General features: G+C 35.2%; 1 protein-coding gene, 1 long non-coding RNA gene and 1 other non-coding gene across 3 annotated transcripts; 2 read left to right on the top strand and 1 right to left on the bottom strand.

Moving 5' to 3' along the window:
• Nucleotides 1-1,077: 1,077 nt before the first annotated feature.
• Nucleotides 1,078-694,461, bottom strand: MDGA2 (MAM domain containing glycosylphosphatidylinositol anchor 2). The gene is made up of 17 exons (XM_010967002.2): nt 692,930-694,461; nt 396,857-396,996; nt 320,497-320,671; nt 260,966-261,162; nt 246,010-246,142; nt 219,123-219,392; nt 184,319-184,648; nt 159,753-160,046; nt 106,432-106,701; nt 72,039-72,187; nt 42,224-42,401; nt 38,296-38,316; nt 33,079-33,234; nt 32,443-32,601; nt 14,711-14,841; nt 4,449-4,554; nt 1,078-1,669 (listed from the first exon to the last, which is right to left on the bottom strand). Exons 1-17 carry the CDS (start codon nt 693,207-693,209, stop codon nt 1,581-1,583), a joined length of 3,078 nt encoding a protein of 1,025 aa, XP_010965304.2. The 5' UTR covers nt 693,210-694,461; the 3' UTR covers nt 1,078-1,580.
• TRNAN-AUU (transfer RNA asparagine (anticodon AUU)) lies at nt 93,947-94,025 on the top strand. Its single transcript has one exon. It is a non-coding gene; the product is annotated as a tRNA-Asn (tRNA).
• Nucleotides 694,462-734,971: 40,510 nt separating the features above from the next.
• On the top strand, nt 734,972-778,259 carry LOC123611850 (uncharacterized). Its single transcript, XR_006718947.2, has 3 exons — nt 734,972-735,094; nt 746,062-746,251; nt 778,127-778,259. It is a non-coding gene; the product is annotated as an uncharacterized LOC123611850 (long non-coding RNA).
• Nucleotides 778,260-826,574: the final 48,315 nt, after the last annotated feature.

Genomic DNA, 826,574 nt, shown 5'->3' with positions numbered 1-826,574 from the left:
TTTAGACAAAAGTCTTGTTAAATGAAGTTAAAAGCTGAGATAATTTAAGGAAAAAGGTCTTCAAATTTTCATAACCAACAGGTTTAAGTGAAATTTACAATGCATTGGAAAACTGGCTGGTTAAAGGTATGATTTGTCCTCAGGTAGCTCAAAATCATTTTTACAGGTTTTTTTTTTTTTTTTTGTAAAAGTGTTTTTTAATCTTGGTAAAATAATAAAATAATATTTCACAACTTGCAGAGTCTGACTAAAGGGCAGAGGCATATTCCCCTCAGTGTTTAGAATAAAGCCAGATTTTTCAGGCCCAGTTCCGCTGTAGAGTTTGTATGCACTGCAATCAAACATATTTTCTTGTTCCCTCTAAAGCTAGGGCCAATTTCATTTCAAATGGAGGTTAGAGTGAAAAATCATTCTTCTGTTTTACCACCTTCTGCGCTAAGTATATCTTAACAACCTTTTGCTCTGGTTGACCCATTTAATAACCTGGAAGAATAAAAGTGTCGCTCCCATGTCTGGTCTCAATGGAAGTTATTTTCTAATGGACAATAAGCCGAAAGGCCATGGCTGTCTAGGAGGTCAAACAACAAATATCTCGTCTGCATGGGCTTACGCAGCAGCTTCTGTCCTTTCTTCTTCAGAAGCGGCTTTGTTGTCTTGCCTGTAATTTGCACATTTAGGCTCTGTAGTTTGTTTATAAAATAGTTTTACACAAACCACTCTTAGCAGTGCAAGCTTCTGAGCTGAAAATTATTCAGGCTTGTTTCATTGAAGGCACTTGGTTTCCATGGCAATTTATAAAAGATGGTGGTTTGGTTTCTTCGTTGGAACAGATGACTTAGTTTGGGTGTTCGAGTGGCCGCAAGCAAACTCCGATAAGCCTGTGTAATATGTAAGCCCAGGTATACCATCCTGGATAGCAGTGCATGCAAAAAGAGAGCATACAGTTATCTAGCTTAGCCGTGGGAGGAAAACAAATAATAATAATGAAGGCAGGGTGGGGATAAGGTGGGGAGGACCATGAGTGTTTTAAATAATTCTGAGTTTGGGTTATTGTCAAGGAAGGGTAACAACCAAAGGTAAAAGGGCCTACATTTATTTAATTCTCTATGCAAAACCTTCTCGAAAGGAAAATAAATGCCAGCTCTTCACGTACCCTGTTTACAGTGAGGTTTTTGTTGGCAGGCCATTAGGTTTCCATGGTAACAAGCAAACTATTCATTTGAAACAAAACCAGCCATGACTTTGTGCTTTGACAAGGATTTCTATAGCTCTTTTTTTTTTTTCCTCGAGTTCAACCAGATGACCAGATGACGCTGTAATCTTTTTAGCCACAAAAGCACCTGAAGGTCTCTTCTCTACTCAGGTCAAGATTTTCTTTTCTATGTAGTGCGGAATAAGTTATACTTCCATGATGTCTTTTTATCCCCAGTGCTTAAAAAAATTTGTTTTTATTATTTTATTTTTGAGTCAGTAGTCAGTGGAGGAATCTTTGGTAGTTTGTTTTTTCAGTGTCCATTTACAAAGACTCTTTTCTTCATGCCAGTGCCTGGTGAATCTTTATAGCCTCTGCCAGGGTAAGGTCACCTTCGAGGACTTAAAATAGAGATGAGGACGATAACCGGAAAAAGCCATATATGTACTAAAATTCCAACAGCACCATCAACGGAATCTAAAGACAAGGAAAGTGAATGCCAAGGGAAGGAAAAAAAGGGAGAATAAGTATTCCATGCAGCTACCAATACAACTTTGGTGAACTAATAAAACAATTTTAGTATATGGAAGACATTTTTGGAGAACATTTGTTTTTTGGTTTGTTTTATCAACTTCATTTCCAAGACAAGTGAAAAGAAAAATAACTTGAAGATATGGTGATGTATTTGATAAAATTAATAATATCTGCAGATTGATTATTAAACTGATATAATATGCTGTGAAAACTTGTTCGGAAGATACTTACGTGAGTTGGTGTCTAAGCTCAACCTCAGAGTTCTGCTAGTCACATGAAGGCATGCACACAGAGAAAATTCTCAGAAATCTAGAAGTTTAGCTTCTTTTATTTTTTAAAAATTTTTCTTAAGCTTTCAGAAATGTTCAAGCTTAAAGACCACCAAGAGAAAAACTACTCTTTATGAAAACTAGGAAAGGATTGTTATGTGTAGAGAAATTAACTGCTGCAAACAGAGGGTTATATATGTTTAGATCAGTCAACTATCTTTAAATTGGGTAAACAGTTTTCTCTGTAGTGTGATTTTTGGAAGTGCTATGAAGTCCATTTTAACTAAAAAATCTCTTCTACCAATCTGCCTTACGATTCCTACTACAGCTGGTACTTCCAGTGAAGCTTCACGTGCAGATGCTACCTCCTAGAGCCGATAGCTTACCGAGGAGGGCTAGTAACACAGGCAAGCCAGTAATTCCTTACCCTGGCTTAAATTACAAAATGGCTCTCAACTAGGACTGAGCTGGGTTTTGAAAATAAGAGACAAACAATCTCAGCTTTGGTAGTGTGGGCATGAGTACCACATTTACTGCCTGCAAGGGCTGGGAGCCTGAGCAGTTAGGATGAGGCTTCTGGCCTCCAGGATGGTTTGTACTTAGACATTAACATAAGTTTAATATTCATCAAAACGAACTTAATAAATGACAGTTAAATACATACAACTGTAACACAGTACTTTCTCATACCAACGAAAATATTTGTGTTCAGTTAGAGTTACTTGTTTCCTGTGATTTCCAGACGCTAAATAAAAATACCTCCAATAAGTATATATAGTATTTAAAACAGCCACACGGTTTTCTGGATTTAGTAGTTTAAGAGAAGAAAACTGATTATGAAACTGTTCTACTGTGTAATAATAAAGTGCCTAAGGGTTTTCACAGTCATTTTACTGTGACTACTCTTACCATTCTGCTTCCTCCCTTTCTTGGGAGTAAATTATGTTCTCTTGCTTTTCTCATTTTGAAAGTTTAATTCAATTTATAATAGTTTTCAGTGATTTAATTGTCAAAATGTAAGAAGACTGGTGAATAAGACAGTGACTATCTTCAGCTAACATAATGTTACTGTCACTAATTCACGTTGTGAAATTCAAAAGAAATCCCTTTCTCCTCTAAGGAGAATGCATGTTTTTCTGTGCATGAGACAAGCCTACTTCATTTGGGTATAGCCCCTGGTTTTCTACAGCAACATTAGCCAGACACAGGAGGATATTTTTCCTAAATTTGTTACTTGAAACGCTAAGTGTAATGACAACAAGGTGAAAACTATGAGCAAAATGGCTCATTGTTATACACAATCTTAGTTTTTGTCTTCTAACAATGTTAAAAAATGAAGTCAATTTTGTTCGTACGAGCAATCACTGGGTAGTTGAACAGATTTGAATTTCAGCATCCAGACTAATACGATTTCTCACTAAAAATACTGAATTACAAAAACTCTGATTTGCTCTAGCCTTATACACAATGGATTTTCATGCTCTTTTTATAAGTGATAAATAATTGATGAGTCTTTTGTGTAAATTTAGTTTGATTGATACCTCTTTCTATGACCACAAAATTAAAGATTCCAGATGGGCCTATGAAAGTCCTTCAATTGGAAGAATTTTTCATGGGAATGATTTTAGATTTCTTACCTTCACCTGAATAATATAGTGAGGATTTTAAGAAGCCCATCACATAATTCTGATGCTTTCTGCATTACTTATAATTTTTTTTATCTATACCCCTCTTCTATTAAAAAATGGATTTGTGGTGGAAAAAATGCAATGTGAAGATATCATTAAACCATAATATTCACACCAGAATAAAAAGTGAAACCAAATTATTAAACAAGATTGTGATGCAGGTAAAAGGAAATTAATTATACCAGAAAAAAAATATTAGGCTGCTCCATTACTTAACATATATGCTAAACTAAGACTTTTCACAATATTGAATCTATTAAAATGGTTGGCAGAAGTTAGACCTAGGAAACACAGTCATAAACTTGGGAGAATAAAAACAGCTATAGCTCTATAAATGTGCTGAGTATATAGATTAGCCAAAATTTTTTTAACACTACATTAAAAAATATATTTTTATTGAAGTATAGTCAGTTTACAATATTGTGTCCAAATATTTTAATAAAGTAAAAAATAATCCACTGAAATTAATAATATAAATTTAAAATATTTTAAAATCTTAATTAAAAATCAAAGTGTGCTTGCTTTACATAGACCTAAATCAAAATTACTTTTTTTAAATCTTAGGTCAAATAACTAAGGTCAAATGCCTACTATCAAACTTAATACTTTGATTTTAAAATACATTCAAAATGTTAGGGTCTCATGCACATGAGAAATTTCTAAATAAACAAACTAAAAATAAATTAGTTTTAAAAATTAGACCACATTAGTTTAATAGTCATTACATTAAACTCACATCAAACCAATCCAAGAAGAGACACTTACTCTTAGTCGTTAGGTCTTGTTTTGCACATTCTCCTTCTGCAATTGACACATCATCAATGGCAATGTCACCTTCTATGCCAGGACCTCGAATACCTTCAAAAATGAGCTACAAATATGAATGAAACAAACCTAAATGTAGAGCTTTGACTTGCAGATGAATTTTTATAGAGACTGAGGAGTCAAACCTAAAATTGACAATAATCCTGGCATCATTTATTACTGACAGTCTTCAGAACTGTTACCTACAAAAAACATAAACTCTCTTAACAAAACCAATAAAAGGATTTTTTATAGTTTTCCACCTCAGAATCTCTGTGTTGATTTTAAAACAAAACTAAGCCTAATTGTATAATAACAATAAAAACAACCACAGTTACAAATGCTATCACTTTTTGTTTTCAATATAAGGAAATTTTTTTCTCTGAAATATTTGCCTGCAGTAGATTCCCTCCAAAGTTCTCTAAACAGATCTCATAACACTGGTTTTCTAGTAATATTTTAGGGAATGAATCAGTGCTGGGATCTTTGCAATAGTCTTATGTTTATTGAAGCCCAGAACAAGGATTTACCATCTCTGTGAAATTGATCTCTTGTAAATACAGTGAATAAATTTATCACATATTCCCCCTATATGCTATGATTTACCTCTATTTTTTCACTTTTGACATTTTATTTTTAAACACTTGAAGATATTTCTGAGTTTACTTATGTTGAGTGTCTTGAGGCAGACCTTTGAATTTCCAATATCTAAAACAGTGTTTGACACTAAGGCTCAATACATTAGTGTTGAAAGAATAGATAAATGAAATCAATCTCCATTTATTATCTATTATTAAATTCTGGAATCAAGGGCAATATAAAGACAATTAGCAAATTTAACTTTCATTTTTGCAGAAATAAGACTCTTCTAAAATTTTCTGACTCACCACACAATTATTCTTTGCTTCTAGTAAAACTTTTTAATCCTAATACTAAAAAGTAACCTATGCGTTTAGTCATTATATTCCCAGAAAATTTTCTACATACCAAATGAAATACCTAGTTTGGTCTTCCCAAAGAAAAGATAGCTTAATAAAGAGCTGTTTTCAACATCAAGCTAATATGTGCACTTTAATACAATTTCTAGTTTTATTTTATTGCAACAAATTAGTGTAAAAGTTTACTTTTATCAATGCCAAAATTTTTGTTTGTTTTTGTCATGTCTTTATTAAAGTATCTGACTATGACTCCTTAAAGACAATTTTGTGGTGACTGTCAGAGAACTTAGGCTACCTTTGTGAAGCGGATCCAGTGTTCTCTGATACACTACCCTAATTTAATCAATTGAAATCTCTACATAGGAGAGTAGAGGCATTATTTACCAACTTTTGCATTGAGTCCTTTTCCCAACTTAAATATAGTCCTTAGGAATAAGAATAATTTTCATTATTTGATAAGAGAAAAAGGTTTGAGAAGCACTTATTATTATATTTAATTTGTGTAGAGGGTTTCCTGCTTACCTATGTTGAGATAAGTATGTTAATAGTCTCCAAATCCATATCTTTGAAAAGTATCCAGTATGTCTTATATCACTGAAGCCAAAATTAAATGGCAGGCCAGAGTTAAAACATTTAGAATCAAGTTGGCAGAATATGAATTCTCAATCCTCAGGCTCAGCAGTGAGGTGTCATTTTGGCTGCCTGTAAATAACAACTTGGATTTGACTTACGGTGGTGTTTGGGAAGGTATCTGGGTAGCGGCTAAAAAGCTCTCCGAGGCCTATTTAAATTACAAGAGAGAGGATTTTTAAAAAATCAATAGTATAAAAATTTAAAAGCACTGAATACGGAAAAGGAGAACTCACTTTAATGCTGCAGAATATTCCATGTTATGGAAACTAGGTAATTTATTTAACTAGTACTATTGTTAGATATTAAAATTATTTTCAGCTATTCTTAACAAGGCTGAGATGAATACATTTCATATAACTATTATACACAATTATGTGGAGCACATAGTTCTTTTAAGGTCACCATCAATTGCTCCTATTAGCACCCTAGCTGTGAGAAGACATTGCCTTTTCCTAACCGTGGGTTTTTAAGTATTTTGGGTTTTTCCTTTCTTTGATATGTGCTGCTTACCTGGTAGAGAATCAATGTTAAGAGTAAATCAATGGTTATTCCCACCCCCTTCTTAGTTTCAGTCATGTGATGCTGAGTCTTCTCTCCTGAAGATAACAACATGAATGGAATGTTATCTTACGGAGAAAGTCAGAACTCAAAGAGTCATGCTGATATGAGTCTGATTCCATAAAATCAAGTATTTTCCACATTGCCCACAAGACTAATACTTTATTGAAGAAAAGTGGGGCACTGTCATCACAAGTTTTTTTTTTATGCAGGTATTTTAAAGGACTAAATGGAAGAAAATGTAGGTATCTGCCTCCCAGTCAAGTTTTGATTCTGGAGTGAAGGAGGAAGAAGAATGTATTAGTCAGGAAAATTTTGGTGTGGTAAAGCAGGAAGTTCCTCAGCCACCTAGGGTTTTAATTTTAAAAGACAGAGTGGAAAGAGAAAGAGAGCAGACACGGCAGGTACAGTAGGATACAGGGATTGCAACGTAGCTATGGCAAAGCTAAGGGGACTACACTCCAGTATGATCTGTGTGGGAAGTGAGATGTTGCTGAAAAGGCTAATAAAGGTAGATTAGAATGTTCTGCACCTGCTCACACTTGACATTTAAACAGATGAAGCTGAAGTCATAATCCTTGCCTTGGGAAGGATGCTGGAAACACAGGCTTGAGACATGGGTTTTTCCATCTTAGCTATGTAGAAGTGAGTAGATAATAAAGTTGTCCAGTTTTTCATATTAAAGTACACAATTATTTTCACTTACTAAGTTCCCGTTACCTGGAGGTAGGTGTCAATATAAAGTAATGGAATTATTTTTTAAAAATCAAAATTACAATGTATAAATCATCAAAATCATCCCTGAACTTTTCAAAGCTGCTTTCCCTGGAATGATCCCACCATTGCTCAAAGCATTTCAAAACTTCTGTTACTGACTTTAAAGTATTAAACACTCCTACTTCTCCTATGAATTTTCTTTTTCTTCCCTTCTTTCTCCCTGTGCAGCTTGATCAAAAACACAAGGTTGAACCTAGGCTTGCGCTAAAAACAAAAGTCCCAAAGCAGAGAGGTTGTGAACGATGCAACCATCCTTTTTCTGTGGTCAGATTGAGAGGGGATGTTGGGGAGCCTTTTGTGGTAAACATCAGAGAGCAGACTGACAGATGTCATTTAGTACATGTGCTGCCTGCCCACTGGCAATGGGTTGACTGTGTGTCATTGGCTGAACAGCAGAAATACAAATCAACAAAAGTTGAAATGTCTTATTTCCAGAGGGCTACCTCAATCTAGAACATTATTTTATATGAGTCCTTTATTCCTTGGGGATCCTGAATGAATTAAGTGTTACAGTAATAAAAGCTGGCTGACTTGAAAATATATTATTTACATTTATCAGCACACCTATAGATAATACAGTCTGTCACTGAATAAAGGAAGTTGATTTCTTTCCATGCAAGCATAGTAGTGTTTTAGTGACCGTGTGGAAGTAAATCAGAGAATTAGTAGTAGTTATTACTGGGCTGATAAAAGTAACTTCTGACAATCAAACTCTTGGTACAGTTATAATTGGTGCTTTTAATATTTATTAGTGGTTTTGTTCTGATCGTAGGGAATGCAATCCATAGGCTAGAGAAATACTGTTGTCTTCCTTAGGGTCCTGTCTGAACATAAAGAAAGAAAAAGGTACCGTGCAGTGTGTTTGTTTCCTTTCCGTTTCCATAGCAGTTTTGCTATTAAGAACATATATATTTTTTAAAACTGATTTGACTCTCACAAAGAAATATTTATTGCATTGTTCTGTTTATGCTCTGAACTCTCACTACAATGCCACCTGAATTATAGTAATACAATTTAATAGGTTCTAACAGAGTTATAAATGGCTTCTAGACTAAGATTGAGAAGGATACTTTCTCCTTCATATTGTTTTTCATTTTGAGGTAGATAAAAGAAATAAAATGCATAGGTATTAAATTAAATAATGTACACTGGCCAAACTTTCAACTGCTTTTAAAAATAAAACCCTTATGACAAGTATCTTTTTTCTCAAATATAAAGATGAGAAATTTTAACAGTCCATTATAATATGATGTATCTCAACTTGGAAGATGTGATCTGTACGCAGTGAAGAAAATCTGAGTTACAATCACTTAGAGAAGACATACTCTCTAGCTTAGTAGGTTAAATTATGTCCTTTTTATGAAGTAGCATCATGATTCTGGCTACTATTACATTACAAGGATAAGACTATGTTCCTTTTCCTCTTCAATACTTTTGAAATGCATTTGGTTTAATTGCCTTGAAGAAGGAATTAATGGCATGTAGATTCTGGGGGAGAAAATGTTGAAGCTTAGGTCTCCTAAAAGAGGGTTCAAATTAAGCAAAACCTGTTCTTCACACACAGTCACACTGGTCTTTTTTAAAACAGTTTTCCTTAACTGAAATGACAAGTTTAAAATTTTAGTGTTTTCACAATGTGTACATGCAATTCAGCAAACTTAATATGCAAGAAATACTGTATAATCAGAAAATTAATTCCTGGTGGGTAAATTCAAGTGGGAGTTTAAAAAAATGTATATAAAATTTCTGTATCAGAATTACACCACACAAAATCATTTAATTCGTCAATTGACTGTTACCTACATTTATTATAATGTTTTAAAGCATATAGATATAGATGCCAACATAGAGATACAGATGGTGCTATTAAAGCTTTTGTTTAGATATAATTTCTCAGGAAGGGAGGAAGAGCTACATGCAGCACTAATGAGTAAAACTAGACAGGGAGTCAGATTCTGCTGTTCTGATGATCTGACTTCAACATTAATGGTGCCTTCTGCAAACGTTTTTCCTGTGACAAGAGCTATATCACTTCTAATCATTACTGCTAAGGCAAACTCAAAGCTTCAGAATGCTGTCTGAAAACTGACAGTGTACATCACTTGGAAAAACTTCAGGATGTGAATAAATTTAAAAATAGCTATCACCATTAATAATTTTACCTTTATTTTGTTACTGGTTCAGCAAATACCTGAACTATCCTTAACCAGCACAGAAGAGATCTGAGGAGAGGCAACATAATAAGCCAGGTTGGTAGCCCAGGTTTTTCCCTCTGGGGAAGCTATACAAATATTAACATTGAGTTTAACTTCATAAGACTCTGCCAGTCCAACTTGCTGAATAAATGTCAGTTGGTTGTCAAAGCTTCTAATCTGAAATAATAACATGAGATATTAACTGTTGGCAAAAACAGAAAGAAATAGATTGCATTGTGAACTGCAACTTGAAACTGTTTTTTAATAGTTATTTCAGCAGCCATCATTGTATCTATGTAATTACCTTGCAATTTGGCTTAAAATGCCAGACGTGTATCTACACGAGCATGCAATGTCTCCTAAGAAGGACAGTATTTTCCAGATTATTATTATTCTTAGATAGACATAAAGGCAGCATGATGAAATAAGAGCACTAGGATCTCTTTCGCAATCCCTATTTAATGTTAAGGATTTATGTGATTTAAAATGAATTGTCTTAAAACCTACTTCCAAATCTTTAAATGAGGATATAAGAACAGAAGATCTCTAGAATTCTTTTCACCTATAACTAAGAAAATGTAAAGACAGTCTCATAATATCTCCATACTTTTTCCCCAGAAAACATTTGGAATGTACTGTGAAAGAAGTAAAGCATTAAAAAGGATAGTTAAATATTTTCCTTGGTGTAAGATATAAAATAGAATTGACATTCTAAGACTATTACTATCTTCATTTTACTTTTTTGAAAAATTTTCTCTAATCCTTCCAAAGTCAACAAATATATTTTCATCACAAGTACTGATTATGCTAAATTAATTCTAGAAAAAGAGCCCCAAAAGAAATTTCAGCAGGAGAAAACTTCTATCTGCCTGGAAAAGTACTGCACATTAACTTTAGTTTCAGCTAAGCAAACTACTTGGACACACCTAGAAAAAGGACTTTACAAGTGGTTATTTTGTAAAGGTTTTATGGATCAAGCTAATTTAAGGGTATGCAACCCCAAACAAATAAAACAACATAAGTTGTGTCAATGTAACAGAAGCTCAAAATCACTTATATCTCGTTTAAAATTCCAAGAGGTAAGAGACATCCTTTCAACTTGATTGGAGATATCCTAGAATGCCACAAATCTACATCTGAGTCATATTAAAAGTTCTCACAACTTAATTTATATGGTAATATGTTCCATACAGTTTTTGCCGTGCTTTCCTGGCAGGCATCACATACCAAAGCAAGAGTTTTGAAAAGCTAGATGGGTTATAGATGATTTTTGAGGGAAAAATGCTTCGTTGGAAAAAAGTTCAAAACCACAAGAAACTTAAAAACAAATTCAAACTTAAAAAATATGGGGTAGGATGATGCAGTTATGTTTCGTGTTTCATGTTTCCTTGAACAATCAAGATTTATGATATAAGAGAAGGACCTTAGCCAGTGGACCCAGAAATACCTCAGAGAAAAAGAACCTAGAGAACCAAAATAAAAATATGATTTTATTTATCTTCATTTTCCACTGGTAATTTAAATAGCTCAGAAATGCACTGATTCAAAATCTTCATTTTTTTGATTGGCTTCCAGTCAACATAGAGGAACAGGAACCGGATTTATTGTACCATCTGAAACAACCAAATAACTGGACAAAGTATATAAAACAATGGTATTCCGGACACTAGACATCAGGTAATGTAGAACAGCAAATTCTGAGTAAAAGAAATCAAACAAGGTGAGTCCAACAACTGGCCTAAACAGAATTTATAGGCTGTGGTGCAAGCAGAACAAAGGTAGAGCCTGGCAGAAAATCCAGGTTGAAGACATGGAGCTGAAAGTCTGAGTCCACGGCAGTGAGAGGATGCAGATTACATAACCAGCAAAGAGACTGGCTGCAGAGGGACCCCCTCAAGTAGTCAGCGAAGTCCTGTTCGGGACACAGATGTGAGCAAACTACTCAAGACTTGGGAAAGCCTCAGAATGATGCATTTAAGGTAACAGTGCTCACTGCACAGAGGACTTGGGAAACCTCCTAATTCATAGGGCACTGGGTCGAGTACTCAGAAGACTCTTGTCTCAGCATTAAGAAATTGGCCTGATACCAAACACTGTTCTAGTCTCACCTAACAAATCTTAAAAGCAAGAACAAAGATTATCAAACTGTTTCCAAATAACTGAACTACATCTACAATAAAGCTTATGAATATTTATAGAATACAAAAATATCTGGCACCTATCGAGCTACAATTCACAATCTCTGACACCCAGTCAAGACTACCGGACACGTAAAGAAGCAGGAAAGCAATGACTTGTCATGAGGAGAAAACATCAAGCGGTCAAAACCAACCAAGAACGGCACAGATGGCATCATTAGCAATGACACTAGACAGTTACTAGAACTATATTTCAAAACATGAAATTACGATGGAAAGTATTTTTTGAAGACTCAAATTGAACTTACAGAGATGGAAAGTATAATGGCTATAATGAGAAATACACTGAGTAGGACTGAAAGCAGACTAGACATTGCAAAAGAAATGATTAGTGAATGTGAAGACAGTAGGTTATTCTATTAATGGTGGTTCCCAATTTCCTTACCACTTTATGCAAATTTCTCAAGAGCGGGCATTCCACTGGACTTGACCTGCTTTCCAATTTGAGAATCACTGTCTTCAAATGCTGTGGGCACCAAACTTCCTTGGATCTCCTTCCTTATAACTCTAAAATGTACTATTTAGAACCAAGCTCCTCTTCCACAGTTCATGTTAATGACTGGTTAGTGTTCTGCGTGGTTCCAGTCTTTAATCACCATTCAGGTATGTATATTTTTCCTTGGAAATGCAATCACTCCCACAGTTTTAGGTAGCACGTACAGCCTGATGACTCACAAATATGTGTGTCCCTAAAGCTTCAGAAAAACATATACAACAACCTTCTGCACATCTTCAGAAGAATATCCCGTAGGCATTTTATATTAACATGTCCAAAACAGAAGTAACCGTAAGCATCCCTGAAGCTTGTCTCTTTTCCTCTTCCTGTTATTTAAGGTAATGGGTAAGGTAACAGGCATTACTCAAGACTCCCTAGTTAGAAACTTCTTAGTCATTATGGCTGCTTCCCAAATTCTCAACCTAAAAATGTTCTGCTAGTTTTTATACCTAAGTACATCTTGAGATAATCCTCTTATCTTTATACTGCATCCCTAGTTTGTCCCTTCAGTATCTTTTACGTGGATTTTTCGCCAGTGTCTTAACTGGTTTGCTGGCCCAATTCTACCTCCTTGAATCAGTCTTCTATACAACAACCCAAGGGATGTATCATGTCATCCCCTGGGTAAAATCTTCCGATGACTCCCCACTGCCTATGCTCTTGAGGCTCCTTAACCTCACCTCACACCAGTCTCTGGTTTATTGTCGTGTACCAAATTCCAGATAAGCGTCTTTCTACTTCTTTGACAAATCCTGTGATGTGTGACCTCCACGGCTTTGTTTACTCTGAACTCTGCTGCAATATTAATATTAGCCCTTTTCCTGTTTTGCAGTCCCTGTCTTCAGTTCATGTTTCACCCCATAGAATGAGCTTTTCTTGACTCCCCTTCATACTCTTCCTGTTGGTTAGGTGTGCTCAGAGAACCTTGTGCGTTTTTCTGTTACTGCAATTATTGCGTATGTGATGTATGTGTTCAGATGTGTATCCCCACCAATCTGAGGAAAACAATCACTATTAAGTCGTCACGCCTAGCAACGTACCTGGAACACAGTACTAGCTTAGTGGGTATTTACTGAACTGTTCGTGACAAGAAATGATTGTCCTGAAAGTACTCAATAAATATGTACTAAATAGATGTCTATGGCAATAAGAGATTATCCTGAAGGAAACATTAATATAACTGTTCCCTTAAATCCTTATTGTATATGTATTTGATTTAATAATTTTATGTTGGTGAGGCAGTGACACAGGAAGCAAAAATACGGCCAGAAGAGCATCACTTTTTTAGAAAGAAGGGCTCTTTGATGCCTACATATGTATGTACATTTTAATATTAAGGTCATTTTTTTTTCAGTAACGCTTTGGAGATCTGTTTTCCTAGTTTAATTTGGTTTAATGATATGTTGCCATAGATTCAACCTTCACTATTTTATTTTCCTTCATAAAAAAAAAATGATTCCTAAGGTCTATGATTTGAGTTGCTTTTCTGTGTAGATAATCAGCTAGACTTGCTCCATTATTCTTTACCATAGTGAACAACGGTGTGCATTTTTATCATCCTGGTTAGTTTTAAAAGTGCAATTTGTAAACCAAAGTCATTAGCATTTTATAGATTAGATTACAAGAAAAGAGCATTCCACCAATTAAAAATCAGCATAATTGGCTGTCTGAATTTCCATTCTCTTATTAAATGTCATGAAATGCAGTTAAGAAATCCCAAGTAGAAAAAGAAAAAACACTCAATCCGAGTATATAAAATACGTATATTATATATGGTTATTAAAATCACTAAAACTACATTATTTTCTCCACTAAAATAGCTTCATGAAAAATTGTCTCTAGCTGTGATGACCATTGCTATAATTATTAAAATTTCAACTATATATTTGAGGCTAATTCTCTTAATTCTATCTAAGCCTTACTTCTTTTCTGTATAAAAATAAATAAAACTAACTTGTGTAAAGTTCTCTGACTTTGATAATCAAAGTAATAAATTACTAAAATGACATTACCTTGGAGACATATTTTGCTAAAGTATACAGAATTCCATTAAGTAAAATTTAAACAAATCAATTGAGAATTGATTATCCAGCTTCCATTATTACAAGAACCTATATTGTTTGTCTTCAAGGAACAAAATATACATACATAATTTTATAGAAATGGATTGCATTTACTCCAGGCAAATCATTTGAATTTTGACAGGCCATTATTCAGACATGTTACTTGATAGATGTTAAATAATAAAAGGGCATTTTCTCTTGATAAAACAGCTTTTAGAACTAGAGAGAAACTTAATCATGTGATTCCTGTGATTCTCATATCACAGAATTTTTGAATATTCTCATGCTAATGTTTGCTCAAAGTTCCGCCTTTGATGTCAGGCTCATGCACAATCTATCCACAGGCATGACTGTCCTTTTCTTACCTGAAATGAAGTAATTGGATATATATTAACATGTGCCTCATTCCATCGTTGTCCTTTATTCCCACTTGAAGACCACAATGGATTCTCTATTGTTGTCTGCCCTTTCAAACGTAGGTAAACGTTTAAAACACCTAAAAATAACAATGGAATTTTAGTTTATATATTTGTTTTGACTTCATACATGTTTCCCCTTGACCCAACATTTGTAAACTTTTAAAAATGAAATTTCACAGAACTCTCTGATGGCTCCTCTTCTCTTCCTCTCTCATGTCCAGTCGTGCTTTTAGGACATTTGGCACATGGGGCAGGCCTCCAGCGATGATCACAGTCTAGTCCCTAGAACCTGTGTGTGGTATCTTATATGGCAAAAGAGACTTCACAGGTGTGATTACATTAAGAGTTTTGAAGTGGGAAGACTATCCTGAATTATCTGGGTGGGTCCTCAGTGTAATCATGTAGGTCTTTCTGGATAAGATGGAGGCAGAAGGAGACGATACAGGAAAGAAGGTCACGAGAAAGAAAAAATACTACACGGCTGGATTCGTTTGTTTGTTTTGGGTTTTTTTTTTTCTTTTCTTTTTCACTTTATTTACACTACTGGTTTTGAAGGAGGAGGAAGAAGCCACAAACTGAATACAGGCAGCCTCTAGAAGCTAAAAAAGTCAAGGAGACAGATTCTTCCCTCGAGCCTTCAGAAAGAACCAGCCCTGCTGATATATTGATTTTGCACTCATTTTGAATTTCTGTCCTCTAGAACTTTAAAATAATAAATTTACGTTGTTTTAAACCAGAAACTGTGTGGTAATTTTTGTTACAGTGGCAACAGAAAACTAATATAGCATGTAATCATGTACTTACTGTCTTGCTTAAAGTCTGACTCTTAATTCTGTTTTATTATCAGTTAGCGTCTCATTTTCAGGTTACTTTTCATCCAAATCTCATTTTTTTCTGAAAGAATTATTTTAGGATAAAATGAAAATAGCTTTTGCCTCATGATTTATCTTTCAACAGTTTCAGGTGCTATACATAGTACTAATAGTAATAATGCGAATAGCCATACAATATAACATGTTGAACACTTACTCCAGGTAAGAAATACTCAACAATCCTATGACGTTCTTAATATTATTATGCCCATGTTATAGATGAGAAAACTTAGAGTGACTAAGTAATTTGCCCTATACCATGCTGGAAGAAACTAGCAGAGGCAGGATTTGAACCCAGTAAGTTTTAAAGTTTGACATTTTAATTGCTAGGCAATCAGTATTTTAATAGATAATGTTTTTAAAAATCAACTTTATTGAGGTATAATTTACATGCAATACAACTCTCTCATGCTAATAACATTTGATTGATGTGTATAACAGTGTAAGCGTCAACTCAGTCAAGATGTGGAACATTGCCATCTCTCCAGAAGGCTCCCTCCCTTTCTCTACAGTTAACCTTCACACCCTCCATTCTTGTGCCAGATGATTACTGACCTGACCTCCATCATTAACTGGTGACTTTTGCCTTTTCAAGCATTTCATATTAATGGAATTATGCAGTAAGTACTTTTTTTGTGCATCTGGCTACTTTCCCTCAGCATAATTTCTGTTACATTCATCTATGCTGTTGTACTAGTTCTTTTAATTTTGGTATTTAGTTGATTTATGTTTAGTGGCATTATCGATGTGTTTGTACTTAAAAATGCCACTTTGTTCTTTGTCTTCCACTTGTCTTCTGTTTTTCTTTCCTTTGTAGCTTCTTACCTTTCTTCTTCAGTTTATGAAAATGGTTTTTTTAGATTCAGTTTATTTCTTGTATTGATTTCTTAAGTCTTCCTCTTTTTATTCTGCTTAGGTGGTTGTTCTAGGGCTAACAAGAGGTATTCATAACCCTTCAGACTGTAATTATAGTTAGTATTTTATTCTTCGTACTCATGATGCATGTCATACCCCTTCACATGTTCCACCGTTACCTCCCCCCTTTCATTTCAAATCTGATATTTCACAATCTATATTTCACTTCACAAATAATCTTACAACAGTATAATTCACTTACCTGCTCCTTTCTCGAATCAATAGTAATTATATCTTTCAGTTCTGTCTAAATTATAAACCAAACCCTACAGTGCTATTATAGTTGAATAGTCAGATGTATTTTATATAAATTATAAGAAAATAGGAAATATAGTTTTAAAATTCCACTTATTTATCATTTCTGGTGGTCTTTGTTTCTACCTCTAGATCTAAGTTACAACTTAGCACCATTTGCCTGTGGCCTTAAAGATGTTCTTTAGTTCTTTATGTATGATGTGTAGTGGATACAAAATTTCTCAAATTTGTTGATATAAAAATATCCTCATTTCACTGTAATGTTTTTGTGAGATTTAGAATTCTGCCAGTTTTTTCCCACCCAGCACTTTAAAGGTGTCCTATTTTCTTCTATACATCTTTGTTTCTAATGTGAAGTCAATCATCTTTTTATCTTTGTTTCCTTAATACGTAATGCTTTCATTTCTCTCTTGGGCAGCTTTTGAGAATTTCTCCTTATGTTTAGTTTGCAGTAATTTGATCATAAAATGCCTAAATATGGTTCTTTTTTATATTTATCTTGCTATAGAGTTTGCTGAGCTTCTTTTAAGCTTTTCCTTTATTTCTGAAAATATGTTTCTGCCTTATTGTCTCTTCCTTTAGTTTTCAGACTCCAATTATATATATGTACATTATATAATTTGATATTCTACAGTTCACGGAAGCACTGCTTATTTTTCTTTAATCTTTCTCCCTCTTTTCCCAGATTGGAAAATTTTGTCTGTCTTCAAGATCGTTGGCTATGTTTTCTGCCATCTTCAGTCTCTCATCTAATCCTAGCTGGTGAATTTTTAATTTCTTTTATTGTACTTTCCACTGCAATTCTTATTTAGTTATTTTATACAACATCTTTTTCTCTGCTAGACTTTATCTGTTCACTCAGTAAGATTTTATTTCTTTATAGTCTTTATCTGCTAAGTCCAATGTTTAACTTTCTTTGGTTTAGTCTGTATGGATTAACTTTCATTTTTTCATTGAATATGGATCACATTACCATTTCTTTGTCTAACTTGTGATTTCGTTGAATAATGGACATAGAAGTTTTAGTTCTGTAACCTTTCTCAGAAGGCAGCTTTGTTTTAACAGACTGTTCAATTACTGACAAATTATGTTGAACTTACATAGGCTTAGTTTTGCCGTATTAATGCAGATCTGTGAAAAGCCCAAATTGTTGTCCTAGACTCTCTAACTTTGTAGGAACCAACTTGCAAATCTGTCTCTACGGTGACTTTTCTTGCAGCTTAAATTTAGGCTCCTTAAGAAAAGGTCTAGAGAAGCTATTTCTTCAGGGCATAATTCTAACTAATAAGGAAGAGCCTGTCTGTTTTTTGTTTTTTGGTTTTTTTTTTAATGCTGCCAGGGGCTTTTATGAGCTCTCCTCACTCTATGATGGCTGAAACTTCAATATTTCCTGCTGTTCTCCCTGGACTTCTTGACATCCTCATCTGTGCTCTGCTGTCATCTCCATAAAAACTGCTCTACCGCTCTATTGTAAGCCTTGGGTTTTTCTAGACTTGCACAAGTATAGCGTAGCCTTCAGGCAAAGACTCAAGAGGAAAACCCCATACAGTCTTTTAAAGTCAACCCTGCACTCTTTTCCGTTACCCTGACTCACAGATTCTGTTTCAGTTACACAGTACCCTGATCTCTGCCTCCTGAATTCAGTGGGACTGCCACATTCCACCTGAACTTCAGGGCTCTGTGCCAGGGTCAGGAAATTGTCCTCAGACAAAGAATTGGTTTCCTATGGAGATCGTCTTATTTGTTTCCCATTTCTTCATAGATCTGTCTTGCCCTGCCACTTTTCCATTCTATGAAAACAGTTACGTAAAATATTTTGCCAATTTTAATAGTTGTTTATGGCAGCAGAACTTATCAGTAGAATAGGAGTAGAACCAGTTACTACAGTAGGGCTCCAGGATACCCTCATTTTGATAAAAATAACAACATGATTGTTATTAAGATATACATATCAGATATCTTACATATCTTATATATATATTTGTTTATGTAAATATTGCACATAAATATTGAAAAGCTGAGAAGAATATCAAAATCACCATCAAATCAATAAATCAGAGGTAGCCTCCTTTTGGTGTTTGTTGCTTCAGTTTTTTTTAAAATGTATGTCCACATGTGTATAACTATTTGATATAAAGTTGTTTATCCTTTAGATTTTTAGGGCAATTTTGTCTAATTCTTTATACGTAAGACCACATGTGTTCATACTGTACACAAACGCACAAATATGAATATTCACTTTCTAAACAACAACAGCAACAAATCTACATTCTTCATCACATCACAGCTGTCACTTTCTAGCTGGATGACCCTAACTTGGTCTCTTAATCTCTCTGCCTCTATTTCCTCATCAGGTAAGTGATGATGATAACAGTAACCAGTATAAGCTTTTTATGAGAATTAAAATAAGTTACAGTATGTAAAACATACATTATGTCTCAAACATTGTCTTCACTATGTTTTATTACTATCCATCAATATATTTAAATAATATTTCTCTATTTCTCTCTCAGTGCAATAGATTACATTAGTACATTTCTTAATATTGAACTATGACCGTCCTACAGGGGAAAATTACCTGGTAATGAACTACTAGTTTCTTACTATGGTTGATTCAATTTCTTAGTATTGTATTTAGAAATAATGCATGTATACTTATGCATAACATTCTACAGGTTTTGCTTTCTCTTTCTATGTTACATGTTCACTTTTTGCTTCAGAATCTATTCTCCTCTATCTTTTTCTCCTTCAGTGTAAGAAATAATCTCAGGCTTGTCTTCCAAGTACTGGTTTTATTTTTCCATAGTGTAGATTCTGTTCTTTTGTTTCTAATGTCATCTTTATCCAGCTATTGTATTTTCTACGATGTCACATTCTTTTCTGATCTCATCAAGCTCAGTCTTTTGTCCAGTTCCTATCTTTTCTTGGTCCACTTTGCATCATTCTTACCTTTTTTTGTTTCATAAAGTTCAAATTCATATTTGTGCTTTATTGAAAATATGAAGCATATACTGTACAAATTTTACTTTCACCTGAATTGTCAGTAATTCTTTTTCAGTATGTACTTCTTTTACTGTGTGCACGTTAGCCTCTTTTTATACTGTGGAATCTTTATTGGAGCTTGATGTTTTTCTCTTTTTAATTTTTTTTCCCTCTTTTTTCATCTTTAAATAAGGCTAAGTAATCCTGTGGCATTTTTCCCAAAACCACTAATGGGACTTCTTTTATATGCACAGCAAGGGTGTGCATTTTGTTAGCTGCTCCTCTAAGATTTAAAGCTGTAGGACAGGTGAATATGAGGTTTCACTACTATATAAAAATTCAATAATCTGAAAATAGAAGAAAAACATTTGCATCTTTAGGCCATTTAAGAGTTTAACATCCCCCTGTGCTCAGTGAGCCACTGTGGCAGGAGTAACTTTCTGAATCTGTCTTTCTGTTTTTCTTCCCAGCCACTCAAGGGGGCTGTTTTTCCTGCTTGTTGGTGCTGGTATTTGGTGCATCAAAAAAGCAGCCTTACGCCAAAAGGAAAAGTCACCACAGCACTTACTTCTTTGCTGTAACTGCATTATGTTTTTGAACATTAATCTACAACAGGGAGGTGTTCCAAGCAAATCAAACCAAATGAATAATAATTTGGGTTAAACATTAAATAAAGTGACAAGACTTTTTTGAACCTTTTAGCTGTCATTGGACTAACAAAGTGTTATGCAGCATTTACCATTCAGAAATTATCTGAAGAAACACCGTGTGTGAATTAAATAGGGTAAGACTGCCTGCCTGTCCCGCGGCCACCTGCACACAGTCTGTGGCTGGGGCAGTGGTACTGACTGGGCTGAGCTGTGATATTTTCTACTGGTTTCTATTTAAACTGTACTGCTCTTGCAGAAAGAAAAGTGTCAGTTACCTTAAAACCCTTTTTTAAATTTCTTCAGTGTATAACCTTTGCTTCTCTACCTGGTAGAAGCCCTTCAATAGCTGGCATGTAAAAATGCAGGCCATTCTCTCTGAGCGACCCATGCGGTTCATGTTGTTCCACACTGTAAACATTACCAGTAGATACCTGAGTAAATGTGAGGTGTTAATGTAAACAGACGGCAGTGAATGAATTACCATTTTGCATGGAAGTCTTATTTCTTGTGGGTAGCATGGCTTGTCATTTTGGTTGAAGTGACAGGAATCAATCCTGTCATCAAATCAATACATGGAAATTTCTGTTAAATGTTAATGAAATGATAATACTTTTTTTAGACCTATTAGTTTTAATTAGGCTAACAAAGTAGGTTTACTATATGTCTTTCAGAATTTAGTTAAAGTAAAAAATATGTGCTTTAATAAAACACATGTTAATATATATGACTTACCGTTACTAAATATCAATAATGATAGGTAATTATATTAATATTGAATGTATCTTAAATCAGGGACTATGCTTTGTCTGTGAACATCTTTACTTTTTTTAATTAACATTTTTTTAATGTATCTAACAAAAATTCAAACTTGAATTATTTCTGTTTCTATTTATTGAATATATACTATGTGAAAAATATTTGTCTTAGGTCTAAAGAAGCCAGGTCTGAATTATCCCAGATTTTAATTAATTTTTGTTTTTGAATAGATTATGTAGCTAGATTTTATTTAAAAAGGCCAGTAGTCTTCTCTTACTTGTTTATAACAAAAATATACTAGAAATATAACTGATTGAAATAAATTCTTTCAAAAATATTATAACTTAAATCCCTTATTCTTATGTACATAGTATTAATTATATTTCATTATCCAAATCAATGAATACAAATATTGATTCACTGGTCTAATTTAGAGCTGATGACAAAAACATTACTAATAGAAAAATTATTTTGGAACTTTTTCTTATCCAGCAAGTTTCCAGTTTTTAAGTATAAAAAAGAGAACTTAGTGCCAAAAATTATTTAAGCTTAAGTTCAGGTCATATTGGCCAACAAAATTGGGACCTATGAAACAGAATAAAGCTACTCAAGAGAAGTTAGATTCAGCAAAGCTGATTCGGCACATTACTATGGTATTAGAGCAAGAAAATTCACAGTGAATATGATGGATTGTATTAATACTCTTTAAAAGTAATTTTAAATCTTCAAAGGCACTGTGTTTATGCTTTGGTAAGCACCAGATATCAATAGGTATGACTTTAATCATCTACAAACATTTTCCAATGTTATGTAGTGCCATGACACACGTTTGAAGTTGGTAAGCAAAACTTGAGTATTTTTTTCTTCTTCTGGGTTTCCTAATTCTCATTTTTTGATCACCATTCTTTAAGAGTTAGGGGTAGACTAGAGAGGACTTTGTTCATCTCATGCTTAGGGATCTATAGTCAGAAAGGCTAAATGATCTAAGGGCTGTATTATCTCAGGAGCAGTGATATAAGTTTTGGGGTTATTCATAGCATTACACAATAAAATAATGTTTCCTTTAATATTATTTCATATAAATCACTGCAAAAATATAATTTGCTTAAATATTATTTATAATTACTATTACCTAGTTCTCTTTCCTCATTATGTCCTTAACATAATGTAACTGAGCAAGACTCTGTGGGGCCTCCCTGGGACCCCACCTTGTCCTCCCCCAGCCTCTTGTCTGTAGAAGAGTTTAGCCTCCTAGGCCTTCCCCAAGTTCCAAAGCATAAATTTAATCAGAGAAGTGAGAGAATACAGAAAGAGGAAAACAGTCAAGCAAGACAAAATAACAATGGTTTAGCTATTAAATAAAGTCAGTGACCTTTAGTTCCCCCTCAAGGGCTGTAGGTAATATTCTGAGCCATGTCCTTTAAGCTGTTTTGCAGATACTGAATCCCACACCCCCAACAAGTGGAAGAAGTTAACTGTATGCTGCCCACAAGCACACAGACCCCAACCAGCTGCAACCAGAAGGTTGATGATGTTGACCCCCAATTACCTCATCACCACTGGTCAGAAGAATGTCCATGAGCTGATCACACACCCCCGACCCTCCTTACTCTGTCTTTAAAAACCTTTCCCTGAAAACCATCAGGGAGTTCTGGCCCTTTGAACACTAACTACTGAACTCTTTGCTTGTTTCCCTGTGATAAATGCTGCACCTTGCTTCACCACAACCTGGTGTCGGTAGACTGGCTTTACTGCAGACACAAGTTTGGTTTGCTAACAATAACTTTACTTTTAACTATTTTACTATAAATATGTACTTTACATATTTTAGATAAATAACTGAAATATACATCCTAAAATGTGCATACAATTCTTTTATAAATACTTGATTTACCACGTTCATACAAATTAATTTGTAATTTGATTTACTCCAAAGCCTGGGGATCACTTGCATGTAAGTCACATTTTTATTGTCATCAGTAATACAGACTCATTAACTTGAGTTTCAAGAAAGATCAGGATGTTCCAAAATCATCTAGCTCCAGGCAAGAGCTATGTCTATCGACAGGTAGTTGGTAACATCATTTGTATTATACCCACAGACAAAATGGGAAATTATAAAGTCATTATTTCTTGCTTGAATAGAAACAGCTGCATGCATTCATTGTTGTTATTTTTTAATATATAATTGCAATGATATCTTAAATAAAAAAATGTTAGTTCACTTTCTCCAGTCATTACCATGCTCTCTTCGTATCCAGTTGACTCTTTACAATAGTGTCCAATAAGTTTACTAAAACATAGCTTTCATCAGGCTTTCTATTTCCCTGCTATCCATCAGAGACCTTGTGTAGACTTTGTCACTATTTGGTTCTAGCACTCCTTCGGTTGCTATAACAATATTCTCCATTCTCATATTGCAGCTCCTTCTATTTCTCACATTGTCTAACTTTTGCCTTTGGCTTATCACTTATGAAATTGAGCAGAACCTTGTGGGGCCCTCCTGGGTACAAAAGCCTTGCCATGTACCTCATTTCTTATTTGTAGGAAAAAGGCTTCAGTCTCCTAGACCGACCCTGACTTCCAAAGAGCAGATTCAGACAGTTTCTAATCAGGGATAGATGTGAGGGAAAGCAGAAACAAACAACCAGGGGGAAAAAAAAAAAGCCTCAAACAGCAATAGAGCAGGGTCCCGGTTCCTCCTCAAGGAATATACATGACAATATCTCTGCGTTCTCTACGGGAATTAAGGCCCCCAGCCAGGTGGAGGATGGTAACCTCAGGCTGAGCACAGGATTCCTGGAGCATTGCCCTGTTACCTCACCACCAAGCAATCAGAAGTCATACATTCTGCAGCCCTCACCCCAAATTTTGCCTGTTAAAAATTCTTCCCTTAAAACCATTGGGGAGCAAAGGTATTTTGAGTATAAGCCTCCCGTTCTCCGTGCTTGACCCTGCAATAAACCTTTCTCTGTTCCAAACTCCGATGTTTCTGTTTGTTTAGTCTCACTGTGTGTCAGGCACATGAACTTGTGTTTGGCAACACTTAACCTCTTTTAGAGGATGGTTTACATTTCTTTCCTTTCACAGGAACTTTAACTGTCCTGTTCCAGGTGCTCTCTCCCTTGTTCATTTATTTTTGGTGTATGTTACTTTCTGCCTTTTATTTTATTCAGTAATTTATTACTCCAAATAGATGACAAACTATTTGTTGGATAAGATCCTTTTACCATAATTCTCTTCTATCCTTTGTAGAAACCTAACCACCATTAGGCACATAGCATGTGCAACCTATTTGTGAATGAAAAATACTGCAAACCACATCAGTAAACAAAGAATCCTGAAGACATCAAGTCATCAGCAGCTGCCGCCACCCCACAGTGAGGACAAGCCTGCAGCCCGGCCTCTGCAGCCACTCACAATGGTGCACCCTGAGGGGACTCAGAATAAGAAAGGACAGGATACTGGCCCTAGATAGCTAGGTGCTTGTCAAATGAATGAACTCAATGAGCCCAAATGATTGCTTCCTCCCACACAAAGAAAAGGGCTAAATTCTTTAATTTGAGATGCCTGGTTTTCTTTAAATAACAAGTAATCTTTTATTGATCCAACTACCTGGTCTTTGTTGTAAAACTCCTGTATATCCTTGTTCCTCCCCTACCTCTCGGAGCAGTCCCTCAGAGCGATCTGAGAGGCTGTCATCCCGGCTCCAGCCCTCCTGCCAAATAAAACATAGCTCAACTTTTAGGCTGTGCATTTATTTCAGTCGACACATTCTACTGAACAGAAATGAGTGCATTCAAGACCTAAACACACTCATCACAATAAATCTATACTTTAAATTAAGTTAGTTTAAAAAGTTTGGTACACTGGGTGAGAAACAAAAGCGGTTAACCTATTTGCTTACCATTAATTAAGTGGATGAAATAATACTGTATATTAACTACAATGAAAATGTGATGTATATTTGAAACATGTTTCTCAGTCATATCGTTAATTTTGTTTAAACATCCTAGCTTCTACCATACATTGTCTGAGGGAACGGAGAGGAGCAGAATTTTCCACCCTAACATATGTCTTTCTGGCATATTATTTGTTTTAAGCCGGCTATTTTCGGAGAAACAGCAGATGTGGGAAAGGCTCTGAAAGCACAGTAGGAGTTGCCCCTTTGTGAAAAACATTTAGATTTGTAAGGGAAACCTCCATTAGTAAGGGTGCCTCCCTCTTTGTACCTGGAAGGGGAGGATGACCAAATCTCTTGTAATTCATATCTGTAGAGAAGGCAAGGACTTGGATCTACATCACAATCACTCATTTACTGTGCTCTTCCAGATCACCTCCCACAGCTGACTCGCCCCATCTTCAACATCCTCTTTTTACCTGAGGAAGATATTTAAGTGAGGACTGGCTATTTTGGTGAGTTACTCAGTTTTTTTGGGTCTCTCCCACTTGCACACGTTATTAAACTTTTGTTTGATTTTTCTCCTGTTGATCTGTCTCTCGCCAGTTTAATGAGACCAACCAGAACTTAGAAAGGTAGAGGACAGTTTCTTCCTCTCCAAGAGGACCATTATCAATGAATAATTAAATAGGAAGAAAATAAATTTAGAATTAGTTGGTGAGTCATAACCAGAGACTTAAAAGGTAAATGCACTAGGTATTACATACGGTCTTATTAGAGAGTCTGTGATAAGAATCTGTAATGATATTTTGATTATAAATGGTAATAAATCATGGTTAGAGTCTATCTACTGCCCCTTTAAAAAAAATACGTCTTAATTTTAAAAAGCAGTTTACTAAATGAATGTCTTCCATCTACAGCATTATTTTCATACTGATGACACTGGCATTATCAGCATTAACTACAAACAAGACTTCAATGAAAGTATTACCTAATTCTTAACAGAAAGAGTAGCTTGATATCAATTATTAACAAGCAGCCCAGTGTTGATAGTTATTTTCTAATATTTAAATGGAGACTATTAAACAATCTTATCAATTCCCTCAGCCACACAGGAGTTGTTTTTGCAAGGGCCTTAATTCTGAGAATTTAATAAAATTCAAGTATTTTTTTTGCTGAGATTGTTCTACAGTCAACATAATCGAGGCTCTAAAATAATGGCACCTTATCTGAATATTTTTTTCAGCCTCAAACTGTCTCTCATGTGGTGTTTAACTCCAAGGGAGGAGCAGGAGAATTGTGAGCAGATTGTCTATCTAATAAATACAGTTGAAACATACACAAAAGTGTTGATGTTTTAAAATGCTAATCAGAAACAATGTGGTCTTTGACTAAAATAAGAATAAAATTCAAACTCCTAAAATCACGCAAAAGAATTGTCACCTTTGCCTTCTCTCTATCTTATGTAAAAACACTTAAGTCTCCATGTAAAAATCTTTGAATGTCAGCACTGAGAAAGCTTTAATCCAGATAAAGAAAGCTTTAAGTTATCTTGTCAAAGGATAACCTCAAATAATGTATCAAGGAAACTTAGAGGTTAATTTCAGATTCATTAAATTCCATTTCTATATTTGTTAGATCATCATAAGGTGACATATCTGGACCATAATACTTTAGTTCAAAACACAAATTTTATTCTCTAATGTATTATGGCCTGTCAATATACACAGTATTTATTTGTACATGTTTTATGTTTTTTTTCTAAAAGCACTAAGTGAACATACTGCTAAGAAGATAGCAATATATTGCTTGTAGATACTGAGTACTTTTACAAAATACTAAGAGTACTTAGAAGTCTTAAGTACTAAGAGTACTTTCATAAAGATACATTTCCCTTTGAATTAAGTGTTAAGAAATACGTGACACTTTTGCTTTCCTCTATGCTTTAGCTGCCAGACAACTTAAATTCAAATTTAGGTTAAGTCAAGGATAAACTTCAGTTTTTCCCCCCAACCTGCCCTGTTGGGTCTTGATGAAACTACCTTCTGTTTTCAGTTAAAACTTCATGTTTTCATTTCCTTCATTTTGTCATTCTTCTAGCACACTTGGAGCTAAAGTATCTAGTTTAGATTATTTTAAAAAAATCTATTGAGTGTTTTTTTTTTCAGAGGATCAAATATAAATAAAGTGTGCTTATTGCTCTCAAGGAGCTTACAGTCTAGCAGAGGTCAGGGTGACAAACATTACGGCAAAGCCGTACACCAGATTTTATGAGAACAGAAGAATCATGGAGGATGGAGAAGAATTTTAGTTGGATTTTGAAGGAAGAACATAATGATTTCCCTAGATGATTAAAGAGGAGAAAAAGTATTTCTTTTACCACGTTTTAAAAAATATTCATTTACTTAATAAATATAGAGTGGTCAAATAAATATTTATGTTCGCAGGGCACCATGTGATAGGGAGAAACATTGTTTCTGCTCTTCCCAAGCATACAGGTCAAGAAGGACAAAAAGCAGAGCCTATAAAAAAGCCCCTGGCAACACAGATTGATTTGGAGAACTTCATGTATAAATGGAATAAACTATGGAACCCACCCCAAGGAGAAGCCAGAGGGGCATGTTATCTTGAGGTCCTAAAGGATGTTACTGGTTTAGAGAATGATCTTTACCCCCTAGAAACTATGGGCCAAAGAGACAGCAAGGAAAGCAGCTGTCAGTACTATTCACAAGAAGTGACAGAGAGTCAAACAGCATTACATCCTAGAACACATTTTGAAACGCAGAGGACCTCTAACCTCCAACTACTCATACTCTTTCTATATCCCTGATCAGTATTTGCTTCCATTTACTACTTTCCTAAAATGGTTTACTCTTCGAAAATGCAAACTTTGCATTTATTTTAAAGAGAAAATAGAGACTGTGATGAAGGCAAATTTCACATTTGTTTGCTTTTCTTGCATCTAAGAATGAATTAGAAGCCACATTCTTAAATATTCTCATCCCACCTCAGTGGAAGTGACATTAGTACCCCTCTTCAAGGCGAATCCCCCAGCCAGACCTCTAAATTCCCATCTCTTCAAGAAACTTGTTTCCCTCTGATTTTTGTGTCTCTGAACTTTCTCCTCTTATAACGGGCCCTTCTACAATCTCTCTCATTTATCATTTCTCCCTCACTCTCATGATTCATGAGAATAGACACCATTAATGAACAACTCCTTTTCCTTGTTTCCCATTTGTTCCACAGTGAAATTAGCTTTTCAGAGGTACAACTGTATTGAACAATTCTTTTGAAGTTCAGTGAATGTATTCATGTCTTCTGTATTTTAATCTTTAATTTCCTGGTATGATATGATGCTTGTATTTCACATTCTTCGTTCCAGAAATAAGTGAAGTACATATTTTACTGATTTTTAATAAGATTTTTGTCATATCCAGTGGCTTCAAATGAGGTTCAATTTCTTCGCAAGAACATTAGAAATTTAGCAGATTAATCAAAAATCAAAATGCCTACTAGTAGCTATAGGATTGCTGAAATAATCTTATATTATTGTCAATGGCCAGATATTGCATCATGTACATATAAAACAACAGTTAGTTTATAGGTGACACATTATAGTTTCCATTTTTTTTTTCTTAAATCAATTTTGATGAAAATTTTAACTAACAAGAAATTGTACCAATATGGCAGATAACTTTTAAGATGCTTCCCAATGATTTCAACCTGCAAGGAGTAATGGTCTTATGTAATTTCCTTCCCCTGAGTATGGGTTGGAATGATCAACTCAGTAATAATAAACAGAATAAAGCAGAAGTTATGGAATATCACTTCAAAGATTAAGTTATAAAAAGTCTTGGGCATGTAGTTATTTCTCTCACAGATTGCTTGCTTTGGAGGAAGCCTGCTGCCATGCCTTGAAACAGTCCTATAGAGATGTCCACATGGCAAAATACTGAGAGATGCCTCTGGCCAACAGCCAGCAAGAAATCAATATCCTTAGTCCAACACCTGTGAGGGAGTGAGGTCTGCCAAAATCTAAGTGAGTGGGCTTAGAGGTGTATTGACCCCAAGTGAGGTCTTCAAATTAGACTGCAGTCCTACTTGGCAGCTGGTCTGCAACCTCATGAGAGACCTTGAGCTATAGGCACTAGGCTAAGCTGTACCCATATGCCTGACTCCCAGAAAACGTGAGATAATAAATGTTTGTTAACAAAATGTTCCCAACAAAATGTTGGGGACATAGCTATACACAAGTAATACAATGTATTTGACTTTATTTCAAAAAGGATTTAATTTCTCAGTAGTGTATAACTGATTACCCATTTTTGCATTATTAATAAAAATTATGACTCTTCTCATTGACATAATGTCTGTTAGTCACAATAAAAAGAGCAAGGATTATGTATGGTTACTCAAGAAGTAATAACTGCAATTAGGTTATTAGAAATCCAGGACAAATCATTTCTGAATCTGTATTTCTGAAAAAAATGAATGACTAAAACAGAATGTAATTTGTGAAATCAGTGACTATAAATGCCCCTGGCTTTACAGATGAATGAGTGTCTTAGAATAATATTTGCCAAGAGGGAAGGTTTTAGCTACAGGCAGCATCTCCCTAATGAGGTAGCTCATCTCGTCCTAATTGATTAGTCAATGTCTGGAACAGATATTTTTGTAAGCAGTGTGATTGTGCCCTGTTGAGAGGGAATCCAAGTGACAGACCTAATACCTACAGTCTTCAACCATCTGATGAAGCAGTGAAATGGCACCAGTACCAAAGTCATAAATGTTTGAGAACATGAAGGAAAAAGAGAACTGCCTTCTCTGTGAAATAATCAGAATAAAACTAGCAGAAGTCAACTGGACGTTCATTGACAACAAAGAGCATAAGAATAACAATTGTGAAGGTAAAAGTGTATTAAAATTATCTTGGGACTCAGCATAAATATGCAGAAATTTTGAGAGGGGGCTTCTAATGGAAGCAGTCTCATAAATAAGGTAAATACATATTTTATTCACTAAAGTAATTCTAAATATTGATCTTGGAATTATTTATTTACAAACCAATGAAGAATATGCCTGTTCCAAGGTAAACTGGAAGAAAATTTTTAGAAGTCCATGAAATATATTCAAAATAGAGAGTAAGTAAAATCATACATCATCCACTAAATGGGAGAATTAGAGCTGAGCTAATCCTATCTTTATAATAAGGGGATAATCTTGCAATAAGTAAGATGGTTTGGCATTCACGTGGAGATTAATTTCATTTCACAGTTTAGGTTGTAGTGAACCCATGACTACTCTCATAGCTTTCTAACTGCTTTCTAGTCTATATTTTGTTTCTCAATAATTTTACCCACTCCTATAAGCTTTATTTTCCCAAATCAAAGATCTCACCATGCATGATGTTTGCACAAATCTGTAGTAACTCCCTCTTGACTACTAAATTAGCTAAGCTTTCATGACATTCCAGTAGATCTCCCTGCAGAGTGGTGAATCAGGCAAGCTACATGTCCAGCTTCCCAGATTCGTGTTAGGGCTCCACTACTTATCAGTTATGATATGATGGGCATGGTAATTAAAATTCTCTGTATTTTAGTTCCCTTATCTATTAAACAGGATGACAATTTTAATGAGCACAGATGTTTATTGTGAAAATTAAGATAAATAATCTGTCATGTATTAGGAATAGCGTCCTGGTCCATTATGAGTACTCTGTAAAATACTAGCTATTACTTGATTATTGCTATTTGAAATTCAAAGAACCCTAAGACTATGAGTGTATACCATCTGATAGAAGATTTTATGTATGGTATCTCATTTAACTTGAACTACACATTTCTGAAATAGGAATCATTATTCCCATTTTACAGATGAGGAGACCAAGATCTAGACATATTAAGTGATTTCTCTAAATTCTTACAGTGACTGAATGCTCTAGCCAATTTCCCAGCTAGGTTTCCTGACTTCACGTTGAGGGCACTTTTCACTACAGAAGAGTTATTCGTTCCAGGCTTGTCACCTATCGCTCCACTAGGAAGGATCCTGATTAATAGTGCTGGCTATGAGTTTGAATGCCAGCCTAAACAGTTATTTGCAATTCATACAAGCTCTCTGAAGTTCAGTATTCTTGACTGTAAAAGATAGATAAACTAATCAAGAGCATTACGTCACTTAAATAAGTACAATAGCTGGTATATATCATGTGTACAGTTTACTAGTTTATGTATGTATTTATATTTATTGTTATAGTTTTATTGATATTAAGTCACTTAACGTCATGCTAATATCCTTCATTTCACTTCCTCATTACTAGTGCCTTCATCTCCTCTGTGCTCATCTCTGTCTATTGAAAATGCACCCTTTTCCATAGAGAAACATATCCCTTTGTCCCAAAGCACTGTCCCTCATTCTCCAATAAAAAAGAAATCCAGAATCCCTTGGCAAACTCTGTGGATTTAGATATGCTTCACCTTTCAGAATTTTGTCTTATTTTAGAAAGTTTTTAAGAATGTTTGCCTTATATATTATGTAACATCCCCTGAAAAGATCTGGGGTAGAAACCCATAATTAAATATAGTAATATTTTTTCTGCAACTAGTACAAATGTTTCACACTCCTTTGGATAAATAAAGACTATACACTGGTTCATGTCAGTTCAGATCCTATATTCCAACACACGAGATAAGGCTAGCATGTGCTGCCAAATAATTAAATTTTAAAAATTTTGTGTTCTGTTGCTTTGATTTTAGAATTGAGCCTAAAGAATTGTAGACCTGTATGACCTCCTTGCACTCCCCCATCACAGTTTTGCTAGGTTCTTTCTTGAGGTTAGGAGGTAGTCTGCCTAGCGTGATTGTATGTTAAATCCTTCTCGGTGTGTTAGACATACTTTATAAACAAGAAAATATCATACCTATATTCCAAATGTGTAGACAGTGTTAAAAGTACTTGTCTTCTAAATATGGCAATACTTCTTTTCATGGTCATTAATGTACTTTGAGTCATTATTTAAGCAAATTTCTTTGGAAAGAAATAGCCTGAATTATATTGGTATTGATTCCCAAAAAGATCTCAAAAAGAACTTAACCTACTGATAGTCTGCTTGAATTAGGAAACCAGAAGAGGTAGTGAATGCCCCCCAAATTTCAAATTCTAATCGAAATTTGGAAAATTAGGAATGATGGGGAACATTCTTAGCATCTTACTTTGCAATTTGCAGGTGAGCCATTAAAAGTCAACGATGATACTCTGACTAAAACTGATTTCATGCTATGTGTTTGTGAGCCTTTTTCTTCTTACTTGTGATTTACTTTAGAGGAAACATAGTAATTTCTGCCATCTCACCTATATGTTGTCCATACATGTGATAAAAGAAGCTGAAACAATATGCAGTGTTCGTGGGTCCATAAGGGTTTTTGGGAGCTATGCTGAAAACAGGGCTGAGAAGTCGAGCCTTTTCTCCTTCCAATCTGGGTCGAGATGTCTCAATGTACATATAAAAGCCTTTAAGAAGACAAAATGTTTGAATACATTATTATTAGGTGACATGAAATTTAAAATCACTGAGAAATTTTAGAGTTTTCATACAAAGTAAAAATTGATGGGAAGATGTACATCTCATTTATAAAATCTATATATGCATAACATCAGATAAAGAATACAAAATCTACATAAAGATACAATTATTTAAAATGTATAAAAACCTGAGACAAAATCAAAATTTTAGACTTGAATTATTAAAAAAAAAAATCCTAATCTCTTAACTATATATGCCACTGAATTTTGAGAGAAAATCAATGATTATAAATTTTGGAACTGTCTGATTTATTGATATGGTACATAAAAATTTTTGAAAATTTTTTATTCCAGAATATTCAAATCTATAGCTAAACATTCTCTTGCATTTCATATTAATGGCATTTCTGAAAGTCCAGGGCTGAAGTATGATTGTTACGAACACAACATTTCATACCCTCATACCTTCTTTGGAGCCACTACGATCAGCATTAGGTCCAGTGTTTGGAGTATATTTAGTATTTCTTGTTGCAGTACTTTGCTTTGTCCAGTCAAAATTATCTGTATCATCTTGGGTGAACAAACAGATGTTACCATCTTCAAATCCACAGTGAAATTCTCCTGTTACCAAATTTTAATTAAAATAATTAAAATCAATGAAATTAATACAAACATGGCAATGTTCTTATAAGAAAAAATTAAAACATTATACAGCAATAATAAAGCAAGATTACAATAATGGCACCAGAGCCATAATAATGCACAAGATTATGACTAAACAAAAAACTATTTCAATTTTAATGAAAATGAAAAATAATCTTGATATGTAAATCAGTCTTTTATTTAATAACTTAAGCCCAAACCATTTTCCTCTGAAATTAAAGAATATAATTCACATTTGAATTGCAGCTGAAGAATTTGCCCAATTTTCATTTTTCAACTATAGGAACACTCCAAACAAAACTGTCAATTAGAAAAATATTTTTATTAATTTAACTGACAGCACTTTAAGACTGTATACTTTGAGGTTATAATTTTTCACACCATGTCTGAATATGCTTTCACATATACCTGTTTGAACAATGGAAGTTTACTTAGGGGAAGATAATGGCAAATTATTTTTAAAAAGAAGTTATCTTTCATACTTTATTTGAATGTAGATTTGCCAATATTTGAAATTCATTAGAAATAAGACAATGAAAAGTCATTATGAAGACCCTGTGGAAGGACTGGGATTTCTTGGATGCCTGCCACATGCTGAGTTCAGACCCAACAACAAGTTCAGAGAGCGTTTTCTTTAACTGTCTCTAAAATGAGGGTAGTAGTGATGTTTGCAGGTATCAAAGGGTTTTCTTACTGGGATACACCTTCCTTGAAATACAGGAGTAAATAATGGAGATTATAATCTCCACTAGATACAAAATTAAAATTATTCTTAATTGAAAAACAAAGTGAACACAGTTTACATCATTTTATTCAAATTTACAAGAACTCTATGAAATTACAGTAATACTAACTCATGAGGCTCACAGAGGAGCAAGTTTTGGCTAACTGCAGTTAGTAAACGATGAAGTCAAAACTGAGTACAGATTCCCTGGAATTCCATAAAGAAATAAACATCATAATAAGAGGCTCCCATTTTTTTTCCCCTGCAATGGGTCAGATTTATTAGATATCCTTGGGAGTGACGTCCTTGAAATTGGGATCATGACCCTGAATTAATCTGTGTTTCTGTTCACTAACAATGAACTACCAGAACAGGGAATTAAGAAAATGATCTCATTTTGAGGAACATCAAAAAGAATAAAATACTTAGGAATAAACTTAGACAAAGAGATGAAAGACTTATACATTGAAATTACAAAATACTGACGAATCAACAAAGACCCAAATAAATGGAAAGACATCTCATGTTCTTGTATTGGAAGAATTAATATTGTTAAAATGTCCATACTAACCAAAGTGATCTATAAATTCAATGCAATCGCTATGAAAATACCAATGGCATTTTTAAAAACAGAAATAGAAAAAAACATTCCTAAATATGGACTCACAAAAGACCCCAAACTGCCAACACAATTGTGAGCAAGAAGAACAATGCTGGAGCCATCACACGTACACACTTAAGTGTGCATGTTGCAAAGTTACCATACTCAACAGAGTATGGTACTTGTACACTACTGGTGGGAATGTACATTGGTACAGCTATTATGAAGAATGGTACAAAGATTCCTAAAAAAGCCTAAATACAGAACTACCATATTATCCAGCAATCTTTCTTATAAGTCAAAGAAATGAAATCAGCACCTCAAAGATATATGCGTTTCCATGTTCACTGCAGTATTACTTGCAATAGCAAAGATATGTGTCCACTGATGGATGAATGGGAAAAGAAACTGCCAGATATGTATAATGGGATATTATTAAGCTTTAAAAATGATTATCCTTCCATTTAAAATAACATGGAGGAAACTGGAAGCAGTATGTTTCTCTTGACAACTAACCATTTTCCTTTCAGTTAAAAAATGTTAATCGATTAAAAAAAAATTCTAAATAGGAAGCCTTCCTCTTTTCAATTGAAGAAACGCATTTTTTGATTCTAATGTAGAAGCAAACTACGACAAAATTTCATGGACTTTACTGTATATGTGTATTTTGGAAGTGGATATTTAGGATAAATAAATTCACTTAAAGATTATATAAGTTGATAAAATGCAAAAAAGCATTTAGGGGTAGTTTGATTTGTTGCCAATATATAAAGACTCATATCACATTTATTATCATGTTACATATAATATATATTCCTAAAATCATTTTATCCTATTAAGATGTTTCAAGCAAACTATAATTTATATTTAAGTCAACATATAGTCAAACCATTGCAAAATTTTATTATCAAAACACTAATCTTTTTTGGAATAAATACTGCTAAACAGTATTTTAAGAATTCATTACATATAATGATAAATAACATAATTATAAATAACATATAAGAAGTAAGATTCGGCAGTATTTTTTTCATTTTAAGAAATAACTTAGAATCACAATAGAAATACTTAATGTTTTTAATTATATTTTTTCTCAGTTAGATTTTTTTCCCTAAGTGCTTAATTTTCATTTTCTCTTCAACTTCATTAAAAATATCATTACCGGAAAGATATCTTTTAATGAACTGTGGAGAATAAGTAATAAGTATGTTATAACTAATTGGGTATTACAGAAAAATCACAGTAATAGAAAATAAGTTTGCCAGGGGCTGGGGTGCAGGGAGGCTTAAGTACAAAGTAATATAGGGAAATTTTAGAGGTGATGAAACTTTGTGGTGATGGTTACATGACTGTATAAATTGGTCAACACCTCTTATAGACATGTACTCAAAATAAGGTGAATTTTTGTGTGTGTAAATTATATTTTGAAGAAAATGTCAAAAAATTTAAAATATTATAGCATTTAAGAAAAAGATCTCAGGTAAAAGTAATCTGAAGGAAAGAAAAGTTAACTTTCCTTAGCAAAAATTTAAAATAAAACATGACCTTCTTTTACATGTTGTCCTATTTTCCTCTCTTACTGAATAATGTCTGGCTAGTTTATTAAGAGCCTGAATCTATAGCCGGGGGCTTCACTTGATAAAGCATTTTTCTTATATGTATTTGGGACCTGGAGGCAATAATGAGGGTTAAAGAAATCAATTAATAGGAAAAAAATGCATGTGACTATCAATAACATAAAAATAATTACTCTTGATAACTTAGAGAAATGATTATGTAGTAATGACTAAGATGTCTTTTTTTCTAAACAACTCTCATTTTCTACCATGTTACCTATTCATTAAAAAATCAAAAACTACACAGCCAATGGAAAATTTTGGTATAGAGAGTTATGCTGGAAATTATTTTAAAAATAGAAAATCCAATGCATTGTTTAGATTTGCATTTTGCTACATATAAAATGCTTGCTGAGGAAGGTAAGTTGGTAAATTGACCTAATGGATTTAAGTTTTTAAAGGAAGGATTCAAATTCCAATTAAGGCTGTCCATCTTTAGGGCACACTTCTGGCTTCTGTAACTTTTAAACATTGTACACCAGACACACTGAGCTTTGCTAAGTTATTATGCGAACATGGCCTTCTTTTCAATGACAGGCAAACCTTTCCTCACCTTCTTTACCTGAGGAGCCTCCCCAACTTTCAAGACCCAGCTTAAATATCATCTCTTCTGTAAAACTTTCTCAGTTGCCATAAAATAATGGTGCTTATTATATTGGACTAAAGTAATCAGTTAACAAACATTCCCTCTCTATAAATATGTATGTATTTTGTTCAAATTTTCTTTCCTTGAATTAGAATATTTCAACTTTCCTTGTATTTAGTTTTAATCTTCCCCAGACAACTGTTTTTAAATATTTTTACTGGAAGTGCAGTCAGAGAACTTACATTCAAAGGCATTATAATCAATATAGTAAGTAAACAATAACATCACCCTGGGCAGAAGCCAGGGAAAACCTGATTTATGCAATTAATTAATCTTGAAACTGTTATGTATTTGTTCTTTTAACAAATGATCTTTGAAACCCCTGCTAAATATGAGTGCTGTGACAGATACAAATTAAATGAGATGAGGAGAGAAGTTAGAAACAGATTTAGTTCTTAAGTATCTTACAGTCTGCTGGAGAATATGACAAAATCAAAAATAGCTTCCACATAGATGAAGATAAATTGTTATGAAAAATCAAAATGAGGGAGTACTTGGAGGAAGAAGCATTTGGGCTAAACATTGTAAGAAAAATGAACCTCAAAGAGTTGATAATAATATCCACATTAAAGGGTTGTTATGATGACTAAATGAACTTTTATGCATTGAAGCAAGATATGAACAATAAAGATCTATAAAAAATATCTAGTGTTAGTATTTGGATATACAGGAGGATCTTTGGTAGGAAACACAACAAGAACAGAGGTTATGTAGCTTAGTCTTTGTTATATAATCTGTTAAAGGCCATTGCAGGAAGAGAATACAGCAAAATGAGAAAAAAGACTTGGACATTTTCTTCACTAAGCATAGGAAAAACAAGAATGTTGAATGGACAGGAGAAAGAGTGCAAAGGTGGCTCTTCCTTCTTTGGTTAGACAAGAACAATGTATTGTTAGACACAAAATAGGAGACAAAAACCAATCCTTCTTTTTAAAATGAAATAGTATCAAGAAGATGGTGACCAGATTATCTTCTTCTGCAGATAAGATAGGAATGTTGAATAGTGATTCATGAAAAATCTTGATTAAACCATTCAAACAGCAACTTTTTAGGTAAATATATTTCATAAGTGTAATGTAGAAATCAAACAATGGAAATTAAAGAAACAAATAAGAGCAATACACATAACATGCAATGCCATCAAATAAACAAATAGTCTCAGTTATATGAAAGAACTCATTAAGCAGGTTGGGGAAATGGCTCCATATTTGGGAAAACATAAAAAGTCAATTACCAATATTAAATAATGTGTTTTTATATCCATATCCTTTGAAATTTAAAATTCACATTTAATGCCAGTTCTACTGTTTCTAAGTCATTCTATTTTAAACCAAATATGAACAGTTGCTAAATAAGCTTTGTATGTTAACACATTTTTTATTTTTCTTAATTGTCAAATACAGTGCCACTTTTAAAGTGAAAATATACTTACTCAAATGAGGATTAACAGGAGCTAAAAGAAAGGCAAAAAATAATGTTAGCATGGCTTGAATGTCTTTTATAAATAAAAGTCTAATCAGTGTCTCATAGTTCTTTACCAAAACTTAATGATCTTCCCCACTGTGGCCACAGAGAATTACATCTGAAATCCATTTTGTTCTAAAGGATTGAACAGAATCTACTTTGGAGCTCAGCAATAAGAGCGTCAAAGTACCCAAAAGATCAATGCTAAATAGCATGTGGGATTTGTTCATTTCCCAAGGAATAGAGCTGCTGATCTTTTATATCTTAACTGGTGCTAAACAAAACCCAGAAATCAAAAATGAGGCTGACAGCAGGCCAACCTATAATCTAGATGTTTGAACAATGAATGCAATTATCCAACAGAGATTACACTTTCAGCTTTTTGGGGGGGTTATTGGTTTTGTTTTGTTTTTTTCTACTTCTGGTGAAAGAACATGTTCTATGAAAACAAAGCAATTCTCATATCATGACATTATATGCATCCTAGAACAATAGCTACTTTGGTGAAGATTTTATTAATTATGATAACATACACACACAGACACACACACACACACACACTTTTCAAAAGATAAGCAACATATTTGCGTTTTTGTGTACCAGAAGAAATACTTATCTCAAAAAAACAGTCTTGTTTGCAATACAAATGCTGATTTATTTCTACCTGAAGAGGAATGAATGCTTTCAATTTTACTGAAACAGCAACAAAAATATATCTAACATAAGAGACAAAATGGTATCTCTATATATCAATTAGGCATTTATTACTCTGAGAGAAAGTTCCATTCTGGATGAAAAAAAGTATCGCTGCAGTCTCTCAGGATTACAATGGGCAGCTGACTCTAACAACGTCCAGAAGTCTGCCCATTTTGTTAATTCCTACTGTTTGCCATTAACCACTTTTGTTAAACTTGCTCTTACTAGTAAAGTAGGTTAGTCGAAAATGTACACATACGCACAAAACATGTTCATACATAATTGTTACATTTAGTACATTGAGATCAATTTTAACAAAATAATTTCTCAATTACTTTTTAATATTTCTGCATAGAAAAGGTAGACTATTCCTATTATTTTAGTTCTGATTCTGCATTTCCCTTTGCAAATTATGAAATGAATAACACAGAGAAGCAACTATACATTTACTAGTTCCATGGAAGTGGAGAAAAAATACTTCCCTTCCGTGCAAGATATCAGTATGTTTTAATTTGAAAATTAATTATTAAAATCAAAATTATTTTAAAATTAGAATAATGTAAAATTACAAATTTTTCTATATATTGTCTTTGAAAGAAATAGCATCTTTGAATTATAATTTAGTTCTAAGAAATGTGACATCTACATGTAACCTCTGACCAGACTAAATTTTGAGACTTCTACAATATTTTAGATACTAAATTCCTATAAATATCACAATTAACCTTCTGAAAATTTGCCATTTTAAATTCAAAATATTGAAGTGAGCCTATTTTTCTTCTTTAAATTCCATGTCTAATTTCTTATAGATGGCTATATACATTATATGCCTACATACACTAAAGTACATACACTTTACCCGTCTATATTATATAAAAGTAATTTTTATTAAAATGTTTAAGATTTTAATAAGCATGCCTAAGAATATAAAGGCAACTAAAGTTGCAACCAAACATAATATCTGTTTTCCAGATTTATTTTTCATTTCAGTTTGTTAGCTCATAATTTTCAATAAGATCTACTGAGCTTATGAAGATTTTTTTTCTATGTCTCTGTAAGACAAATTCTAATAATTTCTAAACTGAGCAAATGGGTAAAGATTCTCTGTCAGGGTGGAATGAGCCCTAGTTCTAGCCAGAGTTAGTCATTTCATAGTTGTTTAACGCCACAGGACACTGACATTTTCTGGGTCTTACTGCCTTCATTTTGTATAGGATGTTAACACATGGTTTTCAATGCCCCTCCATATTACGTAGTCTATAGTTTCACAAGTTACAGGCAGGGACCATAAATATTAGGAGGAGATCATTCATATTTTATAAAACAGATGACAATAAAAATTTAGAAAAATATACTAGGATGTTATTTATTTGTTGGCTTGATGGAATCACAGAAGTGATTACAGACTAACAATTGCTATTCTGCAATAAAATTTATATCACTAACATCAAAAGGTACATTTTTAAAAGAATCATATTTAAGAAAAGATATCCAGTGACTCTAATGCTTTTGCAAACATATATTTTTTAAAGGACCACATTCAAGAAAAAGATATGTAGTGATTCTAATGCTTTTACATGCTTGATCTTGTATGAATATTCTACTCTATATTATATACCTTAAATTTTTTAATGAAAATTGAATATATCATGCCCAATGTACTCTGATGAGAAGAGTGAAGAAAAATGACTTCAAATGAAAAACAACTCTAATGAGTTTTTGATAATTATACTTATTTTTTTTTTTGGGCACTATTCACTGTTTCTCTCTTAGGTAGGAAAACATAATGCTAAACAGAATAGAGAACTTCAACTGCAAAAAACCCCGCATTCCATTATCTTTTTAACTCAAGCCCTAATAATCAATAATAAAAGAATAATATTCCACTGAAGTAATGAAACACGTATGAAATATTGTGCCAGTGATTTTTTCGAACTTGAAAAATACATTGACAATTTAAGAATGAGTCTTTGAATATTCTAAACTTCAACTGGAAAAATGCACATGAATTTCAACTGATAAAATGTTAATCTGTGAGTTCTATATTAAAATATCATAGCTAATCAATGTTATTTCTGTTTGAACTATTATAAAGATTTTTATCAACTTTTTTTCACAGTTTTACACTATTTCCTACTTTTGTTCAAGTAGGACATTAAAATAGTAATTATTAAATACATGTAGTTTAAAAAGGGAAACTATCACTAACATGTACATATTAACATTAATGATATTAAAAAAATGACCAAAAAAAATCAACTAAGATGTCTTTCAATAGGTTAGTGGATAAACAAACTGGTATACCGACACAATGCGATGTTAATCAACAATAAAAAGAAATGAGCTATCAAGCCACAAAAAGATATGAGAAAGCTTAAAATGTGTATTGCTAAGTAAAATAAAACAGTTCAAAAGGCTATATGTTGTATGATTCCAACTATACAACATTCTAGAAAAGGCAAAACCACAGACATAAAAAGATCAGAGGTTGTCAGGGTTGCAGGTGGGATGGAAGGATAAATAGGTGGAGCACAGCAGATTTTAGAGCAGTGAAATTAGCCTGTATGATAATGAAATGGTAGGTAAATAATACTACAGAGTTGTCAAAATCCATATCACTCTACAACACAAATAATGACCCCCTATGCAAACTATTGACTTTAATAATGTATCAGTATTTGTTAATCAATTGTAATAAATGAACTACACTAATATAAGATGTTTATAATAGGGGAAACTATTAGCGGGGGGGAGGGTGTAAATGGGAACTCTTTACACTTCCTACTCAATTTTCTGTAAACTAAAACTGCTCTAAAGAATGAAGTCTATTAATTAAAAAATATTTAAATTCAATCACATCCTAACTTCTTAATGATATAAATTTTAAAACCATCAAGAATTTGAAAAAAAAGTAGACATACTGCATCATAACTTATGGGATAAAAAAATAATGGGACATTGCCAACATTATCACTTGGGTTCAAAATTAATTAAGTATTTTTCTATATCTGTACATTTACAATCATGTATTATAATTTATGATGACTGATTATCGTGGTTTTTATTGTCACTTGGCTAATATCCCAGAAAGTCAATATGCTAAATTTTATTTTGTGTCTAAACTTGGTATATAGTTACAACCTACATTTTCTAGATAGTTTAGTAGGCAAATAAATACTTTTAAATGAAAAGCCACTTACCACTATATTTGATGACACGAATTGTTGAATCTCCTTCGCCAAATTTGGTGAGAGGAGTCAGTCGGACTTCATAAGCTTCTGGTTTAATTAGCTCAGTCAAGTTATATGTAATTAATTCTCCCTTTTGAATATTCCCATTTATTTTAATCTCCTGTTCCCACCATCGCTGCTGTCCAGCCTGAAATTAAAAGAATTATATAATAATGTTCCTGGTATTTTTAACTGTGCATTGATCATTTAGCTAAAAATACTACTGCTGGGGGTTCTTTGGGGCCTAGGACAAAGTTATATTCCTTTAGAGATGTACCTTTGTTTCTGACATGCTCCAAAAGTTAGTATGGTTCACTTTTACTTTATAGATGATCCCTTGCTTTGGACAGACCTTGGATTTTCATTCCTGTCTGCCTCTTCAGTTTCAAACTATAAGAATCAAAGTTCAAATGTGTCTGTGTTGGTTAACAGGTGAGGTCAAAAGCAATCTGGGTGGGAAATATATATATATATATATATATATATATATTTGCTTGTTTTCTTAGGGTGGGTAAATCCTAGTTATACTGCCTAGCCTGCTATACGTCTGGAAATGAAAATCTCAAGTATGTACTATTAACACAGGACTAGACAAATGACAAATAAAATAATGAAATGGAGCAGAAAGCCCATATGAATATTTGTGGGGGCGTTCACACAGAAGACATGACAACATGTATCATCTGACTGGTTGTGTATATAAGAAATACACGAATGTGATCCTATCTCATATCTTTTAAAGAAAAGTCAGTCTCAGGAGGATCAAATGCTTAAATTTAAAAGGCAGAAGTTAAATCATTTAGAAAAAAATACAGAAAAATGCTATTATGACCTCAGGTAAGATATTACTTCCTTAAACAGAATAGAAAAGCACAATTAGTAAAGGAAAAGATTGATAGATTAGCCAATCTTAAATTTGAAATTAATATTAAATTTAAAATATTAGTGTAAAAATTTCTTTTCATCAGTGCTCTCCATTAAACAAGGATAATAAAGGCAGAAGTTTGGAAAAAGATATCTAGAACCAATACAATTAACTAGAAGATATTAAAAGCTCCTGTAACCAAATAATAAAAAGAATTCAATAGCAAAATGAGTCTAATAGGAACAGGTATTTCATAAATGAAGAAACCTAAATAACTAATCAGAGAAAAGGCTCAGCCTCCCTGTGAATCAAGGAAATGAAAATTAAAGCCACAATACTATTTCCCACCATCAAACAATGGCTTCTAAAAATTATAACACTGAGGTTTGATGTAGATATAAAACAATGAGAATTTTTATACCTGTCAAAACCTGGGGTAGGGGAGGAGGGTGGAAGGACAAGACTTTAATCTATTTACAAGCTGACAAGTTAGCCTGCAACAGTATCACAGACACCACCAGAAGAATCGAGACTGCTGGGTCAGAGAAAAGGATTCATGACACAGCAGACAGCGTAAGTTCTACATTCAAACTGGTCCCCTTTGTCTCCTAATTCACGCAAGGTGAAGCAAAAGTGCCCGGTTGGATTTTGCATATTCCTCAGATTTGTACCCCATCTGTAGGACATTGAGCTTAACAGACCTTAGTATTTTATAACTGATGGTAACCAAACTTGTTCAACCATTGGCCAAAAGGGAGAAATTATATTTATTATAGTAAACATTAAATGGGCTTTCCTTTTGTTCCAGAGGAAGGCACAATCTCTACATTCTGAGGATGTTTACTCTGCAAATGACCTTGAAAAGATTAGCTGGAATTAAAAAAACAGTGCTCCTGTACATGTGATATGCAAAAAAGCAGGAGATTCATGGGAAACTGTCTTCTAAAAGCATATTCTTGATGAGTATGTAAATTGGTATAAGTATGGAGAGCAATTTGGCAATAAAAACAATATTACAATGAGAACAGATAAACCCTTGTACATAGGAAACAGGAATATTCATGGCATAGAAACACAGAAAATGATCTAAACATCAATAAGAGATAGAATAATCAAATTGTAGAGTCTTCATAAAATATAATTCAAAATATAGCATAAAAAATGAACCTAAGCCACAATACATCATCATGGATGAATTTCATGAAAGTAATACTGAGCTAAAATTTAATTTTAAAGCAGACATATTAAAAAATTTAAGTTCAAAATATGCATTTGGAAGAGGGATACATAGATATGTATGAGTATAACGAAATGCAGAAAATAGTAAATACTACATTTAACATGCTTGTCGCATGGGGTAGAAGAGCATCAAGAGGAGAAGATGCAATTGTGAGGAGGTAACAGAAGACTTAACTCCATGATTTTTGTTTCCTTAGATTGGTAGTAGAAATACAAATCATAATTATAACATTTTTGTGTTTGCCTGAAATATTTTTCTTTGTTTTTCAAAGAGAGAATTGTAGAATAAGAGTTAGAGACAGGCAATTGTGAATTTTGTTAACACGCTTTCTCCCTTGAATTTTAAGACACTGCTCCCTTGTACTGCTTCCTGCATCTATATCTGTGGCCACTCCTCACTCTCTTGCAGGGCTGCATTTCCTTTTCCTGAGTTCTAAATGTTGATGGTCTTTGCAGTTTTGTATGTGGTGTTTTGATACTTCATATGAGCGATTCTCACAGTTAGGCAAACATGAGAGTCGTAAGACAATTTTGTTAAAAACCAAAATTCCAAGTCTTTACCACCAGTATTTCTGCTTCAGTGAAGTCCAGGATAAAAATCTGTCAGTCAGCTTAGAAATACATTTTTTAAAAGAGCACCTCCTCCTTTGCAAGGCAATTTGGATGCAGGAGATCCAGAGCCTATATTTGGTAAGGCACAGCCCAGTGGCACTAGACCACTGCATTAATACCAGTGTTTCTTCTAACACCTCTACACTGATTACTCCCTAACTTGTATTTTCAGATCAGATAGTGAAAAACAAAAAAAACAAAAACATCCTACTACATTTATTAGTCCTTACCAGGCAGGCACCATGTTAACTGTGTATATTACACCACTGTGTTTAATTTACCACAACCCTGAGCAGGCAGGAACTAATAGTGGCCCTATTTTACACACTGAGGAAACTGAGGCAGAAGTTACTGTGACTTTCCTTAGGTTGTGTATCTAGAGAGTAGCAACTGCAACATTTGATTACACCCAAAATGACTCTTTCTCGCATCATTTTCTCCTTTGCTCCCCCAGAATTTATTGCTCCCTTAATTATTTTAACCAATGCCTTTATATATTTAGTTATAAATACACTTAATAGTGTTTTTATTTTTTGGACATAGATTATAAGCCAGGAACAATTTCTTACCAACTTTTCTACCTATAGTGTCTGGTCATCAACTAATAAAGATGTGATGAGATTAAATTCCAAGATACAGCATATATTTAACTGACCCAAGGAATACAGCAAGAAATCTAACTTAGTGATAACTGTATACAGTAACTGAATTTACAAACTGATAAAAATGGACATAAAACCTAATTTTACAGAAAGTACTTTACTCATGCATAGTTGACACCAGACATTACAAGGTTTCTATAAGTTTTGGAAATTAAAAATTCTACAAAATAATATAAATGACAATTCCTTTAACTGTCTTTAGATTTTAGACTTTAAAAATTATATGTATGAACTAAAGGCAAAGTACTATTATTTCAGAAGATAAGCCAACAAAAATATATATAGAATAATTTGATGTTTTATTATTATCTAAAGATACACAAGTTTAATCAAGGTATAATTTTCTGGATGTTAAATATAAGCTTAATAGCACTCAATATTTGTAGTACATCCCAAGGGGAGACTGTAGGTATTCTGTCATTATAATGAGATGCTCTACTTAAGTAATTTTGGTTGGCAGAAACATTGATGTTGTTACTTATTACAAACCCTGGAGTACATAACTTCATATATGTATTAAAAAAGCAATAACTTTGATTCTAAATCTTTAATTTAAAGCTGTAATGAAAGTATATACTTCAGCAGTTAAGGAATAAGCAATTAAACACTTTATATTGCATCTCAGTGAGCTATGCAAAATGTAAAAATGGAAAACTAAATGCAATGTTTGCACATACACAAAAGGAAACGCAGTATTAGTCCATTGTTTGCAGATAATAATATAAAACCCTCAGAGAGTGTGGGACCCAAAGCATAACTACAGAAGACAGTTCCAGAGCACGCTCATAAGCATGCTAATATGAAAGCAATGTGGAAAGTATTTCTTATCATTTCAAATTTTAAAAACATTTTGTTTAACTTTTTCTTTTCCTAGGAAATACATTACCTTCATGTAATTTAGAAGACGATTTTCATGATTTGAAGAAGAAATAAGCCATAATTTTTCTGAACACTAAGACCTATAACTTGTACCATAAACGCTATCTGGGAATTCTCATTTCCAGAGATAAGGCTCAAAATAATTTTACAGCATGACATGGAGGAGGACTGGAAAGCTGTATTCAGTAACAACTGGAGAAAGTATGGATTCATAAGCACCAATGTGCTTCTCCTAAAAATCGAATATTCTTTATTTTTCTAAAATTGAATTTTGCTCACTTCATTTCTGGTGATGGAATGCTAATTTTTTCCAGTTCAAGTTAAACTCAATATGTTTAAGATTTGAACTTGATAAACTTAACCCAATCACTTTGCTTACTGGGCACTACACAGGGAGGTACTAAAATTGCGGCAGGAGCAGAGGAAGCTCATTTCCCAGCTTTCCTGTTTGTGGCGTGGTGGGGGGATGGATGCCTATTGCCTGGATTATCCTGTTTGCTACTGATCTTATCTTGGATTTAGTCAACCTCATTGGGTCTCTCTGGTCCTGCACTAGCACTTTTTGCTTTGTTTTTGGAACTGCTTTGGCCCATGGTCAGCATTTCTATTCAATCTGCATTTTCTTAGGCAAATTACAGGTTCTTTCTGTCTAAAAGCACCATCTCTGCCCGTTTTCAGGGGTTGGGTGAATCCTGTTTGCTCTCTACCACAGTGATGCAAAAGACTTGCCAGGCCCTAGTCCCCGAGCACGGAACTCAGTCTGTGGGCTCCCTCAGGCAGCGCACGGAGCTTCAAGGCAACCTCTAGTTTTCCTGAGCTACCTGCGGGGAAGTGAGCCCATACTGTCCCCACTCAAGTGGGCTGCAGGTGCCTTTCTCAGGGAATTTCTAGCACTTACTGTACTGTTCTTTCACTTTTACTAAAATATTCCTCATACTTGGGGACTCTCTTTGCATTGGAACGTCTCCTGATAATTTGATTCCTGACATAAAGCCTTTTGAAACTCAGTACTTTTTCTCCCTCAGCCACCTCCTGCCCTTCTACCACCATGAACTCTCATCTGATTTAAAGCCCAGGATTTCAATGCTATCATTTTCCCTTAGATTTTATAAAATCTATTCAAAGTTCATTTGTTATCTTTCTAATGTCTTAGTGTGTGTCTGTGGGTTTGTGTTCATGTTCTTGGACCATAAACCTCAACCTCCACTGTTGTGATTTTAAACAATGAGAGAGCAGATGATAAAAGAGACTTAAAGGATTAAAAAATGCATTTGTTAATATTTCAAATTCCCAACTGTCCTTTGCAATCAAAGTTTTTAACTTACATAGTAAATGCATGTCAATCTGCATTTAGCTTTGAACATCTTGAGAGTTATTCCCTGTAGTTTTTCTAATTTATATTCCTTATCATAATGAAACAAAACAAGAGAATACAACAACCTTCAGGTAAAGACAACACTGAGTGGGTCCACAGCTTCAGTGAATCCTTCAGTCTTTCATGCAGTTTTAAAGTTTTCCGTCCCTGCCTACCTTGATGAACCACTGCTGTCTGGAGGGATGCAAAGTGGATACGCAGGCAGAGTCTCTGGTAAACATCACTGGTGTATAAATGAAAGACCTTGCAAGTATATTTCAAGAATGATTTAAAAAGTGAGAACTAAGCATTAGGCACATAGAACAAAGTCTTCTGTGACAACCAAATGAAATATGCTTGCCTGGTGATAATAGAAATGGAAGAAATAGAAGTAGAAGAAAAATAGAGCCTAAAGCTTCCTAAATATATTGTGTGTTGTGGCTTAAAGTTAAAATATAATTGCAGAAAAATTAAGACAAATATTAGAACGTAACTTTGAATAAAAGGAGGTCCTTTAGCGCCCTGAAAATTTTTGTTTCTGCAATAGCTAGACATTAAGTAAAGGGGTTGAAAACAAAGATTAGTATTTTAAATAGTCAACTATTTAATACATATTTTTAACATGACAACTTTACAATTCTAATGCGACTACTTAAAATATATTAAGGGTTACATGATAATATTTTAAATATAGTTAATATTTATTGAGTGATTACTATATACTAGGATCTGTTCTAAGCATTTTAGTTATTTTATTTAAGCACAAACAATTCAATGTGGTAGCTAAAAACTTAACTTTAGATTGTATTATTATATTTCCACCTGTTCTATTAAAATGTGTAGAATTATTGTTTCTAAAAATAAAAACATCTGATAAAAGTAATGAAAAAGTAAAGAAGGAAAGAGTAAATATGGTACCACAGAAGACATCGAGAACAAACTGAATGCTCAATGAATCTTGCTAGTCTTCTTTTCCTGCCCCTTGCATGCACATTTTAGATCCTCCGTAACATGCACGACATTTGAAAGGCCACTGCTACCAAGGCTTAGGAAATGCTCCAGGAAATATTTTTTTTTTTTAACTCTGCAGAACACATTTATCTTAAGTTATATGAATATGAGATTAAATTTTTTTTCTGTTTCATGAAGTTACTTAGTAATAAATTTAGTAATGAATTGTACTCATAATTGTGTAAACTATATTAGTAATATAGTTTAAACTCACAATTTGGTAGAATTTAAAAGATTTGATATTTCACAGGGCATATGGAGATCTTGACGTGATACTTAATTGATCTCTTTTTCAGTTTATAAAGAAGAATGTGTTTTTGTATAGAGGATAGAATATAAAATTCTAATAACTACAATTCATCACCCAAAGCATTCTCTGATTATTGGACACTTTTTGATAGTGATTCATTTTATATACTCTGATTATAATAGAACATTTTAAGATTTAAAAAATAAAGCAAAATTTGAACATTTGAAGAAGTTCCTATATAAACTTATAGAAGTAGACGTGTTACCGTGCAGTTGAAATTAATATGGATGCTTACAAATGTGTAGAGATCTGCATCTCTTACTACATTTTGGATAAAGAATACCAATATTCTTTTTTCATGAAAAACATTGCACAGAAACATTGACTGATCCATTTATTTATTCATTCAAAATCATCTAACTGGATTGGCATGAAAAAACACAAATAATGAGAAACCAAGCAGAGTAAGCTCTTTTTATATTATATCTGTTAAATTGAGAATGGAAGGGTGAGTGAACAAGACAATGGGAATGTTATATAAAACATATTCAAACATGTTTTAAATGTAATTTCAAGCTCTTCATATATTTTCTTTGTACATTTTTTCCTAAGTCTTAGGAAGCAGATTTTAAAATATCATGAAATATAAAGTATTTTTAGTGACTTTATGGTTAATAAGAATATATAAGCAATATTTCTAAAATATATGACAGAAATTTTAATATATACAGAAGAGTTTGTATTATCAAAAAAGAAAAATATTAGCAATTAAAAATAAAATAGTTAATTATGGAAAACAACTTGAATGAGGCAATAGTGTACTCAGCATGAGGCTCCAGTAATTCCTCTGGCAAGAAATTGGATGTGGTAATGGTGGTAGAGATGGATAAAAATAAAAAGACTTGAGGACACTCAAGAGATAAAATTAGCAGAAATTAGTGATGAACTGGATATGGGGAATGAAACAGAAGCAAGTGTCAAGAACTATTTCCAGTTTGTTTCTGGCTTGAGCAACGGGATGGATGATGGGACTAGTCAGTGTAATGGGGACACCAGAGGAAGACCATGCTTGAAATAGAATACGTTAGCATCTAGACATGCTTACACTTGAGGCAACTGATGCATCCAAGTACAGATGTATTAAGTAGGTAGGTCTAGTGAGTTAACACTAAAATTTTGAAGACATTATTCATGGACATGTTTTTTTGGTAGTGGACAAATAATATAATGTAATGGCAATCATAATTATTCTTGCAAAGAAAAAGAGAACGAAAATTGTGAAAGAAAGATTAATAGCAAATGCTCCACGGCAAGAAAATAATACCTCAAGGTCAGTCAAGTAACTAAGACAAAGGCTGTCAATCATTTCAGACAGATAGCATCAACAAAAATACTGGAACACGATATAAATTTTAGCACAGATTAAGCAAGGATAGTATTTAATAGTCAGTGCAGTGTTTAATAAAAAAGGAAATTAACAGGATTTTTGTTCCTCTCCAAAACTAACCCTTGAAACACCATGAAAGCAAGAGGGAGATTAATGGATCTGGGGAGTAGACTGTAAACCCCAATGGAAAAGGGCCATGTCACAAAAAGGAAATAGGTTAGCACATAATTTTTTTCTCCCCCGCTCCCTGTCATTGTTAGGGGTTGAACTTTGCTCAGGCTTTTCCTGCTGAGAAGCCAAAAATTAATCGTACCAGGTAAAAGGCTGGGAAGTGACTAATACTAACTGTAGGCTAGATTAGTAACCTGATTATTTTCTTTCCTTCCCACTCTTCTTTCCTGAAGAAAAGTGGGGAAAAAAGAAATTTTTCCCAGAGGAAATGACTGCACATGATGAAGCATTTCCAAAATAGTAGTAAAAGAAGTTTCCCTGAGAGGCAAACGAGTGCCTGCACAGCTAGAGAATTCTCATTAAAATCTATAGAATATACTAATAGCAATTTCTTGGTTTTTATATTATACTCTGTGTGGGATTTTGAACTTCCCTGTACAATTTCTTTGTAACTTCTCATGAATCTATAATTATTTCAAAATAAAAGCATTTAAAAAATTTTTTAAATGACTTCATATTGAAAAGCCTTTTAAAGCACTAAAAGGTATACATAAAGGTGAGGGAAAGACACATACTTTAATTTGTTATAGTAAAATTTAAGAATATCACAAAAAGAAAATATTGGAAGCTTCTAGCAAAGACAGGTATTCAACAACAAAAGATGAAAACTCCGATTGGTATTATGCTTCTCAACACCATCAATGCACGTAAAAGGCAATGGAGTAATATTTTCAAACTGTAAAGGAAAAGAAAATCAAACCTAGTACTAATGTCCAGCTAAATTATCACACATATATTCATTTACTCAGCAAATATTTATTGCACCACAACTATGTGCCAAACACAATAAATAACACAAGAATTAAATAGACCCAGATCTCTTATTCCGTACATCTATGCCATCGTTGATGCTGTTTCACTAACCTGTGATTGTCTCTAGCTTTCCCAGCCACTTGGGAAAGCCATGCTCACACCTTTCCTTTCCTTTCCCTAATGACCCCGGCTCACTGATAGAGCTTAAAAATGGTGAGCTAAGCCCATGGCCAAGACTGGAGCCTTCTCTGGACTATCTTGGCATGGCAATCTTAATTGAAGAACTATGGCCAAGCTTGGGAGTAAACCTAAAAAGAGATAACTGTAGTTTGTACAAGGATCTTAATTATTCATCACCACAGACAACGTTGCTTGGGCTTGTGGAGGAGTCTTTAGCAGTAACTTCATAAGACATATACAGATGCTACTGTGGTCCAAGCTCAGAGTCATTGATGAACCCCCTTCATTCCATTCCCCCTATTCATAGGATACAGAAGCACGACTTATTTTCTCCCACTTTCCTTCTGCTTTACAAGAAAGGGTTTATGTAAGCCATATGCAAGTGTAGAAACAGTATACGTCTTCATTTAAATAAATGTTTCTGTTTTCAATTAGTTTTAGTTCATTTATTCAACAGTGTCACCAAATCCTCAATTCTGAAAACATTTTAACATCTGAATTATCACTGTTTTTTTTAATTCTCATTATCCACATAACATAATTGATAATTAGTGGATTTTAAAAATCATATGCCATCATTAATTTACCAAGAAAGATTTACTGAGTGCTTACTATATGTCAGGCATTTAACTAGACTAAGAGATATATATTATCCCATTATCTAGATACTAGGAATGCACAGTGAAAAAAACTTTAAGAATAACAATAATAATAATGATAATAATAATAAAAGAAAAGCATCCAGCTTTCTCAAAACTAACATTTCAATTGTGGGAAACAACAGTAAATAATAATAATAATCACATACATAGTATGTCAGAGAGTAATAAGTGTGATGAGACAAATAAATCAGGAAAATTGGACAATGAACAAAGGATCTCACTAAAATTATGGTGAAAAGAAAAACTGCACATTCTTTAAAATACAATTCCTTAGCCTCTAAGCTGGATCTTGCAATATTAGAGTATATTTATGATCCCATATAAACCTTCCAGAATTGTGGGGACATGAAGTGCTTTTTTATGTTTTTTCTTCTATTTTAAGAGGGAATTTTTGTCATATTTGTTCTTTTATATCTTTATTTTAAATAGATAGCTGTAATGTGACTTGCATATTACTAAAATTTTATTATAAAAACCAAAAGACATAAACTAACAAGATTTGTAAACGGATTTAAAAGAGAAAAGGCCTATAGCTGAGTTGAAATGTTTTAAAAGCAAAAGGCCCCCAGAGGATTAAGGGCTAAATATAAGTTTGGTTACTTGGTTTTTATTTCTTTTTTTATAACTATTAGCTGTTTGTATTTGGACCCGTCAAGAAATTCAAGGGGCTGCAGCTTCCTCGTAGTAATATAAGGGTGGTCTTTATAATTCATTTGAGTATTGAAATTGATGTATATTTGAACATTATGAAATATCTAATTCTGTAGATGAGATAACCATTAACACTGTATCTCTTATTCCATACATCCACTATTATATTTTCCTTTCTACTAATAACTGAGCTGGATGAATATTAGCTATAAGTACATGAAGATCATGTGACAAAGAAACCAAACATTTAAACTATGGAAACATTTCAACTTAAAAATAATTTTAAAGCTATGAAAAAGTTTAAAATGCAGAAATGTGCAGAGAATATTTAAGCAATTATCCATGTATTTATCAATAAAGTGAAGTCAACATTTTATCATATTTTGTTTATATGTCTTAAAAGAAGATACATTTTTACAGATTTATGGAACCCCACAATCTACCTCTTTCCAGATACATCTCCTTTTTCCCTTACTGCATGGAGGAACTATAGACAGGATGTGCTTTTTTATCTTTTCCCAAATATGGCTTTATACATTTTCAATATATATTTGAATATATATGTTATGCTGGTTAGAAAAGAAATACTATCTTCTTCCTCCTGGTTACTTGGTTTTTATTGAGCAAAAAATACTAGCTTTTTTGCTATTCTAAAAATAATTATTTTACATCTGGGTTTTTTTTTTTTTCCAAAGCAATTGCCCCTCTGTGGTCCTGGCATTGTACTGATGTAGAATGTATATAATACAAGAATTAAAACAAGAATTTTTTCCCACTATTTGTTTATCTTTACTACTTCATATATGGCCAGAATATCCTCATGCTATCAACTAATAATGACTAAGAATCTGCTTTATGCTCAAGGTAATGCTATCTAGCATTTTATAGTAGAGAATATGCATTTTCTCAAGACTTACACTGCTTTGTATGTCAATACTTCATTTGCTGTGAATTTCTAAGGTAATGAGAATCCACAGATCTGGTTAAATACACAGATTAATCAGTGTTTCTCTTTCTGGTTGTAGAACCTAATTTCCCATTTTTAATAGATTTCACCAGAAAATGAAATTATGTTTTTTTAATGTCAAGAAATACATTATTTTTTAAATTTATTTTTAATTGAATTATAGTCAGTTTACAATGTTGTGTCGATTTCTGGTGTACAGCATTGTTTCAGTCATGCATGTACATACACATATTCATTTTCATACTTTTTTTCATTTTAGGTTACAAGATATTGAATACGGTTTCCTATGCTATATGGTATAAATATGTTGTTTATCTGTTTCATATATAATAGTTAGTTTCTGCAAATCTCAAACTCCCAGTTCATCCCTTTCCACACCCTTTCCCCCTGGTAACTGTAAGTTTGTTTACTATGTTTTTTGAACCTGTTCCTATTTGGTAAATAAGTTCATTTGTGTCTTTTTCTTTTTTAGATTCCAATATGGTATCTTTCAAGAAATATATTAATTTAATTTTAGTTTTAGGATAATAGAGTTAGCTTAGCGTCACTTTTACATATAAAATCGATGGTTCTTTATATGCTTTGACTTTTTACAACGTTAAAACAATAAACTTTATTTGGGTGCTTCAAAAGTTTTATTTTCTAATCTTAACCAACGTGTCTGATTTTATACTTTACTTGGGGGAACTATATTCTGTTTCCAAAGAAATATTCCCCTTGCTCACTTCCATAGAGCCACTGTGTCACATAGCCAATATAACTTACTTTGGGCCTGTCATGTTATTTTTATTACATGGCATAATGGAATACTCTTCTTACCTCTCCACAAAAAGTTCCTACTTTATCTTGGGTTGTGGTTTTCCTCATTAAATAAGCATTACTTGATTATTTATTATGATAGTCTCATTTCCGAGGAACAATTTTTTGAAGTTGAAGTGATATTAAATACCTTTGTATATAGCAATTTTTGACGGCTGGTTTTTTTTTTTTTGCATTCATCTGATTAGAATTGTCAAATCTAGAACACATTATAAAATAATTTTGTATCAACTAAAAAAAAAAGAATAAAATTTTAGGCAATTTTGAGTCAATTAGAGTCACTTAGTAAAAATGAATGGTTTCAAAATATACATTTGTTGAAAAAACTTTATAAAAAGAAAAAATCACAGCATTGCTATTCCTAACACTGCCATTAATAATGAAAGTGCTAATTTTAAGCATTTTAATCCATAAAAGAACATATAGACATTTACAGCATGTCAGTGAGGCAGACTAAGTGCTTTTCTGGGCATAATACAATTCTCAGATGAGCAGCCGAAAATAGAAGTGTTACTAAGTGTTCAAATTTACTAAGAATATTTGAGAAAATTCATGCCTACGCTATTTTATTTTTATCAAATTTTTGATGTTTCTAATATACAAGTAAATATATTTCAGTGTTCACATCAGCATACTTCCTTTTAAAGAATTAAGAGTTCTTTAATAACGAATAGCATATATTATTCTCAAAAAATCCATAAACTCATACGATGAAACTTGACTAAGAACTCCATACTTAAGTGAGTTCTCCTTCGAACATCCAACTTCAGGGTCTTAACATCCTTGCTTTTTAGAAAATTCACACTTGCAATCTGGAAAGTCTTTATCCTAGTCTCTGAAGTGGTACTACCAGAATAGACTATGTAGGACCACTGGAAGGAAATGTGAATTTCTAAAGGCATGTAAAAATCACAGATCTATTAAAACAAAATTAATGGAACATGCAGGGGCAACCCTGTGCAAAACAGGCAATCAGAAAAAAATTTAATCTCCCAGCAGACTCTTCTCTATTCCTAGATGATTATCCTTTGTCTAATTTCATTGTCACAAGACCATTATCTATTAAGTTCTTCTGAGGTAAGTTGCCAAGGCTTTTAAGTTAGATGAAAAGTCCAAGATTTCACCTTGTCTGGATTACTCACTTTATACAAGAAGACTAACAATGACAGGAAACATTTCAGATGTTCAAAGCAATTCCCAGTGGTGCAATCTGAAGATTGGGAAAGTTATTTTTGAGCATGTAGGACTTTCTGAAATCCATGTCAAAATACCAAGTAACAACCTTTGTGTGGACACAAATAAAACCGTGTCTCTTTTTTTTCACTTGGCAAATGTACTCATTATCTTTCAAATTCCAATTTATATTTTTATTTATATTCTTTCAAGATTGCATGCAAACTCTCTCATACATAATTATTAATATCAAAAATTTGTGTCATTATGCACATGCAGACCACATCACACACAAACTGGAAACAGAAGCAAATGTAAGGAAATTAAAACAGAGGGGTGTATAATACTCCTGAAACATTAAAATTTGTCAAGTACTATCTGATTATACAAATGGTACTACGACTTAGTAAAGTACAATTATTTAATTGCCAGTTGCTTTTAACAGCAATATGACTGATCAACTAGTGACAGATAACAAATGAAGCACTCATAAGCATGAAGTATGATTTATTGTTAGAATTCACTGCTTTTTATACCTGTCTGACAATGGGTTAATTTATCCTCCATAAGGAAATCACATAGGGAAGGAGTTTTATTTTTTTTTAGTCACTGTAAAATTCCTCCAGTATAGATTAGTATTTGTTAAGTTGAGTCAGTTTCTCAGTAGAAAGAAATATCTTACTTTCTGGATCAGAAGAAAGACATTTGCCCACACTGACAAAATGTTGTGCCATTACTTAGATTTACTGACAGATAGCTTAATAAAAACTCAAGTCCAACACCAAAATTAATTACCAACTGTCTCTCATAGAGCAATCCTAATTACTAAGTTTCATTCTTTGCTTGTCTTAATTTCCATCAGATCAGCTGTGGAATCTGCATTTTCATCTCCCACATAATCAGTGTCCTATCAGTATGAAAATATCTATTAATCGTATTTCTAATTAGCAAAACACCCAATTCTCTTCTGTTGGCCATTATATTATAATAATCAGGTTCACACTGGAATTTTTGAATTTGAGCCTTCACTGTTTCTTGCAATAGAACTACACTAGTCCAATAGACATTTGAAGATATAATGCCTACAAAACTAAATATAAAAATATATAATTCACATATGCATTTATTTTCCTCATGTACTTGTATGTTGCTTTCGTCTCTAAGCTCAATTATTTTCTGCCTCATATTTCTTGACTTCATTCATGTCTCTACTCAATGTCAACACCTAAGAAAGGGGTCCCTGACCACACTGTTTCATATAGTACAACTATCACTCTGCATTCCATGATCTTGCTTCGTTTTGTCCCCCGAAAACATTTTTTTACTATCTGAAACCATAATAGCTGTTTAAGTGTGGACAAAAATTCTTTCTAAGTAAACAGGAGAGTTTCACAAGGTAAGGAGCTTCTCCTGAATACACTGTTAGGACTGTGTTTGTCTTCTCAGTAGCTTGGAGGGGGCAGCACATTTGTCCTCAGCTGTAGAGCAACAGGCACCAGCTTAAAGGCAACAGGAAGAGGTCCAGGCAACATCATTGGTATAACGTCCCGCAAACAACCCACACACATAATAATCAAAGCACTATTAGCAATAAAACCAAATGTAAATAGAGTCACACATACCATCAAACCATTTATTAGTGATAAAACCAAAATGATATTTAACATTACTCTTTCTGGTGCTTAGTATAAAACATAAGCTAAAATTCAGAGAACATAAGACCTCATCCAAAATTTCAGAAACTAGAGGTTACTAAAAAAAGCAATTTACAATAAATAGAGCTGTCTGGAGGCGGGAATAGCTAAGGCCCTAGTTCTTGATTCCTTGGTATTATGCCTGCTGCCCCAGGGAACTCTTCCTTTCTCCATTTTATCTTTTGTCAGCTGTCTCTTAGCATCTTGATACTCTAAACCCTGACCAGTTTTGGGTTAACTGATTTTTGGAATACAACATTCAAAATAATCATTTAAATAAGCATGGAAATACAGTTAGGATATAAGCATTAGGAGTCTCAACCCTTGTGAAAGCAGGACTTCATGTCCCCACAGTTATGCCTCTTAGAACTCACATGTTCCTCTTAGTTAGCAGTTTGTTCTTATGCAAATGGTCTGTCTTGCAACTTGTCAATGGGTTTTTACATACTGAGTAGTCATAATATCTTCTCAAAATATATAAATTTAAACTGTATTTGAACTCAGATTCGTTCTCTTATTCCTGAACATAATTAATGATTATGAATGTAGCCACTGAATTTTCGGGTCATTTACTTTACTCATTTAGTTTTTAAGAATAACTAAAATGGCAAATGAATGCAGAAGTTATTATTACTTCATTTTAGCTAATCTACCTGATTATTCAAAATTAGATTCTTTCTTTCCTGCAGACTGTAGTGTAAGTCCAATTTCTATTCATTTATTATTATTGTTATTATTATTATTATATTACTCTGCTCTCTACCAGCATATAAAGTCCATGAGATCATAGACTTTTCCTGTCTAGTTTGTTTCTTATTCCATTTACAAATAACACTATGTGACATTTAATTACAAAATAAGAATTAAATAACACTAAGGCTTTGATGAATTATTTATAGGAGCATGTGTCAGGTTTTATTGATCTGATATAAACATAGGTCATATTTAAACAATGGCATTTATTTTATTACCTATTTATTACTGACTCAGTCACTCAAGACACTTAGTGAGCCCATTTGAGTTCTTTACCCTTTCATTATTTGAAATAAATAGTACAACTTCATAAATAAATCTTTACTCTTATTTCATATTTTAGAAGTAAGTTTAAGAAGTAGATCTTTCTGAGGTTATATTTTCCGCAGAAAATCAAATGGTATTACCAACATATTCAATCAAATACTGCTGACCAGAAAGGCAGCTCTAGGTAGTAATTTGAGCTCTTATCAAGCATTTGGTCCTTTTATTCCTTGCAGGTACATGAGGATAAAACTTGTTTGCACTGTTTGACCTCAGATCATGTCACATGTCACAGAGCTTACTTTGGTCAAGGAAATATGAACAGAATTGATATGTGCCCCTTCCGAGAAGAAGATTTTAAGAGCTGGTGCATGCTTCAACATGCTCCTGCCAGAAAACAATTTATACTGTAAAGAGTTTTGTATCAATATATAAGTACTTACTTCACTGATATTTGTGGGACATTAAGATACTTAAGGAAAGGACAATATAAAAACTAGAGGGGAGACAGTATATAGAACAAAAAACGCCCCAAATTATGTTTTAAGTGAAACTGCTCTTATCAAAATTCTTCTAGGTTTTTGGTTGGCTGTTTGTTAAATTTAGGATCCATTATTGCTGCACCATATACCATAAGCATAACAACATGTATATTCAAATTAGCTTCTCTAAGCAAAGGATCTGCTATTTAAGCATAAGAACACTTCCTATGAATGTTTTTACTGTGTCATTTTGCTGAGACACAGATCTTTGAGAATGAATTTCAGCTTAGTATCTTTAGAACATTAAAAGAAAAGAGTTGCATAGGATATATTTGTACATGAACATTATTTTACATTAAAACATGAAGCTTCCTTCAGATTTTGTTTTAAAATTTTATCATTTCACATTTCCTTGAAAATATTTCATTAAACATGTGTCTAAATATTCATCTCAGTAATAGTTCATTTTTCTTTTAATAAAAGCAATTATATTCAAGAATATTTTCTTTTTTAAATTATTCTTTATTAAAAATTGTTTTCAGTGTTATTATTATTACTTTTCATTTTGTTTGGGGGGAGGTAATTAAATTTCTTTTTACTTAATTATTATTATGTTTTTAATGGAGGTGCTGAGGATTGAACCCAGGACCTCATGCATGCTAAGCATATGTTTTACAGCTTGAGCTATACCCTCCCCACCAAGAATATTTTCTTAACATATAAAAATGAGAAAAACATTAATGTGTTTTGACAGAAGATCTTCTAAAGACAACAAGCACCTAGGTAGTGAACATTTTCTTCATCTCTGCCTTCCTGCTCCCTTCTTTCCCCGAACCTAAACTTAATCACCAAATCCTTCTGATTTTCCCACCTAAAATTCCCTCCAATTACTAATATAGCATTACTGATTCAGGTTGTTGTATTTCATTTGAAACAAAACAGCTGTTACTCTGTGCTGTCCTCTGTTTTGTCCTCTACCATGATAGTGATTATCTGACCCCTGTTTTGGCTCTGTATGCCTCCCCGCTTCTCTCCAGGGAGAGTCCAGTTTCTTTGGACTAGTTCATATGGCCCTTCATGATCACAGTCCCTCATATCTCCAGTTTGATCTCTTCCTTCTCTCCTGAGCTATGCTTCAGGAGAGGCCCAGACACACTGCACTATTTCAGTTCTCCAAATTTATTAAGCTGGCTTTGTATACAGGCTGTTAATCCCTCCATGCCCCTTGATCTGGGTGACTTCTATTCACTCCTCTGGTATCAGTTAGCTAGTATTTCTTCTGCTAGCATTCTTGACCTCCCAAAGCTTGTAACTGCCCGCTTGTTTCTCTATCTCCTAATATGTTTTAAACTTTCTGAGGACAAAAACTATCTTCCCACCCACCCATCCTTGCTCCATTCTCAACTCAAGTGCTTGACAGAATCTTTCCATATATAATATGAACATAGGGCATCTTTTGTTGATTACATGAAATAATCTTTCTTTCTTATTAATGACATAAGTTGACATGAAATATAGAATACAGGTTTGAGCATTCTTTTAAAATAAAGCTCAATCCCATTTTGTCTAGTCTAATTTACTTAAGACAGAGCAAATCCTTATTCTTGTATTGACATTTTTAATTTATAAATTTATTGTATTTGTCTGGAGAGGGAGCAGTGAGAGGTGAGTAGCCATATACAGCCTTTCATGATAGAGCCCTGGGCTGCCTATCCAATCTCATCTCCAAGCAAACCCTATCTCTCTTTATGTTCTAATAATTTACAGAATTACATCTAGTTTTGTAGCAGTAAAGCATAAAAGTTAAGAAGAGAGCTTTTAGAATTAGACAAACAAGGCTAATAATCCAGGCCCCCAGTGACCTCTCTCTCTGCAGAACATGAGTATACAGTTTAACTTTTATAAGATTATTTCTGCATCTAAACAAGAGAGATTAACACCAATTTTACAGAATTTTTAGGTATTTAATATTATACTGAAATATTTTACTAACTTATATTTTTCTTTCTTATGAAAACAAATATTTTCTTTTTTTACCATTAAAAATAAAAAGGTATTAATATCATACTATAATCAAACAGTTTATGAAATTAAAAATTGAGGAAAAGATTTCCAGAAACAGAAAAGCTTGGGTAAAATATATACATGCATTGCAGGTGGAAAAGCCGATATATCGTCAAATATAGAAGAGATTAAAGGAATAAAAATATAATATTCAAACAAGTTCATACTGTATAGCACAAAGAACTATATTCAATATCTTGTAGTAACTTATGGTGGAAAAGAATATGAAAATGAATATATGTATGCTCATGTATGATTGAGGCATTATGCTGCACACCAGAAGTTGAGACAACATTGTAAACTGACTATACTTAAATAAAAAAAAAAAATATATATATATGCAAAAAATACAATATTCAACTATGTAGACATAAATTTCTAAATATAGGTGTGTATAATTTAAATTAAAATATGAATAGCAACTAAACAAATCAAAAAGAGTAATTTCAACAGGAAATTACTATAAGAGAAATTAGTAAAAAAGGTAAAGTCTATCAGAAAAAAGAGAAGAGGAAGAGGAGGAAGAGGAAGAAGAGGAGGAGAGAAGGGAGGGAAAGAAACAGAAGAAAAAGATAAAGATAAAGGCACATGGCTCAGACGGAGTTCAGCTGAATTACACTTGCCAAACTCCAAGCCAGATGGCTTGGGATCAAATCCAGTTTAGTCTCTGATATAACTCTGTGATTGTGGATGAGTTACTAAACCCCATGGTTTCTTTATCCTTAAGATAGAAGTAGCAATAGTATCTACCTCATTGTGTTAAGAGTTAAATATGATAATATATGTATACATATATATATCAAGCAAAGCTATTAAAAATAGGTATTGTCTATGACAGGCAAACTATTACCTTCAAATTTCTACTCAACTTTTTGCTACCATCTTTTCAGAAATGGTTTCCATAACTTGATGTACACTAAAGCAACTTAAGCACTTTGTGATATTTTGCATTTCTTGCTTGAACTTTTTAAAACAGAACAGAAACTTAAAAAAATTAACAATCCATAATCAAGCAATCATACAGCAGTAGTTACTATGTAATGTTACTGAAATCTGTCATGTTTAACATTTATTATTCAAAGGTAAAAGTTGTTCCAGCCATTTTATTTAAAAGATGTTACCTACTGAAAAGTAGTCAGGTTTTTTGATATAAAAATAGTGTAAAAATAAGTATGACTCTACATTTTAAAACAACTTGAGAAACTTAAAGAAATAAACTTAGGGAAGTGATAAAACTAAACTATTTGTAAATAGTAATTTATATTTATGAATGAAAAGAAGCAATAGGAAATGTGTGTCAATTCAAGACAACTCTGATGATCATTCGTTCTTGAAATTTGAAAGAATGCTCACTGAGGAATTCTAACTGTTTCAAGGTAGTCATGCTCCTTTATAAAGCACTGAATCAGCCATGAGAACTACCAGATGCAAACTTTAGTTTACACATACCACAATTAGGTAACTTTTAATACATCATTAACAGGTTTCTTGTGGAAAAAAAAAAAAGGCCCTTAGAAATATATGTAAATATATGCCTAAGGAACTGTGTATATTTTGCCCAGAAGAACTAAAGAAAATGTTTGCATTTGGGTTAGTTCTCAGTCTACCGAGTAAATCTTAAATTCAACAGTAGACTGAGAACAGTATTTTACTAATCACTGATCTTGGAAATGCATCATTCCAGAAATAACTAGAGGATGCATCTCTGGTTGGAACTTAATAGTTACCAATTTTAACATGTAAATTCCAAATTCATTCATTCCACAAATGGTATTGAGCACCATATGCCAAGCACTGTGCTTGAATTAGTATTTATAGTACTGTTTTTCATATTGAGATTATATAGGAATATTGATATAAAGATAAGCCAGAAGGTGAAAATGGAATCTATTCTTAGTCTCCTCATTATAGTATAGCAATATGAAACAGTAGTTCTCAGAGTTTGGCCCCAATAAACATCACACAGGAAGTAGTTAGAAATAAAAATTATTAGGCCACACCTCACACCCACTAAACCAGAAACTCTGGGAATGGGTCCAGCAACAGTTTTAACAAGCCCTATGGATGATTCTGATGCACACTCACATTTGAGAACCACTGATATAACACAAAGAAAATAGTGTTCAGTTTACTAATAAATACAGGGCATAAAGTACAAATATAGATTATAAATCTGTATATAAATTTATACTCATACAAGTAACTTGCATAATGTTGAAGCATAAATAAAGAAAATGACTGTTAACCCAAACTTCATTCTTCAAGTTTTGATCATTTTCTTTTTTATTTAAACATAGTTAAATGAATGTTTTCCATTGACACAGAATATGTACATTGAACTATTGGATAGTTTCTTTGAGTGGATCAAAGTCTTAGAATCCATAATAACCATGTATTTACAGACTAAAAAGGTACAATTTAAACATTTAAGAATTATTCTTTCCAAGGAAATATATCAGTCTTCTCTTTTTTTTTAATTTTTAAATATTTATTGTCCTTCTTTTAGTTAAGAAAAACTATGTTGTGGTTCTTTGATTTTCAATTCATATTATTCTGAATATCTCTTTTTTATTTGTATATATATTTTTATTAAAGTATGGTCAGTTTACAATGTTGTGCCAATTTCTAGTGTACAGCATAATGCTTCAATCATACATGAACATACTAAAACTCAAATGGCTTAAAGACTCAAACATAAGACAAGACACTATAAACTTCTTAGAAGAAAACATTGGCAAAACATTATCTGACTTAAATTTCAGCAATGTTTTCCTAGGGCAGTCTATACATGCAATAGAAATAAAAGCAAAAATAAACAAATGGCACCTAATTAAACTTATAAGCTTATGCACAGCAAAGGAAACCATAAACAAAACAAAAAGACAACTTTTGTTGGGAGAAAATATTTGCATAAGATGAGACTGACAAGAGCTTTAAGAATATATAAATAGCTTATACAACTTAATAAGAAAAAAAAAAAACAAACCCTAATCCAAAAATGGGCAGAAGACCTAAACAAGCAATTCTCCAATGAAGACATACAAATGGCCAAGAGGCACATGAAAAACTGCTCAATATTCCTAATTATTAGAGAAATGCAAATTCAAAACTTCAATGAGGCAGTTTGGTGAAGCCATTATGGAAAACAGTATGGAGATTCCCCAGAAGACTAAAGATAGACTTACCATATGATCCAGCAATCCCACTCCTGGGCATATATCCAGAGGGAACCTTAATTCAAAAATATACATGCACCCCAGGGTTCACTGTAGCACTATTTGCAATAGCCAGACATGGAAACAACCCAAATGTCTATTGACAGATGACTGGATAAGAAGTTGTGGTATATTTATACAATGGAATACTACTCTGCCATAAAAAAGAATAAAATAATGCCATTTGCAGCAATATGGATGGACATGGAGATTGTCATTCTAAGTGAAATAAGCCAGGAAGAGAAAGAAAAATACCATATGTATCACTTTTATGTGGAATCTAAAATAAATAACAAATGAACTTATTTATAAAATGGAAACAGACTCACAGACATAGAATACAAACTTATGGTTACCAGGGAGGAAAGGGGGTGGGAAGGGATGAATTAGGAGTTTGAGATTTGCAGATACTAACTAATATGTATAAATAGATAAACAACAAGTTCATACTGTATGGCACAGGGACCTGTATTCAATATCTTGTAGTTAATTTACGGTGAAAAGTATTTGAAAACAGTCTTCTCTTCTTAATAAAATACTGATTCAAGTTGACAGCCAGGATAGGCTCAGGTCAATTTAATTAAATTTGTAATCAGTTGACCTTGGAATGATATTAAACCTAGCTACAATCTTTTATTCTTTTGCTGTTCTCCTCTTAATTACCTTAAAAAAGCAACACTGATTTGTCGATATCTGGTATTTACAAAATTTAGGGCTTTTTAACCTTCAAAGATTTTGTTTAAAAGTATAAATAACACCCCCCAACACACACACACACACACACGTTCTTCCCCCAGTTTTCATGACATTGGCAGATTTTTCTACCTTTCAGTTCTTTTCACTGGACCTTCTAATATTACTGTCTTCATACAATAAATATATGTCTACATTTCTGCTAGCTCCACTTCTCATGTTTAATGCTTCTGATCCATAAATTTACACTTTCAAAGGGAAGTGTTCACTCAAATTCTAGTAACATGTTTCTAAGTAGGGTACCTTTGTTTTATGTTCCTCTATCAACTCAAATTTAACAAGTCCAACTTTAAAACATAGGCATACTTGCAAACTCTGATTCAATATTTTATTTCTGGCAAGAATTTAGCGCTCTTTCACTCCAAAAGTCTCTTTGAGGTTACTCATTTTCCATCATGCTCAGGGTCAAGAAAAAGAAAAATTCTAATTAATTGTCTGCAGCTATTACTACACAAAATAAAATCTGTACAAAGGGCCAGAGGCTCAGAAAAAACTCCTCAGAAAGTACTTGGAATTATCCAAGACAAAGCACCCTTATTTCACAAAGCCTTCTATATCAAAGGTCCATAGCTCCTCCAGGTCTTTCAAATTTATCATATTTATTCATCATAACAGATACATTGTGATGTCAGTATTTATAGGAATAAAGGGGATATGTGCAGCATCTTTCATTTGGAAGACGGAGATAACATCACTTTTTATTAGCTGGCTCTTGGCTTATTTCTTTGCCGGAGCCAAAAAGACCATTTACCAAATGGCTTCTCTACGTTTCTCTGTATCCCTTGCTCTTTTATTCATCTGTGTATTTGATAATTTTCTGAACATTCACTAAAGAAATTAGAGTAAATGGCAGAACATAAAATTACTATACTTTTAAAAATGGTTTCTCAAAGTTAAATCAATGTTAAAGTTCTGTCCATTTCAACATTTTCTTAATTCATTTTTTCTTCCTCTCCCCCTTCACTACCCTAATTTAAATCTTCCTTAAACTTACTTCAAATATGCCTAATTGTGGCCTTACCTCAATTATAATATTATTCAGTATACTATGTATGATATGATCAGATTAATCTACATATAGATTTAGTCATTATTTAGTCATTATTTAAGACTATACAATGCTGGGTAGTGTATAGCTCAGTGGTAGAGTGCATACTTAGCATGCATGAGGTCCTGGGTTCACCCCCAGTACCTCCATTAAAAATAATAAATAAATAAATAAACCTAAATACCTCCCTCCCCCCAAAAAAGTTATCAAAAATAATTAAAAATAAAAAGACAATGCAACGAAGTCAGTTTATCCGTAAGTTCTCCACAGGTCTCTCTGGACTTGGCATTAAACGTGGTTTGTCAAATAGTTTCAACACTTGTCTCAACAATATCTGTCCCAATTGGCTTAAGTCAAACATGTACATTATTCTAATTTCACTTCTATCTTATCTTACCATTTTCCTTCAGCATCTGTACACTGTGCCATAGAAAATAACACTTCATACAGGATGCTAAAACATAAAGGCATCCCCCATAACCAGTCACGTATACTGCAAGCTGCTTCTAGCAGTACTTTAGATGCTTAGCTGTATCAATAACATGAACACATTAATAACAATTAACATGCATATGGCCATTTGTGTATACAATAAATTTATAAAATTTTAATTACTATGATCTATTACAATATCAGGCCTTTCATAAATAAGAGTAAGCAATGAATTATGTAGTAAAATAAGAAAAATGTTTTAAGTGGAAGGAGAAATAAACTATAGCTCAGTTATTATAGTCTCATATATGAAGACCAAAATTAAATTTATAATAAACTCATCCAAAAATGAATTATGCCAGAAAAGCATATTCATGGTTAGTGATTTCTTGGTTAATCATTATGGAGTGATAACTATTTACAAAGAAAATTGGAGTGTAAACCTATAAAAACTAACCAGCCTCTCCTCTGGGGATCATGGCTCTGAACCACTACTTCACAGGACTCACCACTGCCACGCACGTTCCTGCGGCATTTGCTAATATGTTCCTATTATAGCGCTTACTTTAACAACACTGAGGACAATACTTCTTTTTTTAAAACTTGGCAAAAGTTTCAGTGACCAACTGGGTACGCATATGAACGTGAAATGATTCTATGCATTTTAACATATCATGATTTAAGAAGACTGGAACAGGGGGAATTAAGGTATTCTATTCAATAGAAGATCTCACTTCTCAAAGATGATAGTCAAAAAGTCACAATCATTGTGCACCTCTTAGGCAGAGTATAAAAAGGAAACTGTATAAAAGTCTAAAATCCTTTATTATTGGAACCTATAGTGTGTATGTTGAGTGGAGTCAAATGACGTTTATGCTGCTTGCTATATTCAGATAACTTAGAAATAGTTTTGCTTGTTTCTTAATTCCTTGGATACTAAGGAAGGCAGACAATCATATAACCTTTTTCTTTTTCCTGTTAAGCAACAAATGAAGCAAATAATTGGGAGGCTAGTAGCTGTCTAAGGAGATTAAACAATTGCTTAGCTGAGCCTAAAAAGTATAACTTGAGTACATCAAAATTTTGAGAAAACTTTTTTCCACACATTAATTTTTTAACTTCACATGATGTATCTGTTCTCTTTTTAAGTTTCTTAAAGCAGGGATTCCCAAATTCCAGTGCTTTTTTATATACACTGCAGCAACCTTTAAGAATTGTGTATAAGCCAGTACTCAAATTCTGAGACAATTTTCTTCATTATATTTAAATATAGATCACACAGTTTACCTCAAAGAGTCAGTTAATTTTATCAGAAAACTGGAGGAATGCTGTGTTCAGCCTACCAACCCCATCCAGGTGGGGGTTTAGTAACGTTGTAGTGATTTTATACACTTATACTTATTTAAAAATCAGTAATAAGGTTTCTAATAGTTTCTGGATTAAAAACAAAGTGGGGCACTTTAGAACTGAATTTGCCATTAGATTTGAAGAATCAAAATTGCTTTTCAGACTTCATCAATTTGCATAATTAAGGCCATGTTTGATACTAAAAGGGGAGGTACTTTGCATTAGATAACCTAGATACTTTCTGGATAGAAGAAATTATTTAGATATATAGGCTCAAAATAAAAATATAGAGTAAAATAATGATTTTAAAATAATAAAATATGTAACGTAAGTTAACACTCTCTTGAAGAAAACTTGGTCTCACAATCAAAAATATAAATATTCATTATTAGGGAAAAAAAATCCCCTTTTTAAATTTAACCTGCTCAGGTTACATTCTAACATTGTTTATTTAAACATCATCCAAGTTATGCTGATTACATTCAAAAGCTCATTGATTTGAGATTCCAAGATAGCTTGAGACATGAAAAAAATGACAATCAGATCAGAATTCAAGAGTGATTCTCTAAAATGCTGATATCTGAGAGTGTCTTTAAACAATGTTGAAATCTAAATGTACATACCTGAGGAAGCAGGAATCTAAATTTTCTAATATAGAAAAATAACCTATTTCACTTAATGCCTTCGTTTCCTATTATTAAAACACAAGATATTCTTAAAGGATTATATCAATTTCATTGTATCTATGCCCTATCATCCTTGACTCTGGTGTACAAGGGGATCTTCAGTGGAAGTGTTGTCTGTTGAGGCCATTTGTGTGTTCAGATTTTTCACGTAAGGGGTAAATGTAAAGAATACGGTAGTGGGAAAAAGAGTGGTGTTTATACATGCTCCTTCTGTTTTTACACTATATCTACAAACATTATCTTCCGGTTCACATTGGCAGAACAGCAAAAGGCCATTACTCTTTACTGAAATATCCCCAAAAGATATATCAAAGCTTCTCTTCCATGAAGATATAGTATCCGAGTAAAATTACCAATTAAAAAATATTTTTACAAAAAAAGCCCCTAGAACAAAATAATACTTCTTTCTAAATAAAAGAAAATCCTATGAACAAAGAAGCCCAGAAAATAACACTAAGGCAAACAGAGAGTTAGCTGCAGAAACTGTGTAAGAAAAAGGATTGTTTTCTGGACCATAGTTTATAACACCAGAAATATGTTTTCCTCTAGTGGATAGCATGAATCTCACAAACTTGGAAAGAATAGTATTAGCACCAGACTTACTGATCCGATCAAGAAGGCTTTAAACTAAGACTCAAAGTGGAAGAGAAAAATGTGATTCAGTAAAATGGATATTATAGAGGACAACAGGTTTGAAATAAAAATAAGACAGTGAAAAAATGTCTAGAAATTATTTTGCAAAAATCATGGCTTGGAATAATACTTAGGCCCAGGATATACAGTGTGCTCAACAAAACTGAAATAAAAACAGTAGATTTGTTAAGCTCTTAAAATGTACTTTAAAGAAATTCTTACACAATCCTGAAAGCTGAGTATAAGAATTGCCACAGATGTTTCTATAAGGACTGTCCTGCACAATCTGCACAAGGGAACCGGGCCTGTGGGACAAGTGGGGGACATATTTCACTCCGCACTCCAACTGCCTGATAGGTATCATTATCTTCAAGCTTCCAGGTAGGAGCCTAGGCTTAGGTGTGTTCAGAAAGCTGCTCAAGGTTATGTAGCTAAAAAGCAGTAAGGCTAGATTTTGGCTAGAATTGGAAGCCAGACGTGTCAGGGGTTCATAATTTTAGCAAAGCACAGTAGGGGGGAATTTATACACATATATGCATGCATACATACCTTATTCTAAAGCATCAGAGTGGGGGGAAATTACCTAACTAATTTGTTTACAAGGATGAACAGTGACTGGGAAATGTGTATCATTGCATATCATGGAGTTATACACTAGTTTTATGAGGAGGAAACATAAAGACAGGAATTTAGAAGCCATGCTCCTGTCAGGAAAGCAAAATTTAAGAAAGAACAGAAAATGTCATTGGAAATAGCATAGCAATCAAAAATATTTCAGGAGGTAGTTTATTAATAACTAGTACAGCTATAGATAGAAAGGATGGGCTTTAATTAGTTGGGTCCCTCTTTGGAGCAAGGGTAATTCTGCTAAAATCTGTCTGTTTAAGGAGGAGGCTCCGATGGGAACGATTCTTATGTTCAATTTGACCTACAGAAAAGGTGACTTGCAGACACAGCAGAGCCTGGGAACAAAGGGTTGCAGAATGTGAGAGTGAAAGAAGGGAATGATGAGCAGGGTTCGGTAAGTTCATTCTGCAGACTTAAAACAGGCAGCCTTCAGCATACAGGAAGCAATGGGCAGTTTCCCGGATACTCTAAGAAAATATAACTGAGGAAGTAAACGAGAAACCAAGCATGAAATTCTGACTCTATCGTTACAAAAAACAAAACAAAACAAAAAAAGCCCCCAAAACAACAACAAAAAAACCTAACCCAATAAGCCAGAAAAAAGGAAAAGACACCTAAAGAAAATGATTCAGTTTTACAAATAGCAATTTGGTGTTAGGTTCTTAGTTTTTTGAAAACATATGTAATAAAAGATGAATGTGAATAATCAAATCATGTGGTGGGGACCTGGACGTGAATATGAGGTCTCTAAAGTCAAGAACATGCAAAGATGCTCCAAATATAAAAGATCTAAAATATTAGTTGTGTTGAGAAAAGAAAAGGGGAAAGAAATTGATAAGCCCAGCAACCGAGGGAGAACCGAGGCTGATCTTTTCTGTTCATGTCTTCTCTATCAAGAAAAATTATCATTGAATTAAAACAAGTAAAACAAACAATTTTGATACGGATTTGGGATTTACTCAGATCTACTTAGGGACTGAAGTAAATGAGGAATATTAAGAGAGAAAGTTTCTGAATGATCCATTGTTGTCTGTTGTATCAGGGACCCATGAATATTTAGACAAGAAAGCAGTGATTATCAAATGCTAGGATGTATTCATTAGACAATGATTTTTTTTAGATTATTATACAGGTAGGATAAGAATACCTGACTCACAATATATCTTAATTTTAATGATTCATCTTGCATAATCTTTTATTATAACTTTGCTAACAAGATAAAGACATTGGTTTTATGATAGTAAAACCAAGTAGATTGCTGATGATCGATCAATCTTTCTCCGAGCAAATTCTGTCCTTTCTGCTATCCAAACTCAAAGTGCTATTCTATGATTTAGTTAAGGAGGTGGAAAACACATTTTACAAATCTCTTGATAATACTAAGATGTGAGGGAAAGCTAATAGATTCTGTAGTAGTCAAATAAATCTTTAAAAATGTTTTGTTATGCCAAAATAATCACTCCAGATAACTTACCATGTATCTGGACACAATGTAAAGACCTACTTTTAAATTTCAAAAATATCATTTATACCAAAAAAAGGAACATGGTTCATTTGAAAATATCTGTTTTTACATAGTCTATAATCTTCAGCTACCTTAGGAAAACGTAATATTTGATTGTTCCTTCTCATCTTGCGAAAATACTTCTATTCTTCAGACATATTAAATTAGCTTTTAAAAATCCTATACACAATTTGAACCCCTTAGAATAAAAGTATGTAAGACTTCTAGCTTCTTAGGAAATAAGACAAAGAATTATGCAGCATAGGTAAGTGTGAGTACATCTTAAATAAGTCTTTTTTTCACAGAAATTATACCATGTAATTTCTATATCATATCTAATGATGAAGGATTTCAGAAAGCTCACTTTAATATGTCTCCTGTCATAGTGGAAAATGCAAAAATTAATTTCAAAGATTTGTAAATAATTCAGAACAGTTCTAGGTAGCATAATACTATCTTTGATTAGAAAAATAAATTCTGGAATTCATGCAAAAATGATAAAATTTTATAGCAACAAATCATAGTAACAAAGTCTTCACGAAGGATCACACACACACACACACACACAAAGACAATTACACTTCTCACCTGCCTAATACCCAACCGGTATGCCACAATCCGATCTACTGCATCAGGATTCATCTGAGTCCACTGTAGACTGTAGGAATAAACACGGTGCCTGTTCTGCCACACAGGATTGTAGGTGTCGTAATAGAATTCTGGAGCATAGGCCTTTCCTAAAAACAGAAAGAGTGCTTCAATTTGAATGATGACATATCACAGTTAAACATACTTCTTCTTTTTGGCCCTTTTACTACTTTCTACTATGTGTCCCATAAAGTAATGCTCATATTTAAAAAGTCATATGATTAAAATCTAATTAATTCCTGGAGAATTTTGAGACTAGATGCAAGAGGATTTCCTGGTTGGTTAGATAAGTGATGTGAGAGGAAGAGAATAATCAAGGATGGCTACAAATGTTCTGCCCGAAGCAACTAGCAGAACAGAGTTTCCATCAACTGACACGAAAAGCTATGGAAGGATCAAATTTTGGGGGAGAAGATCAGGAAATTATTTTTGAACAATCTGAATAATCTAAGTGGAGACATCAAGTATGATATACTAGTTTAGAATTCCGAAGAGGTTGGAGATAAAATCTTGCTTAACCATAGGCCTGTTGATAGATTTCAAACGTAAGCCATAAGACTGATGGGATCATCAAGAGAGTATGTGTGGATAGAGAGGAAGGCTAAGGTCTGACCACTAAGGAAATCCGAAGTTAAGAGATAGGGGAGGAGATAAGAACCCTCACAAAGGCCTGAGATGAACAACCAGTGAATAGGAGGAACATAAGAAATGTGGCATCCTAGAAGTCAAAAGAAGTATACCAGTGAGACGGGGTTATGGGATTAAGAGACACAAACTACTATACATAAAATAAATAAGCAACAAGGATATGCTGTACAGCACAGGGAAATATAACCATTTTTGGCCATAACTTTAAATGGAGCATAATATATAAAAATATTGAACCACAATACTGTACATCTGAAGCCAATATAGTATTGTAAATCAACCATACATCAATAAAAAAGAATTTAAAATAAAGTCTATTCACAAGTGAATGATTAACTCTGACAAAAAATAATTCAGTAAGTATGACAGTTTGTGTTTATCATGCATGTCTTTGGTCAATAAATCTGAGATTAACCAAACACAAACTTAGTAACACAAGAACTTTGGTCAATTAACAAGGAAGCTTTCACTTAGATTTTAAGGATCTGTGAAGCACACATATATAACATACATAAGCCATCTCAGTTTTTTTTTGTTTTAATCACCAAATTGAAAAGTGCACAAACCATTTGGAATTATAGTTCCAACTTCCTCATATTCTGATATAAAGATTTTCTTCACATCCTGTATTTTTTAACCAATAATTTATTTATTTATTTATTAAATCAATAACATTTAGTGAGGGCCTATTAAATGCCAAGTAGTATTCTGGCTCTGAGGATACAAAGAGTGAGGAGGTATGGCCTCTGTCTTCCTAGAAATTGCTTACATTTCCCTAGACTTTTCAAATAGCTTTACAATGCTTACTGAATGCTGAGTTAATAAGTTGTACATTTATCATCCCTTATTCAACATCCCTATTCAATATTTTTTAAATATTAGATTGAATATTAAATGTCCTCCTGGGGTTTTCCTCCTGGGTACCTGTATGCAGGAATGTTTCTCACCTGTTTTTTTTTTTTTCTTTATCATTAGTCACCTATCTTTAGGGATTGCAGAAGAGTTGATTCATAAAAACTTATCGCAGATAGTTAAAGGATGGATTTTGAACACTAAGAATGAAAGTGATACTCTCTATTATCCTGGAGAGGTTCACCAAGAAAAAAGTAACGCCAGATGAACTGAATTTAATTTTTGACTATTTTAATAACATTTGGAAATGTCTCCTATACCAACATTGTGTACATTAAAAACTGTTCTATGAATATTCATTCTGCTGAATTGAAAATGGATTATCGACTCTATACAAAGAATCTTGTGTAGAAGGGGATCTCTAGAAAAGAGCCATCACATTCATTTTATTCCTTCTTTACCTTGTGTGATACTTTTACTTATTACTAACTAAACGATAACACAAATTCATGTTCACAACACTTAGTGAAATCTAGATGAGAGGAACACAATAAATATACTGCATGAAGGACTCAATATCCAAATCATTGACAACAGACCAAAATTCCCAAAATGTTATTGAGGAGGTACATTTAGTAGTAACCTAGATAAAGAGTTAGAGATTTTGATTAAAAATAAGTATCCAAAACCTAGAAATGAATCAATGAGCTGCTAAAGTGGGTAATGTCAATTTACAGTGTTTTCATCAGAGAGCAGTGTCTAGATTGAATTGAGAGATAAGATTCTCAATGGTTTTGTTGCTTGTTTGTTTGTTTTGAGGGGATTGGGGAGAAGGGGGGCTTGCTTTTGTTTTTTAGCTGAGGGGTATTAGATTAAGTCTTAAGTATCACTTTTTTTCTATAAAATTAGTGATGCATTCAAATAGAAACAAGGAGAGAATAAAGGCACAACTGGAGGCTATTTAGCATAGAAAAGGAAAAGAAAATCTCTCAAAAACTGGCAAATGGAGTTTTATGAGAGTTGAAACTGTATCACAGAGAAAAAAAAAATCAGGCTAAATTTTAACAGATGTATGAAATAAAATGAATACCAGTGAGTGGTTATTAGAAGAATATGTATTTTGACTTAGAAATGTTCTACCACTCCTCTCTGAATATGGACTGGCCTACACCAATATTTCCCTTCACTAGAGGTACTTAGTCAAAACCAAAGGGCCACTTAGCAGGGCTGAGATAGGTAGGTGACTGTCCACAAAATGGCCATGAAGGTAACACTCAGTCTCAGATCTCTACAGGGTGCTCTGAAACACTTGCCTACTGTATATTGTACTACTTCAACTCTTTTAAGTATGCTTCTATATAAATTCCATTTAATGTTTCTGTTATTTGTAGTCTAATCCTACTTTTTTGTTGACTGCCACAAGAGTAACTGGCTGCATGTCATAAATGCAAATTTCTAAAATTCTAGACCTGTTTATCTAAATAAATACTTTTGAGAGTACTGACGCAGTCTGATGCTAAAGTTAAAAAAAAAATCCTCATGACCTTGTGAATAATATGAATTTGTATATCACGATCTATTTTTAAGGTTGTGAAAAATTAAGCTACAATCTAACCCTCATTACAATATTCCAGAAAGATCAAAATTTTCAGTAAAATTCCATCATCACCTTTATGTTTAATTGCACATTATTATAAAGGCTTTTCAATGTAGTTTTGAAAACACTTTATTCCATTTGCTTTGACAAGTCTGCATTACATATGAGTGATATCTATGTAATAAGTTTTTTCATGAAATATTAGTTTTGAAAAAGGAATAGAGATGACCAATTCCAATGTCTCATATGACAGATAAAGAAATTTTGAGACAATAGAAATGGTGATGATACATGGATGTTGGTATAAAGTTTTATTTTAGTTGAATAATTGTATGACCTTAGAATTAAAGATGAAAAAATATGTTTAGATGGTGCATAAATAATATTGATTAGTAACAAGTAATTACTGATAAATTATTTTGAGTAGTTACAGCTAAATATAGATATGCTTGTTATGTTTCAGAGCACACTGTATACAAATTTTTTTTGGATAAATTTTACAAAAGAAGAATTCTTTCTGGTTTTATGTGAGAAATTTATGTTAAAAGTAAAAAAAAACAACAAAAAAAAAACCAAAACCCACACAAATTTGTCTTCTGATTTCAGAGGCAATCACATTTAATATTTTATACATTCATATTGTAAGACGCACATAGAAATACTAAGAAAATGCCCTCAAAATAATCTTAGGTTCTGACAACCAAACATGACATCTGCTGGTTGAACAGGGAAAGAATTCTTAATTTTTTTTTTCCTTTTTATCCTTCAGGCATTTTTCCCTCCTTCCAGCAAGCATGCCAAAAAAATTTTCATTTTCTTTTATATTCCAGTTTTATTTTATGTAACATGTTCCAGTTTAAATCTTTTTAGACTAACTGACCTAAAAGTACATTCATTATCTAAACTAGCAGATAATTTTTAGACACATTATGTATGGTTATATATAGATTTTGGATTTTTAAATATTCTTGAAATATGTACAGAGAAAAAATCTAATTGCTCAAGTTTTTAAAATAGAATTTATATAAAAGTATATTTAGTCTATTTTGCAAATAGCTTCTCAAACGTTATTAAACTGAGGTTTTAAAATATGGTTTTATGCATGAAGCTCATAGTAGAAGAGATATTAAGAAGAAATGTTATGTCACTTTCTTAAAAATGTTAGATTAAAGTAAAACAATAATCTTTTTTAGGTGTATACCTAAGTTTGTAAGCAGAAAAGGAATTATTCCTTAAGGGTCAAAAAACAAAGTATTGAAAACCAGACACTGCATAGGAGTTTAGGGAAAAAAGGAGTGTTGTTGCCCTTTGTACATTTGGGAGCTGAAAACTTAAATCCATAGGCGATGAGGTTAAGGGGCCAGTTCAAGATGAGAAGTTGGAAATAGGCACATATGACCACATATGATCAAGACCAGTTTAAAAAAAAAAAAAAAAGCAATCCCAGACATAGGGTATACTGGAAAAAAAATTGCCCCTTACTAGCATAGGAAAATGAGAAATATATTTATATTAACAAAAACTCATCCTTGGCTAATGATACCACTGGATTGCTTGAGTAGATCCAGTATCAATCGGTTCTTGAAAGACATACCCTCAACTGAGATCCACAGAGAATTTTTCCAACAAAACACATTACTAACACACGAAATAAATGTTCCACTATGAGTGGCTAAGAAGACTAGTAAACAACAGGATTAACTACAGATAACAGAAACATGGAATCGGAGTTTCAAATAAGTATGCTTAAAACAACTGAAGGAATTTACCAGAAAAAAGTAAGTAAACACTATGGGACCTTTTACAAAAGAATAATTAATAGTCTTTTATTGGGACCAAAAGTAGGTTTCATAGGGGACATATATGACATCTTTATTGATCTTAAAAAAGAAGAAATTCCTCAGACAGTAAAGAAGAACTCATGAAAGGATAAAGAAGAGAAGAAATAAACCACGGCCTTAGGTAGAGAAAAAATGAATGTCTTATAGGGAACATTTCAGGATTACCACATGTGGTATGGTTGTAACATGCAGTGCCCATCTTTCCAGTCACGCTAGGCAGTTTGAGAAAAGGGATGGTCTCATTAGCTCTTAATACTGTGGTTGACACAACGCACGGGCTTGAGTGAGGCAGGAAGAAGTTAAGTGCTAATTTATCAAGTGTTTTGTTTGATATAGGATACGTGATATTTACCTTACAGTTCATTTTGAAATTATTTTAACCAGTATTCACTTCAGTGGGAGAAAAGATTCTACAGTGAATCTACTGATTTTCATTCCCCAGTGTGAAAAGAACTCAGTGACATCAAAGAATTGAATGACAACTAAATTAATAATCAAAGTGGTAATAAAAAAGAAATTTCACAAAAACACACTTGCAAAGTATCAAAAAAAAGCAATTTAAAACTTTTCAAATGTGTATTTATTAGTACAAGAAGAGTAGACACAGAGATTTATAACAAACTTAAAACACTGATGATGCACTGATTAAAAAAAAAAGAGCTCTAAAATCACAGGAATCACAGCTCTGTGCCTGTATGCGTTTTTAGCAGAAGCTAAGCAAAACAGTCAAGTGCTTTTGGAATCAGAGTCATATTGTGTTTAGACACACAGACTGGCTAAGGCAGTGGATTACTCATTACAATTTTTTAGGCATAATATACAATAAACATCTATGCAGCTCTTTGTCCTTCCTCCATAGGACAGAAGAAATAACATGCAGTTGTTGGAACCATAACTACTTTTTCTTCAAATTAGTTAATCTTAAATCATACTTAAATATTTCTACAGAAATGGGCCTTTTTTTTAAGTTTTTAATTAGGAATGTGTTATAAATCCATTTCATATTTTATAAATATAACTGGTGAGAAAGAAGAGAATGGATTGGATAAGAGAGAAACCTTCATCTAGAAACCAGAAAGAAGATGTGATTTGGGAAATGAAGATTTGGCTGATTAATTCAAAAATCACTGCAGACAAAAAACTGATCAGCACTTGTCCTTTGCATTTGCTGCATGGAGTCCTAAATTTTCAGTTTTCAGAGGCTGAATGGACACCAGAGTCCCTAGCTGAGATGGAAAATGACATTATGCATCTCATCCTGGATGAAGAATGACATTAATTCCTGGGATCCTATTCTTCTGAAAGATTATCAATGTGATTCAAAGCCATGTAAAAGTGTCATGAAAGTGGTGGCATAGGGAGCGCTCTGAGGACAAAAAAAAATTAAATTTTGTGAAGTCAAAGGAAATTTTTTTAAAAAGAATCAATGTATTATTCATCTTGTTACCTGTATTTGGTATTTAGTTACATGGTATTTCCTATTAGTTCTCATAAAATTAAAAGTAAGCAATAAAGGAATGATTCCTGAATTGATGGTTCTATCTATTCTAATTTGATAAGAAAGGTGGTAAATTAATATGAAGAAGGAATGAAAAAGTTGAAAGTATGAAATACTTAACAAAAGAAACAATCTGATAAAGAACAATTTATCTTAGAATCAAGGTGAATGTCACAGCAGCAGAAATACTGAACAGCATCGAGAGTTTGTTCAACTGTGATAACTTGTCAGTATGTGTGCAGCAAACAAAAACATAACAATGAAGATAGCTGTGAAGTCAATGGCAACATCTCTCAGTTAATGATTGTTTAGAGTGTGTAAAAAAAAAACACAAAACTTAAAGATGTGTAACAATCTATAGCCCTACTAAATCATTTAGTTGAAACGCTTTTGTACTTGAAACAGAGAAGTGTTTTTCCATACTTCATCTTCACATTCAGAGACAGCAATCTGTTTTCAAATATCCATTCATTAGGACACTGTTTTTAAACTGCAACATAACTGGTTTTATTCAGTCCTTACACAGTTCCATTTTTAGTTCTGCTGGAGTCAGAGCTGTGGATACCACCTCACTGAGGCAGACTGCCCGGAGACCACAATTTCACATTCAAGACTTCCTCAGAATTTAGAGGCCTGGAGAGCTTGTGTACTGGCAGGATAAATAAGAAAACTATTGACAATATTGTCAGTCTTTACAAATCACCTGGATCCCTATAGAAAGCTCTTAATTTTGACCAAGCATAAAGTATAGTTGCTTTGGTTCCATTGTGATTTCTTATGTAGGTTTTGACTTTTCAAAATAAAACTGCTAAAAAAAAATAGGTTTCTCACTCTCCAAAAATGGCTTTATGAAAAACAATCTGTATTAAGTTAGTGCTCCTATCTCCTACCTGGAAAAACTTCAAAATAATTTTTTAGCATTAGTTTCCTTTAAAAATTCAATCACTAGAACAGTATTTTCAATAAGTATGTTTATGAATTTACTTTATGAACTGATAAATTCCTAATAATACATATTAAGCATTTTTATGGAGGGAATAAAAGTGATAGAAACTGAGAACAAATTTTATGGGATTTATGGCTAAATGCCTTTATAAAAGGCAAATTTGCCCACTCATCTGTGTCTCTTTTCTCCCTTGCATCTGCAGATTCATTTTTTCAGTTGTCTCCTGTTTGTAACTATTACAGTTTATTCTGATAACATCTAATTTCGCTCATCACTTCACATCAACAAAAGACTTCTAACTCAGTGTTTGTTGTGTACATGAATCAGTGAACCTTCCTCCTGACTGTGTTTCTCTCGCCCACATCCTAGTGACTCAGTCTGCCCATGACTGAAAGTACCTAAAACTCTAGTTTTATCCTTCCATTTCTTGACTTCTTAAACCGAAATGTTGTGCTGGTATAATTTCTGCTTGCTTTTCAATTCTTATGTTTTGGTACCCAAATCATAGCTATCCTTCCTTTCTTTAATTACTCCTTCTTCTGTGACAATCATTTATACTACAATACTTAGCATTTAATTAAGAAAATACATTGTAATATTACATCAATATATAAAAATTCCTGAAAATACTTCCTGTATGATTTTTCATTTTCTGATTAGAGGCCCTTTCCTAGATTCATACATAATGTAATTGGGGCAGTAGAGTGAACTAAACAATGTAAAGCAACTGCAGCCTTGTTGTTTTAGAATAATTCTAATGATTCAGTTCTCACACACATAATTTTAAAAAAATCAGAATTGTGGTATAATAGATAATATCTCCCAATAATATCATTTAAACTTAGGTATAGCCATTAAATAAATTTAATGTTACTGGCCAAGAACAACCTTCCTTTGACATGCCTGTGTTTTTAATATTAACCCTTCAATGAAATATTTAGCATGATTTTTGCAAAGAGAAAATAAAATGGGATAATTACTATAAAATTAATATAGCATTTATATTTTTCAAGTTCTGATTGCAGTTTAAAACATTATTTGGAGAACTTTGATGAAGATATGTTAACATAAATATTTACAGGCTAGGGAGGAAACAGTTAGGGAACTCTGTAACTTGCTCCCTTTCTCCTCAAGGATGTCTAAGGTGCTTATGACTCTACCAGACCACCTTCTAAACCAGGCTTCAGTAAACTGTATCTGTAAGGGGTCAGATAGTAAATATTCCAGGCTTTAAATTGTGATCAAGTATATCTGTCACAATTATGCAACTATGATATTGTGGGGAGTAAGCAGCCACTGAAAATATTGAATGGAAGTGGCTGTATTCCAACAAAATGTTAATTTTGGACATTGAAATGTGAATTTTATGATATAAGTTTCAGATGTACCAAATAATTATTCCTCATTTGATTTTTTGCCAACAATTTTAAAATATTAAAAAATATATTTTTAGCTCATGAGCCATACAAAAGCGATGGTAGACTGGATTTGTCTCAAGGGACATATTAACCTCTGTTCTAAATCATAGGGGATGTTAGAGCTTATATATTTAGTTATTAAGTTCTTTTTTAGAATTAAGGATGTACTAAGTTAGTATCTAAAAATGCCTTGACTGGGATCGATCTGGTCTGCTAAATTGCTTACTTTTAGTAAGTATGTATTTATAAACTACAGGTGCAGCGAAGAGTGAACATTAGCCACATAGATACTCTCAAGATCCCAAACCTATATTCACTGGTGGATTCCCTGGGCTAATTTCAACTATGGATGTTTACCACTCATGTCACACCAAACTCCAAAAAAAGAAAAAGGAATACCAGGAAGCACCACCTGATGGATTTGGGGACACTTGTATATGAATGCCAAGTATATGCAAGGCTATGTCTTGTTTCTTGTTTGTATATTTGGCTAATTATTAGTAAAAAGTGAAGGCTGTGAAAGACCTATAATTTATATAAACTTGTCTTGACAATAGAACCCTTTTTGGTAGGGCAAATGTCTACTTAATTATAGAATACCTAAGAAGGTATGTATGACATTTTTAATTAGCAGATGGATTTGACAATTAAGTGAATAAAATGAATGCATGTTTCAAGAGTCTCTTTAAGTTTCAATTGGTATATTTTTAAATAATGTAAATATATAAATAGCATTTGACCTGACATATGCTGAAAATACATTTTATAAATTCATGTAGTCCAAGATGATATAATTTGAGAGGGTAATGTGATATGAATGGAAAATTCTTCTACTCATCCAATGAGTTAACAGGTTAAAAATATTCCAATTTTTATGATTTTCAGAGTTGGCTATGTCACTCCAATTAAACATATCATTTACAGCTGAAAATCTCTTTTTTTCATAAGTATTTAAATAACCAAAGAAGAAAAAATGTGCAAAAAATGAGAAGACTTCGAAGTTCACTATTTCTCACATGTAACAGCCAGATGTTAACAAAAAAGGTTAATAAACTTTAAGAGAATTTAGTTTAGCTCTTTTAGACATTTGATTAAAAGTCCCAATTACAGTTTACAGATGTATATAAGCAATACTTTTAAAAAGTTCTCTAGAGCAAATTGAAATAGATTTCATATATCATTAGTGTATTTTCTCCTCAAAATGGTCAATTACTATATCATATCCTTTGGGCATTTAATGTGTTATTCTCTGATATATCAACATTCATAAACAACCACATTTTGGTAGATAAAATAAATAAAATTTAGATAGAGATTTAATGAGCTTTCAAAAAGAACACAAATTTTAAAATCTTTAGAGGAAAATATTGACTAAAACAAAGCACTCATTTCTCCTGTGTAAGTCATTCTATATAAGACCTTGTTTACTGACAAATAATAAAGTTCAAGACTCCATTAGTCACACATATTTGAAACTGAAGACAGTTAATCTCACTGTATGTTCAGTAACCACCTGGGTAAATCTTTTATTTTTTCAGGATTATACATAATACCCTATTATTATATGCTGCATCATTTTGATAAGGTGGTGGCTATTATACACTGCACTAGCTCTATGCACTGCCCAAACTATAATATTTCCCCCTTTCTACGGTTGTTTTATCTTTGTTTTTATAGATTATAAATACCTTGATGGAAGATATCTTATCTTTTATATATTGTCACATCAGTTGCAGATATGAACGAAATCAATTCAACTCAATGAATATCTCTACTAAAATTTTTCATTTAAATGGCCATTTGCATCTTTTTTAGGGGGCTGGAGTTGGAAGCAATTCAAGGATTTACTGCTTACAGAGTTGTCACCACAAGTACATTAACCAAAATTTCGTTGATTGGGAAAAATTTGTAAACTTGTTAATGTTATTGATGAAAATATCTCAACAGAAGAGACACTCAAATATGTACCACTAATTTCAGTAAGACCTTGAAAGACCACTTCATCACTTTCCCATTATAGTGCAGAAAAAATATTTTACCCCAATTTCTTTCAATTTATTTTCAGGGCTTTTTTTAGGATAAATAAAATAATGTTGTCAATTTAGTTGCAGTCACGTCAATGAAAGCCTTTACACAAATTTATTTTAAAATGTTATTTAAATAAACTAAAGTTGCTGGAATCATCAATAGATTATTACTGAGATAACAAAAACTGATGTAGAGCAAAATGGAATAATGTGTTTGTACATTACCTAGAAGGTGACAAATCTCAAATATTAAGCATTAAATTTTTTGCTTGATCCACATAGGTGGGAAGTTGATTAGGATTATTAATATAATCTTATACAATTCATATTGAGAAAATGCTACATAGCAAGACACTCATGATGTGCTCATGAAATAGCTTCATAAAATTCATACAATGTATTAAAATGTATTAGCATAAAGCAGAAGTTATTAAGTAATGAAAATTATGTAGATACCAAGGTTCTTTTCCTAATTACCAAAAAGCACTGAAGAAGACACTTACACTTGTGTGAAAAACTTCAACCTAATCTTCTTACAGTTTGCTTCTATAATTTAGGTTCACTTGAATATAATATCCTACCATACAATTCAATTTTCCCTTACAGATACTTCTTAAATGATTACGTATTTAGAAGAAGTATGTGTGTAGAAATATCTACTTGGGAAATTAAACTATAATGAGTTCAAATTATCTAAATTAAAATACCATTTTTACTTCAATTTCTGAAACTTGGAATGAACACAAGAGCCACTTTTATAAATGCTCCTGAAACCATCTTCATATTTTAATAATTTAGCCTTTTCCTTAATCTCTAGGAAGGCAGAGGCCATTAAAATAAGACCAAAGAGTATGACTTCCAGATCTATTTGTAGTAGAAACTATGAAAATAGTGATCAGGTGCAAAGACTATAACTTACCAAAAATCCTGTCCTTGGTTATTAGGAAACAAATCACTCAGACTGAAACAGGCAATCAAGCAGGGTTTTCAGAAGTAATATGGCTTAGTAGTTACTTCTTGCAAGAAAAGGGTCTGTTTTAACAAATCACTAAATGCTCAAGCCACACATATCTACATCAGTTGGAAGCTAGTGTGATATGTTTCCCCTTGTAAAAATTCTCCCCCAATTTAAGACACGTTTCAGAACAGTTCATGATTTTATTTGATTATTAATAAGTATAGTATAATCAGATAATAATAATAATAATAATATAATAATAATAATAATAGATTCATTTTGTCACTGGTTACTCTTTCAATTAGGTTTTTTGGCTCTCAAAAATAATAATTATTTTATGAACTAAGCTAGGTTACAAAGATATCTCTGCAGTCCAAGTGGAGAAAAATATAAAATTTAAATGAATTGATATTGTTTATGTAAAATACCTATCATAGCACTGGGGAAATATTGTTCAATAAACAATTTCCCACTGCACCCTCTCCCATAAAGAAAAAAAGAAGAAAGTGAAATAAAATTCTTCAGGAAGAGTCCATAGTTGGTTCCACTGCTATTGTTTAAAATTTAAAAGCATAGGAACTTGAAGCAATTTTAAAACTACACTAGACAAATTTAAATGAGTCCCTTTTTTCTTTTAAACTTTAGTGAAGCACTATTCCAACATAATTGTCACCTTTTGGCCCTTTCTTGGCATCAGTCTAGAAAACAAAATATTTATACAAAATAGTTACTGGCTTCCACACCAAATAGATACAGTTGTCTTGGGCAATATAAAATAAATATATGCATTAACCATATAACATTTCAACTTAAATGAACAACCCTTTTACTCTAAAATCCTGAATGTACTTTGCCAAAAATGATGCTAAATATGAATAATGTGAGTTTTTTTTGTTTTTTTCAAAATAGGTTAGGTTAGGATCTGAAAATCTGAAAGATGATGTGGATTTGATGAAACAATTAGCTCTCATATTAGGTAAATAGGAAATTGCTAAGGGTTTAGAGAAAGTTTGGAAATAAAATTTATAAATCCTTTTGTATTTTACCTGGACATATCTAAGTGTTATATGTATTAAAAGGCACATATTCTACCATATTCCTTTTTCCATCTGACTATGCCTACAGGGCACAGCACAGGCAGACAATCTGAGCAAAGTGCCTTGAATGTTGGTTGCCAGGAACACATGAGGCAGCAGCAGAAGTCCCAGAGCCAGATACCATTTCCATCTTCTGGAGCACATGTTCCAGAACTTCCCAGGAACTCTGGAGACAGTCCAGATCCAGGCTAGAAAGGGACTGAGGCCTCTCTTGAATTCACAGCTTGAGGTTAGAGAAAAAGACCCAGCGATTCATGGACGGGTGGGGCCTGGGGACTAGAATCAGGAAGCCCCATAGGTTTGGGGTTTTTTTGGGGGGTGGGGTGGGGGGAGCACTGAAGGAGAAATGATAAAATGGCTAACTAATTCTTGGATTTTAGAACAATCAGCAAAGCTGACTGACCAGACACTGCTCCTCAGGCCCATTTTTAAAGCTAAAGTTGTTGATTCCCCTGTTTGTTTCACCTTACTCTGGCAACTGAAATTTAAAATCATGTTTGGATTCTGAGACATTCCCGCAGGAAGGGAGTCACGGGACGATGATCTCAGGAGAATGACCAGACCCTCCGAAGTCCTTCCTGGCACCTGATGAGTCTGATCAGATAAAGAAGGTCGCGGGCTGATGACCCTCCAGGCCACTGGATGGTCTCATGATGCCCAAGAGACTCGCCGAGATTCGGAAGGAAGCTTCAGCAGATACCCGTTTTATGCCCCAATTTGTTCACTGTATAATCACTAAGCCCCAACCCTAAGATGGGTTCACAGTTTTGAAGGCACAAGCCTGCTGTGAGTCCCCTTTGTCCGGCAAAGCAATAAAGCTGACTCTTTTCTTCTAAATTCTAAAAAAAATAAAATAAAATAAAAAATAAAGCCACATATTCTAAAGAAAAATAATCTGATAATCTGGAGAGCTCCTCTGGGAATAAAGATCGTTGACTATTGATGGAGGAGAGACGTGTATAAAGAGAAAGAAAGAAAGGCAGCTCTTGAATTTTGTACTTCAATTACCAACCCTATTCTATCAAGTATTTGAGACACATACCAGAATTATATGTCTGGAATCGCTGTTAAAAGTTATTCTATTATAATTGACCATTACAACCATGGACCCATGAAGCAAGAAAAATCTTGAGGGATGAAAACTGTATCTCAAATTTATATAAGAATTTGTAGTTTAAAAAGTATTTTCACAAATATTAACTTATTGAGTCTTCACAGAAGTTGGAAGAGCAAATATGCAGAGGGATATTACTTGGCTTGAACTGTAAATCTTGAAAGTTCATATGAATATCCCAATTACTGAAATAATGCAGGCTACTGTCCTTGTCTGGTCTGCAGAGCATCCCTCAAAAAGATCCAAATGACTATTTTGTGAGAGGGAAGAGAAGTTACACCATTTACCTCTATATGCAAAGGAAGTTGGCTTTCAAAATGAGAGGGTCTCTACCTTCCTCAGCGTATATTTTTTCAGAAACGTTGAAATGAAAAAAATTATTAGAAATATCTCTTTTTGGAAACACTGCAGCAATTAATCCCAAAGCAGACAGAATACAAAATTATTTTGCTTCACTTTATATTTTAGAAAGACACGTCAATAATACATCGTGCATGTCAACTGCCAATGGCTGGGGAAAGCACACACCAAACCTTCTTGTCATTGGTGAGGGAACCACAAAGTCAGAGTAGCTATCTGAGCACTACATTTGGCTCTGTCACAATCATGGCTCTAGGCTGATTTTATGATTCTCTTTTGCTGTCCCTTCAAGCATTATGCCATTTTTTTCAAGTATCACAACTATGTTTGTTAGTGAGCCAGCTCTAGGATGTATATGCCTGAGCTGGCATGGGGAGCAGAGGCAACTGAAGTTGCAGAAGAAATTCTATAGATTATTAAATTTCACGAGACAGAAGCAGATTTAGAAACAGAAAATGATTAAATATAAATGGTGTTCAATTCCTGGGCTAAGAACAAATCTCCTATTTTGTAGTGAGTGCATCATTTTGTAAAAATAGTGAGTATATCCTTGTTCTCTGACCAACTCTATTTCCCCTAGCTAGTCCTATACATCCCACACCTAAAAACACCTGCTGCAGAATTAAATTACTGAAGTAATAAGCAACCACTTATTTAGAGGTGGAATTGCTAATTCTTAAAAGATCCAGAAAAAAACCCCCAGAAATTCTATTGGCATTTTCCTTAAATACAAAAGAATATTTATAAACCAAGATAAGGAATAAATAAAACTCTGCTTATTTTTTAGGGCCCATATTTTTATAAGGCTCCAAAACTTGTCCCTTGTTTGTTCTGGGAATCCCGAATGGACGTCTCATATGTAACCCAAAAGCCACTTTAGGTTTTCTTGCTCTTCCTTCCTTATTCCAGCTTCCATCAAAGGGACAGTTAGAGAAAAGACAACACACCTTTCCCTTGAGGTTGTGTGTAGTGTAGGGAAATTTTAATGTAAATCTGAACTATGTAGCAGAAACAGTGTGTGAAAAACATACCAATGTGCAAAATTTGAAATAGAACTAAACAAGGGAAAAATCCCACAGACAATGTCATATTAGAGATTCAATTTATTTTTGTTTAGTCTTGTAATATCGGATATGGAAGGAGTTTTCTTCTCTCTTCATACACTAAATGTCTATAGATGGACAACTTCTCATAAAAATCTCATGAAATACTTTCCTCAGGGGTCTTCCTATTCATGACTTTGTAAGTGTGCTTCTTCCAGTGTTCTACCTGTATACAGTAAACATTCTAATTGTGTCTTCTGAGCATCAGGAGAAAGCTTAATCTAGGGAATAAAATAGTTCTTTCTATGCTTAAGGAAGAACTGATGGTTGATCTCTCCCAGACAAAAATAAGACTGTTAAAGGCACTTACGTGGGTAGTTTTTGCTATTTGCCAGGCACCATGCTAATCACTTGCATACGTTATGTTTTTTAATATTCACAATCCCCTGCAGGATGAGGATATTCTTATCATCTTGCTTTCATGAAAGATGAAGTGAAGATTAGAGATCTTAAACAACTTGCCTTAAAAGCTGCATTCTGAACCCAAACTGTCCAAAGACCTTTTTATTCTAACATCCAACGTTTTTGGATATGGTTGCTCCCTATCAAGTGTGACGGGGTGAAGGGGTGAGTGGGGTTCAACCCCAGGATCTATTTCTCTTGCAACCACTTGTGCCTGGTATAGGAGTAACAACTGCTTCAAGAAGGGGCACTGTTTTCCTAACTCACAAAGACTGTACAGGCTGGTGGATTTCCTGATAAGATGCTACTTCCACTAATCTAAAAAGGATTCCTACTCCACCCATTATGAAAACAGAAACTTAAACTACAATTTACTCCAAGACTCAAATGGATTTGCCATATTATATCGTTATCTAAAAGTATTATCAATTTAGGAATTTATAAAGATTGACTAAATCTCCAGAATGAGAACTGTATTTCATTAAACATTGAATTCAGAGATAATGCATGTACAAGAATTTGCAAATAAAGTTGTTCAGTCTTTCCTAAAGCAATACATTCCCTACAAAGTTAACAGTTCCAAAGTATCTAAGAGCCTGGTGTTCACTTAAAGGACCACTGGTTGGGGTGTGTGCATGGAGAGGGAACAGAGGGATGAACTGCCCCAGTGGCTCGTAGGCTGAGAGGACTGAATGTTCAATGGTGTACTTATGAAGCACATTAACTTCTTGGCAAGAGCTGTTGCTGCACATGTGGGTGGTCCATTGCTGAATATGAATGTGCTGAATATCACTTAGGCAGGGAACAAGAGGTGTTCAAGTGAGTTGGAGAGGAGCCCAGAAGGTATGCTGTTTATCTTCTAGGAACATTTATTTTCTCCAAAACATATAACTTGAATTAATAAAGTGGATTTCGATGTGAGTTAAGGCAACCAGTTATGGAATCTGAACCACTGTGACTCCCTGAGAATAACCAAAAGATCTGTGAATGTGACTCCTGGTGCAAGACAAAGATTAGAGCACAAATAACTGTTCTTATCATATTACCAAGAAGCACTGGTCTGGATCTGACTGCAAAGCAGGTACCTGCCTACAGTTCGCTGCTGAGGCTACTAGTGACTCACTTTCATGAGCCCTTTAGAAAAAGACCAAGTGCAGTAAAATGATGGAAGGTGATTTTTTAAGTAATGCTCACGTAAGTAATGTAAAATTATAGGACTTCGGTTATATTCTATGGTCTGACATTTGAAAAGATTTAAAAAAAAAAGAAAACCTCTATTGACTTTCTCAGCTTATGGCTACAGCACAAAATACCCTTCAAGAAAAGACCATGGATCAGGCTGTGGGCAATCATCTGAGGACTTTCTCACCTGACCACTTCAAGTCTGGTTTCTGGCATGCCTCTGGAACAAGTTTTGCACTGCTCTCATCCATTAATCATCCCTTCAGGGTAATGGACAAAGGCCAGGACACTTTGAGGTTTGGGAGATGGTTTTGATGCTACTGAACTAAAATCCTTTGATTTTTTCACAGATTGGTTTTCTTACCTACCGCTTAATATCTACTGAAAAAAAAATCCAGCCATTCTAAGCACTAAACAGAGCCTTAAGAAGAGAAATACTGAACATATAATATTCATATAAATGTGTATGCATTTCTACATTCAGGTTTCTTTATTCTTTTCTGGTGTCAGTGAATATTATGAAGATTCTTTTCTCTCAGGGGAAACTATTTGTGATTTCAAACTTTTTCTTATCCTTTACAAACTGGATCTAATGCCTGCCCAAAATAATATAAGGAAGCTGTGAGAAATAGTTTTGGAATCCTGTATTCTACCCTGTTATGCTGATATCTCTGTCTTCCCCTTATTCCACACAGCAGTGATAGTCACACTTATAAAATGGTAATCCTCCAAAACCTGATTCATATCTCTCTGATTTAACACATGACTTTTGTTACCAACATATTGGGTCACTCAATATTCTTAATGTAGCAGTCACTGTCTCTTAAAGTAAGAGATATAGTTGGGAAGAGAATGGTAGTGGTTATCTTGGGGAGGGGAAATACTGTGAAGACAACCAGTTTACAACTCCTAAAGATCTCTAAAAGCAATTTAGAGGTTGGGGGGGAAAGGAACAAAGTATTCTTGAGGAACAATAAAAAATTTTTAAAAAGTAACACAATATGGATTAGAAAAAATATATACATGGTAACATTAAATAGAACAAATGTCATTCATATTATGAAACACCTCCTATTCCCAACCTTACTTTATTTGGCAAATACCATTCATTTTTTGGTAATACTTTATTGAAGTATAATTTACATATAATGAAATGCACACATTTTAAGTGCAGATTTTGTTGATCCTTGAGAAATATACATTACTATATAATCAACACCTCAATCAAGATATAGGAGATTTCCAGCACTGCAGAAAGCTACCTCCTATTCCTTTGTGATCAATCATTGCCACTTTCAGCTCCAGCCAAAGAATATAGTTGCTATTACTAAAGATTAGTTTTGTGTGTTGAGAAAAGTCATATAAATGGAATCATAAAGTCTGCAGTTGTGTTTACTCAATATATTGTTTTTAAAATCCATCCATTCATGTATTGTGTGTATTCGTAATTCTCTCCAATTTTATAACTGAGTAAAGTTCCATTTCATGAGTAGATTAGATCACAAGTTGTTTATCCATTAACCTATTGATGGGTATTTGTGTTGCTTCTAGTTAGACACGATTACACATAAAGCTGCTGTTAGAGTTTGTGTATAAATCTTTGTATAGACATATGCTTTAATTTCTGTTAAGAGTAATCATCTTGGAGTGGAAGTGATTGATCACAGGGTAAGTGTATACTTAAGTTAATGAGAGACTGACAAGCTATTTTGAAAACAGAAATCCCATTTTACATTTCCAGCAATAATGTGTGGTCATTTCATCGACTCTATATCCTCACCTACACTTGTTAGTCTTTTTAACTTTAGTCATTACAAGGTGTGTATCTCATTGTGGTTTAAATTTCATTTATCTGATGACAAATGATGCCTACCAGTTTTTATATGAACATTGGTCAACTGTATGCTCTTTCATGCAATGTATACTCAAGTCTTTTGCCAATTTTTAATTGGACTGTCTTGTTATTGAGTTTTTAGAATTATTTATATACTCTGGATACAAACCTTTTATCACATACATCTATTTCAAATACTTTCTTCCAGTTTGTGCTTTGCCTTTTCCTTTTTTAATGATGTCTTTCAAAGAGCAGAAAGATTGTAGTTTTTTTTTTTGTATTATTTTTTAAAGAGTGATGATGCTTTTGTTTACTAAGAAATTTTTGCCCATTCCAAATTTGCATAATTTTCTCCTGAGTTTTGTCTAGAATTTTATAGTTGTAGCTTTTTCTATTTACATCTAAAACCAATTTTAAATTAATCTTGTGGGTAGTGTGAAGTATTGTTTCAGGTTTAAGTTTTAATATGAATATCCAATTGTTCTAGTACAATTTATTCAGAAGACTATCATTTCCTAGTGGATTATGCTGGTGACTCTGAAAAACTCAGCTGACCACATGAGTCATATATGTTACCACAGAGGTCTATTCCTGATTCTTTATCCTGTCTCATTGATTCATGTGCTTATATTTACACAAAAACCAAACTACCTTGATTACTGTGGCTTTATACTGAGCCTTGAAATCGGGTAGTGTGAGTCTTCTAACTTTGTTCTTTTCCCCCTTCAACATAGGTATAGCTATTGTTAAACCTTACCTTTCCAAATAATACCTGAAGTAAGCTTTTCAATTTCTACAGAAAAAAAAAAAGAAAAAAAAAACAACATGCTGAGAATTTTGTTAGGATTGGAGGGAATCTATAGATCAATTTGGAGAGAGTAAGTATGAAAACAACATTGATTCTTCTAAAACATGAACATGGTATATTTCTTCATTTATTTACAGGTCTTGTTTCATTTTCCTCAGCATTTAAAAAATATTTTTCAGTGTATACCTTGTGCATATTTTATTAAATTTATTCACATTTTGATGTCACTGGAAATGGTATTTTTTTACATTTCAATTTCAAATCTTTGTACCCATTATGCAGAAATATGACTATTTTTACACACTAATTTTGTATCCTATGCTTTTGCTAAAACATCTCATTAATTCAAGTATACTTTCCTTTAGATACTTTAGGATTGTCTAGAAAAACAATATGATCTGTGGATAGAAGTAGCTTTATATCTTCCTTTCTGATTTTTTATTCATGTTTTTAAATTTTCTTATGCTATTATGGCAGTAAGGACTTGCAGTACAATCTTTGTGATGGATGACAGTGGGTATTTTTGTCTTGCTCCCAATCATAGAAGGAAAATGTTTGATCAGCATACTATCTCGGTGAATATTTCCTGTGCATGTGAAATGATGAGTAGTTTACAACTTTGGGCTTAATAATCTATAAATATAAATTAATTTAACTCACTTATAGTATAGTTCAGATCTTCTAAAACATTAGTGATTTTCTGGGTACATATTCTATCAATTGTTCATAGATGGGTGTTAAAACCTTTAGTATAGTTATGGAATAGCCTATTCCTCCTGGCAATTTTTAAACGAATTTTGAAGTTCTCTTATTAGGTGCTCACATATTTAGAGTTGTATATCTTCCCTATAAATTCCTCTTTTATTATTATTAAGTGTCCCTCTTTAACTCTTAAAATTTTTGTGTCTTTAAGTCTACTTTGTCTAGTAATAATACACTCATGTCACCCTTCTTATGTCTGCTGTTTGCATGTTTCGTATTCCTTCATCCTTTTGCTTCAAGCTTTTTTGTATTTAACATTGTGTTTCTTGTAGACAGTAGTGTGTGTACCTTGTAGGTAACTTTTTTTTTTAATTCAGCCCTATGATTTCTGACAACTGGAGTGTTAAGTTTGTTTATATTTCATGTAATTATTGATATAATCAGGCTAAAGTTTACCATTTGCTTGTTACTTACATTGCCCATTCAATGTTTTGTTGTTGTTGTTGTTGTTCATCTGTTGTTTTTTCCTATAATATTTTGAGTAAATTCAAATATATCTTAGTTTCTTTGATGCATCACTTAAAAAAAACCTTTTAGAACTTTCTGTATGGCAAAAACTATGCAACTTTAACTAATTGATTCTATTTAGAGGCAATATTGTACCACTTAATATATCATACATCACATTCCATGCTTCTCTAGGGTCCCAGTTCACTTCTCAGTTCCCATCTCACAAATGTTATAAATCTACAACAACATAATTCAAATTAATCTCATCATTTGTGCTACTGTAATATTTTAGTTCAAAATAAGTTATAAACCCTAACTTATAATGTTATTATTTTCACTTCAGTCCAAGGATTGGCAGACTTTTCCTCAAAGGGCTAGATAGTAAATATTTTAGGCTTATGAGCCATATGGCTCCTGTTACAACTACTCACCTCTCCTGTTGTGGCATGAAAGTAGCCACAGACAATGCATAAGCAAATGGAGAAAGCTATGTTCCAATTAACCTTCATTTGCAGAAACAGTTGGCTGGTCCCCAAGCTGTAATTTGCTGTCCATTGTTTGTACAGCCATTTATTAGGGATATTATAAGGAAAAAAACATAGTTTGTTTTTTTTTTATCTTTACCCATCTTTTTACTGGATCTGATCATATTCATTTCATTATGTTCCCAGTTTTATTGAGATATAATTGGCATACAAAATACTGGATGTAACTAATGTATACCACTTGGTAAATTTAGACATAAGTATCTATTGTGTTACCATCCCTACAATCCAGGTAATAAATGTATCCATCACCTCTGAAATTTTCCTTGTGTTCGTGTTTGTGTTCATGTGTGTGTGTGTGTGTGAGAGAGAGAAATAACTCATTCATATATGATCAACTTATCTTCATCAATGATACTAATAATGCATAATGGGGAAAGACAGTCCCTTCAAAAAATGATGGTGAGGGGGTAAGGGTATAGCTCAAATGGCAGAGCACATGCTTATTATGCATGAGGTCCTGGGTTCAATCCCCAGTACCTCCTCTAAAAATAAAATAAATAAACCTAATTACCTACTCTAACAACAACAAAATAAGATGGTAAGAAATCTAGATATTCACATCAAAAAGAATGAAATTGGACTGTTGTCTTTCATTATATGCAAAATTTTACTCATAATGGGTAAAGATTTGGACACAAGATGTGAAAACATAATATTCAAGGAAGAAAACATTAAAGATTATTTCTTTTTATTGATCTTGATTTCTATTGATAACCTTTCCCTTTAGGATGAAGAGTATTCTTTGGCATATTTTGAAGTGCAGTTTTACTGACTACTAATTCACCAGCTTTCATTTTCTAGGAAAACATATTTATTTGACTCTATTTTTAAAGTATATTTTCACTGTATATAAAATTACAGACTGACAGTATTTTAAAGATATTTGAAGATTTTAAAATGTTGTTTCATTGTCTTCTAGTCCACATTGTTTCTAATGAGAAGTTAACTGTCATTCACGCAGATCATCAAAATATCATTTTTATTCTGGCTGTATTAAAAATTTTCTCTCTCCGTTTTTTTGCAATTGGATTATGATGTGCCTAGATATGATTTTATTATATCTTTTTCTGGCTTTGTGTTCCATGATATGCTTGGATTTGTGGGTTTGAATATCTTTTTTTTTTTTTTTGGATCTCATTCTCTTCTGGAACTTCTGGAACACCAATTGCATTACTTTAGAGCTTTTTTTTTTAATCATCCCCCACATCCTTATGCTTCTTTTGTTTAGTCTTCACTTTTTTTTTTTTAATCTATCAGATTGTATCAGCCCTTTCAGTTTGTCTTAGTTACACTGACCCTTCTACCTTTTCCAATATACCGTTAATTTCATCCAGGTAATTTTTCATTTCAGTGTTGTACAGTTTTAGTTATGGAATTTGCATCTGGTTCTTTTTTAGAGGATTTTTTGCCCTCTGCTGATATTTCTTATCCATTTGATCACAAATCCTGTATTTATCTTAAATCTTTGAACATATTTTCCTTTAATACTTAGAAATTATTATTTACTGAACAGTATTAGTAATAGTCATTATTATTACTCTATTATTACATTGTAATATATAATATATATTATATAACATATTGTAGATAAATGGATTATGCTTTCTTCCTCTAAAAAGGGTTGATCTTTATTCTAGTAGAACTGCTGATCACCTTACACTTCTGTATGCTATCTTTTCATATTTTATTAGGTGAGATGTATGGATACCCTCGAGTGTTGCTCTTCCAATTTGGTGGAACTCTACTTCCAAATTCTGCCTCTCCAAGACTCTTATCAGGGCTTGGTGTTAACCTTTGTTAGGAAGTGTCTAGAAAAACCCTTTACTCTCAATCATGGCTCTTATTCCTAAGGCTTAATCATTCTGGTATCTTAGAAGGATGTTTGGAATGTTAAGAAGGTATATCCTATCTTCCTGAGCAGAAAATTCTAGCTGTCTCCAGCACTGTTTGAATTCTGCTGTCACTCTTCTGCTATGAACCTGAAATAGCAGAAAATGCTAAGCCTCAAATAGTTTCCCCTTATCTATGCAGCCCAATCCTCAGGTAAGAACTAGAATGGGATCAACACAAACTCCTATGACCCTTCCTCTAATTAGTCCTTTCTGCACCAGTGCCTTGTCCTATAGACAGTCCCTTGTACTGCCTCAAACGTTAATATATATTCCTCAGTTCACTCTGAAGTTTATACTCTGCTTGGACCCCAGCTTGCTACGCTCATATGTGGCAAATATCTTCAGACAGAAGGTCAGACTGTTAATTGGGCTCACCCCGCGAGTTTCCCTTCTCACAGGAATTGCAGTTTTATGTGATTTTCCATTCCTTGAAAACTGTCACCTCACAGAGTTTGTCTAATTTTATGGCTGTAAATAGTAGAAAGGTTTCTTCCATTCATTTTTACCAGATAACTTTCAAGAGTTTAGCAAAGCTAAATCACAATATTCAATGGCTTTTAAAAGTATGAATTTTTAAAGACATGGATTGTACAGTATGTGTATTTTAAATAGTTCCCTATTCCTCCTATCTAGTGTAGAATAGACTATTTTGTCTTCCTTCTTTCATTATAGTTTTGTTCTTGATTTTGCATATTTTATTCCTGTTCCTGATTTTGTATATTTTATTATTTTATTTTGCCACACCCAAACAATTAATTATCCAGAAGAGCTCCATCTGGCTCGTGAGACTTTGCGTTCTGTGCTCCTTGCTGTAATTTGATACTGTGATCTCCGACACGTTATTGCATTTATTATTATGACAGCCTGTGCTCGTCTGCCTGGGCTGCCACAGCTAAGCACCATAACCTGGGTGGCTTAAACAATAGCAATTTATTTTCCCATAGTTCGGGAGGAAGTCCGAGGTCAGCGTGCCTGCATAGTCAGTTTCTGGTGAGAGCTCTCTTCCTGACTTGCACATAGCTGCCTTCTCAATGTGTTTTCACATGGCATGGGGAGCAAGAGAACAAGGTTTCTGCTGTCTCTTCTTACAGGGGTGCTAATCCCATCATGAGGATTCTGCCCTCCGGACCTCGTCTAAACCTAATCATCTCATGGTTTCCACCTCCCAACACTATCGCATGGAGAGGTGGGGGTTCAACATATGAATTTTTGAGCAGAACAATTCAGTCCATGGCACAGGTCATCTCTAGTTTTGAATCTTGTACCCTGCTTCTGGTTGTACCTAGATGTTTAATTCTTTCTTCTCCTGTTTCTAAGATGTGGTCACCCTAAACTCAACTTTATTCCCTGGGTCCAACTATCAGTTACTCTTCCCTCCCTGTCTGTGGGCCAAATATTCTAACTTTGATGTTTAATTCTTTCAAATCTATTTTAATGTACTAAATTCAATTAATTTTCATCCTTACCACATTTTTTAGACCCTAAAAGAGCATTTACACTTGAACATTCTCTTTGGTCTACTACAGCACTAGTAACTATAGTATGTTATTCAGAAATTAGGATATCAAATGAGAACTATGATTTTCTTAGTTCATCTACATTTTAAACTCTCTGTAGTTAATGAAATATAAGTGCCTGAAATCTACTTCAAACTGAGCTTTTACATTGCAATGCTTTATGTTTAAGAGTCCAATAATAGATTTTTGGTAGCCTCACTGCTCTAAATACTTCTTTGGAGGAATCACATGATGACGAAAATGCAGAGAATTTAAGGAAGCATCAAACTTTTGTGTCTACAATGGAAATTTTCATTGAAATTTTGTGTTAAGTACAATATAAAATATAGGTAACTCATGAAATGTTTACTAGAAAAAATAAAAATTGTCTAACATATTGTATGAATTAGATCCAATATTAAAGTAAATATTTCAGTAAAATTTTTCCTAAGTGATAGTATAAACTTCTTCAATTAATATCTATATTTTTATTTCTACTTTTTCAGATTCACCTACATTTTATCTAGCTTAATTATCCCACCTACATTTTAGCTTGCTTAATTATCCAAAAATTCCTTTAGCACCACTATAAGAGTCACTGAGTTGTGTCAAAAAGAGCTTGAATTTACAATCAGAAGATAGACATTTTATTTTTGGTTTCCTTACTCTCTGCTAACTTATCTGTCAAAGAAGGGAGATACTACCTCTTCGACACACATAGAAGAACTGTTTCAGAGTAAAAGAATATAAGTGCAATCCCTTTGTACACTATTAATACTACACATTAAGAGTCGTTAGGACATACATTTCCTTCTCTATAGTTTTTAATATAACTGCAAATGCCATGAGCTGGCTGAAACATTGGCATTCATTAGTCAATGTGTTATCATCATAACTAAAATTCTAATAAGTATAACAGAATTCTGGCCTGAAAAATACTTGATTTGAGATTGAACTTTTTCACCTTTTAGAGTTATCCCAGGGAATTTTACTAGATATTATTTTTCCATCAGTTCACTTGCTCTTACCTCTGATACTTCTAATGATTTTTTCACAATCTTAATGCTATTCATGTTTAGTCACTCATAGCAAAGAAGAATCCAGCTGAATAGCACAAACATATGCATTGCCAGAGAATAAGATATATTTTCTATTTGGTTACTATATAGTTCAATCTGACTTTAGAAAACAAGAATAAAACATTTTTTATTTGGAGTCAAATTTGAATTTGTTATTATTTCTTCTTTTTTGTTTTTTAGAACTAAGCAATGCTATAGTGGTCCAACATCCTGTCTCAGGCATATTACAGTTCACAGTCATTCTGAATTTCTCTGCATTCACTGGGTGATACCATGTACTCTCATAAAAATGCCTCACTCCTGCCTTATTTGTTCTCTAGGATCTATCTAATTTTGGTTATGTGTCTGATCTGCTGGTGCTGAACCTAGAGAAAAGAGTAGTTCCAAAATGTCCATCTGAATATTGTGATACATCAAAAGAAAAGTAGAGGATGCAAAATCCTAGCAGAAATATTTCCAAACCAGAGGTGAAAGCAACAGTGACAGGCCAGTTTTTGTGTGTGAAACCCTTCTTGCCACGTTTACTGAAAGGGATTAGACTACGAGGGGTTTCGTTACATACTGCCATGACAGAGCAGCTTCACGTGTAGGTTGTATGTAAAAAGCACTCTTACTGGCAGGAAATGCTGATACTTGCGGCAGACAGAACTGAAGGTAACTCCAAAAATTCCTACCTGTTTTTCATGTCTCTGTGTATAATTATCTCCCACTGAGGGAGGGAGAAAACTGTGATGGGATGTCATTTCAGAAACTAGATCATGTTATGTGAGATTCCATCTTAGCAGACTAGAGCTAGAGATTCTTCCTCTTGGTTTGACAAAGTAAGCAGCCACGTTGGAAGCCCACATAATGAGGGATTACAGGTGATCCCTAGCACCTGGAGACATCTTCTAAGACATAAGTGGCCCTCAGCCAACAACCAGCTTTCTATCATACAATCATAAGGACATTACATCTTCCATTAACCTTAATAAGCTTGGAAGTGATTCAACTTCCTATCTGAAGCTGAGCCTCCAGATAAGAACACCCCACAAACATTTGATTGCAGCTTTGTGACACCCAGAACAGAGGATCTAGCTAAGTCATGCCTGGACTCTCAACACACAGACATTGTAAGATAATAAATGTGCATTGTTTTAAGATACTAAGCTTGTAGTACTTGGTTATGCAGCAATCAGTAGCTAACATGGTACCTTCAATTCCATTGCTTATCAGTAAAATCTCTTAAGAGTCCATATTAAACCTATTCTTGCTTTTTAAAAAAAATTATTCTAAGACCTTAATGGCCATGGCTACTGAAAAGTGATTCTGATTATTAGTAATGGTAGCATTAAGTATTACAGAGATAAAACTACAGATCATAAATTTTCCTTGACAATCTCAATTTGATTTCTCTGCAATATTTTCAATAAAGGCAATTTAAAACACATATACAAGAAAGTGTGATTTAAACTTCCTGGAATAAAATCTATACCCATTGCTGTTACTGCAGGTACAACAACATGATTAAGTTGTCTCCAAGGAGATGCAATCAGAAAGGGTATCCAAAACTATTGGGCAGTATCCTTAAAATGAGGGAATATGTTGAAATGTAAAAGCAATGGCTGAAACTTAAGTAGCCGTTAGGGCTATAAGGTGTGCTATCTATTGATGATAGTTGAGTATTAAGATAGAAGAAACCCGAATCCCCGAGGACTTTTGTGAGGCCATTGTGTTAGTTCCTGAAGTAGTATTTCAAGGCTTTAACCTGAATAAAATAATTTTCTCTCTTGTTAAACCATGGTTGCTTGGAGTTACAGATACTTTTGGATGCTTAACAGATATTGGCATATACAATTAATTTATGAATCATAAAATCACATATTATCACAGCCTACACTTCTCTACTTGGTTGAAGAGCAAAGGTCAACATAATCCTGGTAAAGGCATACACAAAGGTCACCATAACTCTAGTAAAGGAATACACAAATGATTAGTATTTCAGAATAAAGTAACATGGGGACAAAGGCAGAGTCCTGAAATTGTGTAAGGATTTGGTGAATGGCAGCATAATTTACTTTGACTGGCGTTTAGAGTAACTGGTAGGATTGAAAGAGAGATGATGTTATATATTTTCTTTAGGATATTAATGAGTGGTTAGGAAATTCACAAAAATGAGTTTGCATATGACCTATAGGCCATGAAGAGCATCAACATTTCTCACTAAAAGTAAGGTATATTTTCTGGGAAAGTGAAGCCCAGCAGTATGGAAAACAGACTGAAAGGGGAAAGAGGTTGAAAATTCAGGTATCAGATATAATACAGACCAGTTATAATGTCCCAGATAAGAGAACATAATGCTAACAAGGCAATAGGGATAAAAACAAAATGATGGCTATGAGCACTTTGCAAATATTAAACTGACAAGACATGATACAAAAAGATTTTGGGGATAGACAGAAGTCAGTGGAAACAGTGGGTTACAGCAGCCCCACATCAGATGGTGGCTATGTAAAGATTCCAGCACATACCCTCGGCCTGTTACGGAAACGACAGGCCAGCCAAGAAACAAGCACCACTCGGAGGGCTGGAGTACTCAGATGTATTACACCGGCGGGCTCAGAGGGGATTCTGCTCCGAAGCTTGAGCACCTCCAAGACGTGTGCATGAGGCTTTATAGGGTAAAGTACAAGCTTAGGGTATTCGGCCAATAGGCATGGAACAGCTTTAGCAGCATCGTTATCACAAAAGTGGAGGCCGGGAGGCAGCAAACCAACATTCCAAAGCCAGATATATATCTTTGAAAATCCAGCTGGCTAGCAAAAAAAACACGAACAGCAAACCAACACTAATTAACTTAGATTTACAAGTTAGTCCAGCAGAACTCAGATCAGTATTCGGATACTTAGATTTGTGAGTTATCTTGTTAGCCCAGCCCAGACTCTCCTTCACATTCCTAGACTTGTGAGTTATCTTGTTAGACCAGCCTGGGTTTTCCTTTACAAGCCCTTGGATGCAAAAACAAAAGGCCGTCCTGCCCCTGGGGCCCCTAGATTATAGACATTCAGAGATTTTTACTTCCTGATAGGCAGGGTCAACACCCCTACTCAGCCTTGAAGCAGTTTCAGAAGACCTTCGCCTCTCTGCAACCCCATAAGAGTATGAGTAAAATCTCTGAGGGGGAAATGAGACAGGAAGAGGGCAGGGCACAGGCATTCAAGGAATGCTACAGCAGTTAACATCACCATGGTGAAAGATTCAATGCCCAGTAGGCCTAGAGGCTCAAGATGATGGGAGCTTTAACTTCTAGTAGGCCTTAAGCTTCATTGTATGCTTATTGTAATATGTTAGCATGATGAATAACATGCCTAAGAGGCCATGACAGTCCCAAGGCTAGCCACAAAAAGTCAAAGAGTGGGAAATAGCCAACTTCCTGGGAATCCCAGCCCTTTCCCCAAGCTAGTTAGACTGGTCTTTCCACTTATTAGCATGTGAAGCCACCAAGCCCATAAAAAGTGGCAACAGGGTGCCTCGAGAGGCCATCTCTCTCTGACGGCCCATTCTGTCTATGGAGTGTGTACCTATTTTTAATCTGAGAACCCAACCCCCACACCTCGTGGCCTTTCTCTTGCCTTTCAATGTATCTCTCTGAATAAAACAACCTTTACTCAAAAAAAAAAAAAAAAAAGAAAAAGAAAAGAAAAGAAAGAAAAGAAAAGAAAAGATTTGGGGGATTGGGTATTTATTCTGTTTCTGGTGTCTAATCTAGTACCTGGCAGTTATTAGATACACAGTAAATAATGGTTAAATATTTCCCAGATTGCAAAAAATTCATCAGTAAAGAGACAATAATGGTTGTTTCATGCTTGATTATAATTTGTAGTTATGCAATGAAACTTTTTATTGTATATATATCTGATGTTACCTGTTGAAAAAGACACTATTCCTTTAGTATTTTCACTTTAAAAGAATCTAAAATTGTCTTCATTGATTGAATTCTTAAATGATTTACAAGTCTTAAGTATATATACTGTGTATATATATAGTTTCCGGAAATTATAAGGGCATTCTACTTTTACTTCCTGGGCTGTTTAGGGAACACGGATCATCATTTTACTTTGCTCTTACTTTCTTGGATCTAAAACCTAGTGCAGTAAGAACCTGTGTATATATTGTTACATGACAGTTTCTACCTCATTTTATTCAAGCAACCAATCAAAAGAACTAAATAGAAAATTCTCCTTTTTTCAAATTATTCATTTCCTCATCCAACTTTTTATTATGTCTTAATCTCCTGATACCCATAAACATTTCAACAGATATTTATGGTCAGAAACAAGTCTATTAAAGGAAAGAAATATGCTTATGGAATAACTTAGAACTAACATCGCAATCACTAAATCTTTGGGAATATCAATGAGAACAATTCAAAAGACACAGATAATTTAAAACTTTATAAATCAATGTTGCATTTTACTTCAGATAGCCTGGTTCTTCATGTTCAAGGAAGTAAAAGTGCATTCATCAAACCTGGGCACTTCAACTGAATCTGCCAACAGATTTTCTCTCATCTGTTTGCCTACGTAATCAAGACGCTGCAGACATCTTATTTCCACTTTCTTGTGGAATGGTTACAATATTTCAATGCCGCAGCATCCCTGGGGGTCTTTACCAACATAGAGTTTACACCAGCACAGGCGACAGATGCAGGAGGCAGTACAACCTCCCAGGTTGCTTTTCCTCTCACATGCTGTCCCTTGCAGCTGTAGCCTCCCTCAGGTTAGCTCTTCAGGAGGCAAAAGTAACCACTGCTTACAATTTTCCCGAGTTGTGAGAAGTTGCTGCGTCCATGGCTCAGGGGTTTAGCCTGCGCAGGGTAACAAAGCTGAGACCCTCCAGCAAAGCAGTTCTATTCAATGTGCAGCATTTTAAAGAAAGGAGTTTTTCAAACCACTGGGTTGTAATATGTGTTAATTATCTAAGGCTGCCATATCAAATTGCCACAAACTGGGTGGCTTAAAACAAAGAGTTTTATCCTCCTACAGCTCTGGAGCCTAGAAGTCTGATCCTGAAGTGTCAGTAGGGCCACACTTCCTACAAAAGTTCTGAAGAATAAGTTCCTTGCATTTTCCAGCTTCTCATGGTTCCTGGCTTTCTTTGGCTTGTGGCTACATCTCTGCCTCTGTTACTCATATTACTTCCTCCTCTCTCAAAATTCCCTCTGCCTTTCTTATGAGGATACACATTATTGCTTTTAGGGCCCACCTAGATGATCCAAGATAAGCTCTTTCTCCCCAAATCTTTAATTTAATGTTTTGCTACATAAAGTAATATTCACAGGTTCTGGGGATTAAGACATGGATTTATCTTTTGGGGGGACATTAGTCATCCACTTCATAATGTATTATTCATTTTCAATTTGAACCACTCTTTCACCCTCTCTCTAGTCACTTCTTTTTCCATTATAAAATAATTTTTGGTAAGTTTTCTTCCATTTAATCATTCATTCTTGGTCCATCCCTCAATCTATTCCATCATCCTAGATTTACTGGTTTTCTTTTCTGGATCAAGCTGTGTGCTAGGATCTAACCTTGCATGTTATTCGTTTATAATGTAAATGAATGAATGTGCCTAGACATTTTGAAGTATTTAAAAATATTTTTTCCAAAGTCAATATTGGAGCATCTTGAACCTGTGATAAAGTGAAATCCATCCTTTAATGTTGTGATCTGCTAAATGGCCCAGAACTATTTATTGATATAGGAATATTTATATCCCTGTATTTATACACACATACTTGGAATTTCACATTTACAAATGGGCATATTCTAATAAATTCATATGTCACATTTATTTTTAGAGCTTGCAAAAATTCTCTCATAGAAAAATATGATAAGTGGTGTTCGAGTTCCTGCCATAGTTCACAAGGGCTTAAACCACAAAAAAATTAGGCTTCACTGTAACAGTATTGCTAAATAAAATAAACAAAAGTACATAGTATTCTGTAGTATTGTAGTTAATATTCTTTAACATGGACAGTGCACTACAGGCTAGGCTGGTCACTGTTTCCAGTATACCTTTGCTTACTTTCCTTTTTTTCCTTTCCAGGAGAATATTCTTATACCCTTTCTGTCTTCTCAGTAAATACAACCCTACTCTCCCACCTCCAAACCCCCAAGCACATCACAGACTCATGATATAAATGAAGAAAGCAGGTCTTAACTATTGAGCTTTCCTGGGAGCTAAAATGAATATAGACCCGAGGGCTCCAATGCTTTTTAGTTCAATTCTGTACATTTTGATGGGCAGTCAGATCAAGTCCACTTTCAGGTGACTAGTGACAGTCATGACAAGCAAGTTGGAAGAGTGTGCTTAAATTTGGTAGAACAGTTAGAACTATAAAAATTAAAATTTTCCTTAATTAACTTGGGTCTCAGGCAGGAAACAGAATTGTCTTCAAAGATCTGTTTTGTGGGCAAAGAATACATGCATAATGAATGCATGCATTCTTGCATATATTAGATTCCCTAGCTCTCCTCTGTGCAGCTTCAAAGGGTTCTGAATTGTGGGAAATTCATAAACAGTACAACTTCTGACATGTTTTAGTAGAAGAAGTAAAAGGCCTTTCAAAGCTTCTTCCAGACGTTTGATTCTATGGACTCAATGATTTCTTTATTTTCCTGAATTATACTGTCTTTGGAATTACATTTTCTTTTATCCTGTTCAAAACTGTATTAGACTGTATATGGAGATACTGAAACAATGAGGGGACCCGAAGATTGATAAATACACACTGGAAATAAATTGATGCCTGGGGTTCTTTCCTCTCCTTCTAGGGGGCAATCCACAACAGGTTTATTCCTCTCTGCAGCTGTTGAAATCCACTTATTACACCCCAAGGATTTGGAATGGGAGAATGGAGCTAGCGTTTCTTCTGATCTCAGCTTGTCTTCTAGTTCAAAAAATAGGATTTGGATCATATAATATAGAACAAATGAAAATCTTGCAGAGGGAGCATGGTTTAAACTAGTCAAAGTTAAAGTGTCAGCAAAGAAAGAATGTGTATAAGAACAAAAAGACTGAAGAACAGGGTGTAGTTAATTTTATGGAATATTTTTATTTTGGAGTGTTAATGAAAAAAGCAAGGTGCTTCACTTGTATCAATATGTGAAAAACACTTGTCTCTGAAGGATTCTTATTGCTTTGGCCTAATAATATATAAACAAGGAATGAAAGTACATCACAGCGCTTAAATTAACCCATAGTTTAATAGACTACATTCCCTTACCCTTGCAAATATTCCTAGGGATAAAAATTAGATCACCATGTAAGTAGTTTTCCTAGGGAGTTTTGATTTTTTTTTAATAGTTCACTTTAAGAATCAAAGTAGAAAAGCCTTAAATTCAACTGAAAGTTAATAACAGGGATTGCAAAACCAAGAGGTGGCAAGATCCAGCAGAGAGGATGTCTTCATATCCTTTGGTTAGTTAGTTATATTTTATCTACCTAATATTTCATTTCAGGAAGCAAAACCTTCTCAAGGCAATCCATATTAGAGAGCTCTCTTATGAGTAAGAACATATTAATAAGAATTTATATTACCAATGAGCAAGATTTAATTAAGTTGAAAACATTTTCATCATAAATTTTATAATTGCTTTCCATATAATATACAATGTCAGGTTTCTTCTTTTACAAGCATAAACAGTCTATTACAACTAACTTTATCTAGAACAAAATAATAATGAAGATGAGTATATCTTTTTAATGTATGCCTAAACCCTAGTTCAAAAATAACATAGATTTACTTTAGTATGTAGATGATAAAAATAGCTTAAATAAATACCTATGATTTAATAGATATTAATATTTATTTAAATACATTAAATAATGACATTAAAAAGTACTGGTCATTTTCTCTAATTAATTATATACTAGATACAATCTTATTGCTTTCCTTTTGAGTATTTGTGAACCTATGGTAAGTCAAGGATGAAATGGAGATTCATCACACATTAAGAGGTAATAAATAAACAAGAAAAAGAAAGAAAGCACTCTTTCTGCTATTAAGAAAACCAGAGCAGGTATTGGATCACAAGGGATTTTAGACTTGCAGAAGAAAATATGTATTAATATTTGCATTTTGATCTAAATAAAGCTGGTTAAGATTTGTCACTTTATTTCTGAAACGCTCAAAATAACCAATCTCATCACCAAGTCTACTTGAATTTACATAAACATCTAATTTTATAGGCACGTAAACTATCTTAACTACTAAAATAGACTTGCCTTGAAAATAAATGAGTAGACGCTCTAAATAGAGCAGTCAAGCTGTTCATAGTATGCTCCATGGAGCTGCAAAATGCTTTCATTCTTATATTGATATAAGCCTAAGCTTTCTTGATCTTAAAAAAGAAAAGGTAAATATTCAAAATATCTTACCTGTAACAAGAAAGCTGCATCTCCCTGCTCCAGCTTCATTTATGATGCTACAGTTATAAACCCCATAGTTTTCATTGGAAAGACTCTTCACCAGGTACTCTGTGTACTCTTGTGAGTCAAACTGGCCCATCCGTAATAATTTATTGCCCAAGCGCCACTCATAGGTCAGCACCCGTATTGGATAGGCTCTCAGGACCCTGCAGCTCATAGTGACACTTCGGTCTTGTCCTTGTCGGATTTCCAGAAACGCTGGTTCCACAGCAGGTGGATCTGTAGAAAGAGATATTAACATAGATAAAATATGTGGTTTGCAATAAGCCAGTGGCTACTCTTACCGTGAGGAGCTATTTTTAAGAACCCATCCAGGAGTATAAGAGGTGGGTGGAGAACATACTTAGGCCCTGGAATTTCAGCTTGGGTTGGGAAACGTGATTTCCTGAGTGTGGGCGGTGAAGGAGACTCATTGCTTTAACAAAGCATTTGCAGGTGAAACTAGCAAAGTTTATTTCTTCTTTCTAACTGCTTCCTCCCCGCCTCCCCCAAAATGTCATGAGCGTGTTTGGTTTATACTATCAACAATCAAATGATGTTCTGGGTATGAAAGCATAGTACCCATACTAGCATGACATTTTGAAGCAGTTCAAGTCAGTGCATTCATTCTAATTATCCCATATGAGGCTCAGTCCTTGGGCTTCTGGGTACCCACTACTTAATAAAATGGGCAACACAAGTATATAAACTTATTTTCTAAATTATTTGCTCTCAACATATTTGACTACAGGTCATAATTGTCATTTGTAAATCTTAAGCAACCTTTGCAAATTATACCACAGGTGGATATGGATTTCAATCTATTGCAATGGCTCATTTATCTGGCTTAATTATGATTTTTTTCCTATACAATTAAAACTTGTTACATTAGGGACCTAACCTTTATGGTTTTGATGGGAAGATTTCTAAAAAAGTGTTACATATTTTCTCATTATTAAGGGTAGGTAAAATACAGTCTTTTTCTTAATGATGACTCCCAATGGTCATAATAAATTACAGTTATTCCCTGGGCTCTAATAGCATGATTCATTTGATCAAGGAAACTGTGTGGAACCACTCAGGAAATTTTTGCTCTCAGAATTACTCAGCACAACACAATCACACCCTTCACTAGATGCATCCAGCACCCTCTTGAGTTGTGCAGTGTAAAAGTTGTAAAAGTCTACCTGGAAGCCCTTCCTTCAGGACACTAAAAGGTTTTAGGACTACCACACCAAATGAGCTGCCTGATATACTTTACATATTATTCTATTTACTTTCTATAGTATTGCCCTCCTTTCTCATGGCCAATCTGTTGACTGACCCTTCTTGCTTCTTTCAACAAATATGTTAAAGTTATCCTAAAATTCTAATTTTATTCATACATTTAATTTTAAGCCCTCTGTATATAAGTGCTGAGAATAAAAAATAAATGAACAAGAAGAAAAATCCTGTCTGCATGTAGTTTTTGGTCTAACACAATAAATAGACATTTAAATAGCTAATTTACAAAACTGAAGTACAAAGAACAGTTCTAGGGCAGAAACTAAAGAAGTGAATAATACTCTGAATATTGGCCAGGCAAAAAAGATGATACTTGAGCTGTGTCTTCCAGAATATATAGCAAATGGTCAGGCAGGTAAGCCATAAGAGAGGACATTCCAGGGAGGAGAAGTAGGTGCAAAGGTAAGGAGGAGATAGTGAGGATAGGGTGTTCAGGGTAGTATAAGTGAATTACCATAACTGGTACACAAAACGTGCGTAAGAGCTGGGGAGGAAAAAGAGACGAAAAGCAGGGACTCTATCAAGGATCTTTGAATGTCATGTTATGAGGTATAATTTTATCCTGATGGTATTGAGGATCGTCTAAAAACTTTTAAATATAGGTTTTATATGATTAAACCAAACTTTTAGAAGGAATACTGTGACAGATAGGAGGAGCATGAACCTCAAAGAGAAGAAACCCAAAGAGAAGGCTTGAACTAAGGTAATGTCATGGGACCACAAATGATGCCTTAGACAATGAGGCAGATAATGGTGTCAGTGACAAAGACAGGGAAGAAAGGAGAGGTAGTTTGGAGTTTGGTGGACATGTGAAATTTGTGCACCTATTAATCACACAGTAGGGATACCTACTAAGAAAGTGTTTATTTTCAAACATGTGAGTTATGTTTTATTATTTCTTTGTTTTTTTTTTTTTTTGCTTAACTGAATCATAGTCGGAAAAACTAGTCCATATTTTTTCAATCCTCGGAAATTTGTTAAACTTGTTTTATTGCCCAAAATATGATCAGTTTTTGTCCTATATGTCCTCGCAAAGAAAGAGTAGTTTGTAGTTTTGGGATGTGATGTAAATCTACTGGGTTAAGTCTGATAACTACATTGTCCAAATTATCTATATAGTTGTTAGGTTTTGTGGGCTTTTTTTTTTTTTTTTTTGCCTATTTATTTCTATTTGGGTTAATTTAGAAGACTTTTAAAATCTTCTAAAAGGGAAGTAGACTTTAAAAAATTTCTTCTTGTAGTTCTATCTCCTTTTTGGTTTATATATTTTGAGGCTATGCTACTGAATACATACAAATTTAAAACTGCTTTATGTTATCAATAATTTGAAGCTTTTATCATTATGAAATATAATCTCCTTTATCTCTATTAATATTTTATTATTTAAAACTCTGTTGTGTCTCATATTAATATAGTTACCTTGCCATTCATTTTGTCAATATTTACATGTTATGGCCTTCCCATCATCTTATACTTTCAGTAACCTTACATATTACAAACACCTCTTATAAATAGCAAGTGATTATATTCAATTTTTTTCAAAAAAGTTTGACAATCTTTTTCTTTCACCCAAAGCACTTAGCACATTATTCATTTAAGTTTACTCTAACTACTGATATATTTGGGCACAAATGTTCCTTCTTATTTTATATTTTCTGTATCTTTTGTGTTCTTTCTTTCTTTGTCTTCTTTAGATTAATAGATACATAATTATTTAACTCTTTTCCTGCTACTTGTTGGGAACTTAACTGATATGTTTCTATTATTTTATTGATTATCCTAAAGCATGTAATGCATACTTAAGTTATCCAAAAACATCAATTAGCACTTTTACTATCTTCCTAGACTAAGTAAGGATCTTGGAACACTTTGCTCCTTTTATTCCTATTCTGATGTATTACTGAGTCATGAATTTTAATTCTTTCTTGTTTTTTTAAAAACGTATTGGACATTATCACAATTTTATATTTGTGCTAATTTTTAAAAATTACCCAGACATATGCTAGCTTATTTGCCCTTAATTCCTTCTTTCATTATAGACCTTCCAAATATGTCTATGATCACTTGCCTTTAGCCTAAAGTACATCATACAGAATCATCTTTAGTAAACTTTCTGATCTTGATTTTCTAAAAATATATTTTTAACCTCTTAAAAGATACTTTCCTTGTACATAGGATTATAGGCTGGCAGTTATTTTCTTTCAGCACATCAGGATATAATTCTCTGGTTTCAGGTGGCCATTATTGCTGTAGAGAAGTAAGCTCCAAGTCTCACACTGTGAAGTGAATGTCTTTTTTTCCTCCAGCTACTTTTAAAATCTTTTTGTCTTTGATCTTCTACAGCTTCAATATGATGTTTTTAGGTACAGGTTTCTTTTTACTTACAGGTTGGGATTTGCTGGGCTTCTTAATCTCTTGATTCAGGCTTGGTATCTTTCATCTAGGAAATTTGTGGAACATTCTCATGATTAGCTTTTCAACTAACACCTGTGTTCTTTTCTTTCTATCTTCATCTGAGGATTCTTTTTATTCTGTTTTCCATGTCTCTTAACCTCTCTTCCAAATATTCCATTTCTCAGGGTTTCTGCCTTGTATTAGGAAAATATTCTTCTGAACTAATTTAGTTCATTAATTCTTTATTTAGCTCTGCTTAATCTGCTAAACTCATCCATTGTATTTTTAATTACAATAATGTAGTTTTCATTCATAAATATTTGGTGTAGTTCTTTGGTACACATTTTATAACATTGTTCTGATACTTTCCCATTACCTGCAGCAGTAGTAAGGATTATCTTTAATTTTTTTATACAAATTATTTTATATTTGATATTTCCAAGTATAGTGTTCAGAGTGTTTTTCCGTTGGTTTTTTCACAGAGTACCCTGTTTATGTATATTCTTGGTTAATTTTAACTTTGTGCTACACATTGTCCTTCAAAAAACTGTTTATGAGAAAACTTGATACCTAAGAAGATGGCTTCTTCCTCTAAAGATTTGTGTCCACAGGCAACTACTGGCATCAGTGTCTAGGATCACATCAATACAAGTTCATGGCTTGAGATTTTATTTTAATCATTGAGGTGATATGATTTTGAGTTAAAAATCCACATAAGAGCCAGCTTGTGATTATAACTTCAAGTATCATTCCCATGTCATCCCACCCTGCTTACTCCAAAGGCAAGTTACTTCGCACTCTGTTTGGAGGAGGAGTGTGAAGACTGGGTTTACTGCTGCTCTACTCCTACCCCGTAGATACAGTTCTTTGAGTTCCAATTTCTATTGGTAGACACTTCCCAGGGGACACTGTGGGTTTGGAGTTCTGCACCCTTTCCCCAGAGATGCCATCAAAACTGAAACTCAAATTTGCCCATATCAGCAAATGTCCTCAAGCCCTCCCTTGACTACCAGTGAGTAAAGTAGCTCATCTACTGTAATAACACAATGTTAGTTACCATTGTACTTGTTGCCTACATAGCAATCATATCTGTTTATATAAGCTCCATTACAAGGAGGCTTGCAACTCCCTAGTCATTGCATCATCCTCTGTATCCATCAAGTACCTAGTATTATAGTTAGTGACAAATCATTATTGATTGAATAAATGAATGCATAACTGAATGAATGAATGAATAACAGAAAAGAATAAAGACATCCACAATATCTTCAATATTCTTTTCATCAAGACCTGGATCTATGTTCACCTTGTTAAATCTGGAGGGGCTCTGTGATTATTTTGACCAATAGGATAGAGCAGAAATGATGCTGTGCTGATTTCTAGGCCCAGGGCACAGGAGACAGGGTTTTTCACCTCCTATCTCTTGAAATACTCACTCTGGGAGCCCTGACCCATGTAGTAAGTCCAACTACTCTGCTAAAATGATGATATGAAGGGGCAGATTATATAAAGGAGAGGGCAGAGTTAGGCCCAGCCTTCCAGCCATCCCCACCAAAATTTCAGGCATGTGAAGCCAACTTGGACCTTACAGACCAGACCAGCCACCCACAAAATACCACCAATTGATCCAGATACTAACACAATTCACATGAAACAAAAGAATAGTCTGGCAAATTGTTGATACACTAGAGATTAAATAGTTAGATATAACACAATGTTACTCTTTTGAGCTCCTAAGTATTAGAGCAGTTTTTTACACAGTAACAGATAACTGACACACATACCTTTTAGTCTTGAAAATTCAGTAATTTGATTTTATGAGTGAACACTCAGCAGAGTGAGGCAAAAGGATAAGGGGACAGGGCAATTGAGGAGACACACTTTAAACAATAGACCATGGAATCCAAGCTGGTTCAGGAAAGGAATTAGTTCAGAAGGAAACCACTGGGAGAAAACAGTCACTGGGTTGAATTACTAGGACAACTTGAAAACCTGAAAAGCAAGTACCCTGAGAACAACCGAGTCAAGAAGCCAAAAAGTTGCAGTCAACAAATTAAATTTTGTTGCAATGTAATATTTCAGTGGTAGAGAAATTTGAAGTGATTACAAGGTCAGAGATATGGACATTGAAATGAAATGCTGACATATAGTAGAGATTAATGATAGTAGAGTCAAATGAAAATAAGTTAAGGGAATATACATTTACTCTCAAGTTATATTTGCATTTGTCTAACAAAAACAAGTGTTTGCAACTGCTTATCTTTCTTCTTACAATTTTCTTTTAAATAGCAGAAGTTATAAAAATAATTAATTGTACCTAACAGGGAAACATTCTAAAATACATACATATTTACTTCTTCTATATATATATGAAAATTCTTTGAATGTATCTAATCTATTAGATTATTTCAAGTAATGGATTTTTTAGATCCTCACTGTATATAAATGTGTCATTCATCTAAAACCTAGAAGATTTAGCCCACTCAATTATTAATGGCCTATAAAGACATCTGATAGTCTAGGGTTAAAACTCTTCAAGCACAGTGTTCTTTCATAAATTCAACAGAGTCTGAATTGGAAAGCATCCTTAAATGAAGGTAATCATTACTGCTATTTAAGATACTGCCCAAACTGCTTGGATTCCAAGGTGGTTCCTTAGCCTCAAAAAAGCTAAAGAATGTAAAACTGAGACCATTCATTATAGTCTAATCAGGTCTTCCAATTGAAAACTTCTCCTGTGATATAAGGTTCACTGTAAGCATACTGGCTATTAATGCGCTCAGTATTTCATTCTTTGGAATATCCAGTGAGAACAGACTTGTGCATACATGATTAAATGATGTGGTGTGAAGTCTTTGAATATGATGAGAACAAGCTTCAGGTGTCAAAAAATTAGAGTTCACTATTTTGACAGAATCAGTCTTTCATGGTGTAAGAGTTATTCAGTATATTTCCTTATGAAATATTTAATCTTAAGAAACTGAAATAAATAAAAAATATTGTGAGAAAAATGCTTACTTAGAAATGAAATGCTTAAAAGTAGGATTGCTTAGGAGAAATAAATAGGTGCTTGATTTTTGTAAAATTAAACAAAATGATTCTAAAAATACATCATTATATTATACTGAATGTATTCACTTACATCAAAAATTTCTGGTTCAAAGTTTTTCAAACTGTTGGCCTACAAGTATGCTGAAGGATGATGGTAATACAAATGATTTGTTGATATTTACTAAGTGCCAGTTTAGCTTTTTATAATAATAACTCGTTTTATAGAAGACTCTGAGGCACAGAGAAGTTAAGGAAAGTCACCCAGTTAAAAAGTAGTAGAATAAAGATTCAAAGAAGGCAAGGCAATCTGATTCTGAATGTAGGCTATTAATAGCAACCTATGCTTCATTCTTTCCGACTACAAATATTACCATAGGAACTCCCAAATTTATAGCTGGTTGGTTAGAAGGACGGATGGCAACTGGGAATTCTGACTGGTGTCTGAAGTGGAGTTAGTATTGTGAGACTGAGACCTTTAACTTGTAGGATCTGCACTAACTCCAGGCAGCTAGTGTCAGAGTTGAACTGAATTTTGGACATCCAGGTGAAGTCAGAGAATCAGAGACTTGGTGTTGGAAAACACACCACTTACTTGGTGTCAGAAAGAACAATAGAATTGCTCATCAAGTCTTAAAGTAAGCCTAATTTATTCAATAAGGAATAAAATTTTTTAAAAGGATGGACTTGGGTAAAAGATAGAAGTTTGTAGGGGCTAGCTAAATGTATCTAGAAGAAATAAGGATTGAAACAGCTAACACTTTAAGCATTAATCCAGTCTGTATGACTGTGCTAGCACATTTTACATACTTATTACCTCATTCAGTCCTTACAACAACCTTGTAAAGTGTGTATTATTATCTCCATTTACATGTAAGGAAACTAAATCTGAGAAGTTACGTTCTCAAGCATCCCACACAGTCCAGGTGACAGACTTTAGAACCAAAACAACTTAACTTCAAAGTCTATGTTCTTTCCAACACAGCAGCTTGAGGAAGCAGTGTCAAAAGCAAACTGTAAATTAGTCTTTAACATAATGTTAGTCTAACTCAGAAGCTGGCAATATAAGGAGATGTGATTTGAAAATAAAATAATCTTTAGTATTTGTAAATACTTAAGCAGGAAAGCAACCCCAAAGGTTTGGTGACACACCTTACAAAACTGGTGTTCACCTCTCCCCACAAACATTTTGAGACTGTTAGTAATTGTTACTTCGGTATCTCTAATAGTTTCATCAGCAGGATAAAATTTTGGAGTTATAGCATAGAATTATTGTAATGGGATTGAAAATATTGGTACACTTGTGTTGCTGAAGTTAGGCACAATGTGATGGATAACATATAGAACCATTGTAATTTCTCCCTCATTACAAAAATGATAGTATACTCCATACTCTTAACCTTCTATGGAAGCTTTCCTTTACACGATTATTAGATACTGCTTATTACTTAGCTATACTGTTCCTAGGTCTAAAAGAAAGTGAAGGATAAAGCAACTCCAGATAATTCAAGAACATTTATAATGAGCTAGTTAATTCAATGATTTAGATTTTTTCTAGGATATTTATGAATAAAATTGATTCAGTTAGCACTTATTCAGTATAGGCAGTATCCACAGAGAGAACCTAAATGGAACTTAAAATGTTTTCCTTCTAACTCACTCAGCTAGATTCTTGATGTATGTATAAATAGATCTAGAAATATTGTTACTCACTATAATGATAAAAACCTCCTAAACCAGGACAAATATATTTCCAGTTTCAGTTTATTTTTTGTGTATGGTATAAGATAGGGATCCAATTCCATTGTTTTGCAAGTGGATATCCAGTTTTCCCAACTCCATTAGTGGAAAAATTACCATTTTTCCATTATATATTCTCAGTGCCTTTGTCAAAGATTAGTTGACCATATTAGCTTGGGTTCATTTCAGGCTCTCTCTTCTGTTTCATTGGACTATTGAAACTGAGTGCTCTCCCTCTGGTTTGTAGAAAAGGTCTAGCCTCCTGGGCCTTTCCCAAGTTCCAAAGAGCAAATTCAATCAGAAAAAAACAGATTTTGAAAGAAAATAGAGACAAAAGGAAGCAGTCAAGCAAGACAAAATAATAATAGTTTAGCCATAAAGCAAAGTCAAGGACCCTTAGCTCCTCCTCAAGGGCCATAGATAATATCCTGAGCCATATCTTTGAGCTTTTTTGCAGATATTAAAACCCCTACCAGGTAGAAAAAGTTAACTGCCTGCTGACCACCTGTAGGCAGACCCAACAGCAAATGGAGCCAGAAAACTGATCATTGAGATTCCCAAAAAACCATCCTGTTACCTCATCATCAACCAGAGAATTGTGCAAAGCTGATCACACACCCAGCAACCCTCTCCCTCACGCTCTCACACTATCTTTAAAAACTTTTTTCTGAAAGCCATTGAGGAATTAGGCTTTTGAGCACTAGCTATGCATTCTCCTTGCTTGGTGCCCTGTAATAAATGCTGTATTTTCCTTCACTACAACCCAATGTCAGTAGATTCGATGAGTAGACTCAAGTTTGGTAACACTATGGATCTTTTATGTCAATACCATGTTCTTTAGATTACTATAGCTTTTTTTAAAGAGTTTGAAATCAGGAAGTGTAATGACCTCAGCTTTGTTCTTGTTCCTCAAGATTCTTTGGCTATTCAGAGTCTTTGTGGTTCCACAACAATTTTAGGATTGATTTTCCTACTTCTGTTTAAAAGGCCATTGGAAATTTTGATCAGAATCACATTGAAGCTATAGATTGTTTTGGGCAATACAGACATTTTTAGTAGTATTTATTTTTCCAATCCATGAGCAAGAAATACCTTTTTTTTTTTTTTATGTCTTCTTCAATTTCTTTCACCAATATCTTATAGATTTCAGCATACAGATCCTTCAACTCCTTGGTTAAATTTATTCATGAGTATTTTATTCTTTTTAATGCTACTGTAAATTGGATTGATTTCTTAATTTCTCTTTTTGATAGTTCACCATTAGTGGATAGGAACACAACTACTTTTATATATTGATTTTGTGCCCTGCAACTTTACTCAATGGAAAAAAATCATCTCAAAATGGATTAAAGACTTAAACACAAGACCTGAAATCATAAATCTAGAAAAAAACTTAGAGAGGAAACTCCTTAACACTGGTCTTGGCAATGCTTTTTTTGCATCTGACACCAAAAGCTAAGACAATAAATGCAAAAATAAACAAGTGGGATTACATAAGACTTTAAAGCTTCTCCACAGAAAAAGAAGGAAGCAAGCAAATAAACAAAAACAAACCAACAAACTGAAAAGGTAACCTACAGAATGGGAGAAAATAGTTGCAAACCACGTACCTGATAAGCAGTTAATGTCCAAAATATATGAGCCATATTATTCAGCCATGAGAAGAAAAGGAAATCCTATCATTTCAACAAGATGGATGGACCTTAAGGGTATTATACTAAGTGAAATAAGTCTGATAAAGAAAGACAAAGGTGGCATATCATTTACATGTGGAATATATGTATATCTATGTCTATATCTATACCTATATCTATAATAAAAAGGTCTATTCATAGAAACAGGGAGCAGACAAGTAGTTGAAAGGGCCTAAGAACAGAGGAAATAGGGAGAGGTCAGTAAAAGGGTACAAACTTTCAGCTATAAGATGAATAAGTTCTGAAAATCTAACATGTAACATGATGGCTATAGTAGATGACACTATATTGTACAATTAAAATTTCCTGAGAGAAGAACTTAACTGTCCTCACATACAAACACACACACACACACACACAAAGAAGGTAAATATGTGAAGAGAAGGGTGTGTTAATTCTTGATGGGGAGAATTCTTTCACACTCTACATGTATATCAAATCATCACGTTACACCTTAAATATCATAATTTTGTCAATTATACCCCAATAAAGCTGAAAAAATAGGTCTCTTATTTCTTGTTCCTGTCCCCTCCTCATTGTCATTTTAACATTTTTCCTACTGTTTAAAATGGTGATAATGGTAAATAAACTTAGTGCAAGGTGGTGCAATTAAGTTCTCATATGTGTGCTTTGGAAAAAAGTTGCTAATACTTATACAATTTCTATAAATGTATGAGCAATATGTCTTAATAACAAAAATGATATATTCCAAAAATAAACAGTCTCTTGTAATTATTTAAACATACATACACATGGGTATGTGTAAAAGATATTTTAGTGGAGTAGTATTATAAAATTACAAAGGATATCAAACTTGTTACACTAGCACTCAAGAGTCATGATTATAATCAGTGATTTGACTGGAACACCTTCTGTTTTGAGCATTCATCATAGCAAGTATCTGAGGCTTTCTCCTAAAGATTCATGAAATGACAAAAATTAAAATCTGTTCACTACTTTGCAGAGTTTCAGACTTGATCTTTTGTTTAAGTCTAATGAGGGTGAGACAATGTCAATTAATATAATTCATACATAATTAAATCACCCAGAGGTGATTTAAATTAAATCAGTAGCATCATGGTTTCACATTGTCATATGTCTAGAGACTTCTTTAAATATTTACTAAAAAATTGACTTATGGAAACAAACTAAACAAATAAACAAAAAAACCAAGGAGGAGTTGTATCTTAAACAAATCACCTTGTTGAAACTGAAGTTTCTCTCCTACATTTCCTCAATCTGTACAAAATTCTTTTTCTCTCTTCTAACCATACAGTACACCTTAGCTCCTGCCACTCTATTCTCTACATTCTTATTATGACCATATGTCTCCGGCACATAACACTTTCACTATGTACGTCTCCCCTTTGGGAAGCTTCATTCTTCACCCTTTTCCATTGCTTTGCTCAGGAGAATCAGCACAAATGCTTCACTGTCCCCAAACCTACCTCAAATTCTAGTTAATAAAATTCTCTTGCTTGTTGCAAATATATGTGATACACTGGAGTTCAGAAGAAAAAATGTTGACTCAGAAGAAAACACTATTCAGACAACTTCCCTAATTTTTTAAATTAGTCAAAAAAGCAAACACAAAAAATTAAAGTATACTGTAATATCACTCTTTAAAAGGGGGCACAAGCCTAATTAGATTAAAATAGTGTATCCAAAGAAATATTCTTTGTGCTTTTTTTAATAATAGGCAATGAAACATAGGATTGAACATTTAAAATAGCTATTTCTACATCAAAAGTATTTACATGTGTCTACATTTGAAACAGTAGATGACCACTTTGAAATATTCTTACATTTTCATTAAAAAATTATAATTATATGTGGTGATGGATGTTAACTAGACTTATGGTGATCATTTCACAATATATACAAATATAAAATCATTATGTTGTATACCTGGCATGTAACTGATATATAACATTGTATTATTACATTAGTCATATATCTACTTATTTTATCTTTCTATATGCTAAGAGTTTAATGGCAAGGAACTCCTGGCAATGTAGATGTAGTAACAAGTTCAACGTAAAAGGAATTTTTAATAAAAGTAAATAATACTTATTCTTTCTGGGTGACTTTTTATGCTCTAGGGGTCTTTGTTAATTTGGGGGAAAAGTACATTTAACATGGACATAGTAGAAAACTTCAGTTAACTAGTTCCTTCATTTGTTTATGAGAAATAGGTGCAACACAGAAAATGTATTCATAATATTCAGAAAATATTTTAAGGTCAGTTGTCTAGACTCGCATTATTTAGTGTATAGTCTGAGGTCCAGGTCTGGTTCAAAAACAGTTACAGGCCTGTGACAAGATAAGGTTACACCAAAGTGTAAGCCAATTACATCACAGCACATGATTAAGTTCAGCTGTGGATCTGAGTGAGAAATTTAAGAAGCTAGTAAAAAGCTATTACACAATATATTTTTATTGGTGATTTCTGCTCAAAAATCTAGTCTCTTAGAGCTTACTTGTGTGTCTATATAACTCAAAAAGCTGGTTTCAAAGCTAAAATAAAGACTTAGATGAAAACTGGAAAACTGACTTGTTAGCAATAAAATCAAATAATATCTGAGATGGAGTTCTTACTGAAGAAGCAGAAGAACCAGGAAAAAAAAAACCTTCAATCTTTTCAGTCTTTTGTATTCATCAGCGCAGGGAATATTTCAGAATCATCAGTAGTAAGGATCATTTCTATAAAACTGGCCTTTTAATTAACTCTAACTCCTCCTAAGTCAACTAGGAAGTTCAATTAAGCAGAGTAACTTCTTGGACAATGAAATTTCAATATCTACAATTTGACCTTGTGTTTGAGTTACAACACACAGTAAATGAAAAACAACATGCCGGAATTTACAGTAAATTTTGAATTTGGTCTATGGACTATGATGTCCTTGTGTTTTGGAAATTGATATGGTCTATGAAATTCCAGTTTCAAAATTAGTTCAATTGAAAATAAAACTTAAAATAAATAGAATTGATTCTTTATCTATTACCTTAGAATAGGTTTCAGGTCTGAACAAAGTGAGGTAACTATCTAGTTTACCACTTTATATAATGAAAGACTAATCTATAATACAGAAGAAGAATCTGCATTTAGAGATGCAGTAGCTTACCAATTATCACAGAACCAATTTTTGAAAATTTGGGACAAGAACTTACATTTTTATATTAAATTTTATGCTTAGAAAATGATTGTTTTGTGAAAAAAGTTTCCCAAGAGAATATAGTTTCCAATGGAATTAAAGAGGAATTGAGAAATCTATGAGTGATTCTGACATACAAAGTTACATTTTGAATACGTTTAAAAAGGATTGTTGAATACTGTTGTGATCCAATATGCAAATAAGATATAGAAATAAGAGTGTGAATTTATAGGTGTGACTCAGAGATTCCTCTAGCAAATGCAATTCCTGTTGGGGATGTTTAGGAAAAAAGATGAGGCATTGGAAATAGGAAAGTGAAGTAAGCAGAAGGCACGGTAGGAGAACACGTTTTATGAAAATGTATTTTGGCAAAGATTTCAGAAATAAAGGGGGCAACTCAGCAAAAGCATTATTCTTGAAAATCTTGCTTTGAAATTGTGAAGCATAATCTTGGTTGGTGTTAGTGGACAATGTGTTGTTTTAGTCTTGGTAGAAGGAGCTATAAAATTGAACTCCATCATCAAAAGTAATTAGAGAGTAGAAGTCATATGGTTTTCAGTTTTTGCTCCTGAATTATGATTTCCTTCAAATAATTTTTTTGTATTTAGTGGATACTTTTGGTATTTTATTTTCTTTGAAGGTTGAAGACTCTTCATGTACTATTTCTTTATACATGAAAGATATTCAACAAAAACAACAAACAAAACAAAGTAAGAAAACAAAACCAAAATGATTATAATAAGAGTGACTGCAAAATTGTATCATCAAATACAGTGATCACATTGTTTTAATTTACTTGTTTGACTTATCGTAAGAAAGATATTCTGGTGAAAAGCACTGTTGGGGCCAATCATATGGAGAAAATATTTAAATTAATGTATTACTTTAATTAATTTAGGCATAAAAATGGCTTCTCCATGTATAGTAATTTAATAAAAACATTTAGCATACATGCTAATAGTCAGGAAGTACATTAAATATGCTTGTGTAGAAACGAGGGTCATAGGTAGTGATTTAGACAGCCATGTGTTATGCTACTGATACTAATTATAGGGCCCTATAGTGGAGCTTTCAGGATATACTTCAAAACAGCCAATAACTTAAAAAAAAAAAAAGGTACTGTTTCACCATACTTCACTTAGTGGTAATTACAGAAGAAGTAAAACATTTTTAATCTGCTATAAATTCTTGTATATCAAGTTAACTATAAATCTGAAGTTTTGGCTTCTAGGAATTATTGCTGGTAACAGAGGAAGAAATGTTTTCATTGCCTCTGCCAAGTCATAGTTGCTATATTTGCAAACATTGGGAAAATATTACAGAAGCCTTATTAAAAAGTGCTAAATCTTTCCCGAAGAATGATTCAGAGAAGCAAGATAATATTTATATCTTCATTCACATATTTTGATATATTTTGGTAACTGTACATTTATATTAAATACTAAGCTTGCAAAATAAGCCCTTTCCTACACTTTCTGTATATAGATGCGTGGCTGAAAAACACAGTTGGGTTAGAATTCAACTTCGTAAAAATGTCTATGTTTAAAATTTTGAAAAGTTCTGACCATCTCTGATTTTAAAGTCTTCATTATATTTTTTTCCTTGAAAAACAGTACACATTTTATCAATAAAAGTATATTGAGATGAGGAATTATATGAAACATCATGTAAGACATTTGGTCTACCTCTCAAGAAACTTCAAGTCTGAACCAGTAGATAAGAAATAAAACAAGTAAGTTTAACAGAGGATAAGAAAGGTCAAGTGGTAGGTTTGAAGTGAATAGTACATAGTATTATAGCTGTAAGTGTTCACAGGAGGAAGGCATCATGCGGGAGGAGTCACCTAAATTTTCACGAACTGGTTTTTAAGCAATCATTTGAGCACACAGGAGAGAGCAGGGAAAATTATGGGAAAGTAACGTTAACTATGGAAAGCTGCTAGGACTGAAAACAGGGGCATTGCACTGTTCTCAAGTCTGCATTTTTACATAAAATATCTGGGCCTCAGTTAACTGAAAGATTTGGACTGACTACAGAAGTGAATGATTCTATAAACAAAAGTAGAGAGGTGGCAAACCAAAAAGCATGTTGACAATAGTGATGGAGAGGAGAATATGATTTTCAGAGGTTGAGTAACTTGCATATATGTAGAACCAGACTCAAGCATCCAGCCATTCAAAAGGTCCCCAAGTTATTAAAATTATATAATTTTTGAAATATTTATTGATATCCAAATGTTTTTCTATATTGATAACTTAAAATTAGATCCTTTTAAAACTACTTCAAAATATTTTTAAAAGCATAGCATATATCAACATATATTTGGATAGAAATATTTTTAAATGATCTTAATTAAAGGAATACTATAAATAAAACAAGCAGAATAATTATATTAAGGACATATTCATGTACCTTGTTCAATTTCTTAACTGAATATTTCTCTAATCCTATGTCATTAATATGTATCTAATAAATGTATTTTTCAATATGGTCATATTATTTTGAATTTTTCATAAAATTTCCTGTAATTTCTTCATTCTTATATTTTATGATTAATAAATTTGAATTACTGGACTCTTGAATTGGCTTTTCTCTGTCAACTAGACTGTCCATTAAGAAAACAATCTCTTTAAATATGCTTCTAGAACATATTTCCACCATCAAAAGATTCCTACCAAGAGTTGAGATATCCCAAAGTGCCAATGGAGATATAAAAATTAAATGTCATACATTAGTACTCATTGTTTAATTCTTTAGTCTCCCTTTCCTCCATAGGGATGGATTTCAATATTTTCCTGGTTGTGGGATTTATTTTCTGTAATATCAATGTGTTAAAAGGTTCAAAAGCTGAAGTTTCTGGTAGTCGATACATTGACAGAAATTAGTTTCAGCTGTGTGATAAATTTTCACTAACATTATATTTGTTATCTATAACATTGAAAACAGAAGTTTTATGATGAGAGTTCGGACTAATTTTCTTCTTCATCCAACAAAATGCAACTTAATACCAACTGTGGTGCCCAACAAAATGAGTTTGAATATTAATTTATTATTAATATAGCATTAATAGTATCACTAATATTAGTAAGTACAAACATAAGACTGTAAGTATATTAGCAACAATATGGCTATCTTATCCTAATAAAGATACATCAAAATATTTTGCATGATTCCAATGAACATCTCAGATTAGATCTCTAACTTTCACACTTCCAGGCATACCTACTAGCCTTGCAACCTCAGCATGTTTCTTTACTTACCTTATTAAAACAATTAACTATATGCAGTATTTAATTTTTCTTGGTGTTTCAGAAGAGTGTCTGACATGCATTTCTAATTCCTCAAACACTAGTAGGGAAATAAATCAGGAATTGTAGTATATAGAAAAGTGTTAATGTTCCTATTTCCATTTTTAACTTATAACTATTTTCTTTTTTTAATGAATTTTTATAAATCATTTCCCATGGTTTCCTCAAGATTCTTTGCTCATCTTTGTCTAAACATAATCTTCCAAAAATAACTTTGACCCAGGTTTTGCATTATCCTACAAGGAAAGGCCTCATTAAAGGCTTGTAGATGCAACATAGGCTATATCTTCTGCTAATTTTGCACCCATTTCCATAAGTATTCTATTCTTTAAGAATGTTGAGTAAAAGTGCTACTATTTATTATACAAATATGCAAAATATAATCAAAGCACCCATAAAATTTCCATATAGAGAATAAATAACTCCTGCTCACACATCTCTAGCCAGAAAATCAATGCCATTATGTCCAAATCAGGATGATGATTTCCAGTGGATACTTGTATCCAGTGATCTCCAACACATTTCTCAAGAATATTTACATAGTCCATCAGTCTCAGTTAAAATCTAATATAGCTGATTTATAACACTGCAGTTTCTCCTTAACTTTTGAGCTGGATCTGCTCTGGCAACCATTTCAAAATACTGTAATGGATAAATGGTTGCAATTGCCAACTTGCAAAAGAACTGAAAGTTATTTTTCATATTCCAATTTTCTGTTAACAAAAATACAACATTTATATATAACTGAAGTTTCTATTTTGTTCTTTCATCCCTAATACCCAAGTCATCAGCAGAACTTTGGCAGAGATTTAATGTCATTCTACATTATAGTTAGTACTGAAATCTGTAGTAGGCATTTGCTGAATTTCCCTACCAAACTTTATTTTAAATAGGAATTGTTCTTTAATATTCAGTAGTGTATTTTCTTTTCTTTTCTCATTTGTTTTCTCCTTTGGGGGCTTCTGAAGATAATTATAAAGAGATCAAGAAAGAATAGAAAGAGCTACAGACTAGGAACCAGAGGTCCCTTCTTGTTACTGAAGCTGATGGATTAGGTCACTGGGATCAAGCCACAGATCCTTCATCAGATTCAATTTCCTAATCTTTATTTTGTGAATTTTAGGTTTAGACTCCTTCCTGTCTTTATTGATAATTTCTCATGAAGATTAAATGAAGTAAGATATGAAAGTGATTTAAAAGAAGTAATTAAAAAATACACACTTTCTCTATAGATTAGCACATATGGGGGATGCATACTCACAAATATTTTACAGATAGAAACACTCAATAAAAAACTATGGAGATCACTGCTTGAAAGCATTAGAGATAATATTTTAGATATTGTTTGACTCATAATAAATGTTCAACAAATGATAATCATTGTTACTGTGCAAAATTAGTATTTACCACATTCTTCCTTGTTTAGGAATAGTTATCAGTCAGTATTAGCCAAAGAAGGCTATGTTTAGCTTATCTTTAAATTCCAGGGAGCATCTAGCTCAGGTCTATACATACAGTAGGATTTCAATAACAGTTTAATTTGTCTTGTTACATTCAGTTATATAATTAAATTTAGCTGTTTTAATAAAGAGTATTTTTATTTGAAAACTGAAAAAGCAATAAAAATATAAACTAATGCAATGGCAAGGAATAATTTATTTATCAACATTATTTTCTACTGATTGTTTTTGATTTGTTTGAGAAAGTCAGAATAATTTTTTGAGTACAAGTGTTTCTCCTAGAAGTCTGTTGGAAAAAATTGAACCAACCCTAGAGGAGTATGCATTTATATGTAATTATACACTGAAGTATTTGGATGCCATAGAATACTAAGTTGAAAAGTCAGTACCTTGCTTTATCCTATTAAAGTCCCTGTTAATGTTTTACTTCTTTTTAAATTCTGCTAAGTATACATTACAATGATTTATAGTATGGTTAGGCCACATAATTTTTTGCAGAAGGGTGAATTGTCTTGAAGACATACTCATCCCCTCCCTGACATACTGCTACCCAAGACAGCATGTGCTGGCAACAAAATACTATGCACTTTTAAAGAAAAGCAGACCACAGAAGGAAAATCCACTCAATGTTAAGCAGTCAAATATGGCATGTCTCCTACATCTGAGCAAACCTTTGCTTGACGGGTTTACCCTGGAGGTGATAAAGAGCTGGGCATCAGTGGATCTGCTTTCAATTTTTCCAGGGTATATCATATATTGACCATGATATATGGTCCATCACACAGTCAAGGAACACCTTCCAAAATCCTACGTTATTTCAATAATCAGGTATTCAAGTGACAAAGGAGAAATTTGTAAGAATCACAGATCTCATCAACTTATTCTACAGGATTAATACTGGTGTCATCCACCTTATCATGTCACCATTAGCTATCTGCAACTGGGACACTTTTCAAGAAAAAAAAAATCAAGCTTTCTTGGGTTTTACAGATTGCTCCATAAATGTGATTCACTGAAAGGTAACATTCTGAGTACTATCTTTGCCTACTAAATGCATCACTGTATTTTGTTAGCTTTGACAGCCTGAGGAACCCTTGCTGGAATGTCAGGTTCCAAGTGAGTACGGCAGTGCTCACAAACCACTGTTGTTACCTTATCGTCCTGGCACTTGGCACAGACACAGAATAACAGATGGCACAGAGACATCAATTGTTTTCCATTCAAGAACAGTGTCATATACAGTACTCAATTATGCACAAATGAATACAGAAGCCTTTTGTACAAGAAGTTTTATCAGCTACCTCTACATCTGTGCCTTTATTATTTGTAGCAACAAAACCTCTTCAGGGATTCTTCCTGAGGTTAAGCTACTCCCTTTAATTATAAAGCACTGGGGTGCTTTGCTCAACACTAATGACCACATAAAAAGGAAGAACAATACTGAAGGCTGACAACCTGAGCATCTGCCAGCAGTGATCCCAGAATATCCCAACCACATACCCTGAAAATACTAATGTAAGACTTTCTTTCTGATTCTCATTTACAAGCTGATTAAATTCATGTTTAACTGTGCTGGATACGACTGAAGAAACAGGCTACTGAGGAAATTTACACAAGAGAAACTTCTTGAGAAAATTAAAGTTTCTACAGAAATCATCTACCCAAAAGGCACAAGTAGGTGTTTAGCATGCTATCTCAGTTTTCTTACCAACTCACTGGCACATTGTCCCTAAGCATCGGTAGTAAGCTATCGCTGATTACCTAGGACTGACTTAATTATTGAAGTCAGTAGAACTGAGTAACTTGTTGTACACTTCTTAGCATAACCAACCAACGGTGTCTGATTGTTCATTAGAAATTACTCAGAAACTCTGGTTAAGAATCCTTATTGATTTCTAGGACAATTCTAGGGGAAGAACTTTATGACTATTAAAGGCAACTTCTCACATTTAGTCAAAGTGGCCTTAGTTTGATTTCAAGCCATTATAGTGATGCTCACAACTCTATCCCAATCTGTCTGTCTGTCTGTCTGTCTATCTATCTATGGCATTTAACTTGGATTGAATGAAGTCAAAATACAGTAATATAATACCATTTCGGCCTCAAAAAAGGACATCCTCTTTACTAATAAATCATTATGTCTTGTAAGGTAAGGGAAATATATATGGAAAAGGATGTTGACATAGAATACTCTGGGGGTGGTGTGTGTTATAATTTACTGTAGAATTATGCTACAGTTATTTAGGGTGGAGATTAGAGTATGTGATGGTGAAATTAAATGTGAAAAATAGTGCTGAAATTAATATCATTAACATAATGCTATGTTATATATTATTAAAAAATAATCATAAAGAGTGGAGACCATCACTGAAAAACAACAAAGTAAAGACCAGAGTAGACAGAAACTGAACAGTTTTAATTCTGATGTTATGTAGGAGCTGGGGATAAGTCATGGAGATGGAGATGGATAAGAGAAGAAGCCTGAGAGGAAGGTCTCTGCTTTCAAAGTAGAAGTCAGACTGCATCTGTTCAGTAAACCATCTGTTGGATTTCTTGAAGACTCTCATAACATTCTAACCTACTCTCTGGAAAATATGACTAAGAATACATTTTAGAGCCCTTCAGAGCAAAAGCAAAATACTGTCAATACAATGTTATGGCCAATAACAAGATAATTATCAAGTTTCAGACATGGAAGGGAAGAGGTTATGAAAGGCACAAATAAAGACAAGTCTCATTTGTCCAAAACTAATTTTGAAAGGAAAAATAGAACATTAAATGTTTTAAAATAAGAACTATAGCCTAAATTGTCATCGAAGGATACAAGCACTCAAAGGATGCAAGTTGAGAATCACAATACCTCACATCAATAAGCTCATTCATTTTAACACTCCCAGTCTCCTGTCTTTGTCATCACTTACTCTAAACACTTGTTTTCTCTTTCATCTCCCTTCCTCTGACCATAATCATCAAAATAGGAAATGGAGGAGTGTGAGGGAGGACAATCTAGAGAAGTCGCTCCCAGTGGGGCATTCTGCTCTCTAACCTGCCACCACACCCTCCCCTTTCGCATAAACTTATATCCCTCCATCTGTACACCACCTTGGATTTTCTCATGCTTACTCAGCCCACTCATTTCCTGCTGTCCAATACATTTTCCTTCTTTTACTCTTATTCTTTCACTCACAACCCACCCCTTCCATTCCCTCCAATGTACAATTACAGCTTGAAGACAACATTAGCATAAGGAGGAGGAAATACAGGGTCACGGTTTCAAATAAGCATAAAAGGGGTAAAAATAAATCTTAGAAATGACATAACCAAGTTGTTATTCCATTACAAAGTATATATATTGACTTACTGTAGCTCCAATGAATTATAGTCCTAAATAGTATTTACTAGCTCTCTTCAAGAAAGAGTACATTTCAAATTCTTAGGGCATATTCTCACTACTATCATAGTAAAGGTGGCTTTTTAAGATGGTACTAGATAGCAAAGCCATATAGGAGTGTGGGAGAAGGGTTGTCTTTTGTCCTCCTTCTGTAGGGTTGATTACTGTGTCATTAGATTCATAATAGGAGAATTGTGCTGATTATTCCATAAATTATATAGAATAAGAATAGCAAATTAGGGTCAGATAAAAAGAAGCAGAATAACTGAGGATTTATATTTACCTTATGGAATGGATTGGAAGAAGGATTTGATGGAAAATATCAAGTAAAGTAGCATAATTCTAAGTCCAAAACTCAGACAGCTGCTGCCACAAAGCCAAATTTGAACATAAGCAACTTAACAGACATGGAGAAACCAGGGAAGCAAAGGTTTGATTCTGACATGTTGGCTGATAGAAAGGCTGCTGATGCTGCGTGTGATGACAGCTGTGTCTCAACTCTCAAAAGACTCAGGGTAGCAATTTGATACCAGGATAGGCATTTAATGGACGGGAAGAAGCTAAAGAGTGACAGAAAAGCTCCTAGAAAACTAAATGCTAATAATAAGAATGAACAGGTACAGCCTTCCTATATGCTAGCAAGGAAGCCATATGTAAGCTGGAAAGAGGGATGGGTGGAACAGAGCTTTAAGAAACCTCAGGAAGATATTATCTGCCAGTCCTTTCTCACATAGAATTGAAACTCATGTTTTATAATGATTTTGCCAATAGGAATGAGACCCACTTCCAAACAGACTCCTTTAGAAGAGTGATTTTCAACTCTTCCTCCACCACAACGCCTAGATAATGTGTCGTCAAGCACACAACAACCCACGTATTCTCAGATTAGGGGCAAGGATTGTAAAGCAGCACATGATAGTTCCTGGAATGCTAGCGTTACCTCCACCCTTCATTTAAAGAAAGCATATGCAAGGCATAATCTGAGATTTTCTCTGATTTCTTTTAATTTAAATTTAAAAAGCAAATCCAAGTCACAAATTTTAGTACCTGATACTAGTAGGGAATTATTCATCACATACACCTATAATTCTCCACCCAGTTTTCACCTTTCTTTGTGTCTATCTATTCTGCTCCTCAAATTCCAACGTCATTACAATGCTCTCCAGTCTGTGTCCACGTAGTTTGCCCTAATTCCACCAGCAGCTCTTAGTGGCCTTTTTCATCTACATGGGTTAGAAATATTTCAGGAAATTGATGGGCAGATGGAACTTCTCTAAAATATCAGGACATGATCACTTTTATTTCACTAATAAAAGTGTACATGTAAAGACAATAAAATAGACATGCCTGGGGAAAACTATTTCTTACTGGGGAGTGAACTAAAGGTAAATACAAACACAAGGTGGCAAGCGTATATTTTTTAATCTTGGCAGTTGACAGTATGTGACTAATCTCTTTTTCAAAATGGCCTGAATTACATAATAATAGTGCTGTGATTGGAGAGAATAAATATAACATCAGCTTAAATAGGATGTTGGCAATAGCTACTCAAAACACATCCAGTTAACTCCCGAGTGACTGTACCAACGGGAGAGCCAAAGATAGAGATGATATAAATAATGGATTGCTTCTTCTTTCAAAATAGCCTCCATTTAGATTGTATTTATCAGATACACAACATACAGGCACTTACACATGCTTTATATGATTAGCTACCTAGCACCACACCAGCTGGCAGAGAAGAAAGGTAGCAGGAACCACAAAGAGTGACTCATCAAGTAGGTCATGAATATTTCATAAAAATCACAGAATTCTCAGAGTTGGAAGAAACATTAAAGTCAGAAGTTCAACAGCCCATTACTGCCCAAAATCCTACTATTGTCTACCATTCAGTTTATCTGTATTATATATTAAAATGACAGTTCCGGACTTCATTTTTATGACAAAATATTTGCCTTGTCATGTCTTATGCAGGGCAGGCTATGATAAAGGATCAGTCTTTTATGTAACGTAGGGTAGTTAAGAGCTCAGGTTTGAATCCAGACTTTATTCCTTGCTAGAATTTCTCCTAGGCTTCAATTTTCACACCTGTAGAATGAGAATGATTATAGCACTCAACTCACAGGTTTGTTTTGAAGATTAAATGAGGTAACATATATGAAGCATTTAATGTAGTCCTTTGCCCCCAGTTTGTTAGCTGTTGTAAAGGTTCTGTAGAACACTAGAACATAAACTCTGTGAGAGTAGGGACTTGTTCAGGCTTGTTTACTATGGTAATCCAAGTACTCATTAAATAGCTCTTGAATAAATTAAAAGATATTAAAAAATTCAAAGTAAAATTTGTTTGGAAAATGCTGCAGGTTCTGTCCTCCTCTTGGGAAGCCACAATATACTTCAACAAATAAAAGGGGTTGAGAAGTACTATAAACAGGTACAAGTAACAAAACCTGGTGACATTTGTTAAGCATTTTCCAAAAACGTTAACCACTCCTTTTATTTGTGAATTCCTGCTAATGTCTAGAGTTGCATGCAATACACATTAGAAATGGCATCTCTGAAATGTTACCTTTAAAAAATACCAAATATTTAAAATAATTTCTAGTAAGGATACTAGATACAGATAAATAGTAAAATATAATTTTTGTAAAATACATCAAATTTTACTTAGTTAAATATATGCTTAATAATCTACGTGCTAGAAAAGGTATAAAAAATCAAGATTCTATTTATTGACTTGTTTCCATATATGGACTCTCACACACACACACACACACACACACAAGACAGAGCCAGAAAATACAGGAGCAAGAGGTTGTTGATCACTTCTGAAAAGGCGTATAGGATTATGGCTACAAGTATCAGAGTGTACACACTGCATTAGGCTTTATGCTCAGTGATTATTTTTCCTGGCTACCATCTGGCCCTTCAGTATGAAATAAGTAGTGTTAATACATTTAACTTGTCTTATTGGGGTCATATAGCCAGGCACTTTTTATTATAATGAATGTACTTCCTGTTCTGTCCTTTAATATTTCTATTTAAAGTTCTGTGGAAATGTCACATACTTCAATAGAAACTTCAGGATACAGAATAATGAGGAGGACATCTTCTTCTTTAGAAAGGTCATCTCCTGAGGACTTTCTAAATCCTTCATGAAATGTGAAGAAGATTTTATAGTTTTTCAGTTATAAGAGAAACAATATTCTCATCTCAGTACTTAAAAAACATTTATTTTGTTAAGTAGTGAGTTGTTTAGACTACTAAGTAAACAGAACACTTGTCAAATAATAACACCAGCCATCACTCAGTAACGTACATTTATAGTTCCTAATACCTCCTTTCTTTTTTTCAGTTATGTCTTAAGATTCGAAGTCATAAGTGGCTTTTATATTTAAATTATTTGGCAATTTTATAGCCACTAAATGAAAATAACAATGTTTTTCATGAAAAAAGTTAATGATGTCTGCAAGGACATTTTCAAACATCAATAGTTAATCAACTTTTCTCCTCTTGGGCTTGAATGTTCCTAACTGGAAAAAAATATGAAATTCCTTTACCCACTGATACTAAAAGGCAGTTATTTCCCCCATGACTGAAGAAGAAGAAAATAGTTAATGCAACTCTCCTTTATAATAAACTCTTAAATTGAAAGTAAACTTTCAATTATCTTTGTTCATTCAAAATCCTCGAACTTTGCACTAGATTGCTCACCACACCACAGAGCTCAGAATGACTCTCCTGGACCCCATTCAAAGGTTGAAATACAAAAAGAGCCTTGTTATGCATCGGCTTTTTTTACATGGACTTAGAAAAATGCATGACTGTGTGACTAAACAGGAGGAGAATAATTGCTTTCAACTCATGATTCCATGATTTGGCGATAAACGCTAGTTTTAAATATAATGTTTTTCTCAAAAGAATAAAACTAGCAGTCGCTTTCAGTAGTTGGTGTAAACACCATAAGAACAAAACTACATCTAGTAACAGTGATTAAGAAACTCTCACACAGCTCAAATTCCTGCTGTGAGAGTAAGCAAAGAAAGGAAAGGAGAATGATACTCAATGGCAAATCCAACTTGAAGTTTCATATTTGGAGGTGACTGGAGCTATTAAAATGTCTACTGTGAAATTAAATCTGTATTTTTATTCAAAAGAAACAGATAAAAGATAGACAAGTTCTACCAAAATTACCAGAAGAAACTCATGGCAATTTTTTATTAAGCAAATGACCAAGAGTATTAAGCAACATTTAAAAAAATTGTACAGTTGTTTCCTTCCTTTGAGGGGATAATTTCTTGTAGTTCCATATTTGTTACAATGAAGTGCTACAGAACAATTTACTAATAATTTATATACTACAGGAGCTGACGGTAGTAATATATGCTCATATTTACTACACACTACAATAGTGCCGCATAGTGATTTTTATTTGTACAATGGCTTTCACTTTTGAAAGGAATATTCAGCCGTATCTTTCTCATCATTTATGGGTATATTTCTCATAGTAGCTGGACAGAGACCCAAGTTCTCCAGCAGTTATATACTTGTTTATACTTTGCTAAAAGCTACTATGTAATGAGCATAACTATGTAAATCGTGTCACTTTTGATATGTCAGCGAAATTACATTTTGTGCTCAGCTCTAAGAAATGAATAGTGAGACAAAAATAGCTTCCAGAATTGTCTCAATGATTCCTGAGCCATGCATGACGTTGATTAATGACACAGCAATATGCCTTGACTAACCTAATCAATTATATATTTAATACTGACAAGGGGAAATGAGTGATATGAAAACATGTTCAACCAAATGTCCTAAAATTGTTCACCTCTTTCCCCAGTAACTGAATTACTCCACCTTGAGCTCTATAGGTCTCTTTAGTTATTTATTATGGAAATACACATATGGTGTGTATACACACACCCACAATTTCTCATACAATAGGAAACAGTCATCTCTGATGAAAAAGAAGTTAACAGGTCGTTAGGAAAAAATTTTAAAAAAATGTTGCCTTAGCAATATGATGATGCGAAGTTCTCTTTTAATAAAATAGCATTGTTTATTAAGCATGTCTGTCAAATTGTATCCCAGTTATCCATAGATCAAAATGAATTATTTAAAAAAACACCTAAAACCTATTCCATCAACATTTTATTTCTAGAAGTTTCTTTTCTACCTCGCTAGACTCTCATCTTAAAACACTTCATATTGAGTAATCAAGTCCAAATCCTCTGCATTTAAGTCACTGTTAATAAATAGTATTTATAATGAATTTCACACAATTATCACTTTTTCCCCTAATGTTCTTTCTATATACTAGGGTCCATGTCGACTATTTATTTAATTCAGTCAAGTCTTTTATCCTTCTTCTTTAAGAAGTTGTGTAGTAAAATATTAAGCCTTGCCTAAATAGTGGTCAGGCTTCCACTCTCAGTTTGGGGGAGGTAATCTACATCATACCTGACAGAAATACCTTTGTCCAGGGATGGGCGCTGGTTACACCAAACAGTCAGGGGTTTGTCACACCGCAAAGGCCGTGTAATTTAGGGTGGGACCTTTGGGTCACACAGTATTAGGTGACCTGGAGATTGAGTTCAACTATGTGGGCAATCAATCGTTCTTGGTATATAAAATCTCTAAACACCGAAGCTTGGATAAATTTCCCTGGTTGGCAATACTCCATGCATATTGTCCCACATCAATGCTGAGAGGGTAATACATACGAGTTTTCTGGGCAAGGACACTTGAAGCTTCATATTTGAAACCCATGTGTCTCTTCCTCTGTCTTCTGCTTTAATCTGCCTCTTTTCCCTATGATAGACTGTAAATTTGAATACAGCAGCTTTCAATGAGTTCTATGAGTCCTTCTAGCAAATTATAGAATCTAAAGGTGGTTTAGGAGACCCCTTGAATTACCCCTTGCAATTGGTGTCAGAAATGAGGACAGTCTGCAGAGAACTGTGTCCTCAAACTTTACAGTTTGGCTAATTCCCAGATAGATGTGTTCAGATGACACATTAACTAAAAGCGATACACACACACACACACACACACACACTCTTTTATCCTCTAAGTTTTGCCATTGCTTTAGAAAAACACCAAATTTCTGCTGATAAAAAATTATTACATTATTGTATTATTGTTTTAAATCTATGTGGGCTCAACATTATTTATACTTAGAATGCAAAGGGAATTTAAAACATTTGTTGTGTTCACAAGTATTACTTGCAAAATTTCAACAATGGGAAGGAACTAATGTAGATAAGTTCTAGGTGTGACAAATATCAATATCATAAAAAATCAATCTTGCTATGAACACTCTAAATTCAGAGATCTATGAATGCAAATATTTTATGTATATCTCTTCTTTATCAGGAAAATGGTGGTTTTGTTATTTGAAGATTATGAATAATTCCTATTAAACATCATCAGAAAAAAAAAGAATGAAGAAAGAGAAATTTCGATAAAAAAAAAATGGATGGCAGAATAGGAAAAAAGAGTTGTTTTAAAAAAGCCCTCGGGCAAAAAGGGAAATGAAGTGTATTATCATGAGACTTAGAAAATAATTTCTCTGTTTCTATAAAGAGTCACTTGTAATCCTCATAGAAAATCAAGCCACTTGTAAGAAGGGTGGAGCTCATGAAGCTATCTTGGGAGACCTGGGGCTATATAAACATATGTATTGGAGAAAAGTTTAGAAATACATTGCCTAACAAGTTTAGTAAAGAAGAGCAGGTTAAATACAGGTTATATACATGTTGTTCAGTCTTACAACTGCAAGATCAAGCTCTTCTGCATCCAACTGTGTTTCTGAATCCAGTAAGATCAGAAAGTGGAAACCATTAGCAGTGGGTCATCAAATGAGAAAGCCAGCCTCATGGAAGATCAGATACTTGTTCAAAATTCATATAGATATTCTCCAAAAAAATAAATATAGTTAAAGTAGTTTTTCAAATTCCCCAGAAAAAAGAGTTTGAAATTTATCTTATACATTGTGAATAATAAATAGGCACTAATTACATACTCTCCATGACTACTAATTAAATATATCTATAACATCATTTATATGATTTTAAGTAGTGGGTTGACTTTATATTATTTCAAGGCTTCTAAAATAGACAAAGGGTTTAATGCCTCCATTCATAATCTTGATCTCCCTTTTCCTGTTTTTCCCATGCATTTTTAAGTTTGTTCAACTACAGATTGTCCTAGCATGGGAGATTTCAGGAACCTGACCCTCCCAGTAGGAAACTGTTTATTAAATTACCTGTCAGTAAAATAATAAATAAATAAAATTTAAAAGTGGAAAAGAAATGCAGAATGGAGTGTAGTGGGGGGAAAAATACTATCTCAAGCATAAGTTAATTATCATTACTCTTTCCATTCAACAGCTTAAATAAAACTCTTGAGTTTTTTGGTCAAATTTAAAAAACGGCAACTTGAAATATGATTTAAGTATAAACTGCAGAATCAGAGGGCCAAAATTCTAAATTCTATTATTACCTCAGCAAGTAAAAAAAAAAAAATTAGCTGTAGTGCAGTCTCCATCCACCTGTTTTGCACTACAGTGCTAACAAAGGTAATGGCCAATATTGCTGTCAGTATAAGAAATTTTTGATAATTGAAATCATAAACATTAGTGGAACATCAGTACTTAAAGACAGTTACATAACAGGTGGCTTGATTGAAAAAAAAACATTAAGTTCAAGTGTTTAGAAAAGTTTTACAAAATTACAGATGTGTCATTAATAGTCCAAACACGTGTAAAATTACTTGATCCTAAAGCTGGTGCAACATCTCAAAAAACATGTTTCTCAGTATAATTCAAGTCTAAAAAAAATTTTTTTTTTGCTATTCTACTTTGTAATCTATCATAGATGCATTTACAATGAGGTAAACTTATGAAAATTACTGAATAACAATAAATCCACCATTATTTAAATATTTATATTGTTGGCTATTGAAGAAGGGAGAAGGATGTGAAGGAAGCAAGGGAAGCCATATCTCTCCTTTTCTGCTAGCTTGGAAACCACAAAAATGGCACTCTTTCTCTCCCACTTCTGAAATATCCTGACAAATATTTAAATTTAATTTAAATTTATGAAGAGCACAAATATCTAACAAGCTAGGACATGGTAGATCATCTACTCTACTTACCTGCACACATTTCTAGGTAGTTGGGCTTCATAAGAATGATGCATGCTTATCAGATATAGTAAATGGGATTTAATCATGGTGAAGTTTAAAGTGAAACACCTGGGTTAGAATTCTAGCTAGCATTGCCCCTGTTACCTGCACAAATTTTACATGTCATTTATTCTTTACAACTTTTAGTTTTACTACTTAAAATAACTACAATTGTATGTATAAGAATGGCAAAATTATTACAGCTAAAAATCTATACTAATATTAATGGCTGCTATTTATTTGATACTTACTGCATGTCAAGCATATGTAATTCTCACAAAACTGAGTAAGAGATTCTGAAATCTATTTAGTATACAAGGAACCTGAAGGGTAGAAAGCTTGACATTTCAAAGTACATAACTACTATTAAGGATAATGATACTGTCTTTGCCTAGGTTGCAGGCAGTTGTGAATATATAATAAGAAAAATGTATGCAGGATCTTTGCAAATTAATTTGTGAACTGTGAGGCATTGGCTATTATAGTATAGCTTTCAAAAATATATAAGCTTCTAAATGAAAAATAGTTGTTCTAATTCCTAAATTCATGAAGAACTAGTATAGAATGATTATAGTTTTAGAATCAGAAGTAAAATGAAAGCCTTCAAGATCATCTATGCCTCTGTGTTCCATATGTTCAAAGATACGACGTAAAGTCATCAAATTGCCTGACATCATGCAGTAGACAGCAGCAGATCCGGGAAGTGAACTGAACATCTTAGATTCCTAATTCCATGTTTTGTTTTGTTTTGTTTTTTAATAGCCAGAGGAAGCTGCACTTTGGGCATTTGACTTTTCACGGATAATCTTCCTTCAAGTATCAACAGATGGAAGAAAATAACAATATTTAAATCCTAAGTAATCCTTTTATTATTAAACTAAACATACTTTGATTCTAAACAAAACACACTACACATTATTTCAATGTGATATCTAAAGAAAATAGTTTTTCAAAGTAGTTTAAGTGAGAACAAAATACCACTTATCAGCCCAGCTGCTCATGGTGTGGACAGAACATTAAATACTGAGATTTCAAACATTAGCCTAGGGTCAGAGACAGTGTATAGATAGTCTGAAAGCCAGTCACTCTATATCAGAATCAACTGCCTATTATGAGCTGCCAAATGCAGAACAAGATGGAAAAAAGTTCAAGCCAGTTATGCAACCACATTAGGAGTACAAAATATGAGCAAAAATTTAAATATGAAAATAATAATGATGTGTAACATGGTGATGTGTAAACATGGACAAGAAACTCAGCTGAGTAAGGAAGCATAATCTCAGAAGAGAAGAAAAATTTATACGACCTAAGAGAGCTTACTAAGAAATTGAATTCTGTAAAACAGTGATTAAAGATGAGCAGTTCAACAACCAAACACAATTAAAAGAGAAATTGAATCTATATAAACAAAATGAGGTCCAAAACAACCAATGAAAAGTAGATAAATCAGAAACAAGACAGAACAGGATACATGTGGCTGAAAGTTGAGTTACTAACATAGTGGAAAGACTAACATAACTCAGTTACATGTGTATAGGAAAAGAAAGAGACTTTACAAAGGACTACTTATTAGAAAGGAACTAATAAACTAATAAATAGGGAGGTTAAACACTATCCAATATGAAAATAAAGCATTCCTGAAGTAGTAATCTGAACAAATGAAACTGAAGATTACCCAAACTAAAAGAATTTTTTTCTTAAAATAAAGAACCCACTATATTCCAAGAAAAAAATTTTTGTAGGATGCACAATTGCTGGTACATATCTTGGTTAGGTTACTGAACATCTAGGATAAAGATATAGTTATTTAGTAAACCAGAAAGATTGAATAAATTTCCTGGGAGAAGTGTTGGTGGCAACAATGCTGATAAATGTATCCCAGGCATTTTTACAGTAACAATCAGTGGAGTAACACCTATATGCAGAGAAATATATCCAGTTAAAATGTCACTAAACTTTAAAAGCAAGAATAAAATGTTCCCAATTATTTATATTTAAAATCAAGATAAATAATACCTGTTATCTCCATATTATGAGGTGGTGGCAATTGATGAGAAAATCCAGTCAGCTGAGGGACAGATCAAAAATGAAGACACTGGGAATGGAGAAGCTAAGTGAAAAGGACTGGTGGTGGGCACAGAAATCATGTGATATGAATACATAAAAATAATGATTATAAATCAGAATGTAAAGTATATAACCTTTCATAAAGTAAAAATAATCTTAAAGCTTACATAAAGGTTTATGAAAGGAGACTGAAGAAAGATTTAGAAGGTTTTACATATTGTTAAAAATACATGTTTCTGACTTTTAATTTTTCTCATAATTAATTGCAGTAACTAATTCACTTTTTTTTTTTTGAATAGAGAGACACTTTAAGAGAAAAAAAAAATCTGTTGTGGTGAAGAAATAATCCCTAGAAACTAAGCAATTCAATAACTTTTATTTTTACATTAAAATTTTTAACTTACTCAAACGTTAATTTAATATATCCGATGTAGCATATTTAATAACATCTTTTTTGAGATGAACATATGTATTACCTGTGTTAACGTATCAGCTTTATTGAGGTTTAACTGACAAAAAATAAGCTGCACATTTTTAAAGTGTATAATTTGATATGTATTGACATACAGTTTGACAAACCTGTGAAACCATCACCAGAACCAAGGTAGAGAACATGTCCATCACACACATTTCTCCATGCTGCTTGTTGATTCCTTCCTCCCAATCCTCCTTCCTCATCTAATCCCCAGGTGATCTGCTTTCTCACTGTAGTTTATATTTTCCAGAATTCAGCGTAACTGAAATCAAGCATTAATCATTCTTTTCTTGTCTGGTTTCATTCACTAAGAATAATTATTCTGAGGTTCATACACATTTTGTGAGTCTATAGTTCATTACTATAGTGTTTCTCTGTTCAGCAATTTGTAGACATTTGACTTGTTTCTGGTTTTTGGCTATTATAACTGAAAATGAAGTGAATCTGTGTATCTTTGAATAGACTTAAAGACTTCATTTCTCACTGGTAAACATTTAAGAGTGGAATGACTGGATCATAATGATAGGTGGATTTTTAATGCTTTAAAAAATCTACCAAACTGTAATCCACGGTTGTTGTACCCTTTTACATTAGCAACAGCACAGTGTGTGAGTTCCGTCACCTATTCACATCTGCCAGCACTTGGTATGGTTAGTCATGTGAATATTAGCCATTAATAACAAATATGGTATCTCATTGTGGTTTTAATTTGCATTTCCCTGGTGAGTAATAATGTTGACTAAACATTCATGCAATTATTTGCATCCATATATTTTCTTTGGTGACGTGTCCATTTAAATTTTGCCCATATTTATTGTTGTTTTCTCATTACTGAGCTGAGAATTCTTCATATATCCTGTAATTGCAAATATTTTTTCAGTCTGTGGCTTGTCTTTTCATTGTTTTATCAGTGTCTTTCAAGGAACAGAAGTTTATTTTGTTTACTATAAAATGCAATTTATCCGTTTTTATGCAATTCGTTTTGGTTGCTACATCTAATAAATCATAGAACTATAGAGCCTGTAGAAGAAAACACAGGAGAATAATATTCGTGACCACGGATTAGGAAAAATTTCTTAAATACAACACCCGAAACACAATTCAGAAAAGAAAGAAATAATAAATTAAACATTATCAAAATTTTAAAAATTCTGTTGAAAGACACAAAAGAATGACAAGTCACAGACTAGGACAAAATATTTTAAAATCATATATTTGATAAAAGATGTGTATCTAGAATATGTAAAGAATTTTTAAAATAATGAGAAAAAACACAATAAAAACCTCATAAGATTTGAATAAACATTTCACGAAAAAAGACATACGGATGGCAAATAATCATATGAAAAGATAGTCATTATTACTCATAAGGAAAATGCAAATTTATTATGCATTTGGTCTTAATTTTTGCTTATGGAGCAAACAAAGGGTAGATTGTAGATCATCTTTTGGCTTTGGGAATCTAGTCATTGTTGTACATTTTTTTGAAAAGACTACCTTTTCTCCACAGAATTTCTCCACAAAATCCTTTATACATTTGCCAATAATGAGATGTCCCATATACACGTGCATTTATCTATATTCTGCTTCACTGATCTATTAGTCTATTTTTACATGGCACCACACTGTCTTTATAATAAGCCTTAAGATCAGGTAGTGATAGTGATCCAACTTTGTTCTTTCTTCTCAAAGTTGTTCTGGCTATTCTAGTTCCTCTGTATTTCCATATAAATTTCAGAATCAGCTATTGATGTTTACTAAAAAAAATCTGTTATCTCAAATGAACTTGTTTGAATCTACAGATCAAATTGGTGGCAACTGAAAAGAACATTGAGTTTCATAATTCATGAACACCATTTATTGTTCCATTTATTTAGATCTTTAATTTCTCTCATCAGTATTTTAGTTTTCACTTTGCTGTTCTTTCTTATCTTTTTCAAATTTTCCTCTATTTCATATGATAGCATCACATTTTAAAATGTTATTGTAAGTGGATTCTTTTCTAATTTCACCTTCTGTGTATTTGTTGATCATATATAGAATTACAATTAATTTTGCATATTGACATTTTATCCTGTAACTTTACTAAACTCACTTATTTTATTTGTAGATTCCACTAAATTCTTTACATAGACAATCACATCATCTGTGAATAAAGTCAGTCAGATTTCTCTCTTTCCAATGCAGAGACAATTTACTTTTTTTCCTTCCCTGTTCTACTAGCTAGAATCTCTAGTGTGATGATGAATAAACCTAGTAAGAAAAGACATCCTTGTCTCTTTTCTATCTTAAGAAAGAAATCATTGGTTTTTTTCCCCCATTAAGTGTGATGCTAACTTTATTTTTTGTTTGCTTGTTTTGTTTTATCAGGCTTAGGAAGTTCCCTTCTATTGCTAATTTTCTAGTTTTTTTTTTAAGGAAAAGTTATTAGATTTCAACAAATGCTTTCTCTGCATTTATTGAAAGAAGCATATGGTTTTTCTTTAGTTTGTTAAGATGGTGAATATTATATTGATTGATTTTTCAGTGTTATACCAACTTTGCTTTTTCAGGATAAATCTGAATCATCATAATGTAATGTCATCCTTATATATTGCTGGATTCACTTACTTAAAATTTTGTTTAGAATTTTCATGTTCATATTCACGAGGGTATCAATCTGTAGTTTTTATTTTCTTGTATTGTTATAGTCTGCTTTTTGTATCAGAGTAATGATGGCATTGTAAAATGACTTGAAAATAATTCCTGTACTCTTAAGTTTTCCAAAAAAACTTGTGTATAATATGATCTAATACTTAAATTAAGGTTTAGCTGATTTACAATATTATATTAATTTCAGCTATATAAGTTAGTGATTCAAAATTTTTATAGATTATACTCCATTTAAAGTCTTATAAAATATTGGCTATATTCCCTGTGTTGTACAGTGTATCATTGTAGCTTATTACCTTTATACATAATAGTTTGTACTTCATAGTCACCTACCTCTATTTTGCCCCTCCCCTTCTCTATCTTCCCGCTAGTAACCACTGGTTTGTTCTCTGTACCTGTGAGTCAAATCTCTAAGACTAGTAAATGAAAGAAGACAAATAGGGAAATATAATACAGGTTAAAGTCACTGATACTCTTCAGTGACTTCTAGGTCTTTCCTCTTGCTCCCAAATTATCATGTTGTTTGGGTAGAACTTTTATCGTTATAAATATGTACCAGATTGTCTTGTCTATTGTTTAAATGATGCTCATTTTAATGCTGTGGGTTGTTTTCTCTGATGGAAATTATATTAAGTTTGGGTGAATCAAATACTAAACATATTCAATTACATTCATTTCCAATATGATTTAAGGAAACAAAATAAGCACAGGGTAAATTGTACCATGATGACAATTGTTTTGGAAGACGTCCATTTTCCAAATGTGTTTGTTTTATTTGGGATCTTTATTTGTATCTACAATTCAAATTTCAAGTTTACTTATCATAAAATTGCAAATGTTAAACAATCACTGTATAATCATGCCTTTAAATATTCCATAATGTATAAATGTACAGAAACATCATCCTGTACATACTTTATGAAGGCAGGATGTATATTTTAGACACATGCATTAGCGGAACAAAAACAATTCAGAGGTCCTCTAGATAAAAATGAAGAAAAGAAAGATTATGAAAAAAGCAAAAACATAAAGATAAAGGTAGACCAAAAGATTCAAAGCTGAAGGTAGATCAAAAGATTCCAAATGGTAGTGTTGGAGGAATTAGCTAGAGTCTAACTGTTATTATTCTTGGAGTTGGCTCATGCAAGCAGCTAAACGGTGATAACTTTCCTCTAAATCTGGCATGTAGAAGTAAGTCTTTGAAACCAGATATTCCCTGGGCCACCTTGCTAATCAACCTCCCAATTCCTAGGACTGATGTGAGTACATTCATGCTATCATATCCTTTGGGACCTACAGTTAAAAAGCACAGCATATTTTATGTTTCTGCCCAGCATAGACTTAAATATTGAAATATTTTACAGAATTTGGCAATATGAAGTGAAAAATAACACTAAACTACAAATTCTGGCCCCAGTTCTGCCACTAATCAGGTGTATGATTTAGTTAAGTGCCTTAACTTCTTATTGTCATTATCTATAAAGTATCTTCTCTGGAACAAAAAATAAAATAAAATAATGTAATTGAAAGAGTTTTAAAAATTAAAACACTCCATAACTATAACTGTAGATTATTCTATCGGATCTCACAGTCCCTTCAATAAAGCATCTTTATTCTTTTTTATAATAATATTCCTGTTATTTAAAAATATCTAAGATCCTTATTAGAATTCAAATGTTTATTTCTCCCTGAGCACATCTCAGTTATTTAATGATTAAATCTTATTCAGCAAATGAAGCTAATGTCCATTTCTTTCTATTTTTTACCTGATAACATGGAGCCACAAGAAAATATTTCCATTACCCAACTCAAAATTAAACTTCCTAGCAAACATCACCAGGTTAACTTTGTTTAGTCAGGCAATAAAAAGCAACATTTAATGCAACATTTATTTCACAGATCCATAAAATAGTATAGTATAGAACTCAAACAGTCCTAAAGATTAGTTCACAGAACCCACATAAATTGAGTTAGCACTATAACATATCTTTTTTTACTTATGTATAAGATTATTTTCTTTTCTGGAATAAGCACTGTGGTGGCAATAACACACTATAGAAATGTTCAAACAAAATGATTAGATGTCCTAATAAAGCTGGGCTTATTGTAATATGTTGTGGTTTTTTTAAGGTCACTATCATGAGAAAAAACCATAAATACAGTTGCCTTCAACTTGACCACTCTTTACACACGTCCTTTATGGATCAGATTACCTGACCCTTTTCTACCTCCTTTGGTTATCATGGAATCTTCACATGTTAACTGGCCCCTCTGGACCTCTGCTTCCCAGTTCTTAAAGCCTAATCAACATCCACTTTTCTCTAACCAAGCACATAGCAAACACTTTATGTTCTATCAGAAACACAAAATTAAAAAAAAAAAATCAGACTGATGGTGACTAGGACTTCAGAATTATTTTGCTATGATCAATGTGATACAATGAATGAGTACTATTCGTACATTGAATTATGATTCCATCTTTTCCTGGTAAGACAGTGCATTTAATTTCCCCTGTTGGATATATTTACTGAATCCAATTAGGTAAGACAAGAATTTTGAACTCAGTCTCTCAGCGATAGTAAGAGACAGTGAACTCTAGCTAGCTACAAGAGGGAGCATACCATCCCCCCAACCCCCCGTATCTCTCTAGCCACACACAGCTGTGCCCCTCTGTGTCTTCAGTTTTCACTCCAGCAATAGGGACCTCCTCTTCTCACCCATAAAAAACATGAGATTTCTGGCCTTCCAAAACCTTTGCTCATGCTGGTTTCTCTGCCCTGCACACCTTTCGTAACCAACTAAGGCCTGGCCATCCTTCACATCTCAGCTTAGACATCATCTCATAAAAGATTTCTGATTCCGCCTCTTATTCAGTCCAGACAAGACCAAATCTCTCTTTATTGACATTCTCCTTTGACTATCAAGTCCCAGTAGAATCTCTTCCCTCATGTGGAAATGACGCATGGTTATTTCTGACTGCTAGGCGAAACTAGAAATTCTTAATAGGAGTTAGACCTTAATAACCTTTGTATCCTCAGTACTCAGCCCAATTGCTGACATGCAGATGCTCAATATATGCTTTTCAAACTTCTCTGAAGAAATAGCCTAGAGATAATCAAAGAAGCTTTTGAGAGCACATTAAAGCTGTGTGTATACAACACTCTGAGGTTGACTACTGAGGCACCTACCTGGTTAAAGTAAAGGTAGAATTGACCTTTCTAACAATTTTCAATAAACAAATCAAATTTTCTTTAAATCTACATATTATAGAACTAATTACCTCAATTCATAACTACATCTTTGTACAACAAAGTTCATATTTTATAGTAAAACAAAAACATTTAAACATAAAAAATTCTTCTTTGCCCTTTCACCTCCTCTCTCCCCAACTGTGCATTGTCTGTCTGCATTATGCATCGACCTAAACTCTCCCGTGGCAGGAATACCTGCTCAACCATAAGGAGCAACATTCTCCTAGCATCAACAAGACAACTCCTTAGAAGGTAACAACATTCCTTCTTGATCTTGTAAAGGGGCCACCAGACCCACCAGAATGATGCTTAGATCTGGACTATGTAAACTGCCAATACAACATCATTTCATGCACAGCCCTCTGTCTCAAAAAACTTACAAAACGGTGCCTTGATTTCTAATCAAATTTGGCCCAAATAAAGTTTTCCATTTCTTTCTTAGATCAAAAGGTTAATTTTTATTGACATCTTCATAACCCAGTTTTGCCCCCTCTGGCACTTTGAATAATTGGTAGGAATTAGTAGCCAGTGATTCTAATTATTTAATATAAAGAATTGCATAGAATTGTCTTCACTTAATTCACTCAGTGCTTAGAATGTCTAACTTCCTCTTGTTAACCAAGTCAATATTGTATTACTTAAGCTTGCTGTTTTGAAATGAACATTACATGTATCAGCAATCTGCCTTAAGAATGTACCTAGCATTTGTAGGGGAGCAAAATTCACCACCACAAAATATGTCTTTTTGACATAAGGATTAATAGAGGCTGATTATTTTTAAGAAACAGAAGACTCAGGAAGTTTTTCTTGTTACCTCTCCCTTAACTGTTTAAAATAATTTATATAAAGGGCCTGTTCCTGGAACAGTGCTATCAGACAGAAGAGCTTCATAGGGCAAGATATGGGGAAAGGGAATGGAGCTTCCATGCCCTCTCCGAGTGGTCCACTCTCCCAGCATCTCCATGGTTCACTAACTGGAAGTTCTCTGAACCCCATCCTTTCAGGGTTTTATGGAGGCTTAATTACATAATCATGGTTAACTAAATCAAATAAATCATTGACCACTGGTGATTAAACTACATCTCCAGCTCCTCTTCCCTGCCCAGGTCGGGGATAAGATTGTAAGTTCTAAAACTGTACAACAATTATAACAATCTACATTATGAGCTCTGAAGAAGAGCAAGGAATATCAACATTTGTATAACTCTGATTTTTGTTCAGGAAAACTAGAAAAAGTCAACCCAAACATAGATAATAACATTTACTAGTTTTAATGATGACAACTTAATCTTTGGATTAATTGCAATTAGTTATTTGTACAATCCAAATTGTATTGTTAATCATCCCTAAAATATTATTTTCTCAAATACTGTAGTTTCCATCATTCTATAACATCCTTGTATCTGTTATGTTTTCAAGGTTTACCTAGCACACTAGGATACATAATTTCTCTATCATTCAAAATTTATCCTATACATTTCACTTTGTATAGTGAACACAGATTTACAATTTTATATGAAATTAGAAAAGAAATACACTGGAGAAAGTATGAGTACATGTATTTCAGTGACTATCCTCAGTATTTTTTAAAATTTCCACTGGGAATAGAAAAATAGTCTGAAAACTTCATTATTACTCTACTAATCTGGAATCTGCAATGATGCAACTTGGACTGGGCTTTTGGACCTGGAAAAAAATGTCTTACCAAACAAATTCATAGTGAACATAGCTAACTTGAGTACTTTTTAAATAAAGTTTTATCATAATTAATTATTTTGTAAGTATTAAAGTATGATCTAAACTTCTGATATATTTGCTAATACACGTAGGATATGTTCAAAATTAATAGGAAATTATGTAAATTTTACATAACTCACAGGCAAATGCCTCTAAAATACTTGCTTAAAATATCTTCACATTTCTCTTTCTTGGTAGTTTTTATTATTTTCTTCCACATTCTATCCTTTTTTTCTTTTTCTGTTTTCTTTTTTTTTTTTTTAATGTTTCCATGTTGCAAAATATCTGTATTTTATGTGTTACCGCCCTCCTTATTTAGGAAAAGTAGGAGATATCACATATCTATTTATGTCCCTATTTCTCCTGGTTCCATTTGTGTTTATCTAGTCTGATTCACTTTTATCAAGGTACTTTATCCTTGAAATTGACTTTTCAAGCTTATCAAAGGAAACCATTTTTCTGACTTCATGCTCCCTTGCTGCCCACAGAGACAGGATTTATTTTAGATCCAGTTAGGAAAACCTAGTTCCATTAAAAGCCTCTACCCGAAGAGTCAAAAAGAATTAATCTAGAGTCATAAATAAAAGAAATGAAATTCAAATCTAGTTTTTAATTTTGTATTGTTTTTGAGTAATAAATATAAAATATTCCACCAATTGATATTTTAAATCAAGCAGGGAAATATTTAAGAATTAAAATATACTCTAATTCTGTATTATGTCCAGCTACGAAAGATATACAAGCACAAAAAGAGAGAACTGAAGAGATGAGAGAAAGAAATGCGACAGTTTTAGGATTTAACCAAACCCTAAAATCAGAGTTCTAACACTTATACACATGCATGAAATCTTCAACATTTACAGGAAAAAAGTGTGAAAGGAAAAAAGTTTAAAATGGAATCAGAGGATATGCAATAGTGAATCTTGACAAAAGAAAAGACAAGAAAATATTCACATGGTTTCTTAAGAAAATGGTTTTAAAATTCCACATAAAGCTGAAAAATACAACTACTACAAATTTTTTCTTTCGTTTTCATTTATTAGAAAGACAAGTCCTGCTTTCCTGTTCTGATAAGTGAGAAATATATGCTCTCAAATTTTAAGGGAAAGATTGCACCTAAATAGATTAACACTACCATCTTGTGTTTCTTTAGATTGCAATATTGCTTAGAACGACCTTTAAAACACATTGCATGAAATAGGACCCACATAGTGTTATCCTTTCTTGTCACTATGTTGAATTTTCAATTCCATACCTGTGGTATTTATTATTAGTCTGTTCTTTTCTCAGTGTGCTCTGCCTGCTCTATCTGTGATATGTGCTCCTGCAGACACAGATCCACACACATACACAAATGCATGAAGACAAACATACTGTACACACAGAAATACATACTCACACACTACACAGAGAAGCAAAGTAAAAAATGTACTGCTTTAAAGCCCCAAATGACTATATCCTGTGGAAATGTCTTTTTATTTTCCTTCTGGCGTGATTGGCCTCCTTTTCTTTTTTTAAAGACACATCTTTACTAGTCTAACTAGAATAGCCTAAATGGGAGAACATCAGCATGAAAAGAACCAAATTCCTATACATAAGCATATTTATGAGCTGTCCCTCCCATTGATGGTTCAGGGATGGGAAGTAAAGATGTCACCTAGAGGGAATTAAGGAAAGACCAACCAGAGAGCAACTGCTTACAGAGCAGAATGCCACTGATGGCTATCTGAGAGCTCTGATAATTCATTCTATCTTGGCCCCCAGTTTCTGGAAAACTTCAGTAATCTGTTCTGTTTCTCAACCTTAGACTAATGCTGATTTAAGGAAATTACTAAGAGAGATTATCTCCAATATATTAAATTACATGGGGAAAATTATAATTTGCTAAGAGAGGGATGATGGTGAAGGGGACACTGAGAACACAGAAGGAATTCAGAGTGAGAGATGCACAGAATGAAGAACCCCAGAAATTCTCAAAAATACTAGGGAGGAAGGCTAGGGAACATCCCATAATTAATAGTGGGGCTCAAGTCACTATATATAAAGTTCATGTTGAGAGAATCAAAATGAAGTGAGAGGATTGAAATAAATCTTTTTACACATTCATATCTATATCTATCAATATTGGTGAATTCAAATGCAAAAATATACACCGAACACCTGGCTGTCAGGACAAAGCATAATAAGTTACCACCACACTCTTCCGTAGTTGCATGGTACTTGTTATATAACTTAAGTTTTTGTCTGATTCCACATTATACTACTATTTTACCTGGCAAACAGACTACTTTTCTTATTTGAATTTCCCCTAGTCTAGCACAAAAATGGATAGGTTATCAGTAAATATCAGACTGAAATAGTTAAAGATTTCCCATATGAATATGGATTGAAATGAAAACAAGAAAAAAGAGAAATTGTTTCATCATCTTGGAAAAGAATGAAGCATTTAGCAGTAAATTAAGCATAACTAAACCAAGAGTCAAAACAATGCCAATTTTCTGAATTCATAATGTAAGAAGAATAATCAGTATTTTAAACAAAATAGAGGAAATAAGGAAGTATACAAAACAATCATGGTGAGGCATAGAAGATACACTGCAAGTAAATATTCTTCTGTAATTTAGTTTTATTTTTCAAGTTGGTTCATTGTTATTGTTACCTTGTTCTTTTTGTTTGTTTGTTTTAACAATGCATAAAGAGATTTGGAACAATCAATATTTTACGTGGAAAATGAAGTCAAATTATTTACTTGGCAAAAGAGATGAAATATTTTCAAAAACTGGCATATTATCTACACTGAATTTATGTAGCATTACTATTGCTAAAAGGGAGACAGCATGCATTTCTAATCCTATCAGTTTGAATATATTTGGTGGATACAGAAACTTTATTTGAATTTTCTGGACAGGTTGACCAGAATTTTCTAGGCCCCCACTCAACATTAAAGCTGAAAATTCAAGGCACTGATATTTTGAGATCAAGGCTCAACAAAGAGAATGCATATGCAGTTCATCAAATCTATTTTTTTTCACTTAAGGGAATCTAACCAACATGAATAAATGCATCAGTGTTAAGTAATTCTGTAGATGAACTAATTAAAATATGAAAATATTAAAATATCAGAGCCTAGAGTTGGGGGTTGTAAGGTCAAATATGATCTTAGGAAACACTGGTTTATTTCATCATCAATGTCAAAACCCAAGAATTAAGGTCGAGCTACAAATTGGGACCATGTATACACTATTACATGGGATGGCCTGGTATCATTTCAGGACTGTGAAAAAGGGAAGAAAAATCAAGAAATTCTCATGTAGAATTCTGGAGAAATCCAGTCTGATTATTTAAAACAGACAGTGGCAAGATATTTCCCATCTTCAAACAAGGACCAATAGGCTCAAATTATAATCATCTAAAAATGTGTGTGTGTAGGGAGAGGAGAAATAAAAAGATGGGAGCGTAGGGGAGCAAGAGATAGACTTTCTGAAGGTAAGACTCTTCCAAAACTGCCTAAGAAAATAATCATGCTTTCCCAAGACTGTTGGAGGAAATTTAACACATCTCTTGTAGTACTGTCACATGATTTATTAAATGTTACTTTGGGTGTTACCCAAGGTCAAAATGGCCATTTCAATTAAAATATTTTTCAACTCCAGACAAATACTAATGTGTATGCTGAACAAATTATTTTTTTTTTTTGCCCAAATGAACATATATATTTAAAACAGTGGAGGCAGAACTTCTTTTTAACAGATTGCTCAGTTAAAAAAGACTCAGGAACTTCTCAAAAAAATACACTTGCTAAAGCAAACAGGTAATCTAGCTTCTAAATTAGGTACTTGACATCAAATGGCTTTTGAGAGAGAAGTACTAATCTTTTCATTGCTTTGTAAAATTATTTATCTTCTCTACTGATAAGCTGCAAAGGATATCTCCATAAAAATAAACATACACACAAAAATAAAATAATTTAAATTGATTTACCAGATATTCTGGTGTTATTTTTTTTTCAAGGAGGAACAAGACAATAGATCTATAGTCTTCAAAAATAAGTAATTGCAAAATAACACACATTTGTGTGGACTAGTATATGGATCCAGTATTGTACCTAGTGATCATTATTACTATAAAATAAAGTTAATTATAAATAAAAAAGGGAAAGGTCCATGTAAAATTCACAAGAGGACATCTTTAATAAACTTTTTAAGTTTTAATTAATCAGGCACTGAAATCTTGTCATTATGTGTACCAAAAATACTTTTTCAGTAAGATTTCAAATGCATTCTATTTTCTCCAGATACAATATATGCAAAACAGCCAAACACATATAATTATATGTGCCTTTACTCTTCAAGTTATCATTCCTTTTATTTTTTTACTCTCATATTTCACTTAGGAGAGACATTTGAGTTATTATAATACTGGGTACTTACACGATGATGTGTTTTCATCTATGTATCTTCTTTTTAATTCAAGTATGTAATTTTTAGGAGATTCCTGAAATGGTTACTAGAGTATGTGTTTTCTGTGATATATGCATTAAATGTAATGGTTTGTTGCTAACAATATCAAACTTCAAGATTACTTAGAGATCATCTTACTAAATTCTTCATTTGCATAAAGAAATTGGTGCTAGAGACTGAGACAATCACACAATTAAAAATGTCACTGATAGAATTAGAACCCAGTGTCAGTTTTACAATCCATCTTACAATTTATAGTCTTCTATTTCTCCCCTATTCTGGAGTGTACCCATATTCATAATGGTAAAAACTGTGTGTAGTTTTATATTTTCACTAATAAAACTGAAGCTGAAAAACATGATCAAAGCCAAGAGTATGTACTTCAAATATTCATTAATTAATGCATTTACTGATCTAGGCTATTTTAGAAAATGCAATTATGACTCATGAAGGGAAGAACTTATACTCTAAAGAGAAAGAGACAGAGAGAAAGGGAGAGAGAACAGAGATGAATATATATTTATATAGATAGATTTTATATTTATCTCTCTCTATATTTCTTAGGAATTAGAAAGTTGACATTACTAAGAACAGCAAAAATGTGCAGATTTAGAAGTTAAAAAGATTACACATAGCTGGAGGTTTCAGAGGACACCTTTAGAGAAATGGCATTTGTCCGTTGCTTTGAAGATCGTAAAGAGTGAGTTCACAGAGGTGCCTTTAAGGATATTTATGACAAAAGGAATGAAAGTACAAAAAGCACAGAGTTCAAAAATGCACAGCATAATGAACGGTTCACCTTGATTGGAATATGGTATATGATGTCAGAGAAAGGTGACGGATCTTGCTTTCCAGTTTAGGAGTCTGAGCTTTGAATCACAGGTAATGAGTAGCCATATAGAGTTACTGAACAGAGAGAACAATCAGTGCTTGCATTCATGCCTTTGCATGAATCCAGCTTGGTTATCCAAGCCAAGCAAATCATGTCTCACTGGAGTTAATCCCTGGAGAGAGACAAGAAAGGGTAAGTTTCTTTTCTTTTCTTTTCTTTTTTTTTTCAGGTAGACTTGGAAATAATGAGAACCATGAACCACTAATATAAAGCAAAAGAGAAATTTGAGCTGATGGTTGAGAAGGCAATGTTTAAGAACCTGGAACCCACTACACTTTCTTGCTCATAACATATAGACAATAATTTCCTGTCACTTTTATCTAAAAGTGTTCCTGCTTTCAGGAACATTCACCTGATAGCAATGTTCTGAGGGTAAAGGGAAGATCAGAGGTGGGGAAAAAATGTAGGAATTTCTTGCAGGAGATAAAGGGCCTCCATTTAAAATGACACTGGGACTGGAGAGGCAGAAATGAATTTAGACAAAATTTTGAGAAATAAGAGCTAATATTTAGGAAGTACTATTTAGGTGTCAAACACTGGGCTAAAAACTTTTCAGGTATCATCTAATTTAAGTCTCAGATAAATTTATGATATAATGAAAATAAATCTTTATGATGACAGATATGAAAAACAAATATTGACAGAAATTATGGTTAAAGTAACAAATCTGGAATTTAAACCATGTGTCTAATTTCAGAATCCAATATTCGAATTTTCAAATGAATGTTGGGAAAAGGGGAAGATAGAATGGTGACTAATCTTGGTAACAGAGACGAGAGAGATCCTTTTAGGTGGGACAGGGAACTCAAGAGAAGAAAAATAATTAAGTGGGATAATTATAAATTTAATTTCAGTCACATTCGATTTTAGAATTCATCAGGAAATTAAGTTGAAATTTCACAGAAGCTGGCTGAATATGTCAGATACAACTGTGGGGAAGATCTGCATAGCCGTGATAGTTTAAGTCATTATATTGCCAGGCAAGAAAGTGTAGAGTAAGAGAACAGTAGGACCAAAACCTGATTTGGAGAAAGGAAGAATAAATAGCAATAAAGACACGGCTGGAAGACAAAACAGAATTAGCCTGTACCCTATCACAGAAGACAAAGAAGAATGCACTAACAAGAATGAGTGTTCACTCAATAAACATGCCTTCTGCATGGAGCCAACATTGAGATATACAGATATGCATCATATGTATTTATATCTCTCAAAATATTTGCATAATCTGCATCTGTTTACCTATACCTGTGACTGACTGATTTTATACATTTGTACCTTTGGGTTTCAAGTCAGCAATTGAAGCAAGAGCTTCATATACTCAGATTACTTATGTTTTTAACCAAGCAATAAAGTGTTATATTTATCATCCTATGTTGTACATAAATCAGTTAATGTTTAAGAACATATACTTCAAACATTAGGATCAACAGGCAAAATATTGACACTGACAAACAGAAAGAAACTAAGAATAACTGAAGAAACGTTAGAATAATTTTCCCATTTCATCCATACATTTTAATGCCAATAATATAAATACTAAGAAACTGTCTTATTTTTCTTAAATATTTTTCAATTTCCTGCTTAATTTTTAACATTTTCTTCCCTTAATTAACTTGTATGTTTAAATCCCTCTTAAATTTAAAAAAGGATACTCAAGTTACATAAGCATCTTTCTCAAGAAAACTAGTTTATTTACTTAATTGAGAAACAATATTAAAGAATACAATTAACATATTCACTAATTTTCAAGAAAATTATTTGACTTCTTTCCCTTTGAAAATAGCTTATAATTAAGAAGAAAGAGTAATTTCCACATTTAAAATAAGTCTAGTAAGTGTGAAATCAAGGGAGACCTTCTTTCAAATTCACAATACATGGTCAACTTAAGTCTCAAAGTTTCCTTTCGAAAAACTTCTGCTTTGCCTACTAGAATCTTTAAGTCTTCAGGAAATACTCATTTGCTATATAAGACAGATCAAAATGATCCGATGGAACAGCATGAAATACAGCTACTCCTTTCCCAGATGCAAAGCCAAAAGACAGACAAAGAACGAACATAAGCATAGCAGTACACAGAAAATGAGTCAAAAAGCAAATCAAGGAAAAAAAAAGAAATAACATAGGCTGGAACTCTACTTGCTTAATATACAGAACTGTAATTACTACAACCAAATGGAGAAAAATACTAGAGCAAAACAATTACTAAGGAAGTTTAACATGGCAGATGAAAAGAGTAGATACATTTGAAAGAATGAAAATTAAAAAATCCCTTCTGAATGAGAATCTGGTCTTCTTTCAAAATCCTAGCTCTGCTCTCTATGACAAGAGAAGAATGTCAACTATGATTTTAGGCATCATTTCCGTGTTAAATTGTTTCTGCATTGAGAGGAATGTTAACATCTGATAGGAAGACACAGTTTTGAGCTTAGTGTATGTAGTTAGTGACTCTTGTAGCTCTAGGGACTCTTACAAGAGACATTGGTTCCTGTGGGGCAGAGAATTCTGCCAGAGTTCCCATCACTAAATTATGTACATCTTGTCTCCTTATATATATAAGCCATCATCTAGGCAGTGGTTCTTAACCTGGAGTAATTTTGCCCATCAGAAGACATCTGGCAATATCTGGAGATTTTTTTTTTTTTGTCATGATATCGGGGAGAAGTGTGCTCCTGGCATCTTAAGTTAAGAAGCCAGGAATACCTCCAAACACACTAAAATTAACAAAATAGTTCCTCCAACACACAACAAAAAATTACATTTTGGCAGAATAATTCATTGTTGGGAGCTCTACGCACTTGGGACATTTAGTGGCTTCCCTGGCCTCCATGCACTAGATGCCAGTTGCATCCCCCCTTCTCCAGCCATGACAATCAGAAATGTTCTCAGAATTTTCGAGTGTCCCCAGAAGTGGGAAGTGGGAGGTCATGTTAGCAAACTGTGGGTCCTGTCTTATATCGGCAAAGTGAATAAAACTTTTAATAGATAAGTTTTTTTCTAAATATTAAACTATGCTTGTATCTACATTAAGACAGCAGCAGAGATGGAACGAGGAAAAAAAAATCTGCATTTATTTTCTTTACATCATCCAGATACTTGCTGAACTGATCCTCTTTCTAGGTAATCTGCGCTCCATTCCTCAATAAAGACATCTTGTCTGTGCTCTACACTGAGAAGCTCTTTAGAATGGGAGAGTTCCTATTGTCTTTGACAGTTTCGTTAGATTGTTATCTACTCTGCTGTCTTCTCTGAAAGAGTGAGAAACAGGGAGCAAAGGGATAGCCCAGGATGACAGGAGCAGTTCAGCTACAGTAAACTCATCCTAAAGACTGCAGGTATTCAGCTTTCAAATATTCAGGAGTAACATAAAAATAAATGTTTAACTTCCAAATATCGGGAATAACATAAAAATAAAATGTTTAAACAAATCTGTTTTCAAGGCAGCTCCATTATAATTCCTCATTAAACCCATTGGGAAATATATTTATATGACATATTGACTTGAAATAAAAATTCTTGAGTTTACTATCTTATACATAAATATCTTTAATTGTAGGCGCAATAAATGTATACATACAGTAAAGCTTTAGTAATAAAAGTGACATCCAATGCAGTATATAGCTTTTCACTTGATTTTCAAGGAAAGTACCTCAAAATATAATCATGTCACTAGAAGTTTTTACCAGTGCTTTGAGATAAAATCACTTAAAGTATAGTTTTTATGAAAAATAAAATGTTATACTTTATGAAATTAAGATAATAGTGTATAATATGTATACTTCCATAATATAAGTATAAGAAAAAGCAGTAATTTCTTTTAGGAGGGCAATAGACATATCTCAGTTTCTTCATTTAATATACATATTTGAGTATATTCTTCCAATGGCATTTTTATTAATCAACATTCAAATAATCAGTATTCAACTGGATAAATTTAAAAGTCACTTTTATTACTGCTATTTTTATTTAGGGAATTGTTTTTGCTTCGTTCAAGAAGCTCTAAACATATTATAATTTTTAAAAGATATGAATCAACTAACCTACACAACATTTTTTACTTCCATGATTCCATTCTAATGCTGCTTCAAATAAATATAAGCAGGAAAGTTAAAAGAATTGTTATACAGTTTCAAAAACATGTGAACAAAATGAAATTAAGTAGTGGCTGAAAATTTAAAGTTCTGTTATTAAAAGCTTTAAAATTTACTTTGCAATTTCTCCAGCTTTTTTTTCTAAGTAAGGTGAATTCTGAACCATTATTTTTCAAAATCTTATATTTGCAACTTCTTATTCTGGTCCATGTTATTTGTAGTAACTGGCAATTGTAGAAGTTAAAAATATTATAAAATAAACCTTAAGCTTTCAAAAAATGAACACTGTGCACAAAAATTTCATAATTTAAACCACTTTATCATGGCAACTAAGCTACTCCTAATAAGATAGCTCTGTACTTCTGCCACTTGCTAAATCACTATCTACACATTGTAAGAAGTGAATTAATTGGAGATGGTAAATAAATACAAGCGTTTTAATAAAATGACTGGTCTATAATGTTAACACACTGGCTAAGAATAAATCTCACTTGGAGATTTAGAACATAAACTAAAGAGACTGTTCCATTTTTATGTAATATGAAAAATAGGCCCTTACAACCTATGCTCATCAAAGTCCTAATATAACTACTTCTTTGCTCTAAAGCTTTAATCATTTTGATTGATTATTGTTTAATTGGACGTGAGTAAAACTAAATGAGGAAAAAATGTACCTTAGGGACACATTTTTGTTTGTTTCTTACTTATTAAAACCATTTATTTTATATTCTTTTATATTTCAATACAGATAAAATTATATATAAATACATATGTGTGTATACATATTGTGTGTATGTGTAAAATGAACTCTCCTAGAATTTGACAAAGTAATGAACATTTTAAGAAAGGAGATCTTAATAAAGTGTAGAGTTCAAGTCCTGAAAAAGGTGTTTTGTAAGAGTTAGAATAATTGACATCACCTCCTTTCATACACTTGGACATTTTCAGCTATCAGACTGTTATGCAATAAATCCTCAGGCAGTCCTGAACCCTAAATAATACGAACTAGTTACATAAGAACCAAGACATATGCAATATATATGTATTTATTCCATATGTTATCATAATGTATATTCAATAGATTTGCTGACTAGCTATAATATAAAATATATTATTCTGGGAATACAAAATATATAAAGCATAGCTTGTTAGATGCAATGATGTAACTAATTGCTGAGGAAGATATAAACACATGCACATATATGTATATATGTGTATATGTGTGTGCATGTGTGTATGAAATAACAGTATTTTATATTCTATGTGAATTCCATTTGTATGGGCACGGTTATCCAAGTTAAGCACAAATACCATATTCTTTTCATACTTTTAAGAAATAGCTGTAAAAGTTAAAATGTTTATCATTTAAAAAATATAAATGAACTTATTTACAAAACAGAAACAGACTCACAGACGTAGAAAACAAACTTATGGTTACCAGCATGGGGAAGGGGATAGGAAGGGATAAATTGGGAGTTCGAGATTTGCAGATACTAACTACCATACGTAAAACAGATAAACAACAAGTTTATACTATATAGCACAGAGAACTATATTCAACATCTTGTAATGACCTATGGTGAAAAAGAATATGAAAACAAATATATGCATTTTCCTATATGACTGAAGTATTGTGCTGTATACCAGAAATTGACACATTGTAAACTGACTTTATTTCAATAAAAGTATATTAAAAAAATTAAAAAATATATTACCAGGATTCCTGCATGACTAGTTTTACAGAAATAAGCCTTAAGTAGACACAAGCTGGATCTGCTAACAAGGATTATATGCCTGGAAAATGAATGTTTGACACACTCAGAAATATTCTGGAGTTGTTACCAGTTATTTGTACCTGGCAAATGCTCAGACACATAACCAGATTCTTCAGAAGAGCTGGGAATACATGAAAAGGAGTTTCTTGAAAGACATGATGGCATCCTCACCTAAACTGGCAAGACTGCTGGCATCCAGCCGCCTTCCTGGATAGTCCAGGGAAACGTGCCTCTGAGAGGAAGTGCTGTTAGATTACACCCTCTGCTTTTCAAAGTCATCTTGCGATGCAGACCTTTTTACCTACACTGAATGAGCTAGGCTTTGCCTATGTCTGCTGGTGCCATTCAGTCAATTATATCCCTGTGACACTAGAGACAACTGTGCCAGTATTTATCTTCATCCTCTATTATAAGATTGAATTTTAAAATCTTGTGCTGAACTTAATATTATCTATAAAACTTACTAAGAGGCAAAAAAAAAAAAGGGGGGGGGAGTTTAGCTCATCAACAGAATTCTGGAGGTTAGTATATTCTATGGAGATTAGAGACCCTGGTTCTTGAAACTTTAATTCAAAATTCCCTAGAGCCAGTGGGTTCCACAGATTTTTCTTTGTATCACAGCTTTCCTAGAGAGGTGTGAGCAGAGTGAAAACAAATCGCCCTAATAGCTGTAGGCACACTGACGCTTCATGCGTAACTCCAGAGGAGGCGAACAGTCCTCTGATTACCAAGAATGAAGTGCTCCAAATTGTATCAACTTCCTCTGTGGTTACTTGAGGGTATCTCTTATTTTTTGGAGAACTGAGGAGAGGTTCTTTAGGTAATTTTTTTTTTTCTTTTTGAAACCTGTTTTCATGTGACTACCCTGCCCATGAGCTTACTGTCATGAGTAAAAAGGCCACTGAGGAACAAGCATATTGAACTGTGGGATGGAACTTGCCATCTAGAAAGCTGCACTCTTCGAAGAAAAAAAAAATACTAATCAGCTGGTTATCAGCCAAAACATCTGACAAATGTAAGTGTGCATATTTATTGGGCAAACAGCCTACTGAAATCTGAGTTTCTAAAGGGACAGGGAACTTTTAAGCAGCACCCAGAACCCTGCTCCTCCTACCAACTCACACTCCTCATACATAAATGCATTTGTTGTTATCAGTCCCAAACATAATCCTCTCATACCTAATTGTTCTTTCAAATTTAAAGTCAGATAAGTCAATCTGCCAACGTCCTTAAGTCTGATATAAAAATAGACATTTTTGAACTAATTTCCATTTTCCATTTTCTGACTTAACAGAAAAACCACAGAAAGGAAACATCATTGTTTACTGAAGTGTATAGTTTCATCCATTTCATTCATTTTCTTAAAGGCTTTGCCACTATGTATTTAACAAATAATACATCAAAATTTACAGCAGCACTCTGGAGTTTGAACAGATTGTGTTTAGTTTGCTGCTTCTCTTCAACAATATCTATTCCATCTGCTCTCCAAAATACCAGGGCATTATCCTCTAATCACCCGACACTAGTGATATTGTTAAACTTAACTTCATGAATTTAGGTATTTTTGATGCTAAAAGCAAATACAAAGCTCCCGATGTCTGCATTGTTTTGTTAGAACTGTAACAGTGATTTCAATGAAAATAGTTAAAAATCTATCATATTCAATTTTCATAATTAAACAATTTCATATTAAGAAAGTAAAGAAAAAAACCCAGCACCTAATATCTGCCTGAGTTATCTCAGTATCACTAGATAATAACGTAATCTACTCTTACCACTTCAGATAAGCAAACATACCATTGCAATGATTAGGTCTCTACAATTTGAGCAAAAGGATGCCTTTAAATAGATGGGTAATTTGGGCAAAGGGCACATAATTGCTGAAGTAGAAACATAAACTGAAGCAAAAGAGTTTTATAATCTGAATTACCAGTTACTTCCTGTCTCCATTTTGTTTCACTGCACATGGCCAGTTTTAACCATTAGGCTTGTCAATTCTTTGGCATGAACCAACAACATAGCACCATCATAATCATCACACACACACACACACACTGATTCTTTTCTATCAGTGTGTATTAGCTCAAGTACTATGCAGATTGAGGGAAATTATAGTTTAAATTAGGTAGCAGTAATGTAGAAATACTGTCTCCTAATCCAATTCCCCAAATCACCTCATTTTCTTCCCTTGTCCCCCCAACAGAAATACATAGAAAAAAAATTTACTCACACTGCACGATGAGCTGCACCAAGGCTTCTCTTGGTTTCACATTAAATCCGTTGTACTGGCTGGTCTGACATCTGTACATTCCTGACATTTCCCTAGATACATTCACAATCCTCAGTGTTCCATCATAACTCTCCATTTGCATTGACCCATCAGGCATTGCAACTTCTTTATCCGCTCTAGACCAAAGGATGATGGGTTTAGGTTTTCCAGTTACTTGACACTGCAGTTCTATTGTGTCTCCTTCTCTGGTGACCAAAGGTGATTTTTCCTGTGGAACAGTCAGATTGGGTGGAACTTGAAATGGGAAAAAGAAAATTTTTCAAGGTTAGTATAAACTGGTAAAACATATTCAAACACAGAAAATCATAAGGAAACAATTTCTGCTGGTTGAAGAAGTGTGACAATTCAGATGACAAAAATTATAGAGACCCTGAGAATAAATAGAACATAAACTCAAAGTGATTATGAATTGTTTTCATAGAACTTTCTTAAATGAGGTCTTCAAACATTTGCAAAATAAATAAGGCATTAAATTGAACCGTGAATGATGGGCATAAGAACGATCTACTCAGTGACTTATTATCAGCTGTTAACTGGGTCTTTAACGTCTGCATTTCACAGAAGAGTGATCCTACTTGTTGAAGTAGGATTTAGCTTTTTGGTCTTCTGCTTCCTATGCTGTTATCTCTCACTCAAGGATACTATAAGAAAGGGATAAGACACATTATAGACTTAGCAGGTAGAGTAAATGCAAGTAGTAGGAAAGGGAAAAAGAACCTTTGATATAAAATCAGAAGTTCTGACTTTGGAAACTGTGGCCAAATTGCTAGGGTTTAGGATTTGTTCTCTCCCTAGAGCAAATGAAATGGAACAACTGACTACAATGCCACACTCTGACAATCTACTATATTCTTCTCTTTTGGACTTCTAATATTTTTTGACACTGGAATTTTAGGTAATTTCACTTTAAGACATTTTGAGATCATTGTAAATAATTTCTCATGATATTGCTATTTCTGTAAAAATAATTTTAAGTGAGTTTTCAAAGTTATATTTTAATAATATAAGAATTTAATTTTCTCAAGTAAAGCTAATTTCTGATTTGACTGAAGATATTTATGAGAAAATTAGGTTGATTTTATGGGAACTTACTTTACTATGCTGGAATATATTTATGTTAGGGTTTGAATTCAAAAGCATCTATGTAATAGAACATCTATCAAAAAAGCATGAGCTAAATTAGATGGCAGAATAAGAAAAAAACAGAAATATATGAATAATTCTATCTTTGTAATAAATGTCACACGCTCCCCCCTTTGGAAATAATATTGCACATGGACGAAAAAGTAAAGTTTTATTCTCCCTTCTATCGTTTCTGTGCTCCAGTGCCCAGGAACAAAAATAAACATAATTAATTTTTAAATTATTTTTCAACTAATGTTGAAATGTTGTTTCTCTTATTTCGCATAGAGAAAACTAAATTCCAGTACAAAATATATGAAAATTATCTTTCTATTTAAGAATGTTCATGTCTATTTTTTCATTTAATTCCTTCATTTACTTCTAATTAAAAAAACAAGTTAAATAATACATAGCATCCTAGAAATTAAGACAATATGAAGCATTAAACACTACCTTCTTGAAGTAGATTTACATTCTGGGAACTGGCATTAACAAAAACTATTTTAAAATTGCTGCATTTAAAAAAAATCTGTATGTTAAGCAATTTACTCTTGTAAACATAAACAACTAAATGATTTAGTTAAGTAATTTGTTCTTTTTGAAGTGAACCACCAGGGAATGATGCAATTCTAAGCATCATCTTATAACAATAGGATCAGAAACAAGCTACAATATTTATTAATCCTCCATGAGAAAGAACACAGAGTAACGGCAGTAATCTCAGCATTCAACATTAATTATGCTACTATTGTGTGCCAGACATAGTTAGGGATTTTACATTTCCATTAATCCCCATAACAATCCTAGGATCAAATATTTAATACTAAAATTTAACAAATGAGAACACTGAGAATAAGAGAGGATAAATACTCTGATTTGAACAGAATTCAAACTGAGGCCAATTTATAGCAGGTGGTTAATGGAGAGCTTTGACCCCTGAAGCAGGCTCCAGCCAACTATGGTGTCTGGAATGAATAACTGGAGGTAGCACTGGACTCCTCTCCTCTTGTTCATGATCACTCTGCCCCTATGGACAAACTAGACCAGTTTCCCCTGCCCATCTCTTGGACACTGCCTCAGAGACAATTAAAAAGAGTCAAGGTAGAAATGTGAGGGGTAAATAATACATACATTGCAAATTACCTTATCTATCTATCATATATCTTAAATATCTATGTCAACCTATATCAGAATAATTCCCTTATAGAAGCCAAAACTGCTTATAAGATATGCCAATTCAAATAAATATCCAAATTATGATAAATTTATATAACATAAGTGAAAAGAAAATATTTATTAAAAGATTATTTAATAGAATGCTTTGGTTTGAAATCTTTCGTCCTCATCTCTACGTAAACAAACCACATGACTTGGCCAAGCTTAAACATTCTGAGTATTAATTTCTTCATTTTTGAAACTAAGAATTTGTACTTTACGAGCTTCAAGGTTATTAATATTTTGACTATAAAGTTAAAGATAGAAGTGGTCTAATAAAAGTATTTGTTTTCTGACTTAATAAGATGAATATTCAAAAATCTTATTATATTACCACAGTCTAGCAAAAATAGATCCTTGACTAGCTATATTTTTAAAGTTTATAATGTAAATAGTTCAAAAACTCCCTTGTAAATGTACGTTGAATTCATTTGTTTAGATAAACCTTTCTCCCTATGTAATCAAAATTATAGAAATGTAAACCTGTTTTAGTCTAGGCAAGTTAAAATCGATTTTTTAAAAAAGAAATTAGCCCAATTTTTGAAAGCTTTAAAACTTGTCAGGGTTTTTATAGACTTCTCTCTCTACATTAAAATTTCCATTCTCTATAACTCTCTTAATTGTTATTAATTTTTTTTTTCTGTTGGGATATCTTGTTTGTCATTATGAATATCTCTCTGTTTTGTACGTTCATAATACAAATTGTAACTTTAACCCAAGGCTCCTCCAAGTCTGTGACTGCAGCCTACTTCTATTTTCCAAAAGTCTTGCAAATCCCCAAATCTAAGCACTGTTTATTTCTTGACTTAGCTGACAGGTAATTATCAACACACTTAATCTGCTGATTAGGAATCACAGACTGTTCTTTGTACCATGACCTCTGACTCATCACTTCCAATCAGCTGCTTTGGTCTGTCTATCAAAAATATTTCTCATATTTGCTTATTTCTTTTCATGGCTACAGGTGGATTTCTTAGTACAGAACATCATTGTGTCTTCTTGTGACAGTGTCCTAAGCAATCTCTTGGTCACCAGTCTAATTCTTCAAGGTCTGCTTCCTTGTCATATTCTTTACCATCATAAATACAGTTATGTTCATGTCACTATGAAAACCACAATCTTTATTAAAAGTGGTCATCATAATACTGCTTTAATAAAAAAATGAAAATAGCCTGATAGATTTATTAAAAAATTACAGTGAAAAATGAATACCCAGTAGATTATGATGCAGCCTTTTAAAATGATGATGAAATAGACCTATTTGCTGATAAAGATATTTATATTTAATAAAGATATTTATTTAAGCAAGAAAAGCATGCTAGTGCGTAGTATGAATAGCTATAAGTACTAATAATAAGTGAGTAAAACATGTTATTGAGCAGTATGCACAATACCACATCTTTATAAAAAAAGGCATATGCCAATAAATGACAACAGAGAGCTTCTTACAGGGGAGAATATACATGATTCATCTTTATACTTGCATCATCCCACACTCTATTTTGCACAAAATAGGAACTCAGTAAAAATGTTTATACAAATATAAAAATTAAGACAGTCAGGCAGTTGGGCACTGATTTAGGGAAAGAACAAGACTTACATGGGAAAAAAGTAGCAGAAAAGGAAGCCCAGAAGGAAATATACCAAAGCATTAACAGTGGTTCTCTCTGTGTGGGATTATTGGTAAATTCTAATTTATTTGTGTATTCTCCTTCATTTTCACTCTTCTACAATATGTGCAGTGCATATTAGCATATTACAGGCTCCAGGAAGCCCAGAGAAACTTAAAATGTTAATGCAACCTATTTTCCAAAGCTCATTTTATGAAAATTCAACTTTTTTAATAACAACAAGTGTATCACTCTGGACATGGTGCTCTAGACAATGTCGTAGAAATGCTCCTCTAGAGTCACTCACGCCTATAACACTCATTCACTTACAGTTGCACTGACTAGTGGACCTCTGTGCCCTTGCACAAGCAGTTCTTTTCTATGCTCAGCAAGTCTGGCCCTTGTTGTCTTCCAGCAACTCCGGCAGCTCCACGTGTTAAAATTGAATTCAAATGTTACCACATATGTGATAACTTTGCCTACCCGTGGGCTGAGTTGGTTGCTCACTCTTCTTGACATGTTATGTTGTTTACCCAGTTAACCTGTACTCGTGGCTTTGCCCTGTATTTCCCCAAGTCTAAATCCCTGACCACACAGCTCCCTGAAGGCACAGAGTGTCCTACTCTACCTCTAAAGCCTGGTGCCCTGCTTTCCTGCTTGGCACCGACCAGGAAGTCATGAAGTAATTGAGGATGGCAGAGAGGGAGAGAGGGCAAGAAGGGTAAGAAAGTAAAAAGATAAAAAGCTATGAATATAATTGAAATAAACATAATATATAAAAATCATAAACATTTTAAAACAAGAGTAATAAATAACAATAGAATGTAATAATTCTACAATTAGTAACACATACAAGTAGCACAATCTGCTATAAACTCTATTGTTAGCATAGATTTCAGATAGAGCAGATCTTGAGATGTGTGGAGGTATGTGAGAGTTAAGAGAGTCATAAAAGGACTCATGGTTTTCTTTTTCTTTCTCCTTTCACTTAAGAATTGGATAGATAAGTTGTAAATTAAACAAAAGAGCCAATCTGACTAGATGCCATTTAATATTGTCATGTTTTTATTCCCTTTCTCTAAACAATTAAATTATTTTTTCTTAAAATATGAAGTTTCACAACAAAAACATCAAATTAAGTAGGAAAATTAGAAATGTCTGCACTTATGGTATCTATACATAATGTACTTGCCAGAGAAAAGTCATAAAGATAATGAAAACTCAAAGATACATTTTCTGATATACATTCTATATGTTGCCTTTACTTTGATTTTTATCTGAAATGCTGCTGTCGGAGTTGCCATAATCAGAGAATCTTAAAAAAACATGACATGGCATCTAAGCCTCTCATTCCAAAAATAAATAGACAAGTAATTTGAACAAACTGGTTTTCTGTCAACTCTTCCACTGTATCACAGTCTATAAAATAAAGCAAGTATAGAAAATAAAAAGAAGTTTTCATTTTTTCACTGGGAAGAAACTGAGGAAATTTAATTTTTGTTTTTTAACTCAGAAAATGACTAGCTTATTTTCCTTACTCAGAAGAATACGGGGTAAGGTTAGTTTCTCAACTATGAGAAAATATCATGCTGTTTGAAACAAAGACATCAAAATATCATTATTATGGACTTATTGTTTTAAAATATGTAAATATGTATAGTGTACTTTAATAGTAGATATTGACACAAAAGATAGATTTCTTTTAATATAAAACTTATAGTAAACTAAGCAGTAAACAGAATTGTGTCCAAAGAGACAATCAGACTCATGTTTTCAAGAATCCTAAAATATGTACGGCATTAAGTTAATTATATTTGAATTTCGGGAAGAAGTAGTTTACATATGTATGTCCTAAAGTAGAATGTATAATATATATTTAAAACATAAGTAAGATCTCAAGAATATTGTGTGTTTATGAAAGTGACCCCTAGAGATCAGAATTCAAGGATTCTCATGCTGACTAAATCTATATAAACACATGTTAAAAAAGTTAAGACTCAAGTAAATGTGGGTGGGGAGGGCTATGTGGGGACTCTATTTTCTGCTCAATTCTGCTGTAAACCTGAAACTGCTCTAAAAAAATAAAGTCTATTAAAAAAAAGTAAATAATAAATTTGTAATTTATCTAATCCAAATGAGCCAAATTTTTTGTATTTTTTTAACCTTCAAAAACAACAGATGAGGTAAAAAATTAACTGTAGACTTGATGTGAGTTTCATCCTTAGTGATCTACTGATTGAAACTCCAAAGTTAGCAACATCCTTATTTCAGACCACAATATTTTAAAGATTCCCTATCACTTGAGTGCTTTCTCAGTATCTGAGTCAGCAGTTCTCAATTTTTTTTTTTTTTTTTTGCCAGCAAGCTCTGTAAGCATAAGACATGCACATGGATATAGTCAGATTTTGAGGTTTTGAGAAATCACAACATTTAACTTTACATGGAGGTAAAGAACTGAATAGTTTGCCATTGCAACAGGTATCAGTGGCACATCAGTAATGACTTCTCATAATGGACTGTGAGGTAAGTAAAACAAGCTACCGGTTTAGTGAAATTGTCAGCATCTTGTTGTAACTGTAATCAATTCTCTTCCACTCAAGAAAGTATGTTTAATGTAAGTGAGAATAATATCATTACTGCAATTTATATTTAAAAACCTCCATACACTAATAGTGTAAATACTCTAATCACCATACACCTCATAGCTGATTTGATGAGTACACTGCTAAGATTTAGAGTAATTGCCTTAATACATGAACCTTATAAGAATAAGTGCCCATTGGGAAATACTCATATGATGATATAAGGCAAATTTGAGAATTCCCTTCAACTTAAAAATAATTCCAATCCAAATCTCTAAAATACTTTTTAAACTAATAAGCTAAGCTTGACCCATTTTCTTAATAATTATGTGTCAAAATACATAGTAAAATGTGTTTGAAAGATATTCAAGGTGACAAAAGAAATCCAACATGCTAAAGACTATTTATTTATTAATGGACTTGTTCATATATCTTCCTTTTTGAGACCATAATTGTTTGATGAAAGACAGCAACACTCTACAGCTCATTACTCATGAAAGGAATAAAGGTTGTCAATGGATACTCCCTGTTTTGTAAAAACATAGAGATAATATGATCACTTATATGATATGCAGCACAAAGAGTATTTTTGCAGTTGTTGTTTTAAAATATGCAGAACTTCCCTGAACTGTAGGTTAATATAATATCATAATATGCTGCATTGCTGCTCTTCCTTTGGAATTGTCTTCCCCCTTAAAAATGAATTACTAAAATCTAATTGATGAATGGCTCTTTCTCCTCCTGAAAAAATTTACCTTTTCTGAATTAATCTTTCTTAAAAATCCTATCATTCTACCATTCACATAGCTTCAGTAGCTCCCCATTTTCTAGAACAGCTCTAAATCTCACTGCTTGTTTTCTGTCTTACCTGCCAACCCTTAGTAAGCCATAGGGCTTCTGTAAAAAGCTCTCTATTCAACTTAGACAAGTCTTTTGATCTGTTTAACACTTGGCTCATTCCCTACTCCTTGCCTTCCCTCTTTCTCTTCAGGAATGACTTCCCCATTACAATACCCATTCAATAATGTCCCATTCTTCTAAGGTCCAATTTAGGTTTCCTGTTCTCTTAAGTCCTTCCTGATTTCTGTATCTTTTATCCATCCTCCATGTCTCTGAATTACAGTGTGTGATTTATTCTATTTATGTCACGACAAAAGGTCCACTCTCTTACGTATGTAGCTAAAACAGTTTGAGGTCAGTACCAGGTTTTATGTATTTCCTCAGTAGCTCCCACATCATGTGACATTTTAAAGTATTTTAGAGGTACTTAACGAATTCTTGATTGATTGATGGAGCACCAATCAAGGTTACTAGGCAACCAAAGTAAGAAAACTATTGATGAATAATCACCTCTTGATTATTCAAGGCTTAATTATAAAGTATATGAATTTAAAGATGATTTTTCAGGCATGAACTCTATTTCTAATTTAAAAAAACACACAAGAAACAATAGGTTTTTATAAAGTGAACACATACTGGTTACAGTAATGATACAGGCAGGTAAAATATTGGAAGCATCTGGAAGTCTCGAGTAATTTGTCCGTGCTATGGCTTTCCTCTATTATCAATAAAGAAAAGGCTAGTTGGCTCTATAACAGAATGTCCTTTTGGACCTATATTCTAACACTTGTACTCCTTATAGTCTTGTGGGTAAATCATATATGAAACAGGCACATATTTTTAAATATGTCATCATACCGTATAGTAAGCCCACTGTTTTTGTCCATGATATAAATAAGTATAAATTTATCTCTAATCGCACTCTGTTAAATAAAATGCTCTTTTTTGCACTGCACACTTGTTTTTACTGACTCACCTATAATAAATCAGGAGATGTTAATAAAACAGGACTGACAATGTTTTACAAATTTAGTAACAGAGTGGGAAGAAAGCATGTATTAAAAATAAACATGAGGTTAAAATACCACAGCATTTGCATTTGGAAATTCTAAGGGGAAATGTGCACACACACACACACACACACACACACACACACACAATGCTTTTTTTATAAAGAGTTACAGAAAATCTTATTACAATAGTATTGTGACTTATGTGAAACATATGGGGAGAGGCAGGGTTGCGAGGGGTAGCAGCTCTGGAGGGCTCAGTATTGGAAGATGGGGGGCATGCAGTGTCATTCAATCAGGAAAACAGATCTGGCAGGCACAGCAGTGGCTGTTCCAACTTCCCTCTCCCAGCAGGTGTTGCTATGGCACAAGAATAGTCTCTGAGGGATTCAGGGGAACACAAAGTGTAAGATGAGAGAGCAACACAGAAAATCGTTCTCGGAGTGGCATTCATATTTTCCCTGTTCCACAAGCTCCAAGGCCAGTTGCAAATAAACACAGGTCTATTCTTGCAGCCTCATAAACAGATACGTGCCTGGGACCTGAAGCCACGATTGCTTACAGAGCCTTTGCTGACGTTTAATTTTCAAGTATCTTGAATTGTCACGATTTTCACATAATTTGGTTTTCTAACTTGAGCTTATGAGAAAATATTTTCTAGAATCATTAAAATAAATCTGCATTAACAAGAAAGTTCTCTACTAACATTTTTGGGAAAAGATACAAAAGCATACCCTTTCCCCTGTTCAATCTCCCTTTGCTGATTTATTGGATGTGTTTCTCATGCACTGAAATAGAGAGATGAATGGTGGTCACTGACTAAATATGTAAGTCTCACATGTGAAAACTTGTTTTCTTTGAGACAACTTAAACAAACAAACAGAACCAAGATACTTCTGCTTGCTAGTGACTCAAATTATGTTAACATTTTAGCAAGCTAGCAATCTGGACTAGACTGAAAAAATTGGAAGAAACATGAACTGCAAAAGAAGTGCTTTTTTCCCTTTAATAAGAAAGCGGATGTTATAGTAGTCAAAACATCAAATAAAGTGCCAAGATCTTTAATTACTAAGCTGTGACTAGATCATTTGATGAAAAGATAATCAATCTATAATCATTTCTGGGAAACAGGGGACCAATTCCTGAACTTAACTCTCTACTGATGATCAAATTCCATTTCATGTTTGGTAAGTTTTGCGTTGTTGTTTTTTTTTTTTTTTTTGAATAATGCAGAGTAAAGCTGGAAAACTATAGTTATTTGAGTATAAGCAATTGATTAAGAATGTCAACTTTAAAACTTGGATACCATATTCTAAATATGTATTATACAGAGGAAAAGCAACAAGCTGGAGAAAGTCCTATAGCTTAAAAGTTAGCTCAGAAATTCCCCAATGTCTGCAATTCTGATATTCCAAAACACATTTGTGTTCTTGCATACTCACTCTTAAAAATGGTGCCATGACTTATCCAAATACATTTAAATGTGCATATAAATTCACTATCCCTGAAATTAACATTTTGGGAGTAACAAAAGCAGGAATGCATATATGAAAACTTACAACCTACGCTGGAGCTATTACCAATTCATTTTAACACATATTTCTGAGCCCCTCAAATACGTAAATACGTTTAAGAGTGGGGGCAAGAGAGAAGACAGGCCATTCACTACTTACAAAAATTACATTATGCACTATGGAAACTGATAAACAGGGAGGATTCTTAGTAACTGATAACTACTCATAATCATTTTAGAATCAGAAGGTCTTTTTAAATTGACATGGAGCATTTGGAAGAGTTATACGTTTACAAATTTAGAAATCTGAGTTGCACTCAGGGCCTAACCACGTACTAGCTGTGCGATCTTGGGTTGTCTTAGTCTGTTTTCTCATCAGCAAATAAAGCTGATGAAAAGGAGGATTTAATGAGAATTTAAACGTAAAATGGCATAATGCATATTAGAGTGCCCTCTGAAGTGTAAAAGTACTTTAACTCGTGTAATATACTTGTAAAGAGCAAGGCTCAGGTCTGGCAGCTGAGATTCAGATCTTAGCTCCACCATCCACTAGCTGCAGAACCTTGGGAAGTTTATCTAACTGGTTATCTCTCAGGTTACTCGAAGTGAAGTGAGGTACATAACAGTACCTACTTCATATTTTTTTTAAGAATTAAACAATATAATATACATAAAGTCTTGAGCACAAAGTCTAGCATAAAGTAAACCCTCAGGATATGTCAGTTATTACATTTTCTCCTCAATGCTTTTTTTGGGGTGGTATCGATGACTCATTGTTCTGCATATATTTCTGTATTGAGAGCAAAGATTTTGTTTTAGTCACACCTATGATATCTCAAGTACTGAATGTGGAAACACATAGGGTCAACAAAATATTTTATAAATAATATACAGATATTTGCATATATATAAATACATCTCATTGTCAGCTGTCTTGGTGATATGTATGCATTTCAGATGAGAACACTATTTGATGAAGATAACCTTTTGAAAAGAATAGGAATGAACTTTCTTAATCTGAATAGTCAGAGGCATGCCCCAAAGCCATCCAAGGAAAGAAGGTTGCAGATTTCTGCCATTAGACATAATCTGATCTGTGTGTTTGGATACTGTCATACAATGACACATAATACAGATATCCTAGCTCTCATTCTGTTTCTATGAAGTAATGAGATTTGGACACTGCTAAGTACATCTATTCCTTCCTTATGAGGATGACAAAATGTCAGTGCTGTCCATTTTCACAAAGGTGAGGGTATTACCATGAAAGCCAGGGCCCAGTTAGTAAAAAAGGAGCTGTTTGATCATGTTAATTATGTGATTGCTTTCCTGTGGATAAAGGAATTCTAAATTAAAAGGAGGAAAAGCTATAAACTATATATCAAATATGCTTAACAGAAGCACAGCAAAAGAAAGATGCTTTAAAGAAAGCCACAATTTATTTTATTTTCTGGAGCAACTGTTGCTCACAGTGGTAAACTCTTCAGTGCCGAATGGCTAGAAAAATCAATTTGCTTCTATAATAAAAAGGCCATTTGTCTACCTGTAGAATCCATGTGACACTGTTTGGCTTTTTATAAATGATCACTCTGAACAATGCCTGTGGTTTACAAATTCCCTAATTACGCTACTGATTGTATGCCACTGAATATGCCTTATCCTGTGGAAATAGACACCACTGCTATTTTAATAAACATTTTTACAAAAAAATGAAGCTGGCTCTTTCATGCTTTGTCAAGAGCAAAATGAAACAACCAGTGAACACAATGTTCCATCAGCAGATCAGGACCGCATGTTCTTTAGAGCAAATGAGGTTTAATTAAGAGATTCATTAGAAGATAACTGGTCGATTAAAAAAACTGGAGGAGGGTTTTCTTATAACACATGGAGACTTTATTAACAAATATTCCACAAATGCATGATTGCATTTTATGATCCATTCTGCCAGTCTGCAGAAGCATTGAATGCTACGATAAAAATATGAGCCTAATTTTAAAATCACATTAAAACTTGTATAACGTCATTGATCAGAAAGATACATAATTCATTCTGAGCTAATAAGTGTGTGGATAGAGTTTAGCACTATTTTATTAATATGGTTTTACATTGCACTGTATTCCTAAGCAAGGGTATTTCTGTTTAAATGTCAACTAAATATATTTTGTTTACAAGTATTATTTAGACAGTCTTAGTAAAAGTGGACTACTTATGTTTCATTTATACTGGACTATAAGTCACACTAAATGCTTTTCAGATGCAGAAGCTTGAACTGCTTGTCATTTTATTTCTACCTCACATATTTAAATTACCAATATATTTCATATTGAGCATAGAACATTTTTTAAAGTGCAATGATATGCTTCTCATTTCATATCCTTATAATCTCGTCATCATTACTGATAGAACATTCCTAAAATTGGGGAAATTCTGACCTATTTACCTGACTTGTTTATGTATTCAAGAGGAGTCTGGTGTCTTAGGTCTTCCCTTCCACTGCAAACCACTGTCTTGTCCCCTTTACTAAAGCTTTCAGTTCTAAGCCTAAGCTGTCTCTTAGGCTGACTTTCACCCAACAGGACTACCCAAGCTCCAATTCTTTCGTCAAAAAGGTAAGAAGGCAGATACAGTATGATTTGAGGTTTCTGAGATGAATTTAGTTATCAAAAATACATTTCTCGCAGTTTATCTCTGGAGCTTGAAATCGCATTACTTGTGCTTATTCCGCTGAGAGGCTGTATGTTTTATATAAAGAACCCAGGTTCTGCAGTCAGAACTGACCTATGTTCAACACTGTGAAATGCTTCAGCACACGGTAATGCTTTGTTTCTTAAACTGGGTGTAGTTATTTATGTGTATACACTATCTAACTTTCATACTTACAATTCATGCATTTTTCTGTGTTCTTGTTATGCTGCTATTAAGTTTTTTAAAAAATATACTTCACCATAGACAATGTAATCTATACTTGTGTGCTGTAAGTTTTAATGTATATTCTAGTAGTACTGTTAATAGGTAAATCACGCCACTCTGGAGTACATACCCCAGATGTGGTCAAGTAGCATTTTAAAGACACAAACTCTGGGTCCACGCTTCTCAGGAAGCTAAGACAAGTATCATCATGTTGAGTTGTACTACAGGATTTTTAATCTAGCATAATGTTGAAAGTGGTCTTCTTTAACAAAATGAATACTGCTCAAGGTATACGCCTAGGATAGAATGGGGAAAGACCTCACCCGATTTTAATGAGTGGGATGTGAGATGGGCAGATGGGACAGGACATCGTAATGCTCACTGAAGTGGTGTTCTTGGAGTAGGGGAGAATGTTGTGCCCCATCATCGACATAACACATGGTTACATGATCCAGTGAGAATGTTATCTGAATCCCTCAGAATATTTTAATGCCTGTCTACAGTGAACTTTTCACTCAATGCCCTTGTCAAAGGGAATAACTGAATATCAGAATCCCCTGAGATAGTAAAAGAAAATATCCATTTAATGTAAGATGCTGCATACTCTTATACTGAATTTGGAATCTGAGATTGTAAACTTAAAGCAGGATGTGGCTGTAGGAAGTGAACAAGTACCTAAGCTTCGAGGCCCCATTTCCCCTTCAATAAAATGAAAGATGGGGTAATCTATAAATAGCCTCAGTATTTAAAAACTATGTCAGTAACAGACATTTAGAAATATTATTTTAAAATTGTTTTACAAAATAGGTCTCTGGGGACCTGCACCAACAATCTTTTATTTTTATTTATAAATAGGTATTCTGAATTCATAAATATCCCAAAATTGTGCCACACCAATTCCAATTGGAAAGATATCATAAATTTATTTAATCTTTTTTTGTAATCTGATATCCTACAATGAAGGATAAAAAATTAAGACTGAAAATTAACGAGATCTTTTTATATTAAAATGTATTCATTCGTAAGCAGATATTGGGGGGAAGTTTTTTTGCATTCATGGTAGTTCTAACTTCTATTTTGGAGCTTTTAAAAGAAATAGCTTTGATTTAAAGCCATTCCAAACTGTAAAATGAAACCTAGACACAACAAACAAATTGAATCACTATAATAATTATTCTTTCTAATGCCAGAGATGTAGGATTCTAGATCTGTTGCTATCTCATAGAGTAAAATGGTGATCAAACTGTTAGTCTATGCATCTAGTCCCCATGGAAACTTCTGTTTATTTCAGTTGATAATGGAAGCTTGGTAGTGTCATCTATGGACATAAAAATCTTAAGTTTTATCGTAATTACATTAATAGTGAATCTATCGCCAATTCCCATGCCTCTATCTTCTCCTCTAGTCAAACGATCCAGAGTGAGCCTCGGTATTGTAGCTTTAAATAATATGCCCTGATTTAATTCCATTCTCAACTATAAATTTGATGGAGACATTTATTCATCAGTTAACGAATATAATTTTCATAATTCTTTCTTTAATGCTAGTAAATTATTGCTAGTTATTATAATTTTAAGCACAAATTATGGAATTAACTAAAGATGTTCAGTCCTCATTGGATTAGAAGAATATATATTCAATTATTTAAAATTCAAATAGTTTCCATGTCCCCATTGCTTGCATTTAGAAAAGTATGAAGGGTATAAGGAATCATAAATTGAGTATTCTTTCATATTTCTCTTTGATTTGCTCTTATCTTAATGCAATCTGGAAATTACAAAAAATGTTTAATTTTGTCAAGTGAAGGAAATCCTCAACACATGACACAATGTGTGTAAATAGACAACAGCTAATTAATCACTGTTAAACTATAACGTGTAGAACCTTTGTTCTGATATGTGGGGAAAAGGTGTTGGATATTTTAAGATAATAATTGGAGGAAAATTGTAAATCTGATGTCATATGGATAGATTCCACTTTATGTGAGAAAATTCTAATATAAAAACATGGTTAATGTTTATTGAACTATCACAGAAAATATAGAATTAATTTAATGCAGCCAGTCTTTACATTTATGCTCTCCCCCAAAATAAGCAGTAGAAATATTGATATAATTTATGCTTCTCAGAACAATTTATAACTTCCTGATAAGGAAGGCCAACGAAAATGTTTCAAATATTTCTTCTCACTTCTTTAAACAATCTCATTGAAAAGAGAATTAATACAATCATTACTGTCTGTAAAATCTCTCTCTCATTCTCTGTCTCCTTATCACCATCCCTCCCTCCTTCAATTCTCAATCTTTCACTAGAAGAAAAATGAGTGCTCGCTTCCACTATCAAAATCCATGCATCACTATTAAAGTGCCTGAGACAAATATTCTCTTTCACATGACACTTCATGCTGTTGAAAATGTACCGAAGGCCCTAAAGATGCTGCAAATACAGGAAGTTTTCCACTGGATATTCCCCTCTTCCACACAAGCAGAGGAGCTTTTTCCTTGATTTCCTTTGACCGCTCTTCTTTTTTTAATTTTCTTCATGGTTTCTTCTTCGTCTCCCTTGCCGTTGGATGTTTTTTTATCTTTGCTTCATATTCTCTTGTTGAATATAAGCTCATCCACTTCATGCAACTGCTTGTGAAGTCTATGCTTACTTCTGAACTTTCTCAGTTATCAAACCCTGGTTTCTAAATGGCCACCAGAAACAAAAGCATGTCTTAGCAACTCTTCAGGTACAGCTAATCCCAAATCAATGTGGCCTTGCAAACCTCTCCTAAAAATCCCTCACTCAGAATTTGGCATTCCCATATTCTGAACAACCGAAGTATAGTATTTCGGAATCACAGAAGCATAACATACTTTGGAAAGGATGGAAGAACTCATCCAAACAAATAGTTTTCGATTACATGTGTTTAACACTGTGTGCATATGTGTATGTTTGCAAACTTGAGTCAGAACCTTTGTCCAAATATAATCTTAGAAGTCCTATATATAAAAGAGATCTATGTTTTGCTCAATTTGAATTTGGAAGGGGAGGAAAAAAGGGTCAAATTATCAGCTGCTTACTTCCCTTCCCCCTGTAGTTCAGTAGCCCTTGAGATCAGTTTTTAAAACTCTCTAGTTAGCATCGGAACACCATTTGGAAATCAGTTACTCAGCTGATCTCTTTATCCTACAGATGGAAAGCTTTGAGGTTCAGCCAGACCAAAGGTCATAATGCTTTTAAGTGTAAATTTGGGCCCGGACCCAAGTCCAGGGCTCTTCACTACAGTGAGCTGTCTGATGTCAGTCAGGCACACTCAAATTGACTTGAGAGCATTGGTCACTGACTTCACTGCCCATTAACAAGGTTGTGAGTGTTCTTCAGCACCTCATCTGATTCCTATCAATCTCTTCAGCTGAATAAATAGTGCCCTCCCCCATACTACACACACATTCCAACTGGCAGACTCTTTTATTTTCTTATGCTCCTTTTTCTCCCCCATTCTATGTCCTCAAACTCTTTCTTAAAAGTATTCTAAAGGTGTGGTGGAGGGAAAAGGAATCTAAGATGCAAAGAAGTTAACTGACATCCCAGATGTAGTTCACAAGTGAGTTTCGTGCTTTTTCTATGAGCTAAGCTTTCATATTATTTCATTTCTCACCTGACACATCCACAAGTAATGAGTATCTCCACTGCCTTAATTTATTTCCTAACAAAAATTATCTGCCTTCTCGCTCACATCATCTCTAAATGAGTTACTGAATACCTCCTAACAATGCAAAGGTAGTCTACACTGTTGGAGTAACAGAGGAAAAGTTTTCTTTCCCCAGCTAACTGATTGTGAAGCTTCTGGAATGTCTCCTGAAACACTCCTTTATTTCTCCACCATTCTTCCTCTAAAGGTCTCTTTTTGGAACTCGGCAGATTCATCCAATAAATAGCGCCCCCACCACCAACCAAACACCAATCTTACCCCTTGATAAAATTCTATGATCATTCTTGATCATGTGAAGGACATCTAATTACATTCATTTCCTTCTAAGATCCAGGGCCATATACTCGTCCTCCTTAACCTGTCTCAGATGTCAGCTGCTCTGTGGAGCTCTTCCTGACTGGACTCAATCATTTCATCCTGAATGCCCCTATCTCACTCTGACAGTTTATAAAGCAAATACTAGACTCTATCTGTTAATACAAAATTTTAAGTGTATGGGATATAATATTCGTTGTGAATAGGCTCCTATACATTTTTATTTCTCCCTATAGCCCTTTCCTATAGTGGTTGTTGGGCTGAAGGTATACTACATTTCACGAATTAATGTCAGAATTGTGGATGACAGCTCGACTTAATTTCTCTCTGCCCTGTTACCACAGTTGGCATTATTCTTACTTACATTGCCAGTTAACCTTGCCTCTCAAAGTTAAATTTCCAACTGCAATCTCCCTCCACCAAGAACAGATTATTTGACTGAGAACTTGTGAAAGAAAGGTCAGATATACCAAATGGAAAGAAAACTATACCAATGACTTAAGCTGTAAATACTGTGTTCATCTCTTGCGGTGGGTTTCCTATCTTCATGAAGAAAACTTCAGAAGTTTCAGCAAGTTTCTTTAAACTGCTCTCATTTGATCTCTCTCATTTTCATACTTTTATTTTATGTATTTTTCAGTCATTTCTCTCATAGGTCATTTAGCACATTCTAATATGGCACGTGGTAAGCCAGAATTCTGGAGGTATCTTTACTCTAAAAATATTCAAGCACGAATTTTTGACTGTTTTAATTCTTGATATCAAAAGGGAACCAGACTTCAGCTCCAAACACTGCAATCTTCATCAATACTACCTGAAGCTAAACAGTAACGACAATAATAATATAAACAATAATATTTGATGTGGACAACTGACATTTCTCAAACTTACTTTGGGGTGAGTATAACCATCTTTAGAAAATTTTGGTACTTTTAAAATTATTTTAAACACACAACCTGAATAAAAACCTGTACCACTTATTCAAATACAGATTCCAGACAAGTCCCCCAACCACTGCCAACACCCCGAGATTATTGTGTTTACAGGTCTCCTACGTAGAAAACCTGCATCAGCTACAGAACAACACAAGACTAATATAAATGAGCACAAGAAATAATTCCAAATTATTAATACATTTTTATATAAAACACATTTAATTTAATTAAAACCTATTTTCTAATAGGGATGTTAAGTATAAAATATTCTACTCGGTAAATTTTTATATACCTAAATATGAATTTTATAACCGTGCCTATCATGTAGGCTGACGATGCCATTCTTTACTGAAAAAGTATAAATGATAGAAATTAGGTATCTCTGTGAGTATGCTACAGCCTAATATTTCCTAAGGAATATTCTGTGTACATGGTCAGTAAAAACAGTATTTTGCAGTTCAATGTCTCTCTGAGAAGTTCACCAAGCACAATAGCAATTTAAGGATCTAAGAACCACAGTACAGATACCTGCTAGCCAGGTTTAGTTCCAGTCCCAATGCTATAGGTTAAGAGCCATTTTCAGTGTCTATGAAAAGAAAAGTGGGAAAAGCTTAGGAAGAGAGAATTCAATGCCTTTTAGGGGGATAGCTTCCCTACTGATGCCCTGCTCAAAACACTATGCTTCTTCCTGGCCCTTATCAGGGACAGGTACAATATGCCTTCTAATAAACGCAAGAATCATCTGAGAGACAGGAACCTTCAATGCCTAAACTGTAAATTCAATCAGTATGAAGCCAGTCCTGCCTAAGGCCAGTGTAAAAAGTAGCCAGTCTTTCATTCAGAAAAGAGGAAACTGACCCCATAACCAGGACTCTAAAGTTCAGAGTATATCTCATTTTTTTACAGTTGTGCTTTTTTATTGCTTCTTCAACCATTCAAAATTTAAATATATGTATATAGAAACAGAGATAAAAGATAGATAAAAGAGTTCACAAACGGAATAGAGACATAAAATCTTGTATGGTAATAATGAGACTTGAGCAACTGCAAAGGAATCTCAGGAATTCTTACAGCATGATTCTAGAACTTGGATACCCTAGCCGAGAATGAGCCATTTAACAAGGCACCCAGTCAAAAAACAGTTGACCCTTGAACCATGTGGGTTTGAATTGCATGGATTTTCAATAAACACATACTGTAGTACTTACTACATGGTCCTCAGTTGGTTGAATCTGAGGATGTGGAATCTCAGATATGAAGAAACCTCAGATATGGAGGTCTCCCATTACAAAATTACACTTGGATTTTCCACTGCTCAGAGGTCAGTGCCTCTAGCCTCACGTTGTTCAAAGGTCAACTGTATATACATAAATGAGACATAAGGAAAAACTGAGACTTTAGAAAATATATTAATGTTTGCATAGACAACAGTTACATGTGGGTTTAACTTAATTTCTTAATAAGTTCATAGAGTTCAGCTTTGTTATGATTTTATTTCTTAATTAACAAGATTTCAGAAGTCTAGGTTAGAGGTCAGCACACTATGGCCTGTGGGAAAAATTTGGCCCACCATTTGTTTTTGTAAATAAAGTTTTATTGGAACAGAGCAGTGCCCATTCATTTTACTGTCTGTAGTAGCTTTCCTACTATAATAGTAGAGTAGAATATTTGCAACAGAAACCATACAGCTTGAAAAGCTGAAAACATTTACTATCAGACTCTTTACAGAAAAAGATTGCTGCCCTCTGTTCTCTGTAATTAATTTGGAGGTCATGGGCTGAACCTCACAATTTTGGAGTCAAGAAAGAAAATGATTTTTTTTGTGTCTAGTAACTCAGGAACCCATTATATAACTTTTGACTACATGGAAGCTTCCTATGATTAAATCATTGTCAGGTCTTACATATGTCAGTCTAACTTATGACCTCCTCCTACATAAAATGGCCATGACTCACTATATTCATTCCATAAAACTTCAGTTTTAATCAGCAGGATTTCATGGGTTTCTACTCCTCCCCCTTGACTTGAAAAGGGCAAAGAAGCAAATCCAATTAGAGACTTAATCATTTTTCTTTTGCTCTCATGCTAATTAACTATTCTTATTAGTTGTGTACCATACTCCTGTATTATCAAGAAGTTTCATTTCACAAATGTGAATACTTGTTCAGACACTTAACTGTCATAATTATAATAACTACATCAGATAGTTAGCGGCAAAGCCAGTATTTCAAGGTAATTTTCTAAATTCACCACCTCCTCTGTGCACCTATGTTTACGTTGCTGCCTCTGGTTTAATCCTTTAAACCTCATTCCATTTTCTGCTAAATAAAATGCTCCTATACTCAAACAGGGAAGGAAAAATATCAACAAATTTGTACTGAGTCTTCTGCTATATCTGCCCACCAGATGTCTCATCACGGAATTCCACAGATCACCAGGCTCACTGTTTATATTTTCTAGGCATGATGCAGATGCTTCTGAGTTTACTGTACACCTACAAGTTTTCAAGTCATGCAAAGGAATATATGCAAGCTAACGAGCACCAAAGGATTTTACGCAGAACAATACTGGAGGAAGCAATGGAATATTTTTCTGCAAGCCCTCTGAAAATTAAAAATATACTGTAACAGTTATACTTGTGTAAATGAATAATAAACAAGTAACAATATTTAAGGGTTGATTTTAACTGTTGCCAAAAATTTAGGCTAAAATATACATGCATTTGCCAGCAAGTATGTGAAGAATTTTCATTCATAAGATTTAATTGTACCAATTAAAATTTCAGTATATTTAATTTTTTAGTTGATAACTTACAACAATCGCTATAATGTTTTTTTTAAGTTACCTTCAGTCTAGCCATATAAAATGTAGCTTCATTAATGGTAATAATAAAATTGAAATAAACCAATAAATCCTGCTTATATTAATATCAGTCAATATTGATTCTACAGTAAAAGCAAGAAATAAAGTATCACATAGTATTTCTGGGACATTCTTCATCCTGTATGTTTTGCCAAATGTACCCTACCTTCACTGTCACTAGCATAATGGCTCTTCTATCAATATTTCACTCAAAGGTCATTTTTTCTGTAGAATTTTCTTGTGCCCACATTGACAAAAGCATTCACAATTCTTACAGAAGGCTGATCAAACTTTAAGTACAGCATCCATCTCACTATATACTGTGCCTAACTTCTAAGTCATCTGAGAACTAAGTAACTGGACAACCTAGACTGAAAGCTCCCTAAGGGTGAGGTCCATTGCCTGTCACCATGTGACACAGAGTCAGACACAGAGCAACAACACAGTAAAAGAACTTCCAAGAAACATGAATTTTAAAATGACAGAACAACAAAAATCTCACAATAAAGCAATTTGCAGTTTTATAGAATCAGGAGGAAAAAATATTTCTAATGCCGAATTAATGTGAAAAGAAGACAATCTATTAATACATATATCATAGTTTTCATTATTCAATCAGACGCATGAGGCAAACTCCAAAATACATGCAGCCTCTCTTCAAAGTTTTTTTTTAAATCAAATTGTCTTTTACATATATTAATAATTCTATAAACTAAGATTTACCTTCCTGAGATATTTTATATTTCAATTTTAAAGCCCTCACAAACACATCCAGAGATGTAGTTCTGTCATTGAAAGAGAAGTTTTCCAACTTAATTAAGTCTCATGTATGTCTCTTAAAGGACAGTTAACAACTACGATTCAATGTAAGATTCTGTATGAAAAACACAAGGCTCATTTTTTTTAAGTTTAAAATAGTCCCCTAAATTTGCTTACATTTAGCATACAGAAAATGTTTACCCCATAAGAAAACCACTGACCACTTGGTCAATTCTAAATTCCCAAACTAACTAGCAAAACTCAGAGTCTAAAAGAGCCCCACACATTTACTTATGTCTTAACAGTGGTTTCCTTCTCTTTGATTTCACTCACCCAATCTGTGGGAATTTCCTCTGAATCCCACCTATCTGGTTCACAGAATTAATATAGGTCAAGATTTTCCACCATGCTTTAGCTTGTTCAAACTCTATCCCTGGTAATATCTCTAAATTTCATATCAAAGAACTTGTTTAAGTGTAGCTTCTACTGTGCAGGGATAAAAATAATTTTTATTGATACCAATTGAATCACACAATCTCAGATCTACAGGTCTTTATGCTACATTCTGGTATTCCACTCTGCTGTAAGCAAAATAAAACATCAAATCCAGTTTCAGCATGACAACAGAATATGTAATCTCCTTTAGTGACTTATCCTTTGGGTTAAACATCACCTTCTGCAGGTCTCTCTATCAAAATACAGCCCCCTGTGCCAGCCAGTCCCACAAGCATGCCCTATGTAGCACTCTTAAAAGGGGCCCACACTCAGTTTAATGATCTGATACTGCCATTAGGAAATTTTTATTAAGTACTGAACAAGGGACATATGTTAAAAATTTTTCTCTCAATACCACAAATTATAGAGCCAGTTCTGCCCCTGAGAGTAATAACACATCCATTAAAACACAGTATAAATTGGTCTATTGAATGACTTTTCTTAAAGTCAGTAGGGAATTACAAGATTGGGCAGAGAGACACCAAATACCTATTTTGCAGAGATAATAATAGGAGGGGGAAAAAAAACCTAAAAGGAAAGCTATATGTACAAATTAGCTCACTTAAAAAAAATTAATAGTTGTTTATTGAGTGTCTTCTTAGTGTCATGTGTTGTTTCAGATGTTAAGATTAAAAACAATGAACAATACAGACAAGGTCCAGACTTCATGGATCGTCCACTTTAGGGAGGAGACAGACAATAACCAGGTCTGTCTGTGGTGGGTCAGAAAAGGGGAGTGTATTGGAAGAGGATTTAATACATCTCCTTTGTCTCAAGCACTGTAACCTCTGGTAACCAACGGTGGCAGTGATTTAAAAATGAGACATTTCTTATTTTCTGCTTTTCTAATCATCTTTTGACATTTTCCTTTTAAGATTTTTAGAAATTTTATGAATCAGTGCTAGTCATTTACATCACACAGTTTCAAACAGGCAATTTAACTAGTGTATATAATTAGGAACGTTGGGACTCATTTTGTGAATAATCATATAAGCTCCTTTCTCCTCTCTATTCTCTGCTCCCTTCTTTGTCTAAGTTTAATGGTATTTGAACTGTGCTCCCATCAGACAAGTCTGTTTAGATAGGAGCATTGATTCTTTGCAGATGAGTTTGTGTCACTGGTTCCAAAAAAGAAACAGGCAAACAAAATCAGGCAAACAACCAAACAAGCAAAGCAATGCTCATAATTAAGTGTAGACCAATTCTGGAAAATTGTCATAAATAAAGACATATGGTCATGGATCTTATAAAATTGTTCCTAATCTTATGGGAAATATCATATGTGGGATGTCTTCTACTACACTGATGTAAGCATTCAATGGATATTTGCTGACTGAACGAATACATAAATGAAGGATGACAGACTGAGCATATCAACAGCTTTCCTTGGATATCCTAAAATGAGTTCATCTCCTAGGGCAAGCACCAAGTTCAAAACACAGATTAGATAAAAAAAAAAATAGCTATTGTTGTGTTGTGTTGTTTGTTACCTAGAAAAGGACATCTGTAGAAATGCGTGTACCCTTTATCACCCTAAAATGGAACATCCCTTATAAATAATACAGAATGGTAAAAAGTAAGCACGTTTGGTCAGCCTGAAGTATGGACCTATATCCCTTAAGGAGTAAAATCAGTTCAGTGTTCACTGCAATTTGGTATCATGAGGACACAAAATCACAAGTCAACGTGTTAACACACAAAAGTTAAAATGCTGCCCGACTAGAAAGGAGAAGCCTACTGTTTAAATTCTCTCGAAACAGAGTGTGTCTGCTAGTCACGTTTGTGCTCTGTTTTTAACACATATTATTCACCCTAGAATTATATACAAATCCCAAATTAAAATTCAATCTGGGTACAAGCTGGCAAAATAAATAAAGCTACTTTGGAGTTCTCCAGATGCATACTGATTGTGATTCATAGAATCACAGGGCTTTAAAACATCCTAAGAGCTAATGTGTTCTCCCATACCAAAGCTCCAGAGTCGTCTTCATCTGTAGATGTACATTTAATTGAGAGAAAATTGGTAACATTTTTCATCTTAACCGTTAAAGAAATTTCACTCCAATATACTTCTATATTTAGTCATTTTCACTGTGAGTCTATCATAAGGTTCTTCAAAACATCACATCTGATCACAATTTTAACATCTTTATCATTGGTTCTTGTTGGTAGAAAATACATATTTTATATACCTTATCTTAAACTGTCTCTCAGTATTTTCTTTTTAGGACTAAACAGTTTGTTTGTTTCAAATTTCTGAAAATTGTTTTAACTCTTTAGATATCTTGTATTTAACTTTGTTAATCAATATATAATTTTAGACTTTACAGAGGGTTCCTAGTTAATAATAAGAAAACTTTGTACTATTTAATTCAAAAGCCTGTATCTATCATGGCCAATGCTACTAATTTTACTTGCACTATTTCTGTAAAACCTTGTGTAAATCTAAATAAAAATAAATAAAAGAAGTAGCAATATCTCTTAACGTGATATTTTTGGGAATCTGGAATGTTACGAATCTGGTATCCAGAAAGTTTTTGAAAATAAGAATGTTCTTAGCTTGACTGAAGAATATTTTGTTTGCTAAAAGTAAAGAAATTATTTGCAATGTGAATATATATCATAAATATGCTTCTTACCTGTGCTGCTGGATATATTAACATCAATACTGATATCAGATATTCCTCCTCCTTTCAGAGATGCTACACATGTGTATGTCCCAAAATCCGTGAATTTTAAATCAATGATGTCCAAGTTTGTTGTTCCCGGGGAGACATCTGGATCAGTCTGCGTAATAACCATCCGCTCAGAACTTCTTAATGGACGACCATTTTTAAACCAACTAAATGTTAACTCCTCAGAAGGAACAGCTTCTACTTGGCAAGATATTTTCACCTCACGCCCAATCTGGATGTTGTCATCTTTGTGATAAGGATCTGGTGTGATCCAAAATCGTCCTTTTTTTAGTGCTAAAACATAAAAATTCCATAAAAAGTTAGTGTTACTTTCATAATGTTAGGGATTCATTCATCCTAGGTAATCATCTCTGGGCTGAAATAAAGTAAAACAAAATAAAATAAAATGTATGTATGTTTCTCCAATTTCCAAGTAGTGTGCATATTAATGAACCTCATTAAGGTAATCTAGAAATAATCTGAAGACCTAAATCACTTAGAGATTCTAACACTTATTTTTATAAATTGGATAATATTTTCCAGTAATATAACAAATACCAGCATATGATACTTAAGTCTATACATGATGCTTAAACATTGTTGCCAGTGAATTTTAAACAAGTGATTAAACAGGTTTACATAAAGTCATTAGGGAGTTAATAATATGGATCATTGTTCTTCACCTATGCCATACCTTAATTATGGCACAATTTCTGAAACAACTTAGATATTGTACAAATTTCGTTTTAAGGAAAATTCTTCTAAGGTTGTATCTACATGCTGACCAAAACTAGCTTGGTAAGAATTCAGTCAGTTCATATACATGAGATATTTTCATATAGTATTGAAGGAACCTGAATTGGAAAAAAAAATTTTTTTTTCAAAAAATTTGCTATGGTGGCTCTATTCCACCACACATAGATATTTCCAGTACAAACTGTTTGCTGGCTGTCTCCTGCAGATGGCCCAAAGAACCTCCTGGCAGAGGGCTTGGGACACATGCTCGGTTAGTGTCCTAACAGTAGTGCTTTCTGGGTCTAAGGTCAGCACTGTTCTCACAACCTGTGTCAGTGATAAGGACGACCGGAAGCTGCTGGGGAAGCATCTCTTGGCTTCTTAAGGGTTCCAGTCCTGAACCGTGAATGATACCATGGTGCTCAGAATGGATGACAGTTTCCTCCAGTGTATGGCAGCAATACTCTCATACATACAGTTTTCTCTTTTTCCAACACCCTACATGTTTCCTTCTCCTTTAAAATCACCATCTTTATATGATGAAATGTAGCCTATGCAGTGAAACATAATTATCCAGAATAAAATATTGTTCATTCACTTTTACTATTAAACCTAAATATATGATGACACTGGCAAAAATGACATGAATTCAGAGAACCTGCATATATTGGAGATCTTCTAATTGCATTCTGGGTAAACTTTCTTGAATTTAATTTGATTTTCCTCAGTCCAATAAAGGCCGGGAAATACCATAGAAATCAGTTGAATTATTTAAGAATGCACTAGAGAGTAATATATTTTTAAATCTTAAATATATTTGCCATTGATTTTCTTTACTGTTCAGCTCCAAATATTTTAATCTGCTTTCTTGTTTGCATCTTAATGAGGAGAGATAAATGAATATCAAAAAAATGTTTACTTCTTCCTTTTTATTCAAGAAATATTTACAGGGTTTTTGTTCAGGACTCAGCACTAGGCAAGGACCTTATAACATGAGATGAACAAAACAGACAAACTTGACCCTCATGTATGGCAAACTGTGTACCCAGAGATTATAGTCCAATTTATCCACCCAATGTATATGATACTTATGACTAGAAAAACGACATACTGTATACGTATGAAATGTTTTATAAATCTGAAGAAATCTGAATCTTAGAGGAGAATCCTCAAAAATATTGTTTAGAAAATTCACAAAGCTTTGGTCTTAATGAAAACACCAGAAGACAAATATTTAGATCACATTCTCATATTGTTGTTTGTTACATTTTCTACAGTAAAATGCAACTTATGAAACTTATTTATTCATAACCATAACTTTGTCAGTACATAACTCTAGGATGAATCAGGAGACATTATGGCATTTTATTACATAGCTGCATATTTGTATTTTAATATGGCACTGAAATATATGACTTTACATTATAGCTAGAAAGGGAAATGCACTGAAAATGTCCATATCTGGCTACTCTATTTGGTATATAATACTGTGCACCTGTAATTCAAATGTAAATGAAGTTCTATAGCACAAAGCAAATCATAAGATCATAGAATGTCCTTTTCTTTTTTTAATATGTTGAGGAACATTTACTTTTGTTAGCACTCACATTTAAATGACAGTTTCATCTCTTTTGGTAAGAATTTTCCTTATTCTGTTTCTATAGAAAAATAATAAACCTAAATTAAAAAATTTAAATAGGTAACTCATAATTCTGAAAGATCAAATGTATATATTAATTTATTAACAATTTCATATGAGGGAACATTTAGAATAAATTTCACTCTAAAGTTATATGTTGGTTGACACATACAAACAAGACAAAAGATCCTGATGTTTTGGTGAGTAACATTTATTGACTAGGCAGCTCATGTTGCCCAGCTCTGTTCTCTGCACAGTGGCATATCACAGTGATACTGACATTGAGAGAACTGCAAACTCATCACGAAAATTAGATTTAAACTACTTAACAATTCAAAAGCCACTGATAAAAAAAACCCCAAGAAATCAATATCTATGTTATACGTCATGGACTGTTTTATTCATGAGAAATAACTTTTAAAATCCAAAGTAAAAAATATTAAATATTATAAATCTAGTAGTCAATACATAAATAAGATTGAATATATGATACAGTTATATCTTTAATAGAAGCAATATAATCTAGTTCATTTTAAGAATGAACTCGTTGCCACAATTGTTTGTTAATCTCAGTAACAGACAATTCTACGATTTGGCCAAAGTCAATTATATTAGTTGTTCAAATGACAGATTCTGAAAACAAAAAGAGGGACAAAGTTTGGCAAGTGAGCTAAACATAAGGAATATCAGGACAAGTAGCGTGGATCATCTGACTGGAGAGCCATCTCTTTGAGTTTGTTTTATGTTAATCCATGACAAAATATCTGGTTTTGTGTACAGAACAGAAATGTTCTAAGGGGAACAACGTGTGTGCATGTGTGTATGTGTGTGTGTGCCCATCAATAGTAACAAAGGACAGTTATATTCATTTGATTTTCTAACTCTGGCTGCTCAGAAAACTAAGAGCATAGTTCTGTCATCTAGGCACAGGTACATTAAGAACTGGAAACCTAATTCTGTTTTTTCATTTCTATGTGGTCCAATATGGGCAATCTAATTTTTATGGGTCAAGTAAATCATCTATAAAAATAAGAGGTGATAGTATTAGGCTCCCTTTGAGACCCATTGTGAGAAATAGCTTTTTAACAATAGTGTAGAGCTTTGAAAATACAAAGTGTTTAATATAGTTAATCAACTGGGAAGCAGGTTTCTTCGTTTATAATTAAACACTCTCCTTCTCAGTGAACAATTTACAGTAGTTCATGCAATGCTAATTTAAAGTCATTTCCTGCTACCAGTTAAGATTTTAAATGCTTAAAAATCAATCTGTGATTCCTACCAGAGTATAACAGGGCTCCAATAGACATAACAAGACTCTATAGAACTAAAGAAATTCTATGGAAAAAAGAGAGGAGAAATCCCTTTCCCCAAATGCAATTTTTAGCCTGAATATAGAAAATCCCTTAACACCAGCCTGAGAGAACATTAGATTTAGCTTAATGTATCATAAATTGTGATGGATGAACCTCAAAAGGTACTTGTTTAGTCTGGCAATGCATGTAAAGAACTGGCATCATGCTGAGCCTCTGTTCTGGATAATCAGGTTAGAAACATTGCAATATAACCCACAGTTCCCTTTCACAGTATTGTGAGAGCTGAATGCAAACTTGGCCCACAATCACTTTCGACAGGTGACTTGCGAGGACATTGTAATTGCACTCACTGCAGTCCCTCTACTTTGAGACTTACAGAGGTGCTCTGCGAATAGAATAAAACCAGTGTACAAAAGCAAGGCCGTTGCAAAGAACTGGGTAGGGCTTGCTGCTGACCCTTCTCTAGAAAGAAAACTGGAGTTTTGCTTGTGAATATCTACAGTTCTGAGGAAGGCTTAAATTATTTAAAATTAGATAACTTCTTGAGTTTATCCTTGAGTGAAAGACCATTGACTCTGGAGAAGTGTGGGCTTGTGGTTTCCAGGAATACAAGATCATTGCAGATAAAGACAAAGAAGAGTCTGTGAGATTGTATCTTGCCTACAGCTACAGACTTAAAATTATAAAATGTACTGATTGTCGAATGTTCCATAAATTATGCAACACATAGTAGTTCAATGTTAAAATAAAATCTGTGGATAGAACAAAAAATAACTTTAAATTAAATAGCATTTTTAAATATTTTAAATTTTAATGAGAAAGCATCTCTTTGGAGATGGAATATCAGGTGTCAGCTTCTGAATCTCTGCCAAGAATCCATTTCACAAGTATGATGAGACACAGAGAGACCACTCCAAGTAGATAAATTAGTTAAAAATCTCCAGATATACCACTTCTTATAATCTCAGGAGGATTCCAGTCAACATGAAGCACTGGCAAAATGTTGCTGAGAGGAATCAATCTAGAAATGATTAATAGTGTAATCAGATAAATAAAAATTGATTTTCTATTCATTTATTCTCTGTTAAAAGACAAAAATATTTGAGTGGAAAAAAAAAGAGTATTTGCTAGTCCTACTGGATGTCAACTGAATAAAGAGGTGGAAATACATTGTATCAGCCAAGCAACTTAAGAGATCGTAAATGACAGTAGATACAATTTGTTCCGTTATAATTAGGTCAGGTCCCTGTATTTCTCCTCAAAGAGACTGTGAACACCCAGGGAGGGGGCCATGCCTTACTCCTCTTTATTGTCGCCAAAACCTGAACTCAGTTCCTTGTTATAGTTGGTATTCAATAGTTTTCATCAAAATTAATTAAATTTGACAATCCAAAGCGTTAACTTTACAGATTTCAAATGTTTCCATTCAGTCTGTCCTGTCTCTGTTAACTCTGTTTCTGTTTGGTAGTCTTGTGTCCTGACACGCATGGAGGGACATGGGATGAAGGAAAGAGTAAAGAATTGACGTCCTCTAGGATTCAGGGGTTTTGTTTTGGGAGCAGAATATATTTGATAAACAAACAATATTAATATAGTGTTACATGTGAGGAAGGGAATTCTGTACAGAAAAACTCAGGAAACCTTACACCACCACACCTACTGACTAGCTGTTCTTCTGTCCTGGTCATATAATGTGTTAGGGACATCAGCTTTCTAACGTGATTATCAGTTACTCATCCTTGCTTTGTAAAGAAAACTGAATTTCATGCAAAGGGCTTGTTTACATGCATTAGAGCTCAGTTGACAATTATTTCTAAGGAAATATTTTGGAAAAGAGAAGAAAACTGACATCTAAACACAGTTATATTATCTAAAATACTATTTGCCTAAACCTGTTTGATAAAAAGGTTAACAGGGATCATGTTAAAAGAAAGAAGAATGATAAAGTTTGAGGATTGACTAGATTAGTAAAATTTTGCTTTTCAGAGCTTTGAACATGCAAACATGCACAATGCAACATTCTTAGAGAGATCAATAGTACTTAAGAAAAAACCCTTATTTTGTGGAACATCTTTCAAGATTAGTATCTCACAGAATAAAGTAAGAATCTATTAGTTGATGTAAATCATTGAAAATACTCTAAAATTAAATTCCATTCTGATATTTTAGGCATTTCCATTATGAGCATCACAAAATGTTAGACAAGATTCAATTCTCCAGTGAAAATAAAATTTACAATTAAAAACTAAAGGACAGGGAAATATCTTGATTTTTTTTTAAGTTAAGATGTGTCTAATGGCACAATGAAGTTATAAAACATATTTCAGAGTCATGTAATACAGTGTGCCTTCTTCCTTTTCCAAAAAACCAGGGTTTCTTAAAATTGAATTATCAGTTTGTTCCTATCTTGTAAATGCACATTTTGAAATATGCAAATAGCATGAAAAACGAATTAAATGTATTAGCTTCTATGCAATTTGCAATTATGGGTATAAGCTAGAACAACTTAATTTAGCTCAGTTGCTTGAGGAAATAATAGTATTTATTTATTTACACTTTATGTTATTATAGAAAAAGTATTTAAAGTGTATGAGAAGTATTAAAACTTCTGGAAGATGGATACAGCAGTCTTTTTTCTTCTTCCATACTATTTGGTATTCTTATACTCACTTTCCTTTATCTAACAAGTCCAATTGCAAATCTATAATCAGAATGAAAATTCATTAATAATGCAACAACCAAAAAAACAATCATTACACTCATTTCCTAAAAGTAGTTTGAAACACTACCCGTGACATTTTGAATGCAGAATTAAGTGCTGAAAGGAAGTTGGGGTCCTATTTAATTATGAAGTATCAAGGCTGTATGTATTTTGTGAATTTTCTGAAAGCTAATTACTGCAGTTAATCATTCAAATTGTTTAAGCAAGTTACGGTTGAATTTTTAACTGTCTTTTAAATGTCCTTGCTCAACAGAATAACTGAAGGTAAGTATTTTCAGTAGAAATTGAAGTAAGAAAAATCTTTTAGGGGGCATAAAGTTTGCTTTTTGATACAAGCACTTCCTTGAGAAGTGAGCTAAAATAATATTACTATTATCACCATTAGTATTTTGCACTATTTCAGCACTATCCTAAGTACGGAGAAAATATATATTGCATATAATTATCAAAGTGTCCATATGATGTCATAAACTGAAACAAACATTTTCATAATATGGCTATTACGTAAATGGTATCTGATGTAGCATGGTATCTTACCACCAGTTATTTGAATAGGAGACTATTAATCAGCACAATTTACTGACCCTATTTCATAAAAAATTAGTAGATATTTTGAGCTCACCTTTTCTATCAAATTAAATATACTTATTCACATTGAGAAATGAGAATGTATCCATAGTTAGTTGTAGTTTTTATCAATTTTTAAAGACTCAGGACTAGAATCAGTTCTTACATGAACTGCAGCTTAGCAAGCCTGTGCTAAATATAGCTCTTTTGAAGTCTTTTTGAAAACAGCACATCTTTAATATTTATGAAACTGATCATGTAGTAGTGAAAACTGGATGAAAAGAACAAGACCAACAAAGAAACAAAGTTGTTCTTTATTTTTCTTGCTTTCCTTATTTTCTGTCTCAAAAGCTGTGGACTTTCTCCTTTCCAAAATGGTATTTTTCCAACCTGTCTCACTGTACCATGATGCTATGCATTCTTTTTACCCAGTTTCTTTCATATGCTATTTATTCTCAGAGTAAAAACATGTTTAGGTCACATCTTAGAGCCCTTCTCTTAACCCTAAGAATCCTAAGAAATACTTGTAGCTTGTTTCTTAAAAAAAAAATAGTGAAACACCAGTTGCCTCCCTGTTTTCATGTACTCATTCACCGATGCTGTTCTGACACTGAAGTCTCAAAAGTTAGCAATAACCTCTTAATCAATTAACACAAAGATATTTTCCAGTTCTTGCCATTTTACATTATAGATTATTTCTCCCTCTTGAAAAATCTCTTTTCTACTGACTTCTATGACTTGTAAAATATAAGATAATATTAAAGAAAATAAATACATTAGTTGACTTTGCACATTTGTATCACAGTTGTCATGACACACTCTCTAGGTCTCTAGTTAATTTGAATTCCATCATTAAACAGAAGTTGTAAAGTCAGTCTTTGTTGAGAAAGGATTTTTATATATGATTTTTCCATAATTGCAGACCGTGGAATTTTTACTGAATCTTCTACGTTCCAGTTTGCGGCCCCTGTTTTGGGACATGAAATTGTTGTTTTGTTTCTTGACACACAAAAGATTGCAACCAGTTCTACGCACATTTCAGTTTACAGTAACATAATGACTTAATCATTTAAATATATTCTTTCATTTTAACATTAAAGAGCAAGGAAAATAACCTAGATATACTGAACAACCAAATGAAAAACACCTGCCTTTACTAGGAATTTATAAAAATGATCTTAACTATCTTATTCTACTTTGTGAGAAGCTGAAGTGTCAATACCATTGACAAAACCAACTGAATATTCCCCTCAGTGTAACTAAACATTAGACAGGTTTCTTCCTGACTCTAAGCCCCTGGCATCCATTTCATTAGAGCATTTACTTTTAGAAAACTTGCACTTATAGATCCATTCTCTGCCCCTTTGAGATGTGAATCTTCTACAGCCAGAAATGGCTTTCTCAAGGACCTGGGAGCCATCCCTTTAAAATGTACAGTCATACCTCAGAGATACTGGGGGTTCAGCTCCATATTACCACAATAAAGTGAACATTGAAATCAACTGAGACATACATTTTGGAGTTTCCCAGTGGATATAAAAGTTATGTTTATACTATACTATATTCTCTTAAGTATGCAATACTTAATACTACATCTAAAAAAGCAATGTATGTACCTTAATTAGAAACTATTTTATTGCTAAAAAATGGTAATCATCTGAGCCATCAGCAAGTCGTAATCGTTTTGCAATGGTAACATCAAAGATCACTGATCACAGATCACCATAATAAATATAATAATAAGGAAACACCTGGAAATATTATGAGAATTACCAAAATGTGACACAGAGACACAAAGTGAGTAAATACTGTTGGAAAAATATGTCAATAGGCTTGTTCAGTGCAGGATTGCCACAAACCTTCAATTTGTAAAACAAAACAAAACAAAACAAAAACAAAAACCGCAGTATCTGAGAACCACAATAAAGCAAAGTTCAATAACATTAAGTATGCCTGTACTCATCAGAGGAGATAGTGCTTCTATCTCCTAGTTTTTACAGGAGGGTAGGCTCCCAAGTTTGAAAAGTGAAAAGGCTATGTAGCAAGCACAGATGGCTTAATCACATTGATCAACTTCCACTCTAATGTTTTCCAGTTCTTTTCCGTTAGCTCACCTCAGCATTTAAAAATCTCCTGTCTTTTGTTTTAGCAGAGTTACATTTAATCTCTCTCCTCTAGTACAATAGTGTCTTGATGCCTATTGTAACCATCTTGTATACAGTCTTTCTTCCTGTTTTATAATATGTCTGATGTAATTTTTCATCATATTCTTGTGTATTATTGAAATAGATGAAAACCGAATCAGTCTAGAAAATTCACTACAACAAGGTTTCAAGCGCCAAAGAACATAATGTGTATGGTCACAACACACACACATATACATACACTACAGTATATTGTTCAAAGATGAAATGTCACATGAGTACAAGTGTATTTGAGAGTTAAAAGAGGTTAATTTAATCCCATTATAAAGTTATGCTTCCTCCAATGTGATAATCCCTATTTAATCTTTAATGCCCTGTAGGTCTAGAGTTTCTGATTAATAGGCCACAGGACAAGAATTGGGATTTGTGGGCTAACCAAAGGATGACAGGACTGCTAAAATGAAGTATGAAGAGACTGACTCTAAAACTAAATACTTTAAATATATATGTTATAATGAGAAATGTGTAACATTTCCTTTTACAAAAGTACCCTCTACCTTACTCTCGGAGTCTTTAAAGCAGATTTTATAAATATGTTACAGCTTTTCTTTTTCTCCTTTTAATGAGAAAATTGGGGAAAATAAGCAAATGAGAAGCATCAAAATGATGGGGATATAGAAATGTTTTTACATCTCATAAAATTGGTAGTTGGCCCATGAATTGGCTCTGATCTTTACATGAACAAAGTAAAGAGGGATATACTAATTTCACATTTCACAGTATCTGTGAGTTCAAAATACCCCAATTCTTCAAACAAACAACAAACAAAAAAATTATTCTTGGTCCAGAGATGTGAGTAGAATTTATTTTCTTAACTTGCATAAATAAGACACATGGCAAGCAGCATTTTAACCACATCCTTATGGGGATCATTACAATGTAATTTATAGAACTAGTTGTCAGTCTGTCCCTCAGTTACAGGATTGTTAATTACATCAGTTTTATTCTGGAGCCAAGGAGAATGGTCCAAGTGCACAGGTGTTCAGGCTCAACTCAAAGATAAATCGAAAGATAGTGTCTCAGTAAGTATTAAGCAGGAGGGAATACAATTTACAGTCTATGATGACGATCCAGGGAGGTTGACATCGGTGGTCGTGGTGGGAAGGTGGTGTTGCAGATATTAAAAGTTGAGGGTTATATGAAAATATATGCTTTAATTATTAACTGACCATAGAAGTAAGACTCACATACACTTAGAAAGGAGAAAAGCCATCTAGGACCCAGGCTCTGTAAAGAAACAGATAAAGGAATGCCTGTGGAAAGGGGCAAGATAGAGACATCTACATGGTACCAAAAGCCAATGAAAACACAACTTTAAGACAGAAAAATGTTGAGCACCTTAAGGAAAAAAAATGGTTTCCCAAGATAACCCCAACTTTGCATTACCTAGAGAGTTGCTGAATATAAGACAGTTCAGTGTTAGGACACATTTTCCAGAAACAATGACTTCTGTGTTGGAAGAGTTGCTCTGAACTCATTCTTAAAGGAAATGATTGGATAATAAGGCCAGTAATACATTAAATGTATGCTTACTATTTGAAATTAAAACTATGACATCTATAGCTTAGAGCAGTAGTTCTTCAAGTGTGGATCCCAGACCAATAGCAACAGCAAAACCTGGGAACCTGTTAGAAATGCAAGTTCTTGGATGTCCCCACACCAAAAGTACACTTCTTGGGGCAGGAACCAGCCATCTACATTTAAAAGATTCACTAGGTGATTTTTATGTACTCTCAAGTTTGAGAACCGCTGTCCTAGACAATAATTATCCTTCCATATTTTAGAAATGCAGAGCCAGGGAGAAGGAGGCAGGCCCTCTACATTTACATCTATAGTTTCTGTCTCTGCACAGATGTCACCTTAGTAAAACCCTCTGTACCGACCTCACTGAGTCATAGTTGCTTATTTCCAAATGCCTGCTAGGTTTCCATGTGATATAGCACTTCAGAGTTCATGTGCCTCAATTAAACCTTGTTGTACTGCCACTGCAAGGAGTATCTGGATCCCCCGCTCCTAGACCATTAATGCCACCATCTTCCATATAAGCTATTTTTCCCCCTTCAACATTTGCTGTGTGCAGGCTCCCAGAATTTGCTATTGCCATTGCATTCATCTGTATGGCATCTTCACACTGTGCATCCAAGTCGAACTCAGTCATCAAAGCCCAGACCCAACGTCATTTCTTCCATACCGTCCCTGATTCATGCAATTGCACAGAAGAATTTCCACTTTCTATATCTGTCAGAAAATCCTCTTCTACATAGCTGTTTTTCAAAATACTTTGTATTCTCTGGACTCACAAGCCTCCTAAACACAGAGATACTTCATATCACTGTCTTCCTAAACACACTACCCTTCACACATCTTACACTTAAGTTGTTGGTATGGAAGAATAAATAGAATAAACAAAGATGTAAAAATTTTCACCTACTCAAGACATATCTGAAGCTATTTCCAAGTAGTTATCATATTGATTATTGTTACCTAATCATTAACCTGAACAAGTATAGTCAATCTTGTCAATTATTGCTTCTCATTTTGAGAAGTTGTTTGATGAATTAATTTAAAAAGCAACTGGTTTATTGTTGTTATTTACAGCCAGAGATTTAAAACCTGCAGTTCCAATGATAACAGTGGAGTTTATGTTTTATATGTCTAAATCATTCTTCTCATATTACACTTAACTGAGCTTTTAGGACCCTCTGAAAATCATCAGCATAGAAAAATCATTATCAAATATCAATATATAATACAAAAAGCAAATTAGAAAATAAAACTAGGTAGAGAGACTGGCTTTTACTCAATAAAATATTTTCCAAGCAAATGCATTAATCATCCTTGGACAAGTGGGTACCGATTAGTGATGGTGCTCTGACGAATACCACATGCCTTTTCTAAAGTACTCCTCAAAATCTTATACAATCTTGTTGCAGAATATTTTTAATTGAATTATAACAAATGATTCACTCAGTAGAAGAAATAAAAACTATTACCACTCTTACTGGTAATTTTCTAGATATTCCAGAAAAAATTAAACAGAAGTCTAAAACGTGAATCTAATATGTACTATGTATAATGTTTTTCACTGATATCCATAATTCCTTGTGATTTAAAATAAAACTGATACATTTTTTGTACATTTTTTCCATATATACGTGGTAACATCTAATTGTGAAATCTGTCAGGCCACATAAAGATGTGTAAATGGGACTGCTGGAAGTAGGATGCCATGTTTTATCAAAGTGGGACAAAGTTCAACACATATTTGTGTGTGTGTGTATGTTGTATAAGTGCATAGCAGTTAGTTCTTCTGGATTTGTAATGTAAGTGCCTGATGTTAAGCTTTTGACTGCTGAAGCATCCACTTCGAAGATATCCGTCTCTAGTAAACACACGGCGAAGCTAGACAACTAGAACAGAGCCAGGCCACCCCATCCAGGAAGTTCCCTTCTTTGGAAAGCTCTGGTTGACCCAGACAGCTGACCACTTGACTGCCTGCTTTTCCCTTCGCATACTTTAATTCTTGCTCTTAGGTTGTAAATTCACCACTGAAGAGTGAGCCCTCGAAACCTAGTCACCCCACTGTCATTCCCAATAAAGGCAGAACCCCAGGTCCCATCTTCTCTCTCTCCTCACCCCCTCCATATATATATCTTCTCTCTCTCCTCACCCCCTCCATATATATATATATATGCACATATCTCCATGATCTCACTGTGAGGCTCTGAGCATACCACATACCCTCTAGAAATTATGAGTAATAAACCTTGTTTCTTTCAAAGTTCCCTGGTGGATATTGCTGAGGCACATTTTGCAGTCATAATAAGAACCACAAGGGATAGTCCAGCCATTCTGTTGGTTCCAAGAAGACAAATGTTTGGGGGCTCACCTCAAATATAGGGACCCAGGTGCATGCCCCCCAGGTATTTCTAGCTGATACCATCAATAAGCTGAGACCAACACAAGACAGTTTGTATAGATTTATATATATGTTGCCCAATGAGCACTAGTTTTCTTAACATCTTTAATTACTGACTCTCCTTTTATTCTTCCTATTTTTTTATGTAAGTATAATCTAATAAAAGAAATATATATTTGAGAGCATACTTTATGGACCAGGCATCTTTATTTGGAGGTCCACGCAAAACTTGGGAACAAATCAGTGACAATTTTATGAAGTTATTATTCTAAAGGTTGTCTGTCAAAATTAATTCTAAATCCATTGCTTTGACCTTGGTGATACTACAATACATTGGCTTCATATATTTTGTTTCATTACAAAGTAACAAAATAGAGGATTATTGAAAGTTCGCTGATCCAGAAAATATTTCCTTACCTGAACATCTTGCACAATTCTACACTCTCCTTTCTTTCCTTTTCCTTTTAAAAAATAAATATTTTTGCTTACAGCAAAGTTAAAACTCATCCAGTTGGAAACTCATTTTGGATTTACAAAAAGGTCTTTCTGTATAATTGAAAAGACATAATTTTAAGGCCACAACTTTAAAAGATAACGCTTTTTAAAAGTGTTTAAAATATATTACATATGTCCCTGCTGTTTTTAGAAAAGAAATTAGAACATAGTATTGTATTTTCTTGAAAATTTGAGGATCTGCCATTATCGATTTTCTTTACTGAACTCATGCTAGGCACTCAGTATCTTCTGATTATGACAGAATTACTTTTTTCCTTCATAAAGGCTATAGGCAGGTAAGTATTTTTAGTTTGTGTCAGTTTCTTTTTGATTTTCTGCTATTTTCTTTGTTGCTAACTATCAGCTCTTATTTCAACTATGATCATAGGCTTAGTGTGATTTTATTCCTCCACTAATTTGCTACTTTATCTATTTTACAGATGTACGTGAGCTTTATCACATGCAGTTGTGGACTTTCTCTTCATAGTTACACTTTATGTTATTTTATGGTTTTCTTTTGTTGCATCCAATTCTTAGTTGTGTTCTCTGGGGCTGGCATGGCTGCTGTGTATGTGTGATGTCACTCTACACTCTCCACATAGTGGGACTTAACATAAGTCAGAGGCTGCTGCTTGCTTGTTTATACCTAGCCACATTGTAAGAAGGGTGTCAGGGGCTCTCAACATTTATTGTTAATATATTGTATCATGCAGTCAAAAAACCCCAAGGAAGTGATAATTACATCCAGTTAGGAAAATGGGACGAAGCCAGAAGTAAAGTTGATATGAAAAAATTAAATAAAATAAACCTCTATATTTATTCAATTGAGGCAAGCCAGGTATCATATACCAAACATTTGAGCAGCCAAAATAATGAGAAAAACATAGCCAATTATAAAACTGACAGTATCTGTAGAGTAAGAGCAAAGCAGTTATACAGGAGAAGTACAACCATTCCTCTGGTCCTCAGAACAAGGGTACAGGACAGAGGAATGAACATCTTTGAACAGCTTCTTATAATAAACAGGGAACAATTTTGGAAGGCTATTTATTTAAAAAAAAAAACTGCTCAGCATAGGCTTAAAACATCAGGCCAAGGGGAATTCAGCTAGGAAGATTTTAGTATGTGAGGATGAAGCAATATGATGAAATACGTGTCAATTTGGGGACCGATTCAGAGCACTGAGGCCAGTGGTTCTTAACTAAAAGTAAGCATAAGAATCACATGTCTGAGCCACGTCCCCTAGGGATTTCAAGTAAGCCACCTTAGGGTAGAGTTTGCGGTTCTGCATTTCTAGGCTACACCACACACTGATTCATGCCTCAGGACGAGAACTCCTGACCTAAACGAATGGTTGAAAACCAGTCTTAACTCCTCCATATATATTTGATATTCTTAATTAAGATTCTGAAAGATCTTGAACAGCAGTAACTTTGAGGTTATAATCCCTGACAAGTAACCACAGGGCAACCAATCTGTGCTGACAATTAACTACACGGCCATACGCTTCAAGAGTCAGGCAAGCCAAGACATGAAAACGGCGGCACTCCAAACTCACTGCTAAGTGGAAGCTGACCCTAAATTAGCTCAGGGTATTGATGACACAAACTCCTTAGAACGACAACATGAAATAAAGCATCCGTATCAATATTCAAAACATAAATCCAATTTAGATGTTAGTACAGCCCAACCTGTCTACCCTGTTTATTCCTTCACAAATTTGAGGGGAAGTTGCTAAGAGAAAACTTCAGATAACTTCTTTCACATTATTTTTCATGGGGGAAATAAAACAATCTTTCAAAACTGTATTTTTAAAAAATATTGCCAAATATGTGATATTTGCTTTCCTACTTCTTCATGTATCTATAATTATTATCATACATTAATCTTAACAGTCCTTCCTATCCAGACTGAACAACTCCTCAAAATCATTTAGGACATCACACTTTATAGGCTGTCACTAATATGTGGCATGCATGAAGAGACCTTTGTGAACGTCAGCACAGTTTCTTAATCTTCACTTGACATAAATCTTCCTTAATAAAGGACCCTCTATATGTTGTAGATTGGGTGATTTTTTAGCCATCTAAGGAGGGTACAAATTAGGATAATAAATGATTGAAAAATTGTGTTGATAATGGGTCTTTAATAGATTGAGGGATACACAGACTACGAACTGCTACAAAGAACTGAGCCACGTTTAATTCTGACCTTGATTCTAACCTTTCTGTTGGCTTAATTGAGAGTTGAAGCAATGATGAACTGTCATTTCTTCAACCTTTTTGACAGCAGAGTGGTTCAGCACGGGATTATGTATTTATTAAGTATGACTTCATTCTGAATGAAACTGGCACAAAATAATATTGGAATACAGGCAACTCAAATATGAAAAATGCAGATAATTTATGATAGCACTGTTTTAAATTTGGTAATAAAATTCAGTGACAAGGACAGCCAAATTATCTGTCCCTCAGTTTTACTAAAGAAAATATTTACTGAATCCAAATGTTACTACTAATGCTGATAAATAAGTAGTTTTAGGCTGTGTTGACAAAAATGAATGCTACTACATGTATTATGTTATTTGGGTCAGTTGTTCTCCTAATTTCTATTTGCAATCCACCTGGAATTCAATAAAATAGAATGAAGGAGCTATAGGTAGGTGAAGGTTAATACTCTGTGTAAGTCAATTAAAAAGATACTTAACTCAGTATCAATTACATAATTCAGTCATTAGAGGGACATGGTCTTTGCCATCACATAAACGGGAAAAAAATACGACTCTAAAACACAGCTGAATGTGTTAGAGACTAACAGTAGTAAAAATAACTTAATTTATATTGCACCTATATTTAATTCAATGCTTTCTGCTTGAAGAGATGTCTGTACTATTTATATAAAGACCAGTTTATTTGGAGACACAGGATCAGGTTAATTTTCTCCCACAAAGGCTTTAGACAAGACTTCCTCCAATGAGAATGCAGTTTCTGAATATCATTTTAAAGTATTTTTCCTATAAATCTTGAGAGATATACAGCTTACTTTTACATTATCATTTATTTCCCCCAGCCGTATTCTATATATATTATTGCAATTTGCCCTGATATTTTGAAAAAAAGAAGATACAAATACATTTAGTTAAAAGTTAAAGAGACTACTCCATTTTGAAGTCACCAACCACATGTCATTACATTGTAACAATCACAATAATCAATACCTTGGCTAAATTCAATCACTCAAGAAAAAAACCAGGTAGAATCAACAAGCACTGCCATCATATAATGATAATTAAGAACTAAGTTATGAGTGATATTGTGTTTGCTATTAATGAATATTAATTAAGAACATGGCTATTTAAAATGCTACAATCTCTGTTGCTCAGCAATGCTTTACCCATTGCTTTTCACGCCCTTATCCTTTCCTCCAAAATCTGTTTTTAATTATCCAACTTCCACCTGAGCACATTTCTCACAGTTTCAGCAAAAGCTATGACCTCTTACTTCAATGAGAAAAACAAATGCCCATCTAATATAAATGCCCAAAATGCATTCCAGGACCAAGTCCAGGACAAAGCTGATCTAGGGTTCCATTTCTTCTTACCATTTCCCCTTGTGTCTCAGAATGATTCCTTCTAAGTGCTACTACCTTTGGGCCTGGGCCTGGATTTATCTCTCTCTGGTACCCTCAGTTTTCTCTGATTTTCAATCTCCACCTTGACACTTGATCTAAGTCAAGCTTTTACAAATGCTTCTCTCTGTCTACAAACAATCTTTCCCTCATCCCTACTCTTCTTAGTCATTGTCAACTTCTTCAACTAGTCATCTTTACAATCTTTATTTCTCAACCCTACTTACTCCCATAATCTGCCAAAACCTGCCTTCTCTCTAGTGCACAGCACACCAGTGGCATCATCTTCACGTTTCCATCCTCATCTACCTTAACTCTTTTTGGCTTCTTACATTTACACTGCTGACCATAACTTCATTTGTAAAACCTGTTCTTACTTTCTTTTTTTTTCCTTCTTCTTTTTTTTTTTTTTGGCCTCTGGAATAGCAAACATTTCTGGTTCTCATTTTACCTTGCAAACAATTCTTTTTCGATTAAAAAAAATGCTGTATCTCTTAAATGTATACATTTCAAAAGGTTAATTTCTAGGTCATGAGTATTATATTGCCTTTAATCTATAGATGATGAAGCAGAGACATAGAATAATTTACTGAAAATATGTATTTAAGTATCAAATCTTTAAAAATGAAATATTTTAAGTCAAATGATATTTTAAATATTATTTACCAAAAACAATTTTATAAATGAATACATTACTCATGTACTAATGCAATCTTCAAGTTTATACATCATTTGGGCTTTTTCTGTAAGGTCAGGAAAATCAGGCAGGAAATTCAGATACAAAGCACTATTGAAAAAAGAAAATCACTAGAGTTTATTTGGCAAGAGAGTACCATAGTGAGCTTATTATTGGAAATGATGTGTTACTTAAATAAAATGGCTGAATTACACAAATTGCTGTATCACATTAACTGGTAACTATGAACAGTTCCTAAATTATCACTGGAAAAATACATATCCATTAACATATTATTTTCATTGCACAGTGCCTACAATTAAGACATTTCCAATTAAGAGAGAAAGAACTGTGAATTTATTGCTCAATTTAAATTTTTTCATTATTTGCTGATTGAGCCATTTGCCAATTATTGTTTCTGTGCTTGTGATCATTATATTGTGAAACTACGCTATTGTTAGCACCTTTACCATGTAAATACATCAGACTGCAAATCCTATCAGATTCTATTACATATTTTTGCTCCTCCAAAATGCAAAAGCTTCAAATAACTGTAGGAGTTTAAAGAGCATCACATTTATGGCAGAAAAATGAACAAACCTAAACTACTTGGTTATTTTCTATTTTGGTTGCTCATGTTTGAATTTTTTGTATTCTACCATCATTGTTCTTCAAATACAATGTTAATCTCTATTGCTACAAACATACTACTGTTGAAAGTATGCTGAATCAGATCTCTATTTCTGACTTTACTAGGGACACTTGTAGCTGACCATCATACCTATGGAGAAAAATGAGAAATTCCAAGAAAAATTCTTATAAGTTTTTTATGAAAGCATCAAATATCAGTTCAGGCAATCTGAACTTGAAGGGTCAAAATCTCAGAGAAGGGAAACACAAAAAGGTGAGCTGACATATTGTAGCCACTTTTCCTTCAAGTAATTTGCCTGTAGCAGAAGGCTGAAGATCCAAGCAAAAAGTTCCAGTGAATAATAGCCCAGGATACTCCGGCTGGCATGTGAAAAGCCACGCCCTAGTAGCAGAGCAAACAGAAGACAGAACACTACCAACCCAGCCTTGAATCTGCTCATCTTCTGACTGAACTGAGATAATAAAACTATATTCTCTCTGCCTAAAACAGATTTTAAAAAAAGAAATTTTTCTGAAGAAACAACATAATCCTGAGCCAATTTTTAATACAGAATAATGTGTATTCAGTAAGAAAATAAGGCTTATCAAGAAACAGGACAAAGTACAACAGAAGAATAACAATAAATCACAGGCTATCGAGATACCAGAGCTCTTAGATAAAAATACTAAAATCGTTATGATTGAAATGCTCAATAAAATAAGATAAAACATTAGGGAAAGCTAAATGAAAGATGGAAGGTTTCACCAGATAACTGGAGTCCATAAAACTAAATCATATGCAGATTTTACAACAAAAAAATACAATGAATAAAAGTAAGGACTCAGTAAATGTGTTTTATAATAGATTAGAAGTAATAAAATACAGCACTGGTGAACAAGAAGATGGGGCAATAAGAAATATAGAAACATAGAGAAGAAAAAAGGAGAAAAATAGGAAAGAGGTAGCATTACTACAGAATTTCCAAATTTAAAAGGACAGTAAAGAGGGTTTCTGAACAACTTTATGCAAATATATTGACATGCAAAATCAGTATATTTATTGAAAAGCACAACTCATCAAAACTAACATAAGAAAAAAATTTCAAAGATGAATACTTTAATATTCATTAAAGAAACTGAACTCACCATTTCAAAATTTCCAAAAGAGAACACATGCCAGGATGACTTCACTAGTGAACTCTATCAAACCTATAGGAACAAATAGTGCCAATCCTATATACAAAAACACAATTCATAAAATCAAAGAGTACAGAAAATTCCTCAATTCAATAATTATTATGAGGCCACTATAAACCTAGTAGCGGAAGAAAAACAATAATATATTACAAGAAATGAAAATCAAATACCAGTATCCTTCATAACCATAGATATAAAAATCCTAACAAATGTTATCAAGTCAATTACACTAGTATATAAAGATGATAACACAAAATTATCAAGTGGGTTGTATCCAATAAATATGTTGGTTTAATACTTACATAGCAATTAATGTAATTATTGCATTAACAGATTAAAAGAAAAATAATATTAATAATTCAAATAATACAGAAAAAAATTGTTAAAATGTAACATCCATTTTAGAAATAGAAGGGTATAGCCAACCTGATAAAGCACAATCACAAAAAACCTACAGCTAAGATAATACATAATAGTAAAATACTGAATGCTTTATGCTTTTCCTCCTAAGGCTGGAAATAAGAAAATGATGTATATTCTTACCAAAGCTATTCAAAATTATATCTCCTACAGTTTCCACCAATGAAATAAGGCAGGAAAATGAAAATCTTATGGATTATGAAGGAAAAAGCAAAACTGCCATTATTCTCTGATGACATATTTTTAACGAACCTATGAAAAGCAAAATTTACTATTAAAAATGGAAAAATTGAATTTCATAAAAATTAAAAAACAGGCTACAGATGAGGAGAGAATATTCTTATCACACATATATGACAAATGGTTTGTATTCTGATTATATAAATAATTATTGCAACTCAGTAATAAAACAATAAACAAACCAATTTTTTGGGGGGTGCATGTATCTTATTTATTTATTTATTTATTGACATATAGTACATTTACAATGTTGTCTTAGTTTCAAGTGTATAGCAAAGTGATTCAGTTATAAATATATACAAATCTATTATTTTTCAATTTTTTTCCATTATAGGTTATTGTAAGATACTGACTCTGGTTCCCTGTGCTATACAGTAAAGTCCTTGTTGGTTATCAGTTCTATATATGTAATCCCAAACTCCTAATTTACCTCTCCCTCCCCTTTTCTCTATGATGACCATAAGTTCAATAAACAAAACAATTTTTAAAAATAGGGAAAAGATTTGTACAGACATTTGTATTTGTATTTTATCTATTGTTCTCTTGGTCAGTCCTTTTAGGATTTGTCAACTTTGTTAAAGTTATCAAAGAACACGTTTTGGGCTCTTTAAATTCTCTTTGTTGTTTTTCTATATTTCATTGACATGTGCTCTCTTTTTTACTGTTTTCTTTCTCCTACTTTAGATTTGATTTCTATATGTGCCACATATTCTTTGCTCCCTTATTCTTCCTTTCTTATATTTTTCAGTATGGTTCAATTATTTGAAAGCATTTAGCACTCATTAATTTTTAGCTAATTATGAATAGAAGAGTATCATTAAAATGCCAGCAGTAAGCATTGTATTTAATGGAGTAATACTGAAAACTTTCCCTTCAGGATTAGAAAAAAGAGAAGGATATATGATATTCTACTTACGTTAAACTTGTAATTTGGACATCTTTCACAATAAAAGAAGTCAAGAAACAGATATACATAAAACAAAGAAGTATATCTTTCATTATGTGAAGCCAACATGATGTGTACATAGGAAATTTTAAAAAATCTAAGACAAATTATAATCAATAAGTAAATTTATGAAAGCTGAGTAATACAATGTCTATATACAAAACCATTTGCATTGCTGTACACCAGCAAAAATAAATAGGAAATAAAGTTTTTTAAATGATATTATTTATAATGCCAGGAACAAGAACAAGAAAACACAAATAATAAGAATAAATCTAACAAAAGATTTTTAAGATCACTTCTTTGAAAACCATAAACTGCAGTGAAAGAAATGAAAGAAGACAAGCAAATGCAAGGATGTAAAATGTTAATAGATTGGAAGATGTGTAGATCCAATTCAGACCAAATAAAAATTTCAGGGATATTTTTGGTGGGGAGGGGGAGTGAAGTAAAATTAGTAAACTGCTTATAAAATATATACAGATACACATGGGGCCAAGACTAGCCAAGGCAATCTTGAAAAAAGGAAAAAGTCAGAATACCTGCACTGCCAGAGTTAATACAGTGTTACAGTAATTGAGACATAGCAGTTAGTAGCATAGGGATAAACAAAGATAAACAGAAAACAAATGGGTTGAGAAACAGATCCACATGCATTTGTTCTTTTGATTTATGACAAAGGTGACAGAGCAGTATAATGAGAAGTAATGGTCAGTTCTATAGGTGGTGATGTGTTATTCATATGTTCAAACTGAAAAAAAATACCTTCAGTCCTACCTCAAACCAGATAAGAAAAAAATTATAAATGAATTACACATCAAATATTTAGGTAACACAGTGAAACATTTAGCAGAAAACTTAAGTATATTTTTTTATTATCTGGGGTAAGAAAAAATTTCTTAAATAGAAATATTCTATATCTTAGATAGAATAAATAATATTTCTTAAATTCCTTAAATTTTTTAATAGTTTAGACTGCATCAAATTGAAGAATTTATAGTCACTATGGAATGGCATTAAAATTGTAAGAAGGCAAGCTACAAAGTAGAAGAAAATATTCTTTAATAAATATATTCAATCAATAACTTATATCCAATATATAAAGAACTCTACAAAAAAAGAAGAAAAAATAAAACCCCAAAAGGGGAAAAACAGGCCAAAGATTTGAAAAGGTGATCGCCAAAAAAAGATAATCAAATGGTTAAAAGCATTTGAAAAGTTACCCAACTAATCCATCACAAAACAAATGCAATTTAAAACCACAGTATTCCATGACACCAATTAGAGTGGTTAAAACGAAAACATAGACACTATCAAGTGTTAACAAGAATGTAGAACAAATGGAATGCTTGTAGAAGTCTAAACTGGAAAATTGTTTGGTATGAGATATTAACATTCTTTTATGGTATCCCTCTTAGGAAAATATCCAATAGAAATGCATTCATAGGTTCACCAAAAGATTGGTAGAAAAATATTCAGAGCATAATTATTCACAGAATGGTTTCAAACTGCTAATAACTCAGAATCTCATAAATATCAAATGCATAAATTCTGTTATATGCATACAGTGGAATATTATAATTAATATAAAAGGTCATGCTACATATAGTAGCATATTAATCTCACAAACATAATACTGATACAGAAATATAGACATAAGTTGCATTGTACATAGTTCTATTTATAAAAAAAAAGTTTAAAACAGAAAAACTAATCTAAAACATTCAAAGACAGAATAGAAGTCACCTTTTAGTGAGGCTGTGAAAGAGGGACAAGAGGGGAGCTTCCTGAAGGCTATTACTTCTCTGCTTTGCAGTCTGGGTGCTGCTGACACGGATGTGTCCACTCAGTAAAACTTCACTAAGCTGTATACTTACAATGTCTACAATTTCTATTACACTTGAATAAGTTAAAATAAAGCCATATATTACACTGTATTTTTAAGATGGTGCTTTAATATGCCCAGGTTACATAATCAGCAAGCAAGAGGTCATTATATGATAATAAGGTCTTAAAACGAGTAAGAAGGCACACGGATATCAAGTCGAGACCTCCATTACTGTAAGAGGAAAAAAATTACTGAACCAGAACCTTTCTATCCAAGTGAATATCCTTTATTTCTCTGAGCACTCACACCAAATAAACTTCTAAATTAATAGACCAACTGCAATCGGTTACATGCCTCCCTTTTTAGGTTTCTCTACTTCTGTCAGAATAAATTAATAGTCAATGTGAAATGAAATGAAATGTGCCATGCTAGACACAATCCTCAAAGGAAGTTTCTGTAAAGAAAGCCAGCATTTAGCCCATAGTGTAAGAAGAAGCTATAATAGGGCATTTTATATCCTCTTTAGACCACCCCCTGCCACACACAAACAGGATAGTTAGGAGAAAGTTTAAGCAGATTGGTAAGAGCAACATAAACGTCCTTTTTTTTTTTTTTTTTTTTTTGGTCATTTTCCATCATCTTGGTTTCATGTCTGGATAACCCTACAGGTCATCTAGTGCTACTAGAAATGTGGAGATTGTATGGGAGTCAGGAGGGCTGTAATAACAAAACTGCACTCATTTGACTGTGTTCACTGACTTCATAGCTCACTGACTGACCTTGGGGAGGGAGCATATCTTAGAATTCTAGAAAAAAACAACTCTTACCATTACAGTAAATAGTAGGTTTCAAAATTAGGAAGCATAATGAAAACCTTTAATAAGTAAGGTGAGAGATGTTAGCAAATGCGGTTCAGAGCTTCAGAGGAAAGAGTCTAAGACACTGACTAGGTGAACAACTGAGACTCATGGAGAGAGATCATTATAACTCGGGAGACAGAAGCTCATAAACATAGACACAAAGAAGAGGCCTTGCTGTAAGTTCCTAATAAGCACATTCCAAACAGGGCCAGATGATATTTTCCCAAGATACAGAGAAGTATAAATGCTAGGTTAAGAACTACTGACATCTGAAACTCTAAGAAATATGTCAAAAACGGTTGTCATCTGACATCAATATTGTGTGAACATGTACAGGGTTTTTTGGAATTAATTGTGTGTGTGTGTGTGTGTGTGTGTTTGTGTGTGTTCATGCATCAATGTGTATAGTTTTGCATTTTTCAAGTTGGTTACAAGGGAAACCTTTACTTAGGCTAGGGTTTCTCAATAGCAGCGCTATTTACATTTTGGACCAGATATTTCCTTTTTGTGCAGGCTGTCCTGTGCACTGTGGGGTGTTTAGCAACATCTTTCTACCCTGTAGATGCCAGTTGCACACCACCTCCCCCAGTCGCAACAAGCAAAAATGTCTCAGTACACTGTCAAATGTCCTCTAAAAGGAAAAACTGCCCCCAATTAAGAACCATTGACCTAAGCAGATAAATAAAATGCCACTTTCCTATATATATATAGATTTTTTTTTTTTTTGCAGTGGGTTCCTATCATCCACTCAATGATGAGTAAAACTTAAATGTAAATTGTATTATCTCTGTGCACGTTAACTAAATAAGGGTATATGGGGCACAAATCATAGAAAAAATCATGTAAAGACTAATCTTACTGATTATATGATTTAAAAAAAACTTATATAATTAACTTACATAATTAAAAATTGTAACTGTTTTTTTCAGTAAGTTTTAAACGTATTTTCCCAACTTTTGGATTTTGGAAACTGATTAAGCAGTTTTGTAATGAATTTATAGACTTCCCATGGATAAATTTTCTCTTATCAGTAAAAAATACTTGATTGATCTTAACAGATACATTTTGATTAAGATCGATTTGAATTACTGGGTTGATGATTTCCATGTACACACAATTTTCAGGTAAGTGTATTTGTTGAGATAATAATGTTAAAACAAAGAAAAGAGTCTTTGAAAGCAAAAATTCAGAAATCATCTTATGGAGTTTAGAAGAATAATAATTTAAAAATTAGGCTGATTGTCTCTATTTAGAAATTTCCGGAAGCATTTAGAAAGAGCATTCCAGGAATTCTGGAAGAATATTATACAGAATTCAAAGCAAACCAGAGAAACATAGTAACAGAAATTTTGGCAGGTTGAACAATTCAATTAAAAATTGTATATTAAATTTTGAGTGACTCAAGATTGCAAAGTATTAACATTTAAGCATTATTTTAAAATCACAAAACAAAATGTATAAATTAATTTCTGAAAATATTCACTATAAAAAGTGGAAGTTAAACACATGTTTCTCTTTAAAAGGCTATCAATAGTTTCTAATGTTTCATAAATAAGAAAATGGAGAAAGTTCAAAAAGCTAGTTAATATCACCATTCTGAGCAGCAAAGGAGACACTTTATTTCTAAACATGTAAGGATTCTCATTTTTCAAAGACCAGCTCAAATGTCTCCTTCCTCTTTGGAATGTTCCTAATCAAATTAATTGTTTCCTTATCTGAGCTTCCAACAGCATGTTGTCCATGCTTCTGTTGTGAAAATATGACCTTCATTACGATCTAGGGAGGAAGTTGCCCTAAAGTTTTTCTCCCTGTTTGTGTAAGAACTCCATGGACTCAGAGACCACACTCATCCTTTTTCTGTACCTAAACAACTGACACAAATTTAGTGTGGAATAGAAATTTTCTAAATACCCACTGAAAGCATCATTTGCATTTATCTTCCTACTTTGACATCCTTAAGTAAGTAATCTATATATATTTTTTAAAAAATAAATTTGAAAGTTTAGTGTTTTTTAATAATCGTAATGTTAATATGTGTAAATCTGTAGAGCCATGTATTTATATGGGTAACTCATAAACAAAAATAAAGAGTGATTCAGTCTACAAAGGGGCATAGAAAAAGGGCATTTTGATAGTACGGCACCATAGATGATTAGAGCAAAAGTATCTTAGAGATTATGTACTGCAGTCTCTTAGTTGTAGAGCAAAGTAAATAGAGGTCTCTTTGCATACTTGTGATCAGATGGCTAATTTAAAGGAAGCCAGAACCGTATCACAGATCTCTGTCCCTATTTCTTACTGCCTACAGAACATTCAACCCACACAAACAAGTGTGCTGAGCCAGTAGGTCTGGGAAATAAGTACCTACCATAACAATAGAATAAAAAAATTTGAATTAGGAGTTTTCAAATTAGTATCATTGTTTTGACCTCATTTTATAGCTGTAGGGTATCCAAAACCAAAAGACAAAACAAAACAAAAAAACTACAGAATGCCTTCAAAGAAACTTATAAAAGAAATTTTAAAATAATGTTATTTAAATAAGATTCTCCTTTTCTGGATATTAACAGGGATTGACTTTTAAAGCACTACTACCAATTGGTGCATCTCCTTTTGACTGGAGTGTGACAGAAATCCCATCTACCATGCAGGACAGTCTAAGTTTTAATAAAATGTATGGCTAAGCTGTCTGTATATAATTATGTAAAAGTAATTGTAAGATTATATAACATATCTGCAAACTTTTTTACTTGGCATTGTATTTTATGATAATTTCTCATATGGTATTTCAATGAACAAAGATGTTAGATTTATCTTTTTTGTAAGAGGAAAGTGAGTTATCTATATTCAGATGAGAACTCCTGAATTTGATAATCTTTTAGATTTTCTATAGCCCTGATTAATTTTTTAAAAGATAATAATGAAACAATTTCAGAGCTACAAAACATAATGTAATAAAATTCTCTCTGGTGTTTTGGGGAGATGTAATTACTACAGAATATTAAATTGGGAAAACAGAAATAGTCACTTAATCTACATGAGTAATTGGGACACCTGCACAGAGCAGACAGTTTTGCTCAGTTAAAGGATTAGTTTTCTATAATTTCAGCTATTATCATTATAGTTTTCTATTAATGAAAGGTCATGGAAGAAAATTATTGATGACTGGAAATTTAATTTGATGAATGTAACTGCTTGAGAAGAACTGCACTGACCATGTAGTTGGAAATTCACAAATAACTTACATTTAGAAATGCAATGTAAGCTAAAGTTGATCAATTCTTTCTAGAAAATTGACAACTCTGACTTTGTTATCAATAGCTTAAGATACATATCTTTCAACAAAAACAATGAATACACTTTGTAGGTCTTGTTTTGTTCCTTATTTATACTAGATGTTTTATTTGTCTAGTTATTTTGTATCTTTGTCTTTTGTGATTCAACTGAACTCTTCTAATTAATGGAAATTTTCTTTTAATTTTGTACAATAATTTGTAAGACTGCCAGTAAAAGTAAAATAGTCATGCTAAGTCCTTCAGTTGTAGTATTATTTAGAAAATCATAAACTAAACACTATGTTGGCTAGAACTTGGAACTGAAGTATGCCCCCCATTACTGGAGAAAAAAAATACTGATTAAAAAAACACAGAATTTTCTCCAGTCAAAGGTGACTGTATATCTGGGAGAGAAACAGTGTAATTAGGAAGGACTCTAGTGTTGGGATATTTTTTAATAAGCATAAAAATGTGTTCAGTTTACAACCCAGAGAGAATCCTTAGTAAATTCTTGGCAAGGCAAGGACAGAGGAAATAGAAAAGGACATTAGTCAGTTCAATTGGGGGTGGGGTGGGGAAGGGGTTATAAATTTTTTAATACTTGGTTAAATTTTGAAAGGCATTATGGTAACCCTGGTTAAGATAGTGGCCCTGGAAACATACTATGTGGGTTTTGAATCCCAGCTTTGCTGCTTCAATAAGGCTTGTTTGTGAGAAATTAATAAATGCTCCCTCTTCAGTTTTACTTTTCTTTAAAATAGGAATAATATTTCTTACCTCATAATATTTGGAAATGATTAAAAAGTCCTTGTATATGGTGTGCCTGGTAGCCTAGTACATGGTAAGTCCTCAATCAACATTTATCATCATCGTCATCGTCATCATCATCATCATCATCATTACCTAAACAGAACTGGCATACTCAAAGGTTCAAAATTCCTTCTCACTGAGCTTTATAATTATAAGATTTTTTTGTAATAAGCCCAAAGATCATTTGAAATGTTAGCAGTGTTAATATTCGATATAGCCCCATTAAATGAATTTCAAACAAGTATGCTGTTTAGATTTTTAAAGAACTCAATCTCTTCATGTGGATATACCAGATTTAGGTAAATCAACACTTTTCAGAACAGAGGGTTATGATATTCTTGGAGGTTACACTATATTCCTACACAGCTAGGAGAGTGTAAATTCAGACTCATTGAATACATATTGACTTCTTCCATAAAGGTTAAATCTATTTCAATATTGACAATTTTTTTCTCCATATTAGGAATCTGAGATAGCCAACAAAAAAAGGCTAAAGAAATTCTAGAATTAGAATAAAAACTTGTTTAGGATATCACCTTTGCAGAGGCCACGGGTTCGAGACAAGGACCAGTGAAATTAAAGAGAAAGTGGGAAAAATACGGGCATAAATGATCACTGAGGAAGCTTGGGAGTAAAATGTGATGAAGATGGCTTATGGAGCACACTGAACATTGCAGTGGCTTTAAAACATGTCTGCAGATTATCTGACACTCACCTCTTCAAAAGGTGAAGAAGACATTTGTTCCGCTCTTGGAACCATGACAAACTTTGCCACTGCCTTGATGAACAGAATGCAGTAATGACACTGCACAACTTTAAAGGTTGGGTTAGAAGAACTCATGCCACTCCTGGGATCCTGGTTCTGAGAGCCTGTAGAAGTCTGGCTCCCTTGAAGCTGCCATGGGGTGAAACCAGGTAAAGAGGCTACTGAGAATGAATGAGAGAATGAGAGACAGACAGAGACAGAGAGACACTGACTTAAGGAGCTCAGCTTTTCGAACTTTCTGGTCCAGGAACTAGAAATGTGATTGAAAAAGCCTGGGAGATGATTCCAGCCCCAGCCATCTTCTGAGTACAATTACATGAGAGTCAGTTTTTTAGCTGAGTCTCTCATCCCCCAGATTTTAAGCAAACTAAATAAATAAATGCTATTTTTTAAGCTACTGTTTTGAAGTGGCTTGTCATACATTAATGAATAATTAGAACAATATGGCCTTTGAAATGAGCTAGTCACACCACACAAATGCTTAATATGATTAAACATGTATATATAGAATTTCCTAATTTTGCTTAATATCATTGATTATATACTTAGGGTATCAAAGGGCAACAGATATGTGGAAGAAATATCTAATGTAAGCCAGTAAACTTTTATAAAAGAGATTCATCCACTCTACATATATTTATTGAGATTCTACTATATGCTGAGTAATTTTCTAGACTCCAGAGGCATGACACTGAGTAACACAACAAACAGATTAAATTATTTGTCCTTATATACAGTGTCATGAAAAAGACAGATGGTAAATTTTAAAAAAGTATAAAATAACTCCAGGTAGTTATGTGACAAGGAAAACAATAGATCATTCAAGGGATTAGGGGTTGATTACCTAAGAAAGGGTAATCAGAAACGATCCTTCCCAGAAATGGTATTTGAAAATTAACATTCCAGGCTGAAAGAACAGCAGATGTTTAAGCCCTGAGTTGTGAAACAGTACAAGAAGAATGACATGCCATAAGTAGAGTGGGTAAAGAGGAGACACGGAATGACAGCTGGGGATTTGAATTCCATCGTAGGGGAGGTGGGAAGCCATGGGAAGAACTGGATCAGGAAAGGAGATGATTCAGACAGTCTAGCTCTTGCATGAATGTAACAGAGATGGCTAGATGTGGACCCAAATCCATGCCCTCTTATTCCTGGCACATAGTATGGTTACATTTCTCAGCCTTCACATTATTGGGTGTGACTTGAGCCTAAGGTCCAGCCAACAGAATGTGATAGAAACTAACACACATCTGGCCCATAAAAGTCGGCTGTGTGTGTTCACTTAAGCTCCTTCCCACTTCCAGCTGACAGGGATGGAGGTAACACTCGGAGCAACCTTAGTAGCCACAAACTGAAGACGGCAGAAGTATCATCACCCTGGGTGCCTGTGTGACGGCACGGAATAGACGCTCTACCCCTACACCACACTGCTGGCCCTCCCCAACACGTTACAGACACAAATACCACCACCAGCACGATCAACTAGGAAACACCCTAAACTCCTTCATGGAACAAAGCTTAAGTATCTTTGTCTTGAGTAATTACACGTATGGGTCTGTTCCTTCACTCAGCCTTGTCTACCTTATCTAATACAGTCAATAAACACCCCTTTCTAAAAGAGGGGCTGGAGTGGAAAGAAGGTTAATAAGAAGGCTATTTTAATCAAGCAGGATATATACACTGTTTGTTTACACAGGGGTGGTAACAGTGAAACTGGCAAGGTATGGTGAGATTCAGAGCATAGTTTAAAGATAGGACCAAGAAGACTTAACTGATGTTCACACTTAAGAATGTCAGCTACCAATTTTGAAATGTCTTATACCTTCTATACTCTCGTGAAACTAGATAATAGAACAGACTTTCCCTGATTCACTTTTGATGAAAACAAAATCCACAGGATTCCACAATGAGTGTGAAACAGATCTCCTTGTGTGGAATTTTCAGAGGAAGTGAAAGAAACTCCACTGCAAGATTCTTGGGCTTTATAGATAATTAAGCACAGAAAAAGGGTCAGAGATCAAATTTGATTGGAAGGATATCTTCAGATGAAATTGTGAGATGAAGCTACTTCCAGGCCAAAGGGGGCAGAACCTGTCTATTTCATCTCAATCCTACTGAGGGGCTTTTCATGGGACCTGCCAAAGCTCTGAAATATTCTCCCTGAAATGATGTCTGACATATCTGAGGAAAGCAAAACCCGTGTGACAACAGGATAGAGGTGGCTACACTGGAGTCTGTGTGCTCTCCAAGAATTTATTGGTCAGCATTTCTGCTTACAGCTGTGAGTCGCACAGGGAAGGAGAGGTAGTGTGGGCTTCTTGTCTTGGGCTCTGTCGAGCTGGCTGCCTGGAGGAGAGAGGGGAGCCCTCAGCAGAAAGGTAAGGGTGCAGGAGTACGGCACAAGATGCTCGGGGACTGTGGCACATCGACAGACCAGGGAGAATCCGTGATGAGAGATCTTTCCCTGGTGCACCCAGATGTGCATCTCTTCTAGGTAGAGGAATCTCTCAAGAGCCCATTGATATGCTGCAGAGAAAAAAATGTTTTATACAGAGACGACCTTCCTACCCTGTCCCAAGTCAGGGAGATCAGAACCCGGCTATCAAGTCAAGGGCTGGGTAGGAAAAAAGGGGGTGGTGAAAAGACAAACAAGAAGAAGCCAACCTTATCAGCTCCCATCCCCTCTCCCATTGCAGGCCTCCAGCCCAAAGTGGACCCAAGCTGGGCCGGGGAGAAAATTTTGCATTAAATCAGGTTTGTAGTTTTTTCACTATTTTGGATCATACATCCAAAACACTGACCTAATGCATGATTGTGATTTGAATGCACTGTAGGGATCTCTACTTTTAACAATGAGCAGAAGGATCATGGCTGACTTTTCTTCTGAAGCAGGGAAAGATAAAATCACTGAATAAAATTTTGAAAGACCACAGGACACTAAAATACAGTAATGTCTTGATCATGTTATGAACCATGCTTGTTCAACACAGCAGCTCATTCAATTCACAGCAGAAGAGAAATGTGGGCATTTCTAAATACAGTGACTCACAACAACAGAGAACTTGAGGTGGGAATGACACACTATTTATAAGAAGTTTGGAAGTATCTTTGTCTTGAGTAATTACATGTATGGGTCTGTTCCTTCACTTAGCCTTGTATACTTAATCTAATACGGTCGATAAACACCCCTTTCTAAAAGAGGGGCTGGAGTGGAAAGAAGGTTAATAAGAAAGCTATTTTAATCAAGCAGGGTATATACACTGATTGTTTACACAAAGTTGGTAACAGTGAACTTGGCAAGGTATGGTGAAATTCAGAGTATAGTTTAAATAGGACCAAGAAGACTTACTGAGTATCACACTTAAGAATGTCAGCTAGCAATTTTGAAAATCAGGCTACCCAACATGTACCTAGGAAATCAACATAATTTTCTTATCAAATGTATTAAGCAACTGCTTCTCTCCTGACCTGGAAGAAATGTGGCTCAATCACTGCAATTTTTTTAAAGGATCATAAAAAAAGGCATTGCTGCTATATTTATGAATGTCTAACAAAATATTAAAATATGAGATTCCTCTTCAGTTTTGAGCTTGTTATCTGCATGGAGGGTTATCTACATTAGTTAACATGCTCTCTATTTTAAAAAATCAAATGATGTCTTCATAAATGTTTCCAGTTTTATTCGTGTCTGAACCTTACAATCTTATTTTTTTCCATGGATATTCTCAAATGCTAATGGGACTTCTATGCACAGAGTATCTTTGTGCTTGCTCAAAAAACCTGGTCTGTGGATCTTGATTTAATTACAGAAAGGAAATGGGGGGAAAATGAACCTAGAGTTCCATTTTTGCTGTATCCATGACACAGTTAATCCAAGACACTACAGAGGTCTAGAAATTCAGAAGACTTGAAAATAATTTCTTTGATATAATAAAAAGAAAGCCATTTTTCTTGAACTGAATTTCTTGGACTTTGTGGCAGAAATCAAATGCCTCATACTACTATAGCAGTTTTTCTCCCCACAGTTTAATCTAGGACCTGTTAACCAAGGCTATTTCTATACTCAGTGAGATTACATACAGACTCGATTTTATGAATTACGCGAATGCCTCTGCTGAGAGGTTCCACTGGGAATACAACATGGCTATGCAAATGTACACTTCAGATAAATTAAAGGCACAAAAATAAATTGTAAATTGGCGAAACAGATTTTTAAGGCTTTATTTTAGGTCATTCATGTCAAAGTTGGAAGCTGTCTTTTTTAAGAAGGAAGATGAAACCGCTGAGACGGGGAGGAGAACATCACTCTGTGAGCACATTTGGTGTGGACTGAGTCGGTCCTTCGTGGATGGTGCCTGAACACCACCAGCATGTTGTGCTGGACCATTTGTCAGTTGTGCAGGCATTCAACATAGCTGCAGATGATCCTCTGAACAAACTAGATTTAGAAAACCAAAGTCATCAAGGACTGGGATGAAAACTGATTTAGAAGATGGACTGGTTCTGAGGGTGAAGTTTCAGGAATTATTTAATCAACTAATTTTTCTTTCATTTTCATTGTATGCTAATGAGTGATACATGGTTTCAAAGAAAATCTAAGTATAAACAAGTCTGAAAGACTTCTCCTGGTAACATTCGATCTCATGAGAAAACATTGGTAGCTCAACTGGCATGATGTTTTATTTTATAGTGATATATAAAAAATTGTATTTCTTGCATTTACTAAATACTGTATGGCTTACAATTTTGTAGCAAATAGTGCATATCCACAGTGTTTTTATTTCCACTATAACATCTTGTAATATTCTGAAGAGAGTGTATTTTGGGCCAAGTAGCATATTTCTGATAGTTTGGATGGTAAGAGATCACCATCCAAACTATCAGAAGTGTGGTCACTAAAACCACCACAATCAATGTCCACAAAATCACAAGTGTTTATCTCAATATATTCAATTATGTTTTGCTTTCATCAGAATCCTCCTTCAAGATTGTTATTTGTCTGCTGGGTCTGCTGGAGGAGTCCTCTTGGGCATATGCATGTCTATTTTAACCTTAGAGGCATCGGTGTCCATCCTCCATCCCCAGTCCAGGACCATGCCAGGTGAAGTGAGACCTAAAGACATATGCTCTCCTTGCACGGTGACTTTACATTCTCCAAAACAGAGGGACAGCATGTCCTCTACATGCACACCAGCAAACCAGCTGGAACATCACTGCCATTGACTTAGTGATCCACATTTTACGTCATTTCCTCATAGAAACTTTACCTTTTACTGTCTCTGACTTTTCCTAATTTCAATCTGTTAAAACTCTACCCAGCCTATAAGTCCTGATGCAAACGTCATTAGATAGTCTCCAGTAACCTCAGCCAGAAACTACTATAATTTTTATGTCTATAGCTTTTGCTTATGCTTGCCAAACACTGTGTCATATGGCTACACATGTATATTTTATTTTCATTGACAGTAGTTTACTTGAGTACAAGGTAATGTTTTATAGATCTCTATGCAATCCTACAATTTACAGTTCTGCTTGTGATAGGGATTCAATAAATGTTTATTAAACATTAAACTGATACATTTGTTGAATCTCTAAACTAATACACAACCTCCTCTATGCCACATTTGGATTTTAATCTTTTTTTTAACTAAGAACATACTATAAAACTATTCCATGGTATCACTAAGAATATATTATGAAAAATATTCAATGCAAATAAAAAGCATTGTTATGAAGTAGGAATCTTGGGTTCTAGTCATAATTAGACATCATTCATCACTTATAAACCATTTTCTATATATGTTGTATACATACAAAATTTGAGGAAACATGATTTGCCTTGTCATAGCCTGGCTAACTCTCAGGAATTTATGCTGTAACATTCTCTAGGCAAACTTACCTCTCACAATGATGTTGGTGGACTTTTTTGCAGGGTTTCCCACATTATTATTGGCAATACAGCTGTAAGTACCAGCATCTTCCGAGGTGATGGCAGGTATGGTCAAAGTTCCTCCATTCAGAACAGTCTTTTCAGGCAGAGTCCCAAAGGACCTGACCCAGGTGAGAGAGGGTACGGGCTCTCCTCCTGTCGTAACACATACTAACGTTATGGCCTCTCCAGGGTTTACAACTATAGGGTCATCCACCAAGAGTTTAATTGACGGAGATGCTAGAAGACATAAACAAAAGAACATGCACCTGTTTAGATCCACTACAACCAGAATTCAACAGTATGCCTTATATTTATTCACATAGTTAAAGTGAAATATTGTCCTCTTTCGCCAAAATCTCATTGTATTAATCAAATTTAAGCCACATATAATGGTTATTTATTTTAATAATGTGGTATAAACCCATAGAAATGTGTTTAGAATCTTACACGTAGAGAGGGGAATTAAAATTTACATATTCCTGGATTATTGTTTCAAAATTAGAATGACAAGAGGGATCAAAGTTTTAAAACAAAAATCTCTTTGTCTTTTAATGCTATCACCATTTGTTTTTGTCCTTCCAGCTTTAAATATTACAGCTACATAATAATCTCCCAGGTGAAAATGTTTGCAATTTTGGAGGGCTAAAAAATATGTAGATAAATATCCATTCAATAAAAAATGCTGTTTTACAGATTTTTCATCAAACATTCAAAACAGAAACTGCACAAAAACTATGTTCACATATAGCAATTTCCTCTGCTTACACTGCAGTGCCAGCCTATGTAATGTATCCGTAAATAAAAAACAGGGGCATGCATTGTGGTAATGTTTAAGTTCACAGATTCAGAAATATCTGATGTCAAAGTAAAAACTGTATTGCATGAAATCAACCCACATTAGGGCCACTTAAAGTGTTCAACTGTATTGTGTAGTTTTTAAGATATTAATTACAGTTTAGAGATGAAGAATGCTTTTCTCAGAATAAAAGGTAAATGTGCGTGGTTCAATATTGTCTGCCATTTATATATGTATATATGTGCGTGTATATGTAGAAACACATACACACAAAATGCAATACTACTCAGCCACAAAAAAATGAAACCTTGACATTTGGGACAACATGGATGGACACTGAGGGTATTAGGCTAAGCGAAGTAAGTCAGAAGGAGAAAGACAAATACCATATAATTTCATTCATATAAGGAATATAAAAAAAGAACACAAAAAACCACAAATGTATGAAATAAACCAAACAAAAATAAACATGTAGAAAACAGAGTAGTGGTTACCAGGGAAAGGGGCAGAGGGAGGGTGAAATGGATAAAAGGGATCAACTGTACAGTGACTGATGGAAGCTGAACTGCTGGTGGTAAGCACACTGAAGGGTTTTCAGAAGTAAAAATATAATGTACATATGAAACTTAAATAATGTTACAAATCAATGTTGTCTAATAAAAATATTTTTTAAAAAGTCAGAGGAGAGCAAGAAAACAATTCTATATATTATCATGGTTTGGTGGGATAGGCATGAAATGCCTGGTGACCTTTTTAAACATCACTGTTACATGTTGGTACTTTCTAACATCATTTTAAGTACTGGAGAAGCTTCCAAAGTATCTTAATAGCCTTCCTGAGGTGTTGACTTTAAATTATAAAGCTTTATGATCAAAAACCTGTTGGGAAATGCACCTACTGAAAATAAGAGACAAAAGACACTGCAATTTGGTAGGAAAAAAAGCATCTCAAAGAGTTATTTAATGTTGAACTGAGAAAAAGACATTACTAATTAAATATTTTGAAAATAGATATTATACTTAATTATTGATATCGTATTATGAAAATAAAGGAAATCCGTATAGTTCAATTTGAGGTTAACAGTATAATCTTACAAAGGTATTTAGTTAAAAATATAATTCTAGAGAGTCCAACAGTTATATTAATAACTCATTTGGTTTACCTCACGTTTTAGTGAAAATGTCTCAAGGCCTAAGGGCCACTGATAGCATATATTTATTAGACTATGGAAACACACAATGGTGACATTAAGTCAAGAAATAGCTGCTCCTGAAATTGACTTGTATAAGGATGAGTTGTCTTTCTATTAGATACACAATATTTAAAGAAAAAAGCTCAAGACAATTTTAAAGCTCATAAAATAATACACATATAACAAACAAGATGACCACTGTTTTACGTACAGCACATTGTAGAAATATAGTGATAGTTTTATTAAAAATTCTCTTTTCCAAGTCAGAATTGAAAACTGAGCACTGTCCAACTTCGTTTTATTAACGATGGCATTATTTTCTCTGATAATCCTTGATACTAAAAATATCCCACACAGACCACAAAAATGGCTAATGATTTCAAGACTTTAAAAATGTCCACATGTATATAAGTATCAAAATTTTCTAGCTGTAAATCCTAAAAAGATAAAAGTGAATTTTTTATCATTTTGTTCTAGTGTCTTAGTTTTGATTCTATAAATACCAGCTTTTTTTGAAAGGCTTTGCTTAAGAACTATAGGAAAATTAGGATTCATCAAGCTTAAGTGTAAATCCTGCCATAGAGAAAAAAAAATTAAAGTAGGAAAAATATAAAAAATATTTTTGTCTCTTGATAAAAATATTTTTCAGAAGAGATGTCATCCTGAGCTGAGTACTCCCTTCTTACAGGCTCCCATAGCCCCCCCCCCCTTATTTTCCTTTTCACACCACATCTCATAATATTAGACGGGTGACCACTATAGCTCTCAGCCAGAAGTGTCATGACTGCATTCTCTGAAGTATGGCCTGATGGTTGGTTGAGAGGTAAGAGCACAAACTCTGGAGAACAACATCTGGGTTGACATCTTGACTCTGCTATTATTTAATAGTTTTGTGAGCTTGGGCAAGTTCTTTCACTCTTGAGTGCTTCAGTTTTACCATGTTGAAATGGAGGAAAATAACTGTCAACTATCTTTCATCAGTGAGATGATTTAACATGTATAAATTGCTTATGACAGTGCCTAGTACAAAATATGCACTGAAAAAATATTTTCTTTTGTCACCACCCTCATAGCCTGGTCCTGTCCTTGGTACATAATGAGTCTTTAATAAATATTAGTAAGGCAAATCAATAAGTGGCCAAGTGAATAAATGAATGACTAGTATAAAAAAAATGGAGTTTTTTTTTTAAAATGCGATTTTTCTATTTCACTCTGATGTATATGACAGAGATCTTTTAAAACTATTTTGCCTTTTGGAGGTCCTATGACATATCACATGGAATATATTTAAATATGTCCATACATTTTGAAGCCACATAATAAATCATTTATTAATTTTGTTTTACATTTTTAATTTGTAAGTTGAAACTATTGTTTTTCAAGATTCAACATTTTCTTAGGGCTTTTAAAAAAGCTCATAGGCAAAAGTGAATCATGTACGTGGCTGAGTATTAACTAAATGTCTACTGTATGTTTTGGCCGAATTACTCCATCACTATGTAAGAATAAACATGTAAAGCCATAGAGATTGTCAGTTTCCTTACAACGGTGAGACAAGGGCATTGTTCTAAAGCATACTGCAGGATCTAGACATCTATTTATTCTTCACAGCACCATGTGGGAGCCAGATTACTATTTGAAATTCATTTTTAACTAATGAAGAAATGAAACACAGGAGTTGAAAGAGGACAAGAGAAACGCTGAATGCAGAGTGTCTTACTTTTTACTTGGGATGTTCATTAAAGCAAAGAAAAAAGTAGAAAAAGATGAAATACATAAAGTAAACAAAGGAAATCTTTCAAGCTAAGTGAAGCACTTATATTTAACTAAACATACAATTATTTTAAACATGTTTTACAGTAATTGGCAAAACATGGCTCAAATTACATAAAAAATATTCCAACTAAGTCTGCTTTTCACATGACACACACATAGACACACACCACCAGCTATAAACATTCTCTGTATACACACTGCTTTTAAATTCATGTCCATCAGACTAGCAAAATAAGAATCTTGCCAGCACTGAATGATAGAAAGCATAGGTCACCAGAGCAACTGTCATGAGACTTGACTCTCCCCTTTAAGATCAGTATGACAACATCCTAGCATGCTTTATGTGTTCTGTAGTGGAAACGGATGGATAGATAGATACATAGACAGACAGAGAGACATATAGATCTATAGGTCCTGGGAAAGATGTGATCAAGTAGAATATAGATAAAGAAATAGAGAGAAAGAAAGGGAAAAGAAGGGGAGGAAAAAGAAAAAGAGGAGAGGCCAGCCGGTGGTTTTTATTTTCCAAAATCCTAAACCCTTCAATAACTGCAACATGGAAAGTATATGTTAGGAAATATTTCCAAGGAAGAGAATTCTTCAGCTCCTCCCCTCCTGGCAAACAAAAAGAAATGCTTTCTAGGGCTGAGCAACAGAGGCATCAGTGGGTCTGAGACAGAGAGAGAGGTGGCCTCTTGACTCCTACAACAAATCCCAAACGTCCGGATATTCAAGAGCAGAGGGGCATCTGTGTGTCCCTTCCTGGTTTGAGGTCACTGAGTGTGACTGGCTAGACAGATGGGACATAGTGAGGGTCATAGGAAAGGCTCCATGCCTCAGGGGAACAATCCCCTATCCTGCACAGTGGAGCAGAAGAAGCCTAGAGATGGGCCAGAACAGGATGTGGCAAGATGATGGAATGAGGGAGGACTCAGGCAATACATGCCTGTCAAAAGATTCAGCTCTCATGCCCCACACTTTGGTACAACACAGCACCCTCTAGAATTGAAACACAATCTGCTGTGGAAACAGGAACTCCACATTGACTGAGACACAGTTTCTGACATCATGGCAGAATAGGTGGTTGAGATAAAAATGAAGCTGACTTATAAAATAATAAAGGTATATTTCTTTCAAACCTGAGTTTGTAGACTGGGATTCAGGCCCACTAAGTTTAGTGAGTCAGTTCTGCATAAAGTCCTCTGGATGTGTGATACAAAGATTCAGTTTGAGGTTAATTAATAATACATTCTGTAGGAAGAAAATACTATTTTAGCCAAGGTCAGTGACTTCTTTGGTGTTTTATTTTGGCTGCTACCTGACATAATAGTTTGTTGAAGATAAATACAGTTTTAAAAAATTGAAAACAATGCAGTGCTAATCATCTTTATATTCCTAGAGACTTTGGCCCTCCAAAGATTCGGGCCTTTCAGTATTTAACAAGGAGCTTAGTTTTCCACTCCAGGCTCTTTGATTAAATGGATATGAAGCAGTTAACTACAGTATAAAACTGCCAGTTGCTTTGAGTTGGAGATAATCTAAGACATGATTCTTTGATTGGAAATAACTTGAGTATTGAGTTATAGGAAAATCACAAAGAATAGGAAACAAACAAACAAACCAGAATGATCTCCAACAAAAAATCCTCAACTAGGATGATATTTGTCTTAATTTGAATCCTCCCCAAAGCAGATCCTGATAGAAGTAGCTCATTTGGGTGGCGATTTCAGGAAGTGTACTGAAGGAGCAGAGAAGAGACAAGAAAGGGAGAAAACCAGTAAAGGAGCACCAATGAGTGCTTGTCACTGCGGGAAGCCTGGCTCCCTGATGCTGGGAACCCTCTGAGAAACCACCGAGAACACACCTCAGAACTCTCCCTCTGAAAAGTGAGGAGGCTGGCTGCGGTGTTTATCTACCAACTCCTGTTTTCATTAGTCGAGGATTATTCTATAGGTCTTAACTTCCCAAACTTATGCATTGGCTGAACACAGTAAGTTCCAGAGTAGATTCTGAACGTCGAATCTCTCAAGAGAAACTACAATAACCTCCAGAACAGGCAAAGAGGAGAAAGCAGGGCACTCATGGTGTCTGCTGGGCACCCGTTCCATGTAAATTCAATGATTGATAGTTGGGTATATGAAGATAATGTTGAAAGATAAAGGAAAAAGTGGATGGTGAGTAGGGGCATTTTTATCCATCAGGATGTAAGCACAAAATAAAATGAATAGGGGCATAGCATGAATAAAAGGAAGAGGAAGTAAAAATATATAGGATCAACTTTCTGCTTCTGTTCCGTGGCCCTACATTTTTTTAAACCAAAAAATGTACACATGATAGACAAACCAAGTCCAGCTTCTGTGTGGAGAGACATGCTATGTTTATGGATTCAGGGAAGAGAAAAAAAAAGTTTGTTTTGCAAAAAGTAGTCATTTCACTGAGATACAAGAATCACTGTATTTTCATGCATTTCATTGAAATTCACTTTCAACACACATTTCATTGAAACACAGGTAACAATGAACATTTCACAAAATAAAAATGAGAGAATATATTAGAAGTTGATTAGAAAACTCAAAATAATCCACCCATGTAGTTAAGTTTTTATTCAGATATTATTATTGACAAACGGACTGATTCTCATGAAGCCCAGGAGGGATATAATATTGGGAAAGGCTGTTTAAAGCAATGCTCCAGGATATGGCAACACCTGAAAGAGCACTCATGAACAGTTTGCAATGCAAGAGAGAACGTTTGCTACAGACACTGAAGCCAACGAGCGTTCTTCATTTTTTTAATATTTAAAGAACAGATAGTTCTGGAAATGATTGAGAAGGCAGAGGAAATACGTTCTTTCATAGAAAATTACATAAGTCTCCTAGAAGAGACCTGCTGTTTAACACCATCAGTTCCAAAAAGAGGTTCTCTAGATGGGCTTTCTTTGGTTAGCACAATATTGTTTACTGTTTGTTTTTCTTGTTATCATTATTACGAGTGAATGTTTTTAGGTGTTGTTTGTTCTCCCTAGTACATTTCAACACATTCATTTAATAAGTATTTATTGAGCACCTACTGTGTATCAAGCTCTGTGGTAGGCACTTGGAATATAATGGTGAACAAAACACCCACAGAATTCCTGCACTCAGAGTCTGACAGCCTAACAGGACGAGAACTAGCCCTCTCCCCAGGACTCCCACTGTCTTAGGGGATTTCACTCATTTACATCACCTGCCTGTTCTCAGAAGTCATGCACATTTATGATCCCCGACCCGGATATTTATGGCACCACAGCACAATGAGTAAAGAAATATGTCATAAGATATTCTTCAAAGAAATGAGACCTTACAAATCATAACAAGTGTCATTTACCTCTGAATCTAGTCATTAAACAAGATCAACGGAAATACTAGAACTGGAACTTGTGTTCCAACGTGAGCAATGGACAATAAGGTTAAAAGCTTATTTCAGTCAATAAGTTATGCCAATAGTTGGGGTACTAATAGTTAATGGCCTGAAGTGTCTTTGTAAATATTGGGAAAACATGATGAAGAAGAACTTTAGCACCACGTATCCCCCTTCCATGGTCAACAATCCCTTACTGTTCTTCCCAACAGGTGAAATCTTGGCAAAATGTGGTCTCATTCAAGTTTATAAGAAATCGCGCATTCAGCTGCAGCTGCAGCAAATCCCAGAGGGGTTTCTTCACTCATGAAGAGAAAACCCAAGCTAAAACTAAGGAATCAAACTTCAAACTAAGGAATTTGTTGCCTGGGCAAATTTCCTGTTCTTTATAGAAGATACCAGGTTTTTAGGAATAGTGCCAGCTTGCAAATATGTCCTCCTCACGAAATGAACATGGCATGAACTAGCTATTCCTGCTGTCTAGAATCCTCTTACAGTGCTTTTCTACTTGGTAAACCACGTTACCATGCTCAGATGTCAACATCAATTCTCAATCAAATTTCTAGTCTTTGCCCAATTAAATTCCTTCCTCCTTTATATAAGCATAGCTGCTTATAATACCTCCTCCCACACACCCCAGCCACCATTAGAACATTTACCTTCCCCTTTCACTGTGCAATTTTTAGGGATAGGCTATCAGAGTGAAAAGGATGATGTTTTTCAAATTTGTACAAACAGCACTCAGAAAAGGATTTGGCAAAGAATTATATGTTCAGTAAAGTGTTTTTGAATAAAAGAATGATGAATTTAAAGGTCAGAGAACAGAAAATCCACCTAAGCCCCTATTTTGTCATAAACTTCACACAGACAAAAAAAAGACCAACGTGAAAGAATGTGACATGAACCCATGATTTCATGCACCTTTCACTGAAAAATACTGCTTATGAAGAAGACCTTGACCAATGAAAGGCCAGCTCTTTCACTGTTCAACCCATCTAAAATTAGCCATGTTTTTTAATCACTAACAAGGTGATAGCACAGAATTTCTCCATCAAAATTTAGTGCACCATTCACATAAAATAGTTATGGCAGATTATCTACACTTCTTTGTACTTAATTCTTTGCTCAGTTACAACACATACATTACTATTAATAGACCATGTGAGTAAGCCAAATTATGTCCCTGAAATGAAAACTAAAGGCATATGGCCTTTGTCATAAGAGCACCAGTATGTGGGTAATTCAGCATAGCCTTAAAAAAAAACAGTTAAGATTTAAGGCTCTTTTGTAAGAGTGACACAGCAGCAGCAGAACAGATAACAACATCGCCTCTAAGACCATCTGGCGTTGATCTCACAGCTATACTTCCTGAGGCCTCACCAGAGTAGCAAAAGAAACAATCATTCCCCTCTGGCCACCACAGCTGCGGAATGGAGGCAGCTGGCACTTCTGCAACCAATATTATGACATAGAGGGATTGTGCAAAAACGTTACTCTCTAATTGGTTACTCTCTTACTGGTCTGATAAGATTCATTTTTTTTTTCTTATTACCCATCCAGGTGACACTGTATCATAGTGTTATATTTTGAATTATTTTATGATTCTGTAACTTAATTTCATAGTAATTTGGCTAAGATTGGTTCATAGCTAATCTTAAAGAATAACGTTGAATAGATTTAACTCTGCTGGGCGTCTGTTTTCTCCTGTAAAGGGAATTCCATTAGATAGTTTCTAAAGGATTGCTCAGACCAAATTTCTACATTGATTAGGAAAACACCTTGGCATATCCTCTCCTAATCTTACATCATATCTAAACTCAGGTTACTCAAATATCTAAATTGGTTTCAAGATATAGTAAAGATTAAAAATCACATCAGGAGCTTAATTAGCCAGGCCATTGATAGCAACAACATAAACTGATTGCGAACAGAGGAATGTACCTATGTTTTGTTTAAAGAAAAACATCTTTAATTCAACTTATAGCTATTAAGTGCCAACTGTGTGTCAGACTCTTTCTAGGCATTGGAGACAATAGAACAAAACAGTCAAAAATCCTGGCCTTGAGGTGTTTGCAAGTAGATGGAGATGATTATAGCTCTTAATATGTTCCAGGTACTCTTCAAAAAGCTTTACATGCATTTCTTATGTAGTTGCATGAGATAGCTACTGGTATTACCTATTTTACTTATTACCAATCTGAGGAACAGTTTAAACAACTTTCCCAAGGCCACATACCTAGTGAATGGTGGAGCTGAGAGTATAATCTAGGCAGGCTGACTTGAGATGGATATAAAGCATTGTAGATAAACTCCAGAGTGAAATGAAGTTGATAATTTCCAAGCTGTAATTAAACCCTGATGATATTTAAGCCAGATGAAGAATTAATGCTGCCTCTCTAACAGAAAGAAAGGATAGCATTAATACCACCTATTATAATAAAAAGCTGGGAAAGGCAAAAATAAACATGGTTTGCTAGTCAAGTTTCCAGAAATCGCTACCATTTAGAATAGAAGGCAAAAAGACTTGCGAACCCCTCACCGCATAATCAAAATACCTAAGTTCTGAAGTGACTGTGGAAGAGACTCTTAGGTCATCGCTCAGTGTTTTCACTCTTAACTTATGCAAATTGTAATGGGCTCAGTTATTAACTTCTCAGACTGACTAAGGTCAGGAGGAGAAAGTTAAACAAGGAAAGGCTTCCTGAGACAGGAAAGTGGAGAACAACTGTGGCAACTGACAATATGCCATTAAGAAAAGAGTAAGAAAAACACGTGTATTATCGCATGGAATCGTAAGCATGATCACAAAGATAAACTATTAACCAAGTCTTCATCTATTTCAACTGCCATCTCCCAAAATATCAGACTAGGCAGGTACAATTAAAAAAAAAAAACAAGAAAAAAGTAATAAATTCATATATTTAGGCATTAATCATGGGATGAAGAGAGAAAGTTAGAGAGAGATTAGGGGAAGGGGACTTTCTGCTGGTGCTTCTAAAGTCTGCTATAAAATACTACTTTGCAAAGGACAAAAGTGGTCATATTTTGCTATATATATAAAAATACTGGACCAAAAGTCAAATTAAAGAAATCAAAGCATATAAAACATACATACATTCATACTTAACACACTAAAGCATTAAGTGGTTATTTATTTTGGATTCTAGGAGTAGTTTTATTAAACAGAATAAGAATATCATATCTTGATTGCCTGAATTGGGTCACAACCCAGACAATTGTGTTATGAACACCTGGGCCCTTACCACATATCTGTTACCACCTCCTAGCTGGGATTCCTGTCCTAGCCTCCAACTGACATGTAGGCATTTGAAAATGTTGGAATGAGGAGTCTCATTCTAAGAGGTGAGGTGTGCCTCAATAAATTAAGGCCTGCCAGGGGAAACCTGGGAACTGTGTAGATTTTATCTCATAAAGTGCTAAATATGTTTTTAGGAGATGTACTCCTTTCACATACAGATAATATTAACTATTATTTACTTTTATGCTTATATTGATACCCCTCCATGGCTGATTAAATGAGAAAGAAAGGAAAAGAGAGGTATAATCAGAGCATAATTTGTTAAAAATAAATGTGCCAAAGCAGAGGGATTTGATTCCAAGTTTTTATGTGTGGTTAGGAACCAATTTATTGGACTAAATTACAAAGCCATAAAATTGTATTTACACTGGAGAAAATGACAATTTTAAACTACAGACCTTGTAGTAGGTGTCAATACAGTATCATGTTGACATACTGTAAATACTAGTTGCTGTTTAAGAATATCATTGCAGATCTAATTCCAGCAAGAGTCAATTCAAGCCTAACTATTAAGCTGCTACATTTCTTATCTTGGGGTTTCAGGCATTCGGAGTACATTTAAATATACTGCTACCTTGTTCTGGGACAATGCTGCTGTATGATAAGGGGGTATTCCTTTTTGAGTAAGATAATGCTGTAATGTAACATATGTGGAGGAACTAAGAAGCTGCACAAAATGGAATGTTGCTTAAGGAAAGATTAAAAGCCAATAAAGCCTTTTAAATACTATTTTAATATGAAAGATAAAACATTGACTGAGTCACCTCCAAATTCAGTTCTTCTCTACACATGAGAAAAGCACGTATAAAATGTCTTGCCAATATTTTATTTCTTAAAGCTACTGAAAATATAGCTTTCCCACTCTGGGTCTGATATTTTTAATATAGATTTTGTTAAATCCATATTTCTTATTCTACATGTTAATATGAATTGATGAAATATCCTTACAGAGGAAACAAATACCATTTGTTTGCAGTGTCAAATTACTTTTGTTTTTCTTCAAGTTCTTAATATTGATATGTATTGATTTGTCTACTTAACTCTCCAGTGACTTGAGAATTAAATCCATATTACATATTCTTGACTGTGGCTCTGTATATATATAATAATCCTTTTCTAAACCTGTATTCATATTTAACATTTTGCTTAAACACACAAAACAATATTTAGTATGCAGACCATTGCATGTTCACTGAATTTTCAGGTTCTTCGAAATGCAGTATCCTATATTTGTATAGCTCACGGTATCATGATTCTATATGGATATCACATCTGATTGCTTTTTACTTACGTTTCCAAAATGAAAAAAGACAGAAACATTACAATTTTCATCAGACTGAGCTACATTTAAAGCTGAAAAACAAAATGTAGTGAGGCAGGACTTTAGCTATCAAGTATTCATGATCAAAACGAAGAGAATTAGAAAGATATAGTAAGACTAGAAGTTTAGCTTCCTTTCCCCGTTTTTGTTCCTTCTAGGCAATCATGTTAGTGGATTCAATCCCAGAGAAATTTATAAGAACCCATATTATACTGCTTGTTTTTCCAATAGCTTTGTTCATTTATTTCCTGTTGCATCCCTTTCTCTCTACTTTGAAAATACATATTTTAATTTGCATGTAGCATGTGATAATCATTTAGAAGAAATTTCTTATCTATTGTTAGTGTATGAAACTGCATATATTTTACCATTTTAGAACTATAAACTCTTTTCAGTAAAACAAAGCAAACTGGTGTTGCCAGATTTTGCTAGACAGGACTGCCTAGTAGTGCTTTACTTGGCTAACTAAAATTTCTGACTCTTATTTAGCTATGCACAGTGTTGCAATGCCAGATCAAAGTGAAACTTAAAGAGTAGCTTCATACAACTGTCACATCAATTTGTGCCCAACTTATCCCCCTGGTTTCTTTATAATTTCCTTTTTTGTCAAAGCAAGGTAACAGGTACCATTAATAGAACAAGACGACAAGGTTACCATCAATAAATTTCTTTTACACAGTATATCTATCAGAAATCAATACTGCTGACTGTACTGCACATTCACTGGGTAGTAGGCGATTGAAGGACACAGTCAAAAAAACGCTCAAGTAGGACAATATAGCAACTAAAGCAGTGACTTAGAGGAGCTGACGGAAGGAAATGCTGTTCAAAACATAAACTAAAACATACTACTAAACAATTGGACATACCTATTCTCTGTAGGAATAGAATAGTAGCAAGTAAATCAAGAAGAGTATGTTGTTATCAGAAAAAAAAAATGTGGCTCTTTGAACAGATGTTGCAGAAAATGAAAATTGAGGGGAAAGCCTAAATCTTTGTGATGCTTTGGAAAAAACTTCCACAACAGCAAACCAAAAGTATGTGCTGCATCTGGACTTACAGTCAAAAGTCTAATGTTAATTTATGGTGTACAGCATAATGCTTCAGTCATACATGAACATACATATATGCATTTTCATATTCTTTTTCACCATAAATTACTATAAGACATTGAATATAGTTCCCTGTGCTATACAGTATAAACTTGTTGTTTATCCATTTTATATATGTTAGTATCTGCAAATCTCAAACTTCCAATTTAGCCCTTCCAACGCCCTTGCCCCACTGGTAACCACTGTAAACTGCCAAACGTCAATAAAATATACATAAAGAAAAAAGAAAAGAGAAAAAAATAGGTTGATGTGAATGCATTTCTGATACTCTGCCTGTCCTTTACCTTCTAGTCCACCTACCCACCTCTCTCTCCCTTCTCGTGTAACAATACACAAGATATCCTAACTCTGACTGTTTGGACTACTACACAGACTTTTTATTTAATTCAAAGCTCTCATGAACCAATGCAGATTTTTAAAATTACGACTAGTTGTGGCTCAGGTGACTTCATGACTCTATGATATTAACAGTGACCACAAGGCTAACCTTAGTCACCTCACAGGGTGTCACATCCTATGAATAGTGCAGCTAAGGTCGAGGACTCCTAGAAATACAAACATTTTAGCATGAAGTTTTAACAATAATATGTATACTTCATCATATCAGAATGTCAGAGAAAAAAGCAAATATTTATGGCTCACTCCCCGCCAAAAAACTGTTTGCATTTTGCTTGTCTTTTAAACAGAAAGTATATTCTATAAGTGTTCTTTGATGAGATAATAATCAATTTCTGCTTTCCTAATAATTTCTTAAATTTACTTTTACTTGGTATTGATTAGTACACTTGACTTTAAAAAAGGGTAAGAACGTAAATTATTTCAATTTCTTGATTATGGAAATAAGTATATTACAAAAAAGCCTTATGAAATCCAGTGGAACTAATGTAATAGACCTACTCACTATAAATATACATATTAGTAATATGATTATTTGCACTTAATCAGTACACAATATTTCATATTCATTTATTTCTCCAATCATTAAAAATAATTGGAATTTGGCTGTGATTTAATATTTCTGCTGCATAGTACAGACTAGGAGATTGTATCATTGATACTTCCAGTAAATAAAAAAGAAAACCAAGAGCTAAATGAGATTTTAGCTAAATGAAATCCTCAGATTGTTTCACTAAGGTAATTTTTTTTTTATCTGACAACCACACTACCATAAAACTGAAAGCCTACCATTTGCCAGGCAACTTAAATATAATCTCATTTAATCTTCACAGTATGTGTAACAAGGTAAGGTTCTACGAGAAAATAAATGTCTCACAGCTGGAGGGAGAGCAATGGCCAGGGATGCACCTTCTCTTGCATGATATAAAAGCACCCCCCACCCCAGCAGTGACTTTTTGTAAAAGAAGTATTGAGAGCTCAAGATTCACAAAGATTTCCTCAAATAGGTGCATCAGGTCCAGAGATGATTTGTTTGCTAATTTTTTTCTTGAATCGTAATGTAAGCCTTGTGTATAAAAGGACAACAGCATGATGAAGTCTTAATGTTCTCAAATTCTGCAAGCCCGAAACTTGCTTGCATGGATCTTGGGGTTCAAGGGTAGCTGTGTACTATAGGTTGCATCTACTTCTTTGTAGCCATCTTATTTCATCTAAGTTTTTGTTGTTGTTCATGTTGCCTTGGTAAATAAAAATGAAATCTGAGAGTAAATATTCTCCTCCTATCAGTCAGTAACCCACCTAGAGCACATTATCAATATGATTTAGCAAAAAAGTAGGTTTCAAAGAGTTGAAGGAATTGGTCACACCACTAGGGAGAGCCAGGATCTATATGCAAGTTTTCCTCACAAATGCTTCTTTATGTAGAGTTACTTAAGGCTGCACCTGTACTAGCATTAACAAATAACATCAAGACTAGTATCATATAAGGATATTCCACGCAAATGGAAAAGCCAAAAAGGCAGGTGTTTCAGTACTTATTTCAGACAAAACAGACTTTAAAACAAAGGCCATAAAGAAAGATAAAGAAGGACATTTTATAATGATTAAAGTAGTGATACAAGATGAGGATATTACACTCGTTAATATATATGCACCCAATATAGGAGCACCTAAGTATATAAAACAATTACTAACAGAGATAAAGGGGGATATTGATGGGAATACAATCATAGTTGGAGATTTTAACACTGCATTAACATCACTAGACAGATCTTCCAGACAGAAAATAAATATGGCAACAGAAAAATTAAATAATACGATAGAAAAATTAGACTTGGTGGATATTTTCAGAGCATTACACCCCACAAAAAATAGGATATACATTCTTTTCAAGTGCACATGGAACATTTTCCAGGATTGATCATGTACTTGGGCACAAAAGAAACCTCAGCAATTTTAAGAAGATAGAAATTATCTCAAGCATCTTTATTGACTGCAATGCCATGAAACTAGAAATTAACAACACAAACAAAGGAGAACAAAAGGAAGGTATGGTGATTAAAAATGTTATTAGATATGTTATTAGATATGTTTTAATAACATAGATATGTTATTAAAAAACCAATGGGTCAATGAGGAAATCAAAGCTGAAATTAAAAAATACCTTGAGACAAATGAAAATGAAAGCACAACCACACAAAATTTATGGGACACAGCAAAGGCAGTGCTAAGAGGGACGTTTATAGCCATACAGGCCTTCCTCAAAAAAGAACAATCTCAAATAAACAATTTAACCCACCAGCTGAATGAACTAGAAAAAGAAGAACAAAAATCCCCAAAAGGCAGCAGAAGGAAGGAAATTATAAAGATTAGGGAGGAAATAAATAAAATACAGGTTAAAAAGACCATAGAAAAAAATCAATCAAACCAAAAGCTGGTTTTTTGAAAAAGTAAATAAAATCGACAAACCTCTGGCCAAACTCACAAAGTAAAAAGAGAGAGCACAAATTAGCAAAATAAGAAAGGATAATGGAGAAATTACAACAAATAAAATAGAAATATAGAATATCATATGAGAATATTATGAAAAACTATATGGAACCAAACTGGATAACCTAGAGGAGATGGACAAGTTTCTGGAAACATACTGTCCACCAAGAATGAATCAAGAAGAAACTGACCACTTGAACAAACCAATCACTAGAAATGAAATCGAAATAGCAATTAAAAAACCTCCCTACAAATAAAAGTCCAGGGCCAGACGGCTTCACTGGGGAATTCTACCAAACATACAAAGAAGAACTCATACCAGTCCTTCTCAAACTCTTCCAGAAGATTGAAAAGGAGGGAATACTCCCAAACTCATTCTATGAAGCCACTATCACCCTGATACCAAAACCAGGCAAAGACATTACCAAAAAAGAGAATTATAGGCCAATATCACTGATGAACATAGACGCCAAAATCCTCACCAAAATATTAGCAAATAGAATCCAACAACATATAAAAAAGATTATACATCATGACCAAGTGGGGTTTATTCCAGGGATACAAGGGTGGTTCAACACACACAAATCAATCAATGTAATACATCACATCAACAAGAGAAAGGACAAAAACCACATGACCGTCTCAACAGATGCAGAAAAAGCATTTGATAAAATTCAACACCCATTTATGATAAAAAACTCTCACCAAAGTGCGCATAGAGGGAACATATCTCAATATCATAAAAGCTATATATGACAAACCTACAGTCAGTATAGTACTCAATGGTGAAAAACTCAAAAGCTTCCCACTAAAATCTGGGACAAGACAAGGATGCCCACTATCACCACTCCTATTCAACATAGTCTTGGAAGTCCTAGCCACAGCAATCAGACAAGAGAGAGAAATAAAAGGGATCCAAGTTGGAAAAGTAGAGGTAAAAGTGTCACTATATGCTGATGACATGTTACTATATATAGAAAACCCTAAAAGGTCCACACAAAAACTACTAGAGCTGATCGAAGAATTCAGCAAGGTAGCAGGTTACAAGACTAACGTTCAAAAATCAGTGGCATTTCTTTACACTAATGATGAATCAACAGAAAAAGAAAGTAAAGAAACAATCCCCTCTAAAATAGCACCCAAAGTAAAAAAATACCTAGGAATAAATCTAACCAAGGAGGTGAAAGAATTATACACAGAAAAGTATAAACCATTGATGAAGGAAATTAAAGAAGACTTTAAAAAATGGAAAGATATTCCATGCTCTTGGATTGGAAGAATCAATACTGTTAAAATGGTCACACTGCCCAAGGCAATCTACAGATTTAATGCAATCCCTATCCAATTACCCAGGACATATTTCACAGAACTAGAACAAATCATAACAAAATTCATATGGAACCATCAAAGACCTAGAATTGCCAAAGCATTACTGAAGAGAAAGAAAGAGGCTGGAGGAATAACTCTCCCAGACTTCAGACAATACTATAGAGCTACAGTCATCAAGACAGCATGGTATTGGTACCAAAACAGACATATAGACCAATGGAACAGAATAGAGAGCCCAGAAATGAACCCACAAGCTTTTGGTCAACTAATCTTCGACAAAGGAGGCAAGAATATACAATGGAATAAAGACAGTCTCTTCAGCAAATGGTGCTGGGAAAACTGGACGGCAGCATGTAAAGCAATGAAGCTAGAACACTCCCTTACACCACACACAAAAATCAACTCAAAATGGATCAAAGACTTAAACATAAGACAGGATACAATAAACCTCCTAGAGGAAAATATAGGCAAAACATTATCTGACATACATCTCAAAACTTTTCTCCTAGAAGAAATGAAAGCAAGAATAAACAAATAGGACCTAATGAAACTTACAAGCTTCTGCACAGCAAAGGAAACCATAAGTAAAACAAAAAGACAACCTACGGAATGGGAAAAAATTTTTGCAAATGAAACCAACAAAGGCTTGATTTCCAGAATATATAAGCAGCTCATAAGACTCAATAAGAAAAAAATAAACAACCCAATCCAAAAGAGGGCAGAAGACCTAAACAAGCAATTCTCCAAGGAAGACATACAAATAATCAATAGGCACATGAAAAAATGCTCAATATCACTAATTATCAGAGAAATGCAAATCAAAACTATAATGAGGTATCACCTCACACCAATCAGAATGGCCATCATTCAAAAATCCACAAATGACAAATGCTGGAGAGGCTATGGAGAAAAGGGAACCCTCCTTCACTGCTGGTGGGAATGCAGTTTGGTGCAGCCACTGTGGAAAACAGTATGGAGATTCCTCAAAAGACTAGGAATAGACTTACCACATGACCGCTCCTGGGCATGTATCCAGAAGGAACCCTACTTCAGGATGACACCTGCACCCAAATGTTCATAGCAGCATTATTTACAATAGCCAAGGCATGGAAACAGCCTAAATGTCCATCAACAGATGACTGGATAAAGAAGAAGTGGTATATTTATACAATGGAATACTACTCAGCCATAAAAAACTGACAACATAATGCCATTTGCAGCAACATGGATGTCCCTGGAGAATGTCATTCTAAGCGAAGTAAGCCAGAAAGAGAAAGAAAAATATCATATGAGATCGCTCATATGTGGAATCTAAAAACAAACAAACAAACGAACGAACAAGCAAACAAAGCACAAATACAAAACAGAAATAGACTCACAGATATAGAATATAAACTTGTGGTTGCCAAGGGGGTGGGCGGTGGGAAGAGATAGACTGGGATTTCAAAATTGTAGAATAGATAAACAAGATTATTCTGTATAGCACAGGAAAATATATACAAGATCTTATGTTAGCTCACAGAGAAAAAAATGTGACAATGAATATATATATATGTTCATGTATAACTGAAAAATTGTGTTCTACACTGGAATTTGACACAACATTGTAAAATGATTATAAATAAAAAAAATGTTAAAAAAATAAAAGTAATGGGAAAAAAAAAAGACTAGTATCATATATGAAGGTAAGCTGCATGGTGGATTAGATCATTAAGTGACCAATGGCACTGGTTTGCCTGAGATTACAGGATGTGAGACTTTCACTGAGTCCAGGAAAAGCTAGGATGGTTGGTAACCCAAAAGATGATCCCTTGATATAATCTATTCTAGGATTTTTCATAAATAAATTATGAGATTAGCTACAAGCCTTTATGAAAATTATTGTATCTTCATCCTGAGGTCCAATAATGTACAAACTCAAATTTGTCAATGAATAATCATGGAGGTATTCTAAACCACAAGTTCTAAGTGGCAAGCTCAAAAATCGTAAGAGAAGTCTAAAATGCATTTCCAGCAAACTGAATTATTATCCATAACAACTCAATTCTAAGCAGTTTCACTAGAACAATGGAATCTTAACAAGTACTAAGCCAAGTTCTACAAATCTGAAACCTAGAAGTAGTTTAAAATTAAAAGTAATCATTCAAGTGGTATACAAATTCTATTGCTTTATTTTAGCATATTCTCACTCAACCTGCTGAAAGAAGTATCACATGATTTAAACTTGCATATTCTTAGGAATAACATTTAAATTGTTTAATTATAATTATAGTCTAGTAGCATTTGAAGAATAACTACATAAAGTTGGGAAAATCTGATTCATGAATTATTCTAGATGTTTGCTAAAACACATATGATTTGCTATGCTCCAAAGTATTTGGTTAAGTTGTGACATATCATTTCAAAAATTTAAATCCTTTTTAATAAATATGATAGCACTGCCTTTCATTTGATTAATATTTTTTAATCTGTGCTTAGCTATCTACTGTATCTGGGTTATGATGTCTTCTGGGCAAGTTAATAGTTTATCAGGGACATTTTGTATAAGAACTCATAGTCTAAGAATAACCTTGGATATAATAAACCTGAAAAATTCATTGCTAGGACAACACAATGCACAGGTGTAGAGAGATCCCAGCAACATGCATACTTCCTGTTATTATGGTAATAGAATTTTGGAAAATCTGGGTCACCTTATTGCTCTGAAAATAGTCTCAGGAAGACCAAAGTTGAAGACCCGTAATGACCACCGCTTCTGTCCCCAGATTCAATGTGTCCTCATCACCTATATTTTCACATTTAGGAAGCTACATTAGCGAGGATAGGGCATATATAAGCTCGCTGACTGTAGGAATTTAGAGAGCACCCAGATGAAGAATATGTTACATATAAACAAAATCACAAGTTTCTTTAATTTTCATTTTATATCTTATCAATTTCACAGAATAATATTTTATATTTCTATTAAACATTTCCACCAGTCATAATTCAGTGATATGCCAGAATATGTATTCATTTCTATAAATTTTTCTGGAAAATATTAGTTTTTGATTTACCCACTGGTAGGAATAATTAATAAAAGGATGAATTTATTTTAAAATTAGTCAGCAGTGGCTGAAGCTATACCCCATATTCAAGCAAAAATCTAAGTCTCTTGTCATCATCTCAGCATGATTACTGATGATACCAATTTTATTATTTCTTTCTATCAACAAGGTTAACAGCCCAATGATGACTACTATTTATTTTATTTATTATGTGCTGGATACTTTTAAAAAAGTTTTTCATGTAATAGCATTTACAACTTAGAAAATAAATAATGTAGATCTCTGTGTTATCCTCATTTTAGAGAGGGGGGAAATAACTCCAATTTGAGAAAAATAAAATTTGAACCTTAGATTTTGAATTTCATATTTCATGCAAGGGGGTTATTTGGAACACCTACTTCTCTATGTGGCTTATCAACAATATTTTAATAATATCTTTTGTATTCTTTTGGTGTCTGTGGTAGTAAATACTGTTGTTTAGAAAATCTGAATTACCAATAATAAAAAAAAATCTACTAAGGGATTCCTATTCCCAATATTTTAGTACATGAACAGATAAAACATTTTTTTCTGTTTTCTTCCCCTTTTTTTCTTCTGTTTTTTTTCTTTTGTTTCACACACTAACTTTTCCATCATAAAAAAGAATATTTAGAAAAAAATCCACAGTTTCACTAATACATCATCTGTATCCATATTTTAATACTTTGTTGATCCTTTTAAAATTTTATGATGATATTATTACAAAAGTGATGACTGTCCCTCACTAAAGTTTCATTTTGCCTTATTCCTTTAGAACTACTTCCTTCCTAATTCCCCAAAGCTAAGAATACTGGGCCACAAATACTCTCAATAGAGTCCCTACGTTAGAGATTCTGCTGAAGAGTAGACTCTTTTCTTTAAATGGCTGATCCATTTCTTGCCTTGATTTAACATATATTATGAATTTATACCTGAAATTTTAAAAGAAAAGGACTCCTAAATGCAAAGGACACTTTTTAGTCATTTGAAAGTGTTATGACTGGAATGTGTCCCCCTAGCCCCCAAATCTATACATTGAAGCCCTAACTCCCAGGATGACTAAATTTGGAGACAGGGCCTTTAGGGAGGTTAAGTACATTTGAATGAGGTGATAAGGGTGGAACTTTGATATGCTAGAGCTGGTGTCCTTATTAGAGCTGGAAGAAACACCAGAGCTTACTCACTCTCTCCCCCCAAGAACCACAGAGGAAAGGCCACAATGTGAATGTGACTATCTGCATGCCAGGCAAGAGAGGCCTCACCAGAAAATCAACCCTGACTGCACCCTGATCTTGGACTTGTAGCTTTCAGGCTGTGAGAAAATACATTTCTGTTGTTTAAGCCCCCAGCCTGTGATATTCTGTTATGACAACCAAGCGGACTAATATAAAAAGTCATCCTGTTTACACTAAGTATTTTTCACAAATCTGGTCTTTCTTTAAAGCTGTGATTGTTGGCAAAAAATACATCTAGATTCTAATAAATGGTGGTACTGTTTCTCTAGATGCTGTAGAGTTCACCTAAGAGAAAGAAGTCCAAATATCCATATGGCTAAAGAAGATGCATGAGGTTGATACTCAGATGCACACAACAGCAGTTTCTACTGCCACTTCCTTTTGCACTTAAAACTATCTATGACAATGAACATACTATTTTACAGGAGGAAGTGTTTATGTCTACACTATTCCTATTATACACAGTTATTCCTATAAAACTCCTATAACTGAAACATTATTTTATTTCTCATAACAATTAGAAACTTTAATTCCATTCAACATAGAAGAGAACTACCATGGATGGATCACAGTATACAAAAAGTCTTAGACTGGGTCTCAAAGCAATTCCTGAGCATTTATATTTCAACTTCCCTATGGCTTATATAAAATAAGAACCAGATAATAGTTATCTAACACAGAGAACAGAGAAGTTTCATAACTTGTCTTTTTCTGTGGTAAGATTTATCAAGACAGATTGGAGGAAAAGGAAGGAGAAAGAAGCAAGACTGAAAGAAAGGAGAGAGGGAGGGAGAGAAGGAAGGAGTATAGGTTTCCTGTATTTTTACAGCCAGTAATACTTTTGCAATGACTTGGTTCCTGGATATAAGGCACATTTAAGGAAGACATCTTAATTCTATAATTTTTATAAATGCTAAATTTGAGCAGACTGAATCAAAGCACCTATGTAATTAAGTAAACTTAGCCCCACTTGTCCCATTTCTTTACAGAATTCATCATAATCTCTCAAGCAGGTACAAAATATGTGTTTCATCCGCATATAAATAACATACTTAATTCTTATTTGCCTTTGAAACCATGAGTCATTAGCATATAAGCGACTGAAATGTATTAAAATAAATTAAATTTGTTTTATCATAATTTGTATGTGCCCTTATGTTAGAAAAATACATAATCTAAGAAATTTCAAATAATTTATAGTTACCATAATTATGATATTTTAAATATACCTATATTTATTAATATTCTAAATTGACACACTTTAACAGGTTTATTTTAATAAACTATGAAAAATACAGCTAACTTAAGAATTTGCCAATCAAGAGCTAATATTCTTCTTCCAAATGGAAGCAGAAAAACAATCCAAACAATTTTTAGACCCTGTTACAAGGTTATGCTAATTGGTTAGGGAATACGCATGACAAGAAATAAACAAACATTAATACTTTACGTTTTATAAAATTCTGTGAATTATTCATGATAAGGTCTAAGACTGCTAGGTTAGTGTGATAAATAATGACATTTCTGTCACAGATTTTTTTTTCATAGTATGTTAAGTAATCAACATGGGCCAACAAATGATTGGATTCTCCATGGCAGAGATGCAGTTATAAGCTCTACTATAATGCTAATTCATACTGGGAAAGTTAAGAAAACACATTATTGGTAAATCTATAGATGACACTGACTTTTAAAATGAGACCTGACATTTGCTTTTTCAAGCAGTTCTAGAAAATTGATTTTTATTAATGAAAGTTTCCTATTCACAAAAAGGAATGGGTTCCGGGAAACTGATAACAGACATTTTTTTTTCCAAAGCAATTATTTACACTTGTTTAAAATATACACATTGCCAGGTCATTCCTCAGAAAGTCTAATTCAGTAGGTATGGAAAGGGCCCAGGAAACCGTCCTCCATGATGCAACTGTCCCACTGCATCATCTTTTAGAAATCCTTGGCCACAGCAGACATAGTTTCCATCTTCACATGCTGTATCATTTGGGCATTGTGTAAATCAGGTCAATAGATTGATGGAAATTTAAAAAGTTTATTTGACTATAGAGATGTTAAAATGAACTTCTGTCTGTACCCAAAATACATTTATTAGTCAGTTTTTGGTCTCCATTACAAAACTATTTCCAAAGTTATACTTTCCTAAATACAATAACAGAGGAGATTAATCAAACATATTACAGTATTTATAGTAGAATACCACCCCCCCATAAGTTATACATTTTCCTTGACAATTTGCAAACAAAGAGGTAAAGATATGGGAACTTCATCTCCGTCATTTAGGTTTACAAGAGAAAAAACTGAAAGTGCACCTGACTTTCATGTTGGTTTTGGCCACAGTGACTCATGATCTTCTTCTGATGTTAGAAAAGAAATGAACTCATTTGTCAGTTTGTAGACCTGTTTGCACGGAGATGCTGAAAGCTTAATTTATTCCTGGTATACTTTGAGAGCTACCTCAATGGCTTCACATATTTGAGATGCACGAACTCGTCCAACAACCAGATGGGAAAAGTGCTGAAGCAAACCTGCTTTGAGTATGTGAAGCATCAGGCACATGACATGCCATGTTATATTTTTAAACCCAGTTATTTATCGTAACGTTAAAGCTCATTTTGTAATGACTGTCGATCCAAAATTTTGTGGGATAATTTATAAATGAGAATAATAGGTTACTTTGTTTGCACAGCCTAGATATACAATATTTTTGCTTGAAAAATAATGGACCAGAAATCTGGAAGTGATCCCGTGCTCTCCACAAGACAGGTAGCCAAGTTTCTGTTTTCAGATCTGACAATTGTTAAAAATCATCTCAGAAACAAAGTCATCCAGGTGTTTTAAAGACTTCAGGAAGATGAAAGCCTATCACCTCTCACGGTAATCTTCTCCTTTAACGCTTAGCTGAGGAGTCATTATTTATTCTTAATAAAACTGTGGCTGAGATTTAAGTTCATTTTATTGAACTCCACAAAAAATTTTGAATAGATAGTCAGTCTCCTATTTTAAAATAACCTTTCAGACATTGGGATCAATTTTGTCCCCAACACTTGTGAGCTGTGGGATATTGGACAACAATAAAACCATACTTTTTTTAGTATAAAAATATTAAATATAATTTCATTGTATCTCTTAGTCCTTAAAGAATTTTTATTTATGTTTATTTAGTTCATTCTCAAAACAAACCAGTGAGGATACTCTAATTTTGCTACAGGCCAGTTTGTCATGTGTCAGGTGACAGGAACACATATGACCAAAAAAAAAAAAAAAGAAGAAGAAGAAGAAGAAGAAAGAAAACCATCTGTTTACATGTCAGCAGTTACAAAGATAAACTGAAATAATAAACATAAAATATTTTAAAATTAATAAAGCACTGCTCAAGTACAAGGCTGTAACATAAGTAGCAATATAAGCACTATTATGTTCTTCCTTATTCCACTGGACGGAAGAAATTTTCACACTTACTGAGGTATGGGAAATCAGTCTGGCTTGCATGTGACTTGGCTTGAAATGGAACTCCCTTTCTTATGGCCTGTCAACTTCCATCATACATCTGCTTTACCCATGAAAAGTAAAGAATGCATTTAAAAATCAACCACGGAGGGACCGTGGTTCAGGCATCCAAACTGGAGCCAGGTGGCCATTGTGGATGACATTTCAGACATGTTCCTACGTTACTGAGAACTTGAATTTCCTGAGCTGTATCAGACTCAAGGACACCTCTGGTTGTTCTCAAAACAACATTTGCAAGTAGCAGCCAGTTGCAGCCTTATGGTCGCAAGGTCTCCTCGTGTAACTATGCAACCAATTCAGATCCAAACTAACCCTTGCTTGGCAAACACCCTTACTTCTTGCCAGCTCCAATTCTAATTCTTGACATGTGTATTTCAAAAATATGTTAAGGAAACTAAGCAAAATAAAGTTAATTATAGTAATTCACAAAACAGTTCGTGCCATGAAGAACAACATAATCGCACCCAGTTCTTATATTAATCCTTGGCTTTTATTTCTCAATATCCTATTTCCTCTTTAAGTGAAATGATATTACTAACTTTTATAAGTCGTAGGTCCAGTAAGATTATATATTTCTACGTTTTCTGCAACATAGTTTTTTTCAAGTCCTTCTTATCCTTCCTGATTAAGTCTCTGTTTGCCTGCCACATACTTCTTTTACTTTCCTCTAATGACTTTTATCGGGTGCTTGATAGAGCATTTCTCTAGTTCAAGGCAATTTACCTCTAGCCATAGCTCTATGCCTATCACTGCTGATCCATAATAGAAACACAGTAAGTTTCTGCTGAATAAATGAATGAATAAACAAACGAATGACCTTGCAAAATCTGAACAACTCATTGGAACATATGTTGGTGAATCAAGGTACAAGCACACAATTTTTCATCTTCCCATAAAGTCCTAGGTTTAATCTTTCCACCAGGTGAGCTGGATGGAGTCACTGACTATGAGTTCATTGTCAGAGGAACAAATAAAGTGTGTTCCACATGCTTTATAGACATCAACTTATTAATTCCTTTCTATAACTTTATGAGTTTATGAGGAAACTGAGGCAAAGAAGAGTGAAGTGACTTGCTCAACAAGATCTAAGTGCTAATAAGTGGCAGAACCAGGACCTAAACTAAGGAACACCCAAGTTCACACTCTTCATGGTTTTTGTTAAAGGGAAAAGTACTTTTAAACTCTTTATTTTAATATAATGATTTTAAAGTAAAAAACTCATATTAATTGCCACTGAAAGATTCTCTAAACCTGTTCAAATTCTAATTTATTAAGGTGATTCTTTATATACAATCATACAAAAGATTATGCACACACTCTCTTTGCTCTTACATTTAGACATTTCTTCTTAATAATGCAATTATTTTGATATTTATGTTACTAAACACAGGCTAACTTAAGTTGCAGGCTCGCTCATGTTTTCACATTTTCTACAAAAACACTTTCCTAAAAACCCCTACCTGAAATTACCAATTAGCTTTCTTGATTTGAAACAAGAGTAAAAGAAAGGTTCTTTGACTCAGTTTTAGAATCACAAAACACTTTTAGCAATTCAGATCACAAATTTTCATATGAAAAATCCTATATTCCTCAGAAATTTCTTTGAACAGAGTATAGACTGGCTTGTGGTATTTATGAACACATTATTTTAAGGAGCTAATTTTGTATGCTATGTAAACAAACATATTACATGGAGCATACTGTAATTAAATTTTACAGTGTCCACTTATCAAAAGTTTTTCAGGTATCACAGAATTTTCTGGAAAGAAAAGATGCCTTATTCCTACATATACTACAGAAATCATTTGACCTGTACAAAAGCTAAAGAGACATTTTAACCATTAGTAGTGGATAACAGAAATATTCTGAATATTCATAAAATATTCAGAGGTAGTTCCATACCTGTTTTATTGGAAAGTCTAAATGACACCATCTTATCAGGAATATTACACACATTCCTCACTGAAGCAATGCAGCTATAATTAGCATAGTCCTGAGGTCGAAGATTTTTTAGTTTTAAGATCTTTGTTTCACCCTGTAAACATAAAAAAGGTCATTAGAAAAAGCTAATGGTAACCAAAATGAATAAATGGATGAATCATGGCATTATATTTAAAATCATATTATCAGAAGATAGCTGATTTTCATTTTTAAGGAAAACATTCTAAATTTAAAGAAAAAGCTATTGCATTTAAAAATCATAATATAATGTGCTTGGACATAAAAACTAACAGACTACAATGAAAATTCATAACATTTTCTTTGCCAACTAGCCTCCTAAGTGGGAAAAATCTATTTCTGGTAGTAGTTATGCAAATTATTATGCAAAGATCAGAACAGTGTACTTAATAATGGAGTTTATTCAACAAACTCTGTAATCAATGCAGACTTCAACACGAAATGTTATGAAAGAAAGGATTCTGAAGAAGAGCCAATAAATGAAACACTGTTGGTAGAACAAAGTTAATGAAGTCAATCTAATGATAGATAATTAAATTTATATATATCAATATTTTGTGTATTTGGAGCAATGACAGAACATAGATCCAAAACTGCATTAAACAGCACCCAAGGGTGTTTCTATATTATTATTGTTCTTGTTATTTTATGTTCAGGAATTCAAGGTCTTTCTAGGTTTCCCAGGTAAATCTGCAAACTTGCAGACAGACTCAAATCAGGCTAGAAACAACTTACAAACTCTTGATGAGCCAAAAAAGACTGGGTAAAAATAATGAAATTGTTCAAAAGATAAAAAGAACAAACAACAATTAAAAAAAGAAAAAAACCTCCTGCCCAACTCAAATTAGGTCTCCTGGGATTTCTTTACCATCTAAAGTTACTAACATATCTCTTAAAGTAGTTCCTCTCACTGGTAACTTAACTACAGAGATGGTAAAAAGTACCCTAATGACATCATATTTGGTATAGCGATTTTCAAAATGCTAATTTTTTCCAGATAACATCTGTACAGAACCATGTCTTTCTTTTATATTACTTAAGTATCATCATTCAAGTCCTCAAAATTGCAATACTCTCATATATTCTTCAGAAGGATCAGAATACTTAGTGATTTAACACACAAAGACACTGCCTGTTCATTTGCAAAGAAAAGCTTGCCCACACATAGGCTGGCACACAGAGTCTTCCAAATGTTAAATGGATCTCTCTTTCAGTGTGCATGGGCATTTAGCCATAATTCCCTTCATTCTTTGTCAAAATTCATTCTTAAAACAGTCAACACCTTTAGCATTTTCCTCAATGAGATAAATAATAATCTTCTATCTTTTAACTTTTCTTTAGGAAAGACATTGTGTTTTTTCTATATAAACAATGCAAATACACCCCACAGAAATATACAGAGTCAGTGTGTGGTTCCCTAACTTATAGTTGAAACATGTTCTCAATACATTACAGAGTTCTCATTTATATTTATATACTTATATGTTCATATTATCATCTATTATATATACTTATATACATTATATACATGTATATTCTATATACAATGCATAGAAAAGTGTGCTGAGAAAGCACAGTTGAAAGAACAAGAAAGAATCAGTTGACTCAGATAATTGTTAAATGAGATGATACATCTTACTCCTCCGATCTCTGTGACTGTCATTGCTTAGATTTCTTTACTTTCCTTTCTCCTCTCAACACTTAACTGTTGGCATTCTCTGGAATTCTGTTTGTTCCACAGTTACTCACACTTCATAAAATTCCCTTAAGTGATTTTATCCTTGCCGGTGAGTCTATACTACACACCCTATATTCCTGTCCTCTCCTCAAGTCTTTTTCCCTGTGCCAGAATTCTCCTTCAGGCTTCAAATGCATATGCCAAATTTTTACCTCAATCTGTCCATTTTGATGTCTCATAGATACCCAAAACTCAACATATCCTAAAATGAACTTCAAGTCTATTATTCTTAGTCTACTCTTCCTTCTTTAGTAACAGGAATCTTCGACTTTGAATTATTACCTCTTATTCATATATTCAGTATCTCCATTTCAGTTAGATTCTTTTATTGATCTTTCAACACGTTCACTCTTGAACATTCTTTTACTTCTTTCTAAATGTAATGCTCTAAATCTAACATCCAGCTGAGAAATTGCTGATTGTGCTAAGTATAGTTAAGAATCCAAGCAAGAATAATGATCTAGTCTAGAACCAGGACTTTTTTTAACATGCAAATCTGATCACGCCATTTCTCTGCTTAAATCAAATGAATGCCATACTATTGTTCTTGAAAATAAACATAACAGCCATTAGTATGACTATCAAATCTGTATGATAATGATCTGCATTCTCCTTGCTTCTCCAGTCTCCCCTCATTTTCTTAACGCCTTGCACACATCCAGCTTCCTTTGGCCACAGACCCTTTGCACATGCCTGGTTCTTCATCTCTCTAAGCCTAATCAGTTTCATTTCATTCTTAAATCTCAACACTCCTCACTTTCACATGTAAGTCCTTCCTTACTTTCTGGAAAAAGAGGAATCCCTTTTTGTAAGATCTGCTTATATCTTTTTATAACACAGTCTCATTTTTTCCCATTTATTTTAGTAATGGATTTATTTTCTGCCATACTCCTCCCCTTGCCAGTAAGACCCTAGAGGGCAGGGATTATGTTTGTCTTGCTCTCAGCAGTATGTTCTAAACACCTAGTGCAGGACCTAGCATAGAAGAGATACTTCTAAAATTAATACTTTTTCAATTAAAAATACTATAACTAGCTATCCTTCACTACTAAGGGCTTTTCTTTTTACACATTTATTTCTCCAGAATTTACGATCTGTTTGGCACCTGATATGAACTCAGTAGATGTTAATATATATTATATCATATTATATATGCTATATATATTTTTAATATTATATGTTAATATATAACTCAATAGATGTCAATATTCTAAAAGCAATCATGCAGTGATATCAATTCTCAAATATACAAAGGATGAGCAGTGTCATTTAGATGCATATTTAATAAGAAAGTATCTTTATTCACATAGGATTAATTACATTCTGCCAGTATTTCTTGTTTCTGTTTCCAGTGATAAATTATTTTTTAACCCATATTTTCTGGATACTGTTTCAATATTCCACTGAAACTGTATCTACTAATGTTATTAACGATGCTCTTTTGCTAAAATTCAATAAATCTTAATTTCTATACTTCTCTGCTTATTTCTAACACTTTAGATTACCCTCGCTACTTTGACAGCTCCTCTCGTGTAGGTAAAGAATTATAAATGTAATAATTTAGACACTTCTTGATTATATTCTATTTCATTTTCTATGTACAAATTTTAGCCTGCAATCATCTACTAATATTATTTCCTAGTGCAATCTGATCTATTATCATGGCTTCAATTAGCATCTACGGACAGATACCTGACAAATTTCTAAGCAAAAAAAAAAAAAAAAAAAAAAAAAAAGGAAAAAAATCACACTTGAAAAAAATCACTAATAGTATTGCAATTAATGAAACCTTGCTTTTCTAAATTATTCCTGTCCTTTTAGTTGCAATGTTTGCTAACCATTACAGTCTTGCACTTGAATTTTTGCCCCCACCTGGATCTCTTAAGATAATCTATCCTGGTTTTCTAATTCATTTTGACCATTCTTTTTATTATTACTTTCATTTATTGACTTCTATTCTTCCTGCATTACAGCCCTCCTAACCCTCCAAAAAGCCACTTCATACTTGACCCACAAACAAATTAGAATCGTCTTTTCTGTTTCTAGATCATTTTTTTTTTCTCTTAGATTTCCCCTTGACTTCTCTGTGCAAATCCTCTCCCACCATCTCTTTCTGTAGTACCTCTGACCTCTAACCTCGTGTCGTGTTCTTTGATAACTGTCTGATGAAGATTTTCATCAGTAAGACGTACAATGCCGCATCAAACTCAACGAGTTCACTGCTCCACTGATACTGCACCACCTTATGTAAGTTATCTCTTCTGATGTTGTGCTACTTTTAATGATCACCACTATCATTCTCCCAATAATCCAGGCTCAGAACTCATTTCATCATTCACCGTTCCCTGTTTCTCATTATCCCACATTCAATGGCATCAAGTGCTTTAGATTATTCTTTAGTTTTTCTTTTACAAATGGCCTTTGCTTTTCAATCTGTAGGCATGATACTTGCTTTAGTTCCTCATCAAACATTCGTTTAATAAATATGGCTTGGTAATGTACTGCCTACTATCGAGGACTGCCACTTTCCTTCATCTCTAATCATTCTGCCTGCTGCCACCATACATGCCTTCACCATGTCATTTTCATGCCAGAAAACCCTGAACAGCTCTCCTACTCCAAAAGGCCACTTCAAAAACCTTTAGTGTGTCCTTTAAGACTCTATGCAGTCTAAGAAAAAATTCTTTTTTCTTATAACTCTCAGATTAGTTTATTTATTATTTTTTATTAATTTATTATTTATCCCTATCAAGTTAGTTTTATCACTATTTTGAGGTGTCTTTTTATCATTTCAAACTCTGCTGTTTTTTTTTTTTTAAAGAAAACTACCCTTTGATATGAATCGCTTCCTATTCCTATCTAAACTAAAGTGCAGTTCAAAAAAAAAAAAAAACCTGTCTTTCTTGACCTTTTCAGTTAGAAATAAATTCTCTTCCTTTGGAACTTTTACTGCATTTTTATATCAAGATATCTATTTATAACTCACTATTTAGTATTGGGTTATGAGTTATCATTCAGTGTATTAACCTATGTTCTTTAATTGAATCATAGACCCCTAGGCACAGAGTCATCTTATATCTCTCATAACACCTAATAGGGAGCCTTTTACATCCATTGCTTAATAAATATTTCTTGATCGACAGGATGTACTTAAATTTTGGCCTTCCCACTTATCATATTCTATAAGAAGTAATGTGGTCATAAAATGTAATCATAATGACTTTTAAAAATAAGAGGTACAAAAATATAAAATCTATAAAAATTAGACTTCATTCCACTGTGCACTCTGTCCTTCGCTTATGACACTATATTTCTTGTATCATTCTCATTACTTTCTCATTTCTCTGCCCTTTCTACGATACTTGCCACATTAATAATCAATTAGAAACTGGCTAATTCTTTCTCTGTAATTTTTCTACAGTTAAATATTTTCACTTGGACTACTAGAATAGATGCATGGTCAACTCTTCTGCTCCTCCCTATATTTTGTAAAAACAAATAAAAATTGTATCAGAGAAAGTCAATTCTTTCAAATTCTTTCAAATGTTATGCCACATTTCGTGTCTATCAAATTTTAAGAGATAGAAGCTGCTTGACTTAAAATTAACTACAACCATAGAGGAGGTGCTCAAGTTCTGTTTCTTGTGCTTCATACTGCTAAAAGGAACATGTCTGTGTAAAAACACATCAAGCTGTAAACTTATGTTTCATGTACTTTTCTGTATGTATTTAACATTTTAATGAAAAACGCTTATATAAAATTAACTGTTGCATTATTTCAATGAACAGATAATCATATAATGCATACTCTATTCAAAGCACTATCCAAATGTTGGGAATACAGTGAAAAATACATCAGAATTTACATGTTTGAAACAATAAATATTTAAATGAAGACAGAGAGTGATTTTTAAACTATTAAACACTGTCAAGTAAATCAAACAAGGTATATGACAGAGAGATGGAAATATGGTAAGATATTTTGGATACGACATTCTGAGGGGCATCTCTAAGGCATCTGCGCTGAAACATGAATGACTAGAAGGATGTTTGAAAGATGAGTGATACATTATGATAACATGAATACAGGGAACCACAACTGACGAGACCCTGACTCGGTGGTAAGGTTGACCTGTTGGAGGGTTAGATAGGAACTCAACGTGGCTGGAGTGTAGAGCAGTGAAGAGCACTGAATAATAATATCAAGTTTCAGAGCTTGGAAGAGGCCAGACTAGAAGGGCTGTGAGAGTAGGTTTTGATTTATCCTAACATGACTTACTCTGTGTTTAATGTCACTTAACTCATCTACCTGATTTTTTTTTTTTACCAAAACTTGCCTTCTCTTGGAAGGCAAATATTTCTTGGAAATATTTTAAATATGATTTCTACCCACCATAATTGTTACCCATCAAAAAACAGATGCCCTTTCAGTTATTGTGACTATTTCCAGACAGCCATTATTTCAAGAAAGAGTTTTCAAGCTAAAAACTCCTCTCTGAGACAGTATCTAAAAGTGTGTTTCCCTATGTGCTTTCTGTTTTCTGGGTTAATATCTTCTGTCTATTTATATCGGTTGTATTTGTCGATATGTTTACAAATGTTTCCTGTCATTTACATCATATATTCATATTAATACTGCCTTTTCCATTATATAAAACACCACCATTTTAAATTTCATCCCTGCTATTACTGCAGTATTTTGCATGTTATCAACTCAGTCAAGGTTACTGACAAGAAAAGAACAGAGTTAACTCATTGTCCTGCACATAATAAGTTTTCAGTAAACATTTCTGAACCATATTGACACTAATAGTAGTAGTGTGAATAAAAAAATTCTTAACATTAATGTAAGCTGATAGATAGGTTTAAGAGGCTGAGTTAAGGGCCATCCACAAAAGAATAGAACAGCCAATTATCAACAAGGGACTGTCAATGGGAAGTAAATCCCAAGGGAATATATAAAACAACATCAAGTACATCTAAACCAATAGCAATGAAGCCAGAGCCATTAAAATACAGAGGTAATTTCTGAAACGAATGTGTTCTTGAAATATTTTATATACCTAAGTTTTTGTGGTTAGAAATGCTACTGATGTTTATGTTATCCAAAAGTAAAGAATTGGGTAGTGACTTTGAGATTTTAAGGCTTAAACAGCCTTATCTTTGAGATGATTCCCACTCTTTAAAAATCAGTAGCTATGGTCCAATAAATAGAATTGTTTTTCACAGCGTACCCTAGTTAATGCTAATGAAGAACAGAGCAGCAAGTGGGCACATGAGAAGAACAAAGAGAAGGAATAAATTTCACTGTGAATTCTAGATCCACAATTTCCCAAGGTTCAGCTGTTATATGATTGGAGAATTGTTTTGGATGAACTAAGATAATTTACAGGAATTATAGTCAAGAAACAAGTTTCCAAGATGTTTGAACCTATAGGACATCTAGGTTAATATGTAAGATTACTTTATGTAGCATGTCAAAGACAGACAGGGGCTAATACAGACAAAAATCTATAAAACGAATGTGGAAAATAACAGGCAGAATTAAGAAAGAAAATGAATCTTACTCACTTAATTCACCACATTCAGGAAAAATAAAAGCATTCAGGCAGACTCTTTTCCTCTCAGTAAACAACTCCCAAAGCTCAGAATATTAAAAAAAAATCATAATGTGTAACAAAATTGAGAGTATATAATATACATGTGTGCATATATTTATGCTATCAAATGGCACATATGTATACTTATGAATATATATCTATATTTTCAAAGATTTAGATTTACTACTCACTACTGTTTTATCACATAATATTAATATTAATTTGTTGATCATATAACTTTGATATTCTGTGATGCTGGAGGGTTTTCTGCATGTGAATTTCCATGATTTTTGAAAAGGAATTTTCAGTTGATTATTGTCTAATTGCATAGTTAATCTAATTAGCCTAATTATAACTAATTATATAATTGATGTAAATATGTTAAGTCTTGTAATTAATTAGATGGTGTAATTACAATACACAAGATGATGTCATGAACATCTTTACAAAAATTCCAGAAAAATAGCAACAGTATGTGTAGCTTGTAAAATTTAAATACATATTTCTTTATTATTTATAAAATTACTTGAAACATCTATATTTAAACTTTAAAATATATGTATATATTTATTTTTAATTAAAAGAAATGAAGGGAAGGTATTCTATACATTAGTCAGTGGCCCTTACCAATGGTGACACTGTCTGGTGAAATAATACCCATAGCCTAAAGAAGTATTTCTATTTTACTTATAAAAGGAATTGGAACTTTAATATTTACTTTCAGATATAAGTAAAAAAAAAAATAAAACCTTTCAATTAACACTCATTTTTGTAGCTCTAATGACTAATTTATTAAAAACTTATAAATAAATAATAATATATGCTAGCAGGCCTCTTTTCAGTATAAAATGAGTGGAAATATGAAAAGCATGATTATTCCTCATAGACTTATATGCTTATTAATTTATATCAGCCTCAGCAACATAGACCAACTTCATTCTGGAAACATGATCTATAAAAAGGTGTAAGCAAGATTTTGTCTTTCCACAAGATGGTGAAATAAATATTCAAATTGACATAGTTATTGACTTAGCATGAATGTGCATGTGGGATAAATATAACTCATTATCTTAGAAATCCTGTTTTATTAAAAATAAGACATTGTTATTGAATAGCAAAATATAACATCTTTAAAAGAAATTTAAATTTCTGATATTAAAAATAAGTAGACTTATGACTTGTCATTTGAATCCTTCCACAAGATAGTCTCAATAGACCTTCCCAGCATTACAGTTCACTGTTACCCACATACACCAATTATTATTCCAGCCAACCAGAGACACAGTCAATTCTTGAAGATACTGTCTTCCTTCTGTATAATGCACATGCTATGGCTTTCCATCTTAAATGCTCTCCCCACAGCAGTATTGTGTGCCTCTATTTTGACAACAATTTTTTTACTTTGTATCATAATCACTGTTACTTTGTCATCTCCCCATATATATATCAACAGACTTAGAGGAGGAGCCTTGCCTAGCAATCTCTATATCTCTGGCAGAGAGTTGCCCATATCTTGCACAAAACAGATCTCAGTCATTTTAACTGGATCTTATTTAAACTGTGAGGCCACAGAGGCCATAGGATCTATGGAAATAAATTAAAACATTATTGAAGTGCTCCAATATAAAAAAAAGCTAAAATGAACATTTTTTTCATTGTAAAGTACACATGACTGAGGGAGGGTGTAGCTCGGTGGTAGAGCGCATGTTTAGCATGCACGAGGTCCTGGGTTCAATCCCTGGTACCTCCTTTAAAAACTAAACTAAAATAAAATAAAGTACACATGACAATTGATGGGAAACAACAATCCAAGAAATCAATAACATCTAAGAAATACATATACATACACACTAGCACAATAAGCAAAAGAAAAAGTAAACATCATTCCTATCTCACTATAAATGGCAAAGCCATTACCGAAAGGAAAAAAAAATGGTCAACCTTAGAAAGCATTTCAAGGATACAAAACAAAATTAAATTTAAATCTAAAGCAAATATGACATTGCAACTGCTGGCCCTTCGATAATAAAAAATAAAAAAAAGCAAATATGAAATGTAGATCAAATAATTGATGCCTTTAATTCAATAACACAATTCTAAATAGCTACTTAGAAATGTTAGGGTTACCTTATAATATAGAGAAAAACAACTAGATACGATAACTTTGTAAATTAGAATCTACATAAAAATTATGTTTTATTATTGTAAAAATAAAGACCACAAGCTAAGTCCATTGTGTTTGCACTGCTGGGCAACCATATTCACAGTACTTACAAATTTCCAAGGCAGCTAGAAGCTACTAATGAGTAGCTGCCTTCAAGCAGGTTCATGGGTAAAAATATTCTTTACATTATATTTGTCAATATTATAAATTTGTGCCCTGGAGGCTGGAATCAGTCCTGGAATTCTCAAAATACTAATTCTAATTTTTTCAGAACTTTTAGAGAAATCTTGCTCATTCCATAACTTCCTATATTTGAAATTATATAAGACTAGTAATGTTATCATATATATCACCCCCTCCAAAATAAACTGTGGGTTTAAGTACAGTTTCAAAATGGCAGCCCAGGGGGCTAAACATAGAACTCTGGCAGCAACAGGTGGTGTATTGTTTTCTAAAAAGTGAGCATGAACAACAAGCCTCAATAGTTCTTGTTTTCACACTACCAGACAGACCACATATTTATGCTCTCATACTGTCTCAGTAGGCATTTGCACTTGTGTTTCCTGCACAAAAGTAAACTTACTATGGCCCATTGAAAAAGAAACTTGGATTCAGGTGGATGTATACACCTAGCTACCTTGCTCTGAGAGTTAATTTATTTACGAGGAACTCCAGAGAATTTCTTTAGTATATGACTAGCTCCCTAGTATTTATGATAAACACACATATACACAAAAATACATAAAGCAGTATTTTAAAAGTTGCTAAACCTAAATAAAACTGTTATTGGAAAATCTTGCATATGTTCTCAAATTATTGATAAAGCTATACTACACATGACAGAGAGGTAAAATACAGATGGAGGGCATCAGATTTTTCTTTGATTATAACATATTGCCAATATCAATCGTCCTCAGTTCAATAATCTTAATATCAGTCCTCTCAAACTGATCTACAGATTGCACAAAACTTCACTCAAAATTTTATCAGACTTTCTACAAAAATCGATAAGATGATCCTAAAATTTAAGTGGAAATACAAAGAAGCTAAAACACTGAAAACAATTTTGAAAAAGATGAACACGGTTGAGGGACTTATTCTTTCTGATTTCACGACTTACTATAAAGCTACAGTAATTAAGTCAGTATGGTCTTGTCACAAAGACAGACATTTAAATCAGTGGGACAGAATAAACAGTTTAGAAATAGACTGTAATATATAGGACCAATTGATTTTCAATTTAAGTGCCAAGGAAATTCAGTGATGAAAGAATGATCTTTTCAATAAATGATGCCAGAACACATGTATATCCACCTGCAAAAAATGAACCTCAGATATTCCCACACACATAAGTTAACTCAAAATGGAAAAAGGATATATATTGGTAAATTTAAGTGGATAATGATTGTTTCAAAGAATAAAATAATATTGTGTTGATTTAAAAATATATGTAGATTAAAATATTAGAAAAAATAATATAAAGTACAAAAAAGGTAAACATTGCTGAAATATTCTAAGGTTCTATCATTACTGAGGAAGTGGTAAAGTAATAATCAAGGATGTGGGGTGTAATTTTTAAGGTAGTCAATAAAAGCTACTAAGATAACTTAAATCTAGTAGTTAAATAGATGATAAAATGGAATAATTAAAAATATCTCACAGATTCGAAAGAAGGCAAGAAAAGAAGTAAAATAAAACAAGTGGGTCATACAGTGAAAAATAGATAACAGTCATTGAATTAAATGTACTAAAACTTAAGATAGTCCCACTAGATTAAAACAACAAAAATCTATATTCTGGTTACAAGTGACATATTGTAAATATAAAGATACAGAAAGTTTGAGAATAAAAAAGATGAATATTTATCACTCTCCTCTACCCGTAAGAAATCCCACTAGCTGAAAGAAAGCCTTCAGTAGTTAAATGAATGACAGGCAAAACAGATTTAAGGAAAAAACACTGCCAGTGGTAAAAAAAGAACATCTGAATGATAACCTACCAGGAAGATACAGTATCAGAAAGACACACTCAGATAATCCACTAGGAAGACACAATGACTCTAAGTCTGTATATATTAATAATACACCTTCAAAATATATAAAGCAAAAATTGACAAAAATAAAGAAAAAAGAGACAAATTCACAGCCATAGTAAGAAACATTAAGTAACCATTCTCAATAGCTTTTAGAACAGCAGGTGCAAAAATTAGGGAATATATAGAATAACTGAACAACACAAGTAACAATCGTGACCTATTGAAACCCAACAATTTTGGAATGCACATTTTTTAGGGTGCTCAAGGATCATTCACGAAAGTACACCATAAGCAAGTACTCCATGCAAGCCTCAATTGCTAAAGATTGAAATTATTCAGATTGTAATGCTTTCTGACCCAGTGAAATCAGACTAGAAATCAATTTAAAATTATAACAAGAAAAGCATCTGTTATTATTTTAGGGAATTAAATACATTAAAAAGGATTTAATTATAATATTCTCATTCACATTTCACTAAGCTTTCTTTAGTATATAAAGAGGCATGAAGTTACATGAAGTGATTCTGGGGTTACTAATAAGTAAATTTTAACTATTCCATAGTTTCAAATACAGACATCTCCATGGGAATATTGACTCAACATACTTATTGAGAATATTCCATGTGTCTGGCACCTTTGAGCTGTTGAAAAGACTAAATCACTATAATTATTATGTCCACATACACAAAATAATTTGATAGTTTCAGTGTTATAAGGAAAAAACAAACAAACAAAAAAACACCCTGGGTATTAGGAAAGATAACTGTGGAAGGGAAGATATGTTACTTCAGATAGATCTGTCAGGGAAAGCCTTCCTCAGGTGATGAGTCCTCGGTGTAAGAAGACCTGGCCATATTATCTGAGTAAACAACATTCCATGTTGGAGGGAGCAACCACATGCAGACCCTAGGCATGTCTAGGGAGGGCATGACCAGGGCAGTGAATAAGGTACAGGAGATTTTAGATAAGGGAGAGCAGCACAAGGCAGAACAAGGTCAAACATGGTCTCGCAGGCCACGATACTCATTTCAACTTATTCTAAACATTGAGAAGCCACTGGAGGGATTAGAACAGGAAAAAACAATTTACACTTTTAAATGATCACTCAGAAGATTGGAGGTTTCTGTAATAAAGCATGACAGCCAGTTGGGAACTTATTGCTGTATTCCATGGAGAGATAACAGAAGTCATGTGACATGGCTGGACCTGTGGATATCAGGCCCATGTGCCGTATATCAACATGTGTGGTAGGAAGAAAAACCACTGATAACATTTTGTCTATGAGAAAGCCAACATTCTCTGTGGTTATGAGAACTGAACTTTCCATATGCTGCTGTTTGAGAGTTTCTATCAGTCTGGTCTACAAAATAGGTTTAATATGAACAAATTAAGTACATATATAACATAAAAGTACTGAAGTATTTCTTGCTTATACATATTTCTTAGGACAGATACAAACCCATAGCCATTTAAAAAGGAGCGATAAACAACATAATCAAGTAACCAAAGGCAGGAAAGGCATCTTTAAATAGGAACCATAACTACTTGTTATTGGCAATTATCAACTACAGCAGGTGAATCCAGAACACAGAATTGCAAGAAAAGTGTGTTTCTTAAACTTTTTAAAAGAATTAATTCAGAAGGTCCAAGCAGCAGTTAACAAGCATAGCAAAACGTAGAGGAAGCATGTGTTACAGCAACCTACAGGTTAATAGTCATATCAAAAGAAGTATCGGTATTGAAATGTTCAAATTGAAACGTTGTTGGTCTCATACAAGAATGGGGAAAGAAAAAAAAAGAGAAAATAAAAGCTACTTTTAAAAGGCAGAATCAACAGCTACTAGTTTGAGAGCTCTTGTAAGATGGATATTTTAAGAGCTGCTCACATAGAAACAGCCACAAATTCAAAAGAATGAATGAAAAGTTTGATCGTGCTTATTTAATAACTGTAAAACAAATTTCTAATTATTTTGAAAGTTGTATACTTGTACAGTTTCCTCCAAATTTGGACAAGGCCCATGTGTTCATTTCCAAGTGATGAGACAGTTCAGCAGGTAAAAAACTGCCTGCAGTGATGCCTCACCTAGTGAACAGGTGTTTAGAATTGCCTCAGTAACTGTAAACATATCATGTCAAACTAGAAATTATGTTTTTTACATTTTAACAATGTCTATATTTTAAAAGAAATTGACAATAGAAGAATAAAATAAATGATAGAAGATCATTTATCTGAAGTTCTAAACCTTAAAGACATCCAAGCAACTAAATACTGTTAACAAATTTTTTAAGTTATTTTGTAACTAAAAAAAAAAAAGATTTTAGAAAAATTAAAGAATGAATTGCTGTATTTATTAAGTTTTATATTTAATGATGAAAAATGGGATGCTGGGACATTTATAAATTCAGGATTACATTATATGATTAGAGAGTTAAGATGTGAAACTTGTAATAATCTTTAACATGCCAAATTAGAATATTTACAGTATTTAAATTTGGTTGTATAGTTCCCTAATTATGGGTAAACGATGTCTCAACACTTTAACAATGTAGTCAAATTCCTGTTTATCTTGCTGCCTATACAATTAAAAACAATTCATGCTCACAATTATTTTGAACATTTTTCTAAGTACAGTTTTTTATTTAAAACTTTTCCTTTGTTAATTAGGTTTGTGTTCCTTTTTGGTCATAAAAACACTTTATAATAACAGCATTCAAATATTCTTATAATTTCAATGTCTCAAGAATTATTAATTTTTCCTCTCAATACATTACAGAAGCATATCCCATATTATATTCACTCTATGTAAAATTAAATCAATTTTTCTTTTTAATAAATTTTAATGACTTAGATATTTCAGTTTTTACAAAATTAAGGTTTAATTCTTAAACTAAGTCAAAACCAAAAATGAACAAAGAAAATTAGATTTTTTTCCCCCAAACCAAAATCAAATAAATTTCAAGCAGATTTCTTCATTCCTTTATGTATTTAGCATTACAATGGGGAAATCAGAATCTCTTCTTTTAAGAAATACTTTCCACAAAAAAACAAAGCAGAGAGCAAATGTATAATTATGTAGCTTAGAGTGAAACGTAGACAAACCTATGGACAAAAAAATATGTTAGGATACATTAATTTAAATTATTTTTCAAGAGTTAACATTATAAATTTAACTACCCCATGAAAAATAAACAAACTGTTTATCATTACTTGAGTTCTCTGATCTTTCAGCCAAGCATGTATTGGTTTTTAAAAGGCCATATTTGGAGAAACTATATTTTCAAATATATACAGTATTGCGTGCTGCCTGAATTAGGAAAGTATCCAGCACAGCAGGGTGGAAATACTATACCTCAGTTCCTACCTGGGTGAAGAAGGGCTCATAAATCTCAACTCCTTTATCAGATCCTTGCAGTAACACCTCCTGGCCACGTCTCCAGCTGTACCGAACAGGTGGATTGGAATTGGCAACACACCGGAGGAACACTGTCCTCTCATAGTAAAATTGTTCTTTAGCTTCACCTATACTTTGATGAACAGTTACTACTGGGTCATCCAAATCTAGAAGAAAAAATAAAAACAATGTCATGAGCTACATGGCTTTTAAAGTACTGTACATACAAAATCTAACCAAAGATGAATTTTCCCAATTGATTATATGTTGCTTATCACTAGGCTCATTTTTTCACTGAGCTAATTGAACTCATTTGCAGAGAAATTTCCAATGATAGAAGGTAAAGACAAATAATAGTTATTTCTTAAGATCTCTATTTGCTGAAACAGTCCAAACGACTATACATATTTCCAACACTTTGTCAACAGCCACATAAAACAGCTCCATGAGAAAAATTAGAAAATTTAAGATGTTACCCAAAACTATGAAGCATAGTCACAGAGAAAAAAATATCAAGCAGTTCAACTGACTCTTAACCTTAACATACTTCTTTCCTCAATTATTTATAACACATATTAAAAACAAGGAAAAAATTTATGTCTATGAACTGTTATAATCTTTATAGTAAGAGAATATTATCTTATACTGGGTTAGATTTTTCCTTCATCTCAGATTTTATATCCCAGATCATGTTGCTAATGGAAAATGTATTAACAGAAGGTATTATTAAAAGGTATTAATATTTTTATTAATGAATACTGGAACTAAAATTTTGCTTCCTAAAGAAGACATATATATCAAGGGTTTAACAAACATTTTCTGGAAAGAAACAACTCATAAATATGCTGGGCTTTGTGGTTCACAGTCTTTATCCTAACTAGTCAACTCTACCATTGTAGTGTGAAAGACAATAGGTAAATGAATGAAACATGAATGTTGCTGAGTTCCAATAAGATTTTATTTACAAATACAGGTGCCTCAGCTAGATTTGGCTCATGGGCCATAGTCTGCCATAGATTGCCAATTCTTGATATATCATATCCCAGGGGTTTTTTTTAAGATAAAAATAAATTAAGAAGTGTGTTTGCTTTAAAAAAAAACTGTAGTGTATATTAGAAAACTTTCTAAGAGAGTAAATCTTAAAAGTTCGTATTACAAGGAAAAATGTGTAGCTTTGTATGGTGACAAATGATAATTAGAGTTACTGTGGTGATCATTCTGCAGTGTATACAAATATTGAACTGCTATGTTGAATACCTGAAACTAATATAATATTATATGTCAGTTACACATCAATTTAAAAAAAAAATACAAACAAAATTTTTAAAAGGACATGTTCAAATAATAAAAAGGCAACAAAAGTAGTGAAATAACAGCTTCCCTAAGGAATCAAAGTAAAGAAGAGAACTCCAGATTTCTCCAGTTTTCAAAAAAATCTTTTTTTCAAACGTGAATTACTTGACAGCCCTACTTAGATTTCCAGTTTTGCAACATTGAGGGTTTTTTCCCCCAACATTAGAATATTTTCACAGCTACCTCAAAGGCCTCTAATTTTAGCAGTGAAAACTTACAGAACAACTGTTGCCTTTTCGGTAAAATTTCAGTAACTTTCAGTTTAAATTCACCCTATTAACTGTGCAGGGATATAAGTCAGGTTTGTTGGAGTAGTTAGGGATACCAGCATTATTATCATGAAATGTTCAAAGGCCTTTAAAATCCATCGAGTAGTCTCTTATTTGATGATTAGGCTTTTACATACAAATCCAATCCTACAGAAAATGGATTAGCTGGATTCAGTCTTGGTGACTTGAAAAAAAGGTACTCTGAGTCAGCTGTAAACAACTTATTTTTTTCTTGTTCAAAACATAATTTCTTTTAGTCATGGTCTCCTTTTTAGAAAATATGAGCTGTGTTCTATTGTAAAAACAAAATTCCGAAGTGAGAAAGTTTAGAAACAAAACAGAATTGGATGGGAAACAGTGTAACAATGGTGACTCTCTTTGAGTTCCAAATAGCTGATAGTATTGCATTTTTCAACATCCATCTATTGATGTATCCCTAGCACTTTTCACGTTAGGTGATGGTGTCGATAGGTGCAGTCAGGAATAGACCAAACCCAAATAATCACTTAAACATGCTCTTCCCTGACCCAGATGAGGTTCAGGTCACTGGCCTTCTGAGGCTCTTAATCTTGTGACAATGGCTTACTGAATATTGTATTGGCAGAATTATCTGTTAGATTCACTCACGTTTAGGAATTTCTATTTCATAAAACTTCTAGATGATTTATTTTTTACATTTAAAAACAAGCAAGGCATAAATGGTTACCTTTCTATACAGTATAAAACACTTCTGTTATTTTTATTACTCTTTTAAAAGATTAAAAACACATTTAAAAGTGAAACAAAGAAACAAAAAACCAAACATGCCAAAAACAAGATGTCTTTTAGACAAGTCAAATAATGGCATACTTTCAGTGAAATTACATGCTTGTGTGTGTGTGTGTGTGTGTGTGTGCGTAGACATACATATATACATACATAATATATAGTTTAAATGATATATAAACATATACCACTTAAAAGATATGTTTAAAATATACACTATCTATTACTGAATACATACTGAATATATACTAAATATGTCTTTACTTTACGTCAGGGTTCTTAGAAAAGAGACTCTAAGACAGAGGAATGTGTGCATGAAGTGTATTCAACACTTTTTGGGGAGTGAAGGAAATAGGATTGTGAAGGGGAGTCCAACTACAGCACATTTGCAGCAAAGGTCTCACTCAGTAGCTCCAGACACGTTTTGGAGCCCTTACGTCCCCTCAGAACTGTACTGCCTTAAAGCAAGGAAACAAGGAAGCTAAACCCTTATACTCCAACCCTCTTCGGCAGACATCAACCAGTTCTTACAAATGTGCTGCTCCCCACCAGGGAAAGCGACCTTGGGAGGGGCAGCTTTGTTTGGTTTAGGGCAATTTCTAGAGAAGGATTTAGCTTAGAGGCATCAATCAGTTCCTCCAACTCTCAACAGCTGGAAGAACGAGTGCTTCAGTCCCGAGAGAGGGATCTGTGGGTGCACTATGCATCCACCCACATCCACCTGCTAGGTATGAAAACTCGCTCTATCTAGGAAGAACTATTTCAGGATTCCAGTTAGTCATCTTTCCTGGGAAATCTTTCAGAAGAAACTGTGGCAGGATGATAGTCATCATCTCCTTCTACTGTTACCATTCTAGATTGCTCTCATCCTGGGCTAGGACATCTTTTGGTGTAAGTCACTTATCTAGTGAGGTTATCAGACCTTTGTCACTAAGGATTTTGAGCCCCTTGGTAACCATGCTCTTCTCAAGCCATTACTGATACAGTTGTCTGTTTACCACCAAAACTGAACAACAGAATAGCAAGAAATGCCTCAGCGCATCAACTGAGTATCAAATATATTCTAACTGCCTCATTGTGTAACAACAGTCCTACCTCGAAGCTGACCATATGGGCCCACCAGGATGGTGACTCCTCTCATCTGTTGTTTCCTGACACAGGAGGCCTGAAGTAACCTAAAGCAGCCAAGGCTTGGAGATTAAGGGGACTCCTGCTGTGTCACTTAATAAAGGCTTTTTCCCTTTCTGAGAACTAAGACTTCTAAACTGGCAGAGCCCAGAGCTGTGGGAAGGGAAGCATGGATTCCCCAACTGGGTCACTGAACGTGATGGTAGTAAGCAGGGTCTCTGCTTGATTCTTGAACCAATGTATTTTACAAAAAAAAAAAAAAAAAAAAAAAAGTGCATCATACCATAAAATAATGGTCATTGATTTAGGATGTACACTGAATCTCGGAAGATGGCAGCCCCTCCCTACTGGATGTTGTCTCTCCAAAACTCAGCTGCCCCCTCCAAAGGCCATTCTATCACTTTAGTAAATTATTTTTTTTAGGTGGTATAGAATATGATATAACTAGAGAATCCCATATCAATGTTCCCACTGCCACATCTTCACTGCTGTAAAATGTGCTTTTGGTCCCATGAGTGGTTAGGTAGGATCCTGTATTAAAATAAAACATTCTAAAAGCCTTTGAATATGCTACCGCTGGCTGAGGTAAGCAGAAAAAAAATCTATCCCCAGAATACACGTCAGATTCAATCAAAACAACACACTGTCACTTTCAGGGTTAAAAAAAGAAGTCTAATATAATCAACTTGCTACTAAGGGATGGGCTGGCATTCTTGAAGGATAATGCTGTACCAAGAGGCCAGTGTTGGTGTCTGTTGCTGCCAAGTTAGATATTCAGTAGTGGCAGCAGACAGGCCAGCCTTTGTGAATGATAACCCACGTTTCAAGCTTATGCATGGCCACCATCCCTACCATTATGGCTGTTCTTTTCGCGAGGCTGTTGTAGCAGCTGTGGGTGGCCAATGACAGAAGCTGGCTGATATCAGCTATCTGCCTTACTCTGTCTACTTCATTGTTTTGTGCTTGTTCTGTGGTAGATACTTTTTGATGCTCATTAACATGCAATACAAATATTATCACACTTCCTGTCCCTCCCATAGGTCCATCCAAATACTTAAACAAATCTTCCCTTACCACACAAAGTGGTTGATCAGGTACACCCCCCAAATCAAAGTTAGGTTCATTAGGAATATTTCTCCTTACTCCCCTCTATTGAGGACATCATCGCAGAGTGGGATTCTAGGGAGGTGGTAGTCCAGTTTGGGGCTTTTCCACGTGGACCGAGCTGACTCGTCATCAAAGAAGCTTAGCCTTTTTCCTCTACCATCAGCTCATAAGAAACCCTCCACGGGGCTAGGTATGAGCTCCGAGAGAAGCACTAGTCAAACACTGACAGATGCACTTGCTTGTGTGGCTTACTTCAGCCCTCTGGCCCTGGCCATGCCTCATTTTAGATGTACCACCTCCATCTTATGATGGATGACTGACAGGGCTGCCCTATTTTATGCCTGAGTGTTGGCAGATATGACAAAACTCAATGCATGACTGACACTTCAGGCCTCATAGTCTGAAAATTACCTCAGGTTCAGCGATTGGGCAAGGAGTCCTGACTTTTTATTCTATGACCACATTCAGCCTCCCGATTATCCATCTGGTTTCTCTAATTGTGTAGATGAGGCAATACCCTTGATGCCTGTCCACTTATTTTGCCCCAAGGGCTACTGAGCTCTAGTAACTATCCCCACGGCTCTCTGTGAGTCTGGAGCACTGGATGCGTTTGAACTGGCTGCTCACTGAGACGCCTGTGACAACTAAGCCCTGCCACCTAGCCTCTATTACTCTGAGATCCCAGCACCTCGTTGCCGTCAGGGAGACCAGTTCTATAAGAGCATCTCCTGCTATGCACATTTGCCTACAGAGAACAGTCACCTCTGAGTCTCAGTGATGCCCATATCACTGTCATCAGCACATTCCTGCTGCTTTAATAAATGTGGTGTCCTCCAAGCCTTTACACAGATTATACCCAGTTGATGACTTTTTAAGGCTCTAACTGGTAAAAATTCGCGTTCGCATGCTTATATACCTGGGTCTTATGACCCCTTTTCCAATGGTCTACACAGCAGCTGTGGCACTTACACTTCCTTTTGTGGGGACCCCTGCTTTCCCTAGGCTTCCAAGAGCCATCTTAGCAGCAGCAACTATCTCCTGCTATCCTTGCCAGGGTCTGAACCTGAGTATCATGGGAGAATGCTCTCATATCAGTAAACTCTTATTCTTTATACCTATTTGATCTGATTCTCCGCCCCCAATTTTGTTCAATCTTATTCTCAATCTCACTTGATCCAGTAGCCAGAATCTTACTCCATACACACTCTCCTGACTCTTACCAATATATATTGGTTAGGTCTGTAGCTCATTTGAAGCATTGGCTCTTTGCTCCCTTAGAGACACACTTCCACGGTCAAGTTAAGTCATCTATTTACCCTATGTATTGATTTGCTGAGAAAGAATGGAGGTGAGAATATATCCAAAGAGGGGTATGTATGACCACAAAAGGAAGAAAATTCTGCAACATCTTTATGCAAGATGGAAGTGAAAGCCTCTTTTCAGAAGAAATGGTCCACCTCTGTAGCCCAGGAGGTTTAGGGAGATCTAGGTTTTCAAGGATTTTGAGATCATAAACCCAGATATACTCCACCCCTCAAGTCAGGTTTCCACTTATTCCCAACTGGGGTTCAGATCCAGGCTTTGCTAGTTTGCTGGGGCTGAGGATTTAAGCTTCTCTGGAACTCTACTATACTTTTAAGTAAGTTCTAAGCCTTTTTATCAGCTTTTATAACCTCTGGCTAAAGAAGATAAGAATTTCTTTATACTCTGCTAAAGAGGCTTTCTTATCCTCACACATCACCTTCAACTCATGATTAATCACACTCAGTCTTTTATTCTTTTTCTCCGCCGCATTAATAGAACTCAGCAGAAACTGATCCATTGTCCTTATAATTATTACTTTCCAATGAATTCCTCAAAAGCCTGACATACTGAATTCAGAGAGTACAACCTTTCATTGATACCTATCCTTTTCTTACAGTCTGTGAAGGTTTTAACAATTTCAGCACTATAGTAGTCAAGGGCTATCAGGGGTCCACCTACCACTAGCAATGGGCTGATGGGTGATCCATCTATAACGCTGTATCTTAGACACTATTTTCTCAGACTATCTAGAATTATATCTTGAAAATACAAATCTTTGCTGAAGACATGCATTCAGGAGATTTACTGGGTAGGGAGTGCTTTCAGAATTCAATTTTGTGAGAGTGTGCCAAAAAAAAAAAAAAAAAAGGTAGGATTAGGTATTGGGAGGAGTTAAATGCATCACTATACTGTGATGCATCACTACAAAGTCTCTGGTAGATCCAGAAGGAGCTCCAGATTTGAGAAGGTCTTTCAGAGCTGTCCTACAAGACACAAAACTCAGTCACTAGACTAGGGCTGGTGATGAGGAGGCTTGACCTTGAATTAGGCGGCTCTTTCCAGCTGAGGACAACTTCATGAGAGGGATTCACTAAAGAGTCAACATCCTCTAACATTCCCAGGACATAGACAGAATACCTTGTATACTGTTTTATCTGAAGACGCTGGGGTTCATTTCTAATTTTCTTCAGTCTTTATTTATAGTTCAGGGACCATAAGGTCACTTTCTACATTTACCCAATAGTCAATTTTCATACTAAATGGGCTATTTTATATTATTACTGATATTTTATCCGAATTTATTTTTTCTCTTTCAAATAAATTTCTTTTAATTTTGTAGGCTAAATATGTAAAATTCAAATACCTAGAGATGATATCCATTAGTAAATGCAAAATGTTCTCTGAGATAATTTTTATAATTTAATGAAGGCCAAACTTCTTCACATTTATAAAATAATGTAAATCATTGAATATATTATTTGGCACATGAATATTTGTTTTAAACATATTTAAATAAAAACTAACATAGTTTTCTATAAAGTATACCCCTATGCTTATAAGATCTATACCTTAGTCATGTTTACATTCCTTGAATCTGACATAAGAGACATAAGTACTTGATAATGATCTAATAAATTAATGTAAATTAAGATTAATCTGTTGTAACTAATATGTTCAAAGTCAATTTTCAGCAAGGCTATCCATACATATAATAATGATAAACCTAAGAAAAATTCATTTTTTACCATAAATGCAATAGCTACTGACCTCTTTCTAACTGAAATAATTTTCTGGAAACTTTTTTTGGCTGATTAAATATGCCATAAAATGATAAATTAAAGTCATTTTAAGAAAAAAAATTATATATGATGATGTAAGTTATTTTTCTTAACCCTAGAAACTTACATGAACTGAATTGCATAACTGATTAGGGCTGAGGAAAGAAAGACCTGGTTGGGCAGTTGGGTAGACAGTGTATTAATTGAAATATGAAATGTAGAATGAGACCTAATCCTGGCCAGGGGAGGGGAAGGTGGAGGATGTAAAAGGGAAAGGAGTTATTTCTTTTTGGATCATGCTCAATGTCAAGCACCTACTTCTCTCCTAATCACAATGTTTATAAGCTGGCGCCTGAATGAGAAGTCTGGGCTACAGATATGGATTCAGGAGACACTGGTATTCTGTGTGAGGGAATGAAACCATGCAGGAGGTATGCAGAATGAAAAGAGGAAAGGCCCAAGGGAGAGCCCTGGTCTGCATCAAGTGGAGGCAAAAAGAAGGAAAATATCTGAAAAAGACAGGAAAAGTGATGAGAGAGGTAGAGACAAAACAAATCAGTGGGAGACAAAGTAAATTTTTAAAGTAATTCCATACCCATGGAGGGGTTGGAAAGCAGAATAAATGGTGAAAAGAAATCAAGGTAAGAATAGAGCTGGAAAGTGACTTTAAATGTGGCAAGAAAAATGCTACTGGTGAGCTTTATCGGACCTGTGCTAGTGGAGTAATGTGACAGGCAGTCATTTTCCTGTGCTTTAAGAAGTGAAAGACAGATAAAAACATAGAACAATTAATGGATATAATCCCTCCAAGATACTTGGCTCTGACAAGAAAGTGTTAGAGGAATAATTAGAGGACAACATGTGATCAAATTTTTCACTGTTTCATTTTCCTCTAAGCTGAGAGCTAAATATTTAAATCCAAATAGGGAAGTACAGGAGTTTATAAGTAAAAAATAAAGCAATAAGAGCTCTAGGAAAATGGCTGATGTTTAAACTAGCTGTTTTAATAAATAATTACCATTTTAATTATATAATTATGGTATGAATTTTTACAACTCAGCATTATTTAAAATTTTTTTTATCAGTAGCATGTCCCTGTTTTTAGGTGGTTTTCATCTGAGCTTCCAGTCTTTTAGTCTAGAAAAGTTGGAATTACTTCTGATACCTTTTTACCAAGGCATAGATATTTCACCTTAAAAAAATCCAAAATTAGTTCTTATACATTAGATATCCCCATTTGAGATAAATCATGGAAGCATTTGTTTAGTCTCCTCTCCACTTAAAGTGAGATAGGATAGTGATATAAAGAGTTAACTCATCTCCCAGCATGCTCTGGCACAATTAATCTCTGTGCTTATGGTTAATCAGTTATTAACTGCAACTGAAGTCATGGGTGTAGTTACAAGTTAAAGAATCAATTAATCTCAAAAATAATCACAGCAGAAGCATGTTTCCACAGGGGTTTCTTCCACCATTTGGTCCAATTTTTCTGTCTTTAATCTTTGAATTAAACCAAATGAATCTGAAAACCCAGATGGCAAAGAAACACTAAATACTGTATTGGATGTCATCTTTCCCTCTGGGAAGTTCCAGAGATCTTAAAAATCTTATGCAAAAGAAATCCAAATATGTTTTCTTAAGGAAAATAACCACCCAGTATACTTGGAGGTATTAAAGCTAGTCAAGTATATTACTTTTTCGTTTTATGGTAAGAATGTGTTACTGTTCTAACTACAGGATGGAAGTACATAACAATAGATAATGCTGACTAACTAACCTGAATAATACAGCTGCCTTGAAGTTATACAAAAGAGAAACTAATTAAATCATTGTTAGATGTATCAATAATCAAGAACAAGGCACTTTATTGTAAACAAAGATTCTATGTCAATGATTTGTAGCATTTTCTGCAGATACCAACAGGAAACCACTGTTTTTTTGGATAAATCAGTGAGAAATTTTGTGCAAGGCTGAATATAAGAAATATTTCATATCTTTTTCTGCACAGTGATTTTTGAATGATGACTAATTTTATCTGATAACCCATATTCGAAAACAGATAAAATGAGTACTTACAGCCAAATTCTTAACATAGTACATTTATAAGAGTGAAGCTATCTATAAGATTTAGACCCATTCTCGTTTGAAATTGTATTCTTACTCATCTATTCACACCAGTTTAGAATACATTGTACCTTCTATAATTAAAAAAAAAAACAAACATGTTACATATGTTTTAAATGGGACCTTATTAAACTTGAAAGTTTTTGCACAGCAAAGGAAATCATCAAGACACAAAGACAACCACTAAATGGGAGAAAATATTTACAAATGATAGGCCTGATAAGGGGTTAATATTCCAAATATAGAAACAGCTCACATAACTCAGTATCAAAAAACAAACAACACAATAAAAAATGGGCAGAAGACCTAAACAGACATTTTTCCAGAGAAGATTATACAGATGGTCAAAGGTACATAGAAAGATGCTCAACAACGTTAATTGTAAGGGAAATGCAAGTCAAAACCACAATGAGATACCACTCACCCCTGTTAGAATGGCTATCATCAGAAACACCACAAAATAATGCTGGCAAAAATATGGAGAAAAGGGACCCTTTATATACTATTGGTGGGAATGTAAATTGCTGTTGCAGCCACTGTGGAAAACAATATGGAGATTCCTCAAAAAGTTAAAAATAGAACTACTATATGATCTAGTAATTCCACTCCTGGGTATCCAAAGGAAAGGAAACACTAATTTGAAAAGACACATGCACCCCTCTGCAACATTACTTACAATAGCTATTTTAAGGAAGCAACCTCAGTGTCCACCAACAGCTGGATGTAGTGAAGTATGATTATCTTTTTTTGTGTAGCTTTGGTTGGTAATGAATGGTAAAGTATGCCTCATTTTCTCCTCAATTGGACATGAAGTCTTTACTCCAACAAGAACTGAATTTTGAATATCACATAATTTAGAGATCTAGTTTTATTTTCTTTCTGATGGAGGTTACAGTAAAACCAGCACCATTTAATATTTTATTTTCTCACAATGAATTGAACACCAATTTATACATACATTAAATTCGCATATGTATTAGGATCCATTTTTGGCATCTTCTCTGTTGTATGACTTTGTCTGTTCCTGTGCAAAACCATATCAGCATGGTCAGTAGATTTTTATCTTCTGAATTCTATTAGGAAAACTTTACTCTACCCTAGCCCCTTGCTGCTGTTTCATTTCACTTTCTAGGTCATTCCCAGGCTTCTGTCTTCCAGTCAATGTCTACATTATTTTATTTTACTAAAATTAAAATTTCATATAAATGCAAATTCTAGAAATGACTTGAGATTTCATTACATTCATTTGTTAATCTAGAATATTTTGTTTTATGTTAGATGTATCCATTCAAAAAGATGGTATTATTTTCATTAATTCAGAACCATATTATATTCTTAGATATAAAGTAATGCCTTCTCCTTAGGTTCTATATCATTTTTGAAAATTTTTCCTAAATTCTTCATAATTTTTTGAATTTTTGAATATTTTTAATATTGCCAGAGAGAAGTAATTTTGTTTAAATGGCTATATAGTGACGCAAATATTACTATAAACACAATGAAATTGTAAAATAATGCACAAACTTTTTAGAAGAAATTATATTGAGTTCATTACCTACAAATAACATTTTGAAGTTGATTTCATATGTCATCCAATCAATAGACAGTTTTTTTTAACTGTATGATCTAATACAGTTTGATGTTATTCTTTGAAGTGACCAATGCGAAAAGAGAGGATCTACAAATGACTAATACGTAAGTCCTGACAGTCAAAAGGGCTGAGATGGGGCTAAAACTGGGAAGGAAGAGGACATAATTTTGAGGATCAATGTCTCAGAAATGTGACTTCTTATGATTCTCAGATTTGGGATCTACAAAGATTTTTTTTTCAAATAGGTAAATGGCTGGCTCACCAAGTACGAGGACTAACATTCAAACTCCATCCCTATACTTTGGGTATCACCCACTTCCAATCAAAAAAGATGAAAGTGATAGATACTCTCTTCCAGCCTACTTTGTAGCCAGAGTGTGGGGACGTGACACAGGCTCATCCAGCTGAATGCATCCACCATGAACTCTGAATTAGGAGCTACTGATTCAGTGGAAGGATCCATTCCAGTGGCATGTGGTGGAGATGGCAGCAACAAGATTCAGTTCCCTGGGAAGCAGGGAGAGCTGTGCTAGTGAGAGCAGCCAGTGTTTGATATGAGAGAAATTCAGTGTACTGTGCCTGCAGAAGGGGCAGCCCGACCTCACTGACTTGTGAAGGGATTGGGGTGTGCTCCCTCACATTGTTTAGCTTCATTTGTCCCTTCAGAACTTCATTCTGAAGCCTGAAAGCAAGTCCACAAAATTTAATTTTCTTTATTTGTTCCTTCAGTTAGTTTATATCTGCTAGAGTTGAAGTCTCCTGCTTCTATGCAATGGTTTATTGCTATTCTTGCCTCCTTTGCTCCTTTTGGCCTCTGCTGTCTGTCTCTGGTGAGAAGCATGCTCACTGACACTGTTTTCCTTTTTCTCCCTTTGCTTACTCACTCTTTGACTCCTTCCTCTTACTCTCACGGCCATAGAGGCTAGCCCCTTCAAGAATGAGATGATGACTAAAGAAGGAGAGGTAAGGAACAACAGAGCCCCGTCCTGTGTAGATAAAAACGTCTGCAGATCTTAGAGCAGAACTCTTGAAATCCATCTCACTTGGCTGGAGAAAGAAAAGAAGCATCATCCTCTTAATCCACCTGAGAGTCACTCTCAACAAAGACTTTCTTGTCTTCCATCCCCAGTCCCAAACTCAATTGCTGATAAAACTGAAGTGGGGGTTCTCCTACGCTGCTATGCAAGGTCTAGAAGCTCACTTTGCCTGAGGCAGATTTTCTTAACAAATGAGTGGTATACATGAACAAAATGGTATTTTACTCTGAATGAATTTGTTTTATCTAATAATCAAAATCTGGTAAAATCTGAGAATCTTGGTAGACCAGCTTTGGAATGATGGGTGACTGCTGCCTCTGTAATATCCCAGGCAAATAACTTAATGGCATTTCCAGCAGAGCTGCATCTATTTTTAGTGTATTTTTCAATTAGATAAAATGTACAACTCCACTGCACTTAGCCATATACATTGTTTATGAATAAATATATCTACTATTTCCCCATTCTCAACTGACCACTTTCAGTTTCTAGACATCTGGTAAGACCTTTGCATTGGTAAGGTGCCTGGATGCCATGGGATTAGGTCTGTATCTCTGTCAATTGTCTTCCCTCCTCTACCATTTCAGTTTGCTTTTCTTTTATGGGGGTCTCTAAGAATTAAAAACAAAACAAAACAAAAAAAAAAAACAGCCTAATAGCAACCCCTTTCCCACTTAAACAAGAAAGATATAGTAACCTGCATCAAAATGAGAATTTTAGCAAGAATACCATAAACACCACAGAGGTGGAACCAACTTAGGGGTGACAGTACAACATCAATGTCCCACCTCATACCATTCCTTTCTTTTATCTGCCAAAACATACAAGTAAAGGAAGTCAGGGACTGGTGTTCTGCTCCTGAGAATGATGAAAGAATCTAAGAATTGGGACCACAAGGAATCAAATATTGATTTTCTTCAGAATTGTTTCTGCAGTACTCAAGGTTAACAATCAAAATGATCAAATAGGGCTGGGATCTATCTATACTAGTTTATAAATAATTTCTAGCAAAGAAACAATAATAAAGTCAGCTATTTGTAAGACTTTAGGCAACAGGAAAAATTATGAAATTTAAAATTTCGATTTTCAACAGTGAATGACATCAGCAAATATAGAGGGTAAGGCCTTAAGTTACCCCCAAATAGGAGGATTTTGTTTTTTCACTTTTTTGTTTTGTCTAAGGAAAATACACATTTTCCCTCCTTTTTAAGGATATTCCACAATACTGCTTTAGACTAGAAATCAAGACCTTGATTCTGTTTACAAAGGCAAGATGGACATGCTCTCTTGGGTTCTGAGAATGAAACTGTCACCCATGTGCACACATCCATGTGTATGTGGGGTGTTCCAAATATTGAAGGAAGTTAGTTTTGTAGTCCACTCATTATATTAAGTTAGGGGAAATGTCACATCGTAAAAGCGTAATATCTTGGCTATGACTAACTATCCATTTAATTTTCAACAACTTCTCTACTCAGTATAATTTTTAATAATTTCCTTATCATAATTTGAGTAAAATGCTGCCAAATTAATACACAACTCTTTATATTCTTTTATGTTGGTTATTTCACTCAACTGGTATAAGTTATTCTTTTCCTTTTGCTTGAACTATTTTCCCAAACTACATGTCTTCTTATTAGATAATTAATAAAAATGTTAATTAAAATTATTACTAAAAATATTTTTAAATAACACATGTTACATAGTTCAGAAAATAATGCAACTAAATAGCATGAACTGAGTTCTAGAAAAGGAGATAAGTTTAATAAATGTTTGTGTTCAATTCAATTGCTGATATTAAGCTATCAACCAAGTTCAATTTTAAGAAACTGCCTCAAACTCAAATTAATTCACCTAAAATTATATTTATACATTAAATTTAAGAAGCTGGAATTTCATAGCAAAGTAATAAAATGCTAATAAAGCTAACGGAAGAAATTCTGCCTTGAAGACACTAATCAATGAAAGTTAAATATACTTCAGAATAGTTTCCCTTTGACTGAGAACTGATTCACCTAAAGAATTTAATCTGTTAAACCTTAGCAACACTTAGTCCTGATTAATGTTTATGGATACAAGTAATATGAGACTTTAACACTAGTCTTTATTGTCTCATTAGTTATAAAATTAATTGATCTAATTTTGGCTCATTCAAAGCCATATTAAAGAAAAATTAACTAATTAATTAATTTTATGTGTTTATTTAGTCAGTCTTTCCTAGGCATTAAAATTTCACTTCCAAATGTGCATAGTAGGGTGATAGAAAACAACATAAAAGCTATTTTACTTTATTTACATAGTTCAAAATAGGCATGTTGAGTATGTTGAAATTCAGCTTATCAGTCCAATAATATACCAAGAATAACATATGAGAACTTTAATAACTAGTTTCTTTTCAAAATATTTTCTTCCATTATTTGCTCTTAAAATACCTACAGATATTTATATAGCTACAATCAAAATCCATCTGCAGTTTATAAAAGTTATTCTGTTGCCTTCAACTACCTATAAATACTGATAAAATGATTCATGTTTATTGGTAACCAACAAATTTCCCTAAGAATTTCAAAACATTAACATGAAAATAAACTATTACTTAAATACATGAACAAAAAGTTTATTACAAAGATACAAACTATGGATCTAATTAGAAAAAATAGTAACATAATATATTTTAAAACTGACATATTTTACATTCACTAATAAAACATAATGTCTTTCTACTTGTCAGTTATGATAAAATGACATTAATTATAATCAGCAAGCATTTCTATAGTTTATTAAAACCAAAAGTTTCTATAGTTTTTCCCATCAACTTTAAGTAGATTCTATCTTGACGATACAACTTTTAAATGATGATTTCTCATAAAATATTAATCACTATAAAGCAAATATATTAAATGAAAAAAGTCATCCAGAAATTGAAAAAACTATATTGTTACAGAATCTCCCTCCCTCACTTTTGCACATTCACACTGTGCCAGTCAGGCCAAGGCAATACAGTGTATTATTAAATAAATATCAAATGGTAGATAAATAGAAAAACAGTTAAATTATCCCAACTTATCCTGACAGTATATTGCCTACCATCAAAACTAATCCTAGCACTTATACAAAAACACAAATGGCTTCAGATTGAACAAAAATAAGTTCACAAACTTTACTGATAGGGCCCAGCACTTTTTTTGGCCTCCAATCTGAGCTTTTAGATACAATAATAAATTGTTTCTTGCTTTAATTACTAAACCCTCAGTTAATAAGAAATAAATTGGAAGAGGAAAAATGACAGCAAGAGCAATGAGAAATGGTATTGAAAGACTGACAGGGAAGCAACCACAAACTACAGCAAATACTACTAAATTAGTGGCTATCATTCACCCGAATCTACCCTGTGCCAGACACCGCAAAGCCACTTGACAGTTTATCCAATTTTTACAAGTGCTTTTAAGTAGAAACTATCACCAACATTTTACAAGCAAGAAACTATCACTCATAGTTTCTCAGCAATGTTGAGTGACTTGATAAAGATGCCAGAACAAAGATTCAGGAACAAGGCTACTGAACTTGAAAGCTCTTTTTGCAAGAATTCAAAACTTGAGTACTATAGACACTTTGTCTAGGGGGAAATAGCCATACATATACTTCATTAGGACTTCAACGCATTACTACGAATTTGGACAACTGGATACAGAATTATCATGGTTTTTAAGATGACAAGTGGATAAACATTCTAGAAAGTTGTCTATACAAATTTCTGACAAGTCTATATAAGATTCACAATTCTTATAAATCAAAACAACATCGAGGTATCACCACACATCTGTCAGAATAGCTATCATCAGAAAGTCTACAAATAACAAGTGCTGAAGAGGATATGGAGAAAAGAGTACACTGTTGGTAGGAATGCAAATTAGTACAGCCACTATGGAAAACAGTATGCTGGTTCTTTAAAAAACTAAAAATAGAACTAAAATATAATTCAGTAATTCCATTTCTAGCTATGTATCTGGAAGAAATAAAAACACTACTTCAAAAAGATACATGCACCCCAATGTTCACTGCAGAACTATTTAAAATATCCAAGACATGGGAGTAACCTAAGTGCTCATCAAAAGATGACTGGATTAAGATGATGTGGTATGTATGGTATATGGAATAATGGAATATTACTCAGACATAATAAAGAATGAAACACTGCCTTTGCAGCAACGTGGATGGATCCAGAGAATGTAATGTTTAGTTAAATAAGTCAGAGAGAGAGAGACAAATACTATATGATAACACTTATTTGTGGAATCTAAAAAATAATATAAAGGAATGTATATATAAAACAGAAATAGACTTACAGATAAAGAAAACAAACTTATGGTTACCAAAGGGGAGAGGGAAGGGGGGAGGGACAAATTAGGGGTATGGGATTAATAGATAACAAACTACTATATGTAAGATAAGCAGCAAGACTATGCTGTATAGTACAGAAAATTATACCCATTATTTTGTAATAACCTATAATGAAGTGTTATCTGCAAAAATAGTGAATCACTTTTCTGTATACCTGAAACTAATACAATATTGTAAATCAACTATACTTCAATAATAAAAATTTTAAAAGTAAAAGAAAATAGAGCAAAAAATTTAAAAATTAAATTGTGTACCAAAATCAGGCCACACGAGAATTATTCCACACTTTAGCATGTATTTAGCATAGTAAATAAACTAAATGTTCTTTGTAGCAAAGAAAAAAATAGATGCACATTTATACAGACTAGTTTCAAAATAAATTTTTTTTCTGTTGATTTTTGTCCTTCCAGATGACAGGTGAACAAAAGGATGCAAGTTTTTAACTGTCATGACCCTAAAACTATTTTGTTTTATGATTCATTGAGATTCTTCATATATTTCTTAATTCAAATATTGAAACATATGATGTCTGACACATTACAAATTGGCTTAATACATGCAGCTTAATTTAAATAAGTGTGTAAAAATCTAAAGCCATTGGCTCATGACCCTCACATAGTTAATAATGATAATTTCTTAAAACATCACAAATTATTAGAGAATTGCTCATTTTTATAAAAAAACATTTTGGTTTCATAATCTTGAAAGCCATAACTCCAAAGAAATTATGAGAAAAATACTAGAGGTTTTCAATATGGAATGTACAATAAAATAACTCTGCACAGAAATATATTTTCTTTACTTTAATACTATGGCCCAAAACTTAATGAATGTTATAAATCCCTTTAATTTCATATACTAGAAATTATAAATGAAAATAATAAGATATATGAAATAACATCACATTGCTTTCATTGAAATAATTGAGTAAATCCTTATGTTTAGCTGGAAGAAAAATTAAGCAGTTAACTTTTGTTCCTGGCCTGAGGCAAAGGTCTGATTACTTGGAACATGATATGACTTTTCTAGACTTCTCCTCTATTGTTTCTTATTGACAAATGATACAGAACACAGTCCGTGACTTCTTATTGTTCAAAGGGAGGTAGTTTCTTCAGTGACAATATCATTTTAGATAGGCGCTGTAATCAGTTCACGATCCGTCAAATTTCATGTCAATGTATGCTATATGCATATATTTTTAAATTTAATGCATATATTTTTATGCTTTACTAATTTTCCATCTGTGAATTGTTTAGGAACAAAGGTTAATAGAAATGCTTAGCAGATTAACTATAAATATAACATTTCATCATACCCAGTTTTGCTCCATAGCTAACAGTGTCACAGAGGAGATTCCCCTTCCCAATGCATCCCAGAGATACATGACATAAAACACATATTGAGGGGAGTAGGGGTTGTAGATGCTGTAATCCAAAAACATAGTCCAGAATAGCTCCATTTTGCCTAAAAGAAACTTTTAAAAAGACATTAAATACTACTAAAATTCATTACAAAACCACTCTGGCATTTTAAAGTAACTGACCCAATATTTTCATTTTCTGCTTTAACAAAGAAAATGCACCTTTGGCAACTCTTTGAATTCCATGCCTTCTTTAGAGCTATTATTTCCTTTCATAAGTAAAGAGCATTCAAAAGCATCTCTACTTGGTCAGGATGCACCAGAATGACTTCAACCTTTTTTCACTATTCAGAATGAGTAAATAAACCTGGTACTATGTCAGTAAACCTTAGGCTATATTGTCTTTTATTTGTTTCTAATTTTGGTATCTTGGAGATACTCAAAATATCTTCTTCCTAGTCTGTTCTTTAAGAAATTTTACAAAATGCATTGTTCAGTTAATTCATTTACTCTATAAAAAGTGTTTTATGTCTACGATTTGTGTACCAGGCATTGATTGAGCTAGCACAGAAATATAAAAAAATAACTAATAAAATTTATACCTTGGAAGATCTCTCAATTCAGTGAGGCAGAAAATACAGAAAACTAAACATTCTCATGTGGAAGGTGCTATGGGAACTACTGGAGACAGCTATACTATAGATATGTAATTATACAACCCATCCAAATTTATAAAGGGATCCAGGCAGAAACAGCAACAAATTCTGCCTGAAGAGGGAACACAGGGAAGGACACTTGAGCTGAGGTTAGAAAAGTGAACAGAGGCTAACCTTTTTAGGCGGAGGGAAGAGAAGTACTTGGAGGTAAAAGGGATCGTGGTATATTCAGGAAACTGCAAGGAGTTCAAAGTTGTTAGAGCAGCAGGAATGACTATTGTTCTTATAAGCAATGAAGATCACCAGAAACTTTTACTAGATGATGAAAACAACTCTATATTTTAGAATGTTAATTTGCTTGGTAAGCAATTTTAACTGAGAATCTGCTGTGCCTAGCCTTTTGCCAGATCATGGAGAAACAGTTGTGACCACAGCACAGTGACTGTCCTCATGAAGATGAATATTAAATAGTTATAAGTAAGCAATGATTACAAGTACACAATGTTATGTGGGGAAACCAAATCAACAAGAGTCATAAAAGTTTAATGTCTAATTTTAAAAATCAATATTTTCATTTACAGTTTCATTTTATGGTTTACAATCACATGAAATTTTTACTGTTTTTCCTCTATTACATCTGTATTACATAGTTCATTATTGTAGCTTAATAACATTTGAGGGCAAATGATACCGAGCAGGACCCTGAGAGCCCCTTCCAACCCCTGCCTCTTGTTTACAGAAACACTGAAGTCTCCCCATCCTCACTGAGTCATAGAAGAACAGGCTCAAGCCTGCCATCCCCCTCCAGGCGTTGGGGGATGGCAGTGACTCAGACTGCCTATCTCAACGATTAACTGAGATTACTCCCCATTTCCCTTTAAAACTTTCATGGCTGAACAGAATCTCAGGTGGTGGTTTTTTGGGGGAGATGCCAGGTCCACCAAATTACAGGTATTCTGATTAAAAGCAGCTTTCGTTTTTGTTACCAAGGCTGTTGCTCCCAGGATCATAGCCCTGCCCCTCCCAATTACTCTTATCTAAGTCTCAGAAGGCAGCTGCAAAGAGAAGAAACAAGAACTGGTTAAAGGGGGTAGGGAGGGATAAATGGGGAGTTCAAAATTTGTGGATGCTAACTACTCTATATAAAATAACTACTCTATATCTATTTTATAACAAGGTCCTACTGTATAGCACATGGAACTATATTCAATACCTTGTAATGGCCTATAATGAAAAAGAATATAAAAGGGAATATATATATATAAACATATATATATATATATAAACATATATATATAAACATATATATATATAAATATAAATGAATCACTATGCTATACTCCAGAAAGTAACACAACATTGTAAATCGACTGTACTTCAATAAAAATAAATAAAGAAACAAGGAAACAAACAGAGAAGTAGTGAGAACCAATGAAGCCCAAGATGGAGGAGGATTTGACTTCCAGTGGACCTTGAGCCTCATTATATGCTCACTATAATGTATTAGCATGCTAAATGACACACCCACCAGCACCTTGACAGTTGATGTTTGCCATGACAACAACCAGAAAAGCCCACCTGAACAAGGATTTAAAAACCGTACAAGGACTGACTGGCTCCATCACATCTGGAAGGAGGACATGATGGCAAAAGCCTCTCATAAAAATCCACGTGGCTGAACCGGGGCTGGAGATGTCTCCACTGGCTATCTTGGCTGCCAGCTGTCGGCTCGAATGTCTTTCTTTCCATTTCCCCCTGCTAGAGCACTTTCTTTCCTTTTCCTCTTCTGAGCAGTAAAGCAGCCATTCACTCTGTCCCTCTATCTCTGCTGCGAATTCTTTCACAGCCAGGGGCAAGGATCCACACTTTGGTGGGCCTTCTAATTTAGGGGTCTTACTATCTGCTAACACAAATATCCTCATTTTTTAAATAACATTTTCTTTGTTTTTTTTTAATCTGTTTATTATTCCAAATAAATTATTTGGGTATCTTTGAAGTGTGAACATCTCCATACTATTCAGACACCTAAACCATATTCATAATACATATCCACAATACATATCCACATCAAGTCTCGTTTACATATCATTGAAAGTTTGGAGTCTTCTTTATAAAATCAGATGTAATTTTTGTGATATATTCTAATTGACTACTGTTGATATGTAGCATTTTTAATATAAAAAGCACATAAAGCACAGCACTGTAGGTTTTATGGGAATACAAAGGGAGGGGAAGCATTTTAAATTAACAGTTATGAAAAAATTTAATTGTTAAACATCAGTATTTTAAACTCCTAAAATCTTCTTATCAAAATATTTTAGTAGAGTAGCTATACACAAATTCAAGATAATGCATTATTCTATTTTTATTCTATCTTAACCAGAAAAGCACCCTTTTTAATAACTTAATTTGGATATTTCCTAAATTTGTCAACATCTTCTTACTGACCACCTTGGGAGAAAGAGACACACTTTCATCAGTTAATAAGTTTTACTGTATTCTAATGAACTAGTCCTCTGTTTTTACTTAAGATAAGACTGTCATTCTATTCTTCATTCATTTATTTCATTTTGCTTTTCATTTAATCATAAATATATTAAGATAATCTTAACTGTTGAGTTTTATAAACTGTAGCTTACTACTTATCATTTTAGATTCAAAGCAGTCCATTTTCTGTTTTCAATAATTTCATTTTCTTTCCTGTTTAATAAGTAAATATTACTTCCTTTTGTCTTCCTTTTTCTCTTCCTTTTCTCTCTTATTTTCTATTTTCATACTTTGCTTTGCTAATCACGTTATACCCATCATCATATATCATGAACTAGTGCGAGCAAAATAAAAACTAGGACTAATTTCATACCCACTTTTCTATTAATTAAGAGAGTGATATTGTAAAAGGTATTTAGCTTGTCTGAATTTTAATTTTATCATATTTATACTAAGAAGTTGAAAGTAACTGATTTGCCAGTTCCCTCATATAAACCTCTAATTGTCCACATCTATTTTTGGTGAACTAATCAATTAGCCACTTTTTAATTCAACATAAATTCAAAACTTAACAATTTAACATTTAAATCTATGCCAGGAAGTGTACCAAGTACCTGTTGGTGGGGAAGGACATTCTCCATAATGCTTTGAGTCTTGTTTATCTGTGACATCAGGATTGTATCACAGATTGCCTTACCTCTTCAAATAGAGCTCTCTTAAAGGATTTATTATTTTCTTATAATTAACTTTTTTGATTGAGGCAGTTTTCATCACATAGCTTATTAGAATTCTCACCTCATTTTGATCCTGTAAATACTATGAAAAGAATTGTGTTTACCCCAAAAACAGTATGTTGAAGGCCTAAGCCCCCAATGTGACTGTATTTGGAAACAGGGCCTTTAAGGAGTTAATTCAGTTAAATGCAGTTATAAGAGTGGGTCCCTAATCCAAAAGGACCAATGTCCCTATAAAAAGAGGAAGAGCCATCGTGAGTGGAAGCATAGGAGAAAGGCTGTGTTGAGCACATACTGAGAGGCAGCTATCTGCAAGCCCAGAAGAGAGGTCTCACCAGAAACCAACCCTGCAAGCACCTTGATCTTAGAATTCCAGCCTCCAGAAGTGAGAGATAACAAATTTCTGTTGTTTAAGCAACCCAGTCTGCGGCTTTCTGTTATGGCAGCCTAAGTATGACTTAATTTTAATCTAAGTGTTGATAATTTCTAATTCTTTATCTTCAGCTAAGATATCTCCAGAACTAAAATCCAGTTCAGCAAAACACTTGCTAGACACATACAGTTTGTTGTTCTCTCAGCATTTGTACCTACATGTGTATAAAACTGGACCCATTATCTTCCTTTTACATTCTTCTGTGTTTATCGTCCCAGGGAATAGAGTCATCAGATATCTAATTTACCATGTTCAAGGTGTCTCTATCATCCTTGATTCAACTGCAAATTTAATAAATTTCTAAGCCAAGTAAGGTCTATCCCCTTCAAAATATCTTCAATTTTATCATGTCAATCTCTACTGCATCTACCACAATTTAGGAACACATCATTTCTAGCTTGCATTATAAGCATTTCTCCTTCCAGTTTCAATCCTCATGCTCCTACACCCATTCTGAAAAAGAGACTAAAGTTTCTTTCTGTATTCCAGATTAGACATCTACTTCAGTAGTTTCCTAATGTCACAAAATAATGCTCATGTGTTTTGATGAGGCATATAAGGTGGGTCAAAATCTGCCCTAGATCACTTCTTTCTTACTACTCAATTTTTAGGTGTGCTCAAGTTATGTTGAAATAATTAGAGTCTTAAATAAATGAGCAAGAATAATTATAGCAAAGATTATAATAGTAACAATAATAATAATAATGACTGATAGCATATTTATTGATCACTTGCTTTGGGCTAGTAACTGCACAAAACACATATACACATACACATAAACATATCAAACCTCCTAACATAATTTTGATATACATAATATTATCACTGGAACCCACTAGAGTTTTAGAAATTAAATGACCTCTAACAAAATAGCTCAGCATCAGAATTCAAATCCAAGTCTTCTGGACATCAAAATATATGAGCCTATGCGGACTCCCATGCATTCTCTTGTCTCTGTGCCTTACATGGTTGCTTCTGCCTAGAAATCTCCATTCCCTTTTTGCATCTCTAACTCTTATGTGATTGTTAAAGTCTCAGATATCAATTCTATGAACAAACCTACAATGGTAATGACTCTCCCCTTCAAATAATGGCTTAAAGTCCCCTGTTTTGAATTAGGGCAAAGACATTTTATTTATTATACAGCATATATATATATGAATTTTAATGATATGTATATATATATATATAGATATATAGATATGTGTATGTAGGTATGTGTGTATCTAAATAAATAGATGGATAAATCTGTGTGTGTATTTATTTTGAACATGAAACAGAAACATTTATTCATAGGTTTAGAATTACTTACTATTGAAGTTTCAATCTCCTTAAACATTGTTTGTTGATTTAAATTCTTCTGCTTCAATATTCCTTAATTAAAATGTATTAGTGGTCAATATTTCCTTGAAAGCTAGTCAAGAAGTCTTTGTTCATGCATAATTGCTTTGCAGATAATAGTAGGGAAAAACAATTAAACAGCTGCAAATTAGACCTCTATTGGGATATTTTAGAACATTTTTTGTCCATGTAGTTAATCTGAAATCAACCCACATAGTGACAAATTTTACAAATTGATACTGGTATACATTTGGGCTACTTTATTAAAGAGCCATGTGGTCCAGATGCAGCTCTCTAATTAGTCTCTCTCAATTTCTGTCTGTCATTTCCTTCTTCCCTCCTTCCAAAGTTGCTGCAATATTTTCTAACATATTAGACTAGCAAAATTTGCATTTTCAAAGGAAGTTTAGATAATTAATATCAATATGAGCATTGTAGAATAAATGTCATTCTATCTTCCTCTTTCTTTGAAAATACCATTAAAATTAGACCATACTCAAGGTAAAAGACATGTTTTATGGAAACTAGAATATGGTACTCTCTTTTAAATCTCAGTACTAACAACACTATATAAAATTTTTAAATTATATTCTGTATAATTTAAATTGTGACCTGTAGCATAAGACTCAGATGCCAAGTTAAAGATACCTAAAACACATGCACTATGAAAAGAACAGAGATACCAATTAATGTTTAACTTAGGCTTAGCCATTAAAATATAAAAATAGAATGTGTGATTTTAAAATGCATCAAAAAAAAAGTAAAACTAGAACAGTCAAATAAAGATATGAAGGAAATAAAATGAAGCAAGAAAACCCTATAAAATAAAATTAATGAATAACACGCTAGAAAAATGCCAAATATATGTTGATCACACTCACGTAACTTGATAATAAAAGACAAGAATTTGCTTTTCAAAAAATCTAATGATATGCTCTTTACAGAAGATATACATAAACATAATATTATACAGTATTTGAATAAAAATGGTGAATGAGAGAAGGCAAGTACTAACTAGAAGAATATTATGGTAGCACTATTAATTAATATGAGTAAAATAAGGCAGAAGCATTGATAGTGATAAAGTGCATCATTATTTTATAATACAGAATAAGTTTTCAGGGAAACAATGAAGATTTAACTGCTAGGTAGTATTCTTAAGCATTTTACATGTATTATCCTAGTTAATTTATAAAACTCTCTCTCTCTTTCACTTTCTCTCTCTCTATATATATAGCATCCAACTCAGAACAAAAGAGCAAAACTGTCTCTGTTTACAAACAACATGCTCTTACATATAGAAAACCTTAAAGACTCTTATTGAAAAATGTTTTAGGACCAATAAAGGAATTCCGTAAAGTTACAGTATACAAAATCAGCATACAAAAATCAATTGTATTTCTAGACACTAGCAACAAATCTGAAAAGAAACTTAGCAAAACAATCCCATTTCCAACAGTACCAAGAATAATAAAATACTTAGGAATAAACTAAGCAGATGAAAGACTGTAAACTGAAAACTAGAAAACACTAATGAAAGAAAATTAAAAAGACACAAACAAATGGAAAGATATCCAATGGTCATGAATTGCAAGAATTAATATTGTTAAATATCCATACTACCCCAAATGATATACAGATTCAATACAGCTTCTATCAAAATTCCAGTGCCACTTTTTAAAGAAATAGACGAAATAATTCTAAAATTCATACAGAACAGAATCACAAAAAACTATTAATAGTGAAGACAACCTTTAGAAAGTAAAAACAGAGCTGACAGTATCACACTTCCCTGGTGTCAAAATACATTTCAAAACTACAGTAATTAAAACAGTATGGTAGTGTCATAATGATAGACATATAGATCAATGGAACAAAATAGAGGGCTCAGAAATCAATCCACAAATATACAATCAATACCATACCAAGGGTATCAAGAACACACAAAGGGAAGAGGATGGTCTCTTAAACAAATAGTGCTGAGAAAACTGTTCATCCACATTCAAAAAAGTGAAATCGGATCCTTATCTTATACTATCCAGAAAAATCAACTCAAAATGGATCAGAGACTTAAATATAAGATCTGAAACTATAAAGATACTGGAACAACACATAAAGACAATGCTTCACGATATTGGTCTTGGCAATGATTTCACTGATATGACTCAAAAACACAGGCAAAAAATAAAGTGTACCTACATCAAGCTAAAAATACTCTGCACTAAAGAAAACAAATAACAAAGTGAAAAAGCAACCTATAAAATGGGAGAAAATATTTGCAAACCATATGTCAGATATGGAGTCAATTTCCAAAATATACACAGAACTCATATAATTCAACAGGAAAAAACAAACAAACAAAAAACTTGGCTTATTAAAAAATGGATTAACAAGTTGAATAGACATTTGTCAGAAGAAGATAAAAATGGCCAGGTATATGACAAGATGCTCAATGTAACTAATCATCACGGAAATGCAAATCAAAATCATAATGAGGTATCACCTCACACCTATTAGGATGGTTATTAAAACAAAAAAGGACAACAGTGTTGCTGAGGATGTGGAGAATTTAAAACCCTTATAAACTATTAGTAGGAATGCCAAATAGTGCAACCACTATGGAAAACAGTATGGAGGTTCCTCAAAATATTAAAAATATAACCACCATGTGATCCAGCAATCCCATTTATGAGTATTCATCTAAAAGAATTAAAATCAGAATCTCAAAAAGATATTAGCCCTGCAATGTCACTGCAGCATTATTCACAATAACCAAGATGTGGATACAAATAAATTTCCATTGACAGATGAATGGCTACAGAAAATGTGGTATATACAAATAATGGAATATTATTCAGCCTTTAAAAAGAAGAAAATCCTGCAACATGCAACACACAATGTGGATGAACCCTGAAGGCATTATGTAAGTGAAGCAAGCCATAAAAAACAAACATTGTGTGATTCCATTTATATGAGGTATCTAAACTAGTCAAATCATTGAATCAGTGAGTAGAATGGTAGCTGCCAGGGGCTGAGAATAAGGGAAAATGAGGAATTACTAATCAAAAGGCATAAAGTCTCAATTATGCAAGCTAAATTAGTTTTAGAGATCTGCTGTACAACATTGTCTCTATATTTAACAATTCTGTATTGCATAGTTAAAAATTAAGAGAGTAGATTTCATGTTAAGTAGTCTTACCACAATTAAAAAAAAAAAAAAAGTTTGAAACTTCTCTTGAAGCCCTGTGGATGAGCTTATCTACGTTGCCCAGGGTTATGTAGAGTGATGGTTTCCATCTGGTTTAACTGATCACACAATTTAAGATATGATGCACACATAATCTGAAGAAAAGTACCTCCTATGCAGCCAATAAACAACCCTGGGGAGCTGCACTCTGTTTGTTGACCTCTCTATGCTGACCTATGCTTTCTTTATCCTGTTGTGTCATATTTTTACTCTTATTAAAGCTGTGGAATTTTGTGAGTACTTTCAGTTATGTGACCCTAGATAATCACTGCAAATCTTTACTGACATCGTACAAAATATAGACTCTTAATATAAAAGCCCTGAAAATGAACATCAAAATTTCAAAGCCTTTAGAAAATACATAGAATAATATTTTATAAGCTTATGGTGGAGAAAAGATGATTACAGAATAGAGCATAGTTTGTTACAGAAATATAGTTATTTTCATTAAGTGATACATTAGCCATTTTCCAATAATTGGAAAATCACACATTCTTTTCTTCTAATAATAAAAGCTAATATTTATAGGATGCTTATTATAGACTACTTATTATTCTACTAGTTTTATAAATAGTGTCACTTAATACTAACAGAAATCCCCTGAGGCTGTGAGGATTACACGTGAGGGAACAGTCTTGGAGCATTTAGGAAACTTTTCAAGGTTGCATAACTATTAAGTGATTTTCAAATCCAGACAGTCTAACCCATGCTATTAACATATACTCTTACTGATAATCTCGATGTGCCTTAAACATGAGTTGACTTTTGATTGTCACTCAAACCTTCTCAAATTATTCAGAATTTGTAAATCAACAGATGGAGCCCAAGCCTCTCTAAAGAAGTATCTTTACTGGATCATTTTGATTTTCTGGGATTATCATATATTGTTGATTACATTATTACCACCTTCTTTTGTTAATTTGTTCTCTTGTTTTGCTATGAGTTTATAATCATTTGTTTTATCTCATTCTCGATGTGGCTCTGTTTCCATAATGAGGCTGGGCCAATATTCTCACTTATTTCTGCTGCCAATAATGAAGAGTTAGAAAGATCCTATTTACGCATGTTATTATTTTCAACGTAAATAGTTAGCCACAGCTGCTGCAATTTTCCCAATTGTTAGATAGAAAAATGGGTTGGGGAGATGAGGGCACAAATGCGTCATCTATCAACTGTCTAAGCATTCAGAATAAAATATGAAAAAAAGACCAAGAAAGAATGGTTTGTTTCCAGAGCAACAAACTTCAAGTTGAATGGATATATAAATCCTGCCAATATCTAACATATACAATAAGCATAATCATAGGACAGGCTTGAATTTAGTCATTAAAAAATTTGCACTTGCATGAGATTTTCAGAAATATTCTGTTTAATTACCTCAGATAACTCGTTGGTGACTTGAACAATAAAGTATTAGGTAACATAATATCTTTAGTTATCTAATAAAAATGGTTCTTTATACATATTTGAAACAGGTAACTAAGAATAACACTGAATCACTTTAAAAATAGTTCAGTGAAAACATGTATTATTTAAAACATTCTATCTTCAATTTAAGGCTTGTGAGATGAATCCATGTTAATAATTGACTCCAGTTCATTCTTTTTCACTGTGTATAATATTTAATTTTATGAATATACATCATTTTCATTTCCATTCTACTATTAATGAATATTTCGTGCTTCCTTTTCTTTATGGTTAATGCTTTTTCCAGAAACCTTTAACATATGTTGTTAGGAGCATACAAATAGATAAAATAGGGGGACCATTTATCAAGGTTTATAACAACCAAAATAATAGCATATTGTTAAATAATGCATATATATTATAAAATTATAAATAAATATACTAAAAAGAAGAACACCAAAGTCAGAAGAGCAATTATGCCTAAGAAAGCAAGGGTATGTAGGGGATTTTAGCTACGCTGGCCTCGTTATGTTATAAAGTAGGATGTAGATACGTGGGTATTTGTTCTATTATCTATAAATTTTTATGTTCCCAAATACTCCATCAAATTACAAAAATATAATCACTTTAGGTGAAAATATGAAGGGAAAATAGATTTCCCACTTAGAAAAAATGACTTAGTAAACTGCCATTTTTTTGCACGAAAGCCATTGGTTACTAGTTCTCATTTGTAGTAAGTACCTTCAAAAGCGAATCTGGATAACCCCCTCTCTGGTTCTGTGGAAGCTTCTCCTTTTGAGTGTGGGCTGGACCTTGTGACTCACTTCTAGCAATACAGCAAAAGTAACAGGATTTCCTCTCGAAGATTATGTTACAGAGACACTGTGGCTCTCTTCTTGGGTGTCCATTCTTACTCTTTCACCTGCTTGTTCTATGGGAAACTGGTTATCACACTGTGAGCTGCCATGTGGCAAGGAACTTTTATCTCTGAGGAATAGCCGGTGGGAACGCGAAGCCTGCCAACAATCATGTGATTTAAGTTTGAAAGTGAATCTTCCCTCAGTCAAAGCTTGAGATGACGACAGTCCTCCTGGCTGAAAACTTGATTAGAGCCATTTGGGAGATCCTGAGCCTGAGACCTAGCTAAGCCACAATGAAATTCCTGACACACATAAACTGTGAGATAATAAACGTTTTAAGCCACTAAGTTTTTAAGTAATCTACTATGCAATAATAAATAAATATTTATTCTTAGGAAAAGAAAATAAACTGGACTATGGGAATGTAAAAATACTTCTTACAGTAAAGTTTAAAAGAAGAAAAATGAAATATTTTTGATATATTCAAAGAGATGATTAGAGGAGAAGAGCATGGCAGAGCAAGATCAACAAATCCTCTCCCAAAGAAGGCAACAAATATTTCAACACTGGAAACTGACTTAGGACATACAACATATTGAGAAACATTTACTCACAAAACTACTGAACTTCAGGTAAAAACAGCACAAGTCTGTGGTGGTTATATTTGTGGCGATTCCCCTACTTCAGCCAGACTCTGTGTTCAGGGCAGTGTAAGCAAGCCTTAGACATGAGAAGTTCTACTGCTGCTGCTGCCAAAGAAGGCTCACTTGATTGGGATGTTTTCAATTAAAGGCAAGTGAACAGGAGAGCCAGCAGCTCCGGTACCCTGAGTTTGCAACCCTGATCTCACTCTACCCTTCTGTGGTATGCATATTCTCTCTCTCTCTCTTTCATCCTCTCTCTCACACACACAAACACATCCACACAAACACACACTAAAGTTTACCAACAATTGATTATCAGTTGCTGCTATTATTGTTCCCCAAGTGCAGGAGCAGTCTGAAGCCATCTTATTGCTCCTTAGTGAAAATGTTCCTTCCAGAATGACTTGACAAGAAAGCATGGGGATTACTACCTCACAGCCATGGAATATAGTTGACTCAACTACCTTTTTTTTAAGATTCACCAAAATCACAAAATATAGGCAAAAAAAATTCCTGGCAACCACAGCTGCTGATAGAGTCAGCTGTCATTTCTATTCTTCCAAGTAGAACAAGGAGATAGTCTGAACTCACCCACTTGTCCTCCTCCCAATTGCCTCTCAAATAAAAATGCCATCATTGTTTTGCAAGTTTAATGATGACTGAAAACATGCCCGTGCCATTAGGCAAAGAAGCATCATTTAATTTTAAGCCCGAAATTGTTTCCTAAATCATAAAAATGGCTACTGGATTTCAATTTATATTTAAACCCTTAATATGAGAGGCAGAGCTCAGATACATGGTTTTTGAAGAGTACAGACTTAAGTATGCAATAACTATGTCAGGTAGGAGATGGATTTAATACGTTTGAAATCATTTTTGGTGGTCTTTCTCACTGATGTGGTAATAATTAACACCTAAAAAGCACCTCAGTGTAGCAATAAAAAGAAATAATGAGGCTGTGCTCTAAGACCCTGGTAAAATGTCACTCTTTCGATTACTTCTCTGGAATTTCACTTGTCTGCCAAATCCCACTGCTTCTCTCATTTATCTGTAGTTTTCACTGTAGGGTGGCTGCAATGTCTTATAGAAGTGCTCAGGCTCCTGGCTTCCAAATTTACTAAACAAACAGGCAACAGTTAATTCAAATCAGTTTGACCTGCTATAACATCCAAAATGAGGCTACAGTTGATCCTGTGCAAATTGAAATACACAGCATCTTCTTTTTGTTTCCATGTAGTATCTGGAAATGGCCACCTGCTGATCCAGGAGTTGGAACCTAATGACCCTTTGCAACGTTACTGTGGTCAAATAGCATGCATGTGTAGTAAGTCTCTCTGACAGCAATATACACAGCCTCCCAGGACAGCAAGCCAAGTCAGAATCAATTACGTGGGTTGGAATGCCTGCCTGTCCTCTCAGCTGAAATATTAGGCAGTCAAGACATGTTGTACTATATTAATACATCTGCTTTCAAGGCGGGTATCCTTTGGAATTTTTCTCATAATCTCCGGTGGAAATGTATAAACATCAGCAAATTCAATAAATTGCTTCACAGATCAACTTGAATGTAAAGTCAAAGTTCTCAGACATGGCATAATCCTTTAAAGATTATCTTTGGCTATGTAAAAAAAAATTAATTCATCTCTATGGGATTGCCATATCTGTATGACATTATATAACATTTAGTCTCACAATGTTCAGAAGATCATGATGGCATAGAAACTACAGAGTGTTTTTCTTTTCTTTCCCCTCTTAATGAAATAAAATTTATCAACAGAAATCTTTCCAGTGGGAGGGGTAATGGCTCAGTACAGAACTACCTAAATCAATTTTCTCTTCACATCCACGGCAGAATATAACTATGACTTGCTGGGGTAATATAGTGGAAAATCCAATGTAGGAGACGTGTATATACAATGGAGTTTCCAATTTTATTCAAAATCTTGTTTTAAACAATACAGTTAGGGGTCAGTTAGTGTAGTTCTTTCCCTGGTTTTTTAGGAGGCACTAATTCAGGCAACTGTTTCAAAATGCATCATATTGAGACTTGCCCTTCAAGCTGTTATATTTGATTTGGGGAAAGTGGATAGTATTTTAAATGAAATGTTAACAAGTGATATTTAAGTTTAAAAAATATTTGTAGTACTTGTATTTAGCTAAAGTCATATAGGTAGACATATACATTTTATATTACATATACCATATACATACATTATATATGTGTATACACACACATCTGTGCGTGTGTGTGTGTGTGTGTGTGTATGTGTGTGTTTGTTTCCTCCAGGACTAGAATTCCATGTATATTAGGACTTCAGAAATTTGAAAATAACACAAAGACCCTAGAAACCTGCCATAATGTTTTTTTCTTTTATGAAAGTATTTAAAAGTATTATTTGCCAACTTCACCCTAAATAAACTAGTACCATTTATTTCAAGAGAACAAAAAGTGCTTTCTATATAAAACCATTGATTTCTGAGTCTTAAAAAATTGAGACAATGCTAGAAACTTTAATTATAGTATCCACTATTTTAAAAAAGCTATTTTAAGGCCATTTTATCTTTTCAGAAGTGTTGATTGTCACATCTACAGTTTAACATATTCATTTGATTAAGTTGTCTATTACCTGCTTCTATTTCATCCAAAACATTTTACTAGAAAATGACTCTATGTCCACGAAAACAATAGGATACCATACTAAGAATAATAATGCTTTTTAAATTTTCCCATTAATAATGGGTTGCTAATTGTCTACTTGTTTTTTCATCTGCTGCTCAACTATTGTAATTAATAAACACACCATGGTTAAATGATAAACCTAATGCACTGCAGTCAGAAAATCCTTAGGAATGTCACATACTCATTTTAGCGTTCCTTTTCAAAGTTAAAACACAGTCAAATGGACCTACCTGTGGAGCACACAGTGAGTGAGTAGGAGGCAGAGAAACCTAGATGCTAATCAAAGGTGCAGAATGCCACAGTTGATGTAAATGAAAAAGCCACCCTAGATAATGAGTAACTGGCTGCCTGCATCTTACTGAGCATACTGAAGAAAGCAACCATCTTAGCTATGCAATAAATGAGGTCTCTTCATTTAAAATCTGAACTGCACACAAATGCAGATATTGAGAACTTTTGAAATTAGTAGTTAATATTAAGGCAAAGCAATGATAATACCAATGCAGATAAGTGTAAGATAGACTGAGGGAAACGTGTGCATGCCTTTTTTTGAGTGCATCTTAGTGGCTCTTGTCCTGAAAATGACATTTTAATACTTTGCCACCTATTTTTTTATAAAATTACTTTTTTATTGAAGTATAACTGACATATAACATTATATTGGTTTCAAGTATACAACATAATGATTCAATATCTGTATACACTGTAAAATGACCACCACAGTAAGTCTATTTACCATCTGTCACCAAATAAAGTTATAACATTTTTTCTTGTGATGAGAACTTTTAAGATTTACTTTCATCACAACTTTTAAATATGCAATACAATATTATTAACTATAGTCATCATGCTGTATCTTAATCCCTATGACTTATTTATTTTATAACTAGAAGTTGTACCTACTGACCCCCTTCAGCCTAACATTACTTTAAACATACTATAAAAATAGGAGACCATAGTAAGAAGATAGGCTCCTAAGTAGTAGACTTCCATTCAATTATTCTTAGAGTATATTTGTCAAATAGTCATTTTAATAAGATGTAGAACATTGCTCCATTAACCACTAAGATAAACAGCAGAATATATTTTTTAACTCTCTTCAGAATAAGTAACTCGATAATCACTTGCCCAGAACACTGTATTTCAAAGAAATGTATAAAAAATTTTTTCTAGATATTTATTTGTGTTTGCATTATATACTATACTGTATCCTGGATAATAGAATTCTATTCCGTTTAATAGAGCTGAAATTTAAGTGAAAGAATTTCCACCCACAGAAACAATGCTTTTAAATATTTTGAGGTGAAATGCTGATTTAATTAAAAAACATATTCAGAAGGTCCAGGCTCAAGTTCACTCAGAAGAATGTGGATCATTAATTTTCCATTTTTTGGCTGAATAACCAATAATAAAGGCTTTTACATAAAGTGTTTTCAAAGCAGCTTTACTTTAAACATATATATTGCATCATCAGTCTAATCATCATCAAAATTTAATCATCAGTTGGTTTTTGATAAGAAATTTCAATTAATTCACCTAATTTGATATATTTCCCCCCTTTTACAGTATTGAGGCATGGACATTTTTGTGCTTTTTAGAAAGACTTCTCTTGGAATCAAAGAGTTCTCATTCAGCTAGGTTAACTGGCACCTTGGACTCTCTCTACGAAGCACAGTTTCAAGATAAAAACTTGGGTCTGATGAAGTAAAGCAATCAGCTCATAAGAAACCAGAAAATCACAATAAAACTATGGTATTGAACTGAAGATTCAGATAAAGGGATAGCACACAGATAAAGACGTTTTAAGTTGCCCTGGGATTGCAATTAGGAAATCAGATGAATCACTCAACCTCTCTCTCTCCTCCTCCCTCCCCTCCCTTCACAACAACTTTGTGAGGCCATTACTACTTTTTCAGCAAAAAAAAAAAAAAAAAAAAAAAAAAAAATTGGACTTTAACGACACTATATGACCTTCCCACAGCCATTTAGCTATTAAATATAGAGACAGGACCAAATGCATTTCTCGTGTTTCCTATTACATTATATTACTTTCTTATTTATTTTATGTATTCTGGAATGATTGTGATATGAATGTGTTTGATATAAGACACAAACTCTCACATTTTCTCTCTTGTGCATTTAACTACAATCCTTGCATTTTAGCGCAAACCTCAGTATAATGGTTAAACAAAGGTAGTACATATTATATTTAAAACCAGTGGGGTGAGCATTTTCATTCTTTCAGCCTCAAGCTGTAATTTTTTCCGTGCACACATTAACTTATATTTTAAAGTTCAATGATTGTATTTAGTTTTCTCATTTCCATAAATGTTGTCAAGTTTTTACATTTATTGAACCACTACAAAAAGCATCTTCTTTTCAACAAAATTATGGCTTAACAGTCCAAAGATAATACTGCAATTTAACTAGAGAATAGAGGAAATATTCTTATGTTCCCTAGGAGTACTTTTAAATCCTACAATTAATTTAAAATTTCAGTCTCTGAAAACACCTATTACCAATATGTGAAGACATTAAGGCTCAGAATTTGTACTATGTTTCACTGCAGGGTGTGCTTGATGAACTAGTTTTATTGGGCCACGAGAAAATGATGAATACAGGCTTAACATGTACAAAGTTTACTCACAGTTCTGAGATGGGGACTTAAAATGCTATGACAACAAGGATTCAAAGTCAGCCAAAAAAAAAAAAAAAAAGGAAAAAAAAAAGTTCAGTCTGTAACTGACAATTAGAAGTTAGGAAGATAGCTAAGGAATGTGTTAAGTAAGCTGTGTACTCTCTTCGCTCTGTGGATGGTATCTTAAATGCATGAGATCTATAGCAAATAGTTATAGATAGCCATCTGGAAACTCTGCCTAGTAAAGGAACATAATGAATTAAAAGCTGCACTTGAGATAAAAACCTACACAAATAGAAAAATCAGCAAATTATGATTTTTGAGCATTTTAATATCAAGACTAATTTTAATTTAATGACAGTTTTTATATATATTCTATTTGAGGACATTCTAGACATTTAGACTTCATAACTGTAACTATATATATATATATAGTTATATATATATATATAGTTTTATATATATGACAAGTTAAGTATGCTTATACAAAGGTATTTCCAAAATAAGGAGATCTTTATGTAATGATTTTGTGAGCTACTTAATTTCTAAGAATATTGTGTTCATAAAAAGAAAATATGCTTCCTGCTTTTTGTTAATATTTAGACTGAACTAGAATATTGTAGGATATGGTAACTAATTTTCCCTTGGGTTGAGAAATTTATGTAAAGCACTAAGCACGTCATATGAAACAACCAATACTCACTGAATATATTACAAGAGATGTAGTAAGTACTTGTAGTAGGAACACTTTAATAGTAGTCGAAGTAGAAACAGCAATAGTAGTACCATTATTCTTTTTCTAAAATCTGCTCAACGCAGAACAATAATTCTAACTACCTTACTACTGTAACACAGCATTAACTAATCACTTCTATTCTACACACTGGCCAAGACTTGATTTGCATTTTCTTATCTAATCCTCACAAGAACCCTAAGATATAGGAATCATTATTCCTATTTATTATATAAGAGAACAGATGCTCAGAGGCTTTAAATACCTTATTTAAGATTAAACAGCTTCTAGGTGTTGGAGTCAGTATTTCTAAACATAATATCTGCTTTCTAAGCTTATATTTTTTGCAACTACATACTGTACATTGAACAGTAAATTTAGATAACATGCCTAACAATATAAGCAGAGAAACAGCAGCATAACCTTAAAAAGCTAGAGAAACTAAATGTAGTTGAGTTTATGAGAACTTCACATTTAAAAAAAAAACTAAAAATTATTTTCATACTCAGAAGTATCCTCTCAACTTTGGATTCATGTATCATAATCCACAATTTGGGCATTTTTATAATATATATTTATAAGGGTTCACTACTGCTATGGACTGAATGTGTCACCCCCCTACCAAATTCTCATGTGAAATCTGAACCCCTAAAGTGATGAGATTAGGAGGTAGAGTCTTTAGAGGGTAATTAGGTCATGCAGGTGGAGCCCTCGTGAATAGGACTGGTGATCTTATAAGAAAAGACACTAGAACTTGCTCTCAGTCTCTGATCTCTGCCATATGATGATACAGGGAGAAGATGGCCATCTGCAAACCAGGATGCGGGCTCCCACTAGACACCAGATCTGCCAGCACTTTGATCCTGGACTTCCCAGTCTCCAGAATTGTGAGAAATCAATGTTTGTTTTTTAAGTTACCCAATCTACAGTACTATTACAGCAGCCCCATCCAACTGACTGACACCTGCCCTTCAAAAAATTATTACATACTCTACCCTACAAGTTTCAGGGTAAAGAATATTATTATCAGGACCTTGATTTTTAGAGTAAACACAAGTTTTAAAAAATTAATTTTTAGTATTTGCATACCTAAGTAATCACTCACCATGACAACTGCCATGACTTAATAGTAACTGATTCCAAAGGAAATCTGTTCAAGGGCTACACTGAGTTATAGTATATAGTATTCAGCAGTCTCAAAGAATAGGGGTGATGGGAAAATTAGAGTCTCATAAAACTGCTGTTACTGTACTTATAAACAGGGGAAAACTGTTTATAGGAGAAAGGATAACAGTGAGAGGTGCTAGCAATAACCACTGGTAGTTAGAATCCATTCTACCATGGTGACCAAGCCAGACCCACAATGAAAGAATTCAAACATATAAACATCATACTGGAGGGCTGAGATTGTATAGCAACATCACACTAATTGGTTGAGATTTTTTTCAAGCTAACATAAAAACAATCACATTTGAATGTGTTGTCCATGATATGCTTTCAAGCAACAAGAATGATTTTCTTTTAAATGTAGGCATGTCTATATAAGTATCTTCTTGATGAATCTTAATGAGATTAGAGAAAAGTACCACAATGTCCAGCATATATGATTTTAGTATTGTACAATTATGATAACACATTCAGTCTTTAATTTCCCTGTTAAACAATACCATTAATCAAGGAATCAACAGGTATACACTTACACTGCAATTCTGTTTATTTAAAAAAAAACCAAAAACGTATCCATTGCTAGTAATTACACCTCTACCTATTGATATGTGCATGTGTGTAAAATGCACATTGTCTTCTGTGACAGTATAACTTTATGCTATACATAGAATGGATTTGTGACTTAATCCAAAACAGAATGGTTGAAATCATAATCTGTTTAAAATAGGCTGGATGGCTAGTTTTTACCTGTCGAACTTCAGTTAATGGTGCCTACTTTACCTTACCAAAAAAAAAAAAAAAAATTGGTAAACTGATGGGATGATTATCAACCCCCTATTAATATAATTATGATTAACAGTTTATGAGAATGCTGTTAATATAGCGCTGCATTTTTCAAGTGTTTGATTTATTTTATTATTTATTAATGGTTTTAAACTTTTATTTTATCTGTCTGTTATATTTAAAATGAACTGATGAGACATCTGGATGAAGAATGAATAAAATCCCAAAATGACTGAAATAACTTTGCTGGCTATTTTATGAGTCAACTTGGCTAGGCTATGATGCCCAGTTGTTTGGTCAAATATCAGTCGAGATATTTCTTGGATGGTGTATTTTAGATGTGACTAATACATAAATTAGTAGAGTCTGATAAAGGAGGCTACCCTCTATAATAAGAATGGATCTCATCCAATCAGTCAAAGGCCTTAAGAGCAAAGGACTGAGGTTTCACAAAGAAGAAGAAATTCTGAAGACTTCAACATAGAAGCCCTGCTTCAGTTTCCAACCTGCTACTCTGTGGAATTTGGGCTCCAAGACTGAAACATCAGCTTTCACCTGAATTTCCAGCTTGCAGGCCTGTCTTACAAATTTCAGCCTTCGTAGCTCCTACAATTATGGAAATCAATTCCTTAAGATAAATCTATCTCTCTTTCCTTCTCACCATTTCTCTCTCTCTCTCCCTCTTCCATACATATACATTTTTTTAATTTAAAATATTTGTACATTTTAACTGTAAAACAAAGAAAAAATTCATCTAGGCAATTTCTCCTTTCCTAATTTAACATTCGAATAATTCTGGCTATTTATCCCAAGAACACTATTACATAGTGCTGTTCTTTCAATTTGACAAAGCATTATAACAAAGTTAAAGTAAGCATCTCTGGTAGAAAAATAAAAGTTATTGAAGATATCCACTTTCTACTAATTTTTTGGATTCACTAATTTGTTGTTTTAACACCATGTGTTTTCATTATAAATGACTGGCTACAATAGAATGCCAGTGCTAGACTGGACCCAAGAAAACTATTTCTTTGAATTCTCTCATTTCACAGTTGACTGCTGATCTAAGGTCATACAAGTAATGACATCATTGGATGAAGCCTAGCTTCCTGATTCTTATTAGGGTACTACATTGATACCATGCAGATTGAAGAACAATCATAATATGCCAAATACATAATAATTGTACAGTATTTGTTGAATAACTGACAGTTACTTTGTCCTGTATTCTCAACTGGCTGATAATAATCCAGATCCATTTGCTAAGAACAGAAAGGTGAATTTGTTACTCAGAAGTTTTAGAAGACCAAAATGTGTAACAAATGTGTGCTTCATTGCAAGGTTTGGCTTATCAATAAGAAAAAGCATCTGCAAATAAATTTTAAAATAGAAAACCATATTATGGATCTTAGTAGTAAAAAATGAAAATCATATTTATAATAGCAGAACTAGCACTAATATGTAGACCAAGTAAAATAAAGGATAAAGTAGAAAGTTTGGAATTTGGAAAAAAAAAAAAAGAATGAGAGCTGACACTGGGAAAAGTGGAGAATTAAATAAAACAGATAACAGATGTTTAATACATATCTTTAAATACATAATGTATTATATTACTAATATATTTATTCATAATTGTAATAAAAATAATTATTAAAATGCATTTACTTATATGTTACATATGTATGCATATGATACCCTCATTTCTATGTATGTTTAGTGTATGTTTGGCCAAGGAATGAAAAGAAAGAAGAAAGGATATGAATGGTGGAGAGTGCCTTAACACACAAAAAATCATAAATTGTCCCCACATATGGCATTTTTAATTTATTTTTCACTGAAGTTAAAAAAATCAATTACAAAAATTAATTTGGCAAACACAATTAGAAACATTTATTGAAGATACAAGAGCACAATTAATGAAACAATTGTAAATGATACCGTATTTCTAAAACTATTCTTCTACAGAATGGATTTGGTTTATTGAAAGTACTAAAGTAATCATTTAATACCATAATTCATGTACCAGATTGGTTTTGAATTTTTCATATATGCAGCTTCTCCTTTCTTCCTATTTGCATTCATCATCTGCTAACTCATCCATTTCATCAGCTTCTTGAGGAACTCTTTAATCTCTAGTTTACAACCTCTCTCCACCATGTTTCCTGACATCAAACTCAGTGATTTTAATATCCATATCAGCACTGCATTTATCATCACTAGCTCTGAATTCCTTAACTACCCTCTACTGAAAGGATAGTAATTCACTCCACCTCAGCCACCCTCTAACAAGATTATCACCTGGACCTTGAGATCACACAAAGGCATTCTATCTCTGCAATTGTAAACCCAGTTTGTTTCTTTTCCTGCGTGGGACTGCTCTTCTTTCCCTCTCTTGTGCCTGGTATACCTACAGATCAAACTAAGAATTCATGATGTTTCACAAGCTACCCTCCTCCAGATAAATGGCATTTCCCATGCCTCACAACTTCTCCAAATATTCAGAATTTCCTTCAGACCTCTCACCCAGCCTCTGCCCACATTCTCACCAAATAACTCATCTTCTATTTCAGTAGATTAAAACGGCTAACAGATATGAACTTCACCTTTCCAGCCACTGCCAGCCTACTTTATCTGTATCTTTTTCTATTTCCTTCTTGTCTGCCTTTGTATTACAAAGCAAGGAAGTTAATTCTTCCTCAAGTTACCTATCGGATTTTTTTTATTCTATTCCCTCCTGACTCTCAATCCCATCAAATATCCTTGCTGTCTTATATCATTTTTCTTTCCTTCTACTCAATTTCATTATCTGTAAAATGGAAAGTGCATATATAATGAATTAACACACGATGTACTTGACACAGTGTGTAGTACATATTAAATGCTATGAAAGATTATATTTTATCATTGTTAATTGAGTAGTAATAGTATTAATAGTGATATAATTATTTTTATATGTCTGATTAAGTCTCTTATACTTACGCATAAACAAGTAAAATCAATATGATACATTCCACTGCCTCTTTGCATTCCTATGCTTTTTCTTCTATATATCCTTTATTGAGTTCTTATGTAGATCACCATTCTAAACCCTTATAACTGTAAAGAATAAAATAGCAAAATCTTCATAATGGGCTCAACACTTTGCCAAGCAAATAGTAGGCACCTATTAGTGTTAGTAAATGCAGTTGTGATAATTAGATAACAGCTATATGGATTAGATATCATTGTTACCCTTTAATAAGAAGTTAAGTAATTTGCCCAAGATCATAAAGCTGGTAATTATGGAGATGGACTTTTGAGATTAGATTAACTCACTGAACAATCTCTATCCTTGGAAGTGGTCCACTAACTTACTGATTTTTTTTTTTAAGTGCCTCTTTTCAGGCATCAATCCATGTAAAGTTTACAATGCTGACAATGATGACTTTTCTTCTTGAGACCAGTCCCTAGTCTCCTACATCCCTAGCATGCCACCTGTCAATAGCAATTAAGAGATGACCTTCTGAGCTTTGACTTTGTGTGAGCCAAGGACCTAAGAACTTTATATGCCCTAACTAATTTTGTCCTTACCACGACCATATAACTCTGGTATTGTTATCATTGTCATTGTCATTATTATTATTATCTCTATTTTAACAATGCTCAAATTAGTTACATGAGGTTCAGAGAGTGAAAATGTATGGATTATGTGGTTATACAATTCACAGAACTGACAAGGGTAAATCCAGAACTGGAATCCAGCAACTTAGTTCAATGTCTATACTTATAAGGATGACACTCTACTGATCTTAGTGCCAAGATTAGTGGCACATAATTGATTCTCAGTACATGATGGTTGAACAAATGCTTGCTACAAAATTACTGTAACAATAAATAACTAAATACAATATCAAGAGAAATCTTTGAAATACTTGAAAATAACTCTTTTCCTTCCAGTTCAGGTATTTTAGATACCTGAAAAGAGTTATCACTTGTCATGTTAGAGTTGAAGGTAAAGGTTTGCTTTTATAGTCATAACATATACATATTAATAAACAGTGTAAACAGCATCAGTCATGGACCAGGCACTATGCAGCTACAGAGATCCAGATACTTCTTATGTAACTGTGATGAGGTAGAGGGATTTTATTAATATACTGTCTGACACTGGTTCCCCTAATGAGATCACTCTTTTGAAAATACACTTATGTGTTCAAGGTGAATGTGAAACTAGAAGGACTGGATGGAGAGCCTACTAGGCTTCAGAGAAAGGTGACATTGTTTTCCACGAGGTAGGAGTTGGTAGCAATGGGGGAGAGACTGCTGTACTGGTCCTGAAAGAAAGAGGAGAAGAATATAGGGGAGAGAGGTACCAGGAAGACACAGGACATCTGAATACACTGAAGGAACACAAGACGATCAATGACTCCACCAGGCCCAGGTAAAGTTGTTGGTATTGCTGGGACCAACTCTGCCTCCATCGTGGACAAGTTTCAGTAAAGTCTGCTGTGTTCGTGGAAGCTTTGTGGTTGTGGAGTTTTGTGTGAAATCAAATGGCCCATGCTTCCTGACTGGGTGAAACAGGACTGTACTGTGACAGAGACAGAGAAGTGGAAGTCCGGGAGGCAGAAGGCTCTAGAAACTAGGGTGATTTTCAGAAACCCCGAGGAAGAGCTTTGGACTTTGACGGAGTGTCAAAAGGGCATAACTTTGAGGCAGATACCTAGTTTTGAAACCAGAGGTCTTGGGATTGGACTAAGGATCCTTAAATTTTTTCAAAGGTCCACAAGAGATTAAGATATGTAACCAGAGATAAGAACCACAATGTGACTTGAGGGCTGTGAGAAAGACAGAAGCTTCTCCAACAACACTTCCAGACACACTCTGGCTACAAAGAAGCAGATAAATATATGTGGGGCCTTTAGGCAAGGTGAGAGGTGTCAACAGGAAAAATTCAGATTGGCACAGTATAATATTTGGAAAAATATGGAGATATATATATTAAAAAAAAACTCCACAGAATTAGAAATGAGCTCATACATAGTGAACATTTTGAAAGAGCTATACAATCTTCCTTAAAAGGCTTACTAATTAATAACTTTTTATGCATATTGAGTAGGGTCATTTCACCTCATTTTTTCTTCTATCAGTTGTAGTTAAAATTACCAATTATAGTGATTTACTCCTGTTTTAGCACAACACCTCATGCTTACTTTATATAAAAGCCCAACTAAATGGCTATGAAATTTCTACAATGAGAAAATTCAGCAGCAACAATCCATTAAAATGACCTTTATCATAAAGTTTTGCAGAGGATATGTGGTCTGTGTCTACATGTCCTTCAAATAAAATAAAACAAATTCAGTGGGAAAGGAAATCATGAAATACAAAAGAAAAATTAAATCTTCTAATGTAAACTGGCAAATCATATCATAATCTGTTACTTCGTTTCAGGTAGATTTTGCATTCTTTTCCAAACTAGAGCAGAGAGACTATTATTTTTGGTTCTTTAAAAAGATACACTCTCACTCTTTTTTCTAATTCCTATTAGTTGCAACACCCTCTCTACACTTAGTATTGTTTTATAAAGAATAGAGCCTCAAAAATGCATGCTCACTAAATAAATTGGTTTATTGACAGTAGTTTAAAAACAGCTCACGCTCACAGTGCTTTGCTGAGTTGGTGAAAAATAACATGCTAAAAAAGAAAACTTACCAGAGTTTCTTTATTACCAACATTACTTCATTCTAAGAATATTTCATCATTGATACCCAACACAGTGAAAATATTTAATTTCTAATTCCTGCTGTGCCACCGACATGCTGTGACAACTCAAACAAGCTATTTAAAATAATAGTAGCCCAAGTCATAAGTATAGAAAATGAGGCTTTTCTTGCTTTCTCTCTTCATCCATCACACTTTTACCAGAATTTTTTTTTTCCACAATACAAACTATATACGTATCTTTGCTCAGCAAATCTTCCATGGCCCCTCATTGCCCACATGATGATAAACAAACTGTTTAAGTTGGCATTCCAGGCCACTGTTTAAATATTCAGAAAATATTTACCCTGTAACCTTTACCCAAATCAGTCTCTCCCGTCAATATAATAGAGTTATACTCCCCGAACAACACCACACATACTGCCACATCCACCCTTCGCCAGTCCCATTCTCCCAGTCAGATATGCTCTCCCTTCTCCACCTCAACTGGTCTAAGTCTTTTTTCTTCATAGCCTTCTTCCAAGCCTTTCCTTCAATCAAGATAATATTTAGTGGTTACTTCTTCCCCTGAATTTCTGTAATACATCTTTGTGTTTATGATCTTACATCTTACTTCAAAAAGAGGCTGTAACTTGTTAGTGGACAGATAATATACTTTATGTATTTTAATATCCCCAAACCTAATAGGCATCCAGAAAATCTTTACTGAAATATCATTATAATGATTTAGAACTGTTCTTAGAGAAGGAAAATAAATATTTATGTATTAGAGCTTTTTCTTCTCTTCTAAGCCCCAGCACACATTCAAAGTCTTCACTCAGATGTTTTCTGTTTACTTTGAAGCATCCTCTCTATAAAACATTCATAATCAAACAATCCAAAAATTGTGATGATGATTAAGGATATTTTAGTCTATTCATTTAGAAAGGGGAAAAAAAAAACCCCTGAGACCCAAAAACGTCATTTCTTTATTGAATTCATAATTTAGCAAGTCTTATGGCCAGCATAAGAAGACATGGAACCATGATTTCTCAATCTTATCTCAGCATTTCAGCTACTACAACAAGTATCTTAACTATAATATGCGGGATCATATTCTTTCTGATGATATGAATGGTGCTGGTTTTGTATAACAGTGTGTTCCCAACACAGAGTCACAAAGAATCTGCCATACCGACATCATTTAAGAATTGTTTGTTGAATGAATACTGAATGGGTCATTATATATAATACCACATGAAGTAGAATTTCACTCCCATAAAGCACACTATTCAAAGTCCCTGTTTTCCAGATGTCACCCTCTCATTGAAAACATTGTTTCATACTCAGAGAAAAAAGGGAAACAAATAGTGAATTTTCTAACTCAGAGTTTTCAAACTACAGCATACTGTCTCTCTCAGTGAATTGCCATTAAGATCACAAGCCATTTGTTCTTTTTTTCCCCAGTGGACATACGGACACATATCATCATTTCTTTGCCTGGATCTTTACTTTGAGGAAATTTACCAGAACACAATTATTAAGCAGTGAAAAACTGTAAGGACTTTAAATATTATTACTATTATTTGACAATGTTATGATTGGAAATGATGAATCACAGATTTTAAGTTATATAGGCTACTTCTAAGAATTTGGAGGGCATAAAAGAGGGGCCACAAGTCTAAGGAAAGATAAAGAGAAACATTTAAATGCACATTCTGAAAGAGGCAATATCAAGTAGTTTGATTTTACTTCTAGGTAAATCAGAAATCAATCTATCCCTCCACAAACATCTGTTTCTTATACTCTATTGTAAGTTCATCATTGGGATGGTCATTTGGACAGGAGTAAATTAAATAATGACATAAAGTGGTCCTTGCTCTCTAGAAGTTTACAAGACCTTTAGAAAAACAAAATTTATAGGCATGAATCATTATATAATACTTTTCAATGTACAAAATAACCATTAATACAGATTTATACTGCCTTATGCACAATTCAACAATTTCTTCTACACAATTCTGAAGAACAAAAAGCTCTCAAAAAGGAAAGATTTTCTATAATCAATTTGAAAACAGAATTTGACTCAATCCGAGCTATAATGATAACAAACATTGCCTGCAAATGATTTGAGGCTATTTATAAAGTTCTTTTGTCCCACTTCATATTTGACATAACTCAGGGTATCGAAAGAGCTACAGAATGTTAATATTTTTGACCACGGGGTCACTGGTGATGTTACAAAAAAAGGTCTATGTTCACCATAACCATTCCAAAACCTAAAAAAACCTGAGTCTTGAAATTGTTTGCAGGTTTCACAAAATATATTGTGGACATGTGACATAAAGAAGCAGGTAATTAATTACACTAAATATTTGAGGTATAAAATTCAGGAAACAAAGGTATAATTCCTAGGAGAGGAAATGAGGAAAGAGTTCAACCAGTCAGCAAGGAAGCTTGAAGGGTAGGCAAGGTTGGGAAATTGGACAAAACAGGAGATGAGGACAGAGACGAAGACACAGCAGGAACACAGCGCAGGGTGGAAGTAAGCCCAGGATCTTCAGCAGCAGGAGAGGCCAGGCCAGCTAGCATATGGGGTCAGTATCGGTTTGGGAAGGTGGGGATTACATTTCAAAATGTAGGAGAAAAAACAAGCACAAGGAATTGGAGTTCTGTAAGTGAAAAAGCACAGAATGGATGTAGAATTTTCAGGGACAAATATTATAATGAGTCCTGCATGTAAGAGACTGATTTGGCAAGGATGTGCAGATAAATGCAAGGAGAGCAGTGCTGCTGCAGGAGAGGCCTGCAGGACCAGGTGTGAAGGGATGAGGGGCTGGAATAAAACAGTGGAGGTAGGAATACAAAACGGCATCTGCTACCCTTTCTCTATTTTAGCTTATTCTGAAAATTGGAAAAGATTTTTAAAGGCCTTTCTCTGTGTGTTCACTCCACGTGTCAAATATAATTCTTAGGGATGGATACCTAAAAATGTTCGAAATTGAACAAACCCTTCATTTACTTCATTCACTGCCATCTGGATGCTTGAATATATATCTGCTTCATAGTTGCCTCCTGATATGTGGATTTCTCTATTCTAAGCCTGGTGACAAACCCAAGGGACTATGAATTAAAAACAAAACAAAACAAAACAAAAGACCGCAGTCTTCTCTAGCGGGGTTCAAATGTTTTCATTTCACTTTCAATTTAAGAGCTTGAAAGTAAGTGTATTTTTCAGATACTTAAATATTTGGTGTTCAAGTATGAGATAGATGCTAAAAAAAGTTAATTAAATTTCTTTCTCTATCAAGAGAACAGACCTAAGTTTTTGAAAACATGAAGTATCCAAGCAAGGTTGGGTGTCTGTTTTATACCCTTGGCCAGGCTGACAAGAACCATTTTCTTTAACTGTCAAAGGATAAATAAACAAACAAACTAACTAACTCTTGACTTAATTTAAAGTTGAAGGTAGAAAATCATTTTAATTTTAAAGATCTTCTTATCTTATAAATCTAATGGCTTTTTCACCCTCTATGAGAATCTTTCTACCTTGTACTAGAGAGCTAGCCAAGAACTGATATTCCAGATTATTTCATGTGACTCAAGGTTTAGACAGAGCTGCAGAAGCAGTTTACTACGTTTACTTGGGACTGTTATAAATTTAAATTAGATGCTATAATACATTCTGAATAAATTCAGAACAATTTATATGAATTAGTTTGTAATATAAAATTATATTAGTCATATAAGAGCCTCAAGTGCAATAACTGACTACTCAAATTTTTACTTTATCCTCTCAGTGAGACTCAGCACCGCTAGATTTAAAAACATGTGAAAGAAATCTAATTAAACATTCTCATACATATTTTTCAGATTCAAATCATCTTATTAGCTCACTTTATTTGTACAAATTATACTGCTTCTCTTAACTTTTTTTTTCTTTTTTTTTTAATGAAAAACATATGCAATGTAGAGTTGACAGTAGCAGACTTCATCCCTAGGGATGATCTGCCTGGAAATCAGAGCACCGAATGCCAATCTTGACTCTCTGGCTGAGTCAGCAGCAGCACCTGCCTGCCATGTAACTTCAGAATGAAGAACCTCACATCGCCAATGGTCTGCTTCCTCAAGGGCCTTTTACTTGTTTAATCAATGAATTTACCACTTTAAAATAACAGATACAGTTTATCAATAATTTTTAGGTATGAGAAAAAAACATTATTGAATTTAGATACACACTTTCTTTTTTGACTTGCTGGTAACCATAAGCATAAAAATATCAACGTGGTTGCCCATTAGAGTAGTCATCAACTTTTGTGAAAAATATTGCTACTTTTCAGTAAATAAGTCTGCTCAAGAATTGATAGTCTTTTTCTCAACTAACAATCTAGCAATTAAATGAATGTTGATGTAATAATTTTGACTATTTTCTTGAATTCTTTAATATATTTAGTGGAAATACTTTTTAATTAATGTCATATTTTGTACCACTTTTCCTTTATTACTTTTAATATGCATAGATATCTTATCCACCAGCCTATTTTTCAACCAAGTTTTTTTTTTACGTCTATTTTTCAAATCTCCAACTAACTACAAACTTCTATAGGGCAAAGGCCTTGTATTTTTGTTTCATCTCTCAACATAGTTTCTAGGAGAATGTTTTGCATACAGCAGGTCCTCAATTAGCATTGCGAACTGACCAACTTTAATTGGAACTGGCCTTCTGGGATCTCCGGTCAGAAGGCTACGAATGCTTGGAATTTTCAGAATCAGGTTGAATAAGCACAAGAACCTAAAGGCAGCAGGAACAGGTGCAGAGCAACTGAGAGAAAGCTGCTAGTAGCTATTCTGGTTGTGTGCCTGTGGAATGAGGAAGGGATTCCAGTAGGTGCTCTGTGAATAGCTCTTAAGAGGGTGCGTTGGATCAGTAATGACTGAATAATAAGCAGGCTGGTAAAGATAGGGCTAAACTGATTTAAAAGCAACTCTCCCATTATGTTCTCTGAATAAGAAGCAGTGAACAGGTATGCAATAGGCAATGTTTATAGGGAGTTAAGAAGAGCTAAGTCTTCTACAGACCCAAGGAAATGCTTCAGAATCTGTTTCATTAAATTTGACAACTGTAACTGAAATTCACCAATAGAAGAGTATAAAAAAATGAATTCAAGACTGCCTCTTCTCTAGAGATGAAATAAAAAATTTTACCTTGAAATTGATGCTGGACAAAATCCTGAACTTATTATTAAAAAGATGCCTTATGATTATATAAAGATTATATTGCAAAATAGGTAAGTCAAAGTATGTGTTGGGAGGGGGCAGCATTAGAGTGCATGCTTAGCATGCACGAGGACCTGGGTTCAATCCCTAGTACCTTCATTAAAAATAAATAAATAAATAAACGTAATTACCTACCCACTTCCAATTTTTTTTTAATGCACTAATCAAGATTTTAATACTCACTATGTACAAAACTACTTTTTTCAAAATAATATTTGATAAAGGTTATGAAATTACAAAGAAGTCAGATGTATAGCTTGTTCTTAAAATAAAATCAAACTGTTAACATTCTATAATAATGTGTCATCATACTAAGTTAAACACACTTCCCTTTATCGATATGTGTTTTTTGAGTTTCCTCGGAAGCAAACTCTATAAAAATGACTCAAGTGCAAAAAGTGCATTTGAAAAGTGTTCCCAGAACCATCAGTAAGGTATTAACAAAGCATGGAAAAATAAATATATAAATGATTATTATTAAACTAGTGACAACTGTGAGGAATTAGAATTTAATTTTCCTAAGGAACTCTGGGAGACAGTGAAGCAGTCTCTCTCAGTCATTCTCTTCAAGAACCATGGCAGCAGGGGTATTTATAAACCAACTCTCACTAATAATTTTTGAAAGATACAAAGGTGGGCATTAATTTCTCAGAACTTCTGCCTGCTGAGAACATGGACAGAGTAGACTCTGGAAACCTAAGAAAACTTCTAGGAAAAGAATTTCAGGTATGTGCATTTGGAAGTAACTTCCAGTATACACAGAAATAAAGAATGAAAAGAAGATACCAGAAGGGCGCCAACACAATCTACTGCCATAGTTGACCAGGAAAATTCTGTATTTTTGGTTTATCTTGACTGGGTGAGATCTTTTACATTCTTGGCTGCCTTATCTTTTTCTTTTTTCTTTTTCTGATGAGGGGGAGGTAATTAGGTATATTTATTTATATTTGCAGGACATACTGGGGATTGAACCCAGGACTTCGTGCATGATAACCAGACACTCTTCCACTTCAGCTATACCCTCCCCAGATCTTTTACATCCTCCATTTTTACAGATGAAGGAACTATTTTAAAATACTGTCTTTGTGACTTTCTAACCATGGGGTTAGAATGAAAGTGGAAATCAGATATGTTTCTCTGTAGGAACCAACCTTCACAGATGAATATTACTTTCTTGTTAAAAAAAACTATACTAATATTTAGCTTTAGAAATTAAATCTTGCTTATCTAAAACATATTGCAAGTCAAAGTGTAAAATTGGACTGACTAAACTGGTCTGCTTAAGTAAATAAGAACTACTACTTCATACTTCAGTTGTTGTAACTTCGACACATAAAACTGGATTCGTTTCTGATGAACGAAATTTGAGTGAGACATAAAAACTAAGAATCAATCATAGACAGAAACTGACATATTGGCATTATATTCTTCCACTGAAACACAGACCTACCTTTCTCATTTAATGAAAGAATAATGAAAACAACAAACAAGAAAAAATTTAGCTTCAGAAGACATTAACATGGAGTTCCAAGGAGGAGAAGTCTCAGACCAGAAGTATTTCTGACACTGGGGGCAGGGATAGTAAAATTGGAATCTGAGAAATGATTTTCCTACTTTATCCATTTAGTACATATGATCAATAAGTAGATATCTTTTCTTTCATGAGTTTGTTTTTGTGAAAGTATATCTACTTCTAACCTTTAAAACGTGCCAAAAAAAAAAAAAAAAAAAAAACAAGACGCTTACAGTTTTGAAGACACTCTGTAAGTTCTTTTATTAGTAACACTAACACTTTTAGGTAATTAGATTGGTCATGTGTCCATGAGTAAATAACTCTGGTAAACAAGAATTCTTCATCTGCAGCATACCCAAAATTGCAGCATTCTCTCTTGACATTTATTAACAGGGTAATTACCATGACAGCATTTAATTTTAATAAGCATTGTAATTACCACATCAAACATCATTAAGCTGATGTTTTGGGAGGAGGGGTGGTGGTGAAAAAAATTATGTTTAATGAGATTGACTTAAGGCATTAGTTTTCTTGCAGGGCTTGTCTTGCTACCAGAATTTCCATTAGTCATTCTAGTCTTTTTTCTAAGGTTTGTTGTCCAGAAGTCATGTTGATAGGTCCGATAAAAATAAACTCAAACAACGCACTGTTAATCATTTTTAACTGTGAAGTTCATAATTCTTTCTAACACAGGTAAATTGTATTTGAAGAATAAATGGATAACATGTCATCCTAATCTCCCACTAATTTCCCAAGTAAAAAAGTAATAAATAAATCTAACAGACAAGGACAAAAAAAATTCACTGCTTGTTCTGAATATAATGAAATGCAACAATCTACCTCAATGAAGTTAAATTGAGGAATATGTTTCAGAAATAAGAAGGCTTATAAAATGTTTAATGGATATTGGAAAAAATTTGTCTTATGTGTGAACAGTGTCTGCACACGTGAAACTTATTAAGCTAATGCCTCTGAATCTAATTTCTTTTTGAATTAAAAATAAGTTTTAATCAAATCCTAACCTGTAAAGTTGTATGACCTCTATTACCCTGTGAGCAATAGTTACGGTTGAGAATCAGTGAAAGAATTACAGAAACACATTCTCAGAAAATTGTTTAAATGCCCTCAAGAATCTCAAGTTAACAAATATATTTCAGTATGAGAGCGTCACAATTCTGCGAACCTACTTTTTCTTTACATAGAATATACTCTCTTCCTCCACAGGGAGATAGTGGGGTTCCTGATGAATGGCCATTGCTTCTTAGGGTAAATGAAGCACTATTAGTATTTAGGAGAATGCTGATTCTCAATGGTAATTTTGAAGTCCGAAAACTGTAATTCCTTTATCTTATATTCGACATAAATAGCAGATAATCATTCATATGGTCATGAAACACTAGCAATAAAATCTCAACACAACATAGCAGCCAATCTTTCAAATTAAGCTTTCATTTTTCCTCTAAACCCACCCTTTTAGTCACTATTCTCCCAAATACAGTTCACTTAATCTCTCTTCTGTGTCTTTAATCAAACTGCTCACTTATTGTTGAATACCTTTGCCTTCTCCCTCTACTTATTTAAACCTACTGTGCCAAGAACTCTGAAAGGTTGTGTATTTTCCCTATTTGCTAGCTAACAAGTTAGCCTGCCAGTGTCATGGAAGCTCACAGAAGACATGAGACTCCTGGGTCAGAGGCAAATGGCTTTATTCCTCATCTCAGGTGGACGTAAGAGCCTCATGTTTTCATAGGTTCTCCTCCCTCAATTTCCACAGGGGCAAAGTTGGCGCAGCCCAGGCAAATGCTGTACACACAGTTTGCGACACAGGTAAGGAATCCTGAGATTAGGAAACTTCCGACCTTAAAAGGTCCTGCTAGCAAAGGTGCCTAATCTTTGCTCCCAAGGGAGACACTACCGTTATTATTCTGGTCAGGAAACAAATCTGCCTTCTGCCACAGAGGCAGATACTGACTCTAATATCTATGGCTGTTTGCTACACAAACATCCTTGAAAAAGAGAGTTCAGGACAAAAAACTGCCAAAGGACATGCAGAAATGCATGTTAAATCTCATCCTTCAAACTACAATGTCAATCCCACTTCTTTAACAGTAAGAGGCCACAGTAAACTCTCACTCTTGGCACTACAACTTTTGTGCCATCTGACACGTCATTCACATTGTGAGGCATCATTTACGTCATTTATCTTATTGCTTAACATTTGTATTCCATTTAAATAAATTACATATTTTATATTTTCTCTTTAGGTAGTTTGAACTCAATGAAGGTACAAATTATGTAATAAATTCTTTTTAAGCCTCACAAAAATTTAATGAAACTATTTTCAGTAGCCACTCAAATATTTGCTGCATGAAGAAGGGTCAAAACTTATATTTTAAATGTTTCATCCTAAGCCACAGGTAAACAAATGGTAGTAGAAGAGTTTTACTCTGTCACATTTGAGGGGGAAATTAGTTAGAAATGGGCACCAACATTCCCTGTGCTATTGTCTGTCCTTTGCTCATAAAATATCTTTTCTGTCAACTTTAATTGGTGTCAAATATCAGAGAACATCAGTTCTTATAAAGAATTAAAGAAGAGTGTAAATATAATTAGAATTGACAACAATCATCTGACAAAATTTGGAATGAGATTAGTTTTAACTTCTAGGAGCTTAGTAACAAGAATCTCCAAGGCGAAATCTTCAAATCTACATTTTATGAATTAAAAATGATCAAATTATACATGCACATAATTTAGAAAGCCAAAAAATTATACAAAACATAACCTCAAGTATTTCCAATACCCAGAGGCAAATTTTTCTAATGCATCTCTTAACCATTCTTGGTTTTGCCTTCATGTTTTTAAATGTTTAACTGCTACTTATAGATTTTTTTTTCATTTGCACATTGTATTACTGATTTCTTCCTATTGAAGAGAAGCCTTTAGCTCTCTTATACTAACTCTCCCCCATTTCCACATTCCTTATATTTACATCATACTTATGGTGAAGTCAACTGCTGTTGTTCTTGTTGGTAATGCAGGTATGTCTTCACAGTTAAACCCTGTATAATATTTCAGTTACATTTCATTTCATACAACTTTTTCTTTGCATTCTGTAAATAATACCCACATTTTGTTTCTTCTATTTCGTATGCATCCATCATTACCATATTATGAAGCTTTCCATGGGAAGTGTTAAAAGTCACTCTCTAAAACATCAGATAACCCACCAGCTGAATCTCTTTCCTGAAGATATCCTTCATGGAGCCTCCTTCCAGCTTCAGCCTATCTTGGCTGCTCTTGAGGTCCAATGCACAGCTATCATCATGGAGTTTTGTTTCACTAACATCCTGGAATTTCCTTCCATATTCTCTATATACAATCTCCTATTTTTAAAATTAGTTATGGTAGAACATATATAAAAGGAGTGTAGTAGTGTGTTGAGAAAGGGAACATGGCAGATGAAATCTGGAAATCTTACAGATCTAAAAATGTCTTCCTTCTTCTCTAACTATCAAACTTAAGAAAGTCTGGCTGTGTAGAAAGCTGTAGTTTGAAAATAGTTTTCTTCAGAATTTCAGAAGCTCTACTCAATTTTCTTCTAGCTTCCTGATTTCTTTTCTTTTTTTCATCATTTGATTCCTGATTTCTATTTATAAGACCTGTGCCATTTTGATTCCTAATTCTTTATATGTGATTTTAGAAAAATAGAAAAACTCATTGGAAATGTTTAAGATCTTCACTTTTCTCCTAGTGTTTTGAATTGCATGTTGATATGTTTCGGTGTGGATCTTGTTTACTCCATGTTCTAGACACTTGGTGGACCCTTTTTAATTGAAAACATATGTCCAATTATGACAGAAATTTGTGTTAATTTTTTAGAAAATAACGTCTTCATCTCTATTTCCTCTTTTTGGAATTCCATTCAAATGCTAAGTTTGCTAGACCAATTATCTAATTTTCATACCTTCTCTTTCTTGTTTCAGTTCTTTGATTGTTAAATTTCATTTTACTCTCCTAAGATTTCTTCAACTTTATCCTTCATCTCTTTTATTGATTTTTATGTTATTACTTTTAATATTCTAAGAGTTCATTGATGTTTTCTGAAAATTCTTTGTTTCTATTTTCCTGTTCCTGTTATGTAAATGCAGTATTTCCCTTTTTTCCTGAGAATACTAATTTAAAAATCAACAACTGTGTTTTATTTTGTAGTTTGGCTCTTTGAAGTAGCCCTGTTTCCTGAATTCTTTTTCCCATTTCTTTTTCTTGGTTTCTCTGTTTTATTTTTTAGAAGATTGTCTCAAATGTTTGGTTATCTGGTATACTCACATCTAGGAATCACTTATAAAAGCTTATTGGTAGCTGTGTTGATCAACTATAGGCTTCACTGTGGGTAAATTAGCTGGGTTATTTCATCAAGGACCCTACTTGTCAGGATCCATAGCCTTTTCTCCGGAGTTCATCAGTGTTCCTAGACAGGAATTCTCCAAAATTCTGCCAGAAAGGCATTCTCAGAACCAAGTGTGAGAAGGGCTTATGATGAGTATGTAAACTTTCACTTAATAACCCTGATTTAAGAGTATGTTGTCTCTTGTTTTTGATGACTACAGGTTTCTTAGTTCAAAGTTTCTCTAGTTCAATATCTCACAAAAATAAAATTTTGTGTCTTCCATAGGAATTTGACTAGGAGGTTGGTGGGCAATGTGAGATAGGTAGGCATTAAATTCTGTGAAATGTAGAAGGAGATCTGGTTATGGAACTCTTCTTATATGGACTTTGAACTGATTCTTTTGTTTTTAGACTAAATTACACTGTAAAAGCTAAGTGGTATCCCCAACTTCTGAGCTTTTTGAGAATTCTGTAACATATGTTACATGCCTAGTTCTGTCCTCCATACTGACCGCTTTGATTCAAGTTTTCTTTAGTATGCTAAACAGTGGTTGTTCCCTGATCTGAGTCTTTTCCTTCAAAATTGTTTTTCTGTCATCTCCTTACCCATTCCCTCTATCCTTGTTGATATGTTTTGTTGATGTTGTTATTATTGTGGTTTTACTCCTTTACTGTAGTTTTAGTATAGTTTCAGGAAGAAGACAAAGAGAATGTGTATGTTTTAAAACAGCAGGTTTAAGTAGAACTAATTCTACATGTTTCTGTTTAATATACAGCTTTTAGTATTCAGACCCTCAGAAGCAATTTCCCAGCAAAAGAAGAATTGTAATTGATTAGCTTTTGGTCAGAAATATGTGTATAAATGAGTAGGTCAGATTTTACAAAAAAAAAAAAAGTTATGCGGTTATGAAATCAGCTTGTTTATAAATATACTTTTTAAAGAATTATACTTCATAAAGCATCTTGGAATGTTTTTATAATTCTTAAAGATCAAAATGATACTCATAATAACCTGAGAAACATAGTTACATCTTCTCAAAATAACAACACAAAGCAAACCATATTCTTGGTTGAAATAGAAAAAAATACATTTGGTAGTTGTTTTATGAAAGCTACATGGTCCAATTTTTCTACTATAAGAAATCTTAGAAAGTTATGTGGGAAGAAATTGTTAATTTATTTAATAAATCTTCCCAAATTGATCAAAATGCTAATGTAGAATCACAAATATTTCAAAATATTTATCTAATAAAAATCACCTCATTTTAGATCAATCAGTACTGTAGCAGGCTCCTCTTCTGAAAATGAATTTTCCTCACCAAAATAATGAGGAATTAGCACTAAACTTTATTTTAGGTAGGTATTAGCTAAAAAGTCAAGAAACTTATGATCAGAATATGGGATTTAATGAAAGATATACATTTTCACTATTAAAAAATCTCTCCAGAGTTACTGATGGCTATAAAATTAATAGTTTTATGGGGCACTTTTAAAAGACCATGTATCACAAGGGATTCAAGGCTAAATTCTAATACCATTTACTAGAATTTCTGTTAATTCCAAGCCATAGTCTGCCTCAGCTTGTTGTTGCAAATATGATCCTTACCCGCAGATTTTTTTTTTGTATTTTGTATTCTATACCCATTGTGTGTTCCAAGTTCTACCAACATTGATGAACCAGTTTAGAAAAAAGAGAAATAGAAATCTACAGTGCAGTCAATGAATCTAAAACTATGGCTTCAAACATAAAAAGAATAGTCCTATTGTTTTAACATCTCCAAAAATAGCTAACGCATAAATAAGTACCTGAAATAAAGCTGCTCACTTGTTTATGATTTATAAAAATGAGTATCTACTGAGTAAACCTGTCCAGCTTCAAATCAAAATCCTAAGTAACAGACGAATCTTTAGACTATAATCCAATTTTAGACCTCAAGGTTGCCAGGTTTTTAAAACTCAACACTAATATGCTAGTCATGTTCCTATTGACAATGACAGGACAGGTTTTAAATTATAAAGATTCATGTAGAGAAAACATACTTGAGTTTAAAAGCTGTGTTTTTCAGTCAAGGTTACTTTTGGAACACATGGATTCCCAAAAAGGCCTAGCTGTCTCTATTGTAAAGTGTTCTTATCAGTCAAAACATGTTTGAAAATTTACTATTTAAAGGAATTTATTTACCCCAAGCTTTCAAAATAGGCGTAACTACTTAAAACCCATGTCTTGATCACCATAAGATCTCTGGAGCTGAAGGTAAGGCATTCCCAGGAAAATTTCTATTAGTGAAATGCCAAATTTATTCATAGAGTCCATAATTTAATACATGTCATTCTCTCAAATAATTTCAGACAACTTTCTAATAAATCTTTGCCATCAAAAACATCCTGAAAGCAGTACTTCACTATGGTATGTACCACAGTGACATTTCACTTAACACAGAACAAAGTGTTTGCCAAGTTCAGGTTGTATGGAAGAAATCCCAACAAAGGCAAAAGGAGAATACAACAGAGCTGATGCCTTCAAGCATGGCTACTTGGAAGGTGACACAGACCTTAGAAGACCAACAGGACTTGGGAAAACCAGAGGGAGTGGCACTGCTCATCAGTTCCACCCAAGTGTGCAACGTGAACTAAGATACTGAGGCACCACTGAATCTGGACAGCAAGAGATGTGAACAAATAGAAAGAGTGGGAATAGTGCAGAATAGTACCTAAAAGGCTTTGTAGTAAGAGGACAAGAGAGGACTATTTTTAAGTCTTTAAAAACATCACTTCCTTCTTTGTATTAGATTTTTAAGCCAGCAACACAATATTGTTATTGCCAAACTTACTGTAGTGGCAATGCATGTCCCAATCTCTTATTCAAAACCTTAGGGGGATGTTCTCCAGAATATTTCAGATTTTAGGAAGATAATACAGTACATATTACTATGCATTATACAGTACACTCGGCAGGCTCTGTGGCAATACTGTATAATGAAAAACGTTATTTCTGGGGCAAAACATGATTATTCATACAAATTAGGGTAAATAAAGACCAGAAAGTCTTTTCTACTTTTGTATTCAAGTCATTTCTGGTTAGATGTTGCCATCAAACTGGTTCACATCAGGTTTTGCTGAGAAAAGTTACCAATAAAATAAAACAAAACACACCCATTCAATCTTCAGAACTTTTCACATTTTAGACTTGTGTCCAAGGAATGGAAGTGTATTTTAAAACTTCAGGATCAAAATTGTAACAAAAAAGCACAGATGTATACTTTGAAAAGATATGTTCTATAAGTATTTAATTCATTTATATTAAACTTAGTGTCATTTAAAATTATATACGAACAAAAATACTAAACGTAGTATTTTTTTATAAAGTATATGTTACTGAAAATATTTGTTCAGGGTGGGAGGGCCAGTGGCCATACTGTTGGGAAGCATGTGGGAAAGGCCAGTAAGGACAGGGGACGAGCAGCACGTGGGATACAGGTGCCTGAGTTACGCCAGGGGTGTCCAAGGGATCAGGAAATGCTAGAGAGAACGGGGCATGGGTGTCTTCTCTCTCATCCCTTCTAGGGACAGTGCAAGCACCTGAATGTGGAAGATGAATCCCAAATGCAGCCTTGTCACCCACTTCTCGGTCACACTGAATAATTAAATGAGATTAAGCACAGGATCTGATAAATAGATCATGTATAATTACAACTCCTTCCCTAACTGTGCAACACTTGCCCTGCACTGAAAGAAAAGAAAAAAGGGAAGAATGAAAGATAGGTAGTTAGAAAATCAGGAATTCCTCACTTGCTACTTACATCTGAATTACTTTAAAAATCCTTTTATTCTAATGGTAGAATTTTAACAAATAAAATGAAAGTTCTGATAATAAGACAACAGAGTGATAGGTACCTACGCACAAGACCGAACTGAATGTAGGCCCTTAATTCGTTTTGGTGTGGAAGAAAGTAAGGAGACCAAGAGGACTTTAAATGCATTTGCTAACAGCAAAAAAGTAGAAAAATGAGACCAGGAATGAAAATAAATCAACAGACACTTTTCAGGTGGCACAGCATCGCACTAGGTACTGATTACTTTCAACAGAGCTGGATCAAAACCAGAGTCTACACAAAGATTTTGGTCTTTCACAAGCCAGTTCAAATACCTTGCTCACATGATACGCATTTAAAAAAATGAGAATAGCTGAAATTACACATAGGTAAAATTGACAAAACCTGTTACAGTATGTATAGCATGATCCTTTTTTTTATAGAAATATAAATATGCATTTACATACTTAATATAAAGGAAAGAAGTATATACATTCAACACTAACAGTCATTAGTGGGATTTTCAGTAATATTTACTGTTTTATTAATCTGGTTCTTAAGTGTTCTATAATTGATATATATTGTTCAATCATAAAAGTATTAAATTTTCTAATGGAGATTTTTCAGGAAATATGTTAATGAGCTATCATCACCTTATATACTTTTCATTCTCAACTAAATAGAATTCCATTGTTTGGAATATTTTTTCTCAATATAGACAATAAAAAATAGATTTCAAGTTGTAGGGCAGAAAAAATGTGTAGTAGACTTAATTAGAGTTTTCTGGGAAATATACTTACAGTACACATCCACTCTGATTGACTTTATTGCTGGGGACCCCAAGCCATTCTCTGCTTTACAGTAATACCGGCCTCCTTGGTGTCGCTGAATATTTGTAATCCTCAAAGTCTCATTGAAGACACTTGAGTCTTGGAATCTGTCAGAGGCACTTCCTGCTGTTTTGGTCCACCTGATCTGAGCAAGCATCAACAAAGATTGTTACTTTAGGTTGGTTTTCTCACTGAAAAACTAAATATCAAATACTCATTTGAAGAGGTTGCTTTTAGAAGAACTACAAAGCCAATTTTGGCAAGTTATTGACAATTAAGAAGAAAAGTTTATACACATAATTGAATTATAAAATATTAAATGCAGTGTCATCATTGTGCAGTGAGTGTAATTCTAGTTCAATTGCACAGAGTTCATCAATAGTTTAATTAGTGTGAAGGATAATATAAAAATAATACAAAGAGAGTATATATATAAGTAGTACATTGGAAATATGAGTTTCTCTTTTTGTTGAGCACTTAGTGTTTTCTCTCATATTTTCTAAACCCTGCAAGGCACTTTTTATTTATTTAGTACAGGTACTACAGGCAGGCTCGCAATTTCTTTTTGGACATGCTTCAGTATTTTATTTAAATTTTTCTATTTGATTTGGATAATTTAAGCATATTACCACAATGGCTTATTGAGACTATGTGTAATTTTATACACCTGGTTGTTAAAACTGGTTTTTGTTTCTTTTTTATGCCTTTGCTTTAATAAGCCCACAAATGACTTGTCTGTTTTGGTAATTAGAATTCACTTTACATCAATAATTATTTTCAAAACATGTGCAAACTTTTCCAAAGAGAACATTTCTATTAAACTGCCAAAACACTCTGAATATCTAAAACATTCCATTATAAACAATACCATTCTTTTAAACACAGCTGTGTACAACAGACTTATTAGCTTTTACTAGAAATAAAGACTGGCATTCAACTCAAATTTTGTATATTTTAGCTTACAAAACCTGAACAAAAGCCACATGATGGTACAGTAAAGTGATACAAAATAGGAAAATTTGGGTTTATTTCTCTCGTTGTCCCTGATGTATAATATATTTTTGTTTGGTTGGTTTTTATATTCTGGTTGAAAAACTACTGATAGAAATCCTCCGGTCAAACGCAAATGAAGAAACATGGAAAAATGCAACTAGAGACTAGGTCATCAAAATTGAAATCTTATAATACTGCCATTATTTATACTATTTTCATATAATGTTAATTAAAATTTACAATCTAATTACATTAAACATATCTTTAAACAGTTCTCCAAAGCATTACAGTATAAGTATAACCACGTTTTCTCTTAATTGTGAATAAAATGAAAACGTTAGAGATTAATAAAATTCAGTAAATCACAAAGATATATATATGTTTATCCAAAAACTTTGTGCAGAAAATATACACAAAAAATAAATGGGATAATTCCTGATTTCCAGCAGTTTGTAAGCCGATTATTGATATGCTCATAAAAAGATAAAGTATAACAAGGACATTGGTCTGATGAGTACTATTTCCATGGGGAAATCTAAGATTCTATTTTAATTTAAATTTCAAAATCTACAGGTAACCAAATAAAGAAGATTTAAATAAACATATTAAATATTTTTGTTCTTGTATAGAGATATGTTAATTCTCTCTAAAATAGATATTTCCAACATACAAATGAAATACAATTCCAATTAAGATACCAAGTTTTCTTTGACTACCACAATATAGTACCAAAATTGCTTTTAAAAAGTATATATTTCAGAAAATAAAAAGTAAGTTCAAGATAAAAGATTTTTGGAAATGGCCCAGCACTTTCAGATAATAAAAATATGATATTAAGACAATAATTTAGTTGTATGGTACTGTTATAGTATGGGGAATTGGAGGAATTGTCCAGGATCAGGGTAGGGGGTGGGGGCAGGGGGAGAGAGAGCAAGAGTGTGTGTGTGCATGCGTGTGTGTGTGCATGCGTGTGTGTGTGTGTGTGTGTGTGTGAGAGAGAGAGAGAGACAGAGAGGGAGAGAGAGAAGGAGGGAGAATGAGAAGGAGAGGGGGAGAGAAACAGACAGAGACAGAAAAGAGAGAGCTAGAAAAGAAATTACTATATTGACTAGAAGTTATCAAACTTTTTCATCTCAGAGTACCTTTACACTATTAAAAATTATTAAGGACCCCAAATCCCTTTGTTTATTTGAATTACATCTATCCATAATTATTGTTTAGAAATTAAAACTGAGACAATGTTAAACTCTTTATTATTAACTCATTTTAAATTTTATTAATAAACTGATGACATTAACATAAGGAACATTGTTAATCAGGAAAATTCTTTTCAAAACAAAAAATTAATGAGTAAAATGAATGGCATTGTTTATAGTTCTGCAAATCTCTTCACTATCTGGTTTGGTAGAAAAGAGCTGGCCGGATAGTTGTATCAGCTTCTGCACGCAATCTGTGGCAAGATGTTATTTCGTTCGAAATATTTGTAGAGAAGTCTCACCTCATACTGATATCTGGTTGTAAAGGAAGGGGTATTACAATAGACTTTTTAGATAATTGTGGATGGTCTTCTCTGACACTACACTAAAACTTTTCAAGTGTTAGTTTCCTAACATTCGATTGCAAAATAGAATGGAAGCCATGTCAGTTTCCTTTTGGCACTGTTACACTAAAATCCATTGGTCTATCTTGCACTTTTAATGGATCTTTTGCTCATACATGATTTTGTAGCATCTTTTGAAAAATATGAATTCACTGAGTTATGCAGATCTTCCAAATGTTGACATATTTCACTGTATAATACAAATCACATATATTAATCTCATCAACAATCTTTTCAGAAGAGTCTTTCAGTGCTGGGATGCTGTCATGCTTATGTTGGCAGATTTTACAAAATTCTAATTTTTCTCTTAAAAATTAACATTTAATCATTAGTAAAAATATACCTAAGGTACCTCATTTGGGACCATAATTTCACTTCACTCATTTTTGAGAAAGTATCTGCTAAATACCCAAGTCTGAATAATCATTCTTTGTATAATAATCATCTTTTTAAGTAAAAACATATTCTATGAAAAAAGTGGCTAATTTACCACAAAACTCTATCACACAAGTCCTTTACCTTGAGAAAACCACTGTACTTTATTTAGTAAGTGGCAGAAATGCTTTATAGGTAACAATGTCAGAATTGAGGTTTAGTTTTCATAATGCATATATAATACAGTGCACTAAATGATGAATAAGCTAATGGATAAGAACATAAAATCAAGAGGAAGAAAAAGAACTACAAGCAGGCATTATGTTAGTAAAAAGATATCCAACCTCTATCATTTAAAAAATATAAGTAAAAACATGAAAAACCAAATTTCATCTATCAAATAGCCACAAACACAGATAATATCTTGTATTGCTGAAGTTTCATAGTTGGGGTTGGAAGGGTCAACTGGTAGAACCTTCCTTTTTGGAGGAGAATCTTGTAAATTATGCCCCAAAATGGAAACACACTCAGATCTTCGCTTAGCAATTATCTGGTAAAAAATTTACCTAACATTTGCACAAGAATTCAGAAGAATGTATGTATAATAGTACAACACTGGAAACAATGTAAGTGTCAAGGATACAGAAGTGGTTATAAAGTGATTGAACTCTAAAGTAGGACTGAATGTAACCACTGAAAGAATTAAAATAAAAATGTACTATTAAGTTAAAAAAGAAACAGAAGAGAATATTCTCATCTGTGTGAAAAGGGGTTATCTGTGTGTACGTATTTGTATATACATGCTAATATATTTATTAGAATACATGGAAATGCACAAATTTTAATGCTGATTAACTCTGGGTGGGGCTGGCAAAAGAAGAGGATAGTGAAAACATTCTTTTTTTTAAAATTCGTTATTTAAAAGTCTTATTTTACTATGAGCAAATACTCTATTATAAATAAATTTAAAAGAAAAAATACAAATCTGTAATCAAATATAGGAAATAGGAAAACTAGAAAAGATTAGAGAGAAGTGAAAATAATACTTATGGAAGGGTTTTTTGCCTCTACTTTTTAAAAACAACTACTAAAAGGAAGTATTTCTGAGCTTTGGAAAGACTTAAGTTTACTCCTTGAGAGGGCTTACCAAGTTACATGTCTAATTGATGAAAAAAACCCTAAACATACTTCTAAAAGCTGTGACCTCAAACTCTACAAAGAAAACTGTACAGGCTTCAGGCAGAAGGAACAAACTGTTATAATGTGTCAGAGCCTGCTCATGCCCTGATGTTGACTCTCTCCTTCTTCCACAGTAATTGAACCCCAAATTACTCATCAGGCACAAGGCCGCCCAAGAAAAAGACTACATTTCCCAGCAATCCATTCTGCTTGCCAGTGAATTTTAAGCATAAATGTCCTCATAAGGAAGCAGCACTCCACAGTTTGCTCATTTCAGCACATTTCTGCTGGTCTCATCTTGGACCATGAACTGTTGGAATGAAAGTGAAGCACAGAGAAACAATAGAACAGAAGAATCCAAATTTCTGATATCACAGAGTTGTGCCTACCTAACCTGAACTCTATAGTTCTGGACTTCTACATGGGAGAGAAATACATTTCTATCTTAGGTCTTACTGGAGGGGGCGGGGGGGGGGATGGTTTCCTATGACTAAAAGCCAAATTTAATTCAAACTGATGAGCCTAGGGTGGTACTGAAGGTCAGCTGGTCTTCAGGATTCTCATCTCCAACACTGAAAGCTCTCGAAGACAGTGGAACAGCATCTGCATTTACTGGAAAAGGTGGGAGGAGGGCCTATATCCCAATAGCCAGCAGCCAATATCTGTTTCCTCTTAGTGTGAAAGAAAAACATACAGTGATATGCAAACATTCAGTCACCTCAGGGTTCAAGGAACCCCACCCGACAAAAATACTTGAGACAATATTCCAGCCACCCAAAAAATAAAATGGATCTGAAGCCTTGCATTTGGAGAAGAGAAAGAAAACCGTATGGTGGTGAGAAGTTAATATTAATATATGTTCATTTAAGGGTTACGTGTGGCTCACCTGGGTAGTATACAATTTAAGTTTACTAAAGTTTACTAAAACCAAAGGGACATACAATAAGGGGATTTGTAACATCCTAGCAAAACTTAGCAGTTTGCAGTGGGTGTAGGACACAAAGGGGAGATAAAATCCTTAACGGATCACGGGAATAAAAGGAAAGGGAAAGAGAGAAAAGTAAGCTGTCTAAAATCTTCAACTTTTGGAGGGTTGGAAGGGGGAAGAGTGTGTCTCTATGGGAGAAACAGTAGGTATTTTATTTACAAATACCAATAGAATCATAAAAGTCTGCTGAAAATAATAGAAAAATGGACAACTCCAGTAATGCAAGGAAAATGAGATAAAGGAAAGGAATAGAAAGGATAGAAATTTGATAAAATGAGCAAAAATGGAACAAAGGGAAAAGAGAAACATATAATTTTAAATAAAGAATATCCATAGAGTAAGATGGAAACAGTTGCATCAGTCATAGACTAAATGTGACTAAATTTAATTTGCCCATTACAAGAGTCTATTAGGCTGGATTTAAAAGTAACAACAAGTTATACACTATTTACCAAATATATATACATATATAATTATATATAATATATAATTATAATTGTATATAATAACTATATATAATGATATATAGTTATAAATATATTTTATGTATGTAAAATAACTGAATTTAAAAGTAACAAGTTTATTGCTATTTATCATATATATACATACACACACACACATATGTAAGCGTGTGTCTGTGTCTGTGTGTATATACATATATATAGTTAATATTGAAAAAGAACACAAGGACAAAGTGGTATCTGGAATGTGTAAACTATCAGAAGTGAATATACAGTAAGATTAAATTAATAGGAAGAAATTTATAATTTACAACACTAACAGGGAAAGAAAGTCATTACTATATGTAATGTTAAAAAGTATAACTGATGGAAAATACATTATTTTTAATTGGTATGCAGTCAAGTATGGAGCAGCTAAAATTATAAAACAAACAAAATTAGAAACAGAAGAATCTGAGAAACATGCAGTTGCAGTGGGAAATTCCAATACCTCTCTGAGAACTAGGCAGTTTCAGATAATATAATTTTTTGTATTAAGTTAAAAAAATAAATAAGACAAGGAGGAACTGAAAATATAACTAACATTTACGACTAATAAAAATATAGAATATCTTCCAGCCATACAATAATGGATTTTTTTCTCCTTATGCCCATTTAAACATTTACAAAATTGATCACGTACTTGGAAGCAAACAACAACCACCACTCTTAATCACTAAAATTCTTTAATCACTTAAAAATTCAGAGGTAATACAGGCTGTCATCTGGACTTAATTCAATACAGTTATAAATAAATAATCAAAAGACAAATGCATGGTTCAAAGGGAAAATTAAAAAGAAAACTGCTAACTGTCTAAAAATCAATGAATAGAAAACCATTTCATATACAATCCATGCATACAGCAAAAGGAGTACAAACAGGAAAATACAAACCTCAAGTACCTTCTGTATGAAGGAAGGAAGGAAGGAAGGAAAGAAGAAAGAAAAGAAAAGAAAAGAAAAGAAAAGAAAAGAAAAGAAAAGAAAAGAAAGAGAACAAACTAGTACTCAACTAACTCACTTTAATTTAATGTAGGTTGCTGGGCTCCACCCTAGACTACTGATTGTTAATCAACACAAGTAGAAACAATTCATCTTTATTTTTAATTCCCTCTCTTGAAGACTCTCCTGGGCTAGTCTGGCCTACGTATACAGAATGTCATTGGGGAAACAATAAAATAGACAAGAAGTACCATAGGAAGACTGTATGAATAATTCAACTCTGGATCCCAGCAATTAAATCAGTTCCATAGATGATTTACATGCATCTGTTAAATGAAAATAGAGGACTTAGGTTAAACTTGAAGGGTTGGTGGATATAATGGTGAGGATTAGATTCAGCTAACAGTAAGACAGACAAAATAACAGTGATTTAGACAAAGTAAAAGATTCTGTTGTGTTAAAGAAAAAAAAAAATCTGGAGTGAGGCAGCCCAGTGCAAACTTAACGGCTCTGCTCAAGGACTCAGGCTTTTTAGAGGTGCCTTCCCCACCAAGTGCTGCTTCAGCTTAAGTTCCAAACAGCAGCTACAGACCTAGTTTTTACATCCCATTCCTAGCAGAAGGAAAGAGGGAAAGACAAAAAAAAAAATGCCTGCTAGTTGTCTTTTACAGGAGGCTTTAGGATGTTGCTTCAGGACACTTCAGCTTGCCTCATATGGTTATAGACCCACCCCTAGCTACAAGGAAGGCTGGGAAATGTACTGTTTACCATGTACAGCACCTCCCTTCCAGCCTCCTGCTAAAATCTACTGGTTCAAGAGCTCTGGAAAAAGAGAAGAGGCAATATTTGGGACAACTGGTAGTCCTACAATGAGGATAAAATATATCCAATATTCAGATATGCTGCATTATTAAATATGATTGTGTTTAAATCCTGTTACAACAATAATAAAAAGTCATTTCCATACAAATAACATGAACAGCAAAAAAAGATACCAGAATTTATGAGATACTTTTTAATTGTTATACTCAACCTAAAAAAACAACTTGAAGATACTCCTAGGTGGCAGATCATAACATTTAGCTTACAGTTAACCCAACTCCTGACAGAGAATTTTATACTTTGCTTTTTGATATAACAATATTTCTGAAACAGCATTGCTTTTGTGTTGTCTTAAATGAAATCAGTGTTGACTGAAATAACTTAAGAAAATATTAAAAACCTGAAGCACAGATCAGATAGAGACCTGGCTGAATCCAAAAGAGTATATTGCATAGATCCTACGAACTCAATAAGGACTTAGCCCTTGATAATGCTCAGACTTCTAGGTTCTCCCCTGTAACTAACGTCTAGTAATTGAGGATTGTGAATTGAAGATACTGCCTATCAGTTGCCATGGAGTTAGGCTTTATAAACTCAGGTCAATCTGTAGAGACATATCTGAGCTTTGTCCCAGCATTGTTTGTACTCTGAAAGAGGATCCTTCATCAGTAAAAGAAAACCAGAGAAAAAGTAAGATAAACATCACCTGATCTTTTGTAATTATTAGGGTGATTTGCCACCAAAGTCTTTGGGAGCTAAACAAAGTATGTTTGGAAAGGTATAAAGGTATGATTTAAGTAAACAGTGCTGTTTACAGTTTTGGAAATAAAGGTTATCCTCTTATCCTGGACCAATATCAAAAAAAAAAAAAATAGAGAAAATATGTTCTTTTTGAATTACTTAATACAATAAGTAGAATTCACAGTGGCACAAGACAGGTTCAATTTTTAATAAACTGTATCAGTCTACCATAAATGATAGCAAAATGTCACACTTGTTTCTAAAGATAGTTTTATAAAAAAAGTTACCTGACAAAGCAACAAAATTTAACCTGAAAACTTGTATACTCTGCATAAAACACTGTATTTTTCTAGTATGCCCAGAGTATGAGATTATTACTACTACTAACATTACTAATATGACTACTACTAATAACACAATTTACAGCTTTAAAAGATTTCTACAAGTTAGACTTACTATCTGATATATGTCCACAGTGGGATAAGGAAGAATTTCTCAGTGTGCATAGTACAAATAAGAAGCTCAGAAATAAATAAAAAGAGAGTCTGAACATCAACCAGAAGTCTTCCCACCAGCCAAAGAAGGGAATGGTAAAGGAGAGGGAACCATCAAAGTAAATGCATTGGGAACAAAAGGAAATTGGTGAGGCGAGGGGGCATGGTTATTTCATTCTTAAAGCACAGAAGACTAAGTATTCTCATCCTTGTTTTGGCCATGGCTTTTTTTTTGAACCTAAACTTTGAAGAATTTACTCATCTCTTGTGGGAATAAACAGTGAGAGAAGCTAAATCAATTTTGTGCATATCTTTAACATCAAGCTTCCTATATGTATATGAGAACCACAACAGGACCTGCTAGCATTATTTCAAACCAAAGGTGACAGAAGAGGGTACATCTTGGTGCAAATGGTTATAAATACACGTTGAGGGTTTTTGTAGATTTCCTTGTTGAAGGATTTTCTTTCGTAGCATAACCAAGACATTAGTCATGGATTCCAAACAACCAGTAACAGGATGTTACTTCTTTAAAAGTTTACAAAGTTTTTATTTTGTCAGCCAATTGATTTTAATCTCATGACAAGCTTAAAAGGTAAGAATTTTTTTCTCCTATGTTACAGCTCCAGTTCTTCCATGACTGTGTAACTCTGTGCTCCTTCTGACCTGAAAGCTCTCCTCTTTTCTTTCACATTTTATCTATTTAACTCCCTCTGACCATCCATAAATCATTTTATTGGAAAGCTTCCCGTCCCTCGTAAAGCTCTGTCTCATCCTGTGCTCTTTGCTGCCATAGCACCTTGCAGGTCCCTCTGTGGGAGTACTCACCGCGTGACAGAGATTAGCTGTTCGTACGCTGCCAGAGATCACTGGTGCTCTGCCCGATTCTGAGGCCCTTTGTGCTGCTTCTGTGTGCCTCCCGATGATGCCCTCTTGGCGCTATGGAGCCACTTTGTTCTCAGAGGCAGTCTTGGAAATGCTTCAGAATTCCGTCTCTATCCAGTGGCTCCCAGCCAATGACTGATTAGAGGGGATGTGAAAGCCCAGCTCCCTTGTTTCCCTTAGGACAGATTCTGAAGCATCATTTACACCCTAGAGCTCCTCTGCAGGATCAGGTTGAGGCTAATCTATTAAAATCACACTTGCTAGCTTCTCCTCTTTTTTGTCCTGCTTTCTTACTCTATTAACAGTTTCTCCAAAGAGCATTTCCCTAACAAATCACTAGCACTTGAATCCTCACCAAGTTCCATTGCTAAAAGACCAGACCTAACTCTTTTGCCTTTAATAAACTACAAGCCATTACAGCAAAGACTGTTCTTGATCTTGGGGTTTCCAGTCCGAAGCACCGAACCTAGGATATAGTAGTAATTAACAAAACCACTGTTGCTTGAATGGATTCCTAGCATGTAATTCTGCTGACCATGCAAACATAAATTAGACAAAATTCTATTCCACAAGGGACCCAAAATATAATAATGAATTTCAGCTGAGGTGTTGATCTTTTAATAAATATTTCGTCAAATGGAAGTTGAGTCTACTCATCCACTTTCATTTTGAAGTATACACAGAGATTTTATTTAAATTCTATATTTTAAAATAAATTTATATTAATATATCTAAATATTTTCCAATTCATCTTTATAAGCATAGAATTATACTTTGAATATGGATGGTTGAAGTTAGAGGAAGCTATCAAATGATACTTCTCTACCGTCAAATTTTAAATTGTTATTGAATTAGAAATTAGCAGTATTACACATGACAAAAATTAACTTTGATAAATGGAAAAAAATAATTTTATAAAGATAAATTCATTCAACAGAGCTGGCAATACTGGAGGAAAATAATATAAAAATAAAAACAGAAGAATAGGTGACGTGAGTTATGAATTAGTTTATCCGAAAACCACCCAAGTTTTAGAAAAGCCTGCTAAATGAATCAGCAGTGCAATACAGCTGGTATAAAAATATCAAATACAGTGCTAAATATAATCAAATATACTTGAAATGTAAAGATTTGACTTCATTTTTAATCATAATCTAAATATTTACATTACTACATTCCATATAAGCTATAGAAAAATAGGAAAAAGTGTAAAAGATATTCTGCAAGTTTTCCACAAGGTAACCGGAAAGAGATTTGTTTAGCTGCTTATTCACTGTCCACTCCTTCCTAGTGTCCTTTGCTGGCTCCTCTTCATCTCCCTGACCTCTGAATGGCTGACTGCCTTACAGCTTGATCCTCTTCCATCTACACTAACTGCCTTGGTCATCCCCTCAAGTACTTTAAATACCACTTACACGATGATAAGTCCTAATTTAATATTTGTTGGTTGGGCCTCTCTCCTGAACCTCAGCCTTCTAGCACCACCATCTGCCTTCCGTCTTCAATGTAACATCAGAAGTTGATCAAGATATGAACTCATAATCTCCTCCTCCCCCAAACCAGCTCTCACCATCTTTCCCACTTCAGTTAATGGCAACCCCATCCTTCCAGTATTTCAGACCCAAAACTTTGCAGTCACCTTGATGAAAAGAGAAGGCCAATAAAAACACAAAATCATATTATTAATCTTAGTGCCCAAAAATAGCACATCTGTGACAGATTTTTTTTTAATGTGTTTTATGACTTGAGGAGTGGTGGCATAGTCATTTACTGAATTTTCATGTCTTTTCAGGGGTTCCCTAGACCGTACCTAGGTTTGATGGCTCACTAGGACTTAACCAGACTCATGATATGGTCGTACTCATAACTATGACATATTACAGTGAAGGGATACAAGCATAATTAACAAAAGGGACAGGTGCATGGGGTGAAGTTTGAAGGAAAAAAGAAACAAGCTTCCAAGAATCTCCTCCCCATGTTGTCACAAAGGGGGCACTTAATTCCCCCAGCATTAATTTATGACAACACTTGTGAAACATTCTACCAGGGAAGCTTACTAGAAGCTCAGTTTTTACTGAGGGCTGATTACATAGGCACTGTCTACCTTGCATATACCAAAATTCAGTCTGCAAAAGTAAAGCAAGCGTTCCACATCAATTGTACTGTTTGCAGAAGCAATTTAGGCACAACGAGCCACTCTAATCAGAGAGAGATGGTGCGACTCTTCCTGAAATCCAAATTCCCAGATGCCATCCAAGGACCAGCCTTTCAAACAGGCCGTTCTAAGCACGGTATTCTCAGGCCTGCCAGGTTAACTCTGCCTCCACACATGTACACCTTGTGGCAGAAGTATTGTGTAGGCCCTGTGAAGAAGCTCCTTACAAGAGAAGGGCCTAGACCATTTTATCCTTTTCCTTTTTCTTCCTTGCTGCCTGAAATTCAAATGTGATAGAAGGGACTCCAGGACCCATCTTTGATCATGAGCAAACTACAAGGTAGAAGCATGCGCTAAGGATGGGTCCCTCCTGACACCATGAAGGCATCATACCATCTCTGTATTCTGGACATCTAGATTTATTTTCAAGACAGAATTGATGCTTACCTTGTTTAAGTGACTTTTATTTCTGCATTGAATAATTAGCAGCCAAGCACAATTTGTCATAAAAAATTAAATTAGACAAATATAAGAAATCCATTTTTAACATTTGCAGACCCTATAAATAAAAAATCTGCTCTGTTTTTCCAAATGGAAAATAATGAAAGTAATACCCTTGAAGAAACAACTAGAAGTACCCCCAAAATAAACTGCATGCATTGGAAATGTTATATTTAAAGCATCTAAAAGATCTGAGTGCCAGCTCATGAGAGAAATAAACCATTGGTTAAAAAATAAATGAAACATTAAACTGAGCCTTTACAACTTAACCATCTATATGTCATTTTTATGAAGAGGAAGCTGCTGTAATGGCATACAGTGTACTCCAAACACATTTTCTTTTGTGTAATTTGAGTGAATGAACACAGGAGAGTAGTCAAGTTTCGCTAGAGCATTTCTTCCAGAACTTTAAAAGGTTTATCTGATGTAAATTCAGCACTTTTCTATTTAATAATCAATATTTATTTTACCACAAATTTTAACAATTAAGGATTTTCTTTTTTTTAATTGGTGCTACTGAACAGCTAGCTTTCCATCTTCTTCCCTATGGGTTTCTTATGGGACTTTTTCACCATCACTCTCCATCCTGTTGAAGGCAAAGCAGTAATTTCTTTAATGATTTTTATAATAGAATGTAATCTAAATTAAATACCAGTATTGCAGACACTGCAGAGTATTAGAAATGTAATAAAAAATAAATTGCTCTGCTCCACTCATTCCAAGACAGCACTTTACTAAAGCCATATTTAAATTTATTCATTAGATAACCAAATGAACTTTTGCCATTTGAGATACAAAAAAAAAAAAAACAAAAAACAAAAAACAAAAAACAAAACCCGCCAGCACACTAGTAGAAAAATGAGAATGTCTTTCGGCATGTAGGCTTGACAGAGATGTTTGTAATTATGGTATTCTGGTATTCTTCTAACAAACAAATTTAGCCAGATTGTGCCAAATAAATAATTCAGTAAACTTCTATTTCATGTTTTCTAATAATTTATCTAAAATACCAAAAAAGTTACATTAAATTGGCCTAAGAAAATATTTGAGAGCAAATTATCTGTCCTTCTGCATTTTTCTGGGCACCTGAAACTAGAAAGAGAAATTAACATCTCCAATTCTTATAGGTATATTTTCAATCTATGGTAAACACATTTTGCCCCTAAAATATTTGAGCAACTCCTAGAAAAACAAGAAAAAGAACAATAAGACATTTTATTGGCACCTTGCAAGATTCAGAGGTTCAAATGGTCTTTACTCACAGCTGTTGACTTGGAACTTAAATTCAATGCAAAAAAGCTATCAACAAGAAGACTTGTAAAACTAAACTGAGGTATCAAAAATAATACATTTATAAACTTATTTTAATGGATGTACTGGGGATTGAACCCAGGACCTTGTGCATGCTAGGCATGTGCTCTACCACTGAGCTATACCCTCCCCTTCAAAAATAACATAAATGAAAGACTACCATTTTAAATACCCATGCAAGTGGCCTAATTTCAGTGGTTACAGAATAACATTAATGGTATGTTAATCTCGAACATATCTGAAACATTTCAACCCACTAGAATAGTGTCACGGTAAAATGTTGTAAGAATTTATATTTAACTTGTTTCAATTTTGGAAAAAGCTTAGAAAGGGAAGATGTGGAAACTAATATTGTGTTAGATTCTACACTAGGCACTTTTGTGTCACTGTCTTCATAATAAACGTACAAGAAAATATGATTATCCTTGGTTTGCAGATGACTAAAGTGAGATTCATAAAGGTTAACTAACTTTCCTAAGGCCATACAATCAAGTAACAAGTGGTTCTAGGATTTTAACAGGCATCTGTATGACTCTGTGTTTCTACTAAAAATAGCCAGTATTTAATAAGAGCTTACTCTGGCAAATGCTTTATTATAATATCTCATTTAATCCTTGTGACAGTCATACCGAAGTACCTAATTGGTAGTACCCATTTTATAGATTAGAAAACCGATGCCAAAGATAGTAAAATGATTTGCCCAAGGTCCTACAACTATATGCAGGAGTTAGGATGGCTCCATTCTATCTGAAATCAGTCTGTTTTCAGTCTTGGTCTGGTGTTACTAACAGAAACTCACTAAGGTGGCTTATTTCAAGTAGGCCAAAAAACTTTCTCCAAGAACAAGTGAAAATAAATGGTTGCTTTAACTCTTAATAAAGAGACAACACACCAAGTGCCTTTACTGACCCATTGTAACATTTCTTGCACATACTTATATTTCTACCAGAATATTTTTCCCAATTGAAATGAAGAATAAAGCACAAAATTATTCTATAATTTTGGGGGTTGAATATTCCTGGGACAAGAAAAGAACTAAGAAAAGGAACTTGAGTCTGTATGCTGGGCAAAAAAGAGAGAAGATGAGGAATTTCAAAGTTAAAAGAGAAAAGTCTACAAAGAAGCCTGTCCTAAAACAAACAAAAAGAAATCGATAGAATATAATCTTCAACATTTCAGTAACTTCAAGAATTAAGTCTTCAATAGCAAATTAGAGATTTTTACTTTTATCCAAATATAGTGAAGGTCAAATTGTTTATGGAGAAAGATGGGTGGGAAATTGTCCCATCTAATTGTCTCCTATGACCATGGGATACAGTTCATGGGTTGCTTATCATCTCTTCCAACTTTTGACTAGGATGCCTTCTTATAATTCAGAGGCCAGAAAGCTAAAAACTACATTTACCAGACTCCTTTGCACTAAGGTTACAGATAGAATTTCAGTTTTATCAATAAGAATTCAAAAACAAATCAAGTGGGAAGAGAGATATTTTGTGAGAAATCAATCATAACTAAGTTACTTTTTTTTTTTTTTCTGTTAAGCCACTGGCTAGGAGAGCTACTTTGTGATTGACATAGAGGAAACAGTTCCCTTGGTGGGCAAATGCTGTGGTGTTATTCTGGAAGTCATTCCTATAGGACCAGCCTTAGGGCCTTCTCCTGCTGCCCTTAAAATTAGTTCTGTAAGGAATTAATTACCTAGATTAATCCATTTATGCTTAAACTAACTAGAATAGATTCTGTTATCTGTAACTGAACCCTGACTGGCACATCCTCTTCCTCCTCACTCTTACCTGCTCTCAATCAGGTTCACCTTCAAAGCCAGGCCCAGCAGAGAAATGTCAGCACTACTCTGTCACCTCAGGGGCCTCCACCCTCCAAAAGCAGGCTCCTCTCCCTGGGACTACCTATGTTAGTATCTGCTAGGGATTAAAATATTTATTCCACAAATATAAATGAACATAAAATCCAGCTGCCCAGTGGGATTGATACATTGACAGAAACTCTTGACTGCCCAAGTATTATCAATACGCAAGTTTAAATGGTGATGTTTTTCAATCCTATAATTTTAATGAGTGGAAAAGGAATGATAGAAAATAGGTTGGCTCTGGTAACTAAAGAGAGAAGTCATACCTTCGACAGAGTGTAAACAATCAGGAGTCATATTCTTCTAAACAGAAACATTATCAGAAGCTGCATGAAATATGCACAAGCTACTCTGCATGATTCATAAAGACTTTAGCGTGTCTTTATCATAAAAGTGCTACATCATCAGTATTTAAAATATCAGAGTATTTACATTTCAACGAATTATTTTATGAAGTTTAAAAATAAATGGTTTCTGTTTGAAAGTATATTATGTTACAAGCTCATCTATCTGTGTAAAGTTAACACCAACATCTACACAAAAACTCATGAATACTTAGTGTTATCCTGACATATGTGAAGATTTATCTCACAATATTTAGAATCAACTGCATATGAAAAACTAAACTATATTTCAGGTAAAATATAACTGAAATACTTATTATAAAATTGATTCATCACAATATATGTCAAAAATACGTTTCCAATAAGTTTGTTCACCTCCCCAACTTAGCTTTCAAGCCAGCAACTTAGTTTTCGAGCCAGCAAATGTGAGGAAATATATTTAATTTGAATCAGTGTATTGCCCTTACTTTTAAAGGAAAAATGTCTGACTTCTCACTTTCAGTCCTCAATTTATTAAGTCCATCTCATAGTTTCAATATTCTTCACATAACATGTGATATGAGTTCATCTAAGGTGTAGGATGTGAGGTGGGGCCTTAAAGGAAGGATGGCAGGTGCAGAAAATAATTGGGAGATTGCCAGTCACATAGTACAAACGATGACAGGCTGCTCTACACAAACCATAGCTTTATACAAACTGTGCTTTATACAAACCATGGGAAAACTACACTTCCTTAAAGCTTACTAAAAGACCCATACAATGTTCCTTATCCAAGAGTCAGACTATCGATCCAACAGAATACATGACTTTTAGTTCAGACACACATTAAGAAACTTCTAAGAACATCTCGCTCCCACCCCTAGGGTTTGGAAGGAATTCACATCTTTGTAAAACCATGAAGTAAGGCCCATACCAATGGATCTCACCAATAGTCCTATACTTTGAGTTCAATTCCTTTAGGAAAATAAGTGACACAGATGAAAGTAGTTCAGCTTATTTTCTGCTGAGGTATGAAGGGTGACCCCTAAAATGTTTTATCTACCTGGCTGGTTCAAATTAAAACCAGTACACACAGCATTATAAAATATCTTATATAAGTATCTCATTTTCTTTTTACTATTTTATACGTAGATACCAAAACCAAAATCACATAGGATATGACAGAGATACAATAACCAGCCTCTCATAATGACTGAATAATGCCCAAATAATATGTATGTGTATAAATACTTACATATGACATAAGTATATATTCAATACATAAATTTGTTTATAGTCTATGTATTTTATATAAATGCATATTTACATTTTATGTTATATATGAAATTATATGAAAGTACAATCAAAAGTCCTCTAATATTGTAGTGAAAACATACAAAAATAACATGAGGCATAGGCACTATTTCTCAACTATCAATTAAGGTTTAGACACATCTGAAACTTCAGTTTTATCATCAGTTGTTTTCATATATTGTATCTCTTTAGTAAAGAAAATTACAAATACCTAAACTCTAATCATCCCAAATGTTCATCTACCAATGCTGCTTCTATGCCTGATGCCAAGAAGCCCTAGGATATTAAATATGCTCAAATAGTCAGTGCTTTCTGGTATGGTACATGTTGAGGATACAAAATCAAAAGGAGACAAATGTATGTTGAACTTATCAGATAATAGGAATCCATGCAATCCAAGATGTTACTATGACACTTTATGAAAAGGATTTTTGACTCTTTTAAAAAATTTATATATTCACTATTTTAAGTAAGATGCAATCTTATTGTCTCACTGTAAAATTAACACAGTTCACATCAAAATTCTAATAGAAAATGCTAGAGTTCACGGTAAACTATTTTCAATAAATACATATTTTTATGTTTCCCTGACAATTTTTGGTTAAAGTATTTATTTGATTTTGTGACTTCAGTCAATTGCTGTATATTTATATAGGTAACATAATTGTCTCTAATTAAGAAATTAGTGTTCATATGTGTAATCATTTGAACATGCAATTATGATATCTAATGATGTAATTATAGAATATATTTAAAGGATCAAAATTTTCATTATCTTATTGGTTTTAAAACAGTACATGATATTTATTAAGTACCTAAAAGAGAAAAGTTTCAAGCATCACTTACAATACTGACTTTCAAATTGCTTACTTTTCAAAGTTAACTACTTTTAGATTTTAGAGGGAAATAAAGAGAAGATAATGATATAAGTCTTATGTATCCATTTCAGGCCACAGAATAATTTCTGCATTATTACATACTAGGACATGCCAAAATGCCTATTAGTGAAATCTCAGCATTCTTTGATTCACTCATTCAATGTATACATTGATGATGTATTTATTACTTGTAAGTTTGACCAGGGAAATTTTTTTTTATTATTCCTGGAATGACCATGGAAAAAAAAGATTCTATGACTTCTGAAAGAGGATTTTTTGTTTTGTTATTTCTTTCAGAACAAATCATAGAAAGAATAATATGAACAACTGATAGCAACTCAGAGGTAAGCAGAGGGGATTTTATAAACCTTTTTATTCTCTACAATCTTTGCTAATAGACTGATAATACCAACTATCTTAGTCTAGGTCCTTCATTAAAAAAAAAAAAAAAAAAAAAAGCAGAGCCTGAAGCAAGAATTAGAGTGTTGACAGTTTCTTTGGGAGATGCAAGCCCAAGGAAATGAAGAGGGAAAAAAAAGTGGGAGTGTGACTGTGGCAAAGAAAGATGTAGGGCAACTCGAAGGATATGTTCCTCCTGGTGTGCCTGTTTCTGCATGCAGGATTATCTGGAAGATTTGCAAAGAGGAAACACACTTTCATTGGAGCTCTCTGGGGATGAAATAAAGAGAAATGTATCAGTCATCTCCCTCTGCCTCCTGATTCCTATTTGTCTAGATTCACATCAAAAAGCACCAACTCTCCCAACTGGTCCCATTTGGCTACTCAAGAAGCTAAATCTGAACACCCAGAAATGGCCTTGGGAATCAAAAACTTTACCAATGCCAAAGCCTGGGTTCAAGAGTCAAGAAAAAAGAGAGTGAAGAATCAATATCAGAGAAAATGGAGTTATAGGAGAAGAACCCATTTTGAGGAAACAATGATTTCATTACAAGATAAGTTTTATAAAGAACAAAGCTGAAGGATATGATTAACTTTAGTAGGAAATATTTAGGAGCAGTTAGTGCTTGAGGAAGTCATAAATGGATGACACGGATGAAAGTAGATTGAGAGTCATGTACTATTTTGGGGATGAAGGAATTCTAAGTAGGCAAGATGTTCTCTCCCACGGATTTATAAAAACACAGTGACTACTAACTTGGGTAATGATGTCTTCCCAAATGCCTCCCTATATTCTGGGTAAGGATTGGTGATGCAATGATTGCTGGCACCTTGTAGGACAGTATTGATGATGGTTAAATGAATGAACGGCCTCTTTCATGCCTTCAGGGAGGAGGTAAAAGTTATGGTGACTTCTCCTACATTAGCAAAGCATTAAAATATCCAATAATTAGCTTGTTTGAAATATTTAAAACAAATCAACAGGAAATATCAGCTTCAAGGGGGAAAAAAACTAGTATTTCAAGAAACTTTTTCCTTTCTGCCCTGAGCCAGGCCATAAAATATAAAGGAGAGTCTTTATGAAAATGTACTCTTTTTAACTTTGCTTGCAAAATAAGCCAAGCTGTTAGAAAAACTTACAAGGTACCAATTTAATATTTCTCTCTGACCCAGTTCTTAGAAATTTGTTATTGAGTTATCTATTAATATAACTTACTAGTGCTCACACCCTGAATATGCAGTACTTACAATATTCAGGTTCCTATAAAAATAGCTATCGCCTCCCCTAGAGTAAGGCAAGTTTTCTCTTTCCCACAACCTAAATCTAATTTAGATAGACTTATTATTAATTCAGAATGCCAGAGAATCTGGTGCATAAAAAGGAGAGATTTGCCAAAAAAAAAAACAAAAACAAAAAAACAAATTATTGGAGCCTGATCCAAGAAAGTAAGGTCCTTATATCTAAAACACCTGAGTTCCTGGATAAAAATTAAAATCAAATTAAGCAAATTGAAGAAGTCTAATTTCTGACATAATCAACTAACTTGCAAACATTTAAAATCTACATTTCACACCCAGGTCTCCCAGACCTTACCTTTAATGAAAGCTTTCCCTTACATGCTTCCAAACTTACCTGAAATGACGTAGTAGAAGTTACTCTGAATGAAGAGTAGGGTGTGTAAACATAATTTCACAGGTAAAAGTGATGTTTATGCTTGGTCATTACATTTTGGGATGAAATGGAACCAAGAATCAAGATCATCTTTCTGGAATGAGTCACAGATTTATCACTTTGTACAAAAATGTTAGAAACAAAAGACTTGCTATGCACATTTTTCTGTTGATAAAGAATGTATATGTCCTTGAAGTTTACCATTAAAAAAAATTAGTAATCAAAACTTATCTGTGTATACGGACGGCACCCACCCTTCACCCAGTTCCTCAGACCAAAATTCTTGAATCACTCTTGACTACTCTCCTTCTCTCATCCTCATGTAAAAACCCACCAACAAAACCTTCACTCAAAATATGTTTGATCTACTCTTTCCCACCACCTCCAAACATTAACTCCCTTGCCCATGTCACCAATATCTATCCCTGAACAACTTCTACTCTCAAACCTTTTAACCTATTCCCCAAATTGCGGCCAAAGTGATTCTGTTAAAACACAAGTCACGTTGTATCACTTTCTGCGTAAGCCCTCCTTTGACTTCTCAATTGCAAATAGGATGGAACCCAGCTACTCTCATCAGGCCATCTGTCCTTCTTTATCTCTTGTCAATCACCCCTCAGCCACAGACCTCCAGCCATTCTGACCTCCCTCCTCAGACACGCCAATATTCCTTCTGCTTCAGAGCCTGCGCCTTTGTTGTTCTCTTTTCTCTTAATTTCACTCAAGGCTCTGTTTACATGTCATTTCATCACTGTAGCCTTCCCTGATCTTTCTATATAACATAGTGATTTCTGTTATTCTCAACCACCTTATCTAGGTTAGTTTTCTTCAGGACACTTAATCAATACCAGAAATCAGAATATTTGCCTGTGTGTTTATTGCCTGTTTTTTCCTGTAAAAAAAAAAAAAAAAATCTAAGTTCCCAGAGGACTGGCTTTTGGTAGGTCTGTATCTCAGCACCAGAGTGCTTCATACTTTGTAGGTGCTTAAGTTCACCTCCTTACTTATGGCATCCAGATGCCTTTCTTTACAACTCCCTGGGTAGTCATTAGAAAGTATAAAGGATCTCATTAACACCTCATGTAATTCTGAGGGAAATCTGCACTCTGTTTAAGAGAATCTATTTCTTATATGCTCACAAAAACAGGTTACCCATTCAGCAATAATAAAAACATCAACATTATTAATTAAAATGTTTGTGCTTTAAGTTACCCTATAGACGTCTCCAAATAAATGTGAAAACACCGTGTTCCCAGAAGTGCATTTTATTCACAGAAGTTTTATGAAAAGACTTTAAAGCTCAGCAGTTTTAGAAAGAAAAAAAGTGAAAGCTCAGTAACAAAAAGAAAATATATTCCAGTAACTTCTCCACACCCAGTGATGTAAAAACAAAATAAAACTCAACAAAAACAAAACAAACTTGATTCTTTTTTAGTAAAATATGACTAATCCAGAGGACCCCAAATAATTCAAAAGAATTTAGATGAATATTTTTAAATTAATGGAAAGTAAAAATGAGCTAAGAACTAGAAAGCCCAAAATAGGAAAAAATGTTTAGATTGTTTGATGTAAATGATCTGTGATCAGCTCTGCAATTATCTGCTTATTCTTTACCAAAGATTCCATTATCAGAATTTATATAGCAAGGTTGGACTGTTCATGGAATACTATCAAAGAATTATCTTCCACAAACTTGAATGTGCTATTAACTACTGCCATCAACTCAAAGTCTCACTGAAGGCCTAATATGAGCTTTACACTGATTTGGGGAAATAAACCATATTCTGTGTGATACTGAAGACCACAATCAATAAGCAAATCCAAATTTATAAGAAAATTATGCTAAGTACTCAATTAAGTTATGGACAAGTTCTGCCACACAGCATTTTTTTTTCATGAACTAGTAACACTGAGCTGAGAAAAAGTATCATTATTCTAATCATAAATACTTCAGTATAGGGTTCTACCTTAACAGGTCTAATGTAAATTGCTACACAGTGTGTAAAGTGATTTATAAACTTTCTTACAGATGAGACAATCAGCCTCCTCAAAAAGATGTGTTTGCATAGAAAAAGGCAAGCAGTATGCTTAGATCAATTTAATGTGAAACGTAAAAGTCTTCTTACATATAAAAAAGATACTAAACTTTCAATTTTAATTAAGGAAGATTTTTTTGTTAATTTTTAACATTTCAAGGGAACACGGTCCTTGAAACATCTTGGGAACATTCAGTTATCCTAATCTTGTCACTCAAATATCTGATATCTGATAAAACACAAAGTGATTTTACCAAAAATAATGAGAGGACAGACACTATTCTTGGTAAGAAGCATTTTTCAAGAGAACAATATTGTGCTGGCAATGTTTCATTTCTTGAATTTGGGTGCAGGAGTATTTTAAGTTTATATATATATATATTTATATATATAAATATATATAATAACCATCATAATAATAAGTATATATATATATATAAAATAACCATCATAATAATAAAGGATAACTAGATAATCAAAAAGATTTAAGAAGCATAGTGCATCAACAATGTCAAGGAAAAGGCCATCAAATGTGCCTGTCTCTGTGATATCCCATGTATGAGAAGGTACAAATCGAAAATGAACATAGTATGCTAGTGGAGAGAAAAAAAAAATGAAAAGAAATTTTGGAAATAATGGACAGAAAAGAATCAATGATTATTTCTTTGGAGGTAGCAGATGTTTTAGAATACACATAACTAAAAAGTTTTAGATATGCATTACACAGAAAGGAAGGTGTGGAGCGAAGCAGCAAGCTACAACACTGCTGCTCCCAGCACCAATTAGTGAGCACTTAGCCTATCCTCTTGAAAGCAAATACCTCTAAGGAAGGTGGTTTCAGTTAATTGTTCATACTTTATTGTCAATTACTTTAATCAGATGTTTTCTTCATAGCATTCAGCTGAATTTAGGAAATTTTACACATAGAATATGAAAAGGTGTGTGTGTGTGTGTGATTTTGGAAAATGGGTTATGTAGAAGAAGCTTGGTCTAGATAAATTTGCTGAAATCATTGGGGCTTTCAAATTCTACTCATCAAACTCTTATGATTGGAAACCCAAACCAGGAGACAAGGATTCAGACTCACTTGATGTTGCAAGGCTGAGTGTTTAAAATGCTACTTTAGTGTTTCCTGAAAATATGTGTAATTCAACTGTTACGAATCTTACTATGACTTGGGGGAGGGGCAGTGTATACAGCAATTATGACAAAAGTCAAGGGTGTGCTTTAAGACTGTACTGACAACAGGTAAAATGGTGAAACCACTGTTCTCATTTAGGTTCCCATCTCTTTTTTTGATACATACCCACCCAAATCTTCATATTGGCTCAACCTGTCTTCACAGGGACACTTCCACCTAGCTTCCAAAACATCCTGCTTCACCATTAAAATATCAATTATTTCTAGAGCCAAGAATTTTTTTTAAAAAGGAGGTAGGTTTTTTTTTAAGTATTAATCTTGGTTAATGATGGATAAGATCATGGTTGTTAGTCTTAGGAATGATCTTTTAGTTAAAGATCACCCTTGAACCAAAGGATAAGGTATCCTGTGAATTATTTGCGGCCTAAAATATTTATATGAATTCTTATGGGGAAAGAGTATAATGGATTCCCAAACTCCTGCATCTTCTAGCCTTTTTCTCTGATTAATTGTCCTACCTTCTAGAACATTTGATTGTATCATGAAACCCTGCCATACCTTCTAAGATTCTTCCATTGGGGTAACAATAATGCTTAATATCCAAATTAACAAAGTGATGTTTACCTACCAAGAATTTCTTTTATGCAGAGGAATAATAAAACATTGCTTATACAGCATGCTAGATCAAGATCCCTTTTCTATCATGAAATTGCTTTGTGATTTTGGTGTAAAAATTAATGAACAGAAATTAAAATAGTCAGGAGGCCAGAAAGGGAAGCTCTCACTTCCTCAAAACACAATCCAGCCCAACAGGAAGAAGAAGGACTTGCCAGTCTTGCTCAACCAGTAAGAGACCATTACAACTCAACCAATGGAAAGTCACTACACTTCAAACTCTCAGTTCCACCAGTGGACTCTTTATTTACTACTGACCTCCCAACTTTCTTTTCCTTCTGGTAAAGTAGTTCTCTTCTTGTCGCACGCGGCTCACTATGGTTGCAAACACTGAATTGCAATTCTTTGTTGATCCCAAATAAACCCATTTTCACTGGAGAAATAACTGACAGTCTGTTTGTTTAACATCAACTCTGGTAAAATTGCTCTTTTTTTTCTAGAATTTCACATTCCACACCAGTAAAATGGAAACAATTATACTCAACTCACAGAAGCACTGTGAAGGAAAAAAGTGAAATGAATTATGGTAAATGAGGACAAAGAACGTTTTTATTCACTTTAGTATCTTTACTGCTTTTTCTGGCAGTAAACCAAGTAAATCCTACTCCAGTGTCTTCTTCTAATAACCTATTACAATTGTTAATATTTCATTTAGAATAATTGTTAACTTAAACTGTAACACCCTGCATCACACACCTTTGCTGCTCTGTTTTTCAATAACTACATAATTATTGAGTGGCTTGATGAAATATTGCCTTGCATAGAGGATATTAAATTCTTGTGGAGCCAAATACGTCAACCATTTCAAGTGGTAACTGGATCCCATGCTCCAGTGGCATCAGAACATGCACATGATCAAACGTTTGCCTGTCTTTGGCTACACTGTTACTCTCTCTTGGTTTCACTTTACCAGTCTGTAGAAAATTAAATGACCCCAACAGTTCTTTCTACCTTCATAATTCTATAATTCTAAAATTTAAGGTCTATAAGAAATTCACCCTTGTCCTGATGACTTTCCCTGATGGCATTTACTACATTTTGATAAGCCCTTCTTTATTTATTCACCTGTCTCTTCCCTGACATTCTGCCTTTGAGGGCAGACTTTAATTATTTTATGCTCAGCAGGTAGCAGAATGCCTGACACATAGTAGGCTTTTACAAACTACCTGAAGAATTACCATGCATGAATTTAATGAATGAACAAATGCTCAACATATTGAAGTAGAAAAGATAATACAAGTTTATTAATTTAATGTGGTATTTCTTCTATTTGCCCTAATGCAATGTATTTTCAGTAGAAGTAATACACTTTCTGAAATTAAATAAGACTATAAAACTGTACACTTCACACTCTTGCAATTTTAAAATTTATATATCAGTCTTTCCTGGTAGACTTTCTTAGCTCTCTGAAGGCCTGTCTCTGACCTCCAGTATCTAACATATTTTTTGGTCACATACATTCTGATACTTGATACATGTTCATTAAAAGAATCTTATTTACATCTTTACAAATATAATTGTCTTAATTCTTTAAAATCATTTTCCTTCTATCCTTTCCATGAGATTCTTGTACCTATGTCAGTACTGTGTTTCAAAGCTCCTATGAAATGGTCAAGTCTTTACGGCAAACAGGTTGTCTAGTTTGCAGCACACAGACCAGCCAACATCTTGATGAAAGGGGTAGAAGATGCTATCTTGTGAAAAGACAATTGAAAATGTGGGCTCTGTGTCTGTGTATTTTTATATATACTTCCCAAACAGTATTTGGTTCTCTTGGCTTCTCATAAAAAATATCATATAGTGATAAAAACATAATAAGCATGGTCTCCTCATCATTGAGGTGAGAATAGGAAACAGGAAAAATGACTGCAAGATATGAATAGGTATTTTGCAGCTAACTCCTACATGGAGACTTGCTATTGGCAGTCTCAGATTTAAAGATATGTTGACAGGTAAACTACTCCCACACCAGTGTCAGGGCTTCTACTATCCATTATAAAAAGATATTTGAATTTCTCACCCTCACTTCCTAAAGAAATTAGTTCTGGGACAGTGGTAAAGGTGATGATATAGAATTCTTGTCATCTTTTCTTGTAGCATTTCTTCAAATTCCTGAATAAGACAGCAGAAAATAAATGCCATCCCCCCCGCCTTTTCTTTTACAAGTAAAAGGGATTTTTGAAGGATTCCTCCCCTCCATGATTTTGTTCTTAAAATCTAGTTATAAAGAATCTGCAAGTATTTCAAAGTTGTAGGAAAACCATCCACTTTTCCCTTATAATTTTATTTTATCAAAATTTTATGTATAATTTAGCATCAAATGATTTTAAGAAATTTGTCTTCAAGACCCTGTGAACTCATTTCCTGCTCACCAGAGGGGATGATTTTCAAATCTTCCAGCATACTTTTAATGATATATATTTTCATAAATCTAAATTACATATTCATAGTTTTTCTTCTGTCTTTCTGTTTGAAGAACTCTGCGTTGGCTTTCTATTTTGGAAGATGGAGATTAAGTTCTCTTCCACTGCCCAGCCTGACCTACCCACACCACAAAAACACACAGATGCACAGACACACAACACACTTTGTATATACCCCCCTATAGTCCCAAACTCAGCTATACCACTAGTTTTAATCATTACTCAGTGTTTAAAGTATTATGATTGTGCGAATGATATTCACAGCTGGGCCACAGAGCACACTATGTAATTTTTCCTTTCTTACACCACTTTTGGTTTCCCTTGAAGTAAATAATAGTGATTTTGTTTGTCTGATCCCTTTTTTATACAGTTATCATCCATTCACTCTTAACTCTCATCAAAATGCTTACCTATCTCAGTATATACAAATACACTGACTACTTCATTCACTTCCTCTTACGGAAAAAATCCCTGCCACGAGCTTCTGCCTTTCCAATCTGGATAAATTGCTGTCTGAACCTCCTCAGCAGCTGCAATCTGAGGGTATCCCTTCATCATTATCAACTATAATTTGCTTCTCTTCTGTGTTCTCTCTTTACTTTCTGGGAAAGTTTCTTGTCCTGGTTCTTTGATAACTATTTTTTCTCCATTTTTACTCTTCACTTTTTTCTGGGACTCATACAATTTAAATGTTGGACCTCCTAGAATAATTCTCTATTTTTGTCTCCTGTTTCCATTTCATTATCTGTTTCGTTTACTTTCTGAGATTTCTTTAATCTCCAAATCTCCAATTGCAATTTCTCTCATAACTCGCTGATCTTTAATTTCCAAGAGCTCATTTATGTTTGATAACTACTTTTAACAGCAAACTATTCTTGTTTCAAGGATGTGATAGTATGTTTTATCACTTTAAGATTACTATAAACAGTTTGAAGATATATTCACTCCCTGTTTAGCATCTTTCTTTCCAGATGATTTTCCATTTGTTTTTCACCTCTATCTTTCATCTCCCATGCCTTTCATAAATAAGTAGTGACTGCTCATATTAAGAGTAAAATATCAAAGAAAAAAAAAACTGATTGGAAATTCCCTACTCGTGGGTGGGATTTTTTTTTACTGTGGTCTTCATTAGGTGATGTTCTCCTGGGCCACTGATATCAGTATTTTCAGGATTCTCTGCCCATACACCCCAGACTCCCTGTAAAAGTAGCTTCCATTTTCATGCCTGGAGGACATACACCATGTTTCCAGCACCCTGGGTGTGAGGTGGCATGCAGCTAGGCCAGGTTACTGGGCTTCTCAACTTTACCACTCAATGCTCACTTGCTCACCCTGATTTAATTTAGTGCCCTGTCTCATTTCTCCAAGGCAGAGAGCCTCTCCTTTGCCTTTTCCAGAATATAAAAACTTTATTCTCTGTCAGAGCACGAGAGGAGTGAGCACTCAACTATGCAGAGTTGAGGAGAGAGGATCAGGGTCTAATTGCTTTTCAAACAGATTTCAGCCAATCTTCCCATTTTTCAGTCTTGCCATCTCCTCCATTTCTACAGGACCTGATGTGGTAAGTTCATAAGCCCTCGATGGTGGAAAGGAAGGGTTTTGCGGGGTAAATCACATTTCTTGTCTGTTTTAGCAATGTTGGCTCAGAATTCCGATTTATTTTCCCCCTTTCTGCTCGTCAGCTGCTGTTGATATTCCAATAACTTGTTTGCTGAAGTCTTCTTCCTCATTCTAATTGTCATTTTTACGATTTTATAACAAAGCAGTCTTAATGCATGTGTTCAATCCATTATTTTAAACTAGGTTTTAAAATATTATGTTACTCCACATTTACTTTTGCCACTGCTCTGTATGCAGTATTTTTGGTGATTACACAGGTTTAGGCTTTGTTCACTACAAAGAACTCAGGGGTTTATTAATAGCAAGAGCTATTTTCTCTTTGGACAGTGGTGAATGGGGGAGTCACTCTACACAACAACAAAGGAACCAGATACTAAATATGACACACTGTATAGGATTGCAAACCACACACTGTAAGAAAGAATCTGAAAAACTGCAGTTCTCCCAACATGTACTATCAATCCATAATACAAAGGGAGAAGGGTAGAATAAATGATTCTGAAGTTCCTTCCTAACTCTAAACAACTATGAAAGCAGAGGAAATGTTGTATGTCCTGACATGGAAAAAATGTCCAAGATATATTTTAAGTGAAAAAAGCAAGTTTTAGAACTTTAGGTATAGGGTAGTCATATTTCTGTAAATAGGTAGGACTTTAAATTTATTCTTATTTCCAATATAAAAGAAAATACTGTTACAAAACATTAAAATAAAACTCATTAGCTAGTTAACAGTTCATCAAATATTTGAACAGTCTATGTTTATTTGCAACCATTTGCTTAAAGAGAGTAATAATAGCAGTCATTTACAATGTCTAACTCCACGAGTGTTTTTTAAAGGGCTTTATAAACAGTAACTCATTTAATACTCGTAACAACACTATGAAGTAGTTGCCACTATTAGCTCTATTTTGCAGATGATGAAATTAAGGCAAGGAGAGACCAAGAGTCTTGTTCAAGGTCACACAGAGCTAGTGACTAGTGAGGCTCGGCTTAAACCCAAGGCGCTTGGGTTCAGAGGCCAGGTCTGTCCAGGTCTAGCCAGCACACTCCGCTGCTCCATACTCTTCACTCCACAGCCTGCCCCAAACATTAACTGGATGCTCATGCTTGCTCATTGGCAACTGATTTTATATTTGCCTTATCCCCATATATTTTACAAATACACATTGAGCACCAATTGTGTACAAAGCACTGCTTGATAATGTCTGCATCCAGTAGCTGATGAGTCCAGTTTTTCAACCTGCTCCCTTTAACAGCGAGCCCCAAGTTTGTAAGTCCCCCTCAAGGTCCAGATCCAGTCATTTCATACTTACTTCTAATATTAGCAGCAGCAGCAGAAAAACAGAGGTATTCAAAGGCCACTCTCAGAGATACAGAGATAATCCATCTCAACATATTCCAGAGGCCACAATTTCCCAAACTCCCTTCATGCAACTCAAAGTGCTCACGTATTAGAACAGATACTGTATACACACCTGCATGTCAGGAACTGCTGACAGGCATGGGAGGCTGAACTAGATAACTCCCAGGTAACTGTGGAATGATCACTTACTATTATCTGTGGCCCCAGAAAGAAAAACATTTTCTCCAGGAATGAGGTCTAATAATACAGTCAGCAAAATGGACAAACAAGTTATCCCTTTTATTTTAGTTTAGTTTAGTTTTTACATTTCAAGGTTTAGTAGGGTTTCCAAGAGAAACAAAAGACAGACAATAGAAAAGAATCAGAAAGTCATGGGTTCTGGGAGTAAACAATAAAGAAATTAAAAAGCACTCAAATATTTTTTAAAAGTCAGAGGATCCCTGGAAGTGTAATCCTTGGCCGAGGGCAGGGCCCCAGTTCTGCACGGGGGAGATAGAAAGATTCCCAATCTCCTATCCGATGGCCATGGGCAACACTAGCAGAGGGTGCTGCTACTTTGTAGGCTCCTCAGTGAGCAGATACATAGTACAGATTTGTTGTTGCTGTTGATATATTTGCTGTTAATTAAGATTACTTTCTATTGCTAATGTTGAGACTATTATTCAGGCTGCATCTTAACTGATTTGCTGGTGCCAGGACCGTCTCAGTCATAAGGAAAATGAAAGTCTTGCAAGACAAAAGGTTCTGAGTCTGTACACCTTAGACCGGAGGGAGAAGGGGAGCATTTAAGCAAAGGAGCCAGCTGTGGAGCTCCTCGAGGAGGGAGGGGAGAGAACTAAGCATGCGTGAGTATTTTGTTGTGCCTAGCATAGTGTCAGATTGACAGAGTCAATATAATTTGCTAAATAAGTGAAAGTATAAATACATGAAAGAATAAATATAATATGCATTAGGCAAACAGTAGGAGAGAACAAACTGATGAATCCTCCTTAAAAAAATAAGAATCATAAGACGGATAACAGCAATAATGAAACATCATGTAAAAAGCAAACCCTTTTCCACATCTTATGTAAGTTTCACAGAAGAGATAGAAGAAATGTCGTGTTTAAACGTTTAGGAAAATAATGAAAGAAGATCATTTTCTCCATGAATTTGCAGAAAAGCATAGCTAGACAGTAGCCACAAAGAAGTGATTCAGATGACAGTATTCAGAGCCAAAAATAAAATTATATTTAAAAAAATATACTACAAATCCCTAATGTCATGTTATACAGTTTTATAGTAATAAAACAAGCCTTAAAATTGGCAGATGGTTGGCATCAGGCAAACTATAGTGTCTTGGTTTTGTCTATTTTTGTTTGCTCTGCTTTTTTAAAAAAATACAATTTCTGAGCATCAGACTAATTGTAAATCTTGTTAGATGCTGGAAAAAATAGTTTGTATAAGAGCAACAAAGTATTAGGCTTGTCAAAGTAAATAATTTCAATTAATACAGGTAAAATCTGTTCAACATAAGATTCTGCCATTAGAACTTAGAAAAAATCTGTATATTTGATGTTAATATCATTGTCTGAAACTCAAGAGTTAATATATGTTTCATCTTTTCTACCAAAATCCTTATGGCCACTCTGCGTTCTTCAGAATTTGTTTGTTAAGACATGATGTGTATTAATCATAGGCTACCTTACGTTTTTGAAGAAACAGATTTAGATATTCCTATAGAAAGCAGGACAGGAATGAGCTCAAGGGCTGAAAAAGCTTTTAAAAGTCTGTTGTTTATATTTCCCTTTATGTAACAGATCTTGTTGCTGAAGAATTGATAACTAGAGAACTGAATGGGAGACCTTGCACCTGTACCCTGGCACTTCTATGGCAGGGAAACAGACCCTCATACTGGAAAAAGCTCTAAGAGAACACTCACAGTCCATTATGGTCGTATTTGGGGGGACTAAGGAATGCCTTAAAAAGTCTTAGGAGGAACTGTTAGAGATACAGGGCTATGAAGGGAAATTCTGGGGCAAAGGGAGAATGCCTCTGTGACCGCCGTATCTGTTGTGTCACATGCTTTCCATCAGATCAGACACTGAGTCAGTGCATACTGGATTCTGGGAGCAGGACTACCATGGGTGAATTCTGGACAGCACTGTATTTTAAAGTTTTATTATTTATTTATCTTCTTATCTGTCATTTATTACATTAAGACAGCCTTCACACAACTTTACCATGTATGTACATGGTAAAATTAAGATTTAAAATACTCTGGCAATTTTAAAACATAGCTATAAATTCCTTAGCCTTCCTCCCATTGAAAGTTGGGGTCTATGTCCTTGTCATCTGAGTTCAGGCAGCTTTGTAATTGCTTAATAGCAAAAGGGCACCATGTAAATTCAAGGTGAGGTCATAAAAGGCCATTCAGCTCCCATCTTCTCCTCTGAAACACCATTCTTGGAGACCCAAGCTACCCCGTAGGATGTGTAACTATCCTGTGGCCACCACACTACAGAGTCCATATGCAGGGACTGTGGTTTCCTTTCCAGCTCTGCTCAGTCTCTCAGCCATTTCTGACAAGGCGACACACATGTCAGTGAAGCAATATTGGAGGCTCTAGGAGATTCTAACTGCTAACTAAATGCCAGCAAGTAACTTTGGTCAAAAATCACACACACATACACACAAATACCCCTCCCAAAAAAACAGACAAATCCTTCAGCTGAACACTAACAAAATTCCTGACACACAAAAAACTGAGCTATAATAAAAAGATTATTTTAAGCCATTAAGTTTTGGGGTAGTTTTTATATCATAATAAACAATAGAAGCACACAAAAGATACACTAAATATGAACACACAAAATGTTGTAGGATAAAATAATATAACATAGAAGCAAGACGGACAGGAAAAACTAATGGTACAGGATATGTCACATTGAACTTTTCTAAGTCCTCTTTTATGCCAAGTTCTCTCTTTCTGTACTCTAAGTTGTCCCATGAGCTCTATATTCTGTCTGGAACCACTATGCCTCCAAGACCCTTTTGGTAAAATCATTCTTATAATCCTCATCCTTTATGTCTTAACTTTAACATTATCTCAAGAGTGCCTTTCCTGAACCTAGGTTTCCATGCTCTCTTTTGTAGAGCAAACTCTTCAATATAAGTCATGGCTGTCAAGATCTGAGAAGAAGCTGTTATTTTTACCCACTTGCAAACTTACACGCTGAAGTAGCCTGCCACAGTTAAAAGAACACTGGTAGAAGACAAGAGCCTCCTGGGTGAGAAATAAAAGACTATTTTATTCTTGGGTGAGAGACAAAGGAATTTGTTTTATAATACTGCTTTATGGCATTAGCAGTCACCAGAGTGCCAGCATTTGCTCCAGTTCCCTGAGTCTCTGTTCCAAAAGGGCAACATACAGAGGCCCATGTCACACCTGCCCATGTATCACTGGAAGGGAAACCTGAGCTTAGGGAAGTCTGATTTTTTATACTGGACAGTAAGCATGCCTTCCTGTTACTCCAGAGGAAATGCTATTTCTATCTTTCAGAATAGTTTATATACTTTTATACATGTAAGTATATATATTTATATACCTGGAAAGTTCCCCTTCAGCTTCTTGCCTCATATTCCCAACAAGATGGTCACATGCTCAGCTCTTTCTCATCATTTTGATCTCAGCTGGAAATCACTATCCTTGAAAGTCTTCTTTGACCATCCCTTCTAGGGTAGTACTGCTGTCCCTACCTAGTCTCTATTTCATTGGCCCTGATTTATCATTCCACTGCACTAGACACCATTAGAAGTTACACTGTTTATTTGTTCATTATGCATTGTCTCCTCCACTAAAATGTAAGCTTCTGTCTTATGCACTATTGCATTCCCAACAGTTAGAACAGTCATTGTAGGTACTCAATAATATTTATTAGATGAGTAAAAGGAATATAGAACTTTGTCAACTCTGACTCACGAGCCCTGAAGCATATATGCTGTATGTTATACTGAGGATGAAGAAACTATCATACAAGACTTCCACTGTTATTTTCTGTCAGGGAAAATATGGCTACCACAAGTAAACATTGCTTGTTCATTGTTGCACACCAAGACAGGAAGTGCACCAAGATATTAAGGTTCCCCATGAACCATTAAGACTTTCACACTTGCATAGAAGACAACTCGAAGATGTTTGGAAGTCAAACAATATTACTCAAGACAAAAGAACATCTACTAATTAAAAAAAAAAAACAAACAAAAAACCTACAGGCTAAAAAAAACACAATCAAAACAAAGAAAAAACAACTTGGGTTTAATTTTAGCTATCTCCTTTTATTAGCAGTGTGCTGGAACAAGCACTTGAACCTCTCTTTGAGTCAGTTCCACCTAGAACAGGGAAACTAACTGCTCCTGGCTCCTAGAGCAGAGCGGTTTCCTCTGCCATTATTATATCATCACCATCATCACCATCATTATTATTATTTTATTCAATGTTGGTTGAATGTGAAGGGGCTATTGCAAACAAGGGGAATGCCAAAAGTCCCCATCCAGAGCCACTCCTGAGCCCTGCCACTTCCTTTCCCTCCTCCCAGCTATTCTTCCTTCTTCCTCTACCACTATGACCCCCATGATCCCATTCTTAATCTAAATGTTTAAGATGGGAAGAGGATGTCATTTTTCATTTGATCAGGTGCTTTTATACTTAAAGAGAAAGAGGAAAGGGAACATACTTTGATGAAAAGGATAGACAGAGTTTAGCAAATCTAAAATTTTAAACATAAGAATCTCAAGGAGTATAGAAACATTGTGAAAAATAAGATAGTCTTATAATCAACAACAAATAAATTGCCACAATTTTGTATATTTCTATTAATATGGTTTAGCTACTTATTCTTTTATAATCTAGTGGGCTAGTGATAGCACTAAAGATATAAATTATTTATGGAAGAAATATGCAGAATCAAGAAAATATAATCTGTTAACATACCGTGTTTTTCCTGCAAATTGAGACACAGCACCATTCCATTTTGGTGATAAAACATGAGTGTTAACAGGAGCATAGTTTGGGAGTCACAACCTGAATTCAAAGCTCAATGCATATCAAAATGTTAAACATATCTGCATGTTATAATAGAGAAGGAGTCAGCACAAAAGTTGAGGAGAAGGAGAAGGTGAGAATGATGTCTCAAAAAGGAAGAAAGTAACATTTATGTGTGACATACTGCATATTTTAATTTTGTAAGAAAAATTTTAAAAACCCACTTTTCTAACAGGAATATCTTATGAAAAACAGAAACGCCTGAAATAGGAATAGTCTAACATATGGTCAATATTTCATTCAATACTTCTCTGCCAGCTTTTCTTTACTTTACAAAGTTGAGAAAATAACTTGCTATTCAAGCTCAGCCAACTGTGAGTAATGTTCATAAAAATTAAAGTCTCTCCTATTTACAAAACAATTAATGGCTGGAAAACTCATACTGGCAATGGTAAGGCACTGCTATCCAAGGAATATGATGTCTGAGTACCTCGAGGTGGTTTGTTCCCCATTTTTTTTTTTAAAGCTGGGTTGAAATTGCTGGGTGATATAGCAAACAGCTGATGTTTTCATTCTTAACACATTCACTCATTTAATTGTGAACTCATTCAAGACGCTTTAGGTGTATGTTATGGGTTATTCACTACCAAGCTATAGAGATGCAAGGGAGACTAGGCTTGGACACCTTCAAGGAGCATATATTATTGTGGGAAAGACAAACAAGTGTATTATTATTATTATTATTATTATTATTATTATTATTATTATTATTATTATTATTATTATACAATGGTGCAATTGCTAATAGACATTGAGAGAAATTAGTAAAGGAGTAAGAAGAAAGAAAGCTGAGAGTAATGTCTCAATAAAAGAAAACTAACAATTGTTTTTTCTGACTTTTTAAACCATCTTAATTGTGCAACTTAATTGCACAGTTCAGTAGTGTTAAGTATATTTACATTATTGTGCAACAGATCTCCAGAACTTTTTCACCTTGCAAAACTGAAACTCCGTATCATTAAACAACTCCCCATTCCCCCTCCCACATGCCCTAGCAACCACCATTCTGTTCTGTTCCTATGAATTGAACTACTTTAGATATCTCATATAAGTGGAATCATACAGTATTCATCGTTTGTGATTTGCTTACCTCACTTAACATCCTCAAATTTCATGCATGTGGTAAAAATGACAAGCTTTCCTTCCTTCTTTTATGCTGGATAATATTCCATTGTATGTATATACCACATTTTGTTTATCTATTCATCTCTTGATGGACACTTGGGTTCTTCCACTTCTTGTCTATTATGCTGCTATGAACATGGATGTGCAAATATCTCTTTGAGATCCTGCTTTCAACTATTTTGAACATATATCTAGAAGTGGGACTGCTGGATCTGACAGTAATTTTATTTTTAATTTTTTGAGGAATCTCCATATAGTTTTTCTTAGCAGCTGCATCATCTAATATTCCTATCAACAGAGCACAAGTGTACCAATTTCTCCACATCCATGCTAATAATTACACTTGTTATTTTCTGATTTTTAAATATTAGCCATCCTAGGCCATGTGAGGTGGTATCTCATTGTGGTTTTTATTTATTTCTCAAGTGATTAGTGATAGGAAGCATCTTTTCATATGCTTATTGGCCATTTTAATATCATTTCTGGAAAATATCTATTAAGGTTTAAGTAAGTCTAAGAAAACTACCATTTATTTGGTAGGCATTATTTCTCAGCACTGTTCTAGCTGGTTCTCAAATGTATTATCTCATTTAATCATCTCAACATTATAAATATGTAAAATTAAATTTGCTGGTGTGAGGATAAGGGTGAGATACATTTAGACAAGCTGAGGAATTTAGAAGAATTGAGTAATTCTGTAGATCTTCAGCTACTAAGTACTGGGGAAAAAAGTCAACCTCAGATATTGTCATTCTTCCAAATTACTGAATTATGGAAGCTACTGAAGTTTCTAAAGTATTAAAATGTCCAAAGATTCCAAAATGTTGAAACAACTAAATTGTTAAAGAGGTTGTACATTGACAAAAAAAGAATATATTCTGAATCCTAGCCAGATTACGGTAGTGGAAAGAAGAACCAAATGTCAGAGTCTGAAGAACGTGATAATGAGTCTGACTGAAGCATAAGAATACCTGCAAGGGAATCAGGGAGATGAAGGAAGAGGTAATGGACAATGGTCAGGCCATGTTTCTACAGGTAGTGGGATCCAACTGGTGCTTTTCAGCAAGAGGACAACAAGGAGACTGGTGTGTTTGTTGAGGGTATACCGTGTCTATCTAGGTCCAGGTGGTTCACCCTCAGCTTTGTCCATCTGGCTTATGCCTGCATCTACAGGAACTTTCTAAAACATATTTGCAGTACCTTCTCCTCAAAATTTTTCCAGACCCTACTCCCTTCCTCTTTTTTTCAACCCTTATTTCTTTTTGACTTCTCCAATTTCACAGGGTGAGATTTCACTGAAACTGAATTGTTCACCTTTCCTTGTTATTTGAAAATGGCAATTCAGTTCAATAGTTGCATGAGTTTGATTTTGGCATCTTCTATTTATACCACCTCCTATTATCACACTCCTTGGCTCCAGCCAATGCAGTTCTAACACAAATCAAGCTTTCAGGACATTCTACTTGGGTCTGAGCACTATATATGCATGTCAATCCTGCTTCTCTAGTATATGAGATTGGAGAGTAAGTGTTACCGGAAGCAACAGATGCTAATTGAAGAATCTTGTCTTTCGAGATTTTTACATAAAGTTAAATGGATCTTTTCCCTACTCTTCACTGTCCAACTGTCTGCTTGGTGGGAAGCTTGGTGCCCACTTCCAGATTCCTACAAATTCCTCAAGGCTTATGTTATTTCAGTTAGTTTTGTTTTAGAATTCAAATTTCCATGTTTTCTGAACCCTGATTCCACTTAAATCTCACTCCCATGGTTAATTTCCCCCCCTTATGACCTGTAGTAACCTGTAATACATTCCCTTTAACTTGATGTTAAGACATTTCACACAGAGCATGTGTAGGAGGAGACTACTGAATTTTGGGGCAACTGGGAAGAGAGGCTTTGATTATATCATAAAACTACCAAGCAAGCAACTGTAAAATAGAATATTAAATACTCATGCCCCTACTAATCTTTCAGCCACTTTCTGTCCATTCCAGTCAGAAGTCTATCACCAGCTGACACTTACCAACAGCCTGATTACCAGTGATCTTGTTTCTTCGTTTTCTCTCTCCTTCTGTCTCATGATGTGACTCTCCTGCTCCCTTTCTCTGGCCCCCTGTGCTATCAAATTTCAGTGCATTTCCTAGTAGAACAGTTTCTCTATGTGCTTCTTTCTTTCCAACCAAACTGTATACTCACATGCTCATTTTATACATTTAAGAAAGGTATTATGCTAAAGTTCACTTCCCTGGAAAAAAAATTCTAATACTCCATTAGGGGAAGAAGTGATTCTACCTATTTGTGATTTTAAATAGAATCTTTTCTTTTCCTCACTAATAATTGGTGTGATCTTACCACAGGGACCTTGTCCTGGCTGTTCTCTCTCCTGGAAATGTTCACCTCACACTTATACTTCCTTTCAGGTGTTTGCTCAAATATCAGCGTCTTATTGAGGCTTTCCCAAAACACTTTAGGGGAACTTGAAATTGCCCTAACTACTTCTTCCAGCCTTCCCCGTCTCCTACTTTTATATTTTACACAGATCCGTCCATTTTCTCTGTCCCCTTAATAGAATGTCAATGAGAACAGGGCTTTGTGTTGTTTCATTCACTGCTGGTTTGTCCAGTGCCTAGAACTGAGCCAGGCATATATGTTGCTCATTAAAATTTTTGTAGTGGTTGAACCCTAAAGTTTTTACCAATGATCTAAACTAACTTCATAATTAATCACATTTATAGTTGTTCAAGACCTTTACCAAGATAAAGTCATTTAGCTTAGAGAAGCGGGGAGGTACGTGGGAAACTGGGAACCAGAACGAGAACCTTAAGTTTTAGATCAATGCTTCCCAAAAAGCTTTAAGTAGAATTGTGGCTTTCACACATTATTTTTGGCCTGCATTCCTCCTAAAAGACTTTTGAAAAACTAGGTACCCTTCACATATTTTCAGGTTAATATTTAAAATTATTTTCAAATGTTTAGTTGCAAAGATGCACTGTAGCTATTGAGATTTGAAAATAAGATGATTACACCACTCTTTTAAATAGATCCATGAGATATATAAAAATTTGACATCCCATATCACCTACTGAAAAATATGAAAACATGGTCTTCTTTAATAGTCAGAAATTTTATAGCATTTTTCTCCCTGAGTCATGGTTCATTCCCCTTTTTCTCCACAGAATTTTACCTTGAGGAAATACATTTACATGCTTGAAAGTCATTCACTGATCAATTTTTCATATTACCTGTGGGGAAAATATGAGGATATTTTTTGAGGATGAGATTGAAGTTTTTCTCTGAGTCATCACTAAAATTCTATTAGTAAATAATTGACCTAAACAATACAAATATGTTGTGCTTTCAGAAAAATATTTATTGGAAATGTATCTCTTAATCAGATGGATGGGGCTATTTCTCCAATTAATTCATGTATAATGTGTGACCATCATTTATTGCTAGAATGAGACTAGACATTCAGCATCCCTCTTATTTTTACTTTTCATCTTCCTAATTAAAAACAGAGAAATTTGCTCATATAAATAAGAATATGAGAATTTAAATTCTTTGACATTCTTCCAAGCTCTGGGAAGAGTATCATCCAGTGCCATGCTACATCATCAAAAATTATTTCCAGTAAAGTGTCAGCTGACAACTCCAGTAGGTCCATTTTTAATTTTGTTGAAAGCAAAAAGAAGTAAAAACCACCTTAGTTGCAGAAAGATCTGTTATCCAAGCAGTTACTCAGTTTTTTGACACCAAGACTTATTTCCATTTGTTTGGTGTCCTGAAGGTTTTTTCAACCTCCAGAGATAACGTACCAATAATAAGATCAAGGTTGTGAACTATATAGCTTGTACTCTGCATAAAGGAATAAGAGTGATTATCATGGGTGGGGGAAAAGAATTTAAATCCCACCAACTTTTTCTCAAGCACATTAATTTTAGGAAAGTATACACAAAGAGGTTGGAAATATTAAGGTTAATTCGCTTAACTCACTGACCTTTGTTTAAAAGTTGCTGCTTAAAAAAAAAAAAAAAGTCTCCATAAATGAGAGTCCTAAAATGCTTACAAGGTAAAACGTGTTTCAGAATTGTTGCTTTTGTATATGTATAACTGAGTCACTTAGCTGTACACCTGAAACATTGTAAATCAACTATTCTCTATACTCCAATAACAAAAACAAAAACAACAACAACAAAAAGGGAAATGCTGCTTTTGTTCTTCCCTTTTGAAGAGATTCACAATATTCATTGTTTTATGGGGAGGAAACCTGTTTGGCTTGTTTAACTTAGATTTTTTAAATCATATTTGAACAAAGAACCCTTTTCCTTGTAACATTTGACAACCCACAGAACTAATATTCCATTGGTACATGTTTAACACCGAAGCCAGATGTTGCTACTGAAAGGCATGGAGAGATTATCTCTCTATCTTTTTATCTTCTTTGAGTAGAAAACTGGCTTTGGAAAATAAGGGCTTGATGTCATAGAAAAGTGAATTCTGATAACTAAGGAATCTGAGAGAGTAGAGAGGGATTCAGGAGCTGAGCAGGATATTGCATATTCAGAACAGAACAGGGACTAGTTCAAGAAATACAGAGGAGGGGAGAGGACACAATGTCACCACCAGATTATTATGTAAGAGATTGGCAAGACTGTCCAACATTTAGGATACTTCATACATATTCAGCAGATATGCTGCTGCTGCTAATAGACTGTTCTTTCTTCTGGAAGCTGGGGGTGGGAGCCTAGACAGAAAATAACTCTGCATCTCCTGAGATCAAGGGAGAAATTTCATTCAGCTTCAAACTGGTGCTCATTGGAAAAATGGTGATTTAAGAGGAATAAAAGGATAGCATAGCCTAAAATATAATGCTATGTGGTAAACTGAACTACCTGGAGAAAAAGATTCAAAAGTCCAGATAAGAGCGATGAGTTTTGTAAACTAATGCAACACGAATTAACATATGAAATGAGAAAGAATCTATCTATCTATCTATCTATATATATTTGAGGGAGTTTCTGCTTTCTCTCAAAGATTGTCTAGAACTTTCATTAAGAATTTTGTGTGCTCAATGCAGTGCACATATTTTGCAGTGCATAAAAGAAATGAGAGAGGATGGTCAGGCTTTAAGCAGGAGGTGAAATCTTTACTGAGCCCCTAGATAGGAGGAACAGAAGTCACCCAAGACAGAGAGCACAACAGGATGTGTCTCAGAGTCTTCTCTTACAGAGCTTTCTTGAATGTGCCTTCTGTCTCCTCAGTTTGTAATTTTAAAAACAGTTTAGAAACATTAGAGAAATCATTGCAAAGTTAAGTAAAAGAGAAAAGCAGCATAGAAAATACCCACAGTGAATAGACACGGTTTGTAAAAGTAAAACTTTGTCCATAAAACACCTATAATATTTGGATGAGCATCCTTCTTGGTTTCTCTGAACATACATTTGATGGAACTGGACTGAGTCTGAACAAATCATAAACTCGGGGCTAAAAATAGATGCCACTGAATCAACTCCTCAATCAACCTATGTTTTCAAGGCCTCTTTTACACAAAGTCTATGGTCAGTCCCCAGAGTTCCTAAAGAATGAAAACACCAGCAATGATTTAAATGTGAAATACAAGAGGAAGACCTACATTTAGCTTTAATATCAGTTACTATGACAACCAACAGGCTATTTAAAGTTATTAGCATTCTGGCCCACTGAGTTAACAATATGGACAAAAATGGCATAAACGTTGAGAAAAAGCAAATTACTTCAATGTCATATCACATAGAAATGGCAGTGAAGGCCATATAGGCTTAAGGGCTCAGAGGGTTTGGAGAAACATACTTAAAAAGACAAGTCAGTCAACAATATTTAGAACTTGTAGTACATTATTGATGCCTCCTTCCTATCATGTTCTTCAGGCTTTTTTTAAATTCCAAGTTCAGGATTTAAACAAAACAAGACAAAAAAGTGAAACTGGAATGGACAAATTGATATTTAGCCCAAATCTTTGACAATCACATGGCCTCCATCTTATTATTCTGTTTCATCTCAAGCACACGGTGAAGAGTGGAATGAAAAGCTAGCTCTGAGATATCCAGGCCGTTGTATCAGGGAAAGAGGTGATGTAATAAGGAAGAAAGGACTGAGTTTCACACACTTTCCTCTGACAGATTCATCTGCTAAAAGCAGCAAAGGATGATATATCATAAGATGTTAAAACAGATGGCCTAAGTCACAGTGCTACATCACAAAAGCATGGAGACTAGGACCAAAATAACCAAAGTAATATTTTTATTAGCAAGATGCCAAGTACAGCAGCAAAAGCACCTTGAGGAAGAATCTGAGTTCAGAAGCAGGTCTCTCCTCCTTAGGGCTGATGCTGTTTTTTGAATCACTCTTGATGGGGCATATGTTTAAGCGTCTGGGTGCTTGCCAGGCTCAGAAGAAAGAAACTAACCTCCCTCCTTGAATGAGGTGCCCTCATCTTATAAGCCTATCTGTGTGATATAGACAAATGAGAGTAAACTAAACAGGCAGCCTAGGAGGAGAGTGCTCTACTGCATACTCTTACAGAGAATTATTTTTCCACATTAGACAAGCAGAGTAGGGAATTTCCGGGTCTTTGAATTAGGAATAAGGAAGGGAACACTCATTAACTCATGACAGTAAACCTTAAGATTATTAAAGGTGATGCCAGGAAATGCATGAAAAATTGTAAAGATACACGGTGGTAGGTGCAAACAGTGAGCTGTGATTACCCACAGACACTTCAACGACAAAACCAGCACACGACAGGCAGGGCAAATACATGTGAAAGACTCTCCCAAATCAGAAAGAACAGGTTGAGATTTACAGATGGATCCACTTGTATGGCCGCATCAACAAATACTGAACAATATTAATGTATGTGGACTCATTCATCTATTAATTATACCTAGAAATTACCTCGGGGATGTAACGGTAGAGAGCACAGAATCTGGAGCATGTGAATTTCAGGCCCCCTATTCTAGACAAATTATGTGACTGATCTAGGCTTCACCTGTATTTTTCTCACAAGGCTATTTTAAATATCAAACGAGCTAACGTGTTTAAAGCTTTCAGAACAGTGACCAAAACATAATTTGCACTATACACTGTTTCATATTATCATTATATATTATGTATAATACAAAGTATAAATAAAACAAAAATAATGTAAACATGCAAAAATAAAAAATTGTAATATTTTCCTCCCTTGCCTCATGAATTTGCTTGCACAACCCCCACTAGATCATCCATCTGAAAGACAGAAGTTGAGTTGGGAAAGATTTGAATAAAGTCAAGTCAAAAGAGAAAGACTGTAGTCCCTGCTCAAGTATGGACCAGGAAACATAAAACACAAAGGGCTTAATATTTGCTCTGACAGGACCTGATATCTTGGACTTCACTCTCACAGAGATGAAAAGAACAGATTTTTGAAACCCAATGCCATTTTATGTTGAACCATAAGCCTACCTCTCTCGATTAAAATCTGTCTCTCGTCATAGCTTTCTAACAAGGAAAGAATATTCCAGATATTCTTTCATTCACTTCAAAGAAGGGAATTGCCTCCTTAGTGGTTGAACGTCTCTAAATAAACAAACAAACAAACAAACAAACAAACTAATAAATAAATCTACTTGTAAACTTAAAATTCCCGTGGGTTTTGTCGTCATGAGTCAGCCTCCCAAGTTCACAGAAAGGTTTGAGCTGCACGGCCTGCGGGGCTGTGGGGCGGATCCCGAATGAAGGCATACTCCCCAGGGTAATTTCTCCCTGTACGACCTCTGCCCTCCTGCCAGCATGGCTGTTATCTTTCCAGAGACATCCTAGCTACTCAGATCCCACTGCTCTAAATTTCTCTCTGTTGAATCGTGGAGAACGGGCATTGCATGGTATTAATCTTAGGACTCAACTAAAGAATCTAGATTTGTTTAGGCACGTGCATCGAAATTACAAGCTGTTTTTTGCCTTTGTTTTTGTTTTCCCTACAGTTGTATGATTCCATTGTGGTAACTGCTAAAGAAATGTACCGGGCAAAATAGTGTTATGAAGCAATCTTTTTCAAGCCTGTCCCCCCAAAATAACTAATTTAAAGAAAATATCTTGCTAAGAGGTCATCACTTGTATTAGAAAGATCTCTGACCTACTACTGTTTTTCAGTATTTCAATGAGGTCCTCACTAAAAAACTTCTGTAGGAGAGGATGACTGGTAATGCCCTTTATTTGGGGACTATGATTGTGACTACCTTCACAGACAAAGGAGCTGGAAAGCTCCACCAGATTCACAGTACAGATTAGACTCTCTTAGGTCAACTCTCAGACGTCATGTCATTATACGTGATCACATTTGCACAGCAAAAACAATCACATTTTCCTTGCAGTTGTCTGAAGGTGATTTGCCTTGACCAATATTCTCTCATAAGCCAATGTTGTGAGGGGGCAAGTGTAGCTCAGTGGTAGAGTGTGTGCTTAGCATGGGGGTCCTGGGTTCCATTCCCAGTACCTCTGCTAAAAAAATAAAAAAATAATAATAAATTACATAAATAAACCTAATTACCTCCCCCCTAAAAAAAATAAAATTTAAGCCAATGTTGTGAGCTATTCCTTATGAAAGACAATGAATTCATTAATCTTATCCTATCTTTCATGATTTCTCATACCCACAGTGTCTGTTTTTCTCCTTCATAAAGAAAAATAACAATTCAACCCTAAGTTCAAAAACCCTGAAAAGCAGTAACTGTGACAAAGCCAGCCTGCCTATGTGAAGTAGCATGAGTTCTCCAGGTCATGTTCCATTTTTGTAACAGATTTATTATCTAAAGTGATGGTACTCAAACCACTTTTTTATTTCACAAAATTTATTATGTTATTACTATTCCTTAAACCTATGAAGAAAATCAAGAAGCAAGCTCTTTAAGTCAAGATGTCCCTGGGGAATAATTTAAAAGCTTGAGTTGTTTTCAAGGAGCAGAGAGGTCCTATTTCTGAATATCTCTCTTAAATTTGTGCTTCTGGACTTCATTTCTATTGTGGTCACCAAAATCTCATGTCTTGCTGAAAATTTCTTCACCAGGTTTTCTGTTCTCAAATCTCGGGCAAATTAACATATCTTTATAGACAACACCATTAAAAGGTAGGGAACAAAAAACAATAAAACAGCCATTGCTAAAATTTGTAATCCCTTCCTCCAAGTAGGTTTAAAAAATGGGTAAACTATAGTTTGGAACATTTTTAAAAGCATGTTTTTAAACGCAATGAAAATTTCACTTCTCTGGCATTGCAGAAGGAGAGTACCTTTAAAAAAAAAAGTCTGATATTCAATACATTCTCAGTCTTACCTACAATGCAGGACTTAACTAAGTTTTCTATGCTCCATATCTTCCCTGCCAAGGAAACTTCAAAGAATTTTTAAAACTTTCTTAGTAATTAGTGCTTTTATTTGTCTTGCCTCTAGTCAATAGCTTTCAGGATATCTTAAAAAAATAATTTAAACGTTCTCTCTAAAATTTTATAATTGTTTTCTTTCTAATGTTGCTGCAAGACCTTGATCCCTAACTCACACCTTTATTTGGTGGTGTGCTAGTAAATGTTTAACAACTAGCTCTCCAAACAGAACTAAACAAAAAGACCTGACTTGTGCTATTTGCTAATTTCTGTACTGTAAATGCTTCCAAAAGGGCTGATTTCAAGTTACCAATATAATGACATCGAGTGCAGAGTTAGGGAGAGATGCACAATACAGCATTATGTAACATTTCCAACATATAACAGGCATAAATATAACTTCAAGAGCATCACTGATAGTAAGATGCAGTAAAATAATTAGAAGTGATTAGTTTTGATGATTTATTACTTTTGGTTTTAATGTAACTTATTTAATGGTAAGGTCCTATCATTTAATATTTAATAATCAACATGTTTAACACTTCCTTCACAAGCCATTAAGAACTGACTCTAGCACATCACTGCCTGTGTTGTGACAATTAAGCAAGATTTAAATTTACATGTATCTTCATGATAGCAAAATCCACATTTTAAACATCTATTTAAATACATTCCATGGTATTTTGGGTTCTTTTTTATAATTTGTTTTAATTGGTTGCAAAATTTTCTACTCATGGTAGTTGGAGTACATGACTATCTCTTTACTTTTAAGTTCACGGAGAAAATATTAAATGTAGTGGCAAAACTTGACATTACTGTGGAAGCCAGTGTTTTATAAATTACATTCTTTCTAAATTTGCTGATTTATGATATGATAAAATTGCTTTTTTAAACTAGCTGGGAAAATTTCTGAAAACTAGTGAAATCACAACTCTACTGTAAGGACCAGTGATATTAATATAATCTTTTCTCACCTAAGAGTCCTTCCATGTTAATACCAATTAAATTAATGAGACCAAGCTCTTAATAACACATAAGGTCAACATTTTATAATCAAGCATTTTCTAGGCTTTTAAAAAGAAAATCAGAACTCAGAATGCCTTCTATACAAGGTACATAGAAATCATAGTCTCCACCCTCCAAAAATCTTTACTACTATTATTACAACTAATGCCATTAACAGCTAGCACTATTGCTTGGCACTGATCTAGTTGTTACATTTATTACCTCATTTGATCCTTATAATCATATGTGGGAGGTACCTCTGATATCTTCATTTTATCTGCGCAAACAGGTAAGGCTTAAATAGACTAAATAATTAGCCCAAATAATAAGAGGTAAAAAGCTGGAACCCAAACCCAGGTCAGCCTAGCACCCAAGACATTTCTTTACTCCACTATGCTTATTACACCTACGATTTCTGACTGACTTGTACTCCACCCACCCAGTGTTCAAACCAGAATCCCTAGACTTAAATGTTGTGCAATCCTTCACCCCTTACATTTCCTCAATCACTAAATTCTATAGGTAATACCTCCAAAATAGGTCTCACGTGTATTCCTCTCCACTGTCACTATCCTAGTCCAGATCACCACCATCTCTGGCCTGGGATCTATAAGAATCTCCTACTTGGTCTCCTTTCCTTCCGTTTTGCCACTATACATCCACATTCTCCATCATTCCTTAGTGTTTAGTGAGAATAATCTTTCTAAAATTAAAGTCTGATTCTATCCATATCTTAATTAAAACATTTCAGTGAAGGCACAAGTTAAGTTCAAAGTCCTTAAAAGGACTACCCCAAGCTGTTTGTAATTTGCTCCATGTAATCTCTTCAGGTGCTGGCACTGCAACTTCCCCTTTTACAGGGACCAACTTTTGGTTCCCCGAAGGTGCCAGGCTCTCAACGCTGGCTTCTGAACAAGCGCGCTCTTCTGCCTGAAGTCTAATCTTAAGCCCCTGCCCTTCTCCAACACTTCTAGTTTGCTCTGAGTAAGCATTCAACTTTCCACTTAAAAGTCACTTTCTCTAGGAAAATTTTAGACTGTCAAAGTCCAGAAGAGACATCTTGCCTTCCTGGTATCCACTACTTCTCCACTCAGGACACTTACCACACTGTATCATAATTGTCCTGTAATTCTGTGAGGTCAGAAACTATGTCTCTCCTATTTATCTCTATATATCCAATCCTGAGTATGGTGGCTTAAGTAGTAAAGGCAATCAATAAACATTTGCTGAATGAATTGATGCGTTTGTTCTGAGGATTAAAAGGGGATAATGATATAAAGTACTTGGTCACACTGTCCTTTTTAAGAACCTAAATATACAAGTGTAAACACAGATGGAGGGAAAATGACAGAGAACACAAGATATTTTGACCCCTCCACTTTCAATCCCAAAGGTGATTTTGATGAATACATACATTTTTATCATGATTATACCAATATGACTATATTTTAAGTGAGAAAATATACCTTAAAATCAAGATCATAAAGGCAGTTTAATTATTTGAAAAGAAAATTAAAGGATTTGAAATTCCACTTACATTCATTTGGTTGAATATTTTCACTTCAGCCCACCATTTCTAATGTCAATTACATAAAAAGCATTTGATTCATCCATTTGATTCTGCCCATATCAAAATTTAATTGATTTCTGCCATTTGTTGCTTTATGTGCTCATTGTGCCTACTGATTCTAAATTTCTCAGGTTAAATTTGGCAAATAGAAATTTTGTCAGGGTAATTTTATTTTATATAGATAATGTTTTTAAAATACACGTATCTGACCAGTATCAATGTTTTATAGATTATTTCCAAAACATGCATACACAATTTTGAAAATCACACAGAAAACATAATCCTCCCTCAGTTATGTTTTCTTTCACAAATTTTAAAGGTTCAATTTTATCCACTGTTGGTTTTATTTTGTGTTTTCTTTTAACCAATATTATTTATTATGAGTAGTACAGATGACTAATAATTTGGTTTATTTTTAAAGAACTTTAAAAAATTTAAAGGCCTTTACTAGGCCAGTGGTATACTTTTCAGGTGCTCAGCATTGGGGCCAAAATGTGCTTCGATTAAGAAATACTTATTGGTCATATTGAACAACCTTCTTTCAATTTTCCTTGAATTTTAAACATTATTTGTGTGCTTAAGTACTTTGCATAGTATGACCAAGGTTTCACCTATTCATGTGCACTCAAAAACACTTCACTTCCTTTTTATATATAGGAAAGGAATTTCCATCATGAAAGGAGTTTTGAAATATTTAATTAAAAAACAGTACTACAAAAGCAATGGCCAGAATATCTCAGATTTTTAAGTAAGGCTGGACTGCAGCAATAGTAATGAATAGAATTCTGAGATATTTCATCCTGAAACATGATAACCAATGAGAAGTCAAGATGGCAAGTGCTTCGAAATCCTCCATCTCTTAAAATATGAACGATTTTATTGTCAGAAGTCTAGGCACAATCCCGATCTCTTCAGTGCCAAAATTTTATAAAGTTACTTATTCTTTAGAAACAGCGATGCAAGTTAAGTTACACAGTTACATATTTACCCTCTGATGATCTGAGAATACTACCATAACTCACTTCAAACTACATCCAAAACATTCTCAGCACTCATGAAGCAGGAACTGTAGGAGTAAATAAGCTATTGGCAAGGTTAACAGGTATCAGGGAATCAGTGTGTAAGGATAAAAACTGCATAGGAAATGGCAATAACAGCAAAATCTGATTTAAATTAGTAAGTTTTAACTTTTAAAAAAAAGATTGTTAACGTGGTCTTGATTACAGGTTTCCCTCACTTTACCCCATTTTTGTTGTTGTTTTGTTTCATAAAAGCCACTTTGCTTTTATGAAGACCTACATCAGTAAGGTAACTGCTTTTTTGTAAAGGTGAACATCCTCTCTCAATTTCTTTAGGTTAATGAAAACAGGTACTAATGTAAGTCTTTCCTAAAAGCAAAGTGGCATATAGTGAACTTTCAGAGAGCAAAGGATACCTGTACATGGTTTTCACAGAGATACTTTGAAGCAAGGCTCATCCCTGTGAGCAAAGACCTCTTCCTTAATACCTGAGTAGAACCGAGGAAGAGAGAAGTCCTCGTAGGTCAGGGAAACACCGAATGGGAGGACAACTTCATGTAATTAAGCAGTTGGAACTGGCTGAATGGTATAATTAAGGAAAGTGTGTACCAGCCCTTAAGATCACTGCCTGGAACTATATAATAGGATTTCGTGGGCCCTGGTACTAACATTTTCTTCAGCTAGGATATGTCACATATTTGTTCTTATAAGAGAGAAGCTATAGGCCACCTGAAATGATACACTGTCACCATTAACCATACTCACTTGTATCACTCTTGCAAGTATAGAATAGAGAGAAAAAGTTAGTTAACTTCCCAGGGACCAGCTTCCTTATTGAAAAAATGAAAAGAGTGGACCAGATAGTTTTTACAGAATAGATGTATAATTTACATTTCTAAATTAGAGGACTTTGTACCTTAAATGAGACAATTTAGGGGACCATAATAGAAGAAGCAGTAGCAGTAACTTTTTCTAAGCAGTGAGTAGCATTTTTATGAACATTTCTGAAATATTATAATCAATCAGATTTTGAAAGAAGTCAGATAGTTGTACGATACAGAATGTAAGTGTTTTATTGATGTCGGCTTCATTAAAGTATCAGTTACATAAGTGAGCAACTCTGGAATCAACAATGCTCTGAGCAAGGGCCCAGAGCATACTGCTTTTTCTAATTTCAACATAAAATTCTGAAATTGATGGCTCTTTGTGAGTACCCAGATGAGAGAAATTCAGTAGGATTAAGCAAGTCTTGTCTTTGTAGGCACTTCTGAGGGGCTGTTTTCACCTATAAGCCTAGACTCTTTCAACACACAACAAAAAGACCGATGAAATGAAGTCTGGAAAAACACCAAAAAAAATAGGTCCCCTTGCAACCTATTACATCAGCCAGCATTTCCCTGTACTTGTGATTATCACATTATGGCTTGATTGCCAACTATTACTGCCACAGTTGGAAAAGTGAAAGCACAGCATGGAGCCATTCCCACTAAAGGCATATGAAATTTCATAACAAGCTCCGAGGCTGGCATGGCTGCTGTGGGCTCAACTCAGAAGTGCGCAAGTGTCTGCTTAAGATGCTGCTTCAAGGGGCACCCTAACTCGCATCATTATTTCCTTTAGTTTGAACGGTACCATGGATTTTTCCATTAAGCAATATTAGACACAAACTGTACTGAGCTTATTTGTGCTCTAAAAAAAAGGCAATGTAGTTTTTTCTGAATTTTTCCAGAGTACCAGAATTTTCTATCCCCATGTATAAGCAGTCTTGATTTTGCCTAATAGTACAGACTAAGATTCACATAAACTAGAAAACGCCAGTTATCTTGAAGTGGTATAACTAGGGAGAAAAGCATCAATATTCATGTTGGTAATATGGGCGTGTGTCACTTAGGAAATCACAGAGAAAAGGGCTTCAGTTGCTGTAATTTAACAGGTCTAGAAAATGCAAAATAAAAAAGTCAAATATATGCAAAGAATATTGATTAATGTTAATGGGGAAAAGGAAGGATGATAGTATTTTATATCTATTCTTGGTTTATGCGTCACTCAAACTACAAATTGGCCTGGGATGAGCAGTGGGAGACGATGGAGTTCTTTCACAGTGTTTTTGGAGCAAAATCTAGTGGTGGAACAACATTAAATGGCTCAAATAGTTTATAGAGGGATGATCATTGCTTCAAGAAAACTACAAATTTAAAACTACAAATGATTATATATTTAATTTTGCTTGAGTATGTGTACGCATATGTGTGAATATATACCCCAAATAACAGAAATATCTGGAAAGATATCTTATTTGATTTTCAAAACCACAGAGATTTATTTACTCTCGTGGTTTCTTCTGCCATTATCTTGTGGAGAAAAATCTGTATTTAGCAGAATTAAAGCAGTCTCTAGAAGCTTTCTTGAAATGAAGAGAAATGTACTCCTCCTCTTCTGTCTTATTTGGCTGCTTTCCTTTCTGTGTGGGATTCCCCATTTTGACACGAAGGCACACCCTCTGACAGTAGCCAGGGCAAGTTTGGGGATCCTCACTATGAGAGAGAGGAACCCCAAATGGTTACAAACCTGAGTATCTGACCACTTACTTTCTTTCCCCTCAAAGGCTTGGATACTCCCCTTTCAATCATCACTCCCCTAATAGCAATAGCTTCACCCCGATTGCTTCCTTCCTTTTATTTTTAATGTTGTTAAACACACTTAAAGATCACTGCTGTAATTCTGCTTGCCACCCAGCCCCCACCACCAATTTTGAAAAGAAAATATCTACAAAATTGCAGGAAATTATGTAAGCAAGTTTGTTGGCGTAATATTCAAAAGTGTGTGTATTTTTTTAAAAGACGGAAAGATAGATGAAGTTTAAAAGTCTAAAATGTTATTCTAGGCCCTTATGCAAAGGGTCAATCTATAGAAGAGGATGAGAAATGAGTTTAAGTGGAACCTGAGAAAACACAGAGACTGTGATTTGCAAAAGCCCTGGAAGCCTGGGAAGAGGCATCAAAGAGCAGTAGGGATGAGAGTCAGAGCTCCCATCCCGGCCCTGTGGCTGGCTGCACACTTCTTGATCTTGAAAAAATCACTTACGTTGAAGAGACTATTAACTTTCTCTCTTTAGGTACCGCAACACCAATATTGTAAGAAAATAATTCTTTAAAACTTATTAAAATCATAAATAACGTTTTACCATTAATAAAATTTTGCTCATAAGTGATTCCCCTAAGGCAAATATTAGTTATTTCCCCTGGATTTCTTAAATAATTTTCATTCTCCATGAAGGGTGATGACTCCCACAAAAACTTAAATCTAGGTTTTCACACATAGTAAGTCAAAATGTACTGAATATCAGGTTTGCTAATTTAAGTGTTGATATTTTGCTATGTTGTGCACCTCAGTTTTTATAATCTAGGTATCCATGAGTAACAGTGCTTTGTTTTTCCCCTATGAAGTATTATTTCAAACAAAAATGCTTAGGATTTTTTTTTTCTTCAGTAAGTATTACATTAGAAATGCAGTAAATGTTAAAAAGAAATATAAGGAAGTAAGGGAGGAAAAAGGAAAGAAACAGCTAATTAAAAGATCAGTGGTTAATATTCATTGAACCCTTAATTATAAGCCAGACATTCTGCTAAATGCTTTACATGGACTGCATCATTTGGTCACCACACAACCCCACAAGGAAGGTGGCACAACATTATCTTTATTGCTTAGATGAGGAAACCAAAGTGAATGCTAAAGGTCCATCTGAAGATTCCACTGTGGGTGAACAGCAGAGTTGCAACAGATACCCAAACATGTGGTCCAGAAGGAAAAAGAGAGAGAGACTGAGATCAAGATGAATATGAGAAGTGGATGGACACTGTTCACTCTTTGCCCACTCCCAAAGCCACCTTCAGGTTGTAAGCAATCCCTGTGCCAGCTGTTAATCCACTTTCTCTATTCTCTCCTTACTGCTTTTAATGAAGGAAAAAAAGAATAAAAATAATTTTAACATAAAAATAACCCTGAATTTTCTTTTTCATCAAGTGAACCATTTGCAAAAATTGACACTTTAAATATTTCTAGTAACAAATTACATGAAAGCCATTCATAGCTATTTTCATCACACCAGTGTGTCATCACTGAGTTAACCTATAAATGCCTTTCTATATAAAATAGTCTGTATAGAACAATGTGCATATGAGGTACATTCCAGTGTTTGCTAATCAGTTAGCAAAATGCCATTAACTTAGCTTAGTTCAAGGTAATTGGTTACTATAAAAAACGTCATTCCCCAGGTACAGGAAAATGCACAGACCTACTTTCCACCTAACTAAGGCTGTGATTTTTAACTTGAAGGAGGCCTTAAGCAATCTTTGGACATGGCCCAGGAGACTACTGTGGCTGGAGACTGGGTCTCTTGACCCTCTTTTTCAATTCCTAATAAGCAGACTAACTGTTCTTATATGATTTATATACTGGATTTTGAATAAGATTTTGGTTGTGTGAATGTAAATACTGCAATGCAAGTGAAAATACTGCAAACATATCAGTAAACAAAGAATGCTGAAACCAAGTCATCAGTGGTTGCCACCACCCCCCCCAAGTGGGGACAGGCCTGCAGCCCAGCCTCTGCAGCCACTCACAATGGTGCACTCTGAGCAGACTCAGAATAAGAAAGGACAGGATACTGACCCTAGATAGCTAGGTGCTTGTCAAAGGAATGAACTCAGTGAGCCCAAATGTTTGCTTCCTCCCATACATAGAAAAGCACTAAATTCTTTAACTTGAGATGCCTGGTTTTCTTTAGATAACAAGCAATCTTTTATTGTTCCAACTACCTGGTCTTTGTTGTAAAGCTCCTATATATCCTAGCTCCTTCCCTACCTTTTCGGAGCAGTCCCTCAGAGCCATCTGAGAGGCTGTCATCCCGGCTCGAGTCCTCCCATCAAATAAAACATAACTTTTAACTTTTAGGCTGCACGTTTATTTCAGTCGACAGTCGGGAAAAAGAATTCAGTTCAAAAAGTCTTGAATATCACTGAGGTAAGAGACTTTCTATTTTCTTCAAGCATCATTGTGAATATAAAAACAATTTATGATAATTACTTAAAGCTGTCTTCAAAACTCGTATCAAATTATATTCTTGTGCTATTAATGAAACTAGGGTAACTACGGGATCTTTTAGTAAAATCACAAAATAGTATTTGAGTAACAAGGTTTCAGTGGTTCAGTCCATCTATTTCATTGAAGTACAATGAGGCGAGGAAAAGTCAGAGCAAATTAACAATGTCTGAAAAGCTTAAAGGTACTTTAACAAAAGATAAAATCATCATAAGGTTTTTTTTAATTGGTAAGTCTGTATTATGAGAAGAAAGTAAAATAAAATGAGTCTGATCTGATTTGTCTTTCATAAGATCATGACATTAATGGCCCAGTACATTCTGTCATTTTTTGCATGCACATACTGATTATCTGCTCTTGTAACCTGTCTTTATCATCCACAATTTCAAGGCAAAACCTTTCCTCCATTAAAAATAGAGTACTGCACATGGCATTTTGTAACATTTATGGAGGGACTGTTTACTGTCCGTAAGTATTTCAGAATTGGTTTTAATATTATAAAATTTTGAAATAGGCTCAAAAGCTGCAAGAACGTAAGGGATGATACAGTTAAGTCCAGCTGTTTCTTCCCTATACACGAGGAACTATGCTAGACGCCAGCAAAATAACAGTAATAGTGATGATGATGACAATGATGAAGAAGAGGAGGGAGAAGAGGGGGAGAAGAAAAATTATTATTATTATTCATCTCTGATTTTGAGGAAATTTTAGTTTAGTGGTAAAGACAGCCACATGAGGAATTTTAATGCAGTATGGCTGTTAACATAACTACACACACCAGCAACCCAAAGAAAGGGAAAAGAGCTCCAACTGAGGTTTCAGGACAGTTGTTCTAGATGGCACATTTAAGCTTAGGGCTTTTTTTTAAAAAAAAAAAAAAAAAAAAAAGGAACACAGCTTTCTTGGGATATTATTGAGGTATAATTCATATACCATACTATCCACTCATTTAAATTTTATAATTCAGAATTTAATATATTCACATGGTTGTGTAACCATCCCCAAAATCTAATTTTAGAACATTTGGTCCCCTCTAAAAGAAATCTGGTAGCCACAGCTGTCACTCATCCTCTTCCTCCACCATCTGCTACTGCCACCCTACCAGCCCTAAGCACCCACTAATCTACTTTCTGTCTTGATGGATTTGTCTATCCTGGACAGTCCATGTAAATGGAAGTTTATGCTATGTGGTCTTTTGTGGCTGACTTTTTCAGTTAACATAGTGTTTTCAAGGTTCATCCTGTTGTAGCATGGACTATTATTTAATTTCTTTTCATTGCTGAATAACTTTCCATTGTGCAAATATGTTATGTTCTATTATCCACTCATCACCTGATGGGTATTTGGGTCGTTTCCACTTTGGGTCTACTGTAAGTAATGCTTGAAGAACATTTGTGTGTACAAGTTTTTGTTTGAACATGTTTTTATTTACCTAAAAATGAAATTGCTGGGTCATATGGTAACTCTGATTTTTTGAAAAATTGTTAAACTGCTTTCCAAGGTGGCTATACCATTTTACATCACCACTGGCAATGTAAGAGGGTTCCAGTTTCTTCACAACCTCACCAACTCTTATTGTCCTTCTTTTTGTTCATAGCCAATTTAGTGGTTGTGAAGTGTCATATTGCTAAGGCTTTGATTTGTATTTTCTTAATGACCAAAGATGTTGAGCATGTATTTCATGTACTTATTGGCCATTTATATATCTGCTTTGAAGGAATGTCTATTCAGATTTGTTGCCCATTTTTTATTTGAGGTTTTCATCTTTTTATAATTGAGTCATAAGAGTTACTTATATATAAATAAGTTCCTTGTCAGATACATGATTTGCAAACATTTCCTCCCATTCTGCAGGTTGTCATTTCACTTTCTTGGTCTTATGTTTGCAGCACAGACGTTTCTGACTTTGATATAGTCAAATTTATCTGTTTTATTGTTGTTATTGCTATCCTTGTACTTTTGTTATCATAGCTAAGAGAATATCTGAGCTCAGTCCTTGAATGAAGAGAAAGAAAGAACCAAATTAAGAACAGTGGAAGCTCATTCCAGGCAGAGGTAATAGAGCAAGCAATGTGCTCCGTGAAACCCTCTTCTGTTTGTTTAGAACAGGGGAGATTCCCACAGAGCCATACCTAGTAATTCTGGCACACCATCATACCAGTTTTATAATACACATTGTAGTTCCCAAAAGGGTATTAATAACACTAACCTATTGTTAGTTGCATATTAAGCTCAGTTAAAGAATGCATGTTCTAAAGGAAGGTTCATGTAATGCAAAAATTTAAAAAACAGCTATATTCCACAATATAATTAAACAATTTGTGACCTCTAACTGGAAGGCCCCGAGGAAAGTCCAATTTACATATATATCCTAGTTATTATTCTGGATTCTAAACTATATCGAGAAGACTGTGAAGTATACCTTAAGACCTTTTTCCAGTATAATTCTATGAAAAAGTGGTATAAAAGAAAAAAATGTTCTTCCTCTGAGCCCAGCAGTAATTTATTTTTACTGCTCTTACAGCTGAGCAACTCCTCCTTAGCTTAAACTATGATTAGAGTCTAAGCTCCTTGATATTCCCTACCATGTCTATTTTCTTTTCATTTATCTAACAAATACATATTTATCAAGTCTCGGTCACTGTGTATAGGCAACAAGGTCAGACTGAAAGCTACAGGCCAGGAAAATTCTGTGTTGTAACTTACAGTGCAGAGCTCCTCTCCAAGGTTAGGCTGAAGCCACCCTCAAAGGGCCTTCGCCCGATATCACATCTTCTCATGTTATCTTCTTCTGCTCTGCCCTGCTCCCCCCACTCAATTACCAGACTCCCCTCTGAGCACTCCCTTAGCAAACCACTTACACATCAATCCTCATCTCAGGAGCTGCTTCCAGGAAACTTGATCTAAGATGCCAGGGCAGAAGATAAACAATGAAAAGGATATACAATGAGGGTAAACAATGAAAAAGATGGGTTTACAGCTCTCAAGGAAGCCAGATTTACATAACTAGTTGCACATTTAGATCATTATCATCTTGCTGTATCTAGCACTGCACCAGTAGAAGCTTCATAAATATGTGCTGGGTGAACAATTATGAATAATTAATTTAACCAACAAATACAGAACACATATACCCACTGACTAATTCCCATGCCATAGGTTGGGTAATATTGACCGGAGACGGATTTCAAAGGAAAAAATCTATTTAATTGCATATTACGCTTAATATTAATTAGTGGAAATTGAATGTATCAACTAGGGACAAGCATGTAAGTCACTTGGACCTAATCTGCCAGAATGATAAAATGTGTCTCCAAAAGAAATGAGAGGAGCAAGAAACACAGTGGGAACTACACTAGGATTAATTAAAAGCTCTGGAAGCCTAAAGTGTTCATGTACCACTTTTAATGTCTTGGCAACAAGAATTAGATATCCTTGAACATGCTGACAATCCTGTCCCCCCAGTTTTCCTGGAAATGTTGATAACTACAAAGCTCACCCTACGTAAGTAATTCCTGTGTATCGGTGGTGCTGTGTGATTAAGTGAGCAGAAGTTGCCCAGGGCTGGCCCAGAAATGGAGTGAACAGGAAGCAAAGGACAGGCAGGAGGATTACAGGCAGCAGCCCGAAGAGGAGGAAAACAAAGAATTAGGGAGGGGAAGCTCAAAAGAGTGGGTAAAGAATAGGGAAGGAAAAGAAAAATCCCTCAGATTTAAAATCTACATGGCTACAAGAATGAACATGGAAAACCAGAGAAGCAGCTACAATAATGGGAAGTGAATTTAATGTGTAAAATGATAGTAGTGATAAAGAAAACAGAACTCTTGGAGGGTATTTTGAAAAGGACCAGAACAGATACTGTAAGGCTGGCAGCAGCATTAGGAAACAATGACCCCTAGAGGTCCTCTGTGTACTCAGAGAAACCAGCTTCCATCACAAACTGATGGGTGCTTAGCCGACGACTCACATTTGCCAAGTATCCAAGATACTCAGTGAAATACCAAACTAGGCCCAAAACTCTGGCCTAGTAATCCAAAGACCTGCACCAAGCAGTGAGCTTGTTAAAAGAATCATATTAGAATTTTTTTCTCTTTTTCTAATCCTCGTTAATCCCTTGGGAATACTATTTGTTTTTTACTTTAAGTTATGCAATAGTTAACATATCCATATGTACACAATTCAAAGAAACAAGAAATATACAGTTAAAAATAAGTATCTTTCCCCCTGGTCTTCTGTCCCCCTTGCTAAAGGTAGTACACATTATTATTAGTTTTTTGTATGCTCTTTCAGGGCTATTCCAGGGATTTTTCAGACAAATGGTAGCACTCTATTTTTCCACTTATCTTGGCCTCCTCCTCCCTCTCACCCATTTAACAATATATCTTGGGGACAGTTTGAAATCAGAACATATATGAAGACCTTATTCTTTTTAATAACTGCATAGTATTCCATCGTATAAATGTTGGGTTTGTGTGCATGCGTGTGTTTTAATGGATTTATTTCTCTTGTTCTCTACCATGTTCTCTACCACTCCACACTTAAATTGTCTTCATCTTTTTGCTAGTATAAAAATGTTGCAGTGAAAATCTTTGATACACATATATGCATGTAATGTTAGAGACATGTATGTCTATAGGATAAATATATTGAAATGAAATTACTGTCATAATCTAGATGCATTATTTTTAATTATACTTTCAAATTGATAACAAAGTTAATTTATGCTACCACCAGAAATATACAAGATTGTTCATTCTGTCACATACTTGAAGATAGTGTTGTATCAATTGCTTTTTATGTTGTACAATTTAACAGATTTTTTTAAAGGTCTCCATTTTCAATTTTATTAAACTTATTATATGTGTCAGACTAAGCTAATTTGGTCTGTTTAAGAGACATTTGTGTTTCTATTTCTGCCTATTCACCTTCTTTTACCATACATCTCTTGAGTTGTATTACTTTCTCTTAGGTATTCTGTACTTCCCTTTTGCTGAAAACATAACCTTTGCAAGTATTAACGTAAATTGCAAGTATTTTAATTGTCTATTCCCATTTGACATTTTTCCTTAATTTAATTTAGGATTTTCCCCAAAGTTATTTTGTATTATTTAGTGTACTCAACATATTAGTCTTTTATTTATGGCTTCAGGGTTTCATGTCATCCTTAAATAGGCTTTCCTAATCTAAAATTAAAAAGAAATCACATTTTCCTCATCTTTTTCATGTTTAACTCTTAGATCCCTCCGGAATACACACACAAACTTACATGCATACCTTTTCCTTTTTTTTTTTTTTAATTCAGATGATATGGTTTATGCTGCACCCTAGGTATAGCTGCACCAGATAGCTGGTCCTCATATTTAATTACTAGTATTAAAAAGGACTAGGGAATTATTATTTCTAAATCCAAAGCCCCAGTTCCTTTTTTTAATGTTATTTTCAGAAATTCATCTGTCTAGTTACCAAAACAAAAAGGTAAGGTTAATTCTTGTGTATAAATTATTAAGTATTATATAATCCATTTTGTGAAAGCTATAAGAGGAAGATTATGTTTAAGGTTTAAATTTTTCTGTATGCTTTACAGAAAATAAAAATAACATTTACTAAATAGGACATCAAAAAGATATCTGAACTCCTGTGTTACTGAAGCTTTATTCACAATAGCCAAGAAATGGAAAAAGATCTAAGTGTCTGACAATGAATGTACAGATTTAGAAGATGTGACACACACACACACACACACACACACACACACACACACACACACACATATACATACAGGCTCAGTTACTCATCATTTGCGTGCTAGAGCCAATCCAGTATTACTTTTGATGCTTATCATAATACTCTGGAAAATTTTAAACCTACACAACAGTAATAGAATTGTTTAATGAGCCCATATATACCCTTCACACAGCTTCAATTTATCATTCATAGTTCCCCTATCCTTCCTCTTACCTTTTTAAAATACTCACTTATTTTTGTTTCCTTGAAGTGTCTTAAGCAAATTACAGACATTGTATCTTATCTTCTGTAAATACTTCATATTATCTCTATCAAACAGTACATTAAAATACATAACCAGAATAACATTTATTACACCTTGTAATATTAACAAGAATTCCTTACTATAATATAAAATAACCAGGTTGTGTTCAACATTCCTCGATTGTCTTGAAATGTCCTTTTAAATTTTTTCTTTTTTTTCAGTTAGAATCTGGAAAACAGTCTATCCATTGCATGAGAATGAGATGACACTTAGGTATCTTAATCTGCAACATCTCCTCCATCTCACATTACATACTAGGTGCTCTGTTCCATACATTATCCTATATTCTGTATTTAAGTGACTGCATTCTGGTGCTATTTAACATTGTTCTCTAACCCTGTATTTTCTAGAAATTGCTAGCTGGTTCTATAGGCTTCATTCTACTTAGGTCCATTTTTAAATCTATTTGGGAACAGAGCATGAGTAAGTAATGGATAGCACTGTGTACTTCCTAGTGCTTCTGATCAAGAGGCATAGACTATCTGCTTGTCCCACTGTCAGTTAGGTTAAGACTAATCAGAGGTTAAGACTAATCAGACTAATTTCCTCAACATACTTCACCTGATAATTTTAAGTGGAAAATAAGAGCCATTGATGATCTCTTTCCAGATCCGTTATTTGGGGGGCAGGTTGCAAAATGGTGATTTTTCTAAACCTATAATTTTTTCAGTATGTGTTAGCTGAAATTCATCTCTAAAGAAGACATTTTCTTCAACAAGTATCTGTTTCCCTTGAAATGGCAAGGAATTTTAAGAAAAATGAAAATGCCAGCAAATTCTAATGTGACTATTAATTTTTTGTTTTAATTGTTGCATATTGTCGTTGTTTGGTTTTGGCCTGCTGGTATCACTATGTACTCAGATTTTGATATCTTCTTCTGCAGTAACACAGACATTTTGAGATTCAAATTGTTTCTTCTTTGACCAATGGAAGCCCTTTCCAGTTGGCTTTTCTGTCCTTTGGAAATTATTCTAAGTCATCGTTAATCCTTTCCTTGTTTTATGGCCAGAACAAAATTCTAGGCTCACCTCATATATTTCCTGCCCCAGTCCAGGAATGAGCCATTCTTCTAAGGAGACCTTCTCCCACTTACTGGGAAATTTTACTTAGAGATCAAAATCTGGCTGCTATGAGTACTCTTTGCTATATTGTCTCTAGAACTTTTCATTAGACTATGCTAGGAAATGCATATATTTTAGAAAAAGAAAAATAAATTATGAGCTATATTGATATTTTCAACTAAAATTAGACTTACTATGTTTTCATTTAAATTGAATGCACACTTACACATCTATTCTATTACATTCTTCAACCTATTGTATTAGTTTCCTATTGCTGCTTTAACAAAACTGCACAAGCTTAGAGGCTAAAAAACCAAACAAATTTATTATCTTAACAGCTCTGGAGATAAAAAGTCTAAAGTGCGTCTGAACCTGAGTCTTTTGGAGTTTCAAGGAAAGAAACTGGGTTTTTGTTTATTTTTATTTGTTTGTTTTATTTGGGGGTTTTTTTGATGTTGTTTTGGGAGGGGTTGTTTGCTTTTTCTAGATTCCTACAATTGCCTACACCCTTTGGATCATGGTTACCTTCTTCCACCCTCAAAGCCAGTGGCATATCATCTCTCTTTTCTGACCTCGTGATTCCTTCTTATAAAGAATTCTTGTGACTACATGGAGCCTATCCAAATAATCCAGGGCCATTTGTCATCTCAAGATCCTTAGCATAATCACATCTGCAAAGCTCCTTTTGCCACATAAGGTAATATTCGCAGGTTCTAGTGATTAGGACATGGTCATCTTTTGGGGTCATTATTCAGCATCAAAGTAATAGCAACAAAAATAACAACAATAATTTAATTAAAGAGCCAACAACTACTGAATGCAAATTAGTCTTTCCTTGCAGTTCTCCCTCCCTGCCCCCATTTAGGATATATCCCACTAGAATATAACTAAAAGACTATGGTTTAAAATCACTTGAGACCATTCTTCCTTGTGTGATCATTCTACCACTTTAATATTTGAGTTTGGTTAATTTGCTTTGATTTGTCTTCCATTTTCAGCAATTTTAAAATAATTTATAACTTTTGGAACTATATAAAAATGCATGGTTTCAACATCAAAAATATAAAATAATATACATTCAAAAATACCTAGCTTAAACTCTGTCCCATCATTCTTGTTCCTTTTTCCCCCAAAATCAATTGTTTTCATTAGGCTTTTTTCTTCTATTATTTTTTTTTTAAATATCAAAATATTTGTATTGAGATAAATAAATATAGATGGTAGACAGACAGACAGATAGACAGACAGACAGACCCATCTCAACCACAGAGATTATTCTATTGTGGTGTATGGAGATCTTCCTCATCTCTTTCACAGATACCTAGAGTTCCACTGAATATATGTACCATGTCTTTTCCAATAATATGAAATTTAGGTAAAAATTCAAATGTATTTTCTTTAAGAAAGCCATCCTGTGCCAAAATGACTTATCAAGCAATATGTTTTCTCTAGTGATTTAAAATACTGCCTTTATTTTACATTGTTTGTTTGTATATACATTTCTTTTCCAAGGCTTCATAATCTGTGTATTGGTCTGTCTATTCATGTAACAACTCGATCCTATTTTAACTACTTCTATGTTTTAAAATATGGTTGGGCAAATCTTTTCAAGTTAATTTTCTTTTCTAAAAATGTTTAGCTATTTTTGCTTTCTCATTTATTTCCATATAAATTTTAGAATAAGCTTGTCTAATTTCTAAAAATCCAGTTGATGCTTTAATGGAGATCATAGTATAAGAGAATAGGTTCTCAAGAGCATATGAGAAAAAAGGGGCCATAAGAAAAAAAGAACTTAGCTCTGTGATTCAGACAGAAGAGCAGGTGTAGGTGTCAAAGACAGCAGCAGTTTCAGGTAGCAGTGTGTGGTCTGTGTAATATCAGTAATACTGGCAGGGCTGATTTAGCACCTGTATTAGTGCTAACACAAGCCAGGCACCTGTATTAGTGCTAACACATGCCATGCTCAAATTCCTCACATACCTTATGAAATTTAAGCCTCATAAAAACATTTTAAGGGGCAAAGTCAAAAATGAAACCTAAATCTATCTTTCCCTAAAGCTTGTAATGAACTACTATGTTCCACTATGTCCAAGGAAGTAAGTCAAAAACAATCTATTAAGTACCACCTTGTATTAAATAGTGCTTTGGACGAGAACTGCCTCCAAGGAACCAGTAAGTGTACTCAGTAAGAGGACCTCTGTGAAAGTGCTGGTCTCCAACAGCAGCAGAATTGTCCTTGTCTGCTGGAGAATGGCAAGTGTGTGGGAATGGGGAAAAAAAAAAAAAGGTGCAGGCAGTACCTCTTACAAGGTAAGTAGGGGTCATATATGAGCACCTTGGGGATTTTCGAGAATGCATCACTATATAAATCCATGAAATGAATGACCCTCAAACTTTAAAATGCATCAGAATCATCCAGAAGACTTATTAAAACATATTTTGCTGTACCCCACCCCTATAATTTCTGATTCAGTAAGTCTGGGCTGAGGTCTAAGAATGTGTATTTCTAACGAGTTCCCTGGTGATGTTGATCCTGTTGTTTCAGGGACCACAATTTAAATCAAATGGGCTATGCCTTTAGTAGGTAACAATAATAAAATCTGATCAAATTAATGATCAGGTAAGGTCATTATCAGGCTACCAGGCTAAAAAGTACAATTTCTAAAAAGGGAAGAGTAAAGATTAAAATGTTTGGAAACAGAGAGTTGGCAGAGTAGAAGAGTGTGAGGTCAGCAGTCTGGCAGCCGTCACCTAGTCTCTACAGCCTAACAATCTGGTTGGTCTCGGCTTAGTCACTTGACTTCTCCAGCCTCAGTCTGCACATGCGTGAACTGCAGAAAAAAGGATGAGATATATTCAAAGTTTCATCAGAGTATTAGCATTCTAATAAAATATAATAAGGTGCACCCATCCCAAAGAAATTAGAAACAAGGAAACTAAGATCGTCCTCAGAGAGGGCAGTTATAATTAATTAAACACAATTCAGAATAGAGATATGCAAAGTCAGCATAATGAAGGCAAATTGTTAACACATCTCTGAGACTTAACTATAATTTGAGTGAATATATTAACATTAACATGTCTAAAAAAAGAATATGCCAATCAAAATAGAACTTGGTCAGCCTAGGAAACAAAAAAAAAAGCTTTCAGGAGGACAAACTGGCAAATAGTACCTACTTGGGAATTGTCTGTGAGAGAGGAAATCTTTACTATTGGACTCAAGCCTTATGGTCTCCTACCCCATAACAGATTAGACAGCATTCAGCTGCCTCAGCTGAAAGCCCTTGCTAACCAACATGATTTTTATTTGGCTTCTTGACTGGTTTGCCTACTGAAAGAGTGATCCCACTAGACAAGAGCAACATTCAATCAATTTGCCATTGCACATTAAAATTTGGCATTTTGATCAAAATGTGGCTTTATCTGTAGCCTACATACACTGATTTACAGGTGGAACAATCTGCTGCAATCTGCAATTTCATTTCTCATTTATAAATGCTAACCTAATTTTTGCATTGTTTGTTATGTGTATCAGTCTTTATGAGTTTGGAAAATGCAAACTCATCTCTAATCCACTTTCATTATACTAACAAAACCAGGTTTATGAACCTGCAGAATGAGTATCAGAACCTGAAGTGGCCTTATTTAACAAGGTAAATGTCCCTTTGTGGATGACTGCCTACAAGGCGAGCCAGCATTCCCCAGGTGGTTCCTCTCTCTATTGCTGTGAGGGATGCTTGTGGCCAGTTCCACAGAAATCCATTTTTTAAACCTTCCTCAGCTCTGCTCTTTACCACTGGGAGAGATAAACACCTGCAGATTATGTTTCTCAGACTCTCACTGGTTTCAACCAATGGATTGGCACCAGCATGAGGCTAAATGACAGAAGAAAAGGAAAGCCAAGTAAGTGTTTCTCCTTCTTCTTAGTCTCTTCCATTCCCAGTGTAATTCATTTCTTTCACTAAATTTCCTGTTTGAAACCTACAGGTTTTTTTTTTGAGGTATAGTTGATTTATAATATTGTGTTAGATTTAGGTGTACAGCATAGTGATTAGGGTTTTTTTGTAGATTATATTTTATTATAAGTTATTATAAGATATGGGATATAATTTCCTGTGCTATACAGTAATCTTTGTTGCTTTTCTAAACTCAAGAGTTTTAAGTAATCAGAATGGTTTCTATTTCCCTTCTCCAACACTAACTGATGACCATGCAACATAAGAGCCTACAAGTAATTGCAACCCTCTGTTCAAGTATTAAGTACGTGTCCATGAACACACACACACACACACACACACACATTCATAATAAAATTATATAAACCAACAAACTTTGATTAGTATCTTTTTTTAGTAAATTATACTAGGCAGCCACGTTAAACAGTCCCAAGCCAAGTGTGTAACTTACTGTGACTGCCAAAGAGCAGTCAGAGGGAATCAACATCTCAAGGAGACAAATGGTTGTGAGGGCAGTCGTAGAGTTAGATTACGTGTATGCCTAATAACAAAGCAAATGCAGTTTTCAATTTAATCTATGAACAAATCAAACCACTAGCAATTTTCAGACTGATGAATTATAAGATGTCATCACAATATTGGAGCATTTGCCATTTTTCTTAACTAAAATGTCGTCCAAGGCAGTGCATGCTCTCCAGGCAGGGTATTCACACATATGTGAGAAAAGGTACCTATGGATCACCCATCCTATATCTTGCATCCAAATTCCCCGTGCTTGTACTTGTGAAGGAACTAACTCTCCCTGTGGGCTTTCTGTTTCACACCATAGGAACAACAGAGGTTTTGTTCCCTCAAAGGCTTCTAGTAAAATTAGCTGGGACCAGTTGACAGTATGAAGCCGAATATGTGTTAGCATACACTCTTTCAAACTCTGTTCTACTTTCTACTAATATCAAATTTTTCCTTTTTCTGGTGAAATCCAGACTTCCATCATTTCTATATTATTTAGACATAGGGTTATGACTTTGAAGTTTTAAGCAACAAATTCCAGGCAAATAATTACCAGGTTTTTGTCTGATACTTTGTGAATATGCTTCAGTCACCTGAGATCCCAATGTTGCCGTGTTATATCTGTAATTAAAAATGTGTACCATTGTCAAAAGTGGCACGGAGGGTCTAGAGTCTTCTCCAACTAAATGGCTTTAATAGTTTCATATGATTGAGTCCCATTTCCCAAGTGCCTTTAAATCCTTGCTGGGTAGTAAAATAAGAAGACACATTAAGTGTCTTCAAGACCACCAAGGGAGCATTTAATGCATTTCTGCAGGCACTGAGGTATGCGGCCTCCAACAGTGCCTATACAAGTGAATCTAAGGTTTCCTTAAATGCTTAATTCTCAGAGGTAAATGATATAGGCACAGACAAAAATGATCTGGTACTCTGAAAAAGGAACAGAATTAAATAAAATGGTCAACAGTTAGTCCTAAGTGGTAATGCCTGCCACATTCACTCATTTAATAATTGAGACCATGTATGTGAAAGCTTTTATATTTATGGTCCCGTATATTTTATCCTCCAAAGCAGGATAGTTTTGGGGACTGAGAGACAATGACATTAACAAGTATACCAGAACAATAGCTGTAAACCAGGACTGTCCCAGGCAAATCATGACATATGTTCACTCCGTGATAGAAAATAAGAATATAAGACCCAGTTCTTTGTTTTCTAGGAGTTTACTATCCAGTGAGAGATAGGAAGTGAAAAAAAATATATATGATTATTCTATTTCTTTCATTACTTCTATCATCATTATCAATATTGTTACTCAATAATTTTTTTTTTTGGTCTTCCCTTGTATGGATTTATTTGATTCTTAAGGAACCTATACCATTACTACTACTATTGTCATTTTGTACATGAGGAAAACAAGTGAAAGAGAGGTTAAATACATTACCCACATTCAGTGGCAAGAAAGTGGAGAAGGTGGAATGTGAAACTATGTAGTTTGGCTCTAGAGCCTAAAATCTCACTCACTCCCCAAAGCAAGATCCCATGATGTATCATGGTAAGAAATGACCAGGTATTCTGGGACCACAGAGGAAAGGCACTTAAACTAGCCTCTTTGACCAAGCAAGGCTTTTGGGAAGAAGTGATAAATAAGCCACCAATTCAGTTGGCCAAGGGGAAGGGGTGTGGACAAGTGGAAGGGACAACAAATATTAAATCAATAGGCACTGTAAATTCCTTTAAGATTAATGATGCACAACAATCATTATATGTATCATGTGCTCTTTTAAAGCAGCTCCAGACCATGCCCAGTGAAGGTATAAACTAATTTAAAAGAATCAATAACATATGTTATGAGTTGAATTGTGTGCCCCCAAAAGATAAGTTGTAGTCCTAATTCCCAGTCCCTCAGAATGAGACCTTATCTTTAAACAAGATAGTGGCAGATGCAATTACCCGAGATCATACTGGAGTGTGTGGGCCTGTAATCCAACATGACTAGTGTCCGTGCGGGAAGAAGAAAATGCCATTTACACACACATACACACACACACACGGCGACAGAGGCACAGACTGGAATAATGCAGCTGAACCAAAGAACATCAGGGACTGATGGCTACGTCCAGAAGCTCAGAGGAGGCAAGGAAGGGTTCTGCCCAGAATCTTGGGGGGAGTATGGCCCTGCTGACACCTTGATTTCAGAATTCTAGCCTTCCAAACTGGGAGAGTATTTTCACTGAGAGCCTTTAAAACTGTTGTTTTAAGTCACCCAGTTTGTGGTACTTTACTACGGCAGCCCTAATAACAATATACAACCATACAATCAGGTACTTGTACAATTCTGCAATTAGGGAACTCTTTAGGCTACTATTAGATAGAAGCTGATGTAGAATTTATGCATGTCATGAAATGTATAGGAACACACTGTAAGTCATGCTTTTGTGCTGTTTCAGAAAACTCTTTCCAAAATGGCTGGCTACAGTCCATCTTCTTGATGGCACTATAAAGAGTAATTCAAAATGGTCAGCTGCTCTGATTATACATGCAATGTAAAAGTTCTCTTAGATTTGGTACCACACTGCACCCCTGGATGCCTAAAAGTTAATCTTAAAAAATACAGAATTCCTATGACACCCAACAGCGAAGACACTAATTAACTAAGGATTTTGTTTCTCCTCAAGCTTATCCAACACCATTTAATGATTTCTGCCAAAGGCAAGTAAGTAAACGAAAAGGGACCAGGTTGTACGGGATAATGTTTCCTCATGTACCACAAGAAGCAGAGAAAGGAAGAAATCAATTTTTGCTGATAGAAACAGATAAAACTGTCAGGAAAATAAATGTTGTTTTTACGTTTTTGTTAAGACTTTGGCACTAAGAGAAAATCAAAATAAAAGATTAACAATTCCTTAAAAAAATTGAGTTATTCTTAATACTTGTGTTCTCATTCTTCAGTCTTGGAAACACTTACACTTTACAAGCAGTTTGTTGTGTGTAGTGTATTTACTTTTTCAGGTCATAGAAAGGCTTTTATTTTTTATTGATTTTGTTTGAAGCATGTTTGAGCATTTCAGGAAAAGGCTATGATGAGCCTAATTTGGAATAAATGTGTCATGTTTACAACCAGCACTGGTATAGATTATTAATTACCACCAACAGGATATTGTTTAGCATAGAAGTGGACAGGCAGTATTTTCTACAATAGTAGCTGAAATTATTAAACTTAAGTTTCAAGCCTCAGTATTTCAAAGTCAGTCGAAGGAGTGGTCCATTATATTGGAGTTTGAAAACTCAAGTAAATCCAACTCTCTTAATGGGCAACTTTAAAGTACTAGCCATAAGTGAAGAGGATAAATTTGATTCAATGGGATCACAAGTAGATCACTACTATATTTATTTTCATGCTACCTTTTTAAAATAGTAGGGGTTTACATAACTATAAACGATTATTTACAATGCATTGAATGTGCCCAAATGATATGCTTTTTAACAAATTTATCTTTATATATACATATATGTAAGTATATGTAATACAGACTTGAAAATACATCAGCTAATTTGATTATCATTCCATCATGAAAAAATTCATTTCAGACTATGTTGAAATTGGTGCATTTCGATTTTGTGATAGCTCAGTCACTAATAGGGGAAAAAAGATTAAAAATCTAAGGGAAAAGACTATATTATAAGATATCTATCACTTAGAGATCCCCTCATATGTTAAATAATGCATTTCTGAAAATATGTCAATGGGAATATCCTTCTAATAATAAAAATTCAAAACTAAATCATGAATGTCTATGTAATTCGTGAGAATTTCTACATTAAAAGAATTGCAACTACTTACATTAAAATAACCCGTTTTAACTATGAACAATACAGCCAGTAGATTCTCAATTATATATTGATAGGTAGTACTAATTTCCTTCTGTCTTCTAGAAATGCCCTGATAATTTTTGAATGCTTATTTCATGTCAATTGCTGTAATAAAATAACAGTCATGGTCATATCACTCTTGTATATATTTTTCATTAAAATATGTAGATTTCAAAAGGAGAGATCTAATTTCAAACTTCCAGGTGATTTGTGTATCTAATTATTTTGGCTGTTTTGAGATCCATTTTCTTATCTCCGAAAAGATCCAATTTTGGCCATGAGAGGCAAAGCTATCACAACCAAACAAATCTTCAGTCTGTGTTTATATTGCAAATCTCTGTCACATGAACTTCCTTGTGTATGAACCTGCAAATTTGCAATGCTTAGATTTAATTCAAGTACAAGACATATTTTTTAAGAGATGAGAATAAATGAGGAAAATAAACTCTATACTCATGCTAATTATATAAAAGTCTTAAGAACTAAAAGCAAAATTTTATTGAACATTATACCTTGGCTAGTGACTTATGGTTTTCCTTTATAAGTCTTCAGGAAAAGTAGAAGTACAATAATTCTGAATCACAATTAAGCAACACAAGGTCAGCAGCAAGGAAGCAAAAACTAGGATTAAGTGTATAAACACATTCCTCATTAGGTTTGAGTCCAGGAGATGGGTACTGTCTTATCCTCGAATTGCCCCAGGAAAGAAAATCTAAGACAAGGTATTACAGTAGATAGTTTATTTTCAGTTTATTAATCCCAGGGAAACAGAGTAGAGGACTGTGAATAGTGACACAGAGAAGAAGGAAAAACCAATACAATGAAGCGTTATGCCAGTCATTGCTGAGAGTGACTGGCACTCCATTCTGCTGGGACCCTCCAAGGAGTCATGTAGGATATGTTACAGAATTGCCTAACCAAGGGGGCATGCATCGACTGGATTCTACTCCCTATTGACCAAAGAGCTGCTTTTCAAACAGCAACTTAATATTCTGCTGTAGAAAGTTTAGTCTTGTTCTAGAATCCAAAGTTTTGTGCTGTAACTCTATTCTTAGGACTTAACAAAAGAATCCACACAGGATTGTTATCCAATACCAAGTCTGCTAGATCATGCTGCCTGAGCAGCAAGGCAGTTTGCACTAAAACCTGGATTTGCTGCAGAGCCCACTCTTCTTCTGAGCCCTGCTTGAAACCGATAGCCTTTAAAGTTACCAGATAAAGTGACCTGGAGCAATACTTCCAAATGTATCATATGCAGCTCCTAAAATTCAGAAAAGTTTAGGATATACTGGACCTCTTAGTGGGCAGCTTGTGAGGAATAACAACTTTTTTTACAACCTTAGATGGAATGTCCTACCATGGCCCAGACCATCAGACTCCAAAAATCACCAATTTGACAGGCTGCTAAAATTTTGGATACTGTATTTCTCATCTTCTGGCATGTTTCTATCTTACTACAGCATTCAGAGTACTTGCTGCTTCCTGTTCAAAAGGTCAGAATGACATGATATAATCAATATAATGGACCAATATAATGTTCTGTAGATTACAAAGAAAATCAAGTTCCCTAGGCACTGTGATGCTACAGAGAGTAAGAGAGTAAATCTTTATCCAGGGCAGAGCAGTGCATGTGGATTGCTATCCATCTCATAAAAAAGCAAACTTTAAATTCTTTTTCTTGATGAGAACTGAAAAGCATTAAATTATCAGATGGCTAACTGCATACCAGCTAGTGTCAGAGGTGTGTCAGTTTGTACCAGTGCAGACAACACATCTGACCCAGCAGCACTGTTAGCTTGATCGTTAACCATAGTCTATCATAATCTGCCATAATCCACCTGGCTGTTTAGGCATCTCATGTGTAAAATAAATTGGAACATGATGGAGGCTACTGCTCCTTTAATGGCTCCTTTAAGTCTTTAATGGCAGCACCTAATCTCTGTAATTTCTCCTGAGATGCAGTATTACTTGTGATTTAATATTTTGGTCTGGGATAAACACAGTTTTACAGTATTCCACTGGGTCCTTCCTACCATATTAACTCTGAGTTACTCCACAGGTCTGGTTGCCAACATGAGGATCCTGCCAGCTGCTAAGTATGTCTGTCCCAATTATTCAATTGGGAGACTGGAGAAATAAACACAGACGCACTTATCTGGGCCAGGACTCCATTTATCACCGGCTGCCATAAGCCCCCACTCTGTGTTAGCATTACAAGTCCACTGCTATAGTGCCAGCTCGGACTCTATACCATGAAGAGCCCTCAGAAAGCCTTGGTATCCCTCTGTCTCCAATGCAAAGTACTATGACAAATACCACAGATTTTCGGGGGGACAGATTCAGATAGTATTTCTGGTATAAGCTTGTAGAGGTATTGCTAGACCTTTCCTCAAAGAAACCTGGTTTCCCTTTCAAACACTGAGTGTTGGCTCTGTGAAAAACTAGTTTAGACTTGGAAACTGAATGAGTGATTGTGATTTTTTTTATTACAGTGGAAAATGTCAACCTCTTCCTCACCAGGTGTCATTTTTGTCTGTTTATATGAGTCAAGTATCACTCTAGTCTAGTTTATCCCTAAAGACACCACAGTCTGTTATCCTTCACCACAAAGTCCTCTAGATAAAAGGCAACCTGGCTGCTACTCAGATCTGCTGCTCATTACACTGTTTATAGCTATACTGAGTCTGGTGGTGAAGGGTTACCAACCAACCTCTGTCATTACAGAATCCTATTATCCTGCTGACTTTAGAGATCCTAGTTTCACAGCCACATTCCCTACTGCAACCCAACTCTGCAGAGGACAGTCACCCTTGAGCTTCTCAAGGATGACAATGCCCATCTGATCAACGCATGTCTCATAGTAGCAGGAGCGTCCTTTGGGAACTCTCTAAAAACGAGTCTCATATAATAAACCTGTGCTAACTTTCCCACCTCCCCGAGCCTTCTGAACTCTCCTTCAATATTCTGTAATGGCAGTTCCTGGATCTCTATCTCACTTACTGTACATATGTCATCATGGTAGGAGTCTAAATTTCAAAGAACCATCGTAACAGCCTGCAGATATTCTTACAGATAACTAACCCAAGTCATGGAAGAGTGCTTCCACCTTAAATTCTCCCTGGTCCAATACTATCAAAATCCAGACCCAGATTACAGCTAACTCAAGATACATTAGCTAAAGCCAGGAACATGACCAAGACCAACTTTGATGGGAGAGTAAGCAATACTCTACCTACTCTACTGGGTTACCTTCAATTGTGATGTGGTGACAGTAATAGTTTAGAATCATTAAGTTTACAGAAGAAATTAGTATTTTGTATCAATGACTCAATTACAAATCCCGTGGTGAAGATTTATTAAGTAATTTACCTTTTACTAGGGACTCTGCTAAATGATCTCCATGTATTAACTCATTAAGTACATTGACAAATGTTGTTTTCACAAGTTTCTGGACTGTATGATAAATGTTTCTTCTAATCATCAGTCAAGACTACATGAAATTAAACAAAAGATGAACTCTGAAGTAACTGTGAATAGATTCAGATGTCCTGAAGAATGAAAATGATCCTCTATATTCATGAGGATTTTTATTAAATTAATGAAAATATCCTTGGTTATTGATGATATGCTGGGAGTAAGAAGTGTCAGTAGTTTTGGAGCATATTAAAGTACTGAACACAAAAGAGACTTTCCATATTCTATGTAAAAAGCAACGGAGGCAAAACTGTTTGAAAGTATGGCATCAACCACAAGAAAGACTATAAATGCCTTCTCCTAAACAAACTATGGTGAGTATATTACCCTATGCAACCACAAACTTAATAAAGATGTATATCACCAGGGGATGAGACTGTGTGTTTGAGGATACGTGGAGGGGAAGAAACTGTAAATGTAGCTATTGATATGGAATTTGTAATGAATAAATTTTTGGATACTTGTCCTAAACTACATCCTATTCAAAAATTCATCGAAAAAATATTGGTTGTTTTAGTTTGACATAAACACATATAATTATATTTCTAGAAATGCACTGAAAAGGACTATAAGGTGATACACCAAACTATTTAGCAGTCACCTCTGACAGGTGGGTGGGGGAGTGAAGAGGACCATTCATGTTAAATACCTTATTGCTTAAATAATTTACAAGAGGACTAAATTCATAATTCATTTGTTATGGGTCTGGAAATATTGAGAAAGAGGAGATAGAGGAAAGAAGGAAGGAAGGAAGGAAAATAGGAAGGAAGGAAGGAAAAGAGGAAGGAAGGAAGCAAAAAATAAGAAGGAAAGAGAAAAGAAAAGAAGGAATGAAGAGAGCAGGTAGCCAGCTCCTGAAATTATGAGTGTCTAGAGAGAATAGTATGTTGGCACATTTACTAAAAAACCCTTGCCTCCTTTCTTTCTTACCTCCCCCACGTACCTTTATGATAAACTCTCCTTAAATGAGGTAGTCTGAACATGGTTCTAGTCCATGTAAGCTAAAGAGAAAAGCAGCCGACATATATAAAGGTTCAGCAGTGCATTAAAACACAAAAATACTGAAGTTTGTTGAAATGTATCTAATTTAGGCTTAGAAATGCTAAGAATTATTTTTAAAAATTTCTTATTTCATACCTACACATTCAACTCTAGATTTTAGAGTCTAAGCATAAGTTGCTTAAGAATAATAAAAAGTCAATATATATTTTATGTATCAACATGTTTATCATGTGCTGCATGTATATATGTATATGTGTGTATATATATAATTTATGTACATATATTTATAACATATATTTAACCCTTGAAAGGAATCTATGATATAGGCATGATGGTTACCATCATTTCTAGTATATAAATAAGAAAATGAGGCATAGAGAAAAGAGAAGTTTAAGGAACTTTCCCAACATCACACTGATAGTCATGATGGATCCAGGGTTATAACCAGGCAGTCCCAGTGCCATGCTCTTAACTACTGACCTTCTTCACTTTTCTACTTCCCTTGGGTACATTAACACCCTGAGGCCACTACACATTGCCAAGCAAGATTATTTTTAAAGAAAATTTTACAAAATCTGGAAAAAATGTTGTCTTATAATACTTCTGGAAATAGAAATCTTTGTGATCCTTGTTGCCACAGGAATAGGTACCAGATTAAGAAATCTTCTGAAGAGTAAATGAGGAACCTCTCTTGCACTGCATTTCCAACTATTATCATATTCAGAATATGATAAGGCAGCAAGAAAGTCATTCCAGCTTCATGGTATCAGCCAAGAAAAACCATCCTCAGGACCAGATGCCAACAGCATGCCCTGTAGTGTTTGGCCAGGATGCCAAGGCCCAGCTGTTCTGTCAGCCTTCTTTACACAGTTTACTGACAAAGAAGAAGCCCGGTTCATGTTTCAAACAGGCAACATAAACTGAAACTGATTCACCTGCAAACACCTGAATTACTTCTAGGAATAAAGAAATAATGAAACTGAAATGATAAAATTTTTGTAGGATCAGAACACACTGAAATGGTTCCAAAAATGAAACTTCTCAGGAAAAATAAATAAGGCAATAATCTAAGCCCATCTTTCTTATTTTATTTTGGATTGGCCAGAGATCAAAGATTCCATTCCAGATTGCTGAATCATGAAAGGGAAGATGCATGGAGAAAATAAGAAATTGCTAATTAATATTAAGGTAACCTAAGGATGAAGACAGAGGGAGCATAACAGCTGGAATGACTTAATAACAAAGATAAGTTGCATTTTTAAGTAAAATTTGAAGTTCAGAAAGTGCAGAATTTGGTGCATTCATGGTAGGAATAATGGTATCATCAATGAGTCTGCTCTTGTGGCTTCTTTTACATTTACTCGGACCTCCCTACTTTGATCTCAGCTTTTTTATTCTGGAATTCTTACTCTATGTATATAAGTACAAAAATTAAAATCAAGTTATAACAAAAATTTTCTTTGGGATAGTATTCTTAAGTTAATGTTATCATTTTTTAACTTTAGTAAAATTATTTGCATTGGACTCCATTGTTTTCTGCATAAATTTTAAAATAAAAAAGTTTTCCATATCAGCTTCTTTGTCTATATCAAGTTTTAACAATTATTTCTTCTGTTTTATATATTTAGTTTTGCAATCATTTTTTTCTACCAAGTCTAATTATATTGGGTCAAGTTTTGCATTACAATTTTGTGAAGACAAGTTTATTATTTAATTAATTTTCAGTTCTTAGCAAAGGTCATAATTTGTAATTCATGTAGATTATGGATTTTAGCTATTGTGGTTTTTATTAGTTTTCAATAATTTTAATAATTATTTTTTAGATTACTTTTACCAATAGTAAGTTCAATAAAGCATATTTCACCATTTCACTTTATTCATGGCCTCATTAATCTATTGCTTCATTCTGTGAAGTTTACATGCTTATTTTCATTTGTTCTTCAGGGTTAAAATGGTAGTCAAAACATCCTTGAGGATCAAGGAGTTAAGGATGGCAGGACCAAAAGACAAGGTTAAAAGGAATCTTTGTTAAAAGATCTCCACATTGTTCTTTACTTTCCCCTATATAGTTCTGTTAGCTGGAATTTTTTTCCCGTAGTACAAATACTTAAAATACGTAACTGTGTCTACCAAATGAGACTTTTCTATCACAGTGTTGGTGTTGATTACAAACGCGTATTTTGAACAAATCAGGTTAAATATATAACAATGTGAACTGGCAATTAATAAGTAAAACATCTGAATATTCTGTATCTGAATTACATTTTTATATCACAGATACATAATTTAACTATATTACCTTGTATCTTATCCTTTCTTTCACTCCTACAAGCATTTTCTTTGCTCATTGTTTATAATTTTAGAGCCCTTTGAAAGTCTCAATTTCTGTTCCTGCTATTAAATTAGCTTATGAAAGCCAGAGCTGATGACTCTGATAACCTGAATGCTTATAGCACCTGCAAAACATTTGTTTTTGAGGCTTTCTATGAATATAATGACTAGGAATAGGAAAAGTATATGACCTGGTGCATCACATTCTCAGAACAAATGCTTCCTCCACTGCAATTATGTCATCATGAAATCATGTTCTACATTCTAAAATAAACTCATTGCCATATGAATTGTTATCTTACTGTGATATTTTTGTAGTTGTCTTTTTTAACAGCTTCCTTCGAAGTGCCTTTAAAATATCTCACAATACCCTAACAAAAATTTCTTTTTTGTCTTACCTACATGAATAACTCAACCTTGAATGTTCAGCAATTACCACCCTTATCCTGGGTTGCACATGCATACCTGAATTTCACACACACACACACACACACACACACATTTTTAGCTAAATCTAAAACATACTTTTTGACTTCCAAGAAAAGTCAAAGAGTTTTCCACAATGTCACAGTTCGGGACTCACCTGTGGACGTGGATGTCCTGTGACCAGACAGGTCAGTTCCAGGGTTTCTCCTTCCCGTATAGTGTAGACCCTTTCAGAGTAGCGCTCTTCCTCTATGTTACAGGCCAAGCCTGAGTGCACAATACGAACCGTGGGGGGAGCTGTCGAGTCAGGAAGAAGAGAGACAAGACACATAAAAAGATAAGTAAACTGTCTTCCCATGACTCATTGTGGTTGTAAGAGCAATTCTTATTAGACTTTTTACCATTGTCAGATCCATCAGTCTTAATACTTAGAGCATCCTCAAGGGATTAAAGATTTTGCTGGATTAAAGATTTTGCTGGACAGAAAACTTCAACTTTATCTCACAGTCACCAACACATTCTGAAAATGACAAAGGGGAATAGGGTGGTGGAGGGAAAACTGGTGATTCAGGAAATCACCATCATTACAATCTCAATGATAAAATTTGATGGTTAAAATGTGAGAGTTTCCTTTCTGAAATCCAAAATTTAATATAGTAAAGGATGTTGTTCAAAAGCTAGATAATGCAAAAGAAAGACCATCAGAAAGGAAAAAGGAATTTGAATTAAAGACACTGTCACTTTTTCTATTAATTTTATAAGCCACGTGGTACAAATAGGGAGCTACAGAATAGGAAGATTTGGTCATTACGAACTGAATGCCAACTTAGTTTTCAATATTTATAGACTCCTGTATTAATATGAGCAAAAGATGATCACTGAATTAAGCCACTGATGAAGGCTATAGATCATTGATGCCTAGGTATAAAATTCTGATTCAAGATACATATACTTTCATGAAACTGTCCAAATTCCTAAATACAATTTTCTCCTACTTCACTGCCACATGGGCCTTTAAAATCTGACTCACACTCACTGACTTATGTGTTATTGGAAACCCACTATACTCAAAAACTCTTCAGGTCATGAGAAATACTTAGATAATAAGACACGTTTTTTGTTATCAAGGAGATCACTTCAAATGACTAGCTTCAAACTGGAGGTCATCTCCATTTGTAGATTCAGCATTTTTGTTTGTAATATATTTGGCATGGAGAAGAAAGGGTTATTTTAATCAAAAGCAGGAGAAAAGCTGTATCTACATGTAAAGAACAGTAATCTCAAGAATTTCCTGGTAGCAATCTCAGCCTAAATGGTAGTATTATTAGCAGGGTCTGTGGTTGCTTAAAATTAATAAAAGGCACATTTAGAATTTTTTATTTAACATTTAAAAGACTATGAGTCCCATAAAATGTCAAGACAAATTTGGTGATTTTATAGAGGAAATAAAGTGATTATTAAGTCCCAACTTGCAGGAAAATTTCTTTTCAGAAACTGTGTGTTCTGAAAGTAAAAAAAGAATAGTTTCCAATATCTAATATTTTATTTTACATAACAAAATTGCACAGAATACTCGAGTTTAGCCTACTTATGGATAATAAAACAACGAGTTATTTCCATTTCTTCCAGGATACCCAAGCAGAGTACTGTTATTTAACCGTCATATTCAGGATCCCACTCTCCAATACCCAGTAACAAATGACATGTAAAAATTGCCAGCAGTTGGATGAAAATGAAGAATATATTTAGAAAAGTGGTTCTTACATTCAGTGTGCATAATATAAACTCCCCAGGAACTTGTTTAAAACGTAGATGTCAGAGGTGTATACAGAGACTTGTTACATCTGCAGAAAATTCCAGAAATCTGCCTTTTTACCAAACACCCCAGGTGATGACAATGACAGTGCTACTTAGACCAGACCACTTGAAATAATTTTCTGGGGCTAAAAAAAATTTGTTTACTAAAGGAAAATACTCCATGGGATAATATGACATCTTTCCCCTTTTAATTTTTTTCAGGTAACTAAACGTCACGTTATGCAACCTTTCACTGAATTAAAAATTAAAAGATGCTTAAACAAATCAAATGTTTTGCTTGGTATATAAAACCAATTTATCAAAAAATGTCTACCATGTCTTTGGACTCTGTCTAGACACTGTAATAATTCGTTTAGTTTTATGACATTAGAAATTATCTGCAGTGTTTCTCTGGGTGTTCTGATACAGTTCACACATGGTTTCCTACAAATCATTTCCTATAGTGATCAAATTTAAACTTCAACTTAGATAAGTAATACGAGAAAGCTATTTCTTTTTGAACATCTATCATACAACTGTACACATATTATAGATGTTAATAAACTGATGACAATAAACATTTGTAAAATATAAATAGAAAATTGTTAAATAAAAAGTATAGACTCATTACGTTGACATAATTTCTATGCCAGATTTAGCCTAACGAGCAATAGCCCACATGTTTATTAATGCATCTAATTATATAGTAACATGACATTTTTTCCAGATTAATTTACACTTGTTATCTTTGTTTTAATTTCAAATCAGTGAATAGTATTGTTAATGTTAAGACCTATCTTTTCAAAGCATCATTATGCAAATAAGTAGCTTTATTTAAAACACTTAAATTATACAGTAAGCTCACTGTGTTCATTTACAAGGGTTAATTTTCTGCTATTTTCTTCTATATTTTAACACATTCTTGGAAAAGGTAACTGCCTATATACTGTAGTCATCATGAACCTACCACCTATTTCCACCAAGGAGAGTAAAATATTCTAACAGATTGTAAGTGTTGAAAATGTATTTTTCCTAGCATGCACTGAAATATGATTAGTACTTTATAAGCTCAATGATAAGGTGAACATTTTGGAAGCTTTCATTAATTCTTTTGGTCTCCAGAAAGCTCAACTGTAAAGGTCTTAGAGTTCATCCAGGTCAGTGTTCTTATTTCGAAATTAGAGAAAGAATACTCGAGGACATCCGGTGACCTGGCTACAAATGGCCTAAATGAGACCAGGACCATTTTTACTACTTCATACTAATAAAATTGTGTTTGATATAATTAGAGCTCTAAATAACTCCTAGCTTAGACCTAGACTAGACTAGAGGAATAAAATGATTGATAAACTGTTCTTGAAGTTAAGCACCATTAACTAGATCAACAATATAAATAATATAATTGTTCCAAACCTAATCAATGTAACTTTGTCCCAATTCACTATCCTGCCTCCAGTCCCTATCAAATCCATGCAATCTTACAACTGCCAAAATAATATATTGTAACTTCTATTTTCATCATGTTGTGTTCCTTTCTAAGTATCTATTAAGATCTCCCCATAACATGTCAGAGAGTCCAAATCCCCCCACGTAGCATTAGGTGCTCTGTACACGGTCCTTGTACTCACTTCCCAACCCAAAATCCCACTTCTCTGTAACATCCGCCCAAAGTCAGCGGGAAGTTAAAGAGCACTGAGAATTCAAGTGTCCTTGCTCATGATGCCGCACCCCCCAGCTAGAATCCCCACACTGATCTTTGGACCAGCGTTGCTGAAACCTTCGCGGACTACTTCACAGCGATTCTCTTCTCTTTTTTCCAGATGTGTATTTCCCAGTGATTCTCCTTTTTCTTAACATTCTAACTGGATATAAAGAACGTCATTATGAGGATAAACATCATTTGGGGCATCTGTCCCACATCACATAATTCAGAGCAAAGTAAGTATTTAATAATTAATTTACAATTATTTTTAGTATACATCACTATAAGGACTCTAACCTCCTATTTTAACAAAATATAAACTATTATGGCACTGAATTTGCTTACTTTCAATATAAATGTAATTTGCAGTACTATAACTGAAGCCAGACAAGTTTTATCCTCTGCCTTGTTGGAAAAAAACCTCAATTTATCATCCTGAAATTGGACTAAGGGTTATGATCCCATTTGCCCTGTAGAGTCAGCAATGAATTAAAATGTTAAAATATTGCATGAGACTCATATTCATCCTAATTTGCTTGCAGTAAACTAAATCCCATTACATAAAAATCTTTCCTAACCCTAATTATATCAACTCCCTTAATCTGAGTAAGCTATTCAAGAGGTCAGCCTAAAAGGGCAAAAGAGAGGCATTCTTTTATCTTGTTACAGTACACTTTTGAAAATTCTGGACAGTACACAAACCTAATTCTGTCTGTATTCCATTGGAGAGAGAACACAAATAAATTATTCCCAATGGCAACAGCAGGATCGTTTTTTAGCCTTTTATCTCATATACAGACTTTCAAGCATATATTTACTGAGCAACTGCTACAGATTGGGCATCAGGCTATGGGCTGAGGATACGCAGATTAATGTTATGAGCTGTGCCCTCTATGAGTTTACAGCCTACTGGGGCTGCCCCATATATGTATATACAAAAATAATAAAACAATTACAGTTGAACAAAATAGGTACTCTAACAGAAGAAAGAGAAAGTACTGTAAGAGGACAAAGTAGAAGATAACTACAAAGCCCGGAGGACTCCACCAGGTTTCATAAAGCCAGTGACACTTAACTTAGGTTTGGAAAGATGCATGTGGTGGTAGCGAAAGGGGAAGAACATTCCAGAGAAAGGAAATGGTGTGTTCAAAGGCACATCTGAAAGAGACAGCCTGCAGAGTGTTTAGGAAATAACTGAATGAAAATGTGGTCCATGTAGTTTATCATTCACTCCAAATCTTGACACAGGTACCATTCTCTCAACTTGCCGTTATGTCTCCAGACAAAGGAAAGATATCGCATAGCCCTGGGAATGGAGAGGATGGGGGAGACCTACTTCAGAAGTCTTGGTAGAAGGACTCGAGGATTAACTGAACATGGTGGTGAGGGAGCAGGACTTAAGGTGACATTGAAGTTTATATTTTGGTTAAACAGGAGAAAGATAATATTTTTTTCATAGAAAATACTGTCTTGATTACTAGAGACTCCACACTGTTCACAGCTGGGAGAGACTTCAAATGAAGGGCGCCAGCCCTCAATCATGGAGGTGCTGTTAGAGGGAGGACTTGGGTGTGAAGTGTTCTGAGGGGGAAGCTTTCTTCATGTTCCTAAAGGGCATGCCGATCTTAGCCAGTAGTAAGCTAAGAGTATGACACTGGGAGTTTCCTCTCCTCTAAGAGCCCCAAGTGAGAGCACTGCTCTTTGGAAAATCCCTCAAACCCCTGGTCCAGCTGTCCTCTGGGAATCGAAGTTGCCAGTGAAATCTTGCTGCTCTGCTACATGAGGTCAAGGTAACTTATATTCTTGGTGCAGGTCACAGATCTCCTGGGATAGGTAGTGTGGAGAGAGGGAGGCCCACTGAGCCCCTCTTAGAAGCCCCAGTGAAGACATCAGTAAACCACCCTGCACCAGCATCCCTCACACACTCTAGATTCTGTTGGGGGGGGAAGAGAGAGAGAGAGACAGAATGTCTCACAACTTACTGCTTTCATGTGGCCAGACAGAGATAACAGAGTTAACCCTATTACATACTCCATTCTTGTAGCAGTGATTAGCTTTGCTTGTAAAGCAAACAAAACAGTAATCAAATTCCCTTCCCTTTTTCTACTGATTTAAGTGATTACATGATTTCATAAAACATTTATCAGTTCTCTACAGTATCGTACACTTAGCTAATTGATAATTGCCAAGAATTGGTCTCTTCTGCTTATTTCACAATTCCCAATGTAGCACATGTACTTCTAAAGCATGGTATCTTCCATTCTTCTTACTTCTCTCTTTTCTATCTGAGTTACTAGTTTAAAATACTACATGAGTCTTCTCCTCTCTACCTTTTTCACAATAATCTCCCAATTCAACTTTTAAATGAAGTATTGTGCTTACAGATGTAGGCTATAATTATCCTCCTTCCTGTTGACAACTCTTTTGCCTAGTATCTTTCTCCTTAGGCTCATTATATTACATATTTTCATATCACAAATCTTAGAGAAGAGGAGAATATGAAAATTTGGGAGAGGAGGAGAAAATTTCACTTTTAGAAGCTGATGTTGACTGGTCACCAACTGAAAAATTGTTGCTGGATATAAAGATTTAGAGTTTTGAAATGGTAGTTGACAGTTGACAGCAACAGATGAGATGAAATGGCCAACACAGAGTATGTAGAGTGAGAAATTAAGAGGATAATGCTAGAACCATAAGGGATGTGAATTATTGATACAGAACTGATATAGATATGAATACGAATACAGACAGGAGAAGAAAAGAGACTCGGGTAGAAGGAAAATGAAGAAAATGAGGTGCGTTAACAGTTACACAGAGATGCTTGAGAATGGTGAACTGTCCAAAATTGTCACTTACAACAGAGTTTCTAGTTAGGAAGAGACCAGACAAAGGCCATTGTTTATGACAGTTAGGACGGCACTGGAGAATTTCAAGTGAGACTTGGCTGTAGAGCAGCACGGACAAAAGATGGAGGAGGTGAGATTTGACTGAGAAGGAGAAAAGTCTTGGGTCAAACCAAGCTTCAGGCCAAAAGTAAAACTGCTGTTGAGGTTTATCCATATATAAAAAGGAATGATAAATATAAAACTGAATATTTTGATAATATTACACCACCGTCTCAGAATCGCAAAGACTATTTACATTGTAAGAAACAAGTATAATACTTGTATTCTCAGTATAAACTGTAGCTTTTACCATCACTATACTATTTTTATACTATCCTTCATACTTCTTTTACAATTAACTTTCCCTAAAACTCCCCTCTCTTTCTTTTCCTTCCTATCTTTCTGTCATTTTATACTTTTACAAATTTAAATCTGCTAACTTCTGTACCACATATGCATTAATCTCGCAAAGTGATCTAATTTCTTCTGTAAAAAAAAAAAATCAAGGTTAATCCTCACAGCATATAAGTATGCTTAATCTCTCCCATATTAAAATTATTAAATGTATGTTAGAAAGTGAAGACAAAATGACATGTATCCTTCCATCAACAGGCCTCCTCTTGTCTTTCCTTTACAGTCTGGTGATTAGAAATAACAGTACCCGCTCTGAGCTGTGCTTCTGCAACTGCTTTGCAATGCTCAGTCCACAGCAGTCTGGCTTCTGCCCTATCATCTGTGTTTGTAAAAGAATAAGGGAGGGAAATAGAAGACTACTTTGCTTAATTTCTAATTTTTTTGTCATTATTTTGATATTTTACCTCTCCTTCAGTCTTAGTTTACCCACCTTCACTTCTATGTAACTATAAGGATCTTTTCAAATTATACACTTGCTCTATACTTCAAAACAATGCAAACTATGAGTACATCCCATTAGTATTCTCAAAACCATAAATATAAACCTGTAGATAAGCAGAATGTTCTATTTATATGTCCATTCCAATAATTTCCTCAAAAAATAGTTAAAATCCTTCTGTCATTGTCATTTAAGTAATCCCAAGTAGGACAATATCTTGATACACAAACAACTTACAGCTTGTTTTTAATCAGCTTTTAGAACATTTGGGTTGTTTGATCCCATTGGTTATTTTGAGTTAACTACCACTTCAGCATCAATGTGAATTTATTTCCCTACCTCTTTACCCCCAACCTTCATACCTTATTAACACTGTATTCCTGTCCCCTGGAGGAAAATACATTTTACCTTTTATTTGATGAGCTATAAAGTGAAAGTACTAAGATCCTATTGATCATATTCTGGATTTAAAAGATCATATCAACTTCAATATGACTTTGGTGAAAGGCTCTGAGAATGAAGGATTTTGGATATTTTGTATTATTTCCTCAGCACACATTGAGTAGCACTGTTATAAATTAATTGAGCTTCCCTGAGAGACTCTGCAAAGCCCAAAGTAAGGCAAGAAAATTAAACCCTGAAGCCTCTAGAAAACAGCTATTAATTTTTCCTAAATAACAGAAGTTGATGTGATTTTTTTAGGTTAGTGTTAGCCAAGAATTTAAAGCAAAGAGTTTAAATTTTTAATTTAAACAAAAGTTATCTATTATATGCAATAGATACTATTTAAGAAGATGGAAGAAAGTCTGTTATCAAAAGAAAATGACATTAAATAACAATGTAATTATGTTCATGAAATTTTAAACAAAAAAGGCAATAATGCAATTTAAATTTTAATGTTAAAACGATAAAAGCAATCATGTTTTTGCGGAAAAGAATAATCTTTTAAGATCATCTTTCAACATTCTGAAATCAAGGTATTAGCTTTACAGAAAACTGAATACATAATGGCAAAATACTAATATGAATTATCTTTCACAAAATGACATACATGTGTCCTATGTTTCTCAAATGAAACACTAAAATATTTTAAAATATTATTAAGGTTCCCACATTTGCAACTTCAGATTTCATCAGAAATATCATTCTTTGTTTTCATCTTGAAATGTAACCTATTAATATCTAAGGCTAAAACTTTGAAGACTTTGGTATGTTTTATAGACGAAAAAAAATACAAGTTTCACTGAATCTAAGGTTCTTAACATTCTTTTCAAATACAGCGTTTGAAATCTCCGACATGTGTGCCAGAGTGTTACCAGGAGGAGGGGAGTAAAAGTTACACTCTTCCCCCTTAAATTTTTCTCTTTAACCACTTGGTAAAGTTTATGTCTTCCAGGTTATAATAGTCTCACATCAGATGATGGCCATGCGAGGATTCCAGCCCATGCTGCCCTCTGACTCAAAAACAAAAGGCTGTCCTGCCCCTGGGGCCCCTATATTCAGAGATTTTTACTCCCTGATAGGAAGGGTCAACGTCCCTACTCAGCCCTGAAGTAGTTTCTGAAGTCATACCATTTCCCCTCTACAGCCCTATAAGATTATGGGAGTAAAATCTCTAAGGGGGATATGAGACAGGAAGGAAGAGGGCAGGGCACAGCCATTCAAGCAATGACACAGCAATAAACACCAAAATGGTGGAATATTCAACTTCCAGTAGGCCTTGAGCTTCATTATACGCTCATTGTAATATATTAACATGGTAAATGGTACTCTCACAGGCACCATGACAATTTCAAGGCTAATCATAAAAGCTCAAATAGTGGGCTGTGGCCCAGTTCCTGGGAATCCCAGCCCCTTCCCCAAAATAGTTGGAATAATCCTCCCCACTTGTTAGCATATGAAGCTACTGAGCCCATAAAAACTAACCACCCCCACACTTCACGGCTGCTCTCCCTTCTGAGTAAGACGGCCCACACTCTGGCTATGGAGTGTGTATCTATTTCTATTTTAATCTGAGCACCCAACCCCAACACCTCATGGCCTTTCTCTTGCCTTCTGAAACAGCCTGCACTCTATGGAGTATGTATCTCTGTTCATAAATCTACAATCACTCAACTGTGGCTCGCTCTTGAGTTATTTCCTGCATGTAGCCAAGGACCCACACTCGGCGGGGCACATCCCAGGGACTCATCTGAGTTTGATGTAACTAACCACGTCTCTACATGGATGTTCCCTTTACTATGTTCTTCCCAGTAAGTCCCAGGAGAAACGTTTGACCCTACAGAAGGAGTATTAGAAAATCTAGAAAATACTTTATTAATCTCATATTTTGCTCACAAAGGACTTACGTGAACTAAGCTGAGCTCCACAACTTAAAGGAAAGTACTGTGGAGAATTGTGCTTTCCCTGAGAGGGTAGGAATGTGAGATTCTATACACAAGTTCCTGTTTCTGTACTGGGTCCAGTGCCACATCCTGACTGTCTCCAACTGAAGGCTGAATCAGGTCTCTATTTACTCAGTAAATTTAGGAAAAACAAAACAACTACTCCAGAAATTTTGGAGACTAGGTCACAGACTACTAAAACAAAAACAGTTGACAAAAAGACAAGGGAGCTTCCTCTTGCTTCTGTATCATTCTTTATATGCCTTGAGTCAGCACAGAGGCATAGCGAAGTGGGCAGAGAAACTATCACAATGCCTCGAGAAGGGGTAGCATTTAGTCCTTAAAACCGTGGATTAGGTCTTGCTCTCTAAATCAAACTTGTGAAATGGGTTCCTTTTAATAATGTCAGAAGCTATATATCACATGGTCAGTGAACCCTCCAGGGTTCTTTGAACCAAATCTTCCTGACTCTTACGAATTATTACAGCATCTTACAAGATCAGCACTCCTGAACCCACAGGTACCAATTACATCATTTTAAATGCTGTGGACTGAAATGTATACCTAAATGTACTCATCCTTCTCTAAAATAAAGAGCTTTTCAGCTTTCTTGGGAAGAACTACAAAGCCCCAGAAATACTAACTAAAATGAAATTAGTGTCATCATTGTGCTCCAACCTTAATCACAAATTGGGTATTTAGAGACAGCTATTATTCCTTCCAGTCTAGCTCATCAACAAAACAAATGAGATTTACTACAGAATATGCCAAAAATGAAAACTTCAATTTGCTTCTCCAAGAGTGGCAATGGCAGGCAGAGGACTTAGAAGATCTGTCCTGCCAATTTTCCCATTGTTTCACCCCAGTGAGAAATCACTGTTGCTGCCTGTAGCCCCAAGAAGGACATGTCACAAAAATGCCTTTCAAACCCCATAATAGAGGAGTCAGTGTGATAATGACACAAATTCGAAGTCCCCGTCTGAGCAGGCAGAAGAACCATTATCACAAAGCAAGAATAATTCCAACTCTACCAACACTCATAGAATGAGAACTTAGCAAATGCCAGGCACCTGTGCAAGCATATTATTTTGACAATCTCTAGTTCTTTCCAAAACCCTAAAAAGTATATTTTTAATTTCCATTTGAGAAAATGAGAAGTGAAGGTTAGCAAATATTCAAAGCTTAGCTTTATCTGCAGTTCATTCTTATTCTAGAAACAAATTTTGTTGTATATATACATATATATATTTCATTTTGCTATGCTGCATCTTCATTTTTAAAGGCCAGGCATTTCTTTATATCTTCAGAATTTAGGGGGAAAGAACAGAATACAAAACAGGAATTACCAATCATTTATATTCTCATAGACAAAGAATTTTTTTTAAATTACTTAGTGCCATAAGAGTTCAAAGTAAAAACATTTGTCTAAACCATAAAATGTGAAACACAAGCAATTACTAGTAAAGATCATCACTCAACTTCCAATTTTTCAAATATTAGGTTTTGACAATTTCAAAGAAATATACCCAGGAGCTAAGGAATTGCCCTAAGTTTCTGATCAATTTAATTTCCATCTATTTGAGGATGAAGTTTTAAAATTGGCCCTGTCAGTATCTCAGTGGCTCACCTCTGTGGCAGTGGGACATGGCATCCCCTAGAAAGCCTCTTAGACCTGCCATCTCCCAGATCACCTATTACCTCAGGTCCCAGGGGCAGAACCTTCCACTCCCCTCCTTAATCACCTGTGCTCCTTTAGTTTGCCATAGAGCAAGACTCTGCTCTCAACTTTAAACATTTTCCCCACTCTCCTAAAAAAACTCATAAATATCCTTTCTAAGAATTGTCATAATTGCTATTAATGCCAGAATCTGTTAATATGAGAAATCTGCAATGTCACAAAAATTTTAAAATCTTAACAGCAGTAGAAAGTCAAATGGGTGACCCACAGCATTTAACAACACAAGAATTTTTTTACTTAATGTTATATCCTTAATCTACTTTTTTCTATTACAAACTTCTAATTAATAGTATTTCCTTGATTTTTTGAGCAAACAAGGGTATATATAAAAACATTTAAATAATTACTCCTAGCCATAGCTCCTTTTTGTTATTACAAAACTGTTATGCTTCAGTTCTCACAGAACCATCCACATCCACTTAACTTTAAATGTTGCTGTGGAAATTATTCTAATTTTCTCTGAAGAACTGATGAGATCGTATCTGTTTGATGTTAGGACAAATAAGTTATTCAGATTTTAAGGACTCTGGGTTGTCACACAGCTAGGTCAGTGCCTTTTGAAATGTACTTTCAAAGACAAGTGGCCTATAAACGTGTTCAATGTTGTTCAACATAAATAATTTTTAAAGAAACCTGAACCATTAAAGTATTTGATTTTGCCAAAGATATTGATAAAGATAAATAAATAAACAAAACTTAATACTGGAGTAAGCATGAGGCAATATATACCTCCATATTTGTTTGATGGGAATCAGTACAGTTTTTTTTTTTTTTGAGGGAGCAGTTTCCAAATGTAAAATATACATAACTCTTGGGCCATCTCTTAAAAAAATTGACTAACAAGACAAATTGCCAAAAGGTGCATAAGCAAATCTTTCCAGTGTAATATTTACAGTGGAAAAACTGGAAGCAGCAGCACATATTGAAAACTAGTAACTTATTAAACATAGGATATAGCTCTAAATTTACTGATATACAAAAATGTTGATGTCATTTATTTTTAAAAATAAGGTTTGAGAAGACTGTGGGTCACATAGAGTAAGTGCTGTGGTTATAAGCAAGGGCTCTGAATCCAGGTACCAAGTTCAATTTCCCATTCTGACAGTAACTACGTGACACTGAGCAAATAACTTGATCTTTCTGTGCCTCTGATTTGGTATCTGTAAAACTGATTAAAAATCAAACCTCTCTCAAAGGATTTAGTGACAATGTGATAAATAATGCTCATTGGAACAATGTTTAGCTCATCACAAGCTGGCAGCAGGTGTGAACCATTAATATTTTTGAATTTATGTGTAATTTTTTTACACGTACAATTTAGATATACACATAAGGAAATCTCTAAAAGATGTTCTCTGAAATTTTTTCTAAGATAATTTACAGGTAATCGTACAAGAGGGAAAAGGTATGACCAAGTACAATCATTAAAGTAGTCCTTTTTTTTTAATAATAAAGTTAGAGAAACAACATAAGCATCAAACAATGAAGTAATGGATTAATAACAAATTACTTTACTACCAGTATAAAATGATGCAATCTATGCTTATGGACATGGAAAGCAATCCATAATTATTGCTAAAAATAATGTTTATGTTATGACCCTCTTCATGTACTATGTGCAACTCTGTGCCTAGAGACATGTCTAGAAGGACGTTGACCAGAATGCTAACAATCATGATATCTAGGGCAGTAAGTTTTCTGCTATCTTTGCTTTTTTCTTAATATTATCTGTATTTTCCAATTTTTTACAGTAAGCACTTTTTTCCACTCAGAACTAATAAAATGACCTTGTAGTTCATCTCTAAGTTTCGGAGCCAAGCTCTACCTCTCTGACTGTAATACCTTCTCTACTTCTACTCCACAGTTGCCAACTGTCTTAATCTCAATGGATAAAGGAAACACTTGTTTATCTCAACCTACCAGATTTTTCCCTATAAACGTCAGGCCATTTTTTTTTTTTTTATTGACTTAGAATCTTTTGACTTTTTATAAATTGCATTTCTGGACTTCAACAATCCAATGCTCTTCTTTGCCCTGCCAAGATGGTCTGCAGCATAACCACCACCTCTGTTTGCAACTTTGAAGAAGCTTGAGTTTTCCAATTTATTGTGTAACTCTAAGCAACTGTCTCAGCAAAGTCTCAGCAACAATCATTGCTATTGAAAGTATTTATTTTCATCTTCCAAAGTGTTAATGTAGCCTTCTGCTCCTCCTCTTCCTAAGTTTCTTAATGAAACTCTTAATAGCTTATTGCCTTCTCCCAACTTCATTTTAACTTTTTTCAATTTATTTGTATGATAAATAAGACAATACATGAAAATCCAATGAATGATCAGGCTCATTATGGTTCAGGTCACCAGCTTTGTCCATTTTGCCAGGTCGCCTGCAACAAGTCATCACTCACGTGTCATCTTACCAACCCCCACATTTACTGGCCCACTCTCCCAGGGATCTATCTCACAAACACCAACATTACAATTTTACAGTATCAACATAATTTAAAGCAATAACTAAAACAGTCACAATTTCAAGCAAAGAAAATACAGTTTTTTTTCTTTCAATGGTAATTTTCTCCCACACCTGCTCAAAGCTATTGGTAAATAATGAACAAAGGCATATGTGTATATATTCCTCTAATTAAAAAGTCTCTAACAAAGAAAGAGTTGAATCTTATGTTTCTAATTAGTATTGGGTTTGGAGTTGGATTTCCTGGGTTGGAAATACTAGCATATAATCTTTGATAATCTCAATTTCTTCATGTATAAAATGGAGATGATATGACTTTCTACTGCATACTGTTGTAGCAATCATATTAGATAGTCATATCCAGGGTTTACCACAGTTCCTGGCCCATAGCACTAAGAATTCAAAACTATAAGTTTTTGTGTCAGTCTGAAAACTCCATGTAAGGAGCAAACATTGAAGGAATAATATTATTGCTGATTAGTAAAATCATTACATTTTTATCCCAATAACTTACATAAAACAAAACAAAAAAAAAACTAGAAAAGAAGAACAATTGTAAAAATCATGCTAACTTTATGTAAATTGCCCACATAATAAAATGATCAAATCTGTCAACAAATCTCAACTTCCCTTTCTGAGGACAGTTGATTAAGGAAATAAATAAAAACCACTGCTGAAAATTTCAACTGTAACTGATACTTTTCAAAAATAAACAAGAAAAAATAACTTCTTAACAAATAAATACTATTTCATTTACTTAATATCACAAATCACTTTTAAGTAAATAAAACTAAGAAAACACCTAATCCAAAACAAATATATTTATCAATAGAGAAGCATTTCAGAAAGACTTGTCTAATTAATCACTGTAATAAGCATTCTTCAAAATATTTTAATACTCAAAGCACAAAGCATGTAGTACCCTGCTTCCCTAATTACAAAATACTTTAATACTTACATAATCTAAAAAGAAGCCAAACACTTGCAGAAATTTCAAAGACATATCCAAACAAACAATTATTAAGTGACATTTTCAATACTGAAGTTTCAATACCCAAAATGAGTAGTGGAGGAATGACATAAGCCAAAAACATTAATATGCAGATGAAGCCTCCATTTTAATTAAGGACTGAAAATGAGACCTAAGGGTCCAATTCCAGAGCTATTTTGACATATATCAAATGTTCCTTAATTTCCACTAAAAGGCCTTTCTGACAAGTTCTCCTGTTAATATGTTCCTATTAGCTACCAGTACCTTTAAGTGGTGTTTTGTCACTGACCTACATTACTATATCAAATTATGACAGGAAATTAATGGCTTCAAACAATAATACTTCAGATTACATTCTCTAGCCAAATACTTAGAACAGTACCTCAACAGTAATGAAACATGAATATCTGCTGCTACTTTCTTTGATAAGAGACACTAAAGAAAAATTGAGTGTAATGGTAAATAGCTATCCAGGTTCTCAAAATCTTTTTTATTTAGGATTTAGTAAAGAGATTACATAATTCAACTCTGGAAATAAACTTCCTCTTTAAATGAACAGAACAAGAAATAATTTTGAGAAATCTAAGGACACTGACATGATATATGTATGTATGTATGTGTTCACAAAAACCTCAAATCAAAAACACTTAACTCATGTCGACATATTTGTCCCTATGTTTTCTTCATATAATGTAACAGGTTATAAAATATGTGAGTTTTTTTTTTATCATTCCTGAAGTGGAGACTGCTAACAGTGTGCTGTGGAGCTAAGGGCTTTTGAAAGAGTTTGCCTAAAGCTCTCAGTGATATTTTCTCAAGAAAAGCTTCCTGTAGTGTTTCCCAATACTGAAGAAGTCTTCCCTCAGAATGATCACATTTTCCCACCAGTAATTTACATGGGGAGAGGGGCTTATGGCCCATCCCAATTTGGTTATCTTTTTTAAAAGAGTCAAACAGGGCAAGGCTTCTGCCTCTGCTACTCAGGCCTCTTCTTATCCACTTGTATTCTAGAGGCCATGTACGTGAAGCTGTAGAATGGCCCATTAGGCTATACCTAATTCTTAAACTATGTACATAGTCTAGAATTGTAGTTTCACAGATTACTCACATGTCTATTCCCAAAAGTTCTCTCTTTTCCTAACTGATGATTATCATTGCATCAAATGAGACTAATCCAGTCCACGTGTCTTATGGCAAAAAAATTTACATTATAATTTCCTTTAGGAATATTATAATGTAATATATATATATATACACACACATACACACACACACACACTATGAGGGATAGCCTTTAGCCTACCTTTCCTGTGGTCTGTTTACTATGTGGCAATGTCTACATATAAAATATCTGAGGATGCGATGCTTATAATGCCTATTGTGAGTCTGTAATAATTCTCTTAAGTGTTTTATTGTATTAGTCTTCTCACTAGTTGGTAGATCTTTGGTCACCTCCTATTATTCTGGACTGGAACAACACCTGCTTTATGTAGGCAAATCACAGATACTTACATTTGAAAATAATATCTTTGGGTTCAACAAAATTCAAACAACCCATCTCTTTCCAGCAGGTTTCCTGACTCGCACACAAGCCATAAAACATCTATTATAACCTGCAAAAATTCTATTTCTCTTTCAAATAATGAAATTGTTTCCACCTATGTTTAGATTTTTGTTCACCAATTTTCCACCTTCTATTACACCAATGCTTTATACACTAAAAGATGAAATGCACACTCCATTTTCAGCCAATACATGCTACTAAACACCAACCTACTGAAAGAATGTGTCAAGGATATTTCACCTATTTCAGGCTCACCTACATATTCTCTGTAGACCTGCTAAAGTTAGTAAAGGTTTATTTTTAATGATAGAGATATTCACTGATAGATGTCTTTTCCTGGGGGGAAAAGGGCAACATTATACTCTATTGCCTTGAATTATTTTGATTTATGACAGCAGTAAAAGAAACATACCTCAAATGCTTTAACATCGTTGTATTGTAACAGAAAGGACACACTATTTGTTATAGATTAAATGCATACCCTCGGAAAAGATACGTTAGTGTCTTCATCCCTAGAATGTGACCTTACATTTATCGGGTCTTTACAGAGATAATCAAGTTGAAATGAAGTCATTAGAGTGAACCCTAATTCATAAGACTGATATCCTCATTAAAAAAGGGAAATTTGGACACAGACACGCACACAAGAACACCAAGTGAACTTCAAGCCAGAAATTAGGGGTGATGTCTCCAGCTAAGCCAAGAAACAACAAAGCTCACCAACAAAACCAGCGGAAGCTAGGAGAGACGCGTGGAACCCATGCTTCCTCACAGCGCTCAGAAGTGAAACCCTGCTCCACAGCGTGAACAGAAGCTCGTGACACAAATTCTTCAGCTCCTCTCACAAAACAACAAACACGGGACCAGCCTGTGAAGAACCCTCTACTTGTAAAATGCCTTCAATAACTAAGTTTGCTTTAGTTATTCTTTTTTTTTTTTTTCTTTGTAATTGCATACCTTCCCAGATTCACACAGCCACCCAGCTGACAGGAACTTGGACTCCGCTCTTATCCGGTACGAGCCGGCTGGAGCTGGTCGGTACCAGCGACCCTAAAACTGGGCTTGCGCAGGTGTCGGAGGCCCGGCCTGGTGACGTCAGAGGGCTGGAAAACCCCACCCTCCAATCACGTTCGTCGCCTCCTTGTTGAACGAGCAGACGCACGTAACCGAGATGCGCCTGCGCAGAACACCGAGTCCCTCGCTGTCTTCCCTGCTTCCGAGCACCTTTCATCGCGACCACCCTGCTATCCCATAAGTATCCCAAACCCCTCATCTTCTGGGAGGCTGTTCGGAGGCTTGTTCTCAGGCTGCTCGCTTGGCTGCCTTGTGAATAGACGCTTTCTCGGCTGTAAACCTCAGCATCTCCGTGTTCGGCTTGCTGCACTTTGGACAGATGGACCTGGTTTGGTAACACAAGGAACCAATCCTGCCAATACCTTGGTCGTAAACTTCTAGCCTCTAGAACTATGGAACAATAAATTCATATTGTTTAAGTCACCCAGTTTGTACTTTGCTACAGCAGCACTAGGAAACTGACACCTATTGCACAATTAGTGAGAAAGACGGGATGTTTACAGCTGGGCATTTCCCCTGATAATGTAATGATAGTCACCCAAACTGGTATGACTAGGAATGAAAGTCATGCACCTACCTACTTTCCCTTCCTTGCTGTCCCCTTCTATTCTCCTCTCTCTCTCTCCTACTCACCCTTTCACTGTTATTTTTTCTCTCTTCCCTCCCTCCCTTCCTTCTTTTTTTGGAGAGCACGACGAATAAGTTATCGTCCCTACCTCCAACAGTACTATTAAAAAGAAATGAGTTTTCTGAGCAAAGAAGTCCATTTTTTTTTTTTACTTAAATACAGTAAGAGAAAAGGAGAGATGGTTATAACATCTAAAAATTTTATCAAAAACATAAATCCCACTCTATTTTTCCTGGAGGGGAATGGCCTCGACTAAAGAGATTTAAAGGCGTATTGAGCACCTGTGTTTACACTGAAGTTCGGAGAAAGCTATCTGTCTGCGATTTACCAGCGAAACACTGTAACCCATACAAAGTTGAACCAAAGCTTGTAAGAGAGAATGGCCAAAGCGGACACAAGGCAGGACTTCACTGACTGAGGAATATCGAGGGCAGCCTGTGGAATACTCTAGTAATCCTAGGAAACATAAAAACATGTGTGAGTAGAAATGATACGTTTGAAAATGAAAGAAGGCAGAGTAGATTGTGGCTCCTGAGTGATTAGTTGGCTACTCTTCCTTAGCTTGAGCGTGCAAACACACACACACACGCCCCGGAGTGACAGTACTGAGTCACCCTGCACATTTGCTCTTGACATCTCTTCTTGTGTGGCAGGCCTGAGCGAGGTCACTGCAATAAGGGAAACGTCTGTTGGTATTTTTACTTATCTTTCAATTGGTTGCTTGCTGACACAGCTGATATTACATAGAGCATTATTAACATCACATATAATAATTCCTGCAAAGTTTATTTATCAAATGGAATGACCTGACCGAGGGATATGTTGCATTACTAGCTGTTACACGCTGGTTGCCCTAAAGGTTGGCAATAGAATCCCAGCCTCTGGCTGCCAGGCTTCTCAGTGTTCAGAGCCAGTTTTTTCCACATAGGAATGAGGCTTCCCTTTTCCTATTCTGTGGTTTCTTCTGTGCTACGTACAAATCTAGTAAGAACTGCTAAAGCTAATGAACAGTCAGCCATTACTCTGTGAGACTCAACTTGCTGTGGTTTTATTTGAACCAGAGAAAAAATTAAAATTACAACACTGTTCAGATAGTTTTAGCTCTACAAGTTAAAGATGCTTACCAAGGAGATGCAATGGTATTTACAAGGATGTAGTCATATGGCATTACCAAAATAAATTTTCACAATCTTTTTGTCTGGAAAATTGACCCACCCTTACTTTCATCTTTCCCATTAACAACTACTGATCACATATATTCAGAAGAGAATAGCCATTAGTTAATAATGCATTCTGTAATAATTTATTTTAGCAAGGCCTCTTTCAGTTCTGGAGGTGACAGCTTTATAACTTCATGCAGCTTTCCAGTCAGGCAGAAATACCTAGGCTCTTTGTTATTAAAATGCTAAAAATGACTTTTCCCCCCCAAAATACTGCACTTCAAATGTAATAGTAAACTGAGGGCGACAGACAGACAGATAGATTCCAAGATATTCTATATAAAGAAAAGTGTTTTCCATCCACAGTGTTCTATTTAGATGGATTCCCTGTCATTGGAGACACTGGCTGACCAGACATGAGCCATATGTCACAGAGCACAGGTTTTTAAAACTTACGCAGCAGGGATTGCCATAAACAGCAGAGTAACTAGTTGTAAGGGGTGGAAGCTAAGGGTTCCTACTTGTAAAATAATGCTTCTTCTTCCTTAGATATTTTGCTGACATGTTTGAAAAAGTGTCAAAATTAAGTTACCCTCTGACAGTAAATTTGGGAGGTAGGTTGGCAATGTAATTTGTCTAGCCCTTTTATTTTTTATTATTATTATTATTATTATTATTATTATTATTATTATTATTATTATTATTATTATTATTATTTTAATTTCAGTACCCTGTAGCAAGAAAATAACAGACTAAAAAAAATAAAACCTATTGGTAAAACTTGATGAAATCAAGCAAACTGACAAAAAGATACAGCTTCTGGAGAAACAGAATTCAATCTGATTTTATCCTTCATGAACAGTGCTGGAATAGAGGAGGCAGGACTTTTAGTGGGACACCACCCAGAACACATGACCTGCATATAAAAAAAGTAATTTCTATGGTATATTCACATCTCAGATTGTATTTATCATCTGTGGGTACTCAGTTTCTCCATTTGGATTGAGACAGCACAATAATTCTAGGTTCTATGAAGAATAGACTGTTACTATTTTTAAAAGTCTGTTGTTCACCTAAAGTCTGAATATTTTTTCAGAACCAGGACCCACGATACAAACATGGGGAGTATTTATCAGCATTGGATTAAGTCAGGTAATGTATAATCACCCTGTCATGATTTCTACCACCACCACCACCACCACTCTCTCTCATAAGCACATACATCCTCCTCCCTCTGGAGGCTGATTAATATTAATAAAAAGTTTGCAGTGGCCACGAATGATAAAGGAGAGAGGGGTCCTAAGTCTGTGACACAGAAAAAGAGGGAGAAATTTTGGGGTGGTAAAAGATTCTTCCCCTCCTTTAAAGACCGACTTCATCTACTGAACTGGGCTGAACTTTGTTAGGCGGTAGATAACTCTAGCCCCAGGGGAAAAATAGTCATGCATATGCACAGTATATAGTTCCAGGTGACAATTTTGACTGACTGCATGTAAGGATTCAGAATAAAGGGCTCGACCACAGTTACCTGTTAATGACTTGTGGCTGGACTTGATTAACAGATGTGATCAAATAAATGGTTCATTTCCCATGTAGGATAAAAAAGAAAAAAGACAGAGAAAACAAAGCTGTCTATAGCTATAAAAGAGCTACTAAACATTCCCAACTGGAATGACATCCTCAATTAGAACTAATCTGCAATACATCTTCAAACATGGAGGCTGGCAAAAGCACAAGAGGGATGAACTTAAACTAAAAAGGAAAGTGATAAGAATGAAAGTATGAAATAGTGTCAAAGAAATAGCTATGAGAAAAATCAAATCTTGAATAATTCCATCCAATTCATTTTAGGAAATGGTTAATTGCGTAGATTCAGTACATACATGTTGTGTTAAGATCTGTGAGTGGTACAAAAGTATACAAAACACTCTCTTTCTTCCAGAAGCCCAAAGTACAATGAGGAGAGTCAGATATTTTAATGCTGCAAATGGACCAGCTGTACCAGAATCACTGGGAATGCATGTTAAAAATGCACGTTCCATTAATCACTCAGAAAATGTCAAAGTTACCTTCCATCTAGAGAAGGTCAGAATATTTTCTTTCTTTGGTGCAAATTAGTCCAGTACCTGAAATTCTCTGTGGACCTTTCTAACCCAGAACCATTGAGCCAAATCATTATTGTATCAAAATTATCAAAAGAGAATTTTTTTTCTTTTTTTTTCTTTCTTAGTTTGCTTGAAAAATATGATAAAAATGCAAAGGAAACAAATTTATCCATGTTTTCTTTTTAACCAAGAACCTTGTCTCCATATTTCAGATTCTAATATAGGTTGTTTAAATTATCATCTTTTATAAATTGTTTGAAAGATGTGAGGTTTTCTTATTGATTTCTGTCAATGGTTATCTTAACTTGGAAAAAGAGAAACCGGTAAGTATTATAAATATTGTTGTTCAGTACTGTATGAGAGATAGAGACAGAGAGAGAGACAGAGACACAATTAAGCAGCCTTAGGAGTAACTAACTTGGGGAAGATGGGTCAAGAAGAAAACAGGCACAAGTATCTGAACAAAAAGCAGAAGAACAGTGCTGTAACACAGGTAAATAACAAGACATGACTATTGTACTGCAGCACAATTTTGAAAGTAAAGGTGGCAAAAGTAGGAGGGGAAATAAGAAAGAACTAGAATGTGAGAAAATGAAACCACGAAGTAACATAGATATGGGTATGAGAGGTTACACATTCTGATTTTAGGGTTGGACATTCAACATCTGACTTGATTTCTCAACTTATCCTTAACTAAGTAACTGAAATTGAGAATTCAGCAATAAGTCAAGAATCACGTGTAACTGGGATGCCTGCATCCATCCACTCATCGCAGGGGCGAGCATCTCAATGATGAGAAAATAACGGCTTCACACCAAGAGGAGGTGCCGTGGGCTGGGTGATGGATTCTTTTCTCTTGGACCGTTTATCATCATAAAATAAGCATCTGTATTTAAACCTGCAGACCTCGTGAATCAGAATCTTTTGGATCAAGTGACCCAAGAAACTGTATTAATGACAATCCCGATAAAATCTGGGAACATTTTCTAATAGAAGAACACTCTGTAAAGTACCATAATAGATCTCTGCTTAGCATAACATGGGAAAGCGAAGGTGGGAGAGAACATAACTGAAAAGGGAGGAGGGAATCTGAAGATTCTCTCTTTGAGAAACTGGGACTGATTGATCTCGGCAGGATGGTTGGTACTTTACTGGGTATGTGTAAGAAAGGAGGATATAATTTGCCCAAGGTCACAGAGCCAGTAGGAAGCTAACCATTGTGCTGTAATACTCCCTAAATAACTTCCAAATTATTCCTCTCCAGGACATTTCCCTCTCACTGATCTAGTCAAAGTTACTCTCATCTCTTACCTAAACTACACGACATTCTCTGAATGAATGTTTCTGCCTTCAGTGTTATCCCTTCTTAAGTCACTAAACATTAAGCTGTCACACCAGTTCTAAAATGCAAGCCATGACATTACTCTGCCCCTAGGCGAACAGGATAGTATATACATAGACACAGTCATATAAACTCTTAATCACAGACAGAAAAATTCAGGCAAATTGTTTACGGCTTGTCTTTGCTTTATAAATAGAGATATTAAGTGTTATTGATCCCTGGAGTAGAATAATCTATTATTCCTTCCTCTCTACAGAGAAATCATTAATTTTGTTTCATTGAAGACATTTTTATCAGTCAAGGTCTTGTCAGGAATCAGATGCCATGCTCAGAAAGCATGCTTGAAGAGAGATTAAGGAAGAGACTATTTACCAAGAAGTGGATAGAGTTAAGGAAAACAGCAAGGGCAGTGAAAGACGTTGGGACCCCTGAGAGCAGGACACCACTCCCTTACCTGAGCCTGAAGGGACAAGAAACCTGGATCTGGCCAGACCTACGGGCGGAGAGGGCCACCAGACAGGAGCCACTGCTGAGGCAGAGAACCCAGCCACGGACAGGCTGTGGCCCCCTAAGATAGGAAGCTCGTGAAATAAACCCCACAACCTCTTCTATGAGCCAGTCTCTCCTCCGTGGTCCCACTGACTTAATCAAATCAGGACCTGGGAGGCTAAGGAGCCCAGCCGAGTCGGTCCATACAGGTCCTTTGTCAAGGAGCAGAGCAAGGTAGGCAAGAGAAGAGTCTTGTTTTTGACCTGGAATTATTTAAATGAAGGCTTATCTGAGTGTAAGAAACGAGCGTGTCATCTGACACCCAGCAGCAGGGAGGCTTGCTGCCTTATTGCTGGAATAGTCTTGCCTCTTGCCTACCACAAAATCAAGGATTCTGGCAGGAAGAGACATGCATAAACCCTTACTGGCAACAAATAAATCCTAATGCAGAGCGAGACCAGATTACCGTACTCATCTTCCAGAAATGTCAGTTTCTTTACTTCTCGTGGCTCTTAGGATTGCTCACCATCATAGTTTATTTATAAGATATAATGTAAATTACTACCCAAAACATAAATATAACATACGTACACCTATGTGTGAATACTTTAATGTTTTTAATACACCTAGCTCTGTGAGATGTACTTCACATAAAGCTACTCACTGGACATTTACTAACCTTGAATAGTGTGTACCATGCTCATTTAGCATAGAAGAGTTCTGAAGATTGAAGAGGCTAAGTCAATAACAAAAGTTCACACATTAAGAAAACAGTGGGGAGGTGGGTATAGCTCAGTGGAGTGCATGCTTAGGATGTACAAGGTCCTGAATTCAGTACCCAGTACCTCCATTAAAAGAAAAGGAAAGAAAAGAAAACAGTGGAAGTTAGGATTCAAACCACAGGACTCTAATGCCATGTTACACTCTTAATCACAACTTTTACCTCCTACAATTGCCAAATCACGTGATGTACCATCATACATTTGTTTCCAGAAAATAAATAAACAAAATTACTGCTTACTCTATGATAACATTAACAAATTCAGTCTAGAAGCTTGTTCATGATATAGGATTGAGGTGATTAGTTAAGCATAACTTTACACGTATATCATTTTTCGGTCTCAAGCCCTCCACAGTAGCAGAAGGGGATAAACTAAATAACCGTCTGAAAGATACTATGGATTTAAACACAAATTCCTGAAGAAATATAAAGGGAAAGATTTTCTCAACACAGTGTTCATCACCCACTGTGAAGTCTTCTCTTTCCACCAACCCAGGGAAACTTTAATGATCGGCTGAGGGCAGAACAAAAACCACAAGTGTGCAGAGAACACTACGTATTAGAAGCTCTAGTGTTCGTTATTCAGAGGTACAGCCCAGATTTTTGCTAATATCGTGCTCCACTTTAAAGACTTTAAATAATACAAGCCAATGTTTACAATGTGTGTGTGTGTGTGTGTGCATGCATTTTAAGCACTATTGGAAGAGCGCTTCTTGTTTACACTCTCCATCCTCACTGCCTACACTCCTAGAACAAATTGGCAGGTGTGAATTCATGGGTCTGTCTGAAAGAACCGTGTCCCTGATGTGTATGTATCCTGCTGGTTTTGATTTTTATTGATTTTTTTTTGTTATTATTCTTCCAGGTATGGCTTGTGATAGGTAGTAATCATCAAAGAAGCAGCCTTGCACAAAATATTTTACTGACGTTAGTTCACCTTATATATATGAGACAAAAATAATACAAGCAAATAACCCCAGTGTTTTAAAAATGTAAGTTATGGATTCGTCTCAGAAACTGTTGCCCATCTAGCCAACTAGGATTATGAAGAATGCAAGTGTCTTGGAGGGTACTGCAGCCCCAAAGAAATGAGGCGAGGATCATGGCAACATCCGCTGTCACGTTTTGGATAACCTAAACAGAGCAAGTGTGACAAAATTCTTAACTGATGTTTGGTTTTTATCTTAACTGCTTACTTGATTAACACCATATATGTGACCCCATGTAACTACTCCGTATTTTTAAATGGTGTGTATGTAATAAATTAGGGGGAAAAATTTCACATCCTTAAGGAGAAGCATCAGATATCATCTGGAACAGACAAGAAGTTATGAACAATAGAGAGAGGTGGGTTCTACTGAAAACGAAAAGCAATTGGCCCAGTGAAGCTTGGAATGTGAGAGAGGAAGGCCAGCTCTTCCTCCATGCCAGCCAGGTAAGAATGTAGTCTCATTGCCATAAATCTCTGATTTATTTTTTTCAAGAAAATAGGAAAACGTATGCATATGTTTTTGTGCAAATGCCCCATTTTAGTGTTGACAACTGATGCAAAAACGTTTGAGACACTGTGCAGGCAGGCGGTCTGTGCCCCAGCCACGCACATCTGCAGGTGGGCCACTGCCCACAGGCCACCAACTATGCCCTCAATTACAGATAAAGGCCGTCATCCTTATACATGGGGCTGTTTCTCTCTATCATCAAGTGTTCCGACAGGGTCTTGGTTATCATTAGCTATCAAACTCTTCACTGTTTGAGAACCACCTAAAGCCAAACCAGCACTTGTATGCCACACAGGTTCATTTTCTTAACAAAGAAAGAAAAGGAAAAAAAACACAGGAGTGGGTGTGACTCTGCTAGGGGACGGCTCCAGTGAACCTTCCTAATCCCCGAAACAGAAACATGTCTGCTTTTTCTGACTTTTTCAAGGTTGATAGTCTTCAAAAGTTTCTCACTTCCCACTAATGAACACAGTACTTTTCTATACCATTCAAAGGTGGATTACTTTCTTACAGAAACAAAAGTTGAGGTGTTTATGATCATTTAATAAGTTATTTTTTCCCTGTATCTTCCGACCTCTAAAGAATTCTGAATACTGTTAAGTCATAAATACCGGGTTGTAAAGCCTTGAATTTTCATAGTAAAAATGGCAAGTGGTGACGATGATAAAGTAATTGTTGTTTGTGAATATGTAAAATCTGATACCAAGGGAGAGTCAAAAACAAATATAAAATCAAGAATTGCAGAACTCTAAGTAATCTAGCAATTATTTTATAATATAACTGAAGCAAAGTGATTTTAAGTGATTTAACCCAAGTTGGAAGTCAAAGTGAGACTTTTAAAAAATTTAGTTCAAAACATTGAGTAGGATATTAAAAAAAGAAAACTCTATTATTTATAAAGAAAGAAAGAGAAAAAAAGATATGAGATACTTAGATGCAAATAATTTGAATGCACAAATGTTTCAGTAATATTCAAACTGACACTGTTCTATTTTATTTCCTTGAGATAGCTGCTGGGAAGCCATTTGGGCTAGAATTATTAAGGCACAGCAATTTAAAAGGAAGAATATTAAAATAAATGTATGCACATCTACATGTATATTTCCTGAATAGCAGTTTTAAATGGTTTCCATTTCTTTTATTTTTATGAGTGAGTTTCAGATCACCTAATAATTTTTAAAATTTATATTAGATATTTTATATGTCAATTTGATTTATTTTTACATACCTAGACCTAAAATTGATATACATGTTGGGAATTATTCATCTCCTTCTATACATTTGTAGTACATTAGTCTATCATATAATTAGTACTTGAGAACATCAGCTGCCGTGGACTGGGGTATGTGTCTGTGCTTTCAGTAACTGGGATACACAAAGAAATGCAGAGACAGGAATATGTAGCTTTCATACAGTACTTATGTGATATGTAATTCAACACAACATCAAAAGGAATAATCTATAAACATTTGGTAAAGTTTAAGTTGGAAAAGCAAAACTCTGAGAGAAAAATTAAGTTATGACTGTGAAAAGAGAGGCTTAAGTGTCTACCGTGTATTTCTTCATCTTTGACAAGGTATAACCAGTATCACTTGTAGCCCCAACTCAATTTCAGTCATGACACAGAGTAACAGACCACAGTAAATACTGTTATATCATAACGATTCACATTCTTTTGCAGGCACCGGCAAAAAAAAAAAAAAAAAAAAAGTAATATATGAGATAACTGACCCAAAAATCTATGTAAGTGATTTCTTAAAAAACTACACAGACTATATTTCCTTTCTGACATTTCAGATACATGTGAGTGAAATGAGGAAACATTTAAACAGTTCTACTGGGAAACACTTTTCGAGCTCCTTGCCTACCTAAATTTACATACCTTCAAAAAGCAAAGAAAGACAGAAGGGCAGTTTCCATGAAAGAATTCTGTATTTCTGGACTATGTAATCTCTCTAGGTTTATATAAGGTTTAGAGGTTCACTATTAATGAACTTCAGACTAGGCTAACTTTGATCTAGATTTGTTTTGTTTTAGTGAACTTATTTTTAACAGTTTTATTGAGGTATAATTGATATACACAGCACTACACATATTTAATGTGTACAATCTGATGAGTCTGGACATAGACAAACACCCATGATATCATTACCACACTCTGGAGAATAAACATACCCAACATTGGTTCACTTAACATTTGATTTCCTCTGTAACAAATTATGAAGTGTGCAACACAGTATTATTAGCTATAGTCACCAGTTGTAATGCAGAACTCCAGGGTAACTGATACTTTATACATATTGAATAACATCTCTCCGTTTCCACCACACTATCATACAATCCAGCATTCTTACTTCTGGATATATCTCCCGAAGTGTTGAGATCACAAACGCAGAGAGATACCTTTACTCTTGTGTTCATTGCATCATTATTCATAATAGTGGAGATATGGAAACTACAGATGAATAGATAAAGAAAATGCAGTACATACATACAGTGGAATATTATTCAGCCTATAAAAAGGTGATCCTGTCATTTGCAACAACATGGATAAATGTGGAAGATATTATGCTGAATGAAATAAGCCAATCATAGAAGGAAAAAATATTGTATGATTCCACTCACATGAGGTACGTAAAATAGTCAAATTCACAGAAAAGGAAAATACCGTAATAGTTGGCAGGGGCTGGGGATGTGAGGGAAATGGGTCAACTTTGGGTTGATTTTTTTTTTTGATGTTAAAAATTGACTTCTTCATACAAGATAAGTTTACTAATCAGAAAGTTTTTACATGATGAAAGTTTAGCGAATTACAGTACTAATCCATGAAGAATTTCATTAAATATCAATGAAAAAGTGTTATGTTAATATTAAAGGTGAACATATATAGCTGCATAAACATATATAAATTTTAAAAATCAACAGTGCTTTCAAGATTAGAGAACATATTCTCATGAAGAAATTCTCTTCTTATAGGATGACATAATTCTTCAATCAAATGCTCAGATTAAAAAGAAAATGTAATTTTCTGTATTTATCCCTGAGCAGTTTGGTGTGAAGCATGAAAGAAAAAGCAACAGGAAAATTACTCTACACGTCATTATGCCAAGTAATAAAAAGGTGCTGAAATAAAATTTATACTGTAGAAACCACTGTTCTGATCTACCCATAATGGGAATATTGGAAGGATTGAATTATTAGATTATAAAAGACCAATTGCTTTATTGTGTTTATGCTTAGTAATTTATCTAGATCAGTGACACCTTTGCCATTAATGATTAGTAAACTTTCTATTTGTATTAGTGAACTTTCAATTCTTAATCTCAAACACTTCAAAGAAGTACCTTCTCCCTTCTAACAATTGACCACAGATACTTGTTTCTAAAAAGGAAATCAAATAAACCTATTCTCATTTAGTACATAAGGATATTTCAGGAAAAATGAATAATAGAATTAGAGGAAATAAAATTCAGGTTTTCTCATGTATGGTCACAATAAAAATCTTTAAAATAACTTTGACCATGTCTCAAAACATAAAATAGGGATATTAAGTGTGACTACATGACCGTTTTGTTCATCCTGTAAATGCTGGAGTCACGTCACAACTCCTCCATTAATTTTCTGTGTGATCTTGTACAAGTTTGTCATATTCATTAAGCCTCCATTTTCTCATCTGGAAAACTGAAGCATAGACACTTCTGAAGTCTCCGTAAACTCTCAAATTCAGTTAATTAGCAACTGGTTTGCATTCAGAAATTGGCCAAGTGACCATACTGGCTTAACTCCAGTCAGTATTGGCAACTTCATGTCAGCACTCCCTTAGCAAAATTCCAACATGCTGCTGAATCCAAACAACATTAAAACAATGATAGCAAAAGGAATTTAAATAGCCAATTTGTGTTAATACACAAAACTGTAAGCTCCTCAGAAAAAATAAAAGTGCATGTCTTACTATGCAGCTGAGAGAGAAGTTTGGTTATCACCAAGTCCTATTCAAAGAAAAAGGCAGAAAATCCTTTAAAAGGATTCAAGACTTAACACAAAGCCAGCTTACCATTAGTGTAGAACATTTCAAAAAACACTGCAAGTCTTAGATTTAAAAATCAAAATTAAATGAATAAACAATTTAAGTAAACAAGATGTCACAGAGTATCACAACAGGAAAGAATTCATTTTTGTCCAAATTATTTTGAATTCTATTGCATTCTAATACGCAGTCATAGTACATAACTTGAACTGAAAATGATATGCTTTATCTCAAATTACAGCAAGCATCAGAAGTCTTCACTTTAGTTAACATAACACTTATGGAATTAATTTCTGAAAGTTGCTGAATTTAATTGTAGTCTTCTATCAATGATAGATCAGACAACTCTCTCATTCCTCCCAATCTCCATCCTCAACCTTGATGCTCACACAGGCACAAATGTAATAAATCATTTATTTAACAAAAGAAGAAAATGATTTCACAAAGCAATTTTAAATCTATTTTAATCAGCAATGTGTGTTAATATTAAATTCTATTTTGATTTGAAAAATGAATAAGAAACAAGAGAATCCTGAGCCCACATTTAAAAACACACTTTATATTATCAGTTGTAGTAGTTTGTATTTGAAGTGACTTCCGAGTTCCAGGTGACAAACTAGCAATATTTCTGGATCCCAATGTACTTTAAGTTCTGGTTAAGATAGTCCCTCTAGCAAAATGTTGATGTCCAGAATTTGGGAGAATCACAGCTCTCAACTGAGATGATAATGACAAGTTAAAAATAAGTCTGTAATGGAGTTGTGACTCACCACACTCAAAAGACGATAGCTAGACTGAAATCTTCAAATGACATATAAAAACAAAGCAAAAAAAAACTTCCTGGTTTTTTGAAGGAGAGCTCTAAAGCACAAACTCACTGGAGAAAAGTTTCTTTTTTTTTTAAAGTCCAGATTTGAGATATAACAGGCATGTTTTCAAATCTTAGGTTACATGAATTTGACTCATCTCCACGATGAAACACAAATTATCCATACATGCAGTTTAAAAATCCTCTTAGGAAATCTGCATGTTTAAGTGGATCAAATCTGTTTTGTATTCTGTCATTTTTTAAATGCACGGTTCTAAAATAAGGTAGCATGATTTTAAGTTCAGATTTTATTCACCACTTGTATAATCACAGGAAAGTCACCGAATCTCCCTAAGTATGTTTCCTCACCTGCAGTAGGAGGATAATGACACCTCCTAGGGTTGTTAAGAGGATTAACAAGATAATCACTTCAAACTACATAAGAGAAATAGTGGCTATTGTTTAAAACTTATTTAAATTAATTACTCAATATCATTCATTATTTCAAGGTTAAAGGCAAATGAACTTTAGGTTATCTGAATTACTTTTGCTGATAATTCTATAAGCAAAATAAACTGCTTATTGGTGGCTCTCTGGTCACATTTTAAGCGACAGAAGGACTCAGGCAATAGTATGATTGATAATTCAAGCAGAATCAAATGCAAGAGACTGTGGATGCTCAGAAAGCTAGTGTGACGTGGTAGCAAGTCAAGACCAGATCCGTCTTTACATTGAATGAGTAATGTCTCCTGAATAAGCACTTCAAATCTTTGAGACTTGGCTTTCCCACCTAAAACATTAAGGAGCTGGACTATATAATTGCTAAGACAGATCTTATTGAGCTTTGAACTGTGTGTGTGTGGTTTTTTTTTCCAAGAACATAGTATAATTATTATTTATTTCGGACTTATTATAAAGCAAACAGCATGCGCTTTATATATATTGTCTCACTTAACTTCATGTATTCAAAGCTATTAGTAAATACCTACTATGTGCTAGCCCCTTACTCTTTACAACGCTGGGATTCTGCAGTGAAAAAGCAGAAAAAAAAATACTGCCTTTATAACTCCTACATTGAAGTAGCAAAGACAGAGATAAATAAATGAATATGCTATGTTATTTGGTGGTCTATATTAAGGGAAAAAAAGATATAAGGTAATAAGGTAAAAAAAAAAAATTCTAAAGTTGAAGAAATGCAATTTTAAATAGAGTGGTCCTGGAAGACTTTCCTGAAGAGAAGATACGTGAGCCAAGTTCTGATGTGGATGAGAGTGAATTATGGGGATATGCAGGGGAAGAGCCTTCCGGGCTGTGGAAACAGCAAAGCAAAGACCCTGAGGTGAAGAGTGTTCACAGAATAGGACAGACTGAGGGGAGAGGAATGGCAAATGGGGTCCTCAGCTTCCTCAGCTACAGCGGCTCCGATAAGGTAGGACTTTTTTGAAAACTGCATTTATGCTGAACAAGGCGGGAAGCCATCAGAGTCATTGGATGATTTTAAACCATGGAGGAATATAATCTGACATATAATGCACACATTAAAGGGGACCAAAAACTTGAAGAGGAAGATCAGTTAGGATGCCATCAGTTTAACCCAAGCAACAAGTGATAGTGGACGTACGGATAGATGAATACAGAGTGTAAGAGAGAGAGGACTAGGAGAGCTATGTCAATTGCAGGGCTCGATGAAACTCAGTGAACTCAATGGAGTTCTCATTGAAATTAAAATAAAAAATTAATACAGGGAGAGCAGAATACTAAACCAAGCACAGGGCCCTCCTGAGTGTGGAGCCCCATGTGACTGCACACAGGGTTGCATTCTCGTGAGGCTGGTCCTGGAGAGAATTCAAGGATGACTCCAAGGTTTTCACCTGAGCAATGAAATGATGGAGCTTCTACTAAAACTGATTTTAAAATGTGCAGGAGAGGAAGGATGGGGGCCAGGGAAAAAATCAGGAATGGTCCATATCAACATGCATGAGATGGCTTTTAGACATCACAAAGAGATGCCAAGTAAATAGCTAGATCTATGGTTTGGGGACTCAGGGAGAAGTCTGGGCTGAAGACATGTATCTGGTGAAATTTATGTATAAATTCACATGAGACTGAGAGTAAACACAGACATTAGAGGGAAGAGGTCAAAGGACTGAGTCCTGGCAAAATGAGGAGGAACTATTAATGAAGTTCTGAGATAGAAGTAATGGAGAAATAGACTAACAGGGTTTGAAGGCCAAAGAGACTGAGCCAAAGGGAGAAGGGAAAGATGGACTCCATGATAACAGGTAGTTCTCACAGATTAATAAAATCATGACTAAGAATTTACTTCTACATTTAACAACACGGAAGTCATCACTGACCTCAACAACACAATTCTGGCGGAGAGAATGATGGAGTCTGACTGTTGTAGTTTTGAGAAGAATGAAAAGAGAGACATTAGCATCAGCAAGGACACAGCCACCAGGAATGTAGCTGAGAAAGGAAGTAGAAGATGGAGAGTGGCAATAAGGAGATGGGGGTAAAAAGGGACATATCTGAGAGGAAGAAATGATTGCATCCTCAAAATAATTCTTTGAAGTTGGCATTATTTTTCCTATTTTATAAAGTTTAAGTAACTTGCCCTAGATCACAAAACCAGTCATTTGTGAGAGTATATAATCACAAATTATTTTGTTTAAATTAATGCAGCACTGTAAATCACTGCCTTAGATCAATTACTTAGGGTGTTAGCATCTCTGTTCAAGGAGAGAGATTTAAAGTGAATGCAGTGGCTTAAAAATGGTAGGTGCTTAATATCTCAGCCTAAATGTGACCTCCTCAAGGAAGAGTAGGCCCCCTCAAGATCTCCACCACATCATATAGTATGTTTCTTTCCTAATACTCAACAAAATGTGTAGTGACTTCATTTATTTCTTTATTCTTTGCTTATTTACTTATTTCTTTTTTGTCTTCTAAGTGTAAATAAATTCAGGACTCTTCAGAATTGCTTTGAATTTTTTTCCACAGTACCCAGCACAGTGCTCAAACTGATATATGCTCAATAAACACCTGTTAAATGAAGAACTACTGTTATTTCATCCATCCCTTTCCCAATCATGCCAGTACAGAGAAAAGAAATAAGATAGATATCCCTATCTTCTTGGATATTCTTCTCTTTTACAAGAAGCAAAACTACAAACATTCATTCTTTTCTAAACCTTGATTCCATTTACATTTCGAACTCTAATGCTGGTTATGAATGTGACATTATATTAAATTATGGTGATAATGTCTTCATATAAATTATATTATTCACTCAGCTTCTCATAAAAAATAACCAGTTAAACAAATTTAAAAAGAAAAAAGGTAAAATGTGTGAAATGTCAATAAAAAATATTTAACCTAGGAAATCTAGATGTTCAAACTAGTTCATTTTTCTAGAGCTTCAGTAATAATAACACTTTAATGTATTCTATAGATGTAGCCACAAAAAGTATTATTTACAGATACTGCTCTTGAAGCATCTGATTGAAGACTCATATTAGTTCCAAACAATTCATTTGCTATTTAGCATTTCTTGCCCACATTCTCTGCCTACAATATTCACTACCTAAAGAAACTTCGGTTACAACATGGCAGCTGAGATTTAATTCTGACATTATATCTAGTGGTTTGGGTGCCACTAACAGATTTAAAAAAAAAAAAAGTTGGCTCATTTCAAGAGAAAAAGAAGAAAAAAAGTAGGCACCACCTTGCCTTATTGGCCACTTTTCTTTCAGATCACTTTTGACACAAATCTGCTTCTACATGAAAGCTCCCATCTATCTGATTAATTTGTCAAGAAAAACAAGCTCTCATGCCAATTAAATTAAAGGAGAAACGATATAAAAAAATAAAAGGAAAAGAAGAGAAGAGAAAAGGAAGGAAAGGAAGAAAGGAAAGAAGAAAGGAAGGAAGAAGGAAAGAAAGAAAGAAAGAAAGAAAGAAAGAAGGAAAGAAAGAAAGAAAGAAAGAAAGAAAGAAAGAAAGAAAGAAAGAAAGAAAGAAAAGAATGGAAAAGAGCAGAATCACTTTTAAGTCTCTCAAGATATGAAGACTAGCAACTGATAACACAGTACTGTTTATTGGGAAGGAAGCTGCAAAAATAAAGGAGAGAAATCAGAAAGAGCTTTGACGAAGTAGAAGAAAAAGAGATGATAAAGAAAAAAGGAGGGAAATAAGTTGTTCAGATGGTGACCACTGTCTGGGTACTATCAATAATTTTTTCCCTTAGGTTCATAATCTATGATATTAAATACTCTACATTTAGGATTAGACAGTATTCAATAGCACAGAATAAAATTTCGTATATTCTTGTAGGCGATACCAAGAAAAAAGCTACACATCCCCACATTCCCCACTTTCTTTGGAATAAGCTAGTCTATAAATACTCATTTTTAAAATGTCTCAGTCCCCGTGATATGATGTTATTAATTACATGCACACCAGAACACTACACTGTAGTTTGTATTACAGTGTAGTGTAAACTTTAGTTTGATTTTTCCTTTGAGAATTAGTTAAATAATTGTATGGTGCAACAGAACAATTTTATTCTAAAGGTATCTTAAAATAATCTGTATGTTTATTTTACTCTTTCTAATAATCTAGGAGAGACAAGCCTTGTTTTGAATAGCTGTTTTATCCTAATTGTGTATTTGTTCTTTTTAATTAGCATGTCATCGAACCAGATCATGAGGATTAACGTGAATGAGATTTTATTGTACTTGACATGGTCTGCTTTAAATAGACAGTTTGTGTAGGTTTATGGAAATGATTTTTTAGGATATATTAAAATGCAGCTTCTAAAGAACTCTACTGATGGCATCAGAGAAAGGAACACGTTGCTAAAAAGATGAAAGAAAAGAATATATATCTCGCTAGTAACTATATGTAAGTGGGCCATAATGTCTTCACGTGTGTATGTCCCTGATATTCATTCTTAAGCATAAAAGAATGATCACATCCTCACAGATTTATGCAAATTCACAATGCAATTAGAGAATAATAAAACAGTAAGTGCTTCATAACTTATAAAGCTTTCAAGCACTACAAGAGAGATGGTTTTGACATAGTTATTAGATTTTGGTTTTAAAAGACAATAAAAATCTTGATTGTATCCTAAATAGCTTATGCAAATCTTTAGGTTCTAAAACTAGTGCTAGCTATTGTTCAAAAGTCCACTGACTCATTGTTCACAGCAGAAAACCAAACTGTGTCCCCATAGCATTACCAAATTGGTTTTGTTCTATAGTAATGTGGTGTACCAAAACCCCAGTTCATTGTTTTCTGAGAGCCATAAATATTAGTCTCTGTCTTTAAGAAGGCATGTTATTAACCCAGTTGTATGTTTGGAATTATTACCTAAGGCAGTGTCCACATAATACCTAAACACACTATTTCTAGGAACATGTTGTTCAGGCCAGTGAGTTAACAGAAGTGACCATTTTAGTTAATCTGTCAAATCACAAATCCTGTGTAGGTGTAGCTGTAAGTTCATGCATCCCTCAAAATTCTACCCACAACACAACAGTTTCCTTGCTTAGAAATACGACGTATCTACTACTGACTCAAACGAGGATATTTCAAAGAAGCATTATAATTCAAGAGACAGATTTTTTTGATCTACAAGATCTACTATTATTCATTTTCTCAATCTGAAACATTTACAAATATATAAAAAGCCCAATAGTATTTTCATTCCTGAAGCCTGGTGGTAAGCAGCATGTATTGTTGTTCATATGATGTACAGTCTTTTCTTCCTGGCTCACAAAATTCTAATTTCATTAACAGGGTGCAATTAGCCATTACCTTCACTGGGAATTTTACATTTTGAAAATTTCTAAAAGCCTATTAAGCATTAAGGGAGGAAAAAAAAATTGTGTCTGCTTTATTCTAGCTTAAATTAATCACTGGTAATAAATTTGTATCTTGTACAGGAACAGTCCTTTAAAATGGGCTATAGTGTCTTCCTTTGTCACCAACAGTCTTTCAAGTTCATAGGTATGTATGTCATCTTTAGGGAGTGTAACAGAATAGGGAACTGGCATAAGCAGTTAAAAAATGAAAACTATTTTTTGTACAGTTTAATTTTAGTAATTTTTTTACTAGATATTAAGTAAGTTATTATTGAAGATTTCATGTTTCTCATGAAGAAGGAACATTATAGAAGTTTGAAAATAATACACTTTATAGTACATCTTAGAACCTTTATAACTAAGAAAGCAAAATTTCTAAGACCAATCTACATTTACATACACATACATAATAATGAGTTTGTATACATTAAGTGTTTCCCCAACTAATGCCAATATTCTGAATTTTCAACAAATATCATAACATGTAGTGTTGAAAAATAACAGAATTATCAAATATGTGTCTTCTGAAAATGGATATATACATAACAAATTGTTTTGGATTTTAGCATTTTCTTAGGAGAAAATAAAGATACAATTGCAGTGATGCTGGCTGGCCACCTGGGGCCTCCATTTTGACTGGATACACATAGCTTGGGGTCTTCAGTTTTACAGGCAATCATTTAACTTTGCACAACTAGAGACTGCAGCAGGTTATATTCAATTGGAAGGTTCTAGTTTACCAAACTCTCAAGAGATCAGTGCCTAAACTAGTTTATAAACAGCTTTCCTATCTGTTAATTTATAATGAGAACAATGAGTACTAAACAAACTAAATACTTAAATATGCTTGACTAGTGTGGTCTTTCCCATCAAGAAAACAACTATGGGAAATAAAGAATACCCATAATACTAATTTCAAACATGATTTCAGGATCCAAGGTGATTAGATAGATGACTTTAATAGCTAGTACCATCTAGTTATGCTACCCTCTGGAACTCATCTCAGTCATAAGGATATGCCTTCCACACGGGTTTTAAACAGTGATGGCACTCTCACTTTCTGACACTAGACCCAAACCAACAATTCATTTCCAGTCACCTTAAAAAATCTTCCGGGACTCGGGGATGAGAGAGGGTATAGCTAAGTGGCAGAGTATGCACTTAGCATGCAGAAGGTCTTGGGTTCAATCACCAGTACCTCCATTTTAAAAATTAAATAAAATAAACAAATAGATAAAAATAAAAAATCTTCCTGATCTCCTAGATTTTGTGAACATAGCCTTTACAAGAGCACATACCAAGAGAATCAGCAAATCATCTGCTGTCATTCCTTGATGCTACAGCATGGCAGATGCCAATTATGGTGTTCCTTCCTGATAAACCAGTCTTAGACTCAGTTTTAGACTCTCTCAGAGTAGCAAGCAGCTCACTGCAGTCACCATCAGTTGATTATAACTGTCATTTTAAATGAAATTCATTTGCCATCCCAGACACAATATCTATTCAAACAATCAAGTCTGAAGGCCATGGAATTCTCCCTGCTTGTGATATGTTGTTTCTCTGATGTCAGACTTATCACTCACAGAATATTGATTCAGGTGGGTTTCTTACACAGATGGCTGGTTTAGCTCACCTTCTATATTTAATACTTATAGATTCTTTTTCAATAGATGTCTTATCTTCAAATTTGGGAGGCAGCTTATTGCTGCTTTCCACGTACTAACTACACTTATAGCTCCATCTGCTATCGGATAATCTTGTACTTTACCCCACATTGATCTTATTCTAAATTTTCCTTTTAAGAAACTGCAGTTTAATGATATGCAAAGGAACAGCTGAATTCCACATAATAGGCTGGATTAGGAAACTATTTTTTAGGAAATTCAAGAGAAGTTAACAGTACCTATCATAATAAAAATTCAAGAATTCTGGGCTTATTGATACAATGATATATGACCAAGCAAACCGTTGTGATAGACATCAGAGAGTAGAGTGACTAAGGGTGACCATTTTTTTTTCAAAACTGAAGATTATAAAATGGAAAAAAAATCATATTAAAGATATAAGAAATATCTGTTCTTTGGTAGGCAACTTCTTACTTTGGGGTAAATTCTAAGTTAATTTTATGGTGATTGTTTTAGTGCAAAGATAAAACATATCTTCCAAAAAGTCTGAAAATAGAGAAGTTATCTCAATGCATATAAGGTTAGGTTTGTAATATTATCACTAAGTTCTGAGGATAGATCAGACAAATCAGCTTTATCTTAAGACCTTTAAAATTTTATCTTGGCAAGCTTTGATGTTTCTTTGGGCAAAAGTGTTCCTTGCTTCCCTTCCCCTAGAAATAACGGACTGCTCTTGAGTAGTTACCTGTGTTATTCTTTGGGCAGCTATTTGTAGAAGATGGAGGGCTGTCGTGGAGAGAACAGTGACAAGACCCTGTGGAGAGGCAGTGACCAGGACCTGGACTGGTTTATTTAGAGATTCATAAACTGGCCTGTGAGCTCCCACACAGAGATTTTATTTATTTATATTTGCTGACAGTTAAAATGCATGCCCAGCTCAGACAAAATGTTATGTATGTATGTATTCTTTCTTATTCAAATATTCAATTCCTGTATGAAATGAGTAACAATGATTCCTGTTCTCCAAATGAGGAAACAGAGACTCACTGCGAGTGAACAGTGCAGCTGAGATGTAGATCTTGGTATCTCTTACGTTCCAGCCCCAATTCTCATATTTTCTACTGCCTCACCTGGAATAATCCAGAACTAGAGAAATGTACTCCGTTCAGACCATAGTTTTTTCAGTCTGTGAGTGAAGTTAGCAGTGGGTTTTCACTAAGCAGAGAATGCATTTCTCTGTTTCACTAGGAAGAACTCCATCATGAGATAGAAAATGCGGGGTCTTGGGAAGGTGCTGACCTGGGGAAAGGGAGAAATGTTTTTTTTCAGGAGGGCCTGCAGTTTAAAGACTGAATACTTGACCAAGGTGGGGATCTCCTTGTCCTAGACGTGGGCATGAAGTGGCCTGTGAGCGGAGTAAAAAGCAGTCTGTAAGAGACTTCATGAAAGGGGGTCTGGCTCCAGGTGGCCTGGGAAGGGTCACAGCAGTATCTGTAGGAGGTTCTTCTCCGTTTTGTACTTCTGTCCTCCACAGAAAGCTTCCTTAAAGACTTAAAGGTTAGGTCCTGCTATGAAGGAAACAAGACAGGATCATTTCATCCTTAGGATGGATGAATGAGAACCATATCCTCTCCTCTGCAGTCAGAGCAGTGGGAACAAAGAAAAGCAGCTTTGCCTGGCAGAGCACTACCCGCAGGGAGCCAGCCCCAGGGTGGGGAGAGAAGGCAGCCAGACAGGGAGGCCCCGATGCTTCTAAGGGATTCATATCTCCACAGGGAGGCCACACCCTGGAGGAAAGACGCTCAAGACATGGTTGATGGGTTAATGAAATAGCTGAGGTTACTCTGAGGACTAATTTCTGATAATTCCCTCTGGTAAGGTCTCAAGCCATTAAAAGGAACTCCGTCTAATTTTTAAGACTTGTTATTAAATCCTGGACATTCCATTACATCCGGCAGGCAGTGTCACCTATGTTAAAACTAGTAATGAGATGTGGTGAATCTGTGATGAACTGAATGTTCCCACAGCTGAAAGATGGCCATAACCTAGAGTGGAAAAGCCTAACTTTGAACCCAAAATAAATATATCCATTCTTTGCACCAGCATCATTAAATTTCACTCATCTGCTTCATCTAGATACTGCCATTCCCTTTCTTTCCTTCTTTGTGCCATTTCCCCCGCTAGTTTTTCAAGACGGCTTCCTTTTAGCTTTATCTTGAATTGATACGGTGTAATTAACTGCCACAGAGTGAAAATATTTTCTCTAACAAAGAAGACAGACCCCAAGGAACAAAAATGCCGTTTTCATTATCTAAATATAATGACATACACACACAGCAAGAATGCTGTCTCTCCTCCTAAAAAAAGTTCTGCATTTAGGTTATGATAATTTCATATTGCTTTGCTAATTGATTTGTTAAAGCTTTCCCTGGTGCTTTGTGTCTTATTTTTTTTTCCTGCGTATTCCAGCACTGCACAATTATATGACCTGTTTGCATTTTAAAATGCATTAAATAAAACAGTTAAAGGAATATGCGATAATTCAGAATAAAATAGCCACATATATCTAAAAATGCGACAAAGTAATTCAGTATTCAGTGCAAAAATGGAATTCACCACTTTATAGCTTATTCATTTACCCTGACTCTCAAAGAAATAAGAGTGTACACCTCTTCATACCTACAATGAACTTAACTGTCATTGCCGCCCCTCCTGGATGCACACAGCTGATCATTGTTTACCACACAATCAAGCTCAACTACAATTGTTTCCCTCATTTTCTTTCCAATTTCCTCCTGCCTTCTTTATCCTTGGCATTTATCAAAAACATATCTTCTGAGGGATAAGAGATTAATTTATTTCATAAAGAGGAAAGCATTTTTAGTTTTGGCATGTGTATAAGCCAAGTACTTTTCACTATGCCATATTGTCAGGACAAACGTTTTGCCTCTCATTCTATTGTTAATGATTGGCCAGGGTGGGGCTTATTGATATTCTTTTGTGTGAAGAACTTCCCCTCAATAATACGAGAATAAAATCTTGATGCAATGTTTTGCCAGGCAAAACCAGAGCCAATTATGAAACCAGTTTATTCTTTCCTTAACCACTAGTTTGCTGTCCCAGAAAGATGACTGAAGATAGTGAACCATTCCCTCTCTTCCAGTTTTGTGTCTTCAAAGCCCTAGTCAATATTAGGGAATCTGTTACAAGGTGTATGATGGCTAATAACAATAAGTTATATACAGTCTGGTATTTGAGTAGATTCTAAAAAAGGAAAATATAAATCTTTTGTGGTTCTTTACCACTTTTTACAAACTGGTCCCTTGGCTCCTCAAGAAAAGATAATTTCTATGAAATTTCTTAATATTGTCTTCATCATATAAGATTATACCCTGTAGAGAATGAATTTAATTAATATTCATTAGCCTATACAAAAATGTCTTAATTCAGATTGCCTCTTTTGCTTTTTATGTAACTTCAAATCTGGTGGGACACTTTTATTAATAGAGCACTATTTAATGTTTGATGGAGTCTGTCTAAGCTAGATGATAGTTAAGACACTGTACCAATGATCCTAAGTTAAATATGAAAAATCCTCTCCCAAGAGCCAGCAAAGTAGTCTAATTTGAAATTTGTATTGCCTTACCATAGAATTGCAGCTTAATATATGACTGCAGAAACTCTGTGTGTGTGTGTGTGTGTGTGTGTGTGTGTGTGTGTGTGTGTTTTAGGGAAGGGGGCGTGAGTTACACAATATCAACAGCTGATAATCATTACTTCATAACAACTCATAAAAACAAGGTGAGACAGAGAAATTAAAGCAGGAAAGTCTTGGCATATTTGATCTTAAAATTCAACCTAATGTTTTATGAATGAAAATGAAAATGAGAAAATGAAATGCCTATACTTCTTACCCTTGGGAATTTATAACCTCTTCTAGGAGAGTTCAAAACCAATGGAAAAATGAAGCAAATTCCACTTAATATTTATTTTTAGCTAGGACTGGGCAAATCCAGATGCCAGGGGTAGTTTTACTGTTCTGAATACTAAATATTCAACAGATGGCTCTTCTTAGATTTCATCCAATCTGGAAATGCCCCAACAGGAAACAAAGATGGTCTTCAGACGGTCCCTTTTCTAATAAAATATACTTCCCACACATGCTATGAATAGGAAGGTAAGAATTATAAGCTCATTCTATACAAGTTTAAGGACTGTACCAATATTTATTATGTAAATAAGTATCTCTCCAAAGGACAGTTTACATATTCATTTGTAAGTGAAGTATCAAGAGAAAAAAAGCTGAAAAAAAACCTCTCAAAGATGGTTTTGAATTCCTACTTCTAGTAATTTCTAGGTGACAACTCTTAACTACATAGTGCTTTTACAATTTGAAAATTGAGTCCTCCCCTCAACCACCAAATTCTCAAGTGAATCTTGGTTAAAACAGTAAAACCATATCGATCTGGCAATTTCCACAGCATGATTCTTCCACCGTAAGACTACAGATGAATTACAATGAGGCTCAAATAATAGTCACAAATTAGCTAACCCAAATACTAGATACTTTATATTCTGTAGAAGTGAAGTGTGTGTTGTCTGTTCTCTTTTCATTTTAAAGACAAATACATTTATTTGTGTTTTGTATCTTAGTCAGTTGAGTCAAAAGTAATTCTGTTCAAATAGTCAAGCTAACATCAACTAAAGGACAATTAGTAACACAGAGAACATTCAATAAATGGTAACTATTATTCTTGTTTTATTGTCAGTACTAATCAGTTAGCCATACTAGTTTTGTGGATTATATAAACTTGTCTAAAGGAACAATGTACACAAATTTTGTACTAACAGTACTAAAAGCTTCCAAATTTTAGCCAGTGAGGTACAGCAAAAGCAACACTGGACCAGAAGTCAGCAGCTCTAATTCTACATTTTTTAAACATTACTTTATTTTTTACTTTAGACAAGTCATTGAATCTTTTTATGTCTCAATCCTCTCATGTATAAAAGAACAGTCCCTCTACTCAGAGAGTTGTTCTTAGAACTGCATGTTATAATGTATATAAAACACTTTATACATTGGATATTAATCCTCCAACTAAAGTCAATGTTCCTTTTAATTATAATTTAATTATGGCACATTGTTTATTTTTATTAATTCATTCAAGAAATATTTATTAAGCATTTATTGAGCCTGGCATTGTTCATTGTTTTGGGGTTTTAATGATGAAGAAAAGTGACATACTTACCACACTTATAAGGCTTATAAATCCTTAAAGAATGTAATTCATATAAGGTAAAGACAGGAAAACAGGCCATTATAAAGCTGTAAGAGTTTAGATGGTGAAGTATACAAAGTAGGAGCAGTTCAACAACATATCTTGGAATTCAAGAAAGGCAGAAGAGAAATTGGTGGCTAATCTGAGAATAGAAAGATGAATCTGGTGGAGGGAGAACTGGGTTGGGCGGGGATGCACCACAAGCAGAGAGATCAGCCCATGAAAAGGCACAGACTCAGAGCATGAGTGTGTACTTGAAGAAATGACACTTCTGCCCAGCTGCTTCTGAAGTATGTAGAGAAAGGAGTGGGGAGTGATCAGATATAAGTGGGAAACCATTTCAGCAGAGCTTGGTAGCCACATTAAGGTGTTTGGACTTTTTTTTAAGAGCGATGGATTTTAAGCCTATAAGTGACATAGTCAGATTTTCATTTTTTAAAAGTCATTCTCAGAGCAATTGTGGGTAATAAGTTAAGCTAGTAAGAGTAGAGATCAGAATACTTTTTAGGAGACTGTGGCAATAATTCCAGTGAGGAATAAGGGTAGGATGTACTATAAGAAAAGGCAGGAAAAGTGGCAGTGAGAATGGATAAAAGTCGTAAGTATAATAGATGTTTAAATGGTAGAATTAAAGAACTTACATTTTATTGGCTTGTGAAGGGGGACAGGGCGACAGGCATTAATTAGGGAAAGGGGAAACTGACTGAGCCAAATGGACAAATGGTTCCACAGCGCCTGGTTTAGACTTCAAGGTGGTTGGTGTTGTCATTCACTGAACTAGAGAACACAAGAAAAAATACGGGTTTTTGTGTATTCTGACTTCAACATCTTGCATTTAAGATGTTTAGAGCACCTTGACATGAAGCACAGGATACAGATTTGGACTGGAATAAAGACTTGGGAATTGTTAGTATACAGTGGGAATTAGTCATGGGAGTCTGAGAGTTCATTGAAAGTACATGGAGCAAAGGAGCTAAGTGTTAAGGACGTCATTACAAATAACATCAACGTGCAAAGGTCAGACAGAGTAAAGAACCTACAAAAATGACTGAGAAGGAATGGTCTGACATACAGGTATATAATGGCGAAAGCACAATATTATAGAATCAAAGATATAAGGAAATGGTCAAAAGCATCAAATGCTAGGAAGAGGCCACGTAAGGAAAGACACTTGTTTCCGATCTTCTCTTGGTTTCTTCTTACGTAAAGTGGAGATAAGAAGTTATAAGGGTTAACTGAGATAACTTTATAAAATGCCCAGCACAATGCCTGACAAATGGTGGTTCCGAAAAATAAACATTACATGTTCTTACATTTATTGTAACTTAGATTACCTGTCCCTTAGAATTATTGTGAAGAATCAGTGAGATAATATATATGAAGGCTCTTTGTAAAATTGTAAATTACTAAACATATATTAATGAGCATTTTTAGTTAAGTAACTATTACTATAAATATTACTATAATAATAAAATTAAAAACATAAAAATTACTGTAAACAGTAAATATTACTGCCTACAGTTCAATATCACCCATTTTGTCATTAAACTTTCATACTTTGTGGTGAATATTCCCAAGCCCTTTCTGGAAAGTGCTTTATTTCACAATGCTTAATGCTTTAGCAAAAAGTCACCTCCACCAGGTGTGATGGGCTGAATTCTTTTCCCTTCAAATTTATACTTTGAAGTTGTAGCCCCAAGTACTTTAAAATGTAATCATACCTAGAGATAAGGTCTTTCAAGAGGTGATTAAGTTAACATGAGACCATTATGGTGGGTCTTAATCCAATCTGACTAGTTACCCTAATAAGAGGAGGAAATTAGGACAAACTGATACCAGGAACTTGTGCACACAGAGAGACAACCATGTGAAAAGGGTAGCAAGAGGGCGGCCACCTGCAAGCCAAGAAAAGAGGCCTCAGAAGAAACCAACCCTGCCAACACCTTGATCATGGACTTACAGTCTTCAGAACTATAAGAAAGTAAGTTTCTGTTAAGTCCCCTAGTCTGTGGTATTGTGTTTCAGCTGCCCTACCAAACCAACATACCACGCCTAAATGCACAGCATGTTGTAGAATCACTTAAAACTCTTATTGTTGCCTCTGATTTTAGGTAAGAAAAGGTGCATTGTACTTCTGTTGCCCCTCGTACATCGGATTTATCACATCCAGAGTTAAAGCACACCTATTACCCAAAGCTTTCTAATGCACTACAGATTATGGTTTCTTCACTCTTAAAAATTGGGTAAGATTGGACCAGGTGAGTCTCTTAGACAGTTTACACAGGCTTCCATTCTTGAATTCTTTGATTTTGAACTAGAGAAGTGAGGGTTTGTCTGCATCACTGATCTGTGTATCTGGTCAATCTTTGAAAAAATTTTCCCCAGAACACAAGACATTAGAAAAAGAAAGGATACCGGAATGTGTTTTCAAGCACTCTTCTTCATTCTGAGATAGTATGCTTCCCTTTGTTTTTAAATTCTGTTGCATTTGTTATTGATAAAATGTGTCCTTTCTTTGAAAGGAGATGGTTATGGGGCTTTGTTTTCAGAGGTTCAATATGCAACCTCAGATCAGACAGACTACATGTATTTGCATATATTTCACTCATCATTAAATTCAACAGTCCTTAAACTTGAATCAGAAGTTGGCTGGCTTGGCCTTCTGTCCCAAATGGCCTTAGATTTAATGTGTTCTCCTTCAAAAGTATTTGCATCATAAACTGAATCGCACAGAGGGACTATTGACACCTCCATGGATTTTGAAGTACTTAGTTTAGTTTCCCTTTCCAGGACTTCTTTCTACACATGTCTTAAAGTAACGTTATAAATAACCAGACTTTTTAAATAATAGAAGTCAATCAATTTTGATGATTTTGAGTGTGTACATATATAGTAACACATTAATTCATTCCATGTTTAATTAATATAATCATTGATTAGTATGTATTTTCTTTACAATTCATGGATCGACTATACCAAATACACTGTAAAAAATGAAAATTTAATTATTGATATTCTTGGTTGCATTTACTTTTTACATAGATTTTCCCCTCCATTTTATTTTATTTTTTTCTGAATGATTTCTGTAAATGTATAAGGTTATAAAATTATTATGTAAAACTAAAAGTCATCAGCTTCAGGGTCTTCCCAAAATTTCTGGAGGAACATTTCATCATATTTAATAAAACTTTTCATATTTTGCTGTCGCTTATCAGTCTGATGTTTTGCTAGTTGTTATGATATTCAAAATTAAGGCTTTCTCAATGGTTTTGACAATAGGTGCTATTTTATTTTACTTATCCTGAATTACTTCAAAATAAATACATCAAAGACTATAGTACTAATGGGCTGAGCACTGTGAGTAAAATCTCATTCTGTAGGACCACTTAGGTCTAAAATTGCTTGATAATTTTTATTTTAAGTTGATATATACATTCTTAATGCAAAAGCAATTAGTAAACTTTTTAAAATAGTTACTTATTTGGTCAGAGTAGCACAATTTTATATGCTCCCAGAAACAGCATCCTTTCCTCTCCTTTAGGAAAAAGCTCTGTGGAAGCTAAAGATACAGAGTCTGTGTTTATCATCCTGGCAACATGAAAAGCTATGCAAGAATGTCTTCCTCCACCTGTATATACCTCATTCTCATATCTTTTCTATACACTTTAGATTTTCAAGTTTATTAAAAATGCTTGAATACCTGGTCTCTATCAAATTTGTATGCTTATATCAAATATTGACTATAGATCCAAGTTTCAAACAGCTTCTGTTCATTGAATTACAACAAAAAGTCACACAGCATCGCAGATAAATTGGTAAACATTTAAATTATTTTATAAACAAGAGCTAAAAGAAGAGACAAGAAGGAGGAGGAGCAAGAGGGCAAGGGAGGGAGGGAGGGAGAGGGAGGGAGAGAGATCTGAATCCAAAACAGATGAGTCACAGGAGTATTTATGGAGAGCAACTAATCCAATTTAGCATGTAAGTATATATTTTAACACTCAATGCATGTCTAACATGTATATTTTATTTGCTTTGCACCTCTTTTAAATTTAGACCATATACTTAAAAGTGTTAATACATTTCAAAATAGTAGCTGCCTGGATAAAAATGAATTTCTCAGAAATTTTGAGTTAAAGGGGAAAAAAATGACAGCTCACCTACACCAAATCACAGGACCATAGATGAAGCTCAGGTGGGATGCAGCCATTCCCAAATGTTTGACGTTGTCATCTTTATTTCAGATAACCATTGTGGTGATTGTCTCTGAGTTTTACTAATTCAAATTCAACAATACATATATAAGCTGTTTCTAAAGAATAGGTATATGTGTAATTCTTCAACACTGAATCCACCTATCTGCTAATCCTGAATTACATTAGACGATAAAGTATAGTTCTTCTGTTGAGTGACAGACAACCAAATGAGGTCCTTTCTTAAAGCAAATGTGATTAATGCTAAACTGTGCTGCACAGATTTTTCACTGAGGAAACGGACCCTCCAGAGAAATGTCCTTGTGGTATTCTAAGTTGGATCTCAGTGTTCATATCTTATATAAACAGTGTGAGGAGAGTTGCCTAGTAAAGTCAGAATGGAATTAGCAGTAGTTGACAGGTAAAACAGAATTTCACAGTCTCATCCAAAATTGAATCTCCAAGTACAATACCACTTTCATGGCATAATGTGCATAAATTCTAAGAGAATTTGAACGAAACCCATCTGTAAACATAGTAAAGTTCCTTTGGGGGGAACTCATAGTTTGATCTCTGCACTATTCAGTGGGATCTCAACTAAACAGATGTTCAGGCATATTACCACAGCAATCAAATACAACCCAATCCCATCCCCTCTATCCTTTTCTCAGTAGTATATTCTATCTGAAAGAGTTAAGACGGAGTTCATGTTTTTCCTTCCAGATTAGAAGGAAGACATGCCTTTCTGAGCACAGCTGGAAAATGTGCCTCTTGGCATCCCAGCCCTGCCTCTCCTGTCTGTTCAGGTTTACCCAAGGAAGCTGCGGCGAGCAGTGTGCACAGCTGCCGAGGCGGAGATAACTTTGCCCATAATGAATGAGCGAAGCTTTCTGCCCCATGTAACATAAAGAGCCGATTGTGTTGGAACGGGCAGAACCGGCACTGCTATGCGGCAGACAGCACTACCCCTTGCCACTCCTAAGCTACTTAGGACCATGACCGGTAAGTACTGGGAGCAGAACCTTGGGAAAGGCCAGGAAAGCCCAGGGACCCTGCGCATCACTTCTACTCAAAAAGAAATATTTCCCTCACTTTTATTCTCCTTCTTCTGCACATTGAGCAGCAGAAGGCAGTTGTTTCCGACAGGGAAAGGTAACTGATTCTGTTTCCAAATATAGATACAGCCAGAGTACACAGAGAGCAGACCCAGAGTGAAGGACATTAAATATAGTCTTAACCTTCTCTTTCTTGCATAACATATTGCTTCATGGGACCACTGGAAAGAATTCTTCCTCCTCCTTCTGTTTACAAATATTTATAGCTACAGTATGCCACCACATCCTAATTTGATGCCAAGCCAAAGCACATCCATTCTTTTAATATTTCCTCATAAATCAATACTTCCAACTCTTTCATCATTTTTGTGGCTTTTCTCGGAAGCTCTTTTAATTTATCTAAATCTTTCTTAGGACTGAGGTGCCAAGAACTCAATCACAAAGGCAATCTCAATAACCATGCATGAAGGAGTAAAGAAAAGGAGGGGAAAAAAACGCCAGCTCCAAAGTACTCTTGTAAGTCACACTTTTCAGCAACTGCAATCCTCACTACGGGACCTACTCTTCCTCCATCACTAGAAGCATTCAAGGGTTCCTTCAGGTAGCTCAAACTTCCCCCACTAGGGGCTATAGGGCTTTGGGTATTGAAAAGAAGTCTGGAAAACTATTGGAAGAATACTAGATTGAAGAGTCCCAAGCACCAATCCCTGTAACACAACACTGTCTTTTCTGTAGGAAGGGTGGGGAGAATTTTAAAATGTGGATGTCAAAGGGTATCTGGGTCTGATTTATTAGTCTGCAAAAAAAAAAAAATCCAAAACAAAAGGGGTCTGTTTTAGAGTTTCTCAAAATAGAGTGTGATTCCTTCTAATCCTGGGATTAGCCAGAATGAACCTACTCCCCATGGTTTTTTTCAGTGAAGGCTAAAATAACAGCAAAATAGGGGTTCATTCTTAATTTTTCTCTCCATCCTGGTTACTTTTACCAGGAAAGTTATATTGTAGTAAGTATTGTATTGATCAGCCAATAATATAGTCAATGTAACATGTTCATCTGTTACAAATAACGTGTAATATATTTTAAAAGTATATATTACTTAAATTTTGCCTTCTAGTTCTTTCATCATTAATCAGTATAAAGTTATTCACTTCTATTAACATTATCATTATCATTATTATTATTTATTTGCCTTTGCTCAAGTGACTATATTATTTCATCAGAAGCTTTTAAAAAAGTTATATATATACTTCGATCAATATGATAGTACTTATATCTAAGCAAATTTGAACTCCTTAAACGTTACATGTGACACTGTTTTACCAAAATTTAAACATAATACAATCATTTCAGTTTGAGTTTGGTTCACAAGTTTTGTCTCTAACAGAAGTTAAAAAAACAAAAGAAAGAAAAACAGATTTATTTGTAAAAGTAAGAACTAATGAACAGACACTTTAATCTATATAGTTAGAACTGTTACAAATAAATGTGTTCCATATCCTAATCATGTGTCATCAAATAAAAGACTGGCAGTTGTGAATCAGAACTCAGTTGGAGTTTACTAGCTAATTACTGTTAACATGCACTGGAGAATACAAATATAACTGAGTTATCTTAATTGTTCTTTATAGTAAGCAGTTAAAACACATCGGTAGTAATTTACCCATTAACTCTTATATAAGAGTAATTTCACAGAAACTTGTATTTTGTATCTTTGCAATAACACTCATCCATCTTGATTTCAGAGTAAGATAAAGTCCTAGAATTGTCAAAATCATTTAAATCTTTCCTAGAAATATATATCTTTAAATAGGTCTGTCTTCAAGCCAGTAATATTATACTCAGTAATAGTCAATTAGCAACCCATTTAATCTGACTCATAAGTCATCTGCTTTTGACTCCCATTTAATTTAGGTACACAGATGTCAATTACTGAAGCAACTATTTTTATCTTACTTTTCTGAATAGCAGCAGTTACTATCCAACATACAGTCCGAAAATACCTTAAATCTTATCAACATTCAGAAAGGGCATAAAAGTGTTTAAAGTTTCTCATTTTGGAAAAAACAGACTTGGTTTCTGAACTAAGGTTAAGAGACAGAACAAAATCAAACAAACATCTTTATAAAATCCACCATTTTCCAGTAAATAATAGAAGGCAGATACTAGATATGTATTAATGTAATATGATTTCTGATCTGATAACTGAGTGCTGATAAGGATGATTGTATTCGATGCTTCTCTTTGGCTGTATCACAGAAGAGTAAGAAATCAATTAAGAGGTCATGCGACCAAAATGCTCATAAAGGTCTAATGTGTAGTAAACTTTTCACTAACCAGGAAATGCCTTTAAATTAAAGTTACAATTAGTTTCTATTTTCACATAGAATTAATTTGATTCTGTACTACCAAAAATACTCTTTCCCAGGTAACCAAATGTCAATTATCTAGTCGTGAGCACTACTTTCCCAAAGTAAAACTACAGAATGATAGGCCATTGACCACCACACTGTTACGGCGGAACTATTCTAAGAATTATTTTTCTTCTATAGTTTGTTAAAACCAACACAAATCTAATTTAAACAAGAGCAACTATTACAAGCCTGTGCATCTTGATTTTCTAATCCCCTTCTGAAATTCCGTTTTCTCTGCTTTCGTTAATTCCCTTACTTGGCCAATGTTCCTTTTGGCATTTCTCCAGACTTGACTTAGGTGGCTCTAAATAAGTTTGTCAGTTACTAAAGCAATGTTCTTATTACCTGGGAAAGTAAAAATATATCTTTGCAAAGGCAAAGTGTTCTTGAAACATAAAACTTATTTCCCCTTGACAGTACCAAAGTATATTACCCTAAGTTAGTCAGACTCCTTAAAAAAAAGGAAGATGTACCATAATAATTTGAAACTGAAATAAATGATGCTATAGACAGAGTAAACACTAACTTTAGCAAGATACATTCACAAATTAAATATGTCTTCCATCGAGGTTAGATAGTGATACAAAGAAAAATAGAACTGAATAATCACATAGTTTAATACAATTGGATCTTTATTTTGTAAGTGTGTAGTTGAAAAACAAAGAGATTTAAAATTTTCTAAATTAGATCTATGCTCCCAATGCTACACTTGTGAAAGGGAACATAAAATACTACCCTTGAGTGGCAAATTCATGTCACTGTCTATTGAGTATCTAAGATACACAACTCCAGCTATCTTACTTCATTTTCGTAAATAGTATCTGTAATAACATCATCTATTCTAAAGAACACCACTATATTTTATATTCATTCAGGATTTACATTGCCCTTAATATAAAAAATTGAGTTCAAACTTAAATGAATTAAACAGTTTTATTATAAAGTGCACAGAGAGGCCATATAATAATATATACTTGGAAAAAGTCATTTTCTTGTCTTTTAACTTTAATAAATGAAGGCTAAATTTATAACTAAAAAAAGTTGGCAAGTGACTCCCACCATTTTTATGACATACATGCATTGCAATATAGTATATGAATTTTATATAACATTTATTACCTCTTTTCTAGGTTACAAACACAGTATGTACTCAATGTACATTTTGATGTACATTTTTGATACCACAATTTTGATACCACAAAAATTATAAAAATGAAAGTAAAAATCAATTTATGATAAAATTTATTCAGAGGTAATAACTACTATACAATTCAATGGTTTACATCAAGATATGTGACGGATGCATAGATAGATAGATAAACACACTGGGCATATAGGTTTTCATTACAGTTCTTTTCCTCACATAACATTATATCATGAAATACTTCCAATAACAGTAAAAGTCCTCTGATACGTTCATTTTAAACAACTGCATACTTACATAGTAATTATTTAATTTTTATCCTAATTTTCTATTTATTTATAATATTATAATCAAAAAGCAGTGCTGTGATAAAAATCTTGGTACATAATTTTTTATCCACTTCTCTTAAAATTCTCTTAAGCAGATTCTGGAGGTGGAAGTACATGGTCAAGGGTAAGAATGTTTTTAAGATTGACACCATTACCGAACTGCTTTCTAAAACTGTGGCAGTAACTTCTATCACTCCCTCTCACAAAGTGGGGTTTTTCACTTCTTTCCCCCTCACAAAAACAGCTGTCACAGGATAGATAAAAATGATGCTCACTAGGGTTTTATTATGCATTTCACCTGATTAAAAATAAGATATGGTATTTTTTAAAAATATAGTGGTCATTGGAATTTCTTTTAAAGATTTTAATCATTTTGACTAGCTTTTAGATGAGTCATTTAGAAAGGTTGAATTTTTTTCATCATGATTTGTACAAGCTCATTTTATATTCAGAATAATATTTATATATTTGTAGTAAATATTTCAACCAATTAGTCACTTAGTTTTTAATTGGATTACAATAATTTTGTGTATACTGATGTTTAGACATTAAGGTAATCCTATAAGTAACATTTTTCCTTTGTGATGTTTCTAGTTTTAATGTTTTAAAGATTATTCTTCATTCCATTTTCTGGCCATATTTTAAAAAAATAACTCTTTAATCATTCTGACATTTATTTTGAAATAAGAAGTAATATAAGAGACTTATTCCTTTTATGCTGTTGTTTTTTCCCAAATGGTAATCTTATTTTCTCAACATCATTCAATGAATAATGAACTCAATCATTCAATAATGCATTCAACAGTTATTTACTGAGATACCATGACCTAAGTATTGTTGTAGGTGATGGAATCCAGGGGTGAAACAAAGCTTTTGCTCTCACGGAATTTACATTCCCCAGGAAGAGAAAAATAACAAATAGTTATATAATGTAAAGGCATGTGTTGACAAATGCTTTGGAAAAAAAATCAAAACCAGGGTAATAGCACAGTAAGAGTATAAAGAAGGCTGAACACGTGTGTGTGGTGGGGTGATATTTAAGATAAGTGACACATCATCTCTGTTAGGAAAAGACAGTTGATCATTGATCTGATTTTGAATGAATATTTTGTAGATCTATTTATTGTTTGTGTGTGTATAAAGATGAGTAAGATTTTTGTTTTTGGACATTTAGGAAGAAATATATGTACAAGTTATAATATTCTATATTAAATATTCTCCTCAAATTAATTTAAAAATATGCAATTCACCTAAACAGTTTTGTTTTTATTATATACTATGTAAACTGATTAAAGTCATTGAAATACTCACCATGTTGCTAAATTCATAAAAGTCCATCAATAATTCTGCAAACTGTTACTCAGATATCCACCCCAACTTCTTCCAAGCACAGCAACTATTCGTTTCTACTTTATCCTTTTTGCTTGGGCAACAACCGCCGTGTAAACCACTCCTTACATAAATGATAACGCAAATCATATGCTTGCTTTAAGTTTCTAATGACTTTCAAACCTCAAATGGTACATTCTTTTCTGTATTTCTGTTTTACTAAGTTAATTTTATACTACCCTAAACACTTAGAAAATTTTGTCTCCTGTTTTTCCAGTTAACATCTTCCTGGGTATACCTTTTATATCTCCAACTTTATAACAAAATCAAGAGTTGGGGCTATATCTCATATCCCGTAGACAGCACAAAAGGAATGTAAAATACTTCTTGACTTGAAAAAGTTCATAAAAGACATCATAATAAAAAAATAAATAAAATAATAAAGAAAGAAAGAAAGGCACTAGAATAAAATAGGGAATGAGAAAGGAGGCACATAAAATAATGGTAATCTTACAATTTGAAATAAACTTCAGAAGTAGTAGATATTTTTATTCCTCAAACAAAATTGTAAGCCAAAATTCAGTGGTATGATGTTGGATTATTTATTTATTTATTTTTTGGCAGCACAGTTTAAGAGACTTTATTATTAGAATAACCATTATGACCTTTTAAAAAGTATGCATGGGCCATTTTCAAATACTGATCTTCCTAATTCAATGAAAGAATTACTAAATTTTAGTATAAAATGATAAAACCTAAAGTCACTACATGAAGTCTCAGATGCATATCCAAGTTACTTATTTGGAAGTATCAATCTCTCTTAGTCCTTTAAATTAATGTACTGACTCTCTCCAGCCATGGACTGTATTCAAGACAAGATTTAATATATTTTTTCATAAAATATTAACAATATAGTAATTAATCATTTTAACCCCAGGCACATTTTTATATTCTGAATAGAACCAAGAGAAGCACAGAACCAGATAAATAGCTCAAGGATAATAATGCAAAAGAGTAGTTTGCTACGTGATGATATTCCTGCAGTTCCCTCATCCAAAAAAATGTACTCATAAAGAGGTCTCATATGACTTTTACATTCTCTGTAGTCTTAGTGGTTTTCCAACTGTAAGAATAATGAATTTTTATTTTCATTGAAAGGGTATGAGAAAATAGTATACATCAAAATAATCTCTAGGTCAACAACTTGACATTTTATATTACATCATCACATAAATCAGTATTTATCCTTTTTGGATAAAAATAGCTATTTGTATTATTTTACATCTTATATTTGGTAACATTTTAAGTAGCCTGTGATTTTGAAATTAAACATTTATAATATATACTGCCACTTTTCATTATTCACTTTGAAACATAATATAAAGACATAAAATATATATAATTTCATTTTATGAAATAGTCTGAGATTTTATAAAGCATCCAATATTTAGAAAAGGGACTGTGATAAAAATGTTGAATATTACATTAACTGCAGTTAATTACTGAATACCTTAGAAACTTTATGTTCTTTTGCTTAAATATAATATTATTTGAAATCCATTTAAGAAAAAAATGTATGAAAATACTTCTTTCACTAGTGGGTAAAAGAAACCTTCCTCAGTAAACTAAAATGACAGGAAAAAAAGAATAGAAATATTTGAGTACATTAAAAAGCTTTATATGGCAAAAGACAACAAAGTCAAAAAACAAATGATAAAATATTTGCAACACAAATGATAAGCAAATGTTAATATCCCTAATATATAAAGAGCTCCAATAAGTTGAAAGAAGAAAGCAAACAAACTGGATGAAAAAAGGGCAAAGGAAAAGAATTAGCAATTCATGGAGGAGGAAATTTAAATTGTTAATTAACATATGAAAAGATGTTCCCTCTCATTTGGAGTAAAAAATTTAAATTAAATCAACAATGAAATACACATAAAATTGGCAAATTTTAAAAGACTGACTAGATCCAGTGTTGGTGGAGAGGCTGTGAAACAGTTACTCTCATGAACTGTTGGTTGGGAGTGTGAATTGCTAACTATAGTTTTTGAAAATAAATTTAAGTATATATATTAAAATTAAGGATGACTGTTGACTCAGCCATCCTGCTTTACAGAATTAAGCCTATCAAAGTTAATATGCTACTTGTAAAAAGGATGATTATTATTGCTTTGTTTATAGTTGTGAAAAATTAAAAGGCAAAATAACTAAATTTGAATATTTAATGATAGGCAAATGTTTATATAGTTCTGCTATACCTGTTTTATGGAACACTGTGTCATTATTAAGAAGAAAGAGTTAGAGCTACATCTTCTTGCCTAGAGGAATACTCATGGTATATTTTTAAACAAGAAAAACAATTTGGATTGCAGAGTAATGGAAACACCAGTATTACTCCATTTTAAAAGGTCATACAACAAACCTTCGTATGTGTGCATGTATAATTTTGTATTTGTATAAGTTTGTAGGTATACTTTGTAAGTTTGCTAGCATGTGAGAACAGTATGGGATATGGAATGACATACATTAAGCTATTGTCTTATTGGTTATTTGGAGTGTTTGATGAAAAGAAGAAAGCATGGGGGATATTATTAATGATTTTTTTCTTTATATATATATATAATACTAATTCATTTAACTAATTTGGAAAAATATTGTGACATTTAAAAAGATTATTACTGGTAGGAGATAAAGTGTATAAAAACCATCATATCAGTTCAAAAATATTTATGATCCTATGTAATATACTCAAGAGAATATGTAAACAAACACACATGGCACCATTATTTATAACAGCCAGAATGTAGAAACAACCACATATTCATCAACTTGATGAATGGATAAATGAAATACAACATATCCATACAATGGAATAGTATTTAGTAATAAAAAGAAATGAAGTACTGATACTTGCTACACCATGGCTGAACCTTAAAAACATTATGCTCAGTGAAAGAAGCTAGTCACACAAAAACATACAGTGTATCACCCCCTTTATATGAATTGTTTAGAAAAGGCATGTCTAGAGGGACAGGAAGTAGATTAGTGGTTGGCTAGGACTGAGGGGGCTGACCAGAGGAGAAGGATGAGGACGAGTGTCTGCTAATGGGTAAAGGCTTTCTTTGGATGGGGACAAAAATTCTCGAAAATTAGATTGTAGAGATGGTTGCACAACCTAGTGAATATACTAAAAAACATTCAGGCGTATATTTTAAATGGGTGAATTGCATGGTATTTGAATGATAGCCTAACAAAGCTGAGAAAAAAAATCTAGGATGATTTTTTGGAACGTGTAAAATGTCTCCTAAAAATTAATGTTTAAATGTTATGCCCATTAAATTAAATACCTTATAGTCTGGCATAAAACATGAATAAGGTATTATATATCAGTAAAATTTCGTTTAGATATTTTGGTTAGAAAAACGTCTAAACTTTGTTATAAACCTACTTGACTTAAAACAGTGTCCAATAAAAATGTCATACTTTTCTCAAAAGTTGTAGTCAATAATATGAACATCATCTTTAATACTATGATATAGTTTAATGTAACATTTACATAAATAAGGGTTAAGACAGAAGTTCCCTTAAGATCTCTCACTAATTTTCTTTGACAGTAAAGCTCATTAAAAATACCTAAATAGGAGTAAAAGAATAAATCTTATTTAAGAGCCTAATTTCATGAATAATATACCTCACCGTAAATGCTTACATATTGTGAGGTTAGTTTTGACTATTCAGATCTTTTTTGCCTCAATTTTTAGTTTTTCTCTCTGTTCTGCATAAATAAGGTTGTGTCTGTCAGACATAAGGCAAATGTGATATAATACCACAATTTTTCAGTCTGGGCAGGGCCCCTGTTAGTCTCTGATATTCAAATTAGTAAGATTTTCAGATCTCATTTTACTCCCTGGGGGATTATAATCATTGCATGAGTATCTATTTTCAGACTACAGTTTTCCAAACATGGTTTTGGGCAACGAATTCAGCCACTAACATTTTCAAGCTAAACATCAAAATGGTTTCAAAAATCTGTGACAGATCAATTCAGGGGTATTACACAAGTGAAGAGAAAAGTCGCAGGTGCTGGAAAAAACACAGGCTGGATTTGCTTCTGTGGTTTTCTGCACATTTCATCCTCGAACTGGTAAAAGTTATTATTTGGAATTAGAAATATGTGACCCTTTCTGTTCCAATCTTGTATTTGTAATGGTATGTCTTCCAAAATGTATGCCCTTTCCTATATATTAGATGTCAGATTAAATATATAACCTATTACCTGTCCAAGGGTCCCCCTCCCAGGGACAGTCATCTTCAACTCAATTTTCTTTTAACCTGCCCTCACCCCCATAACAAATCATTTATCGACATTTCAAAGATTTTTTTTTTTCAGTGTGGAATAATGGTAAGAGCTTGAATATCGAAGTCAAATAGAGCTTATCTTGAATTCTGGCTCAACTGGTTTCTAAGCTTCTATTTGGCCACTTTCTTAACCTTTCCAAATCTACTTTTTCACTTACAAATTGAGGAAGATAAAACCTACTTTGTAGTTCTGCAGAAGGGTTAAATTAGTCATCATTAATAAAAAGAAGTCCAATATAATGCCTCTTTAAAAAAATCACTTAGTAACAGTTAATTCTTTTTTTCTTAACTTTCTAGTCCACAATTTCCATCTTAATCAAAGCCCTTATCACTTTGTTTGATCTTTACCCCACATACTGCAGCCTGTTTTGGCTTTCTAAAATACACTTCATGTCTTCACTGCTCAGAAATCTTCAGTGCCAGGTTATGGGATTAATTTTCCAAATAAACTCAAAATGCTTTAACTTGACTTTTAAAGGCGTTCTTATTCAGGCTTCATCTTCCTACTATTTCAGTAAAACCGATATATATTTCAAATAACTTGTTCTCTCCTAAATCTCCCTTTTTCCTACAGTCAGTATTAAAAAAAAATTAACTTTTAATTTGTTTTTCTCTGATGCCATGACTATATATATTTGATAATTTTCTATTTCCATTAAACAATGTAATAACATTTTACTTGTCCCAATCCTCACAATTATTCAGATCTCAATTTTTACCTACTTTGTAAAACTGTTCCTGATTATTCTAACTAGAAGTATGTCTCTCCCTTTCTTTAATCTTTAAAATGACTGTTTGTAGAGCTTATAACATAATTAATTTTGTATTTTTATTAAATGTCCTGATGTTATTTCCTATGATTTATCTTCATTTTTGTGTGTCTTGTGTGTGCTTTTCACAAAAAAGCATAACACACAAACACAAAAAGTCCCTTGTGCCCAGTGGGTAGTCTATGACCATTTGGAAAACTTGATTTGCTCCTCTTTGGTCAGTTTCCTTTCAGTCCAATTTGCCATACACATGTCTAATAAGGTCTATGTGTTAACTCACCACTGTATGCAACCTGTGATTAATTAAGGAAACAATAAAGTTCTAAGTAGAAAGTGATGAAAAATATCACATCCTTCCAAACACAGATTTATAAGAATTTTGGATGCACAAGACACCCCACATGGAATATTTGGTCAGCTGTTTATGATCATGCCCGAGACAAAATATTGTCATCTAAGAACTATCCAGTCCTTAGACGTAGTCTGCCATAAAGCCTCTATGTATGGTGTTCCATAGACAGATGCAGATAGAAGTGACCTAATGGTGTTCTGTATTTGTTAGTGACTAATCCCATGAAATATTCTCTCAGACATTTGATAATGAGATACATATCCGATGGCTTACAATGTACTGTAAAACAGAGGCTGAAAATCATATAGACAACATAAAAGCCCAGGAGGCTTTGAAGAAAGTCAGGATTCATTGGTGGCATTAATAGAGGCAGAGGGAATGAGTCAAGAAAATGGAACATTATGGAGGTTGCCGTCAAGCCGTGAGGGTCTCTAGAATCCAGACAACCTCAAAGTTCTGCTAAAACTAGACTCTACCAAGACTGAGAAGGTTCCCTAAACTTGTTTAATTCATTTGATGCAAGCTTATAATGATACTAAACTTCATAATAATCTTCAAATCTGGAAAAATGTGCAAGCTCTGTTTTTCTTCAAAATTAACTTTCTAGGATCATTTCTCATAGAATTATGACACTGTAATTACTCTTCCTTTCCTTCTCTGTTCTATTTTCCCCCACCGCTTGGCATTTTAGGGACCACACTCGGAACTACTACCAAGTTTACCATTATTTGTATCTCATCCTCTGTCATCTAGAACATTTCATATTTTTGTGTTCCACAGTATGGCTAAAAGGGCAACTTTACCCCATACTGGCATCAAAATCACTGCTCCTGGTTGCTGGGGTGGGTGTCACACAGCTCCCAGTGGCTCCTTCCTACCTGATATACCCACTTACAGACTCTCCAGTAGAGAAGAAAATATTGCAAAACAAATTGAAAGTCACTGAACAAATGGGGATGTTAAGCCCAGTGGGGTGAACCAGATGAACAGAACACTGCGGAGCTAATCACGAGACAGTGTAACCTGGGAGCACAAAGATAGCTGAGCCCACAACAATGGAGGAGCCGTACAATGAGTACTTCTGATGCCTTCAGCTATTTCAAATTTGTCTTGCTACGGCTTCCTAAAAGAGCAAACGCTGATCTTGATGTGAGCAGACATGATTTAAAGTCCCAGCTGTGCTATTAGCTGCTTGTGTAATCTTGGGCAAAGCAACTGGAAAGTCTGCAGAGCTCTAGCGGGAGAGAATACTGACCCATCTCATATAAATACTATACATGGAAAAATATATGTGAACTAATTAGAAGTATAAAATTAAAACTTTTTATTTCTAAGAGTTTTTAATACATGTTTTTAAGAAACTACATGTTAAAGCCTAAAGATTTCAACCATATAGATACAAATATCGACAGTGCCCCTGATATTTTCTGGATCCAGACAAAATTAATTGAGAATATCACCTTTACCAAGACTAGGAATTGACATTAATTCCTTTAAGACACAGTAAAATACTTTCAGTAAAATTTAAAAGGGAATTTCTAAATAAGTGACAAGTGTAATTTATTACTGAGTGATGTTAGCCAGCATGTATTTTGAGTGAAAGTACTTATCAGATTAAAAATTCAAATACAATCAGAAATATTTTTAAGAATAGCACATGCATAGGCACTTGTTCCAAAGATGGAGTTGTACTAGTGTTATTTAAGAGATAGGCATGGATCATTAAAAAGCTAGACTTTCCTTCTAGTGTTTAATACAGTTCCAAAGAAAGCAAGTGACCATCCAGGACTCCTCCTTTTACTTTCTCTCCTTACTCAGCCAATAGCAATGCCCTCACTGTCTCTTTCCACATACCCAGAGCAGAGAAGTCACACATTTACTCTCTGTTGAAGAAGGAGTAGATAGCTTTAGTGTGACCACAATGAACAAATTTTCCCTAAGATGTCTAAAAAAATCAGTGATGATAGCAACTGAGGTAGCTGCTTCCTCATCTTTATAATGTCAATAAATCCCAGGGCTGTAACCATTAATATGCATGACAGAGGAAAACATAATAAATGCAGATGATCATTCAGAACAGTATAATGAAATAAAGGGCCCTGTATCATATCCACTGGAGTCATTTTTTAATTTTAAAAGTATAGAACTCATTTATAATCTTTTCAATGATTCTGATTTCACAGGAACTGATAACGATGGATTCTAGCAAAGGAAAAAGGCAACTATTGATTGATAATGTGTAGTTAACAAAGGGATAATCATCACCATTAGTTTCACAATAAAATGGCCACCAGTCGTCAAAGATGTGAACGGGGTAATCATTTCAGAAAAATAACAGTAACAAAAGTGACAATTACAAGGGGAAAGAGTCCTTAGGAAATGACAATATAAAATGTTAGCCTTGCTGAAAGGTACTGATTAGCTACAGAAGCAGAGTGAAAACACCTAAAGAGAAAAGAGACAAATGGAGAGACAAGTAACACTATCGATACCTGTTGAGGTTACCTTCCGACAATCTGTCAAACCGTAGAGAAGCAGCAGCAGCCACTTCCATAACCATGGCATCTGTTTCACTCAGAGATTATATATGGGCCATGGCCTGACTTGGTATGAAGGAGTGGTTGTGAACGTGAACTCACAAGGAAGACTGCCTGGCTTCAAAACTATTTCACTAGCTGTGTGATCTTGGAAAGTACCTTACTTTACCCATCTGCAAAATGGGGGCATTAATACTGACTTTACTGGGTTTTCAATGAGGAGTAAATGAAAGACAGCACACGGGCATATGGTAAGCACTCAGTAAATGTCATTTCTTAAAATACAATAAATTCAAAATAACAACAACTATTTATGTATGTGTTATTCTTCAAAATCACCTTCAAAGGCATGACTATGGCACCTATAATGGCTCTGCCATTTCTTATACTATTCTTAGAATAATACATTTTTAGGAGCTGCTTACTGTACAACCTCAGAAGGGTTTCTCTAACACGTTATTTCAAAATTTTGTAGGCAAAATTGATGCTGTAGTTGGCTTCCTTTTTGCAAGTCATAAACAGGTATGTTGCGACCAAGACAGAGAACAGTGGGTTGCTCTGGTCCCACCATTGTTTTCCCCAACCCACGTGGAGGAAACGTTGGAGATTGGAAGTGGAAGCTACAGATGTTTGATTCTATTGTGTATTTGGATGTTTTGGTCAATACAACAGAATAGCTCTGTTTTTCTCTGTCTCTCATCATTGTCTACTAGGTACCTCTTATGCTCAACAACTCCTCTTTCTGTTAACTCTCTCTTACACTCTTTTGATGTAAATAATTTCAGCCAGAGAAAATATCAGGAGTTGCTCTAAATTGTGCCCTTTAGTAAATTAATCAAGGTGTTCAATTGTTTCAAAAACTTTTGCAAGAGAGAACTCTTCTTTGTTCACATGTCATCATGTGGGTATAATTTTCATTAACATATCTGTACTTTAGATATCTTTGTGTCAGTATAAACACACCCTGTACTCTTATCTGGTGTACTTCAGGCCCTCTGTACTTCTGTAGAAAGGATATGACAACTTTGAAAGTCACAGATCTCAGTACCCTTCTAGACTGAGGATATGTTTATATGGAAGCAGACCCCTTGTCTATTTCCAAACCAGTCTTTCTTTATGGGTGGCCCAGACATAGTACAGCCTCCAATATCAGGGAAAATGATAATATGTTGATGGGAAATGCCTTTTGGTCAGTAAGTCACAGTTCTGAACATTCACCAAATCCTCTCTGCTTATTTCCCCTATTCTCAATGTCTGGTTATTGAGAGATCACAAAGTAGAGAGTAAGTGAGAACAAACCCTCTTTCCATGTTGTCCTTTCTCTCTCATCCTAAGAACTCATCGCTAGAGGCTCTGAGGAGTCTATTGTTATTGCTCTTGGTTATGGTTTTGGTTTTGGTTTTGGGTTTTTGTTACCTTTCTTCTGTTAGGTATTCCTGGAATGCTAGCTGAAATTATACTGGATATGGAGATATAAGTAATGAGAAGTAGTGGTGCAAATCATTCCTTAGTTAGAATTTCGTCCCTGAATCTAGTCTGAAATTAAATACTATCCACCATTTTCCATGCTAAGGGTCGTCAATTAAAGTAAACTGAATCCTCGAATAATTCCTTAATGGTACTAAATCAAGGGTCTCAACTGTGTTCCAAATCCTCTAGAAATGGACAAAACGTATAGGTCTGTAATTCGACTCCTCTCTTTGAAGTTTCATCAGTAATGGGGAAATGGAGGTTATAAAGACCAGCAGACAAGCATTACAAAGGGGATGGGGAACTCACTGAACTGACAGTTCATTAGAGAACTCTACGAGACACAAGGACGAAGACTATGGAAAGCGGAGGCAGGTAAACACAACTTTAAACAAAATTACTCACTATTTCTTTCCTTTCCAGACCAGCATCTGAAGCCATTGATCTATGTATGCTACCTTCAGCCGTTCAACATCTTAACCCCTTGAAACCTGGTTTCTGACCAAATCAACCTCCTGATTTTACTCCCTCAAAGGTCACTAATAGTCTCCATACTGTCAAATGCAAAGGCCTTTTCTCCAATCTTATTTTTCTTCATCTCTCTGCTACGTTTGACACATATCCTCCCCTTCCTTGAACTGCCTTCCCCCTCCCTTTCTTTGTGGCATTACAGATCCTGATTCTCCACTGACTTTTTGACAAATCAAATTTTTTTGTTGCAAGATTTGTGTCATTTCCCTATAACTATTCGTGTTCCTCAAGGCCAATCCTAGACCCTTTACTCCTTTTGCTCTGCATGCCCTCCTTCTTACTGTGCGTTTTATATCTCTGCATGATTTCAACCCTCTTCTCTATGCCACTGACTCTTAAATCTATTGAATGGCCACACTTTATCAACAGACAGGAAGTATCCTGCTCTCCATCCCTTCATCCCTTCTCCAGCCCAGAAAAACCATGAACCAATGATTCATTCATGCCAGAGATTGTCCCCCGTTCTTGACAGAGACCACTTGAGGGGCTGCTTAATGCTGACCTGGATTCCCTCCTTAATGGACAAAGCTCCTCATGTGGGTTTCTGATCCTTGTAGCGTGAAGTCCATTATTTTCACACACTGACTGACCTGCTTCATTGAATCCAATACTATCTTCAAGCCTTTTTGGTCTGCCCAAAACCCTGACTTAGACCCTGTTTTGTTTTGACACTCAGGAGAGCCCTGATCTCAAATGCCTGGTCTCTAGCCTCAAACTCAACATGATCTAGTATCTGCTGCTTTTGGACAGGACATGGAGGCAGGGTAAGAGGCCCTCAAGAGAGGAAATAAAGGAAGGATTCATACTACTTTGTCCCTTAATGATCTTTGTTACTTGTCTCTCCAATTTAAAACATTGTCAGATTCAACAGCCTTTCAATAAGATAGTCTTCTATAAATGGAACTCACCCTTCATAGGAAGGCACGCCCCATTTTACAACGCTGTTTTCACACTCATATACGCCCCTCCTGATTGTGTGTTTCTACCACTTCCACCTCCACCAGAATGCTCTGTCTCCTGCCTACCTTACTTCTTTTTTAAGAGATGCTCTAGTGCCAGCCATCCAACCTGGTTGCCCTTTTAACCTTGCTGAACCAAGTCAAACTCCTTTCCTTAGGCTATTGAAATCAGGAGTCTGAGATGCCAGTCACCATTTGCTAGGCATTTAAACTGAGGATACAAAAACTCAGAATTTTGGAGTGTGAGTTGTCATCTTTCCTCATGTGCAGAAAAGCAAACAAAACTGATTCCAGGAAAAAGGAGACAGTGATGCAGGTGTTCACAGAAAAGTCCAGGTGAGGGGAACAGGTGAGCTCAGATTAAAAGGGAAGGGCAGAACAGGGCCATTTTGGTTCTCAGCTCTGCATGGCTGAGTGCACCTTATGACCTAGTCAGCCTGCTCTCAGTACAGGCTGCTTTCTGCCTAAGCTGGCTGAGTGGATTTCCGGTAGTTACAACCATGGATCCCAACCAAGACACCGACTATCATTCAAACTAAAGGTCACATTTCACCTTCTGTGTGAAGTCTTCTAAGATTATTTCTTATTGATTCCTGAGTCTCAGAAATTCCACTCTAAAAAAAGCTGTTTCAGTCATAAAAGTCTGTACCAACGATAGAGAATTATGCATTGCCTTTGTGTGTTAGTCACATTTCACCACCAAGATTGCAAACTCTTGTGATTAGCATCAAGTCTTTACTTTTTCTTTATTTCCCAATATACACAGCATGGTACTAGCAGATATTTGGCGCTTCATAATACCTTTTAATTAGCAGGGTGTACATTTTGATCTATGATGTGGAAGCCTAAATGTTACATGAATTTTGCACAGAGAATACATATGTGTAAACATAACAATGCTGACTCCTAAAATAGAGTAGGTAATATGCACATAATTTTTTTAAATCCCCAAACTAACATATAATGACAAGAAAAGTATCAGTAATACATGGTTCATGTTTCTTAGGTTGAACTTACTAATTTCTGTGATTGTAAATGGTATGTGAAAATACTTATCTTAACCAATAGGGATTCATTGTGTTTTTCTTTTGTGAAATAAAATTCATATTTTATGGCAAGACAAGAAAAACTTAAACATAAAAAATTTGTCTCTGCCCTTTGACCTCCTCTTTCTCTCAGTTTGCACTGGGTTACCTGCATTTTACTTCAACCAAGCCTCCCCCATCGGCAGCAATACCTGCTCAACCATAAAAGCAATATTTTCCTAGCATCAACAAGACAACTCCTTGAAAGATAACATTCCTTCTTGATCTTGTAAGGGGTCACAACATCCACTAGGCTGCTACTTATATATCTGGATTATGTAAACTGTCAATAATATGTCATTTCATGTATAGCCTTCTGTCTCAAAAAACTTATAAAACTGTGCCTTGATTTCTAACAGGCAGAACAGTTCTCAGAGCTTTCTGAGATGCTCTTCCTGGGTTGTAATCCTCAAATTTGGTTCACATAAAATTTTCCATTTCTGTCTGAGACCGACTGATTAATTTTTGTCAACATTTTCTTTCTTTCTTTTCTTTTTCTTTGTTTCTTTCTTTCTTTTTTTTGATCTTGCTGTTGCCAGCTAAAAATCGGCACTTGCCATCTGCCACTACAAGGACTGAATCACGTTGGCACTTGCCATCTACCTCTGCTTGGATTAAATCATGAGCCGCTGCAGCCGCTGACCTCCAGCACTCCCAGAAAGGAGTTCAGGGTGGAGACCAGGAATGAGGCACTCTGTGCTCTGGGAAAACTGGCAGACCAGTCCTTCAGATAGTTAGATATTTTCTGGAGAAGATTTTATGAGCACAATTCCTCCGTCTCCTCATATATAGGAAAGCACTAAAATCATTCATGGTGACATCTGTTCCTCGTGACTAGCAGTAAGCCTCTGCCTAAGTGCGTGCTTGACTGCACGTACCCCCCTTCACTGAAATTATATATAATATTGACCTTCCCCACTGCTTCTTCAGAGCAGTTCCTCAGAGCTACCTGAGATGCTGTCTCCTGGGCTACTGTCTTCATTTTGCCCCAAATAAAACTGGACCCACAACTATCACGTTGTGTGATTTTATTTTGGTTGAGACTGTAATGCAGTCTTCAAAAATCTACTGTCTTGAAATGTATAGAAATATTGAATCACTATGTTGTGCACAGTGTTGTAGGTCAATTGTATTTAAAAAACAAAGTCATAGAAGAAGAGATCAATCACAGTTGTGGTTATCTAGATAGAGGCTGGGGGAAACAGAAACTGGATGAAGGCAGTCAAGGTACAAACTTTCGGTTATAAGATAAACAATACTAGGGATGTAATGATAAACATAATTAACACTGCTGTATGTCATACATGAAAGTTGCTGAGAGAGTAAATCCTAAGAGTTCGCATCTCAAGGGAAATTTTTTTCTTTTTCTTTTATTCTGTATCAACATGAGATGATGGATGTTCACTAAATTTACTGTAGTAATAATTTAATGATGTATGTAACTCAAATCAGTATGCTGTGCACCTTAAATTCATACAATGCTGTCTGTCAATGATAGCTCAATAAAACTGGAAGGGAAAAAAAGAAATGTAGGACTATTTAGAAGTAGAAAATAAACCTTGATAAAATTGCTATCTAGGAATGTGTTCAGAAAACAAAATAAATGAAAAATAAAACGCTGTGTGAACAATTACAAAGGACTTGACAATTTCCCTTCGGGGGAAAAAAAAGCCTTAAGAGAGCAAAGCAGCCTTACTCACCTCCTGCAGCTGTAGAAATGAACAGGCAAAGCTCTGCCCCACTTTGCAATCCTTGGGCCTCAGGGTAAAAAAAAAGGTGGGGGGGGAATTTCAGAGAGCTGTGAATAAAAACTGTTGCCACAGTCTAGTACTTCAAAATGCCTAAGGGGAGAGGATTCCAACGTAATTTCCTCAAATACAAACAGCATTTTAAGAATTAAGCCAACTGACTTTAAAAAGATACCAGGAAAGAGGCCATTTAACTATTAGTCAATTTCCTGACTCTTAGAGACTGTTCCAAAAAGGCCAGGAGGAGCAGGATATATAGGAGTTTTTGCCTCAAAGACCAGTCAGTCAGAATATCAAAAGATTACCATTAATTAAAGAAAACCAGATGTCTCAAGTAAAGGAATTTAGCGTTTTTCTATATATGGGAAGATGCAAAGGTCTGGGCTCACCGAAATCATGCCTTTGATATGCACCTCACTATCTAGGGCCAGTATCCCGCCCTTTCCCATCAAGAGTTCCCTCAGGGGACACCGCTGGGGGTGGCGGCAGAGGCTGGGCAGCCTGCTTGTCTGCATCTGGAGTTCCCTCCCCTCACTGTCAGGGTTGGTGGTGATGGCTGATGACTTGATCCTTTGTTTACTGATACGGCTGGAAACATTTTTCATGCACAGGAGAAAACAAAACTTAAGAACAACCAATCCCAAACCGCCAATTAGACATTGCCAAATAAGGCAAACACTTAGCCAATCAAATAACATTCTTGCTTTGCGTCTCTGTCTGCTCTATGAAAACCTCTTGCTTAGCTCCTGTCGATGGAGTGTCCTAATCACTTTCACTTTGGCACTGCCTGACTTGAATGGATGCTCAAATATGTTTCTGAAAATTTTAATGTGCCTCAGTTTACTTTTTAACAGTTTGGAGGTTGTCTGGGTCAGGAGAATATTTTGTTTTTAATTGTATTCCAACACCAGTTCTTGGCTTCCGGGACACCAGCTTCTCTTGGATTTTCTCCTATCAGTCTATCTGCCTTCTTGGTTTCCTTGGTTGAATTCTCTTTCCTGACATAGACTCGACCAGATTGTTAAAGATCTGGTCCCTTTCTATCTTTCTAAATCAAGTCTCTGCCATTTCTGGCCCTACCACCCTCCACCCACCCAGCCCCAGCACACTGTACAATCTAACATTACTACTAGAGACACACCATGTTAGTTTTGATTCTACACCTTTGAGGTGCTGTACCTTCTGGCTAGAGTCACCTCCTCCTCTGGTATAGAGACGGGAAGGAAGGGGGCAGGGCACAGTCATTCAAGGAATGACACAGTAATTAACACCAAAATGGTGGAAGATTCAACTCCCAGTAGGCCTTGAGGCTCAAGATGGCAGGAGATTTGAATTCTAGTAGACCTTGACCTTTATTATAAACCATTGTAATATATCAGCAAGGTGAGTAACATGCGCACAGGCGCCATGACAGCTGCGAGGCTAACCATAAAAGGTCAAAGAGTGGGCAGTGGCCAACTTCCTGGGAATCCCAGCCCCTTCGCCAGGGTAGCTGGAATGGTTTTCCCACTTGTTAGCATATGAAGCTACCAAGCCCATAAAAACTGGCAACACAGTGCCTCATGGCCATCTCTTGCTCCCTCACCTTTGTCTTCAGAGACACTATGGAGTGTGCCCCTACTTTTACTCTAGCCTGTGCACCCAACCCCCCTACCTTGTGGACTTGCTCCTGCCTTTTGAAACAGCCTACTCTCTGTTCAGTATGTATCTCTCTAAACAAATCTACCTTTACTCAATTGTGGCTCGCTCTTGAATTCTTTCCTGCACGAAGCCAAGGACCCACACTTAGTGGGGCACGTCCCAGGGATTCAACTGAGATCTGAGACACCACCCTCCTCTCGCCTCACATCCGTTTTTCCTGCATCAGTATGATCTTCTCTGTTAAGCTTTTCCTGCCCAGACTCTAGAACCAGTTAATTATTCCCTTCATTGCAAACTCTCCTCTGATTTTATGCCCACCCAAACAATTTTCTGATTGTAGCTGCATGCAGTGTAGATTTGCTGAAGGGAGAAAATGCACTAGTTTGCTCCAGAATTTCTGTTCAGGTGACAGTGATTTCTCATTATTATATTGGCTGGCATTGTCTTGCCATAGTTTTTACAAATCAGTTTCTGGGAGTAGGTGAGTGTGATACTGCTTTCAAGAAAAGGGATGATCCATACAGATAATTTCTGAATTTTTGAGGCTGTGAAGGTCAGACCCAAGGTGACGGCAACCTTTGGGACTCTGAGGATGCCATCTAGTTGGGCTTCACTGGTTATAAGTCAACCTCACCTCACTTTGAACATCTGGTTAAATTGCACTCATTTTAGTCACAAGCATGCATATAAACTTAACACATAAATCAAGACAAGTCATTTCTCTGATCTTGCTTTACTCAATTATAGAATGTCAGGTTGACTTTGATTATCTCTAAAAGTAATTCCCACAGTAAAGTACAAGAATCTGAAAAATGTTTTCCTAATCTGCCATGTCAATATCAGAAAATACTAGGAAACCTCAGGTATATATAATTAGTGTCAGACATTCAATTTTCTCCTTGGTGGGCTGTTCTAGACTATAAACCCCCTTTAACACAAATATCTCAAAAATCTCATATAAGCAACTGAGAAGCATCAAATAAATTTTTTTCTATTTAATTTTTTTCCAAGCAAAGTTTCTGAATCTATTTTCATCATTTAAAAAATTAAAGTTTATTTATTTCCTTATTTTTGGTTAATATTTCTTCTCTTTTACTTACTTATTTTCATATGCATCACCTAAAAGGTTAGATTGCTTAGGACACGTTTGCATGCAAATCATCTATAAAAGAGTTACCTTAAGCTAAGTTCCCTTCCATCTTATCAAACTTTCAGAATGCCAGTCTTTTAACCCTGAGATCTCCTGAGGAGAGCATCAAATAGAATGTGTGTATAAATGAATGAATGAAAGGTGAATAAGTAAATAACTAAATAAATGAATACATACAGACATATACACATATATAATTAGTGGAGGGTGAGGGTGAGGAGAAGAAACAGTATAGTCAATCATTAAAGTAAAAAGTGAAGAAAAAGGGAAGCTTAGAAAGGATTAAATGTTATCATTTCATGAAGCAAATGATCCAACATTTAAACTGATGGGAAATTATAACGTAAGTCCTAATTTTTGTTGATAGTTCATGCTGAGCCACATCAGAATGTTTATTATAATACAACAAGGTCTTTGAGTGCCAGGCCAAATTTCAGCAAAAGTTTTATTCATTCAACAAATATCTTTGAGTAGAAGATGTAATGATGAACAGAATAAATATAGACCCAAGTGGATTTGCGGGGATAAAGTCCAGAGAGGTCTTACTGAGACTTACAAACCAGGCAACGCCTTTTGGCATGCAGGAAGGGCAAGAGCAAAGATCTGTGAGCATCTCCTGGGAACAGAGGAAGAGCAGCTATGCATGATGACTTGGCCCAGCCTGTATTTCCATTTAAACGTGGGGTCCATAGGTAGATTTGTTTCTTGACAAACAAAAAAAAAGTAAGTATATTTAAGAAAAGTACCTGATAAGTGAGTCTAAACAAAAAGCACACAAGTCTGTTACCACCTGAATAAAGTAAAGATCACATTTAGAGAAAGGAAAAGGCTCAAGAGTGTGGGAATAATGTGAGTTTAGGGGTCTCTTTACTCTTATTTCTTTATCAGCCGAGGAGATTCTGTTGGGAAATATCAGATCAGCCCAGGATTTTCTGAGAAGACTTTATGGCTAAAAGAGAAGTTAGTCTTCTGAAGTCTTAAAAACTAAAGTGTTTGCTAGATGAACCTTAAATTGCTGCAAGCTAAATAGACCAGATAATAAAAAAAGTATTGCAACAAGAGATACAAATAGCTGGCTGTGTCAAAATCTTTGTTCTCTAAGATTGACAGACTTGAGGGGAAAAAGCAACTTTAGAGTTGCTTCAATTGCAAAATCTAAAACATTCACTCTTTTTACATTCTTGGGAATCTGTATAATGCACTGCAGCAATGTAGCTCCAAGTAATAATGTTGAAATCTCCAGATCTAAAATAGATCTCTATTTTATGTTTTCAGGATTTTCTTTGTTTTTTTCAAAGCTTAAAAAAATTGTGGGTTTTTTTATTTTTAAAAAATATGAACTATAATTATGTATTTAATACATAAATGCATTTGCTATTTAAAAATTAAAAACCAGCTAAAAGCTATTTCTTTTTAGTCAGATGTACAGGTTACAAATAAGGTGAATTAGGTGGATTTATAATCAGCAGAAGCAAATTTCCCATGAAGCTTAATCTCAAGGCCCCTTACGTGTACAAGTACTTTCCAAGGCTCCACATCAGGTTTTGATTTGTCATTCTACATGTTATTTCTGTAGGAACTTTTCCCACCCAATTCAGAACTGTACAAGCTCTGGGGGCCAATGTAATCAGAATGTAATACTAATAATTAATTCACATCCTAGCTCTATATGATCCTCAGACTCTTGTCCATCTTTCAACAGTGAGAATATCCTGTGATTTATGTCTGAACAGGAACTGAAAAAACATGTTTGCAACCTGACTATGGAGCCGTCATACTCATTTACCAAGGACTGAGAGTCTTCTCAGGAAATGAGACATTCGGTCCCAAAGCAAGGTCACTTGGTCATTAGAACCTGGGGTTAGACGGTAGTTTAGGAAACAGAAGGAGGAGTACTCAATGTGTTTAATCCTGTTCCCAAAAGACAGAATTGTTGTTAACCTGCCTTCTGCTGGCCCTCTCTTTTCCCTTCGTTAAAATGAAAATACAAATTGATAACTTCTTCCATCATAAAGATAATTAACATCACAAGGAAAAAAACTTCGATTGCTTTTGCATCTGTTCGTTCACTGCAACCTTAAAATAATTCATGAAGGTAGAAACAATACATTTTACTTGTTTTTAAAACTAAGGCAACTAGGCTATTAAGGTTTTGAATCACCAATTTAAGGACAGTAGTTTTTTAGAGATTGAACCAGAAGCAAAGCTTCTTGAATTAGCAAAACAGATCAGCAAGGGGTCATCTGAAATGCCCTGGAAAATGTCCCAGACTCCAAATTATTACCAATCCGAAGCCATCGTGAAGTTAATCTAAACCATGCTAGCAATTTAACCAAATCAGAAAGCATATCATATAGAACTAGTTATTTGCTTATAACTGAAAAAAAAAAGTCCTAATCCCAAACCAGAGATGCTACTATGCTGCCATTTGAGTGGATGCATCTAGTACAGAATGCAAAGAATGCATATTATTTCCCTTCATATGTTCTAATTTGCATGATTTTCTATTTGTAATTAGTGGTTCTTTTTAAAATTATAACAGTTTAATTTAACCACATAACTATTAAAATGTGTGGACTTTTTTCACAAGAGTAAAATATAAAGTGGCCAATTAGAATAAAAATACATTATGATCATGAATTATGCTCAGCACCACAACTGGTAAAAAAAGTTTTAAAATGAAACACTACTAATTACTAATGCAAAGTTATGTGTTAATGACTTAAAAAATAAAATTTTATTTTGAGCTCAAGTCCATTGAGACCCTGTGGTTTCAAGAGAAACTACTGCCCCTTCCTTAACTACCTAGAAAGAATTTAAATTGAGGATTTTTTTCCCAGCAAAAGAGATACTACCTGAGATGAATTTTCTCTAAGTGGCCCCATTTAAATGGCAGGGCAAACATCTGAATACTAAACATCTGCCCTCCTATAAACCTGTCCTGGAATGACCCTCCTTCTCCTTGGAAGTCCCAAATTCCTATCCCATTTCTTAGCTCAGGATGGCATATATACATCTTTCTACTTTTCTGTCTTTGAGACTCTCAGGTACATGGGGTCTCTGAACCGCTCATGTATGTGGGATTCCCGTGTGTACAAAATTAAATTTGATTTTTTCCTGTTAATCTGTCTCAAGTCAATTTAATTCTTAGACCAGCCAGAAAAGCTAGGAGGGTAGAGGAAAGCTTTCTTCCTCTCCAACACAGCAGATGTTTAGGTGTACATGAAGTTAGAAAATAAATAAGAGACGTCTTCTTTCAACTAGGAGGTAGCTAGCAATCTCTGCCACTAGTTGCCATATTTACTTTGTGTGTAGTAAGCAGGGGAAAAAAGTAATTAACCCAAAATCTGAGTATTTTCTGACTAGCAAGGAATTTTATATATTCCATTAAGTGCCGGTCTGGAGAAAATTGAGGTGAGGTAGTAAGCTGTGTGTTAAATATTCAGAAGGGAGTATACAAATCAATTTCCAGTAGCACACATAGCCTATAACTGTAAGTGAATAAACAACTTTTCCTAATAAGCATATTTTCAATGTTAAGAAACTTTTAAAGTATTTTTTTTCCTGTTAGTATTTTATGTAATGTGGATGGCTTTTACTATAGTAGTCACATTTGGACTTATAGAATCTTACATATACTCTGAGCCAAAACTAAGACCTAAAGAATTACAATGGGAAAATAACCTAGATAATTTTCAAGAGCCAAAATCAAATAGAAGGAAGGCAAATCTAGAGTGTTTCTTTTCTCTATAGATCAACAGATGGATAGAAATCTCTGTAAATACTCTCCCATATAAATACGTATTATATAGATACATATATATAAATACACACATACAAATATAGACAGAGATATTTTTATATTAATACGTGGAAACACACACGCATGCATATTTGAAAAAGCCAATGTTGTATGTATAATTGAGTCCTAGATGCAATGAAGTAGCCTTGGGGGCTGGCTGAAGAGACCCAGATTAGAAGCGCTGTAATTCAGAAAATGCAGAGTTCCTATGTGTAACTCTCTCAATTATTTAGATGCTTCAACAATTAGCAATATCTAGTAACTAACACTTACATAGCACTTACTATGTGCTAGGCACTGTTCTAAGCACTGTTATATATTCTCACAGCACCCTTTTGGAAACTGGATGATTAATATCCTCATTTTATAAAAGAAGATCTTGAGGCACCATAAATTTTAATGACATGTCAGAGGTCATTTGTAAGTATCAGATCCAGGAATCGACCACTAGCGGTTTGGCTCCAGAGTCCATGCTGTCCACCATAATGCCCTTCCATTACTGTCCAGGCCCAAATTTTCCATGATATAAACTTACAGCTTAAACACAGTCTACCCAGTTTACTCACAACTCAGAAACTCTTGAAATTTATAATCAAGATTATTTTTAAAGTTGCAATTTCACCTGCATTCATTTTCTCAAGAGTCTTGTAAGAGGCAGCTTCGGGCCAGGCAGACCTGACTCCTGGTCCAACTCTACTAACTCTTGCCTGTGAGAGCTCAGGAAAACGTTTTACTTTTCTTCAGCCTCATTTTACTATTGTATGTGGGGGAAATGCATTCTTAAAAGAGTTGTTATGAAGATTATAGAAACTATATATACACTCTGTGGCACATTAACAAGTACTTTGTAAATGATAACTGTTATTAAACTATTATTATTCCCATTACAGTTGTGAAAATTGAGGATCAAAGTATATACGAGATTTCCCTAAGAGCTTACAGTTCTTAAGTAGCAGAGGTGTGTCTTGCACTCAAGTTCTCTGATGCTATGTGCCATGCAATTTGTAGGGCACCACACTGCTTCAAAAATCCCCTCAGTGCACAACACAAACTTCATCTCTTCCATTTTTCCCCCCTTGTAATTTAATTCCACACCACATTTTCTTCATTTTGAATCTTTATGTAGTACATCATTTGTAAGATACAATTCAGTTCTTAATTATTTCTAGATTTGTATATTGTTGCTTCTGTAAGAAAACTGCAAATTACCTGAGGTAAGAATATCTGATATTTATATACGTCTGCATTCACATGTATCTGTGTACTCAAGAGTAAAACTTACTTAATTTCACTATAGAACTAAGTTTACTCTTTCAGAAGATAGGTCTACTTGAATTCATCTGATGGGACCTTTGACTCCCTAGGAATTCTTTCATCTTCAGCCAAGAAAAAAATATGAGGTTTTGTCCAAAACTTTGTTATTGAAAATAATTTCAGAGGTCAGGGACAACATGTAAGGGAAATGTGCAAAAGAAAGTTACAGCCAAATATGCAGAAGAAAAAGATCCAAGCAGGGAGGGAGGTAATTAGGTTTATTCATTTATTTGTTTTTAGAGGAGGTACGGATTGAACCCAGGAATGAGTGCATGTGCACTCTACCACTTGAGCTATACCTTCCCCCCAAGAAGCATCCATCCTAAAGAGTAGCAAAAATAAGGACCAAGACAAAGGAAGGAGGAGGGACGGGAAGAGGAATCGGTCTGACATGGAGTTTTATTGTGCACGATCACGTGGGGATGAGAATACGGAAGACCAACAGAGCCCACAAAGCAGGAAAAGCAGGTAAAGAAACTTGGGATTCAGAATGTCTATTTGCATAGTAGGAAGAGGGAGAATGAGGAATAATAATTAGTCCAATCTTTGCTTCTTTGTTCTCAAAATAAGTAGCCACTTCCCCATTACCTTAGAAGTAGATTGATTTTCATCTGCTTTAAGATCTTAGAAAACTCTTAATACCACTGAACAAGATTCTAAAGCACTCTGAATACCAAGGCCGACTAGGTGTCCAGTTCTAGGGACAAAGACTTTCTCTAGGGCACATGTAACCCATGGAGCAGATGGACGAAGCCAGTACCGTATAGAGAAGCACCCAGCAAAGACTGGATCTTCCATCCATGTTTCTTTATTCCTGCAAAGAGTTTATAAAAAGTTCAGGAAACATCATGTCTGATTTAAAAGAGAAGCAGTGCTACTTAACAATACACGGTAACTATCAAATTTGAGATATAAAAATAGCAAGCTTTAGGATTTCAGAGGAAAGGAAAATCACCGTGGGTCAGCTGCTGTGGTCAAAGAAGGCATCCATAAGGAGGTGGGTCTGGTCATCATCTAAGTCTCTCACTGTGGTACCAAGAATGTATAATCAGCACTGACACCTAGAGGTCTGACCCACAGCACAGGAATAGCCCATATCTCCAATTTACTTCCTTTTTTTTTTTTTTTTTTCTGACAGTGTTTTGTCATTTGGATGCATAATGTCCTGGTAAAAATAATCTTGTTGACAGAACAATCATATACAGAAAAAAAAAAATTCAAAGTGTAGGACAGTTAAAAATACATGTTTATCATAAAAAGAAAACTATTGAAACTCTCATATTCCTATATTGTGGATAGTTTTCTTCTTCCCTTCAAAATTTAATATTAAAAATCTTTAATGTTAAAAATCTAATGTTAAAAATCCAACATATATACTCCTGGCCCCTGGTCATTTAACGTGAATTCTCCCTCAAACTCACCCAACTTTATACTCGATATTTATTTCTCTTGTCGTAACTATCATTTAAAAAAATTATTTTCTGGAACTCATCTTCCTTCACTTGCTATTTATGCAGAATAGATTTTTCGATTGTCTTTTCTATCCTCCTGTATTTGTACATTTATACCTGGCTCTAACTGGCATTTAGCCAACGATAAAATGCACTTTGTAGAATTTATATTGGTAACACCTACAATGAACAAAATGTTGGAAGGAAAACAACACATAAGTTTTAAAATTGTTGATGACAAGGCAAATACTTTTCCCTCTATGTTTCAAGTACTGTTCTAGGTGCTTTCCTTGTCTAACAGTAGAACCTTGATAATAACATGCTAAGTAAATGAAGAAACTACTGAATACAATAATGAAACAAGTGCTCATCTATTTCATCTATTCAGTTAACCATTAATTCTTATATCCAATGACTCCAGCAGGCACTATGGGATAAAAAGATAGAATGGAACTCTACCCTCTGAAACTGTACAAGGGGAAAGGAAAGACGGTAGAAGTATGTGTAATTAAAATAGACACTGAAAGCGTAGGGTGCTGTAAGATAAGACTGAGAGCCATAAAAATATATGGGAATTACAGAGGGGGAGAAAGTAAACCAAGTTTTGTTCTGCATGCAGGAGAAAAGCAATAATGCAGCCTAATTATGCACAACCAGTATGATTAACCCTAGCATTAGGTACTCAATAAAATGCTTGAACGTTTACCCATAAATTCCTACACAGTTTGGTTATGTTTGCATGTCAACAGCAAATGACTGAATGTAATCAAACTGTGAATTGGGGTCATGATCATGTTTGGTACCAGGCAACCCGGCAGCAAATGACAGGCCAGGCCACAAGTCACAGCTGTTGTGCGGCCCTCTCTCTGCACCCAATCAGATCAATTCACTCAGAAGGCTGGTGTCCTTCTCCAGCCACATCTAGAGCACAGTCACCTGAGAGCTCTTTCTCTGGAAACCCATGACAGCCAATGTCAGGTCTGGCTGGGCCACTGACGGCCTACCTTTTCCTGATTTAATTAAGTGATAAATTATAATGTCTGCTGAGAGGTAAAGTTCCTTTATAGTAAAACCAACTTAATGTGATAGATCTCCAGGGAGTGACAGGTGAAAGACAGTAAATAAGCAAAATTAGAAAAAGCTCTTAACAAGTGAAGACCTGATTTTGGACATGGTCTACAGGCATGAAAAATCAGTGGCCATCAAATTCCAAAAGTGATCACAGACAGGCAGTTTATCAATGTCTATATCATAGGGGCTAGGAGACGGACTTAGGAGTTTTTCATGGTTTGTTTCTCATTCAGCCAATTATGTTTTGCTTCTATGCTGTGTTCCTGGGTCTCCCACAGGTAGCATCAGCACATCTTTAAAAGGCATTAAAGACAGAGTTCCAGACCTCAAGGAGCGTCCAGCGTATTTGGAAGGAGAAAAAGTAGTTAAATTACAAACTAGGCAGTATTGTTGTCACCATGTTTCCACAAATCCAATTTAGGTTTTCCACAAACCCCAAAATAAATGACTAGTTTATGCTAGAACAAAAACCCTACAGACCAAAAAAAAAAAAAAAATCCTACCCTAACAAACCCTTTTTATTTGCTACAAGCAGGAGTAAATTTATCGTTGGGTGCCACATTTCCATCTCATCAAGGAGTACATTATCCCTCCAATGCAATTCTATAAATGATACAGAAGTTCTTTTTCTAGCCTACAAAGTATATTTATTCTATAAGGTTGAAACAATATGGGAAAAGGAAGCGGCAGAGGAGAAGGTGAAAAAGGAAGGAGAACAAACAGAAGGATAAGAAAGAATATGCACTGTTTCACTTCAAAAAATAGTACTTTGCATTTGTACAGCATCATGTAGTTTACAAAATATTATGTATACATGTTACATTTTCACCTTAAAAACCGTATGTCATAGGGAAATTACAAACGGGGAGACTGGGATATAAAGAATGTTTAAAAAATGGCCAATGAGAATGGGAGCTAATTTTAAAATTCTCTTCTATTCCATTAACAAGGAATTTCTACTCTTATAGATGAATATTCTTCACCTTTTCTTCATTTTCACTATTTGGCACCATCATTTAACTCTCTTCCATAACTTCTCTTTCTTGACTTGCTTTTTCTCCTTCAATAGGAAATCATTCTTGAAATTCTTCTCATGTTAAAAAACAACGGCTGTTCTCTCAACACTGTCTCTCTGGCTACCATGCTAAGCTCTCTTCTTTTTGAGATTCACAACTTTTTGAGATTCATCTCCAGCCACCATCCTCCAGCAACATTCAGCGTCATTTTATCCTTCCCAATCTTATAAAAGCACTCTTGCTAAGTCCAGAGACTCCCTCACTGCCAATTCAATCTGGCATTTTTCATTTCTTATCCAAGTTGCTATCTCTGCTTCATTTAACACCGTCTTCCTCCTCCTTCAAACTCTTTTTCATTTGCCATTACAGAATCTGGAAACTATTCTCTTCACCTTTCCCCTCTGGACATTCTCTATCAGTCCCTTTTGCAAACCCTTTTCTCTGCTGTCTAGATGAATGTTAGTCAATCACATTCATGGTCAATATCGCAGTCTTCCTGGATTTTTCCTTCTCCCTTTCTCCACCGCATTGAACCGAACACAAGGGACTATCCATTCAACCAGCTAATCACTTGAAATTCCAACTTGCCCTCTCCATTTCTACTGCCAGGGCCTTAACTCAGCTCCTCACCCTCAAGCAGGTGGACCACTATATAGCCTGCTAACAGTTCTTCCTGCCTTTTCTTAACCATCTCTATCACCATCACCAGCAACCACTTACTAATTGTCTATGCAGATCCAAATAAAATGATTACTTTTCAACTTTATTTGGCAATCAAGATGCATCTTTTCAAAACAGCAAGAACATTTTCTAAGGTCTTATTCTTTCCTTCCTTTGTACTTTCATCCATTGCTAATCTTCAATATGGATTCTGAATCCATTCATGCAACTGTCTTGCTCCTCCCTGAGGTCATGCGGCCCTCTCATGCCTTCAGTCCTGTGGAGGTACCATTTCTTCTACCTAGAAATGTTTTCTCCGCTGTTTATCTTTGAAGGCTTGTGCTTAACTCTCATCTCCTTATTAAAACCTTCCCAAGACTTCCTAAACTGTGTTTGAATTTGGATCTTCTAGCTTTCTATACCTACCGTTTTTAAGCTGTTAAGGGATTGTTGGTTTAACTTTCTTATAAATTATTATGCAAGTGATTATGACATACATCTTTTAAGGATTTTAAGCAAACTTCTTATCTTACCCCAAAATGAATCTTAGATTATCTGTTTGTATAATAAAGCCTCTATCCAAGAAAGCAATAATAAAAAAAACCCACAGCTTAGTTTCTGTACACATGACTCCTGAATTTTGGAATCAATGAATGAATGATGTTTATAGTGATCATTAATTAATCAGTACTTTCTAAGTAATATCTCACCAAACATTTTCTTTTATATATTTCTTCTCAGGTATATACATGTATTATTACATTTATGTAAAAATGATTAATAACAAGTGTGCCTCGATGCAGCTTTATCAAAATACAAAGTAATTAAACTTCTTTTTCAGTCAAGGAACTGTAACATGTCCTTCATCTTACAGTTCTTAACTGAATTCCTACATAAAATTTAATGTGTATCCTCCTCTTGTGTTTTCCACTTGGCTCTCCCCTGATGAATATGAACTCTGATGCATTACTGCTAGAGTGCAATATTCTGTCATATCTATAAATTCCACAAAATCTTAAGCCATAAAAAAGATGGTTACATGCTGTTTTTTAAAAATGTCTCAGAATTAATCATTTATTTCCCTTTCCCCACATGTCTTTTATGCTTTGCATGTTTTTCAGAGATAAGGGGAGTAGTCATGTTAAGCAATATTCCTATCCTCACCGGTGGAAGAAAATGAAACTATCAATCCGCAAACAAAGCTACACACTTCACTTTGAAGGTGCAACGATTTGTCCAATTTCAGAGCCTTTTCCAAACACCTTTCTTGAATTAAGAACTGCAAAATCACTTTGACAGTTACAGATTCTATTTTTGGAATTTGTGCCTTTCGTCACATAATTTTGCATAATCTTCTAAGCACTTGGAGCATGAAGACAATAAGAGGGAGAATTAAAGCGCTCGAATAGCTGGAGTATAAATGACACATGAAGCAATCACATAAATTCAATCAACAGATTTACCTCCACAAAGAATCTTTCCAAAAAGTTATCTCTGTTCGCGCATGACTCAATGTAATAGTACCTATACAGTCACTATTTGAATAAAAGGGAAACAGTTAAAGATTTCAAACTTCAAAATGTACAACTAACATTTTTCTATATAGTATGAATTTCCAAGTCTGGGTAATGGTCCATAGAGAAACTGAAATTCACTGATCTCTTTATGTGGAAATTCTATGCAGTGGTTTAATACAAGACAAGACCAAGAGCAGGAAGGATGTGATCCTTGCTGTGAGAATTAACATATATAAAAAAAGCGATATTCTCCCAATGCTGGAAGGAGAAACTTGGAAATAATTTTCAATAAACCTAATAAATTTTGTATAGTTAACTCAGAAATTTGTCCCAGGGAAATAATCAGAAACTCATATATAAATTAAGTAGTTCCTTGTTGCATCCTTTAAAATAGCAAAGTAATGAAAACACAAAATTTTGAAATTATGACAAGTGTAAATATGGGGCAAATAATTGACAATATGGTAACTAACTAATTGTGGTACAAATTAAGAATGGCTTATTAGGTAACCACTAAAATAGTAGTAAGTATGAAAAGAAAAAATTAAAAGTCTGAGGAGCAGAATTTACCTGGGAAAGTTTGGAACAAAGAGAAAACATGATGTATTCTAGTCTTCATATCCAGTTACATTTATATTTTCTCTGCTTCCATGCATCAAAGAGAATAGATAAGATACAGCTATGAAATACCTCTAGTAATAATTGAGTTGTTTTGTCTTCATTTCTGTCTATTCTTTGCACTTAGTGAATAATGACAAAACAAGTTGTGTTTATTCTGTGATTGTTTATTCATATGTGTTACCTTTTCCTTAAACTGGAATTTTTATGACTTCTTTATAGATTACCATGAAATCTTCAAATGTTACCCTCCAAAACATTTTTTACCCCTGAAAATACAGTTTCTAGTTGGTCCTTGTTCTTTCAGTAGATTTTCTATATTGTATATTCTTAGAGAAAGATACAAGGATGCATTTATATAATCAGATTCTAACCTAAAAAACATAGTCAAAGCAGGAGTAGATTCTCTATATGCTCATTGAAATTTCCTTTTCACCATGAATCTGGTTCACCACCAATCAACTGTGCAATAGTTAAGCATTAAGGTGAACATGAGAGTTATTGTTCATTCACACAAGCATTCAGTAATATTTATTGAGCAGCAACTAGCAGAAAGGTCTCCTTCCAGGCACTTTGAAGGCATCAGGAAACAAAACAGATGGAGATTCTTATCTGCATGATGTTTGCTTAATTCTAGCAGGGAGAAAGAGACGACAAACAACACGTGTGAGGCAGAACAATGGCCCCGCAAAGACGTCCATCCCCTAATCCCCTGAACCTGTGAATATGTTACTCTACGTGGCAAAAAGGACTATGCAGATATAACTAAGGTTGTGGACTTCAAAACAGGGGTTAGCAGAAGGGGAGGTGAGAGATAGTAGAAGTATGTTATGAGCAACTGCTGGCTCTGAGATGTTGAGAACCACAGGCAAGACCTAGGCAATGACTCTAGGAGCTAAGAGTGGCCCCAGACAGCAAGGTCAATGAGAACTCATTTCCACCAGCATTTGGAACTGGATTCTGCCAAGACCCTGAGTGAACTTGGAAGTCCTCCCAGAGCCTCCTGAGCAAAGCCCAGGTGACAAACACTTGGATCTCAGCCTTGTGGAATCCAGAGCAGAGAAACCAGCAGGCCAATCTAGACTTCTGACCTACAAAATGGTAAGATAATAAATGTATATTGTTTGATGCAGCTGCTACATCTGTGGTAATTTGTCCTGACAGCAAGAGAAAACTGATACAAAATACATAATGAATAAGTAAATTAGATACTAGATTAGAAGCTATTAAATGCTCCTGGAAAAATTAAAATTAACGCAAGGTCAGAGGCATCAGGAATTTTTGTGTGAGGAAGGAGACTGGGCAGATGGAGCATGAAATAGGTGGCCAGGTCAGGTGGCATCAAGAAGGTAAGATTCGAAAAAAGGAGGTAAGAATGTTGGCCAAGTGGACATAATGAGAGAATTCTTTCCAGACAGAGTAACGGCAGGAGGAGACTCTAATGCAGAACAGGAGTCTCTGGGGAACAGTCAGGGGCCTTGCGTGGCTGGAATGGAGTGAGCTGGGGCTGGAGACTTGGTCAGAGAGGTGTGGGGACACAGACATATGCCATCCAAGCCCTGGGAAACATTAGCTTTCACTCTGAGTGAAATGGAAAGCCACTGAAAGTTCTGGAGTGAATGATGGATTATGACCTGATTTAAAAGTTTCTAGACCAATGTGGCTGCTATACTGGGAAAAGGCTGTTAGGGGAGGGGGAATGCAAGCCAAGAGATTTGTTCAGAAGCTACTTCATTCACCCACACAAAAGATGATAATGGCTTAAATTAAGGTAGTGAAAATAAAGATGATGAGAAGAGACCCTATGCTAGAAACAAATTTTCTGAATTTACATACAACCATTTAAGGAATTCCTTTTCCAGGAAACCTTCCTAGATAGCTTTACTTAATTATCATAGCACGTCACACTATTATCATAGCACTTTTCACAATGCGCTGAAATTACCTGTTTCCTCTTTCTCTCCTTCTTGACGTCGTTGGACCCTTAGAAAGGCAAATGTGTATTTTCGGGTACACTAATAAAAAGCTACACTCTGCCAGCCCTATTTCTAATTTGTACTTCAGGTTCAGTCCAGGTTTCTGAGACGAGTCATCTTTTCTGACACATCAGAAATCCTCCAGGCTACTTCTCTCAGAAGCTGTATCATTTCAAACACCTTAGATGACACCTAGATGTGAAAATCAGGTTCATATTATCTTGACTTGTTTTTCAATAGAAAGAAAAATCTCAGAAACAGTATAATCATCAGTAGAAAGACAGCCCAAAAGGAGTATCGTTTCTTGGATTTTAATTCACTGTTTCCCCCTCCTTGGATGAGAGCGTCCTAAAGAAAAAGCCTAGAACAATCGACCTAGAACAATCCAACGAAAGAAAAGTGGGCAGTGGCACAATATTTAAATACCACTGAGGAGCAAGGTGCAAAAACTTTCCAACGTTATGAAGTACGTTTAACAACTGATTTCTGCTCACTAATAAGCAACACAGTCATTACAGGCTATGAGTTTGATTCTGTTTAACAAACTACCTTTTTTTTTTCTGCCTTGCCCATATTCTAACAAGAACAAAAGCCAACTAATATTTGTTATCTTCAGACAGAAAGCTTCTTGTCAGGATGTGAGCCAGGACCATTATGCATTCTAATCACTGGTTAGAAGACATACCTATAAATTACTCTCCAGCACAATTTAACCAGTTACTACCCAGAGAAACATAAATAATCCAGGGTAAACCTTCGTTTGTTGTAGTTTACTTAGGAGGAAGATCAAAGATTAAAAAAAGAAAAATGGTGACAAAGTCATCATTACTTTCTAGTCTTTGCAGATTTTATGAGCAAAAATGTTAAAGATCATTCAAAAAAAAAAAAAGATTATTTATAGCCTTTCCCTTCTTTTTGTTGTACTAATTTGATACTGGAATTTACCAGTTTTCCTTTTGTTTTTATATATTTGCAGTTCACTTCCTCACTCTTTTTAAAGTTTATCTTTGTAATATAAGAAGTGATTTCAGACAACAAATGATGTACCAACTATAATCACAAGAGGTATCTGATCACAGTTTATGAGGGAGGAAAGGTGAATCTCTTCCAGGAGTGGAAGTAATCAGAAAAGAGACATTTGTGAGCTGCATAGAGAAAGATAAGATAATATGGATTCATCTGCATATAATTATAAAAAGACTACATAGACATTTGTTTCTTTTTTCCCCCATAGGGGAGGAGTTAGCAGTTAGATGAAGAGAACTCAAAAATACGCCCAACCCTTGAAAGGACAGTATTGAGAATATTATTGAGTATTATTATCCAGAATACAGTATTATTGAGAAAAAAAAAAAAAAAAACAAGGCATATATGAAAGTGGCTTGTGTGGTTGAGCTGGAACATTCTAGAATATCTTGGAATTAAGGCCATTTTCTTTTAAGTCCAGGTAGGAAGACAGTAGCCAAACTTCATATGCCCTAAAATGATTAAGTACAAGTTTATCCAAACTTTTGATCTCCATCATTTAAATTTCATTACATCTTTGGGATCTTAAGAATTGGTCTTGGGAAACAAAAAACAACAACTATAAACTGAAAAACTCATGTAAGACCAGAATATAGGAATATAAAGTTTGTGGAAGTGAAAAATGTTAACTGGTAGCAGGCTCTTGAAGGACTAGGCAAGAAAAATGTTCGCAGTAACCAACATGAAAAGCAGGAAGATCACAGCCACCTGCTCTACCGATCTGTGGAATTCATGCTTTCTGTCAATCAATGCATATTCTATGGTGGATCATTATGCATAGGTTCTTATCTTTGAATCAGAGCCCTGACTACACTAGGGCATTTGATAAAAGCCCAATGGACAGGCAGGTTGCCTATGGAGTCCAAGGTACCAGGCACCGTTGCATGTATTAACGTCTCCTCCCAACAACACTAAGAAGTTAGTACTCTTATTAGGGGTATTACCATTTTACAGATTATAGAAACTCAAAGCTAAATTACAAAGCCTACCTAAAGTCCTACACCTAGTAGCCCAATGCAGTCTAGTTTCCATTTTGTTTGGTAACATTTTCTTGAAGGAAGAAGGAAAATGCAACCATCAAAGTGCTCACAACTGTCTTCAGTTTGTCTGATATGAAGTGTCTGTCCATCTCCACAGGAAAGGAAAAGGATGAGTAACACGAGGCAGGGAAGGCATGAAATAGGAAGCTCTACCAACAACCATTTAGAAGAAAAATAAAATAGAAATGAAAATAGTTCAAGGTGTAGAAATACTTTCAAAATATTGTAGATTGCTGATAATGTATAAATTATGCAGTAAAATCAACTATTTTGACAGTAGATTCGCTGAGGAAGAGATAGACTGAGTGAAAGTAGGCTGTCATCAATGGCAGTTTCCTGAATTTCCCTGGGATAGAGAGTCCTTGAGGTTCACAGATCCTACAGGTGTGCACACACAAACCAAACCACAGTTGCTCATACAATTTTAAGGTGAGATTTGGGGAAAAGGCCTTTTCAGCTAAACAGTTTTGCATTGATCTGTTGGAGGAAATAATAGAGAAGACATGACACTGGTTGATCTGCGAGCTGGCCAGAAATCAGAGACACCTCATCCTCTCCCCTCTCCTTGGACTGTACACTGTGTCTACCGGCCCCACAGTGGGAGCTGCTCCAAAGACATAGCTTTGAGAGAGTAATGTGTTGTTGCGACCATCTAGACCATACACAGTGACTGAACCCAGTTAAGGCCTCTATGTAAACCTTTAAGATTCTGGCACGCAGCTATGAAGATCTATTTGTCTTGCAGCCGCCCAAGACAATCCTTATGAGTAAGTTCTCTTGCTTATTAAACCTGACACCTCCCCATCTGGCATGGTCTGCCTCTTCCTTCAGACTCTCCCTGCCCTCGGTGTATAGGGGCCAGTCTGCAAACCAACATCACCATGTATCGCAAGTCAAAGATGTTAATCCATGGGTTCTTTGAAAGATGGATATATTACAAATAAAAGAAACTGATGTCTCTTAGAGATCCATTAACATGCTTTTTTTAAAACTATCAACATCTCATGAAAATTCTGTTTGGTTTTCTTCAGAACCATTCGTTAGTCCAGAAAATTGTATAGTGACAAAACATTTTTATTCCATGTGAATAATATCATTCCATCAAGCTGATTGAGCATTTGAACTCTATTTCGGTGTTTCAAGCTGATATTAAGCGTGGCCTATCAATATTAAACATCTATCAAATGACAAAAGATTTCACTAGACTGTGAAACATTTGACTGAAAGTAAGCGTTAGACATCAAGGAAAGCACACGCTTAAATTCCTGGTACACAGGCTAAAACCTGTGTCTGCCTAATTTTTGAGGTTGTGATCATGTCCTTTAACAAAATTAAGCTCAGAAAATTATTATGAAGCCTCTACTGTGTTTTATGTATTGCATTAAGTGACCGAGTTTCTAAAGATGGAAACAACTTCATCTCTGCTTCTAAGGTGATGGGTAGTGAGAACGATAGAAGTTACATGGAAAAGGAAAATGAAAAAGATCAAGGCACTGCTTATGTCCTGAATGATTCTATGAGACAAAGATTACAAAATGTCTACAGAATAAACAGAGTGATTCACCACTTACAAGGAAAACACAAATACAAGGTAATACAGATTGGCCAGCCTGTTTGATGGTCTATTCATTACAAGCAATAATAAACCAAAATGACTTGTCCTATATGCAAAGAAACATAAGTTCCAAAGGACATTAAGCAAGCAAGAGAAGAGAGTTGGGAGTAAGAGAATCAGCTATGGCCACGGCCAGTCTAGATATGTATTAGAATTTGGGAACAGAGAGAAGGGAAGCTTCAGTTCTGCCATCAGTGTCATCACCAATACACAGTGCCTATGTCACAGACTCTTTTAAGTTCCAAGAAAAGAAAAGAAATAGATGCATGCTCTCTAGAACTTGCAAGTCTATTCAGAAGATGACATTTATAAAATAAGTAGCATTTCTTAAGGCCAAAAGAAAACAATAAACTATCCTATAGGACTTAAGGGAAGAGTGAAATTTCAGTGATATAAGGTCACGTGGAAAGACTTTCTGTGAAATGGACTTACAGTCCTGGGTACTATTAATTGCCTTATCCTTAATCAAATTTCTTCATCTCAATAAGCTCTATGAACATGGTAGTCCAGACCACTGACTAGAAATAAACAGCACCTTGTTATAACCCAAGAGCCAATCCCTTATGAGTTTTGTGTCCTTGGTCATGTAACAACCTTTCTGAGACTAAGTATCCTCAACGTAGTATGAGAATGATAAAATGCACAATGCATAGATTAGTTTTTAAAATTAAATTACATAATTCATTAAAAATCTCTAGCATATACCAAAGTGTTCACTAAATATTAGCTACTAATGGCCAGAATAATACTCTTTGCTAAATTACAAATCAGTGCTTAGAAATAAATTTCCAGATACATATATACACACACAGAGATAGAAGAAAATGGAAATAAATAGGTAGATCCAGATTAAACACTTGCTGATTCATTAATTCAAGTAAAAATTAAAAAATAGCATTGCTAGATCCCTACAAAAATGTCAATGCACACTGCACCTGTGGGTGTAAAACTTGCAGAGCTTGTGGTTTTCAAAATTACTTTCTTTGATTCATATTTCATTGTGTACATCACTACCATATTGAACATTTCACCATTATTAAGATTTATGAAGTTCTGCTCTAATTTTAATTCATACCACGTAACCAAGAGCCCAATAAAAATTTAGATGCAACAAAACAGATACTGAAAAAGAGCTAAAAGCAAGTCAAAAGAACAATTATTAACATTAATGCAATGGTCATTTTTACTAACATTGTAAGGATTCAAATTAAATTCTATGACAAATAAAAAAAACATAAAAGAAAAATTCATTCTTTGAAGAATTTTTAGCTAAAGATGTAAATGTTTGTGTCTATTTGCATGCAAATTTGGATATTTTCATTAGGGTTACTTGTTTATTTCACTCATTCCCTTTAAAACTAATGAACCAATGTCACTATTTTGACATGTTAAAACCTATTTTGGAAAATCTTCATTGAATAAAACCAAGTGGATTCAAACGCAGAGCAACCTCCACACTAATAGCTCTTTAAGGGTATACATGATTTTGGTTGTTAACGTGCAAAGAAGAAGCCTGGACTAATCAATAGTGTTGTTTTCTGAGTAAAAAACTCGAAGATCTATCTTTGTCTCCTAATCACAGAGAGTAAACACCTTCATACGTTCTATAATTAAAACAACATTAGTCATTCTACCTTGTTTGAAATGTGTTCTATATACATACTATATAGAATTTAGGTATTTACATTTATACGTATATTCATACTTAATATAAAGTATTATGTTCTTCAAGATTTATTTTCCACTTTTATTCTAATGCAGTAAGGCTAGTTTCATTGCAGATGTGCCAATCCCACTAGCTTATAAGAATCACTGTATAATCTAACAGAATATACACAAGGCATTGTACAGAAAGTATTTCCTTCATAAATTGCAAAGTCCAAAAAGTACCGCACATGAATAAAGTAAGCAGTCCCCACCATGGTTGAATGTGAGGGAAAATGAGAGGATTTCCAGGTTGAAGGACTCATTTAATCAAAATATCTTCATAACCAGTTGATCAGACTATCTAAAATTTCACCAGTAGAGATTTACTCCCTTGTAATTATATAACCCAGTTCCTATCTGACTTACTAAAAGTAAAACAAACAATTACAGTTTTAATAAGAAAAGCATATACAGACATCAGTTATTAACATCTTAACTGCAATTTGCTTTCTTACCACAATTTCCAAGCATTGTATCTAGCTGGTTTGAAGGAATAGAACCCAGTTCCGGAGGAGTAGGAAAAATATTAGATCTGAAATGCTGTCAAAGAAATCAGCTCACTGGGGAAGGTTTATTTGTCCAAAAAACATCATGCTACTCCAATCTAAGCACTCTATGACATCTGGGGACAGAAAGTGGAATAATATTCAGCTCCTGCCCTATAGAGAGACTGTAGATTAAAGAAGGATTAAAGACATGTTAAAGGAAAATTAAAGAGGGATTCAGACACATAGCTAAATAGTTCCAATTTATTTTTAAGAAGTGCAACTTTGAGCAAGTCATTCATTTTATACGGGTATATCAATTACCCATCTGCCAGTGTTGGAATTGGTTTTTATACTGATACTTACATGTTATGAAAGACTATTGGGATTGGCAAATGGGTATCAGCAAGGGAAAGAGGAATCCAGGCTGAACTGATATTAAATGCAAAGGCACAGGCACATAATACACAGCCCTCGTGTTATCAGTACTGCTCACTCGAGAGAAGAATTTAGCAAAAGGGGGCTTTCTCTTGGTCCTATCAAGGATTTAGATATTGAAATACCAAATAAGAAGTCAAAGTGTATGACTCAAAAAATGTAAGATGGTCAAGATCCTTAAGCATGTTTCCAGTAATCATAAGAAAAATATATAAAATATTTCTTAAAATAGTCTTCTTCTCAATAACGTATCTGAGCACAGAAGAATGAATTTCATTAACTGAATTTAGAACTCTTGTATTCTTATTCCCACCAGTCAAGGCCTTTCTTGACACATAGTCATTTATAAATGCTTAGTATAATTTTAGCATTAAGTGAATGTGTTTGATTAAACAGTTTTTGAAATCATGTAAATAAAATGTGCCGTATTTTCTCAGTACACACAAGAACAATCAAGTCTATTATTGAGAAAAGCATACTGAATATTTAAATTTAAAATTTAAATTGATAGTTGTAGAATTTGTTTGATAAATCAATAAGGAATAAGAAATATTTTTCTATAAGGACCACTTCTGAAGGGCAAGGGGGACTTTTTTCTGGGGTTGGTCATACTTATTGAAGCTGAGACTTTTTTAAGGGAATGCAAGGGACATGCATATAAGAAGAATAATCCAAATATCATACAAAAGGATAAGATATAAGTGAATAAAACCTAGAAATAAGAAACGATTTAAGTGTTAAAAGATTGATGGGTTCTGAATATAGGAAAGATTACTGGGCAAATTGTATGAGTGAAGTTTGAATGGAAAGAAGAACAAAATAGGATATGTGATCAAATAATCTAAAATTTGCCCATATATATGCATACACTTGTATACAACATATGTGGTAACAATTTATAACCATTTTTAAAAATAACATTCAGAATAATTATTTTGCATTTAGAGTCATATGAACAATTCAAGTTTATAGTTGATATGACATCAATTTGCATGAATCTTTTCAGAAATAAATCTGGTAAAGTAAGATGTCCATGTAATAAGATAAAGATAAATGATAAAGCATTCAAAACTAGGTCTGGGATAGCTCCTGGTAGTCTGTTATTTTAAGCATGACAGTATCTATTATGATTTCAAGAAAATCTACATTTGGGACAATTTATATAATGAATTAGTATGAAATGTGATTTAGATCTTTAAACTAACCTTAGGGATAGTAGAAGCAAGAAAAAAGGAGGAGAGGAGATGGGAGGGAAGAGGATGGGAAAGGAGTCATTCAAATACATGCAGGCTTTTTTTTTTTTTTTTTTTTTGGTGCTGTAAAACACAGACACTAAAATTTTAAGCAGATGAGAAGGTAAACATTTGGCCAGATGTGATCATTCGTACGCAAGTCTCCAACCATTGTAAGAATCTTTTTTTCATTACAATTTTTTTTTTTCATGAAGCCATGGGTACTACAGGCTTTGAGAAATAAAAAAACCCTTACTTTTAACATCAGGCACTAATTTTATAAGGACTTCTGCTTTCCTTGGATATAAAAGCAAAGTCTCTACACACATATGGCATGTACATATATATGTATGCATGCATGTGTGCATTTTTTTAAAGCCACAAATAGCACAGACTCTATTTCTTCTATCAGGAAGAAGAAATATGTATGGTGCATTTTCTCTGGAGGCCATTTTCAGTACTGTTGTTTTACATTCATTTAAGTGCAAGGAAAACACATCCTTTAAAAGAGTAAGACTAACTGAGAAATGTGGTGGATCAAACAGACTGCAGACCAGAGAACAAGACAGGAAGAGAGCCCCTCTGTTTTTCCTAGAGAGAATTCACTTCAGAGCAAAATCTTACATTTTACTTAGATGTTCAACAATTCCTAATGCAATCTGTTAAAAAATAAAGTATAGACCCAAAATGGAGTCAATTGTGCTAAGCCCCACATCAGTAAACCAAGACTTAATACCTAACTTAATTTCAGTGACAACCTGCCCTAGGAATGTAGTCTTAACTGGTCTGTCTAAAATGTTCTGGTCAGCACCAGTGAGGTAATCTCCCACACAGCCCCCTTCTATCCTCCACGGGTAGGTTACCCAAACCTGAAACAATCTACACTTTTTCCTTTCTGCCTTTAAAGCCCTCCATCTTGTACAGCTCCTCAGAACTCTCTCTACTTGCTAGATAGGATGCTCTTCAATTAAAAATTTACTCAATAAAGCCAATCAGATCTTCAAATTAACTCAGTTGAAATACTGAACAAATGTGAACACCTATCTTTGAAACTATATACAAGCCCCTCTGTCCCTGTCTTTTGAAATAAAAGGCTTTTGCTTTAGTCTTCCAGGCCTCCCATGAGTCTTAAAAAGATAGTTCAAGAGTTAATGATTAGGAAATATGAACTACCAGTGGATATCAAATGTATATTAATTAACATTTGTGATGAGGTTGTCAGATTTTAAGAGAAATATCTCTCTCATGATGCTTAAAACTGTTTACTTAGTATTAACAGACAAATCTTAATAGAATTAGACAATTCTTCCATTATAAAAAACAGGTTGTATTTCCTAAATGTTCTTAATTTTTTCAAATATTGAAGAGTTTGAATTTTGTTTTGTTTTGTGTTTGCATTGGTGTTAAATTGCTAATTGTGTTGACTTTTAAATTCATTTTTCCAAGTCAAAAGAAATCATGTACTTGACAATTTTGGAGGTGTGATGACTGTAATAAAGAAAGTTGTACTTTACAACTTTAACATTATTCTCTGAAGTTGTAGTGCCACTAAACAATTTTCTTCTCTTCCTAAAACCTAAAAGGTGCCCTCTATGTGCTATGACACAGACATACACCCTCACTTCTGTTTACTAAATTGCCAGACTTGCATTTTCTGATTTTTATCTCTAAACTCATAAATTTTCTGCTCTCTCTCTGTTAAGCATTCTCAGCCCTCTGTAATAGCAATAAATTAAATATTTGGGTTCACTGGTGAACAAAATTACTACAGACTAAAAGGGAAATATAAGTGCTGATGCTGACCTTCCAGTGACCTTTATCCTAGCGAGGTGTGGGTTTTCTTCTGGTTTTGATTAACAAGGTCAATGTGGCAGACCTTTCCTCTCTCCCAGCCACCCCAGGCCCCTCCTCCAGATTGTAGGTTAACAAAAGTAAACTGAAGTTAACCAAAAATGTCTCCCAAAGAATGACAGAACTGCCAGGATATATCTGAAGTTCATCTTAAGAATTTCAAAAAGCAAGGCTCAAGTGGAAAGGTAGCTTAAATTAAAGGCATATTTACATTGAGTGGAGTTTTGTTTCAAATATTACATCTGAAGTTTGCTAATGTTTTACATTATAACTTCAATGAAGTGAATTTTTGCCGTTCCTGTCTCTGTTTTTTCTGATATTCCTAAATATCCATTCAGCTGGCTAAAACACAAAGTTAAAAAAAATACATTTGGCTAAAATTTTGCATGAAAAGTGAGTTTGATTTTTTTTTCAAACACTACCAACAGGAAAGCCAAAATGCATGTCTCTTCTACACACCTGGCCATGTACAAGGACTAAATTAGAATGGACATGAGGGAAGAACTAGAAGGCAGAAACAGCATCAGCCCATTCAACACAGTGGCTGTATCTCCATTCCCCACAGATCTTTGGGGTGTGCTCAGCATCCCAGCCTTGCCATCCTTAGAGGTCCCTGTCACTACCTGTGAAATACATTGTTCTGGGAAATAAATATAAAAATCCAGATTGGCACAATGAGAATATAGGCTACCTTCTTTGACCTCACAGAAATAGTTCAGCATTAGTAAAAAAGAAAAAAAAAAAAGTTGATCAAAGCATAAACCATATGTTAAATTTCTAACTGAAAAATCAATTGATAAGCTATGAACTCAAAAGACAAGAGTTTCAAGAAGCTATAAATAATCCCAGTTCTATAAACTGTGTTGTTTGCAGTCTGTTTCTGAAACAAATAAAAGGGCAATATTGATAGTCCCAGTAGCACAAAACATCTACAATTGGCAAATTACTGGACAGTGTTTAAGCAACATTTTCAAGGCAGCCTGTACCTGACAGCTGAACTTTGGTTAAAATTGAAAATAGCACAGAGAAATGGAGTCTCTGGGCAGGAATAATAATGGTCATCTATTCAATAATTAATAAGCTGTTTTTAAATGATTACTTCCTAAAATGCAAGAGCTTAACAGTACTCTCACAGGTAAAGGTCTAGCTTATTGCCAGCGAAGTGACATTTTTATGCCACGATTCTCTTCAGACGCCAAGGGCCTTCTGTTTATTTTTTAAGAAATACGCTTACCTACCATTGTCTTTATTTAGTAATGGTACAAAATTAATCTGAGAGTAATAATCATGTCTATGCATGCTAATTTAAGATCACGTCCACCATGATTCACAACCACATGCAGAACTTCAGCAACGCATGCTACTTGCTTCACTGACCACACCTCAGGCTGTGCTCTGCGAAGCTTCAGCACATTCCTGAATTAGCACATGCATTTGTTCCCTGCACAACTAGATGAGATGCTTAAATAGCAGAGAATGCTCTGTCTGCTTTGAATAACACAAAGATGATTTCATTTTTCTCAGTGTGCTTACAATTCAAGTCTGCAGCTTCATTCTATTTTCATAGAATAACAATGTGAATGGCAGCACCAGCCCCACAGCACTTGAGTTCCCTGACGTCCTGAATCCAGACTCTCTAATTTCCTTTAGTGAGCAGCTTTCCAAATGTCTCTTCAGTCCTGAGTTAGGTTTTATAAAGCTTTAGGGAGTGTTCCCGTTAACATATCAGGCTACTTACGTCAAGACTGGCAATAGACATGTTGATTCTTTTATAAGGTATAAACATTTTTCAAAGTGATTCTAAATTATTTCTGTCTTTTTGTCTTCTCTGTTTTCCTATGCATGTAGTTTGGGGAATCAAAGAGCAGACTTCCTTAAAAAATTCAGTCAGGTGGAATGCCACTTGCTTTCTTAATCAGTACTTAGTGTTTCCAGAAGACAGTCCTGGCCAAGACACCAAGTGCCCTTTGTTTCCCACAAGGGCAACTCTGCTGCTTCTAAAGTTCTAATGTCTAATATTATCAGAACGATTTTAAAGAAAAACTTTATAATTACCCAGATTAATATTTCTCCTCAAACACTTTTGATCTACAAGTTCCTATGCTGTGTTTACACCCTGCCCTTTTTCTTTTGAAAAGACCATTCTATCTATAATAACTGGTTTAGTACATGCCTCCCTCATGTGACCATGACAGCACCTCCCTGAGGGCATGAAAAATCGACCATTCCTTTCATCTCTGTATCCCGGTACCTGGCACAGCTTCTGACACATGGTAGGTACCCAATAAGTATGGAAGAAATGGATGAATGAAATTCCATTAATACCTGGATCCTGATCTGCAAACAACCTCTATGATAATCATTAATCTTCAAAAGTTTTATCTGCATTTACCTAGGTCATCAAAAAAAAAAAAAATAAGGGCAATAGTTTTAAACTAGACCCTCTACAATGTCTTTCTTCAAAACTCATTATTTAGAATATGACTTATGTAAACTACACTGCATGTATTAGTGATGTGGAGACTGAGAGGGCAATTTGCAAAGTGTTCACATTAGCATTTTCTTTCTCTTCAAGTTCCATATTTGAGACAGCATTCCTTTTTTATTCAAAAGGACACAGAGAGTATCAGGAGTCTGTCAGGTCTTTGTTCAAACAAGTGAGAACAGAAATATATTTAGATTGAGATCCTATCATTCTTTTGACATACATTTTCAGCTAAAAACACCATGGAGAAATCCCTCCCACCTGTAATGAAGACAGAAGAGGAGCCAGAGAGTACATATAAAATAACTTGATTCTTATTCTGGGGACTTATAAATCTAACTTGCACATACAGGTGAGACAACATAATACGAGACATTTCAACTGCTGGACAAAATTTGAGCAGAGCTCTGACGTCACACAGAAGTGTGCGCTTTCCTCAATCACAAGTGGAAGTTAATTCAAGAATATCAGTCTAACTCTGAAGATAAAATTGACTTTTCTCTTGTGTCATAGATTTATAATAATTTTTAACCACAAAATCATGAAGTAAAAAATATCCATATGAAACCCAATTATCCCACAACATCTTTTTTTTAAAAGTCAGAGATAGACATGTCCACAAACACGGATAAGTTGGCCAAATTATTTAGAGTATTTAGACCCAAAGGACATCCTTTACCAAGAACTGATGGTTTATGGCACTCTTCACTGGATAAAAAAGTTCATGTAAATAATGTACTATCTACATTATCTCCCTAGCGTTTTTCCTTGAATAGTAATGCTTAAAGAGGTTAACAAGGGCATTTGAAATAAAGTTTAGTCAAATACGTAGTGGAAAGCCGCATTAGGCAAATTTAAAGACTTCCTTTACTGCAGGACTTTCCAGAGCTGTTAGTTCACCAGCTCGTATCACAAAGTGCCATTCTAAAAAGACAGAATGTAGACAAATCCTAATTTTTCAGTGACTAATTCTCTTCCTATTTTTAACTTTCCTAGTGTTTTTACCACAAAGTTTCAAAAATGTATGTAGTGAAGTAAACTTATTTTTCTGATAAAATGATATTATTACTCTAGAAATCCTCAACTATGAAGAGAAAAACTCCACCCCAGGCAACATTTGAAATACGATCAAATTTCTTCAGAAGATAATTTGTAGTAAAGCCATGACTTGAACTTACCACTAATGTTATGCTTTTCCCATTATAACAATATAAAAAACATAATATTTAATGAGGTATTTCTATGTGCTAGGCACAAGGATTGACATTTTATATATACTGCCACATAAATTTCTCACAATACTCATATGTTATGGGTACCATAATTCCAAGTTATTTCAGGATCTTTGACTAAGGAGTTAAATATAAATGCCTTTAAGCAATTTTTATCATTAAATTTAGAAAACTGTACATGATACTTCCCCCTACTTTTTAAAACAGTTGATTAAAATTTACATTCTATACTTTCCACTCAATTTTGCTGTGAGCCTAAAATTTACTCTAAAAAATACAGCCTGTTAACAACAACTTACATTGTGAATCAGTACCCAAAGCTGAGTGAGTTGTCATTGTCTACAGTGGTATTTGTAATTTCTGATTAACTTTTTCATGATTACCCATTCCTGCTAGAGATTCTTGGTGTGTATGTGCACGTATGTGTATAATCTATGCATGCATGTATAAACATATAGACAGTTGTAAACCAAGACAGATAATAACATAAAAACAATAATAGCAGAAAATGCTTGATGAGTTCCCACTCTGAACAGTTGTAAGCCTCTGACACGCGTGCACTCATTCAATCTTCAGCATGAGATAGATAACGCTTTACAACTGATGAAACTGAGACAGAATTAACTTGTTCAAGGTCAAACAGCTAGAATGGTGGTACCAGGATTTGAACATAAATAATCTCACGCTTGATCATTTTGTGTACTGTCAACATCTGAATAAATGGGATACCATCATTTGACTAAGTAAGACTTTAAACTTCAACAAAGAAGTATCATTCACAGTGCTTATTTGATGTAGGATTTTACATGTTTAAATAGAAATGACTTTTGAATTGCTCTACTGTGGGCAGGTTGGAGGAGGATTTTCAATCATGATTCCATCTAATAATGATACCCTTGCTTCCTTTTTTCCCCATGGAAAAGAAATTTTCCTTATTTAGATATTTAAAATTTCTAACCCCCATAAAATGTTTCTTCCCACTGAAATTAATTAAGTACACACTTTCTTCCATCTAACATAAGGAACACAGATCATGGCAAAGGGATCATGTACAAGATGATGACAAAGCTGGTCACAGAAAGCCACCTGGCTAAGAACAGGAATGGAAGTTTGATAATCGGTCTTCATCAGCTCAGTAAGTGGCACTGCCATCTCCTCATTTGCTTAAGCAAAAAAGATAGAAATTATTTTCAATTCCTTTCTTAGGTTATGATTGCTGATCAATTAATCACTATGTTTTAATGGCTTTAGTACCAAGCATATTCTGAATCTCTCTCTCTGAAAATCTCCTCAACCACTGCAACAGTGCACTTTTTCTCAGTGTATGATGATCTTTTCAAATACCCAAAATAGGTTTATTTTACAAACAGATCATGTCATTGCCTTGCTTAAAACTATTCTCTATATTTCAAATGCAAACCACTTAGTAGAGCCAACAAGACACTAGAGGGTCTGGACCCTGACTACCTCTCTGAGTTCAACTCTATTCACCCACTTTTTCCCTACATTCTAGATATACTGTCCTTCTCATTTGCCCACCTCAGGGACTTTGCATGTACGTTTCCTTCCCTCTAGAATGTTCTTTATTGTCATTATAATCTAGTCCTCATTTTCAGTCAATCTTTAGACCTCAGATTATCTAATGCCATGATATTACCACCTTTGTTTCCCTCTTAGCCAGTCATTCTATGACATTTTTATTTTCTTCCTAGGCTGCATCATACATGAAATTACCTGTTAATGCTCCATCTTTCCAACCAGATATAAATATTGTTTCTCTTGTTCACTCATCTATCTTCAATACCAAGAATGGCTCCTAGGATGTTGAGGATCTTGAGAAAAATTCTTACAATGAATGAATAAATACATCATACCATAGATAATAAATGAAGCTGGCATTAATCATTTCTCAAGGAAGAGTAAGTCTGCATAAACTAATTTATAAAGACTGTACATAAAATGAATTTTGAGCATTTGATAATTCACAATGCAGAGATGCAGATGATGATGCATGTGTTACAAGAAGAAAAAGGCCATACCAGTGCAGAACACTTTGAGATAAGACCGCCATATAAAAGACTGCCTGAACATGAATAAAATAAAGGAGAAATCCAGAAAATGCAAGACATATATTTGCAAAGAATTATTATAATTTCCTTAGTGAGAAAGAACTGGAACTGAATATCAAAACCCTCTATATTATTTTTACATACATACACATGTGTACATATAGGTAAATTTATACGTATAGGTATATATGTAAATACATGTATATACATATATCTATCCTTATTTTTAAGGTTATATGGTTTCCTTAATTTTATTATAAGGTAATATATGGATGGTCTTATTCTTAGTCTGTGATTTGAATTATATAAATGAAGCCTTTATTCTTTTCTTATATATAAATCATTATTCCATGTAACATTTTATGAAAATGTTATTAAGTCAAGAATTTAGTATATATATATATATATGCATATATATGAGAAAGAACAATAATAGGGCAAAATTCCATATAGATTGAACAGCTTCATACATATAAAGTTCTCTATATAAAACAATGATAGGGAAATGCTCCACTCAGAGAAGGCTGTCCCAGCAGGGTCTAATATTTGGGTTTGACTGTTTATAATTAAGTATCAGAGTGCAAAACATGTATGTATGTATGAGAGTTTGGGAAGCAGATTCTTGAAAACTCTTTTCTTTTTAAGGAGACCTTTTTCATTTAGAAATAGTAGCCACATTCCAACTATTATGAATCAAATATAAACTTGAATCTGAATATTAGTCTTTATATAGACTAACTAGGATTTTGTTATTTTCTAGGGAGACTGAATAATAACTTATCATGAGAACTCTTGTACTTCTCTAATGTAAGAAGAAATTACTTCGTTGAAACTGTGAAACAATTCATAACAACATTTTCAGGGAAACATAATTAAACTTCAGAGTTGCACATTAATCTTTTAACTATGAGAATGACTGAATGATAGTGATATGGTGTTCTCCAGATTAACTATCCTTACTCAAAGTTATATGACAACAAAGTGAGGAAACAAATTTTTCTCCTCAGTTTCCAATTATGTATGGCGTTTGAAGTGGCACACAAAATAGAATGATGTATTTTCAACGCAATTCATCCCTAGAAAAGTTTCTCTGTGAACTGATCATCAAATTAAAATAGCAATTCAAAAAAAGGAAAGAAAAATCTGGCAAGATCAATAACTGTGCTTTAGCGAAATCAAGGAATAATTTATCTTTCTTAGGAGTTTGGCACCAGTTTCTTTCTTTCTTAGGTGCAGCTAATCCGTAGATCTAGACTAACAGCATGATAAATTTTAATCTTGGCATGTTCCAACGATAGATCTCTTCATCATGAGAAGCACATCTCTCATGGAGTCAGCGCTGAATCAAACATTCAGCAGAAACATGTGAAGCTTCCCCTACCTAACTCACTGCCCATTGGCACTTTCTAAGAGATAAAGAATTGCTAGACAATTGAAACAAATTCACCACTTGAGGAATTATCTGGCATCACATCCAGTCTCAGGAAAGAGAAAAATGGTTCTGCTTTTCTAACTGTCTTGGTTCCCACCACCTAGCCTAGTGACAATTACTCAATTGCAATGAAGACTTCCTTCCCCTGAGAATGCTGCAAAAAAAGGAGAGGACTTCAGAGAGTGGGGAGACTGTGTTTGTGATTTATGTTAGATGAATAATGACCAAATGACGTAGAGAACCTGATCCAAAGACTTCTTTTTCCTCATTACCTTGGTCAAGTTGGTGCGTGCCAAGAGTATTTACAGCAATGCTGAAAACACAGTACATGCAAACCCTACCATCTAAAAAATCGTAATAATCCTACCTCTTCCTTCACCTACCACCCCTTAATTCTCCCTAATATTCCGTAATCAAAAATTCTACCATTTTCCTTAAATATTTCTTTGTATTCCCATCAATTTCAGGCTGTTTTTGGAGGGGGGGACTAGCAGGTTTTGTTTTTGGTTTTTGGTTTTTGTCTTCAGAGAGCACATTTAAGACATTTTTTAAAATACAAAAAAGTGCTTTTTTTTTTTTTAACATTTTACTATATTGACAATAGTGACATATAGCTGCTTATGGGAAGTTTATTAAAACTAAGCAGACTTATTTCAATATTGCCAATCTAAAAGCAATCAAATTCAGTAACATTTTTATTTAAATTATCACACAGTTTTAAGAGCACCTGACATTCACCAGCCATAGCCTATTATTACTTTAGTGCATTTACTTTCAGACATTTTTTCTATAGTTACAAAAATGACTCAGAAAAACTCAAACAGGTAGAGAATTCCAAAGCTTGCTATTCATCTCCAAGTGTTATATTATAAAAGTTCTTCCTCCTCCTAAAAAAGGAATCTTTATCACATTTTAAAGGTTACATGTATCAAATACTATAATTTAGTCAATCCCTTATTGTTGGACATCTAATTGTTCAAATCATTTTGTTATATATAAATGTATATATGTGTATATATACACACACACATATATACATATACACACATATGTATATATACATATTTAATTCACACACAGATATTCACAACACATACATGCAGAGTGGCTCAGAATAGTATATCAACGTTGTACTAAAATGAACATTTTTTTCCTAAACTCTCTAGGAAAGTGAGCTTTTAAATTATACTTTAGTGAAAAATAATTTAACAGCCTTCAATAGCCCTGTACAGAAAATTTTACTTCCTGTTTCTGAAAGTGGCCTCCTTGGGGGGGGTGTGTGTGTGTGTGTGTGTGTGTGTGTGTGTGTGTGTTCAGTATTCCCTTTACTTCTAGACATTTTAATGACATGATACTGACTAGTTCTTAATGGTTTCCATTAGAAAGTGTTCACAGGATTTGATAGTGATGGATATTATTATCTTATACTTTCAGGAGACTTTTTTCTGCATTTATTTCCTACTGATATTAAGTGAGGGTTTATTTATCTGGTTTCATTTTATTGTCTAGATGGATGTATGCACTATTTGAAACCAGTTTTGCCAGGTAGTACTAAAAATTGATATCCCCAAGTCTGAAGTTTGTAATACGAATGTCAATGTTGCTGCAGCTTCTCCCAATAAGGCATTAACATTGAACCATATTTTTCAAGGACAAGGATTTTGTAAATTTATGGAAATACACAAGGGATTAAGAGATTTATCAGATAAGCTAAATTTAAACTGCATGATAACTTTAGATGAGAATTTCTGTTTGAAGATCTACCTTGGGAGCTGCTGCAATTCCCATCACACTTGGGCTACTTCTTTGCTGGATCCTCCTCACTACCTTTATCCTTATACTCTGCCTCTCTCTCCACACTCCAGGGTGCCTTTTCTTGCAATTTCCCAACACAAGATACTGTTTTATCATGTTTCCTTTAAAATTATGAAAATTAAAACTATGAGATTATTAGCTGCTGTTTGCTTTGGATTGTTGATAACTGGGTGATGGGGAGACAGGTGGAGAATGTAAGCTTTTGTATTAGTCTGTGAAATTGTAAAATTAATGAAATTAATTTATGAAAGCAGAAACATGAAGAGACCAGTTACCCAAGTCACATAAGTATGTACTGCTCTTCTAAGACCCTCTAGCTCCACACTGCGTTGACTACACAATTTCATAATTTCAGGGTGACATCTAGAGTTTCACCATTTGTTTGAGTAATAATTGGAATCACCTCCACCATAATTATACATGCTTAAGAATGATACACTTCTAATGTACATATTCGATTGGGTTTAAGTGATGACAAAGTCCTGACACACATGGGAAGATGTGGGATATCAGAAAGAGCACAGAAGTCAAGAGACTTTGGTTCAAATGCCCACCTATGTCCTTTACTTACTTGATGAAGTGGAAAAATGAATCATCTCTCTGAACTTCAATTATACTCTTTCAGAAACTAAATAAGGATTTAAATAATTGATTAAAGGAGAAAAATGTGTGTTAGTTCTTGGAACACTGTGTGTGTGTATACATGTACACACGCGTATACAAGCAGATACACACTTATTTTTTGGTTTAACAGTCTCAGTCACTGGAAGAATTCAGAAGCAAATTATATATTGAGTTCTACCATGTAATTCTTCAAAAACCGAGTTAAAGAAAATAAAGCATCCTAATACATAAGAACACATCCTTAAATTTCAGTTTCCATCTAATGACCATATCAAAGTGGAACAGCAGTGAGAAAGACAGATACACACACACACGGAGATCCACAGAAAGAGAGAATGAGCAAGCCCTGAGTTCAAATCTAGACTCTGACAATCAATTAGTAGCTCTGTGCTCTTAGTTAAATCACTTAAAGTATGGAGCTTCACTTTCCTCACCTGTCCAATATTCGCTCTGATGACTAAACGAGAGGAACACTGCACAGAAAGAACCTAATAGAGTATCTGGTACATGGATACAAGAATTTAGTAAAGGTCAGTTTCCGTCATCACTGACAGAAACTTAAGTTAGTGCAGAGAAGAGAAGAAAATGACTCACAGAAATGAAGTACTTAGGGATTTAAAGACTTCTGATTTTTTTCATCTGATTTTTTTCTAATCTACAATAGTAGGAAAATAGTTAATTTCAAATTTAGTTCATGGTTCTATCAATGGGGTAAAATTTATTTCATACATAAAGACAGACAAATATATGTGTGATATATTTAGGAGTCATTTGAAAGAAAAAAGCAGAGAAAACAAGGATTTACATATCTAAACATTGGAAAAGAAATTGCCTAATCATAAAAATACCCTCTTCATACATAAAAGAGAGAACAACTAGCTATTTATGAGTGGTGAGTAGACAAGATAATCACAAATTACAGGTAAATTAAGTTTATGAGTATCATCCATCTATCTATGATGTACACACAGATGATATTATCTGAAGAGTAACATCTGAGTGTGGGTACATAACTTCGGGCATGGTTACTCTGGGCTCCAGTACTTCAAGAGCTAGTAAGAGAGAGAATATAATGCTTTTATTAAAATCAATCCTGCAACATAAAATTGTATTTTACGTGGGCAATGTCAGTCAGTTACTATACTTAGCTCTAGTGGGAGTGTCACTCATGAGAAAGAGCGGCTGCACTTCCTAAAAATATCAGAATCCCTTAATTTTTAGCTAAGCCAAGATTTCCTTTGTGTTTTGCCAGACATTTCTTAAATGCATTTCTGCAACGCAAGTACTTCTGACTGCTGTGTATTTTTCTCCAGATTTTCCATCATTTCCTGAACGGGGAATTATGCACATTTTCACCTCACTAGACTCAAGTATTATAAAGAGTCTGGTCTCTGAAATGTGGACCAGAGCAACACACCTTAGTGCAACCTGGAAGTCAGAGTCCTGAACGTCAGTTGTTTTCACTCCACAACACTGTTTTCTCACAGCTTAAGAACCTGGCTTGCATTTCCTATGACCTATGAAGTCTGGCTACTGTTGCCTTCAAAATAATTAACTTGTTTTGTAAAACTTCCTAAAGTCACCAAAAATTGTCATCTACATTCATGATAACATTGGGAAATACCAAAGGCTTATTAAAAAATACTTATCCCGTAAGGCTTTCTTGGACTGAGGAGCAGACCAGTGCAGTGATGGAGGACCTCATGACCAAGTTACCGAAAAAGCCTTCCTGGATTTCATGTTTTGGGACTCACCCCTCTCAAATTCATTCCTTTTGAATTTGGCAGAACACAACCTATCAAACAGTATCTGCATCATTCAGTTTCTTCTAGAAAATCTGCAGTGGCTCCCCTTACCCCCGACCTATCTAGAAGGTTCAGACTTTTTCTAGCGCTCTTTTCCTTCTTCCTTCTTTCCCAAAAGCTGGTCACTTCTTGTCAGAGAGCCTTCCCTTGTCAGAAAAGCCCTCGTCAAGCTCCACGCTGCCTTCTGTGCACCCAGAACTTCAACAGTTAAGTCCATAGATCATCATTATCTTCAAACAGGGCCATCTCACAGGAAACTCATCCATGAATACACCACTAATACCCCCAGCTCTCTCTTGCCACTACTTGAGAAGCTGCTCTTCTCACAGAGGTAAAGAGAAGCCGATATGAGATTCAGGTTTCAAAAGATGGCTGAAGCTTTTAGTCCTGGATGAATGCACCAGGCATTCTAGTGGAACAGGGGCTAGAAATAGTCTCAACGTTAAGTTATATATTGTTCATGCTTGTGTATAAACTGAGTTGCATGCATGTTACATTTCTGTTAGTCCAGATAAGTAAAGCAAATGGCATTTCCTTATAAATATATATAATATTATTTATAATCTAATGCATTGCTATGTATGTAGTATATAGTATATTTAATGCTATACATAATCTATTTATATATATTTATAAGTAATATCTATGAAGAGGAGATCCCAAGTAGAGTCCATAGGTTGGGTGAAAAGAAGAAAGAAAAATGAGCTCATTCACCTGTTACAGTGTTCCACACTTCCTGGGTCAATCCAACATATTTCCCTATGATGCCCCAGGTTTCCAGGGAGACCACAGAAAGTGTCCTCTAGCCAGCTGGTTTCTTCGGGAAAGCACTAGCTCAGGATCTCAGTTCTTGACACAAGCTCACTGCACCTGCACGTGCAGGGAGGAGAGCGGGATCTACTCTGGGATTTGCTTGCTCCTCTGTGTTCATCATAGTTGCACGCAGACCCCACCAAGGCACTTCTCCCTCTGTGTAATGTTCATTACAGAGCGTAACATTGCTCGATTTGTGTCTTTACCACCACACAGAAAGCTGCTTATGATTGGGTGCGTTACTTAATCATTTTTCTATCTTTAGTGCCTAGCAGTGTGCCTTTTTTCAGTTCTTCTATACTTACCTCCATTAAAAAAAAATAACCTCAGATGAATTCCTCTTCATTCCAAAGTAGTTATATAGGAACATGACCATAATGAGTAATGGATAACTCTGAGGAATCTTAAAGCAAGATATGTAACCCCTTTGCGCTTCCGCCAGCTCAACTAGGTTGAGAGGATTAAATATGATAACGCACCAAACCTGAGCCTATTCCAGAGCATATGGTAAATCTCAATAAACATTAGCTATTGTTGATACTCTATTTTACAGGTTTCACAGGTTTCCAATTGTTTGAACCATATTCAAACCATATATATTATATGTTGCCACTATGGAAAAATGGCAAGTTGATAGGAGACAATTATGTCTCCATTTCTTTAGTGGCTATACTGTTTCTTTATGACTCATACTCAAATTCACCCACAGTTTGTACAGAGAATGGGTTCTCCAAATTTCACACGGAGTACTGGGCAAAGTGGAGGCAACATGTCACACGAAGTTACCGTGTGAAACAAACCAGTCTTCACATGTGATCTGGGAATTGGGGTCATTCTTGTCCTTTAAGAATATGATCAGTTTTGCAGCTGATCTTTTAAATTAAACAAACAAGCACAGCTGGAAAAACACATGCAAATTTTGATATTTCAGTCCAGTAATATGAAAGCAGATCCACAGTAGGAGTAATTTGCAGAAGAAGCCTCATTAATGAGCTCCAGCACTGGTTTATTCTGAGAAGTCATGCTACATTCTAATAAAGGCAACACTTTCCTGAGGACAACATAAGGTCATGTATTATGTATAGTGTCCTTCCCCATAAAATACCAGTCTTTTTGGTCAAGAACCTTTTTCCATTATAGATAGCTTGTCAAATACACATGGGGCCTGTATTTCTTAGCACCTCCTTCTCAAGTATCTCTAGACTGAATTATTACATCCTGTCCTACTTTAGGATGTGATTCAGAAACACCAGTGGACAGACTGGATACAATGTGCCCATTTACTAACTGTACTGTTATTAGCTGTTTGTGTACTGATATAACTTCTTACTACATTTGCAAACTTAAAGCCTAAATAATCTAAAGGGAAGCATGCTAGCTCAGCTCCAAGATAAGAGGAAGGTAAGATTCTGCAGTGATGCAATAAGAGGAGAGCCAAGAGCAAATGTCTCTCTATAAAGAATGTTTGGTACATATGTTCATCAAGCTTTAGATTTACCTTGCAACCATGAAAGAGGTATCATTGGAAATATCTTATGGGGGACACTGTTCCGACCTCATTACCTTTGTACAAAGGATTTCAAGTATCTCTAATTAGGCTGTAAATACCTTCCACTCCTCATATATGTAAGCCAGTAAGGGACTTTACTCGTCTAGCTCCATGATGCCATTTTCAAGAGACAGGAGTCAAAAATATGCTGCAGCTCTAGCCGTGCAGCTGCAACTCCCAAGCTGGAAGGAGGAAATGTCAGCAATGCAAAAAGCAAAAGAACCAGACCAATTGGTACTGTTGGTTCCTGATTCATTAGCATGGGCCAGGGGTTATTTTCCCGCGTAGAAAAAAAGCTGGGACAAATGCTTGGCGATGCGTTCCAAGCTCTATTAGGAAAATGGATTGATCATTTGGATAAGTTAAAAAAAAAAAAGCCCCTCGCTGCCTCACTGTGTCTCTTATGTGTGGTGCTACTGTACTGCTTTAGGAACAAGCATAGTGTGTCTATTTTTAGGGCAAATGTGCCTACTCTCTCCTCGCCAACTAAATCTTTCTACATGACTAATTTGCAAGTTGAATTATCTTGGTAAATAGGCTGACTCACTAGCAAATAATCTGCAGAATTTAACTATGCATTAGGCTTCTGCAGTGAATTAGGTCTTTTTGTCTTGCTCAGGATGCTGACATGAACTGCAGGAGTGCTTTGGTTAATAAAAAAAAAAAAAAAAGAGGGAAAGAAAAAGAAGAAGAAGAAAAGTTATTCCAAAGGCAAAAAGAGTCTTTCTTTAGAAGAGCTTGGTATGACAGAGATAAATATAGCAGGCTACATTGAGAGACATGGCAGTGACTTAACGCAAATAAGGAAATTAACCACAGTCAGATAGATGTGTACATAGTTGGTGCGCATATATAAGATATGTTTTATGTATGTGTGTGTTTCCTCTACAAATTTACACAATAATTTATACTTACATAATCATTTATCACAAGATGTGCACAGCAATCAGTACCCAGCACCCAGCAGTTGTGCAAAAGACATTTGTAAAATGGATGAATTAAAATGTTAGGTTAACATTCCCACCTTGTCAAATGGCCCTGCCTCTCTGCTGCTCTACCCCAGCTATGCCTGTGATGATTCAGTAGGAGAAAGACACATCTATAGTTCATAGATAAAGAAAAACATTTTCTTGGTTTTTTGTTTTGTTTTGTTTCCCTGTGGCTTAAAAAGGACACCAAATAATTTGTAATTAGAGGGATAATGACTGACACTTATAAAAAGACGTATCTTGTCCAAGTGTTATTTTTTAAAGCATGGCAGGGATTAAATGTTTATATACTTGAGCACCTAAGAGTGGACCAGGATGGTGGCACATGAAGAAAATGTCTGGGAAGAAAGGGGTTTGGAAGGATTTTATCAGTCATGGTATTCAGAATTGCTGGTACAGGGTGATAATAAAAAGCAGACTGACTCCTAGCCAGTTTTATTTGCTTCTGTTTGTAAACTCTCCACAGTCAATGCACATCCTTACTGCCTGCACTTGGAGTGCACCGTTCCTATCAGCCCTCCCTCTTGGGCCAGGATTCTTGGCAGAAACCCATGGCGGAGTGCAGGCTGGGTCTCAGCAATGTGAATGCTCCATCCACCTCCATGCTGATGTCCTCATCCCCTTCACCAGTGCATGCGCACTGGCTCCCGCTTGCCCTCACTCCCAGCACCACGCCCCTGCAGTTCCCTGCAGGATTGCTGCCCTCAAGCTTCTGGACTCAGCTTTGCCTGCAGAGGAAGAGATGCACCCTTGGGGGCAGACTTTAGTGAGGACGTGTAGATATTATGCCCTCGGAAGACAGTTCTGAAGTGTGATGCCCACCAGCACGAGACCCCTAGAGGGACTGAGTCCCCAGCACTTCCCACAGGACTTTGATCTCCATCCTCATTGCCCTGTCCCTTCTCTGTGTCCTTCCTCACTCCTGAGAATACTTTCTAAGAAACCATTTTTTCATAAAACCTTGTCTCGAAGTCTGCTTCTGGGGAGAGGGCAGGTGACCTTCGATACAAGTGATTGTTTAACCTAGAACTGGCAGAATTGTGAGTCACTGGACAATTTTATACATCCTCTCTTTAGGGAAGAGTGAAAAAAAAATAGACTCTTCTAGTTTGTATCTCAGTAGCTCCAATTTCATAAAAGAAAAGCTAATATAAACTCCATGGTCTTATCCAGCATGATTCTACCCTTTCTGTAGGCTTCCACAGGTTCCCTGGGAAGAGAAATGTCAAAAAAATAAAATATAAAATGACCTTCTTCCCAGTCTAAGGGTGCTCTTTGCCTCCACCGTTATACATAGATGAGGGAAAGATGTGATTGTTTTCAAGGCATTAATGCATAGAAATTTTTTTCACTTCTCCTATCTCAGTAACTTACCCCATACAAAAGCAGAATTAAATTCAAGGTTGCAGCTAAGGACTGAATACATGGCGAGCCCTGATTCCACTTGGGGACTACACATTCATATTCTAAAACATTCCCTACCTTTAGTATTACAGTGGAATCAGAAGGCAGCTCTGTACACAGCGACTATAAAGCAAGGAAAAAAGCACATGCCTCAAAAAGAACTATAAATAAAGGTAAATGGGAGCTGAAAGGAAAGGTGGATGAACTCTGGACTGGGTCAGAGCCACGCTGAGCAGCACACCCAAGATGGCTCTTAAGGAGATCCTTAATATGAGAGATTTGGTCATGTGGAGCCAAGGAGTAGGCCTTCCAAGTTGAGCACAATGTCCCACCCAGGTTGTGATGTGCAGAGACCTGGCAGCAGCAGGTCAAGGAGACAAATACGGAGAGCAGGACAGAATGGGCACGCAGTGCGGATAGCAATAGCTTAAAGTGTTCAAGCAAGACTGGAGTAGGGGCGGGAGGCACGGTCGGGATGCACTGAAGACTCAGTGGCTAAATTTCATCATGACTGAAATTCCACTGACCTTAGGTCATTAAAAATGCAAATTTGCAAAGAAGTGTAATTTTAGCAGAGCTGTCATTTTTATCTCAGAGTGAGTGGTTTCTGAAATATTTTGATTCACAGGAGGAAAGGTAAGGTGAAGTTACTACTTCCTTAAGGCCAGGATGAAGCAACAAAAGAGTGAAGAGAGACCCTAAAACACACTTTGTCCATGTAAAACTTTGAAAGTTTCATCCAGCTTTTTTAGTATCTGCAGACTAACCAAATAACAAAGCAAAACATGGATAAAACTCTCTTCTTCACAATGAAGGAAAGAGGCATAGTCAACATCAGCAATTTATATTAACAATTTTTTTCAGACTGAAAATGCTTGGATACAGCACAATAATTTACCAGTTATAAATTATGGCAATTTTAAACAATTGAAATTTGATGAGAAATCATAACTAGAAACAATACCACAGTAGGTTAGGAGTTAATCCAGACACAAGGTAAATAAAGTTGCATAAATCCCATAAAATCCTTTGATCCTTGGCAGGGGAGGGTATAGCTCAAGTGACAGAGTGCATGCTTAGCATGCACAAGATCCTGGGTTCAATCCCCAGTACCCCCTCCAAAAAATAAATAAATAATAAATAAACCTAATTACTGCTCCCCCCCACCAAATGCTTTGATCATGTAAAATTCTTAAAAAGTCAAATAAGTGACTGAAGCAAGGCATTCTGGGGTCATATTGAAGGGCCTGTTGGGAAAACAAAAGGGTAATCTAGTTTTAACTACCAAAATAAGTATATAAATAAGTATTTTGTCAACGAACACACACTGAACACCAACAACACAAGTGCTAGGGCTGCACTGCTGAAGCAGACAGATGCCGTTTCCTCCTGGAGTTTACAGTGTTGTAAAAATTGGGTGAATGATGGGCACAACATATAACACCAAGCAGAGCAGCAGAACAAATAACCGGCAGATAAACTACACAAACACACACAGGCTATTGTGCCAACGGGCAGAGGAGTGTCAATAGAAATATAAACCAGTAGCTGAAGTTTGAGTGAAACTTACCAATTAGACACAATATCATGAGTGCAAAGCTGAGAATGATGAAAACAGCTGCCACAGTATATCCCGAGATCGAACCACAGCATCAGATGCACATGTTCTGTGCAACAGAACAAGTATTTTCCTATTTGATTTCAGAAAACAGGTAAACCAGTCCAATATACTGATTCAAGGTTCTATTTAGGAAAAAAAAAAACAACTCAGAACAAAGCTGAAAAGATAAACAGGACCGTGGTATAGAAATTGTTCTACACACATTGTTTATCGTGTGATTTATCATAGGTGGACATCAATGTATAACCATCAAATTGATAATAAAGGTCATGGATAAGATAACTTGAGTTCTTATTATATGACGCACAGTCTGCCAAGGGAGTGAATAAGCATTTATTCATGTGTTTCTGTATTCACTGAAAGTATGCTTGTTTGGTTCTACTTAGCGCCGGGCACTGTCCCACATATTACAGACGTCACGGTGAACAAACAGCGAAAGTTCCTGCCCTTGTGGAGCTTACTTCCTAGTGATGGAGACACAGCAATAAATACACATAGAGAAGAATGTAATCTAATGCCAGTGAAAAGGACACAAAAGTAAAATCTACAGGATAAGAAGGAAATGAGTTCACCGTTAGCTGAGCCGGCCCCTCTGATGGTTCGAGGAGAGATGGAAATGAGAGGCAGTCAGGCGGCTGTCTGGAGGCTCAGCCTTCCTGACTGAGGCAATGGGACAGGGACAGGCAGGAGTGAGGGGCACACCTGACCTGTGCAGAGACCCCCCAGAAGCCGGTGCACAGGGCTGGTGTGAGCAAGAAGAGAGGCTCTTGAGGCAGGTGGTGAAGACAGGAGCTGAGCATCCAACATGTTTATCCTCACAAGGGTTCTGCGCGGTAGGCTTTATTCCATCCCACGTTCTCCACTTGGGCAAAAAAAGCTTAAAGACATTTTAAAAGCAGGGCTTGGTGAATGGCACGCAGAGCGCGTGCCCTAACCCTAGTCTCACAACCTCCCTGTAGAAATCATGTCTGTGTATAAATGAAGGGATCTCCAGCCTCAAAATAGATAAGGCATGACAATCATGTCTGCAAGCTCATAAAATTAGAAGAATTACCTTTCTATGTATCTGCATGTGTCTCTTTCTCTATGTTACATAAATATTCATTGTTCTGAACTCCACTATCTCACAGTTTGGTAATTCTATAGAAACTATCAACTTGGTACAACGATGTTTCAATGAAGAATAAGTCAAAACTGAGATGCCAGTAAACTACCCCCAGCAGGAGAAGACACCTTTCACTGACTGGGGTGCCCTTAAGGAAGAGGTCTATTGGGTAGGAATGAGACCCTGAGTGTCTTAATTCAGGCATCCACATGGTGAGAGAGACAGATGGTCCAAGACCTTCTGCCATGGGCCCCGCTGAGGACACCCTCCCATCCCAGATCTTCCCTAGCAGTTTTACTTCTCCTTCTTACATAGGTCTGGGGTTACCCTTTTTGCCCCATTTCTATTCCATATCCACTAGATCACACCCTTACTGAGGGCACGTTTTGTTAAGCGTGGCTTGGTTTGGTTTTGGCTTGTCTGTTGTTTGTTTTCCCCACAGCACAGGCCCTAGCACATAAGAGACACTCAAAAAGTACTTGTTTAGGGAGTGAGGGCGTATCAGGGGCAGAGCGTGTGTTTAGCATGCGCGAGGTCCGGGTTCAATCCCCAGTACCTCCCACTAAAGAAAAAAAAAGAAGTGGCCGTTGAAGTGAGAGATCGCCTTGTTTACAGTGGTGGTTTCCCTGCCTGTAGACTCCTTGCTGAAGATGAAAACTTCTCTTCAGGTTATTGCCCATAAAGCACACATGTAAGAATTCCGAGGTTTTTCTAAAGAGTCATCCTGCACTGGAGCCTGGGTTATGTACCTGACTTGTTAGAGAAGAGGAAAGGCCTATGTGGGGACAGCAAATGTGTAGACACACTGGGTATGTAGCCTTACAGTCTTCTTAGCTCCTAACAGAAGTGCAATCAGGCACTGCGTGAGCGGTCAATAGACTGGATTTATTAGCTAAACTTATTTTCTCAGATTTAAAGTAGGAGTCCTCCATTGAAATCATTATATATAATAATTTCATTGAATATTGTCATAATACCTAGTTTTCATACTAAATGAAAAATACTTAGAGGAATAAAAACAGCCTTTGTCACAGTATCTGCTCTATAGTGAGGCCCCTGGGGTAGGCATGGAGAAGGTGGGAAAGACGGGGAGTGCTGAATCTAAGGTGCAGATGGCCAAAATTGAGGAGAGGAGGCACAGATCTGGTTACCTCTTCATTCTACTGCTACACTTTTGCCCTTTGTGAAAATAAACGAAGTGTGGAATTGGGCATTTGGTACCCATAATGAAGTTCAGTATTGATGGGGAGGAGAACAGGGGAAAAACAGATGGAGGGAATAAAACACTTGAAACAGCAGCAAAGTCATGGAAGAATATCTGTCTTTAGCCACCTTCACCACTTGACTGTAGCTACATTTTCTGTTTATACATATCATTCAGGGAATAAATGTCTGTATGTTCTGAAAGTAAATGTTTTCCCCTCATATATCACCCAAAATCTGAAAGAGTAACAAGCGCAACTATTAAACTTGCAAATCATCCCTTATATCCCAATTATATTTAAATTATAACAAGAAGGCTTTTTTTCTCCTTTTTAATTAGTTAAGTTATTTTCATCAACTTCAATTATTTTTTTTAGTAGATAGTAGAGAAAGACTTCATGGAAAATATTTTAAAAAGAACTTAAAAAAATGTTTCTTCTATATGGCACAGGAAACTACATTCAATAACCTTTAACAAAAAAGAATATGTAAACAAATATATGTATGTATATGCATGACTGGGACACTGTGCTGTACACCAGAAATTGACAAATTGTAACTGACTGTACTTCAAAAAAACCCCTTTAATTTCTCAGTTTGCATTCTTACCCATTCTTTCTCAACTACTGAGATCACAAAATATAAAACAAAATAAAAATGTTCCAGAGGGAGATGGCAATAAGAAATAGAAAAACAAAGAAAATGAAGAAGATATTGGGGAGTCAGGGGAAGGGGAGGCAAGAGAGAGCAAAATCACTGTACACCAGCTTCACTGCCATGTGCTGCCTTTGTAAATGGTCTGGGACAATGACAAGCACAAAAAAGGAAAGTCAAAGCAATGAGTCAGAAATGGAATTCAATTTATTGATACCACAATAGTAGAGGGTACGATGGCTGACAAATAGGATAGAAAGGAACACAACAAAACAAAATATAATTTATTCCCATAACTCTCCTAAGGCCACAGAAAGCAATCTGGGTCAATGCTTTGTTCATGTGACAAGCACATAGCTTTGTAGTATTAGCCTACAAATCATTTAGTTATTTTTTTCAAGAAACTGTCATAAGCCAACCCCCTCACCACCTTAGAGCTATTTCCATGTGCCAGCAGAAGGGGAAGTGAGTACTTATGACTTAAACAAAAAAACTTTGTTAGTAGTAATATATATATAAATAACTGTCCACAATTTTATACTTACTACCTTAAGGGAAAAAAAAAAGAGAACTTGTACCCTAGAGTCAGCCTAATGTGGAATTTTTAAGAAAAACACTCCCAACAGAGAAATTTTACATGAAGATATATACGAGCACTTAGTTTGCTGTAACAAAGCAAAAACACCTTAGTAATTATGTGTGAGCAGATAACACAAGAAATCTGAGCAAAAGATTAGGCAGTAAGTGGCTACCAGCAAAAGTGATAACGTGTTTGTGATCCAGAATTTATACTGGTTCCACGAGGCTTAAACCATAGAAAGAAGGCTGCTCCTTAAGTGGACATATTACCAGTTTAGCCTCCCTTTGGGGGTGTGGCTCATTGTGAAAGAAGTGGAAACATAAACACTTTGGAGTTTCTCCTAAGAAATCCTTTGTAAAAAGAAAAGGATGGAGTATGATTGGGTGATGGGAAAAAAAGAGAAAGATAGGATTTTCACTTCACAAAGACTTGAAGAACTGAGGGGAAGTTTATACAACTCTTAACATTCAAAAAGACAGTCTCTCTCCACTTATCAATGAGATCATTCACTCCACTCTTTTGCATCTCTTTATCTTTGTCCTGGTATTAAGTTAAATTAAAAAGCCTGAGCCGGGATATGTGGGTTTACAAAAGAAGAACAGAAGAAACTGGGGGGAGGTCAGATTGGAGGGCAGGCATTTTTCCAAAGTCAAATTTAAATACAGGATGCTGATATCCACCATGTTTACTTTATCCGCCTATGTTGTAGACCTCAGTGTGGTAGACCAGAATTCTGTTCACACACTGTGAATGCATCTCCTGCACCTTTGTAGTGACTTTAATCCTTATAGTGAATGGGCTGAACTCCATGGCATGTAATAATCAGAAAACAGTTAATTTTTTTTCCCTACAATGTTCTCTTAAACCTGACCCATGGACTCATTCTTCCCTAACCCATGGATGAAGTATTTTCCCAATACTTCTACATAATAAAATATCTTCATGTTGCTCTCACATATTAAACATTACCATGTTAGCAATAAGAATGTCCAGTCTGGGAGCTCCTAACTTCATAGAATTTAATGCTTTCCTCCATTCCTTACCTCCACTTAGCTTGGTGTTGCTTAGCCTGGGAAGGTTTTTGGTGAAGACAAGAGGAAGGGTCAGAATCTTTGCTCATTCCTATCCCCGCTGCCTCCCTCTGCCTCCTGGTGACAGTTGGGAATCCATTTAGGGAGTTAGATCAGGAAAGGAAGGCCAAGGGAAGGGAAGGGAGAGGCCTCCCTTGATTGCCTCAGATGCCATCTGGCTATGGGGATTCCTCATATGGTAGTTTCTCAGTACAAATGCATCTCTGGATGCTTCTGTGGGTGACCTGGGAATTCCCCACAGTGCCTGGAGCTGTGGCAATGCAATTCTCCAGTTGGCTGCTTCTGATGTCAGTCCTCGGCCCTCTACCTTGGCACTGCATACAGCAGTCCACTCCAGACTCCGTGCTTCCAGACAGCACTCCTAGGAAAGCTCCCAAATTTACTCTGGACTGGCTCTCTCCCCTGTAATTCACTGTGGTTCATGGGAGTTTTGCTCCTACCATCAGTATACATGATTTCATTCTCAACATTTAACTGCTTTGGTAGACAGTCAAGCCAGCAGCTCCAGCCAAAGCCTACTGCCTCTCAACTGCTCAGGAGAAGCAGAATTCCAGAGCTTTGGGCTCTTCCAAACTCCAGGTGACCTATGACAAGATGTCTGAGTGACATCTGAAAGAAATACCATCTCATTTGACTGGAGGGGAAAAGGAGGCATTTCCTCAACTCTTTCCAGAGGAGTCTTAACTCCGTTTGATTCTTCAATTTCTTATGTACCCGGGAAGTAAATGAACAGCTAAGAGTCACCAGACAGGTATTTTGCCATTGCCTTTGCCTGTCCTGGAACAGCAGACCAGCACACTTTAAAATGTGCAGATACTTACCACTTACTCTGCTCTTTACCTTTGGATCCCCAGCCCTGTGTCCAAAAGAGTTTATTTTCATTTGAACACTCTATTATATCCGCAAAAGGCTATTTCATATTTTAAATTCAGGTTGTATATGGTCTTAAGAAGGAATAAATGAAGGTTTTGTTATAGAAACACAGTAAAATTCATCCCTATTATACATTAATTTATGACAGGCTTTTAACTAATTTTTGTGTGTAGCACAGTCCTATCATACATTAGGGACCAGTGAGAACTGGACATGGTGGAAGTGTTAGTTCAAAGGAGCATAACTTGTTGTTTAGAAATAGAAGTGAATTTAGAAGTCATCTAGTTTACTTTCTTCAGTAATTTAGATTTAGCTGATGAAGTTAAACACACGTGAAAGGTCACTAACATTATTTTGTAATTAACAATTATGACAGATAACAAAGAAGATAGAAAAAAATTAAGTTTCAGGATTTCTAAATATATGTAACTCTAAAGAGCAAAAACAAAATTGTCTAGGCTGACATTGCAAATTCCTTTATTCTTTGTAAAAAGTATAAGATCTCCATCAGAATGTTTCTCTAAACACTGGTTTTCTTATGCCAAAAAAAAAAAGAAAAAAAGAAAAAAGAAAAAATGGTGGCTTAAAAACAATTTCTACCTAAAAAAATGTAAAAAACTATTTACTTAGTCTCAACAGGATTTCATAAATTCAAATTGTTTCATTTTTTTTCTTGCAACCCTTATTGGCTGGTAAACAACTCTTATGTTCTTAATTCATATCTTCTTGTGAAAATCTTCTGAGAGCAAATAGCTCTCTGTACTTTTGAAGTTCACTCCCACCTGACTTAAATATAGGCTTCTTAATATTTGGTAGCAAATATTAGATCCCCAATGTGTTTAAACCCAGCTTTGTGGATCTGTCACTTTTCCCTTTTTACTTTCTCTGAGCAAAGTCCTTTGAAACACACATTAACTTCCCCTATGCTGAGGCAGTTAGAGAAAAGGTGTATCTCACAGATCAGACCTGAAGGAGCAGCATCTATTTCCAGCTTAAAGTAAGTTGCAGAGGGGAGCTGCTAAGTCAGAAATTGGGAAATAACTTCCCAGCAGTGCTGTATTCACACTGACATTAACACAGTTGACGAGAACCTCCAGAATATATCAAAGGGTAAAATTTTAAACTATCCATGTCAAATGGAAACTGCTATCTGTTTTTTATCACCTGTCATTTGAGATTATCCTTATTTTGTATACCAGAAATTTAAGACATTCTAATCTTAACCTAAAACTAAACCTAAAATACCCTTTATGACAATGGAAGAAATGCTGCATGAGTGAATATGAATAAGGACTGCTTATTTTCAAGCTGAAGGGAAGCACAACTGTTGCACGAAATTGTGAATAGTGTAATTTTTTCAAGTGATTGCTCTTGGAATTCATAATAAAGGTTAATGGGATAGAGAACTGAAGGTCTTGCTTTTCAAATAAACTTAAGAATTCAAATTCAGAATTCTTAGTTAGCTAGGGCACTACTGAATTAACATTTGGATAGGACAGGTGCTCTCAGCTTCTTTTGCTCTCTGACTCATCAGAGGGATGTGCGAGAGACACACATATGTTAATAACCATAGCTTACCACAGTGTGATGCTAAGATGGCAGCCACTCTAGAAAAAGCACCTCAGGAGACTCTTCACTACATCTCTCCATTGCTGCACCACTCCAAACTCCCCTTCCATGATCACTGGAATAAGGCTTACTATCTGTAAATTCTGAAGACTTACTAGAACAGCACACTTTATAACCTTAAGCTCAAACTCTCCAACTCAGGGAAATTCGGACCAAGTCCATCAAGAATTCTTTAAGAATATCCAAAGGAGGTCATTGTGATAAATGGAGAAGCTTTAGTGGTTTTGTGGGAGCAATAGAGTGATCATATGGATCTGAGCTGGGGCAAATATCATTTTTTGGTTTTTGGTCTCTTTTCTGATTGCTCTGTTAATTTCTGTCTTAGGTACCTGGCATTAAAATGGAGCCTGTGAACGTGTTCACCTGGATTCCATTCCTTTGGAAGGCTAGGGAGATAGCAAGGTATGGTTCTGGGAAAAGGCAACATGGAAATTCCTATTGAAACCTCCTTCTAATTTTAACCTAAACTAAAGGATCCTTTGAGGCTAACATATATGTTAACCAGTCTACCAGGATGGAGAAATGGATGCAGGTAACAGGCTAAAAACCCATCCTTTGTTAACTACATAGAATTGGCTGTGGATACGCTAGGTGGCCAGTTGTTCCATGTAATGAGATTTTTGATCCTGGCCAATAGATCTTATTTACCTTCCCCTATGTAACTGAAAACCCAGTAACATATATTATAATAAAATATTTGACATTTTCACACCCACACAAAACTAGACAAATGGAAACACATAGAGATAGCAGAAGACCTTGGCAAGATTCAGCAGTGTTCAGAGAATAATGAGACTAGTCAGGTGGTATATTGTGTACAAGTTTGAAGGCACATGGAGATACAAGTTCTTTGTATTTGGAGAATATCTGACAAATGCCAATTCAGAAAAGTATTAGATTTGCTCAATAAGGTACACATTTAGAAGCCATGGGCTCTAAGAAGACGTGTTTTTTAGTTGCTAAAAAGAAAACTTTCTAAGAGAACTCTTTAAAGTTGGAAAAAAGTAGTCTTGAGTGGTAGTAAGTATGCTATCATGTGTAGTGTTCATGCATAGCAAGACTGAAAGTTTCAAGGTTGGGTTTTTCTCCCCCAACACATACACACACCCCATCAATGGAAGATGTCTATACAGATTAGACGCCTTATAAATGATGTTAAATTTCCACCATACTATTTATGCTCTCTGTCCAGAAATAGAATTGTTGCTACAAATCACCAGCTCAGCCAAGGGTGTATTTCTCAGATCCACTGCATCTAGATGGGGCCACATAACTAACTCTCTTTAATGGAATGTTCACAGAAGTGACACAGGTCAGTTCTAAGATGTAATGGTTAAGAAACTGGTATATCTTCACCATGCTCTTATTTATTGTCTTCTAGCTAAAGGACAAAAATGTGGTTAAAAAAAAATGCATCTCCAATGTTGTAGAGGGTGGTAGAGACATAAGATTAAAGGCATCTAACTCCATGAATCACAGTGTGGAAGGCCACCAACTTTACAAGCACATTATAATAACTGTTAACATTAATGAGAAATATGGTTCTATTATGTTATGTCACTAACATTCTAGGGTTAATTTGTTATAACAGTCAGTCTACTGTAAGTAATAAAAATTATGATAATTTCCCTTTCTCTAATAAAGTTTAAAGTAGTTCACACATTCTCACTCTATAATAATATTATTACAATTTATTGGGCACTCTATTACTCGGTACATTTATAGCTATGGAAGAAATGTCAAAAGAATAATTTTAAGTAAAAGCTACCAATGCTTTTCAAGTATGATCAACTGTTGACCGGGCCTGAGTTTAGCTTTTGATTATTCCAACCTTCTCATGTGTCTTAAATCCTCTTGTCTTTGTCCTCTCATCTTAAAATACATCTTCCTTACAAATCCTCCTTACAAAAGGGTGCTATAGAATTTCAACTCATATTAAGGTCTTTTGTTTTTGACAAATTCAAGATCTGAACTGCACAATTCTGAAAAATAGTAACTTTGTGTAAGGCACAACATTTGGGGGTAGTTTGGTTACTCAGCAAAAGATAACTCCCTCACACAGTAAATACCAAGTAAGTCTTAAATTTTCTAGACGTTTTTAACTCCTCTTTCACTATAATTACTACTCTCTTCCCTCCTTACTGGGCCTCCCTCCAACTCCAACCCTCATCTATGGGCCAATTTGAAAAGCACAAAGTTTGAAACCCCATACAATTTCAAGACAAAAGAGTAAAGCTCTTCCAAATACTAGCTAACTAAGTTTTAGAACGGTCATTTTGATAAGAGTTGCTTCAGTCAAAGAATTACAGTATATGTGAAATACTCCGGTAACTACTAAGTAATTGACTAATCCCTAGCTAGTTTATAAAAGGAGCTAAAGAGCTGGAAAGAGTTGTAAATGTCTGACAAGAGCTGCCCGTGGGTGCAAGTTGACCCCATCAGGCACAGTGAGTTCCACGAACCAGTTTATTCGCTAATGGTACAATTAGGGCTATCTCTGCTTCTGCAAGGCTTGTGATCTCATAGAAAATTCAAGCCACATAGATGAACAGTTAAAAAGATGAGGCAACAGATGCTAAATGTCATGCTAAAATTACTACATACAGTACTTGAAAAATCTTTGATTTGTTATAATATAGCTATGTACACCCTCTGCTGCTGGAATTGCGAAATAGGCCCCAATAGGAAGACTTCGCATAATAAATGTAGCTGCTCTGTTCTTCAGACTGATGGTCCATGTGATTGACTGAAGCTTCTATTTCATGCAGGGAGGTGGGAGAATGTAGCAGGCAGCAGACTGTGTAATTCTTGATATCTGACAGAGCAAATGAAATTCATGTGACAGACTTTCTTTTCCTCTCCAAACCGCATCAACATTTATTTATGACAAAGTGGGAAGTTAGGTGAAAAAAACTAGTACTGTTTACCATAAATCATGAAGTTTTACATTTTGCTTTTTAGAAAGAAAAACGACTGGTCTGCGGTATGCTTACAACCTCAATATCTCTTTAATACTTTAAATATATAAATTGTAGGACCAAAACTATCCAAAAGCTAGCTCTATAATACTTAATGTCCTTAAAGAATCAAGGAAAATTATTATTCATCATCCCATTGTTGTTGTTGTTTTTTTAACTCTGTGTAGATTTCACACTCAGTAAGAACAAGCTTTTACATATGTACCTGATTCTCTGAATCATTTCTCAATTTCAGGAGCGGGGTCTACATAAAAAGATTCCAATTGAGAGGCTCGCTAGCGGGCATCTATTACGATAGCTGAAATTAAAGGCCCTGAAAGTGTGTTGAATGACTTCCTGAAGTAATGAATGATAAAAAATGGTATCTTTCAGGATCTCAGACTTGGGATTCACTCTTCTGGCCAAGATAATTTCACACTCCTCCAAACAAAGATGATTTCAATAGATAAAATGTGAAGAATAAGGAGACATTAACACCTGGCAATGGGGGATGTTGAGAAGATAGGACTGACAAACGAACACTAGTAACAACAGTGGATGTAATAATGTGATTGGAAAAGCACACATCCATCTTCTCCTTCAGCTTTGTTCAGTAGTCTAAAAAGATGAGGAAACCACGATCATGAGACAACTTTTAAAAATACGAACATTAGGTCATACAGAGTGTGGATATTATGTAAAAACAAGGATGATGAAGCAAGTTGTAACATTCCTGTTGTGTAAAATAATGAACCAAAAATTAAAATAAGGTGTTTAGGAATATATATTCTCTAGCATTTGAGAACGTATAAAAATAGACATAGGCTAAAGAGGAGTACATTATATAGATTGATCTAAAAGGATGTGAGGAAATGTTGAATACAAGTTACTGAAGAACATTTGAAAGAGTAGGAAACTAACAAAATGGCTCCCCTGACGCTAACGCTGTTTGCTGATTCATTCTGACCTAAAATTCTTGCAGCTTGTTTTTCTCTTTTCTCTGACAAACCCTCAACTTTGCTTCACTTGCTCAACTATTTTTGTGCTAAACAGCCCCAACCTTTCCATTACTCTCTGCACTCCCTATACATTCTTTACCCAGAATAGCTTGTTCTTTAAACCTAGAAGCTGTGCTTCAGGAGGTGGTCATGGGCTGATAGCCTCAGAGGAATAAACAGACCCTCTGGAGTTTCTCCATGATGCCAGGTGGATTCATCAAGACTAAGAAGAATATAGCACCCTGGAAAAATGTCCTGTTTGTCATCACCTTTCTGTTCCACCCAGCTTTTCTATAAAACGTCAGGGCACCAACCCCAAGATGGACTCATGGTTGTTAAGGGATTAGAGCCTGCTGTAACTCCCCTTTACCTGGCAAAGCAATAAAGCTGTCCTTTTCTAAATATCCCAAAATTCTGTCTCCAAGTCTCAATTTGGCCATTGGAGTACAGAGACTGGTTTTTCAGCAACGCTTTGATGCACAAAGTTAGGACCCTGAATATGAGCCACAGAAACATAATAGTGTTTGTTTTGTTTTTAACATTTATGGATGAAAGTGAATCGCAGGTAAATATTGGAATATGAGTGAAAATGGGCTGTGGAAGAGAAAACATGAAGTTGCTTAAAAGGATTTGCATCAAATGTTGTAAGTAAAAGGAAAATGAGGAGGGAAGGAGAGGGCTTTTTGTAAGGCTTTAGAGGGCACAATATTTTAGAAGATTAAGAGATCATGAAAAAGGTTTTTAAGAACAGATTATAACATTTATACTAAAATAGACAGTTGAGTCAGTGTTAGCAAGAAAGTTGTGTAGATTTTTTAATGAGTCAGAGAGATGTGAAACCGTAGGTTAAGGGATGAATCAGAAGACAAATGGCGAGCGAGAATGTCCGTATGTGAGAGATAAATAAATGTAAATAATGAAATGGAGTGACCTCTTTTAAGAAAGAAATACGATGTCTGAAAATTCCAAGGGCATTCTTTCCCTAATATTTTACAGAGGAGCAACAGAAATATGGTGACTCTCAGTTTGTGAATGTGTTCTGGTTAAACACAGCACTAGACCTTACTGAGCAAGTACACTTAAAGAAAAGCACTTGAAACATACTAAACAATATCATGTTATCTGTAGACTCTGGATAAAAATATGTTCTAGATTAGTCAGAATAACAAGATATTTAGAATCAAATTTGAGATACTCAACAACTGGCTGAATCCAATTGTTGGAGCGTTGAATGAAGGAATGTTCTGATAAAACACTTGTGAATGAACAAAGGGGTATATAGTCAAAGGGACTGGATTACTTAGTAGAGTTGGATAAATTGTACTCACAGTAACTGTTTTAACATGTATATTATCAGTTTGGAGTGAAAAAGATTTAATATTTCTTGTTTGTATGTGGTTTCCCAGAGGAGGAAATATTAATCATATATTAGCAATCAGCATGTATTTTAGAAGGCAGGCTTTCTGCAAATATTTGATGAATGTACTGAGGACTCCCTATGCAAACTCATTACCTTCCATAAATTAAAATACAATTGAGAATTAACACACGAAGACAAGTAATTCCAAATCAAGGTGCTACGTGGTAAGTGGTTTGGGAATGGTGTAAACAATAATTTAGAAAAAAAAATTGGAGAGAGAGGAGATAATACATTTTATCCAAAGAAGACTGAGATAGTGTCTAACAATATTCCTCTATATTACCAATCTGGTTTTCTGTACTAACTCTACTGTACATTGCCTTCTATTTGGAGTTGGTTATGCTATTCCATTTTTGTTTTTATGCTAATGAAAAAAATTAGCATTTCCTTTTTTCTTATTACCTTGAGTTAGTCTATATTTTTAAAATACCTAGTCTCAAGTCATATAGTCATTTTTTGTAGTCTTATTTTGCTTTTTATTTAATTTTTATTGTTTTCTAATGATAATATTTAGTAGATACTTTCTAAAATCATCCACTGTTACTATAGTAAATTATTGTCACAATTGCACTCTTTTTCCAATTGGTTAAGAAGATACTACCTACTTTTATGCAATTATTTTTTTAAGTGTTCTATCTTCCCGTAAGACCCTCCCCTCCTCCAATTCTGTTATTCTGCTCTGATATCCTGGGTTAATAACATATGCAGAAAAGTCTTCTAACAGAAGGGTATGTGTAAATTAATCTTTGCATTCCCATTATCCTCTGGAAGTGAAAGAATATTCTACTTTTTGGCAGGACAGATATGCAGAGCTTCCAGTTCAATTTTCAGTAATGGCCAGAAATGTATCAAGTATGGTTTGGTGGGATGAGGGTTTATTTTATTCTACCCTCCCATGGTTCTTTAACCAGGAGAAGTATTTATGTCCTAGAGAAGTTGAAGGAGTCTATATTCTTTGACCAGAAATAGCTCTAAATTATCATGGCTCAGCCTATTTCTGTTGTTCTGCAGAACATTATGTGCTGGAAATACACCTCCAGCAGGCATTGTGATGCCATCAACCCCCACTCTATATTCTTGATATCTCTGAATTGTTGACTGACTGATGAGGGGTAAAAGGGAAAGGACTCTGACTTTTCCGAAAAGAAAACATACAGAAAGCTGGCAGAGGCTGGGAGCTGGACGTGTGAGACAACGCCCTGATTTTCTCCACAGTCCAGGTCATGCATCTCTAAGAATAAATGTGGGTGGGCTGTGCCATTTCAAAGGGTAAAGAATTCTCCTAGATTGTGGCACTGTTTAATGCTTAGTTTCATTTTTTTTCAGAGCTGTGTTACACATCTACCTACCTATCTATCCATCTATCACCTTCCTTTCTTTCCCATTTTCTTTGTTTTCAGCTTTCTGTGCGTGTGTGTGTTTCAATAGGAGAAAACTGTTAGAAGGGGTATATATCAAACCCTTAAAGTGAAATAATATGCTGAAAAAACATTCCAAGATATCTAAGTGCATATTATTTCTTATCTTTATAAATCTCAAATACAATTGCTCTTATTAAAAAATTTATGAGAATTAATTAAAACTAAAATGAACTAATTTAACTCTTACAGTAGCTACTTCTGTCCAGGTATGTTAAAGATGCTTTGAAGCAGAATTATTTTCAGAGTAGTCAGAAGAGGTAGGAAAAGAAGAGTATGTTTATAATTTGCAAACCAAGTAATTCATTATTGTATGATCTAGAGTGGATTTTTCAATATAGTGGTAACTGTGTATATTCATTTGACTCTTTATTTTGAACTTTGAAATTACAAAATATTTTCATTTAATCTGATTCTGATTTTTTATGATAAAAAAGGTAATTTTCTTCATTCTCACTCACAGTCAGTATTAAACTGGCTCCCAAGAGATTTTTAATACGCTTTTTGAGATATGCCTAATACGTAAAATGTTCTGAGGGCATCTCATTCCTGTTTTGGATATTATAACCTTTAATTCTGTAAATGATCCTAAATCATATGTAATAAATACTGTTTCTGTTCTGCCTACAAATATGAATACTACAGAAAGAAAAATAGTAATTGGGAGTTTGGAGATAATTTTGAAATAGTTTGCCAATAAAACAGGAACAAAGAAAATGTGTTAAAACTAAAAGGAGATATGGGGGAAAATGAGCACACTGTATTGCAATTTTACAATTTCATATATTTCACCTACTTTTAAGAAACTAATACATTAGAGTTGTTCATTAAGATGAGATAAAAAGAGAGGAGAAAGGGAAGAATTATTCCAAAAGAGGAAAGAGCTATAAATTCATGCAAGATGCATAATGAAAGACAAAACAGAAAGTTGTGTACAGGTAGCGGAAGACAGTAAGTCGAACTTTATGTAGCAATCAGAGTTGGGTAATCCAGGACTCACCACGCAGCTGTGCAACTCACCCAAGGGTGTGCCCTCTTCAGAAGATAAGCTATTACTTGATGGCATACCTCAGTGCTCTGAAAACAGAACCCAGGAGGCCAGCGGGATCCTCTGTAGGGACTGTTAAACAGACTAGGACAAAGGATAACACGAGGGTCCTGATCCATACCTGCTCACCTTGAAACATCTCCCAAGCTAACTACAGAGGTCGCCAAGTCCCATCAGTAATAAATGCAGGCAGCTCGAGAAAGTCAACTGTGTTCCACTTGTTTGACTGAGAGCATATATCCATTATATGCATAGTTGTCTAAACATGAATCATTGATATTTAAATAAGAAAGGTGTACACAGCTCATTTCACACAACTTCACATCGTATAAGGGAAATGCCTCTCATCTGACTTTAAAAGCAAACAAAGAAAGGAAAATCTTCAAAATGCACTTTCCAAATCTGAGAAAATAAACTTGGGTCAGGCAAGTATAAAACAGCTTATCAGTTACAACTCTGTGTTTTAAGAACTCTCCGATGGCTCAGATGGCTATGCTGCACCAATTACCAACCAAGAGGATGGCAGGAGGAGTATAACTGTGGAGTCTAATCAGAATAACCCCAGAGTTCCTTATTTATTTCACGAAAAAGTCAAAATTAAGTACTTTCATAGTTGCCTGCAGCTCAAGATAAAAAAACATATACACTCTGGGATGGAAGGAAAACCAGCAGCATCCAGGCACTTGGACCAGAACGTCTGGTCAAATTCCTGACCCAAAATAGAAATAAGAAAAAGCATTATGAAGATCTTAGAACAGAGGGAATTCAGACTTGGAAATAAAAACAAAGAGTGTGTGTTAGTTTTATAAACAGAACAGCACTGTAAAAAAAAAAGTAGAAGCAATTTACATTTTCTCTGGTACATATATTTCTCAGGAAAGTGGCTTCCAACTGTGAGCATTCGCTCCTTCACAGACTCTGTGTTCAGTGGCTCAAATATATTTGAGCCCACAAATACCTGTAATGATTGCAGACTACAGACTGAACTACAATAAGGCATCAAAAAAGAAAGAAAAAAAAAGACCAAAGGGAGAAACTTAATGAAAAAGATTTGAACAACATATGATCCTGGATTTCTTATTTTCATGTGAAGTCAATGATACCACTGAAGTTCAAAGCTTTTCTCAGAAACCCAATTTCAAATTATTTCAAAGAGGAACACTTTGAAAGAACTGAAACAACAAGAACAAAAGAAACTCATAGATGAATAATGTGCTTTCAGTAACGCTCCCTAAGCTGAAATCTGTGGGCTCCCTACATATTTTTATTGAGGACAGTAAATTGTTCTAATTAGAAATATCTTCTAAGTGATGAAGACAGTTCACCAGCTAACAGCACTCTTAGGTCTTCACCATTAAAAGAAGCTTAATAAACTCTAATCACTTGGCCACCTTTAAATCCAACTCACAAGCGATATTCTCAATAAAACTGGTGACTGTGGTAGGTGATGCCCACAAGGATTTGTAGCCAGGAATAAAGGGAGCAGACAAGAAGGATAACTACTTCAGACTGATGTTTTCTAAACTTCCTGGGTTAAGAATTGTCTGGGGTAATTTTTTAAAATATAAAATTCTAACAGAAGAGAAGTTATGGATAAAAATACAAATTCTTGTCAAAATGACAACTTCAGCCTAAGAGCCACTGACTCATAATCCCCCAAGAAGGAACAGGAAGCTCTCTGCTCAGGGCCGCAAGGGATTATTACCAACATGGAAGTTTGGGAAATACGTGATACCAATAACGGAGCATTTTTTAAAATGGAAATAATTGACTAAAGTAAGTTACAATTTTGCCTAGATGATTTCAGTCTTGAACATTCGTTTTGGCTCCTCTCCTTACCATCTCTCATACTAAAATGATTGACTACATTAGCAACATATCAACATCAGATGCTCAGACATACAGAGCAAAGTTATAAAATGGGGTTTTACTAGTGAAACTGAAGCATTTATATATAGTTGAGGTTTACTACCAAAAAAATTGAAGAAGTTAATGACAGGTTTAGAAAAGAAATCTTGTGTGTGTCTGTGTATGTGTGTTTGTGTGTGTGTATTGAAGAAATAAGTTAAACTCTAAGCCATGGAAAAGAACAGGGATATTCAGTAATCCTCCAATTCCTGAAAAGGTAAATACAGAACTGAGAAAAATAAACATTATGTCATAGAAAATAGTTTTCAGCAAATTTGAATCTTAAACTTAATTTCAATTAAAATTTCTTCCATACTTCCTTGTCTCATTTCACTGAAAAAACATTCCTTTGAGAATTATTTATGTACAGATTCCTGAAACAAAAACACATGAATATTTGCCCAAGCATTTGGTATAATGGTAGATATTTTCAGACTATAATCTTAGTGATTGTTTTTAGGATGTTCATAACTTAAGTCGAAAAAGAGGGGGCACAGATGTCCAAAAACTAAAGTAACGGTTAATAATATACACAAGTACAAATAACTGCATGTGATCCAATATACAGATACATATTACCCACATGAGATGCCTAATGAAAAATAAAGTGAATAGGGTTTTATGTACATGAGCCTAACTGATAGCTAAGTCTTCGCATAGTGATGGAGGTGAACTTGAAAAACAGGGAAATTTATTTTAGCAAGGAGATGTAAAGGGTATACTCTGGAAGTAAGAGCTCTTACTTTGCAAGTAAACTTCTGAGGACAGGAATATACAGTATTGTTAAATAATAACTGTATTATGATCATAAAAGTATTATGATCACCAGTTATATGCAATGCATTGTGTTAAGTACTTTTCATCTCATTTCATCCTCATATTATTGTTTTCCGCTCCTGTAATAGCACAGAAATTCTAGTGTTCTTCTGATCACTTCTTATTTAATGACATTCCTTTAGCCTCTAATGGGTATAACTTAAAGTGTAATATTGTACTTGGTTGTTCAATTTAATGGCCAAACGCATGTTGAGAAGGCTGCTTAGGACAGACTCCCAATATGCATAACCTAAGACTTTTATAACATCAGTCACAAGTTCTCCCTAGAACAACTACTGCAAGATAAGCTGGGTGGTTTAGTTTTAAAGCTCATTTCTAATGTACTACGTACATACACGCACGCATGGCCTCTGTTGCTCTGTCAGGGCCAGCAGACACAAACCACAGCTGACCGGACCGCAGATGGGCCAGAGGATATGAAATCCAAGAGAAAACAACCTATTGGCTAAGAAAAACCAATCCACTTCTCGTTTTTGCAAGTATTAAGTGATACAGTAAGTCTTGTTAGATAACACAGGCTGAGGTTTACATAGTCATTTGGGACTAGCAGAGATGGAAGGATGAAGAGAGATGAGACGCAGACAAGGAAATGAGAGAGACAGAGGGAGAATGTGTCTCTGTGTGTGCTGGTAGCATCCTGGGGAGGTGAGGACAGGAGTCTGCTTTTCTGTTTTTCAACTTCAATCTCAGTCTCTCTACAACAAGGCTCTGCCTCGTTTACAGGAGTTGGATGTCCATGAGATAATGCTGTCACCTTTCAACTTATATTAGAACAAGTATGTTCCTATTATTAGAATAACAGGGGTAACATTCAAGGGGAACGTATTTCAAAGTGAAGTCTTCAAAATCTTCCTTTGATACATTAGATATACTCTATAATAATATATCACTAATACCATATATTAATACCATATTATAGCATAAAATTATATATCTACACATATACATGCCTTCATTCTATAGATATCATTAATTTCACTTTCTGAAGCTTCTGTTTTCCTGTGCACAACATAAGTAATAGACAGAACTGCAGAGAAGGGAATGGGGCAACTGAGTCACTTGTAGAAGGAACAAGGCCAAGTGCCTGGGACACACCACCAACTCAGAGACTGTGAACTGGAGCCATTACAACCAAAGATGGAGTGTGACGGTGCCACTAAGGAGGCAACGCCATTCTTCAAAATGGCACCAAGATCATAAATTACTACTTTCTCAACAAAAAGCCACAAAGATTTATGATAAATGCCTGCCAAAATGGTAAAAGGAAAAGCCAAAACAAGGCTTGTAGTTAAAGAGAAGGTGAAAAAAACAGAGCTTAGAGAAAGGTTTCCTTTACCCTCCTCAAAGACTAAGCCTTATTATGTATCAATAGCAGACTATCTGGGTAGCTGAATGATCAAAATAATGACTTAGGAAGTATGCGCACTGCAGGAATGCAAAACAACACAAGAAAGTTCCAAGCAATAGGAAATCTGGGAGTGGAGAGACATGAATCTTGCAGCATGTCATGCAATAAAGGTTCTGGATAAGCTCTCTGGGGAAAGAGACTGTCAACTTTCATCCTCCTCCCTCCATTAACATGCCCTACAGTGGCATGAATGAGGGCATCATTTAAAGGTTTTGATAGCCTGGCATAATTTCTAATATTCTGAAGTAGCTGGAGAGGCAGCATAATGCAGTGGGTAAGTGGATAATCTGTTAGAGCCAACTGCTTGGGGATGCCTTTTCACCCTCCCACTTACCAACTCTTTGACCTTGAGGAGGGCATGTAGCTCCTTGTGCCTCAGTTTCCTTATCTGTAAAATGAGGGATAAATGAGGTTGTGCTGATGACTAAATGTTTGTGTATGTGTGTATTTAGAATGAGGTTGTGCTGATGACTAAATGTTTGTGTATGTGTGTATTTAGAACACCATATATATCATTCAATGTTATTTAATATGTTTAACCTCGTTAACTGGCTATAACAAGCCAGATGAAATAAGTGTTAACTCCATACTTAAAATGTGATTAAAGTAAAAATTCTTAATTATCAACTGTCTGTCACATAATAAAATGTTCATATAAAGAGGGAGCAGAAAGTTAGAAACACCAGATAACAGACTAAGGAAACTGGACCTGATCCTATAATAATGGTTAGTGGTGGAGGGTAGAGGTCTCAGTGGTGGCCCAGTGAAAGCAATGTTGGTTTTGCATTGCTATCAGGTTGGTGCAGGAGAAAAGATCTGAGGAGTGAGGACAATCAGGAGAATGCTGCAAAAAACCCAATAATCCAAGGATTTCTAGGTGAGTTACAGTGACAAAAGCAGTCTTGGGATGGCTTCAAACCAACTTCATGACCTGGTTAAATTTTCTGAGGTCTTGCCTGTCCATAATCTTCAAAAACGTCTCAAGGAAAGAAGAGAAAAAGAGACGAGTAAATTTATTCTTTATGGGAATTGCAAACTGAATATAATTATGGCAGCTTCCAAGCTGGTGGGCACTCATGTTTCACCTTATACCTAAGTTGAAAAGCTGGGCACCAATTATTTGTCCCTCTGCGATTGAAAACTCTTAATCACAGCTGAGTGGAATGAGTAGTTTTTCTTTCTGAAGCCTCTTCAAGGAAAGACTTATGTAGAGAGCAACTCTGATTGTGACGAGGGTTGGCAGCTGAGGCCAAAATTAATCCAATTCTAAATGATACTTAATAAATCAGCTAAAACAAAGGCAGACTGGAGTCCTTAGCCATGCCCAGCAGAGCTTCACCCGACCTCATAAATTGAATTTCTCGTGGTTAGTTCTTCTTTTAACTAAGGAGTTAAAATAGCATTAAAATCTAGCTTAAGCCAGTGGGGAAATCTTTTAAAGTATATTTTAGTTAAACTTGGCACCTCTTTTGGATAAAAATGCCAGGTGCATTGCTTTTCAGATGACTTCAGCTCATTGCAAAATGTCTGCGCATATAGGGAATCTTGAGAATTTACTATGCAAATAATAATCACTTAAAATTGCCTTTGAAATGTCAAATCTGCTTCACACTGAGGACTGGAAATTTGGGGGAAAAAAGATTTTTTTTTCATGGTTTACATCCAGAGGAAGACTCTGGAAATAACTATGACTCTGTTCTATTTGACTGCTACATATAAAATACTCCAGAGAAATACAAAAATCACAAAGCAACCACCTATATGATATACTCAAAAACTGCTATCTCAACAGGCTTATTTAACTTCTTTTTTTTTTTTTTGACTAGAACTGGAAAAAAATTAGCACCTTCTTATTACATTAAATGGGCAACCTAAAAGCTAGTGTCTGTAAAGGTAGATGGAGTGAGTCTTCCCTCCTACTTCCCTCGTCTCTCCTCTGTAGGAAAAAAATTAAAACCGCCAGTGACACTGCAGCCAGGCTCACTGTGAAGGTTCACCTCTACTAGCGTGTAAGCTAGCAGATGTTGTGAGGCTTCCCATGGGACTGGTTTCTCCAGTTTAATGGGACTTCCATTGAAGAATTACCCACCAGATCTATCAAGATGAAGTGCAAAAAATTCTTCCAGGAGTAGCTATTTCCGGTGCCAAACTGGCATCAATTAATGAAAGCGTGGAAGCAAGGCTGATTTTATCCTCAGCTAAGAGGACAGCATTTTTTCCTAAAGCTTGTAATAGAAATTTTTAGGAAGTAAATTCATTTATTCTGACTTACCAGCAATAGTAGATTTGTTTACAAATCTCATCTCACAGTGGCAGGGGAGGGAGTGGTAAGGGAAGATGACTGTTCTCCACCTGGGGTGGAACTGGGGAGGCGATTCTAAATCACTCTTAACACAGTTTTCATATCCTAAAATGTCATGGATTGGTAGTGCAAGAAAACAAGTGAGTTCTGTTGTTGTTGTTGTTTTTTATCTTGCTAGGTAAAAGCTAGATGGCTCTCAGAATAGAAACTAGAGGGGAAGGGTAGATATTCTTGAGCATTCTTCTATTTCCCATGACTAATGGCATTAATGGAGGGTTTTGTTTTGTTTTGTTTTGTCTTTTTTTTTTTTTTAGTAACAGACTCTGGATGTTGTCACATTATCATTGTAACAAAGTCTGTGCCAAATTACCTAAGCAATGATAAAGTTATAAAATTGTCTTGACATTTAAAAAGGCATCCCCTCATTTCTACTCTAGATTAAACTAGCTAAACATATTTTAAAATCAACTAAAGCTAGACAAGGAAGAAAAATTATTGTATGAACAAGTCTAAGAAATATAATTCAGCAAAAGATTATTTAATAAACAACCAAGGTAGCCTTTTCCCCATTTTTAGAACTAATCTTCTCTGGCAAAATGTTTTCAACTTTTCACTTAGAAACACCTATTCTTGGTTAAACTGATTTATCCAAATCAAATAAAATAGCTAATAGTAGATAATTTTGCTCAGTTAATGTTCACATAATTCCAAATTTTAAAAATGCCTCAATCTTTTTAGTAGCGTATTTATTCTTTGGGAAATAACATAGTAGTAAACTCTATGAATGTGGAAAACATTAAACTCTTGACAAGTCAAATAATTCTTGCACTCCAGAAGACTTCCAATTTTGTCTTAGAGTAATAATTTCCTAAATTAGAAGATGATAGCTGAAAAATCATTTACATCTCTTTCCAAATAACCTTCAGGCTGTTACAAGACCAGGTTTCCACAAATAAAATGTTTATGATCTTATTATATTTTCAGGGACTATTGAATGATACGCTTTTTATTCAAGGTAATGTAGTAAGCTCTACTGGGGAACAGGATATAAATAAAAATGTTACTGTTTTTTTCCTTTAAGTTGTAAAAGTAACATATCAAAATGAATGATAATCCAGAAAAGGAGGAAAAAAAATGTGACCCCATTATTCCAACACGATGATATTATTATTGCTTATTCAGCTTTGTTAGACCTCTCTGTGTACTTCAGCTATAAAATATCTAGCCGTAGTAATAGCACATATATAATTTTAGAGTTTTGCATTTTTTTCGCTAACATTTATCTCATATGTTTATCCACGTTTTAATGCCAGTAGTAATTACTGCACACTATCCTATCAAACAGCTACTAAGATATCTAAGATTTTTATAAAGCAGAATGATGACTTAAAGCAGTATTTATGTGACTGCATTTCCTTGATAAGCTGTAACTATAAGTCACAATATTGGTATCATTCACATTTTGGGGGCTGTCAGTTGCTCAGATTTTTATTCTTTTTTTTTTTTAATGGAGGTACTGGAAATTGAACCCAGGACCTCGTGCACACTAAGCATGTGCTCTTCCATTGAGCAATACCCCCACCCCTAGATTTTTATTCTTTTTTCTTGATGCATATACTATGGCCCACTAAAATCACAAAGTTTAAACGATTTCTTAAGTCTTCTAGGAAACAAAAGGTAGAGCTACAGTTTAGAACATAGAATGCTTAATTCTTATCATTGTACATGTCTCATTTCTGCCATACAGTTACCCAGAGCTTACTTTGTGAGACTCACTGTGGTATTCACTGGATGACAAAATAATTTGTCAGACAAAACCCCTCTCAATACATCAAAGTGGTTCATTCGACAAAAGTAAGGCAGGGGACTGTTAGTCCTGCAGCCATGACAAAGCATGCTAGGTTCAGTTAATGCAGGCGGTGGTTAGGGATGGGCTGGTTAGAGTGACTGGGACATTAGCAGGTCATGGGCTAGAAATGGTGGCAGCAAAGGGTAAGGCGAGCCTTGGAGAACCTGAGAAGCAGAGAGAGATGGGGGCTGGGGGTTTTCCTTATCTCACCAGCCGGGCAACTTTAAAAGCCTGCGTCTCCATTTCCTCATCTGGAAATTATAATATCTACTTTGTTGACTGGTTATGAGATTCAATAAGTTTGGAAATGAAGGGTGCTTACTGGAATCTCTAGCACATTAAAAAAAAAAACAAAACAAAACCTCAAAACTGCTCATTTTTGTTGTTGATAGCATTCTTCAGCCAGTTTAAGAGCCAAGTCTAGGGTTATATAACTGAAGGTGAGAAGCCTGGAGGTTCACTTAGGGCACTGTGAGGAGAAGCACTCTCCAGCCCAAGGGAGGAAAAGCCACTTACAACAAAGGACTCCTGGAAGCAGTGTGTGATGCCAAAGCAGTGACAAATAGGGAGAGTCACTGATCAGAGCAAGGAAGGGATCACAGCGGGCAAAGACCCGCTCAGCTCTGCCAGGTGGCAGCCCTGCTCTGTGCTTCCAATTCCATTCATTTTGAGATAAGGCACCAGAGGTCTCTCTCCAAGGCATGGAGTAAGACAGATTGCAATCGACCATGGATGTAACAATGCTCTCTTGTTTTGTAGACAATTTTTTTTTTAATGTTGGATTTAGACTTTGCGAGTGCCTATAGAAAATATAAATGCACTCCAAAACAATTCTTGTGAGAGCAAGGTCTTTCATATTTTAAAATAAAGGTCTTTGAAACCAAAGGCAGAAATCTAAAAGAAAAGCACTAATAGGCTTGTCTACATTGATATTCACCTCTTTCAAATGTGAAAAAGCATCATGAAGATCGTTAAAAGGCAAAGGACAAACTGCAGGGAGAACTGTGATACAAAGGGTCAAAGGGTTAATGTCATTATATGTAGGAGGACTTACAAAGCAGATTTCTAAAAGGAATAGTCCAACAGAAAAAAATGGATATGATTCAAAGACAGAATTAAGTTTTAAAAAGTCTGAGTGGCTAAAAAGCAAAGACAAAAATGCTCAATCTTACTGATAAAGATCCGTGAATACAAAAACTTGCAGTTTGCCAAAAGTATAAAAATATGCACGTGTATATAAAGTCCAGTGTGGGACGCTGGGGAAAGGGGCAGTTATACTTGCTAGAAGCATAAAATGTTTAAAAAAATTATCTGGAGTACAATTTGACAAACTCTAACAAAGCTCTTAAAAATATCTACCCAACTTTTCTTGAATATACGAAACAACAAAATAAAGATGCTCACAATGGTTTAAATACAAAGGTAATATACTTAGAATTTTTTGTTTTAGAAACATTTAAAGGTATTATTAATGCTTACTGATAAGGAATTGCTTAATAAAATAGCATACATATTCACTGAATTTGATTGTATAAACACTTACTGACATACAAAGATATAAAGATATTCTCAAGTGAAGAAAAGAAATGAGAAATACACACAATAGGACTTGATTTTTTTTAATGGATAAATTCTATATAAATGTGGGCCTAGAAGAGATCTGAAGGACGTGGAATTTATCACTTAGCATGAGATTACGTCTTTTTAAATTAGCCTTCTTTTCCCTAAGTCATGTTTTGTAAATTTTCAGTAACAAATGTGGACATCTGTATACAGTTTCGTAATGGAGGAAATGTAACTGAAGGTGTAATAACATGACTTTGGATACAGTCAGATCAGGTATGGAAAGCCAGTTCTGCCAACAGTCATCTTCATCTCTTTAATGTTCAGTTTTTTAAGTCTAATAGCATCATCCACATTATCAAGTCACAAATATTAAATGAAACAACACACATAAAGTGTTTCATACAATGGCACGTGGTGACTGTTCAGTAAATATTTGCTCAGGTTTTCAACATTTGATCTGTAAGCACTCTAAGCTTCTGGATGTTAGGAAACATGCTTTTGCATTTGACTATCCCTGGAACCTAAAGTAGCATCAAGTACGAAGTGAAATTTTGTGGAAGTTGTGAAATGAAGGACGAATGAATGCAGAATATGGAAAGCATGCTCCTGCTATGTTTAGTATCTTAGCCAGAGTCATACTCTGCTTCTTTTGATTTTTGCAGGTCCTTACTCAAGTTTTTACTTTTGACCCGAGCTCTGATTTTGTTGTTGTTGTTCCATGGGGGTTTTTGTCTTTACCTGATTTAAGTAATTAAGTAAATTATTTAAGTAATTTACCTGATTTAAGTAGCTCTGATTTCTACCTTGGACTCTTATTTTTGTACACCGAATTGCATGTGATATTTGATGAATACCCCTCCACTGTAGCAACTTTTGCTTTTCTGTACTAGTCCTTTGTCTGAGATATGAGAATGATATCCATTCATTTATAAGTAGAGAGAGAGAAATCCTGATACACTCCATGTATAAGCAGGCTCTTGCCTGGCTCTAGTCAAGAAGCTCTCCACGATATTCCACAGATACTCACACGTGTATTAGCACAACCCTGACACATCATCCAGCACAACCTCTTTCTTTTGAAGAGGACAAAACTTTGCCCCTGAATTTAAGGCGTCTGACCATGGTTAAACAGCTAAACAGTATGAGAACTGAGTTCAGGCCTTCTTATTCCCAGGTCACTGCCCTTCCCACAATATCCTGGGGCTTTTAAGGTACTTAAAAATAAACTCAGTGCTGCTGAAACATATTGCTTTTCTTTTTAAAATGGACAACACTTCTGGTATTTTAGTTCACGCTGCCTAAGGCAAAACTGAACCCTACATAGTTTTTCTGAACAACTAAAACTTAGTTCAGCTTTAAACAGTTGCAGTTGACTGGGTAGGAATTTTGTCTTCCATATGCTAAATCAACCCAACTGCAGTGCTGAACTTTCTATCTTTCAAAACACAGACATATTGCATGTATTCACATGGTGGGCAAAACAAAGATAGCTATGCAGTATCAAATATTGCTTCTGTGATGCTTTTACTGAAATGCAGTTATATTTACAAATATTATTTTACGTATGTTTTCAAATTCAAGAGCAGTACCTCTTTAGCAACAATGAATTCAAACGGCCCTTCTCTGATAGAGATTACCCTGAGAAAAATCTCCTGCCAGATAGGAAATCATCAGAGACTATTTCACCAGTGGATGACGGATCATGCTAAATAGATGAAGAAAAGACATGGCTTTGAAGTGTTAGAGCTCTTTTGACATCCTGAAGCCTTTGAAATAGCACCTAATTTCTAGAGAACTTTACCCTTGGCTCTTTCTATGCAAGTCAGATTTGGCTGTAGTTCCCTGTACTAGGCTCCATCAAAAGGAAATATCCACAATGCTCACTTTGAAACACTTTATTTTTGAGAGTAACAGTTGTAGCCTCTTTACGGTAGCAATCGGATAAACATGGCAATTTTTTTTCTTAGTTAAACCGCATTTGCAATATGCGGTGCATACAGACCTAATCATTATCATCTTCATTTTAAGTCAAATAGGTAAATAGTAGGTCTTGATTAAAAAAAAAAAACTCAGGAATAGTTCATAATCAATAACAGTTCCCCTACTGACATATAGAGTGGAATGATGATGACTCAAATGATAATCTGCAATGCTAAACACAATTCTTTATTTTTCAAATGAGGCTTACACACTGACAACACTTTTAGTATTGGAGTCTATAGACTCGAAGCTGCAAACTGTGCAACCTATTGAAGGATCTCCTGCCTCCTTCTGACATCTAATTTTAATTACAGGATTATTACCTACAAGCAATTACTGTCCTATGCATAGAACATGAAAATTTAATGATGTAAACATTACCTCTGGTGAAATGTTTTTCTGAATAACACTGGTAAAATCTATCTCACATGTAAGGAAAAAAAATTCACACAGGACCAGAAACAAGTTATTCCGGATATTATTTGTAACGTGCAAATATTCCTTCCCCCAGTGATGTACCCATGCCCCCAGCTAACCACGCAAAAATCTCAGCCATCTTTACACCACCAGTTTATAGCTTCCAGTTTCTACAGTACTCTTCAAATCAAATCACGTCTGCTCCATTTCCACTGCCTTTGCCAATGTTCAGGTTCACATCTTATCTTCCAAAGGTTATGCAATAACATCCTTTCTGTTCTCTCTCCCTCCAGGTTCATCCCTTTCAAATTACTTATGCTAAACAAGGCATACATTTTTTAAAAATATGGTTCCTTTACATAAAAAGCATAAATTTTAAATTATTTAGAAATTATTTCATACCTAATAAATTACTCTCCTTAATATTTATTTAAAAGCTTCTAATGGACAGCTTTTTAAAAATTAGCCAAACTTTAGCACATGTAAAATTAATGCATAAATATACGTATGAAACCAAACATTTAAAGAGAGAAGAATATACTGAGGTTTACAGTTAAGCTAAGAACTGCATGAATTCAAATAAAATCATTTCTAGTGGTATTTAACTTAAATATTGGGTGATTATTTTAATATATCAAATGAATTTTTCCCATCACACATCTTTTAAGTCTAAGAAGTAATAGTTCTAAGAAAATAACACCTTTAATTTACCTACAATAAAGTAATATTTGACAATAGCAGTAACATTTAGTTACTAATTTCTTTTATCACTCGGTGAAAATGATTATAAGGATTAACATTCCAAGCAACAAGTACTAATAATCCAAATTTTTTAACAAAAGAATATAGTCTGGGTGATTTAGTATGACATTTATATTATGAAAAGGAAAAAAAAAGTATTGTTTTCTCACCTTTTTAAAAAAATGATGAAGATGCAACTTATTTTTTAACTATCATTCACAGAACAGGAAGGAATAGATAAACTTAGTCCAGCAAAACCAGTTCCTGAACAGCCACTGTGGCTTCTGAAATCTAGTACTGAAGACAAACTAGGAAAGGGAGGATTTTATTTTTTTGCCCAAATAGGAATCTTTGAGAAAAATCAGATATTGTGCATTCTTCTGTAGTAATCAGGACAACGTGGTAATGTAAAAATTCTCACACCATAGGATGATTCTATGATTCATTTGTACATTGATAGGGAGAAGCACCCTAGAGAATTGCTGCAATAGTAATAATTATCTCGCTATTATAATGGTAATCTCATATTGTTTGAGAATACAAATGGATAAAGAAAGGAGAAGAAGAAGATATCAGAAGTCTTTATATAAGAACATTCTAGCACTTGAGAACTACTAATCTCCCTAAAAGGCATATAAGTATTGGCACTGCCATTGCAAATATGAGTTAAGGAGGTCCAATTCTTTGCCTAAGTTAACGTGATACTAAGAAAAGATACTGGCCTTATTCCTCCCACTCTTTTACTCCCTTTGCCACACAGAAAGTGATAAGCATAGGAGGAAATCTGACTTGGCAAAGAACCAGTACTATTTCCAGTGTGCATAATACACTTTCCATTTAGAAACTTTAAAATCAACAGCTAACTGAATAGACTATCAGAGTTTTTTAGACAACATGATGCACCAGTTTACAGGAGATGAAATTTGCTAATGATATGGCAGCCTATAATGCAAAATAAGGTTTATAGATGCGAGGTATTTTATCCAATATATTAATAGCCAAGAGGAAGGAGTTCTAACAGACACTAATATCCTGAACGGCCACTATAATGTTTCCTCTGTGCCTTGAGTATAAAATAGCTCTGCTTCAAAAATACCCAGTCTTTACCTACAGACAAAAGCAATCAAATTATCCCAAAGCCATATAATCACTTAAGTCCTTTTTATTGTCAGATAAAGCTTCTAAAAGAGAAGTGATATTTTGCTTAGTTTCTCCATCTTTCGGTAAAAGGCCTTCAAAGACAGAAATATATTTATGGCTCTAAAATTGTATTTGACTTGGACATTTTGCTAAAAAAATATCACATCAGGCTTCTTCACTGCTGAAAATTAAGACACCACAAATAATTCAGCTTTGACTAGAAGTAGTATAGATTATTTATGAAAAATAGAAAGGGAAAATACCTAACGTGTACTGTGTATGAGGAATATGTAAACCGTCTGAAATAAAGTTAAAAACATATAACATGGTTACCCTGCATTTTCATAATGTTAAAGATACCCGAGGATTATAATACAGACGTAGGCCTCATCTGACATAAGTTTAGCAATATATTGTAGTGAGTTAACAAACTCTGTAGGCTGAACTTAGATTTTCCAGTTAGAATTCATCATAGGGTTGTAATAGTGAGTGAAGTGTAGCTCCACGGGTAGCTCTTAGAAGCATCATAATTTCCAGGTGAAAAGCAAAAAGGGAAGATTGAGTTCTGGAAGCTTTGACTCCCATGTGTGGAAGAAAATCATATCGTCTCAGGAATAACACTGGTTGAGAAAGAGGGGAATAGAGGAAAGTTTCCCTAAGATACAACAGGCTCTGAAGAATTACAAAGTTCCTGCTATAAGACCGTATGCAAAACCGCATTTTGAATGACACAGAACACCAATCGATTTCTCACCAGCAGCTTCCTCCTCATATTGGGAGTAGTATGGTATATCGGGAGGAACATTGGACTGGAAATTAGCCCCAGGTCTAAATAAAACCATAACTGGACCTCAGCTTCCTCACTTGGCACAGAGACCATTGGACTACCATTCATTGCAATTCTAAAAACTCTAGACATCTCTAATTATTAAATGTCAAATAATGCTAATTGGTTTTACAAAACTTAAGTTTCTAGATTGTGAAACAGGAGAAACGTATCATTTCATGGTATCTTTCTCTTCATTCTCCTTTCCTTCATCATTCATTCCTTCAATACTATTGGCCATTTGCTAAAGATCATTCTGACTTCTGTGCTGATAAACTGTAGGCAGCAAGGTGGGATCAACGGACCTATTAGGAGACCATAGTGATGCTCTGGGCTTGTACCAGGATGTTAGTAGCAGAGCTAGTGAGAAAGCGGTGAGATCCAAGATCTATTCTCAAGGTACAGCCAAGAAGGATGGCTGCAGGACTGGATATGGGATAAGGAAAGAAAGACAGAAAGAAAGAGAGGGTATTACCACAATTTCCCTTTCTGCAATCCCAAACCTTCCTATCCTAAAGACATTTGTTTTTCCTTTCCAAATTTACAATATGATGACAGCATTTTTTGCAATATTGAACTGATGCTTCATGGAATACTTTCACGTTTCAAAAAATAAAAAAAAAAAACATTTTATAAACCCTTTCACTGATATACCTTTCAGATCACGGCAATTACAACCATGAGGACGTCATTTTGAGCACTTTTATTGGCCCCATCTTTCCCTCTCCACAAGTCTAAAACACCTCTTCCTGCCCCATCATCCTCACGTCCAAAGCCAATCTTCAAGGTTGAGATGCTCCAATTTTAAGCATCATTCTAATTATCTGAGACCTCACATTTCAAACATTTACTGCAGAGAACTGCTCTAAATCTTGTCTCACAGAGCATAGAGGTCCACCATGTATGTACAGAGAAATACAGATGGTGACAGACAAAGCTGAAAGCTCGTGAGTGCATCACAGAAGTCAAAATAACAGTGGCTTTCCATCTGTTAACATATTCATATTTACTTCGTTTTCCCACAAGTACTCCTCTTTACTTTCCACTCACACTGGCAAATCTCAGCAGGCAGTGAGTGGTTGGCATCTATTTTCATCTTGTAGTAGTTCTTGAGTCTCCGTTTTCTAAACAGTGTGATATTATAAAGACAAGTGCCAAGGACATATTCTAGCCCCAAAGAAGCGTTTGAGTGTTCCCATCCCTTAGCAATTTTTAGTTTCACTGTTCAGTATCAGTGACAAATGCACCTGTCCATTGGTGTGGAAACCCTTGAGATAACAAATTTTCTCGAACCAGCAGCTGTATCATCCTCATTTTCATAGTTTAAAAAAACGGAGGCCATTATGCTAAGTGAAATGAGTCAGAGAAAGAAAAATATTGTATGATCTCACCTATATGTGGAACCTAAAAAATACAACAAACTAGTGACTATAACAAAAAAGAAGCAGACTCACAGATACAGAGAACAAACTAGTGGTTACCAGAGTGGAGAGGGAAGGGGCAGGGGCAATATAGGGAAAGAGGATTAAGAGGTACAAACTATTAGTATAAAATAGGCTTCAAGGATCTATTGTAGAACACGGGGAATATAGCCAATATTTTATAATAGCTGTAAATGGAGTATAACATTTAAAAATTGTGAATCACTGTATTGTACACCTATAACATATAATATTGTACATCAACTCCACTTCATAAAAAACCTAATGGTTACAAATGGAAATACTTGGGAAACATAGTAATTTCATTTATGAAACAGTGCTATGCAAAACATGCCAAATATAGAATTGGGTGTTACGTGATTATAATTATGTGAATGGTAAAAAATAACCTACCAAAGACAGTGGGCGGATACATAAAATTAACTATTAGAATAACATAACTGATTGATTTTTAATAAAATGTTCACAAACTTTCAAAAATACATGCATACATAAATACATACATATATACATTTTGTCTAACTGCTTTAATAAAATATATTTAAGGATAAATGAGTGGGAAAAACCTCAAAATGAAGAGTATATGGCTACATAGATCTACAACTTTTCAATAGTTTTTGAGTTAGCTATTGCTTTTTTTAAATTTTATTTGTTATTGAAGTCTAGTCGATTTACAATGTTAGTTTCAGGTGCACAGCAAAGCAATTCAGTTGTACATATACAGATATTTTTTTTTTCAGATTTTTCTCCATTATAGTCCACTACAAGAAACTGAGTATAGCTCTCTGTGCTATACAGTAGGTCCTCATTGTTTATCCTCTTTATACATAGTAATGGGTATCTGTCAATCCCAAACTCCTAATTTATCCCTCCCTCCTCCCCCTTTGGCAATCAGTTGGCGAGTGAACTATTGTTTTTAACAAAAGTTTCAGATGAAACTTCTCATAATTATGATACAGTAATTATGGGATTACAAATAAATATATATTTCCAAAAAATTATTTTCAAAAACACAATGAATATTGGTTTTCAGTTTTCATATTATACAGCTTATACAATTCCATACAATTATACAGGGTTACTTTATATGGTTGCAAAATAAGGTACAACATTTAAGTTCACCCAATAGAGTAGCTTTTGATAGCAACTGGTTAATTTATAAAACATGATCCATAAATTAATGCTTTAAGATGGATTCATCCAAAACTTGCAGAGATGTTTGTTCATTTTAGGGAGTGTTTGATAACAAAGCTTTCTTCAAATTGCCAATAGATGCAGTGCTATCTGTTAACTTTGTTCTCCTGCTTGGTGTTAAATTCATGGAGATTTCTGCAGTCCACGACAGCTCTTCAGATTTGACGTGTGGATGCCAAATTAGCACTGAAGTTTTTTTTTCCCCCTTTATCACGTTTATATGTAAATGTATTTGAGAAGATTTACATATTCATCATCAATTCACTACATGAAAAACAAAAATCTCTGCATTTACAATATGCTATGAAAAAGAACTGCTGTTTGAATGATGGCTAATTTCATCTCTGTCATCTCTTCCTAGGCCAAACCTTGAGAAAGCAAACAGTATCGCAGACCCTGCTCAGAACGAAGGACATAGTGCAACACTGCATTATTCAAATCTCTCTGATAGATGCTCAGCAACATTACTGTGCGTGATATCAAAGAGATACAGTAGGTCACATTCCATCAGATACAAGGCTAGACCATCTAGATCTGACTCTAAGGAGATTTAGCGTTTTTCCATGACACGGAATATAAGCAGTCCTTATCAAAACTTACACCTTGCGCAGGTTACTAAATATTTCTGAGCCTTAATTTCCTTATCTATGAAGCAAAATTTACAAAATGTAATACACAGAGTAGTATGGGTTGAAGGAAATAGGGTAAGTGAAAGAGTGTAGTATGGAGAAGGCTCACAGTAAAAAAAAATAAAACATTTTATTACAACTCTCTTAGTTAAATATTCATGGTTATTCATATTTAAATGTTCCTAGCACTTTGACTCCATTATTATGTCATCTAAATGCCCTCTTCACAGAATAAAGAATATCAGATAATTGTTTGAGCTTAATATTGCTTAATGTCACTTTTTAAATATGTTTGCTAGCTTATTTCTAAATTTAGAAGCTGTACCATAAATAGAAAATGTACCCTTCTCTTGTTATTTCATAAATCTAGATTGATGGATGATTAACCTTTTCTCCTAGCATTTCCAAGATTTCTTCTGTCATTTAGTTTTGGCAATACCTCAAAAATGTCCATTATAAAAGTCTAATTTGAAGGATATTTTGAAAAATGAATTAGATTTTAAATTATTGCCTAATTTCATATATCAAACAAGGATTTTCTTATCCATGAAGCTTTGCTGCAGTAGGAAAGTAAAATTATTGGTGACTTAAGAATGTCTCAATGCAGGCTGCCTCTATCACCTTGCAGGAATTATTTAATTCTATGGAGCCCTGGGGGCTCTCTGGGCTGTCTTCCTGCTCCAGGCCACTCATTCCCCACCCTGGTTGGATCCTTGTGCATTCTAAGCAGAAATGCATATTTTAGAGAATCCAGTCACCCTATGAGCTGTCTTGTCAATCAGATGTATGTATTGATTGATGTGAGATTTCAAACCTAGACAGAGGGTACTTAGGCCAGAGAAGGAATAGAACTCTTACATTGCAAAACATCAGTAAGAAAATCTCTTTTCAGACCCAACTTTTGCAAAGCAAGAGCAATAATGGATCCCCTCTCCCAATGAAGCAACTGGCCTGTGCATTTTGTTCACGGATCAAATTCAAGGAAATCACGATGCTCTTAATATGCTGCCTCCACAGTTTCTATGACTTTACATGTGTGCTTTGTGATGGATTTAAAGACTTAACAATGCATCATGAAAAATCATGCTACTCCTTCTATAAGGTTAAAGCAATGAACATAAATAGACTTTTTAGGCATATATGTTAATAAATGAAAACTATGTGAAAGAGAGCAAGAGAAAAATAAAGGTAGGGAAGGAATGGGATGAGGGAGAAGCACATAATTAAAGGGAGGTCATGGTCAAGGTCCCAGTTTTCATTTTAAGTATGGCTAGTCAGTACTTACTAGAGATTTACAAGTAAATAAGGTTAGTAAGCAATAAATAAGTAAACTCATGGAACAGTAGTGAAAGTACATAATGAATAAAGGATAATAAGGAATCCACTTCTGCACAACACAGGTTGACTAGGAAAAAATTAAGAAAAAAATGTGCTGTGAGAAACACACATCTCAATCAGCTGAAACGGACAAATGATGACAGCATTTTCTGTTCTCTGATAAGTGTCCCTCATAAAGCAGAGGACACAGTTATGATCTATTAAGTGACCAAACAATATAATTAGGAAATTTTGGTTCCTAGTATTTATTCTGATGTAGGTTTAGCCAAAATTATATCTAGCGATGTGGGCCACTTAAGTTCCTTGTTATGCTATAATGATTTTGAGGACTGATGGGATTTATCAATATAAATGGTTAAAGAGAAACTAGCGCTTCCGTGACATTAAAAAATTTAGGACTACAACCTTAAAAAGAACAGGCATTTAGAAAACTAAACCGCATTTTAAATGTTTTTCTTTCCAAATTTATAGATGGAATTCATTAGATTATGTTTTTATATTGAATTCATGTTAACTTTTTCTTGGTATGTCTTTAGGGATTTACCTATCTACTAAATTGAACAAGCCTTTTTCTTAGTTTTTGCTTCATCCTTGAACATCTTACCCAAAGAACTGACAGCTAACTAATTGTTGACAGGAATAGACATTCCCTAAATGCTACAATGTTTTTGGTTAGCATTTTAACTCTCTGCCCCCCTCTATTTGGTGAAGGTCACAGTAGTCCATGAAACACCTAAACCATCAGAACAAGAGAGTCAAACAATACTGATAATTCAAACGGTGTTTTACATATGTAACATTTGCTTAGGATAATTTTTAAATTTTCAAGTTTTTTTAATGTCATTAATGCAGTAACAATTCTGTAAATGTTCAGCACAGCTACAGTCTCCGCCTTAGAAAGGGAAAACTGAGGCAGCAAACGCCACGCTGCCAAACTCATACAAATGCTCCGTGAAATAGCGGGGTAGCACTTGTCAGTCTCCACATCTTACCAAGTTTCAATATGTCCTCAGCTCTCTTTTTCTTAACGAGGTAGGCTTTTCTTTCTTACATAACTCAAGCTAATCATCAGCATTCCTTTACAACTTAGTGGGTTGCTTCCTGAAAACTATGCAACCTTCAAGGTCGGAAATTACTTAGCAGTTTTCACACTCTTACACCCTTTTGTGGTAGGTTGTTTCCTAAAGGGAGTCTAACAAAGAACGACTGTGTGCACTTACTTTCAGTTTGAAAAATGAAAATGTTGACAGTGATGTCTACTTTAATGAGAGATGGTATTGTCCATATCAAGATAAAATCTATTCCCCAAACATGCTGACAACAATGGCACCAGTGAGCCCTTTTGCTCATAAACTGTATACAAATTGCAGCTCTTGGTGTTAGCGCATATGAAATGTTTCTGAATTTTAGTTTTCTGTATTTGTTGTTATTGAAACAAAATCACTTTCCTACCTGCAGAAAAGTTGAACTCTACTGACTATCCTAACAATAGCATGCATATATAGAGGGATCATCTTTGGTAATTTGAAAACATTTCACTTAAAGCAAATACTACTGGCAGCTAAAGAAATGAAAAAGCTGTGAAAAATAATCTTATTCTGTATACATTTCAAGAAAATAAGCTGTTCTTCAATAATCAGTGATGGACAGCTTCACATAATACATTTTTGAGAACTAAATGAAGATTCATTTCGAAACCAAATCAGATGGTGTAGTCTGTCTCCTCTTCGCAGATCACATGACCTCAATATTGGCTGAATCTCACTTTCACAATCTTCTATATATTTGTGGGAAGTAAAAAAGAGATGCTAAAAAGCCATATTAGAAGCAACACTGGCAGCATTAAGCTGTAGAATTTTAAGCAAAAGGGAATATGGAATAATTTACAAAGGAGAAAACTCTGAAAATCTAAAAATATTAACTAAGTGATAACGAATAATATTAGATTAGATGTAATAAGCAAAATGATCACGTTATGGTGGACTCTGGAGAATCCCCTCCAAGGGTCCTCTGATTCACTGCTCTTGTGAAAAGAACATTCCCCCTTCTTACAGGAATCAGATGATTAGGATGTGTGCAGGTACCTCTTCCAGAGATAAGCTGCATATATGCATTAGAGAAGCAGAACCTTTCACAGGATCTGTGACAAGAATCCTGTTAGAAGTCCTTTTGTTTCAGAAACTCTTCATCCCCTGTATTTTACCTGCCTGTTAAAGAACTAGGAGATTGGCCCTAGGTATTCTGACAGTAGGTAGATGTATAGACACATGGAAAACTAAATAAACAAATGTAATCACTGTCTAAAGTGGATTTTTAGGAAATAATTATAGAAGGGTATTCAGTGAAATTCTTTTTGTCATCTGAGAATTATGACTAAGGTCCACAGCTGAAGATAAAATTCACTCACTAGCCTGCATTCTAAAGAGATGTGCAATAACTCCAAGAGTCAGAACAGAAGGCCACATGGAGTTTACTGAGCAAGGCACAGTCGGCCCCATTACCACCAAACACCAATTCACCAGCTGCTCCCCAGAGCTCCCTTGAAAGTCTTGTGAGTTGTGCAGATTTCACAGTAAGAAAGATTCCTTTTTCTCGCTGGGAAGAAAGGGAAAGAGGAGCAGTCCCCTACGTGAAGCCAAGTGGGAAAGGGCACCAGTATATCAATCATGAAGATTAAGGATGCTGACAGGAAGGAGAGGCGAGCACTTCAGCTCCCAGAATCTCTGCTTAAACACAGGACTTGCAGATCAGCCTAAATAAGCAGCCCTAATGACAACAAACACGGAGATTAAAATGGAGGCTCAGAAGGTGTAGCTGTTTTGGGTTTGGGTTTTTTTTGTGTTGAATTTTTCACCTGGATGTACAGCCATGGTCAATGGTGACCTATTTTCTCTCCAAGAATACCACTAGGATAATAAGTATCTGTTGGACAATTACTGTTTTATGTGTATACCATAGTTGTGCTATTAACAAGTCTGATTTAAAGAGAAAGATATTAAAACTATTATTGATTTTCAAAGTAGACAATAGTCTCTCTTTAAGAAATTCCTTAACAAAAAGTTACCATGTTTGACCAGAGAACTATGGTAGTATTTTCAAACGTTCCTGGTAATATCCATTTTCCATTCAATAAAAACATAAATTGTTCTTCTATCTATGGCAATGGCATTGTTTAGAGGCTGAGTTAGACCAGCAAGTATGTTTGTCTACAGAGTCCCCCACAATCTGTGACCATCTGAGAACATCTGTCCTTTTTGAAACGGGAACCACAAATACAAATCCTCTTTCCTTCCAATGTTTCCTCATGATGAAAGAACCCCCAAGTGAATCTGAGTAATTGCACACTTATTTCTTTTATTTAATCTTTAATTTCTCAGTATTAATATATTAATAAATATTGATTTGATTGTAATGAATCCAAGATTCCAATCAAATTTGGTATGGTTTCTGGTCTCAAAGCTAGTACTACAGAGACAATCAGAAGGTAGAGATCATTTCTTCATTCATTCATCTATTTTAAAAATTTTTTATAAAATCTCTACCTCTGTAGTATTTTCATTTACAAGAAATACACATATTTGGTCTTTATCCACGGTTCCTGGCTCACAGCTTCCAAAACCCTTGAAATTTCCAGAACAATAAGAAAAATCAGAACATCTTTTGTTAGAATATTTGGTGTCTGGTTCTTGATATAGCTTCAGAGCCATAAAGATGAAATGCTATCCACCATTTCATATTCCACCATAACTGGGTTTATATCAACAAGGTAACTTTAGGATAAAGCATTTAAGGATGCGTGTTAGTTGTCAGGGGAACAAACCATGACAGAAGGGACTGAGTCCCTGATTTCCAGGGAGGAGACGGGGGCTGGAGATTGAATCAATCACCAATGTTCAATGATTTAATTAATAATGCTTATGTAATGAAGCCTCCATAAAACCCCAAAAGGATGCGGTTTGGAGAGCTTCCAGGTTGGCGAACATACAGAGATTCAGAGAGAATGGCACAAACAGGGGAGTACTGAAACTCTGAACCCCATCCCACGTACCTTGCCCTACGCATCTCTTCCATCTTGTTGTTCCTGACTTATATACCCTTTTATAATAAACTGGTAACAGAAAGAAAATGTTTCTATGAGTTCTGTGAGCCGATCTAGCAAATGAATTGAATCCAAGGAGGAGACTGTGAGACTGTCTGATTTATAGGTCAGAAGTAAAGGTAACAACTCACTTGCAACTGGCGTCTGACGTAGGGGTCAGTCTTCTAAGACTAACCCCTTAACCTGTGGGTTCAGGCTTGGTTCTTCGGACAATATAAACATAATAAGACAGAGATCATGCTCTCAAATGAGCTTACAATAAGAATGGTCACAATATATATGCCCAAAATTATGATTCAGGATAGAAATGGAAAAATGGCAAAAGAGATTCAGAGAACTGTTTTGGTACTTTAATGAAAGGAAAGATCATTTATGTCTGGCTGGGCTCATTCATTCATTTCAATAAAGGCTGGCTTATAACTGATTTTTTTCATTCCTGTTGTTAAGTTAAAATATGATCAATTTCAGATCATGTTATCTGAGTTTATTTTTAATAAACATTGAATATAATTTTGTCTATAAATAAAATGATCAAAAACATACAGGAAACTTTTAGAAAAAAGTCCTAAACCCCATCCAAGACCCTACTGAATTATATTAGCAATAATAAAATTATTATCTTCATGATTCTAGACTTTATTCAGTACATATAGTCTTTTTGTTCGTAATTCAAGGTGAGTCAGCTGCTTCGTACAAGAATCAGACCAAAAACTTGGATACTTACTTTATATGAATCTAGAGAAACTGTGTTTCACTTTCCCATGTTCTCCAAAACTGCAGACATTTACCTTTTGTTTTTTACACGCTTTATGTGTTTTTGAAAAAGCTATACCTCTTCTAATAATATTTTATCACTAGAATCAAGGTAATACAGAGATAGTGCTCACGAATGTGACTTACTAACATTTGTTAAATCTATATTTTAAACTACCTATGAAATATTTAATATAATTATCTCAATATTTTCAGGTAAGACTTCTAATGGGAAGCCAAATATAGAGTACTTATGACATCCAATTATTTCTCCATCCTGAAAAGATTTTAATAGACATGTACAATTTTTTTACATTAAAATGTGTTTGGAATGCTGATATATTAAAAGCATCTAAAGTAGATTTTAAATACCTATTTGTTTAATATTATATCTCAAAAAGGAATTCAAATATGTTTGAAGTTCCACTTTGGAGTATTTTCCTATCCCATAGATAATTACTAGTAATACTTAAATTATTGGCTCTTTTGTTATTATCAACACACATGATAAATCCAGGGGAATTTATGATTTAAATTTTTGAAATATAATCTGCAAGGCTCTGGAAAGAAGGCACCAAGAAGCCATTCAAAAGAAAGAGAGATTCCAATCACATAAAATTAAATTGTATATAAATCTGTGTAACCAGTTAGTGTTGCATAAACTTAGTTTTTCCTGAAACTCATTCCATAATGACCATTGTTTGGTGACCAGCCTATTGTTTTGAAACTGTAGCTGATGGCCAAAGCTACATTCCCTCAGAGGATCCATAACAAAGCCTTTAGAAAGACACTTAGCAATACTGCCATGCCATTTTGACTTCGTCTTTAAATCCTCTACAGATAATTGCCTGGTAAATCAAATCAACCAGGTTTGGAGTCAGACGATTCTATTTTCAAGTCATGAGTCCCCTCTTTACCATCTTTACAGTTTTGAGAAATTTTATTTACTCCTCATAGCCTCATTTTTCAATCTCCAAAATGGAACAGAACTACTGTTCCTACTATCCTGGAATGACATTTGTGATGATTAAATGTCTAATGTAGTTGAGTTACTATTTGAGTACTGTTACAGTATATGTGAGAAGAAGGATGGTGATCATTGATTAGAAGGACACAGAAATTATCATCATTTTAGATTCCACGTCTAAATGCTTTTCAAAGAGAGTTAGATAAATTTGCCATCTCAGTCAGTGTAAGTGTCCACTTCATTGTTCTTGCATAATCATTGGGTTACTTCATTTTTCAAATATTTGTTAATTTGGTCGTTGAAAATTTATTTCATTCTGATTTTAATCTTAATCTCTTTGAAAATTATTGAGATGGTATTTTTTTCAAAATTTATTTGATATTTGTATTTTTTGGTAAATTGTCTCTTCATATACTTAGTATATTTATTAATTGGGATACTTTTTTGTGTTTATTTACTAAATGTACTCACAATTTGTTTGTCATATTTTTTTACAACTGTGCCAAAAAATTTTTAACCAAATGAATGAATGAATGGATGCCCAAGAGGAATTTTTAGTATCACAGATAGAACAAGCAATATCCTTAGAACTTAACTTACTTTTTTACAAAATTTTAACTTTTAGTTTTGGAAAAATGGAGACAAAATTTATCTAAGGAATTTTAAAAGGAAGACTGATTTGCTAATCTAGTTAGAAATTAAATACAAGGACATATTGTCTTTGATTTTATTAATCTCCGTAGCATGAAAGGCTTGAAGTTTGCATCATCTTTTTCACAGGTCATTTTTGTTTCATAAATTTAACAACCCTAAAAGTTGTTCAATAAGGACAAGATTTGACTTATCTTGAGATTTTCAACATTAAGTCTTTCAATTCAGAGATTCAGTTCATTAAGACATTTGGTATCATTTGTTGACTTGGTGAGGGATTTCGATAATTCATCAAATCTACCTGTGCTTCAGTTTAACAGCAGGTTTAAAACTGACTTTATATTCTATGAATAGAGTATGTTCCATTTAAAACAACAAGATATTAAAATCGAAATTTAAAAATAAAGAAATTAGTGTAAAATTACTAATGTTGTTAGGATATTTTTCCTTTTATAACTACTTTATCAGAACATTCTCTTCGAATTGCAATTATTGAGAAGTATCTGATACCAACCATTTCTGATGTATGCAAATTTGGGAAAGCTAAAAAAAGTTACAGGGTCAGAGAGTACTGAAACTGAAGATAAATCACAACTGTTGATAAGTACGTCTGGTGTTTGTGTAAATGAAAAGAAAAATACAATGTAATTCACAGTAACTCATTCTGTATTTAACCATTCTGATAAATATTACTTTAATTAAAAAGAAGTTATAATTTTTTTGTGGGTGCTCTTTCCAAAATTTAAGTAATTATTCAGCAAGCTTCACTTGGGAGACAGAAAGCAAACAGCAGAAGGAGCAGGTAAAAACAGGACTATTGACCAAGAAACCTGATAAAGTAGCTGACCCTCAAACAATGCAGGTTTGAACTGCCCAGGTCCACTTACATGTGGGTATTTTATTTTATTGAAGTACAGTTGAGTTGACAATGCTGTGGTAGTTTCAGGTGTACAGCAAAGTGATTCAGTTATACAAATACATATATATTCTTTTTCAGATTCCTTTTGATTATAGGTTACTACAAGATATTTAATATAGTTTCTTGTGCTATACAGTAGGTCCTTATTGTTCATCTATTTTTTATATAGTAGTGTTTATATGTTAATCCCAAACTCCTAATTAATCCTCCCCACTTTCCCTTTTGGTAACCATAGTTTGTTTTCTATGTCTGTGAGTCTATTTCTGGTTTGTAAATATGGGGTTAATTTCCAAAATATACAAACAGCTCATACAGCTCAGTATCAAACAAACAAACAAACAACCCAATCAAAAAACAGGCAGAAGACCTGAATAGACATTTCTCCAAAGAAGACATACAGATGGCCAACAGGCACATGAAAAGATGCTCAATATCACTAATTATTAGAGAAATGCAAATCTAAACTACCATAAGATATCACCTCACACCAGTGAGAATGGCCATCATTAAAAAAGTCTACAAATAATAAATGCTGGAGAGGGTCTAGAGAAAAAGGAACCCTCCTACACTGTTTTGATGGGAACACATGAGTATTTTTCAATAGCAAATACTGCAGTTCCATGTGGTTCATGGCTGGTTGAATGCAAGGATGCACAGGAACCACGGATACGGAGGTCTGACTATAAGTTATATTTGGATTAACCCCTGAAGTTGTTCAAGGGTTAACTGTAATTGTAAATCTCTGACCTTTTAAAAAATCAGTATCCAGACACCAGCATCTCCTGCATGTACCTTTCTTTGCTACATATAATTCTCTTCACTTCCATGGAGTATTCTGAAGCAGTTACCACCTCTTATCAACTCTAATTATATGTGCTGCTAACTTGTTAACTGAGCTACTATTCCTACAATAAAATGCTGAGCAAAGGGCAAACAAATTCTTTTTATCAGGAAGCTGTTACTGAAACAACACAGATGCAGAAGACCTTGATGCCCAAAGTCACACTGGTTCTATTATGAAGGAATCCACATTCTTATATTCTGGTGTTAGTTATCACGTGTGCTCACAATGCCTTTCCCACCACAGCAGGTACAAGAGAAACAGGACTTCACAAAGGAAACATAAGAAAACTTCCCTTCAGGAATTTGCCCACAAAGGGTCTGTTTAAGATACCACTCTTAAATCGGGGGGGGGGGGGGGGAAGGCATTATTTAAATAACTATTAAATGCATTGGAATTAGTATTTCCCAGTAGCAAAGCATATGAAATAAATGCACTCGATGCTTGGCAAAATAAAAATATCAAGAAACAAACATGTCAAGATTTGAGTTGAAGGATGGAAAAATGTAGTCACAACAGGAAGGATTTCAGCATAGTTTTCAGCATATAAACATCCTGTGTTTCATTACATATTTTGGCCTGAAAACTTGAAAGAAAAGAAGAAAGTTTTCTTAATCTTGTCATGACATCACCATTCACAGCTTATGAAACCACAGTTTACGAATCATGTAGCAGGGGGTTTGTCATCCAGGATTTTAATACTCAACCATTTGGCACTTTTCCTTTTCTGTAGGATTTCTTTTCATTGTGTCATGTACCAATTGCTCATATTTCTCCAGCATGGCAAATCCTAGTCCATTTTTAAAACCAAAGGTGTGTGTTCATTATTTAGGCATATTTCTTCCTAATCATTCCAGCTGGAGCTGGTCCATAATGTAATGGAACAAAGTTGCATAAAATGTACCTGGCTCTTTGCCCACAGATTGGTCTTTGCTAGATTGAGATATCTTAGGTCCACAGCAAATCCTAGTGTATTGGAGGTATCAAGGGGAGCTTTGTCTTTTTATACAGATCTTTCCTATTTCTTACTGTTGGAAAAATCATTGAAAAATATATAAATACAGTCTTGACATCTCCTGTTTATGCAGAATGATAACCATTCAATCAGATGAATGCCCTTCTACTTAGAGCCATATATATATATAATTTTATATACATATATAAAATTATATATATATATATAAAATTCTATTATCTCCTATTCTTCTAGAACAAGAGAGTATTTTACAAATTGGAAGGAGGCAATTAATCTATTTCAAAGTGCACTGCTGGAATATGAACAGTGTGGTTCTACTACCACTATCAGCCTATACCCCTGTAGCTTCCAGCAGCAGAGATGAGCTTAGATTGGCTCGTCCAAAGATAATGAGAGGAATAAAAGGCACAACAGGAGCAGAACCCACACTTATCTTTTGATGAGTTGTTGTACTTACTAAATCAGGACAGCCAAGCTCTGCCTTCTGAGAAAGACAGTTTATGGGCACCACAAATTCCATGCTTGAGAATTTACAAATAGATTTTCTTTTTCAATCAGATCTAATTTAGTCTTAAACTATGCATTCTCTAATTTTGTGTCCTGGCATTTATCTTTGCCCAGATAACCACTGGGAGATATGTGCCTATATTTAACTTGAAGAAGAAAGAAAGTGTGAAAGTTAGTGGTATACATCGCTGGAAAATATACCAACGCTAAAAGTGATTAAGGTTGGTTTGTTTGTTTTTATCTGCAACTCTGCTTCCACTGAAAAATCATTTACAGATGTCCACAAAAGAACATGAGAAAACATACATGAAAACATGTAAAACCCCCACACATAAATCTGAAGCTTATACCATTTTGAATTTAGGGCAAAACTGTGTTGCACAAATTTCCTCATATTTCCCTACTGACAACACCTTGGTTATGCTAAAAGTTTTTACAAAAGTTAAATTAATCCTGTGACTGCAGGATGATTTAAAGGCCTAAACCAGTGACAGAAATTCCTTCTTAACTGAAATTATTTTGTATACATAACATACAAATGTACGTGTGTGTGTGTGTGTGTGTGTGTGTGTGTGTGTGTAGAGAGAGAGAAAGAGAGAGAGAGAGTGAAAGAGAGACTATTACAATTGTAACTAGGAGTCTTCCCTATTGCTGAGATAAGAAAATTAGGACTAAAAGAGAAGATCAGAACTAGTAGCTGAGAAAATAGACAGATTTAGATATCTGAGCCAGAAAATAGGAAATAAGACTTCATCAAAAATCAAAACTCGACATCTGGCACCAAGTTTGTGTTATCCAAATTCTAATTCCCATTGAAGGAACCAGACCTTCTTGGAGAAACAACTGACTTCTGGGTAAGGGAAGGATACATAAAAGATGGGCCTGGGACATGTGCTGAGAAGGACAGAAGTTGCCAGAGCCAAGAAAGAGTGATGCAATTGGTCAAAGAGAGGATATTTGCAGCAGCAAAAGGAATCAAGACTACAATTGACCAAAACATATCAAATATTTTAAAATCCATATATTCAAATAATTCTAATAAAAGTTACTAAACCCAACTCAGTATAACTCAAGTTTACTGGAACCAAATTATTATATTGAAAGTCAGTAAATAATATCTAGTATTTATCATGTTTTCCTGCATGATGAGGGAGAGTTCATCTTTATTAAGGATACCAGCTAAAAATACTAAAGGCGTACTTAGAATCAGAAAATTGCTATTTTGTAATCCTAATAAAATAATAGATCTAGGTAATGATCATCAGTAAATTTTACTAAATTAAATATTGATGGGGAATTTATAATGGAGAAATAAAAGTCATAACTCCTGAAACTCCCTACAAGTGGCTTTATGATGTGCCCAATATCAAAAAATCAGAACTTGAATGTGACTGATCCTCTGGATATAACTACCAGGTAATATGTAACAGGTGATAGCAGAATAAGTTACATGACACCATGAGAAATGAGTCAATCAAGTCTGAAAATGAATAGCATTCTGCAGGACAAATGAATCACTTTCTTGATAAATCAACGACATTTACAACAAAGAGGACAGATAGGGTCCCTTACAAAATAAAAAAGGACACCACAAATAAGTGTAATGTGTGGACATTGTTTGGCTCCTGATTTGAGCAAGTCAGCTACACAAAGATATTTTAGAGTTAATGATGGGAAACGTGACTAGGAACTGGGTATTAGATACTATAAGGATTTTGTCAGTATAAATGACTGCTTATTATGATTGAATTGTGTTCCCCAAAATGGTATGTTAGAGTCCTAATCTCCAACAGCTCAGGATTTGCCCTTACTTGGAGAAGGTCCTTACAGAGGTAATCAAGTTAAAATGAGGGCACTAGTGGGGGCCCTAATTCAATATGACTGATTGTCAGAAAGGGGAAAATTTGGACACTGAGACTGACACACATAGAATGTGATGTAAAGAGACACAGGGAGAAGATGGGCATCTCCAAGCCACAAGGGATTTCAGACTTCCAGCCTCCAGAACTGGGAGACAACAAGTTTCTGCTAAGTCACCCCATCTAGGGTTCTTTGTTACAGCAGCCCTAGTAAATTAATACACACTTAAATTTCTGAATTAGTTGGATATACATTGTGAAATACGAAATACGTGCACATGCAATGGCATGATGTGTGAGGTTTTCACTAAAATTACCCATCAAAAATGTATGTATGCTGAAAGAAGGAATGAAATAAGATTAGAAAATTATTCATAATTATTGAAGCTCAGTTATAGATATGTAGGGTTAATCATATTATATTGCTCTACTTGGTGTGACTGAAAAGGTCCATAAGAAAGATTTTTTAGAAGAAAAATAAAAATATAAAATCAACATTTGAGGTTGAATATGAACACACAGCTGAAATTAAGGCTGCCTTCCAGAACTACTTTTGGACTTCTGCATAGAACCAAAGTATAAAACCAAAGAATCTAGCCAGAGAATTGCCATTCGTTAGTTTTATGATGATGATTTGTATTTATATCCATACTTATTCTAGTATTGATAAGCTCACTCTAACAACTCACTTTCTGAAGACGTTTTTTATAAATACCATGCAAAAAATATAAATTTTTATAAATCCAGTATAAAACATTAAATATCAAAGACTCTTTTCTAAATAGATGCTATTTTATTAAGAACATTCCCGGTGCTTTGGGGGAAAAACACCAAAAACATAAGCCCATTTTAAGGTATAGAGATTCAAATTCATCCTCCAAACTGACAGTTGACTACCTGACATTTCTCCACGTTATAGCATGGGCTACAATGGGAAGAGGTTGACTGTTTACTCTTTTTCTTAATATATGAAATATAAAGCTGTTCTAAAACTTATGGATAATCAATATAGTAGACAGGAGGGTTCCATGTCTAAAATTAGTTTCAGGAAAAAACTAATGAAGGGAAAAATATGCCCTACTTTTTTTTTTAAAGCCGCATTTGCATAGCTTAGTAAAAACATGATTAGCAAAATTAATTCAGTCATCACTCTCCCACTACACTATCCTCTACTCTCTCAAATCTATCCTCGATCCTTAAACCTTTATTTTGTTCCCCTCTGGCTGCCACTCTCTAGGAAATGGCTGAGCGGCCCTGACATTTAATGCCCCATTTACTGTCTTCCTTTTCGCACCTACCTTGACTCTCTTTTGGAATGTGGTGAGCCTGTATCCAGTTTCTGAATATTTAGTTCTAGGTTTTGTTTCCAAATAAGGGTTTCCAACCTTTAGAGAGCCTAGCACTAAAATATGATGTATACAATGTGTAACCCTAAGGCCTTCATCAAACTTAGTGTACTTGGCAGCTTTATGATGCTCTTTCATACAGCTGAGTGACAGAGTATCTAATGGTAAACGATAGAATGAATATGGAATATATCTGAGGTTAAAAGTTAAGAAAGGCCAAGGACCAAATTACTCAAAAAAAAAAATCTAAAGGAAGTCTTGCAACACTTTGGTGTTTTAACTGGCTAATGATTCATTTTTTCACATTTTCATTTTGAAAATTCTTTTTTTAATAGGTAGTCCCAAATTTACTCTTTGGACATGGAAATCATTTTTGAGTACTGAATTACAGGCTGGGAAAGTGCTATTGCTCATTGATTCTGATCATATTCACAACAAAAGATGGGAAGATATATATGTGTGTGTGTGTGTGTGTATATATACATATATATATATAAAACCATCTTCTTCATCCTCCATCATGCTGTATCATATCATATTATATATCATATCATGTTATAATCTGAAGTTGAGAGTAAGGATAGCATCTGTCTTGTTTATGCTTTATTTGCAGACCTAGAATAACACTTGTTGCATCATTAGGCACTCTGTTGAATGAATAAATAAATTCATATATAAGTGAATTATCTAGGTTATTATAATCCATTCTAGTAAATTAAAAAAGTGCTAGCAATTTTTGCCTATGAATTTTTGCTAGGAATTTTTGCCACTATTTGCTAAGTGAAGACTAATCCTGCCCTTATCTTCAATTAAACTCCAAATTTCAACTTGCATTGCAGTCTTTTGTAACATTAGTACAAAATTAATGGAGGAATATAATTTGAATTAAAATCCAGAGTCATCTACCTATTGGATAATTCTTAATCCTGGTCAAGGCCTTCATTTATCCTATATATTTCCATTATGTGTCTTGTTTACTTATTTTTCATTATTTTGAATCCAAGTTTGAAAAACAGTCACAATATTCTTGTACTCATTGAATGAATACTGAGCAGAAATGATAAACAAAGCACAGTCTTCTCAGTGGAATGGGAGAAAATTATTAATAGGGCAACGGTACTATTATCTTTGAACAAGTAGCTTGTAGGAGAGATAAGGCATGCACATAAACAACTAATAAAATGCAGTGATAAGAGAGTACAAACGAAAAACTATGAGAGTTCAGTAGATAATTTTCAGCTGGAGTGATCAACATACTCTCCACGGGGAAATCGCATTTCAGCATGAAGCATTTGGGCAGATGGAGTCTAGACGTCAGAAGAGACATCCAACTAGATCGACCAGGAAAAGCAAAGGCACAGAACTGGGGCTGATGCATAAGATATAGAATAAAGAGATATACAGAAAATAGAATTGATGAAGGACATCGCTAAGTGTCCTCTCAAAAATCTATTTTTCCCTTGGCCGTCCACCTAGAAACTATATTTCCCACCCTTGCTTGCAACTAGATGTGGCCTTGTGACCAACTTCTTGTCATGACACACTAATGCAAATCCCTTTTTTCTGCTTTAAATGAAAACTCTTGCCCTTGATTTTCTTGTTTCTCTCACTTTCCCACTCATGGGCTGAATGTTTCTGCATTTGAATAGGGTTCAAGAGCACATGTAAAAAAATTTAAAAAGTTCTAAAATACGGAGCCATGCGAAGAACGGAATCACGGTCCCCGAATGATTTTCTGGAGCACAGCCTGTCTAGACCTCTAACATTCACACTTTATGTTATGTCCTTGAAAGCCAGGATGAGTTTAGATGTTTTTCCTGTTTTTATGGTCTTTAGTAGGTGAAGGAAGAAGAGAGAAGAAGCAAGTTAACTTATTTGTTTACACTTACCATGGTGCTATCAGTGTGCTCTTCCAAAGCATTTCATTACAATTGGATGAGATGCATTTGTTGGAAGTAGTGCATTTAATGGATTGAAATAAGAATAGATGGCAAGATCAAATCACTTAATATCATAAATAAGAATGTAAAAGATGGGACAGAAAGGTAAACCGTAGAGAATGCAGAGTTGCCATTAGAAGGAAAGATTATCTAGCTGCGATATTAGCCTAGGAGGCAGTGGAGACAGGACTGCTTTCAAATGAGGTAACACAGAATAAGAAAAATGATTCAAAAGGGGGAATTATGAATACAGTTTATGAAAAACATTTATTTAATGATGACTTAAAAATTGCGAAGAATTAGCAAGAAAGCAGAACTGAAACTTCAGTTTAGAAATCATTTGCACAAAAATAAGTTGAGAAAATAAGCTCATTATAACACCAAATGTAAAGAGTGTACAAAACAGGCCAGCTCCGAAAAGGGGAGGGGACAGGATTTCACAGAGCCACGTTTGGTCCGAAGTAAGACAGAGCTGATAAACCTCTCCCTTTAAGTTCTTTTCAGGTAGTTATAACATGTTAGCCATAGATTATCAGACAGTAGAAGAAAGGTTTTAAATAGTGATTTCAAGTTTTCCCTAGTGATAAAGGCAATGCATTATTCTCTGAGTGTTTTTCTCTATACCTAAAGGATCCTTTCTAGATAATACTCACATGGGTCTTACCTTCATTGTCAGAACTGCCGAAATAATTCATATAAAAATTGTGTTGCTTGCCAAGATGACATCAGTAGCTGAATAAAACTGAATTTCGGCTGAAGATCCCTAAGTTTATTGCTTAGGTTGCTCTTCACTCCATTCCAAGACAGAATCTGAGAACAGCAACACAACTGAAACAGGGATCGCAAGTCTAGTGTAGTCCGACTCATCCTCACGCTTGAATCCTGCTACACCTCTCTTGACAAGTCTTGCCTCAATCTAAAGGCCACCAGGTACTTCCTGACATAAACATAGTGGTGACCCAAGAGAGTGGGTCAGCTCATTCAGGAAAGTAGTGAAAGCAGAGAAGAGGAAATTCAGGGAGCCCCTTCCCATCAAGAGTGCGGGAGGCGATGAAATACTGGAGGGAGGTATAGGGAGGAAAAGACAGAAGAGGCAGAGTAGTCCTTGTTTAATTTGTTGCTCTAAATAAGACCCTTAAAAAGCCCTTTGTGTTAGCAATTTTATAAACCTCCTCTTATTTTTGGTCTTTAGCCTTTCTGATATTAGCTCGAGAGTTCTGTGCAATTGTCATTTATTTTCATTTTTTATTGCAATGTCTCTTTTAAAAATATGACATAATCAGCACAGCCTCAAATAATCATGCTTCCTTTAGTTATTCCTCCTCCCTCTTTTCTTTGTGGAACAAAAGACTGATGTCACCAAGTGAAGCAAGGACAAACGGGAAGCCCTCCAATCACTTCCCCTTGGGATTGCAATAAAACCTGCCCTCTTTGCGGCTGTCAGTAAGTCCTGACATGAGCTGGCTCCTGCCTCTCTGACCTCATCACATTTTACCTGCCATAAAAGATGCCTTCTTTCTGTCCTAGCATCCTCCAACATGTTCCTGCCTGGGGGGCTCTGCAGTTGCCATTTACTTAGTCTGGAACGTGAGTGCTTTGTTCCCACAGTTTGGATCTCAGCTCAAATGTTATTTTCTTGGTACAGACTTCCCTAACTAGCTTAGCTAAAGCAGACATTTCTATTCCATTGCCATCTTAATTCCTTTACGGCAAATATTGTTACCTACACTGTTCTTACTTTTATTGGTTTGATCTGTGTGTGCCAACCCACCTATACACATTAACTCCACAAAGGCAAGGACTATATTTCATTCAGTAGTGTATCTTCAGATTTTGGAGTAATAACAGAGAAGGAAGAAGGTCCTCAGTACACCAAGCTCACTACAATGAATGATGAATGAATAAAGAACTTATACTGCAGTCCAAAGGAAACCTCACTACTAGTGGAAAAGAAGATGAATTTTGAAAGACTGTATCATAGAATGAACATCAGTTATGTTTATAGAAAAAATATAACCATTTATAATATAGAAATTATCTCATAAATATTTAAATATTTAAAACATTTTATGTGCAAACAGTTAACATGTAAGATGCTTGGTTGGTTGGTTATTTGGGGGGGGCTTTTTTGATTGTTTCAACACTTCAACGCTAATGTACCTAAATATGACATATATTTTCTTAGAACAAAAGTTTCCACTAACTTATTAAGTTGTTGGGTACTGTACACATGGAAAAGAAAGAGGAAAGATGTAGGAAATAATCACAGAATACAGACACACAAGCACACTTTTAAACTAGAAATATAAATGCAGCTCCTGGAGCAGCCAGTTCAAGTGGGAAGTCTGTCTTCGTTGTACTGGGTATGCAGGAGGGGTGTCAAGAGAGTGAAAAAGGAATGATGGTAAGTCTGCATAGACACATATCAGCATAGACACAATCAGGTCTACTCAAAGAAACAGGTTTTTGTTTTGTTTTGTTTTAATTGTGAACACTTGTAGGCCTGCAAACCCCTATTTGTTATGGCCATCTTGAACACATAAGCACAACAACTCACATGTAATAAAACTCTGTCTCAGTAAAGATCTTGCCAAGGGCCATAGAGCTGGTATGTGCTCCTGGGACATCATGAGAGCTACTGAAAACTGCTCAGTGAACTCAGGCATATCAATTGTTTTAATATTTTATTTTCCTTCTAAATTCAGTAATATATTTGGACACATAAAAATATTAATGTGTAAAATATCTTCTGACTTTGACCTCCACCACCGAGTCAGAATTGAGTAAGTATCAGATGGAAAAAAAAAAAAAAAAGTTGGCTTGTAAATTCACCCACTGTAAAATTTTTCTTCCAGTTTTTCTGCATGAGAAAAGTCACTGAAATTTTTGGTACATATAGTAACTCATGGGATATAAACATTTAATATGATCTCAATCTAACTACAGTTCAAAATTGCTCATAAAGATTCAAAGAGATCCCAAATTTAGAGGACTATAAAAAGCATAAATCAAATTCTCCACTCCACTTACTGAAATGGTATCAACCTTTCAAGTGCCAAAGATTTGAATGACTTATGAAGAGATGCCCTGTTCTCTCGACATCATAAATCTATCGTAATCCATGCCAAGGTCCATACTTAACAGTACTTCAACTGTGAAATGCTAATTTAAATCCACAGTTCAATGGTTTTCTTAAGAGATGACAGCATAATGTTGAAATTATTGATGTCAGTCTCTGCTACAGCAGATTCCCTGTAGAGCCACTCAAAATCCATGGTTTTCTCTCACTGTGAGGGCGTCAACCATCTCTGAGGTGAATGAAAGAATGGGAAGGAAACATGACCCATGTTACAACCATCCCTGCACATCTCTTCTTTTCTAAATCACACCACAATTCGGAGCTGACCTCTGAAACCTTGCTATGCTTCTCCACACCACCATACAAAATTTAACCAAATGACATTCAAGAAAAAATTTAATAATATTGTATATTTCCAAATTTAATTATTATATAATTTATTTCACGTACATTTTGCTAAGAATTGGTCTATCTTGTTCTACTGTATCTTGTCATTCAATGTTTATGGTATATGTATTTCCTTCAAACAAATCTAATACATTGCAAGAATTTTACAAAAACAATACTTCTTAGATAGCTGTGTGACTTAAGTAAAGCTTGTAGTAAGAGGATGTGCTTAGCTAATTGAAAATTGGAAATTTAACAAATTATATAAGGGAAGTGCTCACTCACATTCTTCAGATATGTAGTGAGAATGTCACTATGCCCAAAGAGCAATGAACAATACAGTAACAGTACAGTTTATATCCTATTAGAGCTTACAATGAAGGAAATATTCTAAAACAATTACTATGATAAACTCATGGGATAATTTAATATTTTTGTGTTAGGGCTCCTGATATAAAAAATGTTGGACCATTAAATCTGTTCCTACTTAATATTTAGTGATCCTTTTTCTACCCACATAGAGAAATAGAATGATAATTTGGAGTTTAAAAAATGAATGGGTAAATGAGCACTTTATGGCAGTAATAGAAAGCTGAATCAATTGCAGTAGAAGCATTGCCTAGCATTTAAGTTCTGATACATATTGTCCCTAAGGCTAATAACCATATAAGTGATTGCTGCAGAGTGTTTAAAATTCGAAGGACGGAAAAGCACATGAAGTTAGCATCTCCTGTGTCTTGAGTTACAAACAAATTGAACTCCATTTCTAGTGTTGTAAAAATTAGTATAAAACGATTTGTCCAAAATAAGACAGTCAGTGACTCATAAAGCACTTTAACATTCATTTATTTTGCACCTTCCCTCTTTTTTAAGCACTTTTCAATGCTATTGGGATATACTGAGATAATGTGTAACATCTGAACTAAAGTAAATTCTCAACAGATCTTGCTGATTACTCGGAATAGTCTACCGGGCTAAAACATCATGGAGAGTGTACTAACACTGAAGGGAAGAGGTACATCTCAGAAGCTAACAACAAAGCAATAAACAGCCCACTTAACAAGGAGTTCTGATTTCAGCGAGGGCACCTTAACAGAGTCTTGGTACGTTCTTATTTTGTTTGTTTTGCTTTCAGAAAGGTGGAGGGGTATCTGTTATAATTACTAGCCTCAGACTAAGAGAGCAAGAAAACTGCACCTGGCACAAGTTTTCCGCTTCAAACAATGTTCCTCCTTACTCAAAGTCTAAAAAGAGAGTTAGATAATACCCCCAAGTTAGTGAAAAACATGCTATGTACAAGCTGTCCTTCATTTGGGAGCTCCTAGGAAGCAATTAAAGTTAGATCGAAATTAGATTTCAGGCTAAAATTAACTGCTGAAATTCTGTCTTCCTTGTGAGTTTTCCAGGATGGTTGGAGAAAGAGGAATCTCAGAGTGCCTCTAATCTTTATTTTACAAGTGAGAACCTTGAAAAGCCTTGAGATTTTTCCATAAGATCACAAACCTATTAACACTAATTCTGGGTCTTAAAGAATACCTTGTAATTTTATCATCAAATACTTCTGTTATATCCCAGGCCCTGCAGTACATTTGATACAGGTGGTACTTAATCTATACTTGTATAAGGTAAATTTTGCTTTACAACCGAATGACCACCTGTGATTAATAGTCCCAACTGAAAGATCTTTTTCTCCCTCCTCTTACGTCATCTTTCCTTTCTCCATTCCTTTCTTTGCTACTCCCAGATACTCCTGAGCTACCAGACTCTTGATTACAAGAGGGTCACAGCAATGTTAAAAAATTCTCCCCGAGTTCTTTCTTTTTCTCCCCTCTCTAGTTATTCTGATATCAGCAAGAGACCAGCAGCCCCATTTCATCTGAGATAAAATTCTCTAGATAACCTTAGCATAGTTATCTCTGCAATAAAGATTAACTTTAGCTGTTCATATATGCAAAGTTCCACCTTTGTTTCTATGCCTATTTTGTATTTTGTCACAAAGTTTACTGAATAAGCAGAAGGTTAGCTGAAGAACAAGGAGTAGAAAAAGTGGTTCTGCAAGTCGGAATTAGAAAGTCATGGGGAACAGGTTGAGCAGGAAAGGTATTTATTTCAGGATTAAGGGTGGCTTTTAGACTTGCATAGAAGAGAATTAGGCCTGGATGAGGGGCTAGACTGTTGATTATATAGAAAGGTGATGCCACAGGAATGGATGTTTAGGATGCTGCCTCTGACATCATCACAGTAATTTTCAGCAGTGCTGTCAAACTCTCAATTTGGTTACCACCACTGTGAATCACCTGTGAATACCCTGCATACATCAAGGTACAAAGTTCACATCTGATGGGCCTAGTCTGGGTCACATGAAGACACCACTGCAGACTAAGAGCAGGGAGATGGAACACCTTCTGTTTGTTGTTTGCATAGAGATCAGAGGGGCACTGCTTCCTGACTCTGGAATCTCCCACACACCAATGATGGAACACATATTCAGTGGTTGGGTAGCAAACATCAGCAAGTACTTAAGATGAGGACAGAGATGGGAATCTCTGATTTGAGGAGTTAACTTCAAGTCTTATGAAAACTGTGCTTCAGCAGTATGAAGAAACAAATAAGCCATAGTGGGCAAGTCTGGAAACATGAATGAATCATCAAGTACCATAATATTTTTGAGCAGAAAAGTGGCAAAGTTTGAAGGGCAGTGTGTGTAGTGATTAAGAGCACAGACTGATTAGGTATAAATATGGTTTCTGCCACTTAATTATCACTTATTGTGATCCTGGGCAAATTCACTCAATTTTCTGTTCCTCAGTCTTCTCATCTGAAAATAGTACAGAATCAATATTTACGTGTTCATTCCAAGTCCTGAACCACCAAATAAATTTTGGAACTGCAACCAGATGCTAAGTTGAAGGCTGCTTAAATTCCACTGTTAGGAACTTAAATCAAAGAAAATTTTCTGAAATGCAAAATAGAGACCCTTCATTCCTAGAGATAATGGAAAATAAGCACAGTTCAATCATTCACCCCGATTCAAAACAGCCAGTACATTTTCTTAGGCACTGCCTGCACTGATGCAAAGTTTTCTATAGGTGATGCTTATGGCTCTAGTGGACACCAATTTCCATTTTCATCAATTCTTCATACCTGTCACTGATACCTCCCTCTGCATATTACACTTTACCAAGTGAAACCATTAGTGCATAGAAGATGAAAAACAAATCAATGATTGTTTTTCATAAGCAGTGTTGTAAAATGGTCTTTTATGCATGGAACTGAAGCAGACATATGTTGACTGCCTCCTTCCTATCTAATCTCCACTAACCTCTCATCAACAGCACCAGACTCTCCTCTGCCTAATCCCAATGACGTCATTCCTAGCCTCTTGAGCCTCAAGTTCAGAAAGCCATACTGCTTAAACCGGGTGGTAATTTCCATACTCTGAGCTGCAGACTGGTTCAGGGCTGATCAAGCCAATGAACCGTAAGGAGGTAATAGCTGGAGCTTCTGAGAGAGCAGCTTCTTTTTCAGGGGAGCTATCAGAACAGATGTCTTCTCTTTCCCTGGACTTCATGGTGTGATGCTATGAAGCTTGACCTCTCCGTGGCCACCATGTGCCAAACTGGATATTATGCCTACACACAGGGTATGCACAGCTAGAGGATTACAGAGCAAAAAGCCAAAATCTGGATGACATAATGAACATTTAGTTCAAACTGGGCCTCAAGTCAGTAAAATCCCTTATTTTGTGAATATATAAATCAAATTATTTTTTTAATTTTTGAAGCCAGTTTTGGTTAGGTTTTCCACCACATGCAGGCAAAAGATTCCTAATTCAAAAGCAAACTAGAAAATGATCAGAAAATATGTTCTTACACATAAGAACAAAAATAATGGTTATTATAGTTCCCCCAAAATTGCCTACTGCAATACATGCATCAAAGAAACAATCAGAAGTTGAATCAGAAGGAGTTGCTGATTGAGACTCAGGGTAGCTGTGATAGTAACAAATCGTTTATAAACATCAACAAATGTTTTCGCATACGACTGTTTATCCTCCTTTTGGACTGAAAATGTTAGTCAGATAAAAGGCACGTTAGATTAAATTTTTTTTTCACAAGTACATGGGAAAAAATCATGCCTGCCAAAAGTGCTTACACCTGACTTTTACAGTTTAACTCTGACTACAAGTGGGAGTCTTTCAGTGACTAAAATGGATAGAAGTCAAGCTTACAACACCCCAGAGCTCTGAAGGGAAATTACAATGTCAAAATACAACCCTCAGCAAAAGTAAATGCAGAGACATTAGTGTGCCATTGTGTGTATACTTCTCCCAACAGTACAAAAAGAGAGAAGAAAACAGGACATTTAGAGCAAAATATTTACAAAGCAGGTTATAACTTACAAAAATATTAACTTTTCTTAACTCCTTCATTTTAAACAAGCAACATGCAAATCAGAGAGAATCAAAAAATCACACATATGTGCATTTTATATTATGTGCAAAACACTATGTTAGATTATTCAGTATAAAATTAGCCATTCCAGAAAGACAGAGGTAATGAACTTTAATTTGGTTTCTGCCATGCAATAAGCTCAATGAACTTGAACAGTGCACAGACACCTTCTGACCATCAGTTATTGCACACATTTATACATGTAATAGAAAAGAACAAATCTGTTCCTTTGGCTTTAACCCTGTGCTCTATTTCTTGCATTCAATCTTGCTGCTTCTGCATCTTTTGTAAAAGAATATTGCCTACAGCCTGAAATGTACAGGATAGCCTGTTCTCAAGGCTCTGACCTTTAAAGGGATTTAACACCTTTCCATTCATATGAAGATAAAAAGTTGCAGAATAGAAAATAACTTTTTTTTTTTTGAGGTTTACAGGGACACTATAACCTGACCCACGTGGACAGCTGCAAGAACAAAGGATTCCAACACCAAGAAGTTTGTAACAACCATACCCCCTCCCCTTTTTAGTACAAAAGGAGCCTAAATTCTGACTTGGGGAAGATGGTTCTCCAGGACATTAGTCTGCCATCTTCTCCATCTGCCGGCTTTCCGAATAAAGTCGCTATTCCTTGCCTCAACACCTTGTCTCCCAATTTATTGGCCTGTCGTGCGGTGAGCAGAACAAGTTTGGATTCGGTTAATATAGGTAAGGGTATAGAATGACATGATATCACTCAGATATCATGAAGAATAACTTATACTTAAATACATGAAAATTACAAAAATGTCTAATTAACTATGCGAGTTCATTGATCCCTATTTACTCAACCATCAACTCTCAACCAGGAAACTGGAAATTTTGGGTGTAAAAAAAAGATGCCCTCGACATACTGAATGTCTTAAATTGCCTCATTTTTTCTTTTCTTTCTTTTCATTTATTATTATTTTTTAAATCTAACAGTATAAAAAATTAAAGTGATAAATGCCCATGATGAAAAGAGGGAATTCATTTGTGTGTGTGTGTGTGCATGGTAGACATCAGGGGAGCTATGTAGTTCAACTAAGGAGATATTTTGGAAGTGGCTGGACCAGTAAACACTGAGGAGATATTGTGTACATGCATATGCATATTATCAAGGTGGGTTAAATGACTAAATGATACTTCAGAATTCTACAGGCAGAATATTCTACCCACAAAAACACAAAATTTGTGGGGGTGGGGGATGGGCAGGTGTTGGTGAGGTCAAGACTTCACAGATATTGAAGGAAAAGAGATTTACCAAATTTCCTTTGAATAAAAAGAAAACCGTCATACAATGTTTACCATATCTACACATACATAAATAATTTCTGGAGGAAATACATCCTAAAATTACATATATACGCACTGATGTATGTTTATATATGCATAAAAATTGGCACAAACTGTTACATGACACTAATTAATTATTTAGCACAAAACAAAATACTATTTAGGCTTTCTATTACTGATGTACACATCTACACTAGAATAAATAATTTGCAACAGTGTACTTGCCAAGAAAAGGTATTGTTGTTTTATACCTGCTTCACACTTTGTTTTTTCTATTTGATATTCTGTTACATTAGGTATCCCTATAGAGGAGCTTTAAAAAAAAAAAACAAAGTTGAGGACTAACATGTTAAAAGCACTTACAGGAATCTGACAAATGGCTACCTAAGTGCCCTACGCCATCTACAGCAGCAGTCTGCTTTATATGAGATCTGGTGACCCTGGGAGCTGTCAAACACATCCTCAGGAGACACACAGAACCAGGTAAGTGCTAGGCCATTATTAGTTTTACTGTTTTTACTTTCTAACTGTTGCCAATTTTGGCAGCAACATGTCCTCTTTTTATTAAAAAAAGCTATTAAACTCATGTTTTATCTCTATTTTGCTTCCTATTTTAGCAAGTACTGGTGGGTACCTTCTTTTAGTTCTTAACCTATTTTGTATTTCATGCACAGCTACATTCTAATTTAAGGAAGTGATGTAGTTTTTTTGACTCAGACTTTGCAAGTTTTCATTAGATTAAAGTTGACATACTTTTGGCCACCTGTTTGAGGGGACTTTTTTCTTTTCTCATATAATTTTTTTTTAATTGCAACTTCATGTACAGTGTGTGACTTTAAAAATAATTCTCATTCGGGGAGAAAAAAATTCTCCCAAGATTTCATTCGATTTTTTTTTTTCATCAGAAGAGCAATGGAAGAATTCTATCCCTGATTATTCTTCCTGATTGCTTTCCAAGTCCTTCTGTCTCAATCTTCTTCAAAGTCATCCTGTCAGCTGGAAACAAATCATGAGTTTACACTATCCACAGGGATTCTTACCTTCAGGTAACTATAGTTGTGAGATAATGATTTTCAACTCAGTGAGAAATTTTCCCCTCTTTTCTGAAATTAAAGGAGAAACAAGAGTCTAACAAATTTTTCCCCCTCTCTCCAATATGTATCTCAGGTAAATTAGTACCCTGCATTGGAAGGCCATTACTATTCTTGACAATAAACCCTCTCTCTCCATGAAGCCAGATACTAAATCAGTTAATTCACTGCTTAAGAACAAGGAGCACATCACTGGAACTAATTCAGATTTTTTTTTTTTAAATTGATTTCTGATTTGGCAAAGGCTAGCTTCATGTCTATGCACCTGGCTTGGGAGACAGTCTAATTCCAGATCTCAGGTACTATGAGGTGTAGACCTCTAAACCATGTTCCCTGTGAAGCACCACAACATTAAATCACCTTACTTCATTTATTCTCGGTAGTAACTAAGAGCTTTCTAAGGATCCGCATTCACGGTGGACTATTCTCTCTTTAACGCTCTTTTCCTTTCCTTTCCATACAGTCACAGTATGTTTCGAACTCAATGAGTTTGCTTTTTTAGAAATCAGCTAAACACAATGCACTCCAGGGTATATGCAAAAAGCACTGTCTAAAATCTTAAAACACTGAAAATGATTGTCCAAAAGCACAGTGGCTGCTATTAGTACACTAGAAGCAACTCATGGGATTAATTTCCCAGAAGAGGCTGATGTCAATGATAAAGTAAAGCTGCATAGTATGAACCCATGTGAACTTTCTAATGCAAAAATCTATAAGATGGACATTAAAGTGTAATTAGTTTGCAAGCCCTGGAAATTATATCAGTCATTTTTTTTTTCCTAGGACAGATCACAAGTAAGTGTAGTCAGAAAATAGATACAGAACACAGAACAGGAGAAAATTGACATTTTATTAACAACTCCATTAAAATACAAGAGTTCACAGCCAAGCAAAAATCAAGAATCAATAAGTGTTTTAAATTAAGCACCTGATTCATTGGAAATGAATGTACAGTTTAGAACACTAAAGGAATCAGTGACTACTCCTTGAAATACGATTCTGAACTATAGGATTCATTACATGGATGCCTCAAATAAATTTTTTTCAAGTTAAAAGATGAATCCAAACTCAAACTAATTACTGACCATTCCTAAAGTATAAGAACTGTGTCATCCAGAATTAAGAAAAAAGAATTTGCAAAACAATTTGAATACAGAATGAACTTCAACTCACATCAGAATTTTACCCCTTTTCTAACGCTTATTGACGAGCATTGACACTTTGTCACTAATTTAAACTTGAAGGTAACAAAATCTGTCATGGATATAACAATTAACAAAAATAGCTTCCACTTTAGGCACAACATACACAGAAACTAAAATTGATTTTCCACCTCCCTCAAATCCAATCTCAATTTTTTCATGAAAAGACTTGCTTCCCCCTTCCAGGGCATCTTAATCATTGGTTCAATGACTGTCATTCTCAATATTCGATTATGGAATAAGGCAACAGAAACTGAATTTGGAGAAATTTTTTCTTGGATGCTCTCTTTTCAGCCTTACTCAGTGTACTCTGCAAAGTTCCCTGACTCATCATCCATGCATTTAAGGGCAGTTATAACAAGGACATCTACCAGGTGCAATGCTCAGTTCTTTACATATATTATATTAAATCTTGATCTTCCCACTACCCTTTCTCTTACAAAAAGAAAAAAGAAAACACACACACACACAAAAGGAGAAAACTATACAGCAACTAGTCTCATTCTATAGATGAAAAAATGAAGCTCAGAGGGTTGAATAATTTGACTCAATGACCAAGGACAGTAATGAAGGGAGCTTAAGTTAGAAATGGAATCTCACAACCTCCAACATGCTCTAACCACTCTTCAGAATGACTTCATGTTTTAAAAAATATTGGGTCTCTATCTCCTTAGGTATGTTTATACTCCCATTTGGGATAAATAAAACCTCACCTTCCACTTTCTTATATCTCAGCCCATGAATGAATTGTCAGGGGAACGCACTTTCCCTTTCTATTTCTCTATTACTTTAAATACCCCATTGAACTAAAACACATAAACTAATACAAATCTATGGTTAGAAGCCTTTGCATTTCAGTTTCTTTCTATAGGCAATCCAGTGATTTTCTCTCACAGTATAAATGTTTACCTTTAATGTATTACATAGGTTAATAAAAATGGTGTAATGTTGTCTTCCCATATTTGACTATATAAAATGTTAATATATTTGTGTACATGTATGTACATATGTATACTTAATTACATATAATTATAAATCCTATATTCAGTTGGATATGTTCACTAAAGAAATTATCTTCTCTTTCTGCTTTAAATAATTTTATATGTGCAGTTTTGAGCAGTGTCATTGCCATTTGATTAGGGAGAATATCCAAAATTGTAATGTTTGAACATTCCAGAAGAAGTGATTGAGGTCATAAATAAATAATGAGATGGTATTTTTAAATTTCAAACTTATCAGTTGGAAGGAATAAGATCTACAATAATGTCACAGGAATTTCCTCCAATTGGAATGAAATTGACACAATAATTCTAGTGCTAAGTTAACTTAAAAATAACTATTATGTTCAGAAATTCATCCCTAGCTTATAGGATTTCCAAAACCCATTATTTTTCTACAGTACTTCCAGAACTAGGTTATATTCATTAAGATGCCATCATTTCAATTTCCCAAAGAGATTGACACTTTCAAGCAATCTTCACAATTTCAGAGGCAATGCAATCTATTTTGATTTAATATTGATTAGCAGCTTTGGAAATAACGTGCAGCGAATTGATGAGCTAATCAAGGTAAATGGAGCCCTGTATTAAACATTCAAGAATGTTATTCAATCACAAAATAACCCACATTTTCAAGCTCCAAATCAACAAAATAAAGCTGCCCTTTGAAAAGTTTAATTTCATTGTTTCATCAGTAATGTTGTCTATATTTATATAGTTACCAAACACTAACAACATGCTCCTGAAATAAGAAACAGCCTATCCGCCCTATCTGGGCTTGCCAGTTAAGCAAAGGCCAAGCAGGACCAAAGAAAAAAAATAAGGAAAATACAATCAAGTCCATTTATCTTGCTCATTCAGTTTTGAATGACAAAGCAATCCATAGCACATGATTTTATTAATGGAAAATTTACATTAATCAGAACCAACAAAACAATTAGGGATATAGCGTAGGGGTTTAACACAAACAGTAGGTGTTGAATATAATTTAATGGATAGTGACTCTAAGTTATTGGCTTTTTTTTTTTTAAGTTTTAAAGCAATTTAGAGAAGGTCCTTAGATCAGTAAGTACTCTTAACATAATCTCCTAGGTGAAGTGGAAAATAGAAATAACAGGGATGGAAATGTGGGACACAGGGAGGTAACATCCCTAAATGGTCAATAAAATCTTCAGATTCTGTGGACCTAAATTCACATGAAACTTGGAGGGGTGACTACAAGGAAGGACCAATCAGGGAGAAGGAAAGGCTCCTGCTCTGACCTCCAGACACCCTGCCCCACAGAGACTCCAGGCTTGCGTGCCTGCGTGCACGTGGGCTCACAGCTCGACTGTGCCTAGGTTCATTAAGCCTTCAGCTCATAGTTCCAACGAAGGGACATCTCCATTTTTATTTTGCTATCCATCATGTTAGAAGCTGCTTTTGCCTTAGTTTGTGATTGAAACAAAATATCCCTATTTCCTTCTTCAGCAGCTTACAAGTTGAAAGGTGTATCAAATGGGAACACAATGTCACAGCTGAAACATTTATTTTCCCCAGAAAACAATCTTCAAGCAGTGAAACTGACAATATTTTTCAGTAATGCTTGAGGGCAAATCAAGGACAGATAAAAAAGACCTGAGGTATGTGGTATTTCCTTCTTTTTTTCCCCAACTCCAGTTAAAAAAAGGCGCTTTTAAAATGTAAAACATCTTTTCTACTACAAAGATAGTTTTTTAAAACTGCATTTGGTATGAAAAGTATGTTTTTGAAGCTATGTGTCATTATTATTATAGACTACAGTGTAAGCCAAGCCCTCTGCCTGGGTTATTAAAATGATGGAATTAAAGATTCTCAATCCCATCAGATTTAAGTAGGAGAAAATGTTTGGGGTAGAAAATAATTGCAGAGGATTTTGATTTAATGGCCCAGAAAATGCATTTAAAAGTTACTATTAATAACATCTTTCTTCTGTCATCACATACTTTTTTGATTGCTTCATGACAGAGAATCGGAATCATACATTAACAACCAACACAGAAATGAGGGATAATGGAAGAAATACAAGCCTGTTTAAACTAACAACGCTGAGGCACCAAGCATGCCTTCCGGGGCACTGAAGCAACAGTATGCTAAGATCATCGGGTTGTCCTGAAAAGGGTTATATTTATAGCCGTTGTGTTCAATTTGACAAACAGCGTGTAATCTCCTCCGTAAAAAGAAATAAAATGCCCATTTAGTGGAGATGAATTATTCTTTTACACTCTTCAGCTCCATTTTAATAATATATGTCCTGTCTTCTCTTGTACTAAGTTATATTATAGTGACCTGAATAAGAGATAATCTTTCCTGAAAAGGCTTTTCTCGTGTACACCATCCAGATGATGTCAGGGACTGTGTCCTCTGTCTCCCAGCAGCACCCCTGCCTGTGATGGTGCCTGACATGACGTGGGTACTTACTAACATTTGCTGAGTTAAAGATTAAATGAACAGCTTCTTAAATCAGTTGTCATCATGAAAATACAACAATCATTCACTGGAATGCGCATTATAGAATTATTTAACCTTGGAGTTACAAGGGGTCTTAACAGGAGAGCTCATTAAACTCACATTCAAGAATATCTTCTACTTCCCTGAAGCTCAGTCATCTAAATCTCAGTTTTTAAAAATCCCCAAAGTTCGGGAGTTCACTGTTCCATTTTCATTCAGGCCTATTTATTAAAATTTTCCCAGGTTGAGTCACAAATTGCTTCCTTTCAAGTTGCATCCTAGCTCTGTCCCCTGGATAACACAGAACAAGTAAATTGACTTTTCATCCTGACAACACTTCACATTTTTTAAGACTGCCATAATGGTCTCACTTACTTTTTTCTGGTTCAACATTTCCACTTCTCTCACTTTTTATTATTTTCTGGTTTCTAGGTCCTGTCTCTAGGTGTTTTATGATCTCTGGACACTTGCCACTGCATATGTGCTAGCCTATCAATCACCTTCTATACATGTGGAACTCAAAAATGAACAAAATTAAAATTAAAATGTAGTTTCACCGCTTTTAAGATTTTCCCTTCCCTCCTTTTTTTTTTTTTTTTTTTTTTTGCAAGTTTACAGTGCACCTGGGTATGGTCTGCTGTTGTATTTTCCTCCTTGGAGTTTGAACATTTTTGAATAATTGCCAGTTTTTTTGAAAATTTTCATTGATTCTGTCCCATTCTCTTGCTCTTCGCTTTCTAGAACTCTAAACTATAAGTATGTTAGGCACATGTCACACATTTTTTTAAATACTCTTTCTCATTTTCCAGCCTTCTCCGTCTCTGGGCTTTCATCTAGATATTTTTAGTAATTTATCTCCCAGGTCACTAATCCTCTCCTCTGACATGTCAAATCTGTTATTAACCTATCTGTTAGATCTTTAATTCTCAGTCACTGCATTTTTCAGATTCCAGTTCTCTGGGAAAATTCTCCATGTTTTCTTCTATTTTCTTGAAAACAGTGATCATAGTTATTTAGCAGTTCCTACCTGATAACTCTAATATCTAAATCATCCTTTGAGTCTCTGTCTACAGAATTTTGTTTTCATTGTTAGTCATGTGGACTTGTTTCTGTGCGCAGTAGGTGATTTTAAATGACTATCAGATACCATGTATAAAATGCCATTTCAAAGGCTTTGGTTGATGTTGTTTTAAACTAAATTCTATTTTATTCTGGAAGGCAGGTAGAATATTGACACAGTCAGTTAAGCATGGGTTTTGGATTTTGTTAGGACTGGTCTTTCCCCCAGTTTTCCCTTATTCCTAGGTCATAGGACTTCTGGGACTTCTGGGATCAAGACTGAAAGCCTGTGAAACCAACAAGGGCCACTCCACTCTCCTCGGCCCTAAACTCTAACTTCTCTCTCACTAGGACCACCGGGCTATTGATGTTTTTGCTCAGCTCTTTGGTCTCCTGAGAACAGGTTTCTACTTGATTTCTAGGAGTTTAATCCTACACATGCATAGCTTAAGAAATGGAAAATGCTTTCAGAAGAAACCACATGTATTATTTCTGGTTTGGTTGACAGAGATTTCCTCATGTCCTTGATTGACTTGGTAGCCTGAGTGCTAAATTCTCTCTCTCCAGCCCATCAAGTCTGTTGCAAGCCCCTGGCTGACACTTTCGCCCACTCACTCTTCCCTTTGCTGAAAACTGACAGGTTCTGTGAGGGAAAAGTAAAACAATTGTCGGGGTTACCACGATTGTCTCTTTTCTCCAGGATGTTGGCTCAAGTCATGTCTGCTTTGGGTTTTCACCCCTGTCATCAAGATTTGAATGTGTGATTTTAATTGTGCAGGATGCAGTGAGGTTATCATAGTTCAAAAATGTTTCTTGAATATTTATTAAATTTACCTAAGCACTGTGCTAAACAACTTACGACGATAATTAAGATATGGCCCCCACCCTTAACTTTACTTAACACGGACAGTAAAATTAAGTATGTGAAGCGACAATGGGTGTGTCAAGAAAAGCATTTATTCTTGAGCAGATTCACTATTCATTTATTTGTTTCTAGTTAGAAATATATATATTTTACTTCTGATTAAAATAGTAATTCACTTTCATTGTAAAATAAAAATTCAGAAAAGGAATAAAACTATGAAGAATAAACTAGGAACTACCTCTTGATTCCCACAAGGAGACAGTCACTATTTTATTGTCTATCCATTAAGATTTTTATGGATGAACATGTGAAAGGAATAAAAGAAGGAGGGATGGAAGGAAGAGAGAAAAGAATGGTAGGAGGTATGAAAGAAAGAGAAAGGCAGCCATCAGCATATAGATCTGTTAAAAATACTAACAATGGAAAGAATGATCTCTGGAGCTGGTGTCTGTGAGACACTCAGTGGACCAAAAACTGAGGTAAGAACCTTGGAAAAAGATGAAGTATAAACCTGGAGAAACATGAGATTGGGGTGGTTAGAGAAGAGGATACCATGATGATTCTCCATGAGCCAGAGAACAGAGTTTCAAGGAGGACGAGGTGGGCAGAAGAATCAAGTGTAGCAAATATTTCTTACAAATACCCTCTTCATTGCGCCCTCATAATACCAGCATTGATGGCTTAAATGGAGTTATTTTTAGCAGAGCAGTGGTAGCCAAGCCAGATTGCAGAGAGGTAAGAGGCAATGAAAGAGTAAAAATGGAAGACATCAACTATCAATTATTCTTCTTAATCCCTGGTCATGACAGAAAGGAAAGCGATAAAGCAGTGGGTAAGGTATTTAGTTTTAACTCTGGACAAACATGGGCATGTTCAGAGACTAAAGGCAAGAAACAATCAAAGGGCAGAAACTGAAAATGCAGGCAAGAGAACATGAAGCTAACAAAATAAGATCCCTTCCTTGGATTTTATGATAAAGAATATGATTATCCCTGACATTTTTGGTACCCACATCTCACAGCAGGTGCACATTAAACTTAAGGCCAAATAAAAGCAGCACATCTTTCCACAAGAACTGCTGCCAAGTCAGGCCTTTTCTTATCTGTTTATGCCCAACTGACCTAGTGTTTTGTCTCCTATATCCAAACAGCATTGCAAAATTCCATCTCCGCCCTCCAATGCTTTCACTCAGTAAATGTTTAATCAGTGCTTACTGTGGGCAGAACGTGAAGCTTAGCAAGCTTAATACAGTAATCATACAGACACTGTTCCTGCCCTCCCAGAGCTGATATTCTAGCTGTTTGCAGAATGATTATGCTCCCGTCAAATAACCATATTGATGGAGGTCCCAAATATGGAAGTCTTTCAATCAGTGGCTGGCTGTGGAAACTTGTGACAACTTTCCATCTTCCAATTAAAGACAAAAATCATGGTCTCTTCTGTCATGGCCTGAGAGTAGGTTTCCAATAGATTTTCAGATAAGATTAGAAAATACACTATTGGTGGGAATGTAATTTGGTGCAATCAATATGGAAAACAGTATAGAGATTCTGTAAAAAACTAAGAGTTACCATATGATCCAGCAATCCCACTCCTAGGCATGTATCAAGAGAAAACTCTTAACTTGATAAGATACATGCACCCTAATGTTCATAGCAGCACTAATTACAATAGTCAAGATATGGAAACAACCTAAATGTTCATTGACAGATGACTGGATAAAGAAGATGTGGTATATATACACAGTGGAATATTATTCGGCCATAAAAAAGAAGGAAATAATGCTGTTTGCAGCAACAAGAACAGACCTGGAGATTATTGTACTAAGTGAAATAAATCAGACAGAGAAAGACAAATATCATATCACTTATATATGGAATCTAAAAAATGATATGAATGAACTTATTTATAAAACAGAAACAGACTCACAGACATAGAAAACAAACTTATGGTTACCAAAGGAGAAAGGGAGGAGGGATAAATTAGGAGTTTGGGATTAGCAGATCCAACAACAAGGTTCTATTGTATAGCAAAGGGAACTATATCCATTATCTTATAATAACCTGTAATGAAAAAGAATATATATATAATATGTATAACTGAATCACTGTACTATACACCAGAAACTAGCATAGCATTGAAATTAATTAAACTTCAAGAACATAAATAAATAAGTAATAAAATTTTAAAAGACAATAAATATTCACTGAAAATATAGATACATTATGCCAACAAAATTGACTTAAACAAATGTTTAAAGGTCACCTTTAACTGGGTTTATTTTTTTAAATGATCTGTGTGATCTAACCACTGATTAGATTAAGACATATTTTCTCAGATGTATTAGCTTTTAGAATGAGTTGATCAAATCAAATAGTTGTTATGATTTTACTTAGCCTAAAATAAGTGTTCTTTTTGCATCAAACTGGGAAGCTCACCAATAAGGATTATCAATACATTTTATTTTGTAAAACAATCCATCTGCTACACAGAGAAAATTATCTATCTAAACATCCACTCTTGGGTAAGATGAAATATATTCCATGAAACAGTTTCCTGAAGTTTTCTGGACAAGAGGCAGGTATCACTACCTCCTATAGTATCAATAAGAAAGATTTTAAAGACTTTTTCATAACAAATACATCTGCAATACAGCTCATTTCTCAGTGGCCTTAATGAGCTTCTTTTTGTATAATCATCCTAGAAAAACTTCTACAATCAGGGACACATATGAACTCCACTGTTAGATAATTGACCATAAACATTTATTAGTTGCCTTTTTATAGAGAATATTTCAATAAGTAATAAAAAAGAAAAAAAGCAGTATTTTTGTAAAGGTAAAATGGACAATTCTTCCCTGTTTTTTCATTATTTCCACACTGTCAGTGACCTTTCACAGAGCGCTCTGTGCCAGCATTCTGAATTCCTGGCCTGAATTTCTGAATTCTTTCCTTTCACGGAACATATTGAGAATGCTCAACCAGAACTGTACTTGGGGGGAGCGTCCTTTTCGGCAGGCAAGAAATAAGCCTGCATGTTTGCCTAAGAGTCGTTATGCATGTAACAGCTGGAGGCTTTTCTATTTTGGAAACCCTGTCATTCAAAGCAGTTGCACAGTGGCAAAGAAGAGGTGGCAGGGCATGTATGGCAATGCCATTTATACAACTGCAAGCATTTTCTGTACAGGAATCATATTTTCACTAGTTTGAATTATTGCTACTTGGAAACATGAGGGAGCAGCAGTCAAAATGATAGGTAAAATGAAGCAAAGAATAATTTCCTTCTAGCACTCACCTTGAAGGTTCTTTCTTACCCATATTATAAGTTAATTAAACCCATATAATCTACATTCTATTAAGTTTCCAGGCTAAAATTGATTTTCAAGGAGGTTAAAAACTGCCTAGGAAATTGGCACTGCATTTCAGGGTAGAAGATGCAATACATTGGGGTTTGGTATCTCTCTTTCAGCAACACTTCAAATACTACCACTCTCAAAATGAGGACACAAGATGTACAATCACAAAATGCACATGGCACACAGTCCTTCAAAAGCCAGTATTAACAAAGACCCATATTAAAAGGGAAAGGGAAGTATTTGAACTATCTTACGGCGCCATCAGATAAATACAATATTACCAGGTGTGTAACTTAACGTAGTCCCTTGCTTGTAACATGTGGATAATAATAATACCACCTTATAAAACTGCTGTGAGGATTAAATGCATTGATTCACAGAAAGTCTTTATCACAGTGCTGTGGACATAGGATGCCTCTTGTTATGCTGAAGCATTAAACTAAAGCAGCGTTACTTTATCTTATTGATGAGGGGAGCTCTTCCTTAAATATGTAAGACATGTTGGCAAAGACCTGTCAAACGCTGGTGGCAACACTGAGTGTATTTACCCTTTGAAATTCAGGAAATACTGGTTTCCTGCCTGTGGCACTTATCTCTATCTCAGTAAAAGCCACCTAAGTCTGAAATTCAATACCCAATTGTGTGCATTTATAGTCAGAAGTCTGCAAAATCAAGGGAGATACATCCTGAAAAAGATTTAATGAAGAAAAAGCCAAGAAACATACTTCTTGACCAAAATAAATGCAGAAAATAGACCCTCTTAAGGGTTGTTCAGTACAAACCACACTTTCCAGCATCTGTAGCACATGAGGTGGGGCGGGGGGAGGCTGGCGGTCCCAAGACTGCAGGGCCTTTCATGTAATTTGAGTTTGACAGCATCCGGTGGTGAAAGAGCTGTAGAAGCACTTAGCTGTGCACTGAACAGCAGCCTCTGCCCTCTACACACTTAGGACTGATTACCAAGCCCTATGCACTAATTTAAAGGCATGGAGAAAATTGTCCAGTTTTTTAATTGAACACGCTAATTACTGTTACAGTTGTTGCTACTAAAGACATGCATTCGTTCTACTCCTTTTAAGCGTCATCAAATGTTAGGTTTTACCAGGAAATAGAAACCTCCTTCCTTGCATTTTCTGACCTTGACAGTTCCTGACTTTGTCCTTTCCTTCTTTCTCATTGCTGTCCAGGTCTTCTCACCCTCCAATGTTACCTTAGCAGTGTTTCTTCTCTAAGTCCACTGCATTTTACTATGTTTATTTCCTGGGCGCCCATCTCTAATGAATTTAACTAGCATCCTAATTGTTGCCCACCAACCCTTATCTCCAGCCCCATGTTCGCCCCTATTTCAGTTCTATGTTTCCAGGGCTCCACCGAGCAGAGCTGCTTTAGGATGCTTCCATCAGATCGTGTACTTCGCAGTAAAATTAATTTGTATTCACCAGTGGTACTCTCATCTTCTCCTTTCCCACCATGGAGCTCCTTCCCACTACTTACACCTCCGAATGTGTTTCCTTTGTGTCAGTTGCCTTTTTATGCTGCAAATAACAGAAGAACCAACCCAAATTCCTTTTTTAAGGGGATTCACTGGCTCAGGCAAATTAAAATCCAGACCTTGTTTGAGCTGATTTGACTTGAGGATTTGTCCAGTGCCTCAAGCAACGTTATCAAGCAAGGATATCATTTCACTGTGCTTCCCTGTTCCACCTTCTACAGGATGAGCTCCAGCTTAGCCTTCACACTGTGGCCACTAAGACAGCATCATGCCCTTCCCTCCTGGAAGCAGCATGGCTGCATCAGCTCCAGTCCTCACATCACACTCTCCGTGGGAAGAGAGCATCTTTTCCGACAGCCTCCACACCAATCCTGGGACTATTTCTCTCTTGGTCTGACTTAGATCAGATGTTCACCCCTAAACCAGTCACTGAGATCAGAGACAGATCTACTGAATTGGAGGTAGCTTCAGGTCTTCTCACAATACAAGGCTTAGCATGGGGGCAAATGAATCCTTCAAGGGAAAATCCGGGTACTATGTCGAGAGAAGGAGAAATAGGTTCTGGGAAGGAAAGTAGACATATCTGAGGCAAGGCCCCCCAGGTTGCAGACTCTGAGCATAGCTCACGTTGTATAGATTTCAGTCTTCCCATCTGTCCTCTCTCCTCATTCTCACAATACCCAGCGCTGGGGAAAATCCATCAGTTGATTTTTCATACATATGTTGGGATTTATTGATTGATCACTAATAATTCCAACCTGACATACATGTTTGGGTCAGATGGTTTATATAAGTCATCTAGGACCAGGTTAGATGCTTGGAGGAATAAAGTAATAAGAGAGTATGTGTCTGCCACCCATTTTTCCCACCTCTACAAACACAGGGAGGATGCTCAAAACACAACTGTATATCTAGAATATAATTTGAAAAACATATACTATCATGCCTATGTTCTAATTTGCAAATTTGAGAATTACAACCTCACTGCACTGCGTAAGCCCTGACATCCTCCTGCCTGTCACCTGCATATATTTTTAATTAAAATACACGTCCTTAGTAGACTGTACACTTATTTAGAAGAATGACACGTTTGTTATTGTTTTATTAGCTCTAGAGTTCAGCAAAAGACATGATGCAGAGAAGGTCCCAAATATCTGCTTGTTAAATAGCATTAATTATTATACTCTTTGATTAGTGAAGACAGAAAGCAAAAAATACAACCTGACATTCCTTTAGTCACAGTAAATACATCTGAAGTGGTCAAATTCATCCCTGGGAGAAAGTCTTCATATTTTACATGAGGTCCTAGTTTAAGCAGCCTAAACCTTTTTCACATTAGTATTCAAATGGGTCTGGATGTGCCTAAGAAAACTAGGGAAAAATATCTTACGGATGAGAAGTGAGGCTCAATAGAGGCTCAAGGGCAGTGAGCGAGCACTGAAGAGGTGAGAGGGCTTGAAGTTGGGGGAAACATCTGTCACTGATTGATCTACAGCCCAGGCTTCATGTACCCATACGTAAACCCCAGGGTGGAGGTGCGGGTGAGTGGGAGGCTGGCAGCTTCTATTAAAAAAAAAGTAACAGTGAGCAGTGCTGGCTTTGAATTTGACAGCTTTGGCACCATAAACACAGTAGCTTCATGGGCACAGGTTGTTTTGATAAGAACGCTGGCTCCCGGAACCAGGTCCGAGGACTTCTGGAGAGTGGATTGGGTACCAACAGCAGGAAAGGTGGAAAATGTCAGACAGCAGGTAACAGGTGAGAGGACCACACTGAAGCATATAATGGAGACCCTCCCCACGAGCTCCCAGACTACCTGGAGACAGGCTGAAGGGCCTGAACGTCTCACCGATCAGTCTGGACAGAACTCAGGGAACCCAACACCCCTGCTCTTCTTTGGTGAATGCCACTCCGGTAAAGCCGAGGGAAACACAGACTGTGTCTCAAAATTAGAAACTGAACTGTGAAAAGTTGTGTGCCTGGTAACCACATGCATGAATATGACCACACGTTTCCCTTTTTGTTTCTTCAGAATCTATCTGTCATCACTAGGATTGCCTGGCGTTGAGTACTGATTCAGGCCAAATTCTAGTTCCCATCTGGCAAAATGAAAAAAAAAAATTTAAAAAGCAGTAATTGAAATTCCATTTAGGTCACTTACACAATTTCTTTCATGTAATAGGATGTGCTAACATTGGACCTTCTTATTCCTGAAGACCTGACGGCTAGTGTCTTGTGGGCCTATGTGTGTGCATTTAAAAAAAATTTCTGTATAACATGAAGTTGACATTTTTTAACATCTTTCTGGCTGGAAGAGACTGCCCTCTGTCAGTGGATACTTCTAGAAAACAGCAAAGGGCCCAGTCAGGAGGAGGCCTTCGACAGGCAAGTGCATCTCCTCTGTCTGGCCTGTGCACCCCTGGGGACAGCACTCCTTCACCTTACTCATCCCAGGGCCAGCACCAGCTAGAGATCAGCCTTACAGCCCAAAGCCCACCAAAATTACTCAAACCAGCCGATCCTAAACTGGCTTGCCTTTCCTGCAGAAACCCAATAAAGGCCATTTAAATGCTCCCACAGTCCAGTCTTCTGACTTCTGACCACACTGGTGTTTGTCCACGTGGCACTGTACGCTGTGTCCTTCCTCCTGTCTCTAAGACTTGTGACTGCAACAAACCTAGCTTGTCCTGAGCCTCTCCTCTGCCCCCTGTTGCAGCCACACCTGACTGACCAACTCAGTAAGAGTACACAACATCTAAAACTATGGTAGACCTTTGATTTCTAGAACTGACAGTTAGTTGCTGTTAGTGGTTCTAATAATAAAAACCGAATGTCCTTATTAGGGAAGATTCTTCGCTCTGGAAGGAGCCACCTTGTTTTCCTCTCTTGGGTATGCAGATGGAAGTCAGGAACTTACTAGTTTCTACAGGTTAACGCCTAACTTTTGGAGAGTTCAGTCGAGTGCAAACAGTTTAACTGGAATGGAAGTAATGTCCTGTCTTACATCAACAGGCAGGGGAAGGGGCTGTTCTTCTGAAAGATTTTGTAGGGAACTGGCAGTCATTGTGAGGAGTCTGCCATTATCCCTGGAGGACAGGACAGGGTGGAGTCAGCTCTGGGTTCCAAAGGGAGCAGCAGCAGTGGCTCTGAGTTGGGAAGGAGTGGGTTTCAGTATGATAATGACCAAGTAACAGAGACAGATAATGGGTTTTAGGGATGGTGATGTCTTACATAAATAACCCACAGACAAAAAGAAGGGCAGAATAAACATAAAATAGATACAGAATGAAATTTTTCTTCTTCCTTAACTCCTAGTACAATAGACCTTCCTAAGGGCTTGGAAATAGGGCATGGTGAAGAATTAGAGCCAATAATACAATCTATCACAAAAACAGTCAAGCAAATGAAATTACCTAATTAAATACGTACAAATCCATTATTAAAAACAAACCTAAATGTTTCTATAGTTTGAATGCCTGTGTTCGCCCAAAAGTCACAGGTTGAAACCCAACCTCAAATGTCTAGGTATTGAGCGGTGTGGCCTTTGAGAGGTGATAAGGTTAGTAGAGTGGAGTTCTCATGAATGGGATCAGTGCCCTTATGAAAGAGACCCTAGAGAGCTTCCTTGCTCCTTCCACCTTGGGAGGAAACAGTGAAAAGACAGCTGTCTTTGAACCAGGAAGCAAGTCCTCACCAGTTACCAAATCTGCTGGGACCTTGATCTTGGACTTCCTGGCCTTCAGAACTGTGAGAAACACATTTCGTTTGTTTATAATTCACTCAATCTACGGGGTTTTGTCATAGCAGCCTGAGTGAACTAAGCCGTATGCTACCCCTCCAGTTGTTGGTCCAAGATTTATGGATCGCGTCTGTAACCTTGAGCATTGTGTGTACAGATGCGATGTTAACATTAGCACCTACAAAAAAGGTAATGATTGTCTATACTGAAGTACGAGGGTTCTTGGGAGTTTCACATGGCTAAAGCAAATGGGACGTTCCAAGTGTTCTATTGCTCAAAGGGAGCGTTCACAAGGACTCTGCTGACTAGTTAATCACACTAGTCAACAATCATTCCAGTTGAAACGGTGGTGAAGAATACATACCAGAATATACTCATACCATTGTGAGTCAGTTGAGAGTTTGGAATAATGTGAAAAATTTCCTGCAAGACAATCCAGAACCACTAATAACTTCTTTGTAAGAAGTTAAGACTTTTCTTTAAATCACCAACAGGAGTGACAGCTCAGCATGAATATTCCATATAGCATGGCCATCGAAGCACTTCAGTGGTCTAATTCCCCTAAATGTTTGATCTTGCCCCAAAGTTAGTCATGTAACAAAAGAAGGAGACACCTTCTGCTGACTATTCACAAGTTAAATATGGCACTAACTCTTAAGTGGGTAGTTAAAGCTTACAAAACCACTCCATGGAAGACTGGTAGACTATGTTGGTTAATCCACAAAGAAAAAGGACATTGAAAAGAGGTCAAGTGTCTGTAGAAGAATTTAAGGAATAATTTAAGAACTTTAGAACTTAGAAATGAAAGTTCCATGAATGTACATCTGTAGCAAACGGCACCAGCTGTTGACATGGAAGAGGGATGCTACCATGCAATTCAAGACTTAATCTGAAGAGGAAACCTGGGGCCTATGATTATCCACTGATACGATACCTTCTCCCTGTAAAAACTTAAAAACAAGCAAAAGCTTGTTACGGTACTAAAATGTGTCACATTACTGTTTAAATTCATCAGAGACAGATGGCTAATTTGACTAAACTAACCTTTGTTTGCAGTGGAACAGATCCATTGATCCTGTGCCAAAGAACTGTGGTTTAAACTTCCCCTATTTCAGCTACCACAGTAATTCCAAGGTTCACTGAGTCTCAAAAGAACAGGATTAAGATTTCAACATATTCCTCAAGGATAAAACAACTCAATGAGTTCATACTAATAAATATTTAGGAACCAGACTTCCCAAAGACACCATAATGAATGATAACCATGTACAGCACAGGTGGGCAGTTTTATATCCTAATGTATTATTTATACGATAGGAAAAAAAAATATTGTTAAATGAAACGCACTGTTACCAGCGTTGATGTTTAAGACCAGACAGATTCAGATAAATAGATCCTCTGTGTTACTCTATTTGCAATTTAAATTACAATGTTAGGTTAGTTTAAGTCCTAATTATTTAAAAGAGGCAGCAGTTAAACAAAGGTATGTTGTTTTGAATCTGTGCTAACACATTTTAACCATATGTAAACATATGTCCTGGCTATACACGGCTTATTGATGAAATAAAATTATCGGGAGTTTATCTTGCACTAATTTATTTTTAAGTTTGATTGATTGTGATTGGCATGGCAATTCAAATCTGGGAATTAATTTTTTTCCCTCTAATTAGCAGAATCTGGCCAGTAAATTATTTTTGAGTGTTGAGTAGCATCTAAGAAGTTGATTGTTCAACTACCAGATGCTTCAGTAAGTTATTAATTCAAGAACAGTAAGTGGTACGTCAAAGTGTCTAAGTCGTGTAGTGAGACTAAGTGGCCTCAGAAATTACCTTTCTTATTGAGGTTTAGTATTATACATAAAGACAACAGTGTGGTATCAATAGACTGGGTCCTTAATGGAAAGGTTGCACACACCCAAAGCATCTCTACTGTCCAGGACTGACATACTTGACCTTTCTATTACATCTCTACTCTGTCATTTCCATCATAGTCTTATTACAACATGATATGACTCTGTGTGTGTGTGTGTTTTTCCCCCTTCCCCACCTCCACACTCTCTCTCTGTCCCCCACAGGACTCAACCTTGAAAGGTAGAAATTCCCTGTCTACTCTATGTGGTTACTGTGGGAATTACCCAATATTTACCCAGTGCCAACACTTAACTGCTGCTCAATAAATATATATATTGAATAAAAACTGAGTAAATAAAAATATTTAACAGCAATATATATATATATATATATATATATATATATATATATATATATATATATACACACACATAGAATAAAACCACTGTAAGTTTCAGAGAAAGTGTTATAGTTGCTTTGCATGTAAAAATTGCTCAATAAATATGCATGGCTCTGAATTAAACCATACCTTTCTATTCCCTATTAAGTCCACTTTGCTAGTCAAGAGTTCTTTGCACATATATCAGTTGCCTCTCTTACCCCACCTGTCATGCCTGTCTCACTCTTGAGCTCTCTGATGACTGCAACTCAATTTAACACTTTGGCTGACTTTTTAAACTAGATGTGTCCTTGAGAGTACTGAAAAAATAAACGTGTCTGTAAATTTCAGAATTAATTTTTGGAGGAGGGGTACAGCTCAGTGGTAGAGAACATGCTTAGCATGGACAAGGTCCTGGGTTCAATCCCAGTACCTCCATTAAAAAAGCAACCAAAAACAAAAACAAAAAAATTTTATAGAATTGATTTTTTGCTCTACCACCTGTATTATTCAGGGTCCAATCAGGGGTCAGAAACAGCACCATGATTTTAACAGGCAAAGTTGAATACCAGAAATTATCATACAGAGCAAATAAAAATGAAATGAAACTTAAATTATTAAGTAACAAAGAATTCTTAGGAAGTGAAACTATAAAGTGTTAATGAGAACTCTAGAGAAAACTCTAGAGCTGACAGAGTACCTGAGGAAGGAACAGCTTGGACAGGCAAGAAGACCTCTCCAGGTTTGCAGCTCAGATCTCACTGGAGAAGGCTACTGAGCTGTCTAGTTCAGAACTGGTCTACAGTTGCCAGGCAAGCAGGAAATGTCCTTTGGGGTACACGCTGGTCAAGGCTGGCAGGTGGGCACACAGGAGTCAGGGCATTAGAGCCTACTTACCAGCAGAGCAGCAGGAGAACTACTGTGTGTGCTATCCTACTGGGAGAGCCACAGCAAGGTGCTGCATCAGACTGCATGCTCTGGGTGTGGAGCTGAAGCAGGGCACCACCAGATGCTGCCACACCAGCATTCTTGTAATAGAAGCAAGAAGCAAAACAGATTCACACCTGAACCAGTAAAGGAAACACTCTTCCGCCTACAATGTTGCTTTAGTGCCCTCTACTGACGAAGCTAAATCTTACTGCAGGGGAAAAATGCTTGAAGGATCTAACTCCACTATAGCAGAGCAGGTAATGAAGGGTGGATTTGGAGCTAAGAGGCAATGAATGAGTAACTGGAATATCGCTCAAAAATCAAGAGGATCAGGATGAGCATCTAATCATTCTGATTCTCCTATCTTTTTGGTCTCTTATCTTTTGGTACCTGCACCCTTTCTTCCAACTAATCTATTGCAATGGAGTATCTAGGTAGTTTAAAGGGCGCATGTTACCGCTACTTGTATTTCAGAGAATTTGTAGCTTAGAGCAAGTTTGGCATAAACTCACCTCCTTTAGGGCCTAATATTTATGGTCATACAGTTCATACTCAGAGTGAAAGTTGGGAGTGCTAATAATCTATAAGGCATTTCACATCCAAACCCTTGTAACTCCCACTGGTTCACTCCATGCAACACTGCTCCCACCACCACCACACACACACTAGCCCTTTTGATACTCCTTTAACATTCTAATAAATCCATTCAGGGCATCTGTCCTTAGTTGTTTTTGTTTGTTTGTTTATCTGCCTGGAACACTCTACCCTGAAAGACCAGGGATTGTTCATTTGGTTTTTTTAGGTTCTTACACAAATGTCACCTTCTCAATAAGACTTTCTCTAACTAACCTGTCTAAAATAGCAGCCCAGAGATACTTCCTGTCTCCTTTCCAGCTTTATTTTGCTCCTGAGCCCTTATCACTAACACACTATATATTTCAGTTGATCATATTAACTATTGCCTCTCAGTCACATTAGAATTAGAATCTCCATGGAGGAACTTTTCTGGTTTCTCCACCACACTATATTTTAGGTCCTAGATCAATATCTGACACATGCCTGGTGATCAAGAAATACATGTGGAATGACTTGTATTCCACAACCTAAGTTGAGATGATTGTTCACTCCTTAGAAGTTAAAAAATTCAAATGCCTACCTATGCCAAGCAGGCACTATAAATGATGGAAGCAAGCTGAGGTGAGTCCCTGGGTGACGTGAAGAATGCGTGTCTTGTTTTGAAGGCAGTTAGCTATTCATCACCTCTGTGGAAAACTGTGGCCACTCAGGAGTAAGAACCAAGCCTTGCCATTTTCAGAGTTTTCAAAAGAGGGAGGAAATAAAGACTTTTGGGTATATATAACCTCCTAGTTTATAAATGTAGGCACTAATTCAATTTAAGAACAAAAATAAACCAAAGAGAAAACCCAAACACTTTTGCAAAAAAACCAAAATATGTCTGGAGGCAGAATGCAGCCCCAGAAGCCGGGAACCATGTTTTCCCTGACTGGTATATTGTAGAAATTCCATGTTTGATTTCCAAACTCATGTTTTCTGCTCTTATGCTCTAACTTGTAATGTTCCAATCCTCTCTCTTATCAAATAAACTTTGCTCCCATAAAAACAACACTGCCTCATCCCTCTGTCCTCTTTACATCTTTTATTCTTTCAGTCCTTTCTGCAGATAGTATAGACACGGTAAATTTTCAGAAGAAACATTTGTTTTGGAATTTTTTTCAAGTGAATTATAGCTCTACTTCTTGATTGTTACGAGAACTTGGATAAATTTCTAAAATTCCAACCTCTAATTTCCTCGTCATGTTGGAGTTTCCTTGGAAACCACACCACTTTTTCTCCAGCCTTTCTATCACTTTCCAATACCGAGCTATCCCCAGGCCTCCGGCTGCTCTTCTCCTAAGCAGCCTGAATCCATCTCTGCTTAACAGGGAGAATCACACAAGGCTTATCTTCTAAAAGCACGATAACCTCCTTTTACTATGTAATATTTTGGTTGAGTGAGCTATTCTCTCAACTCCGTATTGTCTACTTTGCCTCAGTCAAGCAAGAGAGCAAGACAGAGGGAATGGAGAAGAAGGAGGAGGAGGAAGAAAACTAAGAAAAGAGCAATTATTTGGTTACAAAGTACCCCTGTGAGGAAAAGAAACAAATTATATAGTCTTAAAGCACTACTTGCATCCCATGGTTCTGTGACTCCATGATCATAAGAAATAATTGAGAGGAAAGAGCATCTTATAGAGACAAAGTATTATCAACAGTCCTTATTTCTCCCTAATAGTTCATGAAAGGATGTTCTACTCAGAATCTCTTTTTCATGATTCCTTTGACAGACATTTAAAAACTCATGTTTACTTCTGAAAAAATACATAGGTAGCAAACTTCCCATCGGTTTGGTAAAGACCTCTGGGAAGCACATTTGATTAGTCCTCTAGCACACAAGGGAAGTTGGAGGCTGACTATAACTGGTCTAGGTGGTGTTCTCTCAGCCTCCCTTTAACCTTGGCAATGTTTCACGTTCTTACCGGTAAATTCGGCATCAACACTTACTTTAGCCTTTAGACTACAGCATACTTTAAAGAGAAGCAGCATTTACAGTCATTCATGGCTAAGGACATAATAACATCATTTAGGTTTTAAAACAGTAAATTTACGTTGCTAAAAAAATGTAAGAAAAACTATCTGCAAGTCAATTGGAATGACAATAAATCAACTAAATTAGATTAAAAAGAACTTTCGACACAATTTCTAAAATGTTGTCTTAAATATGTTAATTTATTTCTCTCATTTTATATTATCAAGTAATTTCTAATGGTTAATGTAAAGATGTGGCATAGTTTGTGTTGAATTATAAGATAGATTTATGAACATGTTTTGTTTCTCAGGTGATAAAATGTGATGCGTGCACACTTTTAACAAGCACGGGAAGTAGAAAAGCATAAGATGCAGAAAATGATATAATTTCATACAATTAATCATTTCAATTATGAAAGTAACAAATCATCTCAGGCACAAAGCTTACAGTGTCATGGGTGATTATAATTAACCCTTAATGCCTAAAGATGGTAGAGCAGGGGTAAGCACTAACTCTGAAACAAGGGGAAGCTGCTTAAAGTGTTAATACTCTAATTAAGAGGAGTTACGGACATGGGCATGGTCCCAAACACTGAATAGAATGTAGCTTCTGAGCAGGTGACACCAATTTTCCAGTTTTTCCCCATGGTTAATAAGCTAATGATCCTTATTCTTGACACTTCAAATGAATTTACTCAGATAATTCAAAAATATCTTGAGTTTGCTCATGCACACTGCCAGAGTTATAGTCATAAATCATCTAATCCAGCCACCAGACTCCATAAAAATCTATAAATCATCAAGAGAGATGTATCTGAAAGATGCTACGTAAGATTTTAAGCACTAAAATATCATTCGGCAAAGTGAATACTGCACTAGTCCAGTAGATTTCCTAAGATAAAAAGGGGGGAGTATGGCTCATGAACTCTCCCTGCAGGTGTCTCAGAGAGTATTAACATATAAAGGCTCTGAGAAAACTTGTGGTGGTGAATGCACCTGATTAGTTTCATTTAACCCAGTGTCTTTCCATTATATTTACCATAAAACATTTAGCCAAACTTCTTCACTACTCCTCAGGAGTATGTTGAAGGTTTGAGACTGGTTCACATAAAGTTCTAATAACAAATATATTCAAAAGAACTGAAGATAATGTCCAGACATTTGCAATATAAAGATTAGAAAGTATGCCATGGACTAAATGCTGGGGTTAATAACATCAGTGAGAAAATAAGTTATCAAAAACGTAAATGTGTTCCGGCTTCAACAGTTGTAAGATTAAGTCATTTCAGCACTTTTGATTTTTGCAAAACCATTAACAGCCTAGAGTGGCCTTTAACTTGCTTCCCAGTATAAAATGTACTATCTGTATATTTTGAACTTATAGTCAATGGACTAACAACTGTAATAAAAAACATATGCTTCCTACATTGCACATTTTTTTAAAATTGTCCAAAAGATCAATGTGAAACAATCACCCACTTCAAATCCAGTTCTGAATGAATGGGTACACTGGATATGTCAATTATATGTCTGCCAAGCCTTTTATCTCACCAGCTAAGGTGTCTCCTTGTACACCCAGCACTGAGCTATCTGTTTCTTTGTGTTTGATTCATTGTTAATGATGTTTGTCTGTTGTGCAGAGGGATGGTCACTATAGGTCCAGAGTGTGCACTGAATCTCAAATCAGCAGGCTAATAACCTGTGAAGTATTAGGCTGTGAGGACACTTTCTTCCAACCAGAGGTGATGCTAATTAGCAAAGTCAATGAGACCAGTTCTCATAGCCAATCTATACTGGGGAATACAAAGATTATCTAATGGGATCAAATCTATAGAGAGAAATAAAGACACCACGAGAGACACATCACAGTGCAAGTACAAAAGAACCAGAACCGATTCCTATAACTATTTGTATCATCAGAGATATGCAGGTTCAGGCTGGGTTTATTTGTAAAGGTAAACCAATCATTTCTAAATTTAATCTAATTCAGCAACAGAATAGTACTAAGAAAAGTGGGTTTAAAATAATGATCTGTATGATCTGTGCCAACTAAAATTGATTATTTTTTTTCAGAAAAGAAGAATTATTTTTATTATTCAACTATGTAACGCCAAGTTCAGTATTCAAATGAAAAATCCTGACCTCATATTGGTATTGTAAAGATCTGTCAAATTCTGTGACAAATGAGTTTCATATGGATGAATTAATTCTAAGTCATTGTTGGCTGTGTTTAATAATATTTGCACTTAAAAGGACAAAACAGAAAGTCTGATGCCACTAAAAGCTGACAGCTAAGCTCTAAATGTATTTAAGTGTCCATATTTCAAGGTTGGGAAGCAGTTTAAGTGGCCCACCATAAAACCCATCAACACACACTTTTATTTAAAAGGGAAATCTCCATTTTGTGGTCAGATAGACTCAATATTTGGTTTGAAAACATCTGATGTTTTTACAGATTACAAAAGATTAGAGAGGAGGCTAGGATCATGTGCTAGCCACACTATTTTTCAAAAAGGAACATGTTCACGATATGGTATACAATGTAAACAAGAGTGAAAGCCATAGATCAAAGGTCTGTACACACCAAGAGCCAAGGAAAACTATGCAGGGTGCTACTTATCATGTATTCTTTACTCAGGTGAATTTCTGCCAACAAGGTTTTCTTCCTTTAAATACACTTCAAATCTGTGGTGTCAATCAATGACATTTAACAACTCTCTCACGGTCAAAGGAAAAAAGACAACCTGCTTGGATGCTTACACTGAGTACTTAACAATGATAGTAGGAAAACCCAGCAGCAGCCTCAAGAACAGCAGTGTGCTACAAACAGAGATCAAGAAGATGACAATGCGAAGGATGTGAAAGCCACGTCCATCAAGTGCACGGCGAGGGATTTAAGAATCGTGTGGGTCTACTGAGAATGTCGGGGAATAAAGCAGGCCAGTTTATGAACAGTCTGTGTTTCAAGTGTTCGCCCAAGTATGCAGTCTGTGCGAGGCACTTTGAGGGAACATTTGGATGTTTGAAACACAATCTCTGCCTTTAAATAACTGGTTTGATGGTGAAATGGAGAACATACTGGGTTTCAGAGAACAACAAAACTATGACTTCAAATGGTATAATTCCACCTTGAAATAAATGCAAACAGCATTTTATGATTATTCACAAGAGGAGAGGTTACAGATAATGAGGGAAAATACTTTACAAAGAAGATTCCTTTAAATATGGACTTGGAAAACATGGTTCACGCAAAATGATAGCACTTAACAGGGAAGACAGTCCAGCAAAGACAACAAATGGAAACAAACAAGGTACAGTCTGGGAGCAGCATGTAACTGGGTACACTGGGAAGAGTCCCGGCAGAAAGCACTACAGGACATCAGATGGTCACAATGGGGAAGGCATCAAAAATGCAACTATTCATCAATTAATAATGTGGACTCATTTTATGTAATATTTGCTTCTGAACATAAGATCCCAAGAATAATAGGATATCTATACACTCATTTATTTGAGGTTGTGTCTGTACATGTAGGTGTAGATACACACATACACATCTCTGTTTACTTATGGAATCTACTTATAATAATTTTATTGAAGCTGGCCGCACTATGCATTGCATATGAGGAGAACCATCATATTTCTATGGGAAAACAAACTCAAGGCTCTTATTTGGACCGTGAAGAATTTATTCCATACAAATGAGGAATTTTTCCTCTGCCTCCAATTCTACCCAAAGGACATTAGAAATGGAAACTCATAAAAGTCACAAAGGGAAGCCCCTTTGGTTTCAACAAGGGGTCTGGACATCCCAGAAGACTAGTGGGAGGAGAGCTCCAGGACCTGGGCTGAGTGTCTGGGGCTTCAAGTCACTTTAAAACCTCAAAAGGGTTTCTTGGTTCCTCCAGTTTCTGGGTTAGCCTCTGTGTGTTCTTCAGTGAACCTCCATGAACCCAAGGCCTTTACTGTCCTCTTTAAAGCCTAAAGCTTAGAACAGTTATCTGGTTCATTTTAGGCTCACAGTAAACTGAGTGAATTAATGTTAAAGATCTCACTTGCATTTCAAAAAAGATTACATATCCTCTGTGACTCACAAAGGAACTCACAAAGGTGGTTTTCACAAATTCTCCCCAACATGTATTTTTTGAAAGCACGTAATTAGGCCCTTAAGTTTTTAACTACGGTGTCTCACACAAACCACTAAAAGGGATTCTAGAATAAAATAGCTCCCGTTTAGTTCTAAGTTATTTTTTTCTTTATTTATAAGACAGTGAAAGCTAAATAATGGACAGATTCTTGTAGTGGGCTTTTGTACGTTAGAGAATGAACAAAGACTCAGCTGCATTTTAGAAGAAAACTGGGTTCAGTGTATTTTAGGCATTTCGGGACAGCAGACAGGCAGCACTGGAACACAAGGCAGCGGTTAACAGGGACAGACCTGCAGTCAGCAATTGCTGGCATTCCTTGCAGATGTGAACCTCTGAACACTGGCCCTTTGCCTGTGCATCCTTGTACCTACACTTTGTATCACTTCGTTGGCGCTCAAAAGAAGCAAAGACCAAATGAGAAGACTCTAGGAATCTGCACTCCTCTCCTTCCTCATCCTCCCTCTTTTCTTTTCCCAGGTGCTTTTAGGAGTTTCCACCCAGGATCTGGTGAGAAGAGAATACAAAGAAACGAGAGCAGGAGCGAGAATCAGTGATGCCAAGTACGGGTGACAGTAGGAAATGGACCCGCTCTAGCTGAGAGAGATACGGTATTTTCACAACTACTTGATATGCCCGGGTTTATCCACATCAAAGTATGAAAGTTGGTTGCTGCTTTATGGAATTCTTTCAAAGTTTAAAATAGGTTAAATACAGAGGTTCTGGAGTAAGAAGTCTTCGATTTAAAATCTGACCCTGTGTTTATTCCTGGTATGCCCATGAGCAAGTTATTTATACTCTGTAAGTATCAGCTGAATATTTGTAAATGTATGTAAATTATATCCCTCACTTTACCTGTGGCTGTTCTTATTAAATATGATTAATCCAAAATACTCAGTACTCAAGAGAGGAGGCACTCACTACCGAGTGTCACATACTGTTGATATTATTGCCCATAAATACAAATATACAATCACACTGTGCTTTAAAATGAGAAAACACATTAACTTTGAACTTTTTAAAAGAAGATTTATGTCTGAAAATGAAAGTTTAGTTTATATGTTATAATATCTTGTGTATGGCAGATTCTTAGTAAAAATATATTTATATAATCATTTCAAAATAATTGAGAAAGCTAGTTCAATAATTAGATGTTTAGTTTTTTTGGTTGTAAACCACATTCCTAGTTCCAAGTTTAGAAATTTTTATTTGTCATAGAGCGAGTGTAACCAGGGCAAAAGCAGTGGGGTGAAAAAAAACAAGTAAAGAAAACAAAAACTCAATTCACTTACTATACTTATGGTACATATACGGATGGTATCAATAGCTCTAAAGATCTAAAAAAATGGTTATTCTTTTTGGAAAATTGCTCAATCTCCTTTCTGAATATATGGAATAAGAACTGTGAATTAGTAGTACACATTTTCTAAAGCAAAATAGCATATTTATAATCTTAGTAGTAATGCAAGAGGAATTTATATCCTACTGTTAACCATAATAATTGCTAAATAAATTTATTTAAATTAAATATACACACATTAATAGTCCTTAAAATGGGATAATAATGTATTACCAACAATATGCTTTCTTGTTCTCTGAAGAACAATGTCTTCAGTTTCAAAGGAGCAAGGTAATTTTTAAACAAGTTTTGAATAAGATTATTTTACACTTTAAAATTGTGGGATAGACTGGGATTTCAAAATTGTAGAATAGACTACACTGTATAGCACAGGGAAATATACACAAAATGTTATGATAACTCACAGAGAAAAAAAATGTGACAATGAGTGTGTATATGTCCATGAATAATTGAAAAATTGTGCTGAACACTGGAATTTGACACAACATTGTAAAATGATTATAAATCAATAAAAAATGTTAAAAAAAAAAAGAAAAAAAATTGTGCCAAATGCAATTCTTTACAGAAGCTAAATGTAAAGTTACTGCTATAATGTAATGTCTTTTAAAATCAACTAGGGCTATCGCCATGCTAATAATGAGATTGATTTTCATGTGCAGAATGAGAAATTAGTCTTGTGACACTTGTGTCCCACTGTCATATAACATTTCTAAAAAAAAAAAAGTCTGAACTTGCTCATCTATCTGCATAATTTAAGCATTAAATACATGTCTGTTATACTAGACAGTACAAAAAATGGAATCGTGAATAACTCCCAACAGTTTTCATGCCACAAAATCTAGATATACTTCTCCTAAAAGAATACATAATCACATTTTTAACCTATCTTTAACGCATTTGACTTCGGGCTGTCAGTAAAGTTGAGAGGAAAGAGGAATGAGAGATGTTTTGTCTAAATGAAAGCAAAGAAAAAAATTCTGGTGTACTATAATGGTTTATGAGTGAAGGCACTGGAGCCTGGTTGTGTGGATTCAAATCCCAGCTCAGCCTTGCACTAGCTGTATGTTTCTGCATGTTCCTTTACCTCTTGATCCTTCGTGTCTCATTTGATAATAGAGTAGCTGTAACTCTTCTGAGTTCACAAGGAAAGAAACATGCTTAGAATGTTGTCTAGCATGTAGACTTTAACTCTCATCACCTCTAATGATTTTATTTTAAACTGGTATTACCTCTCTAGATTTGGGGAACTATTTTTGATATCTATTATCATTAGACATAGGCGGGCAAAAGCTACACCACAACTGGAAATCTTCACGTGCAAACTAAAAATATTAATTGAGATGTATTATTTAAACATTTGCTATGACACTCTAGAAACATTTAGCAAAACTCATCATGTCAAATACTTGCTAATTTTTAAAGTCTATGCCAATTATTCCTTTAAAAATAAAATTTGTTTCCCATATTGAAATATTTTTCCACATCTTCTCCAACCTACGGGCTAGGCACTACAATATCTGAAGCCTTTCATTCACAGCTTTATTGCTTTTTTAAAAGAGGTTTTCCTAAAAGAGATTTTTTTTACCAGCGTATTTGAATATGAAATAATATCAACTTCCCAATTTTAATATGTAGATACATAGAAAGACAGGTAGACAGTCAATCGGGGCAACGATTCTGGAGGATTTAGCTGCACCATTGTATTTCTGCATTACGTGGATATATTTTTAGCTTAAACAAATGATTTTGATTCCTTAGGTATTTTTGTAGCCTTATGGTAAGTAAATGTAGGCTTTTATTAGTCCTTCTGATGTACTGAAAATAAGCTAAGAAGCTCCCAATAATATTTCCCTGGATTTCTAGGAGTTTAACGTTTCTAGATACCAGGGAACAGAACATATAAAAGTCAAATTCTCTAATAAGGTAATAAATATTTAATACATTTCACGCCTAGAACTGACAAAAAAATAACAGCCTCGGATATGAGTTTTAGAGTCAACAATCAATTGTTGAAGCAGATGGATCAATTACACATAGTCACATATTTTCAATATTGTGGTAGTTGTTAACTATTCAACAAAGGCTGAAGAACTAGTATGGGCTGACAAACGACAAAACCTTGAACACCTAAGTCAGGCACAGCCAACTCTCAAGACTGAAAGGGTCAAAGCTGAGAAGATTCAGTTTTGACATTTTCTATTCACAGCATCAGCATAGACCTAACTCAGATCTGGCGTGGGTTAAAATGTCATGCAAACTTTGGAGGAGGAAAAGCACTTATGTACATAAATTGGATAATTAGGTAGTTGTAATTTGATAATACAGCAATCAATCATAATTTGAAGCAGCATATCTGTATTAAAAGAAAGTTGCAATTTTTTCACATGAAATAAAATGATTCAACTATGTTCCCTCACTTACAGTTTTCATTTCTCTTAGTTCCTTAGCTTCTATTTGCCAACATTTCCATCCTCAAAGGACTTATCTATGATTCTTTTACACCCTTAAATTTTACTACCCTTTCTCTCCTTTTGTTTACAGAGAAAATTCTTGAAAAGATAACAGTATATTTTATCCTGGTTCAGTCTCAACCTCTTTGTAATTTTCCTTTTGTCTTTACCATCCTTTTTAGCAAAATACCTAAAGACAACATGTTTTACATAAAAGCTTTATGAGATAGACAGTTGACCCTTGAATAACATGGGTTGAGCTGCGTGGGTCCACTTATACACAGATGTTTCTCAATAGTATATACTGTAGTACTACATGGTTCAGGGTTGACTGAACCCACGGATTCAGAGGAACCTTGGGCTGACTATAATTTATACATGGATTAACCCCCATGTTGTCCAGTGGTCACCTGCAATTTATATAGCATAAAATTCACCCTTTTATACTGTACAACTGATTTTAGCATATTAACAGAATTATGTAAACATCACCAAAATCTAATTTTAGAGTATTTTCATTTCCCTCCAAAACAAAATCCATACCTGTTCACAGTCATTCCCCATCCCCTCCTCACAGCTCCTGAGAAGCACTAATATAATTTCGATATCTATGGATTTGTATGTTTGGGACATTTAACATTAATGGAATCACAAAATATGTGGTCTCTTGTGACTGCCTTCACTCTTCCATCATATGTGCAAGATTCATCTATGTCATAGCAGGTATCAGTACTTCATCTTCTTTTTTGCTGAATAATATTCCATTGCATGGATATACCATATACAGTTGACCAATTCATCAGTTAACAGATATTTGGGTTGCTTCCAATTTGGGGTTATTATGAATATTGGTGCAAGGAATATATGTGTACAGAGTTTTCATATGGACATACACTTTAATTTCTCTGGGGTATACTCTTAGGAGCAGAATTGCTAGGTCATGTGGTAAATATATGATTAATATTTTGAGAGATTTCCAAAATATTTTCCATAGTGGCTGAAATATTGTACTTTCCCACTCAAAATATATGAGGGTTTGAATTTCTTCGTATTCTCAATAATGCTGTTTATTTTCTGTGTTTTGACTTTTAATTTTTAAGTCATCTCATCAGTTTTGAAGTGATACCACATTACGATTTTGACTTGAATTTCTCTGGTAACTTAATTAATCAGAGTCTTTTCATGTATTTATCAACCATAACTTATATAAATCTTCTTGGAAAAATACTTATTCAAGTCCTTTGCCCATTTGAAAATTGGATTATTTATCTTTTTATCATTGAATTGTAAGAGATGTATTTTTTTTTCTGGGTATAGTCCCTTACCAGACATATGATTTGCAAATATTTTGTCCTACTCTGTGAGTTTTTCTCTTTTTTGATGATGTCCTTTAAAACACAATTTTTAAAAATTTAATGATGTTAAATGTTATCTTCTTTTATCTCTTATGCTTTGGTGTCATACACAAGAAACTAATGGCTAATTCAAGTCAGGAAGATTTACCTCTCTGTTTTCAAAGTTTTAAGGTTTTAGCTTTTACATTTAAGTCTCTGATTCATTTTGAGATCATTTTTGTATGTGGTATGAAGTAAGGGTCCAACTTCATTCATTTGATTAATGTAGCTTTATAGTAAGATTTTAAATCTTGAAATGTGAGTCTTCCAATATTATTATCTTTTTAAAAATTTTTTCTTGGGCAAATCTGGGTCCCTTCTATTCCTATATGAATTTTAGGATCAGCTCATCAATTTCTGAAAAAAAGATGAGATTTTGATAGAGACCAATTTGGGAAATACTAACATCTTAAAAAACAGTACATCTTCTGATCCATGAACGTGAAAATGTCTTTCCATTTTTTGAGTCTTTATTTAAAGAATATTCTGTAGTCTTCAGTGTACATGTCTTGTACCGATTTTAAGTTTACTAATAAATATTTACTTTATGCTACTGTAAATGGAAATGCTTTCTTAATTTCATTTTCAGTTTTTTTTTCACTGCTAGTGTGCAGAAATATGTTGGTTTTATACAGTGGTCTTAGTAACTTGCAATCTTGCTAAACACATTACTTCTATATTTTTGACAATGCCTCAGGATTGTCTATAAATAGGATAAGTTGTCTATAAATATAGTTTTACTTCTTCCTTTCCAATATGGATGCATTTTGTTTCTTTTTCTTGCCTAACTGCCCTGGCTAGAACCTCTAATAAAATGTTGAACACAAGTGGTAAAAACAAACAGTCTTGCTTCTGATCACAGGGGTAAAGTATTCAGTCTTCGATGATTAAGAATAATATTAGCTCTGGGGTTTTTGTAACGTTCTTTACCAGGTTGAAGAAGTTCATGTCTATCTGTGCTTCTTATTTCTACATGTAGGATTTGGGTTACTGTCTAATATGTTTTCATTTCAGTCCAAAGGACTTTGTATTTCTTGTAGGGCGTATCTACTATTGACAAATTCTTCCAATTTGTTTTTCTGGGAATGTCCTAATTTCTCCTTATTTTAAAAGGATAGTTCGAATGGATATGGAATTCTTGGTTGACAATCTTTTTCTTGCAGCACTCTGAATATGTCATTTCATTCTCTTCTGGCATCCATGGCTCCTAATTAAGACAGCTGTAAGTCCTATTGGGAATCCCTTCCAGTGTTAAGGGGTGCTATCTCTTGGTGCATTTAAGATTCCCTCTGTGTCTTTGTTCTTTTGACAGTTTAACTACAATGTATGTAGGTAGGGACTTCTTTGAGTTTATCCTATTTGGAGTTGGAATGTAGATGAACATTTTCAGTAGTTTGTATCTGATGATTCTCATAACTACTGTGAAGGTAGGGAGATGGAGATAAACACAGAGAAAGCAAAAAAAAAAAAATGCCACTAAGCTCTCTGTTCATATGGATATTCAAAAATCTTTCTCAAATAAATGCTCCCTGGATTGTTGCAACTGTTTGATTCATTTCCAGAGTTTTGAAACAGTTCATGTCAACAGGTTTTGCCAGCATTTGATTCATTCTCTCCCCTCTTCTCCTTTTTCTCTGTCTTCTCCTTCTTCTTTTCTTCTCCTCTCTTTTTCTTCTCTCTCTTCCCACCCCCTCTCTTTAAGGAAATAGTTAATTTTTTTGGAAGTCCTTGTTATTCTAGAAGTGCTTGTCTCATGATGACATCTTAATATCTAGAGTTAATGACTTTCTTTAGTCCTCATTATTCTTGACTGCCAGACTTTTCCTTTCAGTTTCATTTCTTTATACTAAAGTATCAGTGATTCGACTTCCTCCCTGGCTTTGGCTATTGTTATAGACTAAATTGTTTCCTCTCACAAAATTCATATATTGAAGCCCTAACCACAAATGTGACTGAATTTGGAGAGAGGGCCTATAAGGATATAATCAAGGTTAAATGAGAACATAGGTGTGGGGTTCTGATCTAACAGGATTAGTGTTCTTATAAGAAGAAACATAAGAGAGCTCTCTCTCCACCCATAAGTACTGAGGAAAGGCCGTGTCAGCACATAGTGAGAAGGGAGCCATCTATAAGCTAGGAAGAGAGCTCCCACCAGAAATTGAGTGTTGGCAACTTGATCTCAGACTTCCATCCTCCAGAACTGTGAGAAAATAAGCCACCATGACTGTGGTATTTTTTTATGGCAACCCAACCTGATGAATATAACTATTTCCCAAGTCTACTTCTCAGCTCTCAAACTCACTTGTGAATTATCAGTATGTGTCTTTAATTTATTACTTGTTATCACTTCCTTGATGTTCTTCTGGCCTCATAATCTCAACATATTCCAACTAGAACTCATAGATGCAAATTGGCAACTCTTCCTGCCTTACTAAATTTTACTGATTCCCACTCCCAGCCACTCATATCTATACCCTTGCAGAGCTGATTCTGTAAAACATTTTCTAAAGCTATTTAGTGATCATTTCTAAATAAAGGATTAAAGCCTACACAGGCTTTCTTTTCCTGTGACTTCTTAGTTAAAAAAAAAAAGCTCCCCATATTAGTGGATGTGGCTGTAAGATACAGTACAGTGTGTTTGGCAAGCCAGTGCAATATGTTAATACTTTCATCAGAATTAATAGCATCAAGCATACAAAGGCTATGCTCTATAAATAGAAAACTGCTGTCACAGCCACTGATATCACAAGAAATATGGATTTGATGTTAACCTGTGTCTGTAGCACCTCCAAAAAACTTACCGGTAAAACTGACAATCTGGTGAAGAAAATGCAAAATGACAGCAATTCTTAGATATTGCATAAGTCTAACATGATTCATTGACTAATTTTTTTTTTCACTTTTTAATTCATTGTTCTGAAAACAAACAAATAGGACCAAATTTCTGCCTTACTGTAGTCTTCTGAGACTGTGTCTTTATAAATAGTCACTGTCTCTGCATTTAGCAGCAAAACAGAATGCCTGGAATTTTGTGAGCACTTCCAGAAGGGACAATGGTGTTTCTCTGTTACAAGTTATTTCCAATTCTGCCTAGAGGGATCTTATTTTTGATAACTAGATAGCATATCAAGAAAACACTCCCTCACTGAATGCAAAGCCCAGAGATTGGCCCAGGGTGCATACTGAGAGCATGGTAGAGTCTCTCTCAGAATCTTACCCTTTCCAAGTCAAGTCTTAGCCACCCAGCTGAATGGGTCCACCCTACAGAGCACAAGGAGGAAAATCAACCCAGTCTTTTCAATACACATCATCTCATTCATTTTTGCCCTTGGAGTGTTTTCATCATCTAAAGTATTGTTGAAATGAGAAACATGCGTGTTTAATATTAATTTATTAAACATATTTTAAATTTTAAGTAAAGATGCAAATCAAAAGAATTTTTTAAAGAAATTAAGCACAATACATCTAAGCTAAATAAAACTATAATTATTAATTATTTAACATAATTCTGAGGAGACTATTTGTTTTTGATTCAAAAAACATTTTAAAATATACATACCTCTAAATTCTGTCTCCAGACAGCTTACTTAGGTGGGTGGTTTTCCCTCTGCCTTTTATCACAGGCCAGGTTTTAACCTTTTAGAGGGATTTCCGATCACCAGCTCAGAAATCACTCAGCCTGCTCTTTTCCTGGGGATAAACATTTTTGCCTTCTATGCTTTTCTGTTTATCAAAATTTCTCTACTGTGTGCAGATGCAGTTCAGGCTAAATATTGTGATGTTCTCACTTCTTCACAACCCACTTAAGTATGTGCATATTGTTCCTCTGAGTCTCCATGAAATACTTTAATGCATTTTATTTAAATAAAGAGTATCTTTGGCATCCTGTTGTAATGATTCCAACCCTTTCCCCCAATATGATCTCTTATTAATCTCCAGTGAAGAGATTTCTGCATTATTAGACATCTTCTATTTTTCACAATCTAGTATTTCCCAAGAATTAAAACACAGAACTGAAAGCAACAGAAGCAGACTCAAAGCCAAGTCTTCCAAGACCTTAATACTACAACATGTTCATAACCATTTCTTGACAGACTGGAAAACAAAACAAACAAGATCAAAAGAAGTTGTAAGCATATTTCTAAAAACGTCTACTGATGTCTTTTTTTTTTTTAATGGAATACTTATGAGGTAAAAAATCAATTCCCATTTGCCCTTTTCCAATATATTCCATCTTTACTGAAGATATTATTATATGTGTAAGAGGAAAGGGAGAAGCAGCAGTGGAAATAACATCAACAATAGTAATTACTAAAGGACTCAAGTTATTTTTCTGTTTTCCAATAAGAAAGTATACTTCATTTTTGAAAGAGTTATGACCATTTTTAAATTAGTCTAAAAATAGTATTTCAAGATTTCAGCTCTCCTAGGTTTCTTCCCTCCTCCCTGACCATTCCATCTTAGTCTTTTGTCTCAGTTCAGTGACCCTATATATTCTACTGCTTCCATCTTCATCCCTCGATCTTCTTTCCTACTGGATAAGCATTCACTCTACCAGAGATCTAATCTAGATCCACAGTCTTAAATGCGACCCCTGACTGACCACTCCCAAAAGTATTTCTCCAGCCTAGATCTCTCCCCTGAATTCCAGACTTGACTACCCAACTGTCTACTCATTCATTCAACCTGGATACTAAATAGGCACTTCCAAGTCAATATGTTTAAAACTAGGTTCATGATATAACCCAACTGAAAAAAAAAAAAAAAAAGCTTCCCCACAGTCTCACCAGCCTCAACAAACTGCAATCACATCCATTCTGCTGAGACCAAATATACCAAGCATACTGGAGTAAACTTTGATAACTTTCTTTGTCTCATACCACAGTATCCAACCCTTGAGGCAATCCTATATGTTATGTCAAAATATATTCGGAATCTGATCACATCTCATAATGTTCCCCCCACTACACTGATCCAAGCCACCATCACACCTCCAGCCCCCCACCAACCATGTAATCGCAATAGCCTTCTAACTGGTCTTTGTTCTTTCTATCCTTTAAAAAATATAAGAAAGAAAGAAAAAAAATCAGATGCTAGGTATGCAATAATCTGTACCATTATTTGATATAAATAAATCAGTCATTTGTAAATTTATGATATTTTTATCATTTGTTAAATATTTAAATAGCTCCTTTTTGAAATAATTATGTGATCATTAGAAAGTTTTTGGAAAATACCAAAAGGTAAAAAGAAACTGTCACCTCTCTCTCAGTATTACTGATATTTTGAAATATCTCTGATATTTTCCTGTGCATATACATATATATAAAAGTAACTGTGTGTAGATATATATACACACACACTATAGCAATATTGTAGGATATGATTCATAATATAAGAAAAATATACTCGATTTAAGTACTTTATCATGCTATTAACAATCTGTTAAAACATTTTAACAGTGTCATTATAATCCATTGAATGCACGTAAGTTAATTTATTCAGGCTAGCTCATATCACTGAAATTTAACTTATCTGAAGGACCAGTTCAACACCAAAACATTCCACACAATTTTGCTAAGTGTGTCATTCCACGTTGATCTGAACTCACCCAAAATCATTCAACAAAGACTTCACAGAATTGTAGCTTACTCATTTATGACATATGAGGATATATGTTTTCTTAGACTTTATTGCATCTGTAGAATTTTCCATTGTTTTCTACATATTAGTTGTTCAATAAATATTTATTAATAATGAAGAAAACGTGCAAATACCCTATCCTTTCTTAATAGCAAAGTCACAGATAAAATGGCGTCAAGCATTCTGTTTATTATCAGGTGGGGGTACGGCAGTTCTATACACTTTACTTTGGATCTTGCTGTTTTAACCTTCCCCCTATTTTTTTTCCTGTTATCATTTAAGAAATCCATTTTCTTTCAATGGGTGCTCAGTTGCTGAAATCACTCTCCATTATGTAAGGGCATTTGAGTCCCTGGATGCCCATGTCCTGGGTTTCAGAGTAGGAGTTCCATTATAGGTGCTATTGATTTGGGCTGATTTTCTTCCCCTGAGCTGTGCCGTACATTTGCCATCTGACTGTCTGATGATGAGTATATCGCACACTAAGTAGTTTGTATTTTATTTCACAGGAAAATAGAGATATGGACGGAACCATTGCTGCCAGGAAAAAATAACTTTGAAGACTATTTTTTGAAATATGTTTGTTTTTTTAGTATGTTTGTGTATAAAAACAGTAACAGAAGCTCAAAGGAATGCAAAAAAATAAAAAATAAAAAAAATCATATGATCTTCATAAACCAATCCAGCAGGGTTAGCATTAAACTATTCCAGACAGATGAAGATGTGCATTTATAGGTACCCTAGATGGCTGAAAGATTAATGCTTCTTTGGCAAGGTTTCCAGGGAGCAAGCCAATTTTATTACCAGTACTTTAAAATAAACCTTTGTTCCTCAACTGTAATCATGATAAATAACTTTTTAAATATTAGTCATTTTAATATGAGCTGATCCAATCTTTTGATTTTAAAGGTAAAGAAATTAGTTTCCTGTTTCACCTAAAAGTCAGTGGTTGAAACTGGACTCTTTCTATCCTAAATCCATTACCTCAGGACACTATGGTTATACTTAAATACAGATTCTTAGTTCACATTTGGAAGTGACCTTAGTGGTCACTTCTTTCAGTTCTTTTCTTTCACTAATGTGGAAACTGAGGCCAAGAGTTATTTGCCACAAACTGCTACGGCCCTACCCATTTCACCTTTCTTTTCCTTTCCCTTGAATTTCTCTTTTCTAATTTTCCCCAGTAGAACTGCAGAATGAGGCCAGATCTATACAAATAAATTCAACTCAGCCCAAGCAACACTCTGAACGCTGAGTTATGTCCTGTAAGTGCTACAGGAAGGAGATTATCAGAACAGGGCTGTTGCCTTTGTCAGAGCACAGGCTGGCAACAAGAGACAGGCTTAATACTGTGAGTGTTCTCACTGACCAAGGAGGAAAAAAAAGGGTTGCCAATGCTTTCTCTGGCTTCCGTGGGCAAAAGGAAGGCACATCTCTCTCTAATATTTTAACCAAGGTCACAGCTGGCCAGCACTAGCACCAGAATTAGCACCCAAAAACCCCAATCCCCATTGCTTTTCAACCTCCCACGCCACAGCTTTCTTAGCTGCTGGGATCACATGGGGTGTCAATTGTGAAGCGTTTGTGAGTTGTATGCAAGAGAGACTACTGAAACTGGGCATGAAGTGGAGCTAAGAATATGTACCCCTAAGTCTGGGAAAGACACAGCACTTTTTATTTTGTCCAATATGTGTACTAGGGACACTTGACACTACATCCTCAGGAGAAGACTCGGAAGTAGGACTATAAGTAAGAATCCATCACAGTAATGTTTTAAGAAGTTTTTTTTAAAGTATTATTTCTACATTTCAAGAGACATGTTTTTCCAGAAAAATAAAGCAGAGCAATAGGGAGCCAGTGAAAATAAGAGTCACTGTCTCTTCACCTCCCACGGTAAAACAACTCAGTTGGCCCCAACTTGGCTAGATTTCTTTTTCGACTGCTCCTAACTCCAGTGTCTACCGGCCATCTCTTACCCCACGGTCGCATTAATTTTCCCATAAATACAACTCTATCATTTACCCTCCTTCCCATGTCTGCCCCATTTGTGAACCCCAGATCCCTTCCATTCCCCACCATCTCTGAGAGCAAGGAGTGGCTCCGCTGCAATGGGCTGCAACTTACAAAACTGCTGTTTGTGCTTGAAGGTTTCCTTTGCTTTGAATCTTGACATTTCTGAATTTAGAGCCTCTCTCAGGCTCAGGTGCCTGCGATGACTCTTGTTGAGTGACTTCCGTCCAGATACCTGCTTTCTGACGCCCAGTTCTGCTTTCACTCCGGCTGCGTCCCAGGTGGTAGGCTCACTGGTGTTTCTCAGGATTGGTCCCTAGGTTGTGACCCATCTCTGGTTTTGAAGTTGGTTCTATCATTGCAAGTGCCACACAGCACAGGTTACGGGACCCCGCTGCCCACTAAATCAAATGCAAATTCCATTCACTGACGTTTGAGACTCCAGAATCTGATCCAACCCAGCTCTCAGAACCTGTAATTCATTCCCGCCCCATTTCTCACCAGCCAACCGCACCAGTCATTCCAAACCCTGCCCAATGCTTTTCTATCACTGAAGCTTCCCTCACAAAATTCCTGGAGTTGGGAAAGCCTTGCCAGAATTCCATCTCCACTGTTAGAATGCTACACCGTGTCCAAAGCTGGATTTTAAAAGGCCACTTTTCCAGGGTACAGCCAGAAGTAAATGAATTTTGTAAAATTTCATCACTTTGAGTGGCACAGCAGTGAAGCTAGACTACCTAGCTTTGAATCTCTGCTTCTCCACTGGAACTCCAGCTGGAACACCCTGGTCAAGTGTTTTTAGCCTCCGTCTCCTAATCTGCAAAGTAGAGACATAATAATCCCACCCATAAAGTTTTAGGAATAATTACCTGAGTTTAAAACAAAATATGCCTGGTGTACAATACATACCCCATAAACACTTGCTTTTGTTAATATTATCTCTCTAAGATACTTCTACTACAATAAAAAGCAAAACACTTTATGGGCATATAATACTTTTCTGAGTGTTTCTGGGACACTTAATATTGTTATGTGGTATTTTATAGTTTGTTAAAATTTCTGTAAGAAAAGGTTTTTTCCACACAAGAACTCTGTGATCTGCAGCTCACCCCCACTGCATTAGTAAGGAAGACAGACACTGCAAGAGGCCACAGGCTGACACCAGCCCTACAACCTCTGCACGACGGTGCGACTACCTTGATTTTTTCCTTTGGTTTTCCAAATCTTCCTCTTCCCCAAAGTATGGAACTCACTGTTTTGTCCAAAGTAGGTACATAATACACATTTCACAAGTTATTATTCAGTGGTAAAACAGGAACAAAAAAGTCATCATGGCAGAGATAAGATTTACAAATTGAACAGAAGTAAAATTCACAAAACTTTTGAGGATGGACACATCTTAGTATTTAACTGATTATAAACATCCTAATTAGATTAGGGGCATCTTGGATTTTGGTTTGTCATATTATCCCTAGGGAAAATTCACATGAAGTGCATAATTTATTTTTAAGTCAAACTGATTTGGTTTTAACATCTCTCTTTGAAGTCTTAGGTCTATATAACTTTCTGATAGTCCAGGCTCACAAATCACTTGTGAGAAAAATCCCTTACACACTGACCGTTAGTAACCAGAGAACAACAATAAAAAAGAACCAGAGAAGAAGAAATGCCATTTACAGTATCTGGGCAGGCTGAGGTGGGGCAGGGAGGGAGGGAGAGCAGATTCAATGCTAGGAAGCTTGAGTTATCATTCAAAATTTCAAATCAGAGACAATTCTGCACAAATCTTATATTGTGTCCAACTAAATCCATCTATTAATTTATTCATTCATTCAACAAACTTTTACTAAGTACCTATTATGCGCCATGTTCTAGATCAGGCACTAGGGCTATAATGCTGAACGAAAGATCTGTCTGCTAGAAAGCAGTATATTTACCCTGGGTCAATTCTATAACTGGTGTGTGTGTGTGCGCATGTGTGTGTGTGTGATTAATTTGTGAGTGATCTTTAACACATTTTGATTTGGCATCCCTTTGTTAGCTTGCACATGTAAAACTCACTTCTCCACACTGTCATATAAAAAAGTTACATACAGACCTGTAAGCCAGGTATATTGATCTTGAGATTAGCCTCATTTTTCATTGAAATTATTTCACTTATAAAACTGAGATGTAAGTCTGAATGGTCTCATTTCTAAAAAAAGATGAGTCACCATGAATTTTTAAAAAATAGAACCCCGAGGGATAGCTGACAGTGAAAATGAAGGCAAGTGGAGAGCAGTGTCAGAAAGAAGGCTGATCACATATAAGAGTGTGACTTCAGCACCCCTAGAAAACAAGCTTTATCACTGGGTGAAGACTGACTACTCCAATGGGTAAAAATGTAATGCTTTCTAAAAATAATATTATTCTACAAAGAACTTCCGATCCTGGTTTTAAAAAATCTGTGGTAGGGGTGGTAGGGGTAAGAAAAAATAAGTCCAGTTTTTCCTCCTCAAGTTTTAGGCCTAGACTGGTATAATGCCAGTCTGGATTTTAGCCCAGCATCTGGAGGAAGTTATATTTTCAACAGAAAAGTAATGTTTACTGAAAATAACTGACTCATCATGCAGCTTTCTGGGGGAGCACATTATTTGTACCTAAACAAAATGAAGAACAACTGTCAAGATTCCAAAAGTAATGAGTAAACATCTCTGGATTTCAGGAAGAAACAATGTGAACTGACATAAGAAAGCAGGCCCTTAAGTAGTGAATTTTATAATTAGCCTCTGTCTTAGGGAGGACATATATATGCACATCTTTGTCCGTTTTAATGAGTTTTCTGCCTCTAGTACAGTAAGTGTTGTCTGCCAATGAAAATATGCTTGCACTTTAATAAGTGTATATAAATTTAACTCTTTCCCTTAGGGCAGATAGGGAATATACATTATATAATGACAGTTATAATCAAACCTACATGCAAATTTACGCTGATAAATGATTATTTTTAATACTAGAACTTCTCATAGAACCCTGATTAAAGATTTTCCTGGATGGAGTTATTTTTTTTAAGGGAGTAAAATAGACAGTTATAATCTTTACATTTTACTCCATTTTCTTAAAAATTATACATACCAGTATAGGTGTATGTGTGTATATATATAGAGAGAGAGAGTACATGGTTATGCAAAAGAGCTTTGCATGAAATTGTGCAAGTTTTTATGCAGTTGTCTCAATTAGGTACTTTAAAAAATATTAATGAACAAATGAATAGACAAAAGGTTAAAATAAAGTTCTATAATAAAATATTTTAAAAGATAATCTAAACAGCCATTATATACAAGTATTTGTAATGTATTCTTATTATAGAACCTGTCCCAAACAAGTGTCTATAACGGAATGAGATGGGACGACACTTTACCTGTGACTAGCTAAAATGAGGTCTGTCTCAACTGAGGAACAAGCACTTATAAATTATTACAGAGGAGCTAAATCTCATCTACTCTCTGAGCCCATCCCACCCCCTGCAGGGAGTATCTTTTTGGACAAAAGACCAATGGGTAAGGTGAAATTAAGTCTTGCTAGATGGGACCCAGTGCTCACTGCACTAGCATTAGTGGGATGGTAAGTGTCACATCCCCCTTTGAGGCAGCTGCTACCATCTTTATTTGCTTGACCAAGAGTCTGCCTGGGCTTCTGGGGCCACTTGCCTAACCCCTGTTTCTCACTGGGCCAGGAGGATGGATCTAAGAGCAGCTCCCTTCACTTGACACGAGGCCTGTATATTTTGTTTTTCGGTTTAGCTTTTGTGTGTACATATACAGATACATATATAAAGAGATAGATTATAAATATAGATTATACAAACATACAAAATTGTGTCCCTTTTGTTGGAAAAGAGTTATTTTATTTGTTTTACTCCCTGACCTGACTGGAATTCCAGTTTAAACTGTCAGATTCTATAAAACCTCCTGTCCTTCTGCATGCTGGCATGCTCCCAGGGTCTGGATGCTATTTTTGGATCTTCCTGGCCCCCATACTAGCCCCCCCCCCCCAATAAGGAGCCAGCCTTCAGTTTTCCTGGGCTCACTCCTACGCTTCCCCAGGATCCCAGTTTCCTTGTTTTCTCCATTTGTCAGGACTGCTGGGACCCTAACAGTATGGATTGTGTCCCAGCCTGCCTGAGTTATGACACAGGAAGGTCATTAAAAGTAAAAGTTTTAGAACCACATGTGGGGTTTATGGCCCTCATTCCATCTCTATAGACTAAAGTCATCAACCGACTGCTGTTCCAGGGAATTTTCCTCCTGCACTGCAGGTCAGCGTGCTGAGGCTACTCACCGTGCTGAGGCTGCTCACCTGCACTTACTGCTGCCCACTCAAAGCATTCACCAGCAGTCATTTTTTAAACTTTAAAATAAAACGTAAAACCAAATGAATCATTCCAATTTAACAAAACAGAACTATCTGTGACTCCCTTTTTGTGACAACCACATTTAAACACTAAACATGACAGTATGGGATAGGGATTAATAACCAATTTTTTTAGTAAAAAGAAGTCACCACCAAAAAAAGAGTATTTTCTCTGACTGGTAAAGAAAAACATCAAAATATGTCCTGGGATACGGGTAGCCAAATGATTCAGACCACTGAAAATGTATTTATATAGTCATTCATTCCAATTTCCATACCATGGAAATTGACCCAAAAACTGTTCAACTTACTTTCTCTGGGGACAATAAAAATCAAGAAGGTTTAGATAACTGCTGTTAAGAAATCTGTGTAGACTGATAAAATTATCTATCAGTGAGAACAGTATATAATAAAAGAAGCCTGGAATATTTGAAATTGTTACTGGAGTTAAAATATTTTTTTAAAATACAGAATTTTCATGTGATCAATTTTAGATGGCATTGATGTGGCTGGTTATAAAATATATACTTTCTTTTTTTTTTAAGTTAGCATGATACTCATGATCTAAGCCACTGTTTGTAAATTATTGCTTCCTTTTGGTACATACGTTTCTCCTGTCACATTTAACTAAAGCATAAAACTACTGCCATTCTAGATATAAACTTGAAAAACTACCAAAATAAATAATCAAATCTAAGTTTGTGTTCCTTTTGTTGTTAATGCCTTTATTTGCTTTACAAAATAACTCTCATAATAAAAAAATCCTATAAAAAAACTAGGATTGATATCAGAGTAACATTGATACAGGATTTTTTAGAAAAATGTATATATGCAGTGTTTAGGACCAAATCTAATAACTGTTTTTCTCTTTTCAATCCAGTTTTGCTCAGATATCTACCGCATCACTGCCTCCGGGGGAAGTCTTGATTACCCTGAGCTAACCCGTGTAGAGCATTTACATCACAACTGTTATTAGTTCAGACCAGTCAGACAAAAGAGAGGATTTACATGCCATCGCTGGGGAACAGGCTCTCTGTCTCACTAAATACGAACCAAAAACACACAGTCCTAGGTCAGATTTCAGCCATCTTGCAACCACCATGAGAAAGAGCTTGAGGAAAAGGCTCATACACCAAAGATGGCAGAGCAAAGAGGTAGAAAGGTCCCAGTGGTGTGGATCAGCCAACAATCCGTTCCTGAGCACTGACAAATTCTAGATTTAAGAAATATGCTTACTGCTTAGGCCATTTTTGTCAGAATTTCCGCCACTGACAGTTCACAGCATCCTAACTGATAATACAGAATTTAAGAATAATGCAGTTGAAAATTCAAACTTAAGTATATTTCAGATATTGATCCCTCTCTTGTGGTCTATTCTACTAAAGTACAAGTAATAACTTCAATGTCTTAGCTTCAAAAAGACTGAAGTTTTAAGAAAAGATTCAGGTTAAGTATGGGAAACAAGAGGTACTTTTAAAGATTTATGGTTATACTCACACAGCAAGCACTTTAATGAAGTGCTGAATAAACCATTTAGGCAAAACAAACCACATTATTGATGAAGATGGGAAAATGTTTAAAATGAAATTAAGTCTAACTCCATTCATGATCCAATTTAATGCAAAAGGAAAAGTTTGTTTTATCCACATATATTTTTAAATAGAAAGTGTCCAGTTATAAGTTGCTTTAAAATATTAACCTTAACATTTTTGCCTTATTTCTCAAATATGCCCCAGAATTAATGAAAAAATTAAAATTAAAATGCTTTCTTATGTTAAAAAGACAGTAGATACTAGCACATACTTAGTCTTCTGAATATTTCAAGTGTGAAATTTATCTAAACATAAGTTACTAATAAGAAATTCAACTAAGTACAGATTTGGGAGTTAGATAAATATGTTCAACCTTAGGAAAGTTCCTTAACCTCTCAAAGTCAGCACACTTGAGTGTAAAATAAGGTTAGTAACATCTCTTTTATGGTATTGTTAGATTAAACGATGTATCCCATTCTAAGGCACAAACTGTCTTTTTCTGCATTTCAATTTCAAATTTTCAAATGAAGACATACCTGCTCTTAAAAATATACAGCATTCATCAACACACACACACACACACACCCCTGCACAGTACTGTCTTGTGCACACACATATGTACTTTTCTTGTGTGTCCAATTTAAAAAACAAATGGAGCAATTATATAGGATTTGTGTTTTGGCCTCCACTGTTTATTCTTGTATTCCCTCTGAGCAGCACATCCTTCACTCTCGTCCTACTTTTGGAAGATGTTTTTGAATAGCATCCTAGATGACCCAATCCCATCCCTTGCTCCTCCAAATTTGTGCACTGCCCCTGTATTTATGATCCATTGTTTTGCTAATTTTCTTCTCTGTAAAATACAAGGTATGTGTATGGAGAGTGACCATGAACAATAATTCTGACCTCTATATGCCACTCTTCTTACCTCACAAAAATCACTCATATATTTCTAACATCCCCATATAAACTTTAAGCTATATAAATTACGAGCCATTTCTACGTATTAAAATCTTCACCATTCGTAGCCATCTAATACTTGAATTAGAAATATTTGTGATCATGTTATTAATTATAACAATCACTTAAATATGATTTAGGCTTTGGTTGGACATTTTTAAAAAAATTCTGACCTGGTTAAAACATTAGACTTAATCACTAAAGATGTCCACCTGGTGAACTGGTAGTATTCCTCAGTTAATACTCAGCTTTTTGGTGAGTTGCCTTAGAAACGAACCAATCACAAATCAATCCCTCAGACAAATTCCACAGAAACCTAGGAGAGGCAGCATAGAATCTCTGTCAGTCACTTGGCTGGGAGATCTCACCACCACATACTCAAGACAGGCAGCCTCACTTCTGGGAAGATGACAAGCTATGGTTAGGGATACAGACTACAGAAGCAGAGAAAGGTTTTTTGGGTTTTTTTGTTTGTTTGTTTGTTTTCCCTAGGTGGAAATGAACCAGCCCAGACAGAAGAGGAACTGAAACTTCTGGCCTGGGCAGCATCCTCCAACAAGTAAACTGGGGAGAGCATAATAGCTCAGTGGTGGAGCGCGTGCTTAGCATGCAGGAGGTCCTGGGCTCAATCCCCACTAACTTCTGTTAAAATGGAAGAAAAAAATATATAAACCAACCAGACCAGTAGACTCATCTACATTTCACATAAGAAACAGATTTACTCAACTTTGATTAGCATTTTCGTACAAACGTTCTTTACTTCCTGGTTATTGTCACATTTTCTTCAGTGCAAACCGACAGAGGCAGAAATTATCCTAGGAATCAAACAATATAATTAATTTTCCATGGTCTTGTGTTTCCTTGAAGAGATCCCTTAAAACGATGACCAGTGACCGATCCCTCTGCAACTGATTATTTCTCTAATTTAGCACTTAATTCTGTGACCGAATATATCCATTAAGGAGTTTTCATCTCTGCCTATTTTACATCTCTGGAAACATTAATAGACGTCAATTCCATAAAATTATCAATGATAGTCTGAAATACACTGAGACTTGATTAAGATAACAACATGAAGACATGAGCATTATTCTTTTGGGGAGTGTTTTCCAAGCAGTTAAGCATGAACTGTTGGGGAGAGAATCCAGCATAATAGACTGCTTCTAGCCCTGCAAAAGTAGCATGCTATTAATCACATTATAATCCTTGGATAATGCAGGCTGATATGTTATTATACTTCTCATTGCCAGAGCCCCGAGGACTTGCCACCTTACTGGATAGCATATTTTTCTACAAACCCAGAATTCGGCTTACATGCATCTTCATTTAACCGTTAGAATCTAGTAGAAAACAAATCTTTCTCATGCTCAGTTTCCTTATCTGTGAAATGGGGGAAAAGTAATAATTACCTAATGTGCTCGGGTGTTCTGTGGTTTAACTAATTAGGGGTTGTAAAGCCTGATAAAGCACTAAGTGGTATTAAATATCTATATAGCATGTATTTACTGGCCAACTTGTGTGCCAGCTGCTTAAACACAGCTGCTCTTAATAAGCAGTAGTAAATCAGCTAAAAGCACGTGAAGAGCCAATTGGAGGAAATGACATGGAAGGGGTGTTTTACACGTCAGGAATTAGTTAACACTGTTTTAAAAATTAAGAAGTGATTTCATTGTAGGATATTGCTGTCTTTAAAAATCTCAGAAAGGTGAAACTGCAGAGGGTAAAGCTTTGAGTCTGAGAGGAAGAAAATACTCCGAATTCGATGGACTGCGTCCAAAGTACTTCTGAACCCAAACTGACATTGTTCGCATTTTTGTTCACTGGTCTCTTTTCTCTTTGTTCTGCTGATGGTAAAACTCCGATGATGTATATACAAGCACAAGCAAAGACACTAGCTTATCAATGGCAAGTTTTTATGAAGAAGATGGGTTCTGTTTTTTTTGGGGGGGGGGGTTCGCAAGCAAAAGTCATCCAAGGAAGAGAGAGAATTAAACACAAGCAGGTATCAGGGGATTCAGGCACTGTTTTTCCTGCTGAAGACCAGCATCTGTGGTCCTACTCACATCGTGAGCCTAAGTTATGATGCTTCCCTGTTCCTTTATATTCTCACTTCCGAGGTTTCTGGCTAAGATGCCCATGCCCAAATCCCAAGCATATATAAATCAACTTTGTAAGTGCCTCTCTGCTCCCCTGGGTTCTTGTCCTTGGTTCAGCTGAGGCTTTGCTTTGTCCCTGACCCCTCAGCCTACTTCATCCACTCTAACACCCAACTCTGTATTTCTGACTCCTGTCTGATGACCTTATCACGATTTACAATTATTCTTTTTATTAAACAATTTACTCTGATTTTCCCAAACCCAGATTATAACCCAGTTCTAGTTAATCTAGGCACAGCAGCTCAACTATAGTATCTAAATTCTGCCCTGAAAATAAGGAAAGTTCTTTGCCTTCATTTCTAGTACTGCTACTATTACTACTCCTCCTAACATAAATAACTGCTAACATTTACTGAGTGCTTACCGTGGATCCAATACTTTAAAATAGTTTACATACACTATGTATTTAATCTGGACATCAATTATCTAAGGTAGTTGCTCTTGCTAGCTCCTTTTACAGATGAGGAAACTGAGACACTGAAGAGTGAATAAGCTGCCTACAGTCATGCAGCCAGTAAGTGGAGCTGAAACTGAACACAGCAAGTCTGGCCCAACAGTCTGCACATGTCACCACCCCACTTCAGCTGCTATCTGGCACTGGGCTGCCCACACCCTCTTTTCTAGTATGGCAGCTGAGACTGGGGGTTTGCCAGGCCACAGCAGGACAGAGGTGAGTGAAGGTATGCGTGTCTGTATGTATAAGACTAACAGTCTTCTATTGTTAGAACACTCATAGCTATTTATTTCAGTAAGAGTGGCTTCTGAGTTTACCATCCCAAGTCATTTTTTGGAGTAAACAGATTAAGATTATTTCTAATCATCGTGTCCATTGCACAAAACTGCAATTAATATATTTTAACTTTGCACAGGGAAGAGTGACACCTTTTAAATACAGATGATATGATTTTAATCATCATAATGGATAGCTTTCAAATAAAATAGCCAAAAAACAACATGGTCCTAATATCCAAACATGCAAAGAAATAAGAGCTCAATTTTAATTCCATCAAAAGTAAAAGCATTGTTTTTGGCAAATAACTAAACCCATTTGGTCTGTATTACACAGTACACAGACTTACAGAATAAGTGCACCATTGCCACTTAGAACCACTGATCACCTGGCTGAACATGGTGACTATTAATATAAGGCTTAAAACATTTCCAGGTAAAAATTAATTTTGTCATTCCAACATCATAAGTCATCATCAGAAAATAAAACCTTAGATGTTCTGCCATCTATTACCTTCCAAGGACAAAAAGCGATTTTTAGGGAAAATATGTGTAAGCCATCCTTTCCTCAGTACTTTACATTTTATTAGAAATCAAAATCAGCTACTATGAAAGGATATGTATTTGAATTACATGAGTTTTGCCCCTTGAAGAAATAACTTTATTGAAAGACATTTTAAAATTGTACCCTAACAGTTTTTTGAGAGTCATAAAAATATATATGAAATTTAATATAGAATATTATGTAAAATATAATTTAGGGCTCTTTCTATTATATAAATTCAGATCCAGCACATAAAAATCTACATGATACATTTTGGAATTCAGGGCTAAAGAAATCTGTGTTTCCTCTGAAGAACTGGTATATATATTCCAATTCAGTGTTATAAGCTACATAATTACACCATGTTTGTTTATTCCTAAACCCCAACTCCAGATTTTTGGAAGCTGAAAGCCAAACTTGAGTGTCAATTACAGAGTTTATCTGTATGCTTATAATTCAGCATATTTATATTTGAAACATTTTCTAATTCAATTTCTATTTTATTATTTCATTACAGATTCCTACTTTTTTAACCAGTCTCAAAGCTTTCATGAAACAGGTATGCTAGAAACATAAATAAATAAATGCAAAAATCAGCTTACCCTAAAAATAATTTCTCTTTCTAGAGTACAGATCAATATTTTAAAAAACTGCTGTTACAATGCATCCTGAATGTGAATAACTGGTATGATCTTAGAGCAACTAGAAATAAAGGGATTCCTTCTTCTTTGTAACTTTGGCTCCCTATCTATGTCTTATCACAAAATCAGTTATGCTTGATGGTACAAATATCATTTCAAGCAGTATAAAATTCAAAGAGCCGTATTTCCTATGTGTCAATCACCAGAGTAAACTTGCCAATAATGGGAAGATATTAATAATGAAGAGTAAACATGAGAACAGAGCTTTGCATAAAGGATATTGTGGAGGGGGGGAATAAAATGTTAATATTGAAAATAATAACAACAGTATCAACAGCTTACTATGAGACAAATACTCATTCAACTTCGTCTTACAGGCCACTCCAAAAAAATGCAAGATATCGTCTCTCCAACAGTATATTTCATCTTTTATTTCAGCTTTGGAGTCTTAGAAAAAAAAAGTATTCATGTCACAGAGATTCTGTCTCCCAGAAGCCCCATCTATGTCAACTCTGCAGAGGTTGGGAAACATTAAATTCAGCGGGAAAAGGGAAATAAGATTGAGTAAGGTCAGGAAGAAATCCCAGCCCACTAACTGAACTGGAGAATATTTCCTAGTCTTCAGTTGTTTCAAATCATAAATATTTTTCCTTTCCTTATAAATTAAATCCCACAAATGCACTCCCAATCCCCACCGCAAGGTCGATGTTTTTTGTAAATTCGTGCTTAGCTTCTCTGGAGTGCACACCATGAAAATGCTAACACAAACCCATGACCTGCTGTATCTTTTCCAAATAAAAATAGAAGGAAAAAAAAAAAGTCTGGAACATTTGTGGTAGTAACCTAGTTATAGCTCTATTTTCATTCCCACATATTTGCACTTTATCGCAGAGCAACATATGCCCATGGAGCTGCTACAACCAGCCAAACAGCTTCAAGTAATAACAGGCTGGCTCACTGTAAAGACGTTACACAAGCGTTTGTGTGTGTGCATTAAATAAGAGCAAACAGACTATTTTATAGGACACAAAACTGAGGATCAAAACCTGGTCAAAGCTCAATTCCTCTTTACCAAGTGGACTGTTGGACAACCTTGGACCAGTCACTTAATTAATTACACATTTTCTCTGTTTAGTCCTTAGTAAAAGATGGCAGCCGATTTAACAGATAATTGTATGTCTCCCCAATCTCTAAGAAAAGCCTATGCAGCAAACAGTATCTTTCTGTTTCCCTACTTTTTCACGATATGGAGCTGTGTATCGCACGCCCGCTATGTGTGGAGCATGTAGACCAGCACTGGGATTTTGGCTCAGAAACCTACCAGCGCTGTGAACTTGAACATAAAACATTTTTGACACTAAATTTCATCAACTATTAAAAATATGGATAACAATATGTATTTGCCAAATTTTAGTGAAAACTGCCATAAGAATAAATGCAGAATTTTCACCTTCATGACTGGCACATTAGAGTTCCCCAAGAAGTCTCAGTTATCTTCAGTCACTTCCCCTTATCTCAAGATGCACTGTTCTCATTGCACCAGGTTTATTCTCACTGAGCATTTAAATTCATTCAATCTAAGAAATATTTTTTGTGTCTTTACCACAGGTCCTATGTGAACTGGGAAACCATCCCTGCCTTCAGAAAGCTTACAACCTAATAATAAAGGGGGTAAAATAGGTCAGAATATATAATCGAAGATTACATGAAATTTGGAGGGTTCTCAAATTTAGAACAGAAGCCTTGTCTTTTTTTGAAAGTCTACCTTCTTGCCTAGCCAGAGTATTCTTGGAGGAAAATTGTAAAGTTACTCATGCTATTGTGGATATTTCTGGGGAGGAAGAAGTTAAATGAAACAAAAGACGTTAAGTGGAGAGTAGAAATTACCCATTTAAGCAAAATGACTTTAATATACCAAAGGCATCGTGAATTTCCATCTTACTCTGTGGAAATTATAAAAATCTGAGCTCATATCCCCAACCATGCAATGATAGTAAGATATGACTAAGGTAGGGCAAAATTAAGCTTAGCTAATTTTGATAATTTTTTTTCTTTTCTATAATTGAAGGACAGCATAATTAGTGGCTTTCTTTTTAATCCACCTATAATCATTATGAATCAATTAATATGCTACTGCTTTCACTCAGCATCATAATGGTTTTCTAAACTTCCATGCTCTTCATAATTATCCTTGCTAGAGGATAACATCATAACTTATTAAAGCATTTTACATATTACACATTTAGCTTGTTTCTATTTTGTGCTGCAATGAATTTCTTCTTCCTTGGGTTGAAGTATTTTCTTAGGACAAATTTCTGGGTGTACAATATTAGGTCAAAGGAAATGAATAGTTTACCCTCAACATAACTTGAAAAATAATCATCAGCATTTACCATCGTCATCCAATTTTTAAAATGTAAATATAACTTAATATATACTTTAAGTTTCATGAATAAGTTACAGAAGTGTAAAGAGATAGTGAAATTTTTTATTATAATTTGTCATAAGAATTTAAACATATCGACCTCTTCTTTTAAAGAGAATTTTGGGACACAAATATTATAAAAGATAAAACTTTTATCTTTTATGGATATAATATGGGATGGATCAAACTTCTGCAGTAAAGTATTACATGATTAAGTCCTTCCAGTTGAATGACTAATCAAGTGAAAGTGCCATATTTATTTTTGTCCTTAAAAATGCATTATTCATCTACTTAGTCTCGATTTTGGGAAAATCATCTAGAATATCATCATCTGAAGATTTATGGACATCATAAACTCTGTCAACCTCATTAAAGTCTAGAGTGCTACTATCTGTTTTCATTCATCTTCTGATTCATTTCATATCTGTGAAAAAATTTCCCTTTTAATTTTATTTCTTTTTTAAAGTCTTTAAGAATAGTTAGGAATAAAAGACAAGAAATGACTAATTCCTAGGATGATGAAATAGCAAAATGTTTCAAAATATGGGAAAAATAATATCACTAAAATCCCATAATATAATTTAGATTTATAAAAGGCCCAATGGACCCATATGATAATTACAAGATATGGTGGATTTTATTCTAATTAAAAAATCAATTAAATGTTCTCTTTGTCCTTTGGAAGACCTCTAAGAAACAAGAAGACTCAAGATATATTCATCCTTACAAAGAGTCAGGATTGCTCTCAGGAGACACTAAAATCTAAAACTGGACCCAGTAGGCCCGGATGGTGTACAGGCAGTGGGTAGTTCTCTTCCGCATGTCCATTTTCTAGTTGAAAGGTTTTTTTAAAAAGAGACAGAAATCACTAAAAACAGTTGGGCACCTATTGCTATCTACAAGGCATTATACTATTATTTAATTTACAATGTAGGCCCAAGAGGGAGGAATTATAATTACAAGCCCCATATTACAGATGAGGAAGCAGATCCAGAGAGAGTGCTTGTCTTTGTTAAATTCACACCACAATTAAATGGTAGAGCAAGTATTTGAACCCAGTTCTATTTCATTTATGTTTATTTTACTCCATTTAATTTTTATTTATTTATTTTATGTCTATTCTATTCTCCAAACCTCAAGCTTTCTGAGTTAATTTTCACAAGATGTAATCATGTAAACCATATATACTGGTTTCCACTCAACCCATTGCTATAAACCATATGAGGACACATTATGAGATTACAGAAAAGGAATGGAGTGGGGAAATATACACCTGCAAGTCATCTCTGAAAGAGCAGAATATATGCGGTTTCTACGTATCTGAGAGGAGAACAATAAAAAGCCAGCACATCCCTTGGAAGTCAATTTTTTTCTTTGAAACAATATGGATTTCTATTTTTCTGACATTTTAAATCAGAACAAGGCACTAGCTTTCGCATCCCATGGTTTGCAATTATGAGAAATAATGCTTCCGCTACAAAACATGCTGCCTGTTGCCTCAGTCAACTTGGTGATAATGCCTCTCTCCACAGTTCACACATCACAGGGCACATCAACAGTGGTTGCCTGGCTTAGCAGACTTCTCTAACTCCTGTTGTTTCAGAAAATGACTGCTAATAAATTTAAAGGCACGACGGCTTAATCACTGGGTAAAACAGGATTTTAATCATCTGAAATAGGAGGCATATACCAGTTAATCACAATGCCTTACATTTCTTCAGCAATTTGCTTTTAAAAGGCTTTATCCCTTAATTCAGCTTTCAAGTTAATGAAAGTCCTAAATATGTATCTTCACAGACATAAAGGCGAAAAAATTCTCTCTCCAACCTATCCTATGTTACTCTCTTCACTGGGGCCTGCTTCCCGACCGGAGGAAAGCAACGATTTTAGGAAAGTAGTTCTCAAAAGGATGCATCGATGGGAGTAGGGTGAGATTTCCACACTACCTCTGCCTGCTAATTTTGCTCAGTCCTCAAGTTCCCACGAACTCAGCCTTTAGTTAAGGACCACTATTTTGATTATATGCATGATATAAGAATTGGGGATTGTAAACAATCACGTTTTTATGGTAATATGTTCAAATAGAGTCTTTTAAAAAGAAATCAGAAAGTCAATGGGATTCACTTAGCTGATAAATGTGGGAAGAACACAGAAGGTTCCACCGTATGAAAACACATACAGGGCACAGTCCCACTCCCAGTTCTCACTCCGTCGGGGGGAGATCACTTTCTCACCTCTTTGATTTGGGGATTGGTCACATGACTTGTGATGATCATTGGAATCTGAGCAGAAGTGGCAGTTTGCCCACTCAAAGCATAGGCTATAGTTAGTATAAAACATATCTGCTCTTCTGTTCCTCCATGGGAAAAAGATGCCCCAGCAGCCACTAGTCCCAAAATGAAAACATGTGGAGGGACTTGAACCTAAGAGGTTCAATGTTTGCTTAGACTAAAAGTCTCTGAAATTTTGAAGTAGTTAGTTAGGGATGATTATTGAATAAACCTAACAAATGCACACTGTATTTCAATAATTATTTTCCATATTCATTCCCCTCATTCTGCCTAGAGCTGCATTCAATACTTAAGGCAAAACAGCGGCAGTAAAGAATGCAAGGTTTGGAACAAGATGGACCTTCGGTAAGCTAATTCCTGCAAACATAGTCGTTCAGTTGTAAAACTGGCATAACAGCAGTATGTAGCTCATAATGTTATCGTGGAAACTAAGTAAGACAAGAGACTTGAAGTCCATAGTACTATGCTTGGCATACAGCAATCATCCACTAAATGTTAGCTATGGCTTTTACTACTTTCTCATTACTTATGTCTTAGTTACTGACACAGCAGCATGCCACAGCTGCCATCAAAGGCCAGGTCGGAAATGGGAAGTGAGAAGTGGGAGCAAGGAAGATGATGGCCAGTCTTCCATGCTAGTGTGGTGAAACCGGACCTCAACACTTCAAGATTTCTCATTAAGAAAATGCAACAACAAAATGAGAATCATAGTAAATTCATGTTCAAAAAATGTGATGGTGAGAATAAATGACTTTTACACGTGACCGATTAGGAATTCTTTCACACTGAAATTATTTTAAATCCTTTAGATGGAAATATTTCTAAATTACATGTTAAATCTTCCTTCCTCTGTATACAGATTTCAAGTTTTAACCATTCTCCATGACTCTGTATTTGCTTTCTTATTTATTTTTAGTAATTATAACACTGTATTTTTAAGTTTGAGGTATCAGTACTGATTATAGGAAAAACACTACAAGTTACATACCTGAATACAATCTACATAGCATTTCTCCTTTCTTTAGTTTAAATAAAAGTAGAGTGCAGCAAGTGTGATTGCTTGGCTTTTGCTAGATGACCACTGTTCTACCCCAAACAGATTAGCAAATCAAAGGATGAACAAGCTTTCTTTGAAGTTCTTTATATTCTTAATAAAAATCATATTTTGTTTATCAGTAACCTTTAATAGTAAATTTTCTCCTAATTCAGAATTAGTCATCACTTCAATTGCTTGCCATGTTCCATTCAGTCTTTCACATTCATAAACTTTCCACTCTGGCAAGGGAGCAAATATGCATCTTACTGCATGCTACAGCACTCTTTGATGGGAAAATAACACCATCTTGTGAAAACTGAAGATATTTATTCTAAAGACAATCCATCCAAATTGTTGTTTTTATTCATAACTCATTAATGGGATAAACCTCTATCAAGAACCCACAATGTATTGTTTTGGGCACAAGAGAGAGAGAGAAGTAAGCAAGACAGCCTCACAGAGCTTAAGGGGAAACTAATAAATGTGCAAGTAAATAAGTGAATAAATGTAGTAAGATGCAGAGACTTCAGACAATGAAGCGAAAGAGTGCAGCAAGGTTAAGTCAGATGGAGGGAGAAAACATCCCTCTCTGGAGATGAGATTTACGCTGAGCTCCAAATGACAAAGAAGAGCTATCTACTGGGAACAGAGAGAGCTTTACAATTCCTGGCTTAAATGTGAATTACAGCCTTTGATTCATCTTCACAATTCACTTTAAAACTATGTAATTGATTCTTAATTTATTTTCAGAGACTTTAGGGTCCCAGACTTTGGGGTGTTGAGTAATCAAGATTTTCCTGAAATAGATGTTTCAAATACACATATTGAGCCCTCTCTACCTAGAAAAACTGATGAAAATTGTAGGTCCTAACAACAAGATCACCTGCCTGTAACTCTCAGGGGGACAGAGAAAATGACAGCTTTTAAATATATCTGTTTATTAATTATTGCCTATTCCTTAATTTAAACCTCTGCATTCGGATCCTGGATTAAACTAATATAAAACTGCATCTGTCTTCAAGCCAAAATATGATCCCCAGTTAACATGTTATTACTTTCTAAGACAAATTCTTTATTAGCCATCTTTAGACACTGAACACACAAGTGTAAATGAACCAAATGTGGTCTCTTCTGACATTCATTTTTAATGTAAAATATAAAACATGATCACATCTGTGAATAATCATCTAATTGTTTGTTATAGATTAACCTTGAATCTGGGCACATGATGGTTGTTCAATCAATACTTGCTAACTGATAACATTTTGCTGGGTAGATATAATCTTAATATCAAAACCATGAATCTTATTTATATAAGATACAGCTTTACTTACAAGTGTTATAGGGAGGAAAGCATTGTTCTATTGTTGTAGTCCAGAAAACTAAAAATTACATTTCAGAAATAAAAGCATACATTTCAATACTTTAACATGTCTCTTACCATCCATCCTCTCCCCTCCATTCCCTCTCCTACAGCCTTGGTTCAGAAACTTAAGAGATTCCTGTCTGGATGATCGCAAAGTCTCCTAAAGGACTTCCTGATCTCCCATCCTCCCTAAATTAAAATTGCTCTTCATTTTTAAAAGTCTATCTTCTTCTGTCATCCTTGTGAATACAAATTTTTAATGGTTCCTTCTTTTCTCCTGGACAGAGTTCACACTTCTTAGAACCTCACAAAAGTTCTTTCATGAATTAATCGTTGCCTGCATCCCATCACTACCTCACAGCTCAGCCAAGCAAGCTCCTTAAGGTTCCATTAACGTGCATTCTGTTTCATGGCTTTATGCCTCTGTCACTTTCTCCCTCCCTCTCCTTGGAATGCCTTCCCCTTCACCCTGAATGGCACACATTTATTCATATTAAGATTTCATTCTACAAAGCTTTTTCTGAGCCTTTTTCCCTACTCTAGTAAAAACATTATTTCCTCCTTAATGCCCCACATAATGGTTAATTTAGACTTAAATCATAATGCCCAGGATCTCACATACTTTTAAAAATATACATGTATACAGGGATAGCTCTTCCTGGTTGAACACAATCTATTGAAGTTCAGAACCTTTTCTTTCCAAATGGGTAATTTGGCATTCAATGAAAATATGCTTAAGAATAATAGACTTTTTGAAAGACAGCATGTAAGTACTGCAGGGAACAAGAGTAAGTATGAAATGTGATGGCTGCTTTTCCTCCAACTCTGTCAACATCCTCTGTAAAGCACTGGCACCACTCAGCTTCCAGAACAAGGCTAGGTCATGACAGAATTTTCTCTTCATGTTTAAGATCCTGCCTCCACCACCACTAACAACTATCTGACCTTGAGCAAATTACTTACCTCTAAAGCTCAGTCTTTTGATCAATAAAATGGAGACAATAACAAAATATATCATACAAAGCTGCTGTAAGGATTAAATGAGAATATACACACAGTGCTTAGAATAGGGTCTGGCACACAGTAAGTGCTCAGGAAAGATGGCTATTTGATAGTCAGGACTCTTTGCAACTGATAGACCTAAGATAAGCCAAGTGAAGCCAAAAAAAAAAAAAAAAAAAAATCAAAAACAAATAAACTGATGGATTGGCTCCGGTAACTAGGAAGTGCAGAATGTCTAATAGGTTGCCATGATTCATTAATTCCCTTTCACTTTCATAATCAATATCTCTCTCCCAACTCCTCTTTCACCATACCCTCTTATTATCCCTCTGCATGCTGTTCCAGTTCTTCCCCACTGTATATGGCCTTCATCAGCCCCATAGCTCCAGGCTTGCATCATTCAAGTTTGGGAAGCCACCAGCACAAGAGGCAAGAAAACAATTGCAAAAATCTATAGCAAACAATTTCTTAGCCTCAGTCTGGACAATCTCTGGGAGGCTTGATCAGTCAGTGTTAGACACTGTGTCCCCCCTAAAATTCATATTGAAACCATGATAGACCCATACAGTTGTTTCAAACAAACCATATAAATTAATGGAAACATTAAGGTTCAGGTTGAGTAAAAGTGGGTGTCTGTCATTTTTTTTTGAAATAGACTTTTTAGGTTCAGTGTTCCTGGGGGCTTAGAGGAGGAAGCACTGCCTCCCAAGGGGGTCTTTGTATTCTCAGGTGTCAGATGTAATCATGGACTTAGTCTTTTTTCTTAGCTGCAGGCATAGTAGAGACAGAGCCACTCCCCATTAGGCTCTGTGATCGCCATGAAATTCCAAATATCCCTTCATTATTTTTTAAAATTCTTTCCCTTTATTTTTTTCAACCAATATACACTGAGTACCTACTCTGTACCAAGCACTGTGCTAAATGCTGAGACTAGAGGAGAGCAAGGAAGCATCTCTGTTCTCAAGCTGCTCTGGTGCAATGGATAGGAGAGATTATATGGTGTACCTCACACTCACCTGTCTCATCAACTTCCTCCATATCCTTCCTACAATTTGGCCCTTATTGGTACCTTCCCCAAACCCCCATATGAGAATGCCACCTCACTCCTCACAATTAAAACATTACCCATTTTCAAGGTCTAGCTAAATCCCTAATTTCTTTCACAAATCCCACTCCAACACATATACCTGCTCTTCTAGATAGATACAAGGCCATAACTTAAGCTCCTCTCACACCCTCAAAATGCCTAACAAAAAATTATGCATACTATGTAGGTCCCTGATGATTTGGGACATAACTCAACAACAAGAAATAACTGGGAAGTTCAAAAGAAGATCCTTTAGACATTTTCAACCTTTTTTTTTTTTTTTTTTGCTGACTCCTAGCATTAAAGGAACATATAAAATCTTATATACTTGAAGAAAGTTTTTAAAAGGAGCAACCCACATAAACTCATCTACTATATTTTGAGTTGAATCCAAGTGAAGAATTCACTCAAGGGCATGACAGCCTAATAGAGTGAGAGGAATTAATTATACTCTCTGAAGGAGCCATCTACAGCCACGCATCTTAAATGTTCATTGCGTGGAATGAGTCACCGAGGCAGTGCCCACGCCCGGCAGAAGCATGCAGGCATACAGTGATCTCTGTCCCTTAACTCAATTTTCCTGGATGGTTTGGTGGTTTTCAAAGCCCTTACTAAAGAAATTGACCGTCTGCATGAGGTATAATCCCTTTTTTATAGGAACAAGTCTGACTTTATCGGACTCCTTTGCTGAACAAAATAATCCAAATATTAAAAAGTGTATTCTATATGATTCCATTTATATGAAATTCTAAAACAACAACAAAAATCCAACCAAATCTCCAACGCCAAAGAGTAGATCAGTTGGAGCCTGAAGCTAAAGTGGAGGAATTAGCCACAAAGAAAAACCAGGTAATTTGGAAGGATGGGTAATGAAACTACTCTATATCTTGATTGTAGGAGTGGCTACACACCTGTATATGTTTGTCAATACTCGTTGACCTGTAGACTCCAGATGGGTGCATTTTATTCTATGTTAATTACCCCTCAATAAAATTTGTTTAAAAGGAAAAAACAAAACAAAACAAAACAAAACAAAACAAAACAAAACAAAAAAAGGCATCCAGTGTTGTGCTAGTAATTCCAGAGTCAAGAAGTAGGACTTGCTGATAATTTTCTTTTTAATCATGCAATTCATTCATTCTAAGAACTAAAACCTAAAAACATGTGGACTCAGTTCTTCATGATCTTCCAAAAGCATTTCTGATTCATTCTTGAAAGTTGTTTTTGTGGCTTATTTTCTTATTTATATTCTTCCTTCTTGTCTCATATGTTCAGGTCCATGGTAAAATTATTAAGCAAGTAAAATTACTAAGCAGTTTGCTTCTGACCACCCTCCAGCCGCACTTTCAGCATCGCTTTCCCCATGCTGTCTCCTCCCAAGAAACACATTCTGACCTATGTTTGTCTGTAGGGTCCCACCTGGAATGGAGGAATAGCAAATGCCTAGGAATCGTACCTTTCTCCTTTTCTCTTCATCTCATGTCCTTATCAAAAATTATTAACAATATCATTAGTAGCTAATACTTTCTGAACACAATACCCCAGACATTCTGCTACTTGGATTCATTTATAATCTTCAGAGTATCTCCCTGAAGTCAGTATTTTGCTATAGCCATTTTTACAGATGAAGAAACTAGTCCTGTAGTGATTAGGCAACTTTCTGGACTTCTGAAAATTAGGTTATGGAGTCTTGATTCAAGTCCCAAACAAGACCCTGCATCCATAACCAATGTGTTCTGGTGCCTAAGCCCATGCTATAAGAGCCCCACTCTGCATTACGTGGTAGCTACATCAAATGAAGGATTCCTGCTAACATGTTAGGGAGTCATTGTGTTACTACACAGAGGCCTCACATTTCAAGTCCCATCATGGTCTTCCTGTGCAAGCCTGAAATATTCTGTGAGAGATGAGTGTGCTCCAGTAATCAAGAGACCTTTCATTAAGAAGCTGAGGTCATGAAAATTCTCCCTTTGAGGTTAAATTTTCAAGGTAGAAAAATCATTTAGAAAAATATAAAGACGTCATTAAAATAAACAAACTTACTATGACTATTTCCGACAGATTTGCCAAGATTACCTGTTTCCACACTCAAGAAATGGCATCTATGTAGTAGTCTATTCATCTTCTTCTTCTTTTTTTTTTTTTGCCGGGGTAGGTGAATAGGTTTATTTATTTATTTGGTTTTTCAGTGGAAGTACTGGAGATTGAACCCAGGACCTCACGCATGCTAAGCATGTGTTCTACCTCTTGAGCTATACTCTCTCCCCTAGTCTATCCATCTTTTAAACAAAAGTAATATTTTTTTAGTGAAATTTAAATCAATAGGGAAAATATCCTAGATAAAACTTTCTCTTTTTTTTTCCTAGCAAATTCACCAACACTCTTTTCCAACAATGAACTAAACATAATAATGTCAGTAAAATATTCCAAATACTATGTGACCAGCCTGTGGGACACCTTGGAACTCATTATGTCCCTTCTCCTTGTATTTATATATCTCAGAAATTGAAAATTTTGAAAAATTACTTTATCATGTTTCCCTTTCAAAGAGAGATGTTATAAGTATAAAATTGACAAGGTAATAGTCATTTGCATCAAAATGACCTTTGCTCAAAACCCTTCTCCTTAATCATCATTACTAACCACTTTAAAACACTTCTACATATCTTTAGCTGGGTTCAACAGCTGCTACCAATGGCTTTCTTTTTAGAAATACAGGAGACTGGAGTCAAAAAGAAAGTTAAATACATGGACGATTTATTTAAGAGAAAAAAAAATCATAGAGTCTGGACTTGCCACCTCCAGATATAATTGTCCAAGCCTTGGAAAAGGACAGATATTGATTAGAACACTGGATGTGTATAAAGCTTATTAAGTAAGGTATCCATTAGATACAGATGCAAAGTATGCTTTCATATATATTTTGCAAAAGAAAGCTTTGATGAACACATGAAGAGGCATACAACATCATTAGTCATTGGGGAAATGTAAATCAAAACCACAATGAGATACCACATCACATCTACTAGGAAGGCAACAGTAAAACAAACAAACAAACAAACAAATAAAAGTGTTGGTGAGAATGTTGAGAAACTTCAATCCTCATGCATTGCTGGTAGGAATGTAAAATGGTGAAGCCCCTATGGAGAACAGGTTTATTGGTTTCTCAAAAAGTTAAACATATAAGAACTACTAATGCCCCAGAAGTTCCATGCCTAGGCATGTACCCAAAATAATTGAAAGCAGAATTCAAATAGATATTTGCACACCAATGTTCACAGCAGAGTTATTCATAAGAACCAAAAGGAAGTAACAACTCAAGTGTCAATCAACAGATGAATGGATAAACCAAATGTGGTATATATATATATACACACAGTGGAATATTTTTCACCCAGAAAAAGGAAATGAGATTCGATATATGCTATAGTATAGAAGGTCCTTGAAAACATGCTTAGTAAAATAAGCTAGACACGAAAGTGTAAATATTCTATGATTCCACTTATATGAAATACTTACAATAGACAAACTCATAAAGACAGAAAGTAGAAAATGAAAGGGAAGTTATTGTTTAATGGGTACAGAATTTAAGTTAGGGATGATAAAAAAGTTTTCAGTATACACAGTGGTGATGGTTACAAAACATTATGAATGTATGTAAGGCCACTGAATTTGTACACTTACAATGGTTAAAGTTGTAACTAGTATACTATGTATATTTACCACAGTAACAATAATTTAAAAGAAAGCTGCAACCATCTCTAGACTCCTCCCTGCCAAATGTAGTTCAGTGCCTTTCTCCAAAGAAACAATTTACTAGGAGAATTAACTCCTGTTAGATATATTCTAAGAAAGGGTTATTTTTAATGTCTTGACAGAATACAGTTTAGTAGAAGGAACTGTGAAACTGGGATGTTACAACAAAAGTGTGTCATTCTCTATCTGTTTCCCATCAGTTTATTTCATCTCCTAAACTAGATAATAAGCTCATTTAGGGACGGCATCATTCCTGTCCTCCGCTAGGATGCTTCACAATATCATTGTGCACAAGGATGATATTCCATAATTGAGTCAATGATTTTAACTTAAAAGGAATCTGTCAAGTCATTCCATCTGAAACATAACTAGACAGAAAATCTGCTAGTAGGGAAGAATGAAGTCAGCTGGAAACTAAGACAAGTGCTGGGGTTCTTTTTTCCATTTTATTCAAATGGCAGCAAATCAAATTAAGATAATTACTGATGTATACTTAGGCACAAGAAGAAAAGGCAATACATGGAACTCAAATCACCGACACACAGCTGAGTGTTTTACTGCATGCAGTATTTCTTCGAAGAAGTAGCAGGAAGCGGCGCATGCTTAGGATAAGGACTCTTGAGTGTTTCATTTAACTCCATCAGTGAGTTTAACCCCATACAAAAGAATAGGCTCTAAGTAAATAACTGCTTTTGTTTGCCTTGATTTCCCCACCTGGAAAACACAACCTCCTTCATATACTTGACAAGCATGCATTCTAAAATTATACTCATTTATAATTGGAATGGATTTTTAAAATAAGCTTGCTCCTACCGTCTTCTTTCACGGATAAATCAGGCCAGGAGAGGGTTAATCTTATTCTCAAAAATCATCTACTTGATTTAAGGATAGAGTCAGGGCTGGGCATCCCGCTTACTAAAGAGTTGCTCTGTGACATTATAACCTCACCTCACTGTGTTTCGAAACAAATCATAAATCTGTTTGAAACGTATAAAATGCATACAAATGAAAGTGAAGATTTAATACAGACTTGAGTGAACAGCCTATTGTATGCTCTGTGTACCCTCAGTAGTATCACCACCACAGAAGGAAAGTAAGAACTGATTTGGTTTTTAGTTTAGACTGTACAGGATAAAGAACTGCAATTCAGATTCACAGGAAAACGAGATCTGTTCACTCTGCAGCTGTGTAGGCTACGTGGCTAAGGTGAGTTTGCTCCTCTTTAATACTGTACATAGTTGTCCCAGGAGGACAGTTTAGGAGTTTACCCAACTCTTGCTGAATTGATGACGACGTGGCTGCTTTTAGATGTAACAGAATTGTGCCTACACCTTCTCTAGGGCTCTCAGTAGTCTTGATTCATTACAGTCTCAGGCTGTTGGGACCAGAGAAATGCATCAGGACCCACAGGTGGGGGTGCTCACGGTCCACAGCCGCAGTCTCCATCACCCTCATCCTTGTAAACTACCTCCATGATGTGTGTCTGCACGCAAGGTCATGAAAAAGCAGGAAAGAGCTCACTCACATTGGTGTGAATTCATCATTGTTACTAAAAGGCAGCTTTCAATTAAACGTCTTTTTGATAGCTGAATAAAAGTCTTTTCTAAACATTGGAAAGTCTTGTTAGCCTTTTAAGTTTTCCCTGACTAGAGGGGCAACTTTAACAAGAAGTTATAATTTGGTGATACCAGAATCACATGCTGTTATTACTGGCACCTTCTTACAACATGCAGAGGGACGTGCACAAAATGCCCACCATCCACAAGACTGGATGACTGTGGAGAGAAACAGCACCAGGCTGTCTTCGCATGAGTTCCAAAGAGAGTAGAAACCAACAGAATGTCTGGTATCAACTCAGACAGAAATACCAAGCATTTAGTTGAACAAATATTTTTGAGCACCCACTAGGTTGCATGTTGATCACCTCCTTTCACTCTGCAGAATAAATGCTAGTTGATCCCATCAGCTAGATCTGAGGGGTCAGGCAGAGGGCATCAAGAAAACAGTGATGGTCTGTAAAAGCTGCAGGGAGTAACTAGGAGAGGCTGTCTGGAATTGCCTTGGTCACAGAGCAAGATCAAGGACCCATCTGAGGTGACAGGTCACAAGTCTACTGTGCTGCAAGTCAACACTTGTGACTTCCTCCAACAGTCCTCTGCACCTTGTACATAAAATCAGAAAGAAAAGGTGTCTTGATCCAAAGCAGTTATTTTTCTAGAAGATTGTAAAAGATTATGGAGCAAGAGTTTTAAGTATGGCCCTTAAATGATACAGGATGCTTACATATAAATCTGTATCCTATTAGTAGTCTACTAGCCTAGGATAAAACAGCTCTATTCATTTCCTTTTCCATTATGTAATACCGAAACCAAATGGGTTTATGAAAAATTCTTTCTTTTAAATAAGAAAGACAGTACTCTGTCAGAATTGCATGCATAGTTGAGATGAAACTCAAATTTTTGTTCTTAAAAATATGGGCAAAAGATTTTTTGTTCCAGTTTCAGTGGCATCTGACACAAGGTCAAGGGTCAGGATGTAGCTACATCAGTGAATAGTGCTTGGATGTGTTAGCCCCGTGCATATGTAGCTCTGGGAATGAAAGCAACCTTGTGTGTATCTGGGTCTGAACTAATAGATATGCTTTAATAAAACTTGAAAACGCTTTAGCTGCAAGGAAGTCTCATGAATCCATGCAAGTACAAAAATTACATTCTCCCTTCTAGCTTTGGAGTTCTGGTTTAGGTTTGTTTTCCTGGAGTCACTACGCACTGTTTCAGGTATGACCACTCTAGGGAATTCACTCATTTAGAAAGAATAGGAATGCACCAATCTATGCTACATGTTTAATCTAAGAAAGCTCCTCTCAGGACTGTGGATATCTGACTATTTTAAATCTAAACAGAAATTATTTTTTAAACAAATAGTATGTGTTTTGCTTCTTTCTTGTACCAGCAACTTAATGTTTTTATGAAATGACCATGTTGAACAACTAACCAACGAACTGACAGGCCCACTCACAAAGGTGTCCTGTGAGTACCAGTTATTCTAAATCCAAAGAGACAGTGGCAACCAAGAGGCCCAGCTCAGGGTGAGTGCAGTAAAAGCAGTAATTAGAGCCTGCTTTTAGATTAGACAGTGCCGAGAGGGATGAGCAGCATTAACTCCGATCAGATGAATCACTCATTAAAACAGTAGAATAATTCCACTTTATTTTTTGATGGTGTTTACAGAGCTCTGAAGCTCTGTAAAATACAATCACAATTCCTCTAAAAGCAGAAGGAAGAAGAGACCACTTATGTTTTCCTCTCTTACTAGGCTGAAATTTGCATATGCTTAGTTTCCTTGGTCTCTATGGAAAACTATTTCCTGTAAAGACTTTAAACAGGAATTTCTTTGTGGAGGGCATGGGGGAGTGACAAGGAACGCTCCTGGATTTTTTCCCTGAGGCTGCCAGTGGCAGGAAAATGTACCATCGTTTTGTCTGTAATATGCAGACTTGAAAGGCAGAGCTTGGGAAAAACTAGCCAACATCCATGCCTCCCCTTGTGCAAAGCTCAGGGACTCTGAAACGTGTTGTACTGAATAGAAGTGGCCTCAGAATGCAGCCGGTTGGTTTGAATGCTGCATATTTTTTACTTTGTTCTGATATATATGACTGGAGTCCAAGTGAGGTACTCAGTAAGTCTGAAAGCTTAAAGTTATCAATGAAAAAGGAATAAGAGACCGTAAGTCATACATTAAATAGAGCTTGCACAGGACTTCCATCCGGTTATTGCCCACACAAAGCCACAGGAGCCTGCTTGACCTTGCAAGTTCATCCAGTCAACTTAGGAGTTTAGATCAACGTGTCTACGTAAAATCTACCCCAACAAGAATTAGGACCGTGGCTCTCTAAGCAACAGCACAGTCTGTCTGCCAGGACGCAGAGACATGCGATATTTTTACTCTTTCCACCTGCAGTGATTTAAATAAAGGGATCTGAGATTTTCCCATCTCACCACTAATTGATTTTGCTTGTACAATCCTTTCCCAGCCATTAATGAAACTATCCGATTTCATCTGAATGCTTTATTAAACCAATACATCAGTCTGTACTAGTTCCATGTAGCGATTATTAGTCCAGAGCATTGGAGTACATCCTCAAATTAGGTACAGCGGACGTAAAACCATCACTGTTCAGAGAGGTGCTGCTTCAAGAACGGGTGTTTTTCGAAAGCTCACTAAAAATGTTCCTGTGTCAGGTTGCTCCTCTAAAGGAACAAGAGATCTATATTCTGCAAGACGCTGTTCAGCAAATGCTTTGATTTTGTCCAATGACCGAGCTAAAATTAGATGTGGATTTATTTCCCACCCCCACCCCACTCATCTCTCACAGTCCCTTTCCGTCTCTCCTTCTCTCTCTCTCTCTGCTCCCTTCCTTTCTCTTTTTCTTTCCCTGCTCCATGCCCACTGACTCCAAACCCTTGGAAAATTTTGCTGAACAACATACACGTAGTTGATTGGCAGTCCTTGAGCCAAATCGGGATAAAATGTGGAAGGAATACTTGTAACTTTGACTTTGATACTTCAGACGTCACTTTTCTCACTTCCTCTGCACCTACCTGCTTCTTCCTTTTTTTCCTCCTCTCCACATGCCCCCCACAACCACTCTCACCTGAGCTCCTCTGTCTTCCTGAACCTTGATCTCACTCTAGCCCTCTCAGATTCAAAATAGCCACATAGCCCTCGCAGCTCCATCCATCAAGAAGAGGAGTCTGTTTCTCCACCCTTTGAATCTGGGTGGGCCTTGGGATTTTCACAGAAACGATGCCCTGCAACTTCCAAGAAGGCCTCATTCTCATTCTCTTACAACCCTGAGACAGATCACCATGCTCCGAAAAAGCCCAGTCTGGCCTCCTCCTTCGAGGCTGACAGGTCACGTGAAGAGAGAGTTCCAGCTGCCCCAGCTCACCCACCTGCTGAAGCATTGGCACACTAGAGTGCAGGCAAGACCAGATTAAGTATTCTTCACAAAAAGTAAAATAGATTTTACAGGGGGTTCCCCAAACCTCTATTCCTATTTGATTGTATGGTACAAATGCATTTCATAATGTAAAACCCAACGTGATCTAGCTCCTGTCCTCTCCCTCCTCATTTCCTTCCACTCTCCTCTTCTTTACTGCGGTCTCGATTCTTCTCAAATGTGCTCAGCACACACAGGGCTGTCTCCTGACCATCATCCAAGTCTCCTCCTTCATGGTGCTGCCTCCACCAAGTTGTCTGTGATCACTTTCCCCAGCGGTGCCCCTCCCGTCCATTCACGTTCTACATATTAACCTGGCTATAAAATGTTACACAGCACAAATCACTAACTGATATTATTTTACATTTTGTTGCTTTCTATTTTCATCAAGTAAAGTCTAGGAGATCAAGGACCTTCCTTTTCTTGCTCACTACTATGTCCTTCGCACCAAGAATACATGAACACAAGGTGTGAATGGGTGAATGAACTATGAAGATGGGAAGTACAAGGCTGACTGCCTCACCAGGCTAAAATAATTCCCATGTAGCTCCTTCCTGCCACAGAACACAACGTGGCATCACTTCTCTCTTCTACCAGTACTCAGAAAAGAAAGGTGAATTTCAATATGGCCGTGAAACTATTTTTAAATGGTTATCTACTGAAAGGAAAAGAATGGAATCCAAAAGCGAAATACATATTCGATATCTTCATAATGCACTTTAGGAATCACCATGTCAGGGCATGAGACACTGCCACTCCCCACTAGTGGAGGTAATTGAGCCCTAACTGCCCAGCTGGCCCAGAATCACAGCCTCCAGCTCCAACCTTACATCTGAGGCTAAACACTAAAGGTGCAGCTTGCCTTGTGTCAGCAGATCCACCCACACCGCTTTGAAAAGGTACCACCCTTCACCACAACACACAGTACATTTATAAAGATGTATGATTTGATTTGTGCCCCACTGGGAAGAAATGGTTTGTAGGACAGAAAGGGGTGCTGTGAGCGAGTCAGCATGCATCTCGTGCAAAACCGACTCATCTGCGAAACACAGAGAATTGGTGTTAGCTTTTGTTTTTATTTTTGTTTTTTTTTAAAGTAATTCACCAGTAATTTACTTAAACTTTAGAGTTTTATTAATAGTTTAATGAAAAGTAAGAAAGAATGTCATGTATTAGGAAAGGTTATAACACTAGGAAGCTTGAATTTAAAAAAAAAAATGCATGCTCTAGGGTAACCAAATTGTTCTCAATTTTAATTGGCCCAGGAATTGTAGAATAATTTAAATTAAAAATTTTTTGTTATTGCTTGCTAAAGTTTATTTGGTAATAATCGGCAAGAGTCAAATTATTTTTAAAGTTAAGTTTTCTTATAAGAAATACATGCCCAAGAAAATAAACACATACTTCTCTATTACAATGCACATTTCAGTAGAAAACAAATTGCTTGACATTTGTCTGCAGATATATATTGCTTTGGCGTTTGTGAAGCTTCTTTACTCCCTTATAATAGAGATCAGAGCAGGAAAAAGGAGAAAATAAACACATAAAGAGCAGTATTTTCTCTTCATCTTTATCTTTCGTAAGACAGGTATTTCAGCGTTGTTTATGGAACAAGGGGACATCACAACTAATGATATATGAACTTGGTTCACTATTTATTTTTCACCTTTCTTCAGTTTTACTGCAGCTAAATAGGAAAAGCATGAAGTTCTCTTAGTTGCTATAGATCAAAAGAACTACTTAGTTCAGGCAAAATAAAAATTTGAATGTAATCTTCCATGCCCTTAATTTTAAGACCAACTTTTCAGCCTGGAAATGGTTCTGGTCATTGTGCAGTGGGGCAGCAAGGGTCAGTGGTGGCAGTGCTGGTCAGTAACAAGCACCTCAAGGAGCCAAATGGAGATGCCACAGAGGACGAGGATCCTTGCTAGTGACAGGCTGATGAGGACATCAAGGCCCACAGATGCAGAAGGAAGGGACTTGCATTCAGACCAAGCGGTTTTGACTGCATCACGTAGGCCTGGAGGGGTATGGGGTTTGCATTTTAGAAAACTGGTTAATAAGCAAACTTAATTCAGTATGTTCAAATAAGCAGTCAATAGTTACTCAATTACTTAAAAGAGGTTAATGGTCTTGTGTAGCTAGGAAATGGCCTGATCCAACCCAGGGGAAAATTGTGTTTATAATGTGGTAAGATCAAGGATTAAAGAACGATTTTGCATTGCAACACTGCCATGATTTTTTTTCTGATATACTTACTGCACTGATGGCTTTTCCCCAATGGGAGAAAAACGTAAAAGTCCAATTTGCCAAAAATCACCATGAGTTTCTTTTGCCATCCTATGTCCACACAACTGGTAATGGTTTGAGATAGGCAATGTAAGTCTGATAATATCAGTATTTAAGTGATCACTTCCACTGTGGGGAAGGCACCACTAAACCAGCACAGACTCTTCACTGCTCATGGACACTGGCTCAGGAACAGCTGATAGGTGCGAATAGTTTCTAGGGGGCCAGGTATATTGTAGTTCATCCCCACCTTCTTCTCAACAGAACTGTGAGAAAACAGTCATCTTAATTCTATAGCATGATCCTCAGACAGCAGTAAAAGACAAGTTATATGTCAGCTTTTGTTTAGATCCCCCCAAATCCATATATTCTTACCAAAAAAAAAAAAAAAATAACCAAGAGCATACAGTGCTCCAGAGGAAATTCTAGGCACTGTAGACAGTGAACAAAACAGACAAAAATATCAGCTGTCATGGACCTGAGATGAGTTGGGGTGGGGGGGGATACAGAGAGAAATATATAAATGGGCTAAAATATAACATATCAGATGTTGATAAATAAAACAAGGTAAGAGGTACAAGGAGTATTACGTTGCTGCAAGAGGAGGAGCTGGCACTTGTAGCGTGGTCAGCAAAGCCCTCGACACACAGACTTGAACAGATGAGTGAATAAGCAGTGGGGCCACTAAGGAAGGAAAGAACTCCGAAGGGAAGAGCAGATACAAAGGCTATGAGGTGGGAGAAAGCATGTCCACGTATGAAGAACAGTGGTCGGGAAGTCCCTGCGGGAAGAGCGGTGGGGGGTCAGTTAAGAGAGGAAACAGAGCCCTGCTCAGGGAGAATCTGGAAGGCCCCTGTGAGGATTTCGGGCTTTCCTCTCAAATGAGATGGTAAGTCATGGAAAGTTCTCAGCAAGAGAAAGATGTCAAACATAACTTTTTAAAGAATCACTATGGGGAAAGTCAGGGCGGTGGGGTGAAGGGATGAAATGGGAGTTTGGGAAGAGCAGAAAACAAACTACTGCTATATATAAAATAGATAAACAAGTTCTTACTGTATAGAACAGGGAACTATATTCAATATCTTGTAATAGCCTATAATGAAAAAGAATATGAAAAGGAATATATATATGTGTATATATATATGTGTGTGTGTATATATATATATATATATATATATATATATATATATATACACGTATAAAACTGAATCACTATGCTGTACACCAGAAACTAACACAACGTTGTAAATCAACTAACCTCCAATTAAAAAAAAAATCACTCTGGCGGCTGTATTGAAGGTAGGCTGTGGTGAACGAGGGCAGAACTGGGAGGCTAGATGGGAGCTGGTCTGTGATCCTGCTGGTTGACAGGTGAGACAGGTGATGACATAGGACTTGGGTGAGGGCAGCAGCATCCAAAGAGGCTGGATTCTGAATGCACGTCCAAGTAGAGCTATACTGACAGTTTGGAAATCAGTTTGGGAAGAGAAAGAAGAGTCCAAGTTTCTGCTCTGAGAGACTGGAAGCCATTTACCAAGAAGGAAAGGAACCCTAGAAGAGGAGGTCCAGTGAGAAAAACTAAGGATTCAGTTCTGATGTTAATTTTGAGATGTCCCAAAACTCAGATGCTTGGAAAGCCAAGTGCCAAACAACCCAAGCACAGCAGAACCGATAGAAACAACAAGATACTGGGGATGTAGTGCATAATGATCAAGCATATTGTTGGCCAACAACCCAACACAGCACATAGAAAAGGCTAGCTCTCAGCAGTCCTGGAGAGCAAGCCGGGACTCACCTGTGGGAAGCAGCGCTCGCCAGTACGGAGAGACATACCACAGCCTGCTACTTCCCCAAACTGCAAGGATGTGTTTAGAACAACACAGAGAGCAAAGAACTACAATATAAACAATCACTGGGGGATGCTGAGCTGAGAGGAAAACTCTGGCTCTTTTATTTGGAAACATTTATCAAGTTTCCAAATAAATACTTAATCCAAAAAATACGGTTCCCCAAGAAATCTGTACCCCAAAACTATTTTTGGCCTGCACTCATCACGTTCTATTTCACATTTAAAACAAACGCTTATGTACCTGTTTCCTGTGTTTTACCAAATGCCAGTCTCTGGAATGGAGTGTGACGTCTAGTAGGTGCAGGATAAAGACTTACTGCCTAGAAATCACCTAAGTAATTTACGAGGTTACACACCTTTGGAAAGACCCCAGATGTAAAAGAGCTACTTGTTATGTTACTACACCTTGAAGTGAAAGCATTTATAAATACAGGCTTTAAAACAACAACAAAAAATAGGTTCTATAACTTTCTTAAGCTGCTCAAAGTTCTCCCAAGGTTACATCCACTGGCACGTGAATTTTAAATTTCATTAACACCAAAAAGCGAACTGTCTCTTTCTTACACAGCCTTTATCATCTGATATTTTTCACTACTGGCTGTGCAGAACTATTGGAATGTGCTTCTATTTGAAAACTGTTAAACCCTCTTCAAGTAATTTGCCATTCTTTGTGCTCTTTAACCACTATTTGTATTGTTTGCCTTTTTTTTTCCCAAATAAAGTGCTGAAATATTTCTAATACAGGAAATATGTTATACACAGAAAATGAAGTGTACTTTAAATACATTCTACTTCCAGAAGTAAAAAACAGTGCAAAATAAAATCCGTATCTAGTTTTCAATATGGGGCGGGTTCACGACTTGTTAGGCAAGTGTGTTCCTGAACTCCAGTCTGACTGCACTGAAAGTGGGACAAGCTTATCTGGAGGAAGTCTCCTTCCTGGGCCTCGCTGACACCCCCTTCTCAGCATCCTCTGGAGACCTACTGACACTGTGCTTTCTTCCCTTTATTACTTAGTTTTGAAAACTGAAGTCAGGGAAGGATTTTGGACAGCCGTTCACATTGAGTTTTAAGCACCTTCCGTATGCCAGCTACTGTGATAATTGCTACAGTTTTCTCATTTCTTTTTCACACCAACTCTGAAGCAACTTATTTTCCTGAAGAGAAAACTGAGGATCTTAGAGTATAAATAACTTGCCTACGGCCACTCAGCCACCTACTGGCAAGGGTCAGTCCCAGCTCAGTCTGACCCTAATAGCCCTGTTTGTCATCAGATGGCAAACCTCCTGGAGCATCTCCTAAGGAAATGATCGTTGCAAGTTAACCATTAATGAAGTCTTAAACCAAAGAAATAAAGTAAGCTGCATGGTGCCATTTCAGACATTCACCAGACGATGGGAATGCATATTTTGAGGAAGAGGTTCTGAATTCACACCCTGCAGACAACTTTATTAAACATGCATGCACCACACACACACATACCCACAAAACAAATTCTAAACTTGCTACAATATTATTTATCATGAAGGAGGGATTCATTTCATACTAACATCACCCAAACATCCTAGGATATGGACTTACATGCTCTCTGTATGTACATTTCTGTATAGTTCTCCTGGTTTCTTTTGTGAATAATACACATCTGTCATGTCAACATTCATCACACAAGATGATAATATTCTTTCCTTTACTAGTAAAATATCTCAATCTCATACAGTCAACTTCCCACACCACACAAAACATAAACCTCCATGCCCTTATTAGGATATTTCACTTGTACTTTTATATGAAATATTTTTAATTTCTTTCATCAGATATGAATGCATTTAAAACATATATACTGGTGTTATATATATATATATATTTGGAGCTATATTTGGAGTTGTGTTAAATATAGCTTCTATAACCTCTATATTGCTTTCTGTAACTCCATTCAGGAAGAAATTCATATACATTATTTAAAAGTAATAAACTTGTTTATATAACATAAAGTATACAAGGTGTGTAAAATACGTAAACAAAAGTGATGAAGTTTGACCTATAAAAAAGTCTTTTTCACTATTAACAACTTTGGTTAAATTATTCCAGGAACAGGTTGTTCATTTTTTAAACCAATGTCTTCCCTCAGATGCATTCCACTCAGTTTTGTAGAGCAGAAATCTTATTTATCTTAAGGGCACTACTGGCCCTGCAGTATGAAGTCATCTTACTTATGTTCATGTCTATTGTGCTAATCAATGGAGTGACTGCAGATTAATTCTAATATAACATTCTTTTATGAATCCATATTAATTAGAAGGATTCACCATTAAGTGATTCCCAGAAAAATAGTTACAGGTGAAAAACAGTCAAGCGTCCTAGTTTAGGACTCTCCAGTAGGGCAAGGTCTAAAATGCTCCCTGAGCAGATCAAATCTCTACTGGCTCACTGTTTTAACTGGGTAAAGTAAGACGACAAGGGTAAATAAGAAGGGTTGTAATTTTTTAATGTATCTCAAATATCAACTAGTTCATTCAGGACATTCAAAAGAGATTAAGATCCATGTCGCTAAGACTTAGCAGTGACCCTCTTCTTCTGTGTCTCTCATCTATAAAATGGTGCCAATAACAGTCATCACCTCAAGTGGGGCTTAGATTTTAAAAAGATTGTATCTATTAAGGATTTAGCTCTACATTTTGTAAGTGGTAGGTATTCCATAAATTTCATGTTAGTATTGTTATTATTATTACATTATTATTTGGCAGTCACAAAGTAGATTCTCCATTTGATGGGCTAATTAAAAATTATTTGGAAAAATATTTAAGTTTAAAGAAATCCTATAATAAGGTTAGTCCATCTTCCTGGTGTGTGGTTGTTTGTTTTATTTTTTAGAGTTTCTTTCACACATCAGAGGCCACCGAAAAGGCAGGCATATTTATTTTGTCTTGACCTCCTCAGGACTAGATGCTGAATTAATATAAAAGGATACATTTCAGAATATTAAAAAAATAACATTTGATTTGGTGGTGCTTTTAAACCTACCAAAATAATTATTTTAACCATTCTATAGCAATGTATTTTATTAAAAGTTAATGTAGCATTTGAAATTCATGAACATTTTAAGGATAATTCCCATTATCCAGATCAATGGCTACACTGAGCATTAAGAGACTGCCCAAGATAACCCTAAAGTGTATGACTCTAACATGAGCCAACAGACAGCACGTTCATAGTAGAGTAGCTGGAGTTTAGTCAGAGTTTGAAATGTGGGTTGGTGCAAGACTACACTAAGCAAAATTATAACTAGGTCTTCGGATATCCAGGCCAGTTCTCAGTGGGGGATATTCACAGGGGAGGTAGAGTGAGGTCACTCGGAGGAAAGAGAAGGAAGAGGACAATTTTGGAAAAGCTGCCCCAGTGATTCTAGTGGACAGTCTCAAACCCTCAGCCGCATCCCTCCCCTGTGCAGAGGAGAGCTGCTGGACTGCGAAGGAGCCTAAACAGGATCACCCCTCTCTCTCTTCAACCCGAGTTCTGAACTGGGAAGCAAGATCAAATCTCACCTTTACAAATGATAACACAGAAGCTGTAAAACGTGGCTGACACCTGGGAGCAAATAGGCTTCCTGACACTGACCCCCAGAACTGAGTGGACTAACCATCTCCGAAATCATAGCACTGAACAATCAGAGCAGCTGCCTTTTCTGCAGGGTTTTGGGCACACCCCTCAAGGGAATTGAAGAATAAACCTTGTTTTGCCTTCCAATCTCACCAAGCAGAAAAGACACTCCACCTCTCCCAGGAGGAGAGACAGAGAGGGAAAAGGACAGCTCAGGACCACTGAAACTTCAATAAGCACTATTAGGTTAAACTTTATAACTAAAATACCTTCGACTTCGATTTTCCAGCAGACAGTAAAATATGATGGAGCACTACTGTCAATGTGACAGAAACCAGAGTGAGGATCTGTCCCTTGGCTGATCCTCTTGTGACCTGCTGCTAAAATTCCCAGATTACCTTGTTCCCGGCAGTAAACTGAATTAGTCAGTTAGAGGGTTTATTTCGAGTGTCTGCTCACACGTTTATGCTATGCTATATATAACGTGTGAGATAACAGGAGATTTACTGTTGTTCTAGATACTGGACTAACATGACACAAACATTTAAATTTTATAATGTTGTTAAACTCTTGCTTCCTCTTTCCTCACCTGCCAGTGCAGTTTGGAGGCAAGTACTTCTTTAGTTGAGAAAACTTTTGCTTGAGGCACTTTTTAGTTTCCAAACACTGCCTCTATGTTTCTCCTGCTAAGTGCTAGGTCTGCTTTATATACCATGTAATGAGCCAAGCAGTGACTTCTGTTATTTTGGAGGCTGTCACACAACTAAGATAACTGAAACATCACTGATTTCTAAAATTTTCACTTTAATCACCATAAGGTAAAAAACCCAGCAATTTTTAAGAGAATGACTGCCAACACAAGTTTGTGTCCACATCTATATGAGCTCATATATGGAATGTTCACAAAACATACCTGTCCAAAAGCATTAATAATATGACCTGATCTATCATTTAGAGCTGCACTATCCACTTGGTAGCCACTAATTACACGTGATTATTTAAATTTATATTAATTAAAATTAAACAAAACTAAAATGTCACTTCCTCAGTTGCACCAGCCTCATTTCAAGTGCTCAAAAGCCAAGTGTGGATAACAACTCCCCCACTGAACAGCACAAATATAGAACATATCCACCATCAGAGTCAGTTCTGCTGGACAGCACTGACTGTTGAGCATCACTGTCGGAATCACCTCACTGTTAAACGACAGACTTCAAGGAGTTAAACTTATATGCCTCCAAATGATCTAACTTTTTCATATACAGTGAAGAGAAGATATAATCTGGTAAGTTAGGTGAATAATAAAGCATTTCTAAGATAATTTAAATTTTATCAGCCCCTTTTAAATGAGATATGGTGAACATGCATGCTGTTATCAGTAATCACTACAATCTTTAAAAAAAATTATTTCTGCACTAAATCTATCAGCTCACTGCAGTTTTTAGACTTTATAAAAATCAAGATACATATATATTTTATATTTGGTTTATAAACATATACTGAATTTATAAATATATATTCACATATATATTTAGTGTCTTTGTTGACATCCTCCAAGACTATTTCTTTTTGCCTGATTTGTAAACATGTAAATGTTACTGGGTTACTTGGTGCAAAGTAACTTATAGTTATTGTTTGTTTCTTAGATCAGATGCATATTACTTATATATTTGCATACAACATACTACATGCACACCAAATACCATACAGAGACAAAAGTGGAGCTAGAGACAGCTCAAAGAAAAACAATGTAATTGGAGGGTAGTGGGTAATTTCATACTCACTGTACACAAATCAGTAGATTAGTACAAGATTTCTATCAAAACAATGCCAGCATTTGGAAAGAGCCCAGAGAACATTAAATGTAAAAAGTTTCTAATACAGGTTGAATCTTAGATTTGAATTTAACTAAGAATTCAGACATTTTTCAATTTCTTAGCTAAATCTGATCAGTCTTCAGTTGGGGTGAAAATAGCAAAACCCAGAGCAATTATGACAAAACATAAACTAATTATTATTGTTACATTCAAAAGGATGACACAGACAAACACACATGTAAATACACATAACTACTAGGATGAGTGAAAATGCTCCATTCATATATATTATCACAGTAATTCTTAAATATCATCCTGATGCCTGTAAAGCAGTGGGGACCTGTTTTTGTGTTCTTTTGCAGATGCACAATTCAAAATGCAAGATAAGTGAATCCCACAAAAGTTACTAGGCATTCCCAGCTGAGTTCCTCCATTTGTGCCGCTCTGTTCCTTCTGCCAAACGTTCAACTCACTCTGTCAAAAGCCTACCCACCCATCCATGTATGTGTAAATATCTCTCGGGATGTTTCCACCAATCATCCCCTCCCCAAAAGTAACAGATCCTTTCTTAAGACTCTCTAAAACTCTCCATTTGTACCTCTTCTGCTACAATATAGTCTATATTAAAGCTCTAAGTCTGTTGAAAGTAAGCACTGTAACAATAATATTCTATTTTATCTACTTTGGATTTCTTCTTTTTATTTGCTTTGCTACAATTACTATTCTAGTACTTTTAAACAGCCACAAAATTAAAAAGAGCCCTTAAACTCAGAGGGTGAACAAAGTTAGCCTGAGTTAAAAATAAATAAATAAATAAAAGTAAAGAAGTCATGCCCTGAAAAAGGCAAAATAATACAGTTTTGAATTCAGGCAGGTTTGAGTTGAAATTGCAGTACCACAACTTAGGCTTTGGAGCTTTTCAAATTTTCTACTAATGGCACTCATAAAAAAGACATCTGTAAAGCACACTAAAAGGAACAAAAAAATCTTTTCATGGAGGTCAGATGGAACCTAACCAGGGGCTCTCACTTCCTGAGCCCCCTCTTTGTAGGTCCAAAGGCTCAAAGAATCAAAATCTTGGCACACAACTCTGGACTGGACATCTCCGGATTATAATGCTTTAGACACATTAGCACAGTAGCATCTCTGAGCCTCAGTTTCTTAATTTTAAATATATGTAGCAATACTTTCTCTGTTTGGAAACAATGTAAGTAAAACATCTAGCATGGTGTTAGACACACAAAAAAGACACAAATAGTACCTAATAATTTTAGTGCCTAATACTAATACTAAAAATATAAGTCATATGACCAGAAACAGTACCCTTCACGGAACAGTGTCAGGTGCATTATCCATACTATGAAGTTGGCTGCTAATAGAGGACTAGCAGATTGATTCTTTAAATGAGTAAGCAGAGCTTTAAGTACATTAAAGCTAAGATCAATAATTTCATAGGTAAATCAAAGGCTTCTCTAAAACCACACATCAAATGAAGGGTGGAAGCAGCCGTGAATCTGACTGTGTGTTCAGTCAGAATGACTGAGGAGGTGGATAAAGGGCGCAGTGAAACATCACTCTAGCTTTCCGCTGGCAGAGATGGAATCTCAGAATGACAGAGCCGGGAAGGCTCTCTAGAGACCATGCAGCACAACTCACAGGTGAACAGGCACTTCCCCGTGCTCACGGGTTGAGCACAGGGAGCTACGTTGCCCTTTTCAAGCCAATACTGACATTTAAAAGGCTGTTGCTTTTCTCTTTTGTTTCCTTTGACATATGCAGTCATCTGATTGGACACTTTCCCCTGCACAGTCAATATTTGAACAGGTTTTCAACACTGATCTCCAATGTGATTGTAATTTAGCTTATTATTCTGTTAGCCACAGCTGCTCCACTCTCAACAGTGGAGCACACAGCTGACCCCCAGACTGATCTGCTGCTGTCCTCAACACAGCACACAGCCGTCCCCTTGATTCTGCTGGCCCAAACCCTTCTTCATGGCTTGCCTGCAAAAGAGGCACTCCGGTGAGAGGTTCACAGGAAGCCAAACACTGATATTTGAGATCTAGAGTTAAATATTGAAGAAAAAAGTGAATTTAGATCTAACAGTACGTATATCAAGAAAATCAAGGCACCAAACAGATGCCAACTTTTAGAAATAAATGAATCATCAAGAAGCTAGTGGTTTACCAAGCCATATATCACTGCTTCTGATTCAAGTGATAAATATTAATAACTGAGTTTTTGAATTAGAACAATAACTAGCAGTCAAGACACTGTAGCCTATTCAAGGACATGTGGAACAAAATGGTATATAGTGGACTACACAGTGACGTTAACATACATGAAGGTACTTTAAGAAAACGGTTCATTTCGAGGAAATCTTTGGCAAATGCAAATTAAGTTATTCTAGAAAATTAAAGTCTCTAAATTTTAAAGATAACACATTTAGTTCTTAGTTTCCAAATATGTCATACCAAATCAACACAGTGTATACTTCTCCCCTACAAGAAATAAAAAGCACTAATGATTCTACATGAGCAATAACTTTTTAAACTTTCTTCAAATTGACTTCTAAACTCTCAAACCATAATTCCATGTAAGTACATCTCATTTAATCATAGGTATATGTTATATGCTTACAAATGCATTTCTCCTGCTTCAACTAATGACAGGACAGAAGAACCTAATTACTTGCTGCCTAATTGTGCCATAAACTTTGTCCCCAAAATCTTGCATATTTTTATTTCTAATCTAGATAAGATTACCATACACACTTGACTCTTCCAAGTGTCTAAAATAATCTTACAAGAAAATAAGAATTTGGTTGTCAGGTCATGGTTTGCATGGAGGATGAAGCTTTGAGGAGAGAATGGAACAATTAAAGGCAGGGACTTTAGATCTTTTGGAACCACAAACATGAACTTTCCCTGGCAAGACAGCACTGGATATTTGTGTTCACTCTGGATCAGGCCGGCTGAGGTATCACCTTCTAACCACAACAATGTAAAGCATGTATAGGCAAAGTTGCCCACCATTTGTCACTTGAAGCCTAATTACAACTGTAATCACTGCATCCCCCATGCTGAAAATTAGTTGCTGTCATTTACCTCTAAAATAGTTTGATGTAACAAATATCTGAAGATTACTTAAACTGAGCAAATCCTTGGAAATTCCAGTCACCCTCCTACTACTTGACTGATGCAGTGATCCTTATATCTGAATACATAAAATTTGGCATCACTGACCACTCTCGTTAACTCCCAACCCCCTTTCCCACCACTCATACCCTCCCATTAGTAGAACTTAACTTTCCTTTTTTTTCACAGTCCCTAATCCCTTCACAAATCCCCAAACTCTTAATTAAATACATTAAAGATCTAGTTCTTAGGAATTATTATTCTCTCTACTTCCTTCTGTCTTACTTTTCACAATACTCAGACACCCATAGGAACTCCTGCCCACTCCCTATTAGTCACAAATTCTTGCCTCTTTTTATATAATTTTTTGACCATGTACACTTAGCAAATAACATTTATTTACACATAGAACATATCAAAACATGGGCATCAGGCTTGGCCACGGGGCTGGCCCTGGCCAGTAAAATATGAGCACAAGAACGGCACTTCCCAAGGAGGGTCTCCTGCTTAGTTCTCAAAGTGAGCAGGACACGGTGCAGGGTCGCAACAGAACCACACTTCGCATGCATGTGAGAAATAAACTGATAGTTTTGTAAGCTTCTGACATTCTGGGATTATGTTACCCCAGCATAACCTAGAGAAAACTAGTCCAATACTACATAGGTTTACAGTGACAATTGAATGAGATAATGTGAATGGCAATTAGCAGTGTGCCGGTTACTCAGGAAATAGTCCATACATGTGAGCAATTGTCAAGTTGGCATCATTTACAGGTATCTCCGTCATTTTCTCACACTCTTCAAGGAACAGAACTCTGTGTTTTCTAAATAGTAATTCTTGATATGCCTAGAAAAGTGACAGGTACCTAATAAACATGTATTAAATAAAGTCAAAGGAAAAGGTAACAAAAAGGTAACCCAAAGAGAGCCATAGCTGGGAGAAGAATAAGATCGGGGGAGGGGGGGATGATGGCATCACTCTTTTTTAGTCAATAAATACTTATTGAACACAACTATGAGTCAGACATGGTGATACACATTAAGTAGACAACTGTGAATAAGGCAATTCTGCCTTTACTGAGATGGGGAAATAATAAAAAATAAGTAGCAACTACATGTCCTTCCATGTGGAAAAGCATAGGGATTCCGAAACACATTGAAGGGGTCAAGAAAGTTTTCTTCAGGTGAAAACAGGTAAAGCCATCTGTTGTCATTCGAAGGGGTGAAGGGGGTAGAGCTGATCTTTTGGAAGTCAGATAAGTTCTGATGTTGCCATTACAGATGACAGGTGAGGAAGCTGATCAGAGACTGAAAAGTTCTTCTAGGCACTATTGCTGGCTTATTGGAAAGCGTAGCAGTGGAGTGGCACTGATCATCAGAGGGGGGGTGAATTTCCACAGTGGCACTCAGACTGGTTATGCTCACAGGGAAGTAGGCAAGTGGCTTGTGCCAGAGCAGCTTCTGTTGCCAGATGGCTGAACTGAAGCCAACAAGGAATTGGAATTGTGGATATTGGAAAGGATGTGGCTGCAGTTATGGACTATGATGTCTGAATCAGGAAAACAATAGGATGGTGGTGGGTGCTTCCACTGATAGATATGGCAAAAGCTGAGGTTTTCAAGGGACTGGTGGTCTCAGTGAAGCCAAAGCTGAAATTTTTTTTTTAATTTTGGTTCCATACAATACCTGATGGAGTTGCCATCTACTGGTACCATCAGGACGTACTAAATACTTCTCTCTGGAAACCATGAACACAGGCACGACTTAAGTGATCTAAGAATCTATTATTACTTTATTTGTAAACACTTCCCTTAAGTTCAAATGCCTCCATATTCATTGAAAACACCCCATTTGACTGATATTACAATGTGTGGCACTGGGAAACGAGTAGTAATATTTTCATTTCATAATTGGAAAAAATTGAGATTTGGGCAAATATGAAAACTTGCTTAAGGTTCCAAGGTGAGTTTATGGTGGATTCTAATAGAACTCAGCTCATTAGTCCTTTGATATATGCCTCTCAAAAAATCTATACAGAAAACTAAAAAGCAGAAGCAGATTACCCACACAGCAAAACCTTAGTGTATATACTGAAATTACCCATCATCTCACACAAGTTATTTTGTGTGACTCCCAAAAAATAGGCTGATGGCTGGGTTCTTCTGGTCATGCCAGGGAGAATTGTATCTTTAGTAAGTTATTAATGTCAGCCTTAACATCCTCCTTTCTGAGGCATTGTTTTTGCTTTAATGCCTACCTTTATCAATATTAGTATTGTTTCAACTCAATCATCATAAACTTTAAAGGCTGTGCCTTCAACCTAGTAAGGCTGAAGTTCCTTGTTCCTTTCGTTGGGAGACCTTTTTATTCACCCTTGAGAAAAAAAAAAATTAGACATTTTATCCAACTATAAGGATATAAACAGATCCAAAGGGTTGGTTCCAGGACCTGAAAATAAATGAATATTCTTATATCCAATCAGTTGAAAACAGCTTCAGGCTATGAAATAGATGGTAAACAATTTTCCTATGTGCTTCTAATTTTAAATTAAAATCAAGGTCACATTGAACTGGTGGAAGTCAAAACCAATTTAGTTCCTTTGATCTCAGACTGGGAAGTATACATTGCTGCTTATCTTCTTTATACCAAATAAATGCTTTTCAGATAAAACAAAGACTTTACCACATAGAAATAAGAGGATGGTATGGCAGGAACTATATAGAACTGCTTTCAAATGCAAGATAAATTGATTTTGTATTGATTTATTTTACCTTTGCCTGTATAGACATTTCTATCAGAATCACAATTAAACGGAGCCTCGTTTAGACTTGGTTTGACCACTTCCTTGACACGCGAAATTAAACAAATCACTCAAACTGTCATTTTTTTTTTTTTAGGTTTCCTTGTCTATTGCGTGAGTGTAATTTATTTGCCTTGATCAACTCACTGGTCCTAAAAATTAAATGATTCACTCAAGATTTTGTTGCAAGTGACAGCTAAAAACTTTAAGCCATAGTTCCTGAAATCTACGGTTCCTTCTTCAACAACAGATTACAATGTAGTTGTTTCTGTAATAGGCTTTTATTCTTCTTGGAATGATATATTTAAGAGCCCTATAGCAGTCTCCATTAAAGTCTGGTCAAGCTTCCTACATCTGCAGCTAGAGTCGAGATAAAGAACACAGATGATCCCAAATAACATCTAAACAACAAAAAAAAATTTCATTTAACTTCAGAGTGCAAGATTCTTTGTTGCATTGCATAAGAATGTTTTACTTAGTCTCCTATTAAGCTTAGATTGTTAACTCCTAATCACATTCCGATGCTAATGTTTATAAAATCCCCCTAAGGGCAATGTTACACAAAACTTTTATTGTATTTTCAGGTCTGAAATAGGACAATTGTGGTTTCTGACTATCAAAACTGCTCAGTGACTTTTGGCTATTAAATAAAACTGGTCATTGAAAAGAGTCATAAATACATTCATACTTAATATTTCTAGGTTCTATTCCTTCCTCTTTAGTTTCAATGCCTTACAATAAGTTGCCTTCACTTATTAACGTACTACTGAAATGTCTCTCTAACCATTTCCCTATTTCTAATCTCACCCCTCTCCAATCTGTACTCCACCTGACCATCAGAGTTGTCTTTCTAATATATTCATTAGACTGTCATTTTTCTGCTCTATAGATTTCACTAGTGCTTCACAGTTTTCAGAATAAAGGAAAAATTCCTACCTAAGCCTTAGCTTTTGCCCTTGCTTTAACCTCTGCTATCCTTATCAAGCTAATGATAGGAACCCAGGACCGGAGACAAGAGTTTCAAGTCTCTGTAAACTCCAATACACTGCTCCCTCACCCAGGATCCTTTCCTGCCCTCACTGGCAGAGCTGAGCTCACCGAGACTGCAAGGGTCACTCCAGCATTACCTCACTCTTCAGTCTGACTAGATGCTCTCCTGTGTGTTCTCACTACATGCTCTGAATTATCACACCCTATCAGTCAGTAATATGTTTAAATCTATTTTCTGCTTGGCAGTTCAGGTGTTTGTGCTTTTTTTTTTTTCCTAAATGTAAACCTAATCATATCATCAGAAACAGTCCAGTCTTATGCCCTGAAATCTAGGCAACAGCCCCCAAAGGCGCCACCTGGCTTGCCCAGCCCAAGCCTACAGCCCCATCTTATTGCTCTGATTTCTTTTTTCTTTTTTAATATTAAAGATGTTAGTCTGTATTTGCCTGAAGAGAACAAATATATTTGTTGAAGATAGCTTTGTGTCAAAGAAGCAATGATAGAGGGTAAATATGCCATATTCCATGCCACATCACAGTGATTTCTGTTTGCCTTTCCAGAAAATGGGAGGTCATCCTTATAAAGGCATTGGTTCAGATAGTAAATGGTGTAGAATAAAGATGTAACTAGCTTCTGAGTAAGAGGGGATGCTTTATACCAAAGGAAAAAGATATAAATATTAATTATTAGAACCAAAGGAACTATCCAGCTGACTTTGGCAATTGTCTTTCAGCACATTAGTAAGTTTACTTAAATTTAATCCTTATTACTTTCTCCCTTCTACCCTAATTATGCATATGGTGTAGGTAAACACACACTTTTCTAAAGGAACATACATTCTTCTCCCTCTGTAGCTTATCAGAAAATGTCTGCTTGGAAAGAACAGGTTTCTTTTGAGGCATTTGGGCTTCTCAAACTTCATTACAAACACAAATCACCCAAAGGATCTCATTAAAATGCATATTCAAATTCCCAGGGTCTGTGCTGAGACCTGAAAGTACGCATTTCTAACAAGCACCCAGGTGATGCTCATGCTACTGGTCTATGGTTATCAAGATTATAAAAAAACCAAAAGAACATGTAACTAGGGCTCACAGAATGTGATCCAGATATAAGGCAGTATTTCTGATATATCTCTCAGTGGGGAAAAAAAGGATGTATGTCTTTTTTGAAGGAAAAAAAATACACGTAAGTATATATTTAAAAAGTCACTTAGCCACTTAATTGTACTTTATAAAATGAGTACACAAAAAGCCTAGTGAACCTTACTGAGCAGCTGTGGGGAACAAATGAAAACCATTTCTGTAACATAAACCTCAAAATGTTATATGTCTCTGTAAATATTGATTACATGGTGCAATAAATAGTTTCAGTAGGTTATTTTCATTCTGCATAAGCTACGCACTCAGATGAAATTTGGATATACCTATGTTATGTGTGTGTGCACATCACACACACAGATCAAAGCTTGTGTATCAAATTTCATGTGATACAGTGACAGATAAATACAGGTAGACCCACGTACTATTCTTGTTTTACGTCTCTTTCTTTAGTAAAAGTCTTACTTTTTCTGTGCTTTTGGAATTAGCTAAATAGCACAGAAATTTTCTTTCTGCAAGGAAATTTATACTTTCAGGTGTCTGGATATTAAAACAAGCCACATGTGTATAAGTCTGAAAATGAATTACTACGATAACACTGAAAGAAAAAGGGACATTCAGAACAGCTACTCCCTCCATTCCAGTGAAGCCAGCAGCACTATCCCAATGTCCTGAGCACACAGAGCAGCCAGATATAAGAAAAGAACTGCATTTCTAAGGTGCTTTTCTATTAGGGTACAAACAACACAACCGACGTTTACTGATATTTTGCCATGTTCCAGGGACTCTGCCACTTGCTTTGTCATTTGCCTACCTATTTCTAAAGGCAAACTTGTGAGGTAGGTCCCATTGTCCTCATTTTACAAATGAAACAGAAATGTTCCTGGTCACAGAGCAAAACAGCGCCTAATTTCTTTGTAAAAATACGTAAATTCTTTTATTGCTGCCAACCTCGGTTGTGCAATGGAATCACCTGGAGAGCTTCTGAAAATACTAACTCTTGGATCCCACCTCTTTGAGAGTCTAACTTAAATAGCCTTCAAAATGGTCCTTACAGACGGAGTGTAACAGCTCTCGGGTGATTCTGATGTGCGCCAGAGCTGAGAGCCACTGTTCTGGAACATCGGAATATCTGTGTTCTCAGCTGCCTACCCTCAGTCTGGGCAGATGACCTCATTTCTCGTTTCTTATTTCACAAGGGAAGTAGAAGCTATCAAATAGGCCCTTCCTGCACTTGTCACCACTGTAACCGAAACACTTAGCTCCAGTAATACCCTCTTCGCTTTTCCTCTCAATTTACACCAGCGATTATTCATTCTAATCCCTCTTCCTCCCCTTCCCCACTTCCCCCACCACATCCAATGCTGATTCTTTCTATCTGAGCTCTGGACACACCTTCTTCCCCCTCCCCTATCTCCAACTCCTTTCCTGGAACCTTCTTGAATATACTGCCCTCTCTTTACTCCCTAATTTCAACCTGTCCCTCCCTGTCAATTCACTCTTATTCTTATTTCAAAATGCTCAAGTTTCTGCTATCTTTTAAAACAAAGCCCCAAAACCCTCTCTTGGTCACCACACACCCTTTTAGCCCATTCCACCTATACCCATCACAGCCAAGCTTCTTCACCAAGTTACCCACAAGGGAGGGCAACATTTTCTACCCCAACGCTCAGAAAAATCCACTCCCACCAAAATCACAAATGCCACTTTTCATCCAATGCTTTACATCTCTTACCAGCATCTGACTCTTAATTTTTCCCTTTTCAGTTGACTGCTTTCCTTCTCTGCAACGCTGCACTTCCTGGGCCTTCCTCCTATGATTTGTAAGGCCCTTCTCAGTCACTCTGCGGGCTTCCTGTCTCCTATTCGGACGTTCCTCAGGCTCTGTTCAGGGCCCTGTACTTCTCTCACTCACAGACATGAATCCCACATGAACACTATTAGGAAAGTAAGTCACAAACCTTGATGCCCTGTTTTGATCTCTCTTGCTCCGTGGATTTATATGACTCGTGACATATTAGACAACTCCAAGCTATGCAAACTTAGTATGTCCAAAAATGAACTCATCATCTTCCCCATAAACTTTCTTATCATCCACCCTTCCCTTTGGCCATGAAGAGGGCCACGATTCAGCCCCATCCCAGAAACACAAGTGCATTCCTGAAGCCTCTCTTCCCCCACAAAAACACTAAACCAATCAACAAGCCCTCTTAATTCTCACATATATCCTCTTGACATCATCCTCTACTGCCACTCCCCTAGTCTGGTGACCACTACCCAGCACTTAGATTACGACTCCTAACCGACTCCTCTGTTTCAAATTCTGTTCCCTCTACTCTATAATTTGCACATAGCCATCATGGGAACCACTGTGACAGGCAGACTGGATCATGTCACTTTCCTTAAGGAATCCCTTCAATGGTCCTACATTCCCTCAGAATAAAGTTCAAACTTACTGATTTAGCTTTAAAAAGTCCTTCTTAAACAGATTACTTCTTTCCTCCCTAGCTTCATCTCCTGTTTTTCCTCCTTCACGTTCAAAGAAACACCTATAACGAACGATCTTCTTAACGTTCCTTCCATTTGTCATGCTTTTTGTGGCTTCTACATCTTGGCACAGGCTTGTTTCTCTGCCCAGAGCCCTCTTCTCCTTCTTCCTTGCCCCAAACTCTCTCCTCTTCTGGATTATACTTCACTCATCTTTCAGGTGTGTTAGTTCAACAGAAGGTGTTCACACTTTGGGCTCAGGCCGTGTTTGAACTGGGATTCTAGCGTTTTCTTACTGTATGCGCCTAAGACAGTCATTTAACCTCTCCAGTTCACCATCACCTCATCTTTAAGACGAGGAGAGAAATATTCATCTCATAGAGCTACGTAAAAGTTAAATGAAATAATGCTCTGTAAAAGGTTGGCACACTGCCTGACACACTGCCTGTCAATAAATATTAATCACATGCTCCTGGGAAGGCTGCACTGACCTCAGACACATCTTTGGTCAGTATCCTGTGCTCTCACCATGCCCTCTAGGGCTCCTGTCACTGTCCCCATTACATAGAATGACTAAGTCTTTTTTTCTGTATCTCCCACTACTTGGAAGCTCCTCGAGGGTCAGGACAGTGTCCATTCTATTTAATACTGAGTTCCTGACATCTGGCACAGATACAAGCCGATAATAGCCCCAGTTAAATATTAATTCAGTAAAAGAGCAGGGGCTTCAGAATTAAAAAGAAACCATTCCAACTGCATGGCTGTGCACTTTTCAAAGCATTATGCTGCTTCATGAAGGAATAACCAGAGTGAGTGTGTGTGTGTGTGTGTGTGTGTTAATTAAATCATTCGGGGAATAATCTTTAAATTTTATCTTTAATTTGAGATGTCAGTTTATGTCATACAAATTTTAGAAAACGTAAAGTATAAACAATTGCATATATAAATCTTTGACAAAACACTAAATGGACATATTTAAAAATCAACATTTTAGTTTGAAGAAGAGAATTCTGATATATTCTGAAATATCAGTGTCATATCAACAATTTCAACAGTGAACTATGCAGCGTATTTTGCTTATTTCACAAACGCCATGTGAAAGCTGCAGAATCCTATTTGATGCTGCTGTAAAGACATTACAGATTTCAGCTTGTAGCCCACCTTATACATCAGGCAGATCTTTGGATCTATTTCTTACACAAATCACCTTCAAAGTGTACCCTGTAGGTTAGATACAAGATCCCTGAACTTCTGTAACCTGAGGGTTGGTGCAAACTGTATCAACTGGGTAAAAGCTATTTAGATGAGAAACTCTGTATCTTAAAATACTGTGGAGGGGAAAGGCTTGAAGAACAGATTATTCTTCCTTTTCTAGGATGAACTACAGAGCAATGCATACCTAACCCATAAATGGATTCTTTCAAAAAAGAAAATAAAGTACATGACTTTTGGAATGTAATTTGGAAAATGTTCGTACAGTTTGACCCAGTACTTCTCCCTCCGGGAATTTACTGTAAGAGATCTTCTGAAAGAAGAAAAATGCCAAATGCATCAAGATGTTTACTGCAGTATTTCTCCAAATAGAGATGAAAAACTAGAAACTATCTCTATTCAAAACAAGGGAACAGTTTAGTGTATTATGACAGATTGTATGCAGCCCTTAAAATTAAAATTAAAACTATGATCATATCTTAAGCATTTTTATGTTGCTATAGAACATCAAATAAAAGCATATTTTATATATATTGATTTCAACTCTGTGGAAGTGACACTTCCTTTTACTGCACTTCACAGATACTGTGTTTTTTATAAATTGAAGGCTCGTGGCAACCCTATGTTGTCAGATAATGGTCAACATTCTTCAGTAATAAAGTATTTTTTAATTAAAGTATATACATTTTTTAGACATAATGCTATTGCACACTTACTACAGACTACAGTACAGTATAAACATACCTTTTATATGTGCTGGGAAATAAAAAAATTCATGTGACTCGCTTTATTGCCGTATTTGCTTTGTTACAGTAGTCTGGGACCAAACCCGTAATATCTCCAAGATATCCCTATATTTTCATACTGAGGAATAGATGAGAACATGGATAAGCAAAAATTTACAAAAGCTGTATAATTATGAAGTCACTTCTTAATAAATTCTGTGAAGCATGCATATTTGTTATAATATCTGTCCATTTCTAAAGTTCCCCAAAGGTAAAAACCAGTCATTAGAAGTTTATTAATATTATCGTTCTGAAAAAAGAAATTGCTTGTGAGGCTGGTCTCCAGTAGAAAAAAAGGGCTTTTTTTTTTAAACTATATTTTGGACTATATTTTGTAAAATAAAATGATTACTCCTATATCTCAAGTCTAAACCATAGGACTTTAACCAGAAAGACTGATTTTGATACCAGTTAATTTGACTCTGTGAGTTTCTCAGTCACAGTTTACACAGCATGGAAACTATTTCTACTTCTTGATTTGTAACAAACGAAGACTATGTAAGATGTGAGGTAAAAGGCACAATGTTCTTAGATTCTCCCACCTAAATCGCTACTAGGTGCCAGTCCTTTATCTGGATCATTTTAAGAGGCCATTAATGTGAAAGTGAATTTAAGGACAGTCTCTGAAACCGTACCACAGTGCTCAAGTACTGAATTGTGTGACTTCAGGCAAGTTATTTAACACCTCTGTGCTTCAAATTGGTTATCTAGATCATTATTGTGGGTAATAATAATTCCAACTGAATGGAGTGGTTGTGAGCATTGACTATATTTACAGATGGAAAGCGCTTAAAACAGAAACAGACATACAGTAAGGAGCATATGAATGTTAGTATAATCATCACTCAACTTTAATCAGAGCTAGGTTTAACACATTAGTTCTTTTTTAAAGTACTCTGCAAAGTACACTGCTGGAAGTAAATTTTATTCTGTTTTCCTAAAAGAAAGTCCTAGAATTCCTTATCTTGAACTTGATCTTAGAGGAGTCACTTCTCTGAGCATCAGGTTCCTCACTAACAAAATGGGACGAATACCTACATTATATGTTGTAGAAAGGATTATATGAGACATACAACAGAAACCAATGCAATACAATCAACGCATTCTCTCCTAAATTTTACGTGGCCTGGCATAGTATCTAACACAGAACAGATGGTTTACAAATAATGGTAATTTTTTAAAGTAGGTATAATTGTGCAAAACATTCTCAAGGGGACATGAATTTAATTTATAAAAAATAACCTCAACAGGTCAAATGTCATGAGGTGTCATTATCCCTTACTTATCAAACATTATACTGTCACAGTGCAAACACTTTCCCACAAGAATATAAGAATTATCAATGTGTGGATAGATAAGACTACGGTCATTATTTAAAACTTATTTAAAACTGTCTCCACAGAAAATAATTAATCCCCCAAATTCAATGATTCTTGAAATCAGAAGCATTAATTTTTGTAATCTTGCAACTCTAACTCTCACAAACCATAAGGCCCTTAAGTGCTGATTTTCTGTCAAGAAAATCATCCATGCCTTGTTGTTACCTTCCAGAGAGCATAGGTTTCATCCAAAGCAGTGTAAGAGGTATCTAAGAAAACTGTGGAAAGGTATTAATTTAGAAATGGTAAAAACAGACACACCTCACAGAAGTCACAATTTAAGGGAATGAAGGACACTAAACTCACTGACAAAAAATACAGACCCTAGCAAATCTCGAAAAGTTGCCTACTTTATTCTCAATGAGCAACTAAGAGGAAGCAGCATAAATGGAAACATTTTTCAAAAAGCTGCTGAGGGAACAAGGCTTACCCGGAAAGGACAATAATTCCTTACAACAGGGACATCTTACTGCTACATTTGATCTTTCCATGGTAACACAGTACTTTCAAGCACTTTGTTCCCCTTAGACTCGAAAACTCCTTAAGCAAAGCTATTGCCCTAAAAGTATAACCTGAATTTAAGCAAAAAAGATAACATGGAATATTAATCTTATTATTAAAAGCCACAACTTCTAAGCATAACTGGAAAGAAAACATGAAACCACAATGCAGTCTCATCTGCCTCCACTGAATACAAATGAAAGAGACAGCTTTTGTTGGTTTCTAGGTTTGAAGCAATCATCAGAGCAAAACCTACTAAAACTGTCATAAGGCTGGAAACAGCTACATCAATTTAAAATAGCTGGTGTCCAGAAACTAGCATTAGCAAATAAACGTACACGTGTAAGCCCAACAACTTCAAGCAATTAAAAGGTGTTTCAGGACTTAAAAGGTGTCAAGCATCGTGAGATGTACTATACTTGCGTTTCCTCATCTTAACCTACAACTTTATGTAATCTGGTATTATATCCACATTTCACACATGAGGAAACAAAGTCTCATAAAACATACCTATCCACACAGATGTGCATACAGAGTTGAATGCCTTGCCCAAGACCACCCAGCTGGCTAGGGGTACAAACAGGATTCAAATCCAAGCAGAATAAATCTGGAACTTCAAACTCTATCCACTACGAGAATGTGTCTGTGCTTAAGATTCCATTAGTTAAAAATCTGGTACCAAAAATTGTAATTTTACTGAGAAACCATTTAACAATGTAGTAAATTATTTAAAGTAACTAGCTGGCATAAATGTCAATAAAAGAAAGTGAATTTGAGAGAAATATCAAAATATTCTGAAAGAAAATTACCTTTTTATGGTTTAGTCCCCTCTGGAATAACAGCCGTATGGCCACTCAAAATAACTTGTGTAAAGTATAATTTTAAAGACTTTTATGAGAATAATACCCCTATAAAGACGTTAAGAAAAGAATTTTAAGGTTAAAAAACTCCCAAGAAAAGTCACACCACTCCTATCTCTAAGAAATTAAAATTCTGTAGATTTTAAATGTGTGCAGCTCTCCATAAAAATGTCCTCATGTAGTATATTATATGAAATAAAAACCAGTGTGCAGTCGCCATCGAAAATGCTATCCAAATTTTCACTGCGAGATAGTTTAGATAGGCCAAATTCAGATTTCAGATGTGATACATATAATCCGAAACTCTAGCCAGTCTCGCTTCATTGTTCTTCCTGAATGAAGTATCATGTTAATTGCATAGCTCTGTTTCCACACTGCCTCTGGCTAGGCAAACAGCAATACGCTCAGATTAAATGTCTATGCGGTCACCCAAGGAGATGAAATGACACAACTCTGATTCTTTTGCTTGCCGTCTCCTTTGTCATCATCATTCTCAATCAAGTCCTGCCAGGCTCTGAGCATGTGATTATGGTCTTCAAAGCCACAACAGAGTCAAAGAAACTGGCCTAATGATGCCTAACACAAAGAATTTAGATGAAGCCTCTGACATCCAGAGGCAGGAATATTCAGTAGCGAAGAAATTAGTACCAATAAATCTGGGCACTTCCACAAAAAATATGCCCTTGTGTACGGATGTGTGTACAGACACATAATTTCTAGATAGGAACATAAAAATCAATTTTGCACTTAAAATCATTCAAAATAAATGTAATGTGAGCAATAGGAGTGAGAGGCTGAGATGATTCATAGGAAAATGATAAATTTGAAATCTGGTTCTGCTATGAAAAGAACTTAGCAACAGACAGTACCTGGAGTGATTCTTAGCACCGTAAACAAAACTTTCCTCTGTGTTTCCTTGAGGGTAAACTGAGCCCAAGGCAAACATTCAGCAAGCGCCTATCTGCAATCCCCAGTAATAAGTAAAGGAGTAGCAACCGCAGATACTCCAAATGTCACCCTCAGATTTACACAATCTAATTCTGCAATAATTACTCAGGCTGAAATTCTCAAGGAGGTCTTGGTCTCCACTCCCTTTCTCCTACCCACGGCCAGTCCCATAACCAATGCTGTTAGCTCCTACTTTCAAAATAAAAAGTCAAATCATGAATCTTCACACCATCTCCTATTCTGGTCCAAACCACATCACCTTTCTCCTTAACTATGGCACATACATTCTAGTGAGCCTGTCTCAGTCAACATCAATCCTTTCCAGTCTGTCCTACAATCCAGCAACCAGAGCAAGCCTTATAAAAATTATGACAGATAATCTCACATCACTATGCAGACCCTATGGTCCCCACTGCATTCAGTCAGAATATACTCAAATGTATTTAATGGTCTTCGTTACGTTTAATGCATTTAATGATGTTCAGTGCTTACATGATTGGCCCCTGGTTATCTATGGTCTTACCTTCTATTACTTTCTCCAGTTCTGTGCAGTCCCTTGGTAGTCCTTGAACATATGATGCACACTCCTGCATCGGGGTCTTGGCACTCAGAGTTCCCTCAGCCTGGAAAACTCCATCCTAGCTCCTCATGTAATTAAGACTTCTGATGAAGTGTCACCACAGGAAGTCTTCCCTGGTTACTGAACTTCAAATAGGAGCATCCTGCCATTGTTCTCCGTCTTTTTATCTTAATTCATATTCTTTGCAGCACTATTACCAGCTGATACAATATATATTTATGTAAATGTATGAGTACTGATAGATACATACAGGCACAAATATGTTGTCTGCATCACTCCACTGGCCTGTAGGGTCCATGAGAACTAGTCATGTCTTTTGAGGATATCACTCAATTAAAAATTTGATGAACAAACACACTATTAAGCACTACTGTTGCCCTCTCTGTGTGCCATTCCCCTCAATGTATTTCATTATCTGATCTTCCCTGCCCCCAGTTATGTCCTTTCTCTTTCCTCCACCTTTTCCCCCTTTGAATACAACTGAGATAATAATGTATTATTTCCAAGATTTTGTCTAAGTAATTAACTCTTTATCCTTTTACAATCACTCATGGTCTCCATTCTATTTCATATTTTCAACCCAAACCACTGCAAGGTTGAATTCTACTCAACTGTGCTGTGACTCCTTTTATTAGGGTCATATATAACAGCTCTTTAGTTCTGAATAAAAACGTTATTTTTTTATTCATCTTCTATTTAAAACTTTTATTGTATTTCACATAGTATACTGTTTTATTTTTTTATACTTTTCTCGGTTCAACTCCTACCATTTGGGTCTCTGCTTCTCAGTCACATTCAAGAACCTCTCCACCATCAGCAATCTACTAAGATGTTGGTGTTCCCTAGAACTCCATGTGACCTTTTTCTCAGTGGAAACACTGCCTGGACAATCTTAGATATCTACACAGCTTTTACTCCCAAACACCCTTATTGGCTCTTGCATTCTGAGCTCCCTGAGAAAAAGGGCCATATCCTACATATGACTGAATCACAAGCTTCAAGCATAGTACTTGGCAAAGAATGGATGATAGGAAATATATGCTAAATGAATGATGTCCCATATCAGTGCATAACTCTAAGCTGGACCTCTCCCCAGATTTTCAGAGCCAAAGATCTACCTACTTATTGGGTATGTTCACTTGACTTTGAGTTTCTTCGAACATGTAAGACACAACATGTTGAAAAATAAGTCAAATATTTCCCCATTTCTTCTTCCCTTTCCCCTTAAGTTTAACTCTAAATCATTCCCTTGTTCCGTATTCTACATCTTGAGAAATGAAACCCACACAAGCCAAGCATTTGCAAGTCGCTTCTCCATGTATAAACAGTTTTTAACTTCCAGAGGCTTCTTCTTCTAATTGCCTCTTCAGTAAGTCGGTCCTCATTTACCACTGACAGAAAATGTCAATTCAAGTCATTCCTTACCAAGTTTACTGCAATGAGTAAGCATCTTCCCTGCCCCCAGTTATGTCCTGATACTCTTCCACATGGCTGCCTTTATGTTGCTGTGGTTACTATCGTTTTTAAGATGAAGCTTTGTCATATTACTTGCTGAAAATCAGCGGAGGGATTCCTATATCCTTCTGGAATGCTTAAAAATCAAATTTTAGCAAATCATATAAAGCCCCACATTATACGGGCCCCACATCTTCTTTAGCCTCTTCCATGTCTCTCACCCACCGGTATCCATCCACTCTCCAGCAGTTTTCCCACTTACAGTCCTCCAAGGGCTGACTTATTGCACATGCTGGTCCCTCCACCTGAAATACTTTCTCTACCCTTAACACTATTAATACTTTTATAAAAAACCCACTCAAACATTTCTTCTCAGTCTCTCCTGTCTTGTGCTATCATCAGCCCTCCGTGCATCTCTCTCATTGCATATATCACGTAAGACAAGAGCATATGCCCAACAGACGTAGGAGCACCACCTCTCTGGTTTACAGCTATACAGATAGAACTTAGTATGATCCACAGCTAGAAAGTACATATCAAACATTTCTTGAATAAACAAATGTGCAATTATTTCTTTATTGTTCTGTCTTTCCCACCCAGGTAGATTCTCAATGGCAAGAAGAAATATTCATCTCATTATTCCCAGTGAATTAAACATAGCAGGTATTCAGCCCTTCCGTTTCATTCATTCAACTAAGAAACTGCAAAAATATATGCATGCACCTACATGTATGTATGTATCCAATACAAATTAAACATACTGTATTGGAGTCAAACCCAGAAGTCCAAATTCTAATCAGGGATACAAGATCACTACCATGATGCCTGTATTACCATGCTTGTTCTATAGAATAAAATCAGTCTCTTTCTGAAGTATATGCCTGTCTGATTGCAAAGCACAATCAATCAATCAACAATTGATTGATTCACTTATATTATCAACTCTGCTCACTCTGGGGAGTTGCAATCCCTGATTCAGTGAATGCTTCTAGAAATGTCTCACCATTTCTACTTACTTGATGCTAAATGCAAATGTGACTATAAAAGGCAGACTAATGAAAATACTATAGTGAGGGTCCAAGTATCAGCAAAAAAGGAAAGTGAGAGAGAAACTCCAGCAGAGAAAAGTGATGTCAAAAGGACGGAGAATTCAAATAGACAGCTGAATAATGACTAAGAGTTCAAAAGTCCAGACCATGGTCAATAAGAAATCAACAGAAAGATTGATAAGCAGTGGCAGTCTTCTAAAGAGTTATTTCTCATCACAGGGATTTAATCCCCTTGCAAAACAATTCACTGACTGAACACTGTGATAACCCTACAAACGGAAATGAAATAACCAGAAAACTTTACTGTAATACTTCATTCCTATCTAACAATTTTAGCTAAGATTCTCAGGTACTTTACCCAAAATGCTATTTTTAGACCTATATAAACTCACTTCCCAGTCCATGAGTCTATCCAACTTATCTGAAAGAGAGAAGGAGAAGCAAGGACAGGAGAGAAGCAGAGAGAACAGAAGAGAATTAGTACAATCTGCAGAGGAGAACAACCTAGAACCCAAGGGGGAGGGCTGGGGATAGGGCACCATAGTGGTTAGTCACCTCATTCCAGCTGTGACAGGAAAGTAGGAGAAAGTGTGAACTGCGCTAAAATTAAGAGGCAAGAGGTTCCTCTCCCAAGAGAAACTTGTTCTCACAGAGTGGACCACTTTATGCAAGAGAATGGACCCTGGAGACAGACTGCCTAGACTTGAATCCTGGGTCTGCCACTCATTACCTCGGTGACCTTGGGCAGTTTGTTAATTTCTCTCTACTTATTTCCCTCACCAGTAAAATGCGGGCTAACTGTGGTGCTTATCTCATTGGATTGTTACAAGAATTAAACAGATGAATATTCTCAAGGCACTTAGAACAGAGGCTGGTACAGCATTATGTCACCATGTGTGTTAAATAAACAGTACGCATTGTGACATAACAAAGTGAGCTCAAACATATGACTTTCCAACAAGTGAAAAACAAAGTATCTACACCCAGCAGCCATTCCAAAGGAGATCTGGAGAGAGCTTTAGCTCCCCACTCATTTTCCACCAGATACATCTGAGTCAAAAATCAACATTTTCTCAACTTCACACACATCGCTAGGCAAACACAGCTTTACATCCTTCCTTCCAAACAAACTGTGTTCAGAAACCGACATTGTACAGAAGCCCTGGAGCCCTCAAGGCCACAACTCCGACAAATCTACATTAAAACATAAACATGATAAATTCTAGATGCCAACCTCTGTTAACTGAGCAAAGTTAACTTTGTAAATTTAACCTCCAGAAGAGTTTTATGTGGGGTGAATTATCTGCATATACATCTGGATTAGTGCTTAATATTTTTTAAAAATACAATAATGATTTATTTTGTTATCAGTTCATACTCTTAAGACAGACTGACTGGGTTCAAACTCTAGCTGATATTTACTAGTTAAGGAACTCAGATTTAATTTGTCTTTGCCCATTTCCTTATATATAAAATGAGAATAACAACAATGCATAGCACATGTATATGTGTTTATATGTGTGTGTGTGTGTGTGTTTATATACATAAAGCCCTTGGACTATTACCTGGCAAATTCTAAGCACTATGCAAGCTTTTGTTATCATTATTATTGTTATTCTGGATAAAGCACAATGACTATACTCCTTCCCTATGCTGATGAGAAATCATACTCTACTCTTAAAGAAATAGTCAAATAAATAATGGATTCTGTGCATGTTTATTTATTTCAAATTCTGTTCATGAAGCAAAGGAGAAAAAGAAAAATATGTTAAAGTATTACATTATACCATTTTAGTAAAATGTCTATCCAAAGTTGAAAAGATATTTAATGAGCAGAATGTTTTAGCATCTCTGGTACTTCTTGTCAATCATTATAAAAATGATGCAGAAATCACTAACATTCACCATTTCTGGACATGCATATGCAAATCACTGATTTCTCTAAGCCCATCAGGTTTGCTGTAGGGAGGCTAATGATGTAAATATGAAATGGCAATTTCTTCCCAATAATACCTCAAAACTCATCTCTTAGAAGTAGTTTAATATGCAAGGAAATAGCATCCTAGTTATTGAAATAAAACATTGCATCTTTTTATTGCCAATCATTCAAAATATGGGAAAGCAAGCAGACACCAACTGTTAACGTATCTGATGGAAGCTCTTAAGCACTCCTTAAAAGCTCTGTTGTGCACATAAAAAAATCAAGAAGTCATAATTTGACTGGCAGTTTCCTTATATAATAATCTTTTTTTTTACTAGAATAACAAAAATGTGTTTACTTTTTTGTTTTATCTGCAAAGATAAACTTGGGGATAACCAGTGCTAAAATAAAAATGGAATGGTTTAGATTTTCCCCTCTATTTAAGTAGGAAAGGAAAATTTCTGTGAGGGAAACTGATTAAATGAATCTTTTTTTTTCTTTTTTTAATGTAGTAACTACTAAAAGCTCATTACCAAGCACTCTTCTTGTTGAGTATAATTTACATAGTGAAAAGGAGGAAATGAGCCATTAAAAGGTCATTCAGTGGATCAGAGTGTAGAGCAGGTGAGTTTTCTCATGGATAATTTTAAATTACTTTATTAGAGCATCTATACACATGAAGTAAGAATTAGATATGCTTTTATATAAAAACAATAATTTAATCTATATTGTAGAATTTGATTGTGCAGACAGAATAATAACCCCCAAAGAAGTCCACATCCTAATCCTCAAAACCTGTGATTATGTTACCTTGTTAAGCAGTTAGGTAGACATGAGCACCAGGCGAGGGGAAAAGATGAGGGAGGAAGCAACCCAGAAAATAACAGTACACCTGTTCTCAGGATAAGGGGCTCCGAAAACTTTTTCTTTCTTTAAATGATGGTCAGCAAAGAAGCTGGCTAGAATGGAACAGTGCAGCTGCACAGTAGAGAGAAGGATCTGGCTTAACTTGACCCAATGTTCAATATAATGTAATTAACATTGCAGTTGGAGCCCACTCCTGTGGGTTTCTCTGTGTGCATCATGGGTAAGAACATGAGTAAAAGAAATGGGTGTGCCTGAGCAAAAGGAATATGAGCTGTCAATCAGCCTGAGCACTCAAAGAACATAAGCCATCAATCAATCAATCAATCAATCATGATAACACCCCCTAAGCCAGGATATAAGAACAGGAAAAACAAAGGAGCAGCGCCATTTTTCTTCTCTTGGATTGGCCCGCCCCAGTTCTCGGGGTGCACTATACTTTACTACCTTTTAATTTCACTAATAAAATCCTCTGTTGATATCACACTTTCTGTCTCCTGTTAGAAATTCACTTTGGGGGGTGACTAAGAACCAAGGTAACTTTTATCCCCCTCCTCCCACTAACAACCTTACATAGCACAAGGGACTTGAATATGTGATTACTTTAAAGATCCTGAGATGTGAAAATTATCCTGGATTATCTTCCAATGGAAAGGTCCAATGGAATCACAAGGGTTCTCACAAGGTTTAGGTAGGAGTGTCAGAGTAGGAGAAAGATTCGAAGATACTACTAAGCTTGCTTTGAAGATGGAGGAAGGGGCTGGGGACCACAGAACACTGGTAGCCTCCAGAAGCTGGAAAATGCAAGGGAAGATATTCTTCCCTCAAACCTCCAGAATGGGCTGAGCCCTGTGGAAATACTGATGTTAGCCCCGTTAGGCCCATTTCACATTTCTGGCCTCTAGAACTGTGAGATAGCAAATATGAGCTGCTTTAAGCCACTATGTATATAGTAATTTGTTATAGCAATAATAGGAAATAGATGCACTGCTTTTACAAAAATAATGTAGCCTCTGTCTTCACACACAATTCTTACAGCTATATTCCTTTTAGAACTATATTACTCTTGAAAGGAAATATCTTTTACCTCTATCTGCAAGAGTTTCTGAATGATCATCTTTATTTTTCTCTCACAAGTGAAATTCTAAACAGAAAAAAAATTGATTTTGAGGATTTAATTCAAGGTAGACATGTCTGTTTTATTATTACACAATTTTTTAAGTTCTCATAAATTCAGTACTGGAACAAAAAATCTGTAACCGATCAAAAACATATCTAATCGAAATGCAAGCATCAATTGTTTCAGGACATTAATACACAACATAAAAGAAGAAAATTTCCTCATTTTCATCAACTTCAATACAGAAACTTTTATTTCTGATTTTTTGCCCAATGTCAAATATCAAGATACACATAACAACAGTTGGGTTTTTTTCACTGCTAACAATGTGTCTAGGATAGATTACCAAACCAGTTTTCCGAAAACATGTATTTACTTCTTTCTAGATTTCCAGTTCACATTTTTACTCTGAGGATGGAAAGAGCAGCAAAGTGATAGATAATGATGCTTCAGAGTTGTTCTGCTTGGGTTTGAGTCCTACTAGCTGGATGAACTTCAAGCTTGTTTATCACTCCAAGCTTGGTATTAGTCAGTAAAATGGGGATAGCAATAATGCATTCTTCGCCATGGTATGTAAATGACAATACACATAAGTACCTAACCTACAGTGAGTGCAATTTCAATTATTATGAGCTATTACTATATATTGTTTTATGCTGTACAACCCTTAGCACAAAGTCTGCCACATGCTTAACAAATATTAGGTGACAGTTTGGTTCTAGGGGTGAATTTGAATCACAGAGAAGTTTTAGTTAAAATAAGATTGTTCATGAATCTGAAATTTGAAGCTTACATTTACTGGGTTCTTAAGTCCACATTCTCTAGTGTGTATACAGCTGATGAAGAATGTTTGAATTCTCTGCTTCCATTGGACCAAGTTTAACACAACTATTAAAGCATACTCTACTGCACTAGTACACATAAAGATGTAAAAGATGGTCTGCTAATAAAACATACTGCCCTCTCCCAGGAAGTTTGGCTGCCTATAGCAAATACTGTTTGGATTCATCTCTAGCTAGTATCACATATGGTGTTCTAACATATCAAATGAATATATAAATGTTTTATCCTTTTGCCAAAATGCATGCCACTCATAAGTTGGGAAGATTAAAAATACTCTACAGTTTTAATTGCTCAAGTATTTTGAATCTGCACATATACTCTGAAGCCTCACCTTATGAAATGTGCTCTTATTAATTTCAAAAGATCTCATTAATTTCAGTGTATTTTATTGGATGATCAGCAGTAACATATACAGCCTGTTTTAAGTGAATTATTTATTACACTGCATGATGTAATGTCATTTTTGGGAAGACTTTTCCCCGTAACAATATGTAATAAAATGAGATATAAGCTAATAAGGGGAAAAAAAGACATTCACGGTGCCTTTAAAATGTAATTCAACTTACACCATTTGGGACTTGGTATCATAAGATTTCTCATCCTGATAAGTAAAATCTAACTGGAGAAACAAACCTTAAGCTTTTATAAACAATGCATACAATATGATTCCCTTTTGTGGACAAGAGTACTCATATTACCCATTTGGACAATTTATACTATTCCATGCAGTAGAGTAATATTGGGGTTATATTACAAAGTAATATAGAAATTTAATATTCAGATGTCCCCAATATATGCTTTATAACTTTTTAAAATTCTAGACATTAAAAATGAAATATTGTGAAACATGAAATCAGCTTTATACATTACAGTACCTTGTTTTCATTTTATTTTCTCTTCAACTATAAAGTAATTATGATTAAAATAGACACATTTTTAACAGCTTACAAAACAACAATAAACTGGTTACCACTTCAATTGTGTCCTCAAATATCCACTCTCATACACATAACTTCAAACTATGTTTCAAGCAAATTCTCCAATTCTCTGCCCATGTAATGGTGTGCTATTTTGCATTGTTAAGAGACATGAATACAGATCATGGAGTTAGGCACTTCTGGCTTCTAATCTGGGCTTTGGCACTTATTGGCTACATAACTTTCCAATCTGCCTGAGACTCAGCTTCTTCCTCTGAATTTGAGATACTATTAAAAGAGCATTTTGAGAATTTATGAAAATAAGTTTCTAACATAGTTCATTCTCAGTAAATGATGGTATCATGTACGTGATTATGAAGTTCATCTCATCAACAATACTATATGTTATCTGAGGACAAAGACCACATTCATAGTTGTTTGAATGTTCTCCTGAATGTCTAGAAAGTACCATGCTACATACATAATGTCTAACAACGATTCACTCAATGAACAATTGTAATCAAAGATAAATAGAGAGCAATTAACCAAAGATAAATAGAGAACTAAACTATAAGGCATTGAAATACAAGTGCAAGAAGAGCTCAGCTTGACAGCATGAGATCTGAGTGGCTGGTGTAGTCAGGAAAGGATCAACGGCAGACAAGGGACCAGAAATGGGAAGTGAAAGCATTTCTAGATAGAACAAGACTAAATGAATAAAATCACACAAGTCTCAGCAGAATACATTTCAGAAGTATATTTTGACCTAAGTGAAGATGATATAAAATAAACTACATGATTTCCTGATTTCTTCATATAAGTTCAACTTCTTTATTAAACCATTTTAGACATACCTTCTTCAGAATGCAAACAAAATGGTAGAAAGGTCATGTATTTTTACCGAAAATTACATCAGTAACAACTGTTGTACCTGAAGCTGTCATGTTAACAGTGATGATGGTTTATCTATGTCTTCTGACCTCATGTCTTATACTTAGAGCACTTACTTACTTGGAAATAGCAATATAATAGAAAATTTCTAAAGTTAATTATGCAAAATATCTGTATTTTGACTGAAATGATTTAATCATTATTTCTATAGTCCCAGAGATTCAGAGTAACTTTGGATTTTCACCAAAAACTTATGGGGTAATTTTTAAGGGATGAGGGAGAAAATGGTAACTTAGCACGGGAAAACTTTCCTACTGTCTGTTATCTTGAGACTGTAATGACTACTTCTATGACAACTTAAAGAGTTCATTCATGGATCTATCCAATCATTCTCCAGCCCAATAAAATAACTGTTGTGTGAGGAAAACTGGGAAGTGCTCAATGAATAAGTGGCGAATAAGTTAGAGCAGTCCCTGTCCTTCTGGGTCATCCAATTTAGTGGGGAAGATACATTGCCAAGCACATTATTGCACAGGTAAATACAGAACAATAAATCATGATAAGCACTCAAAGATGAACTATATGAAGCTATGAGAGGCTTACTGGTGGACTTAAATTTAAGTCAAGGGAGTGATCATGAAGGGCTTTTTTTTTTTTTTTGAGTCTGAGAATTGAAAAATCAGGATGAATTAGGCAGAAAGGACTGCAAGACAGTAACAAAAATGTGATAGTCAATTTTATGCATTAAACTGACTGGGGTCACAGAGTGCCCAGATATTTGGTCAAACATTATTCTATATGTTTCTGTGAAGATGTTTTTGGATGAATTTATAATATTTAAATCAATAACATGAGTAAAGCAGATGGCCCTCCCTAATGTTGGCCCTCCCTAAATAAAACAAAAGGCTGACCCTCCCCAAGTAAGAGGGCACTCCTCCTGTCTGACCTCCTTTGAACTGGGACACTGTTTTTTTTCCTGCCTTCAGATTTGAAATGAAACATTTCCTGTCCCTGGGTCTCAAGCCTGATGGCCTTCATATGGGAACTGTATACCCTCTGTTCTCCTAGGCCTCCCAGCTTGCTGACTACCAAGCTTAGAACCTGTTGATCTCCACAATCATGAGTCAATTTCTTATAATAAATTTCTGACTATACATATATACACATCCTATTGGTTCTGTTTCTCCAGAGAACTTTGACTAACACAGGGGAGAAAATTTCAGAACAGGAGATAAGCATGTACAATGATTCTGAAGTAAGAAAGAGTCAGCAGGTTTGCAGGGTGAAATAAAAACAACTGTGTCTTCACCACCATGTTTAAAGAAAGCAGCAATCCAAGACAAAGCTAGAGGTGTGTGCTGGGACCACATCTTAAATGTTCAAGGATGGCAGCAGTTTCAAATTTATCTTCAGAGGAATGAGAAATGACTGAGTGACTTTTAAAATAGAGGAGTGCTATAACTCAATTTATGTCTTAAAAAATCACGCAGGCTTAATGTATGGATATATGTACAGAGATGTATGAAGTAGGTGTAGACGTTGTTTATAAAGGTTGGGGGAAGAAACTACTGCACCTACAGAAACAAAATATAAAAGTGGCATCGACCAGGGTGGTGGCAGCAGTACATCTGAGACCTGTTTGGGGCCTGATCCACAATAAAGGTGACAGACCGGTTGAGGGGACATTAAGGATAGGGCAGGGTCAAGTGTCATTCAGGCGGATGAGGGAACCACTGGGTAGACATGAGTGACCTTTAATGAAAAGGGAAAAGCTGAGGAGAAAGACTCAGGCAGCAATCAAGAGTCCAGCTTTTGACATATTAATTTTGATGCCTCTGAAGAATCAAAATGGAAATGTGAAAGAGGCAGCAACCTATATTGCTCTGGAGCACAGAACAAAGATCTGATACAGAGTACAAGTCTGCAACTCATCAGACAGAGATGGTATTTAAAACGCCTAAGGTAAGAAGGTGCAGAGTGAGGAAAAAAAGAAGAACAAGGATAGAACTCTGAGAATCTCTGATATCTGATAACTGAGAAGAGGGGGAACTAGCAAAGGATACAGACAAGTGCTATCTGTGAAACAGATTTCTTTGTAAGAAAATACTGTTTTCCTTTACTACACAGTACTATTGGAACATCTCAAGCTCTTTTGAATAAGAAAGGTTACTTACAGAAAACTTAAATATGACCAATATACCTCTCATCTATTATTTCTTAAAATAAAAGTTCTATATAGACATAATAAATTATTCACAGAGCAAGCTGAACTTTCATTATATATACATAACAACCAATAAAGGTATCAAATGATACACAAATGTTCTTAAATTTTGCATGAACACAGCTAACTCCAACGGTGGAAAACTCACCAAGTAATTTGCTTTCATCTGAAAACATTAATTTATACAACATTTACAATATGCATATATTTTAAATAGAATCAGGCTGTAATTAATAAATGTAAAACTTATGAAGATGCCATTAAAATTATTTCAAGTTTATACAATTAGTTCTTGAGGGAAAACAAGTCCTTGAAATATCAGCAAAGGAGGAAAACAAAGGTTGGGTAAGAAAATAGCACCTTCTAATTCTGCAATAATTTTTAAAATTTCGAAGTTCTTTTCCATATCATACACATACACAAACACACACATTTCTCCAGCAATACCCTGTGGTAACAGTGGAAAGAAAATATATCACTTTCAATTTTTTTCAAAAAAGTAAAAATGAATAAGGACTATAACTCAGACTCAGAAATCAGGAGCTCAAAACTCCTAAAGAGTTAGCATGTACGACTGAAATACTGACCACACCACAGAGAGTAGCTGGAAGTCCAAGCCAGATACAGGCTGACGAGGACGTACGTGTGGTAGACCATCTAATCACCATTTTCACCCCCCTCACTTCCAACAACAAATTCATGGGGCCCTGGTGGGTATGAGTGCTCTCCAGGCAGATCCTTATTATCCAGTAAAATTCTTAGATGGACAAGAAAAAATTCTCAACATAAGATCTGAAATTGCCACAGTTAAGGTTCTTATTTTTAAGGTCCTTATTTTTCATTTTTTAAAAACTCATTTTCTTTTTTTTTTTTTCATTTTTAAATTTCTTTCTTTCTTTTTGTTTTTTTGTTTGTTTGTTTGTTTTTTGTGGGGAGGAGGTAATTAGGTTTGTTTGTTTGTTTGTTTGTTTTTAATGGAGGTACTGGGAACTGAACCCAAGACCTTGTGTATGCCACGCATGAACTCTACTACTGAGCTACACCCTCCTCCACACCAAAATTCATTTTCTACAGAACATAAGTAACACAAGACAGTAGTAACAAATTTTCCAGAAGAACAGAATTCATTCATCAGAGGAACATCGTGGAAGCAATAGTTCTTTGCTGAGATTTGCTGAGATCTATGATGAAGACTGCTTGAGATTTTCATAATTTTATCTATGTCTTACCTAGGTGGACTGAAACGATATACTGGAGGAAGGCATACGCAATGTCTCAGGTATTGAGAGGTTGGGGTAAGAACTAACTACAAGGAATACAGAATTAGATGCTTGTTGCTGGGGACTACCCAGGCATTTGAGAAGATAATGGTAGGTTAACAACAGTTTATTACTGTGGTTGGCAGAATACCACCCCCTTCTCAAAGATTTCCACATCCTTATCTCCAGAAACTGTGATTATATTAGGTTGCACCACAAAGAGATATCAAGGTTGCAAACAAAATTAATGTCGCTATCAGCTACTTTAAAATAGAGAGAACACCCTGGATTTTCAGGGTGGGTCCAATGTAATCAGAGGGAGATGTGAATTTTGGAAGAAGGCACAGAGAGATACAATGTTGTGAGCTTTGGAGATGGAAAAGTGGGCCATGAGCCAAGATATATGGGAGCCTCTAGAAGCTGGTAAGGACAAGGAAATGAATTCTCCCTTAGAGACTCTAAAAATTAATACAGCCCTGCTGACCCCTTGATTTTACCCCATTGAGACCCACGTCAGGCTTCTAACCTACACATCTGTAAGAGAATTTTTATTGCTTTAAACCACTAAGTTTGTGGTAGTTTGTTACAACAGCAATAGAAAACTAACACAATCATCAACTTAAGATCAAGTGTGAAAGCCGGAGAGAGTTTTCTTGTCAGTAAATGAAAACAATCTCATCTTACCTCCTTACAAATAAAAGGTTAAAAAAAAAAAAAGGAAACAAAAAAAAAACCCTGACCCTGAAGATCAGGACCAGAACTTAATTACAAGGTTAGAGGCTTTTGATACAGATGAATTCATCTGAAAAGTCTGCTACTTCCAAATAAAGGACGCATGTGGGAAGACGTGAGCACTGAAGACTTAGGAAATGAAGCCAGGTTTGATACACGCAACAGTCTTGACATCAGTTCCTGGACTACGTGTGCCTAGAGAAGTGTCATATTCCTCCCCATTAGGGACTAGTGCTTCCTACATCCTCCTTACTCAAAGACAGTCCAAATGACAATTCTCTGCAACAGGGCACGAGCCCCACTCAGGATTTGCCACTATGTTCTCTCCTGCCTAACAGGTCAACAACTAGGGGTAAGTCGCAACTGGCTGGGGAACTGCTGAGCCTGCAGACAGAGGAAAGGGACAGTGGTCCACAAGAGCCACAGGACCTCACCAACACTGTCCCAGAGTCAGGCGAGTAACTCTGGGGCTGGGTCTGAGGTCTCAGGGAATGGAACAGAAAGTTGGATTACTAAGAGTACACTGATGCAGAGACCTCGGTCCAGCAAGACTACACATTTCTGCCTTAGAATCTATCTCTAACCCCTCTACTGGTAACCAATCCAATGACTAGGGTTAAGTGACAACATAGCTCAGCCATGGAAGTATTAACAAAAGACAGTATGCTCTGAAGGAAGTGGAAATTTAGGCAGTATGCTCTAGCAGGAGCTGGAGGAGCATGCAGGGGAACGGATTTGAAAGGTGCTGGATTAAGATGCAAAAGGACAAAAAGCTGGATAAGGGAGAGTTTGTTTGACATGGGAGCACCCTCCCATGATAAAGGATTATTAACACCCTAGGGAGGATCCCAAGAAATAGTGCAACAATACTGGTAGGACAGCTTTGCAAACTTGGCTGGCAAGTGGCACCTCTTACTAAGTGAAAGAGAAGTGCCAGAAACCTGGCATGTGGTGGAAAAGTAGACCAAAAGACAGAGTGCGCTTCATTCCTGGTGAGGGGGATAGATGAATGCTGTTGTAATCAGTTTCTTTTACTGACCCCTGTATTCACGAGCAAGAGCTGCCATTAGCAGATACCAAATACCGCAGACTGGGTGGCTTAAACAACAGAGATATTGTCCCTCGGTTCTGGAAGCTGGAAGTCCCAGTTCAAGGTGCTGGTAGCACTGTTTTCCCCAGGGGCCTCTCTCTGTGGTTTGCAGATGGCAACTTCCTTGCTGCGTTCACACCTCTGTGTGGGCGCTTCCTCGGGGTCTCTTCCTCCTCTTATAAGAACAGCAGTCCTTTTAGATTAGGGTCTCACCCTTACGACTTCATTTAATTTTAATTACCTTTTTAAAGGCCTGATCTCCAAATACAGTCACACTGCGGGTAGGGCTTCAACATATGAATTTGGGGGACACAATTTTGTCCATTACAACCCTCTTGGAAGCCAAATGTATAATTGGTCCAATGTCGAAATACAGTGTATGACAACAGAGTATTCTTAAATATTACCAAGAGTACTGGTTATCTGGGGGAAGAAGAGAGGGGTTTCATTATCTCTGGGCTCTCTAGAAAATGGGGCTAACCAGACCAAACAATATACTCTTACCACAGAATGACTAACAAAGAATATTTTTACAAGGGTCAGAGAGTGAGAAAGCTTGAGTACATATACTACTTAAGCCAGAAAACTCACCAACCAACTATGTCTGCACCAGTGAGAGGGGTCTTGACATTGCTGAGGTCAGGACTGACAGTAGGAGATGTCCTCATAGAACCGGGTTCCCTGACAGCCGTGGGATTGACAGGATCTCTAAATAACAGAGGCCAGGTTGAGGCATTTAGCATCAGAAGTGGTGTTGGCTCAATTAATCATAAGCAGCAGCAGAGTGGCAGCCAGGGTGAGGGGATTCTCTAAGATGTCTATTACCCCAACCCTAAACCAAGATAGCAAAGCACAAACAATATTGTTTTCTGGGAGGAATGAAAGCTATCAGTACCACTCCTAAACCCTAAAGGAAGCATCATGTCCTAATCTTACTCACTAGTCTGGTCAATGCAACAATGGATGATGGGAGATGAGAGTGGACTACCAGAAATTCAACCAAGGAGAGACACCAATTGCAGGTGCTTGGCTAGTTGTGGTATCTTTGCTAGAGCAAGACTGATACAACTTTGGGTCATAGCACTTGGCATTTGACCTAGTAAATGCATTCCTGTCCATCTCTATCCAGAAGGAGAACCAGAGTTCTCATTCACCTGGGGCAAACAGCAGCATATATCTACCACCCTGGCCCAGGCCTATAATAAGTTTTTTATCCTTTATCATAATATAGTCTAAAAGGATCTGAACTTAATGGACATTATGTAAAATGTTACATTGATCCCTTGTATCAAAAATATTCTATTAAGTGGGCCAGATAAGCAAAAAGAGGCAAGTACTTTAGAAGCCTCGGTAAAACACATGTTCTTAGAGGATGAAAATAAACACCCTATCAATGAAAGTTTTAGAGCTCAAAGGCCTGAGTAAAGTGAGGATAACTCTTCATAAGCTAAGGACAAAATACTACATCTCAAATTGTTCATCACTAAGAAGGAAGCACAATCCCTAACAGGCTTCTTTCAATTCAGGAGGGAATATGTCCTATGCTAGGAATACTTCTCTGACCCATTTACCACGTGTGACAGAAGGATGCTGGATTGGCGTGGGGCATGGGGACGTCAAAGGCTTTGCTGGAAGTATAGGCAGCAATGAAGAAATCCCGAAGCTTGGGCCATATGATCCCACAGACTCTGTGATATTAGAAGAATCTCTGGTGGGAGAAAATACCATATAGATTTTATGGCAAGCCCCAATAAGAATTACAGTATAGACACCTAAGGTTTTTAAGAAAACCCATGGCATTTGCAATAGAGAATTATAAATCATTTGAAAGTAGTTTATGATGTACTACAGAGCCTTGTTTAGGCAGAGTGCCTGACCATAGGCTATTAAGAGATCATTTTGCCATAAATGTCCATTATAAGCTGGATTCTGTCAGCCAAGTCATGCAAGATCAAGCAGGTCCAGAAGTAACCCATTATCAGATGAAAAAGGTATATTTGGGACTGAGCATTAGGAGACAGAGAATGCACAAGTAAGCTCCATGCAGAGGTCCAGACCCCTACATCTACCCTGGAGAGTGAGCACTTTCTCATTACCCTCAGCTCATACTCATGACTGCATGGGGAGTCCCTTAAAAACCACCAAGTCCAAGAATGGTCCACAGATTGGCTGGCTTGATATGTGATACAAATTAAGAAGGCACTGCACCTGCCCTGAAGCCCCACTAGGGAGTGCCTTCAAAGTCAGCAATGTGGGGAAATCCACCCAAAGGGCAGAGCTTCAGGGATCATACACTCTGTGTGGAAAGAGAAGTAGCTGAGGTAAGAATATATACTTACTTACTTACTTACTTAATTATTGGCAGTGAATAGCTTGGCTGGTTGGTTGGTTGGAGGCCTGGAGAGGGCACAAGATAGACAGGTCTTTGTCTGTCATGTCATTGCCCCCAAGGCAGCATCCACCAAGAGTCATGTGGCAGACTGTACTTTCTAAGGAAGGCTGCAACAATTTCTCCCATCACACAAATCCTTCTTCCAATATGAACCTGGCACTATTTCCATCAAGTAGTGGGACCTACAGTTCCTTCCTTTCAACCTGGGTGGACATTTGTCCCTGCCTCAGACAAAAGTATCACAGAATTGATGCGTGTGACTTCCAAAGCAAGATCCCAGGAGACCACTTCCATCCTCCTGGATAAACGCTTTTGGAATCCAGCCGCCATGCTGTGATGAAGCCCAGACTGTGAGGGCCCATATGGAGAGGCCACATGTGGGCCCTTCCACATGCCAACCCAGCTGAGGTCCCAGCTGTCAGCCATGATGAAGACGCCCAGATGTCATCTTCCAGTCCCTAGAGGTCAGGTCACCCTCTTCGAGTCTTCCCAGGTAAGGGTCCAGAAATTATGGGGCAAAAAAAATAAGCCATTCTGATGGTCCCTTATATGAATTCCTGGCCCACAGAATCCATGAACATAATCAAATGTCTGCTCTGTATCACGCAGTTGGGATAGCTTTCTACAGAGCAATAGTAATTAGAGTAAAGCAATAAACAGCCAAACAGACAGAATGAGCTGACCAGCTGGCATCAGCAGGCTCGCCAGGAGTCACCTCAACGTGGTTCAACAGGTACAAAAGGAAAGTAGCCATAGTGAAAAGTGTGGACCCCATGCACGTACTGAGCAGCACAGGCTTATCCAGCTACTGCTGCTGTCCAACCTACCAGCTGGAGAGACCCCGATCCACACCACTCCTCAAGGAGACCAGCCAGCCATTTGGCGGTAACTGACTACACTAGACTCCACTCAGACTACACAGGAACAGAAAGTCATCCTGATTAGAACTGACACAAATTCTGGGTATGGGTTTATATTAACTGCCTACAGGACCTCAGCAAGCACCTCAATCCAAGGGCTTTCAGAATATATAAACCACCCAAATAGGATTCCTCCTAACATTGCATTGAACACAGGGCTCCACTGATGAGAAAAAAAAGGTACAGAAATTAGTGTAATAAAATCTACTGGTTCTATCACATCACATACCACCCAAAAGCTGCTTATCTGACAGAATAATAGAATGGTCTTATATGGCAACTTGAAGATAAGACCCTGAGTGGATTAAGCACCACACTCCTAGGATGTAGTATAACCTAAGTTAATGACCACTGTGTGGAGCTGCGTCCTTCGTAAGTAAAACACAGAGGTCCAAGAGCCCCATTTACCTTCACACCTAGTAACCCACATGGGGTATCTGTGCTTCCAGTCCTCACAGTTCTAGGCTCTGGGTGGCTAAGATGTCTTGTCCTGGTTTCCAGAGGGGTAACATGTCCTCCAGGGTTAACAGAAGGAGTCTCAAACTCCAGTGTCAACTGCCACCTAGTCACTGTATGTTCTTTGTGTAAAAGAGAAGTAGGCCAAAAAAAAACCCAAAAAAGTCACCTTTCAGGCATGGATAATTAACCCTGATCATTAAAAGAAGGCAAGACTGCTATAACTCAATGTGGTGACCCACTTAAGAATCTGCTGGGGCTCCCTCCCAATTCTGACAGCAAACGGACAAATGCAGCAGCTGGGGGAGACTCCTGGGCATAGGGCACAGGGACCAGGATCCTAGGCCCTTCAGCGTCACTTCACCAAGCTCACCATCCAGCCCATCAGAGCTGCTGGCTGGGGGTGAGGGAGATCTAGAGAAGGTGGTAGAAAGACAGGTGATGAGTATCAGACAGGGTTCTGAGATCAGGCACAGCAGCAGGGGATCAAGTTCCTCCCAAGAGGAACTTTTTCCTTCTATGTTTCCCTAAGAAATGAGGCCTGCTCCTAGAGGACCAGTTCCCAGCTGGGATGAACTTTCATAAGCAAGCAGACATGAACCCCATAAGGGGTGATGTCTAGAAGTGATGCCTTGTCTGAATCCCTTCCGCATGAAGACATCCATCCCCTCAACTTCCAAGAGTGTTACTTCCTGATGGCTCACGGTTGAGCTCCTCCTAGGATTTGCTTTCAACTGTAAGGAGCCACCTCATCCAGAGATATGTTGCCCCCTCCCCAGGGGCAGCCCACATCCAGTGGTTGGTAGATAAGGGGATGAAAAGGATTTTTTATTTATCTGGGATATCTCTGAAGGTCCACCTCAACTTCATAGTACCCCATCCGCTAAGTTTAGGACTCTGCTGCACCTGAATCATGGCTCCACTTCTCCCCTCTGCTTAATTCTGGCTCCCCACCTCTCTTCCAGGTGTGGTTGCCAAGAGCACTCCCCACAAACAACCAGCACAGTAATCTTCCTCTCAGCCTCCCTTGGTTTCCAGGTTTCCAGGGAAGCCAACCTCTGACATGCAGACACCACATCCCGCCTTGATCCATTCTACTCACTCCCATGAAAGCCCAATGATCTCTGCAACAGCAGTAAATTGATTCCAGCAGATTCTGCCTATTTTTAGCCAGTCCCATGACCAGATTAACTCACCTGTTCCTCCACATGCAACCGTGAATCCAAACCCCACTAGAGTAGCACCCAATAGTATACTGGAAGTTTGCTTTACTGGTTTTCACTTATTTGCTTTATCAAACACTTCCCATCTGTAGAAATGCTGAGTTTTTCATTAATAATGAAAAAACCTCTGCCATGTCATAATAATTGTTGGGAGGAAGACAGCTATGAACAATGAATGAGAAGCAGTCAGTACTTAAGCCACTAGAGAAGATTCTTAGAGCAATTTTAGAATAATCTTTAAAAATATCTATACCATTTGTCACAACTAAAGATATTTTAATAGCATTTTCAGGTTTATAAGATATTTCGTCCTTTATTTTGTTTAAGAATCTCTATTCCAGCTTTTTCAGACACTCAGTTGAATTGTTAATATTTATCATATTCAATTAAATGATAAATCATAACAAACAGATGCACTTAAATCTTGGTATATAATTTTATACCTCAATCATTAAACACTATCCAGCTTCATCCAAAAATAATATATGCATCTAAGGTATCATAAAACACAAAAATTAGAAGTAGAGAAAGACATAAAAATAGGGTGCACTAGTTTTTGTAAGTACTCCCAAAGGTAGCGTTAAATATGGGAGGTAGTAAAAACATATAATCTATGATTAAACTCTTTTGAACTTTGATTTGACTCATCTTTTACTCTATTTCTCTACAAAGGCCTGCAGTTTAACCGGAGGCTCTTAGCAAAATACACGACGGTCCACTCCATTTAACAATATTATCACAATTTTCAGTGTGCAAAATGTCACAGCCCACCAGGTTCAAGTATCTGGTTCAAGTATGAAGAACCACTGTTCAGAGAAAAATTCACATAATCAATGTTTCTCCATATTCTTAAAACAAGGAGGTCTAACTTTAAAATACAACAATAACAACACAGTTACACTACAGAATTAATGAATTCCCTACTGTGACATGTGAATGTGTAATGAATTTCAGGGCACTGCAGCCAGACTGAACTAAGAGTTAAAGTTTTAAAGCTTCAGTTGCCTCTGAAAATTTAGAGGGTGGTGATCAGTTAAAAGAAAACATCAGCTGTTTAGAAATGCATGGCACTACAGCTGAATATAATACCTTTCCTGTTCTCTCTTGAAATGGTTTCCTATCGAAGCAGTTTCTGTATTAATCACACAATAGCCAGAATGGTACAGGGTTACACCATACGACACAGTAACTGCATTCAAAAAGGACAGGGAAAAAATTACTTTTATAGTAGCAAATGCTGTGGCTAAAAGCCGAAAACAAATCACTAAACTGCACTAATTTGTAAGCTTTGAGGTTTGAGGAACTCCCTGGCAGCTAAGAGAAGGGCAGAGCTTGCAATCAACTGTCCCTCTTGAGCACAACAAGATTTTCAAGAAAAGAAACCCGCTGATATAGTCTCTTCAATTAACTCTGTGCAAAAAATGCCCAAGCAGTACCCAGAGGGAACTCTAGGCAAAAATCAGGCCAAACACCACACTTAACTATCAATCTTACCAAGGCCAGTGATTGTCAATCAGCCTGGGGGAAAATAAAGTAGTACACTTGACCGCAGTTATTTTTTTTTTATAAAGCACATGCTTCCTATTTCACATGGAGGAATTTAACTACTTCTGCAGAATATCTAGTAGAGCGACATCTTCATTTTTACAGGTCACTAATTATGAATGTGCTTAAAATACCCTACTAGTCCAAAAATAAGCCATACCAGAGAGAGCCTTTTAGTATGGGCATTTTGATTCTAAAAAGAAAGAAAAAGAAAAAACCCCAAAATTATAAATCATACTTTCCTTTTTCAAGAAAGAAAACTGATATAAAGCACTCACATTAGCTATATATATATTTCTCAGGTCAAAAGCTAGAAATTATCACCCAATTTTCATTTTAAATGTATACTGTTTGAGATGTCTCTTGTATGGCACAAAAGGAGCCAGGTATGTGCATGATTTAATCACAGTGGGTATAAACACATACATATATGAATATAATTTAATAATACATTTAAGAACATATACAAATAATTATTTTTATAGAGTTCACATTTGATTTCAAATTCAGCCCAGTAACTATATGATAGTTACTTAAACTTTATGAGTTTTAGAGTTCTCATCTATCTCATTCAAAGATTAGAGTATATAGCATAGTATATATAAAACTCCTAGTACAAGGTGTGACATATAGGAAGCACCTGAAAAATGGCAATTATTCTATGAAAAAATTACGATATCCTCTGTTTGATTATTTTTCAATGACAGATGGAAAAATAAGGCAGATAATTGAAGTTAATTAAATTTGGTTTATAGACGTATTTTCGAATCCACGCTTGAAGACAGGTATGACTGATGCTCTAAAATCCCACTTGAAAAACGAGAAAAGGCCAGTATAAAGAGTTGGCTAACAGAGCGGGAGGGAAGGTCTTCTGAGTATGCAGGTGACATTGGGCTTCAAGTATACACATTACTGTGTACTGTGTATATAAAACAAGCTGTACATATATTGCTGTTATGCAGCTGAGAAAACTTTCTCTTCTGTCAATTGAGAAAATATAGAAGATAAAAGAAGTAATGTGAGTTTCTGAAGGTAATGTTATAAATTGGTGAACAATATAAACACGAATTATCACAAAAGAGATTTAAAAACAAGATGTCAGGTGAGAGACTGCATGCCTGATGTCAGGTGAGAGACTGCATGCCTGCGCTCAACACTGAATCAGTCAGCTCTGCAAGGGAAGCGAGAAAGCCATCCAGTTCCTCAGGCTGTCTTAAGTTCAGCTATGATTTCCTGAGACTCACTTCATGAATACAAAGACACACCCACACATACACACTTACTTAAATAGAAAGTTAATACATATATATATATATATATATATATATATATGAATCTGTATTTTAATGTATATACATACAAACTGTATATACAAATATATACGTATGTAGTTTTTGTGTCTGTAGATAGATTTCTTCTTTAAACTTTCTCTGAAACTGGAGAGGTGATTAAACTCAAACGTTTCAGAGTACTTCTTTGCTTAAGTAAGTTTAGAGCGTTTAAGTATTAACGAGTGAGTTTTCAATGACGACGGAAAATTGAAAACTTCAGTACTTTTTGAAATATTAACCAAAATCATATAACTATAATAGAGTCCCACAGTAAATCACCAGATCACAGGGAGCAAGAAGAGGAACTCTTTCAACACCAGCTGCTGCAACTGGGAGGATGTTTGTTAGTGAGACACAGGAAATACTCAGGGAGTAAGTAGACTCTGAGTAAAAAAGGCTGCAGCCCACTGGGAGTTCTTCTGTCTTGGGTAAAGCAGGGGAGCTTTCTAAGCTCCACTCTTCACAGTGATGATGTCATTACACAGTTTACAACATTGCAGGGAATGGTCAGAATGGGAGAGGGACGCACCTCCTCAGACAATTATACTTAGACGAATCTACACATGACAAAATAGGGACAAAATCAGCCCAAGATGGAGCTTTGATTAACTGTGGACTAACACTGAAAATTTTAATATTAATATAGCAGCTCCATCAAGGAAAGGGTGCGGGCTGTATAGTCCGGTGTGAAACACGAATCAAATGAAAAATGTGAGTGAGTAAAAGACTGAGGGGAGAATCATAATAATGGTGTAGAATAAGCCATGAAAAAGGAAGGGTTCAGAACCAGGATAAAAATAATAACCACAGAACTTCTTGATAATAACTTTAGTAACTCTGAAATACCAAGACAAATACCAACTCCAAAACTACACATCAGTTAAATCTGTGCATGGCGTGTCACAGAGTCCACTGTGTGTACATGCTTAAAGGGACATGCTTAGCAAAGTCAGTATTGTTCATTCCCGATGATGGGGGAAATTATACTCAACCAATAATTCTGTTGTCTATCTAAAGTCCTAAGTAAAGATGACCTTTTGGTTTGGTTACAGAAGTACCTGACCAATAATCCCAACCTATATCTAGGTAATATTCTGACACTCAGAAAACTAGCCTAATGAATTTCTCCCATCGAGTTAGGTATATGAACAGAGGTTACTGAGGTGAATTACCTTTCACCCTCAAAAATTAGAAACCAAGTGCTTGCCAAGGATCATCAACATAAATTGCATATAAAAATGCTATCTTATGTATGTAGCTGTTACAGTTTAATGTTGAATAAGGTTCCAGCCTTTACAGGTAATTCTAAAATTCTATTGTAAAAAATAGATTTTTTAAAAATGTTTAGGGGATTAGGTGAGAAACAGCAATTTTGGTCACTTTAGGACCAAATACATGATAAATTTGTGATAGTCCCATTTAATGATTTATCCTCATTTTTCTCTGCTTTTATTTTTAAATTATCAATTATTTGTATTCTTATAAATATATACCTATTTTTTCCATCTAGATGTATTATTTTTATATACCATTTTTCAGTTAGTCTCAAAATGGCAGGATATTGAGACTATTCACAATCCTTGATACAAAAGCAAGATTTATATGCATATTTGAACATATATAAATATACTCATAACCATAAGGTTTTAGGTGACAGTAATAGGGGGGTGCTAGCGCCCCACCATTAAGGAGCAAAAGGAGAAACTCCAGGGTCATGTGGATTGAGAGGAGACTAGTCTGCAAAGCAACACCAACCACACGTGCATGTGAGATGCCTGTCACGTAGCATTTCCATGTAATATTACATGCACTATTTAAAAATATACCATTTGAGTTATTTTCTGCTAGACTGATAGACAGGAATTATTTTTTCCAGAAAACAATTACTTGCTCTTTGTTACTTCCTAGCCCCTTACTCTGTTCTAAGAACCAAATGGCACTCTTTCCATGAGGTCCAACTGCTGGACTACCTGAGTGCACTTTTTTTTAAGACACTATGAGTTCTTCCTCTACACATGGTATAAAAATGCAACCACACTTTCTTATTCTTGCTGTTATTTACATTTTCTCTGTGTAACAGCCCACTTTCCCAAGAGTTTATTAGATACAGAAACCAAGGGATAGAGAGATTAAGACTGTTTTTTGCCTATGGTTACACAGTAAAGTAGTAGGTGAACAAGGAGAAAGCCCAAGTTCCCCAACAGTGTTCAACCACATCATGCTGCCTTGTGCAAGAATAAAACAAAAAATAAAAAAATAAAAAAAACAATAATGAAAGCACATACCTCTCCTTTCATAAGGGCCATGCATTCATCTCAGTGGCTGTACATTTGTAAAGAACAACATGATGTTTTAAGTCATTCTGGACCCACAGTCCACCGCTTCTAAGTAGTAGGCACTCTAAAAAGGCTTTGAAAAGTCTTTGACTTTAACTCCCAAAGGAGCTGCTCTGTAGGTTCAAAGCTTCCCCAGTCTGCCTGGAATTCGGGAGGGCTCAGTATCCCACAGGAACTTTAGAGACAACTCTCTTATCTTCTGATGAGCAGGTCAGGTGGCTTCATGGTGCACACACACAAACCTGGGAACTTGGTAGACATAAATACCTGAGCAAGTTCCAGAGTATCACACAATAACATTTATTTCACAGACCTACAGACTTCGGACTTAGACAGAGTTGGCAGAAGTTAAGAGACAGATATATCTTTCTAGGTGGGATAAACTTTGGAGAAATTGCTTAGGCTTAATGCCAGATACTTATTGCACGGTTATTTTTCTTTCTGCCCCACCATTCCTGCAGCTGAGATCCAAGCTGTAGCAATGCCCTTTCCTCCCTCTTTACCTATATTACACCAACTCCCTTTCAAGACTCAAATCATGATGTACTAGCTTTTTCAAGTTTCCTCCAACTATGGCAGATATAAATGTTCTCTCTCGTCTAGGCATATATATTTATATATATCTCATAGTCTTATTTTGTTTGTTCTTCTATTTGGCTTTATCTCCCCAACTTGAAAACTCTTTTGATTTCACAGCCCTTACTACATAGCTACATGTTTTATCCACATGTTACTTTGTTGACTGAAGTTCCAGAACTTAACTAAAATCTGCCCAGAATCTGTACAGCTCCTACTGGTAACAGTTTCTGAGAAGTCAGGCATCTTCCTCAGAGTTTTTTATCCTTCGCAGGATACTCAGGGGAGCCTCCTCTTCTTCAGTGGGAAGTAGATCTGAGGTGAGGCTTGAATCCAGTTCACAGCCCCACTCAGAAATAACAGAGAGGATGCCCCAATGTTTAATCAGTGCCTATCTCTCCTTATGTATAGTCAATTAGCCGGTAGGATAATCTGGTCCACTGGGACCACAGGCTCTATTTAAGAATTTTTCATCTTTCCCTTCCAAAAGACTAGAAAAATCTCCCTGAAGATGTCTTTCAGTGGAACGACAGACATTTTTTTTCTTCCTCTGTCACACACAAACAAAGTATCACTTTCTTCAGGAAAAAAAAAAAAAACATTGCTGTTTTGCTACTACCTAAAGGGTAGATGCATTTTTCTAATAGCCTTTTCAGGCTAGCATCTGATTTTCTACTGACCTCTTTGAGATCTCAATGACCTTTGTGCTGTCCTTTAGGACTGTAAGAGACCTAGCTACAAACCAACTTTTCCTCTTTAAGACATACATGCTTCCCTTTCCACAGAATCACTCCATTATTTTTAGCCCTCCCATTCTCATTACATCAAAATAGGACAAGAAATATGCTGCTTGCAGATAAGGTAACATGTCACATATTTGACCCCATCTGCCAACCACACAACACTCCTTGGAATAGTTTTTATTGGGAACAGTAAGAAACCGGCGTCTCCTATTTGTATGCAAAGTTGTAGAGGCGGCATACTAAAAGACAGAAAGAATAAGTTACATCAGAATTTCTAATACCTTTGCTCCTACCATAATATGTCTTTAAATGATAAGTTTACAGTAAATGTGTAATAGACCCCAAAAATGTTCCTAATATTTGAAATCCTTTTCTGTGAATTGCAAACTCCTGGGGAATGTATGCTTTGGATTATGAAATGGAAATCATCTTTCTTACTGAATTCAATCAATTACATCAACAGGATAGGAAATAAAGTGCTTTAAAACACAAGATTAGAAACAGCATAGTATCTTGGAAAAGTAGTAAGAAACCAATATAGAAGAACTTAACTGGGATCAGTTCAAGGTGGTATAGTTAAGAAAAAAATGGAATTGTATTGGAATAAAAAGGGAAATAACTAAGTGCATGCCCCAGTAATGGAGATGAGAGATTTTAGCAAGGTGACAAACAAACAAACAAACAAAACAAACAAAAAACATCCATCCAGTGAATGTGACTGGACTCTGGAAAAAAAGAGTTGTGAAATTTCTTTCTGTAAAGAAATCTCACAAACAGCATAGGACCATCAACTGACTAGCATAATGTAAAGCCATTGCGCCTGAAATTAGTGAGATGATTTAATGTCATCATAAAGTCCCTTCCTATTTACAGCTTCATGATTTTACAGGGCCAAAAGTTTATTAATTGGATTTGAAAATAAAAATAGGATACAGTGTTCTATGAATGAAACCATTTATTCAGTCTGCTCTAAGTAATATATTTACATTGACAGTCACTGAAGCAAAGAAATGAAATTTCACTTTGAGGGACCATTCAGTTAATGGCAATTACAGTGAAGCTAAAAACGTTCACCCTATTCATACTTGAAATGCATTCAATATGATACGTTGCTTGTCCTTCCAAAACAGCCCAAAAGGAAACTACTATCTTTCCCAATTCAACTGGGAGCTGACAGCACATTCCCTTAGGCTCACTGCAGCTAACAAAGATCACCAAGCTCTAGAGCTCAGTTCCAGGACCAGGTGGCTCTCTGCCTTTGACTTTGTGGGTTGCAAGCCTTGAGCCCAACTCTTCCAAGACTCTTCCCAAAGCATGAGGACCAGGTTGGAGAACGTGAGTGGATTACCTCTACAGCTGGACAGCAACCCAAGATCACGATTCCTAACACCGTCTTAAAACATACACTGAACCCACAGGTTCATGCTATAGGTTGCATCCCCATGAGCCCTACTACCTCAATCACATTAAAACAATGAGTTTTAAAAGAATACAGAGCATGTGTTTTCAGAAAAGTTTGCTTGTATCCTGCTTCTCAAAAGAGGTTTAAAGTGGTTTGCCTTATAAAACAAGAACTAAAATATTCACAATATCCGTAAGAAGAGTCAGCACCGGAGTACTTAATAAAATTAAGCCACTATCATGAGAATCATGAAAAATGCCTTCCTTGCATTTCTTTTGTGACATCCATTCACCAGAACTGTTTCTAAACTTTTAACCTCTAATTCCTAATTGTCAGAACACTAGCACCCTCACTGATTTGTTCTCTAGAAAATGATTCCTTAGGCTTGATGTACAACTTGCTCAATCTTAAATAGTTAACAGTCCACTTAGGGGCTTCCCAGGGCACTGACAAGCCATGAGCAAGTAACACTGTATAAAATAATCTGTTCGTTTGGCATGCGAATTCTCAGCAACATGACAACTGTGAATGGACAAAAATAATCCCAAGATACAAAGGACAGCCCACTTTTCCTTGTAATGGTGACCAAAGTGGTGATGATTAAGGGTATGTGTGCATGTATGTATGTGTGTGAGTTTGTGTATGTGTGTGTGTGTGTATTCTCAAACACACATGGACAGTGGGGTGAGGAGTGGGAAGAGAGAAGGTTAGAGCTAATTGTATATGGTAGAGCTTCAGATATACTTTTTTTAAGTAATACTTATTAAAATCATCTCCTCTCTCCTCCCACAGGCTGACACCTTAAAAATGTGTTCAATCAAAAGCAGTATCTGATCACAGGGTTTCTCCAAACCACAATTCAATGCACTGTGGGGTAACTTTGCTGTGAGGATGGCAACATCCTGGGACTGGAGGTAATGATCAACTGACCTTCCAGAGCATCCTTATCCCTTTGGGTCAATCTGTGCATTTAGATTCAACCCACTAACAGTCTGAAATATCTTCCAGATCCTTCCTGTCTTATCCCCATGTTCTCAATTCCACCAAGTCTTTTCTGTTAGCTACTGCCTGAGGTGTCATTCTTAGATTTTATGAGGTTAGTTGTTATTATTAAATTGAGAGAATACAGCTTGTTAATTTGTTATACATATGTGTTGATAAACTTTTTCTATTTACTGCTTCTAGCACATTCTGCAAGCTATTTATGGGCAGTACATTAACTATTTTAGGATATCAAGTCATTGGTCAATTTGGCTCCTATTAAAAGCTATTCAGACACAGACATTTATTCTGTTTTTCAGCTGTAGTGGGGATCTGTCCCATGCTACAGCAGTTATAATCTTTCACTAGCCTCCTTGGAAATTAACAGTATAACAGAAGTAAAAATACAATGTGTGGCAAAGGAGCAGTTTTTCCTTTTTAAGCAAGAAAACTGTGAAGTTTACAGGAAATTTGATTCTCAGTATTACATATTATCAACAGGTTCTCTTAAAAAAAAATCCCAGTTAACATCCACAGAATAACTTACAAAGAAAACTTTCAAAACTAGGAAAATACTTTGGATCACTCAGCTCTAAGTATTCAGTAGTACACACCTAGCTGGGGTTTACACTGTGACCCTTGATGCTATGTTTAATCAGTTATCCTAAACCTAACGCAATGGGTTTAGTGCAACAAAATTAATAACACCAAAAATGGGTACCAGTTCATTGTTCTTTAATGACTTTTTGGTGTTCAGTGATGTTTAATATAGGAAAAAAGAAAATTAAAATAAAACTTTAAAACTCCAAAATTATTTTCAGGAAAAAGTTTGAGCACAAATAACTTTTTAAAATTCAAGAAGGGAGAATATATAACTTGAGAAAAATTGATTTTTAAAACTACACAAATATAGATATCTATAGGGGAAAATGCCAGTTTTTAAAAATGTTTTTTAATGACATCAGAATCATTGGTGGAGATTAGACAGGCAGGAATAAGTCAAAGGATAACCTACCTTACCAAATGTCACACATACACAAATCTCAGCTACTGTGCAGTAAGTCTGCTAAGCCATATTCCAAGATAAATGACAATAAGTTCCTAGGTCTATAGGAGAAACTTTAATACCTAAGTAGTGCACATGGTGCCAAGCTGATTGAGCACTACAGGATGAATATTATAGCAACTCTAGACAATATAATTTAGGCATTAAAACAAATATTTTCAGTTACTTAAAAAATTCTAAATTTCATGCTCAGAGTTCTCCAGACTAAAAGTAGAAGAGTGAAAGGCTGACTAGCTATTTCAAAGAAGAAAGGCTACAATGATACATTTCTAAATCATGGAATTAATTTTTGGCTATAGTGAAGTGATTTTGCCTGAATTACCCATAAAATCATTTTATTTCCTCTTGAACCTAGCTACAATATTAAGAAATAATATTTTGTGTGTAACATGAATGGTTTTACATCTGGCAAAAAAAAGGCAAATAAAGGGGTACATGGATATAGACTTTTATGCTAGCAAAGTCCCTATCTAGGTCTTTGAAGTCTCTGTTTATAATTGCCCTCCTTTTTTTAATTAATCATTTTCAAGGCTCTTCATGTAAAATGTTCAAAACACACTTTAGAATCTTACATTAACTCTTATACCTATGTCATTTTTATAGCTGATCAATATTTTATCCCTAAATAAAAAAACCATACTCTTCTCTACAAATGCTTCCACAAATAAAAATAAAATACTTCATGTTAAGAAAGGTCATGATTTACAAAGTCAAAGCAATGAAACGTGAAGTTTTATCAGTGGTTCTTGGACTTGAGCATATGCAGCACATGAGGTGGAGAACACAGAATGTGGGTCCCACCCCCTAAATTTCTGATTAAGAAAGTCTGGGAGAGCCCAAGAATCTGCATTCCTAACAAGTTCCCAGGTAATGCTGGTGTTGAAGGGTAAGGGTTCCCACTTTGAGAGTCTCACTTCTGTGATGTGGTAAGATATGTGAAAAGTAATATATAAATATATTTTTTCACCCACCTAATAGCTATGACATTTATAACGACTAGCGATGCTGACTAATTTTCACACAAAGCCAATTCTATTCCTAGCTAAGTGACTAATAACCACATCAATATTAAAAAAAAAAAAAAAAAAAGACCACCAGCTTCATCACAATGATCAATTCAGTAACAGAAATGCATCCTTCTTCACTGTCAAGCAGCACAGGCACAGGACTGTTTTGATGCAATTGTTCCCTACTTGTCTCCACTCGTAGATCTTACACTTTTCCACTGCCCAACACGAGACTTGCCAGGACAAATAATCTGAATGACACAAAGTGACAGAAAAACGGAACTCTGCATTTCTAATCCAGACAGTTCCCATACATCCTCCCCTCCCCGGGTTCTCACTTCACATTATCTCCTACACACACATACACAAAATTAAAAAAAAAAAACACTCCTTTTATTTGGGATGATCTGAACCAAAGAGAGAGAAATAAAGACTAGGACAAGCAGAATTCAGAATCTCTCATACCAAAGAACAGCTCCCTAAGAAGGCTCTGTCTGCAGCATTCCTCCATCCCCAGAATCCCATCCACTTGCAGCTGCTGGACATCAGAGTCCAGCTGAAGTCAAAAGAACACTAAATGAATTCCTGCTCTGCACAAGGCCCCACCTCCTGCTATTAGCCAAGACATCAGACCTTCGAGGAGTCTCAGCATCTCTCTCCTGCACACACCACTGCCAGCCGCAGCAGCAGCACCACCACCACCACGCAAGCTCCCCGTCTTTGGGGAAAGAAGAGAATGAAGAGAAAGGGGAAATTAACATGCTTAGAGGGAGAGAGTGAAGACTTCTTGGCGGGAGCCAAGTAGGGAAGTAGGAAGATGGGAAAGGGGAGTGCCAGATGAGGTGCAGCAGAGGCCAGTGCTGGCTGCTCGGGACCCTCTCCCCGCCACCAGCGCTGCTCAGCACTGGGCCAGACACAGTGGAAAGTAAAGGCTGGGTCGATCTCCCTCATGGGTTCCCAAACTCCCGCCCATTGCGCGCTCCAGGTTCCCAGAGAGTTTGAGGACTCAGGGTCCCCTTGCCTTCGTGCCCACTCCGCAGTCACTTCTAGGGTCTGCACTTCCACCAACACTCAGCCCTTTTCCCGGGGCAACCACTGGCTACCACTGCAGCGCTGGGGTCCAAACCCACGAGGGAGACCAAAGGCAGTGGGCCAAATTTCCAGCACACATTCTCTGGATATTGGCCCTGGGCTGGGAGCTGTAGGCGAGACTTGGCCTGCTGTCCCCCGAAGGGCTGTTCTAACCTTCTCACCACACCGTGAGAACACAAAGTTATTTTTCCTTTGAGGCACCGCCTGCTTGTCCCAGGAGAAGACGCGCGTTTCAGTCAGAGCCTGGAGGGGGTGTGTGAATGTATCTTTCAGTCCCGAAAGCCAAGGATGCCAACTGCTGACAGGCGAAGGAACCTGGATTTGCTCCTTAGGACTTAAAAACATCCGAATGAACACGCTTGCTTTTCTCTGGGTCCTAACTCTCTCGGTCCTGGGTTTTCCTGAGAACTGAGATTGTGTTCATGTTGCAGTGAACTAGTGTCCTGACCCGGAGCCGAGACGCGCGAACTTGGCGGTCCGTTCATTCATGCATTTGCTCATCCATTCACATAAACACGTCCCTTAATTGTGTCTGGCACAGAGAATCTTGCCTGCTATTTTCCCCTCCCCAAGTCAGTACTCATGGCAACGGCTGGTGCAGAACGCAACTCGACTGTCAACCCACTTCCTGAGCTAGAAAATCAAGTCAAGTAGGCATTCACTCCATCCCCCCAAAAAGGCGGGGGGTGGGCGGAGAGGAATGGGGAGCTCACTGGGGTCACATTCGAAGCTTTCCTTAGGGGGAAACCGGGGCACCGACACCAAAGCAAGTAAGGAGCCAAATCAGTATTAAATCAAAGACTGCTAGAGCTCGGGTCCCCAGAGGGGATAAATCAAGTGCAAAGCCACTCTTTCTCAGGAGCGCGGTGCTGCCGGCTCGACCCAACTCCGAGCCGGAGCCGAGGCGCTGGGGGAGCGGCTCGCAGCCCAATCCGCAGCGCGCGGCCGCCTCCTTATCGCTCCCAATAACGTGATGAAGTGTAAATCAAAAGCCACGTCGGGAGGGGCCCCGGAACGGCGCGAGTCGTGCTTTTTCGCTCACTAGCCTATCTTACCGAAGAATCACAAGGTCACGATAGCGTCGCGATTCCACTCACCGTACACTCCTTGGCCAGAGATCCCCTCCAGGAGGACTGTCAGCAGCCACACGAGACCGTACACTAAATCCATCTTCACGTGAACATGAACATATCCAGCCCAGGGAGGACGCAGCGGGACCTTCTGGAGGCCGGCGGCCAGCCGGGCGCGCTCCACTCGCTCCCCGGCCGAGCCGGGGTGCCCAGGAACCGCTCGCCGAAGCGGGAAGCGCCGTCCGTCCGTCCTTCCCCGGCGGCGACCGTGAGCGGAGCGCAGGAGCCCCGCACACTCCACACTCATGCACACACACACACACACACACACACACTCTCACAACACAATACCGGTCACAGACTCACACGCACACCGCACTCACACCGGGCTCCTGGGAAAATCGCAGACGCCAGGGAGGAGCAGGGGGCGTGATGGGAAGGGGAGCGGTAAGGCGAAGTGTTCTTCAGGGTAGCGGGCTCGAGTCTCCGCAGCGGCGGCGGCGGCGGCGGCGCGCTGGGCTGGCGGCGGCTGCGGGCAAGGGCCGGGTGTGCCGAGCGGTGCGAGCCTGGCGCGGGCAGCCACGGAGCAGGAAGTGGCCTCTGACTCGGGGCACCGAGCAGGGGCTTCCTCGCTTGGGTTCACCTTTACAAAGTAACTCGCGAAGGTCCCCGGAGGAGCGTCAAGCGGCGGCAGGGGCCCGCCCGCCCGCAGTCCGGAGCCCCCAGCCCTGCTGTCTTGCCTTCCCCCATTCCATCAGTTGCCATTGCAACGCCAATCCTGTTACACGATACAGGCTCGCATCGCCGAGCGGGGAGAGGAGGGAGAGGAGGAAGAGGAGGAGGAGGAGGACTGAGGATAGGGGGACAGGGGTGGGGAGGAAGGGAAGGGAGGAGAGGGAAGGAGGAGAGGGACCGACAGTGCGCAGGGTGTGCGTCTGGAGCTCTCTCGAGCACCAGCCTCAGCCGCCGCCGCCGCCTCCACCGCCACGGTTCTCCAAAATAGCCTTTAGCGCCCCGCCAGCGAAGAGGGGGCTCAAGCCGGCCGCGCCAATTCCGGGAGCCGAAAGCAGAGTCCAGGCACCGCCACTTGCCAGAGAGAGAGAATGCCAAGCAGAGACCGGATCGCACACACGTCTACGCGTGCCCACCGGCTCCGCGCGCGTCCTCCTCGCTTCCGCGCTGCCCCCGTCAGGTGGAGGGGTGGGGGCGGTCGGGACAAGACGGGAGTTTAGAGGAGGGAGCAGCCGAAGGGGTTCCCTGCCTGGGCTAACGTAGTGCTGGCATCCAGAGGTGAACGCGGGAGCGGCCGCCTGAGGAGGACACCAACTGCGTGGTCGCCGCTCGGGCCCCCGCTGCGGCAGAGGTGCCCGGGCTGGGCGGCGGAGCGCCCAGGGTTCGACGCGGGCCGGAATCCCTGGGTGTGCGCGTCGCGGAGGCGAAAAGGAGGAGGAGGAGGACGAAGCCGAGAGCGGGCTGCCGGAACGGAAGGCTGTGTGTGGTCACGTTGTGCGCTACGTGCTGAGAGCGCGAGCTGCTAGCCGCAGCCGGGCGACGTCAAAGCCGGGTGCGCGGCTCAGTCGCCTTCCTCCGCGCCTCCTCGGCTCCTCCTAAGCTCTGCTTTCCTGTGTCAGCCGCGGAGCTCATCAGTATGGACAGCACCGAGAGGCTCCGCGAGGCCAGCAGCATCCGGCCTCCGGCCTCCAGCCTTCTCCGCCGAGCCCCCCAACCCCCATCAGCCGGAGCCCGGCGCCGGCGGACGCCCGTGATTATTTCTGACGCCAGTGTTTGTGTTTGCACGCGGAAGGGCCAGCTACCACCTTAGACCTGGGGTAATTACAGGACAGACTATCCCCTCCCTGCCGCCCAAGGTCTCCCAGGATCCGTTCTGCTTGACTAGAGGGCAGAACAGGCCACAGCACTTGGAAACGGCTTCATTTCTTCCCTATTTCTGTCCTTTTAAATGGAAATATGGTCATCACAGCAATGAAGGCTCTAGGGGAAAAACACGAAGAGTTCAGAGCATAGTATATTTAATATGTAATGTCTCCTACTAAAGTTAACTGCTTTGAAAACCTTTTCTCTTTTGTGAAAGACGAGTCTCTCACTGGGGCAGACCTAGCTCTGATGTTTGAGGAGCTTAAGAAATTCATAGTTGCAAAAGGATTAGAAAAAGCAAAGCATCTATAATTTACATTGGAACTAGTCTAGAAACATTTCACCTAAAATTAATAGGGGAAAACTGGGAATGTTGTAGTGGTTTGTGATTTGTTTCTGTAGCCTCAATAATTAGTGCTTCCTGCGCACAATCTACTTTGTGGAATATATTCTTCACTATTCAAACAACATATGGATAAAGAAGTGATTAAAATAGCTAAAAACGTGCATTTATACATGTGTTAAAAAAGCAATTGCTGTGGAAAATCTGGAGAATAGTATTCATTTATCTGCTCTCATAATAGACTGGTATAACACACTGCAGGTCCACCTCCCTCTGGGGTGGGGGAGGGCCTCCAAGCTCTAGAAAATAAACAGTCCCCATTGTTTCCACCAAGGTCCTTTTCCTCACTTAAGTGAATTATGCATATTATTTTTATAGGGTGTGATCTGGTGCTTACCACCTGGGTATAAGGTAAGAAGAGCCAAGAATGTTTAGAAGGCCCCAAAAGATACCTCACAGTGTTGAGGACCCCTTCTTTATGAAATGCCACTTTCACATAGGTGGAATTAAGTATCACTCGAGAAGCAAAGCTCAATGTGTGGCATTTCTGAAGGAGAAGGAGTGAAGCTCACTCACTGGTCAGCTGGTGGTCGTGGTGGGGGGTTATGTTTCTGGAGATCAGTTTTTTAAAAGTAGGTAATTCTGGTCTACTGCAGCCCAGCAGCTTCAAGGGCCAGTATAGTGCAACTCCTCTCTCAGATGACAACTTAGAATGTGTCTCATCCATGAGGCATTTCCAGATTTTAGCTGCTCACATTCTGAAATAGTACTTCAGCTGTATATTTGTACTGTGCTTTTCCGACTCTTGTTTATGGAGTCATAGGCAATTTGAGTGATTGCAAGACTCTAGGTTGAAATATTTTATTACTCCCAGAAGTGTATCAGTGTATCACTTTAACAAAGGAACCCAGACTAAGTGTCCCTAATAGGGATTGCTTTTCTTAACCTTCGATATTAGGACATAAGATTTGGGAACTCAAGGCCTTTCTCTTCAAGTAATGCACACGTCTGCCTAGATAAGGACCAACCACTCATGGAGCCCCCAGAGTTCCTGAGTGAAATTTCTGGAGCTCATAGAGAGCTTAGAGAACCTATTTTACAATTTACTTCAATTGAGGAAATAGCCAGATGTATCTGCTCTGGGTCAGGTCTTATCCTGTGTGTTGACCATTCAAAGCTATATAGAACAGAATCCCTTCCTTTAAGAAACACACAATCTAGTGGACTGGGTGCATTGGTCAACACAAGACCGCTACTTCTGCTGACACTGTAAGTGCTATATAAAGAAAGTCCCAGGGCACATGGTGGCAGATTTCACATGCAACCATTAATTGGGTTATACAACAGTAAGAATAAAAATTGCACTGGATCCAATATGCTTTTTTTTCCTATGAAAATACTAGATAGATTACTTTTTTTTTAAATGGATAACTTTAATCAATGAAGGTTTTTATTTGTTTGTTTGTTTTCTTAAAATTCAACATTTTTTTAGACTGCCCTGACCAAATAGGCATGTTTCCAGCCATACCTTAGCACTAACTATTGAAGGCCTCCAGGTGGTGAGCCTGAGCTGAGTCCTAAGGACGGGCAGGGAGATGGTTTATCAGAGAGAAGGGGAGATGCTTTAGAAGGCAGGTCCAAAGGCTGTAACGAAATCAGACCCAGGACACTCTGGCCCAGTTAGGGCAGTTTCCTACAAGGACAGAGTAAATAACTTTAAAGATCATCAGCTTCTTGGATTTTTGCATAGTGAATATGGACATTGTATAGAATTCAAGGGAATCCCACCTGGCATTACTGCCAGGGCCCACTCAAGGGTCCTTTTCTGTCTCTAACAGGAGCAGCAGTGGACACTTTATCATTTGTGATGGCAAGGCCAGGAAAATGTAGGGGCTTTCCTCTGATAGCCCTAATTACCTTAATAACCCATTAGAGTTTTATTGACTATAGTTTCACTTTAAATTTCTACCTCTGTCCTCCAGTATGAACAGGATGTTCCAAACTAGGTAGAATGAGAGGCAGTGCCATGGAGAGAGTCACAGCTTGGCACAAAATTCACCCAAGGTGGTGGGACAGAAATGAGAAAACAAGTAACTCAGGAGATACAGCTGAGTAGGCAGAATCAGGATGTCGGTGGTAAAATTGTCCTTTCTTTCCAATCTAGCCTGCCCCCACAAAGCAGATACCAGGTCTTCTATATTATGTGTGGCTACTCTCTAATGGCCCTTTAAATCACACTGACTCCCATACACACTATTCTTGTCCTAGTTTGTAAAACCAAACAAGAATGTAAAAATCGTCAGTGGTAGGTAGTAAACCCTGACCGGTTGCACCATACTTCCTTGTGCTTGCTCTGTTCTTCATGGTCACAGATTCCTGGCTCATATCACAGCTAACAGAGACTATAACTCACCCTGCATCATACCTAAGTTAGCTGCGTCCTGGATCCCTGGTCTCATTCTTTTATCTTGAGGCTAAATCTACTTTTGATATTTCCAAAATCAGTTAAGGCAAGAATCATTGTTCTGAGGCCCAGATATGTTCCTGAGGCCACAGACCATCACACCCTGACCTCTGCCCAAATGGACCAGATCTCTTTAACACTAACCAAGTTACAACCAAGTTTAACCCTAAGTTGGAACCACTTCTGTAGGATACAAAATCTTCTGTCCTCATAAAAATTCTCTAACCAAATGCCTATTCATCTAGTTTTATCCCCCACCCCACTTAGTAATAGCTTCCAGCATGCACTCTTGGAAGTCTAAGCAGCATCCCATAGAATCGGCTGTTTCAGATGATAGATACGATTTTCTATGAGAGACACAGAGCGTCGCACTGGGGATTCCAGATGCTGGTCATTTCCAGGAGACAGGGTGGGGCAGTTGTTCATAAGCAGTAGAGCCCAGACACTGATGTTAAGTATGAAACAAGAATTTCACTTCGGAAAACAGTACTGTCCCTCAACAGGGCTTCAGTGAGAACGAAAAGGGCGGTGAGAACAGTAACTGCTAACATTAGAAATCAGGAAGCACGTCAGATCCCCTTTGTGTGGACTGAGCAGCCAGGGAGAGATGTGCGGCTGGAGGAAGCAACAAAGCACCCAAAGAATAAGCCCTGGAAGCAGCAGATCTAGAGTCCAGATTAAACAGGAGGTACCCGGGAAAGGCTGAGTATATGGATAGTGTTTTGAGAAGATGCCAAGGTAATTTGTTACCAGATGATGGGGCTAAGGTCTCAGATATATTGTGGCTGCCAGTGAAGAGCATCTGACAAACAGAGGAAAGTAGAGGCAGAGGCAGAAAACATGAAGCCAAGGCCTTGCTAGTCTTGATACTCTAATTTCAGCTTAAAAATAGCAAATTTCTGAGAGTTTTTATTCATTTGATACAGTATTCCCTCTTATAGGCCCTTGTTCTTGTAAGACGGTCATGCTAGTCTCTAGTTCTAGACTTCCAGGATTTTTGTGAACTGTTCATGTTTTCTGTACAGTTTGCATCTTGAACTCAGAATTATTTTTTAAAAGTCTACCCTCATACCACAGCCTAGGTGATTTTAGTAGCCCTGCCCTAGAATTATGCTTATTCTGACATGTCTCCCTTGCACTATTATAATTCTGACACTATTTTGGGAACAAACGCAATGCTGATTTGTTCCGGAGCAGATGCTTACTGCAGGCCTGTGTAACATGGTAGGTAAATGTCTTGAGTTTGACATCAGATTGCCTTGAGCTTGAATTTCCAATGTCAGTGTGACCTTGACATTTCCTATATCCCATAAAATGAAAAGAGGTTACTAAATTTTATATAAAGTAATACATGAACATTACAGAGCTCAGCACCCGGCTCAAATAACATATTGTTATCATTCTTATTATTACTGTTAATATTTTTCTTAATATTTGTTAGCTGTTAGAGAGCATTTGTGTATGGGGCTAATAACTGGAAAGATCTCCATTTTGAAGTTAGCTGACAGCTTGGAACCTTTAGTTTTATAAGGATGATGAAGTGTTTTTTCTCTAAAAGCATGACTTCACTTGCTTTCATTCAAAGTTCAGCTGTCCCATTTCTGTCCAGTCACATTGAACTCTGAAGTCTTACCACAGTTTATCTGTAACGGTTTGGCATTTCAGTACTTAGGAATAACTGAAAACTTGAAAATTTGAGAGTACAATTCTGCTTCAAGATTATTTTTGAAACTGCTGGATGTATCCTTGGAGAACTCAACAGCTTAAATATTAACACAGAGAAGCTTCTGCTTATCACTTTGCTTGGTTTACTATCTTTTTAAAAACAAATTAGTGTGAGGCGATGCTTACACATTTAGGTCACCAGTAGACCAGATTAAAGATCCACATAGACGTTGGATTAGAAAGTTTGTGATGGAAATATAAAGAAACCCACTGTTTCTGACAAAGAAGTGATTTGATTAAGCCACAGATAAGATATCAAAGACTATAAGAAAGTTGAACAAAAATTTCCCCCAAGAGTCTACAATGGGAGCAATTTACAGATATCTATGGAATAGGAAATAAAGGAAAGGAAATTTGGGTCATAATCAGGTGATGGTTTCAAAATTTATTATCACAACACTAAAATTAATATACTATACTGTAAGAGCAACTTTTAACATTCTCTGTAATTAAACTCAATCTGCAAACAAGCTACTCATGTGAGCTAGCTATTGGGAAAACTCAAGGAAGCACAGTCTCTTCTTGGTTTAAAACTTAGCCTCTCATATGTAATTACTCAGTTTTCCAGGGTTTCTCTCCTGTGCCCTCCTCCTTGTCTTTACCCAGCTAGTGGTTGGCTCATGATTTGTCCTGATAATAGGGAGAAGTGTCTTCTTTCCTTCGGCTTTGCTGTCCTCCACTTGATCTTTGGGTTTCTGCCATTTACCTGCTGTACCCATTGCTCCCAACTTCCCCCACTGACTTCCAGTCACAGGGACTCAGCTCCCACGTCATTCCAACCTCAGGTTTCTCCCAGACTGCTAGCCATGGACGCACCTTCCCATGCCCCTTCAGGGTCAGTGGGGAAGTCTGGGTCTCCTACACACTACTCACATTAGAAAACCAAATGGCACTATTCTTCATCCTCTGTTTACCTGACTATAACTTGTTGACACTTCTACTGCTTTGGAGAAATCCTGATTTTCACTATATGAGGCATTTTCATCCAAAGGTCAAGGCAAGATTCAAAAAACAAGCTTTCTGTACCATGGAATTCTTAAAGAAGGTCGCTATTCCCTATGCATCCATGAGAGGACAGGGAGGTCCTCAGGGACATCCATATTCCTACCTTGCAGCTCTGCCTCTGTTTTTCCTTCCTCCTCTCAATCTCTCTCTAGCTTCCTTCACTCTCCCTCACCACAGGCTTCCCACCAGCCCAGAGGGGTGTTCACCTTCCTTCTGAAGGGAAAAATGGACCTCGCTGCAATCTTGCATTCTCCCTATTCTCTGGTTTATAGGAAAAACTGTTGTGGTCTGAATCCTCCAAGCTAGAGCTTAATAATTTAGAGCGTGGGTCTGGGAGTTCCCCCCAAAACCTTTTTTCTCTCAAATGTCTGACACTTCCTTTATCCCTGGCTCTGCCCTTTCCCTGAAGAGATGCTCAAATTCAGTATATATAGAGTCCTAGAGCAGCAAGAATTACAGGGCATCAGAAACAAATTGTACACAGGATACTATTTCAAAATATTAGTTATAGCTGCATGGCCCGGCCGTCTATGAATAAGTCACTAGGAGGCAGAACCTGGTTCCTGCCTACTTGGGGTGACCCAGCAAGGCAGAATATCATATGGAAGTTCAAGGATCCCAGCATGCCACCAAACTGGCAAAGAAAATAAGACCAGCTAAGCAAACAATGTGGCTGAGTCCCCTGATGGGGCTTAATAAACAAGAATACAAAACAGAGGGAAGAGCAGGGCACAGGGGGCTGTAGTAAATTGGATAGTGTCTCCGTGAATGCATGTCCTTCTCGGAATCTCAGAACATGACTGTATTTGGAAATAAGGTTGTAGCAGATGTTATTAGTCAAGAAGGGATCATACTAGATTAGGGTGGGCCCTTAATCCAGTGAGACCAATGTCCTTGGAGAAAGAAGAGAAGGCACAGAAGCAGACATGCCTGGGGGAGAACACCATGTGACAACAGAGGTGGAGGCTGGAGTGATGCACCTACAAGCTAAGAAATCCAAGGGCTGCCAGCAACACCAAGGGCTGAGAGAAAGCAAGGAACAGACTCTCCCCTAGCATCAGAGAGAGCGTGGCCTGGCTGACACCTTGATTTCACACTTATAGCCTCCAGAAATATCAGAGAATAAATCTCTCTTGCTATAAACCATCCAGTTTGTGGTTCTCTGTCACAGCAGCCCTAGAAAACAAATGGAGGAGCTCACACTTGTCCCTCAGGCGACAGTCTACACCAAGACTGTTGGGCTGAAACCTCGGGAGCTTCCATCCTAAATCCTAGGAAGTTTTCTTCTAAATCATTGTGGAATCCCATTTTCCTAAAACTGGACAAATCAAGTGCCTCAGTAGTGCATGAATTTCCCCATTTGTAAACTATACGATCCACTCAGGAAAATCTCGTGAAAGTTAAATGGAATGACGTTTGTTAAAACATAGGTGATCAGGCCCTTTCCCAGGGAACCGGACAGAACTAGGAAAACTAGACTTGAAGGACTTCAAGTCAACTTTGCTGCAGCACTGCCCAGAAAGTGGTGGGAAGCTGGGGATGTCTGAGAGAAGAATGGAAGTACAAGTCTCTGTCCTCAGTGTTCCCCTGCATGTCTCTGATGAAAACTCCCTATTTAGCAAAAGTCTGGAAAGAGGAAACCTCTCATGTCTTCTCTTCCTTCTCTTTCTCTTGCTCTCCTGTGACCAGAAGAGGGGAATTTGCCCCTTCGTCCTGTCTATCCCCCTTAAATAAAACTCAGAGTAGCAGTTTTCAAACTTTCTTTTCTTGCCATTTTTTAAAACCTCAACCCATAATAATACATGTGTCTTATATCATGACTCAGTGTACACATACACACACACACACTTTTTCTGATAAAGAGATTGCCTTTACCACATGTAAAGTATTTTGATGTGTTCTTCTCTATTCCATTCCATTCCATTTTCTTCCACATTATTTTATTTTTTAAAAGTGTGGCCTGACTATATTAAATTTATTCCATAATGCCTTAATGTGTCAAGTATCATATTAAGTGCAAATGCTGAAGTGTTGCTAAAAAAAAAAAAAGCAAATTCTCTATTTTAAGGGCCTGAAAAGAGCATATACCCTAAGTCCCTTGGCCTGAGACAATAAGTCTCTAGGTTAGGCCTTGGAGGAGGGATAATTGTTAAAGATATGTTTTGAATGACACACTCTACCTATTTTGTACTGCGTTCTTTCCCATTCAATACAGAGTGACATCTTGCCGTGGCAGTAAGTGATCATCTCCAGCAACTGTTTTAATGATTGAATAGCATCCCAATGTGTGAATGCAATGGAATCCTTTAACTAAACTCCCTTTGCTGAGCATTGGGTTTGTTTCAAAAGCTTAAGTTCTCATGGGAGGAGACAGATAATAAACAATAAACAAACAAGCAAACAATAAGGATAATTTCAGACTGCAGTAAGTACTTTAAAAATTAAAAACAGCATTATGTTAGACTGTGAAAGGGTTGAGGATTAGATTAGATAATATCAATAGGAAAGTGATTTTGAGATAGACCTGATAAAAGACTCACCATATAAAGAGTTGAGATCTACAGACAAAAGGGAAAATAAGACTTTGGGAGCTTAATATATTGAAGAAATAGGAGGAAGGCCTTTTGAGAAGTGGTTAGAGGTCAGCGCATGAAGAACCTCATGGGTCAGTGTGAAGAGGTTTTATTCTCAGTGTAAGTGGAAGCTTCTAAACAACTCAGAGAGAAGTAGAGATAGAGAGGCAGAGAGGAGAGAGAGAGGCTATCTCAAGAGACAAAATAACCCAGTCAGCGGATATACTGGGTATGGTTATGAATGAATCTGTCTGGGCACTGACCCTGTGAAACTTACAGTAAATTTCAGAGTTCTGAAACCTGTTTACATACACCCTGGAACATGGATAGTGTCTGAATTCGTTTAGACTTTTTCAAGTTCATAATATTCTGTAGTTTTGTTTGTGTATGTCTTGTACACTTTTGTAAAATTATACTTCCTTGTTATGAATGAAAAATTTTTAAAACTACATTTTCTAATTGGTTATTGTTGGTTTGTAGGAGAGTTATTTAAGTTTTGTATACTCATTTGATAACCAGCTGAAATTGCTTATTAGATCTATTTTTCTTTTTCTTTGATTATCTTCAGTTATCAGCTAGGGAGACAATCATATAATCTGGTAATAATAATAATTTTGATTCCTTCTTTCCAGTAGTAATGAGTCTCCACTTCTTCCTTTTTGTGAAATTCCATTGGCAGGGACTTCTGTTATAAAACTGGAAAATGTTAGTGTTAACATGTTTCAGATTTTAATTGGAACGCCTCTAGTGTTTCACAGTTCAGAATGCCATTGAGTGTGGATTTCAAATGGATGTATAGTTCTTCGTTTAATGAAAGGTTTGTTTGTGTTGTTGTCTCTGGTTGTTGATGCTGTTTTTTTCTCACCTAACCCACCCAATCTGCATGGCTAATGGATTTAACCAAACACATTTGGGGCATAAATTATAATCATTTTGTGATTATTTTAAACTTAGATTTATTATAATGATGTATTAGGGTTCTTCAGAGAAAGAACCAATAGGATATATATCGATAGACACAAAAAGAGATTTATTATAGGAAGTGGCTCATGAGATTATCGAGGACAAGAAGTCCCATGATCTGCTGTCTACAAGCTGCAGACCCAGGAAAGCCAGAGGTGTAATTCAGTCCAAGTCTACATACCTGAAAACCAGGGGAGTTGATGGTGTAAGTCCTACTCCCAGTCCTAAGGCCTTAAAACCAGAAAAGCTGGTATCAGAGTGCAGGAGAAGGTAGATGTCCCAGCTCAGAGAGCAAATTCACCATTCCTCTGCCTTTTTGTTCTATTCAGGCTTTCATCAAATTGGATGCACTGGGAAGCATTTTTTTTTTTACCAAGTCTACCCATTCAAGTGCTAATCTTACCCAGAAACATCCACAGAGACACACCCAGAAATAATGTCTTACCAGCTATCTAAGTAAATACCAGAGATTCAGCTAAGTATCTTAGCCTAGTCAAATGACACATAAAATTAACCATCACAAATGACAATGACAACTACCATGAAAATGTATAATGTAATAGGCAGCATGCTAAGTATTATGTCACTTAATCATCAGCTGGAAGAAATCCTGCATTTCCATCTGAGGAAACCTGACATGCAGACACGTTAAATTCTTTAGTAGGCACAGACTTCTAAATACAAACCTATTTGATCCAAAACTCCTTTGAAGGGTTTTGACATGTTTAATCAATTTTAATTGCAATTAATATTACAATGGATACTTGATATCTGTTGAGAAATTGTATAACAAAATATGTAAGTCATTTAGACTTATGAATACATTCAATCTTTGAAATCACCATATAATGTAGAACCTATCATTATTCAGTTTATCGATGAGGAGACTGAGGCACAGAGGGCTTATTATGTTGAAACAGCTTTGTGTTTCTGGAAAGAAAAATCCACACTTGTAAGAACATATTATGGCTTTAATAAAGTTCTGGGTTTACTAATAATTTTATTTACAATTTTCTTGTATTTTTATTCTTATTTGAAACTGGCCTGAAATTTCTTTTTTGTGCCATCATCTTTAGGTTAACCGGGAAGCTTGTAATTTTTATGAGCTCAAAAACATCGTAAAAATTATTACAGAAGTCTATAATAGTAATCTGGACCTGCGTGTTTTTGAAGGTATTCCTGCTAGTCTGTTCAGTTTACAGCATAGTAAGTCATGTATTTCTTAACATTTACGATAATATGGTTTTATGAGGTAGGCTTAAAATATAATGAACATCTCCTCTAGATCTGTGTTTACATCACTTTTTTTCATTCTCAAAACTTAATACTTTTATTTTCTTTTTGTGTGTGTATTTCAGAGTATATGTTTTGTGCGTTTTCAAGTTTCATCTTTTTTTGTGTGTCTTCAATCAACCAGCTTTCAAATTTACTTGTCAATTATACAGTTTCATGTTTCCTAATTAAGTTTTGTATTAGTTTTCATGTCTATTCCTATTTTTGTTTACTTGGGATAATACTGGCATTCCAGTTATAACTTCTTAGACTGAGTAATTCATTGATTTATTTTTATTCTTATGCATTTACTGATTAAAGTATTTAGATTTATATCTCTTGCCCTGTGTGTAGAATTTGCTGTTTCATTGTATTTTTGACATATCATGTTTTCTTTCTTGGTAGTTTGGATGAAGACTGTAATAACTGTAGTTTTGAAATTATTGGTTAACTAAGGATCTGTGAAGGAGAAATTATAAAATTTTTGCTGTGGTTATCTCCCATATTAATTATAGCATAATGAGAAAATGTAGACTATACAATTTCTAGTTTTTTATTTTTGTTGAAATTTTCCCTGTAGTCTTTTAGAAGGTTTTCTCTGGGTGTATATATCATGGACTCTGAAAATACTATGCAATCTTAAATTTAACATTCAAAGTTTTATATGTGAATGTAAATATATAAAATCAACCTTTCTGATTATTTGCATGATCTGTATCCTGACGATATTTTGATGCTTGTTGCACCAACGTAATTTGTCAATCATGACTACAGAGCAGAGGTCCGAGGCCAGCTTGATTCTTCATTCACTATAGATATTTGCTTTTTTTCCCTAGATGCTTTCAGTGTTTTTTCTTCATGTCTGTGATTCACATATTTTATCAAGATATATCTAGATAAGGATTTTTCCCAGCAACTTACACCTTAAATGGAGGTAATCCTTTTCTCACCTTTGAAATATTTTCTCTTATGTATGTCTTTTCTCTGTTTATTCTGGTTATACTCTTGGGAACAACCACTCTTTGTGCTCTCTTTCTCTCTCTCTCTCTATATATATATAGATAGATGGATAGATAGATAGATAGATAGAGTTCATCTGTATGAGATATATAGCTTATGTGTGCTTTCATTTTCTCTTATTACTTTGTCATTTTCCTTTACATTTTTGGAAAGCTTCTCATGCTTCTGGTCCGTATCACTACTTTGATTGCTCACAGCAGTCAAGATCCACACCAGAGTCAAATGGATATTTTAACTTTATCACTACTTTATAATTGTCCTTGGAGTCTTTTGATAATTCACCTATTGTTTCCTTTATTTCATCCCATTTTCTTATGTCCTCCCCTGACACTCATGAAGCCACAAGCCTAGTGAAATAAGTAGTGTAATTTTCTTCTAGATGTTGCAGTAAATGATTGTTGAAGATGTACTCTTCTCCATGCCATTCCCTCTATCTTTCACTGCAATAATTTTTTATTGGCCCAATGCTGATTAATTTTCTCTTAAAGCAAGTTTGTATTTATCAGGATTTAATTTTTGTTAACAGAAAATGTGGATTGTCTTAGGTCCTGCTCTCTTTCTACTTGAGCAGTGGTGAAATTCTCCCCTGGGAGTCATAGCTAAGGGTAGGTTTATGTAGCCTTAACAAGGAACAGGCTATGCAATGCTCTATTCCTTCAAGGTATTGTTCCACTATTTGCATCATCTGATGTTCTGGTTCTAAACCAAGACAGTAGGGAAAGATTATAATTCCCAGCATGCCGCAACAGGACTTGTTACACCTGGCACCTCTGTCGTGCTCAGTTGTAGCAGCAATACTTCCCAGAATGTGTGTAATTGTGGTGCTTTCTCTGCAAATGGCACCTGAGATGTGCATTTAGTTGTGGAATGCACAAAGCATCTTTCTTAATTTTTTTTTTCAGTTAATCTCTTGACTTTAGTCAACGACTAAATCCAGAGTAGATTTCTTCCTTCCCCCACACCCCCAAACTACTTCTCTTTATGAGTATGTAAATTACTCCCAGATTCTAGCCTAAGGTTAAGTGTCTGTTTTACTTATCTATTAGTTTTTGTCTTTTCCCACATTTTTTCCAGAGATGGCTGCATTGGTGGTCTGTTAGCCACATATCATTTAAATGGGGGTTATCACATTTTATTTTCTAGACTTATTTCAGATTAAGTTGTTCTCTCTACTTCCATTCTGTAGCCAGCCCAGCATAAGTGGTATCATTCTTCAGACTGTTACTTGGTAGTTATGAAAAATTTTCCTTGGTTTTTATTCTTCAGGTTATTTTGAATTTCATTAAACTCTCTTTATGGTTTACAAGAGACCTATAAAGACAGTGATGGAATCACAGGTAGAATCTTTTATAATACAAATCTCACTCTAGAGCAACAGATGTGATACTGAGATGGGTTCAACACATGTCATCAGAGCTGAAAGTAGCAGAATTCTTGTTTCAAAATCTTGGAGAAAATGCTCAGAACTATGAAGGCGTAAGAAATCTTTGTACCCAATATATTGTGCATTCCTATTTTGTCTATTACCAACTTTATATGAAAGGGAAGGGATCAAAATCACAAAGTATTCATTGTAAGTTATTAGGTGGGTAGTAATATTAGTTCATTTTAAGCATTTGTTCATTTTAAATATATGTTAAATCCATATATAGGAAAGTGAAGCATCTGTGTAAGTCTCTGGCCTTATTCTCTTGGTCCACCCTGGAGGGCAGTTGCATTTTTAATGTAAGAATTCATGGGACAAATGAATGGCTTCCCACCTCAAACACTTCACCGTGAGGACTTTCTCAAGATGTATAAACATAGTAGGTCAAGGTGCAGGCCAGAGATGTGGGGGAGTTATTGCCCACAGAAGCAACCTTCCAACAATAAAGGACATTTGTTGGCAGATAAATGCCTTGGCTTCCTTTGTGGGAAAGATCTCTGAGCACATGGTCAGCAAGTCTGAGTCCCAGTTCCCCACAGCAGTGTCCATTCATTAATACATCTTTTATTGGTTTTCCTCCTTTTCTGGCCTCTTTTTCCTAATACTAGTTCTTTCTAGGACCTGGTTCTTCTTTTGGACCCCAATAAAGAAAGGAGGACAGTCCCAGAGACAAATGTAATAGCAAATAAATATTAGGAGGAAGAATCAACCAATGCATGTAGTGTAAGTGGCAGTTTTTAGAGATTGATTGTATCCAATCAAACATTTCTTTAAAATGTTTGTTCCAAGACATCGTTTCACTCAATTACAATAGTGCTAGTTTTCCATATAAAAGCTTCAAGTCAGGAGGTCAACAGCGGTTGCCGAATCAGTTATCTGCCTCATGTCATTTTACTTCATTTAAAAAACATTTTTATTTTGAAAATTTAAAAATATTTCAGAATTCTAAATGTAGAATATAAAACCCCACATAGCCTGTCATCCAATTTCCTTTTTTTTAGTCTTTTTTGCTTTTAACCTATTTAAAGATAGTAATTGCATGTGTTTAAAGTGTACAACATAATTATTTGATATACATATACACAGTGACATGATTACTACAGTCAAACTAACATATCACCTCCTCACATAGTTACCATTTTTTTGTGTAATGAGAGCACTTAAAATCTACTTTTAGCAAATTTCCAATATTTAATACAGTATCATTAGCTATAGTCATTACGCTATGACATTAGATCTCTAGACTTATTCATCCTACATAGGTACAATTTTGTACTCTGACAAATTTCTATTTCCCCAGCTCCTGCCCCCAGCCTTTGTTAACCACAGCTCTACTCTCTGCTTCTATGGATTTGACTTTTTTTTAGACTCCACATATAAGTGAGGTCATGCACTTTTTTTCTTTCTATATCTTGCTTATGTCACTTAGCATAATATCCTCCAGGTCTATCCATGTTGTTGTAAATGACAGGACCTGCTTCTTTTTTTTTTTTTTTACTACTGAATAATATTCCATAAATAAATAAATAAATAAATACCACATTTTTTATCCATTCATCTCTTGATAGGCATTTAGGTTGTTTCCATATCTTGGCTATTGTGAATAATACTGTAACTGTCATCTAATTTCAATAAATATCAATATTTACTATACTTTTATATACCCTATCTTATTTATTTTTCATTTTAAAAAATCTTCTTGGAATTGTAATATAGACATAAAAAAGCACACATATTGTAAATTTATAGCCAAATGAATTTTCTCAAACTGAACACATTCATGTAACCAGCACCCATATAAAATGAATAAAATACTACCAGCACCCCCAAATTTCTTCCTCTCCACACGTACACTTTTTTTCCAGTTACTCACACTAACAAAAGTAAATACCATTCTAACTTCTAACTTTCATGAGTCTTTGAAGCAAATAGCACACATCCTATCATTTTATCCCTACATCTACCTTGCTATACTGTGTATCACTAAGTCTAACCTAAAAACAAAACTACTCCCTAACCCACCACACGCTACATATGAACACGCATATAATTTTTCCAAAATTTTTTGGAAAATGCTCTCCTCAAGGAGAAATGAATTAAAACTTGGGTTTAGTGAATTGAAGGGAGCTGTATAGTAAGGGAGGAAAAGGCCTATTTCTTTCTATAGGTTTGGAGTAAGTGGGGTAATGCCCTATGTTTAAAGGTCATGCAAGAAACACACTAACTTTTTGAGAATTGCTACCCTTTCCCAACTTGAATTGGATCATTTTGCTAAGAAACCCTGCAGTTACATTAATTATATCCCTAAATTGTAGTATTACATTCTGACTTTAACCCAGTTTGCAAGTAATTGTTTTATTTGGATTTAAGTCATAATCTATGTTGAAAGTTTAATTTTAGGATGACTAGAGGCATTTCAGGATGATAATTTTTTATTAGGATACATCTGTTGATTAAAAAACTATTTTTGCATTTTATAAAGTGCTCAAAGTAATTAATTTTAACAGTGACATAATGCAGTGTATTTCTGGAACAGCCTCTCACTACAATACAGAGTAATTCCATATTCATGAGATACTTCCTTATTTGACAGACAAATGCCCAAAGGAGACAATTATTGCACTGTCTGACTCAGTGTACTATCTTTTCAGCTAAAATGTAGTCCTCTTGTTAACACAGATAGAAAGAGCTGATAGTGAACTTCAAGCTACTTATTTGAATTTTAGAATAATGTCTGGCTTTTATGTTCATTTTCCATCTTGAATTAATAGTTTTCTAAAAAGAAAAATTAAATTTGTAGATAGGAAATTGACAAAGTGTATCTGGTTAATCATCACTCTTTGAGGAATTCTAGGCCCATAATAAAATTTTAATGTTTTTCCTCCTTAAATGATATGGAGCAAATATATATATTCTGACAATTCAAATACTATCATAATCATATTTAGTTAACAGAACATTTCAGTAAACACAAATACTGATTTCTCATCAATTGTTAAAAAATTAAGTAAAAGTAAAGTTATATACAAGAATCTTAAAATTGTGACAATTTTTTGAAAATAATTGAAAGTAATTTATAGCTTCTATTATTTTGACCTTAATTTACAAACTACCCAGAGACTTTATCCTCAGAACCCTGATTTCAGCAAGCAGAATTGAAAATTCTCTCATCTCCCTTGTTTATTCCACAGATAGCATGTACTTGCCATTTGTTTTTCCAGTTTATCAAGCATTTAAAATATATGCATTTCTTTACCAGTTTCCCCTTCTCAAAGATGTCCAGTTTATCCATCTGAATCAATCTTTGAAGAAAATATTTAGGAGCATAAATGTCCCAAAAAAGGTAATACAATAAGTGTCTAGCATTAATCCTCTGGCTCTCAAATAATAAATCCAAGCATGTTAATTATATATCAGTGAAAAAATAAAACTAATTTTAAATGGATTTCCTCTTTCTCAAATATTATTGCTGTTACCATGGCCAGTTTGAGCCTGTTAAGAAATGTCAGGGAGGTACAGCCTTATTCCTGGTGTTGGCAAGTTAGGCAATATTGACCAACACTTCCACTGACAGCACAATCAGGAAGTTCAGACGTGAATTTCTGTATATCTATACCTTTATCTACATCTATCTATTTGTCCTTCTGTCTTCTGTCTATATAGACAAGAGAACTAACAGTACAGTGAGGATAGCAGGACCAAGATCTGAGAGAAGATAAAAACCCAGTGTAGTAACTTCAGAATTTGTAGCCACTTTTTCCCTAGAAGAGTTAACACATTCCTGAAAGGCTGAGAACCTGAAAAGGAAAGAAAAATTTTTTGACATATTCAAGGATCTAGAGGGGCATAAATTGTGATTCAGGGCCCACCAAAAAATAGAGTGGTAAAACACCACGATTGAGTTGGAATGCCAAAGAAATGCAAGTTAGGAGTAAGGGTTAAATTGAAATAGACCAGCCCTCATTAAGCCTGAATTATAGCATTGAATCAACTCCAGCTCATAGTGGATTAAAGTGATCCAGAATTACTGATGCGCAAACTGCACACCAGAAACAATCATAAAATAACCTTTTAAAAACCTCATGCTTAGTACACTCAAGGAAATAAAAGACATGATTGGCACAGAAATAGTAACTATTATAATAAACCAAATGTAATTTCTATAATTAAAAAATCAGAAATTGAAATCAAGAAGTCAAAGATGAGTTTCATAATATATTTGATACAGATGAAGAGAGAATTTTGAACTGGATGAAAAATGAGAAGAGAATTTCCAGAATGAATGTAAATATCTAAAAGAATGAAAAAATACAGAAGAGAACATATACAATAAGAGATTAAGATTTTAAAAAAGATCTATGCAAATATAATTGGATTCTAAAGGGGAAAAGGAAAACAGTGAAGATTTAAAGATATAATAGCTCAGAATTTTAAAAACTGATGATGATATAAAGCCTCGTTAAAAAGCAAATGAAAAAAATGTACTTACAAATAATGCCGTAAATGTACTAAAAATAGCAAAAATGACAGAGAAATGACAAAAGCATTTAGGGAAAAAAGATGAATCACCTACTCAGAAGTCACAATAGGATTGAAGCCAGATTCCTCAAGCAGGAAAACAAAATTGAAGCCATATGACAATAGAATACTATCTTCAAAGTATTAAAAGAAGTTAAATAGTCTATACCCAGAAAATATTCTTCAAAAATGAAATGACAGTAGAACAAAATGCTTACTCTTACTCACAGTAACAACAAATACAAAATAAAATTGCACTAAAATGCCATTTCTCATCTATCAGAGTGGCAAATGTTGAATTTTCAAACTGCTGTCTTAGCAAGACTTGGGGAAAAGGCATTCTCAAATAGGACAAAAATCACTCAAACACTATAGAGAGAAATTAGGTAATTTGGCAAAACTACATATGCATTTTCCCCTTTATCCAGAAATTCTTCTTCTAGTACTCTATTTCAAATACATATTGACAAAAGATATATATAACCATATGTACAAGAAAATCTATTGCAGTACCATTTGCAATAGCAGAAGAACAGAATGCAACTCAAATATCCATTATTAGGGACTGGTTAAATAAACAATGGTATGATATTTGGCTGAGGAGCTTTCCAAGCTTAGTGTTGAAGATGTGGCTTGGTTAATTCTTGCTGCTCATTGTAAAAATTGAGAGGAAAGAGACGGATTGAGGGAAAAACTATTAAAGAGAAGAGAACCAGAACTGATGATATGGGAAACTGCCAGTCCACCCAGATGGCAAAAAATGCTGAAATTCAGAAATTCACTATCAGGAAAGCGCTCTAGAGAAAATGCTGAGAGTGTGACCTTAAAATCCTCCCTTGGAACTTTAGAAGATCAAAAGATCAGAGTATATAGTCACAAAAATGACTCTCTGAGAGATTAAGGGTATGGCTCAAAAATCCCCTCAATTGAACTAGGTGGCCTTTAGGAACCTTGAAAGCAATGTCCTTCAGCTATATCAGCAGAAGCAAAAATCAAGAAGGGATTATTTAGGTAAGATCTCTGGGGGGGGGGGGTCCTTTCACAATGTAAATGTACATCAAATCATCACATTGTACACTTTAAATATATTACAATTTAATTTGTCAATTATACCTTAAAAAACCTGAAAAATAGGCTCTTAACGAGACTGTTGTCTAACAGAGTGAATTTCTGGACATACACAGAGACAGAAAGTTCTCGAAATTTTTATACATCAGAAATACTGCCACTCTAATCATGAGAAAAACATCAGTGAGTTCTAAGAGAGGGGCATTCTACCAAATACTTGTCTAGTACTCCTCAAAACTGTCAAGGTCATAAAAAACAAGTCTGTGAAACTGTTACAGCCAAGAGAATCCTAAGGAAGCATCACAGCTAAATCTAATTTGGTAACTTGAATAGGTTCCTGAAGTAGGAAAAAGGCATTAGGTAAAAACTAAAGAAATCTGAATAAACTATGAACTTAAGTTAATGTATTGCTCTCATTTTTCATTGTAACAAATATACTATACTAATGCAGAATGTTCAAACTAGGAGAAACTAGATGTAGGGTATATGGGAACCCTTTGTAGTAGCTTCTTAATTGTTCTGTAAATGTAACTAATTTGCCTATTCTGGACATTTCATATAAATGGTATCGTACAGTATGTGGTCTTTTGTGTCTCACTTTCAGTTAGCATTATGTTTTCAAGACTTATCCATGTTGTAGCATGCATCAGTACTTCATTTTCATGGCTGAATAATATTCCATCATATAGATACACCACATCTTGATTATAAATTTATCAGTTGATGAACATTTGAATTGTTTCCACTTTGGGGTTATTATCAATGATGCTTTATTAACATCCATGTACCTGCTTTTGTGTGCATATTTATGATTCTAGTTCTCTTACCTACATACCTAAGTGTGGAATTGCTGTGTCCTTTGGTAACTCTATTTAAATTGACTCTGAAGAGCTACCAAAACTCTTCCAACAGTTTTCCACAGAATCTGAACCATTTTACACTTCAATCACCTATACATGAGGGTTTCAATTTCTCCACATCTTGATCAATACTTGTTATTTTCCTTAAAAAAAAATTATAGCTAAGCTTTTGAGGGTAAATTGACATCTCATTATGCTTTTGATTTGAATTTCCCTGATGTTTAATGATGAGCATCTCTTTACGAGCTTGTTGACCATTTGTATATCTTCCTTGGAGAAATGTTTATTCAGACTCTTTGCCATCTTTTTCATTTGATCTTTTGTTACTTCATCTTTTGTTAAGTTGTAAGACTTCTTTATACATTCTGAATACTAAACACATAAGATACATGATTCACAAATATATTCTCTCATTCTAAGGGTTGTCTTCTCATTTTCTTGATAGTGTTCTTTAAGCACAAAATTTTAATTTTGGTGAAGCCTAATTTATCTATTTTTTTCTTCTGTTATTTGTACTTTTGGTTTCATATTTAAAAACTATTGTCTAATTCAAGGTCATGAAGATTTACACCTATGTTTCCATCTAAGAGTTTCACAGTTTAAGCTCTTAAATTTTGGTCTTGGTTCCATCTTGAGTTAATTTTTTGTGTATGGTGTCAGGTAGGAATCCAAATTCATACTTTTGCATGTAGATAGCCAGTTGCCCTTTCACCATTTGCTGAAAAGAATATTCTTTCCTCATTGAATAATCTTTGCATCCTTCTAGAAAATAAATTAAGCATGGAGGTATGGGTATAGTTCTAGAATCTCAATTCTATTCCATTGACCTATATATCTATCTTTGTGCCAGAATCACAATTTTTTTTTATTACTGTAGCTTTGTAGTAAATTTTGAAATCAGAAGTATGAGTCTTTGTTCTTCTTTTTCAAGAGTGTTTTGACTGCTCAGTGTTTCTTGCAATTCCATATGCATTTTAGGATCAGCTTGTCCATTTCTCCAAAAAAATAAAAAGCAATTGAAATTTCGATTTTGATAGACATGAGACGTTGCACTGAATCTGCAGATCAATTTGGGGAATACTGTCAACTTACAATATTGTCTTTCAATCCAGGAATATGGATGTCTTTCCATTTATTTAAGTCTTCTTTACTTTCTTCCAACGTGTTTATAGTTTTTGGTGTACAAGTTTTGCACTTCCTTGGTTAATTCTTTTCCTGAGGTTTATTGTTTTTGATGCTGTTGTAAATAGAATTGTTTTCTTAATTTAATTTTGAGGTTGTTAACTGAAATTGTATAGAAATACAGTTAAATTTTGTATATTGATCTTGTGTCCTGAAAATTTCTGTGCTCATTTATTAGCCTTAATTTTGTGTGGTGAAGGTGGTGGTAGTGGTGGTGGTGGTGGTGGTGGTGGTGGTGGTGGTGGTGGTGTGTGTGTGTGTGTGTGTGTGTGTGTGTGTGTGTGTGTGTGTGTGTGTGTGTGTGTGTGTGTGTGTGTGTGTGTGGTGTATGTGAATTCTTTAGAGTTTTTTGAATATAAGATCATGGATCATGTCAAGTGCAAATAGGGATGGTTTTTCTTTCCTTTTATATTTGGGTGTCTTTTATTTCTTTTACTTGCTTAATTGCCCTGGCTAGAACTTTTACTACAATGTTGACCAGAAATGGTAAAAGCAGATGTGTCCTTGTCTTGTCACCAGTCTTAAGTGGAAAGCTTTTGGTTTTTCATTGTTATGAAAGATACTGATAACATTTTTATAGATGTCCTTTATCTGCTTGAAGAAGTTCCCTGCTATTTCTAGTTTGTTGAATGTTTTTATCACGAAAGAATGTTGGATTTTGTAAAATGCTTTCTCTGCGTCTATTGAGATAATCATGTGGAATTTTTTCTTCATTTTTTTAATACGGTTTATTTCATTGATTGATTTTCATATGCTGAACTACCCTAGCATTCCTGGGATAAATCCTACATGGTCATGGTGTATTCTTCTTTTAACATATTGCTGTTTTTGGTTTTATTGATGATTTTTGTACTATTATCATTAGAGTTATTTACTGTGGTCTTTCTCTTTCGTTGTCTGTCCGGCTTTGATATTAGGGTAATAATGGCCTCAAAGGTGAGTTAGGAAGCATTCACTTCTCTTCTTTTTTGGGGATAAATTGAGAAAGATTGGTGTTACTTCTTTAATCCTTATTATTTTCTTCTTTTTGCCTATTTTGGGTTTGGTTTGCTCTTTTTTAAATTTTAGGTTTTTAAGTTGAAAGTCCAGGTTATTGACTTGAGACCTTCTTTGCAATTCTACTGCTATGGATTTTCCTCCGAGTACTTTCATTGCATCCCATAAATTTTGGTTTGTTGTTTTGCTTTCAAGCACATAAAATAATTTTCTAGTTTTCCTTTTGATTTATTCTTTGACCCATTTTGTTGTTTAACTTCTACATATCTGTGAATTTTAAAAAATTTCCCTCTGTTATAAATTTTTATTGAAGTATAAGTGACTTACAATATTATATTAGTTTTAGGTGTATAGCATAGTAATTAGATATTTTTACAGATTACCCTCCACACAAAGTTATTAAAAATATTGAGCATATTCTTTGCACTGTACACTAAATCCTTATAACTTATTTGATACCTACTAGTTTGTACCTCTTAATCCTTTTCACCTATTTTGCTCCTCCCTCCCATCCCACTGCTCTCTAGTAACCTTGTTATTAATTGTGATCCCCAGGGAAACTACTAAGAAAATAACTAAAAAATAAGTGGTAAGAGAAATGTCAAAGGAATTAAAATAGTACACTAGAAGATATCAATTTAATCAAAAGAAAGCAGTAAAAGAGGAACTGAAAAACACAAAAACTATAAAGCTTATAGAAAACAGTTAGCTAAATGGCAGGAGTAAGTGTTTCTCTATCAGTAATAATAGTGTCTGTGAAGTAAATCCTCCAAAGTGAAAGCAGAGATGGATTTTAAAAACTATCCAACTATATACTGTCTACAAGTGACTCACTTTACATACAAGGCCAGAATTAGGTGCAAAGTTAAAGGATTGAAAAAGATATTCCATTTGTGTGTATTATACAAAAAGAACTTAAAATTTCATAAAATACCATATTGGCCGGGGAGAGAGATCAAATGACATCCACAGAGTGAAGTTTACTTACTGTACTTAATGCAATGGGAGACTTTTGGTTATTTCTTACAAAGGATATAACTATTCTTACCCTCTAAAGTCTATCTTGAGAGATGTACTCACACACTGCTCATTTAGTTAACCTTGTCACCTTCCGGACGTTTCTCCTATGTTTGATGGTAGACTTCACCCAGAGGGCACTGGGAGGCCATTGCAAGATCAGAGCAGGAGGAAGGGACTTCTTTTTCTTTAAGGGTGTTCTGGGTTCAACATGGCAGCCAATGGATTGGTATGCAAAGGTCCTGGTACTCTTCACTACAGTACCAGGTTCCATGAATTAGAAACTCATGCCTTCTGGAAAGTTTCTCCATCCCATAGCAGCAACCCTCATGGCTTTCTTGAAGCCAGCATTCTCCAGATAATTTCTCTTCCACTTAAAGTGCCACTGTGGTTCACCAGTCAAAGAAGAAGCTAATGGTAATTAGGGAAAAGCTGTAGTCTTACCCCAAGTTTAACTCACTGCAGTTTTGATTATGTATTTGAAATAGATATACTTGGAAACTGGCAGAATCTCTACATTAACTTTGTGACCTATGGGTAAAGGCCATCTTGGTAGCAAGATATAAGTAAAAGTCCTTGGGCTTCTCTCTTCCTATCCAGATTTTAAGCCAGAAACAGTATTACATCTATTACATCCCTGAAGGAATTGCAAAGATTTATACTGTTATCAAAGGTTATAAAGATGCAGAGAGGCTATACTTATCATATCCTCATTTAACTTGACTATTTGGGCTGTGAAAAAGTTGGGTGGATCTTGGAAAATGACTTTGGTGGCTCTGTTTGTGACCAATAATACAATTATAGTATTTTTACTGGAGCAAATCAACACAGCTCTTGGAACTTGGTTCACAAATACTGATCTGGCTAATTTTTCCTCCATACAAAAAATTGCATGGACCATCAGAGAGCTTGCCTTTTCTGGCAGGCAGTGGCATATCCTCATGGTTATACCTTAGAGCTATGCCTACTCTCCAGCTATCTCTCTGCCATAACATGGTCTGCAAATACCTTAATCATCTTGACATTCTATGAAGCATCACACTATTTAAATACATTGATGCTATTCTGAGTAGACAGGAGGCAGAGGTAGTAGATAATTTAAATAACTTAGGAAGACATATGTAAGCCAGAGAGTAACAGGTAAACTCCCCAAAATTTCAGGACCTTATTACCTCAGTGAAGTTTCTGAGGGTTCAATAATCTGGAGCACAAGATATATTCTTCAGATGAAACACAGGTTACTGAATTTCACACCACTTACCCACCCCCCACACACACCAAGACATAATATCTGGAATTTAAAAGCAACATATATTATATTTGTGTATTCTACTTTAACCTACATACCAAATTACCAATACGTTTTCTCTCCCTGAGCAAAAGAATACTCTGAAGCAAGTTCAGGCTCCACTGCAACCTGCCTTTCCCCTTGGGCCTCATAATCTAGGAGATCCAATGATATTCAAACAATCTGTAGCAAATAAGAATGCTATATGGAGATTCTGGCAAGAACTTATAAGAACATTGCAGTATAAACTTCAAAAATTTGGGGGAAAACCCATACCTTCTTTAGCAGGTAACTATTAACCTTTTGAGAAACAGCTTCTGGCTTTCGCTACTTGGCCTTGGGAAAGACAATTGCTAACCATGGGATATCAGGTGACTGTGAAGTGTGAGCTTTCAATCATGTTGTTTCTGATCTATCAAACTGAAGATTGGGCATGAGCAAAAGCAATACAGCATCAACTGGAAATAGCGTATAAGGGACTGGGCTTGGGCAGATATCAAAGGTACGATTAAATTGTATAAGCAGGTGGCTCAGATTTATTTGAAACCAACTCTTACTTCACTGTTTCCTCTCTCAATCCAATCCAAACTTCTGGCCTCATGGGAAGTTCTTTATGATCCATGGACTAAGGGAAAAAAGAAGACTTTACACTGTCTCAATATGCTCATATCACCTGAAAGTGAACACTTCAGATTTACAGTCCCCACAGAGACGACGGCACTGAAGTGTAATCTACCACCAGGCAGAATTTCCAATAGTGTGTTTTCCTGTCTACTTTGGATGGACTGAGAGATACCCAGAAGTATAGATCGTATTAACTGAAGCAACAGTTGTTAAGGGTTTGATTGGATAGAGAGGGAGGGACTTGGAAGAAACAAGAATGGAATATCAGTGAGAAGGGGCTCTTGGGAAGAGGTATGTGGATGGATCTCTCTGAATGGGTACAGATTGTGACTTTTTTTTTCTATCTTTTAATCACTACTTAAAGGCATATACTTTGGAGGAGACTCAAAAATAATAAGGTTGACAAATGGCTCACATTATGGATATGAGTGCCTTCTTCCTCAGCCATCCCAGTGCTTAGTCAGTGGGCCCGTGAACAAAGAAGTTATGGCGGTTGGGATGAAATATGAACTTCAACAATGTGAACCTACTTTTACCAAGGTTGACATCGATAACACTTCTGCCGGGTGCCCAATCTGCCAGTAATGCAGGCCAACATTGAGTTTTCTATGTGGCACCATTCCTTGTGAGGACTTGCCAGTGGGAAGCAGGTTGATTTCACTGGGCCTTTGCCATGAGGAGGCAGATAGAGATTTAACCTCACTGGAATACAAATATATTCTGAATATGGAGTTGCATTCAATGTCCAGGAACACTACCATCTTCAGACTCACAGAGGACTTCAGTCTCTGTCATGAGGTTTTACACAGCATTGATTCTGATCAACAAGCTAATATCTCAGCATGACTTGCAATGGTCTTTCAGAGTTAATGGGTCCCACTACTTTTTTACCCTGAAGCAGCTGGCCTGTATTTAGTACAAAGATGAATGGCTTACTAAAGAGTCACTTATGATGGCAGTTGTAAGATGCATCCTGAAATGATGTGGTCTCACAGCATGTAGTATATACTTTGAATAAGAGAATATTATTATGAATATTATATGGTTGCATTTCCCCCATAGCCAGGATACATGGGTCCAAAAATCAAGGGTAGGGAGGGGCTCCTGTCACTACTTTACCTAATAACACAGTCACAGAATGTTTGCTTCCCGTCCTGAAAACCTTGAGGTCTGCAGGCCTAGAGATCCTAGTTCCCAAAAAAGGAACACAGCAGTGCTTCCATTCACTTTGAAGAGAAGAGTTGCCTGTACATTTTGAGGTTTCTTGTATCACTGAGTAGTTTTTGAATTGATCCAAATCATCAGGGGAAGTTGATTTGCTGCTACAATAGAGCAAGGAGACGTGTGTTTGGAACCCAGGGGATTCCTTAAGGTGCCTACAAGAACTTGCATGACTGCTGGAAAAGGGCAGCAATAATCACAACAACAAAACTCAAAACCATTAAGGACTTAGACCCTTCATAAATGATGATTTGATTTACCCTACTGGATAAAGCACCATGACCACCCAAGGCTGGAAAGAAAATTTTAAATATAAAACAGTACTGGGAGAAGGAAGTCAGTTACCTCTTAATAACAATTGTAGAAATTGTAATATAATATACTATAATTATGCATAATATAATTATACATAATATAATCTTAAAGATTTATAAAGTTAGCCTGCAACAAACTTGGATGGAATAATAATAATAAGAAATCATATATATATATATATATATATAAGCCTTTAATTAAATCTAAAGGGACTGTGAGTGAATTTTAGAATTAACATAACCAACTATAGATACAATGCTCTTGGGACTGCGTGTCTCCTTCTGTTGGAGAGAGAGTGAGAACTTCTTTCCTTGCATGAGGTATGACTGCATCTTGTTAGGTGGAAGTATAAGGTTGTTTTGTTCATCCTCTTTCAGCCCTAGCATAGGAACAGGCTTCTATAGCTGCTACTTCTATACCCCTTTGAGTGCACGTTTACTTTTTGGCTACTAAGCACTTTTGACTAGTCAGCAGATCTTTAAAATACATTTTTCCTGTTCGACTTGCTGCTGTGGTGTCTATCTTCTGCTGAACCCCAGCTAATACATCACTTCTTCTACATATCTATTGCTATATACAATATACCTCAAAACTTAATAGCTAAAAATAATGATTTATTATTGCCTGCCATGGTTCAGTGGTTTGACAGGGATCAGCTGGGTGATTCTCTCTCGAGTGTGTCCTGCAGTTGTAGCAATATATCAGGTGGGGCTACAGTGATGTGAAGGTTTTACTGTTCTGGACCTCCAAGAGGGCTCACTCACATTGCTGGTAGTTGATGCTGGGAGCTCATCTGGGGCTCTTAACTGCAGCATTTACCTGCAACCTACCTAAGGGTCTTGGGTTTCTCCTAGCATGGAAAATGTGTTCCTAGAGGTATTATGCTAAAAGCAAACTTTCCAAAGGGAAGGAAATGAAAGTACCTAGTCAGTTAAAAGCTATGCCTGAAACAGTGTTACTTCTGCCATACTTTCCCTATAGTATTCCCAGATGCTCACCTTTCTGGAGTTCTGTTGACACTTTAGGCACTAATTTATCAGTTTCCTTACATACAAACATCACAATCTGATTTTGGCAAATCAAACAAACAAAGATCTCTATTGACAGGATATCAAGTTGCTCACAGAAATACCAGGAAAAGGGCAGCATCCACTCCTAAAACTGACGAGAAAGAAGAGAAGCTACACCCACAGCCTGAATTCTTTCTTAACAGAATTACTTTCACTGGTAAAAACACCATTCCACAATTCATGTTGCCAACAATAGATACACTGGGCACTGAACCCTGCTGCCCTTAGAACCTTAGACCTGCTGCCTCTGCTATAAAGAATTCTCTACTAGGCCAATGTCCTTGTATTATGAGTTCAAAACTCACACACCAAGGAGCTTCATAAAGTTGGACAAATCTAGATCACAGTCCTGAATCCAACCTGTCAGAAGAAATGGGTAAGTCAGAATCTGATGTCTTCAGTTTCCACAGTCGAAGTAGGAATTTGCTTCTAGTCAGAATCATCAAGTAGAGAAATCTTCAAATATAGGAAGAGGGCTCAGGTACTAGGTGGCTCCCCAAATATTAAAATGCCTGCTATGCACATAATATATTTATTTTGGAAAAGTTTTGCAGAAATGCTGAACAAATTCTATTCAGATCTCTAAGGTATAGCCTTATTAGTCAAATAACAAAGTATGGAAAACCCTTTAGCCACACTTATTATTAACAAGCATTAATCACTGCATAATATGGTTCCAGTGTACCTGTTCTGATTACCAAAGAGGTTAAACAGATGAGTAATTAATTAAGTAATATAATCCTGTATGATTTAGGGTGATATATGTTAATATATTTAGTTTTTAGGGATACTAATGTGAATCAGTGTAATTTTTTCTGTGAACCCCGTAAAATGATGGCTTATAATCCTCTTACTTTTCACACACTTTACCTATTACCAAGATGAAATACATTAGTGTTAGATCTAATTAGAAGAGATATAATGGTATCAGAGAAAATAATATCACAGTAGTGATAACAGATTCTATTATTTACTTACGACAATGAGTTTCCTATGATCCATGCTTTCTAATTTATGTTCCACTCTTTTCATTTTAAGATTTAGGGATTTAAGAGGAATCTCTACATTTCTCTCTCCAGTAGGAATGTAGACCTGCCAATGCCTTGAATTTAGCCCAGAGAAGCTGAATTTGGACTTTTGTTCTTAAGAATGGTAAGATACTATATTTGCATCGTTTTAAACTACTAAGTTTGTGGTAATTTGTTACAGCAGAAGTTGAAACTAATTAATTAATGTATTGTTTTACTACTATGCATTGGGTATGTAGAGGAAGGATACCTTGTCTTACTTCATAGTTCTCTGACCCTGAGGAATTGCGCTCATGTGTTTCTGCATCTGAGATAGATAATGAGAAACTGGATTTCACGTCTGAGCCTGATACCACAATGGGCTGAGGCTTCGGAGGTCTTAGAATATACGGTATAAGTACATACAAAGAATGTATTTTGTATATGGGAGGATCTTGAATTGCGCAGCCAGAGGGTGAACTGAAGTGGATATCCTCTGAAGATTGCCATCAGTTTCTTTCCTTTCTGCATGTACATGCCGCTCTTCACATCAGGAAGTGGAATTTAGTACTCTTCTCCTTGAATCTGATCTGGCTTTGTAGCTTTCTTTGACCAATAGAATTCAGTGAAAATGAAGTTGTATGTTCCAGATCTAGCCTTTAAGAGGACTGACAGCTTCTCCTTCCTGTACAAAATCTTTTGTGAAAACTATCATTGTGCGAAGAAGTTAGGCACAGTTAGAGGCCATATGCTAAAAGAGAGAAGCTCTGTCAATTTCCAAATGTCCCACCCATGCTAAATGATAAAACCACCTTGGATGAAGAGTACAAGGACCAAAAAAGAACAAGCAAATGAACAAAGAAACTGAATAACTAACAAAAAATCCAGATACACCTAGCCTTAGTTGCAGAATCATGAGAAATAACATATACATGGCTATTGTTTTAAGCTATCAAGTTTTGGGTTGGTTTGCTGTGCAAAAATACATTCCTGAAATAGTTAATATGTCAGTACCAACAATTTTTCTAGTTTCAGGATTTGGTTGTCTGCACTTTTAACACTAATAAAACTAAAATGATCATTTTACATTGTCCAAATAGGGGAAGTTTTAATAAAATGTGATTTGGCTAAAGTGAAACCTCCTGTTTTAGCAAAATTCCCACAGTACATCTGCCTCAATAGAGATTGATTAGGCTGTATTTGCCATGTTTTTATTGTTTACTTAGATTTTTTTCTTGCCTTCAATTATGTTTTTTTAATTTTCCATACCTGAGATTGTATATTTTACTACTTAAAACTATCATTTACTATTTAAAAATATCTTGTATAATAAATAGCACAGTAAGAAATAAACTTTTGAAGGCAGAACCAGTCATGCAAGAATATTTTGCCCTCTCTAGACCCAATAATTTTGACTGTTAATATTCAGGTAGGGTTTGATTGGTCCAAATTTCCAAATAGAAGATTGGATCAATGGCTGGATAGATAGACACATAACTAATTAGACGGATAAACAACCAGATAAGGCCATGTTAACAGGGGATTTTATAGCAAAAATGGCAAAATAGCATACTGATAATGATGATCAGACCTAAAGTCTGAAATAAGCACTTCTTACCAATACCCAAACACCGTTGATTATACACGCTACAAAGTGAATTCTGCTGTCAGTCTTCAAATCCTTTTTTTTATTTAACTAATATGGCCAAGGAAATAGGTTTTGTTCAGTCTGTACTTGTGTAAGTTATTTATTGCAGTATAACACATTCCTCAACACTTAGCAGCTTAATGTATTTATTATACAGTTTCTGAACTTCTAGTACCAGAGCAACAGAGCCAAACGATTCTGACTCAGGGTCTCTCAACAGTAAACCTGTCAGCCAGATCTCAAGGCTTTCCTAGGGCTGAAGACTGAGCTTTTAAGCTCACTCAAGTGGTTATCCGAAGGCCTCAGTTCCCTCAAACTACCATCTAATATTGCCATTATTAACATAAAATAGATCATGTTTGAGTATGTAACAGGAAAAATACAATCCCAGAATAAAGGAAAATTCGTCCTGATAGAGAGCTGTCAAACTTAAATAGATATAAGAAGGGATATCCTAAATGTGTGAAACACTTTTGCAGACTGGTTAACACATAACATTTTTTCCTTTCTTTCTTTTTTTATTGTAGCATAGTCAGTTTACAATATTGTGTCAATTTCTGGTATAGAGCATAATGTTTCTTTCATACATACACATACATATATTCCTTTTCATATTGTTTTTCAGGGCAGGTAAACTTTAAATCTGTGATGCATTTCTGAGCTTCTGTATCTGTGTATATGCCTAGTTCTGCCTGAGAATCTGGTGATATAAACCTCTTAGGGAAAAGGGTGTGTCTTTTTGGCTTGAGTGCTTTCTCTTGTTCTTTTTATTGTCCTTAAAAGAAATCTCAATGATGGTACAGATGACTGAAGGCCATAGTGTTGAGTGATTCTGTGATGATAGCTTGAAAACTTCAGAGAGTATTTCAGGGGTAATAAGTACCAGGGAGAATGTCAGCGACAGCATTACATACAGTTCACATGCAACCAAGTCTCCAAATTTTGAAAAGTTTGCACTAAGAATATATTGTGCAACGAATTTTGCAGAAAGACAGAGTGAACCCTTTGTTTCTGATGATAAAGCAGTATACATAAAATGTACATCATTCAAAGTGAACTTCTTTTTAGCAAAACTATCATTTACAGTTATAGCAAGAGGCATTGTTTATTTTTTAAAAATTTTTTTGGCATGGTATTGATCTGAATATGGAAAAGAACAATTGTTTTATTGCTACATAATTATAATTAGTGCTGAATGGAAAATGTTCACATTATCTGTGAAATTATTTTTGTTGGAATATTTCATTTTTTGCCCAGGGCATTTATGTTAATTTAGTCACACATAAAAATAGTTTTTGTGTAAGAACAACTTTCTATAGTCTCTATTCTAAAATTATAATCTATTTTTCCTCAGGAAGGACTATAGTAAGCTTGTATGTGAATTGAAGAGAAACTCGATGAATATAAAGAATTATTACAGTTAATTCACATTTGGTTATTTAGGACTTTTGCCCAGTAAAGCAAAGTTGGGCCATTCAGGGAGGCTCTCAGTTCTCCATAAGAGAAAGCTCAATTAAACATGACTTAAACATAAGGGCAATTAATTCAAGAATTATAACAAGAAGCCTGAATATCTGTTGTTCCAGAATTGTTGAATCCAACACCTCTAAGAGGCTCTTGGCTTTACCATCATGGTGATAACATCATTTACGCTGCTTCAAGTGTCTGCTTTTCCACATCAGTGCCCAAGGCAGGGAAGAAGAAAGGACATGGGTTCCCTTCAACTAACTATCTCTTTATCAGTGCAAAAGCTGTCTTCAAGGTGAATGTCAAGGGCAGTTCCTCTGGGAGGATCATCCCATGGACCACACCAATTAGGTCAAAGAGCCCATAGATTAGTTACCTTCTTAAGTACATGTCCAAAATCAACTTGTCTAATTGGCAGCTACGTCTTTTTTTATAAAATAGGACACAAGAGAAAACATTTAACTCTTTTTTTGTTCAGATTTCCAAAAACAGTTAACTTTAATATATTTTAACCCTGAACATTTTGAATAATCTCATTAACATACTTCTGCAGTTGGCTTCTCTGGATTCAATCTGAATATTATTAGCAACTGACAGTAACTATGCGGGGCCAAATTTCAGTGTCTAGAATTATAAAGGCCTAAGTTACAGGAAGTTTATGATGAGAAAATTGCTTTCCTTCACTTGTAAAATGTAGATAATGATAGTACCTACCCTACAAGGTGTGTGTGTGTGCATGTGTGTGTGTGTAGAGGGAGCATTAAATGAGATTATGCACATAACACTTTAAGCATATTGTCTCACAGAGTAAATTTTCAATCAATATAAATTCTAAAGTATTGCTAATGATGGTGAAGATGATGATGATTCATTCTGTTATGTCTCTTGCTGAGCTTGAACTAAATATGCACCAAATGAACCACGTATCCATAATCATATGTTAATGTGAGGTCATTGAAAATTTAGCAGTTTAATTTAGATCCTTCTTTTTGCTGTCTTTTATTGAATATTTACTGTTCTCTAGTCACTATGCAATGCTCTTTACTTACATTATTTCTTTTAATCTCCAATTATTATTCATTTTAAAGAAGAAGAAAGAGGTTCAGAAAGGTGAAATAACTCGTCCAAATCACAGCCAGGTATAGAGGGACAAGGATTCAGGCACAGGTCAGCTTTGCTTCCAGCCCTTTTTTTTTTAAACCACTGCAGGGTTCTGCTTCTCTTTTATAATGCTTTCATGGAAGTTTTTTACAGAACTCATCTATATAATTAAGTTCTGAACTGTAAGTGTTGCCCTTGGGTTTAGATACTCTAGAGTTTTGTTTTCACTTCTCTCATCTCTGGTACTTTCATTCTTCACACTTTCTCTCAGGATTATCTACTTAATATACTTGTAAAAGGTTCTTACGAGAACAGCTGCAAACTGTTAACTTGTTCCTTGTACAAACATTGACATATAAGTTAATTTCTTGATTGTTTCCATTAAAATTTATTATAGTTACAGAATTTTTTCTCTGTTAATAAAACATTTCTATTTCTTGTAGGATACGTAGGCATGCTGACTAAATAGATAGTAATAACATTTCACATAGAAGTAAGTTAACATTTGCTTCTCTTATTGCAATCTTGAATTTTAGACAGGTGGCATAAATGTTCATAGTTCATGTTATGGGCTGAACTATGTCCCCCTAAAATGCTTATGTTAAAGCCCTGACCTTCAGTACCTTAATATTGTATTTAAAGATAGGGCCTTTTAAAAGGTGATTAAGTTAAAATGAGGATGTTAGTGTGGGCCATATTCCAACATGTTGTCATAAGAAGAGGAAATTTGGATACACAAAAAATACCAGAGATACATGCACAGAGAAGAGACCATATGAGCACACAATGAGAAGGTGGCCATGTGCAAGTCAAGGAGAGAGATGGCATCAGAGACACCAAACCTGTCAACAACTTGATCTTGGACTTCTAGCCTCCAGAACCGTGAGAAAACCAATTTCTACTGATGAAGTGTCCCAGTTTTGGTATTTTGTTATGGCAAACTGATAGAGTCATTTACTTATTTATTCAATAAATATTTACTACAAATGTCCATTCTATTCCAGATATGCTCCTAGGGTCTGGGGATGGAATACTGAGTAAAGGAGAACACGCTGGCAAACATGAAACACATGTGAAACATTAGTGTTGTGGAGGAAAAGAACAATGTACAAGGAAAGCCTGAGAAGTTGTTTTTCTTATTGATATTGTTGGAGAGGATGATCAAAGTCATGGTCATGGTAATGCACCATGGAAAATTTCTAGGTGAAGTTTGGAGAAAGACAAATATTTTCTTTCATAAGAGACTATAAAATTGTACATGTAACAACCTAAATTATGTTGAACAACCTTGTTAAGTTGCTTTCACTGATTTGTTTCTAATTATCTGTACATTGTAGCGACCAAGTTCTTTTATACTGGGGTAGTTCAATGTTAAACATGGCTTATAGAAACAGGTAATGCCTTGCTCTCTACTCCATCTTCCTGACAACTAGTTTATTTAGTTTATCTATATCTTTTGATTTACATGGGAGTCAACATGCCTCACAGGAGAGTGGCACACGTAGACTTATAAGGTGACTAGATTGAGGTATAAGAATGAAGACAATTGGCGGGACTGTAAATTTTCAGAGAGAGTTCTACCTTGATGAAGCATGGCATGATGAGGCAGCTTTCACAATGGGTCCTGAGGCTCCTTGTACTGTTTGGCAGCCTTGACCTAGACTTTCTGGAAGCAGTGTATGCTGTGGGGATGTACTGTGTGGAATTCTGAAAAAGCCATGTTCCTAAAGTCTGTATTAATTTGAGGCTCTGCTGTACAGCAGGAGAATAAAGACAAAGAAGGCACTTCACTGTTCTGTAGAGACAACAGAGATGACACCGTTGTCCAAGGCAATTCAGCAGCAGCACAGGCTTTAGCCTGAGTGGCGCTCCGAATAGTTACCTAATTGGGAAACAGAAGGAGATGAAGAATGGGCTAAGCAGAGAATGCAGCTGGCCTCGGTCCTGATGATTCTGTGTCTCACTAGGGATATGATCCAATGGTCTATAGACTCTGGAGTAGGGGAATCTTTTGGAAGAGCGCTGAAGTTCCGTGGTTACGAAAGTACAAAATGTGGAATTAATGGCTAGCTGGATTTATTTTGTATTCACAAGAGGATGATGTCTTGTGACCAAAGTTGATGGCTCTGAAATATATCCCCCAAACCTAGAGTGAGCTGATCAGATTGACTACTGAGAATCTTTATTGGAAATCTTCATAATCTGTGGGCCTGTAAGCCAAAGCAGAATTCTCATCCTGGGTATTTTTTGATAGACTTTAGAGCTTCTCAAAAACTGCTGTAGCACATGACTTTGGGAATCCATGTATCACATCTTTCTCATACCTAAGATTTTATAATTCAGAAAAAAAATTGATTTTTGTATTTTAATTAAATTATACCATTTCCAAATTTTGCCTCTTTTTAGAGATTTGTTTAAAAAAAAAAACTTTGCTAGTAAAGACTATTCTATTCTTAGTCCCTTTACTGAATTTCTGAATGACTTCATTTTGCTCAATTATTTTCCTCAGTTTGCACAAACAAAAACAAAACCAAGCAAGGAACAGTGGTGAATTATAGTTAGGTGACAATTCTTTTACAGATCAGGTTCACGCATAGTAAATGTATATAATAAAGTAGCATTGTATAAAGATAAAATATACAATGTTATTATTTAATTAACCTCAATTTGTAAGAATTATTATCTGAGTCTTTTTTGTGGAGTTACCCATTTTGCTTTGAGGCAGATTGTTTCTGAATGCAATTTCTTGCTCCCTTTTTATATAATGCATGTTTTTCATTTCTTAATCTTTTATATAGTCTAAATTTAAAAGGTGAAATGAGTCCATTTTTATATTACCATTTGCCTTTTTTAAATGAAGGGCTCAAGTCATCCCAGGTTTATGAACTTCTTGTGACTGGCAAGTATTAGTTTTAACTACTGCATGTTATCAGGTCAGCTTCAAGACCTGCCAATTCACGTTAACAAAAAAGTCATTAAACATTTTTAATCTACCTAATTTATCTCAGTCAAGTCAAATCAAATGAATTTAAACCCATTTTTTTCATTTGCTCTGTGTTTTATGAAACTCTGAATCTCTGCTAGCAGTTATTTCTATATCCACCCAAAATATACCTAGTTACAAATAGAATAAACTTTGTGATGTTAAAATATTTAAAAGAAAATTTTAAAAGTTGCTCATTTAGGAGTATTGCATTGATAATTAACAGTGAATAGACAAAAAGTTGGGTTCATATTTAAACGCGCAAAATAAAAAAAAATTGCATATGCTTATCAGCTGATAGGCATTAGTAGCTAGGACAGATATAAACATTCACATTTCTAATAATGTGAAATAAGTTGTGATTAAATATTATTTTGAGAAAATATTCGTAAAGATAATACATGTCGTGCTGTTATTAAGATTATATAATAGATTAGGTTCTCTCACGGATTAATTCATTAATCAAGTTAATTTAGAATATTCTCAGAGCTTAACTACGGAAGTAAGATAATGTTTTCCCTCTATGTCTGCTAGTAAATGCCCCTTTAAGAACCATTAAAATTCTTACAGTGATGGGGCAGATAGCCTGATTGTCTATTGCGAGCTTCAAACACTGAACTTTCAAACTTTTATTTCCTTGATAAAACTGCAGATTTCCTCAGCCTAATCTGTTAAAATTCTGATTCATGGGACTTGAGATGGGCCACAAAATGTGTGTGTGTGTGTGTGTGTGTGTGTGTTAGTGGTAATGGTAGGGGAGAAAAGAATATGTCCTTATTAAGCAATACAGAAGTAATAGTATAAAATACTGCCTTTGGGTAAAAAAAAAAAAAGCCTCTTTGTATTCCACCAGTACACCTTCTAAACACTCCACGGCCTAAACCCAGCAGTTGCGAAGCAGTGGAAGTGTGTCAGTGGATTTTTCAGAGAATGCTGTCGGCATGGATGTGTTTGACTGCACTCTGCTGGCTGAGAAGCTGAGAAATGAAGTAACCCCCAAGTCTGAGAAATGAGGCATCATATGCTTTGGCTCTGGCTCTCCTGCAGGGGAGCACGTGGAGCTTGGACCCTACAGAGAAGACCTTTGGCCAGTTGTTGCCCCCTGGCCTACAGATTCCACTACTAGCAGTTGTTAAGTACTGAGTCAAACACAACATTTTATTGTGACAGAAAATTAATTCATAATAAAGACTTTAGAAACACTACAAGATACCACCCCCAAATAAACCACATTGTCAGTTGATTTCCCTGAAGTCTTTTAAATGTAATAATCAATGATATAACAAAAACTGAAGACTATAGTAAACATATGAAACAATTATTCAACAAAAAACACTATCTTGCTTAATATTTTTGGCAAATTTATGTTTTTCTTAAAACTAGTTAGAAGGTTATTATTCATTAAGTGGGATTGAACGTCTGTTATTTTACTATTAAAAAAAAACAGAAAGTAAGTACAACAAGAAGATAGATCATAAACCCTAATCCAGGTTATTGTTCCTATAGATGTCTGGATAGACAATAAAATATGGACTCTCTGTAAAGGACAGTGATGTGGCTGGGTTACTGCAGCAACAGATCATTTCCTGATCTCCAAGAAAAACTGCCTTCTATTATTTTGTCCCTGGCAAAGACATTTAGGTATTTAGGTCCAGTCTTTACTGTGTACGCACTGTGTTAGGACTACAGGATGAAATTCAGGTTGTATTCCTTAGGGAGTGCTCAGGCATCCTGCGAAGATTTCTATCAAAGAACTTGATCTTGACAAGTAAAATCAATAATGTATAAATAATAGAAGTAAGTAAAAATAGATTAACTTTCAGAATCTGAATATCCTACCGAAGTCATAGGTCATCAAAGGTATACAATCATGTTCTGATGTCTTTCTTTTTAGCTTAAGGAAAGCAGACCCCAATTTGATAGATCATATGAGCACAAATAAATAAATGGGTAAAATATCCTTTGTTACCAGAGTTCTATCAATTAGAAGCTACTAAGAATATTGTCTTCTTAAAGATTTTTTCAACTTTGTCTTAATTTAGGTTGATAATGTCCAATTTTACTCTTTTGTTGTTGTTGTTAGTCACTTTCTATGTCAGTTTTTCTTAGTATTTTACTTAAATTTCCTTTCTTTGATTGTATGTTCTTCTTGAATCATGTCTGAGGACTTACGGATTTTTATGGGACAATGGAATTTATAAATACATAGTTCTAATGCCATTTGATCAGGAACCAGCTCATACAAGATGCTCATACAAAGAACTTAAGATCTGCTGTGCAAAAAGAACTTCTTTGAATAAGGATGGCTTTGCAATACATACTTTATGTTTTCCTCCATCTGATGAATCCAGGAGATACTAAGCAAAGAGTGATGAAAAGAAACCAAGCCTGGTTTCAGACCAAACCAAAGTCTACGTACAAGTACAGCATTTTCAAACCTGAGCTCTAGTGCTGACCTTGCTATGAAATGCTGGTCACTTACTACACTTAATGGTATATACTTCGTCTCCTAAAGAAAAATTAAAAATGTTTGAGAGTCATAAGTATTTCGTAATGCTTAACTAGATATCAAAAATTGATAAACTTTCAGGGAATCTCTCAGTACTGTGTTATAGTGAATGAGGAAATGCATATAATACTAAGTAAACTATAAAACAAGAATGTCGCCTTTATCAGACTTAACAAAACATTAGATTGCTTTAATCTGGGACCATTAAATCAGTTTCCAAAATTTATCTAAATACCACTAAGTTAGAGGCATAAAAGAAACCAAAGTGGCCAAGGTTCAGATAGAGACTTTCAATAAACAGGTGATAAGCAAGTAAATGCAAGAAGAAGTGATTACAAAATGAGATATGTATTAATGTGAGAATTCTATAGGTTGCCGTAATGGAGAATAACATAAGGGAGATGTTATCACTTAAATATGTCTTTGAGGAGGTGATATATAAGCTGAGATGAAGGATAAGATTGACCGAATCATGGTGGAAACATGTGGGCAAATACAGAGCCAGGAAAAAGCCTGGAGTACTGGAGCACCTGAACAAAGGTTTGAACAACCGAGAAGCAGTGAACACCTAAAGGATGGATGCTAAAAAAGTGAGAAGCAAGTAGATAAAGCAGAGGATTGAGGGCCATGGTAAAGTGCTTGTGCTCCATACTCTAAACATTTTGATTTCCCAGAAGATGCCATGTTTTCCACTGTCACACTTCTTTACATGTGCTGTTCTTTCTAGCCGCCCGCTACCTGTAATGATATTCCTTCCTCCTCAGAGCGTTCCTTTCTCTTTTGAAACTAATTTTATGCTCCTCCTTTGTATTCTAGTGCCTCCCCCTTTTGGCCTCAGTGTGGCATTTATCACACTATATTGTAAATCACGTATTTGTCTGAATCCATAGGCTATGGTTTCTTTGGGCAAGGGAATTTCATATTAACCTTTCTATCTCCAGCCCTGAGCACAATGGATAGCACGTAAAAGATGCCTGGCAAATATTTGTAGAACGAATGTGTTCATTTCCTAGTGTCAGCTCTGCTTCAATGCATTTCATTCAATGTTAAGCTTGTTCAGTTCTTGAAATGTCAATCATCCCCAAAGCCAGGCAGCAGCGTTAGACATGGTGATTGCTCCCCTAAGTGCCTTCCCTTCCAGCTGGGATCCTGGACCTGGTACTGAAGCTGCAAGTGACCTAATTAGTCCTTTGGTTATTCCCAAAAAATTTGAGAATAATCATAAACTGGGATGGCCAAAAACTGGGACATGCAGAGTCTGATGAGAGCTGCAATGTTTTGGGTGCCAGATGCAAGTCTTTTAGACAGCATCAGTAGTTTCCAAAACAAAGCAGTTTGCATTTTAATTGTTTTCTGGAACTTTTATCAACAAAATATGTTCATTGACTAATCAGATCTTTGCACCAGATTAGAAATTAACAGTGTGATGGCCACAGAAATAAGACACAGAACCTCTCTTTCTGGCCCTGCTTTAAAGAATTTCTGTCAGAAATCCAGCCAGATGCTGTGTATCTCCTTCCAGAGTGCAATTCTGGGGCTAACTAACAGTGAGCTGCCCTTAGATCCCATGCTTCTAATCAATGTCAGGGAGAGGATGCTAAGAAGGCAGCCCTCCCAGAGGAATCAGTGCTTAATGGAACTCTGACAGGCTTTTAATGCTCTTTTCTAAAGGCTCATCTCTTGCTTCATTGTCACAGTTTGTTGGTGAGTTTGATGGCTGATGTCACAGATAAGTGTAACTAAAACCTTGTTGGTATCTTACTTACTCAGGGGAAAAAAAAAAACAGGAACAAGACATTCTTTAAACCAGACAACATTCATGGAGTGGCTGATTTAAGTTTAGCGCCATGTATTTAAGATAATGAGTGACTGTTGCTAAGAAACTATACTCAGATCTTTTGAACACCCCTGCCGGCCGCTGATACACAACGTCATGTGAGAATTTTGGGGGGTGGGGTGGGTTTACATGTCATTTTTAAGCACTGTAGTGGCTATTGACACTCAGAATATTTATGTACTTGTATGGAATACAGAAGTCTGTATACAAATAAACAACTGAATAAAATCTACTACGTACCTATTTTTATAGGTCCCGTTGCTGTTTGTGACCCTCTGGAGTCGGTCCCCAACGAACGTCCTTCTGTCTGGTGTCGCTTGCGCCGACAGAACAAGACGAAGTTTTGTTCAGAAGCAAAGGAAAGGTAAGCTTATTCTTTGATAAAAGACTCGGAGAGGTGAGAGCTCTGGGCTCCAAAGCATGGGCCCTCCTGACAGGCTGTGGGTGGTGCTGCCCGGCACGCATCTCGCCTTCTGGGGCGAAGGTGGCGTTCTGGCGCGAAGGTGGCGTTCTGGCGCGAAGGTGGCGTTCTGGCGCGAAGGTGGCGTTCTCGCGCGAAGGTGGAGTTCTCGCGAGGCTGGCAAAGCCGGTGCCGCTCAGGCTCCAGAGCGCTGGGCTCGCGCGGCTTCTCTCCACACGGCCCGCCGCCATCTTGAGTTGTGTCCTGGGCGGCACACGCACACGCCCCTGAGCTGAGGTGTTGGCGCAGCGGTTTTGCACTAGGAGCTGGGGTCTGAAGGGCCAGGCGTGAGGTCTCTGCATGCAGCCCCCTATGAGCAAGTGAAACTAGAGAAAGCACAAAGGAGAAAAAAAAGGTTAGACTTTGTTTTATTACCCGGATTCTCTTTTTACGTCCTGGGAATTGTTCATGGGCTTTGCCGTGAGTAATAAATAATGCCTGGTTTTGAGGACAACAGAACCAAGAAACAGCTTGAGTATCCCAAGGGACAAAATGTGACTGAGCAATATTAAAATCAAAAAGGTGAAAGACCCTGTGTGCTGATGTTTTAAAAAATAGCTGACATTTGAAGAAAGCCAGGTCTTCTCGTGATTACTTGTATAAAAGAGGAAACCTTACAGTGGTGCCCACTAAAGGGAACTTTTATTTTTTTAAACAATTAGGTGCCTAGATTTTTGCCTTGGGCCTGTATATTTAGATGCTCACATTGTCATCACAGAATTGCCTAAAACCAGATGAACAGGATGAAAAAGGAGCCTGGAAAATTAAATGCAAATATCTAGGGTAATCCAGCTTTACAGTTGTTCATTTTTAACTTCTGCGTTCCTTAAATTAGTTCTTCTCTGTCACAGTTGAAACAGTCCTATAGTCCTAAAGATTCATTCTGCTTCAGTGAAAAGGCTAGTCATACTGTAAAATTGCTTATAATTGTAATTAGATAGGCAAGGAAGTCTTGTACATGCACATTTACTGTGCATATTAACTGATCATTTAACGTGTATCGATCTTCAAGATTAGGATTTACATATATCAATCTGACAGTCTGGATCCACTTCAGCCAGAAGATACCTGCATATTTTGCATGAACACTTCTTTACCTGGGCTCATGCCTACCCTATAAAACCTTTTTCCTTTCACTTTCTTTTATTTCTTTTCTATGAGATTAAAACCTTGTGAGGCTTGAAGCACATACATAGGTGTCCCATAGAAGAAAAAGAATACAGTATTACGGAACAAAAAGCATGGCTAAGTATTTATCTAGAAATAAAAAGAAATGACAAACTACAGATTCTAAAATGTTGAAAAATATCAGGATCACGTAATCTAGAAAACTCCGGTGTTGTTATTTAACTTCCATGTAACAATCTGATACTGTTAGCGATTGTGTCCCTTTGGTTGCCTTTAATTTGGAACCGTTCCTCAGTCTATCCTTGTCTTTCACGGCCTGAACAATTTTGAGGAGTCTAGCTGTTTTGTAAACCCTCAGCCTTATTTGTTTGGCAATTTATTTTAAATGATCAGAACGCTTCTTGATTGTGACACTTCTGAAGTCTCCTAGTTGAGAAACGTCTTTGTTTTTTTCCCACCCTCTTATTGTTGCTACAATATTTGCCACCTTGGATGAGAGAACACAAGCAGAGTATCTAGCACAGAATTTGGCATAGAGATGTTACTCAATGAAGAGTAAGTCTCTCCATTTCTAAATTCCTTCAGTGTGTTGCTAAATTTCTTTAATAGTCATAGATTTGGTTCAGTTTGGCTACTTCTTGCATCACTGCAGAGGAATTATTATTGCTGAAGGAAGCTTCTGATGCCCTCTCAAAGTCTAGATTGAAAAATATTGTTCTCATTCTTGAACTCTTTGTCAGCTGAAAGACTTCACGGTGTTCTCAGGCCTTTGATCCTGTAAGAATATATACAGTCAGTATCCTATAAGATCTTACCTGGTTTTGGTATTTCCCCCTCATGCTCTTTTCTCCATGTGTCCTATAGGCATTTTCTTTCCCCCATTTTCTAACAACATGCTCTGTTATGGACTGAAAGTTTGTGTCCCCTCGAAATCCGTATGTTGAATCACCAGCTCCCCATGTAATGGTATTAGGCTGAGGGGCCTTTGAAAAGTATTTAGGTTTAGATGAGATCATGTAGGGAGAACCCCATCATGGAATTTGTGCCCTTATAAGGAAAGGAAGAGAGCTTCCTTTCTTCACCATGTGAGAATACAGTGAGAAGGTGACCTTCTGTAAGCCAGGAGGAGGGCCTTCACCAAGAACTGAACCTCTCGGTGCCTTGATCTTGGACTTCCCAACCTCCAGAACTATGAGAAATAAATATCTGTCATTTAAGTCACCCAGCCTAGAGTATTTTGTCATAGCAGTCTGAGCTAAGACACTTTATAATATTTTCAATTATTATTAATTTGTCTTCTTTTAACCCTGTGTTCTATCTCCAACCATTTAATTCAGTCTGTAGAAATAGAGATTTTAGTCTTCTCTCTACTTGGTTTTTCTTTTTCTTTTTTTTTCTCTACTTATTCTAATTCTGTTCATCCATCTGGCCAGCAGTTTGGGAATCCCATTTTATATTTTTCTATATATTTCCTACATTGATGTCTCTCTTGTTAATTATTGTATGTCAACATTGTCTTCACTTTCTCTATGACCTACACTCCCATCCATACACTTACACTCAGCAGCAATGCTGCCATGTTCCCAGTGTGGAGACATTCCTCCTTAACTCATTTCATGTCTTCCAGCCCACATGAATTTGTTAACAACTGCTTTGAATGCATACCAAGGGACAATAATTACTTGGGTAAAGTACCAAAGATGTGTCAGATTAGACTTGCTACCGATTTGCTACTTTACTCTTAGCACACACGTGGGTATCTTTAACTTTCTCTGAGCTAACCTATGTATGTATCAAAGGCCTACTTATTTATATACTATCTTGTTCCAAAGATAACATAAAGGGGATTTACAATTTACAATAATACAGAAGATTTTCAATAGCATAAGTCAAAAATAGATGAGACAGGGAAAAAATACGAAAAAGCAAAGGCAGAAACATAAAATGAAACCTAAAATGAAGCTAATACAAAAAAATCATAAAACACATCACCTCATAATCTAATTATGATGTTCTTGGTGATTAAAGTTATTTCTCTTTATGGTAACTTAAATGGTCTTTAGATTTCTCTTTGGAAGTGTATTCTTTTAATATATTCCTTTTATTCATACTATAAGTGTGACACTAGCAGCAAGTGCAGGTTGGCTGCTTTTACCTTTCAAGTGGTTCCCCCAACTGTTTCCTTGAGGTTGACCCTGGGAGTGAAAGAGGACAAACTTTTTGAGAGGAAATTCCTGAGATGCGTGTCTCATTCCCCTGGGATAAAGTGGGTGCTGAGTTAATGCAAAGGGAGATGATATACTGTAAATACTTGGGTCTTCACTTTTCTTTCTCTGTGCAATCAGAGATGCAACATCTGCAGGAGAGTAAAACTGTTATGGCAGAAATGCGACAAGAAAGATCCAGTCAATGTTTTGTTTCATAATTCCAAAAAGTCTCTGAAAGTCAGATCAGTACAGTCATCCTGAAAGTCAAAACTTTTTTCCAGCTTTATTGAGATATTATTGACATATTACATATAAGTTTAAGGTATACAACCATGATGATTTGATACACGTATATGTTGCAAAATGATTACCACAATAAGGTCAGTTATCACTCCGTCCCCTCGCATAATTACTTTAAAAGTTTTTGTGGTGGTAACATTTCAGATCTACCCCCTTAACTTTCAATATATAATACAGTATTGGTAATTCTAGTCACCATGTGGTACATTAGATCCCCAGAACTTACGCATCTTATAGCTGGAAGTTTGTACCCTTTGACCAGCATTTCCCCCAGCTCCTGCAACCATCATTCTAAACTCCATTTCTGTGAGTTTGACTTTGTTTAGATATCATATATAGGTGAGAACATAAAATATTTGTCTTTCTCTCTCTGACTTATTTCACTTAGCATAAAGCTTTCAAGGTCCATTCATGTTGTTGCAAAAGGCAGAATTTCCGTCTTTCTTATGGCTGAATAGTATTCTATTGTATATGTCACCTCACCACATTTTCTTTATCCATTCATCCCTCCATGGACACTTAAGATTGTTTACGTATCTTGGCTGAAGCTGCATAGTAAATGATTTTTTTTAATTGAAAAAAGTTGTCTTTTCTTTTTTTAAAAAAAAAAAGTAGTTTCATTTTGTTAATATTGTTGGGATAACTTTCTAGGGCTAAGATAGAGTCTCACCTATCTAGGATGCCATGTCAGCAAACTGAAATTTTGCTGACTTCTGTGTCCCTGTAAATGTTCTTTTTTTTTTTTAATTGAAGGATAGTCAGTTATAATGTGTCAATTTCTGGTGTATAGCATAATGTTTCAGTCATACATATACATACATATTTGTTTTCATATTCTTTTTCATTATAGGTTATTACAGGATATTGAATATAGTTCCCTGTGATATAAAGAAAAAAATTGTTTTTTAAATCTATTTTACATATAGTAGTTAGTATTTGCACATCTTGAACTCCCCATTTATCCCTTCCCACCCCCAAAACCATACATTTGAGTACTATATCTACGAGTCTGTGAAAGTCAAAACTTTTGACTAAGGCAAGTATTTGATTAGAGGAAATAATGCCCTGGAAATAAGGAAGTCAGAGTACTGATAGATTGGAAATTAGTATAGAAAAAGACCAGGACCACAGTGACCCCAAAGAGAGTAGGGGAGCGCCATCTAGCCTGGGAGGAAGCAAGAAGGAGTGCATGGTCAGTAGGACCGGCAATAAGACTACTGAAAGTGAACGACTGTGTAGATGGACAGAGTTAGCACTGAGAGGTTTCTCTGCACACTTTTTCTCAAATCAGAGAATTAAGCAAAGTTAAGATGTCTGTAGACTGTCCAGGGTCATGGAAGCTAGTACTGTATTCTGCCTGTTCTGAGGCACCACGATAGCTGTTCTGGTTGCAGCCAGTGGACTGTCATCAAGAGCCACCTGCCTGTTGTTTATGAATTGTTCATTAGAGTGTTGCCTACCTAAATTTTAAGAATTGCTGAGCACGATTCAAATCACCCTATGTGGCTATCTAATTTTGAAAGGCTCAGGAAATATATAAATCTACAAAACAGGAAACAATGTTGTTTTTTTTTTTCACAGAGAGGAATAAAGGAAATCCACCAGTTTCTATGGGAATGAATTGTGCTGAAAACATCACTCTATGTGTAGCCCAGTTTCAAAGAGCGAAAATCTGTTTCATGCCAATACACTATTACAGTTGCTGTGAGGGCTAATACAAAGTAGTTTCCATGACATCTGCCCATAATTTAAGTAAAAATATTTGTAGGCAATGTTAGGGATTCATTGCTTAGATACACTCCAGAGGAGGTCTCTGCCCTTGTGGAGCTTACAGTCTGGTTCAGAAGGCACGTATTAAACTAATAATCACATTGGTGAACATATAATTTACACCTGCATAAGTGCTTCAGAGGAAAGTCATGTTGTCCTCTTAAAGTGTATGTTAAAGTGCTAGCTTAGAATGAAGGCTCAAGAGATATTTTTCCTTATGCCAAGAGGAGTTAGGGTTAACTGGGAATAGGGGCATTGGAGGGGACAGGAGTGGGTTTGGGGAAGGGATGAGTGTTCCAAGCTGCAGAGGAGGCCTGAGCAAAGGTCCTGAAGTGAATAGAAAGTATTGAATTTAAGACTCTGAAAGAAACTAGAGTGTTTCAAGCTAAGATAATGAGGAAGTGATGGTAAGTCTTGAGAATTTGACAGGCAACAGAGAATGCAAGGCCTTGCACGCCAAGTTAAGGATTTTGGTCTTTATCCCAAAAGTGGTGTGAAGCTGTTGATGGTTTTCTAACTCCAAGGTGACATGATTATATCTGCATTTTGAAAATATCATTCTGCATCTTATAATTTGTGGAAAACAAAGCAGTGAGTGAGGCAAAAATGGATGGAGGGAGATGAATTAGGAGTCTGGAGAAAGATTCTTGGTGAGAGATGATGGTAGCTTTGGCTAAAGAGGTACTCATGACAACAGACTGATAGGTACTAGGAGACACCTTCATTATTTGACCAGTCATCTTAAGACACTTTTTAGATATCCAAGATATAAATATTTGGACATATGAATCTGGAACCCAGAGGAGAGGTTTGGAATGAAGATAGGCATTTTAAAGTCATAGTACAGAGGGGAAATGAAGCAGGGACATGGAAGCATTTGCCTATGGAAAGAGTGACAAGTACAGAAAGAGGAGGCGAGAGCCTCAGGAATTCTAACCTTGATTGTAAAACTTGTCTGTTTAGGGGGAATAAAACCAGGTATCCATGAAATGCCACCACTCATTAATGCTTTATTGTTTACAAGTCGTTAACGAATTCTTTCCTATGTTCTATAAAGAAGGGTTAACAAAGGAGACTAACATCAAGTAGGTAGAAAAGAAGTGAAGAAGCATGAAGGAATTTGGTAAAGAAGTAGAGGCAAGAAAGGCTGCATCAAGAAGTTGGAGCTGTCAAGCAGCACCAACACGTCTGTCGTGTACAAGGAAGTTGACATTCACCTCCAGCCCATTTAACTAAACATGCACACTAGTATGTAAGATTGAAGACAAGAATGATTTAAAATGTTTTATTCACTTGGGTATCTCCCGATCCTAAATCATTGCCTGGCACTTAGTAGATAATAATAAGACTTGTTGAATGAATTAAAAATATAATCTTGTTGACTATTAAAATAAAACAATTAGCACAATAATGTGTGATTTCAAGACAAGTCAGCTGTGATATTCAAACACTTTTCTGTGTCCCATTCTACTATATGGTGACTTACATGGTTAAAAAAGAGAGACAAAAAAGTAGAGCAGTTTAAAACACTTTGGTTATAAAATAGTTTACTTGGAACTATTGCGTAAAAATATCACATATTCAAGTCATAATGCTTTCTTCCTTAATCCACCCTATTTTCATGGAGATATACACATTTATTAATAAAACTCAATTTATCTGCCCTAATGTTAATAGCCTATCAGAATAAAATGGCCAGTTCCTATAAAATGGAATTTAAAATGAAATGCCAGATGAATAATTACTATGTTAAAATTTTTGTCTGTTTTGTGGGTTATTAAAAAATAAAATGGAAAATAAAACCCTTTTACTTATAGTTAAAAATAGATTATTAACAGCTAATTTTGCAGAAGTCCATTAAAATAGTTAATTCTATTTCAGGAATTATATAAATAAAGATGAACAGTTATTGAAGCCCCATAATTTTTAGGTGACATAAACACTTTTAAAATTTCATAATAATATAATAGCAAGCAAATTACTGAGAATGTTAATTAATCTATATAATAAGAAAAAAAGAGTGGGTACACATTAATTCAACCATAAAATTGTTTCTCTTTACGGTGTTTACTGTCTTAAAGTCATATTTAAAGTAATTCATATACATTTGAGAATTAATGCCAATAATTTTTAAAATAAACTGTCCAGACGCTTGTACAATGAAGAAATAACTGCTTTTTAAGGTACTAGTCTCTTTGAAAGGCTATCAACTTCTTCAAAATATGCTGCTCCTGCATTTAAAATCTTTTTGGAAAAGGAAACAAGAATAAATTAAATACATGTAGTTATGCATAAATGTATTTATGGAATAGTGTTCTAAACATTTTAAATGTTTTCTCTGAAATTATATTCAAAGCCTCTGTCATAGTCTTTTAAAAATAGATTCAAAGATGGTAAAAATTATCATCCTGAATTTTAGAAATAATGGAGTTTCTACATAGTAAGCTTGATTGACATTTTGATCTTGTGAAATGAATTATGCATAAAGATCATCATTAATGCAGAGGAAATAAACTCTTTTGGCTTCACTTGTGATTTTAAAGCATATATCCTTTCAGGCATCAGACAACTTCAATTTTTCTCCTTGGATTTTGACATAGATTTTTGCATAAGTCCAGATACCTATGTTTTCATCCTGACAACTGTTTTCTTCAGAAATGCTTTGCTTTACTTCTCTTAAAGGAGGATGAATGTTTATCACTCAAAATGTGAAGCATGATGTTCTGTAGAAATACTCTACAAGCTCATGATGTTTTCAGAACTAGTCTGTTTATCTAAATTCAAATGTTAACCATTGTTCGCATGGCCTATTATCTTACTCAAGAGTGGACAGCTGACGTTCCCAGGATTTCCAATATCAGCGCTAGGGTTAACTTGTAGGCTGTTTTTTACACCATATGGACGGTCTTCTCTATAATTTTTAATCCTTTTGTGCTGGTGAAAACTTTTATTCTTGATATTATTTTATAGACATCTTTTAATACAAGTTAGTTGTCTTACATGAAGCTTTTATTACAGTTATACAAATGGCAAAACCATTCCCTTCATGATGAACAGCATCCTTTTCTCATAACTATTACTGTAAGAATAAGTGTTTAAACCAGAGCGTTGTGCTGAACTATGAAGTGTGCATTTGTAATCATTCAGTGATCATACCTCAAATTCTTTATCCAAAAGTTCAGCATCCTTACTTTTTACTCATATAACAAATATGCTCACTCTGTGCTAGCTCAAAATATGAATATTTAACAAATGGTTAGTAGATTTCACTCAAAGACATTTAATGAATCATTTTCAAATTGGAGAGAGGCTGCCACCATGAGCTTTGTGTTTACATGTATCTTGTTCAACACCTTTAATCAATAGTTTGGGTTAATAATTTATTTTATTTATTATGCTGGTTATAGATTTAACAAGATAAAATCAAATAAATTTGGGTTAAAAAAAAAAAAAACCTGCCTATGGAAGATGAGACAGCTGGATTTTAGCAGCAGAGAATATTTTAAAAGTCTTTGGAATTCTAGTTTGCAGAAATCTTAAAATTAGTCAATAATGGTACATGGTTTCTAAAAATATACACATTTATGTTATATTTTGAGCACAAGAGAAGACAGTCTTATTATATTTTATCCCAGAATAACCAGGGGCATTAGAGTGACAACATTAAGAAGAATAAAACAATAGTTTTGTAAAGAAAATTTAATCACTTGAAGGAGTGTTTGAAATAGGTGGCCTTTAAAGTCTTATCAAATACTTTTAACAGCATTTATAATGAAATTATAACACTGCCTACAAATAAAGTGTCTGAGAAGTTTATAAACTTTCTCTTTAACCTTCACTATAGCCTGAAAGAAAGCATTATTATTTTTACACATGAGAGTACTGAGGATAAGAAAAGGTAGCAAATTATGCAAGGGCCTATGGCATGTGGAAAGAGTTGGGTTTATAACCTTGGTTACGCTTTAACTATTGCACAATATTATAAAATCAGAGGGTTGGGAATTATCTTGGAGATCGTATCCTAAACCATGCCAGCTCTGATATCTGAAGACTCGCATATAGCATCACCATTCACTGACTGGCTTATCTGTATTTTAATACCTTTAAGCTCACTCACTTGTTCTTGAGTTAATCTCATTCCATTTGGAGTAGGTCTGGCTGTTAAAAAGTACCCTCTAATGTGAGCTGGAATTTGCTGTCCCATTTGACCCAATCCAGAACTATGTGCTTTTCATCCTTGTCTGCTATGGTCTCTTCCTTGAAGGTGGTTATATTTAAATTGGAGAAGTACAACATGGAGACAAAGCCCAACAATATCCAAGTACTTTTCTGCAATAGGATGATACCTTCAAAACAGCTCTTTTTCCAAAATAAATCATAATTTAGAACCACAGGACTCACACACTCATTATTACTTGGTCTGCTCTGGCAAACAGCTTTGTAAAATAAGAGATTACAGTGACTGGCATATCACAGTTCAACAAACAAACTAACTAACAAACATTCTTTCAGAATCAAGGCTCAATTGGCAAGAGAGTAAAAAGTATAGAGTAGAAGTCACTAAAACTGGTCTAGACAGAATTCTCACCACCTCCAGGGAAGTAAATTAGCAAATGTAATCTATCTCACAGAAATCTAGGGCATATCTCTGGGGGAAGAGAACCATAAGCTCTAGGTGGAACCTCAGCTGCTAGGGTTGGCCAGATCAATCCGTAGACAACAAGCATATCCCTAAAATAGGCAGAGGAAAATACAGCAGACCTGATAACAGAAAGGCATGTGTTAAACAAGGAGAGATTTTGCAGCAGGCACTGGGGCGAGCTTTCAAGACAGTAGTTAGTTCCTGGGGCCAGATTTCACTCTGTGGGTACCAATTAGAAACAAAGCAGACATGGGCAAATAAAAGGTATCTGATTATTGAGTTACAGTTCATCTCAATATATCAGTCAATTATTTACAACCAGATGGAAAGTTACAAAGCATGTGTGGAGTGCCCACATTGAGACAGCTTAGTCATATGTGTATCTGTGTGTGCGTGTGTGTAGTGACATATTATTTTTTCTCCATTATTTTATGGAACTAAGTTGCTAAAGAACTAAGGAGACAAATTTTAGTTTTTTAGAAAGAAATATATCTTTGTGTGTCTGTGGTCTAAAATGGCAATTAAGCAAGCTACCTATGTATAAGAACATTCACAATATTTATAAGTTATGAGATACCATATGCACAAAAAGGGGTACTGCAATCTGAAATACAATAATAATTGCTGAGTTATATATACTTCATGCCCAAATGTGCCTAATATTTTTTATACTATCATTTGAGCACCAGTTGACCCAGAGATATGCTTCCCATTTTGGCTTTAGAATATCACTTAAGACAATAAGAGTTGAATACAAGTAAAATAACATTTAAGTCAAATTATTGTATATATTTACTCAAAAGAATATAATGAATCCTTAGAAAACACAACTATGATGGCTAAAGGTGAAATACAGTATACATATAGGACTTCAAAAGATCAAAATGAGAGCTACTGTTCCATCACTGTTATATGATGCTGTTATAGGTAATAAAGAGGAACTAAAGTGATTTTCTTCATTTCTTTTTTAGTTCTTCTAGCCTCTAATTTTATGAGTTCCTAGCAAACTATAGAGTCTTCTGGGAAAATACTTCATTTTAATGGAAATATGAAAATGAAATGAAAGCAAAGTTCTAAACAGTTTTATGTAACACACACACACACAGACTGAGCAATATCTCATAATTCTCCATTTTCTAGCAATCAATTTTAGACTTTTTTTAACCTAAGATTTCAGGTTCAGATTCTCAAAGGATATGTTTCTCAACTTTTCTATTTATCATTTTCTTAAAAAGAATTTTAAGGTAACTTTATCATTACGCTTTTATATTTTAGGAAAAAAATAAAGAATGGTATACATTCAAACCTCTGTGCCGTAATAAAGAAATACACCGAGTCACAATAACTGGAAAGGACTACTGAGAGTGTTGGAGAGCTCAGATAAAGTTTATAATGGGAACCATGAAAAGGATTGGAAAGCTGTCATCGTTTGCTAATACATTCTGCAATGACTGCTTAAAAGCAAGTAAGTTTTTTTTTTTTCTTAAATCATATCTCCATGTCACTCCTGTTACATCATTCTAGCTACCCTCTGTGGTTGTGCTTATTCTTACGATTGAATTGTATTTGCTTTCATTTTATGGAAGTATGACAGCTCTGGGGGAAAAAATACCAAGAATTCTAACAGTAGCAATCATGCAACAGGAAAAAGAAAGAAATTAGTACTTCAACTTCATTTTGTTTTGACTCTATATTTTGGAAATAGGTTCCTGCAACTTGAAAGCAGTTATGCTGCAGGGCAGAATCAATTCACTTTATAAATTATATTTAGTTATTAGCCTTCCCTGTTAGTTGGGAGGATAATGCACAATGTTGGCATTGGTTTTCTGTCTGAATTTAAATTTTCCAGAGAGGAAGAAAACCACATAATCTGCTTTCTCATCCTCTGTGATTAACGTCTGGAACAAGAGGCGTGAGGGAACTGAGTAATGCTGTGCCCACCAAGCTGTGGTGGACATCCGCTTCAAAGTAGGTAGTAACTTTGCAACCAGATCTCTGTAGGCATCACTTGTGTGCAGTGGTGCAGAGGGAAAATATGGGGAATATGAAAAAGAGAGATGATTAATGCAATGTGCGTTTCATATTCCATGCAAATTTAATAATGTGTATTGATAATATTTTGGCAATAAAGCCATTTAATGATCATTAAACAGAATTGCCATTCCATATTAACAGCAGACTATGTTATAACACATTGGCTAACTCCTCGTGAATTCAACATAAATTAAATAGCAGATTTTATGTGAATAGCTAAAGAGGAAGATCCCTTCAGTTTATTTCCTTAAGAAAATAAACATCCTTAGGGAAAATTGGCTTTCAGATTATAATTAGAGAACAAAACAGAAAGCTGCTTTTTTTGATGTTCAAAATTATTGTTCAGGAATGGTAAAAGAAAATGAATATTGTTCCACTGTGATGTTTTTTCAGGAAAATACTTGTTAAATGTAGGATTCAAATTTGCAACCGACAAATGTATTTGCTGTCAAAGTCATTAAAGATTCTCCAAGACACTTAAATTTAGAGATTGTTGGTAATGGAGGGAGCTGGGCAGTGGAGGAGAGGACATTGATTCCAGTGCTGGCATGTCCCTGCGGTCCTCCTCACACTGCCCAGGCACAGTTTAGACATGCTCTGCATTGGTGGGATTAAATGACTGTGGTTCTGCCGAGTAAGTGTGGAGACCCCTCATCTGTCTCTGTGCTTCTGCAAAGGTCAGAAGACTTCTGGACCTGGGCACAGATACTCCTTTGCATCCCAGTACATGTTCAAATGTATTAAATTATATTTGATATTTTGAATTGTAATGACATGTGCTTGACTGAAGGGAAATTCAAGAGGCTCTAAGGCCAAGTTATTCAAAAGGAGTTTGACTCTGAACAGTATATATGTATATATATAGAGAGAGAGAGAGACAGAGAGAGAGAGAGGGAAATTGTTAAAAACTTTGCTTCTGTCGTGTGAGGTTTTTGGTGATTTTAACATTATTTCTCATATTTATGTACTTAATATTCTTTCTTATATTTTTCAATATTGTTTACATTTCTATGTGACTTCAAATGAGAAAAACCATGTTGGGGGAAAAAGAATTATTACAGTTGAAATGGTTATATGGGATATGAAGACAAAGAAAAATTAAAGACAGGGAAAACTTTAATGGCATGAAATATGTTGAATATTTGCAGCATAAGAAGTTTTTAGTTATAATGGAGCAATCACATTATAGAGCCTCCTTTCCGTTTAATAGGAAATAATTGTAGTGGATATCAGATAATTATGCAGATGAAGAGGTTTTGTTTTATGAACCCATCAGCTCAGATTTGTTTAAATAAAAAATAACATTCTATTTCTAAAGTGTGTCTATGTAAGATTGAAACATAATAAAGATGGTTATATGAATCTATAATTAATGCCATATTCATAATTTTTAATATTCCTAGTTCAAAATAATCTTGTTATGCCACACATGAAGTAAGGAAATACTACAATACTTTGCAAATTACTCATGGATTTGAACATGTCTGTGCAATTTTGTGAATATCATAGTTTAAACAACCAGACCACGAGGAACTTCTGAGAATTACTCAGTTTTTCCCTCCCCCTTTACTAGGGGAGGAGAGTAACAAAAATCTTACTGATCCTTTTAAAATACTATAATGTTCTTTCAAAGCTCCTTCTAAAATCCATGTCTGTCAGCCCTTCCACATTTCCTTGCCTTGCTTTCCCCAGAGTCTTCTCATAGATTAACCCAACATGGATGTTCCTAGATTTCTATCCAGCTATTAAATTAATACCTGTCGAGACACTAATGTACTAATACTATCAGCTTTCCCTCCACTGTCCCCCTTTCAAACTTATTAATGTATATGTTTAAGTGAGATTTCCTGGTTTCTAGATCTGCATTTATTATATCTTTCTCTGAGGAGAATATAAATGTATTGAATCAATATGTTGTACACCTTAAACTTACATAGTATTGTATGTCAAATATATCTCAATTTTTAAGACATCCAATTTTAACTTTAAATACGAGCAGCTGATGTATAGCAATTGTATTAAAAGTGAAGGCAAAATATGTCACCTTTTAATTCTAAAATAATATACATAGATTGTGCTCACATACAAAACCAGTTTTCTCATACAAAAATGACTGGACATTCTACTGAATCTTTTACCCTGGGGAAGTATTTCCTTATACTTTTGTCTAATTTAAGATAATATTCTTACAGTCTTACCACTGTAGAAATAAATAAAACAGCAAATTAGCACCTCTGTCTAAAAATGCCCTATTTTCTTCTAAACAATCTATTTTTCTTTAATGATTGGACCCTTTTTGGGAACTAGTATTTTGATTTCTTTCCTCTAAACCATAGTTCCCTTGTTCATTCAAGAATACATTATACCAGCTGCTCTCCCTTCTGAGATGCACTGCATTCTGTCTATGGAATGCGTATCTTTCTAAATAAACTTGCTTTCACTCAAAAAGGAAAAAGAATACGTTATACCAAGATACACGAAGCCCCCAGAAGGAGCTCTAATTTTAGAACATTTACCTGATTTTGTCTAAATCCTGGAGGACAAAAGACAATAGATCACCTATTCTAATTTAGTGATTCTCACTGCTAATCTGAGGATCAGGACTAAAATGAATTTATATGTAAAAGGTTTGTTAAAATTATCAGTACTTGAGCCACATCCTTGTAAACTCTTATTTCCTGTTAGGGGTGGAGAATCTGTTTTTTTAAAAGCTTTCCTGGGCTGATACTTAATGCACAATCAGTCTTGGGACCCACTAGCCGTTTTCGAACATTAGGGCTTCTTTAGAAGCAAGAGTAAGAACTAGAAAAATCTTGGTAAGTAGATTTGCATTAGTTTATAGAATCAAGGGGATGCAGAAAAATCTTTGTATGTCAATTTGCATCAGTTTATAGAATCAAGGGGATGCAGAAAAATCTTGGTATGTCGATTTGCATCAGCTTATAGGATCAAAGGAGAGCCTCAACTGTGATAACAATTTAGATGAGATAACCTGTTAGAGACAGTAAAGAGACCTAAGCTTCCTCAGCTCCAGAAGGAAAAGGGGAAGATGGACTCTTGCTGAGAAGCTTGGGCAAGTATAAAATGAAGTGGAGAAAGGTAGATGCTTTCTTAGCTTATCTCCTGATAGAAGGATGTAAAATAGAACAATATATTTAGACTACAATTTTAGAAATTTAGGGTGATGAGGCAATTTTAACCCCGTGCCAATACTCCCTAAAAATAAACAATATCCTGAAATAGCTACGTAATTTATGCAAAACATACTTATGTCTTATTTTGGCATGAATTATTTAGATGATCACTGTAATGCTCTACTTCTGTGTAGCCTAAAATTAAGTGTGGTTTCAATCTTAGGCTAAAGATTAGGGAATTACTCTTGCTGCCAAAACAAATGGCTTTGTCCTGTATGCCGCTCCCACCCACTCATCCTCCCCCCAGACTCATTATGTCCAAAATTATATTTTAAGGATACTATTAGGATCTTTCTACCCAAAATGCCTTCTTCATCATTGGAGAATGATTAGAATTTAATGTCAGGCAGGATAACATTTCTTTCCTCAGACAATTTCCATACTACAATCAAGCAGAGAAGACCAGGGGTTTCCATTTTGCTAACATGTTTAACTAGACATACTATACCTTTCTATTGTAAAATACCTAAAATACTGGATAAAAACACTGAAAAGCAAATATTATAAATGTAGAGCTGAACTTTTAGTAAAGTAAAGGAAATTTCTATGGTTCAGATTGATGATGAGATGGAATATTAGAGTGGTAAATTTACAAGCTGATGCTGCAGCTTTACCGTCTGGGAATAAGGGAACATAATTTAGTAGTTTGGTTCTAGTGTTCATATCAGAATAGAAAATGAAGTAGGGATCCTGGTAATGAGTTGCAACGGACTCTTCCCTGTAAAGTTGGGGTCCACAGAATGATCAGTATTCAGTGAAGTGATGGAACTAAAAAACAATCTTCCCACTGGCACAGTAAGATAATCTAAAAACTTTTGTGCTGTGACTTGGCCTCTGGATGGAGAGTAAAAAATAGCCCCTTTAGAATTTGAAACCATATGTGTAGCAGATGCCACTGAGGCCCCAAATATATATCATCATCATATGCTTCTGGTCCATCTTCAGTTTCTGCTCCAGTGGTGGTGGACAGTCTCCATAAACTTAGCAGACTTCCCATCTCAAGTTACTGCCCTCCACCCTGAACCTTTTTTCTGAAGCCCATTAACACCTGCTGGACAATCCTCAGTGAATGGAAGATGGGAGCCAGGAAAAACATTTTTCAACTCCATCCCTTCAAAAGTAAGATTCTGAGGAACATCCTACATTGTGTTGCAGGAAACCTCCAGGAAGGTTGAGCCCCACTTGCCTCCAAGCATGACTCTAGCTCGGGAGCATGCCCTTTATTGGCATTACATCCTTCCCTGCCTTACTGTCTTCACTTTCTCATTCTGACTTCTTGGGATCACCCCCCCCCCCACCAACAGTGACACTTATACACAAGTCATTGATTGTATCAAGTAATGCTTTCAGAGGAATAGCAACTAAGACAATGGATGGCTGACCTCATGTAAATTTGGGATTCAAATTTATAGAACCCATGTGATCTAGGAATCCTCAAGCTAGAAGTACCAATGCCAAATTTACTCAGATCAGTGAGTCCCAGCACTCACCCGACAGAAACAAATGCAAACTCTGGTGGTAAATTCTCAAACCAAACCATCTGGTGTCATTGCAGATCAAGCCCCTCTGAAATGAGTTCAAAATACAAAAATTGTAAAGCGTGAGAAGAAATAATCCATTCGAAGCAGTATGAAGAACTAAAGATTGTGTTCTTTAACTGTTGCCTAGTAGCTTAAACTACGTAAATCATATTATCTCATAGTTTCTATGGGTCACAAACTCAGTGTACAGAGCAGGTGGTTTGCTCTGCTTCCACATTGTTTGTAGTATCAGCTGGAAGACTTGAGGGCTGACTAGGTAGACTAGCCGAAGACTTGTGTCTTAGTCTGTTCTGGCTACTGCAAAAAATGCCGTAGACTGAGTGGTTTATAAATAAAAGAATTTAGTTTTTACAGTTTTGGAGGCTAGGAAGTTCAACATTATGGTACCAGCATATATGGTGTTTGGTGAGGACCCACTTCCTATACTGCCCCTTCTCCCTGTATCCTCACACAGTGGAAAGGGCAAGGGATCCCTGTGAGGCCTCTTTATGAAGGCACTAGTCCCATTCATAAGGGTTCCATTGTCATGACCTAACCACCTCCCAAATGCTCCACCTCCTAATGTCATCACCTTAGGCACTAGGTTTTTAACATATGAGTATAGAGAGGACACAAATGTTTAGACCAAAGCAGTCTGATTGGGGCTATAGGAGCTGCTTTCAAGGTGGCTTACTCACACAGCTGGCAGGCTGGTGCTCCTGTTGGCAGGAAGCTTCAGCTCTTCTCCATATGTTCTTTTCTACAAGGCAGCTTGAGTCTCTTCACAAGGTGGTAGCCAGCTGCCCCCAGAAGGAGATGCTAAAATACCAAAGAGGAGGCTGTAATATTTTTAGTGACCTACGCTTGTAAATCACACACCATCACTTCTGCAACATCCTACTGGTTACATGGATTAGTTCTATTAGATGTGGGAGGGGGTTACACAGGGTGTGAATACCAGGAAGCAATGACTATTGGGGAAATCTTGGAGGTTGGCTACTTAGAATCTGTGGTAGATGTGTAATATTCCAAATTAACAAAGTTCAAATTATGTTTCCCAGAATCCCCTCCCAGCATAGTTCTGTGTTAGTGAGAGCCATGAGAGATATTTTGTATGGGATTTGGGAGGATAGAGTGAAGGAGTTGCATTCTTTTTCTCCTCAGAAAAGTCAGTGCTGGGCACAAGGCACTGCTGCCACTCATGCAGGTTGCTGTGACTCTGCTGTCTCGCCCGGTTGAGGTGGGATAGTAGCTGGGCCTAGACTAATGCCACATGTGCCAGATTCCCCTTTAAGCCTCTCTGACTTCTGAATAAGGTGTGTTTTGTTTGATATCAGCACTTTCTGCAGATTGGCCCACCTTTGTGTTTGGATACTTGGAAGTGGTGAAAGACTGACCTGAATTCCAGTCTGTCCTGATCGAGTCTGGCTTATTCTTGCAGGTACTAGGTAGTCCTTGCTTCTGCCATTTCACACCCATCTTTTCTTCCCCATCTCTTGTCCTGATGACTTCAGGTTCAGTACCAGACACAGAAACAGCCTCAGAATAATTGTTTAACCAGCTCTCACAAATATATAAGGGCAAATCCCTATAATAAATCCCCCATTATACACAAATCTGGTGATTTTGTTCTCAGATCAAAGTCTTGACTGACACAGAGACTATAAAATAAGTAGCTTAAAATTGAATGAAGTAGGAAAGAAGAAAGCAATTACTATAAAAGATAAGATGGCATAAAAAAGCAGATACATTTGGAAAGAGGCCAAGTAGAAGTTTGTAAAAGTGAACAATATATTAAATAAAGAAAAACCTTCTAATATATGGGTTTAATAGTTAGGTAAATTCTCTGAACAAGATATAGGATGCTGTAACGAAATTCCAAGTAAACAGTAGTTCAAATAAGATAGAAATTTATTTCTCTTTCTAAATGCAAGCAATTCAGGGCCCCTGTGACTGATAAGGCATTTCTACATTGTCAGCAAACCAGATTTCTTTTTGTAACATCCAGTAAGCTTTTATATGTGTGTCCAGAATGGCTGCTCCACATCTTGCCATCATGTCTGCACCCCACCATACCTGAGTGGTAAAGAAGAATGGGAGGCCTGCTCCTTTTAGTTTAAGACTGTGAAGTTGTAACACATCAATTAATTAATCTATTAAGAAATTGTACACATCAATTTTACTTATATCCCATTGATCTGGCCATAGGTAGTTGGAATGGAGCCTGGAAAATGTTGGGTAGGTGGATAGTTACCCATCTAAAAATTGCATTACGGCAAAGGAGAATGTAGATATTGAGGAAAAAATTTGTAGGCTCTGACACAATGCTTAAAAAGCAGGTAAAACACTTTCCAAGAGACCATTAACAAACAGAAAGACAGAGCTGAGGATTTTACATAGACTGGAGCTTAAGCTTTACATAGACTTAAGAGAGAAAAAAAGATGGGGAAAAGGTGATAGATTAAAATAGGATAGATACAGTAGGGGAAAGGATAAATAACTATGAATTTTTGAAAATTGATAAATAGCATGAATCCTAAGGTTTGAGAAGCACACATAATCTGGAACTAGATAAAATAAAATTACACATACATATATTGTAGTAAAACCAGACATAAAGAATATCTTTAAAATCAACATAAATAACCCAAGAGGGAAAAAAATCTATATAGATTCTTTGTAAAAACTACATTTCAATGCATTCTTGTGCTTACAGGGAAATGAGTAAATCTCTAAACACCTCTTGAATAAATAACCTAATAAACATGCAAAAAATGAACTGAGTCCTTAGAAGGAATCAAAGAATGGTGAGCTGCATTCCAGACACATAAGGGAAAGGTAGCTAGAGCTGGCCTGAGATGATACCAGCCTTGTGTTCTGAGACTAAGCCTGAGAGAGCTGACCTTGGGAACTGGGCATTATGTTAGTAAACCTGGTCCCAGTCCTTACACCACCAAACTCCTGGGAGACACCTCCTGGAGAAAAGTTCATACTAGAATACCCAAGGATTGAATTAAATAAATTAAGCTACAGTGAGAGAGACGCCAGAAACAACAAACATCTTATTTAGATTCCAAAGGGCTTCAGATACTGAAATGATCACAAATGGAATGTAAAATGACTGTATATAAAATGTTTAAGCAAATAATAGATGCGGCCACAAAATCAGTAAACTACAAAATGTTATCAAGAGTGAACAGATAAAGAATTCTGCTCTGGTCAGGATAAAGAACAAGGGCTGGAGTTTTCCTAATACTGTAAATGTCTAGAAAACTTGGAAAAGGTATGAGTCAAATGCTTTTGGATATAGAATTATAAGCAGCACAGGATTGTAGTCCAAAGGAAAAGGAGACAAGGTGAGCCCTATGATCTACCTGGAAGCATTTTCCATGCTGCTGCAGGAAGATGATCTCTCACATGATCTCACTGAGTTGCAGAGAAAGATCAAAGGGAAGGCTGAGGCATCTGAAATGCCTAATGTAAAGCAGATTACCAAAGAGAAGGAAATACCTGAAGGAGGAGCTCCAGGAACATACGCAGGGGCCCCCTTTAGTATGTTGCTAAACACTTAAGTGCACTTGCATGGAGGAAACGCAACAAGCTGGGAGATTTCAGTGAACAATTCCTGTAGCTCAAACAGGACTTGGAAGTGTTTGCTTTCCCATCAGTCAGAGCATTCGGTGGAGACATCAGAGAGGTCATGCCTTAGTAGAGTTAAAGTAATCCTTAGGTAAAGAATCCTCTAAACCCACCCTAAAAAGCTTAAAAGTATCAAGCTGACCCTACACCTAACCCTAAACCTAACCTGGAAAAAAAAGGCAGCTAAAGAAAAATGATGCATTATACTAAGGAGTCAAAATAAGAATATTGGCACATTTCTCATCTGAAACATTATAACCCAGAAAAAAATGAGAGCATATTTTTAATAAATTAAAGTCTCAGCAGGACTTTTGTAAAATTAGACAGGCTGCGTCTAAAATTTCTATGTACTGCAAACAACTTAGAATAGTCAAAGTGACTTTAAAAATGAAGAACAATGTTGAAGAACACACAGTTTCTGATTTTGAGACTTATGGTAGGTGACAGTGATGAAGGGAACAGAGTATTGGCAGAAGGACAAATATTTAAATTAATGGAATAGAATATAATCCAGAAATGTGTGCATAAATATGTAGCTGGTTGGTTTTTATCAAATTTGCCAGTATAGTGAGGATGGGTAAATAATGCTGGAACAACTGAATATCAGTAAAGTAAAAAATTAATCTCTCTGACACTACAGAAAATAAGGGCTGCCAAATTAGTGAAATTTAGTTCAATGGTTTGGGCATTATAGGACATCTATAAAGTAAAGGACAAATTATTACTTATTGCACTGCTTACCAACAGGAAGGAAGCACAACATTAGGTAGTCATTCTAGGGTACAGGAGATGGTGTATTCCACATCTGAGGATGCTGCTTCAACCCATATATTAGACACTATAAATTTTCACATTCATCAGTGCACACTAACTATAGAAGAAGTACTGAACCGTAGTTCATAGAATGACCTGCTTAACTGACAGCAACCTCAAAGTGCTGGCGTGAAGGGCATGTGAACATGGTAACCATGGTGGTATGAGGGAGTCTATGCATGATTTCAGTGGTATAGGCACCCTGTCTCCATCAGTAATGTATCTATCACCACTGCATGGCGTCCAGACATATAGAGACAAACACTGAGCACCCTAACAGCACCATTCTGCATGGAGACCAGTCAGTCACTTGGTGCTGGCATGGTAGAACAGTGGTATGGCCAGTGCTTTAACTGTAAAGTTTCTAATGAGGTACACAGCTGAAACATGAGACCACACAAAGAAGCTATGTCATTTTCTAGGATTTGTAATTATTCTAAATGAACAATCATAATATGATTGTGTTCTTGAAAAGTAGAATACACAAGTCTGAAAAACAAGGTCTTAAAATAGGAATAACTCACTTAACATCACCTCAGTTACTTAATTGGGGGTATTTGGGCTTTCCAGACCCATGATTCTGGAATCTATGGGTGTGTAAGTTCTGACTGACAAAGGTAGAATGCACTGGCCCCAGGAAACTGCAAGAATGCCCATGAACTTAAGCTATGGCTTCTTCCTGAGTACTACAGGCGATTTTTCCCTAAGGGGCCAGGTGAGAAGTCACCACACTGAAGAGGCTAAATGATCTAAACTTCAGGAAAAGGTAGAGCTCTTGTACAAGATGATAGTAGAGAGGAATGTGTTTAACACTAGCTAATCCACTTGGGTGTGTCTCATTGCCCAGTGTTGAAAATAAATGTAATAACACAGCAGCCAAAGCTTGAGAAGGCATGGTGATCAGGGCTACAGAAAGCCTTATGAATGAAGGCCTGATTTATCTAAAGTTAGGTCATGCAGACCGATAGAGATGCTATTTAAGACTGAAGGGAATGGAAAGGAAGTGAAGAAGTGTCTGTCATCTTGGACTGCTATAATGCAATATCATAGACTGGCTTAAATAACAAACATTTATTTCTCACAGTTCTGGAGGCTGGAAAACCCAAGACCAAGGTGCTGGCAGATTCAGTTCCTGGTAAGGGCCCTCCTTGGTTTGCGGACAGCTGCCTTCTCGCTATATCCTCACAAGACGAAGGTTGAACATAATGGAGAGCGAGAAACAAGGAGAAAGCACAAGAACACACTAGTCTCTCTTCCTCTTCTTATAAGGACATTAATCCCATCATGGGAGCACAACCCTAACTACCTTATCTAAACCTAATTGTCTCCCTAAAGCCCACCTCCAAATACCATCACACTGGGGTTAGAGCTTCAACGTATAAATTTTGGAGAGACACAGTTGTTTAGTCTGTAACAAGGAGGGTGGTGCTGAGTATGGGTTGCAGCCTCAGGATCTGCTGCATAGTTAGTAACTGTGGTTCCTTCATCTCCTGAGTTTCTAACAGAAAAAAAAAAAAAAAGCAAGAAAAAGCACACCAGAATCAGGGAGAAGCCACTGCTGCCAACACATACATGGAAGTGGGTTCAAGTAGAATGAATTCTAAAAGTGAGGATTCTAATTTCTAAACTGGACTTGTCCTTCAATGACCATTTACTAAACTAGTTATTCTGTGGACTATTGGGGTGCTGGGACTGGGTTGAATTGCCACACTGGAAGTCCTTCCCCTTCCCTGAAGTATATGGTATCCAACAATGGTGGACACAAGGGTAAAAAGTCCTGGACCAGTCTCATCAACTCAGAAGAACTCTAAAATGCCATCCAGAACTCTGTGAGATTGACTGAAGCCTTTCTTGTGAAAGAATAAGAACCCAGTTTCTTGGTCTTTTAATCCTTTCCCTTCTCCTGCAGGAGTTAATTCCAAAAACACTGCCTAACCAAACTCCTGTGCTAAATTTCACCTGTAGTCTGCTTCCCAGGGAGTGTGACCTGCAACATCAAAAACTTAAGAACAAACATACAAAAGTGAGACTCAACAAAGCAACAAATTCTTTCTTTGAAATGATTCATCTAAGTGACAGACCTCAAGCAAGACTGATCAACAAATATAAAAAGCACAAACTTAAAATATGAGGAATGGAAAGGGGACATTACCAAAAGATGTAAAAATTCTAAAAGGATATTATCAACAACTTTATCCCAATAAAAATTTAAATTTCAATGACAAAGACACATTTCTTCAAGAGCACAATTTAGCAAAGCAGATATTTGAAGAAACAGCCCCATAAAAAAGTTCACTAAAAAATCTGGAAGCAGAAAAGAATGAAGAAAATATATAGACAAACATAACTTTCCAAATTTTACAAAGAATAATTGAAATGCCTTTCAGTATCAGAATTTAAAGTTCTTCCCATAAAAAAAATAAGAGGTTCAATGGTTTTATGGTGAAGCCTATCAAAACTTTATGGGATAAATCATTTAAATTCTAGACAGAACTTTAGAGGGTAAAAAATGAAAGAATGCTTTTCAACTCCTTTTTGAGTCCAGTGTAATATTGATATAAATATCCAGGTGATAATATGAGAAAAGAAAATGACAAGCTGATTAGAAGAGAAAATCCTAAAGATAATATAGAAAACATCCAATTAGCAGGGATTCAAAACAATGATTGGATAGTTTAATACTAGAAAATTAATTAACATAATTAATATTATAATAACAAATTATAGAGAAATCTCACTTCATAGCTGAAGAAAATGCAGTAACAACATTTGGTACTTTGATAAAAACTGTTCACCAAATTAGACTTACTTAACCTGATAATAACTGACAACTATAGCAATATGATTCCTAATGGTGAAATTAGAATTAGGAACATTTCCTTTAATACCACAAATATGACAAAGATGCAGAATATCACTACTTCTAATCAATATGGCAATAAGGGTCCCAATCTCTGTAAAAACGTAATAAAAAGGAATAAAAAGCAAAAGTTTTGATGAGAAAGAAAACATGAACCACACATTACAAAATTCTCTCTGTATAACTGTTACATAACTGTTACAGTCATATAATTGCTTAGTCCTTCTCTGTTACCCTTACTGGAAAACTGTGTATGAGCAGCAGGGTCATGATTAGGGTAAGGCAAGTGAGACACTCATTTTGGCCCAAAATATAAGGGAGCACTGAAAAACTTGGCAGTTAAGATAAATATTATTTTAATGTAATGTTTTTAAAATAAAAAGTAAATGCCAAAAAAATCTGTGGTGAACACAATTATAAATAAAGACAGACTCTCATTTATTTTTAGACACTGTGTTGTGTAAGAGGAATGTCTCTAATGAGCCTCCGGGTTCCAGCCAGGGCTACAGTTCTATCACATCACGCGAGGTGGGTAAATGAGGGTGGACAATAGCCTAGAAACACATTAAGCAATGCAGGTCTTTACATCTAATTGTACGTTTTTTATTATAGAGCTTTTATTAAATTTTTTCCATTGTTTCAACAAATGGAATTTGTTTGATATTTTGGATAAGAGCGTCTTGGGGAGCAAACTCGCCTTTTGCTTCCGGCTCAGACATGGCCTCACATGGCACTGGTGAAGAGCTTTATTCTTCTTGTCTCTGGGTTTTCCCAGTCCTGGTATACCTCCATTGTCCCTTCTTTAAGTTCTGATGGCCTAAATTTACTGGACTTCATTCTTTCCCCAACACTGTACCTCTGCAGCGACATCTGGGGTCTTCTTTCCCCACCCAGACTTAGCGAACAGAAGGGCAGACCCTAGGAAATTATAAAGTAGGCAAGGAAGTTTCTGTAGTACATCAGATTCCCATTTTATATCACTTTACTTCCTAATTATGTCCCTTTTCCACTCAGACACTCATTTTTTCATGGTATTTTTCCTTTTAATTATAAACATTCAAGGAGTTTGTGGAATAAACTCACTCACTCTGAAGTATAAAAAGACTGAAATTAGCTGAGCAAACCAGCCTCTGCATACTCTGCACAGAAATTAGCGTGAGTTTTACAAAAATCAAAGTTTTGCTAACTAAAAACACTAAATATTAAATCTCAAGTATCAAGCAGTAGGTGAGCAAATGGAACCTTACTATCACCCCTTAAATTTTTGTAAGTTACCCCCTTCTTGAACTATGCATAAAGCCATTTTAAAAAATACAACACACTAAAAACACATAAATTTTCCCAAAAGGCTGGAGAGGAGGAAAAATTCTTTTCCCTTCCACCTCCTAGTTTCTCCTGCTCAGGTCCAGTAATTAAACTGATCAAAGAGAGATTAACAAGAGAAAAAAAACAAGATTTTTAGCATGTGCATCATGCATACACATGAGAATACCCAGAGATGAGCAACTCCAAGGGATGGTTAGAACTTGGGCTTACTAACACCTTAACAAAAGAACAATAAACTTCTAGAGAAGAAAAAGGACAGAGGTAAAGGACTTTGAGTTTCTAGCGTGGCACATTATGGAAAGGCAAATAGAAAAGGAGGCTAATGATGGATAAGAGGTAGCTTTAGCATGCTCTGTTATGGAGGTGCTACAGGTGCTTTCTCCAGGCTGATAAGGTTCTAAAGTTGTCTCTGATAATTAACTTCTCTCCTTCCTGGTAGAGATGGGAAGCGGGGCACCCTTGCAAATTTATGTCCTCCTTTTAGGCATATAGGGGTAGGGCAGAGAGCTTTTCCTTTATCTGCTTCTTCTCAGTTGCCCTCTGCTCAAAATTGTCCTTATGCCAAAGTGGCATAATTTGGGGTGATATATTCTGCTATTCTACAAGGCCAAGAGTTTTTTTTTACAAAAATAACATATCTGGATAATGACATTAAGAAGACTACTCCTAAGAAAGTTTAAATTTTTGAAGTCTTAATTAAACCCAAAATAGGCAATGTGTGCCAACACTACAGAAGACTTCAAAAGTCTCTTCATCTGCCAAATGTTTCCCAGTTTGAGCATGAATTTTATTTCCCTCATGAATGTTATGTTATACTTCCTGACACCTGCGTGATTGTCACTGAAAACTAAATGGACATAGAATGTTATGTATTACCTGCCAATTTTATGAACAACAATGTTATGTATTACCTGCCAATTTTATGAACAACACAAAGATAGACTTTATGGAAACATTTTCCAGTGACACAATTCCTAGAGTTGAATTACTGGATTTATAAATTAGAAAAGTTGATTTTTTTTATTTGGTAACTGGGGAAGGGAATATGGGTGGCAATAATAGCTAGCATTTTCTAAGCACTTACGGTGCACCAGGCATAATTCTAGGCTGTTAATATGGGTTATCTCATTTACTCCTCATAACAGTCTTATTTAATCTTCTTTCGTATGAGGAAATTGGGAGATATGCAAAGATTATGGAACTTGCCCAAGTTCACAAGCTAGTACATGAAGGGAAGCCAGTGAAATATGCATGTTTAGCTGGGGGAAAGGTTTGACATAACACATTCTATAACATACTCTTCTAAATCCTTTACTGACCATCGCCAACTCATAGTTTACAATTATTTTCTCTCTCTTTCTCTCTTTCATTAATTCTTCAATTCTCCATGACTTGGAAAGAACTTTTGTTATCACATAGTAAAAATATGTACCCCTTTAAAAAGTATTGAATATATTTATATGTTCATAAAATCAGTAAAATGAGTACCTAAAAGAATTATGCAGACCCCTGATCAATCCCCAGGGATTCTATATTCTCTCCTTGTTCCAGCATAGATGCTGTATCAGGCTACTTAAATGTGAAGGAAAAAAATTCCTGCTCCTCTTTTCCATTAAGGAGAGCTAATGATAGGCCAAAACAAAATGAAACAAACAAACAAACAAAAAAACCCCAGCTCATTAAAGCAACAATAACAACTGAACATTTGAAAATTCTGAGTTCTTCCTACTACTTTTATGAAACTGTTCACCCAAACAACATACTTACAGAGGTCAAACTGTGCAAAATGTAATGCACTAAGTAACACAAGTATTGTCCATTATAATGAAATGAAACAAGCATCAAAGGCACAATTTTCATAAAACACTTGGAATCTGTATCCCACTCAAATTCAGCTACCAGCCAAATACTACTATACCTTCAACCATTAGGCAACTTCAGGTGTATGTTTTGGAACTGATAATGCATAATTTCCAAAGAGCTCTAGGTAGGTAAACAGTGGTGATGCCATGAGTTATTTGTGCCGGGTATTTATTTCTTTGCTGTCCGATTGTTCCAGCTCCCCAGAGGTTAAGAGTCTGTCACCTGCTGCTCCTCAGCTGCTAAAATCAGACTATAACACAGATGAAGCCCTATGTTCTCAAGGCTGCTGCTTCACAGAGATAAGGCTGCACTGGAGAAGTGCTCAGCTTTGCCTCACTCTGAACGAGCCTGAACAACCATTAATAATAAACAGTTACTTCTCAACTGTTATGTTGAACAACACTGCCTTGCACACCCAGGTGAAATTTGATAAAAGGGAGTTATTTAAATCATTTGAAATGCCTATAGCTTCATTATTTCTAGTCCTTGTGTTATCTCTCTTTCCTTATTTTTTTCTTCTTTCTCTCTTCCTTCCCTCCGGTCTACTGCCAAAATGCAATGATTTAAGAACCCAGTGGAAATAATGGGTCACATTTCTCCACCAGTTGTTTGCCTTGAACGTTTTTGGTGAGCTATTCTTTAGCCACCTTGTCATTCTGCTGTCATTCACGGCATTATATCTCTAAGTGAGGACATTGCAATAATCTACTATGCCTACTCAGAAACCTGTATTATATCTGGTTATGACCTTGCAGTGAAAATAAGGCACCTTCTAGAAGCCAAAGAAAGATAGCTGCCATTCCTAGCATTATATGAATTTATATAATTCTTTTTTTGTATATATATATATATATTTTTATTGAAGTATAGTCAGTTTACAATATTGTGTCAATTTCTGGTGTACAGCATAATGCTTCAGTCATGCATGTATTCCTTTTCACGTTCTTTTTTATATAGATTACTACAAGACATTGAACATAGTTCCCTGTGCTATACAGTGAGAACTTGTTGTTTATCTGTTTTATATATATTAGTTAGTATCTGCAAATCTCAAATTCCCAATTTATCCCTTACCACCCCTATGGTATATAGTTCTTAATGTTATCAAAAGACAGATCATTTTCCCTGAAAACTCCTAAATATTCAAGTAGAAACTCCTCACCCACCTCCCTGCTGAATGATAGGAAGAGCCAGATTGTGCCACTAAATAGTACTTCCTGTAATTCACCAGTAGGATCAAATATCATTATTGACAACAGCTGTTTTTTTCCTGTGACGCAGCACAAGGAATGTGGTTAGCTTACAATCAGAGATCAATTATCACTGAATGTAATGAATGTATTTTCAATTATTTCCCCCCTGACAGGTCCTTGAGAACCATGTTCAGTGGCTAATTCTCCCCCCTCATGCTAGGTACTCTGAGGATTCTTGGGCAATAAGTTGAGAAGACTTTCATCTGATGCCTCCACTTCTGTGGCTTATTGGGAACACTGGGCACAAATGTACCTCCTGATATATAGACAATGATTAGAAATTCATTGTCACAGAATTTTTATACAGTGAACTGATCAAATATGCATTGCCTGATTTAATGTTATGTAGCTTAAATCCACATATTTTATTTTCTATTGAAGTATAGTCATTTTACAATGTTGTGTTAATTTCTGCTGTACAGCATGATTCAATTGTACATGTAAATATATTCCTTTTCATATTCTTTTTTATTATAGGATATTGCAAGGTGTTGATTATAGTTCCCTGTGCTATATAGTAGGGCTTTGTTATCTGTTTTATATACAGTAGTTAGTACTTGCAAATCTACGTATTTTAATAAATTTCCCCGTTATTTCCTTAACTTCTCCTACAGTAGTGGAGCCCTGTCTTTTAGTGTTGATATGGCATTTTTTGATTCCTCCATTAAGCCCAAAGTAAACTGCTTCTTATGAAAAAACAAGCATTGGAGAAACAATTAAAAATGACCCACCAGAATGCAAATTGGTGCAACCACAACGGTGGACAGTACGATGGTTCCTTAAAAAACTAAAAATAGACTTACCATATGATCCAACAATCCCATTCCTGGGCATATGTCCATACAGGAGAAAACTATAATCCATAGACACCTGCACCCCAGTGTTCATAGAAGCACTATGTACAATAGCTAAGACATGGAAACAACCTAAATGTCCAACAACAGATGATTGGTTGTAGAAGATGTGGTATATATATGCAATGGCATATTACTTAGCCATAAAAAGGAATGAAATAATGCCATTTGCAGCAACATGGATGGATCTAGAGGTCATCATATTCAGTAAAGTAAGTCAGATGAAGATAAATATCATACAGTATCACTTATATGTGGAATCTAAAAAAATGATAAAATTCTATTTACAAACCAAAAACAGACTCATAAACATAGAAAACAAACTATGGTTACCAAAGGGAAAAGGGTAGAGAAGGATAAATTAGGGGTTGAGGATTAATAGACACACATTACTATATATAAAATAGGTAAACAACAAGGACCTGCTATATAGCACAGGGAACTATATTCAATTTCTTGTAATAACAGATAATGGAAAAGAATCTGAAAAGAAAAAATATGTATGTATGTATATGTATAGCTGAATCACTTTGCTGTACACCTGAAACTAACATTGTAAATAAACTACACTTCAATAAAAATTTTTTTAAAAATGACCCACAGAAGACTGAACTGTCTGTTCACATTGTCATGCAAGTGAGGTAATTTAAATAGAACTTTTTTTTTGTTAAACCTATATTGATTTATCTAGACTTTCAAGCCACTCTGCCAAATGTAAATTACAGTTTATATTTATTGTAACTTAAATAATATGATTAATTTATTAGAATTATTTAAAAATATTTGTGTATTCACATATGTATATTTATAGAATTTAAACTTCAGCTTAATTATAAGGTGTTAAGTACTTTGTAATTCTTATGAGGACATTATTTTCCAGGTGAAAATTTTATATAAAATCCAAGTAGAAAATAGCACTATGGGGCTCTTTTAGAAGACCGAATCTATTGGAAACCCAATGCTAGGCTACAACCTCAAATTTCCTGATTTTCTACAATCCTTCCAAGCCCATTAGTCTTTCTGGAGTCAGGTTTTCCTCTGTGAAGCAATATTTTACAGCCTAAGCACTTTTACCCTTTCCCAAAATGTTCATTGTTTCCTACCTTGGGAGGTTGGAGACCACCAGACTCCTCCAGTCCATAATGTCTCTCCAGTTTGGCATTCTCCCAGAGAAGGTCCCAGTTAATATACCTGCAGAGCAGGTTATGGCAGTAATTGCCAGCAGTATCCTCTCTGACCCAGAGTTTCCTCTTTCCTCTGTTAACTGGTACCTTTAGGAACAACAGCTCTAAGAAAATCTCCTTACCTTGTATGATTTCTTGATAGCTGGACAGTGCATAATTACTTACCTTCGTGTGAAAGATCGATGTCAAGCATGATTTTACATGCATGCAATGTCCTCCAGTACTGTGTTATCAAAGGGAGTATCTGTAAAAGGGGATATGTGAGATACTTTCTGTGAGGTTAGACAGCACAGTCCACAAGACTGTCCTCACTTCTAACGCCAGTTACACATTTTATAACCTCCCTCAGATTTTATAAATCGCTAGAAGGACCCATAGTACTTATGGAAAGCTGTTATCTTTCACAGTATGGTTTATTGCAAGGGAAGAGTACAGATTAAAATCAGAGACACATAGGGAAGAATCAGGGAGGGTTCCAAAAGTGAAGCTTTTATTTTCTTCAGGATGCATTATCCTCCTGGCATCAACAAACTCACAGAACATTGCAAACTAGGGAAGCTCATCTGAGCTTTAGTGTCCAGAGTTGTTGCTGGGGCTCCATGTGTGACTTCTCACATGGCTCACCATTAGTCTCCAACTCGCTGGAGATAGAGTGCATGCCATATGGCCCAAAGTCCTTATTGTAATTCACATTGTTAGACCAGCAGCAAAAATCTCCAATTAAATAAAGACATTCTTACAATGGAAGATATTCTAAGGGCTTGGATATCACCTCCCACTGCTCAGGAGCTGAGGGTACAGGCTAGATATCTTTCTGGATAAGGTTAAATACTTTATTACACACTTTTCAAATCTAATCTGGCTATATAGTTTTAAGAAAATTAACTTTTAGATACTGAGGCTTCTCTAACCGCAAAAATGCATTGTTTGACAACCTTCAGAACATCAAACAAAAGCAACTTCTTTTAAATATTTAATTAATGCACCTCAAACCCAAAAGGCTTAATGTCTGCTTCTGTCATAATTGTGCCTGTTAAGAGTGTTGTATGTGAAGCATACAAAACATGCTCATTGAAAGGGGACATTTGACCTCATACTGTATAATGAATCTGATATATGGTACAGTGAGGGTATTAGGTATGATGACAGATTTCTTTAATGACATGTCTTCTAACCTTTGGCTACTAGCAAGGAATACATCACACTTGAGGGAGAATTTTGTAAGTGCAAGAAAAAGCATAAAGATGTTATTGAGTGCTAACATCTTCCACCCTCTCTGATCTCAGGTATTTAAACATAAGCAATTCTTTTAAGCTATTCTCAGTACACTTCTCATAATGAAAGCATTTTCATAAAACTGCAGAATCAATGTAGTCCATTAATAAAAATATTTTAAATTGTATCTGGGATGTTGTACAGCAAATTTATCAACCCAAATGGCCTCAGTATATAATCTGTGTGTGTGTCTGTGTGTGTGTGTATTTGTGTGTGTGTTTGTGTGTGTGAAAGAGAAAGAGAAAGAGAGGAGAGAAATGTTTCCTTTTGATTTGTAGTTTCACTTATTTAATAAGGAAGTTAAAACCTATTTTATTAAATCATATCAAAAGCTATATAGATCTCTAATGGCAGTCAACGCACCTTATTTACAACTTAGAAGAAATTCATTCTTTTATCTCTGATTTTCTAATTGTATTCTGGCTATCAGAGTTAGTTTAGCCATAGATAATTGTTTCCTTGTTAAATATATAAGAAAATATTATCATGATGTGTAACAAACTAAATAAATTTATTTCTAATTTTTATTCTTGATGATTATTTAATTATTCTGAAAACCAAAAATATGTGCACCCACACAACTTTATCAAAGAAATATTATATATTTTATCATACTCTTTGCTTCATAGATGACAAATTCTAGCTACACACATTGCATAAACTTATTACAATTAAATAATGAAAAATAACATTCATATATTGTCTAATTTTTATAATTTACAATAAAATGAATAAACTCATTATATCAGATGTACAACATTTCAATCTTGAGTACACAGCGTTTACTAATTTATCTTCCAAGATGTCACTATTTGTTTTTCATTTTAAAAATATTGTTGAAATATATAACACAGTTATGTAAATTGATAAATGAAATCAGACTTCATGTGACAAAGAGAAAGAACTGAATGTTTGGAAAATGAGAATTGGCTCTGTTAATTCAGTTGTATTCTGGACATCTTTGTATGAATTGAATGAGCTTAATTTGCAGTTCCATAGTATCTGACAAACATATCTTTACAGTTCAAGCTAAGAACATTTGAAAACATTAAGTTAATAAAATTGTAAAAGGATTAAAGTATCTCCATCATTCCAACTCTGTATCAGTCAAGATTCAGTAGACGACACACTAAAATGACAGTTTTTGAAGATAATTTATTTAGAAGGGGCTAATTAAAAGGAAATGGTTGAGTTATAGAGGAATCACAAAACAAAATGAGAACTAAGGCCAAGCAGCAGTGAGGCTGTTACCACCAATCAGTCACAGGGACAAAGGAAGGGAGACCTTACTGAAACCTGGAGGGAGAGTTAATCTTGTAGACAAGGCTGCTTGGAACTGAGCACTGACTTTTGTATAGGGACACAGCCAGTCTGGGCAGCTTTGAAGGGGAGGGATCCAGGAGAATAAATAAATACCCTGACTTCACTCACTTCTCTCCTTCAGATAATCTGCTAGACCTTCTTATAGCTGAAGCCAGAGAGAAATTAGAAGGCTTGGAAGCCCATTGACTGCTCCATACCAGTCAACATACCAGAGCAGAGGCCAGGGTAAAGAAGGAAGGAGAAAGTATTTGGAGGGCACAGAGAAGTTATCTAATACAAGTCTTTTTTTTTTTATTATCGAGTAAAACAAGATGCACCAAAGAGAAAGAATAACAGGTACAATAAATTGTAGTTTGTAAAGTTTGGATAAAAGATTTTTGGGTAGCCCTTCTGTATCCATGAGGGTTCTCCAGGGAAGCAACCAAGTATATATAGATGTATAGAAAGAGATTTCTTATGAGGGATTGCTTCCCATGGTTATGGAGGCTTAGAAGTCTTTTGATCTGCTGTCTGCAAGCTGGAGTTTCAGTAAAGCTCGTGGTGTAGTTCTAGTCCAAACCCTAAGGCCTGAGAATCAGAGGAGCCAATGGTTTAAGTCCCGGGTTGAGTCTGAATTCCTGAGAACTAGGAGCACCTGATGTCATAGGGCAAGACAAGGTGGATATCCAGCTCAAGCCAATAGCAAATCTGTCCTCCTTTCTGACTTTTTGGTTCTATCTAGGCCCTCATCAGATTGGATGATGTCCACCTGCATTAGTGAGGGCAGTCTTCTTTACTGACTCCATCAATTCAAATGCTAATAGCTTCATTTGACCAACGATATAATTGCTTAGGTCGATTTTTGTTTTTCTTTGATTGCCTTGAGTTTATTAGTAAGTAAGCAATAATACAATTTGCTAATAATGATGATTTTGATTGCTTCTTTCCAGAAGTAATGAGTCTCCCTTTCTCCCTTTTTGTGAAATTTCATTGGCAGGAACTTCTGTTATAAAACTGAAAAATATTAGTGATAACATGTTTAAGATTTTAATTGTAATGCTTCTAGTGTTTCATAGTTCAGCATGCCATTGAGTATTGGTTTCAAATCGATACATAATTCCTAATGTACTGAAAAGTTTGTGCTGTTGTACTTTTTTTTCCATTTCATTCTTTTTTTTAACATTTTTTATTGATTTATAATCACTTTACAATGTTGTGTCAAATTCCAGTGTTCAGCACAATTTTTCAGTCATTCATGGATGTATACACACTCATTGTCACATTTTTTTCTCTGTGAGTTATCATAACATTTTGTGTATATTTCCCTGTGCTATACAGTGTAATCTTGTTTATCTATTCTACAGTTTTGAAATCCCAGTCTATCCCTTCCCACCCTCCACCCCCCTGGCAACCACAAGTCTGTATTCTCTGTGTATGAGTCTATTTCTGTCCTGTATTTACGCTTTGTTTTTGTTTGTTTGTTTGTTTTTGTTTTTTAAATTCCACATATGAGCGATCTCATATGGTATTTTTCTTTCTCTTTCTGGCTTACTTCACTTAGAATGACATTCTCCAGGAGCATCCATGTTGCTGCAACTGGCATTATGTTGTCGGTTTTTATGGCTGAGTAGTATTCCATTGTATAAATATACCACCTCTTCTTTATCCAGTCACCTGTTGATGGACATTTAGGCTGTTTCCATGTTTTGGCTATTGTAAATAGTGCTGCTATGAACATTGGGGTGCAGGTGTCATCCTGAAGTAGATTTCCTTCTGGATACAAGCCCAGGAGTGGGATTCCTGGGTCATATGGTAAGTCTATTCCTAGTCTTTTGAGGAATCTCCACACTGTTTTCCATAGTGGCTGCACCAAACTGCATTCCCACCAGCAGTGTAGGAGGGTTCCCCTTTCTCCACAGCCTCTCCAGCATTTGTCATTTGTGGATTTTTGAATGACGGCCATTCTGATTGGTGTGAGGTGATACCTCATTGTAGTTTTGATTTGCATTTCTCTGATAATTAGTGATACTGAGCATTTTTTCATGTGCCTTTTGATCATTTGTATGTCTTCCTTGGAGAATTGCTTGTTTACGTCTTCTGCCCATTTTTGGATTGGGTTGTTTATTTTTTTCTTATTGAGTCGTATGAGCTGCTTATATATTCTGGAGATCAAGCCTTTGTCGGTTTCACTTGCAAAAATTTTCTCGCATCCTGTAGGTTGTCTTCTTGTTTTACTTCTGGTTTCCTTTGCTGTGCAGAAGCTTGTAAGTTTCATTAGGTCCCGTTTGTTTATTCTTGCTTTTATTTCTTCTAGGAGAAAATTTTTGAAATGTGTGTCAGATAATGTTTTGCCTATGTTTTCCTCTAGGAGGTTTATTGTATCTTGTCTTATGTTTAAGTCTTTGATCCATTTTGAGTTGATTTTTGTATATGGTGTAAGGGAGTGTTCTAGCTTCATTGTTTTACATGCTGCTGTCCAGTTTTCCCAACACCATTTGCTGAAGAGACTATCTTTATTCCATTGTATATTCTTGCCTCCTTTGTCGAAGATGAGTTGACCAAAAGTTTGTGGGTTCATTTCTGGGCTCTCTATTCTGTTCCATTGGTCTATATGTCTGTTTTTGTACCAATACCATGCTGTCTTGATGACTGTAGCTCTATAGTATTGTCTGAAGTCTGGGAGAGTTATTCCTCCAGCCTCTTTCTTTCTCTTCAGTAATGCTTTGGCAATTCTAGGTCTTTGATGGTTCCATATAAATTTTGTTATGTTTTGTTCTAGTTCTGTGAAATATGTCCTGGGTAATTTGATAGGGATTGCATTAAATCTGTAGATTGCCTTGGGCAGTGTGACTATTTTAAGAATATTGATTCTTCCAATCCAAGAGCATGGAACATCTTTCCATTCTTTAAAGTCTTCTTTAATTTCCTTCATCAATGGTTTATAGTTTTCTGTGTATAATTCTTTCACCTCCTTGGTTAGATTTATTCCCAGATATTTTATTACTTTGGATGCTATTTTAAAGGGGATTGTTTCTTTACTTTCTTTTTCTGTTGATTCATCGTTAGTGTAAAGAAATGCAACTGATTTTTGAACGTTAATTTTGTAACCTGCTACCTTGCTGAATTCTTCAATTATTTCTAGTAGCTTTTGTGTGGACCTTTTAGGGTTTTCTATATATAGTAACATGTCGTCAGCATATAGTGACACTTTTACCTCTTCTTTTCCAATTTGGATCCCTTTTATTTCTTTCTCTTGCCTGATTGCTGTGGCTAGGACTTCCAGGACTATGTTGAATAGGAGTGGTGATAGTGGGCATCCTTGTCTTGTCCCAGATTTTAGTGGGAAGCTTTCACCGTTGAGTACTATGCTGGCTGTAGGTTTGTCATATATAGCTTTTATTATGTTGAGATATGTTCCCTCTATACCCACTTTGGTGAGAGTTTTTATCATAAATGGGTGTTGAATTTTATCAAATGCTTTTTCTGCATCAATTGAGATGATCGTGTGGTTTTTGTCCTTCCTCTTGTTGATGTGATGTATTATTACATTGATTGACTTGCGTATGTTGAACCAGCCTTGTGTCCCTGGGATGAACCCCACTTGGTCATGATGTATAATCTTTTTTATGTGTTGTTGGATTCTATTTGCTAAAATTTTGGTGAGGATTTTGGCGTCTATGTTCATCAGTGATATTCGCCTATAATTCTCTTTTTTTGTAGTGTCTTTGCCTGGTTTTGGTATCAGGGTGATAGTGGCTTCATAGAATGAGTTTGGGAGTATTCCCTCCTTTTCAATCATCTGGAAGAGTTTGAGAAGGACTGGTATGTGTTCTTCTTTGTATGTTTGGTAGAATTCCCCGGTGAAGCCGTCCGGTCCTGGACTTTTATTTGTAGGGAGGTTTTTAATTGCTATTCCTATTTCCTTTCTAGTGATCGGATTGTTCAAGCGTTCAGATTCTTCTTGATTCAGTCTTGGTGGACAGTATGTTTCCAGAAACTTGTCCATCTCGTCTAGGTTATCCAGTTTGGTTCCATATAGTTTTTCATAATATTCTTGTATGATATTCTGTATTTCTATTTTATTTGTTGTAGTTTCTCCATTATCCTTTCTTATTTTGCTTATTTGTGCTCTCTCTTTTTTCTTCTTTGTGAGTTTGGCCAAAGGTTTGTCGATTTTATTTACTTTTTCAAAAAACCAGCTTTTGGTTTGGTTGATTTTTTCTATGGTCTTGTTAATCTCTATTGTATTTAATTCCTCTCTGATCTTTATTATTTCCTTCCTTCTGCTGCTTTTTGGGGCTTTTTGTTCTTCTTTTTCTAATTCATTCAGGTGGTGGGTTAAATTGTTTATTTGAGATTGTTCTTCTTTTTTGAGGAAGGCCTGTATCGCTATAAACTTCCCTCTTAGCACTGCCTTTGCTGTGTCCCATAGGTTTTGAGTGGTTGTGCTTTCATTATCATTTGTCTCAAGGTATTTTTTAATTTCAGCTTTGATTTCCTCATTGACCCATTGTTTTTTCAATAACATATTGTTTAATCTCCATGCTTTCCTTTTTGTGCTATTGTTTATGGTTGTCAATTTTGTTTTCCTGGTTATTCTTTTACCCCTAACTTACCCAATCTGCATGGCTAACGAATTTAACCAAACACCTTTTTGGCATAAATTATAATCATTTGACAATGATTTTAAAGTTAGGTTGATTGTAATGATGTATTAGGGATCTCCAGAGAAACACAACCAGTAGTATGTGTATAGATGTGTAGAAGAGGAGGTTTATTAAAGGGATTGGCGAATATAATTATGGAGGACAAGCAGTACCATGATCTGCCATTGAAAGCTTGTGGATCAAGAAATCCTGTGCTGTAATTCAATTGAAGTCTGAAGGTTTGAGAACCTGAAGAGGGATACTGGAGGACCGGTGAAGATGGATGTCCCAGCTCAAGGGAAAAGAGCAAATTCACCTTTCCTCTGCTTTTTGTTCTATTCAGGGCCTCATCAAATTGGATGATGCCCATCTGCTTTGGAGAGGGCAATCTTCTTTACTCAGTCTACCAATTCAAATGCTATTCGCACCGGAAATACCCTCACAGACACACCCAGAAATAGCGTTTTATCAGCTATCAGGTCATCCCCTGCCTCACTCAAGTTGATCATAAAATTAAGTATCGCACCTCCCCCAAATAAAGACAATAAATGATGCTAATTACTGGGTAAAAAAAAATTTGTAATTCAGGTTACTTCATGTTCCTTGCTTTCCACAAATCTGAAACATAACTTAATTAAGTGATTTATAATTAATAACTTTGATGATGCACCATTATGTTATTTTGGCATGTAATTCTAGAGGATTTCAAAGAATTGAGTGATGTTGTTAAAATATAGCCCCATTCATTCTTATCAACTTATATGTATAAACAAGTTTCTTTACTATTTCAAGTAATAAAATGAAAAATATCAGTAGGATTGACTGTAAACTGTCATATTCTAGCAATAATTTATCTGTGGATAAGATTAGTAATTGAAAAAAATAACTATTAATCTCATTGAGATAATGCATTTTGAATAAATCAATTTTATATTAAAATTAAAAATTTTTAATGTTTATGCTAAGATCAATCATGTACTAATGACAATTATAATGCAAGTCAATCTAGAGGAAAACAATTTAATAAAAATTTATATAACAAAATGTATATTTTTATTATATGTATATATTTTGTGACAGAATTGAGAGGGTCTGTTTAATAAAAAAGCATTAAGCATAAACTGATACTATATTAACATGCAGTTTAGTGATGGAGTGAAATGGAAATATGAGTTCAAAATGAAAAAAGATTTCTGAATGTTATAAAAGAGTTTATTTATGTATATTTTAAATGGTTGACAAGGATTTCAAGTTATTACACTCAGGTAAAAAGAAAAATAGGAGATGTCTCTCCTGCAAGGATTTATCCTGAGCGTTCTTACAGAGTGCTGGGGGTCTGGTAATTTATATCCATTTACTGCATTCACTTTCTTGTCTCTGATCACAAATGCCTGTAAGAAAACTTCCATTAGAGTATCTGGCATACCTTCTGAAAATTTACCTGTGTTTTGTTTGTGTTTCTGAAATCTTTGGAGCTGATCACTTTAATCTTTTTGTGTTTGGTTATGTTATGAGAAACAGATACAAAGATGTTATTTTTCCAAATTGATAGTCACTTATCCCAACACTGTTTTATAAACAAATATTTTAACTGTCACTGCTTCATCAAATCCTATATTTCCTCAAGAATTTGTTTCTGTACTTTGTTTTGTTCCATTGATCTGTTTGTGTTGTGCTATGACTGAATGTTTTATTTATAATCTTTATAGAATATGTTCAAATTTAACTGGTAGAGCAACTACCCCATTATAATGTTTCTTCAAAATTTATGTATTTAATCTCCCAGATTAAATTTAGAATCATTTTTTCAACTTAAAAAAATTACCTTGGAATTGCAATTGGCATTGCATTAAATTTATGTCACTGGTATATCTCTCTTGGCTCAGTGGAACTGTTAACTACTACTGAAAATAAGTTCCTTGGCTTCTCAACTTGGAGCTGGCTACAAAGAGCAGCAACTATATCTCAAATTATTACAGGGAATATGGACCAGTTGGACTTGTGGTTTTCATTGCTTTGTGTGTTGGGGGAGGGATAATTGAAACCATGGGTTATTTTGTCTAACCATATGTTTTTATGTATATCTTTTGAGATTGGAAGTCTTGCAAACTTTTTTGTTGATTCTTAGATTAGCTGTTTATTGAGGTCTCTCCATCACCTCCAATTTGAATTTCAGGAACTCTGTAGTCTATATTCCAGGGAAAGCCATCAGTCAAGGTTTTATTGGGTGACAGAAACTTAACTGTACTGTATTTGTGTAGATTTGAAGAGAGGTGAGCTCTTTTACACAGTGATTCTTTTTTCTAGGAATATGATCTCTCTCTACTTATACAGGCCATGTTTTAGGTTTTTAAGTAGAAATTTATTATTTCTTCATAAAAGTCTTGCTGATTAACTTTAAGTTTATGTTATTCTTATTTATTTTATTTGTATTGTGAATAAAATACTTTTATATTACCTTTTTTCAAAAGCTAGTCATTTCTGATATTATAAACCAATGGGATAGAGCAGGGTGTGGTATAGAGTACAATGTATTTTGTCTTGCATCTTGCTGAGTTTTCTAGTAAGTTTGACTACTATGTTAGTTAATGTACCTATATTTCCTATTTATTGTTAATGATAATAACTGATTATTATCATTTGTATTAACTTTCCTTATTCAAATGACTAAATTCTCTAATTTTATCACTATATTTATTAGAAGAATAATGTGAATAATAATTGGTGATTTGGGTTATTGATTCCTTGCTCACTCTTAATAAAGGGTTTCTTATTGATTCCTGACAGTCTGTAATGGATTAAAGGTATTTTCTCCTATTTTAGTTTGTCACATGATCTTTTTTTTTTTCTTAAAAACCAAGAATGCATACCTACTGTTTCCAATTCTTTTTTAGCATCTAAAGATATCTTTGTACATTTTTATCTTTTAACCTAATAATATATTAAATTAAGTTAATAGATGTTCTAAAACATTCTTGATTTTTATTTCATAAATAATTTTCACTTTCATCTTTGCATATTTCTTTTATTTTCATTTGATATATTGTTATTGTTTCTTCCAACATTGAATATTTAGTTTATCTTTTAATTTTTCTTATTTTCTCATAAAACATTAAGACCACTTTCTTCAGAAAAATTTCAGCTCCATCACATTTTATATGTTTTATTCCCATTTTCAGTCAATTCTAATAGTTTATAGTATGTTTTGATTTCCTATTTAGCCCAAACAATATTTAGAAACAAAAAATTTTTATTTTAAATCTGCCTTTTTTCATCCCTGCCTCATTCTCTTTCTCCCTTCCTTCTTTCTTTCCTTCGTTCCTTCCATCAATTCCACTAATTCCACAAGTACCTCTTTCCAAAACTGAAAGTGTGTGTGTGTTTCATATTTTTATTTTTGGCTTTATTATGTCATTGCATTTTTAACAGCATACCCCAAACATTGCTATAATGACAAATACTGTGGCTTACTCAGTCAATAGCTATACTGTAGTCTTGCTAACTAACAAAACATTAACTTTGTTTTGACTCCAATGTTCCTAGTCTAAGAAGATTAGTTATCATTGGTCTTGATCATTCAAGCCAATCTTCTTCTCTGAGACAGATTCTTGCTTTCACAACTGTCCTTATAGCTACAGGTGAGCATGTGACACAGTTCTGCCCAAAGAGCTATAATCAGAGGTCTCCTGAGGGAGCTCTGGGAAAGGGATTTCCTCTTAGATAATACTGGATAGGCAGGTGAAAATATCTCTTGCCTCTCCTAGATTGAATGAAATCTTCTGAATATGTGACTGCTGCAGCTGTAGCAATATCATTTGATATCTTAAGGAAAAACAAGAAAACTGAAGGAATATTGTAGAAGGAATTAGGTGTTCCACACTGTACAACAGGCTTTCTGAATTTTAGCTGTACTCATGGCTGCTTGAAATAAAGCTAATGTGTACCAGCTTTTCTTGATGCTGTCAAGTCATTAAGTTCTGACCAAAGATATGCAAATTCTGGTAGTTTCTTTCTCTGTCTTTTCTCTTCTTGTTGTCTAGAATACAGATAATATGGCTCTAGCTAAAGCAATCCTTCTATACTATAAGGTGAATTGGGAATGGAACTCATACAAAAATGGTGCAACAAGATAGAAATAGGCCATATCTCCAATTCTGTGGAGCATCTTTCTGGCCATGGATCTTGCACTTGAGTTTTCATGGAATAAATAAACTTCTGTGTTTTGACCATTATTTTAACTTGAAGTCTCTGTCCCTTAATTCCAAAACTAATCTTAACTAATACTGTTGCTAATCAGATTCCTGATCTTTTGAGTAACATAATGGAAAGAGTAACTGCTCAATTTCAGATTCTCATTAGGTAAAATAATAAATATTTTCTTGCTTCTTTGTTGGCTTCTCTGTGACTTGCAGACAAATCATTCACCATGATTAAAAACTAATATTCATAGATTTTGATAATTAGTACTGTCTGTACTAAGTTTTCTATGCGAGAAAAAGCACTATGCCAATAACTTAGATGTGATTCTGCTGGGATACATTCTAAAGCAACATCGTACTTATTGACCTACGTTGCTGATTTTCATAGGCAAAGCTTTCAAAGAGAATAATCCTCCTCACAGAATAGTATTTAAACTTCCATATTTTGTAGCAGTATTACACATTTTTCAGCATGATAGGATAATTTCCATTCAATTTCATACTTGACTTTATATGTGTATGTGTCTACTTATCTATGTGTTTGAATTCTAATATTCAAAATTCTATTTCCAGTCAGTTATGCCCTTCGTCACAATATAGCCCAGATGAAAAGCTCTTAATTTTTCTTGCTCAAGCAGCTATGTTTAAATGGCATAAATAAATGCTGTGATCCAAATGTAGAGCATTCTTTTGAGCCATTCTATATTATGAAGATTATGACTAAGTGGGTTGAGTTTAGAAAGTTAACATGCATAAATTTAATCCTTAATTAATCTCATAAAGAATATTCTGAGCACAATGAGTGGCGTGAGGAAGACAGTTATTCAGAAAAGAAAAAGGTTGTTTCCTTTTCAGCTGGTTTGTATTTCAGGGTCATTCTGTGTCTTTAAATTGCCAGCCTCACTACTACTTGAATATCTTGGAGCTGCGTTTGTGAACACAGTCAACTCTTTCATTGCCTTGAGCATTGCTGGAGGATATTCAAGCTATTTGCTGATCTCTAGCTCTGTTTTAACCAAACTATATTTTATAAAGCGTCCCTAGGCTCAACTATGAGGCATGTTTATGCCTCCTTTGATTGACGCTTCCAGCCTTAGCCCTTAGTGATTTGGTAACATTTTAAATCCCTGCCTAAGTTGTTTCACTACTAGATAACCAGTGTGGAGAGCTGCCAGAATATTTGTATTCCTTTCTTTGTGGCCAAGAATTGATTTAATGGTTCCTGAGAGAATTGTATTGTTTGATGGCTCTCCCCATTCTGATGCCTGCTTTCTGTGGTTTCACGGAAGACTTAGTATCTATGAAGTCAGGCCTCCTCTACCTATCCTTCTAATCCTACTACCTCCCTTTTTTTTTTTTTTTTTTTTTTCTTTCTCAGAACATGGAATTAAATGTCAACCACACTTGATTTGGAAACTAAGCCTTTCTCATATTTGACTTACGCTGGGATACTGACATCTGAGCCACGAGTTCCATGAAATGCACTTTGGGATAAGTAAATAAAGTTGTGATGTAACAGTGCCAGCACATAGTGGTAAGTACATAAAGTTCAGGTTCTCCAATTCCCTTTTATGCACATTGCAGTTATAATTAGTCCTTTTGTATTGAAGGATTCATTCGTGAGAGATTTTTAATAACAAATGCAGTTTTTAGTCAACATTTATTTTCTATCTGTAGTCATATTTAATCAAGTATTTGTTTCTCTTCCCTTTATTTCTGAATTACCTGCTTGTTAACTCAGAACTTTCCAGATTATTTGGACAGTTATGTATTTTTTAAACTAATAATGCATTGCAGAAATAGAGTAATATCAATTTATTACATTGGGGTGGTTACATGCATTTTGGAATTTGTTGAATAATATCTATTTTGATGGTAAAACCAATTATCAGTACTTTTTAAAAATCAATTTGAAATTTTTAAGCTTGTATTCAAGGTGATTGTTTCTCAAAATGCAGATAATATTTTATGTTCAGATTGTGTCAAGAACATTTCTTTTGCTTCCCTTAAGCTTTAAACATTGCTTTATATAAAGCCTATGAGATGGGCCCTTTATTATTTCAATGAATTGCACTAGTTTTCTAATACTCTGAGGATTAAGCTTAAGCAATAAATCTTTGTATTTAACATGACTTTTTATGTCCCCACAATTACCTTAATCTCACCTGGACTTTTGTATTTGCACTTTAAAATTCAAAATCTTTTAGTTCCCTAACAATATTGTTCTAGTTTTACATGCAGGGAAGTATTTCTCTAAATTCTTGTGGGAACCAGAATATTCTCTTAGCAGTTAGCCGTGTATGCTATTTCAGCCACTGTACATTGGATTTGTGAGTTGAGACTTAATAAATCCAGAACCTAGAAATTGTCTGTCCTTCTGAGAAATCCCAATGGTAAGCATCTCAGTAGTTTTAGAGACAGTAAAAGTAATAAACTTCTAGGAATAAGAGAAATTAATTGTAAATGTTTTAAAAATTTAAAACATCGTTCATTAATCATTATTCAAAGAGACTATTGAAGGGTCTAGTCCACTGAAAATAAAAATGAGACTTCTGTTTCCACTTGGGATATAGAGAGAGTTGCAAGAGGACGTTCCTCCACTTTAGCAAGAAGAAACTGAAAGTCATAGTTTCGGAAGCTCCTCAGAGATATGAGCATGCAAAGAAACCTATATAACCACAAATAATTAGCTTGACTTAGAAGAGAATTGATCCATGGCTGCTTTTTTGTCTGGTGAAACAGCAGGAGGAGGAAGAAGTCATCATAGCTGTGACTCAGGAGAAAACAGATACTTTTTATAATAAGTTATTAAAGACTGATGGGCTGGTATGACAGTTTAGAATCCCAGGGAGGCAGAGACAAAGAAAATTTGCAACTACCTGCCAAATCTGTTCCACAAGCTTCGTTGAGCATTCAGGAGAAAATTGGGAGCTGCAAGGGAGAGCTGAGACAGATTGCACTAGAGATTCAGGTATGCAGGGAATGCTGAAGTTTGGGGGAAAGACAATGGAATTGAGGGAAGCCCCGAGGTACTTCAGATGCTCATTATGTGGTGATGTGATGGGCCTGCTAAATTGTGAAGGCAGGAAAGGAGAATTGAGAAAGCCCCTGACAGCTACCCTTAAGGCGCAGATCCACAGAGACTCCCCAGGTCTGAGAATCATGCAGAAGAATAGAGGGAATCCCCACAGACACTCTGGGTCTTATAATGACGGTGAGGCAGAAGTCATGTGTGGCTGGGTGTGGGAAAGAGATGAGATAAAACTCTCCAAGGTGCATGAGCACGGGACCTCTTGAAGTCTGAGGACAGGGAAACAGGATGGTGTAGGCATTCAGACCCCAAGTCTACTACAAGAAAGGATCTGAATTTACCCTCAGATAATGTGGAACCTCAGTGAACTAAATCTAACTAAAGAAACTACAGATTCTGCACAAGCTCAACCACAGACAAGTCTGACTCAGAAGAAGGGACATGCTTGTTTGTTTCTAGGTATAAATATTGTCTACTTCAGTCTCTTCTTTTTGTACAATTTTCTGGCATTTAAGATAAATTTATTAGACACAGAAGAAACAAGACCCGCAATCAACAATGAAGCAGTCAGGAGATGTTGGAATTATCAATCACTGATTTAAAAATAGCCATTATAAAAATGTTTAAAGATCTCATTGAAAAGACCAGCTATTTTAAAGTAACTATGACAGATACGTTAAAGGACCTGGGCCAAAAGGTAGATAACAGCAAGAATGAACAGATGAGATGTATTATAAGAAGGATAGATATTATAAAAGAATAGTGAAATATAAATACCTGAAATGAAAAATATGGTAACAAATGAAGAATTCTTCTGAGGAGCTTGTCAGCAGACTGGGCACAGCAGAGAATAGAATCAGTGTCCTTAAATATAGGTCAAAGAAAGTGTCCAAATTTAAATAGCAAAAGTCAAAACTAAATGAAAGAGAACAGAGCTTGCAAGATTTATGGGACAATATAAAATGGTCTAACACATCTATTTGGAGTCCAAGAAGAAGTAAGAATCTAGCAGAAGATCTACTTACTGCAATAATAGCAAAACTTTTTGCAAAATTGATACTAATTCAAAAGTTAACAGTCATATTTATGATGAAACTAGATACAGACTCATCATAGTCAAACTGTGGAAAACCAAAGAAGAAAACAGTGAAAACATCTAAAGAGAAAAAAAAAAAACGACATTACATGCAGTGGAACAACATGAAGAGTACTGCTGATTTCTTACCAGAAATGATTGAACCCGGATGTTGGAATGGCATCCTTTTAGTGTTGGAAAATAAATATCACGCACCAAGTTTTCTGTATTTAAATGGTATATCCTTTCAAAACAAAGCTAAAATAAAGACATGATCAGATTAGCAAAAGCTTAAAGAATTCAAGTGATACAAACCTGCACAAGAAATGCTAAAAGTTCTTCAGCCTATAGAAAATAAATGAATACCAGAAGAAGAAAATATGTGAATAAATGTATTTCTATCTACATCTATTTCTGTGTTTTTATCTGTATCCATATCAATACCTGTCTGTTTAAATACTTTTTAGACACTATTGACTGAAGTAAAATAGCAACAGTGGATTGTGAGATCTATAGGATACGTAGAATTAAATATATGACGAGGACACAAAAAACATGAGGGTGGTAACTTGAAGTACACTGTTATAAGATTCTTGTGTTGTTTAAATAGTAGTAGATTGTTTTTAAAGGTAGACTTGATAAATTACAAATGCATTAGGGAAACCACAAAATAAATAACAGAGACATGACTAAAAAGTCAACGGAGGAAATAAATGGAATACTAAAAATGTCAGTTCACGCTAGTGATGCCAGGAAAAGATGAAGAGTGTAAGAAAGAGCAGACAGGCAAACAGAAAACAAATGCCATTTTCGTAGACTTAAACCCAAACATATCAATTATTACATTAAAAGTAAATGTCATTTGGTTCTTCCAGAAAATTTACCCGGGACAGAGTTAGAAGCTCAAAATATTTACTCTTTTGACACCTGTGAATGATAAAAGGGAGAGTTATCAGGAATAAGTAAGCAAAGGCTTCATATTGCCAATGTATATTCAATAAATTCAACACCAGTAAAGAAAATGGATTGTGTAAAAAGAGCTTCAGATTGTGAAGTATCATTTTCTTCACATTGTATTAAAAGCACATGCAACCATGGCTTATTGTTGGTGATGCAGAACTTTATCACCTGGCCAAAGTAACATTTGACAGATTTTTCCACCCAAAAGGCACTCCCCCACTCTTCCATACTTTACTTTTTTGAAAGCAAATCACTGGTTGGTACAATCCACATTCAAGGGTGTAGGCAAATTAAGCTCCATCTTCTTGAGGGAAGAATAGCTACATAAATTATTTGTAATTCTTAGGTAAAGTAGGTTTGTCTCTTCTTTCCCATTTATTTATTCGTTCAGTTATTTCTATTAATATGGACTCATGGATATTTATTTTATACTTTGTGTTATAATTTAATACTACGTTATTTTATTGCTCAAATTGTTCTAGCTTTGGCCCTGGAAACTGTTTCAGTTAGGCTCCTGTGTCCCTTTGGACTTCACCAGTCCTTCTTTTGTTTGTTTGTTTGTTTTGTGTTTTAATAATTTACTCACTTTCTAGCACTACAAGATCTCTGGGTTCATTTTGTATATTCCCTGCCCCATCCCTAGATTAAGCCATTTCTCCCAGGAGCCATGATACCTTTTACTGGAGAATGGTCTTAGAAACAAAGATCTGAGAGCTGGATAGGCTCAACTTTCTGGCATTGTTGCCTCTAGGACCACTCACATGACAGCACGAGGGAATATAGGAATGTATACTAACTCATGTATACACAAACATCTATAATCACTTATCTATCTATACAGATAGATGTCTATATCTGTATCAGTATATCTCTGTTAAACTAAACATGAGTTCATATAGCTGTCTCTGACTCTAATCCATTACCACATTATTCACACTTGGCCCCCTTCTCCTTGCCTACATGTGAATTTCCCTTCTAATAGTAATAAACCTAGCTCACAGCATTCACCATCTATTTACTTATTTCTTTGATTGTACTATGCATATGCAGCTTTTTCAGACTAGTTAACCCACGACCCTGTGAGTAACAACTAGAGTACAGTGTTTAGTTCGGATGGAAGGACTTACCATTGAAAAAAATAGATGCTATGCTTTAAATAATTTTATCTGGACATATATTTAAAAAACAATGTTTCTAAAGTTGGAAACATTTTCAAACATTAAGTGAGATAAGTCACCCAATAAATCAAATAATCAAAAATTAAATCAGGAAGTAATTCACAATCTACTCTGTAAAGGCTTTGTCTTGCTGTACTATGAATAACAAAAGGCATAAAATATATCTCTGGTATCCAAAAGCTCATATTCTAACTGAGGAGATAAAAGATACATAAAAAGAAAGGTATTGTTGGTGGCACACAATTAGTAAGTACTCCATGATCTGTGTGCACAAGTGCTACAGAGATACGATAAGTATTTTGAACTATGGTGTCTGGGAGATCATTAGTTAAAAATAAATAGAATAATAATATAAGGGTAAGAGTTCACAGACTTCTTATCTTATTTCTTCCTCTTCTTTAAGCTTAGGAGCAAGGCTTACCATAATGGTATTCTTGATTTCTTATCGGTACCAGGTGGGCCTGAGATTGCCAACTGTAGCCCTGAAACAAATCCAGGGAGTGGCCAATGCATCCAGCTATTTACTCTCAACCATGGCAGTGAGCTGAGATTTTGAGATCCATTCCAACAAAGTAATCCAGGAATCAGGAAGCCAGCATGCCAAAATTTGTCTCATTATACAAAGATAATTTTCTTAGAGATTATAATGGAAATACAGGCTTTGTTTATTACAGACGTAACATATTCTTATTATAGATTGACTTTACTCTCTTCAATTTGCAATAGACTCATGGAAAATGCACTCTAACCGAAGCCAGAAGAACTGAATTACAATGTTAGCTCTTTCAGTGACTAGTTGTTTGAACTTTTGAAAGTCATTTTACCTCTGTGAGACTTAGTTTACAACAGAGAGTAACTTTCTTAGGGTGTTATAACTAAAATTTAAGTAAGATAAACAGGTGAAAACAAGCATGTGTTCAGATATTTTCAGTCTATGTCAAAAAAATATTTCTTCGCTGCAATTTAATTTAGGCGACTGTTATAGCTATAAGGCAAGCAAAATTTATATGTGTTGTGCTTGGCAGTTTCTGTTCATTCTACAATAAATATATATGCGATGCTATTTTATTGATACCATTTTTAATAGATCTTTTGTGTCAATAGTATCTATTTGTAAAATATACTGATAATGGTAATATAGTTTGCCATTAAAAAACAAAACTGTAACACTCTGTGTTTGGCACCACATTATTAGGGAAGGATAATGTTTTAGTTTACTCTAATATTTACTGTATCCAGGGAAAATTTTGATTTTATGGAGATAATGTCTTAAACCCAAAACAGTGTTTCTATTTATGATAACCTTGGTCATTATGGCAGACCAATATTAGGAGCTAGTATTTTCCGGAGAGAGATGCGTTTCTGTAAATCACATGAGGGATATAGCTTAGGATCAATACTGTATTAATCTTAGCTACATCATTAGAGGCATTGTCTTCAAATATACAGAATTTTTTAAAAGAAAGTTTAACATGTATCTTTTATTCCGTACAAAATCTGACACAAAAACCCAAAACAAATCACAAAAATAGAAAACAGAAAAATGGGAAATGGATTTCATTTTTCCATGCAGGCCAGTGCTATCCATGCATGTAAAATCAGAGTTGAATTTGCTTGGTTTGAAACAGCCCATCACCTCAGCCACGATAAGTCAAAACCTGCCTGCATTTGCAAGTCCAATGACTGTATGATCCTTTCAGCAGTGAACAAGGCTGATTAAGGAGCCATATGTCATTTAGCGATTATTTCATGACACAATGATCATTTCAAAGTTGTTAATCAACAAAAGAAGGATTTTCATAAAAATACATTTTGAATACTGTGTTATTCTCCAGTTGAGTTCCCATTTATTGTTTTCTCCTCAAATCCCATGGAACAAGTCAATATGTAAATAAGTCATTAGCCAAAGGGAAAAGGAAATAAAAAATCCCCACACTCGGTACTAATAAGATTTCAGATGGGTTCCTGGTAATAAGCATATGAAAATGATAGATATATTTCCTGCATCCTCCGGGGAGTTTCTATCTGACCTAGTTGCAATTGTTGAGTGTGTTTTCTACATATGAGTCTTGAAAAATTGTCAAGAGAGATTTGGAAAGCTTTGTGATTCCTAAATGTATCTGAAAAGAAGTGAACTAACTCAGGTTGAAGAGGGTCAATCAAAATAAAACATTGGTTTTAATGAGATAAGACCAAAAAAAAGTAAAACCTTTCTCTGTAATCATATAAACACGTGATAATTTAAATCCTTAACAAAATAAAATGTAAGTATATATATATTTCTTGTTCTCAGGAGTCAAAAGCAGATAGCAAAACTGGAAGATAGACAAAATAGACTAAAAACAGAAAAATATTTATCTCCAGAGCTACCCCACAGCTAAGGCCACTTGCAATCAAGGCCCTTCTTAAAATGACAGCCAGCAGGTGAGAACTGTGTGTTGGAGGACCAAGTGGAGTACAGATTCTCAAGCTAGATGATGCAGAAGTGATTGCCTTCCCAGAATGTTTCAGAACGATGTCTCATTCCAAACACCCAGCGTAGCCCAGGGAGGTGCCAGATTCTGTTGACAAAATCATCTGACATTAAACTCCTCCAATACAGAGCAGATTTTTGAAGAGACAACACACTGCCACCTAGAACTTGCATACTTTTAGAGTGAAACAAAAGGAAAAAATACGAATTTTGTGGTTCTTTCTCTCAAGGATCCCATTTGCAATATGAGAAGAGTTTTATGGAAGCAAAATAAGATCATTTAGAATAATATGAGAATTTAAACAGCTTTGTAGGGAAAAAAAAGGGCGCTAGTTTGTCACACATAGAGTACATGACATGGCTCATTGAAAATGCAGTTATAAACGAGAACAGTGTGGGAGGAAGACAAAAGTGAGTCGGATACAATCAGTTTGTTGTAAAGCGGGCCTTAGAAGAGAAGTGGGACTTACATTAGCTCAGTGGCAAGCTGTGAGAGAAGTTTGCTGGGAAAAACATGAAATGATTAGAGACTATAAATGCACTAATCAGGATGTCTTCAGCTACCTTTCATTTCTCAACAAGCACTCCTGCTTGGCTCCACCCTTACCCTGTAGAGTCCAGAAAGCAGTTGTTTAGCTTAATTGAGATTTTGAGGTCATGTTGAGTGATGAAAGAGAGGATTTGTGTCCATTTATTTGGTCAACCTATTAAAATTGCATGCTAAGTAAAATATTGACTGATTAATTACAATAAGTATAAAGCTGCCCTTTTTGAAACTATGGGCCAGGCACTCTATTAAGCCCATAACCTAAATAATGATTAATTTTTAAAAATCTTGATCAAATTAAATATTTAATCACAAATATGTTATATTCTGGTCAAACGTATATATTAAAATCATATGAAAAAATTAATATTCTCTCAGAATTTTAGGGAGAAGAAGAGAGACAAAGGTAGGATTAAAACAAAGATCCTTCCCAACATATAGACTCTGAGTTACAGAGCAGTATCACTGTAGGAGACTTAACGTAATGTTAATAACTTCTACTTATTGAGCACTTAGTAAGTTCTTACACACCAGATATTATCCCAAGTGCCTTCATACTGTATTTCATTCAATCCAAAAAATTGCTCTGGAAACAAATTTTCCAGAGAAGCAAAGCAAGGTCGCAGACATTTAATAGCTGATTCTTGTTCACACTGCCAGTGATTGGTGAGATAAGGGTTTGCATTAACATTTCCTTGACTCTAAAATTAATTTTTCTGTCTACTCAGCTATATTTTTCTTCAGTATTATACGTCATCTTCAGACTTGGAGAAAGTATGCACCTCTTGGGCTGTTGCTCCCTGATAATCAATTAAGTAGTAAATACTAAGACTTAAACCCAAAATTTATGTCAGACTCTAATCCCAATTCTTTGGAGATGTCAGTGGTCTCAATAAGCCATGCTCTTTCATGAAAGTGATGTGTTTTGAGACGAGAGGCCAGGATCTTCCGGTAGGAGAGGCTCATGAAGTAATACATGTCCGTGTATGCACTGAAACTCTCATCTTAACCTCAGAATTTCAGTGTCTCAGGACAACATTGAATTTTCTCTGCAGATGTACGTTCGGAATGGATCATCAGTGGGCTCTGATCCACAGCCGCTCAGACACCATCCAGAAGACATGGGCTCCTTGGGTCACTGGGTTAATATTTTCATTGGCACCAGTTTTGTAGGATCACACAAAAATTTTTTTTAAGTCTGATAATATAGACAGTTAAAATTTTTACTTTAATGGAATATATTTAAACATTTTTTAAATCATATAAAATGAATCATTTAAATAGTCTAAATAATTTATATTTTAAATTTCAATGATTTTATATAAAGATGCAGTGCTATCCCACTGTTTTAATGCACATTTTTATTTCTAATATTAAACATTTAGATCTTTATTGCTACATTAGTGTCTTTCAATCTTTTTCTATTTTTTAGTGAGATCAAACATTTGGAACACATTGTGTATGTGTGTTTGTTCGAGCACATTACTTTTCAGAAGTGACTATAATAAGGTGCACCTTAACAGGCAGACATGTGGTTTCTCTGTTCCATAGAAATCAATGAAAACTGCAGGGGGCCTGAATGCAAGAACTGGGAATGACCCAGTAGAAGTGTATTTGTGGAGGATCCCTACTGGAATGTTTGTTTCCCTATGGTCCTCTTCTTATCAACAGCCCTTTATAAGATGTTTTAGCATTGCTTCCAGTCATTATTTTTAATTATACAAAAGTAAGTATCCCAATGTAGATGTTTGCAAATATAAAGTGAATAACTCTTAAGGTCTTTCTTTTTTAAGAATTTTTTTCACTCTTGTACTACGTGCATAACTTGTTACTTTCTGGATTCTTGCTTTTAATTGCCTTACATTCGATTTTAATGATAAATGTGAGTTGAATTTTCAGAATTTTATACCTGTTTTCTGCTATATATCTTAAGTGCTTGAGACTCCTTGTTCCTATTAAAGAAGCTGATATTATTCTTCATTTATTGGTCAGCAATCTGATTTTCTTCTTACTCTATCCCTTTTAATCAAGCTACCTGCTGTATATTATGGTCAAAATAGGCAGTACCCATTATCTGTCCAGTTAGCTTCTCCTCTTACCTCTAAAAGTCATGGATACTGCCTTTTTCCTCTGCAGTTTCTACCTATCACTTTCTTTTCATCATAGTGAGCATCATGTAAACCAGAACATATATATAAGCATCCAATCTACAAGGATTTATTTATATTTAAGATAAAAAATAGCAGCTGTTTTCAACTTTTACCAGTATTTGTTCTGCAAATTAATTTCCTAATAAAAAGCAAACATTTATGGAGTATCCACTGTTGAACTTTACGAATATATCAACTAAAAGCAATTATCTGGCCTCATGATGTTCATACATACAGAGACTTGAAGCTTTTCAATACAAAGAATGAAGAAAAGAGACATTTTTATACAGCTTTCACCCATTAATATTAGGAACCTTTAATTCTACAGTGGATTTGAGAGATTGATACATTATTGAATTTATGGAGGAGAGGAAATGAGAAACTAGAGAACATGTAAATGAAGATAATCAAGTGTCTTGAAGACAATCTTCAACTCTTACAAACAGCAGATACTTACCCAGGCATGCCCAGGCGAGGGATTTTTCACCTTGTTTTGTTACCTCCGCAAATGGATCTATTTTTTAAAAAGGATATGAATTCTGCCTAGGAATATAATGAGATTATTTTAGGCACTGGGGGACCCAAAGCGGAATCAGGGGAAGGATTTGTTGATTATTTTCTAACACTAGAAAATTACACTGGGTGGGATACTTAAGGGAAGATGAGTGGAAAAACAGCTGTTGGAAGAAAGACTGGCTGTACCAATTAGCAAAGTAAAACTGCATAAGAAATTGTATAAATCATCACAGGAGCAAGTGGACTAAGCAAGAACCTAAGTTTATATCAAGGACAGATAAATATCCTGTTTGGGCTGAAACTGTCTCTTTAAAGGTGAGAAGAAATGCAGATGCAAGTAAGAGAGAGAGAAAAGTCTGAGTGACCACAGGAAGATGATAAATGGCTTTCCAAATTATTCCATCATAAATGCTACTTTTCAGAGAAACTAATGTGAGTGGAATAGATAATTTATGGGTAGTCAAAAGAAAATGTGACTACAGACAGAATCATGGGAAGATAAAATACTGTAAAGCTGTAGTCTAGAAAGAAGCAAATGGACTTAGTTCACACTGATAGCTCTGATGAGCCTTCAGAATGGGATTTTCCCACAGTTCTAATTATGAAGCCATTAAGATCCTTTACATCCTCCAACATAGTACAATTTTTAACTTTACGTGTTTAAGGAAAATAAGTATTTTCATGTAAATGTAAAACACAGGAAACTTGGCTTATTTGTTTTCAAAATCCATAGACTATGCCAAACATATTTTAGGGGGAGTATGCATATATCTCTTATTCCATAACCACAGTGCTTATCACATTGACAGGCACATAATCAAGAATGACAGAATGCTTCAACAGGGGATCAACTGAGTAGAGCAACAATAAGTAAAGGGGCAGACATTAAAATTATAATAATACTTAATAATAATAATAACAATGCACTGACAAACAACTTCCAAAATCATTTTGATATTCTGGGAAAAGATTTGTGGTTTTTATTATAAACAATAAGGTGCCATTTTGAAAGGATACATTTGGAGCACTCCATGAGCATACAAGCTAAAATGGAGGACAGGATGGTAGAAGAGAAAGGCTTAACTAAACTTGACTTTCATTATGCCTTGGTCAAAGTCGTTTAATCTTCTGAGATTTGTTTCTTCATTTTAAAATAGTTTTCTGTAATTGTTGTAAGAATTAAACAATTATTTTAACATTTTGCCAATATTAGGTACACATTAAATGTTACTTTTCTTCTTCCATTTCAGACAAAGGCACACATATTTGCTGCCAAAGCAAGTCAGTGATCCCCTTTATATTTGTTTTTGGAGGAAGGCTATGTTGATTTCTTAATGGTAAAATAGATAGTAGTCACTGTAACCTTTGCTAAAAAGTATTTTTTTTGTATAATATGTAAAGATGAACCCATATATTATGTATTATAGTCTAAAATATGAAACTAGCATTAAAGAGATTCCATATAAAAATGTAAGAAAAATGATTCATTCTCATAAACTTGCTAAAAAGTTTCCTAGTATCATCCTTCTGTGACAAACCCAAAAGTCTCTTTCAAAGGCTAAATTTTTGATGACACCTGCTTTTACTCATTGAATAGAAAAAGACATTAAATAGCAGGTGAGAGGCAAATGAGGCAAAAGTTCTCACATGGATAGCAGAATTCACTGTTTTATGTCTTATTCAGTGTTCTCTTTGGGGGCAGAAGCCTTCCCCTTCTGGTAATTTTTGGAGATTTATTGGAAGCATTTCTTTGATTGCTAAACTACTAAAGCTGCTGCTGCATTAGTAGATAGAGACAAAGAATGCTACGTACTGGGAAGCATGGAGAGGTACCACATAATATTAAAAACATTCTCCCAATATGGAGACGTATTTTGAATGTTCCTCCTTGTCACTTACCATTACCTGAGCCTAGAAACCAACTCATTGCAGGCATATGCAAAATATTTTTCATTGTTGTAATAAATACCAAATGTTCCTGAAATTCATCTATATATCAAAGGGACACTGCCTACTGTTTTGTTTGAATTTTGCCAAAAGTCACTTTGCATTTAGGGAAATTACATTGCAATGACAATGTTGCTTGTGGTATTTGAGTCACCAGTGTAACGTACTTGTTTCAGTTTGTATTTATAATTATTACATTTTTAGAGATTCTTTCTATAAGTATAAATATACTTTTAAAAATTCTTATTTAAAATATCAAATGTAAAGAAAATAGATCAATGTTACTCAGCTGTTAATTTAACGTTGGGTTTTGTGGTTTGTCCAATAATTGAACAGTTTCTCATATTTCTAATCTGTGAACACATTTTTAAATGAAACAATAAAACTTGTGAAATTTTAATGCAAACTTTACAAAGAAACACACTGATTGAATTAGGATATATCATTTTTCTGAAATTTACAGAAGTTTGAAAACTGTATTACTGTCACCAGACTGCTTTAAGTATATCCTAATCAGAGGACTAAAGGTTTCATTATTTCTTACAGAAGAGTACAATGTATTATAAGATATGTACAAACCAAAAATACTAAAGAAAATTAATCTTTCCATCTGTTTGAGAGATTGTTATTTTTACTTATAGAAAGAAGTTCAAATGAAAAAAATCTTGTTATTCACTGAGCAATGATTTCGTATCAAGAAGGCTTGATGAGATTGTGAAAAATGTCGAAGATCAGCTGAGTAATGAACTGCAGTCAAGCAGATTTCCATACAAGGGGTGAAATATCCTATGTGAAAATGAATCACTGCAGCTCATATGTATGTCAGGTTTGTAAAGATTAAGAAATCATGAAGGAAATGTTACTTTTAATGTTACTGAGAATGGATACAAAGAGATTGGCAGTTCACAGAGTCCTTAAAAATATCTCATATGAAAACATATGCACTTTCCACATATCACTGCTTAGTAGCAGGTATGGGGGGTCTACAGAGTGGGTGGAGAGCTGATACTAAAAGCTCTAGTTATTTTAGTAATTTATTATGTCATTTGCTGACATCAGGGGTGATCAAGTAATATTTCAAAAATCAGTAAATGTTACGTTCGGTGTTACCAATAAAATTAAGAGTATACTATGCAATGGTAATAAAGAAAATTTAAAATTGGAAGTAAGGTGGCTTCAATATACAGTTTCAAATTTTTTTACTACTTAAAAGAACCGAAGGGTTTTTGATTCATTAAATGAAAAATTAAGCATCATAATTCAAATATCTCAAAAATGATATATATTGCAGATATATCTGTATGTTCACAAAGTTAAATGGGATCCTTTATAAGGTTCCAGAAATGAAGCTCAATCACATAGTGGATGGAATTATCATAGGATGGTAATAAACAAACATGTATTATTTAAAATTAGCTTTTGCATCAAACATTTTTGTAGCTTTCATATTTGCAGAAGTTAGATAAGTGCAAATTGACTGCTTTCATTTGAATGGCTACTAGAAAGAGGATGATTAGATTTTTTAAACATTTGGTTTAAATTACAAAACTGTATTGGGTAGGTAATTAATCCATTTGAAACAGATGAAGAACATGTTAGCCAAAATTTTCAGAAAAAAATTTTTTTTCACTTTTTTTCACATTTTTTTGTTACAGTCATTTTACAATGTTGTGTCAAATTCCAGTGTAGAGTACAATTTTTCAGTTATACATGAACATACATATATTCATTGTCACATTTTTTTTCGCTGTGAGCTACCACAAGATCTTGTATATATTTCTCTATGCTATACAGTACAATCTTGTTTATCTGTTCTACATTTTGAAATCACAGTCTGTCCCTTCCCACCCTCCTCCCCCTTGCCAACCACAAGTTTGTATTCTATGTCTACGAGTCTGTTTCTGTTTTGTATTTCTGTTTTGTTTTGTTTTGTTTTGTATTAGATTCCACATATAAGCGATCTCATATGGTATTTTTCTTTCTCTTTCTGGATTACTTCACCTAGAATGACATTCTCCAGGAATATCCATGTTGCTGCAAATGGCGTTATGTTGTCGGTTTTAATGGCTGAGTAGTATTCCATTGTGTAAATATACCACCTCTTCTTTATCCAGTCATCTGTTGATGGACATTTAGGCTGTTTCCATGTCTTGGCTATTGTAAATAGTGCTGCTATGAACATTGGGGTGCAGGTGTCATTTTGAAGTAGGGTTCCTTCTGAATAGATGCCCAGGAGCGGGATTCCTGGGACATATGTTAAGTCTATTCCTAGTCTTTTGAGGAATCTTTTCCACAGTGGCTGCACCAAACTGCATTCCCACCAGCAGTGAAGGAAGGTTCCCTTTTCTCCACAGCCTCTCCGGCATTTGTCATTTGTGGACTTTTGAATTATGGCCATTCTGACTGGTGTGAGGTGATAACTCATCGTAGTTTTGATTTGCATTTCTCTGATAATTAGTGATATTGAGCACTTTTTCATGTGCCTATTGATCATTTATATTTCTTCCTTGGAGAATTGCCCATTTTTGGGTGGGGTTGTTTGTTTCTTTCTTGTTAAATTGTATGAGCTGCTTATATGTTCTGGAGATCAAGCCTTTGTCAGTTTCATTTGCAAAAATTTTCTCCCATTCCATAGGTTGTTGTTTTGTTTTACTTCTGGTTTCCTTTGCTGTGCAGAAGCTTGTAAGTTTCACTAGGTCCCATTTGTTTATTCTTGCTTTTATTTGTATTGCTTGGGTAGACTGCCCTAGAAGAACATTTTTGAGATGTATGTCAGGTAATGTTTCGCCTATATTTTCTTCTAGGAGGTTTATTGTATCTTGTCTTATGTTTAAGTCTTTAATCCATTTTGAGTTTATTTTTGTGTATGGTGTAAGGGAGTGTTCTAGCTTCACTGATTTACATGCTGCTGTACAGTTTTTCCAACACCATTTGCCAAAGAGACTGTCTTTTTTCCATTGCATATTCTTGCCTCCTTTGTTGAAGATCAGTTGACTAAAAGTTTGTGGGTTCATTTCTGGGCTCTCTATTCTATTCCATTGGTCCATATGTCTGTTTTTGTACCAATAACATGCTGTTTTGATTACTGTAGCTCTGTATTATTGTCTGAAGTCTGGGAGAGTTATTCCTCCAGTCTCCTTCTTTTTCTTCAGTAACATTTTGGCAATTCTAGGTCTTTTGTGGCTCCATATAAATTTTATTATGATTTGTTCTAGTCCTGTGAAATATGTCCTGGGTAATTTGATAGGGATTGCATTAAATCTGTAGATTGCCTTGGGCACTATGACCATTCTAACAATATTGATTCTTTCAATCCAGAAGCATGGGATCGCTTTCCATTTTTTTAAGTCTTCTTTAATTTCCTTAATCAGTGTTTTATAGTTTTCTGTGTATAAGTCTTTCACCTCCTTGGTTAGATTTATTCCTAGGTATTTTATTACTTTGGGTGCTATTTTAAAGGGGATTGTTTCTTTACTTTCTTTTTCTGTTGATTCATCATTAATGTAAAGAAATGCAACTGATTTTTGAACGTTAATCTTGTAGCCTGCTACCTTGCTGAATTCTTCAATTATTTTTAGTAGTTTTTGTGTGGACCTTTTAGGGTTTTCTATATATAGTATCATGTCATTTGCATATGGTGACACTTTTACCTCTTCTTTTCCAATTTGAATCTCCTTTATTTCTCTCTCTTGTCTGATTGCTGTGGCTAGGACTTCCAAGAGTATGTTGAATAGGAGTGGTGATAGTGGGCAGCCTTGTCTTTTCCCAGATTTTAGTGGGAAACTTTTGAGTTTTTCACTGTTGAGTACTATGCTGGCTGTAGGTTTGTCATATATAGCTTTTATTATGTTGAGATGTGTTCCCTCTGTATGCACTTTGGTAAGAGTTTTTATCATAAATGGGTGTTGAATTTTATCAAATGCTTTTTCTGCATCGATTGAGATGATCATGTGGTTTTTGTCCTTCCTCTTGTTGATGTGATGTATTACATTGATTGATTTGCATATGTTGAACCACTATTGTGTCCCTGGGATGAACTCCCCTTGATCATGATGTACAGAAAAGTTTAATTGAGCTGAAAACCAATGTTAAGGCCAAAGCACACTTCAGTCAATCTAGTTATAAGATGATTTTTGATACTGTTAAAACTTACATACACTTCTTGCAGAAAGAAACAAATTACTCTAGATTTCCCAGAACATATTTGGTTGAACTGGCTGTCAAGGATATAGGGCAATTCTGGCAAAAGTACCAACACCAATATATGTATTTGTAGCAGAGGAAACGTGAGATTCCTTTTGACATAGTTTGAGCAACTTTAATAGCATACATAAAATTCAGGTTTCTCGCTGAATTTCATTAATAAAGATTGTTTTGAAATTGTATATATGTAGTTTAATTTTTGTAATGCAGAAATAAATCTAGCTTGTAGAAATCACATATTGAAACAAATTGGGGGTACTCCTTATTGTTAATCAATTTTACCCTGCTACTATTCTCAGAGATTTATCATTCATTTTGTCTATAGCAACACTGTGCTGTGGAAATACAATACAAGACAGAAATGAGAGCCACATAGATAATTTTAAAATTTTTAGTAGCTATATTATAAAAAGTAAAAAGAACAGGGGAAATTAATTTTAATTATATACTGGTATATAATTAATAGTGTAAACAGCGAGTTATTTTACACTGATTTAGTTTTTAATATAAACCTAATTTAGTTAAAATTGAATAACATTAAAAATTCAGTTCTTTAGTGTCACTGGCCGTATTTCAATAGTCACTTGGGGCTTGTAGTTACCATATTGGACATCACTGGCCTATAGTCTTAGTTAACACTGTTATTAGTTGTCTTATCAAGAATTAACTATTAGTTAGCCTACCATGTCTCTGTTCTTCCATTTCCCCACACTTATTATATTAAGCTCCTTTTAAATTCAAACTCACTAAAGGAGCTGCAAGAATCTAACTACTTCATTAGGTCTTTTATTGTAGCAGATTATTTTACTATAAATCATGCTTTCTTTCCTCAACAGTTAGGACATTATATTGATTCAAGATTTGCATCAACAATGTGTCATTTTGAATTATTCTAATATGCGGTTTCAGGTTATATTTTCTATAAATGTCTTTTTAGGCAGTAAAAAGAACTTTAGAAAATATTTGTTATAGGCTTTAGAACGACTGATGAATCTACATGAATGCAATAATGGTGATTTTCTTCTCTCTGTGACAATTGGAAAAAACCATGTTTTACTGGGGTTTAATGAGAGAATTGTGCTGATTGATTTCTGGACTTACTAAGCTACTATACTGGCTCAACTCTCTGAACACAGCAAAACCTTATTGGCTATTATACTGACCTTTCTTCTTTATTGGATTCTTCTGTATCTCTCTCCTCTCCTCATTTCTGTCCATCTAACATTCTTAATAAGCACATTAGATAGATGTATGTCTTCTAATTAAGTGGTCTAAACCATGAAATGAGAAAAACATCAAATATGAAAAAAGCATAAGAAAATGGGTTAGTGATGATATTGGTAATAAAATAAGACAAAATATACTCAAGTATTTACCACATCTTATTTACTGTGTTAAGGACTTAACATATATTAGCTGACATATCTCAAAGCACCCTTTGAAGAATGTACAGTGCAGTTGAGAAGTTGATAGTTGCCTTTGGTCAGACCAGTAGTGAGTAGCTGAGTTGAGAATCACACTCAGATCTTTAATTCCCCCAGTCCTCAGCACTATAATATACTGACTCACAGGAAAATAGAAACAGGCTTTTAATGGATGAATGCTCCTCACTAACACACCCGTGTAGAGGGTAAGAGTATTACAATTGCATGTTGTGTAGGTTTTAGTTTAGCCATTTTGTTTTAATCTGATAAACCATTGCTGGCAGCACTCAAATAAACAACACAGATGCATTTATGTAACAGTGCCCCATGACCAAAAGATTATGTGTTGTTTCGCTATCTGTCTAGTTCTACAATATTAGGTTTGTGCTAGTCATACAGCTGTTGCTAAATAGAGACTCCCCAGAACTGTCCGAGTTAATACTGGCTCCAATCATTCTGCTGCCTGTGGGGTATTAGAGCATGACAGGGCTGTAGTCACATTTCAAAGGCAAAGGACCTTACTCAGCTCACACACACCAATTACCCTGGTCCTACATAACTTTCCATTCTTGTTTTCCTTTGCTGTTACTTTGCTTTTAGTATATGGAGTAATTGCTTTTTAGGTTTTACACCTTGCTCTTAAACTGCTAAGTTTTTTTTTCCCCACTTGGGTTAGCTTGCATTAAGAGAAGTAAAAATGTTAGCAGTATTTATTTCTTTAAAATATTCTATCCATTAGGGGATACTCATATTTTACAGAGTAGGACTCAAGCAAAAGAAAATTTATTTTTTTTCTCACTTTAGGTCTTGTGATTTCCACATATAGAAAAACTCTTTCCTGACTCTAGGTGAAACATCAGACATATCCCATATATTTTTGGTCAACCTGACATAATAAAATAGAAAACTTAAAACTTTATATAATTCAAATCTTTCCCCCTCCTTAGTGGGGAAAGCCTACCTTAGACTTAGAACTGTCTGCAAAAGGAGTTGATGTTTGACATCTCTTTTTCCTTCCACATTTGCTCTCTTACTTGCTAACTGCTTTTTTGGGGGGAGGGAGGAGGAGATAGGAGGTCTTTCAGAATTGATGAGAGTAGTGGAGGGGAAGTAAGAGGCCAGAAATCATCTTAAATGGCCAGCAGAGTAGTAACATGCATCAGATTGATTCTGAGGCGAATGGAGAATTTCCTGCTTTTTTTATTGTGAAGCATTTGGTGGGGACTTTTTTTCTGGAGAATTCTCTCCTTGTGACTTTGTATTTCTTCATTCCAGCTGCCAACAGCCCCTTCTTTGATAGGCATTTTTGGATTGGTTGATTCAACAACTATCCCCACTGCTTTCTAGTATGCTAAAACTAAAGAAGCTAGCACTACTTTCGCCCGGCTGTCTTGCTTCTCATGCTCTGGAAATCATTTAGGTTCTTGCAATCAGAAGCGCATCATGCAAACAACGAATAGAGTGGTAGGTCCAATGACATTAATGCAGTTTCTAACAGAGGCTGTTGAACAGGATTTTCTAATATTAGGTGATGGATCTGTTCCTCAAAATCCTTGGGTTATGCTATTTTACTGAGGTAGTAGCAACATACACAAAGATAGGAGAAAATGACACATTCAGCCCTTCCAATAATATCTGGCAAACTGAGCCCAGGAGAAAGGAGGTGGTGGTGAATGATATGTTCAGGGCACTAGTGTCACTCATTGGTGCTTGCTGCACCACACTACTCATATACTCTGCCTCCAGTTGCTATTTGGTATGAAGGGTTAACAAACTGGGAAAAATTCTTATAAACTAATGCAGTTTTGACACTTTACTCTTCTTAGTATCTTATTTAACACTCACATGTAAGCTAATTCACGTAATGTAAAAATGCATTGTAGCAGGGGATTCTGTAGTGGCAGCTTTCCAATTTGACAGACAGCCACCTGATCTTGGCTAGAGTAGCATTTGGAGGTCTAATTCTTTGGGGGTGACTTTTGGCCCATTCCTACCAGCTCAGGCTCGATTCTGTCTCACAAGCCCTTCCAAAAATTCTTTAAGCCACTTAATAGCCTGCAATAAATCCCTTTCTGTTTAATTAGCTAGGATGGATTCTGTTTTCTTGTAGTAAATACAGATTGCTAGAGTAAGTATTACCTGGAGATGTTGAGGGTCAGAAACTCTAAAGAAAATAGGAGGCTGAGGTTGCTACATTGATCTTGTAGTGCTTAAAAATAATACATTTCCCTCCAGGTACTCAAATTTAAGATCAGAGAATAATGCAATGGTAGTAAATGGTACACAGTTGTGAAAGATCTACTTATATTTTTGCCTGAAGTCTCTTAGAATGAAATGCTTATTAAGTAATATAAGGTTATGAAAGATTCACTTATATTATTGCTTGGACTCAATTAGAATGTATCACTTACTAAGTGATAAAAAGACTATGTCAGGCTGGATATTTTTAGCTTCCTTAGAGGTCCTATAGGAAAAATGTAAAGATAAGCTTGGACCTTTAAAATTCTTTCTCATTGAATTATCAGACAATAGGAGAGCTTGTATTGTGCCCCTGAGAGGATGTGATCCTTGAAAGCATATGTTAACATACGAAAACCAGAAACAGTCTGATCCTCTGAGTTGCCAAATTACAAGGTAAGTTGCATTCATAGCCTCCCTAAATGTCTTATTTAAGTTTAGGGCATCTGTTGGAAAACAGTGGGACTCAGAATTGAAACAGAGTATTTTGGTGGATTCAGGTATATTTTAGTGCCTGAAGTCTAAATTTCACTGAGCCTTTCTTGCCAGCAGAGGCACCCCCTGCCTGTCTGACAGTGTTGCCCGTACACTGTTTGAAGTTGCTGTCTCCTAAGGCAATTGACATAAAGAGATTTACATGTTACGTTGTTCATTGTATCTGACTTTTATTCAATATAATATTTTTGAGAATCATCTATATTGTTTCATTTATTGGTAATTTGTTCCATTTATAGCTTAATAATATTCCATTAAATGGATATATCACAGTTTGCTTATTTATTCTCCTATTGATGGACCTTTGGACTATTTTCAGTTTGGGAAAATATAAACATTTTTTGAAGTCTTCTTTTGACATATGCTTTTATTTCTTTTGTGTAAATATCTAGGTGTGGAATTGCTTGGTCTTACAATAGTTGCTTAACTGCCAAAGAGTTTTACAAAGTAGTTGTACAATTTGTACCAATTTAAGAGTCTGGTTGGTTTAAATCTTTGCCAATAGTTGGTGTTGTCAAGTTCTTAAAATTTTAGCCATTCTCCTGACTCTGAAGTAGCATCTCTTTGTGGTTTTAACTGATTTACCTGATTACTAATGATGTTGAGCATACTTCAAATGCTTACTGGCCATTTTTATGTATTCTTTTCTGAAATGTTCATTCAGGAATTTGCCTGTTTATTTTAATTGAGTTTGTCTTTTTATCAGTGAATTGCAAAAGTTCTTTATATATTCTAAATTTTAATTTAATGATTAGTGATTTTTTGTGGCTTGTCAAAGAAAACTGTGACCCCAAGTTTATAAATATTTTCTCCAATTTATTTATAGATGCTTTATTTTTAAGAGCTACTTATTCATATTTCGTGATGGTTTAGTATTAAAATTTCTACTCTTGCCTTCCTTTGGTTTATTTCTCCTTACATATCTTCTTCCATTCCTTTATTGTCAAGTTTTTTAAAATCCACCACTCACCTATTTCAAAATTTCTTGTTAACTATGTAAGGCTGGATCTTGGTTTTATAAATCCATTCTGAGAATTTCTATTTTGGTAAGTTACTTTATTTACATTTATTTTAATAAACAAATAGATACTGTTTTCTTCTATAGGTATGCAGAATTTATAGACTCTACTTTTTGTGCCGCACTTGATATCTAATTTATTAAAGTCATTTAAACTCTTTTTCTTTATCACTTTCTTGATATAATAAAATTTTCTTCCTTCTCCATATACCCAGCATGCATTTATTTTCTGATTGTTCATTCTCTACCCCCAACCTCCCAAAGTATAATTTTGGTATTATTTTGAGTTCAGTTATGTGTTCTTTTGAATATTTTTTCGTTATTTCACATTTAGACAATAGTCAATTCAGTAAGTTATTTATTGACCCTTACATTACTAATAATGTTAATAAACATTTATTTTTTAGCATCCTTTTAGATACGTTTCTGTCCTTATTTGCCTCTTTCCTTCATGTATAATTTCATATAGTTTTTTATTTAAAAATGTTTGAGGCTTTGTGTGATTAAAGATAGTTTTGTCTATTTCTTTAAATGGGAATCTACTAGTATAAAATTATGCCATTAATTTATTTTTATTTTTCTCCAGTAATTTGAATATGATGTAACACTGTTTTCTTGCCTATAGTGTCAATCATTCACCCTATCAATCTGATGCTTGCTTTAAGGCAGATACGCTTGCTCCCTAGAAGCTTGAGAACTGTCACATTATTTTAGATATTCTTGAATTTCATTTCACTACACTTTATCTAGGTGTGTATGTGGGTGTGGCTGAAATTCTTTTGAAGTTTTTATCTGTCCTTAATTCTTAGAAATTATGAATTTTTATTATCTAAAAGATTTCTTTCCTTTCATGTTTTTTCCTCACACACTGGGACATCTATCATTTCGATATTGCTGCATCTGCTTCTACCATTTATATCCTTAACTTTCTTTCACATTATTTACTTTATCTGTTTCTAATACTTTCTAGGAGAATTTCTTGACCTTATTTTTTTACCTTAGTAACTTGTTTTTTCTGCTATTAAATTCAAATTTGATTTTTTTTATTTCAAGTATTTTGTATTTTATATATAAAAATTGGACTGTCTCTTTATATAAAGATCTGACTTTGCTCCATGTTACAATAAACTTCCTGATCTCTTTGAGAAAGAGATTTGCTTTGCTTATTTTAAATTCTGATTCTCTCTGGTTCACTGATTTTTCTTCACCTTTTATTATTACTCAGTTTGTTGTCTTTCTTCTCTAGAGTTTGTATTCTTCAGAGATCCCATTAGTTTTTCTGGTTAGACTATATTACTTTTAGGAAAAGAGCACAAATGGATTAAAGTTTGATCTCTGGTGGGTGCATTTCTGCATAAGTTTAGAGTGGGGATCAATGAGGAAGGCATATGAGGGTGGTGAGCATCTGGAATACAAATACACACTTCCATTTTTGACAATCCGTCTGATCCTCTCTCTAATGGAATTTCCTCTTTGATCTCTGAAACTCCTTTTCTCTAAGGGTTAATTCCCGAGGTTTTAATTACTTAGATCTTAGAGTCTGGAGAGGGACTGTGGCGGGAACTTCAAAGGGAACTGGGTCTTCCTGCACCATTTTATCCATTTTCCATCCCAACTTGATTACAGTCTTGATTTTTGTCTACTGTAACAGTCAATGTTCTCCAGAAAAAAAAAACAGAACAAATAGGATATAACTGTAATAACTCTGTCTACTCTATATCTGTATCCAATCAGCGACCTCTTTACCACTGTAAATATACTCATCAGTGCCTTTAAATTTTATCTGTTAAGAGAACCAATTCCAGAAGTCACAGAAACAGTTAAGACAAACTCATTCTTAAGATTCTGTTCCTCTAGAGTTGATACCAATTACTGTATCAGTCAGGGTTCTCTAGAGAAACAGAATCAGTAGGACACACACACACACACACACACACACACACACACACACACACACACACACCCATGGCAGGAGAGAATTAGTTCACATGATTGTGGGTTGTGGGGTTGTAGCCACTGGCAAGTCTAAAATCTGTAGGGCAGGACAGCAGGCTGGAAACTCAGGCAGGAGTTGGTGCTGCAATCTTGAGGCAGAATCTCTTTTTCTCTAGGAAACCTCAATTTTTGCTCTTAAGGCTTTCAGCTGACTGGATGAGGCCTATCCATATGACTAAAGACAACTTTCTTAACTTTAAGTCAACTGATTGTAGGTATTAACCACACCTACAAAATGCCTTCACAGCAACACCTAGATTAGCGTTTGATTAAATAACAGGGTGCTATAGCCTAACCAAGTTGTCACATAAAATTAACCATTGCAGGCACCTTCTCAGTTTTAAGGAAGGCAGAGACTTATCTAGCAAATACAGCGAAGAGAAAAGACAACTAAGAATTTCCCCCAAGTGTGCCACATCTGGGATATTTAACCAGCTTTTTTTGTGTGTGTGCTGCCCATTTTTACACACGCTGAGAAATAATCACTTTCTTCTTTGCCAAAAGTGCCTCATAATTTTACATTTTATACTTTGATCCATCAATCTCTCTTTATACTGTACATCTAAGACTGATCTTGGGGAAGGAGCCAAGAGCCCACATCAGTTTCCCATATTTTCTGAAAACAGAAGACTTAAAAGAAATCTACATGTAAAGGATATATTATGACTCCTTCCAACTCACCTAGAGTAGACGTCCATGTCACAAATCTACTTGTAATGGTGTTACTCTCAATGAGACTATTTTAAGTAGAGAATAAAGAGATGGTAAACTATCAAGAGGCTCTCTTACTACCATATTTTACCATAGGAATTTCTTCATTTGCAGTGATTTGTTCTTTTGTACAGATGGAAGTAGGCATACAGAGCTTTTTAGTTTGAGGGTATCTTTCCAGAGTTAAAATTCAGTATTACCTGTATGCTGATTGATGCTCTGAATCCTAGAAAAGCTTCCAAAATAACCTCAAAACATCATCAAAAGGGCTGATGTTGGCAGCAAAATATACTTGAATTGTTATGATCTATATCTTTTCATGAGATTTGTCTTCAAGTCTGTTTGGAGGCCCTGTCAGGTGTTTTAAAGAATTCTAAAATGATTTTAGGACAATTGCATAAAACTAGAACCCCTTAGTATGCCTAGAGAGAGAGGCTTAGACCTTTGAAATCACTAAAGTCATGGTCTCCAAACAGCAGTGTTTATATGTAACTGTTGTCTGCACTCTAGGCAATTCTGAAGGAGTTGATATATAATAAAGCATTTTTTAGATATGATACTCAATTATTACTGTGTTTTCCTTGTGATCTTTCAGATGGAAGCCCTGTCTGGAGTCAGAAGAAATCTTCAAGGCAAATTCAGTTCCCTAAACCAAGATTCAGACCTCAACATGGTTATAAGATTTTTGAGACCTTGAAACAGTGACACGGTTCAGTATATGATACAAATTACTAAGCTATCAAATCCTTCTTCCACAATCTTTTATGTGTAAGAAATCGTTTCTACCTTTTATCACTCTCCCCTTAACTGAGCACCTCACAACAAAGAATTATCTATCCAGTCCAAAATGTCCATATTGTCAGTGTTGAAAAACCCTGGTTGAAATTGATATTTGCAAATAGGTATAACTCTACTTATTTTAAAGCTAAGGGTGCAATATAAACTATAAAACACTACCAAATGAACCTGTATAAGCATATGATAGTTTAACAAACTATTATTAAATTCAATCTTCTTAATATATGATGAAATAATATGTTTTTCCATAAGAAATTTTAAATGTTGAAAATAGTAAATTTGAAACAAAGAATCCATCAGTTATCTGTATAGAAAGGGACCAGTAATGGTGGAAATATGTTATGACATGTCTAAGCTCATGTAAAATAGAAAATGCAATTTATATTATGGGGTCTAACATTGCCAAATATTAACAAATAAAAAGTTGGGGCAAAATAACATGTAATTTGTTTCTTTCTAATTTTTTTAAACATTAACTAATGCTTTTCTACAAAACAAAATAGTGCCAGTGAATTTTAATTCCAAGAGATAACCATATAATTCTTTCTTTATATGCTTAGCCTTTTTTTAAAGGAGGAAAATAGCAAACGTGTCTTACCTGCCTCACCAGTTCATGTTATAAAAACAAAACTTGTCAGAAGCATAATTTGGAAAATACCAAAAATTTGAAGAAGACTACCACTAATCACATTATTCAGCTATGATAACCATTAATATTTTGGTGTGTATCTTTGCTGTTTTCCTTGTTTTATATGATAAATAAAATATTGATATCTATCTCTCTCTATATTGAACTATCTATAATCTCTGTATCTCTATATATTGAGCTATCTATCACATCTAGATATAATAGCTAATATCTATATATTGAGCTACCTATGATATCCAGATATATTTATATATATGAATTTTAATATCTATATAATGTAATATTTACATTAATTGCTATTTACATTATTTGCTATAATGGATATTTACATTAATTGCTATAACTAATGTTGATCTGTTATTTTATGTATCTCAATTTTTAATTTTCTTGCATTTCCTCTCTTTGACTATAAATACTAATTTTCTTTTCTATTTTACTCTCGAATGATCTGTAAGATATACTATTGGGGCTACATTATGCTATTTTTAGGTAGCATTATTTAAACTATTTTCCTAAATATTTTTCACCTTAAAATTGAAACTATATATTACTTTCTCCTTCCTAGCTTATTTCTAGAGAGTGAAATTATATAAATTTCATATATGAGACAAACTCATTCATGGACATTTTAGGAAAATAGAATTAATTGATGGATTTCCTTAAAACATTTATACTGGAAGATGGGAAATAAATGAATCTTTTCACCCTAAAATATCATACTCAAATCTCTCTTCTATGTAATAATGTGATCCCTTTTAATTTTTAAAGAATTTTAGTAAACTTTTTATATTCATAAATTTTTTTTACATACAGCTCCATGTCCTAGGATATATCGCTAGAAAATTAGAAATACAAAATATAACTTGTATACTGGTCTTGAAGGATCACTTTATTTTTATGTTTAGACTTTAACTACAGATGATTGTTCTATGTGTGTAAAATTCTGAGGAGAATGGTATTAGGTTCTACCCTAAACTATATTAACCTCTTTTAGGAAACATATTATTTTATTGTTTTTTCTTATATCTATACTGTTTAGATATAATTTTTATCTTCCTGTAAATTTGAAAATGATGAATAAAAATCCATGTAAAAATTATTATTCTTTCACGTCTATCATTTTAGCAGATACACCTCTTTTGGTGGGTAGAAACCTTTGCTTTGATCTTTCATTTCAAATGAGGACTACTCTTTGGCCCCAAATGAAGTATTTATTGGGACACATTATTTTCATCTGTCCTAATGTATGCAATTAAATTTTTATAATGGTGGTAATAATAAAATATTATTACAACTATTTTTTGAGGAATAAGTTCTTTAGCATGTTGTCTGAATTTTAAACTGTATTAAAACAATAACTCAGTTGGGAATTGTAAGACTTTTACTTAAGAATAAGAAATTATGTATAAAATAAGGGAAGTATTCTGATTGAATATTTCCACAATAAAGGAAAGCTAAATATTCTTGCATTATAAATGACTAATTAAAATAAATTGTTCAAGAAAAAAAAGCTTATTATGCATTTTTCAGAAATTTATTTTATACATTATATTCATTTTTTGTTATTGTTGATAACCAGCACCATGGTTTTTCATATTTATTTCCAAACTATTATAAACTAACTGTTCTAACAAATAAATAGCTAATACATCATATTACTATGAATATAAAGAAATGAGAACACAATTTTTATAAACATTAATATGCTGGGAGATTTTTAAAATTTGCATAGGAAGGTAAACAATAGCCCTGAAGCTTGGTGGATTTTTTCCTAAAGCAGGTTTTTAAACTCCCATTGCAAACTGCCCTCCTAAGAAATACAAACAGTTTGGACGCCAAGAATGCATTTGCTCATCAACTATACTAAATACTATTTTTATCTGCCCTCTGTATTTTAGGGGATGTGGGGTTCTTCTGCTCCAAGTATATTCAGACTTGTCTGGAACAAGGCATTCACTACCTGAACAATCTACTGGTATCATGAGAACCTGAACTCCTTACTTGCTGGAAGATAATGAATGTCTGGAAAAATCACTTTGGATGGGTACTAGAGCAGGCTTACAGTAGCGAAGCCAGTGACAGGGCTCATGCAGAACATGTGTTTTGGGATCACTATGGTTGTCAAGAGGTGAGGGGCTAGTCCTACAGAAGCCAGTTGTCTGAGCTGCAACTTCCAAAGCTGCTGTGCTTTCAAGATCCGAAGGTGAGTTGGTGCCTGTAAATGCACAGCCCCTCCTGCAGCCTAGTCTTCGCTTCTTTGCAGGAAGCTCTTTAGTTCTTGGGTAAAGTTCATTACAATTCTTCTTTATAATAACTGCCCCTTTACATAAGCCTGTTGCCTTGTTCGCAAAACTCTGCTCTCCACTTTTTACTCTTACCTTAGTGAATACAAACTATTTACTCATAGCAATGGTTCTCAAATAGAAAGTAGAAAGTCATCTAGTCAAACAATACATTCTTTGTTGAGAGGACATTTGCTAGTCTAGTCTGTATGGTCTCTATGACAGTTTTGAACTGTACGTGCCAAGTGTCTCGTGTATTTCCCTTTCTTGAATTCACAAGGACATTATAAGATTTCAAATGCTCATCACTCCCTACACTGGCTGCTGCTATTGTTTTCCCACAGGTCTCTCTGCCACTATTTTCCCCTACCCTCAATTAATTCTACATACTGATGACATTATACATTTTCTAAAGCAGAAACACTTAACTTTTCAACAAGTACATCTAAACTCCTTGGGTAGCATTCAAGAATCTACACAGTTTGTCACCACCTTGCTGTTCATGACTTACTCTCCACTGTCGTACTTGGTGTGCGTGTTACCGTAAAGGAAGGTGGGCCTGGTTAGGCTGAACATGCCCTTCATTTCCTTGTCACTGTCCTTGAGGTTAAGCAGTTCTCTCCACTAGAAATGCTTCTCATATCACTCTCAAGCTCTCTCCTCTTTGGAATCTTTTTAAACTTTAAAGCATGGCTCAAATGATTAATTCTTCTTAAAACTTTCCAGGATAATTTTCAATCGCTGCCCATATCTCTCACTTTGGGGGATCCCTCAGAATGTCTCATCTTCCTTTACTGAAATGTTTTATTCTTGTATTTAATTTTCCCTACTGGGTGTTAAGTTTTGTGAAGCAGATCCTGAATCTTATTTTTCCTTCTTATTATAGTAACTAGCAAAATATCTGGCACAGAGTAGGTCTTTAATATTCATTGATTTTCATTGAAGAGTATAATGATATATATTTATATGTGTTGAATATTGAATTAAAATAAATATAATTAATTATATTTTGAGTAAACTGTTATTTCTTAAGGGCAGGTATTCCTTAATATCCAAACGTCAAGTTGTTTCCTCCTGAGAAAGATATAAAATGCACCATTCTAAGGGGACAAAATATAGTACAAATCAACATAGGAAGTAAAAGAATTGTATTTTTAAATTCATAACATGCTAAATATGTACTATAAACAATAGTAATAATAATAAATGTTATTGCTTGGTATTTATATCTCATTCAAACTAAATTCAGTAAAAATTAAAAGATATCCTTATTTCAAACAGTAAATAAGGTATTAATTAGAATTGAGTTTGGAGATTATGTCTACAAGTATGTTATTTTGTTTAATATTTTGAAATGGGGCAAGATGTGCTTTGTATTTAGAGATTTTTTTTCTCTAATACTTTTCTCTGAGATGCTTGATTTAACAGAGTAACTGTGCCTTTTTCTCTGTACTTAGCATCATTTAAGGTCATATAATTTTTTTGGTTCTTTTTTCAAGTTGCACCACTAAAACACGAGCATTTAAGGTCTTAATTTTGCTTCTACTCTTTGGTGCATTGTGCATTCATGTGAACTGATTTTTTAAAAGACAAGATAATCTAGTATTTGGTCCAGAAATTTTATATCAGCACAATAATCACCTATGAGAGTGGATGGAAACAAGCTAGATTTGAGTGTGTGTGTGTGTGTGTGTGTGTGTGTGTGTGTGTGTGTGTGTAGATAAATGAAGAGGGGAACAAACTTATATTGAAGTAAAGACAAGTCAGAGTGAAAATGGACTTCAAAGTGACTGGTTCAGAGGGGAGTGACATTGTCAACAAATAAGGTTCATTTTGCCCAGTGCTCGTTAACCCAAAAGTCTGAGACAGTGAGGTTTACAGCAGAGAGAGGGTTTATTCCTAAAGCAGCCAAGCAAGGAAACTGGAGAATAAGTCTCAAATCTGCCTCCCTGAAGGCAAAGGGCATGGTGTGTTTTGGGGATAAAGAATCAAGAATCAGGGTTATTTGAGGCATGGGGAGCACGGAGACAGATGATTGGAAAAAGGTGTGGTAATTGTGCAACTACTGTAGTCAGCTCTGTCTCATTCGTGTAGCTCAAACCAGGTGCAGCTGACTCCACTTTCCTGGAAAACAACTTGGGCAAATGTTTTATTGTGGGCTACACGCCGCTTGGAGGACAGGCAAGTTTTTTGTAGCAACGATTAAAAGGACTTTGGTTAGTGAAGGCAGGTTACAGGTAAAATGGAGTTAACTCGTGATTATCCATGGTTTCAACACCACCAAGATGGCAACGTGGGTCATTCCTGAATTTGCTCTCTTTCCAAGGAGAACAACTAACAACGAACTATTATTCATGGAGAAGACACCACTGAGAGAACCCTAGAACATAGGAGAGAGGCTGAAGCACACCCTGAACTATGGAGACCAAGGCAGACTGTATTATAAAGGTAAGAGCAGTGTCTACACACTGACCGCATGTGCCCCTGCCCCGGCTGGCACAACACTGTGATGAGAGGTTTCCCTCAAGCTTACAGCTCCTCCGGTGGGAAAAAACAGCCCAGGATGGACATCCGGCTCCCTCAGGGTTATGCGTCGCTTCTTGGGAGTCCCTGCTCACTCTGGCCCCACAGGAATCACAGAGGAATCTGCGGTGCTTGACCTCTGGGAAGGTGATCATGAAAGGGGAGAGGCTCACAGTAACCAGCACTGGGATCATGGCAGAATGACTGACTCAGTAGAGGACATAGATGAAACAACATAGGCAGTGTTAGGAGCAAATACTCTGGAATGTGACTGACAGGTTAAATTCTGGTTCTGCCACTTACTGGAGGTATGCTTAGTCACTTCGTATCTCGGTTACTCACTTTCCTCTTTGGCAAAGTGTAATAAAGAAGCTACCTCTTAGGGTTATGGTGTTAAACTGATCACTTTATATTAATCATCTAGAACTTATCAGTACTTATCAGCTATAATTATGCCATAGAAGCACTTCAGATGTTCAGGAGTATTAATAATAGCTAACACTTTTGGGGGAACTTACTCTGTGCCAGGCACTTGACATATATTATCTCATTTAACCCTTTCAATTACTCTCTGTGTGCCAACAGGAAAGTAATGGCATATTCAAAACAAGTAATTTAAGGAAAGCTGAAACTAAAGAAGGGGTATTGACAGCACAGGGCTAGCATAGCAGAGGGTCTTTAGCAACCCTGGGCTTGAAAGGGAAAATGGAGCTACTGGGACTTAGTGCATGTAACTGTATAAAGAGTTGCCAACCAGAAGCTGTGGTCTTTGATAGCAGGAGGTAGCCAATCTACAGTAACTTGGCAAGAAGAGAGAGTAAATACCCCTCACACCCCACCATCTCCTTCTCTGGTCCAATGTAATGGTAGAAGGCAAGAGTATGAATGGTTTGGTCCATATAAGTAGACCTCCCTAAGCACAAAGTGGGCTAGGAAAAAGTGGAGGGGGGATCTTGCGGGCAAACATAAGGTGTACAGCACAGAACCTTACAGAATAAGAGCTATTGTTCATCAGGCACAGATGAAAAAAAAAAAAAACTGAGACCCAGGATTAAATAATTCCTAGTCTCACAATGACTAAGCAAATGGTGAAATCAAAGTTTGAACCCAGGCATTCTGGCTCCCAAAGCAATGGTCTTAAACAATGTGCCACACTACACAGTATGTTTCTACTGGAGTTTATATTTAGCAAAAGCAGAAATCAAATGAGGCCATGCTCATCATTCTGGGAAGAGTTTTCTTCTAGAAAATAGAGAAAGTCATGAGAAGGATATTGCTGCTATAGTTCATTTTAACTAATAAAGGGTAATTGAGGAAGTAGATGTGTTAGAAACTTGGGAAAAGTGAAGCTTTGGAGTTCATAAAAATCATTAAGTGGAATACAGAGCAGAGTTGATTGTATGCTCAAAACAGTAAAATGATTTGACTAGTGATAGAAAACTCAATTGAATTGTAAATTTACAATTAAAAATTATTAGACTCAACAGTTAAAAGGTGAAAGCTTTTCTTCTAAGATCAGGAGCAAGACAAGGATGCCTACTCGAGAGAAGGGAACCCTTGTACACTATTGGTGGGCATGTAAATTAGTGCAATTACTATGGAAGACAGTAAAGAGATTCCTCAAAAAATTAAAAATAGAACTACCATATGACCTAGTAAGCCCACTTCTGGGTGTATATCCAAAGAAATGAAAACAGGATATGGAAGAGATACCTGCACTCTCATGTTCATTGCACCATTATTCACAATAGTAAAGATAAGGAAATGACTTAAATGTCGATCAATAGATAAATGGATAAAGAAGATATGGTATAAAAACGATGGGATACTATTCAGCCATGAAAAAGAAGAAAATCCTGCCATTCTGGACCCTGAGGCATTATGCTATGTGGAATAAACCAGACAGAGAAAGACAAGTACTGTATAGTATCACTTACATATGGAATCTTATTTTTATTGAAGTATAGTTGATTTACAATGTGTTAATTTCTGGTGTACAGCATAATGATTCATTTATACATATATGTATTCCTTTTCATATTCTTCTTCATTATTGTCCATTACAAGGTATTGAATGTAGTTCCCTGTGCTATACAGTAGGACCTTATTATTTATTTTATATATAGTAGTCAGTATCTACAAATCCCAAACTCCCAATTTGTAATCTTAAAAATAAACAAAACAGTCAAACTCTTAGAGTAGAGAAGTGATTGCCAGTGGGTGGAGAGTAGGGGAAAAAGGGAGAGGTCGGTGAAAGGATATAAAGTTTCAGCTATAAGATGAATATGGCCTGAAGATCTAATGTAAAACACTGTATTATATAATTGAAATTTGCTAAGAAAATAGAACTGAATGTTCTCATTATCATCAACAACAGAGATAAATATGTGAGGTGATGGATATGTTAACTACACGGAGGGATTCCTTTCACAATATATATGTACATTAAATCACTATCATGTACACTTCAAATATCTTACAGTTTCATTAATTATACCTCAATAAAGCTGAAAATTATTGGAAAGAGGAAAAATGGGGGCAGTATTTATAGAAATAGACATAAATATTATTATACATATAAAATTGGAAAAAAGAGTGGCCAATATCAGGTATTCTGTGTTTGAATGAGACATTCACAGTGCTAAACTGAAAAAGAAAGTCATGTTTACAATTTACGTGGTTCAAGAATAAAACATAGAAGGGAAAATTATGTAACTTGAGACCATCCACATTATATTGTTTTAGAGGAAGTTCCCATTTTCCTTCCAGCTTCTCTGCTAAGAACTTCTAGTCTGAAACTAACCATGATAACAGGGAAACTAGTCCCAAGACAGCTGAGAAGACTGTTCAAGAGCATCAAGTCGTATTAAAGGAGCTTGTGTCAATAGTGGTAGATAAGTTAACTTTGCAAGGACGTTTCTGGGGTCCTAAACTTTTTCCAACTCCGTGCAGAACACTTTTGCCCAATGTCTTGACAGTGTCTCAAATTCAACCCATAAAAATAGTTCATCTTCCATCCCCAAACTTGCTCCTACTTCTTTGTTTTCAACCTCTTAATTCACTTGATTCTCCCAGTCCTATGTTCCTGAACCCTCATAGTGTTGTTTTTTTCCATTTGATGAATTTCTATAGCCAATCATTTTTCGGACGCTGCTGGCAAGCATTCAGTCATTTCTTAAATCTCCTACCAATCCCACTCAAGTCCTAGTTCAGTCTTCTGTTACATTAATGCAAGAACTATTATATTAAGTGTGTATAGGGAAGTACAAGGCTGACTAAATGCTCCTCATGCTGTGAATGATCTCACAGTTTTGTCTGTCTCCCTCCTGGATTACTGTGTCTTCTCCTTTCTGGCCTCATTTTGCCCATTTTCACTCCAGTCTAATTAATCCTGAAGACTGCCAGCAGTTACAATCCAAAAATACAGATCTAATCAAGCTACATCCTAATAATCTTTACATGTGCCTTTCTTGAATTACCAGAGTTCCATTATAGATGGATAAACAGTATGAAAGTAGTTCTAAAGTTATTTTCTCAACTGCAAGTGCTGGAGAGTGGGTGGTGAATAAAGAAAAAACGAAGTATGTTCTCCTGGAGGAAAATCTCTGGGCTGTTTGATTACCCTATACTGATGAGTTAAAAGAAAAGCTAAGCTGTAAGAAACTCTTCATAAGTTTAACATCTGGTTTATGAATTTGGAAAAACATGCCTTTTTTCTAATTATTTTAAGGTGCTATGATTCTAAAAGTTTTTCAGTAGAAAGTGGGGCTATAACCTTCAAGAATTAATTATGCAACTATTTAATAGGATTTTTCATGCTCACTTGTCTTTTAAGAATACTGCATAAAACAGAGTGAAAATAAAATAGCAAATTGCTAAACTATAAAAGGAATAAAGACTTAGAGGAGTTTCTTGCCTAGCATTCCTAAAATCTCTTTTAAACTCCATAATAAAATTATCGTTCTACAAATTTAAATACTCTAATGATGTTAATGATATTAGAGTCAGTCATTTCCATCACTTTCATTTAAACTTTCCTAATTTTAAGAAACAAGAGGGAAAAAGAGATCTACGGTGGTGGACACCACAGTACTGATTTAAAGGAATATTATAGTCCATCAAGAATAAGGGTTTCTCCTCCGAGCAATGCCCAGATAGGGCATTTCTAATTATTACAATTTATTAGACTTAATAATTTTACTCACAACAGAATGAGACAGTTAAAATGTCAGTTCACAGATAAGGAAATTGAGGTGCATACAATTGAAATAATTTGCCCAGGGTCACATTGCTATTAAGAGCTGGAGCTGGAATTTAAGCCCCAGGTTTTTGGTCACATTGACATTCTTAGATCTTTCCACTCTGCACTGTTCTTCCAATCAATATTTTTATTAGACTATTTATCACTGCAAATATTCCAAATCCAATTACAGAAGGACTCAGGGGTGAGTTCAGTTTTGGCCTCCAAATGCTGCTCACTGGGATTGTGGCAATGGGCCCTCCAAGATTGTCTTGATTTATCTATAGTCTTTCCTCTTGTCTTGTCTCAGAGTGCTGAAGTGCTGCTTGCACAAATACCTCACTGTTCTATTATTACAATTATTTATAAAGTTTTCTTGCAGTTGCCACATAGTTCTCCAGACTCACTTTTTTCCTGATTTTTATTTCTTCTGCATAATCTTTTCTTCCGTGTTGCTTTCTTTCTCTCCTACCCGAGTTTCATCCTTTCTTTTCCATTCTGTACTCATCTGCTCCTACTATAACTTTGACTCCTTTACTTGTATTTAATTTTTTGTTTCCATTTATCCTGTGAAAGATCCTTTCTTTTCCTTTAAGAACCTTGATTTTTAGAAGAAAATATTTAATTCCTGAGTAAGCCCAGCAGCAAGGGAAAACAAATTCTCTCAAAAACAACACAAATATCCATCTTCATGTGGCCTTTTTCTTTCTTAAATTTAAACCACTTTCTGCTCCAAAAACATTTACATAAGGAACATAGTTCAAAGGTTGTTAGACAGAATTGCCTACATGGTGAATCGCTGAGTTTGCTTTTTAATCCTCTGCTATCCACCTTCATTTACATTTGTTCACCTTCCTTATGTAAGACTGTATTACAATTCATGATATAAGTTATTTGTTTTTCCTCAGTGATGATGCTTGGAAAATAATACAAATCTGTTAAATAAATTTGTTTTCACTAACTAAAACCCATTTAAGACCTAACTATTGATAATTGACATTGATAATGGACCTAACTAATTGCTAACTATTGATAACTAAAGATAATTTGTAAATAGCTAGATTTCTTAACCTGGGTGTTTAAATGATTTGAATTGCTAGCTCTTTCATCCCTTTCCTCATTTGTTCTTTGTAAAGACGCTAGAATAGGTATTATTTGATAAGTATTCCCTAAATATTAAAAAATTCCCTTATCAATACAAATTATATTTAGAGAAATCTGACCCATATGTTTTCTATGAATTTTGAAAATACATATCTGATAAAATAAGAGTTAATGAAAACTGTAGGAATTCTAAACACTTTTCATAAAGTTCACCTTTTTGAATAAGCAAGTCCTGCTAAGTAAACACTCAAAGTAGAAAGTGCACTGTACCTTAGGAAATACCATAGCTGATTCGGAGTTAGAGTCATATGGCTTTTTTAGTTTCTTTTGCAAGACCCAGGTGCATTAGCCACACAGAATTTGGAGTTTATACCTTATCAGCTCCATATCACTTCTGGAAGGCAGATATAATAAGCCCTGGAAAAATTCTGATCATAAATAATTGAAAGGTGGTTTCTTCATGTTATAGAAACTTTTAGCTGCACCCTACCAACATCACAATGTACACGACATTAGGATAGGAATTAGAGTGTCTGGTGGACTTTTATTGCTATTTAGAGACAATCTTTGTGTAGTTGACCCTATCCACCTAAAATAGATACAACAGATAAGTAGTAGAGCAGCGAGGTCAGCTGATTGTCCCTGATCCTCACAGTCCCTCTAATCCTTTCATCATAGGTCAACAGTGATAGACGGGTCATGTAGTGCAAGTGGAAGGGTCAGGAACAGGAAGGGAAGCTAGCAGATAAAATAGGATATCTTGGCTAGAGGTCAGATCTACATAACAAGAAGTGCTCAGGCACTCAGGTACACACAGATGAAGTGTGGAATTCAGCAAACCAAGTGATACAGAAATCTAATGCCTACGAAAGGCATTGGTGAGCCGACATTCCCTGTTCTGTCAAAGTCTCATGCTGTCAGCAGTTTATGGCTAGGCATAGAGTGCACTATTGTTGCATAGTAAAAATAGCTTAGACCTTTATATAATCACTTTATAAATAATAAAATGTGTTTGGAGCTATCATACACCTTGATTATTTCATATATTTAAAACCACCCAAGGAAAATGTCATTCTTACACTGAAGGAAGTAATAGGAAGTCACAACGAGAATGGAGCTTGACACTTGGCCATGTGTTCTGAGGGAAAAGCCTCACACTTGTCCTGTACTCATTACTAGAATTAAGTCAATGCCTGAACTCACACGTGGAGCTTAGGGACATTTGTGGGATAGGAAACCACATATTTCCAACCCTATAATTTCTTTCAGTCTCCAAACAGAATAGATGTGTTCTCCTTACATTGGCTTTTCTAGGTCTGATGAGGCAGAAAATTATATGGAAATCTTGGGATGGCCATGTTGTGATGAGAACTTTTTTTCAAAAACTAGGCAAACCAGACTCCTTATAACTGAATTTTAAAAGGAAAACTGGTGCTTTTGACCAGTAATTACTAAATATGGGTGCTGGGACTAGCGTTAGTTTTGTGTGTGTGTATGTGTGTGTGTGTGCATGCATGTATGCATATAAATATGTACTTAATATCTTGTGTGAAATGTGAAATGAGATAAGAAAATATGCTATTTTTATTAAACTAAATTTATTAAATATAAAGAATTACTCTATAATTCTATAAATTTTACATTTTTAAGAGACTTTTTTATAAAATAATAGTAAAGGAAATAATACATAGTGAAAATAGTTATTTTTTAATTGGTGGAGACTATGTGCCAGGCACTGTTCTTTACTATTTGCAAATGCTACTCCTGTGGTGTATACCTTACAAAAGGGCCACATGTTATTCGTTGTTTCTCTCATTAATTGTGGGGTTAATTCCTTTTCCTTCCAATCCCTGTGATTTTCTATGACCAATAGAAAGTGGCAGAAGTAACATTTTTGTTACTTCCCAGCCTCAACCTCAAGCTATTGTTGTAGATTTCACTCTCTTCCACTTGGAATGCTGCTTGCTTCAATGTAAGAAACCTCAGGCACCCAGCTAGCCCCAGACATATGAGAGTGGCCATCCTGAACTACCTAGATCTAGTGAAACTTCCAAATGAGAAATTCATGAATGATCCCAGGAGAGAGAGCAGAAGAAATAGTTCTGCTGACCCCCACCCAGATTGCAGAATTCTGAGCAAATTAAATGGTTAATATTTCAAGGCACTTAGTTGGGGGTTGGTTTGTTATGCAACAAGAGATATCTACTACACTTCATTACCTATTCTGCCACTATTATAACTTTCTAGTATGTTGTTATTATCCCCATTTTACAGATGAGGAAACTGAGATTCAGAGATGTTAACTTGCCAAAGTCATACCCCCAGCAAGTGAGATTTCTTAGATTCAGGTGTAGCCAACATTTTAGAACCTAGTATGTTAAGAAGATATTTGTTTTACTTTTAAATACCCATACCTATTTTAAAAAGTTGGCAATACAGTGTTAGTCCTTTACTTAAAAAATTACCATTCAGTGAAATTAAAAACTTAGAAACTACTCTCAGAATAATTTTCATATCATAAAACATGAGACAAATATATTTAATAAACACTGTCTGTATGTCCATTGCTCTATGTCTTGTCTAAAGTTCCTGAAACCCACAACTGAGGGGAAGCTTGGTATGTAGGTATTTTATTTGGAAAATTATCCCAGGGGGCAAGAGTAAAGAAATAAAACAGGGAAATGAGAAAAACATCCAAGGATGCAGTGTTAAGTTGGCATGTTACTGGCCACCTAAACTCTATCTGGTGGCCCTCCTGAGGAATCTTAGGAAATCAGCTCATGACTCCCTACACTTGGAAGAAAAGGAGAAGAATTTATCATTAGGAAGAGTGGTTTCTTAGATGTTAACTCCCCACACTTCTAGGTAACTCAGGCATCCTAGAGTAGGAAAAAAGAAACACAAGACACTGTCATGAGGCAAGGCACTGTCAAGTGCATTTTCAGGAATCTGGTCAAAGTCTGTTAGGAAACAATGATCAGAACATTGACAGGAGAGGTGGGGCCAGGAGAATCTGAAGTGGCCTTAACATGCATCTTATAATTAAATGCATTTCTTTGGAAGACATGGCAAGAATATGCTTTGTGTAAATTCTCAGTAAGGTTAAATAACCATAGGTTGAAGGCTCTAAAACCAAAATTAGAAAGATTAGTACAGGGAAGAAAGCATAAGCACTTTTATTTATGACATCTGACTTCTAAAGACTTGCTTCCTGCCCAAAGTCAAGAGCAAACTAAGAGTGGCATTAAACTGCATTTGGTATTTGACCCCTTGCCTGAACTTTCACTAGTTTGCACCCCCTTCCCTCCACTTTCTTTTTTGCTTTTGAAAGCCAAGCATTAGTAATATATCCATGCAAGAGAAATGCTAAAATTCTCTTAATGAGCTACCCTTGCATTTGGTTATATAAGGTCAAAGGAACATGCACTTTATATTTGAGCCAAGCCAGCTACTCACAGCAATGTCAGTGTGAGAGAACCAATTTAAATTTAACATTAATTAGCTTTTTAGTGGACTGTAAAACTTGCTCAACGTATGAAGTACTTCATAATTATAGGAGATTATGGCTGTGTTCTGAAGAACTGAGGCAGAAAGACCCTGAATAAAGCAAATTGCATTTAAGTCTAAATTATAAGAAAGTTCAATGCGTTTCCTATCTTTGGGGATTTTTTTGATATAATTTTAATATTGCGAATTTTATAAACTTTCAAGAAACCCTAAATAATTGTGTTAGGCATACAGTGGGAAAAGTGCAAATTAATATATATTTACAACTCATAACAATTGTATGAAATAAAATTTCATATTACCTGGCACAGCTTTTCAAAGAAATCAACCCATTCACTACAGCTTTAGTATGTTATATTATATAACAAGGGCATACTGTTACATCTGTGACCAAGTAAATAATTCATGTTCCTTATTTGAAAGAGACAACTGCTTTGCTCTCAAAAAAAGCAGATTTGCTATAACTGAGACCTTTAAATATCCATACATCACATATATTAAGTGTTGCTTCCAGAACAGTGTCAATTTCCTTGCTTCTTAAAACATTTTGGATTGTTATTTAATGCCCAAGAGGCTAACTGTAATGGGGAGGCTGATAAGGACTTAACGGAATTTAAAAATTAAGGTATATAAGAATAGGTACAACCACTGCCTAAACCATTATTGAAAGTGTAAAGCACTTTTGTGAAATGCTTTTGAAATTAAATATTTTTGAACTTTTCTGAAGGATGTAGAGTAGGGATGTTCAAGTGTCATTCACCCAATAAATTTCCATTTTACCAATATTAATTTAATTTTAATTTCCCAACTAACATGAGTGGGACAGGAGGGAAGGAGGCAGGGCACAACCACTGAGGGAATGACACAGCAATTGAGGACAGGACAAACTGGTTAGAATCAAGATGGCAGAAGATTCAACTTCCAGTAGACCTTGAGCCTCATGGCACTCCCACAGGCACATGACAGTTCCTAGACTGAACATAAAGGTCAGAAGGTGGGCAGGAGCCCAATTCCTGGAAATCCCTGCCCTTTCCCCAAAATAGTTTGAATAAGCTTCCTACTCATGAGCATCTGAAATATGAAGCTCATAAAAACTAAGAATCCCCACACCTCGTGGTCGGTCTCTCTCTTGCCTTCCACCATGGCCCATACTCTGTCTATGGAGTGTATATCTCCGTAAATAAACTTGCTTTCACTTTACTATGTCTTGTTCTTGAAGTCTTTTCCTGTGCCAGGCAAGAACCTATTCTCTGGCAACATGAGGAAAAAAGTAAAGTCCAATATTTACTTTCCTTCATTTTCTAAGAAATTATAAATGAAATAACGAGTGAATGCAGTTTACAGAGAGTAACTTACCCCTAATTACTGAATGGCATTGTTTTAGAATGATGAAGTACCCCTCAGTTTTCAAATTAATATGGGTAACTTCAATGACTAGTATTAGTATATGAGGTACTAAAGACTCAATCTGGGGGCCTTTTAAATTCAAAGAACTTCTGAATAATTATTTAATAATTAATCAGGGCTTATAATCAGCATCCATCTTGGTTCTGCAGAGAAAAAATGGTGAACTGGGGATGAAAAGGAAAAGTAAAATGTCAAGAATTCACATATGATATTTACTCAAAATGAATATATTATAGCCGTGTTACAGAATTTGCAGTGGCTTGCTGGTGCTTCAATTTGAGCTACAAATTGATGCTAAATCTTTTCTTCTAGAGTTAAAAGCCATGTTAATTTTTTTTTAATCCTTTTTTATTACTGTTGTTAGTACATCTCTAAGTAGTAGAATCTGGTGTCAGATTTTATATCCTTATTATCAGCAATCCAGCACCATAGCCTCAAGAAAAATAATTGCTCTGGTCCCATGTTATCTTTGACCTGATTGAGACATTTGTCATATGACCTTTACTTACTTGTAAGGACAAAAGATCTCTTTTTATATACATATAGATATATAAATACATCTCTTTTATAAAAATATAAAGTAATTTCTTGTTAGATAAAAAGATAATTTTGAATTTATAATAAATGTAAAGAGAACATTTAAAAATATAAATTACTGAAAGTTTAGATCCATTTAGTTTCTAAAACAGGAAAAAAGGAATAGATACTGAGGACAAATGTTAGTATTACAAAATCTCAAAATTAGAAGAACCCAAAGTTTATAGATTCATAAGATTTTATTCAATATTTTGAGTCAATAGTCAAATGGCATCTGTAAACTCACTAATAGAGGTATTCCACCTTTCCAAATATTTTGACAGTCTAATTATTAGAAATGTTCTCCCTAAAAACATAAATCTAATAGCACTCAAAGACTACCTTTTGAAATAGTTGTAAAAACTGAAAATTGGCAAATGCTGTATTTCAGTCTCACCCCATCTCAGGGAGCAGCTATTAACATTTACCAGCATCTTACTACTTTGTGTTACATTTGTGCATGTTGTGTGTTTATTAATAGTTTGTTCCTTTTTATTGCTGAGTTATATTCTACTGAAAAAATGTATATATATGATATTAATTTATTTCAGTAGTTCTCGATTAGAGATAACTTTCCTCCCTTAGGATATGTATGGCGATTTCTGAAGATATTTTTGATTGTCATAATTGTGTGTTTACTAATGACAACTTTTGGATAAAGGCCAAAGATGTTGCTAAACATCTTACACTGCATATGATAGTTCCCACAACAAATAATTATTTGGTCTAAAATGGCAATATTGCCACTCTTGAGAAAGTATGTTGTATTCTCTTGTGGCAGATACTTTCCTTGTTTCATGTTTATGTCAATTATAAATAGTTTGAGCATTTTTCATCCTGTTGGAGACATCTGAATTTATATTTCGTAGATAAATAATTAAGTGTGGAAATGCTAACTCATAGAGTGTGTATATTTAGTTTTAGTAGATACTCGCAAAGAGTGTCCCAAAGTAATTGTTGCATTTTATACTCTTATCAGGAATGTACAGAAGTACAGTTACTCTCCATCCTCACCAACACTGGGACTTTTACTATGATTTTTCTTTTTGAGGTGAGGTAATATTTATATATATACATTTATATACAGTGATAGCTCATATTTTAATTATATAATTTGATGAATATTACAAAATAGGATATTTACACCAACCCCAACATTTCCTTTTCTCTACAAATTAATCTCAACCTCTATAAACAATCACACTGGTTCTATTAAAATATATTAATTTTGCCAATTCTCAATATTCATATAAATGTAATCATACTGTATGTTTTTGTTGTTGTTGTTGTTGTTGTTGTTGAGCTTCTCCTGCTTAATATAATGTTAATATAATGCTAATATAATTCTGAGATTCAGGGATGTTGTTGCATGATTCAGCAGACCATTTGTTTTCTAAATAATATTCCCCTCTGAGCATATCAGAATTTTTTTATCCATTCTTATTGATTGATACTTGTTTTTATGCCAATTAATAATAATGCTACTAGAATATTTTATATGTAATTATTTTACTTATATTTGTTTTACTTTGGGTCAAGGATAAACCAAACAAATGAAATTGCTGGGTCAATATGTTAGGCTTAGTAAAGAAGTACCACTTTCCAACATGATTTTACTGTTTTACATTGCTCCAGCAATGTGTGGATGCTCTAGCTGCTGCACATCCCTGCCAGTACTGGTGTTGACATTTAATTTTAACTATCCTAGTAGGAGTGAAGTGGTATGTCATTGTATCTTTGATGTCATTTCACTGACGACTAAATATGTAGAGCGCATTTTCAGATACTTATTTCCCATTTAAGTATATTTCTTGTGAAATATCTTTTCCATTTTTTTGTCTAAAATTGTTTGATTTTAAAAAATGATTTGCTGGAGCCTTTTACATATGTTGGATAGAAGTATTTTGTCATATATATGTATTGTAAATATCTGTATGTCACTTATTTTTTAAAATTTCCTTTATAGTGACTTTTGATGAGCAGAAATTTATGATCTTGCACTTATGCAGGTGGTCCAGCAACATTTGTTGAAGAGAGTTTCTTTCTCCAGTTTCTCTAATCGCTTTGGAGTCTGTCAAAAATCTATTTACTTTATATGTGTAGGTCCATTTAGGGACTTAATGTTCTGTCCAATTGATATATTTATCTATTCTTACACCAATGTCACACTGTCTCGAGTATTATAGATTTAATTAAATTCTGAATTAAAGATAGTATAAGTCCTCCAACATTTTTATTTTGTAAGATTGTTTTGGCTATTCTAGGTCCTTTTCACAGACAAATAAATTTTAGAATCAGCTTGTGTATATAAATGCCTATTAATATTTTAATCAAGATTGCGTTGGAACTATGAAAGTATTTGCAAAGAATTTACATATTAATGATTGAGCCTTTCAATCCATGAACATAGTATAACCTTCTATTCATTTAAATGCTTTTTAATTTTTCATAGCAAAATTGTTTGTATTTTTAGTTTGGGGACTCACATTTTTGTTAAATTCATTCCAGTGCATCTTCTTGATATTACTGTTAAAGTGCTGCTTTTCCTTAAATATCATGTTTCAGTTTTCTGCTAGTATAAAAACACACACAGTGATCATGTACACTGAGATCTTCTTGAATTCATGCCTTAGTGGTGGAGATTGTCTTTGTAGATTCTTTGGAATTTTATAGTTAATCATTACCTGTGAAAATGTCAATTCAACTACTTATTTTCCATTCTGCATGCCTTTAATTTCCTTTATGTGCTTTATTGATTGCTTATATTGTCTACCATCTCTAGTATAATGCAGAATAGAAGTAGTATGAATAGACATCCATGCCTTGTTTGTGGGTAAAGTTTTAAATTATGTTTTCAGTATTTGTAATTGATAGAGTTATTTAGATTTTCTGATTCTGCTTAAACTACCATAGTTAATTTGTGCCTTTTAAGAAATTTGTCCAAATCATCAAAATTCTAAATTTATTGGCATAAAGTTGTTCATAATATTAACAAATTATTACTTGATGTCTAAAGAAACTGTAGTTAACTCTGAATCTTGATATTAGTAAAAAAAAAAACTGTTTTCTCTGTTTTTCCTTATTAGTATTGTTAATGACTTATCAATTTTATTAGGCTTTTCAAAGAGATAGCTTTTGTTTTTATTGCTTTTCTCTATTATTTGTTCTATTACCTTGATTTTTCACTCTCATCTTTATTCTTTTTTATTTCCACTTACTAATGTTGCTCATTTTAAAATAGCTGCTTAAAGTATATAATGGACTGAATGCTTGTGTCCCTTCAAAATTTGTATGTTGAAATCCTAACCCCCAGTGTGATGGTATTAGCCGGTAGTAGGATGGTATTGGGAGAGCCTTTTGAAAGTAATTATGTCGTGAAGGTGGAACCCTCACATTTAGTGCCTTTATAAGAAGAGACATGAGAATGCACTTCTTTCTCTCTGCTCTGTCTCCATCATGTGAGGACAGGAGGAGAAGATGGCCATTTGCAACCCAGGAAGCATGTTCTCACCAGGAATATAATCTATTAATGCCTCAATTTTGGACTGATCAGCCTCCAGGACTGTGAGAAATAAATGTTGGTAATTTGGTGCAGCAGTCCAAACTGACTAAAACAAAGTGGAAGTTTGGATACTCAATTTTAGTATTTTTGCTCTTCTAATTTGAGCATTTGAAGCTACAATTTAACTAGCAGAAATTCACAAATAGCCTGATATAGAACAACAGAGAAACTATGAATGGTTGAAGGACTCAGTTTCAATTTCCAACAGAGCATAGGTTGTAGGATAATTTAACTGTATGTGGGAGTGAGGTGGAAGGCGTAATGAGGGCTGATGCAGTGATTCCTAATAGGGTCAGTTGTGCAAAGTACAGAAAGTACAATGCCTCAAGTAGTGTGAACCTACAGTAAAACAAACGAAAAAAAGCAAGCAAGCAAGCAAGTCAACGAAATATGGGTACCTTCATCATAGTCATGAGACTGCCGGCTGAAAGAAACCTCTAACTGTAGTTAATTCCTGTTTCCCACAGATAGCTATATTTCTTAGCTGGCAAGAAAATGATAGAAAATGAAGTCTTTCTCCTTTCCCACTTACTAGGACCTAGAAGTTTTTAACCTAAACCAAAACGACTTGGACAGAAACTATTTTACTCCCTCCAGACATTACACACATGCACAGGGAAAGAAAAATATATGAAGCTTGTTGAACTTGTGAAAAGACTTTTTAGTCTTTCTTTTTGGAAGCCTCTCTAAGGAATCAGACACAAGTTCTCTAAGTGAGCTTTAGCCCAATAAAATATTTCATTCACATTTAAAGTATTTTAAATGAGCTTATAGATATACATATTACAGAACTAAATAAGAATCTATTTCGAATTTTTGAAGGAAAAAAATACATTTTCCACTGATCCAGTGGAGGAGTGAGATATACTCCCAATAAAAATTCTTTTTTAGATATGTTGAAAAACATTTTAATGCAAAATCTAGGCCTGTGGGGGGAAAAGTGCAATTGAATGTCACAATAACAGCTGACATGATTAAGGAGAAAATTTAGATACCGCATCATAGTCAGAAAGCCTTTGAATCATTCTGTATCACTTGGAAGGGTTTTAAGGTGGCTAGTGTTCCCACAGATTTTTGAGATACATTTAAAAAAAAATTATGGTGGTTTGCTTTTTATCCCCAAGATGGCATGGGCCAGGGAATATTTTATTAACATTCATTATATATTTCAGTAAGTTTTAATCTTTTTACCATTTCATTTTATCCATGTTTAGGAAATTAAAACCTTTTCAATATACATAAATGTTAATCTTCAAATGTGATAAACAGCAGTAATTTCGCATCTGCTATAACATTCCTCTAGGGAGAGCTAACTTAATTGTGGCTCCAGAACATGAAAACTGGAGTAAAGAGCAGGCTATCATGTCCTGTTTTACAGAAGGAGCAATCCATGTTTGTGCTGGCAGTAGTGCACCACCCTGAACAAAACTGGTGCTGCCTGATTTGCTTTTTTTTTTTTTAAGAAAAGTTTAATGCATTATATATTTAGAAGTCTATACAATAGAAAGTAACAGAATGATTACATTTTTAGGGAAGGCTGTGTGGTGACGTAGTAGTTAAGCTGGTTGGAAGAGGAATGATTTAATGAAATTGCAAGTTGTCCCAAAGAGTTCACTACACAAGCATCATGCTGAGAAAACTGCAGGTTCCCAGCTTAGCTTGTGACTGTTCCTATGAATCAAGGCTTACTCCCCACACTGTGTCGCTAATAAAGTCATCATTATTACTGGGTACTACCATTCCAAAGAAAACAAGTCTTTCCTTAAAAAAGGAACAAAACTATGTAGAAAAACTTAGTAGATAGTAAATTGAATTTTTATTTTATTCACTCTCTATACTTTAAAATCATTGGCTTATCAGCTATTAAAATGATAATTTATAAATGTGCAATGTTTTCTCCAAAGGTGTGTATTTTGTCATCTTATCATTCCTCTTTTGAACTCTTCACAGTTTAGTGTATTATCAGCTCTAATTTGGCTCTTTGAACTCTTGACCCGAGGAGTAAAGAAGAAAGAAATTAACCCTTCATGAGGCTGATAGTTGGGCTATTCTTCATACCTTATTTCAAATTCTTCAATCCTCAAAACTACCGCAAACTTAATGATATAAAGCCACAACCATTATACTATGCTCACAAATTTTCTGGATCAAGAATTAAAACTGGGAGGTGGGGGCAACAGATGAGGACTTGTCTCTGTTCTATAATGTTTGAGTCTTGGATGGATGGCTTCCCATTTGAATAGCAGAAGTGATTTGAACTGTTGGGGTTTAAATCATTTAGGGACTTTTCTCAAATGTCTGGTGCCTGGGCTGAGGTGAGTTGAAGTGTAGGCTGGTTGGGGGTGTCAACTAGAGGTCTCATGTATGTCTTCTTCATGAGATTCAGGCTTCTCACAAGCATGGAACAGGCATTCCAAGGAACCTAGGCAGAAGCTGTAGGTAAGCCTCTTCATGACCTAGTCTCAAGAGTCATGTAGCATCACTTCTGCGGCATGCGAGCAAGTCACTAGGGCCAGCCCATCTTCATGGGAGAAGGATTGCACTCTACGTACTTCCTGAAGGTGGAATGGCAAAGTCACATTGCAAAAGAGCACATATGATGTGAGATTTGGTTGTGACTGAATTTGGAATGTAAAATTGGCTAAATAAAATATCATAATCTTAATTTTTAAAAATTAATTAAATGAGCTACTGAGTAATGAACTTGAGACTATCACCAGTGCTTTTTGCATCCAAAATCCCATGTTCTTTTACTTTATTAAATGCTTAATTTGTATTATACACACAGACCAATTTTCATACAAATTTTCAGCATTATAACTCTTGTCACTCTCTTTGTGAGATGGATAGTATTTCTTTATTGGCATTAGTTGTGTTGTATATAATTAGGTTCAAAAATGGAAAAACATTTTGCCTTATTTTATAAATTAGGATAAAACTAGAGTGCTAGAACTTCAATTTTGTAAAGTATTTTATTTTGAAAAATTGTTAGCCACTGGGATCCTTAACAGTAGCTTGGTCCAAGGACTATTGGATCTGGCACTGAAAATGAAAGATGCAGTATCGCAGGAAAGATTTCTACTAAGTTCCTATATCACACCTTCTAGCCTCTGTTCCCCAGTTTCACCAAAAAGAATAATCTGTATAATGTAAATCTATCTTATTATTTATATAATGTAGTCGCTTTCACTTTAGGTTGTGAATCACAACACTAGAG

Source organism: Camelus bactrianus, chromosome 6, assembly GCF_048773025.1.
Source record: "Camelus bactrianus isolate YW-2024 breed Bactrian camel chromosome 6, ASM4877302v1, whole genome shotgun sequence".
In the NCBI taxonomy this organism is placed as follows: Eukaryota; Metazoa; Chordata; class Mammalia; order Artiodactyla; family Camelidae; genus Camelus; species Camelus bactrianus.
The sequence above is the reverse complement of the archived record's forward strand: the minus strand, read 5'-3'. Positions and strand labels throughout refer to the sequence as shown.

Excerpts from the sequence above, each read along its gene's own strand:
- MDGA2 (XM_010967002.2), bottom strand. The coding sequence starts at position 693,209 with ATGAGTGTGGAGTGTGCGGGGCTCCTGCGCTCCGCTCACGGTCGCCGC. Across the intron at positions 261,163-320,496 it reads AATCAGAGTGGATGTGTACT|ATTTGGATGACCCAGTAGTA; the intron begins GTAAGTATATTT and ends TTTTTCTTCTAG. Across the intron at positions 106,702-159,752 it reads GGTGCAGCTCATCGTGCAGT|ATCCACCTGCTGTGGAACCA; the intron begins GTGAGTAAATTT and ends CTCTTTCTACAG.